The sequence below is a fragment of the Panthera onca genome, chromosome B3 (genome assembly GCF_046562875.1).
Source record: "Panthera onca isolate mPanOnc1 chromosome B3, mPanOnc1 haplotype 2, whole genome shotgun sequence".
Classification (NCBI taxonomy): domain Eukaryota; kingdom Metazoa; phylum Chordata; class Mammalia; order Carnivora; family Felidae; genus Panthera; species Panthera onca.
In genome coordinates this window covers 2,624,850-3,778,282 of record NC_138344.1, presented here as the reverse complement: position 1 = coordinate 3,778,282, position 1,153,433 = coordinate 2,624,850, and the positions used below count along the sequence as shown (strand labels likewise).

General features: G+C 47.4%; 8 protein-coding genes, 5 long non-coding RNA genes and 1 other non-coding gene across 30 annotated transcripts in view; 7 read left to right on the top strand and 7 right to left on the bottom strand.

Moving 5' to 3' along the window:
• HDGFL3 (HDGF like 3) overlaps positions 1-28,305 on the bottom strand; it is a 72,580-nt gene extending 44,275 nt beyond the window's left edge. Inside the window, exon 1 of the mRNA XM_060617535.3 lies at positions 27,812-28,305. Coding sequence (XP_060473518.1) covers positions 27,812-27,895 — 84 coding nt within the window. The 5' untranslated portion in view covers positions 27,896-28,305. The remainder of the gene's footprint in view (positions 1-27,811) is intronic.
• HOMER2 (homer scaffold protein 2) overlaps positions 1-316,770 on the bottom strand; it is a 615,401-nt gene extending 298,631 nt beyond the window's left edge. The window contains exon 1 of the mRNA XM_081795829.1: positions 316,724-316,770. The gene's annotated coding sequence lies outside the window, so the exon portion shown is untranslated. The remainder of the gene's footprint in view (positions 1-316,723) is intronic.
• Positions 87,159-118,616, bottom strand: BNC1 (basonuclin zinc finger protein 1). 2 transcript variants are annotated; one of them, XM_078449067.2, is made up of 5 exons: positions 118,493-118,616; positions 100,103-100,202; positions 98,592-98,827; positions 94,602-96,430; positions 87,159-89,480 (listed from the first exon to the last, which is right to left on the bottom strand). In XM_078449067.2, exons 1-5 carry the CDS (start codon positions 118,499-118,501, stop codon positions 88,796-88,798), a joined length of 2,859 nt encoding a protein of 952 aa, XP_078305193.2. In that variant the 5' UTR covers positions 118,502-118,616; the 3' UTR covers positions 87,159-88,795. The 2 variants fall into 2 exon arrangements, with proteins under 2 accessions (XP_078305193.2, XP_078305194.2); XM_078449068.2 differs by lacking the exon at positions 118,493-118,616 and adding an exon at positions 117,420-117,568.
• Positions 262,797-396,673, top strand: SH3GL3 (SH3 domain containing GRB2 like 3, endophilin A3). 13 transcript variants are annotated; one of them, XR_013556473.2, is made up of 10 exons: positions 319,407-319,556; positions 345,567-345,635; positions 351,214-351,286; positions 353,990-354,133; positions 357,865-357,998; positions 361,615-361,773; positions 368,256-368,359; positions 369,508-369,617; positions 386,274-386,470; positions 394,574-394,681. XR_013556473.2 is itself a non-coding variant. In XM_078449070.1 (9 exons), exons 1-9 carry the CDS (start codon positions 263,006-263,008, stop codon positions 394,777-394,779), a joined length of 1,044 nt encoding a protein of 347 aa, XP_078305196.1. In that variant the 5' UTR covers positions 262,797-263,005; the 3' UTR covers positions 394,780-395,239. The 13 variants fall into 13 exon arrangements, 11 of the variants coding, with proteins under 11 accessions (XP_078305196.1, XP_078305206.1, XP_078305205.1 ...); XR_013556474.2 differs by lacking the exon at positions 394,574-394,681 and adding an exon at positions 394,052-394,550; XM_078449070.1 differs by lacking the exons at positions 319,407-319,556; positions 386,274-386,470 and adding an exon at positions 262,797-263,050 and having other exon boundaries at positions 394,574-395,239.
• Positions 396,674-407,370: 10,697 nt separating this feature from the next.
• TRNAQ-UUG (transfer RNA glutamine (anticodon UUG)) lies at positions 407,371-407,455 on the top strand. The gene has a single exon. It is a non-coding gene; the product is annotated as a tRNA-Gln (tRNA).
• A 3,457-nt stretch (positions 407,456-410,912) lies between these two features.
• ADAMTSL3 (ADAMTS like 3) lies at positions 410,913-766,112 on the top strand. The gene is made up of 30 exons (XM_060617520.3): positions 410,913-411,641; positions 413,070-413,170; positions 459,176-459,295; positions 517,925-518,052; positions 546,119-546,164; positions 555,470-555,706; positions 569,379-569,505; positions 598,235-598,309; positions 605,234-605,391; positions 624,021-624,132; positions 629,190-629,328; positions 630,417-630,467; positions 630,937-631,141; positions 636,156-636,303; positions 637,891-637,975; positions 651,661-651,947; positions 664,827-664,956; positions 679,368-679,560; positions 679,640-679,819; positions 691,207-691,360; positions 701,484-702,555; positions 707,951-708,078; positions 710,042-710,170; positions 737,967-738,149; positions 741,732-741,848; positions 748,191-748,374; positions 751,818-752,022; positions 757,398-757,498; positions 762,212-762,426; positions 763,997-766,112. Exons 2-30 carry the CDS (start codon positions 413,102-413,104, stop codon positions 764,101-764,103), a joined length of 5,085 nt encoding a protein of 1,694 aa, XP_060473503.3. The 5' UTR covers positions 410,913-411,641; positions 413,070-413,101; the 3' UTR covers positions 764,104-766,112.
• Positions 695,292-703,380, bottom strand: LOC132668610 (uncharacterized). The gene is made up of 3 exons (XR_009605657.3): positions 703,086-703,380; positions 702,591-702,680; positions 695,292-695,548 (listed from the first exon to the last, which is right to left on the bottom strand). It is a non-coding gene; the product is annotated as an uncharacterized LOC132668610 (long non-coding RNA).
• Positions 766,113-768,301: 2,189 nt separating the features above from the next.
• On the bottom strand, positions 768,302-786,893 carry SAXO2 (stabilizer of axonemal microtubules 2). The gene is made up of 4 exons (XM_060617519.3): positions 786,730-786,893; positions 783,865-784,044; positions 778,524-778,726; positions 768,302-770,089 (listed from the first exon to the last, which is right to left on the bottom strand). Exons 1-4 carry the CDS (start codon positions 786,765-786,767, stop codon positions 769,146-769,148), a joined length of 1,365 nt encoding a protein of 454 aa, XP_060473502.1. The 5' UTR covers positions 786,768-786,893; the 3' UTR covers positions 768,302-769,145.
• A 22-nt stretch (positions 786,894-786,915) lies between these two features.
• Positions 786,916-910,350, top strand: EFL1 (elongation factor like GTPase 1). 2 transcript variants are annotated; one of them, XM_078449081.2, is made up of 20 exons: positions 786,916-787,036; positions 787,812-787,921; positions 790,790-790,857; positions 792,407-792,491; positions 802,731-802,864; positions 804,487-804,624; positions 806,116-806,330; positions 815,144-815,267; positions 816,549-816,625; positions 817,601-817,737; positions 819,457-819,579; positions 821,666-821,765; positions 828,555-828,706; positions 828,943-829,109; positions 834,085-834,223; positions 879,203-879,334; positions 884,051-884,198; positions 894,263-895,245; positions 902,716-902,900; positions 910,048-910,350. In XM_078449081.2, exons 2-20 carry the CDS (start codon positions 787,831-787,833, stop codon positions 910,234-910,236), a joined length of 3,387 nt encoding a protein of 1,128 aa, XP_078305207.2. In that variant the 5' UTR covers positions 786,916-787,036; positions 787,812-787,830; the 3' UTR covers positions 910,237-910,350. The 2 variants fall into 2 exon arrangements, with proteins under 2 accessions (XP_078305207.2, XP_081651952.1); XM_081795826.1 differs by lacking the exons at positions 790,790-790,857; positions 792,407-792,491.
• Positions 910,351-912,473: 2,123 nt separating this feature from the next.
• Positions 912,474-914,591, bottom strand: LOC144616578 (uncharacterized). Its single transcript, XR_013555934.2, has 3 exons — positions 914,371-914,591; positions 913,342-913,402; positions 912,474-912,954 (listed from the first exon to the last, which is right to left on the bottom strand). It is a non-coding gene; the product is annotated as an uncharacterized LOC144616578 (long non-coding RNA).
• Positions 914,592-914,645: 54 nt separating this feature from the next.
• On the top strand, positions 914,646-915,519 carry LOC132670456 (uncharacterized). The gene is made up of 2 exons (XR_009606696.3): positions 914,646-915,022; positions 915,146-915,519. It is a non-coding gene; the product is annotated as an uncharacterized LOC132670456 (long non-coding RNA).
• Positions 915,520-926,743: 11,224 nt separating this feature from the next.
• On the top strand, positions 926,744-958,967 carry LOC144616579 (uncharacterized). Its single transcript, XR_013555935.2, has 3 exons — positions 926,744-926,908; positions 928,640-928,801; positions 957,741-958,967. It is a non-coding gene; the product is annotated as an uncharacterized LOC144616579 (long non-coding RNA).
• A 12,436-nt stretch (positions 958,968-971,403) lies between these two features.
• Positions 971,404-977,050, bottom strand: LOC144616748 (uncharacterized). 3 transcript variants are annotated; one of them, XR_014137766.1, is made up of 3 exons: positions 975,723-977,050; positions 975,209-975,609; positions 971,404-972,079 (listed from the first exon to the last, which is right to left on the bottom strand). It is a non-coding gene; the product is annotated as an uncharacterized LOC144616748 (long non-coding RNA). The 3 variants fall into 3 exon arrangements; XR_013556478.2 differs by having other exon boundaries at positions 975,209-975,612; positions 976,343-977,050; XR_013556477.2 differs by having other exon boundaries at positions 976,343-977,050.
• Positions 977,051-978,120: 1,070 nt separating this feature from the next.
• Positions 978,121-982,553, top strand: MEX3B (mex-3 RNA binding family member B). The gene is made up of 2 exons (XM_060617518.3): positions 978,121-978,781; positions 979,643-982,553. The coding sequence occupies exons 1-2, from the start codon at positions 978,502-978,504 to the stop codon at positions 981,088-981,090; spliced, it is 1,728 nt and encodes a 575-aa protein (XP_060473501.3). The 5' UTR covers positions 978,121-978,501; the 3' UTR covers positions 981,091-982,553.
• Positions 982,554-1,153,433: the final 170,880 nt, after the last annotated feature.

The window sequence follows — 1,153,433 nt, the reverse complement described above, 5'->3', positions numbered from 1 at the left end:
ACTTTCCCCTCCAGAAAGTTGTAACACTCTCTTCCACAGGATGTTCAACACTTCCCAAATGTTACATTTTGAAAAAACCCTCCCTTGAGCCGCAAAGACAGACACACACACACACACACACACACACACACACACACACACCATCAAATCATATGCTATCCTTTTACTTTGCTTCAACTTTTTCCACAGCTCTTACGATTACGTTAAATTACATATCGTTTTGCTTATTTATCCATCTGTCGCCCTTAAACTAAAATGTAAGCTTCATGAGGACAGAAAACTTGTCCACCTCTTTCACTGCTAAGTCCTTAGCACCCAGAGTGCTGTCTGGCACAAAACAGGAATGCAGCAATTTTTTCTTAAAAAAAGAATGAGCAAAATATTGTTTTATTATCTACTTTTTGACACGAATCATTGTAAAGCTAGCCTGTCTGCCCTGAAAACGACCAATGTATAGCTGTAGTTCATTAGGTTTTAATGTTGTATATTTTTATGTCAACATACCCTAACTTCACATTCCATTCTTTGTTAAAGGACATTTGGGTTTTTTCCACGTTTCTTTTTGCCATTACAAATCGTGTTAGTGTGAATATTACTGTCCACGTCTGCTGGTATACATGGTTAAGTTTCTCCAGGGTACACAACTAGGATTAGAAATGCTGAGTCAAAAAATACACGAAATTCAACTTCACATCATAAAGTTGAATTGTTTTTCAAAGTGGTTGGACCAATTTATATTCTCTCGGTGGTATACAAGAATTCCTGTTGATTCACATCCTCTCCAATATATGATCTGGCAAATCTCTTAATTTTTGGTAATCTCAGTATGATCTTAATTTGCATTTCCCTAATTACTAATAAAGTTGAACATCTTTTCATAAATTTGTAGGCCTTAGGTATTTCTTCTGTGAAATGGCTATTCATGTCGTTTTGCCCATTCTTCTATCAGGCTGTTTGTCTTTTTCTGACTGATTCATTCTGTATACTAAAGCTTTATTGGTTCTGTGTGTAGCAAGGATCTTCTCCCAGTGTGTGACTTACATTTTCAAGTTCATCAGAGGGTTATTTTGTTGTTGTTGAACAGAGCACTTGACTTTAATATACTCAAAGTTATTAATCTTTACTTTCATGGATAGCCCCTTCTGTGTCTTCACGGGAAATTCTTCCCATTCCAGGGACATAATATGCCCTAAAAGCTTTTCACTCTTTCATCTATGTAGAAATGATTTTGTATACTGTGTGAAATACAGATCTAATATTTAAATCATAATAGTCTCTCCACATCCCCTTCCTCTATCTGCAATGCCACCCTCGTCACATATCATGGTTCCATAATCTGTGGACCAGTTTCTAAGTAACCTTTCTGTTCTACTGTTTAATGCATCTCTCCCTGAGACAAACTTTGTCTACTACTAACTAACTAACTAACTAACTAACTAACTAACTACTTTTTGAAGAATTCTACATTTCGATATTTGGTAGGCTAAATCCATCATGTTATCCCGATTCAGAAACACCTTGTCTTGGCTTTCCACCCTTCTATATACATTTTAAAGAAGAGCAACAAAAAGAAAACATTATTTACAAACAAACACACATTTATAACAGCAGTAGAAAGTATAAGATACTTAAGGATATATTTAAAAAGATGTGCATAGAAAATTATAAAGGGGTGCTTGGGTGGCTCGGTTGGTTAAGCATCTGACTTCGGCTCAGGTCATGATCTCAGTTTGTTGAGTTCGAGCCCCGCATCAGCTCTGTGCTGACAGCTCAGAGCCTGGAACCTGCTTCAGATTCTGTGTCTCCCTTTCTCTCTGCCCCTCATCTGCTCGTGCTCTTTTTCTGTCTCTCAAATATAAATAAATGTTGAAAACAAAAATTAAAAAAAAAAAGAAAATTATAAAACAATTTAAAAACATTTAAGCAAGCCCAAATATGGAAAAATAGACCACATTCATGTTTTAGAAACCTCAATATTATTAGATACCAATTCTCCCCATATTAATCCATAGATATAATCCAAATCCAATCAAAATCTCAATATGGTTTATTGTGAATCTCAACTGTTTGCCCCCATTCCTTGATTGGAAGCATACAGAATTTTAATACAAGATGTAAGACTTTGATGAATGTATGTCTTGGAACCCAAAACGCGGCAAGCCTTATCTATTTCTAGTGTTAGAAGTTTTTCTTTTCCCTATTAAAGTCTAGAACATTTCATTATAATTCTGATAATCAGTTTTGAACTGTCCGTCCTATCTTCTTCTAGAGTTCATGTTATTTGCAAACTGACTTTTTCTGAAATAGATTTGATGCTTAATTATCATCTCTTTCCTTATATTTATCTCTAACCGCTTCTTTTGCTTTTTAGGTATGTTCCACGAAGTCTGTTTTCTGTTTGGCTATTTTTCGTAACACTGATTCTGCTTGCTGGTTGGGAGTGTCTATGTACTCTCTACTCTGGCCTTACTTAATACTCATTATTAACATACATTTTTCTTTAATGGAAAAAACATTTGAGGAACGCAGATGTGGTAGACTACCAGAAAAAAGGGCTTTGGACAATCATAAGGCACAGCACAAAGGACTTTTAAAAAGCCTGGGAGAGGGGCACTTGGGTGGCTCAGGCAGTTAAGCATCCAACTCTTTTCAAGTGCACATGGAACATTCTCCAGGAGAGATCATGTGTTAGACCACAAAACAAGTCTCAATAAATTTCAGAACATACTGAAATCCTATCAAGCATCTTTCTTAACCACAATGGTATAAAACTAGAAATCAATTACAAGGAAAAAAAAAAACCCCCAAACATGTGGAGGCTAAACAATATGCTACTAAACGACCGATGGGTAAGTGAAGAAATCAAAGGTGAAATAAAAAAATACAGGGAAACAGATGAAAACACAACAATCCAAAATCTTTGGGATGTAGCAAAAGCAGTTCTAAGAGGGATATTATAGTGATGAAAGCCTACCTGAAGAAACAAGAAAAATCTCAAACAATCTAACCACACACCTAAAGAACTAGAAAAAGAAGAATAACCAAAGCCCGCAGTAGAAGGAAGGAAATAATAAAGATCAGAGCAGAAATAAACTATATAGAGATTAACAACAAGAACAGATCAATGAAACCAAGAACCGGTTCTTTGAAAAGATAAACAAAATCAACAAACTTTTAGCCACCAGACCCCTCAAGAAAAAGAGAGGACTCAAATAAAATCCGAAATGAAAGAGAAGCAACAATCTACTAAAATACAAAGGATTATAAGAGACTACAATGAAAATTATATGCCAACGAACTGAATAATCTGGAAGAAATGGGTAACTTCCTAGAAACGCACAATCTGCCAAACCTGAATCAGGAAGACACACAATCTTAATAGACCAGTTACTAGTAACCAAATTGAATTGGTAATCAAAAAAAACTCCCAACAAACACCAAGTCCAGGACCAGATGGCTTCCACAGCTTAATTCTACCAAACATTTAAAGAAGAACTAATATTTTTTCTTCTCAAACTATTCTGAAAAATAGAAGAGAAAGGAAAGCTTCCAAATTCATTCCACGAAGCCAGTATTACCATGATATTAAAACCAGACAAAGTCATTACAAAAACACAAACAACAAAAAACCTCACTATAGGCCAACATCCTTGATGAATACAGATATAAAAATCCCCAACAAGATATTAGCAAACTGAATCCAATAGTATTTTAAAAGGATCATTCACCACAATCAAGTGGGATTTATCCCAGGAATGCCAGGATGGTTCAGTAACTACAATGTGATACATTACATTAACAAAATGAAGGATAGGGGTGCCCGGGTGGCTCAGTCGGTTGTGTCTGACTTCTGCTAAGGTCATGATTTCATGGTTCATGAGTTCAAGCCCCGCGTCGGGCTCTGTGCTGACAGCTCAGAGCCTGGAGCCTGCTTCGGATTCTGTGTCTCCCTCTCTCTCTGCCCCTCCCCAACCTGCACTCTGTCTCTCTCTCAAAAAGAAATAAACAGTAAAAAAAAAAATTTTTTTAAATGGAGGATAAAAACTATATCATCTCAATACAGAAAAAGCATTTGACAAAATCAAACATTTTATTCATGCTAAAACTGTCAACAAAGTGGCTTTAGAGGGAACATACCTCAACATAAAGGTCATGTGACAAACCACAACTAATAGAATACCTAATGGTGAAAAACAGAGCTTTTCCTCTTAAGATCAGGAATGAGTCCAGGATGCCCATGCTCACCACTTCTAGCCACACAGTACTAGATGTCCTAGCTGCAGCAATCAGACAAGAAAAAGAATAAAAGGTATCCAAATTGGTTAAGGAATAAGTAAAATTGTCATTATCTGCAGATGACATGGTATCATATATAGAAAACCCTAAAGACTCCATCAAAAAACTAGTAGAATAGGGGCGCCTGGGTGGCTCAGTTGGTTAAGCATCTGGCTCTTGGTTTCAGCTCAGGTCACGATCTCAGTGTGTGAATTCGAGCCTCCTATGCTGGGCTCTGTGCTGACAGTGTGGAGCCTGCTTGAGATTCTCTCTCCCTCCTTCTCTGCCCCTCCCCTGCTTGCTCATTCTGTCTCTTTAAAAAGTAAATAAAACTTAAAACAAAAATTAAAGAAACTACTAGAATAAATGAATTCAGTAAAGTTGTAGGATACAAAATATACTGAAATCTGTTGCGTTTCCATATACTAATAATGATGTAGCAGAAAGAAAGATTAACAGTCTTATTTACAATTGCACTAAAAAGAATACCTGGAAATAAATTTAACCAAGGAAGTGAAAAGACCTGTATACTCTGAAAACTATAAAACACTGATAAAAAAATTGAAGACAACACAAATGGGAAGATATACTGTGTTCACAGACGGAAATAATTAACATTGTTAAAATGTCCATACCACCCAAGCAATTTACAGATTCAATGAATCCTGACCAAAATTATCAGTGGCATTTCACAGAACTAGAATAATCCTAAAATTTGTATGGAACAAGAGACCCCAAATAGCCAAAGCAATCTTGAAAAAGAACAAAGCTGGAGATATCACAATTCCGGATTTCAAGATATACTATAAAGCTACAGTAAGCAAAACAGTATGGTACTGGCACTAAAACAGACACACAGATCAGTGAAACAGAATAGGGAGCCCAGAAATAAACCCATGCTTATATGGGTTTTAATCTATGATAAAGGAAGCAAGAGTTTACAATGGATAAAAGACAGTCTCTTCAATAAATGGTGCTGGGAAAACTGGACAGTTACGTGAAACTAGACCACTTTCTCATACCAGACACAAAAATAAACTCAAAATGGATTAAAGACCTAAATGTGAGACTGACACCATGAAACTCCTAAAAGAAAACACAGGCAGTCATCTCTTGAACATTGACCTTAGCAACATTTCCCTAGATATGTCTCCTTAGTCAAGGGAAACAAAAGCAAAAATAAACTACTGGGACCACACCAAAATAAAAAGCTTTCACACTGAGAAGGAAACCATCAACAAAATAAAAAGGCAACCTACTAAATGGGAATAGATATTTGGAAATGATATATACAATAAAACATCAATACCCAAAAATACATAAAGAGATTCTACAACTATATATATATATATTTATTTATTATATATATATTTATTTATTTATTATATATACATATATATATATATATATATATATATATATTTTTTTTTTTTTTTCCCCCAATTAAAAAGTCATCAGGGGACATGAATAGACCTCTTTCCAAAGAAGACATACAGATGGCCAACAAACACATGAAAAGATGCTTAACATCACTAATCATTAGGGAAATGCAAATCAAAAGCACAATGAATTATGACCTCATACCTGCTAGAATGGCTAGTGTCAAAAAGGCAAGAAATAACAGGTGTTGGTAAGGATGTTGAGAAAAGGGAGCCCTTGTACACTGTTGGTGGGAATGCAAATTGGTATAATCACTGTGAGAAAACAGTATGGAGGTTCCTCAAAAAATTAAAAATAGAAAGACCCAGGGTGCCTGGGTAGCCCAGTCGGTTGAGCGTTCGACTCTTTTTTTTTTTTTTTTTTAATGTTTATTTATTTTTGAGACAGAGAGAGACAGAGCATGAACAGGGGAGGGTCAGAGAGGGAGACACAGAATCCAAAACAGGCTCCAGGCTCTGAGCGGTCAGTCAGCACAGAGCCCGACGCGGGGCTCGAACTCATGGACCGCGAGATCATGACCTGAGCCGAAGTCAGCCGCTTAACCGACTGAGCCACCCAGGCGCCCCGAGCGTTCGACTCTTGATTTGGGCTCAGGTCACGATCCCAGGGTTGAGCCCCATGTTAGGCTCTGTGCTGAGCATGCAGCCTGCTTAAGATTCTCTCTCCCTCTGTCCCTCTCCCCACTCACTCTCTCTTCTCTTAAAAAAAAAAAAAAAAGTAGACATACCCTATGATTCCAGTAATTATACTATGGAGAATTTACCCAAATAAAATGAAAACGCTAATTCAATAAGATATATGCACCCTTGTGTTTACTGAAGCATTACTTACTATATAATAGCCAAGTTACTGAAGCAACCTAAGTGTCCACTGATAGGTGGATGGATGAAGAGGATGTGGTATACATATACGATTAGTACTCAGCCATGAAAATGAAATCTTGCTATTTGCAACAACACAGATGGACCTAGAGGGTATTATGTTAAGTAAAATAAGTCAGAGAAAGACAAATGCAGTATTTCACTTACAGGTGGAATCTAAAAAACAAAACAAACAAAACAGAAACCATCTTAAATACAGAGAACTGGTGGTTGCATGAGGGGAAGGATCTGGGGGATAGATGAAGGGAATTAAGAGATACAAATTTCCAATTATCAAATAAATACATCACAGAGATGAAAGTACAGGGGAATAGAGTCAATAATATTGTAATAACATTGTATGGTGACAGATGGTAACTACATTTTTTTTCAACTTTTTAAAATGTTTATTTAATTGGGGCATTCACTTTTGAATGCCCCCTCTCTGTAAAGAGAGCTTTCATACTATTCTTCCTTTCTGATCTTATATTCTAATAAACTTGTGCCTGCTGCTCAATAAATAAATAAACAAACAGACAAATAAATAAATGTTTATTTATTTTTGAGAGAGCAAGAGTGGGGAGGGACAGAGGATCTGAAGCAGGCTCTGTGTCGACAGCATAACGTATAAGATTGGTGAATCGCTGCCATACACCTGAAACTAATATAACACCGAATGCTAACTATACTTCAGAAACCAAAAAAAAACCCCAAACACCCAAAGGACTTGGATGCCATTTATGGAAAGAATTTCAGAATACAAGGAAAAAAGTGAAAGTAAGGAAAATAATCATATTGGCTAAAACTAGAACCTGCTCCAACATAATAGAACACTATAAAACAAAGAAGCCAAATCACTAAAGAAGTGAAGGAAATAAATAAGGAGACCAAAATGGAAGACAATTTGCAAAGACATTATTTGCAAAAGGGAAAGCATATTGAACAGAGGGGAACAAGGTAGACACTGATTCACTGACAAGGAGAGGCAACTAATAAACGAGGACACTTTTGAGATTAATAGGTTTAGACTATTATTGGGTTTTGCATTCACAAAACAACCTGTGAAAAAGGTTAATCTGTATTCAGCTTCATGTGTACCACCATGCGTGCTGGCAGATTGGGAAAGCTGGAATAGGGAAGGAAATGACCTTAAAATTATTTACTAAAACTAGTTTGGTTTTTAAAAAAAATGTGCACCATGACCAAGAGACTATTTTGGGAATGCAAGGTAGATTCCACATATCAAAATCAATCAATATAATATACCATATTAATAGAACAAAAGACAAAGACCACATGACAATCACATTAGACACAGGAAAAACATCTGAAAAACTCCCGACATCCTTTCATGATAAAAACATTCAACCAAGTGGGAATAGAAGGAAACAACCTCAAGCTGATAAAGGGCATCAATAAAAAAAAAAAACAAAAACAAAAACAAAAAACCAAAAAACCTCAGCTAACATCATACTTAATGGTGAAAGACTGAAAAATTTCCACGTAAGATCAGGAACACGACCAGGATGTTCACCCGCCATCGCTTCTAGTCAACATTGTACTAGAGGTTCTAGACAGAGCATTTAGACTGTTGGGAATGTAAAGTAGTAAAGCGGCATTAGAAAAGAGTCTGGCAGTTTTTCAAAGGGTTAAACACAGAGTAATGATATGACCCAGCAATTCCATTCCTAGGTGTATACCCAAGAGATTGAAAACATGAAGTCCACATAAAAAATTGTACACAAATGTTCACTGTGGCATTATTCATAACAGCCAGAAGCGGAAACAATCCAAATACCCATCAACTGATGAGCGATTTTAAAAAATGTGAAACACCCACCCAGTGGAATGTTATTCAGCTATAAAAAGGGATGAAGTGCTGACACTTGTTATACACAGATGAAATACGAATAAACATAATGCTAAGTGAAAGGCCAGACACAAAAGGCCACACAGTCTAGGATTCCATTTATTTATTTATGTATTTATTTAAGTTTAATTTATTTTGGGGGAGACGGAGAGAGAGAGGCAGAAAGAGGCGAGAAAGAGAGTCCCACCAGGCTTGGTACTGTCATTGCAGAGCCCGACGTGGGGCTCAATCCCGTGAATCGTGAGATCATGACCTGAGCTGAAATCAAGAGCTGGACACTTAACCAAAACTAAGCCGTCCATGTGCCCCTATGATTCCATTTAAATAAAATGTCCAGAATGAACACATTCATAGAGACAAAGTAGATTTGTGATTGTCGGGGTCTGGGTGGGTGGGGAGTGACTGCTTAATGAATACAGGGTTTCCTTTTGGGGTGATGAAATGTTCTGGAATTAATGTTAACGGCTGTACCAAAACTTGTGAATATAATAAAAACCACTGAATTGCACAATTTAAAAGGATGAATTTTATGGCACCTGAATTACATCTTAAAACACACACACACACACACAGATATGTTTATATACTGAGACAAAGTAAGGCATATTCCAAGTATGCAAGTATAATTTAATATTTAATCTACTTATATAATTAATACAAAGGCTAAAAAAGAAAACTTATATGATTATTACAATGGATGGTAAAAAGACGGTTGGCAAAATTTAACTTAAAAAAAAAAGTTTATTCTCAAGCAGGCTCTGTGCTATCAGCATAGAGCCTGACGTAGGGCTCGAACTCATGAACCATGAGATCATGACCTGAGTTGAAATCAAGAGCTGGAGGCTTAACACTCTGAGCCACTCAGGCACCCCAAAATTTAACTTCTTAATAAAAATTATTTAAAAAACAAGAATAAAAGAATATTTCAACATAATGAAGACAGCCAAATCCAAATAGAGTAATAAAACAAGATATATTCCTAAAAATCAGGAAGGAGGCAAGGATGTCAATTACCTCCAGTGCTTAACACTGTTCTGGAAGTTCTAGTTAATATATTAAGATAATTCCTACCCCACTTTCCAACAAACAAATATTGCAACAGAAGAGACAAAAGAATCATAATTTGCATATGATTTATGAAAAAGTATATCACTAGAAAAACAGAATTAAAGTATAGCAGGATGACAAATAAGTGAAAAAAAAGCCTTGGCATGTTATCACCAGAGACCAGATTTGAAAATATAAAAGAAAAAGACTGAATTCAGTCCTTCTACAAATATTTACTGAATGTTTTTTGTGAGCCAGTCACTGTTCTAAGTGTTAAGGATACACCAACAAACAAGAGGCAAAAATCCCTGCCCTCAAGGGGGAAAATAAAACAGCAAATAACTCTAATAAATAAGTAAATTATTTAGTATGTAAGAATACGAAAAAAGAGCTGTACAAAATGAGTCAAGCACAGGGTTGTAATTGTCAACAGGACGGTGTAAAATCTCTCATTGGAAGAGGCAGGCCCGAACAGACTGGAGGGGGTCTGGGCGATGCCCGGAGGAGGGAGCCGGGACAGAGCCCCTGAGGCAGCACTGTGACCCGGGTGTAAGGAACCGGGAGGAGGCTGGGGCTGGGCTATATCAAGGAAGGGAGGAGGCTGGTCGACCCTCTATGTTAACGGGATGACTGTTGCCCTTGCGGCACCGCTGAAAAGAGACTTTCAGAGGGCAGGGGTGGAGAGGGAGAGCAGCTAGAAATCTACTAGAACAGTAAAGGGACGATAGCGGTATAGACAAGGATGGTGGCGGTGGAAGGGTTTGCAATCTGCTTGTAACTCTGAGGTTGGAATGAACGGGGTTTGCCAGCACACTAGGTATGGGGAGTAAAAAAACCTGTTAAGTCAAGGATGATGCCAAGGTTCTTATTCTGAGCAACTAAAATTCAGTTTATAAAAGCATCAGCAACAGCAAATGACACCCAGTAATCTTTTTAAGAAGTGTGGTTCCTTTAGGAAGAAAACCTCAAAACTCTACTAGACAGAAAAAAAAATAGAAACATTCCATATTTCTGGCTGGAATGTTTCAATATTGGTAAAAGTGTCATTCCTCCTCGTATTAATTTACAATTTAATTCACTTCAAACTAAAATTCCATTGAGATTTCTCTTGAAATTCATTCAACGTATTGCTAAAGTCAATCTAGAAAAACAACTAAGTGAAAATGGTTAAGAATACTTATTCTTTATTTTTTATTAACAATTTTTTAATGTTTGTTTATTTTTGAGAGAGACAGAGAGAGAGCATGAGAGGCAGAGGGGCAGAGAGAGAAGAAGACACAGAATCCGAAGCAGGCTCCAGGCTCTGAGCTGGCAGCACAGAGCCCGACGCGGGGCTCGAACTCACGAGTGCATGACCTGAGTCAAAGTCAGTGGCCCAACCGAATGAACCACCCAGGCGCCCCCAAAATACTTATTCTTAATAAAAAGATTACCTCTGAGAAACTTGCTCTTCTCTGCCTAAAATGCTTTCCCCCCAATATCCACAGGGCTCCCTCTCCTTCAGATCTCTGAGTTCAAATGCTGTCCTACGAGAGAGGCTTTCCCCGAACACTCGCTATACGACACAGCAAGACCCTTGCTTCCTCTGTACCACTGCCAGCACTCCCTATCCCCTTCGACCTCTGGGTCACGTTCTGCACTATAAACTCCGCCTGGTGTAGAGGATGTGTCCGATAAATAGCTGTTCAATGAATGGATGAATAAACATCCATTACCAGAGATAAACCACACAATGTACTGGAATGGTTTAGAATACAGGCTGTGGAGCCCAGTATCAGGTTTATCATTTACTGTAATTGGGCAATTTTTAAGATATTTAAAATCTTTCTCAAGTTCAGAAAGTTTTTTCACATGTAAAGACAGGGGGCAGGGGTTATGAACATCAACAGCACAGGGTTATTGTCATGGTATATAAGAAGAAATGGCATACAAGCTCTCAACAATTAATGCTAAGACTTTCATTTAATTCTTCTTCCTTAAAATAAGCCCACTTAAATCAGTTCCCTCAAAATTTCTGTCCCCTACCCTCTTGCACTGTTGGTGGGAATGCAAACTGGTGCAGCCACTCTGGAAAAGTGTGGATGTTCCTCAAAAAATTAAAAATAGAACTACCCTATGACCCAACAATAGCTGGGTCCCCAGCACTAGTAGGGATTTATCCAAAGGATACAGGAGTGCTGATTCGTAAGGGCACATGCACCCCAATGTTTATAGCAGCGCTATCAACAATAGCCAAATTATGGAAACAGCCCAAATGTCCACCAACTGATGAATGAATAAAGAAGACGTATATATACACAATGGAATACTACTTGGCAATGAGAAAGAATGAAATTCTGCCATTTGCAACAACGTGGATGGAACTGGAAGGTATTATGCTAAGTGAAATAAGCCAGTCAGAAAAAGGTATCCTATGTTTTCACTCTTACGTGGAATTCAAGAAACTTGACAGAATACCATAGTGGAAGGGAAGGAAAAAATAAGTTACAAACAGAGAGGGAGGCAAACCATAAGAGACTCTTAGATACAAACTGAGGATTGATGGGGGTCGGGGGCTGAGGGGGCGTGGAAAATGGGTGATGGGCATTGAGGAGGGCACTTGTTGGGATGAGCACTGGACGTTGTATGTAAGTGATGAATCATGGGAATCCACTCCTGAAGCCAAGACTACCCTGTATACACTCTATGTTAGCTAACATGACAATAAATTATTTAAAAAAATTTGTCCCCTAACTCTAGTTGTAAAAACTATCAGAGGACAGAAGAAAGTAGTATTTGTTTAGGTTCAACCATGTGTTAGGTACCTGTAAATAAGTTCTCTCAATAACTTTGTGGGGGTAGATAACACTAATTCCACTTTAGAGAAGAAGAGGCTAAGGGAGATTAGGTAATTTGCCCAAGGTCACACAGATAAGTGGCAGAGCATCATTTGAACCCATATGTCCTTAGCTCCAGAGCACATGCTCTTTCTGCTCTCCTATACTTCCTATTTCTTCTTTCGTAGGAGTCCCTTAAATATTTGAAAATTACTATCGCTATGTACATCTTTCCTTCTTTTACAAAACATTCACATCTCTTATTATTTCCATATATGTCTTTATTTCTAGATCCCTCATGGTCAAGAATTCATTCTAGTTTGTGAGGCCCCTTAACCTATGGCATCTTAAGTTTGAACTGCACGGGACCACATATACCTGAATTTTTTCCAAAAAAATATAGTATCGTAAATATATTTTTTCTTCCTTATGATTTTCCTAACAATATTGTCTTTCTCTAGCTTACTTTATTATAATAAACATATATATGTGCTAATCAACTATTTATGTTATTCATAAGGCCTGTGGTCCACAGTAGGCTATTTGTAGTTAGGTTTTTAGAAAGTCAAAAGTTATACCTGGGGGTGCCTGGGTGGCTGAGTCAGTTGAACATCCGACTCCAGGTTTCGGGTCAGGTCACAATCTCACCATTTGTGGGTTTAAGTCCCATGTGGGGCTCCGTGTTGACAGTGCAAAGACTGCTTGGGATATTCTCTCTCTCTCTCCCTCTCCCTCTCCCTCTCCCTGTCCCTCCTGTGCTCACCCTCTTTCTTTGTCGAAATAAATAAACTTAAAAAAAAATTTTATACTTGGATTTTTGACTGTGGGGGTTGGTGCCCCTAGTCCCTGTCCCCTTGTTGTTCAAGGGTCAACTATAATTATTTTTAAAGGGAACAAAATCTTGAAGACCCCCATAAAATTTTATGGTAATGTTCTGAAACATGCACAAAGATAACAATTGTACTCATAACCATATACTATAAAACCAAGATTAATTTGTGTATCAAGCAGAAATAAAAGGACCTCAATAAAATCCAAATTAATAATATTAATTTAATGTCCTATTGCTTTGTTGAAATTACATCCTGTTTATTACAACACGAGTATGTCTCAGGTTCTAAGGCACGTAGCACCCCCACTTTGCCTTGCGCCGTGTGAGGAGTCCAATTTCACAGCACTCCTCTCTACTTGAACCTTAGTCCGTCTTGACATCATTAGGTGACCAAGTAAGATGTGGGAATTAAAGAAAAAAGAGCACCTGGGATAATCTGAGGTCTTTGTTTTGGGGGGTGACTGGCCGGATAGTAATTTTTTACTAAAATAGGAAAACTTGAGGGGCGCCTGGGTGGCTCAGTTGGTTGAGCATCTGACTTTGGCTCAAGACACGATCTCGCGGTTGGTGAGTTTGAGGCCCACATCCGGCTCACTGCTGTCAGTGCAGAGTCCACTTCAGATCCTCTGTCCCCCTCTCTCTGCCCTCCCCTGCTCGTTCTCTCTCTCTCACGGTCTCCCTCCCTTCCTCAAAAATAAATAAACATTAAAAGAAAAAGAAATACTTAGGTCGGGAGGGGTGACTAGATTAGTTCTGACCATGAACTTGTGGTACTGGGGCTATTAGTCAGAAAACGGAGGTGTGGATTTGAGTCAGGGCCTGAAACAGAGGTCTAGAAGATATTATTCTGAAGATGGTGGCTTGAAGTCGAAAAAGACCCTACAAAGGCACAGAGAAATAGAAGAACCTTTCAAGAAAAGCAATACATGAGGGAAGCCAAACAAAGGAAGAGCATTTTTTATTTTTATTTTTAATTTTTTTTAATGTTTATTTATTTTTGAGGCAGAGAGAGACAGAGCATGAACAGGGGAGGGTCAGAGAGAGGGAGACACAGAATCTGAAACAGGCTCCAGGCTCTGAGCTGTCAGCACAGAGCCCGACGCGGGGCTCGAACCCACGGACCGCGAGATCATGACCTGAGCCAAAGTTGGACGCTTAACCAACTGAGCCACCCAGGTGCCTCTCGGAAGAGTATTTTTTAAAAGGCAGTATTAAATTCCACCGAGGCAAAGTAAGGATGGAGTGCTCTCTGGATCAGCACATCAGGGTGACCTTTGGGGGAGGGGGAAGAATGAGACAGTAAGAGGACCATTTCTGGTCTGAGGAGAAAGAATTCGTCAAGGGGAAGAGGCTGTTTAGGTCAACCCTAGCACCTGTTAGAGCACTTGGGATACAGCAAAGATTCAAAAAATATTTACTGAATGTTGATGAAAGAAGGAAAAGGGAGGAGCCAAGCAAGAGGAGGGTCTTAATAAGCAGCACAGGGAAGAGGTGAAGGGGAGGGAAACGATTTTTTAATCATGTTAAACTCCAGGCTGTTTATGTTCAGAATCCTCGAAACGATAAGAAAAAGTTGTTATTGTGCCCATTTTACAGATGAGTCCATCGAGGCCGAAGGGATTAGGTAACCTACGCGAGGTTACTCATCCACTCAGATGTGGCTTCATCTGCCCACAAGACTCTTGCTCTTCTACTTCACCCTGAAAAGGAACACGTGAAACCTGAAAGTAAGAGAATTTGCTGAAAATGAGGGGAAAGAATCTGAGCTGGAAGAGGACAATGAAAGTATCTCGCCACCAGCGAGAAGAACCATGAGCAGCACTGGGGGCCCGGATGAAAGCAATCGGGGGCGGGGGGGCAGGCCCAGGCTGCAAGTCTTTGTGATTACGGCCAGTTGCTTGCAGGAGACCATTTGCTGGAGCAGAAAAGGCAGGCGAGAAGAATGGCCAGGAAGGGGCTTCTAGAATGAATGTATCAGAGTAAAAAGGGGGAGAGCAGTTCAAGTGATCATGTGGGTTCCTTCATGTAAGAAGGAAGGGAAGCCCAGAGGCAGTGGACAGACCAAGAGGAAATGGGGAGGTCAAAGGCTTCCAGAGTTTACAGTAACACTGAATGAGAAGCAATTTTCACGGACAAAGGAGGAATCCTCGGTCACCGTCACCTCCATTTCACTTCGGCAAACTTCTCCAACTGCCCACTCCTGGTAAACTGCTCTACTTCTGTAATTTGCTCTTGTGACAACAGAAAAACAAGGGACACGTTTGTTCTGGGTTACCTGATCCCTGGGAGTCAAATAATCTTTGCCCCAGACAAGGAACTTATTAAAAACAAACAGTGGAAACCATCATACTTCATAACTCTAGCAAAGGCTCTGTCTCTTCCCTCCACCTGGCCTCCCACAAGGTAGAGCCAGCAGACCACAGCAGTGACGGAAGACTGAGCTGGACAACAACAAGAGCTCTTGAATACCTGGCATAACATGAAGATTAACCCAATCGTACCCTTTCTGTTCCAAGATAAGTTCCATTTAGTACAGTGGGTACTCCTTTCGTGTGTACTCATAGAAGTGTACTCCTTTTGTGTGAGTCAATCAGCCAGATGTGAGATCTAAAACTGTGCTTACTGTATCTTTTCAGAAAGGTATCTTTTACAGAAACTGAAGAATGCTTTACTATCCTCAATACTAGGTTCTCTCTCTACTGAGGCTGCTGTATCTAGTAATAGCAAGAAGTCTCTTTTTGATTAGACAAAGTGATTTAAAAAGGAAATATAGGGGCGCCTGGGTGGCTCAGTAGGTGGGTCGGGTCACGATCTCACGGTTTGTGAGTTCAAGCCCCACATCGGGCTTTGTGCTGACAGTTCAGAGCCTGGAGCCTGCTTCAGATTGTGTCTCCCTCTTTCTGCCCCTCCTCGCTCAAGCTGTCTCTCTCAAAAATAAACATACATTTAAAAAAATTAAAGAAAAAGAAATATAGAACCATTAGAAACGTGTTAGTCCCATGACTTTACACCCACTTCAGAAACTACCACCCCCCCCCCGCCCCCAAGTACAAGTCTTCTGGACTTAACAAAAGCCCTTCATCCTCAGTCCTGGATAGCCTGATACCTCCAGGCTAGCCTCACAAACTCAAGAAACCCCCAGAGCTTCAATACTATCATCCAGGGAACACTATGTAGTCAAACACTGTTCTGTAGCTGGATAGTTAAGAAATCCATGGAGCTTAATATCCTTAAGAAGGCATATATATGAAGCTATAATTAGCTTCAACAAAGTTGTAGATCCATGTGCAGTTTAAAGATTAGAAGGATGATGAGAGTAGAAATACCATATTTTATACCAAGCCTTTTGAGATCAAGGGAAAAACTGGCCTGGATGGTTAAATGACCTAAAATAACGTAACTTTCTTTTCTTACGTCCATGTGATTTTCATGTAAGACTGTGGCTACAGCAGAATAAAAAGCTCAGGACTGCTAACTCGTCTCCAAAATCCATACACACAAGCAAAACTCACACAGATCAATTTCCTTTTGGCCTAACAGACCAGATCAGTGCTTTTTTTCAAACTATAGGTAGTGAAAGTGATTTAGTGAGTTACAACCTGATTTTACACAAAATAAAAATATAAAAATATCAGAATGCATCACATATAATATGATTTGGTGAAAACTTTTTTCTGGTGTGTGTGTGTACGTATATGTATGTGTGTGTATGAAATTAGTATATATGGGCTATAGTAAAAAAAAAAAAAGGGGGGGGGGGGCCTGAAAGCCATCAGACCAGACTGCATCAGAATCAAGCAACAACGATGACTCACTGCTAAGATCTAAATATTTTCGAAATTATTGACTTAATCCTCACATCACAGTTCGAGGAAGGAAATAAGAACAGTTATATGCCTTGTTTGAAAATAGTTGGTCTCATTTTGAAAGTCAAACAGAGGTCTAGAGGGAATTAATTTTCAATTCACTCAACATATGCTAATTCTAAAAAAAAAAATGAACCAAGAATCTGTCATACCGCTCCCTGTGAATAAGCATTTTCCCCCTAAGTTAAAGATGCCCTTAGCATAAAAGTTCTATTTCAGTGATAAAGAAAAAGGAAGAAGAGATCTAAAGCGATGAATTTATTTTTTGACATTTTTTCCTACATAAAAATTTTCGAATCTTCTGTGACACTCTTTTTTACATTGCTTACCACCTCTGAACCTAACATACCCAGCACTTCTAACAGCTCTCATCTTAAATACATTTTGCAATAAAAACCTAGAAGTTAATGCTATGCTATCAAGAATTTTCCAGTCCCCATGGAGGTAACTTTGTTGTTACCATGGACTCTCCTATACTTTGAAAACCAGATAACCTCCACTTCTGGGTGGCCCTACAGACTATAATCAGACTTAGAGAATCCACTCAGAGCTCGCATTTCAGTGATCTAGCGGACTGAGTAGTTTATTCAGAGGCCTTGTTTGTATGCCACATAGTCCGACTTAGTTTGCCCCCAAATACTGAAACTATTTGGAACCTCTAGAAATGGCCATCATACTCAGGAATCTGAATAAGGGGTAACAATGACAAGTCCCTACAATGACTAGAGCCTAGAGCTAACTCAAAATTATGAAGCCACGAGGAAACTACTGAAAGACACCCACCCACCCACAAAAGCATCTGCTGAGACTTTACTAGGTTTCTAGCATTGTACAGTAAGGAGTTTGTGGTGCTCCTGGTAGGTGATTGTTGGGTACTACACTAGCAAACACTTCTTTCATGTACATTTTAACACATGATTACTAGGGAAAAAGAAGGGAAAGTGAGTAAGAATTTGATAAACACAAATATTTCACTGAATTTCTTTGGTTACAAGTTAGGCAGAACAGATATATCATCTATGATCCTTAACTAGCAAACACTATTTCATGCACATTTCAATATTTGATTCCAAGGAAAAAAGGGAGAGAAAGTAAGAATTATCATCCTCCCCATTTTACAACGAGGTTGTAATGAAAGATGCCCAAACCTGACAAATCAAGACAGTGGTGGAATGAACTATGCTGTCTTTTAACTCTTGGCTTCATTGTTCTTCCCACTATCGTAGGAAATCTTGTTCAGATATCTGGAGGATCCTTCTAAAGGCTTGAGCTCACCAATTTTAGATTACTTCATTCTTTTTACCTCTATGTAGCTCTCTGTGACCATACAGCTATTTACCTAACTGCAGCAAATTCCTAGTGGCAAAAAGATATAATAGAAAAATTCACTTACTACCATAGCTGAGAAGCAATTACATATATGAACGGCAGTGAAATAACACAGGAAAATGCTGTTATAGGGATTAAGAATGCAGTAAACTGGCAAAAAGCTACACAGGCTAGTAGTAGTCCTTATGATTTAGCTTCTAGGCTCTACTGAACCAGTAACTCTTGCTATACCTGCTCTTCAAAGTCTATGTGTTCCATCACACATAAAGGTATTAGAACCTAAAACTAAAGTCAACACTACGCTATTCATTCAGAATGGATTTTAATGGGCTCTGCTTTCTTTATATGCATAACGGATATCTTATTTACTTTCATACTGCCTTGTGTCAAAGGGCTTTCAAAGACACAGACCAGAGAAAAATAATAACAAATGTCACAATAAACGTTTTCTGACTTGAGAGTGCTGGCCTCCCAGTAGCTTATAATACATACACACACACACACACATACGTATACATATACACATATGTAATATATATAATATACATACAGTCTTCTTACACAGTGCCAAATGCTTCTTCAGTTCCTTCACCTCATCTGTTTCCACATTTTTTTTAAGTTTATTTTTATTTATTTTCAGAGAGAGCGTGTGTGTGGGAGGGGTAGAGAGAGAAGGGACACAGAGAATCCCAAGCAGGTTCTGTGCTGTCAGCACAGAGCCCGATGTGGGGCTGGATCACAGGACGCTGGGATCATGACCTAAGCCAAAACCAAGAGCCAGACACCTAACTGAATGAGCCACCCAGGAGCCCCTGTTATCACATTTCTTATGTTCCTGTGGCATTCTTAATGGTCTAGGATTAACACACTTCACTCAGTGTATAACCTTAGGTGAATTTCTTAAGTCTTGGTTTTCTTATGGGACTATCTACCTTAGAGTAGTGTTATCATATATTCATCCTAATTTGTAATCAAGACATATAAGATACGTGATTTGATATATGACATATATGACACATATATTCTGCCTAAATTGTCAACGAGGAAATTAATTCTATTAAATATCTGTATTTATTAGGTTGACAAACATTTTTAAAATTTTAAATCATCTCCTTTTAATGAATATGTGAGAAAACAGGTATTTTCTTATTCTGCTACTGGTTAAGATGGTTAAAACTTTTCTGGAGGGCAATGTGACAATATAAATCCAAAGTTTTAAAACATGCACGTGCCCTTTGACTAAGAAATGTGATTCCCAGATACCAATCCTGAAGAAGTAACTAACGGTTTAGCTAAAAGCATGTGTCTCAGAGTATTATTTTACAGTATAAAAAACTGGAAATAACCTAAATATCAGTATAATAGGAAGTTATATACGGTTATATGGTAAATATGGTTATAATTTATAACAAATAGGTCTGTACCATAAATTACCAGATGGCTATTACAGATAATGTTATAGAAATGCATTCACTGCCACTGAAAGACATCTAAGATATAGTGTTTAAGTGGGGATAAAAGGCTGCAGAACTGAATGTATTATAAAAATTATGTACTTACACATGTAGGTGCATATTCATGATGCTTGTTACTAGGTAGAGGGATATTAATCTTTCTACAATGAACATTATTACTTATGTAATAAAATTTTTTTACAGACATGAGGTATTTATAACATAAAGGTTAATCCATTCTCTCTTTTAAATAGTTAAAGATAGGTTAAATAATTTACAGTATAAGCAGGGGTGCCTGGCTGGCTCAGTCAGGAGTATGGGACTCCTGATCCTGGGGTTGTGAGTTCAAGTGCCTCATTGGGTAGAGATTACTTAAATATAAAACCTTTAAAAAAACAGTTCACAGTATGAGCAGATAGTTTTAGATGCAAGGAACTCTACTGACCTTTAAGGGTCCTCTATAGTCAGTACTCCATTTGTGGTGGAAAAAACAGCATTTTTTTGTTTGTTTTTAATTTCTAATTTGTTACAGATGGGCATTTTTATAAAATACATGAAAGAGTAATTATTAGAAAAATAAAATTAAAGGCATATAAAATACAAGCCTCGGGGCGCCTGGGTGGCTCAGTCGGTTGAGCGCCGACTTCGGCTCAGGTCACGATCTCGCGGTCCGTGAGTTCGAGCCCCGCATCGGGCCCCTGTGCTGACAGCTCAGAGCCCGGAGCCTGTTTCAGATTCTGTGTCTCCCTCTCTCTGACCCTCCCCCATTCATGCTCTGTCTCTCTCTGTCTCAAAAATAAATAAACGTTAAAAAAAAAAATTTTTTAAAAATAAAATACAAGCCTCATTTTAAAAATAAGATTCACAAGGGGTGCCTGGGTGGCTCAGTCACTTAAGCGTCCGACTCTTGGATTTGGTTCAGGTCATGATCTCACAGCTGGTAGGTTTAAGTCCTATGTCGGGCTCTGAGCTGACAGTGTAGCGCCTGCTTGGGATTCTCTCTCCCTCTCCCCCACTCACATGTGCGCTCTCTCTCTCTCTCTCAAAATAAATAAATAAACTTAAAAATAATAAAATTAGATTCACTAGCATAAAGTTACTCTATCAGATTGCTTTACAAAGTTTCTCGGGGTGCCTGGGTGGCTTAGTCAGGTAAGAGTCCAACTCTTGATCTCAGCTCAGGTCTGATCTCATGGTTTGTGAGTTCAAGTCCTACAATGGGCTTGCGCTGACAGCACAGAGCCTGCTTGGGATTCTGTCTCTCCCTCTCTCTGCCCCTTCCCCGCTTGCACTCTCTCTCTCTCAAAACTAAACTTAAAAAAAAAAGTTTCTAAACTCTTACTCTCAATTTCTGCACCTATCTTGTCACCGTCACCTATCCTGGCCACAGACCATACTTCCAGTAGCACGGCTCTAAAGGATAAAAAGCCATTTTGCAATGGACTAATAACTATCAAGTAGACTAGCTTCTGACTGAGTATCTGGGCAATCTTCTGCAATCGAAGATAACTTTTTCCAATAAAAAGGAGCATTTGGGCTCTTCCCCTATTATGTTTACCCTATTTACAAGCCTACAATGTTCTTCTTATGCTAATAGACATTTTCAATAGTCATATATAATTTTAAACCATCAATCCTTTTCCAAAAGAATCAAATACAATCTCATATAGTAGAAACCTGACTTCAGACAATTAACATTTTACAAATGATGGGGAAAACAGTAGTCATTAGGGCATTCCAAAGGGGATGTGCCAGAAATACAGATTCACCTGGGTGAAATGGGAGCGATGGAAAAGGTACACGTTCGTATTGAGAGTTTAAGCTGCCTATTTGCTCCCAGAGTTAAGCAGAAGAACAGGAGACAATCTGCCAGGTCCTTGCAACACGAACACAGTCCCTGGGGAAAAGGCTGACTGAATCTGTGTCACTCTACCTGAGGAATGAAACAATGACGGACTCGTTTGGACTCACGCCAAAGAAATGGAAAGTGTAAACATCTTACTTTATGTTGAGATTAAAAAAAGTTTAAGTCTCAAGTGATTCCCTGAAGTGATATAGCCTGGTCTCCAAAAATAAAGGTTCGCAGTTTATTGTCAAAGATAAAAAACTGAAAGTGCAACGGATCAGAAACTAAGGATTCTCAGCCTTTGTATTAATACAAGGCATAGAAACACTAATTATTTAATTATAATATTTAAAAAAATTTTTTTTTTCAACGTTTTTTATTTTTTATTTTTGGGACAGAGAGAGACAGAGCATGAACGGGGGAGGGGCAGAGAGAGAGGGAGACACAGAATCGGAAACAGGCTCCAGGCTCCGAGCCATCAGCCCAGAGCCTGACGCGGGGCTCGAACTCATGGACCGCGAGATCGTGACCTGGCTGACGTCGGACGCTTAACCGACTGCGCCACCCAGGCGCCCCAATTATAATATTTTTAAGTTGCTGCAAATTTAATCTGTTGGTAGAAAAATGAAAAACTATACCTAGGCACAGTGTCTTACACACAGCAGGTGCTCAATAAAAGCTCACTAAGCATTTAGCTCTTCAAGATGTCATAGAATGGTAGGTCAAATGCTGTATTCTTAAGTTTTATCAAGTGAGAGGTTGAGAGCTAGATGAGAAATAAGAGGAGCAATGATTTAATATGAAAGGAACAGAAAGACTCTAATATGTAAACAAAAGACAGAGGCAGAAACCAGAACTAAAAAGAAATGTAAAGAAAAAGCTGTGAAGTAGTAAATGAAGTTTCTAAAATAGTCAAAAGGGAACAGGAAGATGCAAATCGGTAGCACTGAAGCCTTAAAGGGAAAAAACTTCTCACTGAAAGCCAAGAATGGTGAAATTCAATCCGTGAAGAAGTTTGGAGTATTAGATTCTTTCTCCCCACTTCATACAAAGTATGCATTTTTAAACTGAGGTATAACATATACAGTCTGGTGCACAAATCTTAAATGGACAGCTTGATATATTTTTACACATGTACACTTCTGGGTACCCACCAGCCAGATCAAGATACAGAACACCTTCAGGGCTTCCTCCTCCACCCACCATGAACTAATCACCACTGATCAATTGTGCCCGTTTTGATCGTCATGGTTAGCATACAGAATGTGCGCTCTGGTGTTGGCTTTCTTCACTCAACCTCAAAATCTTGAAATACGTCCATATTTTTGTGGGCATCAGTAGTTTGTTCCTTTTTACTGCTGAGTAGTACTCCACTGCACGAATATACTATAATTCTGCTGATCCGTTCTCCTGTTGATGGACACCTGGGTTGTTCTCAATCTCCTGCTATTATGGATAAAGCTGCCATGTATGAGCATTCTTGTACAAATCTTTTGGTGGACACACACACTCATTTTTCCTGGATATATGCCTAGACCAGACTGCTAAATTACAAGCTAGGCGTGTGTTTAACTACAGACGACCAGGCCAGCTTTCTAAAGTGATCATATCAATTTACTCTCTGATTAGCAATGCCAGAGAGTACTCCTATAAAGTTTTTAAATTTAAAAAAGTTCTTTCGTTGAAACACAAGAGTTTTGAGACCTTTTTGTTTTGTTTTGTTTTGTATTTCTATTTTTTAGAGCAGGGGTAACATAGGCAGAGTGCTCATATCTCAGGGAATGTACAAGATGATGGGGGCTGGGGAGGTGTGAGAAGAAAATAGTGCAACTTCTATTTTAGTTTCTTATTCTTTTCCCTAAAAAGTAAGTTTTACTAATATTTAATACATAAGTTGACACTGGTGTCCTTTTTCAGATGGTTGTATTTATTCACTTTGGGCCTACTGTGGTTTCCTGCCATTTGAGAGTGCCTGGTTGAGCAAAATTATGGAATATTCACTTCTAACTGAACTCTTGCCAAATGAACAAGTGGCTAAAAGGAGTCCTATAAGAGAGTACTAATAACGTAAGCATAAGCAAACAAGGAAATGGCCAAGCTGACAGTTCTGTTATAGAAAATCTTTTTAGATGATAAAAACTGTGACTAGCTAGTCAGATCTCCCATGAAACAGGCAAAAAATAACATTAATATTTTTAAAAATATAAACAATCTATTACTCTTAATATTTTGCTAATAAGAATTTAAAAATTTTTAACGTTTATTTATTTTTGAGACAGAGAGAGACAGAGCATGAACGGGGAGGGTCAGAGACAGAGGGAGACACAGAATCTGAAACAAGCTCCAGGCTCTGAGCTATCAGCACAGAAACTGACGCGGGGCCCGAACTCACGGACCCCGAGATCATGACCTGAGCCGAAGTCGGACGCTTAACCGACTGGGTCACCCAGGCACCTCCGCTAATAAGAATTTTAAAACATAAATTGTATCATTTGTCACTCCCTTCAGATTCTCTTGTATTTGTTTCATAATGTACAGAATAGTACAAAGTACATGTATACATAATTTTTTAAAATGTTTATTTATTCATCTTTATTTTTGAGACAGAGACAGAGCATGAGCGGGGGAGAGGCAGAGAGGGAGTCACAGAATCAGAAGCAGGCTCCAGGCTCCGGAGCGGTCTGACGCGGGACGCGAACTTGTCAACTGCGAGATCATGACCTGAGGTGAAGCTGGACGCTCAACCGACTGAGCCACCCAGGAGCCCCTATAATTTAAAGTAAGTTTACACAAATTTTTTTTTACCAACAGGGTACACAATCAAAAGGGTTCAGAGACTCGTTTTAGTGTATTTTTAATATTAAGCTAGTTAATCCTTGGGTACAAATGAACTTGTAATTTTTAAGTCATATTTAATCAAGTATACTCCATTAGAAACAGCTAGCTGGCTACTGAATGTTAACACATCTGAACTGGGAGGAAGACAGGAATTAACTGGGAAGAGGAAATGAGGGAACTTTCATCGGTACTGATACTATGCTGTATCTTGCAAGAGGTTTGGACTATACCAGTGTACATATTTGTCAAACTCACTGGTACATTTAAGTATGTTTCAGTTTATGTAAATTTTACCTCAAAAGGCAAAAAAAAAAAAAAAAAAAAAAAAAAGGATCTAAAAAAAATATTGACCTCTAGTTAACGATAATGCATGCTGAAGTGTCTAGGAGTAAATTATACTGATGTTGGCAACTTACTTTAAAATGCATTAAAATAAGATGGACTGCTATATGGATAGAGGGATGGATATATGAATAACATGATAAAGCATGATAAACAGTAAATGCTGCTTATAGAATTTGGGTGACGGATAGAAGGGTGTACGATTCTTTTAACTTTTCTGTGTGTTTGAAATTACTCATGATAAAATGTTGGAAAAAAGAATCAATCTACTCCTAGGTTGAAAATTAAAAACAGTATAGTGATACAGGTTAGAAATTCAAGCTAGAAATTCAAAAAGGAAAAAAAGGCAGGAACATTCAACCACCACTGCTTGATGCTTTTACATACGTTAAATCCGTGAGGGCTGAATTATGTCTATTTCGCAAACTAAAACTTAGATTACAGAACATGCCTAAGGTCAGAGAGTATGAAACCCAGCCCCAAACTGAATCTAACCTGACCATTTTCCTAGATGCCTGAGTCCTCTTGGCCCACATTCTTCACAAGGGGCTGCCTAGAACCAAACGTCTTCACTGCAGCACACAAGCTGGTTCTCCATCCAAGCGTGGACCACCTCCGATAGAAAACTCCCTACAGTCTGAACCGAAATCTGTCTCCCCCACATTTTGCCTCCTACGCCTGATCGCCTGATCGCTTGGGGCCATATAGACTCTAATCCCCACATGACTGGTCTTCATAGCAAGCGACAGAATTCAAATAAGTAGAGTTTTTTTCCAGTGAGTACTTTATAACATCATCTACAAGCTATGACTGGGTGTAAGTGGGGATAATGCCTCACAGAACTGGAGAAGAAATAAAATGAGAACATATGTGAAGCATACAGCACAGTAACGAACAGAGTAGGGACTCAAATATCTTTTTCTAACCCTTACCTTCCCTTGGAAATGATAACATGCCACTCACTATAAAATAATACTTTTTTAATTAAAAAAAAGAAAGACTTAGGTCCTTCCCTTAAGTTTATGTTAAATGTGAAGAGACTTAGATTTTTCTCTCCTGCATTTACTACACCTAACAACCCAACTGACTTTGTTTCCTCATTTCACTTTTCATTTTGCCTTGTTTTGCAATTACAAATTCTAGGAATTTTGTGTGGATTAGATATACAACTACGACCACTTCTGCAGCACGTTTTTGTTTCAAAATTACTACAGGTGGCCAACCTATGAAAGCAACTTGTTAAGGAAACTTTAAGTATTTTCTTTTTGACTCTCAGAAGTTATTTATCAAAGGTAAGATTAAAGGAAGCCACTGGATTACAAGGAACCGACCAACTGGTGATGATAATCTTTAATTCACTTTTGACCACGTGTATACCAATGAACCCTATAGCTGTTTATTTGATAAATATACTCAGAGATTCCCTAAAGGATGCCTGAAGTCACAAATCTTGCCCCTTTAAGCAGGATGGCACTTCGGTATGAAAAGTAACCAGTTATCCTAGCGTGAGGTTGAGGCCAACCTACAGTTCACATGTGGAGAAGAGTGATTTTCACAGCCTAATGGAACCTGAACCTCATTTGAGATCTGAGGTTGTCAGTATTGGAAGGGATCCTACAGATGATCATTTTAGAGTTGCAGAAATGGATATTCAGTTGAAATGATTAGCCCACAAAGACCAAATACCAAGGCCCCCAATTCCTGGCACAGTGTTCTCTCTCCATTTCACAATCATGTCAAACTAAATACAAAAAAAAGTGATTATAACCATCCATTACTTCAACTTCACTAATTTCAGCCTGGCCACCCGTGATGTCACTTCCTTTTGTGAATGGGTGGGTTTTTTTTTTTTTTTTTTTTCTTTCTTGGTCTAGCTATCTGCACTTTACTGTAATACAACATTTTAGAGCTCACACTCTTATTTATGCCAGTATTTCCCCACATCTACCTCTGTTCCCCAAAGATACCAACAAGCCTCCAAGATGCCTTGACCCTCCTTTCCACTGTATTTATTTCAAACAACTAACTGCCAAGTATGATCAGAATTAGAAGTAAAAGCGATTTATTTTTAAAACACAAAGCACACACGGTAGTGTTGATCTCTTCCCCAAAAGGCCTGCTTAAGAAAAAAAAAAAAAAATAATAATCGAATGCTGTGCATTACACGCAGATGCTTTCTAGAGACAAGAGCCCGGCGACAGCCTTGCTAGATAGGAAAGAGAGAGCTATTGTGGACTGTAGTGGAAGGCCAAGGAGAAGGTCTGGGATCCGACCTAAAACAAATATGGAGGTGAAAAGGCACGAGGAGCTTCCCGGACCCAGCCGCCGGGGCCAAGCGGCGAGCCCCCCTCCCCCCCAGCTCCTCCGGGTGGGCTCGGGAGAACGATGGGCAGCGGGGATGCACGTACCCCAGGACAATGATGGGGCCCGCGGGGAACCCGGAATCGCGCGCAGGGAAGACTCAACAAGTCTGGATGGCGAAGGATGCGCCGAGGGATGGATGAACGGCTGCCAAGAGGCTCCCGCTGGCCTCGGGACGGCCACGGCCCCTTTCCAGGATCCCCGGCCGCGCGGCCCCCGCCGGCCCGCCGCCAGCCATTTGCATTACGCTCCCCTACGTGCCCCGACGTTCGCCCGGGACCCGGCTTCCCACCCGCGACCCTGCCCGCAGCGATGCCTGCCGCCCAGGCCCGCCGCCCGGCGGCGCGGGCTCCCAAGCCCCCGCGGCGGGCCTGCCCGGGCCGGAGCCGCCTTCGAAAGTGGGCGGAAGGATGGCCGCCCTCGCGGGGAGCGGGCGCGGCCCGGAACCCTCGCCTCCGGCCCGGGCACGTCCTCCGTGCGCAGCGCCGCCCGCGCCTCCGGCCCCGGCCGCGGCCGGCTCGGGGCGCCGGGCTCCGGGCCGAGGCGGATGGGGACGGGAGGGGGGGGGGGCGGGCGCGCCATCATGAAGGGGAAAATGGTGGGCGGGCGGGCCCGCCCGCGGCCGCCGTACTCACCCGGGCCGGCCAGTGCGGGTAGCCCTTCATCTTGGCGAAGACCAGGTCGCCCGCCTTGTACTCGCGGGGCCGCGGACGCGCCATCCCGGCCGCTTCCTCCCCCGGTCGTCCTTGGTCGCCGCGAAGATGCCGGGAGGCCGCCCCCCCGCGGGCCGACGGACTGCGCCGCGCTCCCCGCGGGCCTCGAGCGGGCGGGCGGACGAGCGGCCGCTCCGACGAGGGGAAGCGGCGAGGCGGCGGCTGAGGCGAGGGGTGGGCGGGGGGCGCAGCAGGCCCGGCAAATCACGGCCCGGCAGCGGGGGAGGGGAGCCCCCGGCCGCTCGGCTCTCGCCCGCGCCGAGGTCCCCGCCGCCGCCGCGCGCTGCTCACAGGCGCCGCGTCGCCTGCCTCATGCCGCCGCCGCCGCCGCCGCCGCCGCCGCCGGCCTCCCTCCCGGGCTCCCGGGCGCGGCGCGAGCGCCGGGCCTCGCGCCTCCTCCGAATTCCTCCTCGGGCAGCGACCGCAAACACGATCTTATTATTGTTCTCGCGCGCGCTCAGCATCCCCCCCGCCCCGCTTCCCGCTCCCCTCCCCTCCCGCGCCGGCCGGTTAATTCCTAGGTACACGGCCGGCTTTCGCCCAGAAACCGAGCGCGCCAGCCCGGCTGCTCGGCGGGCGGGCGGGCGGTGGGCGCGTCCTCCCCCAGCACCGAAGCCCGCGCGGGGCGGGCGGGAGCGCCTACTCCGGAGGACGCCCGCCGCCCGCTCTCTTTTGTTCTGGGCCCGGAGCTGCCTGGCGCAGCCCAGCCAATCACCACCTGGCCGCCCCCCTCCCCGCCGGCCAGCGCCACCCTGGGGGGCGCTCCCCCCCCCTCCCTGCCCCCGCCCGGCCGCCCCCCGCGGCCACTGCTGCGGATGCTCTCCGGTGAGTGGGGCACAAAGGCGCTCCAGGCCTGGGGGACGACTGCGGAGGGGACCCGCTGCCCCGAGCATCAACCAGGCTGCTTGGAAAGAGCACCGCTCCGGAGTCGGCGATCTTGTCCGGTTCTCGCCCCACGTCTGCCCTTGACAGTGGGTTGGGACCCACCTAGGGCAGGCTCTGGAGCCGGGGTCGCGGGAGGTGCCGTCCTGGGCCGAGCGGCACAGTCGGGATTCGAACGCGGACCCGCGCGCCTCCAAAGTCCACAAAAGCTTATGCTTCTCCTTGCGTGGATCCTTACAGGCCTGCGGTTTTGTGGAAGGGACTGAACTCTGGCAGGTCACTCGTTTCCAGTCCTGCCAACGTTTTGGACAACGTGTGTTGAATCTGTCCAATGATGACCGCTACTTCTTTACAGCATCCTGAAGCCCACCTTTGGGAAGTCAGCGGGCGCAGCTCCTGAGTGGAACCGACTTTCTGTGGCCTTCATTTTGTCACAAGAACAGTTCTTGTGTGCGTCTGTCCCCTCTTCTAAGCTCTCCTGCCCTCCCCCCTTTGATAGCAGCTATTTCTTTCTATCAGCATCTGCCTCCCTCACTTGCCTTGTAGAACTGTGTGTGTGTGTGTGTGTGTGTGTGTGTGTGTGTGTGGAATACCAACCCTTGCTCCTGTTCCTAGTGCTGGGCTTCCAATAATGGAGCTCTAAAGTCTCTAGACTTTCTGATGATTATGTTGTTACTAGTGCTTGACATGACCCCCTAATGCATTTCCTTACCACTTGCATCTGGTGATTTTCCTTTTCAGATATGACCCCTTCCTCATAGCTCCTACAGGCTCACCTGTCTTGTTTTCTCACTGTGCAAAACTAGTCTAGGTCCTTTGGCCTCCGTTATGATAGCCAGCATCAGCCGGTTCAGGCTTCTATAACAAAATACCATAGACAGGGTGACTTAAAAACAACGGAAAGTTTATTTCTCACCGTTCTGGAGGCTGGGAGGTCCAAGAACAAGGCAGTTCTGTTTTTTTGGTGAGGACCGGCTTCCTGGTTCATAGAGGACAGTGTTTTCAGCAGTGTTTACCCTGTGTCCTTCTACAGGTACGAGTGGGAAGAGGGCATGGGGGCTCCCTGGGGTCCCTTTTGTAAGGACACTAATCCCATTCATGAGGCCTCCACCCCATGACCTCATCCCCTCCCAAAGCCTTCACTTCCAAATACATTTGACATTAGGATTTCACATATGAATTTAGGGAGGACACAAACCTTCAGTCCATAGCAGTCTGCTAATGTGCCTCCCACTTGTACCACCTGTCATGTGTATCTGTCATCATGCCATCATGCGCCGTCCGTGAACCTGTGAATGGTTCCTATGTCATCTTATGTCAAAACTCAATCCCTCCGACTAGCTTCAAAGCCCTGGCTGTTGGCTGCCTGCCCCCTATGGTCCAGCCTCCCTGTGGGCATAGGGTGGAAACAGGGGAGAGGAAAGGAATGAGAACGGAAGGTTGTCAGTTGGAAACCACAGGGAGACTTTCAGCAGAGAAGGGACATGATCCTGGTTTGGGTCCAGACGAATTACTCTGGTGGCCAGCGCGGAGGTGGATTTGAGGCTAAGAGTCTGGAGGCAGGAGCTTAGCTGTGGTGGTGGGTGCTGTCACCAGGAGACAGAGGGGCTGTGACAGGGCTTGCTGACTCACTGGATGGTAACTAGGGAGGAAGAACCAAGTCAGAAACCCTTCCCTGGTTTCTGGGTTAAGCAACAGGATGATTAGTTTTGGCACTCAGATGAGGAAATCCATGAAGAAAGGGCAATCTGGGGATGAGATTATAAGTGGTTTTTTGTGTTGAAATTTCCGTGGGGCGTCTGGAAAGGGATGCTTAGTGAACAGCTGAATATACAGCTTAGAGAAGGTGGTCAAGACAGAATATAGAGATTTCAATGATACCATTATACCAGTGGTGGTTGAAACCCTGAAGAAGGTTCCCAGGAGACTGTATCCAATCAGAAAAGCAGTGGCCAAGGATGAAGCCCGGTAACACTGACCTTTAAGGATCAGACAGGAAAAAAAAGAAAGAGGAGTAGAGTGCTGGGGGAACCAAAAAAATCAAAGAATGTCCAAAAGGAGGGATCCTTCCAGACAGATGCCCACAGGAAGGTCAAGTGGAATAAGAAACGAGATGGACGCATCGAATCTGGTGACCGAGAAGTCTTTGGTGACCTTGGTGGGAACTGTCTCACTGACATGGTGGAGGGGAAGAAACCAGGGAGCAGCAGCGGCCCCAGATGCAAGTGAGATGCGCGCATGTGGAGGCAGCCAGTGTAGACACCTCTTTCCAGGCAATGGAGGAGGACGAGCAAGAACGCAGGAAGGGTGAGCTGTCCTGTCGTGACTGGCTGCTTTTTAAAAGATTGGAGAAACAGAGGAGTTTACAACGTGGAGAAGCAGTCAACGGAAAGGTTGAAGACAGAGTCCGAGGGGGGCGCGTCACTCGTGGGGCCAGGAGATGTCTCCCAGCTGGGCGTTGGTTTCAGGGTTTCGTCTGAGCCTGGTCTCACCGCTCAGCACACGTCATGTGCCTCTGCCTCCCATGCCCTAACCAAGTCAGCCTTAATAACAGACGCACAGGGCATCCCCCGTGATCCCCTGGCTGGTCCTCAGGAACCTCCTAATGTGCCTGGCTGAGAGCCCGTCCGTCTCCACGTCCAGGCTGAATGCAGACCACCTTGTCAACACAGTGCTGCTGGGGTTGATGCACTGCCCTGTGGCTTTCACTGCAGACAGGGCTTTCAGACTGGTTCCTCTGCTTTTATGCAAAGGACTGTTCCTGTGGCGATACCAGAACAATGCTGTATTCAAATATTTAACAGATAATAAGTAACCCTTTAGAGACACCAGGAAGGCCATTAAGAGTCTGATGTATTTTAGGGGCGCCTGGGTGGCGCAGTCGGTTAAGCGTCCGACTTCAGCCAGGTCACGATCTCGCGGTCCGTGAGTTCGAGCCCCGCGTCAGGCTCTGGGCTGATGGCTCGGAGCCTGGAGCCTGTTTCCGATTCTGTGTCTCCCTCTCTCTCTGCCCCTCCCCCGTTCATGCTCTGTCTCTCTCTGTCCCAAAAATAAATAAAAAACGTTGAAAAAAAAAAATTAAAAAAAAAAAAAAAAGAAGAGTCTGATGTATTTTAGTTTGGCCCCAAGAGCTGGTCTCTTCGTTATGTCAAAATAGAACGCATTAATTTTACTTCTGAAACTTGGAAAGAACTCCGTTCACAAATGGTTATAATAACTTCCTTTGATCACTTTTGATTTTATTATCCTAAAATCCCTCCGGGTTCCTACTTCGCCCTGCCCTTGGCGCTCTGGCCTTTTTGCCACTCCTCTTCCCTCTCACACACATCCACATGTTTGGCTGACCCTGTCCGGTTTTCTTTTCTTTAAAAATTTTTTAAAGCTTATTTATTTATTTTGAGGCAGAGAGAGAGAGAGAGAGAGAGAGAGAGAGAGAGAGAGAATAAGCGTGGGAGGGGCAGAGAGGAGGAGAGACAGAATCCCAGGCAGGCTTCACCACCATCAGTGCAGAGCCCAATGTGGGGCTGGGACACACCAACTGTAAGATCATGATCTGAGCCTAGATAAGTGTCGGACGCCTCACTGACTGCGCCTCCCACTACGCTGACCAGTTTTCACCTTCTCCTTTCATATCTTTACTCAGGTTCTTTACAAAATTCTAATAGCTCCTTCAAATGGCCTTCCCTCCCCCCATTCACCCACTCTGTGATGCTTCATTTGCCTAAAATCAATCCCTCCTCCCCAAATTAGGTATGCGATGATACATATAAAGCACCTAGCACAATCAATCCCTGGCAAATAGTAAGTACTCATTCAACATTAGTCGATAGTCTCACCTTTGTTTTTGTTGTTAACATGGTGCAGTGGCAAGATTTGTGGAAAGGGAGTCAGGAAAATTTGGTATTCTCACACACACACACACACACACACACACACACACGCACACACACATCAGTTTGTCCCTGGGAGCTCCCTGAACTTTGCATCAGAGTTCATTTCTATTACTTTTGCCACTAGAGGCACCTTTCAAATGTCCTCTGACCTGGGCCCAGAGGAACTGGTCTCGCCAGTCCTTGAAAGAGAAGGGGCTGTAAGACATTGACACCTTCTTGAGAGTCAGGGAAAGGACTGTAATGTACTACTTGTGGTGAGAGAGAGAACACCCACCTCAGCGTGAGCATCGGGCAATTCTAGGTTGGCAGAAGGAACCATAAAGTCAACATGGGCCATGATAGGACAGGGTATGGGTCAACGGTTGGGGGCAGTCATCACGGCTGGGTATAACAGCAACAAATGTACTCAGATCACCAAAGAGGGGAGAAGAGAGCACCCCGATAATGATCCCAGAAGCATGGTGATGGTCTCTGAAGACACTACTTGAGCCACCTGGGATCTTATCTGCAGAAAGAAAGGAAGATTGTTTCCGGTCCTGGGAATTCTCCCTGATACTCAGAGCCCAAAGGCTGTTTCCATTGAGATTTCTCTCATTCTCACCCCTTCACTGTCCTGTTCTGGGTCAAGGAGCAAACTGGAGCATGTTAATGAATTGCTAGGTTTTTGTAGGGGAAGGGATTCAGGATGCAGAAGCCCTTAAAGACTTTTACCTTAACTTTGCAGATTTGGCTACCATTTCGGCTAGTGTAGTTCCAATATTAGCACAGACGCTGCTGAAGAAAACACTGGATCAGCAGCTTGCATTCATTTCTTCATTTATTGAAAAAAAAACATTTGCTGGGGTGCGCTATGCGCCCACCACTGTCTGAGGTCTAGGGGCCATGGAGAACAGGGACGATGGTGAAGGAGTCAATACCATGCCGGATGAAGTGATGTTGCAGGAGTTTGGGGAGAGTACGGCAGCTAAGTTCAACCATCTGACGGGCTACTTTGTGGACTGAAGGATGTGGGAGAAATGATGCCTTGCTAGTTCTAGGCCTAGGCATCAAGACATACAGCACCTTCCATTTTCACCCTGTTGGCGTTCCGACCTACCGTGCAATAATTACAGATACCCTGCTGGTATGGAAGGGGAGGAGCACGTGGAGAGAGACAGGCCCTAGAGAATGGAAAAAATGGAGAGAGAGAGAGAGATCCAACCAGCCCCCAACTCTTCTGGTCCCCCTCACTGAAGTGCCAGACATGTGAGCGAAGTCATTGTGGATCCCCAAGCCCCAATTAAGCTAGCCTAGTCCACGTCACATGGCCCAGGGACATACTGTCCCTATTGAACCTTGCCTAAATTGCAGAATTATGTGCAAATAAATGGCAGCAGTGGCTTTAAGACACAAAACTTTGGGGTAGGTTGTTACGTAGCAACAGATAACTAAAGTGGAGTGTAATAGTAGATTAGATACAACTAAAGAGAGCTAGTGATCTGGAGGATAGATCAAAAGGAAAAATATGCAGACTGAAGCCCAGAGAGAGAAAAGGGAAAAACAGAAAATACCATAGTATAGTCACACGAGCTTTCTGTTGGTTCGTACTTGTAAGGTGTTTCCTATCTGTGTGTTACAATTGGAAAGTGTAATATGGAGTCCCAGAGGGTGAGATAATAAAGAGAATGGGGTAAAGGCAATATTTGGAGCCACAATGGCCAAGAATTTTCTAAAACTAATGAAAACTATTATGCCATGGGTTAAAAAGTATTTTGAGTGCCAATGCTGATAAACAAAACCTCACCCAAGAACATCGTAGTAAAATTGTTGAAACCCATAGACAAAGAGAAGCAGAAAAACACATTCTCTTCGAAGGTGTAGCCAAAAGACTGATGACTGATTTACCAACAGAAAGAAAAGAACCACAACCTGAAATCCCACGCCAAGCCAACAGCCTTTAAATAAAGAGAAAGATAATTGTTAGGCAGGTATAAACCTAGAGAACTCAGCAATTGTAGATCTCACTAAATGAAGGACCAAAGGGAGTTGGTCAGGCAATAAGAAAATAATCCCAGAAGGAGGCGGGAGAGGCAGAAAGAAATGAAGAACAATGAAAAACATGAATATTCAAGTCTAAATAAACATTGACTATATAAAGTTAAGAAATGATGAATTGCTTTGGTCCTATTTATGGAGAAATAAAAATTCACACGATGTGAGATTGGGGTAAATGGAATAGAAAGGTCTACAGTCCTCATACAGAAGGGTTTAATGGAACGACACAGAAATTGGTACACGTCCGCACATTACATTTTCATAGGTTAGAGATACATGTTGTGACCTCTAAACAACTAAAAGAAAAATAATAAAAGGATGCTCAACTAATGGGATGAATAAGAAAATAATAAAATAATACAGAACCCAAGAAAGTAAGAAAGGGGAGAAAAAAAAAAAAGAACATGGAAATAACAGAACATAGACATAACAAAAAACATAGAACATGGACTAAATATGAAATAAATCACATAGCGTATTTATTTTTAAATGTTTTATTTATTTTTGAGAGAGAGAGCACAAGCAGGGGGGTGCAGAGAGAGGGAGGCAGAGGATCCAAAGCAGGCTCCACACTGACAGTAGCAAGCCTGAAGTGGGATTCGAACTCATGAACAACAAGATCATGACCTGAGCCAAAAGAGGATGCTCAACTGACTGAGCTACGCGGCTGCTCCCATATAGCATATTTAAACCCAAACATATCTGTGATCATATTAAAGGTAAAAGTGACAAATAACTCCAATTACAATTAAAAGATTGTCAGACTGGATTAAAAAGACAGTCAACCTAATGCTGCTTATGAGAGACACATCGTTTTCTTTTTCTTTTTGCTTTTTTTCTTTTTTTTTTTTTTAATTTTTTTTTCAACGTTTTTTATTTATTTTTGGGACAGAGAGAGACAGAGCATGAACGGGGGAGGGGCAGAGAGAGAGGGAGACACAGAATCGGAAACAGGCTCCAGTCTCCGAGCCATCAGCCCAGAGCCTGACGCGGGGCTCGAACTCACGGACCGCGAGATCGTGACCTGGCTGAAGTCAGACGCTTAACCGACTGGACCACCCAGGCGCCCCTTTTTATTTTTATTTTTTAATGTTTTTGTAATTTATTTTTGAGACAGAGAGAGACAGAGCATGAGCAGGGGAGGGGCAGAGAGAGAGGGAGACACAGAATCCGAAGCAGGCTCCAGGCTCCGAGCTATCAGCACAGAGCCTGACGTGGGGCTCCAACTCACGGACCGTGAGATCGTGACCCGAGCGGAAGCCGGACGCCTAACCAACTGAGCCACCCAGGCGTCCCAATCATTTTCTTTTTAAATAAAGTTATTTTATTATTTTGAGAGAGCGAGTGAGCACAAGGGGGTAGGAGCAGGAAAAGAGGGAAAGAGAATCCCAAGCAGACTCTGTGCTGACAGCACAGAGCCCTACACGGGGCTCGAACTCTCGAACTGTGAGGTTGTGACCTGAGCCGAGGTCAAGAGTCAGGCGCTTAACCGACTGAGCCACCCGGGCACCTCAAGAGGTGCCTCTTAACTAGGGATATTGAAAGGCTGGACGTAAAAGATTTTCTATTGCAAATACCAATAGAAACTGTCTTTACTAACAATCAGACAAAATAGACTTTAAGGCACAAAGCATTGCTGTAGATCAGTGGTTCTCAACAAGGAGCGATTTTGCCCCCCAGTGGACATTTGGCAATGTCTAGAGATGGTTTTGATTGTCACAGCTTGGGGTGGGGCTGCTACTTGGGGTGGGGCTGCTACAGAACAAGGATGCTGAAATATCCTCCAAGACATAGGATGGCACACCATCCCCCTAACAAAGAACTATTTTGCCCAAAATGCCAATGGTGCCACAACTGAAAAATACTGCCATAAAGAGACATTACATTAAAATAAAAAGGTCGGGGCACCTGGGTGGCTCATTGGTTAAGCATCCAACTCTTAATCTCAGCTCAGGTCTTGATCTCAGGGTCGTGAGTTCAAGCCCCGTGTTGGGCTCTGGGCCGGGGCATAAAGCCTACTTTAAAAAATATAAAATTAAAAGGGCAACTCACCAGAAAGAAATAAAATGCTTAATTTATAACACTAATAACACAAAAATATATAAAGCCAAAAGCTGACAGAATTAAAAGAATAGACAAATCCACAATTATGGTGGGAGATTTCAACACAGTTTTCTTGGGAGCCAATAGAACTAGTAGACAAAAAAAAAAATCAGTAAGAAGATAGATGGTTTGAATAACAGAAGTAACAAACATAATCTTGTTGTAACACGGGACCAAATATCTGTAGAATCACAGCATTTTTTTTTAAATTTTTTTAACGTTTATTTATTTTTGAGACAGAGAGAGACAGAGCACGAGCAGGGGAGGGTCAGAGAGAGGGAAACACAGAATCCGAAACAGGCTCCAGGCTCCGAGCTGTCAGCACAGAGCCCGACGCAGGGCTCGAACTCACGGACCGCGAGATCGTGACCTGAGCCGAAGTCGGCCGCTCGACCGACTGAGCCACCCAGGCGCCCCAAATCACAGCATTTTTAAACACACATGGAACATTTACCAAAGTCGACCATATGTTGGCTCATAGAGTTAGCCCCAATAGCTTTCAAAGGATTAAAATTAGGCATGGTTTATTCTCTGACCACAGTAGAATTAAGCAAGAAATCAGCAGCAAAGAAGAAACTAGGAAATTCCCCAAATGTTTGGAAATTAGACAATAGTTTTGTTGCCTAATTTTAAATAACCTATGAGTCAAAGAAGAACTCACAATGGAAACAAAAATATATTTTGAATTGAATAATACCAGAAACACAATGTATCTAAGATTGTAAGATGAAGTGAAAGCTGTTTAGAAAGTCTTAAATCCATGTATTAAGAAAAAAGGATAAAAAGCAATGTTTATGCATCTATCTCAAGAACTTAGAAGAATAACAGAAAGGTACCCTTCCCTAAAAAAAGAGAGAAGGAAGAGAATAACAGAGAGCAGAAATTAATAAGCTATAAAAATACATCATAGAGGGGATCCTCATAGCCAAAGGCTGGTTTTCTAAAAGGACTAATAAAATGAATAAGCCTCTGTCAAGACTGATCAAAAGAAATAGGGAAAGCACAAAAAAACAAATACGAGGAATGAAAAAGGGGACACTGTTTCAAATTCTACAGATATCAAAATCAGAAGAAGTACAAGGTGGACAATTTTATGCCAATACATTTGGAAATTTAGATGAAACTGACAATGTCCTAGGAAGACACAAGAAGAAAGAGAAATGTGAATAGTCCTAAATCTACCAAAGAGAGAAATTTCATCTGTAAGTAAAATCTTCCCCCAAAGAAAATTATAAGCCCAGATGTCTTCACTGGTATATCATACCAAACATTTTAGGAAGAAAGAGTGCCAATCTCACACAAACTCAGAGAACAGAAAAAGAGAGAAGCCTTCCTGTCTTATGAGGCCAACACAATCTTCTTTTCTTCTTCAATATTTTATTTTTAAGTAAAATCTACACCCAACGTGGGGCTCAGACTTACAACCTTGAGATCAAGAGTCACATGTTGTACTGCCTGAGCCAGCCAGGCACCCCCCGACACAATCTCAATACTAAAACCTGACAAGTACAATACAAAAGAGGAAAAACACATACCAGTCTCTCTTATAGATGAAAAAAATCTCAACCAAAATATCAGCAAATCAAATCCTGGTATATACAAAAAGAATAATATATCACGACAAATTTGAATCTAGTCTAGAATACAGATTGTTTAACACCTGAGAATCAATGTCATTCACAACATTAATACATGCAAGGAAAAAAATCGCATGATCCTTTAAAGAATTTTTTTAAATGTTTATTTATTTTTGAGAGAGAGACAAAGTTTGAGCAGGGGAGGGGCAGAGAGAGAGGGAGACAGAATCTGAAGCAGGCTCCAGGCTCTGCACAGAACCCAACAAGGGGCTCGAATTCATGGACCTCGAGGTCATGACCTGAGCCGAAGTTGGACCTTTAACTGACTGAGACACCCAGGCACCCCACACGATCCTTTAAAGAGATGCCGGAAAACTGATAAAATTCAACATGCATTTTTTTAAATAGCAAACTAGAAATAGATATGAATCTTCTTAAGGGAATAAAGGGTATCTATCAAAAACTTACAACAAACTTCCTACTTAATAGTGAAATATTGAAAAATTTCCCTAGGATTGTGAGTAAGGCAAGGATATTTGTTATTACTTCTTTTCAAGATTCTTATCCTATGGAATAAGGAAAGATGAAAATGCAAAAAAATATGTGGCGTCTGGGTGTCTCAGTTGGTTGAGTGTCTGACTTCAGCTCAGGCCATGATCTCACGGTCTGAGAGTTCGAGCCCTGTGTCAGGCTCTGTGCTGACAGCCCGGAGCCTGGAGCCTGCTTCTGATTATGTGTCTCCCTCTCTCTGCCCCTCTTCACTCACACTCTGTCTCTCTTTCTCTCAAAATAAATAAATGTTAAAAAAGTTAATAAAAGAAAACAATGCAAAAACTAAAAGTATTATTTGCAGATGACATAATTATGTACGTAGAAAGTCTAAATGAATCTCATCAATATACTATTAGACTAAGGGAATTCAGCAATGTCACTGCATGAAAGGTCAATATAGAAAAAACATCACTGCATTTCTGTATACCAGCAATAAACAATTAGCAAATAAAGTTTTAGGGGCACCTGGGTGGCTCAGTCGGTGGAGGGTCTGACTCTTGATTTCGCCTCGGGTCATGATTCCAGGGTTGTGGGATCAAGTCCCGCATCGGGCTCCGTGCTGAGTATGGAGCCTGGTTGAGATTCTGTCTCCCTCTGCCCCTCTCCTCTGCTCGTGTGTGCTCTCTCTTTCAAAAATAAAAAAATAAATCAATAAACAATAGAAAATGAAATTTTAGAAATGATACCATTGGCAATAGCATGAAGAAAACATCAACTATGTGGAATAAATCTAATGATTTACACAGAAAACTATAAAATATTATTTAGAGAAATTAAAGAAGACTAAATAAATGGAGAGAGATATTATTTTCTTAGATTGGAAGACTCAATGTTATAAATGTGTTGATCCTCCCCAAACTGATCTATGGGTCTCAAGTAAACCAAATTAAAATCCCAACAACATCTTTTGTGTATGTGTGGAAAATGACAAGCTGATTTCAAAACATATGAAATGCAAAGAGGCAAAAATAGCCACACGACACTAAAAAAGAACAAAGTTGGAGGACTTACTTTACCAGATATGAATATTTATCAAGGTAAAGTGTTTAAGGCAGTAAACTTATAGCACCAAGACAGAAAAATAAACAATGAGACAAAAACACAAGAGAAACCAACCCACATATATATATGGATATTTGACTTATGAAAAAGATACACTTTGGGGAAAGTTCTGCCTTTTACATAAAGAGTGCTGAGTCAATAAAATATATTGACTTTTATCTTAAGATATATGCAAAAATCAATTCCAGGTATATTGTGGTTTTAAATGTGAAAAGCAGAAGAATAAAGTAATGAATGTGGGGAAGGCAAAACTTTTTAAAATAGGATACCCCCTTCCAAATCCCTGAATAAACATAAAGAATTGATTAATTGAAGTACACTAAAATTAGAAATTGAGACTCCATTAAGCCAGTAAAAAGACAAACTATAGAGTGTGAGAAAATATTTACAAGACATGTAATCATCAAGCGGCTTATATCTAGAATATAAAAAGATCTGTTAATCAGTAAGAAAAAGCAACGATCCAAACGAAAGACAGTTAAAAAACTTGAACAGGCACTTTCCAAAAGGTTTTGGACATACGGCGAAGAAACTAATGAAAAGCTTCTCAAATCCTTACTTATCAGGGAAATGCAAATTACAGTAAGAATGAACTAACACAATCCTGCCACAAGGCTAAAATTAAGAGTACTAACAATACCAAGTGTTACCAAGGATGTGGAGTAACTGAAGCTTCCAAACACTGCCAGCAGAAGTACTAATTGGTGCAACCCATTTGGAAAACAATTTATCTTACTAAAGTCGAAGATATGATCCACTCAAGTTTAAGAGAAAAAAAAGACTCCTTCTCTAAATATATAAATGCGAACATATGTGCAACAAAAGTCACGCACAAGAATTTTCTTAGAAGCATTCTTCAAAATTGTCAAAACCTAGAAACAGTCCAGTTGTCCATCAGCACTAGAACGGATAAACTGTAGAATGGTCATATAATGGAATACTTCATAAGAATGAAGAAACTACTCTCACGTGCAGAAACATGGAATGAATTAATCTTACCGCGTAGAACAAAAGAAGCCAGACCCACGGAAGAATCGATACTGTGTGATTTCATTTACAAAAAATTCAGAATGTATCTTTGCTGTTAGAATTTGGGACAAGCGATTACCTTTAGGAAGAAAGATGCAAATAATTGTTGGAAAGGGGCACAGGCGATTTTTGGGCGCTGGTTATGTTCTTTTTCTCCATCTGGGGAAGCGTTCGCACAACTCTGTTCACCTTATGACAATCACGCTGTACGCATGTTTTTTTTTTCCTACATCTTTATAATTTCTGTATTTGGATAAAGTTAATTTCAAAATAAAAATGAGGCTTGGGTTTTTGGGCCATGGCTAAAAATTCTGCAATCAACTCCATTTAAGAGCTTTTATGTCCAATGCTGCTTTCTTTGAACAAATTCCTAAAGGATGAAGGGGATTTCTAGCTTTCAAAGAGACTTCAAGAACTGAAGGTAATTCTTGGAAGGTATATAGATTTCCAAATCATTAAGGGCCACTTACCAATAAGTGGGTAAAATTCTGTAAATTCTCCCCCTTGAACTTCTCAAGGGGAGAAATGATTTCATTCACTTCTGGATGCCCGAGACCTATCATATGAGCTGACTCAGCTCTATACCAGGTGTGGCTGACAGGTTTCACTAACTGTGTCAACTCTAAATGGTGCCAACTCTAATGGCTTCCTAGAACACTGTGTAGGAGAGAATGCATTCTGAAACTTCACCCAGGATCAAGATTCTGTGATCAGTTAGCAATGTCTGCCATGGGTACCAAAACCAAAATGGTGATCTATGCAACTCGTACAATTCCCGTGGGGCTGAAAGGTGCCACAACCACGGAATCTTGGCTGATGATGCAGAACACTGAATTAAGAGCATCATTTGTCCAGGAACTCACCATAGGACCAAAAGGCTTTGAGGCTAATGATGGCCATTAGGAAAGAAAAGTCAGTGAATCAGTCAGGAAAACTAATGACTGTGGAGGAAGCAATGTTTGATGGAGAGAAAAATAATAGTAAAGGAAGTGGGCAGTGAAAGAGAGTGACACGGAAAGAATTCAGAAATAGTACTTAGGACCTCCAATGTCGACACATCAACTCGTCCCCAACGAATGTTCCGCAGAAAACTGCCCTTTAGGACATTCCTAAGCAGGTTTGCTCCTAGCATTGTGAGACCCCAGACAAGAACATAAACTGAGGCCACGTGTCAAATGAAAATATTTAAAACTTATAAATCATGCTAACATACTATTAGATAAAATGTGTTCTGCTCATCTACTTTGGCAAATAAATGTACCTTCGAAATGATAATACTGAAAAATGTGTAAGTCTGTATCATCTTCATGTGATTAAAAGATGACAAAAAACAAAGATGATGAACATAATTATTACTAATGTCTGTGATATATAACTGTAGTTCTTGGGTGCTTTTGAAAAGTTATTTCCATCGGGAGAAATGCAGGTCTGCCGCAAAACTGTAATTGGCAATAACATTCTCAAAGCAATATCTAGATTTGGAAATAAACCGAGAATTTCACATGCCATGTATATCATAATAAGCAGCAATGGGGCTGCATATATAAAACGGTCATTATTACAGAATAAAAAAAAGTTTTTTAAATGTTTACTTACAGAAAGACAGAGTGGGGTGGGGGAGAGGCAGACAGAGAGGGAGACACAGACGCAGAGAGGGAGACACACACAGAGAGGGAGCTGTCAGCACAGAGCCTGATGCAGGGCTTGAGCCCATAAACCATGAGATCATGACCTAAGCTGGAGTCAGACGCTTAACTGAGCCACCCAGATGCCCCAGTTACAGAATTTTTATTAAAATATTTTAATTTCAGAGTGCCTGGGTGGCTCAGTCAGTTAAGCATCTGACTCTTTTTTTTTTTTATTAAAAAAAATTTTTTTTAAACGTTTATTTATTTTTGAGACAGAGAGAGACAGAGCATGAACAGGGGAGGGGCAGAGAGAGAGGGAGACACAGAATCGGAAACAGGCTCTAGGCTCTGAGCTGTCAGTGCAGAGCCCGACGCGGGGCTCGAACTCACAGACCGTGAGATTGTGACCTGAGCCGAAGTCAGACACTTAACCGACCAAGCCACCCAGGCGCCCCAAGCATCTGACTCTTGATGTTGGCTCAGGTCATGATCTCATGGTTCATGAGGGCAAGCTCCGCATTGGGTTCTGCGTTGACAGTGTGGAGCCTGCTTGGGATTGGCTGTCTCCCTCTCTCTCTGTCCCTCCCCTGCTTTCAAAATAAATAAAATAAACATTTAAAAATATTTTAATTTCCTCATATGTTATTAATATTTATATCATGATGTTTATTATCTCCTAAAGGAACATCTGGATACTCATGGTACTTCTTTTTTTTTCTTTAAAAAAAATTTTTTTTTTACATTTTATTTATTTTTGAGAGAGAGAGAGAGAGAGAGACAGAGCACAAGGCGGGGGAGGGGCAGAGAGAGGGAGACACAGAATCCAAAGCAGGTTCCAGGCTCCCCCCCAGCTGTCAGCACAGAGCCCGACGCAGGGGTTGAACCCATGAACCGTGAGATCGTGACCTGAGCCTAAGTCAGTTGCTTAACCGACTGAGCCACCCAGGCACCCCACTCACGGTATTTCTTAAATTCTTTCAAAATATTTTTCAATGTTGAGATATTCCAGAGAAAACAAAAAATAGCAGTATCTGGCTTGATTGTTTCAAATTTCTCTTTAATTGACATACTTTTATCAGAAAGTGGCCTCCATAGAAATTACTATTAGAATCATTTTGTAAGTAAACCTTCTCCTTCAGAATCATGCACACTCTTGTTTCCATATTCTTTTTTTTTTTAATTTTTTAAATATTAATTTATTTTTGAGAGAGAGAGACAAAGTGTGACCAGGGGAGGATCAGAGAGAGGGAAACACAGAATCCGAAGCAGGCTCCAGGCTCCAAGCTGTCAGCACAGAGCCCGACGCGGGGCCCGAACTCATAAACTGAGAGATCACGACCTGAGCTGAAGTTGGACGCCCAACTGACTAAGCCATCCAGGTGCCCCTATTGTTTCCCTGTTCTGATATCCTAATATTTTATTGGACTTGTACCCATTGTTGTGTATTTCATCTGCAATTCTCAAAAATATTTTCTCTAAAATTAAATGATTCTAATCCCTTTTAAAAGTGAAATCGGGGGCGCCTGGGTGGCTCAGCCGGTTAAGCGTCCGACTTCAGCTCAGGTCATGATCTCACGGTTTGAGCCCCGCGTCGGGCTCTGGGCTGATGGCTCGGAGCCTGGAGCCTGCTTCCGATTCTGTGTCTCCCTCTCTCTCTGCCCCTCCCCCGTTCATGCTTTGTCTCTCCGTCTCAAAAATAAATAAATGTTAAAAAAAAAAAAAGTGAAATCGTTTTTTTTCCGATTAAACTTTTGCTAACAATTTTAGTAGCTAGCAACAGTTAATGCCAAATAACGGTAGATAGCTCAAATTCAAAATTATTTTTAATGCCCAATGAATACCATGACTCATTTTTTCATTTGAGAATTTTCATTTATTTCATTGAACTCTTTTTTGGGCATTTCATATCTCATCTCTATTAAATCTAATTGCCTTAACAACATTCATTTGGATTACTAGTTAGCGTCCCAGAATGGCTTTAAGGTCAAATTTGGTATATTTTCATCAAGATTGTCTTATCTTTGTCTTATCTGTTATTGGGGCCTCAAAACGAAGCTAATAAAGGCACACACATTTTACTTGATGTTAATATTTAAATTTTCATATGTATGGAGGCCTTCATAGAAAACAAATTAAGACCGCAAGAAGTGGTTACGCCCGGGACTTACATACCATTTTAACAAAGGGTGGTGAATGTGGAGAAGAGACAAGACAGAGGAAAACGGGTTTATAGGTTCCCAGAGGTGGTCAATTGTGGGAAGGTGAGGATATGGGGGAACTAATGGAAGATAATGATTATTTTAGCAAAATATGTTTGTGCACAGCACCTTGGTGCTGACTTTCTGTCTGCAGTGGTAAGAACGGTTCCCCTGATACGGGAGGGTGGGGGCGGGACTATCTTCACAAATCTATGTCTTGCTTTTAGGAAGATAGGGGGAGGGCAAAAAGTTGGGTTTTTTGTTTTGTTTGTTTCTTTGTTTTATTTTATTCATTTACTTATTTTTGCATTTGCTGCCTTATTGCCTTCAGCTCAAAACAATCCTTATGTCAAAGAGGCACATTTTGAGAGGGCATATTCTGATGTCCTTCAATATCATGTATAACCTTTGAACTGTTTCAGACAATGTCTCTGTCAGAACAGATGAGGCTGCATCTGATATCAAATTCAAATAATATGCCACATGCGGCATAAAGAACACTTCTGGATCTGGGGCCAAAAATCTGGCTTATGCCCTCTTCTCTTTATTAATTGCTAGCGCCATTGACAATTTTTTTCCAGCTTTATTGAGATATCATTGACATATAATGTGAAAGTTTTGGTACATAACAGGAAGACTTGAAATACATCTATGTTGTGAAATGATCACCACCACAAGATTAGTTAACACATCCATCACCTCATGGAGTTAGCATCTTCTCGTGTGTGGTAGGAACTTTTAAGATTTACTCTCTTAGCCGCTTTCGAGTATATAATCGGTATTGTTAACTATGGCCACCATGTTGTACGTTAGACTTCCAGAACTGAGTCATCTTGTAACTAAAAGGTTGTACCCTTTGAGGGCGTCTGGGTGGCTCAGCTGGTTAAGCGTCTGACTTCAGCTCAGGTCATGATGATCTTGCGGTTCATGAGTTCAACCCCCGCGTCGGGCTCTGTGCTGACAGCTCAGAGCCTGGAGCCTGCTTCACATTCTGTGTCTCCCCTCTCTCTCTGCCCCTCCTCTGCTCACTCTCTGTCTCTCTTTCAAAAATAAATAAACATTAAAAAAAAATTAAAAAACAAAGGTTGTACCCTTTGACCACCATCACCCATTCCCCACCCTCCCCCGTCCCTGGGCAACTGCCAATCTACTTTCTGTTTTGTGACTTCAGCTGTTTTTAGATTCCATGTATAAGTGAGATCATACAGTATTTGCTTTTCTCTGCCTGACTTATTTCACTTAACAGAATGCCTTAAAGTTTTATCCATGTTGCTGCAAAGGGCAGAACTTCCCTCCTTCTGGTGGTTGAATTATAGTCTATTGGGTATACACCACACACCCCCCCCACATTTCTTTATCCATCCATCTGTTGATGGGCACTTAGGTAATTTGCGTATCTTGCCTACTGTGAATAATGCTGCAGTGAACGTGGGAGTGCAAATATCTCTTTGAGAGAATAACTTTACCTCCTTCAGATAAATACCCACAAGTGGAATGACTAGATCATATGGTAGGTCTATTTTTAATTTGTTTAAGTTTATTAATTTTGAGAGAGGGAGAGAGAGAGAGAGCATGCGCTTGAGTAGGAAAGGACAGAGAAAGAGAAGGAGGGAGAGAGAATCCCAAGCAGGTGCAGAACCCGATGCGGGGCTCCCACCCATGAACCGTAAGATCGTGACCTGAGCCCAAATCAAGAGCTGGGCGCCCAACGGGCTCAGCCACCCAGGCGCCCCAGTAAAAGCAGCCCTCCACAATTTTTGATATGACTCACATTATTTGTATAAAACCAAAATGTTTTAATTTGAACTTTTAAATTAATTAATTAATTTATAAGTAGGCTTCATGCCCAGCGCAGAGCCCCAGTGCAGGGCTTGAACTCACGACCCGGAGATCAAGACATGAGCTGAGATCCAGAGTCGGGCTGAGCCACCAGACACCCCATTAATTTGAACTTTTATTAAACTTTATATTTTCAGGAAATAAAACTAGTTGCCATCCACAAATAACATGTCTACTTTGGGCCAAGGTGAAGAACTGTATCACATAGTGTTAAATGTAGGTGTATGTACATTTACGATTAGTTTTAATTGTTTAGTGTTCCAAAATGTTCCTCAGCCCCCCTGTGCAACTATTGGCTGGTACTATGCTAACTAACACTAGACAATGAATGGGAATACAAAGAAAGGAAAAACAGGAAGCTGAGTCCCACCTGGAAAAGATATTTTGTTATGCAAAAATGCATTGTATTCAAGCTATCAGAGAAGGATTTGACAAGTTTATTTTTCTCTTCTCTCTCCTAAGCCCTTCTCTCCCTCAGCTGTTGAGACCCAACTCCCAGTGCTGACCATCCCCCCCCCGCCCCCCCCCCCCCCCCCCCACACACACAGCAGGGCTGCCAACAAACGTCTGTGTTTTGACTTAGTCACCTTTGGTTTTAAGGTCGCAGGGAAACTGACGGACAGAAGCTTTGCTCTGAGTCCTGAGCACTGTTTGTGACAGGCAAGGCCTAGGGACAAGGAACCCTGTTGCCTGGATCTGTGACTGGTACGGTAGTAATAAGTATAGGGCAAAAAGAATTTCATGATCCTGTAAGATTGGTAAACGCTAAGTTAATTCACGGTTAAGCCATCTTGACTGTGGGGACTCTTAGGGCTTCTAATTATGTTCGAGAATCTAACCCAAGAGCTGTAAATCCAACAAAACAGGGAATCTTCACAAGCGGGACAAGCTATGTAGCTCATCCCCAACAGATTCACCCGAGAGGTCCTTTATTCTTGGAAGAACTCGTAGGACCGGAGCTCCAGGGAGCAGAGTTGGGGAAATGTTGGGAAACCTCAGCACACAGGTTTCCTCTCCACAAGGGATGGGCAGGCAGGATCAGGAAGCTACCCTGTAGGGCAGTGCAGTGTTTGTGAAGAAGCTAACCCAAGTCGGGGGGGCCCCAGGAGAATCATTCCCAGAATTTGGGGAAGGCGGTAAGAAGGGGGAGACTGAGGCTCGCATTCCAGATTGTGTGCTTGCGTACTCATTCCGTTTGTGCTGCCAGGGCAAGGGAAACGAGGGTGGGAGAAGGGAGGACGGGATGGTCAGACCGAGAGGGGGCCAGGCCCGCTTCCCCTGCTTGCCAGTAGCCCAAACAGACGAAGAGAGGTCCCATAGAAACCCAAGGGCCCACAGGCTGCCACAGACAGGGGAGGACATAGGGAGCCCGAATCCTGCAGGGACCACTCGCGAGAGGAGTGAAATGGTGTCGACATCTAAGGAATGCAGCATGATTCCACCAACGGAAGACGTGGCCGCGTCTCCTAACGGCACCAGTACGAGCCCCGCCCCCGTTGTCCATACCAAGCCACTGGGCAATGAACTAAGAGACGTTTGTAACGTGGAAGAGCCCGGTTTTCTATCCTTTCTCCTGCCTGCAGAGAAGTCACCGGGAAGAGGTGGGCATGGGAGCAGACCTGTCCTGCTGCCTCCATTTTACAATATGACTGTCGTCAGGGAGATGAGACCCAGGGGGAGCTTTAAGCCACATTTGCAATGGACACATTAGAGTCAACTGAACTGGATCTTAAAAAAACAAAAAGGTGGCTATTAGCATGAGAAGTGAAGAGAGCCCTCCATCCAGTAGTGTTTTTTTAATTTTAATTCTTTAATGTTTATTTATTTCTGAGAGACAGAGAGTGAGTCAGGGAGGGGCAGAGATTGAGGGAGACCCAGAATCCAAAGCAGGTTCCAGGCTCTGAGCTGTCAGCACAGAGTCTGACGCGGGGCTCGATCTCACGTACCGCGAGATCATGACCTGAGCCGAAGTTGGACGCTCAACCGACTGGGTCGCCCAGGTGCTCCTATACTTAGTTTCTGGAGGAACCTCCATACTGCTTTCCAGAATGGCTGCACCAGGTTGCATGGCCACCAACAATGCAAAAGAGAGCCTCTCTCTCCGCGTCCTCGCCAACGCGTGTTATTTCCTGAGTGGTGACTGGTAGCCATTCTGACAGGTGTGAGGTGGCATCTCATTGTGGTTTTGATTTGTGTTTCCCTGATGTGACTGTTGTCAAGCATCTTCTCACATGTCTGTGAGCCACCTGGACGGAAGACTTTCTTTTTCAAAAAGGTAGGCCACACCTGCTCTTAGGAGAATGCTGAAGGCATCATGTGTCTAATGTCACTTGATGTGGGCCACCAGTGGCTCAGTTGGTTAAACACCCCGACTCTTGGTTTTGGCTCAGTCGTGACTTCACGGTTTGTGAGATCAAGCCCCTCGTGGGGCTCTGCACTGACAGTGTGGAGCCTGCTTGGGATTCTCTCTCTCCTTCTCTCTCTGCCTCTCCCCTGCATGCTCTCTCTCTCTCTCTCTCTCTCTCTCTCTCAAAATAAATAAACTTTAAAAAGAAACGTGATGTGCTTTGATACCAAAGCAATAAATTGGACATGATTAAAAAGTAATCTTATCAAAAGAGTATTGATTAGTGGATTCCTGGCGATCGGGGGACAGGCTCTGGTGATATGTACCTGGACTCTATTTTTGGCCTTGTTCCGATCAGCAATCAGACATGACTTCAACATGTGAATTAATGATCTGATGACCCCCCCCCCTTTTTTTTTTTTAGATTGTGTAATGGGAAGATATCATTAACACCTTGGAAGAGAATAAAAACCAGATTTTAAAATTTAGTTAAACACGTAGCATAATATCTTTGTGTTATTTATAACATGCAAAGAAATACATAAAAGTAAAATCCCCGCCTCCCATCCCTTCCACTAAGTCCTTATCCAGTCTCACTCTCTAGTTCACTATTAACATCTTCTAGTTACAAAAATCAAGAACAGTATCCTCCGAAACGTACTGGTCTACAACTTTTTTGTCTCATCTAACAGTCAACCGTAGGTAACTCTTCCTGTCTGGAGATAAAGATGTATCTTTACACTGTCTCCAAATTTTCACTAACAACACTGCCCTGAATATCATTGTGCGTATACGTCTCCATCATTATGGGAGTGCTCTTGAACAAAATTCCTCAAAATAAATTAACTGGGTTACAGGTAGAGCTGACCCTTGAACAATGCAGAGGTTAAGGATGCCAGCCCCTGCGCAGTCGAAATCTATGTGTAGCATTTGACTTCCCCAAGACTTAACTGCGAATAGTCTACTGTTGCCTGAAGGCCTTACCGATAACATAGACAGTTGATGAACACATATTTTGCATGTTACATGTATCCTATACTGCATTTTTACAATAAAGTAAGCTACAGAAAAAGAAACGTTATTAAGAAAACCAAAAGGAAGAGAGAATACATTTACAATACCGTGTTTATCGACAAAACTGCGTGTATAAGTGAGCCCGCGCGGTTCAAACCCGTGTTGTTCAAGGTTCAGCTATACACGCATTTGAATTTTTCATCAACATTACCTCCAAAGGTTTACCAGTGGACCCTCCCAACTGCAACACACCTGTTTCTTAACACACTCATCCACACCCATCTTTAGGTATTTGCCAACCTCAGAGGTGGTAAACCCACTGATATGCCGGGTAACCAGCCTCCAAGACGGCCTCGGATCATTCCAACCTCCTGGTACGCGCACCTGAGTTTCCTCTCACACTGAGTTTGCTCTGTGTGACTGTGGCTGGCTTCAAAATTTGCAGGGCTTGGTAAAAAATAAAAATGCTTTTTCCAAAAAGCAGGAAAACGTGCCGATAAAGGGACTAAAGGTACTATAAATAAAGGTTTTGTCTTTCTTCTGCAGTTCTCAAGGTGTTTTTTTTTTATTTGCTAAATTTATGGCATCTTAAGTAAAGAAAAATCAAAATGTTAAAATTTTACTGAATTTTACCATTCATCTTTGTATGTGCAATGCCAGTTTTAAAGGCAAATATCAGAGCACTTAACTCACATGTGGAATCACCCAGATCACACAGTTCATATTACATAGCTGGTATATGCATACGTACGTTTTTCTTACCAGAGCAGTGGAAGTGATGTACAAAATTAACTTAACTCTTTTTATTTAATTTCTCAATAAATGCACATTCTACCAGCGCTCTGAAAGCTGTGGTTTCCTAAACATATTGACCTTGTCCCTGTCTTTTTTTTCTTTAAGTTTATTCTTTTTGAGAGAGAGAGAGAGAGAGAGAGAGAGCCAGAGAGAGCACACACAAGCTGGGGAGGGGCAGAGAGAGGAAGAGAGAGAATCTCAAGCAGGCTCCACGCTGTCTGAGGCAGGGCTGGAACCCACAAACCGTGAGATCAAAAGTCTGATGCTTAACTGACTGAGCCACCCAGGCGCCCCCACCTTGTCCTTGCTTTGAGTCTCACTGAATCCCCACCAAAATTCTGTACGTTGCTGACACTGTACACAAAGGGTTGGCAAAGAGTAGCGGTGCACCCACGTACATGTATCTCCTCTGCTCCCATGGAGTCTCCATTGCTCCCATGGACCACACTTACAACAATCCAAACATAAAGTGATTAAGAATATCAATATGGCGACGTGCCTGGGTGGCTCAGTTGGTTAAGCGTCCGACTTCAGCTCAGGTCATGATCTCATTGTTTGTGGGTTCGAGCCCTGCATCGGGCTCTGTGCTGATGGCTCGGAGCCTGGAGCCTGCTTCTGATTCTGTGTCTCCCTCTCTCTGCCCCTCCCCTGTTCACGCTCTGTCTCTGTCTCTCAAAAATAAATAAACATTAAGAAAATTTAAAAAAAGAATATTAATATGGCCATAGTAGAGCTTCAAACTGACTGCAGGGCTCTTGTGAATGCGGATCCTGTGTGACTGTGCAGGATGCACGCCCATGAAGCCGGTCCCAGGGGACCAGTTGAAGTGGCATGCCTGACTGCCAAGGCTGGTCATACATGTCCCTGTAGCTTCTGCTTCGCTCCCTTGGATTGCTTGTCTAGGGAAGTCAGTCGCCACATTGTGGGAACACTCACACAGCACGGCGGAAATGCCCGCTTGGGGACAATCTTGCTAGTCAGGTGAATAAGCCACCTTTTGCAAATGGCCCCTCCGGCTCCATTCATGCCTCCCCATGACTGAGGCGCCAGGGAGCATCTTGATGGCAAACGTAGAAAGACCGCAGACAGAATCTCCCAGCTTAGGAGCTCTGAGTCCCCACCCACAAAAATACCAGAGATAATAAACATCTATAGTTGCATTCAGTCCCCCCAAATTGGGTGATTTGTCACATAGCAATAGGTAACCAAAACGATGCTTTCATTCACATTTGCTCTATTTCAATATGAGTTGGCCTTTTTTGCACGTTGGATGGCTACTTATCTTCTTTCTTCTTTCACTTGCTTATTTAATTTCTTTATTTCTATCAGGTTATCTTCATCTTACTAATATAAAAAGAGTTACAGCAAGGAAATCAGCCCTTTGCTGGTCGTAGGTACTGCACCACGTTTTCACAGTTTATAATTTTTTTTTTGTTTTTTTTTACTATGTTTCCCATTATGGGAGTTTTAAATTTTTATTGTGGTTTAATTGACCAATGTTTCCCTCTATGCCTTTTAGATTTTGTTTTAAACTTATTAGAGGTTTTTTTCCCTCCACAGTTATAAAATGTTTACCGTTGCTTTGTTTTAGTACTTTGATGATTTCATTTACATTAAAATTTTTGATTTAATAATCAAACTTTTTTTTGGGTGGGGGAGTACATATTGTGTGTGGGGGGGGGACAAAGACAGAGAAAAGAGAAACACAGTCTCTCTACTTCACAATATTAGCCCATTATACAATTTCAATTATTAAATAATCCTCTCCCCACTGATCTGAAACGCTATCTTTATCACATCCCAGACACCTATTTTGGGGTTTATTTCTGTATTCCAATTCTCTTCCATTGTTTTGTTTATTCCTGTGCCAATGTTACTCTTCTATTTCTGGATAGCCTGGATATTTTCTATGGGTTTCATTTCTGTAGAACGATCTTGGAATCAGATTTCAACTTCAAATAATTAAGTAAGTGAATCAACATCCCTTGATATTTTTCCTGCACCAGATTTATGAAATCGAGTATCCCCATGAGAAAAGTCTGCCTTTCCATTAATTCACATCTATTTTATGGTTTTTTAAAAAATTTTTTTCATGTTTATTTCTGAGAGAGAGAGAGAGACAGACAGAGTGTGAGCAGGGGAGGGGCAGAGAGAGAGAGGGAGACACAGAATCCGAAGCAGGCACAGAGCCCGATGTGGGGCTTGAACTCACGAACCGTGAGATCATGACCTGAGCTGAAGTCGGCCAATTAACCAACTGAGCTACCCAAGCACCCCTATTTTATGTTTTTTTTTTTAATAAATTTTTTTTTAACATTTATTTATTTTTGAGACAGAGAGAGACAGAGCATGAATGGGGGAGGGGCAGAGAGAGAGGGAGACACAGAATCAGAAGCAGGCTCTAGGCTCTGAGCCATCAGCCCAGAGCCCGACACGGGGCTCGAACTCACGGACCGCGAGATCGTGACCTGAGCTGAAGTTGGATGCTCAACCGACTGAGCCACCCAGGCGCCCCTATTTTATGTTTTTTTTTGTTTTTTTTTGTTTTAGCATGTATTTATTTTTGAGACAGAGAGAGACAGAGCATGAACGGGGGAGGGTCAGAGAGAGGGAGACACAGAATCTGAAACAGGCTCCAGGCTCTGAGTTGTCAGCACAAAGCCCGACGCGGGGCTCAAACTCACGAATCGTGAGATCATGACCTGAGCCGAAGTCGGCCGCTTAACCAACTGAGCCACCCAGGCGCCCTCCTATTTTATGTTTTTTGATAGACTTTTAAGATCTTCTTCATTTAGGTCCTACATATTTCTTATTAAGTTTATTCCTAGGATTTTTTCTTTCTTTTTAAAAGTTTTTTTTAATGTTATTTATTTTTGAGACAGAGAGAGACAGAGCATGAGCAGGGGAGGAGCAGAGAGAGAGGGAGACAGAATCCGAAGCAGGCTCCAGGCTCTGAGCTGTCAGCACAGAGCCCGACGCGGGGCTCAAACTCATGGAGTGTGAGATCATGACCTGAGCTGAAGTCGGATGCTCAACCGACTGAGCCACCCAGGCGCCCCAATTCCTAGGATTTTTTAAAAATTTATTTATGGGGCGCCTGGGTGGCTCAGTCGGTTGAGCGTCTGACTTCAGCTCAGGTCACGATCTCATGGTTCGTGAGTTCGAGCCCCGCGTCGGGCTCTGGGCTGTTGGCTCAGAGCCTGGAGCCTGCTTCCAATTCTGTGTCTCCCTCTCTCTCTGCCCCTCCCCCATTCATGCTCTGTCTCTCTCTGTCTCAAAAATAAATAAACATTAAAAAAAAATTTAAAAAAAAGTGTATTTATTTATTTTGAGAGAGACAGGGACAGCCCAAGTAGGGGAGGGGTGGAGAGAGAGGGAGAGAGAAAATCCCAAGCAGGCTCCATGCTACCAGCACAGAGCCCCCATGCGGGGCTCGAAGCCAAGAAGCTGTGAGATCATGACCTGAGCCAAAACCAGAAGTTGGATGCTTAACTGACTGAGCCACCCAGGGGCCCCAAGTTTATTCCTAGAATTAAAAAAAAATGAAGTAAAACTGATATACAGTAAACTGCATGTCTTTAAGGTGCACAACTTGGTAAGATTTTTTTTTGTTTTTGTTTTTGTTTTTAAGTTTATTTATTTATTTAGAGAGAGACAGACAGCGCCAGTTGGGGAGGGGCAGAGAGAGAGGGAGAAACCCAAGTAGGATCCACAGGGTCAGTACAGAGCCTGATGTGGGGCTCTGGGGCTCGAACTCATGAAACTGTGAGATCAAGACGTGAGCCCAAATCAAGAGTTGGACACTTAACCGAATGAGCCACCCAGGTGCCCCACAACTTGGTACGTTTTGACAAATGAGTGTAATCACAAAAGCGTCAATGCGATCGAGATAATGGACCTACCTGTAACTCTCAAAAGTTCGCCCTTGCCCCTTTGTAATCATTACTTCCCCCGAGTGACCACTGATGTGCTTTCTGTCGCTTACAGATCAATTTGCATTTTCTAGAATTCCATCCAAATGGAACTGTATAGTAGGTACTCTTTGATGTCTGCCTTCTCTTCCTCAGCATAACTCTTTTGAGATTCATTCACATCGTTCCGTGTATCCATAGTTTGTTTTCTGCATTGCTGAGTACTATCCCATTGGATGAATAAACCACAACTTGTTGATCCATTCAATTACCGAAGGGCATTAGGTGGGTGTCTAGTATTTGGCTATTACATACAAAGCTTCTATAAACACTTGTGTACAACTCTTCGTATTGACATGTGCTTTTTGTCTTTTTTCTTTGATAAATATGCAGGGGTGAGATGTTTGGGCCATATGATAAATGTATGTTTAACTTATGAAGAAACTGCCAAGCTATCTCGCCAAGGGGCTATACCACTTGACATTTCCCACCAGCAATGTAGGAGAGTATTTGAGATATTTTTTTTTCAATATATGAAATTTATTGTCAAATTGGTTTCCATACAACACCCAGTGCTCATCCCAAAAGGTGCCCTCCTCAATACCCATCACCCACCCTCCCCTCCCTCCCACCCCCCCATCAACCCTCAGTTTGTTCTCAGTTTTTAAGAGTCTCTTATGCTTTGGCTCTCTTCCACTCTAACCTCTTTTTTTTTTTCTTCCCCTCCCCCATGGGTTTCTGTTAAGTTTCTCAGGATCCACATAAGCGTGAAACCATATGGTACCTGTCTTTCTCCGTATGGCTTATTTCACTTAGCATCACACTCTCCAGTTCCATCCATGTTGCTACAAAGGGCCATATTTCATTCTTTCTCATTGCCACGTAGTACTCCATTGTGTATATAAACCACAATTTCTTTACCCATTCATCAGTTGATGGACATTTAGGCTCTTTCCATAATTTGGCTATTGTTGAGAGTGCTGCTAGAAACGTTGGGGTACAAGTGCCCCTATGCATCAGTACTCCTGAGATCTTATTTTTTTTTATTTTTATTTTTATTTATTTTTTTTTTCAACGTTTTTTATTTATTTTTGGGACAGAGAGAGACAGAGCATGAACGGGGGAGGGGCAGAGAGAGAGGGAGACACAGAATCGGAAACAGGCTCCGGGCTCCGAGCCATCAGCCCAGAGCCCGACGCGGGGCTCGAACTCACGGACCGCGAGATCGTGACCTGGCCGAAGTCGGACGCTTAACCGACTGCGCCACCCAGGCGCCCCTCTTATTTTTTTTTAAATTAATTTCTAGCTTGATTGCATTACTAAAACAGAATGGGGTCTGATTTTATTCTACTTTTTTGAATTTATGTAGGTTTCCTTTATGGCATGACAAAGCATTGATTTTTATAAATGTTCTGTTGGTACTTGAAAGTGTTCACTGTGCTCAGGACATGGAATGCAACCTTATTGATTATATAATTCAGAACTTTTATAGCCCTATCTATTTTTGTGTCTGTTGTATCTGTCATTTGCTCAGAGAAATGAATTAGAGTCTTTTACTGCTATTACGCTTTGCCAATTTCTTCTTCTTCTTCTTATTTATTTTTTTTTGCAGTTTTGTATTACGGAGTTTATTTATCGCAAAAAGACTCACAACTGCTATAACTTTTTAACATTCTAAACTACTTTTTCACTTAATCTAACCGTCTGATTTTAAATTGTTACCCTGATATTATTTTTATTAAATCTTCAAAACTTTTGATTGTGGAAATTTTCTTTTTTTTTTTTTTTTTTAAATTTTTTTTTTTTTTCAACGTGTTTTATTGATTTGTGGGACAGAGAGAGACAGAGCATGAACGGGGGAGGGGCAGAGAGAGAGAGAGGGAGACACAGAATCGGAAGCAGGCTCCGGGCTCCGAGCCGTCGGCCCAGAGCCCGACGCGGGGCTCGAACTCGCGGACCGCGAGATCGTGACCCGGCCGAAGTCGGACGCTCAACCGACTGCGCCACCCAGGCGCCCCTGTGGAAATTTTCAAACGTGGGCGAAAGCATGACAAAATAGTATAATGGACCCACATTGTATCCATTACCCAGTTCCAATTATCAACTGATGGCCAGTCTTGTGTAAAGTCTGAAAACTCCCCCTATCCCTGGTTTATTTTGAAGCTGATCTTATATGACTTTATCTGTAAATATCTCAACGCGTATCTCCAAAAGATAAGGGCACTGTAAAAATAACCATAATATGATTATCATTCTTTTAAAAATCAACAGGAATTCTCTAATATCACTATGAAAAAAACATCATAGCATCCAAACTCACCTAATGGCTTCCTAATTGTTTATGGTTTCTCCAAACCGTGAGTCAGATAAAGCCCGTATATTGCAATTGTGTTTTAAGCTATGGGTGTTCTGCTGCACCTCTTTCTTTTCCTTGTAATATATTTGTCAGAGACACCAGAGTTTTCTTCCTCTGTAGCATTTCCCGGAGGCTTGATTTTGAAGAGTTCTCCCCCATGGTTTTAATGTGTTTCTCAAGCTCTTGTATTCCCTTCAAAATGGTATTTAGATCTAGGGGCTTGTTCAGATTCAGGTTCAACATTTCTGCAAGAATCCTGTGCTGGTGGTGTTATATACTTCCATCAGTCAGCACACGATGTCTACTTTCTCATTTTGCTAATATCTCATTTTCAAAAGATCCACTTCTTCACTCTGGGTTCAAAAATGGTGCAACATCGTATCTTATAATTTCTTCTTCATTTATTATTGAAGACTGGATTATTGTTGGATTATTGAATTATGGATTATTGAATTATTGAATATTGGATTATGTTGAAGACTGGATTATTATTGAAACTGGATTATTTCTCTAAGAAGAGACCTTCTAATCAACTATTCGGTTACTCTGGGGTACAGTTCACATGGGAAAGTCAGTTCTGCTTACTTAAATTTTCAAAATAATGAGTTGGTTTTCCAGCATTCACCAAAGGTAATCCATGAATGCCTCCCTTTCTTTTTTTTTTTTTTTTTTTTTTTTTATTTTGTAGTGTTACTATGAACTCATAGATTTAAAAATATTTGATGTCTGGGGCGCCTGGGTAGCTCAGTCAGTTGAGCGTCCAACTTTGGCTCAGGTCATGATCTCACGGTCCGTGAATTTGAGCCACGCGTCGGGCTCTGTGCTGATGGCTCAGAGCCTGGAGCCTGCTTCAGATTCTGTGTCTCCCTCTCTCTCTGCCCCTCCCCTGCTCCCATTCTGTCTCTGTCTCTCTCAAAAATAAGTGAGCATTAAAAAAAATTTAAAAATATTTGATGTGCTGCAATTCATTGGAAATCATCATTTTTATTGATGTTCAAGTCGTCTCAGCTCCGGACTGTGGGTGCTCCTCAAGTTACATTATGAGTCCTTTTGACATGACAACCATAGAAGTCTTTGGTATGTCCCTTGCTTCCTGATATGATGAGATATCCCAGATTTAGTTTTTTGTCCCATATATGGAGTCAGTCATTCTTCTAAGAAGTTCTGACTCTCTTGAGCGGGTAAAGATATTTAGAGATCATAACTTAGGTGCTAAGCACTGTTTTCTTTGTTTTCATTTTCCTGCTATGCCTGTGTCCATACTTTGCCTTTCAACCTTTTCAACCTTTCAGAGATGTTGTATTTTAGATACACGAGTTAGGTTTTATTCATTAATACATTCTGAGATTAACAAAATAATCCATAGTTCTTTAACGTGGATTTGAAATCTTTGTATTTAGCAACTGCAAGACTCCTACATCGGCCCCCTGATCTGTATGAGGGCTACTATGATAGGAGGAGCCAAGAACCTTCCTCCCCTACCAGGACGTAAACCAAAAACATATCTGGAGGAATTTCTGAGGTCAGGGCCACCTCAAAGACTTAAAAGCTACAGGGAGGTTAATGCAACTGCATGTCTGTTTCCCTTGCCTAGTTGGCCTGGACAGAGGTGGTTGGATCTTGGAGGGTGACAGCTGATTATCATAAACTTAATCAGGTGGAGATACCAACTGAACTTGCTCACAGAGTCACACTGGGCTCACGAGGAGTCACAGTGGTTGCAAATATGGTATTTTTCCTGGGGCAAATCAACTCACTCAGCTCCTTCTACTTGGTACACAGCTATTGATACGGCAAATGCTTCTCCTTCCGTATCAGTTTGCAAGATCTCCTGAAGCAGTTTACTTTCACCTAGCAGAGAGAGTGGTACATTTGCCCCTCATGCTCTCTACCATCGTCTAATCAGTAGGGATCTTGGTTGTCTTGACATCCTATAGATAATCAAAATAACCTACTACACTAATGGTATAATGACGGCTGGTTCATAAACAGGAAGTAACAAGTATCTTCGATGTCTTATTTAGATGCATGTGTGTCAGAAGGTGGGAAATAAAAACCACAAGATTTCAGGGATGGGCTTAAGAATGGTTTTTGGAAGTTCATGGGTCTAAAGCATGTTGGGATATCCCTTCTAAAGGGACTGACACATTACTCTCTCTTACACGGCCCACCATTATAAAAGAGACAAAGTGCTTGATTTGCCTCTTGGAAGTCACATATGCCACATTTGAGTGCGTTCCAGTCTTTCATAGAAGTGAAAGTCTTTCATAGAAGTGACAAGTACCCTGTCACTTCTGAAGGGGACTCCAACAAGAAAAGACTCCGCTGCCTGTCTAAACTGCAGCGTGAGCTGCTTTGACACTTGGGTCTTATGACCCAGATGTACTTGGAAGGTCTATGGCACAAAAAGAATGAAGTCTCCGTAAAGGAGAATACTGGGATTTAGAAGCAAAGTCATGCTTCCAGTCTCCAGTTTGAGGACCAGCTCCTCCTGGGTTCTGGTAGAGCCAGAATGTTTAAGCACGGGACATTGAGTGGCCATGTAATCTGAGTTCCCCACCCATGAACTGGGTGTTATTTGGCTCACTGAGCCATAAAGTTGATCATGCACAGGAGCAATTCATAATTCAACAGAAACCATGTAGTAGAGATCAAGGTTAATTCAATAGACACCGTGTAGTAGAGATCAAGGTTAAGCAAATCCTGAAGGCACAAATCAACTACACGAGCAGTTGTCTCAGACTCGTATGATGCCCACTCTTGCTTCACTGCTTTCTCTTCCACTATGAATACCTAAAATTTAGTGGTGATTTCCTTATTACCAATTGGCCGCGGAAGAAAAACTCAGATCTGATAGATTCTTCACAAGATACTGGCACCAACAGGAAGCTGACTGCTGTAGTATTGCAACCTCAATTAAAAGTACTCTTAAGAGTACTGAAGAAAAATTCTCTCGCCTAGCAGAACTTCAAGTGGTCCCTTCTGTTGGCAACTCAGTCAGGTGAAATGCCTAAGGGCGAGAATCTCCGTTGATCCGTGGGTCAGGGTTAATGAGTTGGCCAGCTGGTCAGGAACTTGGAAAGAACAAGATTGGAAAATGAGAGAAAAGGAGATCTAAGGAAAAGATATAAAGATATAGAGATGAACCTTTTTGTATGTATGTATGTATGTATGTATGTATGTATGTATTTTAATTTACGTCCACGTTAGCATATAGTGCAATAACAGTTTCAGGAGTAGAATCCAGGGATTCATCCCCTACATAGAACACCCAGTGCTCATCCCAACAAGTGTCCTCCTTAATGCCCCCTGCCCATTTAGCCCATCCCCCCTCCCAGGACCCCTCCAGCAACCCTCAGTTTGTTCTATGTATTTAAGAGTCTCTTATGTTTTGTCGCCTCCCTGTTTCTATATTATCGTTGCTTCCCTTCCCTATGTTCATCTGTTTTGTATCTTAAATTCCACATGAGTGAGGTCATATGATATTTGTCTTTCTCTGACTAATTTTCGCTTAGCATAATACATTCTAGTTCCATCCACGTAGTTGCAAATGATACTCCATCGTATATATATACACCACATCTTTATCCATTCATCCATTGATGGACATTTGGGCTCTTTCCATACTTTGGCTATTGTTAATAGCGCTGCTATAAACACTGGGGTGCACGTGCTCCTTCGAAACAGCACACTTGTATCCTTGGGATAAATACCTAGTAGTGCAATTGCTGGGTCATAGGGTAGGAGATGAACCTTACAGAAGGGGCACAGAGTAAGGATATTTGTGTCTCATGTGGTTGCTCACCAAAGGGCGTCTACCATAAAAGAAGTAACTAGAAAAGAGGACATGATTTGAGGAGGTTAGCCAGTCTCTTTCCCCAGCAACCTCAGTGCTTGCTCAATGGGACATGTTCGACGTGGCCCTGATGGCAGGGCCGAGCTCAATAACGTACGCTTCTTCCTCACTAGATGTTACTAACTTGCCGAGAGCATAGGCCAACGATGATGCCCGAACATGGAGTGAGTACTGATTTGTTCTCATCAGAATAATCACTTATTATAGATACAGATTTACCTTTTCTGTCTGCAATGCTTCTGATAATACCACCCTGCCTGGATTTATGGAATGCTTTACTCACCATAAAAGTACTTCATACATCACTCTGACCAAACAAGTCCTTTCACAGCAAATGAAGAGTCACAAAGGGCTCAAGATCTTATGATCACTGGTCTTACCATGTACCCCCACACTCAGAAACAGCTGGCCTGGGGAACAGGGGAAGGGCCCACTGAAGACAGCTGTAAGTTGGAAGACAGCGCTCTGAAAGGTTGGGGTATGTCCTACAGGACTTTTTTTTTCCTTTTTAGATCAGTGATCAGTACATGTGCTGCTTTGTCCATACTCTAGGACACTCAGGTCTGGGAATCAAAGGGGAGAAGTGGGAGCATTCCCTAATAATCTGCCTGCAGAATTTTTGCTTCCTATCCCTGGTAGGTTTCTGCTGGTTTCAAGGTCTTAATTTCCGAGGGAGGAATGTTTCCACCAGGGAACATAATGGATTTCCATCCATGATTTGTAACTTGGGACTTCCATTGGCCGTTTAAACTCTATGTGCCACTCAGTCAATGGGCAAAGAAGGAAGATTATTTTAGTGGCTGCAATGGTATCAATTATGTTGAGGAACTGAGTTGCTAAGACACAATGGAACTCAGTGGCTTCTTGAGGCCACCTCTTCTATGTCCAATAGAAAGAGGGAAAATATAAACTAAATGAAGACCAATGGGGATTAGACCTTTCAGGAATGAAGGCCTGGGTGAACCCCAAAGAATCTGGATGTGTTGAGATATTGGCTGAGGATAAAGGGGACTGAAATGCATAGCAATGTAGGTACATAGGGCTATTGACAGCTGCCGCTTGAGTACTGGTTACAGACATGGGGTAGAGTAGCTACACACATTTTTCCTTGCTTGATATATGCCTATACATCTGTATATATATGTTATTTTTTCCTTCCCATTTTCCCTTGTTATTTTTTTAATGTTTATTTATTTTTGAGAGACAGAGAGAGACAGAGCAGGATTGGGGCAGGGTCAGAGACAGAGAAGGAGGCACAGAATCCGAAGCAGGCTCCAGGCTCTGAACTGTCAGCACAGAGCCTGACACACTGTTCGAACCCATGAACCGCGAGATCATGACCTGAGCCAAAGTCAGACGCTTGACTGAGCCACCCAGGCGCCCCCATTTGTTTACTCTTTATTTAGGAATATCATTTATCTGTGTGTTTCTTTCATACTCTTCATTTTTTCTCTAGTTGCTTTCATTTATTTGTCTTTTTCCTTTCTGTGAAATTTGTGTGTGTGTGTGTGTGTGTATGTGTGTGTGTGTTTGTAATTCATTATCTTCCGTAAATTTTATTCTTTTTTTGTTTATTTATTTTTGAGGGGGGGGGAGAGAATCCCAAGCAGTCTCCATGTTGTCAGTGCAGAGCCCAGCATGGAACTGAAACTCACAAACTGTGAGATCATGACCTGAGCTTCTGAAATCAAGAGTCAGACGCTTAATCGGCTGAACCCCCAGGCACCCCCTTGAATTTTATTCTTATTTATGAATACGTTCCATACAGACCCTGTTTTTTGCTCTTCAGTTTCTTTCTTTGGCTCTGAAATCTTGCTATTATTCTTAGTCTATTGAATTATATTTAGACGTTTTAACCTTTTCTTTTAGACATTTCATGTTCTTTAACTTTGAGGACACAACACATTTATTGTCAGGTATTCCTTTTTTCCCCCTAGGGTACCTCTATTGCCCATAAGGACTTTTCACTTGTTCAAAGGTCTGGAATCATTTTTCTAGGGAGTGTCAGTCCATCCTTTGTGAACGGCCCGAACCATCATTATTACACTTGTTCATCCTCCTGAAGAAATTACCTAAGTACTTGTACCAGTCAGAGTTCTCCAAAGAAATAGAAGCAAATAGCATGTATGTATCTGATGGGGTAGGGTGGCAGGCTGGAGACTCAGGGGAGAGTTGCAGGTGGAGGCCAAAGGCAGTCTGCTGGCAGAATTCCCTCCTTTTCAAGAGAGGTCAGTCTTTGCTCTATGAAGGCCTTCACCTGATTGGATGAGGTCCACCCATATTATGGATGGTAATCTGCTTTACTCAAAGGCCAAGTTAAATGTTAAATGTTAATGTTACACCATATACAAAAATAAACTCAAAATGGATTAAAGACCTAAATGTGAGACTGAAACCACAAGACCCCTAAAAGAAAACACAGGCAGTCATCTCTTGGACTTGGTCTTAGCAACAGATTTATGAATATGTCTCCTAAGACAAGGGAAACAAAAGCAAAAATAAACTATTGGGACGACATCAAAATAAAAGGCTTTTGCACAGCAGTGGAAATCATCAACAAAACAAAAAGGCTACCTATTGAACAGGAGAAAATATTTGCAAATGATATATCTGATAAGGGGTTAATATAAAACACGTATAAAGAACTTATAGGGGCGCCTGGGTGGCTCAGTCAGTTGAGCCTCTAACTTCGGCTCAGGTCAAGATCTCACGGTCTGTGAGTTCGAGCCCTGCATCAGGCTCTGTGCTGACAGCTCAGAGCCTGGAGCCTGCTTTGGATTCTGTGTCCCCCTCTCTGCCCCTCCCCGACTCATTCTGTCTCTCTCTCTCTCTCTGTCAAAGATAAATAAACATTAAAAAAAATTTTATATATAAAAAAGAACTTATAAGATCCAACATCAGAAAACAAATAATCTAAGTAAAAATAGGCAGAGGACCTGAATAGACATTTTTCCAAAAAGACATCCAGATGGCCACCAGACACGTGAAAAAAAATGCTCAACATCACTTATCATCAGGGAAATGCAAATCAAAACCACGGCGAGATACCACCTCACATCCGTCAAAATGGCTAAAATCAACAACACAAGAGAAAAACAGGTGCTGACGAGGATGTGGAGAAAGGGGAACCCGTTTGCACTGCTGGTGGGAATGCAAACTGGTGCAGCCGCTGTGGAAAACAGTATGGAAATTAAAAATTTAAAATAAAATAAAAATAAAAATTAAAAATAAAAAATTAAAAGTAGAAATACCCTATGATCCAGTCATTATACTGCTGGATATTTACCCAAAGGAAACGAAAACACAAATTCAAAAAGATACATGCACCTCTGTGTTTATTGTTGATTGCAGTACCATTTGCAATGGCCAAGATATGGGAGTAGCCCAAGTGTCCAACAGTAAGTAAATGGATGGAGAAGATGTGGGGTGTGTGTGTGTGTGTGTGTGTGTGTGTGTGTGTGTGACTGTGTGTGTATATATACACATATATAGCAAATAAACAAACTCATAAATACATAAAATAAACTAGTCTTGCCAGAGGTGAGGCAGTTGGGTGGACAGGTAAAATAGAGGAAGGGGATAAAGAGGTACAAAGCTCCAGTTATAAAATAAATCATGGAGATGAAAAGTACAGCATAGAGAATATAGTCAATAACATGTAACAATGTCATCCGGTGATAGGTCCTGACTCCGCTTATGTTGATGAGCGTTGTGTATATAGAACGGTTGAATCAAAATGTTGGGAACCTGAAACTAATACAACATATGTCAAGTATACTTAAATAATAAAAATTAAAAAAAATGTTAATCTCATCCAAAAAAACCTTCCCAGAAATACACAGAATAATAGTCGATCAAATATCTAGACACTGTGGCCCAGCCAAGCTGTCACAGAAAGTTAACCATAACAGTACAGGCCAGTATTTTCTGAACGGGTGGTGTTGAGAAAATGGGTAACACGAAATGGACAAATTATCTTCAGACACGTAAAATGGATCTCATGAGCCAACGGTACTTTCGAGAAGCCCAAAGCTTCTGAGGCAAATACCTGTAGTCTCTAATACAGGTTGATGCAGTAGATGGCATTTTATCCATTCAAGAGGATGCCAACAATTACCAGTGATGAGTCAATAACTGAACTCACAGCTTTGGGAAGATCAAAATTTCTTCCAAGCTATCAGAGAAAGCAGGGAACTTACATCAGCTAATGACGAGAATAAAGCACCATTATAACTCACACGGATCATACCAGATGCCCTGTTACCAGCTTTGTGCATTTTCTCTCTTCCCTAACTGCCCTTTGTTTGAGGGTTCCCTCCCTTCACTCCCCAGTTCTGTTCACCTCTCCTGTACCAACCCTCCCTCCCCCCCAGGGTTTAGGCCCCTCTCAAGTGCCGACTCACGAACCTGAGCTGAAGTTGGACACTCAACTGACTGAGCCACCCAGGCGCCCCAAGGGTACACTTATTGAAGATTCATGTCTTATCTCTGGACACACATGTGGGCAGGTAAAGAGCTATTCACATCTGTCCAGAATGACACTATACACTTTTTCTTAACGTCGTATTTAAATGGTGCTGTAAAAGTATAATATCTTTATATAAGATTTCAGGGCTAAATGGCAAATTTGAGTAAAGCCACCTTACTCCTATCTAAATCCCAACGAAAATAAACAAGGGGAAAAAAAAACCACTGGACATTGTTTTATCCCTTTCTATGGAAGAGGACAGTCACATGACAGTAAATTAATTTCTCGAAGTCACAGTGAGCTGGAACATGGTCAAGAACACCAGGAATTAATTTGTAATTCCCTTTCCAAGAGAGCAGCTTGAGTTGTGCATTCTTAAATCTAAGAATATTTCCTAGGTTTCTTTCTTTTCTTTCTTTTCCTTTCCTTTCTTTTCTTTTTTTCTTTTTTTTTTTTAAGGTAGAAGGAAACATTCAGTGTTTCAGTGTGGGCTAAAAGACACGTAGGTAACACTCAACCCAGTACCTTCTTGTCTATAAATATCAGTAACATTTAAGGACCTTGGTTCATGGTGCAGAATTTCTACTAGATATAGCGAAGATAGAGACCTTTGCCCACAGCTCTGGCCCCCTCCCTGCTCCCTTTGAGGGACTTGATCATAGAACCCTAATAAGTTCTTGACCTTAAGATATGAAGGAAGAATGCGATCAGTACTCGAGGCATGCATGCAATGATCGAAGAAAAATGGTGGGGCAAATACAGGCATGGCTGGAGCTCTCGGCATCCAGGTCTGAATAAATACATGTGCACACACAAATAAGCAATATTCTGTGACTTGAAAGGAGGCTAGTAAAGTGCTCATGAACCAGAAAAACACATGTTTGCAGGAGACATTTTGTTTTGGGCTCTTGCACTGGGAAGTGCAAGAGAACTTCCAGGTATTCCTGGATGCTGGTGGCCCCCTAAATTTGTATCTTCCCACATTTCCTCCAAAACACCATAAAGAACCACAAGGAAAAGAAGAACAAATAAAACCACCTGTAACCTATGCCTTAAGCATACTAGAAGACAAAGAATACTACAAATTCACATTCATTTAATGTATTTAATTATAGCTCTAAGACTAAAAGAGGAGGGAAGGGGTGGAAGAAAAATATACAAAGGGGACAGTAAACTAAGTTTATGGATTGTTGTAGAGGCGCTACGGAGAAGTCAGAGAAGTCACTTTTCAAAACTGACAAACCAAATGAGTAAAAAATACAGGACAAAGATTATTGTAAAGGGTTTAACTATAAAGGCAACAACTAAACAAATATTCTATGACTTGGAAAACCTTCCTAAATATCAAAACACAATGTAAAAATTAGAATAAAGAAAACATCAAATACAGAAAGAAACACAATAAATACACATACGTAGTAATTATAAAGTAATAAGACAGAATTGAGGCCAAACATATAAACCATACTAATAACTGTTAGTGGACTTAACTCACCTAATAAAAGGATTTTCAAGTTGGCTCATAAAGCCGATAGATTTTCAGAAAAGAAAGGCAAAATAAATCAGGTAAATGGAAACAAAAAGAAAGCTGGAATTGTGATATTGGTATCAGACAAGGTAGCATTCAAGTCAAAAAGCATTAAGCATACCAAATAAAGATGTTAAAACCACACCTTATAGTTAAGATATGATAACGAATAGCCATGTGCCAAATAACACAGCAACCACCTACAGAATGAGAAACTATGGAGAGGCAAGGAGATACAGATAGAGATACACTAATCATAGGAGATTTTAACATACCACTATAAGTACAAGACAGATCAAATGGTGAAAAAAAGAGCAAGAATAATGACTTAAACAGTATAACCCATAAGGTAGATTTTATGCATGTATAAAAGATTTACACCCTGATTATGAGAAATACATCTTCTCAAGCACACATGAGTCATTAGCAAAAACTGGTCATACATAAGGTCACAAAGAAAATATTAAACTCCATAAGGTAGAAAATTACTAATAGTACTCTCTGTTAATGGAATTAAACTAAAAATTAATTAAAAAATGTAAAAGACCCTTCCACTTAGAAATTTAAAAATATTCTCTTAGGCTTAATTTTTCCAATGTCTTTGGAATATCTACAAAAACTGATTGTATATTAGGCTACATTGAAAATCCCAATTAATTTTTCAAAGCTGAAAATGCATAGGTCACACTATCTTACCATGATATAATAAAGTCAGAAGTAAAAACCCAAGATTAAACAAAAAAAATCTTATAAAACTTAGAAATAAAAACACTTTTTATTAAATCTTGGATCAAGACAAAATAAAAGTTAAAGTCAAAGTACACAGAAAATAATAATAATAATAATAATAATAATAATAAATAACAATGGCATAACATTTCAAAACCTCCATAATACAAGGAAGATTCTTGGTGAGAGAATAAAGAATTGAGCATTCAACTCATGAAAATAGAAAACAAGCCCAAGAGAGGCAGGAATAAGGAATTAATAAGGATAAAGTATGGTTTTAGTGAATAGAAAAATGAAACCGTGTTATTAATAAACAAGTTGAAGGAAAAAAATGACACAGATTTCTGGCCAGATTCATCAAGAAGGAGTAAAGAAAGTGCATATTTAAATTACCAAAATTGCTCAAATAAAGTATCTAACCTCACACCTAAAGGAACTAGAAAAAGGAGAACAAACAAAGCCCAAGGTGAGTATAAGAAGGAAATAATAAAGATTAGAAATGAAAAAATGATGTAAAGACTAAAAGAATAGAAAAAAAAATCAATGAAACTAAAAGCTGATTCTTTGAAAAACTGAACAAAATTGACAAGCCCTTAGCCAGACTCATCAAGAGAAAGGACCCAAATAAGTAAAATTAGAAATGAGAGAGAAGTAGCAGCTGATACCACTGAAATATAAAGGATTATGAGACTACTATGAAAAATTATATGCCAACAAATTGGACAACCTACAAGAAATGGATAAATTCCCAGAATCATATAATCCCCCAAAACAACCAGGAAGAAACAGAAAATCTGAAAATACCATTTTACAAGTAACCAAATGGAATTGGTAATAAAAAAAACTGCCAAAAAATCAAAGTTCAGGACCAGATGGATTCATATATGATCAATACCAGACACTTAAAGAAGAGTTAATACTTATTCTCCTCAAATTATTACAAAAGATAAAAGATGAAGGAAAGCTTCCAAGTACATTCTATAAGGCCAGCATTACCCTGATACCAAAACCAGACAAAGAAACTACAAAAAAAAAAAAAAAAAAAAGAAAAAAAGAAAGAAAACTACAGGCCAATATCCCTGATGAACATAGATTAAAATCCTCAACAAAATATTAGCAAAACACATACAGCAATACATAAAAAAAATCATTTACCATGATCAGGTGGGATTTAATTCCTGGGATGAAAGGACTGATTTAATATTCATACACCACATCAGCAAAACAAAGGATAAAAATCATATGATCATCTCAATAGATGCAGGAAAAGCATGTGACAAGATACAACACCTGTTCATGATAAAAACTCTCAACAAAATGGGGCTAGAGGAAAAATACCTCAAAACAATAAAGGCCATATATGAAAAACTCATAACTAACATCATCCTCAATGGTGAAAAACTGAGAGCTTTCCCTCTAAGGTAAGGAACAAAACAGGGATGTCCATTCTCACTTTTATTCAATATAGGGCTAGAAGTCCTAGCCACTGCAATCAGACAAGCAAAAGAAATGAGAGACATCTGTATTGGTAAAGAAGTTAAAATATCACTATTTGCACACAACATGAGAATATACATAAAAAATCCTAAAGATTCCACCAAAAAACTGCTAGAAGTAATGAATGAATTCAGTAAAGTGGCAGGATACAAAATTAATATCCAAAAATTGGTAGCGTTTCTATACATTAACAATGAAGTTGCAGGAAGAGAAATTAAAAAAAAAAATAGCACCGTTTACAACTGCACCAAAAATAATAAAAACCCTAGGAATAAACTTAACCAAAATGGTGGAATACCTGTATTCTGAAAACTATAGAACCCTGATGAAAGACATTGAAGAAGACACAAACAAATGGAAAGATATACCATGCTCATGGATTGGAAGAATTAATATTGTCAAAATGTCTGTACTACCCAAAGCAATCTACAGATTCAGTGCAACCCCTATCAAAATACCAAACAGCATGTTTCACAAAAATAGAACAAATAATACTAAAATTTGTGTGGAACCACAGAAGACCCCAAATAGCCAAAGCAGTCATGAGAAAGAAGAACAAAGCTGGAGGTATCATAACTCTAGATTTTAAACTATACTACAGAGCTGTAATCAAACAGTACAGTAATCAAAACACTACAGTGCTGGCACAAAAACAGACACACAGTTCAATGGAACAGGATAGAGACCCCAGAAATAAACCCACACATATGTAGTCAATTAATCTATGACAAAGGAGGCAAGAATATACATTGGGGAAAAGACGATCTTTTTGACAGTGTTGGGAAAACTGGACAGCTACATGCAAAAGAATGAAACTGAACTACTTTTAACATCACACACAAAAATAAACTCAAAATATATTAAAGACCTACATGCGAGACCTGAAACCATAAAAGTCCTAGGAGAAAACAGTAATTTCTCTGACCTCAGCCATAGCAACATTTTTCTAGATAAATCTCCTAAGGTAAGAGAAATAAAAGCAACAATAAACTATTGGGACTACATCAAAATTAAGAAATTTGTACAACAAAGGAATCAATCAACAAAACAAAAGACAACCGAGGGAATGGGAGAAGGTGTTTGCAAATGACATATCTGATAATGGGTTAATATCCAAATTATATAAGGAATGTATAAAATACAACATCAAAAACCAAATAATCTAATTCAAAATGGGCAGAGGACCTGAATAGACATTTTTCCAAAGAAGACATCCAGATGGCCAAGAGACACACGAAAAAAATGTTCTAACATCACTTATCACCCGGGAAATGCAGATCAAAACCAGTGAGATATCCCCTTACACCAGTCAGAATGGCTAAAATCAAAAACCCAAGAAACAACAAGTATTGTTAAGGATGCGGAGAAAAAGAAACCCTTGTGCACTGTTGGTGGGAATGTAGATTGGTACAACCATGGTGGAAAACAGTATAGAAGTTGCTCCAAAAATTAAAAATAGAACTACCATGTGATCCAATAATTCCACCATTGGGTATTGACCCAGGGAAAATGAGGACACTAATTCAAAAAGATACATGCACCCCTATGTTCATTGCAGCATTATCTACAATAGCCAAGATATGGAAGCAATCTAAATGCCCATCAGTAGACGAATAGATAAGGAAAATGTGGCATATATATACACAATGGAACATTGCACAGCCATGAAGAAGAATGACCTCTTGCCGTCTGTGACAATATGGATGGACCTAGAGGGTATTATGCTGAGTGAAATAAGCCAGAGAAAGACCAATACCATTCTATTCCATGCGTAAATGGAATCTAAAAATAAAAATAAAAAATAAACAGGGCCTCCAGTTACAGGATGGATAAGTCACGGGAATAAAAAGCAGAGCATCAGGAATACAGTCATTGTAATAACGATGTTAACGGGACAGATAGAGCTACACCTGTGGTGAACACGCCATAATGTGTGAACTTGTCAAGTCACCGAGCTGTACACCTGCAACTGATACAACATTGCGTGTCCACTGCACTCAAATCAAAAGCCAAAATGCCAAAATAGGAGAATTACTTAAAATGTAATAGAGTCACTATTAACATTACCGTAAAATGACTATGAAAAGAAAGTCATTTCCCCCCACCTCCTACTACTCCCTCTCTCAAAGCTCGCCAAAAAGAATATAATTCAGGCTCTGCAACAGGCATGAAGAGAGCCCAGGGCAAAACAGTGGATTCCGTTTTCTGGAAGGGTGGCTGGGAGGGGTCTGGCTCTGGGTGTGCTGTGGCAGACTCTCAGGGCATCTGGACCCAGCGACCACAGGTTCAGCCGGTGCATGGTTTTCAGAGGCAGCAGAAAAAAGGTCTTTGCTGGGTGAGTCCTGCTGTGGGGACGGGCAAACATTGCTTCTGGCTGGGTAGCTTCGAAATCTGATGAACTCACCTAAAGGTTCTGTGAGCTACTTAATGTCCCTTGATAAGTTCCTTTTCTGGTTAAAATCACTGCAGTGAGTTCTGTACTTAATGACCAAGAACCTTGATCGATAGGAAGGAAGTCAGAGCCCTGAAAGTCCATTGCTTGGGAGAGTCTTCTCCAAAAATTTTTTGATGGCCATCTATTATCAGAATAAACTAGATGAATCTGAAAATATATTACCCTAGAGCTTATATACGGACAATGATATATTCATGAGTCATATAAATGATAAAACAGATTGAAGTGTAAGTTTTAATCTGATGAGATAGAAATGGGCTAAATACTTAAAACCAACTCATTTTTCTTTTATTTATTAATAGTACATCTTGACTGATATAAAACTCACTCTCCAAATAATTTTCTTGATAAAACCTGGCTCTTTTTTTTGGACTGACTCTTGGTAGATCTGATGAGATTGCTGTAGTCTCTAGTTTGTAATGAAAATTCATTGCTAGCAGGAAAATGTCTGCTGTTTCTGTCTCATGGTCTTGCTTGTACTTGCATTTGTATTGTCTTCAGGCCATAGTTTTTTGTTTTTGTTTTTGTTTTTCAGGGCGGTGTTTTTTGTTTTGCTTTGCTTTGTTTTGGCAGGGATTTTTGTGGAGCCCTCTTCACTTTGTGCTGGGTAGGCTTTAAAACTACGTACTACAATTGCTAATCCTCTAAGCCAGGCACACATAACTGCACTATTTTGTAACTTGCCAAGAAGGATGAGGACAGGAGCCACAGCACCGGGAAGAGTGACTCAGCCTCTGAGCCAACCACCCACTCGGAAAGTGGAATAGGAGGCGAGACTTATTCCCAAGACATAGGAAATACTGGGGGAGCCACTGCTATTTGGCTAACTCAACAGACAGTTCCAAAGTTTCTCTTCTTTGTCACCCCCACTCTAGAGGCAAGGGGAGCTTGAATATTTGCTTTCTCTTCTCCCCTGCTGCTCAGTGTGGCCGGTGACATGATTCTAGTCCAGGCTAGACAAGTAGGTTTCTGCTAGGGCCTTCTGGGAAAACATTTGCTTTTCTTGATAATACAGAAAAACACATAATTAGTGCCACTCCTCTACTCCTTTTTCCTACCTTCAGTTCAGGTGTGATGCCTGGAGCCACAGCAGCCTCACTGTTCCCCGAGAACACGGAGGGAGAAGTCAAGCAGCTTGCACGGATGATGGCCCTGACCAGGCTGGGCCCCTGACCAAATGCCAGCAATTACTTGTGCCTAGATTCCTCGTTATTTGGAATACATTCTGTTTGTTTGACACTAGTTGTTTTTTGTTTTTGGACTTTCTGTTGTAGGCTCTAAAGCATTCCTAAGCACTGCAGGACACCCACATTATACGGTAAAATTACAGACCATTTCCTCCGCCACCCAGCCTCTCTCGTCTCCGCCTATTCTGCAGCATGAAGCCAGCCCCATTCAGAGGAGAACTCGTTGCAAGCAAACTCGTCCAGGTTTTGGGCAAAGGGAACAGCAAAAGCAAAGGGGGAAAGAACCATAGGGCATTTGGAAACCATGCATCTCAAGAATTACTCCTTTGAAACATGGAGCTAAATAAATACCGTATTATCCAAAATAATAGGAACATGATAGCCAAAATACATATTACTTAGATAACAATGAAAAGTAAATGCTTAAACACTCTCTGCCCCCCCACCCTGCCCCGTTTAACCGGAGAAAGGAAACAGATGAAAGAATGTTGGCAGGGTGGTAGCATTGTATGTGATCTTTGTCTTTTTTGTGTGTTTCCAACCCCCTGCCCCCAACCCCCCTTGAGTTTGTATTACTTTCGCATTCAGAAAAGAACCCCAGTATTTGAGAAGAGTTCACACTACTATATTCTCAGGTCTCTACTCTGGTGGCTCAGGTTTTAGGTCAGAAAGTAAGAGCTGTGCTGCCCTGACTCTCTCTGTATGTACCCATTTCTTACCCAAGCTTCGTGCGGCACCGTTGTTCCCTACCCCGTCCCTCCGACGCTGACCTCAGGCCAGTCCAGCAGCAGCCCCAAGAGCCCTCGCCCGAGAAGCTTCCGGGAGCCCAGTGGGGTCTGAGCTGCAGGCAGTGGATGCGGAACTCAGTAAGGGCACCCGGTGGCTGGCATGCCCCTGACCACCGGGCCATGGAAGTCACCAATCTAGAGCCTCAAGCGAGCCTCAGCGCGCTGGTCAGGAAGAGGGAGGTCAGAGTGGAGGAGGGGACAGGAAAGAAAGACGGGATCTGGAACTAAGGACAGCAGGTTGTTGAGAACGCTCACCTGTGTCCTTCCTTTCCAGGCCACAGGTCCTATGGGGTGGGGGTGGGGGGGGGGGACACCTGGCCAAGGGCTGTCCCAGCTCCGTGGCCTCAGGCCCCTACGGCTCTGTGCACATCTTTACCTGTAAAATGGAGCTGCCTCTGCGGCCCTTACGGGGATGTTGTGAAAATGAACTGTGTTACCTGCTCTTGAAAATTATATGGTGCTTTGCAAAAACACAGGCGTTATAATTAATCAATATAGTTTATCAATAACGATGAAAGAGTGGTGATGGGTTAGTTTACCTCTGAGTTGCTGTTTTGTTTTGTTTTGCCTGAAAGCCTCTCAGGTATTTAACACTGAGGTTTGGCTCTTCCATGACTAAGACAGTTGGATTTTTCCCAGCAGCTACTATGGATTCAATTAAAGAATTTCAATGGATATGGTGATAACTTTAAAAAAGTTATTTCTTGGGGCACCTGGGTGGCTCAGTGGGTTAAGCGTCCAACTTTGGCTCAGGTCATGATATCACAGCTTGTGGGTTCAAGCTCTGCATTGGGCTCAGCATTGACAGCTTGGAGCCTGGGCCTGCTTCAGATTCTGTGTCTCCCTCTCTCTCTGCTCCTCCCCCACTCGTGCTCGTTCTCTCTCTCTCTCTCAAAAATAAATAAAAAATAGGGGTGCCTGGGTGGCTCAGTTGGTTGGGCGTCCGACTTCGGCTCAGGTCATGATCTCGTGGTTTGTGAGTTCGAGCCCCGCGTCGGGTTCTGTGCTGACAGCTCAGAGCCTGGAGCCTGCTTCGGAATCTGTGTCTCCCTCTCTCTCTGCCCTTCCCCTGCTCATTCTCTGTCTCTCTCTGTCTCAAAAATAAATAAAACATTAAAATTAAAAAAAAAAAATAAATAAAAAATATTAAAAAAGCAAAAAAAAATTATTTGTTTATAAACACAACAGACTTAAGTCTCCATTTTTCCATAGCAGGAAGAAAATAGTTAATGTCTAAAATGGATGATTTAGAAGCACATGACTTTGAAATATAGAGACAGATATCCTGTGTTCATGGAAGAATTATTATTGTTCAAATGTCCATATTACCCAAAGTGATCTCGAGATTCAATGCAGTCTTCATCAAAATTCCAATGGCATTTTTCACAGAGAGAGAAAAACAATCCTAAAATTTGTAAAAGACCCCAAATAGCTAAAGTAATCTTGAGCAAGAATAAAAAAGCTGGGGCATCACACTTCCTGACTTATTACAAAGCTAGAGTAATAAAAACCACATGGTACTGGCATAAAAACATACACATAGGGGCGCTTGGGTGGCCCAGTCGGTTAAGCGTCCGACTTCAGCTCAGGTCACGATCTCGCGGTCCGCGAGTTCGAGCCCTGCGTCGGGCTCTGGGCTGACGGCTCAGAGCCTGGAGCCTGCTTCCGATTCTGTGTCTCCCTCTCTCTCTGCCCCTCCCCCGTTCATGCTCTGTCTCTCTCTGTCTCAAAAATAAATAAAACGTTAAAAAAATTTAAAACAAAACAAAACAAAACAAAAAAACAGACACATAGACCAACGGAATAGAAGAGAGAGGCCTGAAATAAACCCACACATATACAGTTAACTAATTTTTTTTCAACGTTTTTAATTTATTTTTGGGACAGAGAGAGACAGAGCATGAACGGGGGAGGGTCAGAGAGAGAGGGAGACACAGAATCGGAAACAGGCTCCAGGCTCCGAGCCATCGGCCCAGAGCCCGACACGGGGCTCGAACTCACGGACCGCGAGATCGTGACCTGGCTGAAGTCGGACGCTTAACCGACTGCGCCACCCAGGCGCCCCTACAGTTAACTAATTTTTGACAAAGGTGCCAAGAATATACATTGGGGAAAAGATAGTCTTTTCAATAAATACTGTTGGGAAAACCAGATAGCCACGCACAAAAGAATGAAATTAGACTCTTACACAATATACAAATTCAAAATGGATTAAATACTTAAATGAGAGGTCTGAAACCATTAAACTCCTAGAACAAAGCACAGGATAAAACGTGCTTGACATTGGTTTTGGCAGTGATTTTTTGGAATTGATGCCAAAAGCACAGGAAACAAAAGCAAAAACAAACCAGGGAGATTCAGCACAGCAAAGGGAATCAACAAAATTAAAAGGCCCCGTATGGAATGGGAGAAAATATTTGCAAACCATCTGTCTGCTAAGGGGTTAACATCCAAAAAATCTCAGGAACTCCTAATTCAATGGCAACAAACAAACAAATGAAAAACCTGGTTCAAAGAGGAGCCAAGGAGCTGAACCTTTTTCCAGAAAAGACATCCAGATGGCCAACAGACATGTGAAAAGATGCTCACCATCACTCATCATTCGGGAAATGCAAGTCAAAACCACAGTGAGAGATCACCTCAGACCTGTTAGGATGGTGATTACCAGAGACTCACAAGATAACGAGCATTGGCGAGGATGTGGAGAAAAGGAAATCTTGTGCACTGTTGCTGGGAATGCAAACTGGTGCAGCCACTCCGGAAAACAGCACGGAGGTTCCTTAAAACATTAAAACTAGAACCACCCTCCGATCCAGTGCTCTCTCTTCTGGGTATAGATCTGAGGGGAACAGAATCACTGTCTCATGTTCACTGCAGCATCACTCACAGTAGCCATCAACTTGGGAAACAACCCAAGCGCCCGCTGACAGATGAAGGGATAAAGAAGATATGGTGTATATACACACACAATGGAATATTATTCAGCCTCAAAAAGGCAGTAAGTCCTGTCATTTGCATCAACCTGGATGGGCCTGAAGGACAAAGTGAAACAAGCCAGACACAGAAAGACGGAGGCTTTACGGGCTCACCTCTCCATGAGATCTATGAACAGAAAAAAGAAAAAGGTGAACTCACACTAACAGAGAGGAGAATGGTGTTTTCCAGAAGACTGGAGTTGGGGGAGGAGAGGGAGATTCTGATCAAAGGGCACAGACTTCCAGTTATAAATTCTGGGGGTCTAATGTAAAGCATGGTGATGGTGGTTAATGATGATGTATTATACATCTGAAACTCACGAGGAGAGTAGATATCGAGCGTTCTCATCATATACACACAGAAAACTGACACGCAAGGGGATGGATATGTTAATTAGTTTGATTGTGGAAATCATTTCACAATGTATACATACATCAAAACATTGTATTGTACACCTTAAATACATATAGCTTTTATTTTCCAAAAAATAAAATATTTTTGATATTTTCTGTTTTTAAAATGTATTTATTTTGAGAGAGAGACAGAGGGAGAGAGAGAGAGTGAGTGGGGTAGGAGCAGAAAGGGAGAGAGAGAGAATCCCAGGCAGGCTCCTCGCTGCCAGCAGAGCCTGACGTGGGGCTCGATCTCATGAACCCTGAGATCATTCAAGAGTCAGATGCTTAACCAACGGAGTCACCCAGGCGTCCCTGTATATATACGTGGGGAATAAGCTTCGAATTCCCTGAGGCTGCACTGATGGGTTAACGAGGCATAAAGAATTAGAAAGCCACAGAATGAACACACCCAAGTTTGGGTAAACAAGATTAGGTAAATATTAGGTAAATGAGGCAAAGGCCCCCAGTATAGGACAAAGGTACAGGACAACAGCAGAAAGCTGCTTTCACAGGAAGGAAGGACCAAATTACGTAAGCAGGTAAATAGGGTTATGGACCTCAGCAAAGTTGCCCAGAACGGAGCTAATTAACAAAAGAAAGATGCCTTGTTGACGCTGAAGTAGCATGGTCTGTCTTTCTTGTCCCCTAGGCCAGTTTAGGTAAACAGAGGTGGGGCCTCACGTCTGCCGTACACAACCTTTGCCCAGCTCCAGGATTTTGTTTTGTGTTAACCCAAACCCCTAACACCACATATCTCCAAAACCCTCTTTCCCCCACGCCCATGAGTTAATGTTCACAGTTTCATTGTCTCTTTGTGCACATCCATCACATGTTTGTAAGCCTTCCGAGCCTAATAAAAATGGAGCAAGGACCCTTATTCAGGGCTCTTGTCTCCTCCCGGACATTAGCCTCTCTCACATTTTCAATCCTGCGTCTTGCTCTCTTGCTGGACAGACCCAGAGTCTACAACAAATATAAATATAAATAGAAAATTATATAAAAATAATATATATATATAAGCCTACTTAAAAAATATATATAAATATATATATTTTGTATTATATATACATCTTATATATATATATATATTTTAAAATAGGCTTCATGCCCAGAGTGGAGCCCAATGTGGGGCTGGAACTCACGAACCTGAGATCAAGAGCTGAGCTGAGATCAAGAGTCAGACACTTACCAACTAAACCACCCAGATGCCCACCCCCCAAAAATATATATATTAAAAAAAACAGAGATAAAGGTATAAATATCTATAAAGACCTTTATAGCGTTTAAACCAAACTTCACAGGGTCTGGTATTCAGCATCAACCATTGCCTCAGACTTACATTTTAAATGTGAAGCTTTAGAAAACGTACAACGGGGTGAGCCAAGGAGCCAAGTCACCAAACCTTACGGACCAATTCCGGTGAGCTTGTTTTTACCGACCGAACACAATGTCCTCTTAGAGGACGGGCAATGACTCTGGAATATGACAAGGTACGGAGCTTGCCTACAAAACTGGCTTGGGGGGGGGGGGCATTATCACACACACTGAGCTCTTACTTTGGGCTGGGTGCTGTTCAGGGCGAAGAAGGAGGTCACCCTCAGCCCTTACGGTTCTCTTTAATCCGGCTTGAAAAGCGGGGCTGGGTGGCACGCAGGACACAGCGGTGTGACACTGGGACACGTCTCCCCACAAATGTCCATAGGGCAGGAGTCAGAGAAAGTGCTGGAAGGACTTGAGAGATCACCTACTGTCATGATTTTCAAAGAAGAAAGTCTTTCTCTCTCTCTCTCAGCAGAACACAAAACAAAATACTAAGACCTAATATATACAACCAGGTAGAAGGGGGATGGACTCTGGTGACGGTACTTGCCCGCTGGGCTGCTTCTCATGTTCCCTTTGGCCTGTGAGGCTTCTATGAGGTCCCTGGGGTCACCCCAGAGCACAATCTGAAACCACCGTTTTACAGATGAAGAAAGAGAGAGACATTTAAGGTGCTGCAGCTGGGGGTATGCGGTGGAGGAAGCAGGAGCCAGGAGCCCAGGGGGCCCCACACATGTGCCTCCTAGCACATCACTTCTCCACGCATGGGCTGGTTGGGGAGTCACAGGGACCCTGTTCCAGGAGGGCTAAGCTGGGGAGGGTCGGCGGGGAGAGGTCTGTGTGAACCCGACCCTGACGAGTGTCCTAGGCCCTAACCAGTGTCCTAGGCTCAGGCACTCAACTCCAGGACTCGGGCTTAAGAACATTCAGGAAACACATCCTCATTTCAGCCAGCCTTGGAGCTGGAAGACAAGGTCCGCTCACCAGGGGAATTTGCAAACACGCTTGCCTGGCCTGACAGGACTCAGCCGCAATCGCAATAACCAGAAAATTCCAGCAGAGGGCACTATTCGCCAACAATATGGAATGCGAACCAACCTCCAGGAAGGTTGGAGAACCCAGAAGCTTTTAAAAAATGGTCTTCTCCCTCACCGCCCAATATTCCCGGCCCTCTGCAAAGAACATAAAGAAAGTATAACAATTCACACTAATTAAAGCTCACCAATTGCACAGATTCCTAGCGTGTAGCTTTTAAAGCATCAGGTGACCAACAGACATTCAGCTCCTTATGTATTTTGCTTGTATTGTGGTCACTTTTAACATTTCTTGGGAAATCTGGTTTTTAGGACTAGCCAAAGATATCTGGCAAAGAAGGGGCTACGGGTGAGGAGGGGAGGGCGACAGGGACTGGGCTACCTGATCAGGACTTCACACCTGCTGTTGAGAGTTCCAGACGCTTCTCTTGTAGCCAGGGAGCCAGGAAAGGGATATCATTTCCCCAGGCGAGGAAATCCTGGTTCAAGGGTATTGCCTCATGGGGTCTCAGGCCCCAGATCCCTCCGGGATCTGGGAGGAGAGTCTGAGAGAGCTTGCCCAAGCTAGGGACCAAGTCTGCTCTCCTCTTGAATGGGATGAGTGGCAGGACCCCTCCCCTTTAGGTATGTTCTAGACCAGTGGTTCTCAATTTGGTCACCCAGCCCACCAGGGCGTATCTGGCGATGCACGGAGACATAATTAGCTGCCGCAATTTTGGGGGTGCTCCTGGAACCTAGCAGGTAGAGGTCAGAGAAGCAGCTAACCACCCTACAATCAGAGGGCAGCTTTCTACCCCAGAAAGAATTATCTGGCTCAAAACATTACGAGTGCCAAGTCTGAGAAACCCTAGTCCAGATGCCAGATCTGGGATTCTCAAAGCGTGGTTCTCAGACCAAGTGCATTAGCATCACCTGGGGACTTGTGACACGTGGCCTGCGTCAGACCTGCTGAATCAGAGGCTCCAAGAACAGCCTGTGCTTTAATGAGCCTTTCAGACGATCTAATGCTTTCAGACGATCAAGTTTGAGAACCTCTTACCTACAGATGACACTGCTTGAGATTAAGTACTCTAACACCGTACTTCTAAGATAGTAGTGTGTTTACAATCACTGCAGAACTGTTAAAAGGCAGGTTCTGATTTAGTAATAGTTAGAACGTGCATTTCTTACAAGCTCCAGCTGGCGCTGGTGGGGGGCCCACATTTGGGGAAGAATCCAAGATACTGGTTCCCAAACTTGCCAGATCACAAGAGACCCGAAGTGTCTGTTGAAACTTCAGATTCCCAGGCTCTCCCCCTCCACCCCCCGGGGCCCACTAAGTACTGAGGACATCTCCAGAGGAAGGGTCTGGGAATCTGTATTTTATTTTTTTTAATGTTTATTTACTTATCTTAGAGTGAGCAAGCAGGAAAACAGCAGAGGGAGGGAGGGAGAGAGAGAGAGACAGAGAGAGAGAGAGAGAGAGAGAGAGACAGAGAGAGAGAGACAGAGAGAGAGAGACAGAGAGAGAGAAATCCCAAGCAGGCTCCACATGGTCAGTGAGGAACCTGACACAGGGCTGGAACCCATGAGCCGCAAGATCACAGCCTGAGCCTAAATCAAGAGTCAGACACTTAAGTGACTGAGCCACCCAGGCGCCCCTGGGAATCTGTATTTTCAAAGAGTGCCCCAGAACATTCTCATAATCAAGCAGGTCTGAAGACACTGACTTGAGAGGGCAAGCTATTGATTAATGATGTCATCTGTGAGTCCCTGTGTCTGAAATCCTCAACCTGGGCTGGGAGAAACCTCTGGGGAGCTTTGAAACTCTCCGTGCACAGGCCACAGATCAGACCGATGATCCCAGACCATCTGAGGGAGGGACTAGGAAGCAGTACTTTAAAAGATGCCCAGATGATTCCAACGTGCAACCGTGCTGATGAATCAGTGCCCTTATGGGGCGCCTGGGTGGCTCAGTCAGCTGAGCGTCTGACTTCGGTTCAAGTCATAATCTTACAGTTCGTGAGTTTGAGTCCCGCATCGGGCTCTGTGCTGACAGCTTGGAGCCTGGAGCCTGCTTCTGATTCTGTGTCTCTGTGCCCCTCTCCCCACTCATGCTCTGTCTCTCTCTCTCAAAAATAAATTCACATTAAAAAAAAAAAAAAGAATCAGCGACCTTATGGGGTGCCTGGGTGGCTCAGTCTGTTGAGCATCTGACTCTTGATTTTGGCTCAGGTCATGATCCCAGGGTCGTGGGACTGAGCCCCACTTTGGGCTCCGTGATGAGCATGAAGCCTGTTTGGGATTCTCTCTCTCTCTCTCTCTCTCTCTCTCCCTCTGCCCCTCTCCCCTCTCTCTAAAATAAAAAAAAAAGAAAACAGGCTGGTGTCAAACACACTTACCGTAAGACCCAACACTTCCAGCCTTAGACACAGACCCACGTGAACAGAAGACATGCGTCCAAACAGAAACTCGTACGCCCGTGTCCACGGCAGCATCATTTGTGACAACCCCAAGGTGGGAACAACCCAAATGTGCATCAACTGATGGGTAGGAAGACAAACTGAAATGGATGTGGTAACTCCACACCATGGATTCCTCTTTAGCCGTAAGAAGCAGCGATGTATGTTACAACACGGATGAAACTTGAGAACGTCATGCCAAGTGAAAGAAGCCAGATACAAAGGACCACATCGCGTGCGATTCCATTTATATGACATGTCCATGCAGCTCCGTAGAGGCAGAAGGTAGATTAGTTAGCAGACTGACGGGGAGTGACTGTTACTGGGTACAGGGTTTTATTTTGGGGTGGTCGAAATGTTCTGGACCGGACAGAGGTGGACGGCATAGTGAGTGTACTAAATGCCTCTGAATCGTACACTTTGTTATTTTATTTTTAATTTTTTTAATGTTTATTTGTGTTCTTGAGAGAGAGAGAGACAGAGAACACTAGCAGGGGAGGGGCGCAGAGAGAGGGAGACAGAGAATCCGAAGCAGGCTCTGTGCTATTCACACAAAGCCCGATGTGGGGCTCGAACTTTCGAACCATGTGATGCCAACCTGAGCTGAAGTTGGACGCTCAACTGACTGAGCCGCTCAGGCACCCCTGAATCACACACTTGAAATAAACTTTATGCTGTGCAAATTTTATCTCAATAAAAAAAGGGAAAAAAGAAAAAGAAGCAGTGATTATCAGTTTTCCTAATCGAGGGCGATTTTGAGAAATCAGACAAAATCTGGGTGTGGGACGATTAGCCACTTAGGAAAAACACCCCAAGCTAGGCCCAAAAGCCATACGTGTGGCCCCTCCCTGGTCTCTGACCCTCTGCTAGGTTAGGCAGTAAATGGGGCTTGAGAGCTTGGTCGCAGGAGTCAGTAATATCAGATCCCCGTGATGAGGGCCAAACAGCCAGGGTTCGTTCGTCTGTCTGCTGAAGTCGTGTTGATTTGAAAGTATGCTCTCAGGACCCGGGAGGCTCGTGTCTGCTTTTCTTACGTTCAAAGGCTGATGGGGAAAGTGATTGCTGAGGTCAGTCTTCTGAAAGGCGGGGGCGGGGAGGAGGGAAGGCTCATGTTATTTAATTTGAACGTAAACAGAAGGATGACCCCACAAGGCTGGCGGTTTAGGGATGTGCCCGCAGCTGACAGCTGAGTTACATTTATGTAGCCGCACGCCTGGGAAGGGAGACCCGGAGTCCCAACCTTGAGGAGGTGAGGTCACGGGGAGGTCACAACCCTGTGCCCTCGGGCCTAGCCGGGACGGGTGCTAGCCGGAGACACTGGACAGAGAGACCTCTCTTCTGGGAACTAAGCTTGCATAAGTTTTCATTTATTTGTTGACTTAATATCTGTCCTTATTCTAAATTCCACAAGAGCGAGCCCTGTGTCCACGGCATGTAGCAGAGTGTGCTCGGCGGTGCCTGACGCACAGTAGGTGGGTTCTCGGTCCATCTGCTGACTGACAGCTGGAGGCCCCTCGGTGAGGGGTGGGGGTGGCGCAAGGCAAATCCGTGAGCAAACCCTGACAACACAGGGGGGCCCAGAGGGCTGGCTTTACTCCGCCCTGGGAGGGAAGGAGGGGGAGGGCACGAGGGGCTTCCTGGACGAGAGGGCACCCGAGCTGAGTCTCAGGGGAGGACAGAGGGTTTGGGGTCAGAGACTGGCAGGGTGGTTCCTGGAGACAAAGCGACACAGGCAGGGCTTTGGGGACCGACAAGCCGGGGCCTGTGGGGCGACCGCGGGGGTCAGCCTGGCCGGGGCCGGCCTGGGGGGACCCCACCCTCACGAGGGCAGCAGGAAGCACCTGGAGGAGGAGGGACAGTCCGCTCTGTGCTGTTGGGAGAGCTCCCTGGGGCCGCTGTGGGAAGGTGGGCTGGAGAAAGCAGCAGCCGCAGGAGGCTCCTGAAGGTCTCCGGAAAGGAGGAGGAGGAAGCAGAGGGCCGCCCTGTTGAACGGATACTGACCAACCAGCACGAGGAAGGGGAAGGATCGGAGGGCATTTTCCGGTAGGCAGGTTTGTTGGATTTGGTGACGGATGGCCGCCGCCGGGCGTGAGAGGAAGGGCAAGTCCGGGGTAGTGACGACGCTGACAGCGATGAGGACGACGGTGACGAACAGGATGGTTACGGCGAGGCTCGCGGAGCCCTTATGAGGCAGCGCTCACGTGCTCCACGCCCTTGAGCCTCATGAGGATCTGCCGAAGCAGAGACTCTTTCTGTCCTCATCATATGGACCAGAACACGGAGACCCAGAGAAGCTGTGAGGTGGCCCAAGTCGCCCGGCTGGCGTGTGGAACAGCCGAGGACAGTCCGACTTGAAGAGCCACGTTCTTGACCACAGGTGGTGGTGTCCCTGGGGTTCTGGTGTGGGTTGGCCACCGCTCCCTCACCCCGAGGAAACGCAAGGGGGAAGATGATCGGTGGTGTGGAGGGCGACAAATTGGGTTGAGCACCAGCTGAGCTGGAGGGGGGTGCTGTGGATTATTCTGCGACACCCAGCGGGCATCTCCGCTGCCACGAGGGCAACTCCGGAGGTGTAGACTCAGAGGCGTCAGCCGACAGATAGCAGTTGGTAGTCACAGGGATGAACGAGACATCCCAGAGAGCACGAGTGCGAGGACAGAAAAGGCCAGAGGGGGACGAGGGTACACCACGGAACCAAAGGCGTCCTTTGGATGCGGCCGTCTGGGGGTCACTGGAAGCTTGGTGAGGGCGGGGCCATCGTCAGGGTAAGAAAGAAATGCAGTGATTAGGGGAGAGGCAGATCTATTGTAAGCACCCGGCTGTACAAAGCCAAGGGAGGAGGAAGGGCCACCGGAAGGGGTCAGGGCTCTAGAAAGCTATGTTTTCTTTCTTTCAATTGTTAAGATGAGAGAGATTTTTAAAAAATGTTTATTTTTGGGGCGTCGGGGCGGCTCAGTCGGTTAAGCGTCCGACTTCGGCTCAGGTCGTGATCTCACGGTTCGTGGGTTTGAGCCCCGCGTCGGGCTCTGTGCTGACAGCTCGGAGCCTGGAGCCCGCTTCGGATTCTGTGTCTCCCTCTCTCTCTGCTCCTCCCCCACTCATGCTCTGTCTCTCAAAAATAAATAAACATTAAAAAAATGTTCATTTTTGAGACAGCATAAGCAGGGGCGGTGCAGAGAGAGGGGGACAGAAGATCCAAAGGAGGCTCCACGCTGCTGGCGCAGAGCCCGAGGCGGGGCTCGAACTCACTACCCGGGAGATCATGACCTGAGCAGAAGTCAGACGCTCAACCTCCTGAGTCATCCACGTGCCCCAAGATGAGAGCGATTTGCAAGAGTTCTAGGCTAGCGGGACGGAAGCAGTAGAAAGGATATTTGATAATGGATGGGCAAGGGAAGAGGTGAGGGGGCCCCATCGTTGAGACAGCCGGAGGGCTGAGTGAGGGCATCGGCCTTCCAAACGAACGTGGACGCCACTCTTAAGTCCGGAGAAAAATGCAGGCTTGAATCCACCTTGAACGGGACCCAGGGACTTCAGATAAACACAGGACTTGGCCAAGGGCTCCAGGTACTGTGCTCTGAACCCATGGCCACATTTGCACGGAGGCCACACTTCCCACGGGCCGCTCGCAGCCAGACTGAGGGTAGCAGGGATACGACTCCCAGGGAACCCACTCCTGGGAGAGGGGCGACTGCTCTGATGGCTGACCTGGGTTAGAGACCGCCCCCAGGGGCCTTGCCCCAACCTTCCCCAGACCACACGGCAGTCTCGGATTCTTTCACTCAACCTTCCCTCCTTCTCTCCTTCACTAGGAGGTCAGATCTGCATGCTGTCTGCTGGCTCCCCCGGCCTCCCCGGCTCCCTCCCGTTTCCTCTCCGACAGTACGGTCTCTCTTCAAAACACCCTCGCACATTTAGTCCTTTCGGTATCTGCTTTGGGCGCCAGTGGAGAAAATCAGAAAGGCTGTGCTCGGGGAACTCAGAAGCCTCGGCCAGGCCACGTGGGGCTGAGGGTGGCAGCAGAGTCTGGCCAGATGAGACCATGTGAGGACAGGCGAGAAGGCAGACAAGCTGACCAGGGGTCGGTGGGGGGGCGGCGGTGGTGGGGGGCGAGCCCCAGGGGTTCCCACCAGTTCTCTGAGGGCAGGAAGTGAGGTCGGCTACCGTAGCCACGATGAGTCGTGGGGTGGCATCCTGCAACGTGGAGGTTCAGAAGGGCGACCACGAGGGAAGACAAAGCCCACAGAGGTTGTAATGCAAGGTAAGCGGAAGGATGGAGAAGTCGCAGGTGTGGGAAGACGTTTCAGGACCCTGCTGGCCTCGAGAGAGTCTCTGGATTTTATACTAGCTGCTACCGGAGGGTTCTGAGCTGGGACCCACACACCCGCTGGTGGCTCCCTCCTCTTGATCCCCCTGAAGCAGGGACGTGGAGCCCTCCCCCGACAGTGGGGTCAGAAGGGAGAGAGGAGCATGCTTTTATCTACTGGAAGGGCAGATAAAAGAGGTGAGGAGGTGAGAAGATTAATTACAAAAACCTGACTCAAAAAAAAACACAACAACTCTGCACGTTTAAGAAAGGAAGAAGCTGAAATTCATTCTACTTTGAGCCCTGGCTGTTAAGAATTATTTTTGACAGCCCAGTATTTTTAAGCAATCACTGCATTTAATTTTTGAAAAAATGTTAACGTTTTATTTGAGAGAGAGAGAGAGAGAGAGAGAGAGAGAGAGAGAGAGAGAGAGAGAATGAGCAGGGGAGGGGTAGAGAGAGAAGGAGACACAGAATCCGAAGCAGGCTCCAGGCTCCGAGCTGTCAGCACAGAGCCCAACACGGGGCCCGAACTCATGAACTGTGACATCACGACCTGAGCTGAAGTCAGACGCTCAACAGACTGAGCCACCCAAGTGCCCCATTTTTGTATTTTCCTTAATAATAAATTGATACCTGGGCGCCTGGGTGGCTCAGTCAGTTGAGTGTCCTGCTTCGGCTCAGGTCGTGATTTTGCAGTTTGTGAGTTCGAGCCCCACATCGGGATCTCTGCTGTCAGCATGGAGCCCGCTTCGGATCCTCTCTCCCTGTCTCTCTGCCCCTCTCCTGCTCATGCTCTCTCTCTCAAAAATAAACATTAAAAACAAAAAATAAACTGACACCCAGCCCCTCTTCCCCGGGAAGTAACCACTGCTCTTTCTTTGGAACTCATTAATACTTGCAACTCCTGTTTGGATGTGGCTGTAGTTACTGATGCTATCACCTGTCTGCCTGCCAGCCCTGGGTTTTCGGTTCTGTAAAATTCATTGTGTGTGTGCGTGTGTGTGCGCGAATGACCGCAGCACGTGTACAACACGGCGTCCACATGACAAAACCAGTCTTACAAATGTTTGCCTTTTTAAACAAAAACATGTGGCATATATTTTTATTAAATCATAGAAAACTCATTTGTATACAAATTGGTTCCACTTTGGGGAAACTGGAATAATAAACAGCTGGGTAACAAAACGGTGGAAAGATACGTTTCACTTTACGCAGAGACCAAGTGTTGTCATATTTATTTTTTAAAAATGTTGAAACAATCCGTAACAGGTTGTTGGCTTTTTTTTTTTTTCACCCTTGTGCAGGAGGAATAATCTCTCTCTTGTAACCCCCGCTTCTCTCTGAGGATGTTTTTCATTACTTAAATCAACGGTAAGCTTAAAAGACGGTTAACCTGAAGTCTTAACACGAAGTCAATTTCTTTCCCTGCCACGGGCTTGCCGAGTACCGTGAATGTCAAATTTCAAGAGATGGTCTCTTTTCACAGGAACTGATTAAGCTTCCTTTCTACAACAGCACATGTGTACAAGGGTGTGGAACACATTTCAGAATAAGTTAAATATTAAGACGTACAGTATGGCAGTTAACGCCCTATTTTTCTCCTACCGGGTAAATCGGAAAGTTCATCCTAACCTTACACGTTTATAAAAGGGTGAGGACCGAGGGACCCAGTGATACCAAAAATGCACCACAACCATCAGAACCGTATTCTCTAAGCGCTCTGGCCGAGTATTTACAACGGGTCCTGCCACAGTCACGCCTGCACTCCTTCCACGGAGGACCAGAAGGGACCAGACTCCGAGGTTCACCGCAAGACCACGGGCAGCGGCTTTGAAGTTCAGGCCGACATATTCCTTCTGCCCTGGAGCAGGGACCCAGGGGTCACACCGTGACGCGTCTGCACTCACCCCGACTACTCACGTAACAAACACAAGTTAAATATTATCAAAATTACTTTAAATTAAATTGAAGACCGCGATGTTTAAGTGCATGAAATCCACCCCCCCGCCCCCGAGCTTCCTGAACGCACACGACACGGCAAGAACGGACATCCTTGGGAACGACATCCACATTCCTCTGGGTTGAAACCAATCTGCTTCCTCTAAGAACTGGAGGTCCGTGAGACCCCTGAAGGGGGAGGGGAAAGAGAAAAAAAAAAAAAAAAGCAATTCTCCACTCCAAACGGAGGCATAGTCTCAAAAAGTCATTTTCCCCAAACCTGAGTCTGGACGGCAGACTCATTAAAGCAGGAACTGAAATGCGCACTTTGGGACTGGCTCCTCACCCGTGGCGGCAGTCTGCTTCCCCGGGACACTCAGCTGACCCTTAACACTCGTGCAAGGCTGACATCAGGCTGCCCCCAGGTCCTGGGCCCCTGTTGCCAGCCTGCAGACCTGGAGCCCTCCCAGGGAACGTGTAAACAAACGTGGGGAAAACGGTGTTTCTGCCAGTTTTTGCCAGGTCAGGGAAAAGCCTCTTGGGCCACGAGAGAGGACAGGGCCTTAGCGCGGCCCCAGGGCTGACTTCCTCCAAGGCTGGTATTTTGCGCATTCTGCCGCAGCAAGACCGTGAAGTCAGCTCAAAGCCTTTTTGCCTGGCTTGCCCCAAGTGGTGTTAAGCAAAACCGGAGACGTTTCTTTGGACTACCTTATTCCTGAATTCCGATCCGCACACGTGTCCTCGCACACCTGCTCCGCCGTCTTGTTACTGCAGGTGACCCGGGGAGGCGGCCAGGCTCTTGTGCAGGTTGGGATTCTGGCTGTGTCTGTTCCGGCTGCGGACAGATGAGAACATGGTGTTGCAGCCCGGAACTTTGCATTTATGGAGCTGGCGGAGATGCACAGTTTTGTAGTGAGCCCTGAAGGTCCCTTTGTTACTGTACGTCTTTTGGCAGAGGTGACAAGTTATGGGCAGCCCGGAAGGCAGGCTGGCAAGGCTCTGGTCGGCCTTCTCCATCAGGACACAGATGGGGTACTCATCTTCCCCGGGGACAAGGCTCGGCCCGTTACAGTCCTCATCACTGTCCTCCATGAGCACGGTGCCTTCCTCGCTCGCCCCGTCTGAGTCCCAAGAGGAATGGCTGCTGTTCTCAGACTTCATGCTCGAGGTAGTACTCAGATCCAAGATGGTGCCCTCGCTCGGCGGACCAGAGCTGTAGCTCTCCAGGCCGGCACTGTGGACTTGGGTTATTGGGTAAACCAGACTGCTCATCCGACTCGTTCCCTTGAAGATGACAGATGTCTGGGGGGCCTGCTGGGTGAAAGCCACATCCCGATAGGTCTCCTTGGCCACGTCTTTCAGAAGGTAGGCTGCATGGAAATGGTCTTCGGTGCTCTCCAGTGCTTCTTGGCTCAACACTTTTTGGTGGAGACTTAGGTTTGAACTGTGTCTACAAGAGGGAACATATGGTTAGCAATGGGTCGGGCTGTTGTAAGAAACAGTCAACATTCCAAGTGGAGACACGAGCTGGATACCGCAAAACGCTCGCGGCACGGAAGAAGTGATGATAAGGGGAGAGGGGTGAAATGCAGGTGTCGTGGACGCTGGCCCAGGGCTGTCCACCACCCGTCAGAAGTTAGCATTGAGGAGGAAAGCGGACAGTCTGGAGTCTGGGAATACGCAGTCCTTCTTAACTTCTTAACTTCGTGATGGACACGAACCTTCCTGGACCTCATCTAGAGAGAATGCCTAGACTACTTTGATCAGGTCAAGTCACCTGGGACCCTGCAACCAGGGGACCCCAGAGAAAACTGGTCCCAATAAGGAGTTAAGTGGAGCACTTTATTTCAAAAAAAAAAATTGTTTTTAAGGTTTATTTATTTTTGAGAGACAGAGAGAGACAGAGCACAAGCAGGGGAGGGGCAGAGAGAGACACACACACACACACACACACACACACACACACACACACACACAGAATCCGAAGCGGGGTCCAGGCTCCGAGCTGTCAGCACAGAGCCCGACGTGGGGCTTGAACTCACGGACCGCGAGATCATGACCTGAGCCGAAGTCAGAGGCTCAACCGACTGAACCACCAGGCACCCCACGTGGAGGGCTTTATTTCAAAGAAACCAAGAAATATCTTCTAGAGCTGTACTGTCCGGTACGATAGCTTGCTCATTCGTGACCACGGAGGCCCTGAAACGTGGCTGCGACATACACAGAAATGACAAGATTTCGGATAGACCGAATGAAACAAAATACATTGTTAAGGCTCACGTCACCTGAGCTTTTCATACTTTCTTAACGTGCCCACTAGAAAATTTCCAATTTTCTGGGTGGCTTGCATCATGGTCTATGGCATTAACACACCTGTCAAGCGCTCACACAGGTGAGCAAACCTGATTGGCTAGAAATTGTGTGTTCTAGCCAGAGAGAGAGAGAGAGAGAGAGAGACAGAGAGAGGGAGGGAGGGAGACAGGGAGGGAGAGAACGCTAAGTTCGGTTCATATTTGCAACGTTTCACTATAAACCAGACAGGAGTTTTGCAAGTACAGCATTGAACACACTACCAGCCTTCTACCCAATGATTATTCCTGAAGGGCAGACAATGAGTATCCATTATGACACATGCTTACTCATACAATATCATTTAGACATAACTTGTCAATCAATGGTGGCCTCGCTCAGAGATGCCCTGCTAACTTCTGGCTGGCAGAAACAGCCCTGACTGCAAGGGGTACAATCTTACAGGTGACAGGAAAATGGTTCCAAGTGGAAAAGAGCCTCCCCCACCAGGACAGACGAGAACGTGTGCCAGGCCCACGCTGGGAAAAACGCACGGTCCCCTCCACAAATAGCTAGGAATTGAATTTTCTCTTCGAAACCTCCAAAGACGTGGTGGTGGGGGTGGTGGGGAAGTGGGTGGAAATTGCATCCTATTTCAAGGAAAGTGTAAAATCTGCTCTTGGACTCCTCCCTCGTATCCCTCGCACGTTCTTTTTCTGGACGTCCTCGGCACCGCAGTCTTGGATCGCCTTGCCAACTGCACTGCTGCCCTGTGATTATGTCAGCGTGCTGGGCTGAAGGGGCAGGTAGGTATGCGTCGGCAGAAAACCAGACATTAGATTGACACGTAGGTCCCGGGACGCAAGAGTGGTTAGAAAAAAGTCAGACAGACACGCTCGCTGGAACCTTGCACGGGAAGGTCCCTGCCGTGACGAGGCCAAGCTGTCAGCCTGAGCACCCCCGGGAACACCGAGAGTGAACGTGTGGGATCCTCCAACCTGCTCGTTACGCCTTCCTGGGGTGCCATGTGCCCTTAAACCAGTCACTACCACAAACGCAAAACCCACTGGCCTGTGTGCCAGCTTCCAGCTTCCAGGATTGCTAATGCTGTGCCTGCTGGCTGTGTGTGTGCACGTGCGTGTCTTCCCTGACATTCCATCCCTATCCTCCTCCCTCGTCCTCCCCGGTTTCTGCCTCCGTAGACTAGTGGTTCTCAAAGTGTGGTCTGGGCACCCCTAGTGGTCGTGAGACCCTTTCAGGGGTACCCTGAAGTCAAAACTCATTTCATAAGGACACGAAGACATGATCTGTGATGACATGATTTGTCTTTTTCACTGTCGTTCCTTCCCGAGCGTACTGTGGTTTTCCGGAGGCTACGTGACATGTGGTCTTGGAACAGGTTGAACGCAGAAGCTGATGTAAGAAGGCAGCTATTTTCTGCTAAGCCAGACGTTACAGAGATTTGCAGAAACGTAAAAACAAAACCAGTCTTCTCATTGAGCTTTTGTTTTGGAAAACGGGCTTATTTTTCATTAAATGCTATGTATATTACTTTAAGGGATGAGATATTGATTTTTTTTTTCAGTTTTAATCTCTAATGCAGTAAACACTGGTACTTATAAACCCAACTAGACCACCCAACCGAGGGCTCTTGAGGGCCCTCAGGTTTTAAGAATTTGTGAAGGGGTTCTGAGACCAAACTGACTGAGAGCTGCTGCTTTAGTCATGCCCCTTCTTCCAGGAAGCTTTCCCTAACTTCTCAGAGTCCCGTAGGTACCTCCACTATGTGCCCACAGCAGCCTGTATCTCTCACATGATAGCGGGCACCACATTCAGCTGAAATTGCCTATTTACTGGTCTGTCTCCTCCGCAGGCCTTTGTGAGCAGTGACTGTGTCCACAGCACCTGACAGAAGGTTCTTGAATATATATATATGTATGTATGTATATATATATATATATATATATATGTGTGTGTGTGTGTGTGTGTGTGTATATATATATATATGTGCGTGTATATATACACACACACACACACACACACACACACACACACATACATACACACACACACACACACACACACACACACACATTTGGCTAAAGAAGCATCTAGGGTGCTATTACAGTCCCTTTCTGAGGGACCCTAGTGACTGCTGCTGGCAGTGGCTCTAAGAAGGGAAGAAAATTATCCTGACAACAGAGTTCTCATCTCTGACCCTCAGAAGAGGGGGGTGGCCCCAGGCCTGCCCACAAAGCTCCTTTTAAAATGGTGCCACTTCGGGGGCTCCCGAGTGGCTCAGTCAGTTAAACGTCCAGCTCTTGATTTTGGCTCGGGTCATGATCCCACGGTGTGTGAGATCGAGCCCGCATCAGTCTCTGCACTGACAGTGTGGAGCCCGCTTGGGACTCTCTCTCTCCCCCTCTCTCTCTCTCTCTCCCTCTCTGTCTGACCCTCCCCTCTGCTCACTCTCTCACTCTCTCTCAAAATAATAAACATTAAAAAAATAAGAGAAGATGTGCCATTTTAATCAGATTCTAGGCAAAATGCCTTCCTAGTTCTAGACCACTAACATCAGGAGTTGAAATTTAGAATTCAAGATGCGTTCCTGTGGTGGGGGAGGGGGCCTTCTAATTTGGTGGGCGCTGTGGGCCAGAACGCTGTCGTAAATATCAAGGATAATCTGCCTGATAGAGCTATCTCTTCTTCAACAGAACAGCCTTGTCATGAACAAAGCCTCCTGTTGGAGGACGAAGGAAAAGGGCACGTTCTCCAATCAGGGGATCCTGGTGGTTTGGTTCAACGTGCCAGCGAGAGAAAACGGGAATTTTAACTCCTACCACCCTTGCTCTCTTCCCCTCGCTCCAGGCGAGTATGTTCTCACGAGCCCGCTCCAGGAACGTGTGGGCAGTTCCTGTACCTTCCCCCTCTTCAGGAAATCAGGTGTTACGCTTTGGACGAAGGTAGCTAGCGGGGATGCTGAATTGCTTCAAGTCAGGCTTGTCTGAGCAAATGCAACATGGTTAATATTCTGCGAACCCTCTAGCATTTATCATATGGCATTTCATCAGAGAGCTAGTCTTTTCCTTAAAGCCTCCCGGGGTCACCTCCTGGTTACGCACAAGCTTCCCTTCACAGGCTGGGGAGGAAGGTGGCCCGAGGGGTGGTTATGGGACTCAAGTTCCCGAAGAAAAGCACACACAAGGCAGCAATGCCCGTGCTGTGTCCCGGAGTGATGAGAGGCGCTCTGTACCTGGGCGCTTTGCAAACTTGACGCTGTGTTGTGCCTCACAACACCCAGTACCCAGTGACTCTCGCTTTTCAACCAACATCACAAACCCCGAAGGAACCTGCTAAGTGTCTTTGTTCTTTGATATCTTAATGATTAAAAAATCTTCAGGGTGCCTGGTGGCTCAGTCGGTGAAGCGTCAGACTCTTGATTTCGGCTCAGGTCATGATCTCACGGTTCACGACTTCGATCGAGCCCCGTGTCGCTTGGGGTTCTCTCTCTCCCTCTCTGTCTGCCCCTTCCCCACCGCTGCGTGCCCTCCCTCTCTCAAAATGAAAAAACTGAAAAAAATAATTTAAAAACCTTCAATCAAGCAGCTATTCTTTTTTTTGAAAGTAGCTGGTTAAATAGACATAAAAGAAAATATTTCATCCGGTGGGCTTCATATCATAAAATGAAAAGCAGACAAGTTTGGGGGAAGTTACGCTGAGGATTGTAACGCCCCTCCCCACCACTGCCTCACGTGAGACCAGCTCACGATTCCTTACCCCCAACCATTTGGGCCAGATGTGTTTCTGAATTCAGAGTTGCTTAGACTTTAGAAAGGCAGAATCATTGCATACACTGTAATATTTTGTTCATGTCCCCATAATGAATCCATTAGTATTTCTGCATGGAATATATAATAAGAAAATCCACGTGTAGGGAGATTAAAAAAAAGAAGATTAGCAACAGGCTCATGTCATTTCAGATCAGGTTTTGTGGCCAAGGGCGTTTAGATTTGGAACTGAGAATTCGGGAATGCGGATCCGTAGAACAGTGTTTCTCAAACCGTGGTCCCTGGAACAGCAGGAGCGGTAATCCCCTGGGAACTCAGAAATGCAAACTCTAGGGCCTCCCCCCCCCCCCCCCCTTCTCCTGACCTGCTGAAGCAGAAATTCAACAGGCAGGGCTCAGACGTCTGTGTTTCAACAACCCTCTAGGTGACTCAGACGCACTGTAGAGTTTAAGAATCGGTGCCTTGGGAGACACGATTACCGACGGGTGTCTTACCTGTCTCTGCTCCTGCGCGAGGGGAAGGTGGCGTTACAACCTTCCACTGTGCACACGTGGGTTTCCCTGGCGTGCATGTTCTTGTGGTGCATTTTCACGCCGCAGGCGTTCTTAAAGGTCTTCTTGCAGACGTCGCACTGGAAGCGGTTTTCTTCCTTCTGCCGGCCGAGTGCACGCTGACCCGCGACGTCCGGCTCTTTAGACTCTTCGAAACAAGGAAAAGCCATCCCTCTGCTGGACAGAGCGCCCAAGAGCCCGCCGGCCAGCAGGTGCTGCTGCAGTCTGATGTAGTCCGGAAAGGGCACGCAGGGCTCCGTCCCGGGTGTGAGGTGAAGCTCACGGCCGCCGTCGTCCGGCCCCCTCGGCACCGCGGGCTCCTGCTTCGCCTCGCTCTCCGCGCGCTGCGGGGCCTGCTCGGGGCTTCTGCTGATGGCCCCGCCGGCCTTCGTCCCCGAGTCTCCGCGGCAGCCCCTCTCTCCTCCTGACCGCGTGTCCTGGTCCCCGGGGGCTCTGTCCGACCGAGGACTGCAGGCCTCCGGCTCGTCCCCGCGGGCCACCCGCGGGGGCACGTCTTCATCCGAGCTGAGCGCCTGCCTCTTCTCGTTGGCGATTCCCACGGTCTCCTTCTCGATTTTGATGGGCATACTGGACTTCCGGGATTTCTTCTTGGGAAGGGCGTCCAGCGGCCCCTCGTTCGACACCAGCTGTTCCGGGATGGAAGAGGACAGGAGAGGCAGAGAAGGCAGCACCCCGGGCGTGTTCGCCAGCTCGGCCGGAGTGGCCGGGCTGCGGTAGAAAGGCAGGACCGGCTGGACCGTCTTTAGGTTGGGGAAAAGCACCCCGTTTTGCCCAAGGCTGGGGAAGGCCGGCTGGCCCCCGGAAGCCTCCCCCGCACCGAAGCCGGCCAGGGGCCTGCAGTCGGCAGAGCTCACCGTGAAGGCCGGGCGTTTGTAGCCGTCCGAGGCGGCCAGGTTCAGGCCGCTGCGCAGGTCTTTGTCCCTGTTGTTCCTGTTCATGGGCATGTGCAGCCGGGGGTTGGGGTTGGCGCTGTGGCGATTCCGGCTCCTGAGGGAGCTGAAGACCATGTTACAGCCCTCGATGGTGCACTTGTGCTTGATCTTCAGGTGGACGGCGTTGTAGTGGATCTTGAGCGTGCCCTTGTCGTAGAAGGTCTTCTCACAGGCCGTGCAGAACACCCGGCCCTTCTTCGCGCCCAGGCTGGTCCTCTCGGGCTTCGCTTTGGCCTCGGGGGACAGCTGTGTCCTTTCGAGCTTCGTGACGATGTTGTACGGGCTGGAGTCACTCAGATGGGCGTTGTCTTCCTTTTTCGTCACCGGATCCGGACAGTTTAGACACTGCTCTCTTTCCACCTGAAATGGCGTGGAGCTGGAGGTCACGAAGCCACTGCCGGGGAAGGGTCCGTGGATGTCCTGCTTGGGGTCCTGACTTTGGTCCTGACCCTGCTCCAACACGTACTGCTCGGGCAGGGACCCTACGAGTGTGGGAGGCACGGGGTTGAAGAACTGGAAAGGCAGCATGAAGGTCATGTTGTTGATGAGGTTCTCAAAGGGGTGCAGGCTGCTGGGGTTCCCCTTGTCCACAGGAGCGGGGAGGCCGGCACCCCTGTGGCTGCAGCTCTCGATGAAGGCCCTGATGTCCACGTTCGCCGCGGACGGCGGGATGATGACGGACCGCTCTTCTTTTTCCTGAATTGCCATGAGCTCCGCGATGGACTTGGTCTCCCCAAAACGAAGGAACTGCTGCAAGGTGGCCACCTCCTCCTCGCTGGTCATGATGCTCCAGTGATCCAGCACCTTTCCCGACGCATCCTGAGCCGGAATTAAAAAGCGCAATTAATTTTACTGCTCCTCGCCTTCTTCTCTAGAAGGAGTCACGCGGTCAGGGCCCCCACGAGCACCGCAGGGCGCCCTGGCGCATACTGGAAAACAAAAACGAAACGCCCCCCCCGGACGAGCACAGGGCTCGCGGAGTCCGGCCCCCCCCCCCCCCCCACTACTCTCCTAGGCCGGAGACTCTGTGCAGAAAATAACCTGCACCAATTATAAGCAGTGGTCCAGAAGAGAGAAATAAAATTATATTACTCAAGCCTAAGGGAAATTAAGTGATTATTTTCCATCTTACTTCAAACCAATTGGTTGTCTGGCATTAGGCATAATTCCCCCCCACCCCCCCCCCCAAAATTAAAATATGTATCATTTGAACAACAGTAACTTCTTTATCTAAAAAGTATAGACAGAGCAATCAGGCCTAGCACAGCTCAAGTATTTATTTTGCTGCGAGTTTAATAATCTTCCCAAGCAACTCACATCAGAAAGCAAATGAACCTGTATTGATCCACTGGCCGTGTTTGCAAAGCACAGATTTAATTACACTGGAGTGTTGGAGATCTTTCAAACTCTAGCAAGGCCTAACTTTTCCCAAAACTACAATAAATATTTTATCACAGAACATGTATTTGATGGCCTACTGAGATCTTTCACAATGCATGTAAGAGTTCTGAAGATGATGAGGGATGTAACATCATAAATTTTTGATGCACTAGAGGTTCAAGGTAATTGATTCCATATTTTTAATCCCAACACTAGAAAGCAAGATTATTAGGATCATTAAATATTGATCTATGTCATAATGTAAGATCATAATGCTACTCTACATAAAAGGTTGCTTTGAGCCTGCTGGGGGTCCTGTATCCAAGGTGAGCAAATATGCCTTCAGAGGAATACTGTGGGCGTCGGGGTTAGAAAGAAACGGGTTCAAATCCTGGGTTGGCCACGTATGACCTGAGTGGCTTTGGCCACGGTTCAGAGGCACTTGGAGCCTCTGGCTTTTCAGCTGGAAAATGGGGATAATTGACCTGCCTTGTGAGATTTTACCGGAAGAAGGTCCAGGTCGATAAATGGTTGTAAGTGTTCGTGTTAATGACTCAGCCTACCTGGAGGAGACTGAAGCGAATGTCTAATCATCCCCGTTTCAGGGAAATTGTGACATTTCCTAGTGTGGATGTCAAAGCAAGAAAATGTCAAAGCAAGAAAAAAGCTGCAGCTGTGTCAGATGTCAGAGAAATGCTACCATTCGTACCAGGAAAGATGTCCTTTGCTTGCAGATATGACACGTGAGGCCTACCTCCACGACCTGGTCGAGGAGGAGGTAAGACTACTCTGCAAAATAACGGAAAGGGAGAAGGGGAGGAGGGCACGGCACAGCCGAGAGATGAGAACACGTGCGGGGGCCGGAAGGGAGTCCAGGAGCGAGAGAACGAGCGGGAGCCGGAAGGCAGACACATCCCAGGAGGGTGGAGCCCGGGAAGGAAGACCAGAAGTGGGGCAGCATGAAGCCGTAACTGTCCGCCGTGTGGTTCTGGAACTCCCGTTCTCCCCCACCCACACCCTCAGTAAAATCTGGCACAGGCAGGGCCTTGTGTCAGTAGGTGGCTTGGGGACAGTAACGTGGGGCAAACGCTTCATTGCAGGAGGGCCGGCTCGGTGGAATCTGAGTCAGAGAACATGTAATTGCTCCCACGTCCGGACGTTTCACGGGTATCTGGGGGAAAGCACTGCGTTTTCCCCAGAACACGAGGTGGGGGCTTAAGCCATTGGAAAAATTTTTTAAAAAGATTTTTTTAAGTTCATTATTATTATTTTTTATTTTGGGAGAGACAGAGACAGCATGAGCAGGGGAGGGGCAGAGACAGAGGAAGAGAACAGAAAATCCCGAGCAGACTCCACACTGTCAGTGCAGAGCCCAGCATGGGCTCGAACTCCCGAAACCATGAGATCGTGACCTGAGCTGAAACCAAGAGTCGGATGTCAGATGCTTAACCAACTGAGCCACCCAGGCACCCCAGGAAAAATATTTAAGGGAACGATGCCCACCAATGCCTGGAGCACTACAGGCGACCGGGTTCCATCGTTTACTGGAACGTGGATTCGAGACGACGTTCCAGAAGAACCATGGCCACGCTCACCATACCTGTAGCACATATCCACGGATATAATCCTGAAGGGTCCAGTCCAGGGCATGGAGAATCTGGAGAACCTCATCTTGCTTCAACACACTGAAGAGCCGGTCCAGTAGGATTTTCAGGCGAACAGGGATGGCCTGGGTCCCGTACAGCATGAGGCTGCTGATGTCAAACACCACATTGGACTGGACAATCTCCACCTGGCTTGTGGGATACACGGGAGGGATCCTCAGCTTGCTTAGAGCTGAAAAATCAAATTGAAGAAAAGAAAGTCCATTTGTAAAGATCCGACTTCTAAGAGAAACACGGAGAAGGTGGCAGGCTAGTGTGAGCTCTCAGGTATGTGTTCCAACAGAAAAAAACAGTAATATGCAAATGTTAACAATCTTTTTTTTTTTTAAGTTATTTTGAGGGAGAGAGTGAGTGCGTGAGCAGGGGAGGGGCAGAGAGAGAGAGGGAGGGAGAGAATCCCAAGCAGGCTCCGTGCTGTTAGCATGGAGCCCGACGTGGGGCTCAAACTCATGAACTATGAGATAATGACCTGAGCCGAAATTAAGAGCTGGACACTTAACCGACTGAGCCACGTAGGCGCCTTTGATTAACCATCATAAGAGCTATCAGGCTCTAAATTATTCACAAGAACTTCTAAAATAAAACGGCCCGGCTTGAGATTCTTTTTTCTTCCCTGTGGCATCCTTAAGGAGTAAGAAATAGCCCCACGTAGGACAGACGCAAGGACAAGGAGTGAAGACAAATGCAGCAGGTGCATAATCAAAAGATAGAAAAATCAGGAAGAACAGGGTCTGCCGGTGAAGATCTGACAGATCTGGGCTCGTGCCCTCGTCTGTCACCAGGCTCTGCCTTGTCGTCCAAGTCATCAGGCTCTGCCGATTTAAGCCACCGAAATCTATGCCGTCCGATGTGACAGTCATCAGATCAGGCACGCACAGGTGCTTAAATTTATTACGTGTTTAACTTTACTGAATTATTTTTACCTTATTAAACTATTTCATTCATTAAATTCAATCAAACTGGAAATGGAGTCCTTCAGCCACACCAGTCACGTTGCAAGTACTCAGCAGCTGCACAGGGCTGGTGTGGGGTTCTGGGGTTTGGCAAACTGAGATACAGGACGCCCAGCTACACACGAACGTGGATTTCACATGAACAGTGAGCGAGTGGGATACGTTTATACTAAAAATATTCACGGGGACACAGTTAAGCCTAAGTTGTTGTGTCTCTGAAATTCACATTTAACTGAGCATTCTGGGTTGTATCTGGCAACCTTGGAGGCCGTTGCATGAGCTGCTGTCGCTGCAGAATGACCCAGCACACCCCTCACGCAGGGTCGTTCAGCTTCAAAGGGATCGTACACAAAGCTCCTGGCCTGTTAGCCAGAGATCGGGGCCACACACAAGGGTTCGCCGTCTGGGAAGGGATTTAACGTTAGCCGTTCCCAAACCACTCTAGGTTATTCCGAGGGGGCACGACAGGCCACGGGAAGAGGACACATAGTTACCGTGGGCCACCCATCCGTGTCTGCACTGCTCACACTGGCGGTGGTTGATCTTCCCCGGCTTGAAACTCTGGCAGCTACAGTTGAGAGTGCAGCCGATAGCCTGCGGGAGAGAACACAGGCCCACGGGGAGCGTGAGTGACACACGCAGGGCTTTGCCGAACACCACGCGGTCGGTCCTTCATTCAGTGACATTCGCCGAGCAGCGTGTGCCCGCCGTGTCCCAGACCCAGGCGGGTACGCGGTGCCCCGGGAAGACGAGCAGCGGCCCGGGAGGCGGGGAACACGTCACCAGCTGCTCTGCATGCGACAATGGGCCGGGAACCAGTTCCGTAAGAGGAGAGCGCCGGCTGGGAGGGGACACCTTGCTTGTTACTAAGAGCACGGGAGGGGTGAACAGTCCTATTTTCGCCAGTCTCTATGTTGACCAAAGCAGTCGCCCTGGACGGTGACACAGGGGCCGCCCTGGATGATCTGAAAGAGTGTGATCTGAATGGAGAATTATCCAAATGTGGACGTGGTTACCCCCCCAACGTGTGGTAGAGGCTAAAAGTCCGCCCAGATGGTGGACACGATGTGGCCAACCACACTGAGGACGACTCCCTGATTCCACCCTCTGGGCCGTGTGGCTCACAGCCCTGTGCACACGCCCAGCTGCACGTTCAAGTGCTGTGCGTGTGTGGGGGTGCCCGGTGTGCAGTGGGGAGCACGGCGGGGGTGCCCGGTGTGCAGACACATGGCTGAAAGAGAAGACAGGGAGGTTCTTGTCAGCTAAGTTCTAGTACTAAGAACAAGGTTCCCGTATATTTCTAAGATGAATTCCTCAAAAGGGGATAGAGGCCTGAAGAATATAACGTTATTACTAAAGAGAGAAAGCTCTCACAGGAGTCCCGACACGGAGGCTCCGGGGAATAGCCACTGGGTGGAATCTGCACGATTCCGGAGAGCCCTGAACCTGGGGAGTGCGTGTGTGCATTTGGGGGGTTCCTCCATCTTCCAATTGAGGGGCTGCGGTGCCGTATGGGGACAGGGAAGGGTAGACTCCATCCCAGGACTCGGGAAACTCAGCGTAAGGAGTGTATAACTAGTCTTCATTTAAAAATCAGTTGCTGCCGGGATTGTACAAACGGTACAGACACTTTGGAAAGCAGTCTGACGGTTCTTCCAGAAGTTAAACACGGGGTTCCCATATGACCCGGCAGTCCCACCCCTAGGCACATGCCCAAGAGAAATGAAAAGACAGGCCCACATAAAACCTGGTGCCCGAACGTTCACAGCAGCATAACACTTATAGTGGCCCGAAAGCAGAAACAACCCCAATGTCCGTCAACTGATGAATGGGTACACGACGGAGTATTATTAGGCCGTGGAAAGGAACAAGGTGCTGCCGGTGCTACAGCAGGGAAAGATGCTAAGCGGAACAAACCAAGGACAAAACGTCACAGGTTGCAGGATTCCATTTACACGAAATATCAAGATGAGGCCAATCTCCTGACGTTACCAGGGGCTGTGCAGGTGGGGAGGAGGGACGGTTAATGGGTGGCGGGGGGGGGGGGAGATATTATTCTTTTTGTTTGTGCTCGTCTTTTTATTTATTTTATTTTATATATTTTTAAAAGTTTATTTATTCATTTTGAGAGAGAGAGCGGGGAAGGGGCAGAGAGAGAGAGGGAGGGAGAGAATCCCAAGCAGGCTCTGTGATGTCAGCAAAGAGCCTGACGTGGGGCTCGATCTCATGAATCGTGACATCATGACCCAAGCTGATCTCAAGAGTCAGAAGCTTAACTGATGGAGCCACCCAGTCACCCCTATTCTGATCTTTTTAAAAATAGCTTTTTTTTTTAAATTACAATTTTGTTAATGTTTTTATCTATTTTTGAGACAGAGAGAGACAGAGCATGAGCGGGGGAGGGGCAGAGAGAGAGGGAGACACAGAATCCGAAGCAGGCTCCAGGTTCCGAGCCGTCAGCACAGAGCATGACGCAGGGCTCGAACCCACGTACCGTGAGATCATGACCTTAGCCGAAGTGGGACGCTCAACGGACCGAGCCACCCAGGCGCCTCAAAACACAGCTTTAAATTGAGACAGAATTCTACCATTCAGCCACTTAGAGCACACCATCTGTGATTTCTAGCACGTGCGCAGTTGGGCCAACATCATGATCTGATTTCGGAACGTCTCCATCACCCCCAGAAGGAGTCCTGCATACAAACTTGACGGTGGACATACGTATTCACTTCTATTTCTTCCGGGTACATTCCTAGGAGTGGAATTGCTGGGTTACCGTGTAGTAACTCTGCTTAACTTTTTAAGAAGCTGTCAAATGGTTTTTCAAAGTGGCCGCACCACTCTGTATCCCCTCCAGTGATGCACGAGGGTTCCGATGTCTCCACGTCCCCAACACTTGTTGTCTGTCTTTTTTTGTAACAGCCATCCCACTGGGTATGAGGTAGTCTCTTACTGTGGTTTTCATTCGCATTTCCTTGACGGCTAATGCCATTCAGCATCTTTTCAGCAGCTCATCGCCCATTTAGTTGTAGATCCTCCCTAGGGACACATCTATGCGGATCCTTTGCTCATTTTTCAATTGGGTTGTGTTTTAGTATTGAGTTGTAAGAGTTCTTTATATACTCTTGGTACAAGTCCCTGAACAGGTTATGATTTGCAAATATTTCCTCCCATCCGTGGATTATCTTTTCACGTCCCTCATGGTGTTCTTTGAAACACAGATGTTTTAAATTTTGACCAGCGGTGGGGAGCCTGGGTGGCTCAGTCGGTTGAGTGTCCGACTTCGGCTCAGGTCACAATCTTGGTTCGTGAATTCGAGCCCTGTATCGGATTCTCTGCGGACAGCTGGGAGCCTGGAACCTGCTTCAGATTCTGTGTCTCCCTCTCTCTCTGCCCCTCCCCCATTCATGCTCTGTCTCTCTCTGTCTCAAAAATAAATAAATGTTAAAAAAAAATTTATAAAAAAAAAAAAAAACAAAGTCCAGAACACTGACAATACCAGATGCTCACGAGGAGAGCAACAGAGACGCTCGCTCACTGCTGGTGGGAATGCAAAATGGTGCAGCCACTCTGGAAGACGGTCTGGTGACTTCCTACCAAGCCAAACGTACCCTCACCGTCTGACCCAGAAATTCTGTTCCCTGGAGTGTACGTCCACACGAAAACCTGCACGTGGATGTTTTACAGCAGCTTTAGTCATCACTGCCAAAACTTGGAAGCACCAAGATGTCCTTCAGGGGGTGAATGGATAAGTGAACTACGGTCCATCCAGACAACGGAATGTCGTTCAGTGCTAAAAAGACACGAGTTGTATCAAGCCATGAAGAGACACAGACGAACCTTAAATACATATTGCTAAAGGAGAGAAGGTAGTCTGAAGAGGCCACCCACTATGTGATTCCAGCTACATGAACCTTCTGGAAAAGGCGAAACTATGGAGGCACTAAAAAGCCCCGTGCTTGACCGGGGTTAGGTGAGGGCAGGGGGCTGTGAACAGGCAGAACACAGGATATTTGGGCAATGACAATACTCTGTGCGATATACTATAATGATGGATATGTGTCATTATACTCTTGCCTGAACCCAGGGGGGGGTACAACACCAAGAGTGGATTCTAACGTAAACTGTGGTCTCTGGGTGATAATGACATGTCTAAGTGGGTTCATCAATTGTCACAAATGTACCCTCCGGTGGGGGATGTGGATAAGGAGGGGGCCGCTGTCCATGTGCGGGGCCAGGGGGTATATGGGAAATCTCTGTACTTTCAATTTTGCTGTGAACCTGAAAGTGTTCTAAAAAATAAAGTCTTATTTTTTTATTAAAAAGTTTTTTTAGAGGTACCTGTGTGGCTCAGGCGGTTGGGCGTCCGACTTCGGCTCGGGTCATGATCTCGCGGTCCGTGAGTTCTAGCCCCACGTCGGGCTCTGTGCTAGCAGCTCAGAGCCTGGAGCCTGTTTCGGATTCTGTGTCTCCCTCTCTCTCTGACCCTCCCCCGCTTGCACTCTGTCTCTCTCAAAAATAAATAAACATTTAAGAGAGAGAGAGAGAGCGCGCACGCATGCACCAGTGGGGGAAGGGCAGAGAGAGAGGGAGACACGGAATCCGAAGCAGGCTCCAGGCTCCGAGCTGTCAGCACAGAGCCCGACGCGGGGCTCGAACCCACAAACCATGAGATCATGACCTGAGCAGAAGCTCAACCGACTGAGCCACCCAGGCACTCCCAAAATAAAATTTTTAAAAAAAATCAGTGAGCTGGCTTAAATACAGGTTAAAAATCTCCCTGATTTGACGGTTATCTATGACTCCCTTTGGATTACAATGGGCCCGAGCAGATCAATCAGACAAGAGCTTCTCAGGCGAAGGAACAGGGCTGTTCATAACGGAGGTACACGGCCCACAGCAGTGCGTTACCCGATCCCTCCCAGAGGCTATCGGAAAACAGAAAACACGTTTGCTCTTTGTAAAGCCATCCAATATCCTACAGAGAACTCCCTGTGATCACAACGTCCTCTTATGGTAATAATCCATGCCTTCTCCTCCGGGGTGATACCATCCCGAGGCGGTGAACACTGGCCTTGGGGGGGAGGAGGTATATATATAAAGCACAGAAACACATACATAAACAGAACACCGGAATGTGGTATAATACTAAAACTTCCCTGGGTGGGCGGGGGGGGGGGGGGCACAATTAGGAAAATAAAAAATCTAGGCTCCTCGGGTATACGGGGAGTAATGACAAAAAGATTGAGAAATACTGCTTTAGAGCCAGAAATTATTTCACCTTCTGGCTACAGAGATTCTACTCCTGTACATGTAAACGGATGTGTTAAATACACAGACGCATACGTCTATATTCCTATACACGTAATTACATAGTTATCTCAACCGGGAGGAGAAAAATGAGGACCGGTTTAATGCCTGTTACACACCGTCCCAAGAACTAGAAAGGCACCCTTAGTTTTGTTTGGAGCCCACCTAATATGCTGTCTGGATTCTCAAACGTCCCTGCGGCTCTGAACGCCAGCTGACCAAGGAAGCAGCCCTCTGTATTCTCCACGGCTACCAGCATATTCCGCACTAAGCCTCTGCAATATTTCACAACCTACCTTCCCATCGACAGGGCTGTTTCAAAGGAAGTTTCGTTTTGTTTTTACATTTCTTTATTTTTGAGAGACAGAGAGAGACAGAGCATGAGCAGGGGAGGGGCAGAGAGAGAGGGAGACATAGAATCTAAAGCAGGTTCCAGGCTCCGAGCTGTCAGCACAGAGCCCAACACAGGGCCCGAACCCACAATCCACGAGACGGTGACCTGAGCCTAAGTCGGACGCTTAACGGACTGAGCCACCCAGGTGCCCCTCAAAGGATTTTTAAAAGCAGAAAAATTCTTATTTGGGGATCCTGTCCCTCAAGATGCCATTCATTCTTTGCCAGCAAGATGCTGGAAGTATACACAGAAAATTCACATTCACTGATGCAGAAAGTAGGACCCTGCTCCAATCAGAGAAAAAAAGACGTGCTTCAGCACATACTTCCTCTCCTTCCTGAAGATTCTGCTTAAAAGGCTCTCACTCAGGCAAAGCCTCAGGAAACTCTGGGTGATCCTACCTCGGGCCCAGCACGATGAAACTTCAGACGAAACAACTCCAGGCACATTTCATAGCCTGAGATTCAAACTCACTTTTTCTGTATCTCTTGACATCTGACTCAGGGTTTTTCAACTTCAGCATTATTGACATTTTGAGTCCAATAATTCTTGGTGGCGGTGGCTGTCCTGTGTGCTGTGGAATGACTGCTATGTCCCCAGTCTCTGCCCACCGATGCCACAGAAACGCGTCTCCCTCTTACGGTTGCGAAAACCCCAAATCTTTCCAGACTGCGGTCAAGACCCACTGACCTATCCTGACTATTCGCTTTTAGCAGCTTCTAGTTTAGGGACACATTTGTACCTATTGGGACATAAACCCAATGTATGAATGCTGTTTTTTAAAAATGTTTATGTATTTTGAGAGGGGGAGAGAGAGAGAGAGAGAGAGAGAGAGCGAGCATGAGCAGGGGAGGGGCAGAGAGAGAGGGAGAGACAGAACCTGAAACAAGTTCCAGGCTCCGAGCTGTCAGCACAGAGCCTGACGTGAAGCCTGAACTCACAGACCATGGGATCATGACCCGAGCCAGAGTCAGACGCTCAACCAGCTGAGCCACCCAGGCGCCCCATGAATGCTGTTTTATAAGAAATATTCATGTGGCTCTGTATGAACCTATTTGAATAAGGCTTAATAAAGCTCATTATACATCCATGGAGATAAATCTCAGAGGAATTATTTATGAACTAAAAAAAAAGCTAATTACAGTGCCTTAAGAAAACTTCTGATATTAAGGGCCCAGGGTTTTCCCACTCATATCGGAATTCCCACAATGTGGCAAAAATTATAGCACTGTTATTTAAAGACAAATTAACACTTCTAAAATGAAATCAAACCCGAAAATTCTAATTACAGGATGAAAAGTACTCATGCAAATCAATACGGAAAACTCTTAAAATGTACATCCTTTCCTTAGGAATCCTAATACTCGTTCCATTCTTCGGAAACATAAAGCAGATGTTTTACAACATTCTGAACTCATCAAGACATGATGATTGCTTTTTTATGCACTCATTTAAAAAAATTTTTTTTTAACGTTTGCTTATCTTTGAGAGACAGAGAAAGAGCATGAGCAGGGGAGGGGCAGAGAGAGAGAGAGACACAGGATCCGAAGCAGGCTCCAGGCTCCGAGCTGTCAGCACAGAGCCCGACGCGGGGCTCGAACTCACGAAACGTGAGATCTTGACCTGAGCTGATGTCGGACGCTTAACCGACTAAGCCACCCAGGCGCCCCTAATTTATTTTATTTTTTAAGTAATCTCCACACCCAACGTGGGGCTTGACCCTGAGGTCAAGAGTTTCATGCTCCACCAACGGAGCCACCCAGGCGCCCCTTTACACACTCATTTTAATCAGACTATTTCTGAATTGTTACCAGACACTTTGATGTGCCACCAATCAACATCCCAGGTTCTGGCGTGCTTGTCCGTAACTGTCACTTGTGCTCCAGACATGACCGATGCCCCTGGCATGTGACAGACGAGTGGTTACCTGCAGCGTCGGGATGGAAAGCTGGGACCTCGTTTTTAGGTTCTGTGTGAGGGTCTGTCCGTCCCTCCCTCCTTTCCCTGCTCTACGTCCAGCTTGGGGACCAGGCGTCCGGTCAGTACAGGCTGCCTTGACTCGCCAGCAGCAGCGGGTACCCGCACGGACATCCACCGCTGGACGGTGCAGGCCTCTGAGGGGGTTTGAACGACGGAGCTGCAGAATAACGAGTGTCCCTCCGCTTCAAAGCCGATTTCATCTCCTGTACGTGCAGACGTTTTCCTATCACTCACGATAAGGACTTCAGCGGGGAGAGTCTCAGGGAGAGACGGGAAGAGGAAGGAACAAAATTTCACACAATTTCAGCAAGACCCTTGGGGGTTTCCAGGTCCACGGGGTTGCCTCTTTGAGGGGAGCCGTCTGTGAAGCGGCTTAGACACAGGATCGAACTGCGTACCGGCCGGGCAGCTGCGTCGGCTCCCGGTCCTCACTCTGCCCCGTCCGATACGGTGGCCGCTCGCTACCGTCTAAGTCGTTCAAATGGCCAAATTTAAATGTGGCTACTTACGCTAATTATAATAAGACAGAATTACAAGTTCAATTCTTTGGTGACACCAGCCACGTTTCGGGCGCTCAGCGGACGCATGTGGTTTAGCGGCCACCACACTGGATGGTGGAGATACAGAACGCGCCCGTCATCACGGAAAGTTCTACCAGACGCTTCTGAGGCCAACGGTGAGGCGAGGCGTCCTTCCGGCGTCTGCCCTCCGCGTGGTAGCGTGACTTAACAGGTGCTCTCACGTAACCCTCCCTATGTCGTCGTGGGGAGGGGATTATTCTCAGGAAACTCATATTTATACGGAAGGTCAGTGATTTTCCCAAAGTCGCACGGTTGGTGAGCTTTCCTGAGCACTTAACCGCGTGCGAGGTATTGCACGAAGCATGCTCGTGCACTGTCTCATTTCTTTCTTCCAACCTCCCTGGGAGGTAGGTAATACTATCCCCATCCTAAGGCTGAGGGAGCCAAGGAACTTGCGGGCTATCAGGGTCGTCTCCAATCTGGACACTGGAGGCAGGGTATACCTTGAAACATCCATATTCGGTGCTAACCACACTTACACTTACGGTTTCATCTAATGCCTACGGCAGCTCGGAGACTGAGGCATTATCATCCTGCAGTGAGGACACCAAAGTTTCACACTCTCAAGAGACTTCATAATAAATGAATAAGCGGTTACTGAACATTAATGAGCCAGGAACTGTTTGTTCGAAACTCCGGGGGTTAAAGTGTTGAAGAAGACGGGCGAGGTCCCTGCCCTCCAGGGGCATAATCCCGAGGAGACAGAAAATAAACAAGTAAATAATCCGCACCATTTCCCAGGAAGCTAGTGCTATGAAAAAACGACACAGAACGATGCCAGCAATTTTACTGGGTGGCATGGCGGGATGGGGTATAAAAGTAAGCGCCTTTTCAATATTTTTAAGAACTATTTTTTTTTTGAGAGAGAGAGAGGAAGTGAGCAAGGGTGAGAGGAAGAGGGAAAGAGAATCCCAAGCAGGCTCCACACTTAGTGTGGAGCCTGCTGTGGGGCTGGCGGGATCCCACGACCCTGGGATCATGACTTGAGCCGAAACCAAGAGTCAGACACTCAGCCAACTGAGCCACCCAGGAGGCGCCCCAGTAAGTGCCTTTTATTTTATTCTATTTTATTTAAAAAAAAAAATTTTTTTTTTAACGTTTATTTATTTTTGAGACAGAGAGAGAGCACGAACGGGGGAGGGTCAGAGAGAGAGGGAGACACAGAATCTGAAACAGGCTCCAGGCTCTGAGCAGTCAGCACAGAGCCCGACGCGGGGCTCGAACTCACATACCGCGAGATCGTGACCTGAGCCGAAGTCAGACGCTTAACCGACTGAGCCACCCAGGCGCCCCCAGTAAGTGCCTTTTAGATAAGGTCATCACCGAAGATTTTTGAAGTGGTGACATTTGAACAGAATCAAGGGATGGCTAGGAGCCAGTGAAGACCTGGAGAGGGAGGAAAGGTTTTAGGGCAGAGGGCATGACACGTGCAAAGGCCCTGAGGCACAAAAGAGGCTGAGTGCTCAGGAACAGAAAAGGAGCCAGAACCTATGCAGACGGAGTGAGTAAGGTTAATGGTAGGAAATGTGGGTCAGAGAGGTGGCAGGAAGCATTCTGCAGAGGACCTTGTGGGGCAGGCCGAGGAGTCTGGAGTTTGTTCTCAGTAATCCTTTGAAAACAGATATGAAATGAGTATGATTTGCCTGTTGAAACGATTACTTCCGGAGGCAGAGGTGGGGAGCCTGCACGCCTCGCCCCTCGCCACAATGAGCCTCTTTCCCGGGGAGGTGGTAAAGGGTCCTGGTGGCTTCAGGTGACTTAGGTCTTACTTCCCATTAAACCACCAAACCTTCAGCTCCATGCCTTGGAGTCTGACTGAAACAGGCTGGATATCTGTTTCTGCCCACCCTGGAGGGCTATCAGCCATATTAATGAGGATACACAGGTAAGAATCGCAGAGACTGATCGGTACAACCAGAGTGTTGAATCACAGCAAGGTTCGTGGGTCCTCTGGGCTCTGGTGGTCTGACTCCTCCACTGACAGAGCTACCAAAAATACCTATTACAAAACCCTCCATAAAAGTTACTGCACGATGAATCGCTCCAAAAACAGGCAAGGGACCAGCTGAAACCCCAAACCAACACCCAGCTGCTAGCAGGGGGTCGGATCCTTCGTAAGCCCTGCACTGGTGTTATCTGAGAGAGTAATGAATGAATCGAGACGGCAGCGGCACGGTGCTTCTGAATTACAGATGCCCACCCCATAGCCTTTCGTCTCATCTTCCCTTCTGAGTCTCTGCTGGGGGCCAGGTGACGAAGTACTGGCCGATGGTATCCCAGTAGGAGTTACCAGGTGGAGCTTTACAGAAAACCCCTTGTAAATGGGAGCTGAGTCAGCTGGGACACTTCTTTGCTGTCCTCCTCCTTCCATCCTGGGATAAGAATATGATGGTTGGACTTGAGATGCCATTTTGTGACCATGAGGCAACTCTGCGGTCATGCCCTGGGGGACGGCTGCGCAGGAAGGATGGCGACTGTTATTGGGAGCCTTTACTAGCAGCCAAAAGTAGTTCCTAATTTATACACAGGCTGTCTGCTGGCGATGGAGAGGGCCACATAAAAATCGTGTAAAAATGCCTAACTAGGAGAAATCACCAAGGCCAAGTTTAGAGCCTGCTGCCCTCTCTTAAGTGTGAGATTCCAAGGCTGTGCCAGATTCTCGGTGATAAGGATCATAAAAAGCCAAAGGACCCAATCTGCTAAATCACAAATCACTTTTGAAGTCATTAGGCTTTAGAATAAAACTACTTCAAGTTTTTCCAAGCCGCGTTTTTAAATGCTGATACAGACGATTGTTAGTATGTTTGAGTCTCAGAAGAGTCTGGTGCAGATCAAACCGTGCCAGTCAGGATCTATAACACGAAACACCTCCTAAGGCAGCTGGACCACCCTCAGCTTATGGGGAGGGGACCTGGTTTCTCTTCACTTACAGCAAAATTGTCACCCCATTCTCTCTGTGGCTGCAGAGACAGCCTTCGGGGTTCCGGAAATTGCATCATTCAAGGAGGGGTGGGGGGAGGTCTCCACCTTTTAGATACATTCTGTGCTGCTTCTTTTAGGAGAATTTGCCTTTTTTTTTTTTGCTCCCTACCTCTTCTCCTCCCATTTTTTCTCTAACTTCTTTCGATTTTTAAGTTTTCCACTGTTTTCATTACATACACCAATTTGCAGAGGCACAACTAGGATTCTGAACGCAGTATCATCATTTGCCAGACGGGCAACAAGGACAACTGGGAGGAAGAGAAGAGAAAGGCCAGGTGGGCTTCTCGTAGGAGGCAGCTGGCAGCATTGGACGGAAGCCCACCTAGGGAGAGACACAAGACCAGACGTTCATGCCATCTTTCCGCATGAGTAGTTAACGAAGTGATACAAATTTACTTAACAAATTGCTTTTGTTGGCGGTGGTGGTTCTCATTTGTTTTTAAAGCATCTACTACGTACTGATAATTACAAGGAGCCTCCCGGGGATACAAAGCTGAGGAACTCCCAGTATCTGTCCTAGGGGGTGTATGTGTTCATCAGGGAATAAAATTCGACAGCTCGACTGGTCAATGACAGCAGAGGATAAAGTTTTTGAATTTGTCAAAACCTCACATGATTCATTCACTATATTCAAATCTAGAAAGTCAAGAGATACTAAAGACAAATGAGAAAAATCATTGGCTGCCTTTAGGAAATGCTAGGGAACCAATTAATTGTCCCCAAACCTGGTAAACAAAGGAATAGATCAAGTATAAATCCTTAAAAAAATTTTTTTTAATGTTTATGTATTTTTGAGAGAGAGGGGAGGGGCAGAGAGAGGGAGACACAGAAACTGGAAGCAGGCTCTGGGCTCTGAGCTGTCAGTGCAGAGCCTGACGTGGGGCTCAAACCCACAAACTGTGAGATCATAACCTGAGCCAAAGTCAGATGCTCAACTGCCTGAGCCACCCAGGCGCCCCAAGTATACATCCTTTTTAAAAAATTGTTTATTTATTTTGAGAGAGAGACAGCACTTGTGAGCTGAGGAGGGACAGAAAGAGGGGAGTGGGGAGAGAATCCCAAGCAGGCTCCACGCTGTCAGCATAGAGTCCGACACAGGACTTGATCCCACGAATTGTGAGATCACGACTTGAGCTGAAATCAAGAGTTGGAAACTCGGGGCGCCTGGGTGGCTCAGTCGGTTGAGCGGCCAACTTTGGCTCAGGTCATGATCTCGCGGTCCGTGAGTTCGAGCCCCACGTCGGGCTCTGTGCTGAGAGCTCAGAGCCTGGAGCCTGTTTCAGATTCTGGGTCTCCCTCTCTCTCTGCCCCTCCCCTGTTCATGCTCTCTCTCTGTCTCAAAAATAAATAAATGTTAAAAAAAAAAAAACTAAAAAAAAAAAAAAAAGAGTTGGAAACTCAACCGACTGAGCCACTTAGGTGTCCCAAGTATACATCCTTTTTTATACAAATTGTGCAAACCACTGACGAGACAGAGATTCCCTTTATAGAAGTATCTAGTGAATAAATAAATGAAGAATTAGAATACTACCATTCCACAATTCCTAATGTAAAAGTTGACAACCAGGTCAGTTGCCTCTGATTGGAAAGATACGTTCTACTACAGATGGGGTGTTCTTATGAAAAAAGTTCAGATCTGGGGTGTCTGGATGGCTCAGTCGATTAAGTGTCCGACTTCGGCTCGGGTCATGATCTCACGTTTTGTGAGTTTGAGCCCCGTGTGGGGCTCTGTGCTGACAGCTCAGAGCCTGGAGCCTGCTTCCGATGCTGGGTCTCCCTTTCTCTCTGCCCCTCCCCTGGTTGCACTCTGTCTCTCTCCCTCAAAAGAAACATTAAAAAAAATAAAAGAAATAAAAAAGTTCAGATCTGAATCAGATCAAGCCCCTTGGTCAACTCTAGTGCACAGAAAATGCAGGGGACAGAGGAACAACCATAACGTAAACAATACCACAAGGAAGCAGTCACTAATTCAGACTGGGGGGCATTGTATAAAATAAATGACCCAGCTTTTTCAACAGATACATTGCAAGGAAAAAGTGAAGTGTAAACCTACAGATTAAGAGAGACAACATATGGACCTTATTTGGATCCTGGTAAGGAGACACCAATACTTGGGGCACCTGGGGAGCCCAGTCAGTGAAGCGACTAACTCTTGATTTCGGCTCAGTTCACAATCACCTGGTTCGTGGGACTGAGCCCCACGGGGGGCTCTGCGTTGACAGTGCAGAGCCTGCTTGGGATTCTCTCTCTCCCCCTCTTCTCTCTGGCCCTCCCCTGCTGGCTCTCTCTTTCAAAATAAGTAAAAACATTAAAAAAAAAAAAAAAAAGAACATGTACTGACCTTCAAGAGTTATGTTAACTGTTTAAAATTTTTATTTTTTTGAATGTTTATTTATTTTTGGGAGAGGGAGAGAGAGACAGAGATAGCGTGAGTGGGGAGGGGCAGAGAGAGAGGGAGACAAAGAATCAGAAGCAGGCTCCAGGCTCTGAGCTGTCAGCACAGAGCCCGACGCGGGGCTCGAACTCACGGACCGTGAGATCATGACCTGAGCCGAAGTCGGACGCTCAACCGACTGAGCCACCCAGGCACCCCAAGAGTTATGTTAACTTTTATAGGTGCTGCATGAGGCCAGGGGAGGTTTCCCCCACAAGGCAGCAGGTGTGCCCTCCTCACCTCGTGCAGGAAATGCCATGGTCCTAGGCTCATTCCGTACATGAGTGTGAAACCCAGGAGGCCAGGCCACAGAGTAGAGGCTTCTGTCCCTGGGCCACGAGAGCACACCTCGAAAGGCAACAGCATGTGAGCTGAGCGTGTGCTGTCCAGACCGGCAGCCAGGCCTGTTGGCTTCGTGGAACCATCGGGATTCCCAGCCACAAGGAGACACCCCCTTTCCCATGAGCACAGTTGTAAAAAGGGACCCGGGAAGCCTCAGAAACCAGGAGGCATCATTTGCAAATACAAAACCCCCACCGAAGACCCACCCGACAGAATCTGCTTTCTCACTGCAAGCAGGGGGATGAAAAGAACAGAGCCCGGGGGGCTCGGGGCTGGGAGAAGGGTCTGGAAGGGTCTGACAGAGGAAGGGGCAGCTGGGAGGGAGCAGGTACAGATGTTGGGCCAAGTCTACCTGTGAGGAGAAAGCACGCACGACACCCTTGCCCCCTTCTCGTGCTGCTCGTCTTCAAAGAGGATGGTGGGGAAAATACTCGTTCTTTTGATCTCTTTAAATCAAAGTATAAACTCTGTGCCAAAATCATCTAACAGCTGTGCCCTTTTTTCTTAAAATTATTAGTTCTGAAAACAGAAAATATAAAAAGTAGAAAGATATGCAAATGTTACTTTATGAACCTAACCAATTATTTCTTCATTAAAAAAAAAAAAACACCTAACAACAACAACAAACTATATGGAAATAAAAGGATATGTACACATTTTCCCCCCTTTATAACCTAAATTTGGGAGGACCTCAGAGGCAATCTTCAGAAACCTTTGGTAACAAAAAACAGAGGGACGTTATAGGCGTAGGGAACTTTTGAACGCAAGAGACAGCTCTGGGGGAAAACACACAAAAACCAACACAGAAAAAGGACATTTGTACTTCAGGATAATTTTCACGAACGTAGCCAGTTCTACAAGCATTGCAACTTCACATCCACTGCAAGATAACAATGAAAGGGTGAACATTTCTAAGTAAAATTTTGCAGACACTTCTTTTAAGGGCTTAACGAGAACTTGATTTTCAGAACTGAGTGTTAAAAAAAAAAAAAAAAAGAAACGAAAAGTGACCTTAGATTTTTCAAAATGAAATTTTGAAAAAGAAAAGGCCAGAGTTTGCAAATTACCGTCCTTGTCACTGCCTTAAAATCCAGCCTGGAGAATCACGGAGCGCTCGAGTTGTCCGTATAAAAATTTTATCTTCGTAACGAGTAACGCGAGAAACCATCAGAGGGCTACGGGACCAGGCCAGTGCTTCTGGAGGCTGGCGCAGAGATAGAAACTACTCGTGATGTTTGTTTGGGTGTATGGAAGGATCCTTCAAGGAAGAGTCTGTAAGAGGAGACAAACTCACACAACCAGACGCAACTGAATGAAAGTTTACCTTCACGGAGACGGTCATTTCCTTCCACATAGGTTGTTTGGAGCTGGCCTTTACAACATTTTATCCCTCCGTCTCTCTTTGCCCTCACGCTAGCCCTGTGAGATCATCCCCCCAAGGCAAACTTCTCCTATGATTTGCTAGGCTGGTTTTTAATAATGAGTTCAGGCGTGGCCCAGAATGGCGGTGGCCCTTTTCCCTGCAACACCCAAAGTTTGAGAAGGCCCCAGGTCGGAGCATGGCAGAGCGGGTCTGCTCTTTGTTTCGATCCACTGTTTTCTGTTTTTGGTTTTGGGGGATAAAAATAGGCACGTGTCCATGCAGAGAAAGGGGGCTACACTGGGAACTTAGGATTTCCAGAATTAGGAGAAAGGGCTTCAAAGGATGACAAGATAACAGAAGATAAGGTTTTCAGGTGGAAACCAATTTAAAAGAAAAAAAAAAAAACCCACAAAACTTTCCAGATGTCTCTTCCGCGAAGAACCCAGTTATCTTTAACATCTCACAGATACGGCATCAAAAATAAAAGAGGCAAATAAATAAATAACTACAATAAAAATCTGCAATAGGGTATTTGGAGGAAGGTAATTAAAAAATATACTGGCTCTCTAAATCTTGGTCTTAGTTATCCAAAAAAAAAAAAAAAAAAGTGCGGCTCAGCAATGAGATTTCATCTAACCTAGGGTATTTCTAGGTCTTCTTGAACAGGGCTGTTTCTGACAAAAGTAACTCTAAATGCCATCTGTAGAGGTGAAAACTCACCGGGGCTGGGGGGGGGGGGGGGTAAAGCTCCCTCCTCCTGCAAGTAATTTACCTTGCGGAAGCTTCAGGGCAAGGCACTCTCTTAATGGCCACTGTCAAAATAGCTTCTAAAGCCATATACAAAGGCTAAAAGACACTTCTGCCCCTCACCCCACATGCAGCAATTTAATTTTACCGACAAACCGAACTTTCACGATGTTTATGTTTATCCCTAGGCATTCATAAATGATAACGGTATGCTTAAAGAACAATTATGATTTGTTCTGCAGGGAAATCTCTATGGCTTTTCTCACCCAATGGGGTGGATCCTCCTTTCCAAGCTGAGGGTTCTCAGACACAGAACATGGGCCTGCGAGGCCGGCCTAACGGCTGCGCGAGAGAGTTGCAACAATAAACAAATAAAAATAACGCTCTATGCAAACCTCACGCTTCCACAGGAATTATTTCATGTTGGTTAACATTTCTGATGTGAATTATTACCAGAGCAAACATGATTGTTTCTCATCTTAGCAGGGATCAAGGGCCAAATAACCCCTCCCAACTTACCACTTTCTGACTGGAGGAGGGGCCTCTAGCTAAATCCTTGCTATTCTGAATGGAACAGCATTTACAGGTACGGATGATTTTCCAAATGAAATTATGCAGGTGTCTGAACATAATTATGAGTTCCCAAAGCATGAGCCGTGCCTGAGCTCAGAGAAGATTTCACCACCTTTTCTCGGCATTGAACTAGAACAGGAACACGTTCAACCAACAGTTGAGTTCAAATAGTAATACTTTCTCGGTGAAATTAAAGTTAGCAAACCTATCAGATAAAAAATCAAATGATGACTCACATGTTACTCTTTTAGGTACACCGGAAAAGATAAAGTTATCAACGATATTTACCAGAGCAAAAATGGTGTCTATCTGTTCACACCCATTTAACGCAAAAATCAGAATCCTGACCAATTGCTAATGTTTGAAGTAATGTGGTTTTTTTTTTTTTACACGACATCCGAGAATTTTATTTTGACATATTACACTTTAAATGAGGTTTTAATAATATATATCAATGTGTTCGGGAAGGGACAATTTGAGAAGCCGGTGTATTTATCACTGAGCAGAAGTTTTAACACTAAGCTTCTGAGTGCAAGCGAAGAGTCTAAGGGATCTTCTGAAAAGATCCCGTGAGCTCTAACAGCAAATTAAAACGAGAAGCAAAGAATGAAAAGGCACCAGAAAAAAAAGGAGAAAGATAATCTGCCCAACACTATTTTTCAATTCACTTACTGTCAAATCAAAAATCTTTATCCCTCTGATGAGAATATATTCAAAAACAAAAAATTTGTTGCTACATCTGCTGTGTGGGCCCAGCGCATGCAGGAACACATGTTTTCCCCAGCACGCGCGCGCGCACACACACACGCACACACGCACACACTCACACTCACTGACAGGGATTCCCAGGATACCACTGGGGCCTTTTTTTAGGCCCCTTAAGTGTTAACAGCAGAGGCCTGGCTGCGACCAGGCGTCTGGCCCGGTTTAAATGCCCTGTCTTCAGCAGAGCTGCGGTGAACACGGCCATAAACCTAGGGGACATAACTGAACCTTGGAGTGTCTGACACTCACCTCTCCCCCCCCCCCCCACCCCCCAGCCCCAACACACACACACACAATTTTACTCCGACAATTAAGGCTGCTAGCTGGCATTCCATTTAACTGTCAAACGGCGACCGGTGGCAGCCCCACGGCCACAAAGAGATGCCTTAAATGAGAAGAGCATGTTTCTACACCGCATTTGAGAAAGTTTGGCTCCGAGCTATGCACTGATTAACATCAGATCTCCTCCTTCCCTCGCCTCTCCGCAATCTTGTCACATCTGGCTGACAAATCCGTAGGGGCCGACGCAAAGCCAGGCGGCCGGCGGCGGGGCTGGGGTCTGGCGGGGGCAGGGGCGCCCGAGGGGGCAGGGGACAGGCGGCGCCCCCCGCCCGCCTCCCCGCCCGCGCCCGCGCGCGCGCGCGCCCCTGCCCCCGGGAGCCGACCCGGCGCTGTCCCCCCACCTGCCCGAGTCCCGGCTCGGCTCGGGGCGCGCGGGCAAATCAGCGCCTCCGCGGGGCCGGCCGCCGTCCCGCCCCGGCTCCCGCCCGCCGGCTCCGCGGCCCCGGCCCTCGCGCCTGCAGCCCGGCGGCCGCACCCCCTCCGCGCCCTGGCGTCCCCGGAGCTGTCGGAGCGACCCGTCCGCGGCGCGCTTCGCGGGGCCTCGCGAGAGATCGGGCGCCCCCGGGCCCGCACGTCTCACACCGACCCGAGGTTCCCGCGCGCCCAGTTCTCGAGAAACAAAACCCGGGGAGGAAGACGGCCCGTGGCGAACCGCAGCTGTTCCGGCGCGTGCGAACGGCCTCGGCCTCGCGGCGGGGGCGCCGAGGGGCCGCGCGGGGCAGGCTCGCTCGCCGCGGCCGCCCGGGCCCCGGGTCCCGGCCGGCGGGCGCCCCCGGGGCTCGCGCGGACCCCGCGCCCCGGGCGCGCCCAGGCCGCCCCGGGAACCCGCCCGGTCCGCGCGCGCGCGCGCCTGCGGCTCGGGGACGTCGGGCGGCGACGGGTCCCGGCGCCCCGGAGACGCTCCCGCGGGCCGGGCCGCGCCGCCGCGCAGGTGGCCCTCGGGAGGTGGCCCCGGGCGCGTCCCCGGCTGTGCCGACGGAGCCCGGCCGAGCGGTCCCCCCACCCCCACCCCGGCCGCCCCGCCCCGCGCGCCGAGGGGCCCCCCGCGCCCGGGGAGGGAGCCGCGCTTACCTCGGCCATCCTGCGGCCGCTGCAGCGCCGGGGCTACCGGCGCGCGTCCCCGGCCCGGGCCGCCCCGCGTCCGCCCCGGCTCGGCGGGCGCCGCCGCATCCAAGCTTCGGCCGTCGGGGCCCGCTGCGGCGAAGTGGGCGGCTCCCCGGGCGCCCCGGCCGCGCGGCGCGGTGGCCGCCCCCGCCCGCCGCGCACCGCGTGTGCCCGCACGCCCGCCCCCTGGCGCCCCGGGGGGTGCCCCCGCCGCCCCGCCCCGCCTCCCCACCCCCCGCGCCCGGCCGCCGCGTCGCCCGAGGCCGCGGGCGCCGCCGCGCCGCCCGGGAAGCGCCTCCCGCCCCGGCCGCCCGCGGCCGCTCTAACTGGGCGCAGCTGAGGCGCGGGCCGTGCCCCCGCAGACGGCGGAGACCTCGCCGGCGGCCGGCGCGGAGGTGTCTGCCCCCGCCGGGCTTGAAGGCACTTGTCGGCGGAGACCCAGACGTGTCCGTGTTTGCCTCTCCCGGGGAAGGGCGCAACGCTCTGAAGTTCTCTGGCTCCCGTCTCGGGGGATGATTCTGCCGCCCTACCTACCCCGGGGCGCCCTCGGGGTCCCACCGCGGCCAAGAAGAGGGCTGCGCCACCCTCGCCACCAGAAAGTTTACTTCCGGAGGAAGTGTGGGTGCGTGGCCCGGGAGGTGGAGAGACGGGGTCCCCAGGAGGCTCCAGGAGCTCAAGAAACACCCCTCTCCCCTCTTCCTTTCGTGCCCCGCGTTACAGCCCCGGCTTTACCACGGCCCCGGGACAAGTGACTTTGCTCTCTGAGCCTCGGTTCCTTCCACTGTAAAATGGAATTCTGGTTTGACCTCTCCTATTGGGCGCTAAGGATAAAGTGAAGTGAAATGTCCCGGAACGCCAAACAGGAGCTTGGCCCCCAGGGACAGAGAGGGAGGAGCCTTTGGGAGAACCGGCTTCCCGGGCCCCAGTGGAGAAGGCTTCACCCCAAGCTGCTGAAGCGGGGCCCTGACCAGGACGACACAGAACCCGAGGGGGATCGGGCCTTCTCTCCTCTCCCATTTCAGTTCCCTAAAAGATTCTCTAAAAGCTGGGCACGGGGGGCGGGGCGGGTGCCCTGCTTCCCCATCCTGCCCTGTATTTTACCTACCTTGCTGCTGGTGTCAGTCCTCGGGCGGGGGGAAACAAAACCCATCCTCGATCTCAGGTGGGGGGAGAAGACGTGAGATGAACGGGGAAAAGCAAGTTGCTGTCAGGTGGACAGAGGGTGCCAGGTTCTGGCTCCGAAAGGCGCAGACCCCTGAGGGGGAAGAGGAAGGAAAGGAGCAAACGGGGCGAATGTGGAAGAAAGCGTGGGTACCTGGGCTCCTGGGTGTCCCGAGGGCCCTGCTGCCTCTCCGCAGGCCGGACACACATACCTGGCCTTCTGGCCACCTAGGTGCCCTTCCTAGTAGGTCTGAGGTCACCTGCCTTACAGGTACTGGGAAGATTCGTGCTTTCTCCCGTTGGCTAACTGTAGCAAGAAGCTTCGCTTGGTGAATTCCACACCTAGACTGCTCACCTTCCACTCTTCTGCGGACTCCCCCGTCCCCACCAGGGTTCAGCATTCAGGCCTTCTTGCTCCTCTCTGCCTGTCGCGACACAGCGCATCCTTCAAGGCCTTCCTCAAGTGGCACTGCCCCTCAGAAGCCTGCCCCCCCCCCCCACCCCCACCCGCCAACCCTTCCCTGCACTGCTTGTACGTGCCTCTCTTACCGTGCTTCTGGCGTTCTCTAGCCTGGCTGGGATGTGTCCTCGTCGTAACTTCTTTGGTCCTTGCTCACCTCTGTGGCCTCCGTGCTGTGAGCTGCTGTAGCCGGCAAAGCTCAGGGTTTGGGGTGGGGATGACCCAGGTGTAGCCAGTTCCCAGCAATTGGAAACCAGCCGAGGAAGTCAGTTTCCTTGGCCTCACTGTCCTCGTCTGTGAAAGTAGGTATGAAACCCTGTCCCTGGCCAGATTGGTGGGGGCCAAATAGGATGGTCTCTGTTCTACAAACGCTGCTCTCTTCCCTTCCTTTCTGCTGCACATAAAGCTGGCTTTTGAATTAATTTAAATTTGTTACCAGAGGAGTCCTTGTTTGTGGTATTACTGAATGGCCATATATGCTCATTACAAATATCCCAAAATGTCTAAGTCCCAGGCAGTGGCCCATGGAAGTACTTTTAATCTGCCCAGTGGAAACGTTTTGGTCAGCATCTTTGTGTTGGTTCCAACTGAATTGCATTGATTTTAGTAAAAACTTCCACTGGCAACAAATACTAGGATCAACCCGTTTATTTCTGGCTAAAAACACAAGGAGGATTTTTGGCAACACGTAATTCGAAAACCTCAAAACAGTCTACTTCTCGCAACGCACACCATCGGGATCAGCAGACACGTCTCTTCAAATATGACAAACCTGACCGGCCTGCAGGGAATCAGTAGGTCCAGATGCAAATTGGTAATTCCTTTTCTGCAGGTTCATTTAGAATCGTGTATCTGAGGCCAGAAATCAGTCCTCACGTTTGTTTCCAGATCTGACGGGCGTCTCTGCCATTCTTCGGAAACACGGAAGCAGAAGCCGGACAGAGAGAGCGCCACCTGGGCATGACCTTCATCTTCTCTAGGTCTCGACCTCTTCATCTGGCCAGTGGGGACATCCCCGAGGGCCCCTCCCTCACTCTCAAAGCCCTCCTTTTTTGCTTCTGGGTTTCAATCTTGCCATTTTCCTGTTGCGCTCAGTTCCTTGTCTTTGCGAGCGCTCAAAACAGAATGTCTCCCCTCACTTTACATTACCAGGGATTAAAAAAAAAAAATCTTTATTAAAAAGAGGAAAAGTTGGGGCGCCTGGGTGGCTCAGTCGGTTAAGCATCCGACTCTTGATCTCGGCTCCAAGGTCACAATCTCACGGTTTTGTGGGTTCGAGCCCCTCGTGGGGCTCTGCGCTGACAGCACAGAGCATGCTTGGGATTCTCTCTCTCTGCCTCTCCCCCCTTCATGCTCTCTCTCTCAAAATAAATAAACATTAAAAAAACTTAAAAAGAGGTAAAGTTGAGAAGACACAAAATCAGAAAATCCCTGTGACCCGTTCTTGTGGAGCCATCTCGGGTTGGTCTGTCCCTGCGTGTGGGTGTGCTGAGACCCTGTATCCTGAGAAATACCCACTAACGTTGGGGCGCCAGGCAGGTTAAGTCGGAGGGAGGCAGGGCAGGTGCGGGGCCGTGTGAACCGAGAGCCAGCGCCGTCTGAAGCAGGCAGTTGTTACTCTGCTTGCCATCAGCCAGGAATGTGAGCTCGGTTTTGCCAGGTTTCCTGAGTTTTCAAGAGAAGGTGGAAATATTCTGATATTTAAAAGTTGGCAACAAATTCAAATTTTTTGATAGATATGGTGTGAGTCACGCAAAATACGTTTGCAGGCTGAACCCGGCCAACGTGCCGTTCATCTGCACCTACTGTTCCACGCCGTGATGTCTTCTTGAGGCCTGGGCTTAGCACATAGTAGGCGTGTAATAAACTTCTGTGGCGTGTGTATCACTCTTGAGGGGAAACGGCTCGCAGCCTGTCTGAACTGCACATTGAATTGTCAACAGCCACACAGAGATTAGTAATGACCTTTTTGTGTTGCCTAGCAAAGTCCACTAACGGGCTAATAAGCTTTTCCAACATTTACACTCTGGGAAGGCTTGCTGTAGTTGTTAATAATTCTGTTAAATGCAGGATAGCTTTCTCCTTGGGAAGCTAATTCTCACAAGAAAACTTTCCCCAGCGGCGACACACGAATTTGAAAAAAAGATTTTTTTTTTAAATTAAAAAAAGGCATTTTTAAAAATGTTTCTTTATTTTTTGAAAGAGAGACAGAATGTGAGCAGGGGAGGTACAGAGAGAGAGGGAGACACAGGATCCGAAGCAGGCTCCAGGCTCCGAGCTGTCAGCACAGAGCCCGATGCGGGGCTGGAACCTGCAAACTGTGAGATCACGAGCTGAGCCGAAGTCGGATGCTTAACCCACTGAGCCACCCAGGCGCTCCCCCCCCCAAAAGGCATTTTTAATCATGGGATTGTTGTATTAAAGAGAAAAGAAACACCTTTAGCTACGGAGGTTTGGGAATGAATGCTGGAAACTGCATATTACAGGAGCCAGGCTCGGAAGCTGCTTCAGACCCGAGCCCACTCTGGTTCGGGGGCGGAGCCAGCCCTGGGGGTGCGGGCAGGACCGCGTGAGGGTCACAGGCGCACGCTGACAAAGTCTTTTGCCAGAGAACTGCGGCTCTGTCAGGCTTCCCGAGGTGGCCTGGCCTGGGTCCTCCACATTCCTCTGGGGACACTGTTGGGAAACAGCAGGAGGCAGGAGTCACAGTTGTGCCGTCACCTCCCAGCCCAGACGCAGACACCTGGTGGCGGCAGGCCCGGGCACATCCGCAGCTCAGCTCTGCCTGGGAGCCTGACTAAGCAGCATTCGGGCCAAGCTGCCTGCTGGGGGGCAGGCCGGCCCGCCACAGGTCTGGCTCAGATGTCGCAAGCTCCCTCCTCCAGTCCCCGGGCTCTCCCTATCGAGAGAGAGACAGGAAGCCATTCCAAACGTGGCACGGGGTTTTGGTGGCAGAGAAGTGATCCCGCTCCTTCACCTTTCACACAAGGTGAGGGGTTGAAGGGACCGGAAAGGGCTGCAGGTCCCGCTAACACAGAGAGGAATGCGCTTTTGGCTTCTGATAGACAAGACGGCCAAGTCTCAAGGAGGCGATGTCCGTGGGGAAGAGTGATAAATAACAATCGTAAATTCCAAACTCAACACAAACGCAGGCCTGATTCTACCCAGCGGCTTCCCTGGACGCACGTGCCTGGGGTTTGCAACTTGAGGGCATCGGGGCACCCTCTGCGATCAGGAGAGGGTACTCCCGTCCGACACGGACAAGCGGAAAGCTGCTGATGATGGTTCTTCCAAGTGTAAGGCTCAGGGAAAACGTGGCCGATTTGGCTACCGCTGTTTTGATACGTCTGGGGTGGGCGAAGCTAGCCTGTCCTCCGTGGCCTAACCGCCGTCATACGAAGTCTATGACCTGCTCTCTAAACAGCTCATTCTCCCCTCACCAAAGCGGCGGGAGGAAACTGTCACAGGCAGACTCCTCCCCGGACACTTTGTTTACTCCTCCGATTTTTTTTACTACTCAATCTCTGAACTTAAGGGGCTGTATTTCTAATTTTTTTTTAAAGTTTATTTATTTATTTTGAGAGGCAGAGACAGAGAGAGAAAGAGAGAGAAGACAGAGAGAGAGAGAGAGAGAGAATCCCACGGAGGCTCCGAGCTGTCAGTGCAGAGCCCGAGGAGGGGCTCGGACCCATGAACCGTGAGACCATGACTTGAGCTGAAAACAAGAGTCGTGCGCCTATCCAGCTGAGCCACCCAGGCGCCTAAGGGGCTCTATTTCTAACTGAAGTGTAGAGGAGATGCTTCGTTATTGAAAAGCCCTGCACTCTGCATACTGACTTGATGAATTTGGGATGAGTTTTACGAGGACAGGACAGGCACTACTTTGATAAGTTTTCCAGAGGCTGGTGAACGTGCGTCAGAAGAAAAGTTTTAAGGCTCATTATACCTTGGGACATAGCATCTCCTGCACATTTAGTAACCCCTTATCCAAACTGAAGGAGAGACTATCTGGGCTATTCTCATAGCCGAGAATTCCAAATCAGCTTCACGTTGCTTTTGGAAGTTGAGAAGAAAGGGTTAGGGACGATGGGCTATCTAAGGGCAGATTTAAAATAATTCTCAATTATTCACTTATCCCCAACTTTAAAAAACATTTCTTTGGGGTTTTCAGTGCATCCTTCAGGGCAAAGAGAGCTACGAAAAAACAAACGCAGAGTCAACCCATTCTGTTATGTGTTTGAAAAAGGAAAGCCATCTTTAAATATCTGACTTAGCAAGTTTATAGAGGAAATAGATTTCTCTTTACAGAGCTTGTATCTGATATTGAACAAAAATCAGTTAGTGATCCAGACTCTGTGGATGAAAAAGGACTGTAGCAGACTCTATCTATGCTAGAATTGCCTTTTCAATCTCCATTTCATTTCTCCCCCAGCAGGTAGCAGCCACGTCCTCTGGGTGGGTACCCCACCTCAACCCCACAGGTGACTGCTGGAGGTAACATGCGTAAACCAATCAGCACCCAGGTGTTTTTCTGGCCACAGGGATTGGCTGCAGAATGGCCCAATCAGCTCAGAGCTCAGGACTTTTGTCTGATGGTCATGAGAAGCCAAGTTCTTCTTTTCCTATATTCTTGAAGGAAAAAAAAAAACCTCAAAAACCACATGGTCCCTGTCGTTGCTGGCAACATCTTGTCACAATAAAGGAAAATCAGAAGGGAACAGCACTGACACATGGAGTTGAGTAGAGTTGAGGGAAATTGTGGGCGGAGTCACCTGAAGCCCTGATCAAACCATGCCTGAAGCCTTTGGCCTTTTCAATTTGTGAATAATTAAATCACTGTTATCATTTAAACCAATTTGAGATTTTCATTTGTTTGTTTTTTCCAGTAGAAAGCTTTTCAATGGATGTAGAAACTTAATTCAGCTTTACCAGAAGAATAGTTTGGGCTGAAGGGTGAATGAAATACCAAGTACCCTCTGTGATGACAGTCTTCATTCTTTTCCTTTTAGATGACGTTGGTGATCCACAAACCCTGGGCCAAGTGAGGAGATTCTTCTAATCAGAGCACACCGATGCTGTAGTCATGATCTTCTCCTTGATCGTAAGTATTTTCCAGAAACGCACGGACCACATATTTTAATTCTTGAAAAGACTCGTCTTCCTGGACTTTGGGGAGTAGGGTCTGCTGATTTTCAGTGCAGCTAACAGTTCTGTATCAGCAGATGCTCCATAAACGTGGGCTTTACCCATCCGTGTATAAATGAAGAGATTTAAAAACACATTCCTGACTTGTAGCTGCTTAAAAGTACCTTCTTGTAAATGGCATAATTGAGGACTTCTACAAACGTAATTGCTAACTGCACTTGGAAATCCACTTTGTCAAACCGTGGCTTCTAACACCTTGTCTTTGACACCGAATCAGCTTTGATACTGACGTTTCCCAGAGGTGTGGCTTCTAATCCTCAAATTACAACACAAGTTTCAACAGGCCGTTTTTTTTTTTTTTTTTTTGTCTGTCACCAGGAGTTTAGTAATTAACAGAAGGCCCCGTCACTAATGGTTTATCAAAAGGCCAGTGAGCAAGTAAGAGCCACGACGCAGGGGACGGACCTGGTATGCTCACTGAAGGAACCCATTTAAGGAGCACCTGTTATAGGTCACGCTCAATTGGGGCCCACTCCCTGAAGTTCAATGTAAGGCCGAGAACAAGGGGCCAAAAGCGAGCCCTGGGCAGAGATCCTACGTAGGAACAAAATCCAGTGACCTTCTTGATGACCATTCTGGAATCACACACCCTCAAATCATTTTCACAGCCACGGGTCTTTTGCAACCGGCTTCTGCTATACACGCTTTCATAAAAGCTAGTGGTTTTCCTGGGAGTCTGAAGCAGGGCGCATAACAGCCAGTGAGTAACCCGCGAGTAATGCCCGTGGTGACAGTTCTGCTTTGTTCCTTTGGAGTGTGAGAAGCCGAGTCAGGACACGGGTCGTCCTTCACGAGGGCTGGGAAAGCAAAGCCTGCACGCTCGAAGCGGGGAATGTTCTCTTTATCTGAGGTGCCTGCCAAGTCTTAAACACTAAAACGTGTAGGTGTACTTGGGGAGAGCGAAGGCCCTGACATCTCAAAGATGGCTCGATAGAAGGAAAGAAAGAAGAGGAACTCGGGTGTTTGGGAGAGATGCGCGCTCACCCCTGGCAAGGTGACCTTTTTCAGAGCCTCTGTGTCCTCAGATCCTGACGGGAAGGTTCTACACACAACCTCAAGCTTGCGTTTCTGCCGAGCGGGCTTTTTCCTTGAACCTCACCTCTCACTTTCTCTTTTCAGGACACCCCTAATGGATTGCAGATGTCCCATTTGGTCAGAAGCATGTTCCAGATACATCTGCCCCTTCTTGCTTTCATGCAAGAAACACCTGCAAATCTTTATCTCTGGTTAGATTTACCACACATTGGAAGCTTTGAAATTTTGGTCCGGTGGGAAAGAGGAGTATGTCACCACCCTCCTTCTTAAGTTGGATTCCATAACGGACGATAGCCTTTGGGGAGATGTTTTCATTTTTCTTCAAGGAAAATAGGAAGGCCTTAAGAGCCTCAGACCTGCTCAGCTGAAGGCTAACTAATTTCTTTAGTCCTACAGAGTCTGTGGAAAAAAAAAAAAATCTACGGTGACCATAGGTGGACAGCCACTGCGTGCGCGTTTCTCTCATTTTTCTGAGTCTTAACAAAGATGAGACCCCAACGGCGGAAAAAGAGAGAACAACGGGACGTTGGCAAGCTGGCGAGGATACAGTTACAGGACCAGCTTCCTTAGATGTGCCTTGAAAATACATGTGATGTGATGTATTTCCAATAAATGAGTAAATCCCTCAAGGCAGGTTTTTTTTTTTTTTTTTTTTTACCGCTCCCTTTATTCATTTGACTTCAGGATATTCCATCCCAGCACCCAAAGAATGACAAATGCCATTTAAATAGTTTTGAGGTGATCAAGCCATGGGCTGCCTCTGGGAGGGCTGAGAAGGAAATTCACACCCAGTGTGGTTTTATAAGGAGGAAGGAAGCTCTGGCTGGCCGAACACAGGCTGTACCTTTGAGCAGCACATTTCGCCTTTCGGAGCCTCGGTTTTCTCATCCGTAAACTGGGGATGCAAGTCATTTGTTTATTCCACCAAAGCTACGACGACTGAGTGCCTTAGATGTGCCCGTCACCCCCAGTGATGCCCGAGGACACCGCAGACACAGTCTCTGCTCCCACGAACAGCCCCTCGGCAGGGCTGTGTTCCCTGCTGCCCCTGGGGACCGGCTTAGAACTTTACACCCCGCCCGGACCTTCGCTAATTCCTGGATTTCAACGTTCATGTGGTCTGCCCATCCGTAATCCAGCCCTACGATTCTTGCACCTCCTCGGGCTTCACCTTCTTTCTCACATCTCCGGTCACCCTGGAGCGTATTTTGAACCTATCGAGATCTCCAGATGACTCTCTCCGGTAACCCTCAATTCTCTGGGGTCACTATCCTCCCGTGGCACCCCACGGCCAAATTCTCAACTTGGATCAACACTACAGTCAGCCTCCTCAGCTTCAGCATGAGTGTGGATGAAGGAGCAAGATGGCGGTAGAGTCGGCGTTAGCCTAGTTTGTACCCTGGTGCCACGTGTCTCCACCCTGGTGCCACGTTTCCATGGACAACTCCCCCTTTAACTCCCCTCAGCGATTTAACCAAAACATACCCATACCTGTTTTTAATCTCTCTTCCTCCAGTCTCAGATGATGGGGCTCCTCTCCCTGCCCCCACCGAACGCACCCTCCGGGACCCTATTAGTAAGAATCTCTACTGTATCTTCAATGTCTCCCTTTCAGTTAGTTTGGGCTCTGGCTATAAACATTTTTAACTCTCTCCCATATTAAGGGACAAAAACCACCCTGCCAGCGGACGATTGTGTTCATAGATCCCCAGGTCTCGCTGTATGCACACCCTTGGGTAGTCCCCTCCCAGGTAGACCCTAGGCTTGACCATGTAATTTGCTTTGCCTAAAAGGTCATTAGCAGGTGCGGTACAAGCAGAGCCTTGGTAAGTGCATGCATACTGAGCTTATCTCTCTTGGATGATTCCCTTTTGGAGCCCAGCCACCATGTTGTAAGAAGTCCAGCCTGTCCTGCTGAAGAGAATGCTCACGTGGACGAGGCCCTGGTGTAGGAGCGACCACTCTGGGAGAGAGGTCTTGAGACCACGTGGAGAAGCCGAGTGTCCCAACCCTCCCAAGCAGATGACCCACCAGCTGCATACAGCCCCCAGAGTGACCAAAGGGGAGACCAGCAGGAGAGCTGCTGCATTCAATCACAGAAGCCTGAGAAATAACAAATCCTTGTTTTAAGTCGTAAGTTTTAGGGGCGTCTGGGTGGCTCAGTCGGTTAAGCATCCGACTTCGGCTCAGGTCATGATCTCACAGTGCGTGAGTTCGAGCCCCGCATCGGGCTCTGCTCTGACAGCTCGGAGCCTGGAGCCTGCCTTGGATTCTGTGTCTCCCTCTCTCTCTGCCCCTCCCCCCGCTTGCGCTCTGTCTCTCTCTCCTTCAAAAACAAACATTAAAAAAAATTAAAAAACAAAGTTTTAGAGTGGTTTGGTATGCAGCAGCAAATATCTGAGACAACCTTGGAAGCAAAAACCAGAATACTCCCTTGATCTCACTCCTCCTCCACTTTCTCTCCTTGCCCAAGCTTTTCCCCCTCGTCCACACTTGCTGTCTCTCTCCATCCTTGGTTTCTGATCTAGTTGCGTGTGTTACCTGCCTCCCTCGTACCCACTGGTCTCTGCGGACCGCAGTCTCCCTGCACGCCGTGCGCCCCGGGTTCTTGGCTCTCTTTGTTCCTCTCTTGCCTGGTAGTTTCCACGGCCTCCGTGGGCTCCTCCCCCACCTGCCCTTTTCATGGTCTTCGGGTTCTGTCCACAGCCACTTGCTTTTTTTATGATTCACACTGCCTCGTTTGGTTTCAACCCGCTGAACACAACATGAGAGACGGGAGGCATAGTTCTAAGGCAGCGTGGGATGGCCTCACGCACTCAGCTGGAACATCGCTCCCCACACCTCCCTTCTGGTTCTTTGAGACTTAGCTCAAGCACACTGTCCTCTGAGGAGTCTTTGCTGGGAACCCCGTCTTCCCTTCCCATGCTGGGCTACATGTCCCCACTCCTTGCTGCACTCTGAGAATACCCTGGGAGCTCCTGGATGGCAAGGATCATATCTTACTCATGTAATATTTCCCGGGGTTTAGCACGGTGCTTGGGGGTACCACCTGTGCTCAGTTGTAGGCGCTCGATAAGTGGCTATTGAGGGACTGAATTGCAGAGTTCAGTGTCCCATGGCATTCTAGCCCATCTTAGGTTTTCGTATAAGGGAAATTGGCCTACAGCATGGAAATCAAGGAAGTCTGGACTCCACGGACACGTTTCTTTTGTGCCATCAACTGGTAGCTTCCCGTTTTCCCAGGGCCATCAAAGAGGTTTTCTGGGGCACCTGGGTGGCTCAGTTGGTTAGGCGTCCAACTCTTGATCTCAGCTCAGATCTTGATCTCAGGGTCGTGAGTTTGAGCCCCAACCTGGGCTCCGCGCTGGGTGGGGAGGCTACTTAAAAAAATGAAAAATAAAAAAATTTTCTAACACAGAAACGATCTGCTTTTCTAAGATTTGATAGGATCTGCCTTTATATTCACTTATTCCTGATACCTGGTGACAGGGGTTGAGATTTTGTTTTTACAATTTCTTTCCTATTCGTATTCGTCTAAGTGTCCTGTTTCTTTGACTTCGATTATTCACTTAGGGAGCAACGTCCATCTAACTGCTATTTTAAAATTCAAAAGCACAGAGATTTGTACAATTACGTAAAACTTAAAAATATATTATCGCTCTTGTTATGGCGATTTTCTCAATTCTAATTTGGCTTCCCCCCTCCTCTTAATTGGATTTGCTACTATCTTGTTGATGTTATTTGTTTCTTCAAAGGATCAGCTTCTTTCAGCTTTATTATTTCCTTCCTCTCATTTTCCCTAGAATTTCTTTTTTAAGTTTATTTATTTTTGAGAGAGAGAGAGAGAGAGCGAGTGCAGGTGCGTGCACCTGAGTGGGGGCAGAGAGAGAGAAACAAAGAGAGAGAGAGAGAAACCCAAGCAGGCTCTGTGCTGTCTTTGAGGAGCCTGATGTGGGGCTCAGTCTCACAAACTGTGAGATTATGACCTGAGCTGAAATCAAGAGTTGGATGCTTAACTGACTGAGTCACTTAGGCACCCCATGGGACTTCTTTTTCATTTTAATTTTGGAAGGTTTAGTTGAATGCTAAATTCTTAAAAGAAATTAATTTCCTTCTGTAAGTTCACTGTATATCTTTACTCTCATTTTCTGTCTTCTTGTGTAACATTTCCATAACCATTTTTTCTAAACCATCTCTTCTTACACTATTTTCCTCTGAGCCAGATATTATATAAGGCTTTCCAGTTAATCGATGGCTTTTTTTTGGTCTTTGACTGATGATTTCTCACTTTGTGACCCTATGACCAGAGACTATGGCCGGTGTAATTCCTACTTGCTTGAATCTACTGTGAGGGCTTTGTCAGAAATGATGTTTCTGCTTATGAAATTTCATCTACTAATTCTACCTTAACATGGCATTATCCATAGTCTCTATTCTCTCATTCGTCTTTGTTGCATACTCTATTTAATCTGTCACAACTAATAACAGTGAATTAAAAATTTTCATTGCAGTCCTGTGTGTGTATGTGTGTTAGGGGTTAGGGGTTGGGAATCTTGGAAGGCCACTTGGAGGAGAATGTGGATAGTTCCAAACAGAAACGGTTAACAATACCAAGGTGGAAAGAGTCACATCAATCAACGCTCACGTCCTGTACTCTTCTGGTGGTTTGTACTTTCAACTCTGCGTTGCAATTGCCTGTTTACACGGAGTCCGCCTGGCTCACCAGGTATCCCCGGAGGTGCCCAATAGATGCTTGTTTATGGAATAAGTCAATATTGTTGGATTCTCTTTTTTTAAACCAGCCTGAGACTCTTGGTTCTCTAAAATAGTACCCGATCTAAATGTTACCCTCATTCTGCCTTTACAGATCTCATTTCCTACTTTCTTAGTGTTTCTTTTCTGTTTGTTATGCTGATACATGACGGGGCCCTGTTTACTTTTGGCTATTTGGAAGTCCATCACTATATTGTCCACCCTACTCATAATTTTCTTGAAACATGTAAACTTCTGTTCTGTCCTCCATCAAAGCTGGTATCTTCTGACTCCCCTTCGTGGAAAAAAGAAACATTAAGCCCTTCTGAGGGCTTTTCTCTTCTTTTCTTCCTTTTCCTGTTCTTCTAAACTCAAAAATTGAATCAGATGATAGGTATATATTGCCGCGTAACATATTATCCTAAAACGTAGGTGCTGAAGGCAACGAACTTTTAGTCTCAGGACGTGGCTTAGCTGGGTCCTCTGGCTCAGAGTCTCTAGTGAGACTGCAGTCAACTTAACCGGGGAAGGATTTGCTTTCAAGTTCGCCCATGTGGCTGTTGGCAGGCCTCAAAAGATCCACTTCCGGGGCACCTGGGGGACTCGGTCGGTTGAGCGTCTGACTTCAGCTCAGGTCACGATCTCACGGTTCGGGGGTTCAAGCCCCACGTTGGGCTCTGTGCTGACAGCTCGGAGCCTGGACCCTGCTTCGGATTCTGGGTCTCCCTCTCTCTCTGCCCATCCCCCATTCATGCTCGCTCTCTGTCTCAAAAATAAACATTAAAAAAACAATAATAATAATAAAAAAGATCACTTCCAAGCTCACTCACGTGGCTGTCGGCAGGCAGCAGGTCCCGGCTGGCTGTTTGCTGGAGAGCTCAGTTTCTTGCCACATGGGTCTAACCACAGGGCCTCTCCCAACATGGTGCGACATTGCTCAGAGCAAGCAGGGGACGAAGCAGAGGAAGCGGGAGATGGTAAGCAAGATGGAAACCAGAGTCTTTCCGTCACCGAACCTTGGAAGTGACAGTGCATCGCTTCTGCTGTACTTTGTTCGAAGAGCGTCACCAGGCCCAACTTACACTGCACTGTAAGAGAGTTCACAAAGACCTGACACCCTGGAGGAGGGCTCTGTGGGAGCCCTCCGAGAAGCTGCATCCTGCAACACAAAACGCCTGCTTTTTATCCTTTTAAGATGTTTTTTATTCTTTTGGTCCAATATCTGTATCCGTTATTTAGAAACCAGTAACACTTTGTCCCCGTCGATGGTAAAAACCTAACGTAGAGTTTTAAACTTCACTCCGTCACTTAACTTCAATAACGATCACTATTTTTTTTCCATTGTCACTTGGCAATGAATAATTGTCTCACTAATTTTGACCACAATGATTTGAACACTCTTGAAGAACATCTTCATAAGCAGCACCAAGCTTATTAATGCTTTCAAGTCTCTGCAAATCTTAAAAATGTCTATTTCCCGTAGATGTGAACGACCCGTGACGAGAAATGAAATCCTCGTGGGTCGGAGCTACATCTTAGTGGGCTATATGTGTGTCTCCTTTCTCTCTTAACATGGGCCATTTCAGAAGAGATGTATAAAGCAAGCTTGATTTTAACCCCTTTGACCTTTTCCCTTCTCCAGCTGATGATCTGATTAAATGTGCATTTTCTCCCCTTGAGGTTTAAGAATGCATGAGGATATGTGTTAATCCTGTTTCCTTTTAACTGATCTTATCTGGGATATGGCAAATCCTCCTGATCTCCAAGTTCAATCCCCTCCCCCCAACCCCCCCCCCCCCCCCCCCACCGCCACCGCCAAATTCTGGGAACTTTTATAACCTATTCTTAATCAGCTGTTCCTTCTTTATTAAGAACGTTCCATTCACAGTTTGGCTGTCAGGTCGGTGTCCTGTTCTTATCTATTGTCTTCTTTTGCCTCATTTAAAATATTTTATATTGGGGTGCCTGGGTGGCTCAGTCGGTTGAGTGTCCGACTTCAGCTCAGGTCATGATCTCACGGTTCGTGGGTTTGAGCCCCCCATTGGGCTCTGTGCTGACAGCTCGGAGCCTGGAGCCTGCTTCGGATTCTGGGTCTCCCTCTCTTTCTACACCCTGCCCACTCACATTCTGTCTCTCTCTCTCAAAGATAAACATAAAAAAAAAAAAAAAGCCAGATGCTTAACCGACTGAACCACCCGGGTGCCTCAGCTCTTATTGCTTTTAATGAAGACCCACTTTCAGCTATTATGGGTATAATTTTGTTGCATTCTGTTTTTATGCTGACCTGTTTATTGATATAATGAATTCCTTTATCTCACTGGAAACAGAAAACAGTTTTATCTTCAGGTTAATTTATTTGAGGAAGAAGATTTTCCTTTGGGGTCTTACACGTTTCTTAGTGCCGCAGAAGTTTTTGCAGGTCCCATGCTCCTTTGCGTTTTTCTAGAAGTCTTTAGTGTGTCGGTCTGGAAGACTAGAGGGACTGGATTGCTAAAAAAACCCCACATGCCATGATTCATTTGAACATGGAGAGCTCTCCCTGGGATTAGCGCCAAGGGTTCAACCGAAAGACTGCCAACGACTCCCTTGGGAAGCTCCCGGATCTGAAAACGAAGGACAGACCAGGAATAGCTTCAGGTTAGCTAACCTAAGTCTTTCTTGGAAGAAGACTGGAGTATAAATCAATCAGTAGGTGCAGATCACTGATCCCTCCTCTGCCGGATGGTTGAACAAAGATCTCGAGCAGACTAAGGAGTTTCTTATTCACACTGGTGAATTCATTCTTTGTCTTGGCTCATGTTTCCACATTTCCTCCTTATCTGAAGCATCTTCGAGGTAACTTCTCGCCCAAATTTATGGTCCACAAGTGACTCTACCAATATATGGTCTCCCTAGTTAGAGCTTTCTTTGTTCACACGCCATTCTAGCCCCTGGTGTTCACTTTTCTTCTTGCTGAAGTAAGTCCTTCGGTAGTCTTTTCCGTGAGGATCTGTGAACGGCAAATACTCTGAGACTTTGCAGACCTTAAATGATTGTAGTTTGGTCTTACTTGCCAATGATAGTTTAGCTGTGTGAAGAATTTTGAATGGTGGTTTTTTTTTTCCCTTTCAGCACATGGACCATGTTTTCCCACGAGAAATCTCTCGGCTTCTGAGACCGTTGAGTGAGTGAGTGACCACTGTTGGTCTAACATTCTGTTGCAAGTATAGGTCTTGCCTCGGCGTAGCTTTGATCTTTTTTTTCTTTTTATCCTTGGTTTTCTGCAGCTTCCTAATGATGGGTCTGGGGAGGATTTATTTTTTAGTTATCCGGCCCAGTATTCGGTATGTTTATTCTTTCGATATGAGGAAAAATTCTCGTCCAACATTTCCAACTATTATTCTACCTCATTTACTATAGGCTCTTCCTTCAGACTACCGTTAGGCCTATCCTGGAACCTGCTGGAACCTCTCTCTCCATCACCTGGGTTCTGATCTCTCTTTGTTATCTATCTTTATTTTGCTGTGTTCACTTCTGTGTAAATTCCTGGTGCTATCTCTCAATTTGCTACTTTTCTTTTTGTGCCCAACACAGAGGAATGTTTTTTTTACCCTAGTGAATATAGTTTTCAATTCTAAAATTTATTATAAGTTCTTTTTCATAGTCCCCTGTTCTTGTTTCATTTCTGCCTATTTTGTGTCATAGCTTTTTTAAATGCTTGTATGGATTCTTCATTTACCCCTTGGAAGACCCTCAAATAGTCATTTAAAGTCATTTCCAGGCAGCTCTCTCATGGTCATGTCAGCTGGAATGAATTCACCTACTCACCGTTGACTTAAAACTTCATGCAAGAGTCATGACCAGATCTAGGATCACTGTATAAAAAGTGAGATCAACATGGGACTCCCTTACCCATTATAGAAGGCTGAAGAAAAACAAATATGGCCTTTTGGGTGGTGACGAGCTCCCCATGAGAACATGCCCCTCGTGCAGGACCTCCTCCACACGTCCCCAGGAGAGGAGAAGAGGAAGTGGAAGGAAGGAGCGCCTAGTGCAGGGCCCCAACTCCTACTCCATGGATGTGAAGAGCCCAGGAGGCTATGAAACCACCACTGTCTTGAGACATGCACCACCAGCAGGAAGGAAGGCAGGCTTACGGAAGGATGCTCCTTCAGACGGAAGCAGCACTAAAAGCACCCTGAACCAGAGTGGGTGGGAGACCACTCCAATAAACACATTTTGGATAAAACAAATACGCTACGACTGTCACCTGGCCCCCTGGCTCTTAAAAAGCCACGTATCTCTGGAGGTGGGAGACATCCCACCTGGTATCCAGGGCCTGAGAGAAGCCACCTCATTGCTCAGGGTTTGAATCTGTGCTGTTTTGCAGTAATCCTGGGTTTTGGTTTCCTGTCTCTCATGGAGTACTTTTGAACCCGTCAACTCTGCTTGCCGCTTGTAAACTAGTATTTTTGATAAATTTATAGTCCATGGAAGTATTTCTTTTTTCTTTTTTGAGCTTGGCTATATATTTTTATTTTTATGTATGTATGTATGTATGTATGTATTTATAAAGCTTATTTATTTAAGAGAGAGAGCACACATGCAAGTGGAGTAAGGGCGGAGAGAGGGAGAGAGAGAGAGAGAGAGAGAGAGAGAGAGAGAGAGAGAGAGAATCCCAAGCAGGCTCTGCATTGTCAGCACAGAGCCCGACGCGGGGCTCGAACTCACGGACCGCGAGATCGTGACCTGAGCCGAAGTCGGCCGCTCAACCGACTGAGCCACCCAGGCGCCCCAAGTGTCTCTACATCTTAATAAGGCATTCTGACTTCCAGGAACAAATTAATTAATTAATTAATTTATGTATAAGTTTATTTATTTTGAGGGAGACCAAGAGAGCACATGGGGGAGGTGCAGACAGTGGGTCCCCAGCAGGCTCTGCACTGTCAGTGTGGAGCCCGATGCGAGACTCGAACTCACAAACCGTGAGATCATGACCTGAGCCAAAACCAGGAGCCGGACGCTTAACCGACTGAGCCACGCAGGTGCTCCACCAGGAACAATTTTAAAAGTTCACTTACGACACGCAAGTGTTCGATATGGTTCTTTCATTTTGAATTTCTATTTTTATCACCTATGTTGAAAAGCAGCATAACCACATTACACGTCATCGTCCCAACCACACCCCAAATGCCTTATGGATCTCTGGACTGTAGATTTACGGCAAGGGACGTGGACATTCTACTAAACAACTCCCAGCGTAAGCTATTTCCAGCTCACAGGTCTTGTTTGTACAGATTCGGTTGGTTCTCCCAGACAGAGGTATTTATTGATGACTTTGTGCTCTGGCTCAAGGGCAGTACTGGGGCCTGGGGACAATCGAGTGCACCAGACATAGGTCAGCAGGGGCTCTGGACCTCAGTGCACACTCGCCTCATTAAACATCTGTGTAATAGCCACAACAAAGTGATAACGTGGTGGGGGTGGTGGTGATGTCCCTGCTGATGACTAGGGAAAAGATTTGAGATGATGGTTACCCCCATATCCTCTCCTTTCCATCCCACAGTCACCAAAGTATCGCTGCAACCTCTCTCCTTTGCTTCTTTGTCCCCAGGGTGCGTGTGTGGGAGTACAGACACAGGCATGTGCCCCCTCACGCTTTGTAGCTGCAGGGTATAAACTCTGCAGATGGCTGTCTTAGCTCCCCATTGTCCCGCCCGGAAGGGAGGACTCCTGTGCAGGGTTTAATATTTGGTGCTAGGAGCGCAAAACGGAAGGGCATTGAGAGGGAAAGGGCTCAGGGCTCCTGTCAGGAGCCAAATCCAGACTCCAGGGGCCAGGACTGCATCCTGGTTCTGTGGGAGCCTCTAGGATCATGCACCTAGCAGGTGACAGCTACTCAGCCCGCCCACGTGTATTCCCACCCAGAGAGTGCCACAGAATGGGGAATGCCGCGGAGACTGTGGCTCAGAGAATTTGCTCATTCGCTCATTCTGCCGGTTTCAGGTGAGAAAAGTCAGACGCGTAAAGTCATTAATACCCACCCGGACACTTGGAGGGATTTTTTTCATGTTCCTCAAATCTGGGGATATGATATAAATTTCGTTTCCCATCTTGTTATATAGGAGCTCTGATAAGTGACTCTTGTCCCAGTCCATGACCTTATTACAAGAATGCACCCCCATATTTTTATTTTGTTCTGTTTTATTTTATTCTATCAGAGTCCATTTTATTTAAACACAAAAAGTCAAATGTTCACGAACGGATGAATGGGTAAACAAAATATGGTATCTCTCTCTCTCCCTATAGATATATAGATATCTCCCTTATGGATATTTATGGAATGAAATACTATTTCACCTTAAAAAGGATGGAAATCCTAGGGGTGCCTGGGTGCCTTAGGCGGTTAAGTGTCTGACTCTCGGTTTCAGCTCAGGTCACGATCTCTCATTTTGTGAGTTTGGGCCCCAGGTCGGGATCTGCACTGGCAGCACAGAGCCTGCATGGGATTCTCTCTCTCTCCCTCTCTCTCTGCCCCTCCCCTGCTTGCATTTTCTGTGTCTCTCAAAATAAATAAATAAGCTCTTAAAAAAAAAAAAAGATAAAAATCCCGTCATGTGCTATCACATGGATGAATCTTGAGGACATTACACTAAGTGAAATAGCCAGTATTTGAATAGTAAATACTAGAAGGCAAACACTGTATGATTCTACTTATTATATGGGGTACCTAAGAGTAGTTAAATTTAGACAAAGAAAGGGGAAGGGTGGTCGCCAGGGGGTGGGGGAGAGGGAAGAGGGGAGCTGTTGATGGATACACAGTTTTAGTTTTACAAGATAAAAGAGTTTTGGAGATGAATGGTGGTGCCATTTGCACAAAATGGTGACTATTCTTCGCATGATTGTTATGTGGTATTTGTTGTTGTTTCAACCACACACAAAACGCAATGAGGTAATTATGACAAAGCAAGTGGGTTTTGATGGACCCCCAAAACTCTGGGGTCAGTCAGGGAGGTCTCCCCAGAAGAAGTGGCATTTAAGCCAAGGCTTGAGGGGTGCGAAGTTAACCATGAAAAGGGGTGGAGGGGACAGGCTGAAGAAGGCTCTAGACTGTGACCAGGTGAAGCAGGCCTTATCAAATCCCGTGTGGGTTACTACCATCAACTGGCTTCCTGTTTTCAGTCTCTTTCCACGTATACGTGGATACCAGATTAATTTTCTAGAACACTATCTGGATCATGGCACCCTGCCACCTTTCTGGCTAATCCTTCCAGAACGTTTCCTTTTTGCCTGCTGCATACCGCCCCTGCCTGGCCCTGCAGGCCTTCTTCTCCTGGCCCCACCCTGACCGTTCGGCCTCCCTCTTCCATCGCCGCCCCCCACACGCGAACCCTACACCAGCCACGTCCCTTGGCCACGGCTCCGTGGACGCACCTCTGCTTATGGCATTTCTCCTGCCAGGAATACCCTCCCTCCCTGCCCCCCCCCACCCCCATGTCCTGGTCCCTTTTGTTCCTTCAAGCACCCCCTCAGCTCCCTTTCTGGATTCTGTAACATGTTATTTCAGTGTTTGCTTTCTTATCTTTTAACTCTGCCCCTCCGTCCCGTGAATGGAGCCTTACTCACGCGTGGGTCCCTAGTGCTGAGCGCCATGTCCTGGAGACTGACCACACTTCTCAGTGCCTAACCGTCATCCTGAGAGTGAGTCCTTACTCGGGGGCTGTGGCCCGCCCAGGGAGCTGCGGGACCCCAGGCTGCTCTGCACCAGGGGGCCACCTGCTTCCCTCGGGCCCCAAGCCGGGCTCCCGCACACTTTCATCTGTGCCTGGCATTCTGGGCATCTCCCCAGCAGGCCCTCCAGATGCTTCCCGGGGTGATCTGCCCAACAGCACGGCCCTCCCAGGCGGGCGATTCTACCCAGGGAGAAGCGAGGGCAGGAGCCAGCACAGAGGCACATTTTCGCCAAGGCCAGAGGGCACCCTCTGGGGCTGGTGTGGCGGCCAGGGGCACCGGGGGAGGCGGGGGCGGCCCTCCTGTCCTCAGAAGCCACGCCAGTGGTTCAACTAGGGAGAAATGCCGCTTCCTGCAAACTGCAGATTTGCACGGTTTGCACAGTGCACCACGCGGCCAGCCGTGGCTGCGGGCGGCAGGGGAGAAGCGGGCCGGGGGAGGAGGCGCGGGGGTTGGGAAATCCACCTGGACGCCATCAGTCTTGCCAGAGTAAACAATGCTGACAGGAGTGCTTGCCGGCAGCCTGGTACAGGTTAGGGGGGGGTCACGGAAGCGGCCTGGTGACCCGCCTGCCTTAAGGTGGAGACGCTCTGGAATCTGTCACAAAGGACAGAGCTGAAAGCTAACGCCTGGTGGAATGATCCCGTTTCCTGGCATTCCGCACAACCTGGGAGTGCACACTCTCAACATGTCTTAAATGTAAATCTGAGCTGGGATCAAATACACACATTGGAAGCCAAACAAACAGAAAGATCCACCCCCAGCGACCTCCGAGCGGGATCCACAGCCTAGTGGCACTAGCAATAAAAAAATATATATATGTATATGTATTTTTAAAAGCTGTTTCTCGGTTTTTCTTGAAGCTCGAGGGTCTAGAAAGAATTGTTGGAGTTATAAGGAGAATCTACCACCTAATTTTCTAGAACTCTCCAACACAACGGCAGAGCCTAACCCAATCGAGCAAAGGTCTTTTGTTAACATCCTAGAATACGGGAGGTGGAAATCACTTGTTCCTCTTCCTCAGAGCCGAACCCTGCAAACACCCCCTTCTTAGTGCAAATGTGAAAGTGACAGCAGCGACACGTTTGGGATACTCAGGGGGAGAGAAACTGAGTAAAGGGGTTTGGGTAGCTCATAAGGGATTTTGAATCGGAAGTACCAGCATTATCCCTCCCTTCAGCCGACAGGCACCGAGGGCCTGTTACGTGCCTCAACTGTGTCAGAGTGGGTGTGTGTGGGGGGGCATCCAGACCCTGCAAGTCACGGCCAAGGTCCTTTAGCTGAAATGACACACAAATGGTTTCTTCTGAAGAAACCCTGTAAGATGTCTGGCTAATCTGTCTTGTGACCTTGGGCGAGTCACTTTACCAGCCCGGGTCTTGTTTCTTCACCTATAAAACACAGATAGTAAAACCATGGTGCCTTCGGGGTATTCCTGGCACTAATGAAGGCTCATAAAGTGCTTTGAGATCCTTAGGATGAAAGTCTCTTCAGAACAGTAAAGCCTGATTATTACGCTTCGAACATGACATTCCCATGAAATCCCTGGTCAGGCTCACAGCCTGCCTCTCAGTGAAGATTTAATAGCAGAGACTTGTCGTAAGTTCGTAAAGGACAGAGACCTCCATTACGGATACAAAATATGCCGCAGCGAACTAGTATATTAAGGGCTATTATCATGAATAATTAAGGCCAGGTTCTACTTACAGATTAATGAACCAAGCCTGTGTTGTGATGTAGTGGGTTTTCATTGTGGCTTCCTCAACCAGCTCATGTCATGAAACTTACTTATTCTCAGCGGATCGTCCAAGGTTGCACGGATTAGCAGGTTTATCCCACAATATAGGCTGGCAAAGTAAACTTCTGAAGGATACTTACATGCCCACTGTAAGAAATAAACCCAATTAGAGGTCTCTTAGTGCAGATGAAGAAGGTTCATTAATGATAATGAAGGGCTGACCTACCCCGGGCCCCTAAGTTTGTAATTAATCTTGTACAGACCTTGCAGCTTGACTATATTGAAGAATATCAAAGTCATGTACGTTACTCTAGGCTAACACACACGCACGTGGAAAGGAGAACTCAGGCTCCTGTGCACTTTGGACAAGGTAATGTTACGTCTGATGACGCATTCACTTGAGAAGGTAGAGCCTTATTAATTACATCAAATAAAAGCCTTTAGATAACTCTTGGAGTTTGAATATAAAAATCCGTAATTTCTGGGGCGCCTGGGTGGCTCAGTCGGTTAAGCACCCGACTTCAGCTCAGGTCATGATCTCGCTGTTCGCGGGTTTGAGCCCCGCATTGGGCTCTGTGCTGACAGCTCGGAGCCTGGAGCCTGCTGCGGATTCTGGGTCTCCCTCTCTCTCTGCCCCTCCCCTGCTCGCACTCTGTCTCTCTCTCAAAAAATAAATAAATACTTTAAAAAATCCATAATTTCTGAATTCAACAGCATTAAGGAAGGGATGTCCAGGGTAAGGGGTAGAGTGTGGATTTTAAACGACCTGGCAAAGAGGAATTATGGACAGTAATGTGAATGTACTGATTAGTGGCATGACGTAGGCTAGAACTGTCCCAAGACGAGTTAAAACAAATACTTAAAGTATTAGTGTTTATATCATGTGCTCCTTTTCTCTGATTGCCATCTTCTCCTGTGATTTGTAAAATCATGCTGCTATTGGAATTAGCCAGCGGAAAGTAATTAGCAACATCAGTGTGCCTGTGACTGCATACAGTGAGAGAGAAAACGAGATTACTTTCTGCTGGAGATAAGGCTCACTTTTAGAATTCTGGAATGTTATTTGAGAAGGAAAGGAGCTGGGTCACAGGAGAGGATGTTACAGCAGGGAGCTCTGTCTTTGCAGCTGGGGGACTCACCTGCAGCCCACCTGGATGGGCCCAACACTGAAACACATAGTTGACGCCATTCGGAACCATTAGGTTTCTAGATAAGCAGGGTAAACTAACTTTCAAGGGAATCTGGAATTCTTTTCCTGACTCAAAGCCGAGTTTTCCAAACATGCTGGGCAGTGGTATGCCTTTGTGCCTTTGCTCGGCAAGGACCTCCACCCGCTCCCCTCCTCCTCTGCCGGGGAGACTCCTACTCGTCCTTCCAGATGCAGGTCTAAATATTTCTTGCTCTGCCCAAGCCTTCCTTGGTGTTTGCAGATAGAAATATACGCGTCCCTCTTGCTGCTGTCTCATACTCCGCTTCCGCGTACGTCTTCTTCGCGCAACTATCCTATTGCAAGGACTTCAGCGCTGATTTCCCCCTCGAGGCCTGAGCCTTCAAGCGCCGGGGCCACCTCTTAATCACCTTTGTTGTGGATCTAGCAACAGCAGTGACAAGACAGCGTGCCTGGTGCCTAATACGAGTCCACTGATTCTAAATGCCAATGTTTACAAACCAACATGGCACAGGCTGACCCAATCAGAGTAAATTCTGGCTGTCATCAGTTGTTAGGGCTGTTCTGGAATACCGCCCTCCACAGACTGCATAGCAGACACTGGATGGTTATCAAAATAAGTTCAGCTGCAGCCAGAGTTACAAAGCAGGGCTTTTACAGCACCAGGGCTGGGTGTCACCATTCTCCCACCGGTGATGGGAGAGCAATGCCTTCTCCACGGTGTTGTTATCAATCCGAGATGAGAAATCAAAGGAGAAAGTGCTTCGTGCCTAATACGGACTGATTGGTTCCGAATGTGTCTGTGCTTAAGTCGCCAAGTATTAAGTCGCTCTAGAAGAGTGGCCCTAAATTCATCATTTCGAAAGAGATCGTTATCTTCCTAGTCGTGAGGGATCCTTTGGGGAGTCTGGCCTGGACCCCTTTCAGAGAAGGTCAGATTCAAGGGTCTGGGTGAGGTCGGTGGTTCTATGACCAGGAGGCCCAGCCCTAGGTAAAGGAGACCAGTCAATCTGGGGATAAGCAGTGCCTGGTGGAAAATGCCCTGGGTCAGAGCTCTCCAGCCACTCTGCTTCCCCAAGAGCGGCGGTTCTCAAATCTTGCTGCACATTAGAATCACCTGGGAAGTGTTAGAAACTGCCCTCCAGGCTGTTCTCCAGGTAAATTAAATCAGAATCTCTAGGGGGGTGGGGTGGGACCCAAATACGGGTATTTTCCAAAGCCCGCTTGCATTATTCCAACGGGCAGCCAAGGTTGAGAACTGGAGTCCAGAGCATCATGGCCACAGAGGCCTGGCAGGCCAGGTGACAAGCCTGTGTAAGACAATTGGGAGCAGTGAGGACCGCGGTAAACTGGAAAGCACACGTCCTGTTTGCAGATTTTCCACTTTTAGAAAACAAACACGCCGCTGAAGCCAACGAAACACAGCTGTGGGCCGGGTTTGGCCCATGGGATACGGGTTTGCAAACCCCACCTGTGCTAACATTGCCTGCGAGGCCGCGGAAGGTTCTCAGAATATGTCAAAGCCGGGCCTCAGGAAGCCATCGGCTGTGTACTTCCCAAGGATTTCCCCTACGTTCCCCTCTCTTTTTCCCCAAGCGGTGTCTCCCCAGATGCTATTGTTAATTGGCTTTTATTTATTTTACCTGCGTTTACATTTCAGGCGCCTAGAAAACGTATTTTTAAATGCCGCCGCAGCGCATGCCTGTGGAGGTTCAATTCCATCCTGGCAGAAAACGGATTCCCTCTGATTCCTGCTGACACAGCTCTAGCGGGTCAGCCAGTCCCGGTTCCTCTGTTTCAAGGGGGAGGAAGCAGATCAGGCCGGCAGGCTGTTCCTTCAGTAGAACAGTCAGGTGTCTGCAGGACGGGGCTCCTTTTCAGGACCAGCCTGGCCACGTGGGGCATTTCTCTTCTGGAAGAGAACGGGATTGGGCCACACTCGCAGGAGCGCGTTGACAGTTTTATTTCAAAGCCCTCGGTCCAAGCTCCACTGGGTTCCTTTACGTTCTCCGGGTTCAGAAGTCGTTGACTAAACTGGGTGTGGCCTGGACAAGGCTGAGCGAGTCCTATCACGTCTTCCTCCCAGCTCATCCCCACCCGTTATTAGTAAGTACTTCCCTTACTACGCCGAGGCCCTGATGGCGGCCAGCCTCGGTGGGGTGGCTGGGACACAGCCCTTCCCAGGAGGTTCGGCCCTTCTGCACATCGGCAGGTTCCAGGCCTTCAGCAGGTCTCCGTAGACGCCACAGAGCGAACGGACCGCGCTAGCTTCCCGTGTGGAATGTCCGAATCTCCTTCCAGAACCGTCCCCGCTTTGCACGGAGTTGCCATCCCTCTGTCAGCTCTGCCGTTTAACGCCTTTCACAAATGAACTCGCTCAGGTCAAGGACTGTAAAGAAAAACAAACGTCACTTTACCGTAATGATAATTGCATAAGAATAAACCAGCACACGCGGAACAAATGAATGAACGACGGCCTCACCCTAGCCCGTATTTATTGCAGACCCGTAGCGGACAGGTTTCACGGGGAAAGAGGAAGACAGCGTGTGATTCTCTTCTGCGTGTCACTGAGCAGTTTTGAGCCTCTGCTCTGTGTCTGTCCCTCTGTTAGAACTGGGGGAACAGAGACGAACTAGGAAGCGCCTGCCCTCAGGTAGCTCCCCGCAGAGTGGGGTGATCTAAGCACACAAGCCAGCGAGCCCAGTGCTCTAACAAAGGGGTGTACAGAAGTTCCTCCAGAAGGAAGTGACTAACTCTGCCTTGGGGCACAGGGAATGTCTTGCAGAAGCTGGGACATCAGGGCTGGGTCTCAGAGGCACGCCCTTTCCCAGCATGAGCCTGACTCCAAGTTGGGGACAATGTCTGCCCTCAAGGGAAAGTCGAAGTTGGGCCCCGTGCCTGGTTCCCCAGCTCCCGTGTCCCAGATGCCTTCGCAGGGGCGGACAGGGCAGACACAGCCTTTAAAGGCCAGTCCCCTCCCCCTCTCCCATCACCCATTTCCCTCACCTACCCTCCTCACCCACCACTTGGGGGACAATGAACCCCAGTGAAGAGGGAGGGCATTGGGGGTTGATGACTCACAAATAAAATGGCAGAAAGCTGGGAATGAAAGCTGGTATGCAGTATGCCCAGGTGTGTGTGTTTGGGGGGGGGGGGCTGGTGGGAGAGACCCAGATTGGGGTCCTTTATCACTGGAATTGTTTGGAATTGTTGGTGCATGGAGATGATAAAAAATAGACAGACTTTGTGTCAACCATCCTTCAAAAACAGACAAATGAGCAGGTCTAGTTCTGTTATTGTTTTGAATTTCTCTGGAGACAACGTGCTCCCTTATTCCATGCATTTCAGGTGGACTCCTCCCATGCTCCCGGCCCCATTTGTCATGGAATAAAATAACTTCCTGAAAATTCAGAAAAAAAAACTGAAAATTCAAGAGCACTGCCCACGCCTCGGGATTTCAAACAGGATCCGGCTCTTGATGTGCCCGGCATGTCACAGCCGGCAGGAGGGACCCGGGACGTGACTTACAAGTCCTGAACCCCCTGAGGACAAGGTGTTATGAGGACCCATCATGCCAACAGCCCAATGGTTGCCCCCCCCCCATCTTGAACCCATGGGGCAACGGGATTGGGGAGCAGGGTAGGACCTAGGGGGTCCAAGGAACCCTGCCTCTCCGGGATCCAGAGTGGGTGGATGTGCAACGATGCAAAATGTGTCTATGATTACTCTGATCCTCCCTGGAAGAGACATCAGAGCCTCGTGGGGAGGTAAAGAAACTTTCCCAAATGACAGCAGCAAGAAGTTTGTTTGGACCCAGAAGTATAAACTTACTGTTTTTTTTTCAATATTAAAAAACATTTTTTAATGTTCATTTTTGAGAGAGAGAGAGACAGCGAGTGAGCAGGGGAGAGGCAGAGAGAGAGGGAGACACAACATCCGAAGCAGGCTCCAGGCTCTGAGCTGTCAGCGCGGAGCCCAATGTGGGGCTCGAACCCACCAACGGTGAGATCGAGGTCTGAGCCGAAGTCAGACGCTCACCCGACTGAGCCCCCCTCCCCCCCCGGGGCCCCTGGATGTATAAAGCTATTGTTAAAAAGTCTTATAAAGACTCTACAGGCAGAATGTTTAGATTTGAACACTGTGAGCTTGGGCAAGTTACCTCATCTCTGGGTGCCTCAGGTTCTCATTCTAACATGGGGATAATAATAGTACCTAGAGCATTGGGTTGCTGGGAAGATTAAATGAATTAATATGTGGAAAACACTTGGCCCGGAACCTGGCAAGTAGGAAGTGTTGAACGACGGTAACCATTCTTGCTAGTGAAGGTGACACCCGCTAAGGTGTTCAAGTCTGATGTCCTTACCTTCCCAGTGATCTGGGGTCTCTGACTTCTCTCCCACAGGAAACATTTAGGGAAATAAAGATTTCTCCAAGAACACAGGATACTCTTCAAGAAGCACCGTCTCCCTGAAGTTAGCAAGTGGCCTCAAGAGCAGAGCACCTCTGGTTACCAGAATCCTGTACTATCGTGGTAGGAATCCGGCAGAAAGAGAGGGGCCCCTAAGGCATCTCTGCCTCATCCTTCAGTGGACGCATTGCCCCTGGTTTCCATTTCCTGTCCATCGGAGTGTCATCGGAGAGAATAGAGTGTCCCCCTCAATTGTACGTTACATTGCTTTCGAAAGTGAAAATTGTTTCCTTATTACACGAGCACTGCAAAGCGCTTGCAGAAAAAAACAGCTTGAAAGAAAAAAAAAACCCATCTATGCTCCTCACCTAGACACCTTCTGGAACGCCAGGTGTATGACTTTCTGGGTCTTCTACATCACATACACAGCGTAAAAAAAAAAAACAAAAAAAAAAAACCCAAAACGTTGGCTCAGTATATATATAATTTTGTAACCTGTATTTTCCATTTGAGAGTATATCATGCGCATTTTTCCATGGCAGTAAATATTAATTCTACAACAACATTTTTTAATGGCTGAAGAGCATTTCATGTAACAGTCTTTCGATACAACTCTTACTGTTTCACGCACAGCTCCTTTCTGATTTTGAAATCTTTTGTTTTTTAATGTTTATGCATTTTTTAAGAGAGAAAGAGAAACAGAGCGTGAGCAGGGGAGGGACAGAGAGAGAGGGAGACACAGAATCTGAAGTAGGGTCCAGGCTCTTAGCTGTCAGCACAGAGCCTGACATGGGGCTCGAACTCACAAACAGTGAGATCGTGACCTGAGCCAAATTTGGACGCTTAGCCGACTGAGCCACCCAGGTGCCCCTGGTTATATTTTAAAACTGAGATCTAGACCATATAATTCACCATTTTAAAATGCAGAATTCAGTTGGGTTTTAGTATCTTTATAAGGTCACGTGACTATCACTGCTGTCTAATTTTTAATTTTTTTTTTAACCTTTATTTATTTTTGAGACAGAGAGAGACAGAGCATGAAGGGGGGAGGGTCAGAGAGAGGGAGACACAGAATCCGAAACAGGCTCCAGGCTCTGAGCTGTCAGCACAGAGCCCGACGCGGGGCTCAAACTCACGGACCGTGAGATCATGACCCGAGCCGAAGTTGGCTGCTCAACCGACTGAGCCACCCAGGCGCCCCATCTGCTGTCTAATTTCTAAACGTTTTCATCACCACCCCGCGATAGAAACGCTGTACCCATTACTCTGCTTTCCTCCTTCTCCCAACCCTCGAAAACCGTGAATCTGCTTTTCGTCTCTGTGGATTTGCCTGTCTGTGGATATTTCGTAGAAATGAAACCATACGCTATGTGGCCTTTTGTGTCTGACTCCTTTCATTCAGCGTCATGTTCCCAAGGTTCATCTGTGTGCTAGGATGAATCAGTATTTTGTTCCTTTTTTATAGTTTTCATCGTACAGATATGCATTTTCTTCATCCATTCATCAGTTATTGTAATTTTATAACACGTTTTCTAGTACCTCAGTGGTTCTTATAGTCCTCAGGCACTCAGCATCACCTGGGAACTTGTTCAAAATGCCAATTTTCAGGTCTCACCCAGACCCACTGGAATTATAGCCCCTTGGGGGTGGGGCTTAGCAAACTGTTTTAGCAAGTTTTTCACGTGATTCTGACGCCTACCTGTTTGAGAACCACCAGCATACCTTATTACACTTCTTAAACACTTTCTTGGCTTTTCTGGGTGTATTAATTGCTCTGGCCAAAGTCACTAGCGTTTTGGAACATATATCCAGGTTCAACTTTCATAAGCTGTTAAAGTTCCAAAATCTTTCATCCATGCTTCTTTCATTGTTAGGGTCAATAGTTACCTGATACTTAAATTTTCCTCTCCTCTGTTTCTCTTGTTTCTAAATCCAGTCTGGGGTATTAGATCCAGATTATTATATATTTTTTCGAAATGTAGATTGTCTTCAAGAAAAAGATGTTCATCTTTGTATTCGATTGTGTGTTATTTAGAAGATCATCTGTTTTAGCTGGTGTTGGGGGCCCACTGTAATTTCTCTGTTCTTGGGCTCTTTCTTTGATACTCTGAGTTGCTATCGAGCACAAAAACTACAATTCCCAGAATGCACTGCGACCAGGGTTCTTATGTCTCCATTGCCTCACTTGTGGAGACCACATCTCAGGAGAGCCAGTATGTGTCACCCATTTGCCTGCCTTCTCTGTGTAGAGAAAGTTATACTGGGTGGGATGGGGTGGGGCAGGCATAGTGCCCAAAAGGCAGAAGGCTAGTGGCCTGGTTTTCTGGCAATGATAAGGGAGCTACAGATATCATTCTTTCTTTTCTTCTTCTGTTGGTCTCTGTTTTGAGACCCGAAACAAGATCATTCCATGAACTAAAAACAACAGTACGTTTATAACATTTTTGCTCTGTCCACCTTACTGTTTTGTATCAGTTTCTCCAAGATTCTGTCTGTTTCTTGGAGCAAGGGTGTCTTCGTTTTCAGCAATGAGAATTAAAAAAGATATACTTCCCTATGTTTTCATGGGCACGTTGAGAGAGATTGGTTGGATATGGCGGCCACACGCTTGTTTGAAATAGGGCAGCACATTCACCTCAGAGCCTGTGTCTCAGGTTCGCTTTGGTTTAAAAAAAAAAAATCACATTTGGACTGAAAGGGAAAGAGATAGTACTACATGAAAAGAAGTCTTTGGACTCCCAGAATTCTATTGGTGAGAAGCAAGCAAAATTATGCAGCTGCAAACACCGGTCACCTTTCATGGAAAAGGAAGAAAAACTCAGATGTGGAAATGAGAGCCATGAGAATCACTCCTGAGCAGATATGGAGCTGAATCCTAGACAAGGAATTTCCAACATTTGCCCAGCTGGATTTCAGGACTGCTACCAGCCAGTGGCTTTGGTGTACCTCCTGGTTTCTTACCCCCTTTTGAACAGGTGCATCTATGGTGGTTACTCTGTGCCTGTCCTGTCATCATATGTTTGGGGGGGGGGGTGGTTTGGTGCAGATAACATGTATCTTTAGTTCATAGTGAGGGGAAGTGTATGTAAGGAGCTGCACTCAAAGAACTCTGCCCAAGGAGCTTCAGCTGCCTCTGAACTTGATTCAGATAATGAGATTCTGGGCTTTGAGCTGATGTTCAAATGGGTGAGAATTCTGGTGGCCTTGGAAGGGGATGACTGACTTTTTACATATGGGAAGGATGTAAATAATTTGTGGTTTGGAGGGGGACTCTGATGGTTTTAAAGATATATCCACAAGAGGATATACTGTGATACTTCTCCTTCAAGAGGTGGACTTTAATTCCCCTCCCCTTGAGTGTGGGCCGGACTTAATGACTTGTTTCTGATGAACAGATATGGTAGGAAAGATGATGTGGGACTTCTGAGACTAAGTGATAAGAAACACTGAGGCTGTTCCTTCCGCTCCTTCTCACCGGCTCTGGAGGACGCCAGCCGCTATACTGTGAGGACACTCAAGCAGTCCACTGGAGAGATTCACATGGTGAGGAACTTAGGCCTCCTTCCCACAGGCATAAGTCATACTGGACGTGAATCCTACAGACTTAGGTAAGCCTTCAGGTGACGGCAGCCCCTGCCAACAGCTTGCTGCAACCTCCTGAGAGAATCTGAGTAGGACTGCCTGGCTAAATTGTTCCTCGACTTCTGACCTACAGAAGCTCGGAGATAATAAATGTCTGCTCTTTAAAACCACTAAGGTTTTTTTTTGGGGGGGGCGGTAATTTGTTACACAGCAATAGATAACTAACACACTACACTGTAGCAGAGCTTGAATCCTGATACCTTTTGATTCTTGACATGGAAAGAAGGATCCAGGCCAAGAGCTCTCCAGGGACAGTACATGTAGCAGAGAAAGGTACCCGTGTCATAGGCATAAAAGTCAATAAATCTCTGTACAAACTGAAAACCTGTGCAATCAGCACCTAACTCAAGAAGCGGTTTATTGTCAGCACCCTGGAGCCACATCTCATGTCCCCTTCCAGTCCTTATGCTCCCAAGGGAAGTTACTATCTTGACCTCTAACAGCAAAGACAAGTGTTGCCTGTTACTGTACCTAATATACATGAAATTATATATATTTTTTTGTCTGACTCCTTTTACTCAACATCGTGTTAATGAGATATGCCCAAATCGTTGTCTATAGTTGTGGATTGCTCATTATAATCGCCTTGTAGTATTCTTTTTTTTTCAACGTTTTTTTTTTTTTTTTTTTTTTTATTTTTGGGACAGAGAGAGACAGAGCATGAACGGGGGAGGGGCAGAGAGAGAGGGAGACACAGAATCGGAAACAGGCTCCAGGCTCCGAGCCATCAGCCCAGAGCCCGACGCGGGGCTCGAACTCACGGACCGCGAGATCGTGACCTGGCTGAAGTCGGACGCTCAACCGACTGCACCACCCAGGCGCCCCTCGCCTTGTAGTATTCTATCGTGTGAAATCCTACAGTGTATTATCCATTCTGTTTGTGATGGGCATCTGGATGGTTTCCAGTCTTTGGCTATTATAAGTAGTCCAACTATGAATATGTAAAGATAGGTTTTATGATGGCTATGTCTAAAGATTGACAAGTAGATAGGCAGATGACTTTCCATATCTTAATTTTTGGATACGCAAAAGAGGAAACTGAAGGTTGTCATAATCGGAATCCGTGTTCCCAAAAGCTAGTTTGAATTACTTCTGAATCACAAAAGGGTTTCCATTGGGACCGTTCATTCCTGCACATTCACGCTGCCTACCGTGTGCAAAACTCTTGATAATGCTGTATGTCAATGATACCTTAAAAAAAGAGCTCTTGGGGGAGAGCCTGGTCCTACTCTCCAGGAGTTTTCTACGTGGCACAGATTAAGGGGATTGGGCAAGGAGCCACGTGGCTGCAGGGCAGGGCAGAACTCCGTAAAAGCCACAGAGATACTTTAATGAAGGGAGTCAGGGAGATTAAGGGGGGCTTCTTGGAGTGTGGGTCTTGGGTAATAGACATAATTAGATACTCAGAGTTGGGGATGGGGTGGATGAAAGGACATTTCAGGGGGAGGAAACGGGAGGAGAAGAGTCACAGAAGTTGACATTATTTATAGATCACCCACCTCATTAAAAATGATTTGAAGAATCTCAAGGGTGGGAAACATATCTTCATTCCAGTGCCCGCCTCCCCCCTCCGCTCCCCCCCTCCGCTTCTCTGTCATTAAAATGCACGCAAGCCATTTTGTTTCCTCCTGTAAAGAAACCTTAGATCAGATGCAGCTTCCTTTTGAACCAAAGCTTACTTTATCAGAGATGGGTAGGTCTGAAAGATGCCAAGTTCATCCGTTCGTCCACTGAACATCGCTTGCGTGTCTGAGTCACGGTCCCCGGCCACCGGGGGTGCAGGTGGGTAAGGGATGGCTCCAGACAAAGCAATCCCCAGCCACGCAGTGGCTGTAAAATAACTAAGCAGCAAATTCCTGGCCAGGCCTTGCCACAGGGAGCTCGCTGAAATGGATGATGATATCTGCACGGTGGGGGAGACATTCTTCCCTTCACCGAAAAAAAACAAAAAAAACAAACCCACAAAAAAACAACCGAACCCTCTTGGCTGCAGTGGCGGTCAGAGAGGCAGACCGCTGAATGGAACGAGCTTCTGGACAAGGTGTGCATGGCACAAAGACAAGGCACTGCTAGAGCTGTGCAGGGGCGTCCGCACTGTGTGGGCAGAACTCACGGCGTGTGCCATTGCCAGCGGGGGAGGGCTACCCGGAGCCATGTGAATTGTGTTCACGACGATGTGCTTCCTGCGCGAGCTCTGAGCGGCCGTGGGTGCAGAGACCCAGCCATCGCTATTGATACGGGAACAACAACCAGGAAGGGGGGACCTCCCCGTCTAATCTGTGTTGAAGACGGCACAGGACGTGGAAAAGGACACCGGGCTGACGTAAGTCCCAGACGAGGACCAAAGAAGGGGTTCAAACAGTGTGTGAGAGGCCTTTCCACACCGAGCCGAGGGCCTCAGCGTGCAGAAGCGGACGCGGACGTCGGAGCCCCGATGTGGTAGGGCATCGCGTTACAGTAACACACGCACGCACACACCTGGCGATGGTTCCGGAAGCTGTGCATGGCGCATTTTATACGATAAATTCAATTCTCAGTAACGTGAGGTGCCTGGATGAGACCAGCCCAAGACGCAAAAAGACCAAACACAGTATAATTCTCCATACTGTCTTTAAAGTCCTGAAAAAAAGCCTTCTCGGTATATTTCCGGACAAGGTGGACTGCACCCCAGCGACTAGAGTCCATCGTGCGGAAGGGCTTGGCCGCACGGGCTGCTCCGGCCAGACAGTGAGGGTCCCATGATTCGGGTGTTCTCCCTGGGGAATGTCTTCTAGTTCCGCCTCAAGACCGGCTCTCAAAACACTGTTGAGTCCGTGCAAAGTCGTTGTGCTGGCAATCGGCATAAACTAGACAGCGAACTTGGCCACCAAGAGGGAAAAGTCCACCCTCCTCACGTGGAAAGCACTCTATCGCCCTCCTACCTGGGGTTTCCAAAGTTATCCGCCGAGCCCCACCTCGCCCAAGCCCTGTGAGCCAGGGAGCGGTGACCCATCAGACGTGCCCTCGGCTCGGAGCGCTCTCGGAAGGAACCTCTTCTCGGGGGGCTGTTGAAGGGCCTCCTGTCATCGGCGTGGCCAAACGCCGAGGGGGGCCCTTGGGGGAGCGTGAGGGAATGCAACTCCTCACACTAGAGTTAGAGAAGCTAAGGGAGGCGCTCGTTCAAGAACCCACATTCCCAGTGGGCCTCCCCCACCCCCCACCCCTGCTCTAAGCAAAACAGCTGTGCGTTTAGGCTTTCTTATAATCGGCCCGCATGGTGCAGATGGGGAGCAGAGGGCAGAGATGCTGCGGCCTGTCCAGGTCCCGCTGACGGTCAGTGTCGTACCCAGGCAGAAACAGCCCTTGTTCTGGACTCCTTCTCCAAGATCCTTGATCCTTCCATTAGCACCTCCGCTGTCTTGCGCCCAGAGCCCCCTTCTCCTGCTTCCCCCCCAAACCTAACTGAAAACCCCTCCAAGCGGTTGCCCTCAAATCTAAAAATAAAACCCTCCAGGAAAGCTGTGTCTGTGTTGCCGAGGCCGGTCCACCCCAGGTCAGGTCCTCGTGGCTGTGGCTGCTTCTGGCAGAGGACGACGGGTCAGGCGAATGGACACGTCCACCCCGCCTAATGACAACGGCTGCTGAACTGAGATACGGGGTTCTGGAATACTCAGAAGGGCTTAATCCTCTCTCCTGCGGCCTTTTCTCCTGGTATTTCCTGAGGACAGTTTGAGTCCTGCAGCGACTTGCTTTGGGTCTGACTAAGCGTTTTCTCTGGAGAGGAGCAAGCTACAACGAGGGCCTCATTCCTGGACGGGAGCAAGGCCCAGGAGAGGCCCAGCGAGGAAGAGAGCCGGGGCTCTGGGCCTGCGGCCTGGCTGTCCTTCGCAGAGGGGAGAGCGTGTGTAGCGTGTGGCTCTACATTCGCAAGGGCGGGAGCTTAGCTGCAAGATCCCCTTGGTTTTTTCTGAAACGAGAGCAAACCGCGAATTCTCCCCCAGGGCCAAAGACAAAGTTTTCCTCCGGGAGCACTTCCTCCTCCATCGTGGAACATCGGGTCCAGGAGGACCCCTGTGTGCGGTGACACACGGGCGGCACAAAAATCCTTTGATCTGAGCCTCGACTCGGCCCTCCCGGGCACCTTTGTGGCAATTTACAAAACTGCTGTCGTTTGCGTGTGCTGAGATGTTTGTTAAGCGGCAAGACCCCGAAAAGAAAAGGGTCCTTTTCACTACTCCGTGGTGACAGAGAGACCGGAACAGGGGGGACCTTCAGGTGGTGACAGGGAGGGGTACAAGGGAACCTTCTGGAGAGCTGGGAAGGTCCTAAACCCTCGGCCTCCGTGGTGGCACTGGGGGGCACGTGCATGCGTGAAAATTAAAAAGTCACCGCGGTGTATGCTTCAGATCTGTGCCTTTTGGTCGGTGTAAGTTATGCCTCAACGCAAAAGAGAAAGTCAACTTTTAAACGCCGTCTTCATTGCTTGCATACGCCGGTAGTTTGGGGAGGGGACTTTTATGTCCAAAAGCTAAAACATGCGTAACTGCCATATTTCAAGCCATCCCTGGGCTCCCTCCTACGATACCTTCTGTGCCCAAGCTCTTGCCTCATGAAACATGACCGACTTCCAAGGGTCAAAGATGATTTTTCCCCATCTGTCACTCTTGTCCGTGGCGAATGTGGACATGTCACTTGGAATGTAGCACGGAGGCCCTGACGAGATTGGAAAAGCATGTGGAGATAAAAACCATCCTGGGATGAATCCAGACGCTTCCTGCCACTCTCCAGATGTCACGGAGCTGGGAGCCACCCTCCCGGGGGGGAAAGTGATTCAGCCCGCCCCGGCCAGATGTGTAGGAAGCCGCCTCGGCCCCGCATGCTAACACTGTCCTGATTGTGCAGAGCATATGTGTTCAGCCAAGGGTGAAAAAATGCAGGCAGGGGCACACGCCAGGAGTCTTTCGAGCACGGCCCACCAGTCAGCCTACAGCGCGAGGCCCCGATCCGTCCAGTCAGCAGATGTGTGTCACCGGGACGCAGGCTGAGGCTGGTCAGACGGTAACAGAGCTCAGTGACCTCATGCACACACTCAGCCCTTCCTGAGAACCTCACGCTGCACTTGTCATGCCGTGGGACGCGTGTCAGCTTGATTCCGAGGCTGCCTGCCACATCCACGCTCGAACGGCACCGAGTGGCAGAAACGCCCTTTCCTGCACCCAGCAGCGTGCCGGGCGGGGACTTCCACCGGCGGGCGGACGGGACCGGCACCCCCGGGTGCCCCAACGCGGACTGCTAACTCCGGGTCACTTTGAGCCATCTCGAATGCAGCCGCATGCAGGCTGTTTGGGGGAAAAAAGTCCCATCGCCAGGTTCTCTCTCCCTCCTGGTCTGGCCGGGGGGCCCAGGCTGCCCGCGACACTCCTGCCCTGGTCCCCCTGCAAGCCTTCAGGGCTCCCACCGGCCCGGCCCGTCTACAGCCCGCCCTGAATGTGGAGTTTCTCCAAATGTTCTACACTCACTGAGAAAGCCTTTGCAAGAGCCCTGTCTGCTCTCACGAAAGAGGGTTAAACGTGTGTGCACTCTCGCACAGGCACACGTGTGCATACACACACACACACACACACACACACACACACATTCCTCGGGAAGAAACAGGGAACCACGTACGATGTCACTCAGAAAGAGGTGGACAAAGGGCAAGGCCAGAGACACTCTGGACGAAGCCAGAAGGCCTCGTCAGGAAAGCCTCTGTGTGCCCACAACCCCTCAGTTGGCCAGCAGCGGGGGATACTGTTCCGAAACAGAAGTCACGGTATGTAGTCCTCGTGGGCGAATATGGCTGGGCAGATGTAGAAACATTTCTCAACGCCTGTTCCCACCAACTGCTTAGAAACCAGGTCTTGGAGAGATCTGCACCCGCCCCCCCACGGCTCTCACCCGCAGACCTCCCAGCCTCTGAGGAATTCACGGCCGGCACAGAAGGACTCTGTTCCCGGGGCATCCATAGTCCTCGTGGGCTGTCATTTTTGGCAAAGGCACACACCTGTTCTCTTTCCACCCAGACACCAGGAAAGCCAAAAGGACTTCAATCATCACGTCAGCTCATCCAAAAACTATTGCCTTCCTGTCCACACAAAGATCTCCCTTTACAATCATGGCTCTGGTTGCTGAAAAGCTGACCCTCAGGACGGCAAGGCCAGAGGGCCCCCCTCGTCCACAGCACGCCCCCTTCCTGCAGGGAAGTGTACCCTTCGGGACTGTGCAGGCCGACCTATCTGCCAGGCCCCGTTTCAGTTCCAGGCACCGAAAGCGGTTGCTGAAAAGCTGACGGAACATCACGCCTGTGGGGTGGATCCCCTCCCCTCGCAGAGAGAATTCTCCGGGAAAAGCAATGGTCGTGATAATACATACCTGTGGCTCATCACCAGTCATTTACTTGGCTTTAGAATTTGTTTTTGTGCTTACGTTGGAATACGGGTCTGCCCGAGGCTGTGGGAATTCACAGCACTTTAGATAAACTCCGTGTCCTTCCCCTTAAAGACCTGGCTCAGGCAGAAGCAGACTGGGCCAGTCTGCTGTGCTGCCTCCCCGCTCAGAACCAGACATCACGACGACCTCCCGAGGCCATCCTTGGCTGCCATTGTGTTCCAGGAGGTGACAAACCTTCCCTGTCCCGCCACCTGCCTCTGTGCTCCCAGGTCACCGCCTCCCTCTGACATCTAGTCTCCTAAAAAGCTTCTCACGTAATGGCAGGGACTTAAGCGGGCCACCCTGGGCATTTCTGCTTATTTGCTGAACACGGTTTAGATGGCTCATTGCCTTTAGGGAAAAGGACTAGAAAGGCGAATAGCGAGCAGGAAATTATGGGGGAGAAGAATATCGTGTCTAGAACGTGAGCGTCCCGAGGGCAGGGGGTTTTTTCTGTGGCCGCTTCTCCAGCACCTAAAACAGCACTAGCAACATCACAGAGAGTCAACAGACATCTGTCAAGCCAATGAGAAGGATCAAGGACTTCCCATCTCTAGAAATTCTGTGACATTGTTCTCTTCAAAACCACGAGCAAATGAGCCCCGGGAAAACTCCAGACAAAAATCCCCTCAAAGCATTAAGTCCTGATTTTCTGGGGAAATGGTAAAGCAGCTCTACTCGGGTTTACTTGCGCCATCCAGCACACATGTCTCACCCCCAGTCCCGTGCCAAGGACGGGGCCCAGAGGTGTGGGGCTGGAGCTCTAGGGAGGCCGGCAGCCCCCCTTCCCACCCCTCCCCGCCCCCGCCCTGCACCGGCCGACAGACGGGGCCTGGTGATCCCGCACCACACGGTGTGCTGAGTGCTTCTCAGTGCTGGAGACGGGCTCTGGCAGCCAGGGAGGGAGTGACTAACTTCTCACTCTGCCCGGGGGCCTTGGGGAAGGCTGGGACTTGAAGCCTCAACAGGAGTTCACATGCCTGGCAAGGGGCAGAGAGAGAGGGAAGGAGTCCAAATTCTCATCTTGGACCATGGTTCCATCAGATTACACATTTACCAGAGTCGCTGACAAGGAGCCAAACGGACAAGCAAAGGTTGGCTCTTCTCTCCTCTTCTCGCTTCTCCGGAGAGGGATGCTAATAATGAACAACGGTGGCCCAGAGGCAGGTGAGGGTGAGGAAGACACGGGGAGAACGGGCCGCCTGGACAGCCAGCCCCTCGGAGTCACTGGGCCCCGGCCGTGTGTGAGGTTCGCCACGCAGACGGGGGTCCGAGAGCCACATGGCTTCCCCATCAGGCTGGGCCCTCGGAGGTCCCCGCCATGCCTTGCACCTGCCTGGCACCTTGCAGAGAGCCGGCCGCCGGGGGGCGGGGGGGGGGGCGGCTGCTGCATCGGGACGACGGACAACAGGACAGACAGGCAGTCCCGAGACAAAGGGCGCTCTCAGGAGAGTGAGTGCTGCTGAAAACCTGCTGCCCGTTAATTGCCGGGGAGTGAAGGATGCCAAGGTATCTTAATTCAAATCTTACCTCACCGTCCCAGGGACCTTTTGTTGCTGTAAGTAAGGATGGTCCTCGGTTCCAAGAAGAAAATTAAAGGCTGCTCCCGAGATGAGCACAGTCATTTGGATGAAAGAAAACACACAGTTGCATTTAGAGATCAGATCTCAACAAGACGGGGCACCACCTCCCGCCCAGGGAGGACCGGGCCACAGGAGGCAAAACTGGAACTCATGCGAGAATCCTTTGCCCCTATTACAGCACCTCTCGCCGGGGATCTTGACACACATTTCAGGCGCTAATTAGTTCTTGTGGCTATTGCCACGGGTGCATATTACACATGCCCATTTTCCTGATGGGAAAACTGACAAGGACATGGACGGGAGAGACGTTCTTGGAAGGAAACCATCCTACGTCTGCTTAACCGGGTTTGCCCAGGGAGAGCTGTGGCCTTGTCGCTTTGGCCTGGGGGCACTGTTTGCTGCCGAGCTCAGAGGCTCTGCCCTCCTGGGTCTGGTGCCACCATCTGTCCCCGAATTGGGAATAAAAATGGCAAAGGCTTATTCTGGAAGCCGAATGCTCACGGGAGTGAGCTGCCTGCGAAGAATAATGCCGTGGCGAAGGGCATGACCTCCGGAGCCAGCTTCTGTGGGTTTTTCTTTTTCTTCTTCTCCTCCTTTTTCTTTTTCCTAGCTTCCGTGGGTTTAAACTCAGGCTCTGGCACTTACCAGCTACGTGACGTTGCTAAGTTTCTCCAGTAAGAAACCAGGCCCAGGTTTCCTCAGCTGGAACACAGCCTTGATGGCAATAATAATTCTTTTCTCACAGGATCCATGAGCCTTCACGGAGTATTTGTGGAGGTTTTGAAACAATACCCGAGCCACAGAAAAAGTTAAGCATTGGGTTGACACGTATGGAGTCACCGACATCTTGAGCACAAGAGCCCCAGCTCCAAGCCACGGCTCATTCTAATTTAATAACAGAGAAAGGGTTTTATTTAAGTATCATTTACAAAACAATTAGATTTCTCGTATTTTCATATCTCATTGGTATTCTATTAGTTACTGCCAATTTATTACTGTATTTATAATATTGGTTTGTAGTATGCTTTTTAAAATGTTTTTTGTTCACTCACTTATTCAAATACACTTTAAACTAAAAAAAATTTTTTTTAATGTCTATTTACTTTTTGAGAGAGAGAGAGAGAGAGAGAGAGAGAGAGAGAGAGTGGGCGAGGGGCAGAGAGAGAGGGAGTCACAGAAGCCGAAGCAGGCTCCAGGCTCTGAGCTGTCAGCACAGACCCCGATGCGGGGCTCGAACTCACAGACCGCGAGATCATGATGTGAGCCGAAGTAGGACGCTCAACCGGCTGAGCCACCCAGGCTCCCCCAAATATACTTAAAAAGCAATGTGTAATACCCCCCCTTTTATTTTATATTCATAATAATGCATCACAGGATGGTATTGGGTATCATGTGCCTGAATTGGTAAGCCAAGCTGCAGGTAGGAAATGAAGGGATCAAGGTGCCTGCGTTCTAGGTTAGAGAACCATGGCCTGGGGCTGCTGGGGGAAACACTGTGGCAGGAAGTGTGAGCATCACCCCCACTTCCCCAGCCGCAACCCCCCAACAATGGCTATAGAGACCGCCAGGCCAGGTGTGCCCGGGGAGCGGGGAATGGAGAAACTTCTGTCTTTGAAGCGGGGGAAGGAGGCTCGGGGAAACCTCTGTCACACTGGTGGGGTGGGGGTGCGGTGCACTCCTGGCTCACGCAGGGACCAATGGGCGCCCTGACCCAGCCTGTCACCGCGGTGCCCGGGGTGTGTAGGAGCAACGCTGGGGGCAGCTGCGTGTTGGGAGCCGTGGGTGGAGACCGGGGGTGGGACCCCCCCCCCCATCTGTTGGCCCCTGATCTGGAGTTTCCATCCCAGCTGGAACATGAGATTGATTCTACATGCGCCCACGGGTCTAAGAGTTGGCCTGCTGAGGGTATGTGTGTTTGGGAGCCCGTGACCACACTGAGGGGAGCATCAGATCTGCACCAGGATGCTGTGAGCTGGCCAGGAAGATACAGGCCCAAAATCTAAAGGGACCATCAATGGGGGGCTGCCCGGAAGGGAGGCCTCCTCTGGGGCCTCCTGAAGACACCACCGGCCAGCATCAAGGCCATGTAGAGTACAGTATTGCTGGGTGGGAATGACGCCCCCCTTGATGGGCCAAGGGAGACGATAGCTGTCTTCCACTTCTTCCTCTAGGCCCCAACACCGGCTTTGTCGTGGAAAGCCAGAATGAGAACGAAGGAGGATGAGAGAGATCACCAGAACAGCCAGCAGACACAACCACCGGCCCCTCAGAAGGAGAGGAACTCTGGGCTGGGTATAATAATAGCCAAACATACACAATGTTTCCTTTGCGAGCTTGGCACTCTTCTTTGAGAGCTTTAATTGTAGCGACTCACTTACCCCTGGCAGTACTCCTTCCTGAGAGGCAGGTACCATCATCATCCCCATTTAACAGATGAGGAAACTAGGGGGCACAGAGAGGTGAAGTAACTTGCCCAAGGCGCTCAGCTCGTTAAGTGCAGAGTTGGATTCAACCCTGGCAGCTGGCTCCAGACTCTGTAGTTTTTCAATGAACAACACTGAATCTTAAAAAATAAATAAGACCGTTGGAAGCAATCACAACCAAAAAAAGAGGATGAACCAAAAACAGCCAAGAAGTTATAGACCTGGAATGACATACCATCATGGCTGCTACTCCCCAACAGGAAAGGAGGGTTTGACAGAACATGCCTAATGGTGAGCTTTAGATAAATAAAACAATTCCTTGTTTACTCACCCCCGTGAGTTGAGATTCCCTGATAAACTGCCTTCCCACAGCCTTCTCTGTTCCTTCCTGCAGGCCTGTGAGGCAGGCACTGCCAGTATTCTCACTTTACAGACAGGGAGACCAAGGTTCAGAGGGGTTAAATGCTCCCAGGGTCACCCAGCTACAAGGTGGGTGTTTGAAACTAGTTCTTACTGGCTTTAGAACCTGAGCTCTGGGGAGCCTGGGTGGCTCAGTCGGTTGAGTGTCTGCCTGTTAATTTTGGCTCAGGTCACGATCCCAGGGTCATGAAATGGAGCCCGGCGTCAAGCCCTGCACTGACCATGGAGCCTGCCTGGGATTCTCTCTCTCTCTGCCCCTCTCCCTGGCTCGTGTGCTCTCTCTCTCTCTCTCTCTCTCTCAAATTAAAACAAAACAAAACCAAACCTGGGCTTTGAACGTCTTTGGTGCTGTGGAGGATACCAACATGAAGCCAATGTGGATGGTGCCATGTTTCCGGTCTAGTTATATGAGGGAGAAGGCACAGACAGGTGGTGAGAGTGACACGCAGGGCATCCGGTTGGGCCGAGGGAAAAGAAACTCCAACTGGCACTTCCCCAAAGGACTCAGAAATGACAGGACTAAGGACACTGTGGGACAGTGCCAGTGATGGCTGACATTTTGAGCCCTTTACACCAGATACATATGGCTTCACGGTGACCTGAGGACAGAGGGAGTGTCCACCCCATGCTGTGCATAAAACCCAAGGCTCAGTGGTGCACCCAAGGTCACACGGGCAGAGGCAGGCCCAGCGGAAGCCAGGCCACTGCAGTTTCCCTGACTTGACCATCCACAGGGACTGGAGGCAGAGGAGACCCTGTTATTCCCACCATGCGGGGCGGGCGGTGCTGGACCTCTCTCTGGCCGAACCTCTCTCTGGAGCTTGTACCTGTACGTGCAATGACCCGCTGGACGTCCTCCACCCGGATGCCCCCTGCAGCTGCCTTCCGCCCACCACACCTGACACATCAACTCGTCTTCCTCCCAAACTATTTTTTCATTTTCCCATTTTCTCGTTGACCTGGTCAACAAATGCTCTCCTCTTCAGGCTCTGGAGGAAACAGCGAACATCTCTGCGGCCAGCAATATTTTCCGCCTGGTGGCCTTAGCCACGAACATGGAGACGTTCCTGCACACCCCACCCGCCAACCCTCCCCAGCCAATTATTCACAAGTTCTTGTACTGCTCCTACGAGATGTCTCTGCAATCCATCCATACCTCCCCAGCCTCAGTCACCCTCTCCCTCCCCAGGCAATTTCCACCGGGTTATGCAGCACTTGTTTTCTTGTTTGGGTTTCTGGAGCTTTGTCACAGCACTCTTGCCCCCCCCCCCCCCCCAGGGTTTCACACATCCTGTCCCCTCTGGCAGAACACTCCTCTGACTTCTTCACCTGGCTGATACCCGTGCGTTCGTCTGATTTCGGTTTAAACGTCTCCTTTCTCAGGGAGTCTTCCTGGACCCCGTGTATTGGCTGTCCAAGTACCCTGTATATTTCCTATCCTGCCGGCCATCACTCATTAATGTGTTAACTTATTCAGCACATCTTCTCTGTAAAGACCGTTGTCCTGTCCACCAGGGGATCCTTAATGATGGAATGAACGTATGAATGACCGGATCAATGAGTGGATGGGTGAAGGCCCAGGCTCGTTAAGATCCATGGCAAAGTCAGGACAGAGGAAGGATCTCTGGGGGCTCCGGCAGGGAATCTGGGGGGAGGGGCAGAAATGCCAGGTGAGAATGGAGAAGTAAGCAGGAGCTGGAATAGGGTGGTCCTTGTCAAGGGTTTGAACATCATCTTGCAGACAGGAGCGTTCTGTTCACCGGAATAGATGCTCGCTCTGGAGACAGATCTGCCTTCCTCGTAGGCAACACTTCCGCCAAAATTACCATCTGTGGACTCACAGGATGCCTTATCCACCATCGTGGTATTTCACGCGGCATGGTTTCTGAACAAGAAACTCACTTCATAGCGAATGAAGTATGGTAATGGCTCACGCTCATGAAATTCACTGGTTTTGTCACGTCCCCCACCATCCTGAGGTGGCTGGGAGACAGTGAAAAGGCCTTTCTAAGACTCGGGTAGAGCATCAGCATGGTGGCAGTACCTTGGAGGCCGTGGGCCAGCTTCTCCAGAAGGCTGTATAGCCTCTGAATCAGTGTGCAACATATGGTGGTGTTTCTCCCCTGGCCAGGATTCACGGGTCCAGGAAGCAAGGGATAGAAATACGAAAGGCACCATTTACCCAAGCATCACTACTATGGCCCAGACCCTTCGCAAATGAAGGGTCGAGTCTTTCCACCAGATAAAAAACCATGACCGACAGAGGTGCTTGCAAAGGCATATGCAATGGGTAGAGGAAGAAGGTGTTATATATAACTACCAGCTATGACCATGTAACCAGTGACAGAAATGAGTATTTCTTTCTTATTCTGTTATGAATAGGACTGTGTATCATGTAACATAAGATGGATATATTGACTGTATAGGATAGTATTTAAGTATTTACAATTTTTCCCAGTCTTATTCAGATATAATTGACATACAACATTGTGTAAGTTAAGTCTTGCTAACTTTACATCACAGTATTTAAGATATAAGATATCAAGAAGAAGAGTAAACATCAAAGAGTTTGTGCCCTCTTCTGGGGAAAGGGTTAGTTCTTTTTTTATGTTTATTTATTTTTGAGAGCAAGCGGGGGAGGGGCAGAGAGAGGGGGAGCAGAGGAAGTGGGCTTTATGCTGATAGGAGTGAGCCTGATGTGGGGCTTGAACTCACCAACAGCGAAATAATGACCTGAAACCGACTGAGTCACCCAGGTGCCCCCAAGGGTTAGTGTGATTTTGGTTGTATGAAGGATAGTTATATTATGATAGGCATAAGTGTGACCTTGCTATTGTCTTTATTCAGAGATTATTTTTTAAATTCTTTTAAGTTTATTTATTTACTTTTGAGAGAGAGAGAGAGAGAGAGAGAGAGCAAAGGAGGGGCAGAGAGAGGGAGGGAGAGAAGGAGAGAGAGAGAGAGAGAGAGAGATTAAGTAGGGTTTAATGAGATGTGTATGCCAAGTTGACAAGGGGTTAATTTCATGTGTCAGTTAGGCTGGGTCATGGTGCCATGGTATTTTTTCAGACATCATTCTGGATGGTTCTGTGAGGATGTTTCTGGATGAGAATAATGGTTAAATCAGTGGGCTTTGAGTAAAACGTATTTCCCTCTATGATGTGGGTGGACCTCATCCAATCAGTTGAAAGCCTCAACAAAACAAAGACTAGCCTCCCCTGAGCAAGAAGTAATTCTGCCAGCAGATGGACTTTTGGACTTGAACTATAGCAGTGGCTTTTCCTTGAGTCTCCGGCCTGCTGGCCAACCCTGCAGATTTTGGACGTGTTGGCCTCCATAACTGTGTGAGCCAATTCCCTAAAATCTCTCTATCTCTCTATCTATCTATCTATCTATCTATCTATCTATCTATCTATCTATCTATATAAACACATACACATCTTCTGTGTCTCTGGAGAACCTTGACTTATACAGTTGTCCCTTCAGACTGTGGGACAAGCTGATTCTCTCCGCACCTACTTGACTCATCATTCTCAATCCCTCAATCTGTCCACATAAGTCCCAACAAAGTACCTTCGGGAGCCCCTTGTCCATGGGGCCAGCTCTAGTGACCGAGTCCCTGCTGCTTCCTGCATGAACAGAAGATGTGTCCTGATGTGTAGCCCAGGTAGGCTCCTCCCTAAGAGATCACCTGGACCGTCACTGTCAGTTCTCAGATGGGGAAACTGAGGCCCAGAAGAGGAGACTTACCCAAGGTCACAAGTCAATGACATGCAAAGCTAAGTGAATTACGTGTTAGAAGCAAAACCTCCTTGCCAGGTTCTTGCTCTAGGGCAGGTGACATGAATACATCATACTGCTCATCTGTTTTATCTCAGTTTATTTATTGTTTCCTTCAGAACAGGCCCCCTACACAGAAAAGCACAGAGCTAGACAGGAGCGAGTCCAGTCCTTTGCACTCAAAAGGTGAGATTTTAAACTAGTCAAGGGATGGTTACTGATCGAAAATACTTCACTGTCTCAGCACAGTAAACACTTAGATTAACAGTGTGATAATGGGTTGTAATTCATAATGTCACAAGGTGGTTAACAAGAACTTGGAAACATAATCCATGACAAGTGCTCTTTAAATGGTTGTAAATCTAAACTGGGTTTCCTTTTGTGTTCTAATTGCAGGGGTGTTCAAAGTTAGTCACACAGCACAGTAAAGATTTAATGCCACTTAAAAATATACATACATACATACAAAATACATACAAAAAATTAAATACATACAAAATTAAATACATACATAGAAAATGTATACATACAGAAATACATACAAAAAATTAAAAGGTTGTACTGACATTTTAATTGATGATAGTGGAAGTTTCTCTTAAATATTATTTAATAATAATATTGAACAAAGAATATTAAAAGATACGGGTGCCTGGGTGGCTCAGTCGGTTAAGTGTACGATGTCGGCTCAGGTCATGATCTTGTGATTCATGAGTTCGGGCCCTGCGTGGGGCTCTGTGCTGACAGCTCGGAGCCTGGAGCCTGCTTCGGATTCTGTGTCTCCCTCTCTTTCTACACCACCCCTGCTTGCACTTGGTCTCTGTCTTTCAAAAAAGAATAAACATTAAGAAAACTTAAAATAAATATTAAAAAATAATAAAAAATTATTTAAGTTTCTCTTAAATTTATTTTCAGGCACAGCCACCTTACAGTTGAGGTCCAGGTAAGAGCCTCTCTTGAGAGTATCAGGCTCTTGTATTGAATAATTCTGGAGATTTTCTATTTTCCCTAAAATCTAACTGCAGAAATTCTGTGTTTACCAGACAGGATATGCTGTGAGAACTGCATTGAATATTTGATCAAGTCAGGGTTAATGAGATAAAACAAAAACTTACCTATGTCAGGTTCCACCTTAGAATAGGACAAAAGCTGTTAAAATCTTCCAGTAGTCCTACCATTTTTATTGCTATTGAAAATGTTTTAAATTTTAGCATTTTTATTATATATCTTTCGATTAAGAGGTATCTTTGTTGAGAATTTTCATGCCTGTGGGGACTGTAGTGATGTACCCTTTTTCATTCCCAATATTGGTTATTTGTGCCTTTTCTCTTTTCTCCTTGATGAATATTGCCGAGGGTTTATCGGTTTTGTTGTTCTTTGTGCGGACTCAACTTTGGGCTCCACTGGCACTCTCAACTGTCCTTCAAATCCTTATTTTACTAATTTGTGCTCTTATCTGAATTCTTTCCATAATTTAGTTCTCCAGCTTCCCACAACAAATACTCAAATAACTGACCTCCTGCTCTCCTAATAGGTGCATGTAAAGCTATAAATTCCCTTCTGAACCTAGCATTAGTGGCATCCCATGCACTGTGATGTCAGATGTGACTTATCATTTAATTCAAAATATTTTACAATTGCTATTGCTATTTCTTCTCTGACCTATGGGTCATTTAGAAGTATACTACTTAATTTCCAAACATTTAGGGGATTAAAAAAAATTTTTTTAACATTTATTTTTGAGAGACCGAGAGAGAGCATGAGTGGGGAAGGAACAGAGAGAGAGGGAGACACAGAATCCAAAGCAGGCCCCAGCCTCTGAGCTGTCAGCACAGAGCCCCATGCGGGGCTCAAACTCACAGACTGTGAGATCAGGATGTGAACCGAAGTCGGTTAGCTTAACCAATTGAGTCACCCAGGTGCCCCATATTTGGGGGATTTTTTTAAAAGCTATATTTGTGTTACTGATGTATAGGTACTTTTACTGTGATCTTACAACATATCCCGTATAATTTAAAAACTTTGAAATTTGTTGAGAGTTAATTTTTGACCCAATAGAATATGGTCAGTTTTGGTAAATGTTCCCAGGTATACTTAAAAAAGAGTGTGCCCTCTGCATGTAATAGGTAATGTGTACATTGTGTTGTGTTGTGTATAACAAGATCAACTTTGTCCAATTCTTTCCACATCATATCTTCTGTCCGCTCATCATCAGTTACTACCAGAAGCATGTTGATATCCCTTACCACGAGGCAAAGCTGGGCTGGCTTTAGGGCTGGTGAGTGCTGGTCTATCCCTGGCTCTTCCTTATTCCTAGAGCTCCAGTCCTCCAGGAGCCCCGGATGAAAGCCTGGATGCTGACCACAGCCTGTCCTCCTTAGTGGGCCCTGAACATTTGTTCCTGGCCAGCCCGTGAGGCTGCTAAAGGTTCTGCTCAGCTTCCCAGCTGCCCTGCCCCAGCTTTCTGCTCTGCTCACAGCTCCCTGGCGGCTGCCTTCCAGGTGACAGATGCCTCATGGGGGAAAAGTGTGCTTGCTTCTCTTCTCACCAGGATCCTGCCCCACCTCCACTCCACCCCCCACGCCACCCCCCAGCTCGGCTGCCTGCATAGCTCTTGGGTGACTCCAGAGAGGTTGTATCTTCTTAGTATTTATCTGGCTGATGTCGATGGAAGGTCGGTGGGCAACAAGATATCTGCCATTGCTGGAAGGAGACCTCCTTTTTCAGAGAGTTTTTATCTTTGGGAAACAAATATGAGGATATGAGATTCAAAAGATTAAGAGGAAGTTGACCCCACGTGGGAAACAGTGCCATCTTGACATGGTTCAACGAAGAGCCTAAATCTCGGGGTGTGATAACTGATAACTGATTTTTCGCTTTGGGTTCCTCCTCCCCAGTTTTCTTCATTACGGAACGAATAGTAACAAAGAAAAGCAATCAATCACCCACAATCTCATGCTCCCAACACGCTGCTATTTTAATTCTTATTTTTGAGTGTGTATGCTTGTAATCTGTACTTGTGCATAAATTCTACCTAGTGTCCTAACCTATATATTTTTTCACTCAACATCACTTCATAAAGATACCGTAGCAACTTATGCAATCCTAACTTTGATAGCTATGTACTCAAGCTGAGTTGCTTTAAGTGTTTTTTTTTTTTAATGTTTATTTATTTTTGAGAGACAGACAGAGTGTGAGCAGGGGAGGGGCAGAGAGAGAGGGAGACACGGAATCCAGGCTCTGAGCTGTCAGCCCAGAACCTGATGTGGCGCTCGAACTCACGAACCATGAGATCACGACCTGAGCCGAAGTTGGTGCTTAACGGACTGAGCCACCCAGTCGCCCCTCAAATGGCTTTCTTTGAAAATCCACGCTATTTTATTTACCAAGGTGTTTATTTTTTTTTTCTTCGCATAGTTAAATCTGTCAATATGTTTCCCTGGTGATTTCTTTGATTACAGAGAAACCAAACCCTAGCTGGCCCCTTGCATTTGCTGAGGATGTACTTTAGAGCCCCCCCAACCCAACTTTACAAGAAATTCTACGGGTATTGCACTAGTCCCCTCCTAGTATAATAAGGAAGAAACAGGTGTAGGTGCACAGAGGAGACAAGGGTGGAGACAGGCTCTTGCCAGGGACGGGCTTGCCCTCCAGGCAGGAGGGCAGGGATGGTAAATATTCTTCGCACACAGCTACTCATGCTAATCCAGTTGTGATGACGATGTAACAGAGGCGTCAAGAAAGTAGCTGGGAAACAGTGGAAGAAGTTAGGGGAAAACAAGGTGAGTGTTTTGCTTTCTTATGGTCCTTCACACCTGGAGGAATCAGGGCAGACTTAGCTGAGAAGGTGAGTGAAGTAGGAATGGTCAGTAGAGAAATAGAGGGGATTCTAGGCAGATAAGGAGCTCATGCCAGGACACGGAAGCCTGTGAATACATCAAGGAGCTTATGGTAAGTCCAGGAGCGGCGAGCGAGGCGCACTTCACACCCAAGGCCAACGCGGGAAAGTGGTGGCCAACGCGGCCACAAGGATAGGCTGAAGCCTCTCTTACTTCTTTGCCCATCAAAATTCCTCTTCTCCAGGTGCTGACATCCAGGTGCTGACATCAGCAGGGATTGACTGCAATGAGGTTTGACGCTAAGGGCTTTTGAATTGTCATCCAGATTAATCTAATTGGTGGAGAGCATATGGAAAATGTTTTCTTGAGCAGGGCACTTCCTGTACCTATTCCAGATGACCATCCCCTCCTCTCTGGGGGAAACCATTCCTACCCTTTCCTTTGCAATTTGGACTCAGGAAAAATAAATATTTATTGCTTAAAGTTGGCACAGGGAGCCATGGACGTTTTCATCCGTCGGTTAATGAGAATTTCCGAGTCACTCTTTATGAAGAGACCCGGAATTAAATATTAACCCAGATCACTGTTTTCAAGAACTCAACCATATGCCTATCTACACCATTATACTGGATTGGGTGGTCACAGAGAAGTCCTTCGGTTACTCTTGGCAACTCTAAATCAGCATTAGGATAGTAGAACACAATTTTTTTGTTTGTTCTTCAAGGAGAAAAACTGGAAAGAAAAGGACACCACAGTTTTCACCCTACTGACGAACTTTTGTCATGCTTAATTCTCGCTTCTTTCCTGTTGGCATTGTACGACGTGTGTCTCCATTCTCCCTCCCTGTGTCCTGGCAGACGTCACCGGTTGATCCTGAGGACTTTCCAGCTGAGCCACAGTGTGGCCTCAGAGGCTTCACAACCTTACTCCCAAACATCACAGTCGTCGGATGCTAGGTGTTTGTGACATGAAACTTACGTGCTACCCTAGCATCGTCTGTGCTCTCTGACACAGGGAACCGGTACACTTAGGACACGAGTCTCCAGCTCTGTGACATGCATGCGTCATACCCCGGTTCTGGCTACATTCATAATTTTATTTTCCCTCTCATTCTCTGACCACAGAAGAGTCTCCTACCATCCACGTGACAGAAACATCGACGGCAAAACAGCCAGGTTGGGAACTTCTACAGCAGCAATGAATCACCCACATAGCAATCTCTTCTAAATCCCAGGAGAATTAATTCTAAACAAGAACGCGAAGAAACCAGTCTCTTTCCCAAAATATTACTAGCGGTGAGATTCCCTGAAAAGACTTTTTTTTTTTTTAAGTGTAAATGATGGTAAAGAGATGGCCCTGAAACAGCCCCAACTTTCTGGCACAGAAGGCTTTTCTTCATACAGCTTCTGTCTGAACTCACACCAGACTATTTACATTACAAAAACAGTGCATATGTGTTTATTGTAAAAACAGCCACAAAATATAAAGTAAAATGCAAAAGTCCCCACTCTCCTTTCCAATTCCCTAAGGGTAATTACTGTTCAAAGATCTTTACGGCAGTCTTCTATGCACATATAAATATACCCCTATGTGTGCTGAGAACAGTTTTTTTTTTTAATTTTTTTAAAATATTTTTTTAACATTTATTTATTTTTGATATGGAGACAGAGTGCGAGTGGGGGAAGGGCAGAGAGCGAGGGAGACACAGAATCTGAAGCAAGCTCCAGGCTCCGAGCTGTCAGCACAGAGCCCGATATGGGGCTCGAAATGTGAGATCATGACCTGAGCCGAAGTTGGACGCTTAACCAACTGAGCCACCCAGGCGCCCTGAACAGTTTGTTTTTTTTTTTTTCCAACAAGAATGAGAATATATCATATATTATTCTGAAATTTGCTTTATTTCCTCCACATGATCAATATGTGTGTGTATAGAAACATATTTTTCCACGTCAATATTTATATCTTCCCCACTCTTTGAATAGCTGAATAGTTTTCCATATATAGACGTACCACAATTACTGAACTACTCGGTAACGACTGGACTTTCACACTATTGCATATTGTGCTGTAAGACCAGCTTTATGTACTTGAGTGTAAATACTTTTCTACTTATGTGATCGTTTCTATAGGACAGATAACCAGAAATGACATTTCTGGATCTCAGGATACATGGCAGAAGACTTCATGAGAATGTGCCCTCCACTTTTACTACCACTAGATATTATCAGTCTTTTTGATCTTTGCCAAAATAGTAATCTTTAAAGAAAAATCTTTACATTTCCCTGATCACTAGCGAGGTTAAACATTTCTCCACACATTTATTAGCCATCTGTATTTCTTCTGTTTCTACCCGTTTTATGTGCTTTGCCCATTCTTCTATGAGGTTGTCTTTTTATTGTTTTGAGTGTGCTTCACTGTGTTGAGCCCAGGGGTTCTGGGTCGCAGCTGCCTGGTGGAATCCCCTAGGACACTTCTCGATCCAGGTCCCACTTGAGGAATATTCTTTTTTTTTTCTTAAAATTTTTTTTGATGTTGATTTTTGAGACACAGAGACAGAGTGTGAGTGGGGGAGGGGCAGAGACAGAGGGAGACACAGAATCTGAAGCAGGCTCCAGGCTTTGGGCTGTCAGCACAGAGCCGGATGTGGGGCTCAAACTCACAAACCACGAGATCATGACCTGAGCCAAAGTTAGACCTCAACCGACTGAGCCAGCCAGGTGCCCCTGGAATATTCTGATTCTAATGGGTTGTGGTGAAGTCCAGGCTTCCCAGGTGAGTCTGAAATGCAGTCAGGGCTGAGAGTCACTGGCCCAAGGTGTGGCCACAGCAGTGGGTGGTTTAGGCACGGAGTTCAAGGTCACAGGAAACAAGAGGTCAAGGCACTGAGAGGCCAGAGTGTTGTGTGTGGGGTTGGAAGTCTGCTCTGTTGAGGTACCACAGCACAGTACCACAGACTGGGTGACTTAAACAATTGTGGAGGCCCAGGTCCGAGATTCACACTCCTGGAGGCCGAAGGTCCGAGATTCACACTCCCGGAGGCCAAGGTCCGAGATTCACACTCCTGGAGGCTGAAGGTCCAAGATTCACACTCCTGGAGGCTGAAGGTCTGAGATTCACACTTCCGGAGGTCAAGGTCCGAGATTCACACTCCTGGAGGCCGAAGGTCCGAGATTCACACTCCTGGAGGCCAAGGTCCGAGATTCACACTCCTGGAGGCCAAGGTCCGAGATTCACACTCCTGGAGGCCAAGGTCCGAGATTCACACTCCTGGAGGCTGAAGGTCCAAGATTCACACTCCTGGAGGCTGAAGGTTTGAGATTCACACTCCTGGAGGCCAAGATCCGAGATTCACACTCCTGGAGGCCAAGGTCCAAGATTCACACTCCTGAAGGCTGAAGGTCTGTGATTCACACTTCCGGAGGTCAAGGTCCGAGATTCACACTCCTGGAGGCCGAAGGTCCGAGATTCACACTCCTGGAGGCCAAGGTCCGAGATTCACACTTCCGGAGGCCAAGGTCCAAATTCACACTCCTGGAGGCCAAGGTCCGAGATTCACACTCCTGGAGGCCAAGGTCCGAGATTCACACTCCCGGAGGCCGAAGGTCCAAGATTCACACTCCTGGAGGCTGAAGGTCTGAGATTCACACTCCTGGAGGCCAAGGTCTGAGATTCACACTCCCAGAGGCTGAAGGTCTGTGATTCACACTTCCGGAGGTCAAGGTCCGAGATTCACACTCCTGGAGGCCGAAGGTCCAAGATTCACACTCCTGGAGGCCAAGGTCCGAGATTCACACTCCTAGAGGCCGAAGGTCTGAGATTCACACTCCTAGAGGCCAAGGTTGGAGATTCACACTCCTGGAGGCCGAAGGTCCGAGATTCACACTCCTGGAGGCTGAAGGTCTGAGATTCACACTCCTAGAGGCCAAGGTTGGAGATTCACACTCCTGGAGGCCGAAGGTCCGAGATTCACACTCCTGGAGGCTGAAGGTCTGAGATTCACACTCCTAGAGGCCAAGGTTGGAGATTCACACTCCTGGAGGCCAAGGTCCGAGATTCACACTCCTGGAGGCTGAAGGTCTGAGATTCACACTCCTAGAGGCCAAGGTTGGAGATTCACACTCCTGGAGGCCGAAGGTCCGAGATTCACACTCCCGGAGGCCAAGGTCCGAGATTCACACTCCTGGAGGCTGAAGGTCTGAGATTCACACTCCTGGAGGCCAAGATCCGAGATTCACACTTCCGGAGGCCAAGGTCCAAATTCACACTCCTGGAGGCTGAAGGTCTGTGATTCACACTCCTGGAGGCCAAGGTCCGAAATTCACACTTCCAGAGGCCAAGGTTCGAGATTCACACTCCTGGAGGCCAAGGCTCAAGATTCACACCTCCGAAGACCGAAGGTCCGAGATTCACACTCCTGGAGGCTGAAGGTCCGAGATTCACACTCCTGGAGGCTGAAGGTACTCCTGGAGGCTGAAGGTCTGAGATTCACACTCCTGGAGGCTGAAGGTCTGAGATTCACACTCCTGGAGGCCAAGATCCGAGATTCACACTCCTGGAGGCTGAAGGTCCGAGATTCACACTTCTGGAGGCCAAGGTCTGAGATTCACACTCCTGGAGGCCGAAAGTCCGAGATTCACACTCCCGGAGGCCGAAGGTCCGAGATTCACACTCCCGGAGGCCGAAGGTCCGAGATTCACACTCCCGGAGGCCGAAGGTCCGAGATTCACACTCCTGGAGGCTGAAGGTCCGAGATTCACACTCCTGGAGGCTGAAGGTCTGAGATTCACACTCCTGGAGGCCGAAGCTCTGAGATTCACACTTCTGGAGGCCAAGGTCTGAGATTCACACTCCCGGAGGCCGAAGGTCCGAGATTCACACTCCTGGAGGCTGAAGGTCTGAGATTCACACTCCTAGAGGCCAAGGTTGGAGATTCACACTCCTGGAGGCCGAAGGTCCGAGATTCACACTCCTGGAGGCTGAAGGTCTGAGATTCACACTCCTAGAGGCCAAGGTTGGAGATTCACACTCCTGGAGGCCGAAGGTCCGAGATTCACACTCCTGGAGGCTGAAGGTCTGAGATTCACACTCCTAGAGGCCAAGGTTGGAGATTCACACTCCTGGAGGCCGAAGGTCCGAGATTCACACTCCCGGAGGCCAAGGTCCGAGATTCACACTCCTGGAGGCTGAAGGTCTGAGATTCACACTCCTGGAGGCCAAGGTCCGAGATTCACACTTCCGGAGGCCAAGGTCCAAATTCACACTCCTGGAGGCTGAAGGTCTGTGATTCACACTCCTGGAGGCCAAGGTCCGAAATTCACACTTCCAGAGGCCAAGGTTCGAGATTCACACTCCTGGAGGCCAAGGCTCAAGATTCACACCTCCGAAGACCGAAGGTCCGAGATTCACACTCCTGGAGGCTGAAGGTCCGAGATTCACACTCCTGGAGGCTGAAGGTACTCCTGGAGGCTGAAGGTCTGAGATTCACACTCCTGGAGGCTGAAGGTCTGAGATTCACACTCCTGGAGGCCAAGATCCGAGATTCACACTCCTGGAGGCTGAAGGTCCGAGATTCACACTTCTGGAGGCCAAGGTCTGAGATTCACACTCCTGGAGGCCGAAAGTCCGAGATTCACACTCCTGGAGGCCGAAGGTCCGAGATTCACACTCCCGGAGGCCGAAGGTCCGAGATTCACACTCCCGGAGGCCGAAGGTCCGAGATTCACACTCCTGGAGGCTGAAGGTCTGAGATTCACACTCCTGGAGGCCGAAGCTCTGAGATTCACACTTCTGGAGGCCAAGGTCTGAGATTCACACTCCCGGAGGCCGAAAGTCCGAGATTCACACTCCCGGAGGCCGAAGGTCCGAGATTCACACTCCCGGAGGCCGAAGGTCCGAGATTCACACTCCCGGAGGCCGAAGGTCCGAGATTCACACTCCCGGAGGCCGAAGGTCCGAGATTCACACTCCTGGAGGCTGAAGGTCCGAGATTCACACTCCTGGAGGCTGAAGGTCTGAGATTCACACTCCTGGAGGCCGAAGCTCTGAGATTCACACTTCTGGAGGCCAAGGTCTGAGATTCACACTCCCGGAGGCCGAAGGTCCGAGATTCACACTCCTGGAGGCCGAAGGTCCGAGATTCACACTCCCGGAGGCCGAAGGTCCGAGATTCACACTCCCGGAGGCCGAAGGTCCGAGATTCACACTCCCGGAGGCCGAAGGTCCGAGATTCATACTCCCGGAGGCCGAAGGTCCGAGATTCACACTCCCGGAGGCCAAGGTCCGAGATTCACACTCCCGGAGGCCGAAGGTCTGAGATTCACACTCCTGGAGGCCGAAAGTCCGAGATTCACACTCCTGGAGGCCGAAGGTCCGAGATTCACACTCCCGGAGGCCGAAGGTCCGAGATTCACACTCCTGGAGGCTGAAGGTCTGAGATTCACACTCCTGGAGGCCGAAGCTCTGAGATTCACACTTCTGGAGGCCAAGGTCTGAGATTCACACTCCCGGAGGCCGAAGGTCTGAGATTCACACTCCTGGAGGCCAAGGTTGGAGATTCACACTCCTGGGGGCCAAAAGTCTGAGATTCACACTCCTGGAGGCCAAGATCCGAGATTCACACTCCTGGAGGCTGAAGGTCCGAGATTCACACTTCTGGAGGCCAAGGTCTGAGATTCACACTCCCGGAGGCCAAAGGTCCGAGATTCACACTCCTGGAGGCCAAGATCCGAGATTCACACTCCTGGAGGCTGAAGGTCCGAGATTCACACTTCTGGAGGCCAAGGTCTGAGATTCACACTCCTGGAGGCCGAAAGTCCGAGATTCACACTCCTGGAGGCCGAAGGTCCGAGATTCACACTCCCGGAGGCCGAAGGTCCGAGATTCACACTCCCGGAGGCCGAAGGTCCGAGATTCACACTCCTGGAGGCTGAAGGTCCGAGATTCACACTCCTGGAGGCTGAAGGTCTGAGATTCACACTCCTGGAGGCCGAAGCTCTGAGATTCACACTTCTGGAGGCCAAGGTCTGAGATTCACACTCCCGGAGGCCGAAGGTCCGAGATTCACACTCCTGGAGGCCGAAGGTCCGAGATTCACACTCCCGGAGGCCGAAGGTCCGAGATTCACACTCCCGGAGGCCGAAGGTCCGAGATTCACACTCCCGGAGGCTGAAGGTCCGAGATTCATACTCCCGGAGGCCGAAGGTCCGAGATTCACACTCCCGGAGGCCAAGGTCCGAGATTCACACTCCCGGAGGCCGAAGGTCTGAGATTCACACTCCTGGAGGCCGAAAGTCCGAGATTCACACTCCTGGAGGCCGAAGGTCCGAGATTCACACTCCCGGAGGCCGAAGGTCCGAGATTCACACTCCTGGAGGCTGAAGGTCTGAGATTCACACTCCTGGAGGCCGAAGCTCTGAGATTCACACTTCTGGAGGCCAAGGTCTGAGATTCACACTCCCGGAGGCCGAAGGTCTGAGATTCACACTCCTGGAGGCCAAGGTTGGAGATTCACACTCCTGGGGGCCAAAAGTCTGAGATTCACACTCCTGGAGGCCAAGATCCGAGATTCACACTCCTGGAGGCTGAAGGTCCGAGATTCACACTTCTGGAGGCCAAGGTCTGAGATTCACACTCCCGGAGGCCAAGATCTGGCGGGGCTCAGCATCTGGCGAAAGGTCTCCTTCCCGCTTGCAGACTGCTGCCTTCCTGTTGAGCCCACACAAGGTGGGGAGAGAGTTCTGTTTCTCTTTTCCTTCTTCCAGAAGGCAAATTTCAAAGGAGGGGGCTGCATCCTCACAATCTCATCTAAACCTACTCACCTCCCAAAGGCCCCGCCCCCACATACCGTCACACTGGGCTTCAGCGCACGCCTTTGGGGGGACACAGACATTCAGTCCATCGCAGGGCATGGCGGTGTCCGTTAGTGCATTACTTACGTTACTTTGAGTTTACTGTCTCTTTTTTGTGAGACTCGTTAAGTTTTCTACGTCAGTGGTCTGGTCTTTGCGTCCTTATTCCCTACATCCCCTCCGTTGCAACGCGCTTCTGTTCCCACAGTCACGCCAAGACGAAGTTCAGGTGGCAGCCAGTTTGGAAGGTCTCGTTCTTCTGCATTTACCCCCACGTTCAGATAAATAAAAATGCTGGTGAGTGGAGATTAGTGGGTAAAAACGCTCTTGTACTGTTTATTCTCAGCCACCCTCAGTAGACCTAGACGGTACCTAATTTTGAGGAGAGTTCTGGGGGGCAGAGGGACGTAGGAGCGACCAGGTTTGGACTGGAGGTAGGAACACATGCCTGCAGCCACGTGGAATCCTTACACCTGATATGTGGTTTCAGTTTGATCAAAAATGCCCTCAGGGGCACCTGGGTAGTGGAATCAGTCAAGCGTCCAACTTCAGCTCAGGTCAGGGTCTCACAGTTCGTGAGTTCGGGCCCCGCGTCAGGCTCTGCGCTGACGGCTCAGAGCCTGGAGCCTGCTTCAGATTCTGTGTCTCCTTCTCTCTCTGCCCCTCCCCCACTCATGCTCTGTCTCTTTCTCTCTCAGTAAACAGTAAAAAAAAAAAAAAAAAAAAAAAAAAAAGCCCTCAGCTGAAGGCAAGAAGGCCAATAGCAGTGAAAATAAAAGGGAAAGTCAACAGGGAGATGTGACATGCTTGCCACACAGGAAGTCAGGAGGGTGGTCCCAGACTGGCCCCGTCCCTAACTGCTCCCACTGGTAACAGAAGGGGCTAGAGGGATCTCCAGGGTCTCTCCCAGGCCTACGTGCCTTTGGCCTGGAAAACCACATCCGTCGCAATTCTGCATTTGGAATCCAGTTGTGCCGTGATACAGGCTATAATGAGATTTGCACGGTACCTTCTCGTCACTTTACAGGGCTTTCTCAGAATGAAATCCTTCAGTCGAGAGGAAAGAATTGGGATGATGTGGCCTAATGACATCCAATGACATCTTTCCATCTGTCCGTGGTCCTAGCAGGTGCAATGTTTGGCAAGTACTGGCCGCTTGGTATGGGGCCATTTTATCGCATGGTGGTGTTGAAAGTGAAGAGGAGTGGCTTTCAAATATGAATATTAAAATGTTTATAACATGTACATGTAGGTCTATTTTTAGAAAATTTAAAGGAGAAGAGGGTTTTGTGGCACCAAAATTTTTTCCCGATTTCCTTGCCTGCCTTCCTTCTATGCACAAATCCGTGAGTGTCTTCTATGTGCCAGCAGGGTGACTAATCCCCCCAGGTTTCCCTGGACAGTCCCCGTGTTAACACCACATCCCACGAACACCCTCCTTCTCAAACAAATGGGGCAGCTGTTCAGGCACTCTACAAGGCACCGGGTATCTAGCGGTAAAGGGACAAAACCCGAGCAACCATAATTGGCCCTATATCCCAGCCATTGTTTCAAGATAAAATCTGTATGAGGGAGAGAAATCACCAGGAGTCACCAGATTTCACCAGAAATCACCTTGCACCAGACCACTTACTTTCCCACGGAGAGCTCCTAAGCTCCACCTCCAGTGCAAGTCTGCAGATTACCAAAAGGCGGATCTCTTGTATTTGGCCACGGTAGCATGAAAACACCGAGATTATGAAGGAATAATGAACACATGTGGAGTCGTCCCTGGGCACCGACACGGCCAGGTCCCATATAAACTCAACATCTATTCAAGACCGCGTTAACGGCTCACGGCCAACTCTACTGCGTTCTTTCATCTTTTTCCTCAACGAACAGTTTAATAACGATACCGCTGGCCATGTCTGTACAGAGCGTTAACTTATAAGGAGTTTTATAGAGAGATGTGTGATAGATACACACAGGTACCGTGCAGCTTGGAGAACTGGGCACAGTGAACACACTGGGGTGACCCTTTGAAAGCAGGTGCACCTACGTCATCTCATTCACCTGTCACAGCCACCCTGCAGGCAGGCGAGACAGATACTATTATTTCCGGTCCACGACCGAGCCACCTGAACTTGGTGCAGGGTCTCCCTGCTGGGATTTGACCCCTGGTCTCCTGATTCTTGCTGTCAACCCATGGTCTCCGTTTCCTGTGTTGAATAATATATATGCGGCAGAAAGAAAGAGGGAGAGGAAAGACGGAGAGACCTCACCGAATCACATTTCTGGGCAATGGGGCCCCAAGGGGAATAACCGCTCATTTGCTTTCAGGAAAGAGAAAATTCAGATATTCAGCACAATCGGACTTAACATTAAGACCTCTTTCCTTAAGTCTCACCAGAGTCTATAAACAATAATTTGTCCTCAAATGTTCCCAGGGTGGGACCGACACGGAACGGGCACACACGGAGCCTGTCTTCGGTGTGAGGACGACAGTGGACACAAAAAGATTAAGGAGGGGCGCCTGGGTGGCGCAGTCGGTTAAGCGTCCGACTTCAGCCAGGTCACGATCTCACGGTCTGTGAGTTCGAGCCCCGCGTCAGGCTCTGGGCTGATGGCTCAGAGCCTGGAGCCTGTTTCCGATTCTGTGTCTCCCTCTCTCTCTGTCCCTCCCCCGTTCATGCTCTGTCTCTCTCTGTCCCAAAAATAAATAAACGTTGAAAAAAAAAAAAAATTAAAAAAAAAAAAAAAAAAAAAAAGATTAAGGACGCACGGGGACTCCTTGGGGACGCGGAAACTCGTAGGGGACACATCACCCAAATGGCTGCGTCTCAAGAGCGGCGAGGGCAGCTCCATCAAAGTGGGCTAGCGGGTGAGCTGGGCCTGGGAGGCATTTAGTTTGAGAAGGGGCCGGGGGCGGGGGGAGCGTTCAGGAGACAGGCCCCGGGTGGGTGAAGGCCGGGGAAGAGAGAAGCAAAGCACATGTTAGGAAACAGTGCCTCCGTCGAGCTGGGGGGGCCGGGCTAGAGGAAGACGGTGCTTTGGGTCCTCAGCACATCCCAGCGCTTTGCCGGGACACTTGGGCCGGAGCTGTCCCCACACACACCTCTGCTGATGCCATTTACCTTCTCCCACGGGGCTAGCTGAGGGAGCCTGTGGATTCACGTACCTGGCGGTTGGAGAACGAAGGGCAGACGCAGCCTGAGGTCACAGAGTGAGCTGGGAGTAACATCGCAGATTCCCAAAGGGAAGGGCAGTCGGGCTGCAGCTGCGAACCCCCCAGGGCAGGAGGCAGGCGCTAGCTTGGCCTCCAACACGCGCCCCTGAACACGCTTTTTCTGACCGGAGCAGCCAGCGGGCTCGGTACACAGGGGAGTCCTTCCGCGTGGCCTGATCCGACGTGCTTCTCAGTCAAGAATCAAACCCACAAGGGTGTGCCTCCCAGGGGACACCTACAAACGGCCAGTGCCATGGGCAAAAGGCTTCCTTCCGCGGCTTAACGGGTCTTGAAACGGTTGCTAATTCTGGCTGCCTTTCGGAGATCACGGCCCGCCCGGACCGCACCGGAGAGCGTCGGTACAGATGTGGACGGATTTAAGTGGCCACGCACGCAAGGGAGACAACCGTGCCCGGGCCTGCTAGGCGATGTGCGTTTTCTTTTAAAAACAGAAACCCATTTAGAACCCAGAATTCAGCCCCGTGGCCCATGACCGAATGTTAACAGGTCTACCTTTGAACAGAATCAGAATCCAGATGCTGGTAGCTTGTGCCTGGTGTTCATCACAGACAATGAGCTTCGCGGGAGCGTGGCCTTGGGTACCTGGTTCCCCGCCATTATCTCCAACGCCCAGAACAGGCGCTTGGCTGTGGCGTGATCTACTGACTCGTTCTGAGTAGTGGAAACGACCGAGGGGACTCTGGTCCTTTCTTGACCGCCGACGCTGAAGTTTTCGCTTCGGGTTAGAACACATCCCCTGATCCTCCTCGAACGTGTTGTGGTCCACAGGCTTCTCCAGGAGAAAGCGGGTGTTTCAGGAACAGAAGCATGTCCGCACCCAGACAGACACGCATCCCCTCGGTCTCCCCGACACGGTTCAGAGGCGGGCACTCTGTGGGGTGCCCTGCTTGCAGATTTACATCCGATTCTCAGCTGCCCCGGCGGGGGGGGGGGGGGGGCGGGGTGCTCGTCGGGATTCTTGCAGGCGCTCTCTGCGGTCAGAGCCCGCCCCACAGGGTGACAAGAGCGGAGTCCCTCTGGGCTCCGTCCTGGGGCCTCCAGGACCCAGGTGCTAATTCACAGGCCCAAGATGTAAGTGCTCTGCTCCCCTATTTTACAATAGTCCAAAAAAAAAATACACTTCGCATAGTATTTTTCTCTCACGTCATCCTGCCATTGGAATCAGTGCACACAGTTCAACTCAGAAGAATTAAATGCACAGTCAGGCCCTGCCTGAAAGTCAGCCTCGTTGCTGAGCCATCGGCCCCCCGTGCAGCCTGCAGACCTTCCCCGGGGCTCATGGCTGAGGCGGGACGTGGGAACGTGGAGCCTGCTTGGAGCCTCACAATCAAAGTGTGAGCCTCTCCTCTCCCCTCCCCTTCCCTGCCCACCCCCCCCCCCCGCCCCGTTCTCTCTGGGGCTCTCTTAAAGCAGTCATGTCTTCCACGAAAGGCAAGGCCTGTCTGGACACGAAGCAGCCACGGAAGGTCCTCCAGGCAAGGCTTCCCATAGACAATTTGGCCAAATTCATAAATTAAGTTGAAAATTTGATCCTGCTTTTGCTGCCAAGCGGGGCTAATTAATTTCTGTAGAGACTGACGAACAGGAAGCACACTATTCATATTATTTCATCAACAATTAATTCACTAAGCTCGGATTCATTAGCTTCTTGGCATTCACCATCCTAAACAGTGTTGGAAGGTGTTTGTGGAGGGAGCCCGGCTATTTTAAGCCTCCTGGAGAACACCTGAGGCTTAGCTGCCTCCTTGCAGGTGACTTCACCCTCCCCTGGAGAGGACTCATTAAGGATTGTTTTGCAGCCCCGGGAGGCAGGCCTGGGTGGTGCTTCATTCCTCCCTGGGACGTTCTGGAACTTTGCGGCCTCCCTGGCAGGAGGAAAGTCATGCTCTGGGCCTCATAGTAATCGCTGCCTCACTAATGAGCCTCACGAAGGCCCCAGGGTGCTCCCAAGGACAGGAAGCTGGGGGGAGTGGCACTGTGGCCCAGTCGGCTTCAGGTTGGTCTCCTCAGCCCCTTCGGCCCTCCTCAGGCTCCCTGCGTTCTAGAGCAAAAGGTCCCCAAGTCAGAGCCATCATCAATCAATCAGTAGGCACCAGATGCAATCATGGCTGCAGCCCGGGAAGACAGAGGAAGAACAACATAAATGCTCCGTAAGAAAGTAAGTGCCACTAGGGTAGGGACGCCATCTGTTTTATACCTGTATGTCCAGCTCCTAGCCCAGGTCCTGATGTATGGTAGGTGCTCAACAAATATGAGGGACAGGAGGAAAGGGAGGGAAGTAGGAAAGGAGGAAGGACAGAAAGAAAGAAGAAAACACAATGATGAAGCCAAAAACTTGAGATGACTATGAGCTACCCCCAGGCAGGAGAAATGGGGTGGCGATGACAGCCAAAGCCATGCTGTACAGTTGTATAGGTTGTGCACTGCATATTTCTAAGGGTACCACTCACACCTCTGTAAATCTAGAATTATGCAGTCTGCAACCTGCACAACTGTTCACAGCAGTCTTAGCAACATGGGGATAAAGAGAGCATTTCAGGAGCACCTGGATGGCTCAGTCAGTTAAGTGTCTGACTCTTGATTTCAGCTCAGGTCATGATCTCATGGTTTGTGAGCTTAAGCCCTGTGTTGGGCTCCACACTGACAGCATGGAGCCTGCTTGGGATTCTCTCTCTCTCCCTCTCTCTCTGCCCCTTCCTCACTTGCACTCTCTCTCTCTCTCTCTCTCAAAATAAATAAGTTAAAACGAGAGACAGAGAGACAGCACGCACATTTCAGGCCGAGGGCACTGCGTGTGCAAAGGCCTGGAAGTAAACAAGAAAAAACAAGAGGGTTGAGTGACTAACAGAAGCTCAGATTAGCTAGAAAAAGCCTTGAGGGTGGAGATTGGATTTTCTACTTCCCTGGTCTTCCGCACGGTACCTGTCACACAGTGGCAGGTGAGGGATGGTTCCTGAATTTCAGTAAACCTCAGGGTTCCTGCCAGCACAAAGAGATCCTAAAACTCCATACTGAGGTCCAGCCCTGTGATCCTTCCCAGCACCACAAAGGGGATGCTCACTCTACCGGGGACCTCCCACAAGGGAGAAGAGAGGTATCTCACATCTAGGCGTTGTGCTACGGCCCTAGGAGGAGAAAGAGAACTTTCGGGGTTCCCTGCTGTCCCTCTCTCCCTTTGGCACAGTGACTTTTAGGTAACCGCGGTCTGGGTTTATGCCGTACTATCTCAGTGTGTTAGAGCCATAAAGGGCCGTGGAAATGGTCTTGTCCAGTCCCCATTTCACTCTGCAGGAGACGGTAGCCTGGAGGGGGAAAGAAAGTCCCCAGAGCCACCCTGTTAGTTAACAAAGGAATCAGAACTCCAACCTTGTCCTTTGGAAGTTCCCATATATCACAGCCTCAGCAAACATTCCTCCCCTCCAGCGCCCGCCTCCCCCAAACAGGCATGGCCAGCCTGAGGCGGGTAAGGTGTGGCCATCTGTCCTAATCTGCTCTAAGTCAGGAGGGGCTTGTCTTTTCTTGGGTCCTGAGTGACACTGTGAAGGCCCATCCCAGTCACGTGGCCCCCTAGAGCAAGCCTCTTGACCTCAAAAAGCGTATGCGAGACTGGCTGGCCGAGTGGGCCTTGTAGGAGAAAGGAAGGTGACGAGGTGTGGACAGAGTCACAGCCGGCCCCTCCCAACCCCCAGTCCCCAGGAGGCTGCACAGGACAGGCAAACCTGGCTTGGTGCCCACGGGCATCCTCATTCAGGCTGGGGAGCAGCCGTAAACAGCCCTGCAGAGACATGCTTCCATTGGCTGGCCACGGGCTTGCACACAGACAGCTGGTCAGGTTGGTTTACCTGCTGGGGCTCCACCCTTGTCAATGAGGAAGATTCCAGCTCTGCCTCTCGGAAGCAGCCGTCCACCATACCCTTGACCTCCTCTCTGCTCATGGATTTCCTTTTGAGTCTGTGCATAGTAGAGTGTTGTGGCAGCAGCGGGCTTGGGCCCATGGGGCAGGCAAGTCCGAGCCCTTGATGGTGGCTTTGCACAGAAGCCCTGACTTGCTCAGACCCTGCATCGCTGCGGAGAAACCACTCACATTTCGCCCTCTTGTGCTCTTTTTTTTTTTTCCCCAGGAGAGTTTCGCTCACCACTGCTTCCCCATTTCCCCGGGGTGGTGCCAGAAGCAGGATTTTACTGAGGCTCCGATATTTGAAACATTTTGCAAGCAATATTAAATACCGCCCTCTCTCTCCCATCTCAAGCAGGGAAGAGAGGCTGCGTTGCAAAGCTGAAATACTTAAGAAAGATTTCGGGTTGAACAAGCAAAACACGGCACCCTCAGCTTTACGGGTAACATGGCCCCTCTTCACAACTGGAAAATTATGGAAGAACCATAAAAATGGGAGGGGGGAGGAGTCTGGATTCATGCTCGTAGCTGGGTACAGGGTGCCAAACGAGTATCAAAAAGTCTCAAGGGGTTTCTGTTAGGTTGAGAATAAATGGTACAAAATGAAAAGTTCACCCTGTAACCAACCGAATTTCCCGATACAGGAGCAAAACTTCGGGGGAGAAGGGGGGCAGGTCCTGGACCTCGTGAAATGCCTTCTAGTTTAAAGGGGTAAAAGGTGGAGGGAGAGGAAGACCCAGGGGGGAGCCCAGGCTCAGAAGCAGCACAAAGCTGGAGGCTTGGGGGATGGGGAGGGGTGTGTGTAGGGGGTGGTGAAAGGCACAGCAAATGTCCCAGCAGCAGCCCCCCCAGAGGCAAATGAGCTGCTGAGCTAGAAGAGGGAGTATAAGGCGGCCTTGCTCCGCCTCAGGCTCCCAGAGACAGGGGGTGCTGTGGAAGCTGCCAGCCCAGGCCCAGGGTTGGGGGGCCGCCGAGCAGAGAGGCTCACAGTGATGGCAGGAAGGGAGGGCTGTCTACGCACGGAGCCCAGGGTCCCGGTGGAGAATCTGGTAGCGGAAACATCTAGTTTCAAGAATCCCTCCTCTCTCTCCCTCCATATACTCCGGCGGCTGGGTCCCTGTTCTAAGATCAAACAGCAAACCACGTCAAATGGCAATACTGAGGCCAAGGGGACGGGAGGGAGTATTCTGGAAACACCGAACACCAGGTTTGGTTTATGTTTCTTGGGAAGAGGGGAAACAGGTCTGAAGAAAACTCTGTGCAAGGGTGAGAAATACCCAAAGGAGAGGAGAGTCTACGAAGAATCTATAAAATAAGGAAGGTGATGCTACTCCTGAAATCATTATTATACTATATGTTAATTACTATGGATTTAAATAAAAAAACAAGAAAATAAAGATGATCGTAACAATTCTAGCAGCAGCAGCTAACACTTGTTACAAGTTACTAAATGCCAGATACAACATTCTAAGTGTTTTAGTCCTCAAGAAAAACCCTATGGGGGCTCCTGGTTAAGCATCCGACTTCGGCTCAGGTCATGATCTCACGGTTCAGGGGTTCGAGCCCCGCACCAGGCTCTGTGCTGACAGCTCAGAGTTTGGAGCCTGCTTCTGATTCTGTGTCTCTCTCTTTGTGACCCTGCCCCCCCCCCCCAACTCACACTCTGTTTCTCTCTCTCAAAAATAAATATCAAAAAAAAGCCCTATGAGACTTCTTAGTGTCGCTCTCCCCATTTTATGGATGGGCAAATAGAGGCTCAGAGAGGTCAAGGAACTTGTAGGAGGTGGAGGGGAAGGACTCACTTCTGAAAAAATATTCGTGGCAAAAAAAAAAAATAATACATCTCACATGGCATCCGCTTTATTTTCTCTATAAAATTCAGGAATGCCTTCAAGACACAAAACCTGAATTAAGATGAAAGAAAACATAGGAAGGAAGTCGGATGACATAACAATAAAACAATGTGAATCTCAAATGTTACAGTGGAATTTGGAGCCTTAGAAGCAGGAAAGAACAGAATTTATCCCGGAGAAAATGAAAACAGAATCCATTTCATCCTCTGCTGACGGCCTGGACAGAAGGAGGGGCGAGGGGGCCAGGCTAAGGTTTAGGATCATTAGAGGCTCGGGCCCACGACTTGATTCTTTCACTGGAAACATATACACACTTTCATCCGCCTGGAAGGATCTGGAATTGATCCTGCCCAAAGAAAGAGGGTCAAACTAGATGACTCGGGTTGCTTTCCAGCCCTTCTAGTCCGTGAGTTTTTCTATCAAGTCGGGTAAATGGGTCCTATCAAAAGTTAGGTTTGAGGTACAGTGATGTTTGGGGGGTGGGACTCTTTAGCTTTCTTAGATTACGTAAGAAGTCCAGTACCTTGCTCTTTCGATGGGGGCTCTGCCCGGCCTACTCTGTCTCAGTGGTTTGGGTGGGCCTCCCTCCCCACCTTCCCCTGGCTCCCAGGGTGGACACAAGCGTCTTCAGTCCTCTCTTGCCCGTGGGCTGCAGCACATGTCTTCTGACCCCCCGCAGGAGACCCCGTCTGAGAACAAAGTCAGCACACCGCGAGAACGGAGCCGGGCTGAGTCAAACACAGCGTTTGGACCCTGCCTGCCCGATGGTCAGCTCACCACTGAGCCCAACTACACCACGACTGTCCAGTTAGCACAGGCCGACAAATCCCCTTTCTGCTCGAGCCAGCTTGAGTTGGGGTTTCTAGCACTCGTAGCTCCAAGAGTTCCAACCGGTTCCCCCGGGGCAGAAGAAATCAATCCTGGAGTCTAAAGGTAACCTTACTTTTCTGAGAGCCTGCAGGGTCCGATGCAGCATTAATCCTGACGTCCGTGCGCGTGACAGCACTCCATCTGAAGATACTTTTTAAGAACGATCCACGGAAGGAAAATCAATGAGCTGGACAGAAATGGCACGCACAGAAACACCACTCCACTCATGTGTGCTTTTAGTATTTCAACGGTCCCCAGGAGCGGCCTTCCTAACCAGGTTACCGACCCTCAGGGCCTCCAAGACCAAAGGAAGTAAGAAGCTGGATGAATTGAAAGCAACACGTCCCCCTTCCCCAGCGCCAAGCCCACCCGGTCTGCAGAGGGGGCTGGTGGGTTTCCGAGTGGGCAGAAACAGTCTCTCTCGAGCTACGCGTGGCCGTGCCCAGAGAGCGCAGAGGGACAGGGGAGACAATGTCTTCCGTTCGTGGACCCAACATTCTCCCACCCTGTCACGGTGCTCTGGCCTCACCACCTCCTTCCGCTCCAGGGTCCTTAAACCTTCCCTGCTTTTTTCTGCTTTTTCCTCCACATCCGTGTCCCTTCACAATGTCAGCCTCTACTCTAATCTCAGAGGCTAGCCTAACAACAAAGCACCTGTTGAATAAAGCCACGTAGGGATCCGTGCTTTTTTCCTTCTTTGGGGTTAAGGAGGATGAAGGAGAGCGTTTCTTCGTACATTATTTTTGAACTGAGATTTTTTTTTTTTTCCTGCTAAAAAGCTTTTTCTTTACTGCAAGGCTGCTATACTATCAACTGATCTTGATCTTCTGTTTCTTCGGAGGAGGGGAAGGGAGGTAGGCGTGCTCAGAGCCGAGCGGAGGAAGGAAATAGGGACCGGGTGCCGCCGAGAAACAGGGTCGGTGAGTTTATCTTTGTCTGGATGCTTGGGTGGACTTTGTCTGGATGCTTGGAGGAGGAAGCAAGAAGCATGTGGATCCTACTTCTGGAAGGGAGTCTGACCTCTGCGGCCGGAAGTCAGGTGGTGGGTTCTGGTCGTCGGTTCGAATTCTGATTTGGAATAAAAGAACGTTAATCCATCTGCCCTGCTGAGAACCTTCCCGTTTGCCACTCTCCCAAGGCCCTGGAGAACTATGAAGAGAGAAGAATGTGCAGGACAGAAAAACAAGCCCTCTCTCTCTCCTTTAAAAAGTTTTTTTTTTAAATGTTTTTATTTATTTTTGAGAGAGAGAAAGAGAGAGAAATAGAGCATGAGCTGGCAGAGAGAGAGAGGGAGACAGAGAATGTGAAGCAGGCTCCAGGCTCTGAGCTGGCAGCACAGAGCCCAATGTGGGGCTCGAACCCACGATCCGTGAGATCATGACCTGAGCCGAAGTCAGACGCCCAACTGACTGAGCCACCCAGGCCCCCATCTCCTTTTACTTTATTTTAATTTAATTTAAATTAAATTAAATTAAATTTTAATTTAATTTAATTTAAATTAAATTAAATTTTAATTTAATTTAATTTTTATTTTTTTTAGAGAGAGGGAGAGGGGTAGAGGAAGAAAGAGAGAGAGAGAGAGAGAGAGAGAGAGAGAGAGAGAGAGAGAGAATCCCAAGCAGGTCCCAGGCTGTCAGCAGAGCCCAAGATGTGGCTGGATCTCACAACCATGAGATCACGACCTGAGCTGAAGTCAACAGCCAGATGCTCGACTGACTGAACCACCCAGGTGCCCCTCTCTTTCTCCTTTTAAATAAAGTAAATGATGCCTCATCAATTGGGGGAATATTATAGATCCATTAAAATAGTTGATAAAAATGTGAAACACGATCATGCTATAGAATTAAATCCGAAAACAGAAACAGAAGCAGGACCCAATCTTTTAGCTACAGAACAGTGCACGGCAGGGCCTGGCTTACCACCCCTCCTCCTGGGGGCCCTGCCCTCTGCCTCCACCTTCTACACCCACATTTCACTCACGCCTTCCCCCCAGGACTACCTCCCTCCCCATCATGCACAGCTGCCCTCAATGCTGCAGGCCTCGCCTTAAACATCTCTCCCGCCTGAAACCGTCTGCTATACCCAGGGCCTGAGGAGGTGCCCGAGGTCAGGTGCCTTCCCTATGTGACTTCAGGCCACCACACTGGACAACGGTCCCCCCCTCTCTCCATCTGTGACTTCAGTCAGGGAGCACAGAATCCTTCACTGGCCTAGCCCCCAGCACCGTGCCTGGCACAGGGTCTCAGGAAGTATTTGTGGAACACAGACCGGAGGGAAACAGCCCAGAATGTTGCCAGTGGCTGCCTCCAAAGTGGGGCAACTCACGCTGGTTTATGTTCCTTCTTTATCCTTGCCTGTATTCTCCAAATTTCCTACGATAAGCATGCATTACATCTGGGATCGAAAACAACAGCCGCTCTTTGATCGTAAAATATCTGGGGAGTACGTGAATAGGGGGCAACACTGAGAGCGTTTTCTGTTTTCACGGGACGGTGGGGTTTAGGTCCCATCTAGGAAAAACACACACACCCGTGAGCGAGAGTAATGGAGCCAGCGGGCTCAGCGAGGACATTCTCCCAGGGAGCCGCATACACTGGCAAGCCCCACCCTGGCAAGAACAGGGGCTTCCTCTCTGTTCCTCCAGCACCCGACTCAGGGTCTGGAACAGAGCAGGCGCTCACACACATTTGCCGAATTCCCCGATACCAGTTTTAGGGACAAAACGAACTCAGGCGATGCAAAGAAACACAGCGTGGGTTTTGTGCCGTCGTTCCGGAAGTCTGGGCTACACGACAGGGAAAGTTCCCTCTGCCACAGAAATACCAGCACGACGGGCAGGTTTGTAAATGCAGTTACACTCCACTCACCTAGAAGTAAGATTTAGGGAACCTCAATTGTCCAGATGATGACTGAAAACAAAAACAAGGAAAGAAAGAAAGAAAGAGAGAGAGAGAGAGAGAGAAAGAGAGAGAGAGAGAAAGAGAGAGAGAGAGAGAGAAAGAAAGAAAGAACGAACAAGAAAAGAGGAGAAAAAATAACAGACAAAAAGGAAAGAAAAAATAATAAAAAAAGGTCATGAGGGCATGGTTCATGCCCTGGAAATGCCCAAGAGCTTGCAGAGCCTCTTTCTGGGACTATGTGTGGGGACCTTGGGTTCCACTGTGAAAGCAGGAGTCCCAAGGGGTCCCAAATTGTCACACCCTGCAGATGTTGCCACAGGGGACACCGCCTTCCGCTGCAGAGGCATGCAAGGACTGTGCGGAAAGCACAGTCTTCTTCAAATCACACGGCCGAAGCAGTAAAACTGTGCTATACAACTAACAGACCAAAACATCACAGGCTCCCGGCTCCCTGTGCCAAGGAGGGAGCTGAGGGTCGGCATGACCGAGTGAGGTCAAGGACGGCAGGGGAGCGAGCCCTGTGTCGTAGGGTGATTCCCAGCAAACATTCTTCTCATAGTTTTTTAATTGGTTCCGAAGGCTGATTACCCTCAGTCGTCTGAAGTTCTGACTTCTGGGCAGAGTCCCACTGCCCAACGTTGCCGGACAGAAAAAGTACTCCTTAGTAGTCATGTTTTCCATCCGTTGTTGCAAAATGGGTTCAGAACAATCCCTCCCCCCCACGACACACACACACACACACACACACACACACACACACACACACACACGTTTTCGATGTCAGCCCATTGGGCAGACTGGGTGCTTTCTGAAGGCAGGGTCCGACACGCCTATTTCCATACAGTGTGCCTGGGGCAGTGGTTTCTCTGGGTGAATGAACAGATGAGTGAACAAATGAATGAACAGTGAAGTCTTAGTCGTCCATGCAGCACACCCATGTCTCGAGGCCAATTCTTAAAATCCACAATGTAGACACATTGGGTATGACAGGAAGTAATTAACACGAACCCTAAGCACTGAGGGGGAAGGTTGTCAACGCTCATTTCTTTAACCAACGAACAAAGTGGAAACTGCATTTTTCCCTGTAAACAGGGCGGGGGGGGGGGGGGATGCTGACAAGCAGAAACGCGGAAAAACCCTAACACGGTATGTAAAATCTAGTCGGGAAGAAAGAAACCACACACGGTGGGGATCGTCTGTATTTTCAACGCAAGATTTACAACCATGCAGTGTTTTGGGGGTTTTTTTTTGGGGGGGGGAGGAATTTTAGCCTCTTTATTACATGACCTTTATTTCATTCCTTCAGTAATTGTTCTTTCTTTCCAAATAACTTTTCTCAGGTACAAAGACATCCACGGCAACCATCTGCAACACACGTGCACACACACACACACACACACACACACACACACACACGTAATTTTGCGTTTCTTTTGCTAACTCACCTTTCCCTCCACGTGTAACTGTTAAAACCATTCTCCTCCCTAGGTCCCTTATTTAGCACGTCCTTAAACGTCAAGCTATTATTTCTTTTAATGAGCAAAATTTGGGGATATTATCCCACTCATCTGCTCTTTTCTGAGACTACAAATTATCAGGACGCACCTCATGTCTAGACATCCACAGGTGTCATTTGAATCACTGATTTAAGCTGTTTACACCCCACATGGTTTTATTTATCCTTCAACATCAGGTCTCTGTTTAATTAAAATTTTGCTTTGGTCCTCCCGGCGAATGCCGGCACCTTCTCCATCACGGGGCCCTCCTGAATTCCAGCTTTGCCTCTGTGTGTTCTAGAAGGTTCCCCGAGCTTGCTTCCCCCGAGTGCCCAGAGTCCTGAAAACCACAGGCACTTGCCAAGGATGCCTCCCATTTACAAGCTGTTCTCCAGCGAACGCTGATCTTCCCCAGACGCTAAATCATAATCTTCATGTTTTTCGTATTTCACATTCTAGCCACAATTTCAACATCCCATCCCCGTGACATTAGGGAATGATAAATCAGCAGGCGGGACAGTTCCCCTGCACAGACTGGTACGGGCGGACCGGGCTGTGCCAACGCCCTCACTCCCGCCAGATGTCGGCGCCCGCGGGGTTAACCCTTTCCCGGAGCTCTGCCTCCGCCGGCCAGCCAGCCAGCCAGCCCCCAGGAGCTACTCCGGGCGGCTATTTTCAACAACGTGCAATAGCTTTTCTCTCTTTTCTTTTTAAACTTGCCTCTTTTTCTCCCCTTCCCTCCTCTCCTTGCCTTGCTAAATCTCGAGGCACTTTTAAGGCAGACAAAAATGCTCTCAAACCACAGGCAACGTAAACATAGTGTTTTCTTACACGGGTCCGTCTGTATTAACATCTGTCTGCTCAGCTCGCTCCTCTTCACCGAAGGGGAGGAGGGCGGATAAAGCATATTTGAAGGTGGGGAAATGCCTAATGCTAATAGTTGGGTGATGGTGTTGCTTTTTAAGGAGCTTTACTCAAGTATGACTTACCGACCATGGAATTCATCCATTTTACGGGACAATTCAATGGTGTGGGGGCATATTTATAGAAGCGTACAACCGTAACCATAATCTAACTGTAGAACATTTCTACCACCCCCCTCCCCCCAGCACAAACCCCCCATTTGCAGTTCTTGCCACCCCCCTCCCTAACCTCAGGCAACAGCTAATTCACCTTCTATCTCTATGGGCATTTCATACAAATGGAGGCATACACGAGATGCTCCTTTGTGCCTGGCTTCTTTCATTTAGCCTAATGCTTTTGAAGTTCAGCGCTAATGGCTTTTATTAGTTGGCAAAGCCGTTTGGACCGGCCAAACTGTCCCAGAAGACTACATAATCTAGTGTGTACATGCTAACGTGTGCTCTCAGAACACACGCTGCATACATGTGTCCCATGCAACAGAGTGAGAAGCTCACTTTTTCTGTGTAGGGTCAAGTTCTAAGGTGCTGCAGGGGAGGACGGCCAGCCAAAGGGCCGTATGCAAATAGAGAGCGTCTCAATTACCAGCTGGTATGGGTTTTGACTTAGAGAGAGAAAAATCCAAACCATTCAGTTCACCTGTTGCTTAAATGACGGATCAGGGCCCAGTGACTTCTAAGATAAATGTAAGGGCCTTTAAGCTTTCTCCTTTTCATACTCTCTAGTGAGATTCTATGTTAAAGTACTTTGTATACAGCAACGATATGCTCATGGGGAGAGTCTTTTTTTTTTTTTTTTTAATGTTAGCTAAGATCATATATCTTTGGAGCAGTGAGAAAGAGAAAGTAAAGACAGAATGAGAAGTCAAAGGCAAGCAGAAGGAAGAGGGAGGGGTGGGAGGGAGGCAGGTCTGGGGGCAAGCAAGAGAGCAACCTTGTCTGTCCCTGCCCCAGCGGCTCTCAGCAGCGAGACTTTGTAGCTTTTTGGCTGCTGTTTCAAACTTTCACCATGGAATGTTCACAGCAGGTGCCCTGACGAGGATCCCTTCTCCTACCTGAAGCTTATGGCTCCGAGCACTGGCTTCCAGCCACGGCTGCACATGAGAACCCCTTGGAGAGCTTTTAAAGTACACCCAGGCCCAGTCTCACCCTAAATCTGTTCAATCAAAGTCTCTGGAGGTAGGGCCTGGGCATAAGTATTTTTGAAATCTCCCCAGGTACTTCTAACTCAGGGCCAGGGCTGAGAGCCTGTAGGCTACACCGCTTATCAAACTTATATGCATACGTCACCTAAGGATCTTGTTAAACTGCAGATCCCGATTCAACAGGTCTGGGGTGGCTTTGAGAACAAGCTCTCGGGTAACGTTGATGCTGTTGGCCCCCAGAGCACACTCTGAAAGGTGGGGAGCTAGAGAAAATCCAAGGTTTTGCATGTACAGGGCGTTCTATCATCTACTTCTGTTCCCGACCAGCAAGCAGGATCAGCATCACCTGAGAACTTGTTAGAAATGCAACTCCTTGGGCCTTACCCCAGATTCATTGAAGCAGAACTCTGGGGGCAGGACCCAGCAGCAAACCTGTTTTCATCAGCTCTCCAGGTGATTCTGATGCATGTTACAGTTTGAGAGCCACTGATACGCTTGTATTTCCTAAACACGAAATGGCCCTATTCGTGTATCCCTTCTGGCTAGATGACTTTCCTTCCTCCTGATCCTCCCTCCACCAAACTCCTATTCATCCTTCAAAACCCATCTCTTCTGGGATACTGTCTATCTAGTGCCACACCAGTAAAGTGTTTAACGATCGCCTCCCCATAACCCGCTTTTGGAGCCTTTGTCAGTTTCAAGCTATCAGTTGAAGATTCAGAAGGCAGAACTGGGATGAGACTTGCTAGCAAGACATGGGCTCTGGCCAGCGGCCTCCAGCACACCACTCCCTCGGTCCTGTTCATACTTAACCCACTGTAGTAAGTATCTGGCTGGGCCGGCTGACTTCTTGCTGGACGGTGAACTCCTTGAAGGCTGGTTCCATGCTTTTCCTCTGCCTCCCTCCGTCATCCTCAAATGGAGGGGGGGGGGGGGGACTACATATAGAAAGTCCTTCATGAACCTTTCCCGAACTGAACCCAACATCTGTTGTGACAACGGCATATACCCATTCCCCCCCCCCCCCCCACACACACACAACTGAAATTTCAAAATGCAAATTGCTCATTGGCGGAACGCCTCGGGGGCTTCAAAGCGTCCGACTTCGGCTCAGGTCGTGATCTCACGGTTCGTGGGTTTGAGCCCGCGTCGGGGTCTGTGCTGACAGAGCAGAGCCTGCTTGGGATTCTCACTCTCACCTCTTACACTCTGCCCCTCCCCTACTTGCACTTTTTTTCTCTCTCTCTCTCTTAAAATAAACTAAAACTCTCTCTCTCTCTCTCTCTTAAAATAAACTAAAAAAAACTTAAAAAATTAAAAAATAATTTTAGATTGAGCATAATAACAGGTACCATCTAGAATTTATTCCAGGATTTGGGCACATGATGTATAATTAACTATGATGGTGTTCACTAGAAATCTCCTGAGTTAGAACCACTGCTTTGGTGTAAAAGTGTGCACAGAAGTGCGGGGCTGTGCATGGTGTCCTTATGTGGTGGAGGGACCTTGGGGCCAGGAGACATATCCCAGGCTCTGCCACTGACCTGGTCTCAGGGCTCCCCGCCCTGCTTCCCATCTGCGAAGGGAGTTGCCTCACCCGATTACTAGCTCTCAAGATCTGTCTCTAGATGTTAAATAAACAATTTAGGACTCAAATGCTTTTTACGTAGAGAAGAAAGTCTGAATTCAGAAATGTTTTCCCCATTAAAAAATAATAATAAAACTTCCTATTTTTTGGAAAGGGTTAAGTACCTAATATGCCCTCAAGCATTAAGGGCTTGGCGTCTTGTCTCTCCTCCTGATGAATTGCCTGACACTTCCCTGATCCCGCAGATCTTTTCCTTAGAAAATAACATTTGGCTCCAGTCATGGCAGAAGCCTGGGCTTTGCTGATTTAATGCTATAAAGGAATGTGACAGCAAATTTAAATACTTTCCTATCTACAAAAGCATGGGGTCCTGAAATACACACGTTAGCAGAAAACACTCTGTTGGTTTGTTACGCACAATAGAGTTATCTCCAATCGCCAGTGGTTCATTTGTCACTTGCACGCCTGTCATTCTCGTCAGCAACGGCGCAACTTGAGTTCGGGGATCGTTTTCTGTATTGCTAGACCATGGTAAGACCGGACTGTAATTTCCGAGCTCAGATCTCAATGGACTGACTTTACAGCATGAACGACGAGGAAACACGCTTTCTCTTTTTTTTTTAATTTTTTTTTTTTTTAACGTTTATTTATTTTTGAGACAGAGAGAGACAGAGCATGAACGGGGGAGGGTCAGAGAGAGGGAGACACAGAATCCGAAACAGGCTCTGGGCTCTGAGCTGTCAGCACAGAGCGCGACGCGGGGCTCGAACTCACGGACCGCGAGATCGTGACCTGAGCTGAAGTCGGCCACTTAACCGACTGAGCCACCCAGGCGCCCCATACGCTTTCTCTTTTTACTACGGCCCTGCATCTCATGCGTGATCACAGCACTGATTCTGTAGAGAAAGAATTTATCGATACGCTGTGTTGTGTTTGAAGGCACAAGTAAGCTATGCCGATTAGTTTCCAAAGATTGTCCGAGGAGGCTTCAATATGTTTGGCAAGTGGGAGGCGGGAGTTTAGGGATAACTATGCCCCCTGCAACTCAAAAACATAAATTAGGATCCTTGTTCTGGAAAACAGAGAAGGAGATGTGCTGATAAGTTTGAGCTCCAATTGAATAGTGTCTTTTTCAGCTCACGCTTTGACTCTAGCTACCTCTCCCTTTTGGGAGTTAACACTGTCCCAAGACCCACCGACTTCAAGATCATTTGTCTTATCCCTTCCTCTGGGTTGACAACTCGGGTTTCCTCGTTAGGTAGAGGAGAACAGAAGATGGTTCTGAACTGAAACAAATGGTGACTTTCAGAAAAATACCACCGCAATGGGTTTACTCATTTCCTACTGGGGTCTCCTTAATGTGTCAAACTGAAGGTGTGACAACTGAATTATCTAGCTTACACATGAAAATCAGGTCAGGGTTTCTGCAGTTCACTGGGATGCCACTTTCTGTTTCACATTCCAGAGGGCTTTGCTTTCTTCCCTCTCTCACCTTCCATATCCGGACCATCATTAAATCCTGGCCAGCTATTGCTTGTAATGCGTCCAGAATAGACCCTCTCAATTTTTTGTTCCTTCTCAGTGTGAGAGTGCATCATAATCGCCTAGGGAGCTTCGTAAAAATGTACGACTCCGGGACATCCCCCCAAGATTCTGATTCAGGACGTCCAAGCAAGGTCCCGAGAAGTCTGTATTTGTAACAGTGCAGACAGGTGACTTGGGGGGGCCGGGGAGGGCGAGTAGTGGCAGCCAGATTCGGAGGGAAGAAGCATGTTCCAGACAGTGAGGCCAGGAGTGAGAGCCCCGGGCGGAATGGAGGGGCCAGGAAGGAGGGACAGTACGGACAGAGGGCAGGGAGTAGCCTGATGGTGACCTCCCATGCGGGGGCCTCCCAGACCATGTGAAACAGGCCTAAACAGTGATGGGGGGGGTTGGTTCCTGGGTGGCTCATTCAGTGAAGCGTCCGACTTTGGCTCAGGTCATGATCTCACGGCTCATAGGTTCGAGCCCTGCTTCGGGCTCCGTGCCGACAGCTCAGAGCCTGGAGCCCGCTTCAGATTCTGTGTCTCTCTGCCCTTCCACCGCTCGCACACTCTCTCTCAAAAATAAATAAAAAACGTTAAAAAATTAAAAAAGAAAATAGCGATTGGGGAAGGTGAGCCAGCAGACGGTACAGGAGGAAGAGAGAAAAGTACTGTAAAAACCAGGAAATCAAAGAGAAAGTGGTTAACTATGTGACCGTCACTCTAGCATTTCTCTGTGCCCTAAATCGAGCAGGTATATGAAAAAAAGTTTTCTGAACGGACTGGAGAGGCTTCCAGAATTCAGCAAGGTAAGAACTACGGGGAGGTTGTTGAATGGAGCACTTAGAGGGTCCCTGGGCACCCCCCCCCCCCCCCCCCCCCCCCGCCGCCGACCCAGGCAAGGGCAGCCTCAGTGGAAGGGGGGTGAGCGGCTCATAGGTGGTCACGGAGGAAGGGAGTGGTGGGGTGTGTGGGCGGCAAGTGTAGACGCAGAATAAGCCTCTGAACAAGGGGAGGAGAGGGCACGGCAGCCGGGTGCGGAAGCGGAAATGAAGGCTGTTCGATTTTTCCCTGGATGGGTGACCCCGTTCCATCTGGGGTACCTGGGCCTTTGACCCCTGAGCTAACGAGAGACCTTCCCTTACAGGCCTCCCATCTTTGTCCTCACTTGCGGGCTGTTCAAATGCTATCGTCAGGACTTCCTGTGTCGAAGAAACAGTTCCTTAAATGGCCACGACCTCTGCTTTCCTGACCCACGGGATCCCGAGGTCATCCCCCGAGGGGGCGGGCTTTTGTTCTCACTCCTCCAGGAGGAAGGTGGCCTGCAATGTCCCTCCTCCAAGAGGTGGTCGGGCTGGGATCCCAGCCGGGCTCTGTCTGACTCCGAGGCCTCGTCACCGCGCACGGGACACCGTGCACGTTCCACAATGACGCCACCGCCGTTCCTCCAGAGTCCCTGACCTTGTTGCATTCCACACAGTTCTCCGTGATGGAGGTGGGGTTTCTCCCCCTCCGTCTGCCTCACCCCTGCACACACCACACAGGGACCCGGCCGAGGGGCGCTATCTACCGCTCCCCGCGCAGAAGCACACGGCCGGCCCGCACCGCACCGCCCCTGCCTCACCCCTGCCTCACCCCTGCCTCACCCCTGCCTCGCCAGCGCAGCGTGCCCGGGCCAGCCTCGTGTGTGGTCCCACGGCGCTCACAGAGCCCCTCCCGTCTTCCAGAGAAATCGCCTCCATGTAGTACCCTTGTCAAGTTGCCTGGAAGAGGGCATCTCGCTGCGCCTGCCTCCTGCCTCGAGCTACGTGCTGGCATGTCCATCCAACATCCGAGGCGATTACACCTGCGAGGGGGGAAGTCACTTCCAGGGACACCTACTCAGGGGGGCAGAGCTCGGACTCCATTCTTGCATCTTTTTTTTTTAATGTTTAGTTTTGAGAAAGAGAGAGAGAGAGAGACAGTGAGAGTGCATGCACGGTGGAGGGGCAGAGAGAGAGGGGGGCAGAGGATCCCAAGTGGATTCTGTGCTGACAGCAGGGAGCCTGATGTGGGGCTCGAACCCACAAGCCGTGAGATCATGACCTGAGCTGAAGTCAGACACTTAACCGACTGAGCCACCCAGGCACCTTCAAAATATATCTTTTTTTTTTTTTTTGAGCAGAAGATATTTTTATTTTTTATTTTTTTAATTAATAATTTATTTATTTTTTAATTTACATCCAAGTTAGTTAGCATATGGTGCAACGATTTCAGGAAAAAATTTCTTAGTGCCCCTTCCCCATTTAGCCCATCCCCCCTCCCACAACCCCTCCAGTAACCCTCTGTTTGTTCTCTATATTTAAGAGTCTCTTAGGTTTTGTCCCCATCCATGTTTTTATATTATTTCTGCTTCCCTTTCCTTATGTTCATCTGTTCTGTGTCTTAAAGTCCTCATATGAGTGAAGTCATATGATTTTTGTCTTTCTCTGACTAATTGCACTTAGCATAATACCCTCCAGTTCATCCACGTAGTTGCAAATGGCAAGATTTCATTATTTTCAATTGCGGAGTAATACTCCATTGTGTGTGTGTGTGTGTGTGTGTGTATATACACACACACACACACACACACACACACACACCCCACATTTGCTTTATCCATTCATCCACTGATGGACATTTGGGCTCTTTCCAAACTTTGGCTATTGTTGATAGTGCTGCTATAAACATTGGGGTTCATGTGCCCCTTAGAAACAGCACACCTGTATCCCTTGGATAAATACCGAGTAGTGCAATTGCTGGGTTGTAGGGTAGTTCTATTTTTAATATTTGAAGGAATCTCCATACTGTTTTTCCAGAGTAGCTGCAGCAGTTTGCATTCCCACCAGCAGTGCAGAAGAGATCCTTTCTCTCCACATCCTTGCCAACATCTGTTGTTGCCTGAGTTGTTAATGTGAGCCATTCTGACAGGTGTAAGGTGGTATCTCATTGCGGTTTTGATTTGTATTTCTCTGATGATGAGTCATGTTGAGCATTTTTTCATGTGTCTGTTCACCATCTGGATGTCTTCTTCGGAGAAGTGTCAATTCCTGTTTTTTGCCCATTTCTTCACTGGATTATTTGTTTTTTTTGGGTGTTGAGTTTAATAAGTTCTCTATAGATTTTGGATACTAACCCCTTATCTGATAGGTCGTTTGCAAATATCTTCTCCCCTTCTGTCGGTTGCCTTTTAGTTTTGCTGATTGTTTCCTTCGCTGTGCAGCAGCTTTTTATTTTGATGAGGTCCCAGTAGTTCATTTTTGCTTTTGTTTCCCTTGCTTCCAGAGACGTGTTGAGTAAGAAGTTGCTGAGGCCAAGGTCAAAGAAGTTTTTGCCTGCTTTCTCCTCAAGGGTTTTGATGGTTTCCAGTCTTACATTTAGGTCTTTCATCCATTTTGAGTTTATTTTTGTGTCTGGTATAAGAAAGTGGTCCAAGTTCATTCTTCTGCATGTCGCTGTCCAGTTTTCCCAGCACCATTTGCTGAAGAGAGTGTCTTGATTCCATTGGATATTCTTTCCTGCTGTGTCAAAGGTTAGGTGGCCATACGTCTGTGAGTCCATTTATGGGTTCTCTATTCTGTTCCATTGATCTGAGTGTCTGTTTTTGTGTCAGTACCATACTGTCTTGATGAGGACAGCTTTGTAGTACAGCTTGAAGTCTGGGATTGTGATGCTTCCAGCTATGGTTTTCTTTTTCAAGATTGCTTTGGCTATTCAGGGTCTTTTCCGGTTCCATACAAATTTTAGGATTGTTGTTCGAGCTCTATAAAGAATGCTGGTGTTATTTTCATAGGTATTGTATTGAATATGTAGATTGCTTTGGGTAGTATCGACATTTTAACAATATTTGTTCTTCCTATCCAGGAGTATGGAATATTTTTCCATTTTTTTGTGTCTTCTTCAATTTCTTTCATAAGCTTTCTATAGTTTTCAGTGTATAGATTTTTCACCTCTTTGGTTAGATTTATTCCTAGGTATTTTATGGTTTTTGGTGGAACTGTAAATGGGATCGTTTCCTTGATTTCTCTTTCTTTTGCTTCATTCTTGGTGTATAGGAATGCAACTGATTTCTGTGCATTGATTTTATATCCTGCAACTTTGCTGAATTCATGGATCAGTTCTAGCAGTCTCTTGGTGGAATCTTTTAGGTTTTCCATATAGAGTACCATGTCATCTGCGAAGAGTGAAAGTTTGACCTCCTCCTGGCCGATTTGGATGTCTTTTATTTCTTTGTGTTGTCTGATTGCTGAGGTGAAGACTTCCAATACTATGTTGAATAACAGTGGCAAGAGTGGCTATCCCTGTCTTGTTCCTGACCTTAGCTTAGGGGGAAAGCTCTCAGTTTTTCCCCATTGAGGATGATATTAGTGTTGGGTCTTTCATATATGGCTTTTATGATCTTGAGGTACGCCCCTTCTATCCCTACTTTCTTGAAGATTTTTATCAAGAAAGGATGCTGCATTTTGTCAAATGCTGTCTCTGCATCTACTAAGAGGATCATATGGTTCTTATCCTTTCTTTTACTGCTGTGATGAATCATATTGGTTGTTTTGTGGATATTGAACCAGCCCTGCATCCCAGGTATAAATCCCACTTGGTTGTGGTAATTCTTTTAATGTATTGTTGGATCCTATTGGTTAATATCTTGTTGAGGATTTTTACATCCATGTTCATCAGGGAAATTGGTCTCTGGTTCTCGTTTTTAGTGGGGTCTCTGTCTGGTTTTGGTATCAAGGTAATGCTGGCTTCACAGAACGAGTTTGGAAGTTTTCCTTCCATTTCTATTTTTTGGAACAGCTTCGAGAGAATAGGTGTTAACTCTTCTTTAAATGTTTGGGTAGCATTCTCCTGGAAAGCCATCTGGCCCTGGACTCTTGTTTTTTGGGAGATTTTTGATTACTAATTCCATTTCTTTATTGGTCATGGGTGAAAACACATTCTAATCGGAGATGTTACCAGGTGGCTTTCACTGCCAGATGTGAAGCCACTGATCCAAAGACCAGGAAGATTTAGCTTGAAGAGAGGACAGAGAAGAACCACAGGGGGTGGGGTGGGGAGCAGAAATGTTCAGGTCAACAACACTCATCTGCTGGGCCACCCTCAGCCTCACTCATTCTGGAATTCAAGCGGAGCTGCACAGTCCACAGCCTCACAAACATTCAGTGAAGGTGTGGCTTAGGGTGCCCACACCCCCTTCTCTGGAGTGGGGGGTGCCAGCGTACTTGGTCTCAGGACCTGTGGAGCCTCCAGCTGGGGGGTGTGCAGCTGCCCAGGACCACAGCCCGGACTCCAGCAACCTCGTTGGCCAGGGAGCCTCCCTTCGGCCAGAAGAGCAGACGCTGTGCAGAACATTCAGCACCCTGGCTGCTGGAAGGGTCTGGAAGGGTCTGGAAGGGCTGGAGGGAATCCTCCGTCATCTCCACTCCCCTTGCCAAGATGGGGGCAGAGGAGGGACGAGCCACACCACACCTGTGCCCAGCTGGGAAGGAATTCCCAAACATTTCTCTCCCATGTGGAACCCCTCTGGATTTTCAAGTGGAAAGCAGGGTAAATTTATGAAAATTTATAGAGCTTTCCTAGTCTTTTGGTCAAGCAGTGAAGGGGTTCCTCAGGAGTCTCCCAGGCAGTGTGTAGTAAGATGCCCCTGGAAACAGGGCCCGAGACACCCTCTTTCTTGAGTTGTTCTGGAGTCATGGATCCTAGCCGGCCATCCAGCCCCGAGGTAGAGATCTAGACCTGAGATTCACGACACAGTACTGTGGGCTTCTGGAGCTCTGGGGACCCTCCTCAAGCATATGTAGTATGTTATACACATTCTTTTCCCTGTAACCATCACCGGAGTCTCAAGGGACCCACGGATGAAGAGGCCAAGTGCTATTTGCCTTGTGTTTTTGAGACAGTGGTCAGTGGGGCTGTTTAGAGATGGGAAAGAGAAGGCTGTCAAAAGATTTGGATTTTATTGCATTAAAAAATTTTTTTTTCTAATGTTTATTTTTGAGAGAGAGAGAGAGACAGAGAGCGAGTGGTGGTGGGGGGGAGGGGTGGCAGAGACACACGCACACAGAATCTGAAGCAGGCTCCAGGCTCCGAGCTGTCAGCACAGAGCCTGACGGGGGGCTCAAACCCATGAATCATGAGATCATGACCTGTGCCGAAGTTGGACGCTTAACCAACTGAGCCACCCAGGCGCCCCTATTTTTATTTTGAGGACCCTCCATACTCTTTTCCAGAATGGCTGCACCAGTTTGCATTCCCACCAACAGTGCAGGAGGGCTCCCCTTTCTCCTTCCTCACCAACATCTGTTGTTTCTTCAGGGTGTGCTTTGATAAGCTGATTTTATTTCTGTTCTTCCTGGTACTGGGAGGGGGAGAAGGGGAAGTCAAAAAAATCCCCTGAGAAATCCTGCCTCCTTTATAACCAAGCTTCTTTAAAGAATTGCCTATCCTGGATTCTCTCCATTTGTTCCCTCATTCATCCCTTAAACCTCAGTGATTTGACCTCCTCTCACCTGTGTCCCGAAATCGCCCACTCCAGGTCACCAATCCCACTTTGCACCTAACTGTGCTTAAGATGCTTTCCAAGTCCTGCCCTACCTGCCTTGCTGGTAGTTCTTTCTATGGACTTAAATAATTAATCTGTATCTATCTTTCTCAAAGCATGCACTGTCTACAACACTATCAGCCATCATTCACAAACTCCCTAAAAAAACAAAGATTCTTAACTAAATTTAACCACAAACTCTGACCCTGCTAAATGAACTTGATATCAGTATTCATCCATTCCTTAAATAATTGTTGAGGACCTATTGGGCGCCCGTCACTGTGCTGGGTCCTGATGATGTAACGCTGGCCCACCCTGTGCCAGCAAAGTAGCATTCTAGAAGCTTTCTAGAAGGAGTGAGTGACGTCTGGGTGCTCTTAGGAGAATTGCTCTGTGGTTGGGATCTCAGCTGCTCCTACTGGAACTACATCATTCATCTGGGCTGGTCTAGGCTCCCTGGAGTGTTTAGTCCTCACAAAGTTAAGACAATCAAAAAGTACTTTTCCATTACACACACACACACACACACACACGAGTCAGCAACAGTTCAATAGTTGGGCTAAAGCGACCAACAAGGTATCAGTTTTCTACAGTACTCAAGGGACCCCAAAACAGATATAGATATAGATATAGATATAGATATAGATATAGATATAGATATAGATATATAGATATATAGATATAGATATACATATACATACACACACACACACACACACACACACACACACACACACACAAAGAGAAGTTTGGCCTGAACTACTTAAAGACTCAGAAAATACAGCATAGTTGCACCTCCAACTTGAGAAGTTTCCAATCCGGCAGCAAGAGAAGGCTCAACGTGTTGCCACTGTGGATGTGAATGCAGGGACAGTGGATGACTAATCAGGCAGTAACAGGATGAGAGAGGGATTTTCCTGTTGTCTTGGAATCACAGTGAAGTCAGCAGCTGAATCTCGAGAGGATCCAAGGTCTTCCAGGGAGAGTGGCCACTATCAGCAAGGCTTGCTGGGAGGTGCAAGGACCAATCCCACTTTCAGAGACTCACTTGCTCTCCCACCCCCAACAGAAAGGGCCATGAGAAGGTTTCTGGCCTCAAGGGGGTTGTAATGTATGGGCTATTCCTCCCCTTCTCCATGTGGAAGGGGGGAGAATGGAGGTACTCCCCTAAAGCCAAGTGATGGAGACTCTAAGAGAATGACCACTGAAGACCGCAGGGTCTAGGCAAAGGGGGCTGGAGTGAGGGATGGTGGTGGAGAGGGGCTTCAGTTCCTGCTGGCTGAAGCAGCAGAACCTGCAGGTGGTCTGTGGAGGAGAAGCGCAGGGGTGCGGGGGTCGGGGGCGGAAGTCCCATGGGAAGAGAATCCTGGGAACATAGGCGCTTCAAGAATTGTCTTTTTGTCTTTTCAGGTCCTATCTACCCACTTTTCCAAGTCCTCAAGACCTCCAGACCTGTTTCCCAGGCTACCAACGCTCCCCAGCTGACTAGAGGCCACACTGCATGACCCCTGGGGCATTTCCACTAGACCACAATGCGAGCTGTGCAAATGGCGGCCCTGCCCATTGTGCCCGCTACGATGTGCCCAGCTGCAAGTAACAATAAACCCCAAATGGCTTCATCCAAAACGGCGTTTCCTGTTCACTTAACAAGAAGTCTGGAGCTAAGCGTACTAGCCATACTCTGTCATTCTCAACATGTTGGCTTTTTAGCCATTGCCTGTCTCCTTGGGGTTGCAAACGGGACTGTGGTGGCTCCAGATACTGTATTTTGACACCAGTGGCTCAAGGTGGAAGGAGAGGGGCAGGGAGAGAAAGCTATGTCTTTTGACAGAAAAGGGCCGTGGTCCAGAGTTCCTTTCTGTCTTGTTGACCAAAACAGAAGAGAATAGAATTGCTCTAAATGGTTCAGGCCAACCATGGTGCTTGCCCTGAAGTCAAGGACCCACGAGCATCCTTTTATCAGTAGTCAATAGGTTGAGTAAATTGGTTGAACAGGCAATGACCAGACCCCTGTTTCTGCCTTCAGTTGTTTTCTTCATGAAGCTGGAACACAGGCTCATTTCAGGCATTGCCTCCTTCACTCATGAATTCGACGACTGTTCATGGGATAACGTCCACATGGCGGGCTCTGTGCTAGCCAGGTCCTGGAATCATGGGTCAGTCTCTTTAATGACATACTCAGGAGTTCCCTCCGTCTCTTGGTCCTATCTTCTTCTTCTTCACCACCTCCTGACCCATGCCAATTCCAGTCAAGCCTCCTTGGTTCTCACTCCCGGCTGGAGCGTTGCTGACCGGCCCATTGAAATACTAGATGTTCAGCCTCATAACTGGATTCCTGACACATCCCAGCAGCTCTTACACCCACCCCCAAGGCGGCCATTCCAAATGTCCCCCATTGCCCACCAAACCCCACCCTACTCTTCTCATCAGATCTTTTCTAGTTCCTTCCTGGGCAAGCTGCGGTCACGAATGTGTTCTTTCATCTTTACTCCCCTCGAGAGGCACACTTAGTTACCGTAAGTTCACTCGGTCTTCACCTGGAGCTACCCTTTCTTTTCTGGCCCTTCCTTTAAACCCCAGCTCAAAGGTCACCTCCTTTTTTATGTTTATTTATTTATTTTGAGAAGAGAGAGAAGAGGAGAGGGGCAGAGAGAGAGAGAGAGAGAGAGAGGAAGAGAGAGAATCCCAGGCAGGTTCTTCACCGTCAGCAGAACCTGATGCGGGGCTCGATCTCACGAATCATGAGCTCATGACCTGAGCCGAAATGAAGAGTGAGATGCTCAACCAACTGAGCTGCCCAGGCGCCCCGGTTACTTCCTTTTCAAAACCTTAATAGGAATAGTCCCATCACTAGTATTTACTGCATATCTGATCCTGGGCTGAGCATTTGGCATGAATTACCTCAATTTTAACCTCGCACGAAACTACGAGGAGGGGGGGCATCATGTCCATCAGGGAGACAAGAAACGGAAGCTTAGATTAAGTTATTCCAGGGTGGGGCTGGGATTCAAGCCCGGATCTGCCTGGAACTCGAAAAGTCCTGCTCCACAGCACTGAGCGGAATCTCCTCGGGCTCACCCAGTCCCTGTCACTTGTGTCCGCCCTGCACATGCACACACATCCTCTCCGCAAACAATCACCCCACTGATGACACCTGTCTCTCTTCTTGTCTGTTTCCCACCCTGGACTGGGAGTGGCCCCGGGGGCGCAGAGATCCTGTCTGATTCACAGTGTCCTCCCCGACACCTGCCATTCCTGTTACGCGGCAGCCACCGGTGGAGCCTCAGTCATGACCGAGGGGCTGAGTGACGCCAGCGGAGACCTGGGCTGAATCAGGACTGGTTCCCAGCAAAAGGGGTGCTCTGCCACGAGGCGCACCTCCCTGCATCATTCACTCAGCAAATATGTGCTGGGTGTCTTCTGCGTGCTGGGCCCTATTTTAGGTGCTGGAGACAGAAAAGCAGATAAAGATCCCCGCCCCTCGGCAAGCTGACAGCCCAGGGGGGTGTGGGCTCAGGCTTTCTCCAGGCACCGTGCCCAGCTTTCTATTGCCCTGTTTCCCCATTTCCCCTCAACGCTGGGACACTCACAGCGTTTACTGTCAACCTGTCGTGCATCTCCTAAGACTTCCGTCTACTAAGTTCATCACTCAGGCTAAGCGGCTGAAGAACCTTCGATAAAGCAAGTACCGAAGGGACAAAAGCTAGAGGCTTAAAAGAACCGCCCCGCCCCGGCCGAACTGCCACCCTCCACAGGGCTCCTTCTCTAGCCTGAGACAAGGCTCCAGCTCCCGCTGTCTGTGATCGTGAGTCGTCCACTGAGCTCCCCGGGAGGGCACGGGGTGCAGCTACTGCCTTTCCCTATGACATCAGGTCCCCTTCCACTGTCCCTCTTGAGGATCAGATCACCTCCGTTCTGGAGCGCACCCATTTTCCCCCCGCCCCGCGCTGGGGGTGAGAATTTGCCCTTCAGTATATGTGCTGCCGAAGCGAGCACTAGAGAATTTGCCCTTCAGGACTGGGTGAGACGAGGGGCTGCTTGCAAACCCCCCAGACCTGGACCAGAGACGGCCCTGATGGTCATTCCACCAAGACATCCATCTGTCTGCAGCCTGACCATCAGGTACATTCTCATCACACGTCTTCAGGAGAGACCGCAGACAAGGAATGCAAGTCCCCGCGGGGTATCTGACCCCCCAAGCTCTTTGCTCTGGGTCACACCATCCAATGCACCCGGTGCACCTCCCTGGGGGTGCGGAGAGGGAGGTACACACCGCAGAGGGCTCCGTCCGTGAGCGCTGAGGTCACCCACCTCTCCATGCCGCTCGTGGCTTGACAGCCAGAGGCAGGGGGCACTGAGCTCATAGTCTCTGCCTCTCCCAGGAGCCCCTGTTCCCGCCGAGGAGGACGACTCCAGGGCCGGGAGCCGTGGGCTCCACCAGTGATGGCGTGTCTCAGGCCGAGCCACCTCCGCCCGGAGCGTGCAACCCCGCCCTTGGCCCTGGCCCAGGAGTCCCTGCCACGGTCTGCCCGCTTCTCGCCCCGCTTTTCGCGGAAGGGACGTTCCCACGCTGGGCATGTCCTGATTGCTGATTCCAGAGTTACGGGTCCAGGGCAGGCCTGGGGGTGAGCTGAGCCACCGACATGTGCCCAGGGCCGCCCAGGTGTGACCGGACAGGCATCGGTGCTCCTCCTGTTCTATTTTTTTTAATTTTAATTTTTGTAATGTTTATTTTATTTTTGAGGGAGAGAGAAAGAGACGGAGCATGAGCAGGGGAGGGGCAGAGAGCGAGGGAGACACAGAATCGGAAGCAGGCTCCAGGCTCCGAGCTGCCAGCACAGAGCCCGATGCGGGGCTCGAACCCGCAAACCAGGAGATCGTGACCTGAGCCAAAGTTGGACACTTAACTGGCTGAGCCACCCAGGTGCCCCAAGGTCCCCCCTGTTCTAAATAGGGCAGTCCTGAGCCTAATTTTCCTGCCAGGCCACCCTTCTCACCTCCCACCTCCACCCCCTGCCTCCAACACCCCTGTAGCCCCATCCAGGGGTCCGGAGTGAGCAGGCCCACCGAACCCAGGCTCCAGTGGAAGGAGCTGGTTTTGCAGCCACATGGCGGGGGGGGGGGGGGGGGTGTCTGGGTTTCCCAAGGCACCGCAAGAGGGCCCAACCTCACAGGAGGGGACGCAGGAAGGGTTTGGATGGGCAGCGGCCTGTATGCCAGATCCAGGCTCTGGAGTCCGCAAGGACATTAAGCCTCCAGGATGCATCCTCCTGGGAAGAATCTGCAGGCGGTGGCCTCGGCACGTCCCAGGACAGGCCACTGTGCCTCTCCCAGACTAAGCCCCAGGCAGACGCTCCCCAGCCCCGTCAGCATGAGGTCACCCTGCCAGTAGGAATTTCCTGTCCCCCAAACACTGAGTGGAGATGGTCCCGCCCTCCACCCCATCCGTGGGCTCCCGGACTCACCAAACACCTCGGGCATTCATTGCCAGGCAGCGCTGGATCCTGGCCTCCGGGCCTCATCGAGGCTGGAGACAGGACAGGGTCCACCATCCACGGCAGAAAGCAGAGCCAAGTGGGCGGGCCTGTTCCGTGGCCCTGTTCTGTGCACCAGACAAGCCCGCTTTCCTGAGCAGCAGACCCACCGAGCCCCATCGTGATTGCACCCTCCCGGTACTTAGCACAGTGGGTGGTGTGGGATCCCAGGTCTCTGGGGAAACTGAGACCTAAGCGACAAGGCACACGATCAGGTGAATCCTAGTCAGATGACGGTGACAGAAACCTTTCCCGGCTGGGACGCGAGCCCAGGCGTGCACTTTGCCACACGCTCCGCGAACCCCGCGAACCCGTGAACCCACCCCAGTGTCAGCTGCGAGGAGGGGGGAGATGGTCTCAGAAGCAGCAGGCTGTGGTGGCTGGGCCGGGCCAGGACTCGGCGTGAGGTTCCCCGAAAGCAGGACCGAAGGCAGAAGTGGAGGGGCTGTTTGCATGCGTGGGTAGAGACGCCAGGGGACAAGGGGGCCCAGCTCTCAAAACGTGACCAGAACAGGAGAGAGAGGCCGCTGTTCACTCTGGAAGGGGCTCGGTGTTTGAGGACACCAGGCGCCCGGGCCTCACGAGGGCCTGCTGTTTGCACTCCCGGGACGCAGAGTCCTCGTCCTCGGATGGGCGGGCGTCCTGTCCAGACAGGTCCCTCCGGTCACAGAATCAGTCACAGGCGCCCTCAAGTGGATTCACAGCGGCAAGAGGAGGAGGGCGGACAGGAACGGTGAGCATCTGTCACACCCTCCCCCCCTTCCGGAAATAACCTAGCGGGGCTTCCAGGCGGCCAAGAGTGGCCCGAGATGGGCCACGAGACACTGACACAGAATGACCTCTGATGGTGTGCCCACATTTGTGTCCACAGGCCGGAGAGATCGGAGAGAATCGGAGTATTTAAGCAGATGGGGTTTTAGTCCTTACAGTTCTCATTTGTCCCCCAATAGAATACCACTCGCTGCGTGTCTTCGGATTACAACTCAGTATTTGCTCGTGAAGGAAATGTGGACGATACAGAGGAACCAGGAGGGGACAACAAAGGTTACTTGGAAGCATTTCTCCACAGGGAACTACTCTTCACTTTCCGTGTTACGTAAACACGCTACGTTGTGATTCACTGTATCCCCTTAAAAGTACACTATGAGTCGCTTCTCGTGTCAACAAACGCTCTTTGACATTCTTTTCTTTTTTTTTTTTTTAATTTTTTTAACGTTTATTTATTTTTGAGAGGAAGAGACAGAGCATGAGTGGGAGAGGGGCGGAGAGAGAGGGAGACAGAACCGGAAGCAGGGTCCAGGCTCTGAGCCATCAGCACAGAGCCCGACGCGGGGCTCGAACTCACGGACCACAAGGTCATGACCTGAGCTGAAGTCGGATGCTCAACCGACTGAGCCACCCAAGGCGCCCAAAATTTCCTTTTTTTTTTTAAATGTTTATTTATTTTTGAGAGAGAGACAGACAGACAGACAGACAGAACATGAGCGGGGGAGGGTCAGAGAGAGAGGGAGACACAGAATCCGAAGCAGGCTCCAGGCTCTGAGCCATCAGCACAGAGCCCGACGCGGGGCTCCAACTCACGAGCGGTGAGATCATGACCTGAGCTGAAGTCGGACGCTCAACTGACTGAGCCACCCAGGCGCCCCTCTTTGACATTATTTTCTAATGTCACTTTAGCATGCCTTTCCTATAAGCCTGACAGAAATTGTGTCACCAATTCTTCTATTGGCCACTAAGGCGGCCTCCAACCATGAGCCGTACAATTAAAAGCTGTGTTGACCAGCCAGAGAAATCTACACACACACACACACACACACACACACACACACACACACACACACATATCCTCATTCTGAGGATGAATTCCTAGGAAGATACTTGCTGGGCAGGTGGTATGCACATTTTTTAAGGCTTTGATACACATTGGCGAGTTGTCTTCCAGAAAGGTTGTTTCAATTTACATTCCCACCTACAAAGCAGGAGAATGTCTATAGCTCCCCAGCCTCCCCCACAATCCCCTCTGGACCTCCCCCCGCACCCCGCAAATGGGTATTATCCATCTTTTATAATCTTTGTCAACTTGCAAGTAGAAAGTGGTCATTTTTAGCTGTTTAAATACCCATTTCTTTGATTTTTAGTAAGGGCAATCAGAGCATCTTTTGACTATTTTCATTTCTTCCTATGAAATTTGCCTGTTTACATAAATTATTTTATTACTGGATGCTTATTACGTCCCAGACATTGGGCATTCTCTACTTGGTGTGTTCACCTTTTCCTTACCAACCTTTAGGAGCTCTTTATAGGATATTAATATTAGGCTTTTGCTTGTCATGCTATAAAGACTTCATCCCTCTTTGTCTTTTTTTTTCCTCTTTCTTAAAAATCTTTGTTTTTGAAAGAGAGAAAGAGAGAGAGAGAGTGGAAGCAGGGGAGGGGCAGAGAGAGAGGGAGACACAGAATCCGAAACAGGCTCCAGGCTCCCAGCTGTCAGCCCAGAGCCCGATGCGGGGCTCGAACCCACAGACTACGAGATCATGACCTGAGCCGAAGCCGGACGCTGAACCGACTGAGCCAGCCAGGTGCCCCAATCCTGTTTCTCTTTTAATTTGGATTTTTTGGTCTTATGTAAATCTTAAATGTTAATGTAGTCAAAACTGTCAACTTTGGTGTTACACCAAGAAGAGTTTTCTCTGTATCAACAATATAAAAAACATAATTTTCTATACTCCCTCATTTATAATTTTATTTACTTTTATATTTTTAATTCCTCTTGCATTTATTTTGATGTCCGAATTAAACTGAGGAGCTAATTAACTTTACTTTTTCAAAAGTTTGGCCAATTTTCCCGACTTTATTGATGGAGCACTCTTTTCTTTTCTTTTTTTTCCAAAGATTTAAGACAGGATTAATATTTTCTTGGTTTTTCATGTTTGTTATACTTGCATTTCTTCCTCAGTAAATGCCTACGCATAGGTCCTTGTCTGTTTTTCTCTGTGCCTTCCTCTCTTGTGGACTCAAATCCAGCACACTCATTTTGAAGACACAACTCCTTTTTTCCTCATTGATATTGCAAATCCTTTCCCCAGTGTGAACTCAGAGAATTAATTTTCATAAAGCTTTCTGCCTCAGAGAGAGGCTTTACATTTCCTCTACCCATATTAATCTTCTCATTGATGGCTTCTGACTTGGTTGTTGGGCTTGGGAAAGCCTTCCCCTTGCCAAGATCACATACATTGTCACCTCAAGCTTCTTTAGTTTTCCTCCTCCTTCTTACTTCACTGTCTTCTGCATTCCCCTCTGATTTATTTACAATTTATTTGGATATATTATTATTATTTTTTTAATTTTTTCTAACGTTTTATTTATTTTTGAGACAAGGAGAGACAGAGCATGAACAGGGGAGGGGCAGAGAGAGGGAGACACAGAATCCGAAACAGGCTCCAGGCTCCGAGCTGTCAGCACAGAGCCTGACGCAGGGCTCGAACTCACGGACTGCGAGATCGTGACCTGAGCCGAAGTCGGCTGCTCAACCGACTGAGCCACCCAGGCGCCCCTATTTGGATATATTAGGCAAAAATCTAACTTTACCTTTTCCCCAAAGAGTTACCCAATGGCCCCCGGTAGTGTTTATGGAGTAATCTTTTCCTTTCTTATTGGAACTGTCACTTTTATCACACACTAAATTCCTACAGGTACCAGGTTCTGTTCCTTGGCGATATTCTGCCTCTGCCCTGCTTTTAACTCTGAGATTTCCACCCTACAAAACCACAGTCCTGGACCGGTCCAACCCCCGTCTTCCCACACCTCCTCTGGCTGCCGAGAGCTGATGGGAAGTTGCTCGATTCCGCTGGTTGGTGCTGTCCCACGTCCACAGTGTCCAGCCTCAGCTGGGCCCCAGCTCTGCCTTGCAGTCAGGCCGCCTACCACTCCCAATCCCGTAACAGCCATTTCAAACCCCCATCTCCTTCCTCCTCCACCCCATCGCCAAGATAACCTTCCCTTCTATAGAAGCTCAAGAAACAATATAAGCCCTATTGGATCTTGCTCAACTTCTGTATCCACCAACCTTCCCTCCTGGAGGAAGAACAATCGCCAACGTTTGCTGAGTCCTCACCGTGTGCCAGGCACTGTTTTAGCCACTATACGTGCGGTCCGTCCTCACAACAACTTTGTGGAGCTGGTCCTCTTATCCCCAGATAACAGCAAAAGAAACCGGAAGCCAGGTTACGTAGTTTGTCCAAAGTCACACTGCTAATAATGGCGGAAAAGTGTGACTGGACTCCCGGGCAGTGCCTTGAGAGTTCAAGTTCCTGACCACTCACTCTTGTGTGTGACTCTTTTCAGTCTTGCTGTGCATTACCGCGGCTTTAATCTTTGTTCTCTGGTGTGGTAGGAAAATCATTCCCTTTTTCATTTATTCCCCAAATACTGGAGCCCCTCCTATGTGCCAGCCACGGTGCTGGGGATCCAGCAGGAGGCGAAACCAGACACAATCTCCATCCTCCCGAAGCTGATGGTCTGCTGGGGCCAACAGACATTGACCAAAGGATCGCATCGCCAACAAGCACAAAACCACATCCCAAGCAGATATCCCAAAGGATGGGAATGTGGCTCTGTGGGAGTGGCCAGTCAAGGCTTGAGCAGCGGGGGTGGGGGCGCAGGGGGAGAGCCTTCCTGAGAAAACGGCCAATGAGCTAAGGACCTAAGACCGAAGGTGAGGAGGAATCAACAGGCAGGATCCAGGCGAGGGCAGGGTATGTCCCAGTGTTCCCTCCAGGTTTAGTGACATGCCGGGTGAGGCCTCCAGGCAGATGCAGACACAGGACTGTCCGGGACCCCCCACCAGGCTCAGCCCGCGGCTGCCCCAAGCCGTGGTCAGGACTCAGGAGTCGGACTTGCAAGGTGTGGGACAAGGAGGTGATCTCCCTGTCCAGTAGTGTCATTAGTAACTACAGCTGTCGGCCCCACGACTTGTACTCGTATATGATGCCACATGACCTCATCTGTCCACAGACTCTCCTGACTTCCAAAATGTTAACTGTTAAATTTTTTAAAAATGTTGGTTTAATTTTGAGAGAGAGAGAGAGAGAGAGAGCACACATACAAGTGGGGGAGGGACAGAGACAGAGGGAGACGCAGAACCGGAAGCAGGCTCCAGGCTCCGAGCTGTCAGCCGAACTCACGGACCGCGAAATCATGACCTGAGCTGAAGTTGGATGCTTAACCGACGGAGCCCCCAGGTGCCCCCAAATGCTAAGAACTCTTATCGGAAGAGTCATGATGATTCTCTGTGGGGGGAGGAGGGATGTCAGGGTCTAAAGCAAACCTGGCTTTCATCCACGTTTGGGGAAGACTATCCATTCCCTTGTTGTCATGTTTTCTAGTGCAGGAACTTCTTGCCTCTAATCTTGATCCTTACTCTCTTCATAGGGATGGGCCGAGTTACCAGATCAAAAAGAGGCTGACATACGCTGGTTCCCATTTGGAGGAACCAATCTTTCAAAGGCCCGTTACTCTCTTTCCCTCTACCTGGGACAGGTGCCAGGCTGCCATCCTGGGTGAGGACGTCGATTACTGACCTGAACTTTCCCCACATGGGCTGTCCCGACGCCTGTCCAGGGGCAACACGGAGGGGCACGTACGAAGCCAGGGCTGGTGAGCCCTTTTGGCCAGGCATCTCAAGACGCATTTTCCAATCGGCTCGTTAATTACAAAGCTGATGGGTTAAATCTCCACCCATCTGTTTCACATGTCTTCTATTTATCAATTGGTTCCATATTTGGGAGAGGGAAAAAAAAAAGGAGCATTATTTATCCATCGTCCTCCCCACCCCAACCCACCTGTAGGACATATATTGAGAGTATTTTCCCCGTTTAAGGCTCTGGGGTCCTAAATCAACTTCTGTAATGAAATGCAGGTGAAGATCTCTTAGAACCCAAGGATCAATGCCCACTCCCTTCCTCTACCCCCTGCTTGGGAGGTGATGGGGGATCTGAGATGGGAAACCCCGAGACAACAGTTCAAGCCTCCAACGTTATGTCTGAAGCTATTTTCCAGGGCACCCTCAGTCACCACCACCAGCAACACACAGGCCGTCTCCCCATGATTCACGACGTTGGATCATCTGGGCCTCTTCAGCCCTCTATTAACACAACTATTTGGGAGATGTTTCCTGTGGCCAAGAGGCCAAACCAAAGGCGTCCCAGGGTCCCTCGAGGGAACTGGAGGCGGGGGGAGACCCTTGCCCTCGTCGCGGGTCCTGCCTCGCATCTGTCAGTAGGCGACAGAGTTCTCACAGGTCATCTGGTCCCACGGCAGAGGGAGGGGCTGGCGCTAGGGTCAGCCGCTGTTCTGGGGACAGCGGCGGCCGGGGGAGGAGAACAAGGGGTGACCCCTGAACAGAACCTGACGTAAGGGAGGAGGCACTCAGGGGGTGCTGTGGAGAGACAAAGGGCAGTTGTCCATCATCAGAGCCACCAGGTGGAGACAGGGTCGTCGGCTAGGGGGTGGGAACAGTACTGAAACCTCGAAAGGGGCTGGTTGACATCATTGTCTCTGGGCCCCCCTTTGCCAGTCTGCATTTTGCCAGTGGGAGAGGTGGGGGGGGGGCGGGGACTGAAGAGAGGTGGAGGGCGGGCACTGAAGACGACTGACCTGAGTCAGGGCTGCCTGTCTGGGAAAACCCATCAATGTGGGAGTGGATTCTTGGTGATCTTTAAAGGCTTTGTGTTTGCACAGCTGGCAAGGGCGGGCCCATAGCAGCAACAGCGGCTGGCATTTTTGAGACCTTAAAAGTATGCTAAGCATCATGCTAAGCCATTACATTCCGGAACGCTTCCCCTGGGGAACAGCAGAGGGAGAGAAGGGGCGAGGCTAAGGTTTGGCTGAAAACGCACTTTTAGGAGGAAGGTCTGGCCTCTGCCTAGGGTGCCAGGGGCAGCCCGTCACTAACTCGTGAGAAGCATCCTAACAGCCACTGTCTGAGGCTGCATGGCAGCCTGGGGACTGTCTGGCAGGGAGGTTGACTGGAGGACACCAGGTGGTGAGCGGGCGGGTAGAGGCATCCACAGAGGCCTGCCAGCCCTCTGCTCCACCATCCCGGGGTCCCCAGCATCTCCTCTACCCTGTGCCCTCCCACACGGGACAGGGGGCTTGCTGCCACCTCCTGGCCTCAGCTTGGGGCAGCTCTCCCATCTCAGGGGAAGGGCAGCCCCACCCCCACCCGTGTTTGCCAACACAGACTTGAGAAGCAGCAGGTTCCTGGACCTCTCTGGACACCTCCCCTACCACGAGGCCGGCTGATAATCCCAGGACTCCCACAGCCTGTGACCTCCTCTTCGCAAGAGCAACGACAGCCCCTCTCTCCTGCCCCTGCTCTGGAGGAAACACGACCTGGTGTTTCTGGAATCCTAACAGGCACACGTAGGTCCAAGCTCAGGTTCAGGAATGGGCTCCTCCTCTCAGCCAGAGAAGATAAAAGAACCAAGACCTAGAGGGGGGAATATCCCTGTGGACGCTCACGTCTTCCCTCGGCTTTATTTATTTTAAGAATAGTTATCTCGGACCCCCAGAGTTTACAGTGTTTCAGTCGGCTGCAGGGCTCTGACGCGGAGCCTGGTATGCAAAGCACACACACGAGGGGGGAGGCTGCCTGCAGAGGGGGGGAGGTCATTTTAAGAGTTTTAGGGAAAAGGTAGAGCCTAAGCCTTCTGAAACCTTAATCATCATTTATGGCTGGGATGCTGATGTGCCCGAGAAGCATCAGGGCTGCTGCTAGCAAACAAAACCAAATTTATAAGCAAACGGGGCACTGCCACGGCCGTGTCAAATACTGGGCAAATTAACGTATTGTTAAGTCTTGAATATCGCAGGCCTTAGCCAAGCCTCTCCCTCTTTTTCTCTGTCCCCCAGACTCTATTCAGTCCCTTTACAGTATTTGAGAAGGAAGTACTCCTAAGCCCAGAGAGTCTGGGTTCTCTATTTTAGCTTCTTGAATTTAAAGTTAAGTATGTAATTTGTTTGCTCAGCAGTAGTCTTTGACGGGGATGTTTATCTTGTCTGAGAAATGTTTGGAAGTATGAAATATCCTAGTCATACTCAAAAGTCAACTTGGCCTGCTTCTCTTCCAGGAAAGGAACCCCCTCTGTATAAGTTCTGTTCCAGGTTGAAACACAGAAAACCCAACTGAAAGTAGGCCAAACAATAAAGGGTTTTATTGGCTTTTATAACTGGAAGCCCAGAAGTAGTTGGGTGGGCTTCAGGGTTGGTTTGATCCAGCAGTTTAGTGAGGAACTTAAGGATGGTAATTTTTTTGCTATCTTTATGCTCTTGACTTCACCCTCTCTGAAAGCTTCATTCTAAAGCTGGTCTCCCTCATGATGACAGTTCCTGACTTCACAGGTGCACACCATGCCCTCCAGAAGATCAGAGAGTGTCCTTGCCTACAGTGCTCTTGGAAAGGTGAGCATTTTTATTTTTTGGAAGTGCTTCATCTCATGGTCCAGAGAACTAAATTGGGTCTCAAGCTCATGGGAGAGTGCTATGGACTGAGTAGTTCAGGCAATCACAATGACAAGGATGTGTGATTGTCCTGGTTGGCTTAGACCAAAAAGAACTCGCTCTTGGAGCACTCCTATCACACGTGCTACACCGTGGGGTGTGGGTAAGGGGTGGATGTTGCGGACATTGCCACACGGTCCACCCCATTCTCCCTAGCACTGCCGCCATCTTTGGCAAAGAGTTACTCAGCTTTCCGTCTCATGGGTGGAAAGCACATCACTGCTGGGACAGCTCATGCTGTGGTAGGTCAGCTGCGACATGGTCCCTTCTCATGCGGAATACGGCTGCCTCAACCTTCTTGCATCTCTACCTTCTGAACCGTCAGAGAACAAAGCCAGCTCCCCATTTTCACTGGCCCTTCTTTCTTCTGAGCAGAGGAGCCGGTGAGATACTGATTTTTCAGGGACTAGGAGGAAAATGAGTTGACTGTCCTTCCTTCCACGCTTTTATCAGGGTTCTGCCTTAAGAAGGCAACTCTTGGGGCTGTGTCTTACACCAGCACCCGTGGCAAAGGAGGCATAGTAATGAGACCCTAAAAGAGGAGGGGGGAGATCTTGAAGATGCTTGCCTTGGGGTGATCTTGTGGGTTCCTCAAGCAGTAGCCCTGCTTCTGGCATGTCTTGTCCAAGTCTATGGATGGGATGCAGTTCCTCTCCCAGAGCCAGTTTGGGGAGCACAGAATGTGGTTCATTCAGAGACTACAATTACTCCTGATGGTCACGTCTCACCTGGCCTTGTGGGTGCCACACAGACAGGTCTTTGTAATATTCTCATCACTACAATTTCAGCAATAAAATAAGTTACTTCTTGCCCGCCCCTATCAACCCACTGGCCTAAAAGCATGTCTTGCCCCAGTGGCTAATACCGAAGACAGCAATGAAGCCACATGAAAATAATGACATGGGTAAACTTCTTTCCCAATCTTTGCTCCCCATTTCTTTTTCGTGTCTTATTGCATAAAAGAACCTTTCTATATTAGTAACAATGGTAACGACTAGACAGTAGGCTCCCTGAGAGCAGACATTACTTTTATATGGCTTTGTATGCCAGCACCAAGCACCTGGGATATACCCGAGACCGTGTGCGTTACCTGCCCACAGACAATGATGAGACCAAGTATAAAAAACAGAACTGTGACTTCCATGCGTAAGTTTAAGGTGATTTGCGACACGCACAGCTACATGATTTTTATTCGCCAAGCACATGTAACGAAGCTGGGAAAAATCCACATGAAAAAAAAAAGAACAAAGGAAGGAAGTAGGGAATCTGTTGTTTCTTTGTGTAGAGGGACTACTAGATGTTTGCCATTTGACCTAATTTTCTCCGTTAAAAACAATCAGGCTGAGAAAAGAAAAGAATTCAACATTTCACGTGACTGAACCATGAGGTTAAAATGTGGGTTCTGATCCAGTAGGTCTGGGGTGGGGCCTGAGGTCCTGCGTTGTAACAAGGTTCTGCAGGGAGCCAGTGCTGCTGGCTTATCCTGCACTCAACACAGCCAGAGCTTCAAGGTCTGGGAGGTAACTCCAGGCGGACCACGCCATTTCTGTCCCCAGCATCTCAAAACCAAGATGGACAGCCTACGTCTCAGATACAGAAACTGCATGTGACGGTCCCCGGTGGAAATCAATTCCTCTACAGGTTACCAAGAACACAGAAAACAATGTATATTTTGATTCCAATAAAAAAAGGAAATGATGTTCCCCGGCAGCCTTCCTGTTCAGAAACAAAAACTCCTCCTCCTGCTTTGATTAAAGGTAAGGTGCTTTCTTAATCTGGACTTATTGACTGCACAGCTGGGCAAATCCCACTACGGCAAATTATTGCCAAATGTTGCGGAATCTCCCTTGCCATGCTGGTTCGACGGTTTGGTTGGAATTCTGAGCTAGGGGGAGAAGGACATTTGGGAAATTATTTTGCCTTGCTGAACGTGACAGACCCTGGGACTCGTGTGTGATGATTACCAAAACCAGTACTCACGAGCGCTTTCCCAAATTAGGACTCATTCCCCTGAGCCGACTCTTTATGACATGCGCTGAGCCCGACCCATCCCGATCGCCCCGTTTTGTCATCTGACTTGCAGACGGGTGCCTCATCTCCTTTGATATGCCGTACATGACATCCTAACAAACCCTTCTCTCTAATCAAAGGGATCGGACATATGCCACCATCAGGAGCCGGGCGAGGCGAACACAGACCAGATGCGCTCCTACAGGTCCGACAGAATGAGTGGATTTGGAACATACACTTGGCATAGTCTCGAAATTAACCCTAGGATCTAATTTTAAAACAAAACCCCACATTTTTTCACAAGACAGAGACAACACAGCCAGCCAGCAGCTTTCGACAGCAGCAATACAGCAAAAGTCCTGGGATAACTTTTCAGGCATCCGCTTAGAAGTAAAGCATCATCTGTGAAAGTTCTTAGGCCAGACGGTCTCTAACGGGACCGTTTTAAAATATCTAACGGGAAAACACTTCCACAAACACTAATAGGCATATGTATCTACAGGTTTTAAACCAGCCTTGCAAATAAAGGTAATTATAATATTCGCTCACACATATTGATTTTTAAAAATCTTAATGCCGCATGGATGTCTACAATAGGATGAAAGTTAGTCTTTTCTAACAATTCTGTCGGACTGTTTTCTTTCAAAAGGGGAATGAATAAGTGCTCAACAAGGAGGCTGTGCCAATGGAGGTGGTCAAGGAGTGCCAGGATGAGAGGAATCCCTGGGGGGCTCAGTCGGTTGAGCGTCCGACTTCGGCTCAGATCACGATCTCACGGTTCGTGAGTTTGAGCCCCGCGTCAGGCTCTGTGCTGACAGCTCGGAGCCTGGAGCCTGCTGCGGATTCTGTGTCTCCTTCTCTTGCTGTGCCCCTCCCTGCTTGTACTCTCTCTCTATTTCTGTCTCAAAAATAAATACACACACACACACACACACACACACACACACACAAGAAGTGCTGGGATGAGAGGCAGGTGGTGAACCAGAGGCTGGGTGAATTATCTAGAAGGGCCCTTGAAGCCAGAGATGTCTGAGATTCTACATCTGACATACCCACTCATTTCCTCCACTCCAACTCAAGACTGCTGCACGTGGCCAGGGAAGGGCCGTGCTGGCCCCTCGGTGTCATTTCTGGAAAGGGACAGACCAATCGAACCGCTTTCCTAGACCTTCTCTCCCTCACCCATCACTGTCACTTCTGGGAGGCAGAGCGAGAAAACAGTCTATATTCTTTGCGTACACAGATCTGAGTCCTAGCTGCCCACTTATCGTCCGGCGACCTCGAGAAGGTCGGCTACGGTTGCTCCAAGCTTCTTTAATCGTCTTGTTATTTCTGTACGTATTCAGTGCGTACTGAGTGTTTACTGCATGTCAGGGTTGACTGTGCTGGGTTTGGGGAGTGTGGCAGTGAGGAAGACACCGCCCCCCGCCCCCACGCGGAGGAGATGGAAATAAGGAAGGAAACGGCAATGCGAGGTGTCGGTGACAGCACGGTCGGGGTGACAGGACGCAGGATGACAGCAGCCTCCTCTTCTCTAAAGAGGCAGCTTCTGGTGGCAACGAAGCGTCAGTGCCAGTTGGACGAAGGATGGGGTGTGGCAGGTGGAGGGCACACTGTCCGTCGTGGCCACAGCCCGGCATCGGGGAGGGGATGCGGAAGGCAGGGAGACGAAGCGGAGAAATGCAGCTGGCAGAACAATCCGGAAGCAGAGCATAAGCCTTGAGATGAGGACACGGGCTTGAGGCATCTTGTGGGGAGTGACAGGTCTTGGTTCCTCTCCTTCTCTGTCCTGCCTCGTCCACGTCCACAGAAAGTCCCGTTTCTCTGCTTCTACCACACACCCCAGACCCCGCTCCTCATACCCACGGCCCCCCGGTTCTGGCTGATGCGAGTCCAAACAAGCCCCAGCCCGGTTCCTTCGGCCCGGGTGACAGACCCTGCCGTTCCGAAGCAGTGGCAGGGGGGCGGGGGCAAGGGGGTCCACCCCGGGGGTGGGGGGCAGCCTGCTAACACTGAGCTGGGCGCTGCAGGTGAGGAAGCCGGACCTGGTCCCTGTTCTAGTGCACGTTACCGTCCTCTGGAGGAGGGAGGAATTAATAAAAAGTCACATAAATAACCGTAAAGCTCCAACAGTGACAAGTGCTCTGAGGCACCTGCCAGGTACAGGTAGCATCTGGCCCAGTCAGAGCCTTTGACGGAGGATATGTCCCTTCTAGACGGTCAGGGAACGCTTCTCCAGGGAGGTGCCCGAGCTGGGAAGGGAAGGGGCGGTCATTCCAGGCAGGGGGACCTGGAGAGGAGGACACGGGAGCCCGGGGCGCCCAGAGCACGGCAGGGCCGTGTGTGCGAGCCCAGGGTGGAGAGGCACGTCGGGCTCGGGGGCCCGAAGGGGTTCGTCGTCCTCCAAGGAGCGTGTCACAGTGGCTGACGTGGTGGAGACGGCTCGACTTTTATTTATTTATTTTTTTAAATGTTTTATTTATTTTTGAGACAGAGAGAGACAGAGCATGAACGGGGGGAGGGTCAGAGAGAGGGAGACACAGAATCTGAAACAGGCTCCAGGCTCTGAGCTGTCAGCACAGAGCCCGACGCGGGGCTCGAACTCACGGACTGCGAGATCATGACCCGAGCTGAAGTCAGCCGCTTAACCGACTGAGCCACCCAGGCGCCCGATAGACAGCTCGACTTTTGACAGGCACACTGTTCCTGTGTGGACACCAGGTCTGGGGTCACTGGTGGGCAAAGGGGGTGCGGTGAGGAGGCTGTCGATGGGGTTTAGGGGAAGAATCATGGGGCCCTGGAGCAGAGGTGTGACAGGGGAGCTGAAGAGAGCGGATGGTGTCTTTGGGAGAAACTGAGGTAAACCGGACAGAACCTGGGGATGGAGAGAAGTGTCCACGGTGAGCCCTGGAGGTGCCTCCCAGACCTGCCATCTGATATGTGGAACCCGGTGCACCGAGCTATGGGGGGGTGGGCTGGGGAGGCTGTCCCCAGCTCTGCGGTCAAGTGTTCAGTCCACACGCATGAAGTTCTGTCATTGAAAGGAAGGAGAGAAGGGGTAATAGGGGACAGTCAGCATTTTCCATAGTAGGGAACCCACTAAACACTCGTAGGAAAATAGCACAGTCCACTCCAGTGTGGTCCTCAAAGACTTTGTGGCCTTTCCCTGAAGAGTGGAAGAATCCGAACCCTGTGTCGGGGCCGAAGGAGGGCCACTGTGTTCCTAGAGGAGATGCCCAGGCTGGGCCTCCCGAGTCCCCTCACACCATGGCTAAATGTCTTCAGCACTTGAGCTGACCGGTGGTGGGTTTCTTTAATGAGGGTGGGAAGGGAAAGACTCCACTGGAGGAGAAAACTGGAGAGGATGAGGGGCGCCTGGGTGGCTCAGTCAGTTGAACGTCCAACTTCAGGTCAGGTCATGATCTCACGGTATGTGAGTTTGAGCCCCACCTTGGGCCCTGTGCTGACAGCTGGGAGCCTGGAGCCTGCTTCGGATTCTGTGTCTCCCTCTCTCTCTGCCCCTCCCCTGCTCATGCTCTGTCTCTCTCTGTCTCAAAAATAAATAAAAACATTAAAAAAAATGAAAATGAAAATAAAAATAAAAAAAATGGAGAGGGTGGCATCTCTGATGAAACTTGCTTTGTGTTTTATGGCCGTCGTGTGTCGCTAATGCCCCCGGCAAGCTGCCGCGAGGTGGAGACAGGCCTTGCAGCGGGACAGGCAGTTCATCCAGACCGCGCCGCCTCCTGGGCCTGCACAGGGACAGTATTTTATTTTATTAAAAAAAAATTTTTTTTAACGTGGGGGAGGGGCAGAGAGCGAGGGAGACACAGAACCCAAGCAGGCTCCAGGCTCCGAGCTGTCAGCACAGGGCCCGACGCGGGGCTCAAACTCACAAACCACGAGATCATGACCTGAGCCGAAGTCAGATGTCCAACCGACCGAGCCACCCAGGCGCCCCTGCAGAGGGACAGTCTTTACGCCACAAGAAACTATTCATCAAGCAACATTCACCGTGAATACCGTTCAATGCCAGCCAAAGACACTAAATTGTGCCTTAATATTCCATGAGGACAGGTGCTCACACTAAGAAATATTTCAGGACCCCCCAAGACAAGAGCAACCTCAGGCAAGTGAACCCTCGTAACATTTAACTGCTGCATCCGGCCTGACGTGTGCCATCTCATACCCTGTGCCTTAGCTGTTTACGCACACGTCTTCATTTCCCGTTCTCGGCAACCTACTTGGACGAATGACATACTTGAGTAAACGGCACATGAGTTGAACAGTTTTCTAGAGACAGAACCACAGAATGCTCAGAGGTGTGGCCTGGCTGCTAAGACTGTAACATACACAATGTGTCATGGGGTTTTGGTAGAAGAAACCGAGAGAGGAGCAGTTGACCCTGAGGGAGGGAAGGCCTTTGCTGAGCTCACATAGGGTCCCAGGCAAAGTAGCTGCTGGGCATATATTCATTTTTCCTCTCTAAGCAGAATTGAGGGGACAAACTGCCACCACATGGAAGCATTTCCACCTTGCAAAATTATTCCAAGGAAAGAAAAAATGCAAGAGCATTTTTGGCCAAGAGGCAAAATGCAATGTAGACTTTCAAACATTGCCAGAACCACAAAACCCGTCTGAAATTAAGAAGTGTCCCAACGATTTGAAAAAGAAAACCCATTCAGAATGGAAGTGAGGGGACAGAGATGGGACAACAGTCTTCCCACTATTGCTAGTCCAGAAGTCCACTTCCTGCAGCCACATCATGAACAACTGTCCAGTGAGCATCTCCGTGGGACTAAAATCACAAACAACGAATACAGTCTTGTCACGTTCAACTGTTCTGTTTGTAGACAACACCTGAGGCTTTGAAATGGGGCGGGAGACCCAGCCATACTCATGCGAAAGCAACACGCTTTTTCCAGAAGACCACAGTCAATAATGGGAAATGCCTGCTAGCAGGAAGCTTTTAAATTACCGAGACCATTAGATGCAGTGGACATGACTTGAGCACACATACGTCTCTTGGAGTCGAAATATGAATGGATAATGGAATCTATGAAAGAAGGGATCAATGAAGCATTGCAATCTGCAAACAAAGGGAAGTGGACAGATGCCAGAGGAGACAGGTGAATGTTGGGATTACTCCTCGCCCAGCTTTTTTTTTTTTTTTAAGTTTACTTATTTATTTTGAGAGGGAGAGAGAGCAAGGCAGGGCAGTGAGAGAGAGGCAAAGAGAAAATCCCAAGCAGGCTCCAAGCTGTCAGCACAGAGCCCGATGCGGGGCTTGATCCCACGACTGTGAGATTATGGCTTAAGCCAAAATATGAGTTGGTGGCTTAACCAACTGAGCCACCCAGGCGCCCCATACCCAGCTTTTTTACAAAAGCCTTGAACTAGGAGTAAACAGACTGGCTGTAAAGAGTAGCAGTTATGAAATATTTGAAATCTTTTGTAAGATTTCGGTTTTATATACACAATGGAGTACTACATGGCAATGAGAAAGAACGAAATATGGCCCTTTGTAGCAACGTGGATGAAACTGGAGAGTGTGATGCTAAGTGAAATAAGCCATACAGAGAAAGACAGATACCATATGGTTTCACTCTTATGTGGATCCTGAGAAACTTAACAGAAACCCATGGGGGAGGGGAAGGAAAAAAAAAAAGAGGTTAGAGTGGGAGAGTGCCAAAGCATAAGAGACTCTTAAAAACTGAGAACAAACTGAGGGTTGATGGGGGGGTGGGGAGGGAGGGGAGGGTGGGTGATGGGTATTGAGGAGGGCACCTTTTGGGATGAGCACTGGGTGTTGTATGGAAACCAATTTGACAATAAATTTCATATACTGAAAAAAATAAAATAAAATAAAATAAAATAAAATAAAATAAAATAAAATAAAATAAAATAAGATTTTGGTTCAAGACAGTGTTTCTCAACCAGAGGCACTTCTGCCCCAAGGGGACGTCTGGCTCTATGTAGAGGGATTTATGGTTGTCACAACTGGGGGGCGGTGGGCTTCTGGTAGAAGCCAGGGATGCTGCTCAACATGTACAATGGATGATTCTTCCATTCTCTGCCACAATGAATTATCCAGCCCCAAATGTCAATAATGTCAAGGCTGAGAAACCCTGGCAAAAGAGGAAAAAAAATGCATGCAAAATTAAAAAAGGGACAATAATCCATGATTCCTTGAAATAGGATGTGTATCTGACAATATGAAGTTGGACCCTACTAAGGATGAGGGAGGAAAGCTGCATTCATGCTGTAAAACTTCAGGACCAAGCAAGAAGCAAAGACTTCAAACCCCGGGCAGTCCCTGCAGTTAAATTACTTGGTTTGTAGTACAAAGGAAAGTAATAGAGACAATATGGTATTAAGAAACTATAAAAGGGGCACCTGGGTGGCTCAGTCAGTTAAGCGTCCAACTTCGGCTCAGGTCACGATCTCGCAGTTCGTGGGTTTGAGCCCCGTGTCGGGCTCTGTGCTGACAGCTCGGAGCCTGGAACCTGCTTCAGATCCTGTGTCTCCCTTTCTTTCTCTCTTCCCCTTCCCTGCTCACACTGTCTCTGTCTCTCAAAAAAAAAACATTAAAAAAATTAAAAAGAAAAAGAAGAAACCATAAAGAATGTTGCTTGTCAGTCATGTGGGCCACCTTAAGTGCCTTGGGTCCAGGTTCAAAGGCAGATGGGAAGTTTGGAGGGCCAGCTACTGCACGATTCCAGGATGGGTGGCAGGCGGGGCCACGGTGCTGGAAAGGCTCACTGTTGTGGCGTTGGGCTCAGGAGCCCCACCTGGGCGTACTCTTCCACCAACAGACATCAGGGGGTCTGCTTTTACTGTGCTTCCTAGCTCTTTACCGTGTCTTCTGCAGTACGTGAAAGAAACTCACCCATGCTCACACATCACACGATAAACCAGGACTGGGAGCTACAGAGGATTTTGTCTCAACTCCTATTTCAAGTTTTTAGATGCCCATGAATGAGCTGTCTCATTTTCTTGCTTTCCTTACTCAAAAGTGACTCATCCTCACTTTCCTGTTAAGCTCAGAAGAAGTACACCACATCTTTCCAAGTTTGTTGTCACAAAGGATTCTGAACTGGGTCTCTCTTGGAGACTTGTATCAACTTTTCTCTTTTTTCTAACTTCTCTTGTTCCATCTCCTTCCTTGGAGCTCATTCAATGACTGTTGATGCAGGGACATAAAGGGCCAGCCTCCTCATCTGAACTTGGAACATCTGGAAAGGGCCATCTGGGCTCTAGGGATCCCCATGGGAAGGACTGAGGCTTTTGTCAAGAGAGCATTATGGTTCATTTTCTTTCTTTGCCTAATCCTGCTTTCCTCCCCTCTCTTCCAGAGGTGTTGATAACCCTAGGAAGGGTCCTGAACTCTCCACTCTGTCTCAGATTCTGCTTCCCAAAATACCCACTGGAGAAGCATATTCTGGCTCTCAGCATGATTTCCTGTCTCCATCTAGATTTCGCAGATTTGAACAGCTTTGACCCATCAAAGATTACATCTTTTCTCTATTTTTTTCCCCATGAATTTTGAGGTATGGGAAAGGAATAAAAATACATTCATTCTTGCTGTGTAGTTCAGAAGAATACAGAATCAAAATAACTAACTCTTAAAACTTAATTTTGATACAATTTCAAACTTGAAAAGTTTGCAAAAATTGGACCAAGAACTGTATCCTTTACCCAGATGTATCAATTGCTTGTATATTGCCCCATTGTCTTCCTTATCATTCTCTGTGTGTGTGTATACATATGTGTGTGTGCCATATCTTTATGTATATTATTACTTGAACCATTTGAAAATAAATAACAGACATTGGCCTCTGTGATAAACTCAGTGTCTGTGCCCCCCCTAAATTCATATGCTGAAGCCTAATCCCCACTTTGATGGCATTAGGTGGTGGGGCCTTTGGGAAGGGATGAGGTGATGAGGGTGGAACCCTCGTGAATGGGGTTAGTGCCCTTCGAAATGAGCTCCAGAGAGTTCCCTTGCCCCTTCTGTCGTGTGAGGACACAGTGGAAGGACGGCCATATATGTACTAAGAGGTCCTCCCCAGCCAACTCTGCTGGTGCCTTTCTTGGACTTTCCAGCATCCAGAACTATGAGAAATAAATTTCTGTTGCTTTTAAGTCGCCCACCGTATAGTTTTCTACTATGGCAGCCCAAACTGATGAGGACAGCCCCCTTATCCCTGAATACTTGAGTGTGTATTTCGTATGAACTAGGACATTCTCTTACGTAATCACAGTGTAATGATCCTAATTCGGAAGTTAACACGGATACAGTATTGTCAATCCTGGGTCCATATTCAATGTGTTCAATTGTCCCAATTATATCCGTTATAGCGATTTTTTTCTGGTCCAGAATCAATTTTTTTTTTTTTTTTTTTTGCATTTAGTTGTGAAATTTTAGCCTTTTCAATCTGGAAGGGTTCCTCAGTCTTTGTTTTTGTTTTTGCCTTTTTTGACTTTGATGTTTTTCGAGAATACAGGTCAGTGATTTTATGGAATGGCCCCCCCCCCAATTTGAGTCTGTTTAGTGTTTCCTCATGATTAGATTTGGGTTTTTAGTTCTTGGCAGATATGGTGACAGTAGTGACTTGGGTCACTGTCTGTGTGTCATAGGAGGAGGGACAGGATGTCAGTTTGTCCCAGTGTTGGTGATGTGAATTTGCTCAGTCGGTTAAGGTGTCCACTAGGTTTCTTCTCTGCATTTAATATGCGATTTTATAATTAATTGCAATTAATATGCAATTTATGGCAGCTCCTTTGACATTATGTAAATATCCTCTTATTCATCAATTCTAGCATCCACTGGTGACTTTAAAGTTATTCCTACATTATTTTTTCCACGTGTAAGGAAGAGCGTCTGTATATGTTTACTTACATCAGAGTGGACTAATGGATTCTGACTTTATTCAGGGGGTTAGAATTCATTCACTGGGATGACATTGTTTCCTCATGATTATTTAATTTGATTCCCAAATGGTTTGAGATTTGGCCAGTGGCAGCCTCTTCAGGTAGGCTCAGGCTCTGTGTGCTGTAGACATGTTCCCACCATTGCTTGAACACATCTATATCTTCTAGTGGGACAAGACTTTTCAGGTTCATATCGTACTTTCCCTTCCCTATCCCTGGAATCAGCCCTTTCTCCAAAAAGCCATTATCCTTTCGGGAAGAGCAGTATTTAGACATCAGATCTGGGCACTGGGTGGGTTCATTGCTACTGGTATCATGGCTTCTAGGCCCTCTCGGCTGTCAGGGCTAGGAAATACACACATATATATTTCTAGTTATATATCAATGTGTAAATTAAAAGCCATATATCGTAAACCGTTCATACAATACCTCTCCATACCAACATTATTAAGATTTATTGTAGTCTTTCTTTTTCCATATTTTTAACTCCCTTCTTCAACAGTGAGAGATCTGGCTTCCATAACCCTCAAAAAATTTACTTATTTGTTCCAGCCTAGAATACACAGAAAGTGGCTTCTGAATTACTAACATACCCCACTGCGAAAAAGCGAACCCACTAACTAGAATGGAATATGTGTTTAAAGGTCTTTCACTTTGTTAGGTAAAATTTACATACAGTAAAATGCGTAGATCTTAAGTACACAGTTCGATGAGATTTGATCAGTGTGTATACCTATGGAACTCTCATTACGATCAAGACAAAAGATATTTCCATTGGCCCAGAAAGTTCCCCCATGACCCCTTTTAGTAAATCCTATGCCCCAAAGGCAATTACTGTCCTGAATTTTATTACCACAGATGAACTTTGCCTCGTCTTGAATTTCACAGAAATGTTAAAAAAAAATTGTGATAAATGTGATAAGTGTTTGGCTTCTTTTATACAACTTTTTTTGAGATTCACCCAGGAATCTCAAATTCATGTATAAATGAACTTCCTCATTCATTCGTACACGTTGTGGCATGTATCAGTTGTTACAAATAAGTTGGGATTGCTAAAAAGGAGCCCGTAGTGTGAATATATCACTTTTTGCTTATCTTTACTCCTCTTGATGGACATTGGTTGTTTTGGGCTATTACGAATAAAGTCGCCATAAACATTCTTCTACAAGTCTCCTTGAGGAAAAATGTTTTCATTTTTCTTAATACCCTGCATGTCTTACGACAGTTGTGTGCTTAACTTTGTGAGAGGTGGCCACACCATTTTCAAAGTAGTCATTTCTTTGTGTATCCCTACCGGCACTGTGGGAGAGAATTCTAGCAGCTCCACATGCTTGCCAATACTTGGTGTAAATAGTTTGCTTTAATTGTGGCCATTCTGGTGGATATAAGAGGGTGTCTCATTATGGTCTGAACACCCACCTCCCTGACGACAGGTGATGACGAACATCTTTTCTTCGGCTTATTGGTCACTTGTAGATCTTCTTTTGTGAAATACCTGTTCAAGCATTTTGCCCATTTTAAACAGAGTGCTTTGTCTTTCTATTATAGCTGTGTAGTTCTCCATAGTGTCTAAATACAGTTTTTGGGGTCACATATGTGTATTGTGATTATATTCCTCCAGTCTGTGGTTCTCTTTCTCATTTTCTCAATGGTGTCATTTGCTAAGAAGAATATCTTGATTCTCATCTGGTTTATCAAAATCTTTTTTTTAATGTTAGTACCTTTTGTGTCCTTTATAAGAAATCTTTGCCTAGCCTGTTTTTATTCTAGAAGCTTCATACTCTTAGCTTTTTTATGTTTATATCTATAAATCCACCTCAAATTAATTTTTGTGTGTGGTATGCCTAAGAGGTCAAAGTTCGTGTTTTTTCCCCCTGCATGATTGTCCAGTCGTTCAACTCCATTTGTTAAAGAACTTTCTTTCTCTCCACAGAATTGCCTGGGTGGCTCAGCTGAAAATCAATTGGCTTTATATGTACAGACCTATTACTGGATTCTATTCTCTTCCATTAACCTATTTAGTCCTACGCAGATACCATATTCTCTTGATTACCAGGGCTTTATAATACATTTTGAAATCAGGTAGTGTCTTTGTTCTTCTTTTTTCTTTTTTTAAATTTTTTTTTTCAACGTTTTTTATTTATTTTTGGGACAGAGAGAGACAGAGCATGAACGGGGGAGGGGCAGAGAGAGAGGGAGACACAGAATCGGAAACAGGCTCCAGGCTCCGAGCCATCAGCCCAGAGCCTGACGCGGGCTCGAACTCACGGACCGCGAGATCGTGACCTGGCTGAAGTCGGACGCTTAACCGACTGCGCCACCCAGGCGCCCCTGTTCTTCTTTTTTCAAGATTGCTCTGACCATTCTCTGGCCCTTTGCATTTCCATATATAATTTATAATTAACTCATCATTTTTCAACAAAAATCAGTGTTTCAACAAAAATCGTCCTTTGGGATTTTGACTGGAATTAATTTACAGGTTAATTTTGGGAGGGATTAAAGTCTTGACAGTAAGGTGCCTTCCGATGTTTGGACTTGGAGTGGACTTGATTTAGACGGCGACCCTTTGTATTTCTCCCTCACAAGGTATGTGCGCACGTACGCATGCATTTGTGCATGTGGCGGATGGTTCTACTCAATGGGGTTCCTTTACTCTTCTTCTACTGAGCTGAAAACTAATTCCAGCTGCTAGCACCTGTCTGCCTGGCTTGGAAGCAGGGATATTATGTATACAAGCTGATTCTGGGAAGAGTGGGCAGTAGGGATGATCGGGAGACAGGCACGGCTTACTCTGAACTTGCAGGCATCACAGTTTACGCGTAGCATGTAGCACTGGTGGGAAACAAATGGGTAGAAATGGGGAAAATGCTAATGTGACGGAATGCGCTCGGCGGGGGGAGAGAGAAATTGCATATGTTCTGGCTGAAGTGACCGGTTATTTGAGGAAGTTGATGGAAACAGTAGCCGCCATAGGCAGATACACCCCCTGTAAGTATATCTTCCTCAAAGGGGCTTGTATCCCCTTTGAGGAAAGTCTGTCTTTGGGTCTGAAAGATAAGCAGACTTTGACTTCCCAGGGCCGGGCACCTGTGGGGATATTTCCCTGGAGCAGAGAATACCGATACTATAACATAATATAAAAATAGCTACTATTTATTGGGCACTCATTCTGTGCCAGGCCCAATACTGCCATTCTACATTTCCTTTTCACAACCCTTTGGGATGGGTACTATTAGCGGTCTATCTTCCAGATGAAGAAACGAAGGATTTGAACGGTAAAGTGCACCCGGACCCCACAGTTAGCAAAACGGAGACCTGGCTCTCAGCCCCGACCTCCTGTCTCTCCGCACAGCTCAGCACTGATTTACGTTATCACTTTGAATCTCACAGTCCTGACGCCCCTGGGACCTCCTCATCCTGGGGGAAGCCCCGCTGATGTCTGATTCGCCTTCTTGGCAACTTCTCTTCTCCATAAATCTAGACCAAGGCCGGGGCGAGCTTCTCTGTCAGCTTCAGTCTCCGCCATATGCCTTAATTAGCCAGTGGAGGTGGAGCACCAGGGCCGTCAGGCCTGGAAACTAGACTTGGGGAATCCCTGGTGGTGTTTGGGCCATTATTACCCAGCCCGGGCTTGCTTCTGGGCTTTTAAGTGCATTAGCGCACCCTGCACTCACTTGCCTGGCTCTTCCATGCTGGCTCGCCTGTCAAATTACCTCTCATTTGTACGGCTCACCTGATGCTGTTGGAGCACTTTCCTGGCAATGGGAGCTGCTGGTTCATCCTGAGGGATCTGGGGACCGGGCCTAGTTTTACAGACGGGGAAGCCGAGACGGGGCTGTATGGAGTGAGTGTGTTTTTGGTCTCCTTCATATGCTTAATGTTTGCAACTGGAGTGATTTTTTTTTTTTTTTTTTTTCATGTGGCTGGATCTAACGTTTCAATCTGGCAGTTTAATGAGCCTCTGAGCAAGGCTATGTTCGGAGTATCAAAGTGAAGCAGAGGGAACTGATTGATTATTGAATATGGGCCCTGTAGACCACTGAAAAGAATACCTCGGGTTTGGGGGCTGACGGGCATTATCTCAGTTATCTGGATGCATGCGCTGGGGGGGCCTCAAGTTACCCAGCATACTCTAAATGGAAGCTGTTTCCCGGAGGCCGCCCAGGGGTGGTGGCACAATCAAGACAGCCCTGTGATCTTATGATGTCACCTGAGATCAACGCTACCACTTTACTTGGTAGGAGAAGGGGCCGGAAGAAAGGGAAGGGACAATCTGTCCGCCCGTCTGTCCGTCCATCCATCCATCCTTGTAATCCTACAGTATGCTAGCTTTGGCACCTGACAGACCCCTGTGATGAGGCTGGTTGGTTGGCATCTGAAGAGAATGGGCAACCAAGCAGAGTGCCCAGAAATGCTCCAGAAACAACCAGCAATCGGGGAGAGGACCTCAGTCCCCCAAAGCACTAGCAGTGACACTAAACACAGGGACAAAGCAGCGGGCCATCTGGGCTGGATCACATATTGGAGGCGGAGCCAAGGTTGCTGGAAATGCCTCGTCCTGGTGACCCTACTCTACATCCTTATCCAGGGGAGGAGGGGAGCCTGCGGACTTCCTACCTCAAGTCTGCATTCTGGGGTGTAGGAGTCAGGCTGAGCTTTTCAGGAGGGACACTAGGCCACCAGGAAAGGGAGTGCGGAATGGCCAACATCGGGGCATGAGATAAGGGCTTTCCAGTAAAGTTTTCAGTAAAACTTTCCAGATTGACCAAGTTGGAAAACTGCTGCTCTTGACTGCTATTCTGCTATCAAGAATGCCCCCCCTTGCTAGCTGCACCCAGGTGCCCCCTCTGAAGGCACCAACCTCTACTTCAGTGAAGTTCTCAAAACTGAGCTTTGCAAAAATAATGGTGTGCAGCTGCTGTGAAAATGCTTTTATAATTAAAAAAAAATGTTTATTATACTCAAAGAGTGAGAGAGAGAGAGTGAGAGTGCGCACAAGTGGAGGGATAGGCAGAGAGAGAGAGAGGAAGGCACAGAATCCGAAGCAGGCTCCAGGCTCCGAGCTGTCAGCACAGAGTCCGACACAGGGCTCGAACTCGTGAACCGTAGTGAAATCATGACCTGAGCTGAAGTCGGACGCTCAGCCGACTGAACCACCCAGGCACCTTGCGAATCTGTATTTTCAACAAGCCAAGCAGATTCAGGGGCATATGGGGGAATCTATGGAGACATTTCTAGAAACACCACCAAATCCCACTGGCACTCAGCTCTGGCCAGGGCCAGAGGAGAAGGAGAAGCCCTCCATGTGAGGTTTGGCTGCAACTAATTACAAGTAAAACTTTGGAACTGAGAAACCTGTAAGAGCCAATGGTCTGGGAAGACAGCACTTTTGCACCCAATTCTGAATTGCTGGTGGAAAACAGAAGTTGAAGTTTCATGACATTTCTCTGACTTTTGTTCCGGGGAACACGGTTATATCACAGCAAAAAGAGAAGGATAATTACAAAGAACTTGTGAATTTTGTTCCACAGACCTAGGACCCCGAGATTGGGTATCATCTGAATGAGACGTGCCCCTGTGTACGTCGAGTCTAAATTTCGCAGGAAAAGCTCTTTTCTCGGATCCCAGAGGCAGCCCCGGCAGGAGGTTTAAATCTGTGAAACTCATTTCTTGCCCCTCACTTCCTGCTCAGAACCATTGTCTGACTTTCCCACAATCTCTAGGACTCTCTGCTCAATTCATCTACAAACTAAATAAAGGAAGCAACCAAGAAATTAACAGCATGACAACAATGAATTCAATGTGTAACCACTACCAGGAGCATGTAGGTTTTAAAAGAGGGTCCAGGCTCCTTCTTCTTCTTTTTTAAACGTTTATTCATTTTTGAGGAGGGGAAGGGACAGAGGGAGGGAGACACAGAATCTGAAGCAGCCTCCAGGCTCTGAGCTGTCAGCACAGAGCCCGATGTGGAGCTCAAACCCATGAACCGCGAGATCATGACCTGAGCCAAAGTTGGATGCTTAACCAACTGAGCCACCCAGGCGCCCAAGAGGCTCCAGCATCCTTCTAAATTTTCAGAGCCCAATGGTCAGTGTCTGCCTCATCTGTCATCCAGTGGTGACAGCTCAGGGTGACACTTTGGAAGGCAGTGACCATGGCAGGTAGCACCTATGGTTGAGAGTGAGCATTGACGCCTCCCGCACCAATCATTCTACACCGTCCTCCTGGCCTCAAGTGATTGGTCTGTTGATGGAGACCTGACATACATTGGGGTGAATCAGAGCCCTTTGGTGGGGCCCCAAGCCTGCCAGTGATCATGTTTCCAGCTCCTTCGGGAAGCTGGGCTGAGAGAAGGAAGCCAACAACAGAGAGAATCATGAAGATAGAAGACGAGACAGAATCTTCCATGATCCTCTGGGCACAGAGCGACTTCAGGGCTGCATGAGTTTGCTAGGGCCACCATGACAAAGTACCACAGGCTGGGGCATCACCAGCAGGAATTATTTTCTCACAGTCCTGGAAGCTGGAAGTCCAAGATCAAGGTGTAGACAGGGTTGGTTTCTTCTGGAGCTTTCCCCTTGCTTTGTAGGCGGTCACCTTCTCCCTGTGGCTTCACGTGCACATCCTTTTGTGCATGCCTATGTCCAAATTTCCTCTTCCTCTAAGGACACGTGTCATATCAGAGTAGGGCCCAACCTAATCACTTCACTATAACTTAATTACCTCCTTAGAGACTCTACCGCCCGCGACACTCACGTTCTGAGGTCCTGGGATTTAGCACTTCAATATAAGAATTTTAGGGACACAATTTGGATCGTAACAAGGGTCTAGTGACAAAGTGTAGCACGTTGACTCTTCCCACCTATATGTACACCCCAGCCTCTCTCTGGCACTCCAAGGGGTCAGTGGCTGCTACTAATGGTATTTTTTTTTCTTAGTATATTTCTACTTGGGTACTGTTAGTATGTAGAATTTTTTGCAAAGTTCGTCAAAGAAGGCCACTGTTTGTGACACAAATTGCAAATATTTTCCCAGTTGGTCATTGGAGCTTTGCTTTGTTCGTTATTTATTTTTTATTAAATATAATTTGTTGTCAAATCGGTTTCCATACAACACCCAGTGCTCATCCCAACAGGTGCCCTCCTCCATGCCCATCACCCACTCTCCCCTCTCCCCCAACCCCATCAACCCTCAGTTTGTTCTCAGTATTGAAGAGTCTCTTATGGTTTGCCTCCCTCCCTCTCTGTAACTTTTCCCCCTTCCCTTCCTCCATGGGCTTCTGTGATAAAAAGCTTCTGCACTGCAAAGGAAACAATCAACAAAACGAAAGGCAACCGACGGAATGGGAAAAGATATTTGCAAATGACATATTGGACAAAGGGCTAGTATCCAAAATCTATAAAGAGCTCACCAAACTCCACACTCAAAAAACAAATAATTCCGTGAAGAAATGGGCAGAAGCTTTGCTCATTGTTTAAACCATACAATTAAAGAGAAATTATTGCTTCGGGTTTGAGCGAGAAAGGTAAATAAAAATAAGAAGGCAGAGAATGTTGGAAGATGGTTACAGCTGGGGTCTGGGAATACCAGACGGAGGAGGTCAGAGATGTGGCTGAAGCAAGTAAGCCTCTTGGGGCCTCAGTTTCCCTTCTTCTGGGATACATGCTTCTCCTTCCACCTTCCTATTCCCAAGCTCACCCTAGGAATAACCTTTGAAAAAAGTAGCTCTAAACTTTCCAGTGTCTGTCTGTTTCTGTCCAGGAATCTGGGGGAGGGGAACCTCAAACGAGTATATAGTTAACAACCTGTCAAATTTCTTTAGTTTTCCATCAAAGCAAGTGTGGCCCAGAACACAGATCCTATCACGTCAGGGGTAGAAGAGGCAGGGTTTGAGGACCCAGACTGGAAAATCATTAGTTGCCCTCCTGCCTGCTGTCTGGGACTGTAAGATCCAAGCAAAACTGGCCAAGATGTGCTGTTCTCTGAAGTAGGCTCAGCTCGGGGAAAACTATTGATTCTGACCACAGCCATCCCTGTTTCAAAAGCTATTTCACGTTCGAAAGAAGTGATGTAGTTGATGAAAGGAGATGAAAATGTCTCTACGTGCCATGCAGTGTCCATGAAATTGTGTCCTTGAAAATAGAGCTTTCATGACTGCTGCCTCTAAAGTTGTCCCTTGGGAGGGGACTGGACGTTTATCCCCAGAGGCTGCCTCATTTCTAAAACTCCTGCTTACGAGTAACGTCCTTCGAACCATGTCCACACCCTATGAGGGCAAAGCAGAGTTTGGGGAACAATCAGAAGGCCTTCGGGGGACAGGGAGGTCAACGCTTTTCCTCTGTGGTGGCAGCGGTGGGCTGATGATCAAGTTAATGCCCCTCACTTGCTAGGGCCCCCCCAGCCCAGGATCTGCTGGTTCCCCTCCAGGACAAAGGAAAGAAAACAGCCCAGCACATCTCCCCTCAGGGTGCTGCCTGAGCCGGGCTCCCTCCTCCACACGTGCCGCACCCCCAGGGCAGCCTGCTTCCTGCTAGGAGGCCACCTCTGTGTCCCCCCACCCAACACCCAGACCCTCACTGAAGACAGTGGTGTGTGATTCCAGACGGGGCGTTAACACGAGGCTCTAAAGCTGATGCAGACTGTTCCTAAACTACCGATACTAAAAAAAAGTACATTTCTATCAAGCATGCTTGAGGAAAGACTGACTGACTTTTCTATTCTCTCTAGAGAACACAACAGCACAAGATCGGCATCATCCACCAGCCCAGATCACGGAGGGGACGTTTCCCAGCAGGAGGCAGTTAATCCGGAAGGTCACCAAATACCCACCAAGGAACTTCACCACCTCAGGTTTGAATCTGTTCATGACAAAACTATACACCTTTTTTCAGAAATTAATAGGGGCACCTGGGTGGCTCAGTCGGTTAAGCGTCCGACTTCGGCTCAGGTCACGATCTCGCGGTCCGTGAGTTCGAGCCCCGCATCGGGCTCTGTGCTGACGGCTCAGAGCCTGGAGCCTGCTTCCGATTCTGTGTCTCCCTCTCTCTCTGACCCTCCCCCGTTCATGCTCTGTCTCTCTCTGTCTCAAAAATAAATAAACGTTAAAAAAAAATTAATAATACACAAACGATTGCTCCTGAAGGTCAGATTTCCAAACGGGATAACATTTTGGAGAGGAGATTAAATGTGTCATGGAACGGTGTGCGAGTTGTTTTATTATCGACCGGTTTTGACTGCCAGTGAAAATATTTTCTACGGATGATCCATCCCGTCAAGAATTTGTCCACGGAGGGTGGAAGATTTATTTATTTATTTATTCAGCTTTTAATGCTTTCTGGCTCCCTAAAACGCCAAGGATGAGAAGTATCCCAATGATCTTCTCCTTTAACCAAAAAGGATTTGATTACAAATGCATAGGGATCTGCGTGAATGAATGAATAAGTGAATGAATGAATCCTGGGGGCATACGGAGGTATTTCGTGTCGGGAGTTTTCGAGGTTGGCTGATGAAAACGTTCATGAATTTCTTGTCTGTCTCTCCCCAAGAGAATGTGAAGATTTGGATCTGTTTTGTTCACGGTTTTATCTTCAGATGGTGCTGACATATAGTAACTACTTAGTACGTCTGTATTAAATGAAAACAAAACAACAAAACACGATCAGCGCATATTAAGAGGTATTTGACGTGTATGAGGCCAAAAGGGGCAAGAGAAATATACAGTAGGGTTGTGTTGAGCTATTAATGGATAGTGACAATGACAATGGTGTAATTTTTCTAGATGTTGGCGTTGTGCCAGTTATCACTTCCTTGTCTCTCAGCTCCCACCCAGCGTCCCACGCACCAGAGACCCACGGTAAGTAGTGAAGAATGGCAGCGGCGAGATCTTGGAGGCAAAGAAAACCCCGAATGTGAGCTCAGCATTAGAGGCTGCCTCCCCCCCATCCCCCTCCGGGAATGTGCCTGTTCCAGAAGAGGCAGTTTGAGGAGAGAAGCCAAGCTCTTGTAGCCTCAAAGGCGAGAGGGTCATTGCTGAAACCTCCTTCCCTCACTCAGTCTGTCACCCAGTCACGTCTCTGTTGCCCGAGGATGTCTCTGGAGTCCATTCACTTCCGGCTCGTCCCCCAGGGCCCCACGTCTGAAGAACTGCCTCCCCATCGGTGCCCCTCTGAGCTGTTATCCACCCCACGGCAACCCCACCAATGCAGCCGATGTGATCAGGCCGCTCATCTGCTCACTGCTTTGAAAAATGTCAATTCCTCTCTATTTTCAGGATTCAGACCCGGATCTTTAACAGCACCCACAAGGCCGTGCGCGGTCTTGCCTCACCTATGGCTCCAGCCTCATTTCACGTCACACTTCCTCTGACTTCAGACGTGGCCCAGCACCCTGGCTTTCTTTCAGGCCTGTGCCCTCTCCTCAGCCACAGGGCCTCTGCCCATGCTCTTACTTCTGTCTGGGAGGCTCTTTCCAATCTCTGGCTCTATCCCTGGAGGGCATCCTGAAGAGGAAAAGATGAGTATCCTCTCTTATCTAATCAGCTTTCAGGGATGGAAGAACCATCAGGACAAAGCAAAGGCTCCACCATTGACTGGTACAGGGTTATCTTGAGGGGTCTTAAAAGGGGAATACTCGGAGTGAAAGGGACCACGTGCCATAATCTGAAAGACAAGACACATTTCAAGTTGGCCTCTCCTTTTCCTGAGAGAGATCCGGTATTTTCTCTGGAAGCCAATGGTTGTTGCTCTTACAGGGGCTCTTCCCTGCCCAGCTAACTCACCCCAACTGACTCGACTGGACCCTATCAGGCTGTACAGTGTAGAAACGGAGGAACATTAAGGGAGAAAATGAGGTGACTTAAACACTGGTGGTCCTAGACCGTGCAGGCCAACAGTTTCCTCTAGTTGCCCTGGGCAACCAGGGGGCCACAGTTGCTGGGGGCAGGGAGGGGAGGCAAAAAAACCCCACAGGAGCGAATGGATCTTCTCCCGAAGCCTGAGAGGTGATCACGTGCGTTCCTGGAAGGGGGGCACGCTAATTGGGGTCCGTGAACATTGGCATTTCCAGCATGGCCCACGTGCACGTTGAGCATCCTTAACAGAAAGGCAGTTAATTGGTCATGTGTCTTACTTGCTCGCGCCTCCCTCAGGGAGACGACAGGAAGTACCCGAAATGGGGAAAAGCCGGGCTTGAGGGATTTCTAGGGGAGCGGGGCATTGACACAGCGCAGGAAAGAAACGTGCCGTCTCTGAGAAAATTCACAATGGTTTCTAGATGCCAGATTTGCTGTTCCATCTAGAAAGGGGGGGGGGGGGTCTGCACCGTGTCCCTGAGTCTACTGGGAGCGGCTGCATGTCTGAGCGAGCCCTATGAAACCAGTGCCGGCCCTCCACTCGCTCTTGGTGGGACATCACAGCCTCAGAGGCACGTGAGCCTGTACCCTCCCCACGGTCACAGCTTTGTACCACTGCAGTCCAAGGGCACGGGCCACGCGATCAACCACAAGGGTGACTGGCCCGCAGCACTGCAGATTTTAGTAACAGCCTCTTCCAACGGTGTTTCAACGCACATCCAGACTTTCATCTCTTCAAGCTCAGAGTCTAAGCCCAAGTTTTAGTTCACTATTTTCCACAGATCAAACTCTCTCATCGAAGCACTACCTGCCAAAGAGCCTGCACTGCCGGACTCCCCCAGATCAGGTGACGCTAGAGCCAAATGCTCCCACATGAACAACGCTCTAAGATTTTACTACATTGAGGGTGACGGACTCCTCAACTCGGTCCCGAGCCTTCTTTTCAGCTTTCTCTTCCTCTGATCTATTTCCTATTTTCTTTTCTTTCCTTTTATTTTTATTATAGTTTTATTCTTTTCAGGCTTACTGTTACAGTTGACCCCTGTACGGCACAGGGGTTAGGGGTACCGAGCCTCCATGTTGTTGAAAACCTGAATATAATTTTTCGCTCCCCAAAACTTCACTAGTAATAGCTTACTGTTGACTGGAAACCCAACGGATAACATAAACAGTTGGTTAACACATATTTTGTGTGTTATACATCTCATATACCGTCATCTTGCAGCAAAGGAGGCTAAAGAAAATGTTATTAAGAAAATCGTAAGGAGGGGCGACGGGACGGCTCAGTCGGTTAAGCATCTGATGCTTGATTTCAGCTTGGTCTTGGCCTCAAGGTCGTGAGTTCCAGCCCCTCATTGGGCTCCATGCTGTGTGCGGAGCCTACTTAAAAAAAAGTTGTAAGGAACAGAAAACACACACGCAGCACTGTACCGTATTTATTGGGGGAAAAAAAACCCCATATGAGTGAACCCGTTGTAGTTCAAACCCATGTTGTTCAAGGATCAACCGTACGTTTTCGTGGTGAGAATATGTGAGAAGTACTCTCTTGGTGACTTCAGCGCACCATACAGGCACGCCTTGTTTTAGTGTGCTTTGCTTTTTTGGGCTTCGCAGATACCACATTCTTTACACATCGAAGCTCTGTGGCAACCCTGGGTCGAGCAAGGCTATTGGCGCCATTTTTTTCCAGCAGCATTTGCTCATTTTGTGTCTCTGGGTCACATTTTGGTAATTCTCACACTACTTCAGACTTTGTCATTATTATTATATTTGTTATGGTGATCAGTCATCTCTGATGTCATGCAACGTTTTGTGTGTTCTGACTGCTCTGCCCACTAGTTGTCCCCCCTGACCCACCCCGCTCTCCCCCGTCCTCCAGTCTCCCTGATCCCTGAGACACAACAGTGTCGAAATGGGGCCGGCTGATAACCCAAAGTGGCCTCTACGTGTCCAAGGGAAAGGAAGAGTCACCCGTCTTTCACTTTAAATCAAAAGCCGGAAACGATTAAGCTCAGTGAGGAAGGCGTACTGAAAGCCGAGATAAGCCAAAAGCTAGGCCTCTTGCCCCAAACAGGCAGTTTGTAAATGCAAAGGAAAAGTTCTTGGAGGACATTAAAAGTGTTACTCCAGTGAACACACACGTGGTAAGGGAAACAGCCTCTTTGCTGATGTGGAGGAAGTCTTAGAGGTCTGGACAGGAGATCAAACCAGCAGCAACCTTCCCTTACGCTGAAGCCTAATCCAGAGCAAGGCCCTGACTCTCTTCACTTCCGTGAAGGCTGAGACAGGTGGGGAAGCCACAGAAGACAGGTTGGAAGCTAGCAGAGGTTGGTCCATGAGGCTTAAGGGAAGACACCGTCCCCATAATATAAAACTACAAGGCGAAGCAGCGAGTGCTGATGTAGAAGCTGCAGCAAGTTCTCCAGAAGCTCCAGCTGCGATCGTTAATGGAGGCGACTTCACTAAACAACAGGTTGTCGATGTGGATGAAACAGCCTTATCAGAAGAAGATGCCATCTAGGACTTCCACAGCGTGAAAGGAGAAGTCAGTGCTTGGCTTCAAAGGACAGGTTGACTCCGTTGGTAGGGGCTAATGCAGCTGCTGGCTTTAAGTCGAAGCCTGTGCTCATGCGCCATTCTGAAAACCCTAGGGCCTTTAAGAATTATGCTCAACCTACTCTGCCTGGACTCTGTCAAGGGAACAACAAAGTCGGATGACAGCACATCTGTTGTTGTTTTTTTAAATTTTTTAATGTTTATTTTTGAGAGAGAGAGAGAGAGAGAGAGAGAGAGACAGAGACAGACAGGATCTGAAGCAGGCTCCAGGCTCTGAGCTGTCAGCACAGAGCCCGATGTGGGGCTCCAACTCACAAATGGTGAGATCATGACCAGAGCCGAGGTCAGATGCTCAACTGACTGAGCCACCCCGGCACCCTGAAAGCACATCTGTTTATGATGTGGTTTCCTGAATGTTTTAAGCCCACTGTTGAGGCCTGCTGCTCGGGAAAAAAAAAGATTCCTCTCAAGGTACTACTGTTTATCGGCAATGCATCTGGTCACCCAAGACCCAAGAGTTCTGATGGAGATGTTTCGTGGCTGTAACGCAACATCCATTCTGTAGCCCATGGATCAAGGAATAATTTTGAATTTCAAGTCTTGTTATTGGATAAATATATTTCGTAAGGCTACAGCTGCCATAGACTGTGATTCCTCTGCTGGACCTGGGCAAGTAAAATGAAAACCTTCTGGAAAGGACTCACCATTCTGGATGCCTTTAAGGACATTTGTGATTCGTCACACGATGAAGGGATACCCATAGTTTCTATGGGCCACCTCCCCAGGCATATCCTCCGGGAGGTCTGCAAAGCATCTCCTATGTTGCAAAATCAGGTGTGATCCCAATCCCCAGTTGACATATCCATTCCCGAACCAGGTGCCCTTTTAGAAATTGCTGCACAGGTATCATTATCCCTTGGGCTGGGGCCACTTTTACCGCTGGTACCAAGGCAGGTACGTCTGGACTCAGTTTTATGGAATTCAAATGGGCGGGTCAGGGTACTGCACCATAGTTCCATGATCCTGGACAGCCATGGCCTTTAGGTTGGAAGGAAGGCTGGAGCAGCTGACAACGGAAATCAGTCTTACTGGTCAGCTGCTAGGCTAGCTCCACGTTGTGGTCTCTTCAAATTCCTCTCGTCTATGCCGAAGAAATCCTCGCACCTGCTGGTGATTGGGGGAGCAGAGGGGTGGTCTAATCCTCTCCCAACCAAGAGCACACACACACCTAATTCTAAAGAATGTCCAACAAACTCTTTCTAAAAATGTCATTTAATTCTCACTAAAGCAAGATGTGTACATAATTTTAAAAGTCAAACGATACTCCATGACTTAAAGGAAAGTAAGCAGTTGTCCTGCCCCAGCTTCCGGAACCTCAGTTTCTGTTTCCCATCTCCACTGCTCACTGGAAATGCTTTAAAGTCTTTTAGTCTTCTCTTTCTTTCTCTTTAAACTTTGCTATTTCTATACAACACATTTATATTACTAATTGTGATTTGAAAAAATTTTAAGAAGTCACCTATTGACTTCTTACTTTTGAAATTCTGTTATGTTTTCGAGACAACCATACATCCCCTGTCCCCATCTTGCCAATTTACTTATATCACAGGTTTTTTGGGTCAAGTTAATATTTTGTATCGTCATCATTATGGTTATGCAAATGTTCACAGAGACCATGCGCCATATTGTGAATTTGCTTCCCTTGTTACACCATTTTTATTCATTGCCTTATTATTTGGCTGACTTAGTTTTACAGCAATTACTTATCACTGATCCATTCCCAAGCATTCTTTTTTTAAATGTGTTTATTTATTTTTGAGAGAGAGAGACAGAAAGCGAGCACAAGTAGGGGAGGGGCAGAGAGAGAGGGAGACACAGAATTGGAAGCAGGCTCCAGGCTCCGAGCTGTCAGCACAGAGCCCGACGCGGGGCTCGAACTCACGAGCCCTGAGATCATGCCCTGCGCCGAAGTCAGATGCTTAACCGACTGAGCCCCCCGGGCAGCCCCATCCCCAAGCATTCTAAAAGAACGACTGCTCTGTGTAGTCAAACATGCCTCCTAACCCATCAGCTGCATGGTTTTCCCTTTGAGCCAGCCCTTCGGGGGGCTGGCATTCGCGGGACTGAGCGGAGTGGTGGTCTCCCTGCACAGTCAGCTGACGTTCACTTCATGCTCAGCCAGCATTTCTCTGGTCCAGCCTCCCCAGAGACGAAGTCTTCTGTCTCCTGCAAAGACAGGCAGGGTCATTCCTGCAGCTGTGTGGGCTGGGCTTGGAATCCGGACGCCCAGCTCCTCTTTATTCAAGCTTCATCCCAGTTCTGCTTTCTGCCTGCGCCACGAACCCTGCTGTTCTCTCTCTGTGAAGGTGCTTGTGCCTCGGTTCCTGAAACTTCCCAGGCTTCTGTACTGGGAATCGGGGTTTTACCAGTTTTGTCTCCTCTGCCAGTAGTCAGAGTCCTGCTTTCACAGCTCGGCCAAGTCAGTGCCATTTATTCACTTTCTCCAAACTCGGTTGACGTCTCTGGTCTGTTGTCTCTTCTCATTCTCTTACTTAGTGTCCTTTGGTAAGACTTTGGGAGGAGGTGGAGATAAATGCCTTGCTCAGCCGAAAGCCTCCTTCCATTAATTCTTAACCTCATGTTCGAGTGATAGAATCAATCTGTTTGGCATCCAAAGGGGTGGTGGGGACAAATCTACTTGGTTCATCCGCACAGACCATTCATGAGTAGCAGTTCTTGTTCCTAGCGTTTTAGAGCAACCCTACAGGCAATCATGCCTAGCTGTCTGCTCGGGATCTCTTCCACACTTGTTCTCAGTCTGCAAAAATCCAGCTCTGTGCATGAGCGGAAACAGATCCCTTTGGAACTCCTCCTGGCCACCTAGCATCCCCACCCCCCATCCCCCAACCCCCACCCCCCGTCCTTTTATCCCTCATCTCCCTAACGTGGCTGCTCTGGCCATGCATGGCCTTGGTGTACGTGGGGCCTTTGGAGTAAACGTCTCTGGTTTTCCCAGACCCGCTGCTGGAGACAGGGTGGGGGGAGCCTCAGATCCTGCTGGTGGGATGGAAAAAGGCCATTATGGTCATCTGGTCTCCAGGTGGATTATCTCAAAAATGTCAGCTACCTTGTGCTGTTGGCATATCTCCTGTATTTTATTATCCTGAAGCGTGTCTGCCTTTCCCCAGACTTGGGTTATATTATGAACACTCTTCTCAGTTATCCTCCTTTTGGAAGGCACAGGCTTTAGAGAGAACAGAGGACAAAAAAAAAAAAAAATCCCACAAAAAAATTTCTTAAATTTGTACAAATAATTTTGGAAGTACTGATCAGTATTTTGTGATCCCTAATTCATTTGTTTATTTAGCTTTTTATTTTTTTTTAAATGTTTACTTTTAATTTATTTTTTGAGAGAGAGAGAGAGAGAGAGCGAGTGAGCACACAAGGGGGGAGGGGCAGAGCAGAAAGAGAGGGAGACACAGAATCCCAAGTAGGGTCCAGGCTCTGCACTGACAGCAGCAAGTCTGATTTGGGGCTTGAACTCATGAACCGAGGTCATGACCTGAGCTGAAGTCAGACACTCAACCAACTGAGCCACCCAAGTGCCCCATTTTTTTTTTTTTAGCTTTAAAAACAAAGTTTAGTGGAGCTTAATATACTTATGACTCTTCCTTCTTTTCATTTTAACCATTGGGCAGGCCTCACTAACTTGGCATAAATCCTCCATATGCTATAATTTACTTAATACTTTCCTATGACGTACCAGGTTCTATAAAACTCGTATTTAAACAGTAAAGTAGAATTAAGACACTCCCAAAAGATAAATCTGATACTTTGGGTATCTAAGATTTCTGTCAATTTGTTAAATACGCACTAGGAACATGAAAGTAAAGTTGAAGAATCCTTACAAGGAATGGCTAAGACATAGTCACTGATATGATCAAAAGTAGAGTTAGACAAACAGAGGAGACACAGAATATGTCCCAAATGAAGGAACAGGACAACCACAGCAAGAGACCTAAGAGAAATGGAGATAAGTAATATGCCTGATAGAGAATTCAAAGTAACGATCATAAAGATACTCACTGGACTTGAGAAAAGAGTGGAGGACATCAGTGAGGTCCTTAACAAAGAGATTAAAAGGAACCTGTCAGAGATGAAGAACACAATAAATGAAATAAAAACTATGCTAGGTGGAAAAAATAAGAGACTAGAGGAAGCAGAAGAACAGATTGATGACCTGGAGGACAGAGTAATGGAAATTAATCAAACTGAGTAGGTGAGAGAAGAAAGTTATGCAAAATGAGAATAGACTTAGGGAACTCAGTGACTCCATTGGGTGTAAGAACATTTAAATTATAGATATCCCAGAAGAAAAGAGAGAAAGTTTATTTGAAGAAATAATAGATGGAAAAATCCCCAAGTCCGGGGAAGGAAAGATATCCAGATTCAGAAGGCACGGCGATCCCCTTACAAAATCAACCCAAGGAGATCCACACCAACACACACAGTAATTAGAATGGCAAAAAGTAGTAATAAAGAGAATTTTAAAAGCAGCAAGAGGAAAGAAAACAGTTTTAAATAAGAGAACCCCATAAGGCTATCGATGGATTTTTTAAAGTTTATTTGCTTATTTTGACAGAGAGAAAACAAGCAGGGGAGGGGCAGAGAGGGAGAGAGAGAATCTCAGGCAGGCTCTGCACTGTCAGCGCAGAGCCTGATGCAGGGCTTGATCCCACAAACTGTGAGATCACGACCTGAGCTGAAACCAAGAGTCGGATGCTTAACCAACTGAGCCACCCAGGCACCCCTATCAAGGGATTTTTCAGCAGACACTTGGCAGACCAGAGGCAGTGGCATTCACAGTGCTGAAAGGAAAAATACTGCAGCCAAGAATACTCTATGCAGGAAGGCTATCATTTAAGATAGAAAGACAGACAAAAGAGTTTCCCAAACAAAAGTTAAGAGTTCATGCCCACTAAACCAGTCCAACAAGAAATGTGAAAGGGGATTCTGAGTGGAAAGCAAAGACCATAAACAGGAGTAAGAAAAGTAGGAAGCATAAAAGCAGTAAAAATCAGTATATCCATAAAAATCAGTCAAGGGACTCACAAAATAAAAGGTTGTAAAGTACGACACTTTATACCTCAAACGTGGGGGAAGAGAGGAGTAAAGAATGGGTTCAACCTTAAGCAACCAACAACTTAATATAGACAGCTATATGAATAAGATGTTGTATACAAACCTAATGGTAACCACAAATCAAAAACCAGGAACAGATATGCAAAACATAAAGAGAAAGGAATCCAAGTCTATCACTAAAGAAAGCCAAATAATCATGAGAGAGCAAGAAAGGAACAGACGAGAACTACAAAAACAACCATAAAACAAGTAACAAAATGGCGATAAATACATACCTATCGATAATTACTTTCAGTGTAAATGGAGTAAACATTCCAATCAAAAGACAGAGTGATGGAACAGATGAAAAAACAAGACCCATCTATATGCTGCTCACAAAAGACCCCTTTCAGACCTAAAGATACCTGCAGATCGAAAGTGAAGGAATAGAGGGCACCTGGGTGGCTCAGTCGGTTAAGCGTCCGACTTTGGCTCAGGTCATGATCTCATGGCTCGTGGGTTCGAGCCCTGTGTGGAGCTCTGTGCTGACAGCTCAGAGCCTGGAGCCTGCTTCGGATTCTGTGTCTCCCCCTCTTTCTGTCCCTTCCCCGCTCAGTCTCTCTCTCTCTCTTTCTCAAAAATAAATAAGAACATTTTTAAAAAAATAAAAAAAAATAAAGTGAAGGAATGGAAAAGCATTTATCATGCAAATGGAAGTAAAAAAGACAGCCGAGGTAGCAATACTTATATTGGATAAAATAGCCTTTAAAACAAAGGCTGTAACAAGAACACAGAAAGACACTATATAATCATTAAGGGGATAATCCAACAAGATGGTAAATATTTATGTCTCCAACTGGGAAGCACACAAATACTTGAAATAGTTAATAATAAACATAAAGAAAGTGATTGATAGTATTACAATAATGGTAGTGGACTTTACCACCTACTTACATTAATGGACAGATCAAACAAACAGAAAATCAACAAGGAAAGAGTAGCTTTGAATGACATACTGGACCAGATGCATTTAACAGATATATTCAGAACATTCCATCCTAAAACATCAGAATGCACATTCTTCTCAAATGCACATGGAGCATTTTCCAAAAAAAAAATCACATATTAGGCCCAAAACAAGTCTCAACAAATTCAAAAAGATCAAAGTCATACCATGCATCTTTTCTGATTACAACACTCTGAAATTAGAAATCACACAAGGAAAAATCTGAAAAGAACACCAATACATGGAGGTTAAATACTATGCTACTAAACAATGAATGGGTCAACCAAGAAATCAAAGAGGAAATCAAAACATACATGCAGACAAATGACAATGAAAACAAAGGGTCCAAAACCCATTTTGGGATGCAGCAAAAGCTGTTCTAAGAGGGAAGTTTACAGCAACACAGGCCTACCTTAAGAAGCAAGTAAAACCTCAAATAAACAACCTAAACTTACACCTAAAGGAGCTAGAAAAAGAACAAACAAAGACCCAAATCATTAGAAGGGAGGAAATAATAAAGATTAGAGCATAAATAAATGAAATAGAAAAAAAACCCAAAAAACCAATAGAACAGATCAATGAAACCAGGAGCTGGTTCTTTGGAAAGATCAACAAAATGGATAAACCTTTAGCCAGACTCATCAAAAAAAATCAGAAATGGAAGGGGAAAATAACAGCCAACACCACAGAAATACAATAAGTAAATACTATGAAAAATTATATGCCAAAAACCTCGATAACCTAGAAGAAATGGATAAGTTCTTACAAACATACAACCTCCCAAAATTGAATAAGGAAGAAATAGGAAATGTGAACACAGTGATTACCAGCAATGCAATTGAATCAGTCATCAAAAACTCCCAACACACAAAAGTCCAGGACCAGATGGCTTTCCAGGTGAATTCTTCCAAACATTTAAAGAAGAGTTAGTATTTTTTCTTCTCAAACTATTCCAAAAAAAAAGAAGAGAAAGGAAAATTTCCAAATTCATTCTGTGAGGCATGCCTTACCCTGATACCAAAACCAGATAAAGACACTACAAAAAAAGGGAACTACAGGCCAATATCTCTGATGAATATAAATGCAAGAATCCTCAATAAAATATTAGCCAACTGAATCCAACAACACATTAAAAAAATCATTCACCATGATCAAGTGGGATTTACTCCTGGGAGGGCAAGAGTGGTTCAATATTTGCAAATCAATCCATGTGATACATCGCATCAGTAAGAGGAAGGGTAAAAACCATATGATCATTTCAATAGATGAAGAAAAAGCATTTGACAAAGTACAACATCCATTCATGATAAAAGCCCTCAACAAAGTAGGTGTAGAGGGAACATAACTCAACATAATAAAGACCATATATGAAAAGCCTATTCTAACATCATACTCAATGGTGAAAAACTGAGAGCTTTCCCCCTAAGGTCAGGAGCAAGAGAAAGATGTCCACTGTCACCACTTTTATTCAACATAGTATTGAAGTCCTAGCCACAGCAATAAGAAACAAAAAAAGGAACAAAAGGCATCCAAATTGATAAGGAAGAAGTAAAACTTTCACTATTTTCAGACGACATGACACTCTGTATGGAGAACCCTGGAGACTCCATCAAAAAAGTATTAGAACTGATAATGAGTTCAGTAAGGTTGCTGAACACAAAATCATTGTACAGAAATATGTTGCATTTCTATAAACTAATAATGAAGCCATAGAAAGAGAAATTTAGGAAGCAATCCCAATTACAACTGCATCAAAAATAATAAAATATTATTAACCAATAAAATATTGTTAACCAAGAAGGTAAAAGACTTGTACACCGAAAACTATAAAATACTGATGAAAGAAATTGAAGACACAAACTAATGGAAAGATATTCCATGCTCACGCACTGGAAGACCACATACTCTTAAAATGTCCATACTACCCAACACAATCTACAGATTTACATGGAATGCCTATCAAAATACCAACAACATTTTTCACAGAACTAGAACAAATAATCCTAAAATTTGTATGAAACCACAAAGGACCCCGAGTAGCCAAAATAATCTTGAAAAAGAAAAACAAAGCTGGAGGTATTACGATACCAGATTTCAAGATATATTACAAAGCTGTCATAATCAAAACACTATGGTATTGGCAAAAAAAACAGATGCACAGATCAACAGAACAGGATAGAAGGCCCAGAAACAAACCCATGATTATATGGTCAACTAGTCTTTGACAAAGCAGGAAAGAATATGCAATGGAAAAAAATACAGACTTTTCAACAAATGGTGTTGGGCAAAATGGATAGCTACATGCAAAAGAATGAAACTGGACCACTTTCTTACACAATATACAAAAATAAACTCAGAATGGATTAAAGACCTAAATCGGAGACCTGAAACCATAAAAATCCTAGAAGAGAGCACAGGCAGTAATTTCTCTGACATTGGCCACATTTTTCTAGATAGGTCTCCTGAGGCAAGAGAAACAAAGCAAAAGTAAACTATTGGGACCTCATCAAAATAAAAAGCTTCTGCACAGCAAAGGAAACAGCGAATAAAACTAAAAGGCAACCTACTGAATGGGAGATGATATTTGCAAATGACATATATGATAAAGGATTAGTATCCAAAATATATAAAGAATTTATATAACTCAACACCCAAAGAGCAAATAATCCAAATACAAAATGGCAGAAGACATGGACAGACATTTTCCCAAAGAAGACATACAGATTTCCAACAGACACATGAAAAGATGCTCAAGTTGAGTCATCATCCAGAAAATGCAAATCAAACCTACAATAAGATATCACCTCACACCTGTCAGAATAGCTAAAATCAAAAACACAAAATACAGGGGCACCTGGGTGGCTCAGTCGGTTGAGTGTCAGGCTTCGGCTCAGGTCACGATCTCACGGTTTGTGAGTTCGAGCCCCGTGTCGGGCTCTGTGCTGACCGCTCAGAGCCTGGATCCTGTTTCAGATTCTGTGTCTCTCTCTCTCTCTGCTCCTCCCCTGCTTGTGTTCTCTTTCTCTCTCTCAAAAATAATTAAACATTAAAAAAAATTAAAAACACAAAATACAAGTGTTGGCGAGGATGCGGAGAAAAAGGAACCCTCTTGCACTGTTAGCGGGATTAACAACTGGTGTAGCCACTCCGGAAAACAGTATGGAGATTCCTCAAAAAGTTAAAATAGAACCACGTTATGATCCAATGATTTCACTACTGGGTATTTACCTAAAGTATACAAAAGCACTAATGCAAAAGGATATATGCACCCGTATGTTCAGAGCAGCATTGTTTCAACAGCCAAGATAGGGAGGCAGCCCAAGTGTCCCTCAGTAGATGAACGGATAAAGAAGAAGTGGTATATACATACAATGGAATATTACTCAGCCATAACAAAGAATGAAATCTTGCCATTTGCAACAACATGGATGGACCGGGCGAGTATTATGCTAAGGGAAGTCGGTCGGTCGGAGAAAGACAAATACCATGATTTCACTCATATGTGGAATTTAAGGAACACAAATGAACAAAGGGGAAAAAAGAGAGAGACGGATGCGTAAACAGACTCTTCACTATAGAGCACACCAGAGGGAAGGGGGTGGGGAGGCGGGTGAAATAGGTGAGGGGATGAAGGCATGCACTTGTTGTGATGAACACTTGGTGATGTATGGAACTATTGAATCACTGTACTCAAATTACACTGTATGTTAACTATGCTGTAATTAAAATTAAAAACATTAATAAAATTTAAATAATAAAATTTAAAAAAATAATTTAAAAAATGCAGAGGAAGCAGAAAGCTGTCAAAAGTTACCCCAAATACCTCCCAGAGAGTGGGCAAGGGTTCCATGGACAGTTGTGCAGGTTGTGCCCTGGACAAGGTGTCCAGCTGTGGAAGCAAGCTTACACTCCCCTCCCCAGGTTAGGTAACCATGGGAACGCACAGATGCCGTCGGGGATAGAGGAAGTCCTGAGAGCAGAGGCTACTTCATCGTATGTGAACCACAACAGATCATACGACTATACATTTTGGGGAAATTTATCATTAGGGAATTGATGCTTTGGCTTTGGGGCTAATTGGGCTTCTGGGGGGGGCCCTCCAGCAGTTTGGGAACCGGATCGTGTGGTGCCTGGAGCTTCCCTGCTGGATGCTTTATCTCGCTCTTGTGGAGGACGGAAAGGCCAGGCTTGGACCTCCAACTCGCAGGCTGCATAACAAAAGTGCCCCGTTTAGAGAGCTAAGAAGGTTCTACGTACTCAGAGAAACTCAAGTGTTTCGGTCCATTTAATTAAAGTGTTTTCAAGAGCTGAGCATCCAAACTTTCAAAAGCACTTAAAGTTAGGTCCCATAGATGTCTGGAAGACTAGCAAATGCAAGGCAAAAAAATCAAACTGTCAAGACTGCAGAAAAAGTGGCCTCGCAGATCTCTGGGGAGGGTCCTGCCAATGTCCCAGAGGGGTGTGAAGGGAGTTCAAGTTATTTGCCTGAATGTAAAGGCCTTGGGAGCGAGTGGGAGTTGGGGGGGGGGGGAGAGGGCAGGTCTGGGAGATCCTGAATTTGCTGCCTGTGGGGAGGGGCTGACCTTGCGGGAAGTTAGATGCAGAAAGGCAGAGAGGAGATGGGCTCCTTGCCCCCAGGCTCAGGGGGAAAGATGGGGGAAAACGGGGCTCCCCGGGATCGCATTCAGGTGGAGACGAGGGGGGCTGGAGGGAGCTAACACCACATGGACTCAATTTTCTATATAAAAATCAGGTGAGATCATCCAACGAGTGTCTGTGGGGGGAGGGCAACGCAGAATGGAAAACAGAGAGAAGACGGGCCGTTTTTGAAGTTTTTAGCCTTAAATGTGTTGCATGGGGGTGGCCAGGCTTAGGTAATTGGTGATTTGTTTTGTTTTTAAGCAGAAGCATTGGGTCTGCCAAGGAGAGAATTCGAGGCATTTGTTCATCGTCATTGACTTAAGTATTACGATTTCATTTCTGCTTTTAAAATTGCTACTATATGTAGTCAAAACCTTTCAAAGTTATGAACTTCATGAATTTTTTTTTTTTGCATCTAGAAAGTGCCCATATATTTTAGGAGGACAGCTTAACGTTTTCTCACAGCACACACCCTCTTATGTGCCCTGCACCGAGAATGAGAAATCCGACATCAGCAGCCCCCAGAAGCCTCATGGGTCTTTCCAGCCAGGACTGCTGCTCCCAAGGGGAGCCAGCACCCCGATTTCTAACAGCATAGATCAGGTTTGCCTAAACCCAAATGAACTCTGAGGTCAATGCCTTCCTGTTCTTCAAAACCACAGGTCAGATCTTGAGTCATTCACTTACTTCTCCAATGTTGTAGGATAACAGAGTTTGGTGGGTTCTCGGCTAGTCAGAGTGGGTGTGGGTGGGCGTGTGTAAGTCCCAAGGATGGGATAGTGCCAATATTGACACATGCTTACTCAGACTTACTAACACTTTTTAAAAATTCCAGCTCCGAGTTTCATAGGGAGGAGAATGAAGCCACAACTCAATACAATGAGATAAGGGTCACATTAGTGCGTAAAATAACCCAGACTCCAAATACACACCATGTGATACCACGTGAATAGTCCTGAGTTACCCTGCCCGGGGGAAACACCCCAAGAGGTCTGCAGTAGGGACACCCATCAGCCAGCTCCCTAGACTCTGGCTTTTCTCTCTCTCTCTCTCTGTAAAATTTATTGTCAAATTGGTTTCCATACAACACCCAGTGCTCATCCCAACTCAATGCCCTCCTCAATGCCCATCACCCACTTTCCCCTCTCTCCCACCCCCCACTGACCCTCAGTTTGTTCTTAGTATTTAAGAGTCTCTTATGGTTTGCCTCCTTCCCTCTCTATAACTTTTTTTCCCCCTTCCCCTTCCCCCTGGTCTTCTGTTGAGTTTCTCAAGATCCACATATGAGTGAAAACATATGGTATCTGTCTTTCTCTGCCTGACTTATTTCACTCAGCATAATAGCCTCCAGTTCCATCCATGTTGCTACAAATGGCAGGATTTCACTCTTTCTCATTGCCAAGTAGTATTCCATTGTGTATATAAACCACATCTTTATCCGTTCGTCAGTTGATGGACATTTAGGCTCTTTCCATAATTTGGCTATTGTTGAAAGTGCTGCTAGAAACATTGGGGTACGAGTGCCTCTATGCATCAGCACTCCTATATCCCTTGGGTAAATTCCTAGCAGTGCTATTGCTGGGTCATAGGGTAGATCTGTTGTTAATTTTGGGGGGAACCTCCACTCTGTTTTCCAGAGGGGCTGCACCAGTTTGCATTCCCACCAATAGTGCAAGTAGACTCTGGCTTTTCTTAAGACTGTATGGGACTCTTCGTGGAAACCTGCCCACGCATTTCAAATATCAGCCCCCACAAGACAAATTCTGATTCATCTCTACTGGCCCAGCCCCCAGCATAAGGCCAGGTATACAGCAGGTGCCCAATAAATGTATGTTAAATGAATAAGCCCGAGTGATCTCAGAGCAAGGATATTCAAATACATCCAAGTCCTGATTCTCTCCAAGGCCAAAGCTTGAGAGGTGGATCAATTGCATCTTGTTGGGGGACAGTTCTCTCTCTGAGTGGGTCTCTACTCCCTGAATTGGAGACCACACATATCTCACTTCTTTCCCCCCGGCACGTGAGGGGCCGCCTAGGGCGTCTGCCACGGCAGGTGACTGAAGGCCACCAGTTCCAAGCTTCAGGGGTAAGGGCACATTCCACTCCTAGGGTAAAATCTGGCAAAGTCAGGCTCAGAACTCTACACCTACAAGGGGAATGACAAATAACATTAGCCTCTAAAGTTTACCAACCACCTCGCCGAGCCACAAAGGAGAAAATGGCACCCCCAAGGTCAAGGGAAAAGACACTGCTGAAACTCAGTTGTTCTCAATCCAGCCAGTTCATCAAACACGGGATCTGTTGGCCGTGCATGTTCACGATTCACATGACAAATGTGTGTAAAGAACACTGCACCCTGGCCCTACAAGACTGCCATTTACAGCCTTGCAAGTCAAAGTGTGGTCCCTGGCCCTGTAACGCTGGCATTGCCTGGGAGTTTGTTAGAAATGCAGAATCTTGGGCTACTGCAGACCCAGGGAATCAGCCCGCATGCTAACCAGATTCCCAGGGGATGTGCGCGCACCTTGAAGACTGAGGAGCACTGCTTTAGACAGCCAGGGAATCTCGTGTTTGACCATTCGGAGCTTCACATTCTGCTGTTTCACTCTGAGGTTCCTACTGCCCCCTATAGACCATAATGACAATAGCAAAGGACTAACAAAAATAACAAATCAATCCAGGGATAGATGCTGTATGAACCTTTCTTTTATGATTAGAGGCACATACAGGACAAGTGGCAGATTCTTGAAATGCCAGATGCTGAGTGCATGATGTATCTGTAAACACAGCCAATCCTACACTTACAGGGAACCACGATCTCTTCACACAAGAGCAGTAAAAATAGGAATAGAAACCCCAATAGAAATAGGAAGTCAATCTGGGGATTGACTTTTCCCCAGAAAAATGGGGGCTCACAGGAAAATAGGTGGACAAAAGTACTTTTTAATAGCCCAGAAAACATTCTTTTCTTTTTTTTTTTAAAGTTTTATTTGTTTAATTAATCTCTATACCCAACACGGGGCTCGAACTCATGACCCTGAGATTAAGAGTCACACACCCCTCCAACTGAGCCAGCCAGGCACCCACAAATAGTCTTAAGATTGAATATCTGTGGGGGCACCTAGGTGGCTCAGTCGGTTAAGCACCTGACCTCGGCTCAGGTCATGATCTCACGGTCCGTGGGCTCGAGCCCCGTCAGGCTCTGTGCTGACAGCTCAGAGCCTGGATCCTGTTTCAGATTCTGTGTCTCCCTCTCTCTCTTCCCCTTCCCTACTCGCACTCTTTCTCAAAAATAAATAAACGTTAAAAAAAGGTTGAATGCATCTTCTCTTTGGGTTTTCTTAGAATAAATCAGTGATCTACAATTCTATCACTATTATTGCTGAGTCTTGAGAATTGGTGGCTTTAATGTATTCATTCAGCACATTTTATAAAAGGACTGTGTTTTTTTTTACCCGCTGGAGTAGAGACAGGTAGGGAACACGAGCGAGCCCGGACTGATGAGGTCTAGGGCCAGGATCCCCCCGGCCGGTGAGGGTGTCCGCACTTCTACACAGCCCTGAGCAGTGACCAGGAGAGGAATCAAGCCATGAGTGATGATGATCCTGAGGAAAATGTCTCCCGTATTGAACAAAACTTCTGCAACACCTGTGAGAGCATTGTGATCAACCTCATGGTCCCCTTAAAGGGCTAGTCAGGGACAAGGTCACAACCAGATGGGAACTCCCCACCTCCAGGCTTCCTGTGCTCCCCACTCTGCGGGCCGTCCAGGCTCTGGCTGCAGAGTGTGTCCACACTGTTCCATGGAACAGCTCCCGTCACCTCGACTACGCAGCGACACCTCACCGTGTCCTTGGCTCTCGGGGCCATCCACTTCCCACTACCCTTCCCTGACCACCGTCCCAAGTTCTTGCTGGTCTACATCCTCAGTTTCCCTCCTCAGCATCATATTTGTTCATGACACGCATAGTTATGTGTATTGAGCAGCTCCGAGAGGCTAGCATGAAAGCAGCAATCACAGGGTTAACACGACTAATCACAGCTCTTGCCTAACAAGTGCAGCTGCAACTATTTACCCAGACCTTTTGCATTTGCCTTTTCCTTCCCCAACTCGACTCGACTCTCCTCCTTTGGGAGGAGGATTTGAGGCTTCCCCCCTCCCCCCGTGTCCTTGTCTGGCCGCCTTTAGAAGAAACACTTTCCTTGCTGCACACTCGATATCTCAGTGATTGTCTTTTTTTTTTTTTTTAAAGTTTATTTATTTATTCATTTTTTGACACAGAGAGGGAGAGAATCCCAAGCAGGCCCCACACGGTCAGCACAGAGCCCAGTGTGGGGCTCACAAACCGTGAGATCATGGCCTGAGCCAAAATCAAGAGTTGGACGCTTAACCGACTGAGCCACCCAGGCACCCTGGAACAGTTCTTGAGACTCATAACAGTGAGACCCGTAAGAGAGTTCTAATTCACAGAAGTCCCGGATGTGATCTGGAATCTCAAGGTAACCAAGCTGTAGCACATGTTTACATTTAATGCCATCCAGATGGGCTGCTGTGACCTGACTGGAGAGGTAGGAGTGTGCTTCTTAAAAGCTCTGAAATACAAGGAACTGGCAGGTATGGAATCACTGGCCACCATGCTCATGGCTCCCGAAGTTGACTTTGCCACTTCTCAGGAGCACCACAAGGTGGCAGGAGTAGTTTACAAAAGCCGCGGCTCCCATTCCCCGGCCCCAGGCGCAAACTGAACAATCCTTTATTAGAAGGGACAAATCAGTCCTCTGGGGTTAAGTGTGAACATGGAAATGGCATCTACGTAATTAACAAAGGCTAACTAGAGGAGCCGCATGACCCAGAATTCTAACTGAATGTGCACAGAACCCAGAATAATGGAGTAATGTATTGGAGAGAACTGATATGCATTGATTCACTAGGTAATTATATCTGCTTTCATTGTTGAGAAGGTGCCCTTCACCCAGTTTCATTTTTGCAAAAATGAAAACACTTTGGGTTCCCCCCCCCCCCCACTCTACATTTAAAAATGAAAAGATTTCTTTGGCCTTTTCTTGACCGATCAATTGGCTGTCCATTAGCTTTCTGTAAAACAATAAGTGAAGAAAATCTATACGTTTGTCCCCAGTTGTGATCTTGCAAGTTCAAGGCAAATTGCCATGTTCGACATGTGGGATTCATCATGTCTGCCGTTACCTCATCGATGGGCACATATCTTTCCCAGATGTGCGAAATAAAAGGCCTATGAAGTTACGAGGAGAGCAAAAACAGTATTAATGCTCTCAACATCCTGCTGCAGCCAGGTAGGTGGGGGTGGTGGTAGACTGGGGCAAGGATGCTTCTAGGTCTGGTTAATTCCAATATGTGACCTAATGAACAAACTCCGTAGAGTGGCCCAAAGTGGAAGGGCGAACGGGTGAGCGCTTTCTTTAGGGAAAAAGATCTGGAGATCGAGAGAGGTCATGGTTAGCCTAAGAGCTGAGGATAATTTAATGTTTATTTATTTTTGAGAGAGAGAGAGAGACAAAGTGTGAGTGGGGGAGGGGCACAGAGAGGGGGAGACACAGAATCTGAAGCAGGATCCAGGCTCTGAGCTGATAGCACAGAGCCTGACATGGGACCCGAACCCATGAACTGTGAGATCGTGACCTAAGCCGAAGTCGGATGCTAAACCAACTGAGTCCCCCAGGCGCCCCCTGAGGATTATTTAAGACATCAGGATTTGAAGTCAGCTCTCCAAGTTCTGCCTAGAAGTGCAGTCTGGGGCTTGCATCAGGCCATACATTTAAAAACATAAAGTTCAAGGCAAATGGAAGATAAAAATCCACATTTCTTTGTTCCCTCCCTCCCCCCCCCCCCCCCTATTTTTACAAGACTCTCCTCTTAATGACCTTGGATCAGGGAGCAGTATGTTATCAATTTGCACTTAGAACTGTTCCAGTCTTTCATGCACTAATTTTATATCTGGGAATCCATTCTAAGGAACTATCCCTAAATACAGAGAGAAATACTAATATGGAAAAAGATGTTTAACGTGGCATTTAAATGAAAAATTTGGGGGAAAAACTTTTAAATTGAGTAGTGACAGAAAATAATAAAATTTAATGATACGTCTTACACAATCGGTTATTCAGCTGTCACGAAAATGATGTGCGTGAAGACTAGGCAGAATAAAAAGTTGCTCATGTAATTAAGAGAACAAAGAAGAAAATAAGGTAGTTTGCACAGTTGTGACAGCACGTTTACCTTTTGTGTCGGAAATCGACTGTAAAGGAAAAAGGTGCCAAAGTATTGAGAGTACTTGCTTCAACAGTGATTCCGAAGGTAAATTTGCCTCCCCTTTACTTTCCCATAGTCTCCAATTTTTCTTTAGGTGTTATCATATGATGGAATATACATACTTACGGAAGCTTTCACTTTGGATTTAAAATAATTTCACTATGCGTCCATCTCAAAATTCTGTCCAAATGGTCTCCTACGCAGCTTTGCCTCCCTGACTTGGAACCAACACCTTGCAGCCCAGTCTTCAGTGGCTTGGTGTTCTGTTTCCCACGAAGGGAACTGGACCCCAGTCTCTGCTGGAGACTTCTCAGATGGCTGGGGTCGTTGCGGGAGCCAGTCTGAGTTGAAGGAGGAATGAGCAAGACACAGTCCAGGTGCCCTGGCTCATGGTCATCACGCTATGGCTTTGACAGAATGTTTGATTATTGATGTTGACCGAGACTGTAAGTTCAAATATTTTATAGAACAATGGCAACCACTGGTTGAGTGAAACTGGGTGTATAGTTTCCAAAAACAAAGGGGAAGAAGAAGTAAAATAGATACTAGTGATAGAAGCAACTATTTGAAGGGGGGGGGGGAAAGAAACCCGGATAACAAGCCATAAACTGACAAAACCGAGACCAAATATATCCTTTTCATAATAAATGTGAATGCTTGAAATCTTTCTAACAAAAGGCAAAGACTTATTTTGGCCCAGAAGCAAAATTAAATTTTATTGTTTATAAGAACACATGCCCAGGGGCACCTGGGTGGCTCAGTCGGTTAAGCGACCAACTTTGGCTCAGGTCACGATCTCGCGGTTCGTGGGTTCGAGTTCCACGTCAGGCTGTGAGCTGACAGCTCAGGGCCTGGAGCTGGCTTTGGATTCTGTGTCTCCCTCTCTCTCTGCCCCTCCCCTGCTCATTCTCTCTCTCTCTCTCTCTTTCTCAAAAATAAATAAAAGCATTAAAAAGAGAACACATTCTTGAAACAGGCTGAAAGGTCAAAGGACCCATACTTGAAAGGTGTTAAGAGAGTAGGTCTTAAATGTTCTCACCATTAAAAAAAAAAAAAGATAATTATATGAGGTGATGGAAGTGTTTACTAATGTCATTGTGGTGATCATTTCATAATATATACACATACCAAATAATCACATTGTATGTCTTACATATACACAATGTCATAGATCAATTATACCTTAATAAAGCTGGGAAAAAAAGAGGACAAAAAGAGGACCAGTTAAAACATACGAAACACGTATAAACAAAAAGTAATGCAAAAATAGATATAGGACAAAGTACAATAGAAGCAAAAAGTCACAAATGGAACAAAATAGGTTACTTTCTATGGATAAAATTCCAACCCACAAGGAAGACACAACAGTTATACACATGGACAGACTACCATAGCACATAGCACATAGCTTTGAAAACCATTCAAAGCTCAACTCTCAAACATAAGGCACAACAGACACAATCCTAATCGGAGACTGCAGACAATGGCCCTCGGTCTTCCAGAAGTGAAGAAACCAATAATCAGGATACAGATCATTTGAATGGTAAGTCCAGAAGACTTGATTTATGGGCTACATACTGGGATACGTTATCCTGCTTTAGACAATCACTATGCCCCCTCCCCCTCTGCCCCTACCCAGAGCTCTCCTGCTCCCATCCACGCAGGATGGTCGTTCACCACAGGACCAGATACAAAGGCTGCAAATACTGGACCCAGAAGCGGGTCTAAGCACGAGAGAGGGAAAGGTCAGTGCATCCCAGCATAGCACTCTGTGCACCAGGGAAGGTACAGGGGGCGTGGGAAGCAAGGACCACAAGAAAAGGAACAGGAGAACACCTGTGCCACAACATGGGCCATCTATCCAGACTGCCAGAGACAGCCACGACATCCCTCTTGTCACTGACGCGTGAAGACCACCGAATGCCCCAAGATTCTTCAGTTTATCTTATCTGTGCCTCAAAGCTCTCCTACTCCCACGCAGGCAACGCCACCAAATAGCCCAAGACGTTTGTTTACTCCTCCCTAAACAGATTGAGGAGCTGTGGCCCTTGGGTCACTGGAAGGTGACATAAAGGCTAAGCCTTGAACTGGCCAGTGTGACTCCAGCTAGTATGAGTTTGAAATCTCCCCCTGAGCTAGGAGCTTCAGTGGAAGGTGTGCCCTGTTATGGATACACAGAAAAACTGTACCACAAAAACAGAATACACATTAGTTCAAACCTCTATGGTACATTTATAACATATAACATTTAACGTAATAGGCTATGTAAAAAAAAACCACTTTAAGATATGTTATTTGACAACTGTACGAGCCTAGAATACACAATGAATAAAAGAAATCAAACCACCTAGAAAAGATTTAAAAAAATTTTTAGTATTTATTTTTGAGAGAGATTTAAAAAATTCTAATATTTATGAGAGAGAGATTAAAAAAATTCTAATATTTATTTTTGAGAGAGAGGGAGGCACAGCGAGTGGGGAAGGAGCAGAGAGAGAGGGAGACACAGAATCTGAAGCAGGCTCCAGGCTCCGAGCCATCAGCACAGAGCCCGACGCGGGGCTCAAACCCATGAACCGCAAGATCGTGACCTGAGCAGAAGGTGAACACTTAACTGACAGAGCCACCCCGGTGCCCCCACCTAGAAAGGATTAAAAAAAAAAAAAAAAAAAAGTCCAGAACATTTAGACCAAAGAGGACATTAAAGACGCAATCACAAGTCTATTTAGAAAACAATCAGAACTGTACCACATGATGAAAACAAGGTATGAAGCCAAAGCCATACGCAGGGAGAAAATCTGTAGCTTTATATGTGCTGATTATCAAGACAGGAAAGAATAAAAACGAGTAAACCACATGGTCAACTGAAGAGATGACAGGTCCTCAAAGAAAGGTTAGTGGGCATTTGTGTTATTGTTGGTTTTTAGATCGTTGTTTCGGCTGCCTAGCCTGTGAAGCTGCTTCCTATATTAGGGAGTTCCATCATGGTGTACGTTTTGGACATCTAGAGCCGGGTATGTATATCATCTGGACTTAGCCAATCAGATGCTGCCCCCTGGAACTCTGAGTCTCCAGTGAGCGCCTGAAAGAAGCAGGGAGGAGCTTAGCCTTCATTCTGGTAGCCACAGCCAGCATTTAGTGGCCGAGCCAGCACCTCCCAACAAACGCCCCCAACTGGGCGTGCTGGGGATCTGACCACCGAGATTCCTCATTCCTGCTCATTGCCCAACCCGGTCCCCTAGGCCCCTCTAAATCTCTGGGCCACCTGATATCCTTCTCCAATACATTCCTTTCCAGCTTACACTCATCAGGACCAGTTTCTGTTGTTAATAACCTTAACGTCCTGAGCAAAACAGAAGGAAACAATATATAAAAAGGGAATTAATGAGAGAACAAAAATCTATGGCAATGATGAGTCAACTCAAGAACCATTTTTAAGAGACCAATAAAACTGGCAAACCCTCTCATGAGCCTAAGTTACTGAAAAATTAAGATCGCAAATACTTTTACAAAGGAAAACATGTACATGAAAGGTTCTGACGTTGAAACATTATGAGAATATGATGTACAACTCTATACCTGATGAAATTAAGAGATAAATTACCAACATTAACTGGAGTAGGAAATGAATATACTATCAGCAGTGGAAGAAATGCCAAAAAGTTGTTTTAAAAAATCACTCCCTTCCCAAACGGCCAGAGTTGGATTGGGTTAGGGTAAATTCCTTCAAATCTGTGTTATTTAAACCATTCGGGTCACGGAGAAAAAGGGCAGATGAGCATGCTCCCAGGCAGTCCTGAAGTAGCCCAGGACAAAGGGGACCCCGACTCCAGTCCCTGCCCCCAGCTGCCTTTGCCTCAGTGGGTGGAGCCTACTGTTGAGTGGGGTTCAACCCGCTGCGTAGACAGATCACCTTGCTATATTATTCTGATCCTGCTATGTTACTTGTCTGTGGCCGTAGGCCAGTGAAGCCTACGGCACTTACCTAAGTCATACTAAGTAATCCTTGGGATGGCCACCTTTATCTCCCGCACTAAGTTCATTTTCTCCCGTATCAGAGAAAGGATGCTTCTGCTCACTCCTGTCCACACCCTCTAAGGGAAAGCGAGGAAACATTACCCACTAATCCTCACTGGCATGATGCCAGGGATAAGGGAGTCGAGAGCTAATGGCAAAGGACTTTTTCTGGAGAAACGCAGGACGCCCACAGCGAACGCCAAGGCACAGCAGGTGTAAACCAGAAGGGTCCTGGGCACACCATGGCTCTTGGTCATCCCAGATGGGGCCTGTTGAGGGTTCAGAGAAGAGGAGCTCCTTTTTCTTAGGTGGAGCCTGGAGGGGGAAGATGTCTGTTTCATTCAGTGCTAAGCATGGCTAAGAGTGGGTTGCACGTCTTGGGAGCCCCCGGGGGTCCTTTGGAGGCAGGGCTCAGCTCAGATGCCGGCCTGTTGGGGGGCAGCTCAGGCGCAAGAACCCACAGGACGCTCCAGGCCGCAGACTGGGCCTCAGCTGTGCGAAATGACGCTCAGTAACCGACGACACAACTGGTAGGAATCACGGAGGGGGATGGGTCCCGCGTGCGCTGCACTCCCGAGGGAGGGTACGGAGCGCGCTGTTCACAGCTCCCTGGAGACAGGCGCTCTTCTGCAGTTGACAGTGGGCTTGGCGCTTCGTAGAGGCGAGCACCACATTTATTAGCAAATTACCCAATAAGTGTTGCCCCCCTCCGTTGGCCAGAGTCATGTGGGCGGACTGCACCCAGGGCACCGCGCGGGGAAAGAAGAAACAGCCCCGCCGCCCTCCTGCCGCAGGTCCGCCGTCTGGTCGCATTTCTGTCCCTCTAAGCTGACCCGGGAGCGTTCCCTACCCAAATTGCGCCTGAGGGAGGCGATGTTGCCCGCGAGCAAAAGCAGGCTTCGCACCAAGTCCCAAAAGCGCGGAGAGGTGAACCCTCTCCCCGCACCCGTGGCCGCGGTACAGGCTCCGTCCCGCAAGAGGCCCCGCGTGGGCCTGCCCCCCACGCACCCGGGAGCTCCGCACGCCCAGCCCCCCACCCCCGGGCCCCGCTTCCCGGTGGCTCGGCCCCCGGGTCTCCACGCAACAATGAGGCGTGGGCGGCCCCGGCGGCCTCATTTGCATACCGCCTCGGCTCGGCCAATGGGCTGCGCAGGGGCTTTGGAACGCCGTGTTGCCATCTGCGTGCGCGCGTGTGTGCGAGTGTGACAGCGGCGGTGGCCGTGGCCCTGGCCGTGGGAGGCGGGCCCGGCGGAGCCCAGCCGCGCGGGGACCGGCCCCGGCGCCCGCTCCCTCAGCGCGTCGCGGCCGCGCTGACCGGACGAGCCCGGAGACCGCCCCCACCCCCGGCTCCGGCCCCGGCCGGGCGCAGTCGCGATGTCGGTGGCGGGGCTGAAGAAGCAGTTCCACAAAGCCAGCCAGGTAGGGAGGCACGGGGGAGGGCGGGAGCGGGGGGAACCCGGGGCTGCGGTCCCCCGAGGCTTCGGGGCTTCTGTTGGGGGCGCGGACGTGCAGGGGGGGCCGCCTGCTCCCCCCCGCCGCCGCCCCCCGCGGCCCCCCGGCTGTCACTCGGAGGGCTTCCGGGGACCGGGGGCAGAGGTGGCGGGCCGAAGGGGCTCGCGCGCGGGAGAGGAGGCGTCCGGAGGCCTGCGCGCTGCGCTCGGCGCCGGCTTCCCCCCCCCCCCCCCCACCCCGCCCCGACCCGCGCTGGGCCGGGGCGCCCGGGCGCCGCCGGTCGCCTACCTGGAGGTTGGGAGTCCCCCGGGGTGCGTCCTGCAGCCTCGCGGTGGGTCCGGCGATGCTGGGCCCCGCGCGCTCCTGGAGGTGGACCCCGGCGGACCGCGCCGCGCTCCGGGGCTCCCCATGGCGGTGCCTCGCCCGCGCGCCGTCCTGGCGGCGCCCGCCCGGCTCCTGCCCCCGGAGAGCGGCGGTCTGGCGCGGAGACGCGGGCAGGCGCGTAAACAAACAGCGTGAGACGCACCTCCGCGCGCAGAGCTCGGCAGACAGCGCGGCGGGGGCGTCCGGGAAAGCTTCCCGGAGGAGGAGACGCGTGGTTTGCGAATTAAGCACGAGCAGGAATTGTGGTTGGGGGTGGGTGTGGGAGGGGAGGGGGAAGGGCGCTCTGAGCCGAGGAGACAGGGAAACAAGAAAACAAGCGGTGGGGGTTGGCGGGGAGGCACGAAATTGCTGTGTGTGCGTGCGTGTGTGTGTGTGTGTTGACAAGCACATTTGAATTCCAAGATTGCGGTCCCCTCCGGCCCCGAGAGAGCTCAGATCGTAGAACCTGTCCCCCACCTGCAGCCCTGGGTCTGTTGCTCTGTCCCTCCGTCCCCTCCGGGCCCCCAGTTTGGCAAGCACCAAGGTAGACACATTTCATTCACGACCCACATTTATGAGGAGATCTCATCCTGCTCCTCCCACAGATTGACAAGCAGCTGAAATTAGAGCGTTCTCTCCTTCTAGCCTCGGTCCCAGGCTGAGGGCACTGCTGTCCCCTCACACCCCTCCCATGAAGAAACTGGGCGATGCGCTAATTCTGGTCGGGGACACTGGGTGAACAGTGGTGCTGTTCAGGGGGATAAGGAGCCCTAGGGGAGGGGTCAGCTGGGTGACTGGGGAGATGGTGTATTCCTCGCTGGCCATGGGCCCTTTGAGGGGTCTGTGTGACGTTGAGATGTCACTGGCCTGGGGGCAAGTGCATGTCCTGATCTGGGGCTCAGGGCATGAAGCCAAGATTGGAACTAGACTTTTGGGGATGTAAGCCCTAAATGAACATGGAAACATGTAAGTACAAGAAAGTCAGTGCAGGATGAGCTAACTATAGATTCTAGGGAGCAGCCACATTTAGGGACAATGTTTAACAGAGGCCACTCAATAAATATTTATTGAATAAAGGAAACTTTTGGGGTGGAGGAGCACAGGAAGGAAAGAGCTGGTGGAAGGCAGGAGGGAGAAGAATGTCTTGGAAATCGGCGGGGGTGGGGGGGTGCCTTTAAAGGCAGGAGCTTTCAACAGGTGCTGCTGTGAGCTAAGAGCTGAAGCAAGCTCTCAGCCTAGGCAGCGGGAAGGCTGGGTGCCCCTGTGGGCAGACCAGGGCCAGAGTAGTCTCTGGCTGTGCCTCTTTCACTGTCTTCCTTAGCTCTGGCAAGGAACTGGCCTCCTTTTTTGAAGATTTTCATTTCTTTGGTATGAACTTCATAGGAGCGCATCTCAGAGATGATGGAGACATAAGCCCTAGGATGATTCAAGTTGGTTTTGGGTTTGTTTTTTTTTTTTTAAGTTTATTTATTTATTTTGAAAGCAAGAGAGAGGGAGGGAGGGAGGAGCAGAGAGGGAGAGAGAGCATTCCAAGCAGGCTCTGCGCTGTCAGTGCAGAGCCTGATGCAGGGCTCGATCTCACCAACCATGAGATCATGACCTGAGCCGAAATCAAGAGTCGGACGCTTAAACTGACTGAGCTGCTCAGGTGTCCCTCAAGTTGGTTTCTGACCACCAGCCAGAGTGAATGGTTGAAATCTTAGCAAGTTATTGGCATTGGAGAAATGTCATGCTAGCCATGAGGTTGTTTAGTTTAACCCCCTGTAAGCAGTCCATTAATAAAATGAGAGTGGGTCTAATTTAGGCTTTTTTTTTTTTTTTGGCATGAGCTGAGATCTTTTGTGCATTTATCTGAAAAGAAAGGCATCACAGATTCTCTGTGTGCTTTATAAAAACCACATTTTGTGGTCAGAGTGCCCAGTAGATACATTTTTAGCTGTTCTAGAAGTCTTTCTAAGAAATCTTGCAATGGGACAGATTTCGTGGAGAAATTACACTGGGTTTAATATAAGACGGAGCACGACATTAAAACATGCCAGACATTCATCTCAGGCAGCATCGTAACAGCAGGTTTTAATTCATGTAGAACATTCCCAGGGCAGGGGAAAGGAGTCCCAGATGATGTCAGTGGCTTGATAATTCCCAGGGATCCAGGCCTGACTCTGCCACTGACCAGCTCTGTGACCTTGGGAACGTGACTTAACCCATCTAAACCTTCGTTTTGTCTGTACCTCGGATTAGAGGATTTGGAAGCTATGTCTCTTTTCTAAAATTGATGGTAGTTTTGCTTGCACAGCTCTGTGACTATTCCAAAAACCATGCAATTGCATACTTCCAACGAGTGACGTGTATGGTATGTGAATTGCATCTCAATAAATACCTCCCAGTTATGAAATTCTTAATTCACTTAAAGTATGTTAGAGAAAGATGATAAAGTGGATATTTTACAAGTAAGAGAAGAAGGACCGTGGTGAATGGAGATGATTTTACTCAACAATAGGCAAGGTAAAATAACATATAGCCTCCTGATGAACTGATCCTTCCTTCTCGGTGCCTCACCTCTCTCGGGGGGAGAAAAATTCCCCTTATTTTACAGAGAATTAAGAACTGTAAACCCCAGGGATTATGCATCATTTTGGCAACACATGGAGACCAACAGGGAAGAAGGAGAAATAAATGGCAAGAGTTCAAGTCGAGTTGATCACAAAATGTCGTTAATTGTTTTCTTCAGCACTTGGGACTTAGAACCCAAGTGTCCCTAGTTCAGAATTAAATACATTTTTCCTCTTGGAAGGATTTTTTAATTTGCCCTTCTACTGGTAGGGGTATAGACTGAGTTATTAGAGAAAAATAGAAATTGCTTAGAGATGGCCTTATGGTTTCTTATTAAGCATGGTGCCTGATTAATAAAAATGCAACTTAGAGTCCTTGCATTAGTGTTACCACTGATCGACTTGTATCAATTATGTTTATTTCATGGTAGTTTTCCTGACAGTGGTTATTGTTGGTGCAGGATGCTCAGGCCTCACCTGTACTTCCTCTGGCCCAGACACTGTGCGAATAGCCGTATTCCTTCTGTTTCTGGACTTCAGAAGACTTGTTCCTCATGCAAGGAAAGTCTAGAGAGCAGTTTTTTTTTTAATGTTTATTTAATTTGGTGGGGAGGGGCAGAGAGAAAGGGAGACACAGAATCTGAAGCAGGCTCCAGACTCTGAGCTGTCAGCACAGAGCCGGATGCGGGGCTTGAACTCCGGATCATGAGATCATGACCTGAGCCCAAGTTGGACGCTTAACCAGCTGAGCCACCCAGATGCCCCCTAGAGAGCAGTTTATCTTTCCTCTTTTGCTTCTTCTCTCCTCAGATTAACCTTATAGTGATGACCCTGGATGGTGGTGAATTTATTTCTTCTTGCCCTTGTGTGGTGGTGCCCTTTAACCTTTGTCCTGTGACCCATCAACAAGAGGGAATGTGTGGGATGCAACACAGTGTTTTGGGGGTAACTCCCGCCTTTCTCTTTTAATGCATTAACCAGAAAAATGATGAGCAGTCGTAAGGGGCCTAGACAGTTTTCGCTTGACAACTGACTGCACATACTGGCCATTTATGGGTACACCCTTCAGAGAAGGATAGTCTTTGTAAATTATGAGAATCTCCAGGGAGGCAATGAATGTCTCTTGTTTCACTGTCTCGTTAGAGAGAAAGATAAAAATGCACTTTACAAAATCCATAATGATTTATTTTTTTCTCTTAGATGCATCAGAAAATATATTGAGCTAAAACATTCTTGCTCCTTTCCACATAGACTGCTTGATAAATTCATCTATAAATTTTTGCAGTTTTTTTTTTTTTTTTTTAAGGCAGGGTGCTAGAATAGATGTCCAAGCCAAATTGATGTTGATTTTTTTAGACAATATAATCCAAACATTTCTTACCTCTGGTGACTTTTTTTCCTCTAAAATAAACGTAATTTAGGATATGACTTGGAATTTGGTTTAAAAAGGCACTTGCGGGGCGCCTGGGTGGCTCAGTTGGTTAAGCAGCCAGCTTCGGCCCAGGTCATGATCTTGAGGTCCATGAGTTTGAGCCCCGCGTCGGGCTCTGTGCTGACAGCTCAGAGCCTGGAGCCTGTTTCAGATTCTGTGTCTCCCTCTCTCTGACCCTCCCCCGTTCATGCTTAGTCTCTCTCTGTCTCAAAAATAAATAAACGCTAAAAAAAAAAAAAAAAAAAAAAAAAAAATTAAAAAAAAAAAGGCACTTGCAAGCAGGGGTCTATTTTGGCTGTTTTTTTCAGATTACTTTTTCAGCTTTATAAACAAATTGAATGTAAATTACATTTCCCCAAGTTAAGTGTGTGTGTTTTGGTGGGGGGGGGGGGCGGATCTTGTGTATTTGGGGGAACTGTTATTGGCATACTTTATTTTTTATTTTTTTTAAATGTTTTTATTTATTTTTGAGACAGAGCATGAGCAGGGGAGGGACAGAGAGAGAGGGAGACACAGAATCCGAAGCAGGCTCCAGGCTCCGAGCTGTCAGCACAGAGCCTGATGTGGGCTTGAACTCACGAACCGTGAGATCATGACCTGAGCCGAAGCTGGGTGCTCAACCGACTGAGCCACCCAGGCGCCCCTTGGCATACTTTACCCAGGAAATAAAACTGCTGGTAAATAAACACTACTCCATTTGGCTAAATAATAGACAAATGTATCCTGGAGATTCTACATCAACAAAACATGGACAGTTGGATTTTATTTTTCAGTAGAAACCCAGGAAAGTGTTGAGTTGGGGCAAGGGTCTGGGGGAAGCACTGGGGATGGGATTAGGGAGGTATTATTGCAATTCTAACCATTCTACTTCTGTGAAACTTGCCTTCCCGTGCAATTCCCAGGGTCTTCCCCACGTGTTTTTATCACCGCACCAGCGGCAGTGACCTTCCCGGGCCCGGTGTTGTTCCTTCCGGCTTTCTTTCTAGTCCATCAGATGGTAACGCCTTGCCCCCTGGCCCTGGGTAAATCTTTCTCGACCGCTGATGCTCTCTTTGCCTGCTCAGAGCATTCATCCCTGGCAGAAGCTGTTGTTGCTCCCGGCTGGATGATTTTCCTCTGGCCTCATCTTCCAGTCTCCACTGCTATTCTCATCCCCCTCTGGACAGGGCTCTGGCTGGGGCACCTCTCCTTTTCCTCAGCCTCCACTCTGCCAACGTGTCTTATCCAGCCCCTCGGATGTACAGGCAATCTATATGCCGATCACTCTGTAAATTGCATTCTCGTCCGGATGCTCCTTCTGAATACAGACTCCTGGCAAACTCACACGTCTCACCACCTACATCACCTCCCCCTCCTTGCATATTTAAAAGGCTGTCGAGCTTAAGATGTCCACACTTGAACCCTTAATTTTCTCCACCCCAACTTGTTCTGCTGGCGGTCTCTCTCTCAGTAAACCACGCCAGTGCCTGTGTGCTCAGCTGCTCAAGTAGAACAAAAGGGAAACTGAGAGTCCTCTTTGATTATTTTTTCTTTCCCCCCTTGGAAAGGAAGTTCATCAGAAAGTCCTTTCTCTTGGTTCTGTGTTCAGAATATACCCTAGTCCATTCATCTTTCTCGGATCTCCGCTGCCACTCTCTCCTCCTGGTCCTGGCCCTGGCCATGGCCTCCAGCCTTCCCCACTGGAGCCTCCCGCCCAGCGCCCAGACCTTTATTCCTACCGGCTGCAATCCTACCCACCGTGGTCAGGACGCTCTTTTTAAATGGTGTCTCACACCATATCGTTCTGCTTCTTGCAAATCTTTAGTCCTTCGGCAGCTTCCAGTTGCATTTAGAATAAAACCCAGGCTTCCTCCTCTGGCCTGTGAAGCCGCACACATCACTTGGCCTCCCGCTTCCCTCTCCTGCCGACGCTCAGACGCACTGACCTCTCCGTTCCCTTAATGCGCTGAGGTTCTTCTGATCTTGGTGCTTCTGTGGGGTAGCTGTTTCCTCAACCTGGCATGCCTTTCCTTTTGTCTTTGCAAGGCATCTTCTTGTCACTGAGATCACAGCACAGATTACCGGTCTGCCTCATCACATGATTCTTCCCTGACCACCTGATTCAAATAGGTAATATACCTTTCCTATCACATCACCTGGGTTTGTTGTTGTTTTTTTTAAAAACACGCATTACAAATATTTTAATGTTTTGACAGTTGTATTCAGTATTATTGGTTTTCATTATAATCCCGTTTATTTTTAAACTTTTTATTTTGAGATGGTTACATGTTTATAAGCAGTCATGAGAAATAACGCCCCTGTACCTTTACAGGTTTGTTTCCTCCCTAGGTGACATTTTGCAAAACTATAGTACAGATTATAAGCAAGCTACTTACCCTGATACAGTCAGGCTACAGAACAGATCTGTCACTTTGAAGATGATGGCCAAACCCACTTCCCTCCTCATCTCACTCCTCTTAATCCCCGGCAACCATTAATTTCTTCTCCTTACTTTAAATTTCGTCATTTTGGAGGTGAAGTAAATGCAGCCATGTGGTCTGTAACCTTTTGGGATTGGGTTTTATGTCAGCATAATTCTGTAATCTGGATTACATTAATTGACTTTTGAAAACTGAACCAACTCTGCATCCTTGGAATAAAATGCACCTGGTCATTGTGTATATTTCTTTTTCATACATAGAATAAATTTAGAGGAATACAAGAATTTGTTTGCTCATATTTTGTCATGGAATTTTTGGGTCTGTATTCATGAGGGATATTGGTATTTTGGTATTTTTTGGTACTGTGTACATATATATATATTTTTTTAATTAAGTAGGCCCTATGCCCAAGGGGGGACTTGAACCCATGACCATGAGATCAAGAATTGCATGCTGTACTGAGCCAGCCGGGAGCCCCTGTCTGTGTAGTTTTGTTTCAGGCACTGGCTTAATAAAGTTACTGAATTGGGAAGTATTCTCTCCTGTTCTGTTGTCTAGAGGAGACTGTGTAGAATCGGTGTTAATGTTTTTTTAGACATTTAGTAGAATTTTCTAGTGAAACCATCTGGGATTAGAAATTTCTCGTTTGGGGGTTTTATTAGTTTGTGTTTTTCAAGCAGTTGGTCTGTTTTATTTAGGTTATCAGTTTTATGTGCGGAGAGTCTGTGTTCTCGTATTTTAATGTTTATTTTTGAGAGAGAGAGAGAGAGAGAGCGAGAGCGAGCATGAGCAGGGGAGGGGAAGAGAGAGAGGGAGACACAGAATCTGAAGCAGGTTCCAGTCTCTGAGCTGTCAGCACAGAGCCTAACGCGGGGCTGGAACTCGGGAACCATGAGATCATGACTGGAGCTGAAATCAGGAGATGGATGCTTAGCTGACTGAGCCATCCAGGCGCCCCAGTTCAGTATATTTTTTGATTTCCCTTGAGACCTTCCCTTCAACCCGTTGGTTATTTAGAATCGTGCTTTTTAGTTCCTAAGTGCTTGGCATTTTCCTGTTACAGGCCTGTTATTGATTCCTAGTTTGATTCCATTGTCATTAGAGAATGCACTCTGGGATTTCAACTGTTAAAAATTTGTTGAGGTTTATTTTCTGGCCCAGGATATGGTCCCTCTTAGTGTATGTTCTGTGGGCACTTGAAAACGACACGTATCTGCTCTTGTTGGGTGGAGTTTTCTAAATATTGATTAGATCCCCTTGGTCAATAGTGTTGAATTCTTCTATATCCTTATTGATTTTCTTTCAAGTTCTACTAATTGTTGAGAGAAGTCTTCTTGCACAGAAGTGTAGATTTGTCTTTTTCCTCTTTCACTGCCATTGGTTTGTGCTTTGTATAATTTGCATCTCCACTATTTGATATGTACACATTTAGGGTTGCTGTGCCTTCTGGGTGGATTTACCCTTTTAAATTGATTGTCGCTATAAAATGTCCCTCTCTGTCTCTGGTAATATTCTTTGCCCTGAAGTTTCTTTTATCTGATATTAATGTAGCCATTTCTGCTTTCTTTTGATTAATGTTTGCATGATATACATTTTTTCCATCCTTTTACTTTCAACCTGCCTATACTGCAATATTTGAAATGTTTCTTGCAGACACCATATAATTAGGCCATGCTTTTTTTTTTTTAAATGTTCATTTATTTTTGAGAGAGAGAGACAGAGCACCAGCAGGGGAGGGGCAGAGAGAGTGGGAGACACAGACTCTGAACCAGGGCCATGCTTTTTAATCCAGTCTTCCAGTCTGTCTTTTAATTGGTGTATTTAGACCATTTACATTTAATGTAATTATTTATATGTTAGGGCTAAAGGATACCATTTAATTGTTTTGTTTTTTTGTTTGTTCTGTCTTTTATTTCTTGTCTTTTCCCCCCTGCCTTCCTTTGTGTTACTTGAAGATTTTTAGAATTTCATTCTGATTTATATACAGTTGACCCTTGAATAATGCTGGGGTTAGGGGTATCCTCACAGTTGAAAATCTGCATATAAGTTTTGACTCCCCTAAAACTCAATTACCGATAGCTTGCTGTTTACCAGAAACCTTACCAATAACATAAGTCGATTAACGTATAATTTGTATGTTAAATGTATTATACACTGTAGTTTTACAAATAAAATAAGCTAGAGAAAAAATGTTATGAAGAAAATCATGAAGAAGAGAAAATACGTTTATAGTACTGTATTTTTATTCACTGAAAAAAAATGTGTACAGGTAGGGGAGAGAGGTACACAGTGGTAGCGGGGACAGGCATGATCCCAGGATGCTCGTCTTTCATAGCTTAGTGGCCTCAGCTAGGCAGTTGCAGCCCTGGGTGGCCCCTGGGCCGCATCATAGGGCTGGGGGTACAATACAGGAGTCCCATCTGCCTGGAGTTGTACCACTGGCTTGTGGCCACTGGCAGCCACGGGCATGCGTGAATGTGCCAGCCTGGGGAAGGTGACATGGCTGGTGGGAGGGGTCTGCACCTGATGGGGAGGGGCTGAGGTGTGTGGCTTCCCCGGTACAGCCCTGGAGCCCAAGTGTGTGCAGAACTCTGGTGGCAGGAAGGCCAGGGAACCTTCTGGACCCCGTCACCCCCTCAGCACACCAGGGGACCTGTAGCCATGCCCGGTTCTAGATCCATGGGGGAGCTGTTAACGGCCTCCACCAGGTCCCCCTACACTTAGGGCAGCAGGACCGACCTCTGCTCAGTCTCTTTGTTTAGGTCCCATGGAGAGTGGGGTGGACAGTTCTCAGTAAACGTTCTGTGGCTTTTGCCGTCAACCCTTAAAAAAATCTGCATGTAAGTAGACCCCTTGCCGTTCAAGCCCATGTTGTTCAAGAGTCAACTTTATAGTGTGTTTGAGTGTATCTCTTTGTATAGCGTTTTCAGTGGCTGCTCCTGGTATCATATTCTATCTACATAATTTATCACAGTCTCCTGGTGTCATCATTTTACCAGTTTTAATGAAACGTAGACTTAGCTCCCTTTATGTCCCATTATCCTCCTCCATTTGTAATATAATTGTGTTAAATATTTCCTCTGTGTTGACTATTTCCTGTGTATGTTTGGACGCACATACACAGTGTCCTGTGATTATGATTTAATTGTTGTGATGTAATGAGCATCCGTGATTGCTTTAATCGTCAATTGTAATTTAGAAAACTCAAGAGGAGGAGCCTATTCTAATTACTCATATTTTTGCTTACTATGTTCTTCCCTCCTCCTTGATGTTCTAGGGTTACTTTGATCATTTCCTTTCTGTTTCGAGAAATTCCTGTAGCCATTCTTTTAGGTTAGGTCTGCTGGCAACAAATTCTCTTAGTGTTTATTCATCTGAGGATGTCTTGATTTCCCCTTCATTCCTGAAGAATATTACTCTGGTTATAGGATTCCTGGTTGACAGCTCCTTTTTTTGTCCAGCACTGAAAATTGTGCCACTTTCTTCTGACCTCTGTGATTTTTGATGAGAAATCTATAATTTGAATGTTTTTTTCTTCTATACATTAGGTGTCATTTCTTTCTCAATGCTTTTAGAATTCTTTCTCTTGTGGTTTTTAGAAGTTTGACCATGTTGTGTCTTAGAGTGGGTTTCTTTTGCTTTATCCTGCTTGGGGTTCGGTTAGCTTCTTGAATCTGTAGGTTTATGTCTTTTGCCAAATTTGGAAGTTTTCAGCCCTTATTTCTTCTAGTATGTGTGTGTTTTGTTTGTTTTGTTTTGTTTTCAGCTCTGCCCTCTTTCCTCTCTCCTTTTGGGATTCTGATGACATGAATGTTAGATCTTTTGTGATAGCCACACCTGCCCCTGAGCTCTATTCTACCTCCCTCCCCCCCCCCCCCCATTTATTTCCTCTCTTTTGTTCAGATTGGGTAATTTCTGTTGTTCTACCTTACAGGTCACTGATCGTCTTTCCCCTCACTCTGTGGTTGAGTTGAGGGTTGAATCGTTTTATTTTAGTTATTGTGTTTTTCAGTTCTACAATTTCTGTTTTGTTCTTTATCTGTTACTTTGCTAAAACTATTTATTTTGAGAGAGACAGAGATGTCGTGAGGGGGGAGGGGCAGATAGAGAGGGAGAGAGAGAATCTCAAGCAGACTCCGTGCTGCTGGCACAGAGCCCGACCTGGGGCTTGAACTCACCAAACTTCGAGACCAGGACCTGAGCTGAAATCCAGTCGGGACACTTAACTGACTGAGCCACCCAGGCGTCCCTGCTGGAACTTTCAATTTCTTTGCTGAGACTTTCTGTTTTTTCTTTAGTTTCAAGCACTGTCTTAATTGCTTAATGGCTCTTTTAATACCTTTCTCACATAATTTTGGTTGTTCTGTCATCTTGGTGGTGACATCTATCGATCGTCCTTTCTTACTCTGTTTGAAATCTTATTGGTTCTTGGCACAATGGTGATTTTTTACATTGAAACCTGTGCATTTTAAGTATTATCTTATGCGCCTAGGCTTATTTAAATTGTCTGTTGCTACTGGCTTTCTTTTCCACTGCTCCAGCAGGGGAAGATGGCGGCACTGCCTTGGTACTTCCAAGTGGGGGTGGATACCCTGGTTCCCCACTCAAACTCTTGATACTCAGTGTGAGGGCTCCTCCTTCCTGTGGAGCAGGAGTTAGAGTTCTGGCTCCCCACGGGGCCTCTCGCTGATACCTTCCTGGCTGGGACAGGTAGAAGGGCCTTGTGACTGCTCCCCAAGTGGCCTCAGCTAATGCCGTGAGAGTGGGTGGCCTCATTACCACTGGACGGTGGTGAAAGTCCCAACTCTCTACGGGTCTCCCAGCAGGGAGGGATGGGGCACCTCATTACCCCTTGGGGAAGTCGAGGCTCCCTTCATAGTCCACTGACGCCAAAGGTGAGAGCAAAGTGGGAGCTGTTACTCCCTGGTGGAGATGAACGTCCCAGTCTTATCTGGCATGACCCCACAGTTAAGGATGGGGTGAGGGTTTGGTCACCTCATTACAGCCTGGCAAAGGTCGAGGCTTCCCACCCACCCTATACTGGTGTGGATGTTGGCAGGGTCCTGGTTCTTTCTGTGTGTTTGGAGTAGAGCTGGAATAGCACGGTTATTATCTAAACATTTTTTCAATGTTTATTTATTTATTTTTGAGAGAGAGACAGACAAAGTGGGAGCAGGGGAGGGGCGGAGAGAGAGAGAGGGAGACACAGAATCCGAAGCAGGCTCCAGGCTCCGAGCCGTCAGCACAGAGCCCGACGCGGGGCTCGAACTCACGGACCGTCGGACGCTCAACCGACTGAGCCACCCAGCCTCCCCAAGAATCCAGATTTTGTATAAAATGTCCTACTTTTAAAATCTTGGCAATTTAAAAATTTAAAAAGCCATGCAGGTCAAAAGGAAAACCATGTGTGTTGAATTAATTTGGTCTATTGCCAAACGGTTGGCAACTTTTCCTTAAAGGTCTTAGACCAGCGTATATTGCTTGAAGGTTTCCTCTACAGGTCGGCTTTTTTTCTCGTTTGACTAGGAGATGGGGTGATTCCTAGTTGCCCGTGCCGTTGCCGGGACTTGCTTAGGAGCTAAACGTGGTTTCTGTCAAGGCAGCTCTTCGCTTTTTGTCTGGGGATGTTCCTGGAAAGTTCGTTGGAAGGCATATCGGATGGAGCTGAACTCAGCATTTGCCCGTGTGCTGTCGTGTCAGGCTCTCCAAAGGAGCTTGGCTGGCATAATGTGGGGACTGTGGAATGATCAGGTGCAAGGGCAGAGAGCTGTCGGGTCGTGACAGATTTGACAGTGCTGAGTGGGCAGGGTGGCAGAAGGCAGGCTCTGCAAAGAGTGGGCAGCCTCACGCAGCTGTGCAAACGCTGGCAAGACATGAGGAGGAGCTAAGTGCCTTGCTTGGAGTGACCTACTTAGGAATATTTTGAGAAGAGGATGCGAGAAAAGGTAGTTTCTAGAATGTTCTAAGGCAGATAAGACCCCTTGTTCGGTGTCCTCGTTGAGCATTAGCGTGTCGTACGTAAAAGTCGTGTATCTCAGAACAGTGGTTCATACATGTTTTGTGACTCATAAAATTTGTTTTAAAAAAGTTAACCAACTGGGGCACCCGGGTGGCTCAGCCGGTTGAGCGTCTGACTTCGGCTCAGGTCATGATCTCACAGCTTGTGAGTTCGAGCCCCACATCTGGGCTCTCTGCTGACAGCTCAGAGCCTGGAGCCTGCTTTGCATTCTCTGTCTCCCTCTCTCTTTGCCCTGCTCACGCTGTCTCTGTCTCTCAAAAAATAAAACGTTAAAAAAAGAAAAGTTAACCAATAGCCTTGAACTTTATCCATCCTTGGATCCCAACTATTCAAATTGATAGCTTTAGACCAAATGCTTTTTCCAAGTCTAAAACACACGATCGTGTCTCATTAAGGGCTAATTTCTCAATATGATGGAATGACATCTGGGCCATGAGTGATGATGTACAGTTAGCATAGAAGAAATTTTGGACGGTAAATGGCATATAAAATCCCATAGTTTTGGGCATAAATAGCGAGGGTTTGGGCCCTTGGAAGCTCAAGAGCCAAGAATTCACTTCTTTTATTTCTCTTGCTTTTCAGCAGTGGCATCCTGTCCTGGGGACGGCGGGGGGTAGACCCAGCTTTGGGGACAGCGTGGGGAGACCCAGCTTTGCTTTGCCGGCATAGTAGCGGGAGTGTGTGCGATTAGGAAAATAAAGGAATTTCTCTTTTCTTGCCTTTTTCCCCCTTGATGGCCATTGTTCAATCAAGTATATTAATTGTGCCTTTCATTGAACTACATGCTACAGCGTTTGGGGGCTAACCTTCCAGGGCAGAGTCTATGTTGTTGTTGGTGGAAAAGCTTGGACGTGCAGACGCCGGGTGTGTGTGTGTGTGGGGGGGGGGGGGGGGTCTGCCCTTGAGTAGCGGTTGTGCCAAGATAGAGGAGCTTCTGGCCCCCCCAGCCTGGGAACCCCGTGAGGGGGGTGGGCCAGAGGGCAGCTAGCAGGGAGCCCCCAAAGAGGGTGGGATTTGGGGGCGGAGGGAACGGGTTTCCCCTGTTTGCCAGGAAGTATGACTTCAGGGGAGAGCAACTTAACTCCCCTGGGGGTTTGAAGCCCTCATCCCTGGAAGGGAATAATGAGACCCTCTCTCAGAGTCTGTTTATTGAGCGATTTTTGTTTGCACGGACTCTAGGTAGGTACTCAACACACATACATAATGTTCACAGCAGCCTGTTCGAGTGGTTGCTAGTTAACCAATGAGAAAAGGTGAACATCCTCTCCAGGGCGCCTGGACCTCCTTCCTCCCTGCGTCCCCACGTCTGCCCCAGGGTCTCGTCCGCCTACCAGATGAGTGAGGAGCCCAGAGAGGCGGAGGCGTGTTCTCAGGCCCATAGAGCTGTCTCATCTTTGAGCAGGGGCTTGAACTCAGCACCTATGAAGGCCTCCGCGTGTGCTGCTTTTCTCCGTGTAAGGAATACGATCTCTTAAGAATGGATGAATTAATGCGCAGGCCCGATAAATGCATTCTTCTGTGGGATAGGGAGAAAAGGTTTGCAGTATTTTTGTTTGCCATCATAATTTTTTTGTTTATTTATTAAAAAAAAAACCTTTTTAATATTTGTTTTTGAGAGAGAGAGACACAGAATGTGAGCGGGTTAGGGGCAGAGAGAGAGGGAGACACAGAATCCAAAGCAGGCTCCAGGCTCTGAGCTGTCAGCACAGAGCCCGACATGGGGCTTGAACCCATGAACCGTGAGATCATGACCTGAGCCGAAGTCAGATGCTTAACTGGCTGAGCCACCCAGGTGCCCCTGCTCACCCAGGTGCCCCTGCCGTCATAATTTTTAAAGTAACAGGTTAAGGGGCTCCTGGGTGGCTCAGTTGTTTGAGCATCCCACTCTTGATTTCGGCTCAGGTCATGATCTCATGGTTCATGAGATCGAGCCCCACATTGGGCTTTGTGCTGATAGTGCTGAGCCTGCTTGGGATTCTCTCTGTCTGTGTCTGTCTCTGTCTCTCTCAAATAACTAAACTAAACTAAAATAATGGCTTAAGTGAAAAATTGAATCATTTATATGCATTTTATTGTCTGTAGCAAGGTTCCCAGGAGCTACGTAAGGAGCGTGTAGGGCATATTCAGTGAGCGAGCGATACAACAGGGCATCCGTGAACCTGCTGCTTTGGCTGATGGCCATTGTTTCCCACTTACCTGCACATGCCTGGGAGGTGTGGTCTACGTGTGTGTTTTCCTTGCCTCTTTTCTTCTTGTTCCTTGGGTGTTCCTGGCTTCGAAGCTGGCATCCATCAACCCCCTCCACCCTACCCTGGCCGCACACACACACACACGCACACGCACACACACACAGTGATTACAGACCTGCAGAAAACACCATCCGTCTCTTCTCTGTTACTTCCGTCTGGAACATTCCACTCCCATCTTTGTAGCCTGCATAACTTCACCTGGCCCGGCTTCCTCATACTCTTCTTTCGTCTCCAGAGCTCTTGCTTGCCTTTACGCTCCCCGAGCCCTGAGGCACGCTGCTCTGCTCCATAATGCCATGTTTATTTTGTTGAAATTATTTTGGTTACTTGTTGGGCCCCCATACTAGATACTGTAAACTGCTCTCACACAGAATTCTTCCGGAGGTGCTGGCTGAGTGAATAAATCATTATTATGTTGCATGCATTCTTTTTCCACGAGTTCTGATTATTTATGTTGCATTCTTTTTCCACGAGTTCGAGCTCACAACGTTTCCAGAAATCTGAGGTTTCTAGATTCCCGAGAGCTGGATAACTGAGGTGTTGTACCAAACCAAAACGCCCTTGTATTGTATTAGTTTTGTGTTGAACTCTGGCCATCTACTTTGTTTGGAGTTTTGGCTTTTATTATAAATTAGGAGTCGGGATTTCTAAAAATCTTACCTTCGTATGCAGGAAAAACGATTTGCAGCCGACCAATCTATCATCGCATGAGTATTATTGTAATGCTCATTGAGACTGGCTTTTCTTTGCAGAGGGGCTGGGTGCTGGGCAAAGTATTTTTAGAGGCAGGATCTCACTTCATCCCTACTGTAACTCTGTCAAAAAGCTACTTTTGTTATCTTCCTTTTACACAGGAAGGAATGAAGGCTGGGCAAGTTTAAATAAAACTTGGTCAAGGTCATGCAGCTGGAAAGTGGTCCTTGCGGGCACTCAAGGTCAGGCCCATGTGATTCCAAGACAGGACAGTATTTGTCACCATCATATGAGATAAATCCATTGCTGTCCTCCACCCTCTTCCTCGTGATTTTTAATATCTGCATAAATTCAAGCTGTTGTCTTCATCCTTCATTTGAAATCGATGCTGTCTCTTTAGACCCTGTGGGCTCAGTACAGCCCATCACCTATTTTTTTGGACAGATTGTGAACTAAGAATGATTTTTATATTTTTGTCATGGCCGAAGAAAATAAAAAGCAAAACAGTATTCTGCGACCCACAATAATTACATGCAGTCCGGACTTCAGTGCCCATAAATAAAGTTTTATTGGCACACGGCCACGCTCCTTGCATGCGTGTTGCCTGTGGCCACTTTTGCCCTCTCATGGCAGGGTGGGATAGTTGTGACAAGTGACAGCCCGCAGCAGAGAGCCTGAATTATTACTGTCTGGCCCTTTGCAGCAAAAGCTTGCCAACCTTGGCTCCGAACCGTTAAGTCTGGGGAATGTGCGTCTGCTGGTATGCAAGTTTCTGAACACCTGGCCAGAGCATTAAAAACATTGTGTCCGCATCTGCAGTCGGGCTGTGCATCTGCAATGGGGCTGTGCGTTTTTTTTTTTTTTTTTGGAGGCTCTCCAAGCACTTAGCAATTCCGATTCATCCCTGTGACCTGGGAAGGGGCTTCGCTCTGGAAATACATACTTACTGTGTAATTCAGGAGACTCCCGGACCCAGAAGTCACCTGTGCTAATGCCTCCCTGGTGTCGCGCACCTCTCCCCAAAGTTTACGGCGCTGGAGAAGAATGACCACAGTATACTGGGACGGGGAAGCAGGGACCTCAGCGTGTCTTCTGGTTACAGGTTGTTTGGCATTTTGTCGTGCAGCTCGTTGTGATTCCGCATACAGGGAGACCACGCTTGCTCCCCTGGCCGGGCTCCCTCCACTGCCATCATTTCCTTCTTGTTTTAATTATTCCGACTTTTCTTTTGCTCCTCCTTTGCTTCATTTTGAAAGAGACCCAATTTGCTTTTCTTGCTCTCTCCTGACTTCTCGGGCTCAAAAATGATTCTCGAGAGTGATGTCATTTCCATGTTTCTCTTTCTTCTCTAGCACGACTTTGATTAAATATGTGTATTTTAATGGGTGAGCTGTGTTCTAAGGGAGTTGAACGCTGTATCTCCTCGCAGGGACCGTGGCCAGTCTTTGCCTCAGCTAACCTCAGTTGCTTTGTACAATAGCAGTGGAATGTTCTGGCTTCCGTTGCAGCAAGAGTGGATCATGTATGTTCCATAGGCTTTTCAGAAACCTCATGCAGAAATTATGTGAACCAGATGGTACCCTTTTGAGTTGCCAGACATGCATATTTTAAAGAAATATGGTGTATTTATTCTCCTTGGGAGACTTGGGGGGGGGGGGTTCTTTGGAGATGGAAGTCAGCTAAAATTGCCATAATTGAAGAATTTTTGGAGCTTGTCATCAAAACGAGGAGTGTAGTAATATCAGGAAGTCAGCACAGATTATTAGAAAACAAATATTATTGGATTTATTTAATTTACTTCTCAGAACGAAAGCCCCGTAGACTTAGGTAAAAAAGGAGGATTAATCCATGGTGTTTGTTCTTTGATAAGACTAATGATTTGCTCACTTCGAGCTCTTAGGGGGCTTTTTGAGGGGGAGGCCTGAGAGTAGGGGGTAGGAGGTGGGTTAGACTGTCTGGGTCCAGAGGGTATGACTAATGATTTGCTCACTTTGAGCTCTTAGGGGGCTTTTGGGGGGGGGCCCTGAGAGTAGGGGGTAGGAGGTGGGTTAGACTGTCTGGGTCCAGAGGGTAAGCGGGGAGGAAGGGCCAAGGCATTTAACTGCAAGCTAATGGGGCAGGGTGAGGAGAGGTCGCTCTGAGACAAGACTTGGGAGAACTTGCAGGTTATGGAAGGGGCAGAGCTGATGGGAGGCCCGCCGGGGGTTTCCCTGTGAGCTGGCAGGAGAGGCAGATCAACCGGAGCCCCCCCTGAGCCCTGACTCTGAGCAGGGACCGCAGGGGAGGAAGCCGCATCCCTCTGCACACGGTATGAAGAGCGTAGTGGCCCAGCCAGCGAGGGAGAGCACAGCCTCCCTGGCTCTCTGCACCAGCACCTGCTGGGGAAATGTTTCCTGGTGCCTCAGTCTTCTTGCCTGTAAAACGGAGGTGATACTTGGTAGGGCCGATGTGTGTGTGAAGCTTACATTGTATCTGTTGTCATTCTAACTGGTAGGCTGTGGTGAGGCCCAGTCATTACTTATCTAAAGTGCTTTGCATACAATACACGGTTCAATGGGAGGTGATTTTCTGATAATGATCACTGGGGCAGGGAGTTGTATAACCTATTGGTGACGAATTTGGGTTCAGAGTCAGGGAGACCTGCTGGGCGTTCCAGCTCAGCCAGTTACTAGCTGTCCGACCTTAGACCAGTCACTTCCCTTCCGCAAGCCTCAGTCTCCCTCTCTGTACAATGGGGTGAATAGCAGCTCCGGCCGGGAGGACTTGCTTAGAGGTGACCTAGTGACCTAGTGCACGTGGAGCAATGAGCACAGGGCTCGTACGTGATACACATGCCATGACACCAGCTGTGAGCTTTCTCTGCTGGCCTCTTGCCCGGGACAGAAAACCAAACTCCGCTCCTTCAAGCGAAGTTTGCCCAAGAGTCACCCACGCAAGCTCCTTATCCCCCGCGAGAACCCTCTTCTGGGTTCTTGGGGAGCGGAAGACCTCCTTGGGTGACAACTCGGGGCTCTCAGCTCCTCCCGAGCCCTCCACGATGCCACAGGTTTCATATTGCGTGTATTGAGTCCCACACTCACCAGTTTATGATTTAAGGGCTAGGTGCATACTTTTGGGGTCCTTCAAAGGTGAGCACATTTGAGATCGACACTGAACGAGCACTCCCTATTGCTTTACTTAAATCGTAGGCAGTGTAGCCTGATGGTTAGAGTATTTGGGGGGGAGGGTGTCGGGGTAGTATATCGCTGGACTGTGTCTGTGGTTTTTCTTGGTTTGGAGGTCCCCAGAGGCAGACCTTGAGACCAACATTTCTGGAGAGGTCGTTTTTTTTTTTTTTGGTTGTTGGTTTTGAGGTGATCCCAGGAAAGCAGCGGGAGAGTGGGGAGGAGAGACCACGGGGATAAATGGCTTCCAGTAGGAAGCCACCAAGTTAGTGACCTGTGAGGGCGCTGGGCTCGGTCCTGCTGGGGAGGGGACTCCCAGAGACGGCGTGGAAGCCACCGGAGAGGTACCCAGCCAGAGGGAGGAGGCTGGGGCGTCGATCCCCCACCTGCCCTGGCCACCATTGGCCGAGGGCTGCACGTGGGAGCATTGCCAGTTTGCCCGCCACGTGGGCTGATGCCGTTCACGTAGCTGGGAGAAAGCCCAAACGAAAGCCAGCCGAAAAGTTGCAGGTGCTTAGGGGCGCCTGGGTGGCTTGGTCAGTTACGCGACCAACTCTTGGTTTCGGCTCAGCTCACGATCTCGCGGTTCCTGAGATCGAGCCCCTCAGTGGGCTCTGTGCTGACAGCGTGGGGAGCCTGCTTGGGATTTTCTCTCTCTCCCTCTGTCGCTCTCTGCCCCTCCCCCGCTCGCACTGTCTGTATTTCTCTCAAAGTAAACATTTTTTAAAAAGTTAAAAAAAATTCAGGTGCCCGCAGCAAACAGTCTGGAGCACCTAGAAGCGAGTCCTGGGACCGTGGGCGGGGCGTGCATGGCACAGCCCTCTGCCTGGGAGGCGGAATGTGCCTCTCCCAGCATCTGATCTTGGGTATGCTGTTGATTGTGCCTTGGTTTTCTCATCTGTCAAATGGGAGGAAGAGAACTAATTGAATGGATATGTTCAAGGCGCTTGGTAGAATGCTTGCCATATAGTAATTGCTAATGAAATATTAGCTTATATTATCGCGTGATTTTTCTCCAGGTTTCTCTGGGTTGTTTGTCGGTGTAATTAAATTGGCCACGTTCGTTGTGATGTAAGATGAAAATCCTCTGAGGGAAAACTAGTTTTTAGCTGTTTCCTTGGACATCTAAATAATTTCTCCAAGTTTTATTTTAACACTATTGCAACACCAATGAAAAAAATGTAAGGTAAAAAAAAAAAAGCCTCTTTAATCCTATCACCCTTATGCTCCCATTTTTATCTTTCTGTTTCTCTGGAGTTTGTCAATATAAATCCACATATCTACACCATTGTAGCAATTAGGGAACCACTCCGTTTTTATCACCGATCTAATACTGAAATCACAACCACGTATTGGGCATACATTCTAGGCTTTATCTCATAAAGTTATAGCAACTCTATAAAGATGCCACCACTCCCATTTGACAGATGGGAAAACTGAGGCACACAGAGCTTATGCAGCTGTTTTCAAAACACACAGTTGGCACTTTGTGGGGCCCCTCATGTTGCGTGAAACCTACATTAGAAGTGTGTATTTGGGGCACCTAAGTGGCTCAGTTGGTTAAGCATCTGCCCCTTGATTTGACCTCGGGTTACGTCCCACAGTTCATGGGATTGAGCCCCACATTGGGCTCTGTGCTGGCAGCATGGAGCCTGCTTGGGATTCTCTCTCTCTCTCTCTCTCTCTCTCTCTCTATCTCTCTCTCTCTCTCTCTCTCAAATAAATTTTTTTTTTTAACGTTTATTTATTTTTGAGACAGGGAGAGACAGAGCATGAACGGGGGAGGGTCAGAGAGAGGGAGACACAGAATCTGAAACAGGCTCATGGGCTCTGAGCCATCAGCACAGAGCCCGACGCGGGGCTTGAACCCACAGACCGCGAGATCATGACCTGAACCGAAGTCGGCTGCTTAACCGACTGAGCCACCCCGGCGCCCCTCAAATAAATATTAAAATAAAAAAGAAGAGATAGTCACTAGGACATACTAACTTTCGTGGTGCCCGTTTATTTGCTTGTTCTGTGTGGATTAAGGGAACTAATTCCTACCACAGAGAGTTGAAACACACTGAAATGACCTTTCAACAGCTGACTTGGCCCCTGACCGAGGCGACATGACGCTAGGACATTAGGCGGGCATTGGATTTCCAGTAACTGGTCCGTTTTGCCCCACTCAGGTGGAGCTGTATTTTGACCACCTTTGATATAGTTCATTTGAGAAATGCCTTCATTTATTGAGTTCCATTCAACCAGGCAAGCATATTTTCTAAGAACAGAAATCTCAGGCTGGAAAAAGGGAACAGTGCAACATTTTTCTTGAATCACACGTCTGAAAGAGCACAATAGAGCATTCTGATGGCAGAACTTCATATCTTAGAGCTGTGTGCTGGAAGGTTCTGGGAGACTCAGGGGTTGATCGTTTTTTTTTCTGAAGTAAATAACCTCCTTCGACTCTTGCAGAGAAATCTGTGGTTTGAAATACGCGCAAGGAAAGAAAGCTGTCCTTGCCAAATCTGTCTGGCAGGAGTGGTGCTCTCAGAGTTGCTGTTTTCTACCTGAGACCATCTGCCTGAGAGACAACACTTGCCCTTGGAAAGGCTCTGGGGTCTGGGGTGGGGGAACCCCCCCCCCCCCCGGAGGGGCGCTGGGGTCGCTGGGGGGGAGCCCCCAGAGGGGCACTGGAACCCAGGGTGCGGAGAACCCCTGGAGGGGTGCCAGAGTCCGGGGTGGGGGAGCCCCTGGGAGGGGCGCCGGGGTCGGGGTTGGGGGGAGCTCCTGGAGGGGTGCTGGGGTCTGGAGGGGGGAAGCAGTCGCTTTTCTTATTAAAAGAATAGGACAGGGGCGCCTGGGTGGCTCAGTCGGTTGGGCGTCCGACTTCAGCTCAGGTCACGATCTCACGGTCCGTGGGTTCGAGCCCCGTGTCGGGCTCTGGGCTGATGGCTCAGAGCCTGGAGCCTGCTTCCGATTCTGTGTCTCCCTCTCTCTCTGCCCTCCCCCATTCATGCTCTCTCTCTGTCTCAAAAATAAATAAACGTTAATAAAAAAATAAGAATAGGACATTAAAGAGGGGACAGTCATTTCCAATGTATCAGCAAACCAAAAAGATGATTCTAATGCATCTCGTCACTTCGTGATGTTTGAGAGGGCCTCGTTTGGCATATGCCCTTGCTAACCTGGGTTCTGTTATTTCCTTCTTTAAATTTCGCCATGGTGATCGACGTAAAAACACGTTATAGTGTTTGGATTTGGTATACTGATTTCATAGACGTGCTTTTCTTCTTTTACAAGTTACCTTTATGGTAAATCTTTAAGTGTTTGGTTTTTTTTAATGTCTGTTTATTTTTTTTAATGTTTATTTATTTTTGAGAGAGACAGAGAATGAGCAGGGGAGGGGCAGAGAGGAAGAGAGAGACACACAGAATCCGAAGCAGGCTCCAGGCTCTGAGCTGTCAGCACAGAGCCCGACGCGGGGCTCGAACTCACAAACGTGAGATCATGACCTGAGCCGAAGTCAGACGCCCAACCGACTGAGCCACCCAGGCGCCCCAATGTTTCTTTATTTTGAGGTGTTCCCATAGTAAGTCTTTAAAGTCAGATACTTGGGGTGCCTGGGGGGCTCAGTTGGTTAAGCATCCGACTTGGGCTCAGGTCATGATTTCACAGTCAGTGGGTTCGAGCCCCGCCTCGGGCTCTGTGCTTACGGCTCAGAGCCTGGAGCCTGTTTCGGATTCTGTGTCTCCCTCTCTCTCCCTCTGCCCCTCCCCTGCTCATGCTCTGTCTCTCTCTCAAAAATGAATAAATGTTAAAAAAAATTTTTTTAAATAAATAAGTAAATAAAAAATAAAGTCGGATACTGTCAGTCCTCCAACTTTGCTCTCCTCCTTCAGTATTGTGTTGGCTCTTCGGGGTCCTTTGCCTTTCCAGAGAAAACGTTAGAATCCCTGGGTCGATATACCTCGGCCCTGTCACGTACAATTAACACCATTAACACTTTGCCATCTTGGCTTCACTGACTTTTTCTTTCCTGAGCTGTTTTGACAAACATCCTAACATTTCATTCCCAAACCGTCCAGACTGCATGTCTGAGACGTTAGGGCATCCTTTCTGCTTAACTGCACCGTGATCATACCTAACGGTGCTTCTTTGTATCATCCGATGCCCAGCCTGCATTCGGACCTCCCTTCGTGTCCCCAAACATCTTTTCTAGCGGGCCTGAACACACGGCAGTCTAATCAAGGACCGTGTATTGTGTCCAGTCGTCGTGCCTCTTAAATCTCTCTCTTTAAAAGAGTCGGGGTGAGATTCACGTGACACAATTCGCTGGCATTTACTACCTTCATGGGGTTGTGTTCTGTCTGGTTCCCAAACAGTTCACTCCAAGATTCAGCTGCGTGCCCCTGAATGCCGTTACCCTCCAAGCCCTTCCTGCCCCTGGTCCCCGGTGACCACTGATCCGCTTGCTTTCTTTATGGATTTGCCTATTCTAGATATTTCACATAAGTGGAATTTTCCAATACGTGACCTTTTGTGTCTGCTTTTATTTGCCGTGATGTTTTTGAAGCTCACGGCACGTCGCATCAGGGCTTGATTCCTTTTTATGCCTGCACAGTATTCCATGGTATGTATGTACGTTCGTTTATCCGTTTATTTAGTGATGGACATTTGGGTTTTTCCACCTTGGGCCATCGTGAGTAGTGCTGCTGTGGATCCTTCTCTTTGTTAGCTTGGGCTGCGGGAACTAGATACCATGGAGACTGGATGGTTTTTTTTTTTTTACATAATTTTTGTTTGAGCGGGAAGGGTGGGAAGCAGAGGTGACAGGATCCGCCTTTTTAATTTTGTTTAATGTTTAGTTTTTTTTTTTTTTAACGTTTATTTATTTTTGAGACAGAGAGAGACAGAGCACGAACGGGGGAGGGGCAGAGAGAGAGGGAGACACAGAATCAGAAGCAGACTCCAGGCTCTGAGCTGTCAGCACAGAGCACGGCACAGGGCTCGAACTCACGGACCGCGAGATCGTGACCTGGGCTGAAGTCGGACATCTAACCGACTGAGCCACCCAGGCGCCCCTAATGTTTAGTTTTGAGAGAGAGAGAGAGAGAGAGAGAGAGAGCGCATGAACGGGGGAGTGGCAGGAAGAGAGGGAGACACGATCGGAAGCAGGCTCCAGGCTCTGAGCCGTCAGCAGAGCCCGACGTGGGGCTCAAACTCACAGACCGCCAGATCATGACCTGAGCTGAAGTCAGATGCTTAGTTGACTGAGTCACCTAGGCGCCTCCTGAATGGTTTCAAGAACACTTATTTCTTACAGTTCTAGAGGCTGGGACACCCATGGTGCCAGCAGGTCTGGTTTCTGGTGAGACCCCTTTCCTTCTTGCTGGGTCCCCACATGGTGAAGAGCCCGAGCTCTGGTTTTCCTCTTCCTCTAAGGGCACTAATCCCATGAGGAGGGCCCCACTCTCATGACCTCAGATAAACCCGATTAGTTCCCAAAAGTTCCACCTCCAGATACCATCACACTGGGACTGGTGCTTCTGCATACAAATTTGGGGGGAGATGCAGACATTCAGTCTGTAGCATTCAGCTCCCTTGTGCCCTAAAACTCGTGCGCCTCTGGTATGCAGAATCCATTCATGCCATCACAACAGCCCCAGAAGGCTTCATTGCATTGTCAACAAGTCTATAAAGTCCAAAGTCTCACGTAAATATCCTCCAAATCAGGTGTGGGTGAGACTCCAGATACGAGTTATCTTGAGGCAGAATTCCTTTCCAGCTGTGAACCTCTGAAACCAGGTGCGTTGTGTGCTTCCAAGTTATGAAGTGACACAGGAGAGAGATTCCCAAAGGACGAGATCAGGAGGAGGGGGGGGTGATGGGTCCCAAGCATGTCCCAAACCTAGCGAGGCAAATACCATTATATCTTAAGCCTTAAAAATAAGTCTCTTTGGTTAAGTGCTCTGTCTTTGGAAGCCACTTGGGTGCCAATCCCACTTTCAGGACCCCCAGGGTGGCCCCATCTCCCTCCATCCCTCTGTCAGTTAGAGTTGTGCCCCCAAGGCTCCGGGGACTCCCCCCACCATCCCACCCCACGTTGAAACTGAGCACCCAGCCCTCATCACTCTGAATTGCCTTTGGAATCGTTCTTGGGTTGGCTTGCAGACCAGTGCATGTTCACAGCTAAATAGCTCTATGGTCCAGTCGCATAGGATCTAAGAAACCCCTTCATTTTAACCTTACCCCACTTTGTTTCCAATTGGCAGTGCTCCTGCTGGGTGGCTGACTTGGTTCCTGGTTCACACCCACGCCGATCTCCTAATTAAATGGCTCGTCAGCCACACCGCTGGTGAGATCTCAGAATGAGCTTTTTCTTTTCTCTTTTCTGTTCCTTTTCTTTTTCTTCTCTTCTCTTTTCTTTTTTCAGTATGGATAGGCCGAGAATTGCCCAAATCTTTAGGTTCTGGTTCCTTTTTGCTTAACAATGCGTTCTTCAATCAATTTCTCTCCCCTCCCATTTTAACCATAAGTAGTCAGGAGAAACCAAGCTGCTCGTTCAATATTTTGTGTAGAAATGTCAGCCAAGAATCCAAAGCTTCTTCGCTTCCGTGGGCTGCCTTCCACAAAATACTGGAACGTAGTTTCAGCCCCATTTCCTACCACTTTCCATCAAGGACCGCCTGTGCCCACTGCCCACTAACGTGTTTCTTCTTTCCATCTGAGGCCTCCCCAAAGTGGCCTTTACTCTCGCTATTTCTGTCGACATTTTGTTCATGGTTATTTCTGTAGCTGTAAGAAGAAAGAACCATCTTTTCTTTCTGAGCTCTTACCAGAATCGCCCGTACGCCCGTATTTCCAGTGGCACCTCAGACTCCTTGAGCCTCGACCCGTCCAGTTCCAAACATGCTTGCACGTCTCTAGGTATTTGTTACAGCAACACCCCACTTCTTGGTGCCACTGGCTTAGTCAGCTTGGGCCGCATAACAAAATACCTGTCGACCCGATGGCTTAAACGTCCGTGGCTGGAAGGGCAAGATTCAGTTCCTGGTGAAAGCCCTGTACTGTTCATCATCTTGCCGTGTCTTCAGACGGAGGAGAAATAGAGCTCTGGACTCTCTACATCATATGAGGATACCAGTCCCATCTTGGGGGGCGGGTGTCTCACCCTCATGACTTTATCTCAGTGTAATTATCTCTCAAAGGCTCCACCTCCAAATACCATCATTTGGGGGTTAGTGCTTTTAGGTGTGAGTTTGGGTGCCAACAGAAACATTCAGGACACAACAGTACTCGAATGTACGATGTGTAAATGTTTGAGTACCTTTTCAGTTCTTTGGGTATACGCCTACGAGTGGAATCGCTGGGTCATTCTTAAATCTCATGATCCGGAAGAGTTCCCTTCACTTGATTTCTTTCTTTCCTCCTCCCTTCCTTCTTTCCTCCCTTCCTTCTTTCCTTCCTTCCTTCCCTCCTTCCTTCCTCCCTCCCTCCCTTCCTTCCTTCCCACCTCCCTTCCTCCCTTCTTTCCCTCCTCCCTTCCTTCTTTCTTTCTTTCCTTCCTTCCCTCCTCCCTTCCTTCTTTCTTTCCTTCCTTCCTCCCTCCCTTCCTTCCTTCCCTCCTCCCTTCCTTCTTTCCCTCCTTCCTTCCTTCCCTCCTTCCTTCTTTCATTCCTTCCTTCCCTCCTCCCTTCTTTCTTTCCTTTCTTCCCTCTTTCCTTCCCTCCTTCCTTCCTCCCTCCCTTCCTTCCTTCCGTCCTCCCTTCCTCCCTTCCTTCCCTCCTCCCTTCCTTCTTTCTTTCTTTCCTTCCTTCCCTCCTCCCTTCCTTCTTTCTTTCTTTCCTTCCTTCCCTCCTCCCTTCCTTCTTTCTTTCCTTCCTTCCCTCCTCCCTTCTTTCCCTCCTTCCTTCCTTCCCTCCTTCCTTCTTTCATTCCTTCCTTCCCTCCTCCCTTCTTTCTTTCCTTCCTTCCCTCTTTCCTTCCCTCCTTCCTTTCCTCCTCCCTTCCTTCCTTCCTTCCCTCCTTCCTTCCTTCCCTCTTCCCTTCCTTCTTTCCTTCCTTCCTTCCCACCTCCCTTCCTTCCTTTCCTCCTCCCTCCCTTCCTCCTTTCCTTCCTTTCTTCCTCTCTCCTTCCTTCCTCTCTCTCTTTCTTTTGCTCTCTCCATTCTTTCCTTCTTCTTTCCTTTTTTTTTTTTTTTTTTGCTTTTCTTTTTTCCCTGTGACCTCACTTATGGAAATGACCAGGCCAGCTGTCCCACCTTTCACCCTTGTCTAATAGTTTCCTCCTGCTGCTTTTCAGCTTGTTCCTTGGGCGTCACATTTCCTGTTCTTTGACGACAGTGTTTTCATTTTCTCTGCCGTCTCTGCTTTCCTCCCTCCATTCTGTTTGACAGACTTGCGCCTTCTATTTTGTCCGGGGCCCGTGTTTGGGGAGTGCGTCCTTGTTTCCTGCCGTGGACCCGGAGCAAATGCTGCAGTAAAGCTTTGTGCAAGGGGCCTTTGCTCTCAGTCCTCGAGGGACTATTTTTGTCCTCCTATGCTTCAGATTCTGGTCCCAGGCCTCAGACTTGTGCTTGTATTACTTACCCGTGAATAGGCCCAGTGTCGGCTTGGGAACGTGACACACACTGATGGCTCACGGCGCCTCCCTGTCCTCACGGACAGGCCACAGGCCGGGGTCTCCAATGGGACCGTTCTGGTCTGCGGCACGGCACGGGCAGGTCTTTCCTGGCTGACACGGTTTCTCTCTTTTTCCCCTCACCGTCTGTTTTCTGACAAGTGATAATATGGATGTGGGCTGTGCGGGACCGGATGGGTCTTTCCTGCCGTGAAGATTTCCACCTGCTTGCACGCGCTCCTTCCGGTGCGGAGGCCTCACGCCCGCCCAGGAACGCAGCCGGCCTGGTCACCTCCCTCCATGCTGCTCCCTCCGCAAGAGCAGTAGATTCAGGATGGACGAGGGGTACGAGTTATTGACGAGACAGGGGCTCAGCGTCTTTGGAAGGTGGTTCCCAGCGGTGTTGGCCTGGGGGTGTGGCTTGGATCGAATCCCTTGGGACTTCTGTGTAGCGGGCAGCCGGCGAGGTAGGATGCTAACTAACCCAAGTGGTGCTCTTTTTTGTGAATTAGACCTCAAGACCCTTTACTGGCACGAGGGGGAGGGGAACACAGTCACGCTGGGCTGAATTTGTTAGAGCGGGCCTTTGCCATGGGCCACAGCACACACAGACCTACATACAGTACCTGCGATGGAGGAGGCCGGCCCGTGTGGCCACAGTGCCACATGCTCAGCTGCACACGGCAGCCACTTCGGGTTTGGTGGCTGGTGTGCGTGGCCAGTGACTGGATCCCAGTATTCCCTCCCATGAGTAGAAGACCTTCTGGTTTTGCCACGTGTTTTTGGATTCTTACCTTTTCCGGACCTGTTGCTACCCGGTTCTCTCCAAACTTCCGTTCGTTTTCGCGAGGACATCGGTGAGCATCCTGGCACTGTTGGTCACCTGCTTCCCCTAACCCAGACGGACCATGGCGACTTCTTGACAGAGGTCCTGGTGAGCTCTGAGGCTGTAATGCTGTGTGGCAGGGATGAGCAGGGGGGGGCCCTGGCCGTCCGGCGTTGTCTGTGCTAGTAGGTGGGTGCTGAGTCAGTCGCTGGTCTGTTTCATGGCTTAGGAAGTGCTTCCTTCCTCCCGAAACCGTTCTCCAGGCACACTGTATGACTCCCGGGAGCTGAGGCTGGCTTCTGAGTGGGTCTCCAGGAATCAGGCTCATCGGTCTACTTTCTCTGATTGTGACGATCCGTACTTAGGCGTGAAGAAAACTGAAGCACACAGCAAAGCTAAAAGGAGAAGGCAAAAGACCACCTCAGATTTCCACCATCCAGGTTCCACTGCTGTTACCTGCATTTGTCCGTCTCTGCCACGTTCCTTGTTTCCAGGATGACTCCTGCTTCCTGTGATGGGCTGAGGCCTTTTCCTAACCACCCCCTCCCCAAGTCAGTGCCTGCTTTCCACTCACCTGGGCCTTAGCTGGCGTTTGATGGCCCAGGGGCAACTTCAGGTGTTGCAATTTGCAATTCTCCCGCAGTCACAAACACAAGGCTCCTTTAATGTTGAATGACTCAGTGGTCCTGGGGCACAACAGTGGTAGATGCCATTCTGCCACCACCACTGTGTGTTCTTGGGTGAGTCCCTTCACCCCTCTGGGTCTCCACCTCTCAAATGGAGAGGCTGTACCAAAATACCCTTTCCAGGCAAAATCAGGCAGGGAGTTAGGCCTGTTTGAGAGAGAACAGCCTGTGGGGCACATTTATTCCTGTTGTCAGAGGAATCTGGTGGGAATTGTCTGAAGCCACGAGAGGGAGAGCTAGCTAGCTGGACAGACAGATAAAAGGGAACTGAACCGGGTCTCTGTGGCTTGGGCATTTCTTGACGGGCAGTGGGGATGGGATCACTGGGGACACGATTGTGTGGTTCATAGTCTGCTGAGATTACTGAGTCTGCTGAGACTGATGGCCTTGTGTGAGAAGCAACCTCCGGGAGAAGGACAAGGTCGGGCCTTCTGGAGGTCTCCCCGCTTGATATCTGGCCTGCCCTTCTCTGTGGGTCTAGGCTGCCTCCTGTCCACTGTGGTGTTATGTAAACACTCCCCCGCTGGTGACCTCTGCATGCTTCCTTCGTTGCTGTTATCTTCAGAGGACCTTCCTTAGCGGCTACTTTGCTCTGCATACGTCCTGGGTGACTCTTTTCCTTTTTTTTTTTTTTTTTTTTTTTTTTAATTTTTTAAGTTTATTTATTTTGAGAGAGAAAGAGACAGTGTGAGCAGGGAAGGGGCAGAAAGAGAAGGAGAGAGAGAATCCCAAGCAGGTTCCACACTGTCAGCGCAGAGCTAGACTAGCAGGGCTCGAACTCACAAAACCGTGAGATCGTGACCTGAGCTGAAACGAAGAGCCGGACGTTTAACCGAATGAACCACCCGGGTGTCCCCTGGGTGACTGTTAACATACTGGTCACTGGTGGACAAAGTCTAGAAGGACACCGGCCAGTCATCAGGCTGGTTCGGTCTCCACATGGGGAGGAAGCCAAGGATGTCTTTCAGGGAGTCTGTTGGGGATAACAGGTTTTTTTGGTTTTGTTTTTCCTGGTAAATGTATTGGGTAGAGAATGTAATTTATAGGTTCTGAAATATCCATAGGCATAGTGAGGAAGGGGACGGTGCTCTGGAGGCAAACAGGAAGCTAGTGGTCACTCCCTCAGTCCAGAAGTAATGTGCTGACTAACCCAGTTCAGCCTAAGGTAGCTGTGTATACGAGTGCCCCTGGGTGTCTCTCTAGGGGGGCTGGCACCCAAATATCTCGGCAAACAGACCGAGCTCTCTTCAAGAGCAGTACCGGCCTGTGGAATTTGTTTGCCTTTTTTTTTTTTAATTTTTTTTTTTTAACGTTTATTTATTTTTGAGACAGAGAGAGACAAAGCATGAACAGGGGAGGGTCAGAGAGAGGGAGACACAGAATCCGAAACAGGCTCCAGGCTCTGAGCTGTCAGCACAGAGCCCGACGCGGGGCTCGAACTCCTGGACCGCGAGATTGTGACCTGAGCCGAAGTCGGATGCTCAACCGACTGAGCCACCCAGGCGCCCCATGGAATTTGTTTGCCTTTAATTGCAAATTAGCCAGGAGTTTTCATGTTAAGATGACCATCTTCCCGGGAAGGGCAGTGTCATAATTGTGAAGGACTCTCTTGAATCAGACTGCGAACGAATGGACAACATCCCCACCGGGATAACGTGAGAACAGCTGGGCCTGCCGCCGGGTCACGAATGGATGGACAGAGGTTGCGGGAGGTGTTGGGGAAGATGCATACCCTTCCAGAACCCATCTCGTCGGCCCAGAAGCACTGAAAGGAGGATGGACCTGCGGGCACACCTCACGTTCCCGTGCTCTGCCTCATTCTGCCGCACAGGCGTCGCGTGTCTTCCAGATCGGAGGTTTGCGGCCACCATGACGTGAGCAAGGCTGTGGTGCCATAGTTCCAACGGCCTCCTCTCACTTCCTGTCTCTGTCAGTGTCTAGTAATTCTTGCAATACTTCATACCTTCCCATCGTCAGTTGTTTTGGTAATCGGTGATTAGCGATTAGGACTTGCCGAAAGCCCAGGTGATGTAGTTAGCATTTTTTTGTTTTTTGTTTTTGGTTTTGTTTTTGTTTTTGTTTTAGCAAGAAGGGTCTTTTAATTAAGTTTCGTACGTTGGTTTTTCAGATATAATGCCGTTGGGCACTTAATAAACCACAGGATCGCGTAAACATAACTTTTATCTGCGCCGGGAAACCAAAATTCGCGTTCGACCCGCTGTGTCGCAGTATTGGCGATACTGTGGTGGTCTGGAACGGTTAACCCGCCCCGTCACCAGGGCGCACCTGTCCCTGCAGGCCTGTGTGGTGAACGGGGGCAGCTCTACGTTAGCAGGGAGTGATGACAGAGCGAGAACTTAGTGTGCTGGGGCCCAGGCCCGCTGGATACCGAGGAGAGTGAGAGGTGGTACCTGCCCTTGAGAGGTCGTCGTGTCGCTGTCAGGAGAGAAAACCGGAAGTGGGCAATTACGGAGTGAGGGGAGTGCTGGGAGAAGATGGCAAGGGCCGGGGCGCTTGTCTAGAATGAGCCCCGCTGCACCTGGGAAGGGGCTGTGTTTTGTATAGCAAGGCTTCTCCGTGACGTGACGTCATTGGACATTCTGTAGAAGATAAGCAACACCCAGAGTGTCTGTAATAAAATAAAATAAGGAAGTGTTTGATCTTTGTCCCTGGTTCCTGACACACGGCTCCTAAAACCCTTGGAATTTCCTGAGTGACAAGTGTCTTTCATACGCACTTGGTGAGCGGGGGCTGGGAACCCCCAGATAGCTTGAGGTGGGGCCGGTTGCCAGAAAGACCACGGTATGATGACATGGTCGGGGCCTTGAGCCCTACCTTTGACTTTGGCGGGGAGGGGGACAGAGGGGCTGGAGATGGAGTCAATCACCCGTGGACCACAATTTAATCAATCATGCCTACCTGATGAAGCCTCCATAAAAACCCTGAAATGAAGACGTTTGGAGAGCTTCTACGTTGGGGAACACACCGAGGGTGGAGTGGCGTGCCCACAGAGGGCATGGATGCTTCCGCCCCACCCATCTTTTCAATCGGGCTGTTCCTAAAGTGTATCCCTTAGAATAAACTAGTTAGTAATAGTAAAGTGCCTTCCTGAGATCTGTGAACCATCCTAGAATTATCATACCTGAGGAAGAGACTTTGGGGAACTCCCAACTTATACGTAGCCAGCTTGGGCTGAAGCATGGGTACCCCAGTACCTGGGACTGGAGTCTGAAGTGGGGGCTGAGCCCTCCAACCGTGGAGTCTGATGCTAACTCTAGGCCATTGCTGTCAGAACTGGATGGAATTACAGGACACTAGTTGGTGTTGGAATGTGGAGAAATGATTGGAGGAAAAACCCACACCTTTGGGGTCAGGGTGTTTTGAGTGAAAACAGATCAGTGTCTCTAATGTCTTTAAGACGCGGAGACTGGAACGTTGTTGGTCTGGGGTGACGTTGAAGGCATTGGCCTCATCGGGGAGGTCAAGAAAAACTGTCCCACTGGAGGTCAGCATGGTTCCTAAGCTCATCAACACTTTAGTAGGTGTTTCTTGAATGAGTGAACTGGAGGCAGGTGGAAATGACGTTGGATCGTTAACCAAAGTACAGTGAAGATCCTTCCCAAACCTCAGTGGCTGTGGATATTCTGGATCTTTCACTGGTTAGGGTTGCATGAAACACCGCATTGGACCAGATCATTCTCTGAATTTAACGTTTGCATTCCTTCAAGAGCCTTAGTCTGCTTCTTTAGTGTGCACTCTGTGGCGTTGCAATCAGCCGGGCAGACTTTCCTTGTGAAATACCGTAGATGAGATTGAGACGCTCGGACTGCCTCTGTGCTTCGGAATTTGTGGAAGCGACGGTGTAAATGGATTCACACGTCCCAGATTCAAAGTCAGAAATACGTACGGTGCTTGCACGGCTCTGGGGTGTGAATTGATCTCACAAGGAGCTTGATGTTTGAAAGGTGCTCTCAGGAGTCAGAGAATAAAGACACCTTCAGGTGAGCGCGCCAAGTCACGAGGACACCTGCTCGAAGTCCGCCCTCAAGGCATCTGGATGACGCTGGGCCTGATTTGTTCACTTCGGATTTGCCTGGCTTCCAGCACGGGGAGGTGGTTGGCCTGCTTGGGAATATGTCGAATGAACCAACCCAACCGACCAATGAAACAGGAGGCTAGCTCGTCTCAAGCGAGATGACATTTAATTGTTCGAGGACCTTCCTGGTGCGGTTGGAGGGAGGCAGCATCACCTATAGGTTTCCTCGTCAGAAGTTAGAATCAGGATCTGATCGACCTTGTAATTATTCAGTTTACGGTAAGTATGCAAGGGGACGCATGGAAACGACGCCAGTCTGGGGGTGCAATCTGCCAAATGTAGAGTGTGGAAATGATAAAGGATAGAGGACACATTTCTTCAGTAAGTGAGTGGCAAAGAGCCAGACGGGGAGGGAGATGGAGGGGAAGTCGACTTGTAGGACTTGGGCTCATACAGCTGGTGCTCCCCCCACTCTGCACCTGGATGGCCTGGGGGCCTGCTGGCTGGGGACATGGCGACCCTCTGCCTGAGGGCTGTTCTCCAGCCTGGCAGAGCATGCCTGGCAAGCAGAGCAGAGCACCAGAGAATTAATGGCCTGGAGAGTTAATGTCCCTCAGCCTCAGCCCATGATGGACAGGGAGGTAGACAAATACCCCAGTGTCCTTCCCCCCTCCCGGGGTTGGGACACCCTCAGGGCGCCCCACGCTTACTCCCGGACCTGCCCAGAGGAGCTGTGCTCCATTTGTCCCTGTGGCATACACCCTTTGTCAGCCTCCTTTCCCTCCCTGGCTCATGTCCCTGTTCTCCCACCAGTTTTGCTGGTGTCCCCTCCCAAATGGACTGTTTGCAACCTAAGTCATTGCCTCGGGGCCGTTTTCCACGGGAACCAAACTAGGACAGAGGCATATCAATCCAGTGCAACTTGCAGACCTTATCTGCACCCCAAATTAAACAGACCATCTGTACAAAAGGGGAAATACGAACACCAACCCGGATGTCAGATGATATTAAGGAATTATGGTTGAATTATTTTAGGTGTGAAAGTTATTTCTGCTGATGCTGAAAAAAGAGTACTTACCTCTTGGAGATACGGACTGAAGGATTTGCAAGTATTGGGAGCAAGTTTATGCTCTTCCAGTCTTGGCATCATGACACAGCAGCTTTGGTTTGAGTGGGATGGGGGCTCATGAGCTCCCAGCATCTCTGTTCTAGGCTCTTCTCACGCTGGCAATGCTTTTCCCCCGCTGCATTTCCATAGCCAGAATAGAGACTGTGGCACCACTCAGACCTGCTTTATTCTGAAATCTTAAATCCCTTCCTACGAGCTTCTGCTCGAAAATCAACCTATTCCTGGGGCGCCTGGGTGGCTTAGTCGGTTGGGTGTCTGACTTCAGCCCAGGTCACGATCTCGTGGTTCATGGGTTCAAGCCCTGCCCTTGGGCTCTGTGCTGACAGCTCGGAGCCCGGAGCCTGCTTCGGATTCTGTGCCCCCCCCCCAACCCCTCCCCTGCTCGTACTTTGTCTCTCTCTCAAAAATAAAACAATAAAAAAAGTAAAATCAACCCATCTCTTTGGTCCTGTTATGTCTACTTTCCAATCTGCAGGGCCCTTTCCCCCCGTGATGCATGCGGTCTTGACTGTTACATGCCAGAACTGACAGGGTGGGTGGTTGGGTGTGTGTCTGGGGCCTGGGCGGGGGGGGGGGGGGGTCAGGCCAGGTTGTAGGGCTTCTCCTTTAAAGTGGCGGTCAGTAACTCCAATGGGATGTCCAGGAGGATGTGATGAGTTTGACCTTGGCAGTACTCCAGGAGAGTCATGGGGGAGGGACAGAAAAGGGGGGTGTGGCACCACGATTCTAAGAGACAGGATGGAAACCCCAGAGGTGGAGAGAGCTAGGGTTGCAGCCGGGGTATTAGCCAAGTGGCCTGGACTTTTCCAGAATGAAAAAGTTCAGATCAGGAAACTGAAGCAGAAGTCCGATCTTGAGGACTGAGCACATGGGCCAAGTGGCGGGTCTACTGCCCAGGGCTTGCCACAGGTGGTCTGTGCTTTGGGGAACAAACAGAATGGTAGCACTCAGCCCCTGGATGGGTTGGTGCCAGTGCCCCGTGGGGCTGGTTTCTGAAGGGCTTGGTCACTGGAGCAGGTGCGTTGAGGATGGCCACGGAGAGCATACATGGAGGCTGAAGGTCTTTTATGTTTGTCTTATTTACAGAGAGGTCTCAGCTCTGTACGTAAATAGAAAGCAGCTTTATCTTTGTCCATCGCTGGTTTCTGCTGCGCTGAAGTGAGTTCTTCTTTGCTTCTATGGAGGGACCCTGTGGATACCATGGACAGAGCCGTAGCTTTCCTGCAATGCTCAAGTTTTAAGGCATTTTTCATTTCTGTAGTTGTGGCTTAGCCTGGTTAGAGGCAGGCTCCTGGCTGCTCAGGTGGACGAGGGGCCGTGGTCGGGCTTTCTGGTGCTGGGTGCAGGGGCGCAGCTGGGGAGGCCGAGTTCCCAGTGTCTCCCACCTGGGATGGTGTGTGGGCAGGGTCCCTGGCCTTGCCCTGGGTGAGTGGCTTTGCCCTAGTTCCTCAACTGCTGACAGCCCCCTCCTCCAGAGTGATAGCTGTGTCTTCTCCCATTGGTCCCACCAGTGGTATATAATCCCCCCTCTTCTCTGGTTTCATGTCCCATCACTCATCCCTGAAACTACCTGGAGAGCCCCATGGCCCCCCTTCTGCGGCTCCCTGCCTTGTGCCTTCTTGCTGAGTCAAGGGAACTCCTAGAATCTTCTCTCATACCCTCTGAGGACCACAGAGAACAGTACTCCTTCTTTGAAGGCATCTGCTGTCTTTGCGTGTGGTTTTCCTGGAGTGCTCTCCTGACTGGCTTTGGGGAGCGGAAGGTATTTCCATCAGGTTCCCATGAGAAGGGGAAGAAATAGGACAGTCAGCTAACACTTACATAGTGTAATTGATTTAATCATTGTGACAACCATACTGAGTAGGCATTATTATCTCCATTTGATAGACGAGAAGTCTGAGGACCAGAGTGGATATGTAATGTCCTAGGTCACCCAGCTTATGAGTCGCAGTTCTGGGACTTGAACCCAGCTTGTCTTGCTTAGCTGTTACATGTTGCTCTCACCCTGAAGGGCCCTTCTCCCCACAAGGCCGGCCGCCCCCTTCCTCTTGTGTGTCCTCTCCCTAGATTGATTTGTGGAGTGTTTGGGTGGGAGGTGGGGCAGTTGTCGGGGATGGGGCCGGGGCTGGCATTGCTTGGTAAGTATGGTGTGGAGGCTTTGCTTGTGGCTGGAAGCTTGTTGGTAATGCTCCGAATGGGGGATATTGTTAGCCTTTGATCTTCAGCTTTGACCTTAGCTGTGATTCCAGTCAATAGGAAAGTTCCACTCAGCTTGCTATTTCTGATTTATCTCAGCAGCATGACGGCCCCTGCTCTTTTCCTGGAGCTCTTTCCCCAGAGCTGGGTGTCTTATGGCTTCTCTTCCTCTCCTGCCTGCTTAGCTGCCACGCGGGGCAGACCCCTCCACACACCCCTGCAAACCCCTCCCTGCATCCCCTTTCATGCTTCCTGCAATTCTTGAGCCCTGGAGCAGCCTGACGTCTGTCTGCCCTCTTGCCAGGGGCTGCTAAGCAGTGCCGGAGAGAATCTTGTAACCGTGCTGAGGTTCCAGACGTGTGGCTTCAACTTCAGGATGAGTCACTAATCCTTATTATGCCCCCGAATGGCTTCCTCTTCCGCTCTCCGTGGTGGCTCTTCCTGACCCCCTACAGCCCCGAGGCCTCTGGTCATCAGTCCTAGCCTCTCCTCCTCATCTTCACCCTCTACTTCACAACCCTTAGTCAACCCTTGCTTGACTTGGTCTCCCTCCAGCCCCTCCCAGGTCACTTCTTTCTTCATGCCAGACTTTTACAAAGTGGGTCTCCACCATCGTTTCCCCTTCCTTACCTTATGGTCACCATCAGCCCAATGCAGTCTACCTTTCCTTCCGTTCTCGCTGGAGAAATGCCTCAGTTACGCTCACCACCATCTCCCTAAGAGAACCCAGCAGTCATTTGTGTCTTTATCTGGTTTGCTTTATTGTGCACTTTGACGACTTCCTCCTTGAAACACCTTCTGCTGTGGTTCCTACCGCACCACCCTGCCGGCTAGACTCTTACTGCTCTGTCCACTCCATTTTGTGGTTCCTCTTTCTCCGTCCATCTCTCTAACCTCCATGATCACTAGGAGTTGGCTCCTGGCCCTCTGTCCTCTCCCATGGGTGATCCCGCCTACTGTCAAGGTGATCCACGTGACCTCCTTCTGATAATTCCCAAATCTGTATGCCTCCTGACATTTCTCCTGAGCTGTAGACAGCCTTCCTAAACATCTCTGCCTGGGAGCCCCACGCACATCTCAAACTGTCCAAAATTGTGCTTTTTTATTCTCCCCCCACCCAACCCTTTTCATCATTCCAGTTCTAGAAACCATGCAACTGTCGTTCCCCTTTGGAAGCTTGATTACCCAGGTTTCAATCCTTCCTTCTCTCTTGAGTGGCTGGGTGAGCTCAGGCAAGTAATATAACCTCCTTGTGTCTTGATTTCCTCATCTACAAGAGAAGCACAGTAAACATTAACCTGCCTCAGAGGATGCATGTAAAGATGAAATTAGGTAATAAAGGCAGACCTCTTGGCAAAGGTCTCAGTGTGTAGCGATGCCATGTTTTGTTATTGTCGCCATGATTCTATTCATCATTCGACATTTGTTGATTGTCCTTATTTACTTGGCACTGTGCGGGGCACCCACTCCACACCCGCATTTCTCCACACTGTCCCCCTCCCCCGCATGCTGTAGATTTGACTTCCTAAGTATTCTAAGATCTGTTAACCCCTCTCTGTACCCATTACTGCCTCGCTGACTGTCACCTACATGGCTTATATACTTTGCTGTGTTTTCTTCTTCTCCAGACCATCTTCCTTCCCTATGCTTCCAGAAGGATCTTCTGAAAACACCAGTTATGCAATACACCACTAAAAATCCTCCAGTGCCCTCTCAGGGTAAACCTCTACTCCTTCCCATTGCTTCCAGGACTTGCCCACCCTCTACCTGCATCTGCTGACCCAGCTCTGGTCATCCAGAACCACTTGTGGTTGGGTTGAGTTACCACTTTGGACCATACCCATGCTCTTCTCTCTACTGATAGATGCTTCCCTTCATCTCCCTTCATTGTCTGCCTGGTGATTGTCTTCTCTCCTTTCAGGAACTTAAGGATTATGGAAGCGTCACCTACTGTTTTTGTCATTTTTGCCTCTGTTTTCTGCCCCCTCCATCACCCACTGGGGAAAGTTGGCTGTTCCATTGCCAGTGTTCTTACAGCACATACATGTGTGTAAATGGACACACCTGGCCTGTTGTGATCCAGGAGCTGTGACTTTCTCGTCCTTGGTTTTTAATGTCTGAAGGTTCAGAAAGGGAGATTTATGCTGTCTGGTATTTTATCCAGTGTTTGATTCATTAATGTCATCAATGTAAAAACTGATTGTATGTTAAACTTTTAAAAACAGCTTACAAATCTTGTAAGTGCATTTGTAAACCTAGTAATATTTGTGTTAAAAAGAAAAGCACTCATTTTATTTACTCTTTGAATAATGCTCAATTTATAAATTTAACCAATTAAGCCATTCAAACAATTAACACCATTTCTATGTTCCATTGGTTAATTTAAACATTTTACAGTATAGCTACAAGTTCAGTGTGTGTAACTTTCATAAGGCTTAAAACTCCATAAAAGGTAGACACACATGCACATATAAAAATGCCTACAAACATTATTACTATTATTGTACCTTACTAATCATTATATCCAATTCAGAAGCATTCACACTAGAGATTAATTTCTTTTAAAAAAATATTTTATTTATGTTTGAGAGAGAGAGAGAGACAGAGCATGAGCAGGGGAGGAACAGAGAGAGAGGGAGACGCAGAATCCGAAGCAGGCTCCAGGTCCTGAGCTGTCAGCACAGAGCCTGACGTGGGACTTGAACTCACAAACCATGAGATCATGGTCTGAGCCAAAGTCAGACACCCAACCGACTGAGCCACCCAGGCGCCCCTCCACCAGGGATTTCTTTATCCCAATTGTGGCCCCCTGCATTTTGAACCCAAATGCAGTCAAGCTCCATGTTACCGGTTGGAGATTGGGGGGATTTGGCCAGAGATTGTGGGGTTTCCTTCTAGAAGGATTATCGAAGCTGGCATCTTTGCAGTGGGCGCCCCTCCCTGGTGTCAGGTCAATATCAACAGCCAACAGGGCTTCCCCACCCTGTTCCTGTCAGTGGGATCTTGTCCAATTTTATATGTCAATTTTCAGCCAACGGTTACCTTTTCCTTAAATGACACATCTTCTAAATTATCAGGGACTTGCTAGGCTCTTGGATTCTTAATTCCATTTTCTAGAAATTTTCTCAGATCTCCCCATTCTGCGCCCAGGCCCTGTTGTGTTGTATAGTTGTCGTGTATTTGTTTGCACCTAAAGCCCTGAATACTGATGGGGTTTCATGTATTTTACTCAGGTTGCAGTAACACTAGTTACAACACTGGCGATCGTTTGCTCAGGTTTATGATCAGTATCATTCTCATTGTTTATTCTGTGGTCGTTTTATTGATTCTTAATCACCGAATCTCTGGGCCCAGAGCAGTGTCTAGAGCACCTGCTAGGCTTTCAGTCCACATTTGTCTAGCGAGTGACGTGTTTCCTTGAGTAGACTTGTATCTCTGTGAGGAGTGGAATTGTCTTATTGTTTTGCTGGAACCTAGTACAGACTGGGCTGGATCGTGGTAGCTCCTCATTACGTACACACACATGAACGAACGAGGCAGAACTTGCTGAGTGTGATTGCCGACAACATTAAAACAATAGGACACGGGTGCCTGGGTGGCTCAGTCAGTTAAGTGTCCAACTTGGGCTCAGGTCATGATCTCATGGTTCGTGGGTTTGAGCCCCGCGTCGGACTCTGAGCCTGCTTTGGATTCTGTGTCTCCCTCTCTCTCTGCCCCTCCCCTGCTCTCACTCTGTCTCTCTCAAAACATTAAAAATTCTTTAAAAATAAATAAAACAATCGAGCAGAGTTTTATTTTTTTTTGAAACACAGACCTCAAGCATCTCATGAGATTCTCTCCCTCGCTGACTCCTTTTGACCCTCTCCTTCCGAGCACCTGACTGCTGCCTTGGCAGGCCCCTTACAGAGCTCTCAAAGCAGGCTGGTGTTCGCAGGTGAAGCCCTGGGCCAGCGTGGCCTTTGGGCCCCACAGGCTGAGCTCTATCAAATGCCAAATCTCCCTCCACGTTTGGTCGTGGGTGAAACGCCACACTGCAGAACACGGGGCCTGCTTCCTGAGTGGCTGCTAATAAGGGCTGGATGGTGAAACCAAAAAGGTTGGGTCCTTGGCTTCCTGTGATGAGCCTTAACCAATGGGACACGCTCAGAGGGAGCTGAACAAATAAATTTTCCTTTCTTTCTCCCTCCTGTGGGCTACTCTGAGGTACAGCTTGTTCTTACAGCTCTTTCTGGGAAAGTCTCAAGTACCAGGTGGATAATACACCTGCCCAGTGGCCTGCTGCCTCTTCCCGGCTTATCTGGGAGACGCCCAGCATCATCACCTACTGCATTGCAGACTCCCTAGTATCTTCCCTGGTGACTCTCTCCCTTCTTCCTCAATCTCACAGTCCTGCGTTTGTGCCTCTCAAATAAACTTAACCCTTGCCTCAGGCTCTGCTTTCTGGAAGACACAAGCTAAGAGATACACTTTGGTAAAAGTTAGTAGTCATGAATTTCAGAATTTTTCCCTTTGTCTTCTCGCTGTCGCTGAAACTTAGCACTCTGGGCGACTGATTAATGCAGTCAATGACGAGAAAATGTTACCTCTTTTGTTGTTTTCATCTGATTTGTTTTTCGATGTTCTGAAGTTGTTATATGCCGATCAGAAACAGGCAGGAGCTCTGCAGTTCTTTGAAAGCCAACAGTTTTTTACTCTGTTGTGGCACAGTTAACAATTTTATGAAGTTTGTGAAAGTAAATTGAATAATTTGAAATTGATGAATGGATAAAGAAGATGTGTGTGTGTGTGTGTGTGTGTGTGTGTGTGTATAAATATAAATATTTGCAATGTGGATGGAGTTAGAATGTATTAGGCTAAGTGAAATAAGTCAGGCGGAGAAAGACAAATATCAGATTTCACTCATATGTTAAGAAACACAATAGATGAACATAAGGGAAGAGAAGGAAAAATAAGATAAAAACAGAGAGGGAAGCAAACCATAGGAGACTCTTCATGATGGAGAACAAACTGAGGGTTGCCAGAGGGGAGGGGAGGGCGGATGGGATAGACGGATGATGGGCATTGAGGGGGGCACCTGTTGGGATGAGCACTGGGCGTCGTGTGTAAGCGATGAATCACTGGGTTCTCCTCCCAAAACCAATACTACATTGTATGTTAACTAACTTGAATTTAAATAAATAAATTTAAGATAAAAAAGAAATTATTTTCTGAAAAAAAAAACCTGTAGTTTTACATTCTATGAAACCTAACAGTGTAAGCAACCCAAGTTATAAAGGATATAGTTCATATCTTGAGATAAATTCTAACTTCATATTTGTAAAGTGCATCATAAGAGTACTTTTTGACCTAATAATTGATTTCTCCTCCTGACCTACAAATTAAAAAAAATTAATTTTGCTAATCTTGATCCCGTTGAATATTCTTGGAACAGTTAGAGGTGGTATTCAGAGTAGGATTATTGGTCACAAGGGGAAGAGACATTCAAAGGTCAGTTTACTCATTTTCTTATTTGAGTGCAAGAACTCAATTACTCATCTGGACATGTGGGAATCTATTTTGCATTTAAGACTTAGCAGCCTCTTTCTGGACAGTTTGTAGGAGAGGAAGGAAACCCAATGACTCATTAGAAAAATAGGGGTTTTATAAATCACGTTAATTGCAGTATTTCACATGCAGACAACTCCTATAGAGACCAAATTCCTCTCTAAGAATAGTATAAATTTCTCATCTGTAGAATGAGTTAACATCATCACCAGATGTGGTTAACTTTTTAGACGGAGTGACAACTTTGTGTCTAAGTTGTAGCGTCTCTCCTAGAGTCTAATTTACTGTTTCAGGATGACCTTCTCCCAGGTAGGAGACATCCCCTTCACCGGTGTGCAGAAGTGGAAAACAGATCAGAATTGCAGAGCTAAGGTTGTAGAGCCTTTATAGGGCATGTGATGACCCTAGACAGGTCATGGTGCTGCCTCAGAGGCGGTTCTGGTACCCGGGGTGAGTGAGGTCTGTAACAGCTGCTGTTACCGGGAATATAGGTATAAACCTGTAGGGGAGAGGGTGAAGCCATGACCTCTGCGTTCAGCCACACCTGCTTCCTGGATTCAGTTGGGGTTGATTTTTCTTCTCCATGCCTCTGTCTCCTGCCCTGCTCAGGACCGGGGCTTAACCCTTTCTGCTTTGTCTCCTGGAGCACAGGGCTCTGCACACTGGAGGTGACCTATACATGAATGAACGTGTGGGAACGACTGGGCCTGAGGTTCTCTTACAGGTTGACTTGCTAATTGTCTTTCTCCTGGTATAACTCGTTCACGTTGTTTGCCTGTTCACCCGTTGAAGTCCTAAGCCAATTCGGATGAGCTCCCAATATACATATCAGAGGCTTCTGTGACCGGAGGCTGGCAGGAACCTAACCTCTATTTCCACTAGGAGCAATGGCCCGGTATTCACTAATTAGGGTTGGAGCTGACTCTGTAGAACATAACTACTGAGAATAACGAGAATCCCCTGGGATTGGGCCTCAATGTCAGGGGCTGTGAGGGAGCCAAGGTTGTGTGAGATACCACTGCTTCGATCAGTGGGCCGCGGTTAAATACACGTACTTAAAAAATGTGACCCTCTCTAACATGTGATGGGGTGCTGAAATTTTCAAACCTGTAGGTGACACCTTTATACCTCTTGATTTTTCTGTGTGCAGCGTTTTGGATCTTTTAGTTTTTAACTTAATCATGTATTTCACACATATCTTGTTCATTGAAGAAAAATTGTAAAACACAAGGAGAAAAGAAGAAAAAAGACACCCGCATCTCATTACCATGCATTTATGTTAATCTTCATATTTGGTGTATATTCTGCATGATTACGTTTACATTTGTTTGTGAAAATATAAAAATAACATATACCAGTTTTAAGCCTGTTTTTTTTTCTCTCACCTGACACGTTGTGACCATATTTATACCCTGATAAGTACAGATCCACATTGTAATTTTTAGTGGCTGTGTAATAGGGATGTCCTATAATTTATTGAAGCAGTTTCTTATTGTTGGATAGTAACTTTGTTTCCCTCGTTTTGCTGGTAGTCAAAGTTGAGTGCGGAGTCAGGTGATGAATTAGGATGTTGCTATGTGTTGCCCTCACGAGACCAGAGCCGGAAAACCCCAGCTAGGATGCTTCTGGATTCCTGAGCCTCAGAAACTCTGTGAGGTAATACCCATTTGCAGTGTTAGGTTGCTGAGTTTTGGAGTAATGTTGCACAGCGATGGATAACAAATACAACTATTCTGACTTTTTATACTAATGATTTCCTGGCTTATAGTTTTACCAGCCATGTGTGTGTGTAAACAATACAGTTTAGTGTGGCATACAACTTTTAATTTTTATGCATGGGACATACTATATGTGTGTGTGTGTGTGTGTGTGTGTGTGTGTATAGTAATTTAATGCTTATTTAGTTTGAGAGAGAGTGTGCAAGAGCAGGGGAGGGACAGAGGCAGAGAGAGAGGGAGACTGAGAGTGAGAGAGATTCTCAAGCAGGCTCCATGCTGTCAGTGCAGAGCCCAATGCAGGGCTTGGTCTCATGAACCGTGAGATCGTGGCCCGCGCCGAAATCAAGAGCTGGTTGTTTGACTGAGCCACCCAGGTGCCCCTCAGACTATATTTTTTAATTGGGTCTTCAATATTATGCATATATGTTTATCCACGTAGTTTCATTATTTTTTAAAATTATTTTGTCTGCAGCCGAGAAATCCACTGTATAAACACTCCACTTATTTAGGCATCTTTTCTCCTGTTGATGTTCATTTACATTGCTTTCCAGTTTGGTGGGCTGTTATTGACAGTGTGGCGGTGAATATTCTGGACACGTTTCCCATGGCGCATTTCACAGGTTTTCCTGGTGGGACAATCGCTGGGCTGAAGGGTGTGGGTGCCTTCATCTTTCCTTTAACTTTCCCAGATAATGCCAGATTATTCTAATGCACACTTCCACCTTTAGGATATGAGAGTTCCCATCGTTTCGTGTCCTTGGCCACACTTGGTATTGTGAGACTTTCAGATTTTTGCCCGTCATGTAGCGATGACTCATTGGGATTGCAACGTACATTGCCGTGGAAACCAAGCGGTTATAAACTCTATTGTTTCTGTGGTGGCCACTTGAATTTTCTTTTTCGTGACCTGCTTGTTCAACTATTTTGTCCGTTTTAAAGTTGGCCGTCTTTTTCTCATATGTGGCAGTTCTTCATAGATACTAGATACTAGTTCCTTCTGTTGTATGTTGTGCATATCTTTGCCTACTCCATAGCTTGCCTCTTCACTCTCTAAAGACAATGATGTCTTTTGATAAAAATATTTTTTTATTTTAATGTAGTAGGATTTTTTGTACTCAATTTTATTAGTCTTTCCCATTATAGTTTCTGATTTTGAAATTATATTTAGAAAGCCCTTTCTGCTCAGACTACAGGATTACACAAATATTTACCTATGTATGGTGGTTTTATTTTTGTAGTTTCATTTAAAAAATGTTTACACCATTAGTTCATCAGGAATCTTTTTGACACTGGGTTGATGGCAATGTTGTTTTTTTTTTTTTTTTTTTCCTCCAGGGTCATGAACATGGTTAGTGAGGTTATAGACTAATTTGACCTCTTGCTATCAATCTTAAATGCTACTTGTATTGTAAAATTGCATCCTGGATATATTGGCTTTATTTCTGAAGTTTCTGTTTTGTTTGTTGTCACTTTTGCTGATTTAGGCACTCTCTGCTTTTTAAAATTACTGTAGTTCTATGGTACATCTTTAGTAAAACCTGTTCCTATTCCTTGGTGGTGTTCTGCAGCATTCCTGACTTTTTTTTTTTTTTTCCACATACTTATTTTCAAGAAGAGTCCTAGGATCCTTTTGTCCATTTTCTCAAAATATTAACATCAGAATTATTGGGGTTGTTATAGATGTATCTGTGGGAAAACGGACTTGTTGGGGATTTTGAATCTTCCTGCTTATGAATATGGCATGAATCACCATTTACTTTCAAATTCTTTTATGTCCCTTGGTATAAAATCTTGCAGGTTTTATTTCAACATGGGTCTGGCAAATTCTTCTTCAGTATTCCAAGTATTCTTCAGTATTCTTAATATTTTCTGCTGCTGCCGTGAATAGCCCCTTTTCTTCTGAGTGTTTTCTTTTTTTCTTTTTTTTTTAATGTTTATTTATTCTTGAGACAGAGAGAGACAGAGCATGAACCGGGGAGGGTCAGAGAGAGAGACAGAAACACAGAATCCGAAGCAGGCGCCAGGCTCTGAGCTGTCAGCACAGAGCCCGACACAGGGCTTGAACTCACGGACCGTGAGATCATGACCTGAGCTGAAGTCGGACGCTCAACCGACTGGGCCACCCAGGCGCCCCTCTTCTGAGTGTTTGCTAATGCGTGGCTTTCCAACCACTTCTCCCACCAAGACCAAGGGGTTCTGAGAACTGGCTGAGATGCTGGGCACCACCCCAGCTCTGCCCTTCCCTGTTTGCCATAGTATGTTTTATTTGTATAAACAATTCTGTTTAAAGCAATGTTTTCCTGAGTGGTTATTGGTAATATTTTAAAATCTATTTTTGTGCATATTATTATTATTAATTTAAAGTTTATTTATTTACTTATTTTTAATTTTTTCATGTTTATTTTTTGAGAGAGAGAGCACGCGAAGGGGAGGGCCATAGAGACACAGAGACACAGAATCCGGGGCAGGCTCCAGGCTCTGAGCTGTCAGCACAGAGCCCGACGCAGGGCTTGAACCCACCACCCCTGAGATCATGACCTGAGCCGAAGGTGAATGCTTAACCGACTGAGCCACCCAGGTGCCCCAACTGTATATATATTATTTTTAACGAATGACCTTTATTGATTTTATTTTTTGTGTGTGTGTGTGTGACTCATCTTGGATATCTAGGTATTCATTCATTCATTCATCCATTTGAAGTGTATTTATTGAGTACCCACTGTATACCAGTACTGTTGTAGGTGCTTGGAATGTATCTGAACAAGACAGATGAGTGTATTGTGTGGTAAGTTCAAAAGCGATAAGGACTGTGGACAAAAAGAAAACGGAGGGAAGATGGATAGGAGCGTTAGAGGCAACTGTGGGGCAGTCGTATTTAAGATAGGGTGGTCAGCGTAGGTCCCATTGAAAAGGCAAGGTCTGAACAAAGACTTGGAGGGAGGAAGTTGGCTGTGCAGGTATCTGCCGGAAGGGTGCCCTAGGCAGAGGGAACAGCCTGAGTGAAGGCCTTGGGGCAGGCGCGGACCCAAGGAGTTTGAGGACCAGGAATGAGAGCCGCTGGAGGAGACCGGGTAACGGGAAGGAGGGTGGTCTGGGAGGATATGGGGGACTCTTCATGTGGGGCTCACTTTAAAGGCTCTGATTTCACACCGAGTGGTAAGGGGAGGCTTCTGGAATATTGCAGGAACAAAGTAGATTGACATTTTAAAAAGATCATTCTGGGGTGCGTGGGTGGCTCAGTCGTTCAGCATCTGACTTCGGCTCAGGTCGCGAGCTCACAGTTTGCGAGTTCAAGTCCTACACCAGGTGAGCATGAGCCCCGCTTCCGGTAAAACACGAGTCCCAGGTGAGCCTCAGTTCTCTCTCTCTCTCCCTCTCTCTCCCTCTCTCTCCCTCTCTCTCCCTCTCTCTGCCCCTTGCTCACTTGCGCCCTCTCTTCTCTCTCTCTCAAAAAGATCATTCTGGTTGTTCCATGAAAATAGACTTTACTGGGGCAAAGGTAGAAGCCAGGAAGCTGTTAGGAGGCTGCTGTTGCAAAGGCCCAGGATGTTCCTGTGAATCAAGCACTTGGTGAGCCTTTATAGAATGAACACTTTGATTTTTTATACACATGGAGTATTTTAGTATGCTTTAAAAATGCCCACACATTTGGGGCGCCTGGGTGGCTCAGTCGGTTGAGCGACCGACTTCGGCTGAGGTCGTGATCTCACGGTTTGTGAGTTCGAGCCCTGCGTCGGGCTCTGTGATGACAGCTTGGAGCCTGGAGCCTGCTTCGGATTCCGTGTCTCCCTTTCTCTCTGCCCCTCCCACACTCATGCTCTGTCTTTCTCTGTCTCAGAAATAAACATTAAAATTTTTTTTTTAAAAAAAGCCCACACAGGGGCACCTGGGTGGCTCAGTCGGTCAAGCGTCCGACTTCGGCTCAGGTCACGATCTCGCGGTCCGTGAGTTCGAGCCCCCCGTCGGGCTCTGGGCTGATGGCTCGGAGCCTGGAGCCTGCTTTCGATTCTGTGTCTCCCTCTCTCTCTGCCCCTCCCCTGTTCATGCTCTGTCTCTCTCTGTCTCAAAAATAAATAAACTTAAAAAAAAGCTGCTGAGGATTCAACTCAGTTTAAAAAAAATAAAAATAAAAAAGCCCACACATTTAAGAAATATACATTTTTCTTTGTAAAGTTTTTATTGATTGATTCTGAGAGAGAAAGAGAGAGGGTGAGCCGGGGAGGGGCAGAGAGAGGGGGAGAGAGAATCCCAAGCAGGCTCTGTGCTGTCAGCGCAGAGCCCATCATGGGGCTCAGTCCCATGAACTGTGAGATCATGACCTGAATCGAAATCAAGAACCAGATGCTCAACTGACTGAGCCTCCCAGGTGCCCCGAGAAATACACATTTTTTTAAGGAAAGAGGTGGAACAGAAGAGTGAGGGTAGCAGGGTTGTCTGTGGAACAGGGCGTCGTGCTTGAGCCTTGTCTTGCATGGGGAAAAGTAGGGAAGGGAGCTCGACAGGCGTTGGAGGCCAGGAAGCAGGAGGCGTCCCCTGCATGTGCTGGGATCAGAGCCCAGGGATGTTACTGGGGTGAAGTCCCTCTCCCCAGCCCCTCCGGGGGCGTGCCAAGGACTTACTCTGAAGTCTATGTTTTGCGACCAGATGATCCCTGGATATCAGCTTTAAATTAGTGTTTATTTTCTGCCGTCTCACTTGTCTCGAGCAATTCACCCAGGAGCTCCGAACAGCTCGGTAATTTGTTGCTCAAGAGTGGGAGTGATGAAGAACTTTGTTTTTAAGTTAGGACGCCCTGTTTCAAATCCAGTTTTGTTCGTGTGATAAAGGTTGGTTTCTGTTAAATCCAACAGGTTGGGTCCATGCTGGTGCCTGTTAAACTTAAGAACCGTATTTACACTCTAAGAAGACGATTTAAACTTTTGGAGAAGGAAAGAGGGCCAACTTCTTTAAAGGAAATGCTGTTTTTATAATGCCTCTGAGATTATCAAGAAATATGAATAATTCAGGGGTTTAACCCTAGAATGAGTAGAAACTAGTTTTCACCGTCTTAGAGGAGCTCACCATCACTTTGGGGAGCTCACACTTTCCGCCCTCACCTCCAATTTTATTTCACAACCAAGAACAGCCTAGAAACATCTGGGGTGGAGTTTCTTTGCCTTGGTCCTTTTGCTGTGGGCCCACACACACTTTCTCCACCCTTCTGGGGCATGCCCCGTGCTAGGCTCGAAGTGAATGCATATGACGTATGGGTTCGCCAATTGGCCTTATGTTGAAGGAAAGACAGAAGAGAGTGTCATGGAAGGCTTAAGGATTTCTTTTCTTCTTTGGTAGTACAAAGTGCTTTTTGTTGTTAATGCATGTGCAATCAGACAGCTTCATCCACAATGCACAGCAATTCAGTAATAGGGCTCTGCCTGGTGCAAAAATACCTCATTTTGTATAGAAATGCAGAATCGCTTCATGTAGATAGGATAGAAAGAATCTTTGCTTTATTCACATATGAATAAAACGTCTTTGTTCATGGGAAAGAAAAGTGCCTCTTATTGTTTAGAAGCTCTGTGAATTGTAAATTAAGCTGATGGCCCGCTATATTATATCTTTCAGGGAAAAAAATAGCTTTTCTTCATACGAGTTTGGGCCCTACTACCTAATATGGTGGTATAAAATGATTTTTGCTTTGCAGTTTGGTTATTACCTAAAAAGGCCTTACGTTTGCCTCAGCTATCACCTCTCAGCGAATGGTTTTAGCAGAATTTTATAATTTGAACTCAAAAGTTATTTTTGTTTATATTCTCTGTCCCACGTAGGATTTGAAGGAGCTTGTAAGAAATTTAAAAAGTAAAATGTTAACTAGAACGATGAATCATGATCAGGGAAACTGTAAATACATCGTGGTAAAGTCAAGGCTCGTGGGGGTCTGTGGGAGTAGATGTATATGTAAACACATCTGTAAGGAGGTCAACAGAGTTGCTATCATTGACCCTCAGATTTGATGATGAGCTTCCTATCAGCCAAAGGGAAAAGAGGGAAGCGGTCGGTTAATCCTCTCCCTGGCTCTGCAAAGGACTGCTTTGGAAGCAGGCCCACCACCCAGCAGGGGTAAGGCGTTCAGGCTTTCCCAAAAGGGAACTGGCCAATCAGAAGAGCAGAGTGCATAAAAGGATGCCTTGGGCGCTGGCACCCCAGGGTGCATGCCGGCCTTCCCCTCCATAGGAGGCATCTGCTCCGGAGAGCCCCCCCGAAGGACTACAGGTAGAAACAGGGCTGGCACGAGTGCCTGGTACCCACTCAGACGAACTCTCCAGCTCCTCGTGTGGATTCCTTCTCTGAAGTGTTCACTGGTCCTCTGCAAAATGAGGAGAGTTAAAGACAAATACGGAAAAAAAGTGAGTTTCTGTCGAATCTGAATTTCCTTGATTTCGGAGATCATGATCTACTTATAATTTTAGTATTTAAAGGAAGCAGCAGTAGTTTAAAAAAAAGAAGCATTGAAGTAGCCTTTCCTTTTTTTAATTTTTTTTTAATGTTTATTTATTTTTGAGAGAGAGAGAGACAGAATATGAGCGGGGGAGGGGCAGAGAGAGAGGGAGACACAGAATCCGAAGCAGGCTCCAGGCTCCGAGCTGTCAGCACAGAGCCCGACGCGGGGCTCGAACTCTCGAACCGTGAGATCGTGACCTGAGCTGAAGTCGGACGCTCAACCGACTGAGCCTTTCCTAAGAATGAATAGTTAGAAACACTTTGTTGTATGGAAACAATAATAGTAAATTATTAATAATTACTGTAATGTTTTATATTTATTTATTCTATAAAATAAATACATATGAAAATCTTTAGTAAACTACTTTATAATATATATTTTATAGCACCTCTGTAATACATTTGTAATAATATATTTTTTATTATTCTTACGATTACTAGTACTACTGTTGTTATTTACTGCCTTTAAAATCCCAAAGTTTTGTGGGGCGCCTGGGTGGCTCAGTTGGTTGAGTATCTGACTCTTGACTTCGACTCAGGTCATGATCTCACGGTTCGTGAGTTCGAGCCCCAGGTCGGGCTCTGTACTGACAGCACGAAGCCTGCTTGGGATTCTCTCTGCCTTCTCTCTGCCCCTCCCCCCAACTCGCTTGCTGATGCTTCTCTCAAAGTAAATACACATTGAAAATGTTTGCGACATTTAAACATTTAAAAAGTTTGCAAACTCCTGTTCTCTTGGCCTGTGAGCATCCCTAACCACCTGCTGTAGTCTCCAGGGTCACGATGAAAGGGCCCCATTTTGCTCTCCCCAGGTGTTCTGCATGTGTGTTCTCCCCCCCACCCCCAATTCATGATGGCTCCTGAGAAGCCACACCCCCTTACCTTTGCCACCTGTCCTGGGATTTTCTCCTAGCACCCCCACCTCAGACCTGGCGGGTGTGGGGTAGTGCCTTTGCCTTAGGGTTGCATATGGATAAGCTCACGGGGGTCCCAAGGCAAGAGGGGCTTTGTCACTTGGGGCAATACTGGACCTAAAAGGGGCCAGGCCCTCGGATGGACAGTCACTCATCCTGTGGTTCTGTGTGGTGTCGGCAGGACAGACTCCCTGCCGTGGGAGGGTCACGTGGATAAGCAGTGGTACAGGATCTTCAGACCAGGTCCCACGAGGAGGTCTGGGATGTCCCTGATAGGTCCTCCCAGGGAGGCAAACGCCACCTGTTCCTTAAGGGACGTGGCCCAGCCCTGCTGGGGGTTTTGAAAACTCCTCAAGAAATCTTACTGCCAGCGTTGGGGCTGTGGGTGAGGTTGCCTTCCTGGAATGAGGGACGTGGACATTAGCTACATACCAGCGTAAGAGTCTGTATTTAAGGCAATTAAAAAAAAAAAAGAACCAAAAAACCCACCTTGGGTAAAATGTATTTAATCTTTGCTTTCTTAACAATTCTCTGTTTATTTAATATGAATCTAATTTCTTGCTTTCTCTGAGGTCCCCTGACTCTTGGAGTCAGAAGGCTTCTGGGAGGGGCGCCTGGGCGGCTCAGTCGGTTAAGCGTCCGGCTGTTGGTTTCCATGATCTCGCGGTTTTGTGAGTTCGAGCCCCATGTCAGGCTCTGCATTGGTAGCATGGAGCCTGCTTGGGATTCTCTCTGTCCCTCTCGCTCTGTCCCTCCCCCACTTGTGCTGTCTCTGTCTGTCACAAAATAAATAAACGTGAAAAACCTTACAGGGTGTTAATTACTTGGTGATGGGAAGGACATTTCTTTTTCTGAGAGAGCGATCGTGACTGTGGAATAAAGACCGTCAAGTAATACAACATGGCGTCACAGCTTTCCTGACCTACCCAAGCCCTCCATTGTTGAGCCACATCGGGTGTGTCACCTTCTGTGCCTAGACACGCGGCACCTGCATCCCGTGGTGCGTTGGCTCATGCTTTCCCTTCACTGGGAATTCCCTTCCCCCTCCTCTCAGCCTCCCCAAATGGCGCTCGGTCTCCAGGGCCTAATGGCCATCCTGCTCCCGCCCAGAGCGCTTCCCTCACCCTCTGCCCTAGACGTGACTTCCTGTCGCTGTGCTCTTTGGGGTTTGCACGTCTGTCTCTTCCAGTGTATGCTGACCCTGTGTTGATTTCTGCCTCCCACTCAACCCAGGGCACGATGAATCTTTGCCAGCTGGAAGTTTTTCCATTTCATCCCCAAAGTGACCAAGAGCAGAAACGGTAAATGAGTAAGGATCAGAAGGGGTGATCGCCATCGTACGTGGATGGTTATGAGACGGACAGGAAGTACGGAGCGCTGCAGACATGGTGGGATAGCTCTCATCCCAGAGGGGGTTTCAGTTTACTTAGGATTTGCACGTAGAGACAATAATGCGCAACAACCCATCCCTGAGGGTTGTTTTCCGTCGTTGTTCCTTCTGTGCTGTTCGTAGGCGGCTTTGCTGAGCTCCTGGTAGTGGAGGGAGACGGTGCACTGTCTCATGAGCAGGGACCTGCTCATGAGAGGTCTGGGGGCCCAGGGCGTGGGATGAAATAATGGGAAAAATAACTTTTCCGTGATACGGTGAGGTGTGATGCTCCACTTTCCGGAACGATGGCTCATCTTCTTTGAATGTTGGGACCTGAAGAGACTATTGCCCTTGGAAAACTTTTCCCACCGACATTTCAGCCCAGCAAACTCTTTTAAAAGCTAAAGTGCACGGGGGTGTGTTTAGGGGCGAGGGGGGCATCACGTCTGCCTATGTTCTCAAAATGGCTTAGGGAAGAGAGAGAGGGAGGGAGACAGAGGGGCTTGGGGACTAAAAGGACATGAAGTGACATTTGGGAATGGGTGAAGGGTATTGGAGAGCTCTGTAGCACGGGGGAGCTCTCTGTAAGAGTCTCGCAGCTTCCCTGTAAGCCAGACGTTTATTTAAAAAAATATATTTTTAAAAATTGTTTTAGCGAAGCAAAAGAGAGGGGCGCCCAGGTGGCTCTGTCGGTTTTGCATCGGACTCTTGATTTGGGCTCAGGTCACGATCTCACCGAGGTGAGATCGAGCCCCTTGGGGGGGGGCTCCATGCTGGATGTGGAACCTGCTTGGGATTCTCTTTCTCTTTCTCGCCCTCAGCTAAATAAGTAAGTAAGTAAGTAAATAAATAAATAAATAAATAAATAAAAAAGCAAAAGAGAATTCTTTGAATTGTTTTCCAGTTAGAAAGAATGTGGCAGTTGTAAAAATGGTTGTTGTTGTTGTTGTTGTTGTTGTTTTTAATCTACGGTAGTGCATTGTATTAAGATAGTTTTTCCAACATCACGAAGCAGTGAACTCAATTCTGGCACAGTCTACCTGCAGGCAGCGTCACACCCCACAGGTGAAGGGCTCCGGCCCACGTGACCGGCCCCTCGCTCCTACTTCTGCCGCCAACTGCAAGTCCAGGCTGTCACCTGTGCTCCTGACTTACCAGCTGTACCTAGGAGGTTCCCACACCCCCTTCTTGGGCTCATCAATCTGCTAGAGCGGCTCACAGAACTCAGAGAAACTTTGTACTCACTAGATCACCAGCTCGTTACGAAAGGATGTCACTCTGGAACGGCCAGATGGAAGAGATACTTGGGACAAGGTATATGGGGAGAGGAGAGGAGCTTCCGTGCCCTCTTCGTGAGCCACTGTCCCCAAATCTCCACGTGTTCATCAACCCAGAAGCTCTCTGAACCCTGTCCTTTTGCGTTACTGTGGAGGCTTCATTAAGCAGGCTCGACTGATCACATCATTGGCATTTTGGCAACTGATTCTCCCCTCCCCTGGAGGTTGGGATTTGGACTAAAAGTTCCAGCTGTCTGATCACTTGAGCTTTCTGGTGACCAGTCCCGTCCCAAGGCCCCCACCCTAAGTCCTTCATTGGCATAAACTCTGGTGTTGCTCTAGAGGCAGTCCTTATGAATGAATGACCAAAGATGCTCCTATCGCTCAGGAAATTCCGAAGGTTTTCAGAGCTCTCTGCAGAAACCTGGGAGGAAGACCACATACATTTCCGCTACCACAGTAGTTGAAGATCTGTTTGTGCCTCTTGTTGTGTTTGTGCCTCTTGTGACCCTGTCTTAGGTCAGACCTCTGCTACCTGGGTGTGACCCCCTAAAATGTCTGCGTCCTAATCCCTGGAACCTGTGAATGTTACTGTATATGGCAGGGGAATTTTGCAGACGCGATTAAATGAAATCAAAATTAATTAAATTTAATTAAATCAAATCTTGAGAGATGGGGCGATTATCCCAGATGACCTGGTCGGGGGTCTGATGTAGTCACAGGGTCGTTACAAAACACTGGAAGAACAGAGGAGAAGCTAATGTGAAGATGGAAACAAGAGGTTGGGGTGATGTGATTCAGGGGCCAAGGGATGCGGTGGCTTCTAGAAGCTAGAAAAGACGGGGAAAGGGATCGTCACCTGGAGCCTCCAGGAGGAACGAGAGGTGTGGACACCTTGATTTTCGCTCTGGGAGACACATTCAGACTTCTGACCTTTAGGACTGTAAGGAAGTTCATTTGTGCTGGTTTAAGCTGCTAAATTGTGGTAATGTCTTATAGCAGCTGTAGAAAACAAGTATACTGGGTGAGGGCTTTTCTCCCTGGGATCATAATTAAGCCAGGAGGACGCCTAAATAGGAGCCTGAGCTTGGATAATCATCGTTAGCATTTCAAATACACTGTTCTCACACTTCACTTACTCCCTGTGCCTTAATTCGGTCCCCAGCTTTGATCACCTGTATGACAAATGGAACTGGAATGAATTTCAGAGTCAACAGGCAGAGAGCCTGACATCACCACACGGAAATGATGTGGTTTATTTGGCAAGTGTTCTGCTTGAGAGGGCCTGGCTTTTGGTGGCAATTGTGGCCCCTGGGGACGACGTGGGGAAGGGGGAGGTGGCAGAGCGAAAGCTGATTCCCAGGCAGGGTTTCTCAAACCCGTGTGAAGGAGGGACCCGGCTTATAAGGAATTCCTTGTGTTAAGTTTAGTTTTATTACGAATATTGTTACTTAAATATGTGTAAACATAAAAGTGATTGTGAACTTGAACTTACAGCTTTAAGGCAACTGTGGAGTCCAAAGTTGTTTCGAATTAAATGCACATAAAACTCCCAACCCAATTTTGCATTTATTTTATTTGCTGAATCTAAACGGATGCTCTCAACGTGGCCTCGCACACACTTGTGAGGTTCTAGCACGCTATCGTCGTTCCAGCGGGACCACATTTAATTCTCTACAGAGATACTATGTTGGAAGAAGCGTATGCATCACGGTAATTCATTGATCCGTCAAGAGCAGTTTTCAAACCCAAATGCAAACATTAAATCGATTCCCATTTGTATACAAATCAAAACAGACTGAGGTGAACTGTCGTATTTGCTAGTGTCCACCTCGCGGGTAAAAGTCAGGAGAGTGGCAATCTTGGGGGAGGGGAGATGGTTGTACCGCAACGGGGTGCATGGGGACCTTCTGGGTTGCTGTTGGTGTTCCATGTCTTACCTGAGTGTTGTTTCTTTAGTAGTTTTTCTTCCCCCATGCTATGTTTTTAGAGTATAAAACACGTGTGCAGACCTTTGGATTATTATAAATTGAATAGTCAGAAATCAGAAATAGAACATTACAAGCACCCCCCAGAAAGCATGTACTCTGTACTCCTTCTGTTTATAGCCTCCTCATTCCCCCTAAAAGTAGCTCCCGTCCTGCCTTCAGTAGCGGTCACTGACTGCTTTTATTTATAGTTGTACAACCTAAGTGGGGACCCCCAAATACTATGGTTCCTTTTACCTAGTTTTGAACTTAAAGAAAACAAAGTCACGTTGTGGGCCGCAGGACAGCTGGCTGCTCCGAATCTGTGCCGTCTGTCTGTCCACGGTCTCTCAGGCGGTGTCGTACCTTGCGGAGGTGGGGCTGATGGGGCTCTGTGGATGGTGGGGGGAAAGGGGGTTACCAAAGAGAGAGGGTCAGGAGGGGAGGAGTCGTCTTCTTCATCAGATCTTCAAATGTGTTGGTGTCCACCCAGAGAAAAAGCCACCATTTAAGACAGGCCCGCATTTCTCTTCACCTGTTAAATGTTCTGGTATAAAGTTGACTTGAGAATCTGAAAGTTGAGTCATGGGGAGTGTGGGGCCCAGAATTGGCTGCCTGTCCGGCTGGCCTCTTTCTGAGGTTTTAGATCCTTGTTACCGATACTGGTTCTTCCCTTTCCAGTCTGAAAACCAGTCTCCTTGGCAGAATAGATGGTAACCAAATGTCCAGACTTCTGCAGGGAAAGTGCGGTTTTGTGAGTAAGACATGAAATCTGTAACGGGAGTAAACAGACGATGGGGCGAAAGAGATCGTGTATCATGTCTCACGGAGCAGGTAGGCGGTAGGAACCACGCTGAGTATTTCACGTACGAGGGGTTTCTGCTCAAATGGGGGTTGGGGGGCTGAAGGAACCAGCATGGAAGCCGGAATCATCTAGAGGGTAGGAACTCAAGGAAGAGGCTGCTGCCTGCAGGGGTGCGGGGCAGAAGGAAGGGGCGGTACTAAAAGCCCCATGCGGTCAGAGGAGAGGAGAGGAGAGGAGAGGCTGTCCTGGGCCGTGCCCACCTGCAGGGATGCTTTGAGCTGGGACACCAGGTGCCCGAGCTCCCGGAAGGGTGGAGGCGGGACGCAGCGACAGCACCCTTTTCTTCCCTCTGCCTTTGTTTCCGCTCTTGGAACATAACCAGAAGCCCAAGCGATGCAGATTTTGGAGTCCCGTCCCAGAGCCACCAAGCAGACGCAGAGGGTGGGGCTGGAGCGGAGACGAGGTCGTCGTCCTGCCTCAACGCGAAGGCCGTAGTGCGCGTCGATTGCTGGTTCCAGAGACTGTGGCCTGGGGGTCGTTTTGGGGTGGTGGCCAGCTCTCTGGTGTGTGTGCACCAAGTAGTGGCTCCTGGCAGGGGCCGTGTCCGCACTGAGGCCGGTGTCCCGTGGTCGGCAAGGGGGGCTCGGGGGCAACAGTTGTGTCTGATCATTTCCCAAAGGCAAGTTGGATCGGTTTGAGATTCGTGTGCCTTTTCCAGGTCAGAGCGACAGGTCACGACATCCGAGGTCTTGTTCTGGGTCCTCTCCCAGCCCCCTGGGTCTGTGTGGGTCTGGAGCTGTCTGGGCAAGGGGGCCAGGGAGAACAGATGCCGGGTGGAAGGGGGGATGAGGGGTCTGGGGCATGTCGGCTTGGACATCGAGGAGGCAGCTGGGTGTGTGCATCTGGGACTCAGGAGAGTGATTTGGGGCTGGAGCTGCTAATTTGGGTGCTTGGTGGTAAGTGAACCTTTGAGAGTGTGCAGAAGTTTCCAAGAGTGTGAGAAGAGGTGAGGGGAAAGTTGAAACCCGACCTTGCAGGACCCGCAGCATTTTCAAGGCAAGAGGAGCTCGCAGAGGCAGGAGGGACCATCCTAACAGGAAGCTCTCCTTGTGCCCCTCATCTCGGGTGTTTACTTCTTTGAATGGTAACGGAATGCACCCGCAACCGCCACGGCGTAAGGTCCGACCCCAAGGCATTAGCTCGTAGGGACGGTCTCCCCCACACCACACCTGCCACGGCATGACGTGGGCAGCACACGCCTCGGCATCTCCCCTCGCCACAGGGCCGGTGGGGGAAGGTGCGGGCCTAGGTGGGCCTCATCGTCACATGCGGGCTGGACCTGGCTTGGGTGTGGCCCAGGCTCCGTGGCCGCACGAGTGCTCCCACCTTGATTTGGCTCCCGAGTTCAGTGCGACCCACTGATTTTCTTTTCCTGCGTTGTCATTGCAGCTGTTTCTGAGAAAAGCAGAATTACTAAGTTTTCTGAGTCAATCTCCGTTTCGCAAAGAAGAGGCAAAACATATGCAGGCTCTAAGGTCGGTTTTGAGATCCCAGAATGGTCTCTTCCTGATTAAAGAGTCCAAGGAAGCCTATTGTGTGGCTGGCGGAAAAAGCCTGTGGGGGCTAGAACAAGAACAAGTGGGAAACTATTGTTTTTAGTGTTTTGTTTTATTTTTGAGAGAGAGAGAGCGAGCGCAAGCAGAGGAGGGGCAGAGAGAGAGAGGGAGACACAGAATCCGAAGGAGGCTCCAGGCTCCGAGCCATCAGCACAGAACCTGATGCGGGGCTCGAACTCACGAACCGTGAGATCATGACCTGAGTCAAAGTCGGACGCTTAACCGACTGAGCCACCCAGGTGCCCTGAAAAACTATTTTTTACAGAGCTTAACTAATTACCTTTTCCCCTCAATCATAAGAGATGGTCAGCATTTTAAGAGAAGCTGATATACCCACATATGAATTTGTATGACAAATAGAAGGGCGATTTTTGGACCATTAACACCCTTTCATTTTTTTTAGCAAAGGATTCTTCAATGACACTTTTAAGGCTCTAAAGTGAATTTAGAATGTGTTTTGAATGATGAAAACCAGGTTTACATGCAATTCAGGGACACATCCTGGAGAGGAAGTACAGTTGTGAAATGTTGAGCAAGGCCGCGGAAGTTTTCATAGGAAGGAAGAGAATGCAGTGTTCATTTCTACCTTTCCTTTTCTCTTATCAGCATCTCAAAATAGAGCGACCATACATTTTATTGTTACTGTTTCTTTGCTACTACATCAATGACAGTTCACTTGATTTTAGCCCTGTAGCCTTGGGCTAAGAGGACATTGTGAAAACAAATGAGTATTTATTTATTTATGTATATACGTATGTCTTTATTTATAGAGCGTTTGCATGCCCAGGAGCGGGGGAGGGGCAGAGAGAGAGGGAGAGAGAAAATCTCAAGCAGGCTCCAGGCTGTCAACGCAGAGCCTGATGTGGGGCTTGATCTCATGAACCGTGAGGTCATGAGCTCAGCCAAAACCAAGGGTCCAAAGCTCAACTGACCGAGCCACCCAGGCGCCCCCCCCAAACAAATGAGTATTTTAAGGTGCCCGTCCTTGGAGGAGTTTGGAAGGGCAGGGCTCATGGGAGGGTTTGCTGAGAGGTGCAGGGTGGGTGCCCAGGAGAGGGGCAGAACATGTTGAAATAGAGTTGGGAAGGAAGGTCCTGAATGGCACATGTAGGACCTTAACTGAGGGTGCCCTGTGATGGGTGTGGATCCCAAGCCATTCCAGACAGCACTGTTTCCTAACCTGAAGTTTGGAGTTAGGAATGAGTTCACATCCTCAGTTTTGGGGAAACTTCTACGAAATCCTGGAGATGTTCTGGCCTTCCTCACTAGGTGCAGACCCAGCCTTAATTTATGCATCTGGGATGGCCTATGTTTTGTTTTTGCCATTATTCTTCTCATCCCTCACTGGCCTCAAATCTCCAAAAACAGCTGACTGTGAAGTCCGAAAAGATTGTCTTCCCGGCTACGAGAGCCACGTGCTGGCAAAAGCAACAGCGGCCCCCAGAGATCACCAAAACCCTCCGGCAGTGAACCGGGAAGGCCAGAGTTGGTGCCCAGCAGTGTTCAATGTAACCAAACAGCAGAGGTCGGAGGGCGTGACCAAGGCCATAGAAAGTGATCATACTACACAGAGGATGTCTTCTCTGCCTGTTGGGAAGCTATACTTAAGTCTGCCTTTTTTTTTTTTTTTAATGTTTGTTTATTTTTGAGAGAGAGAGAGAGAGAGAATCCCAAGCAGGTGCTGCATTGTCCACCCAGGGCCCAACTCACGGGGCTCAAACTCACGAACCGTTGAGATCATGAGCTGAGCCAAAGTCCGATGCTTCACTGACTGAGCCACCCATGTGCCCCAAGCCTGGCTTTTCTGAGAGTCTCGGGGAGTGAGGCAGGGGAAGGTGGCAGTGGGTCACATGCACCGGTCGGGAGCTCTGAAGGGCCTCTGTGGCCCCAGAGGCTTTCATTTGCAAGGTGGTAGGTGAATCAGCTTTTTCTCCCCAAAGCTTCAACACATCCAAGTTGCTTACCTACTGGCCGTTTTCTGTAAAAAAAATCTGGGTTCTGTATTCTTTTTCGTTCCGTTACGAAGGATGTCTCTTCCCATGTCCAAAGAGAAATTGTGTAGCTACGTGCCTTTCACTGGTTATTTCTGTTCAGCTGTTTTCTTTTCATAGGAGGAATTTTTCAAAAAGCTTTTTGGGATTACACCCCATATAACTCGTGTACAGTGATGCAGATAAAATCATAAATTACTAATTCTATGCTTTTTTTTCTTTTTTACTAAAGTTTACTAAAATAATAGGTTTGCTTTCCTTTAGTGAATAGTCATGATTTTCTCTTATTACCATCTAGCAACTCTGTGATGAGATTTTTTTTTTTTTTTTAATCTTTTTAACTTCACTGAAGGTCTCCAGGCCAGGAGATCACATGTTTTAGAGATCTTATGGTTATTTCCTTGCTATCATTCAGGGCCCGATTTCCCTGGACTTTAATTGGAGACAAGTGTCACTAATAGAAATTCAAACGATATCGTTGACGTGCCCTTGAGTGCATTTTGGGGCAGTGGTCTGTGGTCAGGAGTCAGGACAGACCTGTGTGGTATGCACTCTTCTGCTGGTGGGGACACCATGACGAATTAGGCAGGCACAGTCTTGTTTCCAGGGATCTCAGAGGCCATTGCGAGAGGCTAGCACGTCATAAACTGTGCTGTGTGGGGTGATAAGGGGTGATAAGGGCTGTGTTTGCACTTACTGTATTTTGTTTTTGGTTTATTTAAGTCCAAGTTAGTTAACATATAGTGTAATAATGGTTTCAGGAGTAGAATTTAGTGATTCGTCACTTACATATAATACCCAGTGGGGCACCTGAGTGGCCCAGTCGGTTAAGCGTCTGACATCGGTTCAGGTCATGATCTCGCGGTTCGTGAGTTTGAGCCCCGTGTTGGGGTCTGTGCTGACAGCTCGGAGCCTGGAACCTGCTTCGGATTCTGGGTCTCCCTCTCTCTCTGCCTCTCCCCCACTTGCACTCTGTATCTTTCTCTCTAAAAAAATAAACATTAAGAAGTTTTTAACACCTGGCACTCCTCCCAACAGTTGTCCTCCTTAATGCCCATCTCCCAGCTAGCCCATCCCCCTACCCACCTCCCCTCCAGCAACCCTCAGTTTGTTCTGTTTGCCTCCCTCTCTGTTTTTATCTTATTTTTCCTTCCCTTCCCCTGTGTTTATCTGTTTTGTTTCTTAAATTCCACATATGAGTGAAGTCATATATTTGTCTTTGTCTGACTTATTTCACTTAGCATAATACACTGGTTCCATCCACATTGTTGAAATGGCAAGATCTCATTCTTTTTGATCCCCGAGTAGTATTCCATTGTGTATATACCACATTTTCTTTATCCATTCGTCACTTGTTGGACATTTGGGCTCTTTCCACAATTTGGCTATTGTTGATAGTGCTGCTATAAACATTGGGGTGCATGTGCCCCCTTCGAATCAGCATTTTTGTATCCTTTGGATAAACACCTAGTGGTGCAATTGCTGGGTCATAGGGAGCCCTTATTGTGTTAAGGGGACCCACAGGAGGGGCCCCCAGCTAGGTCTCAGTGATGCAAGCTGGCTGGGTCCAAGAGCCCTGGGCCCTCAGGACCAGCCAAGAGGGTTCTTGGCTTTGCACAGGATAGAAATAAAGTGTGAGCTGAGGGGAAATGAGGACAGGTTATTGAAGTCACAGAGAGAGTGTAGATGTAGACAGGGCATCCGGGAGACTCAGAAAGACCAGAAGAAGGAGTCTCATCTTTGTGTGGGCTCTGGGGTTTTTATTGAGGATGTGGCCCTTCTCAGGCATCCACAAACAAAGGTGTCCTCCATAAGTCACTTGTGCCCTGGAACCAGGGGTCTTGGTGAGTCGGTGGTCTTGGAAAACCAAGAGTCGTCATGAAGTTCATGATGACTCTGCCCGGTCACTCCTTATATGTTACCTGTTGTGCTGGAGGACTGCAAAGAAACTCCGTGACCTTTATGAGGAGGACATCCATATCTGTTCTATGCGGCATGTGTGTGGCAGGGGCATAGTCCTGGCAAGAACAGAGCAGGAAAAGGAGAAACAAAAGCAGGTTTTCATGGGGTCCCTTTAGTTTTCCCTGTCTTATCAGGAGGCAGGCCACACATGGCAGTGACACTTGAGCTGACCCTTGAAGATTCGCTGGGTGGGAAAAGGCTTGTGGATAATGGAAGCAGCATGTACAAAGGCAGGAAACAACAGGCTACTTTGGGGTGCCAGGGTGGCTCGTTCGGTTGAGTGTCCGACTTTGGCTCAGGTCGTCCTCTTGCGGTTCATGAATTTGAGCCCTGAATCAGGCTCTGCAGCTGGTGGTGTAGAGCCCGCTTGGGATTCTCTCTCTCTCTCCCCCTCTCTCTCTCTCTCTCTCTCTCCCTCTTCCCCTTCTCCGCTTGGGCCCTCTCTCTCGCTCTCTCTCAAACTTAAAAAGAACAGGGTGCTTCTATGTGACTCAGAGTTTAGGAATGGAGGAGTGTGGGGTGCTTATGGGGAGTGGCAGTGAATGAGACTGGAGAGAGGTGAGTGGCGGCCAGATCACAGAGGGCATGGTATGGTATGTTTAGGAGTATGGGTTTTCTTTTAAAGGCAACAGGGGCCACTGAGTCAGTCTGGGGGGTGACATTACCTGGTTGGTGTTTTGGATATCTCACTGGCAGCCGGTGGAGAGGAAATGGAGGAGCCCGTTTAGGAGGCTGTTAGAATAGTTTGGGGGCGAGGTGATGGTGGCCTGACTGAGGATGCATTCAAGGGGATGGAGAGAAAGAAATGGAATTGGTGGCTGATTAAGCGGCACGGTTGGGGGGAGAAAGCGTGGGACAAGTGAGAGGGAAGACAGATTGGTAGCATTTCGGCAGCTGCTCACTTTCATTTCTACGAGACACATGCGTGCACGCACGCACACGCACGCTCGTTTTTCTGGGAGTCCCTTAGAGTTTCTGTAAAGTCTATGACAACTTCATCAGATTCCAGACTTTATCAACTGTGTGAATGGTGGTTCCACCAGTTGAGAAAGGGATATGGGCCAAGAAGTCAATTTGAAGAACAGAATGATGAGTCTGTTAATTTTTAAATTGTGTGTTTGAGGTGTCTTTGGAATATCCAGAGAAAATGTCTGGCAGACACTTGGGGTGTGAAAAGAATTGAAGTTTAGGAAAGAAGTTTGGGCTGGAGATATAGATTTCCAAGTCAGCAGCATATATAGGCTGATCTAGATGGGTAAACCCATGGGAATGGGTTGAAATACCTGGGAAGGTCCTGTAAGGGCAAGAGAGAGAGGGATGGCCGAGGCCTAATCACGGTCGAGTAACACAAAATCATGAAAGTACTTAAAGAGTGGGGAGTAAGGGGAGAACACTTAGGCCACGGAGGCCAAGAAAAGGGAGACTTTCCAACAAAGAACGGTCAGTAGGGTCCACATGAAGGCAGGCCATGTAAGCGAAGCGCTGAGATTTATTTGGGGGATTTAGAAATTAGTAGATCCCTGAAGAGAACAGTTTAACTGGAGCCAGATTGTAAACTGTACCGATTAGGAACAAGTTTGGCTGCAAGTAACCCCAGCCATGTACAGATCTGGGTTTATTTTATTCAGATAATGCCAAGTCCAGAGGCGGGCGGCTGCTGGTGTGTGTGTTCAGCCGCTTAATGATACCACGGCTGCAGTTCTTAAAGCCTTTTCCTTGTAGTCCCTACTGGCTGCTGCAGCCTCGGACACGGGGGCTCAAGGCCGGAAGAAGGAAGAGGGAGTGTCACCCCAACAGCTCACCTTTACACCAGAGTTTCCTGGAACCGCCCCCCTCCCTCCAGCGCACGTCCGCTCGGGTCTCATTGGCCCTATCGGGTCACGTGATGAGCTGTGGTCGCGAGGGATGCTGGGAGAGCGGGGGGCCCGGACGGCACCTGCCGCCTAGGGATCCTCCGCCCGGCCTGGGCGCGTTGCCACCTGGAGCGAAGCCCGGGCGCCGCGGGCACCGGCGACGGAGGGAACCGAGCGGGCGGCCGGCAGCGCGGTGCTGGCCCTGGCGGGCGGGGACGGGACGGGCCCGTGGGAAGACGGGGATGATCCGCGTGAAGGCTCCCGAAGAAGCGGTTCTGGGAAGTAAGGGCTAGACTGGCAGCGTGCGGGGAATGCAGGGAAACGGTGCACGGTTCCGTGGTAGGCCGCGAAAGGCGTGAGGACGGTGAACGTTGATTCCGGGGAGCGGGAGACCCACCGTTGGTTTTCACAGCCTGGGCCGTCCGCCGTGAGATGGGGGTCGGGGGAGCCTGTGCTTCGCTTCGCCTTCGTCCGGGGGCCTCGGCGGCCTAGGAAGGAGTGCACACAGGCTGCGGGTGTGGACGTGTATCCCCCTAAAGCTGTCCACCCCCAGCCTCCACGTGTTCCCCTGTGAAGGCCGCTGCTTACGCGTGGCACACGGGGTCAGCCTGGCCGAGAGATCTTGCAGGCCCCTGTGAGCATCGCAGCCCGAAGGGTGCCTGGAGCGGGGCTTCCCCCCTAGCCCGGCCGGGGCCGACCTCAGCCGGTCCATTGCCATCCGGGAGGGTGCGCCCCCGTTTTTCTCTCTGAGCCTCCTTCCCCAGAGCTGCTGGCCCCCAGGATTTGGAATGTGCGGTGGGAGAAGGGGACAGTGGGGCGGGGGAGCTTCTGGGTGTTGTGGACGATGCACATGCCTCTTGTTGGTCCCTGACGGGTGCTCAGAGCAGACTTCCTTCACTCCTGGGCCTCTCTGGTTGGTGTTGGCTTGACCCCTGCCAGGAATGCACTTTTTTAATGCTGGTGGCACTAGCCCGCTTTTTCAAGATCCTCATGGGGAGGGTCCCTTAAAAATATTTTTTTTTATGTTTATTTATGTTTGAGAGAGATGGAGTGCGAGTGGGGGAGGTGCAGAGAGAGAGACACACACACAGAATCCGAAGCAGGCTCCAGGCTCTAGGCTCTGAGCTGTCAGCACGGAGCCTGACGTGGGGATTGAAGTCATGAACCGGGAAATCGTGACCGGAGCTGAAGTCGGACGCTTAACCAATGACTGAGCCATCCAGGTGCCAGGGAGGGTCCTTTTAATACCACCGGCCCCACTTCTGGCCCCAGGGTGTGCTGACCTTTGATCTGCCCTGAGTTTGGGCCTTCGGTTACTTCCCAGCACAGCAGTATCTCTTCTCTCTTCCTCATGTTGGCACAGGACAAGGGACTCTGGACCTTTTCTTCTGTCTCTGGGTTTTTAAAAAATTCATAAATGGGGCGCCTGGGTGGCTCAGTCGGTTAAGCGGCCGACTTCGGCTCAGGTCATGATCTCGCGGTCCGTGAGTTCGATCCCCGCGTCGGGCTCTGTGCTCACAGCTCAGAGCCTGGAGCCTGTTTCAGATTCTGTGTCTCCCTCTCTCTGACCCTCCCCCGTTCATGCTCTGTCTCAAAAATAAATAAACGTTAAAAAAAAAATTAAAAAAAAAAATCCATAAATTAGTTGACCTGCTAATGCAACTCGCAGGGGCTCCATGAAGACTAAGAAAAACCGATGGGGAAAAGCCACTTGACTTTATAAAAAGAAATTAATTTTTTTTTCCAGGATAAAGAGTTCTAAACATGAGTATCAGAAAAAAATCCTTCCCTTAGTCTTTCCTCAGTAACATTAAGTGCCAGAAAATACTATAGCTTGCAACATCTCCAAAGTATTGAGGAGGGAATAGATTGACCTCCAAATATTGTATGTAGCTTGGTGCCTAGAGGGCACTCCAGTGTTTTCTGTTGAATGAATTCCAGAATGCAAAGGTCTCTTCTTTGGGGTGGTTGTAAATAAACATGTATAACTTATTGTTACTTTTGTAAACAGAAATGTGTGTGTGTGTGTGTGTGTGTGTGTGTGTGTGTGTGTGTTAGGTAAGAGGTGGGAAAAACTATCCCTACTATTAACAGTGATTATACCTGGGAGTAGGGGGACTTTTGCCCCTTAATTCTTGCACATAAGTCAGATTTCAATTGATAATGTTTTAAATTTTGTATTTCTCATTATTGTTTTAATTTTACAAAATGCCATCTACATAAAAGAGCGCTATCATAGGTCAGGGCCTAGTTATGCAATTTTAAAATTCAAAACAAGGGGTTCCTACTTACTCATTAAAAGAAACACACAGGTGTATCATTTGTGGCAGAACTCTCTTTAGACCGACATTTATTGGTGAGCGTTAGGAATAAAACATTCTCAGCATCAACTTCCTACCTCCTTTTGAAGGTGGTGAAATTTTCCTAGGATGACCCAGGTGGCTTGATAAGAATGAAATACCTTTTTTCCAGCCAGACTGTTTCATGTGGTTCAAAACGTATTATCTCATCTGATCTTTTGTAACTCCCCTCAAGAGCTATTTGATCCTGTCCTCATGAGGTCTTCGCCTACTTAGGTCAATGCAAAGGGTTCATAACAGAGCAAATCAAAAGAAAGGAAAAAAGGAAAAGAGTAACTTCCTCCCGAAGTCCCAGTGGAACTCTGGGCTCCAAAGTGGGCCTGTCTGTGGTCTGGACCCCACGCACAGGGCCCCAGAAAGAGAGCAGCCTTCTTGATTAATTACATTCCTGAAAGACTCTGCCTTAACCGTGCAGGGTCTTTTACAAAGGAAATCCTGCAAGATCACGTTTTGCTCTGAAAGGGATCAAACACAGAATACAGGCTAGAATCCAACTTTTGAAAAGGTCAGACTCATAGAGCCCTATAGCTAATGATCATTGGATTGGGTACATGTGAGCAAACTTTTAAAGAAACATAATGACATTTATGGGGAAAAAATGTCAATCTCATCCATCAGTCCTAATTGAAAATGGCCAAAGAAATATAAAAATGGATGGAAACCGGCATCAGTGCTGGAAATAGAGAAGTCCTCCATTTATATGTCTTCAGCTTGGAGGAAATTCTGCCCAACAGAATGCAGACTTTCTCGTTGGCCAAATCATAGCTGTCTCTTCTGAGAAAAAGCGAGGGTGTGCAGAAAATGAGTCGAAGAGATTCTAGTACACTCTGCTCTTAGTGATAGCCTCCAATTTCTAGGTGTGGAGCTGACAGGGTCAGCCTCTGAACTTACTGGGAACATTTACTCCAGTCAGAACCCCTTTCCCCATGGTGGGTCCACAATGTAGAATCAGCTTCTGTAGGGAGCCCAAAGTCAAGCCTGGCCCGAGGACAGCAGGCCTTCCTGATAGAATGGGTGGGATGCCCAGAAGGGGGGTGGTCCTGGGCACACAGCTAAGAGGAGTCGAGCGAAACTTCTTTCTCCTTCCCATCTCTTATTGGGTTTTGCCGTAGATTCTGGGACACATTTCCTTGACTCTGTCTTCCCAATAAGCAATTCATATTTCAGCTTTGTCTATTCTGTGCTCACCCTTTTTTTTTTTGAGGTTTTTTTTTTACCCCATTTTAATAGCTCCTTTTTTCATTGGAGCCTTTTCTTGTTTTATGTATACAGTAACTTCTCAAATATCTCTGTGGGTGTTAATGAGAAGTTTTAGAAGTTCCCCTCTGCACCTTGATCATCTCTGCTTCCTTTGGGTCATAAACTTTCCTCTTTGACACTTCCCCTCATGCCCCTAGTTTTCCTTAAATTTCCACGATTCCTGGCCATTGGTTGATAAGAATGAGGGACACTGTCCAACACTTAGGTAGTTGGCTTAAGTTTTGTCTATTTGTATATTGGCAGACAGTGGAAGGACTGAGTGTTGGGTGGGTGTGGCAACCAGTGGGCTTCAAGCTAGAGTGAGGGCCACAGGACAGCAGACAAGAAGGCTGGAGAAAAGGGTTTTACCCTGGAAATGGAGTTCTATTCTTGGGCAGTACTGCCTCTCTATGTTTCCCCTGGTATCTGTTGGGATGTTTGGAAGGATCTCTTGCATCTCTCAGGTCTTTATACCCACTTTGGGGCCCAACAATTAGAGCAGTCCACTCTCTTTAGGTTGCAGGTTCAGGACAGACACCCTAGCTGCCTGTTTCTCGGTGGTAATATGGTTCATATTTAAGAACCATATTCTTAAATGGTTCATGTTTAAGAAGACTTAACAATGTCAGATGCTTCCCATACGTTAACCCTTATGAGATAGTTACTATCATTATTGTATCCGTATCTTGCAGATAAGGAACTGGAGACACAGAGAGCTTCCCTAATTTGCCTGGAGTTACCTCTCTAGTTAGCAATTTGAGCCAAGATGGTGTAACTTCAGATCCTGCCCTCACGTTTAGAGGTGGGCACAGAGATGGGGCTGGAGGGGCTCCATTGGTCCTTATTGCTTTCTATACAGTTCTTTTATCGTGTCTCTTGCTGATCTCCCAGGGGCTCACTCTCTTCTTTTCGTGTTTACGTTATTTAGAGTTGGAATTTCTCTGTACAGTAGTCCCCCTCCCTGCCCCCATCTGTCGTTTTACTTCCCGTGGTTTCAGTTACCCGTGGTTCGCTCTCCATAATTTCAGTTACCCGCTGTTTCATTTATCCGTGGTCAGCCATGGTCCTCAAGCTGGTGATCCTCCTTCTGACATATTGTCAGCGAGTCACTAGTAGCCTGATGCTGCGTCAAGTGCCTACGTCATTCACCTCCCTTGATCTCATCATGTAGGCATTGTATCCTCTTCACGTCATCACAAGAAGGGTGAGTACAGAACAGTGAGATACTTTGAGACAGAGAGACAAACCACATTCACATAACTTTCATTACAGCTTAGTGTACCTGTTCTGTCTTATTGTTAGTTGCTGTTAACCTCTTACTGTGCCTAGCTTATGAATTACATTTTACTGTAGGTATATATGTATAGGAAAAAAAGTAACATATATAGGTTTTGGTACTGTCTGTGGTTTCAGGCATCCGCTGGGGGTCTTGGAATGTACCCCTGCAGAGAAGGGGAGACGACTGCATGGGCTTTGGGCTTGGGAGCGGGTTTCTATGGTGTAGGTATTGCCCTGTTGCTTCCTAACCTCTCTGGTCCCATCTGCTGTCTGTCTTCTGGGCATTTGTCACCATTTATGACCTACTGCTGGCACCGTTTTTGTTTCTCAGCCCTGTTATGTATGTGTCAGATGCCTCTCTCTCTTTCTGTATCTTTACAAGTTCATATAAAGGTATTTGGTACAGGGGTGCCTGGGTGGCTCAGTCAGTTAAGTGTCCGACTTTGGATCAGGTCATGATCTCGCGGTTCGTGAGTTCGAGCCCCGCGTCAGGCTCTGCTGACAGCTCAGCCTGGAGCCTGCTTCAGATTCTGTGTCTGCCTCTCTCTCTCTGCCCCTCCCCTACTCATGCTCTGTCTCTGTCTCTCAAAAAGGAATAAACATTAAAAAAAAATTTAAAAAAAAAGTATTTGGTACAGTGGAGTGGAAGATGTGTGTATTCAGTCCACGATCTTGATTCCACGTCTGATAGTTCCTTCCTGTATGTATTTTCTCTCCCTCCTTCCCCTTGGCGAGATGAATGAATTTCTTTATTATGCTGCCCTAATAATTAAATCTGAAGTAGCAGCATTTAGGGTACAGAGGACACAGTCACCATATAATAGTCCCTGGGGCTTTTTTTGTTCTTTTGAATATAGATTGTTAGGTTCTGTATGGTTAAGTCATGATTCGACTGAGCAGAGACTTCCAGATGCGGATAGTCAGATGTGAATGTTATTTCTACTGGTCAGATGCAAGAGCAAGAGACAGGCCAGCATTGTTTGTTAAGCTTCCTTAGAGACAAGTCAATCATGGGAAGTGTGATGGGCGCACGCATTGAGAACACCGAATGCAGGGTTCACGGGAGGGTGTGCTTCAACATTTTCTACTGAAATCAAAACACATGCAAGGAAGTGACAGGTCCTGTGGGTGCCACTTGCTCTGTTGTGACAAAGCGAGCACATTCATGGAACCAGTTCTAGATACAGAATATTACTAGCACCCCAGGGAGCTCCCTTTTGTCATAACTTAAAGGTAACTACTACACTTTTATCACCACGAATCAGCCTTTTCTGTGTTTAAATTTTATATGAATGCAATGATACAGGATGTTCCCCTTTTATTTCTGAACGTCTCATAATCAGAATCACACGGCACGAGAGTGTTCCATGAGAGTGTTCCGTGGTACGTCTGAAATCTACCTATGTGTCGCACGCGGAAAGAGTACTTCCTCCTTTTTAATTGCGATACAGTATTGCATTTCTAGAAGTAGCTGTGATCTATTCACTCTACCATCATTTAGGTGGTTTGGGGTTATTGTGAGTAATACTGCTTGTATCTGAATTTTGGTTACTTATAAGGTATTTCTTTCAGGCCTTTACCTAGGAGTGGAATTACTGAGTCATAAGAGCATGGCTTTTTATATATTCAGTTATAGTAGACTCTATAGTAGACCGTTTTCCCAAGTCACAACACCAATGTAAACTCCCTCCAGTGGCGTAGGAGTGTTCCTTCCGGTTGCCCCGTTAACCCTTGGAAAAACTTGTGTTATTGTTGTTTTAAAATAATTTTAGTTACTCCGGTAACGATGAAGTGTCATCTTCTTGTGGTTTAACTTGCATTTTCATGGATGATGGTGAGACGAAAATGTTTTCGTAGGCCTGTTGCCTGTTTGGATACCCGCCCCCCCTCCTTTGTGAAGTTGCTTCCACAAGGCTTTTTTTTTTTTTTGCCCATGCTAAAAAACAGGAGTATGCTGCCTTCTTCTTAGGGACCCATAGGAGTTCTTTTTAATATCTGAATGTGATTCTTCGTCAGGTAGATTTATGGAAAATATCTTTTTCTACTCAGTGATTTGATTTTTCACTCTCTCAGTCTTGAACGGAGTCTGATATATCAGGCTTTTCTTTATAGTTAGCGTTTGGGAATTGGTCAAGCTGTCTCCTGTCCCAAGGTAATGTTATCTTACAGAACCTTTCAAGTCTTACCTTTTGCATTTAAGATCAACAAGGAATTGTTTTTGATATATGGTGTAAGGCAGGGGTCTTAAATTATTTTTAAGAATATCCTGGGATCCTGAAATGAAAGAGTTTGAGAACTGGTGCTTTAGAGCTATAAGATCCCCTCTTAAGAAATAGCTCTAGAGGGGCACCTGGGTGGCTCAGTTGGGTAAGTGTCTGGCTCTTGATTTTGGCTCAGGTCATGATCTCATAGTTCATGAGTTTGAGCCCTGAGTTGGACTCTGTGCTGACAGTGTGGAGCCTGCTTAAGATTCTCTCTCTCTGTCTCTCTCTCTCTCTCTCTGCACCCCCCCCCACATCATGCACACGCATGGATGTTCTCATTCTCAAAAATAAACATTTAAGAAAAAAATAGAAATAGCTTTAGCTACATCCCACAGTCTTAAATACATCTCTATATTTGGTATTACTCACTTATAAATATTTTCTAACCTTCATGGTGACTTCACATTTGATTCAGTGAATTTTGACATGTTTAATTTTCAAATAATTTGGGAAATTTTTCAGGTATTGATTTCTATGTTAATTTCACTGTGGCCAGAGATCATACTCTGAATGATTTTTGTCTTTGACGTTGTTGGAGATGTGCTTCATGACTCAGCGTCTGGTCTCTTCTGGGAAATGTGCTGTCTACTTTTGAAAACCATCGTCACCGGGGCACCTGGGTGGCTCAGTCTGGTGGGCATCTGACTCTTGATTTCAGCTCGGGTCATGGTCTCACAGGTCATGGGTTTGAGCCTTGTGTCAACTGCCCTCCTCCCCTCTCAAGATAAATAAATAAACTTTAAAAAAAAAAAGAAAAGAAAACCACCTTTATTGTGCCCTGTTTGCTGTAGTATTCTCCATATGTAAATTAAATTGTTCAAGTCGAGTCAATCTAACTGGTGGTTTTTTTGTGTTTTATGGGTTGCAGAGAGATGTATAGAAAAATTAAAATATTTGGAATCATTTATTTATAGTTTTAGTTTTGTAAGGTTTTCCTTTATACATTGAAGCTATGCGATTAAATGCATACAGATTTAGGATTCTTATTTCTTAATTTTGGATTGACCTTGTATCATTTAAAAAAATTTTTTAATATTTATTATTTATTTTTGAGAGAAAGAGACCGAGCACAAGTGGGGGAGGGGCAGGGAGAGAGGGAGACACAGAATCCAAAGCAGGCTCCGGGCTCTGAGCTGTCAGCACAGAGCCCGACGCAGGGCTCGAACTCCCGGACCGCGAGATCATGACCTGAGCCGAAGTTGGACATTTAACCGACTGAGCCACCCAGGCACCCCTACTTTTTATCATGTTTTAATGTCCTTCTTTATTCTAGTAATAATGTTTTTTGTCTAAAAGTATATTTTATATGTTAGTATGAGTTTCTCAGTTTTTTTGTTGTAGATGTTAGTGTTTGATATAGTCCATTTCTTTATTTTCTTATTGTGTCATTATATTTAATGTGCATCTCTTATTGGCAGAAAATAGTATAGTTTAGTATTTTATGATCTTGGCTGATGCTTTTTATTTTTTACTTGAAATATTTAGTCCATATACATTTAAAGTAATTACTGACATTTTTGGATTAAATCTATTTTTTTATTTGTCCCGTTTATTCTTGTTTCTTCATTTCTCCTTTTTTAAACTTTCTTTTGAATTAATCGTTTTCATTATTCCATTTTATTCTCTAGTATCTCGCCTGTTATATATTTATGATTATTTAAAAGCAACCCTAGAGATTACAACATGCATTTTTTATGTGGTGGAGTCTTTCTTAAATTAGTACCTTAAAACTTCCAAGCAATAAAAGACCCAGTAACAATTTATCTCTACCTCTTTAGTGGTGGCTTTTGTGTCATTGTTTTCATGTTTGAAAATTTTAGATATATTTAAAACCTCACAAGATAATTGTTTTAAGTTTTCAGTATTCACATCGATTCATCTCTCTGGTTCTCTTCATTTCTTGCCTTATTTCCTTGTTTCCATCAGGGATATTTTTCTTTTATTTGAAGAACTCCCTTGAGTGCTTCTTTTGGTGTGTGTCTGGGTCCGCCAGTGAGAAATTCTCTCACTTTTGTCTGAATATTTTTATTTATTATTATTTTGTTAAGGTTTTTTTAAATGTTTATTTATTTTTTTTTTTTTAATTTTTTTTTAACGTTTATTTATTTTTGAGACAGAGAGAGACAGAGCATGAACGGGGGAGGGTCAGAGAGAGAGGGAGACACAGAATCTGAAACAGGCTCCAGGCTCTGAGCACTCAGCACAGAGCCTGACGCGGGGCTCGAACTCACGGACTGCGAGATCGTGACCTGAGCCGAAGTCGGACGCTCAACCGACTGAGCCACCCAGGCGCCCCTAAATGTTTATTTTTGAGAGAGAAAGAGACAGAGTGTGAGCAGAAAGGGGCAGAGAGGGAGACACAGAATCCGAAGCAGGCTCCAGGCTTCGAGCTGTCGGCACACAGCCCTATGCGGGGCTCGAACTCACAAACCATAAGATCGTGACCTGAGGCGTAGTCGGACGCCCAACTGACTGAGCCACCCAGGCACCCTCTTGTCTGAATGTTTTTAAAATTTTGCCTTCATTTATGAAGGGTATATTCACCGAGAATGGCATTTTCAGTTGGCAGATGATTTCCATCAACATGAAAAGATGTGATTTCATTGTCTTGTGGCCGCGCTGTGTGACCATTGTCAGCTCACAATCTTTTTGTTGCTTTTTTGGTGCATTTTTTTTTTTTATTAAGTTTTCCTGTCTTTGGTCTTTGGTAAAAGACTTATTCGGGGTATGTTTTTCTTCATATTTATCCTGCCTGAGAGTCATAGAAGAGCTTTAATTTGGAGCTTGATGTCTTTTGACAACATATATTGAGTAATTCTTGGCCATCTTCTCTTCAAATATTGCCTCTTCTCAATTATTCTGTCCTCATTCTGGAAATCAAAAATACACATATGTTAGGTGTTTCCACTGTGTGTTCTATGTTTATAATATTTTTTTTTTTGGTGTTTTTAATCGTCTTTCTCTTTATGTTTCAATTTAGATACTTTCCAGTGGTTTATCTTCCAGTGCACACGTGCTCTCTTTGTCAGCATCTAATTGTTATTAAAGTTTGCTGTGGAACTCTGAATTTCAGTTATTGAATTCTTCAACTCCAGTTTTCGTTTGTTCTCTTGAAATGTTTTGCAGTGGTATTTTACATTGTCATCTATTTTTACACTTAGTTTAAGGGGCATCTGGCTGGCTCAGTTGGTAGAGCGTGTGATGCTTGATCTTGGGGTTGTGGGCTCAAGCCCCATGTTGGGCGCAGAGGTTACATCAAAAAAACATAAAGAAAATTTAGTTTCAGATTTTGTTGTTGTTGTTGAGTCACCCGGTATAATACCAGATGGGTTTCTTAAATTATTATTTTAATGGCAGATACCTGTGTGCAAAGACTTGGCAGCAATTTAGGTGATGTCTCCCCCCAGAGAGGATTTAGTTTTATTCTGACAAATAACAAGGGGAAAGGCAGTCCTGAACTCCAGTTTTGTCTCTTGATCACTGTGATTCTGCAGAAATCTCTGCTTAGATGTTTAGCCTTCTAGCAGCCTCCTCGCACTGGTATCTTAGCATCCTGCCTCGCATATGTGCAGCCTAGGAATTGTCAGAAACCTCTAAAGGAAGTTGCATGTAAACTGTCGTGTTCACTTCTTTATGGTCCTGGAATTTTGGCCTCTTAATGTCTTGGTTTCCTTGGTTACAGTGCACTCCAGTTTTCCTCTCCCCAGCCTAGGGAGACTTCTGCAAGTTCTAGGCTGGTGCTTTCTGCTCAGCTTGTGTGTTCTGTGTTGTAAGGCAGAAATTTTTCCAGAAGGAAAAAGCAGCCGTAAATGTCTGACTCTTCCCAGTGCATTTTTCTTCATCAGATCCTGACTGCCTTGTTTGCTCTCTGAAACCTTCAGAGATTAAAAAAAGAATTAATTTTGAAATAATTTAGACTCAGAAAAGTTACAAAACCAGCACAGAGAGCTGGCGTATACCCTTTTCTCATCTTCCCCTGATATTAAACTTACAAATAACAGTTCGTCATTGAGTAATGCCATATTTTCCAAGCTGATAAAAGCAGATCATGACTGCTAATTGTTTGAAAGAAAAAATAAAGGGAGCTAGAGGACAGGGTGACATTTTGGTGCAGGGCTTCTCAAAGTAGATTTCTCAGGAATCTTCTCTGAGATTTTTCCCTGTAAGAGACATCTCCCGTGACCAAACGAAGGTGGAGAATGCTACCTCTTATATGCCCCTCCCCTCCATGGAAATCCGTGATGCCATTTTCATTTTCAAGTCTGTGAAAAATGTTTTGGTACAGAAATCTGCCAGTTCTGTTTATCCCAGCATTTCCAAACGAACATGACCAAGGAGTTCTTTTTTTGTGCAGCCAGTGTTTTGTGGCCCACAAACTAGAAAGTACCGTCCTGGAGAAGTTTCTAATTTATCCTGAGGTATAAATTTGCTTTTTTACGTTTTCTCCTAGGTTCTGGCTTTCTTGCTGTTTAATTTCTTGCTTCATTAAAGGGAAGAAGATGGAGAAGCCAAGGTTTCTTTGAAAACAGACATTTGCACAAGAGGGCGGCCAAGGCTGTGTTGACATTTACCAGTAAAACCCCAGCGCATCTAGCTGAGAAACCAAACGCAAAAGCTTTGTGCTTCCCAAATACACTTCTTTTACATCAGCGCCGTTGCGGTCTCTGAAAACGCCTTTTGTTTTCCGATCATCGATGAAATTGGAGGCTACCCAGAAGTAGAGGGCCAGTGAGGGTTCTCTCTGTGGCACGGAGGCACCGTGAGACAGGCCTCGTTTCCGGCATGATCTTTTTCACTGGGGCAAGACTACACGGGCCACACTGACCTGGCCACACGACTGTATTTTACATTTGCAGCTTCTATGTGGCGAGCCCGGGTCAGACGCGACGTTTGCGATGGGGACGCTGAATAGGTGAGGGCCGTTGGTGTTTGAAGTTGAAGAAGGTAGTTGGGAGAGTTTCGGAGTCGAATTTTGACACTCTTCCCTAGTCTGCCTAGTCTGCCCCTTCGTGTGGGCATCCCTTGTGATCCCCACATGGAATCTCCCCGTCCGCCCTCTGGTGGCTCTCCGGTGCCCTTCTCCCGTGGGCCACCGGCATGATCTTCCCGGATGAAAGGCGGACCTGTTTGTACCACTCACCTGCTTGAGCGTCTCCACGGCCTGCGTGATTGTGCGTTCACGTTCTCCTGGGGTCAGTCTTTCGTATCAGTTACCTTGTTGATTGCTGTTTCCCGAATGCCCTCAGGTCTTGTGTCTGAGCTTATGCTGTTCTCTCTGCCAGAAATGCCACTCCTTCTCTGGTCTCCTGGGGTGCACACCATATATCCTTCTAGGCTCTGTTCTTGGCACCTTCTCGTCCATATGACTTGCCTCCTCTGAGTTCTAATAGCAAATTCCGCATCTGCGTTCAAGGAGGGTACTTCTCTCGTTGTGTTCTGGCCATCGGCTTCTGCTTCGCAGTGGCCCGTGAGCTCTGGCCTGGAGAGTGATCTTCGTATCTCTGCCGCATGGATGTAGTCCGTGGACTTTGAGATATTTGTTGAATGGGATTGAATGGCATCATGTCAGTTTGAGATGTTAAGCTGAAGTGGGTTTTTTGTTTTAATGAATTTAAAGTGATACGCTGATTTCTAAGTACTGCCTTTGCTGTCTTCCCACACAGGTTTTGATGGATACAGTTTTCATTGTTAAATTAAAAGGTTTTTGAAATTTCTTCTAGGGCTTTCTCTTTTTTTTTTTTTTTTTTAATGTTTATATTTGAGACAGAGAGAGAGAGAGCACAAGCAGGGGAGGGGCAGAGAGAGAGAGGGAGACACAGAATCCGAAGTGAGTTCCAGGCTCTGAGCTGTCAGCACAAAGTCTGATGTGGGGCTCGAACCCATGAACTGTGAGATCATGACCTGAGCCGAAGTCGGACACTCAACGTACTGAGCCAGCCGGGTACCCCCGATCTGTCAGTTTTCTGGTAGAGTGGTGGTGAAATCTATGATTGTGGACTTCACTGTTTTCTCTCAGTTTCTGTATTACTAGTTTTTTGAAGCTGTGCTGTTGGGTGCATCATTATTATAACAGAATTTTGGTGGAATGTCCCTTCTATTGTTAGATCAATTCTCTATGCCTACTGATGTTTTGCCTTGAAGTCTTTTTTGTCTGATGCTATTGTTATCAGCTTTTTTTAAAATCAGTATTTCCCTAGTAGGTGTAATTTATCTCCTTATTTCCAGTTTTATTTTAGGTGTCTCTCTTAGAAGCTACATGTAGTTGGACTTAAAAAATCTACTCTGGGGGCGCCCGGCTGGCTCAGTCAGAAAAGCATGTGACCCTTGATCTTGGGGTTGTGAGTTTGAGCACCACATTGGCTGTAGAGATTACTAAAAAAAAACAAAAAGAAAAAGAAAATTAAAAAAAAAATCCACTCTGTCAATTCATCCTTTAACATTTTCAATTTCATCATTTACGTAGATAATAATTACCGATGTATGTGGACTTACTACTGTCTTATATTGTGGTTTCCATTTGTCATCCCTTTCGTTCTTCTCCCCCCACCCCCGCTTTGCCAACCTTTTTTTTTTTTTTCTTGTTTTGTTTTATTTTGTTTGCCTGGATTGGAAAAACTCGATTTTCCACCAGTGTGCTAGTGTGCGTGCTGTGTTGTAACATGCCTAGCATACGTAACATATACGTGTATTATTGTTTTATACTTTTAGTCGTCACCATTAATTATGTAACCCAGACAATTCTTCTCTATTATTTCAGCAATGTTCAAGTTTGTCCATTTCCCACCTTCGCCGGAACACGGGAGAAACACTCTAGTGCTCAGAGTATCCACTCAACACCCTCCTTCCCATCTTGTTATTACTTAAGGTTGTAATTTTACCCTTTCATAAACTCATATATTTGTTTTAAGTAACAGTTCAGGGAGACCCAAAATTCTGGATTTTTTAACATTTCTTCTAAACACCTTTGAAACTGATCTCTGGTATCTGCTGTCGCTGAAGAGAAATCTGCTGTTAATTTTCTTGTGGTTTTATTCTCCTGTGGGAGTTTTAGAATTTTTTATTCTTGAAATCTCAACATGTGAATTAATACCTTGCTTAGCACTTGAATGTACTTCCAAACTGTGGGATCATACCTTCCCTCAGTTGTACACAATAACCCCCCCCCCAAAAAAAACCCCAAAAACAGAGCTATTAGCTCTTAAAATACTGAGTCCCCTATATTCTGTCCTTTTTTCTGGAGTGCCTGTCAGTTATAGCTCATCCTCTAAACTGTTTAACTGATATTTCATATTAAAAAAAAACAACCCTCTTTTTTTCCTTTAAATATTTTTGTTCTTTCAGGATATTCCTTAGTAATATTTTCTAGTTTACTGGTTCTTTCTCCAATTGTGCCCAGTCTGGAGTTGATTCCAATTATTGGGATTTTTCATTTTCATCTTTGTGTGTGTTTTATTTCCAAGGTTTCTAAATTTTAATAGCAATTAAAAAAATTTCCCTTTTCTGTAATTATTTGCCTTTTATTCATAGAGGTTATTCCTTCATTTATCATATTGATAATATCCTAAGCATACATATAAAGTTTCTGTCCTATTGTTTCAGAAAGTTATTTTCACCAGAAGTGAATTCATGTTGCAGTCTCTGATTCTGTTGGCTTTCTTATTTGGTCTTGTATTTAGTCATGTGCCTTGGAATTTAGATTTCTGGGATTCATTTTTATTGGGGAGGATGTTTTTTCTCTTAAAAAAAAATTTTAAAATTGTTTACTTATTTGAAAAAAAATTTTTTTTTAATGTTTATTTATTTTTGAGACAGAGGGAGACCGAGCATGAGCAGGGGAGGGGCAGAGAGAGAGGGAGACACAGAATGGGAAGCAGGCTCCAGGCTCTGAGAGTCAGCACAGAGCCCGACATGGGGCTCAAACTCACAAACTGCAAGATCATGACCTGAGCTGAAGTCGGACGCTTAACTAACTGACTGAGCCACCCAGGCGCCCCACTGTTTACTTATTTTTGAGAGAGAAAGAGAGACAGACACACACACCGTATGAGCGGGGGAGGGGCAGAGAGAGAGGGAGACAGAATCCGAAGCAGGCTCCAGGCTCTGCACCATCAGCACAGAACCCAACACAGGGCTCGAACTCACGAACCGCGAGATCAACCTGAGCTGAAGCTGGATGCTTAACTGACTGAGATACCTAGGCGCCACTTCCAAAGGGGTATTTTAAAACAGGGATCTTACACATGGGCTTCTGCAGAGGGTTTCAGTAGCCGTTAGAAATTACAGGCAACTGAGTCAATTTTTTGCTATGTAACCAACCACCTTAAACCATAGGGACTTACAATGAAAAGCCATTGATTCACAATTTTGTGGGTTGGTGCTTTGGGCGGGGCTCACTGGGCTGCAGGGCTCACTGAGCCCAGCTGCTTACTCATCTGTTGGTGGTGAGCTGCCCCTGGTGCTCTGAGATGAGTCACCTTGGAGGGTCATCTCTGCTCAGAGTGGGCATTCAGCCTCCGGCGTGGTAGCTCAGGCTAATTCACGTGGGGATGGTTACAGTGGACCTCAGAGGGTAAAGTGTCTACACAGATACTTTGTAGCTATGAAGTATTTATAAGACCTGAACTCAGTACTCTCACAGTGTTGCTTGCATTCTGTTCTATTGATCAAAGCTAGTCCCTGGGGAGAAAAATAGACTGCGTGTCCTAGTGGGAGGAGCAGCAGCAAGGCATTGTGGCCATTTTTGCAATTTACCATGCAACAAAATGAGTGTCCCCCCGCCCCGGGTGTGGTTGTATAATTTTCATTAGATTCTCAGAATATCACCTCCAAAATTAAGAACTAATATTTTAAATTATTTCACATCCTATTTTGGCTCAGGTTGTGATCTCACGGTTTGTGAGTTTGAGTTCGAGCCCCGTGTAGGGCTCTGTGCCGACGGCTCGGAGATTCTGTGTCTCCCTCTCTCTCTGCCCCTCCCCTACTCACACTTAGTCTCTCTCTCTCTTCTCTCTCAAAAAATAAACATTAAAAAAATTTAAAAAAGAAGTGATTTCACTATTTTTTAATGTTTATTTATTTTTGAGAGAGAGACAGCGTGCGAGCAGGGGAGGGGTAGAGAGAGAAGGAGACACAGGATCTGAAGCAGGCCCCAGGCTCCCAGCTATGGGCACAGAGCCCGATGTGGGGCTCGAGCTCGCGAACCGTGAGATCATGACCTGAGCCGAAGTCGGACGCTCAACCGACTGAGCCACCCAGGCGCCCCAAAATGATCTCACTATTGAACAAAAAGATATTTGGGGGACCTAACTGATGGATACTTCCATGTAAAGACCTTTGTGTAAAGCAGTGGGATTACCAGTTGTTCCTGTTGAAGCTTATACCTTGTACCGAGGCCTTAGGACGGTCCTCTCTGACTTCTAGACAGAGCCTGAAAAACCAGAACTATTGTCTAGTGTATCAACCAGCTTCTGCCGAGTAACAAAGCATTCCAGTGTTTAGTGTCAGACCACCACCATTTATTCGACTCATGTTTCCACGGGTGAGCGGATTAGGCTGGGGGCTTTCTCATGTGCCTGCAGTCCCTTGCAGGTCAACCAGGGGCTCTGGTCCTGGAGAGTGACTGGTTGTCCTGATGGGGGGTGTTTGGGCCACGTATCTCTCACCACCCAGCAAATCAGCCCAGGCCTGAATTCACTTGGGGGCAGCAGGGTTTCAAGAGAATGACTGAAAGCATGCAGAGTCTGCTAAGGCCTGGGCTTCTGTCCGTGGTTCAAAACAAGCATCAAGTCCGGCCCGGAATCGCTCGAGGGTAGACAGACTCCAGCTCTGGCCAGGAGGAACTACAGAGATCTAGCGACGAAGAGATAAAGAATCGTGGCCACTAGTGATCCCCCCCATCTCCTCTCAATTCTCTCTCACCTCACATTTAAGTTAGATTCTCTACACCTGGATTCCTCCTATTGCCTAGTAATTCTGTGTTTGCCATAGTTGTGGAAATAGTAGCAGAAAGTCACTTACATTTAAAAGAACCTGCAATTTTTTTTTATTAATTGATGCTAACCGCCCCCCTTTACCACTGGTTTTTATGTTCATATAAGTATTTTATTTTATTTATTTATTTTTTTAATGTTTATTTTATTTTTGAGAGAGCGAGCGTGAGTGGGGTAGGGCAGAGAGAGAGAGAGAGAGAGAGAGAGAAAGAGAGAGACAGAATCTGAAGCAGGCTCCAGGCTCTGAGCTGTCAGCACAGAGCCCGACGTGGGGCTCGAACCCACGAACCGTGAGATCATGACCTGAGCCGAAGTCGGATGCTTAACCGACGGAGCCACCCAGGCGTCCCACACGTAAATACTTTAAACATGTAAACAAATTATGTTGATGCGATTTTCTAAAGAAAACGATGTACTTTCCCCTTCCAGTCCTCGTCCGTGTTCCCTGATGCAACCCACTCTGCAGCCAGAGCTGCTTTGCTGAAGGTTTCTCTACACCGTGTTTGATAAGGGATCTTGAGGGACTTCTCAGCCAGACCTGTTAGCTTGGCATTTGAGAAGTTGTGTGATCTGGCCTCTCTCCCTTTCAGTTTTTATTTCCCCCCATTCTCCCTCGATCGCTATTCATTATAGTTAAGGCAAGTTTCTTGCTGTTCCTTGGACGCGTTTGCCCTGCACAGTGACTCCTAAGCGTCCAGAGACCTTTTGTGGTTGTCAGTGTGTGGGTGCCTGTGCGCTACTGACATTTAGTGGGTGGAGGCCAGGGATGATGTTCAACATCCTACAGGGCACAGGACAGCCTCCCACAACAGAGGATTATCTAGTCTAAATATCAGAGTGGCAAGGTGGCAAAACCCCATCCTACACGTTGCTGTCTCCATGGGGTTTTGTAAGATGTCTCATGCTGTAAGCAAGGCTCCTTCGGTGTTGCCTGTGGAAATGTCCCTTATCCTTAAATGGGCAGCTCAAACGCCAAGCCTTGTAGGAAACAGGTCCTGGGTGGGTCCTGGGTGTCTCCCCGCCTCCCCTCCACTGCAGGCTCTCAGAATCATGTCTCTGAACCACTGAAATGTCTATTACTTGGTACGTTGACAATCATTTGTATCCAGCACTATTTTGCTCGTATTTTTCCTCCCTTATATTGTAATCGAGTGTGTGTTTATTAACTCTTCTGCCGCGCTCTGGGTTCCCGGATGATAAGGATCTTATTTATCTGTGTTTCTGCTGGAGCACCTTCCATGTGCTTTACATACAGTAGTTGCATAATTAATACCTGTTGCGCAGGAGAAAAATGTGTATCTTCCCATGTCCTTTGATAGGGTTACTCCTTCCAACGATTTTCTTAAAGGACTTGGTAAAAAAAAAATGCAATGAGATGAATGGGGAATTTTTGTTGTTGGTGGTGGTGGTTTTGCTGGTAATAATTTGAGTCAGAAATTGTGGTAACAAATTATCATACAACACAATTACTTTGTTTATTTCTGCAGCTATTTAGCGAAAAAATAAGTGGCGTTGAAGGAACGAAACTAGATGACGAATTTCTTGACATGGAGAGGGTAAGAGAGCACGTTAATGTCAACTGTATTACAAACTTGATTTTCACTGTGATATGCGATGTACTGATAACTGTAAAGGATATTAGAGCAGCAGCCAGGGATGTAAAGACCCGCTAAGGTGGCGATGGGATATGGGTAGTTGGTGCCCTCTAGTGGAAAAACGTCAGAATGCTCAAAAGACGGTCAATTTTGGCAAACCATTATTGCAAGGAAAAGACCGTAGTAATTGTGATGATTTTGATGATCTATCCTAGAAAATCAAAATGTATTTCTGGGACGAGACCATTCAAATACATAAAGATTGATACACCCATGTGGTGTACCAGATTCTGACTCTGTTCCCATGTGTTGTAGTAGCTGGATAACAAATGACATTGATCTGGGTTCTGAGAACTGGCAGTGTGAACTTGGATAAGCTTTTTTCCTCTTTTCTGACCAGTGACACAGGTGGATAATGTGTGCCCTGCTTGCCTTACATGGATTTGGGGATAATTATGCCAAAAAATTAATGTATATGAAAGCACCTAGGAAATATGATGAGCTTGTCACAGAAATGATTGTAACAGGCTCCAAAGGAAGACTGTAGAATCTGTTGTCCTTTAACCTGTTTCCCGGTCAGCTGTGTGGAATAGCTCGGGTGGAGGTAGAACTGGGACCGCTGATAGTTCAGCTTCCTCAGTTTCCTTCCCCTTCGTCTTGGGCCCTTTAACCATAGCCTTGTTTTAATAATTAGACTCCCCAGATGAGAGAGGGCAGAGAGAAAGCAGAACATCTACCTTCAAGTGTAACATCGAGGATACAGGAGATTGAAGGTTGTAGAGCTATCAGCAGGTACAGAAGAAGTCTAACCCCAGGCTGTGGCTTGGGAGGTTCCTTTCTTCCGGATACCTGGCCCTGGCCAGACTGTCTTCCAGGAAGCTCCTTACTTTCTGGATGAGCACTGCTAAGTTTCTAGAAGTGTTAGCACCTTGAGAGGGAAAAGCACGTTTTGTTTTGCTTTTGAAAAACATAATTTTTAAAAACTGAAAAACATGGAAATAGTTTAACATCGTTGGCCTACCTGAAATGACTTTTAAAAATCCCTTGGTATGTAAAGATATTATAGGTAACTTTATTACTTAGAAAATGATTCAGTTTAAATATTGAGTTTATAAACACATTTTAGCAATTTCAGTTTCAGTTGATGGACTGAGATCTCTCTTGTTTACTTCCTTTCCCTCCTAAAGCCCCAATGAATGACAGAAGAAATATAAAAGTAATATCTATTTATTTCCTTACAGCAGTGAAAAGCAGGGAAATATCTAACACGTGACCAGAAGGTTTAAGGACTTTCTGGAAGAGATGAGTTGGATGGTATCAGATCCACCTAAAACATGACATGGAAATGACAAAGGAATGGAGAGATTTCTTGACAAATCCTAAGCACACAGAAGTAGAGGACGAATAGTAATGTCAAAGTAAAATTTGATGCAAAAAACACTAAGTAGAAAAGGTTATAAAAAAGTTATTAAAAAGATGCAGTCATGCAGTCTATCAGGAAATTGTAATGGTTATGAATCATTACGCACCATATAACATGGCATCTAAATACGTAAGGTAAAAGTTGTCCAAAATACATGGAAAATTGACAAAGTCCAGAGTAGAAGATTTCGCACACCTCTCATAAAATAACAGAGTAAGTTGACAATAGTAGATTGGCTCATAGATGATTAGTACAAAATATGATTAATAACTTTGTTTATAAATAGATACAGACCTCAAGTTGAGAATCTATATTCTTTTTAAGTCCATTTAGAACAATTAAAATAGTCAATCATACATTAGGCTCCAGAAAAACTAAAAAACATTACAAGGAAGGTATACTTTCCCAATTCTGGATGTTTGGAAATTGAAAAACGTGATTATTCTTAGTTGAAAGAGGAAATGACAAGTAAAATCAAAATTCATTTGGTCATGAGAGACCAAATTCTGTATGTTAGAACCTGCGGTATATGGCTACATCTTACGTACATTTAATAGAAAATATGTTTGAAGGAAATGAATAAATCATTTAAGCCAGGAAGCTAGGAAAATAACAGCAAATGAAATCACTCTAGGTGGAAGGACAGAATTGTAGAGATCAATAAAATAGGAAACAATAACGACAAAACCAGGCACTGTTTTGTTTTCAAAAAGCCACCTCTACCAAGTGTGACTAAGGAGCACAAACACATTACATAAGGAGTAAGAAGGAGATAATGACAGCTATGGATTCTTTTAAAAAAAATTTAAAAATAAACCAGCATTGCTAGCAGCCCTCTAGCTGAGGCTGAGGTCCGGGATAGTCCGTGGCAGAGGATTTGGGGCACCAACATTTGAAGGAAATTCCAGATTTAATCAGCCAACAGAGATGCCTTCACACCAGGTAGACATCACAAAAATAATTTTTACCTCTGTACTCCCACCTGTTTGTCACGATGGTTTGCAGAAGCCATCACGTGGCATTTTGTCAGCTTGAACGACCCCCCCCCACCCGACATTCTCAGTTATTCTGGGAGGGAAGTTTCTATTCATTCATTCATTCATTCATTCACTCATTCATTCATTCATTTTTTAAACCACATGGATTATTTTTCCAGTGTTCGTCTTGATTGCCCATGTTTGTCAAAGTGGTTAGTGGGTGTCCTCTTTATTTTCTCAAGCGTTTGTTTGCAGTTTTGATCGCTGGGCTGTCCTAGAAGCTGTTCCAGGATGGGCACGTCAGGCTGTTAGTTTTTGGTCATTTGTTCCTTGGCTTTTTTTTTTTTTTTTTTTTTTTGCCCCCAAAGAGAGAAGGATCTGAAGTAGAAAGTACCCCTGCCCCAGATCTCACTGTCACCCTTCAGAGATGGCTCCTGGCTTCCTGGTACCTTTTCATGTCTGAAGAGGGTTGGATACATTGAAAGGAACACTTAATTACTGTCGAATTTCTATAACTGTGGAAAGTTATAAATCTAAAACCTAGTTTTTCTTAAGCTTAAGCTGGACTTACGAATCTTATTTATAAATTTAGTAACTTCAACATAAAAATCATTTTCAGTTAATCTTTGTGTTAGTTTCCATTAAGTCATAGGCTTAACAGGTTAAATCCTTAAACATTTACCTCCAGTTACATAATTAAGCAAATTCCCTTAGACATTGCAAATTAGAATCACAAATGCAATGCATGGAACTCGCCCCAACGTCACATCAGATTTAGAAAAGCGTTTTCCAGAGCACTTAAATTTCTCGAGACTGTAATAGTACAAACGTTTGGCTGATCATATTCTCTTAAACATTTCAAAAATCTTCATAAACAATCGAACACACTGAAGAGAGTTCAGAGCTTGCAAAACTCGCTACAAGGCCCAGTGCACGTACACACAGCTGGTGTGTGTGCATCAGTGATACAGGTGTGATTCATTTCTTCATCATTTACGTGCTGTCTTTTTAAACCTTCCTGGGGCCCCGAATTTAGGCGCTCGGCTAATGGGAACAAATCCAATTTCAGGCTGGTTGAGCTCACTTGGTTGGAAGCTTCTGACCCTGACCAGATCATAGATTTTTGAATTACAAAAATGAATTTCTTGTATTATAAATCACTCTACAACTTGCTTTCTTTCCTTGACAGTGTGCTGTGGGCATCTTCCCAGTAGATATGGAGCTTCCCTTTTTTTTTTTTTTTAATCTTGTGATTCAAGAGAATTCCTTTATTTCGATGTCTCACAGTTTACCCAGCCAGTCTCTTATCGCTTATAATTCAAGTTGGTTTCAGTTTTTAATAGACATAGAATGGCCTGACATCCTTTTATGTCATTGCAATTGGCTGGTGTGTTTCCAGACGCTAGGTCCCTGGAGGTCTGCCCATTAATAGGTTCTTGTCCCTTGATCCGTTTTGCACTCCCAGTGTGTGTGAAAGCGCCCATCCCTCCATACCTGTATGACACCTAATATTGGGTCAGATTAATAAAAAAATATTTTTTCTGTCAATCTGTTGAGTGGAAAGTATCTCCTTTTTGATTTACAGTCTTTCTAGATATTTTGTCAACTGTTTGAACTTGTATTTTTTCCCGTTTGTTTTCTTGCCAGTTTATATTCTTGTCCTTTCCAATTGGGTTGTTTTATGTGCTGCTTTTTTTCTTAAATGGGAGTTTTGAGTATCATGGATGCTAAGCATGGGTCCTTCATACAGTTTCCTTTCTGTTTCATTTTGCCACTTTTGTCAAATTTGGTGTTATTACATCTATTCACTGTTCAGTCTTTAATTTTATAGGGTCAGAATTTTGGGTTTTGTGTTGTGCCTAGAAGATTCTTCCCACCCCTGTATTTCGGAATATTCTTCTGTGTAATTTAGTGCCTTTGTAGACTGTTTTTAGGTCTGTATTTGTGATCCAGTCTGTAGTATGAGGCGTGAACCTAAGTTTAATATTAATTTGCCAAATTGTAACCAAAAAAGAAAAAATTAAAAGGAACATAAGATTTGAATTAATTTTACGTGTGATTTGGGGGAGGACTTACATCTTTGCACAGTTAAACTTTCCCGTGTAGGAACATGGCTCTTCAGATAGATGTTGTACATTTTCTCCTTATATTTATTCCTTATTGTTGTGTATTTTTTTTTTTAATTTTTTTTTTTTAACGTTTTATTTATTTTTGAGACAGAGAGAGACAGAGCATGAACGGGGGAGGGGCAGAGAGAGAGGGAGACACAGAATCGGAAGCAGGCTCCAGGCTCTGAGCCATCAGCCCAGAGCCCGACGCGGGGCTCGAACTCACAGACTGCGAGATCGTGACCTGAGCTGAAGTCGGACGCCCAACCGACTGAGCCACCCAGGCGCCCCTGTTGTGTATTTTTATGTTGCTCTTATGAATGGGATCTCCTTTTCCTTTATATTTTCTTTCAGGCTATTGATGGTATGAAATGAAGCTATTGAACTTTATGCCTGTTGAACTTTATTGTATATTCTCACATTCGGTGTCGGGCTAACCAGTAGCCAGTGTCCAGAAATGGTTTTGTGGGGGGAAAGATTCAGTCTCAACATAGAAAACCTTTGATATTAACATCTGCCCACGGGACACTTGGGTGTTTATTGTGAGTGGTAGTGTTAGGGAGAATGATTCTTTCGTTGTTGATTTAGTGCTGTAGTTTCTAATGTGAATTGCTATTAGGGAGTCCTTACAAGCAAAGGCACTCAAGTACACCCAGCAAAGAAGGAAAGTTGGGCTGAGACATGCCTGGTGTTGGCTGGAGAGGCCTTCAGGTATGTCCAGTAATCGAGTGGAGCATAGTAACTCGTCTGAGTTTTGTAAATAATACATGACTGCTCATTGTATGTTAAAAAGAAAATGAAATGAATGTTCTCCAACATCATGGGGAGGAAGAGCTGTCCCAAAATCATAGTGAGAAAAATACTGCTTCTCCCCCAAAATGTTGAAACTCATTTGGATTAAAATCTGTTAATAGTATTATACATATTAAATTAACGCATATTACCTCTGTTTTCCTGTGAATTCGTTGTTTGTCATTTACCAACATTTTTATGTTTGTGTGTGTGTGTGTTGTTGTTTTTTTTTTTTAAAGAAAATAGATGTTACCAATAAAGCTGTTGCAGAAATTCTTTCGAAAGCCACAGAGTATCTTCAGCCAAATCCAGGTAAAGTTAGAAAATGTCTCGACATAGTCTATTGTTCATTCACTGTCATAGACTAACAACCCATGTTTGCTTGGCATATGGCTGACGTAACTTAGAAACAGTGTTTTCTGTGTCCAAATAATGAATTTCAGTTTTTTAAAGTCAAGCCGCCAGCGACCGAAGGTAGTTTCAGGGAGTCCTAGCTGATGAGAAACAGAGCAGATAATCCCGTGGTCTATGGTGACATCCTGCGGATAGAGACTTGGTCTTAGCAGCAAGGCGCTGCTCAGTAAAGACACATTTTAGGAGATGCCTCAGAGACCCACTGAATGTTTGGTATGTTTTCTTATTCAGGCCTCTCCTCTTTTAGAAAAAAATTCTGTCATCCTGCTGTAAAGGTATAATTGAAATTGTAATTTCACTTTGTAGCTCAGATGCTAAAGAAATGAGGCAGGAAAAGCAGCATGAAAAGGTCCCTTGTTGCATCAGCTTCTCGACAGAAGGTTCTTAATTCCGTGGTTGTGAAGCAGCATCCCTTGATGGGTTTTTCCTGGGTTGTAAATGACAGAAACCAACAGGGGGCAGGGCACCCAAGCCTTGAATTCTGCAAATTTCCCAAACTGCCTTCCTTTTTAGGAACGTATTATTTGCAGGGAGTCGCTGTGACTCCCTTGGGCGTTAGGACTCCCCTACAGACCCAACCACCTGAAAATCTAGACAGGAACAATTTCAAAACATAAATTTTACAAAAACTGCGTCCAGGGAGGTTGGCGGGTATAGGATTCTTTGGAACTGTGTAGAGGTTTGTAATTTCAAGGGCCGCACTCCTGCCTCTCTTCTCTGGCCTCCTCAGTGACTGAGATGAGCTATGTAAGTTCCTTTTCCCGATAAATCGGCACAGATTTAGCGAGGGCTTCCTCTTGGCAGAGGGGCTTTCCCGGTTCCTGGGACCCAGATCCCATCCTCAAAGAGCTGACGTTGGAATGGGGTAGGAGCGGGGTTGGCCAGCAAGGACAGAGGCCTCTGGCTGTTGCCAGTTTAGTGGATGTCAGCCACATGCCTGCCACCTCCCAGTCCCCACCCTGGCAGTGGGAAGGAAGAGCCACGCGTGCGTGTGGCTATTGGAGCACAGGGACCAGAAAGAAAACTGCTTTGAAGCTGAGGCAGGCAAGATTCAAACAGGCTGGCACCAGAAGTGTCTGAAGCCTTGCTCCTCAAAGTGTGGTCCGCGAACTAGCAGCCTCAGCCTCACCCGAGAGACTGGGAAACGCAGAGCCTTGAGCTCATCCCAAACAGACTGAACCAGACTTGGCGTTTTAACAGGATCCTCGGGTGATTTGTATGCACCTTAAGAGCTTGAGAGGAGGCACTGGCCTAGAACACATGAAAACAAGTGTGATTATTAAAGTAAAAGAAAATGAAAGCGTACCTCTTTACTTCCTGGAGTTATCACAGACGCCACAAGCTGGTATGTGATTCGCTCTCTAGCCCGGGGAATAAAAGCCCAGGTTCTTAGCTTGGTATTCAGTTCATAGTCATATTTTCCCATAGATCTCTCCTGATTCATCCTGGTTTTGTTTTGTTTTGTTTTGGGGGGGGCACAAGTGAGTGAGGGGCAGAGAGAGGAAGAGAGAGAGAAGCGAGGTTCACTTAAAGCAGGCTCGGGCTTCCCTGATGTGGGACTTGGACTCATGAACCGTGAGGTCATGACCTGAGCCGAAGTCAGATGCCTAACAACTGAGCCCCCCCCCCCCCCAGGCGCCCCCCGATTCATCCTGTTTTAATTTCAGCTTAGGTCAGACTGGCCTCCTCTTTATCTGTTGGTTCTGTACCATAAACATCCCACCTTCTATACCGTTGACGTGATATCTGCACTTTGTAGGCACATCTTGCTATCTGTATTCAGCATATTGTTATGGTCACACCACGCTTTATTTGCCCGGTGCATCTCCTATATTCTGTCCCGCAGCGACTAGCTCTGTGCTCCTGTAGGGCAGCCGCTGTCCTGGGTCCCTCTGGAGCCGGAGGGGTTAGCACTGTGCGCCACACAGAGCCGGGATCAGTAAGCACTGATGGCCTGAGTCGGGGAAGAGAAGTTGAGAAGCAGTGGCCGCCCGTCCTTTCCCTCGGGGCAGGGGCCCCGACCTGCACCGAGGAGCATCAACACAGACTCCTGTTCACTCAGCAGGAGTTCGTCTCCTCCCGTTGGCTCTGCTTCCTCAACAGGAGTGCGCCAAAGCCCTTCATCAGGATATTGAATATAATCACTCCGAATAAATTGTTGGGACCGGGAGGGTGACAGGGGCCTTTTGGTGGTTTGAAACATCCACCTCAGCGATGCCGTCCTTGGTGTTCCGTTGGTCCCCAGGAAGGATCGCCTCCCCGGTACTGGCATCTGGCTCTGGGCGTGCGTGTTGCAGGCCCTGCTCTGTGTGTCCCTGTGCAGCGGGGACACTTCTGATGTGCGGAGTCAACGACGTGTGCGTCGTTTCCATTTTCCCTTGCTTAGCAACCCCCTCTTCCCCCCACCGCCCGGGCACTTGGAAAAAGAATCGGGAAAATCACGTGAGACGTGAAATAGGTCACACAGTCCCTTTCACATGCTCCAGGTGTCCCACGTCTTGCCCATCGGGGTGACCTCAGTTTTGCCATATTTGTTAAATGCCATGTACCTGTCGCTCCGCCTTGTCATTTTAAGGAATTACAAATGACAATGTTTTTAAGCATACAGAGCTAAGCTAGGGATGCTGAACACTGTGTCGAAGATCCGAGGACAGGTGAAAACCACCGGGTACCCGCAGACGGAAGGCTTGCTGGGCGACTGTATGCTAAAGTACGGGAGGGAGCTCGGGGAAGGCTCCACCTTCGGTGAGTGTTTGCAGATCGCCTGGAGCGCTTTGTATGAGTGAGTGTGTGTGTGTGTGTGTGTGTGTGTGTGTGTGTGTGAATGAAGGGGGAGGGAAGGGCGGAGGGAAGGGGGGGAGGGACAAAGAGAGGAGTGGGGAGGCTCCACCTTGGGTGACTGTTCAAAGATTGCCTGGGAGCACTTTGTGTGTTGGGGGGGAGGGGGAGAGGCAAAGGGGGGAGGCCGCACCTTCGTGACTGTTCACAGATCACCTGGGAGCACTTTGTCCGGGGTGGGGGGGGGGCAGAGAAGGGGGAAGGGCAGAGAGAGGAGAGAGAGAAAGGGAAACCCAAGCAGGCTCTGTGTTGACAGCAGAGAGCCCGATGTGGGGCTTGAACCCACGAAGCATGAGATCATGATCCAAGCTGAAATCAAGAGTCGGCCACTCAACTGACTGAGCCACCCAAGCACCCCACAGTACCTTCATGTTAACAAGCTTTATTATTATTATTTTTATATCACCCAAGTAATACACGTTCGTTGCAGAAGGCTTAGAAAATATAAGCTAGTGAAATACAAGAAAGGAAGTGCTGACATCACCCACAGTCACGTATCTGGTGATGGACCTTTTGTGTATTCTCATCCCTAGTCATGTATACCTTCACAGCCCTTTGTGTATTCTCATCCCTAGTCACGTACACCTTCACAAGGTTTATTCTCATCCCTAGTCACGTACACCTTTACAAAATTAAAATGGAGTTATGGTATCTCTACCTTTATACCCTTTTGTAACTTGCTTATTTCTATCGACTGAATCAAGATCCATGTCATAAAATGATTAATCTTCTATGATACTGTTTTTAATGGCTGTATAATAACCCGTGTGTCATGGCAGACTTTGTTCAGTCAACCCTAGTTATTAGATATTTAGATACTTTTTTCTGTACGTAAAAAAATTTTACTAGCGTTTATAAAACCATTTTCATAATCTTTAGGGATATCCAAGATTATGTTCGTGGATTGAAATCCCTGGTAGTGAAATTGTTGGGTTGAGAATATGCGTGTTTTTTCAGATATCTGAACAATATTCCCAAAGGACCCTCCAGAAGGGGTGTGCCAGTTTGATACTGTTGCCAGGAGTATGTGAGAGTATGTTTCCCAGCACAGTTATTGATTGTGGGAATTACTCTTTTAGCTTACTTCTGAATCACAGGTACTTTGATACATAGCATATAAAATTGATCTCTTAGTGCTGTGTTAACTTCACCTTTTGGATTATGTGTAAGGTAGATTTCTTTCCTGTTTGTCATCATTTTTGTGAAATGTGTATTTGTATCTTTTGCCTATTTTTTCATTAATACGTTCATTTCCCCCCCTTACTGGTTGACGAGCTCTTTCAAGGGTTAGGACATTTGCTCTTGGTCTGCCTTATATGTTAATGAAGTTACGCCCCACGTAGGCATTCGCCTTCTGACCTTGTGGACGGAGGCCACTGAAACGGAGGAGCTTTTGGTTTTCATATAGTGGGACTCCTAACTCTTCCTTTATGGTTTATGGCTCTGTTGTTTTGTTTAGAAAAACTTTTCCACCCCACCCACCCCCACAAGTCGTGTCAATGTTTATTCATACTTTTCTTTCGAAACATGTTTCCTTTTCTTCCCTTTAAATTTCCAAGCTCCTGATTTTAACGGGCAGATACTGTGCAGTAGGGTCCTAATTTTGTTTTCTCCCAAGTAAGTAGCTGGTTGTCCTAATACTCCATTGAAAAGTTCAGCCTTTCCCCTCTGGAGAGAAACGTTTTGTTACAGACTAAATTTTTATATTTTAAGTTTGTTTCTGGTCTTTTTTTTTTTTTTCTCCTGTTTTCTTGGTCTGTACCTTGCTTTGCTCCAGTGTTGTATTTTAAGAATTGTAATTTAAACGTATATTTCAATATGCTTAACTAAAATCTTCCTTGGTTATCTTATTATAAACAATACACGGAAATGTTTCTGTCAAAGCCAAATTCGACACTCTGTGGCTTGGGCAGTGGTGGCCGAGGATCAGAAACAGTACCCTCCGTTTCTAACCAGTTGGGCAGGAAAGAGTCCCCAGGCTAGGAAGGGATGTCTCCTCTTTACCTTGGGATGATTTAGAACCTAACAATGAAGAGGGAGTTAAGGAAACTTAGGGATGAAGCTACCAGTGGAGTTCTGACCAGTGGTAATTTAGCGTAACTAAATTTCCACTTACAGTTTTCTAGTTCATTTCTTAAAAAAAAAAAAAAAAAAGGGGGGGAGGTGAGGCTTCGTTGCTATTGCTGTTTTACAGGTGAATAAACTATGCATGGCTGGACCAGTAGGTGTGACAACTTTAAGGTCAGAATTTGCTAGAAATGCGAATTCTTGGGCTGGCCCCTAAGGTCTTTTTCTAGCCTGGGAGTTGAGAGACCCCAAACTACATTTTCACGAGGTCAATTTGGTGGAAAACTCCAAAACAGGAAAAATAGTTTGCTTTGGTGCCTCATGTCCCAGAGATGCCTCTTAGAGAAACGGCCTCTCGTTCTGCTCCGCTACCAGGACTCCTGCTTGCACATTACTGCGGGTCAGCTGACACTGAGATACCAGAGTGCAGGCCAGCAACACCTGCCGGTCACAGCCCCCAAGGCCAAGCGCGGCTGGCTTGGGCCTCATCGCAAGAGCAGGCCTTGCCCATCCCGCTGAAAGGCTGTCCCATGTGACACGGCCAGGCTTTCTTTGACATCAGAAAGGGTAAGGAGCCTCGGAACCATCTGAAGGCTCTGGGGACTGACCTCAAGATCTAGGAGCTAGAAGCTGACAAGAGGTTTTGTTCCCTTATTTCTATTGTAATCTTTATTGCCTGACACTTAGCCCTGATGAATGAATCCTTTTAGAGTTTACAAAGAGCGATTTTGTTCTCCAGCTTCTAAGGAATCCTAGGTGCCAGTTCACAAAACTACAGATTTCCCTGCTCTCCGAAAGCAGAGCATTGCCACCAAGCCTTTTGTAAAACGAAGTGGCGTAAAGCAAAGAAGAAATTACCGTTAATTTATGTGGAAAATGTTTTGAGCATGACCAGGCCCCCCAAAATAGGCTCTCTTACACTTTTCTGATACCTTAGGATACATCTTACTGATGTGTGCACAGAATAAAATCGAGGCAAAGCGCAGATGCTCACAGACGCAGTTCAAAGCTGCCGGGACGGGGGGCTGATGCCAATGTTCTGTACACAGTTCAATTCTCACTACTTGGGGTCCATGCTGCCTCTAGTGGCTCACTGCAAAACAGGGGCTGAATGTTTTCTCATTTTCGCCTTTTTTTTTTCTTTTTTGGTGAAAACAGAAATCTTCTTTGGATTTCTTCCAGTTAGCAAAAGCAGGTACTAGTTATTGTAGGTCTCTGGTAAACTGATGGGGTGCGACCCAGACCTTCGAAAAGCAGAGTGTGCCTGTCACCAGTTTGAGAAAGGAGCTTTATCCCCATCTAGTGGCCAAAAGGGTAAATGCTTCGGTCTGTCTGAACCTCCTACCTTTATTTTGTAGCGCAGACTACAGAACGTAGAGAGGAAAATACAGAAAATAAGACGTTCAGAAAAAAAAAAATTTTTTTCTCTGAGTCAGGATTCAACAGTCTCAGGGTGATTCGCTTTTTTCCATGGCCCTCCACAAACGTTTGGGAAAGAATGAAGTCAATATCACCACTAACCTCGAGTACCCTGCTGAAGACCCTTTTTTAATTTGTATTTTCTATTCAAGGTAGTGCATTAATAGAAGTCGGTGAATCCATGAAGCTAATGGCTGAGGTGAAAGACTCTCTTGACATTAACGTAAAGCAAACTTTTATTGATCCACTTCAGTTACTACAAGACAAAGATTTAAAAGAGATTGGGGTAAGTCTTCCGGGCTCTAAATCTACCTGTTGCTACTTAAAGTGAAGTTCCTATTTAAAACCATCAGAGTGTTTCTGTAGGGATTCCGTGAAAGCATCGTCTTGTGGGTGGTGAAAAGAATAACTCCTATTTACCTGGCTCACTGGGAAAGAGACCCGGGACCTCTTAGCTTTTTATTCTGTATCTTATTTTTTTTTTTTAATTTTTTAGGGTTTTTATATATTTTTGAGAGAGAGAGGAAGAGAGAGAGAGAGAGAGAGAGAGAGAACATGAATGGGGGAAATGCAGAGAGGGAGAGAGACACAAAATCTGAAAGAGGCTCTGGGCTCCAAGCTGTCAGCACAGAGCCCAACGTGGGGCTTGAACCCACGGACCATGAGATCATGACCTGAGCCGAAGTCGGACGCTTAACCGACTGAGCCACCCAGGCACCCCTGTTCTCTATCTTATTAAAGCCGGCTAGAAGCCAGGATGAAGGAACACATTTCCACAGCCACTTCTCACATAACAAAATGATCCCATAACTTTGTAGTGGATTTTTGATAATGAAAATCACAACTGTGTCAGTCGTATCTTTTGATACTTGGCACCAGCACTGATTATCTTGCACTGCTTCTCGAGGAGACCAATAAACAGGAATTGACATTTCACGTTTGGAAAACTGTTAGAAGTGGCCTTCCAGAGCGTACATGTGAGCTCTCGGGGACCTGTAGGTGATCATGTGCCTCTTGCTTAGTGGTGTTTGTGCGTATGTGCACAAACAGCGTTGAGATTTCTGCCTCACCGGACTTCTACTCTGGCGGGACAGCCTGTGTTGACTTCACGCTGGCGGGCCACCAGCTGCCCTGAGGACCTGCCCCCAGGTATCTTCAAGAGTGATCTGAATGCAAGTCCAAGCCAGCTGGGAAGTCATTTGAACCTTGACTTGCTTCCTTCCTTCCTTCCTTCCTTCCTTCCTTCCTTCCTTTCTTTCTTTCTAATGTTTATTTGGGGGTTGGGGGGATGAGGGGCAGAGAGAGAGGGAGAGACAGAGAATCCCAAGCAGGCTCCGTGCTGTCAGCACAGAGCCCAACACAAGGCTGGATCTCACGAACCCTGAGATCATGACTTGAACTGAAATCGAGTCAGACGCCTTACCGAGTGAGCCACCCAGGTGCCCCGTCCGCTTTCCTCCCTCTCCTTTCTCTGGGCACGGCGCATCTCATGGGGTGGCCCCTGGACCGTCAGCATCAGCATCACATTAGAAAGGCAGATGCTGGGGCCCTGTTGTAGGTTTCCCAAACGGAGAGTCCTGGATGCCTGGAATTCAGGAAGGTTGAATGAAAAACGAAAGCAACCATTCAGGGACTCCCAAGAACATTCTGCTGCCCCCCCCCCCTCCAGAATGCCCCCCTCAGCCCCTTACTCGTGGTCTCTGTCCCATCCATGTCAGGGAAAGCAGTGTCCTTCCTGACCTCCGAGGTCTGTCCTCCACTGGACCCCGGAGTCTGTTGCCACATCCATTGTCCTCTCTCCTGAATCTCCATTCTCTCCCTTTCTATCACCTCCTCTCAGTTAACATCTGGACACATCCACACAACAGCCCTTGACTCCCGGCACCACACCCAGAGCAGGCTTCCTGAGACGCAGACTGTCGGCAGCTGCCCACAGGGGAGAGACACTGAAGATCTACTCCAGCCTCTCCTGCCCTCTGGGGCCCGATTCTCTGGCCTCTCCTGCCCTTTGGGGCCTGACCTCGGCCCCTTCCCACCGTTACCTGCAGCCCCCCGGGGTGTTTTGCTGTGTTCTGTCCCTCTGTTCCTGGCCTTTCTCCCCCTCCCCTCCCCTCCCCTCCGGGCTAAGTCACGTCACCTCTCGGATCTCAGACGCTCTTCCCTTTGGGAAGCCCCTGCCCTCCCCTCACAGAATCAGGGGCTCCTGCGCTCCCCGCGTGATGGCACTAAGCGCCTCAGGGGTAAGGATCCTGCCTCGTCCACTTTTGTGGCCACGATGTCCAGCATGGCATTCGTGCTTCCAAATTACTAAAGAACAGATGACTCTAGAGAAGGAGGGGCGTCCTGGGGACCGGGGGGACCAGAACAGCCTTTGCAAACGCAGAACCTTAAAACCAAACGCCCCCTTTGTTGAAAGATGTAATACACCATTTCTTCCCGTGCTGTCGTCCTTGAGGAAAACCACAAGTCCGCCCCACAACGTAGGTCTTCCGTTTGACCTGCTTCAGAGCCGGCTGTGGACACAAATGTGGGGCAGACTTGTGTGCAAAATCCACCTGTACTTAAGTGTTGGCATTCCCCACGCAGCAAAATAGTACTCTAAATGGCTTCCTTGTTACTCAGCTGCCATCTGATACAGAAATGCTATAAAGCTACACTTAAATCCTAGAATGATCGAGAGTTAAGAGTCTACTCCTCAGAAGCCATTCATAGTCTCAACTGTGCCGCTGCGTCTCAGGCCTCAGGAGTGGGGAACCTGCCCATTTAACACATGGCTGACTTCTATCTGTAAGGGGTTTTGTGGGTTCAGTTCTTGGCCCGTCAGCAGCCATCACCCCTGTTTTACAGCCACACACGGAGGCACAGAGGGAGTAACAGATCTGCCCAGAGCCACGGAGCATACAATAAAGATGCTTCTGGGTTTTCATCCCATATGCTCTCTTCACCTCTTCATTATGGAAGTGGAACCAGTGTTTCATTCACTAAAATGCTAAGTGATGTTACCTGCATACTTCGCTGGGATGGCCTGTTCTTGTGTGTACGTTTGATGTCAGATACCTGTTTTCCAAGGATTGTAGGCATAATGCCTTGCCCCATACAGCTGTCCTGCCGACAGTATTTCTGACATAGGATCCCTCTGCTGGAATACAAACTGTGATGGGGGAACTTACTACCACACAAGACAGCCCCTTCCGTGAATGCACACGTCTGATATTTACAGTTGTTACATTTTGTTAAAGAGATTCTTTTTTTTTTCTTTTTTTCTTTTCTTTTTTTTTTTTTTTAAGAAATTTCACCATTTCAGAGGTTGTGAGTGTCTGTTTCTCAGTGTGTACATGTTCACTGGAGGTATTTATTCAACTTGTTCTGTTATTGTTTGGGAACTTTATGGGAGACGCCTAAGTATTCTAGGGGTTACTAGAAATTTGTGCTTTTACAATCTCCTTTTTGGCAAGGACTTGACAGTTGTGCCAAAGGAAACATGCTTGTTTTTGGCAGAGTTAATTGGCTGGAAATTATCTGGATGTGTTATTAGAGCACTGAAGTGAGGGGCCCTATAGACAACTTTGGGAAATGGAATCTGAGTGCTGATAGTGTCTTTATGTTCATATAGGTATTCATTCTGCCATCCATTTATCCATGCATCCATTCACCCACCCTTTCCTCCACCCACCTGTCCGTCCATCCATCCGTCCATCCGTCTAACCATCCCCCATGCCTTGAGGACCATCAGTAAGGGTAGCCTCTAGTGGATGCTGGGGACACACAGACGTGTAAGATGCGTCCCTGCCCCTAGAATTTAGGTCACCCGAAAGCAGTGGCTGTGATCATGGAAATAACAAGTTTCTTTGCCCCGTGTTTTGAATGTACAGTTCTCTGAAAGACTCTTTTGTCTTTTTCAGCACCACCTGAAAAAGCTGGAAGGCCGCCGCCTGGATTATGATTATAAAAAGAAGCGAGTAGGTAAGATACCAGACGAAGAAGTCAGACAAGCGGTAGAAAAATTTGAAGAGTCAAAGGAGTTGGCTGAAAGAAGCATGTTTAATTTTTTAGAAAATGATGTAAGTATTTAAACCAACCAGGAGACTTTAATGTGAATGAAAACATTGACCATATGAGTAGGATCAACATGTTGAGAAGCTCTGGAGCCTTAGTTTACGAGAGCTTCCAGAATTTTCCGTAACCATTATGTCCTGCCTCAGAAATAGCTTCAGACATTTGGCAAGTCCCAGCTCAGACCTCAGATCTCAAGAAGGCCTGTTTATGCCAGGACTGTTCCGGAGACCTGCTCCAGGTAGCCCCGGGGAGGGGGATGGTTTGGGGACTTGCATAGCAGACCGGCCTTTGTGTTTGAGGCCATAGCATTGTGACTTTGCAGTGGAACGCGGGGCCCACGTCATGCGTAACGTGCGCTTTTGCTCAGACTGAGAGAAGCACGCTGTGAGGCAGGTGTGTGAGGAGGAGAGGCTCTCCGGTGCCCTGCCTTGTCATCGCGAACATGCAGGATATAAAAGCGTGACCTGCGTTGTTCAGCTGTACCATAGCGGTGCCTGTGGACTCAGGAATGATGAAGGTCTGGACACACATCCCTCAGAGACGCCAGTACCCTGTTGTGCTGTAATTGCCACCACCAGCTTTTATTTTATTTGTTCAAGTGAAGTTAGATTCGGCGTCCCTGAGGGGCATGGCCATCCCCACCTGGGCACCATCAAGGCCGAAGGCCTCCCTTCTTTGCCTCACTGATGAGTCCTTGGGCGTTTGTCGTCACTGCCTTTTTCCACCTGCTTCTGTGTGGCGTCCCTGCCCTGACGCTGGCCTTGCTGATGCCCTGAGCCGTTTTGGCCCAGCCTTAGCTTTGGGCCCCCTTTGCTGAACTTTCAAACCCGTGGAGACAAGTCAGAGGATTTATTTATCTGCAAAACCATGTTCTACTTACAGTAGTTTATCAAAAGGTACATCAAGGTCTTGCGCTTTTGAGTCAAGTCAGACAGAACGTACGGAGCATCTTTTTTATTTGCCGTGGTGACGTCGGGGGCGGATTCGTATGTTCAGTATTAGCAAGACATTAGTCTCGGAGATAACAGTTTGAAAATCCCCGCGTCCATTAAACCTGAGTGCTGAAAAGCACCCTCAATTATGTTTCTCCTTTTAACATTTTATCAGGGTGCTTACATCTTACAGGAAGCGGGAAGAAGTCTACACAGTTGGCTGTTTTCCTTGTTTATTTATTTTCCCTTAAAAGTAGAACTTGCCTCTTGAGATTGTCCCCAGGCAGCAGGCGATTTTGGTTTTGTCTCCAATTGCTGTATTTGATTCTTCGACGTGTTGAGAAAGTGGGTTTGAAGTGCGGCATGTCAGGTGCACGTTATCCTTAACAGGCCGTCGCCAGCGTTGCCCTTCCGGTCCTGTGCCTGTTTGTGGTGGATTTGAACCCTGAAGTTGAGTCTCGTGAGTCAGACGTGCTGCTCCCTCAGCTCAGGGCTGGGTCCACACCTCCGCCGACGGGCTGTGCTGGCTCGTTTCGGGGACGGCCTTGCGCCTTCTGGCCTGTCCTTTGACAAGAGCTCCTGGAAACCAGCCGCGGAAGTGGGAGGAGACCGAACTCCTCGGCAGCTGGGGACTGTCCCGCCGCCTTGGGACTGGGCTCCTTCCCCTTCTCTGCCCTCCTGCCCGTGGCCGCCTTTAGCTGCGGTGGTGAGCCGGGTGCTCTGGTTGCTGACTCTTGCGGGAGTGGCGGTGGTAGTGCCCAAGAGGTGGCCGGTGATGGCGATGCCGACAGTGGCAAGGGGGCCATTTCTTGAGCGCTCACGGTAGAGCGTATGGGGTCCTAGGGGCGTCCCCTGTGTGACGACACCCCTGCTTTTGCCTTTCCCCTTCCCGGGGTTATAGTTGAGGAAACCCACAAGTTACCGTGTGAGCCCCAGAAGGCTGCCTTCCTTCTGTTCGTGGGGCACCAGCGGGCAGACCCAGAAGGGGACCGCCCTGTCCTTTTCCATGTCCGTGTGTCTGGGCAGTCCCTTTGATGAGACGTGGCGTGGAAAATCTTCCCCAGTTCAGCCCTTGGGCCTGCCATGCTAATGCGGAGGTGGTTGTGTGTGGGGATCAACAGCGGGCGACTTGGTGGGGGAAGACGGGGAAACCGGTGCATGGAGGGAGGAGGCGTACGTACGTGGAGCTCTCGGCCCTGTCCTTGGCCCCTCTCTACAACCAGGCCAGGCCCAGCGGGTCTGCAGCCCTCAGGACCCTGACTTCCTGCTCTCTCCGGGTCATCAACCCCACGTCGAACCTTGCCACTTCACCCCTCCTACCTGTGTCTGCTCGTCCCGTAGGAGGTAGCGGGTTGTGCTGATAACGTCTCTGTGGTCAGATGAGTTTGGCGGACCATAGCGGAGACAAAATTCACAGCCTTCTTTGTCACCAGACTTTTCAGAGTCTTTGTATGATAATGTGAAAAATTAATCTCTACGAGCTTGCTAAGGCAGGATACTCTGGGAAGTCTCTCCAACTTGTTTGGCCACAGAGCTTGTCCACAGCATCATCGTTATTGCTGTCATTTCAAGGGACAGGTGCCATGTGGCATAAGGTGCATTGGGAAATTCCGGACTCGCTGAAAGAAAGCACCCAGCCAGGAGTGGACGACCTGAAATCTGGTTCTGGTCTCACTTCTGCTCAGCTGTTTGCCCCTGGAGAGTCGCTTCGACCTACAGGTATCAGGCCCGACGTGAACAAGTGCAGGCAAGACACCCTTTGGAAATAAGAAGTGGGGAATAGAAGTAGAAGAGGCTGTTATGTAGGCTCCGGCCGTCATTGGCTTGCTCAGACTTTCTCAGAAACTCTGAATAAAGCTCTTGCCCCATTGGAAAGGGCATCTGTTTGTGATCAGACTCCTTCAGCTTTTCCGAGGAATCCAGAAAGAGTGGAGGTCTTTGAGACGACAGAGCAAGAAGTCACTTTGATGAAAGCGATTCCTATCGAAGTTGGCCTCCCTTGGAAACGTGCCATTTCGGTCGTGAAAGGGGACGGCTTGTCACGTTCCAGAACAGGTGCCTTTCCCTCATTCAGGCATGCCAAGCACGCTGCAGACTCCAGAGATCTGGGGGCAGGGCATTACCTACTCATGCCCAGTATCTCTCCTCGTGCTGTGGCCCTCAGAACGTGCCTCTCGGCCCACCTACCTGGCTGCTGACCAGTCCTGGCAACTGACTTCTGAAGATTCTGAGGAGGACAGTTCACAGCCCTGCTTCCATACTCCCCCCCGCCCCCCCAAGATAGAGAGCTGCCCTTATTACAGTCTGTAAGCCTTTGAGCCCTTCTTCCTTTGGGTTTAGCCCTAATCCTTTGCCCTTGGCCCACTGGCCAGCCAGCGGCTCAGAGCCCATTCAGGTTTCCACCACCTGCCCCGCCCTGCCCGGGAACCCCTGTATTCCCGGTGCGCAGTAGTATGGGGACGTCTACACTCTGCCTCCATCCCCACGGCTCAGAACCCCCACCAGCCTCATTGGCTCATAATCGGCCACTGGTTTGCAGCTAAAGAGAGGGTTTTGAGGTAGAGTGCACCCCCGGGCGACACCCAGTCGATGCACGGCCTCTCGCCCCTGGGAAGAGAGCGAGGAACCACGGCGTGGGGTGGAGTCAGCCGTGAAGTCCCCAGGCTCAGCCACGCGGGCACGTTCCCCACGGAGTTGGGTTCCTGTAAGTCTCAAGGCAACGGCTCCCGTGCCCCGTGAACAGGGGACCCTGACCAGGGCTATTTCCATTGCTAGGTTTTGCTTCTTTTGAGAGGAGACTAGAGCAGCTCAGAAGTAGCAGTTTCCTCTTCCTCTTGTAACAAATCACCGCACACGTGTGCCTTCAAACAACACAGATCTATCGTCTTCCAGACGGGAGGTCAGAAGTCCTCACGTCACGATATTGGCAGGGCTGAGTTCTGCCTGGAGGGTGTAAGGGAAGCAGCCATGTCTTTGCCTTTTCCACCCGCCAGAGGCACCTGCTTCTCCTTCAAAGCCCACTGTGAGGCATCTTCACACCTCTTACTCTCTTCCTCTGATCACCTTCTGTGACCCTCCTGCCTTCTTCTTCTAGGACCCTGTGATGACACCGGGCCCACCCAGATAATCCAGCTAATCCCCTAGTTCAAGACCCTAGTTCAAGGCCATTTTCCTGTCCACCACAAGCTCTTCCTGGTTCTGTTCCTGTTCCCCTGGTCGCTCGTGTGGCCTCTTCCTCCCTCACTGTCAGCTTACTGGGAAGTCTGGTCGAGTTTCCTGCCTCAGGTGCCTCGCATGTGCCCCCATCTGAACGGCCAGGGCCGTTGACTCTGAGACGGGAGTCAGCTGTCTGGCGGTTCTCCCCTGTGTGTGTCCTGCGAACCCTTCCACGGGATGAGGTCACACCTTACTCTCAAGGTGGCGCCGGCAAAGGGGTGGCACCGGTCTCAGCGGAAGCGGAATGAAACCTCTTTTCTCATCCCAGTGACCTTCCCCGAGTCAACAGATGGAGTGTTGTGGCCCGTGGAAGAAACGCTCTGCCTTCTGGACAGGCCCTCGCGGGGCCTGGCTTCATCGCTGCCATGTTTCTGCCTGTCCTGGGGTTTGATTCCAGCTGGGGATGGGAGGCAGAGGCCACCCGCAAAACACCTTGCCGCTTATGGCCTGGAATCCTCCCTGTTCTGGCATAAAGGGGCAGATGGTCCCCTTGTGACAGCGCGTGGCTTCACTGTCAGCCTGAGACTTTGCAGCGGAGTCCCAGCTCTGCAGGAGTTGTGTGCAGCAGGTGCCGTATTGCACTGCGGTCCCTCCCGGGTTCTGAGGGGCCTTGGGGTTCCCTCCCTTCCCGGAGTCAGCCAGAGAATGAATAGTTCCAAAGGCACCTCTAGATCGCCCAACCTCTTTTAGCCAGCCAGACAGGACAGCTGGTAGTCTTTCCGTCTGCACCTCCCTGCTCTCCACCCACCCCCCCGATATGTTTCGAGGAATATTCACTTAGCTCTTACGCTGTTCCTTTGAAAATGAGAAACGTCAAACATATTTCAAAGTGGGGATTAAAATAGAAACTAACTTTACTGAAGACGGGGAGGTGTGGCCCAGATTTGACCCAGATCGCAGCTCTCCCACCGTCGGGAGGAGAGTTCCTTCTGCCGCGCGTTCTCCTGTGGTCGAGTTAGACCGAGGCATTGGACTTGTTTAAACGTCAAAGCCAAAGAGGTGAAACTTAAGAGACCTGTAGGATTTTGTAGGGGCCCGGCTGTCTTTGTTTTGTTTTTTGGGTTTGGGGAAATTTAAGGCCTGGCTTGTTGCTTTTCTAGTCACAGGGCGTGGTATGGTCAGCGTAATGCAGCCGGGTTTCCTCGTTCAGATGCTGATCACAGTGGGGCACACGTGGAACGGATGGCTCAAGTGTGCATTTGAACCCATGTTTAAAATGCTGGGTGCGGGTAAGGAAAGAGAATGAATAGGCAGCTGAAGCATGGTCTGGAACAACAGATGGGAGCAGCTGGGGTCTTTGAAGGTGAATGAATCCATGGCTGGTTTTATGGGGTGAGTATGTAGGGGTGAATGAGCAGGGCAGACTTTGCCCCAGAGCTACTTAGGACATGGAGGTGATACATTAGGCTTTGGGGAATCTTTGGAAGAGGGGGATTGATTTCGATGTGTGTCCTTCTCTGGAGTTCCTGGGACTCGTGCTGGGGTCCTCGTCACCTCAACCCAGAGGTCCTGCCTCTGAGGCTGGCCGACATCAGCCTAAGGGACCCTGCTTTTGCATAGCAGCTGCTCGGACACGTTGGGGAAGCAGGGAAGCTCCCAAGCCCCACAGGAGAAGTCTCTTCCTCGATTCATGCTTCCCCAGGTCTTCTGGGCTTTCTTACGTGACTTCGTTTTTTTGACATCCACTGTATTTTGGTCACTAACTTCATGAATGTCGTGATTCATGGGAACGAGAGATGCCAGAGGCTGTATGGTTCATTCCTTCTTGCTGTGTGTTTCAGGGCGATGATTTTGTGCTGACGGCAAAAAAAAAAAAAAAAAAAAAAAAAAACCATCTAGGGAGCAGGCAAGCCTTTGCCCTGGTGCACACTCTCGCTCATTTCGCCTCTTACGTGAGAACAGTTTCATTTACCTAGTTTCTTGATTTGACTTAGCTAGAAAATGCCCGTAGAGACATTTCACTAAGAAAGCAGTTCATTTACTAAATGTTGGCCTCACTTGTAATTGGAAAAGCTTTATCTCTCTGTTTTCAGATCCGTGAACATTAGAGCGCAAAAATCTCCTGGGAGTATCATCTAATTGGAAAAAACAAGCTTTTATCGAGTTAAATCAAATTTTAATCACAAATAAATTTGAACATGGTTTTCCAGAATCTATAGCTTTATACCGTGACCTGGGTGATTATTATGCGGGGCTCCGAGATAAAAATGAAATGCAATGAAATGGACCGGAGCCGGGGAGGACACAGGGCTTCCCTGCAAAGCTGGCTCTCTGTTGCTGGTTTCCCTTCTCTCTGAACACCACATAGGCTTTGGGATGATTTTGCGCTTTCGCTGCAGGTAGAACAAGTCAGCCAGTTGGCTGTGTTTATAGAGGCGGCTTTAGACTATCACAAACAGTCCACAGAGATTCTGCAGGAGCTACAGAGCAAGCTACAGATGCGGTGAGAACCTTTGCGTTCGTTACAAGCCCGGACCGCAGGGTTGGACCCCGTCAGAATCAATCCCTCTGTCTGTCCCTCCGTCTGCTCCTTCCCACCACACCATCCTGTTTTGAATTTTCTTTAGCTGGCTTCCACGCTTGGGTGTGGGATGGCACTGACAGAATAGACTACGGGGCTCCGGCCAATGGGACAGAGCCGGGAAGAGCAGTCTGGCAGGCTTTCTCCCTTTTCATGTTTCTAAAGCCCTTTTCTGTGACCTGTGTTCAGGGCACCCAGACACAGTTGCTCACCCTACAGAACCGTCCTGGCTTCATGGCTGATTTGGGAACTTAAGCTGGGGATGGCGATGGCTTATACCTCCCTGCCAACGTCTAGGGATGTGGAGAAGTGTGACACGATACTCAGAAAATATGTAAAAAGATGTGTTTTTACCTCACCAGTACAGATGTGAGGCCAAGTTCATACTACTGACTCTTAGAGGCGTTGAAAGAGTCCAAAATAACCTTCTAATGATCAAAGAAAGACTGCTGTTTCTTTTAGCCTTTAATGATGCTGTGTTCTATACTTCTCTGAAAATTAATAGTATCATATGTCGTGTGCCCAGTGACCCTATTAATTAAAGTAATGGGTTAACAAATCTACCCTTTTTCTTGACCGGGTTTTGTAACAGAATATCGTTTTTGTATGAGATTATGATAATGGGAGAACTGGGAGGGATGTTTGCTTAAATCAGTGCCAGAATTCTAGAGGGAAGACACAAGGTGGGGCTGGTCTCTGAAGCCTCCAATTCGGTAGGCGGGGTGTGCACGCAGCGCTCACGTGAGCGTGTTTGCATAATCCTCTCTATGAGCAGAAGGAGAGAAAAGGCAGCCAATGCTGTGGAGTGTCCAGTGTAACCCTGGCGCCTGACCGATGCCTCAGAGACTCTTACGAGAGACACGCTCTTGCAGATACAAAGTTGAAAAACTCCACTGGGCACCTACACCTATCACTTTGAGCTACTCACGAATCAGTGCGTAAAAACCACCCCCGTCACGACTGCCACCCGTCACCCAAGTCTGTAGGCTCCTCAAGGCAGAGCAACTGTATGTCTGGAGACTCGGGCTTCTCCCTCGGAAGTCTGACCGGTCTCAAAATGCATATTTCAGAATATCGGCCGCATCCAGCGTTCCCAGACGAGAGTATAAGCCCCGGCCCATAAAGAGGAGTCCTAGTGAACTCAATGGGGTGTCCACCACCTCGTCAGCGAGGACAACAGGTAAGATGACCATTGTGTGTTGCTAAGTGTGCTCTTCAAGGAGGTGTTGCCCGAAGCTTTTGCTTACTGCTTGTTGCTGTATTTGGTGTGACCCTGTATTTGACCCTGACTTTTTTTCTTTGGGTGTTGGGTGAATCCCCTTTCCCACCCCATTAGTGCCCCTTTTCCTGCTTCCTGGTTTTGGATACTTCTGTCAAGTTTCGAAAACCAGCACCAGGAAGAATTCCATCACTTACTGCCTCCTAATACGTTAAAACCTTGGCCGTGGAACCTTCGTGCTACATTGTCCTCTGTCTTTACATTTTTAACTCTTTCAAAATATTTCCCTAGTTTTTAGAAAAGTGTGAACATTTGTTGAGTTCCTACTATAAGCTAGGCACTGTCTTAAGTGCTGCATCATTATTTTTTAATTAGACAAATGACACATATATATTCTTGGCTGAAAGGATCCAACAGAGAAAAACAACATTCAGGTGGTGTAAGTCATGCTGGAGGTCTTTTGGTCACCCCCTCCATCCCTGTCCCTTCCCTAGATGTAGCTGCTGTTAACAATTTGGTATGAGCACTGTCCTGTTTATGTGCGCGTATACGCATACACCCGCACTATATACGCACAGTTTTAGATTATTTTCTGTTTCTCAAATACAAGATCTTACTAGGTGTATTCTTCTGCATCTTGCTTTTGTAAATGCATCGCTATCTCTTGGAGTTATTTCCGTGTCATGCGCATAGATCTATCTCTGTCCCACAATTTTTTAATGGCTTCATAGTTTTCTGTTATATGTTACCATTTCCCTATTAGTGGACGCTAAGGTTGTTTCCAATTATTTGCTAAAAACAGTATACTTTCATCTGCCTCCATGTGCTCATGGCAAGTCTTTCTTGCAAGTGGAATCCTGAGTTAGAGAGAATGTAAATTAGAAGTGATAGTAGCTATTGCCAAATTACCTTTCAGAATGGGCACAGTGCTTTTGACGTAGTAATGCCTGTTGCCCCACATCCACATCATTCGACTTCCATTCTTGCCAAGCATTCATGGGTAAAAAATTGTATTCTCTCTTCCTTGTCGTAAATAGGGAAGTTGAACATTTTCTTCCTTTCTATATTTTCGTTTGCCATTTGTATTTTCTCATGTCTGAATTGTCTGTTCGTGTAATTTATTTGTTTTTTCTTTTAGGTCATTTACTTTGTCTTATTATTCATAAGAATTCCTTACATATGGGGATATTGATAGTTTTTTTTCTGCAGTTTGTTGTTGTGTATGTGTGTGTGTGTGTTTTGTTTTTTGTTTTTTGTGTTTTGTGTTCTCGTTTTTTAGTTTTATTTAAGTGATCTCTGTGCCCAACCTGGGCCTCAAACTCGCGACCCCAAGATCAAGAGTCACATGCTATTCCTACTGGGGCCAGGTGCCCCAGAGTTGTGTTTTTAGAGTTCTTTATATATTGTAAACACAAGTCCTTTGACAAATACGTGGTTTGAAAATATTTTCTTTCACTCTGTAGCCTTTTATTCTCTTAATAGGGTTTTTGATAGATCAAAAGTTTTTAATTTTGGTGCAGTCCAATTTCTCATTTCTTCCTTTTAGGATCATGCTTTTGGTGTGAAGTCTTAAGAATCCTTTGACTAGCCCAAGATCCTAAAGATGTTCTTCTGTGCTTTTTCCCCAAAGTTTCACACTTGCACATTTCAGTCCATGGTCCACTTTGAATTAATTTTTGTATGACGCTGAAGTTGAAGTCTCATTCACCCATGAATTTCAAACTTCTCTGCAGCACATCTGCCTGTGGGAGCTACACGGTCTGGATTTTCTTCCAATGCTATCACTATCCTTTCAGATTTTTTTTTTCAATTAAAAAATAAAAATGATGGGACTAATATGTGTATATAGTCCTGAAAAGAAAATGGTGCTACAAGGCCTTTAATGAAAAGCAGCTGTCTCCCTTTATGCCCTCTCCCCATCTTCATTTCCTGTTCTCGGAGGAAAGCACTTTCAGCTCTTTGTTGGGTATTTAGCTCCATTGTTCTAAATAATACGCTATTAGTTCTTGATTTTTTTGGTTTGGGATAATATCTGTGGTTTCCTGATACGGCAGATGAGCTCTTTGCTCCCTGTCCTCGGCCTCCCATACACTTCCCCGTCCCACTTCCTCCTTCCTCCTTCCAGGTTACTCATAATCACCATTTTCATTGTAGAACCATCACTTTGATCATGCAGAACTCTTACGGTGCCTCCCCTCTGTGCCTCGTTGTTGTGTTCAGTGTGGTGGCCTCTGCTGCTTGAGGGAGACACTGGCGGGCCCGTGACATTTCTGGCTGCTCTTGGGTGACTCACTTGAGTGTGTGAATGCAGGCACACGCAGCACTCAGAGCGCTGCCTCATGTGATAGTCACCGTGCCATCTGGATTTGAAGCTGGGCTTCCCCTTCTCAAGCTCTGGCCTGTTATAAGTGTGAAGATTGGTGTCAGGAAAGGGGTTGTAGTTGGCCTCTTCTCTCTTTTTCCGTCTACCACTTCTGTTCTTAAAGCTCCAGGGAGCATATTTCCAGCTCTCTTACAAGTCTTTTTAAATGTCTCTCTCCCTCGGGGTACCTGGTAGCTCAGTTGGTTGAGCGTCCCAACTCTTGATTTTGGCTCAGGTCATGATCGTAAGGTCATGGGATTGAGCCCTGCATTGGGCTCCACACTGAGCATGGAGCCTGCTTGGGATTCTCTCTCTCTCTCTCTCTCTCTCTCTCTCTCTTCTCTCTCCTCTCTTCTCTCTTTCTCTCTTTCTCTCTGTCTCCCTCCCTCCCTCCCCTTCCTCTGCCCCTTTCCCCTGCTCGCACTCTCTCTAAAAAAGAAAAAAATCTCTCTCCCATGACTTGTTGTGAAATAAGAAAAACATAAGACATCCCCCTCCTTCAAGCTCTCCAGAAATTTCTCTAAAAACCCTTTCTCATCTCCATCTCCTGACCCATCTATAGCATAGATGAGTTTGGGGTCAAGAGTTGTGAAAACTGGTTTCCCATCTCTTCTGGTTTGGTTTGTGTGTTTGCAAGTTCTACGTGGCGGTCTCATAGGCATCCATTTTTCTTTTTTAAATAGTTCTGGAGCCTTAGATACGACTTTGATTTTCATATCCTATAACAACCATTTATAATGTTACGAGCATAAACATAATATTCACAGCAGTATCACATAGTGTTCTATCGTTACATTTCCATTGTCATTCATATTTCTGTTGTCTTGCTCTCTGGCCTCATCGCAAGTCTTGAAGTAGGGCGGTGTTAATTCTCTAGCGTGGCTTCTCTTTCAAAGTGGTTGGCCTGTTCTAGTAGCATTTCCATGTGAATTTTATGCTTTTTCATTTTTACAAAACAAAGCATGCTCAGATTTTGAATTGGTTGAGGTTGAACCTGTACATCAATTTAGGGGGAATTGACAACTTAACAACATGGGCCTTTCCAGTCTTGAACACAGCCTACTTTATTTTCCACTTATTTAAGTTTTCTTAATTTCTCCGGCCATGTTTTACTATTTTCAGCAGTTAGGTCTGGTCCATTTTTATTTTTATTTTTATTTTGTTTTTTTTTTTTTTTTTTTCCCATGGAATTTATTGTCAAATTGGTTTCCATACAACGCCCAGTGCTCATCCCAAAAGGTGCCCTCCTCAATACCCATCACCCACCCTCCCCTCCCTCCCACCCCCCATCAACCCTCAGTTTGTTCTCAGTTTTTAACAGTCTCTTATACTTTGGCTCTCTCCCACTCTAACCTCTTTTTTTTTTTTTTCCCTTCCCCTCCCCCATGGGTTTCTGTTACGTTTCTCAGGATCCACATAAGAGTGAAACCATATGGTATCTGTCTTTCTCCGTATGGCTTATTTCACTTAGCATCACACTCTCCAGTTCCATCCACGTTGCTACAAAAGGCCATATTTCATTTTTTCTCATTGCCATGTAGTATTCCATTGTGTATATAAACCACAATTTCTTTATCCATTCATCAGTTGATGGACATTTAGGCTCTTTCCATAATTTGGCTATTGTTGAGAGTGCTGCTAGAAACATTGGGGTACAAGTGCCCCTATGCATCAGTACTCCTGTATCCCTTGGATAAATTCCTAGCAGTGCTATTGCTGGGTCATAGGGTAGGTCTGTTTTTAATTTTCTGAGGAACCTCCACACTGCTTTCCAGAGTGGCTGCACCAATTTGCATTCCCACCAACAGTGCAAGAGGGTTCCCGTTTCTCCACATCCTCTCCAGCATCTCTAGTCTCCTGATTTGTTCATTTTGGCCACTCTGACTGGCGTGAGGTGATATCTGAGTGTGGTTTTGATTTGTATTTCCCTGATAAGGAGCGACGTTGAACATCTTTTCATGTGCCTGTTGGCCATCCGGATGTCTTCTTTAGAGAAGTGTCTATTCATGTTTTCTGCCCATTTCTTCACTGGGTTATTTGTTTTTCGGGTGTGGAGTTTGGTGAGCTCTTTATAGATTTTGGATACTAGCCCTTTGTCCGATATGTCATTTGCAAATATCTTTTCCCATTCTGTTGGTTGCCTTTTAGTTTTGTTGATTGTTTCCTTTGCTGTGCAGAAGCTTTTTATCTTCATAAGGTCCCAGTAATTCACTTTTACTTTTAATTCCCTTGCCTTTGGGGATGTGTCGAGTAAGAGATTGCTACGGCTGAGGTCAGAGAGGTCTTTTCCTGCTTTCTCCTCTAAGGTTTTGATGGTTTCCTGTCTCACATTCAGGTCCTTTATCCATTTTGAGTTTATTTTTGTGAATGGTGTGAGAAAGTGGTCTAGTTTCAACCTTCTGCATGTTGCTGTCCGGTTCTCCCAGCACCATTTGTTAAAGAGACTGTCTTTTTTCCATTGGATGTTCTTTCCTGCTTTGTCAAAGATGAGTTGGCCATACGTTTGTGGGTCTAGTTCTGGGGTTTCTATTCTTTTCCATTGGTCTATGTGTCTGGGTCCATTTTTAAATCAATCTCTCAATACTTCAAAAATTTCATATGATTTTAAATAGCATTTTAATAAAATTTCAGGTTTTAATTTCTTATTGCTAGTGTATAGGTATACAGTTGGTTTTTGTGGATTGGTCTCGTTTCCTGCCATGTTGCTAAATTCACGTATTAGTTCCAGCAGCTTTTTTTGTAGATCCTGTAGTTTTTCTGTAAAGATGATCATGTCATCCACAAATAAAGGCAATTTTACTGGATGTCAGGATGGCTTTTATTTGTTTTTCTTGCCTTTTTTGCACTTGCTAGAACCTCTGGTATCATGTTGACTAGGGTAGTTGGAGTGGACATGCTTGCCTTGTTCTTGATATGAGAGGAGTGGCATTCGGCATCTCATGATTAAGTATGATGTTAGCTGTAGATTTTTCATAGATGTCTTTTTTCAGATTGAATTCCCTTCCAGGCATAGTTTGCTGGGAGTTTTTATCAGGAATGAATTTTAGATTTTGTCAAATGCCTTTTTTGGCATCTGTGGAGATGATAATATGTTTTTATTTTAGTTTGTTAGCATGGTGAGTTCGGTTAAATTAATTAAAGCAGTCTTATATTCATGGGATAAGCCCTTTGTGAGAAAGGTTGTTTTCTTTTTGTAAAGTAAACTTAATTTTAGAATAGTTATGGGTTTATAGAAAAGTTGCAGAGACAGTACACAGCATTCCTATATACCCGTAACTGTTTCCCTTGATGTTTTTCTCCCCTTATTATTAACATCTTACTAGTTTGGTAATCCAGTGAGACTGTATTGATACATCATTAACTAAAGTCTGTACTTTATTCACATTTCCTTAGTTTTTACCTAATATCCTTTTTCTGTTCCAACATCTCCTCCAGGACACTGCATTGTATTTAGTCATCATGTCTGCTTAGACTCTTGACTGTGACAGTTTCTAAGACTGTCTTTGTGTTTAATGAGCTTGGCAGTTTGGGGGAGTAGTGTTCAGATATTCTGTAGAATGTTCCTCAGTTGGGATTTGTCTCGTTTTTTTTCAGGATGAGACTGGGGATTTGGATGTGGAGTCAGGGCCACACCACAGGGGCCAGGTGCCATTCTCGGGGTATATTCCATCAACACGAATTCTTTATTACTATTGATGTTAATTGTAATCGATGCTGTCGTTGACCCCCTGGCCAACCCAGTGTTTTTCAGCTTTCACTGTAAAGTTACTCTTTAAAATAAATGTTTCCCTGTGCAGAAGTTTTTTTAACCACAAATTAAATTTCCTTATAGATCTCAGGCTATTGAGGGCATCTGTTTCTTCTGGAGTGAGCTCTGGTAGTTTGTGTCTTTCAGGGTATTTGTCCATTTCATCTAAGTTGCCAGATTTATTGGCATAAAGTTGTTCATATATTCCCGTATTTTCCTTGTAAGCTCTGTAGAGTTTGTAGTGATCCCACTGCTCTCGTTTCTGACAGAAAATTTGTATCTTCTCTCTTTTTCTTCTTGATCAACCTGCCTATTGATGCCTCAGTTTTATTGCTGTTCTCAAAGAACCCGTTTTCTGTTGCATTGATTTCTCTCTTGCTTACTGTTTTCTAGCTCACTGAGTTCCACTTCGATCTTTGTTATTTCTTCTCTTTTGGATTTCATTTGCTCTTCTTCATGTAACTTCTTGAGGTAGAAGCTGAGGTCACTGCGTCCTTTCTTCCTTCCTAATCTGTGTATTTAGTGCTGGTCTTTCCCTCGAAGTACCACCGTTAGCGGTAACCCGTAGCTCTTGGTATGTTGTCTTCATTTTCGTCCTCTTTGGAGTACTTTCTAGTTTCACGTTTGATATCGTCTTTAACCCATGGTTTACTTCCCTACATTTGGAGGATTCTCCAGATACCTTTTCTGTTTTAGATTTCTAATTAATTCCATTTTGGTCGATGACGTAGTCCGTGCGAACTGTACCCTTTAACATTTTTTGACACTTGCTTTATGGCCCAGAATAGAATCCATCCTGGTAAATGTTCTTGACTTGAAATGCACGTGGATTCTATTCGTGTTGGGTAGAGTGTTCTACAAATGTCAATTAGGTCACGTTGCCTGATAACGTAGTTCAAGTCTCCTGTGTCCTTATGGATATTTTGTCTATTCTTGTGTTCAGGTTCCACCTGCTCTCTTCCTTTCACGCTTGGTGCCTCCGGAAACTCTGCCTTCGGGCCGGTGACCACCCCCGAGGCCCTGCCCTAGACGTAGCTCTTCGGGCCACCTTCTTTCCTCCTCTTCTTGTCAAGCCTTTTTTTTTTTTTTTTTTTTTTAATTTAAATTCAAGTTATTGATTGATTGAGCACTGCAACACCGGTTTCAGGAGCAGAACCCAGAGATTCCTCGCTCCCATCCAACACCCAGTGCTCCTCCCAGCAAGCACCCTCTTCAGTGCCCATCCCCCACCTAGCCCTTCCCCCACTCCCCTCCCCTCCAGCAACCCCCAGTCTGGTCTCTGTATTTAAGAGTCTCTTATGGTTTGCCTCCCTCTCTGTTTTTACCTTAGTTTTCCTTCCCTTTCCCTGTGTTTATCTGTTGTGTTTCTTAAATTCCACACAGGAGTGAGATCATATGATATTTGTTACATCAAATTTCTCTGACTTATTTTACTTAGGATAATACACTCCAGTTCCATCCACGTTGTCGCAAACGGCCAGATTTCATTCTTTTGGATTGCCGAGTCATATTTACATTGTATACGTTTACCACATCTTTATCCATTCATTTGTCGATGGACATTTGGGCTCTTTCCATACTTTGGTTATTGTTGATAGTGCTGCTGTAAACATTGGGGTGCATGTGTCCCTTCGAAACAGCACACCTGTATCCCTTGGATAAATACCTAGTAGTGCAGTTGCTGGGTCGGAGGGTAGTTGTATTTTTAATTTTTTGAGGAACCTCCACACTGTTTTCCAGAGCGGCTGCACCAGTTTGCATTCCCACCAACAGTGCGAGAGGGTTCCCGTTTCTCCGCATCCTCTCCAGCCTCTCTAGTCTCCTGATTTGTTCATTTTAGCCACTCTGACCTGTGTGAGGTGGTATCTGAGTGTGGTTTTGATTTGTAGTCCCCTGTTGATGAGTGATGTTGAGCATATTTTCACGTGTCTGTTAGCTCTCTGGGTGTCTTTGGAAAAGCATCTACTTATGTCTTCTGCCCATTTTTTCACTGGATTATTTGTTTTTTGGGTCTTGAGTTTGGTAAGTTCTAGCTAGATTCAGGATACTAACCCTTTATCGCACGTGTCGTTTGCAGATGTCTTCTCCCATTCCGCCGGTTGCCCTTTAGCCTTTCTTAACCTATGAAGGTTACCTTGAGGCTGTCTGAATCAACAGGGGGCTGGGAGTGGGGAGGCAATACTTTTAACTTAATCCTTGCCGCAGAACTGGGCCCTTCGTTTGGTTTAGAGAAGTCTCAGAGTGATTTGGGATAACACCTTGCTCATCAAGCAGTTAGCTTTTCTAACGCACTGCAATCCAACCTCGGCTCTTTTCTCTCCTCCCTCTTACTTTTGCTTGCAAACTGGGCAGTTCTTGTTGTCTCTCTTACAGCAGTTTGTGGCAGCCCCACGGGGCGGCGAACACGCACTAGCGTTCTGTTTTATCCATCTTTTTTCTTTCGAGCTGCTGGCATGTGATATGCTCTCCAACTGGTCATAGGCCAAAGTGTCACCAAACACTTTGCCACGACCCAGCGAGGTCGTGGCTTCACGCCTGTTATACCCGCTTCTTCCTCATCACCTCCTGCCCGCAGAGTCGGCACCACAAGTCTCGTGGTGGCAAGACCCCACTTCTGGCACCGTGTTGTGTCAGTTAGGTCGTAGTTGCTGTTGTGTGGACGCTCCAGGAAGCAGGTGTTCAAAAAAGGTAGAAATTAAGACTGGGAGCCCAGGCCAGAGATTCCCCTTTAGGAAATGAGCCCCAAATGGCTCACGTCTCTTCCACTCCCAGTCTGGCAGGAGCGGAGCCTGATGGCCTCACTTGGCTGCAGAGGCTGAGTTGGGGGCGGGGAGGGGGGGTGCGGGGAGAGTCACATCCTACCTGTGTTGATATTCCTGGGGAAGAAGGGAAGAGTGGGTTTCGTGGTTAGCTCGTGGCTCGTACCACAGTCACCGACCACACACTTGTTGTGGAGGAAGACATCTGTTCTGTCTCGCTGACCTCCCTGTAGGTCCCACATAATTCATTTCTGTGAGAGTGTGGTCCCGCGTCCGTGCCCACGCTGCTTGTGGGACGGCGTATTAAGGTAAGCGAGAGCTGGCAGATGTCTTCCGTCGGGGGCCGAGTGGTAAATACTTTAGGCTTCGTGGGCCGTACGGGCTCTGTTGTAACCACGTGACTTGGTTACAGTGGGAAGCGGCCGTAGACAGCATGGAAATGAATGGGCAAGGCTGTGTTCCATTAAAACATTATTTGGCCTGCAGGCTATCATTCGTCGACCCCTGGGGTGACTCCCTGGGAAATCAATTTAGCGGTATCTATCAAAATTAATAAAAATGTTTATGCATTCTCAGTGGCTTCATGCCCGGACATGTGTCCTAAGGAAATAATTTAAGCAACAGCATATTCCCCGTTCTGTTACACCACTGTCCAGAGAAATAAAAAGTTATGAGTGAAAATAACCTAATGGCCAGTGTTCATTTATGTATATTTGTCTGTAATAGGGCAACGGTACATCAGAGGGGTTGTCATGCAGCTACTTAGACTTATTACTGTGGACGTTAGGTAGATGCATAAACCTGTTTATGGTCTGAAAATCGAGTGGAAAAGAGACGCAAACTTGTAAGTATCCTGTGATTGTAGTTCTGCAAATCGGTGTCTGTGAAGACCAGGTTACGTGGTAGTAGGATCACGGACAACAGTTTCCTTTCTTTTCAAGATACTCTTTCGGTTGTGTTTTGATAAGAACGTTCAAATAAGAACATTTGGATGAGCCTCCGGGTGTGAAGAGAGGATCATGGGAACCACTAACGCGACTGCATCTGGCTCACGTGCTTCTCCTCCCCTTGGGCCACGGCAGCCCTGTACCCTCATTCGCTTGGGACAGTCCCATCTCCGTTGCTCTAGTTCAGTTTGTAATAACGCCCCGCTTTTACTCTCGGAAGTTGTCCCGTTTGGATGACAGTATATTGTTTCCCTAGCGTTTGTGGCTTTGCTTTTCTGCTTCTGGTCCAGAAACACTAGATTCTGAATACGTATATTATCATAGGCCACTTCACAATTTCTGTTTGGAAAGAAGCGGGATATAAAAAACTAAAAACTTTGAAAGTGAGTCCGACCCCAGGCTGCCTATCACCCCCCTCCCCGCCCCCTGCACCGTATTGTGTCTGAGGGAAGCCCAGTTAGCAGGAGCCAGGGGCCAGCTCCCAGGATGCCATGCTCTCAATTGCTAGGAGAAAAAACTCAGCTCTCCGTTGGGAGGGGGTGTCCTTGCCTACTTGGAGGATGCCAACTGGACCTCTCAGACGGACAGTGTGACAAGCACTGTACTCTGTGACAGTGAAGGTGGATTTTAACTGAAGCATCACTTGAGGCCGTAAGGACGTAGCACTGGAGTGCCAGACATAGGCCAGGTATCGTTATTTGATGCTTTGTGTACAGAACCCGTTTCGTGACTGTGACAATATTTCAAGGAAGTGGTAATAGTAGAAAATAAAAGGGTAACAAATAATAATATAACAACATAGCAGTTACACTTCCCGAGTACTTACTGTGGGTCAGGCACGGTACGAAATACTTCGTACACATTTCTTAGATTGTGGTTAGGCACATTTTGCAGATGCGTAAGTGGAGGCTCAGAGGGGTTAAGTGAGATTTTTCTCAAGGCCGCAGAGCCAGTAAGCAGTGCCGGGCACTTTCCCTCACAGATATTTCACTTTATATCATTAAGAAGGAATCCAGGGCAACGTTTAAAACGTCCAAGAGCATCGGGGATGATTTATTTCCAAGATTCTTGATCGCAGGGACGCGGCAGCCAGCAGGTGGTCGCACAGGGAGTTGGTCGTATGCATCCGACCTGGAAGAAGAAAACGCGGATAGGACGGCGAGTTCCCTGGCTTTCTCGGCCGGACTGTGCATGTCAGTGCTTTCGTCCCCTCCTTCTTGGCCAGTAGCTAGGCCCCTGGGCAGATTAAGTTGTTAGAAGGGCAGTGGTCGGCCAGAGACCAGACCACAGATGTGCAAGAGATGGTCTCTGGAAGGCTCCGGGTCCAACCGCCGGATGCTCGGGTGCCGCAGGCTCTGAGTGCCACCGTTCGACGCGTGCCTGTGCCTTCCCAGGCTGCCTCTCCGGAATTGCCCCCGGCAGGAGCCTGGGCCCCGGACTCCAGCATCGGGCTTCGGTGATTTGTGGGTGGAATCTGCGAGTGTAAGGGGGTCCTGTACTGTTTGTTTCTGGGGCACGGTTTCAAAAGAAAATGGCATTTTATAGCCTGTATCAATGGGAAATTACTTTCCATTAGGATTCTGGATGATTTGCACATAATGTTTATAAAGTGAAGGAAAAATGTCAAGCATTTCACTAACAATTTAAAGCGAAGCTCGCAGGACTCTGCCAGGAACGAATTCCAAGAACATTTTCTCCATCGTTTCTTTCTAAAGGAAAAGAGGGAGATGAAAAAGGGTGCAGGTCAATTAGGCACAGTCCATCGCGGGACTGAGATGGAATCTTTGATAACATCATTTCTCGCTGCTTAAGAGGATGAATAGAATGAGCCAGGAATGGAGAAGGGGGAGGGGATGGTGGTGGAAGTCACATGTTGAGATGATGAATTGCAGAGCCCCGCTGTCGCCCTGGCTTGGAGAAAGCACCGCCCGGCCGAGCCCGTGAGTGCAGGGTCACGACGCTTCACCGGCACGTGCTGCCCCTGGGTCCCCAAAGACACGAGGGGGCCAAGAAAAGTCTCCAGGCTGAAACGTGTGCCTGGGTTGTTGCCAGAAAACCCTGGGTTTTGCAGAAAATAGTGTAGGAGGTTGTAACCTGTGCTCAAGAATCTTCCTGGCTCATTTTTACCGGGCCCCACGTTGTCACTTAGTGCGTTACAAAGTATAGGGGCGCCTGGGTGGCTCCGTCGGTTGAGCGTCTGACTTGGGCTCGGGTCGTGATCTCGCGGTTCCTGAACTCGAGCCCCGCGTCGGGCTCTGTGCTGACAGCTCGGAGCTTGGAGCCTGCTTCGGGCTCTGCTTCTCCCTCTTTCTCTGCCCCTCCCCAACTTGTGCGCGCGCTCTCTCTCTCTCTCTCTCTCTCAAAAAAAAAGCATTAAAAAAAATTTAAGAACCCTCTAAGTTACAGTAATACTTGGCTGTCCTATCTGTTGGATATACTTTCTTCAGTTTGTTGTTTTTTCTTCGAAGTTCTCTTTAACATAAAGGTAAGAACAGGGGCGCCTGGGTGGCTCAGTCGGTTTAGCGTCCGACTTCGGCTCAGGTCATGAGCTCGCGGTCCGTGAGTTCGAGCCCCCACGTCGGGCTCTGTGCTGACAGCTCGGAGCCTGGGGCCTGCTTCCGATTCTGTGTCTCCCTCTCTCTCTGCCCCTCCCCGGCTCATGCTCTTTCTCTCTCTCTGTCTCTCTGTCTCTCTTTCTCTCTCTCTCAAAAATAAGTAAAACATAAAAAAAAAGACAAGGTATATTTTACGTTTTTTATCAACTCAATTATGTGTGGAGGGTTCCCCCTCCCACTTGGGTTCTTAAAGAGGGTGCCGCTTTATATACTCACAATTTAGGGTTAATATGCTCCGGCCTGAGATGGGCTGAGATCAGTGAACAAGTGTGGGCTGCGAGTGCATGCCGTAGGCGTTTCAGAGCAAGGCAGAATAAATCTCTCAAAGGGCCTATGTGAAGACAGTGCAACTCCCTTCAGGTACAAAGGAGACTTTTATAAAGTTCTTGACACTTCTCAGAGGGGCTCGGAAGTCCTGTCTCGAGTCTGAGTCGTTCCCCTTGTTGGGGCAGAATCTCTGGGATTACGTTAGAAAATAAACATTTCTTCCAAAGTAAAGTGTGAGGCTTGAAACTCGAAGAAGACGAGCACTTTGCAAATAGAAATATATGCTTTTTTTTTTTTAACCTAAATTTCCAAAGAGGAAATTAAAATGTCACTTAACAGCGACAGTGGTGATTGCTTCGTGGGCAGGTTGGTTTTTAGTTTTTCTTCTTTCCCTCCCACAATTTTCTTGTTTGTTGCCCTCCCCACAGATCCGTTTCTGTATATTATCAGCAGTGGGTCAGTCAGTGCTATTGACGGGAGAGAAATAAACAAGGAAGTGCAGGACTCCTGTGTTGTAGCTCAGATCCATGAGCTGTGTGACTTTGGGTGAGTTTCTTAACATCTCTGGGCTGATTCGACCTTGTTCCTAAGTAAAATGATCGGCTATAACACCTTCCAAGTTTCTTTCCCAGCTCACTCTGTGGCTGTAGTAATTATCTTTTATGAGCACCTAACATTCTTAAAAACTTGAGAAGTGTACAGACTGAACATTTTGTATGTTCTGTGTTTAAAAAATATTTCTTTAAAAAGATGAAATTGAACCATGATTCTTATTGTTGATCAGCAGCCATTGATTCAAGAAAGGAGAAAAGCCCTTCTCTTATTTTTCCTCCGAAGGAAGCTTTAGAGGGAAAGGCTCTCTCCCTGCAGGGAATGGTTTCCTGTAATTCTTCGAAAAAGTCTATGAAGAGGGGTTTCAAAAAGCTGTAAGATGTAACTTGTAACTTAGTTGTGGCAAGTTTAATACTACTTGGCTGAGATGGTGATATGATTCTATTATCTCAAATGCCGCATATTTTAAAATGTCGATATTTTGCAAGGTGTTTAAGCTAAATTTTAAAATGTCATTATCTAAATATTAATATAGGTACTTATATGTTTTTAAATGTTTATTTATTTTGAGAGAGAGAGCTGGTGAGCAAGCTGGGGAGAGACAGAGAGAGGCAGAGAGAGAGAGAGAGAGAGAGAGAGAGAGAATATCCCAAGCAGGCTCTGTGCTGTGAGCACAGAGCCCGACGTGGGGCTTGATCCCATGAACCACGAGATCGTGACCTCATGACCTGAGCTGAAATCAAGAGTCAGACACCCACCCTGGTACTTACATTAAAACAAAAAAAAGTGTAGAAGTGGATTGTGTCCCGGGTGACACATAGGGCACCCGTATAGCACAAACCCAGGGGACAGTACCTCAGAGTCCTGACGCCCCTGGAATTATCCAGTGGGTGTGGCCCCAGGTGCAAATTCTAATGCCAGATTATGAGGATGAGAGACTCAGGGAAAGCGTAAGAAAACAGTGCCAGGCCGGTGATAAGTGGCTGACACCGGACCTCCAGGACAGGTGCACAAAGGGGGGAGGCGAGTCTAGTCACGGGGACGCCGGTGGGCAGTAGCCACTGCTTGTTGCCCGGGGCTGTGGGCCCAGAATAGCCAGCCTTTCTGATTTTTTCAAGAGAAGCCAGAAATCATATATTTACGAGCAATCTCCTGATTTTTTTTCTTAAAAATTTTTTTTTAACATTTATTTATTTTTGAGACAGAGAGAGAGAGAGCATGAACAGGGGAGGGTCAGAGGAAGAGGGAGACATAGAGTCTGAAACAGGCTCCAGGCTCCTAGCCATCAGCCCAGAGCCCGACGCGGGGCTCGAACTCACGGACCGCGAGATCGTGACCTGAGCCGGAGTCGGACGCTCAACAGACTGAGCCACCCAGGCGCCCCAGTCAATCTCCTGATTTTTAAGTGTTGGCATCTAATCCGCACTATACAAAGCGAGGAGCAGAGCAAAGGAAACACATCTGCAGGCTTGGCCCCGTGCCGGCGGCCAGGAAGCCACCTGTGATTAAGGCCACCGTTTGTTTTCTGCTTTCCCTTCACTTGGAGTGGCGAAGGGGACCCACAGACACTGGGCCTGATGGTCACAGAGGGTCACCTCCCAGGCCTGGTTGTCACAGAGGGCCACCTCCCAGGAAGCTTCCATAAGTACAGGGGCCTCAACTTTCGACATTACATCTCAGGACAAGCAAGGCTGTGCAGGGTGGAGGGCACACACCTTACTGGTCACACCGGGGTATTGCAGTCTTCATCAGCTGGGGAGGACTGGTATTAAGGGTAAAAGAAATCACACATGCTCATTTTTATAGACGAGAGTAGAATCATGAAGCTTGAGTTCCACTGACAGGCAGTTTCAACAAGTCACATCTCCTGTGGATAAACACAGATTTCTTATTTCTAGAAAGACAGTTCATAGACTTCAATAGATTTGTCTTAGCTAGCTGGGCAGCTGTCACAGAACACCACAGACCAGGGGCTTAACCAACACACTTATTTCCCACAGCACTGGAGGCTTGAGGTCCAAGGTCAAGGTGCCAGCAGATTCCGTGGCTGGTGAGGGTCCGCTTCCTGGTTTGCAGATGGCTGTCTTCTTGTTGTGTCCCGACACGGTGGCTCTGTCCCATTCCTGCGGGTCCACCGTCGTGACCTAGTCACCTCCCCAGAGTCCCATCTCCACTTACCACCGCACTGGGGACTAGGCTTCAGCATATGAATTTGTTGGACATTCAGTCCGTAGCATTAACCACAGATTAAAGTTGAAAATCAGGGCCCAGAGGTGACCTAATCCAGAGCTAGAAACCAGGGATCTGAAGTCCCTAATTTATTACCAGCGGACAAAAATAGGATTTTATTTTATTTATTTATATTTTTAATGTTTATCTTATCTCTTGAGGGAGAGAGAGAGACAGACTGTGAGTGGGTGGGGGGCAGAGAGAGAGGGAGACACCAAATCCAAAGCAGGCTCCAGGCTCCGAGCCATCAGCACAGAGCCCGATGCAGAGCTCAAACCTACGAGCTGTAATATCACGAAGCCGGACATTCAGTCGACTGAGCCACCCAGGCGCCCCAAAAATAGTGTTTTAGAGATGCTAAACAAAATAGGTTTTGTGGTATTTATCATAATTCTGCTGTGTCTGGGTCAGCTAAAGGGAAAGTGTTTAGCTTCCAAGGAACTTTTCTACAAGTGCTTGAGATTTTAGACTGATTAAAAGAAAAAGAAATTAAAACTTGCACCAAATATGCTCATTCTAATTCAAAAGAGGTGGCATCTCCTGGGTTGAGTGTGGTGTCTGGCCCGGAGTGCCTGAGAACGAGTCTGAACTGGAAATAAACTTGAAAGTTTGAAACCGGTCATGCGTCCCAGCCCATCAAGAGCTGAGCTACCCCGTCGTCCGATGGTGGGGGCACAGCCACATCTCAGGGAGGTCCTGGTGTGCAGCGGAAGCCCCCCAGAGGGGGTAAAGGGTCCCCCATTCCTGCTTGGGTTAACTCTGCCCATTGACAGGAAACTCCCTCTCTGCTCCTTAGCGGCCCCATCAGTAGTGTTGGTGATAAGGAAACACCTCTGAACTTCCAGACTTAAGACCAGGAAGGCGGCAGAACCTGAGCCCGCCCGGCTGCGATGGGTGTCCCCTGCAGTCCTCACTGTCAGATGGGCTCCGGAGCCACAGAAGTGCCCAGGCCCTGGCTCTCACCCCATGCCTCTGGGTCTCGGTTTCACCCTCAAAAGGATGGGAATAAGCACCCTGACCTCACAGGTTTATTTGAAGCTTGTGTGAATCGGAGGTGCTGGGCGTGCGTAGGGCTGCAGAGTAAGAGCCCACGACCCAGTGGCTGTTGATGTCACCTAATGGTCCTCTGATTTCCTAGCCTACAGCAGACTGGAAGCAGCAGATTAGAGAGGCCAAGGGACAGCTTCGGGAAGGCCCACTCACGGCAGGACAGTGACGGGTCGCGGCCCGACCACAAGGGAGGCAAGAGAAAGACTAAAAAAAAAAGCAGGAACAAAACACTCAAAAGGCACAGAAGTCTGGGGCATTTACTAAAAGACAAAGAACCCTCCTCAGGTCAGTAGCTTCTGGTAGATCGGTCATTCGCCAATAGGCGCTCACGTCGGCATCAGGTGTGCGAATCACTTCTCTCTCCCTCCCCTTTCCCCTCCAAACTATAGGAGTTGGGGGGTGGGGTCGTAGCTTGCCTTGCAGTTAGTTGGGGTGCTCTGTGGGTGGGGGGTTCCGGGTAACGGGATCCCCAGAGTCGGGGCCGGCAGAGGAGAGAGCAGTGGGGGCCTCTGAGGGTCTGAAAACAACCCAAGTTTAAATGCGGCCCAAGATGGCGATGTTTTCGTGCCGCGGAGAGAAGGATGCCCCCCGCCCCGCTGACCACTCACTCCCCGTCCCCCTCCACCGCCGTCAGCGGCAGGGGCAGAGACACGGTCCTTGAGGACAGGCCGGCAGATCCTGGCACGTGAGCAGGCCCGGCTGCAGATGCCAGGGACATCTGACGCCACGTCCACTCTGGTGGCTAATCTGCCACCTGCGGTGGATGCCAGTGTTTGTGTTGTTTTTTAACTGAAGCCTGAGCTGCTCACTTAGAAGCAGAGGCTCAGGCAGAGGCAAGCAGGCCAGAGAGTAAGTACCCAAAGGACGTCCTTTGAGCATGACTGGCAGGGCGAGGTGGGACCTGGGTGGGCCTCGGAGGACCAGGGAGGGGCTTAGGGGAGACCGCTCCCCAGAGGGCATCCCGGGGCCTCGGAGCTCCCCCGAGCGCGCCAGGCCGAGGACACGTGGGCTCACCCAGCCCAACGGATGGACCCCGCCCTCCCCGCACCCCAGCTTGGGGTTGGCTCGGCAGTTAGGTGGGGGTGGACCCACCAGCTAATGGCTTTCGGATCAAGGGTGGACTCTGGACCCAGATGGAGGCGCGCCGTGTTGAACCTCTGTACGCCTTGGTTTCTCCATCCATCCCACTGGGGGAAGTGGTGGAACCAAAGTAGGCCCACTGGTACCAGCGAGGCCCTCGGGATATTGCCCTGGCCTGGGGTAAACCCGTGTCACCCCTGTCGCCGACTGGGGCTGAGGGCCAGGGAACCACCACTGGAGTAAGATGTGCTGGGCACCTCTGTGTGAGTCGCCCTCTGCGGCAGGGACTTGGGGGCACGAAGGGCTGGCTGGGGGAAGGGCACTCCCTGGAATTTTACCGCTGTTAAAATAATAAGGGGGGGACCCAATATTGTTAGGAACTAGGCCAAATTATTGCCTAGAGGGAAGGAAACTTATTTTAGGGAGAACAGGAGCTCCCTACCTGTCGTGTGCTGCCATTAGGGTACTTACTGACCAGCCACCTTGAAGCTCTTGTGTTCCAGCCTCCTTTGTTTCTTTTTCTCCTAATGGTGTGGATCAGGACAGGAATAATAAATATTTAACAGGGATACTCCCTTTTCTCTGTTAAAATAATCTTTGTTTCAGGGCTTTAACAAGGAAGACTGTGTTTTTCCCACCTCTGCTCTCATGTTACGTTAAGCCAGGTCTCAGGAGTAAGAGAAAATAAACACAGGCCACTGGGCCAGGGCGGGGGTGGGGGGAAGGCTGGACGGTGGGGGGCTGGGGGGTCAGCTGCCTGCTGTGCAGCACACGCGTGCACATCGGCCGGCGAGGTACGCGAGAGCAGCTCCCTGCGGGTCCGGGGCCACTGCTGCGTGTGGGACAGCTAGCAGGTGGGCGTGGTCAAGGAGCACCAGTTGCCAGACTCCAGGGGACAAAAGGCACACGTCGTCCCCGAGGATAGGACGCTGGGTACGACCCATCTTTTCTCACGCAAAGGTTTCAGCAAAGGTGCCGGCTTCTGACTGGGAAGTTGGGCATTCGGGCACCTTGCGGACGTTTGTGGCTGGTCCCGTTTGGGAGACCCCACTGAGGAAACATGGTCTGTTCTGCCCGGACCTTTGGGCTCCAGCCCTGGTGATTGTGACTCCTCTGTTGTGGAGAGGGAAAATTCATACATTATCACTTAGGTGGGCAGAAACTTTTATTTCTCTTTAAGTGAACTGAACTTGCCTCCATTTAGACCAGTGGCGGAAACAAGTTAATCTTTTTTCCATTTCTACTGTTGGCCAAAAAAAAAAAAAAAAAAAAAAAATTAATCTTTTTTCCATCTCTTCTAATGGTGGAAAAAAACATAATCTTGCCATTTCAAGGTAACTCGGTCTCTTTCAATAGAAAGTAGACTATCCACTTATTACTTGGTCAATTTAGGACTTAAATTCACTTTAAGTCCCTGTCAGTCAGGGGTGTTGTTTTTTCTCACCGGTCACCGGCCCCCTTCTCCCCACGTCTCGACCCCAAGATGTGGCCCAGATGCCAGGGGAAGGTCACTGGACATCGTGGTGGCCGGCGAGGAGCTTGTCTGGGCCTGACCTGCTCGCACTGTTGAAATGACTTATCACTACAGGCCCAGGCCTGGCTCTGTGGTCCAAGCCTCCAGCTCTGCCTTGTGGGGTCTCTGCATCCTGTGTGCCCACCCCCAGGCCGCGCCCGGTCCAGCTGCCCCCCCAGCACCTCCTTGCTTCCGGGGGGACTTGAGATTTGTTCACGGGTCACAGGGAGCCAGGGGTGGCTTAATTACACCACCCCACCATTCCTACTGTTTGGCCCCCCACCCCCTGTGGGGCTAGAGCACTTGGCGGGGGGGGGGGGGCCGCCTTCTCCCAGAATTCTAGTGGGAATTGGGGCCCAAGACCACCACCCCCTGCCCTGCATGGAATCTGGGGAGCTTTTCAGCCTTTTTGCCCAGCCTCTTCTCTCTCCGGCCTCTAGAAAGAGCTTGTGTATCCCCTCTGGGTGGCAGGGAACAGCCCTTCCCTCTTTGCGGCTTGTAATAGGATCTCCTTGCTCTGAGTTCTTCACATCCTGGTTCCTTGGACCCCAGGAGTCAGCCTATCTGGCTGTTGGTGTCTCTCTCTCTGCCTCTTAAATCTCAGAAAAGCCTACCTGGCGCCGGCATGAAAGCCGTTTCCCGCTGTTTCGTAGCTGAAGTGGCATTATTTTGCAACTTAGAGCTTGCCACATTGACCGCACTGTCCACGTGCGGGCTCTCCCCTTTCCATCAACTTAGGGAGGCCACCGCCCCTTGGATTAAGGGCCCCAGACCGCAGACGCGAGCCAGCGTGACAAGTGCGTGGGATGATGCTCCAGAATATCGTCTGCTGCTTGTGTCACTCAGGACGGCCAGCCCAGCTCTAGCCGGAAGGTGTGTGTTTACCTGGTGCCCGCGCTGCCGGAAGTGTGTTCGGGGCGGGGGGCGGCGTGGAGCTGGCCGGAGAGAGCCAGGTGATCGGGCCTCACCTGAGTCAGGGAACTGGTGTCCAGGGGTCTCTCCACTCAGTGGTCTCAGCAGAGACGCCCTGTTTGGGGCTCATCTGCTGATGGAGTGTGATAGGAGTGCTGGTCGCTCTCCAGCTCTTAGAAAATCTAAGTGGGCAGCGTGGCAACGGTCCCTTGCCTAGAATAAATGAGGTGAGAAGTGAGTAATGTGTCTTTCCCCCGATGTGTTCGGTGTGTGCGCTGGGAGTGCACACGTATACACATGCAGCTGGTGGTCGGGGTAAGTGCGTGCCTGCAGTTTAGCATTTATTTTAGTCATTGCAGGTAGCTTGCAGAGTAAACGGGAGGAAAAAATACATACACTTAGACCCGTGCTCAGGATGGTAGCTCACAAAATGGCTTGGCAACCCTGAGTCGCGTCCTAGATCACGTCGGAGGTGACGTCAGTCGGGTAGGTCACAGGCTGGGGTCTGGAGCCCTGGCGTCTGGCCCTGGCGCTGCCATTAGCCCCGGGGCCAGGCTGTTGTCACCTCTTAGAGGCACCGCTGTCTCTCCTTCAAAAAGAGAAGGGTCCATGGGAGGACCACCAAAATACCTTTCTAGCGCTGACGTTTCGCGTTCAAGGAAGTGCTTCCCGAGCCCACCGTGTGGTTTGGCAGCTGCCTCCGGCTCCCTCTTTGTTGCACTGGTAGAGTGCTGGAAATGCTAAAAGGACGGTAATCACCTTCATAGACCACGTTAAAGCACGTATCCATTAATAAAGTCGACTGTGACTCAACGGCCCGAGTTGCCATAGATTTTCGGTGCCCCAGCTCACCAGCCAGGCTTTGCGTTTCCAGAGGAGAATGAAAAGTTCTGCAGGCAAAACACTCCATTTCCCAGTGCTTTGAAGTAATTGCATGTTATCCTGTTCAAATTCAAGACGATGAGCCGGGCCTCCACATTGAAATCCTCCCACCGCCATCATTATGACAAAAGTTGGGGTGGCATGGAGGTCTGTCGTGGAAGGAGCCATCAGAAAGCTAGAAACATCAAGTACATTCTAGAGACCGTAGTGCAGGTGCATCCACATGCTAAAAGGCTGGTCTACGTGTAAGTCACCACATGGGAAGGAGCTTCCTATCTGGAGGGGGAGAAGAGGATCCCGTTCCCTACCGTGACCACTTTCCCTTTCCCCACCGGCTGAAACGCCATGACACTCCCAAGCTCTGGTTGCCAAAAGCAGAGGGAGGGGGGAGGGCCGTTAGGCTGATGATTTGCAGCCTCCCCTGGACACTGGAATCCCCTGAGAAATTTTAAGAAGCCCTGATGTCCAGGCCCCACTGTCAGAGCTTCTGACTTAATCGGCCTGGGGTTCAGAGGGGCCGTGGGCGTCCTACCGTGCCGCCATATCGAGAGCCGCGGTAACAGGAAGGCAGTGGGGTCCTGCTGAAGGAGGGCCGCGCCACCAGCCGGAGAAACGGGCAGCGCACGGTGAATTTGCTGCCTGGGACAGAGGGGCTTCTCGTTTGGCCAGACACAGAAGTACCCAGATCTATATTCTCTTTATGTGGACATAAACGATCCGGTGAGGAAGGAACACAGTCTCTGGCAGAACTTGCCTCGACTCTCAGTGGAAGTGAGAGAAAGAAAACTGTTTCCTGATTATGGAAAAAAGGAAATCAAAACAGAAAGCATAAAAGAGGATGGCAGAAGTGAGATGATCTAGGCAGGTATTTCAGTCACGTGCAGGGGTTAAGCTCTTGTGAAAGGATACAGACTGTGAATCCGGTGTGGTCTTGTCCTGGGACACTGCCTCCCGCCTTTGCAGACCTCCCTCTGCTCCTGTGACAAAAGGAAGCCGTGAGGAGTCGGCTGTCGATGGTGTGGAGTCCTCCGTGGTCTCCTTCTGGATGGCCTGCTCTGTCTTCTGGCGGTGGTCTCTGTCCACGGGGTGGTTACCATGTACGTGGGGCGCATGGTTTTCCCGGGGTGGGGCTCAGCTCCCTTCCAGCTCGTTCTTCACGGGGACAGTCACATCTGCTCTGCGTCCACCAGTGGTCCGTGAGCTTGACCCTCTGGTCGGGTGTCACCTCCCCTGGCCGGGGCAACCTCTCCGCTCCTGCTCACCCCCTTGCCTCAGCTCCTCCACGGGGAATCATGAGACTGGCTGAGGCCACGCGTCCCATTAGAGGCTGTCGTGCCCTGGAGTGGGGCCACACACCTCCTTTGTGGACACTCTTATGTTACTGTCACAAACTATCCAAGAAAGCATTCTATGTTCGGAAACCCATTAGCCTAGATCATTGGGGGCAAACGTTTTCAAACATGCAAGACTGAATATTTTGGAGAATAGAAAACAAGTTTCTGGCATGTTCTGATACCAAAGCCTGACCAGAATGTAAAATGAGAGTAATTTCGCTTTTGAATAGAGATGCGAAAATCTTAGAGAGTTAACAAACCCAGTCTCTCTGTCGGATGGAAGTTTAACACACGTGTAAGTGGTTCTTTCAGGGAACACAGATCATCGCTCATTAGAAAACCTCCTAAAACTAGTCTTAATACTTAAAAAAATATGATTCAGTTGCAATCAAAATGCAGTTCTTAAAAAGTAATCTCTCTGCCCAGCGTGGGGCCTGAACTCATGACCCTGAGATCGAGAGCCACATGCCGTACCGACTGAGCCAGCCAGGTGCCCCCAAAGTGGGATTTTTATTGGGGGGACAACACTCAATACATTGATACTTAAGTTTGCCTGGTTGAATGATTTCATGAGAATAGGAGATTTTGAAAGATTAGAAAGTGATGAGGAATTTACCTTATTAGTAATTAACGTTTACTTGAAAGCCACAACATTTAAAATGATGCGTCGTTGGAGGTGCCTAAATCGATCAATGGGAAAAAAATAGAAAATCCTGAAATACATCCAAGTGCACGTGATAATTAAATATATGGTAAAGGTGAAAGTAATATTTGAAGTCAGTAGAGGAAGAAAGGATCATTTAATAAATTGTGTTGAGATAACCCTTGAGCATTGTTAAAAGTAAATAACACCTCTATTAGCCAAAATTCAATGGAGTTAAGAGTAAACATTTTCATGTGAAAAAGTTAAATCATTGCTGGGATTAATTTAGTTGAATATGTACATACGAACGTGGAGGAGGAACCTGGGATGCAAAGGTTGATGAACTTGACCTGTATGTATGCCAAAACCAAACAGACCCCCTTCCCTGCCCCACCCCCAGGACACATTCCAGAACAGATTGAAGAAAGCATGATACACTGGGAATAATGCTCACAGCAAAATGACAAAGTATAGTAATTAGTATAGTATAGTATAGTATAGTATAAAAGGGGGCTCCTAAAACTTTTAAGACCAAAAAACAATAGACAAATAAATTGAAGAAAGGGGGAAAGAGGAAGGAAGGAGGGAGGGAAGGAAGGACCTTAACTATCCAGCAATAGGAGGTTAGTTAAAGAAGTCATGTCATTGGGGCGCCTGGGTGGTTGGTTAAGCCAGTTGGTTGAGCGTCTAACTTCGGCTCAGGTCATGATCTCCTGGTTCGTGGGTTTGAGCCCCGCGTCGGGCTCTGTGCTAACAGCTCAGAGCCTGGAACCTGCTTCAGATTCTGTGTCTCCTTCTCTCTCTCCCCCTCCCCCATTCACACTCTGTCTCTCTGCCTTTCAAAAATGAATAAATGCTAAAAAAATTTAAAAAAAAAACTTAAAAAAAAATCGGGACACCTGGGTGGCTCAGTCGGTTGAGCATCCCAACTTTGGCTCAGGTCGTCATCTCATGGTTCGTGGGTTCGAGCCCCGTGTCGGGCTCTGTGCTGACAGCTCAGAGCCTGGAGCCTGCTTCCGATTCTGTGTCTCCCTCTCTCTCTGGTCCTCCCCAGCTCACACTCTGTCTTTCTCTCAAAAATAAATAAACATTAAAGAAAAATCATGTCATACTTGGTATAGTTGACAACTGCTCAGCAATTAAAAGTAATCTGGAGAAAAAGTCACAATAATATGTATAGGAATGTTCTTTCATGAACATATTTATGTAAATACATATGCAAATATATTCATAAACACATCTGGAAGCTTCTCCACCAAAACGTTAAATCTCACATTGGTTATCTCTGGGTTAGTGGGTTACAGCTGACTTTCCTCGATTTTGCATATTCTTCTCCCTCCCTCCCTCCCTCCCTCCTTCCTTTTCTTCTTCCTTTCTTACCATTGCCATGTCTTAGTTTAGAAATTAAAAAATAACTATTTGAGAACCGTTATTCCGAGAACTTCCTATAATCAGCCCAGCGTGTCAGGCTGGTCTGTGAATAGTCTACCTGTTCTCTCCAGCCTCACATCCTGCCTCATTCCATGTCCCGGTCACCAGCTCCGAGAAGATGTCCCGACCACACAGGCCTTTTCTGCTTCTTCCTTCTCTGAGCTTCTGAGCTATAAGTGACTCACCACCTCCTCTTTGTCCTTCAAATGTTGCACGTGTATTGTCCGATCTTCACAAAGAAACCATAAGCTCCCTGAGGGCAGGGGTTGGGCCTTGTAGTTCTGTGTCTCCCGCGGGCTCCAGGCAGAACCAAGGAGCTGCTTCAGGAAGGTAGGCCGGGCCTGACTCCTCTGGATGGGGGTACCCAGGGGAGAAGCCGTGGGCCCAGGAGGCCTGCGAGCGCGTCATCTAGTGAGGGGCAGCCGGGACAGACCCCAAGAGCGCAGCATCGGTGGGCCGGGCTGAGCCAGCCTTTTGGGGAAGAAGGCAGATGACCTGGTGTTCATGACCCCTCCAGCTCTCCACCTTCCCCCTTCTCCACAGATCATGTGTCCCATTAACCTGTACTTTTTGTCTCCGTATGACGTGGACAGGTTCTAACGTTCCCATGGACCAGCCCTGCTGTCGTGGTCTCTATGACTTTGAGCCAGAGAACCAAGGAGAACTAGGATTTAAAGAAGGAGACATCATTACATTAACCAATCAGATAGATGAAAACTGGTATGAGGGAATGCTCCGTGGGGAATCTGGATTCTTCCCCATTAATTATGTGGAAGTGATCGTGCCTTTACCTCAGTAAATGTGTAACTCAGACTTTGGACCCACTTTCATAACTGAAATGAATTCACACCAGTGTTCTCTCCGTGTGGCGTTCTGTGACATCCTTGCTCTTTGACCCACTTAATGACTTTTGTATGTGTGTTCTCTTTATAATGTATTTTGTACCAATTTAATTTGTATAAATGATTTTCTTGTCTTAGCTACACGAAAATATACTTTCCTTTCTCGCTTAGTGTTCTAAAAGTCTTCGGTTGAATAAATGTCCGTGCTTCTCGTTGCTAAGAATAAACCACACCCATTGCAGTTATGTTAATGAATTGCCTATATTCCTCAGCTGCAACGGAATGCAAAATTTGAAACTTAAGAAATGCTAAATATTTTGTTTCCTGACGTTACTGATGTCATCTGGTCTTTCCTTTCCTCCTGTTTTAGCTGACCTGCGAATAGCCCAATAAATATGACACACCATGTTGGCAAAAGGCCGTGGTTATTCTTAATGTTGAATTGGCTTTCAAGCGTGGCGGTCCAGCTGTAAACTGCCCCTGTGCCCCGTGGCTGAGCGGGGGGGGGGGGGGGGGGGGGGGGCGCGGTGGGCGCAGTGTGGATGCGTGCAGGCTTCTTCCAGACGAAGTCCGCAGGTCTGAGAGGGGGCTTTCGCTGTCCCCCTGATTCAAACACAGCACACCCTCCTTCCAGTTCAGGGATACGGGACTTTTCCATGCACTGTCAAGTTTATTTATAATAGAACCTAACACAAGCTTCCGCGGCTGCCAACTATCGGGTAGGTTTTTCAAGCAGGTCCCGTTGGAATGCTCTGGAAGGAGCAGAGTGGGGAGTTGGGTTGAGTGCCAGTAACAAGATTGCATAGTTTCAGAGAACCAGCCCCTGGCCTCACCCAGGGTATGCACTCGTCACGTACTTTGATCCAGGGGCGGCCACAGCTGTCCTGGGGGAGGGGGCAGGTAGCCTTTCTCCTGCAGAGAAGGAGGCCCATTGGATGGCTTGCCCAGGATCAAACGACAGTGGTGTGAGAGGCAGAGTTTGAACTCCGATTATTCACTGAACCCCACGACTCACTGAAGTGCTCACCCAAGCCTTTTGCAGAGGCCAGTTGGTCTAAGGTGACCAAAACCAGATTTCTCAGTCTTCTGAGTCCGTGGTACATCAGAAAATTCCCAACATCCAGGATACTTTTCCTCCTTCCTTTTCCTACCAGTCCCTCTCCCCCACACCTTCTCTAAAACAGTTGTATCTATAGTGTCTGTAATATAATGTAACAGCTTTTATTGAGTGCTTACTATGGGCCAGGTGCTACTCTAAGCATTTAAATGAATGAAGTCACTTAATTTTCATAACAGTCCGTTTTGCAGATAAAAGAACTGAGATGTGGCAAGGCTAGGTAATCTGTCCATAGTCACACAGTCTTTATGAAATGCCACAGCTGGGCTCCTAACCTAGGGAGTCTCCTTGCCTCTCCCGTGCTCCTCACCCCTGCCCACACCGCCTCTCCGACCGTGCATTTTCCCACATACACTCACAAAGGAGCTTTTTGTACCCCACCAACTTTTCTTTTCCAGCTGCCATATTTGAAATGTATCCCACAGAAGGAGAAGTCCAGAGCCATTCTCAATGCCTCTTTGGCCTCTTGTTTGGGAAATAGGAACGGCAGCTACCTGAGAGCTGTAGACTGGGGGGCTCTTGTGAGGCTCCAGTAAATGGCTCCCCTCTTCCCCTTCTGAGATCTACAGAAGCTGGGGCGTTAGTCAAGGGGGAAAGCAGAGGAGAACCAATATGTAATTTGCATCGTAAAGGCCGTGCCAGAAGATGTAGCTGAGGATGAGAGCAAAGCATCTGCTGAGCCCTGAAGGAGTCAGACACACCTGGTCTGGGGGGAGGTGGACTGTCCTTACCTCCTCTTACGGCGGCAGAGCCTTTAACACCGAGCTTACTGCAGAGCTGGCAGCAATCAAGAATGCACGTTCCCGGGTGCCCGGACCGCTCAGTGAGTTCAGCGTCGGACTTCAGCTCAGGTCGTGATCTCGCAGTCCGTGGGTTTGAGCTCCGCGTCGGGCTCTGTGCTGACAGCTCGGAGCCTGGAGCCTGCTTCGGATTCTGTGTCTTCCTCTCTCTCTGCCCCTCCCCTGCTCATGCTGTGTCTCTCTGTCTCTCTGTCTCTCTCTCAAAAATAAATAAACATTAAAAAAAAAAAAAAAAAGAATGCACGTTCCCTGCCTGCAGGCCAGCTTCCAGGGAGACGGGGGGCTATGATACTCGTGCCCAGTTGCTAACCCGAACTCAGTCCACTTCCTCAACTAGCTAGGGCTTCTTGGAGAAAATCCCTCCTCATAGAAACTGGGAGAATGGGGAAAAGGTATTGCCCTCTAACTCTGGGGAATGGAGATGGGAGCAGACCTCAAAGAAAACTCAAGTTGAGGCCCAGACACACCTATACGAAAGGGAAAAGGGAGACATGTGGAAGAAATACCCTTTATAACTTCTTTAAAAATGAGTGTATATCCGTGCAATAAGGCAAGGAAAACAAAAAAGTGGCCTAAAGATTGAAAAGGAAGAAACACAACTGTCTTTATTTGCAGAAAACAAGATTGAATATGTAGACAATTATTAAAGAAGCTATAAAAAAATCTAGAATATGTATATATACTAATGTATATACTAGTATATATGCTAATGTTATATATATATATATATATATATATATATATACTGTAAATTTGTCAAGATCCTGAGATCGTATACAAAAACCAATTATGTTTCTATATACTGGAGACAATTATTAAATATCAAATTAATCGTATAATAGTGAAAGGCAGTGTCATTTGTAATAGCAGCAGAAAGTACAAAATACTTAGAAAATATCTGAGAGAAAGATAAGCAAGACCTTGGCCCTGAGAACTACATAGCTTTGCATATAAAAATCGAAGACCTAATAAATGGAGAGAGATGCTCAGTATTGTGAGAATGTTCTCCCCAAAGTGATCTATAAATTCAATGCGATTCTAATCAAAACCCCAACAGGCTTTTTGTTTAAATTAACTAGCTTCTAGATTCTAGAATTATATGGAAATGCAGTTAGCAAAACAGTATGGAATTAGCACAAGTTTGGGGAAGAAGGTCAATGGAACAGAACAAAACGTCTAGAAATAGGCTCTTGTAAATATATGGTCAATGTATTCTCAACAAAGGTGTTGAGATAATGCAGTGGGGAAAGGAAATCTCTTTTCAACAAAGTAAAAGAAACTTTGATCCTTACCTCACACCGTACATTAAAATCAGTTTTAAATGGGTCATAGACCTAACCATAAAAGCTAAGACCTTGAAGCTTTTACAAGAACACATAGGAAAAGGTCTTCATAACATAACCTTGAGGTAGGCATAATTTCTTAGGACACAAAAAGCACTAGCCCCAAAAGACAAAATTGATAACTTAGACTTCATTAAAATTAAACATTTCTGCTCATCTAAGGACAGCATAAAAAAGTAATAAAAAGACAAACCATAGGTGAAAGGATTCACAGAATGTATCTGGAAGAAAAAAATCACAATTCATATCTCTCGACTATAGGCGTATGCACAGAATATGTGAAGAATTCTCAAAATTCAATAATAAATAAGAAGCCCAAAGATTGAAGACACACTTCACAAAACAAGCTACACAAATGCCCAATAAACACATGAAAAGATGCTCAAATCATTGGTCGTTATCAGGGATTGGTCCTTGGGTGGTACCAAAGAGGCTTGGAATTATAGCATACTACATAAGATACCCCCCAGTTGCCAGGCTAGCCCCATTCCCAGAGACATTAGCAAAGTGAGGCCCAGGACTAAGACACTTACCACCTAATTTGTAGCAAACCTGATCTCATGGTTTGTGAGTTCAAGCCCCGTGTTGGGCTCCATGCTGAAGGTGTGGGGCCTGCTTGGGATTCTCAATCTCTCTCTGCCCCTTCCCCCCACTCTCTGAAAATAAATATACTTAAAAAAAAAGTCTTTGATTAGCAAATTCCCATGAGGAAATGAATATATTGTGCCTGGGTCCTGATGCTGAACACACGAGCTGCTGGTGACTGCTGGTGGATCTGAAAATGTTACCAAGTCGCCCTCACAGAAGCTGTGTCACTCCCCTGAATACATGGTCAGCATCAACGATGACAAGCATGGCCAATACCCCTCCTCCCTCTCAAAATGCAGACGCGCAGGCAGCCAGCTCTGCCTCTCCTGGGCTGATTTGTAGGGTCTGAGCTGGGCAGCTACTCCTGACCTTGTCCCTTCTGTGTTTTACCAGCCACATTTCCTGAAAACCCAACGTTCCCGTTAAATTTTGAATTTCACTCCGTATATCTATGCTCTAGATCCCTTCCAGTCTAGCACAGATCCCTCACAGTCGAGCACTGCTAACCAGGTGAGTTACGGCCTGCAGCACAAGCACTCACGTGATGGACCCACGATACTCTCTTGCTTCTGGGATTCTGTGGTTGTTTCAAGGAAATCAATCTAGGGAGGATCTAAGGTTGTTCATCAAAGTGGTTGCCGCTGACCTGCCCTTGTAAAACTCACCTATCTGTAGCATGGGCAGATACAGGTGTTCTGCTCCTTAACTCAAGTACTGACCCCTAGGTGCCCGCCCATCGATAGCAGAAAGGACTTTTCCTGTAGTATGAGGAATGACAAGAGGCAAATAACCCAGGCTTCCCCTCTCTCTGATATGTTTGGTTAGGCCAACAATGTAATACAGGGGGTTTTGAGAGGTCAGAAGTACACCCAACATTAGGTGAGGTCAAAGCCGGTGCCCAGCCATGGCCACACGCAGTGTTTCCCTCATCAGCCCGTGTCCCTCACACCATGTCAGGCAACGTGTTCAGACGCAATTTCAGGTGGGACAGAGAATACAGAATATAGAGATTAAGCCTTGGTGGTGACAGTGGGCAGAATAATGGTCACCAAAAGGTATGTCCTAGTCCTAACTGCCCGGAGCCTGAGAATGTGACTTTAACTTGGAAAGAGGGTCTTTTACGTGCAAGGAAGGGTCTTTTAAAGTCCAGGGTTTGGGGCGGGCCTTAAGTCTAATGATTGGTGTCCCTACGAGACAGATGCAGGGAGAAGGTCACGTGAAGATCACGTGGAGACAGAGGCAGAGATGTGGGGGGCACAACGGCAAGCCGAGGAAGACCCGACGCCACCAGAAGCTGGAAGAGGCAAGGAAGGATTCTCCCCTAGGGCCATCGGACGTAGCGCAGAATTGCCAACACCTTGGTTTCCGACGCGTGCCCTCCGGGACAGTGAGAGGCCACCTTTGTGCTGTTTTGAGCCACTCACTTGCGGTCATTGGGTATGGCCGCTCCGGGGAAGCTAATGTAGAGGCCTTGGAGTTCATTCAGGTGTAGTATCATTCAAATTCCCAAGAGTTTTCCAGAAGAAACTGTGTGCTGCCCGTGACAACACTGCAGCAATGGCCTCCTGAAGACAGGAAGGGGCTTTCTCTGACTAAGCCAGAGAGACGGAAAGGAGAAACCCCCCGGGAGTGCTGGGGTTGGGGCTGGTGGCGGATCCTTCTTCTCTACTTTGGCATTTGTGCCACATACAGGCGGCTTTGCTACTTTGCTACGCTGCCCTGTCTGCACCCTCTCGTTCCTAAGTCCTGGGCCCAGAGGGCGACGGAATCAGCCGGTGACTTTGGAAAAGGGGACCGAGGGCCTGGGCAGGGGTCGCTAAGCCCCTCCCTTCCTCTTCTTGGGAGCAGTGCATCAGCAGAGAGCGGACAGATGCCCAGTCACCACGGAGACGCTGTGGTCTTCCCGTGCGTTCCTCTTAACTGCTCAAGCTTTGGGCCGAGAGACGGGGGCTGCTCCCCGGTTCCTTTGAACATGCGCCCTTGCCATAGTTCTTATTTCTGGCTTTAGGTTGGCTGATGCTTATTATCCTACCGTCCTGTCCTACTTCAGTCTACATGTATTCATTCAGTCTATATGGATGCGCTTATAATTGTCGGCACGAAGCCACAGGAGCCGTGAGAGATGAAATTATATGAGGACGCGAGGCTGCCTTGCTCTTGGCCGTCACGGACTCCGCCTCCTGGATCTCCTGGAGTCTCTCCGACTTAGGAAATGACCCTTCTCCGAGGCCCAGTGACTCGTGAGGGGTCAAAGATGGAGGGGGTTGGCGCTGGGAAGATGAGCCATCTTGGTCACCTTGAACCGAATATTTCTTTAAAACCATGGTCTCTGGTTTACATAGCCAAGAGGAAGGCAGAGGAGGAGGCTGGCAGGAAGCAGCTAGGAAGGTACCACACAGGGGAGAGCCCCCCATCACACACACACACACACACACACACACACACACAGAGACTGTCCTTGTCATGTCGCAGGCCAGACACGGTGAAGAATCAGTTGATGTTGAATCTCCCACAAGACACCCACGGAGAAGGCCAGCAGAGAGCATCGCTAGCCTGCCTCCTGGCGCTGGGTTGACACCAATCCGCTTCCAATCGACCGTTGCAAAGAAAACCGGATCATGTGCTCGTGCCTAAGGCTCCCTATCAGCAGGATTTCACATCCAGAAGCATGTTACACAACGTGCATCTAGCGTTCTTAAAGCTGTTCTGTCTCTCCCAAAGACCCAGTCGCCACATCAACCTTTCCTCTCATTTTCTTCTGATCTCTCAACCTCTGCCCACTGCTCTTCTTGTCTCTCCTCCTGGATCCTTTCTTCTCTGGGTCGGTCCACATAATTTATTAGTAGAAATCCTTCGGCTTTTTTCCAAGCCCAAGAGCAGTCTCACAGCTGATCGAGCAGGGGAAGAATCACTCCATCCTTGAAGGCAGAGCGGGGAAAGCAATATTGACCTGTATCATTTGCTTTTTCTTCTGTACTTGTCAAGAACAGTCTCCTTACCTTCCTGGCAGAGTCAAGGGAAGACATTCATGGCGCACGGCTCTCTTCCCGCATCACGAGGGCCATCGTTGGCAGAGTTACGGCTACTCCTGTGTCTCATCAACCCTCTGCGCCTCAGCGGTGGGGATGATTTCCTTCCCCGGTTTCCAGCACTAATGGAGAATTTTTTTATCCTATCCATTTAGTGACTTCAGTGGGGGAATGCATGGTTTGAGGAAAAAATTTGAGCTCAAATCATCTTCTTGGAGCAGAAGTCTCTGCCTGACCTGAAATTTCATGTCAATATCAGTTTTTTATTTTAAATTTTCATTTCCATTTTCTTTCTTTATACTTTGCAGAACACGGGGCATTGTGTTCTCAATTTTCCCAACTACACACATGAATTTAGGAATATTTGTTTCATGCAGTCTTTTGGTTTCTTTCTTGGTTTTCAAAAACGACAATAAAAATCCACTGTTCCAGCACATATTGAATGAAATGGCATTTAGCAATTTCATGGGGAATGCCGAGTAAGTCCCACTCTTGCTTTGATGGTAAACCAGGGACCCAGGTTAGGGTTGAATGTCATACTTGCTCCTGGGTGTCTTTCAGGCTGATGTTTTCAATGGAAAAGCAAGAGAACGGAGTTGAGAGAACATCCTTCAGGCCTGAGCCTCTGAACCATATGAGCAAATGATGAAGATAAAGGCAGAAGTCAAAACTGGCTCAAGATAATTGCTTCTTGGTTTTGTTGTGTGTGGGGGGGTGTGAAAAAGATGCAGAACTTGATATTTTCACTGCTTAGGGGAATTATAACATATTATATGCACATTAGAGAATATTTAAAAACTCCTTTCCCCATAAACAGACATATGGACAGATGGTGGATGGGCAGATAGCTGTTTTCACGCACACTATCAACTTCCACGGCTTCAAGGGTTAACCATATGCTGACAAGTGTCAAGTCTGAGTCTCCGACCCAGGTTGTCCTGATTCTAGACCACAGGCATTTCCGGCTCAAACTCTTCTAAGTGAAGCCATTGTCTCTGTGCTGCCTCTTCCCACCCAATATGCTCCTTCTCTTACATTCTCTGTGTTAGTGAATGACAACTGCCACTACCCAAGGCCAGTGTCAAAAACCGGGGAGCTCGCCTTGACTCGTCCCTTTGTGGTACCCTACCTTTGAAGTCATTCGCCAAGCATTATCAGCTCTAACAGCTCTCAAATACACCTGTTTCCTTCTGTCTCCACGACCACTTGTGCCAGGTTATGCCAACGTGAGCTCTTGCTTGGACCATTGAACATAACAGCCAGAGCCATCACTACTAAGATCCGATCTTCTCGTGCCATTTCTGTGCCAGATGTTATACTAAACAAGCCCCTGTGCTTAGGGTAAGTTCCAAAACCCCACAGCATGGCCTATGTGCCCTTCACAAACTCGACCCCTGCCTACTCGTCTGTCTATTTAACTTGGGCCAATCCTCGATTTTCACTCTGGGCCCCAAATGCATTAGTCTGCATAGGCTGGTGAATGCTGATGTAACAAATAAGTAAAAGGTGTCAGAGGTTCAACAGAAAAGGGTACTTTCTTGTCCGTGTGAGATCGAGCGTAGGTCGGTTGACTCTCCAAGCCAGCCGTCCTTCGTGGACCAGCCACCCGGGATCTTTTCATTTGTGGTGCTGCCGTAACAACACACAGCATCTATGTTCACTGCCCAACTTCTCCTGCGGACAAAGCCACAGCAGCTTTCCACCGCCTCGACCAGGAAAAGATACGCCGCAACTCCACTCTTATTTCACCGGCCAGAGCGAGTCACGTGGCTCTGCAAGAAGGCTGGGAATCGTAGCCTCCGAGAAGGAGGCCTAGGAGAAGGGATTCGGCCAACTGGCAGCCTTCCGTCCGCCACGCCAAACCTTTACAAAGCACGTGGCTGTTGAATTGGAACGTTCATCTTTGGGTCTTTGCACGTTTTCCTTTTTGTCTGGAATTCTTACTTCACACCCAAACCTTCTCATGAATAATTCCTGCCCAGAACTATTTTGGGGAGGAATGCATGGGAATGCCAGGCTAGAACCTCTTTCTCAGGATTATGAAAGCTGGAACAGTACTCTAGAAGCTGGCTTTTAGCTGGCATCCTTGAAGTGAGATATAAATTCTGTCCTTTTAAATTTGATTTTCAAACCAAATGGAAATGTTTATTTATACAGATTTTTCACATCTTCCTCTATGATATAAAGAAGGTATGCTGGATCTGATGTGTTGTCCAGCCCCTTTCACACCTGATACCACTGAGAACATACTGGGAAAGAGACAAGAGATGAACAAGGACCCTTAAGCTAAGGATCCTTAGCTCCTTGCCACACGAGTGTCTCTGTTATTGGCTCACGTCATCACATCAGACAAGGGAGAGTCTCCTGGAAGGAGGGAAGTGACAGTATTACATCACTTACTCAAAGAAGTGCTGTCCCAATGACTTTGTCAAATTCTTTTTTGTTTAATTTTATGGTTCTATTAACACAAATACAACATGCACATAGACTGCCTGTTCATTTTCTTTGCTGCACAGCCTGGCATTGGGACTGGGGACTCTGATGGCCGGCGGGGCTCCTCTTTCCACAATGGCTTTGTGGTTCTTGGAGGGGACGTGAGCAATCTCTGAGGCGCAGTACGATTTGTCGCACATCAGCAGCTCTGCAGACTCCTTGATATTGTGGACCAGGAACTTCTGGAAGCCACCGGGCAGCACGTGCTTTGTATCCTTGTCGCTTCTGTATCCACTGTCGGGCAGCAAGACCGGGCCCTTCCGCGCACCCCGTTGTCAATACCTCGGGGTTCCCACTGGTTGTGCCTAATTTTGATACGGTGTCTGGCTGGTGCTGGATGAACTTCTTTTTAACGATCCTGGGCTTCGTCGGAGGTCTGGGGGTGGCCACGATGCCTAGCAGGAGATGGCTGTCACCTCCGCAGGCAGCACCGAGGAAGAGAGTCCTTTGTCATATTCTATTGCTAGAAGTCACAGGTCCTGTCCACACTCGCAGGGAGGGGATTACACAATGGTGTGCATACCAGGGACAAGGATCATCGGGGGCCCCACTAGAATGTGCCTAGATACTCTACAACGTTCCCACGATTCCTAGTCTGAAGGTGCAGGCATATCACATGTGTGACCATGATGGGAGTGGTCACATAGGGTTTGTCCTAGAGCATGTGATGCATTGAGTCATTTTTTCCTAGATCTCCACCCCTCACTCCAGCCATTTATATGGTTTAAAAATGTCTATTTGGAATAGTAGATTGTTTCTCATTGGAGGAGAAGCACAGAAGGAGAGTAGCTTTTTTATTTCATTTTATCTTAATTTTTTAAAGTTTATTTATTTTAAGACAGAGAGAGTGAGAGAGAGAATCCCAAGCAGGCTCCGCACCACCAGCACAGAGCCTGACATGGCGCTCTATCTCCTAAACTGTGAGATCATGACCTGAGCTGAAATCAAGAGTTGGACGCTTAACCAACTGGACCACCCAGGCCCCCCTGTTTTTATTTCAAACCAGAAGATACTGTGCCTGCGTTTAAACTTCAGTTCTCAGCTGAAATATCACCTCTCCTAAGAAATCTCTAACACCCCCATGACTGAATTAATTGCCATCCTACCCAATTCTTCTATAGCTCCCTGTTCTGACACCTCTGGGAACACGTATCCCACCGTATCTCATTTGCTTCTTCGGGGAAGAGGCAATGTCTTATCACGCCATCGTGTTCTCAGGACCTAGCGCATGCCTGACACGAAGTAGGTCGTCGGCTAATATACACTGCATTTCACTGCGTTGCACTGAAGTTGACCTTAGGTCTGAAGCTGACCCATAGTGGATGGCGGGATCTGAAGGAAACTGGTTCTTCACCCTCATCCATAGAACGTTTTGGCCTGAGTCTTGGTAAAGAAGGGAGAAAAATGCCTAATTGGCTATCAACACCATCCCAAAGGTAAGTATGTTTTGCAAAACAATGCTTTTTGTTGTTGTTGTTGAACTTATATGTGAAAAGAGACTTTCAAGTATTTCTCGGAGGCATTTCCAACCCAAATATTGTCAGGCCAGCACAGCAAGGGGCACGTAGGAAGCCGACTAACCAGGCAGGTCTCATCTTGTGGGCCAGGTAAGTGACAGGGGATGTGGCACCAGGAAATAAAGATCTTGAGGACTTGGAAGAAAACTGTTATCACAATGTTAAACAATAGTGTGTACAGAGTTCTTTGCACTCTGTTTTGTTTGTTGTTGTTGTTTTTGGTGCAAATTGCTCAATGCTGGAATAAGACGTTGGTCTCCAAGAGTTGCCAGAGGTGATGTTCTAAATGTGAATTTTTCAGAAGGCTGAGAGCAAAGAGGTAAAGGAATATATATTGCTTGGTTTTGTTTTCTTTTTCATAAATTGAACCCTTTTGTGAGTGAATGTCTTTCTAAAACGTTACATGTACTTCCGTACATCCGTAAACAGAAGCTAATGAACAAATGCATTTATAAATAATCTGGATTCGTGAACACAGGACGGTGCCACGACATAGTGATTTTCTCGAGCCTTCTGAGGGGGAACAACACGGTCCCTGACTATGGTGTCTTTTTCACTTCTTTTGTGCCTTTTACAGTTCTTCTGTAGTGACTTTGTCCGTATCTCTTTTCTTAGCAGGCTTTCTTTTCCTTTCAAATTTATAGCCCTAAGTTACTCTTAAAAACCAGATGAACACACGCATTAGAACTATGTGCAGAGAAAGTCAATAGTCGAGCGAGACCTAAGTGTTTGCTCGTATGCGATATGCTTAAATCTGACGTCAGGTGGATGTTCAGAGGCCTTTTCTGTTCTGGCTGTGGTTAGACCCACGGAGACTGCTACAGCTGAGTTCTAGATGGGGAAGGTGTTGCTCTATTATACAAGCAGAGTATGAAGACAATCCTGGAGATGACAGCGGAAGGACCTGTTGTCCACAATATAATGGAGAAAGCTGGTGCTCAGAGAGGTGAAGCGATTTGCCTAGAGCCCCCCAGTTTGTGGCCGATTCTGGGCCACAGTAGTGGATTTCCTGATGATAGCTCCATGTTCCCCACTCGGCCTGTGCCTCTAAGGAGAAGATAAGGGTTGTCAAGGGTGGAGTGAAATGGTTCAAAGGCATTAGCAAATCCATTCTTGCCTGGGAACCTGCGGTTTGCTCCCGTTCCACAGTGGAGTCTATCTGGACATACATGTATGTGTGTGGGTGCAGATTATCAGAGTATGAGATGCCCACAAAACCGGGTCAGGTCAGCACCTTCCTAGCCCTGGAGGCCACATGGGAACCGGCCTTAGTTTGGGGCACGGAGAAACCTGGTTTGCCGGCCCTGGGAAGGGCCCCAGCACTGTTCCTCTGTAACACTTTGGGGCACGCTAGCCCTCCTTATCACACCCCTAAAGATTTGAAACTTTCTAGAAAAAGTCTGTCTGACATCACCCACCTGACAGAGAGATCCTGACTGGCTCAGACCTCCAGAACCGCAGGGCAGGTGCGCCCATCCCTCAGTTGAAGAGAATGTGGCTGCCAAGGGCTCACACCTGACGGCTTCTCTGGAGAGCTGTCTGGTTTATGGGAGCTGCCTGGGGGGTTACAGCACCCCCCAACTCTAGGGGAGGCAAAGCCTGACTGCACGTAGATGCCACAGCTCAGTCCTGTTGCCTTAAGACAAGGCACGTCTTGGGGCGCCCGGGTGGCTCAGTCGGTTGAGCGTCTGACTTTGGCTCAGGGCATGATCTCACAGTTCGTGGGTTCGAGCCCCGCGTCGGGCTCTGTGCTGACAGCTCAGAGCCTGGAGCCTGTTTCAGACTCTGTGTCTCCCTCTCTCTCTGCCCCTCCCCCGCTTGTGCTCTGTGTCTCAAAAATAAATACACATTAAAAAAAGAAAAAAGGCGGCAAGGTACGTCTATGGTGGAGCTCCTGTTCCAGGGCCCCTGAGGTTCAAGCAAAGGTGAGACCGTACCTGGGGCACAGGCTTGCTCTCTGCTCTTACTTCTTCCCTGTCCTGTGCTCTACTCCCTTACAGTTTTTTAAATGCTTATTTTAATGTTTATGTTTAGGATGGGGGAGGGGCAGAGAGAGAGGGAGACACAGAATCTGAAGCAGGCTTCAGGCTCCGAGCTGTCAGCACAGAGCCCCACGGGGGGCTTGAACTCGTAAACCGTGAGATCATGACCTGGGCTGAAGTCGGATGCTTAACTACTGAGCCCCCCAGGCGCCCCCCAGTTTTTTTCTCTGTAAGAGCACCCCCTTGCAGTCTCGCACCCCTAACACACCATGCTCACTTAGAACTCTTGGCCTCTTGTCGCCTGCTGGCTTTGGGTGACAGCACGTCCTTTGCACCTATTATAGGCAACTGCAATTTCCATAGGGTTTGTCCCCAGAAGCTCTTTCCTCCCAGCCTCCAACAGAGTCTTCTTAAGTGTGTTTCCTGAGCCCATCTCACAAGTCCTGTAGGCAGAGAGAGCAATTCTCTCTCAAGATTGATGCCCTGAAGTGACTTCCTCTCTCTCTCTCTCTCAGGACAAAATACACACATATTCCAACAGTGGCATCACCAGGAGTAACCTCCCAGGTCCTCCCTGCACGCCTCATATACAAATGCTGCATTGTTGTGCTGGTCTGGTTGGGGTCAGCAGGCCTAGCTGGGAGTAGGGGCAGGAATCCCCAAAACTCTCCCAGGGAAGAAGCAGATCCTGTCACTGGTAATGGGAACCAGGAACTCTGGAATATGGATCATCAGGTGAAAACAGAACTTGGTTTCTTAGACCTCTCAGGTTGGTGACATTGCTCTTGGCCTTAGGTGGTGGGGGATGTCGTGGGGGAGGTGGGGTAGTCCAAGGCCTGAACCCCCAGAAATAGACTGGGTGGGCATCTGTGCCCGATGGCCCAATCCAACCGATTGACTTGCTTGGGGATTCATTCTCTTCTGTTCTTCCCACTCCTCATTCCTCCCCCACCTCTGTGCCTTGGGCGATGTCTTATTGAAATGTTTTGGCCAGATCTCAGGGGAGGGGAGAGTGGGTGGGCGACCGAGGGCAGGTTTGGGGTCTACACTTGGGCAGAGTGGTGAAGGAGAGTCCTAATGGGGGGTCAGGCAGGGAGTCTGGGGGCAGGACCTGCGAGGTCCAGCCAGCCCTCCCTGAATGGAGTGTACCTTCCATGGCTCTCTGTTATCCTAACGCACAGTGCCTGAGCCACAAACAGGATGGATTCCTTGATCTGTTCCTCCAGATCAAGGAGGAACTTCTCCATCAGGGTGTCGGTGATGTTTTCTCTTCTTTTCACTCCCGACCAACCCAACCGTTTCTTGAGGGGCTGGCCTGATAGGAGATGTAACCCGAGGGAGAGAGGCTCAGCCCTGGCCTCCACACCTGATGCAGGGCACTCCCTGGGGGGTGGCTCAGGAATCAAGAGTGCCTAAGGGAAAAGAGACAGGAGTCCTGCGGAGCCATTAATTCCAGGAGAGGAGCGGCTCAAGGGTTCCCAGCACACCTTCAGATCCAGAGACCTTCTCTGTGCCTTCCTGAACCACAGGCACTGGGGGCTCAGCTCACCCCAGCTGCACGGGCATAATATCTCTTTGAATTCTCTATTTCATCTTGAATATTCATGTGATTTTTGCAACAGACTCCATGATACATCAGGGCTGGTTTTAGAATAGAACCATGGGACATTCTAGCTGCTAAGAACATGAGGTTAAACCTGTCCACCGTGGTCTCATTTGTAAAATGGAATAAAAACCATACCTACCCCACAGGCCACGGGGATGACGGAGCTAACGCAAGTCAAGTGCCTGGTGCTCCATAAATGTTCTGGAATGTTATTCTCCTACTGATAGCCTGATAATGAGAAGTGCATACAGTGGGTCCTCATTAGTTGCAGATTCCATGTTTGCGAATTCACCTACCTGCTAAGTTATTTGGGTCCATAAATCGGTGCTTGCAGCTCCTCTCGTGGTCATGTGGCAAAGGGGTGGAACCCGTGAATCGCCTGATCCATGGGACCGGGAGGCGTCCTGCTCTGCCTTCTTGTTTCATGGTCTGTTCAGTGCCACTTTCCGCATTTTTGTCTTCTTTGTTGGCGATTTCGCAGTTGAAAATGGCCCCCGAGAGCAATGCTGGAGCGCAGGCTAACTGCTAAGCACGGGCTGTGACAAGCCCTGCAGAGAAAAATCCTCGTGTTACACGAGCCTCATTCAGGCAGGTGTTGTCCCGCTGGTGGCCGTGGATTCAGTGTTGATGAGTCAATAATACATGTTAAATAAAATGGCTTTAATGAGAACCACATATAAACTAAGGCTGTGCATTGGTTGGTTGATAGACGGGACCAGAAGCTGGCAGGAACCTAACTGTGTTTCAGGGGTTTAGTATCCATTGTTCCCGTAGCTTCGTAAGAACAGAACTTTGTGTGGCAAGTGACGAGAGCTGATGGCACATAGGTGCGTTCTTTGTGGTTCAGCCCGGCCCTCCCTGCCGCTGACTGACTCTTCCCCTGCTTCCTGCCCCTCTGCCCCCTTCACACTGAATGCCCTCTGCTCACTCTTCCACGAGACTCCAGCCCTTTCACGTGGGGTGGACGGTCAGGAGAGCCAAAGGAGCCACCCGTCTAAGGAAGGTAAGGAGGGGAAGCAAGGCAGGCAGGGGGTCCACTTCTCTGGGTAAAGCTCTAACACCATCTGCAATGTACCCCCTACAGACAGGCAGGCGGCAGCTGTGGGGATGGACAACAGAGGGACTTTAGAGGAAAGAGGTTACCAGCCCCAAACTTGGCTTCGCAACTCACTGTGCGCAACTCATTAATCTCTGGGGCCTCAGCTTCCCCACTGTGAAATGGGAATGACGATCCTAACCAACGCCATGAGGCCGGTGGTGGAGACCAGCCGCACAGGAGGAGCTGGGCGCAGTGGCCGGCACACACGGGGCACCCGGGGACACGATGCGGGTGACCGTATTTAGGTGGGGGCATCAGGCCGACTCTGCAAGCAATTCCCCAGCCGCTGGCTTTCTACCGCCGAGGTTAGGCCAAAGCCGGGGACAAACGGTTCGTCTTAATCCCACAAGGAAAGTCACCCCAGTCCCCGGTCCTGACACCCCAATCCTACCCCTCGTCCGGGGCCTGGCACCCCATTACTTGGGCAGCGGCGGAGCTCTGTGCCCGAGCCGGCTCCCACGAGGCGGCGGCCGGTACCTGGCGCGCAGGCGCCCCTTCCCCGGGCGCTCGCGGAGCCCGCAGCCGGACGTCCGTGGGTGGGGTGAGCGAGCTCCGGGCCGCGGCCCGGGGTCGGTCCCGAGGTCGGGACGTGTGGGCCGCCCGGGCCGGGGAGGCTCGCGGCGGCGGGCGGGGGGCGACGGCGGCCCTCCTCCCGGCTCCGGCCGAGGCGGGGCGCCCCGGGCTTGGCTCGCGAGGCCGCGGCCGCCTCTCCCCAGCGCGCCTGCCGGCGGCGGCGGCGGCGGCGGCGGCGGCGGCGTCGGCAATCCCGGCTCTTGGCACCACGCCTGGCGGCCGGCCCAGGGCGAGGAGTGGCTTCCAGGAAGCGGGCGGAGGAGCGTTCCAGCCGCGTCTCGCCGTCGCCGAGGCCCCGCGCGCTCCGAGCGGCCCGCGCCCGGCCCCCTCACGCGCGGCCCCCGCGCCCCGGCGCCCCCCGGCTCGCGCGCAGGGCTTGTGGCCGGCCGGCCGGGCGCGCCGTGCACTTGCCGGGCGGTGCAGGTGGCGGCGCGCGCCCTTCGCCGCTGGGCCCCGGGCCAGCGCCGCGCCGCGCGCCCGGAGGGGGCGGGAGAGGCGGGGCGGCCCCCGTCCCGGCCCCATTTAACTGCGCGGCGGCGGCGGCGGCGCCGCGGGCTGGAGGCCGGCGTCGGGGAACGTCCTGGTCCCGGGCTCCGCACGAGGTGCCGCGGCCCGCCTCTCCGCCGCGCGCGCCGCCCGCGCCGCACGTCCCAGAAGCTTCTACGGCGCCAGGTGGGAGTCGCGAGCTCGGCGCGGGGGTCGAGGGGAGGCTGTCCCCGGGGGGCGGGCAGGGACGCCCGGGGCAGTGGCCCCCCGCGCGAGGCCGGAGGGGTTACCTCGCGGGTCCCGGGGCGGGGGGTGGGGGGGCGGCCCGGAGACCTCGGGCCGGCACGCTCCGTGGGGTCCTGGGGGACCCGGACAGGGACGTTCGGGGCTGCCGGCGGGCGGGGACGGGGGCGCTCCTGAGGGCGGGGGCCCCCGTCCGCGAAGGCCGGGGGGGCGGGGGTGTCCTCGTGTTGGGGCTTCCCCGGCGGAAAACGGGCTGACAGCAGCCAGTGGCCTTGAGCGTCGGCGGGTCGCGAGCGCCTGGAGCGCGGGGTAGCGGGCTGGGGCGGCGCGGACGCGCGGGCGCGGGAGGAGCCTCCGCCGGGCGGCGGGCTCCGGCGGGGCGTGCGGCGGGGCGGCCGGTGCGAGCCGGCGAGGGGGGCGCGCGGTTCCCCGGGCCCGGCACTGGCCGCCTCCCTTCGGCCCAGAGTCGCCGCCTCAGGTCGGAAACAGCAGCACATTTGCGGATCGCATTAGGCCAGGCCCTTAATGCTTTCTCCAGATGGAGAGAAGCCACCGACCCGCCCCCGGACACCGGCTCCGCCAAGGCGCCCGCGAGGCGAAGCGAGAGGCGAGGCGAGTGTGACCTCGGCTTTTCCAGTCTCGGCTCGTACTGATTTCCCTGTAAATCGTCAGGGGGACTCTGCAGGCCCCCCACCCCACCCCCCCCCGCCGCCCTCCTGGGCTCAGGGGGCCTCTGTCCGTTAGCCCTCACCTACTTTTGGCAGAGTGTGCCCGCCGGCGCTGAGGCGGTGCGCTCTGAACCTCCCTGAACTCAGCTCTCAGACCTCTCTGGCTGCAGGTCTGGGGCTTGGACGGTGGCATCTCCTGGGAGAAAAGCCTCGAACTGTTCGAGAACAGTCACCATCGTGCTGTGTGACCTTAGGCAGGTCCCTTCCTCTCACTGGGCTGCCTTAGTTGGCCTCAGATTCATTTTTGCCTGAAGTCGAAGAAGCTGGCAGGTGCCCTAATCCTTGGCTCCATGCTGGCTTCCTGAGTCAGAAGCCAATCGCCACACCCTGCTGTTGACACATGAGCTGGAAAGTGGCTGGTGCAGAGATGTCTCAGCTTCTGGAGGACTGGCCGTGTGGGTTGCACATGGGAGGCAGGTCCAACTGCCCTCCTGACCTTGATGTGGACGCCTCTTAAAGATAGCCCTCCATGGCCTGTACCTTGAAATAGGCACCCCATCCTGAATCTACACAAAGCTTTTCGAGACATTGTTGGGGGGGGGGGTGGTGGTTCAGGGTCCCTCCCTCCGATGGGTCTCTTAAGTCGTGGGTGCCACCACTGGGGACAGAGCTGGTTGGAAACCAACTTTTCGCTCTCTTGTAGGCTCAAGAGAGACTCCCAGGAGACCGGACCCGATGGCTTCGTGGGAGAGCCCCTGGTGGCCGCTGATCTGGATGGTCGTCATGCACTCTGCCCTCCTACAGGTACTGTGCAGGGGAAGAAGGATGACAGGCTTCCCTCTGCTTGCTCACAAGCACTGTTCTAGATCACCTAAGATGTGGTATGAGCAGTGTTCATCGTATCCCAGAGAGAATCTCATTTTCTCCCTTACCCCCGGCAAATGGCATTCCGGTTGACCTCGCTGTAAGAATGATCCAAATCCCTTGGGTCCTTGCGGAGCCCTGAGCAGGGCTCTGAGACCGCTTGGGTGCCATGTACCAGCAATGACTTGGGGGGCTGTCGAGGGCCCTGTCTTTTCAGTCTAGAATGGCTGTCTGCATGTGCCCGGTGGAGGCTGGGCTGCGAAAGGCCAGGGCACAACGAAGGGGCCGAGCCCAGTTTCTGACCTTTGCTCAGCCACGAAGTAAGTGTTCTGAGTTTACTTGTGTCAACACACATCACACTATTTTGCGGTTCTTTCTTAGGCTCCCGTCTCTCCCACTAGCCTGGGAGGGCCCAGCTCACCCCTTGCGTCCTCATTTGCCCACAGGGCAGACTGAAGTAAAGGTAGCATCGCCGGAGAGACAGGAGGGAGTGGCGGAGACAGTGACAAAGTGGGTGGCTCATGCCCCATCTAGTGAGAACAGCCGCTGCCCCACTCCAGCGGAGCCAGGTGGGAACACAGGCCCAGAATTGTCGTATCTTCTACTTTTTTAAAGAGGGCTGGATCGTTCAGACTTCCTAGGAAACCTCCCAGGTTTTAAAGCCATGAAAGCCAGACACATATGTTTGCATCCTGGATTTCGCCTAGCAGTTTGGAGCCCATGGTCTAAAGGTGCAGACCGAGTCTTAGTGTGATGTCCCCAGGGCCACTGTTAGCCCAGTACAGCACCTCATGTGGGTTGGAACAAGGCAGCCCCTCTCTTCAAGTGTAACTTCTTGGGCATATGGCTCAGGGGCCTGTGTACCCTCCGGGTCTAGCAAAGGGCCTGGCCCTTTAGGAGGGCTTTAATGTCTTTTCAACGAGGTTGAACCCTTGAATAAAGAGACACACTGTGGGACAGATTGATCAGGCTGAGTCTCAGTTCACTTTCTCGGACACGGTGTTTCCGAAGCCTCTTTCAGCCCCAGTGCCCCACGACTGCGGTGGCTCGTGGAAGCTGGCTGTCAAGGTACGGTTTCTCCCCCGTGATCCCCGTGTCATTGATGCTGTTCTGTAATCACATTCTAATAGATACGTTTCGTTAGCACAAAGATATTTTTAGGGTGATTTTAGGGTTCCTCTAGTCAGTGATGTGTAGGGTGGTGGCGAATGGCAGAGACTCACTTTTCGGTCCGGTCAGCAGATCTGAAACAGGCTGTGAGAGCTTTGCATTTTTCTTCCTGGGCAAATGGGGCTGAGGCTTCAAGGCACAGCGTTTCGTTTTGTCTTCTCGCACCCTATAAAAAATTTAAATGTGCTTTGAGGCAGTCTGCTGACCTTTGGCCAAGGGCAGTGTTTGCCCAGCTTGAATCGCTCAGTGACCTCTTTTGGATTTTTCCATATCTATGTGCCTCTGGCAGTGTTGTTTCCACGTATGGGGCGGCGGGTGCAGGAGGTCGTGGAAGGAGGGTTCAGACTCCAGCGCCCTCCACGCAGCCCACCGCTCGAATCCCGGCCGCACTACCTCCTGACCCGTCCACCCAGACTTCTCCGCATCTGTTTCCACATCTGTAGAGAGGGGCGTCTACCTCAGAGAGCCATTTGGAGGAGTTAATCCGCTGCAAGTGGAAAGAAGGAACAGACAAAACAAAAACAGTGTCTGGCGTGTAATAAGTGTGCAATAAACGTGAGCTCTCTGTGGGGGCTGTTGCCTGGGAACACCAGGGTTTAAGGAGTGCCTGCAGTTTCCGCTGTGGTACTGTAGGGGGCACTCAGGAGGCGTCAGCCGAAGAGAGAAGGTGCTGTACAGGCGGGAAGGAGGTGGGGCCGACCTTCTCAGGGGAGTCTCCCGGCAGGTGTGAGTGGGATTAGCCAGGGCAGTCTCGCTATGTGGGCGGTGGGAGAATGTTCTAGTGTAGGGCAGGTCAGTCCTGAGAATCTACTTGTGGGTTGGACACTTGGCTGTCTGCCTAAGGTCAGCCTGGGTTTGATTCAAAGCTGCCCCTCTGGGATATCTTGAGATTTTGGTTCGTGTCTGGGGGGCCTTGAGTGTTCTTCAATATCTCCCCTTTCTTTGTTTTGTTTTTGTTTTTGTTTTCTTTTTGAGAGCGAGAGATTGAGAGTGAGGGAAGGACTGGGGGAGAGGGAGAGAGAATCTTAAGCAGGGGCGCGACCCGGAGCTCCATCTCACCTGGGTGAGATCAAGACCTGAGCAGAAATCAAGAGTCGGACACTTAAAGACTCAAGACTGAGCCGCCCGGGCGCCCCTCCCCTTGCCTTGTCAGTGTGGCCGCTAGGTGGCTGGTAGGGAATTAAAAGATGCGAAGCCGAGCCACAAGGAGCAGGGATGTGCCAACTCGTTTAATAAAAACTAGATTTCCTTTATTAAGTCAGCAAAAACTTAACCTCTTATAGTCACTGACCGCAAGCAGTTGTGACAGATCGCAGAGCAAACGCATGAGGTCGGCCGCCTTGTGTTTTTCTAACTTGTTCTTGAGTGTTTCTGGAGCAGCTTCCTGTTTCCCTCGCCCTTCTGGGTCAGGGGCCCCGGCCGCGTCCTGTCGCCCCAGGTCCTCTCCTTGGGGACCCCGGTCTTCCCTGAGAAGTCAGCTGCCACCGCTCCAGTGCTCCCCTGCAGCCGCCTGCTTTGGGAAGGTCTTACACCCACTCAGGGGGTATAAACACGCTGCCAGTCGCCGGCTCCAGCCACGCTTTGGCCCATCCCCTCCATGTCCCATTCCTTAGTGACGTCTTGGGCAGATTTACTTTCATTTTTTTTTCATTTAAAAAAAGTCCAGTCCGATTTCAAATTTGGATTCCCCGCTTTGGTTTCAATGTCACCTCCCTTCTGTCTCGGGTAGGCTCCACACGTGGCTCCAGGCATGTGACGTGACGTCCTGCCGTGGTCTTTCTCGTCTCACCTCAACCGGTGGTGAGGACTGGTTCGGGGATACTTCTGCTGGGTCTGGCCTTCCTGGCACTGGAAATAAGGAGGGGGGGCGGGGAGGAGAGCAGACAGCTTTCTGTGTAACTGGACACGTCTCTCTGGTAGTTGCCACTGCCTGTCGGGCTGTCGGCGACTCTCGTGTCCTCGGGTGGCTGGTGTGAGTTCTTCAGTTCTCCCTTTCCTGGAGCAGGAGGCCCAGCACGCCCATTGCTGCTGAGTTCTCCTTGCCTAGCGGGCAGCTTCGTGGGGCGGGGTCCAGGCACGCAAGGCGTTGTAAACCCAGCTCCCTGGCAGAACACACGGACTCACCCCGTCACCATCTCGTCCACCTGCAACAGACGTCGCGTTGTGTGTCAGCCACACTCCAGTTAAAGAGAGACAGCCCAGCTCCCTTTGTCGTTGCCCGCTTGATCCGTAGGGAACGCATGCTTCCTTGCCGTGCAGACGGTGGAGGCATCGGATTCTCCACGCCGCCTCCTCTCTCTGTCCTGCCAGCCGCCTTCGGTTCTCCACTTCTTGCTCGGGGAGGCCCAGGGACGTATCAGCAGAGCCAGCCTGAGCGGATGCACATCTGGGGAGTGGAAGGCCAGTCTCGCCTTGCAGGCCCCCCCCCCACCCCCCCCACCACGTGCGTTCTCTGTGAATGATCTTTTACTTCAGTGAATCTCAGTCGGGCTTAGAGAGTAGGGAGGTGATGCAGGACTTGGCCTTGCCCCTCCCTGCGAGCTCTGCGGCAGGTGTATGCCTAATGTTAGCCCCTCTCTTTAGAATGTGAGGTCCTTACCTCCCCTTTGTCACCACTTTGGCCCTTAAGACCAATGTCTTAAGGTCTTAAGGTCATTGGGAAAGGTCCCATTGAATGTCTTGACTCCAAAATTAGACACTGAGCTCTAGTTAGTGCGAGTCGTGGTGGCGGTTCTGGTCCCAGCGATTTGGGTTTCAGTGGTTCTGGTCTGAAGTTTTAAGGGTTGTTCTTTTAGGGGGTTCTTGGCAGTCCTGGTCTCACTGATCCCCTCCGGTGTTATTTTTGGTCTTTGATCCATCCTTCTGGTTCCATCAGTTCTGGAATCGAGAGGAGTTGTGGTCTCAGAGACTCTGGATATTTTGGTGGTTCGGGTCTCGACAGCAGTTTTGTCTGGGTGGCCGTCACCTTGGTGGAGGCCTCGGCATCTGTGGTTCTCATCTCGGTGTTGGCTCTGCCCATGGTGGTGGCTCTTCCCTTCTCTCACCGTAGACATTACGCCATAATAATTAGACCGTTTGACCTTCACCCCGTCCCTGTTGCATCAGAAGGCAGAATCCAAGCACAGGTGCAGAATTCCCCCTCTGCTCAGAACCTGTTCCCTGACCCGGGAGAGGAGGGCGGCAGACTCAGCCGAGGTGATAGATGTGTCGGTGTGCTCTTGATTGACTTGGGTCCTGCGTGGGCAGTGGTTGTAGAGCCACACACACCTACGCTCACCCTTCACAGTGGCTTCTTACGGCACCACGGAACCCCCAGTAGAACCATTTTCCATCTCTCTTATTCTCACCTGCCTGGTCCCCCACCTTCAGGACTTCCCGGCCAAGTTCTGGGGCACTTTTCTGGCCACTCCCCATCTAGAGAAGAGGTCTAAGAGAATGACAGTGATGAGTCGATTGAGCTCCTTGCCATAGCTTGACATCCTGTGTCGAGCGGCACTGACCGCTAGCAGGTAAGTTATGTGCATAAAAATTTAAGTTGTAGAAAAATAGCAGAGGTAGATAATGAAAGGAAAATCAAAGTAAAAAATCTGCCTTACCCCTACCACCCAGACACTATCGATGTTTTCATGTGTAATCTTCCAGGCTTTGTCTATGCACAGATGTCATATAAATACACGTGTTATGTTTTGATTAGTGGGATCATGCTAAACACACTGTTAGACATCATTGTTTTCAGTCAGTATATCATGAGTATTTCTCCCTGTCGGTACGTATATGTCTGCGTTTCCATTTGGAATGGCGGTGTTCATTGCACTTATGGATATACCGTAATCATTTGTTTACACACGTTGTTTCTTTGTTGGACCTTTGGGTTGTTTCCAAGATGGTTCGGTTGCCTGTGTTTGCCATCAGCTACCTGTGATGGACATCTTACGCTCACGTCTTTGCTTACTTATTTGAATATTCCTTAGACTAATTTTTCCGTAGATGAATGTGCTTTGCTACACATTTGGTACACCTTGTGGCGCTTTTTCTCTTCATCCTGTTTTATTCTGGGTGGAGTTCTTCCAGCACTCTGCGTTTTATGTCACACGTGCATTCCCCGAGTGACATCCCCCTCCACAGTGATTTGGGATGCAGATTCCAAGCTGTGCTGATTGACACAACAGATCCTGAGCAGAAGGACTTAAGCTTGTCCTGGAGGCAGAGTCTGCCTTCTTCCCAAGCTGCCCCCAAGGCCTGCACCTGCAGGATGGAGTCATTGGGTAGATCCCGTGAGAATCCAGTGGAAGAATGAAGGAGAGCCCTCTCCTCATTTGTCATTGTGACGCCTGATGCCTTTCTCTTTGTCTCTGTGTCCTTCCCATCTCTGGCTCTTTTTACAAGCTGCTCAGTTCCAGAGTTCTGCACATTGTCTCTTCTGTCTTCTTACGCTCTCCCCAGGCATCTTCTGTCAGTCACTCCTCTGGTTTTCTCTCCAGAGCCTCCTGCCTGGGGCTTATCACCAGGGGACCCAGATCTCAGAGTGATTCAGGCTTTCAAAAGTTCTCTTCAAGTAAGATTCTACATACAATCAAAAGATAAAAAGGTATCTTCTATTTTACATTAACTTCTAAATGTAAACATTGGAAATAAAACACAAGTTTGGTAAGTCTCTTTTGGCTTTTCTTTTCTTTTCTTTCTTTTCCTTTCCTTTCCTTTAGTTCCTTTTCCTGTCTTTTCTTTTCTTTTTCTTTTCTTCCTTTCCTTTCCTTTCCTTTCCTTTCCTTCCTTTTCCTTTCTTTTCTTTTGTTTTCTTTTCTTTCCTTTTTTCCCTTTTTTTCTAAACTCAAACACTTCTCCAAAATGGAAGAGGCGCAACATCTCGGAGAGGCTTCTGACTGTCTCTTCCATGAATTGCACATCAATATCCATGAGCTACTAGTCAGCTCCCTACAATATTCCCTGGGGGCCTTAAACATGATACTTCCTAGAGGGAAGTCCTCAATGTCCTTCCCCCCCCCCCCCCCCCCCCCCCCCCCGCCCCACCAACTCTGTCTCAGTGCTTAGATTCTCCATCATTTGGTCATTTGAGCCAGAATCCTGGGATCACCATAGATGTGTTCTTTGCTGCCCTGCCCTGTACCCATTCTGCCACCAATTTCCATTTGTTCCATCTCAAAAATGCCTCTTAAATCAGTTTCCACCCCTCTGCTTCCATTGATACCATATGTTTGAAGAGTAGGGTACGTGGTGGCACCAGGTATAAACAAAGGCAGTTTGTGGTCATACTGGACAGGACCTTGCCGAGCAAGTTGAATAAGTCATTGATAAAGAGGGCTTTCTTTGGCGGGCAGCATGGAGTCCTGTGGGTGTTCAGGAGGTGATGGGAGGCACCATTAAGATTCCCTTGGACCACTGGTGATGCACATGAGCAGAGGGTACTCGTGAGGCAGCTGGCACCAGTCCAGGTTGGTAATGAGTCCTTCAACTCAGTTCACGAGAGTGTGTGGGTGGGAGTTAGCCATGGACAAGAGGGTGAGTATGGAAACATTTAAGAACCTGATGAGATAGATCCTGACAAGTGATCGTGTGGGATAGAGAGGGGCGGGGGAAGAATTGGAGATTTCTTCAGGTTTTGAACAAGTTTTAGGGGCACATGAAAATGAAAACTTACCCTGATCTTGTGAAATGGTTGGTGATGGCTGAAGGAATAGTTTCAGGGCAAGATGTCGATTGCAGAAGGTGAGGCACTGAATAAAGGACATGTGTGATGCTCTTTGAGAGGGAAGTAGGATCTGAGCAGAGTGAGCATATCAGTATATATGTACTCCTCAGGGAAGCATCTAGGAGAAAAGAAGGGATTAAAGATACAAGAGGAAAAAACCAATTTTATGTAATTGTTTCATAACAGAAAAGTGGGCAGCGTTCCCCCACTACGTTGCTAATGGATCTAAAAGCACCAAAGCTGACATCTTATGGAAACCACATTGCAAGGTTTATGATTGTGATTGCTCTCAGTTTATTTTTACAAAGATGCTAATTTCCATAAATAGCATGGAAGCATAAAGCAATTTCCTCTCCAAGTATTTTATGCAATTACTTTCTGGAATTTGTCAGCACTGAACAGCTCCAGCCAATGTATGCTATAAATTATTGTGGTCAAATACTCAGAAATGCATTTGTTCTCCAAGCCTTCGCTTATAAATATAGTAGCCTTTTATTTTGAAAATACTTTTTAAAAAGGAAGAATACCTATTTTATTAATAAGAACTCATTTATGGTATTAAAGGACTTTAAATTCTCTTCACTCTTTTGAAATTTCCATTGTATTTTTTCCTGATTTAAAAATATAAAACATATTTATTAGAAAAAATATGGAGAACACAGGGAAAGACAAAAATGCTAAAAATAACCATCAATTCTACCAATTATTAGGATTTTGTGGTATATATGTATTGCTAATATTCTTCCTGGAATATTAACATGTGTATGCATCTTTTAAAAAGTGATTACACTGTATTTCGGTTATAACTTTTAAAATATTTAACAGTGTGAGGAATATTTCCATATGTCCTCAAATATTTTTTCTATAGTAGTATTTAATGTCTTCATAATACTGCATCATTTAGATGTCCTATATTTTATTAACTAATTCTTTACTGCTGAACCTTCAGGTTGATCAGTTTTTTTGCTATTACAAATTATGCTGCTACAAAAATTCAAGCAGAACCATCCTTGCTCACATTTGTGATTATTTTCTTTGAATACATTTCTGGAAAAATGTATTCGTTGAGACATAATTTGGGGGTCAAAAGCTATATGCAGTTTTAAGATCTTAAATTTATACGATCAAATTGTCTTTCAGAAAGCTTCTATCAATATGTGTTATTACTTTGCAAAAGTTAGCAATATCAGACTTAATTAAGGAAATCTTAGTAATGAGAGATTCTCAAAAATACTTTTGGGCTCTCCTTATTACTGGTTTTGTGTAAGGTTTCCTTAAGACGTTAGAAATAGTATAACAGATTTTATCGTCATATTTTTGCCTATATTTTTCTACTGAGAATTTCTTGTTAATTTGTAAGTGTTCTTTATTTATAAGGTATATTAACCTCCTGTCTTTCACATGTTGCAAGTAATTTTCCCATTTTGTCGTTAATTTTTATCTTTATATCTTGGATACACTGACATTTATAATTTTCAAGTCGTATACTTTGCCTGTGCATCATGCTTGGAAATAACTGAGAGAAAATATATGCACGTCTGTCTTCTTCTAGTCTTTTTTTAAACATTAACGTTTTAATTTTGGAATATATTTAGTTAATTAATCTGTCAGTGTCTTCCTGTGCTAATACCATATTTCTTAACAAACTATTTGACTATAGCTTTATGGTGGGTTCAGTATCTATTAAGTCAAGACCTGTCTTCGTTATTATAGTTTTGACTAATCCAGAGGTCTTTCAAAGGATTTGGTCAAGTTCCAAGCACAAAAATTCTGCTGTTTTAAATGGGATTTGGTGTAATGGGGGAGTAACAAGGATTTTTTCCCCTCAAAACTACACAAAACAGACACACAACAAAAAGAACAAAGTTTATCTTCAGTGTAACAAGGAAATGGAACTGGCCTCTCAACACAACCTGTGAAGCATTTTTTTCTGAGTTCTGTGGATTCTAGACCCGAGTGAGAGAGGATCCTGGAGGCTGACATGTGTCTCTTTGGACTGTGAGCAGGACAGAGATTTCCCCAAGGGTGACTGTCACAAATTATGCCTATCTAATAAACTTTTGGTAAAGACAGTGGCATTGGGAGCCTTGATGGGGCTCAAAAAGAAGTGGGTATCGTCCCCAAAGAGGCCTTACTTGACATCAAAAATGGCAAGTGACCCAGAGTTGAAGGGGGAACTTCTTGACACACATTTTTTTTTTTTGTCTAGATGTTCAAGGTGACCTTCTGCCCAGGGAGTCTGCTGAAGGGGAAAGGGAAGGGGAATGAGGTAGGGGGAGGGAGCCGCACTTCCCAGAACAAAAGGCTGTGGATTAGGGGCTCCTCCTAGACCTCACGGACCTTCCAGTGGTGACAGTAAAAGGAAGATATTGTTCTCAAGAAAAGGAGAGACCTTAATTAGAGGATGAGCCAGACAGCAAAGCAGAATTGAAGCACTGGATGGCTCGTCCCTCATGTCCTCCCCTCCCTCCTCCCTGTGCTGCTCTTCAGCAGTGCTGACACCATGAGGAAACAGGAACACAGTGGGTTAAGCAGCTGGGGATGTGCCAGATCAACAGGCATTCTACACAATGGAATATGAACAAACGAATACATGATAATAGAAAACTGATAAAAGAAGATCCAACATACGTATAGTTAATATATCTTAAAAAGAAGAAAAAAATCAACGAGGTAAAACGTTTCTCACTTTTTCCCTGAGGTCTTTGTAAATATCGACTCCGGGCCTTTTGGCATTGGATATTACTGAAGAGAACTATGTGGCCAATCTGATTTTTTCCCCTTGTTTGTGCCTTGGTTTGTCTGCCATGATAGCTATGTGATTTCTTCTCTGTTCTGAAGTCCTGTATTTTCATCTGGACATTATGTAAATAATTTTTATGTAAATAGTTTTTTTTAATCTTTATAAGTGTGTATTGTGTGTGCAGGAAAGGCTTTTTACATTCAAATTTGTAATGTTTTGGGGCACCTGGGTGGCTCATTCAGTTAAGCATCCGACTTTGGCTCAGGTCATGATCTCATGGTTCATTTGGTGTCGGACCCTGCACTGACAGCTCGGAGCCTGGAGCCTGCTTCAGATTCTTTATCTTTCTCTCTCCCTCTGCTCCTCCTTTGCTCTCTTTCTCTCTCTCTCAAAAACAAATAAACTTAAAAAAAGACAAATTTGTAACGTTTTTATTTTTTATTTTCACCATTCTTTTTCTAAGCTCGCTTTTTCCACGATCTTAAATGTTTTCTTTAAACTTTCATATTTCCACTGAGCTTTTTAAAAGAGCAATCAGGTTGTCTATAATTTATCCGTGGCTGTTGTTCTGAGAAATTTATCTAGTGATACGTGTTCATTGACTACATTTTGCTTATGTTTCTATTTTAAAAAAAATTGCATTTGTTGACCTTGTGAGGGTTCTGTTCTGATGGGGATATTTTAGAATGGGGGTCTGCTCCATGTGTCTCTTGTCCCCCCTTGGTGAGACCAGCAGGCTAGCCAGGGGTGTTCCTCTCTTGATGATAACAGACACACACGGGAATAAGTCCGAGTGCACAACGGTCTTTCTTGTGACTTCTCCTGGAGCCATTTTTGCTAATATCCCATTGGCCAAAGCAACTCACATAGTGGGAGCCATAGTCAGGGAGTGGGGAGGTACCTTGACCTGCTATGAAGCCTGGGCAAGTTATAAAGCTAAGTCCCAATCACTGGGGTGGGCAGGTAAGCTCCTCCCATAGAGATTATATGTGTACGAATGTGTGTGTGGTAGTGGGGGGTGAGGGGTAGAAGTGAATTTTTTTTTTTAATGTTTATTTTTGAGAGAGACAGAGACAGAGTGCAAGCAGGAGAGGGGCAGAGAGAGGAGACACAGAATCCGAAGCAGGTTCCAGGCTGTGAGCTGTCAGCACAGAGCCTGACATGAGGCTCGAACTCACGGACCGTGAGATCAGGACCTGAGCCAAAGTTGGACGCTCAACTGACTGAGCCACCCAGGTGCTCTGTGAGTATTTTCAGCTAATCTAATCTAATCTGGTAAATCCAGGATTTTCTTTTTTCTTTTCTCTTTCAAAGTTTTTATTTTAACTCCAGGTAGTTAACATACAGTGTTAAATTAGTTTCAGGCATACAATATAGTGGTTCGATAATTCCATACGTCACCCGGTGCTCTTTATGGCAGATATATTCCTTAATCCCCATCACTTATTTCCCCCACCCCCTCACCCACTTCCCCTCTGGTGACCGTCATCAGTATGTTCTCTATAGCTAAGAATCCGTTTTGTGGCTTATCTCTCTCTCTCTTTTTTCCCTTTGCTCATTTGTTTTGTTTCTCAAATCCCACACGTGAGTGAAATCATACGGTATTTGTCCTTCTCTGACTGACTTATTTCGCTTTGCCTGATGCACTCTAGCTCCATCCACGTCATTGCAAATGGCAAGATGTCATTCTTTCTTTATGGCTGAATAATATTCATTTGCGTGAGTGAGTGAGTGTGTGTGTGTGTATCACATCTTCTTTATCCATTCATCAACTGGTAGGCACAAAACCAGGCTTTTCAACGGAGTGTAGATAGCTGTGGAGAGCACGCTTTAATCACCACATTTACACCATCATCATCAACTCATATCGCTGAACTGGGAAATTGTAGCAGTGTCTCCCTTTGCGACGTAAAGTCAGCCAGGAAGAAGTATACTTTACGTCATGACTCGATGCATGTATGTATGTATGTGTTCATATTACTGGAACAAAAGTTTCAAGAAACAAGGCTTATTCTTTCTATGAAGCCTTCACGGTGACATTTGCTTTTTTACCCAGTCCATTCCACTTGATCCCATGGGGAAAAAATGGCTGGTTAAGACCTAATAAATTAAGTTCATGACCCACTAACAGGCTGTGTTTACAGTTTGAAAAAACACCGCCCCGGTCAATAGACCCCATACTCTGTGTCCTTTTGTGTGTATTGATTGTCCTTGTCTGACATTTGGCTGGAGGGAGAGGGTTGTTGAGTGAGGCATACTCCTAGCACAACTCCCAGGTCTGGTTACCCGTCACCCAGTGTAGCTCTGGCCTCTCCGGGGTGGTAGGTTCTTCTGCTGAACTGTTGCCAGTGGTGTGCACACAGAAGTGTCGTTGCCAGCATGCATGTTATCAGGGCTCTTCAGAATGATCTAGATGCTCATATTCTTTTACTCCTCTGACCTACTAACACAATGAATCATATCAGTGAGCTCCCTAATATCGAATCATCTCTGTGCTCCTGGCATTAACTGAACTTGGCCATGATATATTGTCTTTTTAATATTCAGCTGGATTCGGTTTGCACGCATTTTGCTGGAAAGTACGACATCTGTATTCATAAGTAATGTTGCTTAGTATTATATTTTTCAGGTTTTTATATCAAGATTTTTGTTCACTTCATAAAAATGGGTTAGAGCATTTTCCATCATTTTTTTTCTTTTCTTGATCTGTTTAAATAGCACAGGAATAACCTGTTCCTTGAAGATTTGAAAGAACTTGATAGTAAATGGGGCACAGGACCTTTTTGGGAAAGTATTCTCTGAAGGCTTATTAAATTTTTTATATGATTATTGGAATATTCAGGTTTTCTCTCTTTTTTAATTTTTTTTTTAATGTTTGTTTTAGAGAGAGAGAAAGAGGTAGAGGTAGACCGTGAGTGGGGGAGCGGCAGAGAGAGAGGGAGACACGGAATCCAAAGCAAGCTCCAGGCTCTTAGCTGTCAGCACAGAGCCAGATGTGGGGCTCGAACTCGTGAACCGTAGTGAGATCATGACCTGAGCCGAAGTCGGACGCTTAATCGACTGAGCCACCCAAGCGCCCCATCAAAAAAATTTTTTTTAAAAAGATTTATTAACTTTATCACCCTTAAGTCTAGAGAGAAGCAACCGCCTTGGTTTTCAGAGCCTGGAATTCTGAGCGTTGGTGTAGCTCATTTAGGAGTACATTTTAAGCAATGCTATGAAACGGATTAACTATGACTTTATAATTTTATGAAAAAAAGAGGCCTATACATGTTAAAGTCCAAAAATACAGTGCCCGTCAGTTGGGGGAGGGGTGGGTAAAATTACAAGGGAAACTTGCTGTTACTCAGTGGGATCTGGGAGACAGGACTCCAGATGATTCTGGAAAGGAGAAAGTAGGCAGAATCTTCTGCTGGGGTGAAGGCAGGGCTTATGAAGACATCTTCTGCTTGTCTGGTTCGGCTCATCGGTTTGGATTCATGCCCGTTTGCTGGGACTGAGGGTTGGAGGTACTGATGGAAAGACGCCAGCCCGAAGGTGAAGGGCATGGCTGTCCTTCTCAAGGAAGGGTTGCCCATCTGTTAACAATAACTTGTGTTCATCCTTCGCTCGGGTTGGGAGGGAAGAGAAGAGGGGAATGTGTGCGATGGGCAGGTTGAAGCGGGTCCAGTGCCCTGTGGCTGCTTAAAACAAATTCCTTTCAACGCACACTTTGCATTTAGAACACAGAGCCTCCTTTCCCCGGAGGGGTGGCCAGTGGAACAGTAGCTACTAATACTCCCTCCTTCATGGTCCTCTGATGAGAGAAGACCTTCCCAGACCCTGGCCAGGCCTTTGCCTCATGCTTCAGGACGGGCTTTGTGGCCTTGCGTCCTGGCAGAAGCCCGGTGGCTGTGAGCTGACCTCCAGGCCCTCCCTCCCATCCTTGGGAGGCCCCAGCATGTGGCAGGCGTCACCGTTCACGGCTTCGGGGGGCAGAGCACTTGTGCTGCAGGCTCTGTAAACCCTTTCTGGGATGCATCAGCCACTTCCGTTGTGAGAGCCAGGAGCGCATGTGGTGCGGGGAGTAGGGAAGGGACGCGTGGCGTGGCAGGTGGCCACGGTCTGGCGGGCTCCGTTCAGCCCCGGTGGGAGGCCGCTGTTCACCTGGGTGGTGCCCGCTGTGTACCGGGCTGCTGACTGCCGGTGGCTGGCACGTCCTTGGCAATGTACTTAGCGACCTGGCACTTTAGCAGACAACGGGAAGAGCCCAACGCAGGCTGCGGAACGAGCGAGCCGCGGTTGATTATGTAGTTGATTGATTAAGCCAATAAATAGGCACCCGCACACATAGGGGCACACGGTGACCCAGACGGTGTGCTGATGCAGGCTCCCGTCCTTCCTCAGTGGGGCATTGGTGAATCCCTTGGGAGTGACAGGCCACGTGTCTCCGTCCTTGTTGACCTCATTCTGGTTGTTTCCTGTGTCGTCCGCTGATCCGCTTTGGGGCCCACCCCAGGACACAGGTGTTTTGAGCAAGCCTTGGCTCCCAGGGTTCTCCCTTGGCTAGCCCTTTAGTGGTTTCCTGGAGAGAGTTAACGGATTTTTCCAGTCTAGGAATAGCCAAGGAAGCTTGTCCTTCCAAAGGCACGTGGCACATAGGACGTGGGCATCTTTCTGTAACTGCCATGTGGATGACTCACTGAGCTCAGAGCTCTGTTTTGTATTCGAAGACCGTGGGGTCAGCACATAATTCTGAGATTCAATTAACAAGTCCATTGACTGACAGTCCCTGATGAGGTCAGGAAAGAAAGAGATCTTCGTGGAAACTAACAGAAGACCAGAGCTGGCAGTCGAAGTTCACAGGGAGGCCTAATCTGTGTTCCGCATTTAGAATTCAGGCATCCTTCCTCGCTTTCTCTTTGATAGAATGGTCAGGATAACGAAGGCGTCGTAGCTTCTCTGGTATGTTAGAATTCTCTCTGTGGGGTTTGCTGTTTGCAAGTATTTTTTCCTGGTCTGTAGCTTGATTTTTTAAAATCCTCTGACGTATGGTCTTTTGTAGACTGAAAGTTGTCAGTTTTGATGAAGTCAAGTTTATCCGTTTTTTTCTTTCTTTTTTCAATTGTTTTAATGTTTATTTATTTTTTAGAGAGACAGAGACAGAGCACAAGTTGGGGAGGGTAAGAGAGAAAGGGAGACACAGAATCCGAAGCAGGTTCCAGGCTCTGAGTGGTCAGCACAGAGCCCGACGCAAGGCTCGAACTCATGAACTGTGAGATCGTGACCTGAGGTGAAGTTAGATGCTTAACCAACTGAGCCACCCAGGTGCCCCTCATTTTGTTTTGTTTTGTATTTTTTTTTTCATTTGTGAATCATGGTGTTTGTTGTCATGGCTAAGAACTCTGCCCAGCCCTAGGTCCTGAAGATTTTCTCCCATGCTTTCTTCTAAAAGTTTCATATTTTGTTATACTTTGTGTTTAAATTCGTGATTCATTTTGAATTTTGCATAAGGTGTGAGGTTAAGGGTGAGACTTACTCTTGCCTGTAGATGTCCAAATGCTCCAGCGTCATTTGTTGAAAAAACTGTCCTTCTTCCAATGAATTACTTCTGCTCCTTTGTCTGAAATCCATTGGGAAAATACCTGTGGGGGTTTACTTCCAGACTCTACATTTTGTCCCATTGATCAATATGTCTATCCCTCCTCCAACATGACATTGTCTCTGTTACTGTAACTATAAAGTAAGTATTAAAGTTGAGTATGATGCTCCTTTCCTACTTTATTAACTTCTTTATCAAAATTACTTAAGCTATTCTAGCACCTTTGCATTTCCATATAATTTTTTAATAAGCTTGTATATATACAAAAAGTCTTCCTAGATTTTTGATAGGAATGATGTTGAACCTGTTGATAAGTTTGAGGGAGGATAAACATCTTAACTATCTTGAGTCTTCCAATCCCTGAACATGGCCTGACTTTTTATTATTTACATCAATTCTGACTTCTTTTGTAAGTGTTTTGTAAAATCCTGAACATGTCTTTTAGATTTGTACTTACACGGTTCCTCTTTTTTTGAATGGTTGTAAGTGGTATTGGGGTTTGCATTTCATTATCCACATGTTAATTGCAAATGCATAGGAAACAATTGGTTTTGGGGTATTGCTCTTAGAGCCTACAACCTTTCTAAACTCGTATATTGTTTCTAGGAGGTGTGTGTGTGTGTGTGTGTGTGTGTGTGTGTGTGTATTCCTTAGGATTCTGTAAATAGATGACGTGGAGTAAGGTGTAAAATTAAGGCCCGATATTATGTGCTGTGTTGATATCTGGGGAAACTGGGAGGGTCTAGAATGGTCTTACTATAGGTTCTCTTCCCCACTCTGCTCCCACAGATATGGTCCCCTAGACAAGCAACCTTCCTTATCTAGAGGGCCAGGCAAGATTCCTGCTATTTTTTTTAATACTTATTTTTATTTTTGAGAGAGAGATAGAGCATTGAGTGGCAGACGGGCGGAGAGAGAGGGAGACGTGGACTCTGAAGCAGGCTCCAGGCTCCGAGCTGTCAGCACAGAGCCCGATGTGGGGCTCGAACTCACAAACCGTGAGATCATGACCTGAGCTGAAGTTGGATGCTTAACCGGCTGAGCCACCCGGATGCCCCTATTCCTGCTTAGATCCGAGTAGTGGATTTCAGTTCCTTGCCAGACTACAGAATTACTCAAACAAGCCAATCACATCCCCCATAAGGAACCAAGAGGTCACGTCTTGATAATACTTGCCTGCCTGCCTCTGTCCCTGCTTGTTTATTCTGTTCCCCAGTGACACCCCCATGTGCCACTGCATGGCATGATGTGTCCTCTTCTCCCCGGGCTATGAGTATGTGATTAGTAATCCGTTGTCTGTCTCATTGGTCCAGTGTCAGCTGTCAGGTGTCTGGCCATTCCTATAACCCTGGAGGAGGATCCCTCCCTCTCCAGTTGGGCAAATTGGAAGTGATTAAACAGATAATCACGTCATCTCTTCCTTTCAATCTGTATGCTTCATTGAGGTTTGTTTTATGTCCCAGAATGCGGTCTCTCTTGGTGAACGTTCCATTAGACGAAAGAATGTATATTCTGCTGTTGTTGGGTGGAGGGTTCGTTAAATATCAGTTACGTTTGGCTGGTCGACAGTATTGTTTACTTCTTCTCTATCCTTGCTCATTTCCTCGCTAGTTATTCAGTCAATTACTGAGAGAAGGGTGTTGAAATCCCCATTGTGGATTTGTCTGTTTTTCCTTTCAGCTTTATCAGTTTTTGCTTCATGTGTTTTGAAGCTCTGTTGTTTGGCACATAAACATTTAAAATTCCTGTGTTTGCTTGGTGGACTATTCCTCTGGGTCCCTGGTAATTTTCTTTGCTCTGGAGTTCATCAGATATTAAGGTAGTCTCTCCTTTGTAAAAATTGCTCTTAAACATAATACTAGCACAATATAAATTTTCCTTTTACTTTAGTATTCTTTCATTTTCAACTTATCTATATATACCATTATATCTGAAGGGAGTTTCTTATAGAGAGAATATAGTTGAGTTGTCTGTCTGTCTAGTGCATTCTACCAGTCCTTATCTGGTATACCTGTGCGTTTGGTTATTTCGATCATTTACATTTAATGTGTTTATTGATACGTTACAATTGTATGTTATGTTAGGACTTTAGCCTGCTGCTATTTTTGTTTCCTCTGTTTCTCTCTCTTTTTTAAAAAATTTTTTTTAACATTTTATTTTTTTAAGAGACAGAGAGGGACAGAACATGAGCAGGCGAGGGTCAGAGAGAGAGGGAGACACAGAATCCAAAGAAGGCTCCAGGCTCTTAGAGCTGTCAGCACAGAGCCCGATGAGGGGCTCACACCCATGAAAGAGAGATCATGATCTGAGCCAAAGTCAGAAGCTTAACTGACTGAGCCACCCAGGCGTCCCTCTCTCTCTCTTTTTTAAAAAAATATTTAGTTTTGAGACAGAGAGAGACAGAGCATGAGTGGGGGAGGGGCAGAGAGAGAGGGAGACACAGGATCCAAGTCACATGGCCACACCTGACTTCCAGGGGATGGGAATGTGGACTCCTGCCATGGACCCAAGAAGGAAACTGGGTGTCTTTAGCGAACAAAACATGTGTTCTACCATAGTTCCCCCATTGTTTGCTTGGGTACCTTAGAAATCCATCTTTAAGATTGTTAGGAACGGATCTGGGAAGAGTTACGCAACTACCTACCAGCCTGGCCGTAGCCGTAGTTACAGCTGACATCTGATTGGCTGGTGCCTGTGCCTTACTAGTTGTTAAATACTTTAAATACCGTTCTTGATCATCTAGTTTCTTTTATCGCAACTTTATTCATCCAGCACCATAAAGGGCTGATTGTGGGAGCTGGGCGCACAGACTCGTTTTGCTGTGGCTTCTCGCTTTCCCAGCTACCTTTGACTTTGAGCCATGGTTAGAGACTTCCAGTTAAGTTGTTCCTGCCTCCCCGTCTTTGTTATGGTTCCCAGCTGTCATCCCTCCACATCTAGATTTTGTTTACTTGCTCCCATAATGTTCCTAGGCACCACTTCCCTAAGAACGGACGTTTAAAAACCTGCCCTGGGGCGCCTGGGTGGCTCACTTGGTTGAACATCCGACTCTTGATTTTGGCTCAGGTCACGATCTCACAGTTGGTGGGATTGAGCCCTGCTCAGTGCAGAGCCTACATAAGCTTCTCTCTCTCTCCCTCTGCCCTTATCCTGCATGCACCTACTCACACTCTCTCTCTGGAAAAAAAAAAAAGATTTTCTCTCTCTCCCTCTGCCTCTCTCCCCCACTTGTGTGTGCTTTTTCTCTCTCTGTCTCTCTCTCTAAGAAAATAACAAAAATAATAAAAATAAGGATCTGCTCTTAGTGACTTTTTCTTCATCTGGTCCTGCCTGCACTTGATAAAAAAAAAAAAATTCTTAGAATTTGTATCATATGATTAGCATCATTTCAAGTCTCTTATTCAAAACTATTGGTATTCCAAAGGTCTGTTTTTCTTGGGTCATTTGGGACAGTTTCTGGGTAGGGGAACTTGATCATGTCAGTTACCTGAATGCTGATGTTTTGACCCTCTGGCTCTCGGGGTGGGCTCAGCACTGTAGCAGTTTTCTCTGCATTGTCTCTGGCATCATGTGGGGTGGACCAGTTGTGTTTAAAAACTCAGGGATAGGAGGGGCGCCTGGATAGCTCAGTCAGTTGAATGTCTGACTCTTGATTTCGGTTCAGGTCATGATCTCAGGGTCATGGGATTGAGCCTGCTTGAGATTCAATCTGTCTCCTTGTGCCCCTTTCCCCCGCTTGTGTTCTCTCTCTCTCTCTCTTTCTCTCTCTCTCAAAACAAACAAAACAAAACCCCCTCAGGGATAGGACAAACAGAACACCAAAGATCATGGAACCCCCAAACCAACCTAACAAGGTCTCGGGACAGGCAAGGGTCAGAATGAAGACTATATCCTCTTCTCTAGTTCACTTGGTGTTTTGTACTAGACAACCTACGGCATCAGTGCCAGTGGCTCGTGGCTGAGTCACTCTACCTGGCACTCTCTAGGGAACATTTTCCTTTGCGTCTTTTCTGTGCTTCCTCTCCCACCCATTTTACCCCTCTTCCCCCGCATACGTTAGGTCTGCCGAAGGAGCCTGCCGGTAGAGCTCATCCTTGCTGTTGGCACTAGGTACCGAATAGATTACTATGTGTTGGAAGGAGGAGGCATTTGATGTCTAGTTGGAGAACATCGGTGTGAAAGGGCAGGGAGATTCAGTATTTTGTTTATTGTACCAGGAAGCGTGATAGTGCTGTAGTCTAAATAATACTAATTGGGCTTTCTCTTGGCTTGGCCTGAATCATGCTGTTCTCCTTAAATTTTCCATCAGAGAGCAGATGTCATCCAATGACTTTCCTACAACTGTTTGCTTTCTTAGAAGTCGGCTATGTTTATTTCTGCAGTTACAAAAATGTGTTGTTTATAACTCGTGAAGAAATGTGAATGGATTCTGATTTGCTTCCCATCCGCTTTACTCACTGGGTCATTACCTGGCCCGTTGTCAGGTGGACCAAACAGGCTCCATGGTGTGGCGGTGGAGGGAGACATCCCAGGCAGGCCTTCAGAGTTGCCTCATTCTTCAGAGGTTAAGGAGTGAAAGGAAGTTGACTGGGAAACGCTTGGACTTAGGCCACGTAATCAGTTTCAGGTATTGGCTCAAAAAAACCGGTCATCCTTTGAGCCAAGATGAAATCAGTGGGAAGAATGAAAGTAAGTAGACGGTTGCTCACACCTTCTATTTGTGGTCATTGAGGAGCTGTTGAGTTGTTACTCTGCCTTTGTACGTGGCTCACCATTTCTCCCAAATAGTTGGCTGGTCGTGTGTCCGTGCCTCAGCCGAGCTGAACTCCTGTTCACACTTTCTTCTGCTCATTCTCCCCCCTCAGTCCTTTCTCCACATGCCCCTCTGTTCTTAATTCTGCCTATCTTTCAAGATTCAAGACGATCGCAGAGTCTTTCCCAACCCTCTCGCTTCCATAAGTCTCTCCTTTCTCGTGTCCTACCTTGTCACTGAATTCTTTCTATACGTGTCTTTTCCTCCCATTGGACTTCACATTTGACTTTTATCGCTCATTCCTTGGGGTCTGTGTCTGCTTTCCCTTTGGGCCTGAAGTCTAGCCAGATCCTTGGGCATTGGGAGGACTCCTTTGAGGACATGCTCTCTGCTTTGGAGGAAGTTCATGCTGAGTTGGGGAGAGACAAGTAGATGACGTGAGAAGCATAGAATGGGTCCTGATGTAGCTTTCCACCTTCCCGGTGTCTGATCCAGCCATGCCCCTGGGCCCTTGCCAAGTTTGGTAGAGTGTCCCTTGTTCCTCCCAGTCTGGGGCCTTTTCCGCATCTGCCCCATACTTTCAAAACTTGAGCCTCCCAGGTGCCTGGGTGGCTCCGTCGTTTAAGTGTCCAGCTTTGGCTCAGGTCATGATCTCACGGTTTGTGAGTTTGAGCCCTGCATTGGGCTCTGTGTTCATAGTGTGGAGCCTGCTTGGGATTCTTTCTCTCTCTCTCTCTCTGCCCTTGCCCTGCTTGCTCTTTCTCTCTCTCAAACTTAACAACAAAGCAAAACAAAAAAAATGAAACTGAGCCAATCATATGGGGCAACCTTGGCCGTGAGACATCCCAAAGGCCTGGCTTAGCCTTTGACAGCCTGAGACCGTTTATTCTAACCTCTTTTGTTTGTATTTTCTCATTCTGCTGTTTGGAAAAACATTTAGAGTTCTCCCTCATATAATAGTACTTTATGTCCCTGGCTGCATGCTTTATGCTGGTACTCGGATCTTAGGGCTCCCTGGTAGATTGGAAATTCAAAGCGAAGCTTACCTGTTTATGACTTGTCAAGACCAGCATTGATTTATCTTCTGAGAATCCTTGCTTATTTCTTGTAAGTATTCTGTTGTTTTTGAGATTGATGCTTAGTTTGCTAAGATCTTTCTACTGTGTAATAATTAAGAATTAGAAAGGATTAAATAATAATAATACAGTGCATACTCACGTACCACCTTTTAGTGTAGGAAGTAAAATATTGTCAATACAAAGACTATCTCTTTTTCTTTCCCTTTTGTCCCCACAGGTAATGACTCTTTGAATTGAAAAAAAAATTTTTTTAATGTTTATTTATTTTTGAGAGAGAGATACAGAGTGTGAGCAGGGGAGGGGTAGAGAGAGAGGGAGACACAGAATCCGAAGCAGGCTCCAGGCTCTGAGCTGTCAGCCCAGAGCCCGACACAGGGCTTGAATTCACGACCTGTGAGATCATGACCTGAGCCGAAGTCGAACGCTCAACCGGCTGAGCCACCCAGGCTCCCTGACTCTTTTGAATTTTGAGTTTATAATTCCCTTCCTTTTCTTTATACTTTTCCTGAATAAGTAAAGGATGTGGTGGTGTTTTGTACTTTTTAAGCTTAATATAAATGCAAAGAGACCTTGAGTGTTCTGTAGCTTGCTTTTCTTAGCAGTCTGAGCAGTGAGATTCACCGATGTTGTGAAATGTAGCTTTAATTCATTTATTTTTGTTGCTGAACAATTCTGTACATCCTCTTTTTGGAGATCAGTTTCTCTAAGGTCTATGCCTAGGAGTGGAATTTCTGGGTGAAATGATGCATCCGTCTTCAACTTCACCAGCTACTGCCAAATTATATTCTCCAAAGTCATGGCACCTGTTTATGGTCTAGCCAAAAATCCAGGAATACCCACACCACAGTAGCTCCAGCCTGATGTGGTCAGGCTTTTTCATTTTTGTCAGTTTCTTGGTTGTTAAATGGCACCCTTTTGATATTGTAATTTATATTTTCTTGATTACTAGTAAAATGCTCACCTTTTCATATTTATTGGCATTTGGGTTTCCTCTTGAGAGTTGCTTATTCATGCTTTTTGCTCATGAGTTTTTTTTGGTCTCACTTATTTGTAGATCGTAGCTCTGTATTCTAGACACTAAGCCTTTGTTGCTCACATGTCTTTTCTCAGTCAGTGGCCTGTATTTTCACCTTTTATGGGGAACAAAGGTGTCCATGTGAATTTTAATGTAGCTTCTCCCTAGCGTGTATGTATATCCCTGGAGACTAGGGGTTTTGGTCTCTTTTGTGTGGTGATGTATCCCAAGTTCCTGGAGCAGTATATGGTCGGTGGCTGAGTTTCAGAAATATTAATTGAATAAAGGAGTGGATAAGCATTTATCCCTCTTGTCATTTATAGTCTGCCTTTTTTCTGGGTCTTTTTAGAGAAATCCCTTCTTGCCTCGACGCTGCACAGATACCCTTGCCACAGATCTATATTTTCCTCTCAGTGCTGAGCCTCGTTAATTTTTTTTTTTTGCCCAAGGAAAAATTATTTTATATCCTGTACGGCTCTGTGAAGAGGAAATGAATGCGTTTTCCAGTGGGCTTTGCTGCTTATTAGCCATGAGGATAGACAGCTCTCTTTACCTCGAGAACCTCAGTGTTGACCCCTTATTTGAGAAAGGGGGAATGATGTGAACTTGCCTTGCAGGGCTGATGTGAGGTTACCTTAGATAGACTGTGCCAAGCACCTGGTACATGCCTGGGACGTAGTAGGCCTTCAGGAATGTGGCTGCCCCCTTCCTGCTCTCTCGTTCCTTCACTGAGGACAGCAAGGCCCCCGGAACATGAGACTGTCTTTCCCGGTGACTTCCCCGTGGACGTGTAGAAACCCCACGATGGGCTCTTTTCGGCCTCTTTTTGGCAGCTGGCACCTTCCCCCCCACCCCCCCACCCCACTCCTTCCTCCTGGTCTGGCCTCATCTCCTCAGCCTGGGTTTCTGCCCTAAGCCAAGTAGCAGACGTCTCTCTTTTACAACCTGTCACAAACCCCTGAGTAGATGCAGGCAGGCCTTCGAGCCGCAACACCGACCTTCCCTCTAAAACACTTAAAGACACTTTTCATCAGAACAGAGCTGTTTCCAAAAAAAAAAAAAAATTTAATGTTTATTCATTTTTTGAGAGAGAGAGAGAGAGAGAGAGAGAGAGACAACTGGGGGTGGGGCAGAGAGAGCAGGAAACACAGAATCTGAAGCAGGCTCCAGGCTCCGAGCTGTCAGCCTAGAGCCGGACGTGGGGCTCGAACCCACGAACCGTGAGATCGTGACCTGAGCCGAAGTCGGACGCCTGACCGACTGAGCCACCCAGGCGCCCCTGGGCATCGCTTCTAACAGCGGGCGTGAGCTAGGCCTAGGAAAACCGGTGTAGCCACACTGTGTCGTGTTCACACGCGGCTGCTAGGAACGGAAGGCGTGGAAGACGCTTCGTGTTCTTACGTAGCACGCACCACCACAGTGGGGATGTTTGTGCTGTTTTACGGCTCCTTGCTCAAAAGCCACGTCGAATGTAGTTGTTTGGTTTCATTTTGGTATCGGCGTACGGGACTTTTGAGGTGCCATCTTGCAGGTAGGCCTCTCACGCTGGTTTGTGTTTGGCGGCCATTGTCCTCAGAGCCAATAATTGAGGCGCGGGGACCCCTTAGCATGGAGCCTGCGACGCCAACAGGGCCTGATTATCCCTTTCTGAAGCCCCTCCAGGGGTCTCATGCTTAGTCGTGGCCCCAACGCGGCCTCCTGGTGAGTAGGGGGCGCCAGAAACAGCCCCCTGTCTTGGGTCAGTGGGCTTCCTTCTCCTCAAAACTTTCGGGGAAGTAAGGACTACTCCAGGATCCTGTCTTGTGTCGTTCAGTAGAGACGTGATGCCAGTCACAGAGGTAACCCTACCCTTTCTAGTGGCCACATTAATAAGTGAAAAGAAACAAGATCAGTTTTCGCAGTATGTTTCATTTTACCCCAAATACCCAAGTGTTATTTCAACATGTAATCAACACACAACTTCTTTTTTTTTTTTTTAATTATTTTTCACGTTTATTTATTTTTGACAGGGAGAGAGAGCATGAGCAGGGGAGGGACAGAGAGAGAGGAGACACAGAATCCAAAGCAGGCTCCAGGCTCTGAGCTGTCAGCACAGAGCCCGATGCGGGGCTCGAACTCACAAGCCGTGAGATCATGACCTGAGTCGAAGTCGGACGCCCAACCGACTGAGCCACCCAGACGCCCCAATACACAACTTCTTAATGTATTGATTTGTTTTTTTTTTTTTTTTTTCCATCCTGAGTATTTGAAACCAGGTGTTTATTTTCCACTGACAGCCCATGTCAGTTCAGAATACAGGAGTCCCCCTCTTATTCCTGGTCACATTTGCCACAGTTTCAGGTCCCTGGGCTCCGCTGCGGCCCTGAGGCAGATGATGCCCTTTCTGATGCGTCGTGAGGTCAGTAGCAGCCTCACGCTACGTCACGCGCCCGCGTCCCTCGCCTCACCTTGTCTCCTGCTCTCGCAGGCGTTGTGTCTGTCACCTCGGCACAGGAAGGGTTATTAGCACAGACGGGGAGGATATTTGGAGAGAGAGATCACAGTCACATAACTTTGATTGCAGCGTATCGTTCCAGGTTCTATTTTATTATTGTTTTTTGTTGTTAATCTCGTACTGGGCCTAATTTGTACGTTAAACCTGATCATAGGTATGTACGTATAGAAAAAAAATAGCGTGTACAGGGTTTGGTGTAATCTGTGGTTTCAGGCATCCGTGGGGGTCTCGGGGCAGATAAGGGGGGGATGACTGTAGTCACGTTTCAGATACTCAGTTGCCATGTCGCCTAGTGGCTAGTGGTGTGTCAGATAGTGGGACTTCTCGGGAAGACGTGGGAATCGGCATTCCGTGCCCCGTGTCTCCTGCATCACTTCGGCCGCAACTGGCTAATTTCTGGTGTCCTTTGCTCCTTGCAGGGAGATAACCGGGGTGGGGCCAGATCTTCCATGGGCTGGAGTAGGTAGAAGCCCCATTCCCCTTGCTTTTCCGCACCGATTACCTACTTAGGACTTAAATGTGTTCCGGAAAGTTAATATTTACACACAAGTAACTTTGAGTGTTGTTTCAGCACTCCCCAGTGTTAGTTTTTAGGTTGGGAGGCAAAGCAGGCATATAATTAGCATATTTTAAAATTGGCAAAATTTGCCCGAAATGCTCTTATGATAATTGCTTTAGGATATAAATTTCTTGAGGGGAGAATTGTGTCTGTGGCTCTTACTGTCGTGTCCTCAGTGCCTCCCGCATGGCCTGGCACAGACCTGCTGCTCAAAAATACTGAAGGAATGCATCCGTGAATGTGCTAAGGTGTTTTATCTTCCCCGGTGTCCTATTTGTATTGTAGGTTTAGCTCTGTTAGCTTTTAAAAAAAATTTTTTTTAATCTTTATGTATTTTTGAGAGAGAGACAGAGTGTGAGCAGGGGAGGAGCAGAGAGAGAGGGGGACACAGAATCTGAAACAGGCTCCAGGCCCCGAGCTGTCAGCACAGAGCCCGACGTGGGACTCGAACTCACGAACCGTGAGATCATGACCTGAGCCGAAGTTGGACGCTCAACCAACTGAGCCACCCTAGCTATGTTAGCTTTTAAACTTGGATTTGTTTTGAGATTGTATTTGGGATGCAGAATTCTTTTCTGCACATTAAAACATTTTTCTTAATGTTTATTTTTGAGAGACAGAGAGAGGGAGCACGAGAAGGGGGAGGGACAGAGAGAGAGGGAGACACAGAATCTGAAGCAGGCCCCAGGCTCTGAGCTGTCAGCACAGAGCCTGATGCGGGGGTTGAACCCATGAACCGTGAGATCGTGACCAGAGCTGAAGTTAGACGCTTAACCAACTGAGCCACCCAGGTCCCCCCAGTGCACATTTTTAAAGTTAGGATTGCAGTGTGTTCTTTATTTGAATTTAAACATTTGAAAGTCCAGTTTGCTATATTGTGTTTCAGACATGACCCTTGCCAGCAGTGGGTCATATTTTAAAAAGTCTTTGCCAATCCGATAAGCATTTGGAATTTATTTTTTATTGCTGGTGACATTTGTAAGCTTAATAGCTATGTTCATTTCTTCTTTTATGGGTTTCCTATTCATGTTTTTGCCCATTTTTCCATTAAGCTATTCCTCATCTTCTTACTGATTTTTAAAAGTGATTTTAATTAATAGCTAATAGTTAATAACCTTTTCCCTGTTACTTATGTTTGAAATATTTTAATGTTTTATTTTTCACTTAGAAGTTTTTCTGAAAGGAATTTTTTTTAAGTTTTTATTTAAATCCCAGTTAGTTAACATACGGTGTAATATCAATTTCAGGTGTACAATATAGTGATTCAACACTTCAGTACATCACCGGATACTCATCACAACAAGTACCCTCCCACCTCCCCTCTGGTGACCAGCAGGATGTTCTCTATAGTGAAGAGTCTGTTTCTTGCTTTACCTCTCTCTTTTTTTCCCCCTCTGCTTGTTTTTGTATCTTAAATTCCACCTGTGAGTAAATTCATTGGTAATTATCTTTCTCTGAGTTATTTCACTTAGCATTATACTCTCTAGCTCCATCCATGCCGTTGCAAATGGCAAGATTTCATTCTTTTTTTATGGCTGGGTAATATTCATTGTGTGTGGGGCTGTGTGTGTGTGTGTGTGTGTGTGTGTGTGTGTGGCTGCACCAGTTTGCATTCCCATCAACAGTGTAAGAGGGTTCCCCTTTCTCCACATCCTCACCAACACCTGTTTTTTCCTGTGTTGTGTTGTTAATTTTAGCCATTCTGACAGGTGTGAGATGCTATCTCATTGTAGTTGTAATTTGCATTTCCCTGATGATGAGTGATGTTGCACGTCTTTTCGTGTGTCTGTTGGCCATCTGTAGGTCTTCTTTGGAAAAGTGTCTATTCGTGTCTTCTGCCCATTTCTTAATTGGGTTACTCCTTTTTTTGGTATTCACTTTTAAATTTTACCTAAAATTTTACTTTTGACATTAATTCAATACATATTTTTATGGTTTCTGCCTTTGGAGTTGTGTTTCTAAAGATTTTTCCCCCACACCAAGATTTTATAGGCATTAAACATATTTCATTCTGTCCAGTAGCTATACCAGAATCATTTAAGGTCATGCAATCGTATGGTGATAGCAGATCGAATTGGTTCATGCGACCCTCCCCTCTGAGGCCATTTAAGGCCATCCACCCCTCTGGCAAAGGGGTGGTTCTGGGGCTGATGGGCAGGCTGGTCTGGAAAGAGAGTCCAGGCTGTACCAGCTCCTAATGCAGACTGTGCATTAGGATACAGGCTCAGGGCTTTCTCCCGCTGGGAAGAGAAGGGGCTCAGGGGCAGAGGCGACATCTCCTCGTGCCCTAGGAGACCGCCAAGTGGCCAGCTGGTTCTCTGGCGCCTTCAGGGACATCGGTTGTGTGTCCTCCTTGCCCTGGCTGGGATGAAAGCCTGTCGGAGCAGACTCGAGCAGCATCACGGATGCAAGAGCACAGAGGCCCCACATTTAATTCCAAAACCATCCAGGGTCCTTAAGGAGATCCCACGCCAGCCCCAAATGACTTTCTTAAACTGAAAATAACTGAAGCTTTGAAAGCGAAAATGCAGTGGGTGAGTTGAAGGAAATGCCAGGGGATGAAACGCTGTGCAACACAGTGGAAAACCACCAAGTGTCAACCGTGAGGGAAATGCTGAGAGCCTTGGAGAGCAGACCCCGACCGAGGATACCTGGTGTCCACACGACAGCCACAGCGGGAGAGAGAGGCAAGGATGGAGAAGAGGCCACAGTGAGGGGACTCGAGGGGAGAGCTTCCTGGAATGAGGAGAAGGCTGGAGCCTAGAGGGTTACAGTCAGGGCCGATGAGAAAAGACCCAAACGGAGACGTACCCGTATTCTGATAAAACGTTTGACTTCTAAAGATGCCGATGAGAAGCTTTCCAGAGATGCCACATTATCATATTTAAAGTGTCTAGTTTACAACAAAAATTTGCAACCCAAGCGAACAGGAAAGCATGGCCCACGAACACGAACAGACAGCCATCAGATAGAAATGGTCTTTTTAGGAAGCCACATTCTTTGACAAATGCTTAAATCAGCTTTCATATGTACGTTCAAAAATTCCGGATGAAAGAAGTAATTTACAATGGGAAGACAGTCAGATGGCTGTTAGACCTTTCTTTCATGATTCTTGATTCTAAAAAAAAGGTGTATATATATATATATATATATATATATATATATATATGGCAAGATATGTTTGATGTGATGTATTTGATATGATATAACATATATATTTTAGTCATTATGTTTTTCCACAGGGAATTGATTTTGGTGCATTGATTGAAGAGGAATCTGAGTTTGCCCTTTTTCCTCCTAATTTACTTATTGTCCTAAAGAATTTCTTGAATGAGCCACGACTTTTCCACTGATATAAGAGGCTGTGTGTATTTAGTGTTAAATATAAACATGCATATACTGCAGGTCTAACTTAAAACTTATTCTATTATCTATAAGTAAATACAGGTAATATATCTATGAAGCAACTTATGTAACATGAGTTTTTCCAGTTTTATTCAGAGGTGATTGACTATCACCGTATGGGTTTAAGATGTGCAGCATAATGGTTTGACTTACATATATTGTGCAATGATTACCACTCTAGGTTCATAACATGATTTTTACTTTATTTTATTTATTTTATTATGTATTTAGTTTTTATTTAATTCTGAGAGAGAGAGAGGGAGAGAAGGGCAGAGAGAGAGGGAGACCCAGAATCCGAAGCAGGCTCCAGGCTCCGAGCTGCCAGCACAGAGCCCGATGCGGGGCTCGAACTCGCAGACCGCGGGATCATGACCTGAGCCGAAGTCGGGTGCTTCACCAACTGAGCCGCCCAGGTGCCCCTAAGAGTCAGTCTTGATTATTTAGATTTTTTTTCTAAAATGTTTTTATGTCTCCTGATGTTTCGAACATATTGGCGTAATTTTTTCCTTGAGTTCTGAGACACGTTGTGGCTCAGTCCCCTCTCTGTTCTCATTGCCACCCCCGGTTCTCTAGCAGGTTCTCTGCCTGCTAGTCTCTCGGCCTTCTGTCTGCCCCCCTCCTGTCTCGTCTCCATAGTCGTAGCCTCGCTTCCCTGCTCAGCGTCGGTCATGTGCTTCCGAAGGTTGAGCACTGACTTCTGGATCTGTCAGCGGACCCCCTTTGCCAGCCCACGCCTGCCTCTCCAGCTCTCCCTTGCTTCTCACTCGTTCTGTGTCCGGCCACTCGTCCAGCCTGCCCTCTTCTCTCCAGTCTCCTGTTTTGCCCACACCGTTCGTCATGCCCGCGTTCTTCTAGAAGGCTCTGCTCCCCTCTCCTTCTCTCCGTTTCCTCAATTCCTCCTTGTTCTTTACGTGGCAGTGTGGTGGCTCTGGTCTCCAGGATGCCTTCTGTGTGACCTCTGTCCTCGGCCTCAGCCTCATGCGCGTCCCTCTCGCGTGCTCCTGCGGCGTTCTGCCCCTCCTCTCCTGGGAACCCTCCTCACGGGGCTTCAGGCGGCCTGTCCTGTCCCCACCCGGCCGCGGTGCTGCCCCGGAGGACGTGCCCTGTGCCTCGTGTGGCCTCTGATGGTAGCATGGCACCTGCAGAGAGGAGGTCCGCGGAACGCTCACATTAAACACGTGTTTTGGGGGCTTCGTGACGACAACGCTCATGCTGTCCTACACCGTGCAGCTCCTTAACAATTTAAAGAGCACGGCCATTTGTGTGATTCCATTAAACAGTCACAGCCGTCGGGGAGGTAGGAGGTTTTTACCGCCGCTTTACATGTGAGGAAACGGAGTCTCCCTCCGACAGCACAGGTGCACCTTACGCAAGCTCTCTCCGTGGTGGGCCGGGGGGAAGGCTAGACTGACGTCTGCAGCATTGGCTCTTTCATCCTGAAGATGTGTCATTCTGGGCTTTTCTTTAAACACCGGGCTTCGTGAGGCTGCATCTGAGGGGCCTTTGAGTCACTGAGGGGGGTCACTGTGCTGTTCTCTCCTGGGCCTGCTTTTGCTTTAAGAAAAATGCACTGACTCTTAATCATGGAAGATGCCAGAGTTTTACTTTGACTGCTGGGGATTTTTTTTCTCTTTTTCTTTTCTTTTCTTTTTTGTTTTTGTTTTTTGTTTTTTGTTTTTTGTTTTTAATATATGGAATTTATTGTCAAATTGGTTTCCATACAACACCCAGTGCTCATCCCAAGAGATGCCCTCTTCAATGCCCATCACCCACCCTCCCTTCCCTCCCACCCCCCATCAGCCCTCAGTTTGTTCTCATTTTTTAAGAGTCTCTTATGCTTTGGCTCTCTCCCACTCTAACCTCTTTTTTTTTTTTTCCTTCCCCTCCCCCATGGGTTCCTGTTAAGTTTCTCAGGATCCACATAAGAGTGAAACCATGTGGTACCTGTCTTTCTCTGTATGGCTTATTTCACTTAGCATCACACTCTCCAGTGCCATCCACGTTGCTACCAAGGGCCATATTTCATTCTTTCTCATTGCCACGTAGTACTCTGTTGTGTATATAAACCACAATTTCTTTATCCATTCATCAGTTGATGGACATTTAGGCTCTTTCCATAATTTGGCTATTGTTGAGAGTGCTGCTAGAAACATTGGGGTACAAGTGCCCCTATATGTCAGTACTCCTGTATCCCTTGGGTAAATTCCTAGCAGTGCTACTGCTGGGTCATAGGGTAGGTCTATTTTTAATTTTTTGAGGAACCTCCACACTGTTTTCCAGAGCGGCTGCACCAGTTTGCGTTCCCACCGATAGTGCAAGAGAGTTCCCGTTTCTCCACATCCTCTCCAGCATCTATAGTCTCCTGATTTGTTCATTTTGGCCACTCTGACTGGCGTGAGGTGATATCTGAGTGTGGTTTTGATTTGTGTTTCCTTGATGAGGAGCGACGTTGAGCATCTTTTCATGTGCCTGTTGGCCATCCGGATGTCTTCTTTAGAGAAGTGTCTATTCATGTTTTCTGCCCATTTCTTCACTGGGTTATTTGTTTTTCGGGTGTGGAGTTTGGTGAGTTCTTTATAGATTTTGGATACTAGCCCTTTGTCCGATATGTCATTTGCAAATATCTTTTCCCATTCCGTTGGTTGCCTTTTAGTTTTGTTGATTGTTTCCTTTGCTGTGCAGAAGTTTTTTTTCTTCGTGAGGTCCCAATAGTTCATTTTTGCTTTTAATTCCCTTGCCTTTGGGGATGTGTCAAGTAAGAAATTGCTACGGCTAAGGTCAGAGAGGTCTTTTCCTGTTTTCTCCTCTAGGGTTTTGATGGTTTCCTGTCTCACATTCAGGTCCTTTATCCATTTTGAGTTTATTTTTGTGAATGGTGTGAGAAAGTGGTCTAGTTTCAACCTTTTGCATGTTGCTGTCCAGTTCTCCCAGCACCATTTGTTAAAGAGACTGTCTTTTTTCCATTGGATATTCTTTCCTGCTTTGTCAAAGATGAGTTGGCCATACGTTTGTGGGTCTAGTTCTGGGGTTTCTATTCTATTCCATTGGTCTATGTGTCTGTTTTTGTGCCAATACCATGCTGTCTTGATGATTACAGTTTTGTAGTAGAGGCTAAAGTCTGGGATTGTGATGCCTCCTGCTTTGGTCTTCTTCAAAATTACTTCGCCTATTCGGGGCCTTTTGTGGTTCAATATGAATTTTAGGATTGCTTGTTCTAGCTTCGAGAAGAATGCTGGTGCAATTTTGATTGGGATTGCATTGAATGTGTAGCTTGTTTTGGGTAGTATTGACATTTTGACAATATTTATTCTTCCAACCCATGAGCACGGAATGTTTTTCCATTTCTTTATATCTTCTTCAATTTCCTTCATAAGCTTTCTATAGTTTTCAGCATACAGATCTTTTACATCTTTGGTTAGGTTTATTCCTAGGTATTTTATACTTCTTGGTGCAATTGTGAATGGGATCAGTTTCTTTATTTGTCTTTCTGTTGCTTCATTATTAGTCTATAGGAATGCAACTGATTTCTGTACATTGATTTTGTATTCTGCGGCTTTGCTGAATTCACGTATCAGTTCTAGCAGACTTTTGGTGGAGTCTATTGGATTTTCCATGTATAATATCATGTCATCTGCAAAAAGTGAAAGCTTAACTTCATCCTTGCCAATTTTGACGCCTTTGATTTCCTTCTGTTGTCTGATTGCTGATGCTAGCACTTCCAACACTACGTTAAACACCAGCGGTGAGAGTGGACATCCCTGTCGTGTTCCTGATCTCAGGGAAAAGGCTGTCAGTTTTTGCTCAGGAGACTTTTTCTAAATTCATACCAACAATACTCCTTTGATACTATAAAAAACGCAGTAACAGTAAAGAACAAAATCACTACACCTACATCTTCTTGCCTGGTTTTCCTCCCGTCGTGGGGCATTTTGGAGCTCGCTGAGGCTGGTCGCCGTGTTTAACGACGTGGCGAGGAAGCCCTGGGGACGAGAGGGGTGTGTGGAGAACCACACGGTCTCCTGTGAAGGTGGGCAGGAGCCCGGAGCCTGGACTCCCAGCTGCAAATCCGGCTCCCTTTCTAAACTTGACCGCCTGTCACCAGTTGTAACAGGTGTTTGGTGTTTCCAAGTGTGGCTAGTGTATGAGCGTGATCCTCCACGTATCCAGTACCATGAGTAAAACGAACCCTGTGTTTACTCAGGACTTAAAACTACATGCCATTTTCGTGTCAAACACATATGGAATGGTATGATGATGTTTTCAGCCCACAAAAGAAATGTGGCAACTTACACACGTAAACCTGTATCACGACCCACATCTCAATTGGATCAAAGGCTATAGTTTGTATCTCTGTCTCTTGCTTTCTTTTGTAACGAGAGGCAATGTGTTCATAACGCTTTCTTCTCCTGATTTATGGTAACAGTATGGCTTTGTTACCATTGGGGTTGATGTTAGCATCTTCATTTTATAAAAGTAGCACTTTTTGTTTCCAAGAAGTCCTTGGCATTTTATGTGACAGACCCCCCCCCCCCCCCCCAGTTTTCACACAGTTTGTGGAAATTAGGGGGATGCCCTTTTATACACATGGACCAAAGACACCCTGCCTCTGAATCACTCTCTTCCTGTGTCTTGCTTGTTTAAGAATTCCGAAAGACAGGAGCATCCCAACAGCGAACTTGGCCGCTCTGCTGACGTGTTAGCCCTGAAAACTTCCTGTCTTGCTAAGCTTAGAAAAACAAACCGGCTTATGATGAATATAAGTGTTTTTCCGAGTATGTGCAAACAGCACATTTCTGTCTTTTCCTTCTCTTGGAAGGCTGCATTTTGGAAGGCTGCATGATTTCAGCCACACAGACGAGCTGTTTCCTGAAAGAAATAAAGCCGTAGGGGTGAGAAAGATCTTGAATAAACACGAATATGTCCCTGGACTGTGTCAGGTTGGGTGCCAAATCGGGAAGAACTGGCAATGCTTTCTGCTGTTTTCTTTTCTTTTCTTTCCTTTTCTTCCTTCCTTCCTTCCTTCCTTCCTTCCTCCTTCGCTCCCTTCCTTCCTTCCCTTTCCTTTCCCTTTTCATTCTCCCTCCTTCTTCTCTCTTTCCCTCTTCCTTCTTTCCTCCCTTCCTTCCTTCCTTCCTTCCTTCTTTCCTTTCCTTTCCTTTCCTTTCCTTTCCCTTTTCATTCTCCCTCCTTCTCTCTCTCCCCCTTCCTTCCTTCCTTCTTTCCTTTCCTTTCCTTTCCTTTCCTTTCCTTTCCTTTCCTTTCCCTTTTCATTCTCCCTCCTTCTTCTCTCTTTCCCTCTTCCTTCCTTCCTCCCTCCCTTTCTTCCTTCCTTCCTTCCTTCTTCCTTTCCTTTCCTTTCCTTTCCCTTTTCATTCTCCCTCCTTCTCTCTCTCTTCCTTCCTTCCTTCCTTCCTTCCTTCCTTCCCTTTCCTTTCCCTTTTCATTCTCCCTCCTTCTTCTCTCTTTCCCCCTTCCTTCCTTCCTTCCTTCCTTCCTTCCTTCCTCCCTCCCTCCCTCCCTCCCTTCCTTCCTTCCTTCTTCCTTTCCTTCCCTTTCCTTTCCTTTCCTTTCCTTTCCCTTTTCATTCTCCCTCCTTCTCTCTCTCCCTCTTCTTTCCTTCCTTCCTTTCCTTTCCTTTCCTTTCCTTTCCCTTTTCATTCTCCCTCCTTCTCTCTCTCCTTCTTCCTTCCTTCCTTCCTTCCTTTCCTTTCCTTTCCTTTCCTTTCCTTTCCCTTTTCATTCTCCCTCCTTCTCTCTTTCCTTCTTCCTTCCTCCCTCCCTTCCTTCCTTCCTTCCTTCCTTCCTTCCTTCTTCCTTTCCTTTCCTTTCCTTTCTCCCTCCTTCTCTCTCTCCCTCTTCCTTCCTTCCTTCCTCCCTTTTCTTTCTTTCCTTCCTTCCTTCCTTCCTTCCTTCCTTCCTTCCTTTTTCTCTTCTCTTCTCTTCTTTCTTTTCTTCATGGCTGCTGAGTTAATGCAAATTCATACAGGAGGGATACGCACAGATTTGCTGATACTCAGTCATGGGCTCTGAGAGACACCAGGCCTGCTGAGTATTCCCTCATCTTCTAAGGCTGTTTTCTGCACACTTTTACGCCATGCTCGTGTTATTGGGGCCTGTTGCCGGCCGGGCTGTGGCTCGCTGGAGGCAGGAGACCTGGGAACAACCAGGGAGGAGCGCCAGGGCCCGGCCTGGCTGGAGTCGGATGCCTGTGGAGGCAGAGTGGCACTTGGGGCCAAGGAGTCCAGGGTCCCACCGCCGCTGTGGGCAGGAGCAGACGAGTCCCTGCGGATCCCCGCCAGGGTCCTGGAGAATGCAGACAGTTTGAAACCTCCAAGGAAAATGGCAGGTTCCAACTTGTCAGTTCAGAAAATTAGAAAATGAAAACAAGTGATTTCTCAAGGGCACCCTCACCGACCTTGGCCTGCCCTGACCACTCCGTTTGACCCTGCGGTTCGTACTTTCCCCCCGAATCTTTTCCCGCGTGACGTGACGGACACCTTACCTGTCTCTTTTGTTCATTTTCTGCTTCCCCTGGTTGAGTCTATAAGCTCCTTGGGAAAAGGGATTCTCGTCTGTTCCCTTGACTGCTGAACTCCCTGTGTCAACAACAGCCCTGGTCCATAGTAGGTGCTTATGAAACACGTGTGGACCGCGCGTCTGAACCAATACCCTGGACCCAAGAATTGCTTGGATGCGCCACGCTTGGGGATTACCCCTCTCCGCCACTTTGGTAAAATAAAATGCTTGTTTGTATTTTATTCAAAAAGCAAAAATGCCTTCTCTCTGCCAGAGAGATAACCATGTGTGTTAGTGGTGAAGAGGCTGTGGGAAAATGCACCCTCCACTTTCGGATCAAAGTGCAGGTCCCAGTGGCCACACTGGGCCTGAGGGTGCTGCTTCCTGAATGTCGAGGCCCCGTCACGGAGCAGGGAGGGTCGTGGATGTGGCCCCAAAATACCAGTTTGCCACAGTCGTTCCCACATAGCGCCCTCACCCCACAGTGGCTGCTCCTGGTCCTTAGAAACTGGGGGTCCCCCTCCTCTGCCGACTTCTGGGGTGACTGGACCAGGGGGTGGGGTGGTGGGAGAGGGACGGCCTGGGTTAGCGAGTTCACAGTCTAGCCAGGTTTGAGATGACCATGCACCTGGTGTTTTTTTTTTTCCTTTAAGAATTTTTTTTTCATGTTTTCGTTTATATTTGAGAGAGATGGAGCCGAAGCAGGCTCTAGGTTCCATGCTGACAGCACAGATATGGGGCTCAAACCCACAAACCGTGAGATCATGACCTGAGCTAAAATCAAGAGTCAGTCGCTCAACTGACTGAGCCACCCAAGCGCCCCATAACATCACTGATTCTTTTGTTTAAAATATTAAAAAAGAGTTTTTAATGCCTTATTTATTTTTGCGAGAGAGAGAGAGAACGAGAACAAGTGAGGGGGAGCAGAGAGTGAGGGAGACACAGAATCTAAAGCAGGCTCCAGGCTCTGAGCTGTCAGTGCAGAGCCCGACGCGGGGCTCGAACCCACGAACCATGAGATCATGACCTGAGCCGAGGTTGGACGCTTAACCGACTGAGCCACCCAGGCGCCCCTAGTGTTTTTCTTTACCAGTAGAGCCCTGTTTGGGGGACACAACGTTCAGTGTTTTTCCCCTGAGGTATTTTAGGGCAGAGTTATTTCCATGCGACATTTTGCTAATTGAAGCTGATTCCAGTGGGTCAGCTTACTTCAAGGTCTTGAAAAATGAACTCTTAAATAAAATTGTTTTGGGGGTGGGCTCCGGGAGAGGAGGATCTGGATTGTGTTTATTGGCAGGGCGAGGCTTTCCTTCCTCTCCAGGCTGAGAGTCATCGTGGAGCTCTGAAATAGCCCCTTGTGAAGGGCCAGCGTGGTATTCAGGCAGAGCATTTTGGTCTTTCTGTGGTGGAGAGAATATTCTGGCGTCAGTCATGCAGGGCCCTGCGGGGGCGGAGGGGGTGACCTGTGTGGCTTTGACGGGGAAAGAAAGTTAATTGTCGGATGTCTTCCGTGCACAAAGCCCAGCTCTGAGCACTAAAGACGGCTGAAAGATGGGGGGAGGGAGTAGGACTCCTTTGCCAGGTTTTCTCCTTTAGGTAGCCAGAGATGAAGTCTGTTCCAACACGATCTTTTCACCCATGACTCTTGGTTCTGCTTTGTCAGTGCTGTTTAAGATGTGTTCGCCTGTGTGTGTGTGTGTGTGTGTGTGTGTGTGTGTGCGTGCGTGTGTGTCTGTGTAGGGGGAGAGGGGAGGGAAGGAGAGAAAGAGAAAATTAGAGAGTGCATATTTAGAGGCAGGGTGACTAGTGCTGTGAATGATGTTTATCAGCTCCAAATTCCAGTTTGCGAACAAGAGTCTTAACGTGATAAATTCAGGGAAAGACCTTCTGTGTTTAGCAGCTCGTTCTGAATATGCACGCCCAAAGGCACCCCCCTCCCCACTCACAGCTCCAGGAGGGATCCAGGAGGGTCTGCCGTTCAGATTTCTTTGGCAAACGTGACCCAGAGTGACGCTGAAGTTTGAAACTACATGGCATTTTACCCGAGGTGTACTGAGATGTTTATCCAAATGTCCAGTCTTTCAGCCCAGCGATATTAAGAGAACATATTAATTAGTTGCTGGTGAGTGGGGAAGACAAATCTTTTTAAATTTTTTTTTAAGTTTTATTTATTTATTTTGAGAGAGCATGTGCGTGAGCAGGGGAGGGGCAGAGAAAGAGAGGGAGAGAGAGAATCTCACACCGACTCCACACTGTGAGCCCAGAGCCTATCGTGGGGCTTGAACTCAAGAACCATGAGATCATGACCTGAGCTGAAATCAAGAGTCTGCCGCTTAACCGACTGAGCCACCCAGGCACCCCGAGAAGACAGATCTTAAGTCCCTAGCATTAATTTGTAAAAACTAACAAAAAAAAAAAAAAACCCGCTAAAATTTTCTTTCAGCCTGCTTTTCCAATCCTGCCAAAGTAAATATTACCATATTTAATCAGGGAGCGTTGGGACACCTAAGAGTTTGAAAAGTCTTGGAATGATGACATCCTCCTTGAAAAAACAAAATGGAAGGCTTTTCGTTTTGTTTTGTTTTTAACCTTCAGGTTCAAGAAACAAAATGCACGTTGTGCTTTTTGGAATGAAACTGTAGTTGTAGTATGCTGAGCTTAAATAGAATTGGTTAACCTGATTTCCCCCTTCGTGGGCTTTGGAAGGTGCAAACTGTAAGGTCCTGTGCCATCCAGGCCGCTCCAGAGAACATAGTCCCTGCAGACTGTCCCCGAGGTCTGGGGGTTCTGACTGCCGCACCTGCAGGGCACTCTTCTGGACTCATCGGATGTTACCGTTGAAAGGCGTGGTCCCAACCTCCCATCCAGGTAGTGAGCTCGCACCCACAGATCTTGGTTGCCATGAATAGAGATCGACTTCCTGTGCACTGATGTTCCAGACGGGAGCCTTGCCGGTTTTCTGCTAAGCGCTGGTGTCTTGAGGAACCGTCCGTCCTGCATCAGTGGCTCAGGGCTTTGCTTTCGAGGGGTTCGCTTCTGTCCCAACCTTACTAAGATCTGGTGGGATCTCGGCTCTCCCGTGTACCACCTTACTTCGTGGGCTGTGTCATTGCGGATGTGAAGCATCTGGCAAGGTGTTTCTTGAATCCCTAAGTGGCCAACATGGAGACATCTGAAATGAAGGGACCGTCAGCCCGGAGACAGGCTCTTGGTGGCTTGGTGAGGGGCCCGGCCACCGGCCCTGTTCCTGCTCCGTGTGTGTTGCAGTCAGAAGGATGCACAGAGGGCGTGCTGCTGAGATTTGGGCTGACACAAAGCCACGCGACAGCGACGTGGCCGTCGGTCAATGGAGCTGGGATCCAAAGCCTCGACGGGCCGGAGGGTCTTGAGAGTGTGGATGGCGGGGAACGGTGCGGTCTGGCTCTCAGACTGCGGGGTCGTGGCTTCGCAGTGGCACGTGGCTCAGAGGCTTGGTGGCCTTCACTGAGCGTGAGTCTGTAGAGGTTAGCGGCGTGGCATTCGGAGGGAGGGAGATGGATGTTCCATGTCACATGTGTGTTCCGAACAAGCTGGGAGAGGTGCTTAAACAGGAGTCACACTGTGTAGAAGTCACTGCTTGACTTTTGAGGCACGTGGGGCCCCATTCCGTGCTGTAGGACGTCCTCTTCTCCTTCTGGCTCTCTCTCCTTCTGGTATGTCAGCCAGACCTTTTGCTCAGTCCTGATAGGCATTCCCCATCCTTATGGAGTACAGACTGAGGCCTGGGACACTGAAATCTGGTCCTTGACTTGCCATCACATATTCACTCCCTCCTGCCAGAGTCAGAGCCTTCAGCTGGAGGGGGACGGGGCGGGGGGGGGGGGGACCACAGCTGCATCCCCAGGTCTCAGATTCACAGTCCCTGGAGGGGCCATTTGGATTCTTCCTGACCCCGTCCCTGGTGACTCGGCAGCTGTGGACAGTGGCTGGGGGGGATGATGCATTCTGGCAGCTTCTCTCTGGGCCCTGGATCTGTGCCCTGGGAAGATTGCACGCTTCCTGGCCCGGCTTCCCTCCCCCTGCCTTCCCTCTGACTCTCGCTACTTAAGGGCCTGACATCTTGCGTCACCTTGTCCCGCGAGGAGCCGCGTGCTGCCACCCCCCTGACACGTAGGAAGTCTGCTGCCTTCTGGGTGACGATGTTGGTGCCGCAGCCACCAGTGAACTCAGCCGGTTCTCCCGAAGGAAGGTCCACTCTTCCGCAGACTGGTTTCCCCAGAGGGAGGCAGGGAAGCCAAACAGAGGTGAACTTGCCCTTGGCAGCTGGGAGCTCACGTGCCCCCCTGCACAGACCACCTGCCCTCCCGTGTCTGGGTTTCTTTGGGTGAAATGAGGTGAATGGCACCCATGTTGCAGGGTGCATGTGAGGACACAATGAGACCGTCTACACAAACCCTGTCTGACAGCGATGCTCGGTAGGCTTGATTTCCTTCTTCCCCAGCTTTCTCTCCAGAGGGCCTCTAATGAATGCCTTGTTGGACGGTCGGAGATGCAGGCTGGGATTAAAGCATCTCTAAAGTTCCTCGCATTCTGTCATTCTGGCACTCCGATGCTCACTGTGTGCGGACTCTGGAACCCAGCTCAGCACGTGTGTGTTTGGAAGGGAGGTTCAGGGGGCGGCTGGGGGAGAGGGCGGCCAGAGGGCAGTGCTGGTGGCCAGGGCACCTCATACCTCCACTGGGGAGCAGTGGACCTCTTCTGACCAGTTGGGCGTCTATGAACTTGCTAGATGCTGACACATCCCTGTTGCCTTGGTAGGGAGGGAGCTGCTCATCATGAAAGGTATTCAAGTAGAGGCTGCAGGGTGTCTGGCAGGATTTCTGAGGTAGACAGGCTGGATTAGATCCCTGAGAAGGTCGTTTCAAGTGCTGGGCGTTCATAACCCTGGGATGACACAGTACAGCTCTTCAGACGTCAGGCAGCCATGGCCGTGCCCTGTGACCTTGGTGCGGCCTCGTTGCCATCCCAGGGAAGGGACTTGGGCTGTACCAAAGCTATAGAATCAACTCCAGAATGATTGGAAATTTCCTCAGGAGTAAGGGACTTGATAAAAGGAGTCGAGTGCAGAGTCTTTTTTTTAAAAAAATTTTTTTTAATGTTTATTTTTTGAGAGAGAGAGAGAGACAGAGCATGAGTGGGGGAGGGGCAGAGAGAGAGGGAGACACAGAATCGGAAGCAGGCTCCAGGCTCTGAGCTGTCAGCAAGAGCCCGACGCGGAGCTCGAACTCACAGACCGTGAGATCATGACCTGAGCCGAAGCCGGACGCTTAACTGACCGAGCCCCCCCAGGCGCCCCAAGTGTAGTCTTCATTGTCAGTAACAAGACTGGGATGTGGGTGTGGGTGTGGAGAAGGATCTGCCTGGCCCGGGGACCGGTGACCCTGAGCCCGCTTGCTTGGCCCGGGGACCAGTGACGCTGAGCGTCTACAGTTGGAGCTGGGGCTGCTGAGCAAGCCGACCCTGGCCTGCGGGGCTCGGGTCGTGCGGTCCGCCAGTCTTTCCTTCCCGCTGCCCACACACCTACTGTGGGGGCACGGCAGACGTGGTAGAGACCCTTTTCTCAGCCTTAGGGAACTTCCCCCAGAACGCAGCACCAACGTGGTCCTGGCAGGACAGGCAGAAGCCTGGGCAGGAATAACACGTGGGGCAAACATACCTCGTTTTACCCAACCTGAGCTTAAGCGGAAAAAAAGAAAGCTCACGAAAGGAGCTTATGAAAGGTCTGTAGATGCTTTGAACAGTCTAGAAACACAGCGATGAATGCTCTGGCTACGGAGGAGTGTCGTGGTGTTACAAAAGGAAGCTCGGAAGATTTCAGGGACGCCCGGCTCAGGACGGCCCCACCTTGCCAGCGAAGAGTGGCCGGTGGGGAGAAAATGTGGGCCATGCATTCTTTCAGATGTGGGACGGTTCCAGAGAGGCCCAGGAAGCAGCAGCTCTGAGGCCAGAAAGCCTACTTGGGAAGCAGGGTGATAGAAACAGGTGCGTGATCTCAGGCCCCATTAGAAGGGTGTCTAAGGAGTAAGCCCAGGGAAGACGGAGGGTCCAAGTCAGGAGTCCGCCAGTGGGTGTGGTGGGGTAGACTTAATTCGCCTTTATGACAGCCAAGCCTCTCCACGCACAACATGGACCCCATTCCTCCTATCTTCTCAAGGGCTTGGCACCTGCAGTGTCTCGTCTCCTCCACGGTCCCTCTTACCACTGGATGATTCCCATAACCCAACAGACGTGCTCTGGTTTCTCCCGTCTTTACCAGTTCTGCCCGTACCTGCGCGTTCCCTCTAGCCGTTGCCCGGTTCTAAGGGTCCCTTCCTGGTCTCTTCTTCCTCTTATCTTATCCACTCCTCAAACCATTTCCGTGGTCCCTGCAACTTCACTGTACCTCCTCTTGTCCAGGTCAACAATGACCTCCTTCTTGCCAGACCCAGTGGACCCATCTCTGGTCTCATCTTATTCAGTCTCCCAGGGCCGTTCAAGGTAGTCGGTTGCTCTATTTGATGCTGAACCCATCCATGGTCCAATATTTGTCTTTTTCCCCCCTTTATTCCTCTCTAAATGATTACCAGTTTTAAATTTTTTTTTTTTTTTTCAACGGTTTTTATTTATTTTTGGGACAGAGAGAGACAGAGCATGAACGGGGGAGGGGCAGAGAGAGAGGGAGACACAGAATCGGAATCAGGCTCCAGGCTCTGAGCCATCAGCCCAGAGCCTGACGCGGGGCTCGAACTCACGGACCGCGAGATCGTGACCTGGCTGAAGTCGGATGCTTAACCGACTGCGCCACCCAGGCGCCCCAATGATTACCAGTTTTAATCTCTTTGGCTGGCTCCTCCTCTACTCACGGCTAGACATTCGAATTGTGGAGGGTCCCAGACAAAGCCCTCTTGTCTCTTTTCTCTTTCGGGAGGTGTGTATCTATGAAAACGTAAACAATGACTTCCAGATCTCTGGCTTCAGGCTGAGACTGCTTTTCTGAGCTCCAGACTTGCACATGACACAGCCAACCCAAGCTCTCCACTTGGATGCCACGAAGGCGTCTCAGACGTCACGCGACTCAAACACAGCTATCACCTCTCTGCCCCTCTCTTCCTGCTGGGGCTGCCCATCTATGGTGTTCCTTTATGGCCTGCTGCTCAGGCCAAAACCCCAGAAATTATCTTTGATTCCTCCCTTCTTCTCACCCACCAACAACTCTTGGAGGATCTACTTCTGGCCTATTCAGCTCTTCCTTCTCCACTGGCATCATTTCGTCCGGGGAGTCATCTCTTCTCACCTGGATTAGTGCAGCCGCCTCCCAGCTGGTCTTTATGGCTCCATTGCTGCCTCCTCTAACCCATCCTCCATGAAGCAGTCAACCTTTGAGATACTCCTGGTGGTTCTCTAACCCCTTGCCTGGGCCCACAGTGCTCTGAATGTCCTGCCTCTTCCTTCCATTCTCTCTTGTCTCCCCTTCAGCTGCTCTCTTCCTCATCCACATGGGATCAGCCTCACTGACTCTTTCTGCAAACTCAACTTTATTCTCTATCACCCTGTTTGCTTCCTTTAGAGCACGTAGAACTTTCTTCCTCTTGTTTATGGATTTGTTTACATACTAGGTGTCTTTTCGCCTTAGAAGGCAACCTCCATAAAAACAAGGACCTCCTCTTTCTTGTTCCTCAGTGTACCCAGAGCTCTTAGAATGGTTCCAGGCATATAGTAGGTGCTCAGTAAATACATATGGAATGTATAGGTCACTAAGTATAAATCACTATAGTAGGGGGCCCCTTGTATTCAGGGAGCTGTTTTCAGGTGATGCTCCCAGACACCTCCCAACGACCCCCCCCCCACTTTTGGTAACTAGATCTGTGTCTTCACACATAGCTGCTCATGGGTTCTGGGCCTGGCTTCTGCTCTGTGGTGCCAGGCACACATGGCAAGTCTCCTTAGGCATTTAAAATTATCATTCTATGAACACTGAGGGCAAAAGAGGCAAGTCACAATTACAGCAACTAATTCTCGTGGACTATTCGCTAGGCATTTTAGTAATCAGGTTACCTGAACTGTCTTAAGATGAAGTCCATCATTTTCTCGCAGTTATGCAAGATTTCCCCTGAGCTTTACCTAGATGTGTTTTTCTTTGGTGAGAATAATTGATCTTTGACACATATTCAGACTTCCCAGGAAACATACACAGAAGTAAGAAATTGTATCATTAAATTCACCTCCTATTTCCACATGGACTTTTTTATTCCCATCTCACTGTTAAAAAAAATTTAAAAAAAATTAAAAAAATTTTTTAACCTTTATTTATTTTTGACGGAGACAGATTATGAGCAGGGGAGGGGCAGAGAGAGAGGGAGACACAGAATCTGAAGCAGGCTCCAGGCTCCAAGCTGTCAGCACAGAGCCTGACGCGGGGCTCAAACTTGTGAACTGTGAGATCATGACCTGAGTCAAAGTTAGTTAACCGACTGAGCCACCCAGGCACCCCTCACTTTTGTTTTTTAAGCCTGATAAAATTGAAAGATTGGAAAAGCAGGTCAGAAAGCAGAAGGTAATCAGCCATAGCTATAATCAAGCTATTTTTTTTTCCTATGCTGATAAATACCGAGGAGTGAAAACGTTAGTACTGGAGAGGTTTTTGCTTTTTCTAGTATTTCATGTTGAGAGCCATAAGAGAGCACTAAGATGTGTGAGAGCCATGTTGTCTCTGTGGGGTCTGTGGTATTAGCTCCTCTTCCTTTTCCTTCCCAGGCCACTTAGAGATAATGTCCAGCAGTGATCAGAACGCTGGCTGGCCGGGTGTGATAGATGCAGTCTGTACCCCTGGCGGGGCCTGGACAGACTTCCCTGCCAGACTCTTAACACCCTGGCTTTGCTGCAGGCTGCAAGTGACCCCATAACTTTGGCAACACAGCCTTCCCCACAGAAGCTGGCATGATAGAGAAAACCTGCCCAGAACACAGCGGTGGTCTGAACACTGAGGTGACAGGCCTGTGTCAAGGGAGGCTTTGCTGCTTAACAGAACTTTTACAGGTGATCTTCCTATTTTCCTCACTTCAGACTAGAGTAACCCAGACTCAAGCAAACCACTCTGAGGGAAAGCAAGGGGGACGTGGGGATGCATGGCTTTGGGAAGATTCCTGTCACCCAGTTGGTGCTGAAACCCTCGTGTGAATGAAATTTAATAAGAAAATCTTGAAATGTTTGTGAACAGTCTAGGGCTAACCAAAAGAGAGAGTTATCTGTTCTATGTGCCTTCACAAAGGTATCACATACTGATTTCTCTCTCTCTTTTTTTAAAGTTTATTTATTTATTTTGAGAGAGAGAGAGCTTGTGAGTGAACACACAAGAAGGGCGGGGGCGGGGGGATCCCAAGCAGGCTCTGTGCCGTCAGCACAGAGTCCAACGCGAGGCTCGAGTTCACGAACTGCGAGTCCATGACCTGAGCTGAAACCAAGAGTCAGATGCTTGACCTGACGCCACCCTGGTGCCCCTGCTTTCTCTTCTTAAAGCGTGGTGTTCAAGTGGATGTTTTGCTTTAACCAGAGTTCCTGCTTCAGTTTGAGAATGTGACCATTGGGGGAGCAGAGGTATTTGAGGGGTGCTTTTATTGCTCGCTCTTCCTGTTTGCAGAGAGTGTTTTCCTCAGAGTAACACCTGTGGCCTCTTGGATTCTTAACTCCTGCCCAAGCAGGCAGAGTGAGGTCCCCTGTGGGAGACGTAGTCCTTGATCGGTGTCCTTGGATCGGATGGGGCTGCACACTGGGGGCTCCCCACCTCCCGTGTCTCTTTCATCCGTTTTCAACAGTCAAGGCAGCGATCCTGGGAGACACCGTGTAGCCTCCAGCACCTTCTCGCTTGGGCTTCTCCAAGCTGGAGGTGATGCCAAGTGATGGTAGCAAGTCCACTGGTCGTTGTACCCAACCCATAGTGTCTAAGAGATGACGTCCTCCCTCCTGACTCCCCTCAACCCTGATGGCGGGGGCTTATGTCTAATGCTTCCGACGCCAGCGTATGAGCTTTTCCTTGAACCAAATGGAGTCTTCCTGCAAGAGCCATGTTTATTTCATCTTGGATTTTTACATAAACATATAAAGCATTAGGAGAAAGTAAAGTCTCAAAGGAAATATGCCAAAACAATTAAACGTGGTTATTATAGGTTGAAGGGATTATGGGGCGATCTGTTTTCTTTTGTGTTCCTCCGTATCTTCAAAGGTTTCTTCGATGAATGTGGATTTCTTTTGTAGTAGGGAAAAAAATTTGTTTCTCACTCCTTCACCAAACAAAAACAGGAAGGAAGGAAGGAAGACAGGAAGGGAGGAAGGAAGCAAAAGAAAGAAAGTCCTAGAAACAATGGATTTGTAACAACAACACTTAATAATCAAGTTAACCGCAGGGCGCCTGAGCGGCTCAGTCAGTTGAGCGTCCGACTTCAGCTCAGGTCATGATCTGTCGGTCTGTGAGTTTGAACCCTGCATCGGGCTCTGCGATCACAGCTCGGAGCCTGGAATCTGCTTTAGATTCTGTGTCTCCCTCTCTCTGCTCCTTCCCTGCTCATACCTCTCTCTCTCTCCTTCTCTTTCTCTCAAAAGTAAATAAACATTAAAAAAAAATTTTTTTTTAAATAATCAAGTTAACCACACTGTAGCTGAATCATTGGAGGGTTGTGGGGAGGGGGCAGGTGTCGGGGAATAAATAACCGTGTGCGCCATTTTGAGGTGAAGCTGTGTGATATCCTAGCCTACCACTGCCTCAACACAGACACCTGGTGCGTCTCACCTTGGCCTTTACTAAGAGAGGTCACTTCCCTTTTCTTAGTACAGACTTTAGTGGCTACAATCACGGTTTTTCGGGGGTGCTCACTGGAGCCTCGTTTGTAACCAGGTGACCTTGCCTTTCAGACCGCAGCAGAGAAGTCTCCAGGAGCATATTTCCTTCCTGAGTTTGCACTTTCCCCTCAGGGAAGTTTCCTCGAAGACACGACCGGGGAGCAGTTCCTCACCTACCGCTATGATGACCAGGTAAGAACCCCATAAAAGAGCTTACCTTTGGCTTTGCCATTTGCTGACGGGCAGGAAGTGGTTTCTCAAAAATAACTTCAAAATAATTGTATTTTCCCCCTTGGCACAGCTAACACAATACGCCTTTGACTCTCTGGAGGGATCCCGAGACTGCTGGCCTGCCCATGCTTGTATACAATTTCCTACACGATGTGTGGCTCTTGCTCTGGTGGGGAGGTTGGCTTGAGTCACTTTTTCTTATTTTCATCAGAAATATACATGACGGCTTCGTTCACTTTACTCATCACCAAATTTATTATTCAGTTCTGAAGTTGTCCAACGGCACTGTTTTCTGTTTTCTTTCTTTTTGTTTTTTAAAATATAAATTATTGTCAAATTGGTTTCCATACAGCACCCGGTGCTCATCCCAACAAGTGCCCTCCTCAATGCCCATCACCCATTTCCCCTCTCCCCCGCCCCCCGTCTACCCTCAGTTTGCTCTTAGTCCTTAAGGGTCTCTTATGGTTTGCCTCTCTCCCTCTCTGTAACTTTTTTTTTTTTAACCTTCCCCTCCCCTGTGGTCTTCTGTTAAGTTTCTCAAAGAGCACTGTTTTCTGATTAGGCATTAATTTTTTCTCTCTTTTAGCTTTTACCTCCTTTCTTTTAACTGTGCCAACATTGATTTTTTTTTTTCCTTCCCAAGCCCATTTTCCAGAAGGGAACAGGGCAGGGGTGGCTGTGTGTGTGTGTGTGTGTGTGTGTGTGTGTGTGTGTGTGTGTGTTTCAAGGACTTCCCGACGGCTCACTGCGGAACAAGGCTGTGCCTGGCGGAGGCGTGCAAGCTGGGCACTGGGCGCCGTGATTCTCTTCCACTCGAGGCTCACGTTGTCGCCTTAACGGCGTTAACGGTCATACACGTCTTTGAGGTCACTCACACCTTGTCTTCAGCAGTGTGGGTCAACTCTGCCAGATGCAGAGGGTTCTAGCCGGTAGGGCCTGAATTCACCGGGCGGTAGGGGAGGGTTTTGGAGGATTTGGCGGATCTCGGTACCCACAGGGCCGGGTGCAGATGCGGAACGGGGCTACACTGTGTTCTCAGGGCACACGATGGGGTGGAAGAGGACGGGCCTATGACCGAGGTGTCCTCCTCTGTGTGGTCAAAGCTGGCAAGTTCGGGCTTGAGTGCAGCAGCTGGTTCGCAGGTGGAAGGTGCTCCTCAGGAGCAGAGGCTCTGGCAGCGTGGGCAGATGTGAGACGTGACAGCAGGGAGCGGTCCGGCTGTGGGCAGGCCATTCCGATCCTCTAAGCTGCTGCTGAGTGGCCTGTGCTCGGGGCATTTGGCCGTGGGGCTGGGGTTGGGGTGAGCCTCACGGGGACCCACCTGTGGGCAGGGAGCTACCCGGGGGCTCAGGGGCAGGAGTGAGATAAAGACTAGTTGTTTTTTTAAGTCTGTTTGTTTTGAGAGAGAGAGAGCAGGGGAGGGGCAGAGAGAGAGAGGGAGAGAGAGAATCCCAAGCAGGCTTTGCACTGTCAGTGCAGAGCACGATGTGGGGCTCAAACCCTCAAACCGTGAGATCATGACCTGACCTGAAACCAAGAGTTGGGTGTTTAACCGACTGAGCCCCCCCCCGGCTGCACCGAGACCAATTTTTAATAAAAAATTTCGACATGCAATCAGGATTTTCAAGTGTCTTGAGAAATGAGTGTGTGAATAGTTACTGTGGGCAGCAGGGCTGGGCAAGAGATGATCCCGTGTTCACATAATGGGGCCCAGTTAACACTTTGGATGGGCTTTGGGGCCTGGTTGCTACGTTCTCATTAAGTTGCTTTCTGCCCTTCTCCCTGGTGGATTTTTACAGGGCCTGTAACTTATGGCTCCTTGTAATCGAGAAATCAATGATCCAACAGGTTTTCATAGGAAAACTTCAGGGAACTAATTGAGAAGGCATTACGTGATAAAAGAGGGCATCTGGAAAACCATGAGCTACGTACTTTTTAATTAAAGAGTGGTTAATGCCCGCTGCAGGTTCTACAGACATTATCCTTAATATAATAACAGTGTACGAGCTGGAGGAAAGTAAGTTCCCTCAGCCTTTTCAAAAGGCCTAAAGAAGACTCTTTAAAAAAAATGTTTTAATGTTTATTTTTGAGAGAGACAGAGACAGAGTGTGAGCAGGGGAGGAGAGAGAGAGGGAGACACAGAATCGGAAGCAGGCTCCAGGCTCTGAGCCGTCAGCACAGAGCCCGATGCAGGGCTCGAACCCACGAACTGTGAGATCATGACCTGAGCTGAAGTGGGACGCTCAACTCACTGAGCCACCAGGCACCCCAGGCCTAAAGAAGACCTTAAAAGTGTGTGGCATACTGTGGAAATGTTGTCCTAAGACATGGTGTTCCGAAAAGCCCCAGCGAATAGCATATGACAACATTCTGTATTCTCCCCGCCGTGTGTTTCCCTTAAGGGAAAGGAATAAGGTCACACTAGAACCAGTCGATAACAGCACCTGCTTTCTGCTAACAAAGACCAAGCAAACAGGCTGCACAGGCCTTTGCACCAAACTCGGTGTGTTTCCCGAATGAACTTCCAGAATGTTCTCAGCTAGAGACGATCCATCACCCCATGCCTTGGCTCCCTTTCCTCTTAACGCTGAGCGTGCTGGCTGCATCGTCCTGGGGGGAGCCTCTCGGGCAGAGGGACGAGAGAATGAGTCCAACCTCGCCTAGTGAGAGAACCGCCCTGGGTCTGCACCGTGCGGTGAAACACGAACACCAATTAAGAGCGTTGCTTTGGTTTTGAATCCCTGTTGTGACACGTGACCGCTTGACTTCCCTCGTGACTCTGGACCCGTTACTTCACTTCGCACATCACACTTCCTGTGTGAAATGCAGACGTGGACGGTCTCTACCCTGTGGAAATGCATGAAGGCTGAACGGAGGTAATTCATACAGGTGTCTCTGCACAGGGCCTGCTGCATGGAAGCACTCAATGTAGGTACTGTTATTACTGATGCGCTTCGCAGAGGCCCCATTCGGAGAATCTCAGCTGTGCTTATGCTGCAGGAGAGGAAGAGGCATATTCTCCATTGGCATCGGGGGACCTTGAGCCATACTTAAATTAACTTATTAAGGCACGGCACGGTATAGGCAAGTGCACGCGTATCTGAAGGGGAGAACTTGACGAATTTTTAAATATCTTTATACCTGTGTCGTCGCGCCCAGATCAAGAAATGGAGCGTTTGCAACACCCTAGTTTCCTCCCACTGAAGAAATAACGCCGTTCTGGCTTCTGTCACGATTATACTTTTGCTTTTGATTTGTAATTTTACATGAATGGAGTCGTATGGCACGTACCCACACGTGTCTGGCCTCCCTCATACGGCATCATGTCGGAGAGATTTGACAAGTTGGCGGGTCCGACATAATTTAGGCTTTGACGTCCCTGTAAGTTGTATTCTTTGGAACAAGTTGTCCCGTACTGGGACACCACAGTGAATTCGGTGGCATGAGGCATTGTTCCTGGCTCAGAAATTCCCCAGCTGTCCCTAAAAGGTTTTCAGGGCTGTCCCTCCCTCACCGAGCCCACATCCGGAGGGTGGGGGGGGGCAGTTGTCTGGTATACCTGTCACCTACCTTCCGCCCCCCGCCCCCATCACCTGCTGGCGTTGCCTGGCTAGGAACAGGTGCGGGTGGGTGCGAGTGGCCGTCCAGGCTGGTGTCTGTGCTGTCACACTTGCAGATTCGTGCAGACGCCCCTTTCTGCTGGGGCAGCGGCCTGAAGCCAGAGTGACACAGAGAGCTTCTGTCCTTGAGGCTGCAGCCTGCCTCTGGAAGTGATAGCATCGGGACCGGGTTCCCGAGGATTGTCCTACCCACAGAGCGCTCGTTTGATGAAATGGGAAGCAGGCAGGTGGTAGATCGATATTTGCCGTCTTCACCCGTCCTCGTAGGGCTTTTTCGAGTATTTCATCCTGGCCTACTTTCCACGAAGACCTTTAAGGTCACCCTTCCAATGGCTCCTAGAGGAGGTGTCTGGAAAACGAATAACCCTGAGGCCAGTAAAGCACAGCTGTGATGTAGGCTGCGTTTAATGAGTCACATAAAAGGCGCACTATGGATCATGCAGGGGCCGAGGCGGCTTCTGGTGCAGGAAAGCAGTGCCGAAGCCAACCGGGTAACCGTGTGGTTCGGGGCAAACCGGCTGGTAGTCAGGCAGCCCTCGTCTTGCTTCTGCTCTGAATTAGCTCGTAATTTAACAACGGTTTTCAGCATCCTTGCCGTCAGATTTCAGCGTCAGATTCTCCATTTGTTTTGAAAAACAAGGTGACTGTGTTGTATGATCCGGATGCCTTCCACTTTGAAATTGTTGGGTTTTTTGTTTGTTTGTTTATTTATTTATTTATTTTTTTAAAACTACAGCTAGAATAGTCCACACTGCAGAGTGCTAATTGGATCATTCCGATTCTCAAGGTGGACCTGCCAGCAGCACAGTAAACTGTTACTTAGAGAATCATAGAATTTTACAGCTGCCGTGGACCTTGGCTCAACGCCTGGTTTTACGAGTCAAGAAAACAGAGACTCTGGATGTATAAGTGACCAACTCAAGGACACCCAGACAGGTGTTTGAAAAAACTAAGACTGTTGCACTCCGATTTCAGGCTGCCCCTCTGAGATATAGCTGCCTGCTCCTTTCAAGAGAATCACCCAGAAAATGATCTCCTTTCCTCGTAATCCTGCTTCTGCTTCTGCTGTTAAACCTTAGTAGATCGTACTAGACCCAAGGGAATGACTTAATATCGCTGAGTTGCTTCCATAGCTCATTCTTAACTTAGCACCTTCAGGACTTAAGAATTAGCTATGCCGATGGCATTTATACACATGATTATTATCACACTAGGAACGACATTTTTCCTTCAAAGTCTGGGCGGAACATGGTAGCTGATAAAATGGCGCTGACTTCCCATTTGATGAGCATGTCCTTGCAATGGAAGCATCCTGACACTTGGTTGCATCAGTCATACAAGGTGGTTAACCCGTGTTCGGTGAAGGGCTTGTGGTCCAGAAACTCGTTAGCCCGCCAGCCTCTGGGGTAAATTCTTTTGTCATTGCTCATGGTGGTTTTGGAGTTTATCCCAGGGAGGACCTGTTCACAGGCAAACGGCTGAAGGCCGGTCGGTTCTAGGAAGCGGAGTCTTGAATTGCGCAGTTTGTTCTTTGTCTGTGGCCGTTGTGGCGGTCAGTCACGTCGCCCGTGTCTCCTTCTGGGAAGGAGGAAGGCAGCCCTCACCATCCATCCTCGCCTGTAGTGCACTGAAACTTTAAACTTGGGGCCTCCAAAGTTTATTATGGGGACAGATTTAAAAGTCTGTTCCAGGCTAGTCTTTCTTGGTGGGAAGTCATTTCTTTCTTTTTTTTTTTAAAGTTAGCGAAACTTGGGGCACCTGGAATGCTCAGTCCTCTAAGCGTCCGGCTTCGGCTCGGGTCATGATCTCACAGTTCATGGGTTCGAGTCCTGCGTCAGGCTCTGTGCTGACAGCTCAGAGCCTGGAGCCTGCTTCAGACTCTCTGTCTCCCTCTCTCTCTCTGCTCCTCCCCGACATGCACTTTGTCTCTCTCAAAATAAGTGGACGTCAAAAAAAAAAAAAAAAAGGAGACTCTACATTGACAAGAAAAAGTTAGCGAAACTCTTTGTCTTGCACAAAGTAGTCTTTTATTTTTGTGGGTTTTCGTTGTTGTTGTCGTTGTTGTGTGTGTGTGCGTTTAGCGTTTGTTAGGTGTAGGGAAATACAGAAGGTGTGTCTTCCCAGACCTTGTGGGTTTGCTGGAATAAGCTTCCTCTTACTGGCAACCATCGTGGGATAAAAGGAGGTTACGCACGCTTAGGAATCAGCGCCCATGTTCGTTTTCCCGTGGTGTGTGCATGGTCTTCGCCTGCATACATGCTGGTGTAACGTGTGCCTTGCCACCTTTCGAGGACGAGACACACAGAGGCAGAACAAAGCTTTAATAACTTGGACTCCAGGCAGGCGGGACAAGGCTGGGTGTTGAGTTAGTGGTGGGTTCTGACTTCCCCCAAATTAACCTAGGGTGAATTCCGATGTAAGCGGGTAGCCATGCAGAACACGCCTTGATTTCGTGTTGCAGAGGTCCTTGTACACCTGTCTGTACCCATCATGCCTTCTCCTCTGTGACCTTCTCCATTAGGTTCAGTTACTACCTTCAGTTAGGTAAGGAGCCCCTAATTTGGCATGTGTTTTGTCTCTTCACTGCCCACGTTTAAGTGGATTCAAGATTTTTTTTTTTAAGTTAAAAATTCTGTTTCCTACACTCTGATCTGTCACTTCCCTCAGTGACCAGTTGATTTTCAAATTCTTACTGTCTCTTGCTACTTTTCCCTATGCCCTTTAGCTCTTACAATCTGACTTCACACACCTCCCTTGCCCTGCCCCAGCCTTGCCCTCGACGGGTGTCCTTTTTAAGAATTTGAGTTACACTCCCGAAATCAAACCCAGACTCTCACGTGACTCGTTCCGTGTCTGTAAAATTGTGTACTTGTAAAATCCTAAGGCGTTATGATGCTATGGATGGGGTCACAGTTGACTCTTTCCTTTCTTGGATGCCATTGACCGCCTGTTTGTGTGTGATTTCTGAGTTCAAAATGCCTCTCCAACTTGTGTTTTCTCTACTGTTTCCATTGCCGGGGAGGCGGAGGGCTGGGTCCGTGGCCCTGACAGGCATTTGGAATTATAGCAAGTCAGAGTGGGAAGGACATGTAGGGATTCTGTTTTTTCAGGTGAGGAGCCCCAGCCCCAGAGAGGAACAGGGTCTTACCCAAGATCACACAGCCAAGGCGGTAGCAAAGCCAAGTGCCTGTTCTTTGCCCTTAAGCTCAGTTAAGACATTTTTACATCTAATCTGTGGGAAGGAAAAGTATGAGAGAAATGTTTGAATGAATTTTTAATACTAGTAGTAATAATAATATATTAATAACGAAGTCTTTGTAGAGTCTCATTTCCAAACTTCTTTTAAAAGTCTTTTTTCTTAAACCCTTACGACAAACCTAATTTTCCTTCTCCTTAATGTAACTATTGACTTATGCATTTTTTTTTCCTAAGGAGAAGAAATCTGTTTGCTGTGAGTACGTCTTTCTCGAAGGAACTTCTTCTGAACTTTTCACGAATATCTTGGCGATGAGCTTCCTGGTGGTTCAGCTGTTGGCAGGCCTCAAGAAATATCACTTGACATTTCCAAGTTATTTATGTAATAGTTTGTAACTTGGGAAGTGTATACCAACTTCTGAAATTTCTGGTGGAGGAAGATAGACACAGCCCTCGCACGTATAGGGTATCGTCAGCTCCTTCCCCGGTCAAAATGAACGCTCGCGTATTCTCCAGATAGGAGAGTTTCCGTGTTGTTTCTGGCCTGTGTGGCTAATGTTTTTAAGCAGCACGCCATTTGAGCTTGAATAGCTCATTCCTTTGTTAGTGAGTAATCTTGGTCAAACGCAGTTATGCTCCTTAAATATTCCAAAGATTTAGCGATCTAATGAGAAAGCGAGCTCATGGTCTGTGAGGAGAAGACAAGAATGTGTTAATTGGGATAACTCGTACTCTGTTCCCAGTCGAGGCACAGAGCAAATACATGAATGTTGTGCATGCGGCGGGACATGCTGTTCTGACCGGCTCTGGCACACGTGAACTCTGAATTTCATTATCATTGAGCTTTTTGCAAATCAGCTGTTTCTCAAGCATGAAAGAATGGGGTCTGTTATTGGAGACTCGGGCTCTGGCTTTTGAACTATGCAGACACTTTCCTTTTCTAACGCTGTCTTCCTAGACTCATTTGGGGGGTGGGGGGTGGGTACGTGTATTATTATTATTTTTTGTCACTTTCACCAGGTAGGTTACATGGTGGGATGGGTATGGGTGGCGTAAAGGTCAAGACAGCCCCAAATGCAGCTTCCCCGACAAGTCACGAGTGCTGAGAGTTGGGTCCCGTCCTGACAATGCCCTTGCTGTCTGTGCTCAGACATCCCTTCTCCCTGAGAGCAGGCTGGTCCCTGCTCAGAGATGCTCTGTCTTCAAGCACCGCAAGACTGGGTCACTTCAGGCAACTCCACTGCGTCACCCTCTCCGCTTGGATGAAAGTAAGTGCGCTCACCTCTCAACCTCTCATCTCTGCCGCCGAACACGAGTTCCTCTGCAGTGGATGCCAGGGCTGGTATTCTGCTGTGGCAAAGGCAGAGGTCTCGTTCGTGTCTGCCATCTTGGAAAAATGCGGGACTTGGGACAAGGAGCTGTACTGGTAGCCTTCCTGTGAGGATGAGGTGGGGGCTGGGGGGAGCCGTCTCGTTTCTTTCTTTGGTCAAGGAGAAAAACCAGAGATCGAGAGAGCCACAAAAAAGAAGTGAGTTTATGTGTAGGCCAGGGGAGAGAGAGAGAGAGAGAGAGAGAGAGAGAGAGCGCGAGCCATGTCCGGCAAGAAAAGACATAGGGCTGGATGTGGAGGCAATAATGGAATTTATTCCCTATCATGAGGGATTTTAAGCATTATGTTTGGATTGGCTTATTTGGAGTTTGGAAATGTTTCCTTTTGTTGGGCCAATTCTGGCCTACGTCGCAGAAGTGCAGGCATGGCTTGCAAAGAGGCTCCTGACGGACTAAGGCTCTGTGAGGCTCGGGTCATTCCGTGGACACACCGTATTTTCTTGGATCTGGATTGGGGGGGAGCCGAGGAATTCTTGAGGGCTCTTTCGGGTGGTGGGAAAATCGCTGTGCCAGGTGGATGCCTGGGGCCAGGTAGAGAAGTTTCTTGAAAGTGTCTGTTGTGTTGCTCTGTATATTGAGTTACTGTTCATAACGCTCTCCGTATGAGTTATGTAAGCTTCTGTAGGGCCGCCAACTGTCCCGGTTTTCTTGGGACCAAGATGGCCCAGGCAGACTGGACTTGTGGTCCTCCACCTTCACAGCCTGGACTTGACTGTCCCCTCTTGGGCTGCGGTTACCAAGTGGGATCTGTGGTCCCGAGGCGGGTGCTGCTGGCTGCTGTACTTGGTAGGACATTCCAAGGGCGAGTTGGGGACAAGCATGTGGCTGTTAGGGATGCCCCACGTGGATGTCCTCTGGGCACTGCCTCCCAGTGAATTTCCGGGCCTGGTTTTACCTACGTGTCCTTTCTCGTGGCTCTTCTCCAATGGCAGACATTGCGTAAAGTGTTCCAGTTCTTGGACCATCGCCCTCTGCCTCTTACGCCCCGTGTCTCTCCCCTGTCATTCATGCGAGCCCTTGTTTGTGTTCTAGTTCAGTCATTATGTCGTCAGGGGAGCCCCTGATGCTGTCCTTGCCTTCCCTTCCCACCCAGGTGAGACTTGGTCTGCTTGCTTGCTGGCTTCCTTCCTTTAGCATCTTAGGAATTATTTTCTTACAGCATTTCCTGCCTCCTGAGCGGACTGTGACCTTCCTGGGTGGTGGCGGGGATTGTAGGGGGGCGGGGGGTGAGGAGAGGAGAAGGCGGCTGTGGTCTGAGTGGGCACTTGGGCAGTTTGAACTTCTAGTGCTCGTCTGGGTGGCTCGTTTATCCAAACAGCAAACCCCGTGGGGATGCTGCATCACAAACGGTTCCAAGAAACCCAGTCCAGGATCTGAGGTTTGGAGCACTTTCTGCTGAGCCTCACGTCCCCGGGGTCAGCAATGATAGTCCTGGACAGTGACTGATGGCCTTTAATATTGCCTCTTCCCAGAAGCGATTCCAGTCTCTTCGTCATTCTGCACACACACAATTGTTTTGGACAGGTTTCCACTTCTGAAAGTTAATAACGTGTGGCTGCTTACATGAATACATTCGAGTTGTGTAGAAATTAACGAACATCACATAACGTATGCCTCCCTTCCCAGGGCTGGGTCTAGCTAATGAAGTACTTTCTCCATCAGTCTTCCCTCATCCCCTTGGAGGTTCTCCCATCGATTACTCATCCTCAGCCCCCAGCACGGCGATAATTTCCTCCCTTGACTCTCCCTCTAGGCTCTGAGCCCCTTAGGGGCAGGGGCTTCTGCGTCTTTTCGCCATTATACTCTCAGATCTGACTCACAGCCTGGCACAGAGTAAATGCCTGGCGGACATGTATTTGTTGAAGGTTCTATCCCTTGTCAGAAACCTTAAGCGGGCCCCATGTGTGCCCTCCTCTGAGAGTTCAACCCCTGAACAACATTGACGTCCTTACGTAGCTTGGCCTGGGCTACCTGGCTTCTCTTGTCCCTCATTTCTTTTTTTTTTTTTTTTCTTTCAACTTTATTTATTTCAAGAGAGAGAGAGAGAGAGAGAGAAAGAGAATCTCAAGCAGGCGCCATGCTGTCAGCACAGAGCCTGATGCAGGGCTCGATCCCATGTGAGATCATGACCTGAGTGGAAATCAAGAGTCAGATGCTTAACTGACTGAGCCACCCAGGCATTCCTCCCCCATTTCTCTCATGTGCCCAGTGCTGTAACCAAACCGGACCTGCCTTCTTGAACCTTTGCCTACGCCAGGCCCTTGGCATGCCAAGCTCATCGGTGAACATCTGTGACTCCTGCAATGCCCACCGTAGGTACTGTCTCCTCCATCCGTCTCCAGGGAGGTCGTCGGTGTATAGTCTTTTTTTTTTTTTTTCCTGCTCTTTGGTGAACAGCAGCTCATTCTTGCTTGGGACCCCAAGGCTTCATTTGGGTTTGTAATTATTTACATGGACATCTTCTTTCTTCTTCTGGATTGAGAGCAATTCTGGCGCAGGCCTGTGTGACTTCTCTGTGTCTCCTGTGGACACAGAGTGAATAGAAGGTCTATTTCCAGGGGTGACGAGACTTGACAAAATTCTGATTATACCTTTGTTTCTGAGTTTTCTTTAAGGAATAAGAGAAATTCTTCAAAAATGTTCATTATCCTTTGTCATAACAGAGTCTATCCGGATTTCTTTCTTGTGTGTATGTGTGTTCAGTCCTGTGTGTTCAATCCTGTTCTACCTGAAACTGAGGAAATAATTTCTTTCTTCCAAACACTGTTAGTCCAGAGGCTTGGATGGAGAGTCACATCATTCTCTTTTTGGACACTGGCTGTTCTGCCTCTAATTCTCTGCTCTTTCCACATGGCAGGTCACCAAGGACAGTACTCCTAGTCCACTTAGATGATGCCTTCTCTTGATCCCTTCCCTCTGGCATTTAATGCTGACAAGCTTTTAATTCTGCCAAGTTCAAAATGGTCGAGCAGAGTTTCCTTTCTGATCAGGACAAGGCAAGGTTTTGGACTCAAAATTTTTCCTGTATATTAGGTTTACGCTACATTAAAATATACACGTGTCGAATAGAGCAGTGATGTGTTAAATGTATGCATTAAATGCAGCCATGCTCCATTTAAAAACCTAATCCCAAACATGCTGTGCCCACGAAAGATAAATGATGCTTTGCACTGTGGCCTTTGTGTTTGGCGTCCGTGCTGGCAGCTGCAGGAAGTCTAAGGAGGGTTATTCATTCAGGGACTCATTCAGACGTTCCCTCAGCAAATATCGAGGGACTCTCTACAGCGTGCCAGACACTGTGCTGGGTGTGGGATGAATAATAATGTGAGAAAGGATTGTCTCCAGGGTACCTCATGCAATTCCAGTTGAAGACTAGAGAAGTGGGGGCTTTTTCTTTTTTGGAGAAGATTATAAGATATAGATAAGATTCTAGTTGCCCTTCAGTAAGTGACCTCCATGTACAGGCATATTGCGTGTGCGTTATAGTTACAGCTACTTTGCAAAACAATCGTCTGTGTTTGCTTCAGGAGCACATCTACTAAATTACCAATACAGAGAGTATTAGCATGGCCCCTGTAAGGTGAGATGAAGTTTGTGGAGAGTTGAAAACAAAACAAAACAAACCCAAGAGCTAATATATGGGAAGAGAGAGAATAAGGTATAGAGGAGAAGGATGGGAGCTAAACTTCTTCCTATTCATCTGTCTTAGACATTTTACTCTGGAATCTACAGAAGTTTTTACAAAATTGTAAAATGACATTAGATTTAAAAAGTATAATCTCTACAAATCGAAAATAAAGAAACCAAGCTAAAGAAAAATCTGTGCTTTCAGTTGGTGGCATTAACCGCACAGAGAGAAGAATTATTCCAAGTGACTTTAACACATATAAGTTTGACTCTATGTGAGTATATCCAACTAAAAACGATAAAACTTTCGACGGTAATCTTATTGTGGGTGGCAGCATTTGAAATGCTGCCTGAGACCACTGTGTGGGTATTGTGGGATAAAGCAAATGAACAATGCAAAAGTGATCATCCAATATATTTCTGGTATTCTTGAGAGCCCAGCTTCTTGGTGTGGGAGAAATGAGAGATGGGTGTAAAAGAGAAATGAAAACCTGATGTTTACAGTCCTACAGTTGAACTGTAAGTATCTGTAAGAACCCCTGAGGAATTTGATCTTAAACAAAAGTAACAAAATAGGATGTGTTTTCTAGCTCCATTCACTGAAAAGTTTTAGAAACAATGACCAAATGACTAACTTACCTGCAATGGCACCCCTAGTGCCCAGATTATGGTCTCTAAAAATCATTTCCCACTTAGCAGGACCTGGGACTCATGGGACAATGGCTTGGGGATGGAAATCTGCAAAATGAGACTGGAAACATTATGTAATTAATTCTGGTAATCAGGATTCCTAGAACTTCATCACAAGGACTCAGGAGCCAACTTGGCATAGGCTCTTACGAGCATAAAATGGGACAGTCTGGGCATCAATAAGAATAAAAACGACATGGCGGCGCCTGGGTGGCTCAGTCAGTTGAGCGTCCGACTTTGGCTCAGGTCATGATCTCACAGCTCGTGAGTTCGAGCCCCGCGTCAGGTTCTGTGCTGACAGCTCAGAGCCTGGAGCCTGCTTCTGCTTCTGTGTCTCCCTCTCTCTCTGGGACTCATTCTAACCCACTCAATCCTAACCCACTCACATTCTGTCTCTGTCTCTGTCAAAAATAAATAAACATTAAAAAAAAAAGAATGAAAACGACAAAGGATTTAACTATATGAACTGTGTTTAATTCCCTAAATTAATAATGATAGCGAAATGCATTAATCAGTGTTGGTGGGTGCAGTCGTACCACTGAGTGACCAGTGGTAAACGAGGAAAATATGTCTTTACAGAAGTATTCCATCTATTAAAGAAGGGATGATAGAATGAGATGATCATTTTGCAACCGCCAAGGCACTGATGGTTCTAAGCGCAGTATATCAATACCTGCTAATGAGATCACAAAAAGAGACACCTAAACATTGTGTGTCTCTTGATGAAAAACACAATACCATCTATGAAGTACTCTTGCCCTCTGTGGTTCCTACCCACCCCCCACCCCCGCCCCATGTGAAAATCATGGCTCCAGATCTAACATCCAGTTACAAGGAATCCAGCGTTCAGAGAAATGTGTTAAACCAAGCCATGGTTCTGCAACCACCAATATCCAGACAGTGGGAAACCTTACAGGACAAACAGCCCAGTTTCTTCAACAAATCTATTTTAAAGGAAAAAAAAAAAACACAACAAAAAAAGAAAAGAGTAGATGGGGAACTGAAATGATCAAATGAAACTTAAAAGATACGTCAAGCATTTGCAATATATGGACCCTAGTTGGATCCTGACTTTAACTAACTAACTAACTAACTAACTAACTAACTAACTAACTAACAGGAGTTACAATACCATTGATGATATAAGAAGATTGGAAAATTAATATTTTATTGTCAATTGCTAATTTTTAAGCTGCGAAAACAGTATCATGATCATGTTAAGGAAGAATATCTTTTATAGATGCCTATGAAAATATTTACTGATGCAATGACACGATGTTTTGTATTTGCTACAAAATAATGGGGGAAGGTGGGTAGTGGGTGAGTCAAGATTGGCTTTGGGTTGTTGATGGGGGGGCTGAGTGAGTGGCCCTTGGGGTTCCTTATACCATTCTATCTTTACACTTGAAAATGTCCAGAGTAAAAAGTAAAAAAAAAAAATTAGCAATTACAGAACAAACAACAAGAAAATAAACCCTATGTTTATTTATGAAACCCAACGTTCCTATGAGGTGGTGTCATTGCATTATTAGTAAGGAGCCTGCAGGTCTGGAGGAGGCAATGACCTCACCAAACCCAGGTCTTGCTCAAGGGAAAACATCTTTACTTCTCATTGCCCTAGATCACATACCTAAAATTAAACAATGCAATTTAAACTATATCAGATTCTCAAGAAAATCAATCAATTTAGCAGCAAAACATTTTATAATTAGTTGCCTCTTCTACAGGTGTTTCTTAAATGTGTGGCCCCTGACCTCTGTCACATTGAAATAAGAGAGAAAATAGTTCTCTGTTTTGTCCAACATTGCAAGTATTGTAAAGTAAAGTTTAATTTTATTCGTATTCCATTGGGCCTGGTAAAAGCATCCCATGATGGTTCACACATTCTGACACTAGCACATGTTTGAGAAGCATTGATTTAGGGGTTGGTGACAAAAGGTATTGGATTGTCAGCATTTACAAAGGTTAGTATGTGTCAGTGAGCCTTACCCTCCGAATAGCTATGTTAAGCACTAAAATATTTTAATGACAGAAAATATGCCCTGCTATTGGCAGTGAAACTGTGTTACCATTAGCATATTTTACAAGTTGAGTCTATTTTGTGTTCTGACTTGAAGCAGCTTAATTTCCTGCCCCATTACAGGATAGTGCTCTTATAACATCAAGTAAGTGTCCCAAATTCAGCCCATTTTAAGACATGGATTTATAATGCCATGAACTTAGTGTAAACCTTTAGCTAAAATGTTTTAAAAGTATATTTTTTCCTCAGTGTTCAGTCTTACAATATTCTACTCATAGTTTTTAAGTTAAAAAAAAAAGACATCATTAAACTTGCCAGATTCTATCGTAGAATATTAGAATAAGAGCCTGCAAAATAAATGCAAAAAACATTTGTTCTTTCCCAGGTTCAGATGAGTATAGAAAAATATTTCTGTACAGCTTAGTTAGTGATTTTTATATTTTTATTTTTTAATCTTATAATTTATTTAAGTAAATTTTTTTTAAATGTCTTTATTTTTGAGAGAGAGAGACAGAGACAGAGTGCAAGCTGGGGAGGCGCATAGAAAGAGGGAGACACAGAATCCGAAGCAGGCTCCAGGCTCCGAGCTGTCAGCACAGAGCCTGACACGGGGCTCGAACCCACAAATTACGGGATCGTGACCTGAGCTGAAGTTGGACGTTTAACCAACTGAGCCACCCAGGCTCTCCATAATGTTGTAATTTATTTAGATGCAGCATATTTATTCTTTAATTTAGCAAAGTGGACTGGACCCGGGATTGGAGCTATTTAGCATCGCTGTAGGAGGTTGCCTTGAAGCTCAGTTTTGCCTGCCATGCGTGATCTTGCGGCTAGGCTCTACACCTGCTAGGGCCAACTGTTGCCACATGCCATAGGAAATCTTACTGTAAACAACCAGAGTTCATCTGATCAGCAATATCATTAAACGCCTGGCAGGCCTTATCATTCGTGAGCGTTTTGTGGTGTTGGACCCAACGGCCGTGTTGTCTTATCCATATGTGCACCCTGGTGATTCAGACTCACGCATTCCTTAGTAAAGGATTTGGGTGAATAAGGTTCCTTGCCCCAGGGGTCTTTGAGAGATCTCCCTTCCCAACTCCTAATTCAGCCACTCGGTTATTACCCAGATCCAGATAGATCAGCCTCTCAAAGAAATACAAGCAAGGAATACCCCCGAACCTACAAAACGTTCTGCAGTTTGCGAGAAGGGGACCTCCACTTCTCTAAACGCTCCTAGATGTTGGCTTCCTGCAAAATAGGTGTACAGCCAGAAACCTAAGAAACATGGGACACTGACTTGTCTTTTTACAAGAGGTTGCCCCCGTGAAACTAGCTTAGACCAGTTTACTAGCTTAGACTAGACTAGGAGGCAGGGTGGCCTGAGGTGACAAAGGCTGGAAAGGGAGAGGCATGATTTCGGGTGAAATCAAGACGCAGGAGAAACCGAGCGTTCTGGAGTCAGCAAGACATCAAAGCTGTGGAGACAAGTGTCAATAGTCCAGTCACACAAGAAAAGGACAGGGAGATAAAATTGATGACAAGGAGACTGTAACTATGTTGTAGAGATGGCAGAGAGCCAACCGATGGACTCAAGCAAGAGGTGAGACGGAAGAGACGAAAAAATGAAGTAAAAGTCTTAAGACATCTTTGATTTACTAAGAGCTCGCGAGAAAAAGAATCCCCAGAACTCACTCACTGTGTTGATCGTGAGATGTATTGCATTGTGATTTCAAAAATCGAAGAAAAAAGAAAAAAACAACTATGAAAAGTGGCATTTTAGAATTTAGGAAACACAGAGATAGAAAAAAAAATCAGATAAGGAAATTGACACAGGCCACATTCTCTGAGCCTAATGTGAATAGACATTAGGGGAGATATTTTGAGATACAAACTGTAAACGTTTAGAAATCTTAAGATATTCTCCTAAAGCAATTATCAACCAAGGAGGAAATAAAAACTACAGTGATACACTGTGTAGGAAATAACAAAAATGAGAATATCTCAAAAGTTATAATGTCACTAGAATCTCTGGTGGAGAAGTGAATATTTTACCTCAAATACTTTCAGTAAATGTGAGCACTTAATATATTCAACAAGTGGTATTGGAACAATTGGTTAACTATTTAGAGAAAGTTAATTTAAACCTTTACCACATGCCAAAATAAATTCCAGATGGATTGAAGAGTTAAATAAAAATTAAACCATAAAAATATAAAAAGGCCATAAAAGTAGATGTTTCTCAAATTTCTAAAAATTACAATAAGAAACTCACAATGAAGGGAAAACGAAATGTATTGATGGATTGGTCTACTTAGAAGGCTTAAAATGGGTATTTGTCGAAAAACATTCAAATGAAAAATTGAAGAAAAATGACGTGTAATGGAAGTGATGTGAAACTGCTCACTATACAAAATAAAGTTTTTTCAGGTAGGCAAGAAAAATGGAAGGTAGTAGATGAATATTTTAAAGGAAAAGAATCCATTCTTCTGTTTGGAAAGCAAGTGGTTAGCAATCCCAAGGAGAGATCCAACTTATAAGCGATACGATGTGAATTCAAGCAATGACCAAAGAGCATTTTTACCCGTAACATTAAAGAAAAGAAAAAGTATGAAAACCCCGTGGTGGAGTTTGTGGGGGTAGAGATTAGGTGTCTCGTGCTACTGAAATAAATACAGGGCTTTCGATAAGCAGCTTTGCAACATATCAAGACCCTCAAAACTATCTTTACTTCCAGATCCAGCAAAATGCCTTTCCTGGGACTTTTCTCAAGGGAATGCTCTAAGTGAAACAAAATGTTTTATGCAAAAATACATTAATATCATCGTTATTTATAACATGTGAAACTCAGAAACAGTCCAAATCTTTGTAAAGAAATGGCTGAGTAAATTATGGGATCTCTAAGATGGAATATTACAAATTTTTATTATATTTACACTTTTGAAATAACATGGGGAATGTTAATATTACATCCATAACTTAAAAGATCAGGTCATAAAATCTTACAAGTCTCCAATTTTATTCATAACATGAACAGAAAGAAAACATCAAGAGACACCTCAAAATGTTAACAGTGGTTGTCTTTGGATGGCGGAATTATGAATGTTTTAAATTTCCTTTTCAGTGGCTTTCTCAGGTTTTCTGCAAGGGAGGATATAATACTTTGATCTGGAGGACATGATAAATACTCTTTCTAAGTAGTGATGAAGGAGCACTCCGGAGGAGTGACTAACCCCTGTGCAGGCTGGGGGCAATTTTCACAAACAGGAAGGATGGGGGAGTTGACCTCCAGGACTATATACTTATTTAATAGTGTCTACCTTTTTCTGTGTCTGGTGGGGAGTCCCCTTCTAGTTTTTCTTTGAGGAACTTCACTAAGAGATGCTGACAGAGCTTAACTTCCCATTTTTCTTTTATAGAGAAAACTCTGTTGTCTTGTGGAACCCCCCCCCCCCCCACCCCCGCCCTTTTTTTTTAATTCCTTTTTCAGAACAGGTAAGTCTACAGGATTCGTGCTTGGGCAGTGCATGTACTCAGGTGTTCATTTTCACCTGCACAAACCCACATACGCCCATGCCCCTCCTTCGAACGTTTGGGTGAAACCTTTTAGTAAGGTCAGTATGAATACTCATCTATCAGTACAAAACTGGTCAAGAGTTGGTTTGAAATCATAACTTGCTTTGCTCCTTAAAGTTGCTCAGATCAAATCATTTAATGGAATATTTTTGTGAGTAAAAAAAGGTATAGGGGCGCCTGGGTGGCTGAGTCGGTTAAGCGCCCAACTTCAGCTCAGGTCATGATCTCACGGTTTGAGTTCAAGCCCCACGTGGGGCTCTGTGCTGACGGCTCAGAGCCTGGAGCCTGCTTCGGATTCTGTGTCTCCCGCTCTCTCTCTGTCCCTCCCCCGCTTGTGCTCTGCCGCTCTCTCTCAAAAATAAATAAGCATTAAAAAAATTAAAAAAAATTCACTGGGAATAAATACTGTACCCCTGTGGATCTCCATTGGAAAAAGACCACCCAGGACTATGGTTTGGCTTTCATCTCTGAGGGACAGAATTGTCACAGAGCAGGGCACCTAGTGGAGTGGTTGGTACCTGACCTACAGGTCCTCACCTTTTTCTTTAAGAGATGCGTGATGTCTAAAAACCAAAGTTAAAAATCTAATGTTTAAAAATGGTGTGGAACTTTGTAGAGGGTGCTGGGTTGCTTATGAGTGCTGACTGCCTGGAGGAGGGCTTGCTGACGAAGCCAAGAGCCCTGGCCACCCACGATGTGCCCCAACGATGGATTTTTCTAGGCGGGAACTCTGTGCCTAAAGCCTGCAGGGTTGAACCTGAAATGACATCCAGAGCCTGCAGTGGTAAATCTCTTGAGAAGGATGGGCTGGAGAATCTTCTGTGGAGCGGGGCCCAGGTCACTCCGTGTGGCAAGGACAAAGGAAGGGGAAAAAGGCCGTCGGAAGCTGGCATGGAGACTGGGGTAAAAGAAACCGTAGCACAGTTTCATAGCAAAGGAACAACCAACTTAGCTTAGCAGGGACTCGGAAGCTTAGCAGTTGGGAACATTTAACAACACAACAAACTTACCCATTGCTTTTATAATAGTGAGTGTTCCCAGAAATGATCCTGAGCACCAAGAAGGTGTTAAATTATTGTCATCCCTGTCTAAAGGCTGTCACGTGTCCTTTCCATTTAAAAAGAGCTAAACTAAAAATGATATTTGGGAGAGCGACCATCTATTACCTGGAAAATAACTAATTTTCCAACTGGTGTCAGATAAATTAGTTATCACTGTATTTTATCTAACAGATGCTTCCTCTGGCAGATCAAAACATACATGAGTCAAACTGGGATTTAAAAGAACAGGTTGGGGGCGCCTGGGTGGTTCCGTCGGTTAAGCGTCTGACTTCAGCTCAGGTCATGATCTCATGGCTCATGAGTTCGAGCCCCGTGTCGGGCTCTGTGCCTACAGTTCAGAGCCTGGAGCCTGCTTCAGATTCTTTGTCTCCCTTTTTTTCTGCCCCTCCCTTGCTCACACTCTGTCTCTCTTTGTCTCTCTCTCTCTCTCAAAAATAAACGTTAAAAAAAAAAAGAACAGGTTGGGATTGATGTTATTCCTTAGAGATGGATTTTCCCAGAAAATTCTGTTCTGTTTCAATAATAATGGGCAACAATAAGAAAGGGCCATTGCTTCTACATTTATTAACGAGTTTGGGTCGCAAGAAATCTTCTCAGACTATATTAGAAGTTGTGTAAACAAAGTTCAGCTCTGTTTTACCCAGCTGATTATATTCCATAAAACCATCATTTGTATTCCACTGACATTTCATGGAATTTATTGACTTTTCCTCACTAGTACCAGATTATCTTCCCACTTCTCACGTTTGGTTGGATTTTCATCAGAACATCACACATGCCTATTTCTCTCTCTTCGTGGGAAAGGGGTATGTTTCTTTAGAAACTGACAGCTTCGGAGACGGTGTTGCTCTGAATGTGATTCCCGTCAGGTGGCAGTGAGCGCAGGTAATGGATATTGTCATAAATGACATTTAGTTCATTGGAACCCGCCAAAATGTGCTGGAGAGACGATGGCCCCTGGAAAGAGCACAATCCCGCATTGTATTGGGAAGCACACTCTTCAGGAATTCCTGCGCTGGCATTTATTACAACCCGCCACATCATTTCCATTTTCTGCGTTTCATTAAATTGACCGTCTGGGTGTAATCACAAGAGTGAAATGGGAAATGTAATGTAAAATGTCTCCTTACACCCTCCTGAACAGAAGTGAACGGCGTCTTTCATTCAATCAAGCGAGGTGAGCGCCTCCTATGCCCCGGCTCGCAGGGGAAAAAACGAGTTAACAAGACAGGTTCTGTGTCTTGACTGGTCCTCAGCCCAGCAGGGAACCTGAGTGGACACAACCAGTGCTAATGTGATGCTGTGACAGAGGTGTTGATAGAGAGTATCACGGGGGCGAGGGGTGGAGGCAGGGATGTCCACGAACTAGGCACCCACGTTGGTGAGCAGAGACCGTGAGTCACGGCCTCTAAGTGCAATTACAGTTCTGGGGCGGGTGCGAAGTTCCGCATTGTCTTCCGGCATTTTTGTGGGCTGCGCGCATTATACGGGTGGAATTTAATGTCATTTTAACTCACCAGAGAAAGTTTGTGGGTCTAGAGGTTTGGAAGGTAATTCGCTCGGCAGTGTGCTCCATTTTCGTGCAAACCTTTCAAACGATTGCGCCGTGCTCGCTGAGCTTTGTCTGATGGAAGCTGTCTTGCTGTTTGGAGGAGACGGCGTTGATTAAATTTACAGGGGGATGACTTTATTTAAAAATCCCCTCTAGTTTGTTGACAGCACTCATGCTTCATAAAACAGGGTGCACGGTCCTGAATTTCATATGAGTAAAAATTTATTAATTTTGGCGTCTATTTTGAATGCTTTAGATCATTTACTTGGCTTAGCGCCCAGCAAAAGCAGGAGAGTGACTCCGACATCAACCGCAAAACAGCCCAGGGACTCCTTCCCGCTGGATAGACATCTGGAATGGTACATGAGGAGTAGACATCGCAGACGGACACTTAATTAAAGGCTGGTATTCAGACCGGAGGAAAGTGTGGTGAGCCTCCTAGCATAAAGGGAATAATGAGTCTCTGCAACAAAAATTAATTTTTTTTTGTATTTTATACTAATGCTCTACAGCTTGAACCAGTTTCACTGTAAAATACAAACTATGAACTCATAACGACATTAAGTCCAGATAGTAATTTTTACGGCAACAATTTACGAGGCATCTGTGTGGGTTCCTTAAAGGGGAAAAAGTCTTTGACGTGTATTTTGCAGTTTGTGTGCAAAAACAGAAAAATCCCCTCTTGGGTGTGGGATCTCTTTGGGATCTGAGTGAATACGGCAATTGTAAGGATTTTATGGAGTCATCTATTAGGCTAATCTGGATATCAGACTAACTGGTGGAGATTATTCCATAGATAATGACACTGACAAGAATAATAATTTAAAACAATGACGTTTTGTTAATTTCTAAAAAAAAAAAATTCATCCTCAAGCTGTCACTAAGCTGGTATGGGCGTAACTGGGGCAGAGCTGGGAAAGTCAGGGACGGGAGTCTTAGCTCCCTGATCCCGGAGCTGTTCATACAGGGGTCCCACGACCCCATAGCTGAAGCTGTTCAGCATCACAGCACCTGTGCACCTGTCTTGTGATAAGCTGTCTCTGCTGACTTACACCTGCCCACTCAGGTACAGGTGTAACCACTTGGGGGAGGGCGGATGCTCAGGAAATAGTCCCGTGGTTTCTAGATATGGGCACCGGGCATAAAGGAATTAGAACATCTCTCCTCTAAACCGTGCAGGCACAAGTCATCGTTGGAGCTAAGAAGAAGCGGGTCTCCTTTTCAGACTCCACGGGGCATCAGGCTCAGCCCTCCCCCAAACAATTCCCATCTCACCTTGGGAATGACGGCTGCGGGGGGTGGAAGCATCTTTTTTCCTGGCTCCTTCTCTGCTAGCGGGGTGGGCGAGAGGTGTCATGCTCCATACTGCATCTCTGGTAGGAGGTCATCCATCCAGTGGGGCCTCTACTCCCACTACGGGTTTTCTGTTCGGATTATGCTGTGTTCCGAGCTCTGCTGGTAGTTATACAAGTCAGTCCATCTTTACGACAGTGAAACTCTATCCAGTAGCCTTGTTATGCAAATGTTTCAGAGTAAGAGTTTTTGTTGTTAAAAAGTTACGTCTGATTTTAAACAAGGCAGCCTATGAAGAGCTTGAAAATCTGATCAATACAGGGCACCTGGGTGGCTCAGCCGGTTAAGCGTCCGACTTCGGCTCAGGTCATGATCTCGCAGCTTGTGAGTTCAAGCCCCGCGTCGGGCTCTGTGCTGGCAGCTCAGAGCCTGGAGCCTGTTTCAGATTCTGTGTCTCCCTCTCTGTGCCTCTCCCCTGCTCGCGCTCTGTCTCTCAATAAATAAATAAATAACATAAATGTTAAAAATTAAAAAAAAACACCAAAAACCTTTCTTTAGGAAAAAAAACTCTGATAAATAAACCAGAACTGGCTGCAAAGACAAGGTGAGAGGCACACAATTGAGCCAGGAATAAGTTGCACGAAAGATGCACCCCACAGCGTCCCACATACCTGCTCTAGGATGGGAGAAGGTTCCATTCTGAGCTTCCTAGCAGACGACATGGAGAGAGAAACCCAATCAATTACATAATTGACAGAGTCCATAAGATAATAAACTAACAGTGTTTCTCAGGAGCAAAACCAACCGTTGTTTAAGATGGCAAAAGCTACTGATTTTATAAGCAAGTGGCCTCTAGTCCACAAAGATCAGGATACTTGGCTTTGAAAAAAAAAATTCCCGTGATAGTCTTCCTTAACCTTGCTTACCAGATTCATAGCTTCAATAATTATGTTCTAGAAGCTTCTTCCATTAAGAATCTTATAAGTGTTGATAAGAACTTTTTTGGGGAGATTTTTAATAAACTAAGACGTGTTTTTATTTATTTTTGGCATCTCAACAACCTAAAGGTAGGTTGGTTGGTTTCACTACTAAGTGGTATTTATGACACCAGCTGCTTCATAAATTTACTTCATAAATTAAATTGGGTTTGGGTTTGCCATGACCTGCTGGTGACACGAAGAGAAGCTTCACCTTAATGTACCTCTACACACTATAGAAATTTGAGGGAGTCTTTGCCTAGAAAGTTTTTACAAGAAAGTTAAGGAGCGACACTTTTTAAAAATTTTAGTTAACCTACAGTGCACTGTTGGTTTCAGAAGTAGAATTCGTCGGTTAAATGCACCATCCCGTACTCATCACAAGTGCCCTCCTGAGTACCCATCACCCATCTAGACCATGTCCCACCCACATCTCTCCGTCAACCCTCAGTTGTTTTCTCTGTCGTTAAGAGTCTTTTGTGGTTTGCTTGCCTTTCTTCTCTACCGCCCCCCCTTCCCATATGTTCATCTTAAATTACACATGTGAGTGAAATCATATTATTTGTCTTTCTCTGACTGACTTATTTCACTTAGCATAATACATTTTGGGTCCATCCCATCCGTGTCATTGCAAATGGTGAGATTTCATTCTTCTTGATGGCTGAGTAATATTTCATTATATATATATATATATATATATATATATATATATATATATATACACACTCCATTATATATATATATATATATACTCCATTATATATATATATATATTCCATTATATATATATACACACACATACACATTATATATATATACACATTATATATATATATATATACGTTATGTGTATATATATATATATATATATATACACACACACACACACACACGCACACATACGCACACAGACCACATCTTCTTTATCATTCATCAGTTAGTGGACATTTGGGTTCTCTCCATAGTTTGGCCATTGTTGATACTGCTGCTGTGAACATTGGGGTGCAGGGACCCCTTCGAATCTGTATTTTTATATCCTTTGGGTAAATACCTAATAGTGCGATTTATGTTTCATAGGGTAGTTCTATTTTTAGGTTTCTGAGGAACCATCACACTGTTTTCCACGGTGGCTGTACCAGTTTGCCTTCCCACCAGCAGTGCAAGAGGGTTCCCCTTTGTCCACATCCTCACCAACACCCATTTCTTGCGTTGTTAATTTTAGCCATGCTGACAGGTGTGAGGTGGTAGCTCATTGTGGTTTTGATTTGTATTTCCCTAATGATGAGTGATGTTGAGGATATTTTCATGTATCTGTTAGCCATCTGGATGTCTTCTTTGGAAATGTATCTGTTCATGTCTTCTGTCCATTTCTTAACTGGGTTGTTTGTTTTTTGGGTGTTGAATTTGTTACGTTCTTTGTAGATTTTGGATGCTAACCCTTTATCATCAGATATGTCATTTGCAAATGTCCTCTCCCATTCCATAGGGTGCCTTTTTGTTTTGTTGATTGTTTCCTTTGCTGTGCAGAAAATTTTTACCTTGATGAGGTCCCAATAGTCCATGTTTGCTTTTATTTCCCTTACCTTCGGCGATGTGTCTAGAAGGACCTTGCTTTGGCCAAAGTCACAGAACTTACTGCCTGTGTTCTCTAGGATTTTGGTGGTTTCCTGTCTCACATTTAGGTCTTTCATCCATTTTGAATTTATTTTTGTGTATGGTGTAAGAAAGTGATCCAGGTTCATTCTTCTGCATGTTGCCACGTTAGTAACAGAAAGGATAACAACCATATGATCCTGTCAGTAGATGCAGAAAAGGCATCTGACAAAATACAGCATCCATTCTTGATTAAAAACCCTCAACAAAGTAGGGATGATTGGAACATACCTCACCCTCATAAAGGTCGTAGATGAAAGACCCACAGCTAATGCCATCCTCAATGAGGAAAAACTGAGAACCTGTATGGTCAGGAATAAGACAAGAATGCCCAGTCTCACTTTTACTATTTAATACAGTACCGGAAGTCTTAGCCTCAGCAACCAGACAACAAAAAGAAATAAAGGGCATACAAATCAGCAAGGAAGAAGTCAAACTTTCACTATTTGCAGATGACATGATACTCTATGTAGAAGACCCAAAAGACTCCACCAAACAATTGCTAGAACTAATACATGAATTCAGCAAAGTCGCAGGATATAAAATCAACATGCAGAAATCTGTGGCATTACTATACACTAACGATGAAGCAGCAGAAAAAGAAATCAAGGAATTGATCCCATTTACAGTTGTACCAAAAACAATAAGATACCCAGGAATAGGGGCACCTGGGTGGCTCAGTTGGTCGAGTGGCTGCCTTTGGCTCAGGTCATGATCTCACAGTTTGTGAGTTCAAGACCCACATGAGGCTCACTGCTTTCAGTACAGAGCCCACTTTGGATCCTCTGTCCTTTACCCCTCCGCCACTTTCACTCTTTCTCAAATATAAATAAACATTTTAAAAAAAGATAGGAATAAACCTAACTAAAAGAGGTAAAATATCTGTATTCTGAAAATTATAGAAGACTTATGAAAGGTATTGAAGAAGACACAAAGAAATGGAAAAACACTCCATGCTCATGGATTGGAGGAACAAACATTGTTAAAATGTCTATTCTACCCAAAGCAATCTACACATTTAATGCAATCCCTATCAAAATACCACCAGCATTCTTTGCAGAGCTAGATCAAACCATCCTAAAATGTGTATGGAACCACAAAGACCCTGGATAGCCAAAGCAATTCTGACAAAGAAAAACAAAACTAGAGGCATCATGATTCCAGATTTCAAGCTATATTACAAAGCTGGACTCATTAAGACAGTATGGCACTGGCACAAAAACATACCCATAGATCAATGGGGATAGAATAGAAAATCCAGAAATGGATCCACAACTATATGGTCAACTCATCTTCGACAAAGCAGGAAAGACTATACAAAGGAAAAAAGACAGTCTTTTCGACAAGCGTTGCTGGGCAAACAAGACATGACACTTTGGATCAAGATGGTGGCCAATAATTTTGCATCTACTTTATTGCATATTGCAAATCTTTTGAAATGCCCTCAAAGATGTGTGAAGAACAAGAACTCAATGGCAACCCCAGAAAAGAAGAAAAAGTTGTGCCAACAAACTAGAAATTCTGGGCAATTCCTAACATTAAAAGTAGGAGTTCTTATAGACCATAGGAAACTGTAGCCTGCAAAAATACTCAAGAGAAATTCTGTGGTGGAAGGCATTCTGTGGAAGTCCTAAGGCTAGAATTAGCAGATGAAAAGGGGGTGGAAGGAGAGTGTGATGTGGCTCTGTTTCAGCTGAGAAGTATACGGCGATAGTATTTTTTCTTACACAGCAGTAAGTGGAACACTGGGGCTGTAGAATCAGGCTCATGGTCCAGGAAGCCAGCGACCACTAGGAGAGAGGGGATGGGGAGCCCAAATCTAGAAGATACATTATCATTGTACTCCACAGACCACACATCCTCTCCTAGGTATAATTAATACAAAGTTGAAAAATTAGATACAATGGATAATTTTAATATAAAACCCAAATTTCTAAAATAAGTAATAGAAAACATAAACTATAGAAGAAGTTGAAAAAGTGACCGGCTGTCTCTTACTTAGAAAGACACCAGGCCAAGATATTTTTCCATATAAATTCTAACAGCCATTCAAGGAAGCATGTAGTTCCTATTATTATAAACTGTCTAGAGCATAGAAAGAGCTAGAAAGCTTTCTGAAAGGCTAGTATGTTATGGATACCAAAACAGCAAAGATAATCCAGAGAAGGAAAATTATACCCTAGTCTCATGAACCAAATGCTAAAATCCTAAATAAAATATTAATTAGTGGAATCTAGAGGCTTTTTTTTCTTTTTAGGTTAATATATCACAACCAAGGGTGATTTTTTTCCCCCTAGGGATGAAGGAATAGTTTAAAGTTCAGTCATTTTGGATGAAAAATTCAATCATTAACAGATTATAGAATTGTCTCCAAATGTTGTAAATGTTCAACATAGAATACTAATAAGGACTTTTTTTTAGCATAGTAGGACTATAAGGAACATGTCTTAGTATTATCAACCAGCGTAATACCTGGTGTTAAAACATCCTATTGAAATGAGGAAGTGGATGATAGAATCATATAATAATATTAAGTATTAATTTGGAATCCCTGCCAAAGCACTAAGAAAAGGCAAGGCAAGGGATGCCTGGGTGGCTTAGTTGGTTAAGTGCGCCCAACTCTAGCTCTAACGAACTTACGGTTTGTTAGTTCAAGCCGCACATCAGACTCTCTGCTGTCAGCACAGAGCCCGCCTTAGAACCTCTGCCCCCAATCTCTCTGCCCCTCCCCGCTCTGTCTGTCAAAAAATAAAATAGGGGCGTCTGGGTGGCTCAGTCGGTTAAGGGGCCGACTTCGGCTCAGGTCATTATCTCGCGGTCCGTGAGTTCGAGCCCCGCGTCGGGCCCTGTGCTGACAGCTCAGAGCCTGGAGCCTGTTTCAGATTCTGTGTCTCCCTCTCTCTGACCCTCCCCCGTTCATGCTCTGCCTCTCTCTGTCTCAAAAATAAATAAACATTAAAAAAAAAATAAATAAACATTTGAAAAAAGGCAATAAGTAAAGACTTCAAAGAAAGAGACAGAACTATAATTATTCGAGGAAATTATGATCAATCTAAAAATTTAAGAAAACTCTGAAACTATTGGAAATGAAAGGTGAAATCAGGAGGGGGATATAAATTGAAATAAACTCAGCACATTTAATCTAATAGGTTTATACTGGACTGTATGTTTTCCAAATACAAAATATGTTTTCCTTAAAAAGAAAAGCAAATTATGCAAAGTTCCAAAAAATTACCATGTATTGGTTCATAGGGAAAAGTCAGTAAGCTTTCCATATTAGAGACATATACCTCATTTCTTATCACAATGCAGTTAAAATTAAGCATGTGCAACAAAAGTAGAAATTAAATAGATGTATCCATTTGTAAATTGATGTAAGCCTGTCTCTTAAGCCAGCAATTATTGGATCAAAGAGGAAATAAGATCTGTGATTGTAAGTTATTTGGAAAATAATGAAAATGGAAAAAAAAAAAGCCTTACATGAGAACATACATTGGGAATAACAAAGTAAAATAACAGATAAAAATAATAAAATAGTCCTTGGCCACTATGATTTTTCGTAGCTTATAACCATGTATGTTTTTCCTGTCTGGAAGCTTATGAGACTAGTTCTCAATCTCTTTATGGCCAAAATTTTGCCTGGATGTGCTATTGTGAGGGTGTCTTTTCAGTGATGTTGCCTGAAATGAACCTCTCCAGTCTTTGGGTGGAGATCTGACTTCAGCTCGGAAAACATTCTTCCTATCACCATCAGCAGCACTGGTTATTTGTTATGACATTGTTCTTTGATGGCCACAGTATTATTTCTTGTCTTGTTTTAATTTGCTGATCCTTTCCATTAGCATTCTGAAAGAAGCCTTACTATTTGCCTGTTCCTTTTGTGATTCAGATTGATGTATTTTATTTTCTGCTTGTTAGCACTTAGGTTCATCTTTAATTCTCCTGGCCTATTACGACTGTCCTTATATGTTAGCTTCATCTACATCCGCTCCCTTTGTTAAGAGTTCGTTACCTAATCATTCCCTTTTTATTTCTTCTGCCATTGTGTCTATTTGCCTTGAATTAATTAATTAAATTCAGGTTAGTTAACATATAGTGTAGTATTGGTTTCAGGAATGAATTTAGTGATTCATCACTGACATATAACAGCTGGTGCTCATCCCAACAAGTGCCCTCCTTAATGCCCATCACCCATCTAGCCCATTCCCTTGTCTCCCTCCCTCTGTCAACTCTTAGTTTGTTCTCTATATTTAAGAGTCTCTTATGGTTTGTCTCTCTCTTCGTTTTCATCTTATTTTATTTTTCCTTCCCTTCCCCTATGTTCATCTGTTTTTTTCCCTTAAATTCCACATATAAGTGAAATCATGATATTTGTCTTTCCCTGACTGACTTATTTCACTTAGCATAATACATTGTATTGCCATCCATGTCATTGCAAATGGCAAGATTTCATTCTTTTTGATTACCAAGTACTCTTCCATTGTGTGTGTGTGTGTGTGTGTGTGTGTGTGTATCACATCTTTATCCACTCATCAGTCGATGGACATTTGAGCTCTCTCCATAAACTGGCTGTTGTTGAAAATAGAACTACCCTATGACTTAGCAGTTGCACTACTAGGTATTTATCCAGAGAATACAAAAATGCTGATTTGAAGGGGCATGTGCACCCCAACGTTTAGAGAAGCATTTGTCTTGAATTTAAATGAGAAAAAAGAGGAATCTGACATTACTTCTTTTGACTTTAACAGCTGTTTTTAAAAATATGCTTTCCCTTGCCTTTTGAGTGGTATACTCTTTTGGTTTCCCTGCACAAGCATCTGTGTTTGTAATGGGTTTGACATTTATGAAATTTAATTTCTCTGCCTGCCATTGGGGGAGGGTGGGGAGACTAATAAAAGGTAGATGTGAGTTACTAGAGTCTAACATTGTGCCTTAAAATACAATAGTTAGCTTATAATGGTTGTATGAGGAGATTGAGTGAGAATATTAAAAGTACTGAATTTTAATCTAGTGTCATAATTGATGTTTATAACAATAATAGATCTAACAAGAAATGTTTCTTCAATGCAAATAATACCTAAAGAGGCAAACTTTCTTTATGTGGAAAGTTCATTTACGTAGCACGGTTAGTTCTAATCATTCTAGAAAAGCAGAGCATTGCTATATAAGAAAGATTAAACCACATCCATGACTTAATATTTGCCAAGAACACCAAAGATATTTTTGTTCAAATTTCCGTAGTTCAGATTCCACGATTTTCTCCATTTTTGCCTTGTGTAAAGTAGAATCCTTTCCCCTTCCACTGGATATGAGAGGAAGAACTCCCCCATACTTCTCTCACAGCTGCTCAAGCAAAGGTGATCTCTGAGCTAATTAACTTTGAATCAGTGGTCTGTCTGCAAGACTTCAGTGCTTGGGATTTCCCACATATGCCTTTCTGCAGAAGCCATTTGTAATGTCAAAAAGGTATGTTTGTTTATTATATAAAGTTATTGGCATTAATAAATGAAATGGCAATACATAGAGCGGGACTTGGTTTATGCCATCGGGCAGTATGTGCTTTGGACAAATGTAATTTTTATGGTAGCCTACTGTCATGGAAGGAGGGCAAGCTTTGGAGTTGGACAAACCTGGATGTGCCAGGTGCTTTACCAAATGACTTTGATATAATATCTTTTTCAGTCTCTACGATAACCCTATATCATTTGAGTATTTTTAGCTGCAAGAACATAATGCCATACCAATAGTTACTTAAGTAAGGCTGGTACCATAGGTCAGTGACGCCATCAGAGATCCAGTCTGCCTTTCTGTTTTCCGTACTCAGTGTGTTGTCTCTTCCCCTTGTCACTGCAAGATGGCTATCGCGGCAGCAGGCACCACACTGAGGTCCTGGGAGGAAAGGAGGGAAGGGGAATGGAACCACTAATGTCCCATTAATCAAAAAAGCGATCCTTGCTCAGCACACCCAGGACAAATGTCTTCCTACGTATTGGTGCCTGGAACGGGGTCACGTAGCCACCCAGCAAGGGACGCTGGAAAGTGGGAACGAGGTTGTCATGTTGGGTTATGATTCACCACCTGGGATTCTGTTAGCAAAAAAAGAAGGAAGGTGTGGGTATGAAGGGTCAACTAGTCGTGTCTGACACAAATCCTCTATTTGCTGTACACACGGCAAAGTCCAGATTCAGATAGGATAGATGGGCGAAAATCACCAGCCTTTGGGTGATGCTAGATCAACCGGGGTCTATTTTACTGTTTAGCCTGTGCTTCTGACTATCATGCGGTAAGCCAGGGCCATTTTACGCAGGACGTCAGGGAACGTGCGTGATGTTTACGATATCGGTCACGCGAGGAAGCTAGCCTTGGGTGAACGCAGTAACATGTCAGCTTTGAAGTAGTTTTTCATTTTGTTCAACGTGAAGTAAAATAGGAAGTTTCCTTCCCTGTCATTCTGATGGAATGATTAATTTCCGGTAATGTAAGGCAAAGATTTTTGTCATAGATTTTCTGGGGGCGGGGGGGGGGGGGGGGCGGCGGGGAGTGGATCCAAGGACTCTGGTACTGCCTGAGAATTTCTCTCTGTTTGGACACCAAGCAAATGTCCAAAGCTAACAGAAGGGGCAGGTCGGGTTGGGTTTCAAAGGACGCTGCCCAGACAGCGTGGTCTAGGCGTAATTCGGAAACTGCATTATATAAGGAAGTGTCGGGTGGCCCTCTTGCTACGAGCGCCCGGAGTCCCCCTCAGCCGAGAGCCGGTTCTGACCGTGCCCGAGGTTTCCTGCTTCCTTGGCCCCCTCCCCTTGCGTCCTGTTCCCGTTTGACTTTCCTCTCTGTTCATCGTGCACTTCCTCTGTCCTCACTTGGAGAAAGTATAGAAACCACATTTCATGACTTGGCCCCTCAAGGCGGTGGTGGTGTCCCCGCTTTGGACCGTGTCTGCCCTGGCAGAGAAGGAGAAGTGGTTTCGGTACATTTTTCCATCCCCCGCCCCGAGCTATCCTGTCCCTGCCGGATCTGTCCACACGTGGGAGACACGGGCCGGATGCCGCGCCTCTGGCCAGCTGGGAGCGGCGGTGGCAGCGCACCTTGCTGGAAGCCGGCGTCCGTCCGGCGTCAGCTTTGGAGCCTTGCCCAGAGGCTGGGGCTTCACGTTCCTGTTCAGGCTGGGCTCCCGTGTCGCAGCATTCGGGCCTTGGCTCTCACTGCCCGTAGCGGGTCGTTGGTGAGTTTTGGTCTACTGCGTTAAGAGTTACCGTGATCCGGTTTTGTTTCAACAAAGACAGACCCTCCTCTCCCGAACACCTGTTGTCTTCCGTGAGAAGAAAACAAGAGGAACGGCTTGGCTTGGCTGTTCAAGGGTGGAGAGGCGGCTCCTCCTTCAGAGTGTGGATCATTCTAGGTGGACGAGGGCAGCTTGTGGTGGTGGCGGAGGCAGACCCACTGGCACCAGAGAGGCGGGCTCTCAGCAGGTGTCTACTCAGCGTCATCCAGAGTCGTTCAGGCCTGGGAGAAAGCCCTCGTATGACCTTCCTTCCGTGTCGTTCCCCTTAAACATTTCTCCTGCTTCCCTTTCTCTCCTCCTCTGCTCTGCTATGGCTCAGAATACAGATACAAAAGCACTCTCTTCAGCGCCTGCTATAAAGAACCAGGGGGCGTCGCCTGGGGGGGCTCAGTCAGTTGAGCGGCTGAGTTTGGCTCAGGTCATGAGCTCACGGTTCATGGGTTCGAGCCCCGCGTCGGGCTCTGTGCTGACAGTCAGAGCCTGGAACCTGCTTCGGATTCTGTGTCTCCCCCTCTCTCTGCCTCTCCCTGCTCTCTCTCTCTCAAACATAAATAAACATTAAAATAAAATAAAAAACAGAACCAGTGGGGATAGCAGTACTCTGCTCTCAGGCAGCTGTAGTCGGGGGAGAAGAACGGCCCTGGAGCTGAAATGGATTGTCCATTCAGGATTTGCTAACATCATCGTTATCGCCACCAATGTTAACCACACGTCGGTCCTTCATGGTGTACGTGGCGTGGGGCTCGTTCTTGTGGATACAAGCAGGTGTAAAGCACAGTGGGTGCTTTTGACACCACGGACCTATGAGGTCCTCAGCGGTACGGGGCAGTGCCTATGAATGGGACGTAAGTGACAGGGTCTGTATGTGCTACAGAACTTGCCAAGAGCGGGGGCCTGGGGTGTAGACGTTTAAAGGGAACTGAGGCTGGCATTTTACAGCAGGGAGTGTTGCCTGCCGGGTTGTCCGGGGAGCAGGCTCTGAGGAGAGCCCAGCGTGCGAGATGTTTGTTTGGGATTGACGCCCACGGAGGAGGGGATGGGAGGGAGGGGGGGAGGAGAAGGAGGACAGGCAGGGGGAGAGGTGGAGCTGTGACGCAGCCCACCCCCCAAGGAGCTCTGCAGCGAGGGAAGCCTTTACAGTTGTCGCAGATTGCACTGAGATGGCCAGGCCCTCTGACCTGCTCTCGGATTAGTCACCGGCTGCAGACTGCCCCTGGGCATGACCCTAGAGAGACGCCTTTCTTCCGCATCTCTTCCAGAAAGGCCGATGGCTCTTTGATAACACACTCCTGCAGCCGAGGCAGTGAGCTTCATCGCTGGGGATCCTGGGCCCCCACTCACACGTCCTCATAGGCAGAGGGCACAAGCGAATGCAGGCATGGCCTGTGTGATGATCGCTGAATGGGGTGGCTGTCCCTGCAGTGGGAACAGAGCAGGAAGTCACGCTGATGTGTCGGCAGGAGGCAGCAGGTGGAGGTCTCGCCTGCCAGGCCAGAGACTTCAAGTTAATCCTGTAGATGTTAGGAATATACTGAATAGTTTGAGCAGTGGGTGAGTGTGACAGATGGAAACCTGTTTTCAAGAGGACACATCCGGCTTAGACATGTGGGATAGATACTTGTGGCAGAAGGTGAAAGGCAGAAAGGCCGTAGATTAGCCGTTCTTGAAGGTGGGCATCGCGGTTGGTGAAGAGTCCCGCGTTGCAGGCGGAAATCGGGAGTCCTCATGCGAGCCCGCTGGCACCCAGTTCACTGTGTAGCTTGTCTCTGGGCCTCTGTTTTACCACCTGTAAAAGTGATAAGCCCGGGAGTTCCTTGGTAGCTCTGACCACTTGTGATTCTACGTTAAAGTTACCTATGAATTTGTGTGCCTTAATTGTGTTTTTGAGAAAGATGCCACCAGCTAGTTTAGTGCAAAGCCAGACTTCTGGAAGCTTTGGTTTGGATACTGAATGTTATTTGATTCCTTCACACTCATGGCCTTCCAAAAACCACGATTTATTTTTCTTTAAATGTGTATTTATTCGTTTTGAGGGGGAGGGGGCAGAGAGAAGGGGAGAGAGAGAGAGAGAGAGAGAGAGAGGGAGAGAGAATATCCCATGCAGGCTCCACGCTATCAGCTCAGAGCCCAATGCAGGGCTCCAACTCACAACCCATGAGATCATGACCTGAGCTGAAATCAAGAGTTGGATGCTTAACCAACTGAGCCATCCAAATGCCTCTCAACTCCCTCTGTTTCTGCACACATTTTCGAAGCCAGTGGATTACGGACTCAAGCTGAATCTGAACCCTGTATCTGCTGTTACAAGCCTGAGAGTTTTGTGTCTTAATTATAACATATCTAGTAACTTAGCCCAACTCCACAGAAGACAGAATTAGCTTTCCTGGTCGTACAGAGATGTATGTAATGTCTTCACCTAAGCTTCTGATTAAATAGCAGTGAAAAAAGAATTATACTGGCAATTAAAAAAATGAGCCAGTTTGAGCCCACACTCGTTGAGGATTTAGGTAAGATCTGTTTCTTTCTCTCCCTTGTGGGTTCTGTGGCATAGTTTGGTGTCATGACCAGAATCAAAAGGTCATTTAGAGAATGACAAAAATAAGACAATAAACAAAGATAAACTCACTGATCAGGACTCTGGCCCCGTTTGCCTTCAAAATGGTCCATAGAGAAAATTTTCTATATTGGAGAAATTTCAATTTCTTGGTTCGTTATCTCAAAACATGAATTTTTATCCCTACACATATATTATTGAAAGTATTAACTCTGCATGTGTTTGCCCATTAGCTAAATTACTAATTCATGCATTCCTTCAGTAAATATTTTTATTAAGAGCCTCTCATATATCAGGTAGCATGTCAATGCTGGAGATATCCTGGCGGATAAAACTAGATCAAATACCGGATTTTATGGAGCTTGCAATCTAGTTGATGAGACAGACATTAACCAGATAATCACATGGTTTTCTTCTTTTTTTTTTTTTTAATTTTTTAATGTTTATTTTTATTTTTGAAAGAGAGAGAGACAGAGCGTGAGTGTGGGAGGGGTAGAGAGAGAGGGAGACACAGAATCGGAAGCAGGCTCCAGGCTCTGAGCTGTCAGCAAGAGCCCGACGCGGGGCTCGAACTCACGAGCTGTGAGATCGTGACCTGAGCCGAAGTCAGCCTCCCAACAGACTGAGCCACCCAGGCGCCCCCACATGATTTTCTGTATATAGTAAACTCCTCCCTTATCTATAGGGGATACATTCGAAGACTCAGCGGGCACCTGAAACCAAGGATGGCCATTTATACCAAGCCCTGTCCATACTATGTTTTCTTCCTACACATATATACCTGTGATGAAGTCTAATTTATAAATTAGGCACAGTAGGAAATTAATAATAACCAGTAATAGAACAATTATAACAATATACTGTAATAAAAGGTATGTGAATGCGTTCTCCCTCTCAAACTACCTTATTCTGTACTCACCCTCCTGATGCGGATGTGAAGTGGTCCAATGCCCACGTGGGGAGAGGAAGGGAGGTGAGTGACGTTGACACGGTGACGTAGCATTAGGCTACTGCTGACCTTCCTTCGCTGCATCAGAAGGAGCATCGCCTCCTTCCGGGCCGCGGTTGAGCGGGGTCACTGAAACCTTGGGAAGCAAAGCTGCAGAGAAGGCGGGGAGACTAGTCGCAGGCTGAGGTCCGGTAGGCTTCCTCTGAGGACACGAAATGGAGCTGGGTTCTGGGGAGGAAAGCTTGGTGGACTGAGGTGATCAGTCGAGGTGGGACTGAAGCTTAGAGTCACTGATGAACGTTTATGTCAAGGTCATTAAGGTTTCCGGCATTCTGTTATCATGGGAAAGAGAAAAGAATCCCACTATGCTGATTTAACCAAGTGTTGGAAGTCATCCAGTAGTTTAGAAGCAGAGTCAGGTTTACCGTGGACTTGAAGTCATCTCCAGTGACAGGGAGACAGCCATGGTTCTGCTTGGAGCCTCGTTGGCCGGTGCGGGTGAATGGTATTTGGAAGCTCCGGGTCCAGGCAGAATCAAGCACCGATGGGGCCACGCCAAACGTGAACCTGTGGGCATTTGTGGTTTCTCCCAAGTAGATTTTTCCCTGACATGCTCAGGTCCTTTCTCAGGAGGTGAGGAGCCCTGCCAGGAAAATCACTGCTATGAACAGAAAAGTACACATGGAATCCTCATTCTTGGAGGCAGCATCCTTAGTCAATGCAGAGGAGAAATTGCAGAGGCGATGTTGTCTCTTTGGCGTTAATTTCAGTCTTGAGTCGCACAACCTGCCCCTCATTCATCGCCCAACCCTGGGTGTGAGGAATGTGCCTCTAGGGTCCAGATGGGAAGTGAGAATCGATCCCCCGAATGAGAGCCTGTCCTACAACATTTTGGGGCAAACACCAGCTCAGAACAGATCGCTCCTTGTACAATGAGGAAAACCAACAACAGTAACGTGAGAAATGTGAAAAGAAATATTTACGTATTGTGACCTAAAACTGTCTCCTAAAAGAGGTAAAAAGGAATGTTTAGAAGGTAATTTATTGCAGGAAATAAATATGGCTTAAATTACGTTTGCTTTGGCAAGAGATGAAATTGAAGAAAACATCAAGTATATGAAAATAACAAAATGAGATGAAAAAGGCTTAAAAGTTCAGACAGGGATGCAAACAAATGATGAAACAGCAGGATTTTGATGGCGCGATAAAGGACAAAATTAGCGTTGTGGAAAAAACTGAATCCATGACAGAACATACAGAAATTAAAATGCTCGTTTTTGTTTATGCCTACTCTCATTTCTGGTTTTTTTTTTTTTTTGCTTTATTCCTTTATCATGTTCATATTTTGGGGGTACGGCCCAATTTTTGGTACATTTCTTTATTTTTGGTACTTTTCTCTCCAGACCATAGTTTGCTTGAATTCATGGTCTCTGATGGTTTTGAAAGTCTTAAGTTCTGTAATTAAAAATCCCCACTGGATATTTTTAAGTTAATCACACACATGATTAAGTAAAATAAATGATTGGCTTAATAGTGTAAGGTTTTATCATGCATGCATGCGTGTGTGTGTGTGTGTGTGTGTGTGTGTGTGTGTACATACTGACCTATACACTTTGTTTTCCAAGAAAGTTTTTGGCTTTGCTTTCACATTTGTGACCATATTTCCAACAGTCATTTATACCATTGATGTCTAGCAGAACTTTCTGTAATCATGGAAGTTTTCTGCATTTGCACTAACGCAGTAGCCACACGTGTGCACAGCAAGCACTTGTAATGTGGCTGGTGTATTTCAGGTCCTATTTTGAGGTAGACAAAAATCTCACTTACATGATACAGAGCTCTACAAGTGACCATAGTCCTTTGATTTGTCTGTGTGCAACCCACTCAAATTTATACAAGTATCTCCTCCCTTCCCCACAAATTACAGAGACTCTTTGCTCAGATATTCACTGCGAGGGTTTCGTAAACCCCTCTTCATCCACCAAGATTCAGCCGGAGTGGCACCTTCTCAGGAAATGCTCCTGACCTCCCACGCTGAGGGTATTTGTCCTTTGAGCGCTCAGTACCTGCTTGAAATCATGTGCTTTCCTTTATCTTGTTACTAGATCAGTCTTCTTTAGGGCAATGACTAAATTAGGCTTGGTGAAGTTTAAGTTTGCTAAACCTGTGGAAACTCGGGCTAACTCTCCGAAAGACTCAATGGACCTGAACGTCAACCATTTAGCAGTGACCTAAACAAGGCCATTGTCATTTAACCAGGGAGACTCTCCTACCATTTTTAGTCAAGGACTTGTGGTTTTGCCATGAACTCGTCCAGTCTTGGGATGTGCAGAATGTTCCGGTTTCTCTCTTTACCCGCAGTGACATGCCACGCAGGGGTGGCCCAGAGCTTGCAGGCTGCCAGCCAATCCCAGAAGGAGAGGCATGAGCTAAAAACAACATGCTGGCTTCTTTCATTACTTACTTTTGTAGCTGTCAAATAATATTTCTTGTGGGAGTTTGTTTAAAGCCTGTGCCCCTAAAATGTGGTCTGGGTAATATTCTCGATGAGTTGTTGGCACAAAACCTCTGTTTTTCTATGTGAAATGGCTAACCATGGATGGAAGTAAATCACTGAGAAAAGTCAAAAAAGAATTTTTTAAAAACTTGGTATCATTAAACTTGAAAATCTATGCTGCTTTTTTCCTGGGAAAGAAAAGTCCACTGCGGATTGTCAAATATGAATGCTTTGAATATGGTTTGAGGTATGTGGAAATTAAGAGCTTCTTAAGGCTATTTTGTGGTTCTTAACGTAGGGCAAGAAAGTATATAAAGTAACCGACACGAACCTACGTTAAAATAGGAAGAAGCATTATACGGACGCAGGGTACCATTTTGTTCCACGGCGGTGAGCGTAGGTAAAACCCTTTGCGCTGTTGACCGGGGCGGGGGACAGAACTGCCCAGTTTGAGAAGCATTGTTCTAGAACATTTGTTGCAATGTGTGGGGCTGGAAGTTAATAATCTGGAGCATCTGACCGCTGGCCTTTGTCCAGCAGCCTTGAGATGCCCTGAGGCAGTTTCCATAAATACCGCTTCCAGGAATGCCAGCCCCCAACACCGGCTTCTTGGCAAGCGTTCACCGGGGAGACCCTGAATTGCCTTGGGTTTCGAAGGCACAGCGGGGTGACTTCTTTGGATGCAGGTTGGACTTGCTCATTTATCAGAATAATTGACATGTAAAAAAAAAAAAATGTTATGACTGCTCTTTAAAAAAAGTCCAGCAGTACAGAAAACTGCAAAGAAAGCTACAAATCACCCCTATCCCACTTTCTAGAAATAACTAGCGTTTGCATTTGGCAAATAGCGTTTCTGGACATTTTCAACACATTACACAAGGAAGACTTTGCATGGGATCAAGAAATTGACATAAATCTATGAAAATGCTATCCCAGGACGTATGCCATTTTAAGTTAGAAATATTTAATTTCTGTGAATTTAGTAGATGATAAGGAAATTAAGGACTTGATAACCTCGGGATAAATGCTTCACAAGAGAATAAATCATTTCCTCAGGGATGTCCCTAAGAATGAGATTATGAAAAACACAAGGAATTTGTGGCGAAATTTCAGATGATATTTACTTGACTTCCTTACGACTTTCCTCCATTCACCGCCCCCCCCCCCCCAGTTTTTGTTATATTTTTACTCATTTAATATGTTCTGTCCTACAACCTTCATGGCTCCTGATGCTGATCCATGGTTCCATATTGATGTGGATTAAAGACTCACTGTCGTTCCTTTTGTACAACTTGGACAATCCCGTTCTTGACAATTTTGAATCCTCTCCTGCTTGACTAGACTTCTTCATCAACTTTTTAAAGAAGGGCTCCGTTTTCTGAATTTTTTGCTTTCATCATTTGAAAATGGTAGCGTTGCTTTTCTTCTTTCTATTTCATTCGGTTTTCCATTTCATGTGGTAAAACACACGTGGCATAAAAGTCACCGTCTTAACCGTTTGTAAGCGTGGCGTGCACTGGTGTTAAGTACATTCACACTGTTGTACAAACACCCCCACCGTCCATCTCCAGAGCTTTCTTCATCTCATGAAACTAAAAGTCTATACGCGTTAGACAACAATCCCCCATTCCTTCCTCCCCCCAGACCCTGCCAACCACTATTCCACTTTCTGTCGCAGTGAATTGTCTATTCTAGGTACTTCGTAAGTGGAATCATACACTGTTTTTGTCCTTTTTTTTTTTTTTTTTTTCTGGTCTGGCGTCTTTCACTAAATATCATGATCTTCATGGTTTATCCGTGTGGTAGCATGTGCCAGAACTTCATTCATTTTTCAGGCTGAATAATATCGCATTGTTTGGATATATCACACTTTATTTATCCGGTCATCTGTCCCTGGACATTTGGGTTGTCTCTGTCTTCTGGCTATTTTGAATAAATGCCGCAGCGGACATGGGAGTACAAATATCTATTTGAGTCCCTGCTTTCAGTTCTTTTGGCTATGTACCCAGAAATAGAATTGTTGGATGACACGGGAATTGTATTTCATTTTTTGAGAAACCACCAGACTGTTTTCCACAGGAGCGGCACCATTTTACATTCCCACCAGCAAAGTACAAGGCTTCTCATTTTTCCACATCCTCTTCAAAACTTTTTGTTTTGTTTTGTTTTTTTCTGGTTTTGTAAAAAAAAAAAAAAATGAACAGTCATCCTGTGGGTCTGAGGGTGGTATCTCATTTTGGTTTTCCTTCACGATTCCCTAATGATTAGTGATGTTGAACATCTTTTCATGTGCTTACTGGCCATCTGTATGTCTTCTCTGGAAAAGTGTCTATTCATGTCCTTTACCCAGTTTTTAATTGGGTGTTTATTTTTTGGTTGTTGAGTTGTTCTCCATATATTCTGGATATCAGTCCTGTATATGATACATAACTTGTAAAAATTTCCTCCCTTTCTATGGATTATCTTTTTACTGTTAATTGTGTCTATGGATGCATAAAAATTTTAAATTTTGATAAAGTGCCGTTATTCTTGAATAGGTCTTGACTGAGTACAATATATTCTTGGATGGTACTATTTTTATTTATTTATTTATTTTTTAGAATTTTGTACGTATTACTTCTGTGTCTTCTGCCATTAAATGTTGCTGTGGAGGGGCACCTGCTGGGCGGCTCAGTCAGTTAAGCGTCTGACTTCAGCTCAGATCGTGATCTCACAGTCCGTGAGTTGGGCTCTGTGCTGACAGCTCGGAGCCTGGAGCCTGCTTCGGATTCTGTGTCTCCCTCTCTCTCTGCCCCTTCCCCACTTGAACTTTGTTGCTCGCTCTCTTTCAAAAATAAATAAACATTAAAAATTGTTTTTTAAATGTTGCTGTGGAGAAGGCAGACTTTTCCCCTTGCAAGTGACTTGCTTTTGCTGCATGAATATCTCACAATTTCTCCCTATCTACATTCTCCAAGGAGTGCTCCCCACCCCCTTTTTCAATTAGAAAAAAAAATCTAAAGAAAAAGAAAAATGCAGAGACTAGTATAACAGACTCACGTACCCACCATCCAGAATTAATTAATACTAATGTTTTGTCATATTTGGGTCACAGTAATTTTTTTAATCAGTAGTTTACATGTATGTAGTTTAAGAAATTTATTGGGTTGGGTCCTGAGAGGCAGAGCTGAGATGATGAGGATTCATGTCCAAGTGACTTATGGGGGATGTATTTCCAATGGAGCCCAAGAGGAAGTGGGAAAAACGAGACAGGGGAGGGAAAAGGGAAGGAGCACGGCAGAGGTAGGATTTCAGGTGGAGTCCCAGCCTCTGCCTCGTCTAGCAGGGAGCTCTGGAGACCAGTCTGCCGAGTTGGTCTTCTCTCAAGGCAAGGGAGCTGGGCCTGCCTCTAAATTTTGAAATATACTAGTATACAGATAACATCCCCCACCCTCTTGTTTTAGTACACAGCCTACAAGACACTCATTTTAGACCCAAGAGCACCTGCAGATTGAAAGTGAAGAGACGGAGAATTATCTATCATGCTGATGGACATCAAAAGAAAGCCAGCATAGCCATACTTATATCAGACAAACTAGATTTTGAAACAAAGACTGTAACAAGAGATGAACAGGGGCATTGTATCATAATTAAGGGGTATAGCCATCAAGAAGAGCTAACAATTATCAATATTTATGCCCCCGACTTAGAAGCACCCAAATATAAATCCGTTAATCACAAACATAAGCAAACTTATTGATAATACCATAATTGTAGGAGACTTTAATACTCCACTTACAGAAATGAACAGATCATCTAAGCAGAAAATCAACAAGGCAACAGTGGCTCTGAATGACACGTTGGACAAGATGGACTTAACAGATATGTTCAGAACATTTCATCCTAAAGCAGGAGAATACACATTCTTCTCGAGTGCACATGGAATGTTCTCCAGAATAGATTTGGAGTCACACATCAGCCCTCAATGGGTGCAAAACGATTGAGATCATACCGTGCATATTTTCAGATCACAATGCTATGAAACTTGAAATCAACCACAGGAAAAAATTTGGAAAGCCCCCAAATACATGGAGGTTAAAGAAAATCCTACTAAAGAATGAATGGGTTAACCCAGAAATTAAAGAAGAAGAAATAAACGGAAGCAAATGAGAATGAAAACACGCAGTCCAAGCCCTTTGGGATGCAGCAAAGGCAGTCCGAAGAGGAAAAAACATTGCAATTCAGGCCTATCTTAAGAAGCAAGAAAGGTCCCAAATACACAACATAACCTTACACCTGAAGGAGCTAGAAAAGGAGAAGTGCCTTCAGACTCTGTAGTGATGCTCCAAATTTCATTCTTGGAATTGATGTTTAGTGATTTTTCTCTCTTTTTTCTTCAATAGTCTTGCCAAAGAATTTTGTCAATTTTATTAGTCTTTGTAACAGACAGTTTTCAGATTTGTTGATCCTCTTTCTTCTATTTTTGTTTTCTGTTTTGTAATTGCTGTTCTCATCTTTATTATTTTCCTTCTACTTTCCATGAGTTTTATTTGCTGCTGTGTTCCTAATGTCTTGAAATAATTTGAGATTGTCGATTTGTTCAACTTCCTCCTTTTCAAATATCTATATTTAAAACTAAAATTTCCTATGTTGTCTTCTAGGAGTTTTACGGTTTCAGGTCTCACATTGAGGTTTTTAATCCATTTTGAGTTTATTTTTGTGTTTTGTGTGAGAAAGTGGTTCAGTTTCATTCTTCTGCACGTTGCTGTCCAGTTTTCACAACACAATTTGTCAAAGACACTACCTTTCTCCCATTAGATATTCTTTCCTCCTTTGTCAGAGATTAATTGACCATAGAGTTGTGGGTTTATTCCTGGGTTCTTGCTTCTTTTCCATTAATCTGTGTCTGTTTTCGTGCTGGTACCATACTGTTCTGATTACTGTAGCTTTGTAATGTATCTTGAAATCTGGGATTGTGATACCTGCAGATTTATTTTTCTTTCTTAACATTGTTTGGCTACTGAGGGTCTTTTCTGGCTCCATACAGATTGTAGTATTATCTGTTCTGGTTCTGTGAAAAATGTTGTTAGATATGGTGTATACAAACACACACAATGGAATATTACTCAACTGTAAAAATAATTAAATCTTATCATTTGCAAAAACATGGATAGAGCCAGAGGGTATAATGCTAAGTGAAATAAGTCAGTCAGAGAAAGAAAAATACCATATAATATCACTCGTATATGGGACTTAAGAAACAAAACACACAGACAAAGGAAAAAAAGAGACAAGCCAAGAAACAGACTCTTAATTACAGAGAACGAACAGATGGTTACCAGAGGGGAGGTGGGTGGAGGAGTGGCTGAAATAGGCCCTGAGAAATGTGTAGAATTGTTGAAATTCCATAACATTTGTAGTTGAATTGTGTCAGTATCGTATACTGTTACTGATTTGTCATCTGTTCAGTAAGTTAATAAGAGAGTTGTGTTAAAATCTCCCACCATGATTGTGGATTTTTCTTTTCTTTAAAAAAAAATATTTTTTTGCATTTATTTATTGTTGAGAGACAGAGAGACACAGCATGAGCAGGGGAGGGACAGAGAGAGAGGGAGACACAGAGTCCGAAGCAGGCTCCAGGCTGAGGGGGGGCTCGAACCTGCGAACCGTGAGATCATGACCTGATCCGAAGTCAGATGCTTGACTGACTGAGCCACCCAGGCGCCCCATGGATTTTTCTATTTCGCTTTATAGTTCTGCCAGTTTTTGATTTGTGTATTTTGAAGTTATGCTATTAGGTACTTTTAGAATTTTTTTCCATCCCAGAGAATTCAAACTTCAAACATCATAAAGCATCCCTGTTTGTCTCTTCCTCTTAAAGTTTGACTCTGTCAGGGGACCTGGGTGGCTCAGTTGGTTCGACATCTGACTTTGGCTCAGGTCATGATCTTGTGGTCCTTGAGCTCAAGTCCTGTGTCGGGCTCTGTGCTGACAGCTCAGAGCCTGGAGCCTGCTTTGGATTCTCTGTTTCCCTCTCTCTCTCTCTCTCTCTCTCTCTCTCTCTCATTCTCTCTCTCTCTCTCTGCCCCTCCCCCACTCATGCTCTGTCTCTCTCTCAAAAATAAACATTAAAAAAATAAAAATTAAAAAAAATTAAAGGTGACTCTGCTTTGTGTAATTAGACTAAATTTGTTTAGTAGTCTTGTTGGGTCTCCTTTCTCAATATTATTTTCAATCTTTGTGGTCATTATGTTTAAAGAATGTGTCTTTTAAAAAAGAATATAAAAGGGGCACTTGGGTGGCTCAGTTGGTTAAGCTTCTGACTTCAGCTCAGGTCATGATCTTGTGGTTCGTGAGTTTGAGCCCCGCATCGGGCTCTGTGCTGACAGCTCAGAGCCTGGATCCTGCTTCAGATTCTGTGTCTCCCTCTCTCTCTGCCCCTCCCCTGTTCGTGCTCTGTCTCTCTCAAAAATATTTAAGCATTAAAAAAATTAAGAAAGAATATAATTGGATTTTAAATTTCACCCTGATAATCTTTATCTTTTAATTGGTACATTTTATTTGATTTGGATTTAAAGCAATTGCTGATATATTTGCATTTAAATCTTACATTTTGCTCTGAGCTTTTTAAATGTATTCATCGTAGCTATGTTCTCTCTGTTTTGCTTTCTTTGGGATTGATTCAGTATGTGCCCTTAATGTATGTTTTCCCATCTATTAATTTGGAAGTTACCATTCTTTTCTGTTCTTTTAGTGGTAGTGCTAGAGATTAAAACATGTATCCTTGAGTTACCAAAATCAACTGTTAATTTGTCCTTTTATCGTCTTCCTAGATGATACTGACTTTCAGTATATTGACTGTTACCTACCGCTCTTGTGACGCATACGCCATTGTTATCACGTAGCCTGATTACATATAAATATTTTAAGCCCCATAAGCCATTATAATTGCTGTTTTGTGTAGTTTCTCTCCATTTAGGTTTACTTACATGTTTGCGTTCCGATTTTGATTCTTCATTTCTTTCTGCATTTCCGGGCTTCCTTTAACCCTAAAATCACCTTTTACTATTTCCTTTAAGACTGGTCTGATACTGATGATTCTGTTTTTGTCTGAAATGCCTTTATTTCATTCACAGAGAATATTTTTTCCTTATTATAGAAAGATATGGGTTTAGAGTCATTGTGATGTCTGTATGTTTTATGCTTGTAGTGATGTCTCTGGTACTTTGTCTCACAGGATCCCCCTTAGGATCTCTTGTAGGGCTGGTTTCGTGGTGACAAATTCCTTCAGTTTTTGTTTGTTTGGGAAGACCTTTATCTCTCCTTCTATTCTAAATGACAGACTTGCTGGATAAAGGATTCTCGGCTGCATATTTTTTCTGTTTAGCACACTGTAGATATCGTGCCAAGCCTTTCTGGCCTGCCAAGTTTCAAAGGAGAGATCAGTCACGAGTCTTATAGGTCTCCCTTTATATGTGAGGGCACGTTTATCCCTTGCTGCTTTCAGAATTTTCTCTTTATCCTTGTATTTTGCCAGTTTCACTATGATATGTCGTGCAGAAGATCGATTCAAGTTACGTCTGAAGGGAGTTCTCTGTGCCTCTTGGATTTCAATGCCTTTTTCCTTCCCCAGTTCAGGGAAGTTCTCAGCTATAATTTGTTCAAGTACCCCTTCAGCACCTTTCCCTCTCTCTTCCTCCTCTGGGATACCAATTATGCGTATATTATTTTTTTTTAGTGTATCACTTAGTTCTCTAATTTTCCCCTCATACTCCTGGATTTTTTTATCTCTCTTTCTTTCAGCTTCCTCTTTCTCCATAACTTTATCTTCTAGTTCACCTATTCTCTCCTCTGCCTCTTCAAGCCGAGCCATCGTGGTTTCCATTTTGTTTTGCATTTCGTTTAAAGCATTTTTCAGCTCCTCGTGACTGTTCCTTAGTCCCTCGATCTTTGTGGCAAGAGATTCTCTGCTGTCCTGTATACTGTTTTCAAGCCCAGCGATTAATTTTATGACTATTATTCTAAATTCACTTTCTGTTATATTATTTAAATCCTTTTTGATCAGTTCATTAGCTGTTGTTATTTCCTGGAGATTCTTCTGAGGGGAATTCTTCCGTTTGGTCATTTTGGAGAGTCCCTGGCGTGGTGAGGACCTGCAGGGCACTTCCCCTGTGCTGTGGTGTATAACTGGAGTTAGTGGGCGGGGCCGCAGTCCGACCCGATGTCTGCCCCCAGCCCACCGCTGGGGCCACAGTCAGACTGGTGTGTGCCTTCTCTTCCCCTCTCCTAGGGGCGGGATTCACTGTGGGGTGGCGTGTCCCGTCTGGGCTACTTGCACACTGCCAGGCTTGTGTTGCTGGGGATCTGGCGTATTAGCTGGGGTGGGTGGGCAAGGTGCACGGGGGCTGGAGGGGCAGGCTTAGCTCGCTTCTCCTTAGGTGATCCACTTCAGGAGGAGCCCTGTGGCAGCGGGAGGGAGTCAGATCCGCTGCCGGAGGTTTGGCTCCGCAGAAGCACAGAGTTGGGTGTTTGCGCGGAGCGAGCAAGTTCCCTGGCAGGAACCGGTTCCCTTTGGGATTTTGGCTGGGGGATGGGCGGGGGAGATGGCGCTGGCGCCTTTGTTCCCCGCCAAGCTGAGCTCTGCCGTCCGGGGGCTCAGCAGCTCTCCCTCCCTTTGTCCTCCAGCCTTCCCGCTTTCCGAGCAGAGCTGTTCACTTCTGACCTCCCAGACGCTAAGTCGCGCTTGCTGTCGGAACACAGTCCGTCCGGCCCCTCCGCTTTTGCCAGCCAGACTCGGGGGCTCTGCTTGGCCGGCGAGCCGCCCCTCCGCCCCGGCTCCCTCCCGCCGGTCTGTGGAGCGCGCACCACCTCGCCGCCCTTCCTACCCTCTTCCGTGGGCCTCTCGTCTGCGCTTGACTCCGGAGACTCCCTTCTGCTCATCCTCTGGCGGTTTTCTGGGTTCTTTAGGCAGGTGTAGGTGGAATCTAAGTGATCGGCCGGACGCGCTGTGAGCCCCGCGTCCTCCTACGCCGCCATCTTCCGGAACCCCCCGAGAATATTTTTTCCTTTCTGGTTGCCATCAGTGGGATGTTGATCCACATTACCTAGCCCACCATGACTGTCCATCAGTCTTTTACAGTTGGCAGCATTAAGTGTTCTTTGCTGGTCAGTCTTACCGGATGTTGTGCTGGACATGCCTCATGATGGTATCTTACTAAATCTTTCTCCATGTAAAGTACATTTGTATTTAGGAGTTTGTTTTTAACAAAAAATAAAACGAAAACAAACCAAAACAAAGCCGTCATAGTATTTGGGCATTTTTATTTATGTATCTTAATATAGTTGGAAAGGAACTGGTTACGGTTCTTTTCTAACTTGTCCAGTAGCCATGAAAATTGCACTTATGGTGAGAAACATTACCTAGATGTTTGCATCCACAATCTAGGATTGTGCAGGGGTTGTGATGGAGAGGTGGCCCTGGGTGATTCCTGGGCTTCCTGGGGACCATGGTGTCCCATGTGTTGGTGCCAGCATAGTATCTTCCAAAATATTTGTCTGCACTCTGGGCATTTTTATTTGGGCTGTTAAAATACACTAATATTTTGGGGGCACCTGGGTGGCTCAGTCGGTTAAGCATCCGAATTCAGCTCAGGTCATGATCTCACGACTAGTGAGTTCGAGCCCCGTGTTGGGCTCTGTGCTGACAGTTCAGAGCCTGGAGCCTGCTTCTGATCCTGTCTCCCTATCTCTCTGCTCCTCCCCTGTTCACTCTCTCTCTCCCTCAAAAATTAATAAACATTAAAAAAAGTATAAAAAATATATTTATTTTTTATTTTTTACATTTTTTACATTTATTATAAAAAATACATTATTTTATATATATATTTTTTTTAAATTTTTTTTAACGTTTATTTTTGAGACAGAGAGAGACACAGCATGAACAGGGGAGGGTCAGAGAGAGGGAGATACAGAATCTGAAACAGGCTCCAGGCTCTGAGCTGTCAGCACAGAGCCCAACGTGGGACTTGAACTCATGGACCGCGAGATCATGACCTGAGCTGAAGTTGGCGGCTTAACCAACTGAGCCACCCAGGCGCCCCTATTTTATATATTTTATATTTTATATTTTATATATAACTACCCCAGAGACAAATCCCTTAGGTGCAAGGAGAGTTAGAGTTTAGACAACGAGCATCATGGAATAACTTCTTACATTCTGCTTCTGTGCACCTTGCTGAACTCACTGTCCAGTGAAGATGAAAAAGTGCCCTTTGTTTTTATTTTAAAGTTATTTGTATCTGTGCTTTTTACTTGTGTTTCTTACTTGTTTCTTACTTTCTTATGTGGTGGTGTTCTGCAGCAAGATTGTAAAGAATCTGACATCAGTTATAAATACACATGCCTATTGATCACCTCCAAACCGACAGTCACTCATCACCAACAAGCTCCCCATTTGGCCTCCAGGAGCCAGGAAGATAGTGTGAATCCTCATAGGGGCTGGATGAGGTCTGTGCGAATTGGAAGTCATGGGCCCTTTAGAAATCATGTGGCCATATCGTGGCTATCGTAAATAATGTTGCAATAAATATGGATGAATGGATAAAGATGATATGGCATATATATTACAGTGGAATATTTTGTTAAGTTTACTTTGAGAGACGGTGAGCATGAGGAAGGGAGGGTCAGAGAGAGTGGGAGAGAGAGAGAATCAGAAGCAGGCCCCATGCTGTCAGCATGGAGCCTGACGTGAGACTTGATCTCACAAACCGTGAGATCATGACCTGAGCTGAAATCAAGCGTAGGACCCTTAACTGACTGAGCCACTCAGTCACCCATATATTACCGCGGCATATTACTCAGCTATAAAAAAGAATGAAATCGTGCCATTTGCGATGACATGGAGGGAGCTAGTGAAATAAGTCAGTCAGAGAAAGACAGATACATATGATTTCACTCATACGTGGAATTTAAGAAACAAAGGAGCAAAGGGAAAAGAGAGCTAAGGACATACTAAGAAACAGACTCTTAACTACAGAGAACACACTGCTGGTCACCAGAGGGGAGGTGGGTGGGGAGGTGGGTGAAATAGGTGATGGGGATTAAGGAGCCACTTGTAATGAGCAGAGGGTGGGGCATGGAAGGGTCGAATCATTATATTGTACACCTGAAACTGATATCACACTGTATGTTGACTATACTTGGAAAAAAAAAAAACCCACGCGGCCATGCTTAGTTCAAATCGTTGCCATGCTGGGATGTGGGTCCTATATTGATTTCTTCTTTTCTTTTTCTGAGAAGTCGGAAGTATAGGTTTTATGTAAAATCTCCATATTTTTAAATATTAGCCAATGAGTACTTTTTTTTTTTTTTGGTCAATACTCAATTACAGTTAAATAAATCACATCGCTTCTCAGCCTTTTGGCTAAGATCAAGTGTACAGTTAAATAAATCAGATATGCAGTCAGATTCCTCCTGGGACCACCGGTTCACTCCCTTTACCTTAGCCGTCATCCAGGCCCTGCTTATGTTTTATGCATGAGGGCACTGAGAGTCTCACCTCAAGGGTGGGGTTGGAAGGTGGTTGTGAGGCCTGGAGACGTGCGAGATTCACATGTACCACAAGCCACTTAGTACGGAAGCCCAAGTCGCCCTGGCACCCCTTTCTCCCTGCGGCTGGGCAGCTGACGCGTCCTGTTGATTCAAGCTCCCGAAAGCTTCGTGTCTAAGAAAGTTGACCTTGCAAGTTCTCATCCCAAGAAAAATACATTTTGTCTCGTCTTCGCACGGCCCTCCCCCACATCCCTACCAGAGCAATTTTGCCAAAGCAACCATTTGCCGAAGTCTCTTTGTTCAAAATCATTCCAGTGAGTCGGGGCACCTGGGCGGCTCGGTCGGTTAAGCATTCGACTCTTGGTTTCGGCTCAGCTCGTGATCTCACGGTTTGTGAGTTGGAGCCCCTGCATCGGGCTCTGTGCTGACAGGGCAGAGCCTGCTTGGGATTCTCTCTCTCCTTCTCTCTCTCTCTCTCTCTCTGCCCCTCCCTTGCTTGCATTCTTTCTCTCAAAATAAATAAAATAAATTTAAAAAAGTATTCCAGTGAGTCAGTAAATTACTATGCTGGAAAGCCTCCCTCTGCCCTCCATGCCTTCTCTCTGCTGCTGGCCACCATGTGCCACACCCACCCAGGAGGCAGGCCTGTGGGGACCGCATCCATGGTCTCCCTCGCCCTCTGGCTCCTGGCTGGATCTGACCGCCAGTTGGGTGAGGACTGCAGGGGATTAGCAAGAGGGAGGAGAGCCGTGTATCTGTTTCCTCAGCTCCCACCTTGTGGGGTTGATGTGGGCTGTAATTCTTTTTTTTTTTTTAATTTTTTAATGTTTATTTATTTTAGAGAAGAGAGAGGGGGAGACACAGAAGCCGAAGCGAGCTCCAGGCTCCGAGCTGTCGGCACAGAGCCCGACGCGGGGCTCGAACCCATGAACCGTGAGATCATGACCTGAGCTGAAGTCAGTTGTTTAACCGACTGAGCCACCCAGGCGCCCCTTGTGGGCTGTAATTCTTAACCAAGGCCTTAGCTCCTCTCAGGCAGCCTTTAGGCCCAGCGTCCGCCCACCCTCGCCCCATCTTTCATGCAAGGCCCAGGCAGGTGACAAGAATGGCAGCATTCACAGAGCCGGCTCGGTACCACCCCCCGGGGCGGAGGGGGGTGCTGCAACAGTTCTGGGGTTTCCCGGTGCCCCGTCCACACCTTAGTAAGCAGTGGGTTTTTAGGATGCTCCTCGAGTGAGCACCATCTGAGAGTGGCCTCAGTGTCCCCGCTGGGACCTGGTCCTCCCACCTAACACAGGGGACTACACTGCTCTACTCGGGGCTGCCTCACTCTCGCGGGTCTGGACGTGCTCAGCGGGGACTCCTTCGTCTGCACTTGGAGAAGCCTTGGCTGCCCTGATTTGGGAAGTCTTCCTAACATTTGTGGGAGACACGAGGTCCAACCACCTTCCAAATTAGGAGTTTGGGGCGAGGGTGTGGACGAGGAGGTGGACCCCACAGAACCCGGCTGACTCGGGGGAGGGGCTAGATGAGGTGAGGAGTCCCAGGATGGGGGGTGGTGCGCGGCCTCCCAGGTGCTGGGGCTGGCGGGAACCATCCTGGGAGCAAGGTGCTTCCTCAGAAGCTCTCCTGGACCGCAGTGACCCCAGGCTCAGGGAAGACGGCCCGTCTGGCTCTCCGCTCGCTGGTCTCCCGCAGAGAGGGCTGCCGGACGAGGAGGGTCTTTGTACCGCTTCGGAGTTGGCCACGGGACGCAGATGTGCTTGTGTCTGGGGAACAGTGAGGGTTCTGGTGTGCTTGGATCTGGAATGTGGTGTGAGCCCGAGGCGTGGAAAGGGGGCTGGAGAAAGAGGCAGAGCGGGTCGCGGAGAGCCAGGAGATAGAGGACGTGTGTCCCGAGGGATCGGTGAAGGGTTGGAAGAAGGTGGTGAAGTAATCAGGGCCACGTTGTTGGAAACGGTCAACCGAACCCCAGAGGTCGTTGACTGTCGGGGTCATGAGTTGTGGATATTCAGGAGTCTCCCCCCTCCAGTCGTGGTTTCGGTCACTGGAGATCAACCACAGCATCACCCTGAGGGAGACGATCCTCCTTCTGACCCAACGCCAGAAGGCCAATAGCACCCCAAACTGCATCACACGCCCACATCTTTCACCTCCCTTCCTCTCCTCAGGTAGGCATTCTGTCATCTCACATCATCACAAGAAGAAAAGGGGAGCGAGAACAAGAAGATATTTTGCGAGAGGCTGCATTCACATAACTTTTATTACCGTGTATTGTTACAATCATTGTATTTCATTACGAGTTATTGTTGTTCATTTCTTACTGTGCCTAACTTATAAATTAAATTTCATCATAGGTATGTATGTAGAGGGAAAATATCGTACATCCAGGGTTCAGTACTGTCTGTGGTTTGAGGCATCTACCTGGGGTCTTAAAACGTATCCCCCATGGATGAGGGGGGACTCCTGGACACATTTTTCAGTAGAGGGTCCAAAGGGCTGAAAAGGGAGAGGGGAGATACAGGGTTATGGAGCGTTTCTCAATAGTGCCTCGCACACCGCTTTAGATATGTCCGTGTTTAATATATTCTGGTTGAATTGAATTGTTGAGTCTGTGTGACAGCTTGAGTGGCATTTTTATGTCATTTACCTAATTTATGTATTTTAAAGATTTTTGTTGTTAAAGACCTTAAGGTCACATTAACCTGAAAGAATGTATTTACCGTTAACAAAATCTGGGTCATTTGAGATCTCCTTAAATAACCTTTGTGGTCACATTGGAATGAACATTTATTTGATGTCTGGGAAGTAATATCCCAGTGGAACTTACTTTATTTTGGGTTGTTTTTAATACGGAGCTGTTAATATAGCATTTCCAATAAGTGACCTTATATGTGAAATCTGTGTTTAATTACTAACATTTTTGCAAGACTGGTTAGAACTGTACTGTTCATTATAACTCTCAGATTTAAGGACTTGTCAGGAAAATATTTTATGATTTGATTTATGCATGGAGATCCAAGAAAGGCAAGGAGTCCTCGAGTCTTTATGAGATTGTGAACACACTTATTCCTGCAATACTCTTGGCTTTTACCAGTCCTATTATATGATGAGTAAACAATATCTCTTTTGAATTTTTCATCCAAAAATATTCCCCAGCTATAGCTTCACGTAGGAAAATATGATTTCCTAAGAGATCTCTAAGCCTGATAGTTTTAACCAGACAGCACAAGGCACAGTTTACTTCTCTGGATGCGTTTCTAAAGGTTTCCTTTTAGTGGTTTCCCCCCCCCCCCCACCTTAAAAAAAAAAGAACTTTTATTGGGTGTTTTATTGCATAAACTGTACATGTTCACTGTATAAAATGGGGAAATATAGATGAGCAGAAGGAAAAAAATCGGCAAGCATTGTAATTCTATCACAGTTCCAAAATAGAGATGAAATTAAGACCACACTTGCAATCATGTTGCAAGACAGAGGTGGAAGGGGTTCTTGGAACAGCAGAATTGGTGCATCCTTGGGAAGCTCATGTCCCTAACGGGGTAACATTGCTTCTGTGTCAGTCTCCTCGCTCTGGGCTCCTGTGTCTGTCGCTGTCGAAGCCCGACGGCTGACTCTGCATCACCGCGTCCCTCCAGGGTCTGTCACCTGCTGCCTGGCTGCCCTGTGACCCGTCCAGCCTGGTCCTCTGGGGACACCGTGTCTCGAACATCAGAAGCCTTCCGTCTCTGTTTGTGTGTGGGAAATTAACACACGTTGTCTGGGCCGTGAGCATCAGTTAAGAATGCGTGTCGCTCGTGAAACAACCTAGATACGATCAAATACGAGAAACAGAAGCACAGTTCTGCTCAAAACACAGCGGAAAAAAGAGAGTCTGCGCTGAAATAGCAGGGGAGCTCTGTGGTCAGGTGGGGCCACAGCAGCAGGTCCGCCGCAGGGGAGTGCCGTGGTCAGGAGGGCCACCGCAGCAGGTGCCCTCACTGCGAGTGACGGTAGGGCGGCTGCTGGATTCATTGGGTTCCTGGTCACGAACGCAGCGGGGCATCCGTGAAGAACACGCAGGCTTGCCAGGGTCAAACAGAAGGGGGTTCCCCCTGGGCTCCCCCCGCGACACCCGACATGTGGTTCTTCAGGCCACAGTTGCTCACCTGTCAGAGGGGGCTGGTAGTACCCCCCTGGAGGGTTTGTGAGAAGGTTCCAAGGACTGCAGGGAAAGCGCAGACAAGCAGTACTTTCTGGGGGTAGAAAACCTGTAGGTAGGGTTCAGGTAATGGCTTGTAGCGTACTCACAACATGGGCTTTAGATAATTAGGCAAGACAGCGTATGGAGATGTGGGGGGAGAGGCTGCCTCTTCGGGGTGACCGTCAGGCCAAACATGGAGCTGCTCTCCAGCAGTCAGATTTTACCGTCACTGCGTCTCAGAGCCGGGGCTGACAAGTGCCCCTTCTCTCGGCCCAGGGACATGGGCCCCACCTGATCTAGGTCCCCTGATGGCAGGTTTCTTCCCTCCCCTCCCCTTCTTCCGCCTCCTAATATTTGATCATGGCGATTGGTATTATTTCGTATTTTCACTGTAACATTAAACTGTGTTCACAGATTCCAAGGCTGATTAGTTTGGCCGCTTACTTGGCATTATGGTCTGCTTACTGTTTAAAAAAAAAAAAGGCAGAAATATGCATTAGCGGAATTCTGTAAGATTAGGAAGCTATGGCCAGCACATTTATCGGGGACTTGGGCGGAACATGGAAGCTGCGAAGCTGAGCGAAATGGCTCAGAGACGGGTGACAGGATCAGGATTCCAACAGATCTCAACAGGCCGGTGTTCTGGGCCAAAAGCAACAAGAGGAAATTCAGCAGTGATTAATGTTAAGGCTTGCAGGAGTAAAAACGGGGGAGAGCTGGCCCTGCTGTGGCTGCTTTGAAAAAGATGTGCTTTTGCAGGATAACAGCTTACGCGTATCAAGACATTCACTTATTACGTTTTTTGAGATGATGTGTGGTTCGTTATATATGTGTTATTTTATTTAAATCTTGCTGGGGTGAAGGTTATCATCTCCGTTTTGTCGATGAGTTTTACAAGGGTTAAGAAACAGGTCCAAGATTGCACAGCTCTTAACCATTATGTGATACGGCCTCTTTAATGAGATCCAAGAAGTGGTGTGACTGAAGAAGGAAGGAAGGAGGGAGGTAAGGAAGGAAGAAGGAGGAAGAAAGGAAGGAAGGAATGAAGGGAGAGAAGGAAGGAAAAAGAAGGAAAGAGGAGGGAAGGAAGGAAGAAGAAAGAAGAAAGGAAGGAAGGAATGAAGGGAGGGAAGGAAGGAAAAAGAAGGAAAGAGGAGGGAAGGAAGGAGGAAGGGAGGGAGGGAAGAAATGAAGGAAGAGGGGAGGGAAGGAAGGAAGGAAGGAAGGAAGGAAGGAAGGAACTCAGATTTTACTGGAAGAAGGCTGGAGAGTGGGGCAGTGCTTGGTCTGTGTTATTTTCAGATACAGTGCTGTATTCTGGACTCCGCATTTTAAGACTGAAAATGTACAGATGTTAAGTGTGTGCGGAGAAAATATCGACGGAAGAGCTGGGGTGGTTGAAGGCACGAGATGGCTTGAGAACACTTGGGGAGGGCTGTTGTGTGGAGGTGGGTGGGGGCCCACGGTCCCCTGCTCTGGGAGGCCGTGGGGTCCAGGAAAGAGGTTCGGTGTTGCTGTGAGGACGAACACACACGTAAATGTCCAGGAAGGACCCAGGTGGCCTGCGTCCTGACACAACAGGGCTTTTTTCCGAACGTTTGTGCTGTCTTCGTGCTCCCAGCATCAGCGGGGAGCGGCGGGGTCCAGGTAGAAATAGGGATGCTCTTGCTGCTGTCTGGGTCAGGACGAGTACGTGAACAGGGAAGACTGGCCAGCCAGCTGGGTGCTGGGGTTTCAGAGCACAATCCCAACTTCATCTTCACGGTCAAGGACAGGAGAAAAACTCAAGGACCCCTCTTGACATGTGATTTTCTGTTTTCTTAGGGGGAAAATCTCTTACCCGACGAGCGAAACCAAATGCCTGCATTTATAACATGTCTATTTTAGTTATTCTAGAATCCAGATTTTTTTTTTCTTGTAAGTAAAGGTGGAGAAGTTATGGAAACAAACTGGACTCTAACTATAAACCGAACAGATGGGATGGTGGGAATAAAAACAAATTAAAACAATATTGCAAAGAACTCTCAACTTTCATTTAAAAATATATACGATGATGTTTTTCAACTTTTCACATTCAACCTATCGGTAGATCGAGTGACAAAATGAAAAATCAGTTTCAGCTGTGTGTATTTTAAACGCTTGCCTAAACGGTTTGGACTCACCAACCTACACGTCCAGATGAAGGCACTAAACCGACTGTGTTTTTTATGAATTAAAACTTTATTTTATGTTATGTTACAGACAGGACACAGCTCCATTTGGTGACGTTTAGTGTAGAAAATTGAACTGAACAGTGATCTAATTAGAACAGTAAATAGTGTGGGTTTAATTAGCCCTTATTCGTGATGACAGGTTTGATCAGTTGCCAGATATATATCCTTTCCTTTCACTTGACTGTTCCTGAAATATTGCCTCTAGTAGGGCTTCTTGCTGTGCTATAAATAGGTAGCTTGGCAGGAAGCCATGAAATCCACGGACTGGTGAGTCTTGGGTGGAAGTTATTGGGAACCCCTCCCCCCACCTTGCTTCATTATTTCATTTCAGTTTTGAAAGTCCTTTCTACAGATCCCCCTCTTAATTTAAAAAAATGTTTTTTCTGGTTGGATGAGGTCATGTGGCCTAAGGGCTTGAGGAAGCCTGGGCAGTGTCTCGTTCAGCTGGACGCTGTGGTTTATTAGCATTAGGGTTGCCTTCATAAGTGTTCATTGACTGTGACTTAGGGCTTCCCTGTTAAATTCCCCCTGACTTGAACTTTTCTGCCTGTCAGCAGGATGTGTTCTTTGTTCGTTGGACTGCCTGCATTTAATTCAAGTTTGAAGGTGTTTGTTTAAAAAAATTTTTTTTTTGTTTTTTGTTTTTTTGTTTGCAAGATGCAGAGAAATAAAAACAAAAGAGGATAAAATCCTTCAGAGTCCTTGATCTCGGAAGTAGCCACGGCGAACATTTTAATTAACTCACTTCTTTCTCAATGCAGGTACCTGGTTACCTGTATGAAGAGTGACAGAGACTTATGCTGTGCTCTGAGGATTATCTTTTACCCCCTCCATTAAAAAAAATTTTTTTTTTAGAAAGGTATTTCAAAAAAAAAAATGGCAAGTTCAGATACAGCTAGTATCCGTTATAACACTACGTGGCTTCATCAGATGTAAGGTTTCGTCATATTGGCTTCAGATCTTTTATGAGGGTGTAGGGGATAGGAGACATTCAGTCGGCATCCCTTCTGTGTCTTCCGTGAACAGCATTGGCTCCTAGCCCCACATTCTCCATTCTCAGAGGCAGGTGACTGTCTTTCTTGCAGCCCGTATGCTTGTACTTTATGCATTTTGTGGGCGTGCTCACATACATGCACCTTTATCTGAAGGTGAAGAGATAGGAAAGGCCTTGTGTGTTCGCATTTTAGTGTGATTAAATCTTCCTGCCTTTTCCTATGTGGTTTCTACTTTTGTTGACCTATCTGGGATGGTCTTGCCTACGTCAAGTCTATATGACTGTTAATCTATAATATTTCTAGTATTTTATAGCCTGAGTGTTTTTAATAAAAATTTCTCATATATCTGGAAGTCATTTTTGGGTATTTTGTGAATGAGTCATCTATGGTTTTTGTTTTGTTTTTAAATACCTTCACATTGACGTGTGGTCCCATCCTATGTCCTTATACTTGAGTCTGCTTCTGGACTCCCTCACTCCCCCCCCAACCCTTTTTTTAATTTAATAGATTTCAAATGCTTATTACTATGCCAGTTCTCTACTCTTAATTGAGGCAATTTCCCTCCAATTTCCCTTCTTTTACAGTTTTTGTCTTGGCTCGTATAGACATTTATTCCACTAGATGAACTTTGGAATCATTTTGGTGGGTTCCAAGAAAGTTCTCTTGGGGATTTTGATTGGAGTTGTTATACATTTATAGATTAATTTGGAGAGAATTAACATTTCACAGTACCAAGTTTATCCATTTAGGACTATGATACATTTCTCCGCTTATTCTGTGGAGCCTACCGTAGGCCCTTTAGTAAAGTTTTGTAACTTTATGTAAGCATTGCACATCATTTCTTTTCACAGCTACATTTACGTATGTCTATATATTTTTAACTTCTAACTCTCCTCTTTTCTCCAGAGTATCCCAATATAAGTCAATGATGGCAATTCCAGAAGACTAATTAAACCAAAATGTATTCATAACGGGCCCTCTTCTGTTTTCTTGGATCCCCAAGGCTTTGTTTACTTTGTTTTCTTGGGATGGAGCCCTTTTCAGGAGAGAGAGTCCTCAAATCCTTGTGCAGAATCATTTCCTTGGAGCTGGTGCCCGTCTGTCTGATGGATAGGCAAGTCAGAATTTCAGTGGTGAGAAAGCGTTAGGTGCAAGGTGTGACTCTGCTATGTAGGTTATAAAACATGATTTAATCTATTTAAATTTTGGAATGATAAAATTTCAGGCTTAAAACTGAGCTTAGAGGGGCACCTGGGTAGCTCAGTTGGTGGAGCATCCGACCCTTGATGACAGCTCAGGTCGTGATCCCACGGTCGTGGGATTGAGCCCTGCATCAGGCTCTGTACTGAGTGTGGAGGCTGCTTGAGATTCTCTCTCTCTCCCTCTCTGTGCCCCTGCCCTGCTCATGCGTGCATGTGCGTGCACACTTTCTCTCGCTCTCTAAAAATAAACAAACATTAAAAAAAATAAAACTGAGCTTAGAAGCTGCCTGGACAAAACCTTCATAAGGTGGAAAAATACTCACATGCCACTAGTTTCCACATAAAACTATCGTGTGTGTGTGTGTGTGTGTGTGTGTGTGTGTGTGTTAATGTAGTCATTTCAAGGCAAAGCATCTTTAGGCAACTTTGGTCTCTGTGAACAGCTTAGAATAAGACTCTGGGAAAACTGGGGAAGCTTTGGAATATTTCTAGCATATTTGTCTACAGTGTATCGTGTTTTCTTTTTCACGTTCTAGACCTCAAGAAATGCTCGGGCCGAGGAAGACAAAGACACCAACTGGGATGTTTGGGGCAGCTGGAGTGACTGCTCCCGGACTTGTGGGGGAGGGGCATCATACTCTCTGCGGAGGTGTCTGACGGGGAGGTAAGTGGGGGCTGGTTGTGGGATGTCAGGGTCTTTGAAGGGTGGGGCTGGCGAGACAGCTCGGCTTCCGGCCTCGCAAGGTACTATGATGGTGATGTGACATCTGCTGTGTGTAAATATTAGTTATCCTCAGGTTACCATAGTTAAATAGTAACGGTCCCATTTTCACGAGTGTGGCTGTAGTCCATCCACGTGAGACCCCCCAGCTCAAAGGAGCCTGGGACACTAAACACTTTAAGCTTTGTAGGAGGGAAGGCCTGGCGTGTTAAGTTACTGGCCCCACATTGTCAAGATTAGGGATAATGGCTCGAGTATTTTGGGTGCCACCCTTGAGTTATTTCACTTTTAATTCATTTCTTGTTCACTTTCTCTGAGCATCCCATCCATTAAAAAGGTAAAGCGAGTTCTGTTTTCACACCGTAGGTATGCTTATATTAAATAACGTGTTAAAATATAAGATTGGCTTCTTAAAAAAAAAAACACATTAAGTTTGTAAGAAGCCCATAGTCATCACTGCGTCTGAGACAATTTGAGGTAACCCTTCATAGGGCAGTTTAAGTGCCAGCCAAGAATTCACCTCGGCTCTCAGAGAAGACAGAGCCCCAGGTTGATGGAACCTGATGTCCTGGTCCTAGACCAAAGGAAGGCTCCAGGATTATGGCAGCCATCGTCAGATTTGGGATATTGTCAGGCAGAAGGGTAACTTGACGTTTCCTGAATAGTGTCAAGGTGTAGATCAGAAATGCAGGGAGAGCATACTGTGTCTGGCTCAAGCAGGGTTTCGTTGATGTTGCTGTTTTATGGGTTATTAAAGAGTGACCACATACGTCCTGCAGTTTTCTTGAGACAGTGCACAGCGGGGCAACTGGGAGATTGTGATGTGGCCTTGGAGAAGGAGGATGCTTAGTCCGCTGTCGGACAGCAGGGGAAGGCTATTGGGGGCACTGTCGGTGTCACTGCCCCCAGGCTGAGTTCCCGCTCAGAGCATTGACCCTAAGTGCGTGGTTGCAGAACTGAAATCTAGGGATTAGTCTTGCGCAGACAGATTGGCGTACCTACACCCCCTGTGCTGTTGACGTGGGGAGGAAACGAAGGCTCTGTTACTCTGAGTGCGTCGTGCACTGTGCAGGGATGGTAGGGTATGTGCTGTATTGGCGTGTGTTCATCCTGGTGAGGTCTGCAGTGGGAGGGCCGTATGCCTGTGGGCAGGGGTCAGGGAGGGACTCTCATGTGTGGGATAAGATTTTTCCCACTGCCGTTCAGTCACCTGGGGGAGAAGTTTCCAGCCTAGAGTCTGATGTGTGGAAGGTAGGACTTTGGCTCCACTCTGTGGCCTCCAAATCTGGGGGTCTTAATAATTTGCATTCACTGGTGGAGTTTGGATGGGAAAGGAGTGGGGGTTATTTGTGTTTGTCCTTTTTTAAAAAAAAATTTTTTTAATGTTTGTTAATTTTTGAGAGAGAGAGAGCAGGGGAAGGGCAGAGAGAGAGAGGGAGACACAGAATCCGAAGCAGGTTCCAGGCTCCGAGCTGTCAGCACAGAGCCCGACGCAGGGCTCGAACTCATGAGCCATGAGATCATGACCTGAGCCGAAGTCAGACACTTAACCGACTGAGCCACCCAGGTGCCCCTGTCCTTTTTTTTTTTTTTTAAAGTATGTACTTTTATTTGTTAAAAACAATTGGAGGAATATATTAACGACCATGAATGACCACTTTAATTCTATTGTCATACAACCAAAATGCTCACATATTCATTGATTATTAATTAAAAAATAACCTTGACTTGGGAATATAATTTTGGTAATTGATCTATCTCCGTGTGTGTGGATTTGCATCTTCCCTCTCCTAACTGGGGCCAGCTGATCACTGAACGTGTCAGATAAGGAAGGGAGGTGGCCGAGTTTCTTCTGTCTTTTCTGCACCTTCCAGGAAGGGAAATTTGGGATGAGGACAGCAACAGGAGAGGAGAGGTCTGCCTTGACTGTAGCGAGCGGGCCCCGGTGCTCTCTGCTTCGGCAGGTGTTTGAAGCTGGCTGCTTCTGTTGTGGACACTTGGATGGATTTCTCTGAGGCGCCGTGTCCCCTTTGCCCCCGGTCCCTTGGCCTGTCTTGGCAGCAGTTCCCTCCAGATGTGTGTTCACAACCCCGTCTTGCTAATACTGCTCCTTCTTCGGCTCTTGGACAGCTGGGCACCCTCCAGGCTTCTTCCTGTTGATGTCTATCCTCCCCCCTTGGCGGCCATCTTGGTAGGTTCCTGAGACAGCGCCATGCTGCCTGTGTCGCACGCGGCCCGCGTCTGGCTCACCTGAAACCGTCTTGCCAACTTCGCTAAATGAACTCTCGAAGCTCAGTGAGCCAGTGCGCAACAGCTACTCTCCCTACACAGGTGCTGCGACCAGTCTCTCTGCCCTTCAATTTCTCAGGTACGGATCAGCCACCAACCAACGGCCGGAGGTACAGATTGAACTCTGTAAGTGCTGTCCCTAACCTTTCTCCCCCTTGATTTGGGGTTAGCAGATTGAAGGCCTCATCCCTTCTCTTTCTTGGTGGGGCAGAGTGAAAGGTAGGATCATTACACAGATTTCTCAACGCTTCAGAAATCTTTCCACTCTATAATCCTCCACTGATCTTTCTGTCTCCAAGCGCCAGACCCTTTTAAAAATTTATCTGTCTGCGTATCTATTTAAATTCCAGTTAGCTACCATATAGTTGTATTAGTTTAGAGGTACAGTATAGGGACTCAGCAATTCTGTATATTACTTAGTGCTCATCATGGTAAGTGTGTTCTTAATCGCCTTGACTTATTTCCCCCAACCCCCATCCACCTCTGGTGGTCACCTCTATAGTTAAGAGTCTGGGTTTGGGTTTGTTTCTTAAATGGTATTTGTCTTTCTCTGACTGACTTATTTCACTTAACATCATACCCTCTAGATCCATCCCTGCTGTTCCAAATGGGAAAAATCTCATTCTTTTCGATGGATGAGTACTATTCCAGTGTGTGTGTGTGTGTGTGTGTGCGTACCAAATCTTCTTTATCTGTTCATCCCTCAATGGACACTTGGGCTGCTTCCATAATTTGGCTTTTGTAAATACTGCAGTAAACAAAGGGGTGCATATGTACCTTTTCAAATTAGTATTAGTATTTTCATTTCTTTGGGTAAATACCCAGCATGGAATTACCAGATACTATGGTAGTTCTATTTTACATTTTTTACAATTTTTTGAGGAGCCTTCACACTGTTTTCCACAGCGGCTGCACCAGTTTGCATTCCCACCAACAGTGCACAAGTGTTCCTTTTTCTCCACATTCTTGCCAACACTTGTTGTTTCCTGTGTTGTTGATTTTAGACATTCTGAAAGGTGTGAGGTGGTATCTATTGTGGTTTTGATTTGCATTTCCCTGATGATGAGCGATGTTGAACGTCTTGCCACGTGTCCGTTGGCCATCTGGATGTCTTCTATGAAGAAATGTCTGTTCGTGTCTTCTGCCCATTTTTAACTGGATTATTTGGGTTTTATTGGTGTTGTGTTGTGTAAGTTTTTATATGTTTTGGATGTTCACCCTTTAATTGATGTGTCATTTGCAAATATCTTCTGTCCAGACCCTTTTTATATCTCGACATATGCAAGGAGTTTAACAATTGTGAAGGACACTAACACAAAGTCTGCCCTCATGGTTCTTATAGGGGAGGGATATGGAACAAAATATTCAAAGGGTGGGAGCAGCATGTGTAAAAATGCTGGAGTAGGAAATGAAAAGAGGCTTTTATGCTTGGAGAACAATAGAGAAAAGAGAAAACAGAACAGGCCAGTATTGAAGAAGGAGGTAGATCTGTAGGCCAGGATTCAGAATCTGGTTCTCAGACTTTTGAATTTCAGACACTTGTAAAATTTCACAAGAAGCATATTTGGAATTGATATAGGTTGTCAATTTTTTATTTCATTAAATAAGGACAAAAACAACAACGAGCAAACAGAACACAGCTATGGTCTACCATCACAGCCTTTTCAAAGAAGAATTACAATCAGGGTCTTTTCATTTTAGCATCTAAAAGCAGGGCATACTCTTAGATTTAAAAAACCTGCCTTTTGGGGCGCCTGGGTGGCTCAGTCGGTTAAGGCGGCAACTTCGGCTCAGGTCACGATCTCGCGGTCCATGAGTTCGAGCCCCGTGTCGGGCTCTGTGCTGACAGCTCAGAGCCTAGAGCCTGTTTCAGATTCTGTGTCTCCCTCTCTCTCTGACCCTCCCTTGTTCATGCTCTGTCTCTCCCTGTCTCAAAAATAAATAAAAAAACGTTAAAAAAAAAACACCTGCCTTTAAATTGAATTCACCTAGCTTTCTGAAAATCTACTGTTTATCTCTTATTTGTCTCACTTCACTTTGGACTAATATAAACTATCGCAGGTATTAACAGCTCAGCGATGGGCAATAGGGAAGCAGAAATTGAGAAGTAAACATAGTCATGGACTCAGAACTTGAGATTCTAAGATCCCTAAAGGAAGCAATATGCAGAAAAGTGACTTTATCTGAGCCATATTTTTCATCCAGGCATTCACTGATTCTTAAGCAATGAGAGGTAGAAAAGCCAAGCAGAAGGCAGTTACAAAGAGGCTGAGACGGTAAGCAGATTTATTGACAGTCTCATGGTCCTGGGACATAAAAATTGGGGTTCAAAGCCCTGGTAGACACCTCAGTGATAAGCTGGTATCCCTGAAGAACTGTACCCTAAAAGTAAGGGGAAAAACCAGTTCTAATTAGACTAGATGTTGCTAAGACTAAAACTTAGTCTTGAATGAGCTCAACCCCAATTTGACTGATAAAATTTGTCACTATTCCACCTGCCTCCAAGAAGCTTTAAAAAAGACCCTAAAATACCCTGGAGATTATACGGATTTTCATAGATCATGCCCATAATGTAATAAAATTACCAGTCTTACCATGAGACAGGATCAAGATGAAAAACAGAATAGAAACAGGTACCGGAGCTGTTGGATCTATGTGCTGAAAAACACGACAAAACAAAAACCCTGTAATAAATGTGTTTGGTACGAATAGATGACAAAATACAGGATCTTACCAGAGAACTGGGATCCATGAAATAGCATCAAATGGAAATTTGAGAACAGAAGCATATGACAACTAAAATTGTGAACTTAACCGCAGATTAGAAATAACAGAAAAGAGGGGCGCCTGGGTGGCTCAGTCGGTTGAGCGTCCGACTTCGGCTCAGGTCACGATCTCGTGGTCCGGGAGTTCGAGCCCCGCGTCGGGCTCTGGGCTGATGGCTCAGAGCCTGGAGCCTGCTTCCGATTCTGTGTCTCCCTCTCTCTCTGCCCCTCCCCCGTTCATGCTCTGTCTCTCTCTGTCTCAAAAATAAATAAACATTAAAAAAATAAAAATAAAAAAAAAGAAATAACAGAAAAGAGTATAAAACTATGCTGGCTAAATTATAGAGGGGGGAAAACACAGAAAATAGAATAAAGGATATATGGTATAAGGTAAAAAAGTCCAAAGTATGTGTAATTGGAGTCCTAAAGGAAAAGAAATGGGCGTAGAGTACAAATACGACTTGAAGAGTTAGTAGCCGAGAATTTCCCAGAACTACTGAAAAAAGTTACTGCTCTGTAGGGATCAAGCCACAAATTGATGCAGCCCTGAAAACCCCAAATAGAATAAATACACATAAATCCATTATAGTAGAAGAAAGTCTTAAAATAAGTCAGAGAGAAAACATGCATTATCTTCAAAGGAGCAAAAATCAGGTGACTGTAAATTGTCATCAGAAGATAATGAAATGACCTGCTTAACGTCTTGAAAGAAAATAACTATTAGAGTAGAATTCCCCATGAAGGAAAAGAGCCTTCAAGTGTGAAGGTGAAATAAGGTATTTTCAGGCAAACAAAAACTTTAGAATTCTTCGCTACTTGAACTGTGCTAAAGGGAGTTCTTCAGGTAGAAGGAAGGTGACCCCGTCTGGAGAGTGGAAACTCAGGAGGAAATGGACAATTGAGAACAGAAATATAAATGAATACAAACCATTTAAAGTAATAACAGTATGTTTTGTGGGGGTTTAAGTATATGTAGAATAAAAAAAAACCCAGGGAAACCATAACATGAAATTTGGGAAGGGGGTAAATGGAGTTAAAGTATTCTAATGTTTTTGAATTGCCTAGGAAGTCATAAAAGTGACTAACATTTGACATTTCAAAGTCACGGGTGCATCTTGTAATTTCTAGGGTTACCATTAAAAGCCTAATAAAAAATTCTATAGCTACCAACCAGCTGTCATAGAAATAGAATAATGGTAAAATATTTGGTTGATTCCAAATAACTCAAGAAAGAAAACTCAGGGAGAGAAGATGGAATACAGAGCAAGTGTTACAAATAGAAAACAAACAGCAAGGTGGTAGATGTGAACCCCTGAATATATCAGGGTTTATATTAGATGTAAAAGGACTAAGTCCAGTTAAAAGATAAAGGCTGTTAGAGGTAAAACACCAATATCATATGCTGTTTACTAGAGACAAACATGAAGTGTAAGGACACCCAACGACTGTAAATAAAAGCACAGGAAGAAGCCATAACATGACACTAATTAAAAGAAAATTGGTAAAGCTGTACGGGTATCAGACAAAGTAGAAACTAAGGAGAAGAAGCATTATCAGAAATAAATCTTTTGGAATAGTTAGCTCAAGCCATCTTTGTAGGGAAGTGTATAGCCCAGAATATACATATCAGAATATACATATCAGGGTTGGCTGAAAACAATCAATGGTCTAAGCTTCCATTTAAACAATAAGAACAAATCTGGGGTGCCTGGGTGGCCCAGTCGGTTAAGCGTCTGACTTCGGCTCAGGTCATGATCTCGCGGTTCGTGAGTTTGAGCCCCGCGTCGGGCTCTGTGCTGATGGCTCCTGGACGTCCAGGCTGACGGAGCCTGGAGCCTGCTTCGGATTCTGTGTCTCCCTCTCTCTCTCTCTGCCCTTCCCCTGCTCACTCTCTCTCTCTCAAAAACAAACATTAAAAAATTTAAACAAGCAAATTAAAAAAAATAAGGATATATGTATATGCGCGCGTGTGTGTTTTATTTCTGAGTCCCTCTACTCCAAATAACAGGGATCTGGATTTTTGGTCAGAATGTGATCAAGTCCCTAGTTAATTCAGTTCTGGATCTCCATGGAAAAATGCCCTTCTGTCTGGGTAAGAATCACTGTTCTAGATGTACTGCATCTTTGGGTCAGTATCTCCATACTGAAAGATCAACAGGAAGTGTGGTTGGACGGCATTCATGGGAAGGAATACTGCCTTTCTGCTAAATGAATTTCTTTTCTATGATTTTTGTGGCTTGCTTTTATTTGGAGATAGTATTCGTGGTACCTATACTTTATGTAACCTTTCCAGAGTACCCTAGCCCGTGTAGGCACTGAGATATCACAGGGACCTCCATCTAGTGGGATCTTAGGTGTCTTTTGCTAGTTACCCCCATCCTGTTATTTGCAAGGAATTCTGGCTACATCGTCCACTTTAATTTAGTGGGTAAAGGTAGGTTCTCACTTAGCCTCACTTTTATGTACAGTGAATGGTATATTTGTGCACCCCCTTTAAATTGTTAATTTTTTTAATGTTTATTTTTGAGAGAGAGAGAGAGATAGAGCATGAGTGGTGGAGGAACCAGAGAGAGAGGGAGACACAGAAGCTAAAGCAGGCTCTAGGCTCTGAGCTGTCAGCACAGAGCCCAACGTGGGGCTCGAACTCATGAACCATGAGACCATCATCTGAGTTGAAGTCGGATGCTTAACCGACTGAGCCGCCCAGGCACCCCCACCCCCTTTAATTCAGACTTGCTTACATTATATCTTGAAGTTCCTGGTTTGTGTATAGCCTCTGTGAATTTCCACGTATAATATAGAGATGTCCACTTATGAATGTACTAAGGCGGTCATTTCACTAGGCATTTGTAAGGAAAGGAATTCAATATATGTGCTCAGATTACTATTTCTATTTAAAATCTTTCTCTTTTTTTCTTATGTTTTTGCCTGAAATTTAACCTCTGGTAATTTGGAAATTATATACATATATATGTATATTATATATATATATATAATATATATATAATAAATATATATATATTTTGCTGCCGATGAAATTGAAGATGTTTGAAAGCCATATTTTAATAATTACTTTATAGCTACCAGTGCCAATGCCAACAATAAAATAGTTTTTTTTCTGATTTCTCCCTGTACAGATGATGAATATTTTATGCTTTTCCTCTTCACTTCCACCTCTTGGGTTTTGTTGTTATTATTTGAGATTTTACATTTCAGTGTATTGGCACCAGTATTTTGCTTTATATCTTTTCTTTTATAATCATATTTCAGACCTTTGTTGAAACTTAATTGTGTGTGCGTGCGTACATTATTTCAGTGCTAATTATCTGTCTTTGTAGTTTCTTCATTTTGAATCATCACTTTGTTGGCAGGGATGTGTTTTGAGCAGTGCTTCTGGAATTTTAATGTGCATATGAATCACCTAGGGATCTTGTTAAAATATAAACTTTGATTCAGTAGGTCTGGAGTGGGGCCCAAGAGCTTTCATTTCTAACAAATTCCCAGGCGATGTCAATGCTGCTTGTCCATAGACCACACTTCAAGCAACAGGGCTTTATAGCCTTTTTAATTTCGGGACAAAGCTGTGGGTCTTATACTTTATGAGTCCTTATGTATCTGAAAATGTCTTTTTCCTGCTTTCACACATAAACAGTGAATGGCTTATTTGGGTATAAAATACCCAAGACACAAATTTCCCTTCTCAAGGCCCAGAGTTCTTTTTCCATAATGTTTGGTGTCCGTGTTGCTGCTCATAGACCCCTCAGGCCAGCTTGGTTGTTTTTGTTGTTGTTGGTCTTTGTAGATAACCTATTTGTTCTGTTTGGCAGCCTAGAAAAGACTTAGGGTTTTTTTTTTTTTTTTTTTCCTTCATAAAGTCAAGAATTTTATAAGATTGTGTCTAGCTCTCACTCTTTTGAAATTCATTTCTCCTTGGCACATAATAGCTACTTGTGCAGATTTTCATCCTTATTTATTGGAGGAAAATTTTTCTTCTATTATATCATTCACTGTTGGTTCTTGCCCCTTTGTCCTGGCCTTCATGACCATCAGTTGTTTCTGTCTGTGTTCCACTTTTATTGCGTTCTCACCAATCACTTTCATTGCTTTTTTCTTTAAAAAAATTTTTTAATGTTTATTTTTGAGAGAGAGAGAGAAGAAGACAGAGACAGAGACAGAGAGACAGAGCATGAGCAGGGGAAGGGCAGAGAGAGGGGGAGACACAGAATCTGAAGCAGGCTCCAGGCTCTGAGCTGTCAGCACAGAGCCCGACGTGGGGCTCAAACTCATGAACCATGAGACCGTGACCTGAGCCAAAGTTGGTCGCTTAACTAAGCCACGCAGGTGCCCCACTTTTTTCTTTTTCTGTATATTTGAGAGCGATTTTTCAAGATCCTTGCCACTTGAATTTGTGTGTGTGTGTGTGTGTGTGTGTGTGTGTGTGTGTGTGTGTGTGAGAGAGAGAGAGAGAGACAGAGACAGAGAGAGAGACACAGAGAGAGAGAGAGAGAGAGACAGAGATCTGTTGACTTCTAATGAAGTTTTAAAATGCTCCTGTGGCATATTTCTTACCTTACATTCTTTCCTTCACATTAAACCTGGTCCTTTTGTGTATCAATTGCCTTAATCACTTGCGTCACATCAGGCAGACTTTTGTCTTTTTTTTAAGTATGATATCTGGCTAGTTCATACTTAGTGTTCAGGGTCATCCTCATTTAGGAAGTCTATCTTGATGCCTTGCTGTAGCTTTGATGTTTGTCTTTCGTGCCTTTTAAATTGTTGGCAAAAAGGATTCCTTTTAGGGAAGGGTCAAACACTTCCCCACTCCAATGCCTAACGTAGTATCTGACGTAATATTGGGACCCAAACAGTGTTAACTGAATGGGTGGGTGAACGTGAGCTCACTATCAACTTTTTTTTTTTTTTTGGTCAATGCTCCTTCTTTCTGACTAAAGCATCTTTTTCTCCTTTTCCTGGTTGACACATAGCCGACCTTGAAAACGCCTTTGCATCCTCGTTTCTCCCGTTAAGCATTTGTTGGCAATCTCTCCCCTTTCCTGGGTTATGTGCACCTCTTCTGTGCTTCCTTGGGATCTTGTGAGTGTTTTTATGAGAGTGTTTCTTCCACCGTGTTGTTTTATTTTTCTGTTCTCCACAGTCGAGACTAAACTGAAGTGGTGTGGATTGTTTCTTTCAGCCCTTTACTTTACGTTTCGTGTTACTGTTGACATATATTGGAAATTTAGTAAACTTTATTTTACAAATAAATAACTGAATTAATAAATCCCAGGGCTGATTTAGAAAAAAAGCCTGTTTGACTATAGCGCAGGTCTGTGGGATGGGGAAGCGTGGTTCATTTGGTGAAGAATATTGACAGCTGTGTTGGGGAATATGGACTTTTTACAGTGAGATTTGTAAAAAAGCTTTTACATGTTTATTTTTTCAGAGATGTACAGGAATATAGTTTAAACAGCCAAATAGCTCCTCTAGGCTTGAGGTGAAAAGCAACAATCTCCTGATCCCCTTCCTGCCGTTGTTTGATTCCCCAGGGGCGACTGATTATTTTTATATTTATTCTCAATTCCTAACGCTTCTTTTGCAACTTCTTGATTGTTCAGTTGTGGGCATTATCTCTTAGATTCTTATTTCAGAAGATGCGGAATTTAGCAATCTTTCACATTTCTTGTTCCCGGACTGTGCATGTACGTACGTTCGCATGCACACACACACGTGCAAATACTCTCTTTTAGTTCCTTGTCTCAGTGTCGTGTGCAGCTTTGGCTAGACCACTGTTCAGGGTTTAAATTATTACAACTTATGGGGGCACCTGGGTGGCTCAGTCGGTTGAGCGTCTGACTTCGGCTCAGGTCATGATCTCACAGTTCATGGGTTCAAGCTCTGCAACAGGCTCAGAACTGACAGCTCAGAGCCTGGAGCCTGCTTCGGATTCTGTGTGTGTGTGTGTGTGTGTGTGTGTGTGTGTGTGTCTGTCTCTGCCCCTCCCCTGCTCACACTCTCTCTGTCTCTCAAAAGAAAAAAAAAAACCAAAATAATGCTAAATAAAATAAATTATTACAACTATGATCTTTCTACTACTCACAGCTGAGTGATGTAAAATAGTATGACTATTTTTCCTTTCCAGAGTGTATTTTTCTTTTCTCTAGAATCCAAAATTGGCTCATTTGTTTTCTTAGTTTTGTACATTTTTATCACTAATTAAAAAAAATAGTTATTCGGATTTTCACTCATTTTTCTAATTTTCATTCTCCTTCATCTTCTTTCTCATGGATTTCCCTCCTGGAGAGTTCCTAACAGCTTTTTAAGCTGAGCTAGTTGCTCTATAGCTAGGAGCTCAGGGTGTCCTGCGTTTCATCGTACTGTCATCCCGGGAACGCCATCTACCTCTCTCCTGGGTTAGATCTCCTGTTCCCCAGTCACTTCTCTCTCTTTTTCTCTCTCTTTTTTCCCCCTTAACTTTCTCCTTCTTTTTAATTAGTACATTTTTCAGGAGCTCCCTGGATATTTGAAAATGTCTTTATTTTACTCTCAAAGTTGAAGGATGATTTTCCAGAAATAGGATTATATAAAAATTATTTTCCCTTAGAAACTCAAAGGCATTGCTTCACCGTCTTCCAATACACAGTGGTGATATTGTGACATCCGAAGGCATTCTGATTTCCTATTCTTTTTTCCTCCTCTCTGGATGTGTAGAGAAGCATTTGTCTCCTAGTTCTCTGAAATGTTATCATGCTGTATCTTGATGTGGGTCTGTTTTGGTCCGTTGTATGTACTCACCATGGATTCTTTCACTATGAAAATTTATTCCTTTCAGTCTTGAATTATTTCTTTGATGATTTCTCCTCTTCATTTTTTTCTGTTCTCTTTTGTTGAAACTCCTATTATTCAGATATTAGATTTTTTATTTTCTTCTCTTTGTGCATTTGCCCTATTTTCTGGGAAATTTACCTAAACTTATTTTCCAGCTTGACAAGCATTCTAAATGTATATGTGTGTGTGTGTGTGTGTGTGTGTGTGTGTGTGTGTGTGTGTGTAGATATCTACACACACACACACACACACACACATACATATGTATATATATATTCTAGAATATTCTATATATTATATATAGAATATATATTCTATATTATATATTTATATATATATGTATATATGTATACACACACACATATTCTCTCTCTGTTCTCTTTTTCTGAGATATTTTTTGTTCCTCGAGTTAAAAAGAATATAGCATTCTGTCCCTGATTTCCAGATGCAATATATTTTCTTTTATTTCTGAGTATATAAATAGGCTTTTTGAGGACAAAGTTTTCTTCTCACATAGCCTTAGTTCCTTCCAAATCACAGTTTTCTATTTCATGTATGTCATTGTGGTTCATGTTAGAGACTTTTGTAAGATTTCCGGTGATCCTTATTTGTTCATATTTAAGAAAAATAATTGTGAGCTTGATTGTAGGGGGTGTGGCTAATCTATCTTATTACCTAATGATGCTCTAGGTGTTTTATTTTGGGCTGGTCTGTCTTGTCAGATAAGGATATTTTTTTTAAATGTTTATTATTTTGAGAGAGAGAGAGAGAGAGACAATGAATCCCAAGCTGTTAGCACAGAGCCTGATATGGGGCTTGATCTCATGAATAATGAGATCGTGACCTGAGCCAAAACCAAGAGTTGGACCCTTAACTGACTGAGCCACCCAGATGCCCCCAGACAGGGATCTCTTGATTCCAATAGTCTGGAAGCCAGTGGAGCTGAAAACTATGGTCTTAGCACTAAATAGATGAATTTTTAAATTTAATCCTTGTTTTCAGTATGGTTACCTTTGCCCTTAATTGAACCCAGTTATCTCTCAGTCTGGAAAACTTTTTGTTTTACTGCCTTTAGATAATAACATGCAGCATTTTGCCAAAGTAAGGAAGGAGAGCTGGGAGTCTAACTGCTCCTTGGGCAGACTTTCAACGAGTTTTACTGTTTTTGGCCCCAACTTTATCCCACTTCCAGAAATATCTGGTGTGCCTTTTCTGGAGCCTTTTGTGAATTCTGCAGAGCAAATTGAATTGCTTTTAAAAATTCCCCACTGCTGTCTTTGGATTTTCTTTCTTCAGTCTGTGAAATCCAAACATATCCTTAATATGAAGGAATATGTAGCTCCATAGCTATTATGGAAATTGAATTCATAATGTAAAAACTGTGTACCCCCAAACAGTCTCCAGGCCAAGATTGTTTCACTGATGAATTCTACCAAGTGTTTAAGAGGAATTTACACCAATTCCACACATTTTTTTCCAGAAAACAGAAGAGGAGAGAATACCTCCCAATTCATTTTATGAATATAGTATCACTCTGATATCAAAACCAGGTAAAGACGATACAAAAAAATAAAGCTACAGGCCAATATTCCACATAAATATAGGTGTAAAAATTATTAACAAAATACTATCAAATAATATTTAGAAATGTATAAAAAGAATTATACACTATGACCAAGTGGGGTTAATTTCAGGGATGTATGGCTGGTTCAGTATTTGAAAGTCAGTCATTGTAACCAACTTAGTTATCAAGCTAATGAGGAAACATTCAAGGTGCCTAGGTCGTTCAGTCGGTTAAGCATCTGACTTTGGCTCAGGTCATGATCTCATGGTTCATGGGTTTGAGCCCCACGTCAGGCTCTGTGCTGACAGCTCAGAGTCTGGAGCCTGCTTCAGATTCTGTTTCCCTCACTCTCTCTACCCCTCCCCTGCTCTCTCTCTCTTTCTCTCTCTCTCAAAAATAAATGAAGGTTAAAATTTTTTTTAAAAAAGAAGAAAAACTTCATAGAATCATATCAGTTGATGCAGAAAAAGTATTTGATAAAAGTCGACACCAGTTCATGATAAGGAACTCTCAGAAAAATAGGAATGGAGGGAGCTTCCTCAACTTGATAAAAAAGTATCTAAAAATTTATACTTAATACTGTATATTATGATTGATGGTAAAAGACTCTCTAAGATCAAGAATAAGGCAAGAGAGTCTATTTTCACCACTCTGGTTCAACCCAGTACAATAAGGGAAGAAAATAAAAGACGTATCAGTCCAAAAGAAGAAAATGAAACTGTTCTTATTTGTCTATGTAGAAAATCTCAAGGAATCTACAAAATAATTCCTAGAACTAAAAAAGTGAGTTTGTCAAGGTCAGAGGATGCCAAATAAACATACAAAAATCTATTTTATTTTTCTTGTTAGTGATGAGTACATAAAAAGTGAAATTAAAAATATAATACTATTTACAATCACTCAAAAAAAAGTTAAATGCTTAGTTGTAAATCTAACAGAATATGTACAGGACTTGTATGCTGAGCACTGCAGAGTTCTGAGGAAAGAAATCAAAGATCTAAACTAATGGAGAGGTTATGTTCATGGGCTGGAAGATTCAACATAGGAAAGATGTCAGTTCTCCCCAGATTGATTTACAGGTTTAACCTAATTTCTCCCAAAATTCTAGGAGCATTTTTTGTAGATTATTCTAAAATAATTATTCCAAAACAACATTATTCTAAAATTTATATGGGAAGGCATAGGCCCTGGAATAGCTAAAACAATTTTGGAGAAAAAAAAAGAAAATAGAATAGGAGGATTCAGTCCACCTGATGTAAAGTCTTCTTATATAGCTACTAATTAAAGCTGTGATATTGTCAGAGGGATAAACATATAGATCAGTGAGAGAAAATATTTGCAAACCACCTATCTGACAAAGGACTAGTAATCTAACTTAAGAAATCTTAAAAATCAATGATTAAAAAACCACACAATCCAATTAGAAAATGAACAAAGACATAAACAGATGTTTCACCAAAGAGGATGCATGTATAGCAAATAAGGACATGAAAAGATGCTTACCATCACTGTCTATTAGGGAAATGCAAATTAAAACCACAATGAGATATCATTACATACGTAGCTTGGCTAAAAAAAATAGTGACATCTTTAGATGCTGGCAAGGATACAGGGAAACCATATCACTGATACATTGGTGATGGGAAAGTAAAATGGTATAGTCACTGTGAAAAACAGTTTCTTTAAAAAGTAAACATACAACCCATCAGGAGTACTCCTGGGCATTTTTAGCAGAGAAGTGAATACTGTGTTCACACAAAAACTTGTACATGAATATTTATAGCAGCTTTACTCATCCAAAAAGAGGAAATAACTCAGATGCCCTTCAGTGAGTGAATAGTTAGAGCGGGTGCTTTCATACCATGGAATACTATGCAGCAATGAAAACACATGAGCCAGTGATACATGCGACAACCAGAGTGAATTAACACAGAAATTGCCGAGGTAAAAAAGCCATTCTCCAAATGTTGCAAACTATGTAGTGTTCTTAAAATAACAACAGTAACAACGACAAATAGAAATGGAGAACAGATTAGTAGTTGCCAGGTATTAAGGAGGAGGTAAACATGAGAAGAAAGAAAGTACTACAGTTATAAAAGACAACTTGAAGGATCCTTGTGGTGATACAAATGTTCTATATTTTGACTCTATAAATGTCGGTATCCTGATTATGTTATTGTTCTATACTTTTGCAAGATGTTAACATCGAGGGAAATAAGGTCAACTGTACGTGGGATCTCTTCATTATTTCTTACAAATGCATGTGATTTACACTTATTTTTAAATAAAAGATTTAATTTAGTTAGAAAAAACCTCCTAGAAATGCCAGGTAAAATAGAATATAAATCTTTTAAAAAAATAATAAAACTGAATGAAGAGTTATTCCATGTTCATGGATAGAAAGACTTAATAATGTGAAGACGTCAGTTCCTCCCAACCTGGTCTGTAGATTCAGTGCAATCCCAATCAGAATCCCAGCAAGTTATTTTGTAAGATATTGACAAACTGATTTTATTTTTATTTTTTATTTTTTATTTTTTTCAACTTTTTTTTTTTTTTTTTTGTTTTTATTTATTTTTGGGACAGAGAGAGACAGAGCATGAACGGGGGAGGGGCAGAGAGAGAGGGAGACACAGAATCGGAAACAGGCTCCAGGCTCCGAGCCATCAGCCCAGAGCCCGACGCGGGGCTCGAACCCACGGACCGCGAGATCGTGACCTGGCTGAAGTCGGACGCTTAACCGACTGCGCCACCCAGGCGCCCCGACAAACTGATTTTAAAACGCATGTGGAGAGGCAGACCCAGAATAGCCAACAAAATGTTGAAGCCGAAGGACAGTGTTGGAGGATTGACACTATCTGATGTCTAGATTTACTATAAAGCTGCCATAATCAAGACAATATGGTATTGGTGAAAGAATATTAAATAGATCAGTGGAACAAGATAGAGAGCCCAGAAATAGATCCACATAAATATAGTTAAGTGATCTTTGACAAAGGAGCAAAGGCAGTACAATGGAGCAAAGATAGTCTCTTCAAAATGTGGTGTGAAACGACTGGACATTTTCATACAAAAAAACAAGAATTTAGATACATATTTGCATCATTCATAAAAGTTAACTCAGAATGGATCATCATATACATAAATATAACACAGAACTATATTCTAGAAGATAGCATAGGAGAATATAAGGATGACCGTCAGTATGGCAATGACAATGACTTTTTAGATACGCTACCATAGGCACTTCACTGAAATTAAAACATTCTGCTCTGCAAAAGACAATGCCAAGAGAATGAGAAGGGAAACCTCAGACTGGGAGAAAATATTTACAAAAGACACACCTGATAAAGAAATATACAAAGATCTGTAAAAAGCTTTTCTTCAACGATAAGAAAATGGACAACCTAATTGAAAAATGGGCCAAATTCCTTAACAGGCACTGCACCAAAGAAGATATACAGATGGCAAATAAACATATGGAAAAATAACCACCCATCGTATGTCATCAGAGAAATGCAAATTAAACAACAGCGAATCACCGCTACACATCTATTAGGTGGCTAAAATCTGAAACACTGACAGCACCACACGCTGGCGAGGATGTGGGACAACAGGAACAACACGCTGGCTGGTGGGAATGCAAAATGGTGCAGCCACCTTTGAAGGTGGTTTAGCAGTTTCTTGCAAAACTAGACATACTTTTACCACCCTAGCCAGCAGTTGCACTCCTTGGTATTTACCGAAAGAGTTGAAATCTGATAGCTACTCAAAAACCTGCACACGGATGTCTGTAGCGGCTTTATTCATAATTACCAAAACGTGGAAGCAACCAAAATGCTCTTCAGGAGAGGAATGGATAAACAAGCTGTGGTCCATCCAGACAATGGAATGTTATTTATTGCTAAAAAGAAATGGGCTATTAAGCCATGGAAAGACACGTAGGAACCTTAAATGCATACTCCTAAGTGCAAGCAGCCAATCTGGAAGGCTTCATACTGTGGTTCTAACTGTATGACATTGTGGAAAAGGCAAAACTATGGAGACTGTGGTTGTCAGGTGTTGGGGGTGGGGAAGGGATGGATTGGCAAGGCACAGAGGATTTTTATGGCAGTGAAAATGTTCTCTGTGATGCCATAATGATGGATACATGTTGATATGCTTATGTTCAAACCTAAACCTACTGGATAAACCTCAAGAATTAACCATAACATAACCTATGGACTTCGGGTGATTATAATGTGTCAGTGTAGATTCATCAGTTGTAAAGAAGGTACCACTCTGGTTGGGGATGTTGATAATCGGGAAGCTATGCTTATGTAGGGGCAGAGAGATGAGTATGGGAGCTCTCTGAACCTTCCCCTCAATTCGCTGTGAACCTAAAACTGCTTTAAAAAATAAAGCCTTCTCACCAACAGCGCTTGAAGTTTCCTTTTTCTCCACATCCTCGTCAACACTTGTTGCTACTTGTATTTTTATTTCAGCCATCCTGACAGGTGTAGAGTGATATCTCATTGTGGTTTTAATTTGCATTCCCTTCATGATTAGTCGTGTTGAGCATCTATTCAATGTGGCAGCCGTCTGTGTGTCTTCTCTGGAAAAATGTCTATTCAGGTCCTCTGCCAATTTTTAATTGGATTATTTCTTTTTTTGGTGTTGAGTTGTGTAAGCTCTTTATATATTTTTGGAATAAACCTCTTCTTGGGTATATCATTTGCAAATATGTTCTCTTATTAAATAGATACGCTTTTTGTTTTTTGTTGATGGTTTCCTTTGCAAAAGCTTTTTATTTTTTTGCAGTCCCAGTAGTTTAGTTTTGCTTTTGTTTCTCTTTCCAGAGGAGACATATCTAGAAAAATATTTCTTTTTTTTTCTTTAATTTTTTTTTCAACGTTTTTTTATTTATTTTTGGGACAGAGAGAGACAGAGCATGAACGGGGGAGGGGCAGAGAGACAGGGAGACACAGAATCGGAAACAGGCTCCAGGCTCCGAGCCATCAGCCCAGAGCCTGACGCGGGGCTCGAACTCACGGACCGCGAGATCGTGACCTGGCTGAAGTCGGACGCTTAACCGACTGCGCCACCCAGGCGCCCCTAGAAAAATATTTCTATGGCTGATGTGGAATGCTAACTGTGCAGTTACTGTAGAAAACAGTGTGGATGTTCCTCAAAAAAATTAAAAATAGAATTACCATATGATCCAGTAATTCCATACTGGGTGATTTACCCAAAGAAAAGGAAAACACTAAAAATACTCCTCTGTTTGTTTCAGCATTACTTATAATAGCTAAGATATGGAAGCCACCCAAGTGTCCGTCTATAGATGAATGGCTAAAAAAGATGCGGTACATATAAAAATAGAATAGTACTCAACCATAAAAAAGAATGAAATCTTGCCATTTTCAACAACATGGATGGAGCAGGAGGGTATAATGCTAAGTGAAATATGTCCATCAGAGAAAGACAAATAGCATAATATTTCATTCATGTGTGGAATTTAAGAAACATAACAGACAGAGGAAAAAGACAAAACAAAACAAAACAAAACAAAACAGACTCTTAAGTACAGAGGACAAATTGGTGGTTGCCAGAAGTGAGGAGAGTGGGGGATGGGTAAAATAGATAATGTGCTCCTCCTGGTAAGCATTGAGTAATGTATAGAATTGTTGAATCGCTCTATTGTATACCCAAAACGAATATAATGTTGTATGTCAATCGTACTTGGATTTAAAAAAAAAACCATAACATTAAAAGTTTTAATGAAAAAGTGAAGGTGAACCTACAAGAAATAAAGGAAATCAACAGAACCAAAAAAAACATAGAGGTAACTGAATGCCAGACCAGTCAGTGCATACCTGATTCTATGCCTACGTGGAAAATGGAGAGGGGGTCTGTTGGTCTCCAGAACTCAGGCTGTTGAGTTTTAATTCCTTCATTTTCACAAGAGATCAGGTCTTGAGTGTATATGAGGCACAGTGTAGGAACTCCAACCATAATATAAAGGCAGGACTTTTGAAGTCCATATGTTTCCTAAAAAGATGGACTAGGACCCCCCCAGCCCTGAAAAAAAAAGGGGGAGCCATATGCCAGCATAGAGAATTTTAGATTCTTGGTTTCAACACTGAATTAAAAAAAGTTTCCACTTCGGAACAGTAGACCTGTTCTTCCAAGAGTTTGAGGTACGTGTATATTGATTTACATATATCGGGTATATTGAATTAATGAATATATCCCATATTATTGTGGAAGCTTTGAGGTGAGAAATTAATGTGAAAAGTGGTCTTGTAACCCTTGATAGTATGAAGCTACTAGCGGTAGTAAAAGATATGGAGGGACAGACCACCGAGGCAGACCATATGGGATTCCTATTCTTATCAGTAGATCCCTTATTTAAGATTAGCTTGCAATCCTAAAATACATAATACAAAAGGAAATATTTGCCATGAGTAAGCACCATCAAGCACAGCATTGATGATGTAAGAGAAAAATTACAGTTATCTAAATCCATGCAACTTTTTTAATAACCGAGAAGAAAAATTTAGCCAAGTAGAAATAGAGGTGTGCTCTTTTGGTCTATGGTAGATATACTCCTTCCGAATAAAATGTTACTGTACTTTCTCTGATATTAGGTATAAAATAAGGATGCTTGGCTGTCATTGTTTATATTTGTTATTGTATTTGGGGTCCTAGTCAGTGTAATAAGGCAAGAAAAAGAAATACAAAGTATTGGAAATACTTATTAGTATGAGAATTAGAAAGGAAGAAATAAAGTTCTCATGATTCAGAGACTACCTGATTGTCTAAGAGAACATCTAAGAATATCTCCACATTAAAAAAATAGGACTAATAAGGGTCCCATTACTGGAAACAAGATTAATGTACACATAACAACTGTATTCTTGTACACTAGCAAACACCAAGAAAGCAAAATTTCAAAAAGATGCCATTTATACTACTAACAAAATATAAGGTACCTTGTAAAATATTCAGTAGATGTACAAGACCTTTTTGAAAAAGTTAAAATCTCATCTAAATAAATGGTGAGATGTAATATGTTCATAAATAGAAAGTCACATCATAAAAATGCCAACTTTCCCCCTAAAATTAATCTTTAAATTAAGTGTAATACCAATTCTAAGAATCAAACGGAGGGGCGCCTGGGTGGCTCAGTCAGTTGGGCGTCTGACTTCAGCCCAGGTCATGATCTCGTGGTTCGTGGGTTCAAGCTCCGCATCGGGCTCTGTGCTGACAACTCGGAGCCTGGAGCCTGCTTCGGATTCTGTGTCTACCTCTCTCTCTGACTCTCTTCTGTTTGCGCTCTGTTTCTCAAAAATGAATAAATGTTTAAAAAATTAAAAAAAAAAAAGAATCAAATGGAAATGCGAAGGTAGTGAAAACAGTTTTTCAAACAACAGAATGAGCAACTTGCCCCGATACTAAAATTTAAAATATTTAACTACAGTAGTAGCCGAGGCACAAGTAATAGCAAAATGTAATGAAATATAGCAAAATGGAGATGCAAGAAACAAAAACACGCATATATGGAAGTTTGCTATATATTAGAGGTGGCATTAAAAATTTGTGGAGAAAGGGTGGATATTCAATATATGGGGATCACCTATGATTATTGATATACAAAGGGAAAATATTAGAAAATGTCAATGCACATAAAAAATACATTCTAGGTTTGTTAGAGTCTACGTATGAAAAGCAAAACTTGAAAACATTTAGAAGAAAATACCAGAGAATGTCTTTATGATCTCTGGGTAGTGAATGATTCCTTAATTAAGATACAAAGAGTTTAAGTTACAAAGGAAAATATTGATAAATTCAAGCACACCACACAAGCACTTCTGTATCATAAAAATGTACTATAAGCCAAAAGAAAAGCCTAGAGTACGAGGCTCTTGACAGTGAATATAGCCAATAAGGGACTAGTGTCTGAAATATTTAAATAACTTCTACTTAACAGTAAACCGAAACCAAAGCTGTAGAAAAATGAAGAAAGGGTGTGAATGGGAAATTCTGCATCGTCAAAAACAAATGACAAAATTAACCTCATTACCAAAAAGATGCAAAAGAATACAAAGTGAGATATTTTATGTTCTTCGTATTGGGAAAAACTTTATAAGTTTTTAAATGCCAAATATTGGGGTGCCTAGGTGGCTTTAATTGATTAAGCATCTGATTCTTGAGTTTGGCTCAGGTCATGATCTCATGGTTTGTGAGTTCAAGCCCTGCATTGGACTCTGTGCTGACAGTGTGGAGCCTGCTTGGGATTCTGTCTCCCTCTCTTCTTGTCCCTCCCCTGCTTGCTCTCTCTCTCAAAATAAATTAAGATAAAATAAAATAAAATGCCGAATATTGACCTAGGTTTGTAAAAGCTAGAACCTTTTTGTGCTACAAACTGGGGTGAAAATTAGTATTCTCACTTTATTTTTTTTTTAACGTTTATTTATTTTTGAGACAGAGAGAGACAGAGCATGAATGGGGGAGGGGCAGAGAGACAGGGAGACACAGAATCGGAAGCAGGCTCCAGGCTCTGAGCCATCAGCACAGAGCCTAACGCGGGGCTCGAACTCACGAACCGCGAGATCATGACCTGAGCCGAAGTCGGACGCTTAACCGACTGAGCCACCCAGGTGCCCCATAGTATTCTCACTTTAAAGAGCAGTTTGTCAATATCTAGTAGCAGTGAAGCTATAAATGCCCACAACAGGGCGGTCCCACGCAGGTATATATCCCAGAGAAATACATGCAGATATGCCTAAGGTGGTTGTGTGAGATTGCTTATTGCAGAATCTTCAAAAACTTTAGGAAAATTGGTCAATAGAAAATAAAAAGAATTGATAAATTAATGGTGGTGTATTTATACATTGGGTTACTATGGAACCATAAAAACAAATAAATTAGAGTTGCATCTATCCACGTGGATATTTTCAAGAACATAGTGTCTATACAAATTTTAAAAATCAAGCTGTGGAAGATTATACACACTGTGATACCATTTACTTAGTTGTCTCTGCAGAGGGAGGCAGGGAAATAGGATTGAGGAGGATTGGCAGAGAGCATCCCCCATATTTGTAATGATAGATTTCTCAAAAATAAATCCAAAGAGAGGCACCTGGGTGGCTCAGTCAGCCGAGCGTCTGACTCTTGATCTCAGGGTTGTAAATTCAAGTCCCTCGTTGGGCTCCACACTGGGCATGAAGCCTACTTTAAACTAAGATAGGTAGATAGATAGATAGATAGATAGATAGATAGATAGATAGATGATAGGTAGATGCCTACTATAGATAGATTAGATAGATAGATAAGATGGATGGATGATAGATACCTACTATAGATAGATTAGATAGATAGATAGATAGATAGATAAGTGATAAATAAATCTGAAGAACACCTTAAGAAATGATGAAGCTTGCTGGTGTATGTATGAGTTTGTATCATTCTTTTATTGTGGACTTAAAACATTTCATAATAAAATACTTTTAAGAACACAAAACAATTCAACCCTAAATATTGCTACTATGTTTTGAGTGCCCATCTCCAAAGTAGTACTTGCTTATTTTTTTTCATTTTCTTAAGGATTTTAATGTTTGGTTTTTTTTTTTTGTTTTTTTTTTTTTAGTTTATTTATGCACAAATCTTAATCTGTATTCTGAAACTTGCTCTTAGGCCTGAGAATCTCCACATTTGTTTATTCCCTGAGCTCATCTAATTTGAAAATAATAGGTCAGGCTAGAAAAGATCCTAATCAAATATTAAAAAAATTAAATGGGGGGGTGCCTGGGTGACTCAGTTGGTTAAGCACCCAACTCTTGATTTTGGCTCAGGTCATGATCTCAGAGTTTGTGGGTTCAAGCCCCATGTCGGGCTCTGTACTGATGGCACAGAGCCTGCTTCTCTCTCTGTCTGCCCCTCCCTCCCTCTTAAAACAACAACAACAAACAAACTTTAGAAAAACATAAAAAAAATTAAATGAGAGAATTAAATATAAGATAAATGCATGGCAATATATGTCCTGTTCCAGCTTGGTTCCTGGTATGGGGCCAGGCCGACGGCACACCCACTCACTCCGTGTCTTCCATAAGAACTGGGGACAGCAACGTTATTTCTCTGCATAAAAATTAAATTTGCAGCGGATTTGTTACTAGTTCACTCATCCCTGCTCCCCGTCTTTCAGGCAGCATCAAACTAATCACTCGTGACCCACTCACATATTAAGAACTTTTACTGTCGTTTTGAAAGTACTCCGAGGTGATTGAGAAGGAAACCTCCTTCCCTTGGAAAGCTTATCAGGTCTCTTTATCCTAGAACAGCCTTAGAGAGTTGTTAAGTCTTCATGAATATTGAGCTCTGTGGTCAGTTTTTCTTGGAAAAGGAATATGGAGGTGGTTACATACAAAATCAAACAAAAAGCCATCCCAAAGCTTTTGAAAGCATTTCAGTGCCCTCTGTTGTTATCGGGGCACTTATTGAAATTCATGATTTAGGGAAGGGGATGAATGTGACTCTTTTGCTCATTTATTTTTTGTGGATAATTTTTTTTTCAGACTTTGATTATATTTAAATACACAGTCATTTCTTTTGCACTGCAAAGCGTGCCCCAGCCAGAATGTCTGTCTTGCAGAAATTTGTAACTTGATATTCTAGTCAACTGCCAGCCATGGGGAACACAGATTTAAGTTAACTACTATTTAAAAAATTAATATATTTTTATTCTTCAGACGCATGTTTCTCAGTCTTTAAGACACTAGTGTTTGAGTCGATATATCATCAAATGAATGTAATAAATTATCCTGCTATAAACTCCGGGGAAATTTTATTAATGTTTTTAATGTATCCTCATGTGGAATCAACATATGTTTTTTATATATTCATAAATTTATGGCTTCAAAAATCTCCAATTTCAGGGTGTTATGAATGTTGTAATGGATAGAAAATACATAATTGTGAAATGATGTTCTTGAATTTTCATATACTCCTGATAACCATTAGCTCTTGCATATAATAATTAGAATGAAATTAAAAACTTGGAAGCAATATTTCTGTAGCTCAGTTGCTGCAGGCCAAAGGAATTATTTCCAGAATAAGCTGGCAGGTTCCTGCTTGGGGAATTAGGACTCCAGTGTCCTTAACTTTAAAATAACTTGCATTTCATTTTATGCCTGTTTCATAAAGTGGTGATTCATTTTCATGCTAAATTGTAACTAAAGCCACATCAATAGAGACCAGTCAGCGAGTTTACTGTGTGCTAGGTAGAACATTAAAAATGTTGGCCAGATGGTTGGGTTAAAAAAAAAAATATATATATATATATATGTATATATATATATATATGTTATATATATACATATATACATATATATATAAAACTACTGATGTGTTAGGGGAATTGAGAGATAGTGTCCCTGCATCTTTATCTTTATACCCACATCCTGGTACATAGTACTTCCTGGTAAGAAGTTGCTGGAGAAGGATGAATCCAGAATGGTCCTTTATATTTTGAGAATTCATGCGGTAAAATGCTCTTTCCATACCATTTTGCTGCTGTTGTGGTGGGATTTGTAATGGAGATACACTGATGTTTCACATGTAGATTTTCAGGCTCACCAATTGGGGTACAAGTTCATGCCTCCTGGATGCTAGGCTTATAATCGGGACCGTGGGGTGTGGACCATGACTATATGGGCCACACAGCAGACCTGAGACACAATCATCAGCTGTTTTCACCTCATAGGCTCTTTCCTTTTAGTTTTAAACTTCTTCTAAAAGTAATTTTGTTTTTCATTTAAATGGCTGAAGTCAAGCAGTTGGGAAAAATGCATCTGGGATAATTTTTTTGAAGTTCCAAAACGCTTTTAGAGAAAACTCCATGCTTCCTAAGTTTTGACATTTTTTGTATATCAGTATTTAGATCAATTCAGATACTCTCTTAAAATGTATCTTTGCCATTTTCCTGCTCTCTGGAAATGAGAATTAAAAGCTTTTTAGGGTTCCAAGTCAGCATGGTTCAAAAGTTTTGGTTATCACTTCCCTAATCTATTAGCTGCTTTCCTCATTCGGGGCCTTTCCAAAATAAACAGAGTACTTTAAATTACCCTTTCACTTTTTCTGTAATTTATTTTCTTCTTTTTTTCCACACATAAAAAGCACAATGAAATAAGTTATGTAAGTACATGACCTTGTCCACTGGCATAGCTGTTGTCTCCCAGGAGAATGGCGTCACTTCCCCTCGACCAAGAGAGAGCCTTCTCCACCCTAATACTGTTTTCCCGCCAGCCTCCCAGTGTGGTGCTTCTTGAATATTTAAAGTTTGATGTAGCCTCACTGAAGGTTTAATAAATTTCAGAGCCATATACCTATGACAAGACACACAAAAAAAGGATATAGGAAGTGTTACAAAATACCAAGACTGGATCAGCCTTTTACAGTAACATCTGGGAAGATGTTCTCATCCCAAAGTCATGAGAATTACATTAAAAAGGGGCAACTAATCGGATACCTTGTCTGCCTTCAAGTTCAGAAATTTAACTATCATGTAGATAATGCTTTTGGAGGCAGCTATGATGCTTTTATTTTTTCACCCCCAGACTTCCTCCCATACGCCTTCTCACTTCCATTAGGGGTACATTCTGCAAATGCAACAGAAAGGAACGTGAATATGATATGAGACATAAGTGGGGAAGGGGCAGTTTGAGAAGGATGGCAAAGGAAGGAAAAGTGAAAAGCGGGATCAAAAATCAGGAGACATAATAAAATACAAAATAATCACTACGTGAAAAGCAAATGAGTCAGGGGGAGGGTGGATTTGTAAAACCTCATAAAATTGTACACCGCCCCCCCCAAAGTAAATTTCACTGTAAGTAAATTTAAAAACTACAGGGGGAGAAGGAGGCAGCATAAATAACCATGAAAGGTAATGTTTGTACTACAATATGGATATACTTAATGCTGAGTTGTATACCTAAAAATGGTTAAGACGTAAATTTGTGTTATGTGGACTTTACCACAGTTAAGAAAATTTTAAATTCAAAACTATAAAAAGTGTAATGTCTGCATAATGGACTTTTATGTAGTTATTAAAAGAATTTCTTCAAAGAATTTGTAGTAAAGTGGGAGGAATGTTTGCTATCTTAGATCAAAACTAATCCAAAGTTGAATTAGTAGTATGCTTTCACATCTGTCAGTAAATCATGCAGAAATACTGGATGATTGGATGCCAAAATATGGAGAGTGTAAATCTTGGTGATGGGATTTGGAAAGATCGATTATCCTCCTTTATACTTCTTGGCATGTTATTAGTGTTCACTTACTCTTTTTGTAATCAATAAAAATAGAATCGTCAGCGTGTGCCATGAATTGGATATTGCTGAAACAGATTGTGAATCATTTCGTATAGGCTCTTATTTAAGCCATACCAGCAAAAAATCAGATCCACTTGGTAAAGATTTCTCTTCTTCTAGGGCTAAATATTTTAAAACAATTGAAATAGTATCAGTTGACTTTTAACACAAGGTGATGAGTGAAGCCTGTGGTTGGCTTTCTTTGCTGCAAATCTGCCATTGAACTGACCAGGAATACCAAAGGTAAAAACACGTAATTGAAAAATTGGGAGAGGTGCCATTAGTGGATCGGATAACTTTAAGGAGTTAATATAAACTATAGACCAGCGAGCTCTGACTGGGGAAAGTTCCTGCCACAGGGAACTCCAAACATCCAAGGAAAAATCTGCTCAGAGAATGAGTGGCAAAGTTCTAGAACCAGTGGCTGGAGGGGAGGATATGGTACGCGGTGATCCTTTCTAGAGGATTCTCAAACCTGTATGTGACTTCAGACCCTACGGTACTGGTTTCCCGACAAAGCCCCCCGGACCCTATTTCGTAGTATCCATTTAGTAAGGCCAGTAGTCGAAATCAGAAGTGGAGGCATCGCCTCAAGCAGATTTCTCACCGAGATCACCGTATTGATTGGAGAAGGAGGTCACGGAATGCGCGGCTGACTGAGGTTGCTTCAGTGAGTGAGGGGCATGGTGCCCAAATGCTTCTACCCGTAGTTCCCCTTCTTTTTCACAGAAAAAAACCCCAGAAGTATGCACACCCGTTTATTTCAGTGGTCATATGGATCCCAGAGTAAAAACTGCACATAAGTAATAACATGACATTAATTCAGCTCAAGAATTCACTCTCTTTAAAGTGACACTTTCATGAGACTTTTTTGCCCTCCTGATTTCTGAAAGTTATTTGTTAGAATTTAAACTTTGAATCTCTGAGGTGACACGAACAATAAAAGTTTTATCGGTATCACCTTGTATTTATTGTTCTTCCTTCCTTCCTTCCTCCCTCCCCTCCCTCCCTCCCTCCCTCTCTTCCTTCCTTCTCCGTCCTTCTTTTCTTTTCTTTTTCTTTTTTCTTTCCTTTCCTTTCCTTTTCTCTTCTTTTCTTTCCTTTTCTTTCCTTTTCTCTTTTTCTCCCTTCCCTTCCCTTCCCTTCCCTTCCCTTTTTTCTTTTGTGCTGCTTGCCACTTCTATGAAATCATTTCTTTGTCCCCTTTTTTCCTCTAGGAATTGCGAAGGGCAGAATATTCGATACAAGACGTGCAGCAACCATGTAAGTTCTATAACAAAAATATATAATCCAATAAAATAAGTTCATGTTTTAAGTTAGAATATTATAATGCGTACTATAAAGCTAATGGCTTCTTGGTACCCTTTGTGGAAAATTTAAGTATTTTTTAATTGACAACAGATTTTTGTATATCTCGTGCTTTCCATTTCTACTACCTTTTGAGGCTATTTCAAACGTATAAACTTATTTGGCAAGTATTTAATAATTTCTGAATTCATCGAAACAATACCTAATACCTGTAAAACACCTTCAAAGTTCAAAGTGCTTTTAGGTACGGTATGTCATTGGACCTTCACACTGTCTCTGAGATGTAGGCAGATGAGGTGTGGTTATTTCTTTTTTGCAAATGAGGGGCCTGGGGCTGAGAGAAGTAAAATTATTTTCCAAGGGTCTCAAAGGAAGAGCACAGACTTGAACCGGTCTCTGCTTCCTTTCCTTGCTCTAAACCACCTGTCCCGCCCACTGCAAAATGTGTTAAGAGCGCTCTATAGGTGATGCAAGAAAATCCCACATAGGGATGGGTTTAGAAACCTCACTCTTATTCTACAACGCTGAGCACTTAAAAACAAAATGCAAACATTTTGCTTGACAGATCTGAAAATGCAAAATAGATACCAGAAGGAACCAATCCTATTTCCACTTAAAACATTTCCCTTGTTAGTGATATATACCCAAATCAAAATGAAGGGAAATAAAAGGAAACTATGAGAATCTGGAAATCTAAGTGAGATTTAGATTTTCTGTAAGTCCATTTTCCTCTGTTGGTTGTGATTAATTTATTTAAAAAATTTTACTCACTGGGGCTTTGTCCCTGTCTCTCTCTTCTCTGTCCTGGGCCAGTGTGAGACAGAAGTCCTGTCTGAGTGCTTGTCTTCCGCAGACCAAAACTTTTCCTGGGGGAGCAGCCCTGGGCACACAGTGTGAGCGAGACCTTCTGACTGCGGGGCTCAGCCATGTGGCGGTTTTTATCAGTGACCAAGCAGAAGTGTTTTTCTTTCTCTTACAACTGGTTTCAAATTTAAGTGAGAAACATGGGCACTTATTTATTGGGCAAACTCCAATATCACTCAGGCCTTGGGCGGCCAGATTGGTGTCCATTATATCCTCGGAGAAATTTTGGGTGACAAAGCAAATAGATTTCACATGTCCTACGACCAGATAGAGGTCCAAGGAATCGGGACACACACGTGTGCATGATGCTTAATTCAGTGAGCTGAGGTCCAGGTTGGGGCACCAAAGGCAGAGAGATTGACCTCAGCACAAAGGTGGGCACGTGGATGCAAACCCAGTCTAGCATTGTCTCCTATACAAGCATGTGAATTCATTAACAACCTAAGGGTTTTATCTAAGAGGCGGTTAGGTCTACTGCCTTTTGCCTGGGTGCCCATTTTTTTAAATTGTTTTTTGTATTTAGGGTTTTTTTTGTTTTGAGAGAGAGAGAATCTTAAGTAGCCTCTACACTAAGCGCAGAGGCCGATGTGGGGCTCAATCCTGCAACCCTGGGATCATGACATGATCTCAAATCAAGTGTTGGGCGCTCAACCAACTGAGCCATCTAGGCGCCCCTAGGAGAATTCATTTTAAACGCCCAGATCAAGGTGTTGCAGTTTGAGATTTCATTCTTGGGTCTCTGCGTGCGTGCGTGTCTGTGTGTGCTCTGTGCTCTCGCGAATTCCAAGAAGGCATCTTCTTCAACACAAGTGTTACGAGGGTCTGGGAGTGTCGGTCATACAATGTGGGCACACAACATAATTTACTACAGCCTACCACATATCAGGTACAAGGGCTAGGACTTTGGTGAACTCGAGTGAAGATCCCATGCCCCTGAGGCTCCGTGGGACTTGGGGGGTCCCTGTGGTCTCTAACTGAGGGCCCCTCTGGGAAGATCCTGCAGGAACCTTTACCACCTTCTAGGCTGGGGAGAAATACATGTGTAGAAGGTGGTGACCAGCAGAGAGGAGAGCAGTGTGAATGTTGCTCCTTGTCGTTCTCAGCGTTGGAGTCCTTACAGAGATTTCATAAGAATGTGGTGTTAATCTCCACGCCTGCCATTGCAAGCTCAGAGTTTTTCACCGAATTCCTTTTAGGCAAGGAAGGGGGGTTGTGGCAGGTCCTTCACGGCCGTGGGGTGCAGTCGTGCGTGCTCAAGTCCTCCTGCAGACCAGAGGGGGTCCGTGCAGCCCCAGCTGCTGGGGATCTCTAAGGAGTCTGTTCCTTCGCAGGAGAGATATACAGTACGTTCCTGGGAATATACATGGAAACGTCACAAGGAGGTCAAGTGCCATAAATGAAGTAACCCCATGAACTCGGGGCACAAAGATAGTCCCATCTTTTCTGGAGTTGCTTCCTGCTTTATTTTTTTTTTTATGTTTGTTTATTTATTTTGAGAGAGACGGTGAGAGCACCAGTAGGGAAGAGGCAGAGAGAGGGAGAGACGGAATCCCGAGCAGGCTCCGTGCTGTCAGTGCAGAGCCCAGTGTGGGGCGCGATCCCATGAACTGTGAGATCGTGACCTGAGCCGAAACCAAGAGTTGGATGCTTGACTGCCCGAACCACTCAGGTGTCCTGCCTCCTGCTTTGTTAACTGGGGTTTAGACTCTCCCTTTTGAAATCGCCACCTCTGTGTTGCGCAGGGTGGTGCAGAGGGCAGGAGGGGAACCAGTCTGTGACCTACCTCCAGGAGAGAGGGAACCGGGCTCCCATCAGTGCATCCCAGCTTCTTGCTGTCATTCAGTGTCCCGGCTGAAGGCCGGCCATGCTGGCACCGCAGCCAGTGGCTTCCCGTGACCCTAGAGATGGGGCCCGTCACCCGCTTTTCTGAAGGAAGCTGCCTTTCGTGATTCCATGATGAAGCCCTCTTATGAGGGAGATTTGCCTTGTGGTTCAGAGATGTCCACACCTATAGCTCTGGGGCCTGAGAGCCTATCCCATCGGGCCGCGAGACCTCCCATTCCCACCGGAGGGACCTCACCATCTCAGTGATCAGGGAAGCCTACTCCATGGGGGATCAGAGGTCACTGTCAGTGAGCCCCAGGGACCTACTGTTCCATCCCATCCCGGAGATGGCTTGTACTGCTGTTCCTCCTTGTCTGAAGCCTCAAGCTCTCAGCCTCAGAACCACAGAGTTTGTCATCTATGTGTACAAGCTTTTTAACTGTTAGCAAAAATCACTAATAATGATAATGATAATAATAATAATAATAGATCACACTTATTAAGTACTTCCTAAGTGCAGGCATTACTCTAAGTGCCTGACCACGAACAAACCCACGATAGTCCTCATGGCATCTCTACAAAGTAGGTATTATTTTTATATCCACTCATACACAGGAGGAGACTTAGGTAACCTGCCCAAGGTCACAGAGCTGAATTGAACCCCAGGCAGTCCACCCCCAGGCTCTGGAGTGCCAGCGTTAAGCACTCTGCTACACCAGCCTGCCTCTTGGAAAGGAGCCTGAACGGTCTTGAGCTTTGTTAGGGGATGGGATAACACTACGGACGGTGGTTTAAGACATGGCTGCTTTTCCCTACCCGCAAACACATGACTGACTGGCAGGGGCGGTTGCCAGAACGTTCCCCTTTCAGACACCGATACAGAAGCTGCAGGAGAGACCTCCTGAAGATTCACAGTCGGCCAGGGACAGAGATCAGGGAATAGCAGAGAAAGGACGAGGAGAAGCAGCTGAGGGAAGTCATGGAAATGAAGCCCTCTGTGGCACGGGCTTTCCACTTCAGTGGCCCAGGGGGTCCCCGGCACAGGGGAGGATCTGGCTTGATGCGGACGGACCCCGACAGCCGCGTTCCTGACTTGTGCCCACTTCAGTAGAAGATATCTGAGAACGACAGGCTCCAGGCACTCGAAGATCGAGTATCCTTTCGTTATGAAGTGTGGATGCATTCGGCACACACATCAGAGGCCCTAGAAGGAGAGATTCCACTCCCCGTGTACAGGAACAGGAGGCATGGCCAGGAAATGAGGACCACGCTGCCCCCCCCCCCCCCCCCCGAAAAATCAGGCTGTGGTTCTGCGGCTCTCCCTGGCTTCATTCTGTCAGGGAACATGGTGCTTTGGGCTGAGGGCCTGTAGGATTAGGGGAGCATCCCCTAATCCCAGCTACCTGCCGTCTTCAGAGATAACCCTCCAGTCGTGCTCAGCAAAGACCCTCACAGCCAGGGCCAGGCCCCTGGGGCCTCGGGAGAGAGTTTTCCTTATCAGGCGTATCCCAGAGCCAGTGGAGACTGTCCAAAGGAAGTCATATGCGTCAGCAAGGAGTTCTAATACTTGAATTTGACTACTCGTTTTTTATACCAGGGTGTATGGTACCGAAGGCAATGCTGGAAGAGGGCAAAGGGAAAATACCTTCAAAAATGAGTCTATCATAATTGGGTGAGAGTGGTTTTGCAAGCATGAGCGCATTTTTCTGTGAGCGCAGATGGGGAGAAATGGTTAACTCTGCACCGTGGGGTCCCTGGTGGCTTTCTAGACGAGGCAACATTTTTTTTTTATTAAAAATTTTTTTTAACGGTTATTTATTTTTGAGACAGAGAGAGACAGAGCATGAATGGGGGAGGGTCAGAGAGAGGGAGACAAAGAATCTGAAACCGGCTCCAGGCTCGGAGCCATCAGCCCAGAGCCCAACGCGGGGCTCAAACTCACGGACCTCGAGATCGTGACCTGAGCTGAAGTCGGACGCTTAACCGACTGAGCCACCCAGGCGCCCCTAGAAGAGGCAACATTTGATGTGACCCTTGAGAGACTCTTCATACCATGGGTCCTATGGATGGCTAATTTCTGGCGGTTTCCCCTTAGAGGTGTTCTTTGCTTTCTATTGTCGCGGCTCCTACCCCCGTCCATCGGCCATCACACCGGCCCTCCTAAAATGCCATGTTTTCTGTGCCAGTCCCCTCCGTGAATCCTTATTGCTTTTAATTCCCCTCACTTGCTTTCAGGGACCTCCGGAAGCTGGTTAGACTTTTCCGTATGGAGCTCGTCACTTCTACCCTCACTGGACAAGTCCGTTCCCTGTCTCTCATAGCCACTAAATGTATTTCTGCTGTTTCTCTGTCGCTTTTGTAGTTTCCTGCGTGTTGTCCCGTTGACATCATGCCGTCCCTTAAATCTCATCTGAAATATCGTTTTTCCATGATGCATCATTTGCTAACTGTGGCTTTTTATAATGGTCACTCGCAGTAATTTATTTCCGGGCTGGAAATTTTGGCATCGGTTATATAACAGGATCCCCAAATTTACCTCCTAGTACAGCTAGTACAGCTTGGATATGAAGACAAAATAAAATTTTAAAATTTGCTTACAACAGAAATCGCATTTCCCCTAAGTCCCTACTCACTGGTTATCTGGGAAGAATTACCTAAATATATAATCCAAATTAAAGCTTGGTTCAGTCCTATTATATAAATCATCCCCTAGGTAATGGTCTATCTCTTTTGCATAAAAATGCTGTGTGTCTTAGGTAATCTCCCTGTCTTGGCATTTCTCCCTCAGTTGCCCATGAGAATGGTTTATGTATTTTCATAGCTTTAGGAGGGAGAAGAAATCTCTGTCTTTAGGATGGTCCTTGAATGGGTGCTAGTTGTTACCCGTTTTGTCCTCCTTCCTCTCCTTCTTCCTCTTCTCCTCCTAATCTCTGTCCTCCTCCTCCTTCTCCTTTTCTGTGCTTTTCAGTCTGGCTGCCTACTCCTGTTTGAGTCCAGTCTTCCCAATGTAGGATCTCTTCTTTACTTATTCCACTCAGTCAAGTTTTCATTTAACACTTGGACGACAATTTTATTGTTTTCATTGCAAAGCTGTACTTATGAATCTATAAATACAAACAATGCACCAGTGTATTTCATGCATGTGGATGCTACATCTGCAAGATTACAAGCTCTCTAAATGACAACGGTGGGTTATTGTTTTATGTTGTCCATGGTATGTAACGTATGCAAAACCCATAAAGTATACTTAATAAACGTGTTGTCTTAACTGATAGGGAGAAATGCTTCTTAGGGAAATCCCTAAGAATGTTTAGCATTCAAGCTTCCTAAAGGTCAGCTAAACTACTGAAGACGCAAGCATCCCTACATTGTCTTGCACCAGGGCAGGGAACCCAGCTGAAGCCGACCAGACAGGCTTACTGTGGACACTGGAAGAATGCCAAGTAAAAGGAAGCATTTAATGCAAATCATCAATGTCTCCCAAGATTACCAGAAAGTGATATCATATAATGGAATGCTTGTTACGTTGGGAATCAGTCTCGGCCGTGTCATATTCTAGCTGTGTGTCTTTGGACTAGTGACCGAAGACTTCTTAGATCACAGTTGTCTCCATTTCTGAAATGAAGGAAGTGATAATTCTGACCCACCTCCGTCAAAGGGTGGTGGTAAAGAAAGAATGTGAGTGATGATCCCTGATAAACTAGAGAGCGCGATGCAGATACAAGGGTGTCTTTCTTCATCAGGATCGTCATTTGCCAGGAACGGAGGCCACTCTAATTAGCTCAAGAAAAATGGGATTCACTGGATGGATGTGTGGATATTTACTGGAATTTGGGTATCAGCACACCTTGAGGGCCTGGCCCCAGGAATCAGACAGTGAGAAACCCAGGTCATGTACTCCTGGTGAAATACCTGGTTTGTCAGCCTTCCTTCCTTCTTTCGTGTCTGCTGCATCCTTCTTTGCTGTGGGAACTGGCTGGCTTCACTTCAGCAGGCATCTCATGAAAGAGACGGCTAGCCCCGCCCCACAGCCATGGGAGTCCTCAGCTCTGGCTCTTCTGTTGCCATCCCAAATTCCTGGCCTGGACCAGGTGTTTGCCTCCGATAATCAGCTGTGGCCAAGGAGGCTGGGTCCCTTGTCCGAACCTGGTCACCCTTTCAGCAAGGACTAACTGTAGGCTGGCATCTTAGGCTGTCTGTTAATTAAGCCTTGTTAATTTTGGGAAACTTCATTGGTTTATGGTGTCGAAGGCAGTCAGGAGTCAGACAGCAAGAAATTTCAGTCCCTAAAGCATGCTTGCCACACCAGTGAGCCTAATGCAAGGGAAATCGTTTTCACTCTGCTCTCTTACATCCTTTGGCATGGGTTTCAAAGAGTCAGATACAGAGAAGACTGGCCATGGTTAGGGAGAAGGGAGGCCATATAATTTTATCAGCTGATTATCTTCCCTGGGGCCAGCTAGAAAACACATTTCAAGAGAGAAAGGTCAACCGCGTCCAGTCTTCAGTTTGACTCTTCCATCCGTGTGACCTGTGTTTAGGTTTAATCTTGCTGAAACAGGAAAAATGTGGACACCCTACATTCCAGGATTTTGGAATGATTCACAGCAAACTAATACAACTAAGCCCAGGGGAAGTTTATTTATTATATTTTATTTATTCCCTACCTACTTCCAAAAAGGATTTGAAGCAGATTATGAAGGCCAAAGGCATAAACACCGTAAGACACAAAAGTCAAGTAGTAAAAAGGGGAGAAATGAAAGAAGTCATATTTTAAGATCCTGCCTGATAATTTATTAATAACTGTTTGTAGAAAAAATAAAGTTAGGTTTCTACCTTATACCGTCCATCAAAGGAAATTCCAGACGTAACAAAGAGTTAAATATCATTGCTAAACTAGAAAGGAACCAGAAACGTGCATTTCAGTATCTATCTGTTCTTAGGCGGGGGGTGGGAAGCATTTCTGAACTCATGAATGAGGGAAGAAGATGTAGAGGGAAATATTAATAGAACTGACTACATGAGACATAGAGTTTCTTGACTTACAAAGCACCAAAACCAAAATCAAATGGGAAAAATATTTCCAGTGTGAAATGATGGAGTTGATAACCTCATCAGGAAAGTTGATAGTTTTGTCTGTTAAAAATAATAAAAAGGCAAACATCCCACTAGACAAATGAAGGTGAGAAAACAAGAAATGTTTGAAGAATGGATACAAAAGGCAAATAAACATGAAAGCTATCAGACCTAAATAATGAGAGGAAATGCAAATTCAAGCAATGAAATGCTATTGAACACGGACGATTGGAAAATGTTTAGAAAATGACAATATCCAAGCTGAGAAGAGAGACAGAGAAAAAGGGAATTTATGGATCCTGGTGATAATAAGGAGGGAAATTCCTGGAGGGCAATTTGGCCATATTTTGAAAAGCTCATGAAACACACCCTTTTTCTCAGAAATTTTATTTCCAGAAGTTGGTTTCTGGGGAATCATCAAGGATTTGTGTAAAGATTTAGGTACAAGAAACTTTGTTATTTATGTTTTTTTTTTTCCATAAAAACTATTTGTCAAAAGTTTTTATAAGGGCCATTGATTACTTTTGTAACAAGAAAAAAATATATAAAATAATGCCTTTCTGTGTCTGTTCTTTTTTAACTGGGAAATTAGTATAGGATTAATTAATTCCCATCAATTGGGAAGTTTATGCTCAGCTTTGAAGATTAAAGTAACATTTTTTCAGCCAGCATCTGGCTTTGGAAATAGCAGATGGGAGGGATTAGTAATTAAGTAAAAAGATTTCTGAGTCATCAAGCCTTGCCCAGACACTTTTTACTATTATCATGAGAGCTCCCCGGAGCATTTACTTAGAATTTCCTTGCTGTTGTTGTAGACAGAAATTGAAAAGCCTGTGTTTATCTTTCCATCGTAGATCCATTTGAAGGCAGGCACCAGGTTCTAGAGAAGAGCAGTGACTGCCCACCCCTTGCCTCCTTCCCCCCAAAAGGGAAGAAAGGCACATGAATTAAACGACAATCACAACAAGCAGAAACAAAGAAACACAAATTCTCACAAAACACAAGGCTTTGGGGGCCAGTTAAAGTAAGGGCCAAGTAATCCTTCATGCTGAAATGGTTCTTGAGGGCACGGATGATAATTAATGTTCCCTATAAAGACCTTGAGTCACCTGGAAGAATTAAAAGCGTTACGCGTCCCTTGTTTCAAGAAGAAGATGACCGTGTAACGCGTTTAAAAACTTATACCCGAGGTGGTTAAAACAGAGCAAAATTTGGCATTTAAATATGATGGGCTTTAATTATTTGGGGGAAAAAATACCTGGGTGGAAGAGTGATCAGAATAAATATTGTCTTCATTATCACGGAGCTCCTAGTAGAACTCCACGGCTATAGATTCGGTCTTGAATTTGAAAGGACAATGGAAGAAATGACGGGACTCCAAGGTGAGAGGCACATGGTGGGATCTGGGCTCGTGAGACTTCTTGGAAACTTGTTCAGCCCCCTGTTGGCTTATCTCCCTGACTGATGTGCACGTGGCCTTTCTTCTCTGCTTCCAGGACTGCCCTCCTGATGCAGAAGACTTCAGAGCCCAGCAGTGCTCCGCCTACAATGACGTCCAGTATCAGGGGCGTTATTATGAATGGCTTCCACGATACAACGATCCTGCTGCCCCCTGCGCGCTCAAGTGTCACGCACGGGGACAGAACTTGGTAGTGGAGCTGGCACCCAAGGTACTGGATGGAACTCGCTGCAACACGGACTCTCTGGACATGTGTATCAGCGGTATTTGCCAGGTAAGCCACACCTGCTGCCAGGAGGGGCCACGCCCACTCTCAAGACGGAGACTCGTTTCTTTTGTTCATGCAGGTGGAATAGTGTCTTTGGTAATTTTCACGCAAAAAATATTTTAGAGAGGATTACTTGCCTTTAAATTATGTGGTACTTATTGAAAAGAGTGTAGACCTTGTCCACGTAGAATCAAAAGATTGCAATATATGACATCTTAACTCCTCTAGGTCAGTGGTTTCTCCAACTAGAAAATGCCTCAGAATCACCCTGAAGAACTTGTTAAAACACAGGGTGCTGGGCCCCTGCCCAGAGTTTCTGAGCCAGTAGTTCTGGGCTGGAGCCTGATAATTTGCATTTCTAATAAGTTCACAGGGAGATGCTGATGATGCTGGTCCAGGGATCCCATGTTGAGAACCTTTACCTTGGAAGGGTAACCTTGGTAGGTTCTTAGAGCCTTTTAACTCATTGTTTTCTTAAAGTTAATTTATTGTCAGGGCACCTGGATGGCTCAGTCGGTTGAGCATCCGACTTCAGCTCAGGTCATGATCTCACGGTCTGTGAGTTCGAGCCCCACGTCAGGCTCTGTGCTGACAGCTCAGAGCCTAGAGCCTGCTTCCCATTTTGTGTCTTCCTCTCTCTCTGCCCCTCCCCCGCTCATGCTCTGTCTCTCTCTCTCTGTCAAAAATAGATAAACATTAAAAAAATTTTTTTAAGTTAATTTATTGCCTTGGGTCTTTGGGAGCGTGATTTATCTCCTGCAAATTTAGCATGAATGCATTCCAGCAGGTTTTTCAGAGGAGAGTTTGCAAAGCTGTGATGCATGGAACTGACACCTATCCCCTCCTCGGCTTCCAGGCTGTTCCCTTAATCTCTGGAAGAATATTTTAAAATAATGCACGTGTAGTATTCCATCTACCCTATTATGTTTGTAACAAAAACAGTATTAATAACAGCAAATGAGCAGCCTAACCACCCACCAAGTGTAGATACTACCAGCCCTCTCAGACATCACAGAGACCACCCATGATCTTGCTATTCAAAGTAGCTTCTCTTTCCTCCATCCGCTTATCTAGAAACTGGCCTCCGCAAAATTTGGAGTCGTTCTTGATTCTCCTCTTCCAACATGCGCATCTTACCCGTTGTCATTCTGCCTTCAATGTCTTGTTTTGAATCCGCCATCACTGCCTGCATGACTTCTTTCTTAGTCTAAGCCTCTGTCACCTCTGACCTCAGCCATCACCGGCCTTCTCTCCTGATCTCCCAGCTTCTACCACAGTCCCCCTCAGGTCCATTATCCACACAGCAGCCCAAGTGATTGCTTTGAAAGGTAAGACAGAGTTTCATTTTAAGAACTTGCCACTCACCGACTGAAATCCCTCAATGACTTATCATTGCATTGATGTTGAAATCCGTGATCCTGGCTTGCCTTTTTGTTAGGGAGTACATTTATTTTCATGAGAGATGTTGGCCTGCGGTTTTCTTCTAACATCTTTGTCTGGTTTTGGCATTCATGGTAACGCTATCCACATAGGATGAGTTAAAAAGTACCCTCTCTTCTTCTGTTTTCCGGAAGAGATTGTAGAGATTTGGTATAATTTCTTTCTTAAATTCTTGGTGGAATTCACCAATAAACCCATCTGTGTCTGGTGCTTTTTGCTTTAGAAGACTATTAATTATCGATTAAATATCTTTGATAGATAGAGACTCATTCAGATTGTCTTTTTTCCTTGTGTGAGTTTTGGCTGATTGTGTCTTTCAAGGAATTGGTCCGTGTTATCTATGTTAACAAACTTGTAGGCAAAGAATTGTTTACAATATTTCTTTATTATCTTTTAATTTTTTTCAAGTTTAGTTTTTTATTCTGAGAGAGAAACAGAGAGAGCAAGTGGGGGAGGGGCAGAGAAAGGGGGAGACAGAATCCCAAGCAGGCTCTGTACTGTCAGTGCAAAGCCTGATGCGGGACTCGAACTCACAAACTGTGAGATCATGACCTGAGCTGAAATCAAGACTGGGATGCTTAACTGACTGAGCCACCCAAGCACCCCTCTTTATTATCTTTTCAATATCCATGAGATCTGTAGTGATGTCCCCTCTTACATTTCTTCCAAGAGTAATTTGTATCTTCTCTTTTTTCTTAGTTAGCCTTGTTAGAGATTTATGAATTTATTGATCTTTTTAAAAACCAACTTTTGGCTTCATTGATTTTCTTTATTGATTTCCTGTTTTCAATTTCACTGATTTCTGCCCCTAGTCTTTGTTATTTCTCTTCTTATGATTATTTTGGATTTAATTTGTTCTTCATCTAATTGCCTAAGGTGGAAGCTTAGATGACTGATTATAGATTTTTCTTTTTTTCTTATATATGCATGAAATGCTATAAATTTCCCTGTAAGCACTGCTTTTACTGCATCCCACATATTTTGGTAAATATTAATTTCATTTTCCTCAAAATAGCTTAAAATTTCTCTTGATGTCTCCTTTGACTCATGTTGTTTAGAAGTAAGTTGTTTAATATCCAAGTATTTTGGAATTTTCCAGCTGTATTTCTGATAATTGATTTCTAGTTTAATTCCAATGTGGTCTGAGAGTAGATGGTGTATGATTCCATTTTTTTTTTTTTTTTTTTTTTTAAGATTTGTTAAGGTGTGTTTTATGTTCCAGAATGTGGTCTGTCTTGGTGAATGTTCCATGTGAACTTAAGAAGAAAGTGTATCTTGTAGTTCTTAGAAATAGTCAAGAGATGGGGTGCCTGGGTGGCTCAGTCGGTTGAGCGGCCGACTTCGGCTCAGGTCATGATCTCACGATCCGTGAGTTCGAGCCCCTCGTCGGGCTCTGTGCTGACAGCTCAGAGCCTGGAGCCTGTTTAAGATTCTGTGTCTCCCTCTCTCTGCCCCTCCCCTGTTCATGCTCTGTCTCCCTCTGTCTCAAAAATAAATAAATGTTAAAAAAAAAAATTAAAAAAAAAAGAAAAAAAAAAGAAATAGTCAAGAGATATCAATTATATCCAGTTCTTTTGATGATGCTGTTGAGTTCAACTGTGTTTTTACTGATTTCTCCCTGCTGGATCTGTGCATTTCGAATAGAGGGGTGTTGAATTCTCCTTACTCTAGTAGTGGATTCATCTATTTTTCCTTGCCGTTCTATCAGTTTTGCCTCATTTTTTTTTTTTTTTTGACATTCTCTTGTTAGGCACGTACACATTAAGGATTGTTAATGTCTTATTGGAGTATTGATCCCTTTATCATTACATGAATGCCCCTCTTAAACCTGATAACTTCCCTTGCTCTGAAGTCTGCTCTGTCTGAAATTAATATTCTTTTTCCTGTTTTATTTTGTTTAATGTTAGAATGCCCTATCATTTGCCATCCTTTTACTTTTAATTTATTTATGTCTTCAAAAGAGGGTTCTTGTAGACATTGGATAATTGGATCTTGTTTTTTTGATCCACTCTGACAGTCTTTGCTTTTAATTGGTACATTTAGATCCGTGATGTTTAAAGTGATTATTAATATGGTTGGATTAATATATACCATGTTTGTTCCTGTTTTCTATTTGTTACTCCTGTTCTGTATTTCTATTTTTCCTCCACTGTTTTTCTTTTAAATTTTTGTTTTTGTTTTAAATTTTATTTTAGAGAGAGTTTTTGTTTTAAATTTTATTTTAGAGAGAGTGTGTGTGTGAGTGGGGGAGACAGGCAGAGGGAGACAGAGAGAGAATCCGACGTGGGGCTCAGTCTCACGACTGTGAGATCATGACCTGAGCCAAAATCAAGAGTCAGACGCTCATCTGACCGAAACACCCAGGAACCCCATGCGTTTTGCAGTTTTAAATGAGCATTTTATGATTGAATTTTCTTTCCTTATTTGATACATCAGTTATAATTCTTTTTTTAGTAGTTACCCTATAGATTGTAGTATACATTTACAACTAATCCAAATTTACTTTCGAATAACACTTGACTTCTTCACTATAACCAAAAAATTCTGATTCCTCCCTGCATCCCTTTTATCACTGCTGTCATTCATTGCATTTGTCATTATGCATTATCACTAATGCATAAACATACACACACACACACACACACACACACACACACACACACATATAAGCATACACAATTGAGCGCATTGTTGCTGTTACCATTTTGATAAACCGTCATCTTTTAGACCTATTAAGAATGAGAAAAACTAATGTTTTTATTTTACTTGCATTTATGCATTCTCTGATGCACTTCCTTTCTTTATATAGATCCAATATTCTGACCTATATCATTTTCATACTCTGAAGATCTAGGTCTGCCAGCAAAAAAAATTCCCTCAGTTTTTGTTTGCCCGAGGAAGTCTTTATTTCTCTTTCACTTTTAAAGGATAATTTCCTAGGGTCCAGAATTCCAGGTGGGTGTTTTTATTCTCTCAGCACTTGAAGTCTGTCCCTGCACTGTCTTCGTGCTCGCATGTTTTCTAAGGGTAAGTCAGATGTAGTTCTTATCTTTGCTCCTCTGTGGGTAAGGTGTTTTATTCCCTCTGGCTTCTTTCGAGACTTTTTCTTTATCTTTGATTTTTTTTTTTTGCAATTTGAATACGCTATGCCTATGTGTAGTCTTCTTTTGGCAGTTGTCTTTCTGGGTGTGCTTTGAGCCTCCCGGAACCATGATTTTGTGTCTGACATTACTTTGGGGGAAATTCTCAGTCATTATTGCTTGAAATACGTCTTCTATTCCTTTCTCTCTGCTCCTTCTGGTATTCCCACTATGCTCATGCCACCCTTTTGTAGTTGTCCCACAGTCCTTGGATGCTCTGGTTTTTATTTTTTCGGTCTTTTTTCTTCTTGCTTTTTTATCTGGGACGCTTCTACTGACCTCTCCTCTAGCTCAGAGACTCCACTCTTCTCCCTTTTGTGCTGCTTTTCCAATTCTGCCAAAGGGGCAGAAAGCTCCCACACATGCTGTCCCTACCTCCTTCTACCTTTGCTCCTGGCTGCTCTTATTATCTTCATGGTATCAGCTTAATATCACTTCCTTAAGAGGTCAACAGGGATTACTCTACCTAAATTAGTCCTCCTTTTCTATTCTGATACCTTTTTTTTAAAATTTTTTTTTAATGTTTATTTTTGAGACAGAGAGAGACAGAGCCTGAATGGGGGAGGGGCAGAGAGAGAGGGAGACACAGAATCAGAAGCAGGCTCCAGGCTCCGAGCCGTCAGCCCAGAGCCCGACACGGGGCTCGAACTCACGGACCACGCGATCGTGACCTGAGCTGAAGTCAGACGCTTAACCGACCGAGCCACCCAGGCGCCCCTATTTTGATACCTTTTAATTGCACTGATACTGTTCCATAAGTACACATTTATTTGTGTGGTCATTTGATCATGACATTCTTCCACACCAGAATGTAAGTCCTTTGAGGACGGGAATCACACGTATCGTGCTTTCTGCCATGCCCCCCAATGCCTACACTGTCTGGCCTCTGCCTACCCTGCTGAATGAATGAGTCTTATCCATGTGCAAATTCAGAGGTGATTCATATATCTTGGTCTCTCTCCTTTATTTCTCTCTCAATTTTCAATCCTGCATTTCTAGCTCAGTTTGAAGTCCATTCTTGGAGATTCCACAGATTCCTTCAATTCAGATGCCCCCTCCTCTGCTCCACATGAACTAGTATTGTTCTTCCCAGATCTACTAATTATTCTTTTTTTTTTTTTTAATTTTTTTTAATGTTTATTTATTTTTGAGACAGAGACAGAGCATGAACGGGGGAGGGTCAGAGAGAGAGGGAGACACAGAATCTGAAACAGGCTCCAGGCTCTGAGCTGCCAGCACAGAGCCCGATGCGGGGCTCGAACCCACGGACCGCGAGATCGTGACCCGAGCTGAAGTCGGCCGCTTAACCGACTGAGCCACCCAGGCGCCCCAAGAATTATGCTTTTTCATTCTCCAAGTTTTTGACAATGAGTATGTGTTGCTTTCATAATTAAAAAGAATTGTTATTAAAAGTAATTTAGCTTGAGCTGAAGAATACTCTGGGCAAGGTAATGTTTTGACATTGAGGTCTTGAAAAGTTGAGCAGTAGTTATGTAAACTGAGGTGAGAAAGGAAATCACAAGCAGAGTGAATAGCACTGGAGAGATATAATAGTAGGTATATTTAAGGACCAGCGACTCATTCTGTAGAGTTGAGGTGGAAAATACCTGTGCAACAATGCTAAAAGTTGAGGTTATGGGCATCGGTGGAAACCAGTCGTTAGCCTTCTGAAAGTTACAATAGGAGTCAACGAAGAATCTTACAAGGAGTAGCTCAGTTGGGATTGTCTTTAGAAAGGTCACTCAAGTGGCCATATGGCAGATTGTTTGGAGAGGGCACGGTCTGGCCAAACAACAGGAGGTCAAGTGTGGGATGACCGGAGCTTAGGGTAATCCAGAGGGAGGCTGAATGGAGAAGATATGGCGAATTGTAAAGACTAATGAAGGAATCTTTTCGGACTGGGTGTGTTACTGGATGTGGGGAATGAGAGGGAAGCTTAGCAAGATGTCTGGATTTCTGACAGGATGACGAAGTAGATGATGAGGCCATTCCTCCAGACAGAAAATATCGGGTGATATATGAATTTAGAGCTTAGGAGAGAATTCCAAACGAGAAACATAGATCTGGGAGTCTGTGGGTCACAGGGTTAAAGCTCATGTATGTCCTTGGAGTCTGAATAAGAGAAGCAGGTTTCCAGTGATGGAGTCCTGGCCCCCTCATTTTAGGAGGAAGGCTTGGAAGGGGTACACTTGATGGGGCAGAATTTCTTTGTAAGTTTTGGGTGGTTGAGTGTTTAAGAAGAAAAGTGAGCAGCGTCCAATACCTCAGAGATATCAAGAGAGATAAGGACAGAGAGATGATTGCTTCATTTGGACCAGACGGATACATACTGGTGATCTCAGCTTGGGGGAAGGGGGGGGTCTCAGTGACACGGTTGGAGTCGACGCTGGTGGCAGAATGTGCTCATTTACTGTGGCCGCTTACCATAGCTGAGCCTTGGTCTTTTCAGTATGAAAGAGGAGGTATTATTCTCGATGTAGGTCCTATTTTAAACTCGTTCCTTCACAAACACATTCCAGGAGCCCAGCCCAGAAACAGTCAGGCAGGAGGCCTGCAGTCAGCACGGGCTGCCTCTCCCTGCCTACCCCCTCGGCCTCACTGACCAAGGCCCCCTCTTCATATTCGTTGTCTCAGATGCATAGTTTGCTCCAGTGATTTCCAAGGCTTGTAGGGGCTTGCAGGAGAAATGTGATTTTCGACACCGAATTAGTTCATCTTCAAAGTGTGCTTCCCATCACGTTTTTGTGATGCTGATGGGGAAGCTGCTTCCTCAGGATACCCTGGTTGCCGAAAGCTGAGTGCTCTTTCGGCAAGGCTATTTGGAAGAAAAGGATTGTATGCGGTCTCTTCAGAAGTGACTGAGACACTCTCAGGAGAATTCAGATCTTTCCCTCAACAGGATAAAGTCGACCTGCATTCCCTTTCTTGGATGATGTGGCCGTGGCCTTCCGTGATAGCTAGGACCAGAGAGAAGAAACTGTGTGTGTGATTCGTGCCGCTTGCCTGAGGATAAGCAGACTGAGCCCTGATGTTGCCTTGGCACGGACTACAAATAACCTGTGCAAGAGTGTTTACAGCGGGCTCATTTAAATGAGCACATCGCTGTGCTCCTGGGAACAACCTGTTGGGAATCTGAGCCCCACAGACAGCGGGAGACAACCACGCTCCCTGAGCAAAATTACCTTCCGTTTTGCAGGTCTGAATTTTATGGGAAACGGGACCTGGTTCCGACCAGTCTGCCGTTCATGTTTATTGAATTCCTACTGAATTCCCTGACAGCTGGGTGGATGAAGAAAGCACTTGTACTTAACAGTGAAACTAATAGCCACGAACATTCACTGGGTTTCTTGATAGGCATCGTCTAAAGCACTTGGCTGTGTCAGCTCGTCACACGTGTGAGGCGGGTAGTCATTAGCCCCACTTGGTTCGCGAGGAAACTGGGTGTAAGGGGGCTAAGGAACTTCCCCCATAGTTGCATAGCTAGTTCCCCTCTAGTTGCATAGCTAGAAATGGGGACAGCTAGACTTGGACCCATGCACCGAATTCCAGAATCTGTTTCCTTAACCGTCGCACTATACTGGTGGTATTTGTACTTTTTGTATTGCCCGAAGTATAGCTGAAGTTTGTAACTGGAAATAAGATGTGGTCTGGTAAAGGATGGCCGGCACAATAGGGGCTTATGTGCAGACAGCAGTCCCGTGTAGACAGACTCAAGTATCTCCACACCTGTCCCAGACAGAAAGTAATCGGGTGGAGTCATGCTGAGCACGAGGGCTGTTGAGACCTGGAGAATTGCTCCTTGTGAAGGGGGCAGCTACGTATAAACACACCAGAGTCTGTCTGTCAACAGGAGCCAGAAATCTGGATTAAAAAAAATTTTTTTTGAATGTTTTTATTTATTTTTGAGAGAGAACAAGACAGGGACAGAGAGAGAGGGAGACACAGAATCCGAAGCAGGCTCCTGGTTCTGAGCTGTCAGCACAGAGCCCTACGTGGGCCTCAAACTCACGAACCGTGAGATCGTGACCTGAGCCGAAGTCAGACGCTTAACCAACTGAACCACCCACACACCCCTAGAAATCTGGATTTTAGTGTGAAATGTCCAATTTGAAATAACACCTTGCTGTTAATGACCTTCCTGTGCCCATTAACGGTTAAATTGTAAAGACCTTCCTCTTTACAACACTGGCTAGGCTTTCCTGCAGTAACTAACAGCCGCCAAAGCTGAGTGTCTTACAACAATGGAAGATGACTTCTTGTTAATGCTCCCTGTCTGACACAGGGTCCACGGGGGTCTCTGCTCTTGGAACGTCCCAGTGATCAGACTGAGGGGGGCTCTATTAGAACACAGGTGTTACATAATAACTATAGTAGTAAGAAGGGGAGCATGTGACTCATTCACTGACCCTTAAAGCTTCTCACAGAAGTGACACCAGCACTTAGACTCCTATTTGATTGGCCCAAGACAGTCAAGACCACACTCACCTTCTAAGGGGGTGGGAAGTACCGTCTTCCATGGGCTGAAGGAGAAGTCCCATATTTTAGAATATCTCTAATGACTACCGTAGCTCCATACACTCTGGTTTTCTAGGCAGGAATCTAGAAGTTTTTCTAAGGTAGAATCCACTTGTTGGGGATCTCAAACAGAAGTTGACTCAAAAAATTGGCCCTTCGGGGCGCCTGGGTGGCGCAGTCGGTTAAGCGTCCGACTTCAGCCAGGTCACGATCTCACGGTCCGTGAGTTCGAGCCCCGCATCAGGCTCTGGGCTGATGGCTCAGAGCCTGGAGCCTGTTTCAGATTCTGTGTCTCCCTCTCTCTCTGCCCCTCCCCCGTTCATGCTCTGTCTCTCTCTGTCCCAAAAATAAATAAACGTTGAAAAAAAAAAAAAAAAAAAAAAAATTGGCCCTTGAAAGGGGCGCCTGGGTGGCTCACTCGGTTAAGCATCCGACTTCAGCTCAGGTCACGATCTCACGGTCCGTGAGTTCAAGCCCCGCGTCGGGCTCTGGGCTGATGGCTCAGAGCCTGGAGCCTGCTTCCGATTCTGTGTCTCCCTCTCTCTCTGCCCCTCCCCCGTTCATGCTCTGTCTCTCTCTGTCTCAAAAATAAATAAACGTTAAAAAAAATAAAAAAAAAATTGGCCCTTGAAAGAGTAAATTAGACTTACCTAAAAAGATTCAGATGTGGTTTCATATGGAGGAATGCCGCTTAATTCCAATGCTATCTTCTTTTAGTTGGTTAGGAAGTCGTATGCAGAAACTGTGAAATAATCCTTAGCTGAAGTGATGATTTATGGAGGAGAATTTCTCCCCGGAAGCGCTGCTCATATACTTTAAATATTTGTTTAAATCAGATATCTTGTGTAATTTGTCTCATTAGCTGCACTGTAGGATATGAATCTTGTCTTGTTAAATTATTCCCCGTGGTGCCTGGCTCTACAAAAGTTGGTTATTTAATAGATGTTAATTTATTGATATGTTTTCTCAGTTAGTGGTTTTTAAATCATTATGATTAGAGGTCTTGACCTCAGGAGATGTCACCGAGGTTGAAAACACCCCAGGCAGTTTTTCAAAAGTTGCTTATTATTGGTTCGGATGAGATCTGAGAGCCCAAATTTAGTAGTCCCTTACTTTCTTCTTTTTTTTCTTAAAATAATTTTGTTTTTAAAATTTTTGAGAGAGACAGTGTGAGCAGAGGAGGGGCAGAGAGAGAGCGAGATCCAGAATCCAAAGCAGGCTCCAGGCTCTGAGCTGTCAGCACAGAGGCCTACGTGGGGCTCGAACTCACAAACCACGAGATCATGACCTGAACCGAAGTCGGACGCTTAACGGACTGAGCCACCCAGGTGCCCCAGTAGTCCCTTACTTTCAGGGGCAGTTCTGACTTATACCCCATGAATCATAAGGCAACCAGACTTTCTTTTCAGGTATTTTTTTTTCTGTGATGTTTTCACATGCTTTTTTTTTGGCTGTAAGTTTTGGATGAACTGTCACTTGAAAGAAAATTTTAAAACAAATGTAAGTGCTCAGGGAGGTACTTGCTTGCCTAAGATCTTACAAGGCGCTAAACACTCTTCAAAACAAGCCCATCCTAGCTCCTAAACCCACACCCTTTCTGGATGACCAGATAGAGAGTGGTGGTCATTCTCATGAAATGCAGGGTGCTCAGGGACATGAATTGTGAGGACAGAGCTTGGCTCGGAAACAGTGTTTCTGTAACTTCATGGTAGAATTATTCCCCTTGGAGAACGTTGCACGAACACAAGTTACTCATTGATTGAATCCCAACCACGCAAGTGCGTTTCCAAAATCAATCACCCTTAATTCCTTCCACATGTACTCGTAAATATTCATATAATTGCCAGTGTGACTCGTTCTTTGTGGTCCGTCTGCCGGTGTAAAGATGGGGAAGGTGTGGCATGGTGTGAAGATTCTGGGATCAGTGGACCTGGTTTTCAGGCTCTTCCTGATGATGCTATTTACCAGCTGTGTGATACCGAAAGGCCAGTTGACCTCAGTAACATTCAGATGCCTTATTTGGAAAATAGAGGTAGAAGACATCACCCGAGTCATCAGGTTGCTGTCAAGATTTAATGAAATAATACGCGTACGGTGCTTGGCATGATGCCGGACATGTGGCAGGCATTCGATAAAAATCAAATATTACCATCATTCTTTCATTATTAGCTTGAGAAAACCATCTAATCAGGATGAGAGGATCTCAAAAGTCTTTGGAGTTAGCTACTCCTCAGATAATTTAATCCCCGCACTGGTTTTCCCATCCTGCCTAGCTCCCGGTTGAATACCTGTTCTTGGAGAACCCTGGCTTCTCAAACTTTCCGATATCGAACTAAACTTAGGCTTAAACCTGTAGCTCTCACCGTTTGGAAACACAAAGAACAGATGTAAACCCTTGCCTCATGACAGCCCTTTGTGAATTTAAAAATATCTTTAATCATGGGCTTTTCCTTAAACTTCCTTGGAACTTTTCCTACCTCTCCCTGAAACTTTTATTTGATCTTTCTCCTTCCCTTCAGCACCGAAACTTTGGAAGGAATCATCCATAGATGTGGTTTCAACTCCCTCCAGTTTTATTTTGTCTTCGACACCTTGGATAAGTGTCTGATTCAGCAGCTCCCCATGCTGGCAGCGGGGGGGGGGGGGGGGGGGCGACATGCCCAGGAGTCAAAACGAAATGAAAACCAGAGAAATGATAGAAGGGACCCTTTTTTATTGAGCCTTTTGAAATGTTCTAATCCCTGTACTGAGAGTTTGTACATACATTTTCTCATTGTATCCTTACCAGACCCTATGTGAAGTATGTATTATTATTTGTATATTACTACTCATTTATTTTTTTTTAATTTTTTTTTAATGTTTATTTATTTTTGAGACAGAGAGAGACAGAGCATGAACGGGGTAGGGTCAGAGAGAGAGGGAGACACAGAATCTGAAACAGGCTCCAGGCTCTGAGAAGTCAGCACAGAGCCCGACGCGGGGCTCAAACTCACAGACCGCGAGATCATGACCTGAGCCGAAGTCGGCCGCTTAACCGACTGAGCCACCCAGGCGCCCCGACTACTCATTTATTTTTTATTTTTATTTTTTTATTCTTGAGAGAGAGAGAGGGAGGGGCAGAGAGAGAGAGAGAGAGAGAGAGAGAGGGAGAAAGAGCAATTCCTAAGCAGGCTCCACACTCAGCACAGAGCCTGATGTAGGGCTTGATCCCATGACCCTGGGGATCATGACCTGAGCTGAAATCAAAAGTCAGATGTTCAAATGACTGAGCCACCCAGACGTCCCTCTTATCTCTATATTACTCTTGAGGGAAATGGGTCTCTTGAGAGTTTGAATTGTTGGTCATCCCGCATCTTGAAAGCATTGGTGGGGCTGGGCAAGGAGCTGTCTGCCTCCAGAGCCCCTGGTAAACACCAGGTATAGAAATACAAATAAAGTTGAGTGAGTGTAAGGAGGGTAGAGATAAAATCTCTCACTAGGTAATATCAGCCGGCACATACTATGTAGAAGATGTATTTGTAAAATAAAAAGAAACGTGGCATAGCCCTTCGCCTCATATACAGAAGCTCACAATCGGGTAAAGCCCCACACATGCACGCACACACAAATTGCTCACAAAAATAATAAGTCACAATTATGAGTAAGGACTAAAAGGTAGCAGTATAGGCATATGCGGTGAGACATCTCCCATTCATTCCTTTCTTGCATTTAAAAATGGTTTATAGGGGCGCCTGGGTGGCTCAGTCAGTTAAGCCTCTGACTTCGGCTCAGGTCATGATCTCAAGGTTTGTTGAGTTCAAGCCCAGTGTCGGGCTCTGTGCTGACAGCTCAGAGCCTGGAGCCCGCTTCAGGTTCTGTCTCCCCTGCTCTCTCTGCCTCTCCCATGCTCACACTCTGTTTCTCTCCCTCAAAAATAAAGAAACATTAAAATAAATAAATAAAAATGGTTTATAAAGATACGCACGTAGGTATAACGGCAGAGGAAGGACCCAAGGTGTGGGTATAAGTAACGATAAACAGAAGGAGATGTAAAGATATACAATAGAGCGATGGGTATGTATTGATGTTGAGATAGTGTGGAAACGGAGATAAGAACAAAGAAAAAAGTGTTCAAAGCAAAATGGTGGCCCAGAAGGATATAGCGGACTTCAGGATGGCAGTCGTTTTGGGGAGAAAAGGAGAGAAAAGGACCAGAATAGGGTCAGAGGAGAGGAGGGGAGAGGGGTGGGGAGCCGGGTACCCAGCGGAAACAGTATCTCTAGCGTTCCGTTCAGTTTATATACGCACAAGTCTATGACTCAAATTAAAAACATACATTAAAAAAAATGGGTAACAATGTGCAGGGAGGGGCCGCGTCGGTTCCCCCCTTTCCATTAGATGGGGGGCGCGTAAGAGCCCCCCCCCCAGCCCCCCAAGCGATATCCTGCGAGGCTTTACGGCTTGCACAGTTTGCAAACTCTGTCCTCGTGGAAGAGAGCCCCCCTCCTGAATCCAGGAAGGCTCCCACCGGGAGGATGCTTCTGGAAGTGTCTAGAGCTGCAGCCCCGCGTTCTCACGCTCCCGTCGCCCGCTTCTGTCCGCAGGCGGTGGGCTGCGACCGGCACCTGGGGAGCGGCGCCCGCGAGGACAGCTGCGGCGTGTGCGCCGGCAATGGCTCCACCTGCAGGCTCGTGCGGGGACAGTCCAAGGTGCACGTTTCTCCGGAGAAAAGTAGGTCTGACCCCCCGCGCCGCTGCACCGCCCCTTGCTGGACACCTTTTCCCGTCGCTGAGCTGCTTCGGCGGAGAGCGCTTCCGACCCGCGCTCCGCAAGTCCCATTTCTTCCGGAAGGTGTCTGTCACATTCTCGGTTCCGTGAACTTCTCTGAGACCCCCGTTTCTTTGAATCTTTACCGAGACAGGGGTTTTTTTTGTTTTTTTTTTTAAAGATTTGCCATTGTTTTAAGGTAAAGCATGAAGTAGTAATTTTTTTATTTGCCTCCCGTGCTTGCTAACAAGGTAGAGAACACCGCCTTGTATTTCTTACCCCATCTTTCCAGACCCTCTCCTCTTTCAGTGAACCACGAAAGTCACCTGTGCGTTTTTCCGGTTGGATGTTGGTCTTTTCCGCCAGCGTTTGTTACATCACGAGTATGAACCGCTTGCCTGTTAACTTTCAGTTTTTTGGTGATACCTATTTTATTTTATTTTTATATTAAATATAATTTATTGTCACATTGGTTTCCGTACAACACCCAGTGCTCATCCCAGCAGGTGCCCTCCTCCGTGCCCATCACGCGCTTCCGTGACACCTATTTTAAATATTGGCTTCGGTTTGTCGTTTGGCTTTCAATATTGTTTGTGTTTTTAGGATCGATAGTTTCTAAGTTTTACGTCCTCAGAAATTTTCATCTTTTTTTTTTTTTTTTTATCTCAGTAATGTCCGCCTTTTGTAATCCCACGATTTGGGGGTCAGTAAGCATTTTGAGTAAAGGGCCAGGTAGGGTTTTTGGGCTCGGCAGGGCGTATATGTTCTGTCTCAACCCCCACGCCCAGACAATGCCTAAGCACAGAGCATGGCTGTGTTCCAATAAAGCTTTATGTGCAGGGGTATCAGTTCAAGCTAGACTTGCTGTAGAAGTCAGCCGTGGAAACTGGGCGTGGCGAGAAGTACCCCAAGGCCCAAAGACGACCATGGCAGCAAGCGACAGTGATGGGAAAGGGCCCGAGGCCGAGTGGCCTGCCACCTGTTACTGGCTGCAGGAGGTGGGGAAGCCGGCGCCTTGAAGGAGGTGCGGCTGGTGACCCACGGGCCAGTCTGTTACATCCCTGCCTCCTTAGCGTGCATCCCGGCGGAGAAGAGGTTCCGCCAGACAAGCTGATGCCGAAGCAAGTGAAAGCTTTGAGGGTGGAGGCCACTCTTCTGATGCCAGAGAAACGCTAAAGCCGGACTGCTCGGCCGGTGTGCACCTAGGGACCTCAGCCCTGAACATACTAGCAAGGACCCTTCCCAGAATACCACGTGCAAGAATTGCTGGTCGCCCTGGACAGCCCCCATCGTGGGTGCCGTTATCCTAGGTTTCCTGCATCTTATTACAGGTCAGAAAGCAGACCCTCTGGAGGGGACCTTGTTGAAGTCTGGAGGGGTAACCCCCCACTCCCACCCCCCTCAGCTGTGACTGTTTCGGAGGCTGCAGTGATGTCCTCCTCTCAGATCCTGCTGGGTGTGTTCTTCCTGCTTTGGTACCCACGTGGTGGGACAGCCATCCAGCCCAGGCCTGGGGCCACGCCCTCCACCTCCCAGAGCCTTCCTCCCAGAGCACCTGCTCACTGTTTTGTGTCCTCCCCAGCGTTTCCTAGCTTCTAGTTTCCATGAACACCTTTATGTTGCAAAACCTTCTTTTTTTAAATTTTTGAGAGAGAGAGAGCATGCACACACAAGTGGTGGAGGGGCAGAGAGAGAGGGAGAGAGAAAATCCCAAGCAGGCTCCGTGCTGTCAGCACAGAGCCCAACACGGGGCTGGATCTCATGAACCCTGAGATCACGTCCTGAACTGAAATCAAGAGTCAGATGCTCAAGCGACTGAACCACTCAGGTGCCCCTCAAAATCTTCTCTTATAATTACAGTCCTTATGTCCTAGTGACATTATCCTTTGGTAAAAAGGCTTGCTTTTCAATACTTTGAATGCACATTAGACATTCATAATAAAGCAGCACACTTTGGTTTTGAAGCTTTTCTTTTTCCATTTTTAAGTAAATCTGTATCTGTATAATAGATAATATAGATAATAGATATAGATATTTATTTCTGACCCAAAAAACTAGACTTGTTATACATCCAGGAGATTAAGTGTCATCTGTCTGGTATTTAAGCAATGTCTAAACATCTAAAAGAAATATATAAGCATATATCCAAATATATAGAAAAAAATGAAAATGAAATCAAAATGGCTTATAAAAAATTAGTTAAACTCAAAACAATGTAGTAATGGAGGGGAAAAATACAAGGCATGCAGAAATTTTATTTATTTTTATTTTTACTTTAAGTTTATTTATTCATTTTGAGAGAGAGAAAGAGAGAGAGAGAATCCCAAGCGGGCTCTCTACTGGCAGCACGGAGCCTAATGTGGGGCTCGAACTCACGAACCATGAGATCATGACCTGAGCCAAAATCAAGAGTTGGACACTTAACCAGCTGAGCCACCCAGGTGCCCCCAAGGCATACAGAAATTAAAAAAAAAAAAAGAGCAAACAGACCTTATTTACAAAAATAGGCAGCAGGCTGAATTTGACCCCCAGATTGTAATTTGTAAACCGCTGCCTTAAAAGGAAAAAATCTATTCCTGTGTATTTTCTGCCAGCACCCCTATGGTTCTGTTTTCCTCACGTAAAACCTTCCGTTCATTTGAATTTATTTTGATGTAACTTATGATATAGGGATTTTACTTGTTCTCTCCAGGTGGGAGAACACCATGGGAGGGTGTAGGGTGGGGAGGGTTTTCCAGGTGGAGGAAACCCAAAGTTGGTGCCATGATGCTCACGAAAAGCCTAGGCGTTCTTGAGAAACTGTTAACATGTTGCTCAGGCCTGAATCCTGTTCCGCACTGGACGGGATGAAGGAGGAGACAGATGGCATTCAGGAGGCAATCATAAGGGCCTTCCTTGTCATGCTGCACACATCACTTAGGTGGAAGTTAGGCAGGGGAGTGATGTGGTTAGATTTGTGTTTTAATAAAATAATCTTAGCAGCATGTCGAGGCTGGACTACCTGTGAGGGGAGCCTGGAGGCAAGGAGTCCCATCTGGGAGGCTTTTTGTAAATGCTTCAAAACTACTTTTTGTAAATAGAGGGTGTTTGAGATAATGAGGCCTTAGTCCAAGGAAGTGTGATGGGAGACAGACCAGAGAGATCTTTAGGACATAGAATTTGCAGAGTCCGATAATCCTTGGAATGAAGACCACAAGAGAAAAGAAGAAGCGAGGCTGATTCCAGCTCCCAGCCTGAGCGGAAGGGTGGATATGCTCGCTGTTCACTTGGGTGAGGGATTCACGCAGAGGAGTCACATACCGACAGTAAAGCTCACCTCCTCGGATTTTCCTTCTCTTGGGAGATTTGGCCCCATGAGTATCAAATATGTCAGAATCTTTCTGGTACCTTCAAAGAGATGTTGATTGTATTTTGTTTGGGGTTAAAGGTTTGATCTGAAATGCGCCAGTCCAGGGGCATCTGGGTGGCTCAGTCGGTTGGGTGTCCAACTTTGGCTCAGGTCATGATCTCGTAGTTCACGGGTTCAAGCCCCACATTGGGCTCTGTGCTGAAAGCTCAGAGCCTGGAGCCTGCTTCGGATTCTGTGTCTCCCTCTCTCTTTGCCTGCCTCTCCCACCCCTGCCCTGCACTCGTCTTCTGTGTCTCAAAAATGAATAAACGTTAAAAAAAAAAAAACTAAAAAATGAAATATGCCAGTCCATTGTTGTCTGGTAGCAAAATCCCCTTATTGGTGGTAAATAAATTAGGTAAGTCCACCCAAAGAGAGTGTATAGGATATATCCCGAGGCTAAGAATTGCATCCTGGGGAGCACCTGAGGTCAAGGCGGTTAGCCAGCAAAGAACTTTAAAGGAACCTGAATGAGAGAAGATAGAAAGAATAGGTAAATGCAGGACTTCGCAAAAGCAGTATCATGGACGCCAAAGGACTGAGTATCTCCAAAAAGGAGGTGACGGTCAACCATGTTAACTGCTGCTGTGATACCAACTGGAATAGGAGTCCAACATGTGCTCTTTGGCAATTCAAAGACCACCCGTGACCTTAGCAAGAGTGGTCTCAATGAATTTCAACAGAAGCCAAAGCCTGACTGCAGTGGGTTGAGGAGTGAACAGAAGTGACCAGAGATTATATAGACAGAGGATTTACCCAGGACAAAAGGAGAGTGCACACCCGTGCCATGTCAGGAGCTGGATAACTATACAGGCAGGGAACATGGACAGGAATTAGCAGTATTCTAGAATATTGGATTTTTTTTTTTTTTTTTTTTTTTGGTACTGTTCATTAAGAGGTGAGAGTCAGCTCTGGAAGAGCGAGGGCTCTCAGAGACTTGAGAGTGTTCCCATCAAAGAAAGGAGGGGAAGGAATTTATCAAAGACAGTAAAAAGCTAGAGTGATCTCTGTGAGGGCTCCCTGAGATGGGGAACCATGAGTTCGTAGAGGTTCCCACCGGTGGACGTCATGAAGGAGCTGGCTTTGAGCGGTGGTGCACCAGTGAGGAAGGCTTTCTCCTACATATCATGGAAAACCCAACTTACAAATACAGGATGGTCTGCAGTAGACAGCCAAGGTTGGAGAAGCCGTTCTACTGTGTCTTTAAGGAACCAGACTCGTCTCTGTCTCCTTCATCGTCATCATCTCCATCATCATCCTCAGAGGGTGGCTTTCGTCTCTGTCATTGCAAAGTCACTGTTCGACATTCACACCCATCCACACCCAGACAATAAAGAAGGTAGTGCAAAAACCATCCCTTGAATGCAGTACCCTTTGTTCAGGAAGGGAAGTCCTCCCCGGGGAGGGCTGCCTCATCACCCCGAACTGTGGCCTGCACACACGCTGGCTTCTACCGACCTGGGAAACCACAGATACAGCTTTCCACCCATTCTGTTATTACTGATATCGATACAGTGCTTTCGAATGCCCGGAATTGTCCTCAAGCATGGCGTACCACTTAGTTTCACTACCCCCCTTACGTGATAGTTTTGATATCGTCAAACCCACCTCACCGATGAAGAGACTAAGGACCAGAGATGTTAAGGACCGTCTCTCATAACTAACTATGAAAGACACTGTGGGGAAGTGGCTAAGAAGTTGGGTTCTGGGGCCAGACAGCCTGGGTTTAAATCCTGGGTTGGTTGCTTACTACTGTGTATTTTGGTTTTCTCATTTTAAACTGGAAACAGCAATAATACTGCCTTTGTAGAGGTGCTGTCAGGATTAAGTAAATCAATCGTGCTGAGCATTCCAAATAGTGTCTGGCACCTAGAGAGTGCCCAGTGAATGCTGGCAGTGTTTTTATTAGAAATATGACTCATTTGGGTACCAAAAGATGTCACACCTCTCACGTACATTAAATGTAAATGTGAATATTTATAAACAGATGTCCAAATCGGCAGTCAGTCGGTCTGGGTGTTTTTTTTTTTTTTTTTAATTAAATTTTTTTTTTACATTTATTTATTTTTGAGAAACAGAGTGAGACAAAGACAAAGCGTGAGCGGGGGAGGGGCAGAGAGAGAAGGAGACACAGAATCTGAAGCGGGTGCCAGGCTCTGAGCAAGCGGTCAGCACAGAGCCCGACGCGGGGCTCGAACCCACGAACTGTGAGATCATGACCTGAGCCAAAGTCGGACGCTCAACCGACTGAGCCACCCAGGCGCCCCATGGGTGTTGTTTTTAAGAAAGCTGCTGATGGGGATGGAGGGGGACCTTGTCAGAAGTGTCAAGGAAGACTGCATTGTAGGAGACAGTAGCGCTGGAGAGGAAAGATTCAGATCAGGGGGAGACCGTGAGGAGCCAGGCTGGACTGGGAGGAGTTAATCCAGGACTGCTTTTGGACTGGAAATGGGGAAATAGTAGCTCGGGTGTCGGGGGAGCACCTAGAGTTAAGCACCGGCTTTAAAGAGCCTGGAAGTCTCAGCAGAAAGAGACGCCATCTTGTCAGGGTCCAAGAGTGATTAGAAATCGTGGTAATTCTAGTTGAACCAGGGTAGACGCTGAGTGAAATTGGGTCAAGAAACCAGTCTTTTGGAGACATGAGCCGAGGAGGCTCTGAAATGCAAAGGGATGGGATGGGGTACAGTTTCTCACTCTTGGTAAGGTAGAACAGATTCTGTCTCTCTCTCTCTCTCACATTGATTTCGGTTTGTGGATTAGGGATCCCTATGAGACTGCATTGGAAATTGTGTATTTTTTTCTCCAGGAAAATGCACTTGTAACCCCAACCCCCAAATTTGCCATTCTGGTTTGTTTTGGGGGGGGGTGTCTCAGACCCCTGTGCCAGTTCAGGACATTCCGGGTCAAAAGCCCCTAAAAATCTAACCGTTTTGATTAGTTTCTACAAAGAAAGGGCAACCGGCATGTTAGGGACAGATTGTCCAACACGGCGGGTGAGGTGACGTGCTAGAGGCAGGGGCAGCTGGGATGTCACCCAGCTCTGTATGTTTGTGCCTGGGCTGCGGGGAAAGTGAGCAGATTCCTGCCTGCGTGAAAACATGCTGCTTCTCGTCCTTGACTTTCATTACGGCCCCTTCAAGTCTGTTACTGCTCTGAAACTGGCCAGCTGAAGCCGTTCTTGGCCGGGATTTTCCGTGGGCCATATGGAAGCACTTCCCTATAATCATGCTTTGTGTGAAAGAAATGTGGGGAGTGAAGCCATGTCTCTCCCCAAGTGTGCATCTCCGGGCCTGCGGAGTCCACGAAGTTCCTCCGTCCTCCCCTTGCCAAGCAATCATTCCTGTCTTCCTTGGGAGCCCCACCGAGCGGTGGGGGGAACGTGGCCGTGAGACGCCATTGGCACAGCCTCACTCTGGACAGAGTGCTCAAGGTTGCTCGCACACTGTCATTTCCACCAGGCAGCGAGGCAGATTCAAGGTCTAAGCGCCCAGAGCCAAGACTTTCACTATGAGAAAAATCCGAAATCAGTCCAGGTCCAACACATACATTTCCTGTTCCGCGGGGCAAGGGGAGACGCTCAACTAACCATGGCACAGAGAGCTTTGGAGGTTGGAACAGGGAGGCAGAGGCCACTCGGTGTCGAAAGAGAGGAAACTCCGTACACAGAGAAGCAAGCACGTCTATTTGGAGTCTTGGTTTGGACTCGGGGGACTCCGTTGTGTTTCCAGATTTGTCCATGATTTGGGTCTTGTCCACATAAAGGCACACGTGGCCTAAAGGGGAATACATAAGCTTAGCTTGTCCCGTCTGGGCTCTTTGTACGTTTTTACCTGGTGCATCTAAGCCTCTTGACACAGGGATGTCCGAGGCCGACCTGGAACACCAGCATTTCGCTGAACTTTTGATGTCAGGGCAATAACCGCACCCTCTTGCCAAACATCCTGTGCTTGATCCTGTTAAGCACATCCTATCTGCTGATGGAAATGGAATCCTGGACCTGGCTTCTTATTACGAGGACATTTTCCCTTTGACTGTCGCTTCCTAAAATAACCTATAAATGCAACTCAGTCCGTAACAGGGAAGACCGCATCAGCTGTGACGTGGTAAACAGACCGTCTGCTCACATCGTCTCTTTCTGCCTCCCCATTCGTCTTTCCAGGGCAAGATGCTGACCGATAGTGTTCCTGTACCGGAGCTGTGTGTGGTTGAAGGAATATTTCAACCTAGCCCCCGACCGTCGTCCTGGGATATTGCCCCCCATTTATTTATTTTGAGAGAGGCGGGGAGGGGCAGAGAAAGAGAACGAGAATCCCAAGCAAGCTCTTGCACGGTCCGTGGGGCTCGATCTCACGAACCACGAGACCGTGACCTGAGCTGAAATCAAGAGTCAGACGCTTAACCGACTGAGCCCCCCAGGCGCCCCCCCCCCATCTAATTCAGCGAGAGACGGCATGGAGTGGTAAATGGATCCTGAGACTGAACACCTGGGGCCCGAACCTCCCGCTGCTCCTGGCTCTGTCACGCATGTGTTTGTGTGTGTTCTGTGTCCTCTGCGTGAGGAGACGCAAGGGCAAAATGATCTGCAGCCTCCGTTGAGAAGTGCTGTGGATTCTGCCTTTCACGGAGTGCTCAGACTGACCGTGAATCCCCCGGCCTAAAACCTCCCCATGGATTGCCTTCCCACTTAGGCTAAAATGCATACCTTTCCATGACCTTCGGAGTCTCGCACGGATGCCTCTGTGTCATGTCACGTGTGCCCTTTGGCCCCTCATGCACGAGGCTCCAGTCTTACCGTCTGGAAGATTCTAGAGTGCCGAGTGCCCTTCCTGTCACGGGCTTTTGCACTGGCCAGTCCCTGGGCCTAGCATACCCTTCCCCTGGCTCTTAACATGGTTGCCTCTTTCTGCACCTTGAGCTCAAGGGTCAGCTCCTCGAGGAGCTCTCTCTGACCAGTCTACCAGTCTACCAAGCTCTTCTCTTTTCTTTTTACTTCCTGTTTGGCCTTTATGAAGCATGCCCTAGGAGCTCAATACATGTTGAGCTAACAAACACAGGCACTTTGCTAGAGACAATTCGGCTTTCCATTATGGTTTCAGTGGGACTAAATAATTGTGCAACAGAACTGGCCTGGAAGCCAGAGACTGGGTAATAACCTCAGCTTGGTTGCTCACTCTCTGTGATCTTAGGCAGAACCACAGGGCCCTTGGCTTTTTCATCTGTATACTGAGAGCCTTAGCACAGATGATTTCCAAGACCTCTTCTAGCTCTGGGAGTCTATTAAGTATATCTGTAATTTATTTCTTGTTTTAAGAAAAAGCAGATCTTGGGATGGAATGGAGATCGTAGAAATAGACCCGGGATCTTATATAAAGACATGTTCCAAAGCTTTAATGAAAAGGTTCAACAGAGGTGGCTTACATTTATTCTTAAAGGGCCCAGGAAGTTTTCTATACGCAAGGGAAGTGAGTTGGTTTGAAGTCTCCTCGAATCTCCCGTGAACCACTGCTTGGGAACCTTTTACATGCTACCATCACGACCTGCGTGGGAGGGATTTTGTGTACGCGCTGAGCCCCTCACTGGCATGTGAGCTCATCGAGGGCCTTTCACACCTGGCCCAGTACCTGGCACCCGATGTGTTCTCTATAAGGGTGTATTGACTGGCCTGGAACAGGATTGCATAACCCACTTAGACCAGCTGCCCACGTGAATGAAAAGCGGAAGCAGCCTATTGGTGGCCAAGCCCTGTCACACCTGGCGTCACCCAGGAGAACTGACACCCACTAACCATGGAGTGCTCTGGGATCATTAAGAATAATAATAATTATCGGGACGGTAATAATAACAGGGGCCTCCATAGGCTGTACACTTATTTGTGGGTGCTGTGCTGAGTACTTTTATATATGATATGGTTTATTCCTCACCATAACCCTACAGAGTAGGTACTATTTACAGCCTCCCCTTTGACAAACATGGACAGTGACCCACCCAGGGGCTCAGTGAAATGAAATGCCTTGTTCAAAGTCTCACCCCAACAAGTCAGTGCCCCAGCGGGTCTGACTTCAGAGTTCATGTGCTCCCTAGCCTCCTGAGAGGTCTTCCCAGATGAGCAAGAAATGTGCCCTGAGGTCTAGAGGGATGGGGTCAGAACACAGGTAGCACAAAAATGGAAGCAGAAGTGGAGCAAAGGCTGCCTCAGCCAACCTGCCCGTCGTCCCCCCATCAGAGCCCGCCCCGTGGCTCGTACTGCTGCATGCACATCAGGACCCTCTGGGGAACTTGGTCCGTGTTCTAGCCCTCAGGCCCTACCCTAGAATTTTGGGGGATAAATCTGGACATTTCCATGCTGCCAGAGTCTCCAGGTAGTGACTCTCATCTGTGCCTCTGGTTAATGCCTCTGCTTTTCAGCCTCTGACGTCCCTGCAGTGCAGGAAAGATCATTTTCCCTCTACCCTTCCAGGTTCTTGGTTCACAGCCCCTAGTAATAAGAAGACAGAGTAACAGGAGAAAAAGAAATTTAATTACGTGCGTCCATATGGGAGCCCCACAGAGACAGGAGACTCAAAGAAGTGGCCAAAGCGGGAAGCTTTTCTACCTTTTAAACAAAGGAATGATAGATTTGTGGAGCATTGACAAGACAAGGGGATTGGGCTGTGGTAGTAAATGGTGAAGTAGTTACAAGGTTTACCCACGAAGCCTCCTCAGTCCTCAGTTCCCTGTCTCTGGAGAGAAAGCTGCTTCTAACCCCCTGGTCCAGGGAGGAGACCTTTCTCACGGGAGATTTATCTTGTGCATTCAAGAGGACAGAGGAGGGGCAGAGCGTCCCTCCTGCACCTGCTACTTCGCAAGTACCTTTAAATCAAAATAATCAGCATGCCGGGGCGCCTGGGTGGCTCAGTCAGTTGAGCATCTGACTTCGGCTCAGGTCATGATCTCACAGCTCGTGAGTTCGAGCCCCGTGTCGGGCTCTGTGCTGACAGCTCGGAGCCTGGAGCCTGCTTCGGATTCTGTGTCTCCCTCTCTGTCTACCCCTCACCCGCTCACACTCTGTCTCTTTCTCTCTCAAAAATAAATCAACATTAAAAAAATTTTAAAAATAATCAGTATGCCAAAGTGGCATATTTGGGGTGACATATCCTGCATCCCGACATCCCGCCAGAGTCAGTAGGCAAATGACCATTTAACCCCCACCAGGCTCTTGATTTCTTAGATGCAGTATAAAGGGCAGAGGGGAAAGTTATGCCAGGTTGCCGGGCAGCATCTGGACAGAAGGTTGTTGCCTGCTGCTTATGCGTAACGTAGCCCCCGCCCCCACCGCGGCATGCCGTTCAGAGTGAGTCCTGGAAGTGAGCACGGGAGAGTACACTCGCCGGCACCCTGCCTGTCACCACGCTCTTTTGAGGGACAGGCATCTGAGGCCAGGAAAGAAGCGCAGCTCCAGGTTGGGAGCAGATGGTTGTGCATAGACACAGGGGCTGACGGCCGAGGACGCTCGGGTGCAGGTGCAGGGATACTAGACTCCCATGATGGAGCATGGAGTTAGCTCACGGCAGGACCAGGGATGTCATAGCAGGGCAGGTGTGGGTACGAGAGGCCGTTTATCAGCTTGCAGCTGGTTGTTCTTGCCAAATCAAGTCTCCAGCATGTCCCTTCTCTACATTTATTTATTAATGTATTTATTTAAGTTGATTTATTTTTGAGAAAGAGACAGAGCATGAGCTGGGGAGGGGCAGGGAGAGAGGGAGACACAGAATCCGAAGCAGGCTCCAGGCTCCGAGCTGTCAGCACAGAGCCCGACGCGGGGCTCGAACTCATGGACCGCGAGATCATGACCTGAGCTGAAGTCGGATGCCCAACCGACTGAGCCACCCAGGCGCCCTTCTTCTCTACTTTTAAAAAGTGGTTGTTGATTTCTGAGTTTGACTTTCCCCTGTCTTTGCTCCTGGCATGTCTCATTTGTCCCACCTCGAGCTACAAAAGGCAGCCTGGATGGTCGTCCAGGTGCAGGACACCGGTGTCTCCACACGCTGACTTTCTGGTCATCTGCCTCCTACAACCCTCTACTGCACACACAGAGCGGCAGGTGAACTTGAATCAAACCCGACTCCCTGACTTTGGAAAGTTATCGTCCCCTGCTCTGCACAGCATCACACGACTACCCCCTTCTAGTGTAAAAGACACCAAGCAGCGATCGGTACGTGAGAGTATTCACAAGTACCATCGTTTCTCAGTTTACAGAATGCTTTCATGGCCACTGTCTCATTTAAAAGGAATATAGGTATTCTTTCCAATTTTTCCATAAGGTTGTTGTTATAATTTGCATTAGCATTTATTGGGATGCCTTTCTTCCTTTTTAAAAACACTCCTTCGTTCCTTGGGAATGGAGACTGGGGGCAGGGTGTGTGTGTCAGTTTTAGCCTAAAGAAATAGCTCTAGAGGGGCACCTGGGTGGCTCAGTTGGGTAAGTGTCTGGCTCTTGATTTTGGCTCAGGTCATGATCTCACATTCATGGGTTCGAGCCCCACGTCGGACTCCGCACTGACAGCATAGAGCCTGCTTGGGATTCTCTGTCTCCCCCTCTCTCTGCCCCACCCCTCAAAATAAATAAATAAACATTAAAAAAAAAAAAAAAAAGAACAGAAAGAGACATAAATGTGCAAGGTCCAGAAAACGTGTAAAATACCTGACAGAAAGTTTTGTCCAGCGGAAAAGCCAACCCACCAAATTAAGAAAATCACAAAACAAAACAAAACAAAACAAAACAAAAAAAATGGGGAGTGGGAGTGAGGTTGTCAAAATGAACATAAAACTTCTTCTCTTTTCCCATATTACCGTGGAACGGATAGTTTAGGTTGGGCAATTCTAGTTGGACTTCGCTGTGAAATAAACAATCTGCTATAAATTACAGTCCTTCTGGGCTGACCCTGATGTTTATTGATTAAGTTAATATTGTGTGGACAGTTTATTTCCCGTACATCTTGCTACTTAGTGGAACTGTGATCTGTAGCAGGAAATGAGACATACAAAAAATATGATGGAACAGCTGGGGTTGAGCACTTATGTGTGGGAGGGAAATCCGTGGAAGCAAATTTAATGGATCCTTAGGTCAGCCCCGAGATTGCAAAACAAGTGAGACCCATGAAACAGAAAGTCTGTGCTGCACAGGCTTCTGATGAGTGAGTTTGGGTTTACACAGTTGCAATTTAGTCTCACAGTAGAAGAGTTAAGAGTAACTTTTGGTCCTGACCTCAGCCCTAGTGCCTTGGAAATCTGTGATCTTGGCAAAGTCATTTCAACCTGAAAAAAAAAAATCCAGTTCTCTGAACTGTAGAAGAGTTAATAAAAATTTTATTGTAACTGTATTAGAATAAAGGAGGTAATTTATCTCAAGTTACCTGGCATTCTGCCTGGGGACGTAGTAAGTGCTCAGCGAAGTTTGAATAACTTACCCTTACCCAGCCCTTCTGGTGGTTAGGTTCTCTTCTAAGCCCTGCGCGTAACTTACCTCATTGAACCTCCTCAAAACTCCCTTGAAACAGGTATGCTTATTATCCTTATTTTACAGATACCTCTGAGGCTCAGAGAAGGCAAGAAACTTGCCCCAGGTCACACAGCAGTCCCAAGTGGCAGCACTGGTATTCCAACCCAGGTCATGTGGCTCCAGCACCTGTGACCCTGACCCCCATCCATATGGCCTTTCCCGATAGTTTGTAGAGTAAACATAATGCAGGTGACATTTAATGTGTGACAAGAAGCAGCCCTGGGAGATGGCCCAGTGAGTAGCAGTGTGAAGGATCTTCTCCAAATTTAAGAGACACATATCCTGATTTCACTCCTGTGTGGAATTTGAGGCACATGACAGATGAACATAGGGGAAAGGAAGCAAAAATAAGATAAAGACAGAGAGGGAGGCAAACCATAAGAGACTCTTAAAGACAGAGAACAAACGGAGGGTTGCTGGAGGGGAGGTGGGTGGGGGGATGGGCTAAATGGGGGATGGGCGTTGAGGAGGGCACCTGTTGGGACGAGCACTGGGTGTTACAGGTAAGAGATGAATCACTGGGTTCAACCCTTGAAGCCAAGACGACACTGTATGTTAACTAACTTGAATTTAAATGTTAAACACGTTTTGGAATAGTTCAAACACTGAAAATACTCAGCCAGAACCCGTAATCTGTCACCACCACCGCCGTCCCCACCACCACCAAATCTGAGTGCTCCCAGACGTGGACCTATTGCCATCATATTGTAGGATGGGACAGAGAAGGAGTCTTCCCTCCATGCGCTACGTTCTCAACCATTGGATCCTATGCCATTAGAAAGTATATGTTAAAGTGGCCTCCGAGTCAGATCTGATTGGTGGTCTCTTTTGCAAACTTGTGATAAGACACGTTAAATGGTCTATATGTAGCGTGCCCGGAAACACAAGGATCAGCCTGCTCCCGCTGCACTTAGCCTCCTCCCTCCTGCACGATCTCCAGCTCTGGGTGGCTCCAGACTGAAGGGGAATTGACCAGGAGGATTGTGATAGACCAGACAGACAAAGCATGATTGCCGTATTTATATCAGAGCGAGTAGAATTTCAGGCAAAAAGGAAAATAACAAAGGTGAGTACTTTAGATCCATCGGTAATCAAAAATCAGTTTTCAAAATTTGCAAACAAATGCCGTTCCGTCAAAACATATAAAGAAGAAAAAAAAACCTTTAAGTGTGTAAGAAGAAATTGGAAGAAGTAACTACGATGAGAAACTTTGACACGCAATGTAATTATTGTTACATGAACGGGGTATTTCTGAACATTACATTTGGGGGGAATATACTGTCTTTTCAAGCAGTTATGGGCCATTTAGAAAAACTGATTGTATGCTAGACTCCAGAGAAGATTGTGAAGAACGTCTCAGTAGAACAGAAACCACCCGAAGAGACCTCGCCCTGCAGCTGTGTGCAATCATGCCTTGCTGCCTCCTGTTCTAGAAGCACAAGGGTCTTTCTTTCCGGGGCTAATTAATCTCTCCATCTGTGTTCTGGATTCCAGCCCCTCTGCTTCCTCAGAGATCTCACGCCGCCCATGATCTCCTCTCTCTCCTCTATCCCTCCTCCCTCTCTTCCTTTCCCATCAGGGTTAAAAGAGACCCCAGATTTCTCCCACTTTAAATGCAAGTATAATTTTGTATCCAATTAGCACAAAGTGGCATATTTCAGGTGTACAATATAGCGATTCAACAATTCTGTACACTTCTCAGTGCTCATCACGACAGGTGCACTCCTGGTCCCCATACCCTAGTTCACCCACCCACCCCCGCCTCCCTCCCCTCCGGTGGCCATCAGCGTGTTCTCTGTATTTTCGAATCTGGGTTATTTGTTTGTTTTGGTCCCCTTTTCTTTTCTTTGTTCGTTTGTTTTTCTTGAATTCTTGAATTCTTACATATGAATGAGATCATACGGTATTTGTCTTTCTCTGTCTGACTTGTTTTCATTTAGCGTGGCACTCTCCAGCTCCGTCCACATGGTTGCAAATGGCAACATTTCATTCGTTTTTATGGCTGAGTAATATTCCATTGTATATATATATCGCCTCTTCTTCATCCATTCGTCAATCAATGGACACTTGGGCTGTTTCCATATCTTGGCTATTGTGAACAGTGCCTCAGTAAACATAGGGGTGCGTATATCTTTTCACATTAGTGTTTTCATTTCCTTTGGGTAAATACCCAGGAGTGGAATTAGTGAATTATATGGTAATTCTATTTTTAATGTTTGGGGAACCCCCACGCTGTTTTCCACAGTGCCTGCACCAGTTTGCATTCCCACCAACAGTTCACGAGGGTTCCTCCTTGTCCATACCCTCCCCGGTACTTGTTACTTCTTGTTTTTGATTTTCGCTGTTCTGACAAGTGCACAGTCATCTCTCACTGTGGGTTTAATTTGCATTTCCCTGAGGATGAGTGATGTCAAGCAAGTATGATTTTAACGATTGTGTGTGCATCACATATAAAAATATAGGTATTTTTAAATTCTCCACACCTTTCGCTGCTACCCTAATCTTTCACCTACCTTTCCTGACAGCTTTTGGCAAAACTGCTTATACTTCTGCTCTGCTCTTTCACTGTCACTTTACTTCTCAAACCACAGCCTGCTGTGCCCGCTACTAATTGAAGCTGCTTTTACAAAGCCCATTGACATTTTTTTTTTCCCTAGTGCTATGGAGGTACTATTGTACCATTGGTACCTCCCTCCTCAAAGTCCTCTGTCTTCCTAGACTCCTCACTGTATTTCTGGTCAAAGGTAGAGAGCTCTGCCATTTCTGCAGGAAAGGTGAAGCCATGCTGACAAGTTTGTGACCGTGGCACAGGCCTCCCTTACTGTCATCAGGACCGGCGTCTCCCCTCTCTCCGCCCCATATCAGTGCTACGCACAGCAGGGCTCACAAGCGTGCAGAATCGGCACCCCTGGGAGGCTGCGAGATGGGCACATTCTTGAGTTTCACCCTTTGCTTCTGGGTCAGGATTTCAATGGCTGGGGCAGGAATCTGTGCTTTAACAAGTCCTCCAGGTGCTTCTGGGAGGTACAACCCTATAAAAGTATCACCGAGACTTCCTCAGATGTATCGCGCTGTCCGGGAGAGTTACAGAAATGATAGGAGATTGCCCCTTGGGAGAAGGTGTTTAACACTGGAAGTACAGGTTTCTTTTCCCGTAATTCTAGGGACGTTAAATCCTTAACACTGGATTATAGGTTGCCCCCCATCCCTAGCCGTCCCCTGTCCCGGCTGCCCTACAATGTCCGCTTCTCTCCAAGGTTAGTACTGTGAACAGCTGGGGATTCGTTGCCTTCTACGCAGCAGAACATTTGTTCCCAGGTTTGAGCTCTTCTGGCTAAAATCACATGCCACGGGTTCTGGTCTGAAAGGTTTCACTTGAGTGTGTAACAGTCAGCGGGTGGTGGTTAGAGCACGCACGCACACACATAACGAATATCTGTAGTGCCAGCCCCTAAAGAATGGAATTGCTTTGGAGTTTGTGAGGTCATAGAGGGTGACTTTTACCTTCCAGAGTATATCCTTCTGTCCCTTTTCATATTTTTAGAAAAAAATATTCCTTAATGTTTTAACTAATTAATTAAACGATACCGTAATATTAATTAATGTTACCATGAGTTATTAATATATATCATACATAGTCACCATTTTCCCAGCACCCCAAGAAGAATACACAATAATATGATAACATATCGGTGTTGTGACTGATTCATGACATGCTTATTTCCTTTGCCTGGATGCTGTAAATTTTGTACAGTAAACAAATAGCACATTGTATATGCAATAAAAGTTTGTTCTGAAAATGCATGTAAATTTGAAGGCTTTCTCCGAGCTGACAGAAACCTATTCGGGCACATCACTTGGGCTGAGCACTCTTGCAAAATCTTTACGAGCTTGGGCTGTTGTGTCTTATGAGTCGTGTTTGTCCTGTGTGAATAACATAACACAGATCTTCATACACGTATGCATTTGAGAGCCATACAGAACCGATCATTAAATATAATTTTTTTACAACTGAATTTTATCACTGAGGTTTTTCCTATTAGTTCTCAAAAGTCTGCTTTATCTTTTTAAAGTGATGGCCTAGGAAGATGTGCCATGATCTATTTAACCAGACTCGTATTAATGAACATTTAGGTTTTTTTCTTGGTTTTGCTCTGCTTGTTCACCTTTGTACAAGTGTATCTTTGATTATATGTTTTTATTTTTCAAAGACACTGCTAATTTTTCCTCCCGTAGGATTTACCGTCATCCTCACAAACAGATTAAAATTTATGAGAGCATTTCATTTTTACTAATGGGATAAGCGAAATGTATCTTGTTTTCAGTTTGCATTTCTGTGATTACCAGTGAGTTGGGCATCTTTTCATAATCTTCTGGTCATTTTAATTCTTGGGGCACCTGGGTTGGCTCAGTCGGTGAAGCATCCGACTTCAGCTCAGGTCACGGTCTCATTGGTTCGTGAGTTCGAGCCCTGGGTCAGGCTCTGTTCTGACAGCTCAGAGTCTGGAGCCTGCTTCAGATTCTGTGTCTCCCTTTCTCTGCCCCTCCCCTGCTAACACTCTGTCTTTCTCTCAAAAATGAATAAACATTAAAAAAAATTTTTTTTAAAGAATCGAAAGATATGGGGCACCTCCATGGTTCAGTCGGTTGAGTGTCCCGAGTCTAGGTCCCTTCTCAGGTCGTGATCTCAGGGTTGTGCGTTTAAGCCCCACGTTGTGTATTATTGTCTTATTATTAATAGGCATTTTCTCCTATTTCTCCTTATGTTCCTATATATTTTGCTTCATATATTTCAGTACCATGTATCTAAAGCATATATGAAGGTCATGATAGCTGAATTATTCCCTAGATTATTATGAAGTGCTCTTCCTTTAAATATTTAATGTGTTTTTCCCTTGAATTAAACTTTGTCTGACAATCATATCATGATTTCTGTTTTATTTTTTTATATATTTTCCAGAGTATTAAGTTTAAATCTTAGACCTTTATTCTTCTAAATTAAGACTCTCTTTTAAAAAGAAAATTAACGTTTATTCATTTTTGAGAGACAGAGAGAGACAGAGCGTGAGTGGGGTAGGGCAAAGAGAGAGGAAGACACAGAACCCTAAGCAGGCTCCAGGCTCTAAGCTGTCAGCACAGAGTCTGGTATGGGGCTCAAACTCAGAACGGCAAGATCACAACCTGAGCTGAAGTCAGGTGCTTAACCGACTGAGCCACCCAGGCACCCCTAAATTAGGACTCTTTAAAAACGTAATCACAAAGCCATTATTGTATCTAAAAATTAACACTAACTAATCCCTTAGTATCATCAAATATCCAGTCTGTGTTCACTTTTTTCAGGTCATCTCATAAATATTATAGTTTACTTGTTCAGTTTAAATATGATTTCCTTTAGTTCTTTGAGCATATTTAAAATAGCTTGTAAGGTTTTTGTCTAAAATTCCAACTCTGGGCTTATTTAGATACAGTTCCTATTGGTTGCTTTTATTTTTCCTGTGTATGAGCCATACTTTCTTATTTCTTTTGTAGGTCTTGTAACTTTTTGTTGAAAGTTAGACATCTTCAATATAATGTTGCATACCTGGAAATCAGATTCTCCCTGCCCCACCCCACCCCACCCCACCCCAAGTGTGTCACTCTTGGTGGCTACTGTTTGTTTAGTGATTTTCTCGGACCCAATTTTGTGAGGTCTGTATCCTTTGTCCCATGTAGCTACTGAAGACTGTGCTCAGTTGGTTTAGCGGTCAACTAGTGATTGGATAGAGACTTAAAATGTCGGAAATCAACAAGTCTTTGCTGAAAGGCTCTATGTATGTGTGGAGGCACAGTTCAACACTCAAGACATCTGACAACTCTGTTATAACCTACACTTCCTTCTGGTTGCAGAGCCTCAAGGTCAGCCAGGGGTGAGAACGTAGGGCCTTTTCAGGTCTTTTCTGAGTATACTCACAGCCCTGACGTGCATATAGCCCAGCCTGTATGTGTGGCCTTCTAGATTCCCAGGAATACGATGGAGCTTTCCAAAGCTCCCTGTGGGCATCTCTATTTCTCCAGATTTCCCCTTTAAGCTTTTTGGATAGCTTATGGTTTTCTTCAACTGTTATCTACCACCTTGGGCAGCCTCAGTGTTAACAAATTGCCTCTGATTGTTTTGGACAAGCGCCCCTCAGGAAAAGGCTGTTTGTACTGGGCAGGCCCCTAGGTACGTAAAATAAAGACATCTTTGTGAGTGAGGCCCTCCAGGGAACCACTGTGCAAGTCAAGCAATGACAGTTGAGAATTGGGGCTTTGAAGGAGCTCCAACCATATTCTGCCCCTGCAGCATCTCTTGGCATCTTCTGGGCTGCTGATTTTCACAGCGATAATGCTGTTGGTCTTTAAGGTTACAACAGAGGCTGAGAATGGGGAATATGGGAACAGGCAATTTAAAATGCCACAAAATCTGTTGTTCTTATCAGGGGATTTTCTTTAATCAATTTTTCTCAGATTTGAGCTCAGGCTTTGCTCTACAAGCCTTAAGTTACTTTCCAGAATTTTGAAACGGTGAATTCTGACCATTTTTTCCTAGTATTTTCATGAAAGAGTGGCTTTCAGAGTCCTTACTCCATCATTTTTGCTTACTTATTCAAGTTAGTCTCTATATAAGGTCTGTATGTTGCATTTGGATGTTATGTCTCTTCATTATGTTTTAATTAGAAGTATGTTCTTCTCTCTTTTTATTCTTAATTATGTTTAATTCATTTTTCATTATAAGCACACCCTTCTATTTTTTTCCCTTGAGATTTATTTGTTAAGGAAACTGTTTATTTGTCTAACAGGTTTTCCCATAATCTATATTTTTCTCATTACATTTCCATGATGTGGTATATTATGTTCCTTTGCACTATACATTTCGTGTGAATAGGTAGTTAGATGTAAAGGCTTGATCATATTCCAGTGTATTTGCTTGTTCTGGTAAGAATAGTTTAAAGCTGGTATTATGCATTTCCTATCACATCATATTATGAGGCACATGATATATGGTTTTCTGTCTTATTGTGATGTTATAGCCATCAGTGATAATTAATGTATAAATGATAATATTATGTAAGTGCTTCATTTATCAGCTTGGATACTTCTATAAAGAAAAACTTCACCTTATAAACTATTTGGTTTCCCTGAAGTGTAATTTGTGTGGAAAGGCATGGTAAATGCATTGTTCTTTTGTCTTTATTTACCATTTTTCAAAATAATGAGTTGGCTTGTAGCATCCTCAAAATGTGACCAGTGATTTTTTTCCAGTGTTAGTATGAGCTTAAGGATTTAAACATATTTCATGTGATCTGCTCCATTGCAGTTATTATTCTTATTAATGTTCAAGTTGTCACATTTTTGCCCAGTTGGATACTCTTATGTTGACTCCCTTTCATGTAATTCCAGCTCAGTTCACATGACTCACGTCTTTGAGAGCTCCTGTACTTTTGTTATTCCATAGTGTTCTAGGATTATCTAGTTCATTTTCTGACCCAGACCTGGACAGAACCATTTCTTTAAAGATGCGCTGGTTCTTTTTAGTGGGAAATGGTATTTGGAGACACCCTATGGATGCATGGGTGTTCATTGCTACTGAGTTGGTTAATATTTTTTGGATTTTTAGGAGACAGGCTAGGAATAAATACTAGAGTGTATGTATATGTATGCAATATTGTGTATTAATATATTAACCTTTTAATAAGTCTAATATATATTAGCTATAAAATATCATTATAGTATATAATTAAATATTAATTAAAATGCAGGAAAACAGTTTATTTAATATCAATACTTTCTGAATTTTGGGGGAGTTATAGTGTTTTTCCCCAGTTTTATTGAAAAGTAAATGGCAAACATCACTGTATAGGTTTGAAGCATACAACATGACTTACATATTTTGTGAAATGATTACCATGGAGGTTTAGCTAACATTCATCTCCTCCTATGGATACAATAAAAAGAAAAGAAATAAGAAAAGGAAAGAGGAAAAAAAAATTCTCCTTGTGATGAGAAAATTTCTCCTATATGTTCTATATCATGGTTAGCTAACATCATCATGCTGTACATTACATCCCTAGTCTTAAATTTCTTGGAAATGGAAGCTTGTACCTTTTGATCACTTTCTTCCAATTCCCCCTCCCCTCTCCCTCTGTCTCTGGTAATCACAAGTTGGATCTCTTTGTCTATGGATTTGTTTTTTGTTCTGTTTTGTTTTTAGACTCCGCATATGAGTGGAATCATACAGTATTTTTTCTCCATCTGACTTATTTCACTTAGCATTATGCCTTCAGGGTCCACCCATATTCTTGCAGATGGTAGGATTTCCGCATTTTTTATGGCTGAATAATATTCCAGTGTGTGTATGTGTGTGTGTACACATACATTTATATAGACATAGACATAGACATAGGCATAGATTGACTTGTATCTGTTCATCTATTGATTTCCACGTTTGACTTTTGTAAATAATGCTGCAGTGCTCATGCAGGTGCAGATATCTTTCTGGGTTAGTGTTTTCATTTCCTTTGGATATATTCCCAGAAGTGGAGTTGCTAGATCATATAATTGTTCTAATTTTAGTTTTTTGAGGATCCTTCATACTGTGTTCCATGGTAGGTGTTACAATTTATAATCCCACCAACAGTGCAGAAGGGTTTCCTTTTATCCACATCTGTGCCAGCATTTGTTATCTCTTGTCTTTTTGATTCTGGCCATTCTGACAGGCATGAGGCGATGGCTCATTGTAGTTTTAATTTGTATTTTTCTGATGGCCAGGAGTGTTGAGAATCTTTTCAAGTACCTATTGGTCTTTCATATATCTTCTTTGGAGATATGACTATTCATGTCTTTTGCCCATTTTAAAATTGGGTTTTTATTTGTTTGTTTTGCTATTGAGTTGTATGAATTCATTATAACTTTTGGATATTAACCCCTTATCAGATATATGGTTTACAAGAATATTTCCCATTCCATAGGTTGTCTTTTCACTTTGATGATGGTTTTTTTTGCTATGCAAAACCTTTTTAGTTTGATGTAGTCCCATTTGTTTATCTTTTATTTTATTGCTTGTGCAATAAAAGTGTTGACAAGACCCATGTCAAGGAGCATTTATTCCTATGTTTTTTTCCAGAGTTTCCTGGTTTCCCATTTAAATCTCTTACATTTAAAAAAAAATTTTTTTTAACGTTTTATTTATTTTTGAGACAGAGAGAGACAGAGCATGAACGGGGGAGGGGCAGAGAGAGAGGGAGACACAGAATCGGAAGCAGGCTCCAGGCTCTGAGCCATCAGGCCAGAGCCCGACGCGGGGCTCGAACTCATGGACCGTGAGATCGTGACCTGAGCTGAAGTCGGCCGCTTAACCAACTGAGCCACCCAGGCGCCCCTCTCTTACATTTAAATCTCTAATTCATTTCAGGTTAATTAAAAAAAAATAATGTTTATTTTTGAGAGAGAGACAGAGATCAAGCAGGGGAGGGACAGAGAGAAAGGTGAGGAGACACAGAATCCGAAGCAGGCCCCAGGCTCTGAGCTGTCAGCACAGAGCCTGAGGTGGGGCTCGAACTCACAATCTGTGAGATCATGACTTGAACTGAAGTTGGATGCTTAACCAACTGAGCCACCCAGGTGCCCCATTTCAGGTTAATTTTTGTTAATGGTGTAAGGTATCGGTCCAGTTTCATTCTTTTATGTGTAAAAATCCAATTATTCCAACACGTTTATTGAAGAGACCATCTTTGCTCCGTTGAGTATCCTGGGCTCCATTGTCAAGTATTAGTTGACTGTATGTGCTTGGGTTTATTTCTGGGCTCTTAATACTTTTTGTTGGTCTGTTTGTGTTGTTGTTATTATATACCACACTGTTTTAATAAGTGTAGCCTTTTAAGTCTAGCTTTGAAATCCAAAAGTTTGATGCCTCCTGCTATGTTCTTCCTTCTCAGGATTTCTTTGGCTATTTACTGTCTTTTGTGGTTCCATGTAAATTTTAGGACTATTTTTTCTACTTGTGTAAAAAATGCTGTTGGAATCTTAAAGGGATTGTATCAAATCTATAGATGGCCTTTGGTAGTATTGACATCTTAACAATACTAATTCTTCCAGCCCATGAACTTAAGATGCCTTTAGATGTATATGTATCTTCAGTTTCTTTCATCATGGTCTCGCAGTTTTCAGAGTAGAGATCTTTCACCTCCTTAGTTAAATTGATTCCTAAGTATTGTTTTTGATGCTATGGTAAATGAGATCACTTTCTTTACTTTTTTTCAGATTTACTTTTAGTGTATAGAAGTGCTATTGATTTTTGTATGCTAATTTTGTATATTGCAACTCTACTGAATTTGTTATTAGATCAACATGTTTTTGGCCATGTCTTTGGATTTTCGAGATAGTTGACACTTGAACAGCAATGGGTTTGAACTGCATGGGTCCACTTACATGTGCATTTTTGTTTTGATAAATACAGTCCAGTCCTGTAAATGTATTTCCTCTTGCTATGATTTTCTTAATATTTTCTTTTCTTGAGCTTACTTTATTGTAAGAATGTAGTGTATAATACATGTATCATACAAAATATGCATTCATCAACTGTTTATGTTTTTGGTAAGGCTTCTGATCAAGAGTAGGCTATTAGCAGTTAAGTTTTTGAGGAATTTATAGGCAGATTTTTGATGGCGTGAGTGATTGGTGTCCCTAATCTCTGCATTGTTCAAGGGTCTTTATATAAAATCATGTCACTTGCAAATAGAGACAATTTTACTTCTTCTTTTCCAATTGTGATACCTGTTATCTCTTTCTTGCCTTGCTACTCCAGCTAGCACTTCCAGTGCTGTGTTGAATACAAGTGGTGAGAATGGGAATGTCTGTGTTGTTCCTGATCTTAGAGGAAAAGCTTTCAACCTTTCACCATTGAATATGATGCTAGCTGTGGGCTTGTCATATACTGCCTTTAATATGTTGAGATATGTTCCTTCTATCCCTAATTTGTTAAGAGTTTTTATCATGAGTGGATGTTGAATTTGTTAGATGTGTTTTCTCTGTTTCTATTGAGATGATCATATGATTCTTTTCGTTTATTCTGTTAATGTGATGTATCACATTGATTGTATATCGAACCGTCCTTGCATCCTAGGAAAATAAATCCCACATGATTTTGGTGAATGATCATTTTAACGTGCTGCTGAATGTGGTATGCTAGTATTTTGTTGACAATTTTTTCATCTATATTCTACAGGGATATTGACCTGTAATGGATTTTTCTTCTTGAATTTTTACTTAGACAATTTACAAATAATGGCATTAAAAAATTTTCTTTCCAATATATATTTTTATATGTTATTTGTTTTCTAATTACATTGAGTAAGAAAGTGATCCCCAGAAGAGTATGGAAAAAAATGGTGACGATAATCCTCATTTTGTTCCTGACTACATGGAAATAATTCTAATGTTTCACCACTAAGTCTGCTCATGCTTCTGATTCTTTATTAAATTAAGGATGCTTCCTTCTATTCCTGGCTTTAGTAGGAATCTTATAATGTATGCTGAATTTCATCAAATACCTTCTCATATTCATTTAATGATCATAACATTTAACTTTTTTGATCTCTTAATATAACCAATTATGTTAACAAGTTTTTATCATGTTAAATCAATGGTTTTTAGCATATATTCTGTTTAGTCATGGTACATAATTCTTGTGATACAATCTGTAATTAATTTGCTTTGTTTTAGTTATTTTTATATCTATGATCATAAATAAGATTTGGTTCATCTGTTTATTTTTGTGCTGTGTTTGGTTTGGGTATCTGAGTTATTTTAGTTATATATTACTGAGAACCTTTCCATCTTTTTTTAAAAATTTTTTTAACGTTTATTTATTATTGAGAGACAGAGAGAGACAGAGCATGAACATGGGAGGGACAGTGAGAGGGGGAGACACAGAATCTAAAGCAGGCCCCAGGCTCTGAGCTGTCAGCATAGAGCCCGGTGCAGGACTTGAACCCACAAACCGCGAGATCATGACCTGAGCTGAAGTCAGACACCCAAAAGACTCCACCCAGGTGCCCCTCAGTCTTCTTTTTATGTGCAACGTACCTATTTACTTAAGGTTTTCCAAAACTCATCCAGTAAAACTTTTTGGCCCTGGTCCTTTTTTTTTTTTTTTTTTTTTTTCCAGTTTCTATCTTCTTTTGTAAAAAATGTTACTAGCTTTATAATATTGTATTTGAAAAGTAACTCATCAGTACATTGCCATTATACAAAAGTAAAAAAAATACAGAACTATGGTCTTCTTCAGTAATTTCTGGAACTTTCATCCCTTTCCCCAGAGTTAACCACTGTCAACAGTTTGGTGAAAACTCTTCCATGAATTTAAAGGATTAAATAATTAAAATCTCACTCTGTTATTTTCTGGTATGCAATTGCACAGTGCTATGCATTCTCATATTATTATATTTATACCGTGTTATTCCATGTATCCATATACAACACAATGTATTATAATATATACATGTATATATTGCTATAAGTTACATATACACGGAGGTGCCCATGGGTGGCTCAGTTGGTTGTGTGTCTGACTTTGGCTCAGGTCATTATCTCACAGTTTGTGGGTTTGAGCCCCACATTGGGCTCTGTGCTGACAGCTCAGAGCCTGGAACTGTTTCAGATTCTGCGTCTCCCTCTCTCTCTCTCTGCCCCTCCCGTGCTCATGCTCTGTCTCTCTCAAAAATAAATAAACATTAAAAAATTTAAAAAAAATTACATATACATGAGAATGCAATACTTAAACACATGTACTTTATAATGAGTTTGTGTCTTACACATTTTTAATGTGGTAAATTATGCATAACCTACAATTGATCATGTTAATCATTTTTTAATTTTTTTTTAATGTTTACTTATTTTTGACACAGAAAGAGACAGAGTGTGAGTGGGGGAAGGGCAGAGAGAGAGGGAGACACAGAAGCAGAAGCAGGCTCCACGCTCTGAGCCATCAGCACAGAGCCTGATGCAGGGCTTGAACCCATAAGCTGTGAGATCATGACCTGAGCAGAAGTTGGACGCTTAACCAACTGAGCCACCCAGGCTCCCCAGTCATGTTAATCATTTTTAAGTGTGTCGTTCAGTGGCATTAAATACGTTCACGTTGGTGTGTAACCATTATTACCACCATCTGTCTCCCTGTCTCCAGCCTTTTTTATCTTGCAAACTGAAAGTCTGTACCCACTAAACAAACAAGAACTCTCCATTGTCTCCTACCCCAACTCCTGGCACCCACCATTCTCCTTTCTGTCTCTGTGAACTTGACTACTCATACGAATGGAATTATACAATATTTATCCTTTTGTGACTGGCTTATTTCACGTAGCATAACATCTTTGTGGTTCATCCGTGTTACGCAGCATGTGTCAGAATTGCCCCCTTTAAGGACGAATACTATTCCATTATATGTATTTACCACGTGGTGTCTTTCCACTCATCTGTGGATGGACACTTGGGTTGCTTCTGCCTTTGACTATTGTAAATAATTTTGTAAACATGGGTATGCAAGTCTCTGTCTGAATCCCTGCTTTCAGTTCTTTGGAGTTTGAACCCAGACGTGGAATTGCTGAATCATATGGTAGTTCTGTATATAATATTTGGAGGAACTGTTCTTTCTGGTGGTAGAACCATTTTATATTCCCACCAATGGTTCATGGGTATTCCGATTTCTCCTCATCCTAAGGATTATTTTCTGGTTTTATTTTATGTTTTTTTTTATAATGGCCATCCTAATAGGTATGACGTGGGATCTCATTGTGGTTTTGCTTTGCATTTCCCTAAAGAGTAGTGATGTTGAGCATGTTTTTATGCACTTAATGACCATGTGTATATTCTCTTTGGAGAAATGTCTGTTCCAGTCCTTTGCTCGTTTTTACATTGGGTTGATTATTCATTGTTGAGTTGTACAAGTTCTTCGTATGTTCTGGATATTCACCCCTTATCTGATATGTGATTTGTAAATATTTTCTCCCGTTCCGTTTTTACTCTTGTTCATAGTATCCTCTGATGCACAAAAGTTTAATTGTGATATAGTCCAATTTATTTGTTTTTATTTGTTGCCTGTGCTTTTGGTGTCTTATCCAAGAAATCATTGCCCACATATATTATTTTTTAGCTTCCCTTTTTTAGTCATCAGTATGTATGTTGGCTTTAATTCCACATCAAGTCCGATAGCTTCTTATCTTTACTTTTATCAGGTGTAGAGTATTCCTGAGTATGTGTGTATCACTGTTTGTTTCACCTCTGCCCTTAATAGTGGACATTTAAATAGTGTTCATTGTTTTGTTTTGTTTTGCACCTATGTATATTAGGAACAAACAAACAAAATCTGGAAAGAATATTTATCCAAGTGTTAGAGGTGATAATCTCTGGGCAGCAGGATTAGAAATGGTTTTATCTCCTTGCTTGTTTGCATTTTTTTCAATTTCCCGTAATAAACAGGTATTTTTATGTAATGAACACTTACAGACAAGTCAGCAAACATAGTAACATCCTTTGATCCAACCATTTTGTCCCAGAATTTATCAAAAAAAAAAAAAAATGTGTTCTCTGGAAGTTACACAAAAACAGTCTGTGCTCTGAGTAATTCATATCAATGATAACAGGCTAATATCATGGAGTAACAGACTTAATGTTCAAATGGGGGACTGCTGGGGTAAAATTTTATACATGAGCCCAGATTATCATGTAGCCGTGAAAATTAATTTCAGAATGCGTAACAGCATGGAAGAAAAGAACATCTCTAAAGACTAGGATTTCCACAAGGCGATTACCTAGGCGAGGGATCTTCAGACTTTTTTCTGTGAAGGGCTAGATAGTAGAGAGATTAGGCCTGTGAGCCTTGCTCTCTCGCTTACAACCACCCAGTCCTGCCTTTGTGGGTAAAGGACATAAGTGAATGAGTGTGGCCAGGCTTAGCCCGAGGGCCCTAGTGTGTGGACCACCCCCCATCAGAGCACTTGAATGAGGCCTGGAGATGGAGGCTGAACAGGTGGTAGCATTGATTTTCAATTTTAATTTAGTCTTTTAAAAATGCATTTAAGGGGCACCTGGGGGGCTCAGTTTGTTCAGCATCCAACTTCGGCTCAGGTCATGATCTCGTGGTTCTTGGGTCCGGGCCCTGTTTTGGGCTTTGTGCTGACGGCTCAGAGCCTGAAGCCTGTTTTGGATTCTGTGTCTCCCTCTCTCTCTCTGCCCCTCCCCTGCTTGTGTTCTTTCTCTTTCTCCCTCAAAAATAAATAAGCATTAAAAAAAAGTTTTAGGGACGCCTGGGTAGCTCAGTCGGTTAAGTGTCCGACTTCAGATCAGGTCATGATCTCACAGTTCGTGAGTTCAAGCCCTGCCTTGGGCTCCACACTGATGGTGCAGAGCCTCCTTGGGATTCTCTCTCTCTCTCTCTCTGTCTCTCTCTCTGTCTCTCTCTCTCTCTCTCTCTCTCTCTCACTGCTCCTCCCCAACTCGCTCTCTCTCTCTCTCTCTCTCTCTCAAAATAAATAAATAATAACTTAAAAAAATTTTTAACGCATTTAGATAAAATTATGAGTAGTATTAATATGCCTTCCACACAGTAAGTGCTTTCCAGAGATTGCTTGATAATAAGACAAAAATGTGGTTAAAGAACCCTTTGCAAATACCCCCAGTTTTCACTGACTTGCTTATGTTGTTAGGCCTTCCACGCACAAGGTTTACTGTATTTGTCTTGTGTTCTTTCCCAGGGGAAGAAAATGTGATTGCTGTTCCTTTAGGCAGTCGAAGTGTAAGAATTACACTGAAAGGACCGGCCCATCTTTGTAAGTACAATTTAATCTTGACATGTTTTTATTTTCTGATAGTTTATGTAGCCAAAACAAAAATCTTCCATTGTGTTCTCAGGTCGGTAGGCAAACGTCTCAAGGATTTTGCCAACCACTCTGAAATCGTCTCCATCACTAGGGAATGATCAATACCCTGAATTTTTCTGTTCTGCCCCAGTGCACGGAAATATACCAGTCAGAATTAATCCCCTTGTGGGAGAAGAAATGAAGTTACAATGAGGATAAACTATTTTTACATGGAGATTAGAATGGGGTTCAAGAGTTTTCTAGAAATTTCAACAGTTTGGGACAAAAAGAATTTTTTTAAACACAAAACCATATCAGTGATTATGGCTGAAAAGTATAAGCTTTGTTGCTAGCACATCACAACATCGGGTCCAGGGGCGGCGAGAGTAAACACTGGTTTCCCAGAATACTGAGTTTGAAATGATAGAAGATTGCCGCTATATTGTTTCTTTGGCCAAAGTCAGATGGCATCTCCTCTGTCTTTGTCTTCTGTCCTCTTAGGACCTAAAAGAACAGGAAATACCGAAGTTTGCTTTTCTCCCAAGGTCTCCTTGTGGCCAGAGGCAGGACTTCCTCAGTCTTATTCTCAGGAGAATGGGTTTGTGCCAAGACTGGCTCCCTGGCCTTGAGGAAGCTTACTGAGTTCAGCAATCTCTTTCCTTAAAAGTACAAACCAGTATTTATAACTATTTTAAAGGTACACAAATCAAGGTCCACTGGATCCAAGTGCTACACAGTTTTTGCCTTTTTTTCTTCCGAGCCGCTGTCCTAGATTTTTGATTATAAAATTTTCTCTGGGCCACAAGCATCTTACATCTTTGGTAGCTTTTAAATGTGTGTGTGTGTGTGTGTGTGTGTGTGTGTGTGTGTGTGTGTGTATTTTGAATTCATGCAAACCAGAAATGTTCTCTGAGAAAAGGTGATGTCAAAATGTTTAAGTAAACATGTTTAGGATCACCAGTAATATAGATTAAAATCTTGAAAAGAAAAAAACCCAAGAAATTCTGCAGTACATTATGATCTAAGTCAGAGAAGCAAGAGCATATCTTTGGGGCAGTAAGGGTGAATAATTGTCTGAAAGGTTTTTTGTTTTTTTTTTTTTTTTTTTTTTTTTACTCTTAACTTCATTTTATGAATTATGACCAGAAGAGTGTGACCAATATTTTTTAACTAAAATACCAAAATGTTTACAATCATATAATGGTTACTTTATTCAAGACTTTCTCTGCAAGGAAGCATCACAACATTCTCTCAGCTTCTTTTTAAAATGGCTTACAGCCTAAAGCTCTTGATGAGAGTAAATCTTCATCCTTACACATGTGAACTTGGTTTTTTGAAAACAGGTAAAAATCATTCAGGCCCAAGTCTTGTGGATCATTTGAGGGATCCCGTTGTGACATACAATTTTGGATTCAAAACTACGAAGTGCTGAGTGTTAATAGTAGCATTATTCATAATAACCATAAAGTGAAACCAGCCCAAATGTCCATCACCTGATGGATGGATAAATAAAACGTGGCCTATGTAGAACATTACTTTGCTGTAGCAGACAACGAAAGACTGACCTGTGCTACAACGTGGATGGCCGTTGAAAACATGTGAAAGAAGCCAGATACTAAGGGCCACATGTTATATGATTCCATCTATGTCTAATGTCCAGAATAAGCAAATCTATGGAGACAGAAAGGAGACTGATGGTTGCCTGGGGCTTGGGGGAGTCAGATTCGTGGGGAGATGGGGGCATGACTGCTCGTGGGTACAGGATTTCCTTTGGGATGACAAAAATGTTCTAAACTTAGATCATGGCGATGTTTTCACAACTCTGTGAATGTACTGAAATCGTTAAACTACAGTTTAAATGGGCAGATTTTATGGCATGTGGATTTTATGACGTATCAAAAAGATGTTTAAAAAATCTTCAGCAACTGGGCCCAATTTTCTCATGATGCTTAAGGCAGTTCCCCAAAATTCAGCTGCAAAAAGCAAAAATGGGTTTGTAAGTTCCAAAACCAGAATAGGTAGACGGTAAACAGAATAAGTAAAAATGAATACTTTGAGGGAAAATATTCATTTACATGCAAATATGTTCTGGCATACTAAATATAGCTTTATACTCAAAACTGGCACTGTTCCAAGAACAGGGCTCAAAAATGTTCCCATTTCTCCCAAGGTGACAGAGCTGTTGTTTGGAACATTTCTCCTTCTGAACAGTCTTGCAATTGACTCTGGAAGGGTTTCTGAAAGTTCTCGTTCTCTGCTGATGATTAGAACTGGCTTCGTTTACAAAGGATTTAGTTAGCATTTCTGAACATCTAAATATAGAAGTGGTTTTATTTTCTTGATTTATACAACTGTTTTCTTAATTTTTTATTTGAAACAAAGATACATTCCTGAAATAAAGCTTACTTTGCTGAAATAAATCATTCTTTGAAGATCTGCATTAACTACAACCTTCCAAAAGGCTACATCATTAAGAACTGAGAACACTCAGTAACGTTAATGTCAGTCTCTTTGCTGTGGAATGGAATTTAATTACAGAATGTCTGTCTTACCTACTGCCTAGAGGTGTTCAGATCCTAAATTTCCAGTCCTGTCCAAAGCCTGGCCCCAACATAGTCCCCCATTTCCCTAAAACATCAAAAATGGACGCAATAAAAGGATTCCTGGGAAGGAGATTTTATTATAGCAAAGCTTTGGCATTAAATGTGTTTGACTAGCAGTAAATGTGAGAAGGCATGGTGCCATAAACTGAAAACCTGCATTATTGGTAAAAAGAATCATTTTTGACCATGTGTAGACATGTACAGTTGACCTTGAACCATGTGGGGGTTAAGGGCACCAACCCCTGCACAGTGGAGAATCTGTGTCAAACTTTTGACTCCCCCCGGATTGAACCACCAACAGCCTATTGTTGAGCAGAAGCCTTACTGGCAACTTAAACAGTTAACACATATTTTATATATTATCTGTTTTATATACAGTATTCTTACAATAAGGTCAGCCAGAGAGAAGAAAATGTGATTAAGAAAGTCTTAAGGAAGAGAAAACACATGGACAGTACTGGGACTGTGTTTCTTGAAAATAAATCCCTGTGTCAGTGGACCTGTGCGGTTCAAACCTGTGTTGTTAAAGGGTCGACTCTAAAAATACAAGCGTAGATGCAGAGTGACCAAAGGAAACGACTAGTGAGTCTGGTCACATGTACTCTAAATGCAGCACTACTCGAAACCTAAGTTTGATGTATTTCTGACTGCCGTAGCTGTGTGAACGCTCAGTATGTTTACCTAACAGGACTTTAGTGGCCTTGGAATTTAAGGAGACCTTTTGAGGATGGTTAGCAGAAGGCTAACCTCTTTTGAAAGAGAGATGCCTGGACTGGTGCTTCTCCGTGCACACCCTTCCGCTGGAAGCAGCTAGAAGCTTCCATCATCTTTGTAGATATCTCTCTGATAAACAACTGGAATGAATCAGAATATTTATTTATTTATTTATTTATTATTTTTTAGATGTTTATTTATTTTGAGAGAGAGACAGTGTGAACAGGGGAAGGGCAGAGAGAGAGAGAGAAAGAGAGAGAGAGAGACAGAATCGGAGGCAGGCTCCAGGCTCCGAGCTGTCAGCACAGAGCTTGACATGGGGCCAGAACTCACGAACCAGGAGATCATGACCTGAGCCAAAGTCAGGTGCTTCACCAGCTGAGCCACCCAGGTGCCCTGGATCAGACTATTTAAAGGCACCATCATAGACTTGAGCTGTGAAGATTTGGGGAATTTGAAAGCATCTTGACTTCTGATTCTCCTTTTATCTGTTGGAGACCGCACATCATCTTTTCCTTCACTCTTCTCTGCAACCCCCCACCTTTTTAAGCCTGAGGAGGAGAAAGAAGTCAGCGGTGGACAGCAGGGCCGAAGGCACACACCCTCTGCCTTTAGTGGTGGGTATGTTTAGGGGCTTCCTGGTCTCCACCCAGGACAAGCCCTCTTGCTGCAGAAACCATGGAGGGGTCCGGAAAAGCTCTATCAGCCGAAGGGCCGTGTGCATTTCTTAGTAGCCACGGATTGTACATCATCACAACATAGGGCTGCAGTCAAATACAGCAGAAAGCTCAAAATTAATAAACACTTAAAAATGGATTTATAAGTCAACACATCATCTGAATTGTTGCTTTCCCCCGGTCTCCACCTCACCTGTGGATTCATCACAGTGGCTCTGTTAGTCCATATGATCTGAATCACTTGTATCCATGAACTCCCCTTTCATGAAATCCCTTCCCCTGTCTTCAGTCGCCCACTTTTGACTCCTACACAGTAGCGATCAGAGAACCTGCCTTCCACGTCCTACCTATGCAGCCAGCATTTGCAACCTAGAGAGCTGGAAACCTTCTGGAAAAAAAAAAAAAAGCCATAAAGACAGTTTTTTCATGAGCATATATGTGTCAGTGGAGGGAAAGAGTGGTTTGGATAATTCACCTGCCCTTAAAAAAAGGGCAAAAAGAGTGGGTTTGCTCCCTGAAGTTCTCATGCCCTTGCCCCTAACAGTCCTGGACACTGTCCAAGTAACGGAATAGATTTGGTAGCAAAAACAAAACAAAACACCAGGACCAGACTAACAGAAACGCTGGCCTTTGGTTTTCAAGGCTGGATGTCCGACCGGCCTTCCCCTTCCTCCCAGATTCCGGCATCTCTGCTGTGACTCGCATTCCGATGACACTTAGGAAGCTGTGATCCTAGCAGAGGCTAACGCAGTGCTGAAGCAACCCCAGCACAGCCGTGGAAGCCGCCGAACACTATCTGCATTTAACCTCAACTCATTTCAGGCTGAACCTCCGTCTAGAAGCTCGGTGTCTTTCAAGCCCTCCGTGTGGATGGATTTTGTCCAGTTTCGCCGTGTGCTTTGATGTTGCCAGAATGCTCACTGTTACTCCTCCTTTACTGCAGAGGGATAATCCATGCGGTGTGGGGCCTTCTTACTATCTCTAGTGTCCCATCTTTGTTTTTCTGACAGCTCACTTTGTAACAGTTTTATATCTTCATTGGAACCAGGAAATGAATTTAATCTCACGCTTTCCAAAAATCCACTGTGGTCGTAGCGATCAGGGCCAGCGTGGTTAGGGTTTTGTGTGGCTGAAAGTAGCCGGCAGTATTCTTCGACCGCTAATGACTCCTGTAGATCAAGGAGCTCTGAATTTTCCCAGAGAGGTTCCCAGCCTGCCTGTCAGGCATAATCAGGGATGTCTCCTAATGCATGTTATGCAGTCTGTCCAGGGCTCTTGGATTCCCACAGATGCTCCAGAGAGCGGAGAGAAATCAAAGGAAAACAGCCAAACACAGCCGCGTGCAGATAGCAGCCCCCGATGCCAGACGGTTTTGTTGTGTTTTCTCAGCTTTCCTGGGGCTCGGGTTCTGTCGTGTCCTTGGTTCAAGGTGGTCGAAGGGCCATTGAATATGCATGAATCAAGTATAGGTTTCAGAGCAGAAGATCTGTGATATTGTCTGTTCTGACTCCACATTTTAGAAACAAGACAGTGAAAACCCAAGGCAGAGATGGAAAGAGAGCTGGGGTCAGAAATGCATGTACCCCGGGCCCTGGCCATACATTTTTAAAAAATTTTTAGCGTTTATTCATTTTTGAGAGACAGAGAGAGACAGAGCATGAGCAGGGAAGGGACAGAGAGAGGGAGACACAGAATCTGAAACAGGCTCCAGGCTCTGAGCTGTCAGCACAGAGCCCGACGTGGGGCTCGAACTCATGGACCGCCAGATCATGACCTTTGCTGAAGTCGGACGCTCAACCGACCGAGCCACCCAGGCGCCCCTGCATTTTTTTTTTAACCTTAGACCAGAAAGAAATATCCTTTACAAAAAGTAGAAATGCTGTTTTGGTTAAACTGTTGACATTTTTCTGTAGGAGGTCTAAAAGCCCTTCTGTTCATATAAAAGCAAATGTGAATGAAGAGATAACATGCGGGAGAGAGATCTTTGTGGTGATGAAATAGTGCTGTGTCTCCATCCCGGTGATGTGTGATAAAATGGCATAGGAATGTGCACATTTTACCAATGTTGATTTCCTGGTGTTCGTACTGCAATGTAGTTATTATATAAGATGTAACTGTTCCCTTGGGCAAAATGGTGCATAGGACCTCTCTAGTATTTTTGCAACTTCCTGTGAATCTATATTTCAATATGAAAAGTTTACTTGGAAAAAAAAAAAGCAAGTTCAAAATTCACGGTGGTTTTGTCCAAATAAAAGACTGGGCTTAAGATCTTCTCAATGGATGATCAAATGAGTAACATATCTTTACTTTGAATAATAGCGACATCATGAAAAAGTATGAAGAAAGATGTTTTCTCTTTCCCCTTATTGTGGGAATGGCTCCAAATTGTTGCATAGACCCAATTGGACCTCACACCTTTGTGGACGACTAAAAAGCTTGCATATGTATCCCACCAATCTGAGTCCATGTAAGCTAAGTGGCTATGTTGATATTGTGTTGATATCATTGTGGTAGGGTCCCCTCCCTAAGGAAAAAACAAAAACTCGAGGCAACTTGGCTATACGTGTATGTGACAACATCCCTCACGACCTTGTAACATGAGACCGCTTAATCAGACTGCATGTTTGTGTGTTACCATCTATGGGAGACAAAGAAAGAGAAAGTGTATAAGAACCTCTGCCTCGTGGCGTTCGGGGCTCAGTTCTTCAGGTATGAACTCAACTGAGCAGTGCTGGCACAAATAAAGTTAATTCCTGGAAAGAAAAGCCTCGCTGTCACGACTCTCTGTGTGAGAATCCTGCTACTTCCTATGCTGGTATACGTGTAGTGAAATAATTTTTGAAATAGAACGAATGCTTTCAAGATAGTTCTCTCATTTCACTTCTGTTTTTAAATTTTAGTTATCGAATCAAAAACACTTCAAGGAAGCAAAAGAGAACACAGCTTTAACAGCCCTGGAGTTTTTGTTGTAGAAAACACCACAGTTGAATTTCAGAGGGGCTCGGAGAGGCAGACCTTTAAGATCCCAGGACCTTTGATGGCTGATTTCATTTTCAAGGTACGATGCACCTTTTCTCAAATGTCCTGCATCTGAAGCTCCTCACATCTTGAGTTTTTGAAACACTACGTTTGTTTACCAGGAAGTCATCAGTGATTGTTTCTACACCGAGCACGTATCATGAGTCTTTCCATCTTGGCAGTGGCTTCCTAAAAATTGTTCATCTCCCTCTAGTTTCTGCTTCTCAACCCCACCAGTTAAGGAAAAAAACCTCACTTTTTTTAGGGGAGGGATTGTTTTTGCATTTATAGACTCTGGTTGTGTTCAGTTTCAAACCTCTAAGCGGAGTTTCGTGAAAATGGTCAACGGTTCAATGCTGCATGTCCTAATGTGTTGTGCGTGCTGTCTCCTTGCAGAGAAAATGGGGGCTCATCCCTTTCCTTCCTGGTTTGTTTCCTCAGTTGTATCTCATCACATGCGCTTGTTGGGCACGTCATAGGGGTCCTTCTAAGAACTCTTCTTGTTTCTAACCCTGAGCCTCTGTCCCCTCTCTTGGCGAATCAGGGTGCATCTTTCCTCAGTCAGAGGATATGAAATAGAGTGGCCAATATATTTCCAAGGTAACACAGTGTGAAAATTCTTCTGATGAAACTGAAAATACCGAAGACATGAAGAAAAGAAAGGCATTTCCGTGGGTGGTTTTGTCCCAACCCTTTTCAGAAACTCAATCCAAACGAAAATGGAGAAAAGCAAGTAACGGCCTGGAAGGGCTTTACCCGTGCCCTCAATGCCTTCGAAAGACCTGTCCGTGTACCACATAACTATCTGTCACAGAATGTTCCTGGTTGCACACCGATGTCCTGTGCTCCAGATTCAGCCTGCAGTGTGGCCAGCCAGGCGTTGAGCTGCACAGTGTTGTTTCTTTGAGACTGAGTTGTACATGGTCGACATTTAAAAATCGAGGAATTTAACCTAAAACTATCAGCTATTTTTATGCTTCTCTTTAAAATGGGAAGATGGAACTCCTAGTTCAGAGTTGGTCCTAGCAAGAACTGGCTGCAGCAGGTTACCAGGGGCTTTCCCATCAGGGCACAGTCTGTCCGCGCCGTGGTCCCCACTGCTCCCTGTTGTGTTCCTGACTTTGAAGGCATGAGCGTCGGTTCACAGACACGTAGGTTGCCTTTCACAGACACTCCTTGCTGTTCACAGATGTGTAAGTGACTTCTGTGTCAGACCCTTAAAGCATTAAGCCAGTGTTAGTTTTGGACAATCGCATTTTTTTTTATTTATTTATTTTTTTTTAACGTTTATTTATTTTTGAGACAGAGAGAGACAGAGCATGAACGGGGGAGGGTCAGAGAGAGGGAGACACAGAATCTGAAACAGGCTCCAGGCTCTGAGCTGTCAGCACAGAGCCCGACGCGGGGCTCGAACTCACGGACCGCGAGATCATGACCTGAGCCGAAGTCGGCCACTTAACCGACTGAGCCACCCAGGCGCCCCGCATTTTTAAAAGGCTTTTGGGAAGTATGATTGTCATCTTCCTTTCCTTCTAGTCTTTCTCTCGGGCGCATTGTTATGCCAAAGTTCTGTGCTGCTTTTGCCCCTGAGGGTTTTCCCATTTGATTCTCAAGTAGTTAAAGTACACCCTTGCATGCACGTGCGCACACACACACACACACACACACACACTCACACACACACGCACACATCTGCACACACGTGCGTGCACACACATGCATGCACACATCCACACACATGCATTTGCACACGCACCCACATGCACTCACATTTGCACACACATCTGCACACACATGCACGCGCACATCCACACACACACATCCACACACACATGCATTCACACATGCACACATGCACACACATAGGCACCTTTTCTTTTTTTAATCCTGTTTTCATTCCTTCTTAGACAACGTGTGTTCTTCTCAGGTCATCTTGGAGATCTCTGCGTGGGAGGTCCTTGTAAAATGATGGAATGGAAGGAATAGCCACAAAGGTCACCCTTTCAAGATATTGTTTGGTTGCTGCATCAGCATGGAAAATAATACTTTTTATTGTCACCATGCATAAAAAAACCACATACACATAAACCGTATATTTCTACAGGTTGGTGTGTGTACATTTTTTTTAAGATTTGAGAGGATGTGGGGCACCTGGATGGCTCACTTGGTTAAGTGTCAAACTCTTGATTTTGGCTCAGGTCATGATCTCATGGTTCATGAGATCAAACCCCACGTCAGGCTGTGTGCTGACAATGCAGAGTCAGCTTGGGATTCTCTCTGCCCCTCTCTCTCTGCCTTTCCTCCCGCCTCTCAAAATAAATAAACATTAAAAAAAGATTTGAGAGGATACTGAAAACATAAAAAAACTGAAAACATAAAAAACGATGGCTATTTTATTTTATTTTTTATATTACTGTTTTTGTCATTTATTTCTTTTTTTAAATATGAAATTTATTGTCAAATTGGTTTCCTGAGAAACGATGGTTATTTTATTTATTTTTTTCAATATATGAAGTTTATTGTCAAATTGGTTTCCATACAACACCCAGTGCTCATCCCAAAAGGTGCCCTCCTCAATACCCATCACCCACCCTCCCCTCCCTCCCCACCCCCCCATCAACCCTCAGTTTGTTCTCAGTTTTTAAGAGTCTCTTATGCTTTGGCTCTCTTCCACTCTAACCTCTTTTTTTTTCCTTCCCCTCCCCCATGGGTTTCTGTTAAGTTTCTCAGGATCCACATAAGAGTGAAACCATATGGTATCTGTCTTTCTCCGTATGGCTTATTTCACTTAGCATCACACTCTCCAGTTCCATCCATGTTGCTACAAAGGGCCATATTTCATTCTTTCTCATTGCCACGTAGTACTCCATTGTGTATATAAACCACAATTTCTTTATCTATTCATCAGTTGATGGACATTTAGGCTCTTTCCATAATTTGGCTATTGTTGAGAGTGCTGCTATAAACATTGGGGTACAAGTGCCCCTATACATCAGTACTCCCGTATCCCTTGGGTAAATTCCTAGCAGTGCTACTGCTGGGTCATAGAGTAGGTCTATTTTTAATTTTTTGAGGAACCTCCACACTGTTTTCCAGAGCGGCTGCACCAGTTTGCGTTCCCACCGATAGTGCAAGAGAGTTCCCGTTTCTCCACATCCTCTCCAGCATCTATAGTCTCCTGATTTGTTCATTTTGGCCACTCTGACTGGCGTGAGGTGATATCTGAGTGTGGTTTTGATTTGTGTTTCCTTGATGAGGAGCGACGTTGAGCATCTTTTCATGTGCCTGTTGGCCATCCGGATGTCTTCTTTAGAGAAGTGTCTATTCATGTTTTCTGCCCATTTCTTCACTGGGTTATTTGTTTTTTGGGTGTGGAGTTTGGTGAGCTCTTTATAGATTTTGGATACTAGCCCTTTGTCTGATAGGTCATTTACAAATATCTTTTCCCATTCCGTTGGTTGCCTTTTAGTTTTGTTGATTGTTTCCTTTGCTGTGCAGAAGTTTTTTATCTTCATGAGGTCCCAGTAGTTCATTTTTGCTTTTAATTCCCTTGCCTTTGGGGATGTGTCAAGTAAGAAATTGCTACGGCTGAGGTCAGAGAGGCCTTTTCCTGCTTTCACCTCTAGGGTTTTGATGGTTTCCTGTCTCACATTCAGGTCCTTTATCCATTTTGAGTTTATTTTTGTGAATGGTGTGAGAAAGTGGTCTAGTTTCAACCTTCTGCATGTTGCTGTCCAGTTCTCCCAGCACCATTTGTTAAAGAGACTGTTTTTTTTCCATTGGATATTCTTTCCTGCTTTGTCAAAGATGAGTTGGCCATACATTTGTGGGTCTAGTTCTGGGGTTTCTATTCTATTCCATTGGTCTATGTGTCTGTTTTTGTGCCAATACCATGCTGTCTTGATGATTACAGTTTTGTAGTAGAGGCTAAAGTCTGGGATTGTGATGCCTCCTGCTTTGGTCTTCTTCTTCAATATTACTTTGGCTATTCGGGGCCTTTTGTGGTTCCATATGAATTTTAGGATTGCTTGTTCTAGTTTCGAGAAGAATGCTGGTGCAATTTTGATTGGGATTGCATTGAATGTGTAGATAGCTTTGGGTAGTATTGACATTTTGACAATATTTATTCTTCCAATCCATGAGCACAGAATGTTTTTCCATTTCTTTATATCTTCTTCAATTTCCTTCATAAGCTTTCTATAGTTTTCAGCATACAGATCTTTTACATCTTTGGTTAGGTTTATTCCTAGGTATTTTATGCTTCTTGGTGCAGTTGTGAATGGGATCAGCTTCTTTATTTGTCTTTATGTTGCTTCATTGTTAGTGTATAAGAATGCAACTGATTTCTGTACATTGATTTTGTATCCTGCGACTTTGCTAAATTCGTGTATCAGTTCTAGCAGACTTCTGGTGGAGTCTATCGGATTTTCCATGTATAATATCATGTCATCTGCAAAAAGTGAAAGCTTAACTCATCTTTGCCAATTTTGATGCCTTTGATTTCCTTCTGTTGTCTGATTGCTGATGCTAGAACTTCTAACACTATGTTAAACAACAGCGGTGAGAGTGGACATCCCTGTTGTGTTCCTGGTCTCAGGGAAAAAGCTCTCAGTTTTTCCCCATTGAGGATGATGTTAGCTGTGGGCTTTTCATAAATGGCTTTTATGATGTTTAAGTATGTTCCTTCTATCACGACTTTCTCGAGGGTTTTTATTAAGAAAGGTTGCTGAATTTTGTCAAAGGCCTTTTCTGCATCGATTGACAGGATCATATGGTTCTTATCTTTTCTTTTATTAATGTGATGTATCACATTGATTGATTTGCGAATGTTGAACCAGCCCTGCATCCGAAACGATGGTTATTTTAGAAGGGATAGGTGCTTTGGGGGGGAGTGATCTTAGCTTTATTTACAGTATTCTGATACTTAAAACAATTCTTTTTAATACAACTTTTAAAATGTTTTTATTTTTATTTTTGAGACAGAGAGAGAGAGAACATGAGCAGGGGAGGGGCAGAGAGAGAGGGAGACACAGAATCCGAAGCAGGCTCCAGGCCCTAAGCTGTCAGCACAGAGCCTGACGCGGGGCTCGAACCCATAGACTGCGAGATTATGACCTGAGCCAAAGTCGGATGCTCAACCGACTGAGCCACCCAGGCGCTCCTAAAACAATTCTTAACGAGAAGAACACAGTCATATATCACTTGCATAATTAAAAATTCTTTTACACCTTCTGGCCCAAATTCTGTGTTCACCCCCTAATAGAATATATTTCAGTGACATGTTGCCCCAGTCTGAATTAGTACTATCTTCTGTTTTCCTCTCTGGGTTCTGGTTTTCTCAGATTTAATAAACAGTTCTGGGCTTTAACTTCCAACTCCTGGAAAGCTTTTGATCTCTCTTGACGGAAAGGCTTTAAAAAAAAAAAAAAAAAAAAAAATATATATATATATATATATATATATATATATATATATCCATCAAAGAAGGTGTTGCATACAACTGTCTGAGTCACACATAACTAGAGCCTGATTTTCGTGCCTGCGGCCGTTTTCTTTCATAAATGTGGTGTGCGCTTGGTGGGAGAGAATTTGGCAAAATCAGACACCGTGATGAAGCAGTATGACTCTGGTGTTGTTTTTTCCCTGACTTATAAGCTTGTCCAAATAATGTGGGTTTCTAGGAAATATACTTTTCCATCGGTTACTTTTTCTATTCTTTTTTTCCCCCTTTTTTCTTTCTTCTTCTTCTTTTTTTTTTTTTTTTCTGGGAACACTGTACTTTTACCCAGCCTGTGTTGTCGCTAAGGGGGGGAGCTCTGGTTCCGCTCACATCTTCGCCGCTCATCATACCATCGGGCGTGGCTGCAGTTGGGGAAGTTGAAAGTGCGCATGAGGTCGCCAGCGATGGGCGGCAATGTGTTTTGCTGTATCTCTTCCCATTCCCATCAACCGAGAGCAGCTGGTCTAAAAATGGAACATCTGACTTCAACCCAGGCTGTAGAGAGGAGACCGGCTCTGCCCGCTCAGTGCCAACAGAGCACAGTCATGGGTGCGCCCGGGGATACTGAGGCGCACTCTTTCATACGGGCACAGATTAGACCTTACTTTTTGGACTTGTAATAAACAGACTGTTAGAAACCATTATATTCTGACATCACGAGTAACCTCTGAAGGCCTCGGTGGGATGTCAGATTCTTCTGTGGCTCTTGTTCAGATTGTAAAGCCTAGCAATCCACTGCACCAGTGAGACCAAAAAAAAAAAAAAAAAAAAAAAAAAAAGTCTTTCTCCTTTTTCAGAAGCTATATTTTCATGGTTGGACCATTCTTGAAAATGACACTTTTTTTTCCTTCCCAGTGGATTTATGTATTTTTGTTTTCCCGAATGACCTTTTTCTCATGGATGACCTTCGTCACAGCGCTACCGGGTCACAGTGTTTTGTGTTAGCGCCCCTCAAGTGTTCGTATTTCGCTTTTCGAATGTGTGTATGCTGCCACCAGGTAGCAATAGAGAGTCCTGATCAGGTACTTCATGTCTAGGCCGTGTTGATTGGAGGGTACCGTAGGCACTATCTGTTCCGGGAGAACTTTCTGAACAGTTGCATCTGTGAGTAGATGTTCGTGAATATCAATTTCAGGAGTATGCCCATGAGAACAAAACGAAACGGTTTTGGTAAAGACCTCTCTTTCCATGGTTCACCACTTTGTGCTGGTGCATCCCTCTCTTTTGCAACATATCCATCTTAAGGGAAAGGGAAAAAAAGCTCTTCTTCCTTGTGGTCTGCAACCTTCCTCTTTATTCCAGATACCTGTCATCTTTCTCCCACTCAGATATTTTGTGTGTCTTCGGGAAAAGGTTTTCTGATATCTCTTGCCACTCATTTTCAGCCAGGCAAGCCCTGCCGTCAGTTTCCCCCAGCCTCAGCTCTAGATACGTGTTATGTTCTCTCTTTACACTCTCTCCTTTCTTTATGGGCAGTTATGAAAGCACCTCTGCGTGATCCAAGGACGCAAAGATTTGAAACTGTCTGTCCTCCTTTATTGCAAAGAGCAGGTGTCTGCAGTGTGGTGCAGACAGTGACTGAATTTGCACATTCACGGGTATTTCAGAGCACAGCAAGACACAGTTGTGAGGGTCGGTGCCTGTGCTAGGTTCCTGAGGCTCTTGTGAAAGCACCTTTGTAAACTGGGTGGCTTAAAGGACAACAGATAGTCGTTGACTCCCAGTTCTGAAAGCTACAGGTCCAAGATCAAGGTGTGGGCAGCATTGATTCCTTCTGAGGGCTGAGGGAGGGTCTGTTTCATGCCTCTCCCCAGCTGCTTGTGTCCTCAAGCATTCTCCCTTGGCCTTCTCTGTCTGGGCATGTCTGCCTCTGCACCCACATTTCCCCTTTCTCTAAGGACACCAGCCATTTTGGATTGGACCCACCCTAACGACCTCACATTCACTTTACTAGATCTGCAAAGACCCTACTTATTTCTAAATAAGATGGTATTCTGAGGTGCCATGGGTTAAAACTTACACATATCTTTTTGTGGGGGAACCCAATTCAGCCCATACTAGTGCCCAAAAGAAAAGAAAATTGACCTATTTTCATCATGTCCATCGATCAGAATTCCCTCTCGACCTGAGCATTTGCCGTTAACCACAGAGGCAGAGACTTGAAATCTCACCTGATGTTTGCCGTCGTGTGATCTGTTGAGAGAAATTTCTCAGTGAAAGCAGTTCAAATACTGTTCTAGTAGTTACCAGAATTCACAGCTAAATTATATGCGTAAACTGGATACACACATTTATTTAAGAAAGAAAGAAAGAAAGAAAGAAAGAAAGAAAGAAAGAAAGAAAGAAAGAAAAAGAAAGCAAGCAGAGTTTTGTATAAATAGCTAGTCTGTAAATTTTGGAAATTAATTTGAAGTGGCCAAGTAAGGTGGTTGAATCTGAGTATATTTTTCTTACCATTGTTAGAAAATCATTTTCTTAATGAAACGCAAGTAATATACTTCTGCACATGTTAATAGGCACTTCTTCATTGCTGTTCTGTGTACTTGACCGTGTGCCTCGTCAGCACAGCGATCGGCCCTGGGGGTTCGAAAGTGGCGGTTAGTGATTGGGGTTTGTTAGCAGGAATGCGGAGAACGAGCATTGATGTTCAGCTTTCTATTATTAAGGTAGGATCTCCTTCCTGCTCTTGTCCTCCCCCTCCTTCTTCGTTTCCTCCTCCTCCTCTTCCTCCTTCAGTTCAGACTTCTGTCTTGAGAGTCAGGCTTATGGAGAGAAATAGGCTTTTTATAAACTGATTCAGCTCCCATAACGTGTCAAGGACCAAGCTCGGGAGACTAAATCCTAGTGTTTCTTCTTCAGGGTAGGGAGGATGCCCGTTCCCCCGTAAGGCTGAGCCCTGGGCTTAGTGTCCTCAGCACTCCGTGTTCGGGAGAATGTACACTTTCGTGAGGGAGTCCGGCAGGGATGTGCAAAGAGACAGGCTGGAGGAGGTGAGGCCAGGAGACATGTCATGACGGCGGTCACTGTCCAGAGCAGGAAAGCATCTTCACTGGGTTTCAAAGCAAAGGCAGAAAAGGAGCTTATGCTCCACTGTTCATCTAGAAGCCCCAGACGAGGAGGCCCCGTAAGGTATTTACTTCTGTCAGCAACAACCTGGGGGGCCGAGGGGTAAAGGTAGAGCTTCCGTGCCTCTTACTTTGTTCAGGAAAGACCCAGTTTGTGCCTGTGGCTCTGGCTTAGTTCTCAGTGGCCCTTCCTTTCACTCTCAGAATCGTCCTGGCTCAGGCAGTAAAGCGTATGGTGTCCTAGGTAAGGGGCTCGAGGCCAGGCCAGGGACTGGGCGGGAGTGGCAGCCACACCACTGACAACCTGCCGCACAAGAAGGGCGTGGACCAGGCAGGTCACCAGAGGAGTCCACCATCCCGTGGCCAGGAAACAACACAGCCGAGGCCACTGGTTCTGCAGCTCCCTGCCGTCCTCCCAGTGGCCAGAGGACCCGGCGACAGGGTGAGGACCTTCGCACACGTATCCAAGCTGTCCCTCCTTTCCCGACTCGGGCGTCCCAAGTGGAAAAGCACCGTGGAGGCGGTCGGTCTGAAGGACAGGACAGCCGAGAGACGGGCCACTTCCCCGCCTGACATGACAGGGCGTGGCCTAAAGAGACGCAACGTTAGGTGTCAACTTCTAAACAAATGAACCGGCTTGTAATTGCCCTGCATTCAGACTGGAAAGCTAACGTGCAGAGAAGGCCTTGTCCAGACCCTCAGGAGGGTTTTTGATTTCTTGTGAACCTACTCAGCAGGGAAAACTTTTCTCAAGAGCTCTGCAACAGACCTTTCACCTGTCTCATTGACAAGACTTGGGTCATGTGCTCGCTCTCAGCCTTTCCCTGGGTGTTAGTCCTTCTGGGTTCTTCAAGAAGCGGATGCCCTCTTGAAACCAATATTGCACTGGATGTTAAATAACTAAAATTTTTTAATTAAAAATTTATCTTAATATTTGTTTATTATTTTTTTATTAAAAAAAAATTTTTTTAACATTTATTTATTTTTGAGACAGAGAGAGACAGAGCATGAATGGGGGAGGGTCAGAGAGAAGGAGACACAGAATCTGAAACAGGCTCCAGGCCCCGAGCTGTCAGCACAGAGCCTGATGCGGGGCTCGAACTCACGGACCGCGAGATCATGACCCGAGCCGAAGTCGGCCGCTTAACCGACTGAGCCACCCAGGTGCCCCAATGTCTATTTATTTTTGAGAGCGAGAGAGATTGAGCAGGGGAGGAACAGAGAGAGAGAGGGAGACACAGAATCTGAAGCAGGCTCCAGGCTCCAAGCTGTCAGCCCAGCTCGAACAGGCTCCAGCTGTCAGCTGGGCTCGAACTCAGGAACCGTGAGTCCATGACCTGAGCCAAAGTCAGATACTTCACGGACTGAGCCACCCAAGTGCCCCACTAACTAAAATTTAAATTAAAAAAAGAAAAGAAATGGCTTCAAAACAAATAAGTAAAAAAATAAATAAAAATTTTTAAAAAATGTACCAATATTGATTCATCAATAGTAACAAATGGACCGCACCAATGCAAGCTGTTAATAATAAGGAAACCGGTGTGTGTTGGGTTTATTAGAAGTGCTGTACTTTCTGGTAAGTTTTTCAGTAAATCTAAAATTGCTCGAAGAAGAAGAAGGAGGAGGAGGAGGAGCAGGAGGAGGAGGAGGAGGAGGAGAAGGAGAAGGAGGAGGAGAAGGAGAAGGAGAAGAAGAAGCTGCCACGAAGACAGGACTAGATGTGCAAGACGTTTATGAGCGGGATACCCATGAGGAAGAGGCAAGATGGCACCAGGAGAGGCCAAGAGAGCTGTCCGGCGGTAGTGAAGATCTGACTTCAGAAGCAGAGGAGAGAGGGAAGGAGAGAAAGTCGGGTGGGAGCATCTTAAACTGAAGGGTGGTCCTGGGGGATTCAGCAAGGCTGCAGGGGAGGCCCTGAGCCAGAGTCCTCTATCACATGGTGTCCCAGGAAATGGCCTGCTTCGGACCCTGGGGCGGGAGCAGCCCACGGGGACCTTGACCTGCCACAGACGCTGCCGAGCCGTTACGGTCTGCAGTTGTGCGAGTGAGAGGCGCATTCTCATGGGTCCCACACCTGCTAAGGCAGCTGTGACCGCCATGGTCACATGGGACAGTCAGGCGCTAAGACACATGGGGGAGGAATGAACACCGGAAGAGGCGTGAGCCTTTGGCGGATGGGAAGGGGAAGTGGACATTGGTCAGCAATTAAATGCATCTGCTCCAGCAAGGGCGTCATCTCTTTATGGAGAACATCTGGGTTTAATGCCTTTTCTGTCTTCTTCTTCCTCTTTTTTTTCTTTTTCTTTTGGTGATAATGGTTGGGACTCAGAAAACTATTTTAGTCCCTCTTAGGCATATTGATTTATTTAGGGTTCTGTTTTTGAGCCAAGTTTGAAATTTATATTTTGCTAGAGAAATATCCAGTTCGTCTAAGTCTTCCAACTCTTCAAAGGTAATCATGGTGCGTTCCCTTATCATTAAAAAACATCTCCGTTGTACCTGTAACCATGTCTCTTTCATTCCTAAACTTGTTCACTGGTTCCTTGTCTAATTTTCATTTCATTCAAATCATCCAAAGGTTTGTCTCTGAGACAGCCAAGAACCAGATTTTAGTCTTCCGGATTAACTCAGAGTGTTAAAAATATTCAATTTATGTAAATTTTTATTTTTCTTTCTTTTATCTTTACATTAATTTACTTTGGTATTGTATTTTTAGCTTCTGGAGCTCAATTCTTAATTCATTTTATTTTCAAACTTCTTTTTTCTCTATTACATGTATTTAGGGCATTCAGTTTTCCCGTTCAGAAGCTCTTAATTTTGTTGTAGTGCAAGCTATAGATTTTTAACTTCATGATTGGACCATTTGTATTTTGGTTAGGAAATCTTTGCCTCGTTCAGGATCAAGGGTTATGAAACTATTCTTCTGTGTTTTTCTCTGGAAGCCTTATTGTTTTACTTGTCATATTAAGAGCTGTAATCCACCTAAAATTGATTTTTGCACATGTTGTGAACTATAGTCATTATCTTTTACCACATCTATCCACTGACCCAGAACCATTAGGTGAAAAGATGGTCCTTTCTCCATTTGTCTTACATTCAAAACTATATGTGTGTGGGGGTCTGTTTCTGGAGTCTGTTGTGTTTCATTGATGTGTCTGTGAGTACCATTGTGACTTAATTACTGTAGCTTTGAAACAAGTCTTGATATTTGCTAGTGTGTGTTCTCCCACTTTGTTCTTTTAATTTTTTTTTTTTAATGTTCATTCACTTTTTTGAGAGAGAGAGACAGAGCATGAGCAGGGGAGAGGAAGAGAGAGAGGGAGACAGAGAAACCAAAGCAGGCTCCAGGCTCTGAGCTGTTAGCACAGAGCCTGACGTGGGGCTCGAGCTCACGAGCTGTGAGATCATGACCTGAGCTGAAGTCGGACACTTAACCGACTGAGTCACCCAGGTGCCCCTCCCACTTTGTTCTTAAAGATGATCTTTGATCTTCTTGACTCCTTGCACTTCCATAACAATTTTTAAGTACGCCTGTCAAATTTTATAAGATTCTTTTGGATTTCAATTAGAATTGCATTGAATCTATGTGTCAATTTGGAGAAAACAGAAAACTTTCCCATCCCAATTTTTCCAATCCATAAATATGGTATCCCCACCCATTTATTTAATTTAAAATTTTTTCTCTCAATAACATTCATAATTTTCAGTGTATAAGTCGTATATTCTAAGTTATTCCCAATTGTTTGGTGTTTTGGTGTTATTATAAATGAATTTTTAAAATTTTCTATTTATTTGTACTAAAGTGATGGAAATCTAACTGATTTTTGTATATTGGCACTGTATTCTTGCTATATTAACACTTATTAATTCTAATAGTTTATAGATTCTTTTGGATTAGGTATACGCAATTCTGATACCTGTAATGATGATAATTTTGTTTCTTCTTTTCCAACCCGTGTATATTTTATTTATTTTTCTTGCTATATTGTACCACTTAGGACATTTGGTATGATATTGAGTAGATTTAGCGACAGCAACTATTTTGTCGTGCTTCTCATTCAGAGGCAAAGGGCTCTGTAATTCTTCATCATGTTTGATGTTTGCCATGAGGTTTTGATAGTTTATCTGATGAAAGAAATCTTTTTCTAACTTGCTTCCATTGTCGCATACAAGTGTGGAATTTTTTCAAATGCATTTTCTACATCTTTTGAAGTGATCGTATATTTTTTCCTTTAAGATCGTGAACTGTTGATGTTTAAATGTTAAACCCATCTTACCTTCCTGTAATAAACTTCACTTGATTATTATCATTAGTATAATTTATTACTAGCATTTACTTATATTTATTGTTTTATTATTAATAAAAAGGATTAGCCTTTTATGTATCACTGGGTATAATTTTAAATTATTGTATTTATGATTTTTTTGGTGGCTTTGTTCTGGAAGAGGTTTTCTTTCTAATACTGTATTCGTGTCAGGTCTTGGGTATTGATTTATACTGGCTTTACAAAACAAGTTTAGAAATATTTCCTCAGTTTTCATTCTTTGCAACGGTTTGTTTAAAATTGGTGTCATTTCTTCTTTAAATATTGGGAGATATTAAGCAGTACATTTTTAGAAGTATGCATTCAGTGTCTTTAAAATATACACAACTATTCATACTTTTAGTTTCCTTTTGTGTCAGTTTTATTTCAAGGACTGTCTACGGGTGCACCGTATTTTATTGCACTTTGTAGATTTTCTTTTTTCTTTCTTTTCTTTTCTTTTCTTCTTCTTCTTCTTCTTCTTCTTCTTCTTCTTCTTCTTCTTCTTCTTCTTTTTTCTTTTTACAAATTGCCACAAAGGTTTATGACATTCCTGAGTTGAACAAGTGTAGAGGTGCAATTTTCCCAACATTTGCTCATTTTGTGTTTCTGTGTCACATTTTGGTACTTCTCACAGTATTTCAAACTTTTGTATTATTACTATATTTGGGATGGTGATTTATGATCAGCGATTACAAGCCGCTGAAAGCTCAGATGGTTGTTAGCATTTTTTAGCAAAAAAGTATTTTTAAACTAAGGTACACACATTGTTTTCTTAGATCTAATGCTACAGCACACTTAATAGACTACAGTGTAGTGTAAACATAACTGGGAAACCAAAAACTTCATTTGACTCGCTTTGCTGTGATATTTGCTCTGCTGGTCTGGAAGAGAACCCACAATATCTCCAAAGTTCAACTAACTTTTTAAAGGTTATTGGCAGAGATCTTTTCATATTATCTTCTTACTGTTTCTTCATTGTCTCCTGGATCTGTAGTGAGTCATTTTTCTCATTCCTGAGACCGATTATTTGTCCCTACTTTCTTTTTAACTTGATCGGTCACTTTGGAGGGCTATCACTTTAATTAGACTTTTCACAGAAACACCTTTTCGTTTACGTTATTTACATTTTAGTGCAGTTTCCTTTCCGTATCGTTAATATCCAGTCTCATCTTTGTTATCTCCGTCCTTCTTCTGTCTCTGGATTTAATAAGCTGTTACCTTTTTATCTTTTCTAGTTGGAGGTCAGGTCATTGATTTTCATCCTTTTTCCCCCCATAACACATGTATTTAAGGCTATGAATTTCACTCCAATCATTCCTTATATTTTATTATGCAAATGTTGATGTGAAATCTTTTCCATCATCATTCAAATCGTATTGTAGTTTTCACAGTGATATATTCCTTGACTTAAAGAATATTTAGAAGTATACTCTCCAAGTATGTAGGAATTTTGCAGTAATCTCATTCTTATTTTATTTTAGAGAGTATGAGCATGGACAAGGGAGAGGGCAAAGGGAGAGAGAGAAAGACAGAGAGAGAATCTTAAGAAGGCTCCATGCTCAGTGAAAAGCCTGACGTTGGGTTCCATCTCATGACCCTGAGATTATGACCCGAGCCGAAATCAAGAGTTGGACTGAGCCACCGAGGCACCCCACTCATTATTACTTTATCGCTTCATTCTACTATAGTCAAAGAACATATTCTATATTATGTCAACTTTTTTGAAATCTGTTAAGACTTAATTTGTGGCTCAGAACATAGCAAATATTAGAAGATATGATGTGTGGTCTCCTGTTGTTGGGCACAGTGTCCATACGTCAATGTGGTCATGTTTATTAATGGTTTTATTAAAAATTGTAACCTTACTGGTTTTTGTCTGCTCATTCTGTTAGTTACCACAAGAGATATGGTAAAACTACCACTGTGACTGTTACCTTTATCTGATTTTTTTTCTATTCTTGTTAATTTCAAATTATTTATCTTTGAGGCTAGGTTGTTAGGTACGTTCACATTTAGAGTCGTTACCTCTTCTAGGGACTTGACCACCTTACCATCATGAAACTATTTTCTATTAGTGCATTGTCTTCTGGCTTCCACTTACTCTTAAGAAGCCAGCTGTCAGTCTTATTTTTGTGCCTTAGAAGGTAATGTGTCTTTCTCCCTGTATGCTTTTCAGTGTTTGCTCTTTGGTTTTCATCAATTTTTTAAGATTGTTTACGTATTTATGTATGTATTTATTTATTTAGCAAGCACACACACAAGCTGGGGAGGGGCAGAGAGAAAGGGAGAGAGAGAGAGTCCTAAGCATATTCCATGCTGTCAGCACAGAGCCTAATGTGGGGCTCGATCCTGTGAACCATGAGATCATGACTTGGGCTGAAATCAAGAGTCGGACGCTCAACTGACTGAGCCTCCCGGGTGCCCCTGCTTTCCATCAGTCTGACTGTGATGTAATTAGTGACTTTCTTCTGCTTGAGGTTTGTAGAGCTTCACAGCCATGGCTTGATATCTACCATCACTTTTGGAAGATTCTCATTGATTACCTCTGCAGATATAGTTTCTATGCCATTCTCTGTGTTCACTTTCTCTGGGACTATACTTACACCTGTCATGCCTACTTTCCGCTTCCTTCTTACGTGTCTGTTTACTGATTCTCTCTTTAATTGTATGCAATCCAGGGGTCAGCAGATCCTGGCCAGCAAGCAGAGTGGAGTTTTACTGGAACACAGCCACAGCCATTTGTTTACAGGTTGTCTGTGGCTGCCTTTTCCCTATGCCAGCCAAGTCAAATCACTGTAATGGGGACTACAAATCACTGTAATGGGGACTATGTCTGCCTTCTGATTCTTTACAAAAATATTTGCCGAGCCCCAGTCTAATCCATTGTCAAGGCTGTCCATTGCGATACTGATTTAAGTTACTGTGCCTCGTTCTCCTAGAACTGCCACTTTATTTTTGTGGCTTCTCTGTTTCTAGTGAAATTCTCTGTCTTGTCACTTAACTTCTTAAGCATTTTCACCATCCTACCTTAGTCCAGGCTTTCTAAAAAACAAGAGCCCAAGGAGGGAGCCATGTGCTAACGCTGAGGTTTTAAGACCCTGGCACCGTATGGGGTATTGTGAAACACGACCTGAAGCCACAGCTAGAATTTCAGGGGTTGGTAGCCGTATAAGTAGGTGTTTAAGTTTCTATCTGGTGATGCCACTATTTGGATATTCTGTAATTCCATTTATAGCGTATTCCACCTTTTCTGTTGGTTGTTAAATCTTATTTTTTGTGTGTGCCTGGTTATTTTTAAGTTTTTCTGTATATAGGGGGTGAAAGATTATAGATACGATCTGAGACTGGATTAATTTCTGCTTCTGGAAGACAGGTTAGCAGCCAGTTACCTTCAGCCAACAAGCGATTGAAATAATTGGAACCTGGCGTTCATTCCCTCTGAAAAGTGGCCTCCTTCCAGTTCCTACTTCTTGCTAGGATAGAGCTTTCTGGGGCTCCCAGTTGGGCACGTGGGGCATTTACTGGTACCCCCCTCGGCTTGGTGGGCCTCGAGCTCCAGTGTTTGTTCTCAGACTCATGAGTCCAATGACAGCTCTGCTCAGCTTCTCAGCCACTCAGTCACCACTTGCACGATGGAAAATGCCGGGAGCAGAAATGTGGTGCCAGAGGTGTTGCCAATGTCACGCTCGCCTCTCTGGGCTTCCTTTGTGTCTGGGGTCTTGTCCCTGCAAACGCTCACTGGCGTGGTCGCTCTCTGATGCCTTCAGATACATCAGAAATATATTTTAGGCGGAGCTCTCACTCTCTCTGGCAGGATGCATCAGAGACCAGCCATTCTTCCACAGCCAGAGCACAACCCTTTCGAAGTGTTTCGTGCCTCTGTGACGCTGTGCATCCCGCCCTCCTTCCCCCCACCTCTCCTCCCCCCACCTCTCCTCCCCCCACCTCTCCTCCCCCCACCTCTCCTCCCCCCACCTCTCCTCCCCCCACCTCTCCTCCCCCCACCTCTCCTCCCCCCACCTCTCCTCCCCCCACCTCTCTCCCCCACCTCTCCTCCCCCCACCTCTCCTCCCCCCCACCTCTCCTCCCCCCACCTCTCCTCCCCCCACCTCTCTCCCCCACCTCTCCTCCCCCCACCTCTCCTCCCCCCACCTCTCCTCCCCCCACCTCTCCTCCCCCCACCTCTCCTCCCCCCACCTCTCCTCCCCCCACCTCTCCTCCCCCCACCTCTCCTCCCCCCACCTCACCTTCCCCCACCTCTCCCCCCCACCTCTCCTCCCCCCACCTCTCCTCCCCCCACCTCTCCTCCCCCCACCTCTCCTCCCCCCACCTCTCCTCCCCCCACCTCTCCTCCCCCCACCTCTCCTCCCTGACAGCGTCTCGTGCTAGAGTGTTTTACCGTTTTATGATCAAGTACATCCACATATTATCTTTTAGTCAACTCTTACTTATGTTTATGAATCAGCTTTACTGACTGATTTCATCATTACTGCTTCTTGCATCTACTCCCTCCTGCTTTTATATTCGCTCGTGTTCAATACCTTTTAATAGTTTTTTCCCTTTTTTTTCCAGTGAGGGTCTCAAGGGGTACCGTTTCAGTCATTCTGTGTCTGAAGATATCTCTGTTTCACTGGTTCTGATAGATAATTTGATCATCGATTGCTCATAGATTGACCATTGGTCTTTGATTGTTGATTGATAGTTTAGTTACAAAATTCTAGACAAAAAGTTATCGTTGCTCAGCACTTTGAAGGTGTGATTTTGCTTTCTTGCATCCGGTATTGCCTATGAGAAATCGAATGCCAGTCTGATTCTCACTGTTTCATAGTAATCTTTTTTTTTTTTTTCCTTTCTGACAACTTTTAAGATTTTTCTTTATCCCGGTTGTTGTACTTTTTAAAAATGCCTGCCCAGAACATTTTTAAACTGAGTACACCTGTCTTTCTCAAGGTCTAGGAAATTCTCAGCAATTATATCATCCAATATTGGCTTTTCATTATGTCCTCTGTTGGGTCCCCCGCTTGAAGTCCCTATGAGCGTTGGCATTTCTGGACGGATCCTGCGTGAACTCTATTTCTTTTTCTCCTCTCCTTGCATTCTGGGGGTTTCCCTTGGTTCACTCATTTGTTCAGTCAGGAGGGCAGAAAAGAAAAAAGTAGGAGGAGAACGTGCTCATTGAGTGTAATCCCTCAACAGTATCTTCCCTCTTCCGTCCGCTGGCTCACGCACGGTGGCACCCCTTCTCTTTAGTTAGATGCTGGAACGCTCGAGTATGAACACCACATATTTGTGTACATTTGCGTTTCTCCAGTTGTGCTTTCCAGAAGACCTTTTTGGAGGGATTTGCGTAAAGATGAAAGTGTAAGAATTATTGCAAGTGTTAAGAACTCCAGGCATGTGGCATGGTGCAAACAAACCCAGACTGTCTCAGCCCCTGCTCTCATGGAAATTAAACTCAGATGTATCAGGTAGAAAAAAAAAAAAACAGAAGTTACGCGAACAAACAAAAAAAGGCCACCTACACGTTTGAGAACTCCCTTCCAGGCATGGAGTTGTCTGGAAAAATGACTCTGGGGAGCCTGGTTGAAGGTCTTCTGAGCCCCCCTCTGTGGCAACCCCGAATGAAGTGTTATCACATGTTAGAATTTTTGGAAACTTCATGTGCCGGAGTTGGTCGTGAAAGATCTGAAGATCCGAGATTGCATACCTCAGTGAAGTACATTGATCTCCTTCGGAAAGCCGTGGGAAGTGTTAGACCGTTGCATGTAGATGTGTCACCATGGTTCTCTGTGTCCAGACCAGGTACACGGTGGCCAAGGACAGTGTGGCCCAATTCTTCTTCTATCAGCCGATCAGTCATCAGTGGAGACAAACCGACTTCTTCCCCTGCACTGTGACATGTGGAGGAGGTGAGGCACAGACTTCGTTCCTGAATGTTCCGAGCTCAGAGTTAGAAATGACGTACCTGTGCGTTTTTTTGAAGCTGACTGTAACATTGGTGTGGTGACGGGTGATGAGTGATCACGCGGCGTCCTGCCCAGCAGCCTGGACCGCAGTGGTGTGAACGGATGTGTGTTTGCCTTTATTCTTGGAGACAGGTGCAACAGTCTAGACAGACTTCTAGCAAAAAGCTGGAGACCTGTTTATGTGTGTCCTTGCGTTTCTTGTCTTAAGTGTCTGTAAAGCATGCATTATTTTTAATTTTCCACGGAAAACCTGAAAAACAGACCAAGCAGCTTGGTGAATGGGTCGCGTTGGTTCTAACATTTAGATTTCCACCCGTCCTCCCTCAAGGTAGGTGCCTTAGCGTAAATTACCAAAAGGAGAAAGGGTAGCCGCTGAATGGTAAGGGGAAACTCCTGCCCGCTGCTTGCTTAGTTCAAGGATTTCACAGACAGTGAAGGAAGGTTCTGGGCTCCACGCACGTGCTACACGTATTTACAGGCTCAGGTGGCGGGAAATCGGCTGTTTAACATGGAGAAAGCATCTGCCTGGAGGAAAGGAGGCCTCCAGAGCCTCCGTTATAAGTCTCTTTTAATAAACTGAACTTTAAAATTGAAGAATAAATGGTTCTGAGCTCGTGCCAACACATGAACCGTGGTTCCTTGAATTGCTAGAGGGCCTTATGTGGATAACTTCCCCTAAAAGCACCAGGCAGCAGTGTTGGGCATTTCCATGTATCCAGCCACGTGCTGGGGTGTTCATCTTCACATTTATTCTTGCAAACAACCTTAAGAAAGGTCTCTTTGCGTGGCTGTATTATGTGTGAGCAAACCGAAACGTATTAGAGGTAAAGGACATACCCCCCGTTTGCTCAGCTGGTGAACAGCTCCCTCTGAGCCCCCAGCTGAGTGTCCCCAGTCACTTCTGCCTTTCCTCCTTTAAACTCCAGGCTTCAGGTATCAGGGACGCCTTCGGGTTCCCGGGAATCTGTATCTCAGGACTCTCTCCTCTGGGATTTAGGCTCCCTGTGAAAGCAGCAGGCAGGTGCTTTTGTGGGGAGCACTTAGCCCAGACCCCAGAAGGAGCTTGTGTTGCCGAGAAGGAAAGAGAAACAGTCTAGGGGGTGAATGGGGCTCTGGAAACCAGCTAGAAAGTTAGTCTTCCCAGCTATTTCTTCCTAGACTTGGCTTGGGCAATAGACCACTAGATTATGATTCTACAGCAGTGGTTCTCAAAGTGGGGTCCCCGGGCCAACAGCATCAGCATCACGTGGGAACTTGGCAGAAATACAGATTCTTGGGCCCCACCCTGGACCTACTGAATGAGAAACTCTGGGAATGGGGCCCATTAATCCTTTTCAACAGTCCCTCCCCAGGAAATTAGGGTACACATTCAAGTTTAAGAATCTTTGGATATCAGCTGTAGCCATATTAATCACTGCTTTTGCCATATCTGTGTCACCCCTGCACTATTATTTACTTGAGGTTTTTTCTTTAAATGGATGTTTTAAGAAATTTAAATAGAGGCATCTGGGTGGCTCAGCTGGTTAAGTGCCCAACTTCAGCTCAAGTCGTGTTCTAATGGTTTGTGGGTTCGAGCCCCGCGTTGGGCTTTGCACCGACAGTGTGGAGCCTGCTTGGGCTCTCTCTCTTTCCTCTCTCTCTGCCCCTCCCCCTCTTGCTCTTTCCCAAAATAAATACAAAATAAATAAACTTTAAAAATGTTTAAATAAACATATTCACAAAAACAAGTTAATTTTACCTTGAGGAGGCAAACTGATCTCCTGCCATAAATAGAACACGATCACAAAAATAAATATGACTTAAACACAATGCTGGAGATCATCTTTAAGTCCCTACCAACGCTAACATTCTCTCGGTGTTTCTCGATTCCACCGAAAGTGAAAATGTATTTTGCTGAACATTACAAGCATTGTTCAGAGGCAGAAACTCCTTCAGAGCTTTGAGTCACCGACCTTGCGTCGGTGACCGCCAAGGAAACTCTTGAAACACATTTGATCTCGTTGAAAGCTGATTGAGGGAAAACAGTGTTGGGAGTTGAGACCGTGATCTGCGTAAATTCAGTGAGTCTCTCCAAACCCGGGCCTCAGACTCATTTTGGCCAAACTCGTTCTCCAAAAATGGCATGACGACATTTCCATCAAGAGGCAGGGTGGCCACAGAGCTGAAGTTCAGGGACTTGGACTCACTTCTTGGCTTTGCCACCGCTTAGCTCTGTGCCATCTCTGAACCTCAGTCTGCTCATCCATAAAACAGGATGATGCCCCTTGCAGCACTGTCGGGGAACAAAATGAGAGGACACAGGTCAAGGAGCCTAATATAGTGTGTGGCAGTTAATGGGTACTCAGGAAATACCTGTTATGTCCGATTCTAAAGAAACCTGAATTTTGTTAAAAATTCAGCATAATCGACAGGGTTGTGGCCGCCCCCCCTCCTGGCATTCTCCGGTGGTGGGTTATGAGATACATACATGACTCAATGCTCTCAGGGTGAGTGGGACATACCCACAGATTCCCTACCTGCATGTGTTATATCCAGAAGCAGAATCCCACCACCTTTGAGTCAAGTGGACCATGGTTCCAGAGATGACCATCTCCCATGGACCCCCAAATAAAAGCAAAGAGCTGGCAGTGGTGGGGGGGTATTCTTACTCAGCAAGTAGACAAAGATCTCTTTCTTTTTAATGTCTCCCCTCTCCCACCTAATCACTCAGAGAGACATTCCCATTCAGGCACATAAGAAAAAAGAGGCACTTTTTCACTCTGGGAGGGACATTGGGAATGGGACTCGGCTTAGTCAGTTGGTTAAATTCTTGGGAGGGAAACAGATGTGCCTCATACTCAGGTGCGGAAGGAAAGGCAGCCCTGCTGGAGCCATAAATGGGAGCACCTGGCAGGGAAACTGTCCGCCAGAGACAGCAGTGGCTGTAAGAACAGAAGGGAAACTTTAGGCTGCTCTTGGGGTTCCCTCTACGGCCTGCCATTTTCCGCACACAGGCAGAATTTCAATACATTGGTTCATAACATAGGAAGGCAACCTGCCTTATTTCCTTCGCTTTCAGTTTTCTCTGTACCTCTATCAGATTAAAGAGGAAAATTAATCGTCTCTCCTTAAATTGTAAACACCTGTATGCTTTTTGTCTCCTAGAAGTATGTTTCCATTTAGAACAGAGGTGTTCCTTTGCTTCGAGGAGGTATAGTCTCGTTCTGTACTTGTTTTGGAGGAAGTAAACACACACACATAAAACCCACAAGGAAAGCATTACCAGAGTTTAATTGCATTACTAATCAAGTCGCCACGATTTGTGTAAATGCCATTTCTGAGTTGTTGGGTCATCAGGCAGGTTGGTTCTCTGCTCCCTAAGGTACTGGGATGCCAGGCTTTTCTGCCTTGCCTGTAGTCATCTACGCGGGACTCTGAAGCTCAGTCTGGAGACAGTACTGGATTGATTGCCCCTGCCATCTGATATTGTAGACTTTCTGGCAGATATTGGCACCCGAGTCGCATTTTATTGACTCCATTTGGATTTTCGTTCTTGTGGTTTCAACCTTGCTTTTCATAACGCATACCAGTCCGTCCTTCCCCACGCCGTGTACGTCCAAGCCATGGCTTGCGGAATGCTGTCTAGTGGTTTATAAAATCAGATTCCTCTCGGCAATCAGGCCCTTAAATGTATTTTTAGACCTTTAGACCAACTGGCTGAGGCTGAGAGCTTAGCTTCGAGCCTTTTTTTTTTTTTCCTGAAGAGCTCATTCTGCTTTTGAAAAATTGCCTTTTTTTTTTTTTTCCTTTTAAACTTAGTATGACACTTATGTAGTGACAGGAAGCCTGGGATCAGATCTTTCAGGAAGTAGAAGCATCATTTTGTGAGTTGTTTTTTAAATCTACGGCACTCATCCATTTGGAACGCTCACTTTCCTCAGAGACTGTGCAATTTGAAATTCACAGAATCGAGAGTGAGTTTTCATCCCTTCTGCTCTGAAGGATTTTGAGGCAGGGGGCGGTGTAGGGGATGGACTTTGTTCCTCCCAGTATGGACAGTGCTTACTTCCCCAGTTAGAGAAGTTCGTTGGCATCCGAGATGCCCCAGGTGCCCCCGGACAGCAAACAAGTAAAATGTAGTGTCCCCAAGCAACAGGATATTGTGCGGTGGAAGGAGGCACCGGACCGGGGCACGTGGGTGGCTCTTATCAGTGTCGTGCCGAGTGAGAAAAGTAGACAATAGAACAAGATTTAAAGTACCTATCTAGTTACAACAGGCACACACAAGCAACATTGCATAAGGCACATGCGGATTTGAGAACATGTAAACAAGAAATAGGGGTCTCTGGGGGAGTCAGGATGGGAATAGTAAAACCAGAATATGGGGAAACAGGGGGCCCATGGCTCAGGGCTGTGGGGACATTCGGGAGACCGGCCAGCAAGTGACCTTCCGCCCCGAGGTCTGAGCATTCCGTAAAGGAGTCCCTTGCCACTTTCTCGTTAAAAGTGCTAAGACAGGGCGCCTGGGTGGTGCAGTTGGTTAAGCATCTGACTCTTGATCTCAGCTCAGGTCATGATCTCACAGTTTGTGAGTTCGAGTCCCACATCGGGCTCTGCACTGATGTTGCAGAGACTGCTTGGGATTATGTCTCTTCTTCTCTCTGACCCTCCCCCTGCTTGTGCGTGCTCGCTGTCTCTCTCTCTCTCTCTCTCTCTCTCTCTTTCTCTCTCTCTCTCGGCCACACATCTTCATCATCTTAGAAGAACCTGAAGATCATTAGAGCCCACAAACCAACCCATTTCCTGGACTGAGCCACCCGATGTTTCTGCCTCAGTTGGACCATGTAAGGACCCGGGCACTGCTGTGTGCTAGAAGCTCCCAGCGATTGTCCTGCATAGTCAGGGATGAGAACCACGGAGTTAAGTTTCTTCTGGGGGAGGAAGAGTCGTGCCAAGGGATCACTGCCGCGGGAACACGACACAGTGCGATATTCACAGGTGCCTTTTCTTTTTCCCATTAGGCTACCAGCTCAACTCGGCCGAATGTGTGGATATCCGCTTGAAGAGGGTAGTTCCTGACCATTACTGCCATTACTACCCCGAAAATGTGAAACCCAAGCCCAAACTAAAGGAGTGCAGCATGGATCCTTGCCCTTCGAGGTCTGCGTCATTGCCCTTAGTGTTTACTCTAAAAAGAAATCAGCCAACCGCCACCAAGACCAGTCCATGTTTGCAGAGTGACATTTGCACTGTGCGACCTTGAACACACGCAGGTGGCAGCTACCCGCGTCCGTAGCCCCGCTCAGCGGGGACGAGGCTCGCCAGCGCACACAGCCCTGCACTCTCCTGTCTGGCTGTGCGTGCATGTGCCCTGATATTCACCCCTCTGTAAGGACCCTCCGTGAGCATCTACACACACAACAGGGAAGCTCTCTCCATCCAAGTACGATGTCTTGTCCATCTGCCAGTCATAAATATCTTGAACTCACCGTTTTCACTTTTAAACTGGGTCGCCCGTTACCCCGTGCTGACTTTCGAAGCGTTTGCATTAAGTTCAGTATAAATAATGCATTGCTCAAGCAAGTAAGAAGTTTCAATGCCAAGGCAGAAAAGCGATGCATAAACTATCCCGTTGCATAATTTAGTACCTGCTGACTTGGACTGCCTGGGGAAGTTTCCTGGCTTTCCTACAGTATCTTAAAATAACAGCCACAATATCAAGTCCTAGAATCCCCCAGACAGCTGCCAGCTGGCTGAGGCAGAAGTGTGCAAATGGAAAAGGAAGCATTCTCAGTGGATTTCATTTCCTGTCACTGAACTGCCCATTTCCTGGAATCCCAGGTGAACATAATTATGAATAGAGACCTTTTCAAAGGACAGCTTCTATGAAATAAAATGTCTTGCTAAAGAGTCTACTAAAATGATAGCATGTTAATATCATTAGCATACCAAAATAACCGTCTTAGATGATGGAAAGTAGGTTTATCTGAATGAAGAGACGCTCTTCCCTTTGATTAATTCATAGCACTGGTTTCTTTATTTCCGTGTAACTGGAGATGGCGTGTGCCACGGATGGTCCCGAAAACCAAAAAAGATGGTGGGAAGTTTTGGGGAAGGGTTCACAGCACTTGTCATGTTTCGTCTTCAGTCTGAAAGGGCTCTGTCTTTTGGGAGGTCAGATCTGTATGGGTTACATTAATATGTCGATTGATTTAGAAATGACACTGTCACCGTGATTTCATTTGTAGCGACGGGTTTAAAGAGATCATGCCCTACGACCACTTCCAACCTCTCCCTCGGTGAGTTACGTGTTTCCGTTTTCCACTCTGTGATTTGCTCTAAGTAGTTTGCAGGGAACTGTAGTATCTGTAGCAACAGTCCAAAATATAAGAGGGACAGATACTAGATCCTTTACGAGGAGCTACGGGCAAACAGACTTCAACTCCATAAGGAAGATGTGTCAAAGAATCGGATGGAATACACTGCCTCCAATGGTCACGTCTCCCGTCACTGGGGATGTCCGGCCGTTAGAGAGGGAGCTCAGGCCTTGCAGTTGGTCAGAAATTTGAGTCCCCCTTTTATACCCGGATGACTAGTTTCCGACTTTGAGTTTCTCCGGTTCTCTAGTAATATCGTCCTTTAGTGTTGATGGTCTAGAGACAGCTCAAGGAACGCTTCCGGAAGTACTTTTCGCTGTCGCGTTTGCAAGCTTGAAACAGACAAGCCAATGACAAATAAATAATGTGTTTTTATTTGTTCGCTTTTGAGCTGGGAACATAACCCTTGGACTGCGTGCTCGGTGTCCTGCGGGGGCGGGATTCAGAGGCGGAGCTTCGTGTGTGTGGAGGAGTCCATGCACGGAGAGATACTACAGGTAGAGGAGTGGAAGTGCATGTACGCGCCCAAACCCAAGGTCATGCAGACCTGCAACCTGTTCGACTGCCCCAAGTGGATTGCCATGGAGTGGTCTCAGGTAAGATTCCAGACCGGACGCTTGGCTTTTCATTTTTATCTTATTTTATTTTCTTAATTTATTGAGATACAGTTTTTTGTTTTTTTTTTTTTAAGCAGTCTCCCTGCCTGGCACAGAGCCCAGTGCAGGGCTTGGACTCATGACCCTGAGATCAAGACCTGAGCCGAAATCAAGGGTCTGACTCGTAACCGACTAAGCCACCCAGGCACCCTAAGGACAGGACACTTTCATTGAAACCTCAGATTTGAACGAACATTGACTAGGTGCTATCGATCCTTTTGTCACATACCCCCTAAAAGGTGCTCGCAAAATTAAATACCCCGTCACCTCTATTTAGGTTGACATCTAAAAGTCTTGATTGTAAGTTTAAGTAAAAAGGATCAAAGAGTGTCATTTCTAACATGTGAATGCTGACATTTTAAAATAAAAGTGTTACAGCATTTAAAGAAAAAAATGTGTTCAGCAGAATGTAAATGCCATGTTGATTTCTATCTTTGCCATCTTTCCCTTAAAAAGCACACGAAGAGGTCCTTCTTGAACAGTTTGTGGATAGTTTGCATTTTTCCCCCTTGAGCTCACGTTCTGAATCCACTCTCCCCACAGAAATTTATCCCAACATAGTGTACCTTTATGCCGTAGTCTTTTATCGATTACACTCTTCTACTTTTTCCCAAGAATATATGTATAGCAATTGAAATCATTGTATTTTATTTGAAATTAATTTATTTCAATTTCCTGTGGCCATAGGCTCTAAGTATTAGGAATGTTCCCCCTCCCCTGGATCGTTATTATCACAACAATATAAATATATTTCAAATTTTGGTAAACACTTATTACACATAAAAAGTAAATTTTTTAAATATAAAATTTATTGTCAAATTAGTTTCCATACAACACCCAGTGCTGATCCCAACAGGTGCCTTCCTCAATGGCCATCACCCACCCTCCCCTCCCCTCCCTCCCACCCTCCATCAACCCTCAGTTTATTCTCAGTCTTTAAGAGTCTCTTATGGTTTGGCTCCCTCCCTCTCTAACTTTTTTTTTTCCTTCCCCCCCCCCCATGGTCTTCTGTTAAGTTTCTCAAGATCCACATAAGAGTGAAAACATAAGGTATCTGTCCTTTTCTGTGTGACTTATTTCACTTAGCATAAGACTCTCCAGTTCCATCCACGTTGCTGCAAAAGGCCATATTTCATTCTTTCTCATTGCCACGTAGTATTCCATTATGTATATAAACCACATCTTCTTTATCCATTTGTCAGTTGATGGACATTTAGGCTCTTCCCATCATTTGGCTATTGTTGAAAGTGCTGCTAGAAACATTGGGGTACGAGTGCCCCTTACGCATCAGCAGTCCTGTATCCCTTGGGTAAATTCCTAGCAGTGCTGTTGTTGGGTCATAGGGTAGATCTATGTTTAACTTTTTGAGGAACCTCCACACAGTTTTCCAGAGCGGCTGCACCAGTCTGCATTCCCACCAACAGTGCAAGAGGGTTCCCGTTTCTCCACATCCTCTCCAGCATCTATAGTCTCCTGATTTGTTCATTTAAGCCACTCTGATTGGCGTGAGGTGGTATCTGAGTGTGGTTTTGATTTGTGTTCCCCTGATGAGGAGCGACGTTGAGCATCTTTTCATGTGCCTGTTGGCCGTCCGGATGTCTTCTTTAGAGAAGTGTCTATTTATGTCTTCTGCCCATTTCTTTACTGGATTATTTGTTTTTTGGGTGTGGAGTTTGGTGAGCTCTTTATAGATTTTGGATACTAGCCCTTTGTCCGACATGTCATTTGCAAACATCTTTTCCCATTCTGTTGGTTGCCTTTTAGTTTTGTCGATTGTTTCCTTTGCAGTGCAGAAGCTTTTTATCTTCATGAGGTCCCAATAGTTCATTTTTGCTTTTAATTCCCTTGCCTTTGGAGATGTGTCAAGTAAGAAATTGCTACGGCTGAGGTCAGAGAGGTCTTTTCCTGTTTTCTCCTCTAGGGTTTTGATGGTTTCCTGTCTCTTTTAGTTGGAATCAATCCAGAAAATGAGGGTGGGTGGCTTAAAAAATTGTCCATTCCCAGAATGGGTTCAGACCTGGGTTCCGCAATAATTTTATTCCTAGTTTTTACTGCTGGTTTCTTGTTCTGTTTTGTTTTGCACGTGCACACCAGGAAAACTTGTTCACATAAGTAAACAGAACTGAGGAGGATTTTCTTACAGCAAGGCCATTCCGTTCTTGAACTCCTGACCTATGTGCCAAAAGTCATGCTGTGATCTATCATCAGAAATCAACATTTTTACCTCTATAACCTGCAGAGCTCATTTTCAGCTCTTAGAAGAGTCCCATCTGTATGTTTTGTCTTGGCTTTAGAGCTTTCATACCACGACCCCACATCCTCATCAATATTGTGACTTTATCGTCACTCACGGTATCAAAAGGGGGGTTGCTAACCGAATCATCTCATTTACCTTTCTCAGCTCTTAATACTTTTCATTTGTTTGCAAACATCAAATACATTCTCAGTAACGAGAATTCATTATCATTAAGGATATATTCCTCCTCCAAAGAGGAGTTCTGGAAATTGTAAATACCGACAGCATTATTAGGGTAAGTGTCCAGCTTCCTGGGGGGGAAGGGGGTGCTATGTGAGAGGAGACAATACTCCTTTGGATTGACCAGTCCTGGTGTGGTTATACCTTATCATCCATCATAATGTTTTCTTTCTCTTTGGGCAGAGTTCTTGTTTCTTTCTTGGCCGATACGCAACAGCCTCTGACAGTCACATATATTTCAAGTTGATAAATCTTGGGGTAGGGGAATCGATTTCCCAGAAATAGGGTCTAATCTCAAACCTCACTCAGTTCATTAGAATATTTGTTCAATGGCAAGAGGAAATCAGATAGGTTTCCTGATAGCCTTTTTTTTTAACTCCCTATTTTTAAAAACACCAGTAGAGTTAGCATAGTGTTATATTAGTTTCAGTTGTACAGTATCGTGGTTCAGTGGTTCCACATCACGACGAAGTGCACTCTTACTCCCTTTTCCTTACTTCATCCATCCCCACCCCCCACCGCCCCTCTGGTAACCGTCTGTTTGGTCTCTGCCGATACCTTCCCTTTTTGGAGAAGTGAGTATGTTAAAAAAGGCCTTCCTGTCCTGTGAAACTTGTCTGTGACCGTGTAGGAAACATCTACAGACTTAAGAAAGAGTCCTTGAGCTCGATGAGTCGGTGGCAAAGTCATGGTTTTGGCAACGAGAGGCTCCAGGATGGATCCTCTATGCCCCTTGGGAACTGTGTGACCTTGGGCAAGGTCCTTTGGTGGTGGGCTATTTGCTCATCTGTGGGAATGGGAATGAGGCTACTGACCTGAAGGTGCGTTGGGACATGAGTCCGATAACCCCCGCGGGCCGCACCTGTTCATAGTGGATGTCCTAGGACTTTCAGCCCCTCCCTCGGGTGGATCCCAGAATTGGGGAGGCCTGAAGTGTATACAGTTTGGACTTTGAAGAAGAAAGGATGCGAAATAAAAATATCAGGCACCTCAGTGAATTTTTACTCAGAATAAGCGAAGCAATTGCAAAATTTTAAAAAACTGACAATGACCCCCAACGTGAACTGTGAACTTTAGTTAAAACAATACAGCAGGGGCGCCTGGGTGGCGCAGTCGGTTGAGCGTCCGACTTCAGCCAGGTCACGATCTCGCGGTCTGTGAGTTCGAGCCCCGCGTCAGGCTCTGGGCCGATGGCTCGGAGCCCGGAGCCTGTTTCCGGTTCTGTGTCTCCCTGTCTCTCTGCCCCTCCCCCGTTCATGCTCTGTCTCTCTCTGTCCCAAAAATAAATTAAAAAATGTTGAAAAAAATAATAATTAAAACAATACAGCAGCATTGGTTCCTCCGTTGTGATAATTGTACCACACTCACACAAGATGTCAGTAATAAGGGAGACTATGGGGGTGAGTGGGGGCAAAGCAGAACTCTGGACTGTATGCTCAGTTTTTCTCTAAACATAAAATGGTCCTAAAAAATAAAGTCTATTAATTAAAAAAACCACATACTTATACACATATGTACTCCCCAACATATGTACATAAATTGAAATGATATCCTAGGCTTTCATGACAGGAAAATTCTCCATTTGTCAGTAAGAGAACCTTCCAAATCATAAATAAATAATTCAAGGAAAAAATGCAACACAAACCATGAAAATTCAGACAAAATAGCAAAATGTTTATTTAGAAAAGTTGTTTTAATATATTTATTTTTGAGAGAGTGAGACATCATGAGCCAGGTCGGGGGGGGTGGGGTGTGGGTACAGAGAGAGGGAGACACAGAATCTGAAGCAGGCTCCAGGCTCCAAGCTGTCAGCACAGAGCCCGATGCGGGGCTCAAACCCACGAGCCGTGAGACCCTGAACTGAGCCAAAGTCGGAGGCTTAACCGACTGAGCCACCCAGGTGCCTTGCAGAATGTTTTTATTAATTTTAACTGCTTGATATTTCTACAGTATTTTTCCTGAGCTTTGTGGCTGAATACTCTATGATGGCCTCTTCGTGTGATCGCAGTTTTGCAAGATCGATTTCTATAGACAGAATGGAAAGAAAATCCCTTAGTGTGACTGATCAGAACTTGATTTTTTAACTAATAGTTTAAAAAAGTTTCTATTTCCCATGTTCTCAAGTTGTTTTGGATAATGTCATTACAAATTTAATCAAATTTGAGAAAACCTATATCAAGTCTCTTTCATATCGAACAGAAAATTTTCGGGTCATTTCAGTTTTTCTTGTGCTGTGGCCTCATCTGAAATACTTCTCAGGTTGAAAATTGGACGGAGACCTTGCAAAGGGAGGGGCCCTGAAACATAAGAATCAGGGGAAACCAGCTTCTATCCCCTTCTTTACATACTGTTTGTCTAATGGTCTTTTGTGTTTAATACTCACGTTGATCAGGGGCTCTCCTTGGCTTGAGTCATTAATGCCTTTGTGGATCTCCTCATGGACAAGAATTTCACTGGCTTCTCATTTCTTCTTTGAAGTGCACGGTGACTTGTGGCCGAGGGTTACGTTACCGCGTCGTTCTGTGTATCAACCACCGCGGGCAGCACGTTGGTGGCTGCAACCCACAGCTGAAGTTACACATCAAAGAAGAATGTATCATCCCCATCCCGTGCTACAAACCAAAAGGTAAGTTTGTGGTGCATGTTAAAGTTAAATCAAGTGGTGTTTTCCCGCTCTCATTCGAATATCGCAGGATTTACATTTCAACTTAACCGTCTTAGGAAAACCGTCTTACCGACAGATGGCAGTTAGACTGTCCACCAGGTAAAGAAGCTGGACCCACTTGATAAATTGATCTGGGGGGAAGCTGAGTGCTTATCGACTCAGTACGTTTAGAGTGGCTCCTATCTGTCTGGGCTTACACCAACATTTCTCGCTGGACACGGAATAATCTGATGGAATCCCTGCTTTGAAGAAAAAGAAGGAGGATGAGGAGAAAGAGAAAGGGGAAAAGAAAAGGAGAAGGATAAAGAGAAAGAGGAGGAGGAAATTTCCCCCAGGGTTCTCATTCTTTTCTCCCCCGCAGTATTTTGTGCGTACCTTCCCCTGGAGTGTATGTCTCTTGAGGGAGGGACAACATCATCTTTATCACGTGTCCTGGTGCCTACCTACCGTGGAGTAGATGAAGACTTTTGGCTCCCAATGCAGATCTCTGGATGCTTTTTGAATTTCTTCTATTATTCCTATTTGTTCCCCAGGAATGAGCAGAAATGGGTAGCATCCACGGGCCGGAAGTCTTGGCATCATCTCTCAGATATACATTCCTTTCCATACGTGATTATTTCCATGTACTTGAGTGAGGTATTACCAACCCTTATGACAAGTATTTCCTTTCTGGAAATGGAAAAAGGATTATCCTCACTGGTTGGTCCCAAGAAGTCTTCCTTAGTCTTTTAGAAAGGATGGTACAATTCTCCTTCATTATTTCTGAGTTCATTATCCATACATAGAGCCTTATAGTCAACCGTTTCACAAATACTTATTTACTCTGTCCGCCCTTCAGAAAAGCCACGTGGTTGCCCCACAAGGTGCAAGGACGTCGTCGGTGAAGTCTTTCCTCCTGCCTTGTGCACTGGATAGTTCTTTCACAGCCACCGCCTCAGGGTCTGTGATTTCCCTGAAGCAGCCCAACATTTCCTTTCTCATTTCATAACCTAGTGTGTTCCTTTCTTCATGTCTTGCGAGGCTTAAAAGCACAGAAAGGAGCGCACATCTTGCTCCCGCGTGATGGGTATAATCGGCAATCAGCTCCCGCGACAACTACACCGATAAAAGTTTGAGTAAACCTCCTCCCAGTTTTCTCAACATCTACGTTGATTTTCTCCATTGATCTCTTTACTCTTGGGCAAGGGGGATTTGTGGCAAAAGAGAGCAAGCTGATACGGTTGAAGTAAGAGCTTTAATATGTAAACAACAGAGATTGGTATTGGTTTATAGAAGGCATTTTTTTTATATAAAAGGCATTTTTATGCTCACTTGAAGAACATCTTCAGCTGTGCTATGGGATCATCTGGTTGCACTGGGATAATGTGTTAATGAAAACAATACACGACAGAAATGTTCGGTTCACTCCAGAAGCCGCTTCAGGTCCTGTGATAAAAGAGTCCACTTTGCATTTGAAAAGCGTGACTGCTTTATTGATGAAACCTTTCGCAAATAACGATCGTGTATCCAGCTGCTTTAAGCTTGTTGTTTGTGTTCCCTTTTTCTTAGAAAAAAGCCCAGTGGAAGCTAAATTACCGTGGCTGAAACAAGCCCAGGAACTAGAAGAGCCCAGAAGAGCAACCGAAGAACCATCGTGAGTCCAGGGCCTTTTATGGGTGTAATCAGGGCATAGCCAGTTAACATGATCTATGTAATTTTTGTACTTATTGGAATACAATGATACATTTCAAATCCAAATGACCTGAATTTTCAGACTCTAGAGAGCTCGAGCTGGCTGGAAGTCTTCTTTATTTCACAATTCAGCAGTTCTACTTTGGCATTATCTGTGAGAAGCACATAAAAGAACAGTGTGTGTTAACTCAAAGCAGACCCAGTGGTCTGTTACAATTAAGAGGTTGGGGGTAATTCCTAGATCTAGATTAACACGTATGATTTGACCAAGGACCATGACAATCTTGTACAGATCAATCGATCATTCCATGGTTAAGTCATGGCCAACCTGTATAAAACCAATTTACTTGAAATGTATCAGGGTGGCCCACGTGATTATAAGGAGAAATCCTGGAGCCGCTGTGGGAAGGAGCAGTGGAAATAATATGGCACTCTGCATCTTGGAGCCTAGAACCGCCACTTTGAACTGTGTGACCGTAGACAAGTCTTTATTTTTTCTGCGTCTCATTCTCCTTACCTATAAAAGGAGCAGGCTGAACTCGATCTCTCCAGGGTCCATTCCTACTTAAAAATCTAATGACTTCTATCCACATGTGATTTGGCAAGTCTGGGGTGGAATGGTGTCAGTGGAAATGGAGAATTAGGAGTAAACCAGAGACACCTTCCGGAAGCCGAGGGTACAGACCTAAGGAGAGCAAGGAATCAAAGGCACCCTGAGATTTTTCGTCCAGGAGTCGAGAAGAGCAGCAGGACCAATGACAGACTCGAGCAATTGGACAGGACAGCTGAGTCCCTGTCACATACGTGAAGTCTGTGGCGCTGACAGCCTGTTTACCAAGGGAACAATCCCTAGAGTGTTCTAGGAAAAGGGATCTCAATATGGCTGGTCTCCAGCTCAGAGCAGGTATTTCTTCCTCAGCACCTTCAGCAACAGACGGAGCTCCCTGCATTGAGAGACAGCTCATCCTTCTGTTGAACCTCAGGAGTTATAGGCAAGATTTTTTTGCCCCTGTTGAGCTAAATATACCTCCTTCAAATTTCGGATTTCTGAAACAGGAAAAAAAACCCACAAAAAGCCACATCTATGCCCCATCCCACGTGATGGATTTTCACAAATTTGAAGAAAGCTGGATCACAAGAGTGCAGCCTTTCCCGGGCTCATCACTCTTAGCGTTTTCCAGCGGTTTTCATGTGTTGTTTTTAGATCCCTTACCAACCTCATTGCTGTTTTCAGAACACGCTCATTTATCAATGTCCTTTCCAACTGGGGACCAGCCCAGTGAGCCCCTGAGGAATGTGGATTACTTCTCTATGAGAAGGCACCATGCCTCTAGCAATGCGGGCCAAGAGAACTGGCACATCCCACTTAGGACATGCGCAGAAAAAACTTTTCCACGTGGACTACTGTCGGGCCTGGAAATGAACCCAGTGGTTTCTTCTGAATGACCCCAGAGTAACTAACTGAAGAGAGAGGGGTTCTGGGCTCATGACTGAAGCTTGGTGATCTAGAGGAAGGGGGGGGGGGTGTCACAAGAAGTGGGTAATGCAGGAGAAGGAGTAATGAGAAGAGGAAGGAGGGGACACAAGGAAGGACCACAGTTGTAAAGACCAAGGCAGTATAGCGTTTAAGAAGAGTTGCAGATCTCATAGAAAGCCAAGGAGAAGCTATGTGGACTGAGGAAATACTATGTAGATGGACAGGAGTCTTTTCCCGTTAATGTTAGGGTAAGATCACTGAAAGGGTAGAGAAGTAATCATTGCAGAGATTTAAGAAACGAATTCCCAGTCAGAAGGAAGTGGGTATTTGACGACTGAAGAACGAGTAAAGATCGGTAGTCAAGTTGATGGAAAGAAGCAGTTATATGTATGTTTGATTTTTAATTGTTTTTATTTGAAGCTAGGATGACCTTAAATATATTAACAAGGTAATAAGGATCGTACACAAATCAGTTAACATGTCTGCGCCTCCCAACTGTACAAGAAGGATATTGGGCTCAGCGTTACTGGAACCTTCTCCCCGCTCCAATCTCCTGTGATTCTATAAGCGAAGGAAAGAGAGAGATTTGAGACACTCAAAAGGGAGTGTGTAGTTGTCATGCCGGGAAGGCTATAGAGTTGTCAGACTGGGGTGACACATCCTACCAGGTTCTTCTGTCCGCAGAACACAACGAGATCATGACGGCTACTCCTTCTGTGTGTCCTCTCTTGGCTAATGGGATTGCTGTCCAGTTCCCCAAACCGCAAGCCTGGAGTCACTCTTGCCTGTCTCTCATTCTTCCCTTACATGTCGTTAACCACCGGCTGTGCCAGTCATATCCACCAAAATCTGTCTCCATTCCAGCTCCTTCCCTCCCTTCCCTACTTCCATCCTCTCCAGGTCCTGAACTCACCCCTGCAACAGCCTCCTGATTCGCTTCCCCCTCAGTCCCTTCGAACCTACCCATTCCACAGCTCTTGGACTAGACCAGCCAAGGCACAAATCTGATTCTTTCCTTCCAATGTTGCGAATACCCCAGAGGTTCCCCATCGCCCAGATATTTACACTCGTTCACAAGGCCAACCAGACTTAGCAGGCGCCATCACCCTTCCTGGCTCCCGGCCTCATCCCTAACCACTTTCTTGCTTTGCCTTGAGGGGGACGTTCCAGCCACATCGAGCTGCTGGTCGTGCCTGGCCTTCGTGAAGCTGCCACTCACGTCCACACTCCCCTTGTACTGATTTTCTTATTCGAGTGTAGGTGACGCGCTTTCATCAGAACCACTTGTGGTGCTACGTAATTGCAGATTTCTGGGCCCCGCGTGGCAGACGCTGGGGGGTGGGGCTTAGTCACTAGAACGTTTTCGGCTCTGCCAGATACCCTTTGGTGTGTGTGTGGCAAAATATGCATGACAAAATAGGTGAAAGGGATGAAGAGGTGCAAACTTCCAGCTATAAAATACACAAGTCACGGGGATGAACAGGGAACAGGGTCCATCGTCGTTCGTAACTTTGCGTGGTGACCGACAGTGCCGATGCCCATCGTGGGCATCGTTTCGTAACACGTAAAAATATCAGCCCGCTCTGTTGCACGCCGGAAACAGCTAGAATGTCGTATGTCAGCTGCACTTCAATTTTAAAAATTACCTCTTTAACCGTTTCTAAGGGTACAGTTTAGCGGCCTTAAACTACACTGATGCCGTTGTGTGACCAGCCCCACCACCCACCTCCAGAACCGCTTCATCTCCCCCAACATATACTCTGTACCCGTTAAGTGCTAACTCCCCGTATCCCCCTACTGGCCCCCCCCCCAGCCCCCAGCACCTCGATTCGACTTTCCGTCTCTATGAATCTGCCGCCAGCGTTTTTAGCAAGCACCCCAAGTGACTGGGGAGGGAGCATCCAAGTTTGGGAACCACTAGATCAGAGAGTCCGAAGGGTCCCTTTCAAGGTCTGATAATCCTATCCATTTTCTCCTTTTCTAAATTTTTTATTTTTATTTATTTATGTTTAATGTTTATGATTTATTTATTTATTTATTTATTTATTTTTGAGAGAGAGCGCAAACATGGGAGGGGCAGAGAGAGAGGGAGGCACAGAATGAGAAACAGGCTCCAGGCTCTGAGCTGTCAGCACAGAGCCCGACGCGGGGCTCGAACCCACAAGCTGTGAGATCATGACCTGGGCAGAAATCAAGAGTTGGACGCACCACCCCCCCCCCGCCCACCGCCGTTCATTTTATTGGAAGGGGCAATACCATGTAAGCTCCAGGAGGTCCGGGCCTCGTATTCATTCCAAGCCTGCTTATCCATCAGTCCGCCTGCCTTTGCTGGTGGTTCCCTCCTCCCCTGACTCCCTGAGCAGAGCTCATGTGCCCTTTCCTGCAGGAAGACCCCACTCGTGCCCGTCCAGCATGGAAGAACGAGCCTGCATGCACCTGTTCCCGGCCTCCTCCCCACTTCCTCTCTCTCTCCCTCTGTCTCTCCCTCCCTCCCTCCCTCCCTCTGTGGTTGCTATGCAATTTTCCTTTATAATTCACGCTGCTGGCAGGTTCTGGCATGTTCCTGGCTGTCTAGTGCGAAGTTTATAGTTTCCTCCCTCCCACCACTTCTGACTCCGTGCATTCCCTCCATTTCCAAACAGGACCACAGCATACCTCAGCTTCCAGCTCATCCCTTTATAACCAGTGTCCTTTGTGGTTTGGGGATGCTCCCTTGTTGACAACGGAGGAGAAGGCGAACGCAGCTATATTTCAGATCCCTTGAGCAAAGCCTGCCAAACCCGCCTGTAGAAGATAAATATTTCTGCCTCTGTGGTTTCCCATGGCCTGGGCTCTGAATTTACACAGGGAGTGGATGTTCTAAAGCTTTATTATTTTTTTTTTTTAATTAGGAAAATAAAAATTACAGCTTATAAAGCTAAGCCAGGGGAACTACAGTTTTGACCTTCTTAGCTTTCCGCTGGGGAATGTGTTGACAGTCGATACGGTTATTCTTGTTTTCAAAGGCCTTCCCGGGAGGCCTCCGACTTTCTTTGGGGTTCGCGATGCTTCCGCAGCTCGGTCGCCCCATTCTCCCATTTTTCATAGATGAAAACCAAGGAAAGAGGGCAGGTTTGGAGCGCCTTGGGTGTTTTCCTCACTGCTATGTTCGCTTCTCCATTTGTGGAAGCTGTATCCGCTACCATCAAAGTATGTCTTCTTTGAGACATCTGGTTTTCCCGCAAGAACAATAATGGCTAATATTGAGGACATCGTTTGTGCCAGGTGCCTATGTGGTGGGTTAGCTCACTCAGTTCCAACGATGTCCCCACGAAGAGGTGTAATTATTACCCTCACTTTAGCGGTGAAGAAAGCAAGGCACAGAAGAGGTTAGGGAATTGCCCAGCCCTTCAGGACCGTTAAGTGGCAGACGGTGATTCTCTGGCATGTGATTTTAGGAAGCGCTTTAGTTTTACCTTACGTGACCTGAATTCAAGCTGCGCGCATCCGTAGGTTGGTCCGAGGACCTGCCTTCAGGACCTACGCGAACTTGAGCTGGTCTTGAGATGCACACGGGCATCAGAAGAGCCACACGTCAAGTACGTGGGATTGTGTGCAGGCCGGCTGGCCACGCCTGGATGCTGACGTCCGGAGTGTGGGGAGGGGCCGGTGGGGGAGAGAGGTTGGTAATGGCAGCAAGGATACAGCGGGAAGCTTAAGCAGGTCTTGGAAAACTTCTCGGTTCACTAAGGAACTGGGACTTCCTTTGGAGGCAGTGGGAGGTTTTCACAAGTGAGGCCATCACGATTACATCCTATTTTATTTATTTATTTTTAAATTTTATTTAAATCCAGATTCGTTAACACATAGTGTAATAATGGTTTCAGGAATAGGATTTAGTGATTCATCGCTTACATACAACACCCAGTGCACGTCCCAACAAGTGCCCTCCTCGATGCCCATCATCTGTCTAGCCCATCCCCCACACCCAACACCCCTCGAGCAACCTTCAGTTTGTTTTCTGGATTTAAGAGTCACTTATGGTTTGCCTCCCTCTCTGTTTTTATCTTAGTTTTCCTTTCCTTCTCCTATGTTCATCGGTGGTGTTTCTTAAATTCCACACGTGCGTGAAATCATATGGTGTCTGTCTTTCTCTGACTGACTTATTTCGCTTAGCATAATACACTCTAGTTCCATCCATGTTGTTGCTAATGGCAAGATTGCATTCTTTTTTTAATGTTTATTTATTTAATGTTTATTTTCATTTATTTCATTTTATGTTCATTTATTTCAGTTTGTGGTCATTTATTTAATGTTTATTTATTTTGAGAGAGAGTCAGAGAGTGTGAGTGGAAGAGGGACAGAGAGACACAGAATCCGAAGCAGGCTCCAGGCTCTGAGCTGTAAGCACAGAGCCTGATGTGGGGCTTGAACCCATGAACCATGAGATCATGACCTGAGCTGAAGTTGGGACGCTTAACCGACTGAGCCACCCAGGTGCCCCACAAGATTTCACTCTTTTTGATGGCTGAGTAATATTCCATTTGTGTATGTATGTGTGTATATATGTGTGTGTGTGCGCACACACACACACACACACACGCACCGTATCTTCCTTATCCGTTCACCATCATGATTACAGTTTAGAAAGATCTTTCTGGCTGTCTGCAACTTGTTTCTAATCATTCACTATGATAAAAAAGGAACTGTGGAAAATGTCAAATTACACATCTCTGTGTAGACCGGACACATTTGTTGGGGTGGAATTTCTGGGCCAGAAGGCACATCGAAGGCATTGAATTTCTTTGGTCAAATTGCATTTCTGAAATTCAGTACTGATTTGCCAACCAAAGCAGTCCTGAAGCCCACCCTGTTTCCTACACCTCCATCAAAATGAGGAAGTTTCCTTTTTTCAAAAAAAAATGCTATTTTCTAGTACAGTTGACTCTTGAACAACATGGGTGCGAACTATGTGGGTCGACTTACATGTGGATTTTTGCAGTGTGGCACTGTGAATGTATTTTTTTTCCTTATGATTTTCTTTCCTTTTCTTTTTTTTTTGGAGAGAGAGAACACATGTGCGCGCATACACATGCGTGAGCAGGGAAGGGACAGAGGGAGATGGAGAGAGAACCCCAAACAAGCACAGAGCCCGGTGTGGGGCTTGATCCCAGACCATGAAATCATGACCTGAGCTGAAATTAAGAACCAGATGCTTAACTGACTAAGGCATCCAGGCACCCCCCCCCTTATGATTTTTTTAATAGCATTTCTTTCCTCTAGCTTACTTTATTGTGAGAAGACAGTATATAATACATAGTACGTATAAAATATGTGTAATTGACTGTTTACGTTATGGGTAAGGGTCAATTGGTTAAGTGTTTGGGGAGTGAGAAGTTGTATGTTGATTTTTGACTGTAGGCAGGGGGATGAGGAGAGGGTCAGTGTCCCTAACCCCTGAGTTGTTCAAGGGTCAGCTGTATTTTCTTTTTAATTTTTTTTAACGTTTATTTATTCTTGAGATAGAGACAGAGCATGAGTGGGGCAGGGGCAGGGGCAGAAAGAGAGGGAGACACAGAATCCGAAGCAGGCTCCAGGCTCTGAGCTGTCAGCACAGAGCCTGACGCGGGGCTCAAACTGACGGACCTCGAGATCATGACCTGAGCCGAAGTCGGAGGCTCAACTGACTGAACCACCCAGGCGCCCCAGGGTCAGCTGTATTCTTAACGTTTTCGTGGTTTACCTTTAACTTTGATCCATGGAGAATTTACTCTGACGTGTGGTATGTGGTGTTGGTCTAACTTAATTCTCCCTCGAATAATTAACAAGCTGCCCCGCACCATCTAGTGAATAATCTAGTGCGCACGCTGAGGTCACAATACCTTCATTGTGTAAATGGACCACTCCATCGTCAGTGCCAGAGTACGGGAATTACTGCAACTTTTTAGAACTTTTTTCTGTCAGGCTCTGCGAGGGCTGTCTCATTGTTATTCCTTTTAAACGGCTCATGACGGTCCTCAACTAACCTCCCATAAAACCTTAGAGTTGTCTTGTCTGTTTCCAGCCTCCTTCCCCCTAAATCGGATCGGAACTGCGTTCATTTGCTAAATCAATTAACGGGGGACGCACATCTTTAGTGTTGAGTCTTCCCATTCAGAGGCATGGGCTTTTCTGTCCAGTGAATCAGATCTCTGGGGTCAGAACGCTTTCAGTATTTTGTGGTTTTAATCATACCAGCCCTGTGCTTTTTTTATAGAGTTTTTATTCAAAAGCTCCTGTGTTAAGCCTCAGTCTTTTTCATCTGTAAAATCAGGAAAATAACAGTACTTGTTCATAAGGTTGTTGTGAAAATTACATTAAATGATAAATGTAATATTCTTTGCACGGTGCCTGGCAATGAACGCCAGCAACAAATGTTGGTTGAATTTTGAGAAACCTGGTAGTTTTAGGATAGATGAATAGGGACTTTGTTTTTTATTATTATTTGAGAGAGAGAGAGAGAGAGAGCGAGAGAGAGCGCAGACAAGTTGGGGGGGCAGAAGAGGGAAAGAGAGAACTTTAAGTATGCTTCACCCTCGGTGTGGAGCCCAACTCAGGGCTTCATCTCAAAACCCTGGGATTATGACATGAGCTGAAATTAGGAGTCAGGTGCTTAATTGACTGAGCCCCCCAGATGCCCCATGCATAGGCACTGTTTCATTGAACTTGTATTTTTTTTCTAAAAATTTTCAATGAACTATACTGTTTTCCATAGTTATATCATCATTAAAGAATCACTTCATCTTCTTTCCTAAAATTTGTACCTTTTACCTTTCCTTATCTCATTTTGTTATTCCTTATACTTTTTACATTTCTGAAGAGATAGCATTTGTATCCCGTATAGATTTTGAAATTAGAGTCTTTGTATTTTAATAGGAGAGTTTAATTCAGTTAAATTTATTATGATTGCTGATAGTTCTGGCCTCCATTTTTTTTCTTCTTTTCTCTTAAGGTTTATTTATTTTTGAGAGAGAGAGAGCACATGCGAGAGAGAGAGCATGAGCAAGGGAGGGGCAGAGAGAGACACACAGAATCCAAAGCAGGCTCCAGGCTCTAAGCTGTCAGCACAGAGCCCAACGCGGGGCTCGAACCCACGAACCGTGAGATCATGACCTGAGCTGAAATCAGATGCTTAACTGACTGCGTCATCCAGGCACCCTGTTCTGGCCTCTATTTTAAGTTATCTCCTTGTTTCTCATAATTTTCTAGATGATGCGTGTTTTCTGGATTCATTTTCTCCAGTAACTGGAGATCAATCCTTTGTAATTTCATCTTTTTCTGTATTTTTTTTTATCACCAACATCCCTTTTCTATTGACTTCTCCATCTTTAAAATGAGTAAGTTGACATAGCTGGCTTTCTTACCAACCTATTTCAAAGCTCCTGGTTTCTAAAAAGAAATTTTTAGCCAGGTGTTTTCCTTTTCTGTGGCCGCAGGAGCAATTTACCACACACCTAGTGGCTTAATAAACATTTGCTATCTCAGTTCTGTAAGTCAGGAGCCCAGTAGATTGAAGTGGTTCCTCTGCACTGGGTCCCACGAAGCCAAAATCAAGGTGTCTCTCAGCCTGAGCGCCTGTCTGGGGCCCTGGGGGAGAATGTGCTTCCAGTCCTATTCAGGTAGTTGGCAGAATTCAGTTTCATGCAGTTGTAGAATCGAAACTCCCATTTCCTTGCTGGCTGTCGGCCAGTTGTTCTCAACTTCAAGGGGTCGCCTGCACTCCTTGGCTCCTGGCCCCTTCCGTCTCCCAGCCAGCAGCAGCTGGGGTACCTCTCGTGCTCTGAATCTCTCCCGTTCTTTTCCTGCATCTCTCTGACTTCAGCCAAAGAAATTTCTGTTTTTAAGGACCTGTGATTAGATTATCCTGCTAGAATAATCTCCTTATCTCGAGGCCCATAACCTTAACCATATCTGCAGAATTCCTTTTGCCATGCAATATAACATATTCATAAATTCTAGAGACTAGGGTGTGAGCATCTTTGGGGTGGCCATTATTCTGCGTGAAACACATAAGTTTTTTTTTTTTAATTTTTGTAATGTTTATTTATTTTTGAGACAGAGAGAGACAGAGCATGAATGGGGGAGGGTCAGAGAGGGAGACAGAATCTGAAGCAGGCTCCAGGTTCTGAGCTGTCAGCACAGAGCCTGACACAGCGCCTAAACCCAGGAACCACAAGATCATGACCTGAGCCGAAATCGGATGCTCAACCGACCAAGCCACCCAGGTGCCCCTAAAACTCTAAGTTTTTATGTTCATCATTTTTTATCACTTTTTCCTGGGAGATAGTGTGCCTTTCCAAGCTATATTGTAGGCACTTTTTTTTAAACATGTTTTATTTCTGAACACTTTGTCTGTTTGTCTTGTGTTAGAACCTCTACTTGAAGAATCCAGGCATCTTCAATATCGGATTATTTCATTTTTCTTTCATTTTGTCTCTAAAAACTGCCAGGGTGCCTGGGTGACTCAGTCAGTTGAATGTCCAGCTTCAGCTCAGGTCATGATCTCACAGTTTGTGGGTTCGAGCCTCATGTCAGGCTCTGTGCTGACAGCTCAGAGCCTGGAACTACTTTGGATTCTGGTCTCCCTCTCTCTCTGCCCCTCCCCTGCTTGCATTCTGTATCTCTCTCTCTCTTTCTCTCTCTCTCTCTCTCTCTCTCAAAAAAAAAAAATTAAATAAACTTAAAAATAAAAACTGCCATTTAAAAAAAATCCGTTTTGAAGAGGTAGAATTTACATACAGTAGGCGGTATCTATTTAAAGTGATGAGTTTTAACAGGTGTAAACAGCCACCCAGCCCCAGCCTCAGGCAGGATACAGAACACTCCCATCACCCCCAGAAGGTCTCCTTTGCAGACTGTTCCTCCCTCCCCCTGCTCCAGGTGCTTCAAAAGCTCCCCTCAGGGCCCCTGCGGGGCTCAGTCAGTTAAGCCTCTGACTCTGCATTCCGGCTCAGGTCCTAATCTCACATTTGGTGAGTTCGAGCTCCGTGTGTACTGACAACACAGAGCTTGCTTGGAATTCTCCCTCTCTCTCTCTGTCTCTCTCTCTCTCTGTCTCTCCCCCCACCCCGTCCCCTCCCTGCTCATGCGCTCGCTCGCTCTCTGTCTCTCAAATAAAAAAAACATCTTTGTTTCAGTAAGCAATAATGAGGCACCTGGGTGGCTCAGTCAGTTGAGCATCCAACTCTTGAGTTCAGCTCAGGTCATGATCTCATGGTTCATCAGATCGAGCCCCATGTCGGGCTCTGCACTGACAGTGTGGAGCCGGCTTGGGATTTTCTCTCTCCCTTTCTCTGCCCCTCCCCTGCTTGTGCACGTACACTCATGCTGTCTCTTTCGAGATAAATAAATAAACATTTAAAAAATAAATAATTAAACAATACTAATAATACATAAAAAATTGAAAAAAATCCACAAAGACCATCATGCTAGTTTATACATAAAGTTTCTGTTGCCATAGCTTCCCCCCCCACCCCCTTTCAAACCACTCGTGGCTAATTTGGACAGTTCTCACATCTGATTTTTAAGAGGACCCCTAAAAGGGTCTCTGAAAGCCAACTTGAAAGGTCCGGGACACCTTAGGAAAACACTGGATGTGACCATCACTTGCCACGTTGGGAACTGAGGTGAGCCTTTCCTCCAGCCCCATCTTCTAATGGGGCTCTGAATCACAACAGACACAGGGGTTCCCTGTGAATGAAAAGAATCTACATCTCAATTTTCAGTTTTTATCACTAAGGAGAGAGGAGGGGAAAAGAAGGTGACCATAAACGTACAGTGTGCACAGGGGTGCCTGGGTGGCTCAGTTGGTTAAGCGTCCGACTTCAGCTCAGGTCATGATCTCGCGGTCTGTGAGTTCAAGACCCCGCGTCGGCTCTGTGCTGACAGCTGGGAGCCTGGAGCCTGCTTCAGATTCTGTGTCTCCCTCTCTCTCTGCCCCTCCCCCGCTCGTGCTCTGTCTCTCTGTATCTCAAAAATGAATAAACGTTAAAAAATTAAAAAAGTACAGTATGCACATGGTTAGAAAATGCAAGCCTTTTAAAGCTATAAACAGAAAGTGGAAGCTCCCACTCCACACTCTGGCACGTGCGATCGATTGCTTCCAGAAAAGAGACATTGTACATTGTACGTAAATCATGTACAGGCATGTGTGCTATAAATGTTTTAATTAAATAACATATGCACTACATATACATATGCATGCCTTTATGTGTGTATTTAGACAAAAGATCCCAGTATATGAGCCATCCCACACTTAACTTCATTTAACTCTCTCCAAGAGGAGACTATTCCTTCTGAATTAATACAGACACACCTCCTTCTTTTAATTGACCTCATATTATTACATTGTATGTATATTACATTGTATCGGTGCCTCGTCTTAAATTTAATCAGGCTTTTTCTTTCCCGTTCTACTGGGGAAAACAGCAAGGAGAGAAAAGAGCATGTTCAAATATTATGCCAATACTCCTCCCTGCTGGGAGGTTGGGCGAGCCCTCTCCTGGCCTAGGGTAGGGGAGGGAGTTCTCCACCAAAAGTTTTCAATGCAGTAAATAGAATTTGGAGGGTTTACTGTTTGCAGGGCTCTTTACGGGGCTCATGTATCCCAGTGGTGTTTCCTCCTGCTGATTGGATTTTGGACAACGGTGATGAAGTCTTGTCCAGGCAAAGAAGGTTGGAGGACTCTGAGAGACCCTTACTACCCGTTCTGAGATTTTGAACATGAACCCTTGAAACTATATCTTAGCCGTTTTCTAAAGCGACTTAGTACGTTATCCTGTGAACAGAGATCTGCGTTCACTTAAACTCAGGAAATGATGCACGCCATATTCCCCTCTTAGGCATTTATAGTACGCATTCATGTATCATGGTCTTTGGAAAAGTTTTGCAATAATTAAACCTGTGGAGCACTATTGCACCCGTGGTTTCCCAAACTTACATTTGCTGAGCTCTTCCTTGCCTGTCACTTGTGAATATCTCACAATGCAAGTGTTGCTTCGGGATGACTTAACTAAGTGTATGTCCCTGCTGAGTCTCTGCTTTTCAGTTCAGTGCAGGAATCAGTAAACGTCTTCTGCAAAGGCCCAGATAGTAAAGATTTTAGGCTTTGTGGGCCAAATAGTCTCTGTGGCAAATCCTCAGCTCTGCCATGTAGCATAAAAACAGTCATGAACAAGAAGTGAGCAAGTGACCATGGCCATATTCCAATAAAACTATAATTATGGATACTTTAATTCAATGTTGTGTCATTCAGAAAATATTACCCTTCTTTTCCACCCCCAACCATTTAAAACTATAAAAGTCATTCTGTAGTCTGTAGAGAAACAGGTGGGCTGGACTTGACCTGTAGGCTATAGGTTGACAACCTCTGATTTAGTGGATAATAATTCAGAATCAGAAATAAATACTTTATTCAGCCATATTGTATCTAAGATATTTTCGAGAAGATGAAATTCAGTGTAGTGTAGTTGAGGACAGAATATGAAAGCTTCATCTACCCTGCAGAAAACATTTATTATCTTAAATATTGAGAGTTTAATAAAGTCCTACCTGTTAAAGGATAAGCCTGATAAAGATTCGTTGAATAAATATTGATGAAAATTCTCCGTATTATAAAAGAACCCAGATTAGAAATTATCACTACATAATGGTTTATTTATGACCAAATTTTTGAAGAGCCTAATTTTAATGATGTTATACAAAGGTGATAGCACAGCATTTGAGTTTTAAAATGGATGCAAACTTTTGGGGCACCTGGGTGGTTCAGTCAGTTAAGTGTCCGACTCTTGATTTCGGCTCAGGTCATGATCTCATGATTTGTGAGTTTGAGCCCTGCATCGGGCTCTGCACTGTCAGACTTGGGACTCTCTCTCTCTCTCTCTCTCTCTGCCCCACCCCTGCTCTCTAAATAAATAGCTAAATAAACAAACAAATAAAATGGGTGCAAACGTTCACTAGATCTCCAGTGAAAAATCCTTTCTGTTGCTAATAAGATTGGACAATTTGTTCATGACCTAGTTGAGCACGAGGAAAAATAAACGTCCTTTCCAATGTCCCGAATTCCCTCTGAGCAAAGTTATTTCTTCCCTTCAGGGAAGGCCTGTCGCTCCTGCGGGGCCGGTGTATAACGGGGACTCCTGGGTCTTCTGTAGGTTCATCCCGGAGCCCTGGTCGGCCTGCAGCACCACGTGCGGGCCGGGCGTCCAGGTCCGGGAGGTGAAGTGCCGTGTGCTCCTGACGTTCACGCAGACGGAGACCGAGCTGCCTGAGGAAGAGTGCGAGGGCCCCCAGCTGCCCACCGAGCGGCCCTGCCTCCTCAACCCCTGCGACGAGAGCCCTGCCTCCCGCCAGCCCGACGCCTCTCCCCAGGAGGACAGCACGATGACCTACCACTGGGAGTACGCTGGCTTCACCCCTTGCACGGCCACATGCTTGGGAGGTATTGGATTCTCTCGGGGGGGTGGGGAGGGTGGGGCGGGACAGCGGCGTCTTATGTTGCTAATAGTTTGAGAAACCACTGACTTGGCTAAGCCAAACATGCAACTTAGAAAAACCTAAAGGAGGTAAAGTCATTCGAATAACTGAAAACTATGCCTTCTCTGCCTTTATTTTGCATTGTGATTATTCCAGGAAGATAAAGGATAGTGTGGCAGTATATCCTGACCCCCTCCCCCCCCCCCCAAAAATGTTATGCTCCTTTGGCCTCAGCAAATGTATAAATGAGGTGGGGAAAGAGGCCACTGATTAATATGGAATAAGTAGGAGAATGCAGAACTGATAAGTCGAGGCAATCTTGCCCGTAAGTCAGTGTTACAAATTGAGGTGGCCTGGGATTGCCATTTCTGATGAGACTCTGTCAGGAGTCACCCTCATACCTGCACATTGGGCTGGAGACCAGGGAAGAGCGCACTGGTCACTCTGGTTTATGTGTGTGCACGTATGTGTGTGTAATGTGCGTAGCCAGTGGGCCTGTTAGGATTAGGAAGTGCTAATATGGCCAGGTGGCCTCAATAGGGTGCAAGTTGGCACCAAGATTATTAAGCCCTCCAGGATCAAAAGAGAGTTGATGAGCAGAGAGCAGGAGCTCAGATAGTCATTCTCCAGGGCTCTCTTTTTTGGAAGGAAAAGATAGAAATAGTTGGAAAGCTAGCTCTTCTGCTGACCTGAAGGAGACTCATCTGATCAGGACTCCAGGACCCCTGACACCCTGACCCTGGATTCCAGCACTTGTGGCAAACCCTGGTGGCTAAATGTGCTCTGACTTCAGGGGCGCCTGGGGGACTCGGTCAGTTAAGCGTCCGACTCTTGATTTCAGCTCAGGTGATGATTTCACGGTTTGTGAGTTCGAGCCCCACGTCGGGTTCTGCACTGACAGTGCAGAGCCTGCTTGCGTTTCTCTCTCTCTCTCTCTCTCTCTGCCCCTCCTGCATGAGTTCTTTCTTCTCTCTCTCTTTCCCTCTTCCAGATAAATAGATAAACTTTAAAAAAAGTGCTCTGACTTCAGTCCCAGCCAATGGTGAGAAGAATACAGGAGCTACTGCCTTAGAAGGTGGTTAGTTCACGTGCATGCTCCAGCCCTCCTGGTGCTCCTGAGCCCATTACTTGGAGCTCCCTATCAGGTATTAGAGCTCCTGATCCTGTCACTGTACCTGAGCCCCTCCCTCTTTTCCTCCGGGCCCTTAAGTGAATTCCCAGTCCTTCCCATCCAGTCTCCAAGACTTGGTGGTATTTGTCTTTGTCCTGTCCTAATTCAACCTCTAAACCCACCTATCCTGGCGCAGACACCTGTTCTCTGACGTTGCCAGCCTGCCGTAGACCCAGAGGAAGTGACATATGTTTTAGCCCCAGCCTTCGGCTGAGCTACTACCTTTCACATGGAGTTATGCACGGAGGATTTAAGAACAGAACACTTGGCTGCTCCCAGATTCTCTCTGCTCTCTTACTTGCTTCTCCCTGGTTTTTAGAAGCCCACCCAACTGACTAGGAGTTCAGATTGTCTTACTCACCTGGACCTCAACTGGCTGCTGTGTCTCTTGCCTCCAGGGCACATAGTCTCAGCCCCAAGTCCACAGCACACCTATGCTGCTGCTCAGAACTTAACTCCTGCTCTGAGTTCAGCACCCTGGACACCACCCTTGTTATAGCTTGGAAACCTTCACATGAACATGTCCTTGGAGAGAATAGGAGCTAGTGCTTTCCTGATGAGTCTTGAGGACGCCTCCAGAGGTAGTTGCCGAGATGCAAAAATGGTCCCCCATTCAACTGCCGTTACAGATGGCTGGAACTTCCTACGACATTCCTGGAAAGTATCAGCTATCTCTACCACTTCTGAACCAGCACGTTCCTGCAGGATCACCAGGGGCCTGGAGCTGTGTCTTTTATTATGAGAGCAGAAACAAATCCTGCTGTTGCTTGCACAGCCTCAAATCTCTTAATCTCAAAACTCTTGAACGTTGCCTTTGGTAGAATTACTATTTCATCTAGTACTCTGCTATCCTTGAGTTTAGTTTTTTTTCCCTGACTGGGAAGGCCCCTCGATTTGGGGAAACATGGCATGTTGGGTCCTCGGAACTAAGAGAGCAGTTGGAGTTGCCCAAGGAAAAATGACCAGGCGAATTCTGATTCAGTTGGCGGAGTCTGTTGGACCTCATCTTTGATAGATAGATAGATAGATAGATAGATTGATTGATTTTGAGGGGGGCGGGGAAGGGAGAGACGGAGAGAGAGAGAATGTCAAGCAGGCTCCATGTTATCAGCACAGAGCCCGACGCAAGGCTCAATCTCATGAGCCGTGAGATCATGACCTGAGCCGAAATCAAGAGTCAAACGCTTAATTGACTGAGCCATCCAGGCGGCACTAGACCTCATCTTTGAAGCTTGGTACCAAGATGTTAGAATCTGCTATTGTGCTGTCTACTGAGGTAGCTCTAGGAGGCACCTCCAGGATGGCTGAGCCTATGGGAATGACTTTCTTTTTTTATTTGCTAATAGTTTTATTGAGATGTAATTCACATCCCATACACTTTATGCATTTGAAGTCTTTATTCAATTTGGTGGGTTTTAGTATATTCACAAGGTTGTGCAAACATCCTAATAATCAGCGTCACAGCACTTTACCCCCACAGAACCCTGTACCCTTAAGCAGGTCACTCCCCATTTTTCCTCAAACCCCCATTTTCCCTGCCAGTGGCAGCCCCTGGAAACCATTGATCTACTTTCTGTCTATTCTGGACATTTCGTATAAGATGAATCACATAATATGGGGTCCTTCGTGACTTTTACTTAGTATAATGTTTCCAGTTGAGGTCCATCCATGTTGTAGCATGAATCAGAACTTCATTCCTTTTTATGACTAATACTCTTCCATTGTAGGGATAAACCACATTTTGCTTATCCATTCATTAGTTAGAAATTTGGATTCTTTGCATGTCTTGGGTGTTATGAATAATCCTACTATGGTCATTCAGGTACATGTTTTTATATGGACATATTTTTTCATGTTTCTTGGGTATGTACCTTGGAGTAGTAGAATGACCTTTGAATCCACTTAAAACATACAAATTTGGGACGCCTGGGTGGCTCAGTCAGTTGGGCATCCTACTCTTGGTTCTGGCTCAGGTTGTGATCTCACGGTCGTGGGATCGAGCCCCACGTCAGTCTCTATGCCAAGTGTGGAGCCCGCTTGGGATTTTCTCGCCCCCCACTTCTTTCTCTGCTCCTCCCCTGTTCATATGCATGCATGCATGCTCTCCCTCTCTCAAAATAAATAAATAAACAAACTTAAAAAAATACAAGTTTTGCGAAACCTGGCTAATTGAGTTTATCCTTATTGGCCCTGTGGACCCTTGGGCTGACTGTGAGAAGACAGAGCACCTTGAACATGTCAGAAGTGCAGCTCACTGTGCAGATAGTTGATGTGGAGTGCCCGTTTATTGTCTGGCATCCTCTGGTGAACTTGGAACACATTTTACAAGTTTTAACAGAGATCAACTTGGAAATCTTTCAATACTCAGTTAAACAGCAATTTTGCCTTGTGAGAGTGCATTGTATTGTGTAATCCTAGAATAATACCATTTAAGTGAACCTTGGATACCCACTAACCCAAATTTTACAGTTAGGGAAACCGAGGCTCAGAGGCCATCATGCAGTCCCAAACAGAAAACAGTTCTCCTCTTTTAGAGAGAGCTGGCCATATAATGGGTGCATATAATCAGCCTTTTAACTTGGCAGAAAGTAATATTTTTAACTTTTGGGGTTTAAGCTTAAATTTTGCTTTTAAATAAGTAAATTCTGTGAAACGTAAAGGGTAATACTTGAAACCAGGATCCTCAATAAAGACAGGGAAGCTCATGCCTGCTCTGTGCTAGACTTCGTGGCTCTGGGTTCTGGGCTCAAAATCGGGATGTAAAATGAGTAACACACAGTCCTTCCTTGACTTGATGGTGCACAGCTTTTGGTTATCTTGGCTTTATCGTCTTGACCGTACTAGCTACATACAGTGACACTTGCCTCTCGGTGATCCATTTTAATGTGGTTTTGGAGGCTCAGCGTCTACAAGTCCACTTCTGTGTGATTAAGAATGTCGGTTTCGGGGCGCCTGGGTGGCGCAGTCGGTTAAGCGTCCGACTTCAGCCAGGTCACGATCTCACGGTCCGTGAGTTCGAGCCCCGCGTCAGGCTCTGGGCCGATGGCTCGGAGCCTGGAGCCTGTTTCCGGTTCTGTGTTTCCCTCTCTCTCTGCCCCTCCCCCGTTCATGCTCTGTCTCTCTCTGTCCCAAAAATAAATTAAAAAAAAAAAAAAAAAAAAAAAAAAAGAATGTCGGTTTCAACCCTCCCCCTGCACGCGAGGAGAGTGGGTCTGCCATAACTAAAGACCACAGGAAGATAGCATTTCCACAGGCACACAGCCGTTTCTCCAGCTTCCTATTTCTGGTAGAAAAATAATAGATGCCAATGACAGATTCCTGCAAAGATCGTATCCTGATCCTCTGTGTACTTGTACTTTCCAACTAATCTTCATATCATACGAGAAATAAAAATACATCTGTTTGTTGTAATTGCTGGTACTTAGGAATCTTTCCTAAGTCGGCTTTCATTTTGGAGTGGCAACAGAGAATTCTTTTTTAGTTCCTGGAAACATGAAGAATTCAAACATTGGATTTCCAGCTTCCACAGCGTATATACGTATGCGTGCAGCACAGTATGAGTGCATGTGCATGAGTATATACGATGTGCCTGCCTTTGTAACACCCCCGGTAAGGTTTTGTAATTTCGTACATCATCAACATTCCTCACCAGAATTTTTCTTTGTATTTTATGTTATTTGTTGCATTTAGACCCTTTCATTTTTACTTTTGTATTTTTAAAACAATTGTTTAATGTTTATTTTTGAGGGAGAGAGACAGAGACAGATACAGAGACAGAGTGTGAGCAGGGGAGGGGCAGAGAAAGAGGGAGACACAGAATCCGAAGCAGGCTCCAGGCTATCAGCACAGAGCCCAATGCGGGGCTCGAACCCACGAACCGTGGGATCATGACCTGAGCCGAAGTCGGAAGCTTAACCCACTGAGCCACCCAGGCGCCCTTACCTTTGTATTTTCTAACAGCACAGGCTAGTAGCAGATTCATTGACTTTGAAGCCTGACCCCACTTTGAACCCTAGCCCTGCCACTCTCTTTGGGCTGTTATAGAAGTTTGTAGAGGCTCATTTTTGTAAAATGAGAAGAGCCATACCTCCTTCATGAGGATTAATGAGGGGATTAAGTGTCCTCATGTAACAGGATGATGTTGGAGAACTTCTTAATCACAGTGCCTGGCACACGGTATAGAATAAGTGTTAGTGGGATGATTAATTTATAATATAATAACAGCAGGGTGTTCTTTTTATAATGCCACCATTTTTTGTCTTTAAAAAATCTGATTAAATTGCTGAACCCCCTTTTATTTCTTTTTTTTTTAAAGTTTATTTATTTTGAAACAGAGAACACAAGCAGGGGAGGGGCAGAGAGAGAGAATCCCAAGCAGGCTCCACACTGTCAGCACAGAGCCTGACATGGGGCTCAAACTCACAGACTGGGAGATCGTGACCTGAGCCGAAATCAAGAGTCAGATGCTTAACCAGCTGAGCCCCCCAGGTGTGCCAAATTGCTGAGCTCCTTAATGCATCTACCGGTTTTAAGTTCATTCTTACCAATTCTCTTAAGTAAAATAACTATCTCTAATTCATGATGATTTTATTTTTCCCTTTCAAATAGTTATTTATCTTATTTGAGCTTTTTTAATCTTATTTCATTGTCTAGAATTTCAAGAACAATAATAAATAATGTGGGCAGCACCAGCCCTGCCACCTCGCCTTTGTCCTGACAGTTAGCAGGCACCTCCCCGTTGTTTCATTTAAAAACATTCTTGCGGCGCCCGGGTGGCTCAGTTGGTTGAGCGTCCAGCTTCGGCTCAGGTCACGATCTCACGGTTTGTGGGTTCGAGCCCCGCGTCGGGCTCTGTGCTGACAGCTCGGAGCCCGGAGCCTGCTTCGGATTCTGTCTCCTTCTCTCTCTGCCCCTCCCCACTTGTGCTCTGTCTCTCAAAAATAAATGAATGTAAAAAAAATTAAAAAAAAAATTTCTACAGATATCTATTGCACGTTTCTTTGTGGTAGGCACTGGGCTGGGTGACAGTGACTCTAAGTAGTTCCTGCTTTTGGAACTCAAGTCTAGTGGGGAAAATGCACTGATCACATAATCACCCACATGTGTAAATCACAGCTGGTTAGAGCAAAATAAATGCATGGTGCTAGGAAAACATATAATAGGAGGAACGTGACCTAATTAGGGAAGTAAGGGAAACCCTCCCTAAAATTACACTTGAACTTAAATATGAAAGATGGGGAATTGCTGAAGCAAAAGAGGCGTTGGAGGGGGTGGCCCGGAAAGAGTTCCCAGCAGAAAAAAAAAAAGGCAGTTACAAAGTCCCTGGGTGGCAGGAGGGTTCATGGTCCATCCCCAGAGTGAAGAAGGCAGGTGCGGCGGGAGTAGTGAGAAAGACAGCGAGGTGATGCTAGAGACAAAGGCAGGGGCCAGACGATGAATGCCTTATGGGCAAAGCTGATTTGGCTCTTTATCCCAAGATCAGCGGGAGACCATTCAAAGAATTAAAGTGGGAGATGCATGATCCAATTTTTCTGTATCTCAGAAAGGTGAGTCGAGCTGTATCGTAAAGAAACAGGTTTGGGAGGGATAAGAGCAGATGTGAGGGAGGCCGTCTACAAAGCTGTTGCCTCGTCCAGGCAAGGGCTTGTTCTTGAGCAGTAATGACAGCAGAGGTGAAGGGCAGTGGATAACTCTGAGAAATATGTAGAAGGTGAAAGTCTGTCGGTGGAGGCGTGAGTGCAGGGGAGGTGTCAAAGCTGAGTCCCGGGGCTCTCTTCCGAGATGACGCGTGCTCGGTGGAGGTCCAGCTGGGCACGAGGACATCATGAGTTCCGTTTGTGGACGCAACGACTTAACGTGCCTGTGGACTTGCGAACGGAGATGCTAAGTAGGCTTTGTGAGTGTGTGAATCTGAAGCAAAGAACAAAGATCCAGACTGGAAGTATACGTTGGTGAGTCATCCGTGTGCGGAGAGGATCGAAGCCAGGGTAGTGGCTCAATCTCCAGGGAGAGAACGGGTGGCCATTGGTGACTCGGAGTCAATTCAGTGGAGTGTTGGACACAGAAGTTGGATTTGCAAGAATGGAGGAAAGGGTGGCAGGTGACAAAATGGAGGTGAATAGATTTTTTTTGTGGCAAAATTTATGATAAAGAATGCAGAGAGAGGGAAAAGGCTAGAAGGCGTCATGGATTGATGGAGAGCTGGGTGCGTGTTATTTCTTCATGACTGAGTGGCTTGGGTACGTTCCCAAGGCAGCAACAAAGCTCTCGGATAAAAGCGAAGGGAGAGGTGATCAAATTTCCTGGGAAGGTGGAAGGGAGTGAAATCCAGCAAACTCCTAATTGAAATAGACAAGGAAAAGGCCAGGATGCTTGTGAGATGGTGGGTCTGTATGCCCGAGGGCAGGAAGTTCCTGGTTGTTTCGTGTTTTGTGTGTGTGTGTGTGTGTGTGTGTGTGTGTGTGTGTGTATGATTTGGTGAGTGAAGGGATAGATGGTTGAGGTCACAGTGTAATGTTCTTCCGTTGTCCTGCCGACTACAGGGTGCTAGTATTTGACTTAGGGTTTCTCATAGATATATGCAAACTGTAGATGAAATACATAGAAATGCTATTGATGCACGGAAGTATTGTCCACATAGCATGGGGGAGTCCAAGCATGCGTTCCCATGCAAGGGAATGTGGGACTGAAAGCTGAATTGGCCCACCATGGGCTCACACTGGAGTGCTCCCTGTGGACTTGTGTTCCCGCCATGAAATGTTAGCGGTCCCTATTTCATTCTCTGCAGGTCCCTTCAAGTCATGACAGGCCCCTAGCCATACTTTCTCCTTGACATATTCGGTCACTTCCTCTCAGGCTCCGGTGACATCCAGTGATCCCCTTCCTGCGGCCACATGGTTTCAACAGTCCTTAATCTTTACCGGCGGTCTCCTCGAGCCGTTGCTAAAAAGAACCTGCCTATTTGCAGTGCGTCAAACTCTTATTTTAACACCACGAATGATACCGTTCTCCACAGTTCTCCCAGCCCAGAACATACTCTGCTTCCTCTCCTTCTCGTTCCCTGGGACTTTAGAGTGGCATCCACTCGTCCACGGTGGCCAGTCAGCTGAGAGAGCAAACAAACACGTATTAACTCTTCTTTTCAATATGGCCCTGGGCTTGTGTGTGGAATACAACACACACTCCTGGTTGCCTCACAAGGCAACACCACGTGAAGGAGGTGTGTTCATTTATTTTCTTTTATAGATCCCGACATCAGGGTTATAGTCCTTTTGTAATGTGAGTTGGAGTCTTTTGTACCTTTCAACCATCTTCAGTAATTTATGTCATGGATATCATCCATCTAAGAAGTTTGAAAACACTGGTTCCTGCAAGTATCTGAATCTCATTCTTATTTTTCCCTCCCGGGGGCGGGATTGAGGGGAGAGGCATCATGGCTGGATCTTTAACATCATTTCCAGTACCCCCCCTACACCCCCTGCTTATTGTCATATTCAAGATTTTAATTTTTAAGTAAATTCCTCAATTTAGGTTTTCTTGGGGGGAAAAAAGTCATCCATTTCATGACAATATTGAAATTATTATCGGGTGGTTCATCCGGGGGCACCTGGGTGTTTCAGCTGGTTAAATGTCCGACTCTTGATTTCAGCTCAGGTCATGATCTCATGGTTCATGGGATTGAGCCCCACGTTGGGCTCTGTGTTGACTGCACGGAGCCTGCTTGGCATTCTTCCTCCCCTTCTCTCTCTCTCCCCACCCCCTCTAAGTAAATAAATACAAACAAACATACATTCAAAAACAAAAAAGAGTTGTTCATCTGGTCTCAGGTTGCTTGAAGCCTCTCTCCTCTCTTTTTTCTGGTCAAAGATTATGTGTAATCCATTCTGTCTTTGTGACCTAGCAGTTATATAGGGACTGACTTTTGGAAAATTCTAGTGGTTGGATTTGAGCGGTCAATTGGCTCCTATTCATTTATTGCTGGACTCTGTTGCGGTCAGAGAACGTTACCTGCTTCCGGCTTTTGGAACTCACTGCAGTTTGCCTTATAATCTGATGTAGGACCAGTTTTTGTTAATGTTCCTTTGGTGCTTCAAAAGAGCATATTACGTCTATTTCTAGGGCCCAGGGCTACTTGGTTATTAAATTAACATACTTTTCTTACTCATTTTTTCATATTTATTTTACAACTTGATGTATCAAATACTGGAGAGTAATTGAAAGGTTCTGACTAGATTTCTTCATTGTTCTTGGTGTTAGAAAGAGGGAGAGGAAGAGAGAGAAAAAGAGGGAGAGAGAGAGAGAGAGACTAGATTTCTTCATTGTTCTTGGTATTTCTTAGAGAGAGGGAGAGAGAAAGAGAAAGAGGGAGAGAGAGAGAATGACTAGATTTCTTCATTGTTCTTGGTCTTTCTTAGAAAGAGGGAGAGAGAGAAAGAGGGAGAGAGAGAGAATGACTAGATTTCTTCATTGTTCTTGGTATTTCTTAGAGAGAGGGAGAGAGAGAAAGAGGGAGAGAGAGAGAATGACTAGATTTCTTCATTGTTCTTGGTATTTCTTCGAGAGAGAGAGAGGGAGAGAGAGAGAGGGATAGAGAGAGAGTGAATAGATTTCTTCATTGTTCTTGGTATTTCTTAGAGAGAGAGAGAGAGGGAGAGAGAGAGAGTGAATAGATTTCTTCATTGTTCTTGGTATTTCTTAGAGAGAGAGAGAGAGGGAGAGAGAGAGAGGGATAGAGACAGAGTGAATAGATTTCTTCATTGTTCTTGGTATTTCTTAGAGAGAGAGAGAGAGAGGGATAGAGAGAGAGAGAGAGAATAGATTTCTTCATTGTTCTTGGTATTAGAAAGAGGGAGAGGAAGAGAGAGAGAAAAAGAGGGAGGGAGGGAGGGAGGGAGAGAGAGAGAGAGAGTGGCTAGATTTCTTCATTGTTATTGGTATTTCTTGGGGGGGGGAGAGAGAGAGAGAGAGAGAGAGACTAGATTTCTTCATTGTTCTTGGTATTTCTTAGAGAGAGAAAGAAAGAGGGATAGAGAGAGAGTGGCTAGATTTCTTCATTGTTCTTGGTATTTCTTCGAGAGAGAGAGAGAGAGAGAAACAGGGAGAGAGAGAGAGAGAGAGTGACTAGATTTCTTCATTGTTCTTGGTATTTCTTAGAGAGAGAGAGAAAGAAAGAGGGATAGAGAGAGAGTGGCTAGATTTCTTCATTGTTCTTGGTATTTCTTCGAGAGAGAGAGAGAGAGAAACAGGGAGAGAGAGAGAGAGAGAGAGAGAGAGAGAGAGAGAGAGACTAGATTTCTTCATTGTTCTTGGTATTTCTTAGAGAGAGAGAGAAAGAAAGAGGGATAGAGAGAGAGTGGCTAGATTTCTTCATTGTTCTTGGTATTTCTTCGAGAGACAGAGAGAGAGAGAGAGAGAGAGAGAGAGAGAGAATTATGTTATTTGGCCTGTTGAATCAGTCAAGACTTGTGAACAAGGAGCCCAACTCACTCTAACCTTCAACAGAAGGAAATGTGTCTGTTCATTCATTGCCTCCACTTCCCTTTTTAGAGTCCCTTCCCCCCCCCCATCATTAATTCATTTCTTGACGAAGGCTTTGAATATCATTTCTGCTCCAAAAACACCCTCTCGTCATGACGCTCTAGAAGGTCAACTGTGAATTGAAGGGTGTTGCTTCATGCTTCCAAAAGGATTTGTTAGGAAAATTACACCATAATTTCAACACTTTGTTTTATAGCTTCCAAACACATCATGATTGTCACCCAAATTTTGCCAAGTAAAAGGTGAAGCAAACTGATATTTTTTTATGTTTACTTTTGAAGGTAAAGGTTTTATCAAGCCTCTTGAAGTGAAAAGCCTTTAGGTCGAGTATGCGGGATAGAAGATACTCTTGTGGCTGCCCTTGGAAAATACATTTTTGTAGCCGTGTCCCCTTTGTATCTCAAGTTAGCCAGTGTTTATTAAAAAGTAGTTCATGGGAGATCCTTGGAGGTTTAAGACTGCATCCTGCCATGGCCGGAAACATAAGATTACAACTAGAGAAAGGAGAAAACATAGCAGAAAGCACTGCACATCACACATGTATATTTTATATATTCTTTTGGCCTATTCTGCATTCTGTAAAATATTGTAAAACGGATGAATTGAGACATGGCATTTGGAAGGAGAACCACAGTCTTCAAACATAATGGAACACACATTCTTGCATGAAACTGAATACATTTGCATATTTCAAATAGTATAGTCCGTTGCTGTTGCAATTTTCATTTGTTTTTTTTTTCATCAAAACTTTGATTTATATTTCGTTCTCAGTTCTGATTTTTCAGTGATTCTTTTTGTGTCAACAGACAAAGAATAGTGGTTGGGACGCGGGCTTTGGGGTCGGACAGAGCTGGCTGGCCTCAAAGGAAAAACATGCCTGTGGAGGCTCCTATTTGCGCAGTCTCTGCCTTGACTGGTTGACTGTATTGTATTTTGGAATCCCTGGAGTACAGAGAAAGAGCACTCACGTAGGAGATAGGAAATCTAACTTTTTTTAATGTTTATTTATTTTTGAGAGACAGAGAGACAGTGCGCAAGCAGGGGAGGGGCAGAGAGAGAGGGAGACACAGAATCCGAAGCAGGCTCCAGGCTCTGAGCGGTCGGCACAGAGCCCGACGCGGGGCTCAAACCCATGGACCACGAGATCGTGACCTGAGCTGAAGTCAGACGCTTAACCAAATGAGCCACCCAGGCGCCCCTAAGATTTTTTTTAATGTTTATTTTTGAGATAGAGAGAGAGAGAGCATGAGTGGGGGAGTGGGGGAGGGGCAGAGAGAGAGGGAGACACAGAATCCAAAGCAGGCTCCAGGCTCCGAGCTGTCAGCACAGAGCCCGACGCAGGGCTCAAACCCACGAACTGTGAGATCATGGCCTGAGCCGAAGTCGGACGTTTAACTGACGGAGCCCCCCACGCACCCCTCTAATTTTTAGTTTTGAGTCTACCATTTTTTGCTGCCTTAATTTCTCTCTACGCTTCAGTTTTCTTTGTTATTAAATTAATGAGATGGAGATAATGATACCATTCTTTGGACCTCCCAAGATTCCCGTGGGCCCAAACGGTGCCCGCGAAAGCACTTCGTACACGCCAGAGCACTTTCCCGATGGGAGGTATTGCTGTTGTTTCTGCCGGCAATGGCAATATCACAAAGTATAGTAATAGCGAACAGGAGTTCAGACCATGATGAACGCTGGAGTAAGGATTGTACATCAAAGTTAGCACGTGTGCAGTGACATAGAAAAAATGTCACTCTTTCGCGGCTGACGTGAAAATCCCTCTCCGGGAACTACTAGTGTGTGGTTTGGAGAACACTTGGGTGGTTCGGTTGAGGGGACTTGGAGTGGGAACACAGGTAAGTCTGCAGGCAGACGGGGAGTCGGGATGTCCTTTCATGTTTCAAGGTGAGTATATTTGGGCGGAGAGGGTAGTGGTGCTGAGTTGAAAAGGTGACTGAGAGAATATTAAAGACTGGAAGCCTTTGAAAGATGCCCAGTCTGCACGCGCACCCTGAAATGCAGCCCACAGCCAAGCGATATACTCAAAAGGCAATGGCTAAAGAAGTCCCAAGACCCTGTTTTCCCCCCCACAGTGAGTTATTCTGAGTCACTTGCATTTTTTTTCCTCTTCCCAACCTCCAGGCCATCAAGAAGCGATAGCCGTGTGCTTACACACCCAGACCCAGCAGACAGTCAGTGACACCTTGTGTGATATGTTCCACCGCCCTCCTCCGATGAGCCAGGCTTGCAACCCGGAACCCTGCCCACCCAGGTACGTGATGCCCTGCGCTCCTGGGACACTGCGCCGAAGGGAACACCCTCTCCTGCAGAGACCCCCACGTGTGCACAGAGGCTTGTAGGTGCACCCGAGGTAGGTCACCTAGCCTGCGTTCTGTATTTGTTGAATGACTGAGCGATTGCCTACTCGTTACCTAGAATTCACCCCATGTTGGGTATTATCCTTCCCACTGACTTGCCTTAGATCGTAGGTTGTGGGGTGTGATCTTGTAAGCCCCAAAGAATAGGTGAGGCTGTCTTATTTTTGGTTTCCTTGGTCTGAAAGGTTGACCCTGAAAGTTAATCTTCTTCCCAGCTTAAGTCCGTAGAAGATCCTGGGGAGGTTTCTTGGAAGGGAGGGTAGATTTTCCTCATGTTGCGCTCTCCCCGGGTGTTGCTGGCTGCAGAGGATTTTGACTCAGCAGCATTAGTTTCCCGCACAAGAACTTCCAGGATCCAACCCCCAGTTTTTTCCTTCTTCTCTCCCAACCCTTTGTTGTCTTGGTCATACTTCCATGATAAGAATCAGTTGCCCAAAATATCTATATTTTAGACAATAAAATAGGGATAAGAGTAATATCTTATTCCCAGGCAGCTCCCCTCCCTCTTTGCCAGATTCTCTGAACCACCTCTTGGTACGTGTCGCCCATCTAATGAGGCACCTTTAGCCCCCAAAGTCAAGTTTGCTACGTCTAGGACCCTAAGTGACTGAAGAAGGTCATTGTGTTCCTCCGGCCATACTGGCTGGCGTAAGGACAGGTGTATTTTATGTCTATTCAGGAAATAAGTCTGATTCTGGAATTCTCTTGACTCTTCTCATATCGATCCCATGAAATGTGTTGGCTGTGATGTAAAAACTCCTGCCTCGATGGTCTGAGGGTGATGGGGTAGGGACGGAATAAGCCAGTGCACCCTAGGAATCCAGCCCTCCCCATCCTACGGGTGGGCCCTTTCCTTCTGAATCTGCGTCTCCGACCTGCACGCTCTCAGGAGGAGGGCCTGCCCCTGTGTGCGCTTCATCTTCGGTGAGGACACCCCTGCGAAGAGCCAGGCACGGTGTTTCGTACCCATAACCGTGTTTCTGACTTGCGTCGTAGGCCGAGGAGATGCCAGGGACTTCCTGACTTGTGTTCCAGCCATCTTGCTGTGCTCTGCTGTGCTCCGCTGGGAAGCAGTTAGGACCTAGGCCCAGAAACAGCACAGGGAAATCCGCTTCCCCGCTCTCCCCCACCCCTGCCCACCCTGGGCTTGCCGCGTTGTAGAACCATCCAAGATTGCAGAAGAGACGTACGTACAGGAGGGGTTTGGGGAAGGTCTGCTGTAACTCCTGCTCAGGGTGCCCACTTCGCCAAGTGTGTCCAGAGCTTTCCAAGAGCATCGAGCACATCAAGGGGATGTGCTGTTCTGAGCGCACATCCACTTCTATGGCACTTATGCTATTTGTATAAACCCTCAACATCCAAATCACCTGTCCAGGGTTCTCAGCCGTTGGAACCAGTGACTCAGACAGTCTTGGAAAAGCCAGGGTTTCTGTTTTCCTTCCCTGACACATCCCTCCCCTGAGGCTCTGTAGGTGGAAGCAGACGGCTGTCTGTCTGACCTGGAGTAAGGGACAAGGGGAAACAGTGAGGGGAAGAAGCGTACTTGACTCTCCCGACATGTTTTCCCCCTGAGGTTGGAATCAGGCGCGAGCTCCCCTTTCTCTGCACCAGCCGTCTTTCTGGAAAGAGGACTATACACGAAGTGATTTGGAATTTATACCAGGTTTAAATGGTGAGTGCAGTTTGGCGAAGCACACGGCTCCACAGCCATAAACAGAGAAGGGTAAAAAGAAGAAAATATTACCCCCCAGATTTGGAGTGTGCTTTATTTCTGGTTTCAAGTCTCATTCCGTATCAACATAAGGTTGTGTCTTTTTCAACGCTCATTCCACATCAACATAAGGTTAGTGTTCACCCAGTTGTGTCTTTTCTTTCTAGGCCCAGTCATTGGCAGGTGAGGCCATGGGGACAAGTGGACAGGTGGACAATTAAACAGAAAATGGAAACAGGAGGGGTTTGCACAGCACAGGAGTCGGGGGCGGGGCTGAGGCCACTGTTGTAAAAACCGGTTGTAAAAACAACCCGGTTCCCGATCTTGCTCTGAAAGTGAAGACAGCCCTAGTGGGTCCTCGTACAAGTTTTTTTAGGGGGAAAAATGAATATACCGAACAATCCATTCTGTCTTCATTCTACAAATGAGTCTGCCCAACTGCAGTCGCCACCTACATTTGGCTCAGTGTTAGGTAAAAACTCAATTCCTTACGTATTAGTGTGATTTTTAAAGACTAAATCCAAATCAAACATTTCCCTCTATTTATTCTATTTATCCTAAAATTTGAGGTCCTTCTTAAAGTGGCTTCACGTTAAGTGGCCTTTTCTGGCTTCATTTCTCCTCTGGTGACACGGACATGATTCATGCTGATTTATCTCCTAACATCTCATAAACTTGTCCTGTCCATTCCTCACTGCCCCTGCCCTCATTCAGCTGTGTTTTGCGTGATCTGTTTCAGTAGTTTCTGCATAAACTCCTGCCTCTCGTGTTTCCTGCTCTGGTCCACGGGCCCGTGTATGACCTTGAAAGATCTTTCTAAGTCATGGTGACCGTGTCAAGCCCCCAGGTGAAACCTTTCAGCACCTTTTCTCACCTGGGGATTAAAAATCCACACTCTTTACTTTGGCCTACGGAGGAGTCTCCTGGGACTACCTCAGACTAGGGGGCTTAATCAGCAGGAACGTATTGTCTCAGTCCTGGAGGCTGGGGAGTCTGAGATCAAGTGCTGGCAGGGTCGACTCCTGCTGAGGCTGGGAGGGAGAACCTGGTCCAGGTCTCTCTCCTGGCTCTTGGTAGCCGCCGGCGTTCCTTGGCTCACAGATGCTGTTCTCCCTGTGTTTCCGTGTTGTCTTCCTCCTGTTTGTCTCTTTGTCCAAATGTCCCCTTTTTATTGGGACAGCCCTCATATTGGATCGGGCCCCATTCTAATGACATCATCTAAGTTGATCATTGGCAAAGACCCTCTTTCCAAATAAGGTCACATTTACAGGTAGTAGGACTCAAAGCTTCGACAACTTTTAGGGGGGAGCAATTCAATCCGCAACAGCCTATAAAGTCCTTTGTGACCTGGTTTTAGGTTTGAACCCTGTCTCCCGTCACTACCACCCTCATTGCGGGCGTGTGCACACACACGTGTGCACATGCACACACACGCAGAGGAACTTCCTCAGCAGCCATGGTGAATTTTCACCATGACCCACGCTCATGTTTGTTCATGCCTTCAGACCTTTGCACATGCCAGGCCAGCTGTCTGGAGCCCTTTTCTACCATGAAACAAGTTTATTCTCTCCCCGGGGAAGTGATCGCTTCTCACTGGTGTAATGAAGTCCAATAGAATGAGAGGTGGGACCCTCATCTGAGACCCTTGTTAGAGGGGAGCTCTTAGGAGTGGAGAGAGGACGGGGGGTGGGTCAGGGGCGGCACCCCCGCTCGACCCCCTCCGGCAGTTTCAGAAGGTGCCTAGCCCTCCGGGCTGAGCTTCTCCATCTGAGTAATGATGGAAGATGCTGCACATTGTGACCCCCAAGGTCCTTTCAGTGCCAGCCTTTCACTGTAGAGGGCGCTTTCAGGTTGCATTTTTCACTCACATCTTCAGAACTATGCCTAGACCCTTGGGTCTACTCATGAGTAGTGAAATGCTCAGGGCTCATTTCAGTTCTAAGAACAACAGCCTTCCCTTGACCTGCCCAGGAGGTCACGGCAGGGCTGAGCTCAGTCTGCGGTACTGCTCTTTCTTTGCTCGCCGAGCCAGAGCAGGATTTAGGAACAAGTCCGGACCTTGTTTCTTTTTTTTTCAACATTTTTTTTTTTTTTTTTTTTTTTTTTGGGACAGAGAGAGACAGAGCATGAACGGGGGAGGGGCAGAGAGAGAGGGAGACACAGAATCGGAAACAGGCTCCGGGCTCCGAGCCATCAGCCCAGAGCCTGACGCGGGGCTCGAACTCACGGACCGCGAGATCGTGACCTGGCTGAAGTCGGACGCTTAACCGACTGCGCCACCCAGGCGCCCCCGGACCTTGTTTCTTAAGGCTGCTGAGGGACGCACGCTGGTGTGCCCTGTGTGCAGCAGAGCCTCTGTCCCCTCTTTGCTGTGCCTCAGCAACAATGATTGCACGTTATCTTCTCCGGCCACTTCTTGCCCACAGAGCTTCCAAGCTAGGAATAATAGAGCACGCGATATGTCTTGGCCTCTTTGCAAAATTAAGAGTCTGTTTTTATGTGAAGGGAAACACTCTTCCTCGCTTCAAAATTGCAAATTTAATAAACTTTTCGAGCGTTGAGAGTTATGTTGGAAAAAGCCCAGCAGAGACAAAGGGTCGGTGCCAAAGTAAAGGTAAGTTTACAAAAATGTTTTAGGTTCTAGAAACCAGTGGTGTAGGAATAACAGGAACAGGGTGTTGCGTAATATTTTCCACACAAATATTTACTGACTCCAAGGGCAATAGCAGTAAAATATCACCCCAGGGTGGAACTTACCACTGAGATTGTGTTGGACAGTCAGTGGATCTTTATTTACCCAAAGGCAAATGCATTTGATGTATTAGCCTAGACTCTCCAAGGTGGGGTGTTGTATGTTTATTTGCTCTTATGGGGTTACTCCCCCTGGTCTATGCTATAACTGCTGAGTGTCTGCTATTTATGGAGTTTGCTTTTTCCAGGAGCGAGCCAGCAGCTTGCAGAAACAGGCAAGGTTACATAATGGTCCCACTCATCTGAGGAAGGCTTTCTTCTCTGACAGCAGTCAGCACTGCTAGGGAGGGAGATCAGAAAGCAAGAGGCAAGAAGGATGTGTTCCTCTACCTACTTGTTACCCAGTTCTTGAGCTTGAAAAAAATTCTGTATTTAGCCCATTGTCTGTTAAGAAGAAACCGCTACCCATTTCTTGAATAACAGAGGTTTCATTTCCAGTCCCTTGTGCCTCTGGTGGATTCTTCCAGCTCCATACTTTCTTGAAAGATGAATATCCGAAGTCACTCCAAATAAGCTATACATCTAAGCCGAATTATAGTGAGACAATGTCCTTTTAGTTACTTACCGATGTGGCTCAATTATCCTCAAAATGTGATGTATATATCTACTGTTGGTGATTGCCCTCACCTCGAAAGCTACTGGAAATTTATATCTAAACTCACATTCTAATTAATAGGTTTCCAATGGAGATGGTGTTTTAATTTTACATTCTGTTCCAAATACAGACTGATGATCGATGCTGTATAAGAACAGGGAAATTAAAACAATATACCCAGGGGAAAGTCATGAAAAGAACTATCTGGGCCAGGAAAGGGACGGAAGTGTGAAGTGATGAGTGGAAACAGACCTGTGGTTCTTGAGGGCTTGAGGCCCCAAAGCCGTTGGGGTACGTGAGAATTCAGTGCCTATGGAGAGGAGGGACTGAATACCTTCCTTTTGATTGATGAAGAAGGAGCCACCTCCACTGCTTCTTTGCAGGAAAAAAGGTGCTGCCGAGCACAGCCTGAAGCCATTGTGTGAAGGCTGTGTGCTTGGGGAGACAGAGGACAGACACAATGATACAAGCCCAGATTACATGTTAGCTCAGTGGTTGGACCCCCAGTGCCCTTGCAGTGCTTTTGTGCCATGTTGTCCATGCAAGACTTGGTTCCATACTGGAGATCCTGGAGGGCTAGATGGAGACAAGCAAAACTGTAGACAGAGAAGGGTTAAGGGTCAGAGAAAAGGATAAAGGGAGATGAGGAAAGAGAAACCTTCCTCCACGTTGAGCCTGCAAAATGAAATTCCAAAGCACATGAAGAAATCTAATGCTAATGAAGATAGTCACTGGCATCAGCAGCTGAAAGGTGAATTCACTCCAGAAGAAATCAAAATACCAGAACAATCCAAAAAAGACTTTAAATATTACTAAGATCTTTGGTGATATAAATTGGTAAATAACATCCATGTGAAGAACTGGAAATTACAAGATAGACATAGGCAGAAATGTGGTAAGAATAGGTGAGTCTTAAAAAGAACGAATTAGAGGCATGCCTGGCTGGCTTAGTTGGTTAAGCGGCCAACCTTGGCGAGGGTCATGATCTCTCAGTATGTAAGTTCCAGCCCCACATTGGGCTCTGTGTTGACAGCTCAGAGCCTGGAGCCTGCTTCAGATTCCATGTCTCCCTTTCTCTCTGCCCCTCCCCTACTTGTGTTCACTCTCTCCCTCTCAAAAGTAAATAAACATTAAAGAAGAACCAATGAGATAACCTAGAATTAATTCTTTTTTATTTATTTTGAGATATAGAGCGTGAGCAGCAGAGAGGCAGAGAGAGAGAGGGAGAGAGAATCCCAAGCAGACTCCATACTGTCAGCGCAGAGCCCCACATGGGGCTCAGACTCACAGTATGTCCACTTCATTATAAGCAGCTCAAGTCATATGCTTATCTGTTGGATCATGGTCAGATGTTCCACCATAGTGAGGCTTTTAGTATCTAAAAGGGCCCAGGACTAGGCAGGATCTGTTTCTTAAAAGGAACTTTGCGACATTATAAAAAGGTAAATTTTAAGTTATATAAAGTATATGGCAATAAAGCTGTTCTTAAAAAAGGGAGAATGAAACATTTAATACTTTACTATGGGTGCATTTTCATTTTTGTTTTCTCTGGAGTTTATAATTGCCTTCATTTTTTTTTGTTTGTTTTCTTAGTTCCTATGATCCTATCATTAATTTATTCTCAAAATATCTACCAGGGTTTAACTGTCTTTGCAGTGCATTCAAATACATCATGTATTCTGTTACATCATTTTCTTGGGGATATCCCTCTCAGAGCACTTCCTCTTCCTGCTCCAAATTGGACTGGTTGCTTCTTCCTAAATAGCTTTTGTGTCCTTTCACTCTCATATTGAAGGTTACTTGCATCTCTTTTACATTGGATTCTTTGTTTTCCACCCTTCATGTTCCACGCTTTCCTCTTTCTTAGGCTGTTCACTATTTTTTGTTGGAGCACATAAATCCAGGAGCTTCCCCCAAGGAAGCTAGGGATTAAATTTTTGCTCTTGAATATCTGGAAATGTTCTATTACACTTTAATCTTTTGCCTGGGTGTAGATTTCAAAGTTGCATATCATTTTCTCTCAAAAAAAATTTTTTTTGAGACACAGAGAAAGCAAGAGAGCACATGTGTGTGAGCAATTAGGGGAGGGGTAGAGAGAGAGGGAGAGAGAGAAGATCAAGCATTCTCCATGCCCAATACTGAGCCTGACTCGAGGCTGGATGCCAGGACTCTGAGATCATGACCTGAGCTGAAATCCAGAGTCGGACACTTAGCTGACTGAGCCACCCAGGCGTCCTCCAAACAATTTCTTGAAGAATTGCTCCATTCACTGAGTTCTAACATCCAGTGCTGCTTTGAGAACTGCTTTGCCACGTAGATCCCTCATCATCCGCGCAGACCTGTTTTATTACCTCTGGAAGACAGTGGAACAACGTCATATGCTTTGGCGTAGCTCATTGTTATCTTTTGTGCTGGGAAATTGGGAGGGGCTTTAAAGTCCTAATACTTCTTTCCGTTTTGGGAAATTTTCTCGAGTTATTCTTTTCTTCTGCTTTTTAAATGAACCTGCCATTGTATAATGTTGGACTTTCCGAACTGACCCAACTTTGCATTTCTTCTATTCCTACTTTTTGAGAGTTATCTTTACTTCTATTTCTCAATTGATTGGTTACACTTTTATTTAGTTATTTTTAATTTACACAAGTCTTTTTGGTTCTCTTTAGGTTCCTAGTACCTTTTTAAACAACATCCTGTTTTCATTTCGTGAATACAGTATCTTTTGTTTCTTGAGAATATGAATTATGAAGTTTTTATTTTATATTTTGTTTTCTTCTGTACCTTGCATTCTGTCTGTTTTCTCCTGTATGCCTGTTTTGGTTTCTTTTTTCTTAGATGTTTTAATTAAATATTTTATGTTCCTTGACTATTCATTTAAGTATGATGTATTTAAAAAGGCAGATTGGAAGCCCTGTGTATATGGACAGAATTTGTTGAGTGGTAGGCTTCACTCTAGAGTGATCTAGATGGGCTGTTTCATAGGGAGACCTTCTGAATTTGATTTTTGCTCTCAAGCTAGTTAATGTTTCTTTTTTTCTTTTTTTATTGAATATCTTTTAATTTATTTATTTTTTAAATTTACATCCAAGTTAGTTAGCATATAGTGCAACAGTGATTTCAGGAGTAGACTCCTTAGTGCCCCTTCCCCATTTAGCCCATCCCCCCTCTCACAACCCCTCCAGTAGCCATCTGTTTGTTCTCCATATTTAAGAGTCTCTTATGTTTTATCCCCCTCCCTGTTTTTATATTACTTTTGCTTCCCTTCCCTTATGTTCATCTGTTTGGTATCTTAAAGTCCTCATATGAGTGAAGTCATCGGATTTTTGTCTTTCTCTGACTAATTTCACTTAGGATAATACCCACTAGTTCCATCCACATAGTTGCAAATGGTAGGATTTCGTTCTTTTTGATTGCCAAGGAATACTCCATTGCGTGTGTGTGTGTGCATGTGTGTGTGTGTATAGTGCTGCTATAAACATTGGGGTGCATGTGTCCCTTTGAAACAGCACACCTGTATCGCATGGATAAATACCTAGTAATGCAATTGCTGGGTCAGAGGGTAGTTTAATTTTTTGAGGAATCTCCATACGGTTTTCCAGAGTGGATACACCAGTTTGCATTCCCACCAGTGGTGCAAAAGAGATCCACTTTCTCCGCATCCTCACCAACCTCTGTTGTTGCCAGAGTTGTTAATGTTAGCCATTCTGACAGGTATGAGGTGGTGTCTCACTGTGGTTTTGATTTGTGTTTTCCTGATGATGAGTGATGTTGAGTATTTTTTCATGTGTTGGTTGGCCATCTGGATGTCTTCTTTGGAGAAGTGTCTATTCATGTCTCTTCCCCATTTCTTCACTGGATTATTTTGTTTTTTGGGTGTTAAGTTCTTTATAGATTTTGTATACTAAACCTTTATCTGATATGTCATTTGCAAGTATCTTCTCCCATTCTGTCAGTTGCCTTTTAGTTTTGCTCATTGCTTCCTTCACTGTGCAGAAGCTTTTTATTTTGATGAGGTCCCAATAGTTCGTATTGCCTCCAGAGACATATTGAGTAAGAAGTTCCTGTGGCCAAGGTCACAGAGGCTTTTACCTGCTTTCTCCTGATGGCTTCCTGTCTTACATTTAGGTCTTTCATCCATTTTGAGTTTGTTTTTGTGTAGCTGGTTAATGTTTCTAGTGAGGATTTCTCCAACCTTTTGTCTGCATGGGAAAAGGATACAAGTCTGACTGGAAGTATTTTCTCTGAGCCAAGACAGAAGAACTCTAATGGTTCACCTGGCAATACGTAGATCCTCACTTATTCCTCATTCTTAGTACAGTCCCCCACTTTTTGCTCTTTGCCAAGTCCTTAAGTAAGTCCCTCGACCCTCTGTCGGGTGTGGGAGAATAAATCGCCTTCAGGCCTCAGACATGCAAAAGCATTTCAGGTTTATATAGACTTTAAGTGAATCACTTTCAGTGAATTTTAGCTTCAGCTGTGCCCCGGTTTTAGACATATGTTGTGTCTGATCTTCTCATGGCTTCTTGCTTTTGGACTTTCCCACAAATACCAGCTTAGTTTTCAGAGTTCTCCAGGCTGCTAAGTTAAACATCACTTTCCATCTTCTCTCCGGCTTACAAAATGTTTCAAATGCATCTCTGATAGTCTCTTTGTCTTTGTGGTCATATGCCTTTGTTTGACACCACTTTTATCCCTTTGCTCTCTTTTTAGTGGGTATTTTGGGGAGTGTGGGTGGAAGGAAACAGAAGGAAGCATATGCAATCAGTCTGCTATTTCCTGGATCATTATTAGCCCCTAAGAATAAAAAAAAAAAAACCCAACATAGTTACATTAAAGTTTTTTAAGACACTATAAAGATGAAGTGAGTATTATATTAAAACCAAATGTGGGAAATAGCACATGCTATACAAGTAGTGCTATTGTTATTTCTATTTCTTTAGGGGAGAATTCTGTCATCTGTTGAGTGTGTCTGCTCGCTTTCATGTCATTAATTTTTTTTCTCCTTGGACCTTTTGGTTTGCAAGCTCATATTGAATGGGAGTTATGTGTTCTTCTCTGCAGTTTTTGGCTTACCTGAATAAATACCTCTCCCCAAGAGCCTCAGATCAGAACCAGGTCTCATATTGCTTCCTTTAGGTTCTGATTCCAGGTGAGATTTTGCAGAACCCTTCCCAGATTATATGACAATTTGGCTCAGTAACCAGGCTCCAGTTATCTCCATTCTTTTATGTTATCCCAGACAGCTGATCAATTTCAACCACACACACAGGCTACTTTTCTTCAGCCTTCAGCTATGGGTCAGGGAGTCTTGCCCACTGTGTTTCTAGAAATGAGCCTAGCTTCAGTCACCCCCCCCCCCCCCTCACTGTGGTGCCAGTTGTTTACTTTCCCCATAGAAATTGAACTCCCGGCTGTTATGGCAAGTTTTCAATCCTGGCATCCACTAAACCTGGATAACCTTAGTCCACTTCAGCACTGTTTCCATTTGATTTATGGTCTACTGAGATGTTTATTTTGTATGGGAAATTAGCTTGAGCCTTATGTCTTTCATTAACTGTTACTGCCTTTTTTTTTAAAGAGAGAAGGATGCAGATATCTTGCTCTATTCTCCTCCACTGCCCCCACCACTACCATTTGCTTTTTTGGATGCACTTATTCAGATTAAGAAAGTTCTCAATCATGAATATTGGTGCAATTATCAACTGTTTTTCACCCTCTATTGAAACTATCACATGATTTCTCTCCTATGTTTTGTTAATATCAAAAAGACTGATTGATTTGCCAAGATGGAAGCCACTTTGCCTTCCAGGAATAATCCCAACTTGGTCATGATGTAATATTTATTTATCATTTCATTGGTAATATTTTGTTTAGGATTTATACATCTGTGTTTGTGAGTGACATTGACCTAAATGAGTCAGGAAGTTTTCCCTCTTTTTCTATTTCTGGAGAATTTATATAAGGTTGGAATATTTATGCATTAAATGTTTAGTAGAATTTCTCCAAGGAAGCTGACACTTGAGCTTATTTTTTAAGTATTTTAAATTACAAATTTAACCTAATAGATATAGAACTATTCATATTTCTCTCCATTTATGTGTTAGTTTGGTAAGTCGGTTTTTGTAGGAATATTTTCAGTCTATGTAAATTTTTTAATTTATTGACATATAGTGTTTTCCATTACACACTTATTCTCTTTATTTTAATTTTATTTTTTTAATGCTTATTGATTTTTGAGAGAGGGAGAGAGAAAGAGACAGACAGACAGACAGACAGACAGAGAGACAGAGGATCCAAAGCAGGCTCTGCACTGTCAGTGCCGAGCCTGACATGGGGCTCAACCTCATGAATCATGAGATCGTGACCTGAGCTGAAGTCAGACACTTAACTGACTGAGCCACCCACGTGCCCGTACTCTTTATTTTTAATGCCTTTGAGATCCCCTCTTAAATTCCTTTTGTTGGTAATTATGGATTATCTTTTTGTTCTTCCTAAATCACCATGAGTTTATCAATTTTATTAGTCTTTTGAAGGGGTAACTTTTGTTTTCTGGTCCATTCGTATCTGTTCTCATGTATTTTGTACCTCTCCTACATTTTTTGGGGGGGGGGGTTTAATTTACCGTTCTTTTTTTTAACTTCTTTGAAATGGCTACTTAGGTTATGATTTTAAGCCTTTCTTTTTAATATATTCATTTAAGGCTATTGATTTTCTTCTAATCATGGCTTTAGCTGCATTCCACAGGTTTTAGCACTTTGTATTTTTATTAGCAAGTATCTAAAACATACTGTCTAATTTCCATTATGATTTCTTCTTTGATCCATGAGTAATTTAGATGATTATTTCTAAGTATTGGGATTGTCTAATATGGTTCCACTGTGGTCAAAAAAAGCATGCTATATTAATCAGCCCAAGCTGTGATAACAAAATGTCATAGATTGGATAGATTAAGCAAAAAGTTATTTTCTCACAGTTCTGGAGGTTGGCAAGTCTAAGATCAAGGTGCTGGAAAGGGCACAGTTCTGATGAGAGCTCTCTTCCTAGCTTGAAGACACCTGCCTTTTTTCTGTGTCCTCCTGTTGGAGAGAGAGATAAAGCGAGAGAGAGAGAGAGAGAGACAGAGAGAGAGAGAGGGAGAGAGAACTCTGGTTTCTCTTCTGATAAGGCCACTGATCCCATCATGAGGCCCCCACTTCATGACCTCATCTAACTCTGATTACCTCCTAAAGTCCCAGTCTCAACTACCATCACATTAAAATTGAGGACTTCAAATAATTTGAGGGAGGGATACAACCATTCAGTCCACAGTATGTACTGTTAGTATTGTAATCCTTTGATTAACTTCTCTTTTACTTGGGATTTATACTTCTCTTTTATTTAGGAGTTAGAATATATCGTTACATGTAAAACTCTTTCCTTTATGTATATTTGCAGATTTTGTGCTCAAGCTTTTTCCTATCTTTGTGATGCATGAGAATATTTTAATCTTCTTTTTTACTTTGGAACTTTTAAAATAACATGGGAATTCTCCTGTTTCTTGAAAATTTGTAGAAACTCAACCACAAAATTAACAGGATCTAGTCCCAATCTTGAATAAAGCTTTTTGTAATTTCCCCCAAAGTTATCTACGTCATCAAGCCTTCGAAATGTGTCACTAAATTTTCTATATTCTTATTTAAAGTTTGCCTTCTTGATATACCAGGGGCTTAGAGAAGTATTTTATAGCTTTAAAAATTTTTTATTACTTATCCTTCATTTTCCTTATATCTAACAGCTGTATTTTACATGTATATTTATACTTTTTATTCAGTCTTCATACTTTTATGATTATTATATCTTCATTGTGAACTTTGCCTTCATAAATGAAAGTTTTCATCTTTTTGTCCCATTGCATTTGTCTCGCATAATTTTCATTTTGTATTTTTCCTCTTATTTGCACAAGTAAAACATTTATTCTAGAAAATTAGAAATCAGAAAAACTGAAAGTCACCCTTAGATAAACACTATTTTTTTTCAAAGAACTAAACTTATTTTTTCTAACAATGAATGTTTATCTTAAGGAAAATCAGGGGAAATACTAGCAAGAATAAAGAAAATAAAAATCCTATCACTTAGACCTCATCACTGTTAACATTCTGATGTATAATTATCCAGGCTTTTTTTGCATGATTTATAAATGCATAAAACAATATGATCATACAGTATTTTTTACCTGTTTTCTAATAAACATGTATCATGAATTTATTTCAATGTCCATAACTATACTTTGTTTTTAAATGGCTGCTAGCATTGTGCTGCATGAATATACAGTTATTTAGTTTACCCTTTATTGTTAAACATTTAGATCGTCTCATTCCATTTTATAAAATTTAATTAAATTGGCTTTTTGTTTTTTTGTTTTTTTGCTATTACCCACCACCTAGGAGCAAACATCCTTTTATGTCAATTGTAAGCATTTTAAAATTGTTTCCTTATGATATGTCTCCACTAGTTAAAAATTTGCGTTCGCTGATCATTAAATACCCCCAAATTAAGATAACTATCACGTCCAGTCGTTCACCCATCAGGTGGGCAGGGATGCTGTCCGGTGTGGGTGACAGAAACCACGCTCTCTTCACATGCTTCTAGCGGGAGTGTGAATTGAGATTCAAGAGAATCTTCCTTGAATGCAGTTTGGAAATATGTATCAAAAGCAGCTGCCCTGGGTTTTCATTTTTACAGATGTTTCATGAGAAAACCTGATTTTTCCAAGATCTTATTGGAAAGGAATCCCATTATACGTACGTGTTGTAAATCCAATCCTAACAGAGAAGAATTTTCTTAGGGATATTCCAAATAATGAATCCAGGTGCCCTGAAAATTTCCTGAAGTGTGTTCTTAAGCATTTAAAATTTCTTCTGACACCCATATAAATCATGCTTGCCTTGGGGCTCTATTCAAAACAAAACCAAGATTTTATTATTGATATATGGTGGCATGTTAAGAACGGGGAGAAATCTGCTCCTTTTGTCCTCTGGGCTTTCCCAAGTGGGTAAAAATCTTTAAACACTTTCCCCGCGTTTCTTGCCTGTGCATATTATATGTCTGTGTTTTAACCGCCATCTGTCGGTGGGGATGCTGTGGTCTCGGGTCTGCGCGTGGAGTGTGAAATCTGGGCGCCCAGAGAAGAACTTGAGATCGTTGATGCTCGGACCGTTGCACGTGGTCTCACCGGCCGGTTCAACTCCCCCGTCCCTTGTGTTTTGGTACAGGTGGCACACCGGCTCTTGGGGGCCCTGCTCGGCTACCTGTGGCGTCGGAATCCAGACCCGGGAGGTGCACTGCCTCTACCCGGGGGAGTCCCCGGCCCCCCCCGAGGAATGCAGGGATGAGAAGCCCCATGCTTTACAAGCCTGCAGTCAGTTTGATTGCCCTCCTAGCTGGCACATCGAGGAATGGCAGCAGGTACAGCACACCGGGGACCCCACGGTCCGCCACGCCCGTGGCCGTTCAAGCCCCGACCCACCTCCTTCCGTCTCCTCAGTGTTCCAGGACCTGTGGCGGGGGGACTCAGAACCGAAGGGTCGCCTGCCGGCAGCTGTTAACGGACGGCGGCTTCTTGAATCTCTCCGATGAGTTGTGCCAAGGACCCAAGGCGTCTTCTCACAAGTCCTGCGCCCGAACAGACTGTCCTCCACATTTAACGGTGGGAGACTGGTCGAAGGTAAGGGCTGTCCCCAACCTTACTTCCTTTTCGCCCCCTTTTTTGTTTCAGCCTCTAATTATTTCCCCCACATGATTCTGCGGCATGCGTTTGGGGGTTTGTATCCTGGGGCCTCCGGTGGGGGTAGAGGGGCCTTCTGACATCAGAATCCGTCTCAACAAATAAGAAAGGGCAGTCCCTGGCCCGGCTGAGCTTCCCTGAGTCCTCAATCCTGTGCCGGGCTCAAAGCCTGTCACACTCCTCTGGTCGTGCCGTCCCACGACGGTGCAGGAAGCAGACGTCACCTCCATTTCTGTGGGCGAGGAAACAGAGGCGCATTTGGATTGAGTGACTTTCCCAAGGGTAGAGCTAGGATCCGAGGCCACGTTTGTGTGATCCAAGGTTGGTGCGAGGGTGTACGTCTTTCGTGCAAGAGCGAGGGGTTTTGCTCCAGACATGTGGACCCACGATGGGTTCCCAGCCCTGTTGCCTGGAAACTGGGCGTCCTTGTTCAGCGTGCTTAAGCTGTCTGAGCCCCATTTCCCGTTATTTAAATGCAGTGGTTGCCGTGAGCTTAACGGGAGCTGTTAGGACAGAAGCACCTGGCAGAGTGGACCCTTCTCATCTTCCCGAGGGAGGGCGCACATTCTTCTGGCATAGGGTGGGTTCGCAGTACCTCTGCCTGCTTGTTCTCCGGCTTTGTATGTTCCTTGTTTTAGCGGTCTAGCTCAGTTAAGTGCCAGTATTCAAAAACTATCTTAATTGACAAGCTACCCCTCATTGTCCTCATCTGGGCCACTGACAGTCGTCAATACATGTTTCCCTAAACCCTCAGAAAATGCTCAAGAAACAAACCCGTCCCTCCAGGGTCTGCGGGAGGAGCCCCAGGATCCAGCGACCGTGCTCACTCTGTCCAACTCCCAAGGAGCCAGAGCCAACGAGTGGCCAATACTCTCCCCCATGAATTGCTAGGTTGCAGGTCAGAAACACGAGGGGCCGGAAAATCGTTTCCTCCTACAGTCAGGGTCTGGGTGGACAGATGTGGCTGCTACAGGCGAGGCATCTTTCCGAGGCTAGCGACGGGGAAGGACAGGTAGGAATCTGCCCTGGGGATCTTCATCTGTAAAAGCTGGCTTGCTTTGTTTCCCCTCCTCTGTCCGCAAGAAAGAGTGGAAGTATTCCTTTGAGACTGGGTCAGGCGGGGGGAAGTGGGCTAAGGTGTTAGACAGGAGGGTGTCTAGGGAGGCTGGTGGGCAGACAGTATTGATGGCAGTCACCCAGCTGAGCCCCAGGTGTGAAGACCTGCTGCTCCCCCTTGGAGGAGGTCAAAGGCCCAGTTACCATCTCCACGAGGTTAGGGAGAGAGCTGCAGGGGGCAGAAGGGCCGGGCACTTGCGCAAAGAGCTCTCAGCACTGTGTGATGCTTCATCTCCTGGCTACACTAAGGGTGCCCAGATCCAACCACGCGGGCATCTCTTGACAAGCTGGGAGCTCCTGAGAAATGAAGAATCTTGAGCCCCACCCCCCACCCCCAGCCCCCAGGCCAGCCCTCAGGATCCGAATCTGCATCTCAACAAGCTCTCCAGGTGTTGTAAAGCACATCAGAGCTTGAGAAGCCTTTTCCTACCTGCCCCTCATCCTTACCAGGGTTGCACAGCCCTTGAGTTTGTGTCCAAGGTGGGAATGGCTCTGGGTAATGGTCTCTCTGGGCAAATGCTGTCCTGACCTGAGGGGAAAAGGCAGGAAGGGAAGGGCAGGAAGTGAGCAGAGGTCATGGAGAAAACAGGCACCTTGTTTTGGATGCAGCCAGGGAGGACCTAGAACCCCTCCCATGCTCTAAAATGCACCTTTCTGCTTCTCCCTTTTCTCCTTTTCCCTAAGAACAGACAGCCCTTCTCAGTTCCATCTTGTGTTCTAGAACAAGCTCTTCTCATTGGCCTTTTAGAGTGGAGACTGGGGGTGTGTCCCTCTCCTGTCCATTCTTGATGTGAGCAGTGAATTTGCTGCTCCCGGTTCTGCATCACTGAAGTAACACCGTTATTATGTCCAGTCGTGCTTGCCCGTTGGGTCCTTGCTCTTGTTCTCGCTCTCAAATCGTGGATCCAGGCCCGAGCTTCCCTCTTCTGTGAAGTCTTCCGCCCCTGAAATCGCACAGCACTTCCCAGCTTGAACTCACAATGACCCAAGGTTTTATGGCATTTCCCTGGGGAGCTACTTCCTGAGCATGCATATGTTTTCCCCTCTGGCCTACAGTGAGTGTCCTTGCGGCCAGTGGCCATGAGACCTGTGACAGGTCCTGGGGCCCAGCAAGCTCTGAACAGGTAAATACCCTTCCGCAAGAGTCTTTGCAAAGTCAGGGGGAAACGCGGAGTTCTGTTGAAGTGATGACCTTTCGAAAAGCTCAAGCCTGCTAATGAAGACGAGCAAATCTTTCATCGGGAGGCTTGTTGCTGGGAGGAAAGGGAGACAGGAGAGAAGGCTACCCACGCGAGCTGGCTGGGACCTGAGGCTCGTCAGTTTCCTAGGCAACCCCTGGGCAGGGCAAGGGCAAGCTGATGGGCACCGCAAGAGATCAGCGCAGGCACAGGCAAGACCTCGTCCCGCTCCCAGCCAAAGCTGCATCTCTAGACTTCCCTGCGAGAGCGAGGGTGGGTGTGCTCACATGCCCGGGAAGGCAGAGCCGGCCTCGGGCTCTGAAACCAAAAGCCAGCATCCAGACTCGGGCCCAGTCAGGCGCACGTGTTGGGTTTCCTGCGGGGTTCAGCTTGTCTCCCGTTAGTAGACATTCCCTCTCATCTCAGACTTGCTTTGTTTTGGCAGAGAGTGATGCCAAAATCGCCACCCTCCCCAAAGGTTTCTGCCAGACCAGTCCTTGTGCCACAGGCTGGCTCACTCGGGGGCAGCCATCCATCTTGTGGTTCTGGATAAGGCCTTTCTGCATTGAAGCTGGCCACTAACCCTGGACACAGAAAGGCTCAGGAGCCATGCCAGGATTTCCATCTCTCACCGAGCCAGACCTCTCGGCCTGCAGCCGGAACAGCCCTCTCTCCTGACACTAGCTCTATTCATGGCCGCTGGGGCTTTGTTCGTTCGTTGGCTCGTTGGTTTTTAGATCCGAACTACGCGTTAGGCAGAAAGAAGCCTTCGACTCTCACACTGCATTCCGAGTTGTACGAAGGGAGCATTGACTCCTGCGTGGGGCAGTCTTCCCAAACGGCGGATTTCTGTGATCCGCGGACCCCGTGCTGAAATCCGTTCCTTGACTGAAATCCAGAAACCGTTCCTCATTGTGTACCCTCTGTATCTTGATGGAGCATTTGACCATTTCGTCTACCTTCATCATTCTCCTTCATGATGTTTCTTGGTGCTTTTTTTTTTTCATTTTTCCTGTTTACCTAACTACATCTTGTCTACTGGTTTGTCTTCCTCCAAGTCTCCAAAAAGCTCAACATTTGATCAGATATTTGATGCATATCACTGCATTTTTCCTCCAGAGCTGATTCTGTGTCCTGACCTCGTCTCTGACTTCTATAAATAATTCCCTATCTCCAGGAACAGTCTCTAACCCTCTATTCAGTATGGTGTCTGCAGAAGTCCAAATAGGATGTGCCTTCATCCTGGGAAAGCAAAGAGACAACCACTTAATTCCCAACCGCCTCCCCACCTTGCTTCTGTCTCTTGTTAGTATATCACCATCTTTCCAACACTTGTGATCGTCTCTGACTTCTTCAGCTCCTGTGTTCAGCCACCAACGTCTGCTAGCTCTTTAATTCTTGAAATACAGCCACATGCCAAGTATAAAGGAGATCTCTTTAATGAGAACGTTCACAAAGAACAGCTCAAGATACGTCCTGGACACATGGATTTATAAATACGGCATTCTAATTTTTAATAGACTCATTAACTGCGACTCGTGAGAGCAGTGGTGTGCTGGGGCCCATCCATTCCAGCTTGTGAGAACCAGCTGTCATCTCTTAACTCGTGCTCGGTTGATAGCTTGAAATCAGCCATGGTGGAAGCATTCACGCACAGAAGTCGGCACATGTTATAGTCAGTGCTGTCTCCCCAAGCACTTGTGAAGCATTTAGCAGCACACAACTGTATGAGAGGGTTACACACACGCACACACACACACACACTTCTCATTAATGAGACACTTTCAGCTTATTGATAGTTACTTAGGATGGTAGTGATCTCAAGAAGTTCCAATGTCTGGGGGCATCTGGGTGGCTCAGTTAAGCATCTGACTTCAGCTCAGGTCGTGATCTCACTGTTCGTGGGTTTGAGCCCCGTGTCGGGCTCTGCGCTGACAGCTCGGAGCCTGGAGCCTGCTTCCAATTCTGTGTCTCCCTCTCTCTCTGCCCCTCCCCTGCTTGCACGCTCTCTTGGTCTCTCTCTCTCTCTTTCAAAAATAAATAAACATTAAAAAAATTAAAAAAGAAATAAAAGAAGTTCCAACATCTGGACTCTTTCAAAAAGCTTAAGAACCTTTTGGGCTTCTCTAAGGTGTTCTTTATTTTTATCTTCATAATTGGTGTTTGGTAAAGCTAGTTAATATCTTCTCTCTAGATGGAAATCCATTCTATCAGTCATATCCTTCAGGATTAGTTTGATCTTGATCCAAGGTGATTAATCTAAATACATTAGGTATTCCTTCTATGAATAGAAGAATATTCCAGCTTACAAGGTTTATTCTAAAATCTTCCTTTTCCTCTTTTTATTACGTAGTATTCATTATGTGTTTCTTAATATTAATAATTTTGTACATCACCACTCTTCTACTTGAATAGTAATGTCTTTTTAGACTTAATATGGTAGTTTGTTCTTACATTTTGACCCACTTGAAATATACCCAGTGCATTCAAGTCCATACACTTCTCTCTGTTCTATTTATGTTAAATAATACACACACACACACACACGCACACACACACGCACTCCTGAATATGCCTTATTTTCTTGACTAGGTTGTAGATGCCAGAGGGGAAGGGCCATCTCTGCATATATGTATTCCACTTGGTGCTTGGAAAACACTTGTTGACTAAAATAAAGAGATTTATAAAAGCTTCTTCTAAATTGAACATGCCTGATCAGTTCACCAGCAGACATTGACCACACACTGCTGTATTGATTGCCCTGGGCACTGGGGACCTGGGGCAGCCAAGAAGGAGGTCTTCATGAGCTCACAGTTGAATGAGGCAGATACAAAAAATTGTGACTGACAAGCCAGTAAAGGGCTCCCATCTACAGAACTGTGTGAAGAATCGAGGGGAAACATCTGGGTCTGCGTGGGTCCCAGGAAAGTGTTGCAGAAGATGCGGATGTAAAACTGGGTCTTAGAAGTTGAGTGCAGGCCAGGTGGAAATGAGACAAAGGGGGTCCAGGCAGTGACAAGAGTGCACACAAAGGCACAGGTTATGAGCTTGGCGGTCTTACGTGGCTTGAGATTAGGTTGCAGCAAAGAAATGGAAGAAGGCGAGACAGGTGGAGAGGAGAGGTTGCCACCAGACCGGGGAGGACCTCGGTGTGTGTGGTTGTCCCTGCGGTCATTGAGGGCACGGAGAAGGGTTCTGAATAGGGGAGTGAAACGCAAGGCTTTCAGGCATGTGGGTCCGGCAGCAGTGTGAACAGCTCGTTGGGGGAGAAGGAACCAGAGCCTAGGAGACCTTGTTAGATGGGTTGGAATAAAACCAATGAGAATAAGGAAGCAGTCAGGCAGAGAACAACAGTAGATAGTGTTGGGAGATATTTCTTTAGCAGATAGAGTGGGCAGATTTGGTGACTGAACTGGTAAGATTTGAGCGGAAAAGAGGGGTGTGGTCAAGGGATAAGAGATGGCATTAAGTTTAAAGTTAATCGGGGAAGGAAGAATACATTTGGGAGATGACCCAAAAGGGAGACAAAATGAGTTTATTTCGAAACGTGTGTAGTTTGAGGGTCTGTCAAGGCATCAGTAAAGATTTGCAGCTCAAGAGAGATCTGCAGGATGGTTATAATTGGGGGAAGCATCCACATTTAAGGGGTAGTTGAAGCCATGGACAAATGAATACTGTGACATGTCAGCATATACTGTCCATGGCAGTTCCTCTGAAAATAGTTAGAAAATAGTGAAGAAAAACCACAATGGCAGCACAGCTGTTTAATATCCCCAGATCCCTCGTGGCGAGGGGAATGAAGAGGTACAAACCTCCAGGCACAAAGAAAAGAGGTCACAGTGGCGAGAAGCACAGCACAGGGAGTGGCATCAGCGGTGTCGTGATAACTTCGTCAGGTGACAGAGGTGACTCCACGTACCGTGGTGAGCATTTCTTAATGCGTGGAGAGTTGTCAAATCGCTAAGCTGGACACCTGAAATGAATATAATACCGTGTGTCAACTATACTTCAATTTAGGGGCTCCTGGGGGCTCAGTCGGTTGAGCGTCTGACCTCGGCTCAGGTCATGATCTCACAGTCTGTGAGTTCGAGCCCCGTGTCGGGCTCTGTGCTGACCGCTCAGAGCCTGGAGCCTGCTTCCGATTCTGTGTCTCTCTCTCTCTCTCTCTGCCCCTCCCCTGCTCGTGCTCTGTCTCTCTCTGTCTCAAAACTAAATTAAAAAAACATTAAAAAAAAAAACTATACTTCAATTTAAAAAACAACACAGAAAACAGAGCAATGAGAACTGCTAAAGGAAAGAAAAAAAACACAGATAGTCACGTTAACACAAGTGCTCTACGTGGGTGAGGCCAAACCATACCCAATAGCAGAGACTGTACAGGAGCTGTAAGTTTAACAGCTAGACCGACACGGAGATGATAAGAGGCACGGAAGTCAACCGTACGTGACCCCTCGGGGGCTGAGACCAGTAAGTGATGGGAGAGGACTCCGTGGCCAGGCTGTGGCAGAGTGCAGGGGACATCACGCACACCTACGCGGGCCTTAAGAGGGCTGGAGAGCACGAGGGGAACACGCATCCTTAAGAGTGCGAAGAAATACCCAGCAAACCTGCCGCGATTGTGATCCAAGCTGAGACAGGACACAAAGCGGAAGTGATGGATGCCCGGACCCCTGGGTGTGGAAGAGTCCAGAAGATATGAATCTCAGAACTGTGGCCACACTGTTGACTACTTCTCCTTAACACCAGAAGAGGGAATAGTAAGGACCCTGAAACACTCCCACCCCGTTACACTCTCCTGAAAGTACGGAAAAAACAGATCTCATTTAAATAGGGGTGTCAGCACACCCCATGCAAAGATGCTGTAAAAGTGTCAGTAACATAGCAACGTCATGGAAATGCGGCCTTGTTGCAGATGAAAATATAACTTACTATTTTGAAGCGAGCTAAGAGAAATTAAGAAATACACAGGAACAGATCAGAAATAGAAAAGCCCGGAAATGAGCTGAATAAATAACCGGGGTGTGAAGGAAAAGAGCTAACGTGGTCCAGGAGAGAACCAGAAAACTTAAGGGAGGGTTCCCGAAATGGAGAGTAAACTAGGAAGAAGTGCAGTAAGAGAAGTGGTAGAAAGGAGGGAATTGAAAATAATCAAAGAGAAATAGGAAGAATCCAAGCAAAAAATATGAGATAGAAGGGAGGGGAAAAAATCCAACGTGTAAGTATTGCTAGAGTTCCAAGAAAATAAAAGCAAAACAACAGAACAAAACTATAAAGAAAATCACCATGTAAATCACAAATCGCGGTATTGAAAGGGCACACCACGCCCCTGGGAGAAGTGACCTAGTACAGCCAACGTCAAGACATCTTCTGCTAAAAGTGCCGGAGTTTAAAGATGAAGAAAAATGGTATTTGTATATCCAGGCGAAAAGGCCAAGTCACGTACTAGGGAAGGAAAGTCGGGTTACCATCAGACTTCTCACCAATGCCACTTCACAGGGGAAAACATCGGAACAACATGTTTAATAAACGAAGAGAAGGGAAACGTGAGGCGAGGATTCTCTATCCTACCAAGGTGACCTCCAAGTGTAAAGGTCAAAGTTGTACTTACAAAGTTGTAAGAAGTCAGGGTGTGTTGTTCCCATGAGCTCTTCCAAAGGAATCTACCAGATTTCTGTGGCATAAATAGGAGACGCTTTGGCATATGGTTGCTGCTCTGTGAACTGTAATTTATTGCACTGATGCTGTCACTTTCCCTCTCTCTGAGTTGGGAACATTCTCTAATGGCACCCTAACGTTGAACTTAGCAGACACGAGGTCACATCAGACCTCCATCCCGAAGAGGGATTTGCAAAGGATGCTCCCATTCATGATGGGGAGGGGGAAATAATCCTGTATTTATCATTAGAAACGGCTTATGAGTGGAGACTGGCAGTGATGTTACTGTTACATGAACCAAAATTTAAAAGTTGACGTTAATTTGTTCTTATAAGGGAGACTCCTAGATGATGATGTGACTTGGTTAAAAAAAAAAACAAAACAAATCATAACGTGGCAAATGGCAGTGTTAAGTTATTTATTCAAAAGCATACGAAAAGCTTTTCTCTGTACTGAAAATATTAATAGTTCAGGGCTTTCTGTTAAAGAGGACACTCAAGGATTTTAAATTTTTTTTAACGTTTATTTATTTTTGAGACAGAGAGAGACAGAGCATGAACAGGGGAGGGGCAGAGAGAGAGGGAGACACAGAATCCGAAACAGGCTCCAGGCTCTGAGCGGTCAGCACAGAGCCCGACACGGGGCTCGAACTCACGGACCGTGAGATCATGACCTGAGCCGAAGTCGGACGCTTAACCGACCAAGCCACCCAGGCACCCCGTCAAGGATTTTAAAAAAAATTGCATTCCCCTCCTTTGAAACTCAACATAAAACCCACAAAGAGAATGGAAGAGAGGGAACACTCCGTCCTCAGTAAACAATGAAGTGGCCACAATCCCAAACTGTAAATCATGGAACGCACCTGCCAAAGACTGTAAAATCTGGCCCCAAACGAGAAGGGAGCCTGGCAGAAATCCCTCAGGCGCCGAGTGCAGTGTAGATCCCCCCCGGGAGGACGCGGGACAGCCCTCCAAGGCCCATTCAACAGTCCTTTGACTACAGAGAACAGACGAGGGCTAGACCCGGAGCTGCCCTTGTGTCCCTGCGGAACCATGGGCCAGGTGGCGCCGAAGGACACGTGGCATTGCAGGCCTCCCAACCCAGGAGGGCGGCCAGAGATGAGGTGGCGTGTGGTGGCCGTGTTATCACACAGGGAGCTGGTCGTCGAAGAGGCGGTTCTCGGAGTCCCTCCAGCCACTCGAACGCCAAGAGCTGAACAGGCACGCGGGCAGCAGAAATGAAAATCGTGGTGCCAGAGCGTCATACACAAGTGAGGGAAACTGCTCACCCCCTGCCCGTGTTGTTCCCAAACAGCTGCACTCGTGACTCCAGCCTAAAACCTAGGCATCCCCATCGGGGGATGGGGGGCGAGGAATTGAAGGCGAAGGAGGAAATCAGGTCTCCGGGAAGGGAACAGAAAGCAGCGGTCACGTGAACGGTGGTAACATCTTTGGGATGTTCCAACAAGTAGAGTCTGTGTTCCCAAGAAAATTACAGTCATGGCGTCCGGGGTGGAAGGTGGCTTTAAAATTAGGTTTGAGCTCAAAAGGAGGTGGTAGGTCAACAAAAGGAGAAGGAAAGATAACTGGAACATTCATGGGGGGAAAAACAACAGAAAAGAAAAATTCAGAAGAGCAGAAATACAAGGTTACATTACAAGCAACAACAAAATTAAAGTGAAATCCGAGATACCGTGTGCAGGCTGGAAGGACTCGCGTCCAGGGATAGGAGAAAGAGTACAGATGTGAAGTTGGTTTTCAGAGGCAGTGATGGATGTGGGAGACAGAGAGGAGATCACACCCAAATCCATTGGAATTTCTGAAAAGAACAGGACAAATGGAACAGAAAATGAAAGAGAATGGGGCGCCTGGGTGGCTCAGTTGGTGAAGCGTCAGACTCGTGATTTTGGCTCAGGTCATGATCTCATGGTTCGTGGGTTTGAGTCCCACGTCAGGCTCCGCACTGACAGTGGGGAGCCTGCTTGGGGTTCTCTCTCCCTCTCTGCCCCTCCCTGTATCACACGTGCTCTCTCTCAAAAATAAACATCAAAAAAAAAAAAAAAAAAAAAAAGAACAGTCAGCAATGACATCTCAGAACAGAATGTACGTATCAGAAACCCTGACGTTACCTGGACAGCATCATGAATGCTGCCTGGAGGTTTGGAAGGAAGAGGTGGCAGGAATGAACGGGTTTATTTCCTCATCTTTCCTAGCCAGTAGATACTCTCCTAAGTCCAAACGTGTCATTAAAAACAATCATCTAAATATCTTGTTGGTTTCTACAATTTTTGTTTTTTTAATTTTCTTTCTGAACATTAGAGGGTTCTTTTTGGGAATTCATTGCCAGGGTGAAAAAAAAAAAGGTCAGACATTCACCTTTTTTTTTTTTAAGAAATTAATTTTATAAAAAAAATGTTTTTAGGTTTACTTATTTTGAGAGAGTGTGCAAGAGGGGGAGGGGCAGAGAAAGTGGAAGAGAGAGAATCCCAAGCAGGCTCCACACTGTCAGCACAGAACCCGACTGGGGGCTCGATCCCACGAACCATGAAATCATGACCTGAGCTGAAATCAAGAGTCAGATGCTTACCTGACTGAGCCACCCAGGCGTCCCTCAACATCTCTTTTAATTCTACTTTAGTTCCCTTTTTTTCTAATACACCTAATGAAACTGCATTACATTTTTCAATTAAAATTGCATGTACACACAGTGATTATCAAATATCAATGTTATACACACGTGGATGACCAAATATTAATGTTACTTTATGTGAAGCGGTTTGAGCGGTTTAAAAAAAAAAAAAAACCTTTCCTTTTGTGTTTATTTCTTGAAGTCTTGGTTGTGGGTATGTATCTTTTTTTTTTAAAGCACAATTATCTTACTTTATAAATAAATAGCTAAAAAATAAGTCAGATATCAATCACAATGCCAAAAAATGGCATCTCTCCGTCCTCATGACGGGAGATTACTGGAAATTAATTGCCGTCTCAGGAGGAAGGAAGGAAGAAGAGGAGGAAACTTCCCATATTATAAAAGATAAGTCAAAAAAAAAAATAGAGGGGATGAAAAGTGTGGCGTAGGGAATGCAGTCAGTGACACCATGAGAACCTTGTGTGGTGACGGCAGGGGACAGCACTTGCCGTGGTGAGCACTAAGTACCGGATCGACTCGTCCAATCGCTGTGTTGTACCCCTGAGGCTCACGTAACATGGTGTGCCACGTATACCTGAGTTAAATAACAGAGAAATAAAAAAATAGGCGTTCGCGCCCAGGAACCGGCAGCCACACGTACAGCCCCTCTTGTTGTCCCAGTGGAGACGCGGCTGTTGGCGGCGCCGTCGGCTGACGCCCAAGGTGACCGGTGCACACTTCTCCTTGCAGTGTTCCGTCAGCTGCGGCGTTGGAACCCAGCGAAGAAAGCAGGTGTGTCAGAGGCTGACCGCCAAGGGCCGGCGCGTCCCCCTCAGCGAGGTGATGTGCAGAGATCTCCCAGGGCCCCCTCTCGTAAGATCTTGCCAGATGCCCGCCTGCAGTAGTAAGTATGGAGAGGCCACGCTCCGCTGGGTGTGCCCGTGCTGTTCCTCTCGTCCCGATGGCTTCCTTTCCCGTAAAGCAGCACATTGCTGATCTGTGGGTAAAGCAGACCAAGCAGAACTCAGAATTGCTGTAAGCAGCAGCCGGTGCAATGTTGAGTAGGAGATACAGTTGTAAGGCAAGCCGGCCTTAATATGTCCACCCACCTTGACAGATGGCCTCTGTTCTGTGGCCTCACTTGGGTTTATACTTCCTTCTTCCTTCGCTTGACCACGGTTTCTTCCACTTATGATTAATTCATGAGTATTCCTTGTAGAAGTGAAGCCAAACTAGTCTCCGGTTTCCTTCGCCGAGGATGCGTTCGGATCCATTCTAGTGAGAGTGGAACATCCCTTCTTGTGTGTACAGTAAAACCTTGGACCGCGGTGAGTAACTTGTTCTCCGAGGGTTCCGCAAGACGAGCAAACATTTCTAGTAAACGTTAACTTGATAAACGAGCGATGTCTGGCAGTACGAGTAGGACGTGATGCCGAATGTCACGTGATTGATACCTGAGCCAATGGCTCTTGAGTTTCGCTTTGATTATACAAGTGCTTTTGACGACAGGCATGTTTCTGGAATGAATTATGCTCGCAAACCAAGGTTTTACTGTAATCTGAAACCAGCAAGGAAAACATGAAACACTGCTTCAATTCTAAATGATAAGCTCAGCCTCAAGACTTAATAGGGTAGCTTCATTACATCCAAAAGCTAATATGCATATGTCACACTCCTCTGTATTTTCAGTGTAGATGAGAGAATGTTTACACATGCATCTCTGGGTTCCAGGTAGGACGATGGGTGGTAACAAGTGAGTTGGGGGCTGGCCCTACAGCAAATGAAAATAACCACCCCAGGAGAGGTGGAGTTTGGAGCTAGGGGGAAAGCCATACCAGGACTGTGCAGCTTCTGGGTCTGTTTCTTGCTTTGTTTTTCACTGTGATCAATGACTCACCTGTAAAGTAATATTAATTACCTCAGGTACCCTCCTGAGCTTATGGTAAGAAAAAAAAAATCAGAAATTAACTATTATGTTCATGCTGCTTAAGAGAAAAAAAAAATCTTAGATATAAAATCCAAATTTACCCACAACTTTCTGGGAGAAACTCATAAAACAAAGTTTAAAAAAAACAGTTACAACTTAAAAAAAAGAAGTGGAGGCTTTTTTTGGCTGTTAACTGAGCATTTATTGGTTGGAACTCCTCACATGCACTAAGCCATTCAGCCCCCAGCTATTTATGAGACACATATTATTCCCATTTAGAGATGAGGAACCCAAGACTTAGAGAACGTATGAGGCTTGACCAAAGACCCGTAGCTGCCAGTTGGACGCCTTGGCCTGTTTGACCACAGGTCTGTGTGATTCCTGAGTCCACACTCTTAGCTGCCTCTTTATGCTGATTGATAGCGTTAACTTTTTTCCTTGGGAATTCTTTGAGAACAGATTTTCAAACTCTTGAGACTCCAAGTTCCATCGTGTCCTGGAATTTAAGAATGCCTGTGGCCTAGGGCACAGGGTCGTCCTTCAAAGTGCTTATCGACTTGGTTTTTAGTAATTGTGGACGGTTGCATATGGCGGTGTGCTTAGACCGCAAGCTGCCTTCGAGGAGAGTGAACTTCAAGGCGTCCAGGCGCTTCCTCGAAGATCATCGCAGCATGTGGCGTGCCACGTGGTGCAGGTGAACTTAGAAACTATCACGGCGTGCAGCGCAGAGCAGGGTAAAATTGCTTGCGAAAAAAGCAAGCAAAAGGACGGTGAATGCCCTATTTCTCTTTCCCCAGCCCATTCCCTGGCCTGCCAAACGCGTGGGGCATGGAAAGCAGAGAAGGGAGGGGAACGCCCGCTCCCAGCCTCACTCCAGCGGGGCCTCCGCTTGCTCCGTGGCCTGGCTCCCGCCATCACCTGTGCTCAGTGGCCTTTGCTTGCTGAAATCTGGCTTCTCCCTTTGCACCGTGATGGGGCATCCTCTTCTTCCTGGAGCCAGGAGGTGCGCTCCAGGGTTCACGGGTCCTCCGGACCCCTGCGGTCTGGCGCCTTCCCTGCTTCCCGCCCCCCCCCCCCCCACCCGCCACCCTGCGCTCAGCGCCAACTCTGCCCTTGACGTAGCTTCCGGGGTGTCACGTGCAGTGGTTAAAGCCTCACTGCAGTATTCTTGCTCGCTCTGCACCCCCCGCCTCGATCACCTACTCACTTCAACCGCGGCCTTACTTTTCAGGTGATATTTGTTTGGCTTTGGGTTCCCCGGTCTGAGCTACTAGGATTTGCTGAAGGAAATACCATCACATTCTTCGTGCTCATGCTGATTTACCTGGGCATCGAGTGTTTTTCTTTTCCCCCGTGTTTCCTAAGAAGTCCTTAGACATTCACCATGGAAGCTATTGTTAACTACTGCGTTTCCCATTTCTCTGTTAACTACTGCAACTCCTAATTTCCCACTTCTCTGTTGATGGACTCGTCTTTTATTCCACTGGGAATAGCAAGGCCAGTCTGCCATAATGTCCTCTGACTTTCCGCCCCCCTTCACCTCATTTCTGCCCCATCTGCCCCCCAAGATTGGAAAGGTGTGGTCTTCTTTGTGGGCCCGACCCCTGCATGATTGGAAGGGGCCTGAAGACGAGAAAGACAGAGTCCACCTGTGCTGTGATCTTTATTCCCTTTCAAGCCCCCACCTCTCGCTAAGCATCCTAACTGGTGCCTCCCATTTAAGTAAAACCCATCCTCTTTGTTTATTTTTTTAACTATTATTTTTTTTTTAATTTTTAACGTTTAAATTTTTTTTTTTAACGTTTATTTATTTTTGAGACAGAGAGAGACAGAGCGTGAACAGGGGAGGGGCAGAGAGAGAGGGAGACAGAGAATCCGAAACAGGCTCCAGGCTCTGAGCTGTCAGCACAGAGCCCGACGCGGGGCTCGAACTCACAGACCGCGAGATCATGACCTGAGCCGAAGTCGGACACTTAACCGACCGAGCCACCCAGGCGCCCCTAACGTTTATTTATTATTGAGAGACAGAGAGACACAGAGCGTGAGCAGGGGAGGGGCAGAGAGAGAGGGAGACACAGAATCCTTAGCAGACTCCAGGCTCCGAGCTGTCAGCACAGAACCCGCCTCGGGGCTCGAACTCACGAACTGTGAGATCATGACCTGAGCTGAAGTCGGTCACTCGACCGACTGAACCACCCAGGCACCCCATTAACTATTATTTTTGAGACAGAGAGAGAGACAGACAGACAGCGTCAGCTGGGGAGGGGCAGAGAGAAAGGGAGAGAGAAACCCAAGCAGGATCTGTGCTGTCAGAGCAGAGCCTGATGTGGGATTGAGGCCACGAAGCGTGATCGCGACCAGAGTCATGATCAAGAGTCCAATGCTCAACCACCTGAGCCCCCCAGGCATCCCCAGCCCATCCTCTTTGGACGAATGAGTTTTGTTGATCTTCATTTTGACCGTGTTCATGGGCAGCTGGGTGGAGGGCGGGTGGGAGAGATGTCTTGAGCACCACACGGTCCGGTTATACCCCTGCCTGGGTCCCCCCTACATTCCCTGCCTCCCCCCACTCCAGACTTTGATCGTTTGCTAGAATTCTTTCTCCCGCCATATCTAGCAACTGACATTCTTCTTATTCCTGAAAGACCAACGCAAACCCTGCCTTCCCCCACGATCTTTCTCAGTGGAACCTTCTCTGGAAGGTAATACAACCCCCCGAGTTACAATCCCATCCGTTGCCTCGCCCTGTGACGTCAGGCAAGTTACCTAATCTCTGCCAGGCTCTATGTTCTCATCTGCAAAATGGGAATAGTAAATTGCATCTACCTTGTACGATTGCTCTGAGACGTAATACCTATAAAGTGCTTAGAAGCAATGCCAGACGCTGACTGAAGGCTCAAAATATTAGTTATTTTTAATGCCATCCCTTTAATTCCTGTCACAGCTTTGAAGACAGGACACGTTGTAACAGAGCAACTTGTGTCTTCTGTCCCAGGAGGGTGCAGGGTGCTTGTGTGGGGCAGGTACACAGTAGCCCTGGACTTCTCCATCGAGGCCCCCCCAAAGTGCTTATCATGACTTCTACCCGTAGAGACGCTTTTCAAATATCCCGGACTTGGATTCTCTTCGTATTGCCGTTGGAAGTCTTGTCTTCTAATTAGGGATCTGAAGGGGGGAAAAACATAACGGAAATGTAGTATTTGATTTTAGACTTTTTAAATTTTATTTCGACATTCTTTATTTTTGAGACAGAGAGAAAGCACGAGCTGGGGAGGGGCAGAAAGAGAGCGAGACAGGAACCGAAGCAGGCTCCGGCTGTCAGTGGAGAGCCCGACGCGGGGCTCGAACCCACAAACCGCGAGATCATGACCTGAGCAGAAGTCGGGTGCCGGAGCCGACCGAGCCACCCAGGCGCCCTGATTTTAGACTTTTTTTTTTTTTTTTAATTATGGCTCCAGGTTTCTAGGGTTCCTGAGTTTTGGTGAAACAGATTCGTATTTGTTGTCAAAGTACTGAGATCAGGATGGCTGGGGCAGGGGGAGACAGCCAGGCAGACAGCGTATACACCCCATCCCTTCCCAGGGCTGTCTCGAACACACTCATTTCTCTGCAGCTCAGGGTCTCTCCCTGAGACCCTCTCTCCCTCTCCCAAGGCTCTGCCTTGTTAGCTCTCCCGCCTCCCACACACACCTTGGACTCTAGCATAGAACACACGATGACAGCATTTCCTTATTCTTTATGCAGCCATTCACCAAGTGCTGCTGTGTCTCAGATGTTACGATACAAAGCGGAAGACACATTCTCTTGTGATTAAGAGCTCGTGGTCCAGTGGGAGAGAAATCTGCGCAGAGAAATGAGACCAGGAAAGTGCCATGGGTGCCGTGATAGAATGTGGAAGGCCAATGCCACCCGGGGGGGCGGGGGAGGTCAGGAAAGGTTTCCCAGAGGAGGCTCCCTTGGGCAGAGTTCTGAAAGATGGGCGTCCATTCTCCAGACCCACACTGGGGAGGACACAGGAGAATCTGGGAGAAGAGAGCAGTGTGGACAAAGGTAGGGGGTGTCAAATGCACTTGTATGTCCGGGGAAACCGTAAGAAATACCGTGAGATTAGAACATAGGTTCAAGGTTATGACAAAAGAGAAAGCTTGAGAACGTAGCTGTAGAGGGTGTTGGGACTCTATGCTAAGAAGTTTAGATTTTATCCAAGAAGGAGATGAGGCGGTCAGGTTTTATTTTGGTTCATTTACTCCAACAGCTATGTGGATACATTGGATAAATACGAGGGTGCAGGCTGGGAGTCTGGGGGTGGGACTCTGGCAGTTTCTAGGTGAGAGAGTGCCAGGGCGGAGCCCCACGATGCCGCAGACATCCCGCCTTAGTACCTGGGGCTGGGGGCCACGGCCCAAGGGCAGGGGAGAGTGCTTGCACGCATTTAATGGCCAGGTCTGGGGCAGAGGGTGGTGAGGAGGGAGGGTAGCAACCCTTTGTTATCTTTGCTGATTTCTGCCCAGCGAGGACTACCATCGTGGTTGGCTTCCGGCTGCTGATGTGATATGGTTGAATGCAGAGTTGGGGACAGGTAGCAACAAGCTCGCTGACCTGAGAGCCCGTGAGAGGTAGGGCCAGCACGGTGCTGGGCAGGGAGGCCTCACACTGACTTTCTGGTTTCTGACTTGGGGTAACTGGGGGAAAGTGATGCCATTCACTCAGGGAGCACAGGAAGAGGAGGATACCGGGATGGGATGGGAGGCAGACATAATGAGTTTAGATTCTAATGTTTTAAACTTGAGGGCGGCTCAGTCGGTGAAGCGTCCGACCTTGGCTCAAGTCATGAACTCGCGGTCTGTGGGTTTGAGCCCCGTGTTGGTCTCTGTGCTGACAGCTTGGGGCCTGGAGCCTGCGTGGGATTCTGTGTCTCCCTTTCTCTCTGCCCCTCCCCTGCTCATGCTCTGTCTCTGTCTCTCAAAAATAAATAAACGTTAAAAAAAATGCTTTAACTTGAGGTACCAGGAAGAGATTTCTGGGAAGCAGTGAATAGAGGTCCAGGCTAGACAGATAAACTAAACCTGATAAACTAGCACTGACAAACCGGGGCTCATACGCTACGCCTCCGTAAACTAGACTGAAAGACCTGATAGACGAGATGTGATCAACTAGACCAGATAAACGAGACCTGATAGACAGAGTGCACAAACCAGAGCAGCTAGACTAGACAGCCCAAAGTTGCTCGTTGCATCCGCAGGGCCACCCAAGGAAAAGCTTAGAGAAGGAAGAGAAAGCCACTCTCTGCGCAGCAGGTGAGGCTCGTACCTGATCAGGCCGGGCCAGACTTGTAGTTCAGGGGTGTGTCCAGGTGCAGGAGGATGCGGTCGCCCAAGGCCAGACCAGTTCTCGCCCAGACGCCGTGTCCGATGACGTCACGCTCCAGGCACTTCTCCAGAGGAGCTCACGGGAGTCCCAACAGGAGAGCAGGTCCAGGCTGTGGAACCCGGCAGCCTGGCAGGGCCTGAACCCCGGGTCGCTCCCCAGGCACACCTGCTCCTAATATGCTCTGTACCCAGCGTGAGCCCTTGCCACAGCAGGGTTAGGATGGGACCGGCGGGGGCCACACCACCTACCTTCCAGCAGATGGGCAGGCAGCCAGAGGGAGCAGTTGGCCCTCACGTGGCTCACCCGCCGCCTGGGCGGGTTCCTCACCAAGGCCGAATGCCGCCCAACACCTGCAGGCTCCCCAGGCTGTCTTAGAAGGAGGCAGGGCCCCATCTAGTTTAAGCCTCGGGCTCAGCTGAGGGACATCTGGCCACCAGTGGACCTAAAGGTGCTTAGAACCCCCGTCCATGCTTGCTTCTAGAGCATCGGGGGACCGTGTGGGTTTATACCAGCCTCAGATCATCCCTTCAGACCACCATTCAGCTACACAGACGTGCTTCCTTTCCACGTGGGCTTCTGCGTCCCAGGAAGTGCAGGAACGTCCAAGCTGTGACCTCACCCTTAGCAGCACGGCTACCCCCAAAATAGTCTCCTCACATGCCTCCGGTGCCTGAATTAAAAAACCTGACTCTAGGGGCGCCTGGGTGGCTCAGTCGGTTGAATGTCCAACTCTTGATCTAGCTCAGGCCTTAATCTCAGGGTTGGGAGCTCAAGCCCCACATTGGGCTCCTTGCTGGGCGTGGAGCCTACTTAAAAAAACGAAACAAGACAAAAACCCTGACTTTGCCCCAGTTTGTGTTGTGACTTTGAAGCCATCCATGTGCACATCCATCTTTTCCACTGTCCACCTCCAAGGGACCAGGGACCAGACAGGGTGTTCAAATAGGCCTTTAAAATAATTGTAAGAGCTCTGTATAGATAGATATACAGATATATAGGCAGACATGCACACACATACATACCCGGCCTTGTGACAACAATAGGCCACTTTTATGTATTTATAAAACATGACCAGATAAGTAAAACCAGAAACATCTAAGGAATAAGAAAGGAAGACAAGGCTAATACATGATTATGGCTTGAACTGGACTCTCCTGTTAATGCACGAGCACAGATTTGGCTCCATACTTGTCGCCATAACAGCAATCTTGAAAAAGCAGGCTGGTCCACGACACCATTCTACAATCGTCGGACAGGACGTGAACTAATCCCTCAGAGTTAAGTGTGATGATTCCTGAGGCTGAGGCCAGAGAGGAATCCCCCTAAAGTCTTCTTCCAGAAGGCTCCGCATGTCATAAAGACTTTGGCAGGGTTCGCGCAGAAAACATGGCTGCTGCCTCTTGTCTCTCCTTCGCTCTTGACCAGCAACATCCCATCACATTGTCTTTCAATAAAAGAAGTGGGGCCAGGAACACCTTTCTCTGCTGCCTTGGTTTCACCCAGTGGTAGGTGTGGGGGCAGTGGTTCTCAAACTTTGCTGCACCTTTCAGGCACCTGGAGAGCTTAAAAACATTCGTAGGGCCCAGGCTGTTCCCCATAGGTCAGAAGTTCTGGGGATGGGTCCCAGGGCATCGAGATTAAAAAAAATAATAATAATGGATGTTTCTAGCAGGCCACAAAGTTTGAGAGCTCCACAGGTAGGAGCCACCTGACCTCCCCATAATCTAACTATGATGGAGGGAACACTCTGAGAGTAGTGTGACAGCAGGACCCCACTCCAGTGCTACAGCCGCCGTCGCTTCTGGTTGGTGGCACCCTTGCTGTGCACATTGTTGAGTTTTGGACAGCATCTCTGCCTGTAATAATGGATGAGCTGTAAACCTACCAGTGAATCCATACGTTTTTTTTTTTTTTTTTTTGCCTGGTTTTGATCGCGGTTGAACAACGGTACATTCAAAATTCTGTGCTACCAACTGAAAGAACACCTCTGTGGCTGGGGTGAACTTGACACCCTCTGTGGAGATTGTATCCGGTGGGGAAGGCGGGGTGCGTGGCAGGTCGTCCAGTTCCACTTAGACCCGAGCTGACGATCATCCACGGGCAGAGCCCTGGACAAGTCCTGACCTGCTGACTCCATCTCTGTGGGGTTCGCATGCAAGCTCATTATGCCTGTCCCTCACCGAGGACATCCTCTGCCACAGAAATTGTGGGTTCGCCCCTGTTGTTTTCCTGATCGCACTGGTCCCGCCGCAGCCCAGCCAGCAGCTAGACCCTAACGGGGCTCATGAGCCACCCAGGAGGACTCCAAGAGTTATTCTGGAAAACCAGGGTCAGGCCTGAGAGGGCCATCTAAGTGGAGACCTACTCTGACTTTTCTCCTAGTGTTTCCTTGCCAGTGCCTCAGCCAGGAGGACCCCTAACCGGGATCCTTCAAGGTAATGAGGCCCCCAAACCCATGTCCTGAATCCAGCAATACCTCTGACCAGAGTCCAGTCTCTTCTATCACTCCCTGGTGCTCCCAATCCTCTGTGTGCCTGTGGACCTAAGTACATCATCAAAGAGGCCCCAGGCTTCCCCCCACGTCACCCCTCCCTCACTTCCGAGCCACCCCGGGACACATCGAGGCCTTCCTGCGGGCTCTTCTTCCAAAGGAGAGACCTAAGGTGCCTTCTCTTTGGCCCGCGGCCATTAACTGGAGGCCACATCCAGGAACAAGCTAGAGCCAGCCCTATGTCTCATCCCCTCTGGCACTGCCCTGCTGCTTTCTGGCCACACCTCCCATTGTCAGGTGTCGGGGCCACAGTGGTCGTATGTGAGAGTGTATTGTGTGCCCACTACTGTGCACGCATTTGGTGTGAATGCCCAACCAGACTTTCACACGCCTCTGATGAAGGCACTGGCACTAGTCAACGTTTTCTGAATTGTTCTTAATGTTTATTTTTGAGAGAGGCAGAGCATGAGCAGGGGAGGGGTAGAGAGAGAGAAAGGGAGACAAAATCCGAAGCAAGCTCCAGGCTCTGAGCTGTCAGCACAGAGCCCAACGCAGGGCTCGAACTCAAGAACCTCGAGATCATGACCTGAGCAGAAGTAAGATGCTTAACCGGCTGAGCCCCCCAGGTCCCCTGCCCACGTTTTCTAGGCGAGAAGATTGAGGATCAGAGAGATCCAATGACTTGTCCGAGTGGCAGAGCTAAGATCCAAACTCAGTGCCCGTTCTCTCTTTTCTTCTTAGACCACGCGCTTCTTCGGGCCCTGCTAGTTTAACGGACCCGCTCGAGTTGTCTGCCATTGGCCAGCCTCATAGTCACCTTAAGATACTTAGGATGCTTTCTCTCACTTCTCCACTCTCCCTTTCTCTCCCGTAGCTGATGTGTCTCTGGCCAAGCCATATATTAACTTCCCAAAGGCTCATACCTACCGGGTGGTGATGGCCCAAAATATCAGACATCCCCTTATCAGTGGAAACATTTAACGTCACAGCTCCCCAAACCAGGGCTTTGCAAAATAATTTACGTGTTTTCATGCCCTTCATCCAAACTTGTGTTCCTTGCTGCTCCAGTACTCCATGTTTGTGCATACTGTTATTTGTGTTCTACTTGTCAGATGTTTTAAAAGAGGAAAGAAAATACAACCGTTGACTCGTATCAGCCTTGGAAGATTGCTGTCAGAAAGCTTTTATGATTGCGATGTTTGTTCGTATTTTCTTTTCTTTCTTTTTTTTCCCCTGCAGAAATGAAGCCAGAGGTGGAGACAAAACCTGGTGAGCAGGGGCCCCAGATCCTTGGTGTCCAGAGAGTCTACATTCAGACGAGGGAGGAGAAGCGCATTAACCTGACCATTGGGAGCAGGGCCTACTTGCTGCCCAACACGTCTGTGATTATTAAATGCCCAGTACGACGATTCCAGAAATCTCTGATCCAGTGGGAGAAGGATGGCCGTTGTCTGCAGAACTCCAAGCGGCTCGGCATCACCAAGTCAGGCTCGCTAAAAATCCACAGCCTCGCGGCCCCCGACATCGGCATGTACCAGTGCATCGCAGGTCCTGCCCGAGAAACCATTGTTCTGAAGGTCATCGGTGCCGACAACAGGCTGGTGGCGCCCCCGGCCCTCGGAGGGCATGTGAGGGACCAGCCTGGGACGGACCACAACGACCCCAATAGCTTGGGCGCCACCTGGCAGAAAATGAGGCAATTGTGGGGTCACAAAAATGAGCCTTATCCGGACAACGGCCAAGCTGATAACCAGCCTTTCCTGAGAGCACTGTTGGGCCACTGTGGCACTTCTGCGGGGAACCGCCACTCCTGGGAGTTTAAGGATAAGCAGCTTGAAGCGGCCGTTAAGCAGGGAGCATACAGCATGGAGACCGCCCAGTTTGACGAACTGATAAGGAACATGAGTCAGCTCATGGAAACCGAGGAGGTCAGTGGTGACCTTGCATCCCAGGTGATCTATCAGCTGGTGGCCGAGCTCGCTAAGGCACAGCCAGGGCATCCGCCATGGAGGGGCGTCCAAGAAGGGGTGCCTCCCGCAGCTCAGCTAAGGGGGACAACAGGAAGTGTGCCCCAAGGCTTGAATGCAGGAAACTCAGGCAAGCTGACATTCCAGCCAAAGGGACCTGTCCTCCTGAGGCAAAGGCAGCCCACCTCGGTTTCATTTAATAAAACGGTGAACTCGAGGATTGGAAATACAGTATACATTACAAAAAGGACAGAGGTTATCAACATCCTGTGTGAGCCCGTCACCCCCACTCAGGCCACCTATACATGGACCAAGGACGGGGCGTTGTTAAAACCCTCAGAAAAGTAAGTAAAAGAATGCAGCGTTCCGTTTGTCATACCTTCTTAATGGGCATCCCAGTTTTCTTGAAAAGGTTTTCAAATTCCTTCTCCTGAGAATGTGTGTCCAACAGGATTCTTTAGGAAAGAAACTTAAAAAAAAAAAAAACGTGTTAGGACGTGTTTTTCACATACTGGCTGGAATTTTAAAAATTAAGCCGTACCATCCCGATCATTGTCACATAGGGGTGATACAAGACTGGGTAGAGTCAGACCGAAGTTCGGCACATATAGACTCTCTCTTCGCAGAGCACTGAATGTTTAAAAATAAAATCAACATGGGGCGCCCGGTGGCAGTGTGGCAACCCTTGATTTTGGCTCAGGTAATGATATCAAGGTTTCATGAGTTTGAGCCCTGCGCTGGGCTCTGTGCTCATGGCGCGGAGTCTGCTTGGGATTCTCTCTCTCCGTCCCTCCCCCGGCTCTCTCTCTTTCTCAAAATAAATAAACTCTAAAAAGGAAATAAAATCGATAGAAGGCCTCAAAAAAGTAATCACCCTTGCAGGAACCCCGCACTACGTAGGCACTGCAAAGCAGAACTCAACGGGGCCTTTCTCTACCTAGGAGACAGGGCACCTCGTTGGCGTTCACAAGAGTTGGCAGGGCAGGGGTTAACGGTTGTCTGATGAGGTCACTGAGCAACAGAATCCCAAGACTAACTCTTGGCCGGTGGAACCAGGGACCTGATCTCCTCAACACTGTCACCGCTTCCAGCATCTGTGTATCACGCAAAGAATCGCCTTAATGGAAGGATTGAGAATCTGAAGTCGTTTTCTGTGTCATAAAATTTGTTGCCATCACTGCAAAAAATAAGGATCAAAGTTTTTGAGATGTTCGGAACCCAGTATTAAGTCATAGATTTTGTATCATGACCCTGCACGTCAGCACAGACACATCACGTTTCCTTCATTTCACGTAAAAGAGCCGGGAACGGCAGATATTAATACATTTCTGTATCCTTCACTGTCTCTAAGTCTTGCTGTTTGTACACAGGATGGGGGACATTTTGCTTTCCCTTTATTTGCATTCAGAGAGCCCAAGCTGCCTCTGGGGATTGTTGAAACAAAACAGCAGATGTTAAATTGTTTTGCAGACCCAGAAGGTGCTTTAAAAATGCAGATTTTATTTTTATCGTGTCTTTTAGTGTGTTGAGCCTAAAATGGGAAATATCAGAAAAAATCTAGGTAAAACTCAAGTTTTTATAATAAATTATTAGGCTGTCTCTTAGAACGAAAAGGTAGAGCAAATCTAACTTCTTCATTTTTCCCCCCTGGAACTCTGGACACAAGAGCGTTAAGGAAGTTTTCGAAGTGGAATAAACTTTGCAGATCAACTAACTAGCTTAGCAGTTCACAAATCTTTTGGCCTTCGGACCCTTTTGAACCTAAAGAACTTTAAAAACTTCTCTGAGAAGCCCAGAGAGTTTCTGTTAATGTGAGTTACAGCTATCGATATTTACCATATTAGAAATCAAAACAAAGAAACATTTAAAGTGTCTGTTTATTAATCCATTTAGAAATAACCTTAAGGGGGCACCTGGGTGGTTCAGTCGGTTGAGCGTCCAACTCTGGCTCAGGTCATGATCTCATGGTTCACTGAGTTTGAGCCCCACATCAGGCTCTGTGTTGTCAGCTCAGAGCCTGCTTCGGACCCTCTGTCCCCCTCTCTCTCTGCCCCGCCCCCACTCATGCTCTCTCTCAAAAATAAGTAAACATTAAAAAATAAAATCAAAATCAGAGGAAAAAAATAAAAGAAATAACAGTAAGAAGTCCATCATGTGTTCACATAAATAACAATTTTACACAAATACAAGCAATGTTTTAAAAAAAATTACTGATAACGATGACATTGTTTTATATCTCTGCAAATCTCTAATGTCTGGTTTAATAAAACACAGCTGGAGTCTCCTAAATGCTTCTCCATTAAATCTGTTGTGATACGTTGTTTTAATTAAAGTTTATAGAGAAAATTTGGCCTCATAAAGACATGTTAGTTGGAAAAAGAAGGAAATTTTTATAGCCTTTTCAGATCATTGTGGCTATTCTTTAACACCACACTAAAACTGGACAAGGGGTAGTTTCTTAAATGTCAGTTGCCTGAGGAATCTAAAACCATATTAATGGCGGGGCGCCTGGGTGGCTCAGTCGGTTAAGCGTCCGACTTCGGCCTGGGTCACGATCTCGCGGTCCGTGAGTTCGAGCCCCGCGTCGGGCTCTGGGCTGATGGCTCAGAGCCTGGAGCCTGCTTCCAATTCTGTGTCTCCCTCTCTCTCTGCCCCTCCCCCGTTCATGCTCTGTCTCTCTCTGTCTCAAAAATAAATAAACGTTAAAAAAAAAAATTAAAACCATATTAATGAAATTTTGTTACTGTGTTACAATGGAAAAATGGTTTATCTTGCACTTAAAAAATGTTTTTACATTAATTTTTTTTGAGAGACAGAGTGAAAGTGCGAGTGGGGGAGGGGCAGAGAGAGAAGGAGACACAGAATCCGAAGCAGGCTCCAGGCTCTGAGGCATCAGCACAGAGCCTGACATGGGGCTCGAACTCATGAACTGTGAGATCATGACCTGAGCCGAAGTTGGACGCTCAACCGACTGAACCACCCAGGCACCCCTTATCTTGCACTTTTAATGGATCTTTTACCTACACATGATTTTATAATATCACACATTGGTCATTCGGAAAATATTGGCTCACCAGTTTATAGAGGTCTTTCAGATGTTGACGCATTTCCTTGTACAATGTAAAAAGTATACATTCTCTGCAGTATCAACTACTCATCCCATCAGAGAAGTCTTTGAGTTTTGGGAAAATGTCAAGTTCACGGTGGAGGATACTAATTTTCCAAAATTTTAATTTTCACCTGAAAGTTCGAATTTGATCATTGCCAACAAATACTGTCAGTTGTTTTCCTTGAATTGGCCAGCTCAATTTAGTTAAATTGTTAAAAATAGATGCCACATACTCAAGTCCGAATAATCAATTTGTCTGAGAGCCGTTCTTTAAGTAAAAATGGGGTTCCGTGAAAAAAGTGGCTAGTTTAGCTAGGAATTGAAACACGCAGAAGTGTTTGTGTGTACTTCCCGTTTTGTATACAGAATGTTAAAAATATATATACTTGAGGGGTGAAATTTTGTAAAATTAGTAAGTCTCCCTGCTTCCATTCAGGACATTCTTTTTTTTTTTTTTAATTTTTTTTTTAGTGTTTATTTATTTTTGAGAGAGGGAGAGAGACAAAGCATGAGCGGGTGAGGGGCAGCAAAAGAGGGAGACACCGAATCCGAAGCATGCTGCAGGCTCCGAGCTGACAGCACAGAACCCAACGGGGAGCTCGAATTCATGAACTGTTAAGATCATGACCTGACCCGAAATTGGAGGCTTAACCGACTGAGCCACCCAGGCGCCCCTCCATTCAGACATTCTTAAGGGAAACTGTCATTTTTGTTTTTGTGTTAAGTGTGTGTTGGTCAAGAGCTCAGGGACGAATGGCATACCCTGGTGCCAGGATCGTATCCACCACTGTGTTTACTAAGCAGTGAAAATGTCAACACAGCAAAAAAAAAGATTAATTTTACACATTTAAGGAAGCAGCGGCTGAGAGAGTTGAAGGGATCGATTCACTTATGGCCACACATGTCCTTCAGGGATGCGGTAGAGCGTGGCCAGTTCAAGTAAATGTTTGTTGAGTTGATTTTAAGTAGTGTGACTTGATCGCATGGAATCACCATGAGCTTCTGAGCCTGAGACTCCCGGAGGTCATCGGAAGAAAGGTTTTGACACGGTACTTCCAGCTCCAATGTATTTCTGCATACTTTAAGGATCGGCTGTTTGATACAGAAACAATTCCATATGGCTATTAAAAGTTTTTAAGTTTTTAACAGAATAAACTAGAAGATCCATTCTTATTTCCATGTTCTTCCTCAAACTTACCCGATTAATTTGCTCAACTTGCATTTAATTCCCTTTATGTAACAAAGGCTCTCACCTTCGGATATGTTTTTCGGACTCTCGCTTTTCAGTTGAAGGAACTCAGAAATGGAATTATATTTTTGAGAGCTGCTCTCCAATGAGAGGAAAGAAAGCGTGTAGGCATTTGGATGCACAGTCTGTGCCATTGTGCTGTTGTATCGTGACCGTTGATACATTCGGTCATCGGAGGCTTCTGAGAACTTGCTGTACAACTGTCACTGTGTCAAGCTCTGCAGATGCACGGCTGTGAATAAGATTTGGTCCCTGCTCTTGAAAAGATCACAATCTGGTGGAAAGAAATAGATATTTCATCAAATAAATATATGAACCAGAGCAGAAGGAGCCCAGAGGGGGAGAAGATAACTCTAGGAGTATTGGGGAAAGCTTTACAGGGAAAATTATATTTGATCCAGGATTCAGTGGGTAAGTTGGAGTTTGCCAGAAGGAGGGGGTGGGGAAAGGGTACCCTGAATACGGTGAACAACGTATGCAAAAGCTCGGGGTGATGAAAGATCATGGAATGTTCTGGAAACTGTTAGAGGTTCATTATGGCTGGAGCATAGGGTAAGCACCATGAAATGAGAGGAAATGGAGAAGTGGCCCAGCTCAGCTCATGAAGAAACACAGCATTTAGCGGTCAGAACAGCCCGTATTGCTAAGATCTGGAAAGTGGGAGGGTGCAGGGAAAAAACAGCTCACGGACTACCGATCCAGGTGATCTAGAAGCAGCTTCAAGTCATTAAGAAAAAATTAAAATAAAGCAGAACAGGCACCATTCTCCATTCCCTGAATAATCCCCTTCTCTGTCAGGATACACCTGACCCATTTGGGTCCTCGTGGTATTTACCTGCAGGTGTTTATGGGTACCAGTAATTGGGAAGCCATATGGCGCTCTCGCAGTGTAGACCTGATTCTTAACAGCATGCTCAAAGTCCCGGATAACGCGGCCTTAGCGTTGCCGCTTCCCCTGACTTCTTCCTACGGCGGTAGTGAGGTAGCAATCAGAGCCAAGCAGCGTTAACCAACAGCCTGCGCCCTTCCGGGGTGCAAATCCAAGCCGAAAAACCCACACCTGCGGTTCCACGAGGGAGGATTTGGGCCCAAAATGAGGGTTTAACATCCTGCCAACTGAGGCTTGCTAGTTCGTCTTTCTGAAAACGTGGTGGGTCAAGCATGGTGTCCACCCTCCGAAGACGGGCTGTCCAAGCGCCATCGGCTGCCACGCCGCTGAGTTCCATCAAGCCCATGAAGAAGCCTTTTCCACCCTCCAGTCTCACGGGCGGGATCCTTGCCAGCCCAAAGTCTGATGTCCTAGTCTTTCCCTGCGACGTGCCGGGGTCCCGGGGCCGTGAGGTACATTAAATGAATGCACCCCTTCCTAACTGTTCTGCAGGATCATCTTGGATGGAATGGGGAAGATGCAGATCCGGAACCCGACAAAGAAAGAACAAGGGATGTATGGATGCTCCGTAGCTAATCGTCTGGGTTCCGACGCGGAGAGGTCTTCTGTGTTATATGCAGGTAATGCCCGTTGTTCAAACCCGAGCTTGGGGTTTTCCTTCCGTTTTTAACATAAAACCGTAGAGCAGCAGTTCCCAAAGGTCAGCAGGAGCACCTGAGGGCAGGTGGTTTGTCAGAACACAGAGTTCTAGGACCCCACCCCCATTCCTGGAGGTTCTGACGCTGTAGGTCTTGGAAGGGGTCCAAGAGCTTATATTTTTAACACGGTTCCAAGTTATACGGATGCTGCCGGCTTGTGGACCAAGTCTTGAAAACGGCTCCTTTCGAGCTCGCCTTCCGAGAACTGGGAATGAATGAGAATTTAATTAGCAGTGTGGATAGTAGGGCCTTGTCATTTTTTTAAATGCCACCAGCCAGTGAAAGAGAACAATTATCCTTTGAAGATGACCGTGGACCTCCAAAGGCATAGCTCCCAAACCTTAGAAACGGTTTCGGGAAGTCGTAACCATAAATTAGTGTCTTGTCTTCGCGGGAGGCAGACAGTGTCGTTTTAGTATGAAAATGTGCTCAGTTGTAAAGGAACACTCTTAGGTGGTAAGTCGTAAGCAGGGCTTCCTTGCGGCGAGCTCCTGTTCTGGGATTAAAAATGGAACGAGACCCGTCCTCCAGCCCTCCGCCCTATGGGCCCTGGCATCTGTGGCTCACAGGGACTGAGCGGAGGAGAGGAGCAGTAGCAGGCATTAGAATCCAGCATGCAGACCGCTAGGCATTGAGCGCGGTAGCAGGCGCACCATAGCTCCGCACGGAGAAGGTCGGACCTCTTGATTTTCACAGCTCCTTGAAGCAGAAGGCCTGACTTCCTCCGCTGGCTCCATTCCCAAGGCAGGGCCTTCAGACCTCGATCCTCTGCCCCACCCTCCTGGGTTGTTCTCTCCTGTGAGCATCCGCTCCTTCCCAGAAAGCGTCTGTCCCCAGGTTCTGGAGTTCCTGGGAGGAATGACAGTCCCCCTTGTGGCTGACAAGTCTCCCCTGAAGCCCGTCCCAGGACGATCCAGGTTCCTGAGAGAGCATGTCCTCTGGCTCCTGAACACGTGGTGACCCAACAGTCCACGAAAATGCCATTCTTGAGGGCACCAGGCACAGGTGACAAAACAGGTGAAGCAGACACACCCTCGCCTCCAGCAGCTCACAGGCTAATGGCGGAGTAGAGAAGGCACTCGTGGCGGCCGTTCTCCAGGAGAGGGACGCTCTGTCAACACCCCCTCTGGGCTGTTGTCTTCCCTGACCCTCGCAGGCTCCTGAGAGGCGCCTGGGCAACCAGCACCTTCTTCCAGCTCAACAGCCAGCACCCTGTCCTCTTGTTCCGCTCAGGGGCAAAGTGTATCTCCTGAGTGAGTTAAGGAATGAAGCTGTTAAAAGTCCATGCCTCTCAAAATTCAGGGAAGTAAAAGCCCTTGAGCGGGTTCTTGGTTCTTGGCGACCTTGTCTTTGCTTATTTTTCCATGCAAGTTGTATGCGAGTTTTTTTCTCCCAAGTTTTCCTTCCAGAGAAGGAGTCACCTGGTCGCAAGCGCTGGTGTGTTTGACCAGCTGTGCTTCATCCTGTGCGTCGGAGACGTGTCCCTGCCCTGCCGTGCCTTCCTGGCTTCTTAGGAACTTCTGAGTTCCTTGTCTTTCAATTTGTTGAAGAAGCATTTATCCTCAATTTTGCTTATAAAACCAGAATAGCCTCGTAGCATATATATGGTTGCGGCCGTGCACCTGTGGGTACCTCTTTGAGTGCCTTCATCCATCCATCCATCCCTCTGCCTGTCCATCTGTGCATTAAGCACCCCCAGGCTGTGTGTGTGTGTGTGTGTGTGTGTGTGTGTGTGTGCACGTCCTAATGGGACACCATGAGGGATATAGAGAGAGCTGGATTCTGCCCCTGATCTCAAAGAGCTCAACCCAGTTTACCCAACGCCGTGCGCTTTCCCAGAGCAGAGCCTGAACCTAACACCGTTTCCCGCTCCCTTTGAATTAAGAGGCGCCTGCCATCTTGGCTATTGCGAGAAATACCAGCAGACGGGAGCACAGCCATCTGTCCGTTGTGGTTGGAGGCACCGTAGAGGCACCCCTGCAAGCAAACGTGACAATCCGCTGTCCTGTGAAAGGCAAGTGTGGGCATTTCCGTTGGGGGCTGGGGGGGTGCCCATGGCCAGCCCAGCGTTGCCGGGAGGTGCCAACTGGCAATTTGGCATCTTCGACCTCAGCCTGAGTGGCTCAGAGGTCTGCTTTTCCAGGGCACCGACAGGAGATCTCTCAAGGGCGAGACCATCCAGGAGCCCGGTGTGTAAAACGGAATGCCCGTTGACCGGTTTCCAGGGAGGACTGTGCCTCCCTGGCACACTGACATGTTCCCACTGGCAAGACTGGAACACGGGACCTACACGGGAGGCCAGCTTCTAGTCGTGGGGCTGCTGGGTGAGCGTAGCGTCAGTGAGGGGACTTGTTGGAAATTGTCAGACGTATCCTCCAGCTAGGCAAGGCCAGGCCTGGGGGTGGGAATGTCAAGGTCCCCTGGCCGACGCTCTCTGTTGTGGACTGTCCTAACGCGAGCGTGAACCGGTCTGTGCCTCGGTGGCTCCTTGCGCTTTGTTTGAGCTGGCAGATGAGCCCTCTTTCTAACCGACTGACTCATTCGTTCCTTAATAGAAATAACACTTTCGGTCTGACCTTGCCTTGATGTCTTTTAATTCTTGCTCTTTAAATCACAGATGTTTAAGTCTTAACCTGGGCCCACGCATCCCCAAACTGAGACGAGCATTCTGTACGACACCCGTGTCCGTTTGAGGGGGTCAGTGTGAATAACTTTGATCAGTTTCTCAGGGAGACCTGTGAACCCTTTACAATTAAGATCTGTTTTAAGATGACTTAGCATAAGCTTGGGCATCGAGTCACTGCCAGGACGACCGTATTTCCCTCGTTTCCGGCTTCTTCCAGGTTCTTTCCAGGTTCTTGTCAGGTACAGCCACTCGGGATGAGTCTTACTAGGCCGCGGCCCCGATAGGCAGGGTGACCCGGGGAGTCCTTGAGCTGTTCTGGGTAACACAGTGACCGTGCATGGAGGGAAGGGAGCCTAGGACACACGCGTCCGCCTCCCTCCCTCCCTGTAATGGTCCCTTCCTTGCCATGTTTCCAGACCTGCATATTTGGCTCCAGAAGCAGTGGAAATTTGCTAACCCCCAAGGTATTATTTTTCACCCCTTGGAAGTCCCTGCGGTGTTTGGCCTTACACAGACTTGAAAACTCCCTCCAGCCTCCCAACTGACTCCACCCACAAATATGCGAGTGTTCTGGCAAAGCACGGCCACCGGTTACAGAATGGGCCGGCGCTCTCTGGCCTCCGCAAGGAGAAAAGCAGAACGGAACTTTGCAGTTGCCAAGCCGCAAACGGCTCGAGTTTCTACAGCCCTACACCTGCAGAAGGTTCTGCAAAATAGATCTGACTTCTATTAAGAGAAACCTCAACGTTTAACATTATTCCTAAATGTCTTACTTCCATAATAGTTTAAAGTCAGGCATCCAGGGGGATGAGCCGTTAAAAGTCATCGTGGTGTATTATTTGCTGTCGTAAGTCAGGGGCTGGGTCCAGTGGCAAGTGTTTTTGCGAAGACCATTTACTCCAGGGGGGTTTTATTCTCTGGGCCAGGCACCATGGGCACGTGGGCCATCTCTGACCTGCCCCCGACCCGGCAGCCCCTCTGCCCCTCCCTGCTGCACCCGCTGGGCTGGGGCAAGGGCGAGGCTCCGTGCTGGGAGCGCCCCTCCACCTCCCCGCTCCCTGCTTCCCCCTTCTGGGAGCTGCCCCATTTGGTCTTTTTTACCTGGCAGCCTTCCCCTGTGGACTGGACCCCAGGGACTCCTCAGGAGTCCTTTCCTTCTCCAAATAAAACCGCCTCTTTGTGAGCTATGTGCCATTGCAAATAAACCTGCAGGGAGTTTACTGTGTTTTCTTAAGGGCAGAAGCCATACTAACTGAGCCTTTTATGGAGAGCCGTCTTTTTAAAGACCGATGGGGGAGTTGGTGAAGGGTCAGAAAACTTGGGCTTTCCAGGCAGTTCCGTCACTAGTTTGTATGGGACCTTCCTACCCTCGTCTCCACGGTAGGAAATATACCATGTTAGTGGAAGGAGGGACTTTGGGCTGCATCGCGTCTAGCCCCTCATTTTACAGACGAGGGCAGTAGCGTATTTACAGACTTGAACCCTGCTTCACAAAATTACATTTTCCTATTGCAGACTGAGACTGCTTCCGTGAACCGGTGGCAGGTATAAATTTTCCTTTTGTTTTTCAGTTGCCCTTAAAATATTTTCCGCTAGTTATAATGAGCTCACCTATTCGTACCTTTCAGACAGATTGATAGTCTTTTATTAAATCCGAGTATGTTTTATTTAATTCATGTATATAGACATCAAAAGTCATGGTCTCTGCTCTTTCTTAGGTGATGTTTCTAATAACTGTATGAAATACTAGAACCTCAAATCTGGATGTTTAAAAGTTAGGCTTTTTTTTTTTTTAAATGTTTACTTCATTTTGAGAGGGAGAGACAGAGCACGAGCAGAGGAAGGGCAGAGAGAGAGGGAGACACAATGCAAAGCAGGCTCCAGGCTCCGAGCTGTCAGCACAGAGCCCGACACGAGGCTCGAACTCACGAACCGTGAGATCATGACCTGGGCTGAAGTCGGACGCTCAACCGGCTGAGCCACCCGGGCGCCCCTAAAAGTTAACTGTTGAAATCCGGAAATCTGGATGTTTAAAAGTTAGATGTTTTAAGTTGCAAGAGTTACTCGTCTTGCTCTTAAAATTTTTTTTTTTCTTCTAAAACATGGAGCAAGAATTGAAAGTGTGTCCTCTCTGCCACCTTCTGGTAAGAAAGGAAAAGCTCATCTGAGAAAAATGACCCGTAAATCGTAATAGCTGGGTAGCTTTTTCTTCTAGTCTCCATGCTTAGTGACAACATCCTTTATGTTATGATTTCCTGTGCATTCTGTGTTGCTTGTTTTTCTCTCTCATCAAGCGCATCAGAAGGTGCAGCTAAGCCGAGTGTCTGCTCTCACGTCTCCTTGTGTGTCAGGTTCCTCGTGACACCCCACACTGGAAATTCTTTCTTTTTTTTTTTTTTTTAATTTTTTTTAATGTTTGTTTATTTTTTTGAGAGAGACAGAGACAGAATGCAAATGGGTTAGGGGCAGAGAGAGAGGGAGACACAGGATCCGAAGCAGGCTCCAGGCTCCGAGCTGTCAGCACAGAGCCCGACGCGGGGCTCGAACCCACGAACCGTGAGATCACGACCTGAGCCGAAGTCGGACGCTCAACAGACCGAGCCACCCAGGCGCCCCCCCACACCGGAAATTCTACTTATGAGGGTGGCCCTCTTATCAAAGCAGAGACACAGTTAATAGAATGTATGATGCAGCTTTGTTTGTAATAATAAAAAGCAAAGGGGAGAGGGAGAGATTAAAAGTGAGAGGGGAAAAAAATGTGAAAGTAACAACCTAAATCCCTCTCAACAGGAGAAAGAGTCCATGAAAATATATTCATCTCCTTGAATACTATACGGTAGTAAAATGAATAAATTAGAGCTACTGGTGTCAACATTGATAAATCTTTAAAACGTAATCTTTCAAGGGGCGCCTGGGTGGCTCAGTCGGTTGAGCGTCTGACTTTGGCTCAGGTCAGGATCTCGTGGTTTGTGAGTTCGAGCCCCGCGTGGGGTCTGTGCTGACAGCTCGGAGTCTGGAGCCTGCTTTGGGTTCTGCGTCTCCCTCTCTCTCTGCCCCTCCCCTGCTCATGCTCTCTTTCTCTTTCTCTCACTCTTGAAAATAAATACACATTTAAAAAATTTAAATTATAAAGCATAATCTTTCAAGAAGGGTACTAAAAAGACTCGAGGGGGGAGAGCATCATCTTTTCCACAAATGGGCTAGTTCTACTGGACATCTGCTTGTGAAAAAACGTAGTGGAAATCCCACCTCAGGTCATATGCAAAACATAACTCACAGCGAATTGAAAACCTAAATTTAAAAGCTAACACTATGAAACCCTCAGCATAAAAACAGGCACAATTCTTTGTCACCTTGGGTTAGGCGATAATTTCTCGGGACGCAAGTACCAACCGGAACGAGTAGATAAATGGGTTTCTTCAAACTGAAAAACTTTCAAGCTGCAAAGGGCACTCTCAGGAAAGCGTCAGGACATCCCGCGGAATGAGTGAAAATGTCCGCAAGTCATGTATTTGGTAAGAGAGTGTCCAAAATATAAAAGGGACTCTTGTACCTCAGCAATAAAAAAGACAACCCCATGTAAAACGGACAAATGATCCGAATGGACATCTCTCCAAAAATGTGCAGATGACCAATAAGCACATAAAAAGACGCTCGTTGTCATTAGTCATCATGAAGATGTAAGTCAACACCACAACGAGATGCCACAGTCCACACTGTGACGGCTGTAATCAGAAAGACAGATGCCCAAAGTGTGGAGAGAGAATGTGGAGCGGTCAGATCCCTGTTGCCCCGCGGGCGGGAATTTAAAATCACGCAGCTGCTTTGGAAGACGGTCTGGAAGTTCCCCCAAAAGTTAAACCCGGAAATTCCAGCCCTAGGGGTATATACACCCAAGACCAGTGAAAACACACATCCCCATGAAAACTCGTGCATGGGCGTTGACGGCAACAGGTAGGAGTAACTTCGATGTCCGTCAGCTAACGAATGGATCAACAACATGCAGTATATCCATCCGATGGAATTTTCTTTGGCCATAGAGAGGGATGAAGGACTGATACATGCTGAAACACGGATGGATCTGGAGAAATTACGGTAAGTGAAAGAAGCCAGACACAGAGATCACATATTGTGTAATTACATTTCCATGAAATGTCTAGAACAGGCAAATCCTTAGAGACAGATAAGAGGCTGCCAATGACTTTCCAGAGACTGGAAAATGGGGAGTGATGACTAACAGGCACGCGTTTCTTTGGGGGGATGAGAATGTTCCGGAATGATAGGTTAGTGATGGTTGCACAGCTTTATGAGGATGCTAAAGAAATCACTGAATTGAACACGTGGAAGGGTGAATTTTATAGTCTATAAACCGTATCGCATCAAAACCGTCATCATCATACCCACACTATGATAGAACTACGAAGTTTTAAACCCTACAGCACAATCATGCTATTTATCAGCATATGAGTATATGGCAAAAATGCACAGATATTCATGGGAAGGACATACTCTAGTGTCAGGAGTTTTGGTACTCCTGGGAGAAAAGAAGGAAACAGTTTGGGGAAGGAAATTTAGCCCGGCTCTAGGGCCTTACTGCTTAACCAAGAACTAAAGCAAATACTAAAGCATGTCCAATGGGAACGTGCACTCATTTGGCATAATAGACGTGTGGTTATCTGTTCTACTGGTATTTTGGATTCCCCTCCCAGCCCTGCCTCTGCCGTGCTGTGAGACATCCAGGCCTGTCACCTACTCACCCTGGCCCGTGGTTTTCTGTTATAGAATAAGGGATTAGGGCATATGACCAGCGAGAACCCTTCCAGCCCTAAAATCCTATCCTGGACCCCTGGTCTTTTGCAGGAATCTGGGACAAATGGAAGGAAAAATAGGAAGAATGCTTGAACTAAGATGCCTACCCAGGTAGGGCTTAGCGCTGAGTGCCAACAAGTGGCCTCACCCAGTTTTTGGAAGACGGAGGAGGGAACCCAGTAAGGAAATCTCTCTCTGAATAGCCAAAGGGGAGATGGTGGGGAGCATGGGTGACATGGGCGAAGGGGATGAAGACGTACGCACTTCCAGTTCATGGGGATGAGAAGTACAGTCAATAATATTGTGATGTGTTTATTGTCCTGAGCATTTCCTAACGTGCATAATTGTTGAACCACCAGGATATACACCTGAAACTAACTTAATGTTATATACCAACTATATTTCAATTACAATTTTTTTTAATGAGAATAAAAGAGGTAGATACGATGTCCCTGTCAAGGACCTACTTGGGCTGGAGAGCACCAGCCCAAGGAAAACACATGTACCTCTATTATGACTCAGAAGCTATGGTTGTGATGAAAAGGAAGGAACCAAATAACGTAGGAATCTGTGGCCTGGTGAAACCAGAATTTGATCGTTTGAAAAACGTCTTTCAATTACTTACAAGCTGACGTTTAGAGCAAAACAAGTTAACTGGAGGACAGTTAGTACAGAGGGTGATTTGAAGCAACTTGGATGGAAACCAGTCAGGCCTTGGTCTCCAGAGCTAAATATGGAGAGACCTTGGAAGTCTGTGAATCCAGCCCTTACATTTTGAAACAAGACCCAGAGAGGAGAGACCTGATCAAAGTAATGAATCCAGTCCACGGAAGGGTCTCCTGAGAACCCTAGCACTGCCTCTGAGGCTGGCGCTGCTTCTGCTCTGAACCTGTCCCCTGGTTTGTGTTTTCTGGCCTCATTATAAAAAGTGACACATGCTGGGGCACCTGGGTGGCTCAGTTGGTTAAGCATCTGACTTCAGCTCAGGTCATGATCTTGCGGTTCCCGGGTTTAAGCCCCGCGTCGGGCTCTGTGCTGACAGCTCAGAGCCTGGAACCTGCTTTGGATTCTGTGCCTCCCTCTTTCTGCCCCACCCCTGCTCACTCGCGCTCTCTCTCTCTCTCTCTCTCTCAAAAATAGATAAATGTTACCAAAATAAAAAAAAAGTAATGCATTCTAGAATAATTAGAAAGAATAACCAAGTATTAAGAAGCAAAGACACTCCTGTAATCTCATCACAAAGACACAACCATCGTTTCCACTTCGTTACGTTCCCATAACCCTTTCTCATTAAGTCAAAGAATGTTCTCGTGACACTGAAAGAAAATCCCAAGTAACATTTAATTGCTGCACCACTGAATGTAGCACGATTAAGCCAGTCCCTTATCTAGGGAAACTTAAGCAGCTCATCCACTTTATGGTTACGTGCAGTGATGTGAGCCACATTTTTGTACGTATAACTTTTTGTGTCGTTGAGATGAGTTTTTTATTTATCTTTTATTTTTTTTAACATTTATTTGTTTTGAGAGAGAGAGACAGAGACAGAGACAGAGCTTGAGCAGGGGAGAGGCAGAAGGAGGGAGAGGGAGACTCCCAAGCAGGCTCTACACTATCAGCATGGAGCCTAACGCGGGGCTTGAACCCACACACCGTAAGATCATGACCTGAGCTGAAACCAAGAGTCAGACGCTCAACCCGCTGAGCCACCCAGGTGCCCCAAGATTATTTTTTTTAAACAGATGAACAGGATTGGAATTACTAGGTCGCAGGGCATTCAACATTTTTATAACATCATAAAGCATGACAATTTCTGTAACTCAGAATGCATGTCACACATTGCCTTCTAGAAAGTGAAACCTGCCAGTGATGCGGGTTTAAGCCCTACATCCTTATCACCGTTAGACAGGAGAGGGTAGGGAAGAACATAGGCAGAAGTTACAGAATTAACCCCTCACGGTGTTAGGTACAAGCAGGTGGTGGGACCCTCCAGTGTGACAGAGGCGGGGGAAGGGGGTGCCGGTGGGGTGCTTGGTGCTCCGTAACATGAGTAGGGAGGAAGGATAGCTTCTCGCGTCTAAGCAATCGTGGCCAATTTCAGAAGAAACCTATTACATATGTGAGAAGTGTTTTCCTAATCATGGGATTTTTTTTAGGGTTAAAATGCTATGGAGTATCCCTAAAGTTTCGTCGAGTCTAACAGAATTCCTAGCCTTCTTTACCAGGCTTCATAGTTTCCTTTACGGGGGAGGATCTTGAGAAAATTTTTGTGGTGCAGCCAGATTATGTGGTTAAATTCCTATATGTAGTCTCATCTCCCTGATAATTATTTTCCCCCGTCAGCCACCGGCTTATATTATATAGTGTGGAATTAAGTGGTAATGATGCAACATCTTTAAATCACAAATCCCTTTGATCCTCTCCAGAAAGAGAACCATCGCTCCAGAAAAAGACATTCACTGACCCAGTTTTGCATATAATTTTCACAATTCTTAAAAAGAAAACCTGAGGATCGTCTGCTTGCTCCTGTTTTAGGAACTGAACATTTTCTTGCTTCTTGTGGTTTTCGAAATGTACTCCCTCTTCTGTATTATGTTGACCTCTTTTTCAAACCATGTACAACTCTTGAAATAGCTAAGGTTATTTGTAAGTGTATTTAAAACCATTTGTCCCACTCAGAAGGGCTAGCCACCCCTTGCTTTTTCCACTTCTGCCTGTGATTCAGAAGTGTTCCCAACACCCTCCTCTCTGAATGCCATAGTCAATCAAACAATCAGTCATAGGTGGCGGGAAATTCCATGCATTCTTCCGTCCATTCAGCAAGCATTGACTAGGCGTCTACTAAGCCCAATCTAGTTCGTTAACGTACAGACATGAATAATACCTGGTGTCTGCAGCTTTATAGACAAGGAAACTATGATACAAGAAATGCCAACAGCTAAGCGTTTATGAGGTGCATCAGACACCTACAGGAGAGAATAGTTAAAGCTTCTAAAGGATCAGAGGTTTTTACAGAACAGATGGCGTTACAACCGAGCCATTTGGAACAAAAAGGAAGGCCGTTTGAATCAGAAGAAACAGCCTATGTGCAAAAGCATGGAAACACGAAAGCTTCTGGCTTATTTGCAAAACCACAGGCAGATGCATGGGACTTAAGACAGAGGGTGTGCGGGAGAGTGGGAAGGGAAAGCTCTGGAAGTGTAAGTGGGGACCCGATTGTGAAGGACGTTTAATATCAGGCTAAAACCCTTGCACTTCATTTCACTGGCAGTGGGGAGACAAAGTTTGAAGCAGGGCAGTGGCGTGAGCCAATCTGTGTTTCAGAAAGAGCATTCTGCTTCCAGATGAAAAGCTAGAGGGGAAAGAAACCGCATAAAGCCATAAATTGAAATCAGTGGAATTGTATTAGGGTCATTGATTGGATTGTTGGACCAGTGACTGAAGATATTAAATTAAGATTCCATGGTTCTGATTTATCCAAGAGGGAGAGCAGGCGTATCTGGCATCTAGCAATGGATGTGTCATTAATTGAAGATCTGGGACATAGGTATCCCCAGGCCAGCCCTGGAGTGTTGGCACATAGCAATTGAGTCGAACACAGAGAGACGCTACAACGCAAAGAGCTAAGGAGTGTGTGCTGACAGCCCCTCATAAGGAGCATATTGAAAATCCATCAAAACTCATGATCAAAAATAAGAATAACTTGGGGCGCCTGGATGGCTCAGTGGGTTCAGCATCCGACTCTTGATTTCAGCTCAGGTCATGATCTCATGGTTCATGAGTTTGAGCCCCACATGGGCTCCCTGACAGTGCAGAGCCTGCTTGGGATTCTCTCTCTCCCTCTCTCTCTGTCTCTCTGCCCCTCCCCTGCTTGTGCTGTCTCTTGCAAAACGAAGTAAAAATTTTTTTCAACTGAAAAAAAAAAAAAGAATATCTTGATGTGTTAAAGTGTTAAAGTCTGAACAGCCTATAAAGTGGATGTTATTCTATTTGTTTTGCTAATGAGTCAATAGCCTCAGCATAGCCGCTTGTCCCGATCTATATACCTAACCAGGGGATGAGCTAGGATTTAATCCCAAGTCTGTGTGACTCCAAGGGAACTGGATGGAGAGGAATCTGGACTTGAGACAAAAGAATGATCCCAGAGTGCCAACCAGAGAGAGGGAGGTCAAAAAAAAAGGCCTGAGGGAGGAATTAGGGAGTGCCACACCTTAGGGACAAGGGTTAGAGGCTCAGGCATAGGCGACAAGCAGGGCCTGACGTCACCTGGGGAACTGCCCCACAGTGTGAGAGCGAGGGCCCAGGGAGGGTACACTGAGAGGTTGGCTCTTGCTTGCTGGTGGGATGCCGGCCGGCGTTGGGTCAGCACCCAGCTGAGGGGGGCCCCCACCCAGACACCCCACCATTGCTGCAGCAACCGGAAAGGGATGTGGCAAATTGTGGGCTGCGTGGTAATGACTCTCCAGTCCCTCACCTAACCCTTGGTAGACCTGCCCCAGATCTCTTTGTGTTCGTATTTGGGTTATTGATTAGTGGATTGAAAAGACTCATTTGTAAAACCATTTTCTATTCTTTGAAGATCTGCTGAATCTCTATTCTGAATTCTTCTTGAGCGATGATTTTCTTCTCATCTTTCATCCACATCAGTTTCCCATGTGGAGCAAACATGAGTCTACACAATCCAGAAGGAGCGAGAAATGCTAGAAGAAGGTAGCTGAATATGCACAATGAAAAACAGAAAGGGCTATTCGAGAACCGATCAAATTTCATACTTATTGCTGAAAGCCTCGTGCTTGGGCGTATGTATGTCTGCAAATACTGAGTCATGCCATGTCTTGAAGCCGCCAGACCACAGCTCTTGTGGTCTGGTTCTGTTATCAACAACACCGTTCTCACCATCAAGTGTCTACACCCTGCTTCTGTCTTCTGGCCCTCCAATATGTTTCTGTGCCCTGAAAACGTCACTGACATCCAACCCCACGTTAACCTTCCCTTCTTCGCACGGTAAAAACAGACTGAGCCATAAGGCCTTTTATCACATAATTTCTCCTCCTGTGCCCATCCTTTCCCTGTCTGTCATTGTGGGGAAAACACCATGGGACCTGAACAGAATTTCAGCATCTCTGCTAACATCCCAGCACAGGTACCCCTCTGTTTTCGCTTATATTTTCACTTATGTCATTTACCTTTTCATTTATTCCCCCTGGTTATATACTTGATAACGCAGCAGTTATATATTCATTTTCATGACACATAATATACTAAAATCATTTTATTATCAGGGATAGTGTCAGTTCAGGTCTGGAATCACCTCCCTCCCCACCCACCCTACCCCAGAGAGTATGATTTAATGTGTCTGTAGTATGGCCTGAGAATGGGTTTGTTTTTTCAAGTTCCCAAGGCAATTCTTTGTTTTTTAAATTTTTTTAAATGTTTGTTTATTTTTGAGAGAGAGAGAGAGAGACAGAGCATGGGGGGGGGTGGGGAGCAGAGAGAGAGAGAGGGAGATACAGAATCCAAAGCAGGCTCCAGGCTCTGAGCTGTCAGCACAGAGCCCGACGCGGGGCTTGAACTCCTGAGCTGTGAGATCATGACCTGAGGCGAAGTCGGATGCTTAACTAACTGAGCCACACAGGCACCCCTAACTTCCCAAGGTGATTCTAATGCACGTCCAAGGTTAAGAACCAATGCATTAGCCAGTAAATGGGGCCAAAGAGTCTCCTGGGACTTCTCTCCACTGTTACTGCAAAATGAGAGATATCCTTTGGAAACAGTGGGTAACAAGGAGTGAAGCAGAAGCTGGGCTACACGGTAGGGCCTTGCGTCCATGCTCTGGGCTCATTCCGAAGGTGGATTCAGATGTGTCAACAGCTGAGACCTCAGTGTTCAAAGGTCCACAGAGGAGGAATCAGCTTCAGCATCAAGGAGAATCAGAGAAGAGAGGGCCTATGATGGATCTGTAAGAATGAGCAGAAATTTTCCAAGCGGTAAAGAAGAGTACCCAGTAGAGATAACAATCCCCAGTGGAGAGAGGAGCCCACAGAAAATCTTAGCATTACACCCAGTGAGGCATGTTTGGAGAACAGTGAGGCCCCCAGGGCTGGGGGGCTAGCTCTTGTTAGCAGTTGGGACCCATGAATTGAAAGGGCTTTCGTGCCTTTATCCTCCAAGAAGAGGACATATTGTGGAGCTGGGAAAAATGAATCTTACTCCCCACCAGTCCTAGGGAGAAAGGAGCCACTTTATAGAGAAAGTGGAGGCAGCCCAGAAAAACAAGAGAAGAGCCGGAGCCTTGAGGGAGGTGGACAGGGAGCCTTGAGGAATCAGCCCAGCCTTGAGATGTCCCCCGAGGAGCTCCCCTTATGGTTTGAATTTGGTGGTGATAGCAGCAGGACCAACTTCATGGTCATGGCGCGTGGCTTCCAAATGAGCAGTACTTTCCATGTACCCTTTAGGGACCTTGTCCTAGCTGTTTATTCATCCACATCCGGATGTTACATTGATAGACGTTGAAACTTGCCGTTCATCAGGAAGGGCCTCCGGAATGTCTGAGGTTCGTCCCCATCTGAGCTGTAGTTCTGGAATTGTCTGTATCGAAGTGGGTAACTTACACCACTCGTGTATCTTCGGTGTGCATCCTGTACTTGATTTGCACCAATGCTGAGTCTTTTTCTTCAAGGAGCCACTGGAGGGTTTCGATCTTGAGATACTATGTGGAATAACTCTCATGGGCCTTTGCTGGCCCATAAACGAGACCCTGGAGGACAGCATCCAGTGGTGGACTGTAGCACTCATGGGATATGACTGGTAAACTTAAAGAGATCTGTCCAGTCCCAAGCAAAGCAGGGCTCTTAAGAGGCCCGGGATGTTGATACCTTCCCTCCATGTTAGAAGGAACATATTTTATTTTTTTTTAATTTTTTTTTATGTTTATTTATTTTTGAGACAGAGAGAGACAGAGCATGAATGGGGGAGGGGCAGAGAGAGAGGGAGACACAGAATCGGAAGCAGGCTCCAGGCTCTGAGCCATCAGCCCAGAGCCTGACGTGGGGCTCGAACTCACGAACCGTGAGATCGTGACCTGAGCTGAAGTCGGACGCTCAACCGACTGAGCCACCCAGGCGCCCCTGAAGGAACATATTTTAAAAGCCTCTGGGGAAAGACGCTTGAATATGGAAATGGGGACAGATGCCGTGACCCACGTTGTTTCTAATTCCTCAGAAGTTGCTTGGGGACCTGGTGTTGTCAATCTGTTGACATCATTTTGCTGGAGAAGAGAAAGTGCTTCGGCAGCTACTCAGGAGAGTTCTGTGATGGGTAAAAGCCATAGCCTCACATTTGTCAGAAGTTCTGGGTATGGCATCAGTGATGGATCGTCCTTTATATCCAAAAAGCATAGATTACATATCGCCAAAAAGAACAGAAGAGTGTGCAGTTAACTCAACATGGGAGCATTTCTTACCATATTTACTACATTGTGAACACTGGCCCCACATTCAAGAAGAGTATACATACTATTTGTGCTGGTCGTGTTGAGGTGTTTGTCTCTGACACGGGGACGGTGAGCTCTTTCCTGTTTCCTCTATTAGTAATGTTTCCCCTTGTGGGTTGTCTATGCTGTGTTCAATTTGCCTCTTATCCTATGAATTGACAATACAACTTCTTCATAGCCCCCCAGAGGTCACTAACGGTAGTTGAAATTTCCCGTCATCACGTGTGAAAAAAATCCAGCACATCGTCTAAGTGTTGAGTAGCTTGGGGAAATCAAGAAATGAACAAAACCCTACAGGTATAATATCTGTGATACATTGATATAAACATCTAGCATTTTAGAGCCGTCCGAACAGGCCAAGGATTTTGTAGTGTGGAATGTTCCGTGGGCCTTTCAAGGACGAGGGATATTTGTTTTTAAACAGTGACTATTTTTAAAGACACCCAGAGGTTCAGACTTGATGCAAACACGTGTTTTACAAACCCTCCAGAGCTGAACCTTTTTTTTTTTTCCCACATTTGCCTTCCAAAAACGATTCCAGCATTGTGGAAACAGAACATGAAGTATCTCAGGGCTGCGTGGCTTAGGGGAATAGCCTGTCTTTGAGGTTAGATAAATAAGTTTAAACTATTTCTGACATTCTGTCGCTGTTTCAACAGAGCACACATTTGTTATTTTGAAAGACCGTCAAGAGCAGTGGTCAGAAGCATCTCGTCTGAGTTTCCTCCTACCTCTTCCGTTCTTTGAACGTGTTCACACGGGTAACGACGCTTCTAGGTGCTGAGTTGCAGGGGGTCGGTTTCTTTTTTATCCACCCTGGAGACCTACGTGTCTCCTTTTGCATCTCAAAACCGGCCGGGTTCTGCTTTGCAATCTGAAACTGCTGGCTCAGGGAGAATATCCCTGTGTGTGCAAACCCAGTATCATACCCTTGCTGTTCTGAGGTTGCTTGTGGAGTTGTCTCTGACTCCTGTCAGTTCCAGAGGCTGGAAATTCGGGAGTCTTCTGGAACTGACTTCTGGCAGTAATGGGGGCTTACACTGGGCTGGACCCTCTGCCTCTGGCTTCTTCTTGTACTCACCTGCTATGTGCACTTGCTCTCTCTCGCTCTCTCTCTCTCTCTCTCTCTCTCTCTCTCTCTCTCTCGCCCTCCCATCAACCAGGATACAAAACTCAGTTCCTTGACTGCTTTCTACTCATAGCAAGACCTCCATTGTTACCAAGCACTTGACAACCTTTTAAAGCAAGGCTGAGGCTTGAGAGATCATGGCAAAGGCATCCTATCCCCTTGCCCCTCTGCTCCCTGTTCTCTCTCATCCCCCCCTCTGCTTTCCCCAACCCCTAGGATTGCTGTAGGGACTCTAAGTTCTTCTCTCCCTGTTATGTGGCCCTTGCCTACAGATGCATGCATCGAAATCTTGCAAGATGTCCTGAAGAAAGAGTATCCACCCTCTTTAGAAGACAGTTGGAGGGGCGCCGGGGTGGTTCAGTAGGTTAAGCGTCCGACTTGGGATCAGGTCATGATCTCACGGTTTGTGAGTTGGAGCTCCACGTCGGGCTCTGTGATGACAGCTTGGAGCCTGAGTCTGCTTCTAACTCTGTCTCCTTCTCTCTCTGCCCTTCCTCCGCTTAAGCTCTCTCTCTCTCTCTCTCTCTCTCTCTCTCTCAAAAGTAAATAAACATTAAAAAAAAAAAGACAGCTGGAATTATATACAGAAGAAAACAATGTCTCCAGCCTGTAGTTGGTTCTATTGAATTTATTTATTTATTTTTAAGTTTATTTATTTATTTATTTGGAGAGAGATGGAGTGCAAGCCGGGGAGGGGCAGAGAGAGGGAGAGAGAGAATCACAAGCAGGCTCTGCCCTGTCAGCACAGAGCCTGAAGCAGGGTTCGAGCTCACCCAGTGTGGGGCTCAAACTCACGAACCGTGAGATCATGACCTGAACTGAAGTCAGAGGCTTAACCGACTGAGCCCAACAGACGCCCCTCTTTTTTCCCTCTGTTCATTTGTGTCTTAAATTCCACATATGAGTGAAATCATATGGTATTTGTCTTTCTCTGACTGGCATTTCACTTAGCATAATATACTCTCTATCTGTCCACATCATTGCAAATGGCAAGATTTCATTCTTCTTGATCACCAAGTAATATTCCAGTGTGTGTGTGTGTGTGTGTGTGTGTGTGTGTGTGTGCGCGTGTGTGTGTGTGACACCTTCTTTATCCATTCATCTATTGATGGACACTTGGACTGCTTCTGTAATTTGGCTGTTGTAGATAATGCTTCTGTAAACATCGGGATGCCTGTATCCCTTTGGAATTAGTGTTTTCCTATTGTTTGGGTAAATACCCTCTACTGGAATTATTGGATCATAGGGTAGTTCTATCTTCAGTTTTTTTTAGGTTTATTTATCTACTTAGAGAGAGACAGAGCACGCCAGTGAGGCAGACTCAAAGCCTTTAGGATAAAAGCCAAATCTTCACTATGACCTGCAGTGCTGTGATCTGAGCCCCCTCCCCACCTGCCACTTCTCTGCCCTTGTCTCCTCCATGTACCTTCCTCGGTCACACCTCTGCAGCCACAGTGTTCTTTCCTGCTCCTCCAAAGTAGGAGTGTACCCTGAACTCCAGGCTGATAAAGCCTATGGGGCTGCTTCTTCGAATAGCATTCTCAAAAGCAGAAAATAAAATACTTGGTATTCTAAAGAAAGCCAGTTCTAACCAAAATCTCAAATAAATAGTAAATCAGAAGTGGCATATGATGATATAAGTGCTTTTTCCTGATGCGCTCAATTCCAAATCTAGCATTGGATCCAACAATTGCCATGATTTCAAAGTAGTGGTGGCATACGAGATATTTTGAGAGCTCTGTAACAACCGTAACGTGACACGAAAGTGTTTACCTGTGGTTTCCGTTAGCTGCGTAGTTGGAGATCCTGCCATCTTGTTTTGTTGGCTATGTTCATAGTTGCTGGAAATTCTAAATGTCAGCTAGAGTTAGTGAAAAGGCCATGGAACCTTGACTTCCATCTATGCACCCAGGTGGGGTTAAGGGACTCCATGTGAGGAACGCTGCTTCAGGGCTGAGGCACGTGCTGTTCCTTCTGCCTGAAGTTAGACCTCTACATGGCTCGTCTAGCCTGGCTGAAGGCCTTCAGTAAACCTCTTTCACGTAGAACTTTACAACACTGTTGTTTACACGTTTCTTACCATGGAGGTGTGACAAATAAGCCAATGCATCTGAAACTCTTCAGGGTCTCTCCCCATGAGAGGTTTTATAACTTGAGAAAAACTCCATTTATTTAGACTAATTGTAGGAGACATGTCACAATTAATGGAGATTCTTGAATTGTTATGTTTTCAAACTCACGTCTCTTTCAAAAATATGTGGTCACTTAAGAATTACTCAATAGGGGATCTTAAAGGACTCTCCTTTAATTAGTAAAATAATTAAGTTCACGTGTATGGAAGCTGGTGAAATGTTTGAAGAGGTTTTTGATATGGTTTGCCCTTTTTTAATCAAAATATTTAAGAAGATTATTTGCTTCCTGGCAAGTAAAGACCTTCCCTAAATTACCAGGGATTCCAAAATAATTGTGTCTAAAGGTGTGAGGACTTACCACAGAGTCTGCATTTTACTATCTTCTCTGTTTGGAAGAGAACATTGCCATGAATAACCAAAGTCACGCAGTTGTATCTTTGAGATACAATGATTTTCTTCCAGAAGATCTACTCCCTGTTCATGTATGCATTCAGCAAATATTTATATGTCTGCTCTTTGCCAGACACTGTCCCCACAGCTTACTGGAGAGGCCTGAGATTAATGTGGTAGTGATTCTCTAGAGTGCTGGCCATAGAAAGCACATAAGAAAAATGAGTTGAGGGGCACCTGGGTGGCTCAGTCGGTTGAGCGTCCGACTTCGGCTCAGGTCATGATCTCATGGCTCGTGGATTCGAGCCCCTTGTTGGGCTCAGTGCTGACAGCTCAGAGCCTGGAGCCTGCTTCGGGTTCTGTGTCTCCCTCTCTCTCTGCCTCTCCCCTGCTCACGATCTGTCTCTCTCTCAAAAATAAAGGTTAAAAAAATTTTTAATAAAAAAAGAAAAATGAGTTGAATAAATATATAAAAGGAAGGGTGAGTTGATGAATGAATGAATTGATCCCACACGTATCTCAGAGCCGAGGGGATAGTTTAGCATAGTCTCTTGCCATTACTCTTGTCCAGTTTGGAGCAGTATGGTCTAAGACCTTCAGGAAAACACAAATTTACTCATGTGGTCTTGAGGCAGAAAAGTTGCCCTGCCTAATGTTACCATTTGAAATAGGAATAAAGTGTGTAAAAGACATCAGTCGTCGACAGCACTGAGGCTGAATGTCCATTTGGGCCTAGACGAGGACACGAGGAATTTCTGCCCAGTAGAGCTCTGGGTCAGCCTTTGAGCTGATGCTGGGCGCAAATACGATGTTGGACAAGCATCAGGAAGCACACAAAGAGCGTCAGTTGTATCAAAAAAGTAAATGTTAGGGACGCCTGGGTGGCTCAGTCAGTTAAGTGTCCGACTTCGGCTCAGGTCAAGATCTCATGGTTTGTGAGTTCGATCCCCGCGTCGGGCTCTGTGATGACAGCTTGGAGCCTAGAGCCTACTTGGGATTCTATGTCTCTGGCTCTCTCTGCCTGTCCCCTGCTCACACTCTGTCTCTCTCTGTCTCAAAGATAAATAAACATTAAAAAATTTTAAAAAGAAGTAAATGTTAGTATAAGTGTTGTGTCTCCCCTTGCCCCCCCCAAATTCTAGAAAAACAAGATGAAATCAAAGAGAAATTTTAAAAAATAAAACTGTTAATTTGTTAGTTTATTTAACTGAAAGTTGCTGAGAGAGTAGATCTTAGATGTGCTTACCTCAAAAAAGAAATGGTAACTCTGTGACACGATGCAGGTGTTGGGTAATGAACGGGATGGTGGTAGTCATTTCGTAATCTACAGGTGCATCAAACCAATGTGTTGCACACCTTAAACATACACAATGTTCTGTGTCAATCATATCTCAGTAAAGCTGGGGGTAAAGCCACTAAAAGAGAGGCAGAAATAAAAATCATGCTGGAAAGAATGTTAAAAGCCAATCACAAATAAAGCCAACATTAGAAGCAGAAAATAAAATGCTCCAAATAAAATGGGGAAAATTCTGAGGCAAGCTCAGAATTTCTTGCAAAATGCAGAGAAAAAGAACAGAGAGCTGAAAACAATGATACCTCGGGCAATGGGCATGGAAAAGAAAGACTAATAATCACATGAGTGGTGTTCCTGAGCAAGAGAAGAAAAAGGAGTAGACACAGAATTTAAGACTTAAAGATAGACAGACAGCTGGACGGATAGATAGATGGATAGGTAGATAGGTAGGTGGGTGGATGGATAGATGGTTGGATGGAGAGAGATAGATATATGATTGATAGATACATAGATGATAGATAAAGAGATAATTGACAGATTGATAGGTGATGGATAGATATATAGATAATTGATAGATTCATAGGTGATAGATAGATAGATAGATAATTGATAGATTCAGAGATGATAGACAGATGATAGGTAGATGATAAATAGATGATGGATAGATGAGAGAGAGAGAGAGAGAGGGATAGAGAGAGAAAAGGAGGAGAAGGAAGGAAGGGAGGGGAGAAAAAAAAGTTTTACTGAATGGAAGCAGTGACTATAGTTTGTAGATTAAATGCTCAGAGTGTTCCAGGCAGAACTGACGAGCAAGTAATACTATCTCTTGATCGTATCCTGGCAAAGTTTTTGAAAATTTTAGATCACAGAATCCTGCAGGAATCCAAAAAGAAAAAAAGAAATAATGACAACAGATTACCTAAAAGGGAATAAAAAAATAGGCCTGCCTCGGACTTCTTCAAACTATGAAAGCCCCACGTGACAAGGGTCGGCATGAGCGGTGTGGAGGAAATCGCATTACGGCACTCCAGTTCTGTGGCCAGCTGAGCTGTTTCTTAGTGAGGAGAAGAGAAGACGTTCCTACACACTCCAGGATTCATAACCTGTCCTACCCACTGACCTTCCTACCTTTGTGGGAAAAATACTCCCAAAAGCCTGCCCTGTCAAGCAAGACATGAAGCTTAATTATGATCATGAAGACATTGCAATATTAAGGGAGTCATAATAAACATTGAAACAACTTAAATATAGAATTTAAGAATTTATTTTAGTGACTTAAAAATAGATTGCAAATCTATGGGGCGCCTGGGTGGCTCAGTCAGTTAAGCGTCCGACTTCAGCTCTGGTCATGATCTCGTAGTTCGTGAGTTTGAGCCCCACATCAGGCTCTGTGCTGACAGCTCAGAGCCTGGAGCTTGCTTCGGATTCTGTCTCCGTCCCTCTCTGCCCCTCCCCCATATTGATGTTCTGTCTCCCTCTCTCTCAAATATAAATAAACGTTAAAAATTTTTAAAAAATAGATGGCAAATCTCAAAAAAAATTTAAAGAAGATATATGATGAAAAATAAAAATGTAAAATGATCAGAATTTCAATCCTATATTCTATCAGAAGAAAGAAAGGACGAAGAGGAAGGAAGACTTCACGTTTTCTCATCCTAGAAGGAAAATTGGAAATCTGGGAGATATGGTTTGAATTTTTTCAACTTTTTAAAATTTGAAGGTAGGTGAGGCATTCAGCAGACATCATAGGATGAAAAGTCTTGCTCTCACCTCTGTTCCTGCCCCCTTTGCACCTGTGCCAGGGTATCAACTTTGTTAGATTCTTCTGTCTCTTTGCAAAGATTCTCTATGCAAGCACGAAGACTTATTTTTTTCCTCTTTTTTATGTAAAAGCCTATTCAACACAGCATTCTACACCTTGCAGTTTTCAGTTGAGAACATTTCTTTTTTTAAAAAGTGTTATTGAAATATGATTGAGATACAAACAATTGTGTATGCCTAATATACACAATTTGATGAGGTTGGATACATGCATATACCCATTAACCATCATCCCAGTCAAGGTAATCCACATATCCGTCACCTCCAAAACTTAACTTGTATACTCCTTTTTTGTGATCAGTTGGCCATATTTGCATGGGTCTAATTCTGGGCTCTTTATTCTGTTACATTGGTCTATGTGCCTGTTAGTTTTTTAAAAAATGTTAATGTTTATTTATTTTTGAGAGAGAGAGAGGGTAAGTGAGGGAGGGACAGAAAAAGAGAGAGACAGAATCTGAAGCAGGCTCTTTGCTGCCATGCAAAGCCCAATGTGGGGCTCAAATCCACGTACTGTGAGATCATGACCTGAGCCAAAGTCAGATGCTCAACTGTCTGAGCCACCTCAGGCACCCCTATGTCCCTGGTTTTTTTTTTTAATTTTTTTTTTAACGTTTATTTTTGAGACAGAGAGAGACAGAGCATGAATGGGGGAGGGGCAGAGAGAGAGGGAGACACAGAATCAGAAGCATGCTCCAGGCTCTGAGCCATCAGCCCAGAGCCCGACGCGGGGCTCGAACTCACGGACCGTGAGATCGTGACCTGAGCTGAAGTCGGATGCTTAACCGACTGAGCCACCCAGGCACCCCGCTATGTCCCTGTTTTTAATGCCAGTACCGTTCTGTTTTGATTGCTATAGCTTTGTAATATATTTTGAAATCAGGAAGTGTGATACCTTTAGCTTTGTTCTTTTTCTCTTAATATTGCTTTGGCTCTTTGGTGCCTTCATTGGTTCCATATGAATTTTAGGATTGTTTTCTCTATTTCTGTAAAAAAAAATGCCATTGGAATTTTGATGGGTATAGCATCGAACCTGTAGATTGCTTTGTGTAGTATGGAAGTTTTAAATATTAAGTCTTCCTGTCCATGAAAATGGGATGCCTTTCCATTTATTTGTATCTTCTTTACTTATTTGCATGGATGCTTTTACTTATCTCTGTGTACATCTTCCGCCTTCTATGTTAAGTTTATTTCTAAGTTTGTATTCTTTCTGATGCTATTATAAATGAGATTATTTTCTTCATTTCCTTTTTAGATATTTCATTGTTAGTGTACAGAAATGCAACTAATTTTTGTATGTTAATTTTGTACCCTTCCACCTTACTGATTTTGTTTATTTGGGGGGTGTGTGTGTGTGTGTGTGTGTGTGTGTGTGTGTGTAGTCTTTAGGGTTTTTTACATAAAAGGTTATGTCATCTGAAAGCAGAAATAATTTTACTTTCTTCCGACCCAATGCCTTTAATTTCTTCTTCTTGCCTAAGTACTCTGAGTAGGACTCCCAGAACCATTTTGAATATAGGTTTCAAGAGTGGGCATATTTGTTTTTCTTTCTGATCTTAGAGGAAAAGCTTTCACTTTTTCATCATTGAATATGATAAGGGGATAAGCTATGACCTTATCATATATGGATTTTATTATGTTGAAGTAAGTTCCTGCAATATCTAATTTGTTGAGGTTTTTTACCATGAAAAGAGTGTTAGATTTTGCTGAATACTTTTTCTGCATTTATTGAGATGATTATGCGTTTTTTATCCTTCATTCTGTTCATACGATCTGTATCACATTAATTAAGTTGCATGTATCCCAGGGATAAATCCCGCTTGGTGATGTTATAAGATCCTTTTAATGTGTTATTGAATTCAGTTTGCTGGTATTTTTTTGAAGATTTTTACATCTGTGTTCATCAGGAATGTTGGCCTGTAGTTTTCTTTTCTTGTAGTGTTTTTGTCTGCCTTTGGTATCAGGGCAATGTTGGCCTCATAAAATGAGTTTAGAAGTGTTTCTTCCTAGGGGCACCTGGGTGACTCAATTGGTTGAGTGTCCACCTTCGGCTCAGGTCGTGATCTCACAGTTTGTGAGTTTGAGCCCTGCATTGGGTTCTCTGCTGTCAGCGCAGAGCCTACTTCAGATCCTTTGTCCCCCTCTCTTTCTACCCCACTAAAAAATAAAAAATAAACATTAAAAAAGAAGTGTTTCTTCCTCTTAAATGTTTCAGAAGAATTTGGAAGGATTGTATTAAATCTTCTTTAACGGTTTGGTATAATTCATCAGTGAAGCCATCTCGTCTTGGACTTTTGTTTGTTGGGAGGCCTCAGATTACTGATTCAGTTTCCTTATACATTATTCACACCTGTTGAAGTTGTCTGTTTCTTCATGATTCAGTCTTGGTAGTTTGTATGTTTCTATGAATGTATCATTTCCTCTAGGTTTGGTGTATAATTATTCAAATTATGAATAATCTGTGATCCTTTTGGTTTCTATGTCATCAGTTTCCATGTCTCCTTTTTCATTTTTTATCTTACTTATTTGAACCCTTTTATTATTTTTAGTAGGGATGGATAAGGGTTTGTCAGCTTTCTTTTTTCAAAAACAACTCTTATTTTTGTTAATATTTTCTATTGGTTTTCTATTCCTTATTTTGCCTACTTGTGCTCCAATGCCTGTGTTTTTTATCTTCCTTCTGCTAATGTTGGGCTTAGTTTGTTGTTCTTTTTCTAGGTCCTTGAAGGATAAAATTAGGTTGTTTGAGATATTTCTTCTTTTTAAAAATTTTTTAATGTTTATTTATTATTGAGAGAGAGCACGTGCAAACAGGGGAGGGGTAGAAAGAGAGGGAGACAGAATCCAAAGCAGGCTCCAGGCTCTGAGCTGTCAGCATAGAGTCCAACATGGGGCTTGGACTCAAAAACAGCGAGATCACGACCTGAGCTTAAGTCGGATGCTTAATGGACTGAGCCACCCAGGTGCCCCAGATCTTTCTTCTTTTGTAATGCAGGCATTTATTGCTATAAACTTCCTTCCTACTACTGCTTTTCTTGCATCCCACAGATTTTGTTAGTCCTATGTTTATTTTCTTTCATATTAGGTATTTTCTAATTTCCCTTTTGATTTCTTCTTTGACAATGGTTGCTCAAGAGCATCTGGGTTAATTTCCACATGTTTGAATTTTCCAATTCTCCTTCTGGTACCAATTCCTAGTTTTTTTCCAGCGTGGTTAGAAAAGATACTTGGTGTGGTTTCAATCTTCTTAAATTTGTTAAGACTTGTATTCTGGCCTAACATGTGATCTGTCTTGAAGAATGTTTCATGTACACTTGAGAAGAATGTATATTCTGCTATTGTTGGGTAGAATACTCTGTGTCTTTCTGACAGGTCCATTTGCTTAATAGTGTAGTTCAAGTCTACTGTTTCCTTGTGAATTTTCTGTCTGGAAATCCTATCCATTGTTGAAAGTGGGATATTGAAGTCCTCTACTATTACTGTACTGCTATCTATTTCTGTTTACAGATCTGTCAATGTTTGCCTTGTATATTTAGGTGCTCTGATATTGGATGCATAAATATTTATAGTTATTATAGCTTCCTGATGAATTGACCCTGTTATTACTATATACTGACCTTTGTATCTTATAGCAGTTTTTGACTTAATGTTGTCTAATATAAGTACAGACACCCTGCTCTCATTCGGTTACCATTTACATGGAATATCTTTTTCCATTCCTTCACTTTCAGTCAATGTGTATCTGTAATTCTAAAGAGAGTCTCTTTCAGGCAGCATATGGTTAGAGCTTCTCTTTAAATCAATTCAGCCACCGTGCCTTTTGGTTGAAGAGTTTAATCCATTTACATTTAAAGTAATTATTGATAGGTAAGGACTTAGAATTGCCATTTTGTTAATTGTTTTTCTGTCTTATTTGTGGTTCTTTTGTCTCTCTTTTCCTCTATGTCCAACTTCCTTTATGATTTGCTGATTTATTAATACTGGCATGCTTTGCTTTTCATTTTTCTTTTCTTTTTCTTTTGTGTATCTACTAAAGGTATATTTGGTGTGTGATTACTGTGAGGGGTTACATAAAACATCTAATAGTTATAATTGATTATTTTAAGGTGATAACAATATAACTTCAATCTAATACAAAAAACTCTACACTTTTACCTCTCTGTCTTCCTACTTTATGTTACTGATGTCACACTTTACATGTTTTTACATTGAGTATTCTTTTTAAAAAAATTTTTTTTAACGTTTATTTATTTTCGAGACAGACAGAGACAGAGCATGAACGGGGGAGGGTCAGAGAGAGGGGGACACAGAATCTGAAACAGGCTCCAGGCTCCGAGCTGTCAGCACAGAGCCCGACGCGGGGCTCGAACCCACGGACCACGAGATCATGACCTGAGCCGAAGTCGGCCGCTTAACCAACTGAGCCACCCAGGCACCCCTACATTGAGTATTCTTAACAAATTTTCATATTCGAAGTCTTACTTCTTTTTGTCTTTTATTTCTTTTGCTTTTAATAATCTATTTATTTAAAATATCCCAGAGTATCACAAAATAAGTACATCTTTATTATATTCTTATGTTCACCTAATACATTCAACAGCATATAAAAATAATTATTCACCATGATCAAGTGGGATTCATTCCTGGGCTGCAGGGCTGGTTCAATATTCACAAATCAATCAGTGTGAGACATCACATTAATAAAAGAAAAGATAAGAACCATATGATCCTGTCTATTAATACAGAAAAAGCATTTGACAAAATTCAGCATCCTTTCTTTTTTTTTTTTTTTTTTTTTTTAATTTTTTCCCAACGTTTTTTATTTATTTTTGGGACAGAGAGAGACAGAGCATGAACGGGGGAGGGGCAGAGAGAGAGGGAGACACAGAATCGGAAACAGGCTCCAGGCTCCGAGCCATCAGCCCAGAGCCCGACGCGGGGCTCGAACTCACGGACCGCGAGATCGTGACCTGGCTGAAGTCGGACGCTTAACCGACTGCGCCACCCAGGCGCCCCTCAGCATCCTTTCTTAATAAAAACCCTCGAGAAAGTCGGGATAGAAGGAACATACTTAAACATCATAAAAGCCATTTATTAAAAGCCCACAGCTAATATCATCCTCAATGGGGAAAAACTGAGAGCTTTCCCCCTGAGATCAGGAACGCGACAGGCATGTCCACTCTCACCGCTGTTGTTTAACATAGTGTTTGAAGTGCTAGCATCAGCAATCAGACAACAAAAGGAAATCAAAGGCATCAAAATTGGCAAAGATGAAGTCAAGCTTTCACTTTTTGCAGATGACATGATATTATACATGGAAAACCCGATAGACTCCACCAAACGTCTGCTAGAACTAGTACATGAATTCAGCAAAGTCACAGGATACAAAATCAATGTACAGAAATCAGTTGTATTATACACTAATGATGAAGCAACAGAAAGACAAATAAAGAAACTGATCCCATTCACAATTGCACCAAGAAGCATAAAATACCTAGGAATAAACCTAACCAAAGATGTAAAAGATCTGTATGCTGAAAACTATAGAAAGCTTATGAAGGAAATTGAAGAAGATACAAAGAAATGGAAAAACATTCTGTGCTCATGGGTTGGAAGAATAAATATTGTCAAAATGTCAATACTACCCAAAGCTATCTACACATTCAATGCAATCCCAATCAAAATTGCACCAGCATTCTTCTCAAAGCTAGAACAAGCAATCCTAAAATTCATATGGAACCACAAAAGGCCCCGAATAGCCAAAGTAATATTGAAGAAGACCAAAGCGGGAGGCATCACAATCCCAGACTTTAGCCTCTACTACAAAGCTGTCATCATCAAGACAGCATGGTATTGGCACAAAAACAGACACAGAGGCCAATGGAATAGAACAGAGACTCCAGAATTGGACCCACAAAAGTATGGCCAGCTAATCTTTGACAAAGCAGGAAAGAATGTCCAATGGAAAAAAGACATCTCTTTAACAAATGGTGCTGGGAGAACTGGACAGCAACATGCAGAAGAATGAAACTAGACCACTTTCTTACACCATTCTTTTTGTCTTTTAACTTTTATATTGGAGTTAAGAGTGATTTATACAGACCCATGACAGTATTAGAGTGTTCTATATTTGTGTATATGTTTAGCTTTTCTGGTGAGTTTATACTTTCATATGCTTTTGTGTTTTTGTTTTGTGTCCTTTCATTTCAACTTGCAGAACTCTCCAGCATTTTTTATGAGGCAGGTCTGATGATGATGAACTCACTCGACTTTCATTTGTCTGGAAAAGTCTTTATTTTTCTTTCATTTCCAAAGGACATTTTTTGCTGGGTATATTATTGGTTGACTGTTTTTTGTTCTTTCGGTAATTTTGCATATGTCAATATTTCATTACACTGATGTACTACAAGTTAGTTAATGGGTCCCTGTTGGGTATGTGACTTGTTTCCAATCTTTTGCTTTTATATAACTGCATAAATACAGCATTTTTTATGCAGGTATGTTGATAGCATTAATTCCCAGAAAGGGGGATTATGAGATTCAAGGATCAATGTGATTGTAATGTTGAAAGATCTGGTCAAATTAATGCCAACTAGTTTTTTTTTTTTTTTAAGTAAATTGTAACATTATTGGAACTTTAAACACAGCATTTAGTTTCCACTTTACAAGACAAAAGGGAACAAAGAAAGGATAAGCAAAAGTCAAAGGCCCATAAAATCAGAAGGTCTAGAACAATGACAATGTAAACCTAAACATATGTGTAATCACAATAAATTGCTAATAGGGTTAATGCTGCAAAGGCTCTTAGATTGGGTTTCCAAATAAAACCTAATGATATACATTTACACGAGACATTGCTGGAATAGAATCATACAGAAAGTTGTAAAAATTGGACAAAAGTATATTAGGTAGAAGAAAACAAAATAACCAAGAGTCATAATAGTAAAATCAGACAAGATAGGATTTAAGACCCTAAAAAAGGATAAAAAGACATCCATTTTAAAAAAAAGTAAAATCCACAGTGTGGAGTCAACATGAACTGTCCTGTGCTGGATAAGATATAATACATAACAACAAAAATGGGGAAAACATAAAAAATGTGGTAAATATAGTAGACGGGAGCGCTTTTTCTGGACGTGAGCTCTCAAGGAGAAGCAGGTTAATAAGGACACATACTAAAAGAAGATGATAAAATTTCATTATTGTAAATATTTGAACTTTACACCCTAAAAAGAAACAGCATACTTTCTTTTCAAGTATGCATAGAACATTTGCCAAAAAAAAAAAAAAAAAAAATGATTGTATGTTAGGCCATAAATGTGCCTTAGAGATTTCAAGAAACAGTTGTACAGATTACCTTTTCTTTTTTTTTTTCAATTTTTTTAAAATGTTTATTTATTTTTGACAGAGAGAGAGAGAGCGCACACACACACACACACACACATATATGAGCAGGGGAGGGGCAGAGAGAGAGGGAGACACAGAATCCGAAGCAGGCTCCAGGCTCCAAGCCGTCAGCACAGAGCCTGACACGGGGCTCAATCCCACGAACCGTGAGATCATGAGCTGAAGTTGGGCGCTTAGCCGACTGAGCCGCCCAGGCGCCCCTCCCTAAAGATTTCATACTTTTTTTCTAAAGGAGGAGCATTTTGTTGGCTGCGTGCAGCAAACAACTTAAAGATTCACATTAGTATTTTTGTTTTCCGGAGACTCCTCTGTGTTAACCCACCCCTGGGAATGTCTCTCTCTGTCTCTACCTCCAGCTCCACCAACCCCTCTTCTCCCACCACCCCACTCACCGTCACATTTCTTTCCTTTCCTGATACAGAGCAATCCCGCCCTCTTCGGCTCCCATTGAGTCGCATCCATAAACCAGTCAGGTACACAGTAGCCCAAAGCCCTTTGCTTTAACAGGACCCCCTCCCTGCCGCGGAGGAGCTCTAGACCTAGAAATAAACAGCCATCTCTCCAGACCTAGAAATAAATAGCCATCTCTCGTACTTTATGTAATTCAGCCCGTTCGCTGCCGTGCGGTCAGAATGCTAAACAGTATCTGTCCTGTGGTTCTGTGGCCCTGTTCTTAAAGGAATTTGCTTTTTGTCATATTTGTTTTTATTCCAAAGGTGTCCCTCAGCCTAATATAACTTGGTTGAAGAGAGGAGGACCTCTGAGTGACAATATTTCCTTGCTTTTCAATGGATCCCTGTTGTTGCAGAACGTTTCCCTTGAAAATGAAGGAACCTACGTCTGCACAGCCACCAATGCTCTAGGAAAAGCTACGGCAGCATCTACACTCCACCTGCTGGGTAAGTGTCGGGTGCTTCCGGTTCAAGTGCTTCCTGTCATACGTACAGAGCAGGGCCCGGTTTCTTCTGTCCTGGAGTCGTGGAGTAAACGGGATGGACGTTAAGTGGTTGTAACCCTGGCTTGCCTCCGCCCGCTCACATGCTGCTCACTGCATCTCGCACTTTGTCTTACAGTTCTTCTCTTAGAAGGCTGTCACTTTCCTGCTGCTACTTCTCTGCCCAAGAGCCTACCGTGGCACACAGTTTTCTGCCCAGAATCCAGACCCTTCGCGTTCTGCCTGTGTATTTGCTCATCTGCTGACCCGACCCCCCTTCCAGGCCAGCAGCGAGCTCTGTTCTAGTCGGTGTGGTTTCCTGGGCCATGATCCGATGGAACCCCCCACCCACACGTGGTTTCCCTGGAAGTACGGCTTCCGGGAGCACTGCTCTCCCAGGAAGAGGTGTCCGCCACTGCCTTTCTCACTGGATAGATGCAGGGCCAACTTCTGTCACTTACACAGGGATTCCTGTCTCCTGTGTGACTCTGATTTCATTTGACCTCTTTTGCCTGGTCTTACCGTTTGGTGTCTGATTAAGTCGTAACACACGTTGCTCTCCAACTGTTTCCTCTTTCATTTACGTTTCCTCAATTAAATTGCAGGTCCTTTCATGATAGAGACCATGTCTGATATCTTTGCAGCCCTGAGGATATAATATAGTCTGGGGGCGCACAGTAGGTTCTCAGTAAATACGGATCACTTGACTCTTAAGACACCTTACCATGGGGTGCATGTTGTAATTTGGAGATGCTCATCACAACGCGCCCCTCGACACAGGATGACAATTGGGGATGATATCTGGAGTTCATTCCCTTCCCCTGCGTTCATCTCTTTTGTTTCTCAAATTCCACATGGGAGTTGAATCGTGGTATTTGTCTTTCTCTGACCGACTTATTTCGCTCAGCATAATACACGTTGTTGCAAATGGCATGATTTCATTCTTTTTGATCCCCGAGTAACGGAAGGAAAAATAAGATACAGACAGAGGGGGAGGCAAACCATAAGAGACCTTTAAATTTTTTTTTTTAACGTTTATTTATTTTTGAGACAGAGACAGAGCATGAACGGGGGAGGGTCAGAGAGAGAGGGAGACACAGAATCCGAAGCAGGCTCCAGGCTCCGAGCCGTCAGCACAGAGCCCGACGTGGGGCTTGAACTCACAGACCGTGAGATCATGACCTGAGCTGAAGTCAGCCGCTCAACCGACTGAGCCACCCAGGCGCCCCCATAAGAGACCTTTAAAGACAGAGAACAAATGGAGGGCTGCTGGAGAGGAGGTGGGTGGGGGATGGGCTAGATGGGGGATGGGCGTTGAGGAGGGCACCTGTTGGGAGGAGCACTGGGTGTTGGATGGAAGCAAGGAGTCACTGGGTTCTTCTCCCGAAACAAATACTACACTGTATGTCATCTACTTTGAGTTTAAATAAATAAATTAAAAATATATATTTGGAGTTCAACGAATTCTTGTCACCAAAATGGGCTTTAAATTGTTGAGATCCGGGGCGCCTGGGTAGCTCCATTGGTTTAGCACTGACTCGAGCTCAGGTCATGATCTCGCGGTTCGTGAGTCCGAGCCCCGCGTCGGGCTCTGTGCTGACAGCTCAGAGCCTGGAGCCTGCTTCAGATTCTGCGTCTCCCTCTCTCTCTCTTCCCCTCCCCTGCTCACACTCTGTCCCTCAAAAATAAATAAACATTTAGGGGCGCCTGGGTGGCTCAGTCGGTGAAGCGTCCGACTTCGGCTCAGGTCAACGATCTCGCGGTCCGTGAGTTCGAGCCCCGCGTCGGGCTCCGTGCCCACGGCTCAGGGCCTGGAGCCTGCTTCGGATTCTGTGTCTCCCTCTCTCTCTGCCCCTGCCCCGTTCATGCTCTGTCTCTCTCTGTCTCAAAAATAAATAAATAAATACATACATACATACATACATACATACATACATACATAAATACATAAATAAATAAATAAAATTAAAAAATAAAATAAATAAAAATAAAAAAATTTAAACTGTTGAGGTTTTAGGACTCAATGAATGATACTCCTCTCTCCTGCCAGGGTTTGGAGCCAAGTGAGAGTTGCTCACAGAAGTCAGATGGACTTTAGGGATCATTCGATAATCCTGTCTGTAGCTCCAGCACCTACCACAGGTGTCGTAAGTGCTAAACACGCGTTGCACAAATGAATGGAATTGAGTCATTGGCGGATGTGGTATGAGATCACAACAGGTTCCACTGCTGAACCAAGAGGATGATGGGAAAGAACCTCCCGCATGGTGTTTCTCGTTGGCAGTTCGAGGAGTCCAGGGTCATAATAGGTGGGAGGTGCCCACGTGGGGATTGGAACCACTGTCGGGCACGAAGCACTTGGATGTTCAGTCACTCCTCTGACACAGTAGCACAGGGTTGGGGCAGTCATTTTTATTTTTTTTTCTTTCTTTTTTTTGGGGGGGGGGGTGGCGGTCATTTTTAATCCTGGTACATACATGAGGAGACCCAAGAAACTCACAGAAAGTTTTCCTAAAGCCCAAATATATATCCTTCTCTTTTATTTTATTTTTTTTTTAGATTTCCTAATATTTATTTATTTTTGAGAGGCATAGAATTCAAGCAGGGGAGGGGCAGATGGAGACAGAGAACCTGCTTCCATGTTCTGAACTGGCATCACAGAGCCCGACGTGGGTCTCAAACTCATGGACCGTGAGATCGTGGCCTTAGCTGAAGTCGGACGCTTAACTGACTGAGCCACCCAGGCGCCCCCATAGCCTTCTCTTTGAGCATTCTTCGTACTACCCCTCTTGGACTGGCCGTGCTGATCAGGAAGGCACTGGTGTACCTCCCTGTGGCCCTTCCCAAAGACCTCTGTGGTCTTCTAGGATCTTGGAATGGAAGATTCTCGACCGATGGGCTTGACCAAGCCTGTCTGATTGCTGAATGCCTTCCCCATGCTCTGAGAAGCGCCAGCCTTATCCCTCACTTCTGCTCCTCTCTACTCCTGAACCTGCATGGCTGCCTCAGCTCCGCCCTGCACACCTCTTCCCTTAGGGGTTCCTCCTGCCAAGCAGCTCATGACTTAGCTGAGGAATCAAGAACATCTTACATTGCCAATACATGGCGTCCCTCTGCCACCCTGCCCTCATGCTCGAGTTTCACTGCCTTTCAGAAAGGCCATCTCCCCCATGTGAAGTCCCCTATAAAACACCCATTCTCCTGCTGCTGAGGTGTCCCTTAAGAGGAGGGGTTTTGCTGTTCTTAATGCTTCTTCCAGTCCCTTTCGGCATTAGGGGGACTCCATTTTTTCCATCGTCTTAGGCTATAAACCCTGAAAACATGTAGACACCACGTTTTAGCACAGCTGTTCTAACTGAACACCGATAGCACCCCACACACCCCCACAGAACCCCCAGATTTGTGTGGGCCTGAGCATCCGGGACAGAACATTTCATCGGCAGGAGCTGACTTCCTAGCGGCTGTCTTCTTTAAGAACACCCGAGCTGGAGTAAGAGGCAGATAATGTTTAACTGGTAAACAAGTGCTCCTTCTTTCTCTCTTTCAGAACAAAGACGGTTGGACAGTAAAAGTGGATTTCCCAAGGACCAGAAAAAGCATAGGCTCCAGGCATCTGACACAGAAACCAGCAGCAGTGACCCAACAGGAGAAGCCCTACCTTCAGGTCGGAGATTTTGACTTCTTAAGGATTTGCCATTCGAGAGGCATGTGCGAGGAAAAGGATTTAGCTACAGGATGCTCCGTATCTTGCCCTTCTCGATAAGTAAAATTATTCCTAGGCACTTGGCCGGCTTTTCCCTTGCCCTCAGGCTTCTGTAGCTCAACTCGTTCCTTCCATATCGAAACAGTTTTGAAAAAGAAATCGCTCCCGAGGAAGCCCGCGGGGCTCATGTCCCAAATGTGCATCGTTACTTGTGATAAAACAGGTGTTGGTTTTCCAGTTTCTAAACGGTGGCCAACTTGGTAAAATATTCACAGAGGGGAGATTTGCTAGGAATTCTGGAAATGATTCCTTCGTTCTTCTCTTTTTATAAATTCTTCCCTAGACTTACTAACTTTGTTAGGCATCGGTGTTCGGTCAGGAGAACCTGATCTCAGTATTCCAAGCTTGCAAAACTCTTCAGGAGGCCAAGAGAGAGAGGTAGGGTTAAGAAAGTCAGAAATTCCGAAAGCACAGAAGACCAGTACTGATGATCTCAGAGTCTTGTAGCTCAAAAATGGGTAAATCACAGAAGGACACAGAGAAGCTCCTGTTATACTTCATGCTTTAGTTTCTACAGGAACGGTACTGGCTGCGTCATTTCACCCTTTTAAATCTTGAACGAGTGCCTCTCCTTTGCAGAAAGTATCCCAAAGAATAACTGTGTACATAGGGATTCTAAGAATGTAGTTCCCAGGCTCCCACCTTCTCGGATGCAGGAAGGGCCTGGAAGAAGAGAATAGTGCTGGGCCACCCATCAAACAGGCCAGCTCACGTTATTCATGTTATTTATGACATCATTCTCCAGGAGTATTTATATATTCTTCTCGTCTTTCAGGAATACTACTACCATTAGGAAATGCACTATTATCCATTTATGCAACATTTGTCTTAGTCTGTTTGAGCTGCTATAACAAAAACCACAGACCGGGTGGCTCATAAGCAACAGACATCTATTTCTTACAGTTCTGGAGGCTGGGAAGTCCAAGATCAAGGCACCCGCAGATCTGATGTCTGGTGAGGACTTCCTGGTTCACAGCCATCTTTTCACTGTGTCCTCCCATGGCAGAAGGAGTGAAGAAGCTCCCTGGGGTCTTTTTTATAAGGACTCTAGTCCCAATCACGGGGGCTCCTCCCTCATGACCCCATCCCCTCCCGTAGGCCCCCCCTCCTATGACCATCACATTGGATGTTAGGGTTTGTCATCTGAGTTTGGGGGAGACACACACATTCAGTCTACAGAAACATTCTGCAAGTGTCTGCCCAGTGCTGGGGGAAAGAGGACTCTTCCCCCGGGAAAGCTCTTGCCAGGCTGGGGGAAAGAAAGGACTTAGCCCCTGGGAAGCTCACAGTTTAAAGAGGGAGGCAGTCATGTGAACAGGTGTTCTGAAGCGGTGTGACAAGTACTCTAATAGAAGGATGGCCAGGTCCACTGGCAGCACTGAGGAAGGGGCCCTGACTCTCTCTGGAGGAGACAACCAAGTCCTCACACAGGCCTCAGGGCTTGTTCTGGGAAGAGGAAGGACAGCATTCCAGGCAGAGGCACGGGAGGTGCAAAGGCAGATGGGGTTCCATGCAGAAGGGCACATGAGCCTAAGGAACTCCCTCGAATCAATTACTTTAAAAATTGGATATCATGATTCTGAAACCACTGGGACAGTTGAAGCCTTTGGAATATTTCAACATTGGCCTAACCAATGGCGCCTATCTCGTTTGACCACCTGCTACACACACATACCTACACACACATACACAAATACACATCCACGTATTCACCAACTGGAATATGCCAGCCCTTCGGTGGATCCCTACTTCAGCGTTTCAAAGAGACTCATTTATTAATTTAACGAAGACTGGTTGAGCACCTAATACATAACGTGCCCTGTCCTGGCGGTGAACAGGACAGAAGAGCTCCCCGTGGACTTGGTGCTCTAGTCAGGGAGGCGGACGACGAACAAGGAAACACACACATAAGATATTTCTCTGTGGTGAGTGCTATGAAGGAAACAAAATAGGATGATAGCACAGCAACTGCACATGGCCATTTTGGTGAAGAAAGTCAGGACCAACCTCCCAAGGAGGTGATAGTTGAGCCCAGGTCTAGATGATGACATAGAGCCATTCATGCATAGGGATGAAGGAAGAGCCTCTCCCACGGAGGGAAGTGAGCGCAAAGACCATTAACTGGGAACAAGCTTAATGTGGTCAGGAAACACAAAGAGGGATGCCTGGGCAGCTCAGTCAGTTAAGTGTCGAACTTCGGCTCAGGTCATGATCTCGCTGTTCATGAGTTCGAGCCCCTTGTCGGGCTCAGTGCTAACAGCTCAGAGCCTGGAGCCTGCTTCGGATTCTGTGTCTCCCTTTCTCTCTGCCCCTCCCTCACTCGTGCTCTTTTCTCTCTCAAAAAATAAACATTAAAAAAAACTTTAAAAAGAAAAGAAACACAAAGAAAACTCACATGATGTGGACACAGGTTGGGGGCAGAGGAAAGGGTGGATGAAACGAAGTTGGAGGGTTGCTGAGGACCAAATCATTCAGGGCTTTTAAGGTCAAGGTAAAGACTAGAATTTATTCCTGTTTTCCCAGCACCATTTGTTGAAGAGACTATCTTTTCCTCATTGTATATTCTGTCCTCCTTTGATCCTGATGTCTGTTTATGTGCCAGTACCTTACACACAAAGAATGAAACCGGACTATATATACATATACATATACATATACATATACATATACATATACATATACATATACATATACATATACATGCTGTATATGTAAACAGCATATACAAAAATAAACTCAAAATGGATTAAAGATCTAAATGTGAGACCTGAAACGATAAAAATCCTAGAAGAGAGCACAGGTAGTAATATCTCTGACATTGGTCATAAAAACATTTTCCTAGATGTGTATTCTCAGAAAAGGGAAACCAAAGCAAAAATAAACAAATTGAACTACATCAAGAGAAAAAGCTTCTGCACAGGGAAGGAAATAATCACCAAAACAAAAGACAGCCTACTGAACAGGAGACATACCTGTAAGGGATAATATGCAAAATACATGAAGAACGTAGGCAGCTCAACATCAAAATAACCTATAGTCTGCCTAAAATGGGAAGAGGACCTGAACAGACATTTTTCCAAGGAAGACATACAAATGGCCAACAGACACATGAGAAGATGTTCAACATCACTCATTATTAGGGAAATGCAAATCAAAACCATGATGAGATATCACCTCATACCTGTCAGAACAGCTAGGATCAAAAAGACAAGAAAACAGCAAGTGTTGGCGAGGATGTGGAGAAAATGGAACCCTTGGGCACCATTGGTGCGAACATTGGTAAATTGGTGCAGCTGCTGTGGAAAACACTATGGAGGTTTCTCAAAAGCTTAAAAATAGAACTACCAGATGGCCTAGTAATTCCACCATTGGGTATTTAGCCAAAGAAAATGAAAACACTAATTTGAAAAGGTATACGCACCCCTGTGTTTATAGCAGCGTTATTGAACAATAGCCAAGATAGGGAAGCAATCCAAGTGTCCATCGGTAGATGAACGGATAAAGAAGATTTGGTGTATATATACACAGTGGAGTATTAGCCATAAAAAAACACAAAATCTCGCCACTTGCAACAACATGGATGGAGCTAGAGGCTATAACGCTAAGGGAAGTAAGTCAGAGAAAGACAAAACCATATGATCTCACTCGCGTATAGAATTTAAGAAACATAAACAAAGGAAAAAAGAGATTAAAAAAACACTCTTAAATACAGAAAACTAACTGATGGTGGCCAGAGGGGAGGTGAGTGAGGGGATGGGTGAAATAGGTGATGAAGATTGAGTACATTTATCTTGATGAGCACTGAATAACGTACAGAACTGTTGAATCACTAGATTGTACACCTGAAACTATTGTAACACTGTGTTAATTATACTTCAATTTAAAAAAATTCTAGAGCTTATTCCCAAAACACACGAAGCTATTGAGAAGTCTTACATGAGAGTGAAGGTGATCTTTTCAAATGCTCTTGTATCCGAAATCATTAACCGTAAACCAAAAAACAATGATCAATTGGAACCTCATCAAGATTATTAAAATCTGGTCATCAAGGACACCATTAAGAATACGGATAAGTCATAGACTGGGAAGAAAGATTGGCAAAACGTATGTCTGATGAGGAATTCCTATCTAGAATATATAAAGAACTCCTACAAGATAATCATGAACCCTCCCATCCCCCAAAAGAGACAATGGGCAAAACACTTGCACAGACGGTTCACAAAAGAAGATATACAGTGGCATGGAAACACAGGGAAATGACAATTAAAACCACTACTGGAAGAGTGAAAACAAAAACACCGACAGTGCCAGATTTTGGCAAGGATGTGAAGCTGCCGAAACTCTTATACATTGGTGGTCAGTACGTAATCTGGTACAACCCCTCTGCAAAACCGTGTTGGTGCTTTCTGATAAAGCTAACCACACACCTACCTTGGACCCAGCAATTCCGCTCGCAGATATTTATGCAAGAAACGTGAAGACATGGTCACAAAAAAGTGTGCCCAAGAATGCTCATAGCAGCCTTCCCTTCATAATGACCATCACAAGGAGAATGGATAAACAAAGCATGGTATATTCAGACACTGGAATATTATTTAGCAATAAAAGAGAAGGGACTACTGATATGCACATCAATACGAGTGAATCTCAGAAATGTTATGCTCAGCAAAAGAAGCCAAATGCAAAAGACTGCATGCATGAAGTCCCAGAACAGGGACACTAGTAGTGAATACTGATGGAGATGAATTAGTAATTGCCTGGTGGGGGAGGGGAATTGATGAAAAGAATTCAGATTAAAATAGTTGATTAAAATAACCTAATTAATCATTAACACTGATTAAATCAAGAGGAAACTTTTTGGGTGATGAAGTGTGTTATGCCTTGTTTTGGATCACAGTTACAAATGTACATACAATTGGGAAAACTCAAACAGCACACCTGATTTCTGAGCATTCTATTGTATGTGAATTACACCTCAATGCAAAAAAAAAAAACCCCACAAAGACAAAAACCCACGTTTTTAAAGAAATGCACGTGTCCTGCCTTGAAGTGCCAAGGTGTATTTGTGAAGTATGACATAGTAGAAAGAGTTAGATGTGGGGTCAGACACACGTGGAGGTCCTTCCTTCTGGTTGTTCCTTCTGGAGGAAGGACCTTGTGCAAAGTCACTTGGCTTTTTTCCCCACTTTGGCAAATAAAACCGATCTAATTCACAAGATGGCCACAAGGATAAGTGAAAAACTGATGGCCAAGTAGCTAATTCCATACTCGTCACCTGGGAGGTTCTCCATAAACCCAGCTATTTTTAAAAAACTGTTTTGAATAACCGTCATCCTGGAGGCCCAACTAAAAATATGTCCTGTTCTGTTTTGCCAATGATGCCATATGCAACTTAAGACAAAAATTCAAAAATCAGCAGGAAAATCTGGAAAACAATAAGTTACAGAAATCGCTCTGCTCTGTGAGGGAGCCTGTGGACACAGCTGGTAGCCATCAATTACTTGTGATTGTGACGGGAAAATCTGGCACCTTCTGTGGTCGCACACACATCTTTCCTCGTCGTATTGTACCTCATCTTTTTACCGAGTGTCCAAAGGGAAGGGAAAGGCCGTTTGGAACGAGGACTGAAATTAATAAGCCACAATTCCTGGAGGTGGTCAGCCTCATCTTTGCTAAAGGGAACTCCCATTTTTACCTTTCCAGACGGTTTCCGTGACAAATTATTTATGCAGTTCCAGGAGTAAGCTGAGGTTTAGATTAAGAATTAATGGAAAAGTAAGAATGGAACGAAGTGCATTTTTAACCTTACTGCTTAATCCAAGGTCCCGCTAAACGGCCTTTCATTTCTCTGCCTGATCCACTTTTGAGACACAGAACTGGTGACAGCGACCCCTGGAGACCTCCTCACTCCTGTCCTCTTGGCTCTGCTTGGAGAATGCCGAAGAGGCAGCCCGCTGCCCAGAACACCTCCCCCCTCTCTCTGGGATGCTTCTGGCAGGTCCAGCTGGTCTCCAATAGCCTCTCTTCCAGCCTGTGGCCCAAGGGGCCCTCGCCGGCCACCGCCCCCACCAGTTATTACAATAAGTCACTGGAGGGAAAATGAAATGCACTGTGTGACAGGTTTACTCTGTGCTCCTCAAAGACCCAGACCAGCGGCCCCTGGTGGTCTTCGGCCGCGTCCCCTCCAGCCTCATCATCATATCTCATTCAGGGCTGCCGTGACATGTCATTTCCTTTCTGCAGAGCCTGTTTGGGAGCTCGGTAACTGGACGCATTGTTCTGCCAGCTGCGGGCACTTGGGAGCCCGAGTTCGGAGACCCCGGTGTGTGACGGCCAACGGGCAGGAAGTGAGTGAGGCCCTTTGCCATCACCTCCAGAAGCCGCCGGCTGGGTTTCAGCCCTGTAACATCCGGGACTGCCCCTCGAGGTAGGTGTCATTGCTCTTACCAGTACCAGCTTTTTGCTTGTGTTCGAAGGCTCGCTAATTTGGATTTACCGCCGCCATCGCGGAGATGCGTTTAGCTGGGACTCGGTACCAGGCATTCTGCTAAGGGCTTCATGTGGCTCATTTTGCAGGCACCTCGTTAGTTTCCTGTTTTGTAGGTGGGAAGGTTGCCCCAAGGCCACACAGCTGCAAAGGCCAGAGTTCAAACGGAGAAGGCAATCTGTGTTCAGAGCCTTTGCCCTTGATCACTGCTCAGGTCTGCTCCCTTGCCCTCACAGTGCTACCTCATCCTTAGTGGAGCTGGTTCTGTGGGTCGAGCCTCGGAGATCGCGTGGAGGTCCTGTTCAGAGTGCCCATCCCTAGATTGCACCCTGGCGGTGAAGACCACTAATGACCTTTCTATATAACGGATGACACAAGTCAGTAATTTTTGAACGTCCAAAATCCAACTCCTGATCTCCACCAAGCCCGTTCCGCCACTAGGCTTCTGGATTCAGTGACTGTGTCCCAGGCCCCCCGCTCTCTCCCACCTGCATCTGTTCTTGTCCATTTCCACGGTTCGTGCGGGAGCTCACGCCATCAATGCCCCTCACGTGGACTGCTCCAGGAGCCTCCTGATTCTTGCCCCCCCCCCCCCAGAGGGCTCTTCCCACTGTAAGCAGAATCGTCTTTAAAACACATTCACCATGATGTTTGTTTAAAACCCTTCAAACACTCCTCGTCATTCTTAGGGCAAAAGCCAAATCCCTAGCACTGGGTTATGTATGTCTTACGCATTTTTTCACCTTGTGTCTAAAATAGTGCTTTACGTGGGGCACTTGGGGGCTCAGCCGGTTAAGCCTCTGACTTCAGCTCAGGTCACGATCTTGTGGTTCGTGGGTTTGAGCCCCACGTCGGGCTCTGTGCTGACAGCTGGGAGCCTGGAGCCTGCTTCGGATCCTGTGTCTCCCTCCCTCTCTCTGCCCCGTCCCCGCTCACGGTCTGTCTGCCTCTGTCTCTGTCTCTCTCTCAAAAGTAAACAGACATTAACAATCTTTTAAAATAGTGTCTAACACACACACTTGCTGCCTGACCGATGGCGTGCGGCCAAGAACAGAAGCCCCTCCGTGCTTGGGTCTCGGGCTGCCACTCTGTGTCACTGCTGGTCTCATCCGGCCTGGTTATCTGACCTCCACTCCACGCCCTTTTCTTGGCTCTCAGATGCGCCATTCTCCTGACTCAGAGTCTTTGCACATGCCGCTCCCGCTACCTAGCACGCTGTTCCCTCTCTTTGCACTTAGACGTTTCCGTTCGTCTATTTTCAGGGAGACCGTCCCTGACCTTCCCCTCCGAGCACAGCCAGGGCCCCGTGCTGCTTGGGTCTCCTGCTTCTTTATCATCTGTCTTTATCGCTCTTCCCACAGTCTGTCTCGTTGTCCCGCTAGACTGTCTGCCCTACAGTAAACCCACAGCTGTTTGCGGGACACTTTATCCCAGCACTTAGCACAACGTCCGCCCCATTATGCACCCTCCACAGGTATGTGTGAAGTGAATGAATGGTTTCATTGAATCACATAGTCCCTAGCAGAGAACTGAGCAAATAGCACCAAAGTCTCCAGGAAAATAAAATAATAATAATAATAACAGTAGCATTTATTGAGCACAACTATGCGGCAGATGCTATTACCAACCTCATTTTACTGAGGAGAAAATGGAGGCCGTGCAAACGTTAGAGAGTCTGTTGCCCTTGTGCGAATGCCCACGCCGGATCCGCTGACCTGGGCCTTGGAGGAGGTGGGGGGCAGGTCACACTGGGAGGACGTTCTCAGAGGGCCACGGCTGTTGGAGGCCCCCTGGCCGACGTGTCTCCCGGTGCCCATCATTGGAAGGTCTCTTGGCTGAGTCATCGCTCCCTCAGGAAACAGCCATCTGTTGCCGCAGGAAGCCGCGGGGGCTGGGTTGTGTCACCTCTTGATTCTTACAACGTGAAAAGAAATTTATCAGCAGCCTCATTTACTAAACGTTCTCAAGCTTTTGCGCAGCCCTAGAGTACACAGTCCTACGCTTTCACACCTACAAGAGGCAGACAGAAGTCACCCCACTCTGGGGCCCTTCACGTCGAGAGTCCTTTGTCTTTCTGTGCCGTGGATGCCTCTGGGTTGCCTGGAGAAGCCTGTGGCTCCCTTCTCAGAGCAAGGGGTTTTGTTTGTTTGTTTGTTTGTTTGTTTTAAGATTTTTGAACATGTGTTTATTTTTGAGAGACAGAGCATGAGTGGGGGCAGGGTAGAGAGGAAAGAGACACAGAATCCGAAGCGGGTTCCAGGCTCCATGCTGTCAGCACAGAGCCCGATGCAGGGCTTGAACTCACGAACCGTGAGATGGTAACCTGAGTCCAAGTCGGATGTTTAACCGACTGAGCCACCCACGCGCCCCGAGCAAGGGTTTTAAGTCTGTAAAATAGAATACATTTGATCACAAAGGAAACCAATTATGCTGAAATACAGTACTAAAATATTTAAAAATTATGATACAATAATAGATTTGCTTCTCCATTAATACACTAAATGGTAAGCTCTCTGGTACATTAGTTTTGCAGCGGTGGTGAATATACATGGTATTTTGAGATGCCCGCTGCAATTGTAATGTCATGTAAAAATATCTGTGGTTTCCATCGGTAATAAAATCACACAGGTATTGCTAAAACTACCGTATTTTGCAGCTGAAATTCTTATAACTGAAGGAGGACTCAAATTATATCTCAGTGACAGTGAAGATCTAATTCTTTGCCCATCCAGGCCCGTGGTCCCTTGGAGAGCCACAGGGCTCAGGTTAGGAACCCGTGCTCTGCGGTAAACCAGCCAACCTTGAACATATTTAGTGACACAGCACTCCATCTCAGACACGTCCCGTTCCAAGTGTCCTGTGTCATTAAAGTGTGAACTTTAGGGTCAGATAAACCTAGAATCCAATGACCTAGAATCTGTGACCACGACCAAGTTATTTACCCCTTTGGACGTTGGTTTCTTCCCTCCAAGAATAGGGATAACATGTATATCTCTCAGAGCAAACAGCACATCGGTGCTTTGAAAATATTTTCTTCCCTTTGGTTTCAATGAATTGAAACCCACTTTTTTTTTTTTAATTTCCACCTCATTTTGCCCTAGCTCTACTCTCTGGAGCCATGCAAGTGCTCTTATATACTTGGAGACGGCCCTACCCCACCCCTGTGTTCCTCGTTTCCACCTGCTAATTCCGGTTGCTCCCCTGAATAAAAGAAAAGCTGAGAATAGAGCTGGGAGTTCTCTATGGTGCTGTCCATCCCTCTAGAGAAGTGTATGGCCCCCAAACGGTCGCAGTGCTAGCATTGGTTTTTTTTCTTTTCGAGACACTCCCTGTATTGTCTGACATCCCTGTCCTTCCTAAGCTGCCGTAGTTTTTGTTCCCAGGTGGCTCACAGGTGCCTGGTCGGAGTGCTCTGTGTCTTGTGGGGAAGGATTCCGCAGTCGCCAAGTGACGTGCGTGCACACCAGAGCCAATGGAGCCACGCAGGTGACGTCTCCGAGGGCCTGCGCTCCCAAAGACAGGCCTCTGGGAGGAAGGCCATGCTCCAGTCACCCGTGCGGCCAGTGGGTCGTTGGACCGGGGGGCCAGGTAAAGCTGGACGAATCTAGTGTTTTCAGGGTACCGGAATCATCACTTTCCTTCTAATGCATTATTTTCGATTTGGGGGGCGGGTGGTCTGATTGATCTCTAAAACGAATGTAGGTGCCTGACCTCCAGGATTAGAGCTGGAGTGTCTCTGTGTCTTCTGATACAAAGGCAAATCACAGTCGGGTTCTTTGAATGCAGCCGTGCAGGAACAAGCTCCCGGGCTAACGAGCAGCCTTCAAGAAAAGGAGGAGAGGGACATTAGTAATAAGGACACAAAAGTCTCATAACCCTCCCCCAATACCACCTGGAACAACAGTGTAAATAAAAAAGTATTCGGGAAAACAATCCTAAAGAAATGTGTAGGAACCTTATTAGCCTGCTAACGGCTGCTGAAACAGGATACCACACGCTGGGTGCCTTCAAGAGCAGAAGTTTATTTTCTCACAATTCTGGACGCTGGAAATCCAAGATCGAGTTCTGTCAGAGTTGGTTTCGGTGAGACCTCTCTTTCCGGCTTAGACAGTCACCTTCTCACTGTGTCCTCATGTGACCTCTTCTCTGGAGAGAGAGAGAGACAGAGAGAGAGAGAGAGAGAGAGAAAGAGATGTCTGGGGCCTCTTCCTCTTCTTATAAAGACAATATTCCCAAGAGATTAAGGCCCCACCTTTACGTCTCCATTAAACCTTTAATACCTCCCTGTAGCACCTGTCACATTGGGGGTTAGAGCTTCAACATATACATTTTGAGGGGACGCAGTTTGGTCCGTAACATTCCGCCTTCTGGTCCCCGCCCCCAAGTCCATGTCCTTGTCGTGCATAAAGTACACGCATCCCATCCCAATATCCCTAGAAGTCTTAACCCATTCTGTCCTCAGTTCAAGTCCAGAGTCTCACTAAATGCCACATATGCCAGGCATGGGTGAGAAGTGAGTCGTCCTGACAGAGAATCCCTCTCCTGCTATGAAGCTGTAAAAGCAGACAAGTTATGGCCTCTGAACTATGGGGGTGGGACAAGCGGAAAAAGAAGAAAGGAAGAAAGAAAGAAAGAAAGAAAGAAAGAAAGAAAGAAAGAAAGAGAAAGGAAGGAAGAAAAGAAGGAAGGAAAGAAAGAAGGAAAAGAAAGAAAGAAAGAAAAAGAAAGAAAGAAGGAAAGAGAGAGAGGGAGGGAGGGAGGGAGGAAGGAAGGAAGGGGAGAGAAAGAAAGAAAGAAAGAAAGAGAAGGAAGGAAGGAAAGAAAGAAAGAGAAAAAGAAAAGAAAGAAAGAAAGAGAAAAAGAAAAAAAAAGAAAAGAAAGAAAAGAAAAGAAGAGAAAAAAAAGGAAGGAAGGAAGGAAGGAAGAAAGAAACTGGAAAAAGAAAGGGGTGATGGGTCCCAGTCAAGACCGAAATCTATCAGGGTCAATTCCATCAGATCTTAACGCTTGAGGATAATCTTCTTTGGCTGGAGGCTCACCCTCCAGACCCACCAGGACAATGGCATTGCCCCCGTGGCCCTAGACAGCAGCCTCCCCCATGTGACTCTTTGGAGTGGTCCTGCCCGTGACGCACTAGGCAGGGGCAGGCAGGCCCACGGGAATTGAGAGGGGGGCCCCACTCTCCTCTGAAAGTGAGGAGCAAACAGCCTTGACCCTGTGTGCAGTGGGACCGACAGACTTGGTGAGCTCTGAATCCAGGTCATTCTTCCCTCTTCCTGAAGGATGAAACATGTTGGCAGCTAAATGGCTTTATCCCATCCTGTAGAATCTGTAGTTTCTAAAGCTTTCCTTACCCGGGTCCCAACTATGTTCCTTTGGTCCAAACTGGCAATGTCTCTGGTGGTGCCATCTTGTCTCTAGCCCTGGCTTCCACTGAGATGGCTGAGTAACTCCATGGCCAATCTCCTTATAAAGCGATCGCCCAGCCACACCCTTCGTGTTCTCTCCAGAACGTATTTTCTCATCCTTCGACATGTGGATAGACTGACACTTTCCGGAATCCTCCAGTTGTGGTTCCTTCTTGCCTAACGGTTCCTTCAGTTTATGTCTGTCCACTGATGTTCCAGTATCAGCAGTAAGAGGAAGCCAGGCAGCACGTTCCACACTTTGCTTAGGAATCTCCCCAGTGAAATATCCGATTTCATCACCCACAAAGTCTAGCATCCACAAAACACTAGAACACAATTCGCCCACGGTTTTGCCACTTTAGAGTGATTGCCTTTCCTCTGGTTCCTAGAGGCGTGGTCCTTACTTCCCCCTAAAACCTCGCCAGAATCCCCCTTAATGTTTGTACAGTAAAGCTTTGGTCTGCGAGCACAATTCATTCTGGAAACACACTTGTAATCCAAAGCACTTGTATCTCAAAGCGAATTTCCCCATAAGAAATAATGGAAACTCAGATGTTTTGTTCTACAACCCAAAAATATTCATATAAAAATGATTATAATCCTGTAATATAATGCAAAACAATAAAGAAAATACAAAATGTAAAGAAAAATAAGTTAACCTGCACTTACCTTTGAAAACCTTCACACTGGTGTGAGGGAGACAAGAGAGGAGGGTGATTGTGTAGCACGACTTTCACGATCACTAACAGAATCAGTGCTATCTATTGGCTCAATGGAACCCTTTTCTTTTCGTGCAAGTTTAACAAGGAGCCTATCCAATGACCTAGAATGAAGCAAAGCATTCCTAAGCTCGCTCTTGTCCGGAAAAGCAAAGGACTGTCCCGAGGTGCTTTGAAGTGACAAAAAATACACCAGCGCCAGTTGTGGGCACCTTCCAATGTTCTGAAAAATCGCTGATCTCTGCCAAACACCGCAGCCTGAGACCGAGTGTCTGAACGTGGGAGACGATCACCCACAATCCTGCAGTGAGAGAGAGCGAGAGAGGGAGGGAGAGAGAAGGAGAGAGAGAAGAACCACTGGGCTCAGTTGTGATCATGTGATATCCTGCGTTACGTCCTACTCGTATTGCAAGCCATCGCTCGTTTATCAAATTAAAATGTATTAGAAATGTTTGCTCGTCTTGCGGAACACCCGCAGAACAAGTTACTCGCAATCCAAGGTTTCACTGTACTAATAACAACGTCCCCTTCAAGGCAACCAAGTTTTTTCTAGCCCGCACCTCAAAACTCTTCCGGCCTCTACCCATCACCCAATCCCTGAGCTGCTTCCACACTTTTAAATATCTGTTACAGTAGCACCCCACATTTCAGTACCAAAATCTGTATATATGCATTAGCCAGGGTCCTCCAGAGAAACAAACCAAGAGGGGGTGTGTGTGTGTGTGTCAAGAGATTTATTATAAGGAATTAACTCATGCAGTTATGGAGGTTGACAAGTCCCAAGAGCTGCAGACAGCTGCTCTTGTCATTCTAGCCCAAAGGCCAGCAGGCTAGAGACCCAGTGCTTCGGTTCAAGTCCAGAAGCAGGAAAAAGCCGATATCCCAGTTCAAAGACAGTCTGAGTCAGGACAAGTTCTTTCTTACTTGGGGGGGAGGGCCAGTCTTTGTGTTCTCTCCAGCCCTTCAACTGATTGGGTGGCGCCCACCCACGTTAGAGGGAACAATCTGCTTTCCCCTGACTACTGATTTCAATGTTCATCTCATCTAAAAACACCCTCCCAGAAGCACCCAGAATCGTGCTTGGCCAAATATCCGGGCACACCGTGGCCCAACCAAGCTGACACATAAAATTAACCAATAAAGAAAATTATCCCATGAAGAAAAATAGAAGACACGGTTGAAAACATTGTTGAAAAGTAGGCCGAATAAAGGAACCCTCTAAACTATAAAGGTGTCTGCTTCCTTAAATGAGCCGAAACATGTGATATAATTAATTCCAGCTAAGACTACGGCAGAATGCTTTTTGGGAACTTAAGATAATTTTGACATTCACACGGGAGAACAAATGAGCACAGGAAATTTTGGGGAAAATCGACTCACTAGAGGTGCGGAGAGACCTTCTGACTCTGGTGTTTCAGCTGCCGCGAAGCAGCTTTAAGTGAGATAGTACAGCGTCAGTGCAGGACAGTAGCCCCGAGTCGCGCAGTGTAATGAGTACGACACACACAGACCCATGTTAAGCGGGCTCAATGTTCAAAGGTAATTAATCACAGGGGAAGAATTGCTTTAAAAAGCTAATGTTAAACTACCAAAGGTTTTTTTTTTTAAAGAAAATTAAAGAAGATCTAAATAAATGGAAAGGCATCCCATATTTATGGATCAGAATACTTAACGTGAAGCTGAGAACACTTTCCACATTGATCGACGGATTCAACACAATCCCCGTAAAATCTCCCAGCTGGCTTCTCTGCAGATACTGACGAGCTGATCCCTAAAATTCATATGGAAATAGAAAGGACCCGGAATAGCCAAAACCATCTTGAGAAAAGAACAAGGTTGGAGGGCTCAGACTTCTTGGTTTCAAAACTTAGCACAGAGCTGTAGTCATCCAGGCAGTGTGGGTAGACAGGGGCTAGACCTAGAGATGGCTAGAATAGACTTTAGCTTAAGGTGGAGAGATAAATTTCTGTATCAGTGTCGGTTGGCTTCCTACAAGGGGGACAAGACCAGTGGAGAAAGAATAACCTCTCTGGCAAATGGTTCCAGACAACTGGATATCCGCACGCACAGAAGAATGAAGTTGGACCCCTCGCTTATACCGTGTGCAAGAGATTAACTCCAAGTGTATCAGAGACCTAAATTCAAGAGCTGAAACTACAGAGCTCTTGGAAGAAACGTAAACGTGAACCTTCATGCTCTGGGTTAGCAAGTGGATTTTTAGGTACGATACCGAAAACGATGACAATGTAGTTGGGCTACATGAAAATTAAACACCTTTGTGCTACCAATGGCATGACTGAGAAGGTGAACAGGAATAGAATCGGCGTGAGGGCAGGGCCTTTTCAAGGATAAAACAAAGTATAAGGAAAAAGTAATATGCATTACGACATGAAAATTTAAGAATTGCACGTCAAAAAACTTTTTTTTTTTTTTTTTGTAACTGAACTCACCTTAACACAGAAGCCTCCGCTTTTGCACAGGGAAGGAAAACCCAAACTTGACAGTTGCCTATGCTTTTAAGCACAGTCCTATCAGGACCTAAGCCCTGTCGATTACAGATTGGCCCTGTTCTTTTCCCTTCTCCCCAGAGATGGTCTAAGTTTCCGGGCGGGGGAGGGGGAAAGTGGAGGTGGAAGGTCCTCGGGTGTCTTCTTGGCCCTGAAGGAGGGCTGCCTGGTCCTCAGAGCTGCACCCCCACCCTCCCTGACCTCCCCTGGGGACAGCTGGTTCCCTGTAGCCGACCTTCCCCCGGCAGTGCCCCTCCGTACATGACCTTGGTACCACAGCATGCCTGAGCTCACAAGGTCGTCCGTGCTGCACTCTGCTTTTGTTACAGTGCCCTGCGCGTTGCCTGGGTCGCACAGCGAGGATGCCACAGCATCGCGCAGCTTGTCAAGGCCACAACAGCTCTGACTCGGGCTGTGACGACAGAAGCAGGTACTGGCCCTGCCCTCGGGCGACGCAAAACCTCTCCCCCCCACCCCGGTCAGTGGCAGTGGCCACCTGGGAATGGAATGGTGTCTCCTGTCTACTCCCTTCTCATACTTGATTCCTATACCGCCATCCTGGGCAGTACGCATTATACTGAAATATCAGTTATCACGTACTGTTACAGTTACAAGGCATTTGAACGTTAAACAGGTAGAGAGATACCCCAAAGAGGGGAACAGAATAAAGTAGCAGTGAGAATATTTTTCCTTCCGTACACAAAGTTGGTAAAGCCTAATAACACTGAAGTTCACAGATGAAATCTTCCTCGTGTTTTCAGTGAACTACTTACTGTATTCCTCCGCTTAGAAACTATTTTGATAGTTTTGTTGAACTATTTTGGCACAGTGGTTTAGCAGAGAATGACAAAGGCGTTTGCCTGGTTAAGGGGCTTAAACCAGAAAGGACTCTGCTTTCCTCTTAGTAGAAGTCTAAGCTGGTGGATGGCTTGGGGTAGAAGGTTCCATGAGGTCACGCAGAGACCCAGACTCCTTCCCCCCCCCCCCCCGCCCCACCGTCCCAGAGAGGCGAGCCCCAGCCAGCCCAGAGTGGGGGAGAGAGCCGAAAGCACGTGAATGAGAGACTTTGCACTTCTCCCACTCTCGCGTTGTGTGATCGGGGTTACCTGGCCTCCGCGTGTGCGGGAGGGAGCGTTACCGTCCGTGTACAATTACAGTCGGGAGGTTTTGAGTAGCTGCTCTAATGTAAAGTACCTAAGAAGCCTGGCTCGTCGGAGATGCTCCATATATGGCTCCTTTTCCCTCCTTCCGCCCTGAGTGTTGCCGGAAAAAATGAGATGACCTTGAAAGCTGGCTCACTTTCCATCTTGAGCCTTCAGTAAGGCTTGGCGACATAGCATCAGCTGTGGTTCCTATTCCCCACAACACAGCTCAGGCCAGAACTATTTTCCTCAAATGGAAAATGTTTGGAACAGCTGCCCTCCTTCTCAACAGGCAACCTAGTTCTGTCTTTTGCTGAGAAGACAGAGACCACACACAGATTGATATCAATTATCCCAGATGTTTTACTTTGCATTCTCAAAGGAACACTTACAACACAGACACTTACCTGCGTGGATTGAGCTTTCTGGATGTATTTTCCTGACACTTGTTTTTTTTCTCCTTATCGATAGTTCTTCCCCATCTTAGTACATAAGATTCACTTTGTTCTTTCTCGTTGTTGTATTTCACATTACCTCATTCCATTGCTGATGGACATTTGATTGTTTGGGGTTTTTTTTTTGTTTGTTTGCGTGTGTGTTTGTTTTTGCTATTACAAATACTGCCGTAGGCATTTTAGAACTGCAGTAGGCATATATCTTTCTGCACGAAGGGTTGTATTCTTAGAGGATAGTTTTTGGTATGGAATGGGATTGACAGGGCTGTTCATTCTGATACTAAGTTACCATCAAAATTGCCTATTCCGGGAGTATATGAGAGTTCCCCCCTTTTCATGAACATTATAATAGGTTTTCAGTCTTTGTGAAAATTTTTGTCAATCTGATGGGTGAAAAATCACATCTTACTGTAATTCGTACTTTTCTGATTACTTTTTATATGCCTTTTGGCTCTTTGTATTTTTTTCGCGAACCCATCCACTTTTTTCCATCCCTCCCACGATTACTGGCAGCCAGGCCGTCCAACTGGTCACCCTCCACCTGCTGCTCCTTTCCAGCCCAGCCCCCACACTGCAGCCTGAGCAATCCTTTCCAGAACCACGTCTGATCGCACCTCCACGACACCCCACCGCCCTGTGGGATTAAAGTCCCGCTAGAGGCTTCCCTGGCTCTGAGTAGGAAGGGTGGCCAAAGTATGCAACGTGGCCTAGAGAACACTGCACAGTCAACTCTTCCCTGCCCTCACCGCCTCATCCCAGACCTCACACACCCCCACTATTGGTGCTGCAGCCACGTTGTCTTTCCTCCAGGACACGTGCTAGATTCGTCACACGCTCTCCAACCAATGGCAGCGAAAATAAGATGCCAAGACATACTAGAGAGGATCAAAGGCATGGAGGGGTCTATCAGGAGGCTCAGTTGTGTGACAAAGTGGGGTTTTAGGAAAAGAGTTGTGGAGATGAACCGAAACGGTGGAAGCATTTAGAAGAAAGAATAGAAGAAAAATTCCTGGAGCTGGGGGGAGGCGAGGAGGGGTCAAGTTGCCCTTCATTTTCTCCGTCATCTCTGCTTCCTCCAGGCTTGGCTGCCCTGCTGTTACATCCCGGTGCTTTTCTCTCGCGCTGTTAGCTTTCCAAAATTGAGACGTTGAGGAGGACTCGTAGAAACAGGGTTGCTTTGCGATTTTTAGCACCATTTCTACTCTCCTGTTTTCTACTGGGAAGCACAGGTGTGTGTAGCACCCATGCCCAGACTGTGTCCCCCTCGCTCAGATGTCCCCACGTCCCCATCCCCAGTCCTGTCCCCGGCTGGGAGGAGGTGGGATCTCTGTGCTGGACCAACCTTAGGTTCTTTCTCTGGGTCCTCAATCAATGCCCAGCCTCCGGAACTTCTGCTTCCGTGTTGGTCCCTAGCTCCCCGTGTCCTCCTATCTGTCATGGGCTCTGTGGCTCCTCCTGCCCGCCCCTTCCGCTCCCCACCCCGGGACCTGCCTTCCATCAGAGCAGAGATTGGCCCCGTCAGTTTGGGTCCTTCGGGCCCCTGAAACAACAAAAGTCAGCTTGGAGTGATTTATGCAGAAAAGGTGGGAGATTTCCCATTAAGACAGGACCACCCAGCACTTGGGCACAACAGTTTGGTCTCCTTTTAAAACACATGTTTTTGTGCCTATTCGGTGAGTATTTGTTCTACCTTTTTTCAGTAGTAAAAGCTCATCTCTGCGTGGTATGGCTGAGCAGTGCTGGGTCTATGCCCAGTTGTCTGAAACAACTACGATTCATAACTACTGGGGAAAATAAAAGCCCTGTGATTAATAGGATAGCCTCCTCCTCTTCCCATGTAAAACCTTAAGACTTTGAGGGGATGGTGTTGTTTAAGTCAAAACATTTTGATGGAGTCTCCCCCTCCTGGCTAATCAAAGTACTGCTTCCAACTAAATGTAACATTCTCTCCCCTGGAGACCGTCAGGTTATCACAATTTTCTCCGTCTTCCTCCATGTCCAGTGGTGTTTCTACTCTCCTTATGGATCATGTGCCCTGGTAAGGAGCCTTTTTAAAACATTTTTTTAAATGCTTATTTACTTTTGAGAGAGATAGAGCACGAGCAGGGGAGGGGCAGAGAGAGACACAGAATCCGAAGCAGGCTCCAGGCTCCGAGCTGTCAGCACAGAGCCCGACGCGGGGCTCGAACTCCCAAATTGTGAGACCATGAGCTGAGCTGAAGTCGGGTGCTTAACAGACTGAGCCACCCAGGCGCCCCTGGTAAGGAGCCTTTTTTTTTTTTTTTTTTTTTTTTAACATTTATTTATTTTTGAGACAGAGAGAGACAGAGCATGAATGGGGGAGGGGCAGAGAGAGAGGGAGACACAGAATCGGAAGCAGGCTCCAGGCTCTGAGCCATCAGCCCAGAGCCCGACGCGGGGCTCGAACTCACGGACGGTGAGATCGTGACCTGAGCTGAAGTCGGACGCTTAACCGACTGAGCCACCCAGGCGCCCCAGGAGCCTTTTATGGGAATATACAGATGTGTCTCAAGAATTCAAAGGGAGAGAACGCCGTCAGACCACAGGAAGGACCGTGACCAAGAAATGAGAAGTTCCTGGGGGTTTTCCCCCTTTGTCTCTGCCGCTTTCTGTGTTTCTGCTTCATTCTTTGTCTCTTCTGAATATTTTTTTTTTCCTATTTCTCTGGCCTGTGTGGCACAACATGGCCACCATTGCTCCAGCCTTCAGGTTTATAGGTCTTATTCCAGAAACCTCCAGGCTCATGGAGGAAAGACAGTTCTTGAACCGGCTCAGCCAAGCTAGGGCTGTCTTCCAGTCACCTGTGGGGTGGGAGACATTCCCATGTAGCGCAAAGATACCTCCCAGGAGCCCTGGCTCGGGGAGCAAGCACGGGCCCTCTAGGGTGGCTCTGCCCTCTGGGTAAACGTCCTCAAAAACCAGAGGGTACCAACCTTCTGTTCTGTCCTAAAGGGTAAGGAGCCACAGACGGATCCCTCTCCCCAGATGGTCTTTGCTAAATCTGAGCACGAGGCCTGGTGTGGCCATATTGTAAACGGAAGAGTGAGCGCCGTCTCGTAGCAGACAAGGTTGCTTGTACAGATTCGCACTCGTGCCCGGACATACCTCCAGGGCTCAGATAAGCAAAACTCAGCTTGCCAGCAAAGTGGAGGAAGCATACAGACCGTGAGCCGTGCCCACTTCCTTGCCTAGACTGACCCGCTCTGGCTTTCTCAGGACAGTGTGTCTTTTGGGGATGGGGGGGGGGGGGATGTCTTGACTTGGTGTTAGAAGTGAGCGGAAACACGTGTGTGCTCACCTCTCGCTGTCACGACGGGGCCACCGCCTTGCTCATCAGCCAGCCGTGCCCAACACAAGTCGGCTTCCTGGCCAGCAGGGTCCGGATCAGCGAAACTCGAGGACACGGAAAATAACGGCACGGGAAAAGGCTTGTTCTCAGCACGAAGTGACACCCTGCTTCTCCCATTTTCCATTTTTTGTTTTTTTTTTTTTTCCTTTTTCTTTTCTTTTTTCCCCCTCTTTCAGACCCACCTTGAAGGGGAACTGCTCGTCCGGGGCGTGTGACACGTGCTGGCGCCCCGGCCCCTGGAGGCCCTGCACGGCGGCCTGCGGCAGGGGCTTCCAGTCCCGGAGGGTCGACTGCGTCCACACCAGGAGCTGCTGGCCCGTGGCTGAGAGACACTGCGTGCAGAAAAAGAAACCGGCTTCCTGGCGGCACTGTGTGAGGCCTTCCTGCCATAGTACGTACCCCTGTCGGGCCCGCCAGCGCCCGCAGCCTTGTCCCGGCCAGACCCGGGGGCGCCTCCCTCGCCAGTGGCTGGTGGCACGGCCCACAGGCCATCCGGGGTGCAGGTGGCATCTTGGGGCACTGGGAGATTAGCTCCTTGGATGCGGGTACAGCTCGTGTTCCTTTCGGGAAGAGCCGTCGAACCAGCTGGATGTCCGCGGCCTTGGCTCCCACTGCCTCCTCCCGCCTCTGTCAGCCTCACCGCACCCCCTCCTGCCTGCGGCTCTCATCTGCTGGGACAGCGATTCTTAAAGATTTGACCTGTTTGTACGATTTTATGTTCACGTAGGCATGTATTTTTATGTTATTCATATATTATAGTTGTTATATTATTTTTGCAAAATGTAATCATAAATATACGTAGCCAGGGAGCAGGCTCCTAGCTTGTATCGGTTTGCCAAGGGGTCCACACCCCTGCCGTTCCAAGCACTGAGAGGAAAGACGGAGGCCAGGAGGGTGGCGAGGCCCCGGAGAGCGGCGTGAGGCCGCGCGGCCAGCTAAGCGGGGAGCCCAGTGTGCTTCTGAGCCTAGTGCAGAGTCGTGGCTCTAACCCCAGCCTCTTGGGGGCTTTCTCCGCTTTTTAAAATTTGGGTCCAGCTGACACACAGCCCTGCATTAGTTTCCGGCGCAAGACGTCACAATGGGACATTTTTTTTTTTTTAAATTTATTCTCAAGTTAGTTAACATAGAGTGTCGTCTCGGCTCCAGGAGTAGAACAGAGTGATTCATCTCTTACGTGTAACACCCAGTGCTCGTCCCAACAGGTGCCCTCCTCAACGCCCATCCCCCGTTTAGCCCCTCCCCCCTCCCCCCTCCCCTCCAACGGCCCCCACTTTGTTCTCTGTCTTTAAGAGTCTCTTATGGTTTGCCTCCCTCTCTGTCTTTATTTTTCTCAAAAGATTTTTTTAATGTGTATTTATTTTTGAGAGAGAGAGCTAGAGAGTGTAAGCGGGACAGGTGTGGAGAGAGAGGGGGAGAGAGAGAATCCCGGGCAGACTCCATGCTGTCAGCACAGAACCCTATGTGGGGCTCGCACTCACAAACCGCGAGACCGTGACCTGAGCTGAAGTCGGATGCCCAACCGACTGAGCCACCCAGGCGCCCCTCAGAGGATTTTTTTTTAAACTACATCTCAGGGCTCCTGGGTGACTCAGTTGGTTAAGCATCCGACTTCAGCTCAGGTCATGATCTCCTATGGGTTCGAACCCTGTGTCGGGCTCTGTGCTGACAGCTCGGAGCCTGGACCCTGCTTCGGATTCTGTGCGTGTGTGTCTCCCTCTCTCTCTGCCCCTCCCCTGCTCGTGCTCTGTCTCTCTCTGTCTCTCAAAAATGAACAAACGCTACAAAACCATTAAGGGGTGCCTGGGTGGCTCAGTCCCTCTCTCTCTGCCCCTCCCCTGCTCGTGCTGTCTGCCTCTCTCTCTCAAAAATAAAATAAAAACATAAAAAGAAACCACAGCATTTAAACTGCGTCACCCACGAGCTCTGCGTTCCACGGATATCTGGTTTTTTCTTCCCTGCAGGAGCCTGCACGGACACCACACACTACTGTATGTTTGTAAAGCATCTCAAGTTGTGTTCGCTCGATGTCTACAAACAAAGGTGCTGCTCGACGTGTCTGGAAGGGTAAACCTGTGGAAGGGTCGTAGCGCTGCTGTGAAGAAGAGCCCAGAAGTGTAGAAGCTCTTTCCCCCACGTAGCTGGTTCAAAAACATGTTATTTCTTTAAAAAAAAAACACAAAAAACACTCTAGATTCTGCATGCAAACAGGTCGATGCAAACTCACCGCTGGCGGCATTTTGTGCTGTCGTTTTCCCCACGGCCGGTCTTTAATTCCAGCTCTTTGAAGCGATGCATCCGGGACCAACGAGCGTACGGTGGCAGGCGTGCCATGGCGCGTGGGACCTCCCCGTGTCCTTCTCATCAGGAAATCGCCCAGGTCCCCAGGGCGCGGCCGCATGCTTCCTCCCATGACGTGTAGGCTAACAGCATACGGCGTCCCGAAGTCTTGAGGGACACACGGCAACCGATGACTTCCTCTTCTCCCAAGCTTTAGGGTTTCAACAGGTTTCTAAAGCATTTACACTCTGGAAGCCCTGGCCAGTCGCCATTAAGATGGTGTTATTGGTGCTAGTGGCGTTTTGATAGGTCCCGGAGCCCAGGCTGCGAACGAGAGGCAGTCGCACCGACTGACCCGAGGATCCTGGGGGCGGGGAGCTGCGTCTTGCCCTTACGCTTAGGGAACCGGTGGAAGAAACCACAGAGGAAACCTTGCTGCCAGCTTCCCGACCATGGAGCTCTATCTGTGACCACATGAGGCATCTCGGAAATCAAAGGAGAGGGGGAATTCACCTTTTCTACTGATTTTGAAGTGCAGTCAAAGCTTTCTTTTAAGAGCTGTGAATGAGACGTCTTCTGAGCACTCTTCTCTTGCACACAAACAGAAAATCAAAGCCTTATTAGACCTAATTTATGCATACGATAGTATTCCTGAGGGTTCTTATTTCGGGAAGATTATAAGAAAGTAATCTAAATATGAAACACGGTGGTTGGAAAGACTTGTTTATAGTAAAGCATCGTTTTCCTTCAGACTGATTTGTCGGTAAATCCAAAGTGAATTTGGGTGAGGCCAGAAGTTACAGTTGGGGCTAGAGGTCAGAGTTAGGATTTGGTGAGTAAGTGTAGGGTTTGTGTTAGTTTTAGGATTGGGTTAGCTGAGAATGGAAATTACGGTAGGGTGAAGGCTGGAGTTGGCTTTGGGGGTTGAGGTTAGGGTCGGGACCAGGACGGGTTGTGTTGGGTTGCGTTCGAACGGGGGCCAGTGCTGGTGTTGGTGACAGTGTCAGGCTGGAGGGTAAACCGGGAGTAAGTGTTTCTGCGGAAGTAGTCTGGGGCTAGCATGAAAGTTCGAAAGCCGATTTGGTTATGGCGCCCCTCCCCTTATATCCTGCCGATTACTGCTTTAGATGGCACACAAGCCCAAGTCAGTGGCCGTCCGTGCTTATGTGGCGACCCAGCCACCCGCACCCGTGTGCCGCCCCCAGCGCGCCGGCCACGACATCCCCTGAAGCAGGTGGCTCTGGACCCGATCACAAAGACGTGAGCAGCGCGTTTGGTCTTTGGACGTGTCTGTGGACGAGCTCGCTGAGTCTCTCGACCACATTCCGAGCACCAGCCCTCGTGTTCTGACTTTAGCCTCACGGACACTGGTGATAAACACTACTGTACGTGGAGGGTTTGGTGGCCGGGATGGATGGGGATGGGGAAGGGCACACACACCAGCCCGTGGGTTGTTAGTCATCAATCACCCTTGATTGTTGAAGGATTTTAAATTAAAAGAAAGATCATTTGTAAAATACTCTTTGTATATATTTATTATATGACTTAAAGGTGCAATATTTTATTTTGTACAGTATGTAATAAAGACATGGGACATATATTTTTCTTATTAACAAAATTTCTTATTAAATTGCTTCACTTTGTATTTAAAGCCGCTAATTTTCTTGTACTTTTGTTACCATTCAAACGATGTTCCTGTGTACTGTATTTTACTACTGTTTCTATAACATAAGAGTTAATGTTTCTTTCATGACCCTTAAGTGATTCAGAAATAAATTTGATTATTCAGTGGCATCCTTAGACCTGTGAGTGGCTTGTTTGTATTGTTTTTTGATTTTGTCGCCTGGGTCAGCCTTCTTGTGGGTCTGGGAGCGAACCTGATGGGTTCACAGTCCTGGATCGTCTTGTGAAATGGGGGTTAGAGGATTCAGGGCGAATCACATAGAAATTCAACTCTCTCTCCCTCCCCCAATCATTTATACCCTGTGCATTATAGTGAAAACAATGTCAAGGGCAGAAAGGGTGGAAAGAAGTCCCAAATGGACAGCCTGAGACAGATTTAGAAGTAGGTGGTGGTAGGAAAAAAAAGAGGTACTAATAATCTTTGATTTGGGATCATTAAGAGGGTTATAGGGACTGACCGACCGTGTCTGCACCTAAAGACTTTTTGGCCTCAGTTGGTGAGGAATCAAAGTCCCTCGTTTAACACTAGGATTCACTCTTAGCGTTGCCCGAGCAGTTCTTACAAACCACAAGGCCTTTCTTTCTAGTCTCTGGGTCTGTGGGCTCATTTCCCACAACAAGGATCTGCAGGGAGACCCGTGGAGATGGGATGGGGTGAGGCTGGAAATTTCCTACTGCCTCTTCTCTCTGGATTGTCCTTCTTTCTTCATTGGATTCGTCCAAGTTTGGCTTAGTGAGAACTCCTTCTAGAATGTGGCAGGCTGCTAAATATTACAGGTTTCCGGTGCTGTTACAATGGGGTTTGTGTGTGTGTCCCTGCACAGCACATATTTCAAGGAGACCTTAAGGGCGATGGCAGGTCAGGTGACTCCAGCTTTCCACCACCACATTTGGAACTCTCTCGTGCACAGACTCTGGAGATCACTCTGTACCTGCGTTCATGCTGTTCCCGCTGTCCCGCTTTTCCTGACCTGGCAAGTTCCGGCTCACCATTCAAGATTCAGCTCAGCTATCCTCTCCTTAAAGAAGCTTTCCCCGGGGCGCCTGGGTGGCGCAGTCGGTTAAGCGTCCGACTTCAGCCAGGTCACGATCTCGCGGTCCGTGAGTTCGAGCCCCGCGTCAGGCTCTGGGCTGATGGCTCGGAGCCTGGATCCTGTTTCCGATTCTGTGTCTCCCTCTCTCTCTGCCCCTCCCCCGTTCATGCTCTGTCTCTCTCTGTCCCAAAAATAAATAAAAAACGTTGAAAAAAAAAAAAAGAAGCTTTCCCCGAATTCCCGGGCTAAGTGGCCCATCTGTACTCTCTTCCAATGTCTTATTCACGCCTATTATATTGGGTGTTAGATCACGGGGAGACACCATTATTCAGCTCTGTGTCCTCAGCCCAAGTCACATTGCCACGGGAAACCCCAGGGTAAGTTTACTATGGGGAGCCTTTGTCCAGGGAAGAGACCACCCCCATTAGATTACAGAGGGATTTGCATGTGCAGCATCAGAAAATGGGCCAGGATGAGAGTGCTATCATATTTTCTAATTTTTTATTTTGAGTATATAATCATGTTTTTTTATTATAAAGGTAAGAATATCTAGTTATGTACAGGTTAACCTAGGTAAGAGTTCATTACAAAGGCCTCTTTTCCGGAGAAAATTTTGTGCAGAAATGACTTCCTGAAAATGCATTTTATTGATGCTTTATTAATGTTGCATAAATACAGAATTCTACATGTCCTAATTTTCACTAATCAATACAAACGTACATACACACAAGCTACTTTCAAATAAACATTTTAACCAAACATTGGTGGACCTATTCTCAAGCACATAGTTTGAAGGAATTCTAAAGCTACAAAAGAATACACTTCGTGATAAATCATACTCTCCCCTAATGCAATCATCCAGCGAAGAAAAAATAAAAACAGGCGTTTAATTCGTTAGGAAATCGTCAGCATTTATAAATGCAATATGTTCTTTCTGCTTCACTCACTGACATCATTCTTTCCCTCCCTTCTTAGCGCTTAGCTAAGCTTAGAAGAAGGACATAATTATGCTCCAGACCGGGCCTGCTGCTGCTTCTGAACCATGACTCCAGGCATGGCAATTAGGTACGTCATGACCCGGGGTTACCCTGAAGAGTCTTCAGAGCCATCGGTCATTCCTAAAACTACTCGAACACACAGTGTTTTCCTTCCTACAAATACTGTCTTTCAAACCACACGACTCTCCTAGTCCAAGCTCTCTATGCTCTGTGACGGGTTCTCAGGCGCTTGATTGAGGACAAGACTCAGAAAGCTTACTCCTCATAAGGCCAGAAAGTGAGTGTTGAGGAGGTAATGACCCTCGTTTGGAAAAGGAGAAAACAGGTTCAAAAGAGAGACTGAGGGACTTCGTAACAATCTCTGACACTTGTTTGGCACTTTGACTTTTGGGTTTCGATGAACCATCTGCCCCGATGCTCGAAACGATGTTTGTGAGCTGAGCAGAGCAAATCTCCTTTTACACATGGGGACACTGGGGCTCAGAGACACCCGTCACTGGCCTAGGGGGTCGCAAATAGAAACTGTTGTCGCTGGAACCCGAACTCAGAGCCTTGATTCCCGGCGCGCAGAGCCGTTGCTGGTCACACGGTGGCTCCTTTTATGAACTTGAGCATCGTGAGGAGCGGTGCAGTCACCCCTGGCACCGCTAACCACGGTGCAGGGTGTCCACGCCCTGAAGTCTGAGATGAAGACCGTCGCCCGGATGAGGAATCCACGTGTCGTGGTCAGAGGTGTGCTGGACAGTCCCAGTGCACTTGACACATGATAACCAGGTTGTGAGTGACCATGTAATTGTCGTAATTAAAAGCATAAGTATAAAGGGTAATCGATCAGAGACAAGCGACCAAACGGTAGGTTGGGGATCAAAATAGTTCAGATGGGAATGCCCGTTAATTCAATTTTCAGAATAGCAGAGTAGAGAACAATCTTGGCGAGAGATCAATACAAAATAGATTTTCAGGTCCTCGCTTCCCATAAGTAATTTTCCAATTTTCTTGTTTAAAATTTTAAAATGATTTCTTTTACCTCTCCCCTCAATTATTCTCACTACCAAAAATTGGCTTTGCCTTTAGAAAACCAATATCCTGTTAGCTTCCTTTCGAACGTGATTTGACGATTAGAAGGCCTCCACCGTGGGTGTGATCTTGCGGAAGAAGTGATGACCTCGAGAATTTGTATTTTCAAAGATATAACCCGGAGGAGAGGGGAAGCTGGCGGGGCAGATTTCCCGTTTCTTTGGTGTGTACTCTAGACAGTACATGGTTGTGTCATCAAATGAAGCAGAACTCTTCACGGGAGCGTGCACGGGTTTGCAGCTCTGTGTTGCATTCAGCTCATGTGGCACATAGTGAGACCTGAAAGTGGTCCGACCATCAAATTTTCCAGATGGGTTGGGAATCTGCTGCTGCTTCTTAATAAGTCCTTGACGACAGCTTTCCCAGGCTGGAAAATCTTCCTTTGTGGTGCTTTTTCCTTGGAAAGGAAAGTTGTTATTTCTTTTCTGAGAAACTGGCCTGATGGGAACAACACGTTTGGTCTGATAGGGAACGTAGTCAAGATGGCTTGTGCTGTTTAACTGCATGGTGCCTGTGGGAGGGACATACTCTGGTGTTTTCTTGACTGCAGGCGGTGGGATTTCCCATGGTTGAAAGCTTTCGCGGAATTCGGTGCTTCCTTCAAAATGAGCATTTTGGGTCACTCTGGTGTATGGAGGTCTGCAGAGTTTTGCAGATTCGCCAACAAGGCCCTGAAAGTCATACCGGTGAGTTGTGAGATCCTCAAAGGGTTGGGTGGTTGGCTTGTAAACCTCTTTTGGCCTTGAAAACTTGAATTCTAGCTGATAAGGTACATAGTCAAGGCGGTGACTTGTGTCACCATTAAAAGGGACAGTAGAACGTTTGATCACAGGGCTGGGTTTAAAGCTTTGCCGAGGCTGTATCTCCCGAGGAACATAATCATCCTGAAATGTAGTTGAATTTCCAAATTTCACGGCGGGGGGATGATACGTTTGCTCTGGTTTATAAAGGTCCGTTTTCTGAATGTCCCAAGCCCTGTAATCATCTTGAAAATAAAAAAGAGAGCATTTTAAAATACTGAAGAAAACAACCATCTTCTAAAAATCATGGCTTGCTTACTTCTCTCATTGCCAAACATCTTTTCATTTCCTTCATAAATCTGGACAATAATCGAGTATGAAGTTGCTCACGTTCCCCTGGTTTGTTTCTTCTTCATGTTCACCTGTCTCTTCTATCATCCCACTTTAGTACATATAACTTTCTACTTCTAGACTTACCTGAATACGCAACAAGGGAATGGAACATCTGAGCTGGATTGTTGATAGTTTTTGAAAGCCTGTGTTTTGGATAAAGGCAGAGTTTAGGAGGTTATGGCTGTGTTTTCCAGGAACTGCTTGGGGTTTTCACTATAACTCAAGAAATGCTAAAGGAAACCATAAAATCTAGGGATTAACATGAAATCAAAGGCCCTGATGTGTGGGCAAAAGTGACGTGGGTATTATTCCTTGGTTTCGGAGGGACTCCTCAAAGGAGAGAGAATTTCAATTCCATTATACTTTAGGAACAGGACTCTCTGAGCAAAGATACAGAATAACTTGTACTGTCCCAGAAAGTTTATTGGCTTCAACTTTAACTTCTCAGAAAATGGACTTCATGTCATTCCCCAAAGATAGGGGGCCATCTAGAGGCCAGAGGCCTGAAATGAGTGCTTTCAAACATGTCAGAAATTGTATGTAGAATTTACAAGTGAACATCAGAGCTAAGTCTGAGATTTAGCATTAAATACCTAAATTCCGCTTCTTGCAGCCTACCTAGACCATGGGTGGGAAACTGAAGTACTTATATTTCAACTGAGGGTTATTTAGTTTTTCTATTTCTAGATGAGAAAGGTAGTAAGATAAGAAATACTGTGGAAAATGGGGCACCTGGGTGGCTCAGTCGGTTGAACGTCCGACTTCGGCTCAGGCCATGATCTCACAGCTCATGAGTTCAAGCCCTGCGTTGGCCTCTGTGCTGACAGCTCAGAGCCTGGAGCCTGCTTTGGATTCTGTGTCTTCCTCTCTCTGCCCCTCCCCTGCTCATGCTCTGTCTCTGTCTCTGTCTCTCTCTCTCAAAAATAAACATTAAAAAAAAATTAAAAAAAAGAAATACTGTGGAATTGACTTTACCCAAAAAAGATGTACACTGAAGACTAATTTATAAAAGACAGAAGTCATACAAGATAACATATAAGAGTCTAGGCTACAGTCCATGCAGTGTCTATTGGAAAGGCCAAAACTCAAATGCTTTTTATGGGGATACCTCCTTTGGAGAGAAGAATTTCTCATTCACAAACATTTCTGCCACAGTGGCCACCTTTGGGACCAAATGATCACTTCCATCTCATCAAGTACTGGTGTTTGGATGAGAGTGGATGCCTGGCCTGAGAGCAGATCATCTATAGGCTAGTAGGGATCTACAAAACAGCCTGGCAAGAAGAGACGAGCTGGGTAAGCAATTCTTGTCCTTGTGAACCCAAATTTGAAAACATGGAGCCAGATAAACGCGAGAGATGCATCTACAAGGATGCCATGTAGTAGATAGAATTGGAGAGCTATGGTAAGCCGAAGACTTCAAAATCCACCTGTAGGGCAACAGAATTGATAAGTAGACAGAGGAGCCCAGGTAGTAGAGTGGCAGTCAGAGCAGATGCATGCAGAGAAGTGAAGAGGCTGTAATAGAACCCATGGGGCTCTGGCAGAGAGCGGGGAGGGAGGGAGTAGCTCCGCCCTCAAGCTTCCTCTGTACCCGATGGCTTTCCACTACCAGGTCACGGGAAACTCTCTTTTTCTTGAGGTACCATGAACGAATCTCTGTTGTTTGCAATGTCAAGTATAAAATTATAACACTTATTCACTAGAAGGAAATCGTAGGGTGCTATTGAAGGTCTGTAGTCCGGCCTTGCTGCCAAAATGACCGAGAAAAAGATGTTAATTTCAAAAAAAAGAAACTAAATAGAAGAGGGTAGTTCTCCCTTGCCAAACGAGCTTCAGTTTTCAAAAGGGAAGCAAGAATTTGGAGACCGAAACACAAGATTTCACAGTACACGTTACCATGGATATTGGTTTCAGATAAATGTAGAAAATTGATTTTCCTTTTATACATATACCTATGCTCATATGCATGGAATATTGATTGTTCATTCTGGAGTATTTATTGATAATGTTCAAGCAACACCTTTAAAACGTAATATTTATTAATATAATCTATTTTTCGTGTCTTATGACACTGATAGAAAGGACAAATGTAGTGCCATGCGTATCTAACAGTGCAGTCTGGTCCTTTGGCAACTGCGGTATTGCCCTGGTTAGATAAGGGAAATTCTGTTTCCTCTGCTCATTCTTTTGATTTCTAGCCACTTGCTCTCTTCTGATCAGCCTCACGTCCATGTGTTTGCTCACCATCAATGTTTGAATGTAGAGCTCCATCCCCATCCTTATATAATGAGCTGTTCTAGGTTCCTCTTTGAGGACAAGTTGCACAAAGTTCCTCTTTGAGGACAAGTCCTGAGTTGCACATGCTAGTTCTTTTCCTTGGTACTTTGGAACCTGTTCCCTGTGGCATCTTATGGCACCAAGGACTTGGAAACAGCTTTTACAAAGCCAGGGAGCTCCATCCTGAGCATTTCTTTCTCAATCTGTATATCATCAAAGAAGTCCCATGGTTTTAATACTACCTGGAAGCTGATGATTTCCAGAAGTGAATCTCCATTCTAGACTTCCTTTCAAACACCAAACCCACATATACATCTTCCTACTAGATATCCCTAGTAGATATCAGAGGTAAACTGAAACTTAGTATGCTCAAACTGAAAAATCAATCTTGAAGTGTTAATTGAAATTTTATTTCATTTACATTTAATGTAATGAATGGTCTAGTTGAGTTTAAGTTGACTATATTGTTGTTTGCTTTTGATTGTTCCCACATGTCCTTTGTTCCCTTACCCCTTATTTTCTGCCTTGTTTTAGATAAAGGGTATTTTTATTATTCCATTTTCTCCATTAGCACTTTAATTATAACCGCGTATTTTTAAAACTTTTTTTAATGTTTATTTTTTGAGAGAGAGAGAGAGAGAGAGAGGAGGGGCTGAGAGACAGAGGGAGACACACAATCCAAAGCAGGCTCCAGGCTCTGAGCTGTCAGCACAGAGCCCGACGTGGGGCTCAGACTTATGAGCAGTGAGATGATGACCTGGGCCAAAGTCAGACCCTTAACCGATTGAGTCACCCAGGTGTCCCAAACGTCACATATTTTTAGAATGAAAATGCATTTTTTTCCTATTAGGGGATCTTTTGGACCTACTTGAACTTAAATTGATATTTTTACCCCTTCTAGAACAGTGGAAGAAACTTTCAACAGTTTAATGCCATTTACACCCTCATGCTGTATTTTGTGCTATATTTTACTTCCGTATTTATATAAAAATACATAATATAATTATTATTGTGACTTTGAGAGGTCGGTGTTCTCTTATATTTACCCACATAGTTAACCTTTCTGTGTGTTTCATATCTTCGTGCATTTCATGCTGCCCTCTAGAATCATTTGCCTTCCACCTGAAGACATTCCTTTACTACTTTTTGTAGTATGGGCCTGTTACTAACAGATTCTTTGAGTTTTTTGTTGTTGTTGTTGTTTTCCAAAAACATTTTTATTTTGCCATATTTTTTGAAAGATATTTTCATTAGATGTGAAAATCTGGGATTCATTGGGTTTAAAGTTCTTGGTTCTTTTTTTCCTTTCAACACTTTAAAGATGTCATCCCATTATCTTCTGGATTCCATAGCTTCAGATGAAAAGTTAGGTATGTTTCTGATTTTTCTTTTTGTGAATAATGTGTAGTTTTGCTACTTTTGAGAATTCATCTTCACTTCATTTTCAGAAGTTTGATGATAATTGCCTAGCTGTGGTATTCTTTGTATTTATCTATTTGGGGATTTGTTGAGCTTCTTGAATCTGTGGCTTGGTTCTTTCATCAATTTTGAACATTTCTTGACCATCTCTCCAAATATATTCTGGTTCTTCTTAGGTCTCATATTTCACCAAGTGCTAGATGTCACATATAAGAAAGCCATAGACATTGAAATCAATGTTATTTTCAACAGGAGAAAGCTTGCTTTTTTCGGTGTTAGGCTGATCGCCTTGATCCAATCAGGAACTGAGCTAGGTTGGTGCTCAGAGGCACTTTTAGTTAGACATGGTCTTCCTTTAGATACAAGTGTGTCAAGGACAAGAACTGTGGTGTGTTTGTGGTAGAGCCCTCATTCTGTGGGACTTTGTTTCCTAAGCACCTACTCCCAAGCACAACTGTGGGATACTTCTGTGGGATTCTTTCTGCCCTAGTCTCCTAGCCCACCATGCCCCCGAAACACTCTGCAAACACCCCACAAGGAAAACCAGCCATACATCTGGAGGACTTAATAGATTCCAACTTGTCATACCAAGCCCACATATCAGGCGCTCCACTGGATTCCCTTCTCCCAGTAGAGTCTTTCTGCTTATGCCAAGCCCAGTCTTCAGCCTTGGCCTGCATTTGACAAATGGTCCAAGGGATGTAAACAGCTATCTTAGTTCACCTAGGAAGGCATGCACCATCTCTGGAATTTTAGTTCTTTCCTTTCACAGCTGTCTAATGCCATTAAAAAAAGTTTTCTTTCCAGTTAAAAAATGTATACATAGGGGGGCCTGGGTGGCTCAATTGTTTGAGTCTGACTTCAGCTCAGGTATGATCTTATGGCTTGTGAGTTCGAGCCCCATGTTGGGCTCTGTGCTGACAGCTCAGAGCTTGGAGTCTGCTTCAGATTCTGTCTCTGTCTCTCTCTGCCCCTCCCCTGCTTGCACTCTGTCTCTCTCTCTCTCTCTCTCAAAAATAAACATTAAAAATAATAGTAACAGGGGCACCTGGGTGGCTCAGTCGGTTAAGTGTCCAACTTCGGCTCAGGTCATGATCTCAAGATTTGTGGGTTCAAGCCCTGCGTCGGGCTCTGTGCTGACAGCTCAGAGCCTGGAGCCTGCTTTGGATTCTGTGTCTCCCTCGCTCTCTGCCCCTCCCCTGCTCGCACTCTGTCTCTGTCTCTCTCAAGAATAAACAAACATTTATAAAAATAAATAAATAAATAAATAAATAAATAAATAAATAAATGTTTAGACATATCTTTAGCTGTTGCAGTGGAAATGATGCAGTCTGCCATTTACTATAGGCTGCCTGGAAACAGAACTCACCCACTTTTAGTAGCTATGATAAAAACGTTAAGCACCTCAGTCTGTGATCAAGGCTTCACAATCTGATCTCCATCTACATTTCTAGAATTAGACCCCAATCTCGCATTTCCTCCTCTGATGTTTACCCAACAACCATTGTATTTTTCTGGCCTTCCGCGTTTTTGCTCATTTCACCCTAGTTTTTGTGATGTCCTTCCCTTTCCTGTAGACCAGTACTTACTAGTCTCTGATACATTCCTGGGCTGGCCTGAAGTGTGATGTTGCTCAGTCTAAATTTTTTTTTTTTTTTTTTTTTTTTTTTTAATTTATTTTTTTTGGGACAGAGAGAGACAGAACATGAACGGGGGAGGGGCAGAGAGAGAGGGAGACACAGAATCGGAAACAGGCTCCAGGCTCCGAGCCATCAGCCCAGAGCCTGACGCGGGGCTCGAACTCACGGACCGCGAGATCGTGACCTGGCTGAAGTCGGACGCTTAACCGACTGCGCCACCCAGGCGCCCCTCAGTCTAAATTTTTGAAGCATGAGTTGTTCCATCAATTTTTTAGTGAATTATCCTCCTCCCTAGTAATAACACATACATTTTTTTTAAGTTTATTTATTTTGAGGGGGTGGGGAGAGAGAGAGAGAGAGAGAGAGAGAGAATCCCAGAGAGAGAGAGAGAGAGAGAGAGAGAATCCCAAGCAGGCTTCGTGCTGTCAACACAGAGCCCAACACGGGGCTTGAAGTCCCGAACCATGAGATCATGACCTGAGACAAGTTCAAGAGTCAGACACTCAGCCAAATGAGCTGCCCCAGCACCCCAATAACACATATTATTTATTTCTACTAAAGCTATTTAATTTTTTATGCTACTATTGCTTTTTTTCCTCAACCATAAAGTTTCTACTTGTCAACAACTATGTTTGATTCGGATCTCTGTATTCCCTACAGTGGCTAGCACAGAGCAGAGAAATCCTGAAAACATTTATCAAATCAAACACTGGCCTATTTTCATCATCTATGTTTTAATATGAATGACCTTCTAAAGTGAGGCTTCTGGGGGCAGATGCATTTCTGAGAGTAGCCTGTCTCATAGAACTACATCTCCAGAACTAGATGTTACCCTTCTCGCCACCACCCTACAGGCTTTTTTCTTCCTTTCTCTTTATCGTATCCCACTTCTGTCTTTCCTCTGTTGTCTGATTCTCGATGAATAGCGAGAGGGTCTCTTACTATGATTTCTTGTCAGCTACACGCCTGTCCTTAAATAGGTGTCTATAAAATCCCGCAATACAATCATCACACAGAACTATGAGTTCTGCCTCGGCCCTTAATATTTATGGTCTCATGCTCCCAAGCCTGGAAATACAAAGTAACCTCTCCTCACTAGGAAAGATGAGAAGTGAGAAACCAGAGGCACCCCAGGAATCCTCAACATTGGCTTATGGGGGTGAAAGTATGGAAATCTATAGGAAACCCAGGTAATGAGAAGCTAGAACCAGTGTGTGTGTGTGTGTGTGTGTGTGTGTGTGTGTGTGTGTGTGTGTTATGTGTAATAGTCACAACCTCAGGGAATACAAACATTAGTGATACTTTTCCATCGATCTTGTAGGAAAAAGAAAAGAAAATCTTACCATGGTTGGTAAAAGACCCAGTCATTTTCATCAAGTACCTTCTACATCACCTTGTTATGCAGCACATGACCTCCACTGCATACGGGTAAATTCAGATCTGCAATTGCTAAATGCTATATTGCATTACAACAATATACTTATTCACCATACACATTGTCTTAAAACTTCGTTTTAATGTTTGGGTAGCATCTTACGTGATCGCAGCTTAAGAGACAGAAAGCACGTTGCCCCCGACCTCCCTATACGTAGATCCTAGAGTACTGATAATAGGCACTTTACCTACGCATCGAACTGGTGAGGGGGATATTTGAAGAACACATAGACCTCCAGCTATTGCCCATTTAAACTATAAACCATTGCTTTCATTGTGGGTGACATCACTGTTACAAAGGGGTTTTATCTGAGGACATACCATTCAGCTATATCACGTAACTAACAAAAAGGATATCAGCTTAAAAACGCAATTACATTATCAAGAAAAAATATGGAAAGAATATGTACTAACAAGATAGGCTTTAAAAAGAAAGACCCCGTTCCCCAAAAGCAATAGAGTATTTTAAAATCAACTTGGTTTTTGGAAAGAAACTAGCCATACACTGTCCAGCCTCTTACTCTTCTAAGTCAGCGGCCCACAGAGAGAAGGTGTCATCACACTTTGTCCCTGCTAGAAGCCTTAGAGGAGTAAGTTCCCTAAGTGGTGCACCACCATTGTCCCCGGATGGATAAGCCGATTTTGGTCTGAGTTCAGTATCAGGAAGCATCTGTGCCCAGATCTAAGCCTTATTCTTCACCCTAGCCCTTGTCACTCGAAAGGGAATAAATATTTGGTTCTGCATCTGCTCTTTTGCTTTCAGTTGGCTCAGAACTTAAGTGGTGAAGGGTGTCGCTCTTTACTTGACCTTCTCAAAGACTCCAGTCCGCTCGGTAGAGTTTCAGCTCATTCTGGAATTGCAGGCAAGGAACAGTGCCAAGTAACCGTGGCACAATGTGACAAAGATGATATAATGCTTGTTCACTGGCAGCCTTTGCTTTTACACTTGACCCTTGACCAACACAGGGGTTAGGGGCACTGACCCCCCTGCACAGTCAAAACTCTGCACATAACTTTGACTCCCAGAACAACTAATGGCCTACTGTTGGCCGGAAACCTTAACGACAGTTAACAATAGTTAAGGTTCCTATACATCCACAGTCAATGTATATTTTGTATGTTACACGTATTCTGTGTTGTGCTCTTACAACGAAGTATAAGCCAGAGAAAAAATGTGATTCAAAGAATCATAAGGAAGGGATAATACATTTGCAGGGCTGGGCTGGACTGTATTTCTGGAGAAGCCACACATACGGGGACCTGGCTCAACTGTATATGTTTTTAGACAGAGAACATGAATTAAGTGGCTACATTTGGAAAGAAACCCAGGCCTTTTAACTCTCAATGAGGCAAATGGTCTTTCTTCACTATACAGTACTGCTTTGACCAAAGCCAAAAAAGGTTCTCCTGAGTCGTGGGAGCTAAGTTTGGCCACACACCAAATTATGATTTGACGTTGGAGAGAAGTGAGTTTAGGTTTTTTGGCTCCTTCATTTTTGAAATGCCAAGTTACCTTTATAGGTTGGGACAGTGTCCAACTTTCCTTGTTTAGCTTGTTGTCTCTCCAAAGGCCGGATGATGGCCACAGGCTGCACTTTGTAAGAATTGAAATCCCGTTTGTACGTAGTGCCAAGATCAATCTCCCCCTGTTTTGGTTTATATTCTTCTGGTACCTGGCGAGGCTGTTTGACTATTTCATAAGGACGATAATCCGATCTGAAACATATAAATTTGAAACATAGCCTCACAGTTTCTTAATTAGAAATAATCATTATCTCAACGCAGCATTGAAATTTTCAAGGTCTTTTTTTTTCATTTGAAAAGTCTAAGAAGATATTAAAATGGTGGCAGTTGATAAACTACTTGAGAGAAATAATTCCTTTATGTCCTATCCAGTGACTAAATACGTTAAGAAAAAATATGTCAAAAATCCTGGTTTTCAAAACATCATTACAACGGATCTTCAGTTGACTGGATCTTACATAAATAAAATCTTTAAGTAACAGAATTTTTTTCTAACCTAGAAGGAAATTTTCGGATTTCATGAATCTAAAATCTACCCCCTGGGTCCACTTTGTCCAAATCTTTATTCGTCCTACCTAAAGACTAAGCTATTTGGGCATGCTCTCTTCTTATTGAGATCATAAGATCTTCCTGCTTAGTATTGAATCATCAGTTACGTGGATAATTAACACCTGAACTCTGGACTTCAGCCTTAAACCGCATTCATAGTATGGATGTGATTCTGCCTCATCTCCGGACCTCCCAGAAGCCCTTGCCACAGATGGGAGCTGTGTGGCGATGCGGCCACCCTGGGCATCACGTAACCTCACGGGGCAGAAGGAGAGCTGCAGACACTTGGGTTGGCTGGTGGGGTGAGGAAGGGAGGTGACAGACCCAGCGTGATCAGACTCCCTGGGTCCGAATCCCGGCTCTGTCGTTCACAAGGTGCGTGACCTTGGATGACTCAGTTAACCCTCCTGTGCCCCAGTTTCCTGACATATAAAATGGGCCGATCTTGCCATGTACCTCACAGGGTTATTTCAGAACTGGCACATGTACAGGCGTGCACGCCCACATATTTACGAGAGCTTGGTGCCCAGTGAGGGCAACACGTTAGCCACTACTATTTATTATTACTACAAGTCTTCAAAATTGCTTTCTTCTCTTCTGGACTCCCCTGTGTCACTCATTTTAGTTGTTTAAACCATCGTGTACTAATCACTACTTTCTGTGTGTGTCCATAAGCAACACTGAACACTTGTTCCCTATTTAGCGAAAGGCATCCCGGCGACTTGAGCTGCACAGTCGGAAAGCCAGGACTCACCGTCAGGCCTCAGCAATCCTATCAGCGCGGCCTCCGAATCTCTTGCAGACCCCACCCTTTCCTCCTCTGTGGCGCTACCAGAATGGCCCAAGCTTTCCTAATCCCTGTTCAAACCTATTAGCTTCTCTCCAGTCTGGTCTCACGTTGCACCCAAAGGAATCCTCTCACTTGTAAGTTTGATCAGGTCATTCCCACCGGTATCTCCCTCACCCCTTCCAAATGCAAACAGGTGGGTGGACAAGAAAAGAAACTTTCAGCGGCTTCGTGTGGCTCCAAGGACATGGCAAAAACCGCCGGGGGCCTCCTCCCCCTAGCCTCAGCACTGGCTTCCTCCTGCAGGGGGAGGCGGCCTTCTCTAGGAATTGCCTTCTCTCCCCTCCCCTCCCCTCCCCTGCCCTCCATCTTTGCCGGGAATGCACTTCCTTACCTACTTAATTCAGTCAGTTGCTTCACACCTGTAGGGATTTAGCTCCCTCTTCTCTTCTCCCTGATAAAGTCAAACCTTTTATTCTGGCTCTCAAGTCACCTTGTGCCTGTCCTTCACGCACGTGATCACTGCTGCGATTTTGTACTTCTTCCCAGTGATGTGTCGCTACCTTCGCTGGACTGCAGAGTCTGTGAGCACAGAGATCGTGGCCGGAACCCCATGCTCACCGCTGTGTGCCAGGGGCTTCGCGTAGGGCCCGACACCTAACAAATGCTTAGTAAATATTATTTAGTGGATAAGTGGTAGAAATCACATACCTCTTACTCTCAAGACATCTGAGTTGTTCTTTGCTCTTCCTGAATGCCAGCTAGAGGGGAGCGGGCTAAAATGCGATCAGGGAGATGACAGAGAGAAAGCGTAGAAGTCTTAGTTCCTCTAGGTGGATTCGCTAAGTGTTAGAAAGTATACCTCCAAACCCAAAGCAGCGGTCTATGGAGACGTGGTAGTGGGTAAATGCACTCTCGGCCATCGGATTGGCCCCATACGACGTGACCACAATCATACTTCGGGGCGGGCTTCCCAGCTACCCTGGCAGACATCTAGCTGTCCTGCGGCTGTGACGTTGTACAAAGCATCGAAAATCTTAGAGACAAGTCTAGACATCTGCTCGTTACAGTCCCGTCCTGTGTTACAGAGAAGTACAGAATGACCCTTTATCGGTCGTACCGGCCCATCAGCTGTTGCTGCTTAGTGGGCACAGTCAACATGAGGGAGCTGAGGACGGGTTCTGAACCCCTGGCCTGCAGCCCTCGGAAGTGCTGCTGTTCCCAGTCAAGATACCAAGAAAAGATCCAATGTTTTACTAAGTGTACAGACGGTGATTTAAAAAACGGAAAGTATAGTTGCCTGGGCATATTTGGAACTTTTGGGAGCTGGGACATTTTCTTTTTCTTTCTTTTGTCTTTCTGGTTGGTTGGTTGTTGTGTTTTGTTTCGTTTTTACCATTAAGGGATGCTTGATCAAGTCAACTGACAAAACCAGAATTATGAAACAATTGCCTTTTTAAAGGAAGGTATGGCACGGGGCGCCTGGGTGGCTCAGTCAGCGAAGCGTCTGACTCTTGGTTTCGGCTCAGGTCATAACCTCACAGTTCCCGAGTTCGAGCTCCATGTCAGGTGCTACACTGACGGGGGTGGAGCCTGCTTGGGATTCTCCCTCCCTCCCTCTCTCTCTCTCTCTCCCTGCCCTTCCCCCCACTCCTGCTCGCTCTCTCTCTCTCTCTCTCTCTCTCTCAAAATAAATAAAAACTGAAAGATATGGCATGTCATTCTTTCCCATTTTAACATTTAGAACTAGTAAAATGCAAAACCTTTATTCAACAAATATGCATATTGTGACATTTATTTCAGATCTCCGTTATGAATCATTAAGGCATCAAGGAAGAATGTTAAGGTGAAGAACAAAATGAGCAACATTCCCATTTGCTCTCTCTCAATTGTTCTATTTCTTCACCTCATTTTCAATAATTATAGCTTGTTTATTTACCCGAGTTTTTGTTTCTTGACTGCTATCCTCACAAGGCTGTAAGCAACACAGGGGCCAGGTCCCTCATGGCCCACATCACACTCAGGGACGCTGTAGCACTTGACCCGCTGCACTGAATCTGTGGCAACAGACTGAGCAGCAGTGCTGGTTAAAGATGCAGATTCCTGGGACCTGTGGTTTCAGGTGGAACGCTGGAATCTGCCATTTTAACCCTTCTGGATGCTTCTAAAGCACACCGTATCTGAGGACTGTGGAAGATCTTCAAATCTGTGGACGAGCCACACGTCTACAGAAGTCGAGTGCAATCACCAAAACAATGCTACCTCAAGGGCAGCCCGAAATGTTAGAGGGACAAGTACTGGCCTGAGAGTTCGAAGCTCTCAACCTTGGCTTATGCAAGGAGCATGGGCTCTGTCTAAAATGAGAAGAGAACGGGTAACACTGCAGATTAAAGTGGTTACGGAGCATTTTTAAAACCCCAAGTTATAGAAATCTATCTGATGTGTGCGTTTCCTGACACCAGAAACTTCTATTTATTGATTTTTATACTTAACACCTAAGATTGTGCCTTGACTATGGTGTGCACATTAACAGAATAAAGACAAGAATTAACTCACTGACAAAGGTACAAAACAAATTAAAAAAAAAAAAAAAAAAGCTAAGTCTGGGGCGTCTCGGTGACTCAGTCGGTTGAGCGTCCGATTCTGGATTTTGGCTCAGGTCAGAATCTCACAGTTTGTGGGATCGAGCCCCGCATGGGGCTCTGTGCCGACAGCATGGAGCCTGCTTGGGATTCTCTCTCTCTCTCTCTCTCTCTCTCTCTCTCTCTCCCTCCCCCACTCCTGCACGTTCTCTCTGTGAAAAATAAATTAACTTAAAAAACCAAAACCAAAAACAAAACCAACTAAGTCCCAATGGAAAGTTCAGGGTCAGGAAGACTTCTTTTTGTCTATCCAACACTGAATAAACATGGAGTGTCTACTCTGTGCCAGCAGGCCTCCCACTAGGTTCCTGGAAATAGAACGTGAAGATTTGAATAGACAGTTCCTGCCTGTGTGGGCCTCTGAAATGGGAGTTAATGATAAATAACTAAGGTGCTTTGAGGCCTTACATAGGGGACTTTTACCCAGCCTGCAAACTGGGTACAGTGTCAGAGTGATAACTAGGTTGAGACGTACAGGCTAAGTGGGCATTAACTGGGGTAAAAGGGAGGGAAATTTCCAGGCAAGTGAAATAACATACTGGAAGGCTCTGTGGCAAGGGAGACCTGAGATTTTTCAAGAAATGAAAAATGTCTCGTGGGATGTGACATTAAAAGAGCACGGTGAAAATAAATTAGAGAAGCAAGTACAGACCAAACCATAAAGGGATTTTGGTGGCTATTAAATAAAATGGGAAAGCATAAGTATTTTAGCAAGGAGGTGATAGAATTAGAACTGCATTTTATTTAAAAAAAATTTTTTTATGTTTATTTTTGAGAGAGAGAGAGAGAGAGAGAGAGTGACAGAGTGTGAGTGGGGGAAGGGCAGAGAGGGAGACCTAGGATCCGAAGCAGGTTCCAGGCTCCGAGCTGTCAGCACAGAGCCCGACGCGGGGCTCGAACCCATGGACTGCGGGATCACGACCTGAGCCAAAGTTGGACGCTTAACCGACTGAACCACCCAGGGCCCCTAGAACTGGATTTTAAAGAGGTCATGTCTGCAGGGTAAAGTATAGGAAACAGATCAGAGATGTAAACGCTAGAAGAGATACAGAAAATACAGGAAGCTACTGCATTCCTCTAGTTGGGAGACAGTGGAAAGCAGCAGATATTAGAAGAGATTTTAAGTGGCTAAAACAATAAAACTTTTTGTTGCCCTTTTTCCTTCTCACTGTTTGCCATTCTAACCTAACGCTCGTTTTTCTGTGTTTCTCAAGTTGCGACTCAACTGGTTCCTTGCTTCTTGGGTTGGTTCAACTTCAATCAACTTAATAGTTCAATTTAAAGAATAAAACAACTTTATTAAGCCCAGAAGAGTTGGAGAAAAGTAAAGCAAATAGTTTCTGAATATTTACTTAAATGTCGTTATTCCTTCCATTTTACCACGGCATGCTCGAAATTCTTGCTTGGGCTTCAGACTCTGAGGTGGAGGAACATTGCCATATGTAGGATATTTTTCCAAATATTCAGTTGTGGGGCAGGACGTGCCAGAATTTTCATAAATCCTTGTGGTTCCGTGTGGACAATGATGCCGCCTGTGCAAACATAAATAAACTGAAAGATTATTTTGGCTTTCAAAAATATTTTATATAACTGCATCTTAATCAGAGACCTTCGATAAACATACAATCTCTAAATTTAAAAGAAGCTTTACTAATACACACGAACACACAAAAAAAACCTGTTTATTCTGCAATGGTGTTTACAAAAATAATGAATAAATTATGGTATATCCTTCATGGTGGAAAAAGTTATGGTATTTCCTCTGACAATGATTGAGAGTGTCTTTTTTATTTTACTTTGTTAATGTTTGTTTATGTTCGAGAGACAGAGCACGAGCAGGAGAGGGGCAGAGAGAGAGGGAGACGCTATATCTGAAGCAGGCCCTGGGCTCGGAGCTGTCAGTGGAGACCCGGACGCGGGGCTTGAACTCACCAACGGTGAGATCATGACCTGATGGTGAGTTCAAGCCCTGAGGTGAAGTCAGACGCTTAACTGACCGAGCCGCCCAGGTGCCCCTGGAGTGTCTTCTTATACTAAGAAGCTGAAAAGCTAACATTTCCCAGGCTCTTGGCAGGCAGGCCCCATGTACAATTTAGCTTTCAACTGTTGGGTGTGCTCAGCTGATGCTCTCAGAGAGCACTACACAGGGAGAGAGGCTTGCGGGGTTGTGGTAGAGGCAGAGAGGCTGGAGGAGGCAGGCGTCAGGCAGCCTTCTGGTTTGCAAGGTGGCTTCCTGTCTGGCAGCTTCGGCAGGAAGGAGTGGTTCTGAAGCCCACCGCTCTGTTGCTGTTTCCTGGGTATTGGCAGGGGCAGTGGCTCCCTTGGCAGCCCAGTTCTGAGGTGAGAGTTTTGGGGAACTTTTCCTGAAAAGCTGACTTTGAAAACTGTTTCTTCCGTTCTTCCAACAATTCTGTGAGCTGCATGTACTCCTTAATAAATTCTTTTATGCCTCGACTAGGCAAGAGTAGATTATATTGTCCATGACTAATAACCCTGACCAATATATCATATAAGCTAATAGCAGGTAGTTGTTAAAGAGAATAGGGTTGATCTTAAGGCGTGGCCGTTGCCAGACGCGGAGATTGTAAACAGTGAAAAAGTGGGTTGCGGAACAGTATGTATAATACACTCTATTTCTCTTTCCTTCTAAAGAATGCAAAAACAAGTCTTAAAGAACATTTATTATTTCTAGGACTAGGATGATGAGGGGTTTTCACTATATTCTAGATTTTTTGCCTTGCATGTTCATACAGTGCCTCGTGTATATTCATTTCATAATCAGAAATAAAAAAGATAAAGTTCTTAACAAAACAAACATAAAAATCCAAGCAAACAAAAAAGAAAAATCAGCTCCTCGGGTCTCATATCATTTCGGGCTCCGGGCTATGTGTGAGGACTACTAACCCAAGCCCAGGTAAGGTTGAAGAAAATGCATACACTCTGTAGATGAGTCAGAACCAGCGAGGATATCTAGACTCAGTGAACCCCCGGGGAAGAACGTAAGAGAGATCAGCTGTTTTGCGTGGAGGCTGCTGGACAGCAGGAAGGATTGCAGTGTGCAGAAGGGCGGAGAGGTGGTGTCATGGGCTATTCAAAATTCAAAGTCAGAGGAGTGGAGAGATTCGAGATTACTGGCTGACAGTGGAGGCTTCGGGAAAGTCCTAAAGTGAGTTAGGACCACAGGTGGTCTCTTGGAACAACCAGGGACGGGGAACATAGGTCATGCGTAGAGGTTCTGATACAGGTGCACTGAGTTACAAGAATCAAGTCCAAGCTCTGGAATTTCTCATTATTCTTAGTTTTATTTCTCATGCAAGGCATACATTCACATTGTAACAAAACAAGCTGAAGAGCTTATAAAGGAAACCGGAAAAGCCCGTTCTCCCAACGTTTCCAGTCTCTAGAAACTACTTTCTGACGATCATCTCTGCTTTTTAGTTTTTCTGGAGGCTAGCTACATCTGCGTTTTCGTTTTTTCCTTTCTTTCTTTCTTTTTTTTTTTTTAATGAGCTTTTAACATCTTGATTTATCCGCTTAGATTTACTAACTTTCAAATCCTAACACAGAAAGATTTAATTTATACCGCTCCACTCACTTCCTGTTACATGGTCACTCGTGGATTCCGCGGAACCCACATGCTCCTAATGTTTCTTTAGCAAACAGTGATCGAATCCGTGGGGCCAACAGTGACTCCGCGGAAGAAGACTGTGTTTACAGGGGGTGGGAGGTTGTCACGCAGGGACCCACAGACCAATTCTGGGTTTCGGGGTGCAGGCTGCTCCCATCTCGGTCGGTCAGATCCCCAAGGCGCACTGCTTGGAGGGGAAAGGGGCTACAGTCAGGCTTGGATGGAAAGCTGGGGATGGAAGAAAGCGTGGCGCGGGCTGAGAGCTCATGGACTTGCAGATCGTCCTATTCCTATTCCTTCCTTCCCCCTAAGATGTTGGGGGCATGCACTCTCCCAGCGGGATCTGATCGCACCCCTTAGCAGGCTCTGGACCCGCCGCTCCCGCGCAAGCGTCCTCCGCCCAGCCGGCCGGCGTTCAGTGTGCACCTGGCCAGGGAGTCTAAGAGCAGAACTGTTTCACCCGGGAGCCGGCCGGTGCGGACCCGGGGAGTGCGGTCGCCGCTTCCACGTCCCTTCATCTCCGGGGGGCGGCCACCACGGGGCTCCGGCCACCCGCGCCCCGCCCGCCGCCACGCTGCGCGTTCCTTACCCGCAGGTGCAGATCTGACACAGACACCAGCTCCTCATGCTCGCGGCTGGCCGCTGCCGCCCCGCCGGCCGCTCCGCACCTGCAGCTACGGCCCCGCCGCGGCGCCCGCGGTCGTCAGGGCAACCGCGGGGCCGGGGAGACGGACGCGGAGCCGGCTTCCGGCGCGCGCGGGTCAGAGGTCGTGCGACCGGGAGCCCCGCCCCTAGCGTGCGCGCGCGTCCGGGACCGCAGGGCAGGCGTCGCCGGAGACGCGCGTGGTGTGGCGGGGCCGGTGGCCGAGCGGGGCTGAGCCGGGCGGCCGCAGCTGGTGAGTGCGGGCCTGCGTTGGCCGCCGGCGTCCTCCTCGGCCGGCGGGGGCCCCGGGGGCTCGGGGGGCCGGGGCTAGCGTGGCTGGGAGCGGCCGCCTCCCGCAGCCTTGGGCGCCCCCCCGCCCCCCCCCTCCGCCCACGCCGGGGCCGCCGCCTCCCCGAGCCTGCGGACCCGCGATCCTGGAGACCACGAACGCGGGGCCCCGGGGAGGGGAAGGGAAAGTGGACGGGGTGGGGGGTGGGGGCTTTTTCTTTTGAGAGCAAGGAGAGACTCCAGTGCACCTGTGGGGCCAGTGAGCGTGCGACCCGAAACTTTGTTCGGGCTGGGTAGCCGGTCACACAGCCGGTGCTTTGGTGTCGGGTGAAAGCGAGCAGGGGGGTGCTGGGACGAGGGGCTCGGAGAAGGACCGAGGAGCGGAAGGGACAGGTGTCCGCGTCTCCCCTCCCTCCCGCAGGCGCGCATTCCCCGCGTAGGGTCTGCCTCTGGGCAGTTAACTGCTGTCACCGCCCCGACGAGCTGCGTGACTCCTCGCGGCGGTCCAGTCCCGGAAGAGTGAGCCACCTCCGTCCCACAGGCGTGCTGTGGCCTTCGCTCAGAGGCTCGGAGTGGACTTGGATCTGGCCGGGCGTATCCCTTCAACAGGCGTTCACCGGGCGCCTGGGTTAAGGGGCCTGGGAACTCTTGTCAGTTCCCACCATTGGGGAGGGGGGAGGGGGATGTGAGGCTTTGGTGTTTAGCCCATGTGCCATTTGTAACACATCCCTAATTTTTAGTCCCAGGAAAGAAAGGACCATGGTGCTCAATAGTCTGGATAAGATGATCCAGCTGCAGAAAAACACAGCTAACATCAGGAATATCTGCATTCTGGCTCATGTCGACCACGGTAAGACTCATTGCGGATCGGCTTATTTTCAGTCATTAGGGGGGTGTGTCTGCACATGTGTCAGAGCGGGGAGGGGACGCTGTGGGCTGTTGAGCCTGACGCTTGCGGAGAAGCCAGTATTCCTTTGGAAGGTTGATGTCCGCGGCGCCCCGGCCATAAAAGCGTTTGAAATGAACGCGGCGAACTAGCGATTAGCATTGTTTGGTGCGGTGTATTTCATTGTGTGTTTTTTTTTAAAGGAGACCTTGAGGTTTTGTTGTTGTTGTTGTTGTCGAAATAAGCGTTTTTTGTTTTTTGTTTTTCTTTTAAAAAATTTTTTTTTCCACGTTTTTTATTTATTTTTGGGACAGAGAGAGACAGAGCATGAGCAGGGAAGGGGCAGAGAGAGAGGGAGACACAGAATCGGAAACAGGCTCCAGGCTCTGAGCCATCAGCCCAGAGCCCGACGCGGGGCTCGAACTCACGGACCGCGAGATCGTGACCTGGCCGAAGTCGGATGCTTAACCGACTGCGCCACCCAGGCGCCCCATGTTTTTTTTTTTTTTTTTTTTTTTTTTTTCTTGAAATGGCTTTGTAATCTGAAAAAGTCTAGTCTGGACATAGTGTCTCAGAGCCCGTGTGATGTGATTCTGTTTGACTCGTCGGGTGTTTCTTGAGCGTCTGCTAGATTCGGGGGGGCTTTGCTGCCTGTGTGGGAAGGGCAGAAACCTGTGACTGGGGCAGCAGTGGAGGCCTGGAGGAGATCGGGGGGTCGAGGCAGCACACGGTGAGGGGCAGAGGGTGGACTCCGCGGGTCGGGACAGCTGGAGGGCTGGGAGGGCAGGGATGGGTCAAGAGGTTTCACAGCGTAGTTGGTGTTAAAGGAGACCCTCGCAGGGGGACTCGAGATGGCAGATGGGGACGCACGTTCCAAGTAGGCGAGAAGGGAACGCGTGTGACCGAAGCGCAGGACGCGGGCCGCGCAGAGGTAGCTCGGGGCTGATGGTGCGCCGCTGACACATCCCGTGCTTGCACCACCGCGTTGCTTCCTGCTAAGCGTGCTCTCCCTTTCGCACCCCTTCCTCCTGCAGTAGCCGCAGCGGGCTCAGAGGAGCGGGTGTGGTGGTGAGGGGGTGAGAGGGGAACGTGACGAGGCCGCCTGGGCCATAGCTCACAGAGCGCTTCGTGCCGCCTGGGACTGGGATCCGGGTGAGCGCCCCCGCCCTGGAGTGAGACAGCCCGGGTCGGTCGGAACTCCCTTTCAAGTCACCCGGCCCTTGGGAGCGTCAGCGCGCAGCGTCTAGACCGGGAAGACTGGGCCTGCCTTACGGGGCGGAGGGGACGCTGACGAGGAACCCTTGGCAGGTGCCCGCCCTGTCGTGAGTCTGGTGGTTAACGTTTGCCGTTGGGTAGCAGGGAGCCACCGGGAGAGCAGGATAAAGCAGGGCTGTTGTAATCAACACCGTGGGAAGATTGGTCCGGCGGGAGCGTTCAGTGTGGACGGAAGGCAGAGAGGTCCGTTAGGTGGCTGTCGCTGTGGGCGGAACGGCCGCAGCGGAGTAGCGCGGGAGCTGAGAGGGCTGGTGGGGTCGCTTCGTGGGTGACGCCCGCCCACGGGTTTGTGTAGTTGTGCTGCTCCCATTGCGAGGACCTGAGCTTTGACTGAAGTGTGGGTGTGTGTCCACGTCTGTGCGTTTGCTTCGTGAATTAAAGCACGTGGCAGGTCAGTGGTGTGTGGTCCCAGGGGTACAGCCAAAGTGCTGCAACACGGTGCTCTCTCGGCACCTGACGTCCTCGGGGAAATCTGCCTGCCAGACCTAGAGTGGTACCCGCTGGACGGCGGGGGAGTGACGCCCCAGGCCTGTGCGCACACACAGTATTTACGCGCCACACGGAGAACGCGGCACGTGTGTTCTTCGGTGCTCCCGCTGACTGCTGTCTGGGTTGTACGGTTACCCGTTCCGTGGCTTTGCTAAAATTCTTAGAGTGTACCAGGGACTTGGTTGTCCTAAGAAAAGACCCTCCGTTTGTCACTTCAGCCCAGCATTCTTTAAACAGTTATCTGTTTGTTGCACTTCAGACTGTGTAGTCTTTGTAAAGTCTCGCGTGAAACTCATTGTGTGCCCGAGTCCAGACTTTACCCTGGAGGAGACCCTGGGTGGCCTCAGTGGTAGCTGCGCTGTGGCCGATGTCGTCCGCGGGCTTGCCCTCCGCGGGAGGCGAGGGTGAGCTTCCTGGGTTGCTTTGCTCATAAGTGTTTCCCGAAGACAGTTTAACCGGCAAGTGCCAGCTCGGGCCATCCTTGGAGACATGTGGCAGGTTATATTGTTGTCCCTTGGTGACGTCGTATGCCGTGTACCGTCCAGAGACGGACGTGAGTCTTCTGCCGTCATGTCGTTCTGGCCACCGAGCGCTTCAGTTTGTGGCATGGCCGTTAGGGCTGTCACACGATGAATGTAGCGATACTTGATCGAGTTCTCGTAGGACAGAGTTTAGGGGCCACGTGGACGCTGCGCGTCACACGTTCTCTCCTGTCGCCGGCATGGTAGTTCGTGTCGTCGCTGAAGAGTCTGCATTTTACTCTGTCGGTTATGCTTCGGTTAAAAAAAGTTGCTCGATGACTTTTCGGGGGAGGGCGATGAGATCGCGGGTTGGAGCTACAGATTGCCAGCCCTCTGGAGCCCTAGGGTCTGTGTCCTTCCCCGTGACACTCCGTGCAGACAAACTCTTTGAAATGCTTATTGTGTCTTAACTTCACTCAGTACAGGTAACTGGGAAATCTTGGCTTAACCAGTTCTTAAGGTCAGAAATTAATTCTGTAGATATGCTACATCACCCTTCCCCTTTAGCAAAAGTAATAGATTTGAATTACTATTGTTATCTTAACAGGAAAAACTACTCTGGCCGACTGTCTTATATCTAGCAATGGGATCATCTCCAGCCGCTTGGCAGGCAAGGTAAGTAGTTGCATTCGATGAAGTCTTGTTGCCTTTCGCTAGGTAGCAGCTGTCCGCAGTGTGATGTATTCGTAGACATCCAGGAAGAGTGCAAAGCCCAGTTTAGGTGTCTGAGAAGCTGCTCGTCTGTTTAGCAAGATAATATAGACGTTGAGAAAGGTATTTTATGTTGCTGTATAGTAATATGTCATAAATGCAGAAATGAGTTTTTGTAACAAGTCCGGTGACGGCTGGCCCAGCTGTGGAAGCTCTCACAGAACGTGAGGTTCTGTGGACGACGAGTGTGTGGTTTGGGGAGACGCCGGCAGGTGGGGGAGCACAGTGGACAAAGGGGATCGGGGCTGATTTGGGTGCTGTCCTCGATTCGGGGGGAGCATTTGCCTGGAGGCCCCAGGAGAGGAAAAGTCCTGGTGGAGAGAATGCCGGATTCCGGAAGAACTTGAAGGCAGCTGGAGTCTGAGGGTCATGATGAAAATAGTGTCTTAGGAAATGAAATTAAAGAGATCTTTGTTTGTAGCTGCGAGGGTAAGTTACTCGCAGTAGAAAAATAGAGCAGTTCCTTCCCCCAATGAGTTGAGGATATGGTCAGTGGAGTTGATCCCAGAGCTGGCATTTCCGATGTGTAGGGAAGAGACGAGCCTCTCCACGCATTGTCCTCGGACAGTTGGTTGTCTGCGGGGAAAATAAATAAAATTGGACTTCTCCTTAACACCGCACACAGAAATCAGCATGTAATTGAAACAGTCGGATGTGAGAAGCAAAATTATAAAACTTGGGAAAAGAATATAGGAGAGTACTTCTGTGACCTCAAGAGAAGGTTTCGTCAATGAGACGAAGAAGTACGTCCCGTTATGTAGGTTTGATCAACTCGAGTACGTTGCAACTAAGAACATCTGTTCATCAGGAAATGCCATAAAAAGAGTGAGAAGACAAGCCTGGTAAGTGGGAGAAAATAGTAATAACACATAATTGACAAAGGTCTAATATTCAGGGACTGTAAATAACTTCTGTCTGGAACAAAACAAGTCTGTAATATAACCATTAAAAAGATGGACAAAAATCTTGAACAGGAAGCTCCCAGAAGAGGAATGCCACATGGCCAGTGTGGCAAACTAGGATACTCAACCCCACTGACAGTCGGAGAGATGTAAATTAAAAAAATAATCATTTATCATCGTTTATCAGTATTTGTTTATCATTGATCATGGAAAAAGGAGTGAAGGCTCCTGATGCTTCTAGAGATCTTCGGTTTCAGTGTTTGCCCAGACTTCGTCAGACAGCTTAGGAGCAGGGAGAGAACGACCGGCCCCCGCGTGCTACATGCCGGGGAGGGCGTGTGGAACCGGAATGCGTGCGGAACGTGGTGCTGTCTCTCGGGGCGTCCGCTCTCTTCCCTTGGCAGCTCACCTTCCTCACCCCCTCCCCACGTTAAAAAGCTACGAAGGGCTTTTAGTTTAAAAATGATGTGTTTAAAGCACAAGTCCAGCTCAGACCGTCTTAGTGTCAGCATTTCACTGGGAAGTAAGGATGCGTATGTTGCATTTTGCAGTTAAGGTACATGGACAGCAGAGAAGACGAACAGGTTCGAGGGATCACTATGAAGTCGAGTGCCATTTCCCTACATTATGCCAAAGGTAAATCAATCTGTGTTTTAAAGAAAAATAGTTTGTCTCTTCGGTGTCCTCCTTTCTGTTTCCGGATTAAGCGTACGCTTCCGTTTCCATGCTTTGTACTCCGCGAATTTCCTTCTGGCCTCTGATGATCTGATGCCAGAGTCAGGCTGTCCAGACTCGGATGCAGATGGGGACCTCTGACCGGCCCGAGGGTGCAGAGCTGGCAGTTCACACCTGCCCACGTCCCCCCAGGTGATCGTACGGATTTCTCCACCAGGAGGGTCGCAAGGCCTTAGCCTTCCATTCCTGGCTGGATCCTTCTTCTGTCCTGTGGCCTCAGTACTGGCTTTAGAATCTTACTCGCTTGGGTTGCCATGTTCGTTACAGTTTGCTCTCCCCTAAATCGGGATGTCGTTTTGACGGTAACACTTGCAGAACTGATGTGACAGAAGTAGTCATACAAGTATATGACATACATGTGAATACTCACCAAAAAGCCTGTGTTAGTAAAAATAATGCCGACAACCTTCGTGTCTGCCTTTGGAAAATGGCCAAGTAAACTGATACATCCGTGCTGTGAAACGCACGCAGCTGTGCAAACCACTGTTTGATCTGTATGTTATCGTGTAGAAAAAATGTGTTGACAAAAGCAAGTTGCAGAGTAAATATGTGTAAGATGGGAGTGTGTTTTGGGAATAAAATACCAAGCGTGCAGATAAAGATGTCTGGAAGGCAACGTACCGAAGCCTTAACGCCAGTATCCGCGTTATGTGAAACTTAGTTTTCAAAACGTTTACTTTTGTACCATTTGGAAGTTTTACACAAAATGTGTATTTTTTTAATTAGAAGAAAATAATAAAGCTCTGTTTCATTTCCCTAATGGATCTGTGGTTCGTCTTCCGCAGTGTTCTGTGTCTGACACTGACTCCCAGGAATATTCTGGGAGGTGTGACCGTATTGTCTTTGATGCTGGTCTTTAAAATAGTTTTGTGCTAAACCAGCCCTGAAGCTCTTGGGTATTCTTGGTGAATTCCACGTGTTTAATATTTAAAGTAACGGCTTCTGTTTTTAAAACTACCTCTCACGTTTTAAAAGGTATGTCCTCCTTCTGTGAGCCAGCCAATGGGGCAGCGCTCCGTTTATTTGCCACCTCCCCTTATTTTTATAGACCTCACGAGCTTTGCAGCCTGCCTTTTTCCACACTCGGACCGTTCGTCTCTCTTTCTTGGATGATTCCTCTCGGGTCAGCTTCTGGGTTCTGTCTCCAGGTCCTCCACCCCCTTTTGCAAGCGTCACGGTTTACTTTCTATCGATACCACTCGCCCGTTCCAGTGCACTGGTCCCTCTGGTTTCGTGCGGGAGGAGACCGGCTCTAGGGCCCTGGAGGTTGAATGGTCTGCCCTGCGTTTTGTTCAGCTCTGACCTTGGGCGCCTCACTCCCAGACTGTTTTCGATGCGCTCCCTTGGCCACACAGAACCGAGGCTTAAGCCCGCATGTGCTGCGGAGGGTTGGCTTATTGAAAGAATGTGTGTGCTGTGACGTGGGAGAAACGTTCCTGAAAGCTGAAAACCAGGCGTGTTAATTGGAGTGACGGCTCATAGAAATGGAAGGCAGACGTTGATTCTGGCTCCCAGACGGCCCCGGGTACCGTTGGGACAAGTTAAGGCTCTTCCCTCTGCGGCTCCACCGTTAGGTACCCTTGGCTTTTGTTCTCCGTCTTTGTCTCTGTTACCCTGTGAGTCTTTTCTCTGTCACAGCTTTTCCCTCCTCTCAGTGTCCCCGTCTGCAGAAACTCCCCTCGGCCTGAACTCTGTTTTTTCATCCCGTTTCTGTTGCTTACTGCTGCTTTCTCTTGTGTTTCCGATCGCACATTCTCAGGAGCAAGACGTGGCCGGGCTCGTCTGTTCTGCCAGGCCCGGGCAGAGGTGGCTCCTGTGGATGGGCCACCCGCGGGTCGGACGGCCGCCTCCTAGTCTGACTAGTGCCGATGGGAGTGCGGAGTCGTAAGGTGTCGGCTGTGTCTCTCTGGGAGCGTGACTGCCTGGCGGGGGCTCTGGCGTCGACATTTGTCACACCTGACGGCTGGTGCGCAGTCTCCTCTCCACACGTACAAAGAGTGGGGCCCGTGCCCTCAGACGCCTCAGACACGAGATACGCTCCTATCTGTGTCTCGGTCCTGATTCTCTGCAAGAGGGTGTTCCTGCCGTGAACGTGGGGCCATCCGAGGGGGACCTCCTCCCGGAGGAGGGAAACCTGATGGTGAAGAAACTCCACGGGTGGTTTTTGTTTCCTGTGTCTGCCCCTTCTTGCTGCCCCCCTCCAAATAAACTCTTAATTAATATTTAGCACAGAGATTCTTTTCTAAGTGCTTTCTGGTTCTGACACTTGATCTAACCGGCTTTCAAAAATTTTTTCAAATCCTTATTTGGATCGAAAGAGTATTTTTCTAGTTTAGAGTAAGTAAATAGGCTTACAAAACCCAGGCATGTATTAGAAATGCTGTTGAAAACCCAAGCATGTTCTAGAAGGTGATACAGTATCACCTTCTATATCGTCCTCCAGGGACCCAATTCTTCCTTGAGAAGAAGATGGAGCCTCCTGTCTTTACCTTTGTCACCAAAGTTTGCTTCAAGGGTCGGGACCATGTTGTTAAACCTTGTTATTTTCCTTTTTTGTATCTCTCTTTGTGTCCTTCCCACAGGGATATCGTACATTTACCCGGTCAAGAGTTAGGACATACTCCTGGCAACGTACTTTCTATAAAAACAAAATTCTAAGGGGATGTAATTCCTTTGAATCGTTTAGCCTAGAGTTCAGATAAAGATGAGAGAGATGTCTTTAAGTGGGTCAGATAATTTGAAATTCGTGGACTGTTCTTTGAAGAGTCTCAAGGCATGTTTGCTTTCATTTCTGTTCTATAGCCATTCTTTATACCGGTACATAAATATTGCTGTCCTAGAGCTTCTGAAATGAAGTGTTCATTCCAACTCATCTTTTTAAAAATTCTAAATAAATTGGGGTGCCTGGGTGGCTCCGTTGGTTAAGCCTCCGACCGTTGATCTGTGCTCAGGTCATGATCTCATAGTTCATGGGATCGAGCCCCGAGTGGAGCTTTGTGCTGACAGTGCAGAGCCTGCTTGGGATTCTCTCTCTCTCCCTCTGTCTCCACCCCTCCTCCGTGCTCTCTCTCGCTCGCTCTCTCAGGATGATAAACTTTAAAAAGAAAATTCTAAATAAATTTACACGTGTCGCGTTTGTGTGTATTATAGAAAATTCTATACGTTATGGAACACCCGAATGAAATAAAAATCACTCCAGTTTTACCACGTTATGTTTTCACATTTTACGTCCAATCCAGCCGTACTCGTGTGTGTGTGCGTGCGTGCATAGATGCACATGCAGGCTGTGAGGTCTCTAACTAAATTTCCCCCCCAAATGATGAACTACTTACTACAGTACCAGTCAGATGTGATTATCACCGTATTCCCGGTTCTTGAGGTGGTGTTGGTGCGGACACCTCTACGTGAGCAAGGCCATCCGGGTAGGCCCATTAAGGGCTAGGGAGTGAATTGTGCCCACGTGTGAAATACCCCGTAACCTCCAGGCGGGGACGGATGCCATTCAGCCTCTGCAACTGATGCTCTTTGGGAGTCTTTTTCAAGAAAAGGTGGCATTGAGATTTTGGTAAAATCTTCCAATTTTTAAACTACTGGCAACTTAAAATTCTTTTAAACACCACGTAGAACAAATTGTAGTGGACTTTAATTCTCAGGCTTTCTGTTTGTAATGTGAGGCATACGCTAGCTAACAACCTGGTTCGGTGGGACTTTCCGGATCCAGCCGGGAGGCAGCCACGTGTGGCTCGGAGGCCAAGAATAGGCAGGGCGTTGTGCGGGCTCACCTGCTCTTAATGTCCAGAGACCAGGCCAGGGGAGGGGACTCGTGCCACCCACCTTCACACGAGGCCAGCATGCACCAGAAGGTTCTTCTCACTCAGACGCAGTAGCTTCCCTTTCCTTCCGGAAATGTGAACATTAACCCACAGTCCTGATGGTTGTCCTCGTTGTGGGACGGAGGCTGGGAGGGACGGGCTCCGTTGTCCCTTGTTTGACTGCAGGTCAAACATTTTCCTCTTAAGATAACGCTTTTCTTTGTGAAGCATTCCGTTGGTGGCAGGCGTAAGAAAGTGGGTGCGTGGGATCCTGGGCCGGAAGCCTCAGATACGGGATTTTGTGTGATCGTCACAGTGGCCCTGGAGACACGTACTACCCTCATTTTACATACGTACCGAGTGGAGTTCGCGGAGTTTCAGGAACTTTCCGGGGAGAGAGTGGCTAGCATGGGGCAGTGGTCCTGGGAACCACGTGCTTACGCCCCCAGCTCGCTCAGCTGGGCCTGGGTCTGGAGGAGGCGGGTCAGTGCAGACCGTGGCCGGCGGCTCCCGAGGCCGGCGGCTCCCGTCCACGAGGGATCGCGGGGGCTACGTACAGATGTCTGGGGCCAGCGTCAACCACGTGCCCGCTGCGCTCGGTCACTGCCCTCAATGGAAGCCTCTCCAGTGTCTCTTCCGCACGTTTCTGTGGCTTTACCGCCCTCCGTCAGCCTCCCTCTGCTCCTTTCCTTCCCGAAACTTACACTCTGCAGACGTTCCAAGGGAAACCGGCATCCCTGCCTCCTTGCCCTCTTGTCGTTGCCAATCTCTCCGCCGCCTCCAGGCTGTTTTCCCAGGACACTGCTCTGCCTGTCCTTCTTTCCGGTGAACGCTGCTCCTTCCTCCCGCATCTGTCTCTGGGGTGAGACGCGGGGTTGCCATTCTCTTCGTTCCCTGGTCCTAGTTCAAAGCTTAATTCTTCCAGCCTTGTTTTAACACCCCATCTCTTTTGAGACTCATCCCGTCTAACCGCTCTCGTCTTTCTTGTCCTAGTCGGCTCCTGATGACGGTGCCTGCTTGTTAGTGACTTTGGGGCCTGGCTCATAATTTCCCTTTTTACCCAAATCTGTCAAGTTCACCTTCACCGTGCCCGACAGTGGCGTCTCCGGCAGCGTGGGCTCCTGCTTCTCCACCCGCTCGCTGTCGGGGCTCCTTTCTAGATTGTAGCCTTGCCTGGAACTACCCATGGTGACGTTTCAGGATCGAAGGCTCCCTTGCCCCCCAGTCCTGATTCTCTCCCGCTCTCACCTGTGTGGTCAAGCACCCATTCTCTGACTTGATGATGTTCACGAGTGCCCTTCATTCACTCCCGGCCTCTGACAGCCCGGATTTGTCATTCTGCCGGCAGTCTCTCCAAGGTCCTCGGTGTCTTTGCTCCCTCGGCCTTCGGTCTTACTTCTCCTGGCAGAACTCTGATCCTTGACACGGCCAGCTCTACACCTTTTCCTCCCATCCCGGCTGGGGTCCCGGCCGGTCCGCGGGGCTGTGGCACTTCCCTCTCTCCTCTTCCCTCTCTCCTCTGCTGGGTCTCGTGCGTTCTCTCCAGCGGGCCATTGGAACCTCCTTCTGGACCCCCGCCCACCTCCCTTCCCCTCCCTCAACCTCAGCTGGCATCCTTACCTGCTGGGTCCCACAAATGGAAAAGATTCAGCTGCTTGCCAGCTGAAATTTGCCACACCTCAAAACGTAATGGTAGTAGTTTTTTGTTTTTTTTTTTTTAATGTTTATTTATTTTTGAGAGAGAGACAGACAGACACAGAATCCGAAGCAGGCTCCAGGCTCTGAGCTGTCAGCACAGAACCTGACGCGGGGCTTGAACCCACAGACCACGAGATCATGACCTGAGCCTAAGCCGGACGCTCAACCGACTGAGCCACCCAGGCGCCCCAAAATGTAATGGTATTTGTACCTTTGCTTACTCTTCTCCTGTTACCACGAAAGGGCTGTGCTCTGGGCTTGGGTCCTATGGAGTGTCTTCTCTCCTGTAACTTCATCCTCTCTGCTTCCAAGGATGCTCAAGGCTGCCTCATCTTTAGAAAGATGACGTTCATACATCCTTCTAGCCCCACGTCCCCTGTGCTGTCCTGGTCAAAGGTGTGCTGCTGTCACTCAGCTCCTTGACCCTGGGACCCGCACCTTATTCGTGGCACATACGACCAGTAAAATTGAGTAAGAGGCCATGGTCCCTGACCTTCCCTCCAGGGTGAAGTAAACAGATTCCAAGCAAGTTGCCAAGTTTGGAACCCTTACGTAGGTTCCGAGAAACGAACGTCGACCTTTTTCTTATGCAAGGCTTCTTTATCCTGGTTCCTACTCATACATCCTTTTGAGCGAAAATGCCAGTGATGGACGAATCAAGACGGCGTGGACGTGTCGTTACTAGATTTACTCCCCCACGCAGCAGGGTTTCAAAGGCGGAGAAGCTCTCCGTGATGTCAGTTCAGGATGTGGCCACGGGCTGAGCTGCGGTGTCGGTGGGCACACGCAGAGCCCAGGGCCGGTGAGGTAAAGCGTAGCCAGGGGAGGCCCACGTGTGGTCTGACCCGTTTCGTGCTGGGAGGAGTCTGGAGAGGACTTCGGGATGGGCCGTGCGGCAAGAAGCCTCATTTGTCGGCCATTCAGGGTTGCATGTGGATCACTGTTTCCTCCCTCCTCCCTAAACCACCTCACGTTTGACATTTTTGCTGGCGGGGTCAGCCACCCGTGATCTCTTCCTGTAGCAGCCTTCTCATGAGCGCACGCTCAGTTCTTCTGCTGGGACCTGTTCCCTTGTCAGCAGATGGGAGAGAAAATGCATCGCGTGGTTCCGTGAAATAAGCCATTTCGGTTGATCTTACATGATTTTATGCATTAATTTAAGATATAAAAAGGGACGACTGTGGGATCTCCTGTGGAAGCCTGTGGCTGCCATATAGTTGGGGTAAATTCATGTCCGTGAGTGTTCCGTGTTCTAGGCGATGTCCTCAGAAACACGGTCTCATGGCCCCGGTTCTGCCTGTATTCCCGACACTTCTGTTGTGGGAAGTAGCATTCTCCCGGTGTGCTGGGGCATAAAGACGCCTGTGTGATGCGCACATCATCGTCCACGAGAGGAGTGTGTCTCTTCCTTCGTTTGAAGGCACGTTTTCTCTCCTCAGCTTTCCGTGTGTGTGTTGGCCAACATCTCCAGTGTTTTGGGGATTGAATGTGGCCTCACGGGAAGTTTCCCTCTTCGCAGGGATCTTTGTCAGGTGCTCGTGACAGATGTGTGTCTTCAAATGAAACGATGATCCGTGGTGCTTTAAAACTGGAGGACTCACGGGCAAGGGAGACATTATTTTCCCATAACTCCCTAATGGCAGAAATTTTGTGGGAGGTGCCTCCCATGATTAACTTCAGGTCTTCCAACTTTTTCTTTTCCCCAGTTGCCTGGAACATTTTAAAAAAAAAAAGGATTGGTGCTCTGCTGATTAGACCAGTGCCTGAAATGAAGGAGCATATTTTGGAAGGCCGGGGATGGATGGTTTAATGCTTTAGCAGGAGTCCGTCCTGTGCACAGCTTCAGGACTGAGGGACAAATCAGAAAGATCATTTAGGGGGTGCCTGGGTGGCTCAGACGGGCATCTGACTTCAGCTCAGGTCATGATACCACATTCCATGAGTTCGAGCCCCATGTCGGGCCCTGTGCTGACAGCTCGGAGCCCGGGGCCTGCTTCGGATTCCGTGTCTCCCTCTCTGTGCCCCTTTTCTGCCCAGGGAAACAAGTCAGGGAGGCACAGTGTGGCTGAAGACAGCGGACCAGTTGTGCTTACTGGCTTTCTTCCCCCTCTGAGGGACATTGGATTTCTTTTCCCTACTTTTGAGACTGAGTTTGAAGGTATTGGGAAAGAGTTAAGATGAAAATAGTTGTTGCGAGTCAGAGACCGGCCCTGTGCTGAGTTCGGCACTCGTCAGCCATGTGACTGAGGAGGGCGCTGGTCTTCCCCATCAGACACACCGGGGAGGTCGGACAGGCTTCTGTGTTGCAGGGCTCCTCGAGCCTTTACTAGGGTGTATGTGCGTGGTGAGCCTCTTCCTCACCCCTCCACCCTGCCACCGCATTTCCCAAAGGGTTTTGATCACGCACTTTTTTTCCCACGTATGCAAGTGAAAACACTTGGTGTATTCCTAGCTTTCTGTTGTTTTCTAGATCTGGACTTGCTGTCCCTGAATGAGTTTCAGGGGGTCTGGATTTAGATGCCTCATTAGAGGAGTATAGACAGACAGATGGCTAGATAGATAGGTATGTTTGTTTTTTCTGGGTGCTACCTCGAAGTTCTGTAACCCCAGTAAAAGGCAAGAGCCCGAGGAAGGAAGCCCGAGGTTTCTCTGGGAGTGCATTTTTAAATTCTGGAAAGAACCTGACAGCAGACGCGGTGTCTGCCAGTTCTGGATCCGGTCCGGGTATTCCCGGGCTTCAAGGTGCTTACGGTTGTCCCACACTGGAGTCTGGAGTTCATCCAAATGAACGAGCCGGGCTTCCCCAGCTGCACAACATAAAGGAGTCAAGACCTCCGTGTCAGACAGACCTGGGCGTGTTTCTGGCCAGCTACTCAGTGACCTTGGGTACCTACCTCTCCTCCCTTCAGGGGCGTGCTTCTCTAGGAAATGAAGGGTTAGGCTAGGAGAATGCAGAGAGATTTTAGGCGTCTCACGGCTTCTGTTTCACGTGACGGGAGCCGATAGGACCCTGGACTCCCTTGCCTCTGCTCATTTTCCTCTGGCTTAGTCTATAGAGGGCATGGGCTTATCCCAGAGGGTGCTGTGAGTCCTGACAGTAAGGCCCCACTGAGGCCCGGGGGCCACTGCCCCAGGGCCCGGGGTCTTTGACAGCTTTGGTCTTCTTTGGAGCTGTCCAGGTCCTCTGTCTGCTCGGAGCCCTCCCCGGTGGGGGCAGCGGAGCCAGAAATCCGTGTAAAGCAATTTGCACGAGAAGACCGGGAACACGTTGCGGGTGGGGATGTGTAAGAAGCAGCCTGTTGCTAGTTGATGGCGGTCTCTCCCACTGAGCCCCAGTGCGCCTTGGAATCCTTAACCCGGTGCTCAGAAGTCCCCGACCGGTGGAGTCTGGGCAGGAGAGATGAACCTGGTGCCGTCCTGAGTGGGGTGGTTAAAGTATGTGTTTGGAGTCTGCCAGGTTTAACTGCCACACGACCGTTTTAAACTCTTTGATCTCAGGCGGTTTTCCTTGGATTGCATTCTACCTAGAAGTCCTTGAGAAGGACGCCGAGCTCTTCTGTGCCCGAGTTTCCTGCTCTGTGAAATCGGGCTCGTGGTAGCGACAACCTCAAAGGGTGGTGGGCTGGTAAACGCAGGACAGTGTGTGTAGAATGCTTGGGGGCGGAGCCAGGCCCTGAGAGTCCAAGGACAGGGGCCCTGGCCGTGCCCCCTGTGGTGGTGGTCACTCTTAGCCCCGTCCCCTGGGGCGCAAGGCACGTCGTCGGTGTTCCAGCTGGATGGGGGGGAAACGGGTCTAAATGGCCTTCCAGGTGTAAGTCCGGCCCTTGGGTTCCAGAGTAGTTCTGGAGCCCGTGGTTTCTTTAATTGCGATCTGGCGTGACATGTCTGTGCCCTAGGGTGACTCATCGTCCCGGCCTGTCTGGAACTGACTTAGGGGTGTTAATGGGATGTGGGACCGACTTGGGGTGTGATAGAACAGGGACTTTCAGGGCTTGGGACAAATCGCACGGTCATCACCCTGCTAAAAGCTGAATGGTCTTCTTCCTCGTGAGGCCTCAAGGGGGTGATCCGCGTGTGCCCGCGGCACGTAGCGCACTGCTCGGCGCGTAGTGACTCCCCGGATTTGCGTGTCTAAGTCTCAGATTCACACCCTGCTCTCTGCGAGCTTGTAGGGAAGCAGCGGCCACGTGCTTCGTGTCTTTTTGAGTCGGCATTTCCTGTGTGGGCCCCACTTGACCAGCTTTTACACCCAGGCGTCGTTTTCTGCCGGTCTCCACTTCCAACCTGTAGAGCGAATGTGGTAATGTTCACCTCACGGGGCCCTGCTGAGGGTTCGGTAACGTGGGATTGCGCGTCCCGAGGCCCGACTAGCACAGTGCCTGGCTCACGGAAGCCCTTAGTAAGCGGCCCCTTTTAGAAGAACGAAGTCCGGCAACGTTAGGGAGAGATGCCCCTTGGGGTCGGAGGTCCGTCGGTGGGAACCCCCACGTCGGGGCGACGGTGGTGGGTCGACCCGTTTGGCTTCTTTAGCTCTACTGTGTCTCGCGGCCCCTTTCTCATTGTGAATGCCTGGGAGGGAGCGCTGTGTGCCCGCACGACGGAAAATGTGTGTTTTCTGGCTCTGTTGTAGGTGGTGAGGACTACCTGATTAACCTCATAGACTCTCCAGGACACGTGGACTTCTCCTCCGAGGTGTCCACGGCCGTGCGCGTGTGTGACGGCTGCATCATCGTGGTCGATGCTGTGGAAGGAGTCTGCCCACAGGTAGTAGGTCCTGATGTGGGGATCTGTCACTGGGTGAGGAGGGCGGGGCTGGGGGGGAGGGACTCCGCACGGACGGCTCTGTGCCATTCTGGACATTCTGCTGGCGGTAAGTTGGCTGTACGTTTCATTCGAGAACGTTCTGTGATGGAGTCAGTCACCCGCATCTTGAAGGGATCATAGCGACGATGACCGTCCCTTTCAGTACTTGGCAGTGTCTACGATGCCCTCTCAGAGAGGATCCGGCCAAGTCTGGGGGTGTTGAACTTGAGGAGGATTCTCATGAGAGGTCGTCGATGGCAAGAGGCCAATCCAGCTGTCCCCCGCGTGAGATTCTCTTCTGTGGGCTTCTTGGGCTGTGGTTCCACCCCCGCCACCTCCCCCCCCCCACCCCCTCCCTCTCCCCCCGCCTCAGTGGGAAAGGAGGGGGTGTGTGGTGGGACACCTGGCCTTTACGGTAGCTCTCCAGGCTCGGTTCTTATAAGGCCTTGTTTGGAGGCCTTACGTTTTATCTTATAAAACGCCGTCACCTTTGTATCCTACTTCTTAACATACCCTCGTACGTTTTACTATTAAAAAAATTTTGGGGCACCTGGGTGGCTCAGTCGGTTGAGCGTCCAACTTTGGCTCAGGTCACGATCTCGTGGTCTGTGAGTTCGAGCCCCTCGTTGGGCCCTGTGCTGACGGCTCGGAGCCTGGAGCCTGCTTCGGATTCTGTGTCTCCCTCTCTCTCTGCCCCTCCCCTGCTCATGCTCTGTCTCTGTCTGTCACAAAAATAAATAAAACATTAAAAATAAATTAAAAAAAAATATTTTTAAGTTTATTATTTTTGAGACAGTGTGCAAGCGGGGGAGGGGCAGAGAGAGGGAGACACAGAATCCGAGGAGGCTCCAGGTTCTGAGCCGTCAGCACAGAGCCCGACGCGGGGCTCGAACTCACGGACCGCGAGATCATGACCTGAGCTGAAGTCGGCCGCTTAACCGACTGCGCCACCCAGGCGCCCCAATATTTTTAAAGAAGGATAATAAAAGGTTTAAATTACTCAGATGGAGGAAATTTGATAATTGCAAGAAGTTGTGCCGTAATTGTCCTGTTGCTTCCCCTCCGAGCCCTGAGGGCTCAGGTCCCCTGACTTGCGAGACAGAGCCTTCGTCTCTGTCCTGAAAGGATAGTGGTGTTAATGCACCTGACTTCAGAATAGCAGAGCAGCGGTTCGCTCTGAGAGGGGATTGTGGGCAGGGAGGTGTGCGTGGGCCTCCTGGGGGAAGGCTCTGTTTTTGGGGGCCTGTGTGTTGGCAACATGAGCATTTGTTTTCTAGTTGTTCAGAAAAGTGTGTGCGTGTGTATAATTCCACCAAACTCTGCTATTTTCTGCACAACTTACCCTTCTTAAATAACTTGTCAGTTCCGCAAAGGCAAAGACCGTTTCTTGTCTGTAGCTCTTCCCCTCTGTGTCACGGACACAGAGTCCGTGCTAAGTGCTTAGTGAGCGCGCCTGTGTGAACGGTGTTGTCTGAGTTGTGATAAAGGAGTATGCAAATGAGCTGATTGTTAATCAGGGTCTTTTAAGGTGCTTTAATTATTTCGAATCGTGAGTTTCACATTTTCTTTTCTGTTTTCACCAGACACAAGCCGTTCTGCGACAAGCCTGGCTTGAGAACATCCGTCCGGTTTTAGTGATTAATAAGATAGATCGCCTGATAGTGGAGCTGAAATTCACCCCCCAGGAGGCCTATTCTCACCTCAAGAATATCCTAGAGCAGGTATTTCATCCTTCCCTTCCACGTTTTAAAACTCGGGGCTCAAAGAAGAGTTGTAAGGAAGTTGATAAGTTGAGAATAACGCGTTGCCACAGAACTTCACTTTTACGCAGCGTTTCCATCTGAGATCCCCATGTGTTGGAGTCCTCGTGCTGCAACAGGGGACACGGGACACGCCTCCCCTCAGGAGCCCCTCCGTCTCCTGGAGGCATCCTCGGGTACAAAGCGTGGGTAATAGGATTAGTGCTGTCCTTTAAAATCTTGTAGTTTGGTTCCAAACTGAAGCAATATTAGGAGGCTTTTCTTTTTTTTTTTTTTTTTTTGTTTTGTTTTTTTAGCATCTGTTTTTCGATAACATTTTACCCAGTCATTCATTTATTTCCCCAGCCGACATTTACATAGCTGCGTGTTGAACGGTGAATTCTGGGATGTCCTTTGTGTGATAGGGGTGCGAATGTGACTACAGGTCAGGATCCCTGTTTTCGAAGATCTCGCAGCGGTGGGGAGGCTTTAAGGAGAACTTTGGAGAACATGCGAAGCCCCAGGCGTGGTTTTGAGGGCCACCACACCCAGACTGGGTCAGGAGCGGGGAGGGTCAGGCAGAGTGGCAGCAGAAGCTTCAAGATGGAAAAAGGCGGGGATATGGCCGGGGCGTTCAGGAAAGAGGGGATGAGATGTGCAAGGTTGTAAACGCCAGAAAGAGCACGATACGCTGGTCCTACCTGGAGAACGAGATCGCGTGCGGCAGAGGCAGGAGGTGGGAGTCGGAAGGGATCGGGGGCTTGGATTATGGCGACCCTCGTGTGCCAGGCGTGAGGCTTTGAACTTTGTTCAGGACGGTGGGGCACCCCTGAGGAGGCCAACTGAGAATATTTCTCGGCCGGAGGGAGGAGACGATCAGAGTAGAGCGGCGCAGGAGAGTGGCTCAGTGGATCCGGTGCCCCCTGGAGGCGGACCGGCGTGGCCCCGCCCGGGCCAGCGGCCTTTGCAGCCGTGAACGGGCTGACAGGTTGGAATTGGGGTAGCTTGCAGGATTTCTGAATAAAATGTTCCATTTTCTCTCTGCGGTAGGAAATGAGGTGGTGACTTGGGAGGGGAAGAGTCGGGGACTGGTGGCCGGGAAGGGGGCCTGACGAGAGCGGAGAGAAGTCCAGGTGTGAGAGCTGGCGGGGCGAGCGGGGGCTCAGCCTCTGAACTAGCCTGTGAACTCACTGGGGACCGTGAGTCCCTCGTGACGCCAGGCCCGGCGCTAGAGACAGGCCGCAGACACCGCCCCCTCGTGTCGGCATGACATTCGCAGTCACGGAGGTGACCTTTCCGAAGCTTCCGGTTTAGTCTCGCTGGGCTCGGAAGGAGAGGGCTGTGAGTTGGTCAGTGTCGTGCGCCTCACCTCCGCCTGTGGGTGCTTCCCGGGAGCCCGGCGTGACTGGTGATGCCCGGCCGCGCGTCTCCTACGCCTCCGAGTGACGTTCCGCCTTTCACCGTCTCTCCTAGATTAACGCGCTCACGGGAGCTCTTTTTACTTCGAAAGTCCTAGAAGAGAGAGCAGAGAGAGAGACTGAGTCCCAGGTGAATCCAGGTTCTGAGCGAGGAGAGCAAGTGTATGACTGGAGCGCTGGGTTGGAGGACACGGACGATTCTCACCTCTACTTCTCTCCGGATCAGGGCGGTGTGGTGTTTGCCAGTGCGGTAGACGGCTGGGGCTTCGGGTAAGTGTCCGAGCCTCCCGAGCTCCCCTCGGGGACTGTGTGTAAGGCTGGTCTTCTCCGTGGAGCTTCTTGTTTGGCCACGATCACCGACGCGTATGTAGTTGCGAGAAAGGCTAGAGCCGTCCTGTACCCGGGACCCAGTACCCACCGCCCCGCCCCCGCCCCGCGCTGATGTCGACGTCGATACAGCGCGTCACAGCAAAGACCCCCCTCACGTGCCCACACCCGCTTCCTCGCACCCCCGGCCCCACCTGCACCCTCGCGGTCGCCACATGTCTTCCATCTTTGTAAGGTGTCGTTTCAAGGATGTCATAGAACCAGAATCAAACGCTCTGCAGCCTTCTCTGGATTGGCTTTGTCACTCGGTGTAATTGTCCAGAGACTTAACTAGGTTGTTGCACGTGTCGGCAGTCGGTTCCTTTTTGTTGCTTAGTAGCGTCCCCCGGTGCGGACCTACCACGGTTTAACTGTTCACACATTGGAGGACACCTGGCTCTTTTCCAGTTTGGGGCCGTTCTGCGGGAAGCTGCCACAGGCGTGCCCGGACGCCCGGGTAGGTGTTTCGGGGACACGAGTTCTCATTTCTCTGGGGTGAACGCGCGGGAGTGCTTTTGCTAGGTCGTGTGGCAGCCGTGTGTTGTGTGCTTAGCGTCGAGCTGTTTTCCCGAGGGGGCGAACCATTTCACGTCCCAGCCGGCAGCGTCTGAGTGACTGGTCTGGATTCTCCACGTGTCACCACCGTTTGGCGTGGTCACTTTTTTTTTTTTTTTTTAAGCCATCCTGACGGGTGTGTATTGGAACGTGACCGCGGTCTTCATCGTGTTTTCCTGACCGCCGGTCTGGTGGCACATCGTTCCGTGTGCCGATGTGTTGCCGATTTGTCACCCGGGTATCCGTGGGAGAGATGTCTTTTCGTGGCCTTTGCTCGTTTTTTTCTGTTTTCTTTCTTTTTTAATTGAGGTGTAAATGACATACAACGTCATATTAGTTGAATGCGTCTCTATTTGTATATACTGTGAAATGGTCACCACGATAAGTGTAGTTAACTGTACATAGTTACAGAACAGGACTGTTGTCTTGCAATCGGACTTTTAAGGTTTACTCTCTTGGGAGCTTTAAAATCTGCAGTGCAGGGGGCGCCTGGGTGGCTCAGTCGGTTAAGCATCTGACTTTGGCTCAGGTGATGATCTCACGGTTCGTGATTTCAAGCCCCACATCGGGCTCTGTGCTGACAGCAAGGAGCCTTCTTGGGATTCTCTCTCTCTCTCTCTCTCTCTCTCCCTCTCTCTCTCTCCCTCTCTCTCCCTCTCTCTCTCTCTCCTTCCCTCCCTCTCTCCCCCCCCTTCTTGCTTGCTCTCTCTCTCTCTCCCTCCCCCTCTCCCTCTCTCTCCACCCCCTTCTTGCTTGCTCTCTCTCTCTCTCTCAAAATAAATTAACATTAAAAGTCAAGTCTGAGAACTCTGCATGGCCCCTAGATCCTGAAGATTTTCTCTCAGTTTTTTCTAAAAGTTTTATGGTTTTACTTTCTGCATTTAAGTCTGTGATCTAGGGGCGCCTGGGTGGCTCAGTTGGTTGGGCGGCTGACTTCAGCTCAGGTCATGATCTCGCGGTCCGTGAGTTCGAGCCCCGCGTCGGGCTCTGTGCTGACAGCTCGGAGCCTGGAGCCTGTTTCAGATTCTGTGTCTCCCTCTCTCTCTGACCCTCCCCCGTTCATGCTGTGTCTCTCTCTGTCTCAAAAATAAATAAACGTTAAAAAAAAAAATTAAAAAAAAAAATTAATAAGTCTGTGATCCATTCCGAGTTAATTTTCTGTGTAAGATGTGAGACCAGGGTCCAAGTTCTTTGTTTTTGGCTATGGATGTCTGAGTACTCCAGCACCCTTATGCCTCCTCCATTGAATTGTTTTTGTACCTTTGTCAAAATCGGTTGGACATACTTGTGTGGCTGTTTCTGAGTGTTCCGTTTTATTGATCTATGTGTCTGTCTTTCCGCCAGTAGCACCTAATCTCGATTACTGTGAGAACCTAGTTAAGTCTCGAAATTGGGTAGATTGTGTCTGCTCACGTTCCGCTTTTTGGAAGTGGTTTCTGCTGTTTGAGGATCTGTGCCTTTCCATATGCATTTTATAATAATCTTTGCCTGTATCTGCAAAAAACTTTTGTTAGGATTTATATTGAAAATGCACGGGGAAACCTCTATATCAATTTGAGGAGAAGTGACATCTTTACGACGTCTCTTCTAATGCAGGAACACTCATTTTGTTTTTAGATTTTCTTTGATTTCTTTCGTTAGCATTTTGTACTTTTCATCGTATGAGGCTTGTACACGTTGTATTGGTTCTGCACCTAAGTTTTCATTGTTTTTGAGCGATTATAAATGGTATTATGTTTTTAATTTTGGTGTTCACCTATTCATCCCTACTTTTTGGAAATACAGTTAATTGATTTTTGTATGCTAATCTTGTATACCGTGACCTTGCTAAACTCACATACTGGAGTTTTCCCTAGGTTCCTTGGGACTTTCTACAAGACAGTCACCTCGTCTGCAAATAGGGACTGCTTTATTTCCTCCTTCACCGTGCTGCTTTCTTCTTTCCTTGCCTTACTGTGTTGGCAAGAGCTTCCAGGACTGTTGGAAGAGTGGGGAGACTAGACATCCTTGCCTTGTTCTGATCTGAGTGGGAACGTGCTCAGTCTTTCACCATTTTGTAGGTTATTTTTAAATGTTCTTTAGAAAAATTTTGTTTTTAAAAAGGGGGATGCGCCTGGGTGGCTCCGTCAGTTAAGCGTCCGGCTTCGGCTCCCATCTTGATCTCACGGTTCATGGGTTCAAGACCCCCCGTTGGGCTCTGTGCTGACAGCTCAGAGCCTGGAGCCTGTTTCAGATTCTGCGTCTCCCTCTCTCTCTGCCCCTCCCCTGCTCGTTCTCTCCCTGTCTCTCAAAAATAAATAAAAGTCAGGAAAAAAATTTAAACGTTCTTTATCAAGTTGAGGAAATTCCCCTGTATTCCTTTTTTCTCAGTCATCTTTACGGATGTGTGTCAAATTTTGTCAAATGCTTTGTAGCAATTAATATAATCCTATGATTTTTCCTCTTTAACTTGTTAATATAGTGGATTACATTGATTTTTGAACATTGAACCAGTTCTGCATCTCCTTGTGGGTTTTAAGTACAGATGATTTTTTTGGAACTCTATTCTTTGAATATATTTTAAACTTCCTAAGGTACAAAAATGTGTACATGGGAGATCGTGAAAAGTCTCCCACCCTGTCCCTTAGGATTTCATTTCATTTCCCCACAAGAAATTACCTCCCTGGCAGTTTCTGGTATATCCTCTGGAGGTTATTTATGAGCAGATACGTTCAGTGTAACGCGTTATGTCTGCACTAGCAGGAGTTCATGTGGAAAGAAGCCAACTCTGTTGAGAATGTGCACATGCTCGATGTTGACCGAGTAATTTTGCTTAAATTATTTCATTGAATTCTCAGGATGATCCTTTTAAATAGACGTTACGATTTAGTACCTACGACTAAAAGACATCCAGCAATCGTTTGACCTCACTCGGCCACTAAGTGGAAGAAACGATTGACACTGAAGTTTATGCTCTCTTACTTCCGTGGGCTCTCGGTCCTTCTGCAGGCCCCTTCTGGATAGGTACACGCGGGAGCCATGGCATAGTGACGTCAGTTTTAGATTGTGGGAGGCAATAGATAGTGTTTCTTAACTACAGCCATTACTGACTCGTGGAATCCAAAAATCCAAACATTAAAGAATTACTACTTGGAGAGAAATGTCTGCGCTTGAGTCAACAGCTGTGGGGCCGCAGTGAGGTTCACTCTAGTCGTGGGCTCCGTCTTGCACGTACCGCAGGATGACAGAAGCAGACGCGGTGCGCCAGGTGAGAACAGAGCCCATCGCCAAACGTGTCGGTTTGGAAATGGGAGGGAAGAAGGGATCAGAAATGGACCAGAGCGCACGGCTTGGGAGGAGCCCAGCCAACGTTGGCTGTTCTGTCCGCCTTTTCATAGGAACTTGCCCTCCACTCCCTTTTGACAGAACAGATTTTGCCGTGACAGTGAAATCAGGTCTAATACCATGATTTTTCCTTGTTGGTTTGCCAGCGGTTGTAGATACCATAGTCCGCTCGGTGCCTGTAAAGGTCATAAGAAAATTCAGAGAATGGATACGACAGACCCGCTGAGAATGTGTACTTTTCACACACGGTTGAGGACTTGGCAGCATCGTCACTTTGGGCCTCAGTTTCCTCTTCTGAAACATAAGAATATTGGGCTCAGATGATTTCTGAAAACTTTTTGAGCTAAAAGTACAGTGATTGATTCGGTCACATAACCAGTCAGACCTGTTAGTTTCCTGATTTATAAGCGTTTTGCCAGTGAGCCACAGGGTGGGGGGCTCGTCCTTTCCTTGGAGTGATTTCCATAAATAGTGTTAATGTTTTATGCAAATTTTAGTCTGAATCTCAGAAACTGGCGGAAGCCTACTGTGGAAGGAGAAGGGGTGGAGAGAGGCTCACGTGGATGGAGGGGGGTGGCTGCTGTGTCCCTCACGACCTTGGACATTTTCACGTGCTCTCCGTCAGGGAGCGGGTCGCCCTGTGTTAGGCTGGGTCACCTGCAGACATCTGTCCGTGCCCGCCGTCGGCAAGCGGATGTGCTGATGTATAGGAAGCTGGTGGTGGAATGAAGGCACTCGAGGTGCTTTCCTGTAGACGTTCCTGCCGCGTGCCAGCGACTGGGGAAGGCGGGGCACCTGGTGTGTCACTGGAGGTGGGGACTGAGCACGTTTCAGAATGGGGAGGTTGACTCTGCGGACTGTCAGGGGCGGGCCAGGATCAAGTGTGACTAGAAGCCGAGCCTGGGCGAGCGGCCTCAGCCTGTCCCGAGACAGACGTGGATCCGGAAGAACACTTTGTGCGGACACAGAGACACGCTGACCGGCACGGGCCGGAATCCGGCTCCGGTTTTAGACAAGTAGAACTGAGGCCCCAACCCTGTAAAACAGGGACAGGAGAGAAGGGCCAGTAAGACGTCCTCCCTAAAGCGGTTTTGACTGTCCTTGGACACCGGTGTTTTCAGATCCTGCAGCTGAGATCAACCCACGGGGCGGCTTGACGCAAAAGGGCGTGTGACCCGGTAGTCAGCTCACCCTTGGCCGTGCTGCCGTGCAGGGGGACGGGCGGGAGATGGGGAGGTCCCGGCAGGTCCCCAGGTCTCTCCCGGAGCTTCGTCTGGAGGTGCTCGGTGGAGGAAGTGAATTAAAATAGAGTCCGAGAATGGAGAAATTGTCATCATTTTAAAATGACGACTATTGGGGCGCCTGGGTGGCGCAGTCGGTTAAGCGTCCGACTTCAGCCAGGTCACGATCTCGCGGTCCGTGAGTTCGAGCCCCGCGTCAGGCTCTGGGCTGATGGCTCGGAGCCTGGAGCCTGTTTCCGATTCTGTGTCTCCCTCTCTCTCTGCCCCTCCCCCGTTCATGCTCTGTCTTTCTCTGTCCCAAAAATAAAAAATGTTGAAAAAAAAATTAAAAAAAAATAAAAATAAAATGACGACTATCTAATGACACATGAATAAAAGCACAAAGCACTAATGGGAGAAGTGGTGATGTTAAGCAGATCTGATGGTAACTATGGGATGAAAAAGAATGGGAAGGATGAGAACCAGGATTTCGAAGGATTTCTGTGCCTGTGTGTGTAAAGGAACGTGGCCTAGGAAAGGAGTTGAGGAGGACAGGAGTCTTCCTGTGCTGTACTTGATGATTCTGGTAGAGGTCTGAGGGTGTGGAAGCTTTAAGTTTACCACTTTTCAAGTAAAAAGCAGGACACATCTCTGACACAGGGTTGGACAAGATAAAGAAGATACAGAAGTCTGGGTACCGCAAATCAATGTTTTAAAAGAATCCCAGAAGCACGAACAGAAATCACACTAGAGATCCCCCTGGTCACAACAGTTAGGACACTAAATGCATGAAATCCCCCACCGAGGAGAGCTTTTGAAAAGAAGGAAATTCCAGGGGTGCCTGGGTGGCTGAGTCACTGAAGAGGCCAAGTCTTGATTTTGGCTCCGGTCGTGATGTTACAGCCCTGAGATTGAGCCTCACGTCAAACTCCGCACTGAACGTGGAGCCTGCTTGAATCTCCCTCCCCCTCTCTCCCTCTCTCTCCCCCACTCTTCCCTCTCTGTCCCTCCCCTCTCCCTGTCTCTCCCTCCCCTCTCCCTGTCTCTCCCTCCCCTCTCCCTGTCTCTCCCTCCCCTCTCCCTGTCTCTCCCTCCCCTCTCCCTGTCTCTCCCTCCCCTCTCCCTGTCTCTCCCTCCCCTCTCCCTGTCTCTCCCTCCCCTCTCCCTGTCTCTCCCTCCCCTCTCCCTCTCTCTCCCTCCCCTCTCCCTCTCTCTCCCTCCCCCTCTCTCTCCCTCCCCTCTCCCCTCCCTCCCTCTCCTCTCTCCCCTCTCCCCTCTCCCCCCCTTTCTCTCTCTCCACCCCCACTCAAAAAATAATAAAAAATAAGTAAGCAGAGGAGATTCCATTAAAAAAAACCCCAAAGGTTTGCTACACAAAATAGATAAATAGCATAGTTGACAGAGGATAAATACCAAAGCTTTGGCTCAATATGTCAATCAAATGTGAGCAGAAAGAAAGTTCAGCAGTTTTGATGAACAACGCAGAGTTTATAACAAATGTATCGTGGCGTAAGGATCCTTTTTATGTGGATAATGGACAGTTTTCAGTAGTGAAGAGGTTCATTCTCTGTCAGTGATCACAACAACAGAGTGCATGAGACAAAAACAGAAGTAGAGGTAGAAATGTGTATGGCTTCGGGAAGATTTTATATCACAGACCGTTAACAGGTCCAGAGAAACCATAAACCATGTGAATCGCATAATAACTAAAGTCAGAATTTAAGTGTCCGTGAAGAATATACAAAAATCGGTCCTGTATCAGGCAAGAGAAAAAAAAAACAAAACGCAGTTTTGAAAATACTGAAAGTTCACCGTGTTAGTCACACAATCATTATCTTCAGTTTTAACCACGTAAGAACAGACCCAGGCTTTATCCATTGAGGCCCTGACAGGCATCACCATCACCATCACCGTAAAGGTTAGGGCTCTCGGGTGGGGTGGGGTGGGGTTGGAGGCTGTGCTGGGACCTCCGCGGTCTCCCTTCTGGGGGTTCCGGAACGGGGCTGCACGTCTGCGTGGAGGTTTGCACCGTACCCGGCAGGGTCAGGTGTTGATGAGCAGAAAGCCACGGGGAGGTAGGGTCTGCCGACCTGTGCCTTGCTCTAAGCGTGCTTAGCCACAGGAAGCCGGGGAGGGGGTCCCTGGAGCGGGCAGCAGGACAGGGTCTGTTTCTGTTTGGAGGCTCGGGAACTGCGTGCATTCGGCCCCTGGCCTCCTCATATGTGGAGTAGCCCCTGCTCCTGCGAGAGAGACCACTGCTGCTCCTTCCAGCCTTCCACGGCGGGAAAGCTGTCGGTCTGTGCCGTGAGGCACGAATTTATGGAGAGGAGGGGTCCCTCCTTCAAAAATAAAAAAAGTTGTAATAGTGTGGCAATGATAATATGGAGCATATGTCTAGAGCGTAGGCAGTTTATAGATATAATAAATGTAAATAACATGGCAATAGAAACTAAAGTTTCGGAAAATTTTTTAAAAACTTCAGCCGAACAAATAGCTGTTGGATCAAACGGGAAATGAAGTTTCTAATCGCCAATTGCTTTGAGGTCGTGGCCCGTCGAGGCCAACTCCGGAGCGTCAGCGGCCTGTAACCGTAGAGCTTGAAGTTTGATTCCCGGTTGGGTATTTTCTCTCCCTTCGCCCCCAGGGAGGGGGGACACTGGGTGTTTATCTTCAGATTCTGTAGCGCCTGCTTTTGCTTCTAAGCGGCAGCCTGACCCTCGTCACACTGCCGGCTCCGACCATAATTAGTAACTTCCTCCCCTCTGGCCACCTCCTGCTCGTCCCAGGCCTCCGCTGTCGCCGGAGAGTGTCAGCTAACGGGACAAGGTTGCGGTTAACCCCTGGTTCTGGCACGACCGCGGCTGCTGACGGGTGCGTAAAGACTTGTCCGGACTGTGTTGCCTTTGGACTCCTTGTGCGGCGGGAGAACGGCAGGCATCTTCCAAGATGCTGGTACTTTGAGAGTTGGACTCACAGCTCACGCTCAGTAGGCTGTTCCCCGCAGAGAAGAGATTTTTTCCCCTAGGTCTTCCGTCCGGATGGCACCGACATTATATACGGTGCCCTTAATTGTCTGGTTATTGCTCTCACGTGGCCGGGGAGCGAAGCTGGTGCCAACTGGTTTCGCCGCGGGCCCGGGAGGGTTGAGTACTTGTGCATGTTTTTAACCCAGGATGCCAAAAGGCCTTTTCTGGCTGGCTCTGGCGGTTTCCGTTTGTGAGCAACGGGCAACCCAGAGCAGGGAGGGGCTGAGGCAGAGCTTAACGCTGGCGTAGCTGCAGGGGGCAGCCGGGGCCCTATCTCCTCGGCCCCCGTGCCTCTTGGCTGCTTTCACACGTGCGGACGTAAGACGGGGAGCGGCCGCACGCCTTCTGATTCCTGCGAACGCAGAGCGAGTGCCCGGGGGCGTGGGCAGCCGTGTCGGGTGGTACCTACGCGGTATCTCGGTGCCGCCGCCTTTGCCGTAAAACGCGGGGGTGCCGGTACCAGCTTGTCGGACGGTGGAAACGCCTGCGTCCGCGGTGCGTTTAGAGTCCGCTGAACCTGCCTCGGAAACGCTCCAGTGTCAGCGGACTTGATTATTGTTATCAGTGACGAGGACACTTGATTTCCTTCCAGGATCGAGCACTTTGCCAGAATCTACAGTCAGAAAATTGGCATCAGAAAAGAAGTCCTTATGAAAACCCTGTGGGGAGATTATTATATAAATATGAAGGCCAAGAAGATTATGAAGGTTGATCAGGTGATGTGGCACGTGTCCCTCGCGTTCTCGCCCTGTTCAGACTTGCGCGGTAACATCTTTACTGTCCTTGGTTCACGTGGGTCAGTCCACGAGGGGCTTTTTCCTGTACACATTTGGTTAAAGCTCACGTGTCTCATTTCCAAGTGTTGTTCTTTAAATACCGGGTGTTTAAAGAGACGTGCTCTCGGAGCCTGCTGTACCCCGAGGCTCCGCCGAGGCCTCTCTCCCGCCGAGCGCTGGTCACCGCGTGTGCTCACGGGGAGAGGTGGCTACTGCCCAGCCCTTCCTTCTGCAGGCAGAGGGGATGCCGAGTCACGGAGCCTCGAAGGATACTTCCTTACGGCCGGGTTGTTGTTTTAATGTAAAATTCAGGATTTTATAAATTCTTTCTCACGGAAGAGCACGTATGTTCCTTTTAGAAAATGCTTGTGAATATAAAGCCACAAGGAAAAGAAAAAAACAGAAGCCAGCACTGCTAATGCTATGGTTTTAATTTTGTGCGTTCTCATAGGATAGAGACATACATCCCTCGGTTGATTCTGTTATTTACATAACGGAGCTGGTGGTTTGCTTCACATCATATTGTGAACATCTCCCCTTGCCATTAAAAGCTTTTCATAAACAGTATATTTTAAAAAGGAGCCAGCGTGGCGAGGTGGGTCGAGAGTCCGAGTCTGTGGCTGAGTCTCGGCTCTGTGGCCTCTGTCTCGTTCTTCCATCTGTGAAATGGGGACAGTAGTTCTTACCTCCTCGAGCAAGGGGGCGTCCATTTATGTTCCGTCTCCTGTGTGTGTGAGGGCATCCTTCTCCTGGTGCTCTTGCCATTATTTTGCATAGATTTTGTTTGGTAAGAGAAACGGTAGGGCTTCTTGTTTTTCTGTTACCCTCTTCCTTGAAGTTTAGTGTTTTCCATGTTTAAGAACATTGTTCGGATGAAGTTCGTGGAAGGACCTGCACACGCGGAGTGAATTTTCAGCTCCTGGTGTGGGCATCATGTGCCCCCTGATGGCAGTGCGGGGAGGTGGCGGTCCCAGCGACTTGACCCCCAGCCGGTCTCGTCGTTTGTCGAGTCTCTGGTTCCCGGAGGAAGAGAACAGTGGTTGTTACCGACTGCAGATTATTGGCTGTTTAGTGCATATTTATAACTGCTCTCTGCCACTTTACTGCTAAGTAAACATCTTCTAGTAGAAACGAGACATGTTAATACAACACGTCGAGAATGAATATGTAGGCTGCCTGTTGAATATTGGGAAACTTAAGTACGTGTGTTCTTTTTTACAGGCGAAAGGAAAGAAACCTTTATTTGTACAGTTGATCCTGGAGAATATATGGAGTTTGTATGATGCGGTCTTGAAAAGGTAAGACTGCTATAGTGCTGGGTCTTTGGGCGCCGTGATTTGCCTCCCTTCCAGCATGATGGGTGTCTCTTCACAGAGGTGGGCTGGACAGAGCAAGTGAATGGACCCTTCACAGATGGGCTGGTCCCGGGGTCCAAGGTGGAAGGGCACGTGGTGCAGGTAAAGGTGGTGGGAGGGACTGAGGAGCAGTCTGTGCTTCTGGAGGGCTGAGACGAGGATATAGACGAGATGGGTGGAGGGAAACGCTGGACCTTTGGTTGTATAAACCTGGTTTGAGATGAAATCGTATTTGTAGTGGAAAGGGTATTTGACATCTAGGATCATTCACAGGAAACTTGGGAACCGACTTGCCTGATACAAGTAGAAAGAAGGTTTGCTTTAGTACATTTCCATTCAGAGTTATCTGGGGTTGGAACTGTGACTTCCAGCACTCGTACATAAAACTGCCTCTCCAATCACCATAGCTCGCTAGGGGGATTGGGCTGGTGCTCCAAGGGGCTCTGAAGAAGGGGTCATTGGAAGGAACGGAGTAGAGATTGAGCCGTCCTCCGCTGTGGCTGGAGCCCCTTCCGGGTGTGTCTAGTCTCTTGTAGGAGGAGTATGTTGGGAGGAAGCGTGTCTAGTTCTTTTTTTTATTAAAAAAATTTTTTTTTTAATGTTTACTTATTTTTGAGAGAGACAGAGCACGAGCCGGGGAGGAGCAGAGAGAGAGGGAGACACAGAATCCGAAACAGGCTCCAGGCTCCGAGCTGTCCACATAGAGCCTGATGCGGGGCTCGAACTCACAAACTGTGAGATCATGACCTGAGCCGAAGTCGGACGCTCGACCGACTGAGCCACCCAGGCGCCCCGGAAGTGTGCCTAGTTTTTGTGGAAGGAGTGTGTCTGGAGGAAGTGTGTCAGAATGTGGCATTCCTTTTCCTCTCTGCCCCTGGGTGTCTCTCTGTGACCTCCCTGTTTGTATGTTTCCTACAGGGACAAAGAAAAAATTGATAGGATCGTGACTTCTTTAGGATTGAAGATTGGAGCCCGGGAGGCACGACATTCTGATCCTAAAGTTCAGATCAATGCCATTTGCAGCCAGTGGCTGCCCATTTCCCATGCTGTGCTTGGTATCCTTTGTCCTGATGGTTTTTAATGAAGTGATAGTTTTGACAAAACAGGAAAAACGTGACTGGCAAACAGGAAATCCTTTGGAAGTAACACATTTCAATCCAGAGTAAGTCTTCTGTGGGGCGCCTGGGTGGCTCAGTCAGTTGAGCGTCCGACTTCGGCTCAGGTCATGATCTCGCAGTTTGTGAGTTTGAGCCCCGCGTCGGGCTCTGTGCTGACAGCTCAGAGCCTGGAGCCTGCTTTGGATTGTGTGTGTGTGTGTGTGTGTGTGTGTGTGTGTGTGTGTGTGTGTCTCTCTCTCTCTCTCTGCCCCTCCCCAACTCACACTCTGTCTCTCTCTCTCTCTCTCTGCCCCTCCTCCACTCACGCTCTGTCTCTCCTTTGGAAATAAATAAACATTAAAAAAAAAATCAAAGTAAGTCTTCTGTGGTTATTTCGTATTCCACCACGAAACTGTATTTAATGCTTTTAAAAATGAATCTTCTTATGCTAATTCGTATTCTTACTAATACCAATTCAAATGAATGTTCTTTCAGGAAGATGTGTCTTTTTGTTTAGTAGACTGTGACAACAAAAAATTTTATTTTACTAACATTTATGTGTAACTAGATAGTTTAGATGTGTATGTCAGATCAGTGTTTCATTTTAGTGCCATATTTTCTTAGCATATTGGTATTTCTTGTTACTGATTCGAAGAAGACTTGATTTGAGATACATTAGAGTAATTAAAACAATTTTTTTTTACATTCATTTATTTTTGAGAGAGAGAGAGAGAAACAGAGCATGAGTGGGGGAGGGGCAGAGAGAGAGGGAGACACAGAATCCGAAAGAGGCTCCAGGCTCTGAGCTGTCAGCACAGAGCCTGACACGGGTTTGAACCCATGAACTGTGAGATCACGACCTGAGCCGAAGTCAGAGGCTTAACTGACTGAGCCACCCAGGTATCCCAACTAAAGTAATTTTATAGGTAAACTATCTTCTTTTCATTGATCTGCGTGTCCCAAGCAGCCCCCGGTGGGCTGTGGTACAGTGTCCCAGGTGTGGGCCAGCAGTGGCACCTCAGCCCGGAGCTGGGATGGACCCACACCTGCAGTGACACTGGCTCGGGGAGGGGACTTTCTCGTGTCATAGCCGGTGGCTGATGTTGTTTTCATAAAAGTTTGTAGAGACTGAAACCACGTGAAAAAATTTTAGGACAAGCTACTGAGCTCTCCTCACTTGTTCCGTGGGCTGTCAGTGCATTAGGATGTCTGTCTTCAGAGTCCTTCCTGGGACGGGGCGCCTGGTGGCTCAGCCGGTTAAGCGCCCAACTTCGGCTCAGGTCACGATCTCGCAGTTCGTGGGTTCGAGCCCCGCGTCGGGCCCTGTGCTGACAGCTCAGAGCCTGCTTTGGATTCTGTGTCTCCCAATCTCTCTCTGCCCCCGCCCCCCCCACCTCGGTGCTCTGTATCTCTCTCTCTCTCTCTCAAAAATAAATATACATTAAAAAAAAGTAAAAAAAAAAAAAAAAAAAAAAAGAATCCTCCCCGGGCTTGAGAGAGTCCACGAACTCCCTGAACTTGTGTCTGTATTTTGAGACGTGACGCGCCATGTTTGACAGCTCAGGCGTTTTGTGTGTGGATGTCCACTGCTACCTCAGGAGTCGGCGTGTGCTGTGAGTCTGTGCCTGGGTGGAGGGCACTTGTTCACGATTGTGAGTCCTTAACCGCAGACTTCAGCGATGGTGTGTCAGAAACTTCCCAGCCCCCTGGACATTACGGCCGAGCGGGTAGAGAAGCTGATGTGCACGGGATCACAGACGTTTGACTCTCTTCCCCCAGAAACCCAGGCCCTGAAAGCAGGTGAGCCGAAGGTGGACGCGGCAGGGGCTTGGTTGAGCGTCCCAAGCCCAGGCTGCTCTAGACCAGTTAGCCAGGTGGCCGATTCCACGGACAGTTCCACAAAAGGCCCTGTTGCCAGTTTTCTTTTCCTGCCGAAGTCGGAGTTTTGCCACGGCCGTTTTGTCCTCTCTGGGCTGGGAGAGCGGAGGCTCTGAGACGCCTCCCTTCTGCCCCGGTCTCGTCTCCTGATCTCCTGGTGACCCTGTCTCCCGGTCCCTGGACGAACAACGGTGTGTCCCTGAGCTGCTCTGCCGTCACCATGGCAGGGTCCCTGGGGGCCGCAGAAGGGGTTCCAGGGCCAGGCCTCTCTTTGGTCCCCACAAGAGGGGACCCGCCCATCCCAGGCTCCGTCAGGCTCCATGACAGGCAGCTGCGAGGACTCCACTTTCCCTCCGATTAGATGTGCAGCCTCCAGCCCAGAACCACTTGGCTGCTGTTCTCGGGGCCCCTCTTGAGTGTCCTCGATAAATCCTCTGACCGGATCTGTCACGAGTGTCTGACGGCGTAGATCACTCCTCCCCCCCAGGAGACACCGTCTTCTCGTGACTTCAGGCTTCCCCCTGCTTGTGCTTTTCTCCCTGTCTCCCTGGCCGCCCATCCTTCTCGTCTCTCCCAGCTCCTCGCCCTGACTTTTCCGGGGTGGGACGCCCCAAGCAAGGCTCAGCCTTCAGACCCCATCCGTTCCCTCCCTGCATCCGGTCCCCTGGCGACCTCCTCCACCTCAGGGCTGTCCGCGACAGCACACTCACCATTGCCACCCACCTGTGTGGCTGCAGCGCGCGTCTGCTCCCCCACCACGCCCCCCCCCCCCCCCCCCGTTCCCGTCGCGGCACCCCACCGCCCACCCCCTCTCCGCTCGCCTGCCCGAGGTGCGGCACCCCACCGCCCACCCCCTCTCCGCTCGCCTGCCCGAGGTGCGCCACCCCCCCCCCCCCCCCGGCACCTCCCACGCGGGGCTTCCTCCCGCCCTGCGAAGCCTGCCTCCCCCAGTTCCGCCCCACGAGGTCCCTTCATTCGCCCGCCCACTCCCACAGCTGGCCGTCATCCGGGCTCTGTGTGATTCCGCACCCTGCGTGGCCTTGCTCTGCAGTCCGTCCAGAGCGGGGCTTTCGGCATTTCTGCGTCTGCCTCCCTGGGCCGCACGGTGATCTCTTACCTGCTTGAGAGGACAGCTTTGCGCTGGGGTCCCTGCTTCTGCCTTGGGTTCCCTTCGGCGTTCTCCCGGTGCGGCCTGGGCGATCCTGGTGCGGCGGGGGGACCACTCTGCTCCTCACAGCTGTGCCCTGGTGCCCTAGGCGACACGCCTGGTGTGTGTTCACTTCTGACTTCCTGTGGCTTTGTTCTTGCTTGAATTGTACTGTCGACTTCTTTCGCTGACGTGCACATTATTTTGGTGTGGGGTGATTTTCTTTCTTTTTAAATTAATCAGGGCACCCGGGTGACTCAGTTAAGTATCCCGGATGACACTTGATTATGGCTCAGGTCATGATCTCACGGTTTGTGGGTCTGACCCCACATTGGGTTCTGTGCTGACAGTGTGGAGCCTGCTTGGTGTGTTCTCTCTCTCTCTCTCTCTCTCTCTCTCTCTCTCTCCTCCCCCCCCCCACTTGTGCACCCCCCCACTCATGCACCCTCTCTCAAAATAAATATAAGCATTAAAAAAATTAATCAGTGGTTTTATACCTCTGAGAGGTAAAGAAAGGTGTCAATACGTTGATAGGAAATTGTGTTAGGTTGTATAGATTTAGGGGAAATTAACATCGTTATACTACTGAGTATTTCTAAGGGTTTTGTTACTGCTGTGATAAGATAGTCCCTTCCGTTTTCTAACTTGTGTAAGTTGTGTGTATTTTATTAACGAGCTACCTTGTTGACTGTTGACACGTGGGAACATTCCTCAGTGTTCCTCCTTGCTCACTGGGTCTAGGGAAGAATTTGTGAGGCTTCTGGTGTGTGTGTGGGGGGGGGGGGGGGGTGCTTTGCTGGCTTCAGCTCCGTGTAGGGTTGATGGGAAAAAGAGTGACATTTTCACTCCCTGTTTGTGTAGCTTTCCTGAAATGTGGGAGTGAAGACACTGCTCCGGTTATCATCTTCGTTTCCAAAATGTTTGCCGTTGATGCCAAGGCTTTGCCGCAGAACAAGCCCAGGTAAGGATAGGGGCGGGGGGGGGGGGGTCACGTTCCCAGGGTGGCACAGGGGGTGTGGGCGGAGCACGCCCCTGCTTTTCCTCCCCAGCCCCGGACTGCTGGTGAGCCCCCCCTGTGGAAACATACGGTGTGCACCCTGCGAGGTGAAATCAGCTCCGGGACAGTTGGTGTGCCTTGATGTGAAGTCTGAAGGAGAATATAGTAACAGTTGTAGCCACAGGTAACTTTTAGGGAGCATCTGGCAAGTTCTCCAAGCCTGGCTGGCGACCTCAGTGGAGATTTATAAGGGCATGAGCATCTCTGCTGATCTGCGTGGAGGTGGGGCGTTGGCGCCTCCGGAGATGGATGATTTCGCACGGTCCCCGAGTCTTGGAGAATCTGTTCTACAGCATCCGGGTTTTTCACGTGCATTCCCCTCCTGCCCGGCCCCGCTCCCTCCCCCTGTAGTTCAGATCCTGGTCCGTTCTTGGGGGGATGACTCGCGCCTCCAGGCCGCCTCCCCTGCCCCGGGCTCCATCGTGTGATGTCGGGGTCCAGAACGAAAACTTGACGTGGGTGCCTGGAGCCCCTCTTGTGTAGTACCCGCATCTCCTCTGGCCATTCTCTGTAGGCATTTTTCCAGCAACCCGAGAGAAGCACCATAAACATGACGTCTTAAGAACGTCCAGTACATCGGGGAGCATCTTAAGTCTCGTTCTTGTGCGTTATAAATAACGACGCTCCCCTCACTGACTGCACGCACCGAGCTCTCTCAGTACTCGCGCCCCACCGCCGAGGGGCCGTGCGGACCTGACAGCAGTTCTCCAGTGGGAGAAGTTAGTGTTTCTCTTGTACCTGCAAGAGAAGCCAGGCGCCTTAAGAACACTGAGTTCCATGCTCAAGGTCACAGAGCTGGAAGGAGGCCACAACAGTGTCTGAGTCCAGGTGTGTCCGCTTTAAAGGCGACAGCCTTTCACTTCCCGGGTGGAGTCTGGCCCGACTCATCCACTGTGGCTTTTCTTTCTTTTCTTTTCTTTTCAAGCACTTACATTTAAAAAAAAATTTTGTTTTAATTTTTATTTATATGTGAGAGAGAGAGAAAGCATGCGAGCAGGGGAGGGGCAGAGAGGGAGAAACAGAGACAGAATCCGAAGCAGACTCCAGGCTCCGAGCTGTCAGCACAGAGCCCTACATGGGGCTTAAGCACGTGAACCAAGAGATCATGACCTGAGCCGAAGTCGGACCCTTAACCGACTGAGCCACGCAGGTGCCCCTCAAGCACTTACATTTGAGTGTGTTCTTCGTTTACCTTTGACAATGCTGCTGTAGTCAAATATTGAGCCAAAAGCAGCGGCGAGTAGTGAGCTGTGACTCTCCCCCCTCCACGCACTGTCTGCACGGGACCCCGGCAGTGAGTGCCGTCCCCTGGCCCCGGGGGAGGTCAGGCAGGGGCCGCCCCCGGATGGTGCCCCTCAGCCTCGCTTCGGGATTTGCGTCACAGCCCACCGGCTCTGCCTGGTGCGTGTCTTCAGCCTCGTCTGCTTCCTTCCAGCAAAGAGTTTGTCAGGAGAGAAAAAGCCATTCTGAGGACAGTTGACCTTAAATTCAGTGATCAGGTGACCCTTTTCCCGTGGACTACGGTAAATTGGAATGACTTCATTTGTCACACGTGTGACGTGTCTGTGCTTGACGGCGGCCTGGGTGAGAGGCCAGGACGGTGGTTCAGTTGTCACGAGCAGACGCTGGCTTTGAGAGCCGCACAGCTTGTCAGCCAGCTGCGCATCCCCGCACGAGAAGGCGTCCTCGCGGAGCAGAAACCGCATGGTCCTTGCGGTCTAAAACCATAGTAACGTCTCCTGGCTCCAGTCTTGCTTCTTGGTCCCCTTCGCCATGGAATGTTACCCTCCAGCTGTCCTCATAACCTTTGCAGTGAGAACTTCTAGAATCTTCTCTCGAGCCGTCTTCCTTCCGTTGCAGCTTTCACATCCATCTAGGGCGGATCCATGCCCCACGGCCCCGGCACTGCACCACGCGCCCCGAATGTACTGAGCCGCTCCGGGCTCCCTCTTCTGAGTCCTTGCCTGCATTCCAGGTCCTCCGCAGTCGGGCCGCACACCGCCGCGCCTTCTGTCCACCCGGCCCCACGTTTGTTCTTTGGCAGAGCTGGCTTTCTCATACCGTTACGTCACTCTTCTGAGATACCTGGGAGCGGGTGCGTGTTTTTACCTCTCCTTCCTGCCAGCGCCCTTCCCCCTCCCCCGGAAAGATGTCCCTGGGAGAGCCGAAGCCCCCAGCTCCACCTTCCTTAATTGCTGTTCTCCTTTGTCCTGCATTTCTCTCTTTGTAGCAGAGAGCACTCTGCTCTGCCGAAGTTTGAGAAACCCGTGTAAACTTCTGTCCGTCATCTGATTCTTATCAGGGTGGTGCTTCAGGGCCAGTTTCTTATAATTCTTCCCAGTGGCATTGAGTTTGACCTCCAAAATATCATAGTAAATGGTTTCTTCCACCATTTTTTGCATCCGGTGAGCAGGCCCAGGCCAGAGTGGGGAGCGGGAAGGAGCGCGTTGCTGGGCACAGTCCTCGGCTTCTCACTGAGTGTTCTGGAAAGTTCCGCCTGGTGTGGCTTTTCACCCTTCACTCCTAAATCTAAGTTGGAGGCCATCCAGCTTCCCTGCCCTTTTCCCTTTTAGATTCTGGGCCTTTGTTTTTGCTGTTCCCAGCCGTAGTCTATCACAAGTTCTTACTAACGCGTACATGGTCTACATGTGTGCTCAGGAACACTTTACTGGGACTTTTTTATGCCGTTCTTCTCCCCCGAATGTCTGCATCTGTTGCTTTTGCTTCCTTCTTGAGAAGCAGCTCTTTCTGTAACAAGATGCTCTCTTCAAACAGAAGTCACTCTTCTCTTTTTTTAAAAAAAATACTCATTTTTTGAGAGAGACAGAGTATGAGCGCAGGTGGGGCAGAGAGAGAGGGAGATACAGAATCTGAAACAGGTTCTAGGCTCTGAACTGTCCGCACAGAGCCCGATGCGGGGCTCGAACTCACAAACTGTGAGATCATGACCTGAGCCGAAGTCGGACACTTAACCAACTGAGCCACCCAGGTGCCCCCAGAAGCCACTCTTCCAGGTTTGTCGCTTCACATCCTCTCAGCTGCCTCTGTCCCAGCTGCAGCGGCCTTCCAGCCTGTTCTCGGACATCCCAGCCCCCTCTTGACCAGGGTCACAGAGGCCAGAGCAGGAGCATTCTGCTTGGAATCTGGAGGGTGGATGGATTTGTGTTTCTGCCTCTTCCCTTCCCCGCCCCCCCACCAGTTCACCTGCGCAACCTTTGGGTCAACGTGCTCACCTCCGCTCTCTTCCATCTCATGTTAGTAACTGCTGTCCCTTCAGGAAGAGTCGGCCACAGTCAGTCAACTGCAGCCTGAATAACTCATCGCCCGCGGCTGTTCCTTGGCTGGTAGAACTCAGCTTTCTTGCGTACAAATTCCTCTTTGTTCTCAACAAACGCTGGATACGCAGTGGGTGCTGGCGGTAGTCCTTGCTGATTTCTGTCTGTCTGTCTGCTGTTTCCCTGCACACCGGTCCCGGCCCACGGCAGTGCCGGGCACGGAGCAGGTGTTCCCTGGACGGGCGGATACGTGCGCAGATGGGAGCAAGCGTCCACACGTTTGGCGCTAACTTGATAAATATAAACGCTAATGCTCCCCGACCGTGTCGTGAAGTGAGGTAGAATGAGGATGTAACTTACGTGAATGGATGTTTCTTTTGACCTAAAGCTAACATCATCTGCTTAATGTGATGATTATTTTATCTTCTTTAATTCCTTCTGAAGGGGAGACATCCTGGGGATAACGAGCACAGGGTTTGGAGTCCGAGCTGGATTTGAATTTCGGCTCCTCCCTCTATTTTCTGTGTGACTTTGGGTCAGGTTAAATTTCCTGAGCCTCTGCTGTATCAGCTGTAAACTAGAGACGATGGTGTCTGTTTCATTTAGTTGTTGTAATAAATACGTACTATCGTACACGTAAGGGGATTAAGACGATGTCGAGATTCTGGTGATAAGCCCATTGAAACAGACTGTGTCTCTTCACCTGCAAACAGGTGTCTCATATTTTTTTTCCTCCCTGTTCTAACGATAACGTTGTATTTTGCATTTCTTTTTTAACTCAGATACTCTCGTAAGAGGTTTTAGCAAAAGTCTAGAAACACAGTAAGTCATCCTGGGGCTGACTGAAGAAGCAGCTGGAGGGTTTGGCTTGCAGCGGAGCAGGGGGAGAGGGGCCCGAGTGCAGGCCACCGAAAGGCAAGGGGGAGCGGATTTGTTGGATGTCGCTCCGGAGCACGGGACTGCAGCCGTGGCTAGAAGTTGTAAGGAAGGAGAGTCCATTCCGTACTTGAACAGGCTTCTCACGCGTGGAGCTCCCGGGACAGAGAGGCTGGTCTCTTGCAGGCGAAGCAAGCCTCCAGCACAGTAGTTCTGGCTGCCTCGTGACCCCTGATCACGCCGCTCTCGGCCACTCATGTTTTTGCGACCTGTGACACAGCCCCACAGGGACATGGGTCTGACTGCCAGGGGACAGCTCCTAGAACCAGACTCATCCATTTTGAGGGGTAGGTGCAAAGGGAGGTAGGACTAGTGCCCAGTCCTGGTGGGAGACCTTGTCTAGCAGGTGAGAATCTTTCTACACAGCACTGGACAGTCAGTGGTGTAAGCGGTCCCCTCCCCGACTGGCCCGCAGCGGGGCTGTAGGCGGTCCCCTTCCACGCTGGCCCACGTGAAGTAAGAAGGAGGAAGAGGTTTTAGGCCCCTGGTATAGGAGCTCCGAGAGTATGTGGCCATGTGGAATGCACGTGAACGGTGCACTTTCAGAACGGATATCTGAACGGGTTCCAGAGCTTAGGGGAGCGGAGGGGAGAGTGGCATGGCAGCGTGGGGATGAGACCACCTGTCAGGTGTCAGGTCAGCGGTCGGGGAGGAAAGCAGAAATCATGGGGAGGAACGGCAGGAGGGAGGCGCAGAGGGACAGGACCACACGGAGTGGGCAGCTTCCAGAGCTGGAGTGTCCAGTTAGGACCAGAGCACCGGCCCGACCGTCTGGACGCTCAGTCCCGGAGTCCGGGGCTAAGACGCTGTAGTCCCGCCGGCTTCAGGGAGGCGGTTGGTCTTGCCTTGTGCCGGGGCTGAGGGTGCAGGCGGGTCTGCGCAGGCCCACATGCGGGCAAGGAGCCTCGTCCTGGGAATCCGTGCACCTGCTTGGCTTCTGCCTTCCAAACTGAAGCTCCCCAACAGTGCGCATTTTCATTCAACTTAGCGCTCCCTTTTCTAAGACCCTCTCTGTGGCCTGATAGACGTGAGGGTAACTCTTTAGGAAAACAGCTCGTTCCCCTTCCCCCAACCAAGACTAACCCCCAACAGACAGACAGCCACACACCGCCTTTTCTGTGCTGGTACTTGGGTCTAATGCAACAGCTGATAATCACAATTTGACCTTTTAGTCCAGCTGAATTTCCAGCGTTCAGCCTGACCTTAAACCCTTCCTCTTGGACCCAGGTTCTTTGTGAACATATATTCTTTTTTTATATATATTAAATACAATTTATTGTCAAGTTGGTTTCCATACAGCACCCAGTGCTCATCCCAACAAGTGCCCTCTCCCTGCCTATCACCCACTTTCCCCTCTCCCCCACCCTCTGTCTACCCTTAGTATGTTCTCAGTCCTTAGGGGTCTCTTAGGGTTTGCTTCCCTCCCTCTCTCTAACTTTTTCCCCCCCTCCCCTCCCCCCTGGTCTTCTGTTGAGTTTCTCAAAATCTACATACGAATGAAAACGTATGGTATCAGTCTTTCTCTGCCTGACTTATTTCACTCAGCAGAATACCCTCCAGTTCCATCCACATTGCTACAAATGGCAGGCTTTCATTCTTTCTCCTTGCCAAGTAGTATTCCATTGTATATGTGAACCACATCTTTATCCATTCGTCAGTTGATGGACATTTCGGCTCTCTCCATAATTTGGTTATTGTTGAAAGTGCTGCTCTAAACATTGGGGTACAAGTGCCCCTGTGCATCAGCACTCCTGTGTCCCTTGGGTAAATTCCTAGCAGTGCTATTGCTGGGTCATAGGGTAGGTCTATTTTAAAAGTTTTGAGGAACCTCCACACTCGTGAACATACATTCTTAGGCATTTGTGGGGAAAACCTCAATTTTTTAAAAAAATATTTATTTTTGAGAGAGAGAGAGAGAGAGAGTGCATGAGTTGGGGAGGGGCAGAGAGAGAGGGAGACAGAGGATTCAAAGCAGGCTCTGCGCCAATAGCATAGAACCCGATGTGGGGCTTGAACTCATGAACTGCAAGATCATGACCTGAGCCAAGTCAGAAGCTCAACCGACTGAGCCACCTAGGTGCCCCCACACCTCCATTTCTTACCGAGGCCTTATGCTTGCTTCTCAGCAGGGGTGTTCTGAGCCCTGGTATCTCACTCGTTTCCGGCCTGTCCTCGTTGTTCGCCTCATAGAAGAAGGTGGGCATCAAGGGTCAGGCTCCATGCCGTGGCGTGTGGCCGTGTGTGGGGCCGTGGACTCTTGCGTGTCTGTTCATAAGCTCAGAGTAGCTCACGCGGCATTGTAGAGAAGACATCGCTACTGCGGGGGGAGAGCTCGCAGAGACCGTGCTCGGAAGGGGCTTGGGACCCGTCGCCGTCTTATCCGGCCCCGCTGACTTATCCGGCCCCGTTGCCCTTTCCCTGCGCGAGCGGACCGAGAGGTGCTGATGTTGCCAGGTGTTAACCTGTCTGTGACCTCCCGTAGACCTCTCACGCAAGAAGAAATTGCGCAGCGGCGTGAGCGTGCAAGACAGAGGCATGCGGAGAGGCTCGCAGCCACGCAGGGGCCGGCGTCCGTGGAGCCCCCGGAAGATGGCGGTGCCCCGGAAACAAGTCCAAAGGGAGAAGAGACAAAAGGTACAGCTGTCCCTAAATAGGTTTGGTGCGAAATAGTTGTTTTAACTTAGGACGCTCATCCCCTGACTCTGGAGCTTGGCTTTAACTGTAGCTTTAATCAGTGTTCTGTCATTCTTGGTGCTTCTTTCCTGAAACTGGGCCACATCTCTTGTATTCACCGCCTGCTCTGTGTTTTTAGGCATCTCCTGGACTGGAGGGAGCACTCGTGGCACTCATTGTCCTCTCGTTTCTGGCAGGTGATGAGCACCAGGTGGAGGGTAAGACCCTTAAACCTCAGCCCGAAGAAGGAAGCAACCACGAGTCTTTCGTTGCCTTTGCTCGAGTGTTCAGTGGTGTGGCTCGAAGAGGAAAGAAAATGTTTGTCTTGGGACCCAAATACAGCCCCGTTGAGTTTTTGCGGCGGGTAAGAATTAGAAATAAAATGTCACTGTAAATGTTTTTTGTTTTACTTATTTTGAGAGAGAGTGTGTGTGAGCAGGAGGGGCAGAGAGACAGGGAGTGTGAGGAGCCCCATGCGAGGCTCGAACTCACGAACCGAGAGATCGTGACCTGAGATGAAATCAAGAGTCGGGCACTTAACCGACTGAGCCACCCTCGCGCCCTCAAGACGTTAGTATATCGTTTCACGGTTCTTAAATGTTTCCGTATCGGTTGAGATTACCTGATTGGTAGGTTTATTTTGTCTCTAGAAAGGCACGTTCAGGTGAATCCATATATCTCCTCTTAATATTGCTTTGGTAACATTTGGTAAATCTGTCTCAGTGGCATTTGGAAAACTGAACCAGTATGTGAACTCAGTTTTCAGGCCTCATTTAACTGTAAGGCTTTCCAAGGCCAGAGGAAAGGGCTGGTTAAGAACAGCTGTCATGCGGGGGCCACGGCAGCGGCAGGACTTCATGAAATACGGGGATCCAAAAACTAGGGGGCTCAGGCCGAGGGGAGGGGCAGTGAGCAGGTGACAGGCCGCGGTCACGGTCACGGCACGGCAGGTGGAGCCCAGAAATTGATCAGGAAGGTCTGTAAGCAGGTGAACAGCCAGCATCCGGTTACGTACACCTGAGCCGAAGGGCAGAAAACCCCGCAGGCTTGAGCAGCCTCGGGTCACTTTTTGGACGTAAGCAGAGTGTATGCATCGTAGTTAAATCGTGAAGGTCGCAGGGTGATGAGGATGCCAGAGGTGCAGGCGGTGAGTCAGGATCGGCAAGAAGCCCCGAGAGCTTGTAAGAGTCGCTGTCTCACGAGCAGAAGAGCGCGCGGTCCTCTCCTTGCGGGGACAGCAGGGAAGCTGCGGCCTCGGCCGTGGCAGAGACAGAGTGGCAGGGGGAGGCTCTGCCGTCAACTTGCCTTGCCTAGAGTGCTCTATTCCGTCAGTTTTAGCTGTTTAATCCTTGGCGATGACTCTGCTGAGCGGCCCTCGGCGGGCTGTGGCATGTCGTGCTTTGGCGAGAGGGAGCGCGGCCGCTGGCGTGGGGACGGGGGGGGGGGGGGGGCTGGTGTGCTCACAAGCCCGTTTACGCTCGTTGACATGCTGCTGTAGACGTAGTCGATGGTTTGTTACTCACCAGTAAGGCTCGAGTGGTGGCCCGTCTTCTTCCTTCTTTGTTCTCTGTACCGTCAAGGTGAGGAAGAAACTGTTGTCCCTTGGCGTGGCACGGAGTTAGTGGGCTTTACGAAGTCCACGAGCCCTCCGGTTTATCTTCTCTGTGGAGCGCAGCTCTGCTCTCGAGGGGCTGGCGGCTGAAATCCAGTCGTCCTGTGCCACCACCCGAGGGGCAGTGACGGAACGAGTTGACCGCACGGAGGACTCCGAACTCCGGTAGCCGGAGCCCCGGAAGGTCTCCTTCCCACCTGCTTTTCTAAACTGTCACGGGTATCACACACCCGGAGATAAACCTCACGTGGACTTGGGGTCCTGTCCGCCGGGTGGCCTGCCTGTTACAGACTACCGCGGGTGGAGCAAATCCACGGTCTCCGTGTTTCTGTGGAGCGGGAGTCCACGCCGGAGTGTAGACCAGACTGTTCTCCGGAGGCTCAACCGGGAAGGGGTCTGCCCCCGGGCTGGCTCGGGTTGCTGGCCGAGTCGCATCCCGGTACCTGGAGGGCTGAGGGCTCCACGTTCTTTCTGGCCTAGAAGCCGCCTGCGGTTTCCCGTCATTTGGCCTTTCCCGGCTTGGCGGTGCCCCTTCCAGCTGGCGAGGAGGGTCTAGGCTGAACTTATCAGCAAGACGGTCTCGTGTGATGTTACGCAAGCATGAGAGTGACGTCCGCCGCCTTTGCCGAGCGCCGTTGGTGAGGAGCGAGCCACCGGCCCCGGTCACGCCCAGGGGAGGGGGTTGCGTGAAGGCGTGAACACCAGGCGGCAGGAGTCATGGGGAGACCACCGTCAGTCTGTCTGCTACTCTTTTGCCTTTTTTTTTTTTTTTTTGTAGTTTTACGACCTGTATATGCACTGAGAAAAATCTCTTCTTTTTGAACTTTGTATAGATGGAATCTTACTGTCGGTATTCTTCTACAGCTCACTTTTTTTTTACCTAACATCGTGAGGTTGATCTAAGTCAACACCTGTTCCTGTACTTCGTTCATTGTTCGTTGCCACATAGTATTCCATTGTGTAGACAAACGTTTTATGTTTCGCTTTTCCAGTTACTGTGTATTTGGGCTGCATTCGTTTTTGGCTCATCTAAACAATGCTACCTTGAGTATTTTTGTACAGATTTCCTTAGGCACATTTGCGAGAAGTTCTCGGTAATACACCCTTAGAGGGATCCTCTGGGTAACAGGATCCGTACATCTCCAGCTACCTGGTTAATTCCAGATCGTCCTCCAGAGGAGCGTCCCGTGTGTCACCAGCTCCATTTCCACACCGTCCCCAAAATGTGCTGTTGTCAGGGTCTTAATTTTTGCCGGTCAGATGTGGATGACCTGGTCTGTTCAAGTGGTTTTAATTCACATTTTCTTCAATACCCTTTTAATATGTTTATTGGTCATTCGTGCCTTTTCCTGTGGAGATATCTTTGGGTCATTTGCATATTTTTCACTCTTGCTGGATATATTTTTAATACTGGTTTTTAGATGTTCTTTGTAGAAGCTGAATGCTAATTTCTTGTCAGTTCTAAGTTTTGCAGATTTCTTCTCCAGCTCGGGACTTGTCACACGTTCTGTTAGTACATTTTAATGTAAAGAAGTTCTTAGTTTTAACGTGGTGGAATTTACCAGTCTTTTCCATTATGAGTTTTGGTTTTTGTATCTTGTTTAAGAAAATTAAAATTATGACCACACGGAAGCCGAAATTTTTGCCTGTGTTTCCTTCTAAGGTTTAATGTTTTGCCTTTCACGCTTAAATGTTTGGTTCGGTATTTATATATTCTATGAGGAGAAGGGATCCAGTTTTGTTTTTGTCCCCATACAAACACCAGTGGCCCTAATACGATTCATGAATGTCCATCTCGACCCACCACTCCGCCATCTGTCCCAAGTCGCGTTTCGTTTGCGCCTCGGTCTGTTTCTGGACGAACAGACTTCATTTTTTCTGTTTGTGTGTCACCGTCTCTGTTGAGTGCTGACTTCACTTCTAAATGTTTTGATAATTCAAAGGCTGTGCCCTCTACCGTGTCTGTCTTTGTGAGTGCCTTGCTTATTGCTAACTCTTTACTCTTCCATACAAAGTTGATGGTCGGCTTGACAGGTTCCGTGAAAAGCTCCTTTGAGAGACCGATTGCTTTAAATCAGTACGTGTGTTTGGTACGAGTCAACATTTTGTAATATAGAATCTATCTGTGAATCTATCAGGCATATCTATCTGCTTATTTAGGTTATTTTAAATGTTTTTCGTTAAAGTTTTACAATTTTATCCATAAAGATACTTAATCACTTTGTTAGACTTCTTCCCAGCTATCTTATATTTTGTTGCCGTTCTAAAAGTTGCTGTTTAAAAAAATGTATTTTTTCTCTTGCTGACGTAGGGACAGCTAACTTTTGTATAATGATCTTGTGTCTAGCCACCTTGCTTACAGTGTCTTACTAATTATCATTTATCTGTAGCTGGTTCTAACTGGATGATTATATTATCTATAGATAATTTTTTGTCTTCCAATTTAATCCTTTTTAAAATTTCTTCCCAATTTGTCTTTAGAGCTATCCTGCAGACCTGTCATTGAATCAGAACATGTACGTTTAAACGTAGCATGCGCCCGAAAGGCCCACATTTTCCTGGGGTTTCCAAGTTCACCCTAACGCAATAGCTTCTCCCTCCTCTGAGTGTCTGTGAATTTACTTGCCTGTAGTGCTTTTTTGTCACTCACTCCGTTTGTGATGTTAGTTATCTTCGTATATGCTGTAACTTAACATTTTTTCTCTTCATAGACAGCAGTAGCACGGTGCCTTGGGCCTGTGGGTACCAAAGGTTAGTTGGTTGATTTGAAGGCCTTTAGGGTACTTGCATTTATATGGAGGTCGCTGAATGATACTGTCTCGAATACTGAATAATTCTTGACGAAACTTAAGATCAAACATGATATGAGGTGAGCGCATAAATCCGTTATCCCTGCAGCATATCCCTGCGGTAACTTGCTCTGTCTTCTCATCAGTGTCCCCAGTATTCACGGCCTTGCAGATTAACAGCATAGCATGTAATAGCCATGTTTGGCCATTTTCGTGGCGTTTTATCACTGGCTGCTCTCCCGCTTGGTCATTTCCTTGTGTAACCCAGCACCAGCACCTGCTCTTGCTGAGTGCTTGCAGGGCATTATGATGAGATTAAAACAATTAAAACAATTTTTTTAATGTTTATTTTATTTTTGAGAGACAGAGAGAGACAGAGCACGAGCCAGGGAGGGGCAGAGAGAGAGGGAGACACAGAATCGAAGCAGGCTCCAGGCTCCGAGCCGTCCGCACAGAGCCCGACGCGGGGCTCGAACTCACGGACCGCGAGACCGTGACTTGAGCCGAAGTCGGACGCTCACCCGACTGAGCCACCCAGGCGCCCTTAGATTAAAACAATTTTAAGTGATAAAAAACGTGGAAGTAATAGCACAGTGGCACCAGGACTGGCGTGTGGCACGGTTCCCGGAAATACTGGCCAGGGGCTGTGGGGATTTTTGGTTTTTGGCTAATATGGTGGTACTAGGTCACAGAATTGATATTACTTAGTCGTAAAACTGATGCCTGTGTCCCTTTCTTGACAGTTTTTAAATACTTGAGAAATTTAGATTTTATTCATAAAGCGAGGCATCCTTTCTATCACTTCAGATTTCCGGGCTTCAGGTTGACGTGACGTGACCGCACCATCTCCCCTGTGGATCAACGTAACCGTATCGACACGAGCTAATGTTTCTGTTTGACGTCTCCTAACTTCTCTCCAATCGTTTCTCTTTGGCCAGGTGCCGTCGGGCTTCTCCACCCCACTGGACGACCTCCCCCCGGTCCCCCACATGGCGTGCTGCACTCTGGAAAACCTGTATCTCCTGATGGGGAGGGAGCTGGAAGGCCTAGTGGAGGTGCCTCCAGGAAACGTGCTAGGTAAGGCGGCCCTGTGGGCCCCTCTCGTGCCTCGTCTACACTCCATTCTGAGAGGTCGCCCTGCCCTACCTGCCGCACAGACTTGTGAAATTTTGAAGGAAATGGCTTTGATCTCTTTTTCACTTTGGTTATTTTTTTCTGGCGTCCTGAGCCTTTAAGTTTGTGCGTTTGAGGAGTTAGCAATCCTCCTAGTGGATCAGTAACTTGCTGTGGGTTCTGGAAGTTCTGTTTTTAAAAGTACTGCCTGAGTAATTGGTGAATGCCCCGTTTTAAGCTGGGGCTCCGTTTGGTTGGGAGCAAGAAGGGGGATTTCTGCTCACTTAAAAGTCAGTCTGGATGACTAAGACACTTCTGGTTCTCAGTTATTGGAAACTATTCTGATGTAAAGTTCTATTTAACTCATTTCCTCTGTTCCAGTATTTTTTATCCATTAAATGTTGCTTTACTAGTAGTAGTTATCAGGGCAGCTGGGTGGCTCAGTCGGTTAAGCATCTGACTCTTGATTATGGCTTGGGTCACGATCTCACCGTTTATGAGATCAAGCCCCATGTCAGGCTCTATGCTGACAGCTCGGAGCCTGCTTGGGATTCTTTCTGCCCTTCCCCTACTCATGCGCGCGCGCTCTCTCTCTCTCTTTCGCTCTCTCTCTCTCTCTTTCTCTCTCTCTCTCCCTCTCACACACACATACACACACAAAATAAATAACCTTTAAAAAAGAGAGAGAGAGAGAAAGAGGGGTTCCTGGGGGGCTCAGTCAGTTAAGCGTCTGACTCTTGATCTCGGCTCAAGTCATGATCTCCTGGTTCATGAGATTGAGCCCCACGTCGGGCTCTGCACTGACAGCACAGAGCCTGCTTCGGATTCTCTCTCTCCCTCTCTGTCTCTGCCCTTCCCATGCACACGTGCACACGTGTTCACTCTCTCTCAAAAATAAATTAACTTAAAAAAACTAGTAGCATTTATCAGTTTATATCCATAAATACTGTTTGTCGACCCTGCAGTGTTTCTTACATACTTGGCTTCTGCTTCTGTGGGCAGAATTCACGTTCTGAGGTCCTTAGTGAACCCTGAAGTCTCAGATTGAGGGATTTTCCTCGGAGCATCACGGGACCTGAGTGTGCTGTGAAATGCTCTACGTCCTGTGCTGCTGCTTTCTGAGCCCGTAGGGTGCTTGTCGGCCGTAAAGCTGTGTACTGGGTGATTGCTCGGCTGGGAATTCTCTTTATGTTTTAGAGAAACGGTCCAGACTGCTGGTCTACAACAGCTAATGATTGATCTGGATTTTGTGAACTTGAGACCAAGAAACTTGCCTGAGCATTTTGCCACTCCTTCACAGAGACCCATTCTTCTCTTTATGTTTGAATTCTTTTCTTGTGGAGGGGCATGAAATTAGTGGAATTCCTAGCTTCTCATCAAGTGTTCCCTGTCCTCTTCCAACCCTTTGGAAAATGCCAGCGGACCTTGACGGTTGGTATGTTTGTGAGCTGCCGTAGCCAGCAAAGTACCGTAGCAGGAAGGACATGGGAAGAAGAACGAATAATACCCTGTCTTTGTTTATAAGCCTTCCTTGGGATGGCTGTATTGCTCAACTTCAGCCCATTTTGTTTCTTCAGTGCAAGGTAAGGTGGAAGATCTTGGACCTAATGCCCAAGGGCAAGGGAAGGTATCTGTAGAGTGGATGGTGTTTGCCATGTCTCCTCCCGTTAAGGCCCAGCGTCTGTAGTCTTTGCCTGGTCGAGGTCGGGAACTTGACGGGCAGTGGTTCTCTCTTCTGGCTTTCCGTCTGCCGTCCGGGACTGAGGTTCCGCAGCTGATGAGGAGGGACGCCGTCTCTCTCTCATCTGCTTCTCCAGGCAGCCCTCCCCTGCCATCTGCGGTGAGCTAGAACTTTCTTCCTCTTGGAGAAGAGACACGTGCCTCCTTCTCTTTTCCTGGTATTTCAGAATAATTGCGAGGTGATGGTGAAGGTGCGCAAATATTTGTTCACCAGATTTAGCAATCTGGAAATAACACAGACGGACGCACCACTTTGGGTCAAAACGCATGGAGGAGGAAGCCGGATTAATTTTGCCGAAGAGCTAAGCTTGTGTGTAGCTGCAGGTAACCGAAACCCAAACGCATGCTTGTGATGAATTTCACTCACCAGGAAGCCTGAGCACAACACAGTCCGGGGCCGGAGTGACGGCTCTCCCGTGTCCTCAGCGAGCCAGGTTCCTTCTGTCGGCCTGTTTGCAATCCTAGATTATGCCCCCAGGGAACCAAGGTGGCTCTAACATCTCCAGGAATCACAGCCGCGTTCCTGGCAGAAAGAGGGCACTAGGGCCAAAGGCCTTCTCACAGCACTGTTGCCATTTGGGAAGAGATGCCCCCTTAGTGACTTCTCTGTAGTCTCATTTTTTGTGGCTTTGTCACATGGCCGCCCCTAGCCACAGTAGGAGCAAGGCGCTGAGTATCTTACTCTGACAGCCTCCGCAGTTAAGACAAGGAGTTTGGCTTGTGAGTGGCTTTTGACTAGCCGGTCCACACAGCCGCCCGCTTTCCTCCCACGCTTGTCTAGCGCTGCCTGCGGCCCCTCTGTCAGGATTCTGTTTCTTTGCATTCAGGAGGGCCGTGCACCAGAAGGGTTATGAATGTGGCATTGAAGGAGCTGGAATCCAGCCAGCCACTCTGACTTGCCTTTTGAATGGAAACTAAAATAATTGTTTTCCTTTTATTAATCCAAATCTCACTGAGCCCCGTGCAGGACTAGAAAACACGAGTATACAAAAATTCTGGTCATGGTTTTGCTGGTTATTAGCCTTAGTTATATGGCCGCAGGCCAGTTGTATGACCTTTCTGGACTTGAGTTTCCCCAAATGATTTAGACCAGAGCAGTGATTGCTAACGTTTCGTGTGGTAAAAATAGACTAGCCACTTTAAATTTGTTTTAAGAAGACTATTTGTGGGTTCCCAGGACTTTTATTATGTTTCTCGCATACTGTTACACTTACCATACATTCTAAACGTTAAGGACAGAATATTAAATAGCATTGTATGGCGTACTTTCTTTGGTCTAGCTATAAAATATACACAGAATTACATTTTGTTTGTAAAATACGCACAACGTTGAAGGTTAAAGTGGCCAATTATTATGGTAGGTTGACATTTCCGTAAGGATGGGGTGAGGTAAAAATTCTTAGTACGTACGTATGTCATGAAAATCTAGAGTGGGTTATATCAGTTTTCCACTGATGAAAAAAAAGTCCAAACTACATTCTCTCTCAGGGCCCGGCTTTAACTTTTCAGGCTTGTGTTTCTTAGAGAAGAACCTTCAGATCATTAGGAATTAGGGTATCTCCCTCCCTGGTGCTCCTTTGGAAGAATACTGGTTACTTGGTTGGGTCGATAACCCATTTAAGTGGCCCCATCGGAACCTCTTGAACCTGGTTACCAGCCTTGGAGTCAGAGTGACCCTTTTAGGCAAAAGCCACTTGCTAATTGGTTACAAAACTGGAGCCCTTGTCATAGGAGCAGCAGTTTCATCAGTCACGTGTTTAATAAGGAACTTTCCAAAGCTGGGAGGAGGTTCAGGGAGGAACAGAGGAGCAGGCCCAGGGCTGTGGCGGGTTGAGTGGGGAGAAGCCCTCGGCCAGGAACGGATAGGACAGCCCAGGGGAATGGGAGCTGGGCCGCCAGCCCCGAGGCTGCTGGGCCAGGTCGGCTGAGCACGCGGTGGGGGGTCAGCACCGGTGGGTTTGCTGTGTTTACTGGTTGTGTTTTTCTTTCATTTTTTTTTTGAAATATTTATTCATCTTTGAGAGATAGAGAGAGAGCATGAACAGGGAAGGGATAGGTAGAGAGAGGGAGACACAGAATCCGAAGCAGGCTCCAGGCTCCGAGCTGTCAGCACAGAGCCCGACACCGGGCTCGAACTCACGAACCGTGAGATCATGACCTGGGCTGAAGTCGGACGCTCAACCGGCTGAGCCACCCGGGCGTCCCTGTTGGTTGGCTGTTTAACTTAAAACAGGTTTGTCTTCTTGGGAGATTTCAAGTTAAAAAAAAATAAGATGGGTGGCTGAATTTGGTGGAACTAACATACACGTTCCGGTTACCTGTTGCTGCATCATGAAGCTGCCAAAGCCTGAGAGCTTAAAACAAAGTCGGCCGTTATTTTTTTCACAGATCTGCAGTTTGGGCATGGCTTAGCGGACAGCTTGTCTCTCTTTGCCAAAGTGTCCGTGGGGCTGCCCCTGGCCTGGGCGCGAGCGTCCCTCACTGTCCGGGGGGCTGGTGCTGGCTGGCTGGGACCTTGGCTGGGTCATGGGACTGGGCCTGAATGCGTAGCCTCCCCCAGGGCTCCTGGCCTCCTCACAGCGTGGTACTGGGCTCTGCAGAAGCTGTATCAGCGTTCGTGACCTGGCCTCACTGGCTTTGACCTCACTCCACACTGGAAGCGAGTCACCACGACTGGCCCATCTTCAGAGAGAGGAGACTGACTGGCAGACGTGTCATAGAATTTGTGAACATGTTTTAAAGTGACCACACCACGAACCGCAGATAACTCCTTGTCTTTCATATTTTAGCAGACCCATGACAGGGCGCATATCGCAAAGTAAGATGTGGCGATGTTTATAGCGATCGGGGCAGGCCTATAAATTGCGTCTATTTTGCTCTTGTTAACTTAGAGAAAAGGTTGTAATTCCTACTCAATAAGAAAGTAACAGAATGATATGTCTTATGTCCATATGCTTTTCATCAGAAATGATACTGAGTAGGATTTATCAAATGCAGATGAAAATTTTTGTTGGAGAAGGAAATGAAAACTCATATGGCATTTTTGCACAATTCAGGGTGTATAGTCAAAGTCCAAAGGAGAGTTCCTTTATTGGCACTTGAAAAATGCAGATTTCACATTTGAACTCGGCTATAACTCACTTGGAGAACTTGCATTGACTGATAAGTGTGGAATAGATTTTGTGGTCTGGAAATAGTTGATTTAGAGTCTAAAATGATTTAATTCCAACCTGATGTCTAAACAACTCAGATAGATGGGACCGCAGAGACCTCCCCATGTTTAACACACAATGGCCTTTTGTTCAGTCCCCTACCAAGAAAGTCTCTGAAAATAAATGTTTGCTACAGGCTCCTATTAAAATGTGAGGGGAAATTGAATTAGGATTCCAAATCTTTAGCCTTTTCTTCTACACTTTCAGATCTCTTCCATATGGCTAAATCTTTAAAATTTCAAGGCCATATTCTAAGAGGAAATGTGATATTCCTCCTGTCACAACAGGAGGAAAAGAATATTAATTAGCTTTTTTTCTGAACTGACTTTAGTTCTTCACGGTTCGTCGCTGGGTGATAGGAAGTCAGTGAGAAGTGAAAGCTGAACGAAGGGTGTGTGTGTCTGTCTGTCTGCCTCTGAGTCTGTCCGTCTTTAGTCAAGTGGAGCAGTTGAGGAGCCAGATCCTTCCAAGGGCACTACACGCAGATTTGATTTTGTTATTTCAAAGGAAATCTCAACAGTCTGTGACTCTTAAGTCTTTGTGGTATTTTTTGTAATACATTAAATTCACTTACTAGTGAATTTCTTTTAAATACACCCTATTATCAACATTGCTTCACTTGGAAAGAATCTATTTTAATCAGTAAATAACCAGAGCCTTACTTAGTATTAAAAGTTTCAGCTGGTTTTCATAATTTTCCTTTTACAGATGATAACGATTTTATTGTTTCCTTATCATGTGTCTTGTTTCTTATTTTTATATCTGCCTGTAAAAATATGATAGGTAATGATGACCACTGCTGTGCTCTGATATTCTGTCTGGTTCTTCCCTAACTTTAATGAAAGTACCCATTTTAGTCTCAGGTTTTGCTGGTACCCGTTGATTCATGTCTCTTATTTACCATGCCACCAAGTATGCTTTTTTTTCCAACCGAGAATAGATACTAAATTTTATGGGTGTGTTCTCAGCAGCTTTTCTAGTCGCGGTAATTGATGTCGTGGATCATATTTAATTATTTCCTGATTATTCTTCATGGTGCTTGCATTCCCGGGGGAAAAAAAAAAAAGAAAAGCAGCCCCTGATCATTGCACGTTCTTGTCACACACCGTTCTGTTCGGCTAACTAGCATTTCGTCCAGATTTTTCTTGGATGCTAAGTAAGTTTGGCTCTTATTTTCTTGGTATTTCCAAAACAGGAAACTTCATCTCTTACCGCCTCTAGAGCTGCTCCGCGTGATGGCAGTCACTAGCCTTATGTGCTTTCTTAAATTTAAATAGGTTGGGATCAAGTAACATTAAAGGTTCCCTCCATCAGATGCACTAGAAACCACGCGTCCCTCCTGGCTACCGAACTGGATGTGGCTGTTCTAGGGAGATGTCTGTAGAAGGTGAGAATTATCTTTCCTTTGAAGGTTTGGAAGTAGTTCACATGTAAAATCATCTGGACTAGGTACATAAGATGTTTGATTCTTTGAGTCTGGTCTGTTGTCTTTCTCCTGACCCGTTCTGTGTATGTGTTCTCTTTATTTCTTTATTATATAAGTTTGTCTTTGTATTTTGATCTTATAGCTCATGTGTGAATTCTAAGGGTTACGTTTTAAGTTCTCTGTAGAGGTCGTTTTCAGTATCGTGTAGGCCAAAATATACTAGGTCCATTTGAAATATGCACATAATGAATGAGAGTTCTCTGCTAGGAGAGGGATAACCACCAGGCTCAGGCTCTTTATATCCACATATGAACGTTTGTTTCTTAAAATTGTGGTAACAAACATCATGTAACATTTATCATCTGAACCACTTTTAAGTGTGCAGTTGAATGGTGTATTTTTGATGTAAAATTAATCACGCTTTCTGTTTAAAACCTGTACGTATTTCTTTCAGAGATGATCTTCTCTCATATTCATAGCTTTCTGGGTCAGTCTGTTTGCTGTAACTCCCAGGACAGGGCTACACGGGGTGCAGTACTGGTGTCTCATTCCTGATGGTGCAGGAGTCCTCATGTACATTATACTGTGTTTCCACGGGATTTCATCCGCAGAGTCTTTATAATGATACAGTGACTGCAATCACTGTTTCTGTTTACTAGAGTAACTTTTTAAATGTGCGGGCGCCCAGATGGCTGCTCTGTTTGGTGGCTGCCCTCCAAACAGAGGATCCTGTCCACCCCCCCCCCCCGCACGCTCACGCTCTCTCTCTCTCAAAAATAATCATTAAAAGATTTTTTGTAACGTACATAGATGTTGACATTTATCAAATGGTCTTTTCTACACCTTTCAGGTGATGTTTTCTCTTTCTTGAGCCACTTATGCCATGAATCACAGTAGTAACACATTTCTTACTATCAAATGAGTCACGTATTCCTGGAATAAGCTATTTGTTGAATGCATTTCAATACGTTAATAAACCAATGAATTCAATTTGTCACTGCTTTTTTTCTGTGTAACGTGTTTATGTTTGTAAGTTGGGCTGACCCGTATTTTTTTTTTTAACTTTTTTATTTTAATCTTTACTTTTGAGAGAGAGAGAGAGAGAGACAGAGTGTGAACAGGGGAGGGGCAGAGCGAGAGGGAGACACAGAATCTGAAGCCTGCTCCAGGCTCCGAGCGGTCAGCACAGAGCCTGACACGGGGTCAAGCTCACGAACTGTGAGATATGACCTGAGCTGAAGTCGGATGCTCAACCGACTGAGCCACCCAGGCACCCCTGGCTGATCTGTATTTTTATATATATATATATATATATATATATATATATATATATATATATTTTTTTTTTTTTTTTTAAATATATATATATTTATTTATTTAGTTTAAGTTTATGGAGTTTACATAAGAGCATCATACCAGCTGCATGAGGCAAATAAGAAATAAGGGATAGTTTTCACTGTGTTTTGTTTTATGGAATAGTTTAAATGGCACAAGGATTTTCTGGTCCTCAAACAGTTTTGACAGTAACACCCGTGAAACCACCTACACCTGGTTGGTCATCAGCGTACAGATTTGATAATTTTATCAGCTGTTATTCTCCCTTTCAGGTTCTTTTTACCGTTCCTTGTGCTGGCTTTTGTACTTCATGCTCTCATATTATTTCAGATTGATTATTTAGTTCATTTGCATGGATACTGGCATTAATATTGATTATAATAATGACATCCCGAGTTAGCATCTGTTAGTGCTTACCACGTGCCAGAACCTCCTGTGTCTTCAGGGCTGAGTATCTGATTTCCTCAGGGCCAAGGGCAGTAGATACATTCTATGGTGGGGAAAACTGAAGTTCACAAAGGTCACGTAATAATATACATAGAAAGCTGGGATTTTTGTCTGCCTCCGTATCTGTAGTTATCTAACCTTTGTTTCTATATTGATTTTTGTTTCCCTTTCCTTTGATCAGTCTTACTGGGTTGTTTGTTATATTGTATTTTTACTTCTGTTCTTAATTCCTCATCTATTATAGGTTTATTTTTATTTTTTTTAAGTTTATTTATTTTTGAGAGAGAGACAGAGAGCGAGCAGGGAAGGGACAGAGAGAGGGGGAGAGAGAATCCCAAGCAGGCTCTGCACTGTGAGCACAGAGCTCAATGTGGGGCTCAAACTCACAAACCATGAGGTCATGACCTGAGTCGAAACCAATAGTCGGACACTTAACCAACCGCCTGAGCCACCCAGGTGCACCTGTTTGTTTTTTTCCTCAAATGCTTTTATTTATTTTTGAGAGAGAGAGCAGGGGAGGGGCAGAGAGAGAGGGAGACAGGGGATCTGAAGTGGGCTCTGCGCTGACAGCAGAGAGCCCGACCCGGGGCTCAAACTTAGCAACCGTGAGATCATGACCTGAGCCTAAGTTGGACGCTTAACCCGCTGAACCACCCAGGCGCCCCTGTTACAGTTTTTAATACATTAATGTAGCACCTTTATGAAGCCTTACCTCCTATTTATCACTAATTGTCTCGTTTTATTACTGTCTTTGAGAAGATCTGGTTCATGTTTTTCCTCCTCTTCGAATGAATGTGTTCATGGCCTGAATCTTAGTATAACCTTGGCTAGATTTCTTCAGATTTATACATTGTTCTCTTTATCACTGCATTTGTCTGTGTGCCTCCCGGCCCGTGGCTGTAGCTGCACTTTACAAATGGAACCAGCTGTGGGTCCCTTCTGCTCCGAAAGCACCGGGCTGTGCGGTGGCAGGAATCCCCTTGTCTGTGACCTCAGGTGAATTGTTGGCATATGGTTTGGCAAAATGCTTGTTCCCCGGGTTAAGGGGTGTCTGCTGATCCTTTTTTCATGGACCGAAGCAATTGGCTGTAACTGTGTAACTTCTTTTGAATACATAGGTTATCATAGGTTTATAACCTGAGGATTGTCTGTCAATAAGGTCATTGCCTTTCTGGACATTATTTGAGAGCAAAGGATTATTTGATGGAAATTTTCTTCCCCACCATCTCGAAATAGTACATTCTTCTTTTACTCTTAGATGGCACCTGCAAGGTGGAGAGCAGATCTGACCTCTTTTCTTGGTGTTTTTCACGCGTGACGGAATGGGGAAATGACGTGACTTTTGTAAATGGTTTAACGAAGGTTGGGAAGATGTCCTTGTTGATTGGTGTAATAGTCTTCTCGTTGACAAGGTGAGATCTGATTTTTTCCCAGCGGACAGACAATGGGCCAGTTGCCAGAAAGCCCAAAAAACACGCTCTCGTGCCCCTCGGTTGACTGCGTGACTCCAAGATGCGGCGAGCCCGCTTGCAGGCAGGCGTGTGTATCAGAGAAGCTTTCACGTCGGCTCCAAACGAGGAGACGTGGACAGGCGTGTACTGTTTAGGAGAGCAAAGACAAACAAACAAACAAACAAACCAAAATGACAACAACGTAAATGTCCGTGGACGGAAGGGTGAGGAAGTAAAATGGGGTACAGTCACGAGGAAAAAAATACCATCGCAAGTGAAAGTGAATGACACTGGGCACCGGCTGGGGTCAGTCTCACGGAAACGGTGGATTTGAAAAGCAAGTTGCCGAGCGTTCATGTGGAGGTTAAAAACCTGTAAATAGCAACAGATACATGCATAATAAATGATACACGGAAAGGTAAACCGCAAATTCAAGGCAGTAGCTCCCTGGAGAGAGGGTTTGGTTGAGGAAGGGGGCGCACAAAGACGGGAAATGTCTTTGTTCTTCCCGTGACTCGTAGGCTTGTGTTGCCTGTTCTGATTCGCCTTCTGAGTTTTTTACGCCTTGAGTGTCATCTGCTGTACTTTTTTAAATTAGGAAGGAAGGCAGTGTTAATACCTTTACTTGACCTCATTGGTGCCGCCTTAGAGAATTTGTCCCCGCGGGTTGAGCCGAGAGGTGGCCTGGAGTTAGGATGCTTCGGGTTACGCTGCAGCCGAGCGGCGTTTACTTTGTAGTCAGGCGAGGTGCTTACCCGCTCTGATCTGCATCCTACCTTGCAGATGACGATAATGGAAGGCTGTGGGGTGGCGACCCTTCTTTTGTTTCTAAAAATAGCAAACGGCAAAATGTTAAGCAAGGAGCTTATTACTGTTGACTTCCATGGGAAATGTCGTTAGTTGACTGCCAGAAGTCACACATGTAAAGACAATAAATCATAAGTGAAGCCCTTAAATATGAAGATTAAAGAACACTTTTCCAATCGAATGTGGCATCTGTTTGAATGCACTTCCTTTTCTCTAAGGAAAGATGTCCAGGTGGGCCGTCATAAGCGTTTTGATGCTTCCCTCGTTCTGGGGAAGCCCACCTGAAGAATGTTCCAGCGGTCCGTGTAGAAATCAGAGGCTCTGGCTCTTTCTGAAACTACTTCTTGGCTCCCACTCTTCTTCCTAGGTATTCAGTTACAAAGAATCAAAACTTCTGTCAGCTTCTTCAGGAGAAAACACAGGCTAGCACAGATGACAGGAAGCAAGACGACGTGTCATGCTTGCGACCCCTGAATTGTCCACATTGCCTTCGGACCCCCGCTCCAAACTTGGCATCGGAGCCGGACTCCAGAAGTAGGCTTCTGGGAGAAGGAGGAGTGGCTGACGGGCGCAAGGCTGTGGCTTGCACCTTGAGGGAGGTGGAGACTTTTCTACCGAGAGGCAAGTGCGCAAGCTTGAACACAGAGTGCGGAAGGAACAGATTCTTCCGTGAGCGACCGGGCCACGTGCCCGGACAGCAAGGCCTCGAGCTGTTGAGGGTGGATTCAGAGTGAAGGTGTGAAATTTTTTTTTTTTTTTTTGCAAGACGTTATTAACTATAAACACGGGCATATATTCTTCTAAAGTACTATTCTGAAAAAACAGTGATTCACAACACAAATATAAAGCACACCACAGGATTGCAGTATAGTTTGTTTCCTGAAAAGGAAGTGTATTAGGTTTTTAAGCTGTTATTTGCAAGGGAAATCCTTAGATGTCTGTAATCAGCAGCAGGAGCTGAGAGTACGCGGGTTCCGCCTGGAATAAAATAGACTGTGGCCTTCTTCCAGTTTTGTAGCTGGGGAGGAGAGTCACCGCGCCTTCAGCAGGGAGTGAAGTCCCTCCGTCCTGTGCAGGTGGGCACTCAGCTCATTCCATCCTGACACTTCACACAAGCTGACGTGGGGACGGAGTCCCTTAAGGGGAAGACATCTCTTTAGAATAGTGGACACATTTTCTTTTCAGTGTAAATATTCTGGAATTTCGTAGCTGAGAGCGAAATCCTTTTCTTGGTCCGAACATTCCTCATTAAAGGGTATTGGGATAGTAGCATTTCGTTTCAATGTGATAGGATTTTTCAGGACCCTGGAGCCACGTTGTCACTTGGCAATCCTTTGTCGCTCCTGCAGTGCACTGAGTCGAGCTGCATTCTGCTCCCCTCGGTGCGACCAGGCGTTCTGGGAGGCTCACAGGTGCATATTAGGCTGGAAAGCACAGGATGTTAGAGAAACAGAGACGTTCTGAGCGTCCACTCTTTTTTCTGCCTCGGTCCAGTCGAGAGAAGAGCACCGTTCTGCGCTTTGTGAGGCCGCTGTTGGCCCCGGGAGCCATTTGAAGCCCCTTTCCTGTCTCCCGAGCTGAGGGTGCCCCCCCCCCCCCACTCCAGCCCCAGGCAGGCAGAACCCAGGAGCTCGTTGTCCAGAGAGCTGCTCTGTCCCCAGTTTGCGGGCCGTTCTCAGAGCTGTGGCCGATGGAGACCCAAGGCCCACTGGTTCTTTCCTGTTCTCTTCCCTTTTTAGTCCTCGTGGTCTCCTCCAGATGCTTTGTTCTCTTTCTTACTCTGCTCTCATGTTATATAAACCCCATGTGCTCATTTAAGTTCTTCTAGGCACGGACTGGCTTACCCGTAAACTCCTCAGCCTTACTTTTGTTCCCAGAGGCAAGGCTCTTGGGTCAGCACTCTTATCGTTCAGTTTCCTCCGATGCTGTCATCTGTTATTGGGCTCTGTTTGCGGTTCCGATATATTGTCAGTCCGTAGTGTTTGGTTTTCATGGTTTCAGTGGTTTGTGTTTTAATCTCATTTTATCACTATTTATTCCAATGGGTTTTTGGCCATCCTTGGACATTTATTTATTCTTCCTTGTGAACTTCAGATCATTTTATTACATTCCAGTACATTAAGTATTTATAGTATGATGTTTCATTTACAGAGGTACATCACGATCACCTTTCTTTTACTATAAATAAAGCTCAGTAATATAGAAGACCTAGGCAGTGTGATGTCCGTAAACACGCATCCGTACGTACACGTGCTCCTGTGAAAGGCAATAATGTTGTGTGAATCTGTAAGTACATTTGGGGAGAATTGGCATCTGTATCCCGTGGAGCCATTTCTCATGACGGGGAGCTCAGGAGGGGGCCGTGACTCACACCCAGCACGACATTGTACCAGCCTCCTAACTTGATTACCACATCACGTAAACAATGAAAATTGTCCCGGTGCTGATCTCTTCGGGGAAGAAGCCCTTTCCATTTTTATACAGGGTCTGAGTTGTGGGCCCCAGGCCTGCCTGTGTGCCCCTGAGCCAGCCGGCAGCTGCCGGAATGACTTCTTCTGCCGCAGGGTCTTACCTGAAACGGGTTCCTGGATATTGGGGAGGTCCAAGGTCTCTTATTTTTAACTTGTGGAGAGAGCAGGTTCTCTCTTGGTGGCATAAATTAATTCTGGCAGGCCTGGGTGACCTGTAATCTAGTTCTGGTTTTTAAAGATTGGATTTGGATTGGACCAAGCATTTGGATGAGATCTTTCTCTGAGCTGACATAGATTTTCCGTACTTTTTCCCTTTCTTCGGACATTTGAGATTTGAGGGTGGGGGGATTTGGGCAAAGGAGGAGGGGACATCAGTGTCTGTCTCTCATAAGCCTCTCTCAGGATCCAAAGTCTCTTAAAAGAAAAATGAGATCTAATTTTTTTTTAGCAGGTAGTGAACTATTGTTTGCTTTAAAAAGACAAACTTTTGTTTGCTTAGTTTTATAGACGAATTACTATCTTACATTCATGTATTTTGTGTGTATTATGTATTTGGCTCTGTACTAGGTTGGGTTTTTCATGCTGGGTGCTTGAATTTAGTCTTCCCAATTACTTATAGATCTTTCACAGATTTGATCCCAAACCAGCCAGTAAGGCAACCTGTCTGTTAAGTGAGAAACAACCCTGGTTGGCCGATGGAGACCTCCGGCCAGTCGGCCACTTTGGTGGAAGTCAGGTTGTGTCCGTATGAAGTCAGGTTGTGTCGGGTGATGTCTTATGGCCTTTCCTTCTCTCTTGGTTGGCTTTCCAAGAACCCTCCTACACCTGCCTGGTTTCTCCGACGTCTCTTAGTGGCTCTGCTGTTCTCAGCAGCCTCCCTGCCCTCCTCTCTCTCTGCATTGCTCTAGGTGACATTCAGAAAGCCAGGGGTCCAGAGGCCATTTGGCAGTCAGGATAGGAATTTCCCTCCCTAGAGACACTTGTCACCACCAGGAGCTTTAGAAGAGCATTCGTCACCCTGATTGGATGCATGGGGACCAGGCTGCACGTGGCTGTGCCCAGGAGAGGTCCAGGATGGCTCTCTAGGACTTGAGCCATCTCAGAAGCTCTGGCACTTTCTCTGATCCTTATTCACACCAGCCTTGATTTCTGGGCAGGGGCTGCGTGGGGCACGTCTGCTCTCAAAGCCACCCGTCCCCCTGGGATGGTGGAAGTGGTTCCAGCTCTTAGCCGGGGCTGCAGCTACTCCGAGATGAGCACAAGGGGGCGGCCTTTTCCATCGGTTCTCCGTGTATCAGAGGAGAGAGGAACAAAGGCAGGCGACAGTGAAGGCGTGCAGGAGCCCTGCCCGAGCCGCGTGTGAAACTTGGAACCGTGAACCGTGTGTACGAAGAGTGCTGAGCTGTCTGGTGAGGGGACTGAAGCTCGTTAACCCAGCCGGGGTTCTGGCTTGGCTGCTGTGAACCACACCCTCTAGCCCAGGGCCCTGCACGTGGCACGAGGGCACTTTGGACAACTGCAGGTTTACAGGTGTCTGTCACCAAAGCAGGAAACTCAGTCGTGGTTTCCGCTTGGTGTTTGAGCCTGAAGAACAATTTTATAGCTGCCATTTAAATTTATTTTGGTCCTTCCTCCTTCTCTCCCTTCCTTCCTGCCCTCCTTCCCTCCTCCCCTCTTTCCCTCCTCCCCTCCTTCCCTCCTTCCCTCCTTCCCTCCTCCCCTCCTTCCCTCCTTCCCTCCTCCTGGCCCTCCCACCTCTGTTCCAGGCACTAAAGCCATCGTTTTAGCTGTATGTTTTTTCCCTTTGGTTTTCTCTTCATCTTAGAAACTGAGTTGTGACTCCTTGCATTGTTTCTACTTGGGAAAAAGCATTACTATGAAAAGATATGCTGGTTCGTAGGCAGTGAAGCAGAATATAAAACCTCACTAATATCCTGATCTCCCATGCAATTAGAAGCACATTGTCACCGGTTTTATGTTCCCCAGATGACTGTTTGTTAATTTACAGCCGTTCGGTCACATTTCAAAGGATTCGGGTCTGTTGGTTCAAGCGCAGGTTTGAAGCAAGAGTTGCTGTTCCTTCACCCTCGTGTGGGAATGCGTCTTACCATTTGAGTCTGGAAAGGCTGAAGGAAATCAGATATGCTTTGAAAATCAAAGGCAAAGCCCCGTCCCCCTGGGGGCGGGAATGCAATAGGGGCATGTTTTCCTTTAGGTTTCTACAGAAGCAGCAATTAGTAGATTTATTGTGTAATAATTGTTTTTCTTCAAAGCCACAAGCCTTCAATTTTTCCAAAATGACCATTGTCATTTCATTTTCTCAACAGTCCACATTTGCATATCTTTTGTTGACTGAGGAGGGAAGCCACATTTGTAAGTGCTGTTGAAGGACACATCAGGCCACCTGACCAGCACTCACTGAGCACCTAGTGCATGCTGGGTGTTAGGTGAGTCACCTCCGTGTAGGTTTGTTCCCAGCAGCCTCACCGGACACTTGAGGGGCACATTTGCCATCCTTGTTTGCCCCTGGGAAGTCGGAGACCCGGGAGGTTTCAGTCACAAAAGAGGACTGTCCTGGCCGCCCCTTCTGAGCTGGATTTTGTTTCCTGCTCAGTTAGTTGTGTGGCCGAGATTATGTTAAATACTTCTGCCCCTGGCCCTCCTTGCTTTGTCCGATCTTCTGGTCTTTGAAATGCTGTTCTGCTGTGATTTGGGACCTCAGGCCTGCAGAGTCCTTGAATTTCATCCTTCCCATAGTCCAGTCCTTGCTTCCTGTAAAGAGGGAACCTAAGACTCAGAGAGACACCGTCTTTTCTCAACTTGGTTGATGAGCGTGGAAGGTGGAACCCAGGTCTTTCCTTGATAAGGGAGAAAACCGTGGGAAGGACCGGAGGAGAATCACTGGGCTGCTCCCCAAAGGGAGAAGAGAGAAGCGGACCACTGAGAAATTGTCAGTTTTCCCTAGTTTAGAAAGAAGCACGGGGCACCAGGGTGGCTCAGTTGGTTAAGCGTCCGACTTCGGCTCAGGTCACAATCTCTCAGTCTGTGAGTTCGAGCCCCGTGTCGGGCTCTGCACTGACAGCTCAGAGCCTGGAGCCCGCTTCGGATTCTGTGTCTCCCTCTCTTTCCGCCCCTCCCCTGCTCATGCTCTGTCTCTCTCTGTCTCAAAAATAAATAAAAACATTAAAGAAAAGAAAAAAGAAAAGAGAAAAGCGGCACTGTATACAGAGGTGAGGTAGTGAGACTCCCGTCCCCGAGGAGATGTCTTTTCCAGCGGCCCATGTACTTCTTCACTGCTGATACCACACCCCAGCGGCCTTGACTTGTCCTGTGTGTGGACCTCACAGAGCCTGCGCCCTCCACTGCGCCCCGCCCCCCCACCCCCCACCCCCAGGCCTGGTGCCTTGGCTCTCACCACTCTTGAATACATCAGGGTTTTTAAGAGTTTATTTTTATTGAGATGTAAGTATAACACTGTCCGAAGTTCATGTGTGCATCGTGTTCATCTGCATCATTTGGATCCCACCGTACGATTCCCCTGTGGCGTTAGCTTCTGCCCGTATCACGTCACATGATCGTTTCTTTTCTGCGGCGGGAACACATCAGATCTGGTCTCAGGACTTATTTGTCTGCTGGTTGCAAGTCTGTCCCTGAAAACAACATCTCCCCTACTTCCCCCGCCCCCCAGCCTCTGCTGGGCACCATTTTACTCTCTGTTTCTGAGTGAGGCTTTTTCAGATTCCGCATGTAAGAGCGATCGTACGGTATTTGTCTTTCCCTGTCTGACTTGCCTCACTTAGCTTGGTGCCCTCAGGGTCCACCATCCACATTACGGTGAATGGCAGGATTTCCGTCCTTCTTAGAGCTGAACAATATTCCATTATTATTCCATTAGAGTATGACACACGCCACGACTTCTTTGTCCATCCCCCCGTTGATGGACACGTAGGATGTTTCCTACCTTAGCTGCTGTGAATAAGGGGGTGCAGATATCCTGTTCCCGTTTCTTCTGGATCTATACCCAGAAGTGGGACCGGCGAATCACGTGGTAGCCGTGTTCGTGTGTTTTGAGACTCTCCGTATTGTCCTATGGCGGCCGCCCGTTCGCATCACCGCCAGCAGCGTGTGCGTCGGACTTTCCCACGTGTGTGTTTCGGCCCGTGCCGTCTCTTCTCCCCTGGGTTCTCTTCTCCTTTGCTGCTGGTGAACTCAGACGCACATCCCAGCCCACGTGCCACTTCTCTGAAGCGTTCTCCCGCCGCTCCTGTGCACACATCTGGCTCCTTCCTTCGAATTCCTGCCTCTTTTAATACGTTGGTCGTAGAGCGGCAATTGCATGCCACGGTTCCTGTTTTCAGTTGGTGTCTCTGAGCTCCTGGGCAAGGATCCCCCCCATCCTGGGGCCTGCTCCCCGTGGGGGTGCGTGACCCGGCCGGTGCGGTTGACCAGACAGCCGCGGACTGGCCCTCCGCGTGCCCTTCTGAGCGCAGGGACGGGATGGAATTTTGAGCCAGAGGACGAGAGTCTGTGGAAAGCCTGGGAGATGTCATTACCGTTATTCGTTGGCTTGCTGGCGTTTCCCTCCAGAGCACGAATGGGAAGACCGAGGTCCTCCCCGTCAGAAAGGGCGGGTGGGGCCCTGCTGACCAGGCGCTGGGGTTCCAGCCCGTGACCCCTGGCCACACCCTCTGCTCCGCTTCCCTGTCGCTTCTCGGGTTCAGTGTGTTCACCAGAAGGTGGTTTGTCCCGAGAGTTGACGTCGCAGGACGTGTGGTCAGGCAGGCTGGGTGTGGCACACGTGCGACGGTGTCTCTCCTGCGCAGAAATACTCCTCTGCCCAGATGGGAGATGCCTTGAGGCTGTTCGCGGCCTGAAGTCTCATAGCTGTGAGACTACAAGTCATGTAACGGAGGTCGGACCCACATCTTTCTGAATAGTCTCACTTTTTGAGTAACTTTTTTGGATTTGTTTGTGCCATAGAAGTCTAACGTGTTCATAGTTACTTATAGTAAACTTGGAAAACAGTTCCCCTCACGAGGTTAGACAAGTTTACAACTGGAACCAGGTGTGTTAACCTGCTTTGTGTTAAAATACAAAACTGTCTTTAAAAACAAAAGCCCAGTGTTTCCAAAGCTCAAGTTATGACCAAATTTAAATGTATGAAGAAAATTTTTGTTTAATGTTTATTTTCGAAAGAGAGTGTGAGGGGGAGGGGCAGGGAGAGGCTCCAGGCTCTGAGCTGTCAGCACAGAGCCCGACACGGGGCTCGAACCCACAAACCGTGAGATATGACCCGAGCCAGAGTCAGACATTTAACCTACTGAGCCACCCAGGCGCTGTCCCACCCCCCCCACCCCCCGCCTTTTTAAAATCTTTTTTACTGTTTTACATTTATTTTTAAATGTAACAAGTTTGTAGTTATGTTCTTTGCAAACAGCACAGAGTATTTTTGTGTGTGTGAACCCTTGCTTGTTTTCCATTTTCTTCAGTATGCCCCACTGACCTTCAGACCCTGAAAACAGGACCGTGGTGGGGAGGGGTATGGGCGGGAGGGGGTGAGCCCCGGAGCCCATGACTGCATCTCCGTTCCGTGGGAAAGTGGGCCGTTTATTTTCATACCAAGGGAGACCCCCCAGCCTGGCCTGTGTGGGTTGTTTGCTTTATGCCTGTTGTCTTGGAGACGTCGTTGTGGCCCCTTTCCCTCCTGAAAATCCTAGTTTGGATGATGGATTGTGTGGTCCACTCCAGTTATGATCGAAATATTTGTACTTGATTATTTTATTTTATGCTTTGATGTTAATGGGGTTTTTTTCCTGCATTTTTTATGCTATACTTTTGCGTACTGTTGGATTCCTTAATGTTTTAGAAGGCATGTCCTATTTTTAATTGTATGAATTGTTGTCTTTGATTTTTCAAATCGTTGTTTCAACTTAAGAGTCAACACTGAAATGCTCTCCTCTGTATCCCACCGATTTAAGGCTGAGACTATAAATTCCTTCAGGATGGTACCTGACTCCTCTTTGTGATTGACGGGGCCTAGGAATGTGCTTTGAACTAGGTAAGAGCTCACCCAGTGTGTCTGGAATGAGTCTTGGGAAGCGGTTTGGGCATGTGGAGTGAAGGGTGAAGTCCAGTGGGTCTGAGATCGGAGGGACGTCCCGCCGATGGAGGAGCCAGGTTGAGCTGGGGCTGAGGAGTCCGCGAGCCCCAAGGCACCACTGACCGAGCCCGGTTTCGGAAGAGATGCCGTTTATCTTGTTCTGTTCGCCGGGGCCCCCCAAGAAGTTCCCCGTGAACTCTTTTTCAGTTGGACTTGTTTCTCAGAGGTTCCACTGGTGCCAAATAGAAAGACGAAGGAGTTTTCCCTTGCCCAAGCAGAGAGCAGCAGCTCGATGTGGCCAGCGGGACCGTCCGCGAGGACACAGACCGCCGTGAGGACGAGGAGTGTGGGGGGACGGTCACTGCAGAGCCTCGCAAGGAGACCACGGAAGAGGCCAGAGATTTCTCTGCGCGTATTCCGCCGATTGAGCCATGGGTACTTGTTAGGGAAAGTCTCGGCTTCCTAATTTGAAAGCAAGGTGTATGTAGTAACCCTTACTCAGGTTTGAGCCAGAGGAGAGAAGGATGCCCTTTCTCAGACCTTAATTTGTAAAGTATGGCTTGTACTTTAATGGGCATTTTATAACACCAGAAAAAGATTAGTCCTTTTAAAGACTTTGCCAAATTTTACTCTAGCCAAGTGCCTTCAAGTTTAGGCAGGATATAGACAAACCTGTTTTTACCTGTGATACTATAGACTGTCACGAATAAAAACCTTTGACAATGAGAAAGGACAGTAATCTTTGACTTTGTGTGGACTGTAACGGTCGCTTATCTGCAAAGCTACAAGGGGATACAACTGAGTGTAAAAAGGGATGGGTGTGGATAAATTGGGTACAAACATTCTGTGCCAAGTTATTAGGTAGCTGTTTACAACATGATTGATGCTCAGCAGATGTAAATATCGTTGAATCTGTATTGTTTTTCTCCAGCAAGTGTGTGTATTTGCTCATTGAGTTCACTGTTTCATTTTCAGGATCCAGTGGCCACAAACCAGAGCATAATCCTCGGGTGTTTTCTTTTTTTTTTTCAGTGTGTGTGTGTGTGTGTGTGTGTGTGTGTGTGTGCGTGCACACACGGGTGTGCTTAAGATTTGAGTTGTTTTCTATACCTGCCTGTTCTCTGTTGGCAGATGTCACTGGTAGGCTTTCGTTTTGATTTCACTCGTTTGGATTTCAGAGGTAGCACGTGCTGATAGTTAATATCTGGACAAATACTGAGATGTCACAGAAGTAACAGTCTCGTCTCTGCCACCAATTCTTTGTTGTTACCACCAGTAACACATTGGTGTGTGTTCTTCCGTGGGTGTTCCCCATACGGTACATACACTCCCCCTCTCTCTCTCTCTCTCTCTGTCTCTGTCTCTTTCCTCTGTTCTCCGGAACTGGTACTCAATATATCATTATTCCGGTGCGGTTCAGCAGACCCACCTCGCACCCTCGCTCCCCGTGTTGGGAGGGATGTTGCGTGACAGGTGTGTATAACCTGTCCTGTGCATGTATCACGTTCTTCTGACACAGCTTCAGGTTCATTACTGCCATCAATTTCTTTATCGATTCACACGAGGGCTTTGCACCTTACCGAGCGGTGGAACCCACACGCGAGATGTTTGCTAGAACGCCCCGTCAGGCCTAGAGCAGTAAGGTCTGACCACGAGGGCTGCTGGGCATCATTTATGAATAATTCTAGCTTCTGTAATTCATAAAGGACAAACTGGTACATCCACTTGTGTTTTAATTATTTTAGTAGGTTCCGGACGTTTCCACACCTGGTCTTAGTGCATTTGTTACTTGCAGACCCGGTGTGCCTGGCCTTCTCTGCCCCAGCAGTTGTTAAAAAAAAAAAAATCCCATTAGCTGTGTCTTTAGCAGTTCTTTACTTCCGTATTTGTGGCTGGCTCTTGGCCGCATATTCCTGAGTGGATGAGCGTAACTCTATAAATGTCATTCGACCAACACGTGTGTGTTCGAGTCTGAGATTTCTCATGGTTGGTATTCCGGGTCCATTTTCCTGCTGATGATTTTATCACCAACCAATTAGCTACAGCCAGAGATTGCCACTTTGCCACAAATACAGAGCTCTTTGTCAGAAAGACCACCCACAGCTCCTGAAGACCGACTTTCACACTGGATCACACAGTTTGCAAAAAGTTTTCCAAGGGAGTGAGCATGATGGGTTCGAGTGCAAGCCTGGGGCGCTTGACCAAAACCCCTGTTTGTGCCCGGTCACATATGGACGGGGTGTGATCGTATGAAGGTGCCTGGCCTGAGGCGCCCCCGGTGCGATGCCGAGCCAGACCTGGAGTAGAGTCTCACCGCTGTGTGCCCACGTCCAAGGTTGAAGGGCAGCGTCCAACTGAATGATTTCAGTTTGGGGTTTCACGTCCAAATCCATTTCTAATATGATCGCCTTATGTTTTTATAGCATTATACGCTTTTCAGAATGCTTTTATCTGTCGTATTTGATCTGTGCAGTCTGCTCTTAGCTTCTATATTTCAAAGGCCAGTAATGGTTCGGTTGGAAGTAATACCTATTAGCAGGGTGACTTGGAAAACTTTGAAATCATTTCCAGGTGTGTTCCACAGGCTGCGTTTGAATGATGAAACCATAAACTTGCTTTCCCGTAAAAGAAAACTTTGCTGCTTTAAGTGATCTTTGAAATTAGCAGCCTCCCAGGTTTCCGTCTTCTTGTTGTTTTCCTCCGTCTTTATAAGGAATGGATCCAGTTGACGTGGAGAATGAGTAGCTTGTGCGGGGAAGCTGAGGATGTGACCGAGGGGAAATACAGGGCCAAGAAAACTGTCCATTTTCCTTAAATACCTACGGTGCTGGAAATGCATTGTAAATAATTTTCATTATAGAAAATCCCTCTCACTTTTGGTTTTTGTTTCTTTGATCACCGTAGGGATACAGACTAGGATGGAGAAAACCCAAGGAGAGTCAGAAAATAAAACAATAGCTGGGCAGTATGTTTATCGGGGGACTTTATTCAGATTTTACCTGTGACCCAACGTCCCTTTTTATTTTTATTTATTTATTTATTTATTTATTTATTTATTTTAATGTTTATTTATTTTTGAGACAGAGACAGAGCATGAATGGGGGAGGGTCAGAGAGAGGCAGACACAGAATCCGAAGCAGGCTCCAGGCTCCGAGCCGTCGGCACAGAGCCCGACGTGGGGCTCGAACTTGTGGAGTGTGAGATCATGATCTGAGCCGAAGTCGGATGCTTAACCGGCTGAGCCACCCAGGGGCCCCACCAATGTCCCTTTTTAAAGCGTTCCACAGACTTTATTTTTTTTTATTTTTTTATTTTTTTTTTTTATTAAATTTTTTTTTTTTTTTTCAACGTTTTTTATTTTTGGGACAGAGAGAGACAGAGCATGAACAGGGGAGGGGCAGAGAGAGAGGGAGACACAGAATCGGAAACAGGCTCCAGGCTCCGAGCCATCAGCCCAGAGCCTGACGCGGGGCTCGAACTCACGGACCGCGAGATCGTGACCTGGCTGAAGTCGGACGCTTAACCGACTACGCCACCCAGGCGCCCCTCCACAGACTTTAAAGATAGGGTGTGTGCCCGCACACACACCCCTGATGCTACTCAGGACGCGAACGAGTATCATTTGACACAACAGTAGGACGCCTGTGCTCGCCAGCCCTGTCCGTACCTACCGACGATTGCCTCACCGAGCTGGCACGGTGAGTCTCAGGCCTTCCCTCTTCTCCTGAGGACTCAGGAGTCCCACGAAACCCGAGTCCTCTGGCGCAGACGATCCCCCTCCGGAGCGGACACGGAAGAGTCGGTGGACCTGTGGAGAGATGGAACGTTCCAGAAGAGACCGGTTTGACCAGCGAAAGCGATGGGACCATCTGAAAGGGACTCCTTGTAAGAAACCGGGGAGAACCTAGGAAAATGAACGATCGTCCCGAGGTGAGACTAGCAGGGTGAGGCGCTGCTGCAAACCAGAGCAGATACTCAAGAAAAACAAATGAACTGAGGACAGAAAAATGACAGATAGGGCTGTGGGATTTTCAAACAAAGCAGTGGAGGGGCCGCTCCAAGACCGAGGAAGCCTGAGTCAGCGCACGAGGAGAAGGCCCTGCAGAAATGCCGAGTGAAGAGCTGGGACGTGGGGAACAGACGCCGCGGACTCGATGCACAGCCGTGTGTACCAACGTGCGTTCGCTGTCACACCAGAAAGAAATCCTGGAAGAAGAGTTTCCGGGGACAGAGCACGGAAGGGAGAGACACAGTGGAGGCTGGAGCAGGAGCGCACGAGAAGAGACCCCAGAGAAATCTCGAGAATTTCAAGAATAAAAAAATATATAGGGGCCCCTGGGTGGCTCAGTCGGTTGAGCGTCCGACTTTGGCTCAGGTCATGATCTCATGGTTCATGGGTTCGAGCCCCGTGTCGGGCTCTGTGCTGACGGCTCAGAGCCTGGGACCTGCTTCCGATTCTGTGTCTCCCTCTCCTTCTGCCCGTCCCCTGCTCGCACTCTCTCTCTGTCTCAAAAATAAATAAAAACATTAAAAAAAAAATTTTTCTTAATTAAAAAAAAAAGAATCAGGGGGAATTTGGTGGAAGAAAAACTAGTATTAGAACGATGACAAGACTTATTCAGGGGCGCCTGGGTGGCTCAGTCGGTTGAGCGTCCGACTTCAGCTCAGGTCATGATCTCGCAGTCTGTGGGTTTGAGCCCTGCATCGGGCTCTGTGCTGACAGCTCAGAGCCTGGAGCCTGCTTCTGATTCTGTGTCTCCCTCTCTTTCCGCCCCTCCCCTGCTCATGCTCTGTCTCTCTCTGTCTCAAAAATAAATAAAAACATTTTAAAAAATTAAAAAAAATATATATATATATATATACATATATATATACGTATGTATATACATATGTATGTGTGTGTGTGTATATATATATACATATACGTATGTATATATATATATATATATATATATATATATACACACGTATGTGTAATATGTATATATATTCCAGAACATCCACATAGTTTAAAGCAGGGATACCCACGAGAAAAAGAAAAAATTAGGTCAGCATCAGGCTTCTCTTCTGGTCCCCAGAATTCAGAGTGGGGGAAACCGTGATTCGTGAATTCTCTGTCCTCCCGGGTCCATCTCAGTCCCTTGTTAGAACATGAGCTTAATTCATTAGGTGTATATCCTCCCTTTCTGTGTGTGAATTAAATGTAAAAACTGGATTCTAGACTTCAAGCAAAATCCCAAGTCTGCAGAATAGAAACCGCAGAGGCTGTTATATCATAAAATAAACTAGAAACAAAAGTCAGTAGTAAATCTTAATTCAAAATTATTCTCGCCAGTTAGATATTAAAATACCACCTCTTAAGTCACTTTTAGAGCAAAGTGGAAATTAAGTTTGCATCTACAGGGTGTCGTAATCCCTTGATTTGAAGCACTTGAATTTCATGGTAACCAAACGGTGTTAGTGGAGGTTCCGCCCAGTTTACAATAATTTTTTTCACCATTAGAAGTAGAAAGTGAAAATGGAACTTTGACCGTATATCCCGGCCTTGGCTCCCCTGCTCACTGGCAGGTGCTCCCCCGCAGGAAACTACTGCAGAGACAGCTGTGTTCGGTACCCCCGCCAGCTTCCTTTGTAAGGTGGTGTGTAACAGCATCTGTGAGATGGCACTAAAAATAGATCAAAAACAGCTTACGCAAGAAAGTTCAACAAAACATCCAAGGGGTGCGGTGATCAGGAAGCTCAGGGTTCAGGGGAACGGTGAACAATTCAGCTCCAGAAAGTAGCTGACGGCCCTGCAGGCCGAGGTCCCGGTGGGGAGGAGCTCAGCAGAGGACCTGTGTGAGCCCCCGAATTACTGGGACTGGTCCCACAGCGCCGCAGGGGAGAGCAGCGTGAGCCCCCACCGCCAGAGAGGACGCAAGCCCCGGGAATGCTGTTCCTGCAGGAACAGGAGCAGAGCCACGTCATGTCAACTGCACCCTCCAGCAAGCTGCAGTGGCAGCTCGGGTCTGGAAGAGCTGTCCTGGACCCTGCAGGGCAGGGAAGAGGGCGCTGCGGGGCTCACAAGAGCCAGGTGTTCAATTCTCGGGAATTTTGCTAACCAGTTATTAAACTCAGCCGTGATTATAAAGTAAATTATGTAATTTGTAAGTAAGCTAAATTCTCAAAACTAAAGGTAATAGATATTCGAAAAAGGATCCAGAAATAAGCTTCTGATGCTTCTGGCAGTCGCAAAAAAAACAGTGAAGCCGGAACACCTAATTTTCAGGAATGGTTCCGTTCAGCCTGATCCAGTGTTCGACTGCTAAAGCAGCCATTTCCATTTATTTTTTATGTAAAGAGAGTATATTCTATGCTGGGCCTTACCAGGGAGGCAGACAACGCGGCAAGTACTTTGGAGTATTTTTGTGTTATGTTAATGGCCTTTCCCCTTAGTGCCCAGTGCCTGGCATTTTTTGGATATTATTTATTTATTTTTAAAAAAAATTTTTTTAATGTTTATTTATTTTTGAGACAGAGAGAGACAAAGCATGAACGGGGGAGGGTCAGAGAGGGAGACACAGAATGTGAAACAGGCTCCAGGCTCTGAGCTGTCAGCACAGAGCCCGACGCGGGGCTCGAACTCACGGACCCCGAGATCATGACCCGGGCCGAAGTCGGCCACTTAACCGACTGAGCCACCCAGGCGCCCCAATTTATGGATATTATTTAAAGGTAAAAAGGAGAGTACCTACTTGGATTTTGAAATCGACCTAAGTAAGGTTCTGCATATCAAACAAACCCTACAGATGTGGTTCTGAAACTCTGAATCTAAAAAACTACCTTCTGCTTTTATTTATAAGAAAAAAATATCAGTAACTGATTCCACTGAAGAAAGGAGAGAAAGAACCAGTACCAGTATATACATAAATAGGAAAATGGGAAGATATTAATACACTAGAACTGATAAATAGCACATAAGTTTGAAAAGATCAGTGTCAGGATGCATTTACAGAGACCTGAATTGTGAGAGAATACCATATCCTTTTCTAGGCTGAGAGTAGTAGGACACTTAGAGCCCTGTACGTGTCAGTGCCAAATGGTACGGAGTTTTCATTTAAATTTGCATTTATTTTCTTATTAATGAGACGGAGCGCTCCATATCTGTTGGCCCCTTGTGTTACCTTTTTTGAATTGTGTCTTTGGCTACATTTTGAAATTGGGCTGTATTCATTTTCTCATTTCTTTTTATACGTGGAGGCTACTAATCTTTGTTCTGATACACGCTTTCCATAGTTTTTTTGTACTTTTTGGTTTGCCTTTTAACTTTCATTTTGCCATGGAGGAATTGTTAAAATGTATAGGCAAAGGTGAGATTTTTTTTCTTTTCTTTTTTTTCTCCTTAATTTCTCTTAGGAATTTGGAAGTTGAAATTTGTTTGCTGGTGTTATTTAGCTTTCTGTACTTTATTTTTTCTTTCCTTTTAAGAAGACACACACTGTAACAAATTAATCAAGCAGTGGCGTGTCGAGAAGAGTGCTGGTCTCCCCCGCCCTCTGGTGAACATCCCCATTGGCTAGCGTTCGGCGTGGGGTTTGTAGGAGCAAGAACGAGTTCATGTCTCACTCCCTCATCCACCTGGTTTTTACCTTGGCCCGCCGTGTGAGGTGGTGTAATTTTAACTTGGAGTCTTTATTTTTGAAACTAGTGGCCTGACGTCCTGACCGGGTGGAGGGAGGGAGGCCAGAGACAGGCACCGGACACTCCCGGGGGGTCACACGTCCTCTGCGCGGCCGGCCGCATGTGTCCCGGGAGTCCCTGTGCGGGCCGCCCCGAGGTGTCGTCCTGCCAGCACCTGAAGACAGGTGTCTTGTCCTTCCCTGAGGCACCTGCTTGTGTCAGCACAGTCCGGGGAGTCGGGTCTCCTGACTCTGTAGCCGCTTGGCGGACTTCTCATCCACCTGACTCTGCCTTGTTCTTGTCCCAGGGCCTCACGTGAAAAAACTGCATTTCCCTGTTTTCATGATACGTGTATTTTGGCGGTGGATCGTTTCGCCTCGTTTCATCCAAAAATCCTTTATCTTTCAACCCCCGAGGAATTTGGGAGTCGGGAGTTTTCATCCTCTCCCTTACAATCCACCTAGCTTCCATTTTCTTCTAGAAGGTGGCCGGGGGGGGGGGGGGGGGCGGGGAGGGGTGGCAGGGGGATTCCCCGAACAACAGGAGGGGCACACGGGGCTGGAGGAGGTGCTGGGGGGGGGCGGTGTGCACCACCCCACGTCAGTTGCTGTCCGCCCCACGTGGGCACACGGGCGTGGTTTGTGGCCGGGGGGCCTGCAGGCAGGTCTGGCCGGGCCCCGATTTGAGGTGCGGTGCCTCCGACGGGAGGAGGTTGCCGGCACTCAGGAAGTCTACCGGCCCGGGGGTGGGTTTGAGCTCAGCGCTTCCCACGCCAGCCTCATCATCGCAGGAGCTCGTCTGGCCCGGTGTTTGAGAACTTGGTGGAAACTAACGCGCCTCCGTCGCTCTGTGAGGTTCCCGGGAGTGTTGCAGTCCTGGCTGGAACTTTCCGGAGCCCTGCTCCCGTGGGTCCCGGGACCTGGCGTGGCCGCGCACAGCCCCGTCCGCGTGTCTCCGCCGTAGACCTTCCGCGTGGCCGTGCAGCAGCTGGCCTTTGCAGGGCAGGCGTTTATAACGACCCTTTGCTAACGGTGTCGAAGGCGAAGTCTCAAGATTAAAAAGGATTATTAAGCACTGGTGATAATGACAGTGGGGACCCCGAGTCCCTGTTCTTGGCCTCCGTTCTGGCCTCGTTCACGTGTCCCGTCACCTCAGAGCCCTGCAGCGCCACAGCCCCACGGAAAGTAGCCGGGACCCGGGGCGGGACCGCAGGGCCGCTTCCCCCCCGAAAGGTGAGCCCCTCGTTAATAACGTGCCCTCCCCGGCTCCTGACGTGACCTGACGTTCTCCCTCTGGGCGGGTGTCCCGGCGCTGTGCACTTTTTAGGGAGCCCTGTGCTCGGTTTTGTTTCAGCCTTGGCTTCAGTCACTGCCTCAGAAGTGGGGCCAGCTGCCAGCTGACCCTGGCCACAAACAGAGAACAAGGGGCCTATTGTAAACCAGTGATCATACTCGCAACGGCTAGAAATGCAGTGCCTCCGAGCCACAGAGTACGTTTTCCTTGGAGCGTTGTTATTACTGCGTTTCTTCCAGCTCCTTCTATCAGATTTAGGGAGGGCGGGTGCGGCTTCGCCACACCCGTTCTCCTCAGCTGGCCTCAGGGGCCGTCCGTGGGGCGGGGGAGCGGGGACCGGACCCGGGGGCAGTGACCGCTAACAGCGAGGGGCTCCCGGGGAGGGGGGGATGACCCCACAGCGTAAGGAGATCAGCTGACTGAAGGAGCCATGAGAGCGGCGTCCAAAGAAAGCAACCTCATGGCCACCTCGACTCTTACCGCCAGCCCCGCTGCCTGGACAGGTGGGCGGATCCCCCGGGCGTGGGCAGCGCCTGCAGTTAGGAAGGAAACCAAGCTTGTGTTAAGGACAAAATCATTACAAAATGTGATCATCAGCCTTTCTTTCTCCCCACATTTGAGAAATCGATGCTCCTGGCTCCTTAGTATTCAGCCCGAGGGCGTGTGCGGTGTGGAGTGCCCGGGACAGGTCCTCAGCTCAGCCGTTGCCCCCACAGACCCGGGCCTCCCATGGGCCATCACCGCCAGCCCTCTTTCCTGCTGTGGGACCCCTCCCTCCTGCAGACCTCATCGTTGCCTCTGTGTCCAGTGCCTTTGGAAAGATGCCCTCGGGGCGCCTGGGCGGCTCAGTCGGTTGAGCGTCCGACTTCGGCTCAGGTCATGATCTCACGGGTCGTGATCTCACGGTTCGTGGGTTCGAGCCCCGCGTCGGGCTCTGTGCTGTCAGCATGGAGCCTGCTTGGGATTCTCCCTCCCTCCCTCTCTCTCCCTCTCTCTGTCTCTCTTTCTCAAAATGAGTAAATAAACGTAAAGAAAAGTGCCCCGTGCCAGAGGGGCTCGGCCCGGACATACAGGGGAACCCGGCCTCCCTCCCGCTTGCTTGTCTGCAAGCTCACTTCACCCCACGTTCTGGCTCCTTGTCCTTTGTCCCCGTAAAATGTGACTTCCCGGCGGCTGGCCGTCCCCTCCTCCCTCTGGACGCACTCAGTTTGTCTCACCTTTCTTAATGGAATGACGCGTCACCTGCGGGTGGCTCTTGTGGGGACCCTTGACTTGGTGAGCCGGCACCTTGCTTCGCGGAAGAAAACCTGAGGGGGAGGGAGCAGCTTCCTCAGACCCCGGCTCACAGCGGCCTCGAGGGCGGCACCAGCCGGACACCTCTGTCACGCAGCTAACTGCCGAGGCCTGTACCCGGAGGAGGGAGCTGGAAGTTTCTAGGGGGTTTCCGTGGAGACGGAAGTGTTGGGAAAGACATGATAGCGAAAGGCTTGTGTTCTTCCAGCAAGTGAGAGCGGAGGCAGTGGAGTCCCTCGGAAGAAGGTGACGGAATCCAGCACAGGCCAGCCAGCAGGGGCCTGACGGGAGGCGACGTACGAACGCCCCCCGTAGATGTTCGCGATGAAGGAGTGAGTCCCCACACACGCTCACACAGCCAGAGGCCCCTCGTCAGGGAGGTGGGCTGCTGTGACCTGTCATCTCAGATGACAGTCAGAGGCTTTAAAAACTGTCTTCCTGGGGCGCCTGGGTGGCTCGGTCGGTTGCGCGTCCGACTTCGGCTCAGGTCATGATCTCACAGTTCGTGGGTTCGAGCCCCACATCAGGCCCTGTGCTGACAGCTCAGAGCCTGGAACCTGCTTCGGATTCTGTGTCTCCCCCTCTCTCTGCCCCTCCCCTATTCATGATGCCTCTTTCTCTCTCTCTCTCTCTCTCAAAAATAAATAAACATAAAAAAATTTTTTTTTAAATAATAAAAATTGTTTTCCTGGACTTGTGTGCAAAATGCAGAAGTACAAATTAAGTCGGGTCTTACTAGTCACCTGGTCACTTTATCACAGTCCGTTAAATCCGGGACCGGGTCCTGTACTGAGTCTCTGTAGAGCGAGCTGTTTGTGAATGGAACGGAAACCTGCCGGTGGAATCGTGAGACCCTGGGTGTCGAGAGCTGCCTGAACTTGGGATATCATTTTGTGCATCCCGTATTCTTTGGGAAGGGCCGACTGTAGGAATCTTGTTTTTATGTTTACTCTTTTGAGAGAGAGAGTGGGGGTGGAAAGGGGAGAGAGAGAGAGAGAGAGAGAGAGAGAGAGAGAGAGAGGGAGAGGGAGAGGGAGAATCTTAAGCAGGCTACACATGCCATGCAGAGCCCGACATGGGGCTCGATCTCATGATCCTGGGATCATGACCTGAGCCAAAATGAAGAGTCGGACGCTCAACCGACGGAGCCCCCCAGGCACCCCTCGTTGATGTCCTCGACAGTCCGGTGTGCCCGCGTACCGTGTGTATCTCCTTCGTGCATACACCCGCATGTTGCAGGTGAATCTCCCCGAGTCTCGTGATTCATGCTGTTTTACTCTAGTCCGTTGTTTTATCAGCATATATGCTGGGATGTTTTATTAGTGCTGTATCCTAGAATCTGTTCTCACCTTCCGATTTACTATGTTCTTTTCACGGCTCAATAAACTTTATGAATGGACCTCAAGTTTTTTAAACCATTCCCTTTCTGTTTCAGAGAATGCTGTAGTGACCATCACTGCATTTATGTTGTGGTGGCTAGGTTTGTTGTTGTTGTTGTTGTTTGTTTGTTTGTTTTGCCAGTTTAATCAGTTACCTCTTCATTTTAATCAACATTTAACACAAATGCTCATTCGTTTATTTAGCAGATATCTGCTGAGGGCCTGCTGGGTGCCAGGCGTGGCCCTTCTGGTGTGTGTCCGGGTGGAGAGGCAGTGAGGCTATAGTTGGGCGGGGGGGCGGTGGGGGGGAGATGGGAGCCGGGAATAGCGGTCCCAGCACAACCAAGTGGTGTTCGATGCACCTGAGCTGGTGGTGTTGCCTGTGGAGGGTGTGAGCTGTGGGGGGAGACGGGGCTGGTGTTCTCTCCCGGTTTCTATCCCTGATCAGGCTTCAGTTGTCAAGGCCCTTCTCCCCTCCAAGGTTTCAGCTGATGTTCATGTTAAAGCAGCTTCGTGTGTATGAAGCTGTTTGCAGATAGGGCCTTTGTCCAGCCCTCTGCTCCCTAAGGACGGTCCTGGGTATAGACACCGGCGTCTCTGGCGTGACCGCTTCACCCCCTCCGCCCCGCGTACCGCGTTCCCGACCCTGTGTGCTCCCGGTCGTGCGGGAGAGTGGGTGGCCCCCTGCCTCGTCCTCTCTACCATCTCCCTCCTTTCTTCTCCCGCTCTACCAGAGTGGTCATTTTTACTCTTCCTTCGGTGAAGGAAACTACAGGAGCAAGGTTTTCAGTGATTCTGGAAAGGAGCAGAGATGTTATGACTATTTATTGTCCTTGGAAAAACAGAGCTCATCTATCCGAATACACTGCAGAACGAGGGCACAGAGGGAAAAGCCATGGCCTGGGTCGGGAACCTTGGGCTGTCACCAGGACTGTACCTTGGGATCGGCCTTTCTCCGCTGTACCCCTCAGATTCCTCGTCTGTAAAACGGATGGGCTCTGAGAACTTGCTGGAGTTGACAGTTTATGTTAAGTCAAGGGCATTGCTGCTTTATAAGCAAGCTATGAAAGTTTGCAGAACTTTAAGGAAGGCCCTGGTATCTAAAGCGGTGACGGTTTTGCCGACGAGATGCCTTTACCGGCCCGAACTGGTGGTATTGGGTCCGGAAACCTGGCTGCTCCCGGATCCCCTGCTGCCCTCCTTTCTGCCACCTGAGCTGAATATCGTGCGCCCTTTTCTTCGTGTAGGATGGTAACTCGAGTAGTGAACTGCCAGGGTCAGCCTCAGCACGGACCGCGTTGTCTTCTGGGGTTCGGACGTGTTCGGATGTGGGTCATTTCCAAGTGGCTGGTAGAACGGGCCCTTGAGGATGACTGAGGTGCTTCCTGGAAGGAAACCCTCCTAAGGAATAGGAAAGTGCACACAGCAGAGAATCTAGGAACGAAGCCTTCGTCTCTGGAGGGAGGAACGGTGTGATGCCGGCCCTTGATTGGCCTTTTGGCCCCGGGCCCGTTGCTCCCGTGACCACAACCTTTGGAACGCAAGGGTACAACCTGCAAGGGTTGACCTCTGTGAGACGTTGGGTCGCGGGTGGCGTCTCAAAGCACCTAACGGAGCGGAGCGCCCAGAGAGCCCCGCACAGTGTCGGCACTTTCACGGCGCCAGAGCCTGAGTGTCTGTGGCAAGTGTGAGCTCTCGGGCCCTTGAGGAACAGCCCCGGAGAGGCAGGCGGACAGGTCCCAAAGGAGGCCCTGTCGCGCCTGGTGGACAGGCAGCCGGCGGGAACTGGTTATGGCTAATCTGGCCTCCCTGGTAGGCCTGGCTGGGAAGCGCCGAGAGAATGGTTTGCACGGGTCCGTCCTCGGACGGCTCCTTCGTAGACGCTGCATCAGCACTTCTGCTCTGTGCAGTTCTTTGGCTTGCGACAGGTGTCACTAGGGACAGGGCCCGGTGGTACGTGTGGAAGGGTACTTGTGGCCGTCGGAGGAGACGCACCCAGTGCTCCGGTAGAGTCACGGTTTTCCTGACATCCCTTTTTAGGGGTCTCCTGTTTGGGGCCACGTAGAAGTGACAGTCTCCCCTCCCAGCGTATTTCTGGGGTCTTTGTGAAGAGGCTCCCATACCCAAGGCCACTGTGGACCGTATTATGGAAATAATCGACTCGAAACGACTGTCACGTTGTTTTGCCGACCTACTTTTCACAGCACTCTCTTTTCCTTAGAACTGGCGTGCACTCCGCATGATGTAAGTGGGATCATTTTACTCTAATGGTGGTTAGATTTCAGCGCTGCTAGTCGGTAAGGGCAGAAGCAGGCGCTCAGAAATTCTTTGCGTGATGTGTTGGATGTTTTCTGTAGATAAAGGCAGCGGTGGAGAATTACGTGATGTTTGCTAGAATTGTTTTGTTTCCCTGAAAAATGAAGCAGACCAAAAACCAAAGAATAGTTTTCGAAACCATCTTGGGCATCTTCCAGTGGGGATTTAAAAGGACCCACCTCTGAACAAACCGCAGAGTGGCAGGAACCAGAGGACAGACAGATGCCCGCAGCCAGGAGGGGACGGGCTGCACTGTTTGGGGTCAGGGAACGATTTGTCACGGACAGACAGTGTTCAGAAGAGTCCACGTAAGATCGCTGCCGTGGAAGACACATCTCGTCAGTCACCGGACCACGTGGTGGGAAGACACAAGGAGACCAGCCACGTGTTCTTTCCTTTGCTGCCGATTCCGCCTTGAAGGCTCGGAAACGGTTTACCTTTATTACCTGCGGGTAACAGCGCCTCTGAAAGACTCGGGAGCACTTGAGGTGGCCACGTAGCCGTGTAACTTGTGTCGGGTAACGTTTTTAAGTACATCTCGTTTGGTGCGTAGCAGGCGTATGCCAGCCTTAAACCACAGGTTGGCAGATTTTCCCACACTGAACACGTGCCAGTGTCCCTAGCCTCTGGATTTGGAAACACAGCATAACTGGCATCCCTCCCTTTCTTGCCCCCCCCCCTCTGCTCCCCCCCCTCCCCCAAGGGCGGCCCCCACCCCGGCTTCTGATGTCATGGACAGCGTGCTCGTGGGTCAGCCTTCTCTTGTTCAGCGTCCCGGCTGTGAGACTCCCCCGCGTCGCTGCGTGGTCGTGACCTGTTCGCTCTCTTCGCCGTCCCGTGCGTCCACCACCGCTTCTCCGCTCTTCCGGTGGGGGACGCGGAGTTTGTTGCCAGTGCTTGGCTATTATGAATGTTGTTGCCTCGAGGATTCCCGTGCACGTCTTGTCCTGCGTGTTTGAACGCGGGAAATGTGTGCTGGAAGAGGAGCTGCTGGGGGCGCCTGGGTGGCGCAGTCGGTTAAGCGTCCGACTTCAGCCAGGTCACGATCTCGCGGTCTGTGAGTTCGAGCCCCGCGTCAGGCTCTGGGCCGATGGCTCGGAGCCTGGAGCCTGTTTCCGATTCTGTGTCTCCCTCTCTCTCTGCCCCTCCCCTGTTCATGCTCTGTCTCTCTCTGTCCCAAAAATAAATAAAAAACGTTGAAAAAAAAATTAAAAAAAAAAAAAAAAAAAAAAAAGAGGAGCTGCTGTGTTGCAGGGTAGGCGTTTGTACAGCCTTAGTGAGCGGACCGATTCGTGCCTCCCCAGGAGTTTGCTAAAAATTCCGGCTGCTCCGTATCTTTGCCAGCGTTTATTTTTGTTTTTCTTTTATTTGAGCCTTTCTGCTGTGTATGGAGTAGTATCTTGTATTGGTTTCCCTGATGACCCGCGAAATTCAGCTCCTTCTCATTTATTTATTGACCGTTGATTTTTGCCCATCTATGAAATGCCTGTTAAGTGTTTACCCACTCTTTCTAAGATTCTCTGACTTCTTTTACATTGATTTGTAGGCATACTTTATATATTGTGCATTCAAGTCCCTGGTTGGATGTATTCATTGGAGATATTTTCTCTGACTCAGAGTTACCTTCTGCTCTCTAACGGTGTCTTTTGATGAACCGCGGCTCTTAATTTTAATATAGTGTAATATTTATTAATTTTTCACGACCAGTGCTTTGTCTGTCCCGTGTAAGAAATCTGCTTACTCCAAAGTCATGAAGACTGTGGCATTCTTCTGTAAGCTTTTTAGTTTTATTTATGATATTTAGATTTGTGATCCTCTTGAAATTGGCCTTTGTGAGATGGTGTGGGTGGGACTCAGATTTTCCGTGGAAACGGTGGCAACTCCACTCTGCTGGACCCTCCGTGCATGTGCTGCCCCCCTGTGCTGTAAGTCCGATTATACGGCTTACGTTCATTTGATCCCGTTAACGGCAGCTCTTTAAAAACAAAAACAAAAACGAAAAATCCTCCAAAGTTCTTGTAGCTTGTGTCTAACAACTTTTCAGGGTAAAAATTATGTTTTTTATTTAAAAATGACCGCACGTAATTTCAAGCCTAATACCATTACAGTTTTCCTTTTTGCTTATCTTTCTCTTGATTTAATATCTTGATTTGCATATCATCTTTTCTTCGTAGAATTTTATATTCTGCCTTATCTGTGTCTAAGTAAGTAGGTCTTCGGAAGTTCGGTTTGTAGCAGCCGTGTGGCATCTTATCCGCAGGGACAGTGTGTTAGCCTGCTGCCTGGAGTTTAGGGCACTCTTACTTAGAGCGATGACAGCTGTCCCCGTAGACGTCTTACTGAGCTGTCGTTGCACAAGGGGGCCGCAAATGAGAATCAACGGACCGTCTTGGGCCCCATCCTTACTTTCACTTCTTCTAAAGCTGAGTCTCCACTACTCCAGCCTCTGTTCCAGATACCTTGGTCCTTTTTAAGGGGTCGATACAGTACTAACCTATTGCTTTCATTTATTATAAAACTAAAACCCGTAACTACTATAACGTAAGCCTCGCTGATATTTAAAGTGATATATTCTTACCTCATTCATCCGTGATCAGTCCCTAGTAACAACTCCTTTGAGAGCCGTAGGAGCTGGCCAGGGTACTGGCTTGGATTGAAATGACCTGCGTTTGCTTCAAATCTAGTTAACATTCGGATACTGTTTCTTTCTCCTCTTCCGAATTACATTTCATCCGTAGGCTCTGGTATGAAGCGAGTTGTATCTCTGCGCTGGTAACTGTGCCGCATCAGGATGCTACTACGGACCAGTAGTCTCAAACAGCTCAAGCTCCAAGGCTCAGGCTTTGGAATAAACTACCAGCAGTCATGCGGCCGACTTTTCCAAATGCTCCCAGGGCGCTCACGGTAACAAAGTGCGAGAAACTTGAATGTGGGGTCTCGGGCTTCATTTCCTTCTCCTCCATGGTGCTCAGCACCGACCTCTAAACCTAAGCAGTCAGTAGATCTTTGATGACCTCGATCTAAGAAGCACAGGAATTATATGGAACGTTCCTTCAGCAACTGTTTTGAGCTCTACTCTTAAATAAACCCCAGTATATTAGGTTGTAAGGTTCCATAGGCCCCTCCAGCTTCTGTAGTTGCTGCATTGACTTTGAAGAAAATACTGACCATTAATAGGCCATCATTACACATGGTAGAGGACACAGGGGTCCTGTCAGGCGACGTGGGCCCACATCTAGTGCCAGGATGGCCTGTGAGGAGATCTTCCGTGGAACTGAGAGTGAACAGGGCCTTCAGTCTAAGGCTGGCAGAGCCCCCACTCTCAGAACCTCGGTCAACCTCAAGAAACATTCCAGCTCCCTATCAGATAGGAATCCAAGAGTCCCTCTGCGGACCCCGGGCACCAGAGAAATCCAAGTGTGGCAGTCCAGAGGTGAGGGCACAGTTCCAGCTTCTAGGGCCTAAATGGACCAATGCAGGTATAATACACATGCAGGATAACGCCAGCGTTCGTTGCTGTGTGGTCATTCCGGCAGTGCCAGCGTCCAAGGCACAGAAGGAACCGAAAGGCTTGTAAGTGCTCCGGTTTGGCTATGCTGACGGCATAATCAAATCAGCCCCTTGCAATCGCCGTGAACGCGAGCCTGCAGATGTGGCTCCATGCAGATGGATGGCACCGATGGCTCAGGGGCCGTGAGCGGCTGGCACAGTAAAGTGGCGAACAGCTCATTTGCAGAGCAGGTTTCCTGGAAATTCAGTGTATGTGAAATTGTGAAGAAAGTACTTCGTCATTAAAACGGAGTTAGATTTCAGCTCGGATCCTTGTAAATAGTCTCGTCCAGCAGAGTATGCAGAAGCTGCATGACCCGGGGAAACTCTACGCGGGAGACTTTTCTACACGCTGCAAGTCCCCGGTCCCTGGCCCTGCCTGCCGAATGCCAGCGGCAGGCCCCAGCTAGACACGCCCCCTCTGGTGACCGGATTGCCTAGATTTGTAGCACTGCTTGTGGGATGCTGTCAGTACATCCGTGCCCGTGGGCAACACTGTTCGGGACACATGACTGGAAATCACACCAGCGGGTTGCACTGGCTGAGCGTGCACAATTGTTCTCCTGCGTGCTCGTGACAATCGTGCCATCTCCAGGGCAGGGCACCTTTGCCAGTCCCTGGCTTTTTCAGACAAACACCAATTCTGTTGGTGCGAAAAACTCTCTCATTGTTTTGATTTCCATTTACATGGTTAATTTTTTAGGTTAAGGTTCTTTTTTATATGTTTTCTGACTACTTAGGGCTTCCTTTCCTTTCAGTGTCTTTTCTTAGAACTGCCTATGTTCTTCACTTGTGTTGCCCAGTGGGTTGCCTGTTTTTCTCATTGATCTGTACCGGCTCTTTATATATGATGCTTGCTAATCCTTTGTCTGCTTTAAACATTGAAAACATGTTTTGTAACTTTTTTTTTTTTCCAGGTAGGCTTCATGCCCAGCAACAGGGCTCGAACTCACAATCCTGTGATCAACAGTCAAGTGCATACCTGACTGAGCCACTCAGGTGGCCCCTGTCGCTTTTAATCTTGTGGCATATTTGTGATACAGTTTCTATCATATAGTAGGAAGAAGTTACCGGCCTTTAGTGTAGCATCCTGTGACTTGTGCTTTCAACTTGTATGTTTCACATTTAGGGCTTTGATCCATGTGAAATTTATTTTTCTACATGGTATGTGGCAGACAGACATGTATTATTTTTCCACTTCATCAGCTGGTTGTTGCAGTGGCGTTCGCCCAGTAGTCCCTCCCTTCCCCCACGGTTGTCCCTTGCTCACGTCCGGGTTCCCACATAGGCGTTTCTGGGCTCTCCATTCATTGTCACTGGTGTGGAATCAGACACCCAGCATGGCTGTGCTGTCTGCACACTTGTTACTTTCTCGAGGAAGGAGGTAGGAACTGACCCTTGTGAATTTGTCTTTAACCCCACCCACAGTGCATGGCTCGGGGCGCCCTGCTCTGGTTTCACGGCGCATTCAAGTTGTCCTTCCCTTCCCTTCTCTGATCCCTTCACCCAGAATCTGCTGTGCACTCGCGATGAAGGTGCCATTTCACACAGAAATGACTCCTCTTCCTCTTCCTGCTCTTAATTGGAAATATTTCGAGTTGAAAAGTAAGAGAAATCCGGTCATAACTTCCTGGTTGTAGAAAGCCATATCTCTTTCCTTTTTTTTTTTTTTTTTTTTTTAACCTTAAGACAAATTTCCAACATTGTTTTAAACTGTACAAGGCATCTTATGCTTCTTCTGTGGCAACCTTTGTTTCCCCATTTAATTAAATCATTTGAGTGGGAATGCATATCTTGGATCGTCACATAAAACCGTGTATACTGTGTAAATTCAGGTCAGTGGGACAGGATACAAAGCTCATGCATGGATCTAATTACGAATAGGAATTTACGCTTTAAAGGAAGTTATTACAGCCTTCTTTACAATTGACTAGTTAATAGTGTGTATATAAAATTTAATAACAATTCATATCATACACCAGGAAAAACCCTAAACTGATTAACAACTTCTAATAAAAGAGCAGTACAGCCGTGCCCGTGGTAACCACGGCTGCCCACGCTCGCACTGGCTGCGGGCTGACTCTGTGCCTGGGACTCAGACACTCTGCTTCTCAGGCTCACATGTCCCCGTACCTGCACGTGCTGCGTGTGTGTGGTGTGCATGTGGAAACTAAGACTTGGGAGAAACTAGGTGGCTGGAATAAGGCTTGCGCCAGAGGTAAACTTCCGTGCCTCCGATTCGGGATCTGACGTAACAGGACCGCGTGCTGACCGGACAGAAGAACCAGTGGCAGGTGCAGGGTCCCAGAGAAGTGGAAATAACGGGGGGACACGTCTCTGCAGTCGTGCTTGCCCCGCCAGGGCCGCTGTGGGTCGTGAGCGGCCCCTCACCGGCCTCCGCTGGTGCCCTTCTCCCACCCCCATGCCAGCCTCTGTGCCTTCCGGGAACAGACCTCGTGTTTACTAGGTATGACGTTTATCGCAGCGTATGGTCACACGGGTCCTCCTGTGTCCCCCTCCGCAGTCTCAGCTCTGAGGACAGCACTGTGCTCGTGTTGACTCGTTCATTGAAGGCACTTGATGAAGTGTCTGTGGGTGCCCCTGCCCTTAAACTGGAATCAGTGAAGAACCAACAGAAGGTTGAAGAAATATTTATCAGTCCTTTGAAAGCACAGCTTTCTAAGCTTTCAAGCCTAGACACCAAACAGGAAAGGCTCAGAAAAGGTACTAGAGAGGAAAAGTAGACGCAGAATAAAAGGAGCAGCTCTAGTCCGGAGGAAGAACTGGGAGTTAAAGTGTGTAGGACATAAAGAACGAACACGGCAATGGAACAGTGAGCCCGAGAGAAGGGCTCACAAGTGCTCTGAACGGTAATCACAGCGTCGGCGTCCATGGCCGACATGGGGATCCTCGCCTCGCCTCCCCCCTGCTTCCCCCCTCGTCCCCTCCTCCTGGCTCCGAAGTGGCCACCAGGGCTCGCAGCTCTGCCTCAGTTCTCACCCTTGCGCGGCCGTCCCCGGAAAGTCCACGGCACGGTGACCACGTCCCCTGATGCTCCGTCTCTGTTACGTCCAGCCTCACGTTTGGCCTGCGCTGTGCCGTTACCCCGTGCGGCGGGTGGTCCAAAGCCCCTGGGCCCCCAAGCTCTGCGGCCCTCGGTGCTGGGTCCCCCCGCCATCCCTTTCTCATCTATTTCTGCTCCACTAGAAAACGTTATTTTATTATTTTTAAATTATTAAGTGCTACCTCCTTTCCCCCGGGCTGGCCTCTGGAGACCCTTCGGTTTACTTGCTTTGAGGTGGGACCCGGGGCAGCACCGAGTGCCTGGGTCGGCTTCCAGGCCCGAGATGGAATCTCTTCCACTGTTTCGATCCTAGACCTCCCGGCCGTGGGAGTTCCCTGAGCTCGCGGGAGTGGGGACGATCTGGCTCCCTGAGGACTCTTTCTTGGGGCATAAATCGAGACTGCACAGTGTCACCTTTACCTGGTGTAGGACACTGCAGGACAGGTTCCTCCCTGTTCCCTAATACAAAGACAGCAAGCCTACACATCTCAAAGAATACGTATTATTTTGTCTCCTTACTGTAGTCTCTCCCGAGAAAGGGCCCCAGGTCTTAGTACAACCTGCCTGAGAACTAGTATTAACTGATCATGAGCTCCATCTGTCCTCTGAGAGAGAAACCGTTCCGACCCGGTGGTGTCACTGCTGGAAGGCTCTTCCCCAGGGCCTCTTCTGACACCGGGAAGCTAAGGGGCGTTGATCTGACGGACTTGTTGAGCACACCGGAGAAACTCGGCCGGTCCCCCGGAAACCTTCGCCAGGCAATATTGGTCTACTTTGGAGCTGTTTATTAGCCAAACAAGCCTGGAAAAGGTCTAGATTATATTTTATATTTATGTTTTACACTCACGTACCTACCTGCCTACCTGCGTCCGTGACAAGTTACGAAGCGCGTGGATCCCCTGGGATACCCGCCGTAGTTGAGTCCAAGGGGGCAGAATCTGAGTTTGCGGTGAGATACAGAATGAGAACCGAAAACTTTAGGTCGAGGATATGGGCTGCTTTGGTAATCCAGAGGCAGAAGGACCTAGGTTTGAAGGTGGTCTTCCAAAACCAGTGGTTCTCTAGATTTGCACCACCCTGGGAACCCGTCCTTTAAAAACAAATGTTTTTATCCAGGTGATCTTTGAACAACACACGTGTGAACCGCGTGGGTCCGCCTGTACGTGGATTTTTTTCAGTCAGTGAAGTCCAGTACTGTCAATATATTTTCTTTTCCTTACGATTTTCTTAATAGCGTGTTATTTCTCTAGCTTACTGTACTGTACGAATGCAGTATGGAATACGTGTGACACACAGAATCCATGCAAATCAGCTATGTTATTGGTGAGGCTTCCAGTCAACAGCAGGAGTTAACAGTTAGGAGTTAAGTTTTGGGGGAATCAAAGTGAATTTTCAACTGCACGGGGTCAGTGCCCCTGAACCCCGTGTTCAAGCATCAGCGGCTCTTGTCTGAATCCTCATGTCCCTTCTGAGGTCGTGTTCACTGCTCACACAGGCCTGAGGCTCCGTGGGCGTGCGTGGCGTGTAACTGGCGTCCACTGTGAAGATTGAAAGCGATCTGTTAACTCAGGTGTATTAAACAGATTAAGAGGAACCAGTTGATGGCTCTTGAGTAGTGATATCAAGGTTGGCTTGGAACTTTGGCAGTTAGGGACCATACTCCAGCCAGAGCATTAACATTTTGCCACGTTGTTATTGTTTTCTTGTATTCAGATACTAATTTTTATACCAGCGTAGAAAGCGCACTTTCAGAATCCAGATGTCCCTGAAGATAGTAATGCTGTCCTCCGTCCAGACAGTAGTGAGCCGTCCGCAGGAAGCAGTGTTAGAATTGAGTGACGGTTTCACCGTCTTCCTGCTGCCGGTGTGAGCTCATCGTGGAGTCATTCAGCCTGTGCAATGGGAGCTGGTCAGAATGGAAGAACGTCGTCCACAGGGGCCGGTCCATCTCTCAGGCCCCACGGACTATTTCCGGTGTCAGATCGTAAAAGAGGGCACGTAAATGATGCTCCTCAATATGGTTTCTGGAATACTGTTTAAAGGGAAGCCTTAGAGAGAGCCTGGAAAAAAGCTGGGGCTCGCCAGCATTTGTAACACGCTGATTTTTTGAGTAAGAAGAATTTGAAGGGAGTGGCACGCAGCCTGGCACGGGCCTGGGACGTGGTGCAGGAGCGCCGCGTGTCCCCCGCCCCGCAGCCAGCGGCCACACGCTCGCGCATCTGAGTGCACTTGTACAGAGAGGAATTAGGACCAGAGAGGACTTGGATCGTTGATGTTCAGCCACACAGCAGTTGCTGGTGTTTGCACAGAACTGAGCTGGAATTTTGGGTGTTTGGTACGTTGCTTTTACCCCATATTCCTGTTTTCTCAGCCTATTTTCTCTCTTTTGCTTACATCACGTGCCCTTTTTTGATAAACATTAAAAAAAAAAAAAAAAAAAAAAAGCTTGTACTCTCTCCAGTCCTTCAACCAAATCAATGCCATGCTAATTTCTGATTTTTTTTTTTCTGAACTGTCACTTCTGTCCCAGAAATTCTGAGATGATTGTCTTGAGTGAACATGTGCCTTACCGATCCCCGCACACGCACACCCCGCGCACCCCCCCCCCCCCCCCATATATAGGGTCAGGCTATAAAATGCTTTTGCAAATGTGCTTTCTGTGAAGGAGCTGTTCCCCCATGATTGTCATTGTGACTAAAGCAACCAGATTAGAAGTTAGCAGATAAAAAGTTACGGACATTATAGCAATAAGTTATGTGTGCCTGTGGAAGGGGTGGGGGGCGGGGAGGGAGAAATCTAGCGAAGTGAAAACAGTGACAGTCTTACGATGGCGTGACTCTGGGTACACTTGTCTTTTTTCAGAATTATATTTGATATCATTTTAAAACAGAAAAGCTTTTAAAAATTGTGTTTTGCATGAGTATCCAGTCATACGCTTACTAATTATCTGATAGCATTTCAGGAGATTCTCAAAGTGATTTTTTTTTTAATCATTTCTTTGTGATTCACCCAAGTAACCTTAATGGTCCCTTTCCTGGATTTCGAGACTATATATATGTTTTTTAATATTTATTTGTTTTTGAGAGAAGAGACGGATTAAGAGCACGGGCGGGGAAGGAGCAGAGAGAGAGGGAGACACAGAATCCGAAACAGGCTCCAGGCTCCGAGCTGTCAGCACAGAGCCCGACACGGGGCTTGAACTCACAAACCCTGAGAACATGACCTGAGCCGAAGCCAGACGCTCAACCGACTGAGCCCCCCAGGCGCCCAAGATTGTATTTTAAAACAAGTAATAACGGTGTCATGTACAGGTGGTGGATTTTTGACTGTCTTTAGAGCGTTGCTTTTTCTGTAAATTCTGTTTTTTAAGTGTTTGTTTATTTTTGAGAGAGAGAGAGAGGGAGGGAGAGTATGAGCGGGGGAGGGGCAGAGAGAGGGGAAGACACAGAATCCAAAGCAGGCTCCAGGCTCCGAGCTGGCAGCACAGAGCCCGGCGTGGGGCTCGAACTCATAAACTGTGAGATCGAGACCTGAGCTGAAGTCAGATGCTTAACTGACTGAACCACCCAGACGCCCCTATATAAATTATATAATTAAAGTCCTATTCACAAATCTGGACATACCTAAGTAGCCAGAGTAGATTTGGTAATTTGAGTAGCAAACTGTCGAGCAGAAGTTCAGTGTTCACAGTGTGCTGACCACGTGCAGCCCGCATCCTCGTGATGCACAGGAAGGAGCGGGATCTGCCTTTTCGGTGAAGGCACCTGCTGTGCGTGCAGGAAGGACACGTGCGCTGGTCAGAGGTCAAAAGCAGGATGGGTGAGGTTTGAGAGGGAATATTTACTGGGGGGAGGGGTCTCCCAACCCCTGGCCCCACGGGAGATGATGTTATTTCTAGTAGACTTGGTGGGAACTCGGCCAGACCCACATCTGTGGGTCTTACCGGTGGGGGAGGGCAGCAAAGCTGTGGCCGGCGTAGACCTTTCTCTGTGCTGGGCCAAGAAGCACAGTAATGAGAAATGGATACCTTGGCTGAATAAATGCACGGGATGCACAGGGACTAGACATAGTACCTGGGAAACGTCAGTCTGGAGAGGGTCCCCTGCACACGAAAGGTCTAGAGATCATGTCATGAGCTGAACGGTTAGAGGAGCTAGTGATGTTTAGCGTGAGGCAGAAAAGGCTTCAGAGGGTCTGACGGATGCCGTCAAAGTGCCAGGGGTGCCTGGTGAAAGTGGAAGCAGGTCTTGTGTGCACCCTGGGCACTGTGCTAACGCATCTGGAGGTTGGAGGTCGGGGGTAGATGGGTTGGAGCTCTCCCTCGAGGCAGGGAGGGAGCGGGTGAGTTCTGGATGCTTTCAGCAGGGGCGGGGGGTGGGGGGGCGTCGCCCGGGCTTCCCCACCGTGTGCTCACACGGCGAGACCTCTCAGCTGCCTTTAGGTTGTGTGCCGGAAGCTTCTGTGTCAGTTCGCCTCCACCAGGCTGAGCGGTCGTGCGGCGTCCCGTCCCCTGGTGCCTACCTGACGTCCGTGTGTCGGCCCAAGGAGCAGTGCCGTTTCCTGTCCTCGGTGGTTTCTGAGCCCAGCATAAAGTGCTGGTCAGGGGTCCCTGCCCCCGTCTCCTGTGCCACCTTCCCCTTGAGCGACAGCCTCCCCTCCCGTGCCCTCCTCAATCTTTAACCCCAAAGCACGGAAACGGCCCTTGTGCGTGTCGCTTCATTCATTCCAAAGTGTGGTCTGCTCTTCCTCTGGACGTGAGGCTCCGTGCGCCCCCTTTAACCCTCCCGTGGGGCGTTCTCCCCCATCTGCTCGAAGACAGATACCCCCCTGGGCAGTCTTATGCAGCCACCCCTGGGCGCCTGCAGTGGGACGGGGACAGGAGAAGGGGCAGGTGGGGGGAACCGATGTCCTCTTCTAAAACGGGTACTGTGAAGGGTGGTTTGGGTCAGGAACGCCACAGCAAGCTCAAACTTGAAGTCTCTAAACGCCCTTGACCCCTGTGTAAGTATTTGGGAAAAGAGAGGATTCCAGTAGAGACCCCTCTTCGTCAAATCAACGTATTTTGAAAACCAGGAGTTATGAGAAATAATTAGTATTTTCAGACACACATATCTGGACATGACGCTTCTGGGGTCAGAGTAGGTATGTGTTAGCCCAGTTTGCAGTGACCGCACGAGCTGCGCATCTGGAAAACAGGACCCAGCAGAACGCCCGTATTCCTCACGGCAACCAAATAGCATCCAGAGGTGCAAAACCTCCGTGAGGCCCTGCCTCGTTCCCTGCGACATTTCTGAGTGATTCCCTCTGTGACCTACGTTCTGGGTCGGTGTTCTTATTTTTCTAACGTAAATTCAGAATTTATCATCCTTCGTTGACCGCGTGCATCTTTTCCTCCCTGCAGGCATAGGAGGCCTTCAGGACTTCGTGCTGAAGTCGGCAACACTGTGTAGCTCGCCGTCCTGCCCACCATTCGTTCCGCTCAACTTCGAAGCCACGCCTATCGTGAGGGTCGCCGTGGAGCCCAAGCACCCAAGTAAGAGGACCTCGTTTTTAAAAGCCCGTGACGTCCTTCCCGCTTTCAAAATGCGTGTATTTCACGCTTGATTCCTCACGATTTGTGTCAACAGTGCTGTGGATTTTCATTCCGGGTGTGTAACAGAAGAGAGCTTCCCGGGCCGGAGGCCCTCGCAGACCAGCTGCTTTTCCAAGGGGGTCGAACCTCCGTCCTGGGAACACGGTGTATTTAGGCTCCTTTGCCTTCCAGGGAAACCATGTCCTTTGTGGCAGAGATGAGGTCATCTCCCTCCCCCATGACCCTGGCACAGGCTCAGCAGAGCTCATGTTTTATGTGATTGGTTAGGATCTTAGACTCTTACCCCAAACTTCTTGGTTCCAAATCCATCATACTCTCTTGGCTCTAGGTTCGCTAGATTATCTGCACACCGGGCGTGTCCTGTCTCTTTGGAAAGCACTTCCTGCCCCACCCAGTATGCCAGACCGTGTCTTTACTAGTGCTTAGTCTTTGGTTTGTGCCATTTGCCTGACCGGGCCGCGTTAACTCTTGTATTTTGCTTCCCGTGACATCACTAAGCCCGCATTCCCTGTGACTTTGGTGTTCCCGGGGCGTAGTGGTCATCGGGGGAGAATCTCCAGAGGTGCCCTAAGGGAAGCGGAGGGCAGGTGTCGTAAAATGGTGGTTCTCTGCGGACACCTGTGGCGCCCTCGTTGCCCTTGCCCGTCTACGCCCCATCTCGCCCCAGAGCCGGGGTCTCCCGCAAGCTTGTCTCTGCCTCAAGTTCTAAGAGACATCCTTAGCACCGAGGGTCCCTGGGAGCCTAGAGCAGACACTCGGAGGACGACATCTCTGACCTGTGGGCTCAGTCCCGGTAGGCAGCCATCTTGGTTGGGCCCCAGAGCCAGGCCTTCTTCCCGGGCCGTCACCGTAGACCGCCAGTGCTGGTTCGCTGCGCGGACTGACCCTGGTCTTGATGAGGCCTGCTTCCTCTCCAGGGGCTCGTCCAGGCCCTGGCCCCTCACGGTTGGCTCTTCTCTTGTGCCGGCGTGGCTCCGGCCGTCGCCGGCTGCCTCCAGCCCTGAGAAGTACGCACAGTACGAGAAAGTTCCTTTTTACTGCATTTGTGACACTTGAGTCTGGCAACTGCGGTTTCTTCTTTGGCATTTCTAGTATTTCTGGCTTCTGCTCTGTTCCATTTAGACCTAAATTTTTTTAAAAAAAATTTTTTTTTTAACGTTTATTTATTTTTGAGACAGAGAGAGACAGAGCACGAACGGGGGAGGGTCAGAGAGAGAGGGAGACACAGAATCTGAAACAGGCTCCAGGCTCTGAGCTGTCCGCACAGAGCCCGATGCGGGGCTCGAACCCACAGACCGTGAGATCGTGACCTGAGCTGAAGCTGGACGCTTAGCCGACTGAGCCACCCAGGTGCCCCTAGACCTAAATTTTTAAACCCGAGATCAAAGAAATAATTGCTAATCGAAACCATTATAATGTTTTTGTAGAAATTTATCATTTTTGGAGTGTGCCTGTCGGCCGCGTGCCACCCTGGGCTGGAATCCCCGCTGGGGAGCGGAGCGGCCCGGCCCGAGGGGCCCAGCCGGCTTCCTTCCCGCCCCGCGGCCGACTGTCCGGTCTCCCGCCCGTCGGCGAGGCCGTGCGGTGACGGGAGACGCGGGAGGGCCGCGCCGAGGCCCGTTTTCCTCGCGTGCTCCGTCGCGAGTTCCTCAGCCGTGTGGGAAACAAACCAGCGTGGGCGCCTGGGCGGCTCAGTCGGTTAAGCAGCGACTTCGGCTCAGGTCATGATCTCGCGGTTCACGGGTTCGAGCCCCTCGTCGGGCTCTGTGCTGGCAGCTCGGAGCCCGCGTCGGATTCTGTGTCTCCCTCTCTCTCTGCCCCTCCCCCCGCTGGCCCTCTGTGTCTCTCTCTCTCTCTCAAATATAAGTAAACATTGAAAAAAATTTAAAGAAAAACAAACTGACACGGTTAGAAGGGACGACGGTTTTCTTCATAATTTTAGGAAGTGTGGCTCCTTTCCCACCCGAGTGTGCAGCTTGTGCCGGACTCACGTGCCCGCGCCTGGCCAGGTGGCCACAGCGCCAGCGCCCGGTGTCGGAGTTGCCCCCTCGTTCCGTCCGGCACCTCCGTGTGCGCGGGGGATGTCTGGGGTGCTTCTCGGAACCCCGTCCTGGTTCCCGCCAGCCCCCGTGAGCCCTGGGGGGCGGTTACTGTGAGGCCCCTCCCCCCGCGGGTCCCGTGCCAGCGGACTGCGGGCAGAGCGCCCTCCTGTGGCCGGATTTCCCGGCCCCGCCCCCGTGAGCGCACCCTGTGCCCCGTGCCCTCTTCACCCCCTCGCGCCGCGGCCCCGGCCGGCTCGCCTGCAGCACCCCCCTTGCTCGCCTTGCCGTGTGAACACACGCCTTTCCACTTCGCTCTCATTTCCGAGACCGGGGTCCCAGTACCATGGTGGCCGCCCCTCTGTTCCGTGTCCCCGGGACAGAGAAGCGGAGGTGTCCCAAAGCCAGGATTGCTTTCCTCATCATAGATCCTTGCCACACACTAGGGATTTCACGTTGATTGGTTTATTTAATCCCCTCAGTAGCCTTATGCAGTTTTTTATCCTCATCTGCTCAAAGGTAAACTGAGGCTTAGAGAAGCTAATGCTTGCCCAAGGCCTGCAGTTAGCGGTCGGTGTCCCGCAGCGTACCGCCAGTCCAGGACACCGAGCGCCTCCTGTGGCCCGGCCTGGGGGGGGTCACACAGCACTGGGCTTGCTCTGCTGTCCACACGCCCCACCCCCAGCCCGGCCAGACCGCCAGGAGGGCGCTGTCCCAGGGGGTGTGCATGCCAGGAGGGAGGTCGGCCGGCCCTCCCTCGTGGAGGTGGCTGCCGTGGTAACACTTCATTGTGTTTGCAAGTTTTCTCCTAACGGTCGGTGGTGCAGCCGTCCAAGGTGTGCATGTAGTGTCCCTTGACCAGTGGCTCTTCCCCTGGGAAGGGCACCTGACAGACCGTGTGGCCCAAATGGGACAGGTACATCGTGGGCCGTCTTTGCTCGGTCACCGTGTCCATGTAAAACCCCCATTTAGCAGTTGATACACAAAGGTTGTGTTGAAACCCAGATAGTGAATATTTTTCATGATCTCACTTTTTTTAGATTAATTAAAAGATGTTGACTTTTTTTCATCTTTAATAGATCATTTGGAAGATTTTTAAACAGGTTAGGAAAATCAGCGTCCAGATTTTAAGAGGTTTAATAGATGCCGTTTCTGGCAACAAAATGACTATCATCGTAAATAAACATTTTCAAACATCCGATTTCAAAATGTCTCCATATTCCAAATTTTGTTTGGAAAAACTTTCTTCTTTGCTCGTTGTTCAGCTCTCGCCTTTACCATGGAGAGAGAGAGATTTTAACGGTGTGTGCCTTTTTTGTTATTTTTAAGGAATTTGTAATTGAGCCAATGGGGAGCTGGCAAAAAGCTTTTTCATTTATTATTTTTATTGTTCTCTCTGTGCCATATGTTATTCATGTTATCAGTGGTCTTTTTGCAGGAATCTTTTCAAACCAGGTGAAGTTAGTTAACACGGATAATCTCTGTAAACCCGCTTAATTAGGCAGAGGAGAACCACAGGATGCCGGAAAGGAACAGAAAAGACGGCCTGTCAACCCACGCTCAGTGGGGTCCCTCTCTGTCTTCCCTCCGAGTCCACGCACCCACGTGTGGCTCGTCACTGCCTGACGCGTGCGGGTGCTGACACCCTCCTGCAGGCTTCAAACCAGTGACTTTGACACAAGCTCTTGGCTTCTCTACCCTCCTCCTCCTCTTTAAAACAAGAACAGTACTCATCCCGGCCACACAGTCAATGAACTCATACCTGTAAAGTACTTGTTGGCACATGGTTGGCTAATATGAAGTGTTATCACTAGAAAAGTTTTATTTCAAGACTAAGTAGACGTGGAAAAGTAAATCGATACGGAATACACATACTAAACACCACTGATGGTAGAAAGTTCCCGTGGTTTTGTTTGTCTGGCCTGTTGAAAACCGGGCATGGAGGGGTTGCCGAGCCCCTCCTTCAAATGGAGAAGCGAAGCAGTGACGGGAGACTTCCTCTGCCTCAAATGACAGTTGCCGCTGACTACACGGGATGGGGTGGAAAGGCAGTTAGACCAAGACGGGCGTCAGAATCCCGTCCGTGCCCGCAGCTCCGGTGGGCGGTCAGGACACGCGGTCAGGGGCAGAGGCACGGGCAGGAAGGGGGTGTAGAAGGCGCCCGGGGCTCGCTGGGCACAGAGGGCAGCTCTGTTCTAAAACCCAGGGTCCTGTCGAGCGTGTCTCAGTAATCGTCTCTTGAACACCACGTGAGGTGTTTCATTGTTGTTGTTGATTTGGTGATCGTAACTCTTCTCTGGGGAAGAGTTCTGTTGCACATGTAGGTGTATAATACGTGTGTTTGTAATACCACGTAGGTGGATGCACACGCACAGTGGCGGGCGTTTGTGTTTGCCGAGGATTTGGATAGCTCAGCTTTGCGGGTCCTGATGGTAACGGGTGTCTTGTGCGAGCTGTCTACACTGATAAGTCACCAGAAGACGGTGTCCTTCACCTTGCCGCATTATCTGCAAGAAAAGTAAACGGGTACTTTTCCCTTCAGTAGCCACGGGCATCGTCTTGCGATTCGATTAGTCCTTAGTGTGTATTTAATCAGTATTTCGTTCTGTTCGCCTAGGTGAGATGCCTCAGCTTGTCCGGGGAATGAAGCTGCTAAACCAGGCCGATCCCTGTGTCCAGATCTTAATTCAGGAAACGGGGGAGCACGTTTTGGTCACAGCGGGAGAAGTCCACCTTCAGCGGTGCCTGGATGACTTGAAAGAAAGGTGAGGCGGGGACGGTCGTGGAGCGGTCGCGGCCCCCAACTCAGTGGGGGGGGGGGGGGGGGGGGGGGGGGGGGGGGGGGGGTCGGTGTGCCCCGAACCAGTTGAACTCAGACAAAAATGAAGTGCCCTCAATTCAAACATGAACTGCTATGGTGTCACTGGACCGTAGATTTCATTTTTAATACCTGGCAGCATCTACTTCTGCACTTGAGTGAGTTTACATTTTTAAGCTCGAGTCATAAAGTGTTTTCACACGTAGGTCTTTTCCTTTACGCGTACACACACGCAGCACGTGACAGCAGCCAGAACTTAGTCCTGCGCCGTGAGCTTCGGCTGGGACGGGCCAGACTTCTGTCCTCCTTGGTGGAGCGGACGCCTGCAGGGCATCCCGCCGTGTCTCCACGCTGGAGACGGTGCCGTCATAAAACACGCGTCCCAGGTCACTTTCTGTAAATGTTCCGTAGCTGATGTACGTTCGGCGGAGCAGTCAGGAAGATACAGCGGGGGGAGAGGCACGTTGGCTCCCCGCGCAGAGGTGACCTCCGGGGCGCCGGGGCTCCACCCCGGCCTGCTCCGTGCGCCGCGGCCCGGCGGCTCTGGTGTTTGGTCGAGGCGAACTCCTGGAGGTGGTGTTCCCGCCCCGAGAGTGACTGCCAGCCTCTGCGCTCGGCACGGTTTGTCTCGTTTAATCCCTATGACGGTACGGCGCCGGGCCGCGGTACTCATTGCATCACCACAGTACTCCCGCCCCCCCCCCCCCCCCGCCCTGCCGCGGTACTCCTCCCTTACCACAGTACTCCCACCCGCCCCCCCCCCCCCACGCCGTGGTACTCCTTCCCTTACCACAGTACTCCCGCCGCGGTACTCCTCCCTTACCACAGTACTCCCGCCCCTCCCCCCCCCCGCCGCGGTACTCCTTCCCTTACCACAGTACTCCCGCCCCCCCCCCCCCGACCTGCCGCGGTACTCCTCCCTTACCACAGTACTCCCGCCGCGGTACTCATTGCATCACCACAGTACTCCCGCCCCCCCCCCCCCGACCTGCCGCGGTACTCCTCCCTTACCACAGTACTCCCGCCCCCCCCCCCCGACCTGCCGCGGTACTCCTTCCCTTACCACAGTACTCCCACCGTGGTACTCATTGCATCACCACAGTACTCTGCCCCCCCCCCCCACCGCGGTACTCCTTCCCTTACCACAGTACTCCCACTCCCCTCCCCCGCCACGGTACTCATTCCATCACCACAGTACTCCCGCCCCCCCCCCCCCCCCCGCCCTGCCGCGGTACTCCTTCCCTTACCACAGTACTCCCACTCCCCTCCCCCGCCACGGTACTCATTCCATCACCACAGTACTCCCGCCCCCCCCCCCCCGCCCTGCCGCGGTACTCCTTCCCTTACCACAGTACTCCCACTGTGGTACTCATTGCATCACCACAGTACTCTGCCCCCCCCCCCGCGGTACTCCTTCCCTTACCACAGTACTCCCACTCCCCTCCCCCGCCACGGTACTCATTCCATCACCACAGTACTCCCGCGCCCCCCCCCGCCCTGCCGCGGTACCCCTTCCCTTACCACAGTACTCCCACCGCGGTACTCATTGCATCACCACAGTACTCTGCCCCCCCCCCCCCCCCGCCCTGCCGCGGTACTCCTCCCTTACCACAGTACTCCCACCCGCCCCCCCCCCCCACGCCGTGGTACTCCTTCCCTTACCACAGTACTCCCGCCGCGGTACTCCTTCCCTTACCACAGTACTCCCGCCCCTTCCCCCCCCCCCCGCCGCGGTACTCCTTCCCTTACCACAGTACTCCCGCCCCCCCCCCCCCCCGCGCCGTGGTACTCCTTCCCTTACCACAGTACTCCCGCCGCGGTACTCATTCCATCACCACAGTACTCCCGCCCCCCCCCCCCCCCCGCGCCATGGTACTCCTTCCCTTACCACAGTACTCCGCCGCGGTACTCATTGCATCACCACAGTACTCCCGCCCACCCCCCACCCCCCGCCGCAGTACTCCTTCCCTTGCCACAGTACTCCTGCTCCGCCGCAGTACTCCTCCCTTACCACAGTACTCCCGCCCGCCCCCCCCCCCCGCGCCGTGGTACTCCTTCCCTTACCACAGTACTCCCGCCCCCCCCACCCCCACCCCCCCCCCCCCCCCCCGCCGCGGCACTCCTTCCCTTACCACAGTACTCCCGCCGCGGTACTCATTGCATCACCACAGTACTCCCGCCCACCCCCCACCCCCCGCCGCAGTACTCCTTCCCTTACCACAGTACTCCCGCCGCGGTACTCCTCCCTTACCACAGTACTCCCGCCCCTCCCCCCCCCCCCCCGCCGCGGTACTCCTTCCCTTACCACAGTACTCCCGCCCCCCCCCCCCGACCTGCCGCGGTACTCCTCCCTTACCACAGTACTCCCGCCGCGGTACTCATTGCATCACCACAGTACTCCCGCCCCTCCCCCCCCCCCGCCGCGGTACTCCTTCCCTTACCACAGTACTCCCGCCGCGTTACTCATTGCATCACCACAGTACTCCCGCCCACCCCCCACCCCCCGCCGCAGTACTCCTTCCCTTGCCACAGTACTCCTGCTCCGCCGCAGTACTCCTCCCTTACCACAGTACTCCCGCCCGCCCCCCCCCCCCCCCCGCGCCGTGGTACTCCTTCCCTTACCACAGTACTCCTGCCGCGGTACTCATTGCATCACCACAGTACTCTGCCCCCCCCCCACCGCGGTACTCCTTCCCTTACCACAGTACTCCCACTCCCCTCCCCCGCCACGGTACTCATTCCATCACCACAGTACTCCCGCGCCCCCCCCTCCCCCCCCGCCCTGCCGCGGTACCCCTTCTCTTACCACAGTACTCCCACCGCGGTACTCATTGCATCACCACGGTACTCCCGCCCCCCCCCCCCCCGCCGCGGCACTCCTTCCCTTACCACAGTGCTCCCGCCCCCGCCACAGTACCTCTGCTACTGCCGATGGTAGAATAGGGTGAGAACAGGTGCGCCTGCAGCTCCATCCCCGGGGACCTTGCGGAAGCTCTTGATGGAAAGGGGGGCGTTCTCAGCTTCGTTTCTCAGTTTAAAATGGTGTTGTGGCTTTTTCCTCCCTTAAGTGTTATTATAGACGTAATTAGCACAAAACTGGAAGGCACGCCTTCCCTCTTTTCAGTGTTTGTTACCGTTTTCTTATAATTTCTGAAGAATATAACATTGGCTAGAGAATAATGCTAATTGGATAAATTTTAAGGTATGTTTTAAAATAACAATTCTCAAGAAGGCTTTTTAAAAAACCATTGAAATGTCATGTTAGTTTTTGGGGTCTTTGAACTGAATTATTTTCTCTTTTTTAATACTCTGCTACCAATTAAAATCCATGTTAAATAACCGTATGGGGCGCCTGGGCGGCTCAGTCGGTTGAGCGTCCGACTTCGGCCCAGGTCATGATCTCCTGGTTCGTGGGTTCGAGCCCCACGTCTGGCTCAGTGCTGATAGCTCAGAGCCTGGAGCCTGCTTCGGATTCTGTGTCTCTCTCTCTCTGCTTCTCTTTCTCTCTCTCAAATATAAACATTTTAAAAAATGTTTTTAAATAACCTTACATTTCTCAGGCCATTAACTCTTCTTTTAAAAAATGTCTTTTGGCGCTTAGAGTTATATTTCAAATGTTTTCCCGTAAACCTAAAATTGATTCTAATTAAGGATTACTTTTTTGTTTCTTTTTGAGTCTTTTCATTTTTACCTCCTGGTTTTCATTATGTGTACTTTTTAATCTCAGGAGGAAAACCTAGTTTATAATAAAAGAATTAGTTTCTTAAAAATATGCCCTTAACATAGCATTAAAATATTTTAATAAATTAGTTTATTTTGGCAGCTACTCTGTGTAAACCTTTTGAGAAAATATCCTCATCCAAATACCTGACAACGATTTACACTTACATTGAATGAAGCTAACAAAACCCAAAACATATCTGCTTTTCAAAATAGATATACTGCTTTGATACAATACTTTCTAAACTCTAAAGTGTTTATCTGCTTTTCCTAAAAATTCCAGTTTCTGAAAGTGATGACACCTTCCCCTTCCTTTGTGTGTGGCCCTGGTGTGACAGGTAAATCCCGTCGAGCTCCGGCTTCTTGCCGTCTGTCGCTCCTCAGAGCGGAAACCTGGGCCCAAGTGGAAGGAGTCTTCTCTTGCACTTGTGTGCTTAGTTAGCAGGGGAGTTGCTGGACCAGGGGTAGGAGAGGACGACAGACAGACGGATGCATCGGGACCCAGGCAGGCAGCATTTCATGTCACGTGCGACATGGGGACCCCGAGGGAGCTGTCTCAGCAGGTGTTGACAGAGCCCATTGCCTCCTCATGGCTTCCCAACAGCATGTCGGAGTTCAGGGGCACCTTAGGGAATTGGGGGCTAGGTCCCTCATCCTGGGCTAAGAAGCATAAGAGCATTATGAGCAGTTTTACACCAATAATTTTGTCTGTTTGTTCACCTATTTATTTTGAGAGAGGGGATGTGAGCAGGGGAGAGGCAGAAAGGGAGAGGGAGAATCCCAGGCAGGCTCTGTGCTGACAGATGCAGGGCTCGATCTCACCAACCGTGAGATGATGACCCGAGCCGAAACCAAGAGTCGGACGCTCGACCGACCGAGCCACCCAGGCGCCCCCCACTAAATTTTAAAGGAAATGGGCAAATTCCTGGAAAAATCTGACCCATAAAAAAGTGGAAAGCCTGATAGTCATAACTATCAAAAGAATTCAGAGTTGGAATACCATTAAAAGTATCAATCAATGTGTATTTATTTACCAGATTAACAGAAGAAAAATCATCTCAGTGGACAAAGGAAAAACATTTAATAAAATTCAGCATTCACACATGCTCAGAGCTCTCAGCAAACCAGGAATAGAAGGCATGTGCTTAAAACTGATGAAAAATATCCTCAGAGTAACTTATAGCACACATGTACTTACTGTCTTTGGGGGTCAGAACTGAAACAAGGGTACCCCCTGTAACTAGGCCTGTATCAGATTGTATTGTCGGTCTTGGGCAGCGTTGTGAAGAATAAAACATAAAGGATACGGGACTCGAAAAGGGACAGCTGCCACTGCCACCGTTTGCACACGACATGACGGAGCGCCAGTAATCCAGAAGACGCCGGAAAGTGTTAGGATTAGTAAGTAAACCCAGCAAGGTTGCTCTGGTCAAGATTAATATGCAGAATTGATTGCATTTCTATATACTGTTAATAAACAGAAAAAGAAAATTATTTTAAGGTTACCATTTACAGTCACAAAAATATCAAATGCCTGGGAATAAAACGGACTCAAGTTCCAGGCTGTCTGCAAAAACTGTAACACACAAAAGAAGGTGTCTCCCATCTTTATGGCTTAAAAAAATTGTATTATGATGATGTCAGCTTTTCCCAAACTGATCATACACTCAGAGCAGCCCCAGTCACAACGCTGTTCACTGCATGTGTTTGCAGAACTTGACGAGTTGATTCTAAAATTTGTGTGGAAATGCAAAGGGCCAGTAAGGACCAAAAAACCCTTTACGCAAGTAGGACAAGGTGGAAGTTCTTACTGCTCTGGAAATCGAAACTTATTTGAAAACTACAGAAGTTGACTGTGTGCCGTTGACACAAGGATAGACGGACGGACGGGAGGACTAGGGCAGTGAGCGTGGAAGGGGCAGGGCGGAACAGTGGGGGCACCCACCTCTCCGCAGACGGTGCTGGCAGCTTGGACCTCTGTCTGGGAAAACCTCTGCCTCATCCTGAACTCAGAAACCTATTCCGGGTCTGTCGTGGGTTGAAGTGTAAAAGGCAAAGTCATAAAGTACCTGGAAGATAACACACAGTATCTTCGAGACCTCGGGATAGGGAAAAGCTTCTTAAATAAGACGTTAAAAGCACAAATGACAGAGTAAAGTTTGATGGTCAGAAGACACGGTGAAGTGTAAGAAGGCAAACCCTAGGGTTAGAGAACACATTTGTAACATGCACAGTAAACACGGGACTTAAAGCCCCAGTATATAAAGAATTCCTTCCGGTAGATGAGAGAGACAGCAACCCCTAGACGGTGGAACAAAGGCTTGAACAGGTGCTTCACATCCCCAAAGCCTAAAGACCAAGAAACATATGAAAAGATATTCAGCTCCCTATTAATTACTGGAAGGAAGTTAAAACCAAAGTGGGATATGTCTGCATACCCACCAGAGGGGTTGAAATTTGCAGGTGGCCGTATCAGATGGTGCCAGAGATGGGCAGTAGGAATCCCCCTCCGTAACTGGGGATACTGGGAGTTGGTATGACTTCGGAATACACTTTGGTATTACCTTCGGAGGGAGGAGGTGGGTGCTTGTTACGGCTTCTGGTCTGAGCCTGGCAAGTGTGCATGATGAACGTTCGTGGCAACAAACATTTAAAATTCTTTTTTTTAATTTATTTATTTCTGATAGAGACAGAGCACAAGCGGGGGAGGGTCAGAGAGAGAAGGAGACACAGAATCCGAAGCAGGCTCCAGGCTCCGAGCAGTCAGCACAGAGCCCGATGCGGGGCTCGAACTCACAGACCGCGAGATCATGACCTGAGCCGAAGTCGGCCCCTCAACCGACTGAGCCACCCAGGCGCCCCAACAAACGTTTTAATAGTCCCCAAACTGGAGACAACTCCCAACAGTGCAGTGGACAAATAAATCATGATACCTTCTTACCGTGAAATTCTGTATAGTAACCTCAGTGAACAAGCTATTCGAACATGGATGGATATGTCATAGCATAATACTGAGCCAGAGAACCCAACTGGAAAAAAAAAAGATTTGATCCTGTTTATATATACATATACAGTATTAAAAGCGTGCCAGACTGAACTATAGCGGGTAGGGGTTACATGCGGGTTACATGTTCAGGCGATAAGAATTTTAAAGAAGGGACTAGAGTAAAACCCAGGATAGTGGTTCTATTCTTGGGGTTGGGGGAAGGCATGAGGGTCCTTGGGCTGCTAACATTCTGTCTCTTGACTTGAGTGGTAGTTTCCGTGGGTGTTTACTTTGTGGTCACTGACAGATCTGTACATTATTGTTTTGTCACCTGTTCCATAGGACTATAAAATTTTACAATTGTACCTACATTAGGAGTATGCATAAAACTCTAGCGTCTTTTAGCTCTCATAGGACAGAACCTGCCTTCTAATACATGACCTCCCTTTTCAACTTTGACACACATCTTCAGAAATACATTACGTGCAGGAGACAGGGGACACCCTGTCGTGTCCGGGCCAGAGAAACTGTCACGGTTCTTAGCAACCAGATCTCAGGAGCTCAGAGACGGCAACATCTCCAGGTGGTGGTGATCAGAGACGGCAGGAAGTTGCGGGCGGTCAGAGCCTACCGTGTTCCCGTGGAGGCAGGGGCCGGCTCCACGTTGCCCGGATTTGGAGGGCCTTTGGCCCCGAGGTGCTCTGCAGGTGGGACAGGATGTGCACCCCCCTTTCGTGGCGCGGAGTCGTTCTCAGCAATCTCAGAGGTGATTACTGCAAGGGGCTTCTTGGGACCCCCGGAAACCGAAGGCCTGATGAGACTCCCAGCCCTTCCTACGTTACAGCACGAGGAAAAAATGTGTTTGCTGTCAGAGTCACTTCTAAGAATAAGACCATATTTTCTCTAAATAATGATAATGTTAAAAATATCATCCTGTGTCTGAGATTTCTACGTGGTTTCATTTTTTTTTTTTTTAAGTGAGGAATGGGTATTCAATTTAATTGAATGCGAATTTAGCATTTTTACAGATGGTTACTGAGATTGGTTACTCTATTTGACGTTTTCAATATGCTGTATTATTTTAACAGATCTCCTAATACAAATAAATTTTCATGCCCTATGATAAAAGCTACTTCGTGTTACGGTGAAGTATTCCTTTAATGTGCTGTTTACTTTGTCACTACAGCATTAACTGGGAAGAGCACGGGTTCTGGGGTCAGACCTGGCTTTGCCACCGACTAGCTCTGTGACTTCGGGAGAGTGACTTCGTCTTTCTTACCCGGTTTTCTCCTCTAGACAAGGAAGATACTAATATACCTACTAGAGATAAACTACCTGTAAAACAGCACACCGTGTCATATGGAATAAGTGATTAGTGAAAAGAAAAAGTGCACATACATCCTTTTTTCCCCCTTGTTATTTCAGATCTCATATCCGAATTCTTAGGTGAGATTGAACTGCGGGTTTGTGTATGCTGTCTTTGTCAGGTTCGAAGAGGAAAATGTATTTTATTTCATTTCTTTAATACATGAAAATGTGTAGGGCACATCCTGGTTTACATAGTAAGCACCAAATACGTGTTGATGCGACGTTAGCTATCGTTTTTATGAGTAGGCACACAGCATCTTGAATAAGGTGGTACTTTTTTCTACTAAGTTTTGTGTTTTAATTCCAGCGTAGTTAGCACACAACATTACACTAGTTTCGGGCGTACGATGTAGTGATTCAGCTATTGCATTTGTTACTCAGTGCGCTCATCATGACAGGTGCACTCTTAATCGCCATCACACATTTCACAAAGACATTTCCGTACGACGTCAGGAAGACATCCACCCCGTACCTTCCGTAACGATAAGAGCATTGAAATGAGCTAATCCTTGACAGTGAACATGCTCACTGGCAAAACCAAAACCTTTCTCGGGAATAATTTTTTTCACATTGTTATTTTCCTCCACACGTTCTGGTCCATTCAGGTTTCCTAGTCTAAAATCAATTAGATTTGGTTGTACCTATTTTGGTAGCATACTGTTTGTAGAAAACCATCCACGTATTGAGTTTTCAAACTTAATCAAAAAGAATAAAATCAAATAAACCAGATACCTGCCCCAGATCCCCAGAATGTTCTGCAGAAACCAGAAACAAATCTAGAATCAAATGTGACCATTTCAGAAACTTAGTATTTAGTTGCCTTACTGCGTAACATTTCCCAGAGAAAAGCATTGGTCCACGATCCCAAGATTTCATATGACGTGTGTGTGAACAGACACACATACTTGCACATGCGTTTATGCACACATCCATCCACACTGCCAGTGGCAGGTAGAGACCAGCCCAGAGCCTTAGTGTTACCTGGGAATGAAGTAGACACAAAATAAAGAAAGATTGGGTGGTTTCATTGTTTTCCGAATCAATCCACACCAATTTCCAGAATCTGCCCACCGCGAACTTATAACTCATTTGGAAGAAAATGCGGCATGAAACTAAACTTGATAGCACGTGGAAAAAGGGCTTTCTGAACTCGGTACTGGACCGAGGTGCGAGACTCTGTGGCCAATACAGTCGTCCCTGGCCACACGTGGCCATTTAAAATTAAAGCTAAGTGAAATTAAAACTTCGGTTCCTCAGTCACACAGCCACGTATCGAATGCTCCGTAGCTGCGTGTGGCTATTTAAATGTAATTTAATTAAGTAAAAAGAAAACTTCATTTCCCCGGTTATAGTAGCCACATTTCAGCTGTCCGGTCATCACAGCGCAGATACGGAACATTTCCATCGCTGCAGAAAGTTCTTGTTCAAAATGTCTCTCTAGACAGACTCCTGGGTCACGCCAGCCTGGCTGTGAGCATTTATCAAAGCCAGATCCGTTGTCAGGATTTGACTAGGTGTCCTCAAGTTCTGTGATTCCTTGTTTAGAGTTGTACTCATCGAGCTTTTCTTCTCCCGGTTTTTAAATTGGCAAATCATATTGTAAAGAATTCATATGTCAAATCTTACGAAACTATTTATTTTCCGCTCAAAACCATATTATCTAAATAGATGATTGATTTGTTTTGAGAGCGAACAAAGCGGTGAAATTCTAATGTACGCAAAGAACTCCCTGAAGGTCTGTTCCCGTTGGAGGTGGTCCTTTCAGTCCGAAATGAAAGCGGTGTTTGAATTTTGATAGAATGTAAAGGACCGATCTTTCCTAGTAAAATAATTTTCATGTTTCTGTGCTTCTTCAGAATCCTCATTGTGTCACAGTTCTGCAGGGAAGTTTTGATGCCATTTTTATTGTAACCTTGTTATTTCTCTTGAATTTGTAGGTTTGCGAAGATTCAGATCAGCGTGTCTGAACCGATTATTCCATTCAGGGAAACAATTACAAAACCGCCAAAAGTCGACATGGTCAATGAAGAAATAGGCAAACAACAAAAAGTTGCAGTTATCCACCAAACAAAAGAAGATCAGAGCAAAATCCCGGAAGGAATCCAAGTTGACTCTGATGGGCTCATCACCCTAACAACCCCCAACAAGCTCGCTGTGCTCAGTGTTCGAGCCATGCCCCTTCCAGAAGAAGTCACACGGCTCCTGGAAGAAAATAGTGATCTGATTCGTTCTATGGAGCAGTTGACATCCTCTTTGAATGAGGGCAGAAATACTCAGACGATCCACCAGAAGACCCAAGAGAAAATTTGTGAATTCAAAGGAAAACTAGAGCAGCACCTAACAGGGAGAAAATGGAGGAACGTTGTTGACCAAATCTGGTCATTTGGGCCAAGAAAATGCGGGCCCAACATACTCGTAAATAGAAGCGAAGACTTCCAGAACTCAGTATGGACAGGCTCAGGCGTCAAAGCTTCCAAAGAGGCCAGTAGATACCGAGATTTGGGCAACAGCATCGTGAGTGGTTTCCAGCTAGCAACTCTCTCGGGCCCCATGTGTGAGGAGCCTCTCATGGGCGTCTGTTTCATTCTGGAAAAATGGGACCTAAGTAAATTTGAAGAACAAGGGGCAAGTGACAAACATAATCAAGAGCGAAGGGACGTGGTACAGGAGGCACAGGCGGAAGGTGAAGCCTGTCCCGGCAGAGGCGAAAACGGGGGGCCGCAAGGTGGCGGCTCTGAGCCCTCGGAGCAGAAGACATCCCAGAGAGGAGAGTCTTCGCTCACTGACTGCTACGGACCCTTCTCCGGACAGCTCATTGCCACCATGAAAGAAGCTTGTCGCTATGCCCTGCAGGTGAAGCCTCAGCGTCTGATGGCAGCCATGTACACGTGCGACATCATGGCCACCGGTGACGTTCTTGGTAAGGAAAAGAGGGTGAGGACCGAGAGGTCTCTGTGGTCAGAAAACTCAGACTCACTTAATTTTTGTTTTTGCAGAAGCTGCATCGTCATCTGGGTCACTAAAGCGCTAAGGGCTCTGAACGCCTTAAATAGTGAAATGGCGATGGGGGAGGAAACGTGATTACCAAAGATCTTTTCGTTTGCAGCAGACAGGCTCCTTCCTGTCCCGACGGTCTCAGGCGTAAGGTTTGACGTGCAGCGGTGTTCCCGAGTGAGTGGCCCTGTCGGTCCAGGTAGGCAGAGTCTCTCTGGAAACCATCGGAGAGTGAGGTGACATTCTTGCACACTAAGGCAAAAGGCCGTCTGGAAGTGCTGGGTCCTTTCGGGAGAAGAAGAGCATCGGGGGCTTTATTCACCACTGACCGTTCCGTCAGATCCTCCTCCCGATTTTTCTGTCTCTGGAACGTCTCTGGGATCCCTGGAGACACACAGCCCTGGCATTTAGTAGCTGCTTTGACTTTTGACTATTACTTCACGGAGCTTTGTTCACCTGTAAAAAGGAAGATAACCGGCCAGAGGCTGTGAAGATTAACCCGAGAACACAAGTCCGTGCTTTAGAGGGGTGCCTGGCCTGTGGCAGCTCTCCCGTGAGAGACGGTCCTAGAACCGTCTTCAGGGGCCAGAACGGCGCTGGAGAGCTTGTAGGTTTCTTCTGAGGCCCTTTTAGTCAGTGTGTGCTTATTTTACATTCTTTCTAGTAAGGTTGTTCTGCTGATCAGTTCCTAAAAACAGGTATCTAACTCGTCAGGGTATTTTTTCTCTAAAGAAATTTGGGCTTGCCTCCACAGTAGGGTTCCTACGAGACGGGCCGAGCATCCAAAGCAGCGTTTCAGAAGCAGCGGGGTTGAACAGTTGCAGGGGGTTGGCCCCGCAGGACCGCCTGCCTGGAGCCCGTGTGTGCCGCGCACGCGTGCACGGTGTCTGCAGGGTGACAGGGAGCACGTGATGGGTCTCGGCCCCGTTTGGGCCGGCGTATCGTTACGAGCTCATGGGATCCGTGCGTTGGTGGAGGAACACCAGTCGAGACCATTCCCGGACGTTATTCTTCGTTTTCACCAAGAGCTTTCTTGATTGGCGGAGGCGGAGGTGGAGTTGGAATCGGGGAACCGTGCAGGAGACCTGGCTGCTCCGGTTTCCCCGGCCCTGCCACGAACCACCGCCACCTGAATACTTGCCTCGACGGGCAGCTCACAGCCTGTCCCCTGAGGAAGCATCGTCTTCCCTCTGTGGTCGCCTGCTGGCCTGCAGCCACGTGCGCCGCCACGCGCCCCCTGCGCGATCACTTCATGCGCCTGAGGAGCACGTGAGTTTTCTGCTCCATGTCCCTGAGAAAACTCTCCGGAGCCTTCCGCTGATTTTTCACGGTGCGATTTTTGGTGCCCTTTCACTGTTCGCGGGGCTGTCCTCCGGGGCACCTCTCACTTGCCCCGCACCCACCGGAGAGCAGCCGTTCGTGCCGACCGGCGTGGGCGCCACACGGCCACGGCACGGTAGCGATCTTTCAGTGGGATTTAGCCACCGCCCCCTGTCGTGAACCCCTGGGAAGCCAGCGTGAGCCTCGTTCCCGTTTCAAGATAAGTCACGTCTTCCCGCCCGTTCCCCAGAAAGCAGAATCCGAAGTTTGGCAACTGACCAGACCGTACAGATGACAGAGTCCCGCGAACGCGTGTGTTTCCGTGAGCACCGCACGCATCTGGACGGTGCAGTTTTCCTCGGGCTTGTCACACACCCAGCAGTACAGGGAGGATTCTGGGAAGTGCCAGCACCACAGCCGTAACACACTGATTGTGTTTTCACGTGTCTGCTCTCGTGAGAACTGAAACTCAGTAAGGGGTGAACTGAGTGGGTGGGTGGAGTGAGGCTCCTTCGTGTCTGTAGGTTCCCCCGACGATCACCTTGCCCACCGTATAGAAGAAGTAAGCTGAGGTTGGTGAGGTTTTGTGTCAGAAAGCCCATGCGTCTCCAGACGCAAGTAACTCCTACTCGCAGAAATATGTACAAACCTCTATGATGTTTTCTTAAAACACTGCGGGAAATTGGCATACGGCTTCCTAATCTGCAGTTTATAGAATCAGTGTTTTTATCCCCCCAGAAGTTCATTTGTTCCTTACCTTTCGCCTGTACTTCAGCACACCTCCCGTCATCGATAATTTCTCAAAAAAGACACGTTCTTTAGGGCTGTGAGATGTGACCCTGGCCCCGGAGACGGAACCCATTCAAGAAGGCCAGCTGCCTGCTCGTCAGATTCCCGGGGGTCCTGGGCCCCGGTGCGCTCTCGGCTGTGATTGTTCGCCCGGCCCCTTTGTCCCCCGTTCTCCCCAGCGAAGAGAATGCAGGAGACGTGGATACCAGGACGCCCTGCTTTCCAGCGCCTCTCTGTTGACGCCACACTCATTTCTCCACGCTGTGGGCACGTCTCAGCCTTATTTCGAAACTAACACCGCAGACCGCGCTTGGTGTCGTTCGTTGGCCCTTTTATTTGGCGGGCTCAGCTTGCTCTGGTTTTAACAGCCCTCCTTCGTCCGTCGTGCGCGCCTTCCTACAACAGGCCAGGAGGGCGCAGCAACCTGCCCGCCTTGACCCGACACATTTATTTTGGAGCCACTGTTGTATTTTGGGGTAGGGGAGGATCTCTCCTCCTTTTTCTGTCATGGGGATCATTCATGGTTGGTATTTCTCTCTCATTACTCCTCCAAGGAATTTTATCTTAGGACTTGTTATCCCGAAACTTGTTTTCCTTCTCCTCCTTCGTGCACTTGAAATGATCGACCTGGAAGTGTAGGGTCCACGCACATCTGTGCCTATCCCTCCGCCTTCCGGACTCCTGGGGTGATAATAGGAATGCACAGTTCCTCCCCAGCTTGCCGTCTCTCCTACATTATCTGTTTGGAGTGGCATCTGTCCGTTGCTTTCTGGCCAGGCAGATTTTCCCACCTAACACCTGAAGCCAGAATCCGTGGTGGCGTTCATCCGCTGAAATTCCAGGCAGACCGTCGCGTCTTCCCTGTCGCGCCCATGCTCTGTGCCCGCTTTCCCGTTTCCATTAGGAGTTCACAGGACCCTGCACGTGACCAGGCAGCCCCAGGCCTGTCTTCCTCCTGGCCCTGTCCACCTGGCCGTCAGACTGCGTCCCGGCACTTGTAGGAGGAGACGTACCTCGATCATCCGCAGGGCTACTTGCCCCCCTTCTGTCTCAGGAGCAGAGTTAGTGTTTGTCTGGCCGCCTCCAGGTCACTGTCCACTGTGCTGTAGGTCCTTCTGGCCCCTCCGAGGCGACGCCCTTTGCGTGGACTGCTTAGTCCCGGGCTCTCTGTCCCAGACGCTCTGGCTGGCGTGATACATTTATCCCCAACCAGCTGGCTGCCACCTTACAGAGACCCCGTGTTTCGATTTGGTCTGGAGTCATTTCCTCCAGAGTCAGTTGGAGGCCCTGCTGCTCAGAGTTGAGGGTCTTCTCTTAAGCCCATTTTGGGTCGCTTCAAGGGGTCCTTTGGTAATGATAGCCGCTTTCTTGTACCCAAGGTCAATATAGCCTCCTGCTCGCTTTCTGCGCTTTTCTTTTTCTTTCTAAATCACCGCCTTCATCCGGAACAAGAAATGAGGAGACCTTGGTGACCCTAAGGCCTTTGCTTCCTGCCCAGATACTCAGACATCTCCCAGACTTTGTTGATAGATGCTTTAATTCTCTAAGAATTAGCACAACTTGAAAGACAAATTCAGGTCTTTCTTATTAAGCAAAATGAGCGTTCTTAGTCTCTCTTAAAAACTGAGTTCTTTCTACACAAGGTGTTAAAGCAAGATATCGTCTATAGGTGGTCAGAGTAGGGTGTTCTGTAGAAGGACAGAGGCCTGACCTATATCCCTTCATCGGGGGAAATGGGCCTCTTCACTTACAAACTCTACTTTCTCAAAGGCCCGGTTCTGTTCTCATTTTTCACCCATGAAAAGTGCCCTTCACTTAGCGGACGTTAGAATTGGTTTGTGTTTTTGTCACGTTCATATTTCTTCTTCTGACCTGTTAGCTTCTTTCATTCTTGGCTCCTCACTGTTTTTATCTGGCGGTGACATCACATGTTCCTGCTGGTGTTGGAGTTTCCGCCTTCTGTTTTCACCTGTAGGGTACGCGCTCATGTTGCGAGAACACACGTGCCTTGAGGTGTCAGGGACAGTCTTAGTAAGTGCCACTGTTTGCTTTTAAAAGCCTCCTCTGTTCCAGACTTGGGGTCCCTTTTCCATTTCATCGGCCTTTCCTAATTCACTTCAACAAAACGTACTGACGTGTGTACGTGCCTACGCCGTGTCGAAGCACGATCCCTGCTCGGAGAGAGGCGTTAGGCGACAAAGCCTCATTATATGAGACAGCACGGCTGAATTTAGTGAATAAATGTGGTCTTCCAGTGAAATTTTATGAGAAATTGGGATTAGCAGAATTTGAAACAAGGTAGACTTTTCTAAAGTGATAGTTCTTTGAAACGGGCTTTGATGGGTAGAATAATGTTGAGTTGAGCAGCTGAGTGTGAAATTGGCCTTCTTTGTACCACGGCACTGCAGACTGCCACGGAGCTTGGAGGGAACCCGCTCCGACTCGGTTTTATGGGCACTTCTGTTCTGCATTACCATGCCGACGCTGGCCGGTTGGGTGGTTGAAGCCAACGGTAGTGACACTTTGCGTTAACCCACACGGACCCGTGTCTTGTTACATTTGGGTCCTCACCCGGTCACCCTGATGCTGCCAAAGTATTTATCAGCCTTCCGGCCCCCTGTCAACTTTGGATCTGGTCATCACGCCTTCCGGACCCTTGCGTTGCTGGTGACCGTCGTGAGGACACGCAGCTGCGGTCAGAACACGGACGCCCGCCTCAGGACATCTTGCCAGGGTGGGCATAACCTGCTGACGTGCGTTTCCTGTAAACTCGTGGCTGGATTCATCTGCACAAGAGCGGCCGGCCCGCCTCCCCCGCTCTGTCCACAGGACACCGTAGCTCACGTTTGGTCAAAGCCCATCTGTATCCTGTCAACCACACGTGCCTGATTTAGCAGTCTGGTCGCTCTGTGACAAAAGGAAGAGAGGTTCGCGTGACCTGGTTTATAAGAAGTGCCCACCAATTTCTTTGTGTGTTTTAATTGAAGTTACACCGCAAGGGCCACCAACGATAACAGAAACCACAACGTAAAAGAAGACTCTTCCTCCTTGAAAATCAACCTGTCATTTTCCACTCTTTCACAGTCTTTGTCTGTAATAGTCTGTTTCGCATGGCTGTAACCTTATGGCGGAAGCAGTTTAATGTTTTGCTTTTTGCGTTTATTGCTTATTTTAAAAGCATGCTTCCATTTGGCCACTTAGTATTCACAATTTTCATTTTAATCTATGCATAATATCCTATCAACTTGTTATGCTATAATCTACTTCCCATCATCCCCAGATTGGAAATCCGCACCGTTTCCTGTCTGTTTACCGTAAGAGAAAACATCGCTGTGAACAGCTGCTCCCTTTCCTCAGTTTTGGAAAAACGAAACAAAACATACCTTTAATTGCCGAGCTCCCAGCTCTAAGGATTGTAGAGTCTCCAGACCAATCTCGCTGCCCATCAGAGAAGAAAATATACAGACGGGAATATGTAGTGCCATGAAAGAGATTAGGTTCAATGGAGCCCACGTGGCGAAGAGACCGTTTTGATCTTAGGGTACCACAGGAGACTCGGACCAGGTGGTTCCAGATGGGCTCTAACTCCGTGGAGTTGGCCGAGACGCACCCTAGATTGGAGAACTGTGCCCACAGGGTGTGCCGTGGCAGCGAGTGCCCTACCCCGGCTTAGGGCGGAGGGTCCGCCCCGTGTGCCGTCTCAGTGGAGTCTGCGGTCTCAGTGGAGGGTCTGCAGCTGTGGGATCTGCGGGCCCCAGAGCTTGAAGTAAGGGGTTGCTGCCGGGTCACAAAAGGCCTTGAATTTGGGTCCAGACGTTTATCTGTTTATCTGGTAGTCCAAGTCCTGCCCTGATCAAAACTTCGCATCGATTAGACTTTTTGTGGCCATCTTTTCCCCAGCGGATGCTTGTGTCTTGGTGCCTTCGCGCAGCAGGTGCACCGTGACTTTTTGTCGAGTGCAAGGACAGGTGACTGACCAGTAGTGGAGCAGGTGCCCCGGTGGAGGGGAGGCCATGTGCTCAGAGGCCGCAGGGTCACGGGTCCTCCTGGATGTGGCTACCATAATTTCCCTGCTGGAACAGTGGCCAGTTTGGAGGGTCTCCGAATGCATCCAAGCATCGGACACAGCTGTTGTGAAAGCCAAGTGCGTTTGGAAGGGTCTCTTTATAGCGGATTTCCTTTGCTCAGTGATCCATTCCTATGCCTCAGTTTGGGGATTTCGTTTTAGTGGAATTAAAACCGAATGGCCGAGAATTACACGATGAATGATGTTCGGTCTCCATTGCGGTACCCGGTCGGAGGCCCCTGGCCTGACTCACGCAGGAAGGGAGGCGCCGCGGGCCTCCATGGTGGGGGCTTACGCCTGGAGGAGACGGGCCGTCTTTCTTGCGCTCTTCTCCTCGGCCAGCCAGGCAGCCGAGACTCCTTTTTCCAAGTGGCAGGTGAGCGGAGGCCTCAGGGGACGTGCCTGCTGGCCCCGCAGGTTCCTCACAACCGTGTGTGGTTTTCAGTTGTCTGTCCTTAGCAGAGTTGGACCCCCTCGTGGCTAAAAGGATTCTTGGAGCACCGGAGGGACCCTTCCAGAAGCCGGCCTCTGTAGCGGGGAGACCTCTCCCTCCCGAGTGGGAGGCGGCATCGGGCCTGACTGTGAAAATGTAGTTAGCCAAGAGAATGTGCGGGCATTCTTGTGATCTGGGTAGACCTTGTCATCAGACGGGAAAGATGCCACACACAGTTTCCAGGGGAAAAGAAACACTTACGACACTTACGTGTTAACCAGTTTTTAAAAACGTGACCAGATATCTCTGCGTGTTGTTTTCATTTCTAATATAAAAATGTTACCGTGTCTTTTCCTTGCTTACTGGGCCCAAATAGCCTCGCGCTTTCCTCATCAAATCAATAATGTCTCATAATTACGAGTATTTCAGTGTGTACAAAGCCCAGGCACACTCGTCTCCTTGGGTTTCACACCCGGAGACTGACCGTCATGGGGGACGTTGCATCAAAAGGTCCTTTTCAAAGCCGCCCGCTTCTCAGGCTGTGTGAGGGGTCTGCCCTTCGGGCAGTGCGGTTTGGGGTGGTTTCGCCTTTCGTCTCCGATTTTTTTTTTTTTGTCGCGTTACTTTTAAACACTTAAGAAAAAAGTTTTCATGCTTGTGTAAACCAGAATTCTCGGGAGCACCGTTTCTCACGGTGGACTGTTACAGGGAGCGTGACCGGTCGCGTGTCTGTGTGGCTCGGGACGTGTCACCGGTCAGTGAATTTAAGAGCCGTGTTGGTTTCGCAGGTCGGGTCTACGCGGTCTTGTCCAAGAGAGAAGGTCGAGTGCTTCAAGAAGAAATGAAAGAAGGGACGGACATGTTCATCATCAAGGCGGTGCTGCCCGTCGCCGAGAGCTTCGGCTTTGCTGACGAGATCAGGAAGAGGACGAGCGGCCTGGCCAGCCCGCAGCTGGTGTTCAGCCACTGGGAGGTAACAGTCCAGCCCCGTCCCGCCTCCTCAGGCGCCGGCGTGCTCCCTGCAGATGACCCCGAGGGTGGCAGCCTCCGTGGGGCCTCCGCTCAGTCCCTCGCCCGGGAGAAGGCACGGGGCTGTTCTCCTCCAGATGGAAGGGTCCTGAGGTTACGTGGGGCCTGTGACGCACACATACACACACTCATTCTTCACTCTTGTTTGATGCAGAAGTTAAGACGCAGAACGTTCGATCCTGTGTTTCCCTTTGAAGATAGCGGTTAGAATTTTAAGGGAAAAATCACAGACGTGTTGAAAGTGAAGCTCTCAGGAACTTTTCTTCCAGCGGGAAAATACTTCGGGCATTTAGAGGGGAACGGTCGTGTTGGCAAGGACCAGCTCCAAGCTCCTGTGCGTTCTGTGGTCCTCAGTCCCCGCCGCGGACTCTGCGGGTTTCCGCGACTTCCGTGCGCTGTGGGGTGAAAGGGTCCATCACAACCCCTCACTGTCGGTGTCGGTAAAGGTGGGCAGAGAGCAAACCTTACCCGCACTTAAAACTGCAAACATGGGTCCGCATTGCTGGGGGAGAGGAAAAGATGGTGAAGACATCGTTTTTTCACTTTTGGGGTTGGGCGGGGAGGGTACTAACACGGAGTAGGGAGGTCAGATCAGCCTCCCTGAGCAGGTCCTGGAAGGAGAGCTAGCTGGGCACTGAGGAGGAGGGCGCCGCGGGACAGGCGGGCGAAGGAGAGCGGAAAAATCTGGTCACCTTCCAGACCCCGTCTCGGGTCAGGAGGAGGGTTTGGAAGCTATGGGATGTAAGAAGAAGGGCTGTTTTAGGAAAACAGCGTTTGTTGTCACTTTGCAGGGAACAGAAGGCACGGCCCATGGCTCCCTCTCCCGGGGAGGCCCGTGCCTAGTGGGACCAGCGCTGGCTGTGCTGCCACAGGTTCGGGTTGCAGAGACCCCCTCTGCCGCGTGCTTGGGCAAGCCGGGGGGCCCCCCGAGTGCGTCCCGCCCCTGGGATGGCATGCTGACCGTGCAGCCTGGTGCCCGACCGCGGGAGGCTCCCGGTGGTGTGGACGCACTCAGGGCTCTCTCCTCTAGCCCTGCCTAATCACGACTGTTTACGTCCGGTGCCAGCTCGTCCCTTTTCTCACTTTCTGTAGCCAGATGGGCCCCTTTCTCCAGAGCAGGATTTAAAGAAACCGTTGAAGTGCGGGTAATAAAGGGGAATGTGGTAAGTGAGGGAGAACTTCCTTTTTAAAGTGACTTTTGTAGTCAAGGAAATCAGCACTTCAGAAAGCCGGACTTTGACGGCAAATCTAGTTTTAATTGGGCGGTTCCTGTCACCTAAACGGACACCAGGGAAGTGGCTGTCCAGAACTGGCAGTTGTGCCTACTTTTCCTAAAAGAAAAAACGCACATCCGTAATGCTCGAAAGAACCACGGTTAATGTTCTGGTGTAGTCTCCTTTTTTTTCTTTTTTTTTTTTAATCAGTACAGTCTTCATCTTAACAGGGATTTACTATGAAATTTTCTTCATTTTGTCTCTTTGTCTAGAAACTAAATGAAGTTTTGGTGGTTTTATCGGTTTATATCAAAATAGGTATCATTTCATGTTTCACTATGCAGAAAACAGGAGGTCCAAAACATTTATTTATTTATTTAAAAAAAATTTTTTTTTTTTAACGTTTATATATTTTTGAGACAGAGACAGAGCATGAACGGGGGAGGGTCAGAGAGAGAGGGAGACACAGAATCTGAAACAGGCTCCAGGCTCCGAGCTGTCAGCACAGAGCCCGACGCGGGGCTCGAACTCACGGACCGCGAGATCATGACCTGAGCCGAAGTTGGACATTTAACCGACTGAGCCACCCAGGCGCCCCCCAAAACATTTATTTGTTAATTTCTGAACTTAAGTGGGTAGTAATTTCCCACTTACCCAAACTTGGACCTTTTCAGCTTTGTTTTTGGCACTCGATTATTACAGAGGAATAAACACCAGTGAGGGATACAAAGAACGGATTTGTCCAAGCAGCTTCTGAAGAACTACGTCTGTAGTGAGTCTATTAGGGATGATCTTACTGGAACGGTCTCCAGAGTCCTCCCCCGTGTGTTTTAGGGACCAGGCGTGATCACAGGGCAGTGCAGCTGACATTTAGAACCGAAGGGGGGTTTATCCCACTTAGAGCAATGACCTCGAGAGGGCAAAGCACTGTCTTCATCGGTGCTAGAACTTGGAGCTCACCCGTCTGACCATCTTGCTGATGACAAGGTGTCCGTCTCAGGAAGGTGGCCTTGATCCCACCAGTGACGAGGCCGGGTTCTGGCATGTTTGACGAGAACAGAGAGAGTGCAAGTTCGTGATCCCGGGGGGTCCCGTGTGTGGACAGATCCAAAGCAGGGATTCAGAGCTGTCGTAGGGGCATCATGATTGGAGGAACTGGGTTCCTGAATTCACATATCCTGTTTGCTAAAAATAAGTGATCATTTCACAGTCGGCCTTATCCCTGAAAGTAGTTTTATAAAGCACATTTTTAAAACTCTACGAAGTTTTCATTGTTTCCTAATTGGCAAGTAAGCAGGTAAGACTGTTCTGTGAAAACCTTCTCAGAGTAGATTGTCTTCTTGTGGGGCGGAGGCCTGGGCGGAGGGGACTCCCTGGTGGGGGTGGCAGGGGTGATGGGGGCTCATGCTGGGCTGGCGGAAGGTGGGGGCGGGGGCCCAGGCTGCTCCAACTCCTTTGTCAGCACGTGGCTTCTGCCGAGGGTCCAGAGTGGCTGCTCTCCCTCGCACCACACGTCCGCATCCCAGGCGGGAAGAACAGGGAGTGGGAGAATGGGAAGAGGAGGGCGCGTGCCCTCCCTGCAGGGACGTGAATGTCCCAGTGCCCACAGCCAGTCGCGCGGCCAGATGTCACAACGCCCACCTAACCAGCAGGTTGGGAAATGGAGCCTGACTAATCAGGAGTCAGCAGACGATGGCCCGTCACCTGTTCCGGTGAACGAAGTTTCCCGGAACACGGTCGTACCCATTCTTAGACGTGTTTTCTGTAGGTCCTGTCCAGAGACCGTGTGGCCTGCACTCTGGTTCTTTACAGAAAGAGTGTGCCTCCCCTCATCCCGAGCCTGAAATACCTATTAGCAAAGAAAACAGGAGAAGAGATACTTAGGAACAGCAGGTTCTTACCAAATAGGCAATTTTTGTTAATGTGAAAACCACGATGACTTTTCCGTCTGCTTTTTCTCTCACTTACAAAAGAAAGGCCAGAAATCTTATGTACTTAATAGTAGTTTTTTTTTTTTTTTTTTAAATACTAGTTTCTGTCTTAGTTGGTTATTAAAAGTCAGTCTCTTGGTAAATTTAGAGACGAGTGCGGTCGAGAAGAGCCCGCTCCAGTTTTGTACCACCGTCTGCCGGCCCCCTGCCACCTGTCCTAGTCCCCACTCCCGACAGCTTCAAATCTGTGAAAGTCTTGAAAACGATGTTATAATTAAATGTCATTGATGTGATAGTTTTTGGCTGTCTTCGTTCTCCCCCCTAGTTGGGTTTAGAAATAACACAGTTGTTGAGCTCTGGCTTCTCGCTCCAAGGCACTTTCTTCCATTTGTGTTCTATCACACCATATAATTTACAATCAAGAGCTTTTGAGAGAAAGTGCTTCAAAAAATAGAGAAAATAAAATTACAGGCATTTTCCATGAGGAAACCTTTGAAGTCAGCAATCTCATAATTTCTGTGTTTTACCCCTTCTGTGAAAAGGGAAGAAAAGGAGCTAATAACGGGCACAGAGAGAAAAATATTCCCACCCAGTGGAGTTCTACACGCATGTCAGCACAACCTCAAGACTGGCTGCTCGATGCTGAGACCACGCGGGGGTGGGCGGGCTGGAGTTCACCCGGGGTGAGGAGGCCGCGGCTGTGAGCACAGTAGCGCTGAAGAAGTTTATTCCGGACGCGGTGTCTCCCACCCGCCAGCCACCGTCCTAGCGAGAGCTGGGCACAGACCTGAGACGGGGCTCCCCACGCGCTTCCCTTCTGGGCTGTTGTCCCCTTTCCTCCTCCTCTTCCTCTTTCTGTTTTTGTTTTTAATGCCCAGGACAGCAGCTGGCACTTGGGAGCCTTCCTTCCCGTGAGCTAGAAAATGCCGTCCCCTCCAGGCTGTGGGGCTGCAAAACAACATTCTCGCTGTGGGCAGATGAATTCTGGGTGAACCAGTTAGAAAATAGCACCTTTTCTTCCAAACTGATGCGAGCTCTGCCCTGTGGCCTCGAGGGTGCCGTTCTGTAGCGCACGGCACGGTGTGGGCACCCGAGCCCCCCGGCGAGGGGCGGTCTGGAGCGGGACTCCAGGGGACCCCAGGACGCAGAGGTGAGTGCAGAAGGTAGGCTTCGAGTCTACCCTGGAGTCTGTGCGGAGGGCCACGCAGAATGGGACCTTTTGAAACCCCTGGTCTTAACGGTTTTGAAACAAGGACCGGTCTGAGTCTGGTGTCTCTCAACTAGCATAGTTCACTTACTGCTCTTTATAAAATGTGTCACTTTAGGGGCGCCTGGGTGGCCCAGTCGGTTAAGCGTCCGACTTGGGCTCAGGTTGTGATCTCATGGTTCGTGGGTTCGAGCCCCGCGTCGGGCTCTGTGCTGACAGCTCGGACCCTGGATCCTGCTTCCGATCCTGTGTCTCCCTCTCTCTCTCTGCCCCTCCCCACTAACACTCTGTTTCTCTCTCTCTCTCTCTCTCTCTCTCAAAAATAAATAAACATTTATAAAAACACATCACTTTGTAAACAGGATTAACAGTTTCTTCACTGCTACTCCCCAGACCTGCTGAGAACATGCAGCTTCTTTATATGCTCTGATGGGCTTATGTGATGTGAGGGGAGGACGCCAGTAACCAGCTTAAAACTAGTCTCCCGCAGCGTAGACAGTCTGTGGCCGACTGCCCGGGGGACGTTCCGCTTCCCGGCTGTCCCCCCGAGGAGAGGGCTTCTGTGGCCGCGTGGTGTGAGGGAGAAGGGGGTCTTCACCAGGAAGCGCCACCGGGGCCGGCGTGGGGCACCGGCTCCTCACCAGACACTTTTTTCCGTGTTTGGTAGAAGTCGCCCTCGTGCGCGAGGTGGAGCCTCATCGTGGTTTTGATGTGCGTCTCCCTCGTGACTAATGACCGACGTCTCTTCGTGGCCTGCTGGCCATTCGTACATCTTCTTTGGAGAAAGATCCCTTCGAGTCCTCTGCCCGTCTTTCCATTGGGCTGCTCGTCTTTTCTGCTGGGTTGTAGGAGTTCTTTATCCTGGACGTCGAGTCTGTTAATTTACGGGGTCTTCTCAGCGGTTCGCTATTTAACCTGCCTGCCGAGGTTCTTTCTTTTTCATCCTTCCGTCTGAATTTATTTCTAGGATTTCTAGCTCTTACTTTTTTACCGCTGCCTCATGTTTTATGGATGCAGTGCCCCCACACGCCCCTTATTTCTTGGAGAATTTTTAAGTGAACTCTGTAACTCTCGGTCACTCCGTCACCTCTCTTACTTGGTTACGAATGCTCCCTCTGTTGAGTCTGGTTACTGTTGATTGGGGCGGGGGTTCCTGTCGTGCCCTGTGCGAAGCCGTCTTCAGTTGGGTCTTCTCCCCCGCGTCACCCTGGGGCATCTCCGAGTCACCTGTCCCTCCCAAGCGCCACAGCTCCGCAGCTGCTCAGCTCGGCACCTTCACCAGGGCAGATGGCGCAGGACCGCGGACACGGGCCCAGTACGATCCGTCCCGCCCTCTGTCCCCCAGTGGTAGCCACGGCCCAGGGCACACGTGGTTCTTCCAGGTCCAGAGAGAGGGCCTGGGCTGTGTGGCTGGGGCCTGTCCTGAGCGGGCAGCGGACCTGGCCTGGTGCCCTGTGGGACGCGGACAGGGGTTTTACCCCCATTTACTACTGTGGGCTCCCCTCCTCCCCCTCCCGGTTCACAGACCAGACCCTTCCATTGCTGGTGCTGAAGAGCAACTACTTCCTTTTCCGCCATTTCTAGATTTTAAATTGAAAAGCGTTAGGACTTGAGGCCACTTAGTAAATACCACCCCTTTCTTTCCCGAATTGAGAAATGAGAGAAAACGACAAACCGGAGAAGGTGTGAAGGCCAGACTCTCACCTTCATTACCCGTCAGGCTGACCTTGGAGAGTGCGGTCTCGACCGTGGAGGGTACGGAGCCCCTGCCGCCACGTTCCAGAATGAGACCAGCCAGGCCGCGGGGCTCCTGCCGCAGGGTCGGGTCAGGGCGGCTTCCGGAAGTGACGCGGAGGGACGGGGCGGACTGTGCACTTCTAGTGGAGAGGGGAAGAAGACCCTTGTCCCCCGGTCCTCTCTCTTCTCACACTTACCTGTCACATCCTGGGGGAACCCTTGGCAAGGAGGCAGAGACAGGCCACGAGTGTGCGGCTCGTGGAACCTTCTCTGCCTGCAGGAAACTGTCCGCCCCCTCTGTCCTGGACCTCAGGGAAGTCTGTGTCCAGCGTGGCCATCGCTGTGGGCCTCGTGACCCGGCAGCTGCTCATCCCAGAGGGACTGGGCACCCCTACGTCACTACTTAACAGACCAGCCCCGCCCCCCGCCGCCCCCCTCCCCGGGGCCCAGGCTCTGCCCTCTCCCTCCCGTCACGAGGAGGCTCCCCTGGACGTGTCCCCCTCACCGTGAGGGCGCCAGCAGGCGGGGGCCCAGACCAAAGAGGGAGGGCAGTGCCGACTGCCGCTCGTCCCGACAGAACATGGGCCAAGCGGCCCGGCTCACCGGTCACACCACGGAGTTTGGGAGCAAAAGCTCGGCGTGACCGGAAGTGGGCTTAAGGGCGTTGGTCTTTGCTGGGGACGAAGGCAAAGTGAATGAAAAGACCCCGCTGGTACCCAGATGCACCCGAGCGAGAGGGGGAGCTTTTCCGTCACGTTATTCAAAGTTAAGAGTCGCCCTTGTTCCTCGGGGTGACGTCGTGCACCTTACAGGTTTGTTGAAGCTGCTTCCCTGTGTTCACGCGTCCTGTGATCCCTCACGACTGTTCCTTGCCCTTCCCAGCAATTGGCTGTTCGTGGCTTAACTTTGGTTCTTCAGCCTCACGCTAGGAATTTGGCAAGGCTGTTTGAAATCCAGGTATGCTTGCCTGACCTGGCACGTTCTGTCCCCTTCTCTCGCCAGGTCATCCCCAGCGACCCCTTCTGGGTACCAACCACCGAGGAGGAGTACTTACACTTCGGGGAGAAGGCGGATTCTGAGAACCAGGCCCGGAAGTACATGGACGCCGTGCGTAAGCGGAAGGGTCTTTACGTGGAGGAGAAGGTGGTGGCGCACGCGGAGAAGCAGAGAACCCTCAGCAAAAATAAGTAACCCCGCCCCCGGCAGGGCCGCCTCTTTCGGACGGAGGTGTCACCCCAGGCCAGATACTGGGAAAACCTCTCTGAGCCCACGGCCAATAAAGTTGATGCTTACAAGTACTTTAAAGAGGTGCGAGAGAACGTGTCTCCCAAGTGGTTTTGTTGACCCATTCTGGTGCGAGGCGAGAAGTTCCCGGCGTCCCGCGCCCCGGGGGGAGTTCGCTCCGGCGCGGTCCTAACTGATTCCCACGTCAGGCCGCGTCCTCGAGAGACCACTTGCAGTCCGACCCGGTCGTAGCTGACCCTCGCCCTGCTGGTCTGTGTGGCCACGCTGTCCCGTCCGATTGGCGCTGGCCTCAAACCTGCTTTCGCACTCCCTCATAAATCGCATCGCTCGTGTTCAGATAGGTGTTGGTGAGAGTTAGGCCGTACGCCTGTTCTTTAGAAAAATAACTTCGGTGACTTCCTGGGTGGTTTCCTGTTAACCTTCAGGGACGTTAGCTGACGTGACGAGATTATTTCCTTTATTGCAAACACTCTTAAACCTCCTCGGTTGCGCCCTTCGGGGAGATCTCCTGGAAGGAGCCAACGCGATTCAGCCAAAAGTAGATTTTGTAATTTTTGATGCTTGCTGCACTAGTAATTTTTGTAGCCACTTAAAAGAAGGATTCTGTTTCAAAACACGTACGACGATCAGATCAGACTTTGTTTTTGAGAGGCTTTCAATGGGCTTTCTTCCCATACACTAGGCCAATAAACGAGGTCCTAATACTGGTTATAGAAACATTATCTTTGTTCGTTCGAGCCATGGTCTAGCTGGTCGGCTCTAATTGACCCCGACTTTGGCGAGAGTGTGGCTCCATAAGTCACCGTCACTTTAAGCTTACCAGGTACAGATACTTGAGTTAACTCAGGAGAGTTATTCCGGGCATCAGTTTATCTTGAAAACTTTGACAGGGAGGAAAAGCTGGCGCGTCGATTGGCAGCCTTCGTAAACAGCACCCTTCCGAGCGCCACACGTGCCGTGACAAGTACTCTGGGACTCTGCCCCTTCCCGGCACTCGCTCATTTCGCAAGGAGGCGCAGCCCCAGACTTGGAGCTCTCTCCGCAGTCCCGTAGGGCCCTGCCAGACACGCCGGCGCGGGGGAGGTGACGCGGCACCGTCCCCACGTGGAGGGAGACGGTCACGAGTGGTCAAGTGACCCCGGAGAAGCCGGCCGGGGGGTGCGGCCAGCCCTCCGTGTGAGTCGTCCACCCCACGTGCACGCCGTGGTGCCCACCCCCCCCCCCCACTCAGGAACCACGTCCCTGTGCGGCAGGAGTGGGTGCTGAGACCCTGTCTTTGCTCGCTCGTGCCCCGGGGCCGTGCCCAAAGCCTAGCCTCACTGGCAGCGGGAGTGTTCCTGTTCTCACGCAGGCGGGGTGTCTGTAGTCAGTTACGGGCAGGCCTCGGGCAGCGGGGGGCCACCAACCCAGGACCCTCGCTCCTGGAGGACTTGGCATTGATGTCTGGGGACGGCCCTCCTGCTCTGGGGACCGGCACCGGACAACATGGCTGTAATGCCTTTTCCCCATGACCCTGGAGCACGGGCGGGCCAGGGGCTGGGGCGGGGAGAGGGGCAGAGGGACGAGCTGCTTGGGTCAGTGTCCATAGACGTGAGGGGAGATACCCAAGTCCTGTTGTGATCCCTAGGACACCACACACACACACACACACACACACACACGCGTGTATACAACAGTACGTGCAAGTGTGCGTGTGCCAGGTAATAGCTAAGTTCACAGCCCACAGCCCGGGGTCCCGTTTCTCATCCAGTTAACACCTCTTAGTAAGCCCTGTTCCAGGCGCATCACGAAAAGTTCCCAAGGATTATTGCCTGATTTGTGTTAGGATCGTCGACAGGAGCTGGGTCCTCACTATGGCAGAGGGAAGGACTTGGGGCATCTTTATATCTATATTTATATTCTGTGTCTCCAGCCCAGTAGGCAAAGCTACTAACAGCAATGGTGTCCAAGTTTCAGAAACATATAATGGCTCCGTTTCTGGCTGGTAAGTTTAGAAAATAATTGATTTCAGAAATTAGGCTAGCCTGTGCACCTGGCACGGAGAGTAGGGCACTGGGTAGGCAATACCCCTTCTCTCCTGTCTGACAACGACCAAAGAAGGCTTGGAGCCTTAGGCAGCTTGTCACAGAGCAGGAGCCCTCCAGGTGAGTATGTTATTAAATCTGCAAATTAGAAGCTGTTCGTTGTGAAACAGTCAAACCCTTTCTTTTCTTTTTTTTTTTTTTTTTAATTTTTTAAATGTTTATTTATTATCAAGAGACAGAGAGAGACAGAGCATGAGCATGGGAGGGACAGAGAAAGAGAGAGGCAAAGAATCCAAAGCAGGCTCCAGGCTCTGAGCTGTCAGCACAGAGCCCAATGCAGGGCTCGAACTCACGAACTTCGAGATCATGGCCTGAGCCGAAGTCAGACGCTTAACCGACTGAGCCACCCAGGCGTCCCTCAAGCCCTTTCTTTTTAAGGCAGAGAGCATTTTAAACTTTCTAGGATAGAAAAGAAATAGATAAAAGTAACAATAAAAGCCAAGCATTTAGATCAGATTCTAAAAACAAGATTATGAATGTCGACCAAAACACAGGAACCAGACCTCGGAGGTGCTAACACTTTCCTTTGATCCTGCCGGTGGTCACAGAGCCTGCAGCACAGAGAGCGTCTCCTAGTGGCCTGGGAATGAGAAGAGGGAAGAGACCACCCTGCGGTGTATCTGCCCTCTGGTTATGAGCGGAGCCCCGTGCAGCAGGCTCTAGAGAGAGGCAGAGTGGTTCCGACCAGACAAGACGAGCAGGAAGGGAGTGAGGGGGCCGAACAAGTAAGGGTTCCCAGAGGACTGGAGTGAAGGGTCCAGGCCTTTCCCAACCTGGGCAGTCGTGGCCCAGGGCTGGAAGGCCAGAGGCTTGAGTAGCGGGATGGGGTTTCTTCCAATGCACATCCCCTTCCTCTGGGCCCGGGTTGATAAGGACATTCCAGAGGGCCAGGCAACTCTCTCTATCCCACACCTCGGTCCCTCCCCCGGCAGGGCTAGAGCGTTTGGTTTGGGGGTTACTTCATTACCCTCTTTGTTGATTTTGCACGTCCCTCCCGGGTCTTGGGTCTGGATGAGAGTATCTTCTACCTTATAGTAGATAGAGAAACCCTTAAGACTTCAAAAAAATAATAATAACAAAATAAAAAATGGAGGTACAGAGGGGGAAAAAATCCTTTTCTCGGTGATTAGTTGTAGAAAATTCATAGGCTGAGTTTCTGATGTAATAAAATCCTAACGATCACTTTTTTTAATCACTGAGCCTTTCCACGTGCGTACGCCGTTATTTTAGGCTCGGGAAAGTAAGGGTCATTGGACAGAACACTGATGGCTGGAGGAAGGAGGCATTTGCCTGTGAGACCCAGTAGGAGCCAAGGAAGGGAGGGGCAAGCTGTAGGATCTGGGGCACCGATAAATGGGCCGTTAAGGGAAGAAGGCTGGATCACACCGGACAGCCTTGTTTGAACATCAGGTTTAGATGTTTCTTTTTTTATTTGTCCGAACTCAGAAAAAGCGACCTTATGAGAGGTCTAGTTTTGAATGTTTACTTCTCTTCTGTCTTTTTTTTTTTTTTAAGTACATCTGGAAAATTCAGAGCTTGTGGACTCCTGTTCTGCTATCAGATGAGATCATTGGAAATACACACTTTCCATCTCATATGCTACCTTTTCCAAAGACATTTTCTCTCACTAACACAACTTCACTTTTAGGGGCGCCCGGGTGTCCAACTCTTGGTTTCCGCTTGGGTCGTGATTTCCCGCTTTGTGGGTTCGGGCCCCGGGTCGGGATTCTCTCTCTCCCTCTCTCTCCGCCCCATCCCCTGCTTGCTCTCTCTCTGTCTCTCTCGAGGGTAAATAAACAAACTTGGAAAAAATTGTTTAGGAAACTTCCCTCTTGAGAATGTCACTTGGAGGTGAAGTCATTTGGCCGCTTCACGGCGGCCTCGGAGTGTTTTTAAAATTGCCCCCCCACCAAATAAGCTGCAGTTGTTAGCTCCCAGATGCGTAGCATTGAGCGTTTGGAAAGGGTTGGATCCAGACAGAAAAAGCGGCGCTTACTGGTCACGTGGTTCTCCGAAGGAGGCAGAAGCCCCCGAGGTCTGAGACCACCCGCGGCCTCCTCTCTCGGAGAGCTGCTTCCCTTCCCCGGACAGGGCTGGCGTTTCTCAGGTGATGTGCACGGAGCCTTCCTCGCGGACCCGGCGTCTGCCCTGCCCGAAGGGAGCCCTGCGCCCACGGCCTGGTGGCCCGGGTCACACCGCGGCTTCCCCCTCGGGACCGCTGGCTCTGGGGGGGGGGGGGGGGGGCGGGGCGTGTCTCACCCTGGCCCGGGGTCAGATCCATGCTCTGTGGGGCGTGACCTCCTCGTCCTCTTCACCACTGCCCCCCCCCCCCCCCGGCCCCTGCCGGCCACCACCACGTTCCCTGAGCCGCGCTCCCGCCGGAGCCGTCGAGCTGGATTTCGTTTCTTTCTTCTCTCTCCCTCTTGGTGTTGTCGGAGGGGCCTCGGCGCAGCGGGGCCTTTACGTCCCGGGCTTTGTGGCGTCTTGAGCAAGTCAGCCCCTTGGCAACCCGCCTCCCACACGGACAGACAGGTGCCCCCGGGCGTCCCCAGGCTTGGGGATGGATTCAAGCGGCCGTCACTAGCGCACTCGAGATTATTACCTCCTTCTGTGACTCAACCAACCGTGTCTGCTGCCTTCCTTTCACGGTATGTCTCCCTCCCAGAAGGTTGTTCAGAATCCCCTACAGATGGGGGCGGGGATGGCCAGCCCCTGGCAGCTGCGGGCCGGCCCGGACAAGCAGCTTTGTTTGAGTAGTGGTCTCTCCCCAGCTTGGCCGTGCGTGCTAGAATGTACGGTGGTCGTACGTGCACCCTGGGCATCTTTCTAGAAACCTCTCCTACGGAAGCATCACACAAGCGCGCAGAGGTATCCGCACGGGGCCGTGTGGAACGGCCCCCACCGGGAAGGCTCCGAACGTCCATCCGGAAAGAGCTGCTGGCTCCGCGGCTGGTTGAGGGCTGGAAGCTCCTGAAGGGTCCGAAATCCCAAGATGCTATACTTTGCCTGAATCCGTTTTTACCACGTATTTAAAACGTGCGTGTGCGTCGTTATCACGCGCTCCGTAAAAACCCGGAGACCTGGCTACGGACCTGTGAAATTTCTTATCGCCGGGGGCGTAATTAACAGAGCGGTTTCCTTTCTACATGGTTTTTCTGTAAAGTTTTTCCTTTGCGAATCCAGCATGTAGTACTTTGATGATCAGAAAAAGGCGATTCCCTGGGATGGAAAAGCTAACAACGGGGTCCCGCACCGCCGCCTGGTTGCCGAGGGCCCGAGGGGCTCTGCGTCCGCAGTGAGGCGGGTGGTGGTGGGTGGGGACGTGCTTGGTGCCGCGCTGAGAGCCTTGCGGGCCGAGTCGAATGCACCAGACAGGGCAGCACGATGCCGGCCCTGACTTCGGGAGGGCCGGCGGATGCCCGGTCACCCCACAGGCAGGGCAACCCCCGTGTCTGTGCCCCCCACACCTCCCATACAGCGTCTTCGGAGGGGAAGGGCGCGGGATGCTCCTGTCCCAGGAGTGGGCGTGTTCTGAACCACGTGGCTACACCCACAGGTCAGAGATCCAGGCACACTGATGATGGGTCTCAGGAACTTGAATAGGGAATCGGGATCATGAGCCAGCTGGGAGAGGAAGAGGAGGGGAAAGAGAAGACCCCCGAGGGGCACCTGGGGGGGCTCAGCTGAGAGTTTTTGAGAGAGAGAGAGAGAGAGAGAGAGAATCCCAAGCAGGCTCCGTAACCAGATGAGCCACCCACCCAGGTGCCCCAAGCATCTGACTCTCGATTTCAGCTCAGGTCCTGATCTCAGAGTTTGTGGGATCGAGCCCCACATTGGGCTCTGCACTGACAGTGTGGAGCCTGCTTGGGATTCTCTGTCTCCCTCTCCCCCGTCTCATGCTCTCTCTCGTTCTCTCAAAACACATACATAAACATTTAAAAGAAAAAAAGACAGAGGTGCCCGTGAGAGGCCTTGGAGGTGGCGGGGTGGTGAGTCACCAGAAGCCCTGTGCTCGGCTCCTGGGGCTGGGATCTCGGGCCGCCCAGACCCTAACCACACATCCCCTCTGCCTCCCTGCGAGGTCCTGAGGCCTGGTCCCCTGGGGACCTCGGGACAGCCGCCCAGCTGATAACCTGTCTGGCTTCCCCGGCGAAGCCCTCCTCCGTAGGGAAACCCGAGGGGGGTCTGCTCCCCCCCTAAAATGGGTGCACATGGAGTCCACCCACCCCTGGAGCCCCCAGAGTCCCTTCTGGCCGGAGTGCATTCTCCGCGAGAAACCCAGTGTGGAAGTTCCAGTGTAAAAACAATCCAAGTCCAGCCGCCCCGTTGGGAGCAGGGGGGAGGGGGGAGGGGAGCCTCAGACCCGGCCCCAGGTGCAGGTGGCAGCTCCCTGAGGCCCCATAGGAATTCCCGGGGCTCTACAGAGCGCATCTGAACACCCACAGCTGTGGGTCCCGCTCCCGAGACGTGCCCGGCGTCCCTCTTTGCACGCCCACCCCTTCGCTGGGGCCCCAGAATCGCACATCCGTGCGCCGTGGCCACGTCCACCGCCACCGGTTGTAGGGCACAGCGCCCAGGTCAGGGGCCGCCGGCCGGTCACCAAGCTCTCAACATCTGCAAGCCCCGGGGGAATTTGGGCGATCGGGTGCACACGTCCCAGGGGTCAGTGGTTCTCAGAGAATTCGCCCCAGACCAGCAGCACCAACCTGACCCGAGAGCCGGTCGGAAATGCCAATTCTCAGGCCCACCCGACACCTACTGAATCAGAAGGAGGGGGTGGTGACCCCCTTCATCTTCCCGGCAGTCCTTGCTTCACACGCCGGGGGGCCTGAGAACCGCCATCCCAGGCAGTGGCGGGAGAACAGCTCTGAGTTCACCTGCTCTGGAGATTTGTCTGCGTGGGAGGAAGCAAAGCCAAGCCCCCGCCCGGAACACACCCTGGTCTCAGCACACGGGGCTCCAGAGGACACGGCTTCCTTTCGTACGTTGGGCGCCCCACCTCGGAGATGCTCCCAGGGAACTTCAGGGACAAAAGCGGGGGCCCCTTTCCAAGGGGCAAAAGTCACTGCAGCAGACAGATTGCCCTGCCTCTGTTTCTCCACACTGGTTTGGCTGGCAAAGCTCCCCTTGAACATAAATGGTACCTTTTCTGAGTCTTACAGGCTCTGGAAACACACACACACACACACGCTGATTCCTAATTCTTTCATCGCCTGGAGCGACCCCTGGTCACCTTCCCTCTGGGTTTTTCCATTATTTATGTGCAAGAAATACAGGTCACAGGGCACAGCCGCCCTCACACAGTTCTTGGCTCTGGACAGGGTCACTTAGCATCACAGGGATTCCTTCTGAGATGGGTGCTGGTCTCATACATCACATGCTTACGCTGCCCATGACCATTCAGCATTTTTCTAACAACACCAGTCGTCATGATAATACTCTTTCGGAGCCCCCACCGTGTGCCAGGCTCCACCCCAGCACGTTGTGTGATTACCCCCGGTAAACAGCACCGTGATTCCCCGATAGCCCCTTCTGATAGATGAGAAAACCGAGCAGATTGGTTAGAGACCTTTTGCTCAAACGTCACACAGCTGTTGGCACACGGTCCATTAAATTGGGGGTCAGAGGGATGTCTCCTCCGTTCTGCTCTTCTGTCAAGGAAGGCGCTGTGAGCTTCTCAGGTGCCCGATGCTAACTGTTGTCAACCAGATTCTGCTCTCCTAGTGTCTCAAGTCACGGATGCGATGGGGAGTGGGGCCGGGGGGTGGGGACAGGTGTGGCACGAGTGGTCCAGGGCGGGGGGCCTCAGCTCCGCACAGCCTGGCCTCGGACACCCCCTTTCCCTGCGTCATGACTCAGGGGCCACCACGTTTCACCAAAGAGGAAAACGGTCCCAACCTGCCTGTAACTTCCAACTTCTCACGGTCAACTGAAAAGTACACTCCCGCTTTGAGTCGAGGACAGGCCAGCATTATTGACTATTTCACTACTGCTTTTTCTCCGTTTATCTCCAGCTGTGCGGTTGCACTTTTCAAACTGGAGTGAGAAATAGTAACTCGTGCGCAAACCCTGGGTCTCCCGTTCGGCCGCCTCGAATCTTGCACGTACCTGTGGTGGAGGCAGCCAGATCAAGGGGCTGAGGAGGTGAAGACCGGCTTGAGTGGGACCAAAAATTACACTACCGCCCGTGGCACAAACAGGTTGACTCGGAGAGCCCCGGCTGCCCTAGCTCTCGGCAGAGAACTCGTTACAATAATAGCAGAGGCCGTGCGCTGAGCCCTTAGGTGCCGGGCGCCGTGCCCAGCAATTTACAATTAATCCTCCAGAAGCGTTAATAATTTACTCTGTGCCAGGCATTCGCACGCCTCCTGACACTTGTCTAAGGCCCCTACTCATCTTACAGATGAGGAAACTAGATGCGGGGAGGTGAAGCCAGCCGCCCAAGGCCCCGCAGCCAGCAGGGGGCGGCGCTGAGATTTGAACCCGGGGAACCAGACCGCAAGCTTGCAAACGCCAGGCGAGCCCGCCGCCTGATGGAACAAAGTATGTACTGGTCATGTTTCCCATTTACAGACGCCGCCCGAAGCATCGGGCGTGGGGCTAGTCCCTGAGCGGCTGTGCTCACCCGGCACCGCACGGGCGTCTGCGTGCGGTTTCCCTGGCGGGGTCAGGAGGGCGGAAAACGCACAGAAGCACAGCTAGCCGGGCGCCTTCCACCAGACTAGGAAGACCAGGCTGCGGAGAAACAGGACACTTTGTCCTCCTTCATCAGAAACACATTGCTTCCAGGAAACCCACCCAATCTGGTTTCGGCAGAAGGACGCGCTATACCCGCCCTGGGATCTGCCCCGGGTGGCCCCGGGTGTTCCCGGGGCGGCCCCGGTGGCCACGGAGGGACCGGTGCCCGTTTCCACCGTGAGAGGCCAGCCGGGTGTGTGCTGAAGGGGACTGAGCTCCAAGGAGTCCGCCTCTAAAGGACTCCAGGCTGTGGGCTGTGGGCCGAGAGGGAGAGGGAGGGGGTCCACTGAGAGTGAAGGATCCGGAGGGAGATCCCTTCAACAAAGAAACATCTTCTGAGCTCCAGCCCCGGGCCGGGTGCCTGGCAGCGAAACGGAACGTCCCCGGTCGGGGAGGAAGACGGTCCAGCCATCGAGGGTAAGTGCCTTTGAGGAAAAGACTTCAGGCCCAAGGCCCTGACCTACCGGGGGTCAGAAAAGCCTCTGCTGAGACTGGGGCCCTTGGGCATGTCCAGGCCAGGACGCGTGAGCCCTCTGCTCTGCAGGCCACCAGGGGCCTCTACCTGCTCCCCCAGCAGAGTGACCCGAGCTGCTTGCCCTTGACCTCCTCAGAGTTTCCCCTGGTCCCTCCAGCCTCGTCCTTTCATTGCCTCCCCTCCTCCTTCTCCTCCTCCTCCTTCTTCTTCTTCCTCTTCTTCTTAAGTTTATTTTGAGAGAGAGAGAGAGAGAGAGAGAGAGAAAGAATCCCGAGCAGGCTCTGCTCTGTCAGCACAGAACCTGACGCAGGGCTCGAACTCACGAGCCCTGAGATCATGACCTGAGCCCAAATCAAAAGAGGGAGGCTTCACCAACTGAACCCCCCAGGTGCCCCACCACGCCTTCTTCTTACAGGTGGGCTGTCCGCCCCCCCCCCCCCCCCCCGCTCCCCCTGGTCCCTTAGTCACCACCCCGGGGGGGGGGGGGCGTGAACAGGAAGGAGGAGGGGGAGATCCCACTGGGCCCCTCGAGGGCGCCTGCGGGCACCGGGCACCACACCAGCGCTGCCGGGAGGAAACGGCCCCGTCAGGCGTCTGCGCGACGGTGTCCCTTCCCGCGGCCCGTGAGGCCAGGGTCTGGCGCAGCCTCCCCGGCACGATGGCGGGACACCGCGGGACATGGGAGGGACCTGGCCGCTGGGCGTCTGTCTCTGCACCCGCGAGCAGGCGCTCTCGCAGGCACCGCTGAAACGCCTGGTTTGAGGTTCTCCCCAAGCTTGAAACTCTTAGTGGGTGTACATGGTTCTGGAACTTTCCCGACTTTTCAAACCAGTGTCTTGTGGGAGGACCCAGCACAGGACTCCACGGAGGATGATGGGGCCCAATGTGTGGAGATGCTGCTGTCGTCTGGCAGGTAGAGGCTGGGGATCAGGGGGCAGGCCCCACAACAGTGAAGTGTGCGGACCCCAGTGGGGTCCTGTGATCCACGGTCCTATTTGTCCCAAGACAAGACAACGTGAAGACCACAACATTCCCATCAAGACACAAAGTCACGCGTGTGCCCCAGGCGCTACCCCTGAGCACTTTGGTGACGCGTGCCTCTTGCATTGTGGCCAAGAGTGCAGGACGGATTTCGCCGCCCAAGTGGACGGCTTTTCCAGGGCCACCTCGGGGCTGCCTCCTGAGACCCGCCGGGGACAGTGCCCAGCGTCCTGAGCGGTGGCAGAATTTCCCGGCAGGCTTGGCAATGTTGAGAGAAGGCAAATACTTTCCCTGTGGCTCATCGTCTGCTCCTCCGAAGCGCGTGGCCTCGCCCCCTCGTGGGGCTGCCTCGGGCTTCTGGAACGTACGGGGAGCCCGCGTCCGCAGGGCTATTCGTTCCTGGACGCACGCGCCGTCCAGGGCGAGGCAGCTGTGGGCGGGACCGAGGGTGCCCGGCGTGAACGGGAGGCGGCCGGCGCTCCCCACGCTCCCCGTGGCTAAACACGTGGTCTGAGTGAGGCCGTTCGAGATGGTTTTCAAACCACGCCGCTCCGTGCGCAGACTCCGATTGGATCCTGGATCCAGGAGACCAAGTGCAGGACACGTGCTGGAGACTCCGGGGGAAGCCTGGGCGCAGCCGGCGTATCAGGGGATGAAGAAGTCGGCGCTCGTCTTGTGTGCCGTGGTGACGGTGTTTTGGCTTCCGCAGGGCCGTGGCCTGGTTTCCTAGACGTGCAAATCGCAGTGTCTGACTCGAGATCGGCGTGGCCAACTGTGGTTTATCCTCTCCGCAGGGTGTTGTCCTGCCCTTCCTCACCTGCTGAACATTTGCATAATGGAAAGTAAAGAACCAGACCAAGGTCCCGTGAAAAAGAAAAAGAAAATGCTCCTGTGACGTTGAGGTCAAGGAAAAGCAAGTGTGATGTGGGGAGAGGTCCAGGTCCTTCAGTGAGGGCAGCGCCCGCTCCCCCGACCTTCGGGGCTGGACGCGGCTTCCTTCCTGCCTCGGACTCTTCTCCTGAACGTGGAGACCCTGTTGCCGCAGAGACAAACTCCGGCGGGTCCTTCCTCCATCCTCTCGTTGGGCAGTTGGTTCGTTTCTCCGGTCATTCAAGTACGCTGGTTTGCTGCTGTCTGTGCTGGGTGCTGGGCGTGCGGTGACGGTGGAAACAGTCCCTTCCTCTCTGGAGCTCCTAATCTGTGGGGGAGGCAGGTGTCAGTCCGAAAGCTGCCAGGATGAGTGTAAAAGGACAAGCAAACCAAATGACAAGTGCCATAAAGGAGAGTATGGAAGAGGGGCGGGTGGCTGAGCCAGGAAGACCCAACAAACCGAGTTTGAAGGGAAGAGAGGGGATGTGCAAAGGCCCTGTGGCTCGGCTGGAGGCAACATGGCTGCCGTGAGGGAGGACGCGGGTACCCGAGAATCGGAGAGGACGGTAGCGGCACAGGTGGGGATGCTTGGTCCGCGGGCTACTTCGGCTTCTGTCTCCCAGGTTTGGCGATTAACTTCAAGTTTGTCTTCTGTTTTGGTCACTGGCTTGCCCCTACCCCAACTCTCCGTGGTTCTGCACGGCTTCTGAGCGTCAGACACACCCTCCACCTGGCCCCTACTAAGATGTGCGCTCTGTGGCCTCTGTGGTGGGGTCCCCTCACCCCTTACCAGGCCAGGTTGCTGGGTCTCAACCCGAGGTTCTAATCCGCTGGCACTGTGGTCGTCTGTAGGCTGGGGGAGAGCCGGGCAGCCCCACCTCGGGCCTCGTCTCTACCTTACCTCACCGCCCTGCGTTTTCACTCGGCCTGACTGTTCCATGTAAACGTGACAGGTTCCCCGCGAGGGAGGCTGTCCCCAGAGCTGCAGCCCCAGAGGCAGAGCGCGCCAGCCTCAGCCCATTTCAACACCGACCCTGCCACACCCTGGGGTTGGGCTGGAGCCGGGAAGCCGTGGCTTCTCCTCTGTCTCCCTTCCTTCCCGGGCCTATCAAGTGTCCTCTTCCTGTCTGGAAGTTTCCTGGCACACCATCTCCTCGTCCCTGCCCGGGTCCCACACCCCATGACTACTAGGGGTATCCTCCCCACATTCCAGAACACATTCTGTGGACCTCAATCTATCAGGTTTGGCTTTACATATTTCCACAAATAAGAATTGGTTTGGGGCGCCTGGGGGCCTCAGTCGGTTGAGCGTCCGACTTCGGCTCGGGTCACGATCTCGCGGTTCGTGAGTTCGAGCCCCGCGTCGGGCTCTGTGCTGACGGCTCAGAGCCTGGACCCTGCTTCGGATTCTGTGTCTCTCCATCTCTCGGCTCCTCCCCTGCTCATGCTCTGTGTCTCTGTCTCTCAATAATAAATAAACGTTAAAAAATTAAAAAAAAAAAAAAAAGAGAGAGTATTGGTTTAAGGTCCCCCAAACCACATCCTCTTAATAGCAGCACATTCAGTGAGTAGCAGTGGTTAGGATCAGGCCCCCTCTGGAAGGTTCCTTCTGGACTCCATAGAGCTACTTCCTTTTTGACCAAAGAGCCATCCTGGGCTCGTCCTCACCTAGATGTCTGCCTCTGGAGTCTTCAGTCTGGTGGCACCAGCTCCTGACTCGTGACGGAGCCGGGGAGGGTCTCGCAGAGCCTCTGTGTGCCCCTTGGGTGTTCCTGCTCGGGCGTGCAGGCATGCCGACCCATCCCAGGCCGGGCCCTGGATCCCGGCTCTCTGCCCCCCTCTGGTGGTGCCCTGCCATATTGCCCTGCCTGCCCTGGCTTGGCCCTCGCGGGCGGGGCACCAGCGGCCAGCCCCAGCCATTTGGCCCCATGGGAGAGGCGTGAGAGCAGTTAAGACCCCATCAAGGTGGCCCTCGTCGTATGAAACGGTGTTTCCCCCGCTAACTTGTTGCCAGGATAAAAATCAGGGAAGGGTAAAAGCCAAATACTCACGGAGTCCCTGGCACCCGCCAGGCCTTTAGTGAACACGTGCGTGTGTTCCGCAGGAGGGCGACGAGGCCGGTGCCGGTGTGGACGGAGCCGAGCCGGGAAATGAGCGTTCCAGGGGCTTGTGTGAGTCAGAACGTGTGTGAGAGGCAGAGCCGGGATACAGGACCACGGCACGGAGCAAAGAGATGACAGGGAGGGCGCGGACTTCTCCTGCTCTTCGTCCCGAAGGAGGCAGGACGGCAGAATGTCACAGGCTTCCTTCCGACAGGGCGGCCTCCTCCAGCTCGCCCCTCCCTCCACCTGCCCCACGAGCAGAAATCCGCATCCCTCCAGGCCGGCGAGCTTGGCCAGCGAACAGTCACGGCTGTGCTTCCCTGTGTGGGTCCCACGTCCCGAGTCATACCGTCCCAGGGCTTCGGTGGGACGCCACCTTGCCCCTCATCCAAGTGTTTTGACTTTTTACCATCTGTTTGCTAGTGAGAACTGGACTTAATGAGGCAGATCTGGACTTCAATCCTGACTCTGCCTTTTACCAGCTATGGGAGCCTGGGACGCTTCCCCCGACCTCCGAGCACTTTGGTTCGACATCTGTGCAAATGGAAATCATGAGCGTGTCGCTCACGTGCTGTTGTGGGGATGAAATGAGATAAAATATACCAAGGGCTTAGCACAGCTCCGGGCACATAGTAAGGGCCCGGTAAACGGTAGAAGGTAGTGTTAGACTAAAGACCACTTCTCTCTCTCTCTCTCTCTCTCGAGCTTTAGTTGTGTTTTTGTTTTTTTGTTTTGTTTTGTTTTTCCAGTCATATTTGCACGAATTGCATAGATTTGAACCCATAACCACTCCTTTTTCTTAAGTTATTTATTTATTTTGAGAGAGACAGGGTGCACACACAAGCAGGGGAGAGGCACAGAGAGAGAGGAGAGAGAATCCCAAGCAGGTTCTACGCAGTCAACACAGAGCCCAACGTGGGGCTCAGTCTCATGAAGTGTGAGATCATGACCTGAGCTGAAATCAGAGTTGGAGGCTTCACCGACTGAGCCACCCAGGTTCCCTGAATCCATAATCACTTCTAATGTAAATATGTTTTTGCAATCAACTTTCTCCCTTTACATTTAGTTTGGTTATATTTCGCTTCTAAAAGATTAACATCTCTGCTGTTAATTCTGTTCGTGTTTTCTTTGGTTACTTGAAACCTGAGAAAATTCAGGGCACCTGGGTGGCTCAGTCAGCTGAGCATCCGACTCTGGATTCTGGCTCAGGTCACGATCCCAGGGTCCTGGAATCCAGCCCCGGTTCGGGCTCCAGGCTGAGCACGGAGTCTGCTTAAGATTCTCTCTCTCTCTTTTTCTGAAATTAAAATTAAATAAAGCCTGAGAAAATTCTCATTCCTCCACATGTCTGATACATCACTCTTTTTTTAAATAAGTTTATTTATTTATTTTGAGATAGAGAGAGAGAGAGAGAGAACAAGCTGAGGAGGGACAGAGAGAGAGGGGACAGAGAATCTGAAGCAGGCTCCGAGCTGTCAGCACAGAGCCTGATGCTGGGCTCAAACTCACGAACTGTGAGATCATGACCTGAGCTGAAGTCAGATGCTTAACCGGCTGAGCCACCCAAGCACCCCCACCCCTCTTTTATACTCCTTGTCGTGATAAATCGATATATAAGTGAGCAGTCAGTGAGTGCAGCTGGGAAATACATGAGCTGGTTTCCCCAGACGTATCATCGGGGCCTCCCCTGCCAAGGAGGCGACGGAGATTGATAATGGAGAGGAGGCCCTGGGGCAGGTTTCCAGCTCAGCACTAGAGACATTTGGGGGCCAGATGACTCTTTGTTGCGGTGGGGGGGGGGAGCATCTATCCTATTCATGGTAGGATGGCCTCTGCCCACTAGATGCCAGTAGATCCCTCAGTTGCGCCAAGCAAAAATGTCTCCAGACTTTGTCAAATGTTCCCTGGGCGGCCAAATCACCCTGGATGGGACCCGGCCAGGCTGACTGTTGCCCGGAGGCCTCAGTCTTAACGTGGCAGTGCCTCAGGGCACCCAGGTTATCACAACCATAAAATCAGCTGGATGCAGCCGTTGACGGAGCAGAAGGCCTGCTGTGGGCACAGGTGAGTGATGGGGCCGCGGTCAGACTGAGGGAGGATCTCCTCGAACACTGCTCGTTAGAAAGTAAATATTGATCTTTTGGGGCAAACTGCTTTCAGGAATTTTTCCCGGTGGTCAGTTTGGTCAGGTGATGCCGATCCTGAAGACGGCTGCCTCGGGAGGTCTGGAAACACAGTGAACCAGGCAGAGGCAGGCCTGGCTGGGGTGGAATGTGGTCTCTGAAGACAGGCTCCCCCCTCCGCCCCTGCCCGCCGCCTGCTTGCTCTCCCCTCCCACTACATGTGGTTTCAGCCATGTCCTGTTGTCCAACACTCTCCACTCTACCTCCAACGGTGACCATTAAACAGACTCGTCCTTTGGAGAATGAGCTCCCTGCCTCCGCTCTCTCCAGCTTAGGCCGTGCTCTCTGGATGCCCAGGGCCTCGGGACCATAGCCCATTCCCACGGCTGCTGGTCCCACGCTGGACCTCGGAAGAAAGGTGGAAAGTCACAGTTCAGTGTTGGAGATTCTTGAACCGGTCCCGGCCCCAGGGTTCCCGACTCAGTGAGTCTGGGGTGGGGTCTGGGGATTTGCGTTCCTAACGACTCCCCAGACACTCCACTTTCTTTGATAACCACTACCTGAGAAACGCGAAGAACACGACGAAACTGGGGACAGTCGGGTGATGCGCCAAGCTGGGCGGAAGATCTGGCCCAGGAGGCCCAGTCCTCTCTGGCGTGAGGGCGCTGCAGGGCCCCAGGGGCAGCTTCTGGCGTCAGGATTCCCATGTGCCGGCGCAGGGGTGCAAGCACCTGCCTTCCAGGCCGGGAGAGCCCAGGGCCCGCGTCCTGACCTGCAGGATGCGGGACTTCAGTGCCACATCTGGGAAAATCCGGGACATACCACCCCGCAGGCGGCTGCCAAGGGGTGGGGCTCCACGATGCCCTGCCCATTTGGTGGGCGTGTCGATCCCTCAACCCTGCCCCTCCCTGCCCATCCAATCAAAGCTCTGGAGCCTTGGGCCGGCCTCTCAGGAAGGGGCCGGAAGAGGAGGGTGCAGCGAAACAGCAGCCAATGGGAAGCCAAGAGGTAGGGATGCTCGGTCAAACTCCTCCAATCACCTGCGGCGTAAGCTCGGGGTTTCACCCCCGATTGCAAAGCTGCGAACCTGGGCATCCTCCTCTGTCTCACCCGGACGCGGATGCAGGGCCGGGCTGTTGGGTGTCAGAGCGATTAGTACTGGACCCTGGGGTCGGAGAGCTCAGCGTCCGGGTCCTGAGGCGGCCGCTTGCGAGCTGGATGGGCTTGGGGCACCTGGCCTCCCTGGTAGGTAAAAGGCGGTCGTACCCCGGGTCCGCGGCGTGGCGTCGGGGGCACGCGGAGCCGCAAGCCTACGCGGAGCCGCAAGCGCAGGCCCAGCGCGCTGTCGGGGCCCTTCCCTCCCCCCGCGCTCACCGAGGGCTACCTCCGCTTGTGTAGACGACGCGGAGCGTGCTGTGCCCCCAGATTCCCAGGTTGAAACCTACTTCCCGGTGGGGTGGTTCCGAGGTGGCGCCCCGGGAGGACATGGGGTCACATGGGTGGAGCCTGCAGGACTGGGGTTAGTGCCCTTCTAATAGAGACCCCAGAGAGCCCGGGGTGGGGGGGGGGCAGGGTCCCACGTGGGGGCACAGCCAGAGGGGCGGCGAGCGGGACTCAGCAGACACCTTATCCCGGACCTTCCGGCTTCCAGAACCCGGAGGTGCCAGCTGTCACTCGCGGAACCCCGAGGTGTAGACTGTCACCTGAGCCCCTTGCCTGTGGTGTTCTGTCCCAACAGCCGCGGTGGACTTAACAAAATCTCCCCTGGGCCATTGCACCTCCAGCCCAATGCCACAAAACCCCGGGTCACTCCTGAAGAGACGGTGGCCCCGATGGCCCCGGGGACTGATGTGGGACTGCCTTCCAGGAGCTCGGACATGGAGGTCACCAGGACGTCCTTTCGTAGACTTCCTGGAGGTGGTTAGTGATGAGGGTCCTGAACCAGAAACAGATATTGGGGAACGAGGGGTCAAGTTTCGAAAGGTGTCCCCAGATCTTCCCTGGGGTCCTTGGAAGGTGGTCGAGGAGAACCTGCCACCTCCCCTCCCAGCTCCCTCTCCCCATTACCTCTGCTCTTTCCAGCTCTCACGTCCCCAGGCTACGCAGGAGCCCAGTGTTTGTCTCTGTCCCTCAGCTCAGCGCCCACCGGAGAAGGCTGTCTCTGAATCCAGCTCTGGATGGGCCTTTGGGTCCCTCGCCCCTCCCCCTCTTTGAGGTCTCTTCCTTTTCTCTCTGCCCCTTTTCCACCTCGGTTCGGCTCCCTCAGTTTCCCCTCTTCAAGATCCGGTCGGGTTTTGTTAGGAGAGGAGCTGGGGAACCACAAGACGGGGGACCCGGGATGGCCCACAGCCGGAGGGGACGCTGGGCCAGGGATGGGAACTGTGTCATTAGGCTGTAGGGTTAAGACGTTTTTCCTTTCTATGCTTTCTGACCAACTTTTTTTTTTCTTATGATTTGTCATTGTTGAGATGGGACAAAAGTCACATTCAGACTGCGTCACATGTCGGTGGTGTTGAGAGGCAAGCCATCCCAGCAAGAGGGGATCCCTCGTTCCCTCATCCCAAATTTCTTCTCCTTTGCTCTTCACCGTGCCCTGCAGCCTCTGTTCCACTGTCCTGTCCGTGCATCCCGAGGATAAAAGGAATGACCAGTAAAACCCCGGCTGGCGGGGAGCAGGGCTATAGTGTTTCCGTGTGTGTTGTTGGGAAGGGAGGGTGACGGTAGCTCCCAGATCCGGGACAGGAAATACCACAAGGTTTTGTCCCTTCCGGGCACTGGGCGCATCCTGCGGCCCACAGGGGTGACGAGGGACACGGACCCAGCGGAGCCCTGCCCAGGCACAAATGCCATTCTTAGGAAGTGAGTGTCCTTCGTGCCGGGCCGGCCGGGCTGAGGCCTCTGCCAGATGCTCGAAATGGGACATCAGTGGTGTCCTGGGAATCTAAGGATTGAAGCTGGACTCTGTTACCGTTGCAGCCCCACAGCGGACGAGATGTTCACTGACCTCACGGCCACGGCTGACACGCAGAGAGCAGACACGGCTGCTGCTGTCCTCACTGACCTCACGGCCACGGCTGACACGGCTGAGAAGCAGAGAGCTTCTGGACGCACGGAGTGGCGGGCAGAATGGGAGACCAGGTGAGCAGGGCCCCGTACTTGTTGGTGAGGAAGGACACCAAAGGCAGGGGTACGTTTTGAGGAGGACGTTGTTGCTGATGCCCCTGTAAGGCGGGCAGAGGGGGAAGGGGGGGGGGCTGCTGGCGGCTCCTGGGGGTTCATCTGAGAAACTGGGGCGGCCTGGGCCGGTGTCCAGCCGTGGTCTGGGCAGAAGGCTTGTCTCTTGACTCTTTAGCGTGTCTGTGACCAGAAGAGAGCTTCTCTGTTGCCTCTCTTGTACATCAAAATATAGGATTGTGGCTAGGTAATTAGAAACTTGGGGTTTCTTTCCCCTGCTGGACCGCAGGACCAAATTACTCCCATTCTTAGTGTGGGCCGCTGCTGGGCCATTTTCCCGAGTTCTGAAATGTTACATATTTGTCCTTGCGATGGTACCGTTTGTGGTGGTGAATGTGCAGTTATCCAGGAAGGTCTCGCATTGTTTTCTTTTGCTTTCCATCTCGAGGCTGGAAGGAACTCAGCCCCTCCTACCAAGAGCTGCGCAGTTGGTCTGACAAGTAATTAGCCCGTAGAAGTGAGTAAGAAGCCTGCCTTCCAGGGGCCACAGACAGATTGGAGCGCCCCCGGGGGCACTTGGCTGGGCGGGAGCACCTGGAAAGCAGGTCAGATTACGAGAGGTAGAGGGTTGGGAGCCCTTCCCGACACCCCTGAGCATTCCTTCTTTGGGCACCTGCTGTCTCGTGTTTTGGTCCCTGTGGGTGTACAGATGTCTGAAGAGTGAGCTTTCAGAGATGAGCAATGATGCCAGATTCCACGTGATAGAATTCCAGGCTGTCCGAGGTGGAGGGGCCCTTTGAGAGCAAGCTGACCCCCAGACCAGAAGTCCCAGGCACCCAGCTTGCTTGGTACCAGGGCCGGGTGGTGAGCAGAACCAAATGTACCAGCTTGCCAGCTCGTGCTTCTTTGCCACCATCTGCTGTGTCCGTGAGGAGTCGGGGGAGCAGGGGAGGGATGCTCACCTGTACTGTGTGCCAGGCACGGGGCTCAGCGTCGTCCAAGTTCATCGTTCGCTCGGTGCTTCGGGAGTACTTCTTGACCCAGGTTTAAGCTCCAGGCCAGTGGCCTGCAAGTATACATCTAGGGACCTTAGGTGGCTGCTGAATGTCACCCAGGGACTGACGTCTGTGCACCGTGGAAGAGGGAACCCGTGGAAGCACGGTCAGACGCCTGCTCTTCGGGTCCTCTTCTTCCGTCCTGGAGGCTCGGGCCCAAACGTGGTCCTCAGGAGCCCGGGCCACAGTAACAAAACAGCCACGGAGACCAGCACCTCCCGAGCGCCAAGGGGCAGGCGCTGGGCACAGCGTCCCAGTCTGTCCTCACCTCAACCCTGTTATCATCTCCTCATTTCCAGAGGGGACGATCAAGGGCCCACCCAAAGTCACCCGGCGGAGACAGGCTGAACACCACGTCGGCCTGACCCCAGCGCCGTCGGTCCGCACCACTAAGCCGTGCTCTCAGCAGACCGTGCCTTTTCACCGCAACCCAGAACACCACAAATTAATTACCGACAGAGCAATTACAGACGTGTTCAAACAAATTGCAAATAGGAGTACAAGTGCACTCTATTTACAAAGCCCTGGAAATGCTGTTTGGGAGTTTAGAAAAACACACACTAAGGGGGGGGAAAAAAACAAGGAAGAACTCAAAACCGAATTTACAAATCGTTTGTACAATAATAACGAGAACTATGTATTATAACAAAAGATGAAAACTCAGCAGAAAAACTAGCAAAGGATGTGATTAGGAAGCTAAAGAAAAGAAGTTGCATACATGGCCCAAAATAAATGGAGAAAAGTTCAAATTTTTTGACTAAAGAAACAGAAACCGAAGCAAGAAAGGATTTTGGAAAATGACAAAACCCGGTGTGGGGGATGTTGTAGGGAGACAGACGGTGAGGAAGACACTTTCCTGTGCTGTAATGGGGAGTGTAAATGCTTTTGAGGACAAGGACCCTTCAGTGGCAATTTTAGCCTTAAAAATATGTATAACCCTTGACTGTCAATTCCGCTTCTAGGGATTTACCCTCAGGAAATAATCTTTAACGTATATAAAGAATCTTCTATTAAAATGTTCACCACATTGCTAATGTCAGCAAAAATTTGGCAAAACGTTGAAATTTGGCAAAACAATAGGAATTGTAATAAGTAAATATACTGTGCATATAACGGAAAAGTAAGTTATCTATTAAAATGGTGGCATGTGAGAATATTTAAGGCATTCCAAACACCTGTAATAGGTTGTTCAGTGAAAACACAGTTTAAAAACAGCAATGCGGTGTAACCCCAATTCTAGAGCACTCCTGACCTTCCCCAGGTGATGAATGGTAACATCACCGAGGGGGGATAAGCCCATTTCGCGTGCATCAGGAAAGGGTGTACTGGGAACACGCGTCCCCCCTGGGGCATGTGTACCCCAGAATGCATAACCTGAATCATTAACATGACCATTAACATGATCATGATGGGTGACACCCTCCCCTCACCCCCCCAGCCCTGCCAGCTGCGGGACACCTATGAAATCACTGACCGCTGGCCTGGCTGCTGAGTCAGGAAAACAGGTTACTGTGGAGAACAGTTTTAGGACAATTGACGTCGTCTGAATATGGACTGTGGGCTAGATATCGAGAGATTGGTGTCGATGTTGGCACTATGGTTACATAAGAGAACTACCTTGTTCTTGGGAAACAGACCCTGAAACATTCAGGGGGTAAGGGGCCTCCCGCTTAATCACAAACGGTCCAGAAAACAAATATCTGTCTATATGAGAGTAGTATGTTGTTAGAATCGTCATTTTAATAGTCGCAACCACACGGGATATATTTAACGCAACAGCAACAATATCTGTGGGTCTGTCTCCATTCATAGGGAGACAGAGAAGAGGGAGAGTAGATCCGGGTGAGGCGCCTGGGGAGCCCCTCGTACCGTCGTTGGGACTTCTCTGCAAGTTTGAAGCGACGGCAGGACTAACGGTGACAAGAGGCACATTAGCAACGGCAACGTTATTCACACAAGCAGCAATAATACTTTTTCCTTGGTGGTGGGATCGCGCTCGGCGTTTATTTCCATCTCTCTGCAGACACGTGTTTTCTAACATTGTCCGTAGCAAGCGTGTAAAACTGTGTTTAGCTGGTTCACTGAGCAGTCTCAACTCTGGGGGCGTCGCTGGAAAACCCCCCAGTCGCAGCCGCGTGCGTTCTTTTCAGGTCTTTGATGGCATCTCATAAACATCTATAAGCTCCACAGTCACTGTAATTTTTAAAGGACTCTGGCACAGGTTACACCTTCTGTCCCCTGTCCCCCCGAGAGCTCATCCTCTTGCCCCAACGCTGGTCTGGCCTCAGCCTGAGGGAGGTGGGGACGGGAGGGGACATCTCCCTCCGCTGCCCTGGTCACCCTCCACTCTGGTCTCCGGGGCCGGGACCCTTCTGGCTGCTTCTCCCAAGGGTCCCTTGTGGGAGCTCTTCGGGAGGCCTTGAAGGGGCTTCCTAGCATGGCTGCTGTCCGCAGCCCGTCACTGCTCTGGGTCCCTCAGCCAGCGGGCAGTTCATCCCAGTACCTACCAGAAGGCCCACGGGGTCAAAGTGTCCCCGGCTGACCCGGCACCCCCACCCCCACCCCACGCTGGGTCCTCCTCTGGCCTTTCCCACCTCGGTGCAGGCTACCACCCTCCACCCAAGTGATCCCTCCGTCCCCACTCGCTTCCTCACCCATGCAGCCTACCCACCACGTCTTGTCTGCTCTGTTCCTGAGTATTTCCTCAAACCACTCAGTTTTCGCGCCTTATTTTCAGGTGACGCTTCGGTCACACCCCCTTAGTCCTGGTGCCCACAACCTGCGGTGATCTCTGAGCTCCAGCTCTTTCGACGTACCCTCGTCTCTTCCTCTCTGTCCCTCCCGGCCCCCTGGGCCTCTGTCCGTGGCCTGCTTGCCTCCTCTGAAGCTTCTGGTCCCGTGAGCGCACGGCTGGGACGGAGAAGGTCCTCAGGGGCACGGGTCGTGCAGATGGGGTTCCGAGTCCATGGGCAGTCCTGGACGAAGACGGGAAACCGTCCCTACCCGCCCCAGTTAGGAGGGAAGGGATTTAGGGTGGGTGTGCGGACCGGCTGCTCCCGGGCACGGGGGTCACTGAGCTGCTCCCTCGGTGTCCACAGCCCTGTCTGGATTTGCCCAGGCTCCTCGGTACCTCGTCCCAAAGACAGTCGCATGTGGGGATTTGTGAGAGTCGGTGGGAGATGCTTTTGGAACTTCTGAGGTTCAGCTCCTGCACGTGGTTGCTGGTCAGCAGAGGCAGACAGAGCTTAGTGGGGTCTGCAGCTCATGCTTGAGGGGTCCCCCAAGAAAACACAAATTTTCACATCCACAGTGCAGAGCCGTGGGGGACCCCGCAAGCCTAGTTGCCTTAGCTTCCGGGTCAGTCGGCCTTTCTGGTCCGAGGCTACAGCTGAGGACAGTGACAGCAGGGCCACGGGATCCCCGTGGTCAGGGCGGTGCTGAGGTCGCAACAGGCCACAGTTGCGCCAGGACCTCCGACTCGGGTCGGGCAGGCTCGGGGCGCAGTCAAGGCTTTGTGTGTGTCATTAGCTGCGCGGCCGTGGAAGATTGTTTCAACTCGGCACCTCGGGTTCCTCTTCTGAAACTAAGTGGGGTCACTGTTCTAAAAGGTTCCTGTTTCCCCTTCCAGAAACGCATTCTTACAGCTGAATTCAAATGACTCCAGCCCGTTTTGTGCCAGTGAGGAAAGAACCAAGTGCTTATAGTGATGATGATAAAAAAAATCTGGGGGCCCCTGGGCGGCTCAGTTGAGCATCTGACTTTGGCTCAGGTCATGATCTCACAGTTTGTGGGTTCGAGCCCCGCGTCGGGCTCTGTGCTGACAGGAGCCTGCTTTGGATTCTGTGTTTCCTCACTCTCTCTCTCTCTCTCTCTCTCTCTCTCTCTGCCCCTCTCCTGCTCGCGCGCGCTCTCTCCTATAAACATTAAAGAAAACTTTTGTAACTTTTTTTTTTGAAATCTGTAGCTTAACTATCCCAGGCATGAAAGGCATGGCGTAACCCTCACTCCCGCCCCACTTGGGAAAAGAGCACTTCGTCGAGGGCTGGGGGCTCCCTCTGCTTATCTCAGGAGAGTTCCCTGGCCGCCGCACCAGCCCTGAGGGTGAGGGCTGCCTCCCCCCCACCCAGTCTCTCTCAGACCCAGCCAGACTGGAGTCCAGCCTCGTTCTTTTGCATGCAAATAACCCCCTGAATATTCTTGGCTCCCTTGACAATCATCAGGTGGCCACTCAGGCACGAGTTTCTTTCCGGGCTCCCCATCCTGTCCCCTGGTCCAGGGGTCTGTTTCTGTGCCAGGTTCTTACCATTTCGATTACCAGAGCTTTGTAATATATTTTGAACTCAGGAAGTGTGATGCCTCGTGCTTGGTACCTTCTCAAGACTGCTTGTGACGCTTCAGGGTCTTTTGTGGTTCCATAGAGGTTTTAGGATTGTTTGTTCTATTTGTGTGGAAAATGCCATTGGAATTTAAAAACAAAATTTTTTTTAATGTTTATTTATGTTTGAGAGAGACAGAGACAGAGTGTGAGCGGGACGGGGGCAGAGAGAGAGGGAGACAGAATCCCAGGCAGGCTCCAGGCCCTGAGCCAGCCGTCAGCACAGAGCCCGACGCGGGGCTCGAACTCACAAACCGCGAGATCGTGACCTGAGCTGAAGTTGGAGGCTCGACCGACTGAGCCACCCAGGCGCCCCTGGAATTTTGATCGAGATGCATCGGGTCTATAGGTGACGTCGGGTAGGATGGACATTCTAACAATATTAACTCTTCCAGTCCGTGTAGACTGGCTATCTTTCCATTTGTGTCTTTGTCAGTTTTTTTCATCACTGTCTTACGGAGGTCAGTGTAGAGATCTCTAACTTTTGTTTTTAAAGTTTAATTATTTATTTTGATAGAGACAGAGACAGTGCAATGAGGGAGGGGCAGAGAGAGGAGGGGGGGGAGGGACGGAGGGGGAGAGAGAGAGAGAGAGAGAGAGAGAGAGAGAGAGAGAGAGAGAGAGAGAATCCCAAGCAGGCTCCACCCTATCAGCGCAGAGCCCGACTCAGAGCCTGAACCCATGAAACCGTGAGATCATGACCTGGACCGAAACGAAGAGTCTGACGCTCAGCCGACTGAGGCACCCAGGTGCCCCAAGATCTCTCACTTTTTGGTTAAATTTGTTCCTAAAGATGTTATCGTTTTTGATGCTGTCGTAAATGGCATTGGTTTCTTTATTTCTTTTTCGGGTAGTTCACTGTTGGTGTGTAGAAACACAGCTTATTGTTGTGTGTGGGTGTCGTGCCCTCGCAGCTTCGCCACATTTATCCGTCCTGACGGTTACTGGGTAGAGTCTTCAGGATTTTCCTCACGTAAGATCACGTCATCGGCAAACAGATGATTTTCCTTCTTCCTCTCTGATCTCCGATGCGTCCTTTCTCTACCCACTTTGTTGAGAGTTTTTATCCTGAAAGGACGTTCAGTCTTGCCAAATGCTGTTTCTGCTTCAACTGAGATGATTGTGTGATCTTTATCTTTCATTCTGTTAACATGGTGTCCTATACCACTCACAAAAAATTAACTTGAACTGGATTGAGGGGTTAAATGTAGGACTCGAAAGTGTAAGACTCCTAGAAGAAGACATAGGAAGAAAGCTCCTTGACCCTGGTCTTGGCCAGGATGGTTTGGAAAGGGCACAAAAAGCACATGAAACAAAAGCAAAACCAAGTAAGTGCTGCTTCGTGAGACTAGAAAGTTCCTACACATCAAAGGAAACCATCAACGAAACGAAAGGGCAGCCTACCAAACAGCAGACAGTGTGTGCAAACCATCTATCTGATCAGAGGTTGATTTCCAGAATACATGAGGAACTCCGACAACTCAATCGCGGAAAGATAAACATCGGACTTCAAAATGGGCAAAGGATCTGAACAGACCTTTTCCCAAAGAGAGTATGCAGATGATCAACAAAAGCCTGAAAAGGTGCTCGACAACACCAATCAGAGAAATGCAAATCAAAACCACAATGGGGTGTCACCCTGTACCCCTTAGGAAGGTAGAATCCAAACAAGAGACAGCAAGTGCCGGTGAGGACGCGAGGACGCGAGGACGCGGAGAAAGGGGAGCCTCCTGGCTGTGGGTGGGAACGCGAACCGGGGCAGCCTCCCTGGAGCACAGGTGCCTCAAGAAATTAAAAACGGAACTGCCCTTATGATCCAGCAGTCACACTTCTGGGTGTTTATTTGAAGAAAATGAAAGCACTGATTGCAGAGAATATGTGCACCCCCATGTCCGTTGCAGCTCTGTTTACAGTAGCTGAGATATGGAGACAAGAGAGGGAAGGATCCTACATGTGCACCCGGGAACCGATGGGCGAAGAAACGTGAGATATGTTACCTATTATTGTTGTGTCATCAAGGAGGAGATCCTGCCATTTGTCGACGTGGATGGACTTCGAGGGCATTGAGTTTCCAGGAATAAGGCAGAGAAAGACAAATCCCGTAGGATTGAATGCGTGTGTGGAAGCTAGAGGTGCTGAACTCCCCGAAGCAGAGAGTGGACTCATCATTGGTCACTGCTGGGGGCGGGGGCAGATAAGAAGACGTGGGTCAAGGGGTACCGGCTTCCAGTGTCAGATGAGTAGGTTCCGGGCAGCTAACGCACAGCATGGTGACGGCGACGAACGCTACTGTGTTGTGCGCTCGAAAGTGGCTAAGAGAGTAGATTTGAAATGTTCTCACCACCCCAACAGAATGGAGATCATTTGAGGTGAGGGATGTGCTAACTACCCCTATTGTGGCAAAGATTTTATAATACGTGTGTATTGTCGAGTCCTCATATCGCACACCTTCAGCTCACACGGCATTATGTGTCAGTTATACCTCAGTAGAGCTGGGGAAAGACAGACGTGGGGTCGGGGGCCGAGAGGAAAGAGAGAGAAGAGGAACACGAGGAGAGTCCCCTTTTCCATCCTGGGTTCATATGTGACCCACAAAGTCAAGTGTTGATGTGAGCAAAATGGGTTTTGACCCCCTCTCTGTGTGCTTCTTTCTTTCTGGGGCCCCTGCCCTCGGTCCCAGAGGCTTAACATTAACCCCCCATTACCGCCTGGGCCTCCCTGACCACACACGGTGGCCCTTGTCCCTGTCCCATCCCGCACGCACCCTCCCCGGCCCTCAGTCCATGTGATGGCAGCTGAGGGCTTGCAGCAGAGAAAGCCGGTTGAACTAGGGGTTTCATTCTCGGGCACCTTATCCCCGGGAAGTAAGTAGCCCTTCTGTGACCCATCTACATGGGTTCCTACTTGTGGGAATATCGGACAGCATAAGGAAACGAACGTGAAACTGGGCTGAGTGGACGAAGATCATTTCTGGAAAGGAGGCTCAGGTGCCCCCCTAGAGATGAACTTGTATTCATGGCGCCTCCCCTCTATCCCTCAGGTCCTCACGTTCTCTGAATATTCCAGGTCTCTCCCCAGATGGAGGGGGGCGGCAGGGTCTGGGTGGGGAGGAGGGGGGCAGAGGCTGTTCACAGGTGCGGTTCGTCTGCAGGCTGGATGCCCCCTCGTGAGATGCGAGTCTCGGGGACGGAGGCGGGAGGGCCGGGGGAGGGTGAACGGGCCAGAGAGCCCAGAGCCTTGCTGCCTGGAGGTGACTTCGAAAGCTCTGCTGACTTAGAGCCATGGTGTGAGCTGTTAGAAGTTGCTTTTAAGGGGGCACCTGGGTGGCTCAGTGGGTTGAGCGTCCAACTCCTGATTTCGGCTCAGGTCATGGTCCCGGGGTCATGAGTTCAAGCCCCGTGTTGGGCTCTGCGCTGACCGTTGAGCCTGCTTGGGATTCTCTCTCTGCCCCTCTGCCCCTCCCCTGCTTGCTCTCTCTCTCTCTCTCTCTCTCTCTAAAAAAAAAGAAACTTTTAAGAAGGATCCACTTGCTGGGGATCAGGTCTGACTGCCCAGCTCAGGGAAGGGAGAGTCAAAGCTCTGAGGGTGGTTGTCCCAGGAAAGCAGACGTGGCCAGGGAACACCGGTGCCTTCCAGGGAGACGCTGGTGTTTGGAGGGTGGGGAAGAACATTAGGATTCTCTTAATACTGGCAATGGTCTGAGGACTAAGGCTGTCCTCGGCAGGGACGGGCGCAGGCCGACAGGGCGGGGGGCGGGGGAACCACGTAGCCAACAGCTCAAGGGACCCTACGGCGCACTCTGCTTGTCACTCAGACATTCCGTCGTGGGTCTGTGTTCATATGGGCACACCCGTGTGTGAATGTTTCCTTCGGGTAATTTCTGAAAAGTGGGGTTAGAGTATCAAAGGGTATGTGCCTTGCTGACCTTGGCAAGACCCTGGAAGCATGCCGGAATGAGAAACCCCATTTGATGAGAGTGGGGAGAAGCAGGCATATTCCCTGTCGCCGGTGGGATTGGAAGATGCCCCCTTTCTGGAAAGGAACGTAGCAGCCCGGCAGGCTTTGACATTTAGCGCGATCCGCGTGCCTGTCCGGTGTTTCCGTTTGGAGTCCGTCCCAAGGAAGTAAAGATGGGCAAAGATGTTTTTGCTAGGGTCTGGGCAGCACTGTATGTGGTGGTGAGAAATGAGCGAAACCCCCCCCAAGTTGTGGTTTCAGGGGACTGGTGGAGTAACACAGGACACGTCTGGGCACCAGAGTGCCCTTCCTTCAACGTCGTGCTGTTCAAGTGTGTTTACGGACATCGGCGGTCTCCACACAGCGCGTGCGAGTCGAGGCTCCTGGGGCTGAGATGTGCCCGCCGCCCTCAGCTCTGGGCCCCCATTTCCTTATTGAGTCAAGGTCAGTGGCGGGGCTCCATGGGCACTTCTGCGCCCCCCCCTCCCCCCCCCCCCCCCCCCCAGCCGGGACTGATGGACACTCAGCGGTCAGAATTTTATCCATATGTTCTTATCTCCTCTGTACTTTTTCTAACCTCAGGATTGGGGTCGTCTCTAACCCTCCCTGCCCTTTTTTTTTTTTTTTTTTTTTTGCTTCTGAGAACGTCTTGATGTTTTCCCTTGAAATCTAAGGAAATAGGTGGTGCCCAGTGCCCACACTCCACAGCGTTGGAGGAATTCCAGGACCCGTGGAGCTTCAGGGGTGTGTGGGGGCGTGAGACCGGGACATCCAGTGGGACCGGGCCTGTGGGCTGTGGTTTCAGTGCCCGCACATCCCTTCCACTGAGGGAGCGAGGGCTGGGCTGGGCGGTGACCAAGCACGCCTCGGTTGGCCGGGACTCGCTGATCCGCGTGCGGAACGTCTTTCCCAGCAGCACCCGGTAGTAGGCTGGACAGCAAGGTGCGATTCCTCTTGTTCTAGGACAACTTATTGCGAAGACAGGTGGTATAATGTATTTGATAATTTGAATTAAAGTAATAGCAATAATACTAATAGCCATGACCGTTTGTTGAGAAATATAACATATTGTATGTTACCTATTAGACACTATATATTATGCGTTCTGTGCTACATACACGTTAACATCGGTACACCTTACGTGTTACTTATTATTTAGAATATATCGTAGCCAGAGACTAGCAATTGTATCCCTCCTGCCTGAGCTTTCCTCATTGCTAACTCAAATCCAAATGTGAGTGGTTGGGTTTTGGGGGGCGGTGACGATGGCCGGCAAAACCCTAGCCGTCAATTTCTGATGATCCGTTAGGGTTTTGTGTTTTCAGGATGGGGAAGGCAAGGAAGTGGCCTGAACCCTGGGCCTGGGAAGAGTAATGAGGTGGAGTTATTGGGCTGGTGGGGACTCTCTGGGTCGGGGGCTGGGAGGGGCACTGTGCGTGCAGGTTGGTGGACCCTCCGGGTGGGGGGCTGGGGCGGCCGCTGTGTGTGCAGGTGACGGTCTGGACAGGGGCTGTAAGTGGCCTTGCTGAGACCCGCCTGGAGCAGGGGACAGGGGGACGGTGCTCACCAGCAGCCAACGTGGGAGCCCAGGGCCCCTCCTTGCTTGGGAGTTGGAAGTTGGGGCACTTCTTGAAGGGTTATTGTAGGGTTCGCTTTGACTGTCAGTTCGGTTTCCCTGAGGGCCAGGTGAGATATGCGATGACAGAATTAGGGTTCGGGAGAGACCTCAGTGGGCCTGACTGCTGACAGCCGTGTGGCTCCCAGAACCAGGTCCTGGCCAGGCGTCCCGTGCAGCCATGAGAGGGAGCCGGAGAGTGTCCTACTGGAGAGGAGACGGGGCCTGAGCGTCAGGGGGACCCAGATACTGGCCCATGGGGCGTGTCCGGGGCTGGCGAGACCACACCTGGATTCGTCCTTGGCTCCGAGCGCCCCAGATGCCCCCTTTCTCAGCCCCCCGGGGACCCTCTCCCCTAAGCCCTGCCCTCTTTCCTTCCCTCCCCACCCGGGTGGCCCTGAGCCTCCTCAGCCTCCTCGTCCTGCCTCCAGCCCCCGGAGCCCAGCCGGGAGGCTCCACGACCCCCTCCTCCCCAGAGCCCCCCCGCCGGCCTTCACCCCACCGCCAGATGAGTCTCCCTCCGCGGGAGCATCGGTGGGTGTGCGGCCCTGCGTCTCCCACCCCCGCCAGCTCTCCGTGAAAGCCTGGCCTGTGCGGGCCGTTCTGAGCCAGGCAGGGAGGCGCGGGCGGGCGGGGCGGAGACCGCAGTAGGGCTGTGGCTGCCTCCCCTGCGTGCCACTCCCGGCCCGCCAGCACGCACACGCTCCGCGGACCCGCGCACTGATTTCCAGGACCGAGTACCCGCCGGGAAGGAGACAAACAGCTGTTTTCCGAGGGTGCTCATGAGCGGCTGACTGCTGTGCTCATGGTCACCCAGGAGACACGACTGTGCACAGCAGGGCCCACGCACCCCCGGGTGGAGGGCACGGCGTGGCCCCGTGGGCTGGCGTGCTCTTCGGGGCCGGCTGTCCTGTGGGAGGAACCAGGTGTGCTGAGGGCCTGGGCCGCGCAGCCCCTGTGTCGAGAACTCGAGTGTCCGCGAGCTGCGGGCACCTGTCTGTCTTCCCCGGGGGGGCCCTGGGCGCGCTTCCTCGCACCCGGTGCTCCTGGTCCCCGCTGGTCGCAGGGACCGGGTCACCTCTGCGAGCCTCTCCTGGCCCCTGGCATCCCCTAGGACACGCAGGCTCCCACGCCCGTTCCACGCAGACCCTCCAGGAAGGACACGTGGAAGTCTCCACGCTCCCCAGACGCCCGAGACCCCGAGGGGGCCTCCCTCCCCACAGCCAGCTGCCCACGCCGACCGAAGCGCCGTCTCCCGCTCTGTGCCCCGCAGGTGCTCCCATATCCCCAGCCGAGTGATCCCCAGGCACACACGTAGCCTGGTTTGTCTGCCAGTGGCGCGGCCCAGGACGTCCCGGGCCGTCACGTGTTAGCAGAGCTTCTTCGGGGAGCTGTGGGCCACCCAGCGGTTCCCGCAGGGGGCCGCACGCGGACGACTTACAGCCTCCCCTGTGACGTTCCCGTTGGCCAACCTGCCAGGAGGGCTGTCCCCGGCCCTTCGGCCCTTCGGCCCACGCAGCCCTCGGCCTCAGCCACTTTGCTGATTCGCTTCCCTCTCTCTCCCGGTCACCCCTTCTCAACTCCGCTCCTGCGTATCTGCAGCCGTAGAAGTGGCTGGAGAACAGAGGGTCTTTACAGGACTGGCTGCCTCTTCCTCAGAAGGCTACTGTGGTTATAAAGGGCAAAGAAATTGTCTTCCTTTACAGAGTCGAGTTTAACGAGCCAGGAATTCCCCATCTCGCAGGTTGACGTTGTACACGAGGGGCACCGACACGGTGTGCACTTGGGTCGCTGCGTGGGCTCCTTTCCTGGACTCCCCCCGGGAGTTTGCTCACTTCCCCACAAGCCTCGGAGCGTGAGGGTGCCTCATTGCCCCCAGCGGGGTCCCCCCACCTTGTGTGCTGACCATGCCCTCCCTCAGGCCAACCCTTCATGGAGGCACTAAGGATTCTCTCTTCTTCGTTTTTGTTTTTTTAAATGTTTATTTATTTATATATATTTTTTTAACGTTTATTTATTTTTGAGACAGAGAGAGACAGAGCATGAACGGGGTGGGGGGGGGGGGCAGAGAGAGAGAGGGAGACACAGAATCGGAAGCAGGCTCCAGGCTCTGAGCTGTCAGCCCAGAGCCCGACATGGGGCTCGAACTCACGGACCACGAGATCATGACCTGAGCTGAAGTCGGACGCTTAACCGACTGCGCCACCCAGGTGCCCCAAAATGTTTATTTATTTTTAAGAGAGAGAGAGAGAGAGAGAGAGAGATCGTGAGCTGGGGAGGGGCAGAGAGAGAGGGAGACACAGAATCCGAAGCAGGCTCCAGGCTCCGAGCTGTCAGCGCAGAGCCCGACGCGGGGCTCGAACTCGTGAACCATGAGATCGTCACCTGAGCCGAAGTCAGACACTTAACTGACTGAGCCCCCAGGTGCCCCAAGAATGCTCTTTTGTCCTCCTCCTCCACCTTCCTTGTTAAATTAAGGGACTGCATTTTTTTTTTTTTAACGGAATGGTTTTGTATTTACAGAAGTGAGTGAACAGAAGGGAGAGCTCCCGGGCACTCCCCTGCTGCCCCACAGACTGTCCCTTCTGATCATCGCCGGCTTACCTCACCATCGCGGTACATTTGTTAGAATTCGTGGAACAATTCTGGCACGTTATTGTTGACTCAAGTCCAAGTTTACTGGCAGGTTTTCCCCTAGCGTCTCTTCTCTGCTCCGGAACCCCATCCCGGACACCACATTCCAGTCCTTAGTCCTTGGGCCTCCTCTCCTCCTGGTGGTGACAGTTCCCCGGACTCTCCTTGTTTTTGGTGGGCTCGGCGGGTCCGCTCTTTTGCAGCATGCGCCCCTCTGTCGGAATCTACCGGACGCGTTATGCACCATCAGACCGGGGCTCTGGGCTCTGCGAGGAAGGTCACGGGCACCGTCGCACTGTCTTCAGATGCCATCGGTGTTAGTGGCACACGGGCTGCCGACCCTGGCCGGGCCACCTGGCCGAGGAGAGCTGTCAGGCTGCCCTGGGAGGTCGCTCCTTCCTGCCCCTCCGCCCGCCGTGGTGTCTGAGGGGGGAGCACGCAGCCGCCATCAGGGGCCTGGGGCCGAGGGTCCTGTCCACCTGCCCGAGGGCAGGGAACGCACACGAAGCGTTTGCAGTCCTTCCGCGTGGGACAGTTGTCTCTTCTCTTTTTCTCTTTTCTCTTCTCAATAAAGTATCGCTTTATCCCATCACTTACTGATAGCAGGATGGACTCAGCGGTATTTATTTTATGCCCCGGCGTCTCATCCGATACTGCTTCACTGACTGTTGCTCAGGTTGTTGGCGCTCCGGCTACAGGGGCTCTCTCAGTCGGTCTCCCGGCCCTTTGACAATCCCGCGTCCGTGCCCTGTGTGTTTCCTCACTTTCCTCGTGGGGCGAGCTGCTCCCTTCGCTTTTTTTCATCCCTGGCCCTGTTCTCAGCTGCCCGGGGCCCAGAGCAGGTCCAGCCCTCTCCCGTGGCCGCCCGGTGGCTCTGAGCAGGAGTCATTCACTCCTTCTCGTCACTGCACAGGGACTTGGACAGGTGGAGTCGGCAGAGGACCGGAGTCCGAGCCTTCCCCTGCGGGGTGCGGCCACTTCCTTGCAAGTGGGGGGGGGGGGCCTCCTTAGCCCCCACCTGGAGCAGCCCCCCGCACTACGCTGCCCCCCGAGGGAACGCGGCCGTGGCCCCTCGGCCCGTCCCCGCCAGGACACCGCCCGGCCTCCGGCTCGGCTTGGGCTGTCGGCGGTGCCCCTCCCCACCAGGTAACAGAAACACGCCCTTGGGGGTAACTCCCCAGCAGCCAGCCGTGGCCCCTGAGCTCCTCGGGCAGCTCTGAGCTCTGCTCCACCCCCCCCCCCTCCCCGCCACCATGGAAAATTGTCCGCTGCGGCCAGGGGGAGGTGTGACCCGTGTTGAGTCGGGGTTACTCACCACAGGATGGCTTTTGGCAGGGGGGGTTTCAGTGACATTCAGCAATGGGAAAAGACACAAGCCTCAGCTGCTCTATTTTTATGAGAGGGCGTGCATATTTATATATCGGCCTCATATTTAAATGTTCCAGTTTGGGCTATGGTTTTTTGAAAAAGTACTATTTTTTTTTCCTTTTTATAGAAACAGAGTTCACTTTGAATTGTGGCAGGTTTTTTTTTTGTTTGTTTGTTTGTTTTTCAAAGAGAAGTCCGCATTTGAACTGCACGACTGATGGAGTCTGGTCCGTCACAACCACACGAACAGGATTTCAAGAAATCCTACGGGACCCCACCAGAAAGGGAACGGAGGGGTTGTCTGCTGTGTTGCTCACGGCTAAACGTCATTGTCACTGGGGCCTGTGGTCCCAACCACAAACATGTGACCGAGGACACGGATGGGGAGGCTGAGCTGAGTCAGATCTTCCGCTCGCCTTAGCGCTGGCTCTGCAGAGGGCAGGGTGGGCCCCACTCCCGGGCCTGACTCCACAGGGTCTGACTCCCGGGGCCGGGGAGTGTGGGCCGTGCGTCGCTGAGCCCACCAGGAGGGTGGGCGCTAAACGCTTCCGCGGCCCCAGTTGGGGGCCAGACCCTCGCTCGCGTTGAGCTCGGGAGGGAGGATGAACTCGGGTCTTTGGATGCTGGGGCGAAGAAAAACACCCCGTGGAAGTCCACGTTCCGTGGACCGGCTCCCCGACGTCCGGGCCCCACGTCCCGCGCTCACACTCGCCATGGATGGGCCCGCGGTCGCCCTACTAAGTGCCCACGGTTGCGGCGTGGCTCCGCATGCCGGGCACTGTGTCAAGTACGCCGCGGGTTTGTGTGACCCCACTGGAGCCTCGTCCCTGCGTCCCCGCGTCCCCGCGTCCCCGCGAGCAGGTGACGTCGCACTCCTCCATCCACAGACCACCGAGAAGGGGCTTGGGGAGGTCGGTGAGCCGTGGGGCTGGGGTCAGAGCCTTCACCTGCCCCCCCGTAACCACGGGTCCCGGCGCAGGAACCAGAAGACCTAGAGCACGGTTCCGTGTCTGCCACTAACTGGCCGGCTCGGCGGGAGCAAAGCCACTGGCCACGTGTAACCCCCCGATGCCCTGTGGGTCACAGGGAGCCGACTGCCCCTGCCCCGTGCCCGTCAGGCTGCTCTGAAAACACACGTGTGTGCACGTGACGTGTCCCCGCTGCCAGTGGTGATGGGCCTCCGTCAAAATGTCCCCTCTGGAGGCACGTCGTGCTCTCCAGGGGACGCTCCCACGTACCGTCCCCGGGGCAGGCCTGCGGGCGCAGCAGGAGAGACGGCACCTGCCGTGGGCGCCGCCGGGCCCTCGTGTCCCAGAGCTGGTCGGGGGAGGCTCCATGGCTCATCCTCTGGACCTCACCCGCAGTCAGACTCTGAACTTGCCCTCCTCCCAGCGGGACGAGACTGGGATGAGCCCACCCAGTCCCGGAAGCAGGCTGTCCTCCTGTCCCAGCCTCCCTGGCGGGAGTTCGTATCTCCGGCAGCCTGTGTCCCCGCCACGGGGCCAGTGCCCACACTGCCCTCGCCAAGCCACCCTCCACCCGGCCACGTAGACCCCTGCCCGTCCCCGTGTGTGGCCCACCCCCTTGCAGGGCAGCCCCGTCACCCTGGCTGCCGCCTTCCCCAGCCTCGCCTCACACCTGCCCCCGCCAGCCTCGCTCAGGGGCTCGGGGGCTCAGGGGGCCCCCACCAGCCTCGCTGGGGGGCTCAGGGGGCCCCCGCCAGCCTTGCTCAGGGCCTCAGGGGGGGCTCAGAGGGGCTCAGGGAGCCCCCACCAGCCTCGCTGGGGGGCTCAGGGGGCCCCCGCCAGCCTCGCTCAGGGGCTCGGGGGGGCTCAGGGGGCCCCCGCCAGCCTTGCTCAGGGCCTCAGGGGGGCCTCAGAAGGGCTTAGGGGGCCCCCGCCAGCCTCGCTCCCTGCCCCGCCTACCCTGACCCTCCCCCGGAGCTCTGTTCTGGCGACGCTCTTCCAGAAAAACCTCTGTTCCCATCACCCCTACTAGGGGCTTCTCCTGGAGCTCCCCCTCCGCCCCCCTTGGACTTTGTACTTCTCCCCTCCATGAGGGCAGGGACTTGAATGGACAGGTCCTCGTGCCTGGTTAGTGCCTGCAGAAGGGATGTTCTCGGCTGGGTGGGTGACCACGGGGCCGGGCACGCAGTGGCTGGGCCTCTGGTTGGACCCTGCTCGTGCTCCCCGAGGCCGTGTAGGGTGCTCCACCCCCTCTCGGGGCCACCCGCACCCTGACCCTCCCACCCGTCACCAAGCCTGCAGGCTGGCCCTACACAGCAGCGCGAGCACAGACAGGGCCTGCGAGCAGCAGAGGTGAAAGGTGCCAGAGTGGGTGCCCGCTGGCCCCACAGGTCGGGCTCAGGGAGGAGTCTGAGCGGCTCTCCTCCTTTCCTGGCGGACTCGGGGTAAATCGCCATCGCTGGCCGGCACACAGATAGAAGAAACCAGCTGAAAATCCTCCCGCTCCCCTGAGGCAGAAAACCATCGGACTTTACCGCATTCACTTGAGCGAAGAAAACGTCAGATTTGCTCAGAACAGGACAGAAAAGTGCGTCCCCTCCCGTGTGTGCAGTTGCAGCCACGTAACGCGTGATCTCCTGTCTTGGGGCAGATTCCTCCCTTAACACAGGTGCCACGGAGGAAGAGCCACGGCCGTGGTACCCGCAGCCTGGATTCTACTGGGACAGGCCTGAGGGGGACGGGCGAGGACAGACGGGACAACGCCTCCTGCGCCTCCTGCCCGAGACACTCCGTGGCATTTGCTGTGAGCGGTAACCTCTCTCGTGTCTTGCCACGGACCTGTGAGGAATATAAATGCTGGTGGATGGGAGCAGCGCCCAAGCGGACTTCGTGGACAGAAATGTAATTCTTATGGAATGCAAACCAACAAACAAACTCAGCAAAATTCTCCGCAGTCTAGAATCTTCTGGGAAAGTGTTGCCCTAAATTACGGAGTCTGTTCATCGAGATGAAAGTCTGTGTCTCGGGACATAATTATTATTTTAACCATTTTGGAAGGAAATGATTCTCCCTGAAGGCTGAGCTCCTTGAAGGCAGAGTTGTGTCTGACTCCCCACATCAGCCGTGGGGCCCGGCTGTCAGGATTGTCTTGCTGACACCTCTTTCTCGTTTTCTTCCTTTCTCCCAGAACCTCCGCGCTGTCGGGGGCTTTCCTGGGACCCCTCCTTTCCCCCTTCTCCTTGCACATTGAAACAGTCAGTGAGATATGAGCAAGATTAGGTAAACCTTCCATGAGAGCTGTTTCAAAGAGGTCAATTCAGATGGGAAGTATGCCTCCCTGCCCCCAACACTTCCCTTTCCTCCTCCCTGATGACTGGAATTTAGATGTGATGACTGGAATTGCAGCAGCCATCTTGTGATCACGAGGTGACTTTGAGGCTGGAAGCCACGTGCTAAGAATGGTGAACAAGAAAGATAGAAGGTTACCGACGAAATCAAGAGCCACCCCAGTCTTGGACTCCCTACCTCCGGGTTTCCTGTTATGTTGAAGAAACTGCCTCCCCCCCCCTGCCCCGCCAGGCTTGGTTCAACCGCTTTTGTTTGCGGTCCTTGCAACTAATGGCCAAAGCAATGGCTAACTAATGTGCTCGCAAAGAGCCTGACGTAGAGGAGGGACTTGGTGAAAGACCGGATCGATGCATGGTATGGTCTTGTAATGAGCCCTCAAGACCTTGAGGGATGCAAGGCTATTTGTCTTGTAACGTGATGGCCCAGATTTCGCACTGACTCCTCGTTCACGATCTTTCCCGTCGGGACTTTCCGGCACGTTGGGTGCCACTTTCCAGCCTGTGCTGTTGGCACATTCTCCGTCCGCTTCTAGTTTGTTCCTTCTGATCTGCTATGAGTTTAGAAACCCTACCTCTGATTGTGTTGGAGCTGCATGTTGAGTAAGAGCACAGGGGCTCCGAGTGAGGTGGACCGAGAGGCTTGCCTTTGAATATGGGTGAGGAAAATGCTCCTGTGGGTGAACTGTGTTTCGTTTGGGCTGCTCAGAAGCCTTTGTAGTCATTTCCCCCTTTGGCCACATTTCAGACCCGCCAGTTTGCTGCAGAGGTGGCTCTAGAAGGGTGTGAATTCTGAGAGCTGCAGCCCAAGCTTCTGAGAGCCCGTGCGGGGGGGGGGGGGGGGGGGGGGGGGGGGTCAACGTCGTGAACAAATAAATACTCAGTGAGGCTTTGAGCTCCCGTCAGCCAGGCCGACTTTGGAACTAGATTGAAGTTCTAATGAGATAGGTGACTTAAGTCACTGGTGGTTTTCAGGCCTTTCTTCTTTGTGTGCTTTGAAGGGTCCTGCTGAATTATTCGCTAAAAACAGTTCCAGAGCAGAGACGGATCTAGAAAGAGGCCATGACACGGACAGGAGGCGTTGACACAGGAGAGTTAAGAGTGAATGAAGCAGAGACACGAAGACTAACGTGGACATTTCCTAATTGGTCCCAAGTGTGCTTCCACTGACCCCTCCCATTTAGCCCCGAGGGCTCCAGTAAGGAGACCGTGCAGGCAGGGCCCTCCTACACCGGCAGGGCCGAAGGAGTCCCAGGCCCACGCTAAGGAGGCCCGGGTGCTTGCGGGAGGAAACCGAAGATACGGTGTTGTCGGGAGATGCCTGGGCACTTCTTACGGGGTGGAGACAGGTAGTGCCGGGCGGGTCACGAGGCGTGTGCTTGGCATAGCGCGAGCGCCCCTGTCCTTTGCCCGTTTCAGTAATGCTGGGGTTCTAGACGCCGATTCCAATAGGGGTCCGTGTGCGGCGTCAGAAGGGGGAACCAGGGCCCCAAGAATGATACGGGCCAGAGACACAGGGAGACTCCTGCTCAGCACGTGGGATGTGTGCGTGTGCATGCACACGTGTGTGCACGTGGATGGGTGTGTGTGCATGTGCGTACATGTGAGTGTGTGTTTGTGTGTGTGTGTGCTTGAACACAGTCGGTGGCATGGACCCAGGCCAGGAAAGGGATCAGACGCAGTTCCTAAGTAGGACGATCAGATCTCTCAGGGTGGGGATCTTGGGGCCTAAAACTTCAGACTTTGGCCCACTCACCACTCACTGCAGGCCAGCAGCGGGAGGTACCAGAGCGTGGCCTCACCTGCTGTGGCTCCTGCCTGCACATGTGTCCCTTTGGTTGGGGGCCCTGTGGAGAAGGAGTGGAGCAGGTATTTAATTAGATTTTACTTCATCTAATTATAGGCCAATGTCTTCTTGGTAATCGTTTCATTCAAAAATTAAGACAAATTAAAAAAAAATTTTAATGTTTATTTATTTTTGAGAGAGAGAGAGAGAGACCATAAGTGGGGGAAGGGTAGAGAGAGATGGAGACACAGAATCGGAAGCAGGCTCCAGGCTCTGAACTGTCAGCACAGAGCCCAACGCGGGGCTCGAACCCACGAACCGTGAGATCATGACCTGAGCCGAAGTCGGACGCTCAACTGACTGAGCCACCCAGGAGCCCCTTAAAATTAAAACAGATTTTTAATGTTTGTTTATTTCTGAGAGAGAGAGAGAGAGAGACAGAGCACGAGTGGAAGAAGGGCAGAGAGAGAGAGGGAGACACAGAATCCAAAGCAGGCTCCAGGCTCCGAGCTGTCACCACAGAGCCTGACACGGGGCTCGAACTCACAAACTGAACTGCGAGATCATGACCTGGGCCGACGGACACTCAACCGACTGAGCCGCCCAGGCGCCCCATCATTCAAAAATGTTTAAATTACAGAGGTTTTCATGTGTGACGCAGACCTTTTAAGCAGTTCAGAAGCTAGTGCAGTAAACAGTGAAAATCTCCTGTTTCTCCTCTACTCCCCCTCCCGGTGCACAGTGAACCCTTATGTGGAGTCAGACCTACACTTCCAGACCTTTCCCTGGGCAAACACACACACACACGGACGCAGTGAGATGATCCTGTATGTATCCTAACCTACAACTGAAGAAACCTCAGTCTATCGTGGTTATCTTTCCGCGTTGATACATGTATATTTAATTCATTCCTTTCTTATCCGCTCTGTCCTGGTCCACTGTGTGGATCGTTGGTAATTTGTCAAGTCTCCCCTTATCAGAAGGCATCAGATGGTCTCCGGTGTTCTGCCGTTAGAGACAAATTAACGAGGGCGTGAGCAGTGAGGTGAGCGACCGGCACTTCCGTAGGACACGGTCCTGGAGGAGGGTCACCGGATCGGAGGGTGTCCTGGCCACGGCCGATCGACAGGCACCGTCGCAGTTCCCTCCCCACAGCGTCTGTGCCCTTGTTCCAACGAGCAAGCGTAACGAGTAGCAAGCCCGAGCGCGAGCCCCACGCTGAATGCCCGTCCCTCTCCTTCCCCACGCCCCTTGTTGGCCGCCAGTTTGACCTTTGCCGTCACCACCAGCAGCAGCCAGCCCCGCGTGTCGACACGTCTGAGGAGTGCAGGCTCCGTGTCCCAAGGGAGTCTGCCCCACGTGGCCTGCCCCTCGTGTTCCTCCGGACGCCGTCCTTGACGTGCCCGCAGGACCGCTGCCCCCTACCCCTGCTTCCACCGCGGCACCCACCGCACCCGAAGCCGTTCGTTGGGTCTTTACCTGTTTTTCCCAGGAAGTCGGGGACGGAGTGCCGGCCCCCCGAGTGTGGCGCCCGCTGTCGAACGGTCCGATGATGACTTCCGGGTACTTCTCGGTTCACGTTGGTGTTTTCCGGGCGCCCCCAGCCCACCCTGAGGCTGGTGGGTGTTCGGGCCAGGCCGGTTGATCTGCTCAGTCGTTCTCAGGAACGTGAGCCAGAACGGGCAGCCCAGCGGCACACGGGGGCGAAGAGGTGGCCGTGGGGGCTGGGCGGGGGTCAGCTAGTGTTGTGGGCGCAGGCAAAAGTCGAAACCGTGTGGGTTCTTTGGGGTGCGAGGAGAAGAGTTCACAGGGAGCGACCTGACAGGAAAGGTCAGACGTCGGGGGGCTCCTGGCATAGTCAGGGGGACTTCCCGGAGGAAGGGGACTCGGGTGTCAGGCAGGTGCAGGTTTGAGTCCCAGCTCTGCCACTTATAAGCTGCGTGCCCCTGAGCCTGATATTTAATAAGCAGTGCCCCCCGCACCCCCCGCCCCCGGTATGGCGCACTGGGCGCTGAGAAGAGAGTGGGAGTGTGTCTTTTCTCTGCTCAGCACCCTTCAAACAATTAGCCGTGTAAATAGAATTGCTTATCTACTCTCTCCTCTAGAAGGGCCTAAAAGACTGGCAGAGATGCGTCGGTACTCCTGAAACTCCTTCTCCAGACCCAGCACGCCCGGCGCCCGTCTCCCGGTCCTCCGACCCCGTCTCCCGGTGGTCCCCGGAGGGCGGCCCTGGGGTCCAGTGTTGTGCGGGTGCAGCTGACGAGCCCAGGCACAGAGGGCCCTGTCAGCCACTCCTACTCACCCCTCGTCGTTAGTGAGCATTGACAGTCTTGCTTTTAATATTCTGGTCGTGCTGGTTGCCTTACAGTGAGCTCGTAGAGGTCAGAAACTCTTACGTACTCACTCTGACAACGTTTTTGCTCCTAGATAAATCCTTTGCTGCCACGTTCCATCTTTATTGGGTGAGATCCTCCTGGTCGTCGTCTCAGCTTGGTGGTTGGTGTATCTTGGGTCCTCATTCCTCTGTCCGGAGACGCCTCCTCGAAGGTGGTTGCGGCAGCCGGGACGATGGTTCCTCACCGTCTTTGCCCCCTTCCTCGGGACGGGAGGCCCCCCCAGGGCCCCCCCAGCGTGCCCCCCCCCCCCACGCCTACGGTGTGCTCTTCCCGATGCCTAAGCAGAGTGAGATGCTCTCAGGAGGTGGCCGTTCCTCTTGTCCAGCCTGAGACTGTGGCCCTTCTTGGCTTCCGCGGTATCTGCTCTCGAGCGGAGTTGCAAGAGCTTTCTCCACGTGAAGTCTTCCATTCGCAGAAGCTGCCGTCCGGGAGGCCGTGGGCCGCCTGGAATGTTTACTGAGACTCAGTCATTGCCCCAAGGGTGGCCCGAGCACACACACCGCCACGGCTTGTCGTCTCCAAAGCGGAAGCGGGGGAGTCGGGCAGCGTCAGAGCACAGCCCTCCCCGGCTCAGGGGGCGGAGGCGGAGAGATCTCTGTCTCTCTGACTGCGGAGCGGAGCTCAGCCTCAAGCCCCAGGGACAGAAACGAGCACACTCGCAAAGGTCTGAGCAGCCGCGGTCCAACAGAGAGCGTTCCGGAATCGGCAGGAAACGCATTTGCTCGAGGAGCACCCGTCCTGCGGGCAGGCGTTCGTGGTTCCCACACGCTGCTCGCTGAGCGTTCGCTTTTGGCCCCTTCCCAGCCGTGCGTAAATAAAGACGGTTTATCGCGTGAGACGCGGGACTTTCCCTTCATAAATCGCAAGAAGGGAGTAACGGGAATACGACGAGAGGCCGATTGTCTGGGAGAGGCATGGAGTCACCTAACAGCACGGCCGCGAGCCGTAAAGGGAGGAGTTGGCCTCAGAACTGCCTGAGGGCACTCTCTGGGGTGATGGAAATGTCCTGTGCTGTATGCTGTCCGGTGTGGTGGTCGTCGAGCACCTGAGAGGCGGCCAGCGCGACACAGGCCCTGCGTTTTTGACTGCGTGGACCGTTGGTGAATCTTACGTGGCCGCACGTGGCCAGACGGCGTGGCTCCGAGCCACGGAGCCGCAGTGTCGCTCCCTCAGCTGTTACTCAGGGGAAGTTCTCCGGGCAGCCTCCACCTGCCCCATGGGAGCTGACCGCGTGCGCCTGGTGCGGGTCACAGGCCACGGCCCCGCTGTGCAGAGAGGTTAAAGCGTCTGGGGGCCGAAGGACGAGGAAAGAGACGGGCTGGTGAGTGTGGAAGGTACCAGAACACCGGTGCGCACAGCAGGACCCTGAGGGTGTCTGAGGGGCGCTGGGAGGGCTGCACAGAAGCGTGACGTGTAACCTCGTGTTTGGGAAGTGCTCCTGGAGTCCTGGGCCTGGTGCTCGCGGTCCGAAGGGACCCGGAAGCTGCGTCTGTAGCCCGCCCCCCTTTGACCCGCTTTGTGACTTTTCATCAATGTCCGCAAACCGTACAAACGCTTTTGTCTGTTTTGGTGTCATCCACAAGCCCATTAACCCAACACCGACAGGAGGCGCGCTTTTCCCGCCGATGAGCCCCGCGCGCCCAGTGTCTCCTGGTCAGCAAGAAGGCCCGGGGGGCAAAGTGGCGTCACTGGGAACGCAGATGGGGTCTCCAAAGCGGGGTGCGAGTAGGTGGGCTTCAACAGAGAACAGATGCAGGGCGGCACACGGCGTCGGTTCCCTCCACACGGCGCGTCCAGGGCAGGCGCATCCGCGGAGGTTTCAGGGGTTGGGAGTGGGGGCCGGGGGGAGAGCAAGAGACAGAAAGGAGGGTCCGAATGGGGTAGAAGGAACCGCGCAGGCAGGTCTTCTGCACTGATTATTCCTCTGACTGTCCTCACCTCTAGAACAGGGAGCCTACACGTGCCTACTTCGGAGGGTCGCAGGGAGGAATAAATGAGAAAATGCAGAGTGTTCTATCACAGTGCCTGGCATACAGTAAGGGCTCGATGCAGGGTGGTTTTATTATTATTCTTGCAGGTGCTGAGGGAAATGCAGCGTAAAACAGTGTTGGCGGATCGCTCCGCACCTGCCGAATAGACACCTGGGACCCCTGCTGCCCGGCACACGCGCAGATCGTAACCCGGTGTGCTTTGCGGGAAGAGCAGCGTGGCAGTGCAGAAGGGCCAGAGCCAGCAAACACGGTGACGAGCTCCGAGCCAGGACTCCCGAGGACGCCCAGGGTCCCCAGTGAGATGGGGCCTCACCCGCCAGGTGCTTCCGCAGTGTAGAGTCGGAAGCAGGCTTACCAACCGTCAAATGAGACGTGTTCCGCCCTCGCTCCTGACAGACTTGCGCAGCACTTAGAAGGCCAGGCTCGGGTGTGAAGTTCTCAGACTCTGGCCCCCAGGCCCATCCTGTCCCCGGCTCCTGGGTCACCTGGCATCGGGAGCGACCTCGTGTGGCTGCGTGTGGGCAGCCCGGCTCCCACGTGCAGACTCGGGCCGCTGACCCAGGGCGCCTCGGCCACCCCTCACGTCCACGTCTGTGCCTACTGCTGGTGAGAATGGACCTCAGGAGGAGAGATCCAGAACGCACATCTGGAGATGAGCTCGGGGCCGCTGGGGCAGGGGCTCCTGGGAGGGTCCCAGGTCCCTGGAAGAAGGGCTGTGGACTTGAAGTGGGCAGGCTCCTTTGGGGACTCGTCATCACGTGGGGAGGGACGCGGCCAGAAGGGGCCGGGGGAACGGTCTTGCCTGATCTGAGTGTGGCTTTGCTTTGATCATTTCCTTAGAACGTCTCCGAGGAAGGTAAAGGGGGAGAGTTCGGCAGGATTGAAGAACCCAGGGCACTGCCGTATATCTGACATTGGGGAAAACACACAAACAAAAACAACCCAGTGCCCGAAAGGAGGACGTGTTAAGACAGACATGGGGAAGCTATTCAGGGAGATCGTCCACTACCGGTGCCACTGGGGAGTACCGACACGGCAACATGGGGTGATGTACATGCAGGTGTAAGACAGCTGTGGGAACATCTGTACCCCAGGGGAGGCCTGGGAGCCGGTCTGCAGACGTGACGACAGCTACCCACAGGAGGGTCTGGGAGATTTCTTCCCCGGGCTGTCTACTGTGGCTGGGGAGAGGCAAAGACTTCGGGGTCTGGAGGTGGGGCCCCGTGGGCAGGAGCCAGCTGGTTGCGGGGGTCGAGGGGCTGGTTGTGGCATCTTGCGGCTGGTTGCTGGGTCCTGCGCCTGGTTGCGGGGTCCTGTGCCCGGTTGCGGGGTGGGGCGGCTGGTTGCGGGGTCCGGCGGCTGGTTGTGGGGTCCTGCGGCTGGGTGTGGGGGTCCGGCAGGCTGGTTGTGGGGTCCGGCGGCTGGGTGCGGGGGTCCGGCAGGCTGGTTGTGGGGTCCTGCGGCTGGGTGTGGGGGTCCGGCAGGCTGGTCGTGGGGTCCGGCGGCTGGGTGCGGGGGTCCGGCAGGCTGGTTGTGGGGTCCGGCGGCTGGTCGCGGGGTCCGGCGGCTGGGTGTGGGGTCCTGCGGCTGGGTGTGGGGGTCCGGCAGGCTGGTTGTGGGGTCCGGCGGCTGGTTGCGGGGTCCGGCGGCTGGTCGTTGGGTCCTGCGGCTGGGTGCGGGGGTCCGGCAGGCTGGTTGCGGGGTCCGGCGGCTGGGTGTGGGGTCCGGCGGCTGGGTGTGGGGTCCTGCGGCTGGGTGTGGGGGTCCGGCAGGCTGGTTGTGGGGTCCTGCGGCTGGGCGTGGGGGTCCGGCGGCTGGTCGCGGGGTCCGGCGGCTGGTCGTGGGGTCCTGCGGCTGGGTGCGGGGGTCCGGCAGGCTGGTTGTGGGGTCTGGCGGCTGGGTGCGGGGTTCGGCAGCTGGTTGTTGGGTCCTATGGCTGGATGCGGGGTCCGGCAGGCTGGGTACAGGGGTCCGGCGGCGGGGTGTGGGGTCCGGCGGCTGGGATGCGGGGTTCGGCGGCTGGTTGTTGGGTCCTACGGCTGGATGCGGGGTCCGGCAGGCTGGGTACAGGGGTCCGGCGGCGGGGTGTGGGGTCCGGCGGCTGGGATGCGGGGTTCGGCGGCTGGTTGTTGGGTCCTATGGCTGGATGCGGGGTCCGGCAGGCTGGGTACAGGGGTCCGGCGGCGGGGTGTGGGGTCCGGCGGCTGGATGTGGGGTCCGGCGGCTGGTTGCGGGGTCCGGCGGCTGGTTGTTGGGTCCTATGGCTGGATGCGGGGTCCGGCAGGCTGGAGCGGCTGGTCGCGTCGCTGGTTTTGCGCACTCTGCTCACGGCTGCCGGGATGCACAGACAAGCGTCTGTGGGCAGCCACTCGGGAGCCGAGGAAGCACTTCAGGCCTTCGGCCCGCTCGGCGCAGGGGGAGGCGTCGTGAGTCCCCCGGGGACCCCGTTCGGCCCCGCGCCTCCCCCGGATGCCGGCCCGCGCCACCAGCCGTGCCTTGGAGCCTGCCGTGGAGCCTCACGCTGCTCTCTGCCGCGCTGACTGAGCGCTTACCGTGCGTGCGCCGGTCCGAATGTGCCCGTGTCAGAGCCCCGCAGCCGTGGTGAGGGCGAGCCTGGGCACCGCAGGCCGGCGGGGAGCAGCGGCCCCACGTCGCACACCTGGGAGGGAGAAGCGGGACTTGGAGCTGCAGGTTCCAGCTGTGCGGATTCACCCGGAAACCAAGAGGCAGATGCCCCAGCGCCCCTTCGTCTGGAGGCTGGAGGCGGTCGGGGCTCACCCCCCGCGCCGCGTCTCCGCGGACCTCAGACGGGTCAGGCGGTTAAATGCGAAACCCACCGGGCGCCTGGGCGGCTCAGTCGGTCGAGCGTCTGACTTCAGCTCGGGTCACGATCTCAGTTTGTGGGATCGAGCCCCGCGTGTGGCTCTGTGCTGACAGCTTTGCACCCTCTCTCTCCCTGTCTCTCTGCCCCCCTCAAAATAAACGTTAAATGCGAAACCTACCAAGCAAACCGTGGAACAAGCAGAAGAAAAAGCAAAGGCCTGCCCGCTCTTGGACAGGGCCTCTTCCTGGAACCCCGTCTTCTGCACACCTTCCCCTGTCGGTGTCCCGGGACACCAAGGCTGCTGGCCTGCCTCCTACATCTCCGGCCAGCCTCCCAGGCCAGCTCCCTGTGCCCAGCCTCTGCATGATGGAGCCCTGGGGCCTCAGTTTCCCACTTCTTCTCTTTCGTACTTCCTTCCTATGTGGTCCTCGGGGCTCTGGCCTTTGTCATTATTACTGCTGCCAACGCCTACCCCCAATGCCTGTGACTCCAGCCCTGACCGCCAGCCTGCAGACGCTTAAATATTCTCCATGGAGAGACAGGGGGAGTGACAGAGGAAAGGAGGATAAGGTGTGCGTGTGAGTCCGTGTGCCTGTGCAGCTCCTGTGTTTGAAAATAACTCAAGTTGGGGCGCCTGGGTGGCTCAGTTGGTTGAACTTCTGACTTCGGCTCAGGTCATGATCTCACGGTTCATGGGTTCGAGCCCTGCGTCAGGCTCTGTGCTGACAGCTCAGAGCCCGGAGCCTGCTTCAGATTCTGGGTCTCCTTCTCTCTCTGCCCCTCCCCTGCTCTCTCTCTCTCTGTCTCTCTCTCTCAAAAATAAACAAACATTAAAAAATTTTAAAAATTAAAAAAGAAAAAGAAAATTCTCAGAGGAGAAAATGTGATTAGTAATCAAACACAGGAAGACGTTCAGTCTCAGCCAGAACCAAAGCAGCAGGAGACAAGACAAGGAGACACAGAGTCACCTACAAGATGGGCAGAGACCCCGGATGGCGAGGGAGGCCCTGGGGGAGGCCAAGAGCAGCAGGCGGCTTCCCAGCTGGAAGCCGTGTGCAGCCTTTGGCCCAGAAATACACCTGTGACACACTCAACAGAAATCCTACCGTCCACCCAAAAGCAGGTTTTCTAGAAATCACCCAATTTAGAAGCAGGTTAAATTAATCCCTGATAAATCTGTTAGAATTTGGAATTTCCCTGATGACGATAACAGCCACTCAGGCACTTGCTGTGTGGCTCGTCCTGCAGATTGGGGCCCGTCCCTGGGAAATCCTGGTGCGGTCGGGCTGCGGTGGTGCCCAGGAATCTGTATTTCAGAAAGACGCTTTAGGCGATTCCTATCTTGAGGCCACTTTGGAAAATACTGAGGAAATAAAATGATGTCATTAAAACTGACGTTTACTCAGGGGCGCCTGGGCGGCTCAGTCAGTTAAGCGTCTGACTTTGGCTCAGGTCATGATCTCGTGGTTCGTGAGTTCGAGCCCCTCTGTGCTGACAGCTCAGAGCCCGGAGCCTGCTTCGGATTCTGTGTCTCCCTCTATCTCTCCCCCTCCCCTGCTTATGCTCTGTCTCTCTCTGTTTCTCTCTCAAAGGTAAATAAACATTAAAGAAAAATTGAAATAAACCGAAGAGGATGTAATTAGACTGAGAAATACTTGTGACGTAAGCCCAAAGAATGACAAGTGTGCGAAGTATTTGTCTGTCGGACGAGTACGCATCGAACACCTACTATGTGCTAGGAGGGGAGGAGACAGAACGAAACCAACACCGTCCATCTTCATGGAGCTTTGAGTCTGACGGGGAGATGAACAGTGAAAGTAAGGAAAAAAGAAACTGAGAGGTTCTGCTGTCATCTAACTGTGGTGCGATCTAGCCGTCACACGCGTGTCTCCCTGGCTTGGCCGGGAGCTCCCGGAGAGCTGCTCAGCTCCTCTCTGTGTCTCCATCGCCTGGCCAGTGCTTACTGCTCTGAGGTTTTGGAGGAAAGAGTGTGTCCCATGGAGCGGGCAGAAGGGTAAGAACAACTGGGCAGGAGCAGAATCTCCAGAGCAATTGCCGAATTCTGCAGCGGGGGGCAGAGGAGAGTTCTCTTACGGGGCCCTCCAGGCACCTGCAGACCAAGGTGGGCAGGCCCAGCGGGTGGACAGCAGCCCTAGTCTGGAGAGACCACGCGGGGCCCCAGAAGCCGGTGTCCTGCGTGAGAGGTACAGCACCTGCCCACATCCAGGACCGGTACAGATCTAGGACCAGCCCAGACCCCCGCAGGGGTAGAGGGCCGCGAGCGGTGGCCTCCCATTCAGGAAGTGCCTCAAATTTAGACTTGGGGTTGTCTCTCAACGAGGTTATAAATACGGACACAGAGAAACACCAGTGGGGTTGGAGAGAAAAAAGCTTAATATTTTCGTGCCTGTGTGTCATGACCAGACTATATTGCTTCCCACGTATTGTGACACTTTTGTGAATAAATCCTGTCGTTGTCTGGGAATTACCGTGATCCAATCGCACTGTCGTTGGTTGATGCAAAACGTTTAATGTAGATGTTCTTTTCTTCTCCAGACATTGGAAGGGCGCCTGGGTGGCTCAGTCGGCTAAGCGTCCGACTTCAGCTCAGGTCACGATCTCGCAGTTTGTGGGTTCAAGCCCCGCGTCGGGCTCTGTGCTGACAGCTCGGAGCCTGGAGCCTGTTTCAGTTTCTGTGTCTCCCTCTCTCTCTGCCCCTCCCCCGTTCATGCTCTATCTCTCTCTGTCTCAAAAATAAATAAATGTTAAAAAAAATTTTTTTTTAAATAAAAAAAAAAACATATTGGAGTTCTCAAACACGAGTCCGGTTTAAGTCTCTCTTGATTCTGATTGCGTGTTCCAGGGCAAGAAGGCTGCCCGGGGCCCTCAAAACTCTGAAGAAGAGGGGCTCATGCTTATTTCCTTCGGGTCAGCTTTGTGTAGGTCGTCTCTGGTGTTAATTTGGCCCTTGTCGACTTCCCAAATTATTAAGGGTGCTATTAAGAAGAGAAGTTGCTGAGTGGGGAGAACCTTGGGGTCACGCCCCCAGTGTCCCCCCAGGGAGCGTGCTTGAGGGGTCAGATTACAGGATGTCGCAGAGCTGGGATGTAGGGGGAGTGCCAGCCCTTGAGTGATCTTAGCCTTCCAACTGTTTCCTCACCCCGGCCCTTCCCACTGGAGATTCCGGAAGGGAGGTTTATGGGCCTGGGGTGGGTGGTCGAGGTCCTGAGACCTGCTGGTCCTGCCGGGGGAGGGCGGTGGGGACTGGCTGGACGCTCTCAGTGCCCCCCCCCCCCCCACCACCACACACACATGTGCAACAGGGAAGATGCCCTGGTCGTCTGTAGCGGCCTGGGCAGCCGGGCGTTGCGCTTTGCAAAGTGGCCCCGTCCCCACACTGGCCCGTCTCCCTGTTGACGTGTTTCCAAGTGCTCTTTCCGTTTGTTGGGTCCCCGGGGCCTTCACATTACGTCCAGTTTCCTTCCAGACTCTCGTTCCCACCAGGAACGTACTTGTGTAATCCTGAAGCACGAGTCGAACAGAGTGGCAGACGCCCGTATTCTCAGAGCAGAGCCCCAAGTGGAGACCGTTGTTCACCGTAGTGCTTCCAGAAACTAGGAAGAACTTCGGGAGGGTCTCGTGGGGGCACGCTGTGCCCGGCCAGGGGCGGTCCTGTGAATAGGAACTTCAGTGCAAGTGCGTCTCCGGCTGCTGGGACGGCCGAATCCCCGCTGGCGGTGAGACACCCACCTTTCCCGGACATGCTGAGTCCCCGCAGCCCGGTGGCCCCGTGCCTCAGCAAACAGCCACCAGGCCTACAGCACTCTATACAGTGCTATAGACACTCTAGTCAAACCAAAATACCGACGCTCGGTGGAAGCCAGTGCACGGGTTGGCCCTGCAAACTTAGTTCTAGTCGCCTGTGTGTTAACTTCGTTCGGGATCTGCCCATTGGCCTGGCCCTGCCCTAGCCCTCCCATAGCCGCGGTCCCCTCGAAGGGAGCTCGGTCTCTAGGACCAAGGAACACAACGCCTGAGCCCTACACGCCCTCTCCCGCATTTTAGGCCACGTTCTGGGTGCCCGTGATGCAGGAAGTCTCTGTCCTAGTGCCCAAGGCCTGTCGTGAGGACTTGCCCAGGCTCTTCTCCTGAGTCCGTCCTCCTGAGGGCAGAGCCTGAGTGGTGAAGAAGGGGCAGCGTCGGAATGGGGGGGTGGGGCAGCGGAGCTCGGACGCGTGGGGGCCGAGATGCTTACCGCTTGTGTGAGGCGTCTCTCCGGGCAGGATGGAGCCGGACAGGAAGGGAAGGGAGGTGGGTCCGTGCTGGCGGCTGGCCCTCCCGCGCCCTCAGGGAGAATTCCAAGCTGCGGAGGACCCTGCACTTGGACCTGGCCTTCTAGGTCGAAAACGAAGATCGCGCATGTCACAGTGGAAGCATGGAAGCACGGGATACGCCGTCTTTAATAGTTTGTTAGCTCGGTTGGTACCTTGTGAACGTTTGGACACGTGGTAGGTGGATCCCCACTTGCACGCTTGCTCTGGGCTGCGAAGTTCGGGCTCGGTCCCCAAGGCCTGGAGCTTCTGCCAGCAACCAAGCCCTGGGGCTCATGCGCTCTCCTGCCTTTCCAGCTCTTGCATCGTTTGAGTGTTGGCTGACGAGGCCGAAACCGACCAAGAACGATGAAAGTAGTTTCTTTCCATTGGGTTGTAGGTTCGATCCCTTTGGCTGCAGAAGGGACAAACTGGCTTAAGCCAAGAAACTGGCTTAGCAGAAGAAAGACTCTCGGGGTCCACTTGCTTCAGATGTGTTCGGATTGAGCTGCTCAAACCGCGGCGTCCGTCGATTGTCCATCCTGTTTCTCGGCTCTGCTTTTCGTCTGTGCTGCCTTCATTTTGGGGCAACCACGAGGGCCATGGGCGGCTCCAGCGGAAAGAGAAAACCCCTTTCCCGACAGGTCCACCGAAAGTCCTGGCTGAGCCTCTCCTTGGCCCCGTGTGGGTCACATGCTCACCCCCTGAACCCGAGTCACAGGGACCCAGTGTCCAGGCAGGTGGGCGGAGTGGAGTGCCGCAGCCTGAGCTGAGCCGTGCGGACAGCGTGGGGCGAGGGGGGCTTCCAGAAGGCGAAGGGGATCCTGAAGCCGGAAAGAGGAGCCGTCGATGATGCCGGGCAGGCGAAAACAGGAGATTCGTCCAGCGATGCCTGCCACTTGGGCCGGGGGGACACAGGGGGGCAGGGACGTGTGCCAGTTTATGAAGGACAGAGCCGGGGAGGGAAGTGACACAGTGGGGGCGCGTGGCCGCGGGGCAGGGGGTCAGGCGGGCCCTGCCCCGCGCTTCGCTACGGCTAACGGGCGGGACTCGAGCTGGACGAAGCAGATTGTCGCTACAAGAAACTTTGCGACTCAGAGACTCTGGGAGCCCCCGTTAGGTATTTGGGCTGGGGAACCAGGCGGACATAAGCAGAGGAAGGTGGTTTGTGAGAGAACGAAGCAGAGATGTGCGGCGAACGCCGGGGACCGGCAGCCCCGGGGAGACAAAAGGAGTTGAGCGGCCCCTCTTTCCTCCTGCCACCCGGCGGTCCAGCCCCCCTGCGGACAAGACTGCACTTCCTGCACTTGGCCAAGATTCAGGGTCCTTCCGGCAGGTTCCCCTGTGGGGGAGGGGCTGTGAGGGTGTGGGTGTGTTTTAAAGCTGGATCAAGTCCTTTGCTGCTGCACACACACCACACACACACACGACAACAAACAGGACAAACACACAAAGGCGGGACTCCACTGAAGAACACAGTCAGGTGTTTCCCGAGAATGTGTTGGTTTTTATCCTCGGTTTCCACAGACCTCAGGAGGAAGGGGCACCAGCAAGGCCTGGCCGTGTTCAAGGTCTGGGACGAGAGGTGGGGAAGGGGGGGACGCACCGGGCAGAGCACCAGGTGGGGGGTTTGGGGGCCCTCAGGCCACCGCTGTGGGAGCTACGCCCTCTCCCGCACGATCTGCGTGCTCCCAAGCTTTCTGTCAAACCCACGGTCATACGCTGAAATCAGATTTCCAGCTCTGAAATCTGAAATTAGATGTCCTACCCTCTGCTGGTAAGTCCTCTTAGAAGCCCTTTGTGAAGCGAAGCACGACCCCTTCCTTGGCATTTGTGTAAGATTTTTTTAAGTTTGTTTTTTTTTTTTAATTTATTTTGAGACAGAGGGAGGGGCAGAGAGGGGGAGCGCAAGACTCCCAAGCAGGCTCCACGCTCTCAGCGCACAGCCCCGTGCAGGCGTCGATCCCACGAACCCTGAGATCACGACCTGAGCCGAGACCGAGAGTCGGGCGCCCCACCGACCGAGCCCCCCCAGGCGCCCCAAGATACTATTTTTTAAACCAGAAAAAAAACGGAGACGTTATTTTTCCTAAAAAGGCAAAGTTAACAGGCCAGGTCCTCTGGAGGCGTCAGACGTCTGCTCCGCGCCGTTTTCCGTGTCGTTGCCGTCGGAGCCACGTTGAGGCCACGTTATGGAGCCCGTGGTTCATGTCACTTAGCCGATCTGTTTCCTGGAAGACCGGGAGCCGGCACTTACTTTTTGAAGGTAAAGTGTGTCTTAAAAGCTCCAGGGGGCTGTGCTATTTCAAGGCACAAGGGGTGAGTGGAGCTCTCACGAGGGGCCCCGCTCGGGGCTTTGGCACAAGCAGCTCCCTCTGGGGGCCTTCCCCGGGAGCTCGAGGGGAACAAAGACCCTCTGATGGAGAGGTTCTTAACCAGTGTCACCTGGGGAGCTGTGGGCCCTGCCCCCCCCACCCCTGCTCCAAAAGCAGCATGGGAGAGGTGAGGGGGTGGCCCTGAAGCTGAAAAAGCTCCTGGTGATTCTGCTGCAGCTTCCGGCTCAGAACCCCCCCCCCCCCCCGCCCCCCGCTCCCCGACATGGGGTCTTATTTCAAAGCTTGGGGTTTTACATTCAGCAAAATCCACCGCTTTGAAAGCGGGCCACCCTGGGGGAGTTGCACACCACAGCGGGACGCTTCCCTGCCCCGCCCCTTGGTGAGCAGGGGAGCTGGGACTTTGCAGGGGTGGGGGGGCTTCTCCTGGTGCTAACAGGTTATAGGAGGGAAGGCGGAAGGGGGTGCCGCGTGGGGTCCCTTGACCTGACACCCAGCTAACCAGCCTTTGAGTTAATTTGTCAGGCCAGGTAACAAAGCTCTCACCGAGGGAGAGTTTCTTCACTGAAAAGAGAAGAAGAGAGACTTGAAAAACAGTACTCCCGGCATCATCTGCGCCGAGCATCATTAATTTTACACTCAGGAAACGCGTCTGGGTACTTTGGGCTACGAGGAGGGAGGGGTGGGCCGGGCTGGGCGTGGGGGTTCAGCTTGCCCTGTTCTGGCCGCAGCGGCCGGCCTGCCCCTGCCAGCGCGCCAGTGGCGAGAGGTGCCGTGTCCGTGCGCGGTTGCTCGCGGCCATCGCACCTGCAAATCGCTCGCGTCCTTGCCTCCCTGCCATCTGCCAGCCTCACCCCCTCCTGGCCCAGCGCTCCGCGGGCTCCGAGGCCGGCGCGGTGAAGTCTTACCTAGTCTCCCGGTCGCCCGCGCTCTGCACCTGCAGTTTCCTCTGCGCGGAAGATGGACAGGAGCCTCTCCTTCCCTCCCTTTCCTGCAGCCCCGGACTCCCTCCAGTCAGCGGATCAGTCACCCTCCCGTTCTTAGTCCAGTGCCTCGTCTGAAGACCGCTCTGGCCCCACTTGAAAGACAGCCTCCACCTCGGGGGATCCCTGGGGGCCCTCGCCTGCCATCACAGCAATCCAGGGGATCGCGTCAGAATTGCCTGTTTCCGCGTCTTTGCGCCCTCAGGGTGCTGGTGGGGGCTTACTGAGTTCTTCCGCGCACCGGGCACCGTTCTCAGCTTTCGCCGGTACCCCCATTGTACAGCTCGAGAAACTGAGGCTCAGAGCTCGGTAACCGGCTCTCGTCTCGTAAAGAGAACCCAGGGTCATCCTGCCTCCCGGTCTGAGCCCACGGCGGCAGAGTAGGCCAGAGTGGGGCAGAGATGAGCTTCTGTGTTTGCACCTTCAACGGCCAGCCTAGGGGACGGGCTCCGGGGCGAGTTGCTAAAAGAAGGAATCCGGCTGCGGGTGCGGCCTCGGCAGAGTCTACCCTGCACGTCATCCCCCGAGGCCTTAGTTACCTGCCGGCTCCCTTCCTAGGACACCTGGGACGCGGGCCTGCGCAAGACTTGGAAGGTTTTCACCAAGGTAATGGAAACCTGAAAGGTTAAAGCAAACCGAGGTGGGCTGCCTAGAGCACTGTCAGCTGTGTGTGTGTGTGTGTGTGTGTGTGTGTGTGTGTGTGTGTTTGAAAACTGACTCCAAAAGCTGCTCCAAAAACTGACTCCAAAATCCAAAAGGATTTTAAAATAAATCGGACTCTACTCCGTCTCTCTGAGCTCTGCTTCTTTTGGATTCCTTCCTCTTTTTGAACTTAAAAGGTGCAGGGGGCGCCTGGGTGGCTCAGTCGCTTGAGCGTCCGACTTGGGCTCAGGTCATGATCTCACGGTTCGTGGGTTCGAGCCCTGCGTCGGGCTCTGTGCTGACGGCTCAGAGCCTGGAGGTGCTTCGGATTCTGTGTCTCCCTCTCTCTCTGCCCCTCCCTGCTTGTGCTCTGTCTCTCAAAAATGAAGAAACGTTAAAAAAAAATTTTTTTTTTTAAAGGCGCTGACCCTGTCTGACAACATTGGAATAGGACAGCTGACGTGACCAGAGTGTCATCTGCGCGGGTCACCGCGGTGGGGTCTGCGGGACAGGAACCCTGTTCTCGGCAGGTGCATGACGACGGGTTTAGGGCAGGAGGGCCACGGCCAGCTCGCAGGCTCTGGAGGCGTCAGAAATAGGCGTGTGTGACGTGTATACACATAACACCCGGGGTGGGGGGGGAGGCCGAGCGGGTACGTGTTCCCCACAGACGAGTCTGGGTAAAGAATATACGTGCGTTCCTTGTACTATTCTTGTGTTTGCACTCGCCTGGAAGTCTGCAAGTTAAAAAACAACAACAAAAAAAAGGCAGTCGCTGACCTTGGAACACAGGGACACCCCGGGGAAGAGGGAGTCGTGCATGTCTTGCGTCTGAAGCGCAGAGCGCAGGGGCCGGGAAGCTGCCGGCGCCTGGACGGGGAGGGCATCCCGCCGACTGAGCCGCCGCGTGGCCGGCTTCCCTTCCCGGGGCGTGTGTCTCGAGTCCGCTCAGCGCTCAGCAGGCCCAGCTCCGTGGGAGGCGGCCTCGGTGCAAAAGCGAGGGCCACCCGTTCGCGCGCGGCACTCGAGTCGCTCCCTCTGCTGTCCCCACGTGCACGCTGCACGGACGGCCGTGGCCCCGTGATCCACGTTCTGCACGTTCCCCACGGGTGGCGACGGACGCGGACAGGAAGTGGTTTCTGAGGACACGGGAAGGGTGCAGCCGGGAGCGTCCGGGGAAGCCTGCGGCTTAGCGGGGCCGGGGGCCGGGGCGGGGGGGGGGGGGGGGGGGGGAACGGGGGGGGCTTCTGGGTGGGGCCTCGTGGGATGAGAAAAGTGATGCCGAGAAAGCAGTTTTTAAGAGGCGGGCGTCGGGGCGGAGTTCCGGAGAGCGGCGCTGGCGGAAAACAGCAGGCGCTGAGGTGCGGACAGCCGGGCGCTGCCCTGGGCACCGTGTCCGCCCGTTTAGAGCAACGGCCTTTCCCTCTCTCGTTCCAGAAACGGGTAAACGGAGGCTATGCGGGAGGCTGCGCACATTAGTGTGGCAGGCAAGCCCACCAGCTTGAAAAGTGCTTGGTGACGGTAGCTGTAGATGATAATGTGATAGGAGGAGGGGGAGAGGGAGGAGGAGGGGGAGAGGGAGGAGGGGGAGGAGAGGGAAGAGAGGGAGGAGGAGGGGGAGGAGAGGGAAGAGAGGGAGGACAGGGAGGAGGAGGAGAGGTCGTGGCAGTCGTGGCTGTGGCGCTGGTGTTCCCGGTGGAGGTGGTGGGTTGAGTCCTGGAACACTCCCGAAGCGGCGCGGGCAGCTGGGTTTCTCTCCCACTCTGCCTTAGCCTTGACCAAGCCGGTCATGTCCTTAGTACTCAGTCCCTGCTCAGGCTCATAGGAGAAAAGGTGCTTTGGAGACAAGATCGTCTCCCTTCCTCAGACACGTCCTCATTCTTTTCTGAGCTCTGATTCTGGTGATGTTTTCTCAAATTCTGCCAACGCCCTCCCCCCCACCTGCAGAAAGAAAAAAAAAAAAAAAAAAAACCCACAAACTTGTACTTGTCTCGTGGTTTGTAGGCAATTTAGAGGAAAATCATCCCAGGGCAGGATGGAGAGGAGGGAACCGGACACGGCACTCCTTGGGGGTCAGCTCATTCGTGGTACCCAGGCCGGTCCCTAGTGCCCCCGAGAGACCAACAGAAGCAGAAGACACTGTAGCGAGGGGCAAGAACCCCATCCCAGGGTGAGCCCGTTCCCGCGGGTGCTTTCCTGGCACATCTGCACCAGACCTGAGAAAGGAAAGTGCAGGAAGGGGTGTGTGTGTGTGTGTGTGTGTGTGTGTGTGTGTGTAGAACCAGTGTTACACATAAGATTTCCTCTGCAGGAGATAAAAATTTAAAAAAAAAAATTTTAGTGTTTATTTTTGAGAGAGAGAGAGAGACAGAGCATGAGCAGGGGAGGGGCAGAGAGAGAGGGACACCCAGAATCCCAAGCAGGCTCCAGGCTCTGAGCTGTCAGCACAGAGCCCAATGCAGGGCTGGAACTCAAGAACCTAGAGATCATGACCTGAGCTGAAGTCGGAGGCTTAACCAAATGAGCCACCCGGACGCCCAGACATCAGAAAAAAAAAAAAAAAAAAAAAAAAAAAAAAAAAAAAAAAAAATTAAAGCTGGAATGTTCAGTCTGGGGTGAGGGAGGAGGAGAGGGGAAGATACTCTGCTTTTGCCTCTTGGGGAATATTTGTCTAATTGACCCTTAAGTATGGTAAGGATAGAGTGGTTCCTTTCCCAAGGAAAATTTCACAGGGATTTATTTATTCCTCACCGGAAACCATGAAAACCGTGAGTGAAACGCTCCAAGATCCACAGGCGATCAGACATCCACGCTGCTGGTGTTCACGGCACAAGTGGATCTTCCTTCGAGGATTCTGTCCCCCGGTGCAAAGCCACTTAGAGATGACCTGTGTCTGGGTCGTCTGTGCCTCAGTCCACGTGGAGGACGTTAACAGTCCCACAAAGGGAAGGAGCTGCAGCCTACCCCCCTCCTGCTTTCCACGTGTTTTGAAGTGACCACTGCCCGCCCCACACCTCAAGGGCTCGCCCACTAGGAACCATCTAGAGTAGGGGACTTGAAAGAACAGCGGCGAAACTCCAGGCATTATTCATCCCCCCTCTTCCATTTTGTGGTGCAGGGACATCAGGAGGGAACATGAAGGGCTTGGAGACCCCTCGTCCAGCCAACCTTCTGCGTTTCCGTAAGAATCTGGCAGGGGGGTCTCTAGTAAACCTCCCTCCCCCCACCCCCGTTGGACGGTTGGCTTTGTAACGCCACGGGCATGTTCGCCTCGGAAAGTTTTGGTAACGTTTTACTGCCGCCGTAAAGTAGCAGAGTTGATTTCATGAGCTTATATGCTCGCAGGAAGCATCCCCGATTCTGGTTGGCCGTATGAGATGCATCCATTTTGAAGGTTTGTGAAAACATGTAAGGCCCCTGGCCTTAAGAGAAAACCAGATTTACATTCCTCCCTGTCTCAGCAGGAAACCTTAAATCAAAGGCAACCCGCAAATCAACACATGCTTATCTGTCAGTGTACTTGTCCCAGTTTGTAATTAGACGTGTATTTGTGTGGATCGATGCTGGTCTCCTCATTACGCTGCAGACTGCCTGGGAGCATCTGGCCCGGTTACCCTTGAACCCCTGGGCCCAGGCAGTGCCTGGCACAGGGGCGTCTGAGTGCCTGGAAGGAAAGGAGGGAAGGAAGAGAGGAAGGCAGGCAGGGGGAGGAAGGAGAAGGGGAGGAAGCCAGGAGAGAGGCAGCGAGGGAGCCGGTCACGGATGGAAGGATTCCTTACAGCCATCCTGTCCGGCGCACGAGGCTCACTTGTTTTTCCCCCCAGATATAAAATGGAAAGAATAAAGTACTATTTTCAATTGCTACTGTGTAACTCAAATAGTTATATGTATATATTTTAACTAGTCATTATATATATATACGTTATATATATATATATATATTTTTTTTTTTTTAAAGTGGTTTTAGGTGTCGGACAAGACAGGCCCCATGCTTTCGAGGGTCCCACTCTTGCTGCCTGCCCTCTGGCTGTGTCTCTCCCCACGATAGGTCACAGCAGGACCTCCATGCCCAGAAGGCCCCACCCCCTTCTCAGGGTCTGGGGGCCTCTCTCCAGACAGTTCCTTCCATCTTCCACCAGAAATGTGCCCAAGGTGTGTCAAAGGGTGTGACTGTTGGCAGGGACAGAGCGTGGATGGACCTGGGGCTCCACACGTGCTCGAGACCCCCTTGTGGTGCGGGACGGGAGGCACGGATCACGGCCAAGGCCAGCTCTCCCTGTGTGGCCAAGGACTGGGGCAGAACCGCACAGAGGCTGGGGGCTCTGAATTCTAACGTGGCCTTCCAGATCATTATGAAGGTCTATTTGTCTAGGTAGGAGGTTACAACGTATTATGTACAGCAGGTGATACCTTGACTCATAATTTTTAAATATGTAGCGATATGGTATGGAAGCAAATGTTCGCGTGTGTGTATAGTTGTAAAATTTTGCTGGTATCGCATCATGATTAAGTGGGAGAAATGTTTTTCTTAATGTTTATTTTTGAGGGGGGGAGGAGGGGAAGGGGCAGAGAGAGAGGGAGACCCAGAATCAGAAGCAGGCTCCAGGCTCTGAGCTGTCAGCCCAGAGCACAACATGGGGCTCGAACCCACGAACCTCGAGAGCATGACCTGAACTAAAGTCATATGGTTAACTGACTGAGCCACCCGGGTGCCCCGGAAGAAATATTTTTTAAATTCTTTGCCCATTTTTCCATTGGGTTATTGTGTACTTGTTTTGTTTTTGTTTTTAATATTTGGTATTGTATGATTTCCTTATATAGTTTGGATATTAATCTCTCATCGGGCATGTGGTTTGCAAACATCTCTCATGCCGCCTTCTCGTTCTGTTGGTGGTCCCCTTTGCGGTGCAGAAGCCTTTAGTTTGATGTAGTCCCGTTGTTTGCTGATGCTTTTGTTGACTCTGCTTTTGGTGTCCTATCCGTGCCTTCGTTGCCAAGACCAGATGAAAAAAAAAAAAAAAAGGGGGCAAATGACTCGAATAGACATTTCTCCAAAGACGATACACAGATGGCCAGCAGACACGTGAAAAGATGCTCAACGTGACTCATCGTCAGGGAGATGCAAATCAAAACCACCATGAGATACCCACTCGTGTCCGTGAGGACGGCTCTTCTAAAACAAACAAAGCAAAACAGAAGAAAGTTCTGGCAATTCTGTGGCGAGAAAGTGTGGAATACACGTAAATTAGAGCATCGGTCAGGCTTAAGAAAGGAAGGAAATCCGTTTGTGACGACGTGGCTGAATGTAGAGGACGCTGCACTAAGTAAATGAGTCCATCACGGAGGAAGGAATACTGCGTGGTTCCCCCTGGAGGACTCTACCAGGGTCAGACTCAGAAGCAGAGAGCGAAACGGAGGTTACCGGGGCCCGGGAGGAGGAGAAAACGGGGAGATGTTCAACTGGTACAAGTTCCAGTTATGAAGACGAACCCGTTCTAGATTTCTGCCGTGCCCCACGGCACCTGTGGGGAACACCACGGTGTCGTGCGCTCAGAAACTTCAGGGGCTGGATCTCATGCTATTGTTCTTACCACAGACAAAAGGGACAGCAGGAAACTTCTGGGGGCGACGGATACATCCATCGTCAGGACCGCGGGGACAGTGTCACAGGTGCGTGGATACGCGCAAAGCCGTCAAATCGTACACGGCACACGTGTCCCGGTTTCTGTGTCTCCATTATTTCTCAACAAAGGGGTTTTTAAGAAAGAAAGAGAACTCGTGCTTGGACGGCTGGGCGTGCCTGCCGCTGGCCAGCTCGGGCTCAGTTTCCTCTGGGCGAAAGTATAAATAACTTAGTCCCCATTTCACTGGATTATTGAGATTATTGAATGACAGAACCAGCATCATCCTAGTATGTAATAAGCGCTCAAACATATCACAACTTACTCTGCCTTATTTTACTTCGTGCATGAAAACATCTTCTCAGCTCGTCAGTTATGTCCTTTGAGGCCACAGATGAAGTCCTCTGCGTAGCAAGAATTGCGGGTCCCCCCTTTGCAAGTTGCTTGCACCACGGTCTGTCCTCCGTGGCTGTTGTCAGAGTCGTGATGTGACACAAACGCCTGTCGGTCGGCTCATCAACGTGCTGTTCCCTTGCAGATGCCCCACCCTGGGTCACCCCGCTGTGTTCCCCGTCCCCCAGCCCGGTGCCCGTGGGACAGACACGCCGGTATCCGCCGCAGCCTCATACCGTCTCGCACCGGCTTCTGGACGTCCTCTCCTCGGAACGGATGACACATTCTTGTCCATCCGCGGGCGTAAGAGGTGCTAACGTCTGGTGTCATGACAGCTGCTCCTAGCCCCCCTTGGTTCTTCTGTGATCTTTCAGATGAACTTCTGAAAGATTCCGTGCCCCCCACCTCCCAAAACGGTTGTCTTTTGACTACTGTATAAACTTCTAATTATAGGGGCGCCTGGGTGTCTCAGTCGGTTGAGCGTCCGACTTCGGCTCAGGTCATGACCTTGCGGTTCATGAGTTCGAGCTCCGCGTCGGGCTCTGTGCTGACAGCTGGGAGCCTGGAGACTGCTTCGGATTCTGTGTCTTCCCCTCTCTCTGCCCCTCCCCGACTCATGCTCTATCTCTCTCTGTCAAAAATAAATAAACACTTAAAAAAATTAAAAAAGAAAATTAATTCTAATGATAAATTAATCCTTAAAGAATTAGCCTAATTAGCACACCTTCCCATCCGTCGTTTGTCTCCAGTCCTCATTCACTCACATAACATCTGCATTTGTACATTTTACCACATCTGAGCACCAACCGTAATGTTATTCACCGAAGTGTTGCTCAGATTGACTTCCTTTCAAAACATACACACCAACTTCAGCTTCTCCTTGCCTTGATATCCCTGAATTCCAAGGTTTCATCTACTAAATATGATTTTGTAATGCAATTAAGATGAACGTATAATAGTTAAAACAGACCCATCTGTGTGCCCCCTAAGGTCACCACTGGCCCGTCTCACACCGGCCAGTCCCGCCCCGGAGACCATGGCCAGGGCCTCGGCAAGGTCAAGTTCTCCCTGAGAACCCCTCCCCATCTCTTTGCAGCAGGCCGAGCAGCCTCCTTGTCTCTCTTCCTACTGACCTGTTGGTATTTGTTTCAATTGGTCGTTATATACTTTTTGTATGCTTTGTCGTGTTTGGTTTTACCCTTTCCACTCAACGATGCTTCTTAACATTTTCCTGCTGGAGACCCCATCTTCTTTCTTTTCTTCGGAGTCGTGGGATTTACATCATGGCCTCTGTTTTACTTCTTCTGTTAGGTTGGTGCTCACGCCTCCCGAAAGGCATTCTCGCATTTGTATTTCTTTGCTTGTTAGAGTCCATGAATCTCCATGTCCTCGTGTACACGTTTTACTACAATGACAGCTGTGGAATTTAAATAAAGCTGTAGATTTGTTTTATCAGCATAACAAAAATGATTCTATTATTAGCTAAAATTTTAATAGCTCTGTTGACATAATTTTTATCTTTTGAACCGAAATGCATAGGGAAGAAATCATTTTAGCACGAAGTTAAGCTGGCTAGTCATTCAGAGTTAGTTGTGAGACGGTCACAGCTGCATTTCAATTGATTGGCATCTCGACTTTTCACGGTGATGCTGAAAAGGCAAAAAAATTCTTCAGGTTATAAAGGTATTTCTTTTTTTTTTTTTTTTTTTTAAGTAATGAGAACAGAGAAGGTGTGGTCATACAAAACGTTGAAAAAGATTAGAGCTTTAAATCCTTTTTTGCTCTGTGTTCTGTCACTTTAAAGGGGACGAACATGGAACCTTCGTCCCTCAAGTGCGTGGCCATCCCACTGGCGAGAAAGACGGATAGCCCGCCTTTGTTGCCTCCGTAAGGACTAATATTCCTATGTTATAGATGAGAAAACCGAGGCTGAGAGACTAGCTGACCAGTCGAAGGTCAACAAACTGAGGAAAACTCAAAACGTCACCCCTGATCCGGTGCACCTGTCTACGCAGCCAGTGTGTGCGGCCGTTGTAGATGTCCCTGATTAAGTGGTCCTCGAGTTTCTGGCAGGTGGCCCGCCCCATCTGCAGGCAGCTCCCAGCTCAAGGTGGCTCCTGTCCTCTGCTGGTATCTGCCTTCCAGAAGCATCTACCCTTGTCTCCCCCACCCCCCACTGTACTTTCACAGAAGAAGCCTCCCATTGAGAAAAGTTCCTAAGTATCGGAGAACTATCAGTCCCTCCACGTTCACGGCTTTCCCACTTTTGATCTTTCAAACTCCATTTACTGAGCACTCAGGATCGTGACCCGCTTCAACTTTTATTTAATTTGGTGTTATTGTTTTCTAATCTGTCATCCTCAAGTCTGACGAATAAATGCTTTTAGCCCCAAGACTTTCCTCTGTTGCCAGAGGCCTGGCATTTGGTTGGTTGGTTGGTTGGAGTTTGGGGTCTGGGGTCACTGGATTCCAATCCTAGTTCCCAGAATGGGACCTTTCTGGAACAGAAACGGCCATCGCAGCTTATCAGTACACCGTGAGAACTGACACTGTCCGGGTGTTTAGCATGGTGACTGACTCGTGCCATATGTCAGCACATGGTGTTTGTTTTATTTTGTTTTACTTCCATGGCACGGAAGTCCTGCTAGGAGCTTCGTGCGGGGCTGGGACCACGGAGCTGTGGCTGCCTCGCCACCTCCCCGACACGGGGTCCGGCAGCTCCTGGAGCCTTCACCTCGGGGGCCCCGTTTAGTTCAGGGAAAGGGGGCTGGGAGCGAGGGGGCTGAGACCGCCTTCCTGCAGACGCCTCGCAGGACGGCCCCCACCTGGACTTGGGAGGCAGCTGTCCTGTTCCTCAGAGGTTTGACAACAGCAAATGTGACTGAGCCTACCCCACGCCGGCCCAGGACACGCAGAGGGGTGAGCTAGGGGCAGCCTCGATTTCCCTGAGTTACCTGAGACAAAGAATGAGCACTTCATGTGGGAAGTGAGGGCTCCGGGTCCCCAGTCCAGACCCACACTGCCAACGAGCCTGTGAGTCTGGGCCAGCCGCTTCCCGTTCCTTTGCTCCCTGCCACATAAAAGTTTGGGACCACACACTTGCTGGCATCCTGAGGTTCTAACCACCTGCTAGAATTCATCAGTTCATAGAAAGGGGTTCCACCTGAGAGTCTGGGGTAAAGTGGAGGATTCCACGGGTCCATTTTCATCCCTGCTCAGGAAGAAGAAAGGGCACCTCCTTCCCGAAGGTCGGCGGGCCTCCGGGCTCCCGGAGTTCCTGTGTATCTTCAAGGTTTTAAAATTACCACCTCTGGTTCCTATTCCTCTCTGACATTGCAGAATGGTTATTACTGATGATTAACCAAATGAACGTTTAAATTTTAGAAGTCAAGCCACTTTTAAAGGCCCATTTTATACAATTTATGACACTTTCTCCCTCTCTACCCTCATAATTCCGAAAGCTTTCATAAGTATAAATGTGTGCTAGGATTCGCTTTAGGTTTTTCCCTTCTATTTACAGCAGGTACGGGTGCTTGTGGTTTTATTAAGCCTTTTAGCGCTGTTTAACTTTTAAACTAAGCATGTATTGCTTTTAAAAACTAATCCAATAAAGACGTTCGGAACTTGAGACATGAAAATAAAACGTGATCCCGCTATTTAAAGAGCCATCATGAAAATGCCGACGTGTTGCTTCCCGGCCTGTTCGTCTGCCTCTCCTGATGCTCCCTGCGGGTTTAGTAACATACGCGCCTCTTTTTCTGTTCGTCCAACCCAAGGACAGCATTTCCCATATTATCAAAACATTCTTCAAAAACGTCGTGTCCATGTTACATACATGTTAAGAACAGGACAGCAAAAACCAAAATGCTTTCAAGCGCCCTCACCCACGTGGGCGGTACAGTCCCGTGAGGGACGCAAGGCTGAAAGTGTTTCCCACCTCCAATTGAGGATCCACAGCTCCGAGGTGGGACGGAACTTGGGGTGGTTCCGCTCACAGGCTCGGGTACCATTTATCGGCGGTGTGACCCGGAGCCCAACAGCGAATCTGAGATTTATTGAGTCCAAAGGTCACGACACCGTAGGGGGTCCTCCTTAAGGAAAAGAATAAAGACCTCACTCTTGAAAACTTTACTAAAACGTGATCCTGTGAATAAATTGCTTTCACCCCTCCCATGGCCATGCAAAGGCCCCGTGCACACGAAGAGCCCAGAAGCTCAGGCTTCACTTGCTGCAAGATAAATAAATCTGCCTCCGCCTGGGCAAGAGACTTAACCTACCTTCATCTGCAAAATGGGGACAACAGAAGTGGCTTTACCTTTTCTTAATTTGGGACAACTGAAATTCTCGATTACATTAGCAGACCACACTCTGCAAGCTCCTTTCTTTTGCTAATAATAATAAAACAAAACAAAACAAAACAAAAACCATGGCCACATTGGGAAGCTCTTGGGGAAAGCGTCCTGTATCGGGAAAAGTAATTAAGCTCTGGGGTCCTAAAGGAGCCTGGGAAAGTCTAGCCAAAAACTAGGGAGGAGGGTCTATTTAAAAACAGAACTGGACTTTGCAAGTTTTATCATGTCTTGGCTTATTAAATCCACTAATTGAGAATTAAATTTTCCAGATTGTTACTTTTATAACAGCACTCGAGTGTCAGAAAATCCCCTGACCGGTCAGCACTGGATACAGGTTGAGAAGATACGACGCGACTGTGGGTGAAGCACCACCCCACCCCAAACTAAGTACGTTTGCTTAGTGCTTTGTAATTTACAGCGAGTTACCTTTCACCGTCATTATCCATCGGCTCAAACAACCCCCTGAGGCAGGTGGGACGCTGGATACTAGCCTCTTCTCAGAGACCAGCGTGCTGAAGCTGAGCTCGGCCGGGGCGTCGGGTCTGTCAAACATCACCGCTCCCCCGCTACCACAGTCATCACCCTCCTAGACTCTCAGGAGGCCCTTCGATTTTGTGGGCGCCTTCAGAAAACCACCCGATCTTTGCACAGGTGTCCCTGAAGCACTCTGGTCTATGGAGGGCGGCCCGGGCTGCATGGAATGCCAGTGGGCACCTGACCACAGGCAGCTCTCCATGAATTCGTCGGGTCGGAGTTTGAGCTTATCCTCCAAGTGGGCTCAGATGTGTGATTTCATTGAACACCTGCAGTTACGGCCGGGTACAGATCTGCTGGGGGAGAAGGACACCTGTCAGTTCCACAAAGTGTCACACACACCGTCCTGGGAATGACCCAAGGACCCCAGGGACTCTCAGCAACATGGGTCTCTGATTTAACCCACCTGAAATCTTAACACCGCAGGTAGGAGGGCAGGATGTGTGCAGGCCTGTCCCCCCGCAGGAGCAACCCTGGGTGGGGGAGCCCCCATTTACCTGTGTGCGGGCTTCACTAGCAGTGGAAGCTGGGGAACAACTTTACTTTCATGGTGTTGTTTGAAAAAGGAAACCCCACTTGGCCCAATCGGGAGGTTGTTAAATTCCTGGAAACGGAGCTGAGAGGCCAGCAAAAAAGCCTGTGGCGTCGGCAACATGTAAACGCGGAGGCCCTGGGAGTCCTTTCCCTGTCTGCCCTGGCCTTTATAGGCCCTGAGCAAGGCCGTTCCCGGCCAGGACCCTCTCCACGGAGAACCTCCTTCCTCTGGGCACCCCCTCCTCATCCACAGATGAGTGGGACGGGAGCCCACAAACCAGGTTGAAAAATACAAGAATTCACTAGAGTACTAGGCGGTGGCTCTCCAGAGGACTTGCCACCGCCTCTGCCCCACCTCTCTCTCTCTCTCTCTCTCTCTCTCTCTCTGTCTCACGCACACCCCAGACTCAGGGCAGCTGACACAAACATCCTGACGAAATAACCACTCTGAGCGCCTTCTAAGCCTCATTTCCCCGAGGAAATAATCAGCACCTCTTCTCCAAGACAGCTCCAGGTGAGCAAGAAGGGAACGCCTTCCTGGGCTCAAAAGTAAAGGCGTTTGCGGCACTGCCCGCGATTCCCGAGCGCGCTCGCATCTACTGTCACAGTCAATTCTCCGAAACCACGAGGTGGCCGGGGCAGGTACGACCTGCCCCCTCCTTTTACGCATGGCACACCGGGGCCCGGGCGCTCGCGCTCCTCCCGGGCTCACGCAGGGAGAGAACACCCGGGAGCCTCCGCCTGTGCGCCCCGAGCTCGCCCCGCGGCACCGGCAGGCCCCCCGCGTGGGCCCGTCCGCGGTGGCGGCCACATGGCCGCATTGTCCCGCGCGCGCGTCCCGCCGAGCCGCGCGGACGCCGGCGCTCTCCGCCAGCCGCAGCCCCCGGCCGGCCGGGCGCGGGGACGCGGCGAGCCCTGGGGCGCCGGGAACGACGAAGAGGGGCGCGCGCGGGGCCCGAGGGGGCGTCGGCGCCCGTGGCTGCGCAGGGGGCGGACCGGGCGGCGGTCGGCGGGTAGGCGGTGAGCCCCGGCCCGGCCCCCAAAGCCTTCTTTCTTCCCTCGCGCTCGGAGGCGGCCGCGGGAGCTCCGGAAGGGGGCGCAGCTCGCCGTCCCCCTCCGGCCGGTCCGGGCGCGCCCTCCCTCCGCCGCCAACTCCACCCCGAGAAGCGCACAAAGAACGGCGGGGCGGCGGGCGCACACCTCCCGTCGGGGCGGGGCCGCGGGAGGGGCCGGCGCACGCTCCGCCGCGCCCGCCTTAAAGGGCCCGCCCGCTCCTCGCGCGCACCGCGCATGCCCGGCCGCGGGGCGGGGAGGGACCCGAGAGCGGCGCGCGCACGCCCGCGCCGCCCGCCGGAGCCATGGCCGGCGTCCCCGCGGTGGCGGCGCGGCGCTCGTGCACGCGTCGGCGCCCGCGGGGGCTCGGCCGGCGCGCGGGGCGTGTGCAGGACCCCCGCCCCGCGCCTTCCGGAGGTCGCCGGCCGCAGGGCGGGCCAGGCCCGCGCTGCGGCGGGGTTCCGGCTCTCCGATCCGCAGTTTCGGGGCCACTTGGACGGAGTGCTGCCCGGGGGGACCGAACTGCGGGCGCGCGCGCGAGGAGCGATGCGGGCGGGCCTATGCCTTTGTGTCTCCTGCGCTCCCGCGCAGGTGGGCAACCCGCGCCAGGAGCCACTTTGCCAGTGCGCACCGGGACCCCGAGTCCCGCTTTCCGTGTCCGAGGACTCGGACCGCCCTTTGGGGCGGACAATAGACCCTTCTCCCAGTGGCACCGTGGGCTCTAGGGGTGGCTTATTTGGGGACGCTAACGGGACTTTCGCAGGACCGCTCGCTCAGAGCCGGGCCGCTGGCAGCAGAGTTGGGCGCGTTTTCCTCTCTCAGTCGCGCGAGGGAGGAGATCTGGGGACAGACTGTCCTCGGCCGATAGGTACGCGCGAGTGTCCCGAGCCTGCCGGTCCCGCATTAGACAACAAAGAGAGGCGTTAGCGGCGGCGGGGGAGGGGCGCGGCCGGGAGGAGGACGGGGCGGGCTGCGGCGAGCGCGGGGGTGGGGGGCGCTCGCTCTCCGCTCGCCCTGACCGCGGCCTCCGCCCGCCCCCGGCCCGGCGCGCGCCAATCGCCTCCCCCAGCGATAGTGTCAGTAGCATTGTAGTGTCAGCTCCCGCCGGTGACGTTGCGCCTCCCTCGTCCCCCTCCGGAGCCGTCTGGCTGCAGAGGCTCAGTCAAGAGGCGGGGAGGAGAGGAGGAAAAAGCGCTGAGTGAGGGCGGGCGGGCGGGCGGGCGGGAGGGAGTGGAGGAGCCGGGGAGGGGCTCCTTAAAGAAACGCTGCTGTCGCTCGCCTGCTCGCTCCTCGCTCGGCATTGTGGCCAGCCAGCCGGGCACTCGGGGGGTACGCGCGGCCGCCGCTCGAGCTTTGCCCCCACCCCACCCGCCGGCAGATCTGGGGTGGGGACCCAGGCGGGGGCTCCTGCAGCCACTGCCCGGCGCGGACCGCACCGAGCGCCCCACTCCTCCCGGCGCCGAGAAAGGAGCGACGGAGCCCTCTGCAGCCGGCCGGCCTCCCCGCCCCTGACCACTCGCTTCCCGGCTGCCTTTGTGGCCGCAGCTTCTCGCCGCCGAGCCGAGGGCCGGCGGGGGCGCGGCGCGCACGGCCGAGCGATGCCCAGCTCCCTGTTTGCAGAGCTGGAGCGCAACGGCAGCGGCGGCGGAGGGGGAGGCGGCGGCGGCGGCGGCGGTGGCGGCGGCGGCGGCGGGGGAGAGACCCTGGATGACCAAAGAGCCCTGCAGCTCGCGCTCGATCAGCTCTCCCTGCTGGGGCTGGACAGTGACGAGGGCGCCTCTCTGTACGACAGTGAGCCGCGCAAGAAGAGCGTGAACATGACCGAGTGCGTGCCGGTGCCCAGTTCCGAGCACGTCGCCGAGATCGTGGGGCGGCAAGGTGGGTCCGGCAGGGATGGGGAGCTGGGGTGGGGGTGGGGGAGAGGGTCTCGGGCCACCGCCCCGCGGGGAGGGCGCGGGAGGGCTCGGGATCCGCGGCGCCCGCGAGCCTTGACGAGAGAGGAAGAGCCGCGCGAGGGGCCGGCGCCCCAGACAAAGAAAGTGCAGGCAGGCTGTCTCCCGGAGCCGCGCCGCTGCCACGGCGGGATGCACTTCATCCTGCTAAAATCACTGCCTTCTCCCCTAGCGCCCCCCACCCAACCCACCCCGGGAAATAGAATTTAAATATAAGATGCTTGGGGGAGGGGGCCTTTGATGGGTCCTTTGGGAGGGGGAGGAGGAGGAGTGAGCATCGGATGGGAGGAGGATTCTGGATTTCTGCAAAGCGGAATGGAGCCCAGAGGAGGAACAATGGGTCCCGGGACTGCCCCCCCCCTCCCACCAGTCCCCCAGCTCTGGTGGTGGTGGTGGGGGGGGGGGGGGTGCGGATCGCGGCTCCGGCCCTCTTCCCCGGACCCCTTCGCCTCGTCTTCAGGGCGGACGGCGCGCCCCGCTGGATCCTAGCGGCATCTCCCCAGCTGACTTTTTCTGGGATTCTCGGGTTTGCTCGGGACGACTGCAGTCACCGGGGGAGGGCTGGGCAGCCAATGGGCTGTTCCTCGAGCGCCTCGCGGGTGGAACCCGCTTCCCAGCCGGTGGCGTGGCCCGGGGTCAGGGAGGGAGCCGCCCCCTTTCCGCCCAAAGCGTGTCCTGCTGTCCCGCAGCCCTGGGCGCGGGCGGTCCCGGGTCTCCGCGGTTACCCCGGGATAATGGGCGTGTCTGTCTCTCTCTCCCACTCCCTCCCCTGCACCCCGGCTCCCAGGTTGTAAAATCAAAGCGCTGCGGGCGAAGACCAATACTTACATCAAGACCCCGGTTCGCGGGGAGGAGCCTGTCTTTGTTGTGACGGGCAGGAAGGAGGATGTGGCCATGGCTCGGAGGGAGATCATCTCCGCCGCGGAGCACTTCTCCATGATCCGCGCCTCGCGGAATAAGAACACGGCGCTCAACGGCGCAGTGCCCGGGCCGCCCAACCTGCCTGGACAGACCACCATCCAGGTGCGGGTGCCCTATCGCGTGGTGGGGCTCGTGGTGGGGCCCAAGGGCGCCACGATCAAGCGCATCCAGCAGCAGACGCACACGTACATCGTGACGCCCAGCCGAGACAAGGAGCCGGTGTTCGAGGTGACCGGCATGCCTGAGAACGTGGACCGAGCTCGCGAGGAGATCGAGGCGCACATCGCCCTGCGCACGGGCGGTATCATTGAGCTCACGGATGAGAACGACTTCCACGCCAACGGCACGGATGTGGGCTTTGATCTGCATCACGGGTCCGGCGGGTCCGGCCCGGGCAGCCTCTGGAGCAAGCCCACCCCCAGCATCACGCCCACCCCCGGCCGCAAGCCCTTCTCTAGCTACCGCAACGACAGCTCCAGCTCGCTCGGCAGCGCCTCCACAGACTCTTACTTCGGCGGGGGGACCGGCGGCAGCACAGCCGCCACCCCGCGCCTAGCGGACTACAGCCCCCCCAGCCCCGCGCTTAGCTTCGCCCACAACGGGAACAACAACAACGGCAATGGATACACCTACGCGGCGGGGGAAGCTTCCGTGCCTTCCCCCGACGGCTGTCCCGAGCTACCGCCCACCTTCGACCCGGCCCCCGCCCCCCCGCCTGGGGCGCCCCTGCTCTGGGCGCAGTTCGAGCGGTCCCCGGGGGGCGGACCTGCGGCGCCCGTGTCCTCTTCCTGCTCTTCCTCCGCGTCTTCTTCCGCTTCGTCCTCCTCGGTGGTCTTTCCCGGGGGCGGCGCCAGCGCGCCCTCCAATGCCAACCTGGGGCTGCTGGTGCACCGCCGGCTGCACCCGGGCACCAGCTGCCCGCGCCTGTCCCCGCCCTTGCACATGGCGCCGGGGACGGGCGAGCACCACCTGGCGCGCCGGGTGCGCAGCGACCCGGGCGGAGGGGGCCTGACCTACGCCGCCTATGCCAACGGGCTGGGGGCGCAGCTGCCGGGCCTGCAGCCGTCGGACACCTCCGGCTCGTCGTCGTCGTCCAGCTCCTCCTCCAGCTCCTCCTCCTCGTCGTCGGGGCTGCGGCGGAAGGGCAGCCGCGACTGCTCCGTGTGCTTCGAGAGCGAGGTGATCGCCGCGCTCGTGCCCTGCGGCCACAACCTCTTCTGCATGGAGTGCGCCAACCGCATCTGCGAGAAGAGCGAGCCCGAGTGCCCGGTCTGCCACACCGCGGTCACTCAGGCCATCCGCATCTTCTCCTGAAGGCGGCGCGCGCCTGCGCGCACCCCGCGGGGGGGGGGGGGGGGGAGAAGGGGGACCCCCTCCCCTCCCCTCCCCTCCCCTCCCCTCCGGCCTCACTCCCCCCCCCCCCCCCCCCCCCCCCCGTGTCCGCGCCCACCCGCCGCCTTGGTGCCCCACCTTCTCCTCCCCGCCCTGCTCTCACTCTGAGGTCCAGAGGAGCTTGGAAAGCTGTAGTATCCGCTCATTTTTAAAATGTAATTTTTAAACAAAGGAACTTGCCAGGATATCTGCATCAAGAGTACTGTAGCCTGGGAAGCCTCTGATCTGAACCACCTGAAATGCATGCTCTATAAATAATAGGAACGGCGACACTCTAGTCATGATAGTTTTTACACTGTACTTAATAGGAAGCTTCCAGAAGAAGAAAACCCCACAAGTTTTCCATTTTCTTAAAGTAGGAGAAAAAAAAAAAAAAGAACAATAATTATTATGATTAAGATGGTAATAATAGTGCTTATGGGATGTGTGGACTGTTTTACGTGTGTTCCCCTCTGTGGCTGGGTTCCTCCGATGCTTATTCTAGAACACAGTGGATCCTTTTTGAATGTTGTGGAAGGGCCAGGAGTTCCTGTGAATCCAGGATACTGCAGCTTTATAAAAGTTAAACAAACTGTAACATATCTCTTATATATTAAAAACGTTTAAAAGTTTTAAAGAGAAATTGCATTAATACAGATTGAAGTATTTTATTCTTTTTTGACTTGAAAAATTATATTTCATATTGCAAAGATGTTTACAAGTATTTTAATTTAAGTTCAGTGAACTTTTTTGTAGCTGGGTTAAATCTTTTTATTTTAGTATGGCCTTATGGCAAAGAACACTGTATTATTTTAATAACCACACAATTGTGACGAAATTACAAAACCATAAAATGTGTAATGTTTTGAACAGTATTCTGTTGGGATGGAGATTTTATAGGTTCAGACAAATCTTCTAGATTTGCTTCACCCAGCATATTTTCTATTCAGTGATATAAAGCATATTTTATTCTATATTATTACAAAAAAAAAAAAAACGGAAACGTATAAACACGTCAAAAGGAACTGTGGATGCTTTCTAACATTTGTATAAATAGAATTCCGTGCAAGCTACGAAAATTCGTTGGGCCACTATAGTTTTAGTATTCCTATTTTAATACATTTGTTTACCACTTGTTTATGTATATGTAGGTGACGTTACTTGAGCTTAAATGTACTTTACTGAGCAAAGTTTAAAAAGCAAAGTATATTTTATTTTATGATAAAGGGCCTTTAACCTCATGGTCAAATACTAATATTATATTTGCTGAGACAAGATTTGAAATTGTATCAAGAGTTTTATTTTTCTGACATTTAAAGTTCTACATAATAAAGGTAAAACTTAAGTAATGGTGCTACTTTGTTTTTTAAGTATTTCTATATAAATAAAATATTGAAGAAAATCTATCTTGTGTGGTGGCTTGGTGGTGTTCTGTTTTTGTTTTTGTTTGCTTGTTTGTTTCTAAGCCCCTTGGAGCCCACCTGTGTAAATCACTTTTAAGTGGCTGGTGAAAATGTATTCATTCCAGGCATATGATGTCAGTATTTTGTCAATAGGACGGACTTTCAAAACAAGGCCAGAGTTGTGACGAGCTGAACGTATAGACTGTGGGTAACTTTATTTTTTTTTTTGTAATTGCACGTTTCTACTGAATCAGGGCTCACTTCCCCATTAGACATAGCAGGCACGGTGCCTAGGGCCCACGACACTTTTCAGGGGCCCAGCAAAAAATGTTTGATTGCTTTCAAAATCAGAAGAGAGAAAACCCAAAAGCGATGAAATTCTTCAAAGGAAACGTTTGAATTTTCAGGTCCACGAGAACCTATTAAATTTTCCTGAGACACGAAGGAAATAAAATGTTAAAAGTATTTAAAGTTACATCAAAGATACACTTTAATGTTGATATTATTATGCAGGAAGGAGCCCAGGACACAAGAGTGCTTGGAGCCTGGCAAAGCTATAATCCCGCCCTGCCTGGCCCCTTCCAGGTACAGGGAGCCTAAGGGCTGTGTTTGCTGTTGGAAGTTTCCATGGAGGGTCGCTTCTTGGGGGCAGCTGCGCAATGACGGTTTCTGCTTGCAGAGGACCCCGCTGAATGACGGTTTCTGCTTGCAGAGGACCCCGCTGGATCTGAGGACTGGTCTTAAGAGGCTTCTGCTGGAAAGGCAAACTAATTGGTGTTGACAGGCTGAGGGGGTTAACTGTTTGTTGTTGTTTGAGAGAAGTTTTTTTGTTTGTTTTTAGCAGACTTACACCTGCTGCCTGGCTGTGGGGCTTTGTCAAATGATGGGGCCACCGTGTTTCACTTGACCTGAGCTCTGTCTTCTAGAGAGTATTCAGACATGACCAGACCACGCCCCTGAATTCCCAGCAAACTTTCCAGCGGATCCGCTGCCCCCGGAGAACCGTGTCTGCCCAGACCGTGGTGGGCTTCTCTTTACATCTGTGCGGATGGGTAACGTTCAGCAGGTGAGTCCAGACCGTGAGCTACAATATATATTCAGTGGGGGTTCCTCTTTTCCCTTTGTATTCATTTCTATCTGTCCAGAAATTTAGCAACGGCCTCCATCGTCGCTCCTGATTTGTTTGGTTCAAATGCTGCCGTGTAAAGGCAGGAGGCTGGAATTTGGGGTGGGAAGGGAAAAAGGAGTGGCCCGGCTTGGGAAATTTCTGGCATCATCTCCAGCCTCTGGAACGTTCCCAGATGGTGTTTACCCCCTGGCCGAGGCCTGGCGAGAAGCAGTGTTACAGTGTTTCCCACCTTTCCTGTTAACTGTTCAGAAATGCCTAGAACAGAACCGAGGTTCCTTTTACACTTACCTCTTCGGCCATGTAACTGCTTTTCTGCTCTAGCAGAGTGATTACAGAGAGGACAAGGAAAGAACAAAAGCCTTGACGGAGTTTCTCATGGGCTTTTTCTCACACGTGGAGATTTTCTTGTGGTCCATACGCTGCTTTGGAAAATAGAAAAAGATCAGGTCTTGAGGCTGCTGACATACGCTTTGAGTGGCCCACATACCTTTGTGGGGAGAGGTCCCCTTGGTTGACATGGAGTTTTGGGATGTATTATTAATAAATGTTGGTTTCTCGGGAGAAAGAGCTTTCTCTCTTTTAACCCATTGGTTTCCCCTGCGGGGCAGGCCCTGGTCACCAGCACAGGGCGTGGAAAAGGCTAGTGGGATCAGATTGGCATTAGCTTTTGATCCAAGGCAAGCCTTCTGTCCCATTCCCCAGATCCCCCAAATGACGACCCTGAAGGTGGCCACGGGCTGTGCAGGTGACCGTCCTCCAGCTGGAGAGGCGAGAGAGGCTATATTGGTGCCCCCTCTGAAATCTCTCCGGTCTCTGAAATTCCAGCTGGCAGACAGCTTTCCCACGCACCGCCCCCCCCCATTTAGGCAGTCTCGGGGGACATTTTTGGGTGTGACACTTGGGGGGCTAGTGCTCCTGGCATCTAGTGGGTAGCGGTCAGGGATGCCGTGAAACGTCCCACGAGGCACAGCAAGGAATCATGCAGCTCAGGGTTTCAGAAACCCTGGTAGAGACGAAGCAAATGTATCTTTCCTGCTGTTTATTCACCGCCTTGAAATTGGCGATACTGTCCTGGTGTTTGAATGCATCTGGGATTCTCCGCTAGCCAGGGTCGCTCTTGCGGTGTCAGAATGTGGTGGGGAAGCACTGGGCGTCAACGCGAAGGAACTCGTTTTATCCGCCAGAGTGCTAGATTGCACCCAATTAATAATAATCACGCTTACACGGGATGTTCAAAAGCCCTGTTACCTCCATTCTCTCCTGTGGATCTTACCACCGCGCGGAGGAGGCGCCATTGACATTTTGCAGTGCCTATTTGCGGTAAAATGCAAATACTCGAAATGCAGTCTGCACAAACACAATCCTGGGTTTTCTCACCCGGGCTCACGCTCTTCCTGCCTCGTCAGGCTGAAGTCATTTTATGGAGAATTCTGGGAACGGATCTGTTGTCAGCAGCCTTTCCCCTTTCCCTGCAGCTTGGGTCCCGAGTCGCCTCTCGGGAAAAGCTTCTTTATCTTCGGTGAATTTCAGACACGAGGTAAGCCAGACCTCGTATCTCGAAAGCCTTATCTTTCCAAGAAATATGAGTAAGTTTGCCCCCTCTCAACGGGGTTCTGAGCCCGCTGGGCCACACAGCGCTGGACGTAGTCGTCTGTAAAGCTTTCGGGGGACAAGGTAACTGGGGAAGAGGTGGATGGCTGGGGTCACTGTCACCTTCAGAAGGTCATTTCCTCGCCCGCTAGGGAGCAAGGGCCCTTCAGATGCTGAATGTTGCCTACCTTTGCCTGCCTCCCTCCCCTGATTCAGTCAAAACCTGCCCTTGCCCCCTTACTAAGGGCTCGTCCCCCACTGTTAAGGCCCTCCTGCTTTCCAGAAGGGAGGAAGTGGAAGGGGGATAGTTAAGCACCCCTTACAGGATTGTGACAGTCTATTGAGCCCTCACTCTGAACTCCGCTCTGCGCTCACCCAGCCCAGTGGGACGTATGTGAGTAAACCCATTTCAGAGATAAGGAGACTGAGTTGTCGAGCAGTTCAATGACCTACCTAGGGCCAATAAGCCCCGGACTAGGATTCCACCCTGGATCCATCTGAGTCCAAAGCTCCTGTCTATACCGCTACAAAAAAATGGTTTTCCAGGAGAGCACTCATCCGTCACATAGTAGTCAAGCATGGGAATGATGGTTCTTTCTTTCTTTCTTTCTTCTTTTTTAATGTTTATTCATTTTTGAGAAAGAGAGAAACAGAGTGCAAGCAGGCGAGGGGCAGAGAGAGAGAGGGAGACACAGAATCGGAAGCAGGCTCCAGGTTCTGAGCTGTCAGCCCTAAGTCCGACGTGGGGCTTGAACTCACGAACCGCGGGATCATGACCTGAGCCGAGGTCGGACGCTCAACCCACTGAGTCCCCCAGGTGCCCCCAGGTGGCATTTTTTATGGAGTTTTTTGTTTGTTTTAGACAGGATATTCTGCACTCATTTTATGGTCATCAAAGACATATTTTTCAGTGTTCCTGTGATGAACGTATTACAGAATTGGCTTCATGTCCACCGTTCGGCTGGTCACAAAACAGCCAGGGAATAACAAGGCTTCGGGAAACATGGCACAGAAACGTCCCTGTGCTCACGAGGGGCTGATCGTGTTCTTGGTTCTCCTCGGCAAGTCTGTGTCTGGCCTGGTGTCATGGCAGCAGCTGGGCCCTTTCCCCACTTTTCAAATCAATAAAACCACTGATCATCAAGAAAGAGCCATCATTCCCACGGGGCGCTGGGCGGGGGGGGGGGGGGCTCCATCGGTCAACCTCCGACTTCGGCTCAGGTCATGATCTCGCGGTTCGTGAGTTCGAGCCCCGCGTCGGGCTCTGCGCCGGCAGCTCGGGGCCCGGAGCCTGCTTGGGATTCTGGGTCTGCCTCTTTCTCTGCCCCTCCCCTGCTCGCCCTCTGTTTCTCTCTCCCTCTCAAAAATAAACATTAAAAAAAAGTTTAACAAAAAATGTCCCCTGAACTAACCTAGTGACAGAAAGTTGCCAGAACCCTGACTGAAGAGTAAAATGTTAAGCAGTTGTTTGCCTCCAGAACGTGAAGCTCTTCGTTTGCTCCCTCCCATTGGCTCCCTTTCCTAGGGCATTTGTTAGGCCTGTGGGGTCTGGGCATGGCCTGAAAATGCTGTGAGGGGTACTGCCCACCCCGTGAGCCCGTGGGGCCCCTTCCATCAGGAATACCTGTCTTCACAGGAGGGTGGGTGGGACAAATGGCAGGTCTGTGACTCAGTTTGCTGGTCCGTAGAAAGAGAGACGGCTCTCCCTTCCTTCCGGATGTGTCAGACGTGCTCAGGCCTCCTTTTGGGCTTAAGGACACCGTGTACCCCCCTCCACGGCACCACTCGCCGTGCTTTTCACGGTTGTTACCTTGTCTTTTCTGGCCCCGAGTCTGAGAACGTCTTGTCCTTTCAACTCTGAGCCCCCAACGCCTAATACAGAGCCCACAAGGGTACTCAGCACACACATTTAGAAAATCAGTGAACAAGTCTCTTTTCCTCGCAATAACCTGCCTGCCCATCGCGGGGGGACCTGTTTATTAAGTTCCATAACCTGCACACAGTGGAATTCTACGCGTCATAGCAAACACAGAGGTCCCGTTGGTGTCTGTACAGGCGCAACGCAGAAGACAGGCTTTTCGCACCAGCCAAGGGCCAGATGCGTAGAACAGTTTCAGAGGCTGATACGATGGGCGGCCTTGGAGCGGGTTCATCCCTCCTCCTGGTGGTCAGGCCCTGGGAGGCCCCTCCCCTTGAGGGGGGCTTGCACGTGGTGACTTGCTTCCAATGAACAGGACGCGCACACGGGACGGGATGTTGCTTCTGAAGTGAGGTCATAAAGAGGCTGTGGCTTCTGTGTCCGTCCGACCAGCTGTGTGAGAGGCCCCGGGGGGCCAGAGACGGGGCAGGGGGGTCTCTGGCTGCCAGGAACTGAGGGGCTCAGCCCAGTGGCCCGTAAGGATTGCGACCTGCCGACGAGGAGAATGAGCGGACACGCCCTAGGCCGGATCTTCGGATGAGACCGCAGCCCCGGCCGGCGTGTCGACTGCAACCTTGCGGAGACCTGGGCAGAGACGCCCAGCTGCCGAGTGTCTAAGTTTTAGGGAGACTTGTTAGGCAGAAATAAAGATGACACAGACGTGCAATTGACTGTTGAAGACTGGTCGCCCCTGGAGAATGATGGAGAAGGTTACTAGCTGGGTCACTGGGGAAAATTGCCGAGCTTTCTCTGTGCCTCAGTTTTATCATCTGTGAAATGGGGACGATAATGGGGATATCAGTATTATCCTGATTTTACAGCCCAAGAAAACGGAGCTTAAGTGCCTTGCCCGACAGGGAGTCACTGGTGAAGGGGGGACTAGAGATGTCTGGAAACCAAAATCCTTCTAACCGCACCTGGTGCGGATACACGGAAAACAGCTGCTTTTACGGAACAGCCAGAAGGGACTCCAATGCATTATGAGGACATTTAACATATTGCTTACTGAAAATATCTAACCCTCCCACCTATGGATTTAGAGTCCAGTAACACCCATCTCTCATTAAGACCACGGTGGCCGTGGCTTAACATTCCTTCAGTAATAACTCAGGAGGCACTTCAACAACAGTGCACTGCGAGAAAGCTATACCCCTGAGAACCTCTCAGGACTCTGATAGGTGGGGTTACTTCTCACAGCCACCCAGGCGGTACGGGGTGCCCCCCGGGTGGGCTCACTCATTCACCCACGTCTCCTGCTTTGTAAACTGCCTCGTCCCCTGAGATGCCCCCATGAGAGGAACCTGGAAAAGTTGCATGAGATAAGGTTTCCTGGATCTACCCTCGGAAATCAACCCCTGAGGGGGAGCCTGGGAACCTGCAGTTTAACAAACTCCCTCCATCGCTCGGTAGAGGGTGGTTAGTTAAAGATGCACGTGCGTGCCTTAGACAACTCTGCAGGATCCTGTGAAAAAGAAGGCAGCCCTCCTTGTATGTACGGATGTTAAACCAGGATGTATGATTAAGGGGGAAACTTCAGAGGTACCATCGCACCTGTAGTATGAATCAAAAAACCCCACGTATGAACGAAAGTGTAGAGCTGGATTCACGGAGTCAAAGGCCCCGGGATTCTGCGGCGGAGCCTCGCGTGGGCCACCGGGCTGGGTGAGCTCCAGGGCCCCTTCCGGAGACGGGTGCAGCTGAGCTGGGCAGTGGAAGGTAACTGTGCAAACGCGGCTGAGAGGTGGATCGCGGAGGGCCCGGAAGGCTTGGTTGAGAGCTCCGGGGTGCGTGTTGCAGGCAGCCCGGGGACGCAGATTCCATGCTGTGTTTTGGTAGCCGGGAGCCGCCTGGCCTGGGCCGGCGCCAGGACGGGCGGGGGGCCCCGGTCCTGGAGGCAGATGGCTCAGGGTGAGCGCAGGCAGAGCATCTGGGATAATGAGAGGAGAGAGGAGAGGGTTGAAAGGACCCCGCCAAGGTGTCAGACCGTCATGTGACATCTCTGACGTGGGACGTTTTGGAGCCACCACAGTGGCAGTGCCACATGGTTCCACCTCATAAAATTGACAGTGTGGTGGCAGAGGGGACTCCTGGGGAGGGAGGACGGGCAGGGTGATGTGGGGACTTGACATCTCCATGGCTCGGTCACCGTTATTTAAAAATAGAGGAGCAAATATTTAAAGATATTAAATATTAAAAATATTTAAAAATAAATAGAGGTGACTCTATTTAAAAATAGAGTCACCTGTTTGAGGGGTGACTGGATGGCGGGTCATAGGGTTCGGGAGCAAATGCCCTTGCTTTCTGTTTCACGAACACATCTTGTGTTTCCGCAGATTTGTGCCTTTGCCTGGACCATTCGTTCCCTCTGCCTAGGAAATGCGTATTTTAAACTTTTTTTAAAAAATGGTTATTTATTTTTGAGAGAGAGAGTGAGCAGGGGAGGGACAGAGAGAGAGAGAGAGAGAGAGAGAGACAGAATCCGAAACAGGATCCAGGCTCTGAGCTGTCAGCACAGAGCCCCATGTGGGACTTGAACGCACGAACCGTGAGATCATGACCTGAGCTGAAGTTGGCTGCTTAACCGACTGGGCCACCCAGGTGCTCCACGAAATGCATTATGGGGAAAAACAAAGATCCCAGTGGAAGTCAGGTGAGGCAGAGGAAAGGAAGGTCTACCCGAGTAGGTTTATGAAGTCAGTGCGCAGGGAGAGAGGTTGTCAAGGATTTCAAAGGTGGAGAGAGGCATTCTCGTTGGACGTGGTTGGGAATGGGCCTTGGAACAGAGCAGCTCCCTAAGGAACACGCCGTTTTAGGAACATGACCGCGCCAGGACTGGAAAGAGAGATCAGGGGCCCAGGACTGAGGGGGGGAGGGTCCCAGGCCAGGGAGACCGCAGCTGGGTCGGGAGGGCAGGGGAAAGAGACGAAGGGCTTAGCAGAATCTTGTGCAAGAAGGAGCATCAACGTAATCTGCTTCCAACGGTACCTCTGTGGATGCTGACGTCATCTCCTCCACCCACCATGTCTTTGATGAGTTCTGGGGCCGAGGAAGGGCATCCCTCTTGTGCCTTTGGGCAGGTCCACGTGGGACAAAGCTGGTCCTTGCCTGGAGCCGACAGCCAAAACGTCACCCGGCAGCTTTCGCTTTACGGATCGAGTCAGATTTCTCCCCTGCCTGACGACCTGCCCGTCAGAGGTGAAGATACTGACCACGACAGCCCACATCTTCTCACTTCCGTGGTACCCCTCTCGAGGGCTCTGGCTTTTCGGGAAGTGTTGTGCTTTGGGCACGCTCACCCTTAGCTCTAGTGACTCAGAGCAGGGGCACCCGCTCTCCATCCCTTCACTTTCTCGCCGGCCCGGTTGCACCATCGGCCCGTTTCCAAGTCAGCGCCGGCACGGACCGTGACTCTTGCTGGGGGCGCGTGGCCAGATTTGGGGAGGACCGGACCCCCCCCCCCGCCCACCTTGGAGAGGCTCCGTCCTGCGGTCTGGCCACGGGCCAGCTGGCGAGGTGGTCAGGAGGGCCCACGTCCGGGGTCCGAACACCTCAGGCCCTGTTGGGGATGAGTAGGGCAGAGGCTGGAAACCACAAATAGACTGCAAGTCCAGAAGAGGCCGTTGAACGCATTTTTTGGAAACCACTCTACTGAGGTCTGATGGACATAAAACGCAGTACATATTTAACGTACAGATTTATAGACATTTTTATATACACGTTTAATGTGTTTCCTTCAATGAGTTTGGGGATAAGTATATGCCTGTGAAACTGTCACCACCATTAAGACCATAAACATATCCATCACCTCCCAAAGTTTCCTCCTGCCTCTATTATTATTATTATTATCGGTGAGAACATGATAGAAAATCTAACCTCTTACAGAATCTGAAGTCTACAATATGGTAGTGTTAGCTATAGACAGCGTGCTGTATAGCAGACCTCCAGAACTTACTTATCTTGAATAACTGAATTTCTCTACCACTTGACCATCCCCTACCCATCTCTCCTTCCCCCTACTTCTTTTTTTTTTAAATGTTTTCTTATTTATTTATTTATTTATTTTTCAGAGGAAGAGAGAGAGAGGAGAGAGAGAGAGATTCATCTACTTCTTTTTTAAAAAACGTTTACTTATTTATTTGTTTGTTGGCTTGTTAATTTATTTTTTAGGGAAAGAGAGAGGAGAGAGAGAGAGAGAGAGAGAGAGAAAATGAGCAGGGGAGGGACGGAGAGAGAGAGAGAGGGAGATACAGAATCCCAAGTAGGCTCTGCACTGTCAGCACAGAGCCCAAGGTGGGGTTCGAACTCATGAACCACAAGATCAGGACTTGAGCCAAAGTCGGACACTTCACTGAGCCACCCAGGTGACCCACTCCCGTCCCCCTAATTACTATTCTACTCTCTGCTTCTAGAAGTCTGTTTCAGATTGCACATGTAAGTGAGACCGTGCAGTATTTGTCCATCTGTGTCCGGCTTATTTCGCTCAGCACGATGTCCCCCAGGCCCATCCATTTCGTTGCCAATGACGGGATTTCCTTCTTTTATGAGGCTGAATGATATTCCATTGTATACACCTGCACTACATTTTCTTTATCCTTCCATCCGAGGATGGACACTCAGGTCGTTTCCACGTCTTGATTGTTGTGAACGATGCTGCGGGGAGCACGGGGGTGTGGATGTTGGACACTTCTCGAATTTTCTCATGGAGTCTCCTTCACTTCGTACAGAGACCACCTCAGGTGGGTGTGCAGATTTCCCTCCGCCGTCCTGGGCTCCTCCCTCTTCCTTCTCTGCCACGATCCTCTTGACATTCCCTACAGAGCCGCCCTCCCACAAGGGTTTCCACCCCATCCCAGAGGAGGGATGCGAAGTCTTCACAGTTCTTGTTCTTTTCTCAATGACTTTTACTTACTTATTCGTTCCTTTTATTTTAATTTCAGTTAGTTCACAGACAGCGATTCGACACATCGTGGGTCACCTGGTGCTGATCACAACGGGTGCCCTCCTTAGTCCCCGCCCCCTATTTCACCCATTCCCCCCCCACCCTTTCCCTCTGGTAGCCAGAAATGTGTTCTCTAGTCAAGAGTCTGTTTCTTGGTTTGTGTCTCTCTCTGTTTTTTTTTTTTTCCCCTTTGCTCATTTGTTTCTTAAATTCCACATATGAGTGAAATCGTATGGTATTTGTCTTTCTCTGACTGGTTTGTTTCACTTAGCATTGTACTCTGTAGCTCTGTCTATGTCATTGCAAATGGCAAGATTTCATTCTTTTTGATGGCTTTGTAATATTCCATTAGAGATCTACATCTATATCTATATCTATGGATATAGGTATAGATGATATAGATGATATAGATGTAAATACAGATACAGATATACCAAATCATCAGTCAGTGGACCCTTGGGCTGCTTCCATGGTTTGACTATTGTAGATGGTGCTGCTGTGAACGTGAGGGTGCATGTATCCCTTCGAATTAGCGTTTTTGTATACTTTGGGTAAATACCCAGTAGTGCGATTACTGGATCATAGGGTAGTTCTATTTTTAACTTTTCGAGGACCCTCCACACTGCTTTCCAGAGCGGCTGCACCAGTTTGCACTCCCAGCAGCAGTGCAAGAGGGTTCCCCTTTCTCCACGTCCCCACTGACATCTGTTGTTTCCCGTGTCGTTGATTTTAGCCATGCTGACATGGGTGAGGTTGTATAGTTCATCGTGGTTTTGATTTGTATTTCCCCGATGACGAGCGATGTTGAGCATCTTTTCGTGTGTCTGTTGGCCATCTGGATGTCTTCTGTGGAGAAGTGTCTCTTCCTGTCTTCTGCCCATTTTTAAATGAGATTGTTGGCGTTTGGGGTGTTGAGTTTTGTAAGTTCTTTATATATTTTGGATTCCAGTCCTTGGTCGGATACGTCATTGGCAAACATCTTCTCCCATTCGGTAGGTCATCTTTTAGATCTGTTGGTTGTTTCCTCCACGGTGCAGAAGCCTGAAGTCCTTGCAGCTCTAATACCCCCTACTGGTGGGAGGCACACTTGTGCGGCACTCTAGGAGAGCGTGTCTGAGTCTACAGAGAGCAGCGTCGACAAGACAGCCAAACCTTCTAACACTGTCTCAGAGCGTAATGTCTAGGTGTTATTTTACTAACATGTCCCCCTGTTTAACAAAACGACTGTGTTAAAATATGCACAGCACCAAACTTACATTTTAACCATTTTTTAGCGTACGAGGCAGTGGCGTTAAGTACATTCACAGTGTTGTGCGACCACCCCCGCCATCATCGCCAGAACTTTGTCACCTGCCCACATGGAAACTCCGTATCGCTTCCCTCCCCCGCTCCTGGTGACCACTCTCCTACTTTCTGTCTCTATGAACCTGGCTATTCGAAGTCATGTCCCTCTTTTTTTTTTTTTTTTTTTTTTTTTTATACATTTTTGTCCATCACAGAATTTTTTCCCACCAGGGGAGGGTAGATAGGAAAAAAGCCAGTCCAGGAAAAAGAAGCTTTTGTGCCTGTGCCCAGTAATATTCTGAGTGATAATCAAATCTTCCGAGGCTCACCTCCCGGGCTCTCGCGGGAGCTCGAGGAAAAACCCCAGGGAATGGCTGAGTGCGTTGTGGGTGAACTTCAAATAAGGAAAGAGCTGCTCTTCAAGAGGAAGACGGGGACGTGGTTTGTACACAACTTGAAACAATGTGCTTTAGGTTTATCTTGATTATGTACATTATAAAGCCCATTTCCAAGGGGCAAATTATGCATTTGGAAGCAAAGCTAAGACAGCCAGACAGTCTTATAAACAGGTGAGTGTCAAGAATGAGACCCAAAGTGCTTGCATTTTTCATTCAAAGTTGCGTGCGCGCGCGCGAGTGTGTGTAGCTTGAAAATGTTTCCTAGCTTTCTTCTGAGTGTGGCGTTTACATAATTATTCCAACCAATGAGTATACAATTAGATTATCTGAAAATCTCCATTGTCGATTTATACATATACTGATCCTGAGTGACAGGCAAACATTCTGTTTGTGTGTTTTCTGAGGGTTCACTTGCTTCACTTTTTTTTTTTTTTGAAATTAAGTTCAGAAATTCCACATTTCAGGTTAAACATTTGCCACCTATTCTAAAATCACTACAGAGAATCAGAGTGTGTTTTTTCTTTTAATTTTTAATGGCTATTTATTTATGAAAGAGAGAGAGAGACAGAGCACAAGCAGGGGAGGGGCAGAGAGGGAGACACAGAATGGGAAGCAGGTTCCAGGCTCCCAGCTGTCAGCACAGAGCCTGACGCGGGGCTCCAGCTCACGGACCGTGAGATCACGACTTGAGCCAAAGTCGGACGCTTAACTGAGCCACGCAGGTGCCCCAGAGTGCTTTTTTTTTTTTTTTTTTTTAAATACAAATCTTGTATTTCTGAGCATTGATTTACACAGTCGAAGGCTGAAGATTTTTAACAAGCGTGCAAGTGTAGCTTCTAAAAATTGGCCCGAAAGTTTTCTGACGACGGCTAAGCTGTGGAAGCCGGGGGAAAAATAATAGTGACACTTTAGAAGAGAATTCGAAGATGAGAAGGAAGATTAAATGCCAAAGCGTAGGAGACGCAAATAATCAGCAAACAATAATTACAAGGAAGAGCAAAACTAGGTAGCCCCGAAATACAAGACGTTGGGAACAAGAGGCAGACACGTTGAACGCATTCCCCAAACGCTGCACGATGGATAGGCTTGGTGTAGACCCCGACGTGTGTCAGGGTAAGGACCACTCACAAGGTAACCTGTAAGTGGGTTTATCCACCAAAGCAAAGCCATGCTGTGCATCTAATGGGAGCACATCTGACCCCCAGACTCAGGACATGTGATAACTGAGAACAAAAAAGCATTGCTAACTGCATCTAAATGACAGGAAGGAATAAATAAACACATGACTATTTTATTAGTAACTATTAGGACTTGCTAAACAGCCTGTGTTATACTGGATCTGGCTGGGGTTAATTAAATATCAAAGACCGACAGTTGTTACCAGGAAGCTTTTAAGATCTATGCATTATTAGTAGCAGTATTTTAGATCTTCTCTTGTAGGAGCTTGTACATCAGTGTGTTATTGTCATAAAAGTTTAATTTCAAGAGCTCAGTCTTCATTAATACACAGCTAGGACGGCGTGCCAGTCGGATTCCGAACCCCGCTCCGAAGCCAAGATCAAAATGAATGAAAACCTCCAATCCATATTTCCCTTTTAGGGAGAAAAACCACCTTACATTTCCCTCACAAATTTATGAGAAGGTGGGGACGGAGGACATGCTGGGAGGCATGGGATTTCGGATTTACTGCCACAATACCTTGCCCTCTGCTTGGTAAGGCCGGGCCCTGCCAGCTAGCTCACTACAAGAGTGGGTAGGCCAGGAGTGCGAGTTCTCGGTAGAACTCGGCCACATATTGAATTTGGAAACCAGAACGAAGTCCCTTCCAGGGCAACCCAATTAATCCTTCCTTAATGGTTGGAATTGCATCCAAACCAACCTCCAAAGGTAATCAGTCAAACTTAGGAGCTTCTTGAAATAGAAAAGTCTGCAGGGTTTTGGCGCACGGGATGGGAAGGATGAAGAAACACATCCCCCTGGGCTGCTTATCAAATCAGGTTCTGATAGCTTCACGGCCACGGGCAGTCACGGCCACAGGCAGTCCGCTCAACCACAGGCAGGTTGAGCCGTTAAGAACGGGATGCCCCCAGGGGCCTGCGTGGCTCAGTCGGTTAAGCGTCCGACCCTTCGTTTAGACTCAGATCGGGATCTCATGGTTTCGTGAGTTCGAGCCACGCATTGGGCTGCATGCCGGCAACATGGAACCTGCTTAGGATTCTCTCTCTCTCCCTATCTCTCCTCCCCTCCCAACTCTCGCTCTCAAATAAGTAAATAAACTAAAAAAAAAAAAAAAGGGGATGCCCCCACGTGAGAGGAAGGAAGCAAGCCCCTGCCTCCTGCTAAGGCCTCTGAGAATCTCCCTGGTTGTCCCGAGGTTCTCGATGGCTCTTTAAGTCTGAATACAATGTAGTGGCTACGTGTGCAGCCACTGAACAGCCACCCGGACCAGGGAGAGTTTTCCAAACGCTGGATCATATCAGATGACTGTGGAGGTCACCTGTGGGGTGATGCGGGGGAGGGGCGGAGCCGGAGGCTGTCTGGCCGCGTCCTCGGGGACACGTCCAGTTTCAAATAACACAAAAGCCTCCTGTATCCCTTTGCCCGGGTGGACAAAGGACCTCAGGCTGAGGGCCTTACATAAGAGGAACGTGCCGTCTCCCGATTCTGGAGGCGAGAAGTCAGGTCCGGCTCCTTCTGACGGCTGGGAGGGAGGACCGGTTCCGGGCCTCTGTCCTCGCAGATGGACGGCTGTCTTCTCCCGCGGTTCTTGCCATCGTCTTCCCTCTCCGTGTGTCTCTGCACTCAAATTTCCCCCTTTTATAAGGACACCAGTCATACTGGACTAGGGCCCACCCTGATGACCTCATTTTAACTTGACCTCTGTAAAGACCCTGTCTCGGAATAAGGTCACATTCTGAGATACTGGGAGTTAGGACCACAATACATGTTGTTTCAGGGGACAGAATTCAGCCTCTAAGACTCCCATAGCGGCTGAAGCAGAGTTTGGATTTACGTATGGATGGCCCCAGAGTAGGCAGGTCCGGGCTGGTCTGGGGGCTCAGAGACATAACCAGGGGCTACAGCTATTTCCACCAAGTTATGTGATTGGTGCCTCAGGGTCCCGAGCTGGCTTCTCAACCCCCCAGGCTGCTTTTCTGTAATCCTTGCGTGAAGAGAGGGGTGAGGCCCAGGGGAAGGGCCGAGGGGACCACAAAGAGGCACTTTCCTACTGAGCCTTTGCCTTTTCACTCACGGACCACCTCTCGCTGGCCAGACCCGTCCGCGTGGTGGGGAAACCAAACTTTATTAGCTGTGCTTAGTGTCATCTTGAACAAAAGATAAAAGACGAAGGGGGGGCGGTAAACGTTGCAAAAATAGCAGAACTATTTCAACAGCTGAGCCCAGGGGGCGCCTGGGTGGCTCAGTAGGTTACACGTCCGACTCTTGATCGATCTCAGGTGGAGATCTACAGTCGTGAGATCAAGCCCCGTGTTGGGCTCCACACTGAGCGTGGGTCCTAGTTGGGACCCTCTCTCTGGCCCTCTCCCGCTCAGGGTCCCTCTCTTTCTCTCTCTCTCTGCCCCCCCCCCCCCAAATAAATAAATAAACATTAAAAAAAATAGATCTGTCTGAGCTGAGGACTGGTCTGTGACAGGAAATGGGACCCTGAAGCCCAGAGAGAGGATGAGTAGCTGACCCTTTGAGGACGGAAGGGTTCAAAATTGTCACCTTGCCACTGCGTCCTGTTGGTCTCCTCAAGGAAGAGTGTCTGTCCCTACGCTTAGTGCTGAGCTCTGTTGACGTGGGTTGGACATTCAGAGGTGGCCACGACGAGACCGGCCATGGTCAGTGGGAGTCCAGGCAGATGGGTCCATGAAGAGCCTCCGCCGCTCCATTCCATTACCCACTGTGTCAGTTTTGAGGTGGCCGATGACGAAGGCTGGCTAGAGCCAACTGGCCCAGTCGTTTTGTCTAGCTGGTTGCTGGCCACCTCTTCCACGGTGGACGCTCTCTGGTGGGCACTCAGCGATAAAAAATCACCACGTATTTCGCCCATTTCCATGTTCATCTACTACGTGCCTCTCTGCCAAGACTTCTTGGGCTCCAACCTTCCAACCCTCCTCCTTTTGGGTCCTGTGGCGGCAAGACGGACCGCTGGCCCCTGCTCAGGAGTTGGATGTTTTCCTCTTGGCCACTGCCCCCTCTACCTTGCCTTTCAAGACCACCCCTGCATGTGGCTCTCATGTGGCAGCTGTCCATTTTCAGCTTGTGTCCCCACGCCAAGCTGACCCAGCAGTGAACCAAGCTTAGACCTTTTCTCCCCCTTCAGTTGGTCATATGGGGCCCCTATGAGCTGGGAAGATTGTGGTGGGGGGCTTGGGCACCTGGGCTCCCCACTCATGCACCTGTCTCGCGCCCCTTGGTCCTGTCAGACGCAGTCTTGGGTCGGTCATTTTCAACTACCATTGAACTACTGCTGAGCACGTCTGATTTTATGACTTGGAGAACCCAGCTCGTAACGGACAGCTATGGACACATGTTCACCTGATGTTCCGTAATCAAGCACTCTTTCTCTACCAGGGTCCAATTATACATCGTGAGCTTTTCTCGAAAGTCCAGTACCCCTGAGACCTGCCTATGATTTTTCCAATGGGCCTTTGCGATGAACCCCACGCTGCGCCTTCTGCTACCCCAGACACGTCCAACATCATACAGTCTGCCAAATTGGCCCGTGTGGCAGGACTGCCCAAAGCTCTTTTCTGCTCTGAGTTGCCCTTGATGCTGTGACCTTCTGTGTCAACCAGTATGTGGACCAGAGCAGTGTCCCTAGATGTGGCACCCCAAAAGGTCTACCTTCCTTCTTTAGGTGGCTAATATAAGATGTAGCAATCTGTCTTTTACTTTGGAGGTAAAATCCCAGTATTTCCTTGGCATCTTGACTCCGAAAAATTTATCAAAAGAGCAGGTACCTGAATCTTTATAGGATTTGTCTCCCACCCTGGGATTGCAAGGCTCTTACTAAGGCTCCAGAGTACCCACCCGTTTTGTTCGTCCTTTTTGATCCGTTTTGATCATCCGTTTGTCTGATCAGCGTGGTGTCATCAATGTAATGGACCAGGGTGGTGTTCCGTGGGACGCCCAAGTTCTTCAGATCTCTTAAGACTACATGGCAATAGAGAGCAGGAGAGTTAACATGGCCCCGAGGCAAACTGTAAATTAACACTGTTGTCTGATCCTTGGGAATGCAAACTGTTTGGGATGTTTGTTTCTGGTTGGAATAGAAAATAATGAATTTGCCAAATCAATGACAGCATACCTTGGACCCAAAGCTTTATTAATTTGTTCTAGCAATAATGCCTCAATCTGCAGGGCAGATGCAACCAAGGTTAGTACTTCATTGAGCTTGTGGGAGTCTATAGTTGTTCCCTAGGATCTATTTAGGTTTTGGAAGGTCCGTGCTGGTGAATTAAACCTAGATATGATAGGGTCTCCAACCCTGTTGCCCTGAGATCCCTGGAATTGTCCCTGGATCCAATACTGTTTTTGATGAACTGCTAAGGGAACAATTTCAGAGGGTTCTACTTGACCCTCTTCACCATGACAACACTCGCTCTACAGGCTAGGGACTCAGGGTTGGGGGATGCCAGGCAGAAAGGTGGTTCCTTGAAGATGTTCATATCTTAATCCCCAGAATTTAGGATGATGTTACCTTACAAGGCAAAAGGGACTTTGCAGATGTGACTGAGTTCAGACCCCTGAGGACGGGAGACTATCCTAGACTTTCTGGGTGGACCCAATATAATCATAAGGGTCTTTATGAGGAAAGTAGGAGGCAGGAGAGTTAGAGAAGGAGGGGCGGGGACCGAGGGGAGGCTGGAGGGATGCACCTTCTGGCTTTGAGGATGAGGAAGGAGTCGTAGGCCAAGGAATGTGGGTGGTTTCCGGGAGCTAAAAAGGGCAAGGGAATGGATTCTTTTCCAGAGACTTCAGAAGCAGCACAGCACTGCCGACATCTTGATTTTGGCCCAGTGAGACCTGTTTTGGACAGCTGACCTCCGGAACTATAACATAATGCACTTTTGTCATTTTAAGCTATTTTTTTGGTGGCAATTTGTTACAGCAGCAATAGGAGACTAATACAGGTGACTCACACTGACAAGTATATTGGTCCCAACTGTGATCTCCGGGACTGGGAAAATGACCACCACATGTGTCCACTGTTCAGCTTCAAGGTGGACTTCAGCCAGAGTTCCACTGGTTACATGGTCCCTGTGAGCCCATACCATAACAGTGAGGTCCCGATGAAGCTTCCGGCATCCAAGTATCAGTGACAACTCAAATCCTGTGCCCGCTGTCACTTGCAAGGTGTGGGCAGTCCCCCTTGGCCCGTGAACGGTGACTGGAGTATTGCTCATAGGTCTTTGGGGGAGGACTGAAGGGATCATTACAGTACATACTAGCCGTGGTGTGCAAGGTCCCTTCTCCAGTCCTTGGGTTCTGGGTCTGAAAGTCGGTTCCGGTCTCGGAACTGGAAGAAGGATCGTGACTTTTTTATTTGGGTGATCACTGGCGACCTCTTACTCTTTCGTTCTTGCCTTCTGTTGATTGTAGATGTCTGGCAGGCCCATCATTGGCTGCTGATCTGTTCTGCTCCTCAGGGCGCGATGCCCTGTGAGCCAGCTCCACAGCTCCCTGTGGGTCAAGGCCCCTTTGGCCTTGCGGATTGCCGTAACTCCGGCATCCTGGGAGGCACTACCACCTGGCCTCTGTTCTTTTGGGCCTCCATCATACAAATCTCCTTTAACGAGACCAGCTCTGTGAGCGCCTCACCTGTGGTCAGCTCGGGCCATGGAGGAGAGCCACCAGCGATCATTTCCTGTTGGTGCCTCTGCCGTCAACTTATTCCTGGTGAGCTCGGTGAATCGCGGGCCCACCGGGCCTTCCGATGGAACCCACTCCTCGGGTGGGCCTTTCTCCTTGTATACTATGTCTCCTCCAGCACACCCACCTCCCTGAGCATTCTGTCTCCCTTCCTCTACTGTTCACCAAAGCAACTCAGGCATATCCCCGTCGTTCAGCATGCTAAGCATGGGCCATCTCATTCTGTGGGCTTCTAAAAGCCACCGTAACATCTAGAAAGCGCCCCCCACTGAGACATTTTCTCAGATTACCACCCGCGAAATCGTTACCAGTTAGGCAGCCACCTTGAGCTAGTCCTGCGTCCACACGTCCCCGGAGATGGGGTCCTCCGTGCCAGCCTGGGCGTGCATCATCCAGCCCCAAGACCCCATCTTCTTGTCTGCCTCCTTGGGTCACTCCCAGTAGTCACTGTGTTAGTTTGGACCCTCTAAGAAGCGGTTAGTAAGACAGAATTAGACGGGCGAGATATTTACTGAGGGAAAGTCCTGTGAAGGATGAAGGAGAGAGGGAGCAGGCTCAGTGGGCAGCCTGGAGACCCCAGTGCTGACTTGACCCCTGCAGAGGTGGCGGAAGAAGGAAGGAGACCGCTGGAGAGTGGTGTAGCAAAGATTTCCTATCAGAGAGGTCTCGCATCAGGCGGGAATAGCAAGGCTGTAGCACCTCCACGATAATGGCCCGGGACAGCCCGGGCCTCGGCAGGAGTGTTGCCATAGATCCCCAGAATGTGGTAGCTGGAGGCGATCAGCTACCTTTACTGCTCGTGCCAAGTAGCCTCTGGAAGGGACATGCGCGTGCCCGTCTCCCAGGACTGCACATCAGTAAGCGTTTGGACAGAGACTGTCCCAGGGAGGGCCCTGGGAAGGGGCTGGGCCCCCAGGACGATGGGGCAGAGCCGCACGGACTAGAAGTGGGTCAGTGAGGAGGTTTTCTGCAAGGGCCTTCTCAGGTCTCTTACGAGCGTGTGGTCAAGCAACAGCAGGCTGCGTAGCTTTTAACCGTTAGTCTATACCTGTGATGCCGATGCGAGAATAAATAAACGAGTGCAGCGATGAATTTCACCACGAGTCTAAGAATAAGCACAGCCAGTTCCTCAGTGGCCTGTGCACGGGGACCAGCTCTTTGCCAAAAAAGGCCCAGACGGGCCCACCGTGTGACACGACTCTCCCCCAATTTATGCTGGTTAAGTACTTTCGCACCTGTATTCTCATTATAAACTTTTACTGTGGAAAAAGCGGGGGGGAGGACAAAAATCTGGGACTAAGGAGAGTGGCATGGGCAGGCGCGATCAAAGACGAGCTCTTAAAGAGCCGGTTGCTGGCTGGCTGCAAGGTAAGCGGCAGAGAGGGGAGAGAAGCGGGAAGGGCTGGGCGCCCGGGGTGAAGGAAGCCATAGGATCGACTGAACTGCCTGGGGTCTGTCGCAGGAACCTCTTCTCGGGGGTCTACTGTGACGGGGATTCTGTGGTCCAAAGGAGACTCCTCAGATGGTGATGTGCCACGAAGAATCAGAAACCAGAGGGAAGAGGGTTTTATGGGCCCCTAGCGTCTCCCATTCCAGGAGGGAAAGAGAACCCCGTGGTGGCTGGTGCCTGGGGAGGCGGAGACCGAGTGTCTTGGAGAAAAAGCCTGGGGCGAACAAGCGGGGCAAAGGAGCTGAGAGTCAGGGCGTGTTTGGGGGTGGGCAAGATGGCGGCATGGGAGCCCCATAGGAAGAAGTTCTTGGGGGCTGAGGGATCTGACCTCAATGTGAGCACCCAAGGAACCCAGCAGTTCATGGGGATGGGGGGCAAGGGGGTGGGGCTCCTCAGACACAACCCGGAGGGGCCCTGCTGCTGGGGACCAGGGTCCTAACCCTGCTGCAAGGAGGACGCGCTTGGGCCCAACAATGCGCTTTTGCGGCCCTCGCGCCCTGCTCCCCGTGTCTCCACCTTTCTGGCTTGCCCATCGGTCCCGCACTCGGGGATCAAGAAACTTGCAAGGAAGAGATTCATAGCTTTTCTTATTTAAAGTTTTGCTTTGCAGAAGTCAAGAGTGTGGAATTGCTCGTGCCACACGCACGTCTTCCGGGCCCCTCACCCCGCTCCCCTGTGCTGCCCTCTCTCTTCCTCCACCCCCTCCTCTGCCTTTCTGTCCACCGGCTGGTCACAGCTCCTCTTTCGCCATTGTCTTTCCCTTCCGGCTTATTTCCTTTCCCCTTCCTTCCCCTCCCGATGGATCCCCCCACTTCCTGCGGCCACCCACCCTCCCGACACACCCACACTCGCGTCCAAGGCCATCACGCTCACACACGCACGCTTTCCTGACCTCTTCTTCCCTTTGGGCTCCGTGGGCCCTGCGTTTGGCTGAGGAATTGGCTTCTGACTTCCAAGTTTTCAGATGTCGATTATCTGACTTCGCTCCAGAGGTTAATCTGGATTCAAGGATTTCGAGTGGAGAGGCAAAGGTGTAGAGAAAGGCAATTTGATTACTTTCAAGTCTGTAGATAACCAGCTGCGTCGTCAAGGGGAGAGGAGAGCACCTCTCTATCGGGAAATCTTTTAAAAGCCTTCACGGGGAGATAAGGTTCATTTTCGTTCCTTGAATACATTTGCTGATGTAAAATGCCTTACCTTTAAAGAGGTCAATATTTCCTCTACTTGAACTATAGTACTAAAGAAAATCACATGTTCCTCCGTGGAGATATAACTGTATTATGGAGGTTTGGTAAAGACGTTTTTTCTAAGCTGCTCGGGACTCCTTCACCCAGCAGTCCACAAATGTTTGAAAAACGAAATGCCCCCAACAAGTTCTATAATACAACTGGAGAGACTAAAAAAAAAAAAAAACAAAAAACAAAAAACAAAAAACAAAAAACACAAATTGAATTGACAGGTGCCGTCCAAATACAAAACACACAACATATGCCACAATGTGTATAAAGGAGTTATCTTTTTCTTTAAGGTGAATGCAAATTTTTTTCCTTAGGTATTACTATTCTGAGTCTGTCTGAAATTACACACTTGACTGGATAATCAACCCCAAGCACTTGAGACTGAGAGCTTGAAATCAGGAGGGGTAAGGGGAGAGGTTGATAGGGTCTCACAGACTGCTAGGCTGCAGAGAACCTTATAGATCCCTTGACATCGAAGTCCTTAGGGCGAGGACACTCAAACTGGACACCACTGACATCTCGGGACAGGCCGTCTTTGTTGAGGAGGCCGCCTGGGCTCTGTGGGATGTTTAGTGGCATTCCCTCCCACGACAAGACAGTAGCATCCCCCCACCCTGTGCGACACCCGAGACTGTCTCCAGACATTGCCAAATGTTCCTTGCTGGCGTGTGCGTGCGTGTGTGTGTGCGTGCACGCACGCGCGTGTGTGTAAAAATTGCTCCTGGATGAGAATTCCTTAGGTTACAGACAAGGCAGGGATCCAGAAACCTCACGATTTCCATCAGCGGGAGGGGAAAGATACTCTTGGCCGGACCCTTCAAACAAAGAATCCCACCAGGTCCAGGGAAGGCCAGTGGGGGGCTGGGGAGGGGGTCCCCCTCCAGGTCAACAAGCCGAACCCGTGGGGGCATTGGAGAAGCCGGTAGAAAACCCTAAGGGAGAAAGCAACTGAATGGGAAACAGAGACCGTGTTTTTTCCTTACGCAGACCCCCTCTCCCCATCCAAGTCTTCGAGCTTGCCTCGCAGAGAAGGATTTGTTCTCCACTGGGCGAAATTAACACAAGACCCCAGGCGGTTTCAATGGGAGGCTTGAAGATGAGACAGAAGCTGAAATGGCAGAGCTTGTCCCTGAGGTGGCGGAGGAGGAAAGGCCCCGGGCAGTGACCCCGGCTGGAGTAGCCGGCGACTGCTGCTGGCTTCTGTGGCTTGGCCTGCTGCCACGAGGGAAGAGAAGGCAAAGAAAGAAACATGTCCGGTCCCGCAAAAGCAGTTGGGTTGGACAGACGGCAGCTGCACAGGCTGGAAAAACAGCTGGACAGGAGGCAGAGAACAGGGGGCATGCAAGGAAGAGGAGGAAACCCTGCCCCTAAGGTGAGACTAAGGGTCCTCAGCCTTGGGAGAGACATCGGCGAAGCGGGACCTGAGGCTTCTCATTGGAGGCATTTGGACCCGCTGCCCATCCCCCACTCCCGGTTGCCCAGCAGGACTGGCCCCAGTGGCAGGTGCTCTGCCGGAGGCTCAGAATAGCTGACCTTAGAGCGACACCCGTGCCCAGGAGAAGAGAGGTGGGAGAGGGGCCTGTTCTGGAAAACAGGGCCCCGCACCTGCTGTGAACCTCACTATGACGTGGGAGAGGAGACGTTTCCGAGGCTGATGGGACAGCTTCCAGGCACAGTGGCAGGGTGTCCGTACTCGGGTGTGACACCGACTTTTGACCCAGGTCTCTGCAGGGTGGGGAACCAGAACGGCCACCGGGCTGTGTAGACGCTTTCGGGGCGGGAGATACGAGTTCACCTCCCCTTCCTTCCTGGCAACCCCTCAGCGGGGAGCAGAACGTGCCTCCTGAGATCCGTGCCAAGGGTTGAGGAGGGCCCGTGATTCATGAAGAAACTTGAACGGGCAGAATCCAAGGCCATTTGGTTTGAAGGGGCTTGATTTCAGATCTCCTCCACCCATACCTCCGGGAGAGAAAATCCACTAAAATGTCGATCTCTGACTCGTGCCCAGCGCACTGTTTCCGCAAAGGGATTATGCTGGAATGGACCAAGACACTCCCGGTAGGAAAATCCCCTGGGATGAGGTCTGGGACGAGAGACCATGAGTCATCTTGGCCCCACGGTCCAGCAAGGGAGCTGGCGGAGCGAAGGCATCGGCATATGTTTCTAGACGGGGCTGGTGAATGAGCTGATTAACTGCAGGGCGAATGGCTCTTTGCACATGGGAGCCCTGCCGGCCTCCATCCGGGTTCTCTTGCTGGCTTCTGGGCGCTGCAGGTGCCAGATATGGGGCAGCAGGGACTGGGCAGGAGGCTGACTGCAGGGATCCTGCGACGAGGCAAAGGGGAGCCCCAGAGGGAGGGAGCTTAAAGAGCAGATCCAGAGACACATGAATGGGCTCGGCCTGTCACCCAAAAAACCCAGCGACAGCAGGCAAAGGAGGAGCCTCCTCATATCACATCCTCAGCCCCTGGGCTGCCCCACAGGGAACCCCAAGGAGCTTTGGGGACCGAAGGGTCTGGGTCTAGGCACCAAGGGGATCATATCTGCGGCCGCCCTTTTCATTTGGGGTGACTTGATCAGTTCCGAGGTGTGGTGTCTAGAACGAAACACCTCCTGCCCGAAGAAATGGGAGAGAGGGGTTGGTTGGGCCCCGGGGCAAGGGGACCATGTGGAGCTTAAAGGAAGGGGTAGGGACGCGCATCCCCTTCAGCGGGCTGCAGCCCAGCAGGTGGTAACGGACGCCCAGGTCACGGCTGTCAGGTGCACGGGGGAGCCCTGTGGCTCTCCTCGTCGGCGACCCTGGCCTTAGGAACGCAGTCTCAGGTGGCCTGGGGAAACCACCGCGGGAGGCACTGGTTTCTGAGGAGCCCGGGAGGAGTGAGCAGAAGGAAACCGCCCAGCGGTCGTCTGCCTGCTGGCGACTTTGAACCCGTTGTCGCGCTGAAGGTCAAGCAGGAGAGCCCCGAGGCCCAGAAGTACGGGGGAGGGGGGTGGGGAGCCTGGCGCTTCCGGGGCGGGCAGAGGGTGCCCTGGAAACTGAGGCTGTTCAGCCAGAGTGCCTTCCTCTTGGCGGACAGCTGGCCTCCGTCAAAGCGACGGCCTCTGTGACTCACACACCCCACATGTTCGTCACCAATACTATGTTCATACAAGGTGCAGCAATAGAAGCATTACATATACGCTACTTATATATATACTTATAATATTATAATAATATATAATATATAATATATATAACATATAATATAATACTTATATATATGTGTGTGCATTATAATATATAATATATAATATAATATATAATATAATATATAATATATAATATATAATATAATATATATATGTGTGTGTATTATAATATATAATATATAATATATAATATATAATATGATATATAATATATAATATAATATATATATGTGTGTATATATATATATTATACAGTTGTTATAATAATCTCTTTGTTATTCTGCAGAGATGGGGGAGTTGATTTGCTCCAACGCCCAGGGGGACGTCACCTAATACAAGATGAAAGGGAAGATGTACGTTTTCACCCTATTCACCTCTGCTCCTCTGAGAACCGCCCCCCCCCCCCACTTCCATTCACGAACGGACCCCAGCTCTCCCCCGTCACCCTCACGGCGTTTGGAAGGTCGTCGGTCAGGGCCTCGGGAGATCTGGCTGCGGCCCCGGTCCTGGCCCGTGTCCCAGGCGATGTGACTTTCAGTTAATTTTCAACCCAGTTTGCTCATTCTTTTCCCACCGGGGTATTAATACATGACCTGCTTGTTCCACTAGGTAAGCGGCGAAACCAAAGGAGAGAAGATGCGTCCGGTCGTTTTCGGACTCTGAGAGCGCCGTGCGAGTCTCCTGCTTTTGTCCTTGTTGGCACGAGGACTTTCTAGATGCAGCAACACCCCTCTATGTTGGGCCATGAAGAAAATGGCCTAATCTCCTTCAGGGTTATTTTTCCCATCCATGACAGAAGGATAGATAACCTCTCTCACACACGCTAGTGGTTACGGAATCAGCGAAGTGACATGCGCCGGGTGCCCGGCAGAGGGCGTGGCCCATAGTAGCTGCTCAGTTAAATGCCAGTTTTGGAATGATCGGTCTTGTTCTGTTCTGTGCAGGACGTTTATTGGCACCTGCTACGTGGATGATGATGTTTAGGACACTGTCCCTGTGTCAAGGGATACTTGAAGCGGAAACAGGGAGCTGAGTGTCCAGGCCCCTCCCCACATACCCGTTCCTCCGTCTTTCCCTGTGCTCCGACCCGGACTGGGGAGTGACTTTTGCTGCAGCCTCCTCTCGGCCAGCTTCGTCCGCGGATGCCCCTCTCCGCGTGTGCACTTCTCCCCTCGCTTCTATTTCCCTTTCTCTTTCCCCAAGCTGCCACCCTGAGCACACTACCTTCCCCTTTGCTCCCACCCTGCCTCGACACGGACTCTGTCAACCCGGATTTGTCCCCTTCTTTCCTTCCGGTCCGTGCTCCCTCCTGCCGCCCCAGAAAGCCGCTTCCTGCTCCCTACCTGCTGTTTTGGACGATGGGAGCAGCCTCTGGCTTCTCCCGTGCTGCGCCCGTCTGTCTGCCTTGATGGAGGAGATCCTTCCGAAACCCAGCAGGTGAATGCACCACTTTTCACACATCCACGGAGCGGTGGCCTTGCGGCTCATCGAGAGGGGAAACAGCTTTTTTTATGACTAATTTTGTAAGAGCCCTAACAAAAATATTATCTCTAGTGCTTAAATATAAATCCTGGGGTGCCTGGGTGGCTCAGTCGGTTAACCATCTGACTTCAGCTCAGGTCATGATCTCACGGTTCGTGGGATAGAGCCCCGCGTCGGGCTCTGTGCTGACGGCTCAGAGCCTGGAGCCTGCTTCGGATTCTGTGGCTCCGTCTCTCTCTGCCCCTCCCCTGCTCACGGTCTGTCTGTCTCTGTCTCTCAAAAACGAATAAATGTTACAAAATTTTAAAACCAAATCCTGCTGTACGACGCTATCCCTTACCAGCTACGTACGTGCTTTTTGCTCGGCTGTGATTTACTTAGACAAATCTTAGAATCATCAAGAGAAGTAAAATCCCATTTTGATCATCCCGTAGGCAATTATTTCCAAATTCCGTTACACATACCAGATCAAGGCATCAACTAGCCAGCATTTACGCAAAGAGGAAGGTGAACAGTACAGAGGCCTTGTCCCCAACAGCTCACAGTCTGTTTTATAAATCTGGCTCCAATCAAATTTAATTACCAGAGCCTCTCAATGCCACAGTTGAGTCTGCGTAGAGAAAATAACGAAGTTTTATCCCGTTTATTTTGTAATTCAGGGAGGACGGATCGTAACGCGATTCTCCGTTCCTTACTCTGCCGTAAAGCAGCAATTAACTTCCAATTTTCCTTCTTTCTCTTTTTAATCTCTCAGCGCATTCTAATTCTGGGTGAAACGGCAGTTTTATCGCATGTCTATAAAAATATGCATGTACATATTCTCCATATTACCAGACCTCCGTTCTATTCTGATCGAAAACCCAAAAGGGTGCACAAATGAGGGGAAGTCTGCCTCGGAGAAGAGGGCAGCCACAGGCCACGCTCTGGGGGGACTTGCGCCCGGGCCGGTCCAGAGGGGTCCAGACTGAAGGGGGGCACTGACGTCTCGCCTGCGGCTGCCCTTCAGAGAAGCGGGGGGCGCTGAAGGACACAAGCTAACAACCTGGTTTGGAAAGCAGGACGGGCGGCGGGACGGAGCGGAGTGTCGCTCCCGGACCCCCTTTTCCTACTGGACTGCCAGCAGCTGAGCAACCGAGTGACCTGTGGCTTCACCCAACTCACAAGGAGCTGCAGCCGGGGTGGAGGCCGGGGACAGCTACACTGTGCATCTGGAAGACAGGCTGGGGCTGACCGTAGCTTGTGTCCTTTGGGCTAGATGGTGGGCTCCATGAGAGCGGGGACGGCGTCTCTGTCCTCATCGCGTCCTCTGCCTCTCTGTCGTACATGCGCCATAGACACCCGTGGACGGGACGTGAGACCACCCGATTGCAGCCAGCCTGTTGCCCTCTGCACTGCGGGTTTCCAGGTCTGGGGCATGAGTGGCCCAGGGGACAGGCCTTCCCCGCTCTGCTGGGTGGGATGGGACCTACTGTTTTGTGACTCTCATTTCCTCCGACCAATCAGCTGCTTGAACGCCTGAAGGCACTGGTGCATCAAAAGAACAGGGGGTGTTCAGGGCGCCTGCGGGTTGAGCCGGTGGAGCGAGTGATTATTGATCTCGGGGTTGTGGGTTCGGGCTTCAGGCTGGGTGAAGAGATCTCTTAAAAACAATCTTAAAAAAAAAAAGAACAGTTCTATTGTCATAGGTCACCTGGGATCACGGATGAGGATCTTGTTGAACTTTTATTTCATTTTAAGTCACCTGCTTTTCTTTCTTTGGACTGTAGGAGTTTTAGAGTCACTGCTTCATTCTAATGATCTGACACCTCTCAGAGACGTGTCTGGCTGTGGGTCATTTGTCCAGCATCCAGCACTTTCTGGGGTCTTTTCATATTTAAAAAAATTTTTTTTAAATGTTTATTTATTTTTGAGAGAGACAGAGATAGAGTGCGAGTGGGTTAGGGGCAGAGAGAGGGAGACACAGAACCGGAAGCAGCCTCCAGGCTCTGAGCTGCCAGCACAGAGCCCGACACGGGGCTCGAACCCACGAACCGCAAGGTCATGACCTGAGCCGAAGTCGGACACTTCACTCACTGAGCCATCCAGGCGCCCCAAGTGGGGCCTTTTAGTTTGAAGGCCAGCGTTTCCCTTAAGCTGGGGAAATTTTCTCTCATTTTTGAATAGGATTCTCCCTGTGCTAATACATCTTTCTGGAGCTTACATTTCGATCGTCTCTGACCTTCTAGATTTGGTGCATACATCTAGGAGAGTTTCTTACTTTTCTCTTCCCACCCTTCCATCTTAAAAACTTAAAAAAGCCCATTTTGGCGGCCAGATATTTTATACTCTGAATCGTGCTCTCATCTGGCCACTGTCGTTCTCTGTCAATTCCATTTCGAGGAGGAAGCAGTGGCTGAAACAGGTGCGCTTGTCCGTAAGGAAGGAAAAGGCCGAGACCCCGGGGGTGGCTGCGTGGTTCCACCCGAAGGCCATCCCGGAGCTCGCGGGGGTCAGGTGAAGGACGGTGGGGGTCGGGTGAAGGACAGTTTCAGCTGCCGAATCTCCTTCGAGGAGGGGCTCAGATCGAGACTTTGTCTCAGAACTTAGAGCTCAAACAGAAAGAAAGTATGGGATGTGATAGCTCCATAGGCAGCCGGGCTGAGAAAGCTGGTCGCCAGAAGAGACGTGAGCAAGAAGAAAGTAGGCCAAACGGGACAGCCTTGCGGAGGCGGAGACATGAGGTAGCCGGTTCTTAAGGACAACTCTCACAGACCCCTCCACGTGCAGAGAAAACAATAGACACTGGGCTTGGTAGCAGTCTCCGTTCATTGGCGCTGAAGACATTTCAATACACCGTCTTCCTCATCGACCCAGATGGCACCGACAGTGGGGGGCTCAGGAGAAGGGGCATAGGGAAAAGACAGAACAGCTGACCTCCGAGACCAGGACAGGTCTGGAGAAGGGAGGGGAGCCGGGACCTCACCTGCCGGTTAACATCAAAGGAGGGTAAGTGTAGGCATGTTGTGAGTTTGGAGAGGGGCGGGATTCCAATGGGCAATGGGAGGCTGGCTGGACGAAGGCTCTGGAAAGGCAGTCTTGTCTCTGGTGGGGGGGAAGGTGGTGGTGGAGGGACTGGGACCAGGGTGAGGGATCAGAGCCGACAGAGGGCATGGGGGAATTTGAAGGGATATAAGCAATGGGTAAAATACCTTTAACTGGGTGTTTCCATGTTGCCCTTTCTTCCAAGAAATCCACACATGGAATTATTTGCAGCCACGGAGAAGAGAAGACCCGCAAAATAGTGGAGAGTCTCTTATTCAGAAACAAACAACGCTCAAGGCAATCAGGGTCTGAGGCAACAGGTTCTGCTTTTGAGATCTTACGGATTATCTTCTCGAGCTATAGCCAATGCTCTGAGAAGGGGACAAAGAGACTATGTTCTAGATGTGGGAATGTTCCAGAACAGGAATTGATAGGAAACTACCTCGGGTGTTTCTCTCTGAGAAGACATTACAGTGATTTGAGGGGTTAATGGGAAAAGAATGTGAGCCAGTTTGGATGAGAGAGAAGAGAGGCTTGGAGATTAGCTGAAGAAGGATGCAGGGCGTATAAGCCTCCTATCGCTGCTGTAACAAATTGCAGAAACTCAGTGGCGGAAAACAACCAAAAAATTTTTATCTTACCATTGTGAAGGTTAGAAGTTGGAAAACAGGTCTTATGGGCAAAAGTCAAGATGTTGGCAGGACTCCACTCCTTTCGAAGACTATGGAGAGTGTTTTCCTTGCCTCTAACCTTGTAGAGATTGTATTCTTTGACTCATGCTTCCCTTCCACCAGTGGCATCACTTTGACCTATGTTTCTGCCATCATATCTCCTTCCCTTGGCTCTGACCCTTCTGCCTTCCTCTTATAAGGACCCTTGTGATTACCTTGGGTCCACTCAGATAATCCAGAATCATCTCCCCATCTCAAGATACTTAATCACATCTGCAAACGTCTCTTTTGCCATGTAAAGGATCATATACACATGTTCCCAGGATTAGAATGTGGACGTGCTCCAGGCAGAGGGGGTGTTATTCTATCTACCACACAGGGTCAAGGTAGGAATTTTGAAAAAGAATGGGAGAGACAAGCAGGCTTATTTACTAAAGGGAAAGTGCCAGGAGAGAGAGGGAGAGAGTTCAGATCCAGGGCAGGGAGGTAAAGACAGATGAAAAATGTTTTCCAAGGAGGTGGAGGGGGTGATGTCAAAGGCACGGGTGTGGGCAATACTCATGGACAGGAAGAACGAAATGGAGTAACGATGAGCGATGGGTACGGAAATAATGTGATTGGTGGTTGGGTGGAAGGAGGCAATTTTCTTGATGGAATTGGAGATGAGGTTCCCAGAGGGGGCGGGGCAGCGTTAAGAATGAACGTTGAGGCTGGAGAACTCATGAGTAGTATGTAGGGGGATCAAGCACTCCGAGCGCCTCACAGAGGAACATGGGATGGTGATTCCCAATTGTCTCCACCTCGATTCATGGTCATCCATTGTCTGTACTGCAGAGGAACCCAGAGGTTGGGACCCCAAACTGAATCCAGTCTGCTGTGGATAGAGGAGGAGTCTGATGGGTCAGAGCATAGGAAACTCTGCCTGTTCCTTGCTCCTGGAGAAGCTGGATGGGGATATCTCTCCTTGCTGACTCAGTCTTTCTAGACGTGGGAGCCAGCATAGGAATATTGGCTCTAGGAGGGGGTAGCTCCCTGGATGGGGGCGTCTTTGCTGGGAGGCACGTGGTAAACACAGAAATGGCACGTGCTTGAATTCTCTTCATGGCTCTCATAGGGCTCTCTGACTGCCTCTGAGATTTGAACTTGGAAGATGGGGACCCAGCAGCGGTTCAAGTGGGAAAGCCATGAAACCAGAAGACCCAAGACAGAAGACTACTCGGGCGTCAGGAATTTGGGGGCTGAGTCGGCTTACAGAGCAGAGAGGGCATCTCAGGCCACTGCTGTAGCATAAAGTCAGACGCTCTGGGTGGCCTCGGGGGTACCAGGGTCAGTGACCTCCTTCTTCTGCATGAGAGTTAAGGTGACTCAGGAAAGCGCCATAGCTACACCCACGAAGGGATAGATAGGGGTTCTAGAATTGAATGTTTGTCCACCTGATGGCATTTTCTGTTTTGTTTTGTTTGTGGGGGGAGAGGCAGATGAGAGTTATAGACTCTCCTGTGGCAGGAGAGAGGAGGAAGGAAAGGGAAGGCCTCCAGAAGAGTCCATGCCGGCTCCGGTATACAAAAGAGCCTGGAATTGTGAGGGTGGACAAGGGTTGTCTTGGGAACTCTGGTGGGGGCATTGGGCCAAATCCTATAATGTATATTTTTTCCTGTAAGGCTGGACCATTCATTAATGTGCTCTACTTTTCAATCGTGGAATAAGGAGTAGGATACAAGAGTGTCTATTTTCCAGCAGGGGCGGTTCCAGAAAGAACTTTGGTAGGAGCACATCTGTTACAATTATTCTTGCTATATGACATCTACCATACGGCCTCGCCCATATGCTTACGGCATCGCTGAAGATTTATTAAGTGCGGCACAATTATTTTTGGTAATTGAGTGTTTCAGGAACCGTACGTTGTCATTTTAAAGGGGCCAAAAGTTTGACATGCTGAAGCATCTGTCTTTCAAGACATCTGGAGTTGGGACAGAAGGCAGGGGAGAACAGGCACTTACGATTGGACTTAAGAGAATAATCACAGTGTTTCAAACGAAACAAAACAAAACTTCAACGAGGTGTTCTCTGTTTGGTTTTCCTCGCCCCGCCGCCCCGCTCCCCACCTTCGGATGCTTGCTCACCACCAGAGATCTCCCCTCTTTGCTGTCAACTTTAAACAGACACGGCTCCCAGATTATCTCTGGCCAGATTATTTTAACAACCTACGAGGGACCAGCGGATGAAGGTGTCGTGGATAGCCAGGGGCATTCAGAGCCGGAAGATGTGCATTCATGTTCCAGATCTTTTTCTCCTGCTCTGGGGACTTGGATAATCTATCATCTAAGACACGTTTTCTTCCTCTGGGCACCGCAGGTCATAATTACACTTTCTTCCGGAAGCAGTGCACGTTATAGCCCTTAGCGAACTGTACAGAGCTGTGTGCATGGCTGTGATGGGTTTTCCAGGGATGTCTCTAAAACTTCTTGAGCTGTGCACATTCACAGTCTCTGTAAATATTCTCTTGGGTTGAAACGTCTCTTTCAAGCTACAAGGAGGGCGTCCCAAATCCTGAGCCTCTAAGCTTCAATACAATGGTCTTCCTTAAGGGAGTGACTCTTGTGCACGTATAAGTACATAAAAACCTTTCAAATGCTAAATTAGCAGGAAACTAAAACTCTTCAGAAGCCCAAAGACAAGAATATGTGGGAAGTAAGAGCGATCAGGGCAAGGGCGCCTGGGTGGCTCAGTTGGTTGAGCATCGGACTTCAGCTCAGGTCATGATCTCGCACTCTGTGGTTCGAGCCCCGCGTCGGGCTCTGTGCTGACAGCCGGGAGCCCGGAGCCTGCTTGGGATTCTGTGTCTCCCTCTTTCTGTGCCCCTCCCCTGCTCACACTCTGTCTCTCTCTCTCCCTCAAAAATAAACATTAAAAAAAAAAAATAGAGTGATCGGGGCAAAACACACATTAACCATTTAACTAAAATGACACCTGGTTTAACTAAAGACAAGATGAAACCAAAATACAGGTCACAAACTGAGTTAGTCCGGATGGGATTAACCAGAGTTAAAATACACCTCGATCTCTCAAGAGGCGGGATATTGATTAACGCAAGATTTTACTAAGTTCCAGGCAACTCTCTACACCTTGTAGAGAAACCACGGCCAGGTAGGAATTGAGCACAGAGCTTTCAAAGTAGTAAAGACAAGACAAAAGAAAAAAAGAAACTCGAGTCTTCTACCACGTGCCAGGAAAGGAATCATAATAACAAATAAACAAAAACAGTGAGGAAACAGGAAAAGTAAAAAGCACACAAGATCAAAAGGTCGAAATGAGTCTTCATCTGTCATTAGTTTTATTCTATGTGAAAGACATAAACCATCCAGTTACATGATAAATGCTGTCCCCCAGGATTTAAAAAAAAAACAGACCAGCCGTATTTTGCTTAAAAGACACAGCGAAACTAAAACGTACAGTTGAAAAGTAACAGAATGGAAAAAGATACGGCAGGGAAACGCGAACCATATATCAGTGCAGCAATATTGGACAAACCACACGCGGGTGTAACCGACTTGCAGGTAAAAAACATTGTGAGAGACACGCAAGATCCATACATCATGATAAAATAGGTCAAGTCACCAGCAAGATGTCACAATTCTGATCTCGCTCGCCCGTAACGACGTAACCTTAAAACATGTAAAACAAAACTTGACAGAATTGCGTGGAGCGGTAAACAGACTCTCCATCACAGTGGGAGGTTTTAGCGCACTTCTCCAGGTTTTTGTTTTATTTTTTTTTCACGTTTTATCTAGTTTTGAGACAGAAAGATAGAGCATGAGTGGGGGGGGGGGGGCGGGGCTGGCAGAGAGCGAGGGAGACACAGAATCCGAAGCAGGCTTCAAGTTCTGAGCCGTCAGCACAGAGCCCGACGCGGGGCTCGAACCCACAAACCGAGAGATCGTGACCTGAGCCGAAGTCGGACGCTCAACCGACTGAGCCGTCCAGGTGCCCCTGCACTTCTCCAGATTTAAAATTCAGGGGGGATGTGGAAGAGTCAAACAACACGACTGGTCTACCTTGTGTGTGTAAGACCCTGTACCCAACACCTGCACAATACATAGCTTCCTCCAACACAAACGAGGTATTTATGAGACCTGACCCCACTCCAGAGCAGGGTGGCTCAGTACAGCTTCACACAGTGACGGAGGTCTGATGTTGAGACCACGGTGCAACTCAAATATGGGGACTGCGACAAAGAAACCGAATTTCAAATTTCATTCAATTTTAATTAATTTATATTTAAATAGCCATTGTGGCTAGTGGTTACTGTATTGGACAGTGTAATACTGGGTCCTAAGTCTTAGCACATTTTTAAGGATTGGTACCATAAGACCATATTCCCTGACAATAACAAAAAGTTAGTGCCACAATCAGTATTGAAAGATAACTAAAAAATCTTATCCATTTGGAAATTAGAACCACTTCTAATTAGGGGTGCCTGGGTGGCTCAATCGGTTAAGCGTCCCGCTTTGGCTCAGATCGGGACCTCACGGTTAGTGAGTTCAAGCTCCGCGTGGGGGTCTGTGCTGACAGCTCAGAGCCTGGAGCCTGCTTCGGATTCTATGTCTCCCTCTCTCTGTCCCTTCCCTTCTCACACTCGGTCTCTCTCTCTCTCTCTCTCTCTCTCTCAAAAATAAACATTTAAAAAATTAAAAAAAAACTCCACTTCTAAATAATTCAGAGGTCAAAGAGGACATCATAAAGGAAAATCGAATGTATTTGGGGTTGGACAGTAACAAAAATATGGAAGGTGTGAACTTGTGTCACAGCTAAATTTGGTAGAGGGAAACGTAATGTCTTGAATACTTATACAAGAAAAGAAGGCCCAAGTCATGACCCAAGTAATTCTAAGTAGATTAACAAAATATAAACAAAAAAACCCCCAAACCCAAAGGAAATATTAAAGGTAAGATAAACATTATTTCAATAGAAGAGGAAGGGACAATCCAGAGGATAAACAGAGTTTGTTGTTTGAAAAGATTAATAATATTGATAAACCATTGGCAATATTTATCAAGAAAATAAAGCTCAGATAAATGATACTAGCAAGAGGAAGGCCACCTAGCTGCATGAATGGCAGAGATTAACATGTGATGAGGTCCTGTGACAAATAACTTTATGCCCCATTTTTTAAAACTTAGGAATAAATGGACAAATTCCTAGAAAAACATAACTTATCAAAGTTGACTCAAGAAAAATGGAAGGCATTGATCGTTCCGTAACCATTAAAGAAAGGAATCTGTGCTTAAAAGCTTTTCCCCAAAAGAAATACTGAAGTCTAGAGTCTTTATAGGCGGGTTCTAACAAACAATGAAAGGATATACAGTTTTAGACTCACACAAAATATTCCACAAAATGGAGAAAAAAAGGAATTTCCTCCCACTGACTTAATAAGGCGAGTGTAACCTTGCTGGCGAAACAAGACAAGGAGAGTAAGGAAAGAGAAAACTTCTGGCCGGTTTCGGTCATGAACAGACGAACAGAAAATTAACAAGCTGGGTCCAGCAACGTGTAGAAGTGACGATACGTCGTGACCCGTGTGTCGCCGTATCTCAGGAACGTAAGAATAGTTTAACACTAGAAAATCTGTTTGTGCCACTTCCGTCCTCATTGATTAAGCAGAAAAGCACATGCTCGTGTCAACAGATGCAGGAAAGACGTGCAAAGAATCACTCATTTATGGTAAACGTTTAACAAATTAGGAATGAAAGGAAACTTTTTTCAGCCTGTTAAAGATTATCCACAAAATACCTACTGCAAAGGTGAATAAGATAAAATTCCTACCTTCAAACGGCTCACGATCCGGGTTGGAAGGGCACAGAAACAGTGAAAGCTATGACCCACGTAATTATTTTTTGAGTCCTCATAACAGACAGGAAAGTAAGAGTCACATCGATGAAATCAGCCTGTACGTTTTAATTTCTTTTGATGTAATCATATTGGTCAAACATTCCCTTTTCCGTGACTTAACGGTGTAATCCTCCTGTGCTCACGGCACCATCTTGTCCGTAATGATATCCTGTAGGAAAAATTTTAAATGTTTTGCTAAAATCAAACCATATCATGGGTGTGCCACTCAGCTGGCCTAGATGATATTTGGATTCCAATTTAAAAAGCATTCTGGGGACATTTTGACATGGCTTTAAAACCGTAAGAATTTTTTTTTTATCATTACGTATCATGTGTACATACGTCTTAGCTGCAGCCATGGTTTTAACCATCCCTGTGCTTCAAGGAGACTGGAGGCTTATGAACAGTACAGACATGCAGTGAAGGTCAAGCATGGGTTGGGGGGATGTGTAGGATTAAATAGGGTAAGATGTCTGACTTTACTGAGCAATAAACAGCTCGGCAGCTGAATGTTCTTTTGTCTAAAGGTCAATTGATAAGTACAAAACTCTGATTTCCGGAGCCTCGTCGCATTCTGGGGTACGACATCCCCCGAAAACTGGGTGAGGCTTAGGGATGAGGGGACGGTCTCGAATCCGCTACTTGATAATAACATGCCTCAAGTTTTGGGGATGACTTTTAAAAATTATATGTTTATATTCAATCATTTTATTGTAATTTCAAAAATATCAGTCCCCAGTTGATTTAGTGGGGGGGGGGGGGTGGAGAGAAAGGTCTTTCACCCCAGATAGTTTGAGAGACCCGGAAACGGACTCCATTAAGATCAAGAAATGCTACTCAGAAAAAGGCACTGTAAAGACTAAAAGACAAACTACACAGTGGAAGAAAATGTTGGCAACGCATGTAACTGACAAAGACCTAGTATCTAAAACGTATAAAGAACTCATTCAAATCAATTAGGAAAATGGGCACAATCTGGATGAGGCACTTCATATAAAAAGAAAGCCTAATGTCCAATAAACATATTAAAAGGCCTCCACCTCATTAGTCATCAGAGAAAGGAAAATTAAAACCACAATGAAAACCACATACACAGTCAACAGATTGGCAGAGACTTGAAAGCTTCACGAGCCTAAATGTTGGTGGGGAGGCTGTGCATTACAAGAACTCTCAAGTATTTATTGCTCCTGAGAGTGTAAATTAGTTAAGACTACTCTGGAAAACTTCTTGGCAGTATCCCTAACAATCTCCTGACAACAATACGTGCCATACGACCCGGCAGTTCCTAGGGACCCAACAGACACGCGTTGCGTTATGTGAAAGCACGACGTGTACAGATCGTGAAAAGAACCCAGGTGCCCGTCAGCAGGAGATGGGACACCTGAATTGCGGGATAGCCACACAACGGAATACTCTCTGGTAGTGGTTCTCAAAACACGGACCATACATCGGCCGCAGAACCACCTGCGTACTTGTTAGCATTGCAAAATTCTTGGGTCTCGCTTCAGAGCTAGCAGACCAGAAACCCTGGAGGTGGGGCTCAGTGCTTGTTTTAACAAGCCTCTCAGATGACTCGGATACATGTTAAAGATGGAGAACCACTGGTCTACAGCAAGAAAAATGAATAACTTATAACGTGGGGCAGCAACCTGAATGAGTTGCACAAACATGAACTGTTTTCCTAGGTTTTTCATGGTCACCCTCAGGGATCAGCAGGCCATTTCAGTGGGTTGACTCTTCTATAAATTCAGAATGGTCCCTGTGCCCATGATAGTTCTCATCCAGACAGTTGGCCCCAACCTGGGGCCAAAGTCTCATGATGGAGAGGGGTAGGTATAGACATAGAGGTCGCTGAAGGGGTCTGGAGCTGAAGAAGGGTGCCCTTTGGGCCCAAGGCAACGTTCTACCGCTGACGTGAAGTTCATGGTCAAGCCGGGAGCTGAGGTTGCCAGAAACTTTGCTGGAGTTCTGTGCTAGGACCTCCCGGGCCTGGCTGTGGTTGAAGAAAACAATTCTGCTGATGAACATCGCCAAGGGTCTGAATGGAGGAGGTGTCTGGAGACCAGGTATCCCTAGACTAAGAGAGTGGAGGAGGCAGAGGCTCTGGGGAATGTTCTTGGCTCACCCCTGGCTCCAAGTCTCTGGCCCTTGGTCATTACTATCGCTGCTGCCCAGACAATTTGGAGCCACACCTGTTGGAGAGGTTCCCCAACTCTGGTTACCATTTCCTGCTGTGGATGGTGTGTTCGGATGTTGCCTCTTTGGGGGCCACGTGAATTCCTGAGGTTCTTGCACCCTTCACTCCTACCCTGTTTTCTCCAGATGGTCCTTAAAGTTTAACAATTCCTTTTAAGGATCACGAGGCAGATGTAAAAGTCAAATGTTCCAAGGTGTCAAGACAATCTCATCAGAGCATTATGTACTCGTGTGGCTCCTGGCCAAAGGGGAGCTCATGACAAACATATGGTTCTTTGAACTTACCCATCCCCACGGGTGGTGGTACACTCTATACACGACTGACTCCCGAATTGATGTCCCTTGCCTGGTCCTCGTGTCTAAACTCCAAGTGATGCCAACTGTTCATGTGATATTTTCCCTTTAACCTAAGCAGACTCTCTCTCCATCTACTTTTCGCCGTCTCCACTTGGCAAAGCCGCTCCTGCCCCAGCTCGTCGTTCACTCAAGACCCAGGGCCCGGTACCTCCCTGGCTCCTCAACTTCCCTCATCGGCCACGTCCAATCTACTGGCACATTCTTTTGGCCCTGCCTTTGAAATGTGTAGTTTATCCAACCATGACTTGTATTGTCTCTACTTCTTCCGCGCAAGAACAGACCACAACCACCCCTCTCCCACATTTCTGCGCACGTGTTTTCACAGGTCTCTCTTGCCTATTCTTGTCCCCTTCAACCCACTCTGCGAATAGCGTCCAGCATGATTTTTAAAATACGTAACCCGGACAACTTAAATCCCTCAGTTAAATCCACGCTATTGTTTTCCATTGCCCTTGAATAAGATCCATATTTCTTGACATACCTAGGACGTGATCTAGTCCCCGCTACGTCTTCAACCTCATCTCTGGCTCCTTTTCTCCCAGTTAGGGGTGCCTTAGCCATGCTGGCCCTCTCGTTCTTCCTCCTGCTGGATGCGATCATTCCTAACTCAGGGCTGTTACCTTCACTTTTGCTTCCTTCTGGAATGTTCCCCCCACTTCCCAGGCGGTCACATAGTTCTCGCCTCCTCATTTGTGCCTCTGCTCATAGACGTCTTTGGCTGTTTTATCTGTAATATAACTGCTTGTCTCAGTCCTCTTATTACACGTTATTTTCCTCATAGCATTTACTATCCAAAATTTAATCATTATATTATTGAGTGCTTAGTTGAAAGATGATAGTGCTGGCAAGAATATAAAGCAAGGGAAGAAACACATGGAACAAAGCAATTGGCTTCAACCGAATATGCCCAAGCACCAACTGTGAGCCAGGCACGATAGCAGGCGACAGAGTTAGAAATACGAATTAGATGGGACTTGACCCTCATGAATCTCAGGGTTCAGGGTGACCAGAGGCATGTTCAAGAAAGCTTGGGAGCACAATGAGTCATGGGTGTTGGGAGTATGTATGGAGGACAATACAGAGAGTTTCAATGTTTGACGCGTAATTAGGTTTGGGGAGGAGGGACATGGGAATCGACTCGGGTTCTGAGCCTGGAAAGCTCAGTGAGAGTAGTAAAACCGGCAGTTTATGATCAGAGTGGAAAAGGTTGTCTCCGACCATCCCTGATACCTTCGGGAGCCCCCTGGCTGGAATCCACGGTGGTCAAAAGCCAACTGTGGTTGTGCTAAGGATGTAGCCGATGTTAAGGAAGCAGCGGCAGGGGGAGGTAGTCAGTCAGAGGGTTTGTGGTTAGCATGGCTCTGAAAAGAGAGAGAAGCAGACTGGCTCCTAGGAGGGCCTAGATCCCTGGGCGGTCCTTTTTGGATCCAAGCCCTCTTGGGCTCTTTTCTGTAGTGACCTCCTAGGACATAGAAATCTGTCTCTTTCTCCAGAGTCCCAAAGCTGGAGCTCCGAGTTGACTCACTAGAATACATCATGACCTATAGTCTTGAGTTTTGGCCACACTACTTTTCGAGCTATTGTTTGTTTTATTTCACTGAATGCTTACGCTTTCTATCTATGAGTTCCTGGAAGCCAATGAGTTTTGTACACGCAGGCTTCCGATCTTGGGAAAAGGCTGGACTCACTTGGTATGGGGCGTGCACGCACATCTTGGCTCCATCCAAACCCTGGAAAGTTGGTTTCTGAGGCCGTTGTCTACAGCTGCCTCATTGTGTGGATGCTGTGGGCATAAGATGAACGTTCTAACTCTTAGTCCTCAGCCTCACCTTTCATGCAGAGTTTCTAGCAAAAATAGGCCAGTTGGAGTGGTGACTGCTGTACGTAATTCAGGCTCACATTATGGCTCTTTCTGCAAATAGGGTTTTGCCCTAAACCCATCGGCCATCACCGGGGATGATCTGAGTCAAAAGTTCATTTCCGTGATGTGTAACTGGGAAACTTTCCATCTTAAGCAAGATGGTGTTTGCAGTGTCTCAGAAATATTTGACAATAATATGTTCTTCAGTTGAGCAGAAAATCTAAGAGAGACGCTCAGCAAACACTTTTATTCCATCCATGTTGGCCAATTATGACCTGGTTTCCTAGAGAAGAACTATGTTTACTGCCTGCTAAAGAGGGTGCACGACTCAGCTTTTGAATATTAACTTACTAAACAAAGTGTTAAAACTGCTTTGCATTCTCAAGTTCTCATTTTCATTCCAATCCCCGAAGCCTACATGTTAGCTTAACCCCAGATTATTCTGGATTTTTGCTGCCAGGGATGTATAACATTTGGTTTCTTTTCTTTACTTACCCACCTATAATGAGTGGTTGATGGTCTGGAGGAGAGGTCAGCCAGCTTCGATGTAGAGATAACGCTGTTCATGGGGCATGCTGTATAATCTTCCTGAGCACACATACGTATTCTAGAGGACAAATTACTGAACAACGGCACCGTTGGTAAAGTAGCTTGAAAACACGAGGTCGGTTGATTTGTATTTACACAAGGGATATAAAACACAGGGAGCAGTGACTACCTACTTAGTTATTTTCAGAAGCGTTGCCACCGTGCTTTGCTGGAGGGTGACCGCCCCTTTTCAGAGGGATGATTGGCCCGAAGACGTCGGGTAGACGAAGGAGGAAGGAGCAACGCGAGGCACCATGTCATAGTGTCGTTCCCTGACATTCTTCCCACCCATCAGTAGATGTCGAAGAAGTGCTTGGAAAAGGGCTTTTGTAGTCCACTAAGTGTGGGAAATGCTGTGTACTTTGTCTTCCGTCCGGAAATTCACAGAGTAAGTAAGAGAGCATTATCAGGACTCCGGGAAAATCTTCAACCAAGAAAACCGACTTTGTTTCAGGGGACCTTAGAAAGCATTTTGGGGGGAAGGGCCCATATTGACGTCATATGATCAAGGTCTGAGTTCATTAAATCAGAGTCCAGGTGCTATGGGTTTTCCCCACGATTCAGGGGCTCTGAGGTACAGGGCCCCCGTCACCGGACAGGGGAGGCTGACACCGAGTTTCAGACGGGTGTTGGGAATTATTATTTTTTAAGTTTGTTTATTTATTTTTGTGGGGAGGGGGGGAGGGCAGAGAGAAAAGGAGATGCAGAATCCCAAGCAGGCTCTGCACTGTCAGCACAGAGCCCGACACGGGGCTCAGACCCATGAACCATGAGATCATGACCTGAGCCAAAATCAAGAGTCGGATGCTTAACCGACTGAGCCACCCAGGTGCTCAGATGGGTTTTAGGAACTGTCAGTCAGAGCTGAGTGGAGGGACCAGAGACCCACAGTCAGGGCCAGAGGATGGGGGCGGGGGGACAAGTAAGTGGCCCTCACACAGGTCCCTCTAGTGTGTAATCACCTCTCCAGTAGGACAGTTCATCAGACACCAGCCTTACTTTACCCCTGCTGCTTCCCGTCCCTGCTTGCCTGGCAGTGAGAAAAACAGAAAAAGAGAGAATGACGTTGTGGTAAAGATTGCCACGTGACATGCCACGACTGTTTATTCTTCTATATGGAGTGTGCCAGCATGAGATACGAAGACGCTGAGTTGGTACGCCAGGCGAAGATATTGTGATTAAAATCAAATTACGGTTAAATTAGCAATCCTGCCTCCGAGAACACATTTGAAGGGAACAAACCTAAACAGGAAGAAAAAAATGCAATGAGATACTCCTCTATTAGCAAAAATATCAGGTACCTAAAGTTTCAATGATAGGGGAATAATTAAATAATCATGGTATACCGATCTGATGGAATGTTATTTAGCTGTTAAAATAATAATTATAGAAATTTTACGGGGCGCCTGGGTGGCTCAGTCAGTTAAGCGTCTGACTTCGGCTCAGGTCATGATCTCACAGTTCGTGGGTTCGAGCCCCGCGTCGGGCTCTGTGCTGACAGCTCAGAGCCTGGAGCCTCCTCCGGATTCTGTGTCTCCCTCTCTCTCTGCCCCTCCTCTGCTCATGCTCTGTCTCTCTCTGTCTCAAAAATAAATAAAAAACATTAAAAAAAAATTAAAAAAATAATTATAGAAATTTTATAATAACGTGGAAATACTCTATTAAGGGATATGAATTTACACATAAAATATAATTCAGGCTATCTAACACAACCAGGAAATCTGTGCAGAGAAGTAAACATTAAAGCAACCATATCAACATGAACACGCTTGTTACTTGGGTGTTGGGCCAAATACAGCTTTTTTCTACTTTTGCATATTTTAAAAAATTCTCTAAAATGAAGCTGAATTACCTGTAAAATGAGACGTGCCTAACAAACTTCAAACCCATAGAGTTTAAGCTATCACTCAGAGGATTTGGCTAAATCAGGTACTCCAAATCCAATTTACTTGTTTGGAGAGATTACTTATAAAATATTCTGTATATTTTCATCGTCTGGATGTAGACGCAGGTGTGATTTTAAGGCACATGTACATTTAATAGCAGATTAAGATATTCCCAGAGCTACTTTTGCAGCTTCATCAAGGATCTTACGTACCTAAGGCGCGTACTTACCTACCGTATTGACCGCAGCTAACCGCGTGAACAATCCATTTTGGCAATAGTCATGGATCTCAGGGCAGAAATTTTACGGTGACGAGTAGACCCGCCTCCTGGACGCTACCACTTGGGCCTTTGCAGTTAACATTAAAAATACCGAATCCCTTAAAAAACCTCTCCCTTCCTTGCCCTCTTCAGAACTCAACCAAACCGAAGCAAGGCTCACGACGCAGGCGACGCTCTTGAAGTTGGCAAATCCGAAGCTTCAGTTCTGGAGTGCGGCCTCCAGGGTGAAACGTCATCAGGGAAAAATAATTCAAAACGAATCTGATTCTTCACTCCGCCACGCATTAAAGGGATCAGAGTCGTGACCCCCCCGCTTTTGTCTTCGCCTTCGGTCCCCTGTTCTCTTGGGCTCCGTGCTCTGGATTCTCTTCTCGAGTCTCTGAAAGTTCTCTGGTGCTGTCAGGTCAGTTGCTCCTCTGCCTCTCCTTCCGAATCTGATCAGACGGACACGGGAACGTACACACGTGAGCACCCATGCATCCACAGCCCTCCGTGGAAAGCAGGGAAGGGGACGAAGTTCAAGGGACAGAGCAGACGGTAGCTGGTGCGGAGGGCGGACAGCTGTCTTCGTAGGGCCCACGCTGGCGTTGTCCGTGTGCACCCCCTTTCCACCCGCACGCACGCAGCCGGCCGCAGGTCCTGCTGAGCATGTACATCTTTGGGCCACCCACCCTGGCCCCATTCTCACTCCCTCCCGCCTGCGAGGTTTCTACGGGCCCCTGACCTGATTCCTACTCTTCTGGTTTAGCCTTCATTCAATGGACATTCTCCCAATTGATCTTCTTGGAGTCCGTGGCACTCCTGTGCCCCCAAGTCACCCGCACACGGGTCTCAGGGTAAAGCCCAGCACCTCAAAATGACATTCAACTTCTTCCGGGACCTGGTCTGACCCATGTTTCGCCCTTCGACTCTCTTCAAACAACTTCCCGAGTATGTCTTTCCTCTCTGTTTCCCACCTGAGCTCCAACCGACACCCACCCTGTGTCTCCACCTGGGCACGCCAGGCCCCACCTGATTTACAGTCTTTCTTATTCTTCAAGCTCAGTTCAAAATATTACTCTGTCCAAGAAGCCCCCCGGTCCTTCCAGCCAGAGGGACCTCTGTCTTTCCTGTAACCTGATAGCCCTGTTGCCTTCAGTTTTGCCTTTTAAAAGAAATGTTTACCTATTTATTTTGAGACAGAGCACACATGAGCAGGAGAGGGGCAGAGAGAGAGGAAGAGGGAATCCCAAGCAGGCTCTGAACTGGCAGCACAGAGCCCGACCCAAGGCTCGAACTCATGAACTGTGAGATCAGGACCTGAGTGGAATTCAAGGGTCGGATGCTTAACCGACTGAGCCACCCAGGCGCCCCCTCCGTTTTACTTCCTTTTATCTTGGTTTAGTTATTTGCACCTTTATTTCATCGCCTTGGAGAAAGGATATTTTGTTCGTCTTGCTATCCCCATAGAGCTCAGAGCACTCTCCTGCACACAGAGGGCACTCGCTTCTTCATTTTTGCAAAATTAAATCTAAAGAGCTGAGAAGTCTTTCTGTTTACGAGAAATACCTCTACTCCGGATATTTGCCCTCAGCGATAATCTCGCCCGTTCTGGTCAGCAAAAGGGTGCATTTCAATGCAAGCTTCTTAATTTAAAAGCGAGTGTTTTGAGAGCAAAAAGTGTACAGCTCGGGTAACATGGTACGATAAAGCATTGCATTTTCAGTGAGTCCAGTTTTTACGTTCTGTTCTCATTTATCTGCTCTCTAAGAGGGGATGACGAGAGATCGAGACCAGTTTCTCTGCATCTAAATGCCTGACAAATGATCAACTTAGAATTAGGCTGTAGCTCTCTGGAATCCGTCCATGTGGTTAAGTCTCGCTGGGAACCTCTAAAATTCAGACATTGACTATGGCCCGTGGACTGTTGTTTATTATTATACAAATATTGAAACAATCGCTGTGTGTGTGTATATATCTCTCTCTCTAATTACGCGGTAATTATACATCCTAGTGGAAAAGTATCCTTCTTCCTCTTCATTTTTAGTACATCTTGCAGTAGAACTATTTGCGATATAACTTAACGAAATAAAAATAGAGTTTAATTTTTAAAGTCCGTTCAACAAAAACTGAACATTATTTTTATCCATTGTGGTGTTGGGAAAACTTTAATTGGTAACAGATTAGCAGGTGCATCCTGCATGTCTGGCCTATGTCGGGCTTGAGTGTGTTTTTAGTATGTGATCCGGGGCTGTGGTACCAGACTTCAGAGAACAATACATAATTCATCACCACCATCATTCTCACAGAGCAGTATTTATGAAGCTTTTCCTTGGGCTTGGGGCCATCTTGGCTGTTTCAGAATTTTGGTGAGCAGATTGAGTGATAATTTTAGGCTTCTAAAATCAGTCTGTGTCCCCTCCGTCACATGATGCCATAAGCAGCTGGTGTTGCCTTGGCAACTTTACAGAATAAAAGTGCTGCTTTTGGTAAAACTTCGAGTCACGTGACCCAGCTCTGTCGCTGGGGAAGACGACACAAAATTATTACTTACTTCTCCACCAAAACAAACCCAGATTCGCAGAGGAGAAAAACAAATCCAGGACTCAAAATCCCGTGTGAATTAATTACCCGCCTTGCCGACATCTGAAAGCCAAGTTTCCTTGACTTTGTAATTTCAGCAGGCTCTGCCCCTTGCGATGCTTTGAGGCTCGTCTGTTCCTTTCCCCAGTCCTCCCTGTGCCGCAGGAAGGTGATCTGTTTCTCGGGAATTAGCATGGCCAAGAGAACAGTGACAGACCGCATCGATCCAGAGGGTTCTGGCACTAACCTTTAGTGCGGTCTCGCACCAGAGTCCCTTGCTGTGTTGAGTTCAAGCACTGCTATCACTTTGCTGTAGGATTTGGAGACAGCAGATTCATCTCCTGGGTAGGTCCCTCCTTTTGGGGCCTACTGCCAAAAAATCATGGCATCACTCGGTGAACAGACAAATCAGTCATCCACGAAATACAAACAGCCGACAGTAATCATGTAGATGTCCGCTTTGCATAGCTCTGTAAAGTGATAAAAGGACTTTATGTTTCATTTTTTAGAAGTCCCAGCTTTTAAGAGAATCTGGGAAAGTAGAAAATATATAAAGAAACAGAGTAAAAATTACATAATTCTGGCATTCAGAGGACATCCCTGTTAACATGTTAGAAATTTTCCTCCCTTCCATTTTAAAAGATGTTTCCTCATAAACAAATTATAACACATATTTCAATACACACACACACACACACACACACACACACACACACAACGTTATTGTTCCCCATTCACATAGAAACCATTCCCCCATGGCGCCCGTGCACGGATACACCTATTTATTTCCCCAGTCATCAAATGTGAATAATCTAAGGTGGCTTAAAATTACTTTTTAATGACTCTTGTTTTTTTATTTCATCACTTCCATGTTGTTTGGCTTTTCTAATATTGTGCTATTACATGTGATATGGCAAAAAAAAAATCTTTGCGCTTAATATAGAGCATCAAATGTGAGAATACGATATCAAAATTTGTGTAAAAAGTCTTCAGCCTGTGTACATATTGAAAATTTACTTTCCCAGCAAAGTTGTATCCTTCGCTCCTTCATCAGTAATGGATCAAAATGCCAGTTTTTGTAACACATCCTTCACAGCACTGAATCACATCAGATTTTTTTTAAAAAAAGTAATTAACACCTAGTGTCTGAATCTTGGTTTTGAAGTCAGTTCTCCAACGAAAGGAACCAAGGATTGGAGAAGTGACTGATTTTAGGTCTGGCACAGGAAATACAGAAGATGAGCCCAGAGCATCGTGAAGTGACAGAGAGTAAGGAAGTCCTCGAAAAAGAAAGTGATGGAGAACGCCCAAGGGTGGTGGGAACCATTGAAGAGCTCCCGATGGCCAACGTTGGAACGATCTGAACAACTAAATGCATGAGAGTAGAATTTAGATTATAAGCCCAAGTATAAAATAAATATCCACAAGTCCATACCGGTATAAATAACGATTGAATAAATAAATAAATGGAGGAGAGTAGACAGATCTCCCACGCAGAAGAATTCCAAACAAATCATGTGGAAACTCTGCCCTCAGGAGGTGGAGCCTGACTCCCCACTCCTTGCATGTGACTGCTGGAGTGACTTCTTTCCAAAGAGTCCAGCCTGATCACAGGAAAAAGGAGTAAACTGACGGTGGGCGAAACTGACAACCATACCTCGGCCAGGTGACCCCGGTTAGCGTGGGAAGTCCTGCTGACAGGATGTCACGACTTGGAGTGATGCGGAGTCACGGGCACTTCTCGTCTGCTCTCTCCGTCAACGAGGATCCCTAGTCTACTTGTGAGGGTAACAAATCGAGGGGTATTCTACCAAATAGCTGACTAGCATTCCCCCAAAACCGTCAAAGTCATCAAAAGCAAGGAAGATCTGAGAAACTGTTAACAGCCAACAGGAGCTCAAGGAAATACGCCAATTACATGTAGTGTGGTAATTGTCGTTCTCTTGCCTGATCCCTTTTCTTTGGAGAGTTAACAAATTCAGACTCATGGATGGTATTTTACTTTATTTTATTATTTCATTTCATTTCATTTTATTATTATTTCATTTTATTTTTTATTAAAAATTTTTAATGTTCATTTATTTATTTTGGAGAGAGAGAGAGAGAGATAGCGAGCGAGCAGGGGAGGGGCAGAGAGAGGGAGACAGAATCCCAAGCAGGCTCCATGCCGTCAGCACAGAGCCCAATGCAGGGCTTGAACCCACGAACCACGAGACCATGACCTAAGCCGAAACTAAGAGTTGGACGCTCAACTGACTGAGCTGCCCGGGCGCCCCTATTATTATTATTATTTTAAAACAAATCTCCTGGGATTACAATGGTGTTGGATGCTTTTTTCAAGGGCTGAAAATTCAGGTAATAAATTTGTCCCCCTCCCCAAAGCGATGGCAAAGCCATGCATCACACTGACATTTTCAATTAAGTTGAACTTATTTTGGTGTAAGACTTCAGGTACGGTAATGACTGAATTTTCACCCAAGATTATTCATTACACAATTTATTCTTTCTTCACTGATTTGAAACACTATTATTTCTCATGTCGTCAATTTCTGCGCATGTTTGGGTCCGTTCCGGAGAACTTCTTCCTGTCCCGTACCTCAAGTTAATTCTCTCCATTCTGTCTGTCACCTTGGCTGGACAAGCCGTCACTGTTTTCTTCCTGTGTCATTTCAGTAACCCAACTATCCCCTGTGCCCGCACTGCTTTTTCCCCACCAGCTGGTTTTTGCAAGCAACTAGCCTGATGCTTCAAGAACGTGCATCTCATCATGCTATCTCGTATTGCAAATCCGTCCTTTTCATCCATATAAAATATAATCCTTACCAAATTACCTTACTGCGCTAACATTACCCCTTACCAAAATAAAATCCAAACTCCTTCCCGTGGCCTGAAGTCTCTTGGTGACCTAACCTCCGTGGTCAGCTCTCCACCCCTCACCTCTGGCCGGCTGTCACGCAAACTCCCCTGAACCCCCTGAACCCATGCTTTCCCTGTTTCAGGGCTCTCGTGCACACTGTTCCCTTTAGGGGGACCCTCTCAGGACGCTTTCCCCACAACTGGCTTCTCCTTCTAAATCTCACCTGTAACTTTATCTCCTTCTGGTTCCTTGACGATCTTTCCTGGCAGGATGGTCCCTGTGTGGTCAGCACCCCTCCTTTTATCCCGTGGATTTCCTCGGCCGGGCTCCGGCAATACACCCCCACCCTCGGTGTCAAAATATGTCACCCCACGTACCCACGTTAGCACGAAGGTTATTTTGAGCTGAAGGCGACTGAGAAGAAGCAGACACAAGAAAAGCTCTGTGTCCCCTCCTTGCCTCAAAGGGGGGTGTGAATTTGCAAAGGTGTCTCCCTTCCTGCAGCGGGAAGAGCAGAGCTCCCCTGGACTTGAGACACTTATCAGCCCAGAGCGTAGAGAAGAGTCCGCATAACAAACCTCACTAACGCAACCCTCACCTTCCATTAGTGTCCCCCATATGTTTACCTTCCCACAGCGGGCCGCCTCTAAAAGCCTAGACCCCTTTCCCTGGTCTTGCCCCTTCTCTGCAAATTTATTGTTCTTTGTTAAAATGACACGTAAACCCCAAGTTGTAACCACCCCTCGGAGTTGCTCCGCACGGAGTGGGCCCGCGTGTCTGCACGATGCGCGTGTTGCGTTTTTTTCCCTCGTCCGTTTGTCTGTTTTCAGTCTAAGCTGCAGAGCCACAGCCCGCGGAACTAAGGCGGGTGGAGGAAAAAGACATCAGTGTTTTCTGGCCTCCACTCTCTCTTTCCTGCTTGCCCCAGATTTGCTGGATGCCCCCCTCCCACTGGCCCATGAGGGCAGCGACCTTGTGTCCTGGTCACGACCGTATCCTAGCACTTGGCACATCACCCACGCTACATGCTTCGGATCACATAAATACGAAATGAATTGGCCAACGGGCACGTCTTAGTACTAGTAACATATTTTAGATTGTTGTACCTTTTTTTTTCCCCCTAGTGGTTTTAATACATTTCTTCCTCCAGAAGAATGTGTGGATTTTTTTTGTTGTCAAGGTAAAAATTCTGATATTTACTTGTGTTTCTCGATTAATTTGGTGATAACCAACATGTTTATAATATCAAGCCCTCCCGTGCAGAGATACATCTGTCCATTTTTGAGATGTTCTTTTTAAGTCATCCAATAAAACGTATAGCTTTCTTTCTACAGGATGTCTTAGGTTTTTTTTTTTCCTAAGTGTTTTATATTTTTAACTTCAAAAATCAGAATCTTTTGTTTGCGTACATTTTATAATTATTATAAATTATACTTCCTAAGTGAATTTATAAGTACCTCTTACTGGTATATAGGAAATTATTGGACTTTTTTTATAATTAGCCTCTCTATTAAACTCTAGTGTGTTGTAGGAATTTTTCTGTTTATTTTCCTTTATTTTCCAGGCATACTAATCTACGAGCTTAAGACAATAAATACAATTTTTCTTTTTCTAGATTTAATTTCTCCTTTCATTTTTTATCGTGGCATAATATGCGTAACATAAAATTTGCCATTTAAACCACGCTTAAGTGTATAATTCAGTGACGTTAAGTACATTCACGGGATCATGCAACCACCACCGCTCTACGTTTCCAGAACTTTCTTGTCATCCCAAACAGAAATGCTATGCCCACTAAACAGTAAGTCCCAATTTCTCCTTCCCACCAACAGCTGGTAACCTCTATATTCTCTCGTGTCCCCGTGCTTTTGCCCTCTCTGGGTACGTCACACAGGTGGAATCACAATTATTGGCCATTTGTGTCCGGTTTGCTTTATTTTGCATGATGTTGTCAAGGTTCACCCGTGTCGTAGCGTGTATGAGAATCTCATCCCTTTCTATGGCTGTGTCTGTACAGACGACGTCTTGCTTAGCTCTTCATCGGTTGATACACCCTTGGGTTGTTCGTACCTTTTGGACTTTGTGAGCAATTGGTATATGGTATATTATGATTCTCGTGTATATGTCTAGAGGTGGAACTGCGGGTCATATAACAAGTATATTTAATTTTTATATGCTTTTTTTGGCTTGAATAGGCAAAATCTCTTTGGGGGGATAATGCATATACTTGTCTTGGCCTTCACTTTTCCAGAGTTTTGCCATAAATTGTGATATTTTTTCTTGCATTACTGTGGGCATTTAAAAATGTTAATAAACCTTGTTCCTTTCCTTAATTTACTAACAATACGTATACATGTACATGTATATATGTATATATTAATGTTTATTTTTGAGAGAGAGACAGAGTGTGAGCCGGGGAGGGGCAGAGAGAGAGAGGGGACACAGGATCTGAAGCAGGCTCCAGGCTCTGAGCTGTCAGCACAGAGCCCGACGTGGGGCTCGAACCCATGGACCGCGAGCTGAAGTCAGACGCTTAACCAACTGAGCCACCCAGGCTCCCTGGAACACATACATTTTTTGATGTCAAAATTGCATTTTTATTTTTATCAAATTCCATCTCAATGTGTATTTAAAAAATAAGAGATTAATTTTTCTTTATTAACTGTTGATACTATGAATTATATTAATTGATTTTCTAAAGTATAAGCCATTCTTGATTTCTTATTTTAATAATACCTTGATATTAATTCTTTTTTATGTGGCACTTAACCCAATTTCCCTCTTTAAAAAAAATTTTTTTTTAACGTTTATTTATTCTTGAGAGACAGAGACAGCGACAGAGCACGAGCGGGGGAGGGGCAGAGAGCGAGGGAGACACAGAATCGGAAGCAGGCTCCAGGCTCTGAGCTGTCAGCGCAGAGCCCGACGTGGGCCTCGAACTCACTGATCGTGAGATCATGACCTGAGCCGAAGTCGGACGCCCAACCGACTGAGCCACCCAGGAGCCCCTCAAATTTCCCCTTTTAAAAATTAATTTTTAATCTCATGGAAGCTTTATATACAAATATGGCCCATGTAATTTCTTCTGTCTGAAATTTATTGAACTTATTTTTCTGCCAATTATATGATCAATTTTATGCTTCATGAATTTTAGATAAGATATAGTCGAAGTATCAAATTCTCTTGTTCTTTTACATATTAATTTAAAAATTTAATATTAATTTAAAAATTAAATTTAATACTAATTTAAAAATTAATTTTAAAATTGTATTCTATATTCTTTTCTTTCTATATTCTTATATTCTTCTATATTCTTATTCAGTTTCTACCTTCCTGATCTGTCATGGCCTGACAATTATTTTCCTATCATTTTTATTGGTATTCATTTTTCCTTTTACATTATACCTTCTATACATACACGGGTGTGAGGTTATTCAACACATAAAAATTCGTTGTGGTTACTTTTCTTTCTTTTCCATTATGGTTACTTTTTTATTGTATATTATGTTTTTCATAAGGAAAAAGAACCATCTTTGTGGTCTATAATGTCTTTTTAAAAATTTCCTTGAACTTTATTTTGTGTAAACTGATTGGCTTTCTTTTTGCTTGATACACATTGCTTCTCATTTTGTTTCTACTTTTTTCTGCCACGTTTTAGGAATGCCTTTTAGAAACAGCACTTTTAATTTCCCATTATGGAATCACTCCCATTTCAGAAGAGAGTTTGGCTTAGTTTCAAACATCATCATAATTGATAATATCCGGCCCTCCCTTTTTTTGTGTGCTGTTTTAAAGCTTTTCTTTTCCTTCCTTATAAATGGCTTTATTATTTTTATGTGTCATATCATTTGAAAAAAAATATTTATTGTTCTATGGATATCTATATTTATATCTATAATTTGGGTTTCTATTACTAATTAAGATTAAATTTTTTAAAACTTTCCAGGCACCTGAGTGGCTCAGTTGGTTAAGCATCTCATTCTGGGTTTCGGCTCAGGTCGTGAGCCTGTGGCTTCGTGGGTTCAAGCCCCGCATCGGGCTCTGTGCTGGCAGCTGGGATCCCACTTGATATTCTCTCTTTCTCTCCTCTCTCTCCGCCCCATCCCCACTTGCACTGTCTTGCTCAAACAAATAAACTTAAAACAACAACAACAACAACAAAACCTTTCCACTTATATTTCACCAATTATCAAATTCAAGAAGGAAGTAATCTCTGGTTTCGGAAATAGAAATTTAACAACTTTATCTCTGCTTTTTTATCTGAAGTTCTAGATCTTGATCGATATTATTACTTTTTTTACCTTTTATATCCTATGTCCTCTGCAAAAATAATCTTCTTTATTTGCCTTCCATTTTATCATCAGATTTATGACAAGTGTTTAGTCTTATCTCCGTTGAAGTGGCTTTAGGTTTCACCACCATTTCATCCAGGGCACGGTTTTCCCATTCCTTCCCTCTTAATGCTGCTCCTCTCTTAGGAAGTTGGAAAATGCCTTTCAGATTGCCTTCAGGGGTGGTGTATTTTGGGGTCCTTAAACATCTCATATGGCTTTCTGTTACCCTGAAATCCGACCAATACAATAATTCTTGGGTCACATCGTTTTCCCCTTAAATCTCTGTAGCTATTAATCCATTGTCTCTTGGCAGCTGAAGTGGCCGAGACGATTGAAGCCAGTTTGACTTTGTTTCTTTTTTTAGGCACCCTTTTCTCTCTCTGTATGCACACTGGCCTGGTTTTCTTCACTTCTGACATTGGAGCTGTATCCGCAGGGTGGGGGTTCTTTCGCTTGACTTTTGTCTGAGATGTGGTGTCATATACTCGACGATAAGTCGTTGTATTTGGTGCCCACGCAAGAAGACTTGTTAGCCTTTCTCAGTCGGGTCAAGTGCGTCCCTGTGACTTATCTCACTTAAGGACTCATGTCCTTTCCAGGTAGAAGTTGTGAGAGCAACTCATGGTTTGCCAGGCCCCCCTTTTCCTCTGTCACGATGACCGGAAGTTTCCCAACCAGCCTCTGTGTCATCATGAACCTACGGTGTGATTTTGGAGGCTTCTGTTCCCACAGCATGACCCAAATGATTCTGGGTCACAGAAAGTGAACCTTCAGTCAGGCACACACACACATCTTCCTCATCTAAGGCAGTTCCCAAACTTACTGGTCTCAGATTTAACAATTTTGGAGGACCATCTCCTGCAAATTTTTGTTTGTGTGGGATAGATTTACCAATGATTTGCCATATTACAAATGAAAAAATGTAGAATTAGACATATTTTTCTTAATTAATCTAAAATACAATTTTTAACTCATTAAATCTTAGCATAAACGGCACATTTTTTTATGAAGACTATGTTTTCCAGAACAAAATACAGTTCAGTGAGTGGCATTGCTTTATATTTTTGCAAGTCTCTTTACAAGGGGCTAACCAAAAAATAGGCAAATTCTCAGACGTGCTTCTTCATCCACTTTGCTGCATTATGTTTTTTCTTATTAAAAAAAATTTTTTTTAACGTCTATTTATTTTTGAGAGACAGAGAGAGTCAGAGCAGAAGTAGGGGAGGGATAGAATCTGAAGCAGGCTCCAGGCTCCGAGCTGTCAGCACAGAGCCCGACGCGGGGCTCAAACCCACAAACTGTGAGATCATGACCTGAGCTGAAGCCAGACGCCTAACCGACCGAGCCCCCCAGGTGCCCTTGCATTATGATGTTTTGATTAAAGTAGATGAATGAAGAAAATCCAGCAACACATGGTTATGTATTGAATATCACAGGGGTGGCTAGGTGGCTCAGTCGGTTAAGCGCCTACTTGATTTTGGCTCAGGTCACGATCTCACGGTTTGTGAGTCTGAGCCCTGCGTCGGGCTCTGCTCTGACATCTCAGAGCCTGCTTGGGATTCTCTCTCTCCCTCTCTCTCTGCCCCTCCCCTGCTTGCACTCTGTCTCTCTCTCAGAAAAATAAATAATAGATAAATAAGCATTAAAAATATTTTTAAAAATCACGTCAGTTCACTCGTCAGCCACTATCTCATCAGAAAAGCCTCGATGTGTTGGAAAACGGTCAGACTCATGGTGGCAAATCTTAAAAATTATAAGATTTTTAAATCTTAAAACATTTGAATTTCCTTTTAAAAGTCCACATTTTACCGTTAGCAACAGATGCTGTTGGTTGTCCTTGAAGTGACATGTGAGCTTTGCTCATTTTTGAGAAAAAGCCTGCCACGTGTCTGCCCCTGAGTAACTGTAGGGTATCAGTCACGCATTCAGTAAAAACGCTATTTCCTGAAAAGAAGTGGCTATTTCATGAAAAGAATCGCCAGCAATTCTCTTGGAACAATCATTGTACTTCTCTGGGTGGGACAGGGCTTCCTGCTTCTATGAGGGTATACCAAATTACTCCCAAAGTTTGCAGCTTAACACAAACACAGACATTTATCGTCTCGCACGGTCGCCGTGGGTCAGGAAGCTGGGACAAGCTGCGCTCAGTGATTCTGGCTCAGGGTCTCTCAGGAAGTCACATTCGAGATGTTGGCTGGGGCTGCGTCATCCGAAGGCCTGACTGGGGCTGGAAGATCCACTTCCAAGATGGCGCACTCACATGCCTGGCACGTTCAATTCCTTTCCACGAGGACCTCTCCAGAGGGCTTCTTGAGTAGCTTCATAACATGACAGCTGCCTCCCCAGAGGGAGCCATCTTAGGACACAAGAAGGAAGGCATGATATCTTCATGACTTAGCCTCAGAAGTTATACTCCGTTATTTCTTCAATATTCTTTTGGTTACATAGGTTGCCCCTATTCAATGTGGGAGACTACACGAGAGTGGGACTATGGGAGTTGCATACCACTGGGATGTCTTGGGGGCCCAGTACCATAGTGTAACGCTCTGAATATGAAAAGGCCAAGATTTCATAATGTTAGTACTTGTACTGTTACAGCAAGGACATTGTTCAACAAAACTGGCAGTTTAATTTTATTTTTTATTTTTTTTTAAGTTTATTTATTTTGAGAGAGAGAGGGAGAGTGAGTGGGGGAGGACCAGAGAGAGCGGGAGAGAGAGAATCCCAAACAGGCTCCATGCTGTCAGCACAGAGCCCAATGCAGGGCTTGAAGTCATGAACCGTGATATCAGGACTTGAGCCGAAATCAAGTTGGACGCTTAACCAACAGAGCCACCCTGGCACCCCCAAAACCGGCATTTTTAAAAACCAACTACATGGGGGTAGAGAATACGATGGCTAGTAATACAGTTTTGTGCCAAGGCTTTGACTTGAGCTTAGGGGCTAGAGTCTTACCCACTCTTGATTTTGTGCTGCAAGTAACAACTCTGTGGAAATGGGCATATAACATCACTGTATTATTATGAAATTAGTTTCGAGTTTGTGGATTCTCCGAAAGTATCCTGGGACCCCCGAAGGTTTGCAGACCACATTTCAAGAATGACCGACCAACGAGAACCTGTCCTTTACTATATTTTAGGTAATTATTCTCTTATTTAGGGGGGTACGTTATTCAGGAATCTCAATCACGTATACATCGGAGCGTTGTTCCGTTATCTTCGATGCATCATTTTATCTTTTATCCTGTTAGTCTCTTCATCCCTTTCTTTTACATCTGTGAGTAATTCTCTAGTTTTCTTCCCACTTTATGGATTCAATTTTCTGCACCATCCATTTTTGGGGTTTATTCTCTCCACTGAGGATTTTTATTCTTACGGTTTTTTTCCCCTTTATCTCACCTCTTCCCCCCTTTCTTTGCTTGTTTCAACTCTCTGTTGAGACACAGTGATCTCTATGCTCTGATATGCTGAACTAGTAGAGGATAGGAAACACAACAGCCACGTGTGGATTTCTCTGGTTTTCCCGTGGAAGGACCCCTCGTGGGGACTCCTCCACACCAGACTGGGCGGTGGTGGTGTTCATGTTCTAGTGGCCACCACGAAAACGCTCCCCGAGCACTGCCTAATTGTGGGTTTGGTATAGACCCTGTCTCTTTGAGTCAGACAATGGGAGAAGTAAGACATCACCGCTGGGGTGATATGGGCCACCTGATTAGATGCACTAGAAGAATCCTGGGCTTCCTGTGCGGCGAGACGGTATTTTTCTCAGTTCACCCCGCTCTGCCTCGTGGTCATCGGAGACCTCTCTCACGCTCCAGCCTGGGCGTGTTTGTTAGACCTTGGTTTTGGGCATCGAGGAATCATACGTGTTTCTTTATCGAGGTTATAGTGTGGAGGAGAGCTACTATAAACAGGTGTAAAAGTTCGTTTTTAAAAATGTTTTGCTCCTCAAAGAACTTGAAAGATTATTGAGATCATTTGGAATTACAAAAGCGATGTAACAGTTACAACATATTTTAAAATGCATGATTCAGAGGCTGCAGCAGTCAAAAGCCCACCGCCTGGTCTGTTTCGGCTCTCCGGAACATTTCATTTCTTTTGTTTTCTTTGATATCAGTTTTTAAAACTTTATTGTAAATGTAACATAAGGATACAACCCCTGCCCCAGATTGTCAGTTTAGGCTCTGTGCTGGGCACTTTAAAGTTTTAAGTCCCTTGAACACTTTATAATAAAAAGGTCCACGGAACGCTGGCAGAAGATACATTCAAATATTAATTGCAGATCTTTCTGAGCAAAAGGATTAAATTTAATTTTCTATGTTATGTGTTTGGTTGTTTCCAGAAATCTCACAAAGTTAGCGGGCTACTTGTTTTATTTTCAATGACCCAAGGAATACAGAAAGCCATGTTGGTTGCAAAAAAAAAAAATTCAAACAATAGAGAAGAAATCAATTGCCGAAATTTCAATTATTTTTCCAATCTCTTTGTCCTTGGCAACCATTATCAATTGGGTATGAATCCTTTCGATCCTTTTCTGGTACAGTCATGCTCTTTATTTTTAATGTTTATTTATTTTTAGAGAAAGAGAGCAGGGAGAGGGATGGAGAGAGAGGGAGAGAGAGAGAATCCCAACCAGGCTCCATATTGTCAGTGCAGAGCCCAACACGGGGCTTGAACTTGCAAACTGAGATCGTGACCTGAGCCAAAATCAAGAGTCAGACGCTCAACCCACTGAGCCACCCAGGTGTACTCTTCATTCACATTCTTAAATGAATAAATGTGTGTTTTGAATAAACTAAATCTCACTGTACGCATGTTTCTGCAGCTTGATTTTTTCCTTTGTTGATATGTCTCGGAAAGCTTTCCATGTGAGTATATGTAGATCTAGATCATTCTTTTTAAATTTCTACTGTACTTCCTAATATGGATGCAACATAATTTGGCTGATTATCTCCGTATAGATTTTTTTCTGTTTTTGTACAAACAATGGTGCAAACAGACATCTTCACATATGAATTATTTTGCATGGACACAAATATTTTTCTAAGACAAGTAACTAGACTAGGAACAATGGGTCAAAAGACATGGGCATTTCAACAGATGTAAATTGTACAGTCTTGGATTTGGGTGTCAAGAATGCACCTCTAAGCTCTCGTTTCAGCCCTTGGCAGAAAACCTAATGCCCCCAAGTGTGATAGCATGCATAATGGAAGTGACAGAGGAATACAGAGCCCTTTCTGCAATGGTTCTGTCGTCTACACCTGCTGACGGATGGAGGCAGCAGCTTCGGATGGATTTGCTGTTTTCTTTCAGCCCTGGTGCCCCAGAACTCTGCTAAGGCCCTGACCTGTAATTGCCCCCCAATAAAGGGGGAGTGGTGACGGTCTTCTTGGACACACACACACATGGGCTTTAGAAGTACTTCCTTTCCTTTCCTTCCCTTCCCTTCCCTTCCCTTCCCTTCCCTTCCCTTCCCTTCCCTTTTCTTTTTCCTTTCCTTTCCTTTTTTCTTTTCTTTCCTTTTCTTCTTTCTTTCTTTCTTTCTTTCTTTCTTTCTTTCTTCCTCTTTCTCTTCCTCTTCCTTCTTCTTTTTCTTCCACATTTCTTCCAGGTAGATCAAAACTCTGGAGGGCAGGAAGGCCGGACAGATTGACAGAGAACCAGAGGGCTCTAGTTTCATAGTTACAGTTTTTGTCCACATAACATGTGATAGAAAACATGGAACAGATCGTCATGACTTTTGATGTTCGAGATCACGGGCCTACACATTAAAATTAATGCTTGGTATAGAGTGTTGCCTATTCTTTTCCTTCTGTTTTTAAATGAATAATAGAGCGGTTGATAAATGTCATTGTAGTTTCTAGTAATGAAGATTGACACCCTTATTTTTACAAAGACCTGCCTCGTCTATAAGGTCTTCCACTCCGAACTGACACAGATACAGCCCAGAGGATCTTCACCCCTTTGTTCTTTTCACTCTTTCTGTTCTTTCCAAGTGTCCTTGAGTCGAATCAAATGAAGTCAGCAGATCTTTGCAGGTTTATATTGGGTTACCTCTTCACCTTGAATTCTCCCCTGTCCATCTTTTTGTGGATAGCATTTTGTCGATCTCTCTTGGTCGCTGGTGATTACACTCTTCCCTATGGTAAGTTATTAAATTCTTATTATTTTAACAGATACAGTGTCTGCACATAGTACAAACAACAAAAAGCATAAAAGTGTAGAATGAAAAGTTGAATGCCTTCCCGTCTCTATCAGTATCTGTATGTATGTTTGTATGTATGAATGTATGTATGTATGTATCTATCTATTATCTATCTATTATCTATCTATTATCTATCTATCTATCTATCTATCATCTCTCCATCCATCCATCCATTCACCTATCTATCTATCTATCTACCTATCATCTCTCTATATATCTGTTTTTTACACATGGCACATACTATCCTTCACTTTGCTTTTTCCTTTATTTTATATTTGTGTATATATATATATATATATATATATATATATATACATATTTGTACATATATATATACACATTTTACATATATTCTGAAAATTATGTAGAAATGGCTTCTTCTTCTTTTTTTTTTTAAATAGCAGCTTTGTTGAGAAATAACTCACTTACCATAAAGTTCACCCTTTTCACGTGTTCACCCCACTGGCTTCATGTCTAGCCACCAAGTTGTGTGACTACCAACACGCTGTAATTCCAGAACATTTTCATCACCCCAAAAAGACTCCCTATTCCCTCCAGCCGTGGCTCCCTACTCCTTCCCCCTCTCGGGCCCCAGCGGTGACGAATACCCTCTCTGTCTCTTTGGATTTGCCTCTTCTGGGTATTTCATAGAAAGGAAATCCCACCCAATGTGGGTTTTTGCATCGAGTTCCCGTCACTTACCATAATGTTTTCAGGGTTTATCCATGTTGTTGTGCCTATCAGTCCTTCATTTCTTTTTATGTCTGGACAATAGTCCGCTGTATGGACTCGGCACATTTTGTCAGTTCCTCAGGTGATTGGAATTTGAGTAATCTCCACTTTGTTGGCTGTTAGGAATAATGCCACCATTAACCTTTCTGTACAAGTTTGAACAGGACATATTTTGTTTCTCTTGGATATATACCTAGGGGTAGAACTACTAGGTCAAATGATAACTCTATATTTAACTTTTTGAGGAACTGCCAACCTCTTTTTCAAAGTGGCAGCACCATTTTACATTCCCATCAGCAATGTCGGAGGGTTTCGATTTCTCCACATCCTTGCCAACAGTTGTTATTGTCAATCTTTTCGATTAAAGCCATCCCAGGAGGCATGAAGTGGCATCTCATTGTGGCTTTGATGTGCATTTCCCCAATGACTAATGGCACAGAGCATCTTTTCGTGTGTCATCTGTAGATCTTCTTTGAAGAAATGTCTATTCAAATGTTAAATCATCTGCCTATTTAAAAATGCAGGTTGTGTTTTTATTGTTCAGTTGTAAGAGTGCCTTACACATTCTTGATATAAGTCCCTGAACGGATATTTACAAACATTTGCAAATACTTTCTCCCATTCTGTGGATTACCTTTGCACTTTCTTGATGTTGTCTTATGAAGCACAATTTTTTTTTCACTTAGATGAAGTCAAATTTATCTATTTTTCTTTTGTGTCTTGTGTTTTTGGTGTCATATCTAAGAAACCATTGCCTAACCCAAGGTCACAAAGGTTTACTCCTATGCTTTTTTTCTCAGAGTGTTTATTGTTTTCACTCTTAGATTTAGGTCTGACCCATTTTCAGTTTTTTTTTTTTTTTGTACATGGTGTGAGGTAGGGGTCCACCTTAATTTATTTGCATGTAGATATACAGTTGGTCACAGCACCATTTGTTGGAAAGATTATTCTTTCCCCATTGAATTGTTTTGACACCCCTTCCAAAAATCACTTGATCATAAAACTGATCAGTGGTGGGTGATTTCTGGACTGCTAATTTTATTTCACTGATATTTATTTCTGTCTTTAGGGCAGTATCACACTCTGTTGATTATAATAAGTTTTGAAATCAGGAACTGTGAGTCGTTGAATTTTGTTCTTTTTCTTTTCTTTCTTTCTTTCTTTCTTTCTTTCTTTCTTTCTTTCTTTCTTTTTTCAAGATTGGTTTGGCTATTCTGGGTCCCTTACATTTCCATATCAATTTTTTAGGGTCAGCTTGTCAATTTTTGCAAAAAGGGCAGCTGGAATTGTGAAGGTGCTTTGTTCTTTTTAACCATTTTGCAGATGCTCCCTCGTTTGGCTCTTTTTCTTTGCATAAGTATATTTTACCAAATCATTACTAAAATCGCAGACAGAAGACTTTGACTTGTTTTGTCATAATATTATATGTTAATTTCTGTTTTTAATGCTGTTTGAAAAACTACTTTCCCATATAACCTCTGTGGGTAAATTATCTATAGTTATTATTTTTGTTCTATGTTTGTATTTTTTCCTCAGAATTTGGAAGTTTCATACTTGTGTTCTCTAGTTGTTACTTTCCAATGCTAATCTCCAATTTTCAATTTTTATGAGCAATATTGAAATCAGTGTATTTCTTCTTATTTTTTCCATCCTCTTCCCCATCTAGTTTTATTGGATTATGGTATTTTATTTTTATAGCTTTATATAGACTTATAACTCTAGTAGCATTATTTCTTGACTTTCCAGCTTATAACTGATGAGGAAATTAGTATATTCTGTAACCTCCTTTCTTTTGTCCTTCTCCAGATCTCATGGCTTTCTTGTCTTTTATATTGTCAGGGCGTGTACCGTTTACATATGTTTATGGAGCCATAATCTCTATATTTTCTTCAGTTGTAGTCGAACATTTAAATGGAGTAAATGTCCAACACCTGCTATTTCAATGTGGTTCCTCCATTTGTCACTTGAGTCTTCTAGTAGTTTCCTCAGGAAGGCCTCATGGGAAATACACTCATCTATAGCTTTTATGTGTGAATGACAGTTTGGCTGGGTTTCACCTTCTTGCCCCACATTTCATTCCTTGACCGCTTTGTAGGCATTATTTTATTATGGTTCTTCATAGGTTGAGTATTGCTGTAGGGAAATCTGAGGACACCTGATTTTTCCTGTCTCCCTAATAGGTGACTCAGTCTTTCTATCAGGCTGGCAAGATGGTGATTTGTCTATAAAATCAACTGATTTTACTAGAATTGTGTGTTGATGTTCATTTTGTATCACTTGACTCCTGCCTGCCTTTATCCAGGCTAGGAAATAATACATCTTTCCAATAGTAGTTGATTCAAGGCTTCTTCTGTTTATATCTTTAAATGTACTTTTCATGTGGTTCCTTATTTACGTCTTCCGCTTCTGTGGCAATTTTAACCATATCATATGCGCTTTGTCAGTTTTTCAGTTAAAATTAAAATATTGTTTCAACTTTTTGATTGTTTTCACTTCTCAGAATGAATGTTTTCCTCGCTGGTGTGCTTTCCACGCATCACTGAGTTTCCAGCAGTTTCTACCGCTTCCACTATAATCTTCAGTTGGATAATGGTTTCCTTTTCTGTTTTACTTCTTTCCTGAGTTCTACCGATTACCATCTTATTTTCTTACACGGTTTTTTGTGTGGCTTTTCTAGTTCTTTGTTCCTGCTTTGTGATCTTGTTTGATAGTTCTGATTGTTCCAAGTTTTGAAAATTCATGACAATATGTTGGGCCACAGTTTTCACCTGCTTACGGCACCATTTTTTTCAAGTGAGCATTTTTTTGGGTCATTTATCTTCCTACTTTCTTTACTCATTTTTTGGTGGCATCTTTGCATAAATTTAAAAAAATTCCTGCTCGGTTTTGAATATGATGAGTTTTTTCCTGAACCAGCTATTTTCAGAAAATTTTAGTGGGGGAGGATCCAGGACTGTTTCAGGCTGGCAGGGACTGTCCCTAGTTCCTCATTTCTCGGGTTTGTACATGTGAATGAGTTCTTTTAGGATTCAAAGTTTTACCTGGTCAACCGAGCTTGGCAGAAATAGGCTGCTTCTAATGCAGATTATTTTTCCTTCACTCTTCTTCAACAATGAACGGCTTCCTGCAAATACGTTGCATGCGTGTGTGTGTGTGTTGTGTGTGCACGTGCGTACGTGTGATTACCATTTTATTCTTGCCTCCTTAGCTTCGCTTCTGCCCTGAATCCAGAGAGGTGCCTAGGACTGGGCCTCGCACCGGACTCATCCTCTCAGCCAAGAGCATCACGCCATTTATTTTGGAGGATTCTGTTTCGATGGCTCTTTTCTGAGATCTGCAGTTTTTGATGTCCTCCTGTAACTCTGGACTTTGACTTGATGTTTATGTTTTCTTTACTGTCCTGAGTGATTTCAAAGAGATCGAAGGGGCAGAATTATTGTTATCCTGCCATTTAAACACTGAATGTCCACGGTACTCATTTACGTCAATATCTTCTCCCTCCTATTAACTGCTGAAGGGCAGGGGCCATGTTTAGTGCATTCCTAATCTTCTGCTTTGTACATAGCAACCATACTGATGTTTGCTTTATAATGATATAAATATAGAATCCATATGGAGTTAAGTCAGTCACATGTGTATTACTTGATTCCCCCAGTGTTACTTGGGAGGATCACCAATCATCTTAAGATAAGTAAACCTCTGCTGTACCTTACCTGTATTGGGTTACATTGAGCTACTCACGGAGAAAGAGCTTCGTTGCAAATCAGCTCTTGAAGTTTGGAACTCATACACGAAGCTTTCTGTCTCCCAGGATCCGCGTGTATTTTTATTTCTCAAGTGGCAGGTACTAGGGCATTCTGTTGAACCTTGGGGTTAGCCGGCTCGGGAGACGACCTATCTCACAACTGACCTATACTCACAAGCCACTCAAGTACATTTCAAGGGTGCCACGTACTCCATATTGTGCAGTTGACCACCCCCAACATTCTGTCTTCAATTTGTTGAAAATCTGTCCCGTCTGGTAGGATACAAAAGGCACAGACAGATGGAAAATTTATTTCAGGTATATAGATTAATACTGGAAACAAGACACCAGTACAGTTAGAAAGCAATGAAATAAAGATAGTTGTTGGAAGCATCTGCTGGGCAGAGAGGGCCTCCCTGGGGACCGAGCTCAAATGAGAGCATGCATTTCATCACTCGGTTTTTAGCCAGGTAGTTCCAGAATATATGGTGCTCAGTAAATGTTTATTGAAGTAATGACCGAGTGCCATCAAGTAGATCGACTTGTCTGGAGTGACTTTTTCAGTGACCAGACTTACAAGGTGCTCATGCACAACTCAGAAGGCACATTTTCACGTCTGAAAATTCAGGCACAGGAAAAAAAAAATCAACTCACGCTTCTGTGAAATTATGAGGATGAACTTATAGCACGTAGACTATTTCAGCTGAAGGGACTTTGGAGGACTTACATCTTGACCAAGTGTATAGCCGGGAAACTGAGTCCAGAGAAGGGAAGGGACTTGCCCGGCTTATGCTTAGAAACCCGTTCCCCAGCCTGCAAACCTGCCTGAGCCTTAACCAAAATGTGGCGACCACTGGAATCTCTTTTTCTCCCCCTTGGATAAAATCCCCTGTTTACTTCCTGCATGTAAACACTTAAATAGGTTTGAAACACGATCCTTTCAGAGTTAACCCTTATATAAAAGAGGATTGCGTTTATTTAAATCTCCAACGTTTCTTCTTCTCAGCCATATTCACCCACCCCCTGACAAAGGAACACTGTATCCACCATTCATAAGCATTGCTTCCCTCCTACATTTAAAATACCAAATCTAAAATAAACCTAAAAGTCTTGGTTGAGAGTTTATGGAACTCACACATCTGAAGTTCAGCATCACTGTGAAACTTACAGGTTTCCAGCCTCACCGGCTGGAAATTCACTTGGACCGACATACTCCAGGTCTGCCTCTCTTACCTGGGGCATTTGGGCATTTAGCATTTATAACTTCATCTTTATTCACATTGGCCAAGCTTTTCAGCGCCCTACCATCGCGGTCATTAACAGCAAGGTGGATGTGTTTATTTACACTTGGACAGGAAACGTCCTGAAGTTTCCTGGTGGTCTGGGTCTCACTCCAACACCTCCACTATACTTACCTTAATTAGACTTCACAGATCTGAAGCTTTCTTTTCTTCCCTTTCAGAGGTATTTCTGGAAAGCGCATCAATAGAATTAAGTCATTATAAAAAGAAGACGAAACTCAATTTGTTGTGCTTATAGGTTACTGACTTTTTTTTTCCCAAGGAAAATGTGTTTTGATGATACGCTGCAGCCCTGAACTACAGTGCAGAAAATGACTTTACTCGGCCGCATTCATGGTAAGGAGAAATTAATAATTCCAATAATGAAATAAACATGACTTCTTCAATGTTCGTTTAAAGTCTACAGAGCAGCAAATAAATGACCATGGTGAATGAAAGGAGTAGAACACTTAAATTGTTATTTTATTTACATATTTAAATGTTTTTCACGTTCATTTATTTATTTTGAGAGAGAGGGAGGGAGGGGGGAGGAGGGGGAAAGAGAGCGAGAGCAGGGGAGGGACAGAGAGTGAGAGAGAACCAAGCAGGCTCTGCGCTGTCAGCACAGAGCCCAGTGCGGGGCTCAGTCTCACGAACCCTGAGATTATGACCTGAGCCGAGGTCAAGAGTCAGACGTTTAACAGACTGAGTCACCCAGGCGCCCCTTAAATTGTTATTTCAAACTGCAGTGAAACACTAGTACCTGGGTTGGAAACAACGCTCAATGAAAATTAAAGCTCATTCTTAGTTCTTATGTGAATCTTCTAATTTTAAGCCTCTCTTTTGCATCCCGCGTGAGGTCCTTCTCCATGTGAAGCCCTCAAATACTATAACTGAAGTGACCTGAGAGTCATTAATAAGCCAGGAAGGGTCCTGGAAGATGAAGGCAGCACCATGTATCTCTGGTTCATTTTTTTAAATAGCAGTTGGAGAAAACGAAAAAGCAAGGAGATTTCTCCAGGGTCACATGGCTAATGTGTGACAGAGCTGTGGCTGGAAACACGTTTCCAGACGTCGGGTTCACGCCCTCTGCACTGTCGCCCGCTGTGATCAGAACTCTGCTTTCCTCTCCAGTTTTATTCATTGCTCTCATGAATCTGGCAGCTGGCTTCTTTTTAGGTTTATAGGAATCACTTGACTTCTGGTACTGAACACCCACGCAGCACGCTGAAGACATGGCGGGGTGTGCAAAGCAGAAGAAAAAAAGATCACATTTTATTTTATTTTTTATAGGAAAAAAAGATCATATTGTAGATAAACGTGAAGCACAAAAAACAGGAGCAAGTATGTTGGGCTTCTGATTATCCTTTTCATTTAGCCATCCATCTGTCCACCCATCCGTGTATCTGTCCATCTGTCCATCCATCTGTCCATCCATCTGACCATCCATCCATCATCCGTCTGTCCATGTGTCCATTGTCTGTCCATATGTCCATTCATCTGACTAGTCATCCATCTATCCATCCATCTATCCATCCATCTATCCATCCACCCACCCACCATCCATCCATCCATCCACCTATCTGTCCATCCATCGATCCATCTATCTATCCATCCATCCATCCATCCATCCACCCAACAGACATCAATGAGTGTCAGTTATTTGTCAGGATTTGTGCTGGTCAAAGGAGGAAGCAACAGTGAACAAAACAGGTATGACTGGTGTCTTCAAGGAACTTGCTGACCGGCGAGAGATACAGACATCAGTCAAAGTGTGAATCAGATGCCCGAGTGAGATCAGTGCCAGGAAGAGAACCCACAGGTCCGGGGCAGGGAGTTTTCTCCAAAACAATGCATTTGGTAAGAGGTCTGCAGAATGGGTTGATGTTAACGAGGTAGGGCGAGGGGGGTAAAGAACATTCTAGGCAGAGAGAAGAGCCTGGGGAAAGAAGGAAGAAACGGGATGCATCTGAGGAACTGATAGAACAACAGGACTGCAGCCATCAGAACAAGAAGGGAAGGCCCGTGGGTGGTACCTCACCACATACCTGAGGGCTGCGGTGCGGGCTCCCAGGAGTGTCATGGGCTCTCAGTAGGAATCTGGTCTTTATTCTCAGTGCAGTGGAAAAACAGGAAAGGTCTAGGTGATGGGATTTTGAAAGTGTCCTCTTGGCAGCCGTGTGGGGGATGTGTCGGAAATGAGCGGGACGTGATAGAGGAGGACGGACAGGCCGTGGCGGGCATGTCAGCGAGAAGTAACGGCACGTGGAAAGAGAGAGGTGGCCACGGAGACAGAGAGTGGAGAAAACGAACATCTATTTAGAAGCAGAAATGTCCAGAGCTGGATGGTGAACTAACTGGTCAGGGCGTTATCAGGGGGGGGGGGGTGGGGGTGGTGGTGACATTTCCCTGGTTTCTGGTGTCACAATTATGTAACACAGTGGCTTCGGCACTTATTAACAGGGAAATAATCTAACTTGTTGGTTCCTTAGTTTCTTTATTTGTAAAATACAGCTAATCATGTACCGACCTTTAGAATTCTTGCGTCAAGTGAGAGATTTACCTACGTCATTTTTAATATGGGCAGGTGGCATGGAAAACAGAGAGTGTATGTTTGCCCTCATCCTTTTCCCTCTTATTTTATAAATGTTTATTTATTTATTTTGAGACAGAGAGGAGGGAGAGGGCGTGAGTGGGGGAGGGGCAGAGAGAGAGGGAGACACAGAATCCCAAGCAGGCTCCATGCTCAGCACCGAGCCCAATGTGGGGCTCGATCCCGCCACCCTGAGACCATGACCTGAGCCGAAACCAAGAGTTGGACACTTAGTTGATTGAGCCACCCTGGCGCCCCGTCATTCTTATTATTTTTGATGTTTACTGAGAGCAGGAACATTTGAAGGGGCGATAACATGTCCAGTTGGGGACATAGTGAATCCGAACGATCCTTGAGATATGCGAGTGGGGATTCAAAGTGTTACAATCAGAAAGGCTCTTCTGAGCTCTGAGGAGAGCTCAGACATTTGGATGGGAGCAGGGCCTTGTGCACTGATCCAGTCCCCCGGGGAGGGCCACAGGGTAGTAAGTGGGGAGCCCAGTAGTGAGTCCTGGAGGAAAAATAAAGTGTAGAGTCATGGAAGCCTGCCCAGAGGGAGGGAAGGTGTGGCCAGGGCACCAGGACAGGTACTGGAGGCAGCGGGGCATCATGGGAGCCAAGGGGTGGACACAAGGAGCATCACCAGTCCTGAAGGCCGCTGGGGTCCTCTTAGATGAGGACCCGCTATCAGTGGGGTTTGTGGAATTCCATCAGTGTTGGAATGACGGGCCCACAGATCAGTGTAGGGGGTTTGGGAGGGAAGCACAGAGGAGGAAATGTTGTGAAGGAGAAGACAGATGGCTCATCCGACCCCTCCCCAAGCGATGGTCCTTGGTCCCTGGCTCGGTCCCTCCCAATGACTTCAAATAACCATGCACTCTCACAAGTGACATTCTCTTATTGTCTGATGAGTAGTCATATTTCCCGGTCTGGGAGTATAAGACACTTGAAATGACAATAACCAAAGAGACCAACTGGGTCTGGACCCACGTGGGTTTGCAGGGAGCCCGCTGCTTCCTGACAAGTGTAGGGGAACCTTGCCCCTTCTGACCTTTTAGGCTGCGCGACCCGCCTTCCGAGCCATTCCTGAGGTTGGTCGTGGGGGCCCCAACGACAACAAGGAACATTTGTCTTACGGGCGCGTGGCACAAACACATCGCTTAACTAACATTTGCCTGGATCTTGTGTTCTTAGAACTATGGGCTCCGGGATGGGGGTCCCACCGAAGCCAGTGTGTTTTGTATCTATAACCTCGCTATAACTGGGGCCCCCTGTGTTCCTATCTTTGTGTAGTGTCAACTAAACGAATTAAAAGTCCCTTGGAATAACAGCATGGAAAACACTGCCAGTTTTCAATTAGTCTCTTGAAAAATGTCCGAGGGCAGGACGGGAGGCGGGAGCGGGGAATGCTGCTAATGACAGCAACACTCCTTAAAATCCCTCCCACCGTGTCCGCGTCTCCCTCCTGAGAGGCCCCCACAGAGCCTGCGACCGCTCCCGTGAACCACTCCCTGGACGGTGCCCCATTCGGCACAGACATGCTTGCTACCCATGAGCCCGCCCCCCTGGCTGCCAGGACCCCCCTCTTATCTTATCATCCATTTGAACTGCTTTCCTCTCAATAATCAGCACTTCTCGCCTCACTCCCTAAGTTCTGATAAATGGAAGATTTATCTTTGGTTATCTCTGCAAAGGTCTAGGAGACCTTTAACCTATTGCCTCGAAGAGTAGAACTCCTATGCTGCCCTCAGCAGCCTTGGGAATATATATGAGAGCCTCTCATTTATAGGGAAGAGTATTTGGGGTAAAGAAGGAGTAAAAGAACAAAGATTTTAATCCTGAGCTGTTGCTTCCATTTGGGGGCCAGGAGCACAAAGCTGGATTCGGACTCATGGGTCTTGATGGATTATTTGCAAGGCTGTTTGCTTGCAGGGACTGCAGGGAAAGAGGAAGGGCGTCTCATGACTGGGCCTAATTGGTACCAGCAGCTGGGAATTCTGCACCAAGTACAGTGACTTCTGCCCCGCAGCTAACTTGGCTCTTTTTGCAGGACACTCGGCCAGGCTGGCTACCATCCCCCGAAGTGCCTCCAGACGCGGACGAGGACTGGGGACGAGGACTGGGACGAGGACCGCTCCGTGTCCCAGGTGGCCTGGCTTGCTGGGACAGCCCTGAGGCTCTTTGCCCCTTTCTGTCTCCGGTGGGAGGTTCTAGAGGCACATCTGGGCAGAAGTCATTCATGAAAGCACTTTTTTTTTCTCTCTCTCTCTCTCCCTGACTAATTAGGGACCTAAATTCCCCAGTCCCCCTCTGCTTTCCAGGAAAGGCTTGGCTCAAACCGTACCTGATTGTTTGACCAAAATTATTATGCAGCAAGCACCGTTCCAAGTACTTTACAAATACTAACGTATTCAATTCGTATTAACAAGCCTGCAAGGTAGGTATGGGTAGGACCCACGTTTTGCGGGAGGGCAAAACTGCGGCACAGAGAGGCTAAGTGGTCAGCCTGAGATCACTCAGCCGGTAAACGAGAGAGCCAGCTTCCAGACCTCATTTTCCATGTGTATTCTGTTGGTCACCACCTGTCACTGCCTGTCAGAGGAAAGCTTTCTCGACCCTCAGATGAGGCGTGAATGAGAGGGATGAAGGAGGCTGATTATGGCAGGTGTAATCATAGGACCTGTCTCCCGGGACGAAGTGAGGATCATCAGTATAAAGCACTTTGCACCCTCCTGGGCACATTCTCATTGGTCCATAGCCATTGTTATTATTACTGATTTAGAAACCTGGGGTCGGGGGCGTCTGGGTGGCTCCGTCAGTTAAACATCCGACTTTGGCTCAGGCCATGATCTTGCAGTCTGCAAGTTCGAGCCCCGCGTCGAGCTCCGTGCTGACAGCTCGGAGCCTGGAGCCTGCTTCGGATTCTGTGTCTCCCTCTCTCTGCCCCTCCCCTGCTTGCGCTCTGTCTCTCTCTCTCTCCCTCTCTCAAAAATAAATAAACATTAAAAAAAAAAAAAGGAAAAAAGAAACCTGGGGCCCACAGGGGCAAAGTGACTCATTCAAGGTCATGGGAATAGTTGGTGACCACCTGGGATAAAGCACTGTTTCCCCGCAGAGCCTGTCTCACAGTCACTCCCTCCATCACTTCCCTCAGGATGTTTAAGTAAAGTCATTCAGCAAAATGCCACCAGATCTCTGAGCCTGCCTGTCCGGTCGCAGGAATGAATTGCAGCGGGCCCCGAGATTATCGCGGTCACCGACGGCAACACGCGGTCTGGTTCGCGTGCACACAGCCTGCGAGGCGCGGGCACGCCTGCCTTCTTATTTAATATGTAAAGAATTTTCTGGGACTTAATGCCGCCAGAATGTCAGAAGAGTTAATGGCAGATGTGGTTGTGGAAAACGTTCTGTATTTTTAGACAACCTTTAATTAAAACACTTTGTATGTCTCAGGGACCAAATCATATGCTGCCACTTGAAGGCTGTCAGAAGGGGAAAAAGTATACAAAGCTTCTAAAAGCAGCTTTGCTTATTTTTATCTGTGATGGAGTGAGGGAGCCTTTGCAGGGACAAAGCTATCTCTTGCCGCCAAATTACATGAATGTAATACACAGGGCCCGTAGGCGAACCTTCGAACCCTGGACACATTGTGCTTCGTTCGCTACACGTTGTGCTTCATTTGCTACAGTCCTCGGGGTCAGACTGAGGGCAGTGAACTCCACTTTGGAGCCCCAAACGCTCCTGACCCCGCAGGACCGTCCCAATAAGCGGATGCAATCGTTTATTGGCCTTGAGCACCCAGACGCCAGGTGATTTGCAAGCCTAAGCTCGTGCACAAGGCAGATTTGCAGGAGTCCCCAGCGGTCATGAACACAGACGTGCGGCCCAAGGAGTGGGCGTCTGGAGGCGGCGAGACGTGTGGAAGCAAGCGCCTTAGAATGTGAAGCTAGTGTCTTCGGGGCCAAGCAATGAGCGTGGCAAACTTTGCCGCTGTGGCTCCAATCCTGAACCCCACCCGCTCGGGGGTGGCTTGGATGCACGCGAATTCTTGGAGAAGCCTGCTTTCCGAGGTGCTGTCTGATTCCCAGGCCCCCTCCCTTGGGGTGTGGGCTGGATGCGGGGCTCCTCCCCAAGGGGATTAAGAGGAAAGGGCGTGCGACAGAATCGAGGTGGCTGTTTCCCGTCACTGGGGTCCGGGGCCACTTTGCAGGCAGCGATAGGCAGCCAGCGCGCGTCCCCAATGCCCGGGCCTGCCTTCGCTTTGACGCGGCCTGTCGCCCCGAGCCCCGTACCTTCTTCATCATCTCCCGGCCAGCACAGCCACGTCCCTGGCCTCACCCACGGTCCAGGAAACAAAACTGCAGCCTGGGGCGGTGGCGGGGGTGGGGTCAGAAACCTGAGGGCCTTCCTTTCCCACAGACTTCGGCCATAGTAACTTTTTTGGTAGACGGCAGGTTTGAAATGTGTTTTAGGGATGTTCACAGTGTAGCCCGGGGGTGGGGTGGGGGGGCATCAGGCCTCCTGCTTTTCCTGTGATGTCGGTAGGGTAGGCAGGGTGTGAGCTCAGTGCATGGAGGGACCTCTGAGAATCGTCGTCTTCCCGATCGGTGGCTTTTCTGGGCAGTTTGTCCCTGCCTTAATGGCACCAAGTGGCCATTCTCCACCCTGGACTACAAAATGAGCAGCCTTCCCCTGGGGGAAGGGGAGGGGTGGCCAGGAACGTCCTGAAGATGTTTAGGCCAGAATCCTAAAGTATCTGGTGTCCTCTTCCCCGGTGTTTAGGGTGCAGGGAGGGGGAGATGAGACACAGACTTTGCACCGTGACGGTTTCTTGCCATTGTCCCCCCCGCCCCCCACACACCCCCAGAGCTGGCTGGTGCCGAGTCGTCAGAGGGCCGCACCGAGGGGAGGACTTTCCATGGCTTCGCGGGACGCGACTGGGCACAGGAAAGTCCTGTTCCCAAGACAAAGTACGGTCACACTTGATAACGAAGAGAAGCCATTTAAAAAGAGCACATAAAGGACATGGGGAAGTCGTTGACAAGACGCCAGTGATCCCCACATCAAGTAGCAAAGGATCCCAGACTCCTAGTTTTTTTTGCAGAGTATTTACATCAGGAAAAACAGAGCCAGCTGAACTGAACTGGGGGCGGGCTTTGAAGCCAACTGAGTTTATCGCCGATTTCTTCCTCGAGGTGAATGGCAGGATAACAGGCGGCGACTGGCTTGGAGCCATCACTCCTGGCGTTTTATAGATGCAGGTAGAGTTAAAAAAAAAAGGAACAGATTGATCTGCAGTGAAGGAGGGGTGTCAGAAGTAGGAATCTGAAATACGATCGTAGAGACATAACTTGAGAAAGATATAGTGAGAGGATCAAAGGGTTTTTTTTTTTCCGATTTATAAATTTAGTTTATTGGATTTGGCCTCAAAAACGGGTTTCTCTTTTTCAGTTTTCAGCTCAGTTCTCAAGGCAGCGTGGAGTTCATTTCGTGGGCTAATTCAGGGAGCATCGTAGGACGCGCCAGGCAAGCCACACGAAGACGATTCTGGAATTCATGAAGCGGGAAGAGAACTAAGTCTCCAGGGGAGCGTCGCACGTCTGGTGGGGCAGGTGCCAGGAGAGGGTGAGGCCGTGACAGTCCGGAGCACGGAAAGCATTCCCGGTATGTGTGCGTGAGGGCTGGGGCTGGACTTTCCCCAAGGCGGAGGGGCCGAACATCGCTTCGTGTGGGAGTTGGTACTGTAATTCAAGACATGGTCATGGGACCTTTGTCCTCATGCCAGCCTAGAACTCAGGGAGCCCCAGTATACACGGAGTGCGGGCGCCTGGCCCTGCCCTCAAGGTTACGACGGGGTGTGTCTGCGGAGGGAATGACAGCTGCTTAAGGACTGGCTTTCTAGGTTGAGGAGGGTGGCTGGACGTTGCTTCGTTTTCCTCTAAACCAGCGGGTCCCCAGAGAGAACACAGACTCACAGAGGGGGGCTGTGAACGTAGGACGAGCTTAATGCCACCCCCGTCTTCCCCGGCCCTGGTGGGGAAGAAAGAGGGGGCTCCTGGTGGCGTCCCCCAGCCCAGGGGACCCCCAGGAAACCAGCTCTTTCTCATCGAGTCAGGGAACGGGGAACACTCTTGCCACTGGATCTTGGTGGGTGTCACCGAACGAGCCACTGAGCCTCCGCTTTTACAGAATAAGTGGGTGCTGTCCTTGCTGTATTGAGAAGGGCCAGGTGCTGTGGTGCTGGGTCGCCCAGCCACGGGCGAGCACCTGTTCTTTGGGGATACCTAACTGAACCTAATTTATGGTTTATGTCTGTCTATTTCAAACAAAGCTTTGAGGACTAAATTTGAAGCAATACATCGGAATCATCCAGCTTTATGCTGAAGATCTATGGATACCAGCGACTAAGGCGAGCTGACGAGAAAGAAAGGCTTCTTATAGGCGGCCCTCCCCTGGGGGGGGGCGGCACAAGGGCCCGGGCGGGGGGCACCCTCCGGGGATGTGTTACCAAGACCCAAGGCGATCTTGTGGAAGGAAGAGCCGGAAGACATTGACAGAGGTGTGGGGAGCAGGGTGAGGCGGACGGCGGGCCTTTGGCAATTTGGCTGAAGTTTGGGCTGTGCTGAGAAAGTGGTAAGAAAGACGGGGACCTGGGAAAGCTACTGGGCGGCTGCAGAGCGTTTGAGACCCCGGCAAAGGGGTCTGGATGTCATTCCCGAGGCCTTTGGGGACGGGCGTGGGATGAGGGTAGTTCTAGAACAGCAAGCAGGGCAGGGGAGCTGAAGGCAGCCGGCCACGGGCATCCCACCCGTGCGCGACGTAAGAATGACGAGTCGCCAAGGCGGGGACTGTTCGTTTAGGGGAAAAGTGAGTCAAAGGGAGACTCCCGAGTCCCTGGCCTGGGCGACCAGAAGTTGGGTGTGTGTCATGCATGGAAACAAGGAAAATGCAAGAAAAGCAGATTTGGGGGCAGAGGAGGGTTCCGCTTGGCATGCGGGGAGTCTGAGACACTGGCGAGGCATCGGGGTGACGGTGCTTGGCAGGTCAGGCGCAAGTCAGGACCAGGGAGGGGAAGGCCTGGGAATGTGAACTCAGGAGGCATTTGTGTAAAGCGATAGATGGAGGTCAGTGACTGGCTGGCCTGGCGACCACCTGAGCCAAAGAGCGTCATCGGTGATCTGAGGCGCCCTGCCAGGCCCTGTGCGCTGACTCAGCTCTGAGAGAGACTTGATTATCCTCGTCGGGAGGCCCGGGACTGCGCTGGCCCTGAAGATCAGGTCTGTACGACTCCAGGAACCCTCATTTTCCACATCCAGCCTTCTACAAACTAGAAATCATTTTATTTTTTAAAAATGTTTACTTATTTATTTTGAGAGAGAGAGCACGAGCGAGAGGGGCAGAGGAGAGAGAGAGAGAGAGAGAGAGAGAGAGAGAGAATCCCAAGCAGGCTCCACACTGCCAACGCAGCTCCCGACACGGGGCTCGATCCCACCAACCGTGAGGTCATGATCGGAGCCGAAATCAAGAGCCGAACACTTAACCGGCTGAGCCGCCCGCACGCCCCTAGAAATAATTTTAAAACCAAAATATAGGAAGGACAAAGGAAAACCAAAATAGAGGGTATGTGGCTAGCGGCATTCATTAAATCACCCGAATCTCGATTCTCTCTTATGAAAATGGTAACAAATGAGATGCCGTGAATGAGCCATGTAACAGGTAGCCGTGCTCAGCAAATGTCTGTTTTCTCTCTCCTTTTTCACCTTTTCTGCTAGCGGCGGGGGAGGGGGGGCGGTCAGGGTCCAAGTATTTATCCCTTATTCCAAGGGCACCCGCCCTTCGGGCCCTTTGGGGGTTAATGGGAGGTGATAGGTATGAAGAAGCAGAATTCTGTGTTATTGGGGTGGTAGGCAGAATAATGACGCCCCCCCCCCCCCCACGAGAGGCCGGTGTCCTAATCCCCAGGGTCTGTGACTGTGATGAGGTAAGTGGCAAAGGGGGGTTAAGGTTGCAGGCGGAAGTAAGCTGACCTTATGGAATCCGACGACCTTACGACAGGGAGATTATCCTGCGTCATCCGGGTGGGCCCAAAGCAGTCACGGGAGTCCACGGAAAGGAAGTGCAAGGAGAGACCCAGAGGGATGGCCGCGCGAGGAGGACGCAGCCCGGCGTTGCTGGAAGAAGGAGGGAGAGTAAGGAACGTGGGGGCCCCTAGAAGCTGGGAAAGGGAAGCAAACCGATTCTCCCCTGGAGCCTGCAGGAGGGGCACGGCCTCGCCAAGTTCACGTGAGTCCGGCGAGACCCAGTTTGGACCTCTGACCTGCAAAAAGGAACGCGTTTGCAGGGGAACACATCTGCGTTGCTATAAATGTAGCATCGAAGGTAATTTGCTATAGCGGTGCTAGGAAACTCTAACAAACGGCATGCTGGAAGGGACCATGCGAACGGAGCTGCCCGGAGTGGCCGACGCGCCCCGTGTGGACGCGCAGGAGGGGATGACCGCGCTGGGCGAGGCCGTGCTTACCTGGTCTGCCCTCCCCGGCTGTGCCTGTCAGTGCGGTGGTGTTCTGATGGTTCCTAGGATCTTCTTGACCACTGACCCCTGAAGGCAGAGCGCGGGGGAAACCCTCCCCCAGAATAACTGCGCACAGCATCTGCAGGGGTAAGCTAGGTGTGCCGGTCCTCGCGGAGTCTCCTTTCCCCACCGGTGGGTCTGGAGCTTTCTTAGGGACTGGCCGGCAGGTGCCGCGGCCTCACCCAGAGCCCTCTGTTTCTCGTCTCTCGGAAGCATCCTGGTTCTGCTTCAGTCTCTCACCCCTTCCACACGCTCCCCCCTCCCTTCCCGTGGGCCACCCACCCTGTTTCTGAGCAGTGCGCCCTGGTCCCTCGGCTTCTAGACTCAGCTTTTGGGCTTTTTGCCTACAGCGGTTCCAATTTTATCTCACGTACAAAGTCTTTCCTAGCTATATATATATACGTATATTTTATACATATATGTTTTATAAATGTAGCTCTTCAGTTTCTGATATGCTGCTTCTAGTTCTGTACACGCCTGAAATTTTGAAGACGTGGGGATGCTTTTCTCTCTCTGCAAAATGCTGGCCCCAAGTGGCCTGGGAGAGGCCCCTCCCCCTGACCTGTGTACCCCTCTGCCAGAGGCAGCAGCAGGGACCAAGGGACTTGCGAGCTTAAGACCTGCCTAAACCCTTGTCCGGGCCCGGGACCAACATCCCGAGTTGTCCGCATGAGCCGTCCGAGCTGTCTCCGTCCACTGGGCTTCCGCCGTGTGGCTGATAGCTCGGTAACCAGTACGTGCATCCTACAAAAGGACCTGCTTCGGCTTCTGCAGAACACTGACTTCTAAGGCCTCTTCCGGTTCGAAATGCCTCATTTCTTTGACAGCCATCCTGCCCCCTGCCTTCTAACGGAGAGGATGACGCTGGACCGTAATGCCAAGGTGAGGAAGGGGCTTCAAACCTTCCGAGGCCTTGCACGCAGCACCTGCCTCCTCGGGGGTCAAGCTCGCTCCTGAGAATTGTTTCGACTGTCCCGTTGTGAAAAGTCAGTGCTTCCCCGTCGCCAGATCCCCAGCAATGAAATTTTCCCCAACAAAACCATAACACTTCCTGCTCCCCCAAAGCCCAAATGGTTTTATTAAAAAAAAAAAAAAAAAAAAAAAAAAAAAAAAAAAAAAAAAAAAGATGTCAGGAGCAGAAGGAAGTGAAGAAATTTAATCAGATGTCAGAGGAATGAAGACTTTTCATTATATACGGTTTTAATAACAAACATGATATGTTAGAATATCAGTTTTAAAGGTGTCAAGCCAAAAGCCCTGAAGAGTTTTCCATTTGCTTGCCTGTCTTTAAAAAAAAAAAAAAAAAAAAGAAGTTATTGTGTTTGTATCAGTATTACATGGTTTTGGTTTAAACTGATGTTCATTCTAAAGATGCTGCATTTTGGGGCGCCCGGGTGGCTCAGTCAGTTAAGCGCCCGACTTCGGCTCAGGTCACGATCTCACGGTCCGTGGGTTCGAGCCCCGCATTGGGCTCTGTGCTGATGGCTCGGGCCTGGAGCCTGCTTCGGACTCTGTGTCTCCCTCTCTCTCTGCTCTCTCCTGCTCACACTCTCTCCCTCTCTCAAAAATAAATAAGCGTTAAAAAGAAGTTAAGATGCTGTATTCCTTCCTCCAGCCCTTTCACTCGTGGCCCTGTATCCACATGCTTCTTGGATGTACAGGTGCCTGCCCGCTGGCGTTGGTGATGCGAATCTGGGCTGCAATTCTGCGTCGCGGCTAAGGTCAGTTTATTGCCCCTCAGGAATAGAGTCCCTTCCCTTCCTTTCCTGTTCAGCATGAAAGCCACCCTCCCTGCGCTGCTGGGCTGGGGACAGGGGTCCGGGACGTTTCCGCCTCTCTTATCCCACGGTGGTAGCTTCTCATCATCGAGGCGCCACGTGGGGGTGGGCAGGGGCTCCGGCAGACTCCTCATGGTGGGCGACCCTTCGCATTCATTTCTGCCCCTTGGCCTCTGGCCCAGAAGGCGGTGAAATGAATAGTTCAGCTTCCCCGCAAGAGCAGGTGGCCAGTGAGGCTGGCTCACCTCACTGGATCCTTGTCCTCTTCTCAGTTTGGGCCTGTTACTTATCGGGTGAATCCTGGGGAAGCGTTTGGAGGGGGTGCTGGGGCATTATTCGAAGCAGAAAGAAGGAAAGGTATTCCACGTAATAATGGCTGTTGTGGGTGGAACTGTGTCTCCCCAAATGTGTCACAGTCCTACCCCACGGTACCTGTGAACGTGACCCGGTTTGGAAAGAGGGTCTTTGCAGATCATCAGGTGAAAAGGGTAAGTTAAGGTCGCCGGGGTGGGTCCTGATCCGATATGGCCACACCCTTGTAATAAGGGGCAACGTGGGCACAGAAGGGCACGTGGGTAGAGGAGGAGCACGTGACACAAGCTCACTACCCACAAGCCGAGGGATGGCTGGGAGAGAGGAACAGAACAGCTTCTGCCATGCCGTTCCTGCGGACCCTTTGGTCTTGGACTTCTGGTCTCCAGAAAGGAGAAAGATGGTCAGTGTCATGTGTTTGAGCCACCCAGTTCGTCGCCCTCTGCTCTGGCAGCCCCAGGACACTGGTACGATCTTGAGATTGAGATGCAAAGGGTCAGTAGAAATATTCTAAGCAAATAAGGAGGAAAAACACCTGGTCAAGGGAGGCCTCTCGGGCCAAGCTTGGGAGGTGGGAGTGAGTCCAAAGCAGGACAGCCCAAGGAGCTTTGAGATGGGACTGATAGGAGCTGGGAAGGGGAGACTGAAGACCAGGGCCCTCATGTGGAGGCTAAGTTTTGGCCCTGCAGGAGGAAAGGACAAGGGCCTGAACTAAGGCAGGGGTGGTGGGGTAAGCGGGTGCAAATATAACCTAGAGAAGAATAGGAAGGTGGTTACCAGGTATCCGGCTTGAGATTTTGCAGGAAGCGTGGCACCATTCAGAAAAAAAAAGGGGGGGAACAAGCTTTAGGGGAACAGTGTCGATGCTGAGTTTTGCGTGCACACGTTGAATTCCAGGTGCCTTTGGACACTGGAAAGAAATAGTTACAGTTAGAGGTCTGGAATTCAGGGACAGATCTGGGTTGGAAATAGAGTCATCACTCGAAGGGGGTAATTAAAGTCAGGAATGTGCCTCTGTCAACTGAAGAAAGTAGGGTGGAAACAGACGAGAGCCGAGGATGTCATCTAGGGAAAGAACAAAACTTAGGTGATGGATAGAGGAAAGGGAGCCAGGCGAAGGACCCCAAGGAGGGGCCAGCAGGGAGGAAGAAGGAGGCCAGGAGAGGACCCTGGATGGAAATGCAGGAGAGAGCGCTGGCCGACAGGAGCAAACGCATCAGAAAAGCCCAACAGGCACAAGACCCAAAGTACGATCGGGTTGGGCAACTCGGAGGTTGCTGGTGGCTGGAAGGAGGGCGTCTTCGGAATGGAGTGTAGGACACGACCAGGTCTGGGGCGGTTGGGGGACAGCGTGGGAAAGGAGAACATGGAGCCATCTTATGGAGACTGCCCGTCAAGGAACTTGGCCACGAAGGAAGAGAAGGAAGTCAGATGGTAGCTGGAAGGGGCACAGGAGGAAGCCCACCCAGAGAAGGAGAAGGTGAGGTCAGTGCCCAGGGAGAGGCAGGATCCCAAAGTGTGGGGAAAGTGCAGTTGCCACGCTCCAACTGGTCCACCTCGCTGGTGTGAGTGCAAACGTTTCCTCTACCAGCCCTGTATCATCAGCCTTATTTTGCTCACGCAAGGTTAGATCTCTGTCATAGGAAGTTTGTAGACAGGGTCAGTGAAAGGCACCTTGGTGAGTGGGTTTTGTGGAATGAGGGCTGACCCTGCAAAACAAAGATTTTCGAATTTGAGGCTGAACTTTAAAAAAGTCGTCTTCCCACGAATTATTCAAATACCGAACTGTCTGTTTCAGAATTCGATAGCATTAAACCTTGCCGAGAGGGGGCTATTTTGTCTTAACCTTCCGCCGGCCCCTGCATTTTAGTTTCCAATAGAGGAGGGAGCCAAGCCTGTGCCGAAGGCCTGAAATTTGCTACATGCCATACTAAGTGCATTCACGTGGGTTGTCATCTGATCGTCAAACTATGTTTGCCATAGAGATAGCTTCATCCCATTTTTTTTTTTTTTCACACGAGGAAGTGCTAATGACTTGAGGGAGCTTGGATGCAAACTCAGCTCAGTCTCCATCCATTCCCCACCACCGCCCCCTCAACCTTGTTCAGCGGCTTGGAAGCCAAGACCCATGCAAGGTGTCTAAGAAAGGACACATCAGCAATGCAAAAATATTTCTCGTGCATGAAGAGCAATCTGTTGCAGAATAACCTGACTTCCTTTGAAATAGAGGAGGTTCCTGGCAATTTTGTGTTTGAGGAGCAAACTATGTGGCTCCCATTGCAAATCCTGCAGAAATTCAGATGTAGGAGAGATCTCCGTGGGCTACTCTAGTCAAAAATGACTTCCTGAGAAAAATGAAGCTGGAACTTGGCTTTGGAGGAGGACAGAGAGTTTGGGAAGGTAAGAGGCCACTTTATATCAAAGAACAGTATATGCGAATTCAAAGATGGGGGTTAGTAAAAGGTTTCTACAAGATGCTTAGGACACTGACTGGACATCAGTGAAGGTTAAACCATGACGTGGGTTTGGTCTGTTAAGGCAATCAAACTTAGCTAGACCCCAATATAGTAGACGAGTGGGTGCTCATGCAAAATTTGAGCAGGGGGTACTTTCATTCCTTCCTTCCCTCCATCCAACCATTCATCCACCCACCCACCCATCCATCCATCCATTCATCCACCCATCCATCCACTCACCCATTCATCTGTCCAACCCATAAGCACTCAAATGAGGATTGCTTATGAGCCTGTCTATTTGGAAGGTAGAGATAAAAACACACATGGCTGAAGTTCTCAGAAGAACATGAGCAAGGCAACTAGAAGGGCAAGATTCTACAGGGAAAGGAAACAATTTCTTATTCGTCTGTTGAACTTCACCATTCACCCTTTATGGTCTATCTCCTCCCGCAGCTGATTCGTCAATGAGAATTACTTTTGAAGACGTCCCATGTCCTTAGCTGGGCTATGAACTCAGAGAAGGCAGAAAGTGGATCTTGTTCATCTTGTAAATGCGAACAGTTTGCAAATCCCTATGTCCGATAACTAAACTTTGAAGATCTGTTATGCGTCAAGAATGATGCCACTTGCCAGGGGCACATAGTTTTTTATGGAACGGAATTGATATAAAGAGAGGGAGCTCGATGTCTTGAAGGTCCATTCCTACTGTAACATGCACAGCTTTATGGGCCACTGTTGGGCAAGGGAGAGAGAAGCCTTCTAGGCTTGGAGCCGGCACTGAGGAGGCCCAGCAGCCCTGGGGAGCTAGATGATACTCGGAAGGGTGTGTTGAACTGTTCTGGGTGGGCGTGGGCAGCAGCAGCAAGACTAAAATGGGGAGAGGAGCCCCCGGGCCACACTGGGAGGCACCAACACCCAGGTCTGTTGGGTGCATGCACCGTTTCGCCTTCTTACCGCGCCGCAGTCCCTTCCTCTGTGGATGTGTCATGCACACAGCCCTTTGCATGCGGGGAACCCGCTGGGGTGGGTTGTGTCAGTCCCGGCAAGGCTGCGATCCCTTGATTTCTTGCAACGCTCTCTTGGTTTCGAAAGCACCAGCGAACGGTATTCCCTAAGATGCTTAGTCTCTGCATTTATTCTTAGCTCGCACACCAATAAATTCTTGCTTAATGACTGAAAAATAGCAGGAACAACTCTGCACAGATAGAGGAAGTAAGACAGGACAGAAGAGCATCTCTCTGGGGCATCTTTCTCATGGTGCAATGCCTTACCTCCATTATTTTATTCATTTTAGGTTAGCTATTGAAATAGTAATGGAAAGAACCAGATTTCCCAGTCACTAGCTGTCTGTCGCAGTCGTGAATTCTGAAATCAACATCATGGGATTGAAATTTGCTGGGATGGATCTAACCTGTCACAATTCAAAACACTTCAAGAAATTAATGTGACCCAGAATATTACGTTTTGTATTTGCATGAGCCAACGTTGTTTTATTGTATTGTATTTTATTGTATTTTATTTTATTGTATTTTATTGTATTTTATTTTATTTTATCTTATTATTTTATTTTATCTTATTATTTTATTTTATCTTATTATTTTATCTTATTATTTTATCTTATTTTATTTTATTATTTTATTATTTTATTATTTTATTTGATTTTATTATTTTATTGGATTTTATTATTTTATTTTACTATTTTATTTTATTATTTTACTTTATTTTATTATTTATTTTACTTTATTTTATTATTTTACATTATTATTTTATTTTATTATTTTATTTTCCTTTATTATTTTATTTGGAAAAATAGCCATGTTGAATGGGAGCGTGCATGTCTCTCTACCTGAATGCCAGACCAGTTTCATGTATTATTCTTAAATGTTGCTAATCCTGTAGATATTTCACATCAGCAGATTACATAAATGCACCTCTGCTGAATGACTATATTAACTCAGGTTTCATTATAAAGCCCCTTTATCTGACAATTGCACCTGTCGCAGAGTGTCCTCAATTTGCTTAATTGAAAATATTTTTCTGAGGTCATTTGTTTTTCTTTCTAGGGTTAAAGGTTCTGCACAGTTTTCCTTTTTACTCACATCTGCAGAGGTTCTCAGAATGCCTGAGAATGAACACTACACGCTCTGTTTTAGAGTCTTAGGTGATTTTCCCCATGGGGCGTATACATTTACTTCTTAAGGTCTTGTAATTCACTTGAAAATGTACATTTACTCACACTAATAAAATTTTCTTCCAGCTATATATTTTCCTGCATTACATCATCTCATTAAGCACTAGAATCCCTCAAGCCTGGATTTCCCCCAAAGATTGTGAGAAATTTGTGACTGGCTCCATGAAATGAGCTCTTATTCTGTGATGGTCTAAAAATAGTTGTACCAAACTGCAAAAACATATTGCAAGTGACTCAGACTAATGCTTTTCTTCTGTGTGCAGGGGCTATTAGGTGATGGGATGGGAAGAAACCTGAGATCATCTGGGCAAGACTTTTAGTTTGCAGATAAGAAAACAGAGTTTCTGAGACGTAAAGTGATTTGCTCATGGTCCTTGAGCCCTGGAATACTCGTCTCTGGATTCCCTACTGTGAAGAGAAAATGTCCAATTTGCACGCTTGGAAAATAGGAGAGTGGGACATCTGGAATCCTACAGACTTGGATTAAAATCTCAACTTGAGGGGCACATGGGTGGCTCAGTCAGTTGAGCGCCTGCTTCTTGATTTCGGCTCACGTCCTGATCTCACGGTCTGTGGATTTGAGCCCCACGTCTGGCTCTGTGCTGATAGCTTAGAGCCTGGAGTCTGCTTCAGATTCTGTGTCTCCCCCTGTCTCTGGCCCTCGCCTGCTCATGCTCTCTCTCTCAAAAATAAACCTTGAAAAAATTTTTTAAGAATCTAAAATCTTAACTTGATTATTTAGTATCTTTGTTGGCCTTGGGAAATCTCAGTAAGTCTCAGTTTACTCATTTCTAAAATGGGTGTAATAGTAGCAGAGTCCTCATTGTCATTGCCATGACAAGTAAGTGACGTATATCCATGCAAAGAGACCGACACAATGTCTGGCAGGTAGTAACTGTCCAACAATTGATAGGTAAAATTCCTATTATTTTTATGAGTATAGAATAAAGATTGACTATTTATATTGATAGAATGAAGTGATATGAAAAAAGTGATTGATTTTCATAAATAATCGCTTGAGGAAGAGAATACTGGGTGTGTGGGGGAGACTGAACAACTTCTTGCTGTCATCCTGCTGTTCTGAATTGACGGTAGACGCTCGGAAGTTGAGTCCCGTCCAAAATATCTGCTCCTGCAATTAGGGGAAGGTGCCACTAGGTGGCAGTGGTTTCTCAGTCATGGTTCTGTGATTTTGGTCACCAAATGGATGATTACAGGAGAGATTTTTTTTTTTTTTAAGTTTATTAATTTATTTTGGGTCGGGGGGGGAGGAAGAGCAGAGAGGGGGAGGCAGAGAGAATCCCAAGCAGGCTCCGCACTGCCAGCCTAGAGCCCATAGCATGGCTCGAACTCATGAACTGTGAAATCACGACCTGAGCCGAAATCTGAACCAAAATCAAGAGTCGGTCGCCCAACCAACTGAGCCACCCAGGTGTCTCAAGGAGAGATCATTTGAACATTTTCCTATCTGTATCCATTTTGAAGTAGACCTCCGGATCACCACCACATATCAAAATAGTGTAATCGACAGGACATTGAAGTCAGATATACTCAGGTTTGAAATCATGGACATCATTTGACCACTTCCTGGATCAATTTGGGCAAGCCCTTGTGTAACCAGTACCCAGATCAAGAAATAGAACACTACCAGCATCCCAGGTGCCTTCTTTGTGACTTCATCAAGATATTTTACCCCTTGGGGCGCCTGGGTGTCTCAGTCGGTTGAGCGTCCGACTTTGGCTCAGGTCATAATCTCACAGCTCGTGAGTTCAAGCCCCGAGTCGGGCTCTGTGCTGACAGCTCAGAGCCTGAAGCCTACTTCTGCTTCTGTGTCTCCCTCTCTCTGCCCCTAACCCACTCGCATTCTGTCTCTGTCTCTCTCAAAAATAAATAAACATTAAAAAAAAAATTAAAAAAAGATATTTTACCCCTCAAGGTAAACACCATTCTGACTTCTCTCATCATACATTAGTTCTGCCTGTGTTTGAACTTATCATAAATGGAATCCTATAGTATACTCTCTTGTGTTCCTGTTCAAGACTGTTATCTGGGGTGGACTGTTTTCTCTGTTTTAAAATTGATATATAGGTGTTCTTTATATATGCTGGGTGAAAACCCTCTTCTCCCACTCACTGGCTTGACTGTCACTCTTTAACAGTGTCTTTTGATAAATAGAAATTCTTAATTTAATCAAGTTCAATTAGTCATTCTTTCTCTTTGTTTTGTTTTGTTTTGTTTTGTTTTGTTTTGTTTTGTTTTTTGGTGGGAGGAGTGGGGTGTGTTTTTAAAGAAAGATTAGCCCACCACAAAGTCCTGCAGACCATATGTTCTTCCATGTTACTGTCTAGAAGCTTTACTGTTTTACCTGTTACATTTGGGTCTATGATCCCTGTGGAATTGATATTTGTGTGGGGTTAAGAATTCAGATATTGTTATTTTTCTGGATACTGTATTGACTGACCCAGCACCACTTACTGAAAAAAAAAAAAAAAAAAAAGACAACCATCCTTTCTTCAATGTGCTCCAAGATTGTCTTCGTCATAATTCATGTGAACTTGTATATGTATTTCTGGACTCTCAATTCAGTTCCATTAGTTGTATTTTGTTTGTTTGTTTGTTTTTGCTTTGGTTTGTTTGTTTGTTTCGCTTCGTGTCAGCACAACAGTCTTAATCACTGGAGCTTTATAATAAGTGATCCTGTCTGCAAGCGTAAATCACTTAAACTTGTTGTTGAATGTTGGTGACCCTTTCATAGGTTCAGGTAAATTTTAAAATCAGCTCATCAGCTTCTATATGAAGATCTGCGAGATGAACGGACATCCTTATAATAGTGAGTCTTCACGTCAGTGGATGCAGTGGATGCCTTCAGTTAGTTAGGTCTTCCTGAAATTCCTCTCAGTAACATTTTATTGTTTTCTGTACAAAGGGCTTTCACTTCTTCTCTGTACGTTGTTTGGATGTTACATCATGTGTGCATAACGATAATTATTTCCAAATGTTCTTCAATACTTTGAACTTTCGTTCAGTTTTTCTTGCTTTATTCACTTGTGTTAGTTAACTAGGATCTCCAGTATAATGTTGGATATAGTGGTGGTGGGGGCATCTCTGTCACTCTCGAACTTAGGCACGTGCATTTCCATATTTCACCACTAATTAGGTTTACTGTAGGGGCACCTGCGTGGCTTAGCCTGTTGAACATTCGACTTTGGTTCAGGTCGTGATCTCATGGTTTGTGAGTTCGAGCCCCGCATCACGCTCTCTGCTGTCAGCACGGAGCCCACTTTGGCTCCTTTGTCCCCACCCCCTCTCCCTCTGCTCCTCTCCCCTGCTCACACACACTCTCTCTCTCTCTCTCAAATATAAATAAACATTAAAAAAATTATGTTTACCGTGTATTTATTTTGGAGGTTCCTCTTACCATGTTCAAGAAGTTCCCTTTTATTCCCAATTTGTTAAAGTTTTCTTTTTTAATAGTGAATGGGTGATTCGTTTCCCAAATGTGTTTTTTGCATTTATTGGAGAAAAAGGGTTTCCTCCATATTTATGCTAATCTGATGGTTAAGTTTTAAATGTTAAACCAAGTTGCATTTGTGAAATAAATCCGACTTGGTTGACCCTGATTAATTTTCTAACATATTACTGGATTTGATTTCCTACTATTTTGTTTTTGATTTTCTTGATTTATGTTCATGAGGGGGATTGGGCTAGACTTTTCTTTTTGTATATGCTTTTTAAGGTTTTGGAATCAAAGATTTGCTGGATTGAGAATAAAAGAGATGGAAAGTATTCTCGCTTTTTCTTATTCTCTGGAAAAGTTTGTGTAAAATAGAAGTTCTTTTAAAAATATTTGGAAGAATTCACTGTTGCAGCTGAGACTGGAGCTTTCTTTGTGGGAGGGTTTTAAATTATGGATTCAACTTCTTCCATAGATACGGGAATGTTCTAATTTTCCATTTCTTCTTAGTGCCAGCTTCGATAAGTTGTATTTTTTCCAAGAATCTAAAGCTTTTCATTGATATGCATGGTTTTCCACAAGCATCATCCTTTATATCATCAAGGCCAATTGGCGATGTAACAGTTAAAAAAACAAAACCAACATACGCCACAACTATCTTCATGATTTTTCTCCAAGTTGTTGCCCGCCCTCTGCTGAATCTCCAGGTTTTTATGTTGTCCCTTCTCGATTTGAGTTAACTCATGACGTCACATTTTCTTGAACTGAATCATGTCACTAAAGTTAATCAGATTCTATTCAAAGTCTGCAGGGAGTTTGCAACGTTCAACACCGCAACTGTAGTCCCACACATGTGTTGGCTGGTCGTGTTAGCCTTACTACGCTCTGAAGATTTGACAACTTTTTACCACCTCCAGTTGTGTTACTTGGGCGCGTAGTACGACTAACGAACAGACTCAGTCGAAGCAAAGACAGTATGAATAGTTGCAACCAAATTTGGGCGTGTACTTCGAAACTACGGCGTGTCTGAAAATGATTTCATGATGTCATCAACCCCAAGTTCAGGGCTGTTTAACAGTTACAAAATATAACCTGTTGGGGTGAGCACTGGGGGTCGTATGGAAACCAATTTGACAATAAGTTTCTTGTTTAATTAAAAAAAAGTTAAAAAATGTATACAACAGAAGAAATATAACAGTTTTTTAAAACATACTTGTGCTTATCAGTCTTTTTAATTTTCTCTCAGCAGAGCTTCGTTTTCTCTTATATTTAAAGGAGCTTTTATCCATTGGAAGAATGGAAAAATATAGGCCTCTGATTTTATGTTTTCCCAAGTAGTTGTCATAGAGTCTATCACAAAACGTTGAACTGCGTATGCCACTGTTCTATGTGTATATTTGTCTCCTTAAATTTGTTTTCCACTTGTTATTTTAATGAGGGTCTAGTTGCCCAAGGTATATGGAAAAGGAAAGAGCTGTTCATTCACATTTCCATACCGCCAGGAAGTTTCCGAATGGTCATCTTCTGAGTGAGAGTTCCCATCACGATCTTACTCACCCCGTATGCCCCCGGAGCCTAGAATTGAGTCTAACTCATGCTGCCACTGAAACTTTCTCTCATGTTCCCTATGGTTCATTGGAGACTCCTGTGGGGCAGGCGAGTAGGAACTGTTACCATCCACAACCACACAAGCCAGAAAATGGTCAAGCGAGGCCATGACTAGAACCAAGCCTCCTGACCACGTATCTCCTGCCATCTCCCACGAAGCCCTCCTTGGTGGCCACGTCACTAGTCTGGGTTGGTCATTTCTTGTTCCTTTCTTCTCACAACACCTGTGCAATAAAGCCTATGCTCTGTGGACAATTAATTCGGCGAACTTTTAGCAGGTAACTGAGGGCATGGAAAGAGGGGTTATTTGTATAGTTGGGCCGAGTTCAGTGATCTTCCAGAAGGCCAAGTTTCCTGTGCCATCTTTCATAAAACATTTGGAGTGCAGTTGGTGAATCAGGCCCTGTGATCAGCGCTGGGGACACGGCGAGGGATTACACACGCAGTTCCCGTAGTCCTATAGGAAGTTTTTACTTATCAGATCACTTACCTCGTTTTCTGTGAATCGACCCAATTTCCCACCAGCGATGCTCTGGAGGGAATGGTCAAAAATAGCACAGTGCTCTTGCTTTCAGAGTGACTATGGTCTCGACCGATCATGCCGTTTGTGCCCCAAAATAAAAGCCCACCGTGATTTCGTTGGTCACGAGGCTATCCGCTGAGTGGGGCGGATGATCCATAACCTGGTGTTGACTTCCACCGCTGGCTTCTCTGAGCCATTTGGGCATTTGCTTCCTTTAAGGCCAATGACTTGGGAAACTGATGGAGCAGAACAGCTGAGGTCATGTCTGAGGTAAGAGATCTAGGGGTGAACATGACCCCCGACCCCTGACTTAGTTGGGATTCTTTGTTTGGAGATAACGGAAAAACCGACTCAGGCTGGCTTCAACGACAACAAGCCATGGTTCTTGGTTCACCGGCCAAAGATTTCAAAGGTAGGGTGATTTGAGGATGGGATTAATTCAGTCCCTTCAGTTTCTCAAGGGCCCGGCCCCTTTTCTTGTTTCTGCCCAGCTTTTTGTCGTGTCACGTTTGGCTTTGGGGTGACTTCTTCACGTTTAGTAGTAACGTGGCGCTCACTGTTCCAGGCTTGATATCGGTGACCGTAATGCTGAGGAGAAAAGCATCTCTTTCCTGGACTTTTTCAGCGAACTCCTCTCACATCTCACTGGGTCTGCTGAGTTTAGGCCAGTGGCTGAGGCTGGGGAAAGCCAGATGCTGGTTAATTTAGGCCACTTCCCTGAATTAACCCCGTGGCACGTGGTATGACTCTGGATTAGACTAATCAGGATCCACCCAGGGCACTGAGGATGGGGTCAGCTTTCCTCAGAGTACAAGGGCTTTGTAAAGATACCAGGAGCGTAGTCAGAATTGGGTACTGTCAGGATGCAGCAGAGGTGAGTGGATCCTGGGTAGCTGATCATCAAAAGCCTCGGGCAATGACGTGCACCAAACAGATTAGAGTCCAGTGGGGAGATAAAATAAATGACCCGTAATCATTGCTGTGAGGAACACTCCAGAAATTAGTAGACCACTTTTTACATGTTTAAAAAATGTTTATTTATTTTTGAGAGAGAAAGATCGTGAGCGGGGGAAGGGCAGAGAGAGAGGGAGACACAGAATCCGAAGCGGGCTCCAGGCTCCGAGCTGTTGGCCCAGAGCCCGACGCGGGGCTCGAACCCATGGACCGGGAAATCATGACCTGAGCCGAAGTTGGACGCTTAACCGACTGAGCCACCCAGGGGCCGCGACATCGCAGAAATTTGTAAACTCTCCGATTTTAAATTCTGTTGCGTTTCTGTTTCTGTTTGCAATGGACACGCGGCCAACCCTTGGTCGTGTTACCACCTCGCGTCTTGTACCCACGTGCACGTGTCCACATTCCGTGTGTAAACACGCAGGTGTGCACATACATACACACCCGTCCTCTCCGTCTTGTTCCTACCAAAGGGACACATTTCACTCCCAGCACCAGCAATCGTGCTGAGTGACTTCAGGGAAGATGGCAGGCTGGGGCCGTGGCCTGACGTACTTGAGTTACCATGTGGGTTTGTGGGTTATGACAGTTTGAAACTGGACACTCTTCACTTACCCTCCCCCACCTGCCCTCTGACATAATGGTCGAAATACAGAAGGGGATTCAGATTTCCACCAAAGTTGGAAACCAGAAATATTATTTAATGGCTTACTGGGAGCCAGGAGAAAACGTCTGCCTCGCAGCACTCAGAGGAAGCCCCAAGGAACAGAGTAAGGCCACGTAGGGGAAAAGAGGTCATGGGAAATTCTTGGTCCATCGGGGAAATGTGAATTCGGCACAGAGTGGAGACAGAAGGCTCTGTTCTCCGTTCGGTGTCTTTGACGAGGAAAGAAGGATGTGTCACTTCAGACGAGAAGCTGGCCAGGCGGCCCCTTCCTTAGGCTGGGTAAATTGCAGATCACGGGAGAGTTTGGCCGGGCGTGGGCAGTGATGTGAAGTTCCACATCGGGCAGAGAGGTGGGGAGTGGGGGGACCAAAGCAAAAACCACCCGCACTTTCTATGAACAAGTATCAAGCCCGAGATCTCTCCCTGATCAAAGGGTTGAACGAGGAAGAGAGAGAACACGGGACTTGAGAGGCCGAGGAACAGGGCACTTCGGAAAAAAATTTATTACGGGTAAGAGCAGAAAACTTGTAGGAAATATCTGACTTGAGCTCAATAAACTTCAGGAAGCCAAGGATGAGACGCGAGCACAATAAGCTTTCATGAAAAGGGAGATCGTTGTGATAAGGAAAGCTTTTAAGAACACCAACATTTAATTACTTTTTAAAACGTGGTTGATAACAGATCTGGATGCAAAAACCAACAACAAAAAAATGCACAGAATAGTACATTCCTTTTCAATTTATGTGGTTCCCAGGGCTGAGCCCACATCCTGCACCCCTCCCGCCTCTGGACAGATGTGAAATTTGTTTTTTTTTTTTTTTTTAAATGTCTATTTAGCCTTTCTTAGCGAGAAAGAAAATTATAAATTAAGTTCTTTCTTCACTGTTTTGGCTCTTCAAAGAGACCTACCATCAATGAATGCCAAATGTGCTATTAAGACTGCTCCAAATGTTAATAGATCTTCTTTGAAAATTGTTGGCCTGTGTTGCTGATTAAACGTGGAGCTCAAGCTTGGTGAAGTTACAGGTGTGCACAGGGGTTGGGTACACAGCTTGAGGGCGTTTAGAAGGACCCTCACAAACAGTATAAAGGATTTTTGCATTAAAAATGAAATCGCTGAATCCAAACCGACAGCGAAAGTACTAAAGAAACAAGCTGACACGGCAGAAAATTTAATGGGAAATGCAGAGCCGTGTTTTTCGAACTGAACATGTTATAGGCCCACGGGAGCGTCCCAGAGGCCGGCGTAAAGGGGTGAACGGGTTCGAGGGATCGGGACCCAGGGCCCCGGAGGCTCACGCCAACCAGAGCAGCGAATTTGGATCCTCTTTTTCCTTTAAAATAATTCTGTATAATGTGGGCCCTTGAGGTTCTGTCTGAAATTGTTTTCCACGGCGAGAACCATTTGGAAAGGGATGAATCAAATCGAGGAAAGCTCTCAGAATCTGGAAAAGAGGTACAAAGAAATACAGATGGCAGCAAAGGGGACACAGAGCACAAAGTTGAGCGGGAGCCGTGGGTGAGTAAGGGGACACCCGCGGGTGGAACCCACGGGAGAACCCAGCCCGAGGAAGGGAAAGCGGCGATAAGGAACACGAGGAAGAAGACGTCTGCGGCTGAGTAAGCAGGTGTCAGGGACAATTAAAAAGAAGAAAGACGCAGAAAGATCAGCACATCACCTGGTGTGGTGGCTTCCCATATTCCTACAGTCACCTAGGTAGGGAGTAAGGACACAAACAGAAGTTTATTTTATGTGTATTCAGGCTTGTAGACTTCTCCAAATTAGCGTTTTGAAAGAAAAATACATTGGCCTCCGAATTTTGTGTTAGCAAAAGTCTTCACAGATGAAGGGCGTCCACGAGACCTCACGTGTTCTCTTTTTCGGGGGGCAGGGGAGGGAGACTGGAAGGTGCCATAAGGCGAAGTGAGTCTATGGTCTCTTTGAGGAATATTGCTACACAAAGCAGTTACGTTGGCCAAGAAATGAATCAAAACGAGTAAAAGTGGGGTTGTGTCTGTACGAAAGCAGGGGCTTGGAGAATGAAGTTAGTTGGGTGGGGTCGTGTTCGCTTTACATACGCTTTGCAAACTCCGTGCATGAAGACAGAACAAATACAAAATAAAAACTGTAACTTAACTGTAACGTGTTTCCGAAAATCCCAAATATAATTTAACAAAACCGGGAAGGAGGGAGGCGAGACTGACGAAGAACGAAAGCGTGAACTGGATGTCGGACAGAGAGATTTTTATTTTTGGTTTCGATCATTAGAGAAATATATTTTCCAGATGATTTTATAAGACTCCAGGGTAATCACTAGCGTAAGTTTTAAAAATGACCGATTTTCATTTCACCACAGAAGACCAAATAAACGAAACAGGATGTGAAACTATAAGAAAACACACACACACACACACACACACACACACACAACAATTAATATTTTCTCAGACCCCAAAAGCATGACATAAATAAAATCAAACATATTATCCATGATGGCACACATAAGTACCTTCAGATATTCAAGCAGAAAATTAATCTTAACTTGGGATGAAAAAAAATTAGCCAACAAAATCTTATTATATGTTATTCGTAAAAGACTATCTAAGAAAGGAAAGAAGTAAAAAAAGAAAACGGCAAGACTAAAACAAAAATCTTGAGCTAACAGGTATAGGTAGATAAAAAAGCAGAAATCTTGAATAAAAGACTCCTGTATTCGTACGATATAATTAAGAATTAAAAGGGGGCACCTGGGTGGCTCAGTCGGTTAAGCGTCCGACTTCAGCTCGGGTCATGATCTCACAGTTAGGGAGTTCGAGTTTCTTCTGTTTCTTTCGGAGGTGTAGGAGACTGCTAAAGTCTTTCTCCTCTTCTAGGCTTTCTGCTTTTTCTTCTTGGGTAACTTCTAGAAAGATACCTTGTCATGCGGGTCAATTACATGTTGCTCCTTACAAGTATATTCTGATCCTAATGTCCAGAGGACGCCCTGTTCCTTCCGTCAGAATAAAAGGATTCCCTTCAATTTTAATGCTTTTATACTTTTAATTTTTTTTATTTTTTAAAAATGTTTATTTATATTTTGAAAGAGAGAGAGAGAGAGAGAGAGAGAGAAAGCACGAGCAGGGGAGGGACAGAGAGAGGGGGAGACACAGAATCAGAAGCAGGATCCAGGCTCTGAGCTGTCAGCACAGAGCCCGACGCGGGGCTTGAACCCATGAACCGTGAGATCATGACCCGAGTTGAGTCGGCCTCTAAACCCACTGAGCCCCCGCAGACGCCCTTCTCTATATATTTTACATATGAATCCTTTATCATTTAGTTCATTTGACTAAATTAAATGGGTCATTTAATTTACGGCATTTTTTTGGTAGCTTTGTTGTGTTTTTGATTAATGGAAGTTCTTACCTTAAAAATATTTTGTTCAAGGAAATTTCAGTCGCAGACAAAAATAGAAGTCCTTAATTTTGATGTAGCTGAATGGTAAATATTTTACGTCTCCCTTTGTGAGTTTTATGTTTGAAGAAACCCTTCTTTATCCCCAAGTCACAAAGATATTTGTGTATATTGTCTTCTAAAAGTTTTATAATTTTCCTCCTGTAATCACCCGGAATTGTTTTTAGTGCACTCAGAGTTGATTTTTTTTAGCCTACTTGGAGTTGAGTTTCCCATAGGTGTGGATCTATCTCTAGACTCTCTAGTATTTTCTATTTATTTACTTGACTATTCTGACTGGCTCCCTACTGTTTTCATTACTCGCGTTAATGATATGTGTTGATACAAGGCCTGTTGGCTTGGGTTTCTTCTTCAGTAGTGTTCTGCCTCTTCTTTGATCTTTAACTTTTCCACATAAGGTTTTTATTTTTAATTTTTGAAACATTTATTCATTTTTGAGAGACAAAGTGTGAGTGGGAGAGGGGCAGAGAGGGAGAGGGAGAGGGAGACACAGAATCCGAAGCTGGCTCCAGGCTCCGAGCTGTCAGCACAGAGCTCGACACAATGCAGGGCTCAAACCCACTGACTGCATGATCATGACCCGAGCCAAAGTCAGACGCCCTACCGACTGAGCCACCCAGGCACCCTTCCATATGAGTTTTAAAATCAGCTCTCAACATCTATATATATATATCTATCTGCCTGGATTTTGGTTGTGGATTGCATTGACTCTATAGATAATTTGGGGGAGAACTGATATTTAAAACACTGCCTTCCTATCCAAGAATATGGTGTATTTCTCCAATGATTAAGCTTTAGAAAAAAATCTTCCTTTAAAGCCCTCAAACTTACCCCATCAAGGGCTTGCTCATTTTTTGCTAGAATTGTTCCTATGTTCTTATATTGTTAGCTGCTATTGTAAGGGACATCTTTTTGCTTTTAACCTTACTGTATCTTTAGTGTTAGATGCCTCCCACGAAGAGCCAGATAGTTGGGTGTTTTTAATCAGTAGTCTTTGTCCCTCTCCTTATATTCCTGGTTGTCTTGAATGGTGTATTGGTCACCTTCCTTGCATGTCATCGGTGGGGTTCCCTGAGGCTTAGCATAGATGTTCACTCCGCCAGAGGCGTTCATTCACCTGTAAAGCACGGAGGTTGTCAGAGCGGTTAATCTCTTAATCACCTATCATTTTGTTTACCGTGAGTGATGCTTTTAGTTTCGAAGTCAATTTTGTCAATCTCCTTTTGGTTAACGTTTTCTTCTTTTGTCTTTTTTTCGTCTTTTTTTTCCCCCAAACTTTCAGTGTCCTCATGTTTAAGACCTACATCTCCTGAGCAACATGCAGCTGATTTTTTTTTTTTCCTTCCTGAATTTAGTCCATTTATACTGTTTGTGATTATTGACATGTGTGTATTCAATTGTATCAGTCCCTTTATCATATATTTACTGTGTGTATGTCTCTGTTTTTTTCCCCGTTCCTTCCTTCCCTTCTGCTAGTTAGGAAGTTATAACCTCTTTGTCCCTTAGCCAAGAGGTGATCCATTCATAACACAAGTCAGAACACATCATTCCTCTGCTCAAACTTGTCAATTGCTTCCCTTTCTCTCAGAACAAAAGCTAAAGTTCTTTTGAAAGCTTATAAGACCTCTATAATCTGGCCTCTCACTCTTTTCTGACCACTGTCTTTCTTGCCCTGTTTGTCCCAGATACCCTGGCTTCCTTGATTTTTTTTTTTTTTTTTGAACACCCATAACATACTCCCTTGTGCAGGACCTTTGCACCTGCTGTCCCCTCTATTAGTATTTGTAGAATGAATGGATTAATCCCATTTGGAAAGTGTGCCGTCATTCAGATTTTGTCTCTCTCCCCTTGCTTGTCCCCTAAATGACTTGGGCCTTCAGTGAGGGCGTTAACAAACATCTGTGTGAGTACAGAACCTTGTGCTGACTTTTGTGTCCCGACTGCTCCCCGTTGGGTGTCTGGCCCCGTCCTCCACCTGGATCACTGCAGTGTCCACTCAGAAGTGCTGGGCCTGTGGAACTCTGAAAATTTGCGTGAGCACCCAATGCTGAAGACCGGTCTGGGCCATTTTCCTTTGATCCTGATGCCCGTCTTCTGTAGTCTCTGTTCTGGATCTCTCTGGAACCTTCTCTGAGGCACGTGGAACTTGCAGATCGCCATCACGGTTGGGAAATTAGAGGCCTTGATGGCTGCCTTGCTTAGGACTGTCTCCCCATTCTGTGCACGTCAGGTCTAAACGTGGGGCTGTCTGTCTGTCTGGCTAAACGTGGGGCTTTTCCTAGCTCTGCAGCCTTCCCCAGGCTATGTTCCCAGAAGAGGACCCCCAGGCCCCGGGAGCTTGAATTCCTCCAACCCCATCTGAAGACTTTGTCCCTCTACCTCCAGGTTTCATCCTTGGGGAAGTTGGTGAGTTCTTCGGCATCCTTGATTCGCCCTTTGGCCCATCCCTCTGCTTCCCACATTCCACAGGCAGAAGGGGTAGAATTCCCCCCTAGGAGATTTCTCCCACTTCATATCCGAGTTCCGTGGTTTATGGTAAAGCACTATGGGCTGCAAGTTGGCTGGGCTTGCCTCTGCTAAGTAAATAAGTATTTGGAGTTAAGGCTCTTTATCTCTCCTGCTTCATGCATTTAAAGCCTGGCTTTTGAAACCATTGTCTTGCTGTAGGATCAAAAACTGTTTTAGCTTTTTTTTTTTTTCTCTTGGCCTTCCTTCTTGTGACAGGGTCCGTAAATACAAATTGACACAAACATGCACGAGCAGAAAACGAATGGAGGACCTAAGAACTTCTGGTGTAAACTCAATTATGTGCAATATAAGTATCTGATACCTACCTGCTCAGACTGATGCTTTAAATCAATGAATGAGGTTTAAATGACATGATGACCTCAACACAATTATCACGGGCCTTGACATGTGTCAAGGTGTGCTTCGTAGGTATGGCTGTTATCTCAATGTTTCTAAAGCCTCCCCAAGTGATGTCCTCATTTGGAGGGTGAGATTTTGCCTTCACCCCTCATGAGACACTTAACTGCACATGGGTTGGAGTCCCTCCTGAACTATTGGCTGGTGTTACCTCTAACCTGAATTTAACTCCAAGTTCCTTGAGAGCGGATGCCATGACTCACGTCTTCTTGTCTGCTGGTGCACAGTAGGTCCATTCATCCCACATTGTTTGTCTATCCTGAGCCAGGATCAGGCTGTGTGCTGGGAACGAGAAGTGAAATACTCATCAGCTCCTGCCAGAGACAAGTAAGTGTACCCAAGAGTTATGGCTGCTATGATCCAATGCCAAGGCGGCCAGGAAACACTCCACGGAAAAGTGACTGTAAAACTGTGTTTCAAAAGACGGGTAGCGTTTGCCAGGTGGACCAAGCACGGCAGGACTTCCCAGGAGGGGGAGCTGTGTGGACAAAACACCGAGGCACGAAATAAAAAAAGCCAAACTCAGGGAACCACAAGCAGTTCAGCGCGCTGAACGTGTGGCTGAAGCCTTGAAAGATGGCAAGAGTGTTCAGGAAGCTGACAGGGGCTAGCTCAGGGACCCGGGCAGGGGAGAGGCATGGTCAGATTTGCTTTTCAGAAAGACTCCCTTAGCTTGGAGGTAGATGATGGGTTGGAAGGATCCGAGACTGGAGAAGGGAGACCACTTAAAAAACTATGAAACAAAGATGAGCAAAAGGGAAAACAAAAGGGTGTGGAATCCATGGCGCATGATTGATTCCCTGGGAAATGCTTGTTTTGACGGAATGATGGCCGCAATAATAATAATAATAATAGAGCACCTAATATGGGTTGGGGATGCTGATCATCTTTACATACGACAGTTTAACAGTTAATCCTTCCAACTATTCTCTTAGATCAGGACTCTTATGATCTTCATTTTACTGAGGGCACAGAGAAGACAAATAAATTCCTCATCGGCACCCAGCTAGTGAGTGGCAGAGCTGGGATTCAAACCAAGGCAACCTGCTTCCAAGAGCCAGTTCTAGCTCCTTAACAACATATTCCACAGAGAATGAACCTTGGTAAAATGGAGGCAGGGGTGGGGGGTGGGTTGGGGAATGACTTTCAAGGGTTAATACTTCTCAGTAATGAAATCCAGCATAAGACGAAACGTAGAAGGAGAAAATGACATTGTGGGAGGGTATCGAATTAGGTTCATAAGCTCTGTGAGTTTGGCCAACACCATTTTATTTTATCGGGGTGAAATAATGTAACAGAAATTTTATCATCTTGCTCACTTTTAAATGCGCAGTTCAGTGGGATTAAGTACATTCAGATTGTTTTGCAACCAAAATGGAACTCGACACCCATTAAACACAAGCTCCCCACTCCTTCTCCCCCCCCACCCCCCGCCCAGTCCTTGGAAATCACCATCCTACTTCCTGTCTGTATGCATTTGACGGTTCTATGTACTTCCGATGTGTGGAATCATACAGTAGTTGGTTTTCTTGTGACTGGCTTACTCACTTAGCGTAATGTCCTCAAGGTTCATCCACGGTGTAGCATGTGGCAGCATTTCCTTCCTTTTTTAAGGTTGAAAATATTCCATTGTACGTACGTACCATATTTTGTTTACCCATTCGTCTGTTGGTGGAAACTGGATTGCGTCCGCCATTTGGCTATTGTGAAGAATGCTGCTGGGAACGTGGGTGTGCAAAAAACTCTTCGAGACCCTGCTTTCAATTCTTTTGGGTGTATATGCAGAAGTGGAGTTGCTGCTTCGTACGGTAATTCTATTTTTAACTTTTTGAGGTTTCTGTTTTCCCCTGCGACTTCTTCTCTGACCCGTTTGTTGTTTAAGAGCGTGTTGTTTAATTTCCACAAATTTGTGAGTTTTCCAGTTGTCCTTCTGTTATTGATATCCAGCTTCGTCTTATTGTGGTTGGAGAAAATACTTTGTATAGTGTTTACCTTTTTACTCGTATGGAGACTTATTTTGTGGCTTAACATAAGCTCTATCCCGGAGAACGTCCTGTGTGCACTTGAGAGGAATGTGTGTGTCACTCGTGGGCAGAGTGCTGTGCACACGTCCCTCAGATCTTGTTGGTTTACAGTGTTGTGTAAGTCCTCTGTTTCCTTACTTATCGTCTGTCTGGCTGTTCTGTCCATTATTGTGAGTGGGGATTGAAATCTCCAACGGTTACTGTAAAACTATTTTTCCCTTCAAATCTGTCCATTTCCTTCTTCAAATAGCTTGGTGGTCTGTTACTAGGGGGATAAATAACTGTTATATTGTGTCAATGTATTGAAACTTTTATTAATATATAATGGCTTTCATTGTTTGTTACCTTTTTTGTGATTTAAAGTCTATTACGTCTGATATTGGTATAGCTATTTCTGCTTTCTTTAGGTTACTATTTGCATGGAATATTTTCTCCCCATCCTTTCAGTTTCAACCTCTTTGTGTCTTTGGACCTAAACTGAGTCTCTTAGAGACAACATATTGTTGGATCATTTTTTCTTTTTTTTTTTTTTATTATTCATTCTTTCAGTCTCAGCCTTTTGATTGGAGACTTTAACCCATTACATTTAAAGTAATTACTGATAAGAAGAGACTTTTGTCATTTTGCTATTTGTTTTCTATATGCCTTACCACTTTTTTTTAAAACAACAATACTAGTTTTCATAATGGCCCACGTATTTCCCTCTACTAAAATCTTTATCTCTTTGTATAGCTTCAAGTTACTGTCTAGTGTCCTTTCATTTCACCCTGTTGAACTTCCTTTCTTGCAGAGCAGACCTAGTGGTAACAAACTTTCAGCTTTTGGGAGTTATCTAGAAATGTCTTAATTTCTCCCTCACTTTTTTTCAACGTTTGTTTATTTGTGAGAGAGAGAGAGCAGGCGAGGGGCAGAGAGAGAGGGAGACACAGAATCCGAAGCCGGTTCCAGGCTCCGAGCTGTCAGCACAGAGCTCGACGCGGGGCCCGAACCTGCAAACTGTACGATCGTGACCTGAGCCGAAGTTGGATGCTCAAACAACGGAGCCACCCAAGCTCTCCAACTCCTTTACTTTGGAAGGAAAGTTTTGCCAGATAAAAGATTCTTGGTTGACGGTTTTTTTTCTATTAGCACTTTGAAAACATTGGCCCACTGCCTTTTACCTCAAAAATTTCTGATTAGGAAATCTGCACATAATCTTGATTGTATATTCATATATTTAATGAAACTTAGAAGGTTTTTGGCTATTTTCAAATAATCTCTCTGCCCATTTTTCTCTCATTTCCTTCTGGGACTCCTGCAATGCATATGTTGGCCCATTTGAAGGCATCCCACAGGACTCCTAGGTTCTGTTTATTTTTCTCCAATCCTGTTTCCTTCTGGTCCTCAGACTCAATAATTTCAATTGTTCTGTTTTAAGTTCACTGGTTCTTTCTTCTTCCTGCTCAACTCTGCCTTTGAATCCCTGTAGTGAATTTTTCTTAAAAAAATTTTTTTTGACATTTACTTATTTTTGAGAGGCAGAGAGAGATAGGGCACAAGCAGGGGAGGAACAGAGAGAGAGAGGGAGACACAGAATCTGAAGCAGGCTCCAGGCCCTGAGCTGTCTGCACAGAGCCCGACGCAGGGCTTGAACTCATGGACTGAGAGATCATGACCTGAGCTGAAGTCAGCTGCTGAACCAACTGAGCCACCCAGGCACCCCCCCTGGTGAATTTTTCATTTCAGTTCTTGTACTTTTCCGCTCTAGACTTTCTAGACATTCTCTTTTCATTTCTTTGTAGATTTTCGATCTCTATCAATATTTCCATTTTGTTCATGCATCATTTTCTTGATTTTCTCCACATTTTCCTGCATCTCTTTAAGACGGTTGTTTTAAATCTTTGGCGAATCATCTGGTGTTTCTCTGAAACGGTTTCTTATGGTTTATTTTTTTTTTCTTTGAATGTTTTTTTTTTTTTTTTTTTTTTTTTTTTTGGTATGCCTTCTGGCATACCTTTTTGCATGCCTTTTGTTGTTGTTGTTGAAAACTTGGCATTTGAATCTAATAATGTGGTAACTCTGGGAGTCCGATAGATAATTCCTCTGCCTGGGTCTTTCTAGCCTAAACATTTCCCTGGCCATGCGAGGTGATACAATTCCCTCTGTATATGCAGTTGCTTTTGAACGACCTGCTCTTTGATGCCTAGTTCCTTAAAGGACAATGGGGGAAAAAGGATGGTAGTCTTTTAAATCTTCTGGAAGTCACTTTGGCTGGAGGGGAAGGGGCTTGCACAATGATTAGGGTGGGGGGGGGGAGTGTAAAAATGGCCACCTGCTTCTGTGTCTGCACCTCCATGACCAGAAGCAGCATTCAGCGATCAGAACATAGACACCTGATTTTTGGAGGACTGGTCCTTTTGTCCACCCAAGTGTTCCAGAAACAGGTGCACAGCCGTGTGCCCTGGGGCGGGGGTGGGGATGGGTAAGTGCTGGGGAACTAAGAGCTGAAACTGGCAGAAAGTACCCACATATCACCGTCCAAACCTTCTTCTGGGAGTTGCAAGACATCAGTAAATTCCAGAGTTCCAAAATCATTCAGATTCTGCCAGGGCGGTTGTCTAGGTGAGGAGACAGATTCCCGGTGCTTCCTTCTCTGCTATCTTCTTAGGCCCCAGGAAACCTGCATTTTTGTCCGTCATTCTTGAACATCACGTGGAGGAAAATGACGAAGGCACTAGAAGAGGCTTAGGCTGTAACAGAGGCAGGCTTGTGCAGGCTAGAAGAGGACGTTTGAAGGGTTATTATTATTTTCCAGCTCATCCTGTCGACACGTTGGTGTTTCATGCTGACTTACTTGAAGTTTTGCGTAATTGCTTTGTGATGGTGGGAAAATTTTGATTTGTTGCCATAAGAGCAGACTGAGATGAAACACATGTGTGATCTCAATGAATACTGCAAAAGTCCTCTTTTTTTTTCTTATATTCTTTCCAACAGAATATATATATATATATATATATATATATATATATATATATATACATATATAACAGGTTTCTGAATGCATATTTTCCTCCGTCTTCTTCACAGTCATCGTGTTCAAAACCTAATTCTGAATTCTTGAAAAATGCAGTGAGCCAATTACCTCAGATTACTTTTTTTTTTTTTTTTTTTTAAAGGAGTTGCTTCCTCCTCTGTGCATGGCTCTGCTTTCCACCATGGGAGGTGCTATACGGGTTATTTGGTTCCTGGGCAGCTCCTGCTGGGGTGTTTGTGCTTTGAGCTCAGCCAACTCGGCTCATGAGTGGTAGAGAGAAGGTTTTGAGACTCCAGGCACCTTTAAAAGCTTCATACCTTGCAAAATCTAATTACTATTTAGAGTGAATGGTGGCGTTAAATATAGTTGTTCCTCTATAAAAGGTCTAGAAGCATCCCTTAATTGGAATTGAAGGCAGGCTCCAAAAAATGCATCTTGATTAGAGGGGGGACAGAAAAGCAAATGAGACTAGTTTTTTGTTGTTGTCATTTTAGTCTGTCGATATAAGTTTATATCTGTATGCATAGCTGCACGTGTAGATACACACACATCTCTAGACGTATTGTTTATGGAAGTCGGAGAAGGGATGTTTCTAATGATGATGCCATTGGCTGCCTTCTTGCAATTTCTAATCAGAGAGAAGATAGTAACACAGCCTCAGACATTGTATTTCGCTCTGCTGTGGATGTTTGGGTCTCTAAACCCAAATGGGAACGCGACTCGGGCTCCGTGGCGTTGGGAGGGAGCTTCGAGCGACGAAGGTCCCGTGCTCCCTTCTGCGAAGGATGTTACACTGAACCACGTATATGCACTACCTCGCGGGGCAATCCTCTCCCCTCCCCGCCTCTCTTTGCAGGTTGGATGCTGTCTCCAAGAAAGATAGCTGCAGTTGGAGAGTGTGTTGCTGGATGGCTGGCTTTTCTTGCGATGAATGTCTTCCCAGTGATGTCATCTAATTTTAGACTGCTGCAGATGGAAACGAGGCACCAGACTCACACTCAGGAAGCAGATGTCACAGAATCTGCTTACTCACACTCTGAAACAAGGCTCAGAGCACCACGGAGAGGGATTTCGCGGGGACCAGGAAGGTTCAGAAAGGTGCAAAAGGCGCAAAGCCCCACCCGGAGGGGGTGTGGAGCCAGCAGAACCGACCCGGGGCAGCCTTCGCCAGTCCAAGTAACGCTGGGAGCACTGGGGACGTGTCCAGTACATTCCTGTTCAAATCCCACAGCGACACAGATTCAGTTAGCCTGTCAATACCAAATATTGTTTGAGCGTTCATATTGCTAGGTGTAGGTAAAAACAAAAAAAAAAAAACAAACAAGAGAGAGAATTGGCTGTGGAAAGGAAGAATTTTATTTCATTTCAATGACTTTGTTAAGTTTAAATATGAAAAAGACCAACTTGGAGACTGCACTGGGTGATTCTGATGCACAGGAGCATCGTTACAATTTTTCTGGAAAATATTTTTGTTAAGAAATGGCGTCCTCGCTCACTTTGATGTGAGAAGCCACCCATAGTTTGTCACTAGTTTTCAAAGTGTGTGTCAGTGGGTTTTTTTTTTTCCCTATCCTATCCCTCCTGGGGCTCTTTCTCCTTCCCCCTTTTCCTGTCCCCACAGAATCATGACCCCCCCCCCCCCCGCCACCCCGAGGCACAGGTGGCCTCGACCTCTGTGTTTCCTCCCAAACGTTACTGTTATTTTTGGGACAGAGAGAGACAGAGCATGAGCAGGGGAGGAGCAGAGAGAGGGGGAGACACAGAATCTGAAGCAGGTTCCAGGCTCCGAGCCGTCAGCACAGAGCCCGACCCTTGGTCCGTGTAGCCTGTCCTGACCACAGACTCCCCCAGGTCCTGAGACTCTCCAGAGACTCAGAGTGACGTGAAGTGTCTCCACGTGGGGGACAGTGGTGTGCCATTCCTGGTGTGAGCAGCTCCCCTTCTCGGTCCACTCCCCTCCCCCCAGACCCCCACACCCTCACATCTCCATCCTGCTGCCCTATTTCCCTGCTGCCCTGTTAACAGGTCCCCTGGAAGTCAGATGACTGGCAACGAGGCCTCAAACCTAACCGAACCCAACTCATCCAGAACCGAGCCGTTGGCTTTATTCCAAGCTTCCTCTTCTGTTGTTTCCCGTCTCGCTGCAGGACCCACCCCCTTTCCAGTTACATAAGCTCGAAACCTACCAGTAATTCTTGTCTCCCTCACCTCTGAGTTCATGACAATCCCGGCCATGAGCTGTGACCTTCACTCCCACAGTGTCTCTCCAATGAACCCACTTCTCTCCATTTCCATCATTAGCTTGGTCATCACCCTGTGCCTGGACCACTGTGGTATAAGCCTTTGTAATTGGTCTGCAGTTGAACTCCCATCCACTCTCCAGCTTGCAGCAGAAAGATCTTTCTGAACATAAACCCCAGGTATGTCACCATCTTGACCATAACCCATAACCCTTGACCATAACCACCATAACCCTGGTGGTCATCCAGTTCTCCTGGAGTAAGGTCGAAATTCCACACCGTGGCCCTTGAGGTCCTGCATGGGGTGCCTCAGCTCTTGTCTTGTGCCGTGCCCCCATTCTCTTGTTGCATTTTCCCCTTCTTCCGGTATGTAAAGTAAATTATAACTTTGTTAGCTGAGTCGTTTTTGTATGTCGTTTTAGTTTTTACTGTGGCTAAATTAGTCTTATATGTTATGGCTTATGGATCTCTTTGCCATCTGGAGAAGGCGTTCTCCAACTTAGGCTGACATAAGTATTCTTGCACGTTTTCTTTCCTAGCTTTGATTTTTGCCCTCGATTTATGACGCCATCTTTGGTCTTATGTATGGTGTGAGGTAAGATTGAATTCGTGTGTTTTCCCATTTGGAATCGATGATTTCACCTGCCATCTCTAACCCCTTCACTCTCCGGGAAGGGTCGTAAACTAAGTTCCTATATTGTCGCATCTCTGGAGCCACCATTTTGTTCTGCTAATCTCCTTGGTTTTTGCTGCTGACACAAAAAGAAAAGACACCCATGACTAGAACTTCACAATGTGTTTCAAATTCTGATAGAATGACCTCTGTCAAATGGTTCTTACTTTCAAGACTTTCATCATTATTTGTGTGTATTTTTTCTTCACTATGGATTTTAGGTTTCTATAGACTTTTATAGAATTGTCAAATAACCCCAATTCCATGATAAGCCTTGGTGGTGACTTTTATTGGGATTGAATTGAACTCATGGGTTAATTTAGGAGATACATTAGCATCTTATTCTTGCTGATTCTTCCCACTTAAGAACAATGAAGTATTCTTTTGTTTCTTCAAAGTATTGTGGTTTTCATCAGAGTCTTGGTGTGGTTCTCAGTCAGTGTTAATTCCTAAGTACTTAGATTTTTGTTGCTTTGGGGGAGGCAATCTCTATTATGTTCTCTATTTGATTATTGCCTGCATATGGGACAGATAGGGAATCGTGTTATTTCTTTATCGTGCGTCTGACGTATTACCAAACGCTCTTACTAATGTAATGGGTAAGTGGCTGGCTGTGGAGTACACAGTCCTGTCATATGAAAACAATGACTTTTTTTCCTCTTCTGTTCCAATACTCGTGTCTTTTAATATCTTATTTCTTGTTTTGTTTTATTGTACTGGAGGTTGGAGAGAGCAGTAACTAATAGTGTGTGCAAGAAAAGAAAGTATGTGGGCTAGTTTGATGGATGAAAAGCTGACCTAGGGAGGGATGAACAGGGGAAGGGAGGAAAACAAAGGACTGGCACAGCTTGGAAGCTCATCCCCTGGCTTCCCTTACAGGAAAGGGAGAAGAGGACCGTGGTACTCCAGTTCTGGGAAAATGAACAGGAAGAGTGGGACGCCCGAATGCAAAGGGAGGAGAACTTCATTCAGATGTTGGGAGAGGAAAGAATGAGTTCGATTCTAGGCGGGTGGAGTTGATGGCCCACGGGACCTTCGAGTGGAGAGTCCACGAGGCATCGGGGTATTTAGGGATCAGCATGGATCCTTATTTCAGATGAACAGCTGCTCCCACGGAAACCATCTGGGTTTGCCCCACCCCGGCCTCAGGTCTGGACTGGCGTCAGACGGGGCGTCAGATCAGGTGGGGCGCGGGGGCTGTGCAGGGAACGTCTTGGCCATCGGGAGGGGGTCACGCGGGGTCACTCGGAGCTAGGGATTTTCGGCGAGTGAGGGCAGGTGTGCACGCCAGCCCGACCCCAGCCGCGTCAGCCCCTGGGATAATCTCAGGATTTAGGTTCTGGATAGGAGCTGGTCAGTGAGCTGGTGATGCACATGCATTTGTATTTCTTTTTTCCAAACATCCACGATGTTATTAAACTGCATTTGTAAAAAAAGCTGGGTGATTTTTTTTTCAAGTCTAGGAAGGGTTGGTGAGTGCCGACGGTGGGGCAGGAGAAGGAGTGTTTAAGTCCCCTGTGTGTCTGGAGATGAGGCCGAACTTGAATTTTGATGGGAACTGGTCTCGTCCCCTCTGACACCAGGTAGGATTTATCTGCACTGTGTTTAGACCTCGGGCCGTCATTATCTCTGATGCGGCTGTTGCGGATCAAAGAGGGAGGCGGTGGACAGCCGTGTCACCACCCCACTGTCACCTGCACGGGGACCCTCGCGCTGACTTCCAGGGTGCTGGGCTGGGGTCCGGCACATCATTACCCAGATTAATGAGGACAGATGGGTTTTTGTATAATCAGCCTTGCTGTGCTGCAAGTCGGATTGGGTCGCCAGGTGGAATATTTCAGTAATGAATTCTTACAAATATAGCAACCAATTCTGACTTAGAAAAAAAAAAAGGAGCGCCGGGGTGCTAGCGGGTAAGAGGGAGGCCCTGCGTTATTTTACATGAGGTTTGCCAGAGGGCTAGCAGGCAGTTCAAGACCGGCAGCCTACGGTTTCCGTCCCCTTACTAACAGGTAACAAGGGACGACGTGGGGCCTCGCCCTTCCCTGGTGTCACCGCCTCCTCTTCCTTAGTCTTTCTCCGCGTCCCAGGCTGCCCGGTGGTTAAAGCACAGCCACCCCAGGTACCTCCGCGGGCTCCTTGAGCAAAACGGGCGGTACCCAAGCGTGGGGCAATTGAGAAGAGGGGCTGGCTGCAGGACTGGGCTGGGGAGAGACGGGCATGGCAGAGGGCGGCGAGGGGTGGGGGTGGGGGGACACCTGCCAGCTCCAAGGTCGTGCGCCAGGGGCGTGGCCAGAGCGCCAGCCGGCAGGTGCACCCGTCCGTGCTCCGGCATCTGAGGACCCACCAATTGTAGGTGGGTTTTGTTTGTTTGTTTGTTTGCCTTATTTTGTTTTGTTTTGTTAAGAAATGGGACCATGTCTGCCAAAGGAGGTGTTCAACCTTCCCTGTGCTTTTCCTGGTTGCCAGCAAAATCACCCCTTCCCAGCTGTTTCCTTTTTCTATGAATTTGCCTCATTCAAAATAAAAGGAGGCATCTCCCCGCACAAACCCCATCTCCTCACTGCATTTATCAAAGTTTACGATGCACTTGGTTGTTTTATTCCTTCTACCCAGCAATCTGTAGGTGCCAGCACGTGAAGAAAAGTGGAATGGAGCTGCTTTCTGTCATTTTTTTTTTAAAAAGCTTGTGGGTGTGAATATTCATAAGAGTATTATTGATAATGGCTCCAGATGGAAATAATTCAAATGTGTAGCAACCGGAGTATCACTCAGCACTAAAAAGGAATGTGCTACAGATACACGCTCGGAGGGGGTGAGTCTCGAAAACATGCTCAGCGAGAACAGCCGGTCACAAAAGGCCTCCTACTGAAGGATTCCGTTTACACGAAACCTTCATACCAGCCACATCCGCAGAGACGGAGGTAGGTTAGCGGGGCCGCGGGGAGGGAGGGTGCAGGGCGACTGCTGGGGTGCGGGGGTTTCGTTTGGGCGCCGGGATGAAGGCGTTCTAAAATTGCAGTCTGGCCTGAACAATCCCGCGAGAACAGTGTGCTTTAAACGGGTGAATCGTATGACACGCAAATTATATCTCAATAAAACTCCTATACGTGCGTGTGGTGACACGTTGGTATGTGTATAATGGTTTTTCCTAATAAGATATATAAGAAATTGTAAACAGGGGTGACCTGTGGCCAAAAGGAGTAGGAGGGGAACACTCATACTTCCCGTTTTATATCTGTCCTTAATGCGAAAGTGTTGTTGTAAATAATTTTTTACACGTTTGTTTATTTTTGAGAGAGACAGAGCGTGAGCGAGGGAGGGGCAGAGAGAGAGGGAGACACAGGATCCGAAGCGGGCTCCAGACCCCGAGCTGTCAGCACAGAGCCGGACGCGGGGCTCGAACCCATGAACCGTGAGATCATGACCTGAGCCAAAGTCAGATGCTTAATTGACTGAGCCCCCTGGCGCTCCTCAAATAGATATTTCTTTTTTTTTTTTTTAATTTTGAAAAAAATATTTATTTATTTTTGAGAGAGAGACAGAGTGTGAGCAAGGCAGGGGCAGAGAGAGAGGGAGACACAGAATCCGAAGCAGGCTCCGGGCTCTGAGCTGTCAGCACAGAGCCCGACGCGGGGCTCGAACCCATGAACGGTGAGATCATGACCTGAGCCAAAGTTGGACCCTTAACTGACTGAGACACCCAGGCACCCCTTAAAGTGTTTTCTTTTTAATTTGAGAGAGAGAGAGAGAGAGAGAGAGAGAGAGAGAGAGAGAGAAGCAGGGGAGAGGGGCAGAGGGGGAGAATCCCAAGCAGGCTCCACACTCAATGTGGAGCCTGACACAGGACTCGATCCCACGACCCTGAGATCAATGACCTGAGCTGAAATTAAGAGTCTGAACTCGCAACTGACTGAGCCATCCAGGCGCCCCCCCCCCCACAGTGTTACAGTGTTTAAGCCACTTACTATATTACTTTTATTTATAAATAAAAACTCACAAATATCTACACTGCTTCTCTTAGCATGTTGCATAATAAATTTTAGGACTCAACTTTTTCCTAAATGTTAGTTTGTTTTCCTTCATGAGATCGCAACATGCATAAGGACAGGACTGTGCATACGTCTTGTAGAATGTCCTCAAGGTCAAAAGTGGTAGAGAGTGGGCACATGGTAAATGCATGCTGCCCTTCAAAATATGTTCCCTTGACCCAGAGATTTTTTTGAAAATGAAAGAAGAGATTGCCCACAGGAAAAGATTGGGATTTTTATCATTTCCCAGAACTAATATTTACTGAGTATATACTATGGCCATGCATTGTGCAAAAACGTGCTATATCATCTGATATAACATCATATCCAACATATAGTAAATGTAGTAAGCACTCATCAGTATGGCCTATAATGAACAAGAATCTGGAAATTAATGGGCTCAGGGTTGGCTCAGCAGCTTAAAGATCCCCTCAAGAACCCGAGTCCTTTTTGTCTTTCCATTCTGCCGTCTTCAGTGAGTCCGTATTGGATGGCCTCATGGTCGTAAAGTGGCTGCCGCAGCTCCAGCATTATGTCTCCACAGAACAGCATTCCAAGCAGGAAAGAAAAGGAAAACAGGACACGGAAACAGACCTCTTCTTTGAGAAGTTCTCATCATTGATTAAGGATGAACATCTTTCCTAGAAGGCCCCACCAGACTTTCTCTTTATAGAATTGTGTCTTGTGTCCTTCCCCAGACCAAAGCAGTTTCTGGCAAAAAGGGATGTAACTGACTTTGACCAATTATGATCCATATTGTGGGGTGGGGCACAAAACTGATGTCCTGTTGCGGGGGTCCAGGGGGAGGACCACCGGTCTCCGCCACAAATGAAGTAAGGTAGGGTACTGTTACTGTCCCCGTTTTACAGGCGGATAAAACTCTAGCAAGAGGGTAATTTCTCCATGGTCATGCACACACACATCTCTCCAAGCAGCCAGGATTCCAACAGCTGACTTTTGAGCTCTAGCCATCAGGTCTTTGCCATTGCATTATGGTGCCTTCCTCAAAAACCCACCCTGGCCAAGAACCCAGATTGACCTAGAATATAAAATTTTAGGTGTGCCTGGGTGGCTCAGTCGGTTAACCGTCTGACTTCGGCTCAGGTCATGATCTCACCGTTCATGGGTTCGAGCCCCACGTCGGGCTCTGTGCTGACAGCTCGGAGCCTGGAGCCTGCTTCGGATTCCGTGTCTCCCTCTCTCTCTGTTCCTCCCCTGATCATTCTCCCTCCTCTCTCTCTCTCTCTCTCTCTCTCTCTCAAAAGTGAATAAACATTTTTAAAAAATTTTTAAAAGAATATTAAAATTTAAACGCATAAAATATAAGTATTTAAAATATAACGACATGAAATATAAATACATAAAATAGACAATATTTGCATTGGGAGGGACATTAAGATTCAATGAAGTGCCGCCTCGACCAGCAATGTCAGCACCGCCTGGGAGCTTCTTACAAGTGCAGATTCTCAGGCCTCGACCCAGACCTCCTGCATTAACGACTCTGTGGGTGGAGCCCAGAAATCTATGTTTTAGAGCTGACGCCTGCTAAAGTTTGAAAGCCACGGACCTGTTGCAACCCCTTCGCTTTAGAGCCTGATCCAGTTTCTTCCGCTAGCAAGGGGCAGACGCGGAATTGTAGGTGGGCCTGAATTCTGAGACCAACATTGGAATTCTAGACTCTCCCCAAGCCTGCACGTGGGCAGAGACGTCGCATTTTTTAACAGCCTCAGATGCACACGTCTCATTGACAACGGCGCTAATCAGCAGCCAGCACCACGCGGAGGCATTGTGCTACGCCCTCACCGGGGCTCATCAGGTCCTCGAGCGACCCAGTGACGTGGGCGTTCTGACCTCCGTTTTGCAGATGAGGGAACTGAGCCACAGAGGAGCGAGGCACACCCTCATCGTCCTCCAGCCGGAAAGCGGGAGGACCGAGGTTCAGATGCATCTCCTCCAGACGCAGGTGTGCGTGTGGCCAAGCAGGTGAGCAGGTGGAATCCGAATCTGAGCCTCGGCCTCCCCGTCCCCGCCCCGCCCATGCAGGAGAGAAGCCACCGCCGGGGGGGCCCCTGTCCTCAGCCAGGCTTCCAGCTGAGGGCAACAGGCAGGGAGTCTGGCCGTCGTGGAGGTTTCCGGAAGCTGTGCGGGCTGTGTGGGCTGCAGCTGTGAGCAGGGCGCTGGCCCAGCTCCCTCCTCCCGCCCTGGGCTGCAGTGGCTCTTTCCGGCCACCTCGGGAAGCCTCCTGTCTCTCTCCCGCTTTGCCAAAGCTCTGCAGGCCGTGAGGAAGTTGGCTTTGGCTTGGTGGCCTGGGGGACTGCGTCGGGGAGGAGAGAGGAGGAGCCCCCAGCTGCCAGCATCTGGCCAGCTGCTGTCCCTCAGCTGGAATGCCAGCCCGAGCGTCCCTGGGGGCTGGTCCCTGGAGTGTCACGGTGCCAGGCTGTGCCGGAGGGAAATCGCTACGACGGCCTGCGCCTGCGGGGGCCCCCCCACCTGGTGCCAGCAGTTACTGATCAGAGCGGGTTGTCACAGGATGATGGGCGGTCACAGCCGGAGGGGACTGGAGAGGCCACAGGGCCCAGTGGCTTTCACACTCTTTAACACGGCAGAGCCTTTGCTTCAAACGAACTCGTAGGCAATGAAAAACCAATACAGAGAGCTGGAGGGTGGAGGCCGCTCAGAGCCCGGGAGCTCCGTCCACGGGGCCCTGTGGCAGCTGGACCAACACCCATTTCCACACAGATAGAAACAGGACAGACGGTGCGTGGGATCCCAACCTGCGGGGCAGGGCCACGGTCCCGAGCCCGGGATCTCGGTCTCCCAGAGATCAGACACGGGACCACACGGGTGTGGTCCAGACACGGGAGCCCCTCGGGGACGGGACACGGCTGTGCCGGCCGTGGGGCTGCTAGTCTGTCCCGAGATGCCGTGGGGAAGCCTCGTCCGGTCACAGTGGAGAATCTGTGACATTTAGGGGAGAGGGGGGCCTCTTCCCAAAGGCTGGAGAGGTTTGAGCCAAGACCCCGGGGGTCGCCCCAGGTCACGGAGCCAGGAGGCCTGAGGTCAGCTGGGGTCAGCATTCTGTATAAAGAAACTTCGGGAATGGAGTGAGGGCTTCTTACAGACATGCCCTTGGCAGAGGTCAAACGTGAACCTTTCAAAGACTGGCTGAAGAGTCTTGGGGGAAAACTGATGGAGACGCAGCCCCAGGGACGGCCTGGTGCCCTCGGCCCATGAGGAAGTTGCCAGAGGAACCGAGGGGTTGTTCCTGGGGCGGTGTGTGTGGTGCTTAGGTGGTGCCAGGCCAGGAGAGGGGAACGAGGCAGAGCCGTGGGGACCACGGTCCTCCAGAAACGCTCCCCAGCTGCTCCCCAGAGGAGACCAGACCTGTACTTGGGTCTAGACTTCACCCAACACCACGAGTCTTCAGGTTTTCTGCAGACTCACCAGTGCCTGGCCCCCAGCTGCCTTTCCGGGCTTTCCGTGGCCCCGGACGGACACGCCACGCCCGGCCCTGTTTATTGGATTCTTCCAGTTCTCAAAGGACACGGACCTTCACCCGATGCCATGGACTTTATGTAGCTGCACGTTTGGGGGTTCGTTTCAGACTGAAGACTTCCTCCCGCCCCCACCCGACTGAGCTCAGCTCACCGAGCCCAGCCTGCCTGCTCGGCTTTCGCCAGGCGTCCGATCCAGCCTGCCGTGTGGCTGGGCTCTCGGCAAACCCTGTGTAAGTCAGTCCTACCTCGATAGACCTTCACGTAGCCATTTAAACTACCCCGGCGTGTGCTTTCCTTACAGACTTTGTGGGACTCCTGTGTCTACGTTTCCTGGGTTGCTTCTTATGAATTAGAGGAGGGTTGGTACCCACCCCCCTCCCCCACCCCCGGCACGGGCTCTGGAGTCAGGCAGCCTTCAGCTTTGGGTAAAATAATACCCGCTGGTGACTTCGGGCGAGAGAACGTAACCTCTCTGAGCCTCATTTCCATCATTTGTAAATGCCGCCGCGATAGAGGTCATGCATATAAGATGCTTCTCGCGGAGCCTCGCACACAGCAAGCACGTGGAGGGCGTGGGTGTCAGCGGAAGCCTCACCGTGAACGGAGCTTGGAAAAGCAGGGTTAAGGGCTCGCGCTGGGCAGGGGGTGAAGGGAGAAATAAAAAGTTGGGTAACTTTCGAGCACGAAATTGCTACTTTTGTCTAAGAAGAAATGAGACATACGGCTGTAAACTTACGTAAAACCCCATCGCCTGGCACCTCGGAGGCGAGTCTAGTGGGGACAGTGGCAGAGGTGGGGCAGGGACGAGTCTAGTGGGGACAGTGGCCCCCTGAAAGCCACTCCATCTCGCCACAGCTCCTGGGGGGGGCAGGGGCACCTCAGCTAGCAGGGCGGCCTCTTGAGGATGCCCCCCTGGCCCGTCACGGGGGTCCCGAGACGTTCCCCGAGCATCCTGGCTCCCACCCAGCCGCACGCTCGCCCTGAGCTGAGCCACGTCTTGGGTTTCTTCTCGCTCACGTGTGTCACCTGCTCTGGAGCCCACGGCCGCTGGCTGGAGGGTCTCAGGGGTGAGGGGAGGGTGTGAGGCTGGGGGTCCTTGCAGAAGGCCGTGGGTCCTGGCAAGGCTTCCAGAACGGGGAGGGCCGGCGTGGGATGGTTACATCACCCACTAGTGGTTACCTGAGGCTGCCTCTTCTGAGGGTGAAGCAAGAAAGAATTTGCATGAAGTAGTTGTGTGCATTGTGTGCATGAGTGTGCACATGTATATGTGTGTGCACGTGTGGGCATGTGTGAGAAAAGGACAGAACGATCACTGAACCTAATGGGGCCTCACCAGTGTTTTTCTCCTTGAACGCCCTAAATGTTAGAAACGCCGCCCTTCCGCGGGAGCCCCCCACTCGCCCAAACTTGACTCTGCCTCGCCTGCAAAGTCCTCCCTGGAGCTGCCTCAAGGTCCTGGCCGTGACAGGCTAAGATTAATGACACTGGTAATGATAAGCCATCGGTGAGTTCCTATTGTAAGTAGGCAGCGTGCACGCGTGCTTGACCTCAGCAACAGCCCTGAAAAGCAGGCAGTGATTTGAACTTGACAGGTTTGGAAACAGAGGCGCCGGGAGCTGGGGTGGCTCGCCCAAGATCACCCTGGGACTTTGGGTGGTGCTGCAAACCCGCCTGTCCCGGGCCCCCGCGGCAGCGGACCTCCCCAGCACCAGCACGGACGTCCTCTGTCCTGCGCCCACGTCCTTCAGAAGACGGTCCACACTCCCCTCTGGCGCAGTGATGCGATACGTGGGGACCGCGTTCCCGGCTCCCATCTGACCTTCCGGCAGCCCGTCCCTCCCCGCTCTTTCTTTGTCCGTTTCTCTCACTGGGTCGCTCCTTAATTCTGATCTTCTGGCGTCAATCCCTGCTTCTCGAATGGGGCTTTTCCAAGGCCTCGGGCTCACTCGGTGTGTTCGACACGGGTTGAGCTCGCGCTATTGAAGAAAGCCCCGACTGTGACGATGGGCAAGCATGCCACTTCCCTTTTGCTGCCCGGGTCACGCGTTTTATTTTATTTTTATAATAAGCCTCTGCCTCTTGTCCGCATGGCTCACTAATTGCCTGTTCTCCTAGGAAGGATGCCAGCCACGCTTTGCCGAAACCAAGCAAAATCATGCAGTAATGATCTGCTAATTTCCTCCAAACCATTATTTATTTATTTGCCTACTTTTCTCTTTATGATGGTGAAGAGACTGGGGGGGGGGGGGGGGAAGAAGAGGGAAAGTTTAATTCTCCCAGAGACAATCGCGTTCTCCCAGAGAGAGAACAAATTCCCTACAAATTCCCACAGGACGTCGTGTCTAACTTTTCATCCCTCCCTTATTTCAAAATTAGATCCCTCTTTCAGGACGTTGGTACCCAGCTTGGGGTCAGAGCAGGGACCGGCCTGTTCTAGGAGGAGACTGCGGAAGCAGGGGGGCTTGGGGCCGCCTTCCCCGCCAGGCAGGGGCAGGCACAGTGCCTAGGACACACAAGAGGCCCTCGGAAATGTCCTAATTTCATTTGAACTTAGAATAAAGGCAACGAACATACTCAAAGCTAGATTATATTTGCCTTTATGTCAACCCAGTTGTAAAATATAATTAAAAAAAAATTTTAATGTTTATTTATTTTTGAGAGAGCGGGGTGAGGAGGGGCAGAGAGAGAGAGACACGGAATCCGAAGGAGGCTCCAGGCTCTGAGCCATCAGCACAGAGCCCGACGCGGGGCTGGAACCCACGGACAGTGAGATCGTGACCTGAGCCGAAGTCGGACGCTCAACCGACTGAGCCACCCAGGTGCCCATATAATGTAATTTTAAATCTCATTTTCTGACGGACGGGGGCCACGGGAGTCATAATTCGGCCCCACGTTCTCTGGTCGCCAGAGATGGCAGGCTCACTCTCTTCTCCCTGCCTCCTTCCCCCTCTCTCACCCTCTCCTTGCTCATTTCTCACCGGCCTTCTCGGGATCTGTGTTTCACAGCCAAACAGCAGGTGCCGACCTTCCCGAGGAGACAGACTGCTGATGAGACAGCAGGGCAGGGTCTGGGGTGATGCTACTCGTGTGGCCCTGGACCCTCCCCCGCCCTGACCCTGGATCACCTTGCGGTCACCCCACTGCTGACAACCACCGAATGACAGAAGAGAAAGGGACGCGAAAATCAAGTGCGGTAAGTTTCCAAACCATTTTTCAGCGGCAGAACATTACAAAGCATGACACGAAAGCATTTACAGGATCACACACACACACACACACACACACACACACACGCACTGTGTCAACCACGCAGGAGCTGCCCAAGTGAAGGGACGACCCCCACCTCAGCACCCCCGGGGGCCCCTGGAAGTCTGGGCACGTGTAGGGCCTCCTGTCGCCGCCCCGGCCCAACACGGCCCACCCGGTCGGCACCTCTTCATGTCGGGGGAGACGGGGGTCCCCGGAAGGCTGACTGACGTCTTGCCCAAAGCCCCCAGGCTTGTTAGTGGCTGAGGCCTCGTGAGCCCTGGGCGCCCTTCCGACCTTCCTGTTCCTGGACCACACGCCAGGGACCTTTCCTTTCGTTTGGCCGTAAGGACCCTTCGATGCCCCTTTAGGAAACACAGGTTAACACGGAGAGGAATGTGGGGGCACAGGAAACGCCAGAAGTCCAAAACCACACTCCTGGAAACTCCTCTCCACCACAGGACACTGTGAAACAGGCCTCACTTACGGGGCACACGCCAGGAGCCGCGCCCCAGTCCTTCCATATGCTTTGCTTCCTCCGTAGGGAGAGGTGAGCCCTCCTCTGTCCCCTGCAGATGTGACCCCTCCTGTGTCTCCTCCAGGTCCCCCGGCCCGACAGGAGACTGCCCTTCGGTCCTCGGGAAGCCCATCCTCAATACTAACTGATGAACAGAAGGGCCGATCGTGCCTCTAAAGTCCTGCAAGAATGTTTTCAGTCATAATTCACAGGACTTGGACCCCGCTCCCAGCAGAGCCAGCAGGCGGCCTAGCCCAGGCAGGAAGGGGGGAGGGCGGTGTGGAGGGACGGCAGCTTCTTTCCAAACCTTTGTCCTACAGATACGACTTCACTACAAACACTGCAGGACCTAAGCCACGGGACAGAAGCCGTGCAAAGGCACCGCGGCCTTACGCGCCGTGCCTTTGCACATCTGTATGTGTGTGTGTTTGCCGTACCCTCACCTTGTAAACGTTGCCTTTATAGAAGTGGGGACACATTTACACACTTTTGCGTCACCTGCTTTGCAACTTTCCCACCCTTTATTCGAAACTGTTTCTTGGGGCGCCTGGGTGGCTCGGTCGGCGAAGCGACCAACTTCGGCTCAGGTCACGATCTCCCGGTTTGTAGGGTGGAGCCCCGCGTCGGGCTCTGTGCCGACAGCTCGGAGCCTGGAGCCTGCTTCGGATTCCGTGTCTCCCTCTTTCTGCCCCTCCCCTACTCGCGCCCCGTCTCTGTCTCTGTCTCTCTGAAAAATAGACGTTAGTTTTTTTTTTAACGTAACATTTTCCTATTGGGAAAGCTTCTCTATCAGCGTTCTAATCCCCGCATGGTGGTCCTTGCACCGGATTCGCTGTAGTGAATGGAACAGCCTCACATTGTAAATTGTTCGTTTCTTCCCAGCAGCTTTGCTGCCCTGGAGGTGCGGAGTAGTTTGCAAAAAGAGAATCCGGCGTTTCACCTTGGTAGGAGAACATGAAGGGAGGAGGGTTCTTTGCGTCTCTTCTCCCTCGTCTTTGCGTCTTTGCTCTCCCTTCTTTTTAAAAGGAAGCCAAAGCCTGAGCTGCTTTGTGGCAGGGGCGTGAAGGCACTTTTGTTTGGATAAGTTTCAGTTTATTGAGAGGATTATGCAAAGTGGCTTTGTCTGGGGAGGAGTTTGGGTTTATGAATGGTGGAGGGGGGCGGCAGGGTGCGTGTGTGTATGCGCGGGCTGGGCACCGGGAATGCCTGCGGAGGACGGGCGGTGGGCAGGGACCGCCAGCCAGGCATGGGAGGAGGCAGGGGGCATGGCCAGAGGAGGCCTGGCGGGCTGGGGAAAAGAAACCTTCCATATCCACCAAGACTGGATGCCGTGGGAGGTTCCTGATTCCTTTGACTGGAGACCCTGGGAGGAGAGGGGTCTCCCCAGACAGACAAGACTCCTTTCCTGACACAGTTGGGGGGCGATGCTGTTACGTCTGTTTTGATCGAAACGTCCTAAAGTCATACGGTTATTTCCTGCACATCCAAATCTGCACAGTAAGGAATTTACTCCGTGACTAAAGTTTCAGTGCCTGTCTTTGCACCGATCTGCAATTATCCCCGAGAGACTCAAACTTTACAGTGGAAGAACTGGGTTAAAAAGGATATGCATTTTTTAAAAAAATGTTTTTATTTTATTTTTGAGACAGAGAGAGACAGAGACAAGGGCACGAGCAGGAAAGGGGCAGACAGAGAGGGAGACACGGAATCCAAAGCAGGTTCCGGGCTCCGAGCTGTCAGCACAGAGCCCGACACGGGGCTCGAACTCATACAGCAGTGAGATTTCCACACAGCATCTTCTGGGCCCTGTCAGTGATGGAATCCCAAAGCCTTTGGCCGTGAAGCAAGCTTCCTGGCTCGATTTTCCAGAAGGAACTCCCTGAAACCCTTTCCCGACTGGGGTCCCGTGAGGCAATAAAGCCATACGGAAAATGACGCCAGGGATGATTCCCACTCTCCCAAGGTTGGTACCTAGCTACAACTGTTCTAGATTCCTGGGGAAGAAGTTAATTTGGTGCTTACAAGGGATGTCTTGGAGCTTCAGGGCTTAATTCTGCCCTGGGGTGGGGGGGAGCCCAGTTGGGAGAAGCTGCTGGAATCTTGCCAGCCATGGCTCCTAGTTGCACCTTCTAGAAGACTCTTCCTTGAAGGTCCTGGAGGCTGGCGTGGAGACGATCACCTTCTTTGGGATCTTCTCCTGCCCTTTGTCCTAGAAGCACACGTTTTACGGTGAACAGTCAAAAGTCTTTTTTTTGTTTGTTTGTTTTAATTTTTTTCATTTTCGACCCTGGGATCATGACCCGAGCCGAAATCAAGAGTTGGACGCTCAACCGACTGAGTCACCCAGGAGCCACGCTTTTTCTTTCTAACTGGGTTTCTTTAGCAATTTATAATTCCCTTTAAAACTTGGAAGACTTCCGGGGCGCCTGGGTGGCTCAGTCGGTTAAGCGTCTGACTTCAACTCAGGTCACGATCTCATGGTCTGTGAGTTCAAGCCCCGAGTTGGGCTCTGGGCTGACGGCTCGGAGCCCGGAGCCTGCTTCCGATTCTGTGTCTCCCTCTCTCTCTCTGCCCCTCCCCTGTTCATGCTCTGTCTCTCTCTGTCTCAAAAATAAATAAACGCTAAAAAAAAATAAAAATAAAAAAATAAAACTTGGAAGACTTCCGATTTCTTTTCTTTTCATTGAATGCCGTGTGTCAGCAACTCTCTCTCTCTCTCCCCTCAATTTCCATCCTGGTTTCCTTGCTCCCCTCATGCAACGATTCCGGCAGCCACGGTGGAAAGCCACGCTTGAGGAGGACGCGCCCTCAAGGCAGCAGTGCCTGGGGCCACTCGGGTCCCCTGAGCCGTCTCACTGGGTTTTTGCCACTCAGAGCGCCTTGTGCTCCTCGGGGTCTAGAAAGATTTGGCTTTTGCAAATACCTTCCCTCCCTCCCTCCCTTCTCTGTCTCTCTCTCTTCCAGCTGATAGAAACTGGCTTTCAGGCCATTCGAACTGAAACAGACAGGGTGTTCTAGCCCTCACCTTTAGTGTGTGACCCGGACAAGCCATCTCTTCTCCCACAGCCTCCGTTTCCCCGTTTGTCAAACGAGAGTTGACAGCAGGCGTTCTGTAATATTCCCCACCAACCCTCCAACGGGGAAGGACACTACGATTCTAGAAATAGGATCTCTTGTCTTTCTCTTTTCCTCTCCTCTCGATCCTAGAAGGACGCCTAGCATTCTGAGAAAGAATTAGGAACGGTGAAAGCGATGAAGGCTGGAATCTGCCATGGCTGCAGCCTCCTGCTCTCTGCGGTGTACACGGGAGGGGGGCCGGACACATACCGCGCTCCGATCTGCAAGAACAGCTGTGAATCCTTGCCCCGGATTCTGAGCCGAGCGTGAATATGAAAGTCAGACCAGCTCCCGGCCCGCGCAAGCTGTTGTGTATCAGTTTCTAAAGCAAGTTGCGTCTCGTGTTTATTTTACCACACCTTCAGTGGCAGGTAATCCCTTGTGTAAAAATGAGATGTGTTAGGGGCGCCTGGGTGGCTCAGTCGGTTGAGCGTCCGACTTCGGCTCAGGTCACGATCTCACGGTTGGTGGGTTCGAGCCCCGCCTCGGGCTCTGCGCTGACAGCTCGGAGCCTGGAGCCTGCTTCGGATTCTGTGTCTCCCTCTCTCTCTGCCCCTCCCCTGCTCATGCTCTGTCTCTCTCTGTCTCAGAAATAAATAAACATAAAAAAAAAAAAAAAAGATGTGTTACCCACCCAGAAATTTGCTCCATTGCTTGAAGAGTGATTGTGTACCTGTCTTACCTCTAGTACCAAAGGGTCAACCCCCTGAGAGCAGAGAGTATAATTTTCACCCTCCCCGGGACCTGTGATGTGGGGACAGCCTGGGGACGTCACTGTTAAGGACGAAGCCTGGTTGGGTCGGCCTGTGGTTTTCCCTGGCTTCTCTTTATTCAGTCTGCACGTCCTTGACTCTCTCCAACTCTTTCCCAACGACACACCTTGTGGGAGATGTCTAATGTGGGAACAAGCTAGGGGTCTGAAGATCACAAGTATGACGGCCCAGGCATGGAACTGAGGAGAGCATGCTTAAGAGGCCATGATATTGCGACCTCCCTGTGATACCCAGACAAGAGTAGCATCGCGGTACGTGAGTCTGAGTGGAAGGAACGATGACTTTCTGTACGAGTTCAGAAGATGATGAAAAGGTGCCGGCTGGGAAGATGCCAGAAAGTTGGGCCATTTATAGATAAATACTAGCTCTCGCCTTCTTTGCTGCTGGCGGGTCAATCAAGGATCCTCGTGTGGGCCTCCGCTACTGTTGAGTATCTTACGAAGGCATCTTCACAGACAAAGCAACTTCTAGTGCTTCCAGGGTCAGCTAGGTCTGGGTTTGGGTCTTGGCTGTGCCTTTGTTGATGAGTGTGAACCTGGACACGTCACGTTGTCTTTCTGAATCTGTTTCCTCACCTGCAAAGTGGAGATAGGAGGACTGTTGTAGGAAGTAAAATGTACTTAAAGTACTTAGCTTAGGGGCGCCTGGGTGGTTCGGTCTGTCGGCTGAACGTCTGACTTCAGTTCAGGTCATGATCTTGCCGTTTGTGAGTTCGAGCCCTGCGTCGGGCTCTGTGCCGACAGCTCGGAGCCTGGAGTCTGCTTCGGATTCTGTCTCCCTCTCTCTCTGCTGCTTTCCTGCTCACGCCCTCTCTCTCTCTCTCTCAAAAATAAAAAAAACATTAAAAAAAAAAGTACTTAGCTCAATATCTGGAACAATGGAAGGTCAGGTATTAAGGTTCCTCTTAAGAACATGAGAAAACATGAATGTCCAGGGTTTTAGACAATAAGAAACCCCTACGGGAGTACAACGCTTTCCAGCTTACAATATGCTCTCACTTTCATGGGCTCTGCTGATCCCCATGAAAGCCTTATAATTAGGGCTGGCGTGAATTTAAGGAGTTTGGGTGGCTTACCTGGCATTATTCACCAAGTAGGAACGCGTCAGGAACCAGAACCAGATTTTCTGACGACTTCCCTGTCCTCATCAGTCCCTGGAAGTCATGATGTCCAGATTGTACGTGTAATTTAATTTCAGCCTGTTTTTTCAGCTTCAGATTTGAAAAATGTTCTACTTCTCGAGATGATGACAGAAGCCTGTAAAAGCCAGCTGGCCAAATTATAAAATTACATTTGTGTTTCATCACTAATAGTTATCAAATTTTTTTGGTTATTTATTCTATAGGAGCTGTGCATATAATTTATTCCATCTGGTTGACCACCAGATGCTTCCGTAGTGAGAATTTTGAGAATTTGTCCATGTTCCCCCCTACATGCCTTAGATCAGAGGTAGAGAAACTCCATACTTAGTTCAATCCTATTTGGTTATAGACCAGTTTTCAAAACCAATGTTCTACCTCTCATGCTCCGGTTCAATTATCCTCAGGAAACATGATCATATCTGCATCTGAAAGAAACTTCCCTGGCCTGAGAAGGGACAAGCATCCAAATTGATGGTGTTGGAGGGATACGGAAGGTCATCTATCTTAGTTGTCTGTTCTACGCTTGGTGGCCCGGGGGCCCAGAGAGGGGATGACCGTTCCAGAACTCCTGACTCCCATTTCTGTGTTATTTCCACCACAACAAGCTATCGACTCCTCTGAGGTCTTCAGCCAGAGATGGAAACTTGGGAGAGATGCTTAAGAGTTGGGGGCAGATCGGGAAGACAGTAGACAGGAAGGTTGACAAGGCTGTTCCCAGCTGAAAGGTTGACCCCAGGAGCCAGGGAAGAAGTTCTGAGGGTTATTTGGAATAATGGCTCGCCAAAGTCCTGGGCACCAGCAAAGGAATGTGGAAGGGAAGTTACCATTTTTTCTTCCTTTTAATGGTTCATGGAGAGCTTAAGAAAACAAAACCAAAATGTTCCTTTTTCATCCATCTCAGGACGTCGGGTTCTCTGGTGCAAGGATGTCGGGTTCCTGGTCCCGCTCAGCATATGGCACATCTCAAGAACTCAGGAATGCTTGTGGCCGGAATATAGTCTCTTCACAAGCAGGACTCACCATGGGCTCTGAGGTTCCTCCAAAGGGAATGACATATTAATGTGATTAGATACGTTGAAATGCTTCACAGCCGCATGCATTTGTTTGGCTGACTCATAGCCTAGGGCTTCTATGTTAATTGTTTGTATCCCCTGGAATAAAAGCCCCAGCCAAGATGGTTCAAAACATTTCTGGGCGTGCCTGGGTGGCTCAGTCGGTTGAGCGTCTGACTTGGGCTCAGGTCATGATCTCACGGTTCGTGAGTTCGAGCCCCAGGTCAGGCTCTGTGCTGACGGCTCAGAGCCTGGAGCCTGCTTCGGATTCTGGGTCTCCCTCTCTCTGTCCCTCCCCTGCTCACGCTCTGTCTCTCTCTGTCTCTCAAAAAATAAATAAACGTTGAAATATTTACAAAAAATGGTCACAGAGTCTCCAGAAGGAAAATGCAAGGGTCACAGGCCTGTGGTTCCCAGTCTCCTTCCCCTGGAGGCTGTGTGTGGACCGCTCTGTGTCACATTGGCTGAGAAATGGTGGCTTGAAGGCTGAACTATTTAGTAAAGGAAGGGAGATGCGGACGTGCATTTCAGTTCGTAGAGATCAGTGGTCATGATGAAACCCACACAAAAGAATCACAGTCTGTAGAAATATTAACAAAAGCTTTCAGGCACAAATTACACCCTGTGCAATAATCTAGTAGAGACTTTTAAATTGAATCCTGTCATTGTTACAAGAGCACAGTTCCTGTGCACAGAATCAGATATGGTGGGATATTCCCAATTAATGTGGGGACGAAAGAATATAGCCTGGGTGCATGGAATTGAAGTAAAGTGCCAAAAAAGTAACATTTCATACCAATAATTGATATAAGAACTAAAACATTAAATATATAGTTTAAAGCATCGAGGTGACATGCGATCATTTTCAGGCGTTTCGTTAAAACTGGTTTTAACTTTGACTCTGTCTTTTAAAGTTTTCACTTTATCTTTTTTTTTTTTAACGTTTATTTATTTTTGAGATAAAGAGAGACAGAGCATGAACGGGGGAGGGTCAGAGAGAGAGGGAGACACAGAATCGGAAGCAGGCTCCAGGCTCTGAGCTGTCATCACAGAGCCCGACGCGGGGCTTGAACTCACGGACCGTGAGATCATGACCTGAGCCCAAGTCAGATGCTTAACTGACTGAGCCACCCAAGCGCCCCAAGAAAGAGACAATCTTAAGCTCCACACCCAGCACAGAGCCCGACGCGGGGCTCAAACTCATGGACCACGAGATCATGACCTGAGCCGAAGTCGGACGCTTAACCGACTGAGCCACCCAGGCGCCCCTAAAGTTTTCACTTCAAATGGTAATAACGAAACGCTACGATGCGTCGGACCAAAGGCTGAACCGTGGTCGGTGACTCATATACCGTAGCAATGGCCAAGTCGTAAGGAGTTAACACAGAAGTGTAACCAATTTCAGATTTTCTTCTTCCGCTGCTATGGCATAAAATGCTCGCCGGAACCGTTTTCCGCTACTGTGTTCGTTGCCAGAGAAGTGCTTCGGCCCACGCATTTCAGCCACACGCTGTCGACTCCTTCTGTGATGCCTACCACGTCTTCACGGGTAGACTCTAGAACTCTCTGGTCTGTTCATCCGGATCGGAGGTGTGAGCCACGTTTTGTTTGTTGTGTGTTTAGCGGAACAAGTGCTTCTGTGGTCCGGTCCGAAATCTCACCTAGCAGCAGTGGTTCCCGGTGGGCCTGCGGGGTGGACAGGGAGACCGTGGGGGTGGACCTACACGCGGGTCTGTGCCTTTGCTCTTGGACTCGTGAGCTTCGGGTCTCGGGAAGGAGAGCTCGCTCTCTGAGTTCCCACCTTCTTCCTTCCTCTACCGCGGGGCGGTCTTACGGAAATCCCTTGGCGGCTTTGACGCTCACTTTCCCCACCTGTAAAAGGGGTGAATGTTCGTGCTCTGCTCCCTGAGCTGTCGCAGGGGCAGAAGACACGGCACCCGGAAAACTCACAGTGCCCACCCGCTTTCCTCCGTCCCCAGGGGGTGGGCCCGGCTCCCTCTTCTCTTCATTTCTAAGCTCACTGACTAGTAACCACATCGGGGTTTCCCCTTTCCCAGGACTGGCCCACTGGCCGGAGACTTCTGCTGGGGTACTGGACACCTGTGGGCTTGAGCGGCCCCCTCTTTGGCCATCTCTGTTCCAGTCTTTCCCAGCCATCTTGGGGCTGCAAGAGCGGGAGTCTTGGGGAACAGGTGGGGAGTGGGGCCGCACAAGGCTGAGGAGGCGCCCTCTCCTGGGCATTTGAACCCTGAAGGAGGACCCTTGGAGCCTCTTCATTCACAGGAGTGTCCCTTCCGCTACATTCCCGTCAAGGCTTCCGGCTCTGCAGCACTTCTCTGACTTGCATTTGAAGTGACGTAGCCAGAATCAGGCCTCCAGCTCCTCTGCTCGTAGCATTACCATCCAGGGGAGACAAGCGTCTGACCGGCTGGCCTTCCCCCACCCCCGGCAGGACCACCGACGCCGGACGACCAGAGGGAGGCGGGAAGGCCCCTGGCCCCTCAAATCCAGCAGCGGCCATTTTCCCTTCCAGAAGTCTCTCTCCGCCTACCCATCTTTCTAGTTTTCTTTTACTTTCTGCAGAGAAACCCTTGCCCGTTTCCCTCCTTGATGAACCTCTCCCTCTGCAGCACCTCTCTGCCCTCCCTCTCGGATTACAAACACCGTGTCTTGGAAGTACATATTTCTCGGGGCGCCTGGGTGGCTCGGTCAGCTAAGCATCAACTCTTGGTTTCTGCTCAGGTCATGATCTCACTGTCCCCGAGTTCGAGCCCCGTACCGAGCTCCGTGCTGACAGTGTGGGGCCTGCTAGGGGTCCTCTCTCTCCCTCTCTCTCTGTCCCTCCCCCACTCGCTCTCTCTCAAGGTAAATAAATAAAACTTAAAAAAAAAAGAAATGCATATTTCTTGAAATAAAACTTTTGAAGGCACATTAACACAGAACCTAATGAAGCTAGGTTCTCCGTGAAACATCTTCACTGTGTTCTTTATTATCGTCAGACATTTTTTTTTTTTTCTCGAATGAACAGCCTTCTTGCTCTGAGCCCCAGCTCCTCTGCTCCTGGAATGGAGCGTCACGCCATGAAACCTCAGCCTGGAACCATGGGCCGCCTTCTGTTCTGAGAAGCCTTCGGCTGTATTCTCACTGGCCGCCCAGCCTCCACGCTTTGGTCCACCAGGGGTTACGAAGAGCACCTTTTTGTTTGTTTGTTTTGTTTGAGTGACGTGCCATTGTGTGCGTCTCACACAGTGGGAAGTTTCTGGCCCCTGCCTCCGCCATCCCTCCTTCTCCAGCCACGTTGGCTTGTGACCTCATTCCCCACGAAAGGATTCCGTCGAAGACACGTTCGTTTGTTTGAGTGCGTGTGATCGAAGTCACTTTGGAAAAAGGACGTTCGTTACGGCGTCCGCTCTCGTGGAAAACACACAGCATCTTATGGCAATTTCAAAAAGCCTTTTTATGTTTCCCCTGAAATATTAACCCGTTACAGCTTGCTTAGAATCGGTAATTCAAATACCAGTGTGCAAGTGAAAGAATTCCAATCTTCACGGTCTTTTCCTACAGAGACCATGTATCGATACTCATCCATCACCACTCAGTCTCAAGGGGGTAATTTGTTTGCTTATTATTATCCCCATAAAGGATTAGGGGCCACCTGTGGGCACTCACAGCAAGCACCAGAGGAAGGGGCCAAAGACGCGTGAAACAAGGTCACTCTGGTGCGCCGAGTAGAGCAGTCAGCCGTAAACCCGTTTCGCTAGAGGTTTCTAGAAGACTCTAGATTGTTCCGAACCAATCACAAACCCCGTTTTCCCTCTGCTTCCTCTGCTCAGGATGCTATGGAGCTGAAACGTTTCCCCAGTGGCCCGTGTGCCAGGAAGGGCTACATGTCCCGCTCCGGCCAGGGAGACGTCTTCGGCTGGGGCTTCCCATTTCTTTGCTGATGTGTGTTCATAACCAGTGGAAGCATTTTGATCATGCTTTAAAGTCTCTGTCAGAGACTCCTGACATCTCTCCCGTGTCACTGTCGGCATCTATCGATTGTCTGCTTGTTTGTGTTTTTGTCAATTCACGTTGAGATATTCCCGGGTGATGGTGTGACGAATGACTTGTGATTAAATCCTGGGCATTTTTGCCTAACGATGTAAGGCATTGGATTGTATTTAATTCTACTTCAGTGGTTTTTTTCTTGACACTATTGTAGCAGGGGAGGGGGCCTCTTTGTTACAGTCAGGTGAATGTTGGGGCTCAGGTCCCCCCCACCTGTGATGACACCCCCATGGTTGTAGAGGGCTCCTTTTTACTGCTGGCTGAAGATGTCCGTTCTGGGTCTTCTGACGCTGTGGGGTGGGAGCGCATGACCAGCCAGCAGTGATGAAGGTTGTGTCTTTTCACTCGGCCTTCTCTGACACCATCTGGGGTGTGTGTGTGTGCGAGTGTGTGTGTGTTGGGGCGCCTTGTGACAACCTTGGGGGGGTCACAGATTTTTCTACGGTATTGGCTGGAGTAGACAGGTTACTGTCTCAAAGATTTCTGTTCTTCTAAGCTGCTGCTTTCCCGATGCTTTGTCAAGAGAGAAAAGGCTTTCTTATCTGTGCCTTTTGGAGTCTCCTGGTTGCCAACCTCTTTGGTTCCAAATCTAGAATACATAAGGCTAACAGAAAACCCAGGGCACTTACCACTGTTTTTTTGATCTTTGATCTTTGACCATTGATCTTTGACTCTTGAGGTCTCTAGCTGGTCTGTCCTCTTCTGTCCGTGTTTCAGGGTCCTCTTATATTTGTTTTAGATATAATGGCTGGGGTTTTTCGTTGTACTTAGCAGGAGACAGAGGGAGAAGTGCATCTACGTCCTGGAAGCAAACGTCCACAGATTGCATTCTGAGGCCACCGGGTGGGCTTCTTTCTCAAGGGGAGAGTTCAGGTGGGAGGAACCTTGGCTTTTGCCCTCTGCACTTCCGTGAAACTGACGCCGATGTTGGAGAGGGTCACAGCCATCCTGTGACCCTGAGTGTGAAAGGCAGGTGGTCACAGGTGGCACAGCTGGAACACACAGGGGTCTGAGTGGCCATCTCCCGGGTAGCTTGCCAATTCTTGTTCCAAGAAAAAAGCAAATCCCTATGTGCTTCTCATCGATCACAACCTAATTTAATTCCATCAGATACAAAGCTCATTTGTTACAGGAGTTGCTGAACCAGTGAGTAATAATTATCCTGGGGACCTGTACGGTCTCTCTACTCTTCTCCCCTTCCCACAAGGACCCGTAATTTGTCCCTGGGCTCAACACCGTAGGGATACGTTTGAGTTTTGCCAAAATATGCACCCTTTGGTACATTTCCCTTCCTTACTTTGTTTCAGTCCATAGGATAAGTCATTATAGATGATCTGAAAATAAAAATAATACTTTCTATTAGTTTCATAAAGAGAGTGTGGGCAAAATGGGTGAAGGGGGTCAGAAGGTGCAAACCTTGCAGTTATTAACTAAACAAGTCAAGAGGACGTAATGTAATGTCATGTCGCATGGTGACTACAGTTAATGCTGTATTGCATGTTTGTTAACAGAGTAGATCTTAAAAGTTCTCATCACGGGGAAAAATTGTGACCGTGTATGGCGATGGGTGTTAATTAGATCACTGGGATGATCATTTTGCAACATGTACAAATATTGAATCATTATATTATACAGCTGAAACTAATATAATGCTATATGTCAATTATACCTCAATTTAAAATTACTTAAAGATAGGATGTATTTCAAAAAAAATGAGCAGGGGGGCCTGGGTGGCTCAGTCAGTTGAGCACCTGGCTCTTGATTTTGGCTCAGGTCATGATCCCAGGGTTGTGGGATTGAGCCCCACATTGGGCCCCACGATGAGTGTGGAGGCTGCTTAAGATTCTCTCCCTCTCTCTCTCCCTCTGTCCCTCCCCCATCTAACAAAATAAAAATAAAAAGTAGATTAAAAAATAAAAGAAATGGACAAGTGTTGGGGCACCTGGGTAGCTCAATCAGTTGAGCAGCCGACCCTTGATTTCGGTTCAGGTCATGATCTTGAAGTTGTGGGATGGAGGTAAGCATGGAACTTGCTTGGGATTCTCTTTCTCCTTCTCTCAGCCGCTCCCCCACTCACTCGTGTGTGTGTGTGTGTGTGTGTGTGTGTGTGTGTGTGTGCGCTCTCTAAATAAATAAACTTTAAAATATGGGGAAGTGTAAAAAATGGCACTTTGGATTCAATATTCAATATTATGAGTAAAAATACTTTTATAGGTTATAAAAAGCTTTATATATAAATATTATGTATATAGAAACATAATATAAATCAATATAAATGTAATATAAATAACATGTATTTATATAAACATAATATATTTATATTATTTATTTAATGTAAAACATTTGTATTTTAATATATTTATATTATTTATTTAATATAAACATATAATATAAATATATTATGTTTCTATAAATATATACATATCTATCTATCTATATATTTACATCTATATCTAGATATATATCTATATCTATATAAATATATAGATATAAATATATTTCTATAAATATAATTTCTAGGTTATAAAATACACACATGTATGTGTGTCTCTATCTATATCTATAACTATCTCTATCTCTATCATTTCTCTCTCTCTCTCTCTCTCTGTACATATATACGTATATATATATATATATATATATATACGTATATATACATCTAGTTAAAAAGAAACAATAGATCTCAAATGAAGTCACTTGTGCAAAACCTTACATCACCAAACCAAGACTTACTACCTAACCTAACTGCAGTTTCCACCCTCCCCAGGAATGTAGTCTTAACCAGCCTGGAATTTCCTGGTCAGCACCTGCGAGGTAATCCACCCGATAGACCCTTTTGTCTCCCAAAGGAAGATGACCTTGTCCAAAAGAATCCCTTTTTTCTTTGTTGATGACTTCCACATCCCACCCTCTCTCTGTCTTCAAAAACCTTCCATTTACTTCCGGCTCATCTTTTCTCCTAGCTACATGGCACGCCACACAATTCACCAATTGCTGAATAAAGCCAGTCGGATCGGGGCGCCTGGGTGGCTTAGTCGGTTGGGCGTCCGACTTCGGCTCAGGTCATGATCTCGCGGTCCGTGAGTTCGAGCCCCGAGTCGGGCTCTGGGCTGATAGCTCAGAGCCTGGAGCCTGTTTCGGATTCTGTGTCTCCCTCTCTCTCTAACCCTCCCCTGCTCATGCTCTGTCTCTATCTGTCTCAAAAATAAATAAATGTTAAAAAAAAAAAAGCCAGTCGGATCTTCAGATGTACTCAGCTCTATTTTTGTGACTTCAATATACATATTTTATTATATATATATTTTATATCATTTTATTATCATTTTTATATATAAACTCATTGTCTCCTCGCCGCAGCCCTATGAGGTGGTCACTGATACTTTCCCCACTTCATAGGTGAGAAAACTCTGATCCCCGCAAGGAGAGCAATTTGCCCCACGTCTGACAGCTCACGGGTGAGGCAAGCGCTGAGTCTCACACTCCGGTCCTGACCACGAGGTGCACTGTTTCTAAGTGTCACCCTTGGCAATATTTGAGGAGAGGTGTTCTGACAGACAAGGGAGAATTTGAAGTGTAAAAATACAGTCAGAGCCTCGAAAAGACGCTTGATAAATCAGTACTGAGCTGTAATGGAGAGCGGGGTTGGCAAACTTTTTCTGCGAAGGGCCAGGCAGTGAGCGTCTTTAGGCTCTGCGGGCCATACGGTCTCTGTTGCGTATTTGCCTGTTTTTATTTATTCATGTTTTTAACCAACCGTTGAAGAAAGGTAAAAATCGTCTTTAGCTCACAGGCCATGTGAAAACAAGCGGCCGGCTGGGTTTGGCAGGGGGTCTGTCGGCTAGGCCCCTGAGCGTGGGGCTTTGGCCAACTCACTCCACTTTTGCACCGACCACCTGTTGGCGAAACACAATCTCGTCGTATATTATCCTAACACGTGGACTAATGATTTCCGGCCTTTCTTCACGAGGGCACGTAGCTCCCCTCCCCAGATAGGCCCCTTAGGTCGTTACTAGATGTGAGAACTGGGCAATCTCTAGGAATGCTTTCCCATCTGGCGGTGGAGGAAGGAGGCATGGCGTGGGGTTCGCTTGTGCGGTGGCCCTAGTTCTGCACTTACTGACTGGGTAACTGGTGATTCCTTGGATTCTCTTGTCTGCAGTCAGCTCACCTGCAAAAATGAGAATGTGGAGCTGGGTCATCTCTAGGTTCTCCCCCACAGCGACACTAGCCTGATGCTGGTGGCCACATGGAAAATGGCGTCCTGTACAACCTTCGAGTTGTTCAGAATTCACTAACTGGGCACTGCTAGGGACTAGGGACTCCACAAAGTGGCTGGATGTCTTCATTCATAACTTTGTTTTTTGTTTTTTTTGCTTTAGGACAAAAACATAGAAAACAGTAGTTCTGTGCTCTTGGGATCACGTTTGGAAATGCAGCGTGGAGAATTAAGAAAATATTCAGACAGCTCCATTTTAGTTTTCTTTCCATTTTTCTGGATAATTCTTGTTAGCCGCAGTTACCATTATTTTCCATTTCCTTTGCGATGGAGAGGGGAATGTGAACTTTATGCCCAAATATGAATCTTTCATTAAAAGAAGTCAAACTTGGGGTATTTCTTCCCATTTCTGATGGCCAATAAGAGACGTTGTCAGCATCACTGGGAAATGTAAGGGGAACCTGTTTGGGAAATAATTGAGCAACATTATTGAATATTGAGTCTTAAAAATGTTCCTACCTTTTGACCCGGTAAGTCCCCATCTATTAATCTATTTTAAGGACGTAGTAGTTAATGCTGACGAATTTACGCACAGATATACACATTATAGCATCAGTTACATAGATGTTGGGAAAATCTTTAACAGAGAGGAAATGGCTAAAGCATTATGATACTTCTCCTCAGCGAACATTATGGTACAAAGATGTGCAAAGCCACCGATATGCTTTTAATGCGACAAGCGACGATGAGCTGATGACAAAAACTGAGCGCACCTGTTTGGGTACAAAAGGAAACGTCCTACCGCTTGGTATGCATTCGGTGATATGCTACGTGCTTTCTAATTATTCCATTAAATACAGTCACCCGGAAGGGGGTACCATTATACCCATTTTCCAGTTGAAGAAACTGAAGCTTAGAAACGCTGAGTAACTTGTTAAGTTCACAGAGACAGGAAGAGGCAGAATGTGGATCTGAACTCCGGTCGCTCTCGGATTCCAAAGCTTTGGTTATGTGACCTCTTACGAGCTACTTTCAAATGTCATGAAAATTAACGACCGCCACATCGAAGGGGCTGTGCGTGAGCTCCTCCAGCTGTGCTGAAATGCCCCTGACTTTCAAGGCTGGTTGAACGGCTCAGGGATTGTGGGGTCCTCGTGGCGCAATCCCAGGGCCCCCGGTCCACTCGATGGGGAGAGGGCTTCCCCCGGCCCTTCTGCAAAGAGCAACGGCGTCCCGCCCCCAGGAAGAGATGGGGTGGCTGACTCCGTGACCACAGTGGGAACACATTGCTAGTCTTTGGACAGCTCTTGGCCTTGAAGGGTCGCGGGGGAAGGGAGCAGTTCCAGCTTTAACACTTACACCAGAGCGCCTCGCCGTGCCCCTTTGTTCCTTTCTTCTTTTCCTTAACATGTGCATGTGGATGTAATGAAAGTGTGCCGGGTCGCTTGGCTCTGGAGAAGAGGAAGAGCGTGATGGTGTAATTGAACTGTTACTGCCTGCCTCTCCGACGCGCATTAGCTGAGTAAAACACACAGTCAATAAAACACAACAAAACAATAAAACTAAGCCCTTCGGTGCTCTCTTATGGGGTGTTACGCAACCCAGAAACCTCTGGCCATAAAACGGAGAATGAGGCAAACTTTACACTTTCGAGAACAAAGACGCTCAGGCGCTAGGTTGCAAACGGCTCGCCCGGCCCGAGCCCTGTTCTCTGAGCACCTGGAAGCAGTTAGCTTTGAAAGCCTCGCAGACTCTGGCTGCTTCAAGTTCACGGGCCCTCCGTGAGCCCTTGTTAGGAGCACGGATGGGAATGTGCTTTTCATTAGGGAAGCCATTGATCCTACCAACAAAGATACGTTTCTTTTCGATGGTAAGTTTATTAGCCCTGGGCAGAGAGATGGCTTGCCAGCCTTCCTCTTTGGGGATGCTGCTGGGGGGGACTCAGAACATGGGACCATAGGTGCCAAGGCCTCCAGGCTCTGGTTGAAGAGAGAGGTGGTCTCTTTTGGCCGGTGGAAGATTGCGGACCAAATCTCAACACTTGCCAGGTCTGGTTAAGACCAAAAGAACAGTGGAAGCTTCTATGGTCGGTAACTTGCTGGGACTTGCTGAAAAGTAGGCCAGTGCAATTTGTCTATTTTGGGTTTCAGAAACATTTGTTCTCCCCGCAAGAGGTATTTTAAATACCTTCAGGACTGCGATTGCAGCCGCAAACAATTCATTAATTTTTTTTTTTTTTTTTTTTTTTTTGCCTAATTTTAAAGCATGTGTTGAAGATGACGCTGACGACGGATGGTAGGCTGGGCTCGGAGCCTGGGTGGCGCCCATGAGCAGAGTTCAGACCCGCCCCTGTTGGTGCGGGGGCTGCGGGGTACGCCTGCCAGGAGCTGATGTGTGTGAGGCACTGAGGGGCCCCCCGGCGCAGAACGCACCCTCAAAGGAAGAGAATCAGACTTAAAGAAAGAGAACAGTCTTGGCCAAGCAACAAAACCTGAGTCATCGGCAAGGAAGGGCCATTCTGAGTCAAGCCTGCTGCATTTTTACGTAGACCTGTCCCCCAGCCTCTACTGGATTCACTCACTGGGGTGCTGGGTGGCACGTGGGGCACAGAGCTGGTTCAGGCCAAACCCCACAAGACACCGGAGAGCAGCACAGTCCGGGGGAGAGGGCATGCATCTTCTTGGGCGCCTGTGTTTCTGGATACGCTCAGCAGATAGCACATGGTGACATATGGGATGTTCTGTAAATACATGTGATAAACTTCCAGGGCTCCCCTCAAATGAATTGGGCGTGTTTGGGTGTGTGGATATATGTCTGATGTTTGTGGGGGTGGGGTGGGTAGACCCCCATGGCTACTATCCCCCATCAGTGGGGGAGGCTGAGAAGAGGGAAGAACTTTTTTTTTTTTCTCTAACATTAGTCTCATTTAGAATTGTAGGCACTTGGAAAAGAGACATATGGGTATTTCACAAAGGGGTGAAAATAACGTGAGCGTGGATAGATAAATAGGCTGTGGTAGCTGTCGAGCCTGTTTATCCTGTGGCTCGGCACGCAGGCACCTGATGTAGCCACAGTCCCCAAATGGTGTTAAAGGAATAGCTTCTCCACGTTCCTGTGCCACAGGAGCGTGTGCAGAATGTCTCCGTCACGTAAGAAGGACCAAAGTATTTGAGCTATTTCATCATATAGAGAGATGTTGGTCACCTACAGACTTCCATTTCACACACACGCGAGTCGTGAATTATGCCCCCCACATGGTACCTGATCAGGTAGGGGGAGTTGTCACTTTGTAATACTCTTTGGAGTAATTTCTCCTGATGTTTTCCCTGGTCTACTCTGAAAGGAGACACAGTTGGTCTTCTTGTACAGGTCGGTGAAGTGTTTCTGGAGGTCCTTTCTCCGTAGGGCTTGCAGAGACAGTCTGTTACTACATGAACAAACTGTTTGGTAGAAATGGTCCTGTAGCACATGCAGGTGAGGGCAGTGCAGCCTGCCAGCCAGTTTATTTATTCTCAAGATTCTGAACTCCTGAGTCCCAGTCTGCATTGTATGTCTTGTAAGCCTCCCCTGGTTCAGTCCTAAGTGCATTTTTTCACACGGGAAAATCTTAGTTTTACCTCTAAACATTTTCCATCCACCCATCCATCCATCCATCATCCATCCATCCATCATCCATCCATCCATCCATCCATCCACCCATCATCCATCCATCCATCATCCATCCATCCATCATCCATCCATCCATCCGTCCACCCATCCATCCATTATCCATCCATCCATCTATCCATCCATCATCCATCCATCCATTATCCAGTATCCATCTATAATCCATCCATCCATCCACCCATCCGCCCATCCACCCATCATCCATCCATCCATCATCCATCCATCCATCCATCCACCCATCATCCATCCATCCATCATCCATCCATCCATCATCCATCCATCCATCCGTCCACCCATCCATCCATTATCCATCCATCCATCTATCCATCCATCATCCATCCATCCATTATCCAGTATCCATCTATAATCCATCCATCCATCCACCCATCCGCCCATCCACCCATCATCCATCCATCCATCATCCATCCATCCATCCATCCACCCATCATCCATCCATCCATCATCCATCCATCCATCATCCATCCATCCATCCGTCCACCCATCCATCCATTATCCATCCATCCATCTATCCATCCATCATCCATCCATCCATTATCCAGTATCCATCTATAATCCATCCATCCATCCACCCATCTGCCCATCCACCCATCATCCATCCATCCATCATCCATCCATCCATCCATCCACCCATCATCCATCCATCCATCATCCATCCATCCATCATCCATCCATCCATCCGTCCACCCATCCATCCATTATCCATCCATCCATCTATCCATCCATCATCCATCCATCCATTATCCAGTATCCATCTATAATCCATCCATCCATCCACCCATCCGCCCATCCACCCATCATCCATCCATCCATCATCCATCCATCCATCCATCCACCCATCATCCATCCATCCATCATCCATCCATCCATCATCCATCCATCCATCCGTCCACCCATCCATCCATTATCCATCCATCCATCTATCCATCCATCATCCATCCATCCATTATCCAGTATCCATCTATAATCCATCCATCCATCCACCCATCCGCCCATCCATCCATCATCCACCCATCCATTATCCAGTATCCACCTATAATCCATCCATCTATCCATCCATCCATCCACCCGTCCATATGTGTTTTCTACCTTCCTTCAATAACTGATGAGCTACCATGAACTAGTAGTTTAGGATTATATTCCTGTCTTTACTACTCATCCCCCACCCCAGCATTATTGAGATATAATTGACATATAACATTAAGCTTGAGGTATACAGTGTGATGATTTGACACACATATTTTGTAAAATGGTGACCACAATAAGGCTAGTAACACTTCCATCACCTACCTTAATTACCCTTTTTTTTTTAAATGATAAGAACATTTAAGATCTACTCTCTTAGCAACTTTTGAGTATATTAATACAGGGTTGGTGATGACAGTCACCATGCTGTACTCTACTCTTTTTTTCCTACCCAAAATGAGAATCCAAGTTTGTGAAATCCAACTGATGATGTCGTCTGAGTGAGCTTTATGAAGCAAAATGAAGTGATCATGCAAATTCTGCCTTCTTGAACTTGGAGAGTGAGTTACACATGTTCTGTCTCCCCCTGTCCCTCCTGGCTTCCCACACTGAGGCATTATGGACAAAGCTCTGAATGGTAGAAGGATTGTCTATGGTCATACCCCATGGTAGTTTACAGGGACAAACATTGAAAAATACAACTCCAGAATAAGTGTAAGAGATGTCTTTGTGTCTACTGAGAGCAGGTAGTGAGACTCAAAGCTCGGGATATATTAATGGAGGCCTCTGGAACTGCAAGGTATTCATCTGTGTGACATCTAGTGGGTACTCCACATGTGCTAGAAGCCTGGGGGCTACAGCTCAGTAGGAGAGTATGAGCCCTTCTGAACCCTTGACCCATATTGTTTCTTTTAGTCCTCATGAGTCAACATGCTATTATCATTCCATTTTTCAGAGAGAACCCAAAGCTTAGAGAGGTTAAGCAGTTTGACCAAAATTACACAGGAAATTGGAGAGTGGAGGTTCAATCCCATGCTTGTAGATATTAAAATGACCAAACCCTCAGAGAACTATGAAGCTTTAGATGCCACAAGGTCCTTTTCAACCTGTGGAAAACTCTTGTCTGTGTAAGACTGGTCTTGTCTTACAAGCGGTTCCAAAGGGGAGACTGTTGATCTAGGGTTGATGTGGCCGGGCACAGCCCAGCCTGGGTCCACGGCCCATGGAACGGGGTCCGTCCTCATCCAGGCGTGTGTGGTAGATTTTTGGCTTCCTTAGACTCGAGCCAAGTGGCCCCATCCTGTTAGGATAATGGAGGTTTTGCCTACTAAGTGACGCCTGTGCTCTGTGCGTCCTCGGGAATTCAGCACCCCTGGCATGAATTGTGCACTTGGCAGCTGCCTCTATTTAGACACCAATCAGCTTTCATCTTTTGGACCAGGTCTGCTCCCTTTCTACAGATTTCTCAGCAAGCTACAGATCTTCTTTGTATCACTCAGCAGGCGGACATTTATCTAATTCTGTATTATTCTTTGTTTAATAGCTGCCTTCTCTGCTGAATTTCTTGAAGGCAAAGATCACATTTTTTACTCTATTTATTTATTTTTTTTTCATTTGCATCCAAGTTACTTAGAAACTAGCGCAATAATGATTTCAGGACTAGGATCCAGGGATTCATCCCCTACGTATGACACCCAGTGCGCATCCCAACAAGTGTCCTCCTCAATGTCCTTTTCCCATTTAGCCCATCCCTCTACCCAGAACCCCTCCAGCAATCCTGTTTGTTCTCTATGTTTGAGTCTCATGTTTTGTCCCCCTCCCTGTTTTCATATTACTTTTGCTTCCCTTCCCTTATGTTCATCTGTTTTGTAGCTTAAATTCCACACATGAGCGAAGCCATATGATACTTGTCTTTCTCTGACTGGCTGATTTCGCTTAGCACAATACCCTCCAGTTCCATCCACGTAGTTGCAAATGGCAAGATTTCATTCTTTTTGATTGCTGAGTAATACTCCATGGTGTATACATACCACCTCTTCTTTATCCGTTCATCCGTCAATGGACCTTTGGGCTCTTTCCATGTTTTGGCTATTGTCGATAGTGCTGCTATAAACACGGGGGTGCATGTGTCCCCTCGAAACAGCACACCTGTATCCCGTGGATGAATGCCTAGTAGTGCAATTGCTGGGTCATAGGGTAGTTCTACTTTTAAATTTTGCCAAACCTCCGTGTTGTTTTCCAAAGTGGCCGCACCGGTTTGCTTTCCCACCAACAATGCAAGAGGGTTCCCCTTTCTCCACATCCTCGCCAACATCTGTTGTTGCCTGGGTTGTTAATTTTAGCCATTCTGACTGGTGTGAGCTGGTGTCTCATTGTGGTTTTGATTTGTATTTCCCTGATGATGAGTGAAGTTGAACATCTTTTCATGGGTCAGTTGGCCATCTGGATGGCTTCTTTGGAAAAGTGTCTACTCATGTCTTTTGCCCATTTCTTTACTGGATTATTTGTTTTTTGGGTACTGAGTTTGAGAAGTTCTTTATAGATTTTGGATACTAACCCTTTATCTGATATGTCATTTGCAAATATCTTCTCCCATTCTGTCAGTTGCCTTTGCTTTTGCTGTTTGTTTCCTTTGCCGTGCAGACACTTTTTATGTTGATGAGGTCCCAATAGTTCATTTTTGCTTTTGTTTCCCTTGCCTCCGGAGACATGTGGAGTAAGACGTTGCTGTGGCATAGATCAAAGAGGTTTTTGCCTGCTTTCTCCTCTAAGATTTAATGGCTTCCTGTTTTATGTTTAGGTCTTTCATCCATTTTGAGTTTATTTTTGTGTGTGGCATAAGAAAGGTTCATTCTTCTGCATGTCGCTGTCCAGTTTTCCCAACACCATTTGCTGAAGAGGCTGTCTATTCCATCTGATATTCTTTCCTGCTTTGTCAAAGATGAGTTGGCCATACATTTGCGGGCCCATTTCTGGGTTCTCTATTCTGTTCCACTGATCGAAGTGTCTGTTTTTGTGCCAGTACCACACTGTCTTGATGATTACAAGATAATACATCTTGAAGTCACATTTTTTTTATATTACTGGCTAATCAGGGTGGTAGGCACAGATACCAGTGAATAAAAGCCAACATGGTCCTCAACTCTGATGGAATTTACAGGATAGTGGAAAACATAAATATTAATCAAATAATCACACTAGGAATATAAAATTTTAGCTGTGACAAGGGAGCTGCGGGGGTTTCTATGGTGAACGAGATACTCTGAAAGCCTCTATCGTCACATTATAGTTAGATGGCCAGGAGTTACAGCAAACATAACTTTAAAGATTGCTAAGCCAGAAATAAAACGAAGGAACGCTGCCAAGGGCAATGCAAATTTGGAAAGCTGTGTCACTCAAAAAAAATTTTTTCTATTTAGTTAATTGATCAAATCTTGTTGTGGGAAATTTCTTTGATTTTTCTCCACTTGTTTGAAAGGTATACTCTTAAAAATGATGTTGGGGGTTCTGATCCATTTCTGCTTTATATGTTTTGAGGCTTTTTTACTTGGTGCATTTAAATTGTAAAATCCTTCTGGTGGGCTGGCTCTTTTCTCATTATGAAATGCTCCCTCTTTATTTCTAATCATGCTTTCTGCTTTAAAGTCTACTTGGTCTGATATTAATATAGCTATGAGAGCATCTCGTGGATTAGTATTTGCATGACATATCTTTTTATATCTTTTACTTTCAACCTTCTGTATCTGTATTTTAAAGCCTCTTATAAGCAGCACATAACTGGGTTTAAAAAAAAACTAGTCTGGAAATATTTGTCTTTTAAAAAAAATAGATTTTATTTTTTAGAGCAGTTTTAGGTTCACAGCAAAATTGAGCGGAAAGTACAGAGATTTTGCCGGGTACCCCCTGCTCCTGCCCGCCACAGCCTTCCCCCTGATCAACATCCCCCACCACAGGGCATGTTTGTTACAAATGACGAACATACATGGACACGTCATTATCGCCCAAGTCCATGGCTTACACTAGGGTTCCCTCGCAGTGTTGTGCATTCTGTGGCTTTGGACAAATGTATAATGACATGCGTCCACTATTACAGTATCACAGGGAGCAGTTTTCCCTAAAAACCCTCTGTGCTCCCCTACTCATTCTCCATTCCCCTCACCCCCCCCCCCCTTTACTGATTCCTGTAAAGCCGGAGGGGGTGGGGCGGGAAGCCAACAATAAAAATACATAGCCAGATGAAAAAATAATAGTAAAAATAAAAAAAAATGATCAAGCCACAGAAAGACATGCATGAACCTTAAACGGACATTATTCAGCAAAAGAAGCCAGTCTGAAAAGGCTCCACGTGTATGTTTCCAATTACGTAACATCTAGAAAAGGCAAAAAGAAAGCAGTAATAAAGGTCAGTACACAAGACAGCTGCAAAAATCAGGAAACTTACACTACAGGAAATAGCCATTCCTACGATCTAATCATCAGACTCCGTATGGTTCCATCAATTATCCCAATTAGGTCCCTTATAAGAAAACGTTCCAGTCCAGAATTATCCTTATGTTTCGTAACGTTTGCCACAGCTCTTTAGATTTCTGTGCAGCGGTTCCTCAGTCCCTCTCGGCAAATTTGCATTCACTTCAAGTTTCCTCATTAGACTCAGGTTGTGCATTTTTGATAAGGTTGTGGGAATAGCGATGCTGTGCTCATTTCACCGCATCCTATCAGGCGGTACCCCATTTGAACCTGTCCGTTTACGGATTATGTTTACTTGAGTCGCTTAATGAAGGCGGCGTCTGCTGCAACTTTAGACCAGACGGAAAAGTTAGTCTTTTCCTCTCTGTGATGCCTAAGTGTCTTGAGGGGTGGTCCTCGGCAGCCATGTTTCCTTCCTTAGCAAACTCAGTTCATTCAGTGACTCATTTATATCCGTGTGGGCTCACGGTTTCCTGTTTTATTTCAAAACTTTTATTTTCTTCGTTACTCTCATTGCTTATTTTGACGGCAAAATGCTGTCCTTTTGGGGGCAGTGGGAGCCCCTGCAAGCTGACTTCTGTGTCCCTTTGACATGTCCCCATTATTCTGTGAGCACTTCCTTATCATCCAGCATTAAGGACATGCTGCGGGCTCCTGGTATGTTTCCTGCCTCCGTCATGAAATCTGTCGTTTCTCCAAGGAGACTTTGCTATTGGGGTTTCTGCTAGGGGATAGATAGATACAGATACAGATACAGATGCAGATACGGATACAGATACAGACGGAGATCTCCAGAAACGTTTCCATTTATAGTTATTTCTCTGCCTATTTACGTACAGTGAAAAGCACGAGTTCACACCGGTACCTTCAATCCCAACCCCACACGGCATGACAGGATTTATTCTAGTTTCGCTCTTTTTCCGTCTTATTTACTTGCTTCTTTATTTATGCAAAGTACAGCTGACACCCAGTGTTGCCCATCACAGGTTCTCTCCTTTCGTACTTACGGATTCCTTTCCTGCTGTGAGCAACGGGGCTCCCATCACCCTGGACACATCGACTTGTTTGAGGACTGGCTCTGCGTGCAACTGACCATCCCCATCATCACCCCTTCCCTGCCGGGCTCTTCCCTTTGCTTCTGGCCCTCGTGTGCTGGCCTCTCCACGCTGGGAGCTCCTTGCCCTGCTTGTGTTCCGCCGTGGACGTTCTCCTTGCGCCTTCGATGGGGTTGTGTCTTGTTTTGAAGGCTGATGTTGAGAAGGGGGTTTAGGTTCAGTTTGCTGTCGTTTGTGTTGTTCGCACTCTCCTGTGCGGTGAATGGTCTTGGCGTACGTCTTCCGCCCTCCGTGGCCCCGGGTCCCCGGCCCCCGGCCTCCGGGCTCCTGGTGTGATGCCATCTCATTCTGGCTCTGAGGCTCCGGCTCAGTTGTGTCACCACGGACACCACAGCCCCAGACACACAGCCCTAGGTGTCTGCCCCCATTCATTGTGCCCAGACCCCCGCAGCCCCACCACTTCCCACGAAACGAAGGCTTTTGGAGAAAAGCCACTTGCCATTTTTTCCAGTCTCCTGTGCAGTGCGGTGGGAAGCCCTTCCTTTCACACAATCCCCTGACTCTCTCTTATCTCATTAAAAAAAATTATTTTAGAGAGTTGGGGGGGGCTGGGGGGCAAGAGAACTTTTTTTTTTAATTTAAATGTTTATTTATTTTGGGGAGAGAGAGAGGCGGGGGGAGGATCCCAAGCAGGCTCTGAGCTGTCAGCACAGAGCCCGATGCGGGGCTCAAGCCCATGAGCCATGAGATCGTGACCTGAGCCAAAATCAAGAGTGGGATACTCAAGTGACTGAGCCACCCAGGCGCCCCTGTTATATCATTCCTTACAGAAACTTCTTATTCCTGTCACCCCCGCCGTAGGCTGAGCTCCCAGACACCTCCCTCTTCCTTTGGATTCCAAACTGAGCAGTTCCTGTGACCCAGTTCATGACTTTGGGGTTCTGTTGCAGAGTTGTGTTTCCCTTTGACCTGCGTGGCCTCGTCTGGCTCACCTATTTCTCTTTATCACCACGCTTTATCACCACGAGGTGTTTGGAGTAGAGCAAGCATGTTGAGGTACTTCTCCAGCACTAGTCACTGTTAGCCTGGCCCTGAGTCCTTATGTTGGTTTCTATTCATACTTGACCTTCCATTGATTTAAAAAATGTATCCCTACTCCACCCTTAAAGAATAATCATTTCTGGGAAACGAGCCAACCATTTGGACGGTGACAGCGGTCTGCGTCACGGGATTACCATGGAGGTTCAAGTCGCCAGAGGGAGGCTAGCTTTTAAATTCTCTCCGCGGCAAGCCTGTAGGGCAGAGCGAAATGTGCAGATGGGGCTTACAGGGCCTCAGCTGTGGGAAGAAAAAAATGAGTATCGAAATTGGACCTGTGTCTCCTGTTGTCTTGGAGGAGAAGTTGGGAACCATGGCTTGTCTGAGAAAGTGGCGATAATCAGACCTCGCCTTGTTCTGGCCTTCCCCATCTTCCCTTTCATTCCTCTTCGCTTCTAAATTTATTGTGTTTTGAAACCTGTGGGCTGGGGGATTGCTTTTCAGAAATATGCATTCCTCCCATGGCCGCCCCATCTCCATGTATGAAATGTGCTTCCCTGCCCTTTCATGGTGGGTGTGGCCGTCACTTTCCCGGGCCAGTGGGCATTGCTGTGCCAAAATCTTAAAATGTACTTCTGCAGTTGGGCTTGCTTCTTGGTATGTCTCTTTCCCTATGAAGAGAACATGCCCGGGCTAGCCCACTGGTGCAGGGGGATGGGGACATGTGGAGAAGAGCAACACCAGCCCAACACCCAAGCAGAGCCCAGTCCATGTGAGTAATCCCCAGCTGATCTGCACCTGTGTGAAGGGCCTCCGCAAACCCGGGAGAGCCACCCAGCCCAGACCAGCTGACATCAGTTGACTTTTGGTCGGTCTGTGTGTGTGTGTGTGTGTGTGTTACATAAATGTGCGCTTTTCTATGCTGCTGAGTTTTTTTGTTGTTTCTTACACAAAAAATAGCTGCAGTATTTAAGGCAGATGAAGGGTAGCACATAAGCCACCCCACTTTGGCAGAAGGATTCTTTTGAGCTGAAGGTAACTGAGAAGAAGAACACACAAGAAAAGCTCCCTGTCCTTTTCCTGTTTTCCTGGAAGCAAAGCTGTCGCTCTTCCCCTCTCTCTCAGGGAAGATAAAAGCTCATCACTGGAGACAACTTCAGACCTTGTCAACCTGGAGATGGGATCCACGTAACAAATTTCTCCCAGCAGCCTTTATCTCCATACTCGGAAGCCTAAAACTGCTTTCCTTTGTCCTGTTGTTCCTCCACAAATTTAAAGTTCTTGGTGGAAGACGTTATACAAGCCAGAGTTCTAAGCTGCTGCTTTGAGTTACTTCTTTGTCTTTGGGTGTCTCCCATGAGCACGTGAGGCATACATGTCAATAGACTCCTGTTTCCTTTTCTCTTGTTAATATTTTATTACAGGGATCGCCGCCAAGAATTCAGATGGGTAGGGAGGAAATTATTTTTCCTTTCCTACACAAATGACACACTTTCCATTACCCGCCAGAACATGGCATCCCGTTTTGGGTCCCCAGTCTTTCCTTTGTCTTATCTTAGTTCTCATCAGCACTACTTTCTCTCAATATCTTTTTCTGTTTTCTATTCAGGACCCCTGCCTTGCATCTCTGTGTCTAATTAGAACTGGGGTCTTGCTTCGTCTCCTTCAATTTTCCTCCTCTGGATTAAGGCTATGCCCAACCCTAAGCCCATTGGCTGAAACCTTGTCTGTTGATATTAGATTTTGCATTAACTTGAACATCTTTTGGGATATCTTGCTTTTGGGCTCCACCCATCTGTCATCATCGAGTTTTTCTTCCTGTGCCACTACATGCCAAACCCATTCTAATCAGCTTCCTGGACCTTTATTTTATTGGCTTTTTGCTTGCCATGCTTTTAAACACTGTGAGTTTTTTTTTTTTTTTAAACTGAGTGTCACAGTAATGCTTGGAATGTGCAGAAAACAATCAGAGTCGTGCATGGGATTACTGCTGTTAATATTGTGATGTATTTTATCCCAGGGCCACGGTGGGTCTAGACCTTGGCCGTGCCTCTGCTTTTCTTCTCCGTTCCGTTGTGAGTACTTGGCCAAGATGCATCCCATCGTGAGTCGTATCTCCAGAATGACATAGTGTGGATTTACGGCAGTGGATTGGGTGAGGTGGGTGGGCAGGAGCTCTAGAGGGAAAAGAAGAGCCATCACTTCTCAGAGATGAGGCAGAGAAGCAAGAGGAATGAGACTGAGTTATGTGGCTGTCCAGACCTGTGCCAGTAACGCGGCACATCTCTTTGCTGGGGTTTGTGTGAGTGGATTCTCGTCCATTGGTCTCTCAACCCGGAAGCCAGGATGTGTGGTCTTGGACCAACCCACACCTTGCTGTTCTTGGGCCCCCTTCTCATCTGGATGCTGTCCGCTCCCTTCCGTTCGCATGGTGTTCCTACAGCAGGAGACATTGCCAGCCTCCTTGGATATCAATTACCCCTGCCTCCCTGACAGCACCCTCCGGTGCCCTGCCTGGACTTGGGTTTTCCTGGTTGGCTTATCCACTACATCTTACAGACCGTCTCTTGTCTGTGAATTGCTCCTGTTTGAGGCTGTATAAAAAGCACTGAGTCGGTTCTTCTAACGGTGGCCATCAGGGGTCACCTCCTTTCCAAGTCCTGTGGGCATCTCCTGTACCTCTCTGCATGTTGTCTACACAACCACCAAATCTGATTTATGCATTCACTTCCCTTCAGGGCTGTCTAACAGCCACTGGCCGGGTATTCGACGTGGCCAACACCGGGACGGAATGTGTGGCTATACGTAGGTAGTGATAAATGCCGTCCTCTCAATGGAAAATGTGAATTGGTGATGGGTCACCCAACGCTTCTTGCTTACTTTAAATTGAAACATTCTACCGAACTCACCCTAACTGCAGAATTCTTATAAATAAACAACCCTTCTTGGATTTTATGACCGTGGGCTCACCGCCTAGTGCAAACATCCCTAGTCTGCGGCATGAAGATCCAGTGAAATAGAACAGGAAAGGTAGCCGGAGGAGAGGGATAGGGAGAAGGGGGAGGGAGCGATGTGATAGAGGTCCTGTCTTGAAAGGCCTGTGGTTGATTTTGCAAAGTGCTGGACATCCAGAGGCGGGGGCGGGGGGCGGGGGGGGGGGGTGGGCTCTGTTAAGCAGCTTGCCAACCGTGGCAGAAGCTGTTGTGAGAGGGAGGTCCCTGCCCGGCACAGCTGGTGTTGGATGCTGTCACTCACCCCTCTCTCGCTGCCACTTTTGAAGAATAGTGACTTTATTTCTATTTTGAATATCAATGTGTGAAGTCAACTGTCCTCCAATCTATACCCACTGCTGGGACAGTTCCAGGGTTTTGGATTAAATACCCCAGCGCAAATCTCTTTAAACCTTTCCTAAATAAGAAATTATGCGAGGCTCTCTCCTGAAAGATTCCGGCTCCCAGGGAATTAAAACCGTCAGCTCTGTTTGCTCTGTGGAGAACAAAGTGGCTGGGGGAAGCCTTCTCCTAATTGGCTGATGTCCTTCCGTCCCGCTGAGAAGCTGCCAGCATGGCCTTACACCCTTTCTGCAGCTCTCGGTGGCTGCTGGCTTCCACACTGGGCTCAGGGGTTATTTATTTTTTTTTTCTGTTTGCATTATTCATCTGGAGGGCTGCACCAAAATTATCACAAAATGAAAGCTTCACTCCAAGCAAAGTCAAATAGAATTATCGGACCCTTTGCTGCATTGCCTTCTGACAATCGTCCCTTGCCTGGCAGCGTTAAGTGTGTTTTTATTTGTTGGATTTCCCCTCTATTTTTGATTTGTTAGGCATTTTCTCTCACAGACCCAGTAAAGGTGAAATCATCTATGTTGGTGCCGTTACGGTTTGGGCTCGATATTAGAGATCGGATTTGCTCAGGCCTATGTCAAAGCACGAAATCACTGCAGAACGACTAGGAGACATTTAGGGAAACATCACCGCATGCGTGACACCTCACTGTGTCTCCAGGTGAGGGTAAATACGTGTTTAAAACTCTGGTAAGAACTCTCCCAGCTTCCCGCAGTCATTGCTTACAGTTTTCAAAGAGACTTGCCTTTTTACAGACCCCTGCAGAGACAGAAATTTCTGTCTTCTACCCCCAGCCCGTGGAGATGTTTTGACCCAGGGGATTAAAATGGCCAGAGTGTCATTTTTGAAATACATCTTTGCTGACATGGGAGGGAGGGCTGCGGGGTGAGGCAGTGAGCCAAGGAGCTGTGTGAGAATAGGGGTTCGGAAGGGGGTCTGGGTCCGGGGGCCACGTCTCTGAGGGGAAACGGCCTGGGCTTCCAGGTAGGGGAGGGAGCGTGAGGGGTCACGGGTCAAGGTCAGTCCTGGTTTCCCTGTCCTAAAGGAAATAGAGAATGGGGAGGCAGGTGCATCAGACATCATCGTGGTGGAACAGACAACACACACACTGACCGGGGAGAGAAGACAAGGCAGGGAGGCTGTTTGGATGGTGTAGACAGAGACCCGGAGACCAAGAGCTGCCCTGGGGCTACATCAGAGGAGAAGTTACTGGAATCCAGGGAAGGTCTGCCTGAGGGCTTCCTGGCAGGGGCTGTGACCCTCCGTAGGGCTGTGACTCTCCATAGGGGGACACAGACAGCCCAGGCGGCCACAGCAGGAGGCCGCTGAGGAAACAATACCTTTCCCTCTCTGCTCTCTGGGGCTTTCTGCCAGGGCCTGCACTGGCCAAGCCCGGCTAGAAGCCAGAGGCTTGGGGCACAGGGCAGGGGGCCGGGGGAAGGGTCGCAGGGGGGTCTCGGTGGGCAGGCGGGGACTTCGTTGAGGTCTGCTTGGATCAGGACGGCCTCGCGGTGCCTGTCCCTGGGCTGGTCGAGGGCTCTGAAGGAGAGCCTGAGTCGGATTCACAGCTGGGAAAACATCAGCCAAAGCGCCCAGGGAGAACTTTGCACGGGGCCTGGCACAGGGGGGACGCTCAGGAGACGGTCACTGCTGCCGGGAGTGTGACCGATGGACACTGCCCAGAGAGGGGACGTCCGGGGTCAGAGCCGCCAGTGTGACACCTGCAGGGGGTGGAGGAGAGGAAGGGGGCCGAGAGGGGAGGCAGGGGAGTAGTGAGGGGAGGGCAGGGGTAAGGTTGAGGGAAGGCGTTGTTTCCCTGGGCGTGGGGCGTGACCCAGTGAATTCATGAGGACACTGAGGGCGTCACTAGAGAGTCAGCCAAAGATACAGGAAAGAGGGAGCAGGGTGCTGGTGGAGTGAGAGCTGAAAGGAGGAGGAAAGGGGAGGAGGGGGAGGGGAGGGGGGAGGAGGAATAGTAGGGGAAGAAGAGGAGGGAAGGAGGGGGAGAAAGGGAGGGGGAGGAGAGAGGGAGGAGGAGAAAGGGGGAGGAGAGGAAGGGGAAGGAGGAGAGGAGGAGGGGAGAAGGAAGGAGAGGAAGAGGGGGAGAGGGAGGGAGGAGAAGGGAGGAGAGGAGGGGGAGGGGAAGAAAGAGAGGAGGAGGGGGAGGGGGAGGGGAGGGAAGAGGGGGAAGGGAAGGAGGAAAGGAGGAAAGGAGGAGGGGGAGGAGGAGACACGGGGTGAGGGCACAGGGGAGGCTCACTGTTTTGTGACCCAAATGAAGATGGGAATAGGTGTTGCCCCAAAGGGGGAGGGGGAAGAAATTCAGGAGTTCTTATTAGACAGTCCCTTTTCCTGTCTAATACAGGGGGAGAGGGGGTGATGGGCCCATTTTCCAGTGGGGACACTGAGGTGGGTAAGGGATTTACGGAATACCGGCAGAGGGCTGAGAGGAAACTCACGGTTCTGCTGGAGCAGAGAAGACGAGAAAGCGGTCCCTGTGCCAGCCGCCCCCTCTGCCCCCCAGCAGGTGCCACATCCCCACGGTGCCCGGGGAGGCACCGGGATCATTCCAGAAGCGCACTCTAGGCAGTCACCGGCTGGCGGGGACTGGTGCCCTGAACTCCGGCCTGCCCCCCCCCCCCCCCCGGGAGGAGGAGGTCCCCGAGGGACTGCGGGCAGCAGGTGGCTTAGGGGTGCGTGGGGCAGGCGTGGAGGGGGAGGGCGTTGGTCGCGCGCACCTCACCTTCCTCCTCTCTGGCTCGACCCCGTCCCGTCCCTTCTCCTTCCCTCCTTGGATCACTGAGCGTGGTTCTCCTGTCGCCTCTCACGGGGCCGTTGAGGGCTCACTCAGACCCCTCAGTCGTCTTCAACTCCAGACACTTACCAAGACTTTTCCCCCAGGTGGGCGGTGGTGGGGGGGAGGCTGCCGTCTTCCTAAGGGAAACGCTGGAACCCGACGTTACTTTGACACCCTCCCCGCCCCCACTTAAGGACACCTGTTTCTTCCTGTTCATTGGACGCGTGAGGATTAGACAGGTGACCTCTCGGGTCCTGGCCTTGCATCTGGGACCTGGACTCCCTCGTGTTGAACTGACAAGTCAGGCCCCCCCGGGCGCGTGGGCAAAGGGTCCAGGCCAAGGCCAGACTTCTAGCGGCGGGGGTCTGTCTCCTTTCTGGGACCTCGTGTTGTGTACACCCCCCGACGACAGCTGCTCAGTCTCCAGAATTCGCTCCAGCGTGGCAGAGGGGGGCACGGGCTTCCCCGTCACCTGCACATCTTCAAGCCGAGTTTACACGTCTCGCTTCTGCCGTCGGTTTTCATTCTTCCCTGTGCGCCAACCTTCTCAACGGGGAGCCCGAGAGGCCCGCGGATGGCACATCAAGCTTTTTGTAACCCACGCCGTGCCACGGCTTGGGACGTGTTTCCTCAGTATGTTCCGATGATGGCAGGCGAGACGACTCTAGGCTGTACGTGGATGTGTGCTCTTTATTTTCACATTTACTTTCCATTTGAGAGAAATGATACCAGTTTGCGTGCATGGCAGGAGGATGGTAAAGTGTCTTTTTCTTTATTTTTTTAGTGTTTATTTATTTCTGAGAGAGAGCGAGAGACAGAGCGTGAGTGGGGAGGGGCAGAGAGAGAGGGAGACGCAGAATCCGAAGCGGGCTCCAGGCTCCGAGCTGTCTGCACAGAGCCCGACGCGGGGCTCGGACCCACGAACCGCGAGATCATGACCTGAGCTGAAGTCGGACGCTTAACCAACTGGGCCACACTGGCTTTCCTGGTCGGGGGTTTTCCTCAGTGATTCCCGAAGGACAACAGCTGTGGAAAGAACAAAAGCGCAGAGTTGGACATAGAAGGAGCAGTTCCCTTCCCTGCACCAAACACGGACGTGACCTGGACAAGCCGTGTAGCTTCTCCGGAGGTCAGCTCCCTCTCTAAAGAGTCAAGCTGACTGGGGGTCCGTGATCCCTGAGGCTCCCTGCCCCGCCTCCGTCCGACTTTACATCCTTCCAGGCGCAACTGCTGTTCCGGGTCTGGGCGGACACAACCCGGAGGGGCGACGCGCTGGCTCCCATTTCCCTGCTCGAGGTGCCGTGCGCGGGGAAGTCTTCCCGAGGAGGTGCCTTGCAGACTCTGGGGCTGGGTTGGGGCTATCGAAGACGACGAGATCGTTGGGGAGTAGAGAGCTGCGGTATTTATTTTTTGATGTCGTTGGGGTCCCCTTTGGTGCCGGAGATCTCGAACTGTCCTCCAAATTCCACTTTCCCTTTTCCCATAGTAACAGGTGCGTGGCTGGGCACGTGGCTGCCTCGGCGACGGCCACGCTCCCCCAGAGCCCCTCACGCCCAGGGGAGGCCTCTTTGCTCTGGTCCTCTCCCAAGGCATGTGAGCCGAGGCGCTGTCGCACTTCTGGAAGGAGGGGCTAGGACAGCCGGAGCCTTGGGCCCGCTGGATCCTGGACGGGTCTACGCACCTTGGGCCAGGTGGGTGTGGAAAACACGCCTGCGAGGCATGGCCGCTGGAGCAGGGGCGTCGGAAGTGCTCCCCGGCGGCCACGAGGGAGAGAGAACGTAACTTTACTGTTCCCTACACCCGTTCTCGGAGTTTGGACGGGTCCACGGCGAAGCGCGTCCAGGACCGTAGTATCATACGGAATAGTTTCCCTGCTGAAGTCTGCTGTGCTCTGTTCATGCCTCTCTCTCTCTCTCTCTCTCTCTCTCTCTCTCTGCCCCTTTTCACCGGAGATTTGTCTTTCCCGGAATGTCACGCAGGTGGAATCGTGCAGTGTGTACGTAGCCTTTGCAGACTGGCCCCTTCCAGTTATAATATGCATTTAAGTTTCTTTCTGCGGCTCGAGACCCATTTCTTTTTTTTTGGTGCTGAATAATATTCCGTGGTCCGGATGGCCGCGGCGTATTTTATTTAGCGGCTCACCTACGGAAGGCCATCTTGCCGGCCCCCAAGTTTGGGCGACTATGAATTAAGCTGCTAGAAGCACCCGTGTGCAGGTTTTTGTGTGAACCCAAGTTTTCGGCTCCTTTGGGTCAAGACCCAGGAGCGTGATTGTCGATCATCTGGCAAGGGGATGTTCAGTTTTGTAGAAACAAAACAAAACAAAAAAACAACAACCCGCCAAACTGCTTTCCAACGTGGCCGTGGTCGCACCGTTTCGCATTCCCACCATCGAGGAGCGAAGCTTCCTGCTGCTCCCTGTCCTCACTGGCACGGGGCGTGGCACCCTTCTCTTCGCACCTAGCAATTTCCACCTCAGTCTCTACCTCTTATCACAACCTCTTGCTGCAAGGTTATTGAAGGCAGAGTCCGTGAATGGTCCTCATTCTCATCGTCAGGAACACGCAGAGGTTGTCTGTAAACAGTGAAATGAGAGTAGGAATATGCATGTTGTCGGCCCATCATTCAGCCTGCGTGGGGCCTGGGGGTGCGAACCCCGGAGGCTGAGACGGGAGCGTTGCGTTTCTAGTTTAAGGTCCCGGCTCTGCCGATTTCATGCAGGGCAATGCCTGCTGGAAACTTAGCCTTCCTACATTTAAAATGAAGACATCATGTTAACAGGTATCCCAGGTCCTGTCGGCCTCCGGCTCTCTGTGGTTTGAGGCTCCCGCTGCCTGGAGCCCTCCACCTCCTCCGGGCCACTTAGCTGCGAGGGTAGGAGTTACTCTCCCTTCTGGGTTCGGCCTAGAGATCCCGGCCTCCACAGAACCTTCCTGCCTTTCCTCACTCCCCCTGGAAGATTGATGCCTCTTCTGAGGTCCTGTCTGAACTGCTTCCATTATCTCCCCTGTCCCTGTCTGGCCCAAAGTAGCAGCTTACTAAATATTTTTATCATGAATAATCAATGAGTGAATGAAGGAATAAATGGGTCAAGAATTTCCTTTTTTCTCTACTTAATAAAAACATCCTTCCCACACTGTGTATTTATTTTCTTAGTCTCTTGGACCTGAGCTGTATTTTCTTTATACTATTGTGGGGTAATTTGCATAGGCACGGATAAAAATACAATATATGCAAAGCCGGGGTAAGTTTCTATTTTTCGGGCTGCATCTGTGTCTCCAACATCTAGAGGGCAAGTTTAGCCTTACCGCAGAGTTATCACAACACACCATGCGCCTCTAGGCAGTTGACGAGGAAGATAATACAAACTAATGATCATTAAAATTATCCAAAGACTATTTAGACTTATTCCTGAGTCCATGCTTCAGAGATTCGCTTAAAAGGCAGGAAATGAGAACTCAGCTGATATCTCAAATCCTTTCCTAAGAGAATTAACTCCCTGGACTCTCCATCAAGCCACTAGACTCAGGCTTCTGCGCGCATGCAGATTTCACCGCTGTGTAGACAGGTCGAGTTACCGAGATGGAAACGGTAGAGAGGAGACACGTTTGAGCCCAAATCCACGTAACTGGGACGGTGTCGCGTTGGGAAACGCTTGTCGTCTGCTTTAAAAACCGGGGATGGCAAAGAGACGTCTCGAAAAGGTTTTCAAGTCAAAAGGAGGCTGATAAAGGAGCCCGATAAAGGTCTACGCGGGTGAGGTCGACTGCGGGCCCTTTGCCTTCTTCCCGGGGGCATCGGGTAATGCCCGAAGGCACCTCATCGTGCTACTGGCATCTGCTGGGTGCGGGACAGGAATGGGGCGAAGCAGCCCACGGGGCTCGGGGCAGACCCCACCACAAAGAATTATCTGGCCCCCGATAGCAGTAATGCTCCTCTGCTGAGAAGTCTGGTCTGCTGTGGCAGAAAAACAAAACCAAAGCCTCCAGCGTCTCCTTGGCACGTCTGTTCTGGAGCACAGACTTGCCGGTGGGTGGGTTCAGGCAGTCCGCAGGTGGAGTGAGACCCCGGCAAAGAGGCAGTCAGGAGGGAGTAACCCCGTCGTGGTCTGGGGCTGATGGCCCTGCCGTGATGCTGGTCCCCGTGTTGGTGATCAACTCTGTAGTGTGCAACGTCCCAAGGACTCTGGTTAGTACCGGAAGGCTTACTGTCTGTCGGACAGGTTGGATTCAGTGGGTACCACATGGAAGAATGTTGTAGGAAGAATCGTGACTTTGGAATCTGATACGATTGGATTTGCATCCCACGTTCCCGCTAGCTGCGTGACCTAGAGTCTGCCCCCGTCCCAGCCCCCCATCCCCCAAATAAATAAACATCACCTATTTCAGCATCTCTAAGACTTTCCCCCCACCCCACGCTTCAGAATTTCCGACATTGGGTTGTCTCTTAAAATTGAAGGCATCTCGTAGCTTAATGGGAAGTGATTTTTTTTTTTTTTTACCTTAAACTGATATAGAAAATAATGATACTTACTTCCAGCTGTAGTGTCTTATATTCTATGAAGTGTGGCTGTGCTAATGCTCAGCCGTGGGCAGCCCCCAATCAGAAGCTTAGCCAACCCAGGCTTCCCACCCCAGAGGAGGCAGAGTGGAGACCGCCTCTGCTCACGTCTCTTTAGAAAAATTACTTCATTTCTGGGGCGCCTGGGGGGCTCAGTCGGTTGAGCGTCCGACTCTTGATTTCAGCCCAGGTCATGATCTCAAGGTTCTTGGGGTCGCGCCCTGCACTGGGTGTCCGTGTGGAACCTGCATGGGATTCTCTCTCTCTCTCTCTCTCTCTCTGCCCCTCCCCTGCTCACTCTCTCTCTCTCTCTCTCTCAAAATAAATAAATAAACATTTAAATGAATACATAAATAATTTAAAAACGAATTACCTCGTCCCTCCCATTCATCCTGGGGAAGGAAATGGTGCCCCATTTGGGTGTCCTACTCAATTCTCCATACATTCTGGCCCCAGTCCTCTGAAGTGCGGGTGCACACGGGTGCTCGCATGTCTCTACAGCAGGACAACTTGGCACGCCACCTCCAAGGAGACAGCCAGGCTCCCGGACACCATTGCCCTCAGTCGAGCCTGGCTCAGGGCACGGGCTGTGCGGAAGCTGTCCGGGCAAAAGGCTTTCCGCCCCTATCTGGTTTGCAGCCGGGCAGGACGGCCTCGGCCAACAAACGCGGCCACGGCCAGCGCTGTGCACACGCCCCCGACAGGTGTTGCCCCCGGAAGACTGTTCTCTAGTTTAGCGCCCGAGACGGTCAAGGACGGAGTGAATGCTGGTTGCTGGGAGTTGAAAATTAATATGGAAGTGATTAAATGGTGTGTTTGCCTCTAAATTTTGATTCCATTTCTGGACAGACAGAGCCACAGAAGTTAATAATAGCTACGCTCTACTGTTAAAATAGAGCTGTTGACAATGATCGTGAACGGGACACGGGAGGACCTGCCCTCTTCTGCCGTGTGGTTCTTTTCCGGTGACCACAGTGCACCCGGTGGTGGCTCCCGCACTGGGCAGCCCACGCCTGCACAGCCAGAAATAGCTCCTCTTGAGATGAATCGCTGACTAATTTTGTCTCTGTCCCCAGCAGGGCACGGGAATGGCATGTCTAAGGTTGGCGGGATCTGATCAGCGCTGGAGACAAGGCTCACCCCTGCAGGAGAATGAACCCAGCGTGGTGGGGCTGGATGGGACAGAGGAGGGAGTCGGTCTCGCCCTAAGCCCGACTCTGTCAGCCCCCGGGCGACCTCGGGTGGTTTCTTTAACGACCCCAAGTTTCCGCAACTGTACCCCGGGGGGACACCTACCTTTCTCCCCACCGCCAGCCTCGTGAGAATCGGATAAGAGAAGATGAATAAAAGTATTTAATACAGATAAAAGTATCTAAGAAAACCCAGACGTGGCCTCTCCTCCACGTGGCATGCTAGAAATTCTACTTGTCATTGGTTCTTGCTTATAAAGATCTAGATTTTTTTCCCCACGTGGCCCTTCTGTCTCTTTTGGTCCACATCACACGTTAAGTCCGCCTTCCACAAAGCAACAACAGGTCCGTGATCGAATTGTCCAGACCGGTGTTGGGAGAGTTCGGCAGATCTCGCGGCGTGGGTGCGGCATTGGTGACTTTTTCCAGAGAGCGGCCTGTGGGAGCTCCCGTGTGTTTGCAGCCCGCTCTCAGCGGACATTCCTATCTACAAACAAATACCCTTGACCTCAGAAGAACTCTAAGAGGGCTGTTGCATTTTCTCTGCTGGGAGCCTCATGTGTGGAGGGCTTGGTGCGACCGGGGGAAAATCAGGGCTTAGGGTTCACGGGCCGTTATTCATTAGGCAGCCTGGATCGGAGCTCAGGAGGAAGGGGTGGGGTAGGAGAGGGGGATGGAAGACAGAGGGCTGGCTGGGGGCTCAAGCTGGGGACTGACAGCAGAATTGCCCCGTGGCCCTTCCAAATGAGATAGCCCGACGCTATTTCCAAATAGGAGAATCTAATGAGAAAGTGATTTTTTTTTTTTTTCCTGGCTGCCTATAATGTCATTTCCTTAAAAATAATTTCAGGAGGTCAGCTTTCTGGATTTATAGCCTTGATAGCATTATTAAAGTCTGAGAATGATAGTTGTTGCCCTGGAGGACGTCACTATGTGCCCCTAGGCCTCAGGTTCCCCACCTACAAAATGTCAGACTCAGGCAAGCATGTGTTCAGTGTCGCCCCGGTTCCAAAAATTGCGTAATCTTGCCGCTTCTTTGCTTTTCTCTCTACCCTTTCTGTTAGCAGCGGACTCATTCTCACGGGACAACCAGGCTCTATTTGTCTTTGCTGTTTTTCACAGCATCGCCACCATAGAAATCTCACCCCCAGTGAAGGCTCTCAGTTTTAATCTTCCTTCTTCTCTTGGGATACTGGTTTCTGTTATTCTCCTATGGAAATGGTTTTAACGCACTCGTTTATTCACTCAACAAACACACGGGCGTCTACTACGTGCAAGGCACTGGGCTCCTTGCTGTGAAGGTTACAGATACACCAGAGAGGGCTCTGTCTTAAGGAGCCTACCCCCCCAGTAGTGGAGGGAAGACAGGTGTGTTCACACAGAGCACGAAAGGGCAAGGTAGAGGTGTTCAGGAAAGGCGAGGATGATGGGATGCATGAGTCCAGAAGGAGAGGGAGCGCAGGGTCACATTGGAGGATGTAACGAGTACGTATCACCTTTCTACTGCCTTCCGCCGGTGTCTCCAAAGCGTGTTCGTTAGACCTTTCATCCTGTGGGATAGTCCTCGAGAAAAGGGTCCCGTTGTCAAACATGGTTGACCGAGGTTGTGTTCTATTACCCCCCGGGGAGATTCATAATGATTATTAGAGTAAAAAGTATCAGTACTATTAATATTAATTAATTGATTAATTATACAAATCATGACTGTCAGTTAAGCAATAATACTCATAAATGTTCATTATTAATGATTACATAACTACTAATATATAACTAATAATTGATTAGTAGTTATGTAATAATAAATAAATATAATTGATTCTTAGTTATATAATGATGGATTGATTAATAATATTTTTTCCGGTTGCAAATCTTTATTTATTTATTTACTTATATTTTTCTATTAAATATAACTTATTGTCAAATTGGTTTCCATACCACACCCAGTGCTCATCCCAGCAGGTGCCCTCCTCCCTGCCCATCGCCCACTTTCCCCTCTCCCCCACCCCCTGCCTACCCTTAGTATGTTCTCAGTCCTTAGGGGTCTCTTAGGGTTTGCCTCCCTCCCTCTCTGTGACTTTGTTTCCCCCCCTTCCCCTCCCCCCTTGTCTTCTGTTAAGTTTCTCAGGATCCACATATGAGTGAAAACATATGGTATCTGTTCTTCTCTGCCTGACTTATTTCACTCAGCACAATACCCGCCAGTTCCATCCACGTTGCTGCAAATGGCAGGCTTTCATTCTTTCCCATCGCCACGTAGTATTCCATTGTGGACAGAAACCACATCTTCTTTATCCATTCGTCAGTTGATGGGCATTGAGGCTCTTCCCGTCATTTGGCTATTGTTGAGAGCGCTGCTAGAAACATTGGGGTACGAGTGCCCCTGTGCATCAGCACGCCCGTATCCCTTGGGTAAATTCCTAGCAGTGCTATTGCTGGGTCATAGGGTAGATCTAGTTTTAATTTGGGGGGGAACCTCCACGCTGTTTTCCAGAGCGGCTGCACCAGTTTGCATTCCCACCAGCAGTGCAAGATTAATAGTATTATTCACAGCAAAGGCCCTGATAAGACTTACAATAAAGGGGCCTGCTAAGCTGTAAGCCCCACCCACATCTCCTTGTCACATGTTGGCCAAATACTTATTAATGTCTTCTGGAAACAAGGACTACGAGAAATGCTACGGGGGTGGATAAAGCCGGAGCCTCAGGGTCACCAAACCTGGGTGTACCTCCCAGCCTTCTTAAGGCTCCTCCCTGGAGATTCCGCTTCCCATCCGTCTCCCCCTTGACGGGAACGTTCGTCCTATTAAACTCTGAGCAAGTATGGTAACGAGTCCTTACTCACCAGCAGTATGCTCTGAGGCGACTTCCTTCATTTTTTCTTGTGCCTCAGTTTGGTCCTCAGTAAAGCAGGCAAAATAACAGTGGCTTCGTTGCAGGGCTGTCACCAGGCGCGAGAGAGTAAATATTTGCAAAGCGCTTAGAACAATGTCTGGCAATAGTAGATGCTCCCCAAATACTCGTTAAATGAAATCAACAGGGGGTCCTGCATCCAGTGGTGAAGCAAACCTCCCACCTGGACTTTGGGTCCAACCATGTCTTCTACCTACGTTTCTGAATCTGGGGCCCCACGGGGACACGCGCTGCTGCTCCAGATGGCCGCCTCTGCCACGGAGTCTCTTTCGAAACTGCCCATTTACAGCCTCCATCAGCACAGCGTTGGTGCAGGTAGGACGTCAGAGAAGGAACACGCCTGGAGCTCGTGTAGACCAATCTTCCCGATTTACAGAACCCAGAAAGGGGAGGAATCTCCCCCAGGTTCGATCGCTCATGTCTGCAGAGCCAAGGAAGTAAGAGAAGGGGCCTCCGACTGGAGTCATTTCCAACACATGGCTCTTGGTCCTTTGACAAGAGTGTGACACGAGTCTGCCTCGGGACTCTGGCAGGATCTGAGGTCGAAGCCTCCCAGGCGGGCTCTCCGGAGCCCCTGTCCACAAAGGTGAACAGGACCCCAAGCCAGGTCAGTCAGGAGCTCCGCCTGATTAAGCCTGACCCCCCTGGCTAAGCCCGTTCATGGCGCCCGTTCGCGGGCCTGAGGGACCTCGGCGTAAGCACGGTCGAGGGAATGATCTGGAGAGGCTGGTCCAGAGCTCCAACATTTGTTCAGACAAGGCACCTCATACACGCTAATTTAGTTACAACCCCGGGAGGAAAGGGAGGAGGGAGAGGAACGGGCAGGCTAAGTGGGGGAGGGAACTTTGCCCGTCCTTCTCTTCAATGAGCTCCTTCTCTGAGCACGTGGGATGAGAAACACGACTCGTCTGCCCTCTCTGCCCATCTAATCTCTGGGGGCTGGGACTTTGAGCATCTCAGCTCTCTGGGTGTGATTCTGGTGTTTGAAGATGTGTACTTTTTGGACAACGCGGACGAAAATACCAGCTAACGGTTACAACCAGGTCCCCGCTGGGGAGACTCCAGCCTGTTCCAACCCTAAGAAAACAAGTTGCACGTGTTAGATCTGTCCAGCCGAGACGGGCCGGGCGAACGTTGACGCTATGTGGTTTTTGCCTTTTGCGGTGACTCTGAAATCGAGTGAGCTGGGAGCCCCCTGTGCTGGCGGGGATTCTGGAGTTTGACAGCCCTGGAAGCTGGTTACGGAGCAGACGGGCACCCACTTCAGGGAAGGTCCTGGCATTCCGTCTGAGAATAAGGCCCCAGCCGGCTTATCTGTCCCTCCGGCCTCCTGGGTCCTTCGTCTCCCTTCCGGGAGAGCATGCGGTCCCTGGACCCCTTTCTCATAGCTGCCGAGCCGTGTGCATGGATGACCCCAAAACCTGTGGCTCGGACTCCTACACTCTTTTGGAAGACCTCCGCCATCACGCTCCTGGTCACAACGGGTAACACCTGTCAATATTCACTGCTTGTTTGACGGGCATTTCTCCCTCAACCCTGTGGGCCGGGCTGGGCGGGTGGGATCGGCTCATTCATCTTGGGAAGCAGCTGGAGCTTCGCTGAGCAAAGGGCAGGGAGGTCTGAGCTCGGAGCCTGACCCTCTGATCCCACATCCTGGAACCCTCCCCAGACCCTCACTGCTCCTGGGGGGAAATTCTCTCCCGGGGCTGTCAGGTAGTGGCAGAAAGCCCACGCCCGGGCTGACCTCCACAAGGCAGCTCTCCTGCAGAAGTTACAGTAAAAACGAGTCAGGCCCAGAGACACACACAGCTCCGAGGACTCACAAGGAAGGCGGACAGCTGGCCGTCAGCGGAGACTGGAAGCCACGCCTCCTCTCGCCCTCCTTCTGGCATCACTCACTGGCGGGATTTGGCTAAGTCACCTCCCATCTCTGGACCTCAGTTTCTTCCAGGCCCCGGTGTCCACGACTCGAGGGACCCGTTTGTGAAAGAGCCCACATGGAAGGCGGCCTTTCGTCTCCGACCTTGGCTCTTTTCCACTCTTGTCTCTCACTTCTGAGAATAAACACCCATCCACATTCCTGAGACGTATTCGATTTTCTCATTTCTTTGCCTTTTTCCCTGACTCTCTTTCCCTCGTTTCTGTCCGTAGGGCCCTTCGGTCCGATCGCAGTTATCTACTCCTGAAAATAATTACCAAGTTTATGTAACCTCCTAGTAAGCAACTCCTAATTTATGTGGGGAGTCTGCCGTAGCCCTCTTCTGGAAATTACAGGGTGCTGTGGAATCATACTGAAAACACTGCATTAGCTGAGTAAACGGATGGCCCCGAAAACGAATTGGAGTGGCTAATGCAGAAGTGTATGTTTAAATGTGAGGCCTCGGAGCAAAGAGCCCTGCTCAGTGTTAAGTGCAAAGTGAACCACTCTTTGTAGGGAGGCCCCTCGCCCCCGCCCCCCCGGAGCTGCCTCTATTTGGGCCTGAGGCCGAAGGGATGCTTTTCTGACCAGCCAATGCCTGATAATGAGACTCTGAGATTTTCACTCCCCCGGAAAAGCCAAGGGGAAAGCCCAGTTTGTTCTAAACTCCCTCCGGTCCTCCCCTTCCTCGAAGCCATGTCAGGAAACCTGGATCCTTCCTCCCGGTCCGGTCTAGCCGCATGAAAACTAACAGCACAGAGAAGGGCTGACCTCACAGCCTGCCTGTCACGCTTCCAAATATCTCAGGAAAACTGGAGGAAAGGACCCTGAAGTCTGCAGTGCGGTGTTTTCTGTGAACTGCCTGAAAGATGCACTCCTGCTCCTGGCGATGCTCACGAGGGTGAGCGCGGTGTTGACCTTGCCCTTTGCGGGCTCTCGCCTCGGCAGGGGGCAGCCTTCCTGCAGGTGCCCGGATGGAGCAAAGGGCCCGCAGACGGCCTCCTTTGCTCGGAGAGGCCTGCGACGGGCCCCGCGGGCAGGGTCAGGACGCACCGTGCCGTGGGGGCCGCCAGCGCGCGAGCCACAGAGGGACAAGGACAGGGCGGTTCTCTGCCCCTGGTTCTGGGGGCGGGGGACGGGGGTGGCCGGCTCAGGCTGAGAGCAGAAGAGAGAGCACCGCCCCGTGGAAGGATCCGGAACAAGCACCGCTTACAGAAAGGAGGTTTGCACAGTGGCTTTGTGTCCTCGTGGGGGGTGGGGTGGGGGAGGGGCGCTGTGGTCTTGTGGGCCCCGGGGGGGGGGGGGGGGAGGTGGAGCCGTGTCACGTCTGGGTCCACATGGGGGCTGCCTAGAAAGGGCGCATGGAGCCCGAACCCAGGGGAGCAGGTGGCCCTCCTGGGCTTGCAGAGGACCGCTTGAGATTTCCCGCAAGCCTCTCGCTGTGAAGTTCTGTCACAATTTCTCCCGTGTTTTGAGGAAAGAGGAGCCCCCCTTGCATCTGGGCTGTACCCACCTCTGCTATGGTCCTGCTAAACTCTGGCAGGGGAGGATTGCGGACCAGCGCTAAGGTCTCGGCAGGGGGGTGACCCCCGCTTACGGGCGTCTTTTCCCCAAAGCCACCGTTTCCGCCTCCAGCCTGAGGATGCCTGATGGCTGCCTTTCTCGGTGGCGGCTCCCCGGGCTTGGGCCCCCGGACCACGCGTGTCCTGCGTTCCTACCCGGCCACCTTGCCTGTTTGCACAGAGCACAGTGCGTCCTGCACTGGGTGCTGGGGGTCCAAACAGAAAAAAAAAAAAAAGGCATGTTCTTGCCCTCTGGGAGCTCACGGTTCTTTGAGAAGGCTGGACCCCAAAGTCAATCATTACAAGAAGGCACCCTGAGTTCTGAAAGAGACTTTTGCACAAGGTGCTGTCACAGGGGAACGAGAGATGCTTCTTCTGTGCGGGGGAGAATCGGCACGTCTTCACTTCCCTGCTGCTCGAAGGAGAAGGGTCCCTGGAGCTCACGTGCATTTGGCTCCGATGGAGGGCCACGCTTCTGTCACGTCCCCAGTGACAGAATGCTCTGTTCGCAGTGGTTGCTTCCTGCCTGCTTGGGGCCGATGCGGATGAAGTGTCCCGCGGCGTGAACGAGTGACCCGTAGACAAGTCGGCAGTGACAGAGCCTCTAACTAGAGGGGCATTTCCAGCCGGCGATCCCGGGGCCCGTTTCCTCCCCCTTCGCCTCCTTCCTGTTTTCTGTAACAGATGCGAGATGGAGGCCTGGGGCGGGAGTGGCTCGTGCACGGTCCCCTACTGCAGGCAGGGACCAGGGCCGGGCCTCCTGACGCCCAGGTCCCCGCAAGCAGTGAGCCAGCCTGGAGGAAAGAAGTTCGCCGCCCCAGACGCGCTGTGACTTACCTGCGCTCGCAGAGTCCTGGGGAAATGGCCCGCCGGCTGCAGAACATCAAGTTGAGACCCTGGACACTGAAAATTGAAACTTGAGCTAAGAAGCAAGGAAATGGAGAGAAAGGAAAAAAAAAAAAAAGAAGGAAAAGGATAACAGAAAGAAAAAAGATCAAAATGTGTTTCGTGTCTTAGGGGCTTCAATGACGAGTCTAGGAATGCTTATTCTTAAGAGACTGGTAAGGAATCCTTTGAGAAGGGAAAAGATGTTGGACAGATGGCACTCTCCAAGGAGAGTTGGAGAGTGGAAAAAACAGGGCTTCCGGAACTGTGATGTGGAATCCCCAGATCTTCTGTCTCGTGCGGGCTTTCTCTGCGGAATACCGGTGCGGAGGTGGCTTAACGGATCGGCACTCTTTGCCTTTCGTCTTTGCCTGCAAGATGGCAGTCGGTGTCGGGAGTGGATTGGGGGGTCACTCAGAGCCCTTGGTCTTGTCTCTGCCCTCGTGACTTGCACGGAACAGCCTTTCACGGGATGCAGGTACTTAGATCCGAATGTACACGACGTACCCAAGAGGATGTCATCATCGCGAATGCCTCCCGTAAATGAACCATTTTCAGCCTGGAAGGGATCATTTTATTCCATCACTTCAGATGAAGAGACCGACCGGCCCAGAGGGGAAAAGTGATTTTTCCCAAGTCATGTAGGTAAATAGACTTAGAACGGGGGGCTAGTTCTCCTAACATCACCCGTGACCTTACTTGGAGATCTCCGACTCTTTTCTCATGGAGGTTTTATTTTTCAGAGGAGCCGAGGTATTTTACAAAAGTGGACTCTGTGCCTTGGGCTTACGAGCCTTTGTGCCCACCTAAACCTTACGCGAATCCTCAACACGTCTTTGAGGGGCTCGAACTCCCCTACCGCATGACCGATTCAGAAATCGAACCCCCCGATCTCCTACCGTTGCACGTTGAAAATTTTCCACCCTTCCCCATTACAATAACTCTTGTGACAATCCTTTTAGTCCATTTCTAGGATGATGCCTTTTGCATAATTAACTCAGAAGCCAGAGTATCAATTGAATCCTAAGTCTTTGGGTACGTATTAACAAATTTATCTCTGCCAAAATCAGCCCAGATTATACTTTCCTCTTTAGGGGAAGATGACACAATGACTGTGCAGGTGAGTGGAGTCACACGAAGTGAAGCAGTCCTGCTGGAAAGACATCAAGGTAATGGTTTGGCCTTAGCCCCAAGCGCCCTGAAATCCACGGTGAGTTCCCATCGCGCCCCTAAATGAGTATACTGTGCTGACAGCTCAGCGCCTGGGGCCTGCTTCCGATTCTGTGTCGCCTTCTCTCTCTCTGCCCCTCCCCCGCTCACTCTCTCTCTCTCTCTCTCTCTCTCTCTCTTGAAAATAAACATTAAAAAACAGAAGTATATTTGGATTTCCCTTTGTGATTTTAGCTTTGCCAACTTCTCTCCATACTTTTGAGTTTTTAAGTTCCATATGCTTTAGGCTGTGATACTTAGTATAAAGTTTCAAGATAATTGTATATTAATTCTGCAAGATATCTTTCTTCCGCACAAAATAACCTGTTTTATCCGGTTAAAAGTTTTTGCCTGGAATTATAATTTGTGTGCTGTTGTGACTCCCTTGTCTTTTGCTTGCTCTCTTGGCATTATCTCATGCCCTCCATTCTTTTAGGAAGAGATGCATTTTACATCTATTTGTGTGTTTATTTGAAATTCAATTTAAATGAATAGTCAACAGACACACAGGTCAAAACACTCAAGAGGCACAAAATTATACAACGAACACTCTTTCTGTCCCCCTGGATCCTCCAATATCTCCTCTAGAGATAGTCCCTCTTACTAGTTTATTTTATATTCTGTTTCTGTGCTCATGTAAGTGAGCAAGTTCACACACACACACACACACACACACATTTTTCAAAACCAAAATGGTAGCCCACTGTCTACTCCGTTCTATACTCCCCCCCCCCATTTGACTATATAGTTGGAGACTGTCTCTCATATTTTCATATAGTGCCTTCTTTATAAACACTGCCCAGTGCTCCCCTGGGAGGCTGTATCGTGACTTAGTCATCGATCACCAGCCTGATGGACATGGAAGCTTTTTTTTTTCCTTAAAAAAATTTTTTTTAATGTTTATTTATTTTTGAGGAAAAAAGAGAAAGCTGGAACGTGAGCAGGGGAGGAGCACTGCCAAGCTGGGTAACACTGACACGGTAGGATGTAGACGTCTCCGGGGGACCCTGGTTCTGCCTGCCAGACTTCATATTCAACACTCTCTGTTTCCGAAAGTGGGAGGTCAGCTTATGTTAGAAACGTTTTCACCCCCAAAGCCCTTCAAAATCTGGTCCGTAAGAACGGTTAGATGCATTTACCTGGAAGATTGTCTTTTGGGCGAATGGTGGTGTTGAAAATAAGGCAGCAAAGTGTCCTGACCCTGAAATTAAAAATCTCAGCTGTGCTCCCCGCCGCTCTGCTGGGATGGGGGGCCCGTGCCTGGCGGGGGTGTGGGGAGGAGGTCGCGGCTTCCTGGTGGCCTTGGGCGAGCTACCTCATCTTCCTGTGTCTCGGTAGGTCACTTCTGCGTAAAGTCAAGGGTTGACGCAGGCGAAACGAGCCCACTCTACGCGCTGGGATTCTGTAACTTGATGTGCAGCCACCTTTCCTTCCCAAACCCCCTTTGACTGCAAAGGCCAAACTATTAGCCTTCTGCAAAATAATCAACTGTTGAAATTATCTAACAGCTATACTCCATCAGAGCAGAAGAAGTTTCATCGAAGCTTTTAGTTTATATTTTAAAACTGCATTTATTTATTTTTGAGAGAGAGAGAGAGCATGCACAAGGGGCAGAGAGAGAGGGAAAGAGAAAATCCCAAACAGGTGAGGAGCCAGATGTGGGCCTCGAGCCCACGAAACGTGAGATCATGACCTGAGCCAAAATCAAGAGTCAGATGTTTAACTGACTGACCCACCCAGGTGCCCCCATATGTATTATTCTAAATTAGTCTACACTAACCTAAAAGTTTTGTTTCTATTAAGAATCTCAATGATCTGACAGTCACATATCAATTGGAAGGTATATAGTTTTTGGTGTATAAAGAAACATGTCTTTTTTTTTAATGCTTATTTATTTACTTTAGGGAGAGAGAGAGAGCATGCGAGCAGGTGGAGGTGAGCAGAGAGAGAGGGAGAGAAAATCCCAAGCAGGCTCTGTGCTGTCAGTGCAGAGTTCGATAAGGGGCTTGAATTCACGAACCGTGAGATCCTGACCTGGGCCGAAATCAAGGGTCGGACGCTTAACCGACTGAGCCACCCAGGTGCCCCTCATCAAAGTTTTTTTTAAAAAATTGCTCAACCCCGTCCCAATTCATTACAAAGTGCAACTGTAGGAGCACAAAAGAGTCATATCACCAAGAGGGCCCCTGCTCCCCCATTACACACAGGGGGCACCAGCTCGGGCTCCCTCTATTTTCTTCCTTGCCGATGGAATCTGGTTTCACCTCTAAGTTGACTTTGTAAGCCATTGTCTCGGGTCACACAACGCTGCCTTTTTTTTGGTTTAAACCTGGACACTTTTTCATGACTACTGTTATGCTACAGAATAGTGATTTATAACTGGCAGGTTGTAACAATTACCAGAATCGGAAATGAAATTAGCCACGTCTGTTCTTTTGGCCGAATTAAAGACCATTTGAGAGACTCCACGTGGACCCTTGGCACAAACTGGTGTTATGATACATGGATGTGTTCACCACATCTTCTGTTTGCCTCTCTGACTGTAGCAATTTACTGACTTGCTGGGGTTTGGTAGGGTGACGAGCGTGCAGGGCAGAAGGCGGGGTCCCTTGACCACGATCCTAGGAGAACATCCACACTTGCTGCGTTTCACGTTCTGGAAATGGCTGGATCAAACTCATTTCAAAATAATTGAACATGAATTCGCGAGACATAACCTACCTAATTAAAAAGAAAGAAAAAAAAGCCCGCCGCAGAAGGCAATTTGCACGTGAGGCATGACAATTGTGTACTTTTGATTTCTATCTTTTCATCGGGGTAGGGGTGTAGGGGAGAGAATATCCGGTCTGCCTCCCGTGCTACTAAATATGCAGAAAAAAAATCGTGGAGAGGGCCTGAACCAATCTTTGCACAGCCGTGCTGTTGTCTCGGTCGGGGTCTTTTCCTTCTGTTTGGTTGATCTTCTGCAGGGTTCACACTGCCTGTGTCCCCTCCTGCAGCAGTCTCAGACTTTGGTGCGCACAGAGCCCCCAGGAGAGCTGTTACAGCCCAGACGCCTCGGTTAATCACGAGAGGAGGTCATAGACAGGAAGTCTGGACCCAGGCCCTAGAATTCCCACCTTTAACAAGTTCCCCAGAAATGCTTTTGCTGATGGTCTGTGGACACCACAGCGCTGAGTAAACATTTAATGAATAAATTCAGGAATAAGGTATCGACCTCGCGGTCTTTGCAATTTCTATAGCCTTCTCTGTTTGCTGTTCGTTCTTTGGAGGTACTTTCTTTTGGGGCTGTTGTTCTCTTGAAAGAGGCAGGAACTTCCTGGTTGGAAGTGAATTTGAAGGAGCCAGGAGACATTCTCCAAAAGTGGAACAGGAAGCCCAGTGTATTTTCATATTTTCCAAGCCCCTGGAAGCCATGAATTCGGTGCTGCATGACTGTAGGGGAACCATGACGAGGAAGAGTCCCTGTCCGACAGACTCACTGTGTTGGAGAGCTTAGACTAGGCCACACCTGTGACACGTAAGTCTACCTCTCTCCAGGGGTCAGCAAACCCTCAGCCAGAGGCTGCTGTCATTCTCCTGGGAACTTTCCACTTCCTCACTCTCATTATCTCTGGGAAGCTTGGACTTTGTCCTTCAAAGTTACCCAGCGTCCTGGGGAAGCTCCAGAAGACAAAACGTCTGCATTCTGTTCCGGGTTTGCTGCGAGCTACCCCTATGACCTCTGGCTAGCCCATTCCCCCTTTTTGGGGCTTGGTTTTCTTATTTGTGTAGTGACGCCCCTCTGGTTCTAATAGCCATGATCGCGACTCACAATCAAGACTCTGCGGGTAGCCAAGGGTTCTGGGCCGGGTGGGCTGTGATTGCAAACAAACCAAAAATAAGTAAAGTGAAGCAAAACAGGAAGTAAGTGGCCAGGAGCAGGGCAGGCAGAGGGGAGGACTGGTCAAACTGCGGAACCACCCCCCCCACCCCGCCCCTACTTACTGTGGCAAGGAGGGCCTGGATGATGGCCTGGATGCTGGTCAGCTGCTGTGGCCTGGTCCATCGGAAGGCCTATTGTTTCTTGAGTAGCTTGACTCAACTCAAATGATTAACTGTCTTCCCCTATGCTCGTATCATATGGGGAGATCCTTGATCTCCTCAGATCAATAGATAATATGAAAACGATCCCATTATTCATCAAACTTTCACCCACTAGTTTTAGCCTACGTTGATGGCTTTTGATGGAACCCACTATTACGTAAGATTTGCCAAAGGATGCTTTTCTAGAATATAACTCTTAAGAGTTTAGTCTTTTGGATGAACTTAGAACAATTTTATTAAATATTTACTAAGAAAAACACAAAACACAAAAAACCCTTATTGGGTGTATGAGTCAGCTTAGGCCACCATAACAGAATACCACGGGCTGGCTGGCTTAAAAACGGGTATTTATTTTCTCATGGTTGTGGGAGCTGGGAGTCCAAGATCAAGTCCAAAATGGTTGGTTTGGTGAGGACCCTCTTTCTGGCTTGCAGACAGGGGAGAGAGAGAGAGAGAGAGAGAAAGAGAGAATGAGAGAGAGAGAGAGAGAGAGAGAGAGAGAGAAGAGAGAGAATCTCTCTTCCTTGTTAAGGCTTCAACATAATGAATTTTTGAGGAAACAATTTAGATCATAGCATTGGGGTTATAACTGGAATTTTATCACCTGTATCAACTGATCTAGGGAAGTTAACATCTTTGCAATATGGAAACTTCACAACCAGGGGTCTGGGATATGTCTTAATTTTTCAAGTGTTACTGTATGTTATTAAATAAAAATCTGAGGTTTTCTTCACTTGTGCACTGCATACGTATTGTTCTGTTTATTTCTAAGCATTTATATTTTTTCTTGCTTTTCCAAGGGGAATCTATGTTTCACTGTGTTTTCTAACTAAAATTTTCTGGAGTAGAAAAAGCTTTGTTGGATGTATTATTTATTTCATATTTGCCTACGTGTTTCCAGTTGGTTATCCTGAATTTCCCAGAAAATTATTATTTCTTTAAATTTTCAAATAATGATAATTTGGTCAGCTTCCTTCCAGTATTTATACGTGTCTTTTTCATTTTTTTCTCATGTTATGTAGTAATTAGAGCTTTCAGATCGATATAGAATAGCCATAGTGATCATGACAATTTAGATATGGTCCCAGGGCTGATGATAAATTCTGAATCTCACTATCGGTGAGCATAACAGGGAGGAAGCACAGAACTCATGGAGAGACAGACCTGGGAGCCAAACTACCTGTGTTCCAGTCCCAGCACATTTACCGATTAGCTGGGTGAACTCGGGCAAGTCACTTAACCTCTCTGTTCTTGGTTCCAGCACCTGTAAGTTGGGGATGATAATGGTAGGCTCTTCATGGAACTGTCAGAAAATCAAATGCATTTGTCTATGTACTTGAATAGAGACTGGCAGGTCATAGATTCTATCTAAGCCCTTGGCACTATGCGTAAATAAGATGTCTGCTAGCTTGAAATAGTTTTAAAAAATCATTTTAACACAATATCACATTTTTCCTAGTTGACTAAGAGCTTTTTCAAGAGTGGATGCTTGATATTATCAAATGCCCTTTTTTCCCCTCCCTTTGATGTGATGATAAACTGTAGAAATAGATTTCTTAATATTGAACTATTTTTGAATGTGATGGGATCATTCTACTTTGACAAGGTGTGCAAGTCTGCTCAAAAATTCAGTTTACGGGGCGCCTGGGTGGCTCAGTTGTTTGTGCGTCTGACTCTTGATTTCGGCTCAGGTCATGATCTCCTAGTTCGTGGGTTTGAGCCCTGCGTCAGGTCTGTGCTGACAGTGTGGAGCCTCCTTGAGATTCTCTCTCTCTTTCTTTCTCTGCCCCTTTCCTGCTCTCTCTTTCTTAAAAATAAATACTTTAGTATTTATTTAGATTTAAAACATTTTATTATGGGAATTTTCAAAAACGAACAAAAGTAGAAGGGCACGATGAACTCTGAGGTCTAACTTCAACAATTATCAATAGTTTGCCAGATCTTGGCATATCTTGTGTGTTCTTTTTAAATATACTTCTGGATTTTATTTGTTAATATTTTACCTAAAAATTTACATCCGGGGCACCTAGGTGGCTCAATCAGTGGAATGTCTGACTCTTGATTTCAGCTCAGGTTGTGATCTCACGGTGTGTGGGAATCAAGCCCCGTGCTGGGCTCTGTACTAAGCATGGAGCCTGCTTGGGATTCTCTCTCTCTCTCTCTCTCTCTCTCTGCCCCTCCTCTGCTCCCTCTCTCTTTATCTCTCAAAATAAATAAACGAACATTAAAAAATACTTTACAAATTTTACACTCGTATTCTTAAGTGACATTGACCTAGCTTCCATGTCTGTGTGATGTAGTGGATAAAGTTATTTGGTTTTTTTGAAACAAAATTATATCTGCATCGCAGAAAAAAAATTATGTTTTTGTATTGTCCATCTAAATTTTCTCTCAAATTTCCTTTTACCCTTGCCCTTCTGGGACTCAGTCCGTTCATGGCTACGGCTTTAAAAGCCTGCAGCCTCAGGAAAGGGATAATACAGTAAAAGATGGAAAATGAAAGCGGCCCTGTTAGGCTGGAGGGTCCAAGCAAGAGTTTTGAAAGCATACGTAAAGAGCCAAGCTTCCAAAATAAATAGACTCTGAACTGGGGGTGGGGGAGGAGGGGGAGAAAATGGTAAAGTTAGTTTCAGTAAGTGTTGAGAAGAAAACACGTCCTTTGTCTTCCGCCCCGGGACCCCAGGGAGGCAGGGAGGGGAGACTGAGAACCCAGGTAATGAGGGGTGCTGGCCGGAGAGAGACCCCAGCTCTAGTCGCCAGGGAGGGCGCATAACAGTAGGAGCCCAGCCCAGGTGCTGGTGGTACATAAGGGGCTTCTTGCAATTAGAAAAAGGGTCATTTCAGAGTGGGGACCGTGACTTCTTTAATACCAAGGCTATTTTTAAAAGTATTTTTAAATTCCCAAGTGTTTGGATTTCTCTGGATACGCCTTTGTTCTCAACTTCTTTGTACAAAGGGGTATTTCAAAAATTGCCACCAAAAACTGCCATGTGTAATTATTGTTTTTTGCAGTCGTCGAGTCTGTGCTCTGACACGAAATCGATTTTTGTGAATACGCTAGAAATATTTGCGAAGAACGTGTAATCTGTGTGGGAATGCCAGAGTTTAAACATTTGCGACTATTGGAGAAGCTCATTGGTTTTATCACCAGAATGTTCTCTATCATCACCTAAGTCTGATCAACTTGACCTTCAAATATGAGAGATTTGGATTAAACTCCTGCACCGTGGTCGTCATTCTGTAAGCTTATTCCTCTATTTCTAATAGGTTGGCTTTATCTATTTTCATGATAATTAGAGCATCAAATGTTTTCATCGTTATACATTCATTGTGGTTTCCATCGATCATTGTGAAATGTTCTTTGTTTAGGATTTTTCTTAGTTTGATCTAATATTGCTTTCCTTTTTAAATTTTCCCTGGTATCTATTCACTAATCCTTTTACTTTTATCCAATGTATGTTATTTTAGATAAGATTGTCTTTTCCAAACAGCAGTGTTGAACTTTATTATTTGACTCAATATTAGAGACGTTGACTTCAAAAAAAATTTTTTTTTTTTACATTTATTTATTTTTGAGAGAGAGAGAGAGAAAGAGTGCGCACACAAGCAGGGGAGGGGCAGAGAGAGAAGGAGACACAGAATCCGAAGCGGGCTCCAGGCTCTGAGCTGTCAGCACGCAGCCGAAGGCGGGGCTTGAACTCACAAACCACGAGATCATGACCTGCGCCCAAGTTGGACACTCCACCGACTGAGCCACCCAGGCACCCCGAGACGTTGACTTTTTAATTGCACTCAGTGTGTTCCTGTTTACTTTGGTCATAGACGTGCTTGATTTTAATTATTTTGCGTTTTGCATTTTTGTTTCCTTCATTTCTTTATTATGCTTTTCCCTACCTCTTGCACTGGCATTTTGTTCAAATTTTATTAATCTTTTTTCTTTCTAGATTTCAGAAAATATACAATCGTTTTTACTCTACTCTAGTTGCTTTAAGATAAAAATATATTGAACTGATATCTTTCTATCAAAAACAAGAAAAACAATGGGGCGCCTGGGTGGCTCAGTCGGTTGAGTGTCCGACTTCGGCTCAGGTCACAATCTTGCGGTCCGTGAGTTCAAGCCCCGCGTCGGGCTCTGGGCTGACGGCTCAGAGCCTGGAGCCTGCTTCCGATTCTGTGTCTTCCTCTCTCTGCCCCTCCCCCGTTCATGCTCTGTCTCTCTCTGTCTCAAAAATAAATAAACATTAAAAAAAAAAAAACAAAAAAAAAACAAGAAAAACAAGAATCTCTCCACTGGGGAGACATTTATCATTCCTTCGCTTCATCTTTGCCCTTTATGTAACTACTTTATTTTGATAATATGTTTTGTGTGTGCGTATGTGAGAGAGAATACCTAGGACTTTAGACTAATTAGTAAGTTAAATAATACAGTAAATTAAAAAATATAAATCAAATCAATATTGATATTTAAATGATGAACCCTTCTTCTGAAGATGTTTTTTGCCATTTGCACTAAATTTGATGGTCACATTAACAATTACTTAGATGTCACCACAGGTGTTCCTAACACCGTTGGTGGTGAATGATATTGTCTCTATTTTGGTATTCTTTATTTTGGTACTTTTTTTTTTGCCAGTTGGCCTACTGACTCAAGAATTAGTTTTTCTTCAAGAAGTTACATGGATGTTACTTGCATATTTTAGGTTTCTCCCCTCGTTTTACATTTTATAACATCAAAAGAACATTTGGGCCAATATTTTGCTATAACAAGTTTAGAAAAGTAGGCAGTTAAATGCTTGTTTTCAAATCAACTTTGTTGAACTTGAAGCATGTCCATATCTCTTGGGTTCTGGGGCCTCTGTGTTGTTTTTATTTTTAAGTTTATTTTGAGAGAGCAGAGGAGGGGGGAGAGAGAGAGGGAGAGAGAGAATCTCAGTAGGCTCTGACAGAGCCTGATGTGGGGCTTGAGCTCACGGGCCATGAGATCATGACTTGAGCTGAAACCAAGAGTCAGACACTTAACCGACAGAGCCGCCCAGGCGCCCCTGGAGCCTCTGTTTTTAACACGCCAATCTGAGGTATGGAATTCTGACGTAGTTAATAGACTAAATAGCAAAGATGATGGTTTTTTTAATTTTTATATTTTATTTTATATTTTAGAGAGAGAGAGAGAGAGAGAGCAAGTGGAAGCAGGGGAGGGGGCAGAGAGACAGAGACAGAATCCGAAGCAGGCTCTAGGCTCCAAGCTGTCACCACAGAGCCCGATGTGGGGCTTGAACTTACAAGCAGTGAGATCAGTACCTGAGCCGAAGTCAGACGCTTAACTAACTGAGCCACTCAGGCGCCCCTCAAAGGTGATATTTTTAAAGAGTAATTCTAGGAAGTATCTACAGTTTTATGGCACTATGTCAGGTCCCAAACACATAATGCTTTGCTGTTCCCTGAGTAAGTAATGGTGATAAACATCCATGCACAGTACCCTTCATGGCTATTGGACAACTCCTAACCTTGAATTACTCATTAATTGGTGTCCCTATTTAAGTCCCGTGCACATGTGACAAGGGAAGGGCATTGATATTAATTGGGCACTTGATTGTTCAGGTACTGTGCTTAGTCCTTCAAATACCTTGTCCTAGTTTGTTCTAATCAGACTTCTAAGAGCTAGGTTACATCACCACAATCTTCCATTTGGGAAAACCTGAGAGTGGGTTCCTGTTGTGTGGTGTAATCCCAAACTGGTTAGGTGGCTTTCATGCCTAAGTTTGCCAGAATCTGGTACTTGTCTGTGCACCGTGCTGTACTACCTTAGAAACGATACGTGGCTGACCCGGTACAGCTCACATGTCCTGTGCAAGGGCAAGGATGTTTGAGTTTTTCTGGTGATTGAACCCGTTGTGATAGGATGTCAGCTTTCTTTTATTGTTGCTTCCCTTCCAGGCCATTTTCAAATCTAACTAATCGATCTTCACCAAAGGGTTGCTTCCAATGATCAACTGATTGAGAAGTCACAGCCTTTACCAACAAAACCCTGGGAGGCAAAAGTTCCTTTTTCTAGACTCTACCTTTTGCTTCAGCCATAGCGTCACCTACAGAATCAATTAATCAACAAACAGAATTAAAATAATACTAAACTGTTTAAACATAATGTTTATATAATCTCACGTATCCCGAAGAGCT

Coding starts and splice junctions, on each gene's coding strand:
- BNC1 (XM_078449068.2), bottom strand. CDS start 117,497: ATGCGGTGTAGAAACATGCTCTTCTCATTTAAGGCATCTCTTTGTGGC. Junction 100,203..117,419: donor CCACCGGTCGCCGTTTGACA/GTTAAATGGAAT, acceptor TCTCTCCCGCAG/GCTATCGGCTGCACTCTCAA. Junction 89,481..94,601: donor TCGCGCAGGAGCAGAGACAG/GTAAGACACCCG, acceptor TCCCTCTTGTAG/ACACAGTTCAAACCTAAGTC.
- SH3GL3 (XM_078449069.2), top strand. CDS start 319,488: ATGAAATCTGTAACGGGAGTAAACAGACGATGGGGCGAAAGAGATCGT. Junction 345,636..351,213: donor AATTTCTTGACATGGAGAGG/GTAAGAGAGCAC, acceptor TTTTTTTTAAAG/AAAATAGATGTTACCAATAA. Junction 357,999..361,614: donor AAGATTTAAAAGAGATTGGG/GTAAGTCTTCCG, acceptor TGTCTTTTTCAG/CACCACCTGAAAAAGCTGGA.
- ADAMTSL3 (XM_060617520.3), top strand. CDS start 413,102: ATGGCTTCGTGGGAGAGCCCCTGGTGGCCGCTGATCTGGATGGTCGTC. Junction 637,976..651,660: donor AGAGCAACCGAAGAACCATC/GTGAGTCCAGGG, acceptor GGTCTTCTGTAG/GTTCATCCCGGAGCCCTGGT. Junction 710,171..737,966: donor AATCCGCTGTCCTGTGAAAG/GCAAGTGTGGGC, acceptor TTTATTCCAAAG/GTGTCCCTCAGCCTAATATA.
- SAXO2 (XM_060617519.3), bottom strand. CDS start 786,767: ATGAGGAGCTGGTGTCTGTGTCAGATCTGCACCTGCGG. Junction 778,727..783,864: donor GAAGGAATAACGACATTTAA/GTAAATATTCAG, acceptor TATATGTTTCAG/ATCGGATTATCGTCCTTATG. Junction 770,090..778,523: donor CACTGTCCCAACCTATAAAG/GTAACTTGGCAT, acceptor TTTATTTTCAAG/ATGATTACAGGGCTTGGGAC.
- EFL1 (XM_078449081.2), top strand. CDS start 787,831: ATGGTGCTCAATAGTCTGGATAAGATGATCCAGCTGCAGAAAAACACA. Junction 792,492..802,730: donor TTCCCTACATTATGCCAAAG/GTAAATCAATCT, acceptor GCTCTGTTGTAG/GTGGTGAGGACTACCTGATT. Junction 816,626..817,600: donor TATGATGCGGTCTTGAAAAG/GTAAGACTGCTA, acceptor TGTTTCCTACAG/GGACAAAGAAAAAATTGATA.
- MEX3B (XM_060617518.3), top strand. CDS start 978,502: ATGCCCAGCTCCCTGTTTGCAGAGCTGGAGCGCAACGGCAGCGGCGGC. Junction 978,782..979,642: donor CGAGATCGTGGGGCGGCAAG/GTGGGTCCGGCA, acceptor CCCGGCTCCCAG/GTTGTAAAATCAAAGCGCTG.